This window comes from Somniosus microcephalus, chromosome 16 (assembly GCF_052327205.1).
Source record: "Somniosus microcephalus isolate GS21.2 chromosome 16, FLI_Smic_1.0, whole genome shotgun sequence".
Lineage (NCBI taxonomy): Eukaryota > Metazoa > Chordata > Chondrichthyes > Squaliformes > Somniosidae > Somniosus > Somniosus microcephalus.
In genome coordinates, this window is record NC_141002.1 from 99,833,650 (window position 1) to 100,691,149 (window position 857,500).

General features: G+C 48.4%; 1 protein-coding gene across 1 annotated transcript; it reads left to right on the forward strand.

The window, feature by feature from the left end:
• The first annotated feature begins 48,930 nt into the window (after positions 1-48,930).
• Positions 48,931-532,488, forward strand: nav3 (neuron navigator 3). Its single transcript, XM_086009556.1, has 40 exons — positions 48,931-49,173; positions 163,798-163,915; positions 164,569-164,621; positions 170,606-170,678; positions 186,177-186,351; positions 193,816-193,884; positions 200,673-200,812; positions 222,439-223,438; positions 228,261-228,376; positions 287,593-287,701; positions 289,424-289,813; positions 331,313-331,432; positions 401,131-401,269; positions 405,316-405,592; positions 407,124-407,838; positions 412,789-413,277; positions 417,765-417,830; positions 421,307-421,348; positions 426,197-426,357; positions 439,573-439,761; positions 446,008-446,060; positions 458,389-458,412; positions 459,957-460,034; positions 472,776-472,859; positions 477,608-477,719; positions 481,047-481,171; positions 486,167-486,187; positions 494,709-494,875; positions 504,885-505,038; positions 506,373-506,547; positions 510,580-510,677; positions 514,557-514,652; positions 517,484-517,652; positions 519,146-519,381; positions 521,780-521,934; positions 522,423-522,494; positions 527,770-527,966; positions 528,088-528,206; positions 529,622-529,825; positions 531,795-532,488. The coding sequence occupies exons 1-40, from the start codon at positions 48,931-48,933 to the stop codon at positions 531,912-531,914; spliced, it is 7,143 nt and encodes a 2,380-aa protein (XP_085865682.1). The 3' UTR covers positions 531,915-532,488.
• Positions 532,489-857,500: the final 325,012 nt, after the last annotated feature.

The window sequence follows — 857,500 nt, forward strand, 5'->3', positions numbered from 1 at the left end:
GCAATGGAGCTCTTGATGTGGGCCTGGGGTGGAGGGGGCAGAGCTGATCAATGGAGCTCTCGATGTGGACCTGGGATTGGAGGGGGCAGAGCTGATCAATGGAGCTCTCGATGTGGGCCTGGGATGGAGGGGGCAGAGCTGGGCAATGGAGCTCTTGATGTGGGCCTGGGGTGGAGGGGGCAGAGCTGATCAATGGAGCTCTCGATGTGGGCCTGGGATGGAGGGGGCAGAGCTGATCAATGGAGCTCTCGATGTGGGCCTGGGATGGAGGGGGCAGAGCTGATCAATGGAGCTCTCGATGTGGGCCTGGGATGGAGGGGGCAGAGTTGATCAATGGAGCTCTCGATGTTTTCTTCTTAGGCAGTCCCTTGGAGCCGAGGATTATTTGCTTCCACATTAAAAATGAGTTCGCAGGTGACTGATGAGTCCAATGCGGAACCTACAATCTCTGTCACAGATGGGGCAGACGATGGTTGAAGGGGCGGGTGGGTGGGGTGCTTGGGTTGACGTGCGCTCCTTGCGCTGCCTGCGCTTGGCTTCCGCTTGCTCCCGGCAAAGAGACTCGAGGTGTTCAGCACCTTCCCGGAAGCTTCTCCTCCACTTTGTGCGGTCTTGGGCCAGGGATTCCCAGGTGTCGGTGGGGATGTTGCACTTTTTCAAGGAGGCTTTGAGGGTGTCCTTGAAGCGTTTCCTCTGCCCACCTGGGGCTCTCTTGCCGTGCCGGAGCTCCGAGTAGAGCGCTTGTTTTGGGAGTCTCAAAACAAGCTCTTGATGTGGGCCTGGGATGGAGGGGGCAGAGCTGGGCAATGTATCTCACAGTGGGGTAGATCTTGACCTCAGTGTAAAATGGATGATGGCAGGTTGGCAGCTCGTTTTATATCCCTCCCAATTTTAATTTCCATTGAAGTCCTTTAAGGACCACACGTTAGGCCGCACGTCGCCCTGATTTTTCCTGAGGCGAACCAATCTTGCCAAGGGGTCCTCAAACAGATGTTAGGCCCCCTATTTGCATATGCAAAGGGCCTAACTCCTGTTTCAGGCCTGGGCACTGCACGGCGATTGTCCGACTTTTGCCAATATGGCGGGCAGCGCAACTCCGGCTCCTATTGAGCGCGGGCTTCCTGTCCGCCATATTGGAGGCTTAGTAGGGCGTTGAGTACCCAATAAAGAGGTGGCGTGCGCCCAAATTTCTAAGCCATTGTTACTTCTTTAGTTTTGTACTCTATTCCCTAATTTATAAAATCCCAGAACTCTGTTGGCCTTTTTCTGGCCGCACTCACTTTCAGGGAATTAATGCAGTTGATCTATCTGATCATCCACACCCTTCGGCACCTATCCATTGAATATAGTTCTTCAAAAAAATGCATCTCAGATTTTTCAAACACAACTTGCCTTTAACAAATCCTTGCTGGCTGTCCTTGATTAGCCCCCGCCTTTCTGAATCCTCATTAATTTTATATTGAATTAGGGATTCTAACAGTATTCCCACAACTCACGTTGCACTAACTGGTCTGTAGTTATCCGGTTCATCGTTTCGCTCCCTTCTGGAACGTGCAAGAGGATTGCGAAATGCTGAGGATCTAGGCCATGAGGGCCCAAAGACTTATCCACCTTGAGTTGCGCTCATTTTTTCAGAACTGTCATCTCTATTAATTGTTCCATATCCCCCTCTGGTACACCTACGTTCTCAGTTGCGCCATCAGTTTTGAACTGGTGCAAAATATTTATTTGATATCTCCGTCAATCCACCAGACTGATACCTGGGATGGCAGGAATGACGTATGAGGGGAGATTGGGTCGATTGGGCTTATATTCGTTGGACTTTAGAAGAATGAGAGGGGATCTCATTGAAACTTATAAAATTCTGACAGGACTAGACAGACTAGATGCAGGAAGGATGTTCCCGATGGTCGGGGAGTCCAGAACCAGGGGTCACAGTCTAAGGATAAGGGGTAAGCCATTTAGGACTGAGATGAGGAGGAATTTCTTCACCCAGAGAGTGGTGAACCTGTGGAATTCTCTACCACAGAAGGCAGTAGAGGCCAATTCATTAAATATATTCAAGAAGGAGTTGGATATATTTCTTAAGGCTAAAGGGATCAAGGGATATGGGGAGAAAGCAGGGACAGGGTACTGAATTTGGATGATCAGCCATGATCTCATTGAATGGCGGAGCAGGCTCGAGGGGCCGAATGGCCTACTCCTGCTCCTATCTTCTATGTTTCTATGTTTCTACCTTCCACAGTTAGACTCCATCACTCATCCCTGAGAATTACTTTTCATTCATTTCCTTTTTCTTGCCAATATTTGCAATTTCTTGAATGATTTAGCGATCCTGCGCTATTCATTTACTCGTGTGTGCTAAAAAAGGGAAAGAGAGAGAATTTTTCTTTTGCCCTTTTATCCCCACAGGTCACACGCATTGAGGCAATAGAACCAAACCAATAAAGCAACCACTAAGAGAATTATTGATGAGGGCGACCATTGGGCCCACCTGGCTCATCCTTCTGTAGAGACCTTTGACTTTCCCTCACAGCATCGAACTGCAACTTGAATGATTGCAGAGTTCTTGCCAGAGAAGTGTCAGCTGTGGCTCACTCGCCTCTGAGTCAGAAGGTTGTGGGTTCAAGTCCCACTCCGGGGACTTGAGCATGTAAAGCTAGGCTGACACTCCCAGCGCAGTGCTGAGGGAGTGCGGCACTGTCGGAGGTGCCGTCTTTCGGATGAGACGTTAAATCAAGGCTCCATCTGCTCTCTCAGGTGGACATAAAAGATCCCATGACACTATTTTGAAGAAGAGCAGGGGAATTATTCCCGGTGTCCTGGGGCCAATATTTATCCCTCTATCAACATCACTAAAACAGATTACCTGGTCATTATCACATTGCTGTTTGTGGGAGCTTGCTGTGTGCAATTTAGCTGCCACGTTTCCTACATTACAGCAGTGACTACACTTCAAAAAGTTCTTCCTTGGCTGCAAAGCACTTTGAGATGTCCGGTGGTCGTGAAAGGCGCTATATAAATGTAAGTCTTTCTTTCTTTTCTCCACTCCTCTCCCCAGAGATCCCTCCATGTGTTGATCACTGTTTGAGTTGAGAAGAACTCTCTGACATCAGTCCCTAAATTTGCCTGTTAACCAGTTTGTATCCTTGTCTCCTTGTCCTGCAGTTGAGGCTTAGCTTGAAATAGTGGAGGTGGCGCTCAGGATTAACCACTTCTTGGGGTAGAATTTGTTGTGGGGTGTTGGTGCAAAATGGATGGTCTAGGCTTGGCCCGCCTGTTAATACCCGCCCTTGCCGCCCAATATTCAGTTGCAGTAAAGTCAACGGAATTCAATATCGTGCGGTTCGTATAACAGGCGGTGGATACGATGCCACCCGTCTTCCGCTACCGCCCAAAGCGAAGTTCTACCCTTCTATCCTCCCTCTTTAAGGTCCCTTCTCACTTGTCTTCCTTCAGGACTGAAGAGACCAGGGGGGCAGAATTTCCCCCGGCCAGGGTTTCCCCCGAAGCTCCAGCAGCGACTTTGGCAGAAACCCGGGAGAAACGACACAGACGGCCGCCAACACCGCTTCTCCGGGGCTTCCCCCGAAGTTACGGCGGAGGATCGTGAAAGCCCGCACCCCCACCCCGAGTCCTTCCTCATCGCTCAGTTCTCTGACACTGCGATCAACCTCGTGGCCCTTCTCTGCACCGCTGCCAAAGCTTGGACTTTTCCTCTGCGTCTTGCTGACCAGAACTGAATTCAGTATTCAAGGTACAGCCCGACCAGAGCCCTATACATCTTCAGCGTGATGGCCTGAGACTTGTACTCCACTGATTTGCCAATGTAGCTTAACATTCTGTATACTTTGCTGATTGATTCCTTGGACACGGGCAGTTTTGAGCTTGCTGTCACTCCTAGAGCGTTTGCTTCCCATCTGTGAGCTAGTTTCAAACCATTCCTTAAGTAAGTACATCCCCTAGTTTTCCTTCCAATAAAAGGAGTGTGTGTTTATATCACACCTTTCATGTCCTCAGGACGTCCCAAAGAGCTTTACAACAGATGAAATGGTTCTTTTTAAACTCGTTTATGGGATGTGGGCGTCGCTGGCAAGGTCGACATTTATTGCCCATCACTAATTGCCCCTTGAGAAGGTGGTGGTGAGCCGCCTACTTCAACTGTTACAGTCCGTGTGGTGAAGGTGCTCCCACAGCGCTGTTAGGGAGGGAGTTCCAGGATTTTGACCCAGCGATGATGAAGGAACTAGGAGGTGTGTGACTAGGAGGGGAACTTGGAGGTGGTGGTGTTCCCATGCACCTGCTGCCCTTGTCCTTCTAGGTGGAAGAGGTCGCGGGTTTGGGAGATGCTGCCCAAGAAGCCTTGGCGAGTTGCTGCAGTGCATCTTGTAGATGGTACACACTGCAGCCACGGTGCGCCAGTGGTGGAGGGAGTGAATGTTTAAGGTGGTGGATGGGGTGCCAATCAAGCGGGCTGCTTTGTCCTGGATGGTGTCGAGCTTCTTGAGTGTTGTTGGAGCTGCACTCATCCAGGCAAGTGGAGAGTATTCCATCACACTACTGACTTGTGCCTTGCAGATGGTGGAAAGGCTTTGGGGAGTCAGGAGGTGAGACACTCGCTGCAGAATACCTAGCCTCTGACCCGCTCTTGTTGCCACAGTATTTATGTGGCTGGTCCAGTTAAGTTTCTGGTCAATGAAAAACCTTTGAAGTGTAGCCACTGTCGTAATGCAGGAAACAATGTATAAGAATTGTACTAACCTGTGTTGTACTTTATTTATCATCATTCCACCCACTATCAACTAAGAACATAAGAAGTAGGAGCAGGAGTAGGCCATACGGCCCCTCGGGCCTGCTCCACCATTCAATAGGATCATGGCTGATCCGAACCTAGATTCACGTCCACTCCCCTGCCCGCTCCCCGTAACCCCTAATTCCCTTATCAGCTAGGAAACTGTCTATCTCCATTTTAAATTTATTTAATGTCGCAGCTTCCACAGCTCTCTGAGGTAGCAAATTCCATAGATTTACCACCCTCTGAGTGAAGAAGTTTCTCCTCATCTCAATTTTGAAACGGCAGCCCCTTACTCTAAGATTATGCCCCCTAGTTCTAGTCTCACCCACCAGTGGAAACATCCTCCCCACATCCACCCGATCAAGCCCCCTCACAATCTTATATGTTTCGATAAGATCGCCTCTCATTCTTCTGAATTCCAATGAGTAGAGGCCCAACCTACTCAACCTTTCCTCATAAGTCAACCCCCTCATCTCTGGAATCAACCGAGTGAACCTTCTTTGAACTGCCTCGACAGCAAGTATATCTTTTCTTAAATATGGAAACCAAAACTGTATGCAATATTCCAGGTGTGGCCTCACCAGTACCCTGTATAACTGAAGCAAGACTTCCCTGCTTTTATACTCCATCCCCCTTGCAATAAAAGCAAAGATTCCATTGGCCTTCCTGATCACCTGCTGTACCTGCATACTAACTTTCTGTGTTTCATGCACCAGGACCCCCAGATCCTTTATGTTCTTATGTTTATCAACTCTTGTGTAGGTCTTCCTGTAAATTCCTGGCTGCTTCATCTGATTATATGGCACACCCCCCACACCCCTGCCCACCTCTACAATGTTGGCCAGCTCACATTGCATTTTTGAATCCAGGCCACTTTAGGTCAGAAACAATAGGGGGCACCAGCACCAATCCCTGGAGTAATCTGCTCATCACACCTCAGCAGCCCAACACCGCTCCGCCAACTGGTGCCTGCTGCTTCCTGTCATAGTATCATAGAAAGTTACAGCATGGAAGGAGGCCATTTTGGCCCATTGTGTCCGCGCCGGCCAACAAAGAGCTACCCAGCCTAATCCCACTTCCCAGCTCTTGGTCCGTAGCCCTGCAGGTTAGAGCATCCCAAGTGCACATCCAAGTACTTTTTAAATGTGGTGAGGGTTCCTGCCTCTACCGCCTTTTCAGGCAGTGAGTTCCAAACCCCTCTTTCAACCCCATTCCTTGTTGGCCTCAAGGGTTTCGCTGTGATACCAGCTGCCTGAAGCTTATACAGAAGCCTCTCAGGTGGAACTTTACCGAAGGCTTTCTAGAAGTTTTAAGTATACCTTATCGGATGCTTCCCGATGTCCACTTGGGACATTGTTTCCTCAAAAAGTCTCGGAGGTTGCTAGCACAGGCACGATGGGCTGAATGACCTCCTTCCTAGAGAGCTTGACAGGGTAGATACTGAGAGGCTGTTTTGCGCTGGCGGGAGAGTCTAGAACTAAGCGGTACAGTCTCGGGTTAAGGGGGCAGCCATTTAGGACTGAGATGAGGAAAAATTTCTTCACTCTGAGTTTTGTGAAACTTTGAAATTCTCTACCCCAGGGGGCTGTGGATGCTCAGCCATTGAGTATATTCAAGGCTGAGATCGATAGATTTTTGGACTCTAAGGAATCAAGGATAGGGTGGGAAAGTGGAGTTGAGGTATAAGATCAGCCATGATCTTATTTAATGGCGGAGCAGGCTTGAGGGGCCGAATGGCCGACTCCTGTTCCTGTGTCTTATGTTCTAATGTTCTTCTGTGCTGTCTGATTCTAGTTTCCGAATGCAGGATTTACCCCTTCTGAAAGGGCATTAACTGTCACTTATTGGGCAAGTAGTTACCCAGGTTTGTCTTGTGGCCTTTTGTGTAACAGGTACCATGCTGGCTTGTGTTTGACCCAGTGGTATCTCCCCTGTGTTCCTGGACAGTTTCATAAAGACTGTCAGCATTTTGTAAATTTATTCCCCAGTCTCCCCTGGCACCTTTGGCTCTGTCTCCTGGGGAGTTTTATTAGTGTTGAGTCCCTAAGCCTGCCGAATATGTCCCTGCAAGTGATGTCAAAACTGATCAGGCGCTGTTGTAGAACTTGCTCTGATGGTTTGCACGTTGTAAGTCTCTTCTCTGGTGCCTTTGTTACCTCTAGACTTGACTATTCCAACGCACTCCTGGCCGGCCTCCCATGTTCTACCCTACGTAAACTTTGAGGTCATCCAAAACTCGGCTGCCCCGTGTCCTAACTCGCACCAAGTCCCGTTCACCCATCACCCCCTGTGCTCGCTGACCTACATTGGCTCCCGGTTGAGCAACGCCTCAAATTTAAAATTCTCATCCTTGTTTTCAAATCCCTCCATGGCCTCGCCCCTCCCTATCTCTGTAACCTCCTCCAGCCCTACAACCTTCCGAGATATCTGCGCACCTCCCATTCTGGCCTCTTGTGCATTCCTGATTTTAATCGCTCCACCATTGGTGGCCGTGCCTTCAGCTGCCTGGGCCCTAAGCTCTGGAATTCCCTCCCTAAACCTCCCCACCTCTCTTTCCTCCTTTAAGACGCTCCTTAAAACCTATCTCTTTCCTGCCCTAATATCTCCTTATGTGGCTCGATGCCAAATTTTGTTTGATAATCGCTCCTGTGAAGCACCTCGGGATGTTTTACTACGTTAAGGCGCTGTATAAATGCGAGTTGTTGTTGTTGAGTACATCCTGGTAATAATCATTTAGTATGTTAACGAGATTTAGTTAATCCTCAGTTCCAACCTTGCTGCCTCGTTAAGAAATTCTTTGTTATCGTCAGACTGGAGGAATTCTTACTTTTCACATTTGGCTTCTGCAGAACATCACTTCCCCTGTGGAATTCTGCTCTATTCTCTTAGGACGGGTCTTTAGTTAAAACTAGCCTTAAGCTCTGGAATTCCCTCCCTAAACCTCTCCGCTTCTCTCTCCTCCTTTAAGACGCTCCTTAAAACCTACCTCTTTAATCAAGCTTTTGGTCACTTGTCCTAATATCTCCTTATTTGGCTCGGTGTCAAATTTTGTTTGATAATCGCTCCTGTGAAGCGCCTTGGGACGTTTTACTACGTTTTAGAGATGCTGTATGACATGAATCAGTCATTCATGAAAGAAATAACAACAGAAGATGCTGGAAATACTCAGCAGGCCAGGTGAGTATTTCCAGCATTTTCTGTTGTTATTTCAGATTTCCAGCATCCGCAGTATTTTGCTATTATATTCATGAAAGAAAGACTTATGAAATAATACTGAGCGGCCTGCGGGTGGCGCTGTCCAGGGAGAGTATAAATACTCGGGCACGGGCCCAGCTTGCGCAGGACATTCTTAACAGGAACTAGTGAAGGACACAACTAGACCTCCATGTTGTAAAACAGTTGATTAAAGCTTTGTTTAACGCTTAGACCAAGTGCCTGGTAGTTTTCTTACGTCACTGTATAAATGCAACTTGTTGTTAAAGAAATAGGCTTAATGGGCCGAATGGCCTTTTTGTATTCCACACTTTCTTTTGCTCTTGAGTTGCAGCTGGACCTGTTTTCAGCGGTGGTGAGATTAATCGTATTCAATTGTCCAGTTCTGACTTTCATATCCCACCAACTTACTGAAGGCCCTGAGAGCGAGCCTTTGGCGCGGTGGTAACGTTCCCGCCTCTGGGCCAGATGGTGCAGGGTTCGAACCCCCCCACTCCAGACTGTCCCGGCGAGTGGAGTCGGAGCTCCGGCTTCGAATTCCGAGTTGACATCCAGCCGGATACTTGCGTCCGGTGGTTCTGTGTGACCCCCTGAACTCCGCGCCTCATCGTATGGGTTGTGGGAGCCCGTAAAACCCTCCCGCCGTACAGGACTAACCACCCCATCGGCTGGGAGAAAGATGGTTACGGCCATGGAAGGAGCGTTAACGCGGCCAGTCAGACTGTCGATCAGCCTGCGACTCCTTCCGCTACTTCTCAGGGTTCCCCAAAGCGAGAAGGCACAAAAAGAAGACGACCGCTTGCACCATTAAGATTGATGGATAGGTAGCCCCTCGAGCCTGCTCCTCTGAACTCCATCAACCCGCCTTGGTTCCGTGAATCCATAAATCTACCTATCTCAGTTTTGAAATTTTCCACTGACCCCCACCAGCCTCAACTACTTTTTTGGGGTGGGTGGGGGGGGCGGGGAAGAGAGTCCCAGATTTCCAACCCCTGCAGCAGCCAGAAATATTACCTTCACATGTGCGTTTAATAATTCTGACGTACAGCACCACTCAAATAGTTTGAAGTTGCAAAACAGAAATTAATTAATAGACTGACTTTCAAAGTACTTTCCCCTGAGGGGAGTACATTCTTGCTCTGCAACCACTCTGTTAACTGAAAAATGTACTACATATGGTTGGCAGGTTTGAGTGCCAGCCCTTGCCTGCTGTGTTAGAGGGGATACATAGACACGTTTTTAAACAAAATCAGTGATTGAGAAGCCCGACCGTGGATATTATTGAGAGGTTGTCTGGGGATGATTTTAAAATAACTTCGGCATAAAGAGCAGAGTTTAGGAATCATGTTTTTAAATTGGCTGGTTTATGTGATTGCCACTCATATTGCGAGAGGTATCAGAGATGGACATTAGATCTAATCTCAGTATTTACAGCAACTGATCAGGGATCTAAAGCTCATATTTTAGTGGTTTATTGCTCAATGTTGAGGCCCTATTGATGTACAGGATGTTTCTGTGCTGTTGTGAGATTAAGGAGACATTAACATGTTCTTATCCGTTATGTCCTCAAGTCCTAGATACTCGACCGCCCAGCGCCCATTTCTCCGGTGCCAAAGGGCCTCCTGAGCTGCCAATATGGCGGGCAGGATGGGCACACCATATTGGTAAAGGCCAACAAAGTCAGCGTGCGGTGCACAGGCCTGAAACAGGCGTTGGGCACTTTGCATATGCAAATAAGGGGCCTAACGTCTGTCTGAGAACCCCCCCACTGCAAGATTGCTTTGCCCTGAGGAAGACTAGTCTTGCATGCGGCCTAACAGATGATCCTTAAAGGGAACGCACTGCAGGCCGCAACCAACAAGGCAAAGGTTCTTAAAAATTTACTTACTTGAATGTGGAACCGGAGGAAGCAAGAGTGAAATCAATCCCAACTCCATCCGATAGCCGCCACTCTCCCCTCCGACCCCTCCGCCCTGCAATAACCACCAATCATTGCCTATTCCATCCCCTGCTTGATTGGCACCACTCCCCTCATCCCCCTCCCTCCAGTCACTGCTACCTCCCCCCACCCGCCCCCCAAACACAACTACTCCCTGACCCGATGGGTCCTCCTTCGCTCCCCCTCCCCCTCCACCCCCCCACCATTCTTGGTCGCCCCCCGTCCCCCCTCTTCCTCACTTACCGGAGGGCCCAATCTACCACTGCTCTTCACCAACAAGCTGCCTGTTATTCTTTGCAGTTGTCTGGCTCGAAGGAAACGAGGCCCGAGGCGCCCGATATCGGGGGTGGGCGGCCACGGGCCTCACCGTTCACGCAGAAGGACCCGGTCCCTTGCACCCACTCCCGAATTTCTAGGCTTTAATTTTGAGTCGCAAAGGGCAGGAGAAGATGGCTGTTGGAGAGCAGCCTCTAGTGACGGAGCAGAGGGTGCGGGGGGAGGAGTGGCGATTCCGCTCAGAGACTCATGGCTGGGGGAGATCATGGAAAGTGGCAGGGCTGAGGCCATGGAGGAGATCAAAGGACAAGACTCTGAAAGGCAGCTCTCCGGGACTCTAGGAGCCGATGGAGCTCGGTGAGAACAGGGGGTGGGGCTTGGGGATGTGGGCCTGAGTAAAGACAGAGGCTGCGACATTCTCTCTATAAGTAGTTTGGTGTGGGGAGAGGTTAACCGGGGTGGTTGGACTTAACAGTGTCAGCTGTGGCCCAGTGGGTAGCACTCTCCCCTCTGAGTCAGGACGGTTGTGGATTGAAGGCCTGCTCCAGAGACTTGAGCACAAAAATCTAGGCTGACAATCCCAGTGCAGTGCTGAGACGGATGAGACATTAAACTGAGGCCCCGTCTGCTCTCTCAGGTGGACATAAAAGATCCCATGGCACTATTTTGAAGAAGAGCAGGGGAGTTCGCCCCGATGTCCTGCCCAATATTTATCCCTCAACCAACATTTACTGTATAAAAATAATATCTGGTCATTATCACATTGCTGTTTGTGGGAGTTTGCTGTGCGCAACAGTGACTACATTTCAAAAGTACTTCATTGGCTGTAAAGCGCTTTGGGATGTCTTGAGGTTGTGAAAGGCGCTATAGAAATGCAAGTCTTTTTTCTTTCTCTTTGTAGGTTGATGTGGGAGAGTTTAACCAGGGGGCAGGACTGCAGTTTGGGGGGGGATTTTTCCTTCCCTCAACATTTGGGGTTAGTCTTGTGGTCCTTCTGCACAACTTCCAGGGTTTGGAACTGTGATATCTTGAGACACAGCATATATATATATATATATATATATATATATATATACACAACAGCACAACATGGCTTTCGGTAAGAACTGTACTGCACGTGGCTTTATTATTATATACACCAGTAGTCCACCAGGTGGCTCTATTACACTTCCCCCTCCTTATTGAAGAAGTTAATCAGAGCAACTAATCATTGTACATGACTTGCATGGTATACACAACTCTTGGTATACATTTCTCAAACGGAACCCATTTTATGTTTCCAAATTCCACTATAGAATTCTGTAACACAAACAAAAGATATGAACTTATTTTCCATATTTACAGATTAAACTTAACCACTGGTTTTCTGTTTGGAAGAAGATACCTTCTTTCTTGAACAGAACTTTCCGATCTTGTTGTCGGACTTTGACTCATTCTAGGCTGAGCCTGTGGAGAATTTTTCTTCAAGGGCTGACCTTGATCTGCATTTGGACTCACTACACTTTCAGACTGTTTGTCTGCCTGACTCGGGCTCAGACTTAAATTCTGGCTTTGTCTTGGATTTGTTTCTGGTACGTCTGATGTAGGATTTGCTACTTGCAACAAAACTATCTGACTCATCAGAAAAAAATGAATCATCCCAGCTTTCAACTCCTTCCACATCTGTAGGTAAGATATGATCAATGTGAACAAATCTAATCTTTCCATGATCAAACATCTTGACCAAATATGTGCGAGGGCCACATATCGTCACTACTCCTCCTGGTAACTACTTTAACCATTTATGGTGATGGTTCTTCACTCTAACCTTCTGGTTCAACTTCACACTTCTCTCTCTAACTCTCTTTCTGCCTTGATTGTTTCTCTTCTACGGACTGTGGTAAGTTTGGTTTTAACAATGAGAACCTGGTTCGTTTGAGAAACAACTCTGCTGGTTTTCTACCAGTAATGGTATGAGGAGTATTCCGATAGGTAATTAGAAAATTTGCTAGTTTGTGGTCCAACGACAGCTGACGTTTCTTTGGATTTGGATCCAACATTTGCTTGATGCGGGCACGTTTGACAATTTGTACTGTGCGCTCTGCTGCACTATTTGAAGCAGGGTGGTACGGTGGAACTTTGGTATGTTTCACACTGTTTCTGCTCATGAACTGTGTGAACTCTTCTGAACAATATTGCGGCCCATTATGAGACACAATTTCTTCTGGGAGGCCGTATGAAGAAAACAATCTTCGCAAATTGTCTAGTGTTTTGCTTGTTGTTATTATCCACATCAGAAACACATCTACCCACTTCGAATGACTATCACTATGAACAATTGCTGTCCTTCTAGCTCAGCAAAATCTACATGTAACCTTTGCCACACTCTGGGAGGCCATTTCCATGGTTGTAATGGTACTGATGGTGGTTTCCTGCTCACCGATTGACATGTTGTACACTGACTATGTACTCTATCTTTTTATCTAAACCTGGCGACCATAAGTAACTGCATGCAAAGCTCTTGGTCAAGCACATTCCCAGGTGCTGGTCATGACGATCTTCTAACAATTTAGACCTGAACCTATTTGGGATAACCACTCTTGCTCCCCACATGACACAATCTTTATCCACTGACAATTTATTCCTACGAACAAAGTATGGATGGATATCTTCCTCTGATACCTGGTTTGGCCATCCATTTGCTATGTAATCATACACCTTTGACAGAATTGGGTCACGTTTGATTGCCCTACCAATCTCTTCAGCTGTGACTGGCAGCTCATCAATGTATGAGAAATAGAACACTTCTTCCTTATTGGGTGTAACTTGTGATGGGGATGGCAACCTGGTCAGAACATCAGCATTGCTGTGATCAGCTGATTGTCTGTACTCAATGTCATACATATACACTGACAAAATCAAAGCACATCTCTGCATTCGGGCTGCAGCTAAGGTTGGAACTGGGGACTTTGGATGGAGGATTGCTGTCAGGAGCTTATAGAGTCATAGAGTCATAGAGTAATACAGCACGGATAGAGGCCCTTCAGCCCATCGTGCCCGCGCCGGCCATCAAGCCCTGTCTAATCTAATCCCATATTCCAGCATTTGGTCCGTAGCCTTGTATGCTATGGCATTTCAAGTGTTCATCCAAATGCTTCTTAAATGTTGTGAGGGTTTCTGCCTCCACAACCCTTTCAGGCAGTGAGTTCCAGACTCCAACCACCCTCTGGGTGAAAAAGTTCTTTCTCAAATCCCCTCTAAACCTCCCGCCCTTTACCTTGAATCTATGCCCCCTAGTTATTGACCCCTCTACTAAGGGAAAAAGCTCCTCAGCATCCATCCTATCTATGCCCCTCATAATTTTGTACACCTCAATCATGTCCCCCCTCAGCCTCCTCTGCTCCAAGGAAAACAAACCCAATCTGCCCAGTCTCTCTTCATAGCTGAAGCGCTCCAGCCCTGGTAACATCCTGGTGAACCTCCTCTGCACCCTCTCTAACGCGATCACATCCTTCCTGTAGTGTGGCGACCAGAACTGCACACAGTATTCCAGCTGTGGCCTAACCAGTGTTTTATACAGCTCCATCATAACCTCCTTGCTCTTATATTCAATGCCTCGGCTAATGAAGGCAAGTATCCCATATGCCTTTTTTACCACCTTATCCACCTGTTCCGCCGCCTTCAGGGATCTGTGTACTTGCACACCCAGATCCCTCTGACCCTCCGTCTTGCCTAGGGTCTTTCCATTCATTGTGTATTCCCTTGCCTTGTTAGTCTCCCCAAAGTGCATCACCTCGCACTTTTCCGGGTTAAATTCCATTTGCCACTGTTCTGCCCATCTGACCAACCCATCTATATCGTCCTGCAGACTGAGGCTACCCTCCTCGCTATTCACCACCCTACCAATTTTTGTATCATCCGCGAACTTACTGATCATACCTTTTACATTCATATCCAAGTCATTAATGTAGACCACAAACAGCAAGGGACCCAGCACCGATCCCTGTGGTACCCCACTGGCCACAGGCTTCCAGTCACAAAAACAACCTTCGACCATCACCCTCTGCCTTCTGCCACTAAGCCAGTTTTGTATCCAATGTGCCAAGGCACCCTGGATTCCATGGGCTCTTACCTTCTTGACCAGTCTCCTGTGTGGGACTTTATCAAAGGCCTTACTGAAATCCATGTATACCACATCCACTGCGTTACCCTCATCCACACACCTAGTCACCCCCTCAAAAAATTCAATCAAATTAGTCAGACATGATCTTCCCTTGACAAAGCCATGTTGACTATCCCTGATTAATCCTTGCCTCTCCAAGTGGAGACAAATTTTGTCCCTCAGAAGTTTTTCCAATAATTTTCCTACCACTGATGTTAGGCTCACTGGCCTGTAGTTCCCCGGTTTTTCCCTACTACCCTTCTTGAATAATGGTACTACATTAGCGGTTCTCCAGTCCTCTGGCACATCCCCTGTGGCCAGAGAGGTCCTGAATATATGTGTTAGAGCCCCCGCAATCTCTTCCTTTGCCTCACACAGCAGCCTGGGATACATTTCATCCGGGCCTGGGGATTTATCCATTTTTTGGCCAGCTAAAACCGCCAATACCTCCTCCCTCTCGATGTTAATATGTTCGAGCATATCGCAGTCCCCCCGCCCTATTTCTATGTCTACATCGTCCTTCTCCATAGTGAAGACAGATGCAAAAAATTCATTTAGAACCCCTCCTACATCTTCCGGCTCCACACACAGATTGCCACTTTTGTCCCTAATGGGCCCTATTTTTTCCCTGGTTATCCTCTTACCCTTAATATACTTATAAAACATCTTAGGATTTTCCTTTATTTTGCTCGCCAGTGTTATTTCATGGCCCCTCCTTGATCTCCTAATTTCTTTTTTAAGTATCCCCCTGCACTTTTTGTACTCCTCTAGGGCTTCCTCCGTCTTTAGCCTTTTGTATCTACCAAAAGCCCTCCTTTTTTTCCTAATCCATTCTCGTATATCCCCTGACATCCAAGGTTCCCTGTGGTCTTTGGAACCACTCTTGACCTTTACGGGAACATGTTGCCATTGTATGATCTCAATCTCCCTTCTGAAAGCCTCCCATTGCTCCGATGCGGATTTTCCTACAAGTAGCTGATCCCAGTCCATTTTGGCCAGATCCTGCCTTATCCTATTAAAATCGGCCTTCCCCCAATTTAGAACCTTTATTTCCGGCCCATCCCTGTCCTTTTCCATGACCACCTTAAATCTTACCATATTATGGTCACTATCACCAAAGTGCTCACCTACTAGCACTTTTTCCACTTGGCCAGCCACATTCCCTAGAATTAGGTCCAGTACCGCCCCCTCTCTTGTAGGACTTTCGACATGCTGGCTCAAAAAGCTCTCCTGGATGCACTTTAAGAATTCTACACCCTCTGAGCCTTTCACACTCTGACTATCCCAGTTAATATTGGGGAAGTTGAAATCCCCCATTATTATTACCCTATTATTTGCACATTTCTCTGAGATTTGCCTACATATCTGTTCCTCTATCTCCCCCTGACTGTTTGGAGGCCTATAGTACACTCCCAGCAAAGTGCTTGCCCCCTTTTTGTTTTTAAGCTCCACCCATATGGCCTCATTAGAGGAACCTGCTAATATATCATCCCTCCTTACTGCAGTAATTGACTCCTTAATTAATATTGCGACACCCCCTCCTCTTATACCTCCCCCTCTGTCTCGCCTGAAGATTCTGTACCCCGGAATATTGAGCTGCCAGTCTTGCCCCTCCCTCAACCATGTCTCCGTGATAGCAACAATATCATACTCCCATGTGTTTATCAACACCTTCAGTTCATCCACCTTATTTGCAAGACTCCTTGCATTAAAATAGATGCCATCCAGCCTTGCCCTTATATATTTGCCCTGTCTACCAAGCTGACTTGTTTTTTTCTCTATAATTGGCAGCACATCACCCCCTATTTCAGCTCCCCTCTGTATCCCATCCCCCTGCCAAGTTAGTTTAAACCCCCCCCAACAGTGCTAGCAAACCTCCCCGCAAGGATATTTGTCCCGCTCTGGTTCAGGTGCAACCCGTCCGACTTGTACAAGTCCCACCTTTCCCAGAAGCAGGCCCAGTGATCCAGGAAAGTAAAACCCTCCCCCCTACACCAACTCTTTAGCCACGCATTCATCTGCTCTATCCTCCCATTCCTATACTCACTAGCACGTGGCACTGGGAGTAATCCAGAGATTACAACCTTCGAGGTCCTGCTCTTTAATCTGTTACCTAGCTCCCTAAATTCTTGATGCAGGACCTCATCCCCCTTCCTACCTATGTCGTTGGTCCCAATGTGGACCACGACCTCTGCCTGCTCACCCTCCCCCTTAAGAATGCCCTGTAGCCGCTCAGTGACATCCCAGACCCTGGCTCCAGGGAGGCAACAAACCATCCTGGAGTCACGTTTGCGGCCACAGAAACGCCTATCTGTTCCCCTTACGATAGAATCCCCTACCACTATTGCTCTCCCACTCTTTTTCCTCCCTTTCTGAGCAGCAGAAGCGTCCCTGGTGCCAGGAAGCTGGCTGCTGCTGCCTTCCCCTGGTGAGTCATCCCCCTCAACAGTATCCAACTTGGTATACTTGTTTGAAAGGGGGATGTCCACAGGGGTTCCCTGCACTTCCTGCCTGCCTCTGTTGCTCCGCCTGATGGTCACCCCCTGTGCAGCCCTACCCTGAGGCGTGAACAACTCGCTAAACGTGCTATCCACGACCCTCTCAGCATCGCGCATGCTCCAAAATTCATCCACCCGCAGCTCGAGCGCCGCAATGCGGTCTACAAGTAGCTGCAGCTGGATGCATTTCCCGCACACATGGTCGTCAGGGACACTGGCAGCGTCCCTGATTTCCCACATGGAGCAAGAGGAGCAGAACACGGGTCTGAACTCTCCTGCCATGACTTACTCCTTTAATTAATTTAAAAATTTATTCAATACCCCAGTTACAGGTATACTCTAGGGCGCTTTATTTACCAACTGTCCCCACTACACCACAGAGACGCTAGAAATTTAACACCACAGAAGTCAAGCTTGTATTGAAAAGAGAGAAATACTCACCAACCAATCACTTACCTGCTCCCTGGTGACGTCACACTCTGATTACTTTTTACCTCTCTCCTCTGCTGTTGATTTGGTGGGCCTCGCAACTGCCGCCGGTTTTTAAGCCGGGCTCCTCCTCGCTGCTCCCTGCTGCTCCGAGTGGTCGGGCCTCGCAACTGCCGCCGGTTTTTAAGCCGGGCTCCTCCTCGCTGCTCCGAGTGGTCGGGCCTCGCAACTGCCGCCGGTTTTTAAGCCGGGCTCCTCCTCGCTGCTCCCTGCTGCTCCGAGTGGTCGGGCCTCGCAACTGCCGCCGGTTTTTAAGCTGGGCTCCTCCTCGCTGCTCCCTGCTGCTTATGGTCAGTAACTATGGTAAACTTACGACCAAACAAGTATTTGTGAAACTTCTTGACCCCAAAAATCAATGCCGAAGCTTCCCTTTCGATCTGCGCATAATTCCGCTCACTGGCACTGAGAGTGCGTGAAGCAAAAGCAATTGGTCTCTCCTCCCCACTATCTAGTACATGAGAGATCACTGCCCCAACTCCGTATGGAGAGGCGTCACACGCTAGCTTGATCTCCTTAGATACATCATAGTGAACTAACATGGTACTCTCTACTAACTGGCTTTTACACTCTTTGAATGCTGTGTCACATTCTTTTGATCACTTCCAAGGGAGCTGTTTCCTCAACAGCTCCTCAGTGGATGTAACAATGTAGCCAAATTTGGGAGGAAATTTCTGTAATAATTCAAAAGACCCAAAAATGATTGAAGTTCAGAGACATTCTTGGGAGTGGGTGCATTTCTGATTGCATCCAGCTTTCCCTTGGTTGGATGTAAACCATCTTTGTCTACTCTGTGCTCTAAGTACTCCACTGAGTCTTGAAACAACTCACACTTGTGAGCTGTCACTCGTACTCCGTGCTTCTCTAGTCGTTTGAGCACTTCATTCAACTAGTCATCATGGATTTGCCTGTTTGGAGCTGAAATGACACACTACCCCTTCAATCCCTTGCAAAATTTGGTTCATCACCCCCTGGAATATGTCGGGGGCAGAAGATACTCCAAATGGTAGCCCATTGAAATGATACAGGCCTGGGTGAGTATTTATAGTCAAGCATGACTTGGACTCTTCATCTAACTAAAGTTGTAGGTAAGCGTTTGTTAGATCTAACTTTGAAAAGATCTGGCCACCTGTCAGCATTGTGAACAAATCTTCCACATTTAGTGATGTATTGGGTAGATTACACTCTCGGACCTGGTTTACGAATACCTTATAATCACCACACAACCTTACCTTACCATCTGATTTAGGTACAACAATAATGGGTGTAGCCCAATTACTCAGATCTACCTTAGAGATAATGTTCTCAGTTTCTCGTCTTTTGAGTTCTTGCTCAACTTTCTCCTTGAGTGCGTATGGTACGGGACGTGGCTTGCAGTAAACTGGTCTTGTGTCCTTCTGCACTCTGACACTCGCCTTAAGTCTTGGATCGGGCTGCCCGTTCCAATGAACACCTTCGGATACTGCTTGATGACATCATCTTTCGATGCAAATTTCATTTCCACACGAAAAATCTCACTCCAATCCAGCTTCAGTGATCCCAATCAATTTCTAGCTATCAAGGCAGGCTTGTCTCCTGCCACTACTATGAGAGGCAAGCTCTGACACTGATCCTTGTATTTCACTGGTATGGTGACACTTCCTACTACAGGGACTTGCTCTCCTGAGTAGCCTCGCAGCTCTACCTTCGATTTCTCTAGTCGATAATCACGCAACTTGTCGTGATATAGTGATTCCGGTCCTACGCTCACGGATGCACCAGTGTTGATTTCCATGGGTATCCTGGTTCCTGCCACATCTGTTTGGATGACGATACCTCGCGAATCGCTGTTAGATACCTTTGTGCTCCTGATGACGTGAATCTTCAGAAACTTCTCATCCTGCTGCTTCTCTTCAATGGTATGTAGTGTCTGGCGGTTTCTACTTCTAGTATTGCCAGTCGGTTTACTCTTCTGTCGGCACGCCTGCGCAAGATGCCCAGTTTTCTTGCAGTAGAAACCCTCTGCCTTCGCATATGGACAGCTTTGAGCGATGTGTTGTCCGAGGCACCAATAGCACAACTTCAATACCTTGGCCAGTTGCTGAGGCCTTAGGGCCCAACTGCCTTTTACTTTTAGCCTGAAGCCCATTCACCTCGGTTGTCTAATGACTGGAAATGGTGCGGAACTTTCGGGAGTATCGGTCGGCCTATTCCATCGACATAGCTGTCTGACAAGCTAAGTCAAAAGTCAAGTTAGGGGTTGTCAACAATTTACTTCTGATACGTTCATTTTTCAACCGACAAACAAAGCGGTCACGCAAAGCTCGGTCCTGAAGTTTCCGAAATGACAGTGAATGGGTAGCTTTTTAAAGCTGCAATGGACTCACTGATACCCTCGTCATTTAATTGATCGCGTGTTCCAAAACGATAACTGTGATAATAATAATAACTTCTGGGAAGTTATGTGCACATCACTTCCTGTGAACTGTGAACTCTGTGCATACATCACTTCCTGTGCATACGTCACTTCCTGTGTTTGGACTAGTATAAATACTGAACTGCTCAGTATTGTAAAAGGGCTTCACCTAGAGGCATGGTGAAGACCGCTCTTGTATATAGTTTAATTATAAGTTGCTTAAAGCTTACTTTAAAGTTCCTTGATGTGTGAGTCTTTTTATTACATCAATAACTTTCAGCAATTTCCAGGGGCTCAGGGCTGTAGTGCTGTTCTAATGTGGTTAGGATCTCCTTTAGTGGCATGTCCTTTGGCTTGGCGGGAGCAAACACATTTTTCAGGGTTTCATACACCTCGGGGCCTGCTTCAGTCAAAAGAAATAGTGGGTTTCATTTTTAAAACTGCCTGGTTACTGTTTACATCATCGGGGACTTCAACGATACTGCTCGTGGTGAAAAACATTTCTAGCTGCTCCACATATGCTACGAAAGTCTCTCGGTCGCGATGGAACTCACCCAAGTGCCCCATTATTCCCATAAGGCGTGGCCATCTGGACTCTGGCAACGTCAACAGTTCAGCCCCGCGTGCTCGAAATTTACCTCAGATTTTTAAGTTTTTCTGCAAAACGAAGAACCTCTAACAGTCCCTCCATCAGTTGGCAGGATTATCCTCCAGCAAAAATTTCAGCTAGGGAAACCGCAATCGCATCCTCGTCGCCAGTTCTGTGATATCTTGAGACACAGCATATATATACACAACAGCCCAACATGGCTTCCGGTAAGAACTGTACTGCACATGGCTTTATTAATATATACATCAGTAGACCACCAGGTGGCTCTATTACAGAAACTTTCCCCAGTGCCTCATTAACTAGAACTGAACACCAAGTTCAATGTGCAGTCTGACCAGAGCACTACACACTTTCAGCAGGCTGGCCTTGGGCTTACACTTGCAGTTTTATGAAAGGTAAAAGCAGAAAGTCCAGGCACGAGAATGAATCAGTGTTTCCACATGGGGAGAGGTGGGGGGGGGGTGACGGGTGGATGGAGATTGGCTACAAGATGGAGGTGAACGAAAGTGGTCTTGGCGACAGATTGGATGCAGGGCAGGAAGTCGACTGTTTGGGAACTCCTGTAACATACGAATTAGGAGCAGGAGCAGGCCACTCTGCCCTTCGAGCCTGCTCCGCCATTCAATAAGATCATGGCTGATCCGATTACTCCACATTCCCGCCGACCCCCGATAACCTTTCACCCCCTTGCTTACCAAGAATCGATCTACCTCTGCCTTAAAAATATTCAAAGACTCTGCTTCCACCGCCCTCTGAGGAAGAGAGTTCCAAAGACTCATGACCCTGAGAAAAAATTTCTCCTCATCTCTGTCTTAAATGGGTGACCCCTTATTTTTAAACAGTGACCCCTAGTTCTAGATTCTCCCACAAGAGGAAACATCCTCTCCACATCCATCCTGTCCAGACCCCTCAGGATCTCATGTTTCAATCAAGTCACCTCTTACAGGAAACGTTTTTTTATCCGGCACGGACGGGACCGACTTGGTGCCGGTTCATCAACAATTCCGGGTAACCGAACGCTATAGTAAAAGATACGGAGCTCAGAGCTCCGTATAAAGCAACAAACCCTGTTGCTTAGCTTCAGAACAATCGGCACAAGTTGCAAGCGTCTCTGTAGCTTAGCAACAGCTGCAGCTACACCCTTGCACAGCAACAAATGGAGTAAAAAAAGGTAATAAAAGTAATAAAAGTTACCTGAACCAACTCCTGAATTTTGCCGGTTAACCGACATTTCCGGTTATTTAGGGGCCGGTTAATCGAAAGTTTCCTGTACTCTTCTAAACTCCAGTGGATACAAGCCTAGCCTGTCCAACCTTTCCTCATACGACAACCCGTCCATTCTAGGTATTAGTCTAGTAAACCTTCTCTGAACTGCTCCCAGCGCATTTACATCCTTCCTTAAATAAGGAGACCAATACTGTACACAGTGGTCCAGATGTGGTCTCACCAATGCCCTGTATAACTGAAGCATAACCTCCCTACTTTTGTATTCAATTCCCCTCGCAATGAAGGATAACAAGTTCTTATGTTCTTATGTTCTTATGTTCTAACATTCTATTAGCTTTGGAGGCCCCCCGCCCGCCCCCCACTGAATCTGAGCAGAACATGTGGCCTCAGTGAGCGTTGTGCACAGCTTGTGAGCAGATCACTGCTGGCCACGTTGGGATAGGCCTTGGGCCTCCAGACCCCTCAATACGGGGCACGGGCAGCCTCGGGTTACCAGCCCCTATAGCTATGCTCACTTCAGATATAATAAACGGGAAGATTTTTCACTTCCGCGCTCCTCCCTTCTCAGATCTGCTTTCCACACTGTTTCTTTGTGGTCGTTCTTGGGATGTGAGGGACACAGGAAAGGCAGCATTTATTGCCCATCCCTAGTCGCCCTGAGGTCGTTAAGGGTCAAGGTAAGCATAGGACTGCAGTCACATGTAGGCCAGACCGGGTAAGGACGGCAGGTTCCTGTTCCTGAAGGGCATTTGTGAACCAGTTGGGCTTTTATGACAATCTGGTAGCTTTCATGGTCTTATTGAATTTAGCTTTACAACCTACCATGGGGATTTCAATTCTCAATCTCTGGGTCATAACCCAGCAACATAACCATTAAACTACCACACTGATTATGTAAGTTAACTCTCTGTGGCACAGTTAGCTAGTGCTTAGAGCTACTAACGGAAAGGTTCCTAGTATTGGCTCACACAGGACTCTAACTAGATGCAATACAGGTTTGTATTTTTACTGCACAGTATTTGAAACAGACAGAAAATCATTTTCATTATTTCTCCGCTCTGTATGGTTATTGACGTAAGAAAACTACTAGGCACTTGGTCTAAGCGTTAAACAAAGCTTTAATCAACTGTTTTACAACATGGAGGTCTAGTTGTGTCCTTCACTAGTTCCTGTTAAGAATGTCCTGCGCAAGCTGGGCCCGTGCCCGAGTATTTATACTCTCCCTGGACAGCGCCACCCGCAGGCCGCTCAGTTGATTCATGTCAGTTATTTAATGGCTGATTCCCCGATCGAGCATTCCCGGCAGAGCGCTGGTTGGGAAAAAGTGATTGGGAAAGTGTTCCTGATTTCCCAACCAGCGCTCCCTGTGGATTCTGCTCTTCACACCACGAGGAGTCAGCCCTGGGGCCTCTTCATTTGACTGACACCCGTCTGGTCCCTTGTTGGTTCTTCTGTACCGTTTGGCTTTAACTTTGAACCCAGTATTACGTTAAACGTAATGCCGTCATCCCCTGCAGTATTCTGTAGCACAAATTATCCACACACACGGGCCTGGAATTGGCGGTCAGCGGCGAAGCAAAGGCGCTGGCCGCTGACCCCGAAGGAAGCTTTGCCCAAAGCTCTCGCGATCCCTGTGGCGAGAAGTTTGGGTTTTCCGACACGTAATTCAAACCAACGGAGTACAGAGGGGCATCCCATAGTGCGAGCTGCTGTGACGTCAACACGCTGTCTAAGCGGCCAATCAAAACATAGAAACATAGAAGATAGGAGCAGGAGTAGGCCATTCGGCCCCTCGAGCCTGCTCCGCCATTTAATGAGATCATGGCTGATCATCTAAATTCAGTACCCTGTCCCTGCTTTCTCCCCATATCCCTTGATCCCTTTAGCCTCAAGAAATATATCTAACTCCTTCTTGAATATATTTACTGAATTGGCCTCAACTGCCTTCTGTGGTAGAGAATTCCACAGGTTCACCACTCTCTGGGTGAAGAAATTCCTCCTCATCTCTGTCCTAAATGGCTTACCCCTTATCTTTAGACTGCGACCCCTGGTTCTGGACTCCCCCGCCATCGGGAACATCCTTCCTGCATCTAGTCTGCCTAGTCCTGTTAGAATTTTATAAGTTTCAATAAGGCAGAATTCTCACAGACAGCGAACCAGGAAGTGGGTAAGCTCTTAAGATTCTAAGGGCTAGAAATTCGGCTCCTTTGCGCCTGCCGTTCGCACCTTCAGGGGGCGCTAACGGGGCACAAAGGGCTTATCGCCCAGCGGGAGGGGGGGGGGGGCGAGAAAAACGCCTCCTGAGAAATTCGGTGGGGCGATGCTGAGCCGCTACCCGATAGTTTCTTAAAAATTTTAATTTTTATTAAAATGGATAAATTTGACACTGCATAAAATTCAAAATAGTTTTTCTGGGTCATAGCCTTTGTTTAGCAGTCAATATGCTGTTAAAACCCCAGTTACACCTAACCCCTTTGGGTCAAACTTTTAGTGGGTTTTTACCAGCAGTATTATCGCGGAAGAGCCGAAGTTTTCATCAATTTTCCATGATTTGACAGATTACATTGATTGCCGGTTCTTGGATGGGGTGGGGTTGAGGGGTCGGGGGGGTGGGGGGGAGGAGGAGGGGATGGGAGTGGGGGGGAAGAGGGGGGTGGACACACAACGCAGCCAGCATTGGAGCAGTGAATGACTGACCGCAACTTCAGGATTTCCCACATTAGACTGCGCGCGCGCTGCATCCTCAAGTTACGGTCAGTTTCAAAGGTGAAATGACAGCGAACGCTGCCAGTTCATCGTCAGTAGGACCGCGAATTCTGTGCCAAGGTCTTTGTTCTCCCGGTTACGGTACAGCAACACACAATGCACTCCCCTCATTAAAACCCAGCACAAAGCCCAGCTTGTCAGATGATTATTTAAAAAAAATAGCTACCTGCCCTCCAAAAAAAACCCACACGTCTGTGGCAAAAAAAAAACCTGCTCAACATCTGCTGAGAAAACCTCCCTCAGCTTCTAATGCAAAATAAAACCCAATCAACATCTGGTGATAACCACCCCCATCAACATCTGGTAAAAAAGAACACACTCAACATCTGGCCAAACCTCCCACTCAACATCCACTGTAAAAAAAAAAACGGCTCAACATCGCTCAACCTTCTTTGCTCAGCAAAACTGGCGTTTGAGTTTTTTTTTAGACTTTTACACTTCATGCGGGAGAGCAAATTGGCAATGCTTGCCCCCAGAATATAGTCTAGACACTGTCCCTAACAGGAACGAATTAGGCACACCCTTCCCTCTGAATCAGGAGTTTGTAGGTTCAAGCCCCAATCCGGAGACTTGAGACACGTAGGCTGCGGTTTCCCCGACCTCAGCAATGTCGGTGGTGGGTCCTGACCCCGCTGCCGGCTACAGCCCGCTCTGTGAATTGATTTCCCCCTGATTGGGCTTGTTAAGCCCCGCCCAGCGCGTTTGCCGGCCAATTGAAGGAAGCGGGTCCGATGATGTCATTTGATGACGCGTCATCAGCCGGTTTCCTTAAAGGGACCGTGCGCAAATTTATTTTGACATTTGCGCTGTCAGTGTTCCACAGCATTGAGGTGCTGCAAACACTGACAAGCACTGCACAGAGGTGCACGGCTGCACCCAGGCTCTCCCATCACTCCCTCCATATGCTTATGGAGGGAGTCACAGCGCTCAGGGAGGTTCTCTCCCTTCCAATGGGTGGAGGAGACCTCCCCAGGACACCAACACAGCCTGGTTGCACATTCCACAGGAGGACACAAGCAGGGATGTCGTCAGGAGGACCAGGCTGCAGTGCCACAAACCCTTCAATGATCTCAGTAGATCACAAAACATTACTGCAAAGCCACACTCATCCTCATCCTGCTGTGCCACTCATCACATCCCCATCACTCTGCCTTCCCTACCCTACTCCTGCACATCCTTACTCACACCAACTTACCTTGCACCTCCACCCAGCCCTCTCTATCTACATTATCACTTCTCCATCTCACTAGCCACCCCTCACATTCACCCTCATCCTAGTCCAGTCATACCAAGTAACAACACATAAGGGTAGGCACTTGGGTGTTTTAGCCAATGTTCATGTAAAGTTTCTGTTAATGTGCTATCAAACATTGAAACCTTTATTTTCAACACTTTGCGTTCTTGGACAGATCTGTGTGCACCTTTGGAAGTGTCTTAGTGAGTTACAGTGAATGGTGAGACATAATGGTACCCCCCACAATGGTCATGAGTGTGAAAAGAATGGCTTGGGCATTGTAAGGATGCTTTATGATGTTGACATGGGGTGGCGCTAACCTGGCGCATCATGTTGCAGCCAGGGTGTACATCGTCAAGTGAAGTAAATCTGGCCATGGTGAGGCCATCCCTGGCCTCCCGGGCAGCAATGTGGTCGGGTGCTGATGCCCTCTGTCCTGTGCAGCATCAGTTGATTGCGGAGAAGGTTGGTGTTATTGTTGGTGCTGCTAGTGTGCTTGGTGCTGCTGGTGTTGGGGCTGATCGTGGTGAGATTCTAAGGACCAAGGTGAGATAGTTTCAAGGGCACCGATGCTGATGGAATAGATGGCAGGTGAACTTGGGATGACAGAAGCGATCTGTCAATGGTGAGAGAGGTTGTTCCAATGAGGTGACGCTGGATAGAGAGTTTGCTCCAAACACTTGCAACCTGCATAAAGCTCAATCTGTCTTCCAAATGCAGTAAGCAACAGCTTCTGAGCTTGGAAAGTGAACAGCTGTGTGATGGGAGCTTTTATAGTACATTTGCAGCTGTCAAGTAATGAGATGATTCCATGGTCATACAACTCCCGACCTGTTTACCTGACGTGATCCCCGAGCAGCGTGGACCCCGTGGGCGACGTCATAAAATGTAAAGGTGAGCTCAAAATACTTCTTAATGGGCTGTTAATAAGGTTGTAATGACCTGAATTGCCTCCCCCGCCGCTACGTGTCGGGTCTGTTCAGCCCTGACGGACCCGACATCTGGGAAAGGCGCGTGGTGGCAGGTTGACAGCGGGGTCCCGACCCGCTGACCCCACACCCCCCCCCGAAAAACTCCCCCCATAATTTCGGCTGACACTGCCAGTGCAGTACTGAGTGCGGTGCTAAATACCTTCAGAAAGAGGAGGGCAGAGACCGAGAGGGGCTCAGCATCGCCTCGAATCCTGCGATCACCCACTTTGGACATCCCTTCAAATAGCGGTCAGCAACAGCAGTCTGGGGAAAATGTAATTGCCGTTAGATTAAAAAGTGAAACATTGAAGTTTGTGATATATTATGTGCCACTGGCAACAGAAAAAATAAATGGAAAACAGATAAAAATAGTTTGGTATATAAATACGGATATATCTTCCTGCGCGTGTCCTTTAGTAGTTGTTTTCCTGTAACTCAGGGAAAGAGCTATCAGTTTTCCAACTGACGACCTGTTGTGGATGGTAAACCACCCAAAAGGGAACACCCTTTTGTGTTACACTGCTGGGTTCTGATTTCTGGATAACTGCTAAAAACTCAAAACAACATCGAACAATAGTGGCCTCCATTTACTATTCCATCTTGCACCTTTAGTTTTCAGATGCCACAGGAGATCCTTAGGCATTGAGAGTTGTTGCATTCGGAGCAGGCATTAAACCACCTGCCTCCCCGTCTACCCTCTCAGTAAATAGATCAAATCCCACCACGGCAGCTGGGGAATTTAAATTCAATTAATTAAATAAATCTGGAATAAAAAGCTAGTATCAGTCATGGTGAGCATGTAACTATCGGATTGTCGTAAAAACCCATCTGGTTCACTAATGCCCTTTAGGGAAGGAAATCTGCCGCCCTTACCCGGTCTGGCCTATATGTGACTCCAGACCCACAGCAATGCTGTTGACTCTTAACTACCCTCTGAAAGGGCCCAGCAAGCCACTCAGCTGCCTTCAAGAAGACGGCTCACCGCCACCTTCTCAAGGGCAATTAGGGATGGGCAATAAATGCTGGCCTTGCCAGTGATGCCCACATCCCGTGAATGAGTCGTTGAGTATATTCAAGACAGAAATCGATAGATTTTTGAATATTAAGGGAATCAAGGGATATGGGGATAGTTCAGGAAAGTGGAGATGAGGTAGAAGATCAGCCATGATCTCATTGAATGGTGGAGCAGGCTTGAGGGGCCGTGCGGTGGAGCAGGCGCGAGGGGCTGTGTGGCGGAGCAGGCTCGAGGGGCCGTGTGGCGGAGCAGGCTCGAGGGGCCGCGTGGCGGAGCAGGCTCGAGGGGCCGTGTGGCGGAGCAGGCTCGAGGGGCCATGTGGCGGAGCAGGCTCGAGGGGCTGTGTGGTGGAGCGGGCTCGAGGGACCGTGTGGCAGAGCAGGCTCGAGGGGCTGTGTGGTGGAGCGGGCTCGAGGGACCGTGTGGCAGAGCAGGCTCGAGGGGCCGTATGGCGGAGCCGGCTTGAGGGACCGTGTGGCGGAGGCAGGCTCGAGGGACTGTGCGGTGGAGCAGGCTCGAGGGACTGTGTGGTGGGGCAGGCTCGAGGGACCGTGTGGCAGAGCAGGCATGAGGGGCCGAATGGCCAACTCCTGTTCCTAGTTCTCATGTTCCTACGTTCTTATGAATTAAAAAAAATATATAGACCTCTATCAGGTCACCTCTAGTCTACGGATCCGGACAAGTGGGTGGGGAAATGTAAACATCTTGTTTTCATTCAACCTTAGTGTTCAGCAGGGTTCTTGCTGTTGTGATAGAAGTCTTCCCCGATGGCATGTGCCAGTCTCCTGGTACGGATGCAGCAGGGAGTTGCCTGTATAAGTGGTGCAGCACTCAGTCATGGTAAGACATGCTGCAGCATCCTCTCAACAAGCTGGCTAAAGCATGAAGATTTCTCACGGTTAGTTTACGAGATGAGAAGTTGATGGAAGATGCTTTAGTGTAGCATGATAGCGATCAAGGTCACTGTGCCAAATTGATTGGCCTCTCACTGCTTCGCGGCTTCATTGCTTTGTAGAAATACTTAACCCCTAGTCACAGTGCTAGTTAAGTAGCTAATATACAGTGGTGTCAGTCAAAGTACAGACAGAATTAGTTTGACACTGGACAGTGCAATTATCACTCATACCTGGATGACAGTATCATGTATAATTTTTGTCCAGTTGTTGCTTATTGCAAAGTAGTAGACTATATTCTGACCTTTTAATCACTCCACCATTGACGGCCATGCCTTCAGCTGCCTGGGCCCCAAGCTCTGGAATTCCCTCCCTAAACCTCTCCGTCTCTCTACCTCACTCTCTCTCCTTCTGTAAGATGCCCCTTAAAACCGACCTCTTTGACCAAGCTTTTAGTCACCTGGCCTAATATCTCCTTATGTGGCTCGGTGTCAAATTTTGTTTGATAATCGCTCCTGTGATGTGCCTTGGGACTATATAAATGCGAGTTGTTGTTGTTATGTGTTGATTTAATTAAGGTGGATTGAACAAGCTGACCAGTTAATACCCTTACAGTTAGTATTGCTACCTTTGTTACATATATGATGCTAAATTCAGATGTACATCAGTGAAAATATTGCCTTGGTTATACTAAATGCTTGGATATTGAATCAATTCAGGATCAGTTGTATCTTGGAGTGAAACCTATGGTGGAATTGTACTCCAGGTTTAATTCCAGTGTAAAATCTCATTAAAAGATTTGTGGGTTCAGTGTTCACCTTTAGTTGGGAGTTTAAATCTGCTGGAGTGCCAATCCACCGCGAGAGTCTGGACATAGCGGCACAGGAGCTGCTCGTGCTTAAATCACAGCTCCAATCAAGAGAGCAACTTCCATTCAAGAGAATGCACAGAATCTGTTGGCAAACACACACTCACGCTCATGCACACTCGTGACGCACGCACACACTTGTATATCCACACAGACGGACACGCACATCACACACTGACTCACATGTGGCACACACACACTCGCGCCCGCGCACACTAACGGATACACGCACACATACAAGCCATTATCTCCCCGCACTCACACGCACACACACTCTCACTTGTGCACATGTGCAAACACACACAGGAGCACATGCACACGTATACATATACACACATGCACGCACACCACATGTAGCACACAGGCACACGCACGATTTTGACCCAGCGACGATGAAGGAACGGCCGATATATTTCCAAGTCAGGATGGTGTGTGACTTGGTGGGGAACTTGGAGGTGGTGGTGTTCCCGTGTGCCCGCTGCCCTTGTCCTTCTCGGTGGTAGAGGTCGTGGGTTTGACAGGTGCTTGGCGAGTTGCTGCAGTCCATCTTGTAGATGGTGCACACTGCAGCCACGGTACGCCGGTGGTGGAGGGAATGGATGTTCAACATATCGTTCATATATCATTTTGTGGAACCCAGCACTGAGTTAGGGACTTGCCGATTTTGCAAATGGATAATCAGGCACGTGTGCACCGACTTCCAACTGGCTGCTGCACCCGGGAGCAGGCGCTCAAGCGGATGTCCTCGTTGGTGACCTTCAGCGGATGTTAGACTGCTCGTAGGCCCTTTTTTCACCAGGCTCCATACTGTGAAGAATCATTTCAATCAGTGCCAGCTCCCTGCAGATCACCTTCAGAGGGCTGGGGTGGAGGGGGGGTGCGCAAACATATCTGGTGTTAACTCCGCCAGCCTGCCATCACCCTGACTGATCAGGACACCTTGGGCACTCGCTGATCCTTTGTGCGTTAAGGGTGTTCGCCTAGTTTTCTAAATTTAATTTAATTTTTAAATGTTTCAGAGTAAGGTTAGGGCAAGGAATTAAGAAAGGCCATTCAGTTCTTGCCTGTTCTTTCATTCTAGATTTGCTCTGTTTGTTCCGAATAAAGAGAGTATTGATCAGGATTGATTCTCTCCTTCTGCTTTCTTCTCTTTGCACCAACCGCGCTAAGAAAAAGCAAATACTAACAATAAGCCTCGCCACAACTGTTCCTCTTAAATGTCATCTACAAAGAAACAGGATTAAACTTAACCTCCTTTTGCTTATCGCTGCCGAACAGTACAAGGGAGCTGAATTAACCTCAGAGGAGATGGTCATTAACCCAGAGTGATTCAGCAGTTAGTGGGCCAGAAATTCAGGTCGGAGGCTTCCCGCGGGTGCAAGCCCCCGACCTGCGCTTACCTAGCGCATCGGCCATTGTGCTGTGGGGCCGCGTGCGATTCCGATCCTGGGCCTCCTCCAGCTGCCGGCGCGCAGTGCTCATGTATCCCAGGGGCGCAGTTAGTTCAAAGCGTCCCCTGGGATCACGTGGGCCATGGAGAGCCAATGGTAGCAGGGAATCTCCAGGAAGACCTGTCAAATCTAGGAATAGAGATCAGCCCCAAAACCGAACTAAAACTTCAAATAATTTTTTTTTTTTAAATCACATTTTTAAAATAACTGTAAATTACATAAAATAACTATTTTAAACAATAGTTAACATTTTGAAAAAATTAATTACAGTTTTTAACGGGGCTAAAAATAAACTTATCTTTCTTTAAAGTATTTAAAAATAATAAACCTGTGGAAAAAATGTTTTAATTTTACTTAATTCACCACTTACCTTGTTAAAAGCAGGCCTTGGTGTTAGGGAAATTGATGGGATTGAAGGCCGATAAATCCCCAGGGCCTGATAATCTACATCCTAGGGTACTTAAGGAAGTGGCCCTAGAAATAGTTGATGCTTTGCTGATCATCTTCCAGCATTCGATGGAATCTGGAACAGTACCCATGGATTGGAGGGTAGCTAATGTTACCCCACTATTCAGAAAAGGTGGTAGAGAGAAAACAGGGAATTACAGACCGGTAAGCCTGACATTGGTAGTGGGGAAAATGCTAAAGTCCATCATAAAAGATGTAATAGCAGAGCACTTGGAAAACAGTGACAGGATCGGACAAAGTCAACATGGATTTACAAAAGGTAAATCGTGCTTGACTAATCTACTGGAATTTTTTGAGGATGTAACTGGTAAAATAGATAAGGGAGAACCAGTGGATGTGGTGTATTTGGACTTTCAGAAGGCTTTCGATAAGGTCCCGCATAAGAGATTAGCGTGTAAAGTTAAGGCACATGGGATTGGGGGCAAGGTATTGACTTGGATAGAGAACTGGTTGGCAGACAGAAAGCAAAGAGTTGGAATAAATGGGTCTTTTTCCGAATGGCAGGCAGTGACTAGTGGGGTACCGCAGGGATCGGTCCTTGGGCCCCAGCTATTCACAATGTATATTAATGATCTAGACAAGGGAATTAGATGTAATATCTCCAAATTTGCAGACGACACAAAGCTGGGTGGGCGTGTGTGCTGTGAGGAGGATGCCGAGAAACTCCAGGATGATTTGGACAGGTTGGGTGATTGGGCAAAAGCATGGCAGATGCAATATAACGTGGATAAATGCGAGGTTATCCACTTTGGTGGCAAAAACAGGAAGGCAGATTATTATCTGAATGGCAATAGATTAGGAGAAGGGGAAGTGCAACGAGACCTGGGTGTCCTTGTGCACCAGTTGCTGAAGGTAAGCATGCAGGTGCAGCAGGCGGTTAAGAAGGCAAATGGCATGTTGGCCTTCGTAGTGAGAGGGTTTGAGTACAGGAACAAGGATGTCTTGCTGCAGTTATACAGGGCCTTGGTGAGACCACATCTGGAGTATTGGGTGCAGTTTTGGTCGCCTTATCTGAGGAAGGATGTTCTTGCCATGGAAGGAGTTCAGCGAAGATTCACCAGGCTGATACCTGGGATGGCAGGAATGACGTATGAGGAGAGATTGGGTCGATTGGGCTTCTCCTCGCTGGAGTTTAGAAGAATGAGAGGGGATCTCATTGAAACTTATAAAATTCTGACAGGACTAGACAGACTAGATGCAGGAAGGATGTTCCCGATGGTCGGGGAGTCCAGAACCAGGGGTCACAGTCTAAGGATAAGGGGTAGGCCATTTAGGACAGAAATGAGGAGGAATTTCTTCACCCAGAGAGTGGTGAACCTGTGGAATTCTCTACCACAGAAGGCAGTAGAGGCCAATACATTAAATATATTCAAGATGGAGTTGGATATATTTCTTAAGGCTAAAGGGATCAAGGGGTATGGGGAGAAAGCAGGGACCGGGTACTGAATTTGGATGATCAGCCATGATCGCATTGAATGACGGAGCAGGCTCGAGGGGCCGAATGGCCGACTCCTGCTCCTATCTTCTATGTTTCTATGTTTCTTGCGACTGCTTTTTAAACGCGCAGCTGCTGGAGACTTACCCTCCCGGAGAAACCTGTAAAAAAAACGGAAGTTCCAGGCGTACGCGCTGCCTCTCCGGCGCACACGTTCAACCTGTGAACCCCTTCCTTTAAGGGAACGGAAGTTCCGGTTTCCCGCACATGCGCAGTGCATGCACGAAACCGGCACTTCCGTTGGGCCTACACGTGAGTACCCAGCGCGCACTCATCCGTGGGGGCCCGAATTTCTGGCCCATTGTCTCTGCTGTCATTTTAAATCGTAGAGTCATACCGAGCAGAAGGAGGCCACTCAGCCCATCGTACCTGTGCTGGTTAGTCCCACTCACCACACTGTGGTAAACCACGTTCACTATCGTATCACTGTTAGTAGTTAGCACTGTTCACCACTGTTCGTTATAACTGTATCACTGACCACTATTGTATCACGGTACGAGGTCGCCTCTTGCCACACTGCTATACCTGGGATGACCACTGCCGACTCCGCCTTGGCTCCACCCACCAGGCCAGGTATAAAGGTGAGCGACTGGCTGGTATTCCTCCTGCTTGGATCGGATCACCCACGAGAGTGGGCTGTTATTTAGTCAATAAAAACCTTTAGCCACCTTCGTAACTCTTCGCCTTTTATTGGAGGAATTGATAGGTATATCAATTTTATTGACTAAATAACAGCCCACTCTCGTGGGTGATCCGATCCAAGCAGGAGGAATACCAGCCAGTCGCTCACCTTTATACCTGGCCTGGTTACTTCCTCAACATCGTTGATGAGTACTCCCGTTTCCCCTTTGCCTTCCCCTGCCCCGACATGACCAGTAGCACGGTCATTAAGTGCCTGAATGCCCTCTTCGCCTTGTTCGGGTTCCCGAACTATATACACAGCGACCGGGGCTCCTCCTTCATGAGCGAGGAACTCCGGCAATTCCTCCTAGAGAGAGGTATTGCAGCAAGCAGGACCACCAGCTACAACCCCAGAGGTAACGGTCAGGTGGAAAGAGAGAACGCGACGGTATGGAAGGCCGTCCTCTTAGCCTTAAAGTCTAAGGGCCTCCCAACCTCCCGCTGGCAAGAAGTCCTCCCGACAGCGCTGCACTCCATCCGGTCATTACTTTGCACGGCCACTAACACCACCCCCCATGAACGAATGTTCGTTTTCCCCAGGAAGTCGACTACGGGAACCACTCTACCAACCTGGCTGACCGCCCCGGGGCCGGTCTGGCTGCGGAAACACGTGAGGACCCATAAAACGGACCCCCTGGTCGAGAGGGTGAACCTCCTGCACGCCAACCCCCAGTACGCCTACGTGGCGTACCCAGACGGGCGGGAGGACACTGTCTCCCTACGAGACCTCGCACCCTCAGCCGATCCGGAAATACCACCACCACCCCCCCCAACCTCAGTCCAGGTAGACGGCATGCCGGAACCCCACGAGCCCTCGCCGACCACGCAAACACCAGCATCAACACCGGATAAGGCACCAGCACCGGATAAGGCAACACCACCGCTGCGGCGATCGGAGAGGCTTACGAAGCCTCCGGACAGACTGACCTACCAGAATTGGTAGTACACTTCACCCCGCCGGACTTAATTCTAAACAAGGGGTGAATGTGGTAAACCACGTTCACTATCGTATCACTGTTAGTAGTTAGCACTGTTCACCACTGTTCGTTATAACTGTATCACTGACCACTATTGTATCACGGTACGAGGTCGCCTCTTGCCACACTGCTATACCTGGGATGACCACTGCCGACTCCGCCTTGGCTCCACCCACCAGGCCAGGTATAAAGGTGAGCGACTGGCTGGTATTCCTCCTGCTTGGATCGGATCACCCACGAGAGTGGGCTGTTATTTAGTCAATAAAAACCTTTAGTCACCTTCGTAACTCTTCGCCTTTTATTGGAGGAATTGATAGGTATATCACACACTCTTTCCCCCATGTCCCTGCAAATTTTTCCGTCTTCAATTATAGCTCCAATTCCCTTTTGAAAGTGGCTGTTGTATCTGCTTCCACCGCTCTTTCAGGCAGCGCGTTTAAAAAATCCTTCTCCTCATTTCCCCTCTGGTTCTTTTTGTCAGTTATCTGAGCTGACACAAGTAAATGACACTCATTAATTAAATTAAAATATTATCAAAATGAAAATATCAACAATAAAACAGAGTTAATAATTCTCTAAATTATATTTTAAAGACACTGATCCTCAGTCTTCAACTGGATATGGAAAGGAGTTGTGCTTTAAAAATCTTCTGGGTCTCTGCAGATATTTAACGCAGCAAAGATATCAACTGGGAGAGTCTACTTCTTCTTCTTAGGCAGTCCCTCGGAACCGAGGATGACTTGCTTCCACATTAAAAATGAGTTCTCAGGTGACTGATGAGTCCAATGCGGGACCTGCAGTCTCTGTCACAGGTGGGGCAGACGGTGGGTGGGGTGCTTGGGTTGACGTGCACTCCTTGCGCTGCCTGCGCTGCCTGCGCTTGGCTTCCGCTTGTTCCCGGCGAAGAGACTCGAGGTGTTTGGCGCCTTCCTGGGTGCTTCTCCTCCACTTTGAGCAGTCTTGGGCCAGGTATTCCCAGGTGTCGGTGGGGATGTTGCACTTTTTCAAGGAGATTTTGAAGGTGTCCTTGAAGCGTTTCCACTGCCCACCTGGGGCTCTCTTGCCGTGTCGGAGCTCCGAGTAGAGCGCTTGTTTTGGGAGTCTCGTATCGGGCATGCGGACAATGTGGCCCGTCCATCAGAGCTGATCGAGCGTGGTCAAAGCTTCGATGCTGGGGATGTTGGCCTGAGCGAGAACACTGACGTTGGTGCGCCTATCCTGCCAATGGATTTGCAGGATCTTGCGGAGGCAGCATTGGTGGTACCTCTCCAGTGCTTTGAGGTGCCTGCTGTACATGGTCCATGTCTCTGAGGCATACAGGAGGGCGGGTATTACTACTGCTCTGTAGACCATGAGCTTGGTGCCAGGTTTGAGGCCCTGGTCTTCAAACACTCTCTTCCACAGGTGACCGAAGGCTGCACTGGCACACTGAAGGCAGTGTTGGACTTCGTCATCGACGTCTGCCCTTGTTGACAGTAGGCTCCCGAGGTATGGAAAGTGGTCCACGTTGTCCAAGGCCTTGTCATGGATTTTGATAATCGGGGGGCAGTACTGTGTGGCGAGGGCAGGTTGGTAGAGGAGCTTTGTCTTACGGATGTTTAGTGTAAGGCCCATGCTCTCGTACACTTCGGTGACGGTGTTAACGCTGGTTTGGAGATCGACCTCCGAGTGAGCGCAGACACAAGCGTCGTCTGCATATTGTAATTCGACGACAGAGGAAGGGACGACCTTGGATCTGGACTAGAGGCGACGGAAGTTGAACAGTTTCCTGTTTGTTCTGTACATTAGCTGCACTCCAGCGGGGAGCTTACTGATGGTGAGATGGAGCATTGCAGCAAGGAAGATGGAGAAGAGCGTTGGTGCGATGACACAGCCTTGCCTGACCCCGGTCCGTACATGAATTGGGTCTGTTGTGGAACCATTGGTCAGGATCACGGCTTGCATGTCGTCGTGAAGCAGGCGGAGGATGGTGACAAACTTTTGAGAACAGCCAAATTTGAGGAGGACACTCCATAATCCCTCACGGTTGACAGTATCAAAGGCCTTTGTGAGGTCAAAGAAGGCCATGTACACCGGTTGGTGCTGTTCCCTGCATTTCTCTTGTAATTGACGTGTGCTGAAGATCATGTCCATTGTGCCCCTTAGTGGGCAGAATCCGCACTGCGACTCTGGGAGGAGCTCTTCAACCACTGGGAGAAGGTGATTGAGGAGGATTCTTGCGATGACTTCCCCTGTGGCAGACAGCAGGGAAACCCCTCTGTAATTACCGCAATCGGACTTGTCACCTTTCTTGAAGATGGTCACAATTACGGTGTCTCTGAGATTCCCTGGCATGCTCTGCTCCTTCCAGATAAGAGAAATGAGTTCATGAATTTGCACCAGCAATGCTTCTCCGCCAAGCTTTAACGCCTCGACAGGGATTCCATTTGCTCCTGAGGCCTTGTTGTTCTTCAGTTGTCGGATGGCCTTTTCAACCTCATTCCAGGCTGGGGTTGTGCTGAGATGGTGGCGGGTAGCATGCTGCGGGATGGAGTTGAGGACACTCGCGTCGAAGACAGAGTCTCGGTTAAGGAGATCTTCGAAGTGCTCCTTCCAGCGGGCACTGACTGCCTCCCTGTCCTTGATGAGTACCTCTCCGTTCTTGGCCCGCAGTGGGGTAGGACCTTGGGTGCTTGGGCCATAGGTGGCCTTGACTGCGCTAAAGAATCCATGCACGTCGTGGTTGTTGGCTAGCTGCTGCATCTCCTGCGCTTTCTCCACCCACCATCTGTTCTTTAAGTCACAAGTTTTTTGTTGGACCTCAGCCTTCAGGCGTCTGTAGTGCTGCTTTCTTGTTCTCGCGTTCTGTTGCTGTTTCCAGATCAGGAATGCCTTGCGTTTGCGGCTTATTAGCTCCTGGATCACCTGGTCATTCTCGTCGAACCAGTCTTGGTGTTTCCTGGTCGAGTGACCGAGCGTCTCTTCACAGGTGCTGATTATAGAGGTCTTGAGTGCAGACCAGGCGCTGTGGGCACGCTGAGTCTCTGCATCACTGGGAGTCGTCAGGTTGTTTGTGAGGTGCAGGCTGAATAGGGCTTTCTTAGCGGGGTCTTTGAGTGCTCCAGCGTTGATTTTCCTGCGGCATTGTTTCTGTTGCCGCCACTGTTTTGGGGCTACATTGATGGAGATGACAGAATGGATTAGATAGTGCTCTGTCCAGCAGTCATCAGCTCCTGTCATGGCGCAGGTGATGCAGACGCCCTTGCGGTCCCTCGTTCGGATGATGACGTAGCCCAGCAGATGCCGGTGCTTGGAGCGAGGGTGCTGCCATGAAGCCTTGTACTTGTCTCTCTGTTGGTTATGACACCTTGGGAGTGAGTCCCGCGGCACAGCGCGACCAGTCTGACTACAGGGGCTTTACTGTCTGTTTAAAGTCAGTTCTTGCCCCCTAAAAGGTTTATTAATTTTCTCCTTGATAGCAACACCCTCATTGAAAAGACTCCTTGTTGCTTCTGCATGTAGATTATGCTTTTGCTTTCGGTTTTGGCTCACTTCAAACACGACTTCAACAAAGGTTTGCGGCAGCTACTTATCGTCATCGGTTTTGGGATTAATCTGACAGTATGGAAGCTTTTGTGCTACAAAACATACACTTCCAGGCTGACCCTCCCAGTGCAGTGCTGAGGGAGCGCTGCACTGTCGGAGGTGCCGTCTTTCGGACGAGACGTTAAACCGAGGCCCTGTCTGCTCCCTCAGGTGGACGTAAAAGATCCCACAGCACTATTTCGAAGAAGATCAGGGGAGTTCTCCCCGGTATCCTGGCCAATATTTATCCCTCAACCAACATCACTAAAAAAACAGATTATCTGATCATTATCACGTTGCTGTTTGTGGGATCATGCTGTGCACACCTAGCTGCCACATCTCCTACATTACAAGATGGCTACACTACAGAAGTACTTTGGGACATCCTGAGGTCGTGAAAGAATCTATATAAATACATAACATAAGAAATAGGAGCAGGAGTCGACCATTCGGCCCCTCGAGCCTGCTCCGCCATTCAATAAGGTCATGGCTGACCTTCGACCTCATCTCCACTTTCTGGCATGATATCCCCGTATCCCTTGATTCCCTTAGAGTCCAAAAATCTATCGATCTCAGCCTTGAATATACTCAACGACTGAGCCTCCACAGCCCTCTGGGGTAGAGAATTCCAAAGATTCACCGCCCTCTGAGTGAAGAGATTCCTCCTCATCTCGGTCCTAAATGGCCGGCCTGAGGTGAAAGAAACAATATAAATACAAGTCCTTCCTTTCTTTAACTCCACAATTAGTTGAGACAGTGGCCAGAGTCATGGTGGAATGGCCAAGTAATTTCAGCCTTTCCTTTGGGATGGAAGCATTCATCTAGCTCTGATTACAAGTAGTGAATTAAGGATTGTGTCCAATTCTAGGCAGCACACTTTGGGAAGGACGTCAAGGCCTTGGAGAGGGTGCAGAGGAGATTGACCAGAATGGTTCCAGGGATAAGAGATTTCAGTTACGTGGAGAGACTGGAGAAGCTGGGATTGTTCTCCTTAGAGCAGAAAAGGTTAAGGGGAGATTTGGTAGAGGTGTTCAAAATCATGAAGGGTTTTGATAGAGTAAATAAGGAGAAACTGTTTCCACCGGCAGGGGAGGAGGGTCGGTAACCGGAGGACACAGATTTAAAGTGATTGGCAAAAGAAATAAGGGGGGAGATGAGGAGAATAATTTTTACGCTGCGATTTATTGTGATCTGGAATGCATTGTCTGAAAGGGCGGTGGAAGCAGATTCAATAATAACTTTATAAAGGAGAATTGGGTATATATGTGAAAAATTTGCAGTGCTATGGGGAAAGAGCAAGGAGGAGAGTGGGACTAATTGGATCGCTCTTTCAGAGCCGGCACAGATACGATGGGCCGAATGGCCTCCTCCTGTGCTGTATGGTTCTGTGTTTGTATCACAGCAATCTAGCTGCGAGGATGGTAACTGTTCCCGAGGGAACTCCCGATACAGTTACTCCTCTGTGCGGATAAATCTGTGCTGGAGGGCAAGCTGCAATGAAAGGGGTTTGATAGGGTAAACACAGTGAAGATTTTCCACTTGTGAAGGAGTTCAAAACTAGAGGCCATCAATATAAGATAGTCACCAATAAATCCAATGGGGAATTCAGAAGAAACCTCTTTACCCAGAGAGTGGAGAGAATGTGGAACTCGCTACCACAGGGAGTGGTTGAGGTGAATAGTATCGATGCATTTAAAAGAAAGAAAGACTTCAAAACAACAACAACCTATATTTACATAGCGCCTTTAACATAGTAAAACGTCCCAAGGTGCTTCACAGGAGTATTATATGACAAAAAATAACTTGCATTTCTATCACGCCTTTCAAATCCACTGGACATCCCAAAGTGCTTTACAGCCAATGAAGTACTTTTTGAAGTGTAGTCACTGTTGTAATGTAGGAAACGCAGCAGCCAATTTACGCACAGCAAGCTCCCACAAACAGCAATGTGATAATGACCGGATAATCTGTTTTCGTGATGTTGGTTGAGGGATAGATATAGGCCCCAGGACACCAGGGAGAACTCCCCCTGCTCTTCTTCAAAATAGTGCCGTGGGATCTTCTACATCCACCTAAGGAGAAGCTGGATGAGCGCATGAGGGAGAAATGAATTGAAGGATGTGTTGACGGGGTGAGATGAAGAGGGGTGGGAGGAGGCTCGTGTGGAGCAGAAACACCGTCACGGACCAGTTGGGCCGAATGGCCTGTCTCTGCGCCGTAAACTCTATGTAAGGTGCCGCCTGTCTGCGACCGTGGATTAGTTCAGCAATGGGCAATCCATTGATGTGACAGCAATAGATGCCACATCTGGTTTCTGCTGAGGGAGTCTGAGCCACAACTGCATTCCGAGCTCCAGCATGCTTCCTTCAACATAACTGACGCACAAGTCCTTCTGTATTAGGTCCTCTGGGAAACTTCAAGGTGTACAGTTGGCTCCCACAGTGCAGACCCAACCCAGCTTTGTCTGATAGTTTTTTCTCCCCGTGAATCCAGGTAATTTACGCTGGTTGTTCTGTGCCTGTTTGATACAATGGCCCAAATAAGCACATAATTACAGTAAACGCTTTCGTATCCGGCACCCATGGGACCAGGATGGTGCCGGTTGATGAAATATTCTGGGTAACAGAGAGGTAGACCCACCAAGGCAATTTTTAACACAAACAAAAATAAAAACCACTGACTAACTCGGCTACCGCGGGAGACTCGGACTCTGCAATACGAGTGCTGGATGGATTCGGCAAGATTACCGGTTATCTGTTTTGCCGGTTATTAAAGTATTCCGGATAATTAAGTGCCGTTGAAACAAGAGTTTACTGTACATGAAATTTACAGCACAGAACCAGGCCATTCGGCCCAACTGGTGTTTATGCTCCTCCCACCTTAATTCATCTCAGCCTCTCAGCATATCCTCCGATTCTCTTCTCCCTCACGTGCTTATCCAGCTTCCCCTTAAGTACATCAATGATTAAGCAGGAAAAAAATTGCTGTGCGAAATCTGATTTTTTTTTTTAAAGATCCAAAGTTATGGGGGACAATCCGATTGAAACTTAAATTTGGTCTCCCTTAATCCAACCAAAGAGTGAGAGATAAGGTCACGATAAAAAGAGCAAGGTGACTTTGTTGCCTGACTAAAGAGACCTGTAAGGAAGTAAAAATAATAGGAAATGCTGCAAGCGCACAGCAGGACAGTTTGCATCATGGGCTTTGACGTAAGAAAACTACTAGGCACTTGGTCTAAGCATTAAACAAAGCTTTAATCAACTGTTTTACAACATGGAGGTCTAGTTGTGTCCTTCACTAGTTCCTGTTAAAGAATGTCCTGAGCAAGCTGGGCCCATGCCCGAGTATTTATACTCTCCCTGGACAGCGCCACCAGCAGGCCGCCCAGTATCATTTCATAAGTCATTTCCACATGAATGACAAGATTCATGTCACATCATATTATATTTTTATTTCATATTTCCAGTGTTTACTGATATTCTTCGTTTTTCCCGAGCTGAAATAATATGATTTGATCTTGCCACCCAACAGCCCCCCGAGAAGAGTTGATCCATTTAATCAGTCAGCGCAGTGACAGGATTTTCTTTTAAAGAGAGGATGGGGCGGGTTAACTGAATGCCGGAATTGCAAATGGAGATGGGAAGATGCGGAGATACAGTGGGAACAACCTCAAAGCCAGATGTTGACATCCAAACAGATGTGATAGGCGGGCAGTGGCGCTCTTAAGGGACACGTTCTTCCTAGCGCTCAACCTGTACCGTGTGCAGCACCTCCGAGGCTTGTGTAATAAGCAAAGCTGAAGAGATGGCCTTAACCGTACGTGCTTTTAAAGAGTACCGTGACTCTACGGCCAAGTTTAGGCCGGTGGACACAGCAGCCTGAAGCCGAGAGTTAAAAAGACAAAAGAAAGACTTGCATTTATACGGCGCCTTTCACGACCTCAGGACGTCCCAAAGCGTTTTACAGCCAACGATGTACTTTTTTTGAAGTGTAGTCACTGTTGTAATGTAGGGAAATGCGGCAGCCAATTTGCGCACAGCAAGCTCCCATAAGCAATGAGACAAATGACCCAAAAATCTGTTTCTTTTAGTGATGTTGGTTGAGGGATAAATATTGGCCCCAGGGCATCGGGGAGAACTCCCCCTGCTCTTCTTTTGAATAGTGGCCGTGAGATCTTTTATGTCCGCTTGAGAGAGCAGACGGCACCTCGGTTTAAAGTTTCAACCAAAAGTCGGCACCTTCAACAGTGCGGCACTCCCTCAGCACTGCACTGGGAGCGTCAGCCTAGATTTTTGTGCTCAAGTCTCTGGAGTGGAACTTGAACCCACAACCTTCTGACCCTGAGATAAGGATGCGACTCACTGAGCCACACCTGACATTTAAGCCTTGCATGAAGTCAACATTATATGCGCTAGTCATTGAAAGGGAGCAGTCAGATCAATCAATCAATGAAATAGAAATAAATACCTGAAATGAAAGAGATCTATTGTAAAAGTTCAATGAACCCGTAACAATTATAGTGCTGTGGGATCTTTTACGTCACCTGAGAGAGCAGACGGAGCCTCGGTTTAAAGTTTCATCCGAAAGACGGCACCTCTGACAGTGCAGAATTCCCTCAGCACTGCACTGGAGTGTCAGCCTGGATTTAAAAAAAAATTGTTCATGGGATGTGGGCGTCGCTGGCAAAGCCAGCATTTATTGCCCATCCCTAATTGCCCTTGAGAAGGTGGTGGTGAACCGCTTTCTTAAACCGCTGCAGTCCGTGTGGTGAAGGTGCTCCCACAGTGCTGTTAGGGAGGGAGCTCCAGGATCTTGACCCACCGACGATGAAGGAACGGCGATATATTTCCAAGTCAGGATGGTGTGTGACTTGGAGGGGAACTTGGAGGTGATGGTGTTCCCATGCGCCTGCTGCCCTTGTCCTTCTAGGTGGAAGAGGTTGCGGGTTTGGGAGGTGCTGCCAAAGAAGCCTTGGCAAGTTGCTGCAGTGCATCTTGTAGATGGTACACACTGCAGCCACGGTGCGCCGGTGGTGGAGAGAGTGAATGTTTAAGGTGGTGGATGGGGTGCCAATCAAGTGGGCTGCTTTGTCCTGGATGGTGTTGAGCTTCTTGGGTGTTGTTGGAGCTGCACTCATCCAGGCAAGTGGAGAGTATTCCATCACACTCCTGACTTGTGCCTTGTAGATGGTGGAAAGGCTTTGGAGAGTCAGAAGGTGAGACACTCGCCGCAGAATACCCAGCCTCTGACCTGCTCTTGTAGCCACAGTATTTAGGTGTCTGGTCCAGTTAAGTTTCTGGTCAATGGTGACCCCCAGGATGTTGATGGTGGGGGATTCGGTGATGGTAATGACGTTGAATGTCATGGGGCGGTGGTTAGACTCTTGCTTGTTGGAGATAGTCATTGTCTGGCACTTGTGTGGCGCGAATGTTACCTGCCACTCATCAGCACAAGCCTGAATGTCATCCAGGTCTTGCTGCATGCAGGAATGGACTACTTCATTTTCTGAGGAATTGTGAATGGAACTGACACTGTGCAGTCATCAGCGAACATCCCCACTTCTGACCTTATGATGGAGGGAAGGTCACTGATGGAGCAGCTGAAGATGGTTGGGCCCGGAACACTGCTCTGAGGAACTCCTGCAACGATGTTCTGGGGCTGAGATGATTGACCTCCAACAACTACAACCATCTTCCTTTGTGCTAGGTATGACTCCAGCCAGTGGAGAATTTTCCCTGATTCCCATTGACTTCAATTTTACTCGGGCTCCTTAATGCCACACTCAGTCAAATGCTGCCTTGATGTCAAGGGCAGTCACTCTCACCTCACCTCTGGAATTCATGTTTGGACCAAGGATGTAATGAGGTCTGGAGCTGAGTGGCCCTGGCGGAACCCAAACTGGGCATCAGTGAGTAGGTTATTGGTGAGTAAGTGCCGCTTGATAGCACTGTCAACAACACCTTCCATCACTTTGCTGATGATTGAGAGTAGACTGACGGGACAGTAATTGGCCAGATTGGATTTGTCCTGCTTTTTGTGGACAGGACATACCTGGGCAGCTTTCCACATTGTCAGGTAAATGCCAGGGTTGTAGCTATACTGGAACAGCTTGGCTAGAGGCACAGTTAGTTCTGGAGCACAAGTCTTCAGCATGACAGCCGGGATGTCATCGGGGCTCATAGCCTTTGCTGCATCCAGTGCGCTCAGCCGTTTCTTGATATCACGTGGAGTGAACTGAATTGGCTGAAGACTGGCTTCTGTGATGGTGGGGACCTCAGGAGAGGGCCGCTATGAATTAGCCACTTGGCACTTCTGGCTGAAGATGGTTGCAAACACTTCAGCCTTGTCTTTTGCACTCACGTGCTGGGCTCTGTCATCATTGAGGATGGGGATATTCATGGAGCCTCCTCCTCCCGTTAGTTGTTTAATTGTACATCAACATTCATGACTGGATGTGGCAGGACTGCAGAGCTTTGATCTGATCCGTTGATTGTAGGATCGCTTAGCCCTGTCTACAGCATGCTGCTTCCACTGTTAACATGCATGTAGTCCTGTGTTGCAGCTTCCCCAGGTTGGCACCTCATTTTTAGGTACGCCTGGTGCTGCTCCTGGCATGCTCTTCTGCACTCCTCATTGAAGTAGGGTTGGTCCCCTGGCTTGATGGTAATTGTAGAGTGAGGGATATGCCGGGCCATGAGGTTACAGATTGTGGTGGAATACAATTCTGCTGCTGCTGATGGCCCACAGCGCCTCATGAGCTGCTAGATCTGTTCTGAATCTGTCCCATTTAGCACGGTGGTAGTGCCACACAACACGTCATGGGCAGATGCATCTGCAACAGGTAGATTGGTGAGGACGAGTTCAAGTAGGTTTTTCCCTCGTGTTGGTTCTCTCACCACCTGTCGCAGGCCCAAACTGGCAGTTATGTCCTTCAGGAAATCGGCCAGCTCGGTCAGTAGTGGTGCTACTGAGCCACTCTTGGTGATGGACATTGAAGTCCCCCACCCAGAGTACATTCTGTGCCCTTGTTACCCTCAGTGCTTCTTCCAAGTGGTGTTCAACATGGAGGAGTACTGATTCATCAGCTGAGGGAGGGTGGTAGGTGGTAATCAGCAGGAGGTTTCCTTGCCCGTGCTTGACCTGAAGCCATGAGATTTCATGGGGTCTGGAGTCAATGTTGAGGACTCCCAGGGCCACTCCCTCCTAACTGTATACCACTGTGCCACCACCCCTGCTAGGTCTGTCCTGCCGGTGGGACAGGACATACCCAGGGATAGTGATGGAGGAATTGGCTGAAAGGTATGATTCTGTGAGTATGACTATGTCAGGCTGTTGCTTGATTAGTCTGTGGGACAGCTCTCCCAATTCTGGCCCAAGTCCCCAGATGTTGGTGAGGAGGACTTTGCAGGGTCGACTGGGCTGGGTGTGCCGTTGTGTCCGAAGCCGGTGCCGAGGTTGATGCCGGGTGGTCCGTCCGGTTTTATTCTTATTATTGTGTTTCGTAGCGATTTGTTACAATGAGTGTCTTGCTGGGCCATTTCAGAGGGCAGTTAAGAGTCAACCACATTGCTGTGGGTCTGGAGTCACATATAGGCCAGACCAGGTAAAGACGATAGATTTCCTTCCCTAAAGGACATTAGTGAACCAGATGGGTTTTTACGACAATCCAATAGTTTCATGGTCACCATGACTGATACTAGTTTTTTATTCCAGATTGATTTAATTAACTGAATTTAAATTACCCAGCTGCCGTGGTGGGATTTGAACTCACGTTTCTTGGAGCATTCGTCCAGGCCTGACTGGATTACTAGTGCGGTAAAATAACCACGGCGCTACTGTTCCCGTAAACCATTGAGCCTAACCTGAGTGGAACACAGAGCGGCAAATCCGCTGGCAATTATTGCACGCCCTTACAAAACCCATCAGACGTCCAGTCCATTCATTTCAATGGAAGGAAAGTCAGGTGGGCGTGCCATCCTTTGCCAGATTTTCCTTTCCGTGCTCCGCTCAGGCAGTGCATAACACTCAGGTGGTAAAGAGGCACAGCTACCCTGGCACTTGCTCCACTCTCAGTAAGTCGGGTACGGTGGCACAATGGCTATGTTACTGGGCTCGTAATCCAGTGTAATCCTCGTAATATATATAAAATATATTACATTTTTTCATATATTTTTTATCCACACCTTTGTTTTGGTTTCACCCCCCCCACCTTTCCTTTTTTTTTCTCTCTCCCACATGGCAGCTGTCTCCCATTCTGCCAGCGCATTTCACACCTAATCTAGAGCCGTCTTTTGTCTCCACTAGTCCTATCACCATCTCGTCTGGTTTTGAATACCTCTTAATGTCTCTTCACTTCTCTTTTGTTCTCTCATCCCCATTTCCCAGCCCCCAAACTGGCCTTTTAATCTGTTTCATTTCCTGTGTTTTTTCAGTCTTGACGAAGGGTTTTGACCCGAAACATTGACTCTATTTCTCTCTCCACGGATGTTGCCTGGCCTGCTGAGTTTTTCCAGCATTTTCTGTTGTTATTTCATAATCCAGCGGCCTCAACTAATGATCTGTAGATGATGCGAGTTCAAACCCCGCCATGGCAGCTGGGGATTATTAAATTCAGTTAGTTAAATAAATCTGGAATAAAAAAGCTAGTTTCACAAATGGTCCCTGCAGTTGAATATTGGCTCAGCCCCCCTGGTGGTAGGACTCTGCTATTACCATTTTGAGCTGTTTGCTCGGAGGGATGAGAGGATAGCCCAGTGTGAGGGATTATTGTTCCCCCAATTTTGTTCTCCCTCCCCTTTGGGGTTCACCTTCCCACCTGGTTAAACAAGTCAGCTGAGCCCCCAGCACATTGATGCTCTGGGGACTTGTACATTTTCTTTCTCCTGTTTTCTTTTCTTCCCCCTCCATCCCCTTCCTAGATTGGACAAATGTAAGAAGTCACACAACACCAGGTTATAGTCCAACAGCTTTATTTGAAATCACAAGCTTTCGGAGCGCTGCTCCTTCGTCAGGTGAAGTGAAGAGATGCATACAGACACAGCATATATAGTCAGAGAACACTGCCAGATGATTACAGGTAATCTTTCTAACTGCCCTTTATCACACCTCGGCAGAGATAAAGGGCAGTTAGAAAGATTACCTGTAATCATCTGGCAGTGTTCTCTGACTATATATGCTGTGTCTGTATGCATCTCTTCACTTCACCTGACGAAGGAGCAGCGCTCCGAAAGCTTGTGATTTCAAATAAAGCTGTTGGACTATAACCTGGTGTTGTGTGACTTCCTACATTTGTCCACCCCAGTCCAACACCGCCATCCCCTTCCTTGATTGGACAAAAGTGAAGCTATCCAGGCGGGACTTGAGCCTCGGATAATGGCAGGAGAGGAGATCAATGGAGGAGGTGATGTGGAGTAAGGACTGAGTGGGTCATGTTGCAGAAGGTCAGGAGGGGGCTCTGGGTGTGGCAGAGACTGGAAGAGGAGTGGGAGGGGGGAGGGGGGGGATGTGGGGAGAACCAAGCGATGAAGCGGGGGCAGAGCAGGACCGGGAGGGAGAAGAGCTTGGGAGGCTGGCACAGTGGCTGAACCGTTGGACTTTATCAACGGTGGCTCAGTGGGCAGCACTTTCGCCGCAAAGTCATGAAGGTTGTGGGTTCCAAGTCCCACTCCAGAGACTGGAGCACAAATATCTAGGCTGACACACCAGTGCAGTGCTGAGGGAGTGCTGCACTGTCGACGGCTCTAGATTAGGTGTGAAATGCGCTGGCAGAATGAGAGTTTAAACCGAGGCCCCGCCTACCCCCTCAGGTGGATGTAAAAGATCCCACGGCACTGTTTCGAAGAAGAGCAGGGGAGTTCTCCCCGGTGTCCTGTCCAATATTTGTCCCTCAGCCAACATCACCAAAAAACAGATTATCTGGCCATTATCTCATTGCTGGTTTTGGGATCTTGCTGTGCGCAGATTGGCTGCCGCATTTGCCTACATCACAACAGCGACTACACTTCAAACAAAGTACTTCATTGGCTGTGAAGCGCTGTGGGGTGTCCCGAGGTCGCTGTATAAATGCAAGTTCTTTCTTTCCTTTATTCTTTTTAAATGCCTCCGATTCCAAACTTTTCCCCAAATCAGATCGGAATTCCCCCTTTCAGGCCGGGGAGCTCTGCCTTTTTTTTAATGTTTTGGTCCCACGGCAGATCTTTAACCTGACTCCGGGAGACGAGCACAGAACAGGCAGTCATTACACACACAGCCTGGAGCTGTCAGGAGTGAAAAATAGTCGGGGAATCAGACCAACAACTTCAGCCCAGAGGTTGTTTCCGGGCTGGGAGCTTTCCAACAGCTGCTTAGATTTGTGGCTGCTGCTTGTGGGCTTGGTCACCAAGGCTTTTAGTTTTCCCTCCGCCGTTTTGCTTTTGAAGCCGGACTGCTATTATCTGTGGTCAGGGAGAGAGCTGCGTGCTCCTCGTGTTGTGGCCACAATGTTGTTTTGACAGTTGGGAGCTCAGGCTCGGATATTTTCCCTTGTCCCTCCCTCCCTCCCTCCCCCTTTACGCTCCATTTGACTACAAATTGAGCTGGAATACTATCAGAAGGGAGAGAGAGAGAGAGAGAGAGACAGGGCTGCATTCTCTGAATCATCACAGGCAGCTTTGCGGCACTCACCTTGGCGAGCCAGGTCCTCATGCCCCGGAGGAGTGTTTAGTCTCCCACTGAACCTCGACCGATCGCTGTGTAAAGAGGAATCCTGTTGCCACTCTCCAGCAAAGCTGCAGGGTCTTTCTTTTGAGAGCAGAGCTGCGGCACTTTGCTACAAGGGTGGGCAAGCGCCTCTGACAGCCGCGGTTTCCTCGTTCCGTCAGACGCGGCATGCAAGGCAGCACGTGCGTGCCGCTCAAAGCTCGCCTGCGGTAGGGGGTGCTGGTGGTGGTGGTGGTGGTTGGGGAGGGGGAAAGTTACACTTCCGAGCCATGCCTGGCGTTCCGGTCTCCTCGAGGCTGAGGCCACCGGCGGGACGTCCCAAGCACGTTCACACCGCTTTTTGCATCCCGCACGTGGGCCAGAGCGGGCGTCAGCAGGTCTGCGGCGACTCGGGAGAGCTTATCGGCGCAGACTGCCTGAATTTCCCCGGCCAGCCGTCCTCGAAGCAGGCCCATGGCTGCGGAGTCAAGCAAACCTTTCAGGCAAGGACCAAGGAGAAGGCAGACAGTAAGGTCAGTGCTTTCATTCCAAACTTGGCGCAACTCTAACTTTTCAGCAGTTTCAGCAAAGGAATGTGTTGGACCTTCGCACCACTTTGGGCTAAATTTCCTGTTATCTGTGCCTTTATTTTTAGAACGACAATGAACTTCACACGGCTGCATTTTTTAGATGTTTGCGCTTTAAAAAAAAAATCATTCCCTGACCTCTAATTGACCAAGAGTTTCAGAAATATATTTCAGCAGCCCATGGGTGGGACTTTTATTCATCGTCAGTGGGGAAGGATATTTTCATCCGTCAGAGCTGAACTGCTAATTTTTTTTACTAGTGAATTTTGGGCTGTTAACAGGTATATGGGGAAAGAGCAGGGGGGAGTGGGACTAATTGGAGAGCTCTTTCAAAGAGCCGGCACAGGAACGATGGGCCGAATGGCCTCCTTCTGTGCTGTATGATTCTATGAACTGCTTTAAGTGAATAGTTGAAAAGCGTTACTTGTTTTGTTGCTCACGTGCGTTGTCTGTCGTAGTTCAGTATTGATATAGGTAAGTGTGAGGGTGGTACATTTTGGTAGGAAGAATAAGGAGGCCCCATAGTCCTTGGAAAATAGGTGTCCAAATGGGGCCAAAAGAAAGACTTGCATTTCTATAGCGCCTTTCACAAGTACCATACATCCCAAAGCGCTTTACAGCCAATGAAGTATTTTTGAAGTGTAGTCACTGTTGTAATGTAGGAAATGCGGCAGCCAATTTTGTGCACAGCAAGCTCCCACAAACAGCAATATGATAATGACCAGATAATCTGTTTTTGTTATGGTTGAGGGATAAATATTGGCCCAGGACACCGGGGACAACTCCCCCGCTCTTCTTCAAAACAGTGCCATGGGATCTTTTACGTCCACCTGAGAGGGCAGACGGGCCCTCGGCTTAATGCCTCATCCAAAAGACGGCATCTCCGACAGTGCAGCACTCCCTCAGTACTGCACTGAGCGTGTCAGCCTGGATTATGAGCTCAAGTCTCTGGAGTGGGGCTTGAACCCACAACCTCCCGATTCAGAGGCGAGGGTGCTGCCCACTGAGCCATGGAATCTGGGGGGTACAGATACACAAATCACTAACTGTAGCGACGCAGGTTAATAAGGCCATAAAAATGCAAACAAATCACTGGGTTCATTTCTAGAGGGCTAGAATTGAAAAGCAGAGAAGTGATGTTAAACTTGTATAGAACCTTGGGTAGACCACACTTGGAGCACTGTGGACAGTTCTGGTCTCTATATTATAGAAAAGACATAGAGGCACTGGAGAAGGTGCAAAAAAGATTTACGAGAATGATACCAGAATTGAGAGGTTATACCTATCAGGAAAGATTGAACAAGCTGAGGCTCTTTTCTCCAGAAAAGAGAAGACTGAGGGGTGACCTGATAGAGGTATTTAAAATTATGAAAGGGTTTGATGGGGTAGATGTATAGTGTTGTGTCGGTACCTTTCTACCTAGACACAATTTAGGACTCAGAACTCAGAGATTCAAACATGAAGTGCTTTATTGGAAGGAAAGGAAGTTCTGGCGTGCCATCTCCATGGAGACACTAACTTCAATGGCCTTTTCAAGAGTAATGTTGTCTTCAGTAAGAAGGCGCTTCAGTGTGGCTGCATTTTGCAGACCACACACAAGTCTGTCTCTAATGGTGTCATTCAGCACCTCCTTGAACTGGCAGTGTTCCGACAACCTTTTTAAAGCAGCAATAAACATCGTCACTGATTCCCCCTCCTCTTGATTCCGTTTGTGAAATCTAAATCTCTCAGCAATAACCAGAGGTTTTGGTGAAAAATGTGCTCCAAGAATTTCCACTAGTTGCTTATATGTTTTAGTTCCTGGCTTATCTGGCTGCACGAGGCTGCGAAGTAAATTGAAAGTCTTCGGCCCGATTACACTCAAAAAGGTAGGCACGACCTTTTCATTTGCCACCGCATTCGCCAATACAAAATAGTCAAAACGTTCCATATATGCGCTCCATTGCTCCACATTTTCATCAAAATCACCAATGTTTCCTAATATAGTCGCCATCTCACGTTTCAAATTAAATTTTCTGTTTACTCACTGCACCCGTAACGTACGCAGATTCATCCGCTCCTCGTTGCCACTTGTTGTGTCAGTACCTTTCTACCTAGACACAATTTAGGACTCAGAACTCAGAGGTTCAAACATGAAGTGCTTTATTGGAAGGAAAGGAAGTTCTGGCAAGTTCTGAACAAAGAGAGCTAAACTTAACCGAGAGAATACCCAACCATTTATCTCCTGTGACAGCGCCACCACAGGTGGGAGGAGAACACACAATAGAACACACAATACATAACATATAGAAGATGTTTCCACTTGTGGGGAGACCAGAACTAGGGGCCAGAAATATAAGACAGCCACTAATAAATCCAGTAGGGAATTCAGGAGAAACATTTTTACCCAGAGAGTGGTGAGAATGAGGAACTCGCTACCACAGGGAGTGGTTGAGGGGAATAGTATAGATGCATTTAAGGGAAGCTGGATAAACACATGAGGAAGAAAGGAATAGAAGGATATGTTGATAGGGTGAGATGAAGAGGGGTGGGAGGAGGCTCGTGTGGAGCATAAACACCGGCACGGAGCTGTTGGGCTGAAAGGCCTGTAAATACTATGTAAACATTGTTTGTGAAATGCTAAAACCAATTGTACGAAATGGCTTTGCTTGTTGGCACACCCCAGGATTTCCCAATATGTTGTGGAGAGGGTGCAGAGGAGATTTACTAGAATGGTACCAGGGATGGGGAATTTCAGTTATCTGGAGAGACTGGAGAAGCTGGGATTGTTCGCCTTAGAACACAGAAGGTTAAGGGGAGATGTAATAGAGCTGTTTAAGATCATGAAGGGTTTTGATAGAGTAAATAAGGAGAAACTGTTTCCAGTGGCAGGAGGGTCGGTAACTAGCGGACACAGATTGAAGGTAAGTGGCAAAAGAACCAGAGGGGAGATGAGGAAACATTTCTTTACGCAGCGAGTTGTTGTGATCTGGAATGCGCTGCCTGAAAGAGCGGTGGAAGCAGATTCAATAGTAACTTTCAAAAGAGAATTGGATAAATACTTGAAAAGAATTTTTTTTACAGGACTTTGGGGAAAGAGCAGGGGTCAGTGAGACTAATTGGAGAGCTCTTTCAAAGAGCCGGCACAGGCACGACGGGCCGAATGGCCTCCTTCTGTGCTGTGTCATTCTATGATTCCATGTGGTTCCGCCGAGCCCTCACTTTTGTAATATTGCCCCTGCTGCAGCTGACACGCGTGTTATCGCATCTGTATGTGAAACCGGGATTCCCCTCGGTCTGATGGAGAGGATGCAAAAGGCCCCATGGTACCATTCGAAGTGTAGGAGGGACTTCTTAGAACCGCGCCAATGCCTACATTCCAACAGTGACTGCACTTCGAAAGTACTTCATTGGCCGTAAAGCGCTTTGGGACGTCCTAAGGACGTGAAAGGCGCTATAGAAATACAAGTTCTTTCTTCTTTTCTTTGTGGATGCCAGGCTGTGCCGAGGTTTGACCTGAGGACCAGATGGTAATCAAACCAGCATCGTAACGAAAACCGCACCAGGATACCTGCCCTTAGACTGGTGTTAACATCAATGAAAACGATGCAAGATTGTAATAGTTTGAAGTGAAGGAGCAGGACTGAAGAATTTAATCAGAGGTATCTTGAACCAACTGGCCACAATTTGTCGCTGTTGGTTTATGACTGTGTAGTTTGAAAGGTATTTTAAGAAGGAGTTAGTAAGGTGAAGCAACACTGCTGTGTGCAGTACTGAGCACTATAGACCAGAAGGGTCCCTGCTTCGATTCTCGGTCCGTGCTGTGTTAGCCAATGTCAAGCTGGGCGACAGCACATACACTGCCATTAGCTTTCGTGCCCATGGGCTAGGGAGGAGAAAGCACAGGTGGTATGTGTCAGCCATGGCTCAGTGCATCAGAAGGTCGTGGGTTCAAGTCCCACTCCAGAGGCTCGAGCACAAAAACTAGGCTGACACTCCCAGTGCAGTACTGAGGGAGCGCTGCACTGTCGGAGGTACCGTCTTTCAGATGAGACGTTAAACCGAGGCCCCGTCTGCCCTCTCAGGTGGACGTAAAGCATCCCATGGCACTATTTCGAAGAAGAGCAGGGGGAGTTATCCCCAGTGTCCTGGGTCAATATTTATTCCTCAATCTACATCACTAAAAGAGATTATCCAGTCGTTATCACATTGCTGTTTGTGGGAGCTTGCTGTGCGCAAATTGGCTGCCGCGTTTCCTACATTCCAACAGTGACTACACTTCAAAATGACTTAATTGGCTGTAAAGCGCTTTGGGATGTCCTGAGGCCGTGAAAGGCGTTATATCTTTGTAGCCTCCACCAGCCCTACAACCCTCTAAAATCTCCGCGCTCCTCCAACTCTGACCTCTTGTCCATCCCCCACTTCCGCCATTGGCGGCCGTGCTTTTGGCCGCCTGGGCCCTAAGCTCTGGAATTCTCTCTCTGCCCTACTTTAAGACGCTCCTTAAAACCTACCTCTTTGACCAAGCTCCCTCTCCTAATTTCTCCTTCTTTCGGTGCCGATTGCTGCCTGATTTACGCTCCTCATAATCATAATCATAATCAACTTTATTGTCATTGTTAGTGCACAAGTGCAGTACAACGAAATGTAGGCTTGCGGCTCCCGAGAGTGTACATTTAGATTAAGACATTTAAACATTCAGCATACATCTGGCTTGTAATACATTAACATAAACATAACCATAATAAAGTGCATTGGCAGATGTGCAGGCTTTAGAGTTTATTTGTGGAGTTCAGTAGGATGACAGCCCTGGGAAAGAAGCTGTTCCTAAATCTGGTCGTTCGGGTGCGAATGCATCTGTAGCGTCTCCCAGATGGCAGGAGGGTGAACAGACTGTGGCTGGGGTGGGTAGGGTCTTTGATGATGGACCGTGACCTCCGTAAACAGCGTTTCTGGTATATGTGCTCTATGGTCGGTAGCCAGGTGCCGGTAATGCGTTGGGCAGTTTTGACTACCCGCTGCAGGGCTTTCTGGTCATAGTAGCTACAGCTGCCATACCATACTGTGATACAGTTCGTCAGGATGCTCTCTATTGTGCAGCGGTAAAAGTTAGAGAGGATCAGGGGTGACAGGTTACATCCCTTCAGCCTCCTTAGGAAATATAGGCGCTGCTGGGCCTTCTTCACCAGAGAGGAGGTATTGAGGGACCAGGAGAGGTCTTCCGTGATGTGGACTCCGAGGAACTTAAAGCTGTCCACCCTGTGAAGCACCTTGGAATGTTTTCCTGCATTAAAGGCGCTGTGTAAATGCAAGGTGTTGCTGAATTAGAAGTCGGCAAATGTATTTAAATGTAACTGAGGTCGTCGTCAGTGATTAATTCCATCATCGTGTCACGTGCTTAGATTATATCACTCACAATTCTGTTGAAATCCATCAAAGATTTTTTTTAAACAAATAAAACGCCACTTTGATGTGTAACACACACACATTTCTTTTACAGCTTGATTTATATTGGAATTATTATTGGACTCGGAGTTAGTATCCATGATTATAACTCGCGGTTCTTTTGGAAATTGCGTTGGGAATGTACCAGCGGCCTCATGTACCTGTAAATTTGCTGTCTCTGGGCACCAGGGTTTATTACTGAAAAATACCAGCTGCCAACAGAATGTTAATCTGTTTTGTATTGAAGATTGTTTAACAGATGCTCTGTCTGAAAAAATGGCTCGCGTCCCAAGCTCTGTTGTGCCAGGTTTAGTCCCTCATCCAGCGTGAGTCTTGCTTTCGTTTGGACAACCAAAAATATAGGCAATAAAAAGTACATCTCGGCAGCTGCCAGCATTCAGCTTTAAAGTCTTATTTACAATATAATCGACAGCAGTGAGGGGCGATTCTTTTCCGCGCTTTGAAGGCAATTTCGCTCCAACCAACTCGCCAAGTGAAACATAATTTTCGCTCCGACCTGCTCCGAATCGTTTCCATTGGCGGGGAAGTGGCTGCCTTCCGCTGTGGCAGTTTCTGTTCAATGATGTGTGCTGAGCCCCCTCCTCTACTCCCTCTTCACCCACAACTGTGTGGCTGTTCATGATTCCAACACCATCATCAAGTTTGCGGATGATACCACGGTAGTAGGCCAGATCACCAACAACGATGAGTCAGCCTACAGGGAGGAGGTCCAGCATCTCGTGAAGTGGTGCGCCGATAACAACCTGGCCCTCAACATCAAGGAAACCAAAGAAATCAGTGTGGACTTCAGGAAGTCTAAAGGCGGAAGTCACACCCCCATCCACATCAATGGGGCTGTGGTGGAAAGGGTGGACAGCTTTAAGTTCCTCGGAGTCCACATCACGGAAGACCTCTCCTGGTCCCTCAATACCTCCTCTCTGGTGAAGAAGGCCCAGCAGCGCCTATATTTCCTAAGGAGGCTGAAGGGATGTAACCTGTCACCCCTGATCCTCTCTAACTTTTACCGCTGCACAATAGAGAGCATCCTGACGAACTGTATCACAGTATGGTATGGCAGCTGTAGCTACTATGACCGGAAAGCCCTGCAGCGGGTAGTCAAAACTGCCCAACGCATTACCGGCACCCGGCTACCGACCATAGAGCACATATACCATAAACGCTGTCTACGGAGGTCACGGTCCATCATCAAAGACCCTACCCACCCCAGCCACAGTCTGTTCACCCTCCTGCCATCTGGGAGACGCTACAGATGCATTCACACCCGTACGGCCAGATTTAGGAACAGCTTCTTTCCCAGGGCTGTCATCCTACTGAACTCCACAAATAAACTCTAAAGCCTGCACATCTGCCAATGCACTTTATTATGGTTATGTTTATGTTAATGTATTACAAGCCAAATGTATGTTGAATGTTTAAATGTCTTAATCTAAATGTACACTCTCGGGAGCCGTAAGCCTACATTTCGTTGTACTGCACTTGTGCACTAACAATGACAATAAAAGTTGATTTTGATTTTTTTTTTGATGATTTGTGGGTGAAAGTATGGCCCTAGTTGAGCGACCTGGCCTAAGTGTGCTGATTGATGGCTACACCTTTAGGGTATTTAAGGTGAGTGCTTTGCACTCACTCTGCCTCTTAAGTCTTGTTTTAGGATGATCGGAGGTGACGGGGCGAGTTCACTGCTACCCAGCAAACAGACAACAACAACAACAACTTGTGTTTATGTAGCGCCTTTAACGTAGTAAAACGTCCCAAGGTGCTGCACAGGAGTATTTTAAGACAAAAAACTTGACATCGAGCCACACAAGGTTAAATTAGGGCAGGTGATCAAAAGCTTGGTCAAAGAGGTAGGTTTTAAGGAGCATCTTAAAAGAGGAGAGAGAGGTAGAGAGGCGGAGAGGTTTAGGGAGGGAATTCCAGAGCTTAGGGCCCAGGCAGCAGAAGGCACGGCCACCGATGGTGGAGCGATTAAAATCAGGGACGCTCAAGAGGGCGGAATTAGAGGAGCGCAGATATCTCGAGGAGGTTGTGGGGCTGGAGGAGATTACAGAGATAGGGAGGGGCGAGGCCATGGAGGGATTTGAAAACAAGGATGAGAATTTTGAAAGACACCCTGGAATGACATGGAAGCTGTAGAACAGAAGCAGGCCCTTTGGCCCAGCTGGTCTATGCCTGTGTTTATTCTGCACACAATCCACCTCCATTTCTAATTGCCTCTTTCCACCCTCCTCTTGTACCCCTCTATTCCCTTCTCCCTTATGTATGCCTCAACCCTCCCCTTAAATGCATCAATGCTCCCTGCTTTAACCACTCCACATGGCAGTGAGTTCCTCATTCTCACCGCTCTCTCTCTCTGAACAGATTCCTCCTAAACTCTTTATTTGGTCTGTTAGTGGCCAACTTATATTTTGCCCCCTTGTTCTGGTCTCCCCCAGAGGTGGAAACAGTTTCTCCACATCTGCCCTTTCAAACCCCTTCCTAATGTTTAAAGACCTCTATTAGGTCTCCTTGAATCTCTTTAATTGCACAAAATATTCAATGATAACGCTAATATTTTACACCCTCAATCAACCCTAAGTTACTAAATTGAGCTACATTCTCAGCGGTATAAATTGGTCTGAAATTTTTTTTTAAACCCCCAAAAAGTTTTTAATGTTTCCATTCCTGCAGAAAACGCAGCGGACAGTTCGCGCAGAGGAAGATCCCACAAGTAAGATAATGATCAGATCATCTGTTTTAGTGGTGTTGATTCAGGGATAAATATTGGCCAGGACACCAGGGTGGACTTCCCGGTCTTCATCAAGTTGTACTATGGGATCTTTTACGTCCACCTGAGAGGGCAGATGGGACCTCAGTTTAACGTCTCATCCGAAATATGGCACCTCCGACCAATGTTCCCGTTAAGCTGTGCGCCAGCGCGATCGCATAGCGGTCTGGAGGTCCCGCGCAGGCCGCTCAACGGCTTACAATTGAAATAACCGCACATGGGCTGTGCCCCGCCCCAAAAAAGTTAGTGGGAGCATTGCCTCCGACAGTGCAGTGCTCACTCAGTACTGCCCGTCCGACAGTGCAGCTCTCCCTCAGTACTGCCCGTCCGACAGTGCAGCACTCCCTCAGTACTGCCCGTCCGACAGTGCAGCGCTCCCTCAGTACTGCCCCTCCGACAGTGCAGCACCCCCTCAGTACTGCCCCTCCGACAGTGCAGCTCTCCCTCAGTACTGCCCCTCCGACAGTGCAGCGCTCCCTCAGTACTGCCCGTCCGACAGTGCAGCTCTCCCTCAGTACCGCCCCTCCGACAGTGCAGTGCTCCCTCAGTACTGCCCGTCCGACAGTGCAGCGCTCCCTCAGTACTGCCCGTCCGACAGTGCAGCGCTCCCTCAGTACTGCCCCTCCGACAGTGCAGCGCTCCCTCAGTACTGCCCGTCCGACAGTGCGGCACTCCCTCAGTGCTGCCCCTCCGACAGTGCAGCTCTCCCTCAGTGCTGCCCCTCCGACAGTGCAGCGCTCCCTCAGTACAACCCCTCCGACAGTGCAGCGCTCCCTCAGTACTGCCCCTCCGACAGTGCGGCGCTCCCTCAGCACTGCCCCTCCGACAGTGCAGCACTCCCTCAGTACTGCCCCTTCGACAGTGTGGCGCTCCTTCAGTACAGCTCCTCCGACAGTGCGGCGCTCCCTCAGTACTGCCCCTCCGACAGTGCGGCGCTCCCTCAGTACTGCCCCTCCGGCAGTACAGCACTCCCTCAGTACTGCCCCTCTGACAGTGCGGCACTCCCTCAGTACTGCCCCTCTGACAGTGCAGCACTCCCTCAGTACTGCCCCTCTGACAGTGCAGCACTCCCTCAGTACTGCCCCGCCGACAGTACAATGCTCCCTCAGTACTGACCCTCCAACAGTGCAGCACTCCCTCAGTACTGCCTCTCTGACTGTGCAGAGCTCCCTGAGTAATGCCCCTCTGAAACTGCAGCGCTCCCCCAGTATTGTCCCTCCGAGAGTGAAGCACTCCCTCAGTACTGACCCTCCGACAGTGCAACACTCCCTCAGTACTGCCCCTCCGACAGTGCAGCACTCCCTCAGTACTGCCCCTCCGACAGTGCAGCGCTCCCTCAGTACTGCCCCTCCGACAATGCAGCACTCCCTCAGTACTGCCCCTCCGACAGTGCAACACTCCCTCAGTACTGCCCCTCCGACAGTGCAGCACTCCCTCAGTACTGCCCCTCCGACAGTGCGGCGCTCCCTCAGTACTGCCCCTCCGACAGTGCGGCGCTCCCTCAGTACTGACCCTCCGACAGTGCAACACTCCCTCAGTACTGACCCTCCGACAGTGCAGCACTCCCTCAGTACTGCCCCTCCGACAGTGCAGCGCTCCCTCAGTACTGCACCTGCGTCAGTGCAGCGCTCCCTCAGTACTGACCCTCCGACAGTGCAGCGCTCCCTCAGTACTGCACCTGCGTCAGTGCAGCGCTCCCTCAGTACTGACCCTCCGACAATGCAGCACTCCCTCAGTACTGCCCCTCTGACAGTGCAGCGCTCCCTCAGTACTGCCCCTTCGACAGTGCTGCACTCCCTCAGCGCTGCGCCGAAATGTCAGCCTAGATTTTGTGCTCAAATCTCTGGAGTGGGTCTTGAATCCCCGACCTTGCTCACTCAGAGGCGAGAGTGCTGCCCACTGAGCCACGGCTGACACTTAAATAAGGAACGAGGTTAGTCACTCTGCATGCTTAAGTCAGTTCTTTCCCTTTGTCCCAATACAAACACCATGTGCATTATAACACCTGGATACTTCTCGTTGTAACCTTGAGATCGAGTGCGAAGTGCAGCGGCGAGTCCAGCGTGATTCCCTTTCAGCATGCCCCCTGGTACATAGTGATTTAGTGTGTGTACAAGCCAGGGAGACAGAATGCAGTGGTTTTCAGTCCAGGGCAGGGCGTTTATATGCTCTGCACAGAGGCGCAGTATATTCTAAGCCATTTCTGGATCCAAGAGATGCCATTCCTCAGTAACATCAATGATAGATTAACCAATTTAGCAACCATCTGTCACCCGAATGCCATGGCTGCTTCTATTATGCTGGCCTGCAGGATTGCGAGGTGGCCCCATTGCTAACCCCTCAGCACTTCATTGTCATTAATGCTAATTTAATCTTATTGGTGGGAAGGGAAGTAATTAGCTACACAGCCAACATGCAGCAATGAAAGAATTTTAATGGCAATCTTACATGAAACATAATCTTGCTGGCCCGAGGCTGTACTACAGTTGTAAGTAACAACACAACGAGTACGATATCATTTAGGTAAGTGTTTTTGCGGCAATAAAAGACATGAGAGGTTTAATTGGTGCGGGCGGTTTTTTTCCCCTTCGTTTCTCGCTGGGACGAGTTCTGAGAGGCTGCTGGCGACACAGGACACAGCATGTGGAGGTTTTCACAGGGCACGAAAATGGGGACCGAGGACGGAGTCAGACTGCGGCAGGTGCGTGTGCACCTTTACGCACACACCCACTCTCTGGTGAACGGGCTCAGTGCAAGGCTCACATCTGCCGCTTACAGGCGAAGAGACTCAAAGTACGGCGAGGGTCGACCCAACCCTGTGGCATTCCAGGCAAGGAATCATTTCGGAAAGAGATCGACTGAGTTTTTTTTCTGAAGCATTGCATTTATGTTTCCAGTGTGGGTAAGGGCGACGGATTCGTTTTTCATCTTTCTTTCGGCCAGAGCCCAATCTTGGAATGTTCGGAGTGAGGCCGGTTTGTATGGTGCTTCCAAGTCTGCCGAGCATTGAAGAGTTGGGCCTGGATCCTGCCGGAGCGGGGCATCTCGCGGCCTGCCCCGTTCGTTAGACTTTTTCCCCCTCACCCTTCAACTCGAACATTTTTTTGGGCCGTAACTTGCTGGGAGCGCGAGCTGATAACGGGGCGGCGCGGGCAACGGGGCGTCCGGGACCTCGGTTAATGACGGGACCAACAGTCTGTCTCCTCGACCAACGAGATTGAAGGATGGAGAAAGAAACTGAGTAACCATGGAGAAAGAAATCGGGTGAATTAGAGTCGAATCAGGTACAGAAAGATTGGATTAAGAGAGAGAGGGAGAGAAAGAAGAGGCAGAAAGGAAAAGTAAGCAAAAAAATTGACGTTTTTAAAAACTCTAACAGTTCACTACCTGAAGGAATGAGATTGAACAGTTTAAATTGTTCCCTTTCCGGGCTGTAGAGATTGACTGGCATTGCATCAACAATTATCACATCGTTAAAAAGGTACTTAAGCTTTTAATTACCAAATTTAACTTTCTGCAGCACGTTCAATACACAAATCCAGCAAGTTCTTAAAAATAGCGGGCAGTGCTGAGAGCGGAGCGAGGTAAATCGATCAGCAAGTTCTGGAGATTCACCACTCACGGCGTATCTCTTCATCCCCTGAACTCACCGGCTGATCTGCACATTAATGACAGCGTGCGTCGTTAACACGCTGTTATTTTCCAAGCAAGATCTGGCCCATTGGCTTTATAATAAAAAAAAGACACAAATAACAGTGCCGTCCGTCCGATGCTTCCTGACGTAAGAAAACTACTAGGCACTTGGTCTAAGCGTTAAAGCTTTAATCAACTGTTTTACAACATGGAGGTCTAGTTGTGTCCTTCACTAGTTCCTGTTAAGAATGTCCTGCGCAAGCTGGGCCCGTGCCCGAGTATTTATACTCTCCCTGGACAGCGCCACCCGCAGGCCGCTCAGTATTATTTCACAAGTCTTTCTTTCATGAATGACTGATTCATGTCACTTACCATTTTCAGTGACAGGACATTAATGTGCTAACAGGCTGTGCCATCTGGGAATACAGGAGCAGGTGGAGGCCAGTCAGCCCCTCGGGCCTGCTCTGTCATTCAATCAGATCACGGCTGATCTGTACCTCAACTCCAGTTACCCACCTTTGCTCCATATCCCTCGATACTCTTACCCAACAAAAATCTCATCGATCTCCGTCTTGAAAGCTCCAATTGTCCACAGCCTTTTGAGGGAGGGAATTCCAGATTTTCACTACCCTTTGTGTGAAAAAGTGCTTCCTGATTTCACTCCTGATTTCAGATTATGTCTTAAGAAAATATTGGCATTTCTATAGCGCCTTGCACGACCTCAGGACGCCCCAAAGTGCTTTACAGCCAATGAGGCTCATTTGAAGTGTAGTTGCTGTTGTAATGTGGGAAACGTGGCAGCCAATTTGCGCACAGCAAGCTCCCACAAACAGCAATGTGATAATGACCGGATAATGGTGCAGATATTCCGATCCCTATGGCTGGGTACGCGCTGTGCACTCACCTGTAGGGACATCGGAAATGCCAGTCTCAGGCATGCACAGCGCATGCGCTGGAAACCGGCATTTCCGATCTGTCGAGAATGCTCTGGACAGATCCTCCGGCTGCCCTGGAGAAGGGCCTCTGCAGGGGGGAGTTACACTTTTTGGAGACCCTCCGCTCGCGGAAAACACTTACAATTCTTACGCCTGGTAAAAGCCGGCGTAAGGCCTGATTTTACCAGGATAAGAGTTGAAAAAAGTTTTTTAAAATTTTTTTTTCCACTGATTTATCATTTAAAAATACTTTAAAAGAAAGGTAAGTTTATTTTTAGCCCCGTTAAAAACTTTAATTATTTTTTCAAAAAATAAAATTTTTGTTTAAAATACTTAATTTATTGTAATTTAAAGTCATTTTAAAAATGTGATTTTTTAGAAATTTATTTAAAGTTTTACTCTGTTTTGGGGCTGATCTCTATTAATAGATTTGATCGGTCCTCCTGTCAAATGTATGAAGGGAGATTCCCTTCTCTGATTGGCTCCCCATGGCCCACATGATACCAGGGACGCTGCGAACCGCCTGCGCCCCTGGGATACGTGGGCCCTGCACACCGCCAGTTTGAAGAAGCCCAGCAACGGAAATCTGCGGCTCCCGGGAGCCCTCCGGTCCAGGCGGAGATCTTTCCAGATCGCAGCCCTCCGCCCGCGGGAGGCCGGCGATGGGAATTTCTGGGCCAATATGTTTTTTTTAGTGATGTCGCTCGAGGGATAAATGTTGGCCCAAGACAACAGGAGAACTCCCGCCGCTCTTCATCAAAATAGTGGCCGTGGGATATTTTACGTCCACTTGAGAGAGCAGACGGGGCCTTGGTTGGACGTCTCATCCGAAAGACGGCACCTCTGACAGTGCAGCGCTCCCTCAGCACTGCACTGGCAGTGTCGGCCTTGATTTTTGTGTTCAAGCCTCTGGAGTGGGACTTGAACCAAGGACCTCCTGACCAACACAGCCGTCCAGCTCTCTGTCGGTCCCGTGCAATCTGGGACCAGCTTCTACAAAGTTAAGTTCCGCGCGTGCGTGAAACTGTGAATGGGCCGCACAGTCCCTTAAAGGGACCGCGCACCCAAAAAAAAAGCAATTAGGGGGAAGATTGCTTCTGACTCCGAGGCGCTAGCGTTCCCCACTGAGCCATGGCTGACACTCGAGGGCGCATCTGCCCGTTGCTGTGCCAGGGCCATATTGGATCGCTTGGGTGTGGGAATATTGGGCAGGTTTTCCTGCCGTCTCTCAGTTGCGAGTGGTGCATGGCGTGAGTAATCAGGGCGTCTGAAGGGACAGGAAAAAGCAAAAGGTTGTTTTTTGCTGACTCGTTTTTATAATGCATTTTGCCTGGTCCCTTTTTGTTATTCGATCTCACTCTGTACTTTATGATGCGCAAGTCATTTTCTACCTCTTGTAAGTTGTGTTAAACTGGCCCTAATTTTGAATCTATTGTCCTCCGCCAATGACACTGTTGAACTGGCTGCTGGCAGGTGCTTGACTTGCCCACCTTTCTGAGGATCCTGCCTTTTGCTCAGTGCTTCCATTATGAAGGTTACATAACGCTTTGTTATGTCACTCAGGAACATCTCAAAAGTGCTTCACATACGCTGAATTACTTTGAAGGGAAGCAATTAAAAGAGAACGTAACAGCAAGGAGGTGATGATGGTTATAACCAAGACATTGGTTCAGACACGGTTGGAGTATTGCGTGTCGGTTTGGACACCCCTTTATAGAAAGGATATTAGACACCGGGAAAAGGCACACTGTTCATCCTCTCGGATGATCCAAAGGATGAGAAGATGTTATTACGATTAGAAATGTGGCAAAACTGGGCTGAATTCACTGGAGGAGGGTAGCTTAAGGGGAAACCTGCGAGGGCAGACGGGGCCTCGGTTTAACGTTTCATCCGAAAGACGGCACCTCTGACAGCGCAGCTCTCTCTCAGCACTGACACTGGGAGCGTCAGCCTGGATTCGCTGTCTCTTGAGAGGGTCTTGAACCCACAACCTTCTGGCGCTGAGGCAAGAGTGGCTACCCACGGAGCCACGGCTGACACCTGATCCACAACTGGCGGGGTTTTACTGAAGCGCTAACAACTCCGGTTTCCTCCCACAGTCCAAAGATGTGCGGGTTAGGTTGATTGGCTATGATAAATTGACCCTTAGTGTTAGGGGGATTAAATACGTGGGGTTACGGGGATAGGGTGGGATATGTGTTGGTGTAGGGGTTACAGGGATCGGGTGGGATATGTGTCGGTGCAGGCTCGATGGGCCGAAATGGCCTCTATCTGCACTGTGGGGTTTCTGTGATTCTGTGAACTGTGTAGGTGATCCCATCAGTCAATGTGCCCACAACATTGGACAGAAACCATGCAAGGGTGCAGCGTCGTGCTGCACCTGGACTCATACAGCGCTAATTGCGGTGTGTCTTTTCTGCACTCAGTTATGTGTAGACCTTCTGTTTCTCATTGAAAGGTGATTTGTAGAGGAAAAAAAATCTCAGAAACCACAATACAAAGTAGGCAGTAATCAGGATTACTCGGAACAGATAAATGATATCCCAGCAAGAGCAGCAAAGCCTTTGAATATTCTCACGAATTGAAGTACTGTGTGACTCAGGGGTGACTCACCCGGAGTGCGTTGAGATGTATCAGTCACACTGAAACCTGAGATCATTCTTCTATTTCCTGGATATTAAGAGGTTACTGTTTCATGTTGTGTTTCTCTGGCGGTGGCAGGACTGCGAAGTGAATTGCGAGAAACTTCTACTCAAACAGCAATTAAGCCCATTTTAGTTATAGTGTGTATGGAAAGATGAGCTCAACTTCAAACGGAGAGGAAATGAGATTGAAGTAGGGGCGGGAGGAGGCTGGTGTGGAGCATAAACACCGGCATAGACCGGTTGAGCTGAATGGCCTGTTTCTGTGCTGTAAGATTCTACGGCCCCGATGTTAGATTGGGGGTGGGGAGGGAGCGGGGCTGTTTTGAGGTTGGGAAACCCGGCAGGACGGGTTTCCCTCAGGTCTGGCCGAATTTAACAGCAGTGGCTGATTACCATTTCTTTGTCTCCGTTTCCCCCGCGGCAGCCAGCCAGATTGAGAGGCGGGCTGGCTGTCGGGCGGTTAGGCCTTTGGCACCAGGCCGCAGGTGGGAGTGAAGAGGAGAGGAGGGAGGGATCGGAGGCCTGGGGTGGGGGGAGATCAGAAGGGTCTGGGAGTTGGGGTCAGGTTTCAGATTGTTTACATTTTTACATGTCAACGGGACCCAAACCCACCCATTTTTGGGGGTTAAAATTCCCCCCTATTGAATGACACAGCACAGAAGGAGGCCATTCGGCCCATCATGCCCATGCCGGCTCTTTGATTGAGCTCTCCAATTAGTCCCACTCCCCCCTGCTCTTTCCCCATAAATTAGCAATTTCTCCTTTTCAAGTATTTATCCAAATTCCCTTTTGAAAGTTAACATTGAATCTGCTTCCACCGCCCTTTCAGGCAGCGCGTTCCAGATCACAACAACTCGCTGCGTAAAAACAATTCTCCCCAGCTCCCCCTCTGGTTCTTTTGCCAATTACCTTCAATCTGTGTCCTCTGGTTACCGACCCTCCTGCCACTGGAAACACTTTCTCCTTATTTAATCTATCAATTTAGTTAATCAAATCAAATTGGCTGCAATGTGCTTTGGGATGTCCTGATCATGAAAGGCGCTATATAAATGCAAGTCTTTCTTTCTTCCTATGATTTGACAGCGCCAGGCTGAGCCTTGTCCCTTTCATTAACGCACAGGAGGGGGGATGCTCGTCTCCTTTTGCCTCTTGCCCTTGGGGCAGGTTCTTTTTGCAAACACATCTATTCACCAAGTTCAGGCCGCTTTCAAGCACACAGAAGTTGTCTTTTTGCAGCAGTTTGACAGCAAAGGGTTAATAACGCACGGGCCTTTCAAGCTCCTCCACAATGTCCAGCTGTTTGGACTATCTATCAGGACGATGGAAACCACAACAGCTTTGCGAGCCAGCACTTGACCCCGTTAATTGTTCCCTGGGATCATTGCGGGACTATTCCAAGGCTCTCCTGGCCGACCTCCAATCTTCCACATTCCTTAAATTGAGCTCATCCAAAACTCTGCTTCCCGTATCCTAACCGGCACCACGTCCCGTTCACCCATCACCCCTGTGCTCGCTGACCTACATTGGCTCCCAATCCACCAAGGCCTCAAATTTAAAATTCTAGGGGGGTGAAATTGGGTGGAGCCGCAAACGGGGCGCCAAGCTCGCCTGGGCGCCGGAATTACCGCTGCGATCGGAGCAGCAGCGATCGCCGGAAATTCAGCTTGAGCGCCCCAAGAGGGACACGGGGCGAGGCTCGAGGTGCTCCGCGTCCCTCTTAGGGCGCTGAAACTGAATATCGCAGCGCAACGTGCCGCAGTGCCACACGCTGAGGCACGGCGTGCTGTGGTACTGCAGGCCTTCCTCCCATTCTTAAGGGGGAGGGGCCTGCACCAGTGCGATGAGCGATCACGAGTGCTGGCAAAAGAGCCCGGCACCAAGGAGAAGTGCCGGGCTCTCGGAAAACAGCCGGCAATGCCGCGGGGGGGCGATCAGGAGGCCGGGGACGGAGGTGCTGGCAGGCGGCCGCCGAAAAAAACGGCCGCCCCGCACCTCCACCTTAATTTGCGCCACTGCCGCCACAGGTAGGCCCCGTGAACCGGGCGCGATTAGCGAACGGCGCTACAGAGGCGGTCGCTGCCAAATATCGCGATTGGGGCGGTAGCGGGGCGCTGCGCACACCGATGACGTCATCGGTGGCAGCGCAGCGCAACAGGCTAACGCCGCCATTAGCGCCCCAGCTAAATATCGCGGGAGGCGTGGCCAGTGGCGCTAAAGCCACTGAGTGCCCTCTTTAGGTGCTAACTGGTGGCGCAGCCCACCGAATTTCTAGGCCTAGATCTTTGTGTTCAACTCCCTCCATGGGCCTCGCCCCTCCCTATCTCTGTAATCTCCTCCAGCCCTACAGCCCTCTGAGTTCTCTGCGCTTCCCCCAGTTCCGTCCTCTTGCGCATCCCCCGACTTCCTTCGCTCCACCATTGGTGGCCGTGCCTTCAGCTGCCTGGGCCTTGAGCTCTGGAATTCCCTCCCTAAACCTCTCCGCCTCTCTCTCCTCCTTTAAGACGCTCCTTAAAACCGACCTCTTTGACCAAGCTTTTGGTCACCTGTCCTAATATTTCCTTCTGTGGCTCGGTGTCAAATTTTGTTTGATAATCGCTCCTGTGAAGCGCCTTGGGTCTTTTTACTACGTTAAAGGCGCTGTATAAATACAAGTTGTTGTTGTGTTATCCAGTTTATTCTGGCTTACCAACAGCTGGACAAACCTCGCCGAGTGCACCATTTTGAAATTTCTACAATAAAGATTTTTGTGAAAATATTCTGCATAAATGATGTGCCGCATATAAGGTAAGCATCAGATTTACTTTCTCTGGGCACGCAATGAGGGATGCTGTCTTTCACATTACGGGAACAGAGGAAGTCCGTATATCTGGGGTTTAACGCGGCACTTGGTCAAAGTTACCATGTTGCACAGACTGTTGGTTGGATAAAGAAATACAACCTGCAGGATAAACCAATTAGGAGCCAGCAACTTCTGCCCGGTGTTGAACATATTTATAAACACCAATGACATACCATGCATCTTTACTTTTGTGCAATTGTTCATCTCACTTTTCACTGTACCTGGTACCTTTTGAAGGTGGCAGGACAAGTTGATAAGGCTGTTAATTTTGTTTATTTGTCTGATAATTGCTCCTGTGAAGCGCCTTGGGACGTTTTATCAACTTTATCAAGTTGCTGTTGTTAAAAAAACAGACGGGATCCTGGGCTTTATAGATAGGGGCACAGAGTACACGAGCGAGGAAGTCATGCTAAACCTTCATAAAACACTGGTTAGGCCTCAGCTGGAGTATTGTACTTTAGGAAGGATGTCAAGGCCTTGGAGAGGGTGCAGAGGAGATTTACCGGAATGGTGCCGGGGATGAGGGACTTCAGTTATGTGGAGAGAAGCTGGGGTTAAGCAGAATATCTTAAGGGGAGATTTAATAGAGGTTGTCAAAATTATGAGGGGTTTTGATAAAGTCGATAGTTTCCAGTGGCAGGAGGGTCGGTAACCAGAGGACACAGATTTCAGTTAATTGGCAAAAGAACCGGGGGAGAGATTGGAAGATTTTTTTCTACGCAGCGAGTTGTTGTGATCTGGAACGCGCTGCCTGAAAGGGCGGCGGAAGCAGATTCAATAGTGACTTTCAAAAGGGAATTGGATAAATACTTGAAAAGGAAAATTTTGCAGGGCTGTGGGGAAAGAGCAGGGGGGAGTGGGACTAATTGGAGAGCTCTTTCACAGAGCCGGCACAGGCACGATGGGCCGAATGGCCTCCTTCTGTGCTGTAAGATTGATTCTATGATTCTTTGAATATGATGTAAAGATTTTACATCCACGTCTGTGCTACTCTTACACAATGTTTTTCATTTCTGTTTTACCCCCTGCCTTTCAGACTCCCCCATCAAGCACGTCTCGCACTATTACCCAGCTAAGACAAGACAGTCATCCCGCTCCCTTGGCTCTGATAATGGCTGCCGTCAGCCACCAAGAATGATCCAGGTTAAGTCATCCTTCCCACAGATTGCTCGATTGAGTTCTGTGGGGGATTATGCCTCTTGACGTCCATCGGAGCTTCATATTGTTAAACCATTAACATGCAAAAACTGTTTAAATCATCTTCTTTCCCGTCTGACATGTGTATGCCGTGTTCCCCGTAGCGCCGTAACTTACTGTGCTGCCTCGTCCCTCTCGGCTTGTGAGGCAGTCCACGAGAGTCGGCGATCAGACTCGGGAAGACTTGCACTCCAGGGCAAAGTCTACTTGCATTTTACAAATACAGCACCAGTCCTTTAAAACAGCACACGGAGCCATGGGTTAGTGTGTCCTGACTCAAAGTTGCAGAACAAAACAAATGTGGCAGGTGTTTTTTTTAAAAAAGGAGTAGGATGTGATTTACGAGGCATATTTTATCCTCCAATTCTGATGAAAGAAAGAATGAATGACTGAATTAATTAATTAATCAATTAATGCATGAATGAATGAATGAATGAATTGGATGGATGAATTAATTAATTGCATTTATATAGCACCTCTCACAACCTCAGGATGTCCCAAAGTGCTTTACAGCCAATAAAATACCTTTCAAGCATAGTCCCTGCTCTAATATACAGAAGCAGTCAGGAGACCAAAACTGTACACGATAGATTTAAAAAAAAATCCTTACCTAAGAAAGGATATACTTGCCATAGAGGGAGTGCAGCGAAGGTTCACCAGACTGATTCCTGGGATGGCAGGACTGTCGTATGAGGAGAGATTGGGTCGACTAGGCCTGTATTCACTAGAGTTTAGAAGAATGAGAGGGGATCTCATTGAAACGTATAAAATTCTGACTGGGCTAGACAGACTGGATGCAGGGAGGATCTTTCCCCTGGCTGTGGGGGTCTAGAACGAGGGGTCACAGTCTCAGGATACGGGGTAAGACATTTAGGACTGAGATGAGGAGAAATTTCTTCACTCAGAGGGCGGTGAACCTGTGGAATTCTCTACCCCAGAGGGCTGTGGAGGCCAAGTCACTGAATATATTTAAGAAGGAGACAGATAGATAGATTTCTAGACACAAAAGGCATCAAGGGGTATGGGGAGAGAGCGGAAATATGGTATTGAGATAGAGGATCGGCCATGATCATATTGATTGGCGGAGCAGGCTCGAAGGGCCGAATGGCCTACTCCTGATCCTATTTTTCTATGTTTCTATGTTTCTAAGCGTAAGTCCCTCTGAAAATGCCAGTGATCCAACAGAATAAGTTGTTCCTGCTTTTTAAGAGCGCCACTGGTCCTGGCAGAGACGGCATTTGTCCTAGTGCTTGTGGTGTGTTCGCCTCGGCAGGAAGTGTTACTATTGAATAGAACTCCAAAAGGATACATGTTTAAGTTTCCTTTCTGGTACGTGCTCAACTCTTTGAAGCGCTCTATTTTTGGATTAGAATGTGAAACGATAACAAAAATAAGTTTACTTAGTGACTAAACCTGACCCTGGTCCTTACTGCGCTGTGTCATGATGTCACATGCTTTTGGATCTGCCATTAACCCATTAATGTGGGTTTTTTTTGCCCGAGAGAGAAGTGGGTTAAGGGAGGTCCCAACGTTGGTATAGAAAGTATTAAATGGCATAGATAAAGTGAACCCAGAATGGCATGTTGCCAGTCAGAACATTAGGACAACTGTTAATGAGTGAAAACTAAATTAAAACAGACCTCCGAAATATAACTCTTTCCTCAAAAAAAACATTCACGACCTCAGGACGTCCCAAAGCGCTTTACTTTCAAAGTGTAGTCACTGTAGGAAAAGCGGCAGCCAATTTGAGCACAACAAGCTCCCACAACAGCAATGTGATAATAACCGGATAACCTGTTTTTAAGTGATGATGACTGAGGAATAAATATTAGCCTGGCAACCGTGGAGAACTCCCCTGCTTTTCTTTGAAATAGCAGCCACGGGATCATTTGCATCCACCTAAGAGAGCAGACAGGGCCTCGGTTTAACTATCCGAAAGACGGCCCCTCTGACAGTGCGGCGCTCCCTTAGTACTGCCCCTCGGACAGTGCGGCGCTCCCTCAGCACTGATACTCTGACAGTGCGGCGCTCCCTTAGTACTTCCGCTCGGATAGTGCGGCGCTCCCTCAGTACTGCCCCTCCGACAGTGCGGCACTCCCTCAGCACTGATACTCTGACAGTGCGGCGCTCCCTTAGTACTTCCGCTCGGATAGTGCGGCGCTCCCTCAGTACTGCCCCTCCGACAGTGCGGCGCTCCCTCAGTACTGCCCCTCCGACAGTGCGGCGCTCCCTCAGTACTGCCCCTCCGACAGTGCAGCGCTCCCTCAGTATTGACCCTCCAACAATGCGGCGCTCCCTCAGTGCTGCCCCTCCGACAGTGCGGCGCTCTCTCAGTAATGCCCCTCCGACAGTGCGACACTCCCTCAGTACTGCCCCTCTGACAGTGCGGCGCTCTCGCAGTACTGCCCCTCCGACAGTGCGGCACTCCCTCAGTACTGCTCCTCCAACAGTGCAGTGCTCCCTCAGTACTGCCACTCCGGCAGTGCAGCACTCCCTCAGTACTGCCCCTCCGACAGTGCAGCACTCCCTCAGTACTTCCTCTCCGACAGTGCAATGCTCCCTCAGTACTGCCCCTCCGACAGTGCGGCGCTCTCGCAGTACTGCTCCTCCGACAGTGCAGCGCTCCCTCAGTACTGCCCCTCCGACAGTGCGGTGCTTCCTCAGGACAGTCCCTCTGACAGTGCAGCGCTCCCTCAGTACTGCCCTTCTGACAGTGCAGCGCTCCCTCAGGACAGCCCCTCCGACAGTGCGGTGCTCACTCAGTACTGCCCCTCCGACTGTACAGCACTCCCTCAGTACTGACCCTCCGACAGTGCGGCGCTCCCTCAGTACTGCCCCTCCGACAGTGCGGCGCCCTCTCAGTACTGCCCCTTTGACAGTGCGGCGCTCCCTCAGTACTGCCCCTCCGGCAGTGCGGCGCTCCCTCAGTACTGCCCCTCCGACAGTGCGGCGCTTCCTCAGTACTGCCCCTCCGACAGTGCGGCGCTCCCTCAGTAATAACCCTCCAACAATGCGGCTCTCACTCAGTACTGCCCCTCCGACAGTGCAGCGCTCCCTCAGTATTGACCCTCCAACAATGCGGTGCTCCCTCAGTGCTGACCCTCCGACAGTGCGGCGCTCTCTCAGTAATGCCCCTCCGACAGTGCGACACTCCCTCAGTACTGCCCCTCTGACAGTGTGGCGCTCTCGCAGTACTGCCCCTCCGATAGTGCGGCGCTCCTTCAATACTGCCCCTCCGACAGTGCGGCGCTCCCTCAGTACTGCACTGGGAGTGTCAGCCTGGATTGTGTGCTCCAGTCTCTGGAGTGGGACCTGAAACCAGGACCTTCTGGTGCAGAGGCGAGGGTGCCATCCTCTGAGCCACGGCCGACACTTAAAAATTCTACCTGAATGTCACCACCCCAGAGGACGAGCAAGTAGCAGGCGAACGAAAACATAATGCCTGCAATCGGGATCGATATAACCAACAGCATTCTCACTGGGAGATCAGTCCGAGCAGGAATGCTCGACAAGGATGCATGTCCTCTGCTCGGCCTTGCTTCCCAGAGAATCGCCCTCACATTAATCTTCCTGAGGTTGGCCCATTCTTCCAGCCAGGTTCCACTAGCCAAATAACAGGCTTGCAAATTGTTTTGGCCTGATCAACATGAATGAGTGGCTTAGGACGAGAGCTTATTTATGTTTAGCTTCCCTACCTTATAACAGTGACCGCACTTCATTGGCCGTGAGGTGCTTTGGGACGTCCTGTGATTGTAAAAGGCATTTTATCGGTTCCTCCTTTCCAGATACAATGTAATGAAAATGACTGAAGTTATGACTTTGAGTGAGACGTTGCTGAATCAGATTGGCTGAGCTGTTGTCCAAAGCTGGGTTTATTATTGGCCCTGAATTTGCGGTCGGTATTGGAGTACGCTCTCAGAGTACGCCGTCATACCGCCTTTGAAATTGACTGCAAGCTTTGGGATTTCCGTACACGCATAGGCTCAATCCTGAACTCGCGGTCTGTCAACTTCCGATCGCGCATGGGCTTTGACGTAAGAAAACTACTAGGCACTTGGTCTAAGCGTTAAACAAAGCTTTAATCAACTGTTTTACAATATAGAGGTCTAGTTGTGTACTTCACTAGTTCCTGTTAAAGAATGTCCCGAGCAAGCTGGGCCCATGCCCGAGTATTTATACTCTCCCACCAGCAGGCCGCCCAGTATTATTTCATAAGTCATTTCCACATGAATGGCAAGATTCATGTCAGGCTTCGCTGCGCGTTTCACCTGCCCCTTCAAGTCAACGTGCTGGCGAAAAGTTGGGCTAATTGCCCACCTACTGCGCTTCAATTACCCTGAAAATCTTTACAGCTGGTGCAAACAGGCGCAGGAGCCTGCTGCACAGCGTAAGGGGTGGTGTGGTGTGGTGTGGTGTGATGGGTGGGGGGGATGAGAAAATTGTATAAATTTATGCTACAGTGATGCACTGGTTCATGCCTGAGTGGATACAAAGTTTGAAAGAAACTTTAATTTGTTCGAGTTTAAAAACAGGGCCTTTTTTGCGTCGCCAGCTTTGCTGCCCAAAAGCCTTTTGTAGTTTCAGTTTAATTATTTCCCAACTTCTATTTAGAGAGGATTTAATTCACTTTCATGATTTCCTCATGTTATCAGACATTTAAATTCTCGATTTTAGATTGTTTAAATGAATCAAAAGTTAGTTAGTCTACTAGAGGAGACTGTAATCATAGGTTTGTGTATTCTAATCTTGGTTTATGCAGCAGGTACTATCATAATTTATTAATAAAACAGCATTTCTGGATGCTAAATTATTTAAAATGAGTTGTGGGCAAATCCGCAATCTCCTCTGTTTCCTGATTGGCTAAGAGTCAGGCAGTGAAAGGAGCACCCCTGGGATCCATGGGATACGACACTGAGCTCGACACTGCGCTCGACACTGAGCACCACACTGAGCTCGACACTGAGCTCGACACTGAGCTCGACACTGAGCACTACACTGAGCACTACACTGAGCACTACACTGAGCTCGACACTGAGCTCGACACTGAGCTCCACACTGAGCCCGACACTGAGCTCCACACTGCGCTCGACACGGAGCACCACACTGAGCACCACACTGAGCACCACACTGAGCACCACACTGAGCTCGACACTGAGCACTACACTGAGCTCCACACTGAGCCCGACACTGAGCTCGACACTGAGCACCACACTGAGCTCGACACTGAGCACTACACTGAGCTCGACACTGAGCTCGACACTGCGCTCGACACTGAGCTCGACACTGAGCTCGACACTGAGCTCGACACTGAGCTCGACACTGCGCTCGACACTGCGCTCGACACTGAGCTCGACACTGAGCTCGACACTGAGCTCGACACTGAGCTCGACACTGCGCTCGACACTGAGCTCGACACTGAGCTCGACACTGAGCTCGACACTGAGCTCGACACTGAGCTCGACACTGCGCTCGACACTGCGCTCGACACTGCGCTCGACACTGAGCTCGACACTGCGCTCGACACTGCGCTCGACACTGAGCTCGACACTGAGCTCGACACTGAGCGCGACACTGAGCACCACACTGAGCTCGACACTGCGCACGATACTGAGTACCACACTGAGCTCGACACTGAGCTCGACACTGAGCACCACACTGAGCTCGACACTGAGCCCGACACTGAGCTCGACACTGAGCTCGACACTGAGCTCGACACTGAGCACCACACTGAGCTCGACACTGAGCTCGACACTGAGCCCGACACTGAGCTCGACACTGAGCCCGACACTGAGCTCGACACTGAGCCCGACACTGAGCTCGACACTGAGCTCGACACTGAGCTCGACACTGAGCTCGACACTGAGCACCACACTTAGCTCGACACTGAGCTCGACACTGAGCTCGACACTGAGCTCGACACTGAACTCGACACTGAGCTCGACACTGAGCTCGATACTGAGCTCGACACTGAGCACCACACTGAGCTCGACACTGAGCCCGACACTGAGCTCGACACTGAGCCCGACACTGAGCACCACACTGAGCTCGACACTGAGCACCACACTGAGCCCGACACTGAGCTCGACACTGAGCCCGACACTGAGCCCGACACTGAGCCCGACACAGAGCTCGACACTGAGCTCGACACTGAGCCCGACACTGAGCCCGACACTGAGCTCGACACTGAGCTCGACACTGAGCTCGACACTGAGCTCGACACTGAGCCCGACGCTGAGCTCGACACTGAGCTCGACGCTGAGCTCGACACTGAGCTCGACACTGAGCTCGACACTGCGCTCGACACTGAGCACCACACTGAGCTCGACACTGAGCTCGACACTGAGCACCACACTGAGCCCGACACTGAGCCCGACACTGAGCTCGACACTGAGCTCGACACTGAGCTCGACACTGAGCTCGACACTGAGCACCACACTGAGCTCGACACTGAGCTCGACACTGAGCACCACACTGAGCTCGACACTGAGCTCGACACTGAGCTCGACACTGAGCACCACACTGAGCTCGACACTGAGCTCGACACTGAGCACCACACTGAGCTCGACACTGAGCCCGACACTGAGCTCGACACTGAGCTCGACACTGAGCTCGACACTGAGCACCACACTGAGCTCGACACTGAGCTCGACACTGAGCTCGACACTGAGCTCAACACTGAGCTCGACACTGAGCACCACACTGAGCTCGACACTGAGCTCAACACTGAGCTCGACACTGAGCTCCACACTGAGCCCGACACTGAGCTCGACACTGAGCTCGACACTGAGCACCACACTGAGCTCGACACTGAGCTCGACACTGAGCTCGACACTGAGCCCGACACTGAGCTCGACACTGAGCTCGACACTGAGCTCGACACTGAGTTCGACACTGAGCTCGACACTGAGCACCACACTGAGCTCGACACTGAGCCCGACACTGAGCACCACACTGAGCACCACACTGCCGCGTTTAAAAGCAACTTCTCGAAGTGGGGATGGGGGGGTGAGGTTTCGCACGAGGTAAGCACGAATTTCATTCGGATGTTGGCGGCATACTCATTAGCTAGGCCACCGACCGTGAATTCAGGGCCAGTGTACCAAAACTAGCTGACAGCAGATTGTGGGAACAGTTGGAGGCCATTGAGCCCCTCGAGCCTGTTCCGCCATTCAATGAGATCACGGCTGACCCGCACCTCAACTTCATCTACCCGCCTTGGTTCTGTAACCCTTACCACCCTCGCCTAACAAAAATCTATCGGATCTCAGTTTTGAAATTGTCAACTGAGGCCGCAGTCTCAACAGCTTTTTGGGGGAGAGAGTTCCAGATTTCCACTCCCCCTGGTTCCTCACTTCGAGGTGGGGGCATTCGCAGGGCAGGGTAGGGAGTGTCCAGTCGCAACGCTCCAACCGTCATGGTGTGTGGGGCCGACTTGATGGACCGGCTGGTCTTTTCCTGCCCGTCAATTTTGCATACTCATAATCGGAGAGCTTAAAGGCGCGCCATCAACGATTCGAAAACAGCAAAAATAAAAGATCTGTTTATTTGGGAGAGCACACGGGGGATGTTTGGAATCGGTGCTCCGAGTTTAGAGTGTTTCCCACAACTGTTGAAGTTGCATTCGATTGGGACTAAATCCCAAAGCCCAGAGGGGGAAATATTCAGTATCGCCCCACTTGGGACGCCATTATCGGCCGTGCGCAAAGTTTAGCGCCTGGCGCTAATTATTGCCTCCGACGGCAAACTTGGATTTTATCGCCCCTGGAGGTGATTGGAGCGCTAAATCAGGCGCTACACACCTCTCTTAAGGCGCAGAGGAGCGAGGCGCTACCTCAGAGCGCTGGCGAAGCAAGGAAGGGCAAATCAAAATGAACCTGCAAAGTGCTGCTCAGTCCCCAAAACTCCTTCACACAGCGTTGAATCTCTCCAGAAGTCTCTCTCTCTCTCTCTCAGAATGCGTGGTGCAAAAATGTCACTGACAAAAAAAAAGGCAGGAAGCGGTCACCTTTAAATAGCGCTCCCCCAGTCCCTTTCCGACTGCAAAACGCTCCCCTCAACCTGTCGTTGTTGGCGGCAACCGGTAAGGCAGGGGGCACCACTCAATATCCGGTCCGGGGCGCTACCGGGGCGTTGCGCACTCGACTGACGTCACAATCTGCCGGCACAGGAGATCGTGGCGGTAGTGTTTAGCGCTGCCGCAAAATGTCTGGTTAATTTCGCGAGCGGCGTAAACACCGTCGCGCCCGGGTGCTAGTTGCTTTGCGCCCCAATTGGCGCCCTCTTAAGGCACTAACGGGAGGCGCAAACAACTGAATTTTTCCCCCAAAGTATTTAGCCGCTAGAAGCACTTGCTTTGCAGACATCACCGAAATGCAGACTTTCACTCAATGTATTAAGTTGCCTGATGTTTAGCTATTTAACAATTCACTACCTTGCATGTTAACAGACCGCTGGTAATTCAATAAGTGACTGATACTGTGAGCAAAGCTGTGATACTTCCAGTTGTGTCATTTTTTTCCTGATTCTTTCCATTTTTCTGCTCTTTGTGCGCTCCCTCCCCCACCCCTTGACGACACCCACACCTCCTATTGTCCGGGGTATTATGTGGCTCAGTGGGCAGCACTCTCGCATCTGAGTCCTGGGATGGCAGGAGTGACGTACGAGGAGAGATTGGGTCGATTGGGCTTATTTTCGCTGGAGTTTAGAAGAATGAGAGGGGATCTCATTGAAACTTATAAAATTCAAACAGGACTGGACAGACTAGATGCAGGAAGGATGTTCCCGATGGCGGGGGAGTCCAGAACCAGGGGTCACAGTCTAAGGATAAGGGGTAAGCCATTTAGGACAGAAATGAGGAGGAATTTCTTCACCCAGAGAGTGGTGAACCTGTGGAATTCTCTACCACAGAAAGCAGTAGAAGCCAATTCATTAAATATATTCAAGAAGGAGTTGGATATATTTCTTAAGGCTAAAGGGATCCAGGGGTATGGGGAGAAGGCAGGGACAGGGTACTGAAATTGGATGATCAGCCATGATCTCATTGAATGGCGGAGCAGGCTCGAGGGGCCGAATGGCCTACTCCTGCTCCTAGCTTCTATGTTTCTATGTTTCTATGAGTCAGAAGGTCATGGGTTCAAAGTCCCACTCCAGAGACTTGAGCAGATAAAGCTAGGCTGAAACTCCAGTGCAGTGATGAGGGAGCGCTGCGCTGTGAGAGGGGCAGTACTGAGGGAGTGCTGCACTGTCGGAGGGGCAGTGCTGAGGGAGCGCAGCACTGTCGGAGGGACAGTACTGAGGGAGTACTGCGCTATCGGTGGGGCAGTACTGAGGGAGTGCTGCACTGTCGGAGGGGCAGTGCTGAGGGAGCGCTGCACTGTCAGAGGTGCCGACTTTCAGATGAGATGTTACACCGAGGCCCCGTCTGCTCTCTCAGGTGGACATAAAAGAGCCCACGGCAGTATTTCAAAGAAGAGCAGGGGAGTTCTCCCTGGTGTCCAGGGGCCAATATTTATCCCTCAATCATCATCATATCTCAATAGTTCAGCAAGTACTTCATTGGCTGTAAAGCGCTTTGGGGCCTCCGGTGGTGGTGAGAGGCGCTATAGGAATGCAAGTCTTTTTTGTAGGTGCTCTGGAGCTGCTGTCGGTTCTCTCAGGGCTGATGCTTTTGCCGGGGGGGGGGCCGTATGTTCCAATTACAATGTCTGTCAATCAGAGCACCAGCTCGATTGGAAGCAGAGCTGGAACACTTGGCTTCTTTTTGAATTGTAGGTGGGCGGCACCAGGGCGATCAGCTGCCACAACCATTGGGGTGGGAGCTGACATGGACAGTTTCTACCCCGTGGCGCAGCAGATCTGCGGGCCTGGGCCTCGGCCTCGGCATTTGGTGCCGGGTTAGGAATTGGCTGCTTCGGTCTCTCTCTTGACGTTCTTCATTGCCAGTTTTTTGTCTCCGACTCAACCCCAATGGCAGCTTCTCTGCTGGAGGTCTGGTTCCCAACATAGAAACATAGAAGCTAGGAGCAGGAGTAGGCCATTCGGCCCCTCGAGCCTGCTCCGCCATTCAATGAGATCATGGCTGATCATCCAAATTGAGTACCCTGTCCCTGCCTTCTCCCCATATCCCTTGATCCCTTTAGCCTTAAGCAATATATCTAACTCCTTCTTGAATATATTTAATGAATTGGCCTCTACTGCCTTCTGTGGTAGAGAATTCCACAGGTTCACCACTCTCTGGGTGAAGAAATTCCTCCTCATCTCTGTCCTAAATGGCTTACCCCTTATCCTTAGACTGTGACCCCTGGTTCTGGACTCCCCGACCATCGGGAACATCCTTCCTGCATCTAGTCTGTCTAGTCCTGTTGGAATTTTATAAGTTTCAATGAGATCCCCTCTCATTCTTCTAAACTCCTCCAGGACTTCCCTGGATTCTCCAGGAATTGAAGATGAATCTCCCGGATTCTGCAGCGAGCAAACACCCGGGAGAAAAATCATCAAGGGTGTTAAAAATGTTCTTTTTCTTTTTTTTTTCATTTTCTTTGAAGGCTTTTGTGTTTACTGATTATAAAAATTTCGGACATGGCGACAAAAGACTCTCTGACAGCCGAGAATCATCCAATCGGATAACCAAGAGCCCGTTCGTTTTCCGATTGGCCGTGGGGGAGGTGGGGCGCCGCGAGGATGGGCGTGCCGGACGACCAATGACGGGAGGGCGGGGGGCGAGGCGGCTGGCGGCGGGAGGTCATGTGATGAAGCCTCCGGGACTACGTCCCACCCGAGTCGGCGACACCGACCGCGGGGCTGAAAGTGGGGATTCCCGGGCCCAGAAACTCGGCTGCACAGCGCCCTTTTTTTTCAAGCGGCAGAAGTCCTCCTGAACCTCGGATACGGCGGGCAGACAGCGCGCGCCACGTTGTGAACAAGTGCACCACCCCACCCACCATATCGGGAAAGGGGAAAAAAATGCATCCTTTGCACATGCCTGAGACAGGCGTTAGACCCAATTGGATATAGGATCGTGCTGCACAGAAGAAGACCATTCGGCCCATCGTGCCTGTGCCAGCTCTTTGAGCTCTCCAATTAGTCCCACTCCCCCCTGCTCTTTCCCCATATTCCTGCAGATTTTTCCCTTCAAGTATTCATCCAATTCCCTTTTGAAAGTCACTATTGAATCTGCTTCCACCGCCCTTTCAGGCAGCGCGTTCCAGGTCACAACAACTCACTGCGTAAAAGAAAATTGCTCCTCATCTTCCCCTGGCTTTTTTTGACAATTATCTTAAATCTGTGTCCTCTGGTTACCATAAGAACATAAGAAATAGGAGCAGGAGTAGGCTATTCGGCCCTTCGAGCCTGCTCCGCCATTCAATATGATCATCGCTGACCTTCTGCCTCAACTCCATTCACCGGCCCTATCGCCATATCCCTTGATGCCTTTACTAGTCAGAAATCTATCGACTTCTGTTTTGAATATACCCAATGACTGAGCCTCCACAGCCCTCTGGGGTAGAGAATTCCAAAGATTCACCACGCTCTGTGTGAAGAAATGTCTTCTCATCTCAGTCCTGAATGGTCTACCCTTTATCCTGAGGCTGTGGCCCCTGGTTCTAAACTCCCCGGCCAAGGGAAACATTCTCCCAGCATCCACCCTATCAAGCCCTGTAAGAATTTTGTCTGCTTCAATGAGATCCCCTCTCATTCTTCTGAATTCAAGAGAACGCAGGCCTAGTTTACTCAATCTCTTCTCATGCGACAGTCCCGCCATCCCAGGAATCAATCTCGTGAACCAAGCTCCCACAGGGCAGCTGTCCTTCACTCTGCCAGGGCCATTCACACTTCATCTAGAGCCATCCTTTGTTCCTTGAATATCTCTTAATGTCTCACAATGTCTCTCAATGTCTCCTGCTTTCTATCCTATCACTGACCTTCCCTTTTGTTCTTTCATCCCCCCCCTTTTCCCAGCCCCCACTTGCTTCAAAATCTATCCCTTTTCCTGTTTTTTTTCCAGTTCTGACGAAGGGTCTTTGACCTGAAACGTTAACTCTGTTTCTCTCTCCACGGATGCTGCCCTGGCCTGCTGAGTTTTTCCAGCGTTTTCTGTTGTTGTCTCGTGAACCTTCGTTGCACTCCCTCTATGGCAAGTATAGCGACCCTCCTGCCAGTGGAAACAGTTTGTCCTTATTTACTCTATCAAAACCCCTCATCATGGTGAACATCTCTATGAAATCTTCCCTTAACCTTCTCCGCTCTAAACTGCAGTTGTTACAACAAGTGCATCCAGAAGTGTGCCGCTTAATGGAGACCAATTTTGTTAGTTGGTTCTGCGTTCATTGTGTTTTTTGAGCTTGTGGCATCTTGCAGTATAATTATCGCATGCAAAGCAGGAAGTAATTAGTAGGTTCTGAATCGCCTTGTCTTTGCAATTAGTAACTGGATGCATTACCGAAAATTGAATCATCCCTTGTTTTCAATGAAGGGGCTTTGAAACCTGGTAACGCTCGGTTATGTTACATTCCGGTGGTCATCTGTTTTTGATTCAGTGCTTGAAAGGCAAAGGCATGAAAGGAGGAGCAGGTACTCACTGTAATACACACTGCACAATGGATTTCCAGTCATTGTCTGCGAATTATTTCCGGATTAACTCACAGCAGCGAAGCCACAAATGTTCCTCTGTCAGAGTGACGGCTGAGAATCATTGGCATGGACTCTGATCTCTGCTACAGGTTTATAAACTGAATCGAAAACTCACAGCACACATGTGGAAAAGGTAGAAAGAACTTGGCCTTTATTGCAAGGGGGATGGAGTATAAAAGTTGGGAAGTCTTACTACAACTGTACAGGGCGCTGGCGAGACCACACCTGGCGTACTGCGTACAGTTTTGGTCTCCTTATTGAAGGAGGGATCTCTCTTCTCTCTTAGGCAGTCCCTCGGAACTGAGGATGACTTGCTTCCACATTAAAAATGAGTTCGCAGGTGACTGATGAGTCCAATGCGGGACCTACAGTCTCTGTCACAGGCGGGGCAGACGGTGGTTGAAGGGGCGGGTGGGTGGGGTGCTTGGGTTGACGTGCGCTCCTTGCGCTGCCTGCGCTTGGCTTCCACTTGCTCCCGGTGAAGAGACTCGAGGTGTTCGGTGCCTTCCCGGATGCTTCTCCTCCACTTTGTGCGGCCTTGGGCCAGGGATTCCCAGGTGTCGGTGGGGATGTTACACTTTTTCAAGGAGGTTTTGAGGGTGTCCTTGAAGCGTTTCCTCTGCCCACCTGGGGCTCTCTTGCCGTGCCGGAGCTCCGAGTAGAGCACTTGTTTTGGGAGTCTCGCATCGGGCATGCGGACAATGTGACCCGTCCATCGGAGCTGATCGAGCGTGGTCAAAGCTTCGATGCTGGGGCTGTAGGATGAAGGAGGGATATACAGTTCAGAGACGATTCACTCGGTTGATTCCTGAGTTGAGGGGGTTGACTTATGAGGAAAGGTTGAGCAGGTTGGGCCTATACTCAGTGGAGTTTAGAAGAATGAGAGGTGATCTTATTGAAACATATAAGATTCTGAAGGGGCTTGACAGGGTAGATGTAGGGAGGATGTTTCCCCTCGTGGGGGAATCTAGAACTAGGGGGCATAGTTTCAGGACAAGGGGTCGCCCACTTAAATCGGAAATGAGGAGGAATTTCTTCTCTCGGAGGGTTGTGAATCTTTGGAATTCTCTACCCCAGAGAGCTGTGGAGGCGGAGTCATTGAATATATTCAAGGCGGAGATTGACAGATTTTGAGCTACAGGGGAGTCGAGGGTTATGGGGAGCGGGCGGGAAAGTGGAGTTGAGGCCAAGATCAGATCAACCATGATCTCAATGAATGGCGGAGCAGGCTCGAGGGGCCGAATGGCCGACTCCTGCTCCTACTTCTTATGTTCTTATGTATAAATATAACCTTTATTGCGATACCCCAAAGCACATTAGGGGGTTATGGTAGTGTAGTGGTTATGTTACTGGACTGGTAATCATTGAATAGTACAGCACAGAAGGAGGCCATTCAGCCCATCGAGTCTGCACCGGCTCTTTCGAAGAGCAATCCAGTCAGTCCCACTCCCCCGCTCTTTCCCCATATCCCTGCAATTTTTTCTCCTCCCAAGTATTTATCCAATTCCCTTTTGAAGGCTACTGTTGAATCTGTATCCACCGCCCTATCAGGCAGCGCATTCCAAATCCTAACCACTCGCTGCGTAAAAATGTTTTTCCTCACGTCGCCTCTGGTTCTTTTGCCAATCACCTTAAATCTGTGCCCTCTGATTATCGACCCTTCAGCCACTGGAAACAGTTTCTCTTTATTTACTCTATCTAAATCTTTCATGATTTTAAACACCCTGCATTAATAACCTAGCAAATCTGAGCTCAAATCCAGTTTGAGAATTTGAATTCAGTTATATTTATCTATTTATTTTTTTATATATATGTCCATTTATGTCTATCTATATCTTTATTTATCTACCCATTTATAATTTAACTATATTATATCTTTATCTATATCTGTACTCTTCTATCTATTTCTATTTTTATCTGTCACCTATCTATCTACCTATACCTTATCTATCTTTATCATTCTATGCTTTATCTTGTCTGTCTAATCCAGAGAACGAGTGTTCAAATCCCTCAATGTTTGAGAATTTGGATTCAGTTTAAGAAAAGATTATGTGGAAATCAAAAGCTGGTCTCAGTAAAAGTGAGCGTGAAGCTATCGGATTGTCATAAAAACCCCAACTGGTTCACGAGTGTCCCTCAGGGAAGGAAAGCTGCCGTCCTTACCCGGTCTGGGCCTGTTTGTGACTCCAGTCCCCACACCAATGTGGTTGGCTCTTAGCTGCCCTCTAAAGTGCCCTCACAATCATTACCAGCGGTTCATGAAGAAGGCCCACCACCACCTTCTCAAGGGGCAACTGGGGATGGGCAATAAATACCCACATCCCGAGAATGAATTCCAAATTTTTTTTTGTACCCATACTTTAGAACTGTAGTCGCTGTTGTTATGTAGACAAACGTGGGGAGGCCAGAACAAGGAGGCATAACCTTCAAATTAGAGCCAGGCCGTTCAGGGGCGATGTCAGGAAGCCCTTCTTCTTAGGGAGCATAAAAGATAATGGCCCAGAAATTCGGGTCGGGGGCTTCCCGCGGGTGCAAGCCCCCGACCTACACTTACCTTGCGCGCCGGCCGTTGAGCTGTGGGCCCCATGGAATTCCGATCCGGGGCTTGGTCCAGCTGCCGGCGCGCAGTGCTTGCGTATCCCAGGGGCGCAGTTAGTTCGATGCGTCCCCTGGGATCACGTGGGCCATGGGGAGCCAATCGGAGCAGGGAATGCTCCATTCATAAGTCTGACAGGAAGTGCTGTCAAGACTTATAAATACTACGGCCCCAAAATAGCACTAAATCTTCAAATAAATTTTTTAAAAACATCACATTTTTTAAATAAACTATAAATTACATGAAATAACTATTTTAAACAATAATTTAAATTTTTGAAAAAAATAATTTTATTTTTCTAAAGGGGCTAAAAATAAACTTACCTTGCTTTAAAGTATTTAAAAATAATAAACCTGTGGAAAAAATGTTTTAATTTTAATTAATTCACCACTTACCTTGTAAAAAGCAGGCCTTACACCTGCTTTTTACATTTCTAACTTCTGCAGGCTTACCCTTGCGGGAAAACCTGTAAAAAAAAACAAAGTTCGATGCGCACACGCAGCCTCTCCCGCGCACGCATTCGACCTCTGAACCCCTTCGTTCAGAGGAACGGAAGTGCCGGTTTCCTGCGCATGCGCCGTGCATGCAGGAAACCGGCACTTCCATTGGGCCTACGGGTGAGTACCCCGTGCGTACTCACCCTTCAATGTAAATCTGGAACTCTCTCCCCCAAAAAGCTGTTGAGGCCGGGGCTCAATTGAAAATTTCAAAACCGAGATCGATAGATTTTTGTTAGGCAAGGGTGTTAAAGGTGGGTAAGTGCAGTTAAGTCATGATCTGATTGAATGGCGGAACAGGCTCGAGGGGCGGAATGTCCTCCTCCTGTCCCCATGTTCCTAACTGTGAAGGAGATGAAGTGGGAAGTAGCCTGGCATGATTAGAGTGGGATACACTGTGCTTCTCCTGTGTTTCAGAGTCTGTTTCTGATTGCCTTTTGAAAGTTGCGTGGCTGCGGAGGGGAAACTGCACTCGGTGAAATCTTCTTGATGTGGGCTTGGCTGTTGGGTTGTTTTCCCTTTTAGCCGTGCACATTTTAATGATGTTGCACTGAGCAGCTGGGGAACACTTTCACCACTCCCTGAGGGGTTGGTCATAACACTCAAATGTTTTTCTTCCAATCTAATTTTTTTTGTGGAAACGTTTAGGCTCTCACTTTATTACACTTTGCAAAACACTTTGTTTTGGCCTTTTGTGCTTGTGGTTGAAAGTAGTGAAGCTGCTTTAGTAGCGTGCATTGGCAACTCTGATTCGTTGGTGCAGGACACAGGATTCGATTTGCCCAGGACCAGGGTTTAACGGGTGAAGCCACATGCTGTGCAACAAATAAAGAACTGTGTCTTCTTTTCAAAACTGGACCTGTCTAAATGGCAGAGGCAGGCGGGGCTAACCCATGATATATAACTATCGGTATCTGTCTATCTGTCTGTTTAGTTACTTAACTACCTGTATTCAATCATTTTAATCTATTTATCTACCTATTTATATCCATCTATGTTATATCTTTATCATTATCTGTACTTTTCTATCTATTTCTCTCTTTCTAGTTTTATCTATCACCTATCTATCCTTATCTATCTGCCGATACTTTATCTTATCTATATTTTTCTGTACATTATCTGTGTCTGTCTATTGCTATCTCTCTCACCCTCTCTATTCCTCATTCTCTCTCTCTCTCTCTATTCCTCATTCTCTCTCTCTCTATTCCTCATCTCTCTCTCTCTCTATTCCTCATTCGCTCTCTCTCTCTCTATTCCTCATTCTCTCTCTCTCTCTCTCTATTCCTCATTCTCTCTCTCTCTCTATTCCTCATTCTCTCTCTCTCTCTATTCCTCATTCTCTCTCTCTCTCTATTCCTCATTCTCTCTCTCTCTCCATCTATTCCTCATTCTCGCTCTCTCTCTCTATTCCTCATTCTCTCTCTCTCTATTCCTCATTCTCTCTCTCTCTCTATTCCTCATTCTCTCTCTCTCTCTATTCCTCATTCTCTCTCTCTCTCTCTATTCCTCATTCTCTCTCTCTCTCTCTATTCCTCATTCTCTCTCTCTCTCTCTCTATTCCTCATTCTCTCTCTCTCTCTCTATTCCTCATTCTCTCTCTCTCTCTCTCTCTATTCCTCATTCTCTCTCTCTCTCTCTATTCCTCATTCTCTCTCTCTCTATTCCTCATTCTCTCTCTCTCACTCTATTCCTCATTCTCTCTCTCTCTCTCTCTATTCCTCATTCTCTCTCTCTCTCTCTATTCCTCATTCTCTCTCTCTCTCTCTACTCCTCATTCTCGCTCTCTCTCCATCTATTCCTCATTCTCGCTCTCTCTGTCCCAGTTTTGCCTCCGCCTATGTCTTTGGATCAATGTACCTATCTGTAGGTATTATGTCCGTGAATGATTGAGACACGGACAGCAGAGTTAAACAAAACACGTCTTTACTGGTGGAAGTCAATAGTGAAACTAAAACAGCAGAGGCTCACTAGTGCCTTTTATACAGGGGTGGTCACTGCTGGTACTGCAGTCTGAGACCAGTTATTCTCTTAAAGGTACATACACAACAGTAGGGATCAAGCATGCTGATTGGCTTAAGTTCCCGGGAACCTATTGACGTAATAAAGACTCACTACGCACTTGGTTGTACATAAAGCAAGGCTTTAATCGACTTGTAACAAAACATGGAGGTCTAGTTAGTAGTCACTAGCTTCCTGTTTCCAGACTGTCTCTGGCCAAGGTGGGCCCACGCCAGAGTATTTATACTCCTCGGGCAACGCCCTCAGCTGGCCATTCAGTAGTACTTCCTGAGTTACTTCTTGTAGAAGTTGCGATTTATGACACCTATTCCATCATTAACTCTTGAGCATACCTATGGAATACTCTTCCTAAGACCTTTCAGGTGCCATGCTGGTTCCTCAATCGGGAAAACCTCATCTTAAATTATTTTACTTTGTTCTCCCTAACCTGGTCCTGCTCATTGATTTATTTACTTATTTGTTTCTGAATCTGTTCCACCTTATCTTTACTATTTCAACCCAGATTCTTGCCTATTCTTTGTGGCTTACAGCTTCTTAAGGTGCCAGCTGTGGTTCAGTTGTTAGCACTCTCACCTCTGAGTCAGAAGGTCGCGGGTTCATAGTCCGTCTCCAGAGCCTTGGGCACAAATTCTAGGCTGACACTCCAGTGCAGTGCTGAGGGAGTGCTGCGCCATCAGATGAGACGTTAAACCGAGGCCCCCTCTGCCCTCTCAGGTGGACGTAACAGATCCCACGGCACTATTGGAAGAAGAACAGGGGGAGTTGTCCCCGGTGTCCTGGCCAATATTTATCCCTCAACTAACATCACTAAAACAGATTACCTGGTCATTATCACATTGCTGTTTGTTGGAACTTGCTGTGCACAAATTGGCTGTCGTGTTTCCCACATTACAACAGTGACTACACTTCAAAAAGTACTTCATTGGCTGTAAAGCGCTTGGAGGCGTCCTGAGGTTGTGAAAGGCGCTATAGAAATGCAAGTCTTTTTCAAAGCAGCCAACGATATTGTCCCTCAGCACTGCACTGGAGTGTCAGCCTGGATTTTTGTGCTCAAGTCTCTGGAGTGGGGACTTGAACCCACAATCCTTCTGACTCAGAGGCGAGGGTGCTGCCCACTGAGCCACGGCTGACAACTTGCAAGTGTTAAAGGATAATTATTACAATAAAGAAAAAAATAACTTGCATTTACATAGCGCCTTTCTCAACCTCAGAACGTTCTAAAGCGTTTCACAGCCAATGAAGTACTTTTGAAGTGTATAAAACACTGTAATGTAGCAGCCAGTGTGCGCACAGCAAGCTCCCACAAACAGCATCGTGATAATGACCAGATAATAATAATCTATATTTTTTAGTGACGTTGATTGAGGGATAATTATTGGTCAGGACACCGGGGATAACTCCCCCTGCACTTCTTTGAAATAGTGGCTGTGGGATCTTTTACGTCCACCTGAGAGAGCAGATGGGGCTTCGGTTTAACGTCTCATCCGAAAGACGGCACCTCCGACGGTGCAGCGCTCCCTCAGCACTGCACTAGAGAGTCAGTCTAGATTTTTGTGCTCAAGCCTCTGGAGTGGGGACTTCGAACCCACAACATTCTGACTCAGAGGCGAGAATGCGACCCACTGAACCACGGCAGACACTTTCATCTGAGTGCACCACTGTAGTCCCAAGGCTAGTTAAATGTATTTATTTGCAGTTTTTATTTGGTTTAAGTTAAGAATATAAGAACGTAAGAAATAGGAGCAGGAGTCGGCCATTCGGCCCCTCGAGCCTGCTCCGCCCTTCAATAAGATCATGGCTGACCTTCGACCTCAACTCCACTTTCCCGCCCGATCCCCATATCCCTCGATTCCCCTAGAGTCCAAAAATCTATCGCTCTCAGCCTTGAATATACTCAACAATTCAGCATCCACAGCCCTCTGGGATAGAGAATTCCAATGATTCACAACCCTCGGAGTGAAGAAAGTCCTCCTCATCTCGGTCCTAAATGGCCGACCCCTTATCCTGAGACTGTGACCCCTGGTTCTAGACACTCCAGCCAGGGGGAAACAACCTCTCAGCATCTACCCTGTCAATCCCCCTCAGAATCTTATATGTTTCAATGAGATCACCTCTCATTCTTCTAAACTCCAGAGAGTATCGGCCCAATCTAATCAATCTCTCCTGATAGAACAACCCTCTCATCCCAGGAATCAATCTAGTGAACCTTTGTTGCACCATCTCTATGACAAGTATATCCTTCCTCAGATAAGGAGACCAAAACTGTGCACAGTACTCCCGGTGTGGTCTCTGTTGGCTCTGTGGGCCTGGCCTTTATTTTCCTTCTGGTTTATTTAGCTCTTGCAAGGGGTAAGTTTGTCTTGCTACATCTCCCGAATGGTTTGAACCCCTCCAGATGTGGCCACTCAGCTGTTGCCTGTGATGTGTTTATTTGGGAAGTGGTGCAAGAGGCCTAACCTGATGTTTGATTCGCACAGGCTCCAGTAAAAACTAGTTGTGAGTGCTTATAGTAATCTGGGATGTAATGCTTAAGTTATCCACCAGATGGAGCCAAATATTAAGGGTTCCCATTCACCAGTTTTTAAGGTAATGGGTCATGTATTCAATGTCCTGGTACACCATTTTATATGGTAATGTGGCATTGCATTATGGGTATGACTCAGAGGTTCTTCCTCCATCTTGCCATCGTGCAGTAAGAATTGGATGCTTTGCCTGCAGCCTGTAAGAGATGTTTCTCTGCTACACCGGGTAAATAAACAGTTGGGTTTTGTTCCTTATATCTCGCTTCTCTCAGTTTCTGACCTTACCACTCGGATATCACAGTGCTGATGAGTGAAATTCTAAGTGCAGATATCGTGGTCACCACATTCACCAGTTTAAACCCGCTTCAATGAATATGGGTCCAATCGTGCCAGTGTAATTGGGATGCCGTGCATCAACTGACCTTTTTCAAGCCCACTTTAGTGGGCCCAACACCACAGGAAATCCCAAGTGATCAGAGGTTTCAAGCACACACCTCTGATTGTGGGAGCTTGCTGTGCGCAGATTTGCTGCCGCGTTTCTGACATTACAGCAGTGACTGCACTTCAAGCCGTGGCTCAGTGGGTCACACTCTCTCTCTCTCGCCTCGGAGTCAGAAGGTTGTGGGTTCAAGTCCCACTCCACAGACTTGAGCACAAAAATCTAGGCTGACACTCCCAGTGCAGTGCCGAGGGAGCGCTGCACTGTCGGAGGTGCTGCTTTTCAGATGAGACGTTAAATCGGGGCCTCGTCTGCCCCTCTCATGTGGATCCAAAAGAACCCCCGGCACTATTTTGCAGGAGTTCTCCCTGGTGTCCGGGCCAACGATTATCACTAAAAACAGATTATCTGGTCATTTAAAGAAAGAAAGAAATTTATCACATTGCTGTTTGTGGGAGCTTGCTGTGGGCAAATTGGCTGCTGCGTTTCCCACATTACAACAGTGACTACACTTCAAAAAGTACTTCATTGGCTGGAAAGCGCTTTGGGACATCCTGAGGTTGTGAAAGTTACTGTAGAAAGGCAAGTCTTTCTTTCTGTCTGAAGCGTGTAAATGTGCAGCTGTTGTCTCTCTCGAAACCTCTGGCCCCTCAGGATTTCCTGCGGTGTTCCACTTACTTTTGATTTCGCAGCTTGGGCCTACTAAAGTTGGCTTGAGGAAAGTCAGTCAATGCACGGCATCCGATTACAGTGGAACAAATTGACCTATAGTCATGTCAGTGGGTTTAAACTGGTGGACGCAATGACTAAGATATCTAATGACTTGGAATTTCACTCATCTGTGAAGCAAGAAAAGACTTGCATTTGTATATCACCTTTCACAACTACCAGATGTCCCAAAGTGCTTTACAGCCAATGAAGTACTATTTTGGAATGTAGTCACTGTTGTAATGTAGGAAACGCAGCAGCCAATTTGCGCACAGCAAGCTCCCACAAACAGCAACCTGATAATGACCAGATAATCTGTTTTTAGTGATGTTGGTTAAGAGATAAATATCAGCCAGGACATCAAGGATAACTCCCCTGCTCTTCTTCGAAATAGTGCCATGGGATCCTTTACATCCACCTGAGAGAACAGACGGGGCCTCGGTGTAACGTCACATCCGAAAGACGGCACTTTCGACATTGCGGCGCTTTCTCAGCACCGCACTGGGAGTGTCAGCCTAGATTTTTGTGCTCAAGTCTCTGGAGTGGGACTTGAACCCACAATCCTGCTGACTCAGAGAGCGAGGGTGCTCCCCACTGAGTCACGGCTGATTTAGGATTTCATTCCTTTGTGAAGCAAGATACTTGAGCCAGGATAGCCAGACTTTTTGAGAATGATTGGAGACTGTTTAGCTTGGCGAGGATTTTGGACACCAGATGGACAATCTTCACCATCTGCTTCCTGTCAATTCATATTTTATATTGCTTTTGTACTTGGTTCATTTATGTGAGAGATATTGTTATGGGGCAGCGGATGACAATCTTTGTGGATCAGACCTGACAATTAAAATGGCAGAAATGCTGTTGCAATGGGAGAAAAACACCCGTGGGGGCGGGAGAGGGAGGGGAGGTGAATATTAAGAGGAAACTAGGCCTGTGTTGGGCGGGAGACTTACCCGCTGCCTTTTGTCTCAATCCTGCTGACACCAATTTTAACTAGGCCTCACCAAAGACACCCGCCCGAAGCAGAGTGGGGTCCTTCTTTAATTATGTAGATCGTGTCCCAACGATGTAATTTTATCGCTTGTCCTGAGCGGGGGGAGTGACAGCGGGTTCCCCGACAGGTTGAAGCTAGCGGGAGGAGCATCAGCAGGAGAGGAGGCACCTCCGCATCAAGTTACTCCTTTCCTTCGTGGGGTCAGGAGGAGCTGGAGTGGGGTACAGGTCACGCATGATCTTATTGAATGGCGGGATGGGCTCGAAGGGCAGAATGGCCTCCTCCTGTTCCTGTGGTCTTATGGTTCAGCCCATACAGCTAAGAGCTTCCAGTAACTCTTTGGCCAGCTATTACCTGATGTAAGCTACAGCATCCAAAACTCTGCCATCCCCCTTCTCCCAATGCCTCAAATTTTAAAATTCTTATATTCATGGCCTTACCCCTCCCTATCTCTAACCTCCAACAGCCCTAATTCGCTGATCCTCTGATTTTGGCCTCTTGTGCTTCCCCCACCTGCCTTCACCCCACCATTGGCGGCTGTGCCTTCAGCTGCCTAGGCCCCACACTCTGGAATTCCCTCCCCAAACCCCTCTGCCGCTCCACCTCCTTTAGGACCCTCCTTAAAATCCACCTCTTCAAAACAAGCTCTTGGTCACTCTCTCCTCCTATCTCCTTCTTTGGCTTGGAGTCCAGTTGTTTGATTACGCCTCTGTGAAGATTGTTTACTCTACGCTAACATACTATATAAATGCAAGTTGCTGTTAAATGGTTGGCTGAAGAAAGGGCTGGATATCGTTCCTCATCATTATCTTTTGATCTTGTGAACAGTTTTGCTATGAGATGGTATTTACGTCACAATTGAGTCGCCAACACTGGTTGGATGTATTCCTGGAGGTGTCATCACATGACCTCCAACTGCCCCGCCCCCAAACTCCCACCATTGGTTGCCCAACAAGTCCATCCTCGCTGTGCACCTTCCCACGGCCAATCAGAAAGCGAGTAGACTCTTCATTACCTGATTGGATGATTCTTGACTGTCCATCAATCAGCCTTTTTTTTCCTCAGTATAACTAATAGACAAAAGTGTTGAAAGAAAATGTTTTAGCAATGCAATTTTTGTTTAATGCCTGTTCGCAGCAGTGCCCTGGAAATGAGTCTTTAACTCCTGGAGAGTCTGTAGGTGGTTTGCCTTGGTGGTTCGAATCACCCCTCCTACTTAGCTCTATACGACAGGAATTATGGTGAACAGGATTGGCACACAGACAAGCTTTTCAGACTCAACCGTACGGTGTTTATTAAGGTTAACACTCACACCCGCCTCCAGTACGTAAAATGCCTGGTGGTGTAAAATAAACAGTACAACGATTTCAGATCATAACCTCGGCCCCTATTATATTTTTATATATTTTTTATCCACACCTTTGGTTTGTGACTTTTCCTTTTTTCTCTCTCCCACACGGCAGCTGTCTCTCACTCTGCCAGCGCATTTCACACTTCATCTAGAGCCATTGTTTGTTTCTTTACCTGTCCTATTACCATCTCGTCTCACCTTGAATATCTCTTAATATCTCTTAATATCTCTTTACTTCTCCCAGACCTTCCCTTTTGTTCTTTCATCCCCTCCCCCATTTCCCAGCCCCCAAACTTGCTTTTTAATCTGTTTCATTTCCTGCTTTTTTTTCAGTCCTGACGAAGGGTTTCGACCCGAAACGTTGACTCTATTTCTCTCTCCACGGATGTTGCCTGGCCTGCTGAGTTTTTCCAGCTTTTTCTGTTGTTATTTCAGATTTCCAGCATCCGCAGTATTTTGCTATTGTACAACAATACAACTTGGCCCTTCGAACAGGCCTCTGTCTCGTGTCAAGACGCCTAAAATCACACTGTGTTGCTATACAGAGTATAACATGGACTTGTCCCACAAACCCCGGAACATACATTGTATGTACACACAGAACCTCCCCACTAAACCCCTCTGGCTTGGTTGGGACACACGACACCCTCTCACACATCTTAAGGATGCGTGGGCTTGGACAATGCTCAACCCCATTGTCCGTTTTCTTGCTCGCTGCTCCCCTGTGTAGAACGTGTCTCCTGGTTCCGTATCGCCGATGCAGTATCCAAGTCCCAGTTTTGAGGTTCGTTCCTACAGTCGGAGAGCAAGGCGAGGCTCTTGTCACTCGTGGTGGTTTCTTCTCTCCGTCTCGGACGGAGTGCTCGGTTTGAGAGCAGGCAAGAGAGAGAGCGAGAGAAATGGCCAAAGCTGCCTTCCCTAGATCCTAAAACATAGAAACATAGAAGATAGGAGCAGGAGTAGGCCATTCGGCCCCTCGAGCCTGCTCCGCCATTCAACGAGATCATGGCTGATCATCCAAATTCAGTACCCTGTCCCTGCTTTCTCCCCATATCCCTTGACCCCTTTAGCCTTAAGAAATATATCCAACTCCTTCTTGAATATATTTAATGAATTGGCCTCCACTGCCTTCTGTGGTAGAGAATTCCACAGGTTCACCACTCTCTGGGTGAAGAAATTCCTCCTCATCTCTGTCCTAAATGGCTTACCCCTTATCTTTAGACTGTGACCCCTGGTTCTGGACTCCCCGACCATCGGGAACATCCTTCCTGCATCTAGTCTGTCCAGTCCTGTTAGAATTTTATAAGTTTCAATCGTTCAACCATTGGTGGCCGTGCCTTCTGTTGCCTGGGCCCTAAGCTCTGGAATTCCCTGCCTAAACCTCCCCGCCTCTCTTTCCTCCTGTAAGATGCTCCTTAAAACCTACCTCTTTGACCAAGCTTTTGGTCACCTGCCCTAATTTTATCCTTAAGTGGCTCGGTGTCAAATTTTTTGTCTTAAAATACTCCTGTGCAGCGCCTTGGGATGTTTTACTGTGTTAAAGACACTAAGGCCTAGAAATTCGGTATAGCCGCGTTTGGGGCGCGAGTCCTGGCGATGCGCAAAGTTAAGCGCCAGGCGCAATTTAGTGCCACCTAGCGCGATATTGGGTTGCAGCGCCCCTAAAGGTGAGTGCGGCGCTAAATCAGGCGCTGCACGCTACTCTTAAGGCGCTAACCCAACGGCGCAACCCAATTTCGCGGCGGCGGGGCGCAGTGAGGGTGTTGTCAATAATCACTTTCCCTGAGACACACTGGCGCCGGCCAGCTCTTAAAGGGGCAGGTCAATTGGCATCACCAGACGCACTCACTGCCTTGTAGGCCTTCAAAGCAGTGGGAGCCTACCTGTGGCGCACCAGCTTAGCAAGACATGGAAAGGATGAGGCAGAGGGCGGAACGACTCACTGATGGGGCATTGGATGCTTTGGTTGGCGCAGTGGAATCAAGGCCAAGGAAGATGGTCGGAATGTGATTTATGTTTTGGACAGTCTCCCGGGTGTGAGAGGCAGTTATGTGTCAATGTATTAGTTTTGCTTTCTGTTGCCATAGCTTTCTCATGTTTGAAGGAACCACATTTTGTGTAATGAAACACTTTCTTCATTTACAATGGCCATGCCTTCTATTTACATGCATCTTGCCCTTCACAGGCTTGGGGGTATCAGACTGGTTCCATTCCTGTTCTTGGAATGGAAGCAAGCATTCCGTGAGAGGGGCCTAGAAGCTACTTCTGATCAGCCTCTGACGCGCAGCCTGAGAAGAGCCGCTCGCGTAGAAGTTCAGGCCAGCAGGCATCTTCTCAGCCACCGACAGAGATGTCCTGCACCTTATCTAAGGCTGCAGATCTGGCTGAAGCAGCTGGCACAGCTCAGTCACCACCTCCTTTCTAAATTGCAGCCTTCTGACACACTGCTGCTCCGGCATGTTCATGTAGGAAAACTGCTGTCGGAAAACCCTGCCAGCGTAAGGTCTGCTGTGGCGACGTCTGTTGGCCCTCCTCCGTCTGGCCATGCCCGCCCCCCTCTCCCAGCGTCACAGTGCCCTTTCCAGATGATTCAGCAGCAGGACGTTCCCCTCCAATGCAGCCCCCATAATAAGTGCCCACAGGAAGGTTCCCCATTGTCAAGGCTCACCAACAGCAAGGTGATGGTCAGAAGGCTGAAGATTGTCTGCCTGTGCTGGCTCAGTGGTCAAATGGCTCTCAGTGTGCAGCTCAGCAACTCTTTGTAGCTCTCGAGGAAGTTGTGCTCCAAAAATGGCTGCCGCTTTTAAACCACACCAGTCCCCTTTAAATAACGCTCCTCCAGCCCGAGAGTGACTTGGTAAGGTCCAGGTAAGCTGTCACTATTAGCGCCAGGCGCTACAGAGGGGGGCACCACTGAATTTCCGGTCCGGGGCACCCAAAAGGCGTTGCACACTCAAATGACATCATAATCAGTCTGCGCACATGAGCGGGCGCTAAGATTTAGCGCCGGCGCTAAATGCATGCTCAATATAGGGCGAGGCACTAGGCGCCTTGCATCCGCACGGAAATTGGCTAACGCCCCACTTCTCAGCCTCTTTAGGCATTAATCGGTGGCGCTAACAACCAAATTTCTCCCCCTATATAAATACAAGTTGTTGTTGTTGTAAGTGCAGCTGTGCACGTCAGCTTGGGGCTGTCGGGGAGGGTCGGGTTAGGTCATGACCCAGTGTCGTCATTTACAGTCAAGATACGGCATACATCACTTTAAAATGGCTGCAGTGGGACTTTAACACTTTGGACAAGTTGTCTGTCAGAAATACTTTCATCTTGGCTGATACTTAGCTTTGAACAAATTGCACTCCAGGTGGCATTAACTGCTGCTACATTATGTTTTGCACCACACGCTGCATCTGTGGATTGGAGCAGTGACTCCCCAGCTACATGGCAAAAGAACCAGAGGCAGGCAAGATTAAAAAGAAAAAAAGAAAGACTTGCATTTCTGTAGCGCCTGTCACAACCTCAGCACGTCCCAAAGCGCTTTACAGCCAATGACGTACTTTTGAAGTGGAGTCACTGTTGTAATGTGGGAAACGCGGCAGCCAATTTGCGCACAGCAAGCTCCCACAAACAGCAATGTGATAATGACCAGATAATCTGTTTTTGTTATGCTTATTGGGGGTTAGGTAATTAGCTGAGTGGCAAGAGACAGAGAGCAGGGATAATGGGCAGGTACTCAAATTGGCAGGATGTGTTGGGGCCTCAACTATTCTCAGTATTTATTAACGACTTAGATGATGGCATAGAAAGACATATGTCCAAAGTTGCCAATGACACAAAGATAGGCGGCACTGTAGGCAGTGTAGATGGAAGCATAAAATTACAGAGGGATATCGACTGATTAAGTGAATGGGCAAAACTGTGGCAAATGGATTTCAATGTAGGCAAATGTGAGGTCATCCACTTTGGATCTAAAAAGGATAGAACAGGGTACTTTCTAAATGGTGAAAGGCTAAAAACAGTGGAGGTCCAGAGAGACTTGGGGGGGGGGGGGGTGCGCGGTCCAGGTACATCGATCATTAAACTGTCATGAGCAGGTACAGAAAATAATCAAAAAGGCTAATGGAATGCTGGCCTTTATATCGAGAGGACTAGAGTACAAGGGGGTCGAAGTTATGCTGCAGCTGTACAAAGCCCTGGTTAGACCACACCTGGAGTACTGTGAGCAGTTCTGGGCACCACACCTTAGGAAGGATATATTGGCCTTGGAGGGAGTGCAGCGTAGGTTTACCAGAATGATACCCGGACTCCAAGGGTTAAGTTACGAGGAGAGATTACACAAATTAGGGTTGTATTCCCTCAAATTTAGAAGGTTAAGCGTTGGTCTGATTGAAGTTTTCAAGATATTAAGGGGAACAGATAGGGTAGAGAGAGAGAAACTATTTCCGCTGGTTGGTGTGTCAAGGACTAGGGGGCATAGTCTAAAAATTAGAGCCAGACCTTTCAGGAGTGAAATTAGGAAACACTTCTACACACAAAGGGTGGTAGAAGTTTGGAATTCTCTACCGCAAACGGCAATTGATGCTCGGTCAATTGTTAATTTTAAATCTGAGATTGATCGATTTTTGTTAACCAAAGGTATTAAGGGATATGGGCCAAAGGCGGGTATATGGAGTTAGGTTGCAGATCAGCCATGAACTAATTGAATGATGGAACAGGCTCGAGGGGCTGAATGGCCTCCTCCTGTTCCTATAAATATTGGCCAGGACACTGGGGATAACTCCCCTGCTCTTCTTCGAAATACTGCCATTGGATCTTTTACGTCCACCTGAGAGGTCAGGCGGGGCCTCAGTTTTAACATCTCTTGCGAAAGACAGCACCTCCGACAGTGCAGCACTCCCTCAGCACTGGTACTGGAGTGTCAGCCTAGCTTTATGAGCTCAAGTCCCTGGAGTGGGACTTGAACCCACAACCTTCTGACTCAGAGGCAAGTGTGCTGCCCACTGAGGCAGGGCTGATGAGGAGAATTTTGTTTTATGCAGCGAGTTGTGGTGATCTGGAACACGCTGCCTGAAAGGGTGACGGAAGCAGATTCAATAATAACTTTCAAAAGGGAATTGGATAAATACTTGAAAAGAAAAAAATTGCATGGCTATGGGGAAAGAGCAGGGGGAGTGGGACTAATTGGAGAGCTCGGTCAAAGAGCCGGCACAGGGGCGATGGGCCGAATGGCCGCCTTGTGCGCTGTATCATTCTACAATTCTATGACGTGCTACTGGCAAAAAAATAAATGGAAAACAGATAAAAATAGTTTGGTATATAAACACGGATATATCTTCCTGCGAGTGTTATTTAGCATTTATTTTTCTGTAACTCAGAAAGCGTTATCAGTTTTCCACCTGGAACAGTGGACAATTGCTGACCTCTTGTGGATAGTGAACCACCCAAAGGAATCACCCTTTATACTGTATGTGGAAAGAGCAAGGGGGAGTGGGACTAATTGGATAGCTCGACCAAGAGTTTCAAAAATATATTTCAACAGCCCATGGGCCGGACTTTTATTCAAAGTCGTAGCGGGAAAATTCCATCCTTAAAAGCTGTTATATTTTCCTTACGGATTACTCTTCGGGCTGTTAACAGGGCTAAGGGGAAAGAGCAGGGTTGATTTCAAAGAGCCGGCACAGGCACGATGGGCTGATTGGGCTCCTTCTGTGCTGTAAGATTCTACGTGACATTCTCTGCAGGAAACCCACACAAACTAAACAGATCGGCCGAGTGTCGCTGTATGAGAGTGGCAGTCACTCGCTCTGCGTGAAACTTATTTCGACGGGTGCGACTTTTTAAAAAACGAGCCCAACTCCCATCGAGCGGAAATGGCGAGACTCCGCCGCGACAGGCGGGAGGAGGGGGTCCGAGATTCGCCATTATCCTGTGCCCAGTGCAGAATCCAGCGAGACTCTGCGCTGCCGCTGGAACCCTGGAATTTCTGCTGAAACGTGCCAATGGGGTGGCAATCTGTGCCAATCCTGCTGATCAGAAATGTCATTCCTAACGTTTTCTTGATCTTGAAAAATGCTATAAACTGGAGGCAGCTCAGGATTATTTCTAAAGCAATTACCAGTTAATGCAGAAAAAAAATTCCTAGATAAATACCCAGAAGCTCGTGCTTTGCTGGGAGCTGTTAACTGCTGACAGTTGGCCGATGAAACCCTTAATCTTCCATTAACAGTTCCGTTATTGGACATTTAAACAGATCATTGAGTTTAAGTAGACAAGTGCTTGTTGTTCCCTTTGATTACGAGGAAAAATAGAATGTGATCATTAAACATCTCAAACCCGCAATTATTTCCATTTGTGAGCCAGATCTTCCACATCTGCTTTAGTTATAAGGGTAGATAAGATGCTGTGCTTTACGAGAATTGGGATTCTACACTTTAGAGAAGCGTAGACACGGGGTGAATGGATCGAGGTTTACAAGACGTTGAAGGGAATAGATTGTGTTCGAGTAGACAGCTTGATTCAACTAATTAGGTTAGGGAGGACCCGGGGTCACAATTTTAAGTTGTATAAGGCCAGATCGAGGTTAGATGTCAGGAGGTGGTTCTTTTCCCAGAGAATAGTGGACCTCTGGGCTAGGCGGCCATCTCTCGTGCGGTGGACGCTGATTCACTGAATTCATTCAAGCGAGAGCTGGACCTGTTTCTGGCTGGGGCGGAAATCACCTCTTACAGAAGGTGGGTAGTGTAGGGAATTCAGGGTCAGCCTGGCCTCCTGGACTAGTAAGGAGGTGGGAGCAGAATTTCCCAGATTTTTTTTCCTCACTTTGGCCTGGGTTTTTATCGGGTTTTTACCGGGTTTTTCACCTCTCCCAGGCGATCGCATAGTTTTGGTTGGGGGTGGGGAGCGTCTGTACCGTGAAGCACAAGGTATCACAAATTGTGAGGGACAGGCTGGGTGGACCAGAGGGTCTTTTTCTGTCTGTCATTGCTCATGTGAGAACAGGTAGGGTAAATTTGACTTCATACTACATTCACTTAGGATAGAATCACAGAAATAACAATACAGAAGGAGGCCGGCAGTAGCTCTTCTAATGGAGCTATCAAGTGTCGTCTCATTTCCTTGTACCCTTTCAGTCTTCCTTACTTATCCAATTCCTTTTTAATTGATATACAGCCTCTGCCCCGACAACCACTTGTGATAAATTATTTTGCTAATGAGGAGCCTTTGGAGGCGGGATATATTAATGATCTAGACGAGGGAACTAGATGTACTATCTCCAAGTTTGCAGAGGACACAAAGCTGTGTGGGCGTGTGTGCTGTGAGGAGGATGCCGAGAAACTCCAGTACGATTTGGACAAGTTGGGTGATTGGGCAGATGCATGGCAGATGCAGTAGAATGTGGATAAATGCGAGGTTATCCACTTTGGTGGCAAAAACAGGAAGGCAGATTATCTGAACGGCAAAAGATTGGGAGAAGGGGAAGTGCAACGAGACCTGGGCGTCCTTGTGCACCAGTCGCTGAAGGTGCAGCAGGCGGTTAAGAAGGCAAATGGTATGTCAGCCTTTGTAGCGAGAGGGTTTGAGTACAGGAACAAGGATGTCTTGCTGCAGTTGTACAGGGCCTTGGTGAGACCACACCTTGAGTATTGTGTGCAGTTTTGGTCGCCTTATCTGAGGAAGGATGTTCTTGCCATGGAGGGAGTGCAGCAAAGATTCACCAGACTGATACCTGGGATGGCAGGAATGATGTATGAAGAGAGATTGGGTCGATTGGGCTTATATTCGCTGGAGTTTAGAAGAATGAGAGGGGATCTCATTGAAACCTATAAAATTCTAACAGGACTAGACAGACTAGATGCAGGAAGGGTGTTCCCGATGGTGGGGGAGTCCAGAACCAGGGGTCACAGTCTAAAGATAAGGGGTAAGCCATTTAGGACAGAGATGAGGAGGAATTTCTTCACCCAGAGAGTGGTGAACTTGTGGAATTCTCTACCACAGAAGGCAGTTGAGGCCAATTCATTAAATATATTCAAGAAGGAGTTAGATATATTTCTTAAGGCTAAAGGGGGTCAAGGGATATGGGGAGAAAGCAGGGACCGGGTACTGAATTTGGATGATCAGCCATGATCGCATTAAATGGTGGAGCAGGCTCGAGGGGCCGAATGGCCTACTCCTGTTCCTATCTTCTATGTTTCTATGGGACAGTCGGGTTTTAGTCCCGCCTCCCTCAACTCCTGGCCAACCCACGCTATTTTCCCTTGATTAACCTTGTTAAGCCTGCCCAGTGGGCTCAGCAGGCCAATTAAGGGAAAGCCGGTTACAGAGAACGTCAGCGAGTGATGTTTCATCTGTCAAGAGCTTTTGACAGATGAATTGTCATCGTTTGACGGCTCTGTGAAGCTGTCAAACACTGACAATCTGTCCACGAAGTTGAGCCTTTACTCAAGACTCAATTAGAAAGCCTTCCTGAGCAGAAAGCAGAAGGCTGATGCATTTGAGAATGCAGCCGCCATTCTGCTTTCTCTGCCGGTGAGATGAGGGACTCCCGAGACCTGAAGGGAGGAAGCCTGGAGGAAGCAGCAAAGGTAAGTAAAGCTTTTAACACACTCAACACTCACCTCACACACTTGCCTCTGCACACATGCACCCATCACTCACCTGCACACTGGACATCTCCGACCCCCGCAGACCCACGGCTCGCCTCGCTGACCCTGGCGAGGTTCGGAGCTGTCGGTAAGCCCACACTTTAGGTGGCAAAATAGGGATTATCCAAAATACTGCCTGTCAACTATCTGTTAACAGGCAGTTAATTGGCACTAATCCGCTTCCCGCCTCGGAGGCGGCTCCCAGCGCGGGTCGGGTACCCACCTCCTGGCAAGATGACATGGAGGCGGGTTGGGGGCGGGATGGGTACCCACTCCCAGATTCTGCCGTTTTCCCGGTAGTTCCGCCTCCAAACCCGCCTCCCCAGGGCTGGCAAAATTGCCCGCAAAGCTTCTAACTTCCCTCTTCATTCTACTAGTGATAATCCTCAGCCTACACCCAGCATTACAGGCTCGGCACAATGGGCTGAACGGCCTCCTTCTGTGCTGTGCGATCCTATGATTACCAATTGGCCAATCAGTGACTGGACGTAACATTTTCCTCGATGTATTCCTGCCAAGTTTCACCTTTTCAGTGATTGGCATAGACAATTTGGCCCATCAAGCCTGCTTTAAATACTTTCATATGAGGGCATGAATGGATGGATAGATAGCTAAGAGTCAACCAGATGGTGTGGGACTGGACCAGGCTGAGTGAGGATGGCAGCTTTCCTTCCCTGAATGACTCGAATCAACCAATTGAGTTCGTACGGCAATCCGGCAGTTTTCACGGCCATTTTTCTGGTGCTAGCCCTCAAATTGTTTTTGGACTCTCGGGGAATCCAGGGACGTGGAGATCGGGCGGGAAGGCGGAGTTGAGGTCGAAGATCAGCCATGATCTTATTGAATGGCAGAGCAGGCTTGAGGGTCCATGCGGCCTACTCCTGCTCCTACTACTTATGTTATGTAAATTACTAGTTTTATCGAATTCACTTTCACAACTTGACACGGTGGGATTTGAACTCATTGGGCAGGATTTTCATTGGGCCGTGGAGGCGGGATTGGAGGCGTGTGGGGGGGTTAAAATCCCGAAATCGGGGGGGCACAAACCCATCCCGCCCCCAACCTGCCTCCATGCCAGTTTCGAAGGAGGCGGGTACACGACCCGCACAGGGACCTGCCTCCCCGAGGCGGGATGGGGATTAGTGCCAATTAACTGCCTGTTAACAGCTAGTTAACAGGCAGTTTTTAGCCTAATCCCTATTTTCATTGGTGAAGTGTGGGATTCCCGACAACTCCAAACCACACCAAGTTAGCGAGGCGGGCCCTCGGGATGAAGGGCTTGGAGGGTTCGAGATGTCCGGTGTTCAGGTGAGTGATGGGTGCATGAGTGCAGAGGTAAGTGTGTTTGGTGTGTGTAAAGTGTTTAAAGAAGTTTTACTTACATGTACTTACCTTTACAGCCTTCCTTCCTTCAGGTCTCGGGAGTCCCTCATCTCACCGGCACAGAAAGCAGAATGGCCGCGATCTGTCAAAAATTGCAGCATTCAGCTTTCTGTTCCGGGAAGACCTCTAAATCATCCTGAGAGGAAGGAATTAACCTGGAGTACAGATTGTCAGTGTTTGACATCTTCAAACAGCCGTGAAACGCTGATATTTCATCTGTCAAAAGGTCTTGACAGATGAAATATCAATCTGTGACGTCACCTGTTGCCGGGTGGCCCTTAATTGGCCTGCTGAGCCCACTGGGCGGGCTCAACAAGGTCAATCAAGTCAAAATCGCGTGGGTTGGCTAGAACTCGATGGAGGCGGGACTACAACCCCGAAAGTTGTAGTCCCGCCTCCTCAATGAAAATCCAGCCCATTGCCTCTGGGTTACTAGTTTAGTACCGTAACCAGTATTCATCTAGATTTCCTACATTACAACAGTGACTACACTTTAAGAGTACCTCATTGACTGTAAAGTGCTTTGGGATGTCCTGAGGTTGTGAAAGGCGCTATAGAAATGCAATCTTTCTTTTTCTAGGTAATCATACCCGACATAATAAAAAATCTTCTGCATCTCGCACACTTCCTGTAAGCCTCACACTTGTTTCCTGTAATGCTTTAGCCTTCACCCCTCTGTTGACTAGTGTCAGCTGTGGCTCAGTGGGCAGCACCCTCGCCTCTGAGTCGGAAGGTTGTGGGTTCAAGCCTCACTCCTGGGACTTGAGCACATAAAGCTAGGCTGACACTCCCAGTGCAGTGCTGAGGGAGCGCCGCACTGTCGGAGGTGCTGTCTTTCAAATGAGATATTAAACCGAGGCCCGTCTGCTCTCGCAGGTGGACGTAAAATACCCCACGGCACTATTTCGAAGAAGAATAGGGAAGTCCTGGGCCAATATTTATCCCTCAATCAACACAACAACAACAGATGATCTGGTCATTATCACATTGCTGTTTGTGGGAGCTTGCTGTGCGCAAATTGGCTGCCGCGTTTCCCACATTACAACAGTGACTCCACTTCAAAAGTACTTCATTGGCTGTAAAGGGCTTTGAGACATCCGGTGGTTGTGAAAGGCGCTATATAAATGCAAGTCTTTCTTTCTTTAAAGTAGTGCATCCTCTGACTCATTGTGAGCAATGCCACATCTGTTAATAATTATTCATCTCGATTTGGTTTCGACCTAGAACCATTTCCTTGCCGTTCTCCTTCCAGGTTTGCCCCCCACCTGCGGTTGTCTAGCTCCACCAGGCCTCGCAGTGAGAAAGTGGCCGGTTGCCCCACTCCGAGCCTCGGCCGACAGTGAGGCAAACACGGCCTGGCTTGTGTTCACCCGCAGTTGGACGAGCTGCCCCAAGCCCGATTGCGAGGGAATCCGTCGCCTTTTGCCCAGACTTGAATTTATATAATTATAAACGAAAAGATTACAGAATGACAGCGGTTTTGAACTACAAAATTGGCCATGTCAAGGGACTGGAGCACGCTGGTCTGTGTGATTTCTGCTTTGTCTCTGTTTACAGTGTTGTGTCTGTAAAGCTGCCGCTTGGATAGAAACCTGGTCCAGACACATTTCCAAGTTTCACTCGGATATTTGGCATATATTAATTTAATTTATAGTTCCTTTATTGTTAATAACTGCAAAGCTTTGTGTAATACTGCACACAGAATACTAGATAACTGGGATTGATTAGGAAGCAGAAATGTTATTGCTCTTGTCTTTGACAAGTTTGACATGAATCTCTCTATAAAATGAGGTTTCACTTTGAAATTTTTATGGTCTAGATTTCTGAGTTCAGTGTCCTAGCTTTTGCCCCCTGGGAGTGCCTATTGGAAATTTGGACGTACACTCCTCCGCCATCCTCCCCTCCCCGTGATTTTCCATTCATTAACTATTTCCAAATTTCTAATCAGTGCTTCCAGTGGGTGAAGCCCTGCACTGGGGCCCCTGAATACAATAACTGGCCATTAGTTTCTTTGGAACAAAGAAAGATTTGCATTTAGGTAACACCTTTCAGAACCACCGGATGTCCCAAAGCACTTTACAGCCAATGAAGGACTTTTTGAAGTGTAGGAAATGCAGCAGTCAGTTTGCACACAGCAAGCTCCCACAAGCAGCAATGTGATAATGACCAGATAATCCATTTTAGTGATGTTGATTGAGGGATAAATATTGGCTAGGACACAGGTAGAACTCCCCTGCTCTTCTTCGAAATAGTGCCACAGAATCTTGTATGTCTGCCTGTGAGAACAGTCAGGGCTTCAGTTTAGCGTTTCATCCTAAGGACAGTACCTCTGACAGTGCAACACTCCCCTGGAGTGTTGGCCTAGATTTATGTGTTTAAGTCTCTGGAGTGGGGACTTGAACCCACAACATTCTGACTTAAAGGCAAGGGTGCTGCCCACTGAGCCACAGCTGACACCTAGGACTGTGGCACTCATTGGAGCTGCTTAATTCTGTTCCGGCTCCTCTTGTTTAAGCAACAGTGGCTGACATAGAATGATACAACACAGAAGGAGGCCATTCGGCCCATCGTGCCTGTGCCGGCTCTTTGAAAGAGCTCACCGATTAGTCCCACTCCCCCCTGCTCTTTCCCCACAGCCCTGCACATTTTTCCTTTTCAAGTATTTGTCCAATTCACTTTTGAAAGTTACTATTGAATCTGCTCCCACCGCCCGTTCAGGCAGCGCATTCCAGATCACAACAACTCGCTGCATAAAAAACATTTCTCCTCACATCGCCTCTGGTTCTTTTGCCAATCACCTTAAATCTGTGCCCTCTGGTTCCTGACCCTCCTGCCAGTGGAAACAGTTTCTCTTTATTTACTCTATCAAAACCATTCATGATTTTGAACACCTCCATTTAATCTCCTCTTAACCTTCTCTGATCTAAGGAGAACCAATGTTCCCGTCTGGAGGTCCCACGCTGGCCACTTGCCGGCTTTTCGATTGGAGATTTTGCGCTTGCGCAAAGCTTTGCCCGTTAAAGGGACCGCGCACCCCAAAAAAAATTATGGGGAATGTTGAGAACAACCCCAGCTCCTCCAGTCTAGTTGCAGTTTTTTGGACACTACAGGAAACTTTCGATTTACCGGCACCTAAATAACCGGAAATCTCGGTTAACCGGCAAAATTCAGGAGTAGGTTCAGGTAAGTTTTACTTCATATTGTACTTGCCTTCCTCGATCTGTTGCTGTGCAAGGGTGTGGCTGCAGCTGCTGCTAAGCTACAGAGACGCTTGGAACGTGTGGCCATTGTTCTGAACCTGTTGCTAAGCAACAGGGTTTGTTGCTTTATAGGGAGCTCTCATCTCTCCGTATCTTTTACTATAGCTTTCGGTTATCCGGAATTTTTGATGAACCGGCACCACGTCGGTCCCGTCGGTGCCGGATAAAAAAAAGGTTTCCTGTAGTTATCTTCTATGCTGACACACGATGCACCTATTTTCATTTCGCTGGAGGATATTTACTCTATCAATTTACTCTAATCAAATCAATTAAAGGCAGATGATGGTCATATTAGTGATGTTTTTTCCCCTCATGAGCCCGTGTTAATCCTGTGTTAAGCAGCAATTCCCAGCACAGTGTCTGGCTTGAGCTCCGGGCCCCCACAGCTGAAAAAATAACCGGAAGCTTTAGTCTCCCGTCTGAGGCAGAGAAACAGCAGGTTGAGGAAAAGTGAGTCAAGTGGTTCGACAGCTTCACTCGCAGATCTTTATTGCAGTGCAACATCTGTGCTGAAAAGGTGCGGGCTGAGGGAAGGGAAAATAGTTTTAACTGTTTGGGATATTTTTCCCACCTGAATTCCTTCAGATTTACTATTACATAAAATTACACAGAATGTACGGCACAGAAACAGGCCGTTCGGCCCAACTGGTCCATGCCGGTGTTTCTGCTCCACTCAAGCCTCCTCCCGCCCCTACTTCATCTAATTCCATCAACATATCCCTTCAATATCTCTTAATGTCTCCTCACCCCCTCCCAGACCTTCCCTTTTGTTCTTTCATCCCCTCCCCCATTTCCCAGCCCCCTAACTTGCTTCTTAATCTGTTTCATTTCCTGCTTTTTTTCTCAGTCCTGACGAAGGGTTTCGACCCGAAACGTTAACTCTGTTTCTCTCCCCACGGATGTTGCCTGGCCTGCTGAGTTTTTCCAGCGTTTTCTGTTGTTATTTAACATATCCCTTCTATTCCTTTCTCCCTCATGTGTTTATCTAGCTTCCCCTTAAATGCATCTATGCTGTTCACCTCAACCAGTCCCTGTGGTAGCGAGTTCCACATTCTCACCACTCTCTGGGTAAAAAAGTTTTTCCTGAATTCCCTATTGGATTTATTAGCGACTATCTTATAATTACGGCGCCTAGTTTTGATCTTCCCTACAAGTGGAAACATCTTCTCTACATCTACCCTTTCATAATCTTACGGACCTCAATCAGGGCACCTCTCAACTTTCTCTTTTCTAGAGAAAAGAGCCTGTTCAGCTTTTCCTGGTAGGTATAACCTCTCAGTTCTGGTATCATCCTTGTAAATCTTTTTTGCACCCTCTCCAGTGCCTCTATATCCTCTTTGTAATATGGAGACCTGAACTGTTCACAGTACTCCCAGTGTGGTCTAACCAAGGTTCGATACAAGTTTAACATAACTTCGCTGCTATTCAACTCTATCCCTGTAGAAATTAACCCCAGTGCTTGGTTTGCTTTATTTATAGCCTTATTAACCTGGGTCGCTACTTTTAATGATTTGCACTATAAATGATACTAGGGTTGCCAACCCTTCAGGATTGGCCTGGAGTCTCCAGGGAGTAAAGATTGATCTCCAGGACACGGCTGCAACCAACAAACAGGAGAAAAGAAATCGCAGCGTTAGAAAATTCTGGGGTTTTTTTATTGAAAATTTTTTATGAACACTTTTGTTTGCTAGTTATAAAAATATTGGAGGTTGGGCCAAAAGGCTGTTTGACTGACGGTCAAGAATCATTCAATCAGGTAACGAAGAGCCCGTTTGCTTTCCAATTGGCCGTGCAGTTGGTTGCAAGGATGGACCTGTTGGGCGGGAGTGTGGGGGCGGGGCGGTTGGCGGTAGGAGGTCATGCGATGAAACTTCAGGAACATGTCCAACCAGAGTTACCAACCTTAAACAGTTCCCCTGTGTACACCAAGAGCTAATTGGGCATGAGTGCAATTGGACATGACACATGAGCTGTGGCTCAGTGGTAGCACTCTTGCCTCTGAGAAGGAACTTGCATTTCTATAGCACCTCGCATGACCTCAGAATGTCCCCGAGTGCTTTGCAGACGAGTACTTTTGGAGTGTAGTCACTGTTGTAATGTAGGAAACGCGGCAGCCGATTTGCGCACAGCAAGCTCCCACAAACAGCAATGAGATAAATGACCAGATCATCTGTTTTTAGTGGTGTTGATTAAGGGATAAATATTGGCCAGGACACCGGGGATAACTCCCCTGCTCTTCTTCGGAGTAGCGTCATGGGATCTTTTACATCCACCTGAGAGAGCAGCCTCAGTTTAACGTCTCATCCAAAAGACGGCACCTCTGACAGTGCAGCACTCCCTCAGTACGGCAGTGAAGTGTCAGCCTAGATTATGTGCTCAAGTCTCTGGAGTGGGACTTGAACCCACAACCTTCTGACTCCGAGGCGAGAGTGCAACAATTGAGCCAAGACCGACACATACTGTACATATCCTTTGAAGGTCAGATAAGGTGCTCAGATACATTTTTTTATGGCTTCCTTGTGGGCCAAAAGCTCTCCCCTGGGTTCCATAAGGAAACCTTTGGCCTCTTCTGCCCCGCGCTCGTCTCCCCCTTCCCTGACCGCAAACGCACCCCCCACCCCCCGACCACTTAACAGTGCCGAGGACCATTCCTGCAGGACCCCCCGAGTAGGCCTCTTGCCGACAAAAATCCCACTCCCACCCGCCAGCCAGATGTCGATTCCTGTTGGGTTCGGGGCAGCAGTCAGGCATGAAATGCAGAAATAAGCCCCTGGAGTTAAAATCGCCTGAACTTTGGGATGTCCTGAGGTCCCAAAGATAAATGCAAGTCGTCTTCCTTTGGAGCAATCGAAGTAGCCTGCCTTGCGGAAAAGCTCCCAGCATAGTTGTAACCTTAAGATGCAAAAAAAACAAATCGGCAAACCTGGAAATAAAAATGTTGGATTATCAAACTGGCAGAGCAGGTCTCCAGGAGAAGGGAGTGATGGAGGATCAAAGCTCCAATACTGTAAAACTGGATTGCAGTGCGAGGAGTGAGGCTGTTATTAGATTTTGAGTAGTTTCTTGTCAGTAACTGCTCTTTATATTGCTGTGATGTTATCAAGTGTGTGCACTGATTTTATTTCCAAGACTGTAGGTTTCCTGGCATTTTTACAGTTGTAAATCAGTTTCACTGGCGATCATAAATATCGCAATGGAGATATTACAAACTTCCCTTTTATGTTGCCGTTACATTGCTCAACACGAGAACCCCAGCTGTTGCCAATAATCTATGTTGTTGGCAGATATTGGCAAGTAAATCATTAAATCACAGATTTGTTTAATTACAAGGTGGCAGAAATCCAAGTGGATCAATTAGTGGGATGGTGCCCTATGTAAACTTGTCATCCAAAACTCGGCTGCCCGTGTACTAACTCGTACCAAGTCCCGTTCGCCCATCACCCCTGTGCTCGCTGACCTACATTGGCTCCCGGTTAAGCAATGCCTCATCTCCACGTCTCATCCGAAAGATGGCACCTCCGACAGTGCGGCGCTCCCTCAGTACTGGCACTGGGCGTGTCAGCCTGGATTTTGTGCTCAAGTCTCTGGATTGGGACTGTGAAAACTGGTCATTATCGTATTGCTGTTTGTGGGAGCTTGCTGTGTGCAAATTGGCTGTTGCGTTTCCTACATTACCACAGCGACTACACCTCCAAAGTACTTCTTTGGCTTTGAAGCGCTGTGGGACATCCTGAGTTCCAAAGAAAGACATGATGTAAATGAAAGTTCTTTGACGTGCAGGTGGGGATCAACGAGCTTTGAATAGCCTTCACCTTATCCCGGCGGAGGAAGTCTACAGCAGCTGTATTCATGTGTACAGACTTTAGAGGTTTCACACCAAGGCTGGAGTTCCTTCCATCTCCTGCTAAAGAGAATAGACTCCAGTAGGAAGCTGCAGCAGTCACGCCCCTCCCCAATTGGCTCTGTTTCATTCCGCACCACAGCGCACAGCGAGAGTTCAAAGCCCTCTGAGCAGGAAAGTTGGGGGTAGGATGTCACGGGCCATGGCAATAACCTGAAGCAGATACAGTTAGTTCAGAAGTTCACGGAGGAGGCCACGTGAACAGAATGGAGAGACAGAAATCAGTCCGTGCCTTTCAGCCCTCGTTTCAAATTAACAGCTCACAGCCATCATCACCATAGCTTAATCCTTGTCAGTGAATAATGTAAAAGGCACTGGCTCCTTTCTTAGCTTGAAGCATACTAAGAATGCGAGGGTGTTTGTCTTCCAGTGGCATTATAATGTAGTGATTGATCCATCGAGGTTTTTGATGAATGATTAAGGACAGTCTCCATCAACCCAAGGCAGTTTTCGTACAATGTACTTTTCTAAAACCCTCGTCCAAGCCTTTGTTACCTCTAGACTTGACTATTCCAACGCACTCCTGGCCGGCCTCCCATGTTCTACCCTACGTAAACTTGAGGTCATCCAAAACTCGGCTGTCCGTGTCCTAACTCGCACCAAGCCCCGTTCACTCATCACCCCTTTGCTTGCTGACCTACACTGGCTCCCGGTTAAGCAACGCCTTGATTTCAAAATTCTCAGCCTTGTTTTCAAATCCCTCCATGGCCTCGCCCCTCCCTATCTCTGTAACCTCCTCCAGCCCCACAACCACCATCCCCCACCCCCCCGAGATATCTGCGCTCCTCTAATTCTGCCCTGTTGAGGATCCCTGATTATAATCGCTCAACCATTGGCGGCTGTGCCTTCAGCTGCCTGGGCCCTAAGCTCTGGAATTTCCTCCCTAAATCTCTCCGCTCATCTACCTCTCTTTCCTCTTTCAAGACGCTCCTTAAAATCTACCTCTTTGACAAAGCTTTTGGTCACCTGCCCTAATTTCTCCTTATGTGGCTCGGTGTCAAATTTTTTGTCTTATAGTACTCCAGCGAAGCACCTTGGGACGTTTTACTATGTTAAAGGTGCTATATAAATACAAGTTGTTGTTGTTTTTTCACTATTAAATTTCAAGCAACAACCTGTCGTAGAGGGCATAAGTATCGGCCTAAATATTTCGTTAAATACATCCTAATATTGACCTCCAGGAACACGTAGGTAGTGAGAGAAGCTGCCTGAATCCGTTTGTGTTTAGAATGCAGATACACGGGAGGACAGAGTTGGTGTTGTTGTAGCTGTTTTAATGTTTGCTCCTTGGTTACTGGTGAATACTGGTATCTATAAAAATATACTAACTGTAAGATATCTATAAAAAAAACAGATTCTCTGGTCATTATCACACTGCTGTTTGTGGGAGCTTGCTGTGTGCCGATTGGCTGCCGCGTTTCCTACATTACAACAGTGACTACACTTCAAAAAGTACTTCATTGGCTGTAAAGCGCTTTGGAACATCCTGAGGTCGTGAAAGGCGCTGTAGAAATCCTTTCTTTCTTTTTTCTCTCTCATTTTCTCCTTTCTCTTGTTCATTTTCTCTTTCTCTCTTCGGGACGTCCTGAGTTTGTGAAAGGCGCTATATAAATGCAAGTCTTACTTTCCTTTCTCTCTCTCTCTCTTTCTTTCTCTCACTCTCTCTTTCTCTCTTTCTCTCCTCTCTCTCTCTCTCTTTGAGACATCCTGAGGTCACGAAAGGTGCTATATAAATGCAAGTCTTGCTTTTCTTTCTTTCTCTCTTTCTTTCCCTGACGTCACCCGAGGCTGTTTGCCCGACATAAATAATTCCTTGGAGAGTGCTGACTATCAAGTGGTCTGATGGAAAGTTCCGGCCAAATTTAACTGTCCTGAGCGCCGTCAGATAAGGAATGAACTGTGGGAACAGACAGACGATCTTCTGTATTATGTCACATCAACTGTTAGCGTTTTGAAACCAGTTCTGGATGCGACGGGCCACCTTCTGCCTCATGTGCGAATGCCTCATTGATTTGTAGATTTGCTTTCACACTTGCAACAGGACTCAGCTCTTTGATGATGAATCCTACAGCAATATTACTCGGTGTGTCTTTTTGTTGAAGGTCTTTTGATTGAGGCCGGACTCTGAGGGAACATACAGCATCATCAAAGGCACTGTCAAGGTCTTCAAGGCATTGGACATGGTGCACTGTGGCCTGATGAGATAAACTGTGTCGCACAGTGTGTGCAGGAAGCATTATGGTTTCCACTTCTGTAGCAGAATTGTTAGATTAGGACCGACCACACACAATCCCAGCAGTGGAATCCAGCGAGAGTGTCACACGTTGCTAATCCCATTTTCTCCACTCTGCTTGGTACTCCAGGCCAGTGTTGGAAATGCAGGACGTCTCAGCATCTCGGAGATGTTTGCTCTCCTCCTGAGGATATTTAAATCAACAAAAGAAAGCACTTGCATTAATATAACGGCTTATCGTGTCCCCCCAGACATCCCAAAGCGCTTCACAACCAATACATTGGTTTTTGAAGTGTAGCCATTGCTGATGTGCAGGCAGATGCAACAACTTGCATTTCTATAGCAGCTTTAACATGAAGAAATGTCCCCAGATGCCTCTCAGTCTTAACCTTAGAGCTGCGCAATTCAGGAGTGGAATCAGGCAGCACTTCTTTTGTTTTATTTGTTCCGGGATGTGGGCGTCGCTGGCAAGACCAGCATTTATTGCCCATCCCTAATTGCCCTTGAGAAGTTGGTGGTGAGCCGCCGCCTTGAACCGCTGCAGTCCGTGTGGTGAAGGTACTCCCACAGTGCTGTTAGGGAGGGAGTTCCAGGATTTTGACCCAGCGACGATGAAGGAATGGCCGATATATGTCCAAGGCAGGATGGGGTGTGACTTGGAGGGGAACTTGGAGGTGGTGGTGTTCCTGTGCACCTGCTGCCCTTGTCCTTGGAGGTGGCGGGTTTGGGAGGTGCCGTCGAAGACGCGCAAAGGGTAGTGGAAATCTGGAACGCTCTCTCCCCACTCCACCTCACCCCTCCAAAAGGCTGCGGATGCTGGGGGGTCAATTGGAGCTTTCAAGACTGAGATCACTTGATTTTTATCAGGTAAGGGTATGGAAGGGTATGGATCAAAGGCAGGTAAATGGAGTTTGAAGTACAGATCAGCCATGATCTCATTGAATGGTGGAACAGGCTCGAGGGGCTGAATGGCCTCCTCCTGTTCCTAGGTTCACAACCCAGAGGCCCGAGGAAAACAGATGGCGAGCAGGGAAGCGGGGTCAGGTGGGGTGACTCCCCTCCTAAACTCAGCAGCCAAGATGTGCACAGCAAGATCTCACAACTGTTGGGGTTTGTTGGGGGAGGGGAATTGTTGGACAGGGTGTTAACGGCTGTTTAACATAAAAGCAAAGGGTTACCGTTTCTGCACAGTTTGCACTTCCAGGAGCTCGACCCACGTGAAAGAATGACTGGGCATCACGGTATAATCAAACTGGCAAAGCGTGAGGTCAGTGCTTCCTGATCACGGGCGTTTCAGAGTCCTAAACAGTGACAAGAGGCGATGGGGAGCCAGCCACTCTCCCTCCTGAATCTCTAAGCAGGTGCTTACACTGCATTTACCCCCCTGCTCTCTCTCTTTCTCTCTGTCATATATATGCCCTTACCAAAAGTACCAGTTCAGCATCCCGTTGCTTGTGTCAGTAATCTGTTTTGCTTCCTCATTACCTGCAATAATCAATAACATTTTTCAAGTGATCTGGAAGTCTCTGCCCCAAAAATGGGATAGGAGAGCAAAGGGATCTAGGGATACAGGTGAACAAATCAATAAAAGCAGCATCGCAGCTCAGCAATTCAATTAAAAATGCTAACAAAGCCCTGGGATTTATTTCTAGGGGTATAGAATTCAAAAGGAGTGAAGTTATGTTAAACTTGTCTCGGATCCTGGTCAGGCCGCACTTTGAGTACTGTGCACAGTTCTGGACTCCATACTATAAAAAGGATAGAGAACACTGGAGAAAGTGAAAAAAGATTTAACATAGAAGCATAGAAGATAGGAGCAGGAGTCGGCCATTCGGCCCCTCGAGCCTGCTCCGCCATTCAATGCGATCATGGCTGATCATCCAAATTCAGTACCCTGTCCCTGCCTTCTCCCCATATCCCTTGATCCCTTTAGCCTTAAGAAATATATCCAACTCTTTCTTGAATATATTTAATGAACTGGCCTCCACTGCCCTCTGTGGCAGAGAATTCCACAGGTTCACCACTCTCTGGGTGAAGAAATTCCTCCTCATTTCAGTCCTAAATGGCTTACCCCTTATCCTTAGACTATGACCCCTGGTTCTGGACTCCCCGGCCATCAGAAACATCCTTCCTGCATCTAGTCTGTCCAGACCTGACAGAATTTTATAGGTTTCGATGAGATCCCCTCTCAGTCTTCTAAACTCCAGTGAGTATAAGCCCAATCGACACAATCTCTCCTCATACGTCATTCCTGCCATCCCAGGTATCAGCCTGGTGAATCTTCGCTGCACTCCCTCCATGGCAAGAACGTCCTTCCTCAGGTAAGGTGACCAAAACTGCACACAATACTCAAGGTGTGGTCTCACCAAGGCCCTGTACAACTGTAGCAAGACATCCTTGTTCCTGTACTCGAACCCTCTTGCTACAAAGGCCAACATACCATTTGCCTTCTTAACTGCCTGCTGCACCTGCATGCTTACCTTCAGCGACTGGTGCACAAGGACACCCAGGTCTCTTTGCACTTCCCCTTCTCCCAATCTATTGCCATTCAAAAAATAGTCTGCCTTCCTGTTTTTGCCACCAAAGTGGATAACCTCACATTTATCCACATTATAGTGCACCTGCCATGTTTCTGCCCAATCACCCAACCTGTCCAAATCGTACTGGAGTTTCACGACATCCTCCTCACAGCTTACCCTCCCACCCAGCTTTGTGTCGTTTGCAAATTTGGAGATATTACATCCAATTCCCTCGTCCAGATCATTAATATATATTGTGAACAGCTGGGGTCCTAGGACTGATCCTTGCGGTACCCCACTAGTCACTGCCTGCCACTTGGAAAACGACCCGTTTATTCCAACTCTTTGCTTTCTGTCCGCCAACCAGTTCTCTACAAGGAAGGTGCTAGATTACAGCTATCGGGGAAAGATTGAACAGGTTGGGGCTTGTTTCTTAAGAAAAGAGACTTAGAGGTGAGCTGATAGAGGTCCTTAAAATTAAGAATGGGTAGATGTGGAGAGAATGTTTCCACTTGTGGGAGAATCCAAAACTAGGGTGTCATAAATCGCAACTTCTACAAGAAGTACTACTGAACGGCCAGCTGAGGGGGCCGCCCGAGGAGTATAAATACTCGGGCGTGGGCCCACCTTGGCCAGAGACAGTCTGGAAACAGGAAGCTAGTGACTACTAACTAGACCTCCATGTTTTGTTACAAGTCGCTTAAAGCCTTGCTTTATGTACAACCAAGTGCGTAGTGAGTCTTTATTACATCACAGGGGCTATAAATGCAAGATCGTCACTAATAAATCCAATAGGGTAATAAGGAGCAATGGCCTAGAAATTCAGTAAGGCGCTGCCAGCTTTGCGGCCAGTTACCGCCCAAAGAGGGCGTCTGCGCCAATAGAGGAGGTTGCGCTGATATTGAGCTCGGCGGTAATGGCGGCGGTAGCCGGTAGCGCTGCGCCGGCACCGATGACGTCATCGGTGTGCGCAGTGCCCCGTTTCCGCCCCGATGCCGGCCCGACGCCCATATTCAGTTGCCGCTGCCTCCTCCGTGGCGGCCGCTACTAACATTCGGAGACCAGGGCCTTACTGCAGCCTTAGTGGGGCGCATAAAGGTGGAGGTGCGGCCGGCCGCTTTTTTGGCGGCCGCATGCCCGCACCTCCTTCCCCGGCCTCCTCCACCACCACCCCCGCCCCCCCCCCCCCCGCGGCATTGCCGGCTGCTTTCCGCGAGCCCGGCACTTCTCCGTGGTGCCGGGCTCATTTGCCGGCACAATCCAGCGGCGATCTCCCCGTTGCAGGCACCTCCACCTTAAGAGAAGGAGGAGGCCTGCAGTACCGCAGCCTGCCGCACCGCATCGGGTGTCGCAGCGGCACCTAGAGCGCTGAAATTCAGTTTCAGCGCCCCAAGCGGGGGCGGACACACCCTGGAATAGCGCCCGGTTCCGACTTGGGGCGCAAAAACTGAATATCTGACGGTCGCAACTGGCTCCGCGCCCAGCGCTAACTTTTGGGCGCTAGCCAGCTGGCGGGGCCATAGTGAATTTCTAGGCCAATGTCTTTACTCAGAGAGTGGTTAGAATGTGGAACTCGCTGCCACAGGAAGTGGTTGAGGCAAATAGATGCTTTCAAAAGGAAACTAGACGAGTACATGAGAGAAAAGGGAATAGAAAGATATGTTGAAAGGCTGAGATGAAGCAGATGGGGTGGGAGGAGACTCGTGTGGAGTGTAAGCACCAGCACAGACTGGCTGGGCCGAATGGCCTGTTTCTGTGCTGTATATTCTATGTAATTCTATGCAAAAAGCTGTTGAGACTAGGTGAATTGAAAATTTCAAAACTGAGGTTGATAGAACATAAGAACATAAGAAATAGGAGCAGGAGTAGGCCATATGGCCCCTCAAGCCTGCTCCGCCATTCAATAAGATCATGGCTGATCTTCTACCTCATCTCCACTCTCCCGCCCTATCCCCATATCCCTCAATTCCCCTAGAGTCCAAAAATCTATCGATCTCAGTCTTGAATATACTGAATGATTCAGCATCCACAGCCCTCTGGGGTAGAGAATTCCAAAGATTCACAACCCTGAGTGAAGAAATTCCTCCTCATCTCAAATGGCCGACCCTTTTATCTTGAGACTGTGCCCCCTAGCTCTAGACTCTCCAGCCAGGGGGAAACAACCTCTCAGCATCTACCCTGTCAATTCCCCTCAGAATCTTATATGTTTCAATGAGATCACCTCTCATTCTTCTATACTCCAGAGAGTATCGGCCCATTCTCTCCTCATAGGACAACCGCCTCACTCTAGGGACCAATCTAGTGAACCTTCGTTGTACCGTCTGTAAGGCAAATATATGCTTCCTCAGATAAGGAGACCAAAACTGTGCAGATTTTTGTTAGGTAAGGGTATTACGGGATATGTAGCCAAGCAGGTAGATGAAGTTAAGCTACAGATCAGCCATGATCTCATTGAATGGTGGAACAGGCTCGAGGGGCTGTTCCTATGTTTCCCATGTATGGCGGGTGTATTTAGGGCTTGAATGGTTCATTTGCTTTTCTTTTTCGTATCGGGGGTTTCTGATAATTGTGGGCTGCATTTTGCGATGTGGTAATTTGAACGGATATTGTTCTATGTTGGGTCTTTGCCATGCACCTGGTTTAATCATCAGCACAGCCCTGAGAGCTTTGAAATGGAGAGTCTTGATTACGATAGATTACTCTCAGGACACACAGTGATACGTGTGAATCATTCGGGCAGTAACTGCCGGCAAGAGGGAGCCAACATCTCTCATTTCTTTGTACTTGTAATCAGTTACTGGACCGCGCGCAGTATTAACTTTCAGTCATTTTTTTAAAACCGTGCTGCGATTTATGTAAACTTAGCACGAAGCTGAGTGGGAAATAAAAATGCTTCAAATCCAGGTACTCCTGAGTTCCGGAATGGTTCACTGACGGTGGAACATTTGACATGCGTAGTCACAGCGATGAATCTTGGCTGCTTTTGCATGACAACCATATGTGTAATGTGAATGCACCTTTCTCAAACTGGGCTGACCATTTCTAAGTCTGAGAACACCGTACTGAAAGAATATGATTAGCCAAACACAATGTGGCCATCATTCTTTATCCTGTACCACAGAATCATAGAATGATGCAGCACAGAAGGAGCCATTCGGCCCATCGTGCCTGTGCCGGCTCTTTGGTAGAACTATCCAATTAGTTCCACTTCCCTTACTCATTCCCCATAGCCCTGTAATTGTTTTCCCTTTGAGTGTTTATCCAATTCCCTTCTGAAATCTGCTTCCACCATCCTTTCAAGCAGTGTATTCCAGATCATAACAATTCCGTGTAAAAAAAAAAAAAAAAAAAATTATTTGCTCATGTCGCCTCTGGTTCTTTTGCCATTTAGTTTAATCTGTGCCCTCTGGTTATCGACCCCTCTGTCACTGGAAACAGTTTCTCTCTCTCTACTCTGTCCAGACCCTTCATGGTTTTGAACACCTCTATCAAATCTCCCCTTAATCTTCTCTGCTCTAAGGAGAACAACCCCAGCTTCTCGAGTCTAGTTGCAGTTTTTTTGACAATTGGTTCTCTTCTATGCTGACACACGATGCACCTATTTTCATTTAACTGGAGGAATGGACCTGAGCTCTCCTTATGGCTCGGTGTCAAAATTTGTTTGATGACGCTCCTGTGAAGTGGCTTGGGATGTTTTATTACATTAAAGGTGCTATATAAATACAAGGGGGAGAAAATTCAGTTGTTTGCACCTCCCGATAGCACCTTAAGAGGGCGCTAATGGGGCACAAAGCAACTAGCGCCCGGGCGCGGCGATGTTTGCGCCGCTCGCGAAATTAACTCGACATTTTGCGGCGGCGCTAAACACTACCGCCACGATCTCCTGCGCCGGCAGATCGTGACGTCAGTCGAGTGCGCAACGCCCTGGTAGCGTCCAGGACCAGATATTGAGTGGCGCCCCCTGCCTTACCGCCTGCCGCTAGCAACGACCGGTTGAGGGGAGCGTTTTGCAGTCAGGAAGGGACTGGGGGAGCGCTATTTAAAGGCGACCGCTTCCTGTGTTTTTTTGTTGGTGACATTTTTGCACCACGCATTCTGAGAGAGAGAGAGACTTCTAGAGAGATTCAACACTGTGTGAAGGAGTTTTGGGTGCTAAGCAGCACTTTGCAAGTTCATTTTGATTTGCCCTTCCTTGTATCGATTTAGAAGAGACTGCGGGGGCTGCACTCAGCTCTTTCCCTGGGTCTCTCCATTGTTCTTTCCAGTAGATTTGATGTACAGGTCTCTCCGGGCCGAGATTCAAGGCTGCAATGAGCAGGATGTGGATGGAGAGCAAGATCGACCCTCCCCTTTAAGATGAAAACAGAAAATGCTGGAGAAACTCAGCAGGTCAGGCAGCATCTGTGAAGAGAGAAACAGAGTTAACGTTTCAGGTCGATGACCTTTCGTCAGAACGCCCCTTTAAGAACTGTCCAGCGCCAGTGTGTCTGTGTTCCATTGCTGACTGACATCACATGAGCTTCGCCAGCGCTCTGAGGTAGCGCCTCGCTCCTCGGCCTTTGCGCCTTAAGACAGGTGTGAAGCGCCTGATTTAACGCTCCAATCACCTCAAGGGGTGATAAAAGCCAAGTTTGCCGTCGGAGGCAATAATTAGCGCCAGGCGCTAAACTTTGCGCACGGCCGATAATGGCGCCCCAAATGGGGCGATACTGAATTTTTCCCCCAAGATGTTGTTAGTGCCCCATCTACTTCTAACAGAAGTCTGGTCTCCTCATTTGTCCAGTGCCCATTTTAAAGAAAGAAAGAAATTTAATCCCAATGGGAAGAATTGGGCCACAGTAAACCTAAATTAAAATCCATGTCATAACAATATTGTTAAAACTATCTTATAGTCCAGTGTAATGAAATGGTTTTAAAGTATTTCTCACAAAGAATTGCAAGGTATTTACAGCACAGAAACAGGCCATTCGGCCCAACAGGTCCGTGCCGGTGTTTATGCTCCACACCAGCCTCCTCCCACCCCTTTTCATCTCACCCTATCAACATGACCTTCGATTCCTTTCTCCCTCGTGTGTTTATCCAGCCTCCCCTTAAATGCATCGATACTATTCGCCTCAACCACTCCCTGTGGTAGCGAGTTCCACATTCTCACCACTCTCTGGGTAAAGAGGTTACTCCTGAATTCCCTGTTGGATTTATGTGTGACTATCTTATATTGGTGGCCCCTAGTTCTAGTGGCAACCTACTTCTTTTCTAATGAAGCCGTCTAAGCTGGCCCACCTTGGCGCACTAGAGCTGAACTGCAGGGTGCACTTTCTGTTGTGCCTGTCGATAAGTACAGTACCTGTGTATTAATGATAGTATAAACTAGGCCATTGCTATCCAAACATCCCCGTTATTTCCAAGCTCAGTTGTGTGGAACTGTGTTTCTTGCACTCCATTCATTCATTAAAGCCATTCTGTGAAATACATTGTTTACAGTGCATGAACTATGAAGTGTTGCATGGTAGGAAAATGCCACAATAAAAGGAAGGAAACCCACTAGCCGAAGGGCAACCTGAACTTGAGTATCTGATAAAGGCATCCTTACACAGCAATATTACGTGTTGCAATGTTAGTCCGTCCAGTGAGGTGTGAACGAAATGTTTGATGTTTGAATGCGCTCAGATATTGCAGGAAGTGACATAGAGGGGTAACTATTGTGGGTCACTGTTTGAAGTCTACTCTCTCTAAGGTCCCGACTGCCCTCTCAGGTGGACGTAAAAGATCCCATGACACGATTCGAAGAAGAGCAGGGGGAAGTTCTCCCCGGTGTCCTGGGGCCAACATTTATCCCTCAACCAACATCACCAAAAACAGATGATCCGGTCACTTATCTGATTCCTGTTCCTGGAACCTTACTGTGTGCAAATTAGCTGCTGCATTTCCTACATTACAACACTTCAAAAAGAGCTTAATTGGCTGAGCGGCTTCCAGAGATCGTGAAAGGCACAGTATAAATTCAAGTTCTTTCTTTATTTCTTCTGCATTTGAGTGTAGCAGTTGGCTGAAATGCTGGGATGCCCCAGAAGCAACCTGAGTGTTACTGAGTACTGGACAGTAACATCTTGTAGGTATCATTCATTTGCCAAAGGGCAATTTAACCCCCTTAATGCCCTCAAGACAACTAAGGAACAGCCAATAAAGACTGGCCCGCACCCAAAGAAGAAGAAACCGATTAGCATAGAAGATAGGAGCAGGAGTAGGCCATTCGGCCCCTCGAGCCTGCTCCGCCATTTAATGAGATCATGGCTGATCATCTAAATTCAGTACCTGGTCCCTGCTTTCTCCCCATATCCCTTGATCCCTTTAGCCTTAAGAAATATATCCAACTCCTTTTTGAATATATTTAATGAACTGGCCTCCACTGCCTTCTGTGGTAGAGAATTCCACAGGTTCACCACTCTCTGGGTGAAGAAATTCCTCCTAATTTCTGTCCTAAATGGTTTACCCCTTATCTTTAGACTGTGACCCCTGGTTCTGGACTCCCCCGCCATCGGGAACATCCTTCCTGCATCTAGTCTGTCCAGTCCTGTTAGAATTTTAAAGTGGCTTCCAGAGATCGTGAAAGGCACAGTATAAATTCTAAATTAGAATCTAAAGCAAATATTTGAAACCCATCACGTGACAGAGAGAAACAAAACTGTAGACAACTGAGGATTTGGTGTATCAGATCAAAGTTATTTTGCCTTCATCAAGTAATAAGTAAATAACATTACAAATACTGTGGGCACTTTTCAATGGCTACTGCCCCCTCATCCAAAACTCTGCTGCCCGTGTCCTAACTCGCACCAAGTCCCGTTCACCCATCACCCCTGTGCTCACTGACCTACATTGACTCCCAGTTAAGCAACACCTTGATTTTAAAATTCTCATCCTTGTTTTCAAATCTCTCCATGGCCTCGCCCCTCCCTATCTCTGTAATCTACCACAAAAGGCAATTGAGGCCAATTCATTAAATATATTCAAATATATTCAAGAAGGAGTTAGATATATTTCTTAAGGCTAAAGGGATCAAGGGATATGGGGAGAAAGCAGGGACAGGGTACTGAATTTGGATGATCAGCCATGATCTCATTAAATGGCGGAGCAGGCTCGAGGGGCCGAATGGCCTACTCCTGCTCCTATCTTCTATGTTTCTCCTCCAGCCCCACAACCCCCCCCCCCCCCCCGAGATATCCGTGCTCCTCCAATTCTGGGCTCTTGCACCTCCCCGATTTCCATCGCTCCACCATTGGAGGCCGTCCCTTCAGCTGACTGGGCCCTAAGCTCTGGAATTCCCTTCCTAAACTTTTCTGCCTCTCCGCCTCTCTCTCCTCCTTTAAGACGCTCCTTGAAACCTACCTCTTTGACCAAGCTTTTGGTCACCTGTCCTAATATCTCTGTCGTGGCTCGGTGTCAAATTTTGTTTGTTAACACTCCTGTGAAGCACCTCGGGATGTTTTATTACTGTCCTCATGCTTGCGCAGTCCCATTAAATGTCGTATTTATTTTCAGAAATGACTGAAATAAACTTTCTTTATTGGATCTGCGTTAACAATGAAGGAGAATTAGCTATCTCCTGTTGGTTTGCCTGATATGGGGGCTGGGTTACATTCAGCATTGATTGATTGACCAAGCTTAGGGCTGGATTGCAGCGCTCACTGCTTGAAGGATTCATAGACAGTCAGGATATCATCTAGACCAATCTTTGTCGGCTACATGACCGCCTGTCATATCTACAATATCCTGTAGATTTTGATTTGCAAATCCCGAGGGCTCTTTGGCCAGAATCATGCCTGCAGTGACATCAAATCCGAACTGCATGACAACTGAAGCAAGCACAGTAGACATTCTGCACACAGCTCCACTGGAGTGAGACAGCAGCAGACCATACTGGAGCAGACGTACTGACCCATTCCCCAACCTCGATTTGCATTCTCTCCTTGTAGAATTCAGTGTAACAGATCTATCCTCTGGCAGTGTCACAACTGCTGGTAGACAAAAGTCCCAGACATAGGCAGCTGGACGGGTGTGGAGAAGGAGAACAGAAGTCCGCCAGGCCAAACAAAATGCCAAGTTACACCAAAACCAACCTGAGCAACAATTTTGTGCCTTAATTTAACTTGCATTTCATGGGGTAGATCTCGACTTGGCGCGTTAGTGCCAAGTGGGTGATAGTGAGTCGGTAGCCCTCACTCCGCACCCCCGCTCCCCCAACCCACCCCGAATGACTTCAGTGGAAATAAAAATTGGGAGAGATATAAAATCGGATTGTCGAATGGCTATCAAATGTTTACACTATCGCACAAAGTCAGGAGCTACCCCAATTCCTTGCTTGTGATTTCCATTCTCTATCCTATGAGATTCAGTCTATTTAAAGAACTAATTCTGCGGTGCTAGTTTCATCTGCAGTTATACTAATGAGGGGGAAAAATATTCAAGCATTTCTGACCAAAGTCATATTGGTTTATCCGTCATACTTGACTTGGAGCTGGTTAAAGAGATTGTAAAGCTGTCAACGGGAAGTAATCTCCTTTGGTGTCGATCTGTTCAAAACCCAGGAGTCTTGTTGCTGTGCCTCTCTTTGTCCGCTGGGGCTCAGTGGGTAGCACTCTCTCGCCTCTGAGTCAGAAGGTTGTGGGTTCAGGTCCCACTCCAGGGACATGAGCATAAAAACTTCGGCTGACACTCCCAGTGCAGTGCTGAGGGAGTGCTGCACTGTCGGAGGTGCCGTCTTTCAGAGGGGATGTTAAACCGAGGCCCCGTCTGCTCTCTCAGATGGACATAAAAGATCACAAGGCACTGTTTCGAAGAAGAGCAGAGGGAGTTCTCCCTGGTGAACTGGTCATTATTTATCCCTCAATCAACATCTCTATAACAGATTATCTGATCATTATCACGTTGCTGTTTGTGGGAGCTTGCTGTGCGCAAATATGCTGCTGTGTTTCCCACATTACAATAGTGACTAGAAACATAGAAGATAGGAGCAGGAGTAGGCCATTCGGCCCCTCGAGCCTGCTCCGTCATTCAATGCGATCATGGCTGATCATCCAAATTCAGTACCCGGTCCCTGCTTTCTCCCCATACCCCTTGATCCCTTTAGCCTTAAGAAATATAGACTACACTTGAAAAAGTACTTCATTGGCTGTAAAGTGCTTTGGGACGTCCTGATGTTGTGAAAGGCGCTATATAAATGCAAGGCTTTCTTTTTTCACCTCTTGTACAGTTGGTTTTAGCAGGCTTTGGGGCACGTCTTCTCGGCGTAGATTTAGGAATCTGTGACAACGGGTTCCGTTTAGATATTCCTGGATGGGATGGCTGCTGGTTTATTTGTCCTTTGCTAGGACATTACCTCTTTGTGTGGCTAGCCTTCCTTCCTTGCTGCTGTTGTCATCTTTCCTTCTGATAGCTTGAAGCAGACGACAAATAGGAATTATGAACACATTGAACTGCTAAGAGTTTTTTTGTTCCATTTATTAGAGTTGGCTGCATGAAAATGACTTGAGTGCAGCAGAGTGCTGAAAACTTTTTAGCTATTTATTGGAAACAATGCGGCCTGGACACAATCTATCTGCTTGGAGATTACTCAAAGTTAATGAAATTTAAAACCATGTTCGATAAGAGGCTTTTAACAGAGAAGGTGAGGAGGAGATTGGAGCTGGATTTGACGTTGTTTCTGGTCTCTCTCTTTCAAAAGTTGTCAGATTGTAAAGTTTCACCTTTCAAGCTATTCCCTTCGCTACGTCATAGAATCATAGAATAGTACAGCACAGAAGGAGGCCATTCGGCCCATCGAGTCTGCGCCGGGTCTTTCGAAGAGCAATCCAGTCCCACTCCCCCGCTCTTTCCCCATATCCCTGCAATTTTTTCTCTTTCAAGTATTCATCCAATTCCCTTCAGAAGGCTACTATTGAATCTGTATCCACCGCCCTATCAGGCAGCGCATTCCAAATCCTAACCACTCGCTGCGTAAAAATGTTTTCCTCATGTCGCCTCTGGTTCTTTTGCCAATCACCTTAAATCTGTGCCCTCTGGTTATCAATCCTTCAGCCATTGGAAACAGTTTCTCTTTATTTACTCTATCTAAACCCTTCATGATTTTGAACACCTCTATTAAATCTCCTCTTAGCCTTCTCTGCTCCAAGGAGAACAATCCCAGCTTCTCTAGTCTATCCATGTAACTGTATTTCCTCATCCCTGGACCGCTTGCATTTTCTCGCACAGTGTGGCAAGGAATTTGTACCGATGCGCGGTCCTTCCCTGAGCAAAGAGTTCCTGATCTCTGCCATGTCTTTAGCCGAAGGCATCTGTGATGGTGTTGGGCTTCAAGATATTGTAGGAAAACGCTCTGCACAGGGACAGTTCCTCCTCTGTTAAACATCCCAATTATTCCTCTCTCAGCAGATGTTACCTTTCCAACCCTGGAGCAATGGGCTGTGCAGAATCCAGAAAGGTGGTGCTTTTTTGGTCTATATTAATTTTGTGGGTTTAGGTCCTGCTCCAGAGACTTGTGTACAAAGTCTAGGCCTACATTTCAGAGCAGTACTGAGGGAGCGCTGCACTGTCAGAGGGGCAGTACTGAGGGAGCGCCGCACTGTCGGAGGGGCAGTACTGATGGAGTGCCGCAGTGTCGGAGGGGCAGTACTGAGGGAGTGCCGCAATGTCGGAGGGGCAGTACTGAGGGAGTGTTGTACTGTCGGGGGTGCCGTCTTTCAGATGAGACGTTAATCCGAGGGCCCTTCTCCCCTTTCGGGGGATGTATAAGATCCCATGGCACTATTACGAAGAAGAACAGGGGGAGTTTTCCCTGTTGTTTTGGCCAACATTTATCCCTCAATCAACATCACTAAAATAGATTATCTGGTCATTATCATTTTGCTCGTTTGTGGGAGCTTGTTGTGTGCAAATTGGCGTTTCCTACATTACAACAGTGACTACACTTCAAAAAGTACTTAATTGGCTGTAGAGCACTTTGGGATGTTCTTTTTATGACCTCAGGACATCCCAAAGCACTTTACAGCCAATTAAGTACTTTTGAAGTGCAGTCACTGTTGTAATTTGTTTTCTTTCTGCTTTCTTTGAATATTTACCAGCAATATTTTGTATATTTTTTAAATTAGCAATAGAGTGCTAGAATTGCAGGGTTTCCATACTTCAATCGTATTTAGTTTTGGACAGTGCACGGGAAAAAATCACTCCAAAAAAGGTGTTTTAAAGATGATAAACAGTGAGCAGGAACTGGGGGGTCTTCCTGAAGTTCAAGTGGTTCCTCAAATATTGGAAGGCACTGCAACTAACGTCACTTTTATATATGCATCACAAAGATGGGCACGGATAAGGGATGTTGTTCCCACTGTCTAGCTCATCGTTCCACAGAAGCCAACGATCTCCCCATCACAACATTTAACTGTCCCGTGAACGACTCCAGAGTTTCTGGCTTCCCTGGAGATCACTCCTGGTATCAGTTACTCTTTGCGTGATGAAGTGCCTCTGGGCATCTGTCTTGAATTTTCTCTTTGTAAGTTTGCACATTTGCCCCCTCGTCCTGCAGTCATGGTTTGAAATATTGCTTTGGTTTCATCTTTTCGATTTCCTCTGGTACCTTACGCACCTCTCGCTTGCCTTCCTTCAAGGCTGGAGAGTCCAGGTTTTTCTAATATTTTCTCATAACTCAGTCCGTTGACACTGGGAATCAGCCTCGTGGCCTTTCGCTGAACCCTTTCTAGAGCTTGGATATTTAAGTTGTGCCTTGTCCAACTCTGGCCTCCTTTACATCCCCCATTTCCTTCACCCCACCATTGGCGGCTGTGACCTCAGCTGTCGAGGGCCTAAGCTCTGGAATTTCCTCCCCAAACCTCTCCACCTCTCCCTCCTCCTTTAAGATGTTACTTAAAAATCTACCACTTTGGCCAGGCTTTTGGCCACCCATTCTTCACACACAGAATCCCACAGAATCCCCACAGTGCAGATAGAGGCCATTTCGGCCCAGTGAGCCTGCACCGACACATATCCCACCCTATCCCCGTAACCCCACGTATTTAATCCCCTAATACTAAGGGTCAATTTATCATAACCAAATCAACCTAACCCGCACATCTTTGGACTGTGGGAGGAAACCGGAGCACCCGGAGAAAACCCACGCAAACACAGGGAGAATGTGCAAACTCCACACAGACAGTCACCCGAGGCCGGATTTGAACCCGGGTCCCTGGCGCTGTGAGGCAACAGTGCTAACCACTATGCCACCGTGCCCCCTTATGTGTCCTTCTTTGGTTCGATGACAATTTTTACGCTCCTGTGCAGCGCCTTGGGACGTTTTTACGACGTTAAAGGCGCTATATAAATGCAAGTTGTTGTTGTTGGTGGTGGTGGTAGCCAGAACTGAATGTAGTGCTCAAGGTGCTGCCAGCCCAGGGCACTATTACAGCTCCAGCGTGAGGGCCTCAGACTTATAAAAGTAGATCTTCCCCTATCCTACTCTTGGGCAATCGGCGTTCCCCAGGTGCAGGGCAGAGGAAAAAGGGGAGGAGAACCATTCCACCAGGTCTCCTCCCTCATTGCAATATCCTGGGATTTCCTGCAACTCAGTCTACAAACGTAACCTGGCCTGCACATGTGGTAGGTGACATGAATCTTGTCATTCATGTGGAAATGGCTTATGAAGTGATACTGGGCGGCCTGCTGGTGGCGCTGTCCAGGGAGAGTATAAATACTCGGGCACGGGCCCAGCTTGCTCAGGACATTCTTTAACAGGAACTAGTGAAGGACACAACTAGACCTCCATGTTGAAAAACAGTTGATTAAAGCCTTGTTTAATGCTGAGACCAAGTGCCTAGTAGTTTTCTTACGTCAGTAGGTGTCTAGTCTTGAGGTGACAGAGGTGTGTGAGCGCTTCCTCTGTGTCCTCCTCAACTTGTCCACAGCCATTGACCATTTCACCGCCCTCCATAGTTTCTTCTCTCTGGTACATCTCCACAGCACCACTCTCCCGTGGTTCCGTTACCCCCTGTCCTGATATTGTCGGAGCAGCTCCTCCCATGCCCAGATAGTTACCTCCAGTGTGCCCAAGGCTCTGTCCTTGGCTTCTCCTATTTCTTGATTTCATGCTGCCCTTTAGTAGCATCATCTGCAAACGTTCAGCCAGTCTGCATCGGTTAGCTAACTGTACCTCGCCAACCCCACTTATAATTTCATGACTGTCAGAATTCTACCCTGACATAAAGTCCTGAATGAACCTGAAGCCACTTTAGTTTCATGCCAGCAAGTCGAAAGTGATTGCTAAATTCTTGCCAGAAACTCCATGGTTGGATTGACTCCCGTCTCCTTCCCCAGCTGTTTACTCAGCCTGAACCCGACGTTACACAGTTTCAGTGTCCTTTTTAACCCTGGCTTCCTCGGCCATATGTCACGTGACCCTGGATCAGTGTTGGCACTCTCACCTCCAGAGACTTGAGCACACAATCTAGACTGGCACTTCAATGCAGCACTGAGGGAATGCTTCGCTGTTGGAAAGTGCGTCTTTCGGATGAGTTATTAAACCAAGGCCCAGTCTGCTCTCTCAGGTGGACGAAAAATGACCTATAACACTAATTGAAGAAGAGCAGGGGAGTTCTCCCTGGTGTCCTGGCCAATATTTTTCCCTCATCCAACATCAATGAAACAAACATTTATCTCCTTGTTGTTTATGGGATCTTGCTGTGCTTAAATTGGCTGCTGCGTTTCTTACATTACAACTTGACTACACTTCAAAACTACTTCATTGGCTTTGAGACTTCCTGAGCATGTGAAGGATGCTGTATATAAGTACAAGTTCTTTCTTTATGAGGACATGAAGAGTTAACCGTGTAGTGTGGGCTAAAGTTAGATGTAGACCAGACTGAGGAGGGGCGGCAGGTTCCCTTCCCTGAAGAACTGAGAATTAGTGCATCGGTTGGGTTTTTGTGGCAATCTGTCTTTTACTGGTACGAGTGCACGAATGATCAGGTTTATAAAATTCAATTTTACAGTTTTCCCTGCTGGGATTTGAGCTCCTAACCTCTGCTTTGCTAATCCATAACTACAACACTACCGTAACCCACTGAGCAAATTATTGTATGAAAGCGGAATGCTGTGGGCGCTGGAAATCTGAAATAAAAACAGAAAATGCTGGAAATACTCAGCAGGTCGGGCAGCATCTGCGGAGAGAGAAACAGAGTTAACGTTTCAGGTCGATGACCCTTCGTCAATGACTGCGCCCAAAGAAACCCTGCTCCAACGTCTCTTTTAATAAGGACACATTCACAGCTAGCTTTGAGCAATGAAGTGGTTCTCAGCCTGATTTTTCCCTCGTTCTCTCTCCTCTGCTTTAGCCCCTCACATGAGAGAATGCCAAAAGGTTGACTTGCACATGTTTATATATATGTGAGTGTAACTAAACAGATACTAAACTGTACCTTAACTCTAGATTTAATGGGTTTCTGACTTGGCAAGGCTGCGTAGGAGATTTTCTAAACATAAAAATGTTTTCCTTCTAGGGTAGCAACCTGTGCTTATAAACGGTTATCTCAGAAAGACACTGGGCAATTTGCCTGAAGCCAGTTCTTCCATTCAGCTTTGTAGATCGCAAGTCCATTGCACGTTAGAAGCTTTCCAGTGCTTAATGGTTGTCCCTTCCATTGCAGGACGGGCATGTCAAGGGTAGATACTCTCACCTCTTCCCTGGCATTCAGCTCTTGCATCTAGATCAAGGTTGTGAGGCCTCAATTTTAAAATTCTCATCCTTGTGTTCAAAAAACCCCTCCATGGCCTCGCCCCCTCCCTATCTCTGTAACCTCCTCCAGCCCTGCAACCCTCCGAGATCTCTGCGTTCCTCCAATTCTGGCCTCTCGCACATCCCCGATTTCCATCGCTCCACCATTGGTGGCCGTGCCTTCAGCTGCCTGGGCCCTAAGCTCTGGAATTCCCTCCCTAAACCTCTCCGCCTCTCTACCTCTTCCTTTAAGACTCTCCTTCAAACCTTCCTCTTTGACCAAGCTTTTGGTCACCTGTCCTAATATCTCCTTTTGTGGCTTGGTGTCAAAGTTTGTTTGCTAATGCTGTGGTGAAGCGCCTTGGAACCAATGTTCCCTGTAAGCTGCATGGCCATGCAGCGCTCCAGGGACCCACGTAACTGGCTTGCCGGCTTTTCAATGAGAAGAACTGTGTGTGCGCGGTATTTTGAATGGCCGCGCAGCCCCTTAACGGAGTCGCATGGCGCCAAACAAAATTACAGGGAACATCACTTGGGACATTTTGCTACATTAAAGGCACTATCTAAATGCAAGTTGTTGTTGTTGGTGGTGGTGATGAGGTCTGGAGCTGAGAGCATTCATGTATTGTGAAAGAAAAGAACTTGGATTCATATAGCGCCTGATCACATCTCTCTCAGAAATGTCCTAACGCATTTCAGACTTGGAAGTATGGTAACTGTTATGTAAATGAAAGCCCACATGTAGGCCATTCTGCAAAGAGCAATGAGATGAATCACTGGTTAATCCAGTGGTGTTGATTGAGGAGCTAATATTGACCAAATAGGAAATGATACCATGGGACTTTTAATGTCCACTTGTACCATCAGAACAGGTTTGAAGTCTCATCTGAAGGATGGCGTCTTTGACAATGTAGCACTCCTTCAATATTGCAGTGAAGTTCTTAAGGGTAGAAGCTGGGAGGATGCTTCCATGGCTGGGGATTCTAGAACCAGGAGTCACAGTCTCAGAATAAGGGGTCGGCTATTTAAGACTGAGATGAGGAGAAATTTCTTCACTCAGAGGGTTGTGAATCTTTGGAATTCTCTACCCCAGAGGGCTGTGGAGGCTCAGTCGTCGAGTATATTCAAGGCTGAGATCGATAGATTTTTGGATATTAAGGGAATCAAGGGATATGGGGATACAGCTTGAAAGTGGAGTTGAGGTCGAAGATCAGCCATGATCTTATTGAATGGTGGAGCAGGCTCGAAGGGCTAAATGGCCGACTCCTGCTCCTATTTCTTATGTTCTTATGAAGTGATAGCCTGATTTTGCACTCAAGCCCTGGGGTGGAGCATAACGTTACAACTGTATAACTCAGGCAAGTCTTCTGCACACCGCAAACAAAGTTCACTCTGCGCGGTGGTTGGGGAGGAGCGTGGATTCTGGAGCATGGGCAAGAAACAAACGACAACCCGAGGAGGTTCGGGCTCCTCCATTACTTTGGGTCGAGCAGACAATGGCAGTGGTGGAGTTGAGGGCAGTGATGGAGGGGTGAAGCTAGATGTTGGCATATGTACAGAGACTGACCTCATAGTTATGGATAATATCCCCCTCGTTCTCCTCCCTCCTCCTCCACCAACAGCCCCCGCCCCTCTTCTCGCCTCCCAGGACTTACCTTAGTGCCATTGCCAAACGAATAACCAATTTAATTTCAAAAACATCTGATTTGCTTTACTCACTGCCGCCTAGCATTGTTGCAATAGTTTCAATTTATTGTCACTCAGGACCCCCAGATCACTTTCATTTTCCATGCACATGATTTTTTTTCCAATTAAGTTAAAGTCCCTTCCTGGATTGTGTCCCCATGTGAATCACTTTGCATTTCCCTACGTTGCATTTTATCTGCCACCTGTCTGCCCAATTCCCGAGTATATTCAAACCCTCCTGTAATTTATCCTGTTCAGCTCTGGAATCCACCACCTTCATTAGATTTGAATCATCTGCAACTTTAGCCACTGTGCCCGTGACTCCCAGCTCCAGATCGTTTATGAAGATATTAAACAAAAGAGGTCCCAAAATGGACGCCCGTGGGGACCCCACTGGTAACGTTCTCCCAGGCTGATGGCAGTCCCTGTACCACCAGCCTCCGGGTTCTATCGGCCCACCAATAACGTACCCATTGACGTAAGAAAGCTACTAGGCACTTGGTCTAAGCGTTAAACAAAGCTTTAATCAACTGTTTTACAACATGGAGGTCTAGTTGTGTCCTTCACTAGTTCCTGTTAAGAATGTCCTGTGCAAGCTGGGCCCGTGCCTGAGTATTTATACTCTCCCTGGACAGCGCCACCCGCAGGCCACTCAGTATTATTTCATAAGTCTTTCTTTCATGAATGACTGATTCATGTCAGCCATTGTAAAGTATTTCCACTCATTCCTGCTTTCCTTATTTTCAGTATCAGCCTTTCCAGAGGAACTCTACCAAAGCTCTTACTGAAATCCAAGTACACCACATCCACTGTCTTACCCCTATCAAGCTCCTTTCTCACCTTCTCAAAGACTGATACCTGGGATGGAAGGAATGACGTATGAGGAGAGATTGGGTCGATTGGGCTTATACTCGCTGGAGTTTAGAAGAATGAGAGGGGATCTCATTGAAACTTATAAAATTCTAACAGGACTAGACAGACTAGATGCAGGAAGGATGTTCCCGATGGCGGGGGAGTCCAGAACCAGGGGTCACAGTCTAAGGATAAGGGGTAAGCCATTTAGGACTGAGATGAGGAGGAATTTCTTCACCCAGAGAGTGGTGAACCTGTGGAATTCTCTACCACAGAAGGCAGTTGAGGCCAATTCATTAAATATATTCAAGAAGGAGTTGGATATATTTCTTGAGGCTAAAGGGATCAAGGGATATGGGGAGAAAGCAGGGACAGGGTACTGAATTTGGATGATCAGCCATGATCTCATTGAATGGCGGAGCAGGCTCAACGGGCCGAATGGCCTACTCCTGCTCCTATCGTCTATGCTTCTATGAAAATGAGTAATTTAGATTGACAAGACCTCCCCTTCATGAACCCATATTGGCTATTCTTTATGATTTTATTTCTATCCAGATACTCCATGATCTTACCTTTGATGAAGGTTTCCATAGCTTGACCCAACATGAATGTCAAACTCACTGGTTCACTTTTGCTACCTTTTGTTTAAAAACGGGAGTAACATCTGCCTTTCCCCAGTCCTCAGGCACCTCTCCAGTATTCAGCGACTTCTGGCAGATTTGTGCCAGAGTTCGTGCAATTTCCTCCATCATTTCCTTAAGGATCCTCGGATGGATCTTTATCCTTTGAGATTTATCTACCTTAAGCCTGCACAGATGTTTGGCAAACCATGCCAGTAGTAATGTGAATAAGTGTTACAACTCGCCTCAGTAACATCCTCTAGTTCCCTTTCCAGATCAAATGAGTCGCCAGTCTTCTCCTTGGGAAAAGCAAAATACCGCGGATGCTGGAAATCTGAAATAAAAACAGAAAATGCTGGAAACAGCCAGCAGGTCAGGCAGCATCCATGGAGCGAGAAAGAGAGTTATTTTAATTCTCCGCCCCACTCCCACTCTGACCTCTCTGTCGTTGGCCTCTTACACTGTTCCAACGAAGCTGAACGTAAGCTCGAGGAACAGCACCTCATCTTCCGATTAGGCACTTTACAGCCTTCTGGACTCAATATCGAGTTCAACAATTTCAGACCATAACCTCTGCCCCTATCTTTTTTCCACATGGCAGCTGTTGACGATTCTGCCATTCACATTTATACCTCATCTAGACTCATCTTTTTTTCCTTAACTTATCCCATTACCATCTCCTTTTGCCTTGCACCATCATCTCTTTTGTCTCTTAATCTCTCCTGCCTTCCAGCCTATCACAGACCTTCCCTTTTGTTCTTTCCTTCCCTCCCCCCTCTCCCTGCCTCCACACTTGCTTAAAAACCTGTTACATCTCCAACTTTTTCCAGTTCTGAGGAAGGGTCATCGACCTGAAACGTTGGGCTGGATTTTGTCAATGGGGACATGATGGAGATGGGACACCCACATTTTGGGTTGTAGCCCCGCCTCTATTGACTTGTGGCCAATCCACGCTATTTTCCCTTGATTGACCTTGTTAAATCCGCCCAGCGGGCTCAGCAGGCCAATTAAGGGACACCTGGTTACTGGTGACGTCAGTGATTGACATTTCATCTGTCAAGAGCTTTTGACAGATGAAAAATCAGCGTTTGACAGCTCTGTGAAGCTGTGAAACGCTGACAATCTGTCTTCTAACTTGAGTCCTTCTACTCAGACTCAGTTAGAGATCTCTCCAGACCAGAAAGCAGAGGCTGCAGCTTTTGACAGTTCAGCGGCCATTCTGCTTTCTGTGCCGGTGAGCTGAGGGACTCCCGAGAACTGAAGGAAGGAAGCCTGCAGGAGAAAGTAAAGGTAAGTAAAACTTAATAAAACACTTTACACTTACCTCACACACTTACCTCTGCACACATGCACCCATCACTCACCTACACAATGGACACCTCGACTCCTCCAACCCCTGCAGACCGACGGTCCGCCTCGCTAACTTGGCGTGGTTCAGAGCCGTTGGGAAGCCCACACTTCAGGGCTAAAAATAGGGATTAGGCCAAAAACTGCCTGTTAACTACCTGTTAACAGGCAGTTAATTGGCACTAATCCCCTTCCCGCCTCGGGGAGGCAGCGCTCAGCACAGGTCGGGTACCCGCCTCCTGGGACATTGGCACGGAGGCGGGTTGGGGGACGGGATGGGTTCCTGCCCCCCGATTCTGCAATTTTCCCACCACTCCCGCCTCCAAACCCGTCTCCTCGGGGCTTGGAAAATTGAGCCCGTTAACTCTGTTTCTCTCCCCACGGATGCTGCCTGGCCTGCTGAGTGTTTCCAGCATTTTCTGTTTTTATTTCTCCTCGGTAAAGACTGAGGCAAAAAAATGTACTCAGTCCTTTTTGCAGCCTGTGTAACTTCAGTTGTTACGCCCTCACCTGATCCCACTCTCAGCGATCCCACGCCAACCCTGGATTTCCTTCTTCTCTTAATATAACTAAAAAAAAAAATTATTCTCCTTCACTTCTCTTGACATATTCAATTAGAATCATAGAATCTTACAGCACAGAAGGAGGCCATTCGGCCCGTCGTGCCTGTGCCGGCTCTTTGAAATTTTCCTTTGCGCTTTTGATGCGCTTTTTTTACATTCCAGGCCTGCCTTTAGGTATTGAATCCATCTTAATTCTGCATCATTTTCCTTCATCACCTTAAAATTTCTTTTTTATGTTCTTCATTCTGAATTGTTTGGTAGTCCCGTTCAACCAGGCATGAGTGCCTTTAAGTTTGGTACGTTCGCTTTGTGTGGTTGCACATTGTTTTATTGCCCTCGCACTCACCTCCTGCAAGGAACTCCATAGTCAGGGTCGCCTACTCTGGTTGAGTGTATTCATCATCGTGTTAGAGCGAGTTTACAGCACAGAAACAGGCCATTCAACAACAACAACAACTTGTATTTATATAGTGCCTTTAACGTAGTAAAATGTCCCAAGGCGCTTCACAGGAGTGTTATAAGACATTGACGCCGAGCCACATAAGGAGATATTAGGGCAGGTGACCAAAACCTTGGTTAAAGGGGTAGGTTTCAAGGAGCGTCTTAAAGGAGGAGTGAGACATGTCGAGGCAGAAAAGTTTAGGAAAGGAATTCCAGAACATAAGGCCTCGGCAGCTGAAGGCACGGCCGCCAATGGTGGAGCGATTAAAATCAGGGGGACACAAGAGGCCAGAATTAGAGGAGCGCAGATATCTCGGGGGGGGGGGGGGTGGGGTTTGTGGGCCTGAAGGAGATTACAGAGATGGGGAGGGGCGAGGCCATGGAGGGATTTGAAAACAAGGATGAGAATTTTGAAATCGAGGCGTTGCTCAATGGGGAGCCAATGTAGGTCAGCGAGCACAGAGGGTGATGGTGAACGGGACTTGGTGCGAGTTAGGACACGGGCAGCAGAGTTTTGGATGAGGGAACAGTAGCCATTGAAAACCGTCGACAGTATTTGTAGTGTTATTTACTTATTACTTGATAAGGCAAAATAACGGGTCATTAAGCTGCTTTATTATACAGAATATAGAGAGTGACTGCTGTAATCAAAGCTCGTAAACTTCACACCCCTCCTCCTCAATTAGAAACATACATAACAACCACTGATAGAAAGAAAGACTCGCATTTATATAGCACCTTTCACGACAACTGGATGTCTCAAAGCACTTTACAGACAATGAAGTACTTTTTGAAGTGGAGTCGCTGTTGTAATGTGGGAAACGCAGCAACCAATTTGTGCACAGCAAGCTCCCACAAACAGCAATGCAGTAATGACTGGATAATCTGTTTTAGTGATGTTGATTGAGGGATAAATATTGGCCAGGACACCACCCCTGCTCTTCTTCGAAATAGTGCCGTGGGATCTCTTATCTCCACCTGAGAGAGCCTCGGTTTAACGTCTCATCCGAAAGACGGCACCACCGACAGTGCAGCCCTCCCTCAGCACTGCACTGGGAGTGTCAGCCTAACTTTATGTGCCCAAGTGCCTGGAGTGGGACTTGAACCCACAAACTTCTGACTCAGAAGTGAGGGTGCTGCCCACTAAGCCACAGCTGACACGCTATTACAATCTCACAATATCCCACGTGGGTGGGCCAACTTAACTCTTTCTGGTTGGCATTTTAGCTCTGATAGGCCTGAGCTTATGTGGAGTGTGTTTTCCCTTGCAAGCCCTGGCTATTTTCCCCAGACATAACAGAACGGACTGACCACCCACATGGGATCTTCTCTTTTTTATTTTGCTATTTCTGACCGCAGAGAGTGAGTGAGCTGTCCCTCTAACGCCTTCCCTGTTCAGTGATTCGCCAGTAGGCCTGTCCATAAAACTGGCTTCCTTTCCTCCCCTCCTCCCAACAGCGGACATTCTTGTTGGGCTTGAGTGACTGTGAATGTTCACGGAATCTCTAAACTTACTTTAGGTGTCAGCCATGGCTCACTGGGTAGCACTCTCGCCTTGTCAGGAAGCAGACTCCTCAATGGTGAAGATTGTCCATCTCGTGTCCAAAACCATCGCCAAGCTAAACAGTCTCCAATCATTCTCAAAGTCTGGCTATCCTGGCTCAAGTATCTTGCTTCACAGATGAGTGAAATCCTAAGTCAGCCGTGGCTCAGTGGGCAGCACACCTGTCGTCCGAGGCAGAAGGTTGTGGGTTTAAATCCCGCTCCAGAGACTTCAGCACAAAAATCTAGGCTGACACTCTCAGTGCAGTGCTGAGTGAGTGCTTGACTGTCAGAGTTGCTGTCTTTCAGATGAGACGTTAAACCGAGGCCCCATCTGCACTCTCAGCTGGATGTAAAAAAAAACCACGGCCACTATTTCGTAGAGGAGCAGGGGAGTTCTCCCTGGTGTCCTGGCCAATATTTATCTCTCAATCAATGTCGCTAAAACAGATTATTTGGTCATTATCACATTGCTGTTTGTGGGAGCTTGCTGTGTGCAATTTGGCTGCCACGTTTCCTACATTACAACAGTGACTACACTCCAAAAAGGACTTAATTGGCTGTAAAGTGCTTTGGGACGTCCTGCGGTTGTGGAAGGTGCTATATAAATGCAAGTTCTTTCTTTCTTTAGTTTTATGCCTCACCCTAGCTTAAACATTTTGAACATTAGCATTCAAGATCTGGCAATAAGGAAGCCAATTTTTGTCAACAGTTCATAATTTTTTCTGCGCTCATTTAATTGGGAGTACATTGCAACTCATCGATCAATCAGTTTCACGGTGTTGCCGATCTGAATCACTGGCTCCAATCAGCAGTCTGATCTGATTGTACTGCACATCACTGAAGCAGCGTTCCCTGGGGAATGTGGGCAGTGGAGGGGTCTGGACAGAGTAGAGAGAGAGAAACTGTTCCCATTGGCGGAAGGGTCGCGAACCAGAGGGCACAGATTTAAGGTGGTTGGCAGAAGAACCAAAGGCGACGTGAGGAAAAGCATTTTTACGCAGCGAGTGGTTAGGATCTGGAATGCGCTGCCTGAAAGTGGTGGAGGCAGATTCAATTGTGGTTTTCAAAAGGGAGTTGGATCGGTATCTGAAGGAAATTTTTTTTGCAGGGCTACGGGGAAAGGGCGGGGGAGTAGGACTAGCTGAAGTGCTCTTGCAGAGAGCCGGCACGGGCTCGACGGGCTGAATGGCCTCCTTCCGTGCTGTAACCATTCTATGATTCTATTCTATGATTCTATGGCGCTGTCTTTATACTCTGTTAGTAATACACAGATGGCCTCTATTTGTTTGTTTTTATTTAATTTTTATGGCCACCAAAGCTTTTTACATCTGAAAACGCCTTCTCCAGAGTTACAGTAATGCTCCTAGAAGTAAAGGAAATCCCAGCCCACCATCCCGAGGGATTAACTGTTGTGCCATGTGATGACAATAGATTACAAAAACAATGACAGTTACTGAAAGGAAGTTAAGGCCCTGTGTTTCCTTGTGGAACATTCCCTGGTGTATCAGATGAAATGTCAGGGTAGTTATGACTGTGTCGAGTGAGCTCAGTTTGGTTTCCTATTCCTTGGGCTCATTAAGAAACCCACCCCAGAGACTTGAGCACCGTAATCCAGGCTGACACTCCCAGTGCAGTGCTGAGGGAGTGCCACACTGTCGGAGGTGCCGTCTTTTGGATGAGACGTTAGACCGATACCCCGCCTGCTCTCTCAGGTGGACATAAAAGATTTCATGCCTCTATTTCGAAGAAGAGCAGGGGAGTTCTCCCCGGTGTCCTGGCCAATATTTATCCCTCAATCAACATCATCAAAAAACAGATTATCTGGTCATTATCACATTGCTGTTTGTGGGAGCTTGCTGTGCGCAAATTGGCTGCGGCATTTCCTACATTACAACGGTAGCTACACTGCAAAAAGTACTTCATTGGCTCTAAAGTGCTTTGGGATGTCCTGAGGTCGTGAGCGGCGCGATGTTTTTTACGTGTGATTTTTGTTAAACTCCATGACCGGGCAAAGTTTACCCATCGGCGCCTGAGCAGTAATCTGGCTGAGTGGATCACCACCCGTGATAGGATCGCCCGCCCGTTATAGGATCGCCGCCCGTGATAGGATCGCCCGCCCGTTATAGAATCACCGCCCGTTATAGGATCACCGCCCGTTATATGATCACCGCCCGTTATAGGATCACCACCCGTTATAGGATCGCCCGCCCGTTATAGGATCGGCGCCCGTGATAGGATCGCCCGCCCGTGATAGGATCACCGCCCGTGATAGGATTGCCCGCCTGTTATAGAATCACCGCCCGTTATAGGATCACCACCCGTTATAGGATCGCCCGCCCGTTATAGGATCGGCGCCCGTTATAGGATCGGCGCCCGTGATAGGATCGCCCGCCCGTGATAGGATCACCGCCCGTTATAGGATCACCGCCCGTGATAGGATCGCCCGCCTGTTATAGAATCACCGCCCGTTATAGGATCACCACCCGTTATAGGATCGCCCGCCCGTTATAGGATCGGCGCCCGTGATAGGATCGCCCGCCCGTGATAGGATCACCGCCCGTGATAGGATCACCGCCCGTGATAGGATCGCCCGCCCGTTATAGAATCACCGCCCGTTATAGGATCACCGCCCGTGATAGGATCGCCCGCCCGTTATAGAATCACCGCCCGTTATAGGATCACCACCCGTGATAGGATCACCCGCCCGTTATAGAATCACCCGCCCGTTATAGAATCACCGCCCGTTATCAGATCACCGCCCATTATAGGATCACCGCCCATTATAGGATCACCACCCGTTATAGGATCGCCGCCCGTTATAGGATCGCCCGCCCATTATAGGATCGCCGCCAGTTATAGGATCACCATCCGTTATAGGATCGCCCGCCCATTAAAGAATTACCGCCCGTTATAGGATCACCCGCCCGTTATAGGATCGCCCGCCCGTTATAGGATCGCCCGCCCGTTATAGGATCGCCCGCCCATTATAGGATCACCGCCCATTATAGGATCGCCCGCCCGTTATAGGATCGCCCGTTATAGGATCGCCGCCTGTTATAGGATCACCGCCCGTTATAGGATCGCCGCCCATTATAGGATCGCCCGTTATAGGATCGCCCACCCGTTATAGGATCACCGCCCGTTATAGGATCGCCCGCCCGTTATAGGATCGCCCGCCCGTTATAGGATCACCGCCCGTTATAGGATCGCCCGCCCATTATAGGATCGCCCGCCCGTTATAGGATCACCGCCCGTTATAGGATTGCCCACCCGTTATAGGATCGCCCGTCCGTTATAGGATCGCCGCCCGTTATAGGATCGCCGCCCGTTATAGGATCGCCCGTCCGTTATAGGATCGCCCGCCCGTTATAGGATCGCCCGCCCGTGATAGGATCGCCCGCCCGTGATAGGATCGCCCACCCGTTATAGGATCGTCCATTATAGGATCGCCTGCCCATTATAGGATCGCCGCCCGTTATAGGATCGTCCATTATAGGATTGCCCACCCGTTATAGGATCGCCGCCCGTTATAGGATCGCCTGTTATAGGATCGCTGCCCATTATAGGATGGCTGCCCGTTATAGGATCACCGTCCGTTCTAGGATCGCCCGTTATAGGATCGCCCGTTATAGGATCGCTGCCCGTTATAGGATCATCACCTGTAATGGGATCGTCCGCCCGTTATAGGATCACCCGCCCGTTATAGGATCGCCCGTTATAGGATCGCCCGTTATAGGATCGCCGCCCGTTATAGGATCGCCCGCCCGTTATAGGATCACCCGCCCGTTATAGGATCCCCCGCCCATTATAGGATCACCCGCCCGTTATAGGATCGCCCGTTATAGGATCAGCCGCCCGTTATGGGATCGCCCGTTATGGGATCGCCCGTTATAGGATCGCCCGTTATAGGATCGCCGCCCATTATAGGATCACCGCCTATTATAGGATCGCCCGTTATAGGATCGCCGCACGTTATAGGATCACCGCCCGTTATAGGATCACCGCCTGTTACAGGATCACCGCCTGTTACAGGATCACCGCCTGTTACAGGATCACCACCCATTATAGGATCACCGCCCGTTATAGGATCGCCGGTCCGGTCAGTTGAATTCACGTGCCCTGTGAAGCACCTTGGGACATTTTACAACGTTAAAGGCACTATATAAATGCAAGTTGTTGTTTTGGCACGGAGTAGAATTGACACATTAGCACCGGCAGTAATGGGCAGAATTCCTGCCGCACATTGGAGTCCCGTAGCTCCGCGCCGGATGTAAAATCTGTGCTTAACCTGTTTTGTCGATCAGTTTCTGCTGTCAAAAGAATCCTACTCAAGTCTTGCAGTATCGAGTAATTCTGGAATGTCATGACATTTATGGATTTGTTGAATACAGACAATACGTGACACCTGAACATATATCGACAAGTGTGACAAAAAAACACAAGTGTCTATATTTAGCAACTCGCTCCGATCAGCTATCAATAGATGAATGCGCAGCCTGAAAGGGCGATGAAAGCAGATCGATCATAACTTTAACTTTGAAAGAAATCTGGAAATAAAAAAAAAACTGCTATCAGTAAAAATGTGACCACGAAGCTGTCCGATTGTCATAAAAACCCAACTGGTTCGCTAATGTCCTTTACAACAACAACAACTTGCATTTATATAGTGCCACTGGAAAATGGGCTGCTCCTTTTACGCTGCTGGCCAAGGTGACTTTGACCCCCCATCTCCTCCAATCCCATTTCCCTCTGCTTCCTTTTTACACTTTTCCGTATAAATAATTCCCGCTTAAGCAATAACAGTGGTCCCTGCCGCAACGGCCACTTGTGGTGAAGCTTTCCATGTTCTAACCCTCTGTGTGTAGGGAAAAAAAAATTCTAATTTCCCCACTTCCCGTGATGATCCGCAATCTATCTTCTTACCGATTTGCCAACTTAGAGGCGGTGCGACGAAGGTTTACTAGATTGATTCCTGGGGTGAGAGGTTTGTCCTATGATGAGAGATTGTGTAGATTGGGCCGATACTCTCCGGAGTTTCGAAGAATGAGAGGTGATCTCATTGAAACATACAAGATTCTGAGGGGGATTGACAGGTTAGATGCTGAGAGGTTGTTTCCCCCTGGCTGGAGAGTCTAGAACTAGGGGGCACAGTCTCAGGATAAGAGGTCGGCCATTTAGGGCTGAGATAAGGAGGAATTTCTTCACTCAGAGGGTGGTGAACCTTTGGAATTCTCTACCCCAGAGGGCTGTGGAGGCTCGGTCATTGAGTATATTCAAGACTGAGCTCGATAGATTTTTGGACTCTAGGGGAATCGAGGGATATGGGGATCGGGCGGGAAAGTGGAGTTGTGGTCGAAGATCTTATTGAATGGCAGAGCAGGCTCGAGAGGCCGTATGGCTGACTCCTGCTCCTAGTTCTTATGTAACTGGTGCAAATAATATTTTGCTATTTACCCTCTTAAAACCATTCAACATTTTGGAAAACTTTAACCCTCTCTCAATAAAACATGTACCTCTAAAATTTTCTTTCACCTTAATGGATCAGGATAGTTCTGTATCTCACCGCGCCAACCCCGGCCCCCCCAGCCCCCCCACTCCCACCAACCTTCCCTAAAATGTAGGGTCAAAATATGAGGCAAATTAAATGGATACATGTGTGTCTTAACAAGATGCTTTGTTGAAAGCTAAGTGTAGGTTAGTGCTGGTTGAAAGGTTAGCCGTTACATTAAGATTGAACAAGCTGGGGCTCTTTTCGCTTGAAAAGAGAAGGCTGAGGGGTGACCTGATGGAGGCCTTTAAAATTATAAAGGGGTCTGATAGGGTAGACGTAGAGAAGATGTTTCCACTTGTGGTGGAGTCCAAAACTAGGGGCTATAAATACAAGATAGTCGCTAATAAATCCAATCGGGAATTCAGGAGAAACTTCTTTACCCAGAGAGTGGTGAGAATGTGGAACTCGCTGCCACAGGGAGTGGTTGAGGCGAATAGCATAGATGCATTTAAGGGGAAGCTGGATAAGCACATGAGGGAGAAAGGAATAGAAGGATATATTGATAGAGTGAGATGAAGTAGGGTGGGAGGAGGCTCGTGTGGAACATAAACACTGGCACGGACCAGTTGGGTCAAACGGTCAGTTTCTGTGCTGTAGACTCGATGTAATCAAGGTTTTCTTTAGCCGATTGTCCCCTGCAGCAGTCTGAAGGTACACTTGTACTTCTGTGGCAGGGTATGTTATTTTGAATAATTTTCAGCAGGCTGAATGAAGTTCTTGTGTTCTGCTTCCTCACAGTGCACTAATTACATGGTAAACACTGCATAAAACAACAGGGCTAGCTTTGCCAAAATGAAGGATCCTTGGGTTAAGATGTGCCAACATTTCACCAATCTAGTAAACCACTTAATCACACAGCCTGGGACCCTGCGAGTGTTTCGACAGGCTGATAAACAAACGGCCTATTTAACTGCAACGTTAATTTTTCAATTTCTGCTCCTATGTTGTTAGTTCAATTGACTGTTCAAAAGAGGAACATATTTACTCTACACTTGAGCAAATCTTATATGGACTAAAATTGTTTATCGGAGCAAGGCAAGTTCTGTCATATTCAGTTGCACAGTCCTTGTCGTTCTCATCATGTCTAAATCAGGTGTTTATTGATCATATGCCTGCCTGGGTCTTATACAAAGAACTTCTCTCCATCATTGGCTGACGTACCAAAAGTTTTGAAGAAAACACTGATGACAAATGCTTTTGATAACAATTGATAGTCTTCTTCATTTTCGTCCCTCCCTATCTCTGTGACCTCCTCCGAAGCATACGAGAGCATGGGCCTTACACTAAACATCCGTAAGACAAAGGTCCTCTACCAACCTGCCCCCGCCACACAGTACTGCCCCCCGATTATCAAAATCCATGACAAGGCCTTGAACAACGTGGACCACTTTCCATACCTCAGGAGCCTACTGTCAACAAGGGCAGACGTCGACGACGAAGTCCAACACTGCCTTCAGTGTGCTAGTGCAGCCTTCGGTCGCCTGAGAAAGAGAGTGTTTGAAGACCAGGACCTCAAACCTGGCACTAAGCACATGGTCTACAGGGCAGCAGTGATACCCACCCTGCTGCATGCCTCAGAGACATGGACCATGAACAGCAGGCACCTCAAAGCACTGGAGAGGTACCACCAACGCTGCCTCCGCAAGATCCTGTAAATCCATTGGCCGGATAGGCGCACCAATGTCAGTATTCTTGCTCAGGCCAACATCCCCAGCATCGAAGCTCTAACCATGCGCGATCAGCTCCGATGGACGGGTCACATTGTCGGCATGCCCAATACGAGATTGCCAAAACAAGTGCTCTACTCGGAGCTCCGGCACGGCAAGAGAGCCCCAGGTGGGCAGAGGAAACACTTCAAGGACACCCTCAAAGCCTCCTTGAAAAAGTGTAACATCCCCACTGACACCTGGGAATCCCTGGCCCAAGACCGTACAATGTGGAGGAGAAGCATCCGGGAAGGCGCCGAACACCTCGAGTCTCTTTGCCGGGAGCAAGCGGAAGCCAAGCGCAGGCAGCGCAAGGAGCGCACATCAACCCAAGCACCCCATCCACCCGCCCCTTCAACCACCATCTGCCCCACCTGTGACAGAGACTGTAGGTCCCGCATTGGACTCATCAGTCACCCGAGCACTTATTTTTAATGTGGAAGCAAGTCATCCTCGGTTCCGAGGGACTGCCTAAGAAGGAGAACCTCCTTCAGCCCTACAACTCGCCGAGGTCTCGCTGTTCCTCCAATTCTGGCCTCTTGTGCAACCCCCCCAGTTCCTTCACTCCACCATTGGCCGCCGAGGCACTCGCTCGCACCCATTTGTTTCATTCACTGACAGGAAGCGGGCGTCGCTGGCAAGACCGACATTTATTGCCCGTCCCCAGTTGCCGTTGAGAAAATGGTCTTCTTGAACCGTTGCAGTCCCGTGTGGTGAAGGTGCTCCCACAGTGTTGTTAGGGAGGGAGTTCCAGGATTTCGACCCTGCGACCGTGAAGAAACGGCCGATATATTTCCAAGTCAGGATGTTGTGTGACTTGGAGGGGAACTTGGAGGTGGTGGTGTTCCCATGCGCCTGCTGCCCTTGTCCTTCTAGGTGGTGGAGGTCGCGGGTTTGGGAGGTGCTGTCCCATGCTAATGAGGACCCCCCGCACCTGTAAAGTCCGCGCCTCAATAATACACGGACTTCGGGAGAACAGTTTAACAGGTACTTTACTTGAACAGGAGGCAACGTCAGACTGAAATACAGAAGCCTGCTAGGGCCTTTTATACAGGGGTGGTCACTGTCGGTACTGCAGTCTAAGACCAGTTATTCCCTTAAAGGTACATACACAACAATTCCTCCCCTTTTAGATAAACAGTACATAACATTCATTTAACAACTAAATAATAACTAATTACAATTACAATTTTCTCGGTACTATATACATCGACTGAAATATTCATTTATAAGTTCAGTCTTTGAGGAGGCTTCCTGATCCTGACTGGATAGCGCCTTTCTCGAGTATCCTGTTCTTGCGGTGGAGTCAATTCTGGCTCATTGTCATTGGTTGGTTCGTCAGCTTCCAATACCCCTGCTTCTGAGGTAGGCGCAATCTGTACTTCGGGCTCATTACCAGGTGCACCTGCTTGTGGTATAGATTTGGCTTGTTCTTGTGACTCTAGAATCTGGTCAGCATGGCGTCTCATGATGCTCTCTCCAACGTCCACTGTGTACATTAGTGGTCCCTGCTGTGTGCATATCGTTCCAGGCTGCCATTTTTCTGTTCGGTAGTCGCGGGCCAAGACTGGTTGCCCTATCTTGAAGCTCCTGGTTGGCTTCTCATTTATGTGCTGGAACTGCTTATCCTCAACATCTCGTCTTATGTTTGGTTTGAGCAAATCCAAGCGACATCTTAGTCTTCGGTTGAAAAACAGTACGGCTGGAGTTTGGTTGGTTACTGCATGTGTCGCATTCCAGTAAGCAAACAAGAAATTATCCACCTTGTGTTGTAGTGGTATGTCGTCATTATACATTGCCTTTATGGCCTTTTTAAAGGTCTGAACAAACCTCTCAGCCAATCCATTTGTGGCTGGATGATATGGGGCAGATGTGTAATGTTTCACCCCATTATTCTTCAGGAACCTCCGGAAATCCTCAGACACAAACTGTGGGCCATTGTCGGAGCAAATCTGTTCTGGCAACCCATTCCTGGCGAAGATGGTCCTTAGGACTGCAATAGTTTTCTCCGTGGTGGTGGAGGACATTTTAATGACCTCTGGCCATTTCAAATGGGCGTCCACAGCGATTAGAAACATTGAGTCCATAAATGGACCAGCAAAATCAATGTGTACCCGTTGCCATGGAGATGAGGGCCACTCCCGTGGATGTAGCGGGGCCTGTGGTGGAGCGTTTTGGACCTTCTGGCATCCTGTGCATCTCTTAGTCATATCCTCGATTTCTTTATCGATTCCCGGCCACCACACAAACGCCCTGGCTAGGCTCTTCATTTTTACCCCTCCCAGATGACCCTCGTGAAGCTCATTGAGCACTCTATCTCTCAACTTGGGTGGAATTACCACTCGGGATCCACACATCAAGGTTCCCCGGCACACTGACGGCTGTTCTCCCCTTGGCGAGAATGCTGGCAACAGTGAGTCGCCATATGCTGGCCATCCCTTCACTGTCAAATCATAGACCCGAGAGAGTGTTGGGTCATTTCGGGTTTCCTTCTCAATACTTGCGTTTGTAACAGGCAAACATTCGACTATGGTCGCATGGAATATCTCCACAGGGTCCACTGCAGGTGCTTCTTCCGCCGTAGGCAACGGTAGGCGCGACAGCCCATCAGCGTTTCCATGCTGTTTCGTACTGATGTGCCCCTTGAAAAAGTGACCATCTTTGCAGCCGTTGCGCCGTCATCACCGGAACGCCCTTCGTTGGGTTAAAAATTGAGACCAGGGGTTGATGATCAGTCAGTACGGTGAATTTCTGCCCGTGCAGATAGTGATTGAACTTCTTCACCCCCCACACCAGGCTGAGGGCCTCCCTGTCAATCTGGGCATAGTTACGCTCGGCTGAGGTTAGCGAGCGCGATGCAAAGGCTATTGGCCTCTCTGAACCGTCACGGAATTTGTGTGACAGTACCGCTCCAATGCCGTAAGGTGACGCATCACATGCCAACCGAATCGGTAGTGTTGGGTTGTAGTGGGCCAATACTTCTTTTGAAGTGATTAGGCATTTACATTCCTGAAAGGCACGCTTACACTTATCACTCCATTTCCATGTTACACCAGTTTGAAGCAGGGCGTTCAGTGGGTGCAGAATTGTAGATAAATTCGGCAAGAACTTATGGTAGTAGTTCACCAACCCGAGGAACGGCCTCAGTTGCGACACATTTTCCGGTGCTGGGGCCTTGACTACAGCCTCAACCTTGTCCGGTGACTTATGTAACCCTTCCTCTTCAATCATGTGGCCACAATACGAGATTTGTCTCCTGAAGAACTCGCATTTGGGGCAGTTGGCTCGTAGCCCATATTCCTGCAATCTCGTGAGCACCTGTTCCAGGTTGGCAAGGTGTTCATTTTCATTTTCGCCCGTAACCAGGATGTCGTCCAAATAACACTGGGTCCCCGGGATCCCTTGCAGGACTTGTTCCATTGCCCTCTGCCAAATAGCCGGGGCCGATGCTACCCCGAATACCAGTCGATTGTACTGGTAAAGGCCTTTGTGAGTGTTTATCGTGAGGTATTTCCTAGATGCTTCTTCCACCTCCATTTGTAGATACGCCTGAGCCAGATCAATCTTTGTAAAACGTTTCCCTCCAGATAGTGAGGCGAAAATATCTTCTATCCGCGGAAGTGGATACTGTACTGTGTGCAGGACTGGGTTCACAGTCACCTTGAAGTCCCCACAGATGCGAACCTTCCTTGGCTCCCCAGGCGTGCTGCTCAATGCTTTCTTCATTACAGGAACGATGGGTGTGGCCCACTCGCTCCAGTCCACCTTAGACAGCACCCCCGAACGCTCCAGACTCTCCAGTTCAGCTTCAACGGCTGGGCAGATCACGTATGGCACCGGTCTGGCCGTGAAAGATTTTGGGGTTGCGTTATCCTCAATCTTTATGGTTGCCTTTACTCCTTTTAGAGTCCCAAGTCCTTGTTGGAACACCTCTTCCGCGTCAGATAGAATTTGTGACAGACGTCCAGGTGCGACGTCATCATCCTTTTTGTCAGTCACAGTTAGTGCCAGAATGGAATGCCAATCCAATTGTATTTTTCGGATCCATTCACGTCCCAATAATGGTGGTGCTCCATCTCGTAGTATATACATGTATAGTTTCTGTGTTTCCTTTCCATTATATTCCGTTATATTTTTCCTCTGGGGTAGACCTTTTGCCCCGTGTATGTCTTCAATACAATGGACGTGTCCTTCAAGGGTATGTGTGAGAATAGCCGCTCATAGTCTCGTCGATTCATGACAGTTAGGGCTGATCCTGTGTCCAATTCCATCTTTACTGGGGACCCTGCTATCATGAGGGTGACCCAAATGGTTCGGTGATCTTCCTTTGCGATCACGTTGTGTAACTTTAAACAACTTAGTCTCCTGCTCCCGGAGTCCTTATCACTCTCCTGATCTTCTGAACTACTGTCTGTCAGTTTCTTTACTTTCCTGTACTGTTCCTTAGTAGTTCTTGTCGTGTCGGTTTTCTTACCCGACCTGCAGACTCTTGCTATATGTCCCATTTTTCCGCATTGCCTGCATGTTTTGTCTTTAAACCAGCAGTCCTTCTGCTCATGGGTTGTTCTGCCGCAGCGATAGCACTTTTCTGCTCCATACGCCATTTCGTTAGCGCTGTATTCTTGTGGTTTCTGTTGTATTTCCGCAGCTCCCCGTGCTGCTGCTTCGTAGGATACTGCCACGCTGAAAGCCTGTTCTAGCGTCAGGTCCTTTTTTGAAAGTAGTCGTTTCTGGGTTCCTTCACTCTGGAGCCCGCAGACAAACGTATCCCGTAAGGTGTCTGCCAGTCCTGCTCCGAACTGGCAGTGCTTCGATAACTTGCGTAGTTCCGTCAGATAGTCAGCATTGCTCTCATCTTTGTGCTGGTTTCTTTTATGGAACTTGAATCTTTCTGCTATCAGCAGTGGTGTAGGGCTTAGGTGTTCCTGTAAGATATGAACAATCTCCTCAAAACTTTTCTCCATTGGTTTAGCTGGGGTAATTAAATTCCGCAATAGGCCGTACGTACTCGCACCCATCAGATTTAATAATACCGACGCCCTCTTTCCATCGGCCACCTCATTTGCCTTGCAGTACACTTCAATTCTTTCCACATACGTGGTCCAGTCTTCTACCTCGTTGTCGAAAGCAGTGATACTGCAACTTTTCGGCATCTTGGGTGACTTAAAATGGCGCCTCCCGCGCTTTTGCTTCTTCCCCAATGGAATAAAATGGCGCCTCCCGCGCTTTTGCTTCTTCCCCTTGCTGCCACGCTGCTCCTAGCATTCTACGAGGTAATGGCGGCGACCCGCAGCTTCGGCGCGTCTCGCTTTCCTTCCCCCCGTTCAGTTTCTCTCCGCTGCCCTGTTCTTGAGCACCGACCATGCCCTGCGCGCTCCCCCGCTCTCTCTCTTGTTTTCTTTTCCTGGCGACGCTGCGCGGCCCGTTTTGTAGAGCCGCTCGATCGAGCTTGAGCCCGCCGCAGTCCGGAAGGGTCAGCTACCAGCACGACTTGCTGGAACACCTTAACTGCACAGCTCTCCACAGTCTCTCCCGCAATTCCGCGAACACCGATGAATTCTTTGGGCGGTTGCCCTCGGTCGACGCCCGTTGCTCAGACTACGACCTTCCAGAACCCTCCTCTCAGGGCGAGATCCCCGTGAGATGCTGCCACACTGCCGGTGAGTTCGTACTTACTCGTTGCCACTGTAAAGTCCGCGCCTCAATAATACACGAACTTCGGGCGAACAGTTTAACAGGTACTTTACTTGAACAGGAGGCAATGTCAGACCGAAATACAGAAGCCTGCTAGGGCCCTTTATACAGGGGTGGTCACTGCCGGTACTACAGTCTAAGACCAGTTATTCCCTTAAAGGTACATACACAACAGCACCCACCCCCGCCAAGTTGTTGGTGGGCACCATCAGGTGAAATCCTGGCATAACCACCGGGATCATGACCCCGGGAATCTCCGAGCCCACGGAAATGTAATACCGTCTGCATCTTCCCTTTTGGTGCCATTTACAATGTCAGCTGTGGCTCAGTGGGTGGCAAAATCACCTTGAGCACAGAAATCCAGGCTACCACTCCCAGTGCAGTATTGAGTGAGCGCCGCACTGTCGGAGGGGCAGTACTGAGGGAGCGCTGCACTGTCGGACGGGCAGTACTGAGGGAGCACCGCACTGTTGGAGGGTCAGTACTGAGGGAGCGCTGCACTGTCGGAGGGGCAGTGCTGAGGGAGCGCCGCACTGTCGGAGGGGCAGTACTGAGGGAGCGCCGCACTGTCGGAGGGGCAGTGCTGAGGGAGCGCCGCACTGTTGGAGGGGCAGTACTGAGGGAGCGCTGCACTGTCGGAGGGGCAGTACTGATGGTGCACCGCATTGTCGGAGGGGCAGTACTGAGGGAGCGCCGCACTGTCGGAGGGGCAGTACTGAGGGAGCGCCGCACTGTCGGACGGGCAGTGCTGAGGGAGTGCTGCACTGTCGGAGGGGCAGTACTGAGGGAGAGCTGTACTGTCGGGGGGGCAGTACTGAGGGAGAGCCGCACTGTTGGGGGGCAGTACTGAGGGAGCGCCGCACTGTCGGAGGGTCAGCACTGCGGGAGTGCTGCACTGTCGGAGGGGCAGTACTGAGGGAGCGCTGCACTGTCGGAGGGGCAGTACTGAGGGAGTGCTGCACTGTCGGAGGGGCAGTACTGAGGGAGTGCCGCACTGTCGGAGGGTCAGTACTGAGGGAGTGCTGCACTGTCGGAGGGGCAGTACTGAGGGAGCGCTGCACTGTCGGAGGGGCAGTACTGAGGGAGTACTGCACTGTCGGAGGGTCAGTGCTGAGGGAGAGCTGTACTGTCGGGGGGGCAGTACTGAGGGAGCGCCGCACTGTCGGACGGGCAGTGCTGAGGGAGTGCTGCACTGTTGGAGGGGCAGTACTGAGGGAGCGCTGCACTGTCGGAGGGGCAGTACTGAGGGAGTGCTGCACTGTCGGAGGGGCAGTACTGAGGGAGCGCTGCACTGTCGGAGGGGCAGTACTGAGGGAGCGCCGCACTGTCGGACGGGCAGTGCTGAGGGAGTGCTGCACTGTCAGAGGGGCACTACTGAGGGAGAGCTGTACTGTCGGGGGGGGCAGTACTGAGGGAGAGCTGTACTGTCGGAGGGGCAGTACTGAGGGAGAGCTGCACTGTTGGGGGGCAGTACTGAGGGAGCGCCGCACTGTTGGAGGGGCAGTACTGAGGGAGTGCTGCACTGTCGGAGGGGCAGTACTGAGGGTGCACCGCATTGTCGGAGGGGCAGTACCGAGGGAGAGCTGTACTGTCGGGGGGGCAATACTGAGGGAGAGCTGTACTGTCGGAGGGGCAGTACTGAGGGAGAGCTGCACTGTTGGGGGGCAGTACTGAGGGAGCGCCGCACTGTCGGAGGGGCAGTACTGAGGGAGTGCTGCACTGTCGGAGGGGCAGTACTGAGGGAGCGTTGCACTGTCGGAGGGGCAGTACTGAGGGTGCACCGCATTGTCGGAGGGGCAGTACCGAGGGAGCGCCGCACTGTCGGGGGGCAGTACTGCGGGAGCGCCGCACTGTCGGAGGGGCAGTGCTGAGGGAGCGCCGCACTGTCGGAGGGGCAGTGCTGAGGGAGTGCCGCACTGTCGGAGGAGCAGTACTGAGGGAGCGCCGCACTGTCGGAGGGGCAGTGCTGAGGGAGCACCGCACTGTCGGAGGGGCAGTACTGAGGGAGCGCCGCACTGTTGGAGGGGCACTACTGAGGGAGCGCTGCACTGTCGAAGGGGCAGTGCTGAGGGAGCGCCGCACTGTCGGAGGGGCAGTACTGAGGGAGCGCCGCACTGTCGGACGGGCAGTGCTGAGGGAGTGCTGCACTGTCGGAGGGGCAGTACTGAGGGAGAGCTGTACTGTCGGGGGGGGCAGTACTGAGGAAGAGCTGCACTGTTGGGGGGCAGTACTGAGGGAGCTCCGTGTATTGATTTCTTTGTGGGTTCAATGATGAGACATTTATGAAAGAGAATGTCTTTTAATCTAAAGTCTGTTCAACTCTTTATACAGCATTCAGGAGACACCGTTATGCTAGTGATGCATCTAGAACAAAACTGAAACTAAACTAACTGCTTTGCTTCTCTCGGTCACATGCCCTCTGCTGATCAGGCACAAGCAATCAATACATGCAATCAAGGCATCATAATCGAACAGGCAAATACCATCTCTATTTGCTGATATCATTACATCTCCTTTTCTTAAAACGAAAGTATTTTACTTTTAACTAACAACATGTTTTCTTTGTATTAATCTGCATTTTAACTGTAACACTTAATGAACTTACATTATCATGATCAAGGTTTTTTAACCTTGCTTTGTGTGTTCACATGAAATATGTCAATACACTAGAACTTGAAGAAAGAATAAGATAACATTACTTCCTTCTATAACAATAGTCCTTAAATTTGCTCAATGAGTCTCTCAGGAGGCTTCACGTGTCTTGAGGATTTTCTGATTGATTGTCCTTGAATCTGAGTTGTTGCCTCAGATGATGTGTTCTCAGCTGTGTGATCAGGTTGTTCAACAGTATCAGTCTCTTGACCTGCTGTGGCTGGTCCCATGAGAAGATCTCGACGATTTCTTCTCAGAACAGCACCCTCATCTGTCTGAATGGTGTATGATCTTGGTTGAACTTCACTCAGGACAGTTCCCTTCTGAGTCCATGTGTTTGTTTTGTCTTTGAACCTTACTTGGTCACCAGTGTGGAGTTCAGGTAGGTTTTGTGTTCCTCTGTCATAGTAGTACTTTTGCTTTTCTTTCTGTTGTTCTTTGAACTTCCTCACTTTCTCCCCCTCTTTTGTTTTCAGGAGGTTCTCCGGGATGGGTAGGTTTGACCTTAGCCGACGTCCCATCAGGAGTTGGGCTGGTGACTTACCACACTCGAGCGGCGTTGTGCGGTATACAAGCATGCTTTGGTAGAAGTCAGTTCCACTGCCTTTTGCCTTGTACTTCAGTCTTTTCACTGTGTTTGCGGGCTCCCCTGGGTCAACAGCTCTGGACAACATGTCTGCTGTATACATCAGCTTACCCGGTGTGTACGCAACATTCAGTTCATCATAGACTGTCTCTCTTACGCTTTCCACAACGAGGACTCTCTTTACCAGGTTCAGTCTCTCACAGGCTTTTAAACCTAGTATGGCTTGCACATCCTTTGGCACCACGATTAATGCTAGCGTGTGCTCTCTGTCCTTGTGTGTCACTTTGACAATGCATCTTCCTTTCACTGGTATTTCAGTACCTGAGTATCCTGTCACTTTCACTTTGATTCCATGTATCTTTGGTCTGGGTCTAATTTTCTTAAAATCAGTCTCTGATATCACATTAACTTGTGCTCCAGTATCCAATTTAAATGGAATGTGTATGTCATTCACTTTTAGTGTCAACATCCAGTCTCTTTCTTCTTTTTTGTTTTCAGACACAACATCTACATTGAACTCCTCTATCCCGCTTTCATCTACTGTATGGACCTTGCTTTGTTGCGCTTGGTTCTTACAGCAACGGGCATAATGGTTGTTCTTGTTGCAACTATTGCATGTTTTACCATATGCTGGACACTTTCTTGGTGGATGCTGTGTACCGCATCGACTACATGTCTTTCGATTGTCCCTTTCATTTTCGTTCACTGGCCACGCCTCTTTTTTCACATTGGCGCTCTTTTTGTTAAACGGTTTGTGTCCGTTCTTACTCACTGCATCCACGTTGCAGCTATTGTCACTGAACAGCTCCTTTGCCTGCAACTTCACAGTCTCTGTAGCCCTACACAGTGCTATGGCTTTTCCCAGGTCTAGATCTTGCTCTCTTAGCAGTCTTTCCCTTAGACCATTATCTGGAATACCACACACCAGTCTGTCTTTTATCAGCGAGTCTGTCAGTCCCCCAAATTCACATGATTTGCTTCTGTTTCTCAGTTCAGTCACATACTGATCAATAGTCTCACCCGTTTTCTGAACACATGTGAAAAATCTGTGCCTCTCAAACGTCACGTTACGTTTAGGTATGCAGTAGGCCTCAAACTGTTCCATTATTTTATCTAGCTTCATTTTGTCTCCATTAGCAACGAATGTGAAATTATTATACACCTCCAGCGCTTCATCACCCACGACATGTAAGAACAGTGACGATTTCTGTTTATTACTTTTCTCGTCAGCTCCGATTGCTGATAAATACAACCCCACACGTTGTTTGAATCTCCTCCAATTTTCAGCCACATTACCTGTCAATTGAAGCGTCGCCAGTGGGTGTAAACCTTCCATTTTTTCACTTCGTTAGCTATTCTCCAATGGTAAGCAACGATGTTCTCTTTTGGCTTGCTAATTTGTGGAGAGCTGATTTAACTTCAGAGTTTTTCTCTTCATCTCTTTCAGTCACTTCTGACACCATGTATTGATTTCTTTGTGGGTTCAATGATGAGACATTTATGAAAGAGAATGTCTTTTAATCTAAAGTCTGTTCAACTCTTTTATACAGCTTTTACAGGAGACACGATGCTGTGATGCATCTAGAACGAAACTGAAACTAAACTAACTGCCTTGCTTCTCTCGGTCACATGCCCTCTGCTGGTCAGGCACAAGCAATCAATACATGCAATCAAGGCATCATAATCGAACAGGCAAATACCATCTCTATTTGCTGATATCATTACACTCCGCACTGTTGGAGGAGCAGTACTGAGGGAGCTGCACTGTCGGAGGGGCAGTACTGAGAGAGTGCTGTACTGTCGGAGGTGCCGTCTTTTGGATGAGACATTAAACCGAGGCCCCGTCTGCTCTCTCAGGTGGACGTAAAAGATCCCATGGCACTATTTTGAAGAAGAGCAGGGGGAGTTCTCCCCGGTCTCCTGGGCCAATATTTATCCCTCAATCAACATCACAAAAAAAACAGATTATCTGGTCATTATCACATTGCTGTTTGTGGGAGCTTGCTGTGCGCAAATTGGCAGCCGTGTTGCCTACATTACAACAGTGACTACACTTCAGAAGTAGTTCATTGGCTGTAAAGCACTTTGGGACATCCTGAGGTTGTGAAAGGCGCTATAGAAATACAAGTCTTCCTTTTCTTTCATTGAAGTGACAGAGGCAAAGCACCAAGGCCTTGACACCAAACTTATGCAAAGGGTACAGTTCCCAAATTGCTCAATAATCGCAGGGATTGTACCACAGTGGCTGTCTGTGTGTGTTTGTGCTTGAGGAGGATTTAATACAGGGATGACGGACTTCAGTGATGTGGCGAGACTGGAGAAGCTGGGATTGTGCTCCTTAAAGCAGAGAAGGTTAAGGGGAGATTTAATAGAGGTGTTCAAAATTATGAGGGGTTTCGATGGAGTAAATAGGGTGAAACTGTTTCCACTGACAGGAGGGTTGGTAACCAGAGGACACAGATTTAGGATAATTGGCAAATGAACCAGAGGCGAGATGAGGAGAATTGTTTTTACGCAGCGAGTTGTTGTGATCTGGAATGCGCTGCCCGAAAGGGCGGTGGAAGCAGATTCAATAGTAACTTTCAAAAGGGAATTGGATAAATACTTGAAAAGGAAAAAATAAATTGCAGGGCTGTGGGGAAAGAGCGGGGGGGAAGTGGGATTAACTGGAGAGCTCTTTCACAGAGCAGGCACAGGCACGATGGGCCGAATGGCCTCCTCCTGTGCTGTATGATTGTATATCTGGACAGCAGAGGGATTCCTTCGCTCAGATGGGGAGCTTTATTTCTTTTCTGTGTGTGTCCAAAGTAAACATTGTCTGTGACTTATCTTCCTGCCTTGATAGGAAGGATGGTCAGGTTTCAGAAAGCAATAACTTTCTCTTTTTGCGCTTGGAGGCGGCTCCGAGCAGATTCTGTGTGGCGGGGGGGGGGGGTTGGGGTTTACGAGCTGCTGCTTTATTTACAGCGCCGCTGAAACACGGCAACCCGGGCGGGGGGGGTGGGTGGGGGGGGAAGGGGGGGTGCCCGATCAAAATGCAAACCCACAGCGTCGACAGGTATGATCCTGCGTCACATCTGTGGCATCCACTAACTGTAGCGCCAATCTCTCCACATTCTGCAGCCTTGCTGCATCTGTCGAGCGTCTGCAGGTCATTTTTAAACATGTCTGTATGGCCAGCTGTCTGCCTATACAACGGGCACCTATGCATCTGTCACAGAAGCACTCGGAGCGCCAGTTATATAGACTGCTGTCTGGTGAACCCGGAGCAATATGATCTCTTGTCATTCAGATAATGCAGTTCCAACTCCAGAAATGGGACTTCAGTGATGTGGCGAGACTGGAGAAGCTGGGATTGTGCTCCTTAAAGCGGGGGGTGGGGGGGGGCGGCCGGGGAGGGGCTGGTGTACAGGAGGGGAGAAGGCGGAGGGACACAATTACTGTAATATCTGTTGTAACTATTATAATATTATAGCTAGGGGAAGCTCGATAAGTACATGAGGGAGAAAGGGACAGAAAGATATATTGGTAGGGTGAGAAGTAAATAGAGGTGGAGGAGGCTCGTGTGGAGCATAAACACAAGGCTGAATGGCCTGTTCCTGTGCTGTAACTTCTATGTAATTCTATAACTATTGGGTTAAGGAAAGTACTTCTCATTTCCTATGAAGAGCAGAGCTGTGTTTTCACGCATTTGTGTGCCAAATAGTCTGTGGGTTTGTACAGTCAGCGAGCTGAGGCTACCACTAGTCACTTGCATGAATAACGGTGAGTGATCACATCCTTTACTTCTTAAGCCCGCAACCGGTGATTAATGCCACAGGCCTTCGGAATACTTGCCAGGCACGGTGGTTTCTTTCTTGTGGTCAGGGAGTCACTGCAGAAACATTGACGGGGCTACCAAGAGGATGTCGTTGCTGCCTCACTCTGTGTCTCCAGCCTGTTAGTGGGGAGTTTATAGGACCCGAGAAAATGACAATCAACAGCCTGAGTGGGTTGAACTCATAAAGATCAGTGAACTCGAAACACTTTGCTCCGCTCGTGTGTTTTTTCTCTCAGCTCCTGATGTGTTTACAGTGTGTCCCTGGCGCCCGAACCTTAACACGTTCTAGCTGCATTAGTCATCTCCCGTCACTGGTGAATTATTTATAGAGAGAGTTAATAGGAAGCAAAGTGCATGTTTTACTCACTTGAGAAAGCGTATAATTCACGCGCTCGCACACCGAAGCGGTGGATTGGCGCTCTGGCTGAGATAACGTTTCACGACCACCGGACGTCCCAAAGTGCTTTACAGCCAATTAAGTACTTTTTGAAGTGGAGTCGCTGCTGCAATGTAGGAAATGCAGCAGCCAATTTGCGCACAGCAAGATCCCACAAACAGCAATATGACAATGACCAGATCATCTGGTTTTTTTTAGTGATGTTGATTGAGGGATAAATATTGGCCAGAACATCATGGAGAGCTCCCCTGCTCTTCTTCGAAACAGTTCCGTGGGATCTTTTACGTCCACCTGAGAGGGCAGACAGGGCCTCGGCTTAATGTCTCATCTGAAAGACGGCACCTCCGACAGTGCAGCACTCCCTCAGCACTGCACTGAAGTGTCAGCCTTACTTTAGCGTGCTCTAGTCTCTGGAGTGGGACTTTAGCCCACAACTTTCTGACTCAGAGGCAAGAGTGCTGCCCACCGAACCACGGCTGACACCTGCTTTGTTGTTGTTGAACGAAGTGACCCCGATTCTAATGGGGTGGCTGGGGGGAGGGGGTAGTCCGTCATCGGGTGAAGAGCCGGTCAAGGCCTGGGGAGGGGAATGGGCAGGGCCTCATTAGAATATTGGGGGGTGAGGTGGGGGAAGCCGGGAGCTCGGGGCTGGTTGTGGGGAGACTGGAGCTAGGGGCTGGGGGAGATTGGAGCTCGGGGCTGGGGGAGACTGGAGCTCGGGACTGGGGGAGACTGGAGCTCGGGGCTGGGGGAGACTGGAGCTCGGGGCTGGGGGAGACTGGAGCTCGGGGCTGGGGGAGGGTGGAGCTCGGGGCTGGGGGAGGCTGGAGCTCGGGGCTGGGGGAGACTGGAGCTCGGGGCTGGGGGAGACTGGAGCTCGGGGCTGGGGGAGACTGGAGCTCGGGCTGGGGGAGGGGGAGACTCAGAGGCGAGACTGTTACCAACTGGAAGGTTGCTAATGTAACCTATCTCATGAATGTTTTGGGTTAGCTGTCAAATCCGACTGCACAGACACAAGAGCCAGTCCTGGTGTAGCCTTGGTTCTGATTTAAGCAATTGCCTTTTAAGTTTCATTGCATTGTTGAATTGCCCTGGTGTTGCTGTGGCAGCTATTTGTTAACCAGCTGGTGTGAGGTGAATAATACTTATCACCTTCTTAATGGGAACACCCACTTTAACCAGTCGTCCATCCTATTAGGTGCAAGGGCTGAAACAGTTTCTGACCAAGTGCTTGTATAGGAGCAGGAGGAGGCCATTCAGCCCCTCGAGCCTGTTCCGCCATCCAATTAGATCACGGCTGATCTGTATCCTAACTCCATCTACCCGCCTTGGTTCCGTAACCTTTAATACCCTCGCCCAACAAACATCTATCAATCTCAGTCTCGAAATTTTCAACTGACCCCCAACCTCGACGGCTTTTATGGGGGAGAGAGTTCCAGATTTCCTCTCCCCTTTGTGTGAAGAAGTGCTGTCTGAAGTCACCCCTGTATAAACGAGTGCCCCCCCCCCCCTATTAACCAGATGCCACTCACGGTTGTGCACTTGTAGAAGAGGTCCCTGTTGCTGCATTTAAGTGAGAGAATTGTTATCGCCACTTTTACATCTAGATTTTACTTTCGTGTGCAAATTCCGCCACCCTGTGACAGCATTTCGATATTACACTTGGAATGTATCAGCTGAATCAACAACAATAACTTGCCTTTATATAGCGCCTTTAACGTAGTAAAATGTCCCAAGGCGCTGCACAGGAGCGTTAATAAGGAGATATTAGGGCAGATGACCAAATGCTTGGTCAAGGAGGCAGGTTTTAAGGAGGGTCTTAAAGGAGGAGAGAGAGGTGGAGAGGTTTACAACAACAAGTTGTATTTATATAGCACCTTTAATGTAGTAAAACGTCCCAAGGCGCTGCACAGGAGTATTTTAAGACAAAAAAATTTGACACTGAGCCACATAAGGAGAAATTAAGGCAGGTGACCCAAAACTTGGTCAAAGAGGTGGGTTTTAAGGAGCGTCTTAAAGGAGGAAAGAGAGGTAGAGAGGTGGAGAGGTTTAGGGAGGGAATTCCAGAGCTTAGGGCCCAGGCAGCTGAAGGCACGGCCACCAATGGTTGAGCGATTATAATCAGGGATGCTCAAGAGGGTAGAATTAGAGGAGTGCAGATATCTCAGGGGGCTGGAGGGGATTACGGAGGGAATTCCAGAGCTTCGGGTCCAGGCAGCTGAAGGCACGGCCGCCGATGGTGGAGCGATTGAATTGCGGGATGCGCAAGAGGCCAGAATTGGAGGAGCGCAGAGTTATCTGTATGTATCTATTAAAAATCATACATTTGCACGCACTTGCTGTCACATTTTCGCATTATAAAGAGTCCATGTCTATAATGGAAAGTTCCTGTGTAATCGTGTCACATTATAATTACACCCTCCCCATCTCCCACTCACCGACTTTGAAATGGCCTGAATTACATCTGTGCAATCTGGTCTAATCATCCCCTGCCCTATGAGCCCACTTCACCTGAAGAATATACTTTGTCCTGAATCCCTAGGTGCAATGCCACAGGAAATTGATGAATGTATTGATCACTTTGAGATAGTCCATGCCCCACGGCATTGCACTTACTGATTCGCGGCCGAGAGTACTCTTCAGACGAAGCAGAGTTAGAGGTCGGGGGATAATCAGGCCAGTTGTAACTCAGCCCCAATTTTGAACTCACTCTGTCCTTACCTTTACATTTCCATTATATATTCTTAAATTTATGCTTGTAATGGATATATTATATACATGTGTAGCTCTGCAGTAGTACAATTTTCTTCAGAAGGCAAGTTAATGAGTTCTGTTAGTGTTTGCTTCATCATTCTGGGAGTTGGGAACACATATAGAATGATGCAGCACAGAAGCAGGCCATTTGGCCCATCGTGCCTGTGCCGGCTCTTTGAACGAGCTCTCCAATTAGTCCCACTCCCCCCTGCTCTTTCCCCAGAGTCCTGCAAATTTTCTTCCACTTCAAGTATTTATCCAATTCCCTTTTGAAAGTTACTATTGAATCTGCTTCCACCGCCCTTTCAGGCAGCGCGTTCCAGATCACAACAACTCGCTGTGTAAAAATATTTCTCCTCATCTCCCTTCTGTCAACTGTGGCTCAGTGGGTAGCACACTCGCCTCTGAGTCAGAAGGTCGTGGGTTCATAGTCCCACTTCAGGGACTTGAGCACATAAAGCTAGGCTGACACTCCAGGGCAGCACTGAGGGAGCGCTGCACTGTCGGAGGTGCCGTCTTTCGGATGAGATTTTAAACCGAGGCCACGTCTGCTCTCTCAGGTGGGCGTAAAAGATCCCATGGCACTATTTCGAAGAAGAGCAGGGTGTCCTGGCCAATATTTATCCCTCAATCAACATAACAAAAACAGATTATCTGGCCAGTTATCACATTGCTGTTTGTGGGAGCTTGCTGTGCGCAAATTGGCTGCCGCGTTTCCCACATTACGACAGTGACTCTACTTCATTGGCATACGCCTGGTTAGAACCTAGGTCTGTGGCGAAAACCTTTGTAGTGATGTCTAGCAATGGTTTAATGGGGTCTTTTGTCGAAGGAACTCAAAGCAGGTATGTGTAAGAAAGGGGAGTCTAAATATAAACGTTCTCATTTTGTTTTGATGATATTACTGATATTAATATATGAGTAATTGGAGACATGACGTGTAGTGAGTGTAGTGTACTTCAGAGGAACAGGTGACTTGGGACCTCTGGTTCCCAAAGCTCTCCACCACTGGGGGTTTTCCTCGCCTCATGCCTGGGTCTGTTGTCAACTCATTGATAGAGATTGAGCGCTGTGATTGGTCAACAACTCCATTATCGTTGTATCGTGCGACGACCAGGAGGGTAGGAGGCGAACTAGACGGACCCGGGTCTGTTTCGTCTAGAAATTGTGGCATCAGAAATGGATGTTTACAGAGATGTGGGAGGGGAGCAAGGCCACGGAGCGATTTGAAAACAAGGTTGAGAATTTTAAAATCGAGGTGTTGCCGGACCGGGAGCCAATGTAGGTCAGCGAGCCCAGGGGTGATGGGCGAACAGGACTTGGTGCGAGTTAGGACACAGGCGGCCGAGTTTTGGGTGAGCTGAGGTTTGCGGAGGGTGGTAGGGTTTACTACAGAGCCCGCGAAGGCCGAGCAATTGCTCCATTTTCTTACTCTGCTCTTTCGGGGCTTCGTGCGGTCCGTTCTCAGCCCCGCTCCCTCATTGGTGGATGAGTCCCCAAAATCGGAACACAAAGGGGAAAATTTCAACACTCCTCCGGCGTAAGCGGGATGGCAGCGGAGATGAAATGGAGCTGGCAGGCTCCCCGCCCTCTGTCACATCCCCTGCTCCACCCCCACACCCCCCCATCACCCGCTCCACCGCCGTATTTCCCAAACGCTCGAGCGGGGTGTCCCGGGTGCTCACCCGAACCAGGCGGGAGCTTCGTCATTGGCCTGCGCCCGTCAGGGACCGCCCCCCCCCCCCCCCATGGCGTACCTAGGACCTCGATGGGCAGCTGGCACTCTGCTCAGTAAATCCCGGCGCTACAGCAGAGGAGGCCGGAAAGGCAAGCGCTGAATTTGATCCTGCTGGGACCCAGGAGGAACAGGATGTGGGCTTCCCCCCCTCCCTCCCCCTCTAGTGATCGCAACGTCTCCCTCTTGACCCCCACTCCTCCCCAGCGCTACTCTTATCCTGGCCAGTTTGGCCTCTATTGCCCGGTGGGTCACCCGATAGTTAAAATCCACACCCACAAGAATATGTTACGATCAGCGGCAGAGATATATGGGTATTGATGGAAAGGTATTCAGATCACCTTTACACACCGAATCATAGAATGTAACAGCACAGAAGGAGGCCATTCGGCCCATCATGCCTGTGCCGGCTCTTTAATAGAGCTCTCCAATTAGTCCCACTCCCCCCTCGCTCTTTCCCCACAGCCCTGTAAATCTTCAAGTATTTATCCAATTCCCTTTTGAAAGTTATTATTGAATCTGTTTCCACCGCCCTTCCAGGCAGTGCATTCCAGATCACAACACGATGTCAACTTAAGTGACAAGAAGAATTTGGCAAACTCCCGCGTTAAATTAGTTAAGGTTCGGGCATCTGAAATACATTATTCGTTTGCGGTTGCACTAATCACTGTGTTTAAATGGGAGCTGCGATGGGCTTTGAGTTTCTAATGGCCATGTGCACCCATGCTCGCAATTGAACTCATGAAACCCATCTCCATTTCGCTCTCCTTCTCAACCATTTGAAAATGCTCCAAAGGTACAAGAAGTCGAAATAAAGTTTGGGCGGCACCGAAAAAAAGGGTTCCAGGAATTGCCCCGCCGAGGGTGACGCTGTTGCAGCGTTAACAGTCGCGAAGATAGCGAGATAGGAAGGACCTATTCCCCTGAACAGAGAGGGTCAATAACCAGGGGGCAGAGATTTAAAGTGATTGGTCGAAGGATTAGAGGGGAGCTGAGGAGAATTATTTTTCACCCAGAGGGTGGTGGGGGTCTGGAACTCACTGCCTGAAAGGGTGGTAGAGGCAGAAACCCCTCATCACATTTAAAAAGTACTTGGATGTGCACTTGAAGTGCCGTAACCTGCAGGGCTACGGACCAAGAGCTGGAAAGTGGGATTAGGCTGGAGAGCTCTTTGTCGGCTGGCACAGACACGATGGGCCGAATGGCCTCCTTCTGTGCCATAAACTTCTATGATTCGTAACTATCTTTGGATATTTATTCAGCTACTTTAATTTCCTCTGTACCTTCTTTAAGAGGAAATTTTGAGCCAGGACAAAAATGCCAAGTTTGACAAACCAGACCCAGGCGAGCAGGAGAGTGTCCGGTTTCAGAAAACACTCTCGGTTTCTAAAAGTTCTGAAAAAGCTTTAATTCCCTGTCATGGGTTGTTACAGTAAATTGCGCGGCCTCATCAACATTGCTCGTCCGCTGCGGTTTCCGGCTGTGCGTTGTGTTCTGAACTCTGGCCACTAATGCTGCGGGGAATTTTCATGTGACGTGATTTTGGAAGAGTACCAGAGCTTTTTATAGTGAGGGAAATGGTTAAAGCATAATCGTTGTGGCGAAGGGAGAGTTAAAGGGGAATCTGGGAAGAGGCCATATTTATAGTGTTAAAAGTTCCGAGCTCCATCTATGGGCGATTGCACCTCCAGCAATATTTCACCTCCAACAGCTTCAGAGCAAGAGGGTTTTTTTATACCTGATTCACGCCCTCGAACATTCTCAAGGTGCATGGAATTACATCGAGTGGACAGCACAGAAACAGGCCATTCGGCCCAACTGGTCCGTGCCAGTGTTTATGCTCCACACGAGCCTCCTCCCACCCCTCTTCATCTCACCCCATCGACACATGCTTCTATTCCTGTCTCCCTCGTGTGTTTATCCAGCTTCCCCTTAAATACATCTCTGCCATTCGCCTCAACCACTCCCTGTGGCAGCGAGTTCCACATTCTCACCACTCTCTGGGTAAAAATGTTTCTCCTGAATTCCCAATTGGATTTTGCCTTTGGTTAATCACCTCCCTCAGAAGATTACATGGATGAGGCGGTGTCTGTAACACTGGACTGGGGCACGTGGCCTCCCAAAAGTTTTACCCTTTGAAGTCGGCCCAGACTAATAATTGGCAATGACAAAGGTGGAAACACAATGGGAAACTGAGACAGAACCATTTCGTGGACAAAGTAACCGGGGGTTGGCAGAAATAATATTACATAGAATTTACAGCACAGAAACAGGCCATTCGGCCCATCTGGTCCGTGCCGGTGTTTATGCTCCACACAAGCCTCCTCCCACCCCTTCTTCATCTCACCCCATCAGCAATTCCTTCTATTCCTGTCTCCCTCGTGTGTTTATCTAGCTTCCCCTTAAATACATCTCTGCTATTCGCCTCCACCAGCGAGTTCCACATTCTTTGGGTAAAAAAGTTTCTCCTGAATGAAAACAATATATATTTTTTTAAGTGCGTGTGTTCAGTATGACACCGCCCTTTGTGTTAGCATAAAGTGACTCATACTTAAATCGGAGAACTGGTAAAAATCCACTCAAAGCAGTTTCCCTTTTTAAAACTCTGGCTTGTGGAAGGCAGATTGATCCAAAATAGCTCTTGCGTCTAAGCCAACATTAATGCTGAAAGAATTTTTACTGTCTCTCTCTCTCTCTCTCTCTCTCGCTCCACACAGATTTATACTGATTGGGCCAATCACTACTTGGCCAGGTCTGGTCACAAACGACTGATCAAGGATTTGCAACAGGATGTAGCTGATGGAGTTTTGCTGGCAGAAATCATCCAGATCATTGGTAAGAACGGAACACGGTGGGATCGGAGCATGCCGAGTATTTTCGTAGAATATGCATCTGCAGTGAATTCAACACCGAATAACATTTCCTGGCTTAGGCATCAGATTGCCATGGATTACAGACCCTCGATAGAAGTGCTATTGAGGGAGCATTAAAGTGCTTTGGGTGTAAGAGGAAGTGAGTAGCTGGTTAGATGGTGTTTGAAGAGGAGCTTAAACTGTTATCAGTCGGACAGTGTTGCTGCCGGTAGTCAGTGCACGCCTCACAAGAGCATGTGTTCCCCATGTGTGCGCTTTGACAGTGCAAGTGTCTCCTACTTTTCTGAGCAACCGTGAAACGTTGTCCCTTCTCCTGCCAAGGCACTTGCCGGGAGTTTCGTACTTAGTAATCGCTAGGTTGCGGCCGACAGATTTTTTTTTTTTCAGAGCCATCCTCGCTCTCCTTTCCCTCTCGACTTTCACCTGCCTGGGTCGGGACCGGGTGCTGCGTTCGAAACCTTTTCCAGGACCCGACCCACCTGGATTCCGGGGACGGGTGGGGTTGGGGGGCTGGGGGGGGCGGGCTGGAGAAGGGGTGAATATTCTGGGACGAATGCTGCGGAGATCTCCCCGATTAACCGGCCAGCGTTTATTGTCTGTTTGTATTTTTTGCAGCGAATGAAAAAGTTGAAGCCATCAACAGTTGCCCGAGAAGCCAGGCCCAGATGGTAAGATGTTTCGAGACTTTACTTTGATTGAATAAGTAAATATAGCATTAAGCAATAACAAACCTGCACAGGCACCGTGTGAGGTTTTTGAATGTAAATATATACCTCAGACTTCACAAGACATGTCATTTGTGCGTTTACTGAGTACCATTGCACTAGTGAGAGGGCGTGTGAAAATTTTGCAATAGGTTATTAATTTGAACTTTGAACCAATTGCTCACGTCTGAGTGTGTCAAACTCTGAGTGTGTCAAACTCTGAGTGTGTCAAACTTTGAATGTGTCAAACTCTGAGCTTGTCAAACATTGAGTGTGTCAAACATTGAGTGTGTCAAACATTGAGTGTGTCAAACTCTGAGCGTGTCAAACATTGAGTGTGTCAAACGCTGAGCGAGCCAAACACTGAGTGTGTCAAACATTGAGCGTGTCAAACACTGAGCGTGTCAAACTCTTGAGTGTGTCACAATGTTTATAGATTGCAGTCGACTATAAATAGACTTTCAGTCTGCCGAACACTTAAGTCCAGTTAGACTCTCCGTAGCCTTTCATATATAAGCACAGGAGTCATGTTCTGACCCACAGATGTTGGATAAGCTGCTAATGATCTTTTTCTTTTAAGAGTCCAGCCAAACACTTAAGACACAGACAGAAGTCAGTTCTCAGCTGCCCTATTAGCTAGTAGACGTAAGCAAAGGCACTCTAACTTAAAGGGACATTGAATTTATTTATCTTCGCTTCACACATCTTGTCACTCAATGCCCTTGGGTATTTGGTCCCAGACGATCTATATTTGTGTTGAGTTCTAGTTTGCACTTTGCCTGGAGGGAGAGCGGCAGCTCGAACACTGACGGGGATTCAGTCACCAGTTAACGACAGGTGACGTTCTCTTTTGCTTTGTCCGTGTGCTTCATTTCGCCGTACTTGTGGGAGAAGTTGTTGGGTTTCCGCTCCTTTACGCCGGTAATTTTTAGCAAAATCTGGGCGGAATCAGCCGAACCAGCGCAAAGGATCGGGGAATTTTAAACGTGGGTGAGTTACACCCGAATCCACTCAGGCTTGTGTTTTCCGCTGGTTTCAAGATTCAATTTGCCCGAATCAGGCCCCAACCACAATACTGACCCCGCCCCCCGACGTGGACACGATGAGATTCCGCCGGTCGCGCCGGTTCGAGGAGGCCCTCATATTGTGCCCATTCTCTGAGGCCCCTCACATTGTGCCCATTCTCTGAGACTCTTCACATTGTGCCCATTCTCTGAGGCCCCTCACATTGTGCCCATTCTCCGAGGCCCCTCACATTGTGTCCATTCTCTGAGGCCCCTCACATTGTGCCCATTCTCTGAGGCCCCTCACATTGTGTCCATTCTCTGAGGCTCCTCACATTGTGCCCATTCTCTGAGGCCCCTCACATTGTGCCCATTCTCTGAGGCTCCTCACATTGTGCCCATTCTCTGAGGCCCCTCACATTGTGCCCATTCTCTGAGGCCCCTCACATTGTGTCCATTCTCTGAGGCTCCTCACATTGTGTCCATTCTCTGAGGCTCCTCACATTGTGCCCATTCTCTGAGGCCCCTCATATTGTGTCCATTCTCTGAGGATCCTCACATTGTGCCCATTCTCTGGGGCCCCTCACATTGTGCCCATTCTCTGAGGCGCACGGGCGCCAGTCGGCACGTTTTAAAACATCAAAAAATATTTAATTTACTCAGGAACTGACGAGTATGCACCTAATGAAACTATTCAGTGGTTCAGTGGAGTGTTTTTAAAGTCACTCACAGGCGGAGGACGGGACACTCTGATTAAAAATGCTGATTTTTTTGATGCTAAACCCGTTTTCAGTTGTATTACTAAAGCTGCACCGGGTCACCGCTCTTCAACACATCAAGGAATACTTTCTAATGAAAAACAAACCCCTTCCGTTCTGTTACGCTGCCCGATAGCGCTGGTTCATGGAAGATTTTACATTTGTGATTACGCACATGGATTTTAGTGCAAACTTGAAGCCTCACCTAACATGCGCAGTTTCAAGCGTGTTTCGGGCGCAGTTTCTCGATTGCGCCCAAATCGGAAACTCTACCCCTGTCAGCGTCTTATCCGGAAGATTCCGTTAACCCGTGCTTTTTGTGGTTAACGTCTACAGCACGCGGAACGGCCGGGTAGCGCGTCGAGCTCACATTAAAGTGGGCACAGGTTGAGTGGAGTACTCCTGTGCATCTGTCCCACTCTCGATAAACCCAGGAATGGGAGGGGTTATTGGAGTGGCTCGACAGGTGAGGGGTGCACCTGGAGAGCAATGTTCCCCTAATTTTTTTTTGGGGGGGGGCGGGCCCTTTAAATGGGCTGCGTGGCCCATTCACAGTTGCGCGCGTGTGTGCAGAATTTAACACTGGGCGAGCCGGTCCCGGGCAGCGCGGGTCCGGCAGAGAGCCAGCGCGGGTCCGGCAGAGAGCCAGCGAGGGTCCGGCAGAGAGCCAGCGAGGGTCCGGCAGAGAGCCAGCACGGGTCCGGCAGAGAGCCAGCGAGGCCGCACAGCTTAGACGGAACGTAGTCTTGCGCAGGCCGCTTGCCAGCTCCTGCCGCTGGAAGATATACTGCGCAGCAAATTTAAAGGGACCACGCACGAAAAGAAAAAACAAAATTAGAGGGAACATTACTTCTTAGTAAGGACAGGTCCTCTGGACTGTTCTTCAGTCACTTTTATACTTCACGTACCCGTGCAGACACTTGATTTGAAATGAAGGAAAATTGCAGTTTATTTTTCTCCCCCCAACCCGATTGCTGGTTTTGCCTCTGATGAAAGCCGAGATTAAATAACCTTTTTATTGGATGGAATATTTTTATCGCTGCTTTTCTTTAATCAATCCCGTCTGGCAGTTGAGTCACTGCTTCTTTCCTCCATGCCTCTCCCTTGGGTTTGAAGACGATTATTTTGTGCAGTTGTAGTTTTCAATTGGCGCTGTACAGGGAAGGGCCACTTTGCTGACTCACTTCAATCGCAGGGCAGCCAAAGTGCAGCGTCACGGGTAAGATTCTTAACCGGTCTGCGTCTCCACAGAGCGGGCGTCAGCCGTGGCTCAGTGAGCCGCGCTCTCGCCTCTGAGTCAGAAGGTTGTTGGTTCGAAGCCCCACTCTGTGAGACTGGAGCCCATAATCTCGGCTGACCTTTCGTTCCAGCACTGAGGGAGTGCCACACTGTCGGAGGTGCCGACCTTCAGATGAGACATTAAACCGAGGTCCCATCTGCCCTCTCGGGTGGATGTAAAAGATCCCACGGCCATTGTTTGAAGAAGAGCAGTGAGGAGTTCTCCCCGGTCTCCTGGGGCCAATATTGATCCCTCAACCAACATCAGTCAAAAAAAACAGATGATCCGGTCATTATCACATTGCTGTTTGTGGGAGCTTGCTGTGCGCAAATTGGCTGCTGCACTTCCTACATTACAACAGTGACCACACTAAAGAACATAAGAAATAGGAGCAAGAGTCGGCCATTTGGCCCCTCCGCTATTCAATAAGATCATGGCTGGTCATCGACCTCAACTCCACGCTCCCGCCCGATCCCCATATCCCTCGATTCACTTAATTGGCTGTAAAGCCCTATGGGGCGTCCTGAGGATGTGAAAAGCGCTATATAAATGCAAGTTCTTTCTTTTCTGTTAGAACTACAGAAAGGTGAAACGTGACTTGTACTTGAAGGTGAGGGGAAGCCTCAGTCCAGTGATAAACTGTTGTCACTGGAAAGCCAAGTGCCGCTGTCTCTTCACTCTGAGGTTGTGGAGAGTAAATGATAGCGATTGGTGCGATGCTGCAGGGATCCGGACAGTGCAGTGGGAAATCGTGCTGCTCACTCAGTGCTCTCCCAACTAAAAGCTGCTGAGGCTGGGGGTGGGGTGGGGAGGGGGTTCAATTGACAATTTCAAGACTGAGATTGATAAGATTTTTGTTAGGCCAGGGTATTAAGGGTTACGGAACCGAGGCGGGTGGATGGAGTTGAGATACAGATCAGCTGTGATCTCATTGAATGGTGGAACAGGCTCGAGGGGGCTGAATGGCCTCCTCCTGTTCCTCTCCTGACACCGCCCACCTTCTCCAAGCTCTTGGCTTGACACATGTTCAGAAAGGAGAGAGTTGGCCTGAAGCCAAGTCCATGCGCGCTCTCTTCCTAACAGCTGTGGATGACTGTACTGCCGCTGTGTTGTAGGTCTCCACAAAGTGCTCGGAATATTCCGATCTCTTGGTAACACAATATACCACACACGCCGTGGATAAGTGGCCTGCGCAGGTGGCCAACATCCCTGCTGGACTGTGCCAGCGTGCTCTGTTAGAAAGCGTTTCGCAGGTGGTTTCCTTGGCTGCTGCCCGCTCGTGAACTCCTCCAGAATCACCCGAAAAACTTCTCTCCAACACGTCTGATCGCCGTTTGATCAGTGCCTGACCTGCTGTGACTGCGAATAGGGTTTTTTTTTGGACCAGGGAGTAACCCAGCCACTTAGATTTACTGATACTGGTGAGATTGTTTTCTCCGAAATGCCATTACTAATGTTCAAATGGAAGACCGAGGAATACTTTCAGCTCTGCTCTCTCAGTGCTCTGTGGTGCTTTTAATAAAATAATGAGTACTAAAAAAAATTGAGTCAACGATTTGAAAAATGCAAAAAGCAAGAACATGTGTTTCATTCTGATCTAAGGAGCTTCACAGAGGAGAGAGGTTTATTTAGCTGCAAGGTAATATTTGTGATATTTGAAGAACAAATTGCCCCGACCATCCAGCATATCGTTTTCTTCAATCCTTTGGACCTTCAAAGGCCGATCTTCGTCAGCTGTCAGCCTCTTTGCCCCTCCAGCCCCCAAAGGCTCCAACAACTCGCAGGTGCTAGATGCCGTTTACATGCTGCTGGCGAAGGGAATCCCGCCCCGAGCCCTCGTCGCACTCCCATGTGCATTATCGCGGTGCCAGGTGCGGCTCAGTGGGTGGCACTCTCACCTCTGGCTCAGAAGGTCGTGGGTTCGAGTCCCACTCCAGAGACTTGAGCACAAAGTCTAGGACGATACACTCAGTGCGGTACTGAGGGAGTGCTGCACTGTCGGAGGTGCCGTCTTTCGGCGGAGACGTTAAACCGAGGCCCCGTCTGCCTTCTCAGGTGAATGGAAAAGATCCCAGGGCACTATTTCAAAGAAGAGCAGGGGAGTTCTCCCTGGTGTCCTGGTCAATATTCATCCCTCAACCAACGTCAGTAAAACAGATTATCTGGTTATTATCTCATTGTGGGACCTTGCTATGCTGAAATTGGCTTCCCTTCAAAAGTACTTCATTGGTTGTAAATTACTTTTGGGACATCCTGAGGTTATATAAATGCAATTTAAAAAAATTATCTTTCTTTCTTTCTTTCTCATTCTCTCTCCCTCTTTCTCTCTCTCTTTTCTCTTTCTTTTCTTTCTCTCTCTCCCTCTCAGAAAGCCTCGGGAGCTCTCGACGCTCAATGAGTTTGATCGAAGGTTTTTTTTTACATTGAAATGAGTTCTGCTCGGAGTTGAACAAAGCAGACACATTAGAAAGAGTTTTCAGCTGTTCACAGGAGCACTGGGAGACTGACATTCGCAGCACTCTGGCGCTATTACCTTGGGACAGCTGCCGTTGTGTCACATTGCACGCTGTCACTTTGGGCAATGATCCACTACTCCAAGTATACGCGTAGCAATCACTGTGCCTTCATTGTCCGATATTTGTAGTGTAGAAATCCAGTCACGCTTTATGTAGGTTGAATTACTGGCATGCTGCTCCAGATTAGGTATTTATGAATTGTTGAACATCCTTCACAAATCAGGGACAATGAGAGCTTTATAGCAATCTCCAAATTCGGTTTAATCATTCCTTGTGAGGATTTTGCTGTATGGGTCAGTATGGAATGAATGTGAAGTATTCACGCCTTTTGCTGTATTTCTCGAGTTTTAGAAGTGTCCTGTTAATCATATTTTCTTTCTGCTTTTTCCAGATTGAGAATGTCGATGCTTGCCTCAGTTTTCTGGCAGTGAGGGGAGTTCATATCCAAAGTCTTTCTGCTGAAGGTAAGCACGGGATCTACTCTCATTGATTCCATGCCCTCTTTCTGTTTCTTCAACCATGGATAGGGAGACCTGATTGGTGCTTGGTTTTGCCATAGATTGAGAGAGCTGATTGGTGTGCAGGTTGCCATGGATAGCGAGAGCTGATTGGTGCTGAGGTTGGCCCTGGATTGAGAAAGCTAATTGGTGCTGAGGTTGGCCCTGGATTGAGAAAGCTAATTGGTGCTGAGGTTGGCCCTGGATTGAGAAAGCTAATTGGTGCTGAGGTTGGCCTTGGATTGAGAGAGCTGATTGGTGCTGAGGTTGGCCCTGGATTGAGAAAGCTAATTGGTACTGAGGTTGGCCCTGGATTGAGAGAGCTGATTGGTGTGCTGGTTGCCATGGATAGAGAGAGCTGATTGGTGCTGAGGTTGGCCATGGATAGCGAGAGCTGATTGGTGCAGAGGTTGGCCCTGGATTGAGAGAGCTAATTGGTGCGCTGGTTGCCATGGATAGAGAGAGCTGATTGGTGCTGAAGTTGGCCATGGATAGAGAGAGCTGATTGGTGCAGAGGTTGGCCCTGGATTGAGAGAACTGATTGGTGCGCTGGTTGCCATAGCTAGAGAGAGCTGATTTACACAGAATCTTTCCAAACGCTTTCTCACTTCCTCTTTCTGAGGCCTATGACTGTTTGATGCCACAGCGATAAACCCCCACGCCACCCTGCACCCAGCCCAACCCTTCATACCCTAAGATAGGAAAGTCGGGCTTAGTTTGGGTTTCAAAACCCCAGCTTGTTGGGGAAGGGGCTGGGGTGAGAGGTAATTTTCCAATTGCCAGTGTGGTTGGGCATCGGATGGTTTCTTTGATTCCTCATTCACGCACAGACTTTAGCAGGTTCTTTTTCAATGTAGTAATAATCCAGAGAACGTAAGTTCCAATCCCACTTTGAGAATTTGAATTCAGTTTAAAAAAAATCTGGAAGTAAAAAGCTGGGATCAGTAAAAGTGACCGTGAACCTGTCGGATTGTCGTTAAAAACCCAACGGGTTCACCAATGTCCTTTAGGGAAGGAAACCTGCTGTCCTTACCCGGTCTGGGCCTATATGTGACTCCAGACCCACACCAACGTGATTGACTCTCAATTGCCCTCTGACGTAACCTAGGATGAAGGTCAGTAAATGCCGGTCTTGCCAGCGATGGCCACATTCCGAGAAAGAAATTTAACAAAAAGCTGTGACACTAAAGTTGAAGTCAACTCACCCTGTAATCTCTTCTATTGCGATGTCACAATCTGTTTTCCATTAAGTTTAGATTCATGGAATGATACAGCACAGAGGGAGGCCCTTTGGCCCATCGTGCCTGTGCCGGCTCTTTGGTAGAGCTCTCCGATTATTCCCACTCCCCCCTGCTCTTTCCCCATAGCCCTGCACTCTTTTCCGTTTGAAGTATTTGTCCAATTCCCTTTTGAAAGTTACTATTGAATCTGCTTCCACCGCCCTTTCAGGCAGCGCATTCCACATCACAACAACTCGCTGCGTAAAAAAAAATTCACTTCATCTCCCCTCTGGTTCGTTTGTCAATTACCTTAAATCTGTGTCCTTTGGTTACCGACCATCTGGAATCATAGAAGTTAGAGGTTTACAGCACAGAAGGAGGCCATTCGGCCCATTGTGTCTGTGCCGGCCGAGAAAGGCCCATCCAGCCTAATCCCACTTTCCAGCTCTTGGTCCGTAGCCCTGTAGGTTACCGCCTATCCAAGTACAATTTCCTAAGAACCCTTTACATAGAAGAAACGTCTCCTAACCTTTCCCGAAGTTCTTTGGACGATGCTCTTATATTTATGGCCTCAAGTTCTCAAATCACCAGGGGAAATAGTTTACTTGATCAAAACCACTCCTAACCGCTAGAAAATTGCAGGCTCGAATTCCTTAATTCGTGTTTTGAATGGGCAAAGCTCGAGGTGCGAGTGGGATTTCGCAAAATTCCCCGCCTTCGTGTAGAAGCACGTACAAAATAAAATGAGTTAGTGCAGGAAAGGAGGTTAAGGGCTCCACTGGCATATTGGCAATAAAGAGGCGAGATGCGGAGAATTATTTTGATGCACTAGCAGGTTCAATAGCAACTTGATTGAGGTGTACAAAATTATGAGGGGCATAGATAGGGTAGATAGAAAGGAACTTTTCCCCCTTAGTAGAGGGGTCACTAACCAGGGGGCATAGTTTCAAGGTAAGGGGCAGGAGGTTTCGAGGGGATTTGAGGGAAAATCTTTTCACCCAGAGGGTGGTTGGAATCTGGAACTCACTGCCTGAAAGGGTGGTAGAGGCAGCAACCCTCAACATTCAAGAAGCATTTAGATGAGCACTTGAAATGCCATAGCATACAAGGCTACGGACCAAGTGCTGGAAAATGGAATTAGAATAGACAGGGCTTGATGGCCGGCGCGGACACGATGGGCCGAAGGGCTTCTTTCTGTGCTGTATGACTCTACGACTCTATGGGGGAGAAATTGGGTGAGTAGCGCCACCTGTTAGCGCCTAAAGAGGCAGTCAGTGGCTGTAGCGCCACTGGCTGCGTCTCCCGCGATATTCAGCAGGGGCGCTAATGGTGGCGTTAGGCATTTGCGCTGCGCCGCCACCGATGACATCATCGGTGTGCGCAGCGCCCCATTCGCAATATTTGGTAGCGAACGCCGCAGTTGCGCCATTCGCTACCCGTGCCCGGTTCACGGGGCCTTACTGTGCCGGCAGCGGCGCAAGTTAAGGTGGAGGTGCGGGGCGGCCGCCTTTTTCGGCAGCCGCCTGCCAGCACCTCCATCCCCAGCCTCCTAACCACCCCCCCGCGGCATTGCCGGCTGTTTCCCGAGAGCCCGGCACTTCTCCTTGGTGCCGGGCTCGTTTGCCGGCACTCGCGAGCGGGGATCGCGCTGTTGCAGGCACCTCCCCCTTAACAGTGGGAGGAAGGCCTGCAGTACCGCAGCGTGCCGTGCCGCAACGTGTGGCGCTGCGGCACGTTGCGTTGCGATATTCAGTTTCAGCGCCCTAAGAGGGACGCGGAGTGCCTCGAGCCTCGCCCCATGTCCCTCGAGGGGCAATGAAACTGAATATCGGACGATCGCTGAAGACTCGAACGCTGCGCTAAATCCTGCGCTCTGGCGACTTTTGCGCCACTTTGGCGCCCCAACCGAATTTCTAGGCCTATGACTCTAAATAATTGAAAAGGAAAAACTTGCCAGGCTACGGGGAAAGAGCAGGGGGAGTGGGACTAATTGGAGAGCTCTTTCAAAGAGCCGGCACAGGCACGATGGGCCGAATGGCCTCCTTCTGTGCTGTGTGATTCTAAAGTTGTCTTTAGGCATTCACTGATCTTTTCTTAAACTGAGCCTCTTAGTGGTTAATTTTATGACCCAGAATCAAGATTCGGAAAGTAATTATTCCCAGTTGAAGAATAACACTCGGTTGTGGCAGAGCTGTACTCGCCTCAATTAAAGACGCTTTTAAAGGAGCAGGTATTGCTCACAGTGTTTTTAACCCTGAAGGCCTCAGTTTCATTTTAACTTGTTCTTTGGGATGTGGGTGACACTGGCAAAGATGCACTAATTGCTCATCCCTACTTGCCCCAAGGAAGTGCTGACGGGTGTTGTTCTAGCGATGGTTATGCCACTTCACAGGGCATGAAGAGACAACTCTGTACAACAACAACAACTTGCATTTATATAGCACCTTTAATGTAGTGAAATGTCCCAAGGTGCTTCACAGGAGCGATGTCAGACAGAATTTGACACCGGCCACATACAGAGACATTAGGACAGGTGAGATAGGTTTTAAGGAGCGTCTTAAAGGAGGAGAGTGAGGTAGAGAGGCGGAGAAGTTTAGGGAGGGAATTCCAGAGCTTAGGGCCCAGACAGCTGAAGGCACGGCCGTCAATGGTGGAGCGATGGAAATCGGGGATGCATACGAGGCCAGAATTGGAGGAGTGCAAAGATCTTGGAGGGTTGTGGGGCTGGAGGAGGTTACAGTGATAGGGAGGGGGCGAGGCCATGGAGGGATTTGTAAACAAGGATGAGAATTTTAAAATCGAGGCGTTGAAGGACTGGGAGCCTGATGCGCCATCAATTACTCAAAAGACTGAAGTTGAGCGAGTAACAATCAGGCTTTTATTAACTAAAGAATGAAGGTCTTGTCTCGAGTGGTCGACCCGTCCAGAATACTAAGGGACTGGGAGGTAGTCACTTATATACCTGGAATAGTGGGAGGAGTCAGCCGAGGCATGTCCAGACCTGTACCTAGTGGAATACACATACAGACACAGACAGGTATGACAGTGGTTTACCACATTCACCTCTTGTTTAAAAATGAGTCCGGCGGGGTGAAGTGTATTTAAAAGTTCGTGTATTGGAGTCTTTCCGGAGGTCTTGTCTGCCGCTGTGATCGACGTGGCGACGGCAGGGGTGGTGGAGCTTCCGGCGTCGCGTCCCGTGTAGGCTGGGGCCCTGGAGTGTAGTCCTCATGGGTGACGGTCCAAGGCGAGCCGGCTGCTGGGGTTGGATATCGGGTCGTGGGGGGGGGGTGGTAATGGGTAGTGGGTTACAGCGGTCCCCGAGGGTGCGAGGTCTCGTATGGAGACTGTGTCCTCCCGCCCGTCCGGGTACGCAATGTAAGCGTACTGGGGGTTGGCGTGGAGGAGGTCGACCCTCTCGACCAGGGGGTCCGTTTTATTGGCCCTCACGTGTCTTCTCAGTAGTACCGGCCCTGGGGACGTCAGCCATGGCGGTAACGATGTCCCCGATGTGGACTTCCTTGGGAAGACAAACATTTTCTCGTGAGGGGTGGCATTGGTGGCAGTGCAGAGAAGTGACCGAATCGAGTGGAGCGCATCGGGGAGCACCTCCTGCCAGCGGGAGGTCGGAAGGCCCCTAGACTTTAAGGCTAGTAGGGCAGCCTTCCAAACAGTTGCATTCTCTCTTTCCACCTGTCCGTTCCCCCGGGGGTTGTAACTGGTGGTCCTGCTTGTGGCAATACCCCTAGCGAGCAGGTACTGGCGGAGTTCGTCGCTCATAAACGATGAGCCCCGGTCGCTATGGATATAGCTGGGGAAACCGAACAGGGTGAAGAGGCTGTTCAGACATTTAATGACCGTGGCACTGGTCATGTCCGGGCAGGGGAAAGCGAACGGGAACCGGGAGTACTCGTCAATGATGTTGAGGAAGTACACATTGCGGTCGGAGGAGGGGAGAGGCCCTTTAAAATCGACGCTCAGGCGTTCGAAAGGGCGAGTGGCTTTTATCAGGTGGGCTCTGTCTGGTCTATAAAAGTGCGGTTTGCACTCAGCGCAGACTTGGCAGTTCTTGGTCATGGTCCTGACCTCCTCAATGGAGTAAGGCAGGTTGCGGGCCTTGATGAAGTGGAAGAACCTGGTGACCCCCGGGTGGCAGAGGTCATTGTGGAGGGCCCTCAGCCTATCGATCTGCGCGCTGGCGCAGGTGCCACGCGATAGGGCATCTGGGGGTTCATTGAGCTTCCCAGGCCGGTACAAGATCTCGTAATTGTAGGTGGAAAGTTCGATTCTCCACCTCAAGATCTTGTCATTTTTGATTTTGCCCCTCTGCTTGTTGTTGAACATAAAAGCAACTGAACGCTGGTCAGTGAGCAGGGTAAATCGTTTTCCGGCCAGGTAGTGCCTCCAATGACGCACAGCCTCCACGATAGCCTGGGCCTCCTTCTCGACCGCGGAGTGTCTGGTCTCCGGGCCCTGGAGGGTTCGTGAGAAGAATGCCACAGGTCTCCCCGCCTGATTAAGGGTGGCGGCCAGAGCGAAGTCGGACGCATCGCTTTCCACCTGGAAGGGGATGGATTCGTCCACTGCGTGCATGGTGGCTTTGGCAATGTCTTCCTTGATACGGTGGAAGGCTAAGCGGGCCTCTGCCGTCACGGGAAAAGAGGTGGACTTGATCAGCGGACGGGCTTTGTCTGCATAGTAGGGGACCCACTGAGCGTAGTAGGAAAAAAACCCTAGGCACCTCTTCAGAGCTTTTAGGCAGTGGGGCAGTGGGAGTTCCATAAGGGGACGCATCCGGTCCGGGTCGGGACCGATGACCCCGTGTTCTACAACACAGCCAAGGATGGCGAGGCGGTCTGTGCGGAATATGCACTTCTCCTTGTTATATGTCAGGTTCAGGAGTTGGGCGGTGCGGAGGAATTTCTCGAGGTTTGCGTCATGGTCCTGCAAGTCATGGCCGCAGATGGTCACATTATCTAGGTAAGGGAAAGTGGCCTGCAGCTCGTTTTGATCGACCATCCGGTCCATCTCCCTTTGGAAGACGGAGACCCCGTTGGTAACGCCGAAGGGAACCCTAAGGAAGTGATAGAGGCGGCCGTTTGCCTCAAAAGCAGTATACTGGCGGTCTTCAGGGCTGATGGGGAGCTGGTGGTACGCTGATTTCAGGTCAATGGTCGAAAAGACGCGGTACTGCGCGATCTGGTTGACCATGTCAGCTATGCGGGGGAGTGGGTAGGCGTCCAGCAGGGTGTAGCGGTTTATTGTTTGGCTGTAGTCGATGACCAGGCGTTGTTTCTCGCCGGTCTTAACGACTACAACCTGGGCTCGCCAGGGGCTGGAGCTGCCCTCAATAATCCCCTCCTTCAGGAGCCGTTCCACTTCGGTTTTGATGAAAACCCTGTCCCCGGCACTGTATCGCCTGCTCTTTGTGGCGATGGGCTTACAGTCAGGGGTGAGGTTAGCAAACAGTGGGGGGGGTGGGACTCTGAGTGTGGAGAGGTTGCATCTAGTGCGCGGCGGGCAATTTGGAGGCTGCTGGCTGCGGACTGTGAGTGGGGGGAGGGGGCCACCGTACGCCATCGTAACGCTTTTGAGGTGGCACTGGAAATCCAACCCCAGTAGAACGGCAGCGCAGAGGTCGGGCAGGACCAGGAGTTTAAAATTATTGAACACAGTCCCGTCTACTACTAGTGTCACCACGCAGTAGCCGCCAATGTCCGCTGACTGGGACTCGGAGGCCATAGAAATCCGCTGGTGCGCAGGCAGGACTGGGAGAGAGCAACGCCGCACCGTGTCGGGGTGGATGAAGCTCTCTGTGCTCCCGGAGTCAAAAAGGCAGTTTATTGCATGGCCGTTTACCTTAACGTCCATTTTGGACCGAGCTAACTGGTGCGGTCTCGTTTGGTCCAGCGTCACAGAGGCCAGCGTAGGGGTCGGTGTGTCGCTGCGAGTATCAGATGGGTGGGGGTTGGCGGTCTGCTGCGTCCCGGCTGGTGTCCAAGATGGCGGCGCCCATGATTCCCATGTGGCTGGAGTCGTCCAAGATGGCTGCTGCTGCGGTGGTTCGCACATGGCTGGGGAGGCCCAAGATGGCGGCTCGCACGGCCCACACGCGGCGCTGCTGGCGTTCGGGGTGGCTTTGGCCTTGCAGACGCTGGCGTAGTGTCCCTTTTTCCCGCAGCCCGAGCAGGTTGCATTCTTCGCCGGGCAGCGCGCTCTGGGGTGTTTGGCCTGGCCACAGAAGTAGCATTTCTGGCCTTGGGATACTGCTGTCTGGCTTTGGGACACTGCTGCGGTAGTTGGGCCGTTGTTGGGCTGTGGCTGGGGTGGCACGGTGCTATGGGGCTGTCCTACCGTGTCCCAGGTTGTCGTTCCCCGCGGCGTCCACGGTGCAGAGGAGTAGGCATCCATGCCCCGGAAGGCTGCGTCCAGCGTTAGTGCGATGTCGGAGGCTTTGTCGAGGGTGAGGTCACTCTGCTCCAGCAGTCGCTGTCGGGTGTAGTTGGACCTGTGGCCCGCTACGAAGGCATCCCGGATCAGTTCCTCCGTGTACTTAGCGGGCGTTACCGCCTTACACCCACAGGCCCGGCCAAGCACGGACAGTGCTTGGAGGTATTCCTCAGTCGATTCCCCAGGTTGTTGCTTGCGACTCCCCAGAAGGTGCCGAGCGTATACTTCGTTCACAGGGCGCGTGTACTGGGTCTTGAGGAGCTGGAGGGCGGCTGTGTACGAGGTCGCATCCCGGATGACTGAGTACACTCGGTGGTTCACCTTGGAGATCAGGACAGACAGTTTGTCCGCATCCGTTTCGACCGCAGTGGAGGCAGTCAGGAATGTCTCGAAGCACGTAAGCCAGTGAGCAAACTTGGTGGAAGCGTCCGCTTCCCGACTGTCCAGGTCCAGGCATGCTGGTGTGAGGATCTTCTCCATTATAAAAAATTTAGTTAATAAAATTGATGCGCCATCAATTACTCAAAAGACTGAAGTTGAGCGAGTAACAATCAGGCTTTTATTAACTAAAGAATGAAGGTCTTGTCTCGAGTGGTCGACCCGTCCAGAATACTAAGGGACTGGGAGGTAGTCACTTATATACCTGGAATAGTGGGAGGAGTCAGCCGAGGCATGTCCAGACCTGTACCTAGTGGAATACACATACAGACACAGACAGGTATGACAGTGGTTTACCACAGAGCCAATGTAGGTCAGCGAGCACAGGGGTGCTGGGTGAACGAGCCACACCAGGTAGGGATGTCAGGTTCCCTTTTCCTGAAAGACATCAGTAAACCAATTGGGTTGTACAACAGCCCGCCAGATTTAATGTCTATCTGATGCCCGCCCACAAATATTAGATTTATTACATTCAACATCACAACTTGCTGAGGTGGGATTTGTACTCACTTCTGGGTTAGTTAGACCGAGACCATATGCACTCCAATTCTGGCCTCTTGCACATTCCTGATTTTAATCCACCATTGACGGCCGTGCCTTCAGCTGCCTGGGCCCTAAGCTCTAGAATTCCCTCCCTAAACCTCTCCGCCTCTCTACCTCTCTCTCCTCCTTTAAGATGCTCCTTAAAACCGACCTCTTTGACCAAGCTTTTGGTCACCTGCCCTAATATCTCCTTATGTGGCTCGGTGTCAAATTCTGTCTGATAATCGGTCCTGTGAAGCGCCCTGGGACGTTTTACTACATTAAAGGCGCTATATAAATGCGAGTTGTTGTTGCCCCGTCACTTTTAAGCTTCAGTTCTGTCATATTACAGAAGCTCTTGGTAAAAGTGAGTGACTCCTGTAAGTAATACGGTATGCGCCACGGGAATTGGGAAGGAATTGGGAATGTTAATACTTGAAATTCATGAGATTCCCACAGAACCCAGACATCCCATAGCAGTGAGCTAAAGCCGGACTTCCAAGCCCTGTTGGAATTTTACAAGTCGGACACTGTCGGATCCATAGGATTGGAATGGTCCACCCGTGCACCACCGGCCAAATATAACCCGTGAGTCCCGGCTAAACAACGACTGAAGCCCAGGCAACTCAGTCCTATTTAGGCGAGTATTTCTCGCTCACTGCCCTGTGTGAATGTCATTGGCCTGAAGGTTTGGTATGGGCTCTTGCCTGATTGGTGGATAAATGCTATATCAGAACACCCAGGGCTGTGACACACAGAATTGAACAGGGGGGGGAACAGGGATTTATACTTTATATAGAGCCTCGTGGCTGCATGACCTACAAATGCAAAGAGCTAGGACACTGCTCATCCAGCGGGCTACGAAGAAATATCCATTTGGCTTCAACCAACAACAACAACAACTTGTATTTATATAGCGCCTTTAACGTAGTAAAACGTCCCAAGGCACGTCACAGGAGTGTTATAAAACAAAAAATTTGACACCGAGCCACATAAGGAGAAATTAGGGCAGGTGACCAAAAGCTTAGTCAAAGAGGTAGGTTTTAAGGAGTCTTATAGAGTCATAGGAAATTAATGGTGGGAAATATGGAGATGGCAAAAACACTGAATTAATATTTTATATCAGTCTTTACAGTAGAAGACACTAAGAATATCCCAACATTGGACAAACAGGGGGCTAAAGGGGGGGGAGGAGCTAAACACGATCAAAATCACTAAGGAAGTGGTACTCGGTAAAATAATGGGACTCAAGGCGGATAAATCACCTGGACCTGATGGCTTACATCCTAGGGTCTTGAGGGAAGTGGCGGTAGGGATTGTGGATGCATTGGTAATAATTTTCCAAAACTCCCTGGACTCGGCAATGGTCCCAGCAGATTGGAAAACTGCTAATGTAACACCCTTATTTAAAAAGGGCAGTAGACAGAAGGCTGGAAACTATAGACTGGTTAGCCTAACATCTGTGGTAGGTAAAATTTTGGAGTCCATTATTAAGGAGACAGTAACAGGACATTTGGATAATCATAATTTAATAGGACAAAGTCAGCATGGTTTTATGAAGGGGAAGTCATGTTTGACAAATTTGCTGGAGTTCTTTGAGGAAGTAACATATAGGGTGGATAAAGGGGAACCAGTGGACGTAGTGGCCTAGAAATTGGGTTTTGGCTTAGCCAGGGCTTTAGCGCCGGAAGTTAGTGCCGGCGCTAAGTCCCCCTGCGCGCGCCAAAAATTCAGTAGCGCCGCTCCCAAACGGCTGCCGGCGCTACTGAAGGGTCTTAGCGCCTGGAAAAGGGCGCTAACTGCCGTTTAGCGCCGCAATTCCGGCGGTGCGGCAGGCTGGGGAAGTGCAGGCCTCCTCCTTCCGTTAAGGAGGAGCTGCCTGCACCCGGCCGCGGCCCGCGCAAATCTGTTTAAAAATGAGCCCGGCACCTCGGACAAGTGCCGGGCTTGCATCTGTTCCGGGGGGGGGGGGGAGAAGTCCGGGGAGGGAGCTGCGGGCAGGCGGCCGGCGGGAAAGCGGCCGGCCGGCGCGGGGCCTTTAATGCGCCGGCGCAAACACATGTTGGACTCTGTTGCCAGAGTCTTAGTTGCGGCTGCCACGGGCGAGGCGGCCGCAACTGAATTTCGGCGCTGGGGCCCGTCGGCATGGCAACCGGGACGCTGCGCACACCGATGACGTCATCGGTGCCGGCGCAGCGCTACCGGTGCAACGCTGCTTTAGGGCCCCAGGGAATTTTTCAACTGGCCATAACTCTGGCGCTAGTCCCTCTAGCGCCTCAAAAGCGGCGCTAAGGCTAGTGAATTTCTAGGCCAGTGTATTTAGACTTCCAAAAGGCATTTGACAAGGTGCCACACAAAAGATTATTGCTTAAGATAAAAAATCACGGGATTGGGGGTAATATTCTGGCATGGATAGAGGATTGGCTATCTAACAGAAGGCAGAGAGTTGGGATAAATGGTTCATTCTCAGACTGGCAATCAGTAACTAGTGGTGTTCCGCAGGGGTCAGTGCTGGGTCCCCAACTCTTTACAATCTATATTAACGATTTGGAGGAGGGCACCGAGTGTAACATATCAAAGTTTGCAGATGATACTAAGATGGGGGGGAAAGTAGTGAGTGAGGAGGACATAAAAAACCTTCAAGGGGACATAGACAGGCTAAGTAAGTGGGCAGAGATTTGGCAGATGGAATACAATACTGGAAAGTGTGAGGTTATGCACTTTGGCAGGAAAAATCGTAGAGCAAGTTATTATCTTAATGGCAAGAAACTGGAAAGTACTGAAGTACAAAGGGATCTGGGGGTCCTGGTGCACGAAACTCAAAAGGTTAGTATGCAGGTGCAGCAAGTGATTAAGAAGGCCAATGGAATGTTGGCTTTCATTGCTAGGGGGATAGAATATAAAAATAGGGAGGTATTGCTTCAGTTGTACAAGGTATTGGTGAGACCGCACCTGGAATACTGCATACAGTTTTGGTGTCCATACTTAAGAAAGGACATACTTGCTCTCGAGTCAGTACAAAGAAGGTTCACTCGATTAATCCCGGGGATGAGGGGATGGACATATGAGGAGAGGTTGAGTAGATTGGGACTCTACTCATTGGAGTTCAGAAGAATGAGAGGCGATCTTATTGAAACATATAAGATTGTGAAGGGGTTGGATCGGGTGGATGCAGGGAAGATGTTCCCGATGATGGGTGAAACTAGAACTAGGGGGCATAATCTTAGAATAAGGGGCTGCTCTTTCAAAACTGAGATGAGGAGGAACTACTTCACTCAGAGGGTGGTAGGTCCATGGAATATGCTGCCCCAAAAAGCTGTAGAAGCTACATCATTACATAAATTTAAAACAGAAATAGACAGTTTCCTAGAAGTAAAGGGAATTAAGGGTTACGGGGAGCGGGCAGGAATTTGGACATGAGTCTAGGTTCGGATCGGTCATGGCCCTGTGGGTAGCGGAGCGGGCCCAGGGGCCGTGTAGCCTGATCCTGCTCCTATTTCGTGTGTCTAATTCTATTAGATGCAGGAGATGGTTCTGTGATAGTGGATTGGTGGTAGGATCAGATCAGCCATGATCTTATTGAATGGTGGAGCAGGCTCGAGGGGCCGATTGGCCTACTCCTGCTCCTATTTCTTATGTTCTTATGTTCTTACAGCACAGAAAGAGGCCCTTCGGCCCATCGTGTCCACGCCAGCCATCAAGCCCTGTCTATTCTAATCCCATTTCCCAGCACTTGGTCCGTAGCCTTGTATGCTATGGCGTTTCAAGTGCTCATCTAAATGCTTCTTGAATGTTGTAAGGGTTCCTGCCTCTACCACCCTTTCAGGCAGTGAGTTCCAGATTCCAACCACACTCTGGGTGAAAAGGTTTTTCCTCAAATCCCCGCTAAACCTCCTGCCCCTTACCTTGAAACTATGCCCCCTGGTTATTGACCCCTCTACTAAGGGGAAAAGTTCCTTTCTATCTACCCTATCTATGCCCCTTGTAATTTTGTACACCTCAATCAGGTCCCCCCTCAGCCTTCTCTGCTCTAAGGAAAACAACCCCAGCCTGTCCAGTCTCTCTTCATAGCTGAAGCGCTCCAGCCCAGGTAACATCCTGGTGAATCTCCTCTGCACCCTCTCCAATGCAATCACATCCCTCCTATAGTGTGGCAACCAGAACGGCACACAGTATTCCCGCTGTGGCCTAACTAGCGTTTTGTACAGCTCCATCATAACCTCCCGGCTCTTAAAGGAGGAAAGAGAGGTAGAGAGGAGGAGAGGTTTAGGGAGGGAATTCCAGAGCTTAGGGCCCAGGCAGCTGAAGGCACGGCCACCGATGGTTGAGCGATTAAAATCAGGGATGCTCAAGAGGGCAGAATTAGAGGAGCGCAGATATCTCGGGGGGGGGGGGCGTTGTGGGGCTGGAGGAGATTACAGAGATAGGCAGGGGCGAGGCTATGGAGGGATTTGAAAACAAGGATGAGAATTTTGAAATCGAGCCGCTGCTTAACCTGGAGCCAGTGGAGGTCAGCGAGCACAGAGGGTGATGGGCGAACGGGACTTGGTGCGAGTTAGGACACGGGCAGCCGAGTTTTGGATGACCTCAAGTTTACGTAGGGTAGAATGTGGAAGGCCAGCCAGGAGTGTGTTGGAATAGTCAAGTCTAGAGTCTAATGCCACTTAAGGAGTTTTTAAAGGAAAGGATTTGCATTTCTATAGCGCCTTTCACAGATGTCCCAAAGCACTTTACAGCCAATGAAGTACTTTTGAAATGCAGTCACTGTTGTAATGTAGGAAATGTGGCAGCCAATTTGTGCACAGCAAGCTCCCACAAACAGCAATGTGATAAATGACCAGATAATCTGTTTTAATGATGTTGGTTGAGGGATAAATATTGGCCAGGACACCGGGGAGAACTCCCCTGCTCTTCTTCGAAATAGGGCCGTGGGATCTTTTACATCCACCTGAGAGAGCAAATGGGGCCTCGGTTTAATGTCTCATCCTAAAGACGGCACCTCTGGCAGTGCAGCACCCCCTCAGCACTGCACTGGGAGCGTCAGCCTAGATTTTTGTGCTCGAGTCTCTGGAGTGGGACTTGAACCCACGACCTTCCGACTCAGGTGCAACACCAACCTCCAAACACGGCACCAATCTCCAAAAGAGCGGCATTAACCTCCGTCCGCAGTACTAACCTCCACAGAACATAGAATTCCTTAACAACCAACATCACTAAAAACAGATTATCTGGGCATTATCACATTGCTGTTTGTGGGAGCTTGCTGTGCGCAAATTGGCTGCCGCGTTTCCTACATTACAACAGTGACTACACTTCAAAAGTACTTCATTGGCTGTAAAGCGCTTTGGGACATCCTGAGGTCGTGAAAGGCGCTATAGAAATGCAAGTCCTTTTTTAATATCATAAAACCCAAAGAGGGACCCTTTCAACATGGGACGGTAAACTGATCTTACTGGGAGTCTCTGTACTGAAATAATTGGAGGAAATCTGGGGAATCAGGGTCAGTCAAAGCAGAGACTAATTTATGATCGCTCATTTTCTGAGAGCTTTTTTTTTATCTTCTTCTGTAGAACCGGCTCTGCAAAGTAAACGTCACTTGTGCCTGTTCCTGACAGCGAGATCGTTCTCACTGTTGCTCACAGAATCTATTCAGACTGCGGTCACTGTGCAGTAGTCAGTGAATGATGTGTTACTTTCCAAAACACAAATGATGTACCCAGACATTTTAAATCCGTCTCGTGTTTGTCAGTGTTTCTAATTTTTTTCTTTCTCTCGCCGCCCCCCCCCCCCCCCCCCCCCCGTGACACTCTAGGCTGACGCTCTCAGCACAGTGCTGAGGGAGCGCTGCACTGTCGGAGGTGTCGTCTTTCGGATGAGACGTTAAACCCAGGCCCCCGTCTCCCCTCTCAGGTAGAGGTAAAAGATCCCACGGCACCAGTGAAGAAGAGCAGGGGAGTTCTCCCCAGTGTCCTGCCCAATATTTATCCCTCAACCAAAGAAAGACTTGCATTTCTATAGCGCCTTTCACGACCTCAGGACGTCGCAAAGCGCTTTACAGCCAATGAAGTACTTCTGAAGCGTAGTCACCGTTATAATCTGGGAAACGCGGCAGCCAATTTGCGCACAGCAAACTCCCACAAACAGCAATGTAATAACGACGAGATAATTTGTTTCTTCTCCAAGAGATGTTGATTGAGGGATAAACATTGGCCAGGACACCGGGGAGAACTCCCCTGCTCTTCTTCAGAGTAGTGCCGTGGGGTCTTTTACATCCACCTGAGAGAGCAGACGGGGCCTTGGTTTAACGTCTCATCCGAAAGACGGCGATGTAAGAAAACTACTAGGCACTTGGTCTAAGCGTTAAACAAAGCTTTAATCAACTGTTTTACAACATGGAGGTCTAGTTGTGTCCTTCACTAGTTCCTGTTAAGAATGTCCTGCGCAAGCTGGGCCCGTGCCCGAGTATTTATACTCTCCCTGGACAGCGCCACCCGCAGGCCGCTCTGTATTATTTCATAAGTCTTTCTTTCATGAATGACTGATTCATGTCAGACGGCACCTCCGACAGTGCAGCACTCCCTCAGCACTGCACCGGGAGTGTCAGCCTAGCTTTATGCACACTAGTCCCTGGAGTGGGACTTGAACTCACCACCTGCTGACTCAGAGGTGAGGGTGGTACCCACCGAGCCACGGCTGACGCTCTCGGAAGTGTTTGCGTCGCTTCAAAGTGGCGACGAGTCCTAATGAAAACTAGCTTTGCCTCGACGCCAATCTACGATGAGGCGAAAGTGTGCGTCCAAAAAAAACCTAAGTGTTTCCGTTTCTCTTTTTGCAGAGATAAGAGATGGAAATCTAAAAGCCATTTTAGGACTCTTTTTCAGCTTGTCCCGGTACAAGCAGCAGCAACAGCAGTATCAGGATCTGGTGGAACTCCAGCAACAGGTGCAGCACCAGTCACCAGCGACTGCCTCGGTCTGCCAGCAGAGGGCCCAGCAAGACATGCAGTCCAGGTAGGCCGTACACCTTCTACCCCCTTAACCGTACAGCGGGAGGAAACCGCACCCAAGTGATTTTAACGCACTGCTCCTCCGGGGTGCACGCCGCCCGTCATAGGATCCATTCACACCTTTTGAAACACCCGGGGTTTTTAGAAACGGGTCGATGCGCCTAACAAGCCCAGCTCAGCTCATCTTTCTGCCATGTCCCTCAATCTCTTCTTCCTCCACAACCATGTCTAAGCTGTCTCTTCAACTCGCTGATAAATACAAGACAGTCACTGATAAAAACCAATAGGAAATTCAGGAGAAGCTTCTTTACCCAGAGAGTGGCGAGAATGTGGAACTCGCTGCCACAGGGAGTGGTTGAGGCGAATAGTGTAGAGGCATTTAAGGGGAAGCCAAGTAAACACATGAGAGAGACAGGAATAGAAGGTTATGCTGATAGGGTGAGATGAAGACGGGTGGGAGGAGGCTCGTGTGGAGCAGAAACAGCGGCACGGACCAGTTGGGCCGAATGGCCTGTTTCTATGTAATATTATTTCTGCCAACCCCTGGTTACTTTGTCCACATGGCTAGTATCCTCTTTACGAAATGGTTCTGCCTCAGTTCCCCACAGTGTTTCCACCTTCGTCATTGCCAATTATTAGTCTGGGCCGACTTCAAAGGGTAAATTCCAGTGTTACAGACACCGCCTCATTCATGTAACCTTCTGAGGGAGGTGATTAACCAAAGGCAAACCTCCCTAAAAGGTGAGGCTCTGGTGAAATTTCTCTTTGCCCCTTCCCCGAATGTCAGCCTTACTGCAGTGGTGCTGGTGGCCGCCTTTACAGGAACAGTAGCGGCTAGATCTTTCAGATTGTCTGCTGCTGGACCGCATAGCCTTCCACAAACATTTAGCTATTGCTTGTCGTAGTTTAGTTTTAATATAATACAAACTCCATCGATAGGTTGACACTCCACTCAGCAAAATTCACGCACAAACGGGCAACGAGCTCCTGCTGAGTTCCTGAACGCTATTTATTTTCAATGGTTTATTGGCCGCACAACCAGGACCATAGTAGGAGACCGTTAATTAATCCCCCAACATCAACGTCCTGGGGGGTCGCCATTGACCAGAAACTTAACTGGACCAGCCACATAAATACTGTGGCAACAAGAGCAGGTCAGAGGCTGGGTATTCTGCGGCGAGTGTCTCACCTCCTGACTCCCCAAAGCCTTTCCACCATCTACAAGGCACAAGTCAGGAGTGTGATGGAATACTCTCCACTTGCCTGGATGAGTGCAGCTCCAACAACACTCAAGAAGTTCAACACCATCCAGGACAAAGCAGCCCGCTTGATTGGTACCCCATCCACCGCCTTAAACATTCGCTCCCTCCACCATCGGCGTACCGTGGCTGCAGTGTGTACCATCTACAAGATGCACTGCAGCAACTCGCCAAGACTTCTTCGGCAGCACCTCCCAAACCCACGACCTCTATCACCTAGAAGGACAAGGGCAGCAGGCACATGGGAACACCACCACCTCCAAGTTCCCCTCCAAGTCACACACCATCCCGATTTGGAAACATATCGCCGATCCTTCATCGTCGCTGGGTCAAACTCCTGGAACTCCCTCCCGAACAGCACTGTGGGAGTACCTTCACCACACGGACTGCAGCGGTTCAAGAAGGCGGCTCACCACCACCTTCTCAAGGGGCAACTAGGGATGGGCAATAAATGCTGGCCTTGCCAGCGACGCCCACATCCCATGAATGTTTTTTTTTATTTATTCATTCATATGCGTTCAGTCGCCACCGCTGAGAGCGGGCGCGTTGGCGCTAACGCGATTAGGCCGCTGTAAACATTGGACGGTGAAACCATAATAGGTTCGTTGGTCATAAGTATTACCAAGTACAGTCCTCACTGTTTATGAAGCCTCCTCACTACGCATGGAAGAGTCTCCTGGGGTAGACTTAACAGCATTACCTGTGTCTCGGTGACTCGCTGACATGTTCCAGTCTGTCTGTCACAAGCTCGCTTACCAATCTATACAGTGGATCCTCTCTCAGAGACACAGAGAGAGAGAGGGAGAGAGAGAGGGAGAGAGAGAGAGAGGGAGAGGGAGAACACGGGAACAGAGAAAGAACCAAACGGCTGACTGGATTCCAATTCCATCCCCGCGCCTACTCCTTGATCAACTGGGACCGTACCTGAATTTGTATCCTTCAATCGTTTATCATACCGTGTGAATTCTGGGATGGGCCAACAGCTGGTGGCGCACGGCTCATAACAAAGGTCTCCTCCAGGCACTCGACAGACCCCCAATTACTTAAAACCACCTCGTAAAATGGATGCATCTTAAAAAAAAATAACAGTTACCGAGGAGTCTGCTCAGGTTCGTTCTCAAAGTTCATGGACAGGAATTTCCTGGGAGCTGCTCCTACTCCACTGCTGTAACTTCGCCAGAAGTGTGGCGTAAAATCCGTTTACCAAGGCCGTACTTCCGACAAAGTTACGGCAGCAGAGCAAGAGCAGCTCCTTGGCTATAACTCCAACCTGAATCTCAGCGTTGGATTATTCAGCAGGATAGGCGCACCAACGTCAGTGTTCTTGCTCAGGCCAACATCCCCAGCATCAAAGCTTTGACCACGCTCGATCAGCTCCGATGGACGGGTCACATTGTCCGCATGCCCGATACGAGACTCCCAAAACAAGCGCTCTACTCAGAGCTCCGGCACGGCAAGAGAGCCCCAGGTGGGCAGAGGAAACGCTTCAAGGACACCCTCAAAGCCTCCTTGAAAAAGTGTAACATCCCCACCGACACCTGGGAATCCCTGGCCCAAGACCGCACAAAGTGGAGGAGAAGCATCCGGGAAGGCGCCGAACACCTCGAGTCTCTTCGCCGGGAGCAAGCGGAAGCCAAGCGCAAACAGCAGAAGGAGCACACGTCAACCCAAGCACCCCACCCACCCGCCCCTTCAACCACCGTCTGCCCCACCTGTGACAGAGACTGTAGGTCCCGCATTGGACTCATCAGTCACCTGAGAACTCATTTTTAATGTGGAAGCAAGTCATCCTCGGTTCCGAGGGACTGCCTAAGAAAGAAAGAAAGAAAGATTCCCTTGATATCACTGCACGGTGACTGTCGTTCCCTCAACGAATAATAACGATTCTCCCAAGAATTTATCCTGGTCCATTTGTATCAGTCCCAAACCCACCCACAACCCATAGGTAGAACTGATTTGTTTGGCACGATTGGCTTGAACCTGTAACCCTGGAGGACGTCTATCCCTTGAGCAGCTTTTAGTCTACGGGTAGAATCATAGAATGATACAGGACAGAAGGAGGTCATTCGGCCCATCATGTTTGTCTCAGGTAGGAGGCAGTTCTAAATGATTAAAAACTGATGCAAATTCCAAGTGCTAGTAGCACTCAATTCTCCAGTGTGAGCTCATTTGCATAATTATTTGGAGCACCAATCGCAGCTTGCTTACGGGGCCTTCTGCTGGTAGGAGAAGGAAACTACGCGCCAGTCAAATTTAAAGGGATGGGGCCAATTCAGGGAGAGTGTCTCAGTAAGAGGACAAAAATTACGAGAGGCTTTGGAGAGCCTCAAAAGGCACCTTCAACAATTTGCCAAGCATGGAGGGGCTAGGGATTAAGAAATGGCCCACCAAAATGAAGCCAAAGGGAACGCTAGGTGCGGCTATGAATCTGTGGGCAGAACCAACTCCCTGTTTGATGGCTGCTGAAGTGGAGGTGGTGTGGCACGAGGTGCTTGCAAGACAGATTGGCTTCTGTGCTACTCCACATTACCATTCCCATAGGCCAGAACAAGACAGCTTGTAAAGCATGAGACACCGGGCTCGATTTTACCTCCTGGGCAGGAATGTGGCAGAGGGCAGGAATGGCCAATTTTTAACGGCTGGGCCTCAATAGCATGCCGGCTTGCTGACTTCCCGACCAAAACGGCTGCAAAGTTGGCAGGAAGCGACTACCCGGCCATTAAAATCGGCGGGGGCGGGCGTTGCAGGAGCTGGGGAACCAGGGAAATGAATCACCTGCTTGCCCGATATCAAGTTGTGGAAGAGCTTGAACTTTCTCCAACTGAACATTGAGGAGACCAAAGCCATTCTGTGCACCTCTCACAGGTTCTCCACACCACTCGGCTGCACCAGTCATTGCTCAACGTCAGAGCAAGCTCTCTGAGCCTGAGCTTCAAGCCCTGCATTCTATTCTCTTCCAAGATCAGCTTTTTTTTCTCTTCCATAACCTCACCAGCTTTTGCTTTGGCCTTGCCCTCACTATCACCAAAACCTTCACCCACGCCTTTGTCAGCTCCACACTCAACTTCTCCAATTCCTTTCTCCCAGGCTCCACCCTACATAAACTCTCAACTTCTCCGAACTCTGCTATCTACAACAATACAACAAGAAAATAGTGCAGATGCTGGAAATCTGAAATATAAACAGAAAATGCTGGAGATACTCAGCGGGTCAGGCAGCACCTGTGAAGAGAGAAACAAGAGTTAACGTTTCAGGTCGATGACCTTTCATCAGAACCAGTTCCAATGAAGGGTCATCGACCTGAAACATTAACTGTGTTTCTCTCTTCACAGATGTTGCCTGACCCGCTGAGTTTCTCCAGCATTTTCTGTTTTTTTATTTCTGCTATCTACAACTTGGCCCTCTCACTTAACACACCTGACTTTACCGACTACCATTGGCTTCACATGCTGGGGTACGGTAGTGTAGTGGTTAGCTTATTGGAGTAGTAATCCAGAGAACGTGCAGTTCAAATCCCAACATGGCAATTTGAATTCAGTTTAATAAATTTGTAAATAAAATTAAGCTAGTAACAGTAAAAGTGACCGTGAAGCTGTCGGATTGTGGTAAAAATCCAACTGGTTCACTAATGTCCCTTCAGGGAAGGAAACCTGCCATCCTTACCCCGTCTGGGCTTGTATGTGACTCCAGTCCCACAGCAATGTGATTGACTCTTAACTGCCCTCTGGAGTGGCCCAGTCAGTTGTATCAAAACTGCTACACCACCTTCTCAGTGCGATTAGGGGATGGGCAATAAATGCCGGCCTTGCCAGCGACGCCCACATCCCGAGAATAAAAAACATACAAAAAGGAAATTGACATCGAGATCCTCGTTCTACCAGTGCAACTTTCTCCAGCCCTACGTCCAAACTTTCGCCCTCCACTCCTCTGACTGCGCAACTGGTTCCAGACCTTTCAACCAGGAAACCCCCTTTGCCTCGCTACATCTCTCCCCACCTTCAAAAACCTACCTCTTCTACCGTGCCCGTCCACAGCGTTCCCCTGCTCATCGTTTCCCCGTTTTCTGCGGAGCTCCTGGGGGACATTCACACCAGTTTGCTCCGATTAGGACACCGGCACACGGACTTGGTGGGAAGAACACTGCAGTTACCGGGGAGGGCTGTACTTGCCTGGCGCATCCGTTACAGATATCGCAAACGGATATCTAATTTAAAAAGTTCATACAAACACCGGCTTTTCTACGTCAGACTTCCCGTCACGGGTAACTGAAAGGTTGTCCGCTTATGGAGAGAGCCACCGCGGAATTAAATGATAAGTAACTGCACAGTCGCTGCGATCACCCGCGTGTTAGCACCAGAGCTCTGCTGAGCTGCACTGTGCTTTGCTAAATGACATTTGGCTTATTTGGAACTGATTACAGTATGTGAAAGTTTGGCTGGCAGTATTTCTGCTGAAACCTTCAATGCTCTAATCCTTGTGTGAGACAGCACAAATGTAACTGATTCTGATTTTCTTTTTGCTCCACATATGTTTCTCCTTAGAAACTGGAAGGCTGAGAGTTGGCCATCTTTATAAGTTTATTTAGCTTATTCTGATAATGAAAGGCGCGAGGTCACCTCAGTTCAGAAATCCCCCTTTGATGTTAATACGCACATTGGATATTTCAACCTTGTTGGTTATAAGTTGCAGATTCCTCTCTCTTTCTATTTTCGGGAACAGTTGCTGCAGGGAGACGTAATGGCGTATTGTCCCCTCCCCAAGCTCTGTTGGGTGTAAGTCCTAAGTTAAATTAGATTTGAGGGAAGTTAAAACTACTGTTACTCAAAGGGGATTGGACAGTGAGGTTGTCCATTCAGGTTTCTGCTGGTGGAGCAGGTGACTGTTTAACAGAGAGGGTGTTTCCACTTGGGAAGAAGAGCAAAACTAGGGGCCATCAATATAAGATAGTCACCAAGAAATCCAATAGGGAATTCAGAAACAACTTCTTTACCCAGAGAGTGGTGAGAATGTGGAACTCACTACCACAGGGAGTGGTTGAAGCGAATATTATAGTTGCATTTAAGGGGAGGTTAGATAAGCACATGAGGGAGAAGGGAATAGAGGGTTATGCTGATCGATTTAGATGAGGAAAGATGGGAGGAGGCTCGAGTGGAGCATAAACACCGGCATGGACTGGTTGGGCCGAATGGCCTGTTTCTGAGCTGTATATCCTGTGTAATCCTATGTAACCTGACCATTCGCGGTCTCAGAGATTTATTTTAAGGTTGTGCACTGTGCAAACTTCCAAAGACTATTTGGATTTATATAAGGTTTTTGAAGCACGTGCAACTTTATACTCTAAGTTGACTCGGAGTACAATTCTGACTTTTGATTAGTGTTAAGGAGGACAGTTTAATGACCCTGGTCTCGGGATCTGTGTTGACCATAGCCTTAGCTTTGGTCTAATATTGTGATATTGTGGAGATACTTCAGGCAGCCACAGAGGAGTGATATCAACACGTTACATGCCCTACTAGAGTCTTTCTTACTGCTTCTGTCAGAAGGACCAATGCTCACCAGTCACGCCATCTCTCCTTATGTGTGATTGCGTTGGCCAAACTAACCTGTTGCCCAATTGCGACCAATCTTGAAGCACTAAGACTTTGAATCTTGAGAAGAGCAGTCACACAGCCCTATGATTTGGCTCAACCCTTTGGCCTTGACTTGACTGCTTTTGAACTCAAGAACCCAACACCTTAAACTGGCAGCAATTAAGGGGCCGAGAGCAGAGCGTTAAGGGGCCGAGGGCAGAGCGTTAAGGGCCCGAGGGCAGAGCGTTAAGGGCCCGAGGGCAGAGCGTTAAGGGCCCGAGGGCAGAGCGTTAAGGGGCCGAGAGCAGAGCGTTAAAGGCCAGAGGCGGTCAGTAACGGTTAAAGCTTCGATTGAGCAAGAAAGCAGATCTTCTCATATCTCTGGGCAGGTCGAGGAGTGGGGAAGCAAAGTAGAATCAGGCCGTGTTTCTTATCAACATCTTCATACCCACCAGTTTGGCCAGGTCTCTCGTTTCATATTTATGTTCAATGTCACGTGACTCCAACTGAATTATTTGTGCGTCGCTGTTCTTTTAGTTTCTTTCGAAACCAGTTCGATGTAACTTGTCATTGTTGATAAAATACATTTTGCGTGTAATCTTTACTGTTTCCTGTTCTCTTCTCTCTCTTGTTATGCAGTCTGGCAGCTAGATATGCATCTCAGTCCAAACATGCTGGAAGTACAGCCAATCAGAAAAAGTCTACCAGGTCAGCTGGTAATTCTTATCCAATACCTGCTCAGTTTGTGTGGATGATCAGTGTGCCAGGTGTAGCGTGGGTAACTTCCTCCTTAAAGCCCCTAATTACTGAGGCTTTGGGATATTTAATGCCTTTCCTATGGAGACTGAGAACCTCATGACCGAGAGATTGATTTTTTTTTGTTAATAAACTGATTCCTTCACTTTGCCATTTGGGAAACTGTAGCCAAGAACCAAGTTAAGAAGGGACATCTCAATGAATAGAGGGTTTGCCGTTAGTTTTAAGCTGCCAACTCTGATTGGACATATTCCTTGAGGTTTCATCACATGACCTCCTGCCGCCACCCGCCCCGCCCCCGCACTCCTGCCATTGGTCGCCCGACCTGCCCATCCTCGCGGCGACCCGCCTACCCAAGGCCAATTGGAAAGCCAACAGAGTTTTCATCACCTGGTTGGATGATTCCTGACTGTCAGTCAGTCGGCCTTTTTTCTCCCCCCATCTCAGATCGTTAGTGAACAAAACACAATTTTTGATAACGCCCCCTGTGATTTTTCTCCTGGGTGTTTGCTCGCAGCGGTGTCCTGGAGATTAATCTTCAGTCCCTGGAGGTTCCAGGAAAATCCTGGAGGGGTGACAGCCATCTCCATGTGGAAAACTATCAAATAATTCATATATGATTCAAGACATAAGAAACATAATGTCTCATTGAAACTTATAAAATTCGAACAGGACTAGACAGACTAGATGCAGGAAGGATGTTCCCAATGGCGGGGGAGTCCAGAACCAGGGGTCACAGTCTAAAGATAAGGGGTAAGCCATTTAGGACAGAGATGAGGAGGAATTTCTTCACCCAGAGAGTGGTGAACCTGTGGAATTCTCTACCACAGAAGGCAGTTGAGGCCAATTCATTAAATATATTCAAGAAGGAGTTAGATATATTTCTTAAGGCTAAAGGGATCAAGGGCTATGGGGAGAAAGCAGGGACAGGGTACTGAATTTGGATGATCAGCCATGATCTCATTGAATGGCGGAGCAGGCTCGAGGGGCCGAATGGCCTACTCCTGCTCCTATCTTCTATGTTTCTATGTTTCTATAAGAAATAGGAGCAGGAGTCGGCCATTCGGCCCCTCGAGCCTGCTCTGCCATTCAATAAGATCATGGCTGATCTTCTACCTCATCTCCACTTTCCCGCCCGATCCCTCGATTCCCTTAACATCCAAATCCAATTTGAGGGGCAGATTCTAACGCTGATCAAGGTTCACAATTTGCATTCAAGGGGCATTTGCAGTGACGTTGAAGTGATTACAAATGGTTAAAACAGACGGTGTTGTGTGAGGGGAAAAGAACAAAGCAGAGCCAACACTGCTTCCCCATCAAAGGCATATTGCTGAGTCAGCAGGTCTGTGTCATGTTTTAAAGCTGTGCTTAATCACATCCTGTTGTGTATGTAGAACCCAGCGTCACACACACACATCTCCATCCAGTGTCTGTCATCGTGTGGAAAGGGCTGTTCAATGGAGTTACAGAAACAGGTTCCTGGATCTGTGTGGGTTACACTCTTCTGGGAACTGGAGGTTGCTCATATTGTTAGGTCACCGCTGGGGTCAGCCAGCAGCGAGAGGGCCTCGGTGAGGCTGCATTCGCAAGCTATGAATAGCAAGAATTAAATGACAAATTAGACCTTCGGGAGTGATTCGTGCAACGCAGAAATGGCGCTTAAAATAACTGCTCGACCTGTTCTCGAAACTGGAATTCCACCCCCCCCCCCTTCCACACCACTTGCTCAGAGACAATCCCAGTCTTTTTCTTTTCACACACCATAACTTACAACAGTCTCTCCCCAAATGAGATGAGATTCTTCGAATCATAGAAATTTATGGCACAGAAGGAGGCCATTCGGCCCATCGTGTCCGCGCCGGACAAAAAAGAGCGCTCCAGCCTAATCCCACTTCCCAGCTCTTGGTCCGTTGCCCTGCAGGTTACCGCACTTCAAGTGAATATCCAAGTACTTTTAAAATGTGATGAGGGTCTCTGCCTCTACCACCCTCTCAGGCAGCGAGTTCCAGACCCCCACCACCCTCTGGGTGAAAAAAGTTCTCCTCAACTCCCCTCTAATCCTTCCACCAATTACTTTAAATCACTGCCCCCCTGGTTATTGACCCTTCTGCTAAGGGAAATCCAGTCTATTTAGGCCCCTCATAATTTTATATGATTTAATTCTTGCCTGGAGTATCTTTTATGAAACTTCGAGTTGATCCCGACTTGTGAAAGGAAAACCCAACTGAAAGACTTCACTTCTCACGGCTTTGTGAAGTCGAGTTATGGGCCTGAAAACCCATAGAATCTTCTGGCACAAGAGGAGGCCATTCGGCCCATCGTGCCAGTGCCGGCTCTCTGACTAGTCCCACTCCGCCACTCTTTCCCCACAGCCCTGCATAGATTCTTCTTTTCAAGTATTCATCCAATTCCCCTTTTGAAAGTCACTATTGAATCTGCATTGAATTACTTTAAAAGAACTGCGTTGATGCCCCATGAAGGCCATTCTCCCCCAATTCCCCCCCCGCCCGATTTGCCACAAGTTTAATGGTTTGGGCAGGTGGACGAGGGGTGGTCAGAGGGCAAGTTGATGGTCTCCATGCTCGCGCGCTGCCTGGCAGTCAGTTCCAGGACCGTGTCGGCAGAGGCTTAAGCACATGTCGCTGTGATCCATTTGGACATTAAGATCAGAAAGGGCGAGAAAAGAACAAAAAGTAAATTTTTTGATACTGTGGAATACTTTGCAGACTGTTTTCTAACTGTAAAGTCTGGCATGGGTGTTACAATCTTCAGGAGAAAGAATAGCCAATTATCTGACTCGCAGCCCGAAATTTACAACTGCTCTCTGATTGGCCTCAGTAGTTTATCAGTGGCGACACTGACCTCAATTTTCCTATTTAAAAGAGTGGTCTTAAAGGCACAGGACAGATTTGCAGTTAAACAACACAACTGTGCTCTAGATCTGAGAGCGAGAGAGAGACAGAGAAAGAGAGAGAGACAGAGAAAGAGAGAGAGAGAGACAAAGAGAGAGACAAAGAGTCAGAGAGAAACAGAGAGAGACAGAGTCAGAGAGAGACAGAGAGTCAGAGAGAGACAAAGAGTCAGAGAGACAGACAGAGAGAGAGAGAGAGATAGAGAGAGAGAGACAGAAAGAGTCAGAGAGAGAAACAGAGAGAGACAGAGAGAGAGACAGGCAGAGAGAGAGAGACAGAGACAGTGAAACAGAGTCAGGGAGACAGAGACAGAAAGAGTCAGAGAGAGAAACAGAGAGACAGACAGAGAAAGACAGAGAAACAGACAGAGAGTCAGAGAGAGAGACAGAGTCGGAGAGAGACAGAGTCAGAGAGAGAGACAGAGAAAGAGACAGAGAGAAAGACAGAGAAACAGAGAGAGAGAGAGACAGAGAGATACAGAGAGAAAGAGATAGAGTGACAAAGAGGCAGAGAAAGAAAGATACAGAGAGATAAACAGTCAGATGGAGAGCGACAGAAAGATGGAGAGAAACAGAGAAAAAGAGAGAGAGACAGAGAGAGGGAGAGACAGAGAGGTACTTCAGTTCAGGTATTAGATTGCAATAAACTTCTTAATGACACGTACAACCTCTGCTATGGACACATCCCTTGTGGCTCCTTAAACGATAATTCTCCCTGAACAACGTGCTGAGCTTTGCACTGTGCCATGCCTTGAAGAATTCAGAAGGTGGCAGCATGTCACTGTGGATGACAGGGCATTGCATTATCTCCTGTTCTCGGGACATAATATATATGAAATTCCGCCGAGGTTCTCCCAACGTAACTTCAGCGGGAGACTGCTGGTGATGCCCAGGCACTGCGTATCTCGAGAGCTTCCCACCCCCTCCCCATCAACTGGGAGATGAGGGAGAATCTCGGCGGGACTTCAATAAGTTACACCTTAATTGGTGTACTTACCTGTCAAACCCAAATGTGCTGCTCGATAACTTAAAATGGAGAAGCCTTATTGATTAGCGCGTGGTCACCGATCGTAGGATCCCTGCTCGTGAAGGGGTTTTTTCGTTTTATTTTTCCTTCTTTGAAGGGTTATTGCTCAAGTTGGTGTGATGCTGCTTTCTGCTCACGGGGGTCCCAGCCCTTTGTTTACTGGGTCTGTCGCTGTGTGAGGAACGACGGTTCTCGGGGTCCGGAGCTGTTTAACAAGATCTTCTCTTTTGGTACTGCTAAGTGACAACATGAAATGGTTCCCCAGGTCAAGTTTGGCAAGCCACAGAACTGTGCTTAACTTGGAAACACAAACTCCGAAAGTGCAGAGAGACATCCCGATTTCCCAAACTGCCAATATAGGGAACACAGCGGGGAGCACAGGAACAGGAGGAGGCCATTCAGCCCCTCGAGCCTGTCCCACCATTCAATTAGATCATGGCTGATCTGTATCTTAACTCCATTTAACCATCTTGGTTCTGTAACCCTTTATACCCTGGACTAACAAACATCTATCAATCTCAGTTTTTAACTTTGCAATTGACTCCCAGTCTCAACAGCTTTTTGGGGGAGAGAGTTCCAGATTTCCACCACCCTTTGTGTGAGGAAGTGCTTCCTGACATCACTCCTGAACGGCCTGGCTCTAATTTTAAGGTTCTGCCCTCTTGTTCTGGACTCCCCCCACCAGAGGAAATAATTTCTCTCTCTCTACTTTATCGAATCCTTTAATCATCTTAAACATCTCAATTAGATCCCCCGTTAATCTTCTATAGTTAGGAGAATACAAGCCCAGTCTGTGCACCCTGTCCTCATAATTTAACCCCTTTAGTCCCGGTATCATTCTGGTGAATCTGCGGTGCTCCCCCTTCAAGGCCAGTCTATCCTTCCTGAGGTGCGGGGCCCAGAACCGATCGCGGCGCTCCAGATGCGGTCTATCATGACATCATTGAATTGCCGCTGAACGGGGTATGGGCTTGTCATCCCCTGGGACAATGGGGGAAGGGCTAGTGCCAAGCTATTGTACTCAGGACTATTTAACCGAGAACGGGCAGTCTTTGGCCTGGTCAGTCTGGGTTCAAAGTGAACTCAACTGGTGGAGGTGAAGGGACCATGTCTGGCTCACTGTGCCATCCTATTTGGTTGTACCTTAGCTACAATGATGTCTGATGGGTGCTTTCAGAAAGAGGTAAGGTGAGAAACCTCCTGGTTTTGCCTTTGAAACAGTCAAGTGTTCTGAAGGCAAAAAAAAAGACATAGGGGACATAAATATAATGATTAGGAGTGATAAATATAAGACCGTCACTAATAAATCCAATAGGGAATTCAGGAGAAACTTCTTTACCCAGAGAGTGGTGAGAATGTGGAACTCGCTACCACAGGGAGTGGTTGAGGCGAATAGCAGAGATACATTTAAGGGGAAACTGGATAAATACATGAGGGAGAAAGGAATAGAAGGATATGTTGACGGGGTGAGATGAAGTGGGGTGGGAGGATTACACAGGATATACGGCACAGAAACAGGCCATTTGGCCCAACCAGTCCATGCCGGCGTTTATGCTCCACTCGTGGAGGTTCGTGTGGAGCATAAACACCGGCATGGACTAGTTGGGCGAATGGCCTGTTTCTCCTCTAACCCCAGCTTGGATTTTCAGGAAGCGAAGGGATTGTGCGTGTGGGGTTATTCTCTGATCGGTGAACGGCAGACTTACACCATGGCGGAGAATTTCCCCAGGGCTTTCCCCCCTCCCTCCCCCCCCCCGCCACACCAATCACCAGCCGTAACTTTGCCAGAAGGTCAGCAGAAACCCCCGAGTGTCGGATTTTCTCCAAGAACTCCGCCGATCTCGCTCTCCCTCATACGCTGACAGGGTGAGGTGAAGAGGGGTGGGAGGGGGCTCGAGTGGAGCGTAAACACCAGCATAGAGTAGTTGGGCCGAACGGCCTGTTCCTGTGCTGTAACATTCTATGTAATTCCCCCCCTCACGTGCAGCGTTCAGCAGTTGCCAAGGACTGAACCGATTCTGAAGCAAGGTGAAGCGAGACCCCCCTCTTCCCCCAAAGAAGTTTCACACCCCCTTGGGCCGATCTTTACACTTTAACCGTAAGCTGGCGCAAAGCGAAGCCGCCTTCACAGAGTTGCATCGAGCCTACCGCACAGAAACAGACCATTCGGCCCAACTGGTCTGTGCTGACGTTTGTGCTCCACACGAGCCTCCTCCCACCCTTACTTCATCCCACCCCATCAGCATATGCTTTCGCTACAGTTATAGTACGAATGGAACCTTAATGTGCGAGCCAGTTAAAATAATTGAAATCGCCAGTCCCCATCTCTCAGGCTGTTGTTAATAACACAAAAAAATCAGAGTCTTTGACTTGTTATTTCATTTTTTAATTCTTAATATTTTCACAGGAAGGATCAGTTTTGAACATGAATTTGCTGATTTTTTTTTTGAACTCGACTAGTTAAGACCCGAGAGTGCCTCGCTGCACCTTACTGTTTGCACAGTTCTGATTGGAAAATGTGTGTGGGGAGGGGAGAGGGGATCAGGAGGTAAACATTAACCAGTGGGAAAGGCCTCAGAATCTTGGTGATAGAGCTAGGGGTCGGGAAGCTTTCTCTGTTGAATAAAAGCACTGACGTGAAGCCAGGACAGACAGTGGCTGGCGTGGAGGTGGGAGGTGGGTAGCGTGAGAGCGCGAGCCATCGATTATAAGGAGGCTAGCAGGCGGGCGGGAGGCTGATAGCCTGCACACCTTGCCTCGCCACCTCCTGTCCAGCTCCCTAACCCTTCTCTTGCCTTGCAGGCTCCCAGGGCCCTCCAGGGTGTCAGCTGCAGGCAGTGCTACCAAGGTCCAAGGAGCCAACAATTTGAACAGACGGAGTCAAAGTTTCAACAGCATCGACAAGAACAAGCCCCCGCAGTATGCAGCCGGCAGTGAAAGAGGTAACCTTGTCCGAATAGTTCCTTTAACTCTGCCTTCCAGTGTTATTCGCATTTATACAGCGCCTTTCACAATCTCAGGACATCCCAAAGCGTTTTACAGCCAATGAAGAACTTTTTGGAGTGTAGTCACTGTTGTAATGTAGGAAACGCGGCAGCCAAATTGCGCACAGCAAGCTCCCACAAACAACAATGTGATAATGACCAGATAATCTGTTTTTTTGTTATGTTGATTGAGGGATAAATATTGGTCAGGACATAGAAACATAGAAGATAGGTGCAGGAGTAGGCCATTCGGCCCCTTGAGCCTGTGCCGCCATTTAATGAGATCATGGCTGATCGTCCAAATTCAGTACCCTGTCCCTGCTTTCTCCCCATAAGGACACTGGGGGGATCTCCCCTGCTCTTCTTCTAATAGTGCCGTGGAATCTTTTATGTCCACCTGAGAGGGCAGACGGCGCCTCTCATCCGAAAGACGGCACCTCCAACAGTGCAGCGCTCCCTCAGTACTGCCCCTCTGACAATGCAGCGATCCCTCAGTGTCGGCCTGGATTTTGTGCTCATGTCTTTGGAGCGGGACTTGAACCCACAACCTTCTGACTCAGGGGCGAGAAAGAGTGCTACCCACAAAAAAAAAGATTTGGTTTTTTAAAGTATGTGCGAGTAAAGAGTGCATCTGTTCCAACGGGATTCTGGTTTCACAGAATCACAGAATCCCCACAGTGCAGATAGAGGCCATTTCAGCCCATCGAGCCTGCACCGACACATATCCCACCCTATCCCCGTAACCCCACGTATTTAATCCCCTAACACTAAGGGTCAATTTTATCATAGCCAAATCAACCTAACCCGCACATCTTTGGACTGAGGCAATACGATTGGATGCTTTGGTCAGGGCAGGAAGACAATACCATTTCTGTGCCACTTGCAGTTTCACATTGCGGACATACCTACAGGCGGTTCATGCCTGATGTCACTGTGGTTTGGCCTGTGCACACTGACGGTGTTTGCTGGGCGTACAGCCATGTGTGAAAGAAGGCACAATGGCCCCCTCTATTTGGCCCACACACATTTCTCCTCTGCTGCCTGCGGTCTCACTGGACCCGACATCATCTTTTATTTGGGAAGAAGAAAGGGAGGAGCTCCCATTTCACCTCAGGATTAACAAACTACGAGACTTCGCGCCTCCAGTGAAGGCGGTTTTACGAGAGCTAACTGGGACAAGTAGCAGGCGATCGTGACGCACCCGCAATCACTGCCCTCAAACCCTTCTCGGACAGCTAACTGCGTCAAGGCCCGTTAGCCTAGCTGTGGAGTGTGCAGTTTTTGTGGAAAATGGTTGAGTGAGAAGCGAGGCAATCTCGATTTACTAACCGTACCGTAAACCTGCTGGTAAGCCTCTGTTGTGGAGAAGACCGAGTAGGTTTTTTGGTGAGGCAGACTGGCCAACCGAAACTGCGGCCTTCTGTCACTCAGAGACTGAACTTGGGCTCACAACGGCTCAAGATACAGAAGACGTCGCACAACTTAAAAGAAGAGCCCGAAGGTAAGTCATGAACCACACGAGAAAGTTCCACAACAGGGTGTGAATAGGCACGAAGGAAAAGGAAAGTAGTGGATAAGAGCGTGTACTAAATGTTGCCTTGCTAATAGAGCGATGTTAGTAAGGAAGGATGTCAAGGCCCTGGAGAGGGTACAAAGGAGGTTTACCAGGGATGAGGGAGTTCAGGTTATATGGAGAGTTTGGAGAAGCTGGGATTGTTCTCATTAGAGCAGAGAAGGTTAAAGGGAAACCTAATAGAGGTGATATGAATCTGTTATTCATGTGGAAATGACTTATGAAGTAATACTGGGTGGCCTGCTGGTGACGCTGTCCAGGGAGAGTATAAATACTTGGGCATGGGCCCAGCTTGTGCAGGACATTCTTTAACAGGAACTAGTGAAGGACACAACTAGATCTCCATGTTGAAAAACAGTTGATTAAAGCCTTGTTTAATACTCAGAACAAGTGCCTAGTAGTTTTCTTACATCAAGAGGTGTTTAAAATTATGAAGGGTTTCGATAGAGCAAGTAAGGAGAAACTGTTTCCTCTGGCAAGTGAGTCAGTAACCAGAGGTCAAAGATTTAAAATAATCAGCAAAATAACGAGAGGGGAAATGAGGAGAATTTTCTTCACACGGAGGGTTGCTAAGATCTGGAACGTACTACCTGAAAGGGCGGTGGAATCAGATTCTACTGTAACTTCCAAAGGGCAATTGGACATGTTCTTGAAGAGGACTAATTTGCAGGGTTAATGGAGAAAAAGCGGGGCAGTGGGATTAATTGGAGAGCTCTTTCAAAGAGCCGGCACAGGCACGACGGGCCGAATGGCCTCCTTCTGCGCTGTAAGACTTTATGATTCTAAGGATGCAGGATGAGAAGTGAAAATAGCGGGGTTATGCAAATTACATCATACGCGCTATCACGAGAAAGGAAAACGTGCCGCCAGTAAGATTTTTCACCGGCCAAATCACCATGTCTCAATCCCCACTGCTCTTAGACAAAAGGTGTAATGGGAGAGCACAGTGTCGAACACGTGATATTAAGCTGCTCATTGCATATGAAGAAGCTATCCTTGATTTATTCGGGGAAGAGAGTCGAGAAGATCGGAATAGGGTGCCTGATTTGCTGGTGTGTACCACGTTAGTTCAAATAGGGCCATGGGATCTTTCTTGTCCATCAGTCAGGGGGCCTAAATTTAATATCTTATTTGAAAGGCAGCGCCTCCGACAACGCAGCACTGCCTCAGTACTGCACTGGGAGTCTCAGCCTGGACGATATCAATCAAGTGTTGGAGAGGGGTTATGAACCCACAATCATCCGACCCAGGGGTGAGCGTGCTGCCCACTGAGCCACAGCTAACACCTCTGCTGCGAGTTAAAGATTCATAGTGTAGCTCCAGGGAATACAGGTCCAGCTTCACCCGCCTGGTTGAGTTCTATGAGGAAGTGTGCAAATGGTACAGTAGCATAGTGGTGATGTTACTGGACTAGTCGTCCAAAGGCCTGGACTAATAATCCAGCTAGATGTGAGTTTAAATCCCACCATGACAGCTGGGGAATTTAAATACAGAGCTGTTGGCTGTGGCTCAGTGGGTAACACACTCGTCTCTGAGTCAGACGCTTGTGGGTTCAAGTCCCACTCCAGGGACTTGAGCACAAAAAGCTAAGCTGACACTCCAGCAGCAGTGCTGAGGGAGAGCTGCACTGTCGGAGGTGCCGTCTTTCAGATGAGACGTTAAACCGAGGCCCCGTCTGCTCTCTCAGGTGGACGTAAAAGATCCCATGGCACTATTTCGAAGAAGAGCAGGGGATTTATCCCCGGTGTCCTGGGCCAATATTTATCCCTCAATCAACATCAGTAAAAACAGATTATCTGGTCATCATCACATTGCTGTTTGTGGGAGCTTGCTGTGCGCAAATTGGCTGCTGCGTTTCCCACATTACAACAGTGACTACACTTCAAAAAGTACTTAATTGACTGTAAAGTGCTTTGAGACGTCTGGTGGTCGTGAAGGACGCTACAAAAATGCAAGTCTTTCTTTAATTAAATAAATTTGTACTTAAAAATCCAGTATCAGTAATGGTGATGATGAAACTACCGGATTGTCGGATAAAACCCTTCTGGAATTAAAAAGCTGGGATCAGTAAAACTGACCGTGAACCTGTCGGATTGTCGTTAAAAACCCAACGGGTTCACCAATGTCCTTTAGCGAAGGAAATCTGCCGTCCTTACCCGGTCTGGCCTGTACGTGACTCCAGACCCACAGCAATGTGGTTGACTCTTAACTGCCCTCTGAAATGGCCCAGCGAGTCACTCAGTTTTACCAAACCGCTGCGACAAAGTCAGCACTGTGGGAGGACCTTCACCACACGGACTGCAGTGGTTCAAGAAGGCGGCGGCTCACCACCACTTTCTCGAGGGCAATTAGGGATGGGCTATAAATGCCGGCCTTGCCAGGGACGCCCACATCCTGTGACTGAATACATTTTTTAAAATGTGGCAGTGATGGTGGATTTGGATTTTGAGAAAACCTTTCCACCGCTAAAATGTCCACGTTTAAGGTGTTCTGAGCGCAAGAACAAAGAGAAGTAAATAGCAATAAAACCAGAAAACGCTGGAAATACTCAGCATGTCGGGCAGCATCTGTGGAGAGAGAAACAGAGTTAACGTTTCAGGTCGATGACCCTTCGTCAGAACTGGAAAAAGTTGGAGATGGAACAGGTTTTTAAGCAAGTGTAGGGGCAGGGAGAGGGGGGAGGGGAGGAAAGAACAAAAGGGAAGGTCTGTGATAGGGTGGAGGGCAGGAGAGATTAAATGACAAAAAGGTGGTGGTAATGGGACAAGTCAAGAAACAAAAGATGGGTCCAGAGGAGGTGTAAATGGGAATAGCAGCATCATTACCAGCACCTGCTGCCCGAAAAAATGGACCTTCCCTTTTGCACTCCCCATCAGCCTTCTCCCACCCCTCTTCATCCAACCCTGTCAACATATCCTATTCCTTTCTCCCTCATGTTGTTTACCTAGCTCCCCCTTAAATGCATCTATCCTGCCATCTGTCTGAGGCTGAATCAGACTGTTCGCAACCTTGGTGTCATATTTGACCCGAAATCAGCTCTTGACCATCACTAAGACCGCCTATTTCCACCTCCGTAACATCGCCCGACTCGGCCCCTGCCTCAGCTCATCTGCTCATCCACGTCTTTGTTACCTCTAGACTTGACTATTCCAACGCACTCCTGGCCGGCCTCCCACTTTCTACCCTCCATGAACATGAGGCCATCCCAAACTCTGCTGCCCGTGTGCTAACTCGCACCAAGCCCTGTTCACCCATCACCCCTGTGCTCGCTGACCTACATTGACTCCCGGTTAAGCAACATCTCAAATTTAAAATGATCATCCTTGTTTTCCAATCGCTCCATGGCCTCGTTCCTCCCTATCTCTGTAATCTCCCCCAGCCCTACAACCCTCCGAGATATCTGCGCTCCTCCAATTCTGGTCTCTTGAGCATCCCCGATTTTAATCGCTCCACCACTGGCAAAACGCAGCACTCAAAGGCAGCCTCAATCCAAGGCAATAAAGCTGGAGAGAATCGACATATCGCACCGGTGCAGGAAGGGTGCTGTTTTGAATAAAAGTACATTATTTGGGCCCAAGTACAAAAATCTGTGGATTTAAGCTTCATTGTCGCTGACCTTGGAACACATGGGCCTAGAAATTCGGTTGGTAGCGCCAGCGATTAGCGCCTAAAGAGCCCGAGAATTGGGGCGTTACCCAATTTTCGGGCGGGCGCAGTGAAAATAGCGCCACCTCCCATATTGAGTATCCTTTTAGCGCCGGCGCTAACTCTTTGCGCCCGTGGGCGCAGGCAGATCATCACGTCATTTCAGTGTGCAACGCCTTTTTGGCGCCCCGGACCGGATATTCGGTAGCACCCGCAACCTTTCCGCCTGGCGCTATTAGTGACAGTTGGATGGAGCGTTCCCAGGCCCTTCTCGGACTCGGGGAGCGCTATTTAAAGGGGACAGCACTAGTATAAAAGCTGCAGCCATTTGGGCTGGCCATTCTGATCATTGCTGGAGAGAGTTGCTGACCTTCTGTTGGACAGTACTTTTCTCATTGAGCCTTTGGAGGCACTGGCACTTGCAGCTTGAGGGCTCGGCTCCCGAGCTGGTGATGCAGCATCTGAAAGCAGGTAGGTGGAAGAGTGGCTTTAGCAAAAGGACAGCTTACAGCAAGGGATGCCAGATTGCGGCAAGGCTATGACATGGGTCCACAGTGAGCAAGCATGCTGGCGGGGGGAACAAGTGGAAGGAGACAGTTGTAAAAGGTGAGAACCTTACCATCGCTGTCGACAATGGGGTCGGCAGCTGCAGTGGTTACAGGACCACTCAGACGTCCTCCAAGAATCTGGTGGACTCTCTCCTCGAGATCCGTGAGAGTGACCACTTGTGGAGGTCCTCCACCGGTGCGAAGCTGGTCTTTGCCAATCCTCGCCAGCTTGGACTGCAGGGGAAAGGAGGGGAAGTTATGTTACCTGATGCCTTGAGTGATCATCTCATGCCCCCCATGGTGCAAGAGCCCTTACATGATGCCTTGAGTCAAATGTGCATATGTGTGCCCAGAAAGGGCCATGGGTGCTTGCTGGCAGATGGCCAGTGGCGCACAGGCCACCCTGTAGCCATAAAATCAGGTGCAAATGAAGGGATGCAGAAGTTTGCAGAAACAACACTCACCCTCACGACCCGAGTGAGGTCGTTGAATTTCTTTCTGCATTGGACAGGGCTCCTGGTCACCAAACTGCTGGAGTTGACCCTCTGGCATACATCCCTCCAAGCTCATTGGTAGCCCTTATGATTCAGCCTCCTGCCATTGTCTGGGTAGAGAACATCTCGCCAGCGCTCCACTGCGGCCACCAATTGCTCCAGAGCCTCATTGGTGAAGCGCTCTGCTCTCTGTCTCACCTTCTCCATCTGGTCCATGATTTTAGCGCCAGAGAAGGGCCTGCGCCGATTCTGAGGCCTGCAAGGCGCAGAGTGTGGATGCTGAGGCTGACTGACCCACCCCTTTAAGAGCTGGCCGGCGCCTGGAAGTCTCGTGGTCATCGGAAATTGAGAGCACCTGCGCTGCGCCCGTCCGCTCCGATATTGGGTTGCGCCAGAAGCTTAGCGCCCTAGAAGTCCCGTGTAACGCCTGAATTCGCGCCTCAATCACCTTTAGGGGCGATGCAACCCAATAGGGAACAAAATTTCACTCAAAATGCAAAGAAAAGAGAAGGGAACTGAGTTTGAAAGGGCTGGCATTCCTTGGAAAGACCGACACTCAGTTAATGATTTTGCGCTCAACAGATTTATTTGCAATGTTCCAGAAATGGAGATGTAATGAGGCATAGTTATCGAATTGTTCTCACTGCGCGCGTTTGCAGAATACAAATCGATGCAGACAATTGGTTTTTGAAAGGAGGTGGGAGGACTGTCTAGGTACTTGTGCTGTTCTAGCCGAGCAGAATGGGATGGCAGTCAAGCAGAAGACTGGCTTTGTTGGGCGTTTCACTCCCACTTGGTGATGAATATTGACTAAAAAAGGAGACATTAAGACAGGACACTCTCAATAAATATTCAGTCCTGCACTTACTCCGCTACCACCCCCACCCCGGTGAATGTCAGGCAACGATTATCATTTATGGGATGGTGGCAGCAGTCAAAGAACATGTGGACAGGAAGCCAATTACGTTGAAAGAAAGAAAGACTTGCATTTATATAACACCTTTCACGACCACCGGACGTCCCAAAGCGCTTTACAGCCAATGAAGTATTTTTTTGAAGTGTAGTCACTGTTGTAATGTAGGAAACACAGCAGCCAATTTGCGCAAAGCAAGCTCCCACAAACAGCAATGTTAAAATGACCAAATAATCTCTTTTAGTGATGTTGGTTGAGGGATAAATATTGGCCCCAGGACACCAGGGAGAACCCCCCTGCCCTTCGAAATAGTGCCGTGGGATCTTTTACGTCCACCTGAGAGCAGACGGGACCTTGGTTTGACGTCTCATCCGAAAGACGACACCTCTGACAGTGCAGCACTCCCTCAGTACTGCACTGGAGTGTCAGCCTGGATTTTTGTGTTGAAATCTCTGGAGTGGGACTTGAACCCAGAACCTTCTGCCTCAGAAGCGAGGGTGCTGCCCACTGAGCCACGGCTGACACTCTTGCAGTGGTTTGCACGTAGCTGCATCCCCACTCTATGCCTCACCTTTCTGGGGTTTTCTTTTGCTAAGAGTTGGAGGTACCTGGCCCGATTGTGCTGATTATTAATTGTTTAATATTGATATCGCCGTGTAGTTTCACCATGGCTTCATTGTTACTTTGGAAAGCGATGATTTTAGTTTTTGTTTCTTGGCCGGATTTCTGCTCACTCCCCTTCATGGAGCCTCCATGACCTTGCTACCCTATTGTTCCACAGGTCACCCTCCAGTAACTTCAAGCAGTGACCATTACTGATCTGTGAGCTTTGGTCGTGAGTGTTGGCAGGCAGACAGACTCAGGATGGGGCTAACAACAGCTTGCATTTATATAGCACCTTTAATGTAGTAAAACATCCCAAGGGGCTTCTAAAGGAACGTAATCAGACAAAGAAATTGACACCAAACCCAAAAAAGGAGACAAAAAATGGTCACAGAGGCAGGTTTTAAGAAGGGCCTTAAGAAGGGGGAGAGAGAGGCGGAGAGGTTTAAGGAGGGAATTCCAGAGCTTAGGGCCCAGGCAGCTGAAGGCACGGCCGCCAATGGTGGAGCGATTAAAATCAGGGATGCGCAAGAGGCCAGAATTGGAGGAGCGCGGAGATCTCGGAGGGTTGTAGAGCTGGAGGAGGTAATACAAGAGATCAGATTTCAAATGACTCTCATTCACAGTGCTTCACTCCTGAGAATCGGCTGTGGCTTGAGTCCGATCCAAGACCATTCATTATTTCTTTTTTTTTCTGCCGCATCTGGCTGCCGAGAAAATGCCGAGGATTTGATTCCGATTCATCTCATTGTAGAATGACGAGAATCCGTTCAGACCAGGAACTGAGGCTGATCGCACAGTGCCGGCCCTGGGCACAGCTGTGTGGCAGGCTGCCAGAGTATCCGAGTGATGATCCCACGGCTGGGATTTCAAAGAGAAAACTTTTGTAGCATCGTTTTTATTGTCTGAAGTTAATGGTTCATTACAATAGCAATTTAAAAACTGGTTACAAGGATCTTGTGGCTCGTTTGCCTTTGAAGCTTCATTCAAAACATCCGATGGGCAATTCTCGTTACGTGGAAATGAATCAAAGTGGCTGGCCTACCAAAGAAAGGTTAATCTACAGGAGAGATTCATAGAATGCAGAAGGAGGCCATTCGGCCCATCGTGCCTGTGCCGGCTCTTTGAAAGAGCTCTCCAATTAGTCCCACTCCCCCCTCGCTCTTTCCCCACAGCCCTGCAAATTTATTCTTTTCAATATTTATCCAAATTCCTTTTCAAAGTTACTATTGAATCTGCTTCCACCGCCCTTTCAGGCAGCGCGTTCCAGATCACAACAACTCGCTGCGTAAAAGAAACCCTCTGGTTCTTTTGCCAATCATCTTAAACCTGTGTCCTCTGGTTACTGACCCTCCTGCCACTGGAAACAGTTTCTCCTTATTTAATCTGTCAAAAATGCTTATGATTTTGAACACCTCCATCACATCTCCCCTTAACCTTCTCTGCTCTAAGGAGAACAACCCCAGCTTCACAGAATCACAGAATCACAGAAACCCCACAGTGCAGATAGAGGCCATTTCGGCCCATCAAGCCTGCACCGACACATATCCCACCCTATCCCCGTAACCCCACGTATTTAATCCCCCTAACACTAAGGGTCAATTTATCATAGCCAATCAACCTAACCTGCACATCTTTGGACTGTGGGAGGAAACCGGAGCACCCGGAGTAAACCCACGCAAACACGGGGAGAATGTGCAAACTCCACACAGACAGCTTCTCCAATCTCTCCAGATAACTAATGTCTCGCATCCCTGATGCCATTCTGGTTAATCTCCTCTGCACCCTCTTGACATCCTTTCCTAAAATGTGCTTCCCAGAATTGGACACCATACTCCAGCTGGGGCCTAACCAGTGATTTATAAAGGTTTAGCAGAACTTCCTTGCTTCTGTACCCTACGCCTCTGTTTCTGAAGCCAAGAAGCCCATATGCTTTTTTAACAGCTTTCTCAACTTGCCCTGCCAGGTTCAAAGATCTGTCTATGTACGCCCCCAAGTCTCTCTGTTCCTGCACCATAGAGTCACAGAGTCATAACAGCACAGAAGGAGGCCATTCAGCCCATCGAGTCTGTGCCGGCTCTCTGTAGAGCAATCCAGTCAGTCCCATTCCCCCGCTCTATCCCCGGAGCCCTGCAAGTTTATTTCCCTCAAGTGCCTATCCAGTCTCCCCTTGAAAACATTGAGTGTCTCCGCTTCCACCACTTCCGTCGGCAGCGAGTTCCAGGTCATCACCACTCGCTGCGTAAAAAAGTTTTTCCTCACATCCCCCCTGTATCTCTTGCCCAAAACCTTAAATCTGTGTCCCCTAGTCCTTGTACCATCAACTAGCGGGAACAGCCCTTCCCCGTCTAGCCTATCCAAACCCGTCATAATCTTGTACACCTCTATCAAATCACCCCTCAACCTCCTTTGCTCTACTGAAAACAAATCCAGCTTCTCCAACCTGCTAAGATCCCCCATCCCCGGAACCATTCTGGTAAATCTCCTCTGCGCCCTCTCAAGGGCCTTCACATCCTTCCTAAAGTGTGGTGACCAGAACCACCTTAGAAATTGTACCAAGTTGGGAAAGAAAGGCTTGACTAAGCTTCATAGAGGAAATGATTCTGATGAGGGTTGATGGGGAGAATTATTGTAATGTAACTTTTAGTGATAGTTCAGTGGGGTCTTGTAGATACTCGCCTGAGCTTTTGTTGATTGTGGGCCGATAAGAATCTGCCCAGACACATTGAATAATTGTGGGTATAGAAGTAGAGCGGCATGAAAGACTCAGTGGCCACAGATAGACTCCAGCTTTCTTTCAGCAAAATGGTCCTCCCTGCTTGTACCAATGCCCCTCCCGCCCTCACTTGCTTGGCTCAGTGGGCAGCACCCCTGCACTCTGAGCCAGAAGGTCATGGATTCAAGTCCCACTCCAGAGACTTGAGCACCAAACCCAGGCTGACACTGCTGGTGCAGTACTGTGGGAAGATGCTGCACTGCCGGAGGGGGCCGCCTTTCGGATGAGACGTTAAACCGAGATACCCGTCCGCTCTCTCTCAGGTGGACGTAAAAGATCCCAGTGCACTATTTTGAAGAGGAGCAGCGGAGTTCTCCCCTGGGTCCTGGTCAGTATTTATCCCTCAACCAACATCGCTGAAGAAACAGCTGATCTGGTCATGTATCTCTGTTTGTGGGAGCTTGCTGTGCACAAATTGGCTGCCGCGTTTCCTACATTACAACACTTCGAAGAGTGCTTCATTGGTTGTAAAGCACTTTGGGACGTCCTGAGGTCCTGAAAGGTGCTATATAAATGCAGGTTCTTTCCTTGTTAGCAGTATTTTAATTTAAATATGAACACGCACAAACCTGCTGCAGAACCGTGGCCGAGCTTTTGGTATATTTCAAGCCACTGAAAGGTTATAACAATAAAAGAAAGCACCCCAGAATGAGTGGCCTGTGCATAGAACAATTTCAAATTTCTCACTTGTGGGTAACACAAGTATCATGCTTCCGCTCTTTGACATTTTTCACATTTTTGGTGTGTTCGCTAAAATCTATCTGCCACAGCTTTTGCTCAGTTGGCTTTTAAGCCTCTCTCTCACACAGAGGCACACCAAAGTAAGTTGAGTTCAGTAGCTCTTTAGCATTTCCGGACGATGTAATGCCTACGCCTGATTGATCGCTAGGCTGTAAGGTGGCCCCGAGTGCGCGCTGCTGAAGCGGCCTGACGTCACGATTACCGTGGTAAGTAAAAGGCTTCGTCGTCGGGAACGAATATCGCGGCCGGTGCGCTGAGTCCTGCACTGGGGCAAAGGTCAGAGTGCGGAGCCTCCTGCGTCCGTTAGAAGAGCACGTTTGGAGCTTAGAAGGGGCAAAGGAGGAAAGTTCAGGGAAGGAAGGACTATCATAGCACGGTTAAAATAGAGAAAAAAAGACTTGCATTTCTATAGCGCCTTTCATAACCTCAGGGCATCCCAAAGTGCTTTACATCCAATGAGGTACAGTCACTGTTGTAATGTAGGAAACGCAGCAGTCAATTTGTGCACAGCAAGCTCCCACAAACAGCAACGTGATAATGACCAGATAATCGTGTTTGTGGTGATATTGGTTGAGGGATAAATATTGGCCAGGACACTGGGGATAACTCCCCTGCTCTTCTTCAAACTAGTGCCGTGGGATCTTTTACGTCCACCTGAGAGAGCAGACGCGGCCTCGGTTTAACGTCTCTTCCGAAAGACGGCAGCTCTGACAGTACAGCATTCCCTCAGTACTGGCACTGGGAGTGTCAACCTAGATTTTTGTGCGGAATTGGCTGGAGTGGGACTTGAACCCACAGCCTTTGGTAAGAGTGCTACCCACTGGGCCGCAGCTGACTTTCAGTCATAACTCAGTGGGGTCTTGTGCTCGCTGACCTACATTGGCTCCCAGTCCGGCAACATCTTGATTTTACAATCCTCATCCTTGCTTTCTAATCCCTCGACGGCCTCGTCCCTCCTTATCTCTGTAACCACCTCCGGCCCCACAACCTTCCGAGATCTCTGCGCTTCTCTAATTCTGGCCTCTCGCGCATCCCTGATTTCCATCGCTCCACCATTGGCGGCTGTGCCTTCAGCTGCCTGGGCCCTAAGCTCTGGAATTCCCTCCCTAAATCTCTCCGCCTCTCTCTCCTCCTTCAAGACGCTCCTTAAAACCTCCCTCTTTTCACCTGTCCTAACACCTCCTTACATGGCTCGCTGTCAAATTTTGATTGATTGTGCGTACAGATGTTACGTTTTTAATAAGTGATGTAGATACACATCTGGAAGGTTTACATTACTAAAACGTATCGGAGATTCTGGTTCATTTTGGTTTTGTTTAAGGATCAGTTGGAATTGCAGTCCCCTTATGGGTATTGAGGCGTCAGATGTGAGCTCCCAAAGCATGTTTGATCGAAAGCACTGAATTAGCTGTGTGTTGCTGTTCGGTCACATTCAGCTGGTCCACCTCTGCACTGGCACCACACTAACATTATAACTGGGATTCGGTAGGCAGAACAGAGTCCCATTGCTGATTTAATTGCTCGTTCCAGCATGTGGCGAAGCATGGCGACAAATAACGTGGACTGCCTCAGTTTTTTTTTCCTCCCCAGAAGGAATGATATAGTGAAGCTTTCGTGACAAACCCTTTGGTGTGCCTCCACCTCAGCGCATCAAATATTTGCATCTTGAAGGAGGGTGATTTTCTGCTTGGGTGATTCTGCTGTAGTCCATCATTCATAATAAAGGTGGCTGGCTCTTGCATTCCAATTGTTCCAGCACCGCGCTGCTTCAGTTAACACTGCAGACGCTCTCAAGGTGCCTGTACATCACGATTTGGAGAACACATCAGCTTCTGTCTGGTTGACGTTTGGAATTGTGTGGTCCTGGAGGGTGGATGGGCTCGTTGGTTCAAATTGTGTTTGATAATCGCTCCTGCGCAGCGACTTGGGACATTTTACTATGTTAAAGGTGTTATATAAATGTAAATTGTTGTTGTTCCGGGGATGGGGGAGATGGTTACAGAGATAAGGAGGGACGAGGCCGTCGAGGGATTAGAAAGCAAGGATGAGGATTGTAAAATCAAGATGTTGCCGGACTGGGAGCCAATGTAGGTCAGCGAGCACAAGACCCCACTGAGTTATGACTGAAAGTCAGCTGCGGCCCTGTGGGTAGCACTCTTGCCAAAAGCTGTGGGTTCAAGTCCCACTCCAGCCAATTCCGCACAAAAATCTACATTGACACTCCCAGTGCCAGTACTGAGGGAATGCTGCACTGTCAGAGGTGCCGTCTTTCGGAAGGGACGTTAAGCCGCGTCTGCTCTCTCGGGTGGACGTAAAAGGTCCCACGGCACTACTTTGAAGAAGAGCAGGGGAGTTACCCCCAGTGTCCTGGCCAATATTTATCCCTCAACCAATATCACCACAAACACATTCTGGGTGCAGTACGCTGGGTTCGGAGCGGGATGGGGTGGGGGGTGGGGGGGAGGTGCGAGCGTTGTTTATGCTCTTGGTTTTAGCCTGTTTTATTTTTCTCCACTCTGTGCGTGTGTTTCCAACCTTCCAGTTTTCATCTGAGAACACCACCTACACACTTCCTCTCTTCCACCTCCCCCGCAATTCCCTCATTCTCTTGCCTTTGTCTTCGGGGTGGGCCTCACACCACCTTAGCAACTTGTACATTCTTTAGTGGCATTTTCTAGACTCTCCACACTGCCTCGGTGAGATAATCATTCGTACCATCTAACAATTCCCTGCTTTTCCATTGATCGGGTTGCAGCTCATTCAACCCATGAACTCCCTCCCTTGTGACTAAAGTATTTTGTTTTTATTTCCACCCCCAGTTTTCCCACTTCTACTGGAAAGCTTGCTTGTTTATCCTTCAGTTTTAGGGTCCCGCTGGAAACACTAACAACTTGCATTTATATAGCGCCTTTAACCTTAATGAGACGTTAGACCGAGGCCCCGTCTGCTCTCTCTCAGGTGGATGTAAAAGAGCCCATGGCACTATTCGAAGAAGAGCAGGGGAGTTCTCCCCGGTGTCCTGACCAATATTTGTCCCTCAACCAACATCACTAAAACAGATTATCTGGTCATTATTCACTATGTATTCACTAGAGTTTAGCAGAATGAGAGGGGCTCTCATTGAAACATATAAAATTCTGACAGGGCTAGACAGACTGGATGCAGGGAGGATGTTTCCCCTGGCTGGCGGGGGTGTCTAGAACGAGGGATCACAGTCTCAGGCTACAGGGTAGGATATTTAGGACTGAGATGAGGTGAAATTTCTTCACTCAGAGGGTGGTGAACCTGTGGAATTCTCTACCACAGAAGGCTGCGGAGGCCAAGTCACTGAATATATTTAAGAAGGAGATAGATAGATTTCTAGACACAAAAGGCATCAAGGGGTATGGGGAGAGAGCGGGAACATGGTATTGAGATAGAGGATCAGCCATATGATCATATTGATTGGCGGAGCAGGCTCGAAGGGCCGAATGGCCGACTCCTGCTCCTATTTTTCTATGTTTCTATTATCACATTGCTGTGTGTGGGAGCTTGCTGTGCGCAAATTGGCTGCCGTGTTTCTTACATTACAACAGTGACTCCACTTCAAAAGTACTTCATTGGCTGTAAAGCGCTTTGAGACGTCCGGTGGTCATGAAAGGCGCTACAGAAATGCAAGCCTTTCTTTCTTTTTAGTAAAACATCCCAAGGCGCTTCACAGGACCAAATTTAACTCTTGAGCCACGTAGGAGATATTAGGTCAGGTGGCCAAAAGCGTGGTCAAAGAATTAGGTTTTATGGAGCGTCTTAAAGGAGGAGAGAGGTAGAAAGGCAGAGAGGTTTAGGCAGGGAAATCCAAAGCTTAAGGCTTCGGCAGCTGAAAGCACGGCCACCAGTGATGAAAGAAAGAATACAGCGCCTTTCACAACCTCAGGACGTCCCAAAGCGCTTTACAGCAAATGAAGCACTTCACCTGACGAAGGAGCAGCGCTCCGAAAGCTTGTGCTTTCAAATAAAGCTGTTGGACTATAACCTGGTGTTGTGTGACTTCTTACATTTTAAAGTGTAGTCACTGTTGCAATGTGGGAAGCACAGCAACCAATTTGCGCACAGCAAGCTCCCACAAGCAGCAATGTGATAATGACCAGATAATCTGTTTTAGTGATGTTGATTGAGGGATAAATATTGGCCAGGCCACCGGGGATAACTCCCCCTGCTCGTCTTCAAAATAGTGGCCTTGGGATCTTTTACGTCCACCTGAGAGGGCAGACGGGGCCTCGGTTTAATGTCTCATCCGAAAGACGGCACCTCCGACAGTGCAGCACTCCCTCAACACTGCACTGGAGTGTCAGCCGAGATTTTTCTGCTCCAGTCCCTGGAGTGGGACTTGAACCCACAACCGCCTGACTCAGAGGCGAGGGTGTGACCCACTGAGCCACAGCTGACACATAGGCTGCGGTTCCCTCCACCTCGGCGGGTCCATGGCGGGCGACGTCGGTGGCGGGTCCCGAACCCGCTGCTGGCTCCAGCCCACTCTGTAGAATAAATTTCCCCTGATTGGGCTTGTTAAGCCCCGCCCAGTGCGTTTCCCGGTCCAATTGAAGGAAGCGGTTCTGATGACATCATTTCACCGGCCGGTTTCCTTAAAGGGACCATGCACAAATTTACTTTGACATTTGTGCTGTCAGTGTTCTACAGCATTGAGGTGCTCCAAACACTGACAAGCACTGCACAGAGGTGCAGGCTGCACCCAGGCTCAGTGGTGGAGCAATGGAAATCAGAGATGCGCAAGAGGCCGGAATTCTGATCGTATCTTTTCAGTCTGCAGAGGCTGACTAACCTGCTGAGTGCTGCCCGCATTCTCTGTTCCTGTTTCGGATGTTTGTTGAAAGCTTCTTTTTTTATGTGTAGAACTTAATTGTGTCTTTCGAAACCTCCTGGTCGAGGTGAGATTTCGCTGGGTTAGTAGAGAGAAGCTTCCTCAAGTTTAAATCTAATAATGACATAACCTGTAAACTCAATTCCTGGAGAGCTCCCAAATTTTTTTTTAATGCTCTTTCACCCCTGATAAGGTTAATCCTAAGTTAATGACAATATTTTCCTTTGAAAATCTGAAGTTGTCCTTATCATAGCTTAATTCTTTTTATGATGTTCCTCAGCGATGCTGGTGAACACTCTGGTGAATCATCTATCACTGCCTTGGGCAAGCCAAAACCCTGTCACTGTGTCTACACCCCTCCCACCAGTCTAGTTTGCTCTCAAATCATTCTATCCATGCAGTAGTTATTGACTCATTCTCTGATTCTTTTTCCATTAAATCGGGCATTCCCCAGAGCTCTGTTATCTCTCTCTTCCTTCTCCATATCAATGACCACCATCATCCAGCCCTGCCCACTCTACATTTGTCAACCTCCTTCCGATCTCTTGATGCTCACAATCTCCAGTCCTCTTGCAGCTCAACGACTGAAGCTTTGCATCTTGAATCCCCTCTGTGTTTCTCAACGGAGCAAAGAAATGCATTGAAGGGGAAGCTAGATAAACACACGAGGAAGGAATAGAAGGATATGCTGATGGGGTGAGATGAAGAGGGGTGGGAGGAGGCTCGTGTGGAGCACAAACACCGGCATGGACCAGTTGGGCCGAATGGCCTGTTTCTGTGCTGGACATCAATGTAAAATTAGGTTTCCTTCTATTCTTCAAAGGTTTTGTTTCTCATGGGTCTAACTAACAGCTCTCCTCTCTTTGATGGTACCATCCTTAGTCCATTTTCCTCCATCGATGTTTTTATGGTTTCACTGTCTCCTCCAAAGTCAAATGGACTCTCAGATCTCCTGCAAGTAGCTGGCTTTCCTCTTCTGTGCCAAATACTTCCTTTTCCATCAACAACTCTGATCTTTATGGCGACCAAGTCCTTCCAAGAGCAGAACAGCATTGCCATAGCCATGGCGGTCTTTGTCTCACTTCTCTTGCCCTCCTGCACAGGGTATGGGAAAAAGCTTGTCTTCTGATGGGCAATCCCTATCTCTCTGCTAACCGCCAACCCCCTTTCCCTCTGTCACAACCATCCCTCAACATCACTAAAACAGGTTATCTGGCCATTATCTCATGGCTGTTTGTGGGAGCTTGCTGTGCGCAAATTGGCTGCCGCGTTTCCCACATTACAACAGTGACTAGCCAGCAAAAGTACTTCATTGGCTGTAGAGCACTTTGGGATGTCCTGAGGATGTGAAAGGCGCTATAGAAATGCAAGTCTTTCTTTCTTGCTTTGCTCTATTTTAACAATGCTACGATAGTCCTTCCTCCCCTGAAATTTCCTCTTTTGTCGCGTCTAAGCTCCAAAAATGCACTCCTGTATGCTCAACCACCGCCCCCACCCACCCCCCCCCCCCGCACTTTCTACATCCCACCATGTTGCAACGAAGGCTGATTGGGCAATCTTCCACTTGCAAACTCATTATTTCCACCCCCCCTCCACCACCACCTTAAAACTGTAGGATTCCTTGTCTTGCTCGGGTTTGTTCTTCCTCCAGTTTTCAGACTTGTAAATCCCAATCCTGGCACCCTCGAGTCACTACCTCCCGCTTTAATCCACTTTCCCTTTCTGCTCGCCCAACTTGCTGATGCCCGGCGCCGCACGTGTCCCTTGGTTCCTTTAACTTGGTTTCTCACTTCAAAAGAAATACTGTATACAGCTGGCTTGCAGCTTTCATAAGTTGCTGCCAGAGAAAATGGGGCCTTTCAACCTGCTTGCGGCACTGCGGGCATTGGAAATGGAGTGTGGGCGTACGGAGTTATGAGATCGGCTCGGCCGCCAGTGGAAATCGCAGGCAGCCCCCCCCCTTGATTTTTCCATCCACTAAAAAAGGAACGAGCAGAGAATCACAGTGGGGGGAGGAGGGCTGGCAAGCTGCCAGTTCACGAGGGGGGTGTGGGGGTCTCGCTGGAGACGCGCTGTCGTGAAATCGGCCCCGTTGCGTGTTACTGTAGACCTTCTACAGGTGCAGCACCAAATCACCTGTAGCACAATTTTGAAATGAATGCAAGAAAGAAAAAACTTTTTAAAATTTATTTGTTCGCTGGATGTGGGCGTCACCGGCAATTATTGCCCATCCCTAATTGCCCTCGAGCTGCAGTTAAGAGTCAACCACCTTGCTGTGGGTCTGGAGTCATATATCGGCCAGACCGGGTAAAGGTGGCAGATTTCCTTCCCTAAAGGACATTAATGAACCAGATGGGTTTTTATAACAATCTGGTAGTTTCATGCTTACCATAAACTGATAATAGCTTTTTATTCCTGATTTTTTTTTTAAATTAACTGAATTTAATTCCACAGCTGCTATAGTGGGATTTGAACTTGTATTAACTCTGGATTATTAGTCCAGTAACATAACCACTATGCTACTGTTCCCAACTTGCATTTATACAGCGCCTTTCATGGCCTCAGGCCATCCCAAAGCACTTTGCAGCCAATGAAGTACTTTTTTGAAGTGCAGTCACTGTTGTAATGTAGGAAACAGCAGCCAATTTGCGCACAGCAAGCTCCCACAACCCGAAATCAAATAATCTATTCTGGTTGAGGGATAAATATTGGCCCAGGACATCAGGGAAGAACTCCCCTGCTCTTCTTCGAATAGTGCCATGGGATCTTTTTACATCCACCCAAAGAGGGCCTCGGTTTAATGTCTCACCCGAAAGACGGCACCTCCAACAGTGCAGCACTCCCTCAGCACTGCACTGGGAGCATCAGCCTAGATTATGTGCTCAAGCCTCTGGAGTGGGACGTGAACCCGCAACCGTCTGACTCAGAGGGCAATGAAGTACTATTGGAAGTGTAGTCACTGGTGTAATGTAGGAAACACCTGAGAGGGAATACATTGGATTGACGCCTGATCCGAAAGACGTGCACCTCCCTCAGTGCTGTGTGGTTAGTGTCGGCCTTGAGTTTGTGCTCAAGTCTCTGGAGTGGGGACTTAGAACCCAAAACTTGACTCAGAGGCGAGAGTGCTACCAAGTAAGCCAAGCCTGACACCGACTGACTTTTGTTATCGTGGGGGGTGGGGGGAAGGTTCTTTCTTCCCAGCTGTGATAGCCAAATTGTGGATTTTGAAACGTCTACGGTACTGTGCGCTGAGCAGTAATCCGACTAAATCCCATTATGTGTTCCCAGTGATTGCTGTCAAATTGCACTGACTGACCTTAGCCCCATAGCCAACAACACACTGGAGCAGTTTTTAAAAGCGGGTCTGTGAAGTGTTCAGAAAACACTTCTAAATTATGGTTCACTCACAGTTCACTATTAATTCACTTCAGCAAGGCGCTCACTAATCTTTTGAACCATCAGGAAATGGTGAGTTTTGTAAAGTTGTTTTTTTGCAGTGATGGCTTGTGGTTGAGTTCTATCCACATGAAAGAGAGATTCTGGAATATGGGAACACTTTCTGCCTCGCCCCGAGTAAAGGCTTCCTGCCTATTACCATGTGATTTGTTGCATGGTTTAGATAAAATGGTTCAGGCCAGTCCGACTGTCAGCAATTAGTGTTCAAAGCCTTGGTGGGTCTAGAGTGTTGCTCTGAGAAAACGGCTTTCCACTGGCAGGAGGTTCGGTAACCAGAGGACGCAGATTGAAGATAATTGCCACAAGAACCAGAAGGGGGATTCTTTCTTTAACGTCGCGAGTTTTTATGATCTGCAGTGAAAGGGCAGTGGAAGCAGATTCAATAGTGACTTTCTAATGGGTATGAAAAGGAAAATTGTGCACGGCTATGGGGGAAAAGGTAGCATGGGGGGAGTGGGGCTAATTGGAGAGCTCTTTCAAAGAGTTGGCACAGGCACGATGGGCCGAATGACCTCCTTCTGTGCTGTCAGCTGTGGCTCAGTGGGTAGAGCCCTCGCCTCTGAGTCATGAAGGTCGTGGGTTCATAGTCCCACTCCAGGGACTGGAGTATAAAGCTAGGCTGACATGCCCAGTGCAGTGCTGAGGGAGTGCCGCACTGTCGGAGGTGCCATCATTCAGCTGAGATGTTAAACCGAGGCTCCGTCTGCTCTCTCAGGTGGATGTAAAAGATCCCACGGCACTATTCTGAAGAAGAGCAGGGGAGTTCTCCCCGGTGTCCTGGGGCCAATATTTATCCCTCAACCAACACCTAAGAACAGATTATCTGGCCATTATCTCATTGCTGTTTGTGGGAGCTTCCTGTGTGCAAATTGGCTGCCGCGTTTCCCACATTACAACAGTGTCTCCATTTTAAAAGTACTTCATTGGCTGTAAAGCGCTTTGGGACGTCCTGAGGTCATGAAAGGCGCTGGAGAAATGCAAGTCTTTCTTTTCTTTCTGTCAGTAGTTGTATTATAACGTCGAGCGACAGAAAAAAGTAACTTTATTTTTAGTAGACAAATGAGGGAGCTCAGAAGAAGTCACGACAAGTCCTTGAAGGTGAACCTAAGGAACAGGAGGAGGCCACTCAGCCCGTCAAAGCTGTTCCACCATTCAATTAGATCATGGCTGATCTGTATCTTAATTCCATTTACCCGCCTTGGTTCCATACCCCTTAATATCGCTCAAGAGACCTGAGCACGGAATCTAGGCTGACACACCCAGTGCTATACTGAGGGAGTGCTGCACTGTCGGAGGTGCTGTCTTTTGGATGAGACGTTAAGCCGAGGCCCTGTCTGCTCTCTCAGGTGGACGTGAAAGATCCCACTATTGGAAGAAGAGCAGGCGCGTTCTCCCCGGTGTCCTGGGCCAATATTTATTCCTCAACACACATCACTAAAAAAACACATTATCTGGTCATTATCACATTGCTGTTTGTGGGAGCTTGCTGTGCACAAATTGGCTGCCGCGTTTCCCACATTACAACAGTGACTACACTTCAAAAAATACTTAATTGGCTGTAAAGGGTTTTGGGATGTCCTCAGGTGGTGAAAGGTGACCTGAATCTTGTCCTTCATGTGGAAACGTCTTATGAAATGATACTGGGCGGCCTGCTGGTGGCGCTGTCCAGGGAGAGTATAAATACTCGGGCATGGGCCCAGCTTGCTCAGGACATTCTTTAACAGGAACTAGTGAAGGACACAACTAGATCTCCATGTTGAAAAACAATTGATTAAAGCCTTGTTTAATACTTAGACCAAGTGCCTAGTAGTTTTCTCACGTCAAAAGGCGCTGTAGAAATGCAAGATCTTTCTTTAATACCCTGGCCTAACAAAGATCCACCGATCTCAGATTTGACATTGTTCAGTGAACCTGTTTCAAGTTTGAGGGCCAGATTTTGTTGACGTTGAGCGTAATTTTCCTCTTTTTTTTCCCCAGAGTCGCCTAAAAATCCGCCATTACCGGGAGGCATGAATGGGAATTTGCCATCGACCGCCAGCACCGGGCAGCAGCCGGTCTCTGCCATTCCCGCTCCGGGTGCTGGCAAACCCTGGCGCAGCAAGTCGATGAACGTCAAGCACACCGCCACCGCAGCCATGCTGAGCGTGAAGCTGCCGAGCCCCGTCACCTCCCCGACCGCGTCCACCGAGCGGCTCCGGCCTCCCCCGTCCGAGGCCGCCAAGGCCCCCCCCCCCAGCGGGCAGAAGTCCATGCTGGAGAAGTTCAAGCTGATCAACACCAGGACCGCCTCCAGGCCCCCCGTCTCCCCGAGCTCAGGGCCTGCCGACGGCGGGAGGGACGAGGGCGCGCTCTCGGAGTACGGCGAGGCGGAGGGCGCCGGCAGTCCGAGGACACAGTCCAAGGGAACGCCACAACGGATAGGGGGCAAAGCCACCAGCAATAAAAAGGCCTCGCCGCAAGCAAAGGAGAAAGAGGACAAGGAAAAGGGTAAAGGGTTAAAGAGCAGCAAAGAAGAGAAAGTGAGCGATGCGCCCAGAAAGAGCTCGAAGATCGCCAGCTTAATACCAAAAGGAGGCAAACCAGCGGGAATCAAGAAGGAGAGTTCAATTCCTGCTTCCAGCGGGATTCCCAAACCAGGATCCAAGGTACCCAGCGGAAAGTCGGCATCAGTGCCCGGACCTGTAGGAACAAAGGAGGCAGAGAAAGCCAGGACTGCAAAGGGAAGCCCAAGCCACCCATTGCAGAAATCTCAGGCCGATGGGAAAGCTTCCAGCTCCAGTAGCATTGCTTCCTTGGAGGGCAGAGGTGCCAGCCTGCCCTCCTCGCCCCCTTCCTCCTCGAACACCGCCGCACTTTCGGCCCCCCCGGTCATGGCCGACGGGCAAACGCCGGGCAACGCCAACGTAATCGTCCAGCTCCCTCAGCCGCAGCAATACAGCCACCCCAACACTGCCACCGTCGCCCCCTTCATGTACAAGTAAGTAGTGCACCATCTTTTTACAAAGTGTTAACAATGGCCCAGAAATTCGGGTCGGAGGCTTCCCGCCGGCCGTTGTGCTGCGGGTCCACGTGGGATTCCAATCCTGGGCCTCCTCCAACTGCCGGCACACAGTGCTTGCGTATCCCAGGGGTGCAGTTAGTTCAAAGCACCCCCTGGGATCACGTGGGCCATGGAGAGCCAATGGTAGCAGGGAATGCTTCATTCATAAATTTGACAGGAAGAGCTGTCAAACCTATAAATACTATAAGCCCCAAAGCATCACTAAAGCTTCAAATAATTTTTTTTTTTTAATCACATTTTAAAAATAACTATAAATTACATGTAGGAAGTCACACAACACCAGGTTATAGTCCAACAGTTTTATTTGAAATCACAAGCTTTCGGAGCGCTGCTCCTTCGTCAGGTGAAGTGGAGAGATGCATAAAGACACAGTTTATTTAGTCAGAGAATAATGCCAGATGAAAAACAAAAAACAAACAAAAAATCGAGTCGTCGTTGGCTTGTTCTCTCTACACAGATGCGGCCGGACCTGCTGCGTTCCACCTGTCAACCCCTTCTTTCAAGGGAACGGAAGTTCCGGTTTCCCGCGCATGCGCAGCGCATGCACGAAACCGGCACTTTCGTTGGGTCTACGCGTGAGTACCCAGCGCGTACTCACCCGTGGGGATCCGAATTTCTGGGCCAATGTATTTACAGCACAGAAACTGGCCATTCGGCCCCACTGGTCTATCCCGGTGTTTATGCTCCACACGAGCCTCCTCCCACCCCTCTTCATCTCACTCCATCAGCATATCCTTCTATTCCTTTCTCCCTCATGTGTTTATCCAGCTTCCCCTTAAAGACATCTACGCTATTCACCTCAACTACTCCTCATGGTAGTGAGTTCCACATTCTCACCACCCTCTGGGTAAAGACGTTTTTCCTGTATTCCCTATTGGATTTATTAGTGACTATCTTATATTTATGGCCCCTAGTTCTGGCCTCCCCCACAAGTGGAAACACCTTCTCTGTCTACCTTATCAACCCCCTTCATAATTTTAAAGACTTCTATCAGGTCGCCCCTCAGCCTTCTCTTTTCTAGAGAAAAGAGCCCCAGCCTGTTCAATCTTTCCTGATAGGTATAAGCTCTCAGTGATGGTTCCATGAGGTCAATGAGAAACAGCTAAAATGGATCATTGGGGAGGGGGGAGTGGTTGGACGAAGCCTTTACAATCTCGCCTCTGAGTCAGAAGGTTGTGGGTTCAAGTCCCACTCTAGAGATTTGAGCAGGAAATCTAGGCTGACACTCCCATTGCAGTACTGAGGGAGCGCTGCACTGTCGGAGGTGCCATTAAACCGAGGCCCGCGTCTGTCCCCTCCGGTGGACGTAAAAGATCCCACAACACTATTTTGAAGAAGGGTAGGGGAGTTCGCCCCAGTGTCCTGGGCCAATATTCATCCCTCAACCAACATCACTAAAAAAAAACAGATTATCTGGCCTTCGCTGTTTGAGGGATCTTGCTGTGCGCAAACTGGCTGCCGCGTTTCCTACATTACAACAGTGACTACACTTCAAAAAGTACTTAATTGGCTGTAAAGCGCTTTGGGACGTCCTGAGGTCGTGAAAGGTGCTATATAAATGCAAGTCTTTCTTACAACCGTACTGCAAATTAAAAACATTTCCAAGCACCTCGTATTCTACCTTGTTACGAACAGGTTTCACTGCTTTTTTCATCTTACACATCTGTTGTTGCAAAATTGAAATCTGGACAGTCAGTGCACATTGAACGGCAGTTAATGAAATGGTTTATCATGGCTTAATAAAATAAACCCTTTCACCAGTCTGGCAGCGCTGGCTTGGACAGAATTTTCAGTATATTTAACAAGCCCGCCAGTAAACATTAAAGGTTCAGTATGCTCTTTGTGAAGCCTTGTTTATCTCAAAGAAACTCCACAAGCCTAACCACGGTGGTCGGAGCAGATTGAATGAAAGCGCTGTTGGTATCTAGAGTTGGAATGACAAGGAAACCCATCGGCAGTTTTTAGTCAGATTAAGCTGTGAGAAGTGTTTGAGTCCAATGTTTAGGAAGCGCTTCTTCACTCAAAGGGTCGTGGAAATCTGGAAATCTCTCCCCTAAAAAAATCTGTTGAAAATTTCAAAAAAAAAGCAGAACAGGCTCGAGGGGCTGATTGGCGTACTCTTATTCCTATGGTTTCTCGCATGGCCTATATGTATTTCGATTGTTATCGAGTGCTTACAGTTCAGATTATCATTCACTGATACCCCTGGTTCCAGTATCTGATGTGTACAACAATAACAACTTGTATTTATATAGCACCTTTAACGTAGTAAAACGTCCCAAGGCGCTCCACAGGAGCGATTATCAAACACCGAGCCACATAAGGAGATATGACGACAGGTGACCAAAAGCTTGGTCAAAGAGGTAGGTTTTAAGGAGCCTCCGAAAGGAGGAGATAGAGGCGGAGAGGTTTAGGGAGGGAATTCCGGAGCTTAGGGCCCAGGCAGGTGAAGGCACAGCCGCCAATGGTGGAGCGATGGAAATCAGGGATGCGCAAGAGGCCAGAATTGGAGGAGCGCAGAGATCTCGGAGGGCAGTAGGGCTGGAGGAGGTTACAGAGATAGGCAGGGATTTGAAAACAAGGATGAGAATTTTAAAACGGAGGCGTTGCCGGACTGGGAGCCAATGTAGGTCAGCGAGCACAATTGACTGGGGAGCAGAGGGAGATTGGCTGCCGGCCAGGGCAGAAGGAAGGTGGAAACAGTCTGAGCAGAGATCAGGTCAAGCTGAACGGATTGGATGTGTTTTTATTTCCCATTTCTGGCTTCACATGCTCTTGTTACAAAGCACGTTAGTGCAGAGAGCAGTTTCCTATAACTCACTATTTTTAACCGATGACAAATATTTGAAGATCGTATTTGAGTTTCTTGTTCCAGAAATAAAGAAAGGGTTTGCATTTACATCGCGCCTTTCACAACCTCAGGATGTCCCAAAGCATTTTACAGCCAATGAAGTAGTTTTTGAAGTGTAGTCACTGTTGTAATGTAGGGAAGCGTAGCAGTCGGTTTGCGCACAGCAAGCTCCCACAAACAACATTGTGATGATGGGTTTTACTGAAGTTGGTTGAAGGACAAATATTGTCCCAGGGCACCAGGGAGAGGGCAGACGGGGACCTCAGTTTAACATCTCATCCGAAAGACGGCGTCTCTGACAGTCCAGCACTTCTTCAGTACTGCCCTGGGAGTATCAGTCTGCCTGGATTTTGTGCTCAAGTCTCTGGAGTGAGACTTGCACTCATGACCTGCTGAGCCAGAGGCAAGAATGCAACCAACTGAGCCATGGCTGACACCTTAGAGTTTGCGGTCATTCCTTATAGTCTGCTGCCGAAGTTATGGTGGGAATGCACTGAAACAGTCAAGGTACTTTGGCCCCCCTATCTTTACTTACAATGAAAGATACCTGATGCAGACATGTGGTGCAATTTTAAAGGGGCTGCAGGAACAGAGAGACCTTGAGTATTGTGTGCAGTTTTGGTCGCCTTATCTGAGGAAGGATGTTCTTGCCATGGAGGGAGTGCAGCGAAGATTCACCAGGCTGATACCTGGGATGGCAGGAATGACGTATGAGGAGAGATTGGGTCGATTAGGCTTATATTCGCTAGAGTTTAGAAGAATGAGAGGGGATCTCATTGAAACTTATAAAATTCTAACAGGATTAGACAGACTAGATGCAGGAAGGATGTTCCTGATGGCCGGGGAGTCCAGAACCAGGGGTCACAGTCTAAGGATAAGGGGTAAGCCATTTAGGACTGAGATGAGGAGGAATTTCTTCACCCAGAGAGTGGTGAACCTGTGGAATTCTCTACCACAGAAGGCAGTTGAGGCCAATTCATTAAGTATATTCAAGAAGGAGTTAGATATATTTCTTAAGGCTAAAGGGATCAAGGGATATGGGGAGAAAGCAGGGACAGGGTACTGAATTTGGATGATCAGCCATGATCGCATTAAATGGCAGAGCAGGCTCGAGGGGCCGAATGGCCTACTCCTGCTCCTATCTTCTATGTTTCTATGTTTCACACGCACGAATCTTTGAAGGTGGCAGGACAAGTTGAGAAGACTGTTAAAAATGCATACGGGATCCTAGGCTTTATAAATAGATGCACAGAGTAGAAAAGCGAGGAAGTTATTCTAAACCTTTATAAATTGCTGGTTAGGCCTCAGCTGGAGAATTGTGGCCAATTCTGGGCTCCATACTACAGGAAGGATGTCAAAGTCTTTGGAGAGGATGCAGAGGAGACTTACTAGAAAGGTATCAGGGATGAGAGACTTCCAGTTATGTGGCGAGACTGGAGAAGCTGGGGTTGTTCTCCTTAGAGCAGAGCAGGTTAAGGGAAGATTTAATAGAGGCGTTCAAAATCACGAAGGATTTTGATAGAGTAAATAAGGAGAAACTGTTTCCAGTGGCAGGAGGGTTGGTGACCAGAGGACACAGATTTAAGATAATTGGCAAAAGAACCAGAGGGGAGATTTTTTTACGCCATTGCTGTGATATGGAATGCGCTGCCTGAAAGGGAGGTGGAAGCAGATTCAATAGTAACTTTCAAAAGAGAATTGGGTAAATAATTGAAAAGGAAAATAAAATTGCAGGGCTATAGGGAAAGAGCAGGGGGGAGTGGGGCTAATTGGAGAGTTCTTGCAAAGAGCCGGCACAGGCACGATGGGTTGAATGGCCTCCTTCTGTGCTGTAAGATTCTATGCTGCAATAAATTATTAATGCAAGTTTCAAAATACATTTTTCAGAACCCACTCGGACAGTGACGGTTCTTCTCTGCTCTCTGGTGATACAAGTGCCAGCCCTACAAAAATGGATTCCGTTTACAGCAAGACTGCCAAACAGTGCCTCGAGGAGATCTCTGGTAGGTGACCTGGTCTTATTTAAACCTCACAATTCAGTTCAAAAATGTTGGACGTAAAGTTTCTTAGGCTCCTCTTTAAACCCCTCCTCTCGAATGGTCAAAGGAGGCAGGTTTTCCCCCTGGCTGCATTGGGATAATTGTTGCTAACTACATTAGAATCATAGAATGGTTACAGCACGGAATAAGGCCATTCGGCCTGTCGAGCCCGTGCCGGCTCTCTGCAAGAGCACCTCAGCTCGTCCCACTCCCCCGCCCTTTCCCCGCAGCCCTGCAAAAAAATTTTCCTTCAGGTACTTGTCCAGGGTCCGGATGGTGTGTGATTTGGAGGTGATGGTGTTCCCACGATGTGGCTGTTCTTGTATTTCTCGCTGGTAGTGATCGCATGAGAGGGTTGTCCTGTTGAAGTAACCTTGGTCCGTTGCTGAGTGCGTCCTGTAGATCGAACGTACAGCGTGTCAGTGATAGACGGTGGATATTGAGTCTGGTGGTGCTGCCACCGATCAAGCAACCTGCTCTGTCCTGGATGGTGTTGAGCTTCTTGAGTGTTGTAGCGGTTGCACCATCCAGCTGGGTGGCGAGTGGTCCTTCTGACTTGCAGAGAGGCTGATGGTGCAAATTAATAAGGACTGAGTGTAAAGGTTGGGACCATTCAATCACTGCTCTTGGAGATACCACCTTGAGATCATAGAATCATGCAGCACAGAAGGAGGCCCTTTGGCCCATCATGCTTGTGCCAGCCCTTTGAATGAGCTATCCAAATCCCTTTAGAAAGTCTGCTTCCACCGCCCTTTCAGGCAGCGCGTTCCAGATCACAACAACTCGCTGCGTAAAAAATGTTTCATCATGTTGCTTCTTTTGCCAATCACCTCAAATCTGTGTCTTCCACCTCTGAGCTCCCCTCCAAGTCACACACCATCCTGACTTGGAAGTATATCGGCCATTCCTTCATCGTCGCTGGGTCAAAATCCTGGAACTCCCTCCCTAACAGCACTGTGGGAGCACCTTCACCACACGGACTGCAGCGGTTCAAGAAGGCGGCTCACCACCACCTTCTCAAGGGGCAATTGGGGATGGGCAATAAATGCTGGGCCTCGCCAGCGACGCCCACATCCCATGAACGACCATTCTGCTACTGGAAACAGTTTCTCCTTATTTACTCTATCTAAACCCTTCATAATTTTGAACACCTCTATCAAATCTCCCCTTAACCTTCTCTGCTCTAAGGAGAACAATCCCAGCTTCTCCACTCTCTCCACATAACTGAAGTCCCTCATCCCTGGTACCATTCTAGTAAGTCTCCTCTGCACCCTCTCCAAGGCCTTGACATTCTTCCTAAAGTGCGGTGCCCAGAATTAGACACAATACTCCAGCTGGGGCCTAACCAGTGTTTTATAAAGGTTTAGCATAACTTCCTCGCTTTTGTACTCTGTGCCTCTATCTATAAAGCCAAGGATCCCGTGTGTTTTTTTAACAGCCTTCTCAACTTGTCCCGCCACCTTCAAAGATTTGTGTACCTACACCCCCAGGTCTCTCTGTTCCTGCACCCCCTTTAAAATTGTACCCTTTAGTTTATACTGCCTCTCCTCATTCTTCCTACAAAATATATCACTTCACACTTCTCTGTGTTAAATTTCATCTGCTATCTCATCTTAAGGATCCCAAGGAGTATGTCTATATTTTATCTTTTATTTATTCGTTTACGGGTTGTGGGTGTCGCTGGCAAAGCCAGAATTTATTGCCCACCTCTAACTGCCCTTGAGAAGGTGGTGGTGAGCCGCCACCTTCTTGAACCGCTGCAGTCCGTGTGGTGAAGGTACTCCCACAGTGCTGTTAGGGAGGGAGCTCCAGGATTTTGACCCAGCGACGATGAAGGAACGGCTGATATATTTCCAAGTCAGGATGCTGTGTGACTTGGAGAGGAACTTGGAGGTGGTGGCGTTCCCGTGCGCCTGCTGTCCTTGTCCTTCTGGGTGGTAGAGGGTCGCGGGTTTGGGAGGTGCTGCCGAAGAAGCCTTGGCGGGTTGCTGCAGTGCATCTTGTAGATAGTGCACACTAATCTTAAATCATCAACCACTTCGTCTCCAAAACTGTGTTGTTCCTCCTTGCAAAACTATGGTAGTTAGAATGCAATATTTGGTTGGGTTTGTGTGGCCTCATCCATATATGTCCATACCCAACCTGTGGCCTATTCCCTGATGAGGTTTGTTCTGTTCTTCTACACGCACTGATGTGCAGGCTCTCAGCTCCTGTGGGTGCCCGGGGGGGGGGGGCCAGGACATGTGGGTCGGTAAAGAGAGGTCATAAATTTAAAATAATTGGCAAAAGAAGTAGAGGGGAAATGAGAAGAAATTTCTTCACACAGAGGGTTGTTGTGATCTGGAATGCACTACCTGACAGGGCGGTGGAATCAGATTCCATAGGAACTTTCAAAGGGCAATTGGACATGCTCTTGAAGAGGACTAATTTGCAGGGTTGTGGGGAATAAGCTGGGGTGTGGGACTAAATTGGACAACTCTTTCAAAGAGCTGGCACAGGCACGACGGGCTGATAGGCCTCCTTCTGTGCTGTAAGATTGCATGATTCGAGTAACACATATCCGCAGCATAACTAAGACCGCCTACTTCCACCTCTGTAACATCGCCCATCTCCGCCCTTGCCTCAGCTCATCCGCTGCTGAAACCCTCATCCATGCAGTTTAAGATAGAGCAAAGGAGGGCAAAGGGCATAATCAAGAGGGGCAAAATAGCTTACGAAAACAAGCTGGCGGAAAATATAAAAACTAACTCCAAAAGCTTTTATAAGTATATCAAAAGGAAAAGACTGGTGAAAACCAAAGTTGGTCCATTGCAGTCAGATACGGGGGAATATATAATGGGAAATAAGGAAATGGCAGATCAACTAAATGCATACTTTGGGTCAGTCTTTACGAAGGAAGACACAAAAAACCTCCCTGGGATATCGGGAAAAATAGGGACATTGGCAAAGGAGGAACTGACGCAAATCAATATCTCTAAGGATATGGTGTTAAGGAAGCTAAAGGGATTGAAGGTGGACAAATCCCCAGGGCCTGATAACATGCATCCTAGGGTACTGAAGGAGGTGGCCCTAGAGATAGCGGATGCACTAAGGATGATTTTTCAGAATTCATTAGACTCGGGAACAGTGCCGATGGATTGGAGGGTAGCTAACGTTACCCCACTATTCAAAAAGGGGGGTAGGGAAAAAGCAGGTAATTACAGACCTGTAAGCCTTACATCAGTTGTGGGCAAAATGCTGGAGTCCATCATTAAGGATGAAATAGCGGAGCACTTAGCAAATGGGGACAGGATAGGACAGAGTCAACATGGATTTACAAAGGGTAAATCGTGCTTGACTAATCTATTGGAATTTTTTGAGGGAGTAACTGGTAGAATAGATGGGGGAGAGCCAGTAGATGTGGTGTACCTGGACTTCCAAAAGGCCTTCGATAAGGTCCCACATAAAAGATTAGCATGGAAAATTGAGGCTCATGGGATAAAGGGGAAAGTTTTGGCGTGGATAGGGAACTGGCTGTCAGATAGAAAACAGAGAGTTGGAATAAACGGCTCATTTTCTGAATGGCAGGCAGTAACAAGTGGGGTACCACAGGGATCTGTCCTGGGCCCCCAGCTGTTCACAATTTACATTAATGACCTGGATCAGGGAGTCGGATGCAGCATTTCCAAATTTGCAGACGACACTAAACTAGGAGGGGGGGTGGGCTCAGAGGAAGAGACCAGGAAGCTCCAGAGCGATTTGGACAGACTGGGCGATTGGGCGGATAAATGGCAGATGCACTATAATGTGGACAAGTGCGAAGTTATCCACCTTGGGTGCAGGAACGGGAGGGCAAATTATTATTTAAATGGCAATAGATTGGGAGAGGGGGAAGTACAGAGAGACCTGGGTGTTCTTGTACACCAGTCACTGAAGGCGAGCATGCAGGTGCAACAGGCGGTCAAGAAGGCAAACGGTATGCTGGCCTTCATAGCAAAAGGGTTAGAATACAGGAACAGGGATACCTTGCTGCAGCTGTACAGGGCACTGGTGAGACCACACCTCGAGTACTGTGTACAGTTTTGGTCGCCTCATCTGAGGAAGGATGTTCTTGCCATGGAGGGGGTGCAGCGGCGATTCACCAGGCTGATACCAGGAATGGCGGGAATGACCTATGAGGAGAGACTATGTAGTTTAGGGATGTACACACTGGAGTTTAGAAGATTGAGAGGGGACCTCATAGAAGTGTATAAAATTCTGACAGGTCTAGACAGACTGGATGCAGAAGGAATGTTTCCCTTGGCGGGTGAGAACAGAACTAGAGGACATAATTTAAGGATAAGGGCTAAACCATTTAGGACAGAGATGAGGGGGAATTTCTTCACTCAGAGAGTGGTGAACCTGTGGAACTCATTGCCACAGAGGGCAGTGTATGCCAGCTCATTAAATATATTTAAGAGGGAATTAGATATATTTCTACGGGCAAAAGGGGTTAAGGGTTACGGAGAGAAGGCGGGGACGGGATACTGAATTAAAGGATCAGCCATGATCTCATTAAATGGCGGAGCAGGCACGAAGGGCCGAATGGCCTACTCCTGCTCCTATCTTCTATGTATCTATGTATCTATGTATGCCTTTGTTACCTCTAGACTCGACTATTCCAACGCACTCCTGGCTGGCCTCCCACATTCTACCCTACGTAAACTTAAGGTCATCCAAAACTCAACTGCCCGTGTCCTAACTCGCACCAAGTCCCGTTCGCCCATCACCCCCTGTGCTCGCTGACCTACATTGGCTCCCGGTTAAGCAATGCCTCGATTTCAAAATTCTCATCCTTGTTTTCAAATCCCTCCATGACCTCGCCCCCTCCCTATCTCTATAATCACCTTCAGCCCCCACAAGCCCCCCGAGATCTCTGCGCTCCTCTAATTCTGCCCTCTTGAGGATCCCTGATTATAATCGCTCCACCTTTGGTGGCCGTGCCTTCTGTTGCCTGGGCCCTACACTCTGGAATTCCCTGCCTAAACCTCTCCGCCTCTCTTTCCTCCTTTAAGACGCTCCTTAAAACCCACCTCTTTGACCCAGCTTTTGGTCACCTGCCCTAATTTATCCTTATGTGGCTCGGTGTCAAATTTTTTGTCTTAAAATACTCCTGTGCAGCGCCTTGGGATGTTTTACTACGTTAAAGGCGCTATATAAATACAGGTTGTTGTTGTTGTAACAGATAAACTAGAGTTTCGTTTGTTGAAAATGTTTACTGACGGGACTAATAGGAGAAGTGAGGCGTATTTCATAGATATGGAATTTGAGAAAGCTTTTGACAAGGTTCCACCTTGTGTCTAATGGCTCCGCATGAATTCATGGTGGTGAGGCTTAAGGATTACGGCAGTGGATAGAGAATTACATTAAAAATAGGAAATCGAGCGTAACCATCAATTAAAACTTTTGAGGCTTGGAAAATGTTCTGAGTGCTTTATGCAAAGAATATTAATCAATTTTGAGACAGTTGCTGTTCTTAATTATATGACTGTAGAAAAATAAATAAAGCTCTTGCAGTTTATGTAGCAACCTCCTAATGTCCCAAAACGCTTCACAGCCAATGAAGTACTTCTTGAAGTGTAGTCGCTATAGGAGACGCAGCAGCTAATTTAGCAAGCTCCCACAAGCAGCAATGTAATTAATGACTACATCAGATGTCTTGGTTGAGGGATAAATATTGGCCAGGACACTGGAGAGAACTCCCCTGCTCTTCTTCAAATAGTGGCCGTGGGATCTTTTACATCCACCTGAGGGGGCAGACGGGGCCTCGGTTGAACGTCTCATTAGATGTTGGTTGAGGGATAAATGTTGGCTAGGACACCGGCAATAGTGCCCTAGGATCTTTTACGTCCGCCTGAGAGAGCAGTTTCATGGTTTAATGTCTCATCCGAACAATGGCACCTCCGACAGTGCAGCACTCCCTCAGCACTGCACTGGGAGTGTCAGCCTGGATTATGTGCTCCAGTGGAATGGGACTTGAACACACAACCTTCTGTCTGAGAGGCAAGAGTGCCACCCACTGAGTCAAGGCTGACTTAGACTAGATATTAAGAAAAAAAAATCCAAGTTTGCTGGTGATACCAAAGCAGAGCAATAAAAAAATCAATCAAGTAATTAGATTCAGAAGGATTTAATGCTGAGAAGTGTCAAACACAGGAGCAAGGAACAAAAAGAGTGACTTTGCATTAAATGGAACAAAGGTACAACATACTGATCATGTGAGAAAGCCAAGATATATAATGGGCAAAGCTATGAAATCGTCAGCTCAGTGCTTAACTGTGGAAGAAAAAGGCAAGCAAGGGTTGTAGCATAGAACTACACAGTATTTACAGCATAGAAACAGGCCATTCGGCCCAACTGGTCCGGCCGGTGTTTATGCTCCACACGAGCCTCCTCCCACCCTTCTTCATCTCACCCCGTCAGCATAACCTTCTATTTCTTTCTCCCTCACGTACCTATCTAGCTTCCCCTTAAATGCATCTAAGCTATTCACCTCAACCACTCCCTGTGGTAGCGAGTTCCACATTCTCACCACTCTCTGGGTAAAGAAGTTTCTCCTGAATTCCCTATTGAATTTATTAGTGACTATCTTATATTTATGGCCCCTAGTTTTAGTCTCCACCACAAGTGGAAACACCTTCTCTATGTCTACTCTATTGAACCCTTTCGTAATCTTGAAGACCTCTATCAGGTCACCGCTCAGTCTTCTCTTTTCTAGAGAAAAGAGCCCCGGCCTATTCAGTCTTTCCTGATGGGTATATCCTCTCCATTCTGGTATCATCCTTGTACAATTTTTTGCACCTTCGCCAGTGCTTCTCTATCCTTTTTGTATTATGGCGACCAGAACTGTACAGCAAGAGATGGAGTGCAGACCTGAATAGACTGCCTGTACAAGGACAATAGCAAAATACTGCAGATGCTGGAAATCCGAAATAACAACAGAAAATGCTGGAAAAACTCAGCAGGCCAGGCAACATCCGTGGAGAGAAATTAGAGTCAACGTTTCGGGTCAAAACCCTTTATCAAGACTAAAGAGGCACAGGAAATGAAATAGATTAAGAAGCCAGGCTGGGAGAGAACAAAAGAGAAGAGACATTAAGAGGTATTCAAAACAAGACGAGATGGTGATAGGACTAGTGGAGACAAAAGACGGCTCTAGATTAGGTGTGAAATGTGCTGGCAGAATGGGAGACAGCTGCCGTGTGGGAGAGAGGAAAAAAAAGGAAAGGGGGGGCGGGAGGAAACCAAAACAAAGGTGTGGATAAAAAATAAAAGTAAAAATGTAATAGGGGCCGAGGTTATGATCTGAAATTGTTGAACTCGATATTGAGTCCGGAAGGCTGTAAAGTGCCTAATCGGAAGATGAGATGCTGTTCCTCGTGTTTACGCTGAGCTTCCGTGGAACAATGCAAGAGGCCAAGGACGGTGAGGTCTGAGTGGGAATGGGGCGGTGAATTAAAATGACAGGCGACCGGAAGCTCGGGGTCACCCTTACGGACTGAACAGAGGTGTTCCGCAAAGCGGTCATCCAATCTGCGTTTGGTCTCCCCAATGTAGAGGAGACCGCATCGTGAGCAGCGAATACAGTATATTAAATTGCAAGAAGTACAAGTAAATCGCTGTTTCACCTGGAAGGGGCGTTTGGGGCCCTGGACAGTGGGAAAGGGGGGAGGTATAAGGGCAGGTGTTACATCTCCTGCGCTTGCACGGGAAGGTGCCAGGCGAAGGGGAAGGGGTGCTGGGGTTGATAGAGGAGTGGACTAGGGTGTCTCGGAGGGAGCGGTCCCTACGGAATGCTGAAAGGGGAGGGAGGGTAAGATGCATTTGGTGGTGGGATCACTTTGGAGGTGGCGGAAATGGCGGAGGATGATCCGTTGAATGTGGAGGCTGGTGGGGTAAAAGGTGAGGACAAGGGGAACCCTGTCGTGGTTCCAGGAGGGAGGGGCAGGGGTGAGGGCAGAAGTGCAGGAGATAGAACGGACACGGTCGAGGGCCATGTCAACCACGGTAGAGGGGAATCCTCGGTTGAGGATAAAGGAAGACATGTCGGAAGCACTGGTGTGGAAGGTGGCATCGTCGGAGCAGATGCGGTGGAGACGGAGAAACTGGGAGAATGGAATAGAGTCCTTACAGGAGACGGGGTGGGAGGAAGTGTAGTCCAGGTAGCTGTGGGAGTCAGTGGGCTTGTAGTGAATATTGGTCAATAACCTATCTCCAGAGATGGAGACGGAGAAGTTGAGGAAGGGAAGGGAAGAGTCAGAGATGGACCATGTGAAGGTGAGGGAAGGGTGGAAATTGGAGGCAAAGTGAATGGAATTGTCTAGTTCGGGGCGAGAGCAGGAAACGGCACCGATACAGTCATCAATGTATCGGAAAAAGAGGTGAGGGAGGGGACCTGAGTAGGACTGGAACAAAGATTGTTCCACATAGCCCACGAAAAGGCAGGCAGAGCTAGGACCCATACGGGTACCCATAGCAACACCTTTGATTTGGAGGAAATGAGTGGAGTTAAAGGAGAAGTTGTTCAATGTGAGAACAAGTTCAGCCAGGCGGAGGAGGGTGATGGTGGATGGGGACTGGTCGGGCCTCTGTTCAAGGAAGAAGCGGAGCGCCCTCAGGCCATCCTGGTGGGGGATGGAGGTGAAGGACTTGGTTAGTTGGTGGTATGGTGTGCAGTCCCAATCACCTTATTATAGAAGGTTCTGTTGCCTTTACGATGTTGCACAGGTGAGGGTCAAAAGATGATTTCAGATATTAAGAATTTATATTATAAGAATTTTTTATGGGTGTTGGAGTTGTGTTCTTCGAAGAAGTGAATTTCAGTTGATCCAACTGAAGTTTTCGTGACTGTGAAGGGGATTTTTGGATACTAGGAACCAAGAGACATGGGGATCGGGCAGGAAAGTGGAGTTGAGTTTGAAGATCAGCCATGATCTTACTGAATGGTGGAGCAGGTCCGAGGAGGCCGTATGGCCGACTCCTGCTCCTATTTCTTATGTTCTTACGATTGACAAAGTTGAACCAAGAAAATTGATGAAGGGTTCATACAGCAGGGGCACGAGTGGATTTTTAAAATAAAGTAGCAAAGAGGAAGTAAGAAATCCAGGGAGATATTAGACCCAAAGACGCATGGAATAAATGACCAGGGACGGTCCCTGGAGCAGGCATTATAACTGGGTTCAAGTGACAATTGGGTTTGTTTCTGGAGTGACAAGAGATTGAGGAAATTGATGAGAAGGTCAATAGGGCGGGTTGAGCTGTCAAGAAAATCAGACCGGCTTCTTTGAGCCAGCATGTCTTTTACTGCTGTTGAATAAGATATTTTTTGGGGGCTAATGGGCTGTCCCAAGCAAGATGAAGGATTTGGCATCTGGAAGCAAATCTGTGGGAAAATAGTCGGGACTGGGAAGTGGGATATTGAAGCCAAACCACAGACTTTAGGGTAGGGAGAAGAAACGATTGAACTCTGCTTTTGAATGGGAGTGGACATGTGGATATTAGTGTGACTGTCAGCTGAGAAAATCTAGCAAACTTCTGGGAACGTTTACAAGTCCCTCTGTGGCCTCGCCTACCCTGCCTCTGCAATCTTCCCCAGCTCCACCAGCCAAAGACCGCCTTCCTCTTTTCTGACTCTAGCCTTTAAAAAAAATATCTTCCCCTCCCTCCGTTCAGCTAACTGGGCACTGCGTTCTGGAATGGCCTCCCTTAACCCCCCCCCGCCCCCACCCCTCTGCCTTGTTATCCTTGCTCTGTCTTAAGCCTCCACAAAACCTACCTCTTTCACCATGCCTTCAGCTACCTCCCTCAGTTCCTCACCCATTGCTGTGTTTTTGAAGTGCCTTGGGATGTTTACAAGTTGTTGGGCTTTTCAAACAGGTTAATGGGGGAATAAAAGAGAAGCGGAGGAACTAATCATATCCATTCCCGGAATAGTCCAGGTATCCTGAAGAAAGACTTACATTTCTACAGCTCCTCTCACGACCTCAGGACACCCCAAAGTGTTTTTGCAGCCAATGAAGTACATTTTGAAGTGTAGTCACTGTTGTAATGTAGGAAACACGGCAGACAATTTGCGCACAGCAAGCTCCCACAAACAGCAATGTGATAATGAGCAGATAATCTGTTTTTTCAGTGATGTTAATTGAGGATTAAATATTGGCCCGGGACACTGGGGATGAACTCCCCTGCTCCATTTCGAAATAGTGCCGTGGGATCTTTTACATCCACCTGAGAGAGCAGACAGGCAATGTTCCCTCTTATTATCATTTTGGCTGTGCGGCCCATTCACAGTTTTACGCAAAACTTTACATTGAGAAAGCTGCTCCCGGACTGCGAGGGACCAGCAGAGAATTGCACAGCCGTGCGCCTTATAGGGAACTTTGCAGAAAGGGCCTCAGTTTAACATCTTATTCGAAAGACAGCACCTCCAACGGTCTCGCACTCCCTCAGCACTGCACTGGGAGCGCCAGTCAGCCTGGATTTCTGCTCAAGTCTCTGGAGTGGGACTATGAACCCAAGACTCCTGACTCAGAGGCGAGGGTGCTACCCACTGAGCCAGGGCGGACACTCTGGGGGAAAAGGTAGGGCGGGGGGGTGGGACTAATTGGATAGCTCTTTCATAGATCCGGCACAGGCACTGACATGAATCAGTCATTCATGAAAGAAAGACTTATGAAATAATACTGAGTGGCCTGCAGGTGGCGCTGTCCAGGGAGAGTATAAATGCTCGGGCACGGGCCCAGCTTGCGCAGGACATTCTTTAACAGGAACTAGTGAAGGACACAACTAGACCTCCATGTTGTAAAACAGTTGATTAAAGCTTTGTTTAACGCTTAGGCCAAGTGCCTAGTAGTTTTCTTACATCAGGTACGATGGGCCGAATGGCCTTTTTCTATTCTCTATGACTCTATGAACAAGGAACTAGATAGCTTGGCATTTTATTCACTTGGGTTGCTCACATATTGCTTGATGAATGTATCATTACTTGCACTTCTGAAGTAACACCCATTTTTGTCATTTTTTTACCGATTTAAATATTACTTCCAGCTTCTAATGTGGGCATCAGGACAGCACACATGATGCTTGTGACACAGTTTTGATGTTACAGTGTGAGACTCGCGGAGAGAGCTCCATTTAAACTGTTCTCTGTAATTAATTCTAAAGTCTTGCAAATTATGGGGTAGTATTGTCCACTATATATATTGAAACAGCTGTGGTTTACTGTATTCTTGATCAATTTAGTTCCATTTGGAAACCTGCTTTCAATTTTGGTAAAAAAAAACTAGTGGATCTCCCGTGGTGTTGCTCCTGGTGAGTGGCAGATGGGCTGTATTGAAAGTGTGACGCTTGAGGTGTGACAGGAAGTACGGGTGACGCTTACAGGAAGTTGTAATGATATCAGCAAATAGTGATGTTATTTGCCTGTTTGATTATCATGCCTTACCAGCATAATTGCATGTATTGATTGCTTGTGCCTGACCAGCAGAGGGCATGTGACCGAGACAAGCAAGGCAGTTTGGTTTTAGTTTCAGTTTCGTTCTAGATGCATCACTAGCATCATGTCTCCTGTAAATGCTGCACAAAGAGTTGTACAGACTTTAGATTAAAAGACATTCTCTTTCATAAATGTCTCATCATTGAACCCACAAAGAAATCAATACATGGTGTCAGAAGTGATTGAAAGAGATGAAGAGAAAAAATCTGAAGTTAAATCAGCTCTCCACAAATTTGCAAGCCAAAAGAGAACATCGTTGCTTACCATTGGAGAATAGCTAACGAAGTGAAAAAATGGAAGGTTTACACCCACCGGCGACGCTTCAGTCGACAGGTAATGTGGCTGAAAATTGGAGGAGGTTCAAACAACGTTTGGGGTTATATTTATCAGCAATCGGAGCTGACGAGAAAGGTGATAAAATGAAAGCGTCACTGTTCTTACATGTCGTGGGTGATGAAGCGCTGGAGGTGTATAATAACTTCACATTCACTGCTGATGGAGACAAAATGAAGTTAGATAAAATAATGGAACAGTTTGAGGCCTACTGCATACCTAAACGTAACGTGACGTTTGAGAGGCACAGATTTTTCACATGTGTACAGAAAATGGGTGAGACTATTGATCAGTATGTGACTGAACTGAGAAACAGAAGCAAATCGTGTGAATTTGGGGGACTGACAGACTCACTGATAAAAGACAGACTGGTGTGTGGTATTCCGAATAATGGTCTAAGGGAAAGACTGCTAAGAGAGCAAGATCTAGACCTGGGAAAAGCTATAGCACTGTTTAGGGCTACAGAGACTGTGAAGTTGCAGGCAAAGGAGCTGTTCAGTGACAATAGCTGCAACATGGATGCAGTGAGAATGAACGGATACAAACCGTTTAACAAAAAGAGCGCCAATGTGAAAAAAGAGGCGTGGCCAGCGAACGAAAATGAAAGGGACAATCGAAAGTCATGTAGTCGATGCGGTACACAGCATCCACCAAAAAAGTGTCCAGCATATGGTAAAACATGCAATAGTTGCAACAAAAACAACCATTATGCCCGTTGCTGTAAGAACCAAGTGCAACAAAGCAAGGTCCATACAGTAGATGAAAGCGACATAGAGGAGTTCAATGTAGATGTTGTGTCTGAAAACAAAAAAGAAGAGACTGGATGTTGACACTAAAAGTGAATGACATACACATTCCATTTAAATTGGATACTGGAGCACAAGTTAATGTGATATCAGAGACTGACTTTAAGAAAATTAGACCCAGACCAAAGATACATGGAATAAAAGTGAAAGTGACAGGATACTCAGGTACTGATATACCAGTGAAAGGAAGATGCATTGTCAAAGTAACACACAAGGACAGAGAGCACACGCTAGCATTAATCGTGGTGCCAAAGGATGTGCAAGCCATACTAGGTTTAAAAGCCTGTGAGAGACTGAACCTGGTAAAGAGAGTCCTCGTTGTGGAAAGCGAAGGAGAGACAGTCTATGATGAACTCATGAAAAGAGTACAACGACCTATTTAAGGGTCTAGGCTGCATTCCAGGAGAACACACGATCAGAGTAGATAAAAGTATGACACCGGTCATACATCCATGCAGAAAAGTCCCATTTGCTCTTCAAAAGCAACTGAAGGCAGAGTTGGACAGGATGGAAAGCCTGAACGTGATTCGGAAGATAGATGAGCCAACTGAGTGGGTGAGTTCCCTCGTCGTAGTGGACAAAAAGAATGGAAAGCTCAGAATTTGCCTGGATACAAGAGATCTAAACAGAGCAATAAAGAGAGAGCACTTCAAGCTTCCTACACGTGAGGAAATCATGGCACAGTTTGCAAATGCAAAGTATTTCAGCAAGTTAGATGCATCATCAGGATTTTGGCAGATGAAATTGGACGAAGCAAGTTCAAGACTGTGCACGTTCAACAGTCCATTTGGCAGATACAGATTCCTAAGGTTACCATTTGGCATTGCCTCAGCTCCTGAAGTGTATCACAAAACTATCCATATGATCTATGAGCACCTGGAGGGAGTTGATACATCAATGGATGACATCATAGTATGGGGAACCACGAGAACTGAGCATGACGAGAGACTGAAAAAAGTGCTGGAAGCAACAAGGAAAACAAACCTGAAGCTGAATAGAGAGAAATGCCAGCTCGGGGTGACAGAACTGACATTCGTGGGAGATATCCTTAGCAGTGAGGGCATCAGACCAGATCCCAGAAAGGTGTCCGCCATTGAGAATATGCCAAAGCCACAATGCAAAAAGGACGTGCAGAGGTTTAATGGAATGATCAACTACATGGGGAAATTCATATCCAACCTCTCAGAAAAGATGGCACCACTGAGAAGACTAACTGAAAAGAACATAGAATGGGAATGGAATCATGAGCATGAGAAGTCATGGAGCGATCTAAAGAAACTGCTCACAGAGGAACCAGTTCTGAGGTTTTATGACGCAGCGAGACCCATCAAGATATCATCAGATGCATCACAGAGTGGGCTCGGTGCCGTTCTTCTGCAACAATATGACTACTGGCAACCTATTGCATATGCATCGTGCTCAATGACAGACGCGGAGACGCGATATGCTCAAATAGAAAAGGAGCTGCTCAGCATCACATACGCCTGTGAAAGATTTCACCAGTTTGTGGCAGGACAAGCAATCAGTGTAGAGACTGACCATAAGCCCTTGGTTGCATTGTTCCAAAAGCCACTAAATAGCTGTCCGCTTAGAATACAAAGAATGATGATCAGGCTGCAACGCTATACACTGAATGTTGCGTACACACCGGGTAAGCTGATGTATACAGCAGACACGTTGTCCAGAGCTGTAGACCCAAGTGAGCCCGCAAACACCACAATGGATGAAAAAGTGAACGCCTACGTGGACATGATCACAAGTGCACTGCCCATAGCAGATGCAAAAATGGAGCTCATAAAGAATGAGACAAAGATGAAACAATGAGACGACTGAGGAAAAGCATCTTGGATGGATGGCCCAACATGAAGCAAGACTGCTCACCTGACATGGCAGAGTACTGGAACTGCAGGGCAGAACTATCAGTGGTCGAAGACATCATCTACAAAGGAAGTAAAATAGTTATCCCAAAGAGTCTGAGAAAAGAGATGTTAAAAAAGATCCATGGAGGACATCTGGGAATCGAAAAGTGTAAGAAAAGAGCACGAGAGGTGATGTACTGGCCACGAATCAACCAAGATGTGACAAATGAGGTGTCAAACTGCACAATATGCCTGAAATATCGAGCAAGCAATCCGGTAGAACCACTAAAGCCACACCCAGCGCCAGACAGACCTTACCAGAAGGTAGGCGCTGACCTATTCGTATGTCAAGGGAAGGACTATCTTGTAGTCACAGACTATTACTCCCTGTATCCAGAGGTTTGTAGACTGCACACCACCACTGCAGATGCTGTGATACATGTATGAAAGCCATATTCTCCAGACATGGCGTGGCAAGCGAGGTCTTCACAGACAACAGACCCCAGTTTCACAATGCAAGTTTCCGACACTTTGCCAAAGAGTGGGACTTTGTCCACACAACGTCAAGTCCTCACTTTCCACAGTCCAATGGTCTAGTGGAAAAATCGGTCCAGACAGTGAAAAGACTGATGTACAAGGCAAAAGACAGTGGAACTGACTTCTACCAGAGCATGCTTGTATACCGCACAACGCCGCTCGAGTGTGGTATGTCACCAGCCCAACTCCTGATGGGACGTCGGCTAAGGTCAAACCTACCCATCCCGGAGAACCTCCTGAAAACAAAAGAGGGGGAGAAAGTGAGGAAGTTCAAAGAACAACAGAAAGAAAAGCAAAAGTACTACTATGACAGAGGAACACAAAACTTACCTGAACTCCACACTGGTGACCAAGTAAGGTTCAAAGACAAAACAAACACATGGACTCAGAAGGGAACTGTCCTGAGTGAAGTTCAATCAAGATCATACACCATTCAGACAGATGAGGGTGCTGTTCTGAGAAGAAATCATCGAGATCTTCTCATGGGACCAGCCACAGCAGGTCAAGAGACTGATACTGTTGAACAACCTGATCACACAGCTGAGAACCAATCATCTGAGGCAACAACTCAGATTCAAGGACAATCAATCAGAAAATCCTCAAGACACGTGAAGCCTCCTGAGAGACTCATTGAGCAAATTTAAGGACTATTGTTATAGAAGGAAGTAATGTTATCTTATTCTTTCTTCAAGTTCTAGTGTATTGACATATTTCAAAGCAAGGTTAAAAAACCTTGATCATGATAATGATAATGTAAGTTCATTAAGTGTTACAGTTAAAATGCAGATTAATACAAAGGAAACATGTTGTTAGTTAAAAGTAAAATACTTTTGTTTTAAGAAAGGGAGATGTAATGATATCAGCAAATAGTGATGTTATTTGCCTGTTTGATTATCATGCCTTACCAGCATAATTGCATGTATTGATTGCTTGTGCCTGACCAGCAGAGGGCATGTGACCGAGACAAGCAAGGCAGTTTGGTTTTAGTTTCAGTTTCGTTCTAGATGCATCACGAGCATCATGTCTCCTGTAAATGCTGTATAAAGAGTTGAACAGACTTTAGATTAAAAGACATTCTCTTTCATAAATGTCTCGTCATTGAACCCACAAAGAAATCAATACAGAAGTGCGAGCTTTATGTGACACTTTTAAACTATTACAGCTGGGTAACTGCAAAAACAACATTTCATTTGTTCTTTAACTAGTCAGCTGCAACCTGCTCTTTACAAATCGTGGATGTTATGAAAGGAAATATACCCCATGAATCTTACATGGGTAGCTCGTCCAATTCATCAGCTTCTCGTGTAAATATTTGGGGCTAAAAACGCGTTTGGGGCGCCAAGCTCGCCTGGGCGCCGGAATTTGCGCTCCGGGCGGAGCCGCTTGCGCCCTCCCGATATTCAGTTGGAGTGCCCCAAGAGGGACTCGGGGCGCTGCTCGAGGCTCCCCGCATCCCGCTTGGGGCGCTCAAACTGAATATCGCAGCGCTACGTGCCGCAGCGCCACATGCTGCGGCACGGCGCGCTGCGGTACTGCAGGCCTTCCTCCCCTTCTTAAGGGGGAGGGGCCTGCACCAGCGTGATCACCGATCGTGAGTGCCGGCAAAAGAGCCCGGCACCGAGGAGAAGTGCCGGGCACTCGGGACACAGCTGGCACTGCCCGGGGGGGGGGGGAATCAGGAGGCCGGGGAGGGCGGCGCGAGGAGGTGCTGGCAGGCGGCCACCGAAAAAAATGGCCGCCCCGCACCTCCACCTTAATTTGCGCCACTACCGCCACAGGTAGGCCCCGTGAACCAGTCGCGATTTGCGACCGGCGCTACGGGGCGGGCGCGACCCAATATTGCGTCCGGGGCGGTAGTGGTGCGCTGCGCACACCGATGACGTCATCGGTGGCGGCGCAGCGCTACAGGCTAATGCCGCCATTAGCGCCCCGCTAAATATCGCGGGAGGCGTGGCCAGTGGCGCTAAAGCCACTGAGTGCCCTCTTTAGGCGCTAACTGGTGGCGCAGCCCACCGAATTTCTCGGCCTTGATGTTCAAATGGTGCAGGGATGGATCATACAAGAACAACACTGACCAGAACGTCTATGGTGGTTTCTTAAATACCCATAAACGAGAGAACCTAAAGAAAGAAAGAATAGACTTGCATTTCTATAGCGCCTTTCACGACCTCAGGATGTCCCAAAGTGCTTTACAGTCAATGAAGTACTTCTGAAGTGTAGTCACTGTTGTAATGTAGGAAACGTGGCAGATACAACAGTGTAGGATTGACAATCATCCTGTACTACCTTGGAGTCTCCAGGAGTTAAAGATTAATCTCCCGGGCACTGCTGCAAGCAGCACCCGGGAGAAAAATCTTCGGGAGTTCTCAAAATGAATCTTGAACGGTGAATCAGATTGATCTCATTGGTTCATACATTCCCAGAGAATCTGTAGTCCAGCTACTGTTTGAAATGTCAAGGCAACTCGTGCTTGCCCTCTTGCAGCAGTGCTACTGTTGAACTTTAGCTGAACTGATCCTTGGCTCAGTTGGTAGCACACCCTCGCTTCTGAGTCATGAAGGTTGTGAGTTCAAGTCCCACTCCAGGGACTTTAGCACGTAACCTAGGCTGACACTCCCAGTGCTGTGCTGAGGGAGTGCGGCGCTGCCGGAGGTGCAGTCTTTCGGATGAGACGTCAAACCGAGGCCCCGTCTGCCTTCTCGGGTGGACGTAAAAGATCCCGCGGTGCTATTTCGAAGAAGATCAGGGGAGTTGTCCCTGGTGTCCTGGTCCAGTATTGACCCCTCAATCAACATCACTAAAAAAACAGATGATCTGGTCATTATCACATTGCTGTTTGTGGGACCTTGTGCGCAAATTGGCTGCCGCACTTTCTACATTAAAAACAGTGACTACACTCCAGAAGTATTAATTGGCTGTAAAGCGCTTTGGGACATTCTGAGATCATGAAAGGCGCTATATAAATGCAAGTCTTTTCTTTTTTTTCTTACTAGTGCTACAACTTACGCCAGTGTTAAGAGTGTTAAAAAAACAAGCCTGAAGGCTTTGTGTCTTAATGCGAGGAGCATTCGTAATAAGGTGGATGCATTAGCTGCGCAAATAGATGTAAAAGGATATGATATAATTGGGATTACGGAGACATGGCTCCAGGGTGACCAAGGCTGGGAACTCAACATCCAGGGGTATTCAATATTCAGGAAGGACAGGCAAAAAGGCAAAGGAAGTGGGGTAGCATTGCTAGTTATAATAATAATAATTCAACTTTATTGTCATTGTACAATGCACAAGTACATGAACAACGAAATGTGATCTTGCAAGCTCCCATGAGTCCAGTACAAATAACATTAACATTAAACGTAAAAAGCACCGTCCTGGGAGAAGCAAAGCCGCTGCGTCTGTGCGCGCTGCCATTCCATTTTCCACCATTCCTCCTGTCCGACAATCTTCAGCCCAACGCCCGGGCCTGCTCAGCAGCCACCCCTCCCGGGGCTCCTTCCGTGACCTTCTCACCAACCGCCCCTCCTCGGAGCTCCTTCTGCACCTGGTCTTCCCTGATGGTCACCCCTCCAGGTACTAACTAGGCCTGGCTCTGCTTAGCTTCCAAGCCTTGCCAGTGACCCTGTCCCTAGTCCCAGGAACTAAAAACTAAAAGAGGAGATTAACACAATAGTAAGGAAGGATATTAGCTCTGATGATGTGGAATCTGTATGGATAGAGCTGAGAAATACCAAGGGGCAGAAAACGTTAGTGGGAGTGGTATATAGACCTCCAAACAGTAATGCGGAGGTCAGGGATGGCATTAAACAGGAAATTAGAGACACGTGCAATAAGGGCACAGCAGTTATCATGGGTGACTTTAATCTACATATAGATTGGGCAAACCAAATTAGTAACAATACTGTGGAGGAGGAATTCCTGGAGTGTATATGGGATGGTTTCCTGGACCAATATGTCGAGGAACCAACTAGAGATCAGGCCATCTTAGACTGGGTATTATGTAATGATAAAGGATTGATTAGCAATCTTGTTGTGCGAGGCCCCTTGGGGCGGAGCGATCATAATATGATAGAATTCTTCATTAAGATGGAGAGTGAAGTAGTTGACTCAGAGACTAGGTTCCTGAATTTAAATAAAGGAAACTATGATGGTATGAGGCGCGAGTTGGCTAGGATGGATTTGGGAACGTTACTTAAAGGGCTGACGGTGGATAGGCAATGGCAAACATTTAAAGATCGCATGGATGAACTACAGAATTTGTTAATCCCTGTTTGGCATAAAAATAAAACAAAGAAGGTGACTCAACCGTGGCTAACAAGGGAAATTAGGGATAGCATAAGATCCAAGGAGAGGACATATAAATTGGCCAGAAAAAGCAGCAAACTGAGCATTGGGAGCAGTTTAGGATTCAGCAAAGGATGACAAAGGGATTAATTAAGAAGGGGAAAATAGAGTATGAGAGTAAGCCTGCAGGGAACATAAAAACTGACTGTAAAAGCTGCTATAGATATGTGAAGAGAAAAAGATTGGTGAAGTCAAGCATAGGTCCCTTGCAGTCAGAATCAGGGGAATTTATAATGGGGAACAAAGAAATGGCAGACCAATTAAATACATACTTTGGTTCTGTCTTCTCAAAGGAGGACACAAATAACCTCCCAGAGATGTCGGGGGACATAGGGTCTAATGAGAGGGGAGCAACTGAATGAAATCAGTATTTGTGAGGAAATGGTGTTAGGGAAATTGACGGGATTGAAGGCTGATAAATCCCCAGGGCCTGATAATCTACATCCTAGGGTACTTAAGGAAGTGGCCCTAGAAATAGTAGATGCATTGCTGGTCATCTTCCAAAATTCTATAGACTCTGGAACAGTACCCATGGATTGGAGGATAGCTAATGTAACCCCACTATTCAAAAAAGGTGGTAGAGAGAAAACGGGGAATTATAGACCGGTAAGCCTGACATCGGTAGTGCGGAAAATGCTAGAGTCCATTATAAAAGATGTAATAGCAGAGCACTTGGAAAACAGTGACAGAATCGGACAAAGTCAACATGGATTTGCAAAAGGTAAATCGTGCTTGACTAATCTACTGGAATTTTTTGAGGATGTAACTGGTAGAATAGATAAGGGAGAACCAGTGGATGTGGTGTATTTGGACTTTCAGAAGGCTTTCGATAAGGTCCCACATAAGAGATTAGCATGTAAGGTTATAGCACATGGGATTGGGGGTAAGGTACTGATTTGGATAGAGAACTGGTTGACAGACAGGAAGCAAAGAGTTGGAATAAACGGGTCTTTTTCCGAGTGGCAGGCAGTGACTATTGGGGTACCGCAGGGAACGGTGCTAGGACCCCAGCTATTCACAATATATATTAATGATCTAGACAAGGGAACCAGATGTAATATCTCCAAGTTTGCAGATGACACAAAGCTGGGTGGGCGTGTGTGCTGTGAGGAGGATGTCGAGAAACTCCAGTATGATTTGGACAGGTTGGGTGATTGGGCAGAAGCATGGCAGATGCAGTATAACGTGGATAAAAGCGAGGTTATCCACTTTGGTGGCCAAAACAGGAAGGCAGATTATTATCTGAACGGCAATAGATTGGGAGAAGGGGAAGTGCAAAGAGACCTGGGTGTCCTTGTGCACCAGTCGCTGAAGGTAAGCATGCAGGTGCAGCAGGTGGTTAAGAAGGCAAATGGTATGTTGGCCTTCGTAGCGAGAGGATTCGAGTACAGGAGCAAGGATGTCTTGCTGCAGTTGTACAGGGCCTTGGTGAGACCACATCTTGAGTATTGTGTGCAGTTTTGGTCGCCTTATCTGAGGAAGGATGTTCTTACCATGGAGGGAGTACAGCGAAGATTCACCAGACTGATACCTGGGATGGCAGGAATGACAATAAAAGTTGAATTGAATTATTAGATTGAGTCGATTAGGCTTATATTCGCTGGAGTTTAGAAGAATGAGAGGGGATCTCATTGAAACTTATCAAATTCTAATAGGACTAGACAGACTAGATGCAGGAAGGATGTTCCTGATGGCGGGGGAGTCCAGAACCAGGGGTCACAGTCTAAAGATAAGGGGTAAGCCATTTAGGACAGAGATGAGGAGGAATTTTTTCACCCAGAGAGTGGTGAACCTGTGGAATTCTCTACCACGGGAGGCAGTAGAGGCCAATTCATTAAATATATTCAAGAAGGAGTTAGATATATTTCTTAAGGCTAAAGGGATCAAGGGATATGGGGAGAAAGCAGGGACAGGGTACTGAATTTGGATGATCAGCCATGATCTCATTGAATGGCGGAGCAGGCTCGAGGGGCCGAATGGCCTACTCCTGCTCCTATCGTCTATGTTTCTATGTTTCTTCTATGTTTCTATGACACTGCTGTAAAGTCAGCGCCGCCTCACTTTACGATAGTGACCAAACATAGCTCTGGCTCGCGGTGAAATCCTCTAGTTATATGCCCGCCCAGAGTTGCCAACTCTATAACAGTGATTAAAAAGCAGAAAATGCTAGGACTGCACGGTGGGTCTACTGACATCTGGAAAAAAGCAAGACTTGCATTTCTGTAGCGCCTTTCACAACCACCGGACGTCCCAAAGCGCTTTACAGTCAACAAAGTACTTTTTGAAGTGTTGTCACTGTGGTAATGTAGGAAACATGGCAGCTTACTGCGCACAGCAAGCTCCCACAAACAGCAATGTGATAATGACCAGATAATGTGTATTTAGTGATGTTGGTTGCGGGATAAATATTGGCCGCAGGACACCGGGGAGAACTCCCCTGCTCTTCTTCGAGATAGTGCCGTGGGATCTTTTACATCCACCTGAGAGAGCAGGTTTATCGTCTCATCTAAAAGACGGCACTTCCGACAGTGCGGCGCTCCCTCAGTACTGCCCCTCCGACAGTGCAGCACTCCCTCGGTACTGCCCCTCCGACAGTGCAGCACTCCCTCAGTACTGCCCCTCCGACAGTGCGGCGCTCCCTCAGTACTGCCATTCCGACACTGCGGCGCTCCCTCAGTACTGCCCCTCCGACACTGCGGCGCTCCCTCAGTAGTGCCCCTCCGACAGTGCGGCGCTCCCTCAGTACTGCCCCTCCGACACTGCGGCGCTCCCTCAGTACTGCCCCTCCGACAGTGCGGCGCTCCCTCAGTACTACCCCTCCGACAGTGTGGCGCTCCCTCAGTACTGCCCCTCTGACAGTGCGGCGCTCCCTCAGTACTGCTCCTCCGACAGTGCGGCGCTCCCTCAGTACTACCCCAGTACTACCCCTCCGACAGTGCGGCGCTCCCTCAGTACTGACCCTCCGACAGTGCGGTGCTCCCTCAGTACTGCCCCTCCGACAGTGCGGCGCTCCCTCAGTACTGCCCCTCTGACAGTGCGGCGCTCCTTCAGTACTGCCCCTCCGACAGTGCGACGCTCCCTCAGTACTGCCCCTCCGATAGTGCGGCGCTCCCTCAGTACTGACCCTCCGACAGTGCGGCGCTCCCTCAGTACTGCCCCTCCGACAGTGCGACGCTCCCTCAGTACTGCCCCTCCGATAGTGCGGCGCTCCCTCAGTACTGACCCTCCGACAGTGCGGCGTCCCCTCAGTACTGCCCCTCCGACAGTGCGGCGCTCCCTCAGTACTGCCCCTCCGACAGTGCGGCGCTCCCTCAGTACTACCCCTCCGACAGTGTGGCGCTCCCTCAGTACTGCCCCTCTGACAGTGCGGCGCTCCCTCAGTACTGCCCCTCCGACAGTGCGGCGCTCCCTCAGTACTACCCCAGTACTACCCCTCCGACAGTGCGGCGCTCCCTCAGTACTGACCCTCCGACAGTGCGGTGCTCCCTCAGTACTGCCCCTCCGACAGTGCGGCGCTCCCTCAGTACTGCCCCTCTGACAGTGCGGCACTCCTTCAGTACTGCCCCTCCGACAGTGCGACGCTCCCTCAGTACTGCCCCTCCGATAGTGCGGCGCTCCCTCAGTACTGACCCTCCGACAGTGCGGCGCTCCCTCAGTACTGCCCCTCCGACAGTGCGACGCTCCCTCAGTACTGCCCCTCCGATAGTGCGGCGCTCCCTCAGTACTGACCCTCCGACAGTGCGGCGTCCCCTCAGTACTGCCCCTCCGACAGTGCGGCGCTCCCTCAGTACTGCCCCTCCGACAGTGCGGTGCTCCCTCAGTACTGCCCCTCCGACAGTGCGACGCTCCCTCAGTACTGCCCCTCCGACAGTGCGACGCTCCCTCAGTACTGCCCCTCCGATAGTGCGGCGCTCCCTCAGTACTGACCCTCCGACAGTGCGGCATCCCCTCAGCACTGCCCCTCCGACAGTGCGGCGCTCCCTCAGTACTGCCCCTCCGATAGTGCGGCGCTCCCTCGGTACTGCCCCTCCGACAGTGCAGCACTCCCTCAGTACTGCCCCTCCGACAGTGCGGCGCTCCCTCAGTACTGCCATTCCGACACTGCGGCGCTCCCTCAGTACTGCCCCTCCGACACTGCGGCGCTCCCTCAGTAGTGCCCCTCCGACAGTGCGGCGCTCCCTCAGTACTGCCCCTCCGACACTGCGGCGCTCCCTCAGTACTGCCCCTCCGACAGTGCGGCGCTCCCTCAGTACTACCCCTCCGACAGTGTGGCGCTCCCTCAGTACTGCCCCTCTGACAGTGCGGCGCTCCCTCAGTACTGCTCCTCCGACAGTGCGGCGCTCCCTCAGTACTACCCCAGTACTACCCCTCCGACAGTGCGGCGCTCCCTCAGTACTGACCCTCCGACAGTGCGGTGCTCCCTCAGTACTGCCCCTCCGACAGTGCGGCGCTCCCTCAGTACTGCCCCTCTGACAGTGCGGCGCTCCTTCAGTACTGCCCCTCCGACAGTGCGACGCTCCCTCAGTACTGCCCCTCCGATAGTGCGGCGCTCCCTCAGTACTGACCCTCCGACAGTGCGGCGCTCCCTCAGTACTGCCCCTCCGACAGTGCGACGCTCCCTCAGTACTGCCCCTCCGATAGTGCGGCGCTCCCTCAGTACTGACCCTCCGACAGTGCGGCGTCCCCTCAGTACTGCCCCTCCGACAGTGCGGCGCTCCCTCAGTACTGCCCCTCCGACAGTGCGGCGCTCCCTCAGTACTACCCCTCCGACAGTGTGGCGCTCCCTCAGTACTGCCCCTCTGACAGTGCGGCGCTCCCTCAGTACTGCCCCTCCGACAGTGCGGCGCTCCCTCAGTACTGCCCCTCCGACAGTGCGGCGCTCCCTCAGTACTACCCCAGTACTACCCCTCCGACAGTGCGGCGCTCCCTCAGTACTGACCCTCCGACAGTGCGGTGCTCCCTCAGTACTGCCCCTCCGACAGTGCGGCGCTCCCTCAGTACTGCCCCTCTGACAGTGCGGCACTCCTTCAGTACTGCCCCTCCGACAGTGCGACGCTCCCTCAGTACTGCCCCTCCGATAGTGCGGCGCTCCCTCAGTACTGACCCTCCGACAGTGCGGCGCTCCCTCAGTACTGCCCCTCCGACAGTGCGACGCTCCCTCAGTACTGCCCCTCCGATAGTGCGGCGCTCCCTCAGTACTGACCCTCCGACAGTGCGGCGTCCCCTCAGTACTGCCCCTCCGACAGTGCGGCGCTCCCTCAGTACTGCCCCTCCGACAGTGCGGTGCTCCCTCAGTACTGCCCCTCCGACAGTGCGACGCTCCCTCAGTACTGCCCCTCCGACAGTGCGACGCTCCCTCAGTACTGCCCCTCCGATAGTGCGGCGCTCCCTCAGTACTGACCCTCCGACAGTGCGGCATCCCCTCAGCACTGCCCCTCCGACAGTGCGGCGCTCCCTCAGTACTGCCCCTCCGATAGTGCGGCGCTCCCTCAGTACTGCCACTCCGACAGTACGGCGCTCCCTCAGTACTGCCCCTCCGATAGTGCGGCGCTCCTTCAGTACTGCCACTCCGACAGTGCGGCGCTCCCTCAGTACCGCCCCTCCGACAGTGCGGCGTCCCCTCAGTACTGCCCCTCCGACAGTGTGGCGCTCCCTCAGTACTGCCCCTCCGACAGTGCGGCGCTCCCTCAGTACTGCCCCTCCGACAGTGCGGCGCTCCCTCAGTACTGCCCCTCCGACAGTGCGGCGCTCCCTCAGTACTACCCCAGTACTACCCCTCCGACAGTGCGGCGCTCCCTCAGTACTGACCCTCCGACAGTGCGGTGCTCCCTCAGTACTGCCCCTCCGACAGTGCGGCGCTCCCTCAGTACTGCCCCTCTGACAGTGCGGCACTCCTTCAGTACTGCCCCTCCGACAGTGCGACGCTCCCTCAGTACTGCCCCTCCGATAGTGCGGCGCTCCCTCAGTACTGACCCTCCGACAGTGCGGCGCTCCCTCAGTACTGCCCCTCCGACAGTGCGACGCTCCCTCAGTACTGCCCCTCCGATAGTGCGGCGCTCCCTCAGTACTGACCCTCCGACAGTGCGGCGTCCCCTCAGTACTGCCCCTCCGACAGTGCGGCGCTCCCTCAGTACTGCCCCTCCGACAGTGCGGTGCTCCCTCAGTACTGCCCCTCCGACAGTGCGACGCTCCCTCAGTACTGCCCCTCCGACAGTGCGACGCTCCCTCAGTACTGCCCCTCCGATAGTGCGGCGCTCCCTCAGTACTGACCCTCCGACAGTGCGGCATCCCCTCAGCACTGCCCCTCCGACAGTGCGGCGCTCCCTCAGTACTGCCCCTCCGATAGTGCGGCGCTCCCTCAGTACTGCCACTCCGACAGTACGGCGCTCCCTCAGTACTGCCCCTCCGATAGTGCGGCGCTCCTTCAGTACTGCCACTCCGACAGTGCGGCGCTCCCTCAGTACCGCCCCTCCGACAGTGCGGCGTCCCCTCAGTACTGCCCCTCCGACAGTGTGGCGCTCCCTCAGTACTGCCCCTCCGACAGTGCGGCGCTCCCTCAGTACTGCCACTCCGACAGTGCGGCGCTCCCTCAGTACTGCACTGGGAGTGTCAGCCTAGATTTTTATGCTCAAGTCTCTGGAGTGGGACTTAAACCCGCGACCGTCTAACTCAGGCAAGAGCGCTACCCACTGAGCCACTGGAGAGGGAAAAGGCAGGTCAACATTCCTACTGTAGAGAGTTCGTCAGAGCTGGTGGGAGGTAGAGCTCATGATTGCTCTTCGACCAGAAACATTAGCCTGCCTATTTTCTCTTTTCAGGTTTTCCTGCTGTTTATTGCCAGACATTTTGTTGTTTTTTTAATTCTGATTTCCAGCATTTGCAGTTTCTTTATTTTTTATCTGTCTGTCTGTGCTGCTAAATCAATGCTCTACTGACAACATCCATCACACCATGTAGGACATATCACCATCGCAACAGATGGGTTGTCCAGCACTAAATTACCTTGGCACTATGATGATGGGCTTAATGCAGCTCACTAGCTGCTCCACACGAATAAACAGACTCGGCTGTGTTTATGAAATGAGGGGTAGCCGAAAGGTTGCAGATAATTGTCAGGCTTTGTGTTCAAAAAAAAGATAATACCAAAGGGTGGCATTCTGGAGAGAGAGGCCTCCAAGGGAGACTTCAGGTCCCGTCTCTCTCAAGACAGCTGCCCTCACTCCTCGCCATTGCCAAGTTCAGAGAAAGTTCTGCCCGCAGTCAGACAGCCAGGTTGGGATTCCAAAAATAGCTTACCAATTAGTACAGCAGGCCGCAAACCGCGCTGGAAGCAATCATGACAACGCAATAATTAGACCTGTTTCAGCCGGCTGCACTCGGCACACAACGGAGCAGAGCGACTAGAACCAAATCAGTAAAACCCATTTCGTGCACAGTAACGTCTGAGGTCGCCAGCGTCCAACTACTTAAAACATTATTCCAACCCCTCCCTTCGTCCTCTTGGTGTTCATTTGAAACTTATGCCCGTTAGTCACTGGCTGATTGATCAGCCGCAACAGGCACTGAATTTCCTCTATGTCCGTTGCGCCGTTGTTGCTCCGCTCGCCAGTACAGGGAGTTGCACGCAAGTTTCCTGGGTGAGTGACGGTGCATGTGAAGTGGCGTAGAACCTGAGGCAATTGCGTTCTGAAGACGCAGTGAGCGGCTTGGGCCTCAAGAAACTTCAGTGCAGCAGTGGCGCAGCCCCTGTAAAGACTGGAGTTTATAAAGAGAGGCATAGGCCTCGATTTTAGCTGACCCGTGGAGTCGGGATTGGAGGCGTGCGGGGGGTTAAAGTCCCGAATTCGGGGGTCCCGACACCATCCCGCCCCAAACCCACCTCCATGTAAGTTTCAAAGGAGGCGGGTACCCGCCCCGCACTGGGACCCGCCTACCCAAGGCAGGAAGGGATTAGTGACAATTAACTGCCTGTTAACAGATAGTTAACAGGCAGTTTTTAGCCTAATCCCTATTTTTAATCTTGAACTGTGGGATTCCTGACGGCTCCAAACCACGCCAAGTTAGAGGAGTCGGGCCGTCGGGTTGAAGGACTTGGAGGGGTCGAGATGTCGGTGTTCAGGTGAGTGATGGGTGCATGAGTGCAAAGGTAAGTGTGTTTGGTGTGTCTAAAGTATGTAAAGAAGTTTAAATTACCTGTACTTACCTTTACAGCCTTCCTTCCTCTAGGTTTCGGGAGTCCATCATCTCACCGACACAGAAAGCAGAATGGCTGCGAACTGTCAAAAGTGACAGCCTGCAGCTTTCTGTGCAGAAGAGATGTCTAACTGAGTCTGTGTAGAAGGACTCAGGTTAGAAGTTAGACTGTCAGCGTTTGACAGCTTCAAAGAGCTGTGAAACGCTGATATTTCATCTGTCAAAACGTCTTGACAGATGAAATTTCAGTCTGTGACGTCACCTGGTGCCAGGTGGCCCTTAATTGGCCTGCTGAGCCTGCTGGGCGGGCTCAACAAGGTCAATCAAGTTAAAATCGCGTGGATTGGCCGCATCTCGATGGAGGCGGGACTACAACCCCGAAAGTTGTAGTCCCGCCTCCTTCCCGACTTCTGAGTGAAAATCACCCCCATAGAGTACAAAAGCCAGGAAGTTATGCTATAAAGAAAAAACTAGTTTAGCCCCAGCTGGAGTATTGTGTCCAATTCTGGGCATCACACTGCAGGAAGGACATGAAGGGCTAGAATTTCCAAGCCCCGTGGAGGCGGGTTTGGAGGCGGGAGTGGTGGGAAAATTGCAGAATCGGGGGGCACGAACCCATCCCGCCCCCGACCCGCCTCCGTGCCAATGTCCCAGGAGGCGGGTGTCCGACCTGTGCTGGGAGCTGCCTCCCCAAGGTGGGAAGGGGATTAGTTAACAGGCAGTTTTTTTGCCTAATCCCTATTTTTAGCCCTGAAGTGTGGGCTTCCCGACAGCTCCGAACCACGCCAAGTTAGCAAGGCGGACCGTCGGTCTGCAGGGGTTGGAGGGGTCGAGATGTCCGTTGTGCAGGTGAGTGATGGGTGCATGTGTGCAGAGGTAAGTGTGTGAGGTAAGTGTAAAGTGTTTTAATAAGTTTTACTTACCGTTACTTTCTCCTGCAGGCTTCCTCCCTTCAGTTCTCGGGAGTCCCTCAGTTCACCGGCACAGAAAGCAGAATGGCCTCTGAACTGTCAAAAGCTGCAGCCTCTGCTTTCTGGTCTGGAGAGATCTCTAACTGAGTCTGAGTAGAAGGACTCAAGTTAGAAGACAGATTGTCAGTGATTGACAGCTTCACAGAGCTGTCAAACGCTGATTTTTCATCTGTCAAAAGCTCTTGACAGATGAAATGTCAATCACTGATGTCACCAGTAACCAGGTGTCCCTTAATTGGCCTGCTGAGTCCGCTGGGCGGGCTTAACAAGGTGAATCAAGGGAAAATAGCGTGGGTTGGCCACAAGTCGATGGAGGCGGGACTACAACCCAAAAAATGGGAGTCCCGCCTCCATCACGTCCCCATTGACAAAATCCAGCCCGAAGACTTTGGAGAGGGTGCAGAGGAGATTTACTAGAATGGTTCCAGGGATGAGGGACTTCAGTTACGTGGATAGACTGGAGAAGCTGGGGTTGTTCTTCTTGGAGCAGAGAAGGCTAAGAGGAGATTTGATAGAGGTGTTTAAAATTATGAAAGATTTAGATAGAGTAAATAAAGAGAAACTGTTTCCAATGGCTGATGGGTCGATAATCAGAGGGCACAGATTTAAGGTGATTGGCAAAAGAACCAGAGGCGACATGAGGAAAAACATTTTTACGCAGCGAGTGGTTCGGATTTGGAATGCGCTGCCTGATAGGGCGGTGGAAACAGATTCAATAGTCGCCTTCAAAAGAGAATTGGATAAATACTTGAAGGAGAAAAAATTGCAGGGATATGGGGAAAGAGCGGGGGAGTGGGACTGACTGGATTACTCTTCGAAAGAGCCGGCGCAGACTCGATGGGCCGAATGGCCTCCTTCTGTGCTGTACTGTGCTATGATTCTATTCATTAGAACACTTGGGGACAGCAAAGGGGAGGCTGCAGAGAATCGTTACTCAACCCTCTTGCATTTTATCCTCTCGGGCATCTCCTGCTCTCATCTCAAATGCCCCTTGCCAGAACCATAAAGCCACCTGTGCCCAAGGGGGGCATCATGAACAGGGCAGCATCTCACCAAAGGAGCTGTGAAATTTTAACGGGAAGACCTACAAGCCCTCCTGGAAGAGAGGTGGAGGACGGAAGAGTCTGGCTTCTGGCTGATGTTGCAATGAACCCCCCCAACCCCGTCTCCTCCATGCGGTACCTTGAAAGAATCCGGTGCCAAAAACAATCCAGGGTCGTGGTCACTTCCGTAGCGACCGACAGAGGCATCCTGGCCGTGGAAGGAGGCTGAGGACCTTCACGAGGAAGGTCACCCAGATGTGCAGTGGCTGCCTTGGACAATCGCAAGCCTTTGAACGCAGAGCCCCTCCCAGTGATGCCAGGTGAGCTGGTGTCGTCTGCCATGCTGCCTTATTCTCCTCGCCAACATGGGCTGCTGTTCCTCCTCCGCTTCCTCTTCCTCCATGAGGATGGCAGAGAGAGATATGCCCATTGGGGGGAATGCCATCCCTTCTGCAGAGTCGTCCATTGGCGCCGTGCCTTCAGATGCCTAGACCCTAAGTACTGGAATTCCCTCACTAAACCTCTCCGCCTCTCCACCTCTCTTTCCTCCTTTAAGGTGCTCCTTTAAACCTACCTCTTTGACCAAGCTTTTTGGTCATCTGCCCTAATATCTCCTTATGTGGCTCGGTGTCAGATTTTGTTTGATAATCGCTCCTGTGAAGCGCCTTGGGATGTTTTCCTTCGTTTAAGGTGCTATATCGCAGTGTCAGCCATGGCTCAGTGGGCAGCACTCTCATCCTCGGAGACAGACGGCTGTGGGTTCAAGCCCCACTCCAGAGACTTGAACACATAAAGCTAGGCTGACACTCCCAGTGCAGTGCTGAGGGAGCGCCACACTGTCGGAGGTGCCGTCTTTCAGATGAGACGTTAAACCGAGGCCCCGTCTGCCCTCTCAGGTAGATGTAAAAAATCCCACGGCCTCTGTTTCGAAGAAGAGCAGGGGAACTGTCCCCGGTGTCCTGGCCAATATCCCTCAATCAACATCTAAAAAACAGATTATCTGCTCGTTATCACGTTGCTGTTTGTGGGAGCTCACTGTGCGCAAATTGGCTGCTGAATTTTATATATTACAAAAGTACTTCATTTGCTGTGAAGTGCTTTGGGACATCCAGTGGACATGAAAGGTGCTATATAAATGCAAGTCCTTCTTTCTATATAAATACAAGTTGTTATTGTTGAGTCATTGAGCAGGTGGGGGGTGAAAAACGTTGGGGTGCAGTGAGACTATGGCACTGTGGGGAGGGGTTAAGTGCAAGTCTTGGGTGGGAAAAACTGTGGAAAAAGCGAGTTGGAAAAATAACATCTCTGGAGCCAGAAATCAGCAAGCAAAATCTGGGGACTCCTCAAGCCCACTGATTGGGGGAAGCAGTTGCCTCTCTTTTATACTGGTCTTATCTTCCCTACTAACCTGTCTGTGCCCTCTTTGAAGTCACTTAAGACCTTCTTCAGTTAGCCGGCACTCCCCAGTTAATATTTCTGTACTCCTCACCTCCAACAGTTGTTCCCTCCGCAGGAGGAGGCCATTCAGCCTCTCGAGCCTGCTCCGCCATTCAGTTAGATCATGGCTGGTTGTACCTCAGCCCCGCTTACCCGTCAGTGTTCCATAACCCTTGGTACCCTCACCCAACAAGAATCTGTCGATCTCAGTCTTGAAAATTCCAATTGATCCACAGCGGGGGAGAGAGGGCTGCAGAATTTCAGTTCTGGAGTTCAAGGGGCTGAATCCGAAACACTGACCTGTCCTTTCTCTTTATTCTCAGTAATTTCTCTTTCTTATCTGCGCTGTTATTGGATGTTTCACCTCCTTGTTGCCTAACTGATCCACGCTGGTGGGTCCCTCAACTCCCCGCAGTCTGTGGAGGCCCATCTGCTCACTTTACACGGCGATTAACACCAACCCTTCAAAAAAAAACATGTTGAAATGCTTGATTTCGAGCAGTCTCAATCTCCGTCATAAGCTGCAGTGCCAACTCTTGCAAAGTTTCGCACCCCTCCAGTAAACATATGGCGAGGCCCCCAAGATACCTCCTGATCAGATAGAAGATCGTGTGACTCAAACCCTGTCCTCCCGCAGGGCAATTCCCAACACGTTGACACGCAACTAGTTGAACTACCTTAAAAAGCTTCACACCTTAAAATTCCCGTTTTACTCTCATGGCGTGACAGGCAGTCAGACAGCTGAAGAGAATGATGGGGTCAGGCGGGCTCCGCTCTGTTCCATTCAGCCGCCCCCTTTTGCCTGAGTCCCGTGTTATTCATAATCGAGCGGCTCCAAAGCCCTTTTTGCCTTTTGTTTACGCAGTCGTTTCAGGAGCTGCAGACACTGCAGTGGAGAGAGAGAACAGGGATAGATTTGAGATGCAGGTTGAATACTAAAAGAGGTGTGCCTGGCATCGGGCTCGCAGTTAGTCGATCGTTTTCTCATTGCTTCCCCAGCACTGAAGTAGGTGCTACAGTCACAGTAGCCCCTCTGCAGCCCACTCCGAGGGAGCATCTCTCTCTCTCTCTCTGCGTTTTGGTCCGGGGAGGTTGCTGGTATCGACTCAGTGTTTTCTTCTACTGAGCGGAATATTCTCCTGCCTGTTTTATGATCTTGTATTTATTCTGTCCCGAACTCATCGTTTCGGAAGAGTGTCGTCAAAGACGTGAAGACTTACAGAGGCGGCAATCACTCAACCTGTCGTTTGGTGAAGCAGTTCGTGCGGTTTGGCTTGTGGAGATGTCTCCACTCCTGCAACAAGGCTGTTCGGCATGCTCTCCTGCCTGAGCGCTCATCATGTTATTTGAACATCGCTGCAGTGTCAGTGATACAAGGGGGGGGCTGCACTCGTGCCACGTTCTGCCAGGCCCCTAGAGAGATTGGGATCACTTCTTGACTGGGGGGATATAACTGTGGCAGGGCAGCTGTCGCGAGTCGAGTAGAATGCCAGCGTCTCGCTTCGCTTTCTGGGAGCGCCACGATGAAGGCCATTGCGACCCCGGTGAGGTCCTTCCGTCCGTCGATCCAGGTCTGAGCCTCCGCCTGCAGAGAGGCAACGCTAACGGAAAGAGGGAAGATGCAAAGGCCGTCAGACCTGTCGGCGTCTAAGAGCTTCAGCCCGCCGCGCGCCACCACCCTGCGCAAGCAGAAGTCCCTGACGAACCTGGCGCTGCTGGGCGAGGGCGAGCGGAGGCTGAGGCCGCTCAACGGGGGCTGGCTGGAGGACGGCGGCAAGCGGGGCGCCATCCTCTTCAGCGGAGGCTTCGGGCCGGGGGTCTACCCACTGTCCAGGACCCTCTCCGCCTCCGAGCACTCGCTCCCCCGGGCTGGCGCCGTCGCGAGGGAAGCGCGGGTGCCGGGGCAGGCTGGGAGCGGCGAGACGGCGGGCATGGACCCCAGATGCCAGCGGGCTGAAGTCAAACTCGCCAATAAACTTGCTGAGATCAGCGCTGCCGACGGCAGCAAGTCAGACGATGAAATCCTCGCTGGCAAGTCCAAGGCTACGAGGAAGCAGAAACTACTGGCAGAAGAAGGCTGTCTTCGGGAGGGCGTTGCTCAACTGGACGCCGATATTATCCTGACCATGCTGGGAGACCTGGAACACGTCCTTTATACCAATATACTCGGTGAGTATATTTGTCCTGTGGAGTCCAGGGCTTTTATTATAATATATTGCGGGTATCAAACTGAACACAGACATTTAGATTGGGTGCTCTTTCCTCATTGTTAACCCCTTTCGGTCTTCTTTGACAGCCCAAAGAACATTAGTTGTAATTTTTACTGCCCGAGACCCACAGAGAATCTAATGGTGCACGTTATTAAGAAGCGCGCTGCAGAAATGGCGTTTACGGATCACAAAAACTTATTGAAAAATAGTAGTAGTGTTCGTAAAAGGGCAAGGATTCTGTGAATCCCTAAACAATTTCGCAAGAAGGTGCGACGGAAGATTGATGGAGAGAGCTTGATCACCTACCCACTCCGATATGCAATTGCACTTGTCGTGAAGGCAACAGCATTCTTCCATTGCACATTAACCATTGCTCTCCTCCCGGAGTCATTCAAGCAAAGCAACTATTGATTCAAAGAAAAGAAAGAGAGACTTGTATTTCTATAGCACCTTTCACGACCACCGGACGTCTCAAAGCGCTTTACAGCCGATGAAGTGCTTTTTGAAGTGGAGTCACTGTTGTAATGTAGGGAAACGTGGCAGCCAATTTGCGCACAGCAAGCTCCCACAAACAGCAATGTTAAAATGACCAGAGAATCTGTTTTTGTTATGTTGGTTGAGGGATAAATAACAGGCAGGACACCGGGGAGAACTCCCCTGCTCTTCTTCGAAATAGTGGCCATGGGATCGTTTACATCCACTTGAGCGGGCAGACGGGGGCCTCGGTTTAACGTCTCATTCGAAAGACCACACCTCTGACAGTGCAGTGCTCCCTCAGCACTGCACTGGGAGCGTCAGCCTAGATTTTTGTGCTCAAGTCCCTGGAGTGGGACTTAAACCCACAACCTTTTGACTCGGAGGCGAGTGTGCTGCCCACTGAGCCACAGCTGACAGCTGATGATTGATCGTAATAGATACAGTACGTAGGGCTAGAAATCCATTGGCGCTACGCCCGATTTTCAGGGGCAAATGGGTGCCTAAACGTCCAATATGGCAGGTGGCGTACGCACGCGCCTTCCGCACCAGAAGTCGCTATACAGGCAGAAAAAGAGGTGTCCAGGACTCGTGCCTGAAGCAGACGTTAGTTCCTTTGCATGTGCAGATTGAGGGCCTGATGCCTCTTTGAGGCCCCCTTTGCAAAAATTGGTCTGCCCAGAGAACGTGGCCTATATGTGGTCTAACCCGGGGTCCTTTAAGGGACCTGTCAAGGCTGCCACCAAAACAATAAGTTTGTTAAAAGAATTACTTACCTGAATGTGCAACGGGGAGGAGCAGTGCCGAGGACCATTGAAAACTGCTGATTGTCCCCCTCCCCCGATCACCTCCCCCCTCCCCCCCCGATCACCTCCCCCTCCCCCCCGATCACCTCCCCCATCCCCGATCACCTCCCCCTCCCCCGATCACCTCCCCCTCCCTCCGATCACCTCCCCCTCCCCCGATCACCTCCCCCTCCCTCCGATCACCTCCCCCTCCCCCGATCACCTCCCCCTCCCCCCCGATCACCTCCCCCCTCCCCCCTGATCACCTCCCCCTCCCCCCCGATCACCCCCCTCCCCCGATCACCTCCCCCTCCCCCCCGATCACCTCCCCCTCCCCCCGATCACCTCCCCCATCCCCGATCACCTCCCCCTCCCCTGATCACCTCCCCCTCCCTCCGATCACCTCCCCCTCCCCCCTGATCACCTCCCCCTCCCCCCCGATCACCCCCCTCCCCCGATCACCTCCCCCTCCCCCCCGATCACCTCCCCCTCCCCCCGATCACCCCCCTCCCCCGATCACCTCCCCCTCCCCCGATCACCTCCCCCTCCCCCCCGATCACCCCCCTCCCCCGATCACCTCCCCCTCCCCCGATCACCTCCCCCTCCCCCCGATCACCTCCCTCTCCCCCGATCACCTCCCCCTCCCCCCCGATCACCTCCCCCTCCCCCCTGATCACCTCCCCCTCCCCCCCGATCACCCCCCTCCCCCGATCACCTCCCCCTCCCCCCCGATCACCTCCCCCTCCCCCCCGATCACCCCCCTCCCCCGATCACCTCCCCCTCCCCCCCGATCACCCCCCTCCCCCGATCACCTCCCCCTCCCCCCCGATCACCTCCCCCTCCCCCCGATCACCCCCCTCCCCCGATCACCTCCCCCTCCCCCCCGATCACCTCCCCCTCCCCCGATCACCTCCCCCTCCCCCAATCACCTCCCCCCGATCACCTCCCCCTCCCCCTCCCCTGATCACCTCCCCCGCCCCCGATCACCTCCCCCCGCCCCGACCACCTCCCCCTCCCCCGATCACCTCCCCCTCCCCCGATCACCTCACCCTGCCCCGATCACCTCCCCTCCTCCGATCACCTCCCCCTCCCCCGATCACCTCACCCTGCCCCGATCACCTCCCTCCCCGATCACCTCCCCTTCCTTCCGATCACCTCCCCCTCCCCCGATCACCTCCCCCTCCCTCCGATCACCTCCCCCTCCCCGATCACCTCCCCCTCCCTCCGATCACCTCCCCCTCCCCCTCCCCCGATCACCTCCCCCTCCCCCGATCACCTCCCCCTCCCCCCGATCACCTCCCCCTCCCCCCCGATGACCTCCCCCTCCCCCGATCACCTCCCCCTCCCTCCGATCACCTCCCCCTCCCCCCCGATGACCTCCCCCTCCCCCGATGACCTCCCCCTCCCCCCGATGACCTCCCCCTCCCCCGATCACCTCCCCGTCCCTCCGATCACCTCCCCCTCCCCCCGATCACCTCCCCCTCCCCCGATCACCTCCCCCTCCCCCCCGATGACCTCCCCCTCCCCCGATCACCTCCCCCTCCCCCCGATCACCTCCCCCCGCCCGAACGCCCCCCTCCCGATCGCTTCCCTCCTCTCCTGATCCCGATGGCCCCCCTCCCGATTGAACCCCCTCCCGATCACCTCCCCCGATCACCTCCCCCTCCCCCGATCACCTCCCCCGATCACCTCCCCCTCCCCCCTCCTCCGATCACCTCCCACCCTCCTGATCACTTCCCCTCCCCACCCTCCCAAGACCTACCTGCGGGCAGCTGCCGGTGACACAGCGGCCTGAAATCCAATGGGGATTTGCCAGTGAGCAGCCTGGGGGTGCCCAGCCTGGGGGTGCCCAGCCTGTGCCAGCTGCTCGCTGGTTTCAATGGTGGGTATACTTCAGGCCAACCTATCCCAAAACCGCCGGGGCGAACCCATTTCTATACCATAACTGCACATTTTTTCATCTTGATGAACCCTTGGTAACAGCATTACAATCCTTAATCCTCTTTCTTTAACGAGGGTCATGGAGTGTTACGGGCAGTTGACACCAATATTGTCCCCGATGGGTGAGTAGCATCCACAGCAAATAGAAAGAAAGAACCTGCATTTGTATATCGCCTTTCACGTCCTCGGACTATCCCCCACCGCTCCACAGCCACTTCTGGACGTGCAACCACTGTTGTAATGGAGAGGAGCGTGGCAGAGAATTTACGCACAGCAAGCTCCCACAGTCAGCAGGAAGATAAATATCCTGAGGGATGAGTGTACACGGACCGGCTCTCACTGTAACTTCAGCGCCGGGGGGATTTTCAAACTCCGGCTGCTCGTCTCTCTCCTGAAAGAGGGATTGCTGGCAGTTGTAAATCGGGACGGGGTGTCAGATACCTCGACCCGCTCCTCCCCATCACACCCCCTCCATTGACGCCCAAGGGCAGTTTGATTCAAATTTCAGGCCCACCCAAAAGAGGCGTAAGGCTGCTTAAAGGTGAAAGTTGGGGTCTTACACCAGTCGTCGCAACTTGTCTGCAGATTTCAGGCACAAATCGGCAGATTTTGGGGATATGGGCACTCCGAGCGCTTCCCACCCCCAAAGAAAGAAAGAAAGACTTTATTTATTTATATAGCGCCTTTCACGACCACCGGACGTCCCAAAGCGCTTTACAGTCAATGAAATACCTTTTGAAGTGGAGTCACTGTTGTAATGTGGGAAGCATGGCAGCCAATTTGCGCACAGCAAGCTCCCACAAACAGCAATGTGATAATGACCAGATAATCTGTTTTTTGGTGTTGATTGAGGGATAAATATTGGCCCCAGGACACCGGGGATAACTCCCCTGCTCTTCTTCGAAATAGTGCCATGGGATCTTTTACGTCCACCTGAGAGGGCAGACGGGGCCTCGGTTTAATGTCTCATCTGAAAGATGGCACCTAACAGTGCAGCACTCCCTCAGTACTACCTCTCCGACAGTGCAGTGCTCCCTCAGTACAGCCCCTCCGACAGTGCAGCGCTCCCTCAGTACAGCCCCTCCGACAGTGCAGCACTCCCTCAGTACTGCCCCTCCGACAGTGCAGCGCTCCCTCAGTACTGCCCCTCCGACAGTGCAGTGCTCCCTCAGCACTGCCCCGCTGACAGTGCGGCGCTCCCTCAGTACTGCCCCTCCAATAGTGCAGCGCTCCCTCAGTACTGCCCCTCCGACAGTGCAGCGCTCCCTCAGTACTGCCCCTCCGACAGTGCAGCGCTCCCTCAGTACTCCTCCTCTGACAGTGTGGCGCTCCCTCAGTACTGCCCCTCCGACAGTGCGGCGCTCCCTCAGTACTGCCCCTCCGACAGTGCGGCGCTCCCTCAGTACTGCCCCTCCAACAATGCAGCACTCCCTCAGTACTGCCTCTCTGACAGTGCAGCACTTCCTCAGTACTGCCCCTCCGACAGTGCGGTGCTCCCTCAGTACTGCCCCTCCGACAGTGCGGCGCTCCCTCAGTACTGCCTCTCCAACAGTGCAGCACTCCCTCAGTACTGCCCCTCCAACAGTGCAGCACTCCCTCAGTACTGCCCCTCCGACAGTGCAGCGCTCCCTCAGTACTGCCCCTCCGACAGTGCGGCGCTCCCTCAGTACTGCCCCTCCGACAGTGCGGCGCTCCCTCAGTACTGCCCCTCCGACAGTGCGGCGCTCCCTCAGTACTGCCCCTCCGACAGTGCGGCGCTCCCTCAGTACTGCCCCTCCGACAGTGCGGCGCTCCCTCAGTACTGCCCCTCCGACAATGCAGCACTCCCTCAGTACTGCCTCTCTGACAGTGCAGCACTCCCTCAGTACTGCCCCTCCGACAGTGCGGTGCTCCCTCAGTACTGCCCCTCCGACAGTGCAGCACTCCCTCAGTACTGTCCCTCCGACAGTGCAGCGCTCCCTCAGTACTGCCCCTCCGACAGTGCGGCGCTCCCTCAGTACTGCCCCTCTGACAGTGCGGCGCTCCCTCAGTACTGCCCCTCCGACAGTGTGGCGCTCCCTCAGTACTGCCCCTCCGACAGTGCGGCGCTCCCTCAGTACTGCCCCTCCGACAGTGCGGCGCTCCCTCAGTACTGCCCCTCCGACAGTGCGGCGCTCCTTCAGTACTGCCCCTCCGACAGTGCGGCGCTCCCTCAGTACTGCCCCTCCGACAGTGCGGCGCTCCCTCAGTACTGCCCCACCGACAGTGCGGCGCTCCCTCAGTACTGCATCCCAGAAAGACAATTAAAAAGACTAAATTAAACTCACTCTTCTGGCCGCGATCTGGAGTTTCTGGCTGGTGAAACTCACCGGCATCTCCTGCTCGAGTCGACCGGTGAGAATTGCAGCTGTTTTCCCATTGACGTCATCCGGACCCGACGAGCAGATGCTAAAAAGTACTCAGCCCGTCCTTGCCGCCTGCTCAGTGAAGCAAAGGCAATGCTTGTGGCTGGCTGGAGCCCGGTGACTGGAAGGGCGGGTTTGTGACCTGGGCCATTTTAACTGCCCACTGGCCTGAGCTCCACCTGCTGGCGAGGGTTAAAGTTGCCCCACCCACTTTGCATAGGTTGTACTGAGTATTTTTGCGCTAAGACATTAAAAACTCCAGGGAGCCCTTCAGCGAACAACACATCAGTAAATCCACTTCACTTTTGAAACAGGACTGCAGACGGGGAATATTTAAAGAGGAAAAAATAATGATATGAGAATAGCTAATAACCCCGGATGTATCTAGGGATTAGTAATTAGCATTGATTTTACTAATTTCCGTATTTATAGAGCTGTTTAACTAAGCAGTATAATTTTTAAATATAAGCGCTAAGTAAAGTATTTGAGTCTTGCAGTTTATGTACCATCAGTGCACTTGCTGTAAATTTCAAGATGCTTACATGACATAACATAGGAACACGAGAAGGCCATTCAGCCTCTTGAACCTGCTTCGCCATTCAATGAGATCATGGCTGATCTACACCTCAACTCCGTCTACCCACCTTGGTTCTGTAACCCTTAATTCCCTTGCCTAACAAAAATCTATCGGATCTCAGTTTTGACATTTTCATCAACCCTCAGCCTCAACAGCTTTTTGGGGGCGAGAGTTCCAGATTTCCACTAACCCTTTGTGTGAAGAAGTGCTTCCTGACATCACCCCTGAACGGCCTGGCTCTAATTTTAAGGTTATGCCCCCTTGTTCTGGAATCTCCCCACCAGAGGAAATAGTTTCTCTCCATCCACCCAATCAACGCCTTTGATCGTCTTAAAAACCTCAATTAGATCCCTTCTATATTCAGGGAAATATAGGCATAGTCTGTGCACCCTGTCCTCATATTTCTACCCTTTATACCCTGGTATTATTTTGGTGAATCTGGGCCGTACCCCCTCCAAGGCCAGTATATCCTTCCCAAGGTGCGGTGCCCAGAACTGAACACAGTCGCTCTAAATGTGGTAGCAACACCTTCAAGAACATCAACTTGAACCCGTTTCTGAGAGCACAGCGATAGGTGGAGATATTATTACTGGGGTTCTAGGGGCGAGCTGCAGCATCCTAATAATATAGTTTGTGCCCCTCCTCCAACTGTGACTGAACAAAACTGCCAAGGAGTGGGATACAGACCCCCAAACAGTAATGCGGAGGTTGGGGATGGCATCAAATGGGAAATTAGAAATGCGTGCAATAAGGGCACAGCAGTTATCATGGGTGACTTTAATCTACATATAGATTGGGCTAACCAAATTAGTAACAATACTGTGGAGGAGGAATTCCTGGAATGTTTACGGGATGGTTTCCTGGACCAATATGTCGAGGAACCAACTGGAGTTCAGGCCATCTTAGACTGGGTATTATGTCATGAGAAAGGAGTAATTAGCAATCTTGTTGTGTGAGGCCCCTTTGGGCGGAGCGATCATATTGGGGCAGTAATTCCTCCCCAAAGGCGTGAGTATGGAAGGGGTACTCACGCGTCTGGCCGGAGGAAATGCCGGTTTTCAGCATGCACAGCGCATGCGCTGAAAACCGGCATTTCCTCTCCTCTAACCCAAGAGTTGAAGAGGCTAACGCGTGCGCTGTAGGGGGCAGCACGTGCGTCTTGGATTTCCTCTGTTTTGGGGGATTTGCGCATGTCTAAAGGCCTCCGGTCTTTACGCTTGTAAAAAGCACACATAAGTATTTATTTTTACAGGTAAGTGGTGTTTTAGTGTAATTTAGAATTTTTTTTCCTGCAGGTTTATTATTTTAAAGAATCTACAATAAGTTAAGTTTAGTTTTAGACCCTTTTTATTAAAAATTTATTTTTTTCAAAAAAAAAAATTATTGTTTAAATTATTTTTTTTAACTTATTTATACTTAATTTAATGATTGGGATATTTTCTAAATTTTTATTTAAAGTTTAAATAGTGTTTTGGGCCCCCGTAGTTTTCATGAGTTTGACAGTTCTTACTCTCAAACTCATGAATGAACCTTCCCCTCCCCTGATTGGTTGTACAGTGCTCACCTGATCCCAGCCGGCACATCGCAGTAACTACGCCGCTGGATCAGGTAAGCACTGCGCGCTGACATCTGAACCGGGCCTGTGACAGGAAATGCAAGCAGGCCCGGGCTTCAGATGTCAGCGCGCAGGGTGAGTGCAGATCGGGGGCTTGCACGCGCGGCAAGCCCCCGACACCAAGTTCTGGGCCAATATGATAGAATTCTTCATTAAGATGGAGAGTGAAGTAGTTGACTCAGAGACTAGGGTCCTGAATTTAAATAAAGGAAACTACGATGGTAAGAGGCGCGAGTTGGGTAGGATTGATTGAGGAATTGATGGGATTGAAGGCTGATAAATCCCCAGGGCCTGATAATCTACATCCTACGGTACTTAAGGAAGTGGCCCTAGAAATAGTAGATGCATTGCTGATCATCTTCCAACATTCGATGGAATCTGGAACAGTACCCATGGATTGGAGGGTAGCTAATGTTACCCCACTATTCAAAAAAGGTGGTAGAGAGAAAACGGGGAATTACAGACCGGTAAGCCTGACATCGGTAGTGGGGAAAATGCTGGAGTCCATTATAAAAGATGTAATAGCAGAGCACTTGGAAAACAGTGACAGGATCGGACAAAGTCAACATGGATTTACAAAAGGTAAACCGTGCTAGACTAATCTACTGGAATTTTTTGAGGATGTAACCAGTAAAATAGATAAGGGAGAACCAGTGGATGTGGTGTATTTGGACTTTCAGAAGGCTTTCAATAAGGTCCCGCATAAGCCATTAGCGTGTAAAGTTAAGGCACATGGGATTGGGGGCAAGGTATTGACTTGGATAGAGAACTGGTTGGCAGACAGAAAGCAAAGAGTTGGAATAAACGGGTCTTTTTCCGAATGGCAGGCAGTGACTAGTGGGGTACCGCAGGGATCGGTCCTTGGACCCCAGCTATTCACAATATATATTAATGATCTAGACAAGGGAACTAGATGTAATATCTCCAAATTTGCAGATGACACAAAGCTGGGTGGGCGTGTGTGCTGTGAGGAGGATGCCGAGAAACTACAGGATGATTTGGACAGGTTGGGCGATTGGGCAGAAGCATGGCAGATGCAATATAACGTGGATAAATGTGAGGTTATCCACTTTGGTGGCAAAAACAGGAAGGCAGATTATTATCTGAATGGCAATAGATTGGGAGAAGGGGAAGGGCAACGAGACGTGGGTGTCTTTGTGCACCAGTCGCTGAAGGTAAGCATGCAGGTGCAGCAGGCGGTTAAGAAGGCAAATGGTATGTTGGCCTTCATAGCGAGAGGGTTTGAGTACAGGAAGAAGGATATCATGCTGCAGTTGTACAGGGCTTTGGTGAGACCACATCTTGAGTATTGTGTGCAGTTTTGGTCACCTTATCTAAAGAAGGATATTCTTGCCATGGAAGGAGTTCAGCGAAGATTCACCAGGCTGATACCTGGGATGGCAGGAATGACGTATGAGGAGTGATTGGGACGATTGGGCTTGTACTCGCTGGAGTTTAGAAGAATGAGAGGGGATCTCATTGAAACTTATAAAATTCTGACAGGACTGGACAGACTAGATGCAGGAAGGATGTTCCCAAAGTTCGGGGAGTCCAGAACCAGGGGTCACAGTCTAAGGATAAGGAGTAAGCCATTTAGGACTGAGATGAGGAGGAATTTCTTCACCCAGAGAGTGGTGAACCTGTGGAATTCTCTACCACAGAAGGCAGGAGAGGCCAATACATTAAATATATTCAAGAAGGAGTTGGATATATTTCTTAACGTTAAAGCGATCAAGGAGTATGGGGAGAAAGCAGGGACCGGGTACTGAATTTGGATGATCAGCCATGATCGCATTGAATGGCGGAGCAGGCTCGAGGGGCCGAATGGCCTACTCCTGCTCCTATCTTCTATGTTTCTATGTTTCTTCAATCCCGTCAATTTCCCTAGCACCATTTCCCTACAAATACTGATTTCATTCAGTTCCTCCCTCTCACCAGACCCTATATTCCCCAACATCTCTGGGAGGTTATTTGTGTCCTCCTTTGTGAAGACAGAACCAAAATATGTATTTAATTGATCTGCCTATTCTTTGTTCCCCATTATAAATTCCCCTGATTCTGACTGCAAGGGACCTATGCTTGACTTCACCAATCTTTTTCTGTTCACGTATCTATAAAAGCTTTTACAGTCAGTTTTTATGTTCCCTGCCAGCTTACTCTCATATTCTATTTTCCCTTTCTTAATTAATCCCTTTGTCCTCCTTTGTTGAATCCTAAACTGCTCCCAATCTTCAGGTTTACTGCTTTTTCTGGCCAATTTATATGTCCTCTCCTTGGATCTTATGCTATCCCTAATTTCCCTTGTTAGCCACGGTTGAGTCAACTTTTTTGTTTTATTTTTGTGCCAAACTGGGATGAACAAATTCTGTAGTTCATCCATGTGATCTTTGAATGTTTGCCATTGCCTATCCACCGTCAACCCTTTGAGTGACAGTCCCCAATCAATCCTACCCAACTCGTGCCTCTTACCATCGTAGTTCCCTTTATTTAAATTCAGGACCCTAGCCTCTGAGTCAATTACTTCATTCTCCATCTTAATGAAGAATTCTATCATATTATGATCGCTCCGACCCAAGGGGCCTCGTACAACAAGATTGCTAATTAATCCTTTCTCGTTACATAATACCCAGGCCGATAAATCCCCAGGGCCTGATAATCTACATCCTAGGGTACTTAAGGAAGTGGCCCTAGAAATAGTAGATGCATTTCTGGTCATCTTCCAAAATTCTATAGACTCTGGAACAGTTCCCGTGGATTGGAGGGTAGCTAATGTTACCCCACTGTTCAAAAAAGGTGGTAGAGAGAAAATGGGGAATTATAGACCGGTAAGCCTGACATCAGTAGTGGGGAAAATGCTAGAGTCCATTATAAAAGATGTAATAGCAGAGCACTTGGAAAACAGTGACAGGATCGGACAAAGTCAACATGGATTTGCAAAAGGTAAATCATGCTTGACTAATCTACTGGAATTTTTTGAGGATGTAACTGGTAAAATAGATAAGGGAGAACCAGTGGATGTGGTGTATTTGGACTTTCAGAAGGCTTTCGATAAGGTCCCGCATAAGAGATTAGCGTGTAAAGTTAAGGCACATGGGATTGGGGGCAAGGTACTGACTTGGATAGAGAACTGGTTGGCAGACAGGAAGCAAAGAGTTGGAATAAATGGGTCTTTTTCCGAGTGGCAGGCAGTGACTAGTGGGGTACCGCAGGGATCGGTCCTCGGACCCCAGCTATTCACAATATATATTAATGATCTAGACGAGGGAACTAGATGTAATATCTCCAAATTTGCAGATGACACAAAGCTGGGTGGGTGTGTGTGCTGTGAGGAGGATGCCGAGAAACTCCAGTATGATTTGGACAGGTTGGGTGATTGGGCAGATGCATGGCAGATGCACTATAATGTGGATAAATGCGAGGTTATCCACTTTGGTGGCAAAAACAGGAAGGCAGATTATTATCTGAACGGCAATAGATTGGGAGAAGGGGAAGTGCAATGAGACCTGGGTGTCCTTGTGCACCAGTCGCTGAAGGTAAGCATGCAGGTGCAGCAGGCGGTTAAGAAGGCAAATGGTATGTTGGCCTTCATAGCGAGAGGGTTTGAGTACAGGAACAAGGATGTCTTGCTGCAGTTGTACAGGGCCTTGGTGAGACCACACCTTGAGTATTGTGTGCAGTTTTGTTCGCCTTATCTGAGGGAGGATATTCTGGCCATGGAGGGAGTGCAGCGAAGATTTACCAGACTGATACCTGGGATGGCAGGAATGACGTATGAGAGATTGGGTCGATTGGGCTTATACTCGCTAGAGTTTAGAAGAATGAGAGGGGATCTCATTGAAACTTATAAAATGTTAACAGGATTAGACAGACTAGATGCAGGAAGGATGTTCCGATGGCGGGGGAGTCCAGAACCAGGGGTCACAGTCTAAGGATAAGGGGTAGGCCATTTAGGACAGAGATGAGGAGGAATTTCTTCACCCAGAGAGTGGTGAGCCTGTGGAATTCTCTACCACAGAAGGCAGTTGAGGCCAATTCATTAAATATATTCAAGAAGGAGTTGGATATATTTCTTAAGGCTAAAGGGATCAAGGGGTATGGGGAGAAAGCAGGGACAGGGTACCGAATTTGGATGATCAGCCATGATCTCATTGAATGGCGGAGGAGGCTCGAGGGGCCGAATGGCCGACTCCTGCTCCTATCTTCTATGTTTCTAAGGAAGACTGTTTAGAGATGGTGTGATATGTATTGTACGTGCATATTGTTAGTTGAACACTAGGGCCGCGATTTTGCCAGCCGTGGCGAGTCTGGTGCGGCTGGAGCCTCAAACCCCGCTCCCATCTTCATCCCGCCTCCTCCAAGTGATTTTCCCCTGATTGGGCTTGTTAAGCCCTGCCCTGCGAGGTTCCCAGCCAATTAAAAGGAAGTGGGTCTGATGACGTCATCTGATGATGTGTCATCAGCCGGTTTCCTTAAAGGGACCATGGCCACATTGATTTTGACATTTGTGCTGTCGGTGTTCTACAGCATTGAGGTGCTGCAAACACTGACCAGCACTGCACAGAGGTGCATGGCTGCACCCAGGCTCGCAGGGAGGTTCTCTTCCCTTCCCTTGGGCGGAAGAGACCTCCCCAGGACACCAACACAGACTGGTTGCACATTGCACAGGAGGGTACAAACAGGGATGTTGTCAGGAGGACCAGGCTGCAGTGATGCAAACCTTTCAATGATCTCAGTAGATCACGAAACGTTACTGCCAAGCCACACTCAACCTCATCCTGCTGTGCCACTCATCACATCTCCATCACTCTGCCTTCCTTACCCTACTCCTGCACATCCTTATTCACACCAACTTACCTTGCACCTCCACCCATCCCTCCCTATCTACATTTATCACTTCCCCATCTCACAAGGCACCCCTCACACTCACCTTCATCCTACTGCAAGCATACCAACTAACAACACACAAGGGCAGGCATTTGGGTGGGTTAGCCATTGTTCATGTGAAGTTTCTGGTAATGTGCTGTCAAACATTGAAATCTTTATTTTGAACACTTTGCGTTCTTGGACAGATTTGTGTGCACCTTTGGAAGTGGTTTAGTGAGTTGCAGTGAATGGTGAGACATAATGTTACCCCATGCAATGGCGATGAGTGTGAAAGGATTGGCTTGGGCATTGTAGGGATGCTTTATGGTGTTGGTGTGGGGTGGTGCCAACCTGGTCATCATGTGGCAGCCAGGGTGCACAGCATCAAGTGAAGCAAATCTGGACATGGTGAGGCCATCGCTGGCATCCTGGGCAGCAATGTGCTTGGGTGTTGATGCCCTGTGTCCTGTGCAGCATCAGGTGATTGTGGAGGAGGTTGTTGGTGCTGCTGGTGTGCCTGGTGCTGCTGGTGTTGAGGCTGATCGTGTGGGATTCCGAGGACCAAGGTGAGATTTTTTTCAAGGACACCGATGCTGATGGAATAGATGGCAGGTGAGGTTGAGATGATAGAAGTAATCTGTCAATGTTTGAGGTAGGTTGTTCCAAGGAGGCGACAGTGGACAGAGAGATTACTCCAAACAATTCAAAAGTGCATGAAGCTCAAAGGTGGGTTCTAAATCATTAACGCTCCAGCTTCTGACATTGGAAAGTGACCAGCTGTAAAATGGCAGGTTTTAGAGTCATAGAGTCATAGAGTTATACAGCACGGATAGAGGCCCTTCGGCCCATCGTGTCCGCGCCGGCCATCAAGCCCTGTCTAATCTAATCCCATATTCCAGCATTTGGTCCGTAGCCTTGTATGCTATGGCATTTCAAGTGCTCATCCAAATGCTTCTTGAATGTTGTGAGGGTTCCAGCCTCCACAACCCTTTCAGGCAGTGAGTTCCAGACTCCAACCACCCTCTGGGTGAAAAAGTTCTTTCTCAAATCCCCTCTAAACCTCCCGCCCTTTACCTTGAATCTATGCCCCCTAGTTATTGACCCTTCTACTAAGGGAAAAAGCTCCTTAGTATCCATCCTATCTATGCCCCTCATAATTTTGTACACCTCAATCATGTCCCCACTCAGCCTCCTCTGCTCCAAGGAAAACAAACCCAATCTGCCCAGTCTCTCTTCATAGCTGAAGCGCTCCAGCCCTGGTAACATCCTGGTGAATCTCCTCTGCACCCTCTCCAAAGCTATCACATCCTTCCTGTAGTGTGGCGACCAGAACTGCACACAGTATTCTAGCTGTGGCCTAACCAGTGTTTTATACAGCTCCATCATAACCTCCTTGCTCTTATATTCTATGCCTCGGCTAATGAAGGCAAGTATCCCATATGCCTTTTTTATCACCTTATCCACCTGTTCCGCCGCCTTCAGGGATCTGTGTACTTGCACACCCAGATCCCTCTGACCCTCCGTCTTGCCTAGGGTCTTACCATTCATTGTGTATTCCCTTGCCTTGTTAGTCCCCCCAAAGTGCATCACCTCGCACTTTTCCGGGTTAATTTCCATTTGCCACTGTTCCGCCCATCTGACCAACCCATCTATATCGTCCTGCAGACTGAGACTACCCTCCTCGCTATTTACCACCCTACCAATTTTTGTATCATCCGCGAACTTACTGATCATACCTTTTACATTCATATCCAAGTCATTAATGTAGTCCACAAACAGCAAGGGACCCAGCACCGATCCCTGTGGTACCCCACTGGCCACAGGCTTCCAGTCACAAAAACAACCTTCGACCATCACCCTCTGCCTTCTGCCACTAAGCCAGTTTTGTATCCAATGTGCCAAGGCACCCTGGATTCCATGGGCTCTTACCTTCTTGACCAGTCTCCTGTGCGGGACTTTATCGAAGGCCTTACTGAAATCCATGTATACCACATCCACTGCGTTACCCTCATCCACACACCTAGTCACCCCCTCAAAAAATTCAATCAAATTAGTCAGACATGATCTTCCCTTGACAAAGCCATGTTGACTATCCCTGATTAATCCTTGCCTCTCCAAGTGGAGACTAATTTTGTCCCTCAGAATTTTTTCCAATAATTTTCCTACCACTGATGTTAGGCTCACTGGCCTGTAGTTCCCCGGTTTTTCCCTACTCCCCTTCTTGAATAATGGTACTACATTAGCGGTTCTCCAGTCCTCTGGCACATCCCCTGTGGCCAGAGAGGTTCTGAATATATGTGTTAGAGCCCCCGCAATCTCTTCCTTTGCCTCACACAGCAGCCTGGGATACATTTCGTCCGGGCCTGGGGATTTATCCATTTTTAGGCCTGCTAAAACCGCCAATACCTCCTCCCTCTCGATGTTAATATGTTCGAGCATATCACAGTCCCCCCGCCCTATTTCTATGTCTACATCGTCCCTCTCCATAGTGAAAACAGATGCAAAAAATTCATTTAGAACCCCTCCTACATCTTCCGGCTCCACACACAGATTGCCACTTTTGTCCCTAATGGGCCCTATTTTTTCCCTAGTTATCCTCTTACCCTTAATATACTTATAAAACATCTTAGGAATTTCCTTTATTTTGCTCGCCAGTGTTATTTCATGGCCCCTCCTTGATCTCCTAATTTCTTTTTTAAATATCCCCCTGCACTTTTTGTACTCCTCTAGGGCTTCCTTCGTCTTTAGCCTTTTGTATCTGCCAAAAGCCCTCCTTTTTTTTCTAATCCATTCTCGTATATCCCCTGACATCCAAGGTTCCCTGTGGTTTTTGGAACCACCCTTGACCTTTACGGGAACATGTTGCCATTGTATGATCTCAATCTCCCTTCTGAAAGCCTCCCATTGCTCCGATGCGGATTTTCCTACAAGTAGCTGATCCCAGTCCATTTTGGCCAGATCCTGCCTTATCCTATTAAAATCGGCCTTCCCCCAATTTAGAACCTTTATTTCCGGCCCATCCCTGTCCTTTTCCATGACCACCTTAAATCTCACCATATTATGGTCACTGTCACCAAAGTGCTCACCTACTAGCACTTCTTCCACTTGGCCGGCCACGTTCCCTAGAATTAGGTCCAGTACCGCCCCCTCTCTTGTAGGACCTTCTACATGCTGGCTCAAAAAGCTCTCCTGGATGCACTTTAAGAATTTTACACCCTCTGTGCCTTTCACACTCTGACTATCCCAGTTAATATTGGGGAAGTTGAAATCCCCCATTATTATTACCCTATTATTTGCACATTTCTCTGAGATTTGCCTACATATCTGTTCCTCTATCTCCCCCTGACTGTTTGGAGGCCTATAGTACACTCCCAGCAAAGTGCTTGCCCCCTTTTTGTTTTTAAGCTCCACCCATATGGCCTCATTAGAGGAACCTGCTAATATGTCATCCCTCCTTACTGCAGTAATTGACTCCTTAATTAATATTGCGACACCCCCTCCTCTTATACCTCCCCCTCTGTCTCGCCTGAAGATTCTGTACCCTGGAATATTGAGCTGCCAGTCTTGCCCCTCCCTCAACCACGTCTCCGTGATAGCAACACAGAATCACAGAAACCCCACAGTGCAGATAGAGGCCATTTCGGCCCATCGAGCCTGCACCGACACATATCCCACCCGATCCCCATAACCCCTACACCAACACATATCCCACCCTACCTCTGTAACCCCACACATTTTAATCCCCCTAACAGTTAGGGTCAATTTATCATAGCCAATCAACCTAACCTGCACATCTTTGGACTGTGGGAGGAAACCGGAGCACCCGGAGGAAACCCACGCAAACACGGGGAGAATGTCTGTGTGGAGTTTGCACAGTCACCCGAGGCCGGATTCGAACCCGGGTCCCTGGCGCTGTGAGGCAACAGTGCTAACCACTATGCCACCGTGCTGCCCATGTGTTTATCAACACCTTCAGTTCATCCACCTTATTTGCAAGACTCCTTGCATTAAAATAGATGCCATCCAGCCTTGCCCTTGTATATTTGCCCTGTCTACCAAGCTGACTTGTTTTTTTCTCTATAATTGGCAGCACATCACCCCCTATTTCAGCTCCCCTCTGTATCCCATCCCCCTGCCAAGTTAGTTTAAACCCCCCCACAACAGTGCTAGCAAACCTCCCCACAAGGATATTTGTCCCGCTCTGGTTCAGGTGCAACCCGTCCGACTTGTACAAGTCCCACCTTTCCCAGAAGCAGGCCCAGTGATCCAGGAAACTAAAACCCTCCCTCCTGCACCAACTCTTTAGCCACGCATTCATCTGTTCTATCCTCCTATTCCTATACTCACTAGCACGTGGCACTGGGAGTAATCCAGAGATTACAACCTTTGAGGTCCTGTTTTTTAATCTGCTACCTAGCTCCCTAAATTCTTGATGCAGGACCTCATCCCCCTTCCTACCTATGTCGTTGGTCCCAATGTGGACCACGACCTCTGCCTGCTCACCCTCCCCCTTAAGAATGCCCTGTAGCCGCTCAGTGACATCCATGACCCTGGCCCCAGGGAGGCAACAAACCATCCTGGAGTCACGTTTGCGGCCACAGAAACGCCTATCTGTTCCCCTTATGATAGAATCCCCTACCACTATTGCTCTCCCACTCTTTTTCCTCCCTTTCTGAGCAGCAGAAGCGTCCCTGGTGCCAGGAAGCTGGCTGCTGCTGCCTTCCCCTGGTGAGTCATCCCCCTCAACAGTATCCAACTTGGTATACCTGTTTGAAAGGGGGATGTCTGCAGGGGGCCCCTGCACTTCCTGCCTGCCTCTGTTGCTCCGCCTGATGGTCACCCAAGTTCTTTCTGCCTGTGCAGCCCTACCCTGCGGCGTGAACAACTCGCTAAACGTGCTATCCACGACCCTCTCAGCATCGCGCATGCTCCAAAACTCATCCACCCGCAGCTCGAGCGCCGCAATGCGGTCTACAAGTAGCTGCAGCTGGATGCATTTCCCGCATACATGGTCGCCAGGGACACTGGCAGCGTCCCTGACTTCCCACATGGAGCAAGAGGAGCAGAACACGGGGCTGAGCTCTCCTGCCATGACTTACTCCTTTAATTAATTTAAAATTTTATTCAATACCCCAGTTACAGGTATACTCTAGGGCGCTTTATTTACCAACTGTCCCCACTACAACACAGAGACCCTAGAAATTTAACACCACAGAATTCAAGCTTGTATTGAAAAGAGAGAAATACTCACCAACCAATCACTTACCTGCTCCCTGGTGATGTCACACCCCGAATACTTTTTACCTCTCTGCTACCCTCTGAGCTCGCAGACTGGAGTTTGGTATGCCTCTCCTGGCCCCGCTGCCGCTTTTTTTACCTCGCCGCCGCCGAGTCTCCCACAGGTCCGCCGCTCTCGCTACCTGCCGCCGCTGCTCTGAGGTGCTTGTATAGTCTACCAACAGTCCTTGCTACACCAGAAAAGACCCTGGTAACTATAAACTACAGAGTTAAAGTTTAAAAAAGAGAAATACTCACCAAGCAATCACTTACCTGCTCCCTGGTGACGTCACACTTTGATTACTTTTTACCTCTCTCCCCGCTGCTGAGTTGGTAAGCCTCACCTCTCTGCTGCCGCCCCGAACTGGTCGGGCCTCGGTCTTCGCGCCGGTTTTTATCCTGGCCTCACCTCTCTGCTGCCGCCCCCGAAGTTTTGCAGCTGTCACCTAGTCAAAGAAATGGAGAGTTATTCAGAACCCGACATAATTGCCTGGCGTGATCCCCGAGCAACGGGAAGCTCATGGAAAACTTGGGAAAATGCTTTGTACCTGGTAAAATGGTGATTAAATTGCTTTAAACACCCTCTTAACTAGCACAATTGTATGACCCGCAAAGCGCAGGCCGAACCGGCACTGGGGCAACTGGAGGCAGGTTCAGAGCGGGATACCGCCCCGCTGGCAATCTTTTTGATTTTGACCGCAGACCCGGCCCTGAACCCGCCCTCTGAGCGCTGGCAAAACTCAGCTCTCGAGGTCTCCCTGATGGGTGTAAGCACATTGCAGCCATTACACCCTAAGGGTCTCCTCTTGAATTGAACGTTTTGGGCTTGAATTTCCAAGCCCCGTGGAGGCGGGTTTGGAGGCGGGAGTGGGGGGAAAATTGCAGAATCGGGGGGGCACGAACCCTTCTCAACCCCAACCCGCCTCCATGCCCGTTTCCCAGGAGGCGGGTACCCGACCCGTGCTGGGACTCGCCTCCCCGAGGCGGGAAGGGGATTAGTGCCAATTAACTGCCTTTTAACAGGTAGTTAACAGGCAGTTTTTAGCATAATCCCTATTTTTATCCCTGAAGTGTGGGATTCCCGATGGCTCCAAACCACACCAAGTTAGCGAGGCGGACCGTCGGGCTGAAGGGCTTGGAGGGTTCGAGATGTCCGGTGTTCAGGTGAGTGATGGGTGCATGAGTGCAGAGGTAAGTGTGCTCGGTGTGTGTAAAGTGTTTAAATAAGTTTTACTTTCCTTTACTTACTAATGCAGCCTTCTTTCCTTCAGGTCTCGGGAGTCCCTCATCTCACCGGCACAGAAAGCAGAATGGCCGCGAGCTGCCAAAAGTTGCAGCATTCTGCTTTCTGTTCTGGAGAGATTTCTAACTGAGTCTGTGGAGAAGGACTCAAGTTAGAAGTCAGATTGTCAGTGTTTGACAGCTTCACAGAACTGTCAAACGCTGATATTTCATCTGTCAAAAGCCCTTGACAGATGAAATGTCAATCACTGACGTCACCAGTAACCGGGTGTCCCTTAATTGGCCTGCTGAGCCTGCTGGGCGGGCTTAACAAGGTCAATCAAGGGAAAATAGCGTGGGTTGGCCACAAGTCAATGGAGGCGGGGCTACAACCCAAAATGTGGGAGTCCCGCCTCCATCACATCCCCATTGACAAACATACAAACATAGAAGATAGGAGCAGGAGTAGGCCATTCGGCCCCTCGAGCCTGCTCCGCCATTCAATGAGATCATGGCTGATCATCCATATTCAGTACCCTGTCCCTGCCTTCTCCCCATAGCCCTTGATCCCTTTAGCCTTAAGAAATATATCCAACTCTTTCTTGAATATACTTAATGAACTGGCCTCCACCGCCCTCTGTAGCAGAGAATTCCACAGGTTCACCACTCTCTAGGTGAAGAAATTCCTCCTCATTTCAGTCCTAAATGGCTTACCCCTTATCCTTAGACTATGACCCCTGGTTCTGGACTCCCCGGCCATCGGGAACATCCTTCCTGCATCTAGTCTGTCCAGGCCTGACAGAATTTCATAGGTTTCGATGAGATCCCCTCTCAATCTTCTAAACTCCAGTGAGTATAAGCCCAATCGACACAATCTCTCCTCATACGTCATTCCTGCCATCCCAGGTATCAGTCCCATGTCTAGAGAAAAATATTCCAGAGGGACTCAAATAAAAGCAGCTTTTGTATTACCACACCGACTTGAGTGTTTATCAGACATAACAGCAGGGTTAGGAGAGAGTTACTGGGGTAAATAACAGGCTAGATGGGTGTCCCTGGGGCAGTGAAGGTAGAGAGTTTGGAGTCTTTAGTTCCCAGAGTTTTCACGCCTAATTTGTGGCTCTGTAGATTTTGAAAAATGAGTAAAGCACACACTGCAAAGAACATAGAACATTTTAAAATTAATATTTTGAACAACGCTATTACTGTTTGGCATTCATGTTTTTCTGATTATGTCTTTGTGAAGTGCCTTGGGATGTGTTCTACTACTTCTGGGTCTGTTGTCGACTCATTGTTAGAGATTGATTGCTGTGATTAGTCAACAGCTCCATTATCGTGACAACCAGGATGGTAGAAGGCGAACTAGACGGAGTTTGGTCTATTTTCGTCTAGCAATCCCTAAAGGCGCTATATCAATGCCCATTGTTGTTATTTTTAACCCTCTGTTTGCTCCTCGTAGTGAAATTGTAAACAAGCTCTTTATACAAGTGATATCCCTTTAAATGACAAGATGGCCTCGATTTTCCTCAGGTCCTGTGTACACTCCTGGGGTGAGATGATCAGGAGAGACGAGGTGGGGGGGTGGGGGTGGAAATCGGCGGGACCGAGAAACACTGACCACTTTTCAACGCAGCCCCCTTGACACTTGGCCGATTGAGTAACACAGATTCCTCTTCTGAGGGGATTGGGGGGAGTTGCGGGGGGGGTAAAGGAGGGAATCGGATGCTCATACACCGGCATTACCAGGGTTTTCCGCATTGGGGGTGGGGGTGCCACGAAGGCATGCACCCTTACATCTCGCTGGAGTTTAGAAGATTGAGAGGTGATCTCATTGAAACATGAGATTCTGCGGGGGATTGACAGGGTAAATGCTGAGAGGTTGTTTCCCTTGGCTGGAGTGTCTAGAACCAGGGGTAACAGTTTCAGGATAAGGGGCCGGCCATTTAGAAACATAGAACATAGAAAAATAGGAGCAGGAGTAGGCCATTCAGCCCTTTGAGCCTGCTCCGCCATTCAATATGATCATGGCTGATCCTCTATCTCAATAACATATTCCCGCACTCTCCCCATACCCCTTGATGCTTTTTGGGTCTAGAAATCTATCTATCTCCTTCTTAAATATATTCAGCGACTTGGCCTCCACAGCCGTCTGTGGTAGAGAATTCCACAGGTTCACCGCCCTCTGAGTTAAGAAATTTCTCCTCATCTCAGTCCTAAATGTCCTGCCCCGTATCCTGAGACTGTGACCCCTCATTCTAGAACCCCAGCCAGGGGAAACATCCTCCCTGCATCCAGTCTGTCTAGCCCTGTCAGAATTTTATACGTTTCAATGAGATCCCCTCTCATTCTTCTAAACTCTAGTGAATACAGGCCCAGCCGACCCAATCTCTCCTCATACGACAGTCCTGCCATCCCAGGAATCAGTCTGGTGAACCTTCGCTGCACTCCCTCTATGGCAAGTATATCCTTTCTTAGGTAAGGAGACCAAAACTGCACACAGTACTCCAGGTGCGGTCTCACCAAGGCCCTGTATAACTGTAGTAAGACATCCTTGCTCCTGTACTCAAATCCTCTTGCAATGAATGCCAACATACAATTTGCCTTCCTAACTGCTTGCTGCACCTGCATGTTTGCTTTCAGTGACTGGTGTACAAGGACACCCAGGTCCCTTTGTATGTCAACATTTCCCAATCTATCTCCATTTAAATAATACTCTGCCTTTCTGTTTTTCCTACCGAAGTGGATAACTTCACATTTATCCATGTTATACTGCATCTGCCATGTATTTGCCCATTCACTCAACTTGTCTAAATCGCCTTGAAGCCTCTTTGTATCCTCCTCACAACTCACAATCCCACCTAGTTTTGCGTCGTCAGCAAACTTAGAAATATTACATTTGGTTCCCTCATCTAAATCATTGATACATACATATTGGCCCAGAAATTCGGGTCGAGGGCTTCCCGCGGGTGTAAGCCCCCGACCTGCACTTACCTTGAGCGCCGGCTGTTGAGCTGTGGGCCCCCGTGGAATTGCGATCCTGGGCCTCCTCAAACTGCCGGCGCGCAGTGCTTGCGTATTCCAGGGGCGCAGTTAGTTCGATGCGTCCCCTGGGATCACGTGGGCCATGGGGAGCCAATGGTAGCAGGGAATGCTTCATTCATAAGTTTGACAGGAAGGGCTGTCAAACTTATAAATACTATAAGCCCCAAAACATCACTAAAGCTTCAAATACATTTTTTAAAAACCACATTTTTTTAATAAACTATAAATTATATGAAATAACTATTTTAAACAATAATTTAAATTTTGGAAAAAATAATTTTATTTTCTAACAGGGCTAAAAATAAACTTACCTTTCTTTAAAGTATTTAAAAATAATAAACCTGTGGAAAAAATGTTTTAATTTTAATTAATTCACCACTTACCTTGTAAAAAGCAGGCCTTGCGACTGCTTTTTATATGTGTAACTTCTGGAGACTAACCCTCCCGGGAAAACCTGCAAAAAAAACGTAAGTTCGATGCGCACGCGTTCGACCTTTCAACCCCTTCTTTCAGGGGAACGGAAGTGCCGGTTTCCCGCGCATGCGCAGTGCATGCAGGAAACCGGCACTTCCATTGGGCTTACGGGTGAATACGCCGTACGTACTCACCCGTGGAGACCCAAATTTCTGTGCCATTGTGAATAGCTAGGGCCCAAGCACTGATCCCTGCGGTACCCCACTAGTCATCGCCTGCCACCCCGAAAAAGACCCATTTATTCTTACTCTCTGTTTCCTGTCTGTTAACCAATTTTCAATCCATGCCAATATATTACCCCCAATCCCATGTGCTTTAATTTTGCACACTAACCTCTTATGTGGGACTTTATCAAAGGCCTTCTGAAAATCCAAATACACCACATCCACTGGTTCTCCCTTATCTATTCTACCAGTTACATCCTCAAAAAACTCAGTAGGTTTGTCAAACATGATTTCCCTTTCATAAATCCATGTTGACTTTGTCTAATCCAGTTGATATTTTCTAAGTGTCCTGTTATCACATCCTTTATAATAGACTCTAGCATCTTCCCTACTACTGATGTTAGGCTTACCGATCTGTAGTTGCCTGTTTTCTCTCTCCCTCCTCTTTTAAATAGTGGGGTTACATTTGCCACCCTCCAATCTGCAGGAACTGTTCCATAATCTATAGAATTTTGGAAGATGACAACCAATGCATCCACTATTTCCATGGCTACCTCTTTAATACTCTGGGATGCAGATGATCAGGCCCTGGGGATTTATCAGCTTTCAGTCCCATTAATTTCTCCAGCACTATTTTTTTACTAATACTAATTTCCTTTAATTCCTCCTTCTCACTAGACCCTTGGTTCCCTAGCATTTCTGGGAAGTTATTTGTGTCCTCTTCCGTGAAGACAGAACCAAAGTATTTGTTTAATTACTCAGCCATTTCCTTGTTCCCCATTATAAATTCTCCCGTTTCTGACTGTAAGGGACCTACATTTGTCTTCACTAATCTTTTTCTTTTTACATACTTGTAGAAGCTTTTACAGTCCGCTTTTATGTTCCTTGCAAGTTTACTCTCATACTCTATTTTTCCCCTCTTAATAAATCTATTGGTCCATTTTTGCTGAACTCTAAACTGCTTCCAATCCTCAGGCTTGCTACTTTTTCTGGCAACTTTATATGACTCCTCTTTGGATCTAATACTATCCTTACTTTCTTTTGTTAGCCATGGTTGGGCTGCTTTTCCTGTTGTGTTTTTGCGCCAGGAAGGAATGTATAACTGTTGCAATTCATGCATGCGTTCCTTGAATGTTAGCCATTGCCTATCTACCGTCATGCGTTTTAATGAAGCTCCCAATCTATCATAGCCAACTCCCTCCTCATACCTTCGTAGTTTCCTTTGTTTGGATTAAGGACCCTAGTTTCGGCTTGGACTGCTTCATTTTCCATCTTAATGAAGAATTCTATCATGTTATGGTCACTCTTCCCTAAAGGACCCCGCACAACAAGATTATTAATTAACCCCTTCTCATTGCACAATACCCAATCTAGGATAGCCTGTTCCCTAGTTGGCTCCTCAACGTACTGGTCTAAAAAACCATCTCGTACACACTCCAGGGATTCATCCTCCACAGTATTATTGCTATATTTAGAACTGAGATGAGGAAGAATTTCTTCACTCAGAGGGCGGTGAATCTTTCGAATTCTCTACCCCAGAGGGCTGTGGATGCTCAGTCGTTGAGTATATTCAAGACGGAGCTCGATAGATAAGGGAATCGGGCAGAAAAGTGGTGTTGCGCTCGAAGATCAGCCATGATCTTATTGAATGGCGGAGCAGGCTCGAGGGGCTGTATGACCGACTCCTGTTCCTATTTCTTATGTTCTTATATGTTCTGATGCACACTTCTGCAGGCTCCTCCCCCTGACCCTCTGGACGCCAATGGGGTCAACACTGAAGTTCCATGTGGGGCTGGGTTCTTGGCGGGAACAGGCTCGAGGGGCTGAACGGCCTCCTCCTGTTGCTATGAAACTGCTGCAGGGGAACGACAGTTTGCTGATACTTGCTAAAGCCACCAGGCATGCATGTTCCATTGCTGAGTTTTATCGAATCCAGATTTGCTGATATATTTTTGGAAATACTTGGATCAGCAGATTCCTCAGCAGCTTCACTACTTGAACAGGGAATGCAGAAATACGACTTAACTCTTCATTGCTTTTGAATCACCAGAGAAAGAACTTGTACCTGTCGGGTTCCCGGGACATTCCCAGAGCACTTTGCAGGCAATGCTCTTGATGCACTGTCGCTGTTGTTTTGCAGGCACTGGCGGGAGCCAATTTGCGCACGGCAAGATCCCGCAAAGCAGCCAATGTGACGGGTGGCCAATCATTCTGATTGTGGATCATATTGGTTGCGGGGGGGGACATTTTGCCAGGATCTCCAGGGAGACTTTCTGTTCTTCATCCCCTCGTGCCACGCGCGCACTGGGAATTTCCTCAAGACTTCTTCCCGCTCCACTGCCGTGCTTTTACCGGAAGTTATTGGAGCAAATAATAGCTTAGATGGGGTATCCTTGGGGCAGAAGAGGTACAGAGTTTGGCATCTTCAGTTCCTAGAGTTTTCCCGTGCCTAACCCCCGTGTACGGCAAATTCCCACCAAGGTTGCAGCGACAAAGGGGGCGAAACCCTCAGCAAATTCACCCCCTTTCTTTGACACAGCGAGTTGTTGTGATCTGGAATGCGCTGCCTGAAAGAGCGGTGGAAGCAGATTCAATAGTAACTTTCAAAAGGGTATTAGATATATACTTGAAAAAGGAATAAATTAACAGGGATATGCAGTGACATGAATCAGTCAATCATGAAAGAAAGACTTATGAAATAATACTGAGCAGCCTACGGGTGGCACTGTCCAGGGAGAGTATAAATACTCGGGCACGGGCCCAGCTTGCACAGGGCATTCTTAACAGGAACTAGTGACGGACACAACTAGACCTCCATGTTGTAAAACAGTTGATTAAAGCTTTGTTTAACGCTTAGACCAAGTGCCTAGTCGTTTTCTTACGTCATGGGGTATGAACAGGGAAATGGGATTAATTGGAGAGCTCTTTCAAAGAGCTGGCACATGCACGATGGAACCAACAGCCTCCTTCTGTATTATATGATTCATTTCTGTTAATGTAAAATAAGCTCTGGGCCGTACCTTTATTTAACGTCAATGTTATGTTGAAAACACAGAGTAGTGTGAGGGATTTTGCCAATGCAAGCCTTTATCATTATTATTATTCTTCCTCACTTTTCTAGGAGAAGATCCAGAAACCAGGAGAATGAGGACAGTGAAGAACATAGCCGATCTGCGGCAAAACCTAGAGGAGACCATGTCCAGTCTCCGCGGGACCCAGATAAGCCATAGGTATTCTCTTTAGACGGCCATTTAAATGTGCATTTAGAGGCCACACCGCTTCTGACTAGTGATATTGCTCCCGTCAGCTTCTTACTGCGGGCTGGAGATGGGACTGCTCCAATAAAGGTCCGTCTGTGAATAGGCTGTTGCTCCCAGCAGGGTAGATATTGCGATGCTTCAGGACGGGCGTCCAATGCGTTGAAATGGCGCAGAGAAACATTTGGTGAGAGCACGCTAGGTGTTCGTATGAGAATGTTGCAGACGGTAATCTCCCCTCGGATAGCAATCTGTGCGTATCCTGTAATATTTATATCTAGAGTGTAATGGAACCTGGAGGGGTAGATCTGTCAATCTGATTCTTCTTGCCAGTCTCCAGGTGACCATGGGAGCCAGTGTCCCATCGGGTAGCACAGTCTTTACTGGACACACAGTGGGAAGTTCACTGGGGCTCGGTGCTTGTAGGCTGCATGGTTCTAGTGGGTTAAACTCCAGTATTATCCTCGTGGGTTCATAGACGCATTCAGCACAGAAGGAGCCCATTCGGCTCACCGTGCCTGTGCCGGTTCTTGGAAAGAGCTGTCCCACCCACCAGTGGAAACGGTTTCTCCTAATTTACCCTGCCTCATATTAAATCTGCCCTTAACCTTCTCTGCTCTAAGGAGAATAATCCCACCTTCTCTAGTCTCACCATGGAATTGAAGCCCCTCATCCCTGGTACCATTCTGTTAAATCTCCTCTGCAAGGTCTTGACATCCTCCCTAAAGTGCGGTGGCCAGAATTGGACACAATACTCCAGCTGGGGCCTAACCAGTGATTTATAAAGGTTTAGCATAACTTCCTTGCTTCTGTACTCTATGCCTCTATTAATAAAGCCAAGGATCCCGTGTGTTTTTTTAACAGCCTTCTCAACTTGTCCTGCCACCTTCAAAGATTAGTGTACATTCACCCCCAGGTCTCGCTGTTCCTGCACCCCCTTTAAAACTGTACCATTTCGTTTATACTGCCTCTCCTCGTTCTTCCTACCAAAATGTATCACTATGCACTGCACAATCCTATGTGAAGTTTTATTAAGTTAAGGCCTTGACTTCCTTCCTGAAGCCTTGGTTCTGCCAACCTGTACCTAAGCTCTATGGGTGATCATATTAAGTCATCACTGGAACATTATAGGATAATTTTGCTCCTTTTCCTCATATATGGCACATTTCTATAGGGTGGAAGTAGTTTAGTCCAGAATACTGGGATGAGAGGGTTGTCCTTTGAGCAGAGATTGAGTAGATTGGGCCTATACTCTCTGGGGTTTAGAAGAATGAGAGGTGATCTCATTGAAACATATAAGATTCTGAGGGGGATTGACAGGGTAGATGCTGAGAGGTTGTTTCCCCCTGGCTGGAGAGTCTAGAATCAGGGGTCACAGTCTCAGAATAAGGGGTCGGCCATTTAGGACTGAGATGAGGAGAAATTTCTTCACTCAGAGGGTGGTGAATCTTAGGAATTCTCTACCCCAGAGGGCTGTGGAGGCTCAGTTGTTGAGTATGTTCAAGACAGAGATCGATAGATTTTTGAATATTAAGGGAACCAAGGGATAGGGGGATAGGGCGGGAAAGTGGAGTTGAGGTCAAAGATCAGCCATGATCATATTGAATGGCGGAGCAGGCTCGAAGGGCCAAATGGCTGACTCCTGCTCCTAATTCTTATGTTTCCTATGCACTAATGTGTCTTTTGTTTTGGCAGCACTTTGGAAACGACGTTCGATAGCACCGTCACCACGGAGATCAATGGGCGAAGCATGGCGGCTGTGTCCAGCAGATCTTCGGCCATGTCTTGGAGGCTCGGCCAGACCAGCCCAAGGCTCCAGGCCGGTGATGCCCCTTCCCTGGGCACCGGCTACCCTCCCCGCGGCAACGCCAGCCGCTACATCCACCCGGACGGCTCGCGCTACGTCTACACCGCGCCCCTCCGCAGGGCGGCGGGGTCGCGGGCTGGCACGGCCTCCCAGCCCGACGTCACCGAGAAAGGCGGCCCTGAGCTGGACATGGCGCCCGCTGACGTGGACGTGACCGGTTACATGAGCGACGGTGACCTGCTGGGCAAGAACGCGAGGACCAACGACATCGGCAGCGGGTAAGTAACAGCGCCGCTCCTCCCTGAACTGCAGACGTCACCGTGCCACGGACTGATGGAAAGAGTGCTCCATTGCTGGTGACAGATGTCTCCCGAGTCAGAAGGTTGTGGGTTCAAGTCCCACCCCAGAGCCCATACTCCAGGCCGACACTCCCACTGCAGTACTGAGGGAGTGCCGCACTGTCTGAGGTGCCGTCTTTAGGATGAGACGTTAAACCGAGGCCCCGGCTGCTCTCTCAGGTGAACGTAAAAGATCCCACGGCCACTATTTCAAAGAGCCGGGGAGTTTTCCCCGGTGTCCTGGGGCCAATATTTATCCCTCAATCAACATCACTAAAACAGATTATCTGGCCATTATCACATTGCTGTTTGTGGGAGCTTGCTGTGCGCAGATTGGCTGCCGCGTTTCCTACATTACAACAGCGACTACACGTCAAAAAGTACTTTAATGGCTGCAATGTGCTTTGGGACGTCCTGAGGTTGTGAAAAGCGCGATAAACATACAAGCCTTTCTTATGTCCATGTAATTATTTAACGTGCAAGATTATTTTTAGTGGATTTTTATAAGCCCTTTACGTTTGATGCTTTTGTTCTTCCTTTGATGCCCTTATGTCGTGAATATACCGCTTGTAAGTAACAAATTGATGCTGTTAAGCAGTTGATCCAGTGACGACTCACTCTAAACTTGCAACACCGATCGTTTTGATGGGGGTTGGAGAAGCTGAAGGAAGAATGAAAATTAAAAATAAAAGCATTCAACATACATTGAAACTGATGGGTATAATAAGTTTAGAGTAAATAAGGAGAAACTGTTTCCAGTTATAGGGGGGTCGGTAACCAGAGGACACAGATTTAAGGTGATTGGCAAAAGAACCAGAGGCGAGATGAGGAGACATTTTTTAACACAGCGAGTTGTTGTGATCTGGAACGCACTGCCTGAAAGGGCGGTGGAAGCAGATTCAATAGTAACTTTCAAAAGGTTTTTGGATAAATACTTGAAGGGAAAAATTTTGCAGGGCAATAGGGAAACAGTAGGGGGAGAGTGGGATTAATTGGAGAGCTCTTTCAAAGAACATAAGAAATAGGAGCAGGAGTCGGTCATTCAGCCCCTCGAGCCTGCTCCGCCATTCAATAAGATCATGGCTGATCTTCGACCTCATCTCCGCCTTCCCGCCTGATCCCCATATCCCTTGATTCCCTTCAACGCCTGTTCTGCCATTCAATGAGATCATGGTTAATCAGCAGCTGGACTCCATTTACCCTCCTTTGCTCCATATCCCTCGATACCCTTACCTAATAAAAATCTTATCGGTCTCTGTCTCAAGCTCCAACTGACCCCCAGCATTCACAACCTTTTGGGGGAGAGTGTTCCAGATTTCCACTGCCCTTTGTGTGAAGAAGTGCTTCCTGACATCACCCCTACATGGTCTAGCTCTCATTTTAAGAAACCCCCACTAGAGGAAATAGTTTCTCTGTCTCTACCCTATCGGAATCTCTTGATCATTTTAAACACCTTGATTAGATTAGACTCTCAACCTTCTAATCTCAATGGAATACAAGCCAAGTTTATGCTAAGCTGTTCTCATAATTGAACCCTTTAAGCTCTGGTATCATTCTGGTGACTCTGTACTGTACCCTCTCCCAAGGACAATATATCTTTCCCCAGGTGCGGAGCCCTAAACTGAACGCAGTACCTCAGATGGGGGTCTGACCAAGGCTCTATACAACTGAAGCATCACTTCCTCACATTTAAATCCCTATCTGAATCTTCCAATTTGAATCTTCTGTACTGTAACCGCTTCATCCAACCACTGATTGTTCCTTTCTCACCCCTCGATCAGTTGATGTGTAGAGGCTTTTGTTAATTATATACAAGATGGCAGCACAGATAGGAGAGGGATTTCCGAAATCCTCCACCTAGTGGACAAAACCTGCAACTCCACCGTGACAGCTGACAGAGAAACAAATGATACATAAGAACATAAGAATTAGGAGCAGGAGTCGGCCATTTGGCCCCTCGAGCCAGCACAGGCACGATGGGCCGAATGGCCTCCTTCTGTGCTGTGTCATTCTATGATTCTATGATAAATGTTGTTCTTAAAGAGGACCCTGTGTGTGTTCGGTGGTGTCAGTGGTTCCCAGTAGCAAAGAAAGAAAGCGCCTGTCACGACCTCAGGATGTCCCAAAGGGCTTCACAACCAATGAAGTACTTCTTTTTGAAGTGCAGTCACTGTTGTAATGTAGGGAACACGGCAGCCAATTTACGCACAGCAAGATCCCTCTAACAGCAACGGGATAATGAGCAGATGATCTGATTTTGTTTGGTGTTGGTTACAGACTGCACAGGCACGATGGGCCGAATGGCCTCCTCCTGTGCTGTGTGATTCAATAAGTCCTAACGCCATCTTCTCAGGGTAACGAGGAACAGGCAAATATGTCCAGCTTTCCTGGCCTTGCCCACATCCCAAGAACAAATTAGAAAATTAATATTGATTGCTGCTGAGTTGAGCCTAAGTTATATATATATATAATTCAGTATAGGAAACTTTCGATTAACCGGCCCCCAAATAACCGGAACGCTCTATCCACCGGCAAAATTCAGGAGTCGATTCAGGTAACTTTTTTTACTTTTATTACTTTTTTTATTCCATTTGTTGTTGTGCAAGGGTGTAGCTGAAACTGTTGCTAAGCTACAGAGACGCTTGCAACTTGTGCCGAATGTTTTGAAGCTGTTGCAACAGGGTTTGTTGCTTTATACGGAGCTCTGAGCTCCGTATCTTTTACTATCGCGTTCGGTTATCCGGAATTGTTGATGAACCGGCACCACGTCGGTCCCGTCCGTGCCGGATACCAGAAAGTTTCCTGTATATAAGCCTGAATAACCTAGGTGCATAATATACATGCCTACCTGGAGCTGGCAGTGTTGGTGGTAGAGATTAGAGGGCTGCACAAACTTCAAGTTGCTAGTTCTACCCGAACTCTTCAAATACAAAATTCAAAATCACATATTTTACACATGAGTCATGGAGCTAATGGTTTGAATCAGTAATTAACCATGAAATGATCTTTAGCTCTAAGACCCGTAACTGGCCCACACTGTTTGACTGTGGATTTTCAATGTCACAGAGAAAGCTCTGTTTATTTAAAGATGGGTCAGTGCACTGTCCCTGTGAATTAAATGTTTGTTTTATTCGACTGGTTAAAAGGTGAATGTGTGATAGAGTTCAATGATACGCACTAATCTCTGTGAGTAATACAGTTAATCTTTAAGAACAGAAAATGTTAGCAATACATAGCAAGCAGTGTTCCCCCTAAGCTGCACGCATGTGCAGCCGCGCAGTAATCTGCAATGTACCGCGCAGGCTGCTCACAAGCTTTTCCATTTGAAATACCGGGCATGCGCAGAAATCTAAAGGGACCGCGCATTGAAATAAACAGGCCGCGTGCAGCAACGGCAATTTAGAGGGAACATTGATAGCAGGTCCATCAGAATCTCAAGAGGGTTGTAGACCCTTTGTCACCCCTCAGCCCCAACCTGTCCTTTCACTGCAGAGCTGCTGACTGGCCTGCTGTGTGTGTTTCCGGCATTTTTTAATTCTTAGTTTTCGACCTCCAGCTCTTGCAGCTTCTTTCCTTCTTTTATTAACACAGAGGCGGGTGATTTTTGACTTTGGGCCGGTGGTGTAAAACGGGCGAAATCGGACCAGCTGCCTGTTATACATCTCCCCTGATTGCCATTTCTGTTGAAGTCAAAAGGAATGAAGGAGGGATGTATAACGGGCAGCTGATCCAATATCGCCTGTTTTACACTATTACACAAAGAAAGAAAGAAAGACTTACATTTCTATAGCGCCTTTCACGATCTCGGGACGTCCCAAAGCGCTTCACAGCCAATGAATTATTTTTTGTCGTGTACTCACTGTTGTTATGTAGGGAAACGTGACAGCCATTTTGTGCATAGATCCCACAAACCGCAATGCGATCATGCAGCGTGTCGATTGACACCACTGTGTCAGCCAATGAGTTGGAGGCAGGGTGGGACTTACGGCAAACAGTCTATTTATTCAGAAAACAGAGTCTACTTAAACAGCGCGCAACAGCAAACAGTCTACAGAGTCTATTTAAAGAAATGGAGTTTATACAAACTACATCACCATTCTGGCCGGCAATAGAGGAGCCACTATATGCAGCTGATAGAAGCAGGATTATTTCTCCAGCAAAATGCAACGAGTGGAGGATAGTTACAAAAAACAAATTGGCCCGGATATTCCGATCCCTACGGGTGTGTACGCGCTGTGTACCCACCTGTAGGGACATCGGAAATGCCGGTTTCAGGCATGCACTGCGCATTTCCGATCTGCTCTTGACAGATCGGATGCCTTCCCTGGAGCAGGGCCTCTGCGGGTGGAGAGTTCCGCTTTCTGGAGACCCTCCACCTGCAGAAAACCTTTAGAATTCTTGCCCCTAGTAAAAGCAAGCGTAAGGTCTGCTTTTACCAGGATAAGAGTTGAAAAAAAGTTTTAAAAAAAATTTCAGTCATTTCTCATTTAAAAATACTTTTTAAAAAAGGTAAGTTTATTTTTAGCCCTGTAAAAAACTTTAATTATTTGTTTCAAAAAATTAAATTTTTGTTTAAAATATTTAATTTATTGTAATTTCAACTAATTTTAAAAATGGGATTTAAAAAAATATTTATTTAATGTTTTGAAGTGTTTTTGGGGTGATCTCCATTCATATCTGTCAAGTGTATGAAGGGAGATTCCCTTCTTTGATTGGCTCCCCATGGCCCACGTGATCCCAGGGACGCTTGCGAACCGCCTGCGCCTCTGGGATACGTGGGCCCTGTGCACTTGGAGTTCGAGAGACCCAGCCTCGGAACTATACGCACCTCGGGAGCCCTCAGGTAAGTGCGTAGATTTTTTCCAGATCAGAGGCTTCCGCACGCGGGAAGCCTCCGATCGGAAAATACGGCCCATTATGTTCTTAAAATCAATCCCAGTCACTTACAACAGTGCGCTCTCCAGGCGTGATTGATGGGGGAATTACCCAGTCGTCTCTATTCTGGGTGGGGAATAGCAGTCACTGCATGCAACTGAGATAATGACTAGATAATCTGTTTTTAGTGATGTTGGTGGAGGGATAAATATTGGTCCCAGGACACCAGGGAGAACTCCCCCCTGCTCTTCTTCGAAATAGTGCTGTGGGATCTTATGTCCATCTGAGAGAGCAGATGGGGCCTCGGTTTAACTTCTAAATCTGAAAGACGGCACTCTCTCAGCATTGCACTGGGAGTGTCAGCCTGGATTATGTGCTCAAGTCTCTGGAGTGGGACTCGAGCCCACAATCTCCTGGCTCAGAGGCGAGCGCGCTGCCCACTGAGCCACGGCTGACACCTAAACATCAAAATTACCCCCAATTAGTCTTCTGGGTTGATTCAGCCACAGACTGCAGCTGAAGCACAGAAATGATGTTTGTCTTGATTTATCTGTTTAAAAAAACACCATTGTGATGGGGTTTGCAATTGGAAATTGCTGCTGTGAAACTGGAAGTAATTTGTGCAGAATGAACAGATCAGCAGTCGCGACTGCAAACAACCTATATTGGAACATTTATAGATGTTATGAATTCCACTGTACATTTGCACTGTTGAAGCAGTCCTGCTGCACAGTTTGGCGAAATCCATACCGAATGGCTCAAAAGTCCATGTAGCAGATAATTGCTTTTTGATCTTCACGCCTATTCGGTGGCTACATGCTGGTTTTAAATATTAAATTTGGGAAGCCTAGTGCTGTGAAGCACTAATTCGCTGCTCGCTTTGAATAAACGTGATCGCTCCCCAGCCGTATGTCCGCGATGGGGTTGCCAACTCTGGCGGGACATATTACTGGAGGTTTCATCACATGACCACCTGCCCCCCCCCCCATACTGCCGCCATTGGTCGCCCGACACATCATCCTCCTGGCGCTCCGCCAATCGGAAAGCCAATAGACTCTTCATTACGCGATTGGATGAGTTTGGCTGTCAATCAAAAAAGCCTTTCTTCTCCCGTCTCAGACATTTTTTGTAACTGACTGACCGAGGTTATGATCTGAGTCACCGTCTGCGGCCTCTTGCATTGTCCCACGGAAGCTCAGCGTAAGCTCGAGGAACAGCACCTCATCTTCCGATTAGGCACTTTGCAGCCTTCCGGACTCAATATCGAGTTCAACAATTTCAGATCATAACCTCGGCCCCTATTATATTTTTATATTTTTTATCCACACTTTTGGTTTGTGCCTTTTCCTTTTTTCTCTCTCCCACACGGCAACTGTCTCTCACTCTGCCAGCGCATTTCACACTTCATCTAGAGCCATTGTCTGTTTCTTTACCTGTCCTATTACCAACTCGTCTCACCTTGAATATCTCTTAATGTCTCTTCTTTCATCCCCTCCCCCATTTCCCAGCCCCTCCCCCATTTCCCAGCCCCTCCCCCATTTCCCAGCCCCCAAACTGCCTTTTGTTTCATTTCCTGCCTTTTCTCTCAGTTCTGACGAAGCGTTTCGACCCGAAACGTTGACTCTATTTCTCTCTCCACGGATGTTGCCTGGTTCCCTAATATCCTGACCTATATGTGACTCCTAGACCCACAGCAATGTGGTTGACTCTTAACAGCCCCTCTGAAACGGTCCAGCAAGCCACTCAGTTGTATCAAACCTCTACAAAAAAAGTACAATCCTTCACCACACGGACTGCAGCGGTTCAAGAAGGTGGCTCACCTCCACCTTCTCAAGAGCAATTAGGGATGGGCAATAAATGCTGGGCCTTGCCAGCGACGCCCACAGCCCGTGAATGAATAAACAACAACAACTTGGATTTAGATAGCACCTTTAATGTAATAAAATGTCCCAAGGTGCTTCACAGAAGGGTTATAAGACAAAATTTGACACGGAGCCACATAAGGAGCTATTAGGGCAGATGACCAAAAGCTTAGATCAAAGAGGTAGGTTTTAGGGAGCGTCTTAAAGGAGGAAAGAGAGGTAGAGAGGTTTTTAGGGAGGGAATTCCAGAGCTTAGGGCCTCGGCAGCTGAAGGCACGGCCACCAATGGTGGAGCGATTGAAATCAGGATGCTCAAGAAGGCAGAATTAGAAGCGCGCATCTCGGGGAGGGGGTGGGGGTGTTGTAGGGCTGGGGGAGATTACAGAGATAGGGAGGGGCGAGGCCATGGAGGGATTTGGAAACAAGGATGAGAATTTTAAAATTGAGGCGTTGCTTAACCGGGAGCCAATGTAGGTCAGCGAGCGCAGAGGAGATGGGCAAACGGGACTTGGTGCGAGTTAGGACACGGGGCAGTGAGCACAGGGGGTGATGGGTGAACGGGACTTGGTGCGAGTTAGAACACGGGGCAGTGAGCACAGGGGGTGATGGGTGAACGGGACTGGGTGTGAGTTAGGACACGGGGCAGTGAGCACAGGGGGTGATGGGTGAACGGGACTGGGTGTGAGTTAGGACACGGGGCAGTGAGCACAGGGGGTGATGGGTGAACGGGACTGGGTGTGAGTTAGGACACGGGGCAGTGAGCACAGGGGGTGATGGGTGAACGGGACTGGGTGTGAGTTAGGACACGGGGCAGTGAGCACAGGGGGTGATGGGTGAATGGGACTGGGTGTGAGCTAGGACACGGGGCAGTGAGCACAGGGGGTGATGGGCGAACGGGACTTGGTGCGAGTTAGGACACGGGGCAGTGAGCACAGGGGGTGATGGGTGAACGGGACTGGGTGTGAGTTAGGACACGGGGCAGTGAGCACAGGGGGTGATGGGTGAACGGGACTGGGTGTGAGTTAGGACACGGGGCAGTGAGCACAGGGGGTGATGGGTGAACGGGACTGGGTGTGAGTTAGGACACGGGGCAGTGAGCACGGGGTGATGGGTGAATGGGACTGGGTGTGAGCTAGGACACGGGGCAGTGAGCACAGGGGGTGATGGGCGAACGGGACTTGGTGCGAGTTAGGACACGGGGCAGCTGAGTTTTGGATGAGCTCAAGTTTATGGAGGGTAGAACATGGGAGGGGTTTAAAAAAAGGCACAGCAACAGCGCCACGTCCAGAAGGTTGCCGTAGCTGTCAGAGATCAGGTCAATGTGGTACTGGGTAACTATTTTGTTCTGCCAGAGCCACCGAACAAGAATCAGCGCGGCACCACTGATACAGGAAAGGAACTTACGGTCGCTCACTTTGCCTGGCTGCTTTTAGCGAGAGTGCGAGCGATGCCTCGGGCCTGCAGCTGGAACCATTCGCCCTGTAAATGGATCCAGACCCCAATGCTGGTTTTAGAAGTTGTTTCCAAAGAAACACCTGTTTTGGGTTATTTCATCTGCTCGCCGCACAAGCCCTATTCTTCTGGAGCAGATTAAAGTCTTTCTCGAAAGTGCGGATTCGTCACGTGATCTGATGGACTTACTAACGGCATTAGATACAGAGGAGTGGATGAGAGCGCTGATTCTAATAGAGTCCGTCTGTAGAATCCTCCAACACTTTCACACTCCTTTCCTGTTGGAGTTTATTCTTCGGCTTTTCTGATTTGTCTAATATTTTTTTCCCTGTCTTGGATTTCCCCCCCACCCCGTGCCGTTCCTTTAATCTAGCTTTTCATTCTTCCCATCTGTTTTTATTTATCCTTTTTCTTTGTTATGCACAATAACATCTTTCTGTAAATATACTTTAATCCCTTTAATCACCCCCTCCCTCCCGCCGACCCATTCACTGTTTTTATTTCACTGTCTCAGGGTCAGGTATGGTGGCATCAAAAGGGCACGGGCAGCCATCGCCTTTAGTTTTGCTGTTAAGAATCACGATCTGTCTTCACGTTCTTCACAAGATGCGGCTCCCGGGGAGTTTCACTACATTAAAGGTGTTACATTAATGCAAGTTCTTGTTATAAACAATTTTAAAATTCTCACCCTTGTTTTCAAATCCCTCCATGGCCTCCCCCCTCCCTATCTCTGTAATTTCCTCCAGCCCCCACAACTCCCCCCCCCCCCCCCCCCCGAGATCTCTGTGCCTTTTTTTATTCGTTCCTGGGATCAGGGCATCGCTGGTAAGGCCCAGCATTTTTTGCCCATCCCTAGTCGCCCCTTGAGAAGGTGGTGGTGAGCCGCCTTCTTGAACCGCTGCAGTCCGTGTGGTGAAGGTGCTCCCACAGTGCTGTTAGGGAGGGAGTTCCAGGATTTTGACCCAGCGACGAGGAAGGATCGGCCGATATATTTCCAAGTCAGGATGGTGTGTGTGACTTGGAGGGGAACTTGGAGGTGGTGGTGTTCCCATGCGCCTGCTGCCCTTGTCCTTCTAGGTGGTAGAGGTCGCGGGTTTGGGAGGTGCTGCCGAAGAAGCCTTGGCGAGTTGCTGCAGTGCATCTTGTAGATGGTACACACTCTAATTCTGCCCTCTTGAGCATCCCCGATTTTAATCGCTCTACCATTGGCGGCCGTGCCTTCAGCTGCCCGGGCCCTAAGCTCTGGAATTCCCTCCCTAAACCTCTCTGCCTCGCGACCGCTACCTCCTCCTTTAAGACTCTCCTTCAAACCTTCCTCTTTGACCAAGCTTTTGGTCACCTGTCCTCATGTCTCCTTACCTGGCTCGGTATCAATTTTTGTTTGATAATCACTCCTGTGAAGCACCTTGGGCTGTTTTACTATGTTAAAGGCGCTATATAAATACAAGTTTGTGTTCAGGAGCGCATTGGTTACCATTAGCATACTTTAGTACTCCGTTCATTCCATAACTTCCTGTCTCCATTGGAGATGGGATTTGAATGGTTGGGAGCTACCAATGTGGTCCTGGCAAAACGACTATTCGACCGAGTGAGGGTGACGCACAAGCCATTGTGGAGTGGCCTGCGGCTCCAGCAGCATAGCTGCGGCAATCAAGAAGGGGGCTGGCGCTGGGGACCAAAGAGAGGAGGGTGGGGGGCTAGGCTAGACCTCAGAGTCTTCAGAAGGAGCACGGAGGGTCAGGCAGTCCAACCTCGGTATGGGACGGAGAAGGGACAACTCAATCGCCGGGAAATTCAACTCCGGAGAGAGCATAAAACGGGCGATATCGGATTGGCCTCCTGTCCTACACACCCGGCCGATTGATCTCAATGGAAAAACCACAATCAGGCAGCATGGAGAGCGGTCCGATATCGCCTGCTCTATATTCCCGCTGAAGTTCCACCTAATGTAATTAACTTAATCTGGAATTCAATCAGGAAATGGAACGGATGGCTAGCAGCGGCTTGGAAATTAAAAGCAGTTTCTAAGTTTGGAAACATAATTATGGAATTTCTCTGAAGTTATCAGCAATTTTGGAAGTTCTAGATGACTACAAAAAACCAGTTAGAATGATTTTAATCTTAAATTATATTTGTACCTATCAATCAATTGTATATAATATAAAGTAAAATAATGACTTGCATTCATTTGTATTGCCTTATCTACATTGGCTCCTGGTCCATGAATGCCTCGATTTTAAAATTCTCATCCTTTTTCAAAGCTCTCCATGGTTTCTCCCCCTCCCTGTCCCCCAGCCTTACAACCCTCCAAGATCTCCAATTCTGGCCTCTTGCACGTCCCTAATTTCCTTCATTCCACCATTGGTGGCCGTGCCTTCAGCTGCCTGGGCCCTAAGCTCTGGAAATCCCTCCTTAAACCTCTCCGTCTCTCTCCTCCTCCTTTCAGACGCTCCTTAAAACCGACCTGATGTAAGAAAACTACTAGGCACTTGGTCTAATATTAAACAAGGCTTTAATCAACTGTTTTTCAACATGGAGATCTAGTTGTGTCCTTCACTAGTTCCTGTTAAAGAATGTCCTGAGCAAGCTGGGCCCATGCCCGAGTATTTATACTCTCCCTGGACAGCGCCACCAGCAGGCCGCCCAGTATTACTTCATAAGTCATTTCCACGTGAATGACAAGATTCATGTCACTATCTCTTTGACCAAGCTTTTGGTCGCCTGTCCTCATACCTCCTTATGTGGCTCTACATCAACTTTTTGTCTTCTGGCGCTCCTGTGAAGCGCCTCGGGACGTTTTACTACGTTACAGGCGCTGTATAAATACAAGTTGTTGTTGTTGTTATCACTTCTCTCAGAAATGTCCCAAAGCGCATCCCATACAATGAATATTCCTTTGAAGTGCAGCCACTGTTGTCAGGCAGGAGAACGTGGCTGTCAATTAGTGGGGAGAAAAACCCTCCAAATAACAGTGAGCTGAACGACCCGTTGTCCTCTGCAGTGTCGACTGAGGGGAGAATGTTGCTCAGGACCGTGGGAGATTTGCCCTCCTCTGCACTTTCTCAAATACGAACGTAAGAAATGGGCGGCCAGGAAAAGACCTGCTGGTCAACCACACCTGCCCCCACCCACCAAGATGACAGGACTATCATGGCGAAACACTTCTCCCCTCCCTCCTCTCCGCCCTGCCGCGCCCCCCCCACCCTCCCCACCACCCCCCACCCTCCCCACCACAGCCATGTCATCCCCTGGGAGAGGCAAAAAAAAACAGAGATAAAACCCAGGGCCAATAATGGGGAAGATACTTTGCCAAATTCCTCTCAGACCCCCTCAGGCGATGAAAACCAATCCAAGAATGCGGCATCAGATCTTTAATACCTAACCGAGCAGACAGAGTTGTTATTAGGATAGCAAAATACCGCGGATGCTGGAAATCCGAAGGGTTTTGACCCGAAACGTTGACCTATTTCTCTCTCCACGGATGTTGCCTGGCCTGAGTTTTTCCAGCATTTTCTGTTGTTATTTCAGATTTCCAGCACCCGCAGCATTTTGCTATCGCAGCACGGTGGCATAGTGGTTAGCACTGTTGCCTCACAGCGCCAGGGACCCGGGTTCAAATCCGGCCTCGGGTGACTGTCTGTGTGGAGTTTGCACATTCTCCCCGTGTTTGTGTGGGTTTTCTCCGGGTGCTCCGGTTTCCTCCCACAGTCCAAAGATGTGCGGGTTAGGTTGATTTGGCTATGATAAATTGACCCTTAGTGTTAGGGGGGTTAAATACGTGGGGTTACGGGGATAGGGTGGGATATGTGTTGGTGCAGGCTCGATGGGCCGAAATGGCCTCTATCTGCACTGTGGGGTTTCTGTGATTCTGTGATAGTGTTTGGTTCACTGCCACCCCTCTTCTAGGAATGCCCACCTTGAAGAAGTTTTGCTCTTCTCTTCAACGGGATCTCCATTTGGCTCTTCAACCTTGTTCATCTTCATCGCTTTCTCTTCTTTCATCCCCTCCCCCATTTCCCAGCCCTTTTATTTCATTTCCTGCCTTTTCTCTCAGTTCTGTAGAAGGGTTTCGACCCGAAACGTTGACTCTATTTCTCTCTCCAGGGTTGTTATTAGGTTCTGTTTTGAACGAACTGGATGAGACTTGAGAGCGACAAAACGTGTATTGTGTATTGATTGGCCATTTCAGTAGACTACATGCAGCTGTCAATCATGCAAACACTTTGCATGTCAAAGGGATCGGTCAGTGAACCTCTTGTATTTGACGATGGATATAACAGTTGCATCAATATTTGCTCCCCTTTGAAAAACAAACTTTTAAATAAGAACACTTCTACAGCAGTGATAAGCCTATGTCAATTATAAAGTCCAACAGTTGCAGTATTAACAGCTCACGCATATTCAATCATAGATAAAATCAATATTACGTGGTTTTCATACTCAGCTGCTCACTCTTTGCTGTTAGGAACATCGCGGCAGCAGCTGGAGGCCGCCGTGGCTCAGTGGGCAGCACCCTCGTCAGAATGGTCGTGGGTTCAAGTCTCACTCCAGAGACTCTGAGCAAAAAATCCAGGCTGACGCTCCCAGTGCTGTACTGAGGGAGTGCTGCACCGTCAGAGGTGCCGTCTTTCAGATGAGACGTTAAACCGAGGCCCCGTCTCCTGTCAGGTGAATGTAAATGATCCCGTGGCCACTATTTTGAAGAAGAACAGGGGAGTTATCCCCGGTGTCCTGGGGCCAATATTTATCCCTCAATCAACATCACTGAAAAACGACTAATTATCTGGTCATTATCACATTGCTGTTTGTGGGAGCTTGCTGTGCACAAATTGGCCGCCACGGTTCCTATATTACAACAATGACTACGCTTCAAAAGTATTTCCATGGTTGTAAAGCGCTTGAGACATCCTGAGGTTGTGAAAGGCACTATAGTAATGCAAGTCTTTTCCTTAAGGCCATTCAGCCCCTCGAGCCTGTTCCACCATTCAATTAGATCATGGTTTTCTTTATTCGCTTATGGGATCTGGACATCGCTGGCAAGGCCCATCCCTAGTTGCCCTTGAGAAGGTGGTGGTGAGCCGCCTTCTTGAACCGCTGCAGTCCATGTGGTGAAGGTGCTCCCACAGTGCTGTTAGGGAGGGAGTTCCAGGATTTGGACCCAGCGACGATGAAGGACCGGCGATATATTTCTAAGTCAGGATGGTGTGTGACTTGGAGGGGAACTTGGAGGTGGTGGTGTTCCCATGAGCCTGCTGCCCTTGTCCTTCTAGGTGGTAGAGGTCGCGGGTTTGGGAGGTGCTGCCGAAGAAGCCTTGGCGAGTTGCTGCAGTGCATCTTGTAGATGGTACACACTGCAGCCATGGTACGCCGATGGTGGAGGGAGCGAATGTTTAAGGCGGTGGATGGGGTACCAATCAAATGGGCTGCTTTGTATTGGATGGTGTCGAGCTTCTTGAGTGTTGTTGGAGCTGCACTCATCCAGGCAAGTGGAGAGTATTCCATCACCCTCCTTACTTGTGCCTTGTATATGGTGGAAAGGCTTTGGGGGGTCAGGAGGTGAGACACTCGCCATAGAATACCTAGCCTCTGACCTGCTCTTGTTGTGACAGTATTTATGTGGCTGGTCCAGTTAAGTTTCTGGTCAATGGTGACCCCCAGGATGTTGATGGTGGGGGATTCGGCGATGGTGATGCTGTTGAATGTCAAGGGGAGGTGGTTAGACTCTCGCTTGTTGGAGATAGTCATTGCCTGGCACTTCTGTGGCGCGAATGTTACCTGCCACTTATCAGCCCAAGCCTCAATGACGTCCAGGTCTTGTTGCATGCGGGCATGGACTGCTTCATTATCTGAGGAGTTGTGAATGGCACTGAACACTGTGCAGTCATCAGCGAACATCCCCATTTCTGACCTTATGTTGGAGGGAAAATCATTGATGAAGCAAATGAAGATGGTTGGGCCTAGGACATTGCCCTGAGGAACTCCTGCAGCGATTTCCTGGGGCTGTGATGATTGACCTTCAATAGCCTCAACCAACTTCCTTTGTGCTAGTTGTAACTCCAGCCAGTGGAGTGTTTTCCCCCTGATTCCCATTGCCTTCAGTTTTACTAGGACTCCTTGATGTCACACTCGGTCAAATGCTGCCTTGATGTCAAGGGCAGTCACTCTCACCTCACCTCTGGAATTCAGCTCCTTTGTCCATGTTTGGACCAAGGCTGTAATGAGGTCGGGAGCCGAGTGGTCTTGGCGTAACCCAAACTGGGCGTCAGTTAGCAGGTTATTGGTGAGTAAGTGCCGCTTGATAGCACTGTCGATGAAACCTTCCATCACTTTGCTGATGATTGAGAGTAGACTGATGAGGCGGTAATTGGCCGGGTTGGATTTGTCCTGCTTTTTGTGGACAGGACATACCTGGGCAGTTTTCCACGTTGTCGGATAGATGCCAGTGTTATAGCTGTACTGGAACAGCTTGGCTAGAGGCACGGCTAGTTCTGGAGCACAAGTCTTCAGCCGATAGCCGGGATGTTGTCGGGGCCCATAGCCTTTGCTGTATCCAGTGCGCTCAGCACTGTATCTTAACCCCATTTACCTGCCTTTGCTCCGTATCCCTCGATACCCTTACCCAACAAAAATCTACCCACCTCAGCCCTGAACACTCCAGTTGTCCTCCAGCATCCACAGCCTTGCTTGGGGAGAGAGTTCCAGATTTCTACTATCCTTCGTGTGAAAAAAGTCCCTCCTGATTTCGCCCCTGAACGGCCTGGCTCTAATAGCAACATAGAAACATAGAAGATAGGAGCAGGAGTAGGCCATTCGGCCCCTCGAGCCTGCTCCGCCATTCAATGAGATCATGGCTGATCATCCAAATTCAGTACCCTGTCCCTGCCTTCTCCCCATATCCCTTGATCCATTTAGCCTTAAGAAATATATCCAACTCCTTCTTGAATATATTTAATGAATTGGCCTCAACTGCCTTCTGTGGTAGAGAATTCCACAGGTTCACCACTCTCTGGGTGAAGAAATTCCTCCTTATCTCTGTCCTAAATGGCTTACCCCTTACCTTTAGACTGTGACCCCTGGTTCTGGACTCCCCTGCCATCGGGAACATCCTTCCTGCATCTAGTCTGTCTAGTCCTGTTAGAATTTTATAAGTTTCAATGAGATCCCCTCTCATTCTTCTAAACTCCAGCGAGTATAAGCCCAATCGACCCAATCTCTCCTCATACGTCATTCCTGCCATCCCAGGTATCAGCCTGATGAATCTTCGCTGCACTCCCTCCATGGCAAGAACATCCTTCCTCAGATAAGGCGACCAAAACTGCACACAATACACAAGGTGTGGTCTCACCAAGGCCCTGTACAACTGCAGCAAGACATCCTTGTTCTTGTACTCGAACCCTCTCGTTCTTGATTCCCCCACCAGATGAAATAGATGCTTTTGGCTGGTGGATCTTTCAGGCACAGTTAGTCCTTGGAAGGAAAAGAAGAACATTCAGAAATAACAACAGCAAAAGTTTAGGGAGATCATTTTTATCCCCCCTCTGCGACACTGCCGATCTAGGATCATGGCAATATGAGTCGGGCAATCGCCCCATTGGTCCCACTCCTCCATCTGTTGGCCATGGCAGCTCTAATCTGTCTCCGTTATACCATTGACACCCAGTAGTAGCAGCATATAAGCAAGATTCCGCTAGGTGATCGATGGCAGGGCATGTGAGGGCTAAGTGCAGTCCCGTAAAAAAAAGAAATGACTTACATTTCTACAGCATCTTTCGCGACCTCGGGAGGTCCCAGCGTGCTTTATAGTCACTGAAGTATCATAGAATCCGAGAGTCTTACAGCACAGCAGGGGACCATTTGGCCCATCATGCTTGTGTCGGCTCTTTCAAAGAGCTGTCCAATTAGTCCCACACCCGTACCCCTGCAAGTCCATGTCCAATTGCCTTTTGATAGTTCCTATGGAACCGGCATCCACTGCCCTTTCAGATAGTGCATTCCACATCATAACTCTGTGTGGGAAGAAATTTCTCCTTATTTCCCCTCTATTTCTTTTGTCAATTATCTTAAATCTATTACCTTTGGTTACTGACCCACTTGCCCTACTTTCTCTATCAAATCCCCTCATAATTTTGAACACCTCTATTAGGTCTCCCCTTAACCTTCTCTGCTCTAAGAACAACAATCCCAAGTTTTCCAATCTCTCCACATAACTGAAGTCTTTCAACCCCGATATCATCCTGGTAAACCACCTACGTACCTTCTCCAAGGCCTTGACATCCTTCCTAAAGTGTGGTGCCCAATGGCCTAACCAGTGATCTGTAAAGTATTTTTCAAGTATAATCTTCGTTGTAATGTCGGAAACGCGGCAGCCAATTTGCTCACAGCAAGTTCCCACTAACAGCAAAGTGATAATGACCAGATAATCCAGGACATCACTGCAGGAGTTCCTCAGGGCAGTGCTCTGGGCTCAACCATCTTCAGCTGCTTCATCAATGACCTTCCCTCCATCATAAGGTCAGAAATGGGGATGTTCGCTGATGACTCCACAGCGTTCAGCGCCATTCACAACTCCTCAGATAGTGAAGCAGTCCATGCCCACAAGCAGCAAGACCTGGATGACATTCAAGCTTGGGCTGATAAGTGGCAGGTAACATTCGCGTACACAAGTGCCAGGCAATGACTATCTCCAACAAGCGAGAGTCTAACTACCTCCCCTTGGCATTCAACGGCATTACCATCGCCGAATCCCCCACCATCAACATCCTGGGGGGTCACCATTGACCAGAAACTCAACTGGACCAGCCACATAAATACTGTCGCAACAAGAGCAGTTCAGAGGCTGGGTATTCTGCGGCGAGTGTCTCACCTCCTGACTCCCCAGTGCCTTTCCACCATCTACAAGGCACAAGTAAGGAGGGTGATGGAATACTCTCCACTTGCCTGGATGAGTGCAGCTCCAACAACACTCAAGAAGCTCGACACCATCCAGGACAAAGCAGCCCGCTTGATTGGCACCCCATCCACCACCTTAAACATTCACTCCCTCCACCACCGGCGTACCGTGGCTGCAGTGTGTACCATCTACAAGATGCACTGCAGCAACTCGCCAAGGCTTCTTCGGCAGCACCTCCCAAACCCGCGACCTCTACAACCTAGAAGGACAAGGCCAGTACGCGCATGGGAACACCACCACCTCCAAGTCACACACCATCCTGACTTAGAAGTATATCGTTGTTCCTTCATCGTCGCTGGATCGAAATCCTGGAACTCCCTCCCTAACAGCACTGTGGGAGCACCTTCACCACACAGACTGCAGCGGTTCAAGAAGGCGGCTCATCACCACCTTCTCAAGGGCAACTAGGGATGGGCAATAAATGCTGGCCTTGCCAGCGACGCCCACATCCCATGAACAAATTTTTTAAAAATCAATTTTTTGGTGTTGATTGAGGGATAAATATTGACCCAGGACACCAGGGAGAACTCTCCTGCTCTTCGTCAAAATAGTGCCGTGGGATCTTTTACGTCCTCCTGAGAGGGCAGACGGAGCCTCGGCTTTACGTCTCATCCGAAAGACGGCACCTCCGACAGTGTTGTGCTCCCTCAGCACTGCCCTGGGAGTGTACATAGATTCAGATCTGACCAGTACCTGGGCTTTGCTGCTGCTGGAGAACCAAGGGACTGTTGAGTCCTGGTAAAACTAGTTTGGCAAAGGCATATGTTATGCTTGGATCAGAATTCCTACAAAACTATGGATAGAACAATCCATTTCGCAAACCTTTGGCCCACAGCCCATTCAGTCCCTATTAAAGTGACATCTCCGAGGAATGTGAACCTCCCACACAGAGTGAGGACACAAGAACAAGGCTGCCCAAGCTCAGGCCCAAGGGGCTTAGTAATAAAACCCAGGCAGCTTTCGTTCCGATTTTGCTCATACTGTTTACTCTTAGGTTTGTCCTGCATTGACCCGAAGGTTTGGGAAAAGGCTGTCGCTTCAGTGGTGGATAAACCCTCAGGCAGAACACCAGGATCAATAACTTCAGATTTGGGAAAATTAATGGGAACATGGATGTAAACATTCTGGCCGGGATTCTACTCCAGGATCTCGCCCAAGGTTGGGCAGGATCGCGCTGGAGAATGGTGGACAATTAGAAACATAGAAACATAGAAGATAGGAGCAGGAGTAGGCCATTCGGCCCCTCGAGCCTGCTCCGCCATTCAATGAGATCATGGCTGATCATCCAAATTCAGTACCCTGTCCCTGCTTTCTCCCCATATCCCTTGATCCCTTTAGCCTTAAGAAATATATCTAACTCCTTCTTGAATATATTTAATGAATTGGCCTCTACTGCCTTCTGTGGTAGAGAATTCCACAGGTTCACCACTCTCTGGGTGAAGAAATTCCTCCTCATCTCTGTCCTAAATGGCTTACCCCTTATCCTTAGACTGTGACCCCTGGTTCTGGACTCCCCGGCCATTGGGAACATCCTTCCTGCATCTAGTCTGTCTAGTCCTGTTAGAATTTTATAAGTTTCAATGAGATCCCCTCTCATTCTTCTAAACTCCAGCGAGTATAAGCCCAATCGACCCAATCTCTCCTCATACATCATTCCTGCCATCCCAGGTATCAGTCTGGTGAATCTTCGCTGCACTCCCTCCATGGCAAGAACATCCTTCCTCAGATAAGGCGACCAAAACTGCACACAATACTCAAGGTGTGGTCTCACCAAGGCCCTGTACAACTGCAGCAAGACATCCTTGCTCCTGTACGCGAATCCTCTCGCTATCAAGGCCAACATACCATTTGCCTTCTTAACCGCCTGCTGCACCTGCATGCTTACCTTCAGCGACTGGTGCACAAGGACATCCAGGTCTCGTTGCGCTTCCCCTTTTCCCAATCTATTGCCGTTCAGATAATAATCTGCCTTCCTGTTTTTGCCACCAAAGTGGATAACCTCGCATTATCCACATTATACTGCATCTGCCATGCATCTGCCCAATTCAAGTTGTAAGGCCAACCACCATCTCACCGCCCTTAGTGTGGACAGTGATTTAACTTTATTCAGCACAAGCAAGACTTAATGCATTACAGTATTTGAGCAGCAGTTTACAGAGAATAATTGAGACTCATGTCTGACAAATCTGATTGAATTTTTCGAGGGGGTGACTAGGGGGGTGGATGAGGGAAATGCTGTGGATGTGGTTTACATGGACTTCAGTAAAGCTTTTGACAAAGTCCCGCATAGGAGACTGGTCAAGAAGGTAAGAGCCCATGGGATCCAGGGTGCCTTGGCGCGTTGGATCATAAACTGGCTGAGTGGCAGGAGGCAGAGGGTGATGGTCGAAGGTTGCTTTTGTGACTGGAAGCCTGTGTCCAGTGGGGTACCTCAGGGATCGGTGCTGGGTCCCTTGTTGTTTGTGATCTACATAAATGATTTGGATGAGAATGTAAAAGGTATGATCAGTAAGTTCGCAGATGACACGAAAATTGGTGGGGTGGTAAATTGCGAGGAGGAAAGCCTCAGGCTACAGGACGATATAAACGGGTTGGTCAGATGGGCGGAAAAGTGGCAAATGGAATTTAACCCTGAAAAGTGCGAGGTGATGCATTTTGGACGGACAAATAAGGCAAGGGAATACACAATGAGTGGTAGGACCCTAGGAAGTACAGAGGGTCAGAGGGACCTTGGTGTACATGTACATAGATCCCTGAAGGCAGCGGAACAGGTAGATAAGGTGGTTAAAAAGGCATATGGGATACTTGCCTTCATTAGCCGAGGCATAGAATATAAGAGCAGGGAGGTTATGATGGAGCTGTACAAAACGCTGGTGAGGCCACAGCTGGAGTACTGTGTGCAGTTCTGGTCGCCTCACTATAGGAAGGATGTGATTGCTTTGGAGAGGGTGCAGAGAAGATTCACCAGGATGTTACCTGGGATGGAGCGCCTCAGCTATGAAGAGAGGCTGGACAGGCTGGGGTTGTTTTCCTTGGAGCAAAGAAGGCTGAGGGGGGACCTGATTGAGGTGTACAAAATGATGAGGGGCATAGATAGGGTAGACAAAGAGGAACTTTTCCCCTTAGTAGGGGGGTCAATAACAAGGGGGCATAGATTCAGGGTAAGGGGCAGGAGATTTAGAGGGGATTTGAGGAGGAACTTTTTCACCCAGAGGGTGGTTGGAATGTGGAACTCAATGCCTGAAAGGGTGGTAGAGGCAGGAACCCTCACAACATTCAAGAAACATTTGGATGAGCACGTGAAATGCCATTGCATACAAGGCTATGGACCAAATGCTGGAAAATGGGATTAGACTGGACAGGGATGGATGGGCGGCGCAGACACGATGGGCCGAAGGGCCTCTTTCTGTGCTGTAAAACTCTATGGGCTAGATTTTCAGTTGCTTGCGCCAGCAGTTAGCGCCTTAAGAGAAGTGATTTCCGGGCGCTATGCGTGTAGCGCCCGGGCGCAGCGCAGTTTGCGCCCCGCCCCAAATTAAGTTGCCCGTTAGCGCCGGCGCAAAGTTTAGCGCCCGCCCGGATGCGCGCGCAGAAAATGACGTCACATCCTCGTGCAACGCCCTTTGGCCGCCCCGATTGCAAACTTCAGTCGGACCGCCCCATTGTGCGGCGGGCGGCCGGAGCGTTTGGAAAAAGGAACGCAACACAACCAGCGCGGGCCCCGGGGGGCGCTAATTAAAGGGAACGTCCTCTCCAGTATAAAGGCCATCCATTATTTCAGAAAACAGTCTTGTGCAACGCATTTCTGGAGACACAACAAGGAGGATAGCTAACTGGTTTCAAGCAGCAAGAGCCAGGTATTTTTGGACTCAGGCAACAGCGCTGCAAGTGGCCATTTGGAAATTAGAGTGTTTGCCAGGATTTGATGGGGGTTGCATGGGGTGCCAACGCGGAGCTGCAGCTCCATGTCCGTAGGGCTCGCAGACGTATTGTGAGAGGGGCAGCCCTGGCTAGAGGCAGAGGGGGCTACAGGCGTCGGCCACGTAGGCCTTACCCAGTCAGGCTATACCGCCAGCAGCGCTCCTACCTAAACATGAGTGCCGCGCGATGTGTTAAAAGGCTCCGATTCCGGAAGGGGGTGATTGCAGAGATCTGCCACCTGCTTCGCCGAGATCTGCGGCCAAAGCTCAGGTGCAGGACGTCTCTGTCGGTGGAAGTGAAGGTGACAGTGGCATTGAACTTCTATGCCACCGGCTCCTTCCAATACGCTGCTGGGGACATAGCAAACATCTCCCAGTACGGCGCGCATCGCTGCATCCGCCAGGTGACCGAAGCACTGTTCAGAAGGAGAAGCCAATTCATCTCCTTCCCCATGGCCCTGGAGAGCCAGCATCAGCGCGCATTGGGATTTTCCAGACTCGGGGAATTCCCCTTGGTGCAGGGCGCCATTGACTGTACGCATGTGGCTTTGCGGGCCCCTCTGGAGCATGGCGAGCAGTATCGCAACAGGAAGGGCTACCATTCTCTGAATGTGCAGCTGGTCTGTGACCACAAGCAGCGCATCATGGCAGTCAATGCCAGCTTCCCAGGCAGCAGCCACGATGCCTTTATCCTGCGGCAGAGTACTGTGCATGACATGTTCCAGGCACAGCCTCCCCCAAGAGGATGGCTACTCGGGGACAAAGGCTATCCTTTGTGCACCTGGCTCATGACCCCGCTCCGCGCGCCCAGGACCGCTGCTGAAGAGGCCTACAACGAGAGCCATCAAACCACCCGCAACATCATCGAGCTAACTATTGGGGTCCTCAAGCAGCGGTTCCGCTGCCTTGATCGCTCCGGAGGAGCTCTCCAGTATTCGCCGGACCGGGTCTCCCAATTTGTGGTGGTTTGCTGCATGCTACACAACCTGGCTATCCGCAGGACTCAGGCACTGCCACCTGACGTTGGACCAGCACCTCAGGAGGAGGAGCAGGAGGAGCATGAGGAGGAGGAGGAGGAGGAGGAGGAGGAGCAGGAGTACGTTCCCAGGAGGGAGCGACCAGGGCCAAGGGCCGCACGACGCCACCTTATTACACGGTACTTCTAAGCCCCCTGTCAGGGAATGGCCAGGGGCCATGAGGGAAGATGAATGCAGCCGCTCCGCAAGCCCTCAGCCGGCGAAGCCAACAAACACTAAGAAGAACAACCATGGAGACTGCATGAATAAAGATAATTTTTTATTAAACAAAAATGAAAAGCCCTTCCCACATGAATCCCCAAAAACAATAAACGGGCCCCACAAAAAGCCCAACAAACGACTCACTCCCACAAACTGGGGAGGAGCCACTCCACCTTTATTGAAACCGGGCCTCAACGTCGGCCTAACGCAAAAAAAAAGCCCTCCAAAAGCACAACCATGGGCAAAATAAAGATGGCCACCGCCATATTAAAGGAAAGCTGGCCACACCCTCTACTGAGTGGCCCGCGAGGGCGAGACCTTGGCCAGCATTTTGCCTCCCCTGCCCTGCCTGCTGCTCCTTCGCAAGCTCTGCCCAGTGGCTGCTGCGAGGCTGGGGGAAGGCGCCTGAGGCTCAGATGCCCTTCCGCCAGATGCCGCTGGGGGGCGGCCTACACGGCGTTTGGGCCTCGAGGGGCCGTCTCCTGAGTGGCGCGCCTGAGCCTGGCCACCATCAGCTGCAGCCGCTTGCCCTTGACGCCCCAGAGGGGGAATGGCGGCGACGGATGGTGCAATGTGGGCCAGCTGGCGTCTGGGATGCGCTGGCTGGTGCTGTGGCGCGGTGGCACTCGGCCGGGCCCGCACTGCAGGATCCGCAGCAATCAGCCGACGGCCGGCTTGCTGGGATGGTCCAGCGCGGCGCCTGCCCTGGCGATGTCTGCCTGAGACAGCGCGTGTGGCAGCAGTGAGTGGCCCTGTGGTCCTGGTGTGCGCGCGCATCACATCCGCCAGGGTCTTGACGGCATCAGTTAGCATGCGGCCAGTCGCGGCAGTTGCTGCCCCGAACTCGCGCACACTGGTCGCCAGCGACTCGATGGCCTCAGGCATGCGCCCCACCACGCTCATGAGCTCCGTGTGGCGCCGGTCCGAGTCGTCGGCCATCTGATCGAGCTTCCGCACCTCCTCCGAAGTGAAGGTGTCCGGACTGGAGTCGCGACTCTCCCGCTGGGGAGGAGGGGGCCGAACTAGGGGACCCTTGCCGCGTTGGTGACGGCGAGTGTGCCGAGCAGCAGCACTCCCCTCTGATCCTTCCCCCCTTTGGGGGGAAGGCCGCGGGCCACGCGCACGGCTGCTGGGTGGCTGGACGCCACTGGTCCCAGAAGCTGCATTGCCCTGCGACAGTTCCTCCAGGCACTCGTCCAGTGAGGAGGTGTCGAGCATTTCCTCCTCTCCTGCGGGACGTGACTGTTCCCCCGAAGGTCCGGCTTGCTCCTCCTCCTCCTCCTGGTTGGAGGTGCTGTCACTGGCAGCCTCAGGGTCCTGGTCGTCACCAGCTGAAAGCAGGAATGCACAAGAGTAGCTTCAGAGTGAGGAGACGGCGTCAGCGAGGGAGTTAGGACTGGTGGGATTCAGCGCATTGGTGGGACAGTGGCAAAGGAGGTAGCTCGGATGGGCCAGTGCGACGCGAGAGGGCCAAAAGGCGAGGTCCTTACCATTGCCGGGCAGTGGAGGGTCGGATACATCGCACGCTGTGGGGACAATCACACGTGCTCCCATGAGCACACACACGCGCTCCTCCAGCCGAGTGAGCTTCTGCAGCTTGGCGCGGCCACCCCTGGCACGGGCCTGGCGATTAAACGCTACTTTAGCCTGCAAGAGAAAGGACGGGCTGTAAGTGCGCAGTGAAGCCCTGATGTAGTGTGCACTGCCTCCCATGGTGGAATAGCTTGGACAGAGTGAAGCCCTGATGTAGTGAGCACTGCCTCCCATGGTGGAATAGCTTGGACAGAGTGAAGCCCTGATGTAGTGTGCACTGCCTCCCATGGTGGAATAGCTTGGACAGAGTGAAGCCCTGATGTAGTGTGCACTGCCTCCCATGGTGGAATAGCTTGGACAGAGTGAAGCCCTGATGTAGTGTGCACTGCCTCCCATGGTGGAATAGCTTGGCCAAAGTGTAGAGTGCCGAATGGCCATTTGATGCTCATGACTGTCCCAATGCTGCTGGCTGAGGGCTGGCCAAAAGGACTTTCAGGTCCCTTTGCCCATCATGTCAGGTGTACATGCAAGAATGAGGAGGAGACTGGAAAGGCTACTCACCCTCACAATCCTGGTCAGATCGTTGTACTTCTTACGGCATTGTGTGTGGGTCCTGGGGGCCTCGCCGGTGAACGTCACCCTCTGGGCGATCTGCTTCCAGGCTTTGGTGTAGTCGTGGTGGGTTGGATTCCTCCCACTGTCTGGAAACAAGATCTTGCGCCTCACCTCCAGAGCTGTGAGCATGATGTCCAGATCACCCTCTGAGAAGCGCAGGGCACGCTGACGGGCCTTCTCTGGCGTTGCCATGACTCCCTGGGGCTGAGCAGTAGTGTTGAGGCCTCTTTGCAAGGCTGCAGTGTGCAGGGCGTGGCAGCAGACCAATTCGTCCCTTCCCCCTTTAAGAGCTGGTCGGCACCACGGGGTCTGCTGTCAGTGCAAAAATGACCGCACCCGTGCTGCGCCCCGCCTGGGCGCTATCCCTCTGGACCGCCGGCTTAGCGCCTAAAGAGAGTAGTGGAACGCCTCTTTTAGCGCTCCACCAACCTCTTAGGGCGAAGCCACTGAATTCCCGGCAACGGGGCGCTACTTTGGGGCGGGCGCTAACTTCGGGCGGGCGCTAAAGCTAGCGCCCCAAAACTGCCTAAACTGAAAATCTAGCCCTATGACTCTATGACTCTATATTACCACTTATACTCTGGGTAGAAGCCGCAACCGTGAGTAGGCTGCACTGTGTGTCTCTTGTCGCTCTCTCTCGGTGTCCCTGGTGTCTCCTTGATTCGTCCTGTAATCTTCTACTCCTGAAATCTTCTACAATTTGTGGCTGTTATGACCCCCTTCTTATACCTTTACTCTCATTCAAAACCTATGGCGTCCTCCTCAACCAATCACTGGCTGACACCCAAACCCAAAATCCAGTCATAAAGATGCCACGTTTGTATCGCCCGTGGCTCACGCTGGTTTTTGGTCTGATGACACTCTCACATCATTTTTTTTTTGACCCTCAAGACTCATACCTGGGGTAGTTATGGCAACACAAAAGGAAGATGTCTCCACAGGTCAAGATATGGCCCTTGCTGTTGGCTTTTGTTTTTATAATCCACTGCGGATGCTATAACATCCCAGCACAGTGGTAAACTGCAGCTAACCTTGGTTCCCAGGCTAGCTGCAGTCTATTCGACCATGGCAATCTCTTCCTCACCCCAGGTTGCCTGGTCACTCACAGACTCTTAAGCGTAAGAAAAAGGGTTACGTGTTCTACATAATTCAGGTTATACTTGCACGCAGTTGATGATTACAAACTTCTAAATTTAATCCTTACACACGATTATAGATCTGTTACTGATGATTATAAGACAATGGCCCAGAAAATTAGGTCGGAGGCTTCCCGCAGGTGCAAGCCTCCGACCTGCACTTACCTAGCGCGCTGGCCGTTGTGCGTGGGATTCCGATCCTGGGCCTCCTCCAACTGCCGGCGCGCAGTACTTGCGTATCCCAGGGGCGCAGTTAGTTCGCAGCGTCCCCTGGGATCACGTGGGCCATGGAGAGCCAATGGTAGCAGGGAATGCTTCATTCATAAATTTGACAGGTAGAGCTATCAAAACTATAAATACAAATCAGCCCCAAAACATAACTAAAACTTCAAATACATTTTTTTTTAAATCACATTTTTAAAATAACAATAAATTACATAAAATAACTATTTTAAACAATATAAATTTTTGAAAAAATTAATTACAGTTTCTAATGGGGCTAAAAATAAACTTACCTTTCTTTAAAGTATTTAAAAATAATAAACCTGTGGAAAAAATGTTTTAATTTTACTTAATTCACCACTTACCTTGTTAAAAGCAGGCCTTGCGACTGCTTTTTAAAAGTGTAACTCCTGGAGACTCACACTCCCGGAAAAACCTGTAAAAAAAAAAAAAATGGAAGTTCCAGGCGTACGCGCTGCCTCTCCGGCGCACACGTTCGACCTGTGAACCCCTTCCTTTAAGGGAACGGAAGTTCCGGTTTCCCGCGCATGCGCAGTGCATGCACGAAACCAGCACTTTCATTGGGCCTACGTGTGAGTACCCAGCGCGTACTCACCCGTGGGGACCTGAATTTCTGGGCCATTAGTGGTTATAAGATAGTAAAGCAAATATTCTAAAAAAAAACAACTAACATGCAATTCATAACAATCTTACGGTCCCTGCCTCTTATCTCAGTCTCTGGAATTCCACTAATTCTCTCAGCTTTTCTCACAGACTGACCGTCGCTTCGCTAACGAGGCTTTTTGGAGTCGGCATTTTTAATACTTGGTCAATCAGGCCTCTTCCCTTTTAAAATCTAACCGGTCTACCCAAGGCACGTGATACTAGTTTACAGGCGTGATTATTCAAGAATCGGCTTGCATCGACTAACAGTTCCATAATACACACTTAAACCTACAAATAATGATGCTGATTTCATTCGTTCATGTTCGCTAGTGGGAATCTGAAGTGGAGATTTCTCAGGGTTCTTACAAGAATCACATGATACAGTGCTGCTAAACAGACGGTAGGGTTGGTTTTATTGCTGTAATATTATTTCAAAAAATCTTAAAAATGAACAGTTATGAAAGGATTATTTAATAGAGGTGCTCAGAATTATGAGGGGTTCTGAGAGAGGGTGCATTGGGAGATTTACGAGAATGGTTCCAGGGATGAGAGACTTCAGTGATGTGGAGAGACTGGAGAAGCTGGGGTTGTTCTCCTTAGAGCAGAGAAGATTAAGGGGAAATTTAATAGAGGTGTTCAAAATTATGAGGGGTTTTGATAGAGTAAATAAGGAGAGACCGTTTTAAGTGGTAGGAGGGTCGGTAACCAGAGGACACAGATTTAAGATCCCAGTCAGGGCGGTGGGAGCAGATTCAATAATAACTTTCAAAAGGGAAATTGGATAAATACTTGAAAACGAAAAATTTGCAGCGCTATGGGGAAAAAGCAGGGGGGAGTGGGACTAATTGGAGAGCTCTTTCAAAGAGCCGGCACAGGCACGATGGGCGAATGGCCTCCTTCTGTGCTGCATGATTCGATGGTTATTTCTGTCTCCCTGCTCTCTTTCTCTTCTCTGTCCTTTCTCTCTCCCTTGTTTTTTTTATTTTTATTTTTAATTTTGGTTGGCCTGACCTCTCATAACAGAGGCCGCAGTGCAGTTGTTAAACTCGCCTCCGGTTGGATGAAAACTGCTTTTAATATGTTTCCGCGCCCTCTCCCTAGCCAATCATGAGATGGATTATTGGTGTTCGACATGATTTTCGCCATTGCAGTGACAGGACAAGCTTTTTAAATCTTTTATTGGCTCCAGGGAGAGCAAAGTGAGGGCAAAGGTCACTCCTTAGTGACCCAAGTGGGAGAACTTGCTGGAAGGACTTTGCTAGTCAGCTTGGGGCAATGCGCAGGTGTTATTGGTCAGCTGGGACTTGAGCACGTAAATCCAGGCTGACACTCCAGTGTAGTGCTGAGGGAGTGCTGCACTGCCAGAGGTGCCGTCTTTCGGATGAGACATTAAACCGAGGCCCCGTCTGCTCTCGCAGGTGGATGTAACAGGTTCTGCAGCATTATTGGAAGAAGAGCGGGGGAGTTCTCCCTGATGTCCTGGCCAATATTTATCCCTCAATCCGCATAACAAAAAACATTATCTGGTCATTATCACATTGCTGTTTGTGGGAGCTTGCTGTGCGCAAATTGGCTGCCGCGTTTCCCACATTACAACAGTGACTCCACTTCAAAAGTACTTCATTGGCTGTAAAGCACTGTGGGACGTCCGGTGGTCGTGAAAGGCGCTGTAGAAATGTAACTCTTTCTTTTAGCTGTGGCTCAGTGGGCAGCACTCTCTCTCGCCTCTGAGTCCGAAGGTTGTGGGTTCAAGTCCAACTCCAGAGACTTTGAGCACAAAAATCTAGGCTGACACTCCAATACAGTGCAGTGCCGGGGGAGTGCCGCACTGTCGGAGGTGCCGCCTTTCGGATGAGACGTTAAACTGAGGCCCTGTCTGCCCTCTCAGGTGGACGTAAAAGATCCCACGGCACTATTAGAAGAAGAGCAGGGGAGTTCTCCCTGATGTCCTGGGCCAATATTTATCTCTCAAATCAACATTACTAAAACAGATTATCTGGTGATTATCACATTGCTGTTTGTGGGAGCTTGCTGTGGGCAAATTGGTGGCCGCGTTTCCCACATTACAACAGTGACTACACTTCTAAAAAAGTACTTCATCAGCTGTAAAGCGCTTTAGGACGTCCTGAGGTCATGAAAGGAGTGATATACATGCAAGTCTTTCTTTATTAAGTGACCGAAAACGAGCAGAGAGAGAGAGAAGGAGAGATTTCGCAGTGTAATCTGCTAACCTCTGCTGGTGCTGGGTGAAATGTGAATTGCGGTGGATTGACTACATTAACCGTGCTTGGCGATGTTGGAAAAGGGTCATTGGGCACACTTTGTGTTTGGAGAGCAGGCTTTTGTATCGAGGTTGCTGTACTTGGATCAGGAATGCTGCAGAATAGCAGTGACTGGATCATTTGGGCTGGTAGAATTGTATCCTTGGATTGGACTTGTGCTGCTCTGTGGTTGAGCTCCGTGTAAGGGAAGACTTTGTTTTGCTATTCCTTCCCACCTGATTAAATACGAGGACTGGAGAGATGGAATCCTAACCCTGGTGTTGGTCTCCTTTGCCCAATTTGGGTGGTCTTTTTGTGGTCAATTTGGGAACGGTAACATAGTGGTTATGTTACTGGGCTAGTAATCCAGAGGCCTGGACTAATGATCCGAGAGACATGAGTTCAAATCCCACCAAGGCAGCTGTGGAATTTAAATTCAATTAAATCCAAAAAAAATCTGGAATGAAAAGCTAGTATCAGTAATGGTGACCATGAAACTGTCGGATTGTCGTAAAAACCCATCTGGTTCACTAATGTCCTTTAGGGAAGGAAATCTGCTGCCTTTACCCGGTCTGGCCTATATGTGACTCCAGACCCACAGTAATGTGGTTGACTCTTAACTGCCCCCCTGAAATGGCCTAGCAAGTCTCTCAGTTGGATTCAAGAAGGCGGCTCACCACCACCTTCTCGAGGGAAATTAGGGATGGGCAATAAATGCTGGCTTTGCCAGCGACGCCCACATCCCATGAACAAATATTTAAAAAATTCAGACTGTGCTGTATCCTTCCAGGATGTTATCGGTTGCACCAACCTTGACCTCAGCTTAGGTTTATTTTGTTCAAACCAATTACGTGGTGGACGCATGGCAGTGAAAGAGTTAAGGTGCTCCGTTCAAACAGCTGCAAGAGTAAACTTGAGTTGTGCCCCTCAGGATCCTTGCGGGGGAAACGCGACCTACAGTCTCTTTTGCTCATTTATCTTTTTATAGTGCGCTGTTCCCTTGCAGTTTGGATTTAAAGGGACAGCGCCAAAGAAATGTTTCGATTTAAACACAGAAGGAGCCATTTTGTCATTGTCTCACCTTAATTACTGGAGTTGTCTTCCTAACGTTTAATCTTCATCAAGTGTTTAACATAGAAACATAGAAAAATAGGAGCAGGAGTCGGCCATTCGGCCCTTCGAGCCTGCTCCACCATTCAATATGATCATGGCTGATCCTCTATCTCAATACCATATTCCCGCTCTCTCCCCATCCCCCTTGATGCCTTTTGTGTCTAGAAATCTATCTATCTATCTCCTTCTTAAATATATTCAGTGACTTGGCTCCCACAGCCTTCGATGGTAGAGAATTCCACAGGTTCACCACCCTCTGAGTGAAGAAATTTCTCCTCATCTCAGTCCTAAATATCCTACCCCATATCCTGAGACTGTGACCCCTCATTCTCGACTCCCCAGCCAGGGGAAACATCCTCCCTGCAACCAGTCTGTCTAGCCCTGTCAGAATTTTATACGTTTCAATGAGACCCCCTCTCATTCTTCTGAACTCTAGTGAATACAGGCCTAGTCGACCCAATCGCTCCTCATATGATAGTCCTGCCATCCCAGGAATCAGTCTGGTGAACCTTCGCTGCACTCCCTCTATGGCAAGTATATCCTTTCTTAGGTAAGGAGACCAAAACTGCACACAGTACTCCAGGTGTGTTTTCAGCAAGGCCCTGTATGACTGTAGTAAGACATCCTTGCTCCTGTATTTAAATCCCCTTCCAATGAATGCCAACATACCATTTGCCTCCCTAACTGCGTGCTGTACCTGCATGTTTGCTTTCAGTGACTGGTGTACAAGGACACCCAAGTCCCTCTGTACATCAACATTTTCCAATCTATCACCATTTAAATAATACTCTGCCTTTCTGTTTTTCTACTGAAGTGAATAACTTCACATTTATCCACGTTATACTGCATCTGCCATGTATTTGCCCACTCACTCAACTTGTCTAAATCGCCTTGAAGCCTCTTTGCATCCTCCTCACAACTCACAATCCCACCTAGTTTAAATGCTGTGAATGAATCAGCCGTTTGTTGTGATGTATTCTATAGTCATATAACCTTACGGCTCTGTCGCAGTTCCAGTCTCAATATTTTCACTGTCTATTTATTTATGAGATGCCCAGATCCTGCCCCTCCTTACCTCTATAACCTGCTCCATTCCAACACCGTCCATTCCCACCGAACTCTGCGTTCCTCCAAATCTGGCCTCTTGCGCATCCCCCGCTCCCTTCGCCCAACCATTGGTGGCCGTGCCTTCAGCCGCCTAAACCTTATGCTCTGGAATTCTCTCCCTAAACCTCTCCGCCTCTCTGCCTCCCTCTCCTCCTCAATGCCCTCCACTTTGATCAAGCTTCTGGCCACTTCTCCTAACATCCCCTTCTTTGGCTCGGTCTCCATTTTGTTTTGATTATGGGCGCGATCTTGCCAGCCCTGGGGAGGCGGGTATGGAGCGGGGACTGCCAGGAAAATGGCAGAATCTGGGGGCGGGTGCCCAACCCGCCTCCGTGCCATCTTGCCAGGAGGCGGGTAGCCGACCCACGCTGGGTCCCGTCTCCTTGGGGGCAGGAAGGGGATTAGTGCCAATTTTCTGCCTGTTAACAGGTAGTTAACAGGCAGATAAGAGGATTATCCCCATTTTACCCTCACAAATGCGGGCTTCCCGAAGGCTGCGAACCCCGCCAGGGTCACCGAGGTGAGTAGTGGTTCTGCGGGGGTCGGAGGGGTGAAAAAGTGCGCTGTGAAGATAAGTGATGGGTGCAAGTGTGGAGAGGTGAGTATGTGAAGTGAGTGGAAAGTGTTAGTAAAAGTTTACTTACCTTTGTTTCTTCCGGCAGGCTTCAATCGGGTATGCGGAGAGTCTCGCACCTCCACGGCAGAGATGACTGATGGCCGTTGTATTCTCCAATGCAGCAACCATCTAATTTCTGCAAAAGAAAGAGGTTTGATGAGGTCTTGAATTCAAGAACTCATCAAACTACAGAGAATGTCAGTGCTTGACAGCTTCACAGAGCTGTCAAACGATGACAATTCATCTGTCAAAAATCTCTGCAACCGGCTTTCCCTTAATTGACCTGCTAAGCCCGCTGGGCAGGCTTAACAAGGTCAGTGAAGGGAAAATAGCATGGGTTGGCCACAAGTCGATGGTGGTGGGACTAAAACCCAACAAGGTCCCGCATAAGAGATTAGCGTGCAAAGTTAAAACACATGGGATTGGGGGTAAGGTACTGACTTGGATAGAGAACTGGTTGGCAGACAGGAAGTAAAGAGTTGGAATAAATGTTTTTTTTTCCGAGTGGCAGGCAGTGACTAGTGGGGTGCCGCACGGATCGGTGCTAGGACCCCGGCTATTCACAATATATATTAATGATCTAGACGAGGGAACTAGATGTAATATCGCCCAAGTTTGCAGACGACACAAAGCTGGGTGGGTGTGTGTGCTGTGAGGGGGATGCCAAGAAACTCCAGTACGATTTGGACAGGTTGGGTGATTGGGCAGATGCAGTATAATTTGGATAAATGCGAGGTTATCCACTTTGGTGGCAAAAACAGGATGGCAGATTATTATCTGAATGGCAATAGATTGGGAGAAGGGGAAGTGCAACGAGACCTGGGTGTCCATGTGCACCAGTCGCTGAAGGTAAGCATGCAGGTGCAGCAGGCGGTTAAGAAGGCAAATGGTATGTTGGCCTTCATAGCGAGAGGATTCGAGTGCAGGAGCAAGGATGTCTTGCTGCAGTTGTACAGGGCCTTGGTGAGACCACACCTTGAGTATTGTATGCAGTTTTGGTCGCCTTATCTGAGGAAGGATGTTCTTTCCATGGAGGGAGTGCAGCGAAGATTCACTAGACTGATACCTGGGGTGGCAGGAATGACGTATGAGGAGAGATTGGGTCAATTGGGCTTATATTCGCTGGAGTTTAGAAGAATTAGAGGGGATCTCATTGAAACTTATAAAATTCTAACAGGACTAGACAGACTAGATGCAGAAAGGATGTTCCCGATGGCGGGGGAGTCCAGAACCAGGGGTCACAGTCTAAAAATAAGGGGTAAGCCATTTAGGACAGAGATGAGGAGGAATTTCTTCACCCAGAGAGTGGTGAACCTGTGGAATTCTCTACCACAGAAGGCAGTTGAGGCCAATTCATTAAATATATTCAAGAAGGAGTTAGATATATTTCTTAAGGCTAAAGGGATCAAGAGACATGGGGAGAAAGCAGGGACAGGGTACTGAATTTGGATGATCAGCCATGATCTCATTGAATGGCGGAGCAGGCTTGAGGGGCCGAATGGCCTACTCCTGCTCCTATCTTCTATGTTTCTATGACAAGTGGGAGTCCCGCCTCCAAAAGCTCCCCATTGGCAAAATCCAGCCCCATGCCTCTGTGAAGCGCCCCTTTCTACGTTGATGATGCTGTGTATGAATGCGAGTTGTTGCTCCCTTTATCATCCTCTTTGTTTTATTCCTGTTATTGTGGGATTTTCACTTCTTGCCTGGTTGTAAAACTGATCTGCAGTGCGGAGGTTGGTGACGAGGTTGGATCGTAGCTACAGTGGTAAACAAAAAAGTCACGGGGTAGAGTTTCTGCTTTGGCCGCAATCGGCGATCCGGGCACAAGGTGTGCCGGTTTGAGAAATGCTTTATTTTTCCCTTGAGTTTCCGCTCAAACCCATCTGCATATCGCCCAGTGCGAAGTCTGCCATGAACCCGCGTAACCAGGCAGCGTTTTACAACCTAATGGCCCAGAAATTCGGGTCGGAGGCTTCCCACGTGTGCAAGCCCCCGACCTGCACTTAGCTAGCGCGCCGGCCGTTGAGCTATGGGCCCCCGTGGGATTCCGATCCTTGGCCTGCTCCAACTGCCGGCGCACAGTGCTTGCGTATCCCAGGGGCGCAGTTAGTTCGAATCATCCCCTGGGATCATGTGGACCATGGAGAGCCAATGGTAGCAGGGAATGCCCATTCATAAGTTTGACAGGAAGACCTGTCAAAACTATAAATACTATAAGCCCCAAAACATCACTAAAACTTCAAATAAATTTTTTTTTTAATCACATTTTTAAAATTACTATAAATTACATAAAATAACTATTTTAAACAATAATTTAAATTTTTGAAAAAATTAATTACATTTTCTAACGGGGCTAAAAATAAACTTACCTTTCTTTAAAGTATTTAAAAATAATAAACCTGTGGAAAAAATGTTGTAATTTTAATTAATTCACCGCTTACCTTGTTAAAAGCAGGCCTTGCGATTGCTTTTTACATGTGTAACTCCTGGAGACTTACCCTCCCGGGAAAACCTGGAAAAAAATGTAAGTTCCGGGCGTACGCGCTGCCTCTCCGGCGTACGTGTTCGATCTCTGAACCCCTTCCTTTAAGGGAACGGAAGTTCCGGTTTCCCGCACATGCGCAGTGCATGCACGGAACCGGCACTATCGTTGGGCCTACGGGTGAGTACCCAGTGCGTACTCACCCGTGGAGACCCGAATTTCTGGGCCAATATTTTTCTAAAAAAATCTTTGCTTTAACAAATATTCTTTGCTATATTTAAGAGCGGTAACCTGGTGCAGTTTGATTAGTACAGCTGAAAATGGGTTTATCACCAAAAAATAAGCATTTTTAATCACAGTGTCTCGTCCGCAACCCATGAGTAACCCGACATTCAATGACTGAAAATGACTTTTGAAAAGTTACACAGAACAATTTGCTAGTTATATTGAGGTACAGAGGTCAGTTTCTTAGTAAATTCATTAAAAAAATTGCATTCAAAAGCTGTTAAAATATTCCTATTAGTGTCCTCGCGCCTACAAGAACCAACTTAATTTTGAGAGCCTCCTCGAAGGCCCGCAATCGAGCACAATTTGCGGGAACTGGCCGCGGCGATTAATTCGAGCTGGGGGCGGGGCCGGTTTTGGGGGCGGGGCCGGTTTTGGGGGCGGGGCCGGTTTTGGGGGTGGTGCCAGTTTTGGGGGCAGGGCGATTTTGGGGGGGGGGGCTGGTTTGGGGGCGGGGCCGGTTTTGGGGGCGGGGCTGGCTTCCAGCACGAGGTTTTTTAAACTAGCACAAAAGATGGCGGAAACGGCAGTTGCGCTGAACGCAATTTGCGCTTGTAATTCGGCGAGCCTTTTGCACGGGCTACGCCGACGCCGACCGAACTGCGTGGAACAAAATCAGCGCAACCCCGAGCGGGAACACTAGGTCTCGATGTTTCTAAAGGGTCTTCAAAGGTTTGCGATAGTCAGGGACAACCACAGTACGGTGGCAGGGGGTGGAGAATGGGCAGTCGATCCGATCCTGACCGTTTCCTCCTGGGCAGGTCGGGTCAAAATTACCTGCGAGAGGTTTCGGAGCGGCCTGCTCCCAGCTCTTTCAAGGCCCTGAACCTGCAGTCCACGACGGGTAGCGGTGCACCTTTACTGCCTCAGCCAACATCCTCCCATCGGCCAACGTGACCAAACAGCAGATTAACTGGCCATTCGCTCATTTGCATCTTGTGGGATCTTGCTGTGTGCAAATTGTCTGCCGCGTTTGCATCTGTAACAGCAGTGACTTCGTCATAGAGTCATAACGGCACAGAAGGAGGCCATTCGGCCCATGGAGTCCGTGCCGGCTCTCTGTAGAGCAATCCAGTCAGTCCTATTCCCCCGCTCTATCCCCGTAGCCCTGCAAGTTTATTTCCCTCAAGTGCCTATCCAGTCTCCCCTTGAAAACATTGAGTGTCTCCGCTTCCAACACTTCCATCGGCAGCGAGTTCCAGGTCCTCACCACTCTCTGCGTAAAAATGTTTTTCCTCAGGCCCCCCTGTATCTCTTGCCCAAAACCTTAAATCTGTGTCCCCTAGTCCTTGTACCATCAACTAGTGGGAACAGCCTTTCCCCGTCTAGCCTATCTATTATGTCCGTGAATGATTGAAACACGGACAGCAGAGTTAAACAAAACAAGTCTTTACTGGTGGAAGTCAATAGTGAAACTAAAAAAAGAGGCTCACTAGCGCCTTTTATACAGGGGTGGTCACTGCCGGTACTGCAGTCTGAGACCAGTTATTCTCTTAAAGGTACATACACAACAATTCCTCCCCTTTTAGATAAACAGGACATAACATTCATTTAACAACTAAATGATAACTAATTACAATCACAATTACTGTTGCAAGATACATTGGTTAAGTTTAAGCAATTATAAGTTCAGTCTTTGAGGAGGCTTCCTGATTCTGTCTGGATAATGCCTCTTTGGGGTATCAGGTTCTTCTGGCAATGTTGAGTCGGGATCAATGTCGTTGTTTGGTTCATCTGCTTCCAATATTACCGGTTCTGCGGTAGTTGCAATTGGAACGTCGATTTCATTACCAGGTGTATCAGATGGTGGTGTGGAGTTGACGTTTTCCAGTGACTCTAGAATCTGGTCAGCATGGCGTCTTACAATGCTCTCCCCAACGTCCACGGTATACATGAGAGGTCCTTGTCATGTACAAATCGTTCCTGGCTGCCATTTCTCAGTGCGGTAGTCCCGGGCCAAAACTGGTTGACCTATCTTAAAACTCCTGGTCGGCCTTTCATTCATATTCTGAAACTGCCTGTTCTCCACATCTCTTCGGACGTTTGGCTTAACCAAATCCAAGCAGCATCGTAGTCTTCGATTGAAGAACATCATGGCTGGAGTTTGGTTGGTAACCGCATGTGTCGCATTCCGGTAGGCAAACAAGAAGTTGTCCACCTTGTGTTGTAGGGGTATATCTTCATTACACATTGCCTTGATAGCCTTCTTGAATGTTTGGACAAACCTCTCGGCCAATCCATTAGTGGCTGGATGATATGGGGCAGATGTGTAATGCTTAACACCATTGTTCTTTAAGAACCTCCGGAACTCTTCAGACACAAACTGTGGTCCATTGTCAGAGCAAATCTGTTCAGGCAGCCCATTTCTGGCGAATATGGTTCGTAAAACTGTGATAGTTTTTTCCGTGGTGGTTGAGGACATTTTTATTACCTCTGGCCACTTTGAATGTGCATCCACCGCAATTAAAAACATCGAGTCCATGAAGGGACCAGCAAAATCAATGTGCACCCTTTGCCATGGAGATGAGGGCCACTCCCATGGATGCAGAGGAGCTTGTGGTGGGGCGTTTTGGACCTTCTGGCATCCTGCACAGCTCTTGGTCATCTCTTCGATTTCTCTATCGATTCCCGGCCACCACACAAACGCTCTGGCTAAGTTCTTCATTTTTACCCCATCCAGACGACCCTCATGAAGCTCATTGAGCACTCTATCCGTCAACTTAGGTGGAATTACTACTCTGGATCCACACATCAAGGTTCCTCTGCACACTGACAGCTGTTCTCTTCTCGGCGAGAATGCTGGCAGCAGTGGTTCGCCATGTGCTGGCCATCCCTTCACCGTTAAATCATAGACCCGTGATAGTGTCGGGTCATTCCGTGTTTCCTTTTCTATGTTTGCATTCATCACAGGGAGACATTCGACTATGTTCGAGTGGAATAACTCCATTGGATCCACTGCAAGGTCTTCTTCTTCCACCGTCGGCAACGGTAGGCGTGACAATCCATCAGCATTTCCATGCTGTTTAGTTCCTTTGTACTCGATGTCATATTGGTGTGCCCCTAGGAAGAGGGACCATCTCTGCAGCCGTTGTGCTGTCATTATCGGTGCGCCCTTCTGAGGGTTGAAAATGGAGACAAGAGGTTGATGATCGGTTAGTAGAGTAAATTTTTGACCGTGCAGGTAGTGATTGAACTTCTTCACCCCCCACACTAGGCTGAGGGCCTCTCTGTCAATCTGGGCGTAGTTACGCTCGGCAGAAGTTAACGAGCGTGACGCAAAAGCTATCGGCCTCTCTAAACCATCAAGGAATTTATGTGACAGTACCGCCCCAATGCCGTAGGGAGACGCATCACACGCCAGTCTGATCGGCAGTGCTGGGTTGTAGTGAGCCAATACTTCCCTTGAAGTGATTAAGTCCTTACTCTTCTGAAAAGCACGCTTACAATCATCGCTCCATTTCCATGCTACCCCCGTTCGTAGCAGGGCGTTCAGTGGGTGCAGAATTGTCGACAAATTCGACAAAAACTTATGATAGTAATTCACCAATCCGAGGAATGACCTCAGTTGCGACACATTTTCAGGCGCTGGGGCCTTAACAACCACTTCAATTTTGTCAGGGGACTTATGTAACCCCTCTTCATCAATCATGTGGCCACAATACGATATCTGTTTCTTAAAAAATTCGCACTTGGGGCGGTTGGCTCGCAGCCCATGTTCCCATAGTCCAGTGAGCACCTGTTCTAGGTTGTTAAGGTGTTCACTGTCATCTTCACCCGTCACAAGGATGTCGTCCAAGTAACACTGAGTCCCCGGAATCCCTTGCAGGACTTGTTCCATCGCTCTTTGCCATATCGCCGGAGCCGATGCTACTCCGAATACCAATCGATGATACTGGTAAAGACCTTTGTGAGTATTTATCGTGAGACACTTCCTAGAGGACTCTTCAACCTCCATCTGCAAATATGCTTGTGCTAGGTCAATTTTTGTAAAACGCTTCCCTCCAGATAGTGAGGCGAAGATATCTTCTATCCTTGGAAGAGGATATTGTACTGTGTGAAGGACTGGGTTCACCGTCACCTTGAAATCCCCACAGATGCGAATCTTCCTTGGCTCCCCGGACTTATTGCTTAACGTTTTCTTCATGACAGGAATGATGGGTGTCGCCCACTCGCTCCAGTCGACATTAGACAACATGCCCACCTTCTCCAGATTCTCCAGCTCTGCCTCGACGGCTGGGCGAATTGCATATGGTACCGGTCTTGCTTTGAAAAACTTGGGAACTGCATTCTCTTCTATTTTTATCGAGGCGGTTACGCCTTTAAGCGTGCCCAGTTCTTGTTGAAATACCTCTTTGGCGTTAGCTAAGATTGTTGACACTCGTCCAGGAGTGACGTCTTCGTCTTTTTTACCGTCCACCGTCATTGCATGAATGGAGTGCCAATCTAAGTTTATCTTCCTGATCCATTCCCGTCCCAATAACGGTGGTCCACCATTTAGCAGTATGTAGAGATACAATTTCCGTATTTTCTTGCCGTTGTATTCGACAGGCACCCTTATTTTTCCTCTGGGGTATACTTTTTGCCCCGTATACGTCGTCAAGACGATGGATGTCTCTCTCAAGGGTATGTGTGAAAATAGCCGCTCGTAGTCTCATCGATTCATGACGGTTAGCGCTGATCCTGTATCCAATTCCATTTTAACTTGGGACCCTGCTATCGTGAGGGTGACCCAAATGGTTCGGTGATCCTCTTTTGCGATTACATTGTGAAGTTTGAGACAGCTTAGTCTCCTGTTCCCGGATTCACTATCGCTCATCTGGTCTTCGGAACTACTGTCCGTCATCTTTTGTACTTTCTTGTACGGTTCCTTAGTAGCCTTTTTGTTGTCGCTGGTCTTCTTCCCAGACCTGCAAACTCGTGCAATGTGTCCCATCTTCCCACATTGCCTGCATATTTTGTCTTTGGACCAGCAGTCCTTCTGGTCATGGTTAGTTCTGCCGCAGCGATAACATTTTGCAAATCCCCGTGTCATTTCGTGGGTGCCATATTCCTGTGGTTTTTGTTGAATTTCTGCAGCTCCCCTGGCTGCTGCTTCATACGATACTGCCACGCTGAAAGCCTTATCTAGCGTCAGCTCTTTCTCTGAGAGTAACTTCTTCTGTGTTCCTTCACTCAGGAGTCCACAGACAAATTTGTCCCGTAGGGTATCTGCCAGTCCTGCTCCGAACTGGCAGTGCTTTGATAGCTTGCGTAGTTCCATAAGATACTCAGCATTGCTCTCATCTTTGTGCTGAGTTCTCCTGTGGAATTTAAATCTTTCTGCTATCAACAGCGGTGCAGGGTTTAGGTGTTCCTGTAGCACAGCAACAATTTCGTTAAACTCTTCGCCTTCGGTTTGGCTGGAGTAATCAGGTCCCGCAATAGGCCGTACGTTCTAGCGCCCATTAAGTTTAACAATATCGATGCCTTTTTCTCCTCCGCTATTTCGTTTGCCTCGAAATATACCTCGACTCTTTCCACATACGTGGTCCAGTCCTCTATTGTATTATCAAAAGCAGTGATACAGGCAGTCTTCGGCATCTTGCAAATCTAAAATGGCGCCTCCCGCGCTTTGCCTTCTTCCCCGATTTAACAAGTGGCACCTCCCGCGCTTTGCCTTCTTCCCCGTTGATTACGATGGCGCCTCCCGCACTTTGCCTTCTTCCCCGCTGTTGTTAGCGCTGCTTTCCACGGTTTCTTGCGCGTTTAATTTTTTTTTAAATTATTTTCCCATCGTGGAACAACCCTGTGGGACTCTTGCCTCCCTCTTCGCGGGTCTATACGCAGCCCGGCTTCGTAGCACCGGCCGCGCCCTGTGTGCTCCACCCTCTCTCTCTCTTCTTCCCGACAACGCTGCTCGGCCCCGTTGCAAACCACCCGCTCGAGTTCGCGACCGCCGCAGCCCAGGAGGGATCAGTTCACTACCTGCCGCCAGCCCGATTAGCTGAAGCACCGTCGACAGGAACCAGGCCCCACATCCGACAGCTTCTCCAGCAATCTTCAACTCTGCAACACAGGGCGGATGCCCACGGTCGACGCCCGTTTCTACTGCCTCTTACTTTCTTTACTTTCTGGCCTCGACCTCTGCTCACTTCGCTGTAGGAATGGATCCCAGGAGGTGGTGCAGACTGTAGGTAGGTTCGTATCTGCTCGTCGCCAGTATTATGTCCGTGAATGATTGAAACACGGACAGCAGAGTTAAACAAAACACGTCTTTACTGGTGGAAGTCAATAGTGAAACTAAAAAAAGAGGCTCACTAGCGCCTTTTATACAGGGGTGGTCACTGCCGGTACTGCAGTCTGAGACCAGTTATTCTCTTAAAGGTACATACACAACACTATCCAAACCCATCATAATCTTGTACACCTCTACCAAATCACCCCTCAACCTCCTTTGCTCTAATGAAAACAAATCCAGCTTCCCCAACCTGTCCTTGTAGCTAAGATCCCCCATCCCCGGAACCATTCTGGTAAATCTCCCCTGCACCCTCTCAAGAGCCTTCACTTCAAAAATCTTACCTGTTAGTGCAGTGTTCCCTCTTATTTTTTTTTCGTGCGTGGGCCCTTTAACTGGCTGCGCGCCCCATTAAAATTTTCCGCACATGCGCAGTTATTTCCATTGAAAAGCTGGTGAGCGGACTGCGCGGGACCTCCAGACCACTGCGCGGCTGCGCAGCTTAGCGGGAACATTGGTTGGTTGTATTGTAAAGCACTTTCAGCTGCCCTGAGGATTTGATAAAACCCTATTTAATTTCAAGTTCATCATTGTGTCTTCGATAGATTGGAAACAGATTCAACAGTAGGTTTCAAAGGGAACTGGATCAATACTTGAAGGAGAAAAAAATTGCAGGGATACGGGGCAAGAGCGGGGGTGGGGAGTGGGACTAACTGGATTGCTCTACAGAGAGCCGGCACAGACTCGATGGGCCGAATGGACTCCTTCTGTGCTGTACTATTCTATGATTCCATGATAGATTTTTCCAGTCAGTATTATTGGTGATTTGGAGTATTGTGCAGCTGGAGCCATCATATATGGGGACTTTATTGACCGTTACCTCTCTTCCCAGGTACATGACTGACGGAGGCCTTAACCTGTACACTCGGAGCACGAACCGGATCCCAGACGTGACTGCCACACGTGACGTCATCCAAAGAGGCGTGCCTGATGTTTCGGGAGATGCTGATAGGTAAGGGTGAGACATCAGAGAAAGTGAGAGCTGTGTAGATTTAAGTCAAGTGGTCGTGATGTCTGTTACTGGCTCCTATGGGAGGTGTTTTTGAAACGTAAGAACAGTCAGGAATGAGAAGAGGTCACTCGACCTATTGGAACTCATCCCTGTGACAAGGTGCAAAGTAGGAGTTGCTGTTTATCGCCTCTTCTCCTACCGAGTTTCTGCGTGATGGAAACACCCAAATTGGACCACCTGCCTGAACGTGCAGCCCGGTCCACCATTTTAATTTTTTGCGCCTCGCTTTTAACGGACTCAGAATTGTGGGGCCCGCACCCCCTGTGGGTGTCTCAGTTCCTGATTGTTCTGTGCTCGGAGCTCTGGGCCAGAGCGAGATTCCAGCGGGAGCCTCAGCCGGCATCAAATCCATCGGCGGTCAAACAGGGGAATCAGTGGGAACGGAGCGGGAAATGGAGTCGGGCCATTCTAACCGTTAACAACCAGCACCCCCCCTCCCCCCTTCCCCACCATGCTCATTCCCGCTGATTGAGGAGACTCCGATTTCCACCGTGAGCCCCAAGGAGGGCATGACAAACTGTACAATGCTCTGGTCCAACTGCACCTCAAGCACTGAGTCCCAGTCTGTTCGACAAGACGCAAGCGAGACATTCAGGTGCTGGAGGCAACCACGACGAGAACTTGCATTTATATAGCGCCTTTAGCATAGTAAAAGGTCCCAAGGTGCTTCACAGGAGCGTTATCGGAACAAATTTGACTCCGAGCCGCACAAGGAGACATTAGGATAGGCGACCACGAGCTTGGTCAAAGAGAGAGGTTTTAAGGAGCGTCTTAAAGGAGGAGAAAGCGAGGTACAGAGGCGGAGAGGTTTAGGGAGGGAATTCCAGAGCTTGGGGGCCCAGGCAGCTGAAGGCACGGCCGCCAATGGTGGGGCGAAGGAAGCCGAAGGAAGGATGGGCAAGAGGCCAGAATGGGAGGAATGCAGTGCAGGGAAGAGCTGCAAGGCTGATTCCCCAGTGTCAGGAGTCGGAGTTATGAAGGGAAGACTGGAATAACTTGTAGGACATCTGAGAGGTGACCTTATAGGGGTGTAGAAGATAGTTAAGGGTAAATTCAGCATATTACTTTAATTTCAAATGAGCAAATAGGATAAGGGGACAAGGGTTCAAACTAATAAAAGGCAACTTTAGGACTAATATCAGGTAATCCTTCTTGCCATGGAAGGAGTGCAGCGAAGATTCACCAGATTGATACCTGGGATGGCAGGAATGACGTATGAAGAGAGATTGGGTCGATTGGGCTTATACTCGCTGGAGTTTAGAAGAATGAGAGGGGATCTCATTGAAACTTATAAAATTCTAACAGGACTAGACAGACTAGATGCAGGAAGGATGTTCCCGATGGCCGGGGAGTCCAGAACCAGGGGTCACAGTCTAAGGATAAGGGGTAAGCCATTTAGGGCAGAGGTGAGGAGGAATTTCTTCACCCAGAGAGTGGTGAACCTGTGGAATTCTCTACCACAGAAGGCAGTAGAGGCCAATTCATTAAATATATTCAAGAAGGAGTTGGATATATTTCTTAAGGCTAAGGGGATCAAGGGATATGGAGAGAAGGCAGGGACAGGGTACTGAATTTGGATGATCAGCCATGATCTCATTGAATGGTGGAGCAGACTCGAGGGGCCGAATGGCCTACTCCTGCTCCTATCTTCTATGTTTCTATGTTTCTATGTTACACAAGGAGCGACCGACAGGTGGCATGAACTTGTGGATAGAATAGTGGAGACAAAATCCCTGGGATCATTGAAGCGATGGGGGCCAACGGATGGACGGATGGATTAAGATGGGCTGAATGGCCTTTCTCATCTGTAATTATCTTGCGAGGTGTTATCTAGCAATAGCCTATTCATACCAGAAATGGCGGATTTCTTATCTTCTCCTGCCCCGCGGTGTTGCCATGGCTCAGACCACGGTCAGGCTGGTCAAGGAAGGGGTGCCTTGGTAGGACACAGACCCACGATCGTACCTTTCCCCCGTCTTTTACCCTACTGCAGTCCGGAATCGATCCAGATTAAATTCTGTCCAATGCTGTCTGAGAGGAAATGCTCTTTTCCTTGGCGTAGATGAAAAATATGTATCTGGAGACTGGCATGGCAGTGAGAGTATGCCTCCAGCTACCAGTGGCAGTTGTGCTGTAATGGGCGTCTGGTTTTCCCACTCCTCCTCCCATGGAGGAATAGTCAGTGAGGGCTACAGCTGGGTGCGTCCTAAATAGAAAGAAAGACTTGCATTTCTATCGCGCCTTTCACGACCTCAGGACGTCCCAAAGCACTTTACAGCCAATGAAGTACTTTTTGAAGTGTAGCCACTGTTGTGATGTAGGAATCGCAGCAGCCAATTTGCGCACAGCAAGCTCCCACAAACAGCAATGTGATAATGACCAGATACAGGAAACTTTGGTTTATCCGGAGGTTATATGTCCGGAATACTCGACCTAATGGCAAAAATCAGGAGCCGTTTTCTATATGTTTTTTTCGTTCTAGTTGCTTTTTTTTTCCCAGTCAAGCACTGCAAGGTCTGTAGCTATAGCAACAGCTTCAGCTACAGACGCTTGCAGCTGCAGCCGACTGTTTTGAAGCTGTTGCTAAGCAACAGGGTTTGTTGATTCACACAGAGCTTCTCAGTTTCGTATGTTTAAACATTAACTCTGGTATGTCCGGCACTTTTGATGTTACGGCACTAGCTCGGTCCCGTCAGTGCCGGATCTCAGAAAGTTTCCTGTAATCTGTTTTTAGTAATGTTGGTTGAGGGATAAATATTGGCCCGGGACACCAGAGAGAACTCCCCTGCTCTTCTTCAAGTAGTGCCATGGGATCGTTTACATCCACCTGAGGGAGGGCAGACGGGGCCTCGGTTTAACATCTCACCCGAAAGACGGTACCTCCGACAGTACAGCACTCCCTCAGTACTACACTGGAGAGTCAGCCGAGATTATGGGCTCAAACCTCGAGTTGGGGCTTGAACCTCCTGAATCATGAGCGTGCTATCCATTGAGCTGGGTTGACACTTGCATTTGCAATCTTCTCAGTACCGTTACCAGTCTGTATAATAAAAAGCTTTGTGCCTGGCTTGTCCTGATTGGCTTAAATTCAAGATTCATTCATAAAAACAACTTGTGAAAAACATTTAAGCCCTTATTTCAGCTTCAGGACGTCCCAAAGTGCTTTACAGCCAATGAAGTACTTTTTGAAGTGGAGTCACTGTTGCAATGTGGGAAACGCTGCAGCCAATTTGCGCACAGCAAGCTCCCACAAACAGCGATGTGGTAATGACCGGATAATCTGTTTTAGTGATGTTGATTAACATGTTTCAAATTCTTTTCAGCAGCTCACCCACCTCACTATATACCCCTCACTCTATGGAGATGGGATCAAGTGTTCAAAAACTCACTCCACGGAGTCACCTAGTGACCAGAACCTGCGACTACATTGTGACATAGGAAAATTGAATGGGAAATGTGGACATAGCAATTTACAATGGCAAATACTGATAGAAAAGCGTGACCAAAAATCATGGGCACTGAGGGGAAGGTTTGTGGCAATGGAGGAGAACCCAGCTCTTTGGGACTCCCCCATTGCAAAAAAAACACCTCCGAACTATTCCTTGAGAAGATGCTAAAGATTAGGAAAGATTTAGCAATTTTCTGACGTGCATGCAATTGGGTGTACTCGCTGCAAAAATTGACGGGCTCTGCGTTGAGCTATTTTGCGACCCCAATGCGAAGGGTCCTTTTTTAACATTCAGCCCTATTGCCGGCTTGATTCTCTTCTGTCTCGCATTCGACTTCGCTTGTACTTGTTCACCTTGCACTTGTGTGGGGTGGGGGGCGGGGGGGATGCCCCTCTGCAGTCCATTCACGATAAACTGAGAAGAGTTAAACACTACTCCCCCCCCCCGCCGCCCCCCATCCCTATCCTGGGATATAAATTGAAATTCCTTAAGCAGCTATGTGTCGCGAGCCCTAAGTGCGCTCTGGAGAAAGGAAGCAACACGTAAAATATTCATCAAACACTCAACGAGCATCTTCCAGAACATTCTAAAATCAGCAAACGAGCTAAAGGAACGAGGCCCATCTATAATTGATTCATCACCAAATGGCCTACTCCTGCTCCTATTTCTTATCACAGACTATGCAAAAAGGGATTGTGCAGATTACATTAGAAAGAAAGAAAGACTTGCATTTCTATAGCGCCTTTCACGACCACCGGACATCCCAAAGCGCTTTACAGCCAATGAAGTACTTTTTGGTGTGTAGTCACTGTTGTAATGTAGGAAACGTGGCAGCCAATTTGCGCACAGCAAGCTCCCACAAACAGCAATGTGATAATGACCGGATATTCTGTTTTAGTGATGTTGGTTGAGGGATAAATATTGGCCCAGTACAGAGTGATAAACTCTCACACACAAACAGCAGATTTGCAAAGTTGGAACTAAAATTTAAAGAACTCAAAAAATGTAGTTCAAGGATTCTAGTTTCTATTTAATATCGTCAAAGCCATTCACGGTCTGAGTAGAACTCAATATAATTTGATAGGGTGAAGGGTTGTGATAGCGTAGATAGGGTTAGGGCTAAGGTTAGGGTTATAATATTTGTTTTAAAGTTTCTGTCTGCAACCGAGGCTTGTTCATGTGTTACATCTGAGATGCATTCCCACATCCCAGTGGAGCTGACAGTCCCGGACAACCGACTGCAAGAATCCAACATATGCCGGTGACAGCCAGCCATGGCAGTCACCGGGTTTGGTGGTGTAGTGGTTATGTTACTGGGCTCGTTAATTCACAGGCTGTGAAGCAATAATCCAGAGAATGTGAGTTCATAATCCCACCGTAGCAATTTTGGGGAATTTGAATTCAATTTAAAAATAAAATACTGCTCTTAAATTGTCATATTAAAACCCAACTGGTTCACGGATATCCTGCTGCCCTTATTTGGTCTGTCCGGTATGTGGCTCTGGTCACATAGAAACATAGAAGATAAGAGCAGGAGTAGGCCATTCGGCCCCTCGAGCCTGCTCCACCATTTAATGAGATCATGGCTGATCATCCAAATTCAGTACCCTGTCCCTGCCTTCTCCCCATATCCCTTGATCCCTTTAGCCTTAAGAAATATATCTAACTCATTCTTGAATATGTTTAATGAATTGGCCTCAACTGCCTTCTGTGGTAGAGAATTCCACAGGTTCACCACTCTCTGGGTGAAGAAATCCCTCCTCATCTCTGTCCTAAATGGCTTACCCCTTATCCTTAGACTGTGACCCCTGGTTCTGGACTCCCCGACCATCGGGAACATAATTCCTACATCTAGTCTGACTAGTCCTGTTAGAATTTTATAAGTTTCAGTGAGATCCCCTCTCATCCTTCTAAACGCCAATGAGTATAAGCCCAATCGACCCAATCTCTCCTCATACGTCATTCCTGCCATCCCAGGTATCAGCCTGGTGAATCTTCGTGATTCACACACCAATGTGGTTGACTCTTAACTGCCCTCTGATAGTGGCCTAGCAAGCCGCTCAGTCAGGTCAACTGGGGGATTGGCAATAAATGCCAACCTTGCCAACGACACCCACATCCCAAGTGTGAATAAATTTTAAAAGTTGCCATTCTCCTGGCGATTGGTCGGCATCTGCTGCTTTCAGTTGTGCCTCTGCCTTTGTAACTGTAGAATGAGTCTCTTTGTCGCTGCATTGATGTCTCTCTTACTAGGATCTAGTTTCTCAACCAACACCTAAAACAGGTTACAAAAGCGAAATACTGTGGAGGCTGGAAATCTGAAATAAAAACCGAAAATGCTGGAAATACTCAGCAGGTTAGGCAGCATCTGTGGAGAGAGAAACAGAGTTAGCGGGCTGGATTTTGTCAATGGGGGCGGGACTGCTGGTTGGCGGGTTTCAGTCCCGCCCTCAATGACGTCCGGCCAACCCACGCTATTTTCCCTTGATTGACCTTGTTAAGCCCGCCCTGCGGGTTTAGCTGGCCAATTAAGGGAAAGCCGGTGACAGAGGACGTTAGCGTGTGATGTTTCATCTGTCAAAAAGCTTTGAGAAGCTGTCAAACACTGACAATCTCTGTTCTATGGTGAGCCCTTGTACTGAAGGCTCATCAAAACCTCTCTCCTCAGCAGAAATCAGATGGCTGCTGCATCTGAGAGCGCAGCAGCCATTCTGTCATCTCTGCCATTGAGATGAGGCACCTCCAGATCCCCAAGGGTTGAAGCCTGCAGGAAGAGGCAAAGGTAAGGAAACTTTTTCTAACACTTTACATTCACCTCTCATACTTAACCTCTCCACACTTGCACCCATCGCTCACCTCCACAGTGGACTTTTCGACCCCTCTCACCCGCAGACCCTCTGCTCACCTCGCTGACCCTGGCGAGGTTTCCCGACGTCGGGAAGCCCGCACTTGCAGGGGTAAAATGGGGATAAGCCTCAAAACTGCCTGTTAACTACCTGTTAACAGGCAGCTAATTGACTGTAATCCCCTTCCCGCCTCGAGGAGACGGGTCCTTGCGTGAGCCGGGGACCCGCCTCCTGGGAAGATGACATGGAGGCGGGCTGGGAGCGGGTTCGGTACACGCTCTGAGTTTCTGCCATTTTCCCGGCAGCCCCGCCTCCCCAGGGCTGGCATAATTCCCCCCAATGTTTCAGGTCGATGACCCTTCGTCAGAACTAGAAAAAGTTGGAGATGGTAAAAGATTTTTAAGCAAGTGCAGGGGCAGGGAGAGGGGGGAGGGGAGGAAAGAACAAAAGGGAAGGTCTGTGATAGGATGGAAGGCAGGAGAGATTAAGAGACAAAAGGGATGTGATGGTGTGAGGCAAAAGGAGATTCTAATGGGACAAGTTAAGAAGCAAAAGATGAGTCTAGACGAGGTGTAAATGTGAATGGCAGAATCAACAGCTGCCATGTGAAAAAAAATAGGGGCAGAGGTTCTGGTCTGAAATTGTTGAACTCGATGTTGAGTCCAGAAGACTGTAAAGTGCCTAATCAAAAGTTGAGGTGCTGTTCCTCGAGATTACATTTACCTAAAACAGGCTTTCTGGTCATTATCACATTGCAACAGTGACTACACTTGAAAAAAGTACTTCATTCTTTGGGACATCCTGAGGTCGTGAAATGCAAGCTCTTTCTTTTTAAATGGTTGTAAGTTTTAGTCTCCGGGTCAGTGACTGTCTTTCCCCTTCTTTTAGGTTGTCAACCAGGGGCTCAGTTGGTAGCACTTCTCGCCTCTGAGTCAGAAGGTTGTGGGTCAAAGTCCCACTCCAGAGACTTGAGCACAAAATCCAGGCTGACACTCCCAGTGCAGTGCTGAGGGAGCGCTGCACTGTCGGAGGTGCCGTCTTTCAGATGAGGCGTTAAACTGAGGCCCTGTCTACTCTCTCGGGTGGACGTAAAAAGATCCCACGGCAATATTTCATAGATAAGCAGGAGAGTTCTCCCCGGTGTCCTGGCCAATATTTATCCCTCAATCAATATCACTAAAACAACTTATCTGGTTATTATCACATTGCTGTTTGTGGGAGCTTGCAGTGCACAAATTGGCCGCTGCATTTCCTACATTACAGCAGCGACTACACTTCAAAAAGTACTTCATTGGCTGTAAAGCGCTTTGGGATGTCCGGTGGTTGTGAAAGGCGCTATAAAAATGCAAGTCTTTCTTCCTTTTGCAATCCGTAACAAAGTGTGCCACCTAGGCCTAGCAATTGGTCTGGGCCTGTTTTCGGGCCCAGACACAGCCCTGCGTGACCCGAGAGGCTCGAGCCGTGTCCCACTCATTAATGATTAGTTTCTCGATGGGATCCTTCAACAGGCGTTCGGCCCCTAATTTAAGGAGCTTAACTCCTGCTGAAGGTCTCTGACTGGGAAACCTAAAAAAAAAGGGCCTCCTGAATTTAGCAGTGGGACCAACACCTGCGCAGATTGGACCCAGACTGTCCCACCGCTAAATTGGTATGTTTTACGCCTGAAAAACGAGTGCAATGCAGACCAATTTTACCCCCTGGAGTGTTACAAACATGGACTATAGCAACAATTTATGCCTGTATCTATTTGATATAAAACCTTTATGTGCATGTGCACTTCCTGTCTGTCGCACTTCTGATGCCACACACTGCCCGAAGCCAATTTATACCTTGGAAAAAGGCGTGTTTGGAATGTGCAGAACATAATGGAGGAACAGTGTCCGCAGCCTCATAATTGATCCGTGCATCACCTCATCTAGTGTTTACTTAACCACAATTAGAATTTATATTCTTAAAGGGACATACACCTGCGCTTCAGCAGCAGAATACCACATTGTGTTTCCTTAAGAAACCTCACATCCTCTGATTTACCACCAGCAGTGGCACAGGAATAGTATTCATGTACGTACAAAAATCGTTGCGTTCTAATATTTTTTAATTCATTAATATCCCCTTAACGAGCTTCGTACACATTAATGATGAGGGACAGGCAACTCTGATTGACTGTGACATGTACCTTTAACCAATACCAATACTCAAGAGGCTAAGTTTTTTTTAAATGACTGATGAATACCTGACAGACACGTTGAAATAACTTCACTATAAAAAGAATGTAAATGCAATGCGCTTCCTTCTCTGGGACTAATGGCATTCTACTGGCCAGCAAGTGATTTTATCAGTCTGCTCCATAGCCTTTCCCGTGAATCACTCTGTACCATTAAAGACCGTTGGTTATTCCACACGCAGGGGGCATGTTAATGAATACTGCTGGTGTATGTAATAGTGCTATCAGTAGTGTAATAAAACTGTCAATGGACCTGTACAATCTTTTTTAAATGTAGGTACAGTATAATGATTTTTCAGCTGCAGTGCCAGAAGAGTTCAGGCTTGGCAATGGATGTGGAGTTTGAGTACAGCTTCGATTGATTATTGGAGCCGTGTCAGCCGTAGCTCAGTTTGTGGCACGCTTGCTCGCCTCTGGGTCCGACGGTTGTGGGTTCAAACCCCCACTCCAGAGACACTCCCAGTGCAGTGCTGAGGGAGTGCCGCACTGTCGGAGGTGCCGTCTTTCGGGTGAGACGTTAACCCGAGGCCCCGTCTACTCTCTCAGGTGGATGTAAAATATCGCATGGCACTATTCTGAAGAAGAGCAGGGGAGTTATCCCTGGTGTCCTGGGGCCAATATTTATCCCTCAACCAACATCACTAAAACAGATTATCTGGGCATTATCACATTGCTGTTTGTGGGAGCTTGCTGTGTGCAAATTGGCTGCCGCGTTTCCAACATTACAACAGTGACTACACTTCAGATAAAAGTTGCTTCAGTGGCTGTAAAGCGCTGTGGGACTCCTGGTGGTTGTGAAAGGGGCTATGGAAATGCAAGTCTTTCTTTCTTTCCAAACCGGTATCATGAAGAGCAGCAGGAACTTGCATTTGTACAGTGTCTTTAACATCCCAAGACGCTTCGGAGAGGAGTAACCCACAAATTGGACCCCAAACTAAAGGAGGTGACTGAAAAACTTGGTCGAACAGGTGGGTTTTAAGGAGCATCTTAAAGGAGGAGAGAGAGGTGGGGAGGTTTAGGGAGGGAATTCCGGAGCTTAGGGTCGAGGCAGCTGAAGGCGCGGCTGCCAGTGCTGGAGAAAATGGCGGGGGTGGCGGGGGGGAGAGGCACACAAGAGGCTAGAGGTGGAGGAACTTGTGGGGAAGAGCAAAACTAGAGGCCATCAATATAAGTCACCAAGAAATCCAATCGGGAATTCAGAAGAAACCTCTTTACCCAGAGAGTGGTGAGAATGTGGAACTCGCTACCACAGGGAGTGGTTGGGGCGAATAGTATAGATACATTTAAGGGGAGGCTGGACAAGTATATGAGGGAGAAGGGAATAGAGGGTTATGCTGATAGAGTTAGATGAGGAAAGGCGGGAGGAGGCTCGAGTGGAGCATAAACGCCGGCATGGACTGGTTGGGCCGAATGGCCTGTTTCTCTGCTGTATAGCCTGTGTAATCCTATGAACGGAGAGTTTGGGGAGGGCGGGAGGAGGGTACAGAGATATGTGGGGGGAGGAAGAGGACGTGGCCATGGAGGGATTTAACCACAAGGATGAAAAATGTAGATTTCAGTTTTTGGAGGAGTTCTTTCTTTCAGCAGAGGCCAGAGATTAAACTCCAGGCGTTCTGTTCTGTACGGCTTAATTAGATATTGCTGTTAGTAACTGAACCACTGCAGGCATTGCTCAATATCACTTTATTTCCCTATATTAATGATTTGGACAGGGCACTATTTCTAAATTTGTGGATGTCACAAAACTTGGAAGTATAGTGAACAGTGAGGAGGATAGGGATAGACTTCAAGGGACATAGACAGGCTGGTGGAATGGGCAGACAGGTGGCAGATGAAGTTTAACACAGAAAAGTGCAGAACGATACATTTTGGTAGGAAGAACGAGGAGAGGCAATATAAACTAAAGGGTACAATTCTAAAGGGGGTGCAGGAACAGAGAGACCTGGGGATATATGTGCACAAATCGTTGAAGGTGGCAGGGCAGGTTGAGAAAGCGGTTAAAAAAGCTTACGGGATCCTGGGCTTTATAAATAGAGGCAGCAAGGAGGTTATGCTGAACCTTTATAAAACACTGGTTCAGCTTCAACTGGAGTATTGTGTCCAATTCTGGGCACCACACTTTAGGAAGGATGTGAAGACTTTAGAGAGGGTGCAGAAAAGATTTGTAAGAATGATGATTCCAGGGATGAGGGACTTCAGTTACGTGGATGGACTGGAGAAGCTGGGGTTGTTCTCCTTGGAGCAGAGAAGGTTGAGAGGAGATTTGATCGAGGTGTTCAAAATCATGAGGGGTCTGGACAGAGTAGATAGAGAGAAACTGTTCCCATTGGTGGAAGGGTCGAGAACCAGAGGACACAGATGTAAGGTGATTGGCAAAAGAACCAAAGGCGACGTAAGAAAAAACTTTTGTACACAGCGAGTGGCTAAGATCTGGAATGCACTGCCTGAAAGGGTGGTGGAGGCAGATTCAATCGTGGCTTTGAAAAGGGAATTGTATAAGTATCTGAAGGAAAGAATTTTGCAGGGATACGGGGAAAGGGTGGGGGAGTGGGACTAGCTGAAGTGCTCTTGCAGAGAGCCGGCACGGGCTCGACGGGCCGAATGGCCTCCTACTGTGCTGTAATAAAGCGATTTGAATTGAATTGAATTGATTCTATGATTAGCTTCCTTTAGTTTTTAATGTCTTTTTCTGCCTGTCGCTCTCTCTCCCTCTGTCTATCTGTCCCAGTCTATCACCCTGTCTGCCTCTTGGTCTCTCGTTCAGTCTCTCTCCCCGTCTTTATGTATGTCTGCCTCTCCCTCTGTCTCTGTATGTGTCTATGTCTTTCTCTCTCTTTCTGGTGCGCTCCATCTGTCTCTGTCTAGCTCTCTGTCTGTCACTGACTCTCTGTCTTTCGGTATCTCTGTCCTTGTCTCTCCCCCACAGTTTGTCTGTCTGTTTCTGTCTGTCACCCTCTGTGTCTTTCTGTCTCTGTACACGTGTGTGTGTGTGTGTGTGTGTGTGTGTGTGTGTGTGTCATTCTCTGTCTCTATCTTTCTCTCCCTGTTACTTTGCCTGTGTGAATGTATGCCTCCCCTTCTCTGTCTTAGTCTCTCTATCTCTGTTTCTTTATCTCTCTGTCTCCCTCTCTTTCTCTTTCTCTTTGTCTGTCACTCTTTGTCTGTCTGTACCTCACTCCCTCTCTCTGTCTCTCTCCCTTTCTCTCTCTCCCTCTCTCTTTGTCTCTGTCTCTCGCCCTTTCTTTCTGTTTCTCCCTCTCTCTCTCTGCTTTTGCGTTCCCATTTTCCAGACCAATTTCCAAATGTCAGTTGACAGATGCACACAGTTGGAAAGCCATAAGTGGCTCCCCTGATGGTTTAGCAGATTTGATGCTTGGTTTATGTTGAGTCTGCTGCTATCGGCAAGGACAGTAAGGGCGATACAATTTGCCTCAGTGTCCTCGGTTAGAGATAGAAAATTCATCCAAAATTGCTGCTGCGAATCTCTGTCTAGTGACACCCGCACCCGCCCCACCCCACCCCACACCTGACGGGTGCGGATATTGTGAGGACTGTGACGCTGCACATGGACAAATAGCTGTTTGACAGTCACGTTCGAGGCGAAAGTGTGAAGAATGGCCCTTTGGTTGAGGTGCCTCAGGGCAATTAAAACACAGCAATGAGATAAGACAAGAGGAAACAGGAAAGGAATGTTAGTTCTGCAATGCTTGTGAATTCAGAGAGAAATTCCCCACGTATCCATTCCCTTTAAGTTCACATTTCCCCATTAACAACGCTAGTCAGAACGGCTTTGGTCTCCTTCTCTGAGGAAGGATATACTTGGCTTGGAGGCGGTGCAACGAAGATTCACTAGATTGATCCCTGGGATGAGAGGGTTGTCCTATGAGGAGAAATTGAGTAGATTGGGCCGATACTCTCTGGAGTTTAGGAGAATGTGAGGTGATCTCATTGAAACATATAAGATTCTGAGGGGGGATTGACAGGGTAGATGCTGAGAGGCTGTTTCCCCCTGGCTGGAGAGTCTAGAACCAGGGGTCACAGTCTCAGGATAAGGGGTCGGCCATTTAAGACTGAGATGAGGAGGAATTCCTTCCCTCAGAGGGTTGTGAATCTTTGGAATTTTCTGCCCCAGAGGACTGTGAATGCTGAGTCTTTGATTATATTCAAGGCTGAGATAGATTTTTGGACTCTAGGGGAATCAAGGGATATGGGGATCAGGCGGGAAAGTGGAGCTGAGGTCGAAGATCAGCCATGATCTTATTGAATGGCGGAGCGGGCTCGAGGGGCCGAATGGCCGACTCCTGCTCCTAATTCTTATGTTCTTATATTCCACTGATATGCTTGTGATGGCAGAGACTGAATAGTGCTGCCAGGTGAATACAGACTGGATGTTGTGCTCAAGTGGGGACTCTGGAGTGGGACTTGAACCCACAACCTTCTGACTCAGAGGCGAGAGTGCTGCCCACCATGGAGAGGGTTTGTATGATGATGCTGGGAGGCATTGCCGTTAGCACACGGATTGTGTGTGCACTGTCTGTACCGCCAGTCTGTGCAACTTCATCTGCCTCAGGAGTGCCCGAGGTTTGTGCCTTCAGAGGCTGCTTGAGTGCAGGCCATGGACTCTTGTGGGCCTCACATGGCGACGTACACACCTGTAATACGTTTAACTTAATAAAACTTCACATCGGAGACTCCAAGGTACATCCCATAGGCTTGTGAAGTGCATGATGATGCATTTTGGTAGGAAGATGAGGAGAGGCAATTTGAACTAAATGGTACAATTTTAAAGGGGGTGCGGGAACAGAGAGACCTGGGGGTGAAAGTACACAAATCTTTGAAGGTGGCAGGACAGGTTGGGAAAGCCGTTAAAAAAGCGCACGGGATCCTTGACTTTATAAATAGTGGTATAGAGTAGAAAAGCAAGAAACCTTCATAAATCACTGGTTAGGCCCCAGCTGGAGCATTGTGTCCAATTCTGGGCACCGCACTTTAGGAAGGATGTCAAGGCCTTGGAGAGGGTGCAGAGGAGATTTACTAGAATGGTACCGGGTTTGAGGGACTTCAGTTATGTGGCGAGACTGAAGAAACTGGGGTTCTCCTTAGAGCAGAGAAGTTGAGGGGAGATTTAATTGAGATGTTCAAAATCAGGAAGAGTTTTGATAGTGTAAATAAGGAGAAACTATTTCTATTAGCAGGAGGGTCGGTTACCAGAGGACACAGATTTAAGATAATTGGTAAGAGAACCAGAGGCCATTTTTTTACGCAGTGAGTTGTTGTGATCTGGAATGCGCTGCCTGAAAGGGCGGTGGAAGCAGATTCAATAGTAACTTTGGGAATCGGATAAATACTTGAAGGGGAAGAACTTGCAGGGCTCTGGGGAAAGAGCAGGGGTGAGTGGGACTAATTGGAGAGCTCTTTCAAAGAGCCGGCACAGGCACGATGGGCCGAATGGCCTCTTTCTGTGCTGCATCATTGTATGATTCTAGGAGACTCCAAGGTACTTCACACAGGAGGGTACGAACACCGAGCAATAATCAGGAGAGATGGCCGGAACGGGTCTGGGATTTTGAAAAACGGGGAGCAATGTGGCAAGAGGAAGGGGTTTAGGGAGTTCTGGAGGGTTGGAGCGCGACAGGTGAAGGCTGTGCCACTGATCGAGGAGCAAGGGCAAGAGGGGAAGCTGGGGAGGCTGGAGTCAGAGGACAGATGGGCAACGGCTGGTTCACAGGGCTGGAGGGGGGTTACAGACATATAAGGGAATGGAAACATGTGAAGAGTGGGGTGATGGGTGAGGGGTGAGGGTTGAGGGGTGATGGGTGATGGGTGATGGTCGAGGGGTGATGGGTGATGGGTGATGGGTGAGGGGTGAAGGGTGAGGGGTGATGGGTGAGGGGTGAAGGGGTGAGGGGTGAGGGGGAGCCACAGCTGGGCAACTGATTGTTCAGCTTCGTAAAGAATGGGTGTGGTTCCCCACTTGGGTACACGGTGCCAGACAATTAAAGGGATCTGCATTTGTTTGCTGGACCAAGTTTAAATCTCCCTCGACACCACGAATGTTGGAGAAGCAAGAACATACGACACTTACCATAAGCCGCTTATCCACCAATTAATGGATAAAAAACACCTGGAGTGGAAAACTACCACCATTTCAGTGAATGTATGACAGAAAACGATAGCTCATGGAGGGCTAATATAAGCACTAGTAGTAGCACGGGAGAGAGCTGATATAAACATCAATAGTAGGCCAGGAGAGGATTAATATGACCAGCAATAGTACCCCAGGAGAGAAAGAAAGGAAGACTTAAATTTCTACAGCGCTTTTCACGACCACCAGACATCCCAAAGCGCTTCACAGCCAATGAAGTATTTTTAAAGTGTAGTCACTGTTGTAATGTAGGAAACACGGCAGACAATTTGCGCACAGCAAGCTCCCACAAACAGCAATGTGATAATGACCAGATCATCTGTTTTAGTGATGTTGGTTGAGGGATAAATATTGGCCCAGGACACCGGGGAGAACTCCCCCTGCTCTTCTTCGAAAAGTGCCGTGGGATCTTTTACGTCCACCTGAGAGTGCAGACTGGGCCTCGGTTTAATGTCTCATCCGAATGACGGCACCTCTGACAGAGCAGCGCTCCCTCAGCACTGCACTGGGAGTGTCAGCCTAGAGGACTAATATGGCTACCTAAAAATGGCCAAAAACCAAACTATTGACCCAAATTTTCCACAAAATGTTTCTCTGTGGATTGAGGTGCTAAAGCTACATCTTATCATGAACTGCAAAGTGGGTTAGAGGCAACCTGTCAGGACCGATCATCTGAAGCCTCCCTGCAGCCTCAAGAGTTATCTTGCCGGCAGCTACTGGTTGCTGATGAAACAGGGAGTGCTTGGCACATCTCTCTTCTTTCTGCCTTATGTTCGGCCCCCACTCCTGCCATGCGTCATTTTCCTATCAAGAGCGTTGGCAAGCCACCGTGTCCCCAGGCTGTGTGGCACCAAGTCTGACTACCCATGGGTTCCCACTTCTCCCTCAGGGGAACTATCAAGCCTCCATTTGTAGTCTTGCAGATGGTTCCAGCTGAGAGCAGGAGCCAGCTGCGAGGGGATTGTTGGGGAAATTGTGGACCAGCAGCACGTCAATGCAATGCAGCGTTTCATGAGGAAATGTAGTTTTGTCTTCCATTTGTTACGCAACTTAGGAGGAGGCCATTCAGCCCCCTGAGCTTGCTCCTCCATTCGTTTAGATCACGGCTGATCTGTATCTCAACTGCAAATACCCGCCTTTGCTCCATATCCCTTGATACCCTTACCTAACAAGAGTCTCCCGATCTCGGTCTTGAAAGGTCCCATTGTCCCCCAGTGTCCATAGCCTGTTGGGGAGAGAGAGATCCAGATTTCCACTAGTCTTTGTGTGACGGGTGTGATGTGCCTCAATAAATCCGAGACTCGATGTTAGCGAAACAAAACAAGGCTTTTATTGACTTAGAAGGTAACACACAGAGGAGAGGTATCTTCCATCCAGAGGTCTGCCGTACTGGATGTGATGCAGGCTGGGCCAGCTTACATAGGGGCCAGGTATGGGCGGAGCCCTACACACAGTACAATACAATGGTGAGGAAACGGAACTGAGGTAAGGGAAATGAAACTGAAACCAACCACAGTCACAGGCAGAGAATACCAATGAGTGATGAATGGAATATTTCATCACATTCACCCCTTCTATAGATTTAGTCTGTTCGGGGGTTTGATAGTCCTCTGCGACCGACGCGGCTGTTGTGGTGCCGCGGGTGTCAGCTGGGTGTCCCCGGTGGCCTCCTGGGTCTCTGCCGGGGGTGCCGCCAGGGTTGTTGAAGGGGTAGTTGGTGGGGGTACCGTTGGTCGATGTTCTTCCGGGGGTGATGAAAGAGTAGTGGGTGGGTAAGAGTTGCTGTGATCGTTGTTGCTGCTGTTGTCGTGGTTGTTGTCGTTACCGGCTGGGGCGACGTCTTTTATGGACACGGTGTCCTCCCTTCCGTCGGCGTGCCGGACATACGCGTATTGGGGGTTGGCGTGGAGTAGGTGCACTGACTCCACGAGAGGGTCCGTCTTGTGGCCCCTCACATGCCTTCGCACGAATACCGGACCCGGGGTGGAGAGCCATGACGGCATGGATACGCCTGAGGTGGATTTCCGGGGAAAGACAAACATTCGCTCATGAGGCATGGCATTAGTGGCAGTACACAATAGCGACCGTATCGAATGGAGCACATCTGGGAGGACTTCCTGCCAGCGGGAGATAGGGAGGCCCTTGGTCCTTAGAGCTAGAGTGACTGCTTTCCATACTGTCCCGTTCTCTCGCTCCACTTGACCGTTACCCCGGGGGTTGTAGCTGGTGGTACGGCTTGTGGCGATCCCCCTGGACAGCATGTACTGGCGTAGCTCTTCACTCATGAAGGACGCCCCCCTATCCGTATGGATGTAGCTCGGCATACCGAACAGGCAGAACAGGCTGTTGAGGCATTTAATGACCGTGGCGCTGGTCATGTCTGGGCAGGGGAGGGCGAATGGGAAATGGGAGTATTCGTCCACAATGTTCAGGAAGTAAACATTGTGGTCAACGGACGGGAGGGGGCCCTTGAAATCTAAGCTGAGCCGCTCAAAGGGCCGTGTAGCTTTGATTAAGTGGGCTCTATCTGGGCGGTAGAACTGAGGCTTGCACTCAGCGCAAGTGCGGCAGTTCCTGGTCAGAGACCGAACTTCCTCAATCGAGTAGGGTAAGTTGCGGGACTTTATGAAGTGGAACAGCCGCGTGACCCCTGGGTGGCAGAGGTCGTTGTGGAGGCTCTGTAGCCGATCCCCGGTGGCGCTGGCACACATCCCTCGTGAGAGGGCGTCGGGGGATTCGTTAAGGGCCCCTGGCCGGTAAATGATGTCATAATCAAAGGTGGAGAGCTCGATCCGCCACCTAAGAATCTTATCATTTTTAATCTTCCCCCTCTGTTTATTATTGAACATAAACGCTACCGACCGCTGGTCGGTAAGTAGGGTGAAGCGTTTGCCGGCTAGGTGGTGGCGCCAGTGGCGCACTGCCTCCACGATGGCTTGGGCCTCCTTTTCCACGGAGGAGTGTCTGATCTCAGGCCCTTGGAGGGTCCTCGAGAAGAAAGCTACGGGCCGCCCCGCCTGGTTGAGGGTGGCCGCCAAGGCAAAGTCAGACGCATCACTTTCCACTTGAAAGGGAGTGTTCTCGTCCACTGCCTGTAGCGTGGCCCGCTCAATATCCCGCTTAATGCTTTTGAAGGCGGCGTTGGCCTCAGCAGGGAGCGGAAAAGAGGATGCTTTCAAGAGGGGGCGGGCTTTGTCGGAGTAGTTGGGGACCCATTGGGAATAATAAGAAAATAACCCCAGGCACCTTTTCAGGGCTTTGGGAGTGTTGGGCAGGGGCAGCTCCCGTAGGGGGCGCAATCAGTCGGGGTCTGGTCCGATTTCCCCATTCTCCACCACGCTGCCTAGTATGCAGAGGCGCGTGGTGTTGTAAACGCACTTGTCCTCGTTGTAGGTGAGGTTGAGTTTTTGTGCGGTTTTCAGGAACCTCTCGAGGTTCGAGTCGTGATCCTGCTCGTTGTGACCGCAGATGGTGACGTTGTCGAGGTAGGGGAAGGTTGCCTGTGTTGAAGTGCCTTACTTCTTACCTCTGGGTAATGACTCAATACACACTTGGATTCGTCAGACGGACAGGCCTTTTATTTTCTCTTGCAAGGGGAATCAGCACCTCTACTCAAGGGGTGAGGCTACTATTCCAATGATACAGCGTAAGCGTTCCATATTTATACAGTGTAACAAACAAATTTAATTGACATTCCTTTGTTCCTCAATCAGGATACATTTTAGATTAATCATTAGGTCTTATGACATATTGACAGAAGGATCCTGGACACATAAGTCAACCGTTAATCTATAACAGGGCATGAATCGTGTAACCGGAGGTCCTCTTTAATCATATATTGGGAGGCTAGCTTTGCTTACAGTCACAAGTTATCAGGTCACTGGTTACATCAAAGGAACTCATTATTTCACTTCTACATTCTCATTAGGTGGGCAGACATCTGTTCTTGGCTGTAGTCCGAGTACGTGCAATAGCTCTAGTTACACATCGACACTTGCCCAGTGTCAAGTCTGAAAACTTTTACCCAGCAAGCACTTGAAATTAACCCCTTATATCATGTAGATTTCCTCATTCCCCCCTTTTCTCCTTTCCAAGGACAATCTATTTCGCTAAGTTTAAGAAACTCTACATCAAAGGTCTCACCCTTAATATCCTCATATTCAGACATCATTGGTACTGGAGGAGTTGACGTTAACAAGGAAAGGACTTTTGTACACAATAATTTTAAACAACCAATCAATAAACTAATTAAAATTATTATCATCACAATTGCGATTAAGGCTTCCAAAATTTGCTTTCCTAGTGCTCCTCCCCATCCTGAAATCCAATCCCACATGGACCACGGTTCAGGTTGACGTAGTTTCTCTACAGCCTCCTTTATGTGGTTTACCAGGTTGGTGATATTTTCTGAGCTGTCTGGAATATAGGTGCAACATTCGGTTTTTATGATTGCACATGTGCCCCCTTCTTTTGCCAACAAATAGTCCAGAGCCATGCGGTTTTGTAAAGCAACAGTGCGCAAAGCCACCATTTCTGCGTTTACATCACTAAGAGCATCAGCAGTGTCATTGGCTATTTATTCCAACACTGCTGCCATATTTATAGATTCTCTTGCTAACTTCCCTGTTCCATACCAGGGAAATGCTATAGCAAAGAACCTTTCAGTTTCTGTAATGGCTCGTTTTGCTCGTGTCCCAGGGTGGCTATCCAAAGATGAAATATGATGTATATAGGGCACTACATATCCCAAGTAACATGACCCAGTCCAATTTTGTGGTAACCAAGGGTATGCTCTATGCCCACAGATGAAATAGGTGTTATTATAGGCTTCAAATTTGTTCCATATCTGGTGCATCATTCCTATTCCGTGTTCTCCTTTCCAGATTTTTTTACTAGTCAAATTTTGTACTGTGGACAGGTTCCACCATCCCCAATAGGGCCATTCGACTGCACCCGGTGGTTTAGTAGTAGTTTTAGTCAAAGTGTAGTTACATTTGCACTCACTCCATCCAACCATCAATCCTTCTCCATTGTCGTTTACCAGACAGACTTCTCCTTTTGTTTTATTTACGGTTCCCATTGACGTCACTAATAGACTCTCTGGATTCCTTCGATTATCATATTGGGGATGAAACCACCCTTCAAATTTTATAAGGTTGTATCCTGCATCTTTCCATTCATTTTCCAACTGATCTGGGTTTAAACTATTTTGGGTCTGAAATGTACTGGCTGCCTCCTTATTCCAGGTGGTATTAGACTGTAATAACCACCCTACCATCTCTTCTATTTCGAAGGGAATGGGCCTTAGAGGTATTCCACCCTCTGCGTGCACAGGGATGTGGCTGCATATCCAGCATTTGGCAAGGTTCTGTCTTTTAGCGTACAGATAACTCATGTATACAAAGGTATTAACTTGATGATAGTTATGCTTATTTAACAGTCTTCTACTTCTCCCTCCTTGTTTAGCGGTCCTATTAATTTTTCTTTTCTGAAACGAGGGGTTGTGTAAAAGGATTATCACAAAACATTGACTTAGCTGTCAGGGCCAGTCCTCCTCTTGAATTACCATGGCAGATAACCCCTCCGTTCGCAATTCTGTCACTTGGTAATACAGTATCAGGGCATGTGACCCATAGCTTATCAAGCTTCTGTCCACTATCTTCTTCTACTATCTTATTCTGCCTAATCCTAAGACTCAGGGGTTGATACGGGGGTACCTGCATAGTGTTATCCTGAAGCTGAACCTTCATAGTCTCGTTATAGCATATAATATAAAAGAAATCACTGTTTAAAAGTACACATTCTTCTATGCATGGTTTGCCCTTCAGGGGATCTGATAAATCAATATGGCAGTTTCAATTATCGTTAACAAAGGGAACAGTCTTATTAGAGTCCAAATCCAGTTCATCTTGGCAGTGTATCGTCTTCAACTGATGCCTTCTTACAATGGGACACGTGTATCCATGTTGGTCGCTCCTTTACTTTTACAGCGATGTTTGTGGTCAGGAGTACTTGGAAGGGTCCCTCAAATCTGGGTTGAAGGCCATTCTTTCACTTGAAGATTTTTATGTAGACGTTATCTCCTGGCTCGAAAGTATGGCACTTTCCTTCAGCGGGATCGACCTGGGCTTCCTTCACCTGTTGATGGAAACTAGAAATGCATTTGGTTAGTGCAATGCAATAACTCAACATATCTTCCTCCATTTTATAGATGTCCATTTGTTTAGCTGTTAAAGGTGCCGAAAAGGGCAATCTTTGTGGTCTTCCCATGACGATCTCGTGAGGCGACAATCCTGTAGTTCTGTTGGTAGCAGACCGCATTGTCATTAAAGCTATGGGTAACAAATCAACCCATTTAAGTCCAGTTTCTTTACACAGTTTTGCAAGCTTGTTTTTCAGCATCCCGTTATATCTTTCCACTAGTCCAGCCGACTGTGGATGATAACTGCAATGGAGGTGCTGGTTAATCTGTAAGGCTTTGCATAGTTCCTTAATCACTGTTCCCGTAAAATGGGACCCATTGTCACTTGACAGTTTTGCTGGTATCCCAAAGCGCGGTACAATGTCCTTCAATAAACATTTAGCAACAGTAGTGGCGTCACTCTTTCTACAAGGAAACGCTTCAATCCATCTTGAAAACATATCAACAATAACTAATACATATTTAAAGCTCATACACACAGGTAGTTCAATAAAATCCATTTGCAAGTGTACAAAAGGACCCATGGGGTTTGGATGGGATGCGGGCTGTACCTTCTTTATTTTTTTTTTCCTGCATTCATGGTCTGGCAGATAATACAATTTTCACAAATTTGTTTTGCCAATTTTGAGATTCCTGGTGCATACCAGGTCTTGAGGATACAGTCCGCCATCCCCCCTTTGCCCGCATGGGTGAATTTATGAACACATCGGGCAATTGGTGATAGTAATGATTTGGGTGCCACCATGCGGCCGTCATGATGAACCCATAAGCCGTCAGTGTTTTTTAAAACAATGATTAACAACCCATTCCTTTATTTCTTCAGGGCTAGCCTTTTCTTGATGGGCTAGCACATCATTCAGGGATGGGGTTTGTTGTTGATCTATACTTTCTTTAACTGGACAAGTCTTAACCTGTGATCCTATCTGTGATAAGGCTATGGTTTTAGCAGCTTGATCTGCTGCTGCATTTCCTAGTGCAACCTCATCCAAATGCCCTGTGTGCGCTTGGCACTTAATAATTGCAATCTGTTTACGTCTCTGAATAGCTAGTAAAAGATTTTGCACTTCTTGTACATTTTTAATCTGGGTTCCCGAGGAAGTCAGGTAACCGCGAATTTTCCAAATTTGTCATGCTCATGTCCAGTGGTCTGGTTATTTCTGAATAGTTCAATATCCATTGTCTACAATAGCCAGTCATTCCTAGAAAATGCTTCATTTCTCTTTTAGTTTTTGGCAACGATGTGTTGCAAACGACCTTTATTCTATCCGGCGTTAACTCCCTGTTTTAACAATGATTCCATCACTGGCTCAATTCCTTTTTCTGCTTTCTCTGACAATGGATACTGTGACCTTTTGGGTAATGGTGCAGCTGGATTAATTGTAACTTTATAGGGCTGTGCAGTCTAATAGTTAGGAGGTATTTTAAATTTTAAAAACGGCTGATAATCTTGTCCTGTTTTGTCATAGCAGGCCGTGCAGTGCAATTTTGAATGCCATTTATTTCTACCGTTACTCCTGATGGGGAGCAAATGATTGTAGCATTCATTTTGCACAGCAAGTCTCTTCCACATAAATTCATAGAGACATCTCCTGATAACAGAAAGGAGTGTTCTTCCTCAAATTCTTCTACTTTTACTGTGAGGGGAGTCGATTGATTCAAGCGTTGTAGTATTCCAGCCAATCCAGCTATCGGGGTCTTTTTCCCATTAATAGGCATTCCTTCAGAATATCCTTTCCCTAACACCGAAAAGGTTGCTCCTGTATCTACTAAAATGACATAGGTCTCCCAGCTATTTGCATTTTAATTTCAGGTTCGCTGCGTGAATTTAAAGAAACAACGGGCATTTGGTGGTCTGTGGCACTTGGGGCTGCTGGTGTCAGTCAGTAATTCTGATCTCTATTTCTCCTAAATCCCTGTCCGTTTGTAGGGTAACCTCCTGACTGGTCCGAAAAAGGGTTATGGACAGTGAAATTAGGACCTTTATTCTCTAACGGAGGTCCATTATTGGAGATTTGGTTCTGATGATTTTTCGCAGGGCATTGGTTTGCCCAATGTCCGGGTTGTCCGCAATTATAACAATTACCAGATCGTCCATACCCTCTTACTCTACCACGTCTTCCTCTATATTCCCCTCTATTCATCCTTCTATAGTTACCTTGTTATCCTACCATAATAGAGGAGAAAGGTATTTCTTCGGGGTAATTTTTTTTTCTGACTCAACAAACATAGAGGCAGTCTTTTTATCTGGCTGTTCTCTATTTCTCTCTTGTCCGTTAAACATTCCTCGAGGCAAGTAATTCTTTCTATGTTAAATGAACCATCTGAGGGAAAGGGTCTAGTCTTATTTACAGTCCATTTGGACCAATTTGGTAGGTGATCAATGGATGATTGACCAGTTTTTTAACATAAAGGCTGCTGGCATGCCTTTCTCGGGTGACTTACTGGTGCTGGCACCCATTTTAGCAGCTTAAATGGTTCACTTAAAACAATCTAAACTCCCGTGACAATCCGTGATCTGCGTTGTACGCCCCTACAGATCAGATTAATAAACTATACATACGTATAAAACTCGAGGGTTCTCAACCCTCGTGGAAGGTATTTCTAACTGGGGAAAATACTGAATCCACAATAGCTTAGTGGATCATGTAAAAGACATCACTATTTTCTCAATAATACATTCCGCCGCGGGACTCACTTCCCCGGCTTGGGGCTTTTCCAACCCCTTCTGCAGTTTTTTTTTCCCAGCTTAAATATTTTAGTTAAAACATACAACAATTTCGTAACACTCTATGATCTGCGTGGGACGCCTCTACAGATCAGACACGACTAAACATTAATACATATAACAATAAACAATAAACAATACACTTGTTAAACAACAACCAAAGTGTTACTAAATCCCCAACCTATGCAGCCTTACTGGACGAAGTTGCAAAGTTGATTGATAATAACAAGTAGTTAAATACTCACTCTCATAAACATTAAACATTGACACTGTGTTTCAGACAACCGCCCACTCTTCTCTCCTTTTACCCTATTCCCTGTAGCCAAATCTTTAGCAAAAAGGGCCTTCAATTTGTCCCAGCTAACTTCACCCACTCGCTCTCCCTCTACCCTACTCCCTTTAGCCAAATCTTTGGCAAAAAGGGCCTTCAATTTGTCCCAATTAACTTCAAGCTGGAACCTTGCTAGTTCAATTTCCAGTAAATCGCTAGCTCCTTAGTTAATCAAATTCCTGACTTAACCTTCTCTCTCAGCAAGCTGGAACCTTGCTAGTTCAATTTCCAATAAATCGCTAGCTCCTTAGTTAATCAAATTCCTGACTTAACCTTCTCTCTCTGGTACCTTTATACAGTCCTTTTCTGCACGATCCTGTTCACGGGGCGTCAGCGCCTCATGGCTGGTCCTCTGTTCCGTTTCTGAAAGGGAAGCAGTCACAACGGCAGTTTAACCTCCGAACCTTGTGAGTCAATTACCTCGATGGCAGTACTGTCCAATGGAATAAACAGACTATGCGCAGCTATGCTTCTGGCAGGGAAAGTCCCAAAAATGTGGCAAAACACCACCTTCGGCCGATGGGATTTTTCCTAACTGAGCAACGTACTCGGCATCTGTTAACTCACCAATTGGTACAGCAAGCCATCTCGGTGGAACCTCCAAATTGTTGAAGTGCCTTACTTCTTAGCTCTGGGTAATGACTCAATACACACTTGGATTCGTCAGACGGACAGGCCTTTTATTTTCTCTTGCAAGGGGAATCAGCACCTCTACTCAAGGGGTGAGGCTACTATTCCAATGATACAGCGTAAGCGTTCCATATTTATACAGTGTAACAAACAAGTTTAATTGACATTCCTTTGTTCCTCAATCAGGATACATTTTAGATTAATCATTAGGTCTTATGACATATTGACAGAAGGATCCTGGACACATAAGTCAACCGTTAATCTATAACAGGGCATGAATCGTGTAACCGGAGGTCCTCTTTAATCATATATTGGGAGGCTAGCTTTGCTTACGGTCACAAGTTATCAGGTCACTGGTTACATCAAAGGAACTCATTATTTCACTTCTACATTCTCATTAGGTGGGCAGACATCTGTTCTTGGCTGTAGTCCGAGTACGTGCAATAGCTCCAGCTACACATCGACACTTGCCCAGTGTCAAGTCTGAAAACTTTTACCCAGCAAGCACTTGAAATTAACCCCTTATATCATGTAGATTTCCTCACCTGCAAGTGGTGGTCATCGACCATGCGGTCCATCTCCCTCTGGAAGACCGAGACCCCATTCGTCACCCCAAAGGGGACTCTGAGGAATTGGTAGAGGCGTCCGTTCGCCTCGAAGGCGGTGTACGGGCGGTCCTCTGGTCTGATAGGGAGCTGGTGGTACGCTGACTTGAGGTCGATGGTGGAGAACACCCGGTATTGGGCGATTTGGTTCACCATTTCTGATATGCGGGGTAGCGGGTAGGCGTCTAGTTGGGTGTACCTGTTGATCGTTTGGCTATAGTCGATCACCATCCGTTTCTTCTAGCTACCCCTTACCACTACCACTTGGGCGCGCCACGGGCTGTTGCTGCGTTCAATAATGCGCTCTTTCAGGAGCCTGTCTACCTCGGTCGCGATAAACCGCCTGTCCTCCCAGCTGTACCTCCTGCTTTTGGTTGCTATTGGCTGGCAGTTAGGGGTAAGGTTCGCGAATAGTGAAGGCGGCTTTACCTTCAGGGTAGCCAGACCGCACACTGTGAGGGGCGGCTGGGACCCACCGTAATTGAGCGTGATGCTTTGGTGGTAGCACTGGAAATCCAGGCCCAAGATCACGCTCGCACATAGATTCTTCATGATTAGTACTTTAAAATTATCGTATACAGTTCCGTTAACAGACAATTGTACCGTGCAGTAACCCATAATGGCCGATGTCTGGGTTTTATCAGCCATAGAGATGGTACCCCGAGTAGGGACCACCTTTAGGGAGAGTTGTTGTGCCAGTTCAGGGTGGATAAAACTCTCCGTGCTTCCACTGTCAATTAAACATTTAACCCCGCACCCGTTTACCTCGATGTCCACCATTGATTTGGATAGCGGGTGCGGCCTGGTCTGGTCCACTGTGACCGATGCCACTGTAGGGCCCTGATCGAGACAAGATGGCGTCCACGCTGTCTGCTCACAAGATGGCGGACCCCACGAGGTCGGGCAAGATGGCGTCCAAGATGGCCGCTCGCACGGCGCACACGCGGCGGTGGCGGGTTTTCTGGCGGGGTTCCCTCTGCACACCTTCCCGAAGTGCCCCTTCTTACCGCACTTAAAGCAGGTGGTGCCTTTCGCCGGGCACAGGTTTCTGGCATGCTTCGGCTGCCCGCAGAAGTAGCAGTTGGGTCCCCGACGCGTCGCGGCTGTCGTAGGGCTTCTGGGGGGAGAGCGGGGCCCCGACAGTGTTGGGCTGCCGGGCGGGGAAGATGCCTTCCAAGATGGCGGCGCCCTTGGTGCACACGTGGCGGCGTGGACAGCGCGGGCTGAAGAGTAGGCGTCCGAGTTTCTCTGGGCCACATCCAGGGATCGCGCTGTGTCCGCAGCCTGTTTCAGGTCCAATCCCGTTTTTTCCAGCAGTCTCTGCCGGATGTAAGTGGAGCTGAGGCCTGTGATAAAGGCATCGCGAACAAGCTCGTCAGTGTACACTGCAGCTTTTACATCTTGGCACTTGCAGTCTTTGCCAAGCATTTTCAGGGTGCCTAGGAACTCCTCCACCGATTCCCCAGGTCGCTGTGCGCGAGTAGCGAGCAGATGCCTAGCATACACCTCATTCGTAGGCTGCTGGTAATGCGCCTTTAAGATGTCGCAGGCGGCCGGGTACGTGTCGGCGTCTTGGATGAGGGGGTAAACCCGGTGGCTTACCCAATTCCGCAGAATTCCGAGTTTCATACTCGCAGCGTCCGTAGCATCTTTGACGGCTGCGGAATTGTCCAGGAAGAATTCCATACACATAAACCAGTGTCCGAAGCGTGCCGATGCGTCCGAAGCATGCTGGTCCAAATCCAAACGTTCGGGTTTCAAGAGTTGATCCGTTGTGTTGAAAATTAAGTCAATAAAATTGATGTGCCTCAATAAATCCGAGACTCGATGTTAGCGAAACAAAACAAGGCTTTTATTGACTTAGAAGGTAACACACAGAGGAGAGGTATCTTCCATCCAGAGGTCTGCCGTACTGGATGTGATGCAGGCTGGGCCAGCTTACATAGGGGCCAGGTATGGGCGGAGCTCTACACACAGTACAATACAATGGTGAGGAAACGGAACTGAGGTAAGGGAAATGAAACTGAAACCAACCACAGTCACAGGCAGAGAATACCAATGAGTGATGAATGGAATATTTCATCACAGGGTGAAAATATTGGAGAAAATGGCCTAGAAATTGGGTTGGGGCGCCAAAGTGGCGCAAAAGTCACCTGAGCGCAGGATTTAGCGCAGCGTTCGAGGCTTTAGCGATCGTCAGATATTCAGTTTCATTGCCCCTCGAGGGACACAGGGCGAGGCTCGAGGTGCTCCGCGTCCCTCTTGGGGCGCTGAAACTGAATATCGCAGCGCAACGTGCCGCAGCACCACACGCTGCGGCACGGCACGCTGCGGTACTGCAGGCCTTCCTCCCACTGTTAAGGGGGAGGTGCCTGCAACAGCGCGATCCCCGCTCGCGAGTGCCGGCAAATGAGCCCGGCACCAAGGAGAAGTGCCGGGCTCTCGGGAAACAGCCGGCAATGCCGTGGGGGCGGGGGTTGGTTAGGAGGCCGGGGACGGAGGTGCTGGCAGGCGGCCGCCCCGCACCTCCACCTTAACTTGCGCCGCTGCCAGCACAGTAAGGCCCCGTGAACCGGGCGCGGGTAGCGAACGGCGCAACTGTGGCGTTCGCTACCAAATATCGCGATCGGGGCGCGAATGGGGCGCTGCGCACACCGATGATGTCATCGGTGGCGGCGCAGCGCAAATGCCTAATGCCACCATTAGCGTCCCTGCTGAATATCGCGGGAGGCGCAGCCAGTGGCGCTACAGCCACTGACTGTCTCTTTAGGCGCTAACAGGTGGCACTACTCACCCAATTTCTCCCCCAATATTTCTTATATTTTCTTACTGTAGCATAATGTAAGCTTACTGGTCAAGCATGGTGAAGGTTTTTATGGTAATTGTGCTTTGATGGACCGATGAAGGTTGCACTCACACTCTTAGTTGTGGCGTTGATACAAAATACAATTTTACTCCAGATCAGCCCGCGGTTCCATTGTAGCTCAGAGTCAGGCCTAACCTGATATCAGGATGTGTTCAGTTCTGGGCCCCACGCCTCAGGAAGGATATATTGGCCTCGGAGGGGGAGCAGCGCAGATTCACCAGAATTATAACAGGGCTAAAAGGGTTAGATTATGAGGACAGGGTGCACAGACTGGGCTTGTATTTCCTTGAATTTAGAAGATTAGAGGGTGATCTAATCAAGGTGTTTAAGATGATTAAAGGATTTGATAGGGTAGATAAAGAGAAACTATTTCCTCTGGTGGGGGGAGTCCAGAACAAGGGGGAATAACCTTAAGCTTAGAGCCAGGCCGTCAGGGGTGGTGTCAGGAAGCACTTCTTCACACAAAGGGTAGTGGAAATCTGGAACTCTCTCCCCCAAAAAGCTGTTGAGGCTGGGGGTCAATAGATCATTTCAAAACTGTGATTGATAGATTTTTTTTTGGGCAAGGGGTATTAAGTGTTACGGAATCAAAGCGGGTAGATGGAGTTCAGATACAGATCAGCCGTGATCTAATTGAATGGCGGAACAGGCTCGAGGGGCTGAATGGCCTCCTCCTGTTCCTATGTTCCTATTGATGAGGGCTGAGAGTCCCTGGGCGAGGGAGTGTCACGCTGTTACGATTGAAGTCAGTTCAGGGCTTTGAGGCCTGATTTGTACACGGTATGTTTAGCACTCCAGACCGAAACCGTTTATTGCCGGCACTGAACTTGTAGTGTGAAAGGACAATGAAATGACGGTGTACAGCTCTGGTAATTGAAAGATGCCTTCAAGATGGTGATTTAGGAATCGTCTTTGATTAAACGGAGAATGTACATTCTGAGTTCTTAAATCTACAGTTAGGAACATAGGAACAGGAGGAGGCCATTCAGCCCCTCGGGGCTGTTCCACCCTTCAATCAGATCGTGGCTGATCTGAACCTCGACTCCATTTACCTGCCTTTGCTCCGTATCCCTCGATACCCTCACCCAACAAAAATCTACCGATCTCAGTCTTGAAAGCTCCAATTGTCCCCCAGCATCCATTGCTTTTTGAGGGGCGGGGGGGGGGAGAGTTCCAGATTTCCACCACCCTTTGTGTGAAAAAGTGCTTCCTGATTTCCCTCCTAAACGGCCCTGGCTCTAATTTTAAGATTAAGGGGGAAAGATTCGGTTGCTTTGCGCCCCCCGTTAGTTCCCGAAGAGTACTTCATTGGCTGTAAAGCTCTTTGGGACATACTGAGGTCATGAAAGGCGCGATATAAATGCAGGTACTTCTGTATTTTTAGATTCATCAATATAGGGCGCAACTTAAAATCAAAATGAGTGCAAATGAATGAGGCTTGGGAGGTGAGCAGGAGGTGCTGCCAGGAATGCTCAGACTTGAGTTAAGTCACAGATATATTTGTGTTTCCACAATTAATTACACAAGGACTCAGTTACAAGTCCATATAATTATTCTACGTATATACTTTAAATAACCTCATTGTTAAAAGGATTCAACAGGATCTTTGGTATCGCCCCCTGACTTACCGCCAGACGCTGTGTCCGACAGGGTCAGGGGGGCTTACCTGTGGCCGGTGCGGCGCTAGTTAAAGAGTTGGCGGGCAGCCATTTCTGTTGCTGGCCGCCTGCCAGCACCTGCCCCCGTTGCCGTCCACGGCCCCCGTGAAGCCCCCATGAGCCCGACACTCCTCTTGAGTGCCGGGCTCGATTGCCGGCACTCCCGATCCCTGGTGGCCCAGCTGGGCGCCCCGACGCGCTGCGCCCGGCCCCTCCCCTTTAATAAGGGGAGGAAGGCCTGCAGTACTGCGGCAGGTAGAGCCGCGATATTGCCTCGCAGCGCCCCAAGGGGGACGTGGGGCGCTTCCAGTAGCGCCCCCTCCTCCCTCTCGGGGCACTATCTGGGAAAAATGGCCGCAGGGGGCGCTAAAAGTAGCCCCGCCAGAGGAAATAGTTTCTCTGTATCTCCCCTGTTGAATCCTTTTAACAATGAGTTTATTTAAAGTATATACGTAGAATAATTATATGGACTTGTAACTGAGTCCTTGTGTAATTAATTGTGGAAACACAAATGTATTAGTGACTTAACTCAAGTCTGAGCATTCCTGGCAGCACCTCCTGCTCACCTCCCAAGCCTCATTCATTTGCACTCATTTTGATTTCAAGTTGCGCCCTATATTGATGAATCTAAAAATACAGAAATACCTGCATTTCTCTAGCGCCTTTCACGACCTCAGTGTGTCCCAAAGAGCTTTACAGCCAATGAAGTACTTTTGAAGTGTAGTCACTGTTGTAATGTAGGAACCATTGCAGCAAGTTTGCGCACAGCAAGCTCCCACAAACAGCAATGAGATAATGACCGGATCATCTGTTTTAGGTATAGGTTGATCAGGACACCGGGGATGGAACTGCTCTGCTCTTCCTCCAAATAGTGGCCGTGGAATCCTTGACGTCCACCTCAAAGGGAAGGCGGGGGCTCGGTTTAACATCTCACCTGAAAGACGGCACCTGCGACAGTGAAGCGTCTGGCTGGATTATGTGCTCAAAGTCTCTGGAGTGAGGCTTGAGCCCACAAACCTTCTGACTTAGAGGTGCAAGTTCCCCCCACTGAGCCACGGAATCTACCCCTTAAAAGTAATTCCATGGGGCAGACGTTGCTCTTTAACCGTCGGGTACAAAGGGTCACCAGGGTGGAGCAGATTGAGGAGAATGAGGTCGGGAGGATCACAGGTCTGGAACGGATCAAGCCTGACTTTCCACCCATTCCACCAAACTGGCCGTCCGATTTTCCTCTACGTGCTCCTCCCAGGTGATACTTTACACACAGGTGGAAAATGGGCCTAGAGGCCATCTCAATACGAAAAGGTCCCTGACTTTGACAGCTTTGTCCTTGTCTTGTGATGAAACATAGAAACATAGAAGATAGGAGCAGGAGTAGGCCATTCGGCCCCTCGAGCCTGCTCCACCATTCAATGAGATCATGGCTGATCATCCAAATTCAGTACCCTGTCCCTGTTTTCTCCCCATATCCCTTGATCCCTTTAGCCTCAAGAAATATATCCACGCATAAATGACTCACACATGCACATGCCTGACGGAGACTCTGCTCCAGTGAGGAGTGCGACTTTGCAATAAAGAAAGAAAGAACTTGCATTTCTATAGCGCCTTTCACACCCTCAGGATGCCCCAAAGTGCTTTACAGCCAATGAAATACCCTTTGACGCGTCGTCAGTGTTGTAATGTAGGAAATGCAGAATGGGATGCAAGGGGATGGGTGGGGTGGGAGGAGAACAATGGAGAAAGTAGGACACTGTTCAGAGTATAGGACTGTAGCAGGACTTGGGAATGGTGGCTAGCCAATTCGATCACTGGCACCCAATCGGATTCAAATCGACTATAAGCAGAAGTAAATGAACAAAAGGACGGAAGTGGATAAGGCTTTGTGTTACTGTCTCGGGGGAATCGAAGCTGTTGCTATGCAGAAGCTGCTGTTGCTATGCAATGTCATAGACTGAGGCCAGTGCTTAGAATTCCCAACAGTGTTTGTCAGCGGGTTTTAGGAGAGCAGGTGAAGAGATTTTGTTTTTACTGATTATTATATAAATATAGCAGATCCGACAAAACCCATTTTAAACTGCCTCATCGTCTCCTGCTCACAGTTGGCCGGTTTGAAGAATTCGTACGGGGCTGAGGAGATTCCCTCTGCGATTTCACGGAGCCGTCAGCCTTGGCTCGGTGGGTAGCTCTCTCGCCTTGGAGTCGGAAGGTCGTGGGTTCAAGCCCCACTCCAGGGACTTGACCACAAAATCCAGGTTGACACTCCCAGTGCAGTGCTGAGGGAGCGCTGCACTGTCGGAGGTGCCGTCTTTCGGATGAGACGTTAAACCGAGGCCCCGTCTGCTCTCTCAGATGGATGTAGAAGATCCCACGGCCACTATTTCGAAGTGTAGATGTCCTGGACCAATATTGATTCCTCAATAAACATTACTCAAAGCAGATGATCCGGTCATTATCACATTGCTGTTTGTGGGAGCTTGCTGTGCGCAAATTGGCTGCCTCATTTCCTACATTACAACAGTGACTACGTAAAAAGAAAAGTTGGCAGTAAAGCGCTTTGGGATGTCCTGAGGTGGTGAAAGGTGTTACATAAATGCAAGTCTTTCTTTCTTTCTTGGAATTCTAATTTTGTTTCTATTCCCCTCCCCCCTCTATGCCCTACATAATTCCACTAGTTTCTAATGCTTGTCCTTTAATGAGGCTTTAACCAGTATTGTTTTCCTGCTAATTTTCCAAAGCACATTTTACCATGGGAGCAAGATCTACAAAGAGGTAACGATGGAAGATTACCACTCTCTGCTAATGGTGCTTTTTTATTTATCATATCGACTTCCTCATTAAAGTTTGGTCAAGTTTGGAAGATATGGCCCTATATCGCCTAGGTTTGAGATTTAAATCATCACTGTGTAACTTTGTGTCCAAATATTAATAGCATAAATAAGGGCAGCAGGTGCATGGGAACACCGTCACCTCCAAGTTCCCCTCCAAGTCACACACCATCCTGACTTGGAAATATATCGGCCGTTCCTTTTTCGTCGCTGGGTCAAAATCCTGGAACTCCCTCCCTAACAGCACTGTGGGAGTACCTTCACCACATGGGCTGCAGCGGTTCAAGAAGGTGGCTCACCACCACCTTCTCAAGGGGCAACTAGAGATGGGCAATAAATGCCGGGCTTGCCAACGATGCCCACATCCTGAGAATTAATATATAAAACAATATGTGAGGGATCTATTTGGGGCTAATGGACAGCGGGCCTTGAGCTTATTAAAGAGAATAATCTATGATGTGGTTTGCAGTTAACGAGTCAATTTAATGTGAATGTGCATTGAAGTGACAGTGTAATGCAGGAGTTAGTGGGTAGTGGTGTGGTGTGGTGCCTTTAAGGCTTTAGTGCATTCAAGCATCAGATCAGGACGCATTTGATTGCCTCAAAGTTTTCAAAACTTCACCTGAGGGTTCTTCACGTTACAAGAGATGGTCCTGCCCATTCTGTAATAAAAACAGAAAATGTTGGAAACACTCAGCAGGTCAGGCAGCATCTGTGGAGAGAGAAACAGAATTAACGTTTCCGGTCGATGACCCTTCGTCAGAACTGGAAAGAGCTGGAGATGGAACAGGTTTTTAAGCAAGTGCAGGGGCAGGGAAAGGGGGGAGGGAGGAAAGAACAAAAGGGAAGGTCTGTGATAGGGCGGAAGGCAGGAGAGATTAAGAGACAAAAGGGATGATGGTGCGAGGCAAGAGGAGATGGTAATGGGACAAGTTAAGAAACAAAAGATGGCACTAGATGAAGAGTAAATGGCAATGGCAGAGAGATCAACAGCTACCATGTGAGAGAGAAAAAAAAAATGTAATGGGGGCCGAGGTTATGGTCAGAAATTGTTGAACTCAATATTGAGTCCGGCAGGCTGTAAAGTGCCTAATCGAAAGATGAGGTGCTGTTCCTCGAGCTTACGCTGAACTTCATTGGGACAGTGTAAGAGGCCGAAGGCCAAGAGGTCAGAATGGGAGTGGAGCGGAGAATTAAAGTGACAGGCGACTGGAAGCTCAGGGTCACCCTTACGGACTGAACAGAGGTGTTCCGCAAAGCGGTCACCCAATCTGCGTTTGGTCACAACGCTGTAGAGGAGGCCGCATCATGAGCAGCAAATACAGTACAGTAAATCGGAAGAAGTAAAAGTAAATCGCTGCCCATTCTGTCCTTGGTTTCAAAAATGAGCAGCTTTGGGAGAGGAACTCTATCAGCGCACAAGCATCAACAATTCCATTGTGAATGACCTTACTGCAACCAGGATGGATGCGCAACTAGCAGTATAACTCCAGTCTGTTGGCTGCACATCACACTTCACAGAGACTGGCCCGAGACCCTTAGCCACCTCAAGATGAAAAGGCTGTTAAAAAAACCATACCAGAGCCTGGGCTTTATAAATAGAAGAAATCACACAACACCAGGTTATAGTCCAACAGCTTTATTTGAAATCACAAGCTTTCGGAGCGCTGCTCCTTCACCTGACGAAGGAGCAGCGCTCCGAAAGCTTGTGATTTCAAATAAAGCTGTTGGACTATAACCTGGTGTTGTGTGACTTCTTACATTTGTCCACCCCAGTCCAACACCGGCATCTCCACACCATTTATAAATAGAGGCACAGGGCTGGATTTTCATTGAGAAGTCGGGTAGGAGGCGGGACTACAGCTTTCGGGGTTGTAGTCCCGCCTCCATCGAGTCCTAGCCAACCCACGCGATTTTGACTTGATTGACCTTGTTGAGCCCGCCCAGTGGGCTCAGCAGGCCAATTAAGGGCCACCCGGCAACAGGTGACGTCACAGATTAATTTTCATCTGTCAAGACCTTTTGACAGATGAAATATCAGCGTTTCACAGCTGTTTGAAGCTGTCAAACACTGACAATCTGTACTCCAGGTTAATTCCTTCCTCTCAGGATGATTTAGAGATCTCCCCGGAACAGAAAGCAGAGGCTGCAGATTTTGACAGCTGGTGGCCATTCTGCTTTCTGTGCCGGTGAGATGAGGGACTCCCGAGACCTGAAGGAAGGAAGGCTGCAAAGGTAAGTAAAGGTTAGTAGAACTTCTTTAAACACTTTACACAGACCAAACACACTTACCTCTGCACACATGCACCCATCACTCACCTGAACACCGGACATCTTGACCCCCTCCAAGCCCTTCATCCCGATGGCTAACTTGGCGTGGTTTGGAGCCGTCGGGAATCCAACATTTCACCAATGAAAATAGGGATTAGGCTAAAAACTGCCTGTTAACTACCTGTTAACAGGCAGTTAATTGGCACTAATCCCCTTCCTGCCTCGGGGAGACGGGTCCCAGAGCGGGTCGGGTACCCGCCTCCTTTGAAACTGGCATGGAGGCGAGTTGGGGGCGGGATGGGGTCGGGACCCCCGATTTCGGGATTTTAAACCCCCCTCACGCCTCCAATCCCGACTCCACGGCCCAGTGAAAATCCAGCCCTATAGAGTACAAAAGCCAGGAAGTTATGCTAAACCTTCATAAAAGCCCTGGTTAGACCTCAACTGGAGTATTGTGTCCAATTCTGGGCACCACACTTTAGGAAGGATATGAAGGACTTGGAGATGGTGCAGAGGAGATTTACTAGAATGGTTCCAGGGGTGAGGGACTTCAGGTCCGTGGTGAGACTGGAGAAGCTGGGGTTGTTCTCCTTGGAGCAGAGAAGTTTAAGGGGAGATTTAATATAGGTGTTGAAAATCATGAGGAATTTTGATTTGGTAGATAGGGAGAAACTGTTTCCACTGGCAGGGGGGGGTCGTTAATCAGAGGACACAGATTTAAGATCATTGGCAAAAGAAGCAGTGAGGGGAAGATGAGGAGAACCACTTTTTCTACGCAGCAAGTTGTTGTGATCTGGAACGCGCTGCCTGAAAGGGCGGTGGGAGCAGATTCAACAGTAACTTTCAAAAGGGAATTGGATAAATACTTGAAAAGGAAAAAAATTTGCAGGGCTACAGGGAAAGAGCAGGAGAGTGGGACTAATTGGAGAGCTCTTTCAAAGAGCTGGCACAGGCACAATGGGCCGAATGGCCTCCTTTTTAATTAATTTTTATGGGATCTGGGCGTCGCTGGCAAGGCCAGCATTTATTGCCCATCCCTAATTACCCTTGAGAAGGTGTTGGTGAGACACCTTCTTGAACTGCTGCAGTCCGTGTGGTGAAGGTACTCCCAGTGCTGTTAGGGAGGGAGTTCCAGGATTTTGACCCAGCGACGATGAAGGACCAACGATATACTTCTAAGTCAGGATGGTGTGTGACTTGGAGGGGAACTTGGAGGTGGTGGTGTTCCCATGCGCCTGCTGCCCTTGTCCTTCTAGGTGGTAGAGGTGGCAGGTTTGGGAGGTGCTGCCGAAGAAGCCTTGGCGAGTTGCTGCAGTGCATCTTGTAGATGGTACACACTGCAGCCACGGTACGCCGGTGGTGGAGGGAGTGAATGTTTAAGGTGGTGGATGGGTGCTAATCAAGCGGACTGCTTTGTCCTGGATGGTGTCGAGCTTCTTGAGTGTTGTTGGAGCTACATTCATCCAGGCTTTCTGTGCTGTGCGATTCTATGATTCCTGTTGCTGCTGCCTTCCTTAATAACCTGCTCTTCCTATTCGAAAGAGTGAAGGGACTGTCATTCAGATTAGTAGCAAACTGATTGGGAAGCACTTTAAGTGAAGCGACATGTGAAAAATTATAGCTTAATAAATTGTAACATAATTTCCCAGAAAGAAAATGAATTCATGGCTCTTACATTAATCAGCTTTCTTGTCTCTTTGTCAAGACCCGGACTGTATTAGTGTATGGAAATCTAAATGGGGGTGGATTTGAAGAAAGTGTTTCCTAATCAACGTTTACACTGTATAAATCGATAGTCCAGATGTAGCTTTTCACAGCTATCAGAACCGTGCTTTAATCTCAGCCAAACAGTTGCTTCATTTAAGTGAATAATTGGACCTTGTGTTGGAGCTGGTATTATTTGACTGGGAAGGCTTGTTTTCCTCGTCCCTCGCCCTCCTGTTCACTGTTACAGTCCCCAGACGTTACACAAAGCTCTCGTCTCTGCTTCAGCTCAACAGCCAGCAAGCAGGGCTGAGCTGAGAGCCGCGACCGCAGCAATACTCTGGCAACGGCCGTCTCGCCTTTCCGGAGGGTTCCGGGGGGAAATTTCAGCCGTGCCCAATTCGCACGAGATTCGAAGTAAGTATCCCGTCTTCCTTCTTAACAAGCGTTTGAGCTTTAGGCAGGTTTTCAGTCACCTTCCCCTGTTGTGGAGGGCTGCACCTACCTGTCCTGAATTCGGGAATCTGATCCGAGAATCTCTCGAATCATCTCCTGCCGCCTTTCCTCTTAGGCAGTCTCGGTAAAGCGCTCGTGCGTTCCACGCAACTGAAATGATTAGAAGTGATGTTAGTGCTTGCATTGCTACATTAAGCTTTAATATTTAATTTCTGTCCATTTTTTTTATATATATATATGTCACCCAGCAGAAAGGTAGGTTGGTTGCAACTCGAGTTGGCTTCTTAATGCTTGATATCACTCTGTTCATTAGCTTTATCCGTGGAACCGACAACAATCCAGTCTTGTTCCTTCAACGGGCTTTGTCACTCCCATTAGTTATGCTCCTTCCCCCTCCCTCTGTTTTTTCCCTGTGATTGTTTCTGCACTGTTAATTACCACTGAGGTTGGCGCACGCTTCTTGTGTTCCTAATTATTCCGAAAGTTCAGGTCATGTCTCTTGTGCTGTTAATTGTTGCTGAGCCCCAATGATTTATTTGCTTAAGCTACCAGCGTTGCCATGACACCTTAGCCTGGAAACTCCATGCGCCCTTTTTTTTGGGCACAGAATTAGCATAATCTCGGCGAGGGGACTGGGGCAGAAACCCGTTTCTGACTGGGATCGGTGAGAAACTCTGACGGAGAGAAGGGGGCAGGTGCGACTTCTGCCCCTCCCTCTTTCTCCTGTATTGTCACTTGTGGAGTCGCAGCTCGTCAGGTTATCAACAACAACTTGCATTTATACAGCGCCTTTAACATAGTAAAACGTCTCACGGCGCTTCACAGGAGCGTTAGCAAACAAAATTTGAAACCAAGTCACAATGAGATAATAGGACAGGGAATCTTGGTCAAAGAGACAGGTTTTAAGGAGCACCTTAAAGGAGGCGAGAGAGGCGGAGAGGTTTAGGGAGGGAATTCCAGAGCTTAGGGCCCAGGCAGCAGAAGGCACGGCCGCCAATGGTGGAGCGATTAAAATCAGGGATGTGCAAGAGGCCCGAATTGGAGGAGCACAGATATCTCGGAGGGTTGTGAGGCTGGAGGAGGTTACGGAGATAGGGAGGGAGAGGCCATGGAGGGATTTGAACACAAGAATGAGAATTAAAAATCTCCGGGAGCCAGTGTAGATCAGCGAGCTCAGGGGTGATGGGTGAACGAGACTTGGTGCAAGTTAGGATACGGGCAGCAGAGTTCTCTGACTCGGCCCATCACTTTAAGGGATGTTAGATATAGTTTGGGAATTTATCCAGTTAAAAGCTTATCATTTGGAGGAAACAGTAATGATTCGTGATACCCACAGACATTTAACATGAAGTATTCAAGGGTGTATTTACATCACAGCAACAACTTTCATTCATACAAGATCTTTAACACAGCAAAACATCCCAAGGGGCTTCATAGTTTGGGGGGTCAGAGGGCAACTGGCCGAGGTGACCAAAGATGCTGAGGGGCGGTGCAGTTTATCAAGCTGGAGCCTGATGGTAGGGGAGATGTTTTTAAGGTGGCTTGTGATGGTAGGGGAACGGAGGTAAGATGTGGTTTCGAGAAGGAGTTCCGGCCTATGATGGCTGAAGGCTCTGCCATTGGTGGTGGAGCTGAGCGAGAGGAGGCAGGACCCGCAGTACGCCTGGGCTGAGGGAGTTGGGGGTACAAGCTATGAAGTGGGGCTGGAGGAGGTTGCGGAGATGTGTGGGGTGGGAGAGAGAGCAGACGGGGCCTCGGTTTAACGTCTCATCCGAAAGACGGCACCTCCGACAGTGCAGCTCTCCCTCAGCACTGCACTGGGAGTGTCAGCCTAGATTATGTGCTCAAGTCTCTGGAGTGGGACTTGAACCCACAACCTCCCGACTCAGCGCGTGCTACCCCCCTGATCAACAGCTGTCACTAGTGAGGAATAAATTGGCGTTGTGTTTTATTTCCGGCAGTCTCCAGTTCCTAACCTGTGCGTGTCTTTTGAGCAAGAGAGGCAGATGGAATAATTAAATGACAGTTTATTTTGTCTCTCGCATGCACCGTTAGTGCAAGGCACCCTGCGTTTCTCAGTTAACAAGTGGGCATGTTTTGTGCTCATTAGTTTATTAAAAAAAATATAATGGAAGCAAGCTTATGATACTGGCTGCAGATCAAACCTCTGAAAGGCCAGGGCGTGATTAAAATCAGCCCTCTGCGCCGCACACCCGAGTCATAATCATTGCGAAGTGACGGTGATGAACATCCGCACGAAAAGTGCCTTGGCGCGATGGGAGGACATGGCTGGAAAGGTGAGCAGATTTTACTTCCAAAGATTTAATCTGAAAGATAAGGGGGGAGGTGGCCACTTCAGTGAAGGGGTGGGGCGATCTCCTAAAAGGTTGTGCTCTCTCTCTCTCTATATATATATATACATATAAAAATGATTGAAGAATGAAGATCAGGGCAGCTCTGAGAGGTGGCGACTTCCTGTGTTTGGCGATATTTTAATTGCGAGGGGGGTTTCTCTGGGGCACTCAGCTGCTGCCAGATCCTCTTTGATTGCTTTCTCCGTCATACTCCTGGTCCCCAGCTGAGAGACTTCACGGGCAGGGATCGGAGGCGAGGCTCACTGCTGTCTCCTAATATTCAGCATCTTTCTGGGGTTTGTTTTTTTGGTTTGTTCTGATAATAAGACTGTATAAAGGGGGGGGGGGGTTGCTTTTATCATTTGCTTCTAGAAAGGAGGATGAGGTTAAAGAGAGACCCAGCTTGTATCTAAGGAGCGAGGAGAACTTTTTTTTAAATTTCCCTGAGATTGATCAGTTCATGCTTAGAAAATGGGGGAGGAAGCGAGCGTGTTGGGTAAGCACTCGTGAGGAAAAAGGTTCTTGTCTTTGAAGGCACCTGGATTATGCATGCCGGTAATTTATTCGGTTTAATTTGCTAATGAGCCAAATCTCCTTTCGCAGTGTGCCAGTTAGAAGCACCGTTCTGCAGTCAGTTTTTTTTTGTGTGTGCCTATTGCTTTGACATGTTTGGGCCATGACCGGGCGAGCCTATCGTTTCAACATTGCTTTGTGGCAGTGTGTTCAAACGCCAACTCCATACCACTGCCAAATGCATGGATGGAGGGGCTCTGTCTTTAGTCGGTGCTAACTGCTTGAACTGAAGAGATGAGTTAACGCTGGTGTTTTGCCCCAAGCTTCTTGCGCCCTGTACTTTTATTAATGTTTAAATTCAAAAATGCCAACCTTGCGATCGCTCAATTATGCAAGGTGCCGATTGCATTTAATATTTGAACCAAGGAGTCCATGACCGCTAATTCACAAGGGACGGAAGGAGTTCGGTTTGGCCATACAGTGTGATCGTCTTTATATCGCTATTTAACTTTTTTTTTTAATGCATAGCATTTTGATTTTACTGTCGATGTTCTGCGTTACGTGTCGTAAAATCAGCACTGAAGGAGTCTGCAAATCTGGCCCTGGTTCTCACTAACAAGTACCCGAGCAAACCCAAACCCCGCTGTGGGAGGGTGAAAGAAATCTGTCGTCCCCAATGTTCCCGCTAATTTTTATTTTGGGTGCGCGGCCCATTCAAATTATCGCGCAGCGCGGGTTTTGTTTCCATTATAAAGCCATTGAGCGGTCTGCGCGGGACCTCCAGATCACCGCGCGGCCACGTGACGACGCAGCTTAACCGGAACATTGGTTGGCGTGGTTTTAAACTAATTTTATGCACTCATTTGGTCTTGTGGTTAATCGCGCAGTCTTTTAACTTGTGTGGCGTGCAGTTGTGACAGATAGGGTAACACCATCAATATAAGATAGTCACCAATTATTGCAATAGGGAATTCAGGAGAAACTTCTTTACCCAGAGAGTGGTGAGAATGTGGAACTCGCTACCACAGGGAGTGGTTGAGGCGAATAGCAGAGATGCATTTAAGGGGAAGCTGGATAAACACATGAGGGAGAAAGGAATAGAGGGATATGCTGATAGGGTGAGATGAAGAGGGGTGGGAGGAGCTCGTGTGGAGCATAAACACCAGCATAGACCAGTTGGGCCGAATGGCCTGTTTCTGCGCTGTACATTCTATCTATCATTTTGTAGATACTCAGCTCAGGGGAGTTGCTCAAACAGGTCGTGGTCACATTTGCCATTTAAAATCCAGTTCAGTGGAGGAGAGATGGTTAATGGTGCCTCAGTGTAGCCTGTTTAATGATCTCAGTAAAGCCTGACTCGCCACCCAGGATGGCAAAAAGAGCCAGGTGGTGGTGGTGAGATGGTGGGGCAGGGGGGGGTGGGGGGTAGGTGGGAGTGGGGGGGACGGTGGGGCCGGGGGGGGGGATGGTGGTGGTGGGGAGATGGCACGGTGGGGGTGGGGGGGGACGGTGGGGTGGAGGTGGGGGGACGGTGGGGGTGGGGGGGGTGGGGGTGGGGGGGCCGGGGGTGGGGGGGAGGTGGGAGTGGGGGGGGGACGGTGGGGCCAGGGGGGGGGGGGCGGTGGTGGTGGGGAGATGGTGGGGGGGACGGTGGGGCAGGGGGTGGGGAGATGGTGGGGTGGGGGTGGGGACGGTGGGGGTGGGGGGGACGGTGGGGCGGAGGTGGGGGGACGGTGGGGGTGGGGGGGACGATGGGGGTAGGGGGGGCGGGGGTGGGGGGGACGGTGGGGGTGGGGGGGCGGGGGTGGGGGGACGGTGGGGGTGGGGGGGACGGTGGGGGTGGGGGGGGCGGTGGGGGTGGGGGGGCGGGGGTGGGGGGGACGATGGGGGTGGGGGTGGGGGGGACGGTGGGGGGGACGATGGGGGTGGGGGGGGTGGGGGTGGGGGGGACGGTGGGGGTGGGGGGGGCGGGGGTGGGGGGGACGGTGGGGGTGGGGGGGGGCGGGGGTGGGGGGGACGGTGGGGGTGGGGGGGCGGGGGTGGGGGGACGGTGGGGGGGGACGGTGGGGCGGGGGGTGGGGACGGTGGGGAGGGACGGTGGGGCGGGGACGGTGGGGGTGGGGGGGAGGTGGGAGTGGGGGGGACGGTGGTGGTGGGGAGATAGTGGGGGGGACGGTGGGGCAGGGGGTGGGGAGATGGTGGGGAGATGGCGGGGTGGGGGTGGGGACGGTGGGGGTGGGGGGACGGTGGGGGTGGGGGGGGATGGTGGGGCGGAGGTGGGGGGACGGTGGGGGTGGGGGGGACGGTGGGGGTAGGGGGGATGGTGGGGGTAGGGGGGGCGGGGGTGGGGGGACGGTGGGGGTGGGGGGGATGGTGGGGGGACGGTGGGGGTGACGGTGGGGGTAGGGGGGGCGGGGGTGGGGGGACGGTGGGGGTGGGGGGGATGGTGGGGGGACGGTGGGGGTGGGGGGGATGGTGGGGGGACGGTGGGGGTGGGGGGATGGTGGGGGGACGGTGGGGGTGGGGGGGACGGTGGGGGGGGACGGTGGGGCGGGGGTGGGGACGGTGGGGGTGGGGGGGCTGGGGGGATGGTGAGGGTGGGGGACGGTGGGGGTGGGGGGGACAGTGGGGCGGGGGTGGGGGGATGGTGGGGGTGGGGGGGGCGGGGGTGGGGTGATGGTGGGGAGAATTTTACAGGAAGTGCTTCCTGAATAATTGTAGCAGATGGCACTGTGATCTGGAATGCGCTGCCTGAAAGGGCGACGGAAGCAGATTCAATAGTAACTTTCTAAAGAGAATTGGATAAATACTTGAAGGGAAAAAAATTACAGGGCAACGGGGAACGAGCGAGGGGAGTGAGATTGATTGGAGAACTCTTTGAAAGAGCCGGCACAGGCACGATGGGCCGAATGGCCTCCTTCTGTGCTACAAGATTCGATGATATGATTCGATGATACAATATCTTACACATCGTACTTCTGTTTCACTTTTATCAGTATAATCTAATGGGAGTACAAGGACTGGTACATTAGATATATGTTTAAAGGAATACTGCCAAATGGTTTGACACAAATAAAACTCCGTCTGTGCAAACTGAACACGTCGCACAATCGAAAGCTCTGTACTTGGGCAGCGAGTGCAGTGCATGCTCAGTGTTAGACTAGACAAAAGGAATTACACGCCTCCTTAAACAGTCCGAGGTCAAGTGGCCGCTAGGAATCTCATGCATTTATCATCCCACTTTGTGCATTACTCCCTCTCGTGTAATAGTTGTTTTCTTTATTGGGAACTGGTCATTTATTCTTGTTGATTGGCGCAGATACTAAACCCCTTGTTGTGTTCCGTTATTTCTTGCCATGCTGGCTGAAGGCTGTTACTCTGTTTCACAGGGTGTCTGTTGGCGCTGTGTTTGCTGCCAGATTATCTTTCATATTCAAAAGCTTTATTGTTTGATTTGCGAAGACCTGATGTGTGGCGGCAGACTTGATGCCAACAATTAGCTGTCGGGGGGGGAAAAAAACTTTTCGATAAATGTGTTTTTTTTAAACAGCTATGAAAGAAAGAACTTGCATTTCTATAGCGCCTTTCAAGACCTCAGGACGTCTCAAAGCGCTTTACAGCCAACGAAGTACTTTTGAAGTGTAGTCACTGTTGTAATGTAGGAAACGCGGCAGCCAATTTGCGCACAGCAAGCTCCCACAAACAGCAATGTGATAATGACCAGATAATCTGTTTCTTTAGTGATGTTGATTGAGAGATAAATATTGGCCCAGGACACCGGGGAGAACTCCCCCTGCTCTTCTTCGGAATAGTGCCATGGAATTGACATGAATCAGTCATTCATGAAAGAAAGAATTATGAAATAATACTGAGCGGCCTGCGGGTGGCGCTGTCCAGGGAGAGTATAAATACTTGGGCACGGGCCCAGCTTGTGCAGGACATTCTTAACAGGAACTAGTGAAGGACACAACTAGACCGCCATGTTGTAAAACAGTTGATTAAAGCTTTGTTTAACGCTTAAACCAAGTGCCTAGTAGTTTTCTTACGTCAGGAATCTTTTACATCCACCTGAGAGGGCAGACGTGGGTTTGATTTTAACTTGGGGCGTGTTGGGGAAGGTGGGGGGGGTGCGGTGGGGGGGTGGGGGGTGCCAGGGTGCGAGGACGGGAAGGATCCGCCAGCGGACATTTTAATTCCTGGGCCTCATTTGAATATTGCAGCGCCCCCCCCGGCGGGAAAGAGGTCAGGGCCGGAGGATGGGAGCGGAACCCCGAGGGTGCAGGCCACCCAAAGGGAACTGTCCTCAGCATGGAGTTAGTGCTGGAGGTGGGGTGGGGGGGGCGGCGGTTAGGGAAGCAGGTGGGCTCTGTCTGTTTGCTGCTGTACTGACGTGGTGCAGCTGAGCTGAGAACCTTGTGTGGGGAGTTGTGCCATACTCCAGGAAAGCTGGAGCCTGTTGCTAGAGAGAGCATGTGTGGAAATTGTAGAGAGTTACCCGCAGCAGCACAGGTTAAGAGCTGGTTGATATAATGTAGAACATAAGAACATTAGAAATAGGAGCAGGAATAAGCCACTTGGCCCCTCGAGCCTGCTCCGCCATTCAATAAGATCATGGCTGACCTTGGGCTCAAAGCCACTTCCCTGCCCGCTCCCCATAACCCTTCACTCCCTTTTCTTGGAAAAATCTGTCTATCTCCACCTTAAATGTATTTAATGACCCAGCCTCCACGGCTCTCTGGGGCAGAGAATTCCACAGATTTACGACCCTCTGAGAGAAGAAATTCCTCCTCATCTCAGTTCTAAAAGGGCGACCCTTTATTCTAAAACTGTGCCCCCGCGTTCTAGATTTCCCCACGAGGGGAAACATCCTCTCTGCATCTACCTTGTCGAGCCCCCTAAGTATCTTACATGTTTCAATAAGATCACCTCTCATTCTCCTAAATTCCAATGAGTATAGGCCCAGCCTGCTCAACCTTTCCTCATAAGTCAACCCCCCTCATCTCTGGAATTAACCTAGTGAATCATCTCTGAACTGCCTCCAATGCAAGTATATCCTTCCTTAAATAAGGAGACCAAAACTGTACGCAGTACTCCAGGTGTGGTCTCACCAATACCCTGTACAGTTGTAGCAGGACTTCCCTGCTTTTATACGCCACCCCCCTTGAAATAAAGGCCAACATTCCATTTGCCTTTTTGATTACTTGCTGTACCTGCATGCTAACTTTTTGTGTTTCATGCACAAGGACCCCCAGGTTCCTCTGAACTGTAGCATTTTGTAATCTCTCTCCATTTAAATAATAATTTGCTTTTTTATTTTTCCTGCCAAAGTTTATAACCTCGCACATTCCCACATCATACTCCATCTGCCAAATGTTTGCCCACTCACTTAACCTGACTTGTTGTTTAATGGTGATAGAACATCCATTGTGTTCTGCCCTAGGGCAGGTCTTAGCTCAAGTAGCACACTTGAGGTACTGGACACTGTGAGCACTGCCTCATCTGTAGCTTTCCCGCCTCTGAGTCAGAAGGGTTGGGTTAGGGACACTTCAGAGAGAACCCGCGAGTGGAGACCAAAAGAACTTGCATTTATATAGCGCCTTTCACAACCTCAGGACATCCCAAAGCGCTTTACAGCCAATGAAGTAGCTTTTGAAGTGTAGTAATGTGGGAAACGCGGCAACCAATTTGCGCACAGCAAGCTCCCACAAACAGCAACGTGATCATGACCAGATAATCTGTTTTAGTGATGTTGGTTGAGGGATAAATATTGGCCCAGGACACTGGGGAGAACTCCCCTGCTCTTCTTCGAAATAGGGCCATGGGATCTTTTACGTCCACCTGAGAGAGCAGACGGGGCCTCGGTTTAACGTCTCATCTGAAAGACGGCACCTCTGACAGTGCGGCACTCCCTCAGCACTGCACTGTAGGCTACTTTAGTTGTCTCATATCTCATGTGGTGGTGGTTTTTCCCCCTTTATGAGGTGCTCATATTGGGAGATATGTCAGATGGGCATCTGCGAAGGGGCCCAGACTGGCAAGTTTTCTACAACAAGATGTGGGGGTACAGTAACCTCACCAACGGAGATACATCTTAGCCATGCTTTATCTACATTATAGGGGTGGTGGGGGGTGGGAGTGGTGAGTGAGGAGGGGGTAGGGTATAAGAACATAAGGAATAGGAGCAGGAGTCAGCAATTCGGCCCCTCGAGCCTGCTCCGCCATTCAATAAGATCATGGCTGATCTTCTACCTCATCTCCACTTTCCTGTACTATCCCCATATCCCTTGATTCTCTTAATATTCAAAAATCTATCGGTCTCTGTCTTGAATATACTCAACGACTGAGCCTCCACAGCCCTCTGGGGTAGAGAATTCCAAAGATTCACAGCCCTCTGAGTCCTAAATGGCCAACCCCTTATAATGAGACTGTGACCCCCCGGTTCTAGACTCTCCAGCCAGGGGAAACACCCTCACGGCATCTACCCTGTCACCAATCCAAGGGGTACACACTATTACTGTGAGCAGTGACAGCTATTCTCGTTCTGGGAGCCTTATAGATGCCTCCTTTCTCCAACATGTAATCTGGAGGGTGAGTGGCTGATTCTGCTAGTGTCAGAACATAAGCCACCATTATTGTGGCATCCCAGAGTGTTGTCCAGCACTGAAGGGGTTACAGAGAGGAGGGTACACTGCTGCAAACACTCGGATCTCTCCCCTCCTCCAGTGGTAAATTTAATACATCGATACCAATACGCTGCAGAAAACAAATCACATTTAGCTCTAACTTTGTCCTGATATGGAGGATGTTACCTGGACCGGAGAATTTTAGCTATGAGGAAAGATTGGAGAGGCTGGGGTTGTTTCCTTTGGAACAGAGGAGACTGAGGGGAGACTTGATTGAAGTGTGTAAAATGATGAGGGGCCTAGATAGAGTGGATAAGAAGGACCTATTCCCCTCAGCAGAGAGGTCAATAACCAGGGGGCAGAGATTTAAAGTAATTGGTGGAAGGTTTAGAGGGGAGTTGAGGAATGTTTTCACCCAGAGGGTGGTGGGGGTCTGGAACTCACTGCCTGAAAGGGTGGTAGAGGCAGAAACCCTCATCACATTTAAAAAGTACTTGGAGTGCCGTAACCCACCAAGAGCTGGAAAGTGGGATTAGGCTGGACTAGGCTCTTTGTCGGCCAGCACGGACATGATGGGCCGAATGGCCTCCTTCTGTGCTGTAAGTTTCTAGGATTCTATGATTCTGTATGTTTCTTGTGTGATATTGTAAAGTGATTTCCTTCGATTCTACCACACCACTAATGAAAGAACTTTTATTTATTTATGTCGCGCCTTTCACATCCTCAGGATGTCCCAAAGCGCTTCACAGCCAATGAATTACTTTTGAAGTGTAGTCACTGTTGTTTTATAGGCAAGCGCGAGAGACAATTTGTGCACAGCAAGGTCAAACAGCAATGAGATGAACGACCAGTTAATGTGTTTTTGATTGATGACACCAGGAGAACTCCCCCCCCCCCCCCCTCCCCCCCGCTCTTCGCCAGATAGTGCTACGGGATCTTTCACATCCACCTGAGAGGGCAAACGGGACCTCGTTTTAACAGCTCACCCAAAAGACAGCACTTCAACCGCTGCTGTAGTCCCCTGAAGCACCCGCCTGGATTACGTGCTTAAGTCCTGGAGTGGGTCTTAGACTCACAGGGGGCAAAATTCGAGGGCATACCTGTCAGGAAAGGATGAACAGGCTGGGTCTCTTTTCTCTTGATGATGTCATCGCCGTGCGTAGCGCCCCGCTTGCGACCCGGCCGCAAACTTGGGTCGCGCCCCCTGACCTACCGCTGGACGTTATGTCCGATAGGGTCAGGGGGGCGTAACTTGCGGCTGGGGCGGCGATAATTAAAGGGCAGGTGCCGGGCGGCCATTTTTTTTGTGGGCCGCCTGCCAGCACCCGCCCCTTTTGCCGTGCCCCCGCGGGGTGACGGCCGCGATCGGGCAGCCCGGCACTCCTCTCGAGTTCCGGGCTCTTTTGCCCGCTCCCCGGTGGTCCAGCAGGGCCCCAGTGCGCGCTGTGCTAGGCCCCTCCTCTTTAATCAGGGAGGGTGGCCTGCAGTACCATGGCGCTACGTGCTGACGCACGTGGCCCTGCTGCACGTAGCGCCGTGATACCCGCCCTCCTGTATGCTTCAGAGACATGGACCATGTACAGCAGGCACCTCAAAGCACTGGAGAGGTACCACTAATGCTGCCTCCGCAAGACCCTGCAAATCCATTGGCAGGATAGGCGCACCAGCGTCAGTGTTCTCACTCAGGCCAACATCCCCAGCATCGAAGCTTTGACCACGCTCGATCAGCTCCGATGGACGGGTCACATTGTCTGCATGCCTGATACGAGACTCCCAAAACAAGCGCTCTACTCGGAGCTCTGACATGGCAAGGGAGCCCCAGGTGGGCAGAGGAAACACTTCAGGACACCCTCAAAGCCTCCTTGAAAAAGTGTAACATCCCCACTGACACCTGGGAATCCCTGGCCCAAGACCGCACAAAGTGGAGGAGAAGCATCTGGGAAGGCGCCGAACAACTTGAGTCTCTTCGCCGGGAGCAAGCGGAAGCCAAGCGCAAGGAGCGCACGTCAATCCAAGCACCCCACCCACCCGCCCCTTCAACCACCGTCTGCCCCACCTGTGACAGAGACTGTAGGTCCCGCATTGGACTCATCAGTCACCTGAGAACTCACTTTTAATGTGGAAGCAAGTCATCCCCGGTTCCGAGGGACTGCCTAAGAAGAAGAAGACTATTTTCATCATTGTGTTATACCGGTACGTCTCCTGTAGCTCTTTAAGTCAGTGGATACAACATTACAGAATGGCACGAGTGTACTTCTGTAGCATTCACAGTGTGTTGTTACACAATAACTAAAGTGGCTGATTCACGGTGGTCCTTTCCTTCTGTGTCCAAAGGGACTGAGGAAAGGTGTCTTAACCTAAGTGGACTGCCAAAAGCAAAATGCCGGAAATCTGAAATAAAAACAGAAAATGCTGGAGGCACTAAGCGGGCCAGGCAGTATCTGTGGAGAGAGGAAAACTGAGTTAACGTTTCAGGTCGGTGACCTTTCATGGAAGAAGTTAGAGATGAACAACTTTAAAGCAGGTATCGACCTCTCCTTTGTTCTTTCCCCGCCCCCTAATCTCTGCCTTTGTACCTTCTTAAAAAAGCCCCTCCTGCCAGTGGAAACACTTTATCCCCAGTTACTCTATCAAAACCCTTCATCATCTTGAACACCTCTATTAAATCTGCCCTGAACCTTCTCTGCTCTCAGGAGAACAACCCCAGCTTCTCCAGTCTCACCACATAACTGAAGCCCCTCATCCCCTGGTACCATTCTAGTAAACCCCCTCTTCCAGTTCTGATAAAAAGGCCCTCACCCTGAAACTCGGTCTGTCTGATTGAGTCCAATTGCCGCAGATGGGCAGGTCCTGAGGTCAAGTTAGAAGCTAGTTGCTGAGGGCCAAAGGAAGTTTGGCTCCAGATTGGCCAGTGCTTGTAAATTCCTGGCTTGGCTCATTGGGAGGTTCGCGAGACCAAAAAACCAGCAGGAAATGGCTGGCTTTCTCTTTTTAAGCCGCAGCTTGCTTATTGGCCGGTTCTTTAGCTGCTAAGGAATTGATTTGCTGCTGTTTTATGGATGTGAGGCTTGAGGCCATCAGGAGACTGTGTAGCGCTTTTCATTTTATATAGTGTGACTGTTCTTTTGCTGCAGTGGTATTGATAGAGTAACGTAACTGTAACACAACTGTAGCGCAACCGTAACGTAACCGTGACATAAACGCATCGTAGCATAATGTAACGCAACCAAACTGTAACATAACCGTAATGTAACCGTAACATAACTATAACGCAACTGCAACGTAGTATGACGTAACATAACTCTAATGTAACTGTAATATAACCATAACGTATCCGTAATGTAGCATAACGTAATGTAACCATAATGTAACTCTAACCTATTTGTGACATAACATAGCATAACGTGACATAACAGGAGCGTAAAGAGAAAGCAAACAGAGATAAGTTTGTACAAAACATGGAGTAAGCCGCAGTTAAACACCCCATTCTAGAAAGGACATTAAAGGACATTAAAGCCATGGAGAGCGACAGCGTAGATTCACCAGGATGATGCCAGGGATGGGAAATTATAGTGGTGAGGAGAGACTTGAGATACTGGGACTATTTCCACTGAAGCAAGGAAGGCTAAGGGCCAATTTAATCGAGATTTTGATAGAGTGAATAAGGAAAGACCATTTCTTCTGGTTGGGGAGTGGGTGACGAGGGGTAATCAATTTAAAATTGCCACAAAGAGTGATTGGGAGAAATGTCTTTACACAGAGGGGCGTTGGAGCATGGACTGCGTCGCAGAGTCATCGAGGCAGAGGCCATTGCATCTTTACAGGGAAAATTGCATAAATATTTGAAGCAGAGGAAAGTGCCAGGCTGTGGGGAGATAATGAGGCAGCGACAGTGGTTTTGGAGATGAGCCGAATGGCCTCCTCCTATGCTGCAACGTTCTGTGGCTTTGTGGCTCAATATGCAAGAGGACCTTCCTTAAGTTTAGAACGCTGAGAATTGTTGGAGTTGTTATCAGGTTTTCAGTGAAATGTGTTGAGTGAGATTTTCGTACCATGTCCTTCTGAAAATGTTAAAATGCTCTCCTTGAGCAAAACCCAGCTTTGATGGAAAAACAACTCCCCTCATTGTGGGTTGTTCAGTGGGCAGCACTCTCTCTCGCCTCTGAGTCAGACGTTGTGGGCTCAAGTCCCCACTCCAGAGACTTGAACACAAAAATCCAGGCTGACACTCCCAGTGCGGTGCTGAGGGAGTGCCGCACTGTCGGAGGTGCTGTCTTTCGGATGAGACGTTAAACCGAGGCCCCGTCTGCTCTCTCAGGTGGACAGAAAAGATCCCGAGGCACTATTTCGAAGAAGAGCAGGGCGGAGTTATCCCCGGTGTCATGGTCAATATTTATTTCTCAATCAATATAACGAAAACAGATGATCTGGTCATTACCACATCGCTGTTTGTGGGAGCTTGCTGTGCGCAAATTGGCTGCTGCGTTTCCTACATTACAACAGTGACTACACTTCAAAAAGTATTTAGTTGGCTGTAAAGCGCTTTGGGATGTCCTGAGGTTGTGAAAGGCGCTATAGAAATGCAAGTCTTTCTTTTTCTTTATTGTACTCCTTCGGGGAGGTGAGTATAGCGTATAGTTCAGGTGCGTATTGTGAAAAGATTTCACATGCCCACCGCGAATCTCAGCGATGTATGACCTAAGGAGCACCCTTCCTCATATGTTACGTTGCCTTTCTATCAGCATCACTATTATCAAAAGAAATGCCACACGAAAGTAAATGGGGGTAATCTTCGCAAGACGAGACTCCCGATTCACAATGCTCCGGTTTTCTCGCACATTCAAATGAGCCACTATAAGACCATCAGTCAGTGGTGACTGGAGCCTGCCAAACTCCCTGCCCCAGTCTCCGATTCGCACTCCCACCAAAAGAGGGCTTCATAACATAACAATATAGGAGGAGGCCATTCGGCCCCTCGAGCCTGTTCCGCTATTCAATTAGCTCACGGCTGATCCATCTCTCAACTCCACCTACCCACCTTCGTTCCGTAACCCTTAATACCCTTGCCTAACAAAAATCTATCAATCTTTGTTTTGTCATTTTCAATTGACCCTCAGCCTCAACAGCTTTTTGGGGGAGAGAGTTCCAGATTTCCACCACCCTTTGTGTGAAGAAGTGCTTCCTGACATCACCCCTGAACGGCCTGGCTCTAATTTTAAGGTTATGCCCCCTTGTTCTGGACTCCCCCCTCACCAGAGGAAATAGTTTCTCTCTATCCACCCTATCAAGCCCTTGAATCATCTTAAACACCTCAATGAGATCACCCCTTAATTTTCCATACTCGAGGGAATACAAGCCTAGTCGATGCAACCTGTCCTTGTAATTTAACCCTTTAAGCATTAAGTGCTCCTTAAGAGGAAAAAAAATCCATACCATATAAAGAGTGCCATTCTCAACATTTCAGTTATAGAGTCACAGAGTTATACAGCGCAGAAAGAGGCCCTTTGGCCCCTCGTGTCCGCACCGGCCATCAAGCCCTGTCTATTCTAATCCCATTTTCCAGCACTTGGTCCGTAGCCTTGTATGCTATGGCATTTCAAGTGCTCATCTAAATGCTTCTTGAATGTTGTGAGGGTTCCTGCCTCTACCACCCTTTCAGGCAGTGAGTTCCAGATTCCAACCACCCTGTGGGTGAAAAAGTTTTTCCTCAAATCCCCTCTTAAACCTCCTGCCCCTTACCTTGAAACTATGCCCCCTGGTTATTGACCCCTCTACTAAGGGGAAAAGTTCCTTTCTATCTACCCACCTCATAATTTTGTACACCTCAATCAGGTCCCCCCCTCAGCCTTCTCTGCTCGAAGGAAAACAACCCCAGCCTGTCCAGTCTCTCTTCATAGCTGAAGCGCTCCAGCCCAGGTAACATCCTGGTGAATCTCCTCTGCACCCTCTCCAATGCAATCACATCCCTCCTATAGTGTGGCGACCAGAACTGCACACAGTATTACAGCTGTGGCCTAACTAACGTTTTGTATAGCTCCATCATAACCTCCCTACTGGGCTGTATGGGGATCGCGACCAATGTTCCCTTTAATTTTTTCTTGGGGTGCACAGCCCCTTTAAGGGGCTGCACGGCCCTTTCTAAATACCGCGCGTATACACTGTTTTTCCTATTTAAAAGCCGGTGAGCCCATTGCGCGGGAACTGCAGAGCGCCGCACGGCCACGCAGCTCGAAGGGAACATCGGTCGTGACCCTGCGCGAGGTGGCAAAGGCCATCTAAATGCTTCTTGAACGTTGCGAGTGTTCCTGCCTCGACCAGCCTTTCAGGCAGTGGTAAACTCCTGCACACTTCCCTCCGCGCGGCAGGTCCCAGTTGCAACTCTGCCCCGCCCTCCCTTTCCCGTAGCTGCAGGGCACCTTATCCCCCGTCACCCTGCGTGTGCGGGTTCACAGCAAGCTTGCTCACGGTGCCGGCCACGGAAATGAGAGTCAAGCGTTCCGCTTTCCTAACCGACGCCGCGGTCGCTTTTCCACTTTAAGCGGACGGGAGATCTAGGAGCCTAAAAAATAAAACTAGGTGGTGCATTGTCCCTTAATATAAGCAATGCGAGCGAACAACTTGCCTTGATGCAAATAATCGGATAGACACCAGTAATCCTTGGCTGCTTCTTCCTTGTGACTGCTCCTTCGCACAGCTGTCGTCAGCACCTTTGTGCCAGTTTCTGAAAACACACCAACGAGGGCCCCTATTCATATGCTGATGGGACAATTACGGCAATGGTGAACGGGCATTCCATTCACACTATGCCCACCAGCGGGGGGGTCTCTGAGAACGAAAACAATTTGCGTACCCTGCAGCATCGCGATCTTGAAGGAGGACATTATGTAATAAATAAAATACACAGTGAGAAGGGGGTTCCTGAGACTCAGCCCTGGCCAACAGACCAGTGTACGCTTGCGTCTGCGCACACTCTGAGGCCGAACTCCAAACCATTGTCAACACCTTCACCGAAGCGTACGAGAGCATGGGCCTTACACTAAACATCCATAAGACAAAGGTCCTCTACCAACCTGCCCCCGCCACACAGTACTGCCCCCCGATTATCAAAATCCACGACAAGCCTTGGACAACGTGGGTCACCCTCGGGAGCCTACTGTCAACAAGGGCAGACGTCGATGATGAAGTCCAACACCACCTTCAGTGTGCCAGTGCAGCCTTCGGTCACCTGAGGAAGAGAGTGTTTGAAGACCAGGACCTCAAACCCGGCACTAAGCTCATGGTCTACAGAGCAGCAGTGATACCTGCCCTGCTGTATGCCTCAGAGACATGGACCATGTACAGCAGGCACCACAAAGCACGGGAGAGGTACCACCAACGCTGCCTCCACAAGACCTGCAAATCCATTGGCAGGATAGGCGCACCAATGTCAGTGTTCTCGCTCAGGCCAACATCCCCAGCATCGAAGCTTTGACCACGCTCGATCAGCTCCGATGGACAGGTCACATTGTCTGCATGCCCGATACGAGACTCCCAAAACAAGCGCTCTACTCGGAGCTCCGACACGGCAAGAGAGCCCCAGGTGGGCAGAGGAAACGCTTCAAGGACACCCTCAAAGCCTCCTTGAAAAAGTGCAACATCCCCACCGACACCTGGGAATCCCTGGCCCAAGACCGCACAAAGTGGAGGAGAAGCTTCCAGGAAGGCACCGAACACCTCGAGTCTCTTCGCCGGGAGCAAGCGGAAGCCAAGCGCAGGCAGCGCAAGGAGCGCATGTCAACCAAGCACCCCACCCACCCGCCCCTTCAACCACCGCCTGCCCCACCTGTGACAGAGCCTGTAGGTCCCGCATTGGACTAATCAGTCACCTGAAAACTCATTTTTATTGTGGAAGCAAGTCATCCGCGGTTCCAAGGTACTGCCTAAGAAGAAGAAGAAGAAGAAGTACGGATCAGGAGAGATGGCGCGTGAGCTTTGACTGCCTCTTGATTCAGACTAATGCACCAAGTAATACGGTACCTCAATGACGGGCAAAGTGTTAAGGGAGCAAATGAAAGCAAACTTCTGTAAAAGAGCGGATTCCATTTGTGGTATAAAACATTCCAGGTTTAAATCTCTCTTAATCTCTCCTGCTTTCTATCCTATCACTGATCTTCCCTTTTGTTCTTTCATCCCCTCCCCCTTTTCCCAGCCCCTAAACTTGCTTTAAAATCTGTTCCATTTCCTGCTTTTTTCTCAGTTCTGACGAAAGGTCTTCGACCTGAAACATTGACTCTGTTTCTCTCTCCACGGATGCTGCCCTGGCCTGCTGAGTTTTTCCAGCGTTTTCTGTTGTTATTCCAGGTTTAAACCGTTGAACGCTATGGGGTGGAACCGGTCTTTGGTGAATGCGGGCGACGGTGAATCGGCAGCCTGTTTTACACCATCATTGGAATAGTAATTCGGGCGGTCGATTCCCCATCGACCATTCTGCGCTATTGCCCCCACCAGAGACCAGTTTCACCCCTCCCCCATATTCCTTTTATAGTTTTGACAATACATCCTTTTGTCATGTGTTTTTGACAAATATATATTCTCTTCACAGCGCTCTGCAATTTACAAACTCTTAAAACCCACAAAAGAACAACGAATTGCGATCAGCCGGGGAGGCCCAAAGTGTTCTGGAAGTTCTCGAGTCAGATCCCTGCTATGCTGATCTCAGCCTAGATGGAAGGTGATGGGGTGGGCGGTGGGATCACTGCAAGTCGTACATGATGCCTCTCAGCTAGGGGAGGGTCCCTGCTCAATCCAGTGACTCCCTCCTCACCCCCACACACACCCTCTGTACTGATGTACTGGGTTGGGTATCAGCGAGGGCACAATTGACCGTGGCAGTGATGACTCCCGTGGGAGAATAGCCTCCGAGGGCATTCACTGTCGAGGCTCACACACAGACGAGTTGCTGGAAGGCTGCTGCCACCTGTGGAACAGTACCTAGCATGAGCCGCTGCCTTTAAGACTTGAGGTACTGAGGGAGCGCTGCATTGTCAGAGGTGCCGTCTTTCAGGTGAGAAGTTAAACCGAGTCCCCGTCTGCCCTCTTGGGTGGTCGTAAAAGTTCCCCCGGCCACTATTGTGAAGAAGAGCAGGGGCAGTTCTCCCCGGTGTCCTGGGGCCAATATTGATCCCTCAACTAACATCACTAAAAAAACAAATCATCTGGTCATTATCACATTGCTGTTTGTGGGAGCTTGCTGTGTGCAAATTGACGTTTCCTACATTACAACAGTGACTACGCTTCAATAAAGTACTTCGATCCAGTTTCTTTTCTTTCCAGTTTTGAAGAAGGGTTCGACCCGAAACGTCAACTCAAATTTCTCTCCACGGATGTTGCCTGACCTGCTGAGTTTTTCCAGCATTTTCTGCTGTTATTTCGGATTTCCAACATCTGCAGTATTTTGCTATCGTACTAGTGTTTGGTTCACTGCCACACCTCTTCTAGGAATGCCTACCTTGAAGAAGTTCTGCTCTTCTCTTCGACGAGATCTCCGTTTGGCTCTTCAACCTTGTTCATCTTCATTACTTTCAGTTTCCCTTCTCGTGTTTGATCAGGTATCTGCCAAGACTCGGTTTCACAGCCACATCATTTTCCTCAGCAACTGTCTCCGGTTCCGACTTATTCCACGTGGATTCCAACTAAACTTCCACCCTTCGTGCTTCGGATCCACCCAGGATTACAAATATCTCCAAGATATTCATCGTTCCTCGAACTACTGCTCTCGCCGCATCCTGAGATCCACGCTCAACGCCATGCGGCGCCACATGAACACACTCGACTTCTCTCTTCAGCAACACCGGCGCACTCTATCTCAAAGCTGTCCGGGTCCACAGTTCCATTTCATCCTTCGACTCATCCGACGCTTCAACAAAAAACTTTTCTTCTTCCTTTCCGATGTCAAGGATCGCAAGCTTCATCAATTCTTGGACACCAACGCCCCTCCGGAACCTTCTTCCCCTTCACTTTCCTCTGACCCCCCTTCTCCCAATCTCACCCCCTGCTGCGTTTTCACTATCCCCTCTGACCTTCCACTCTCTGACCCTGAACGACCAGTCCTCAGCAAAGGCCTGAGCTTCATCCCCTTACGCCCCCATCTCAATGAATTTCGAGCTCGGCACGATGTTGAGCTCTTTTTCCGCCGCCTTCGTCTCCGTGCCCACTTCTCTGGCCAGGAGTCTTCCCCCCGCACAACTAACCCTTTCTCCCGCTTACAGAATTCCCGTTCTACCTGGACCCCTCCCCCTGGCCTCTTACCCTCTCTAGATCTTTTCATCGCTAGCTGCCGCCGTGACATCGGCCGTCTCCATTTCTCTGCTCCCCTCACTCACTCCAACCTACCTCCCTCTGAACTTGCAGCACTCCATTCTCTTAGATCCAACCCTGACATTGTCATTAAACCCGCTGACAAGGGTGGTGCTGTTGTTGTTTGGCGTACTGACCTCTACCTAGCGGAAGCTGAACGCCAACTCTCCGACACCTCCTCCTACCTCCACCTGGACCATGACCCCACTACCGAACATCAAACCACCGTTTCCAAGACTGTCACTGACCTCATCTCCTCTGGAGATCTTCCCCCTGCTGCCACCAACCTCATAGTTCCCCAACCCCGCACAGCCCGCTTCTACCTCCTTCCCAAGATCCACAAACAGGACTGCCCTGGTAGACCCATCGTTTCAGCCTGTTCTTGCCCTACGGAACTTAAATCTTCCTATCTTGACTCTATCTTTTCTCCCCTTGTCCAGTCTCTTCCCACCTACATCCGCGACTCTTCCGACGCCCTCCGCCACTTTAACAGTTTCCAGTTTCCTGGCCCCAACCGCTTCCTTTTCACCATGGACGTACAATCCCTCTACACCTCCATCCCCCACCAGGATGGCCTGAGGGCGCTCCGCTTCTTTCTTGAACAGAGGCCCGACCAGTCCCCATCCATCACCACCCTCCTCCGCCTGGCTGAACTTGTTCTCACATTGAACAACTTCTCCTTTAACTCCACTCATTTCCTCCAAATCAAAGGTGTTGCTATGGGTACCCGCATGGGTCCTAGCTATGCCTGCCTTTTCGTGGGCTATGTGGAACAATCTTTGTTCCAGTCCTACTCGGGTCCCCTCCCTCACCTCTTTTTCCGGTACATTGATGACTGTATCGGTGCCGTTTCCTGCTCTCGCCCCGAACTTGACAATTTCATTCACTTTGCCTCCAATTTCCACCCTTCCCTCACCTTCACATGGTCCATCTCTGACTCTTCCCTTCCCTTCCTCGACTTCTCCGTCTCCATCTCTGGGGATAGGTTATCGACCAATATTCACTACAAGCCCACTGACTCCCACAGCTACCTGGACTACACTTCCTCCCACCCCGCTTCCTGTAAGGACTCTATTCCATTCTCCCAGTTTCTCCGTCTCCGCCGTATCTGCCCCGACGATGCCACCTTTCACACCAGTGCTTCAGACATGTCTTCCTTTTTCCGCAACCGAGGATTCCCCTCTACCGTGGTTGACACTGCCTTCGACCGTGTCAGTTCTATCTCCCGCACTTCTGCCCTCACCCCTGCCCCTCCCTCCCGGAACCACGATAGGGTTCCCCTTGTCCTCACCTTTCACCCCACCAGCCTCCACATTCAACGGATCATCCTCCGGCATTTCCGCTACCTCCAAAGTGATCCCAGCACCAAACGTATCTTCCCCTCCCCTCCCCTTTCAGCATTCCGCAGGGACCGCTCCCTCCGAGACACCCTAGTCCACTCCTCTATCACCCCAAACAGCCCTTCCCCTTCGCCTGGCACCTTCCCGTGCAAGCGGAGGAGATGTAACACCTGCCCCTATACCTCCCCCCTTCCCACTGTCCAGGGCCCCAAACACCCCTTCCAGGTGAAACAGCGATTTACTTGTACTTCTCGCAATCTAGTATACTGTATTCGCTGCTCACGATGCGGTCTCCTCTACATTGGGGAGACCAAACGCAGATTGGGTGACCGCTTTGCGGAACACCTCCGTTCAGTCCGTAAAGGTGACCCCGAGCTTCCGGTCGCCTGTCATTTTAATTCACCGCTCCATTCCCACTCGGACCTCACCGTCCTTGGCCTCTTGTATTGTTCCACGGAAGCTCAACGTAAACTCGAGGAACAGCACCTCATCTTCCGATTAGGCACTCTGCAGCCTTCCGGACTCAATATCGAGTTCAACAATTTCAGATCATAAGCTCGGCCCCCATTTCATTTTCTCTTGTAATTGTTCCACTCTTTCCCCCCCCCCCCTTTCCTTTTGTTTCTCTCTCACACCTGGCAGCTATCTTTTGCCTTGCCAGTACACTTTACACCTAATCTCAGCCTATTACCATCTCGTCTAGCTTCTAATCTCTTTTACTTCTTTTGTTTCTTTTATTCTTTTGTCCGATCGCAGCCCTGCCTTCGATCCAGTTTCTTTTCTTTCCAGTTTTGAAGAAGGGTTCGACCCGAAACGTCAACTCAAATTTCTCTCCACGGATGTTGCCTGACCTGCTGAGTTTTTCCAGCATTTTCTGTTGTTATTTCAAAAAAGTACTTCATTGGCTGTAAAGCGCTTTGGGACATCCTGAGGTTGTGAAAGGTCTTTAAGAAGACGTGGCACGGACTCAGATATAAGATTTGGGCCTGTGTCGCCTGAGCTTCACGGGTCAGATCACCAGGACTTTGGAGGGGGGGGCCGCTACATATTGGTCACGGACCACAGTCTGAAGCCTTCTGGTGTGAGGCAGTCTTCGGGCTGGATTTTGTGAATGGAGGCGAGTTGGAGGCGGGACTGCTGCTTGTCGTGTCAGTGTCCCGCCTCCATCCTCGCCTGACCAACCAGAGGGATTTTCCCCTGATTGAGTTTGTTAAGCCCGCCCTGCGGGCTCAGCAGGCCAATTATGGGGGAAGTCACTGACAGATCATGTCAACGTCAGACGTGCTATCTGTCAAGACTTCTTGAAAGAAGAAATGACAGCGTTTGACAGCTCTGTGAAGCTGTCAATCACTCACATTCTCTTTAGTTTGATGAGTCTTTGTGGTGAGGACTCATCAAACATTGCAAATTTGTAAATTTCAGATGTCTGATGGATCGGAGGGTCCATCAGCCATTACCCGAAATTGACAAGGTGGATGTCCGCTCTCCCCATCCTCCGCGGCTAAAGACTATGGAAGGAAAACAAGGTAAGTGAACACTTTTTAAAACTTATCACTCACCTTGCATACTTACCACTCCACACTTGCACCCATCACTCACCTCTGCACCTTACTTCCAGGTGCCTCCGACCCCCGCAGACCTCCTACTCAACTCCTCCAACCTGGCGGGGTTCTCCGAGGTCGGGAAGCCTTCACCTGTGAAGGTAAAATGGCACTAATCCTTTTTTCTGCCTGTTAACTACCTGTTAACAGGCAGCTAAAAGGATTAAATGCCTTTCCCGCCTCCAGGAGACGGGGCCCGAAGCTGCACATCTTCCCACCTCCTGGCAAATGGGCACGGAGGTGGGATGGGGGCCGGTTTGCAATCCGCCCCCCAATTTCTCCGAGTTTACCGGCTGTCCCGCCTCCTCGGGGCTTGGAAAATCCAGCCCGAACATCCCTTTGCCAAACCTGCATTTCACTAAAAGGTGTTTGTGTTTGTTGACTGACAATAGGGAAAATAGCACAGCGAAAAGAATATATATTTTTTTGTCTGCTCGTACAGTAAGATGCTGCCTGTTTCTTAGATTTCCTCTTTGAGGCTGCAACTTAGCTGGCAGATGTGCTGCAGCGGGGTTTAACATGTCAATTCCAATTTGGATCTCAGCAGCACTGTGCCGCTTTCTGAAATCTGTCCAACAGTGATGACAGAGAGGAGTATTGGAGAGCTTCACAGATGGCTACCTTGACTCGTGCACTCTCAGCACTGGCGAGTGTCTTGGGACTCTGGGCCATTGAAATATTTAATGTTTTTCTTTTTTAATTCTGAGGGTAGAATTTCATCTTCACTGCCTGGGCAGTAATCTGTTTCTATCTATCTCTCTCTTCCTCTCTCTCTCTCTATCCCTCCCTCTCTCTCTCTATCTCTCCCTCTCTCTCTATCTCTATCTCTCTCTCTCTCTCTTTATCTCTCTCTCTCTCTCTCTATCTATCTATCTATCTATCTCTCTCTCTCTCTCTGTCTCTCTCTTTCTCTATCTCTCCCTCTCTAGCTCTCTATCTCTCTCTCTATCTCACTCTATCTCTATCTATCTGCCTCTCTCTCTCTCTCTCTATCTCTCCCTCTCTCTCTCTATCTCTCCCTCTCTATCTCTATCTCTCTCTCTTTATCTGTCTCTCTATCTCTCTCTCTATCTCTCTATCTCTAGCCCTCTCTCTCTCTCTGTCTCTCTCTCTCTTTCTCTATCTCTCTCTTTCTAGCTCTCTATCTCTCTCTCTATCTCACTCTATCTCTATCTATCTGTCTCTCTCTCTCTCTCTCTATCTCTCTATCTCTCCCTCTCTCTATCTCTCCCTCTCTCTCCCTCTCTCTCTATCTCTAGCTCTCTCTCTTTATCTCTCTCTCTTTATCTCTCTCTCTCTATCTCTCTCTATCTCTCTATCTCTAGCTCTCTCTGTCTCTCTTTCTCTTTCTCTATCTCTCTATCTATCTCACTCTATCTCTCTCTCTCTATCTATCTCTCTCTCTCTCTCTAGCTCTCTCTATCTCACTCTATCTCTATATCTATCTATCTCTAGCTCTCTCTATCTCTCTATCTATCTCACTCTATCTCTATCTATCTCTAGCTCTCTCTATCTCTAGCTCTCTCTATCTCGCTCTATATCTATCTGGCTCTCTATCTCTATCTTTCTCTCTCTCTCTGTCTCTAGCTTTCTCTTTCTCTCTATCAATTCAATTCAATTCAATTCAAATCACTTTATTGGCATGATAAGGTACATCTTATGTTGCCAAAGCATCGAAAAACATTTATGGATGAACACATAAACGCAGATCTATTCATACAGTGTATAAACAGATATATCCCTGAGTGTATAAATATACATTCGTATAATTTGTATATACTCTTTTCTTAGGTTTACTGGTTGTCCCTCTGTTTATGGCAAGCTGTAACATAGTGTGCCGCTAAAGTTACAGTTTCTCTGTTCCCCTGGTAGGTATGGGAGTTTTTGGTCGCCATTCAAATTTCTGAATTCAGGGCATATTTGTGAGAATTTTTGGTACTATCTCTCTCTCTCTCTAGCTCTCTCTATCTCTCTTGCTCTATCTCTCTCTCTATCTCTAGCTCTCTCTCTCTCTATCTATCTATCTATCTCTCTCTCTCTATCTCTCTCTCTCTCTCTGTCTCTATCGTTCTCTCTATAGTCAAACTTCAAACTGTCACACCTTGTTAACAACACAAAACTATTAAGTGAAGAGAGAGAGCAAGTCAGCAAGTGAAATTTACAAGTGATTGCACATTGGCCTCAGCACCTTACAAGCAGCTTCAATCACCTTAAAGGTACAGGCCAGGCCAGCGATAAACCACACAGCCACACTTCAGACGATCTGTGAGTAATGCCATCAGAGATCAGCAAAGTAATTTATAAATGTTTTAACAGGGCTTACATAGCAATATGAGAATTAGGAGCAGGAGTCGGCCATTCGACCCTCGAGCCTGGTCCGCCGTTCAATAAGATCACGGCTGATCTTCGACCTCGGAGAGAATTATCTGTGTGGTACTTGATACGTTCTTCTTATGACCTGCTATCCTCAAATGTTGTTCAAAGGGTTCTCCATAGATTCCACATGCAGCTCATCACAGCCACTCAGTAGGAATGAAAGGCAGGCATGAGGTCTGTAGATAGTTTGGTCCCTGCAAGGAAATTGCTCTGTAAATAAAATAAAATGTTACATGCAAACCAATTCCAACAATTGAGTCAGTGGTTTCTACTTAACTTACTGCGATTAAACCATCTGTTTCTTTGAAAGATTCCAAAATAACGTAAGCTTCAATAATAACTATTGTTCAGAGACTTGAGCACATAATCCAGGCCGACACTCCCAGCGCAGTGCTGAGGGAGTGCTGCACTGTCGAGGTGCCGTCTTTTGGATGAGACGTTAAAACCGAGTCTGCCCTCTCGGGTGGACGTAAAAGATCCAACGGCCACTATTCGAAGAAGAGCAGGAGAGTTCTCCCCGGTGTCCTGGCCAATATTTATCCCTCAGGAACATAGGAACATAGGAAAAGGAGGTGGCCATTCAGCCCCTCGAGCCTGTTCCGCCATTCAATGAGATCATGGCTGATCTGCGACCTAACTCCATACACCCGCATTTGGTCCATATCCCTTAATACCTTTGGTTAACAGAAAGCTATCAATCTCCGATTTAAAATTAACAATGGATCTAGCATCAATTGCCGTTTGCGGAAGAGAGTTCCAAACTTCTACCACCCTTTGTGTGTAGAAGTGTTTCCTAATTTCACTCCTCAAAGGTCTGGCTCTAATTTTTAGACTATGCCCCCTAGTCCGAGACTCCCCAACCAGCGGAAATAGTTTCTCTCTATCTACCCGATCTGTTCCCCTTAATATCCTGAAAACTTCGATCAGATCACCCCTTAACCTTCTAAATTCCAGGGAATACAACCCTAGTTTGTGTAATCTCTCCTCGTAACTTAACCCTTGAAGTCCGGGTATCATTCTGGTAAACCAGGGCTGCACTCCCTCCAAGGCCAATAGATCCTTCCTAAGGTACAGTGCCCAGAACTGCTCCCAGTGCTCCAGGTGTGGTCTAACCAGGGCTTTGTACAGCTGCAGCATAACTTCTACCCCCTTGTGTTCTAGTCCTCTCGATACAAAGGCCAGCATCCCATTAGCCTTTTGATTATTTTCTGTATCTGCTCATGACATTTTAATGATCGATGTACCTGGACCCCCCAAGTCTCTTTGGACCTCCAGTGTGTTTAGCCTTTCACCATTTAGAAGGTACCCTGTTCCATCCTTTATGGTCCAAAGTGGATGACCTCACATTTGCTTACATTGAAATCCATTTGCCACAGTTTTGCCCATTCACTTAATGTATCAATATCCCTTTGTAATTTTATGCTTCCATCTACACTGCCTACAATTCCACCTATCTTTGTGTCATCGGCAAATTTGGATATATGACTTTCTATGCCATCATCTAAGTCGTTAATAAATATTGTGAATAATTGAGGCCCCAACACAGATCCCTGCGGGACACCACGAGTCACATCCTCCCAATTTGAGTACCTACCCATTATCCCTACTCTCTGTCTCCTGCCGCTCAGCCAATTTCCTAACCAGGTCAGTAATTTGCCCTCAATTCCGTAGGCTTCTACCTTAGTTAACAGTCTCTTATGTGGGACTTTATCAAATGCCTTCTGGAAGTCCATATAAATAACATCCATAGACATTCCCCTGTCCACTACTTTAGTCACCTCCTCAAAAAACTCAGTCAGGTTTGTCAGGCATGACCTGCCTTTCACAAATCCATGCTGGCTCTCTCTGATCAACTGAAAATGTTCGAGGCGTTCAGTCCCCTATTCTTAATTATAGACTCTAGTAATTTCCCCACAACAGATGTTAGGCTAACTGGTCTATAATTCCCTGGTTTCCCTCTCTCACCATACTTAAATAGCGGAGTGACGTGCAATTTTCCAATCTAAAGGGACAGTTCCTGAATCGAGAGAACTTTGGAAGATTATAGTTAGGGCATCTGCAATGTGCTCACCGACTTCCTTTAAAACCCTGGGATGGAAACCATCTGGCCCTGGGGATTTGTCACTCTTTAGTGCCATTATTTTCTTCTTACTGTTATTTTACTTACGTTAATTTTATTGAGTCCCTGTCCCCGATTCAATATTAGTTTCTTTGGGATTTCCGGCACGCTATCCTCCTCTTCTACTGTAAATACTGACGCCAAGTAATTATTCAACATGTCCGCCATTTCCCCATTGTCATTGATACATCACCACTTTCAGTTTTTAAGGGGCAAACATTGCTCCTGACCACCCTTTTTTCCTAATATAACTGTAAAAATTCTTCGTATTGATTTTGATATCCCTTGCAAGTTTCTTTTCACACTCCCTTTTTGTAGCTTTTACTGTCTGTTTTGTGACCCTTTGCTGGTCTTTGTATCTTTCACATTCGCCAGGATCTGGGCTAATTTTTTGCATTGTTGTATGTCCGTTCCTTTAGTTTTATGCTGTCCTTTACCTCTTTAGTTGTCCATGGCTGGTTTTTTTTGGGCAAGTAGAACTCTTGCCCCTCAGGGGTATAAACTGGTTCGGTGTCACATTAAATTCTTTTTTAAACATCTCCCACTCGTTTTACCCATTAACCCAGTTTACTGTGGACAGCCTCTGCCTTATCCCGTTGAAGTCGGCCTTACCCAAATCTAGAATCTTAGTACAGGTAGACTATCCTTTATCCGAACTTCCGAAAACCGAAACCCTCTAAAAACCGAAGGTTTTTTCGTTCAGCGTAAGTCGTGCGCACGACATGACCAGAGTGGCGCACGACTTACGCTGAGCAGGGCAGAGGGTCACTGAGTTCCCTCCTGGGTAGGAGATTGCAGGCCGAGCCGGGCAGTGTGAAGGAGGTATACCGGGAGAGTGAACCCAACAATACAGTGGCCCGTCCGATAGCTGCAGCGGCCTGTCCGATATTCTTTTCTCCCCCCCCCGACCCCCGACCCCCACCCTTTCGGATAAGGGATAGTGTATCCTTTTATCCGCACTTCCGAAAACCGAAATCCTCTCAAAACCGAAAGTTTTTTCGTTCAGCGTAAGTCGTGCGCACGACCCCGACCCCCGCCGACGCTGACCCCCGCCCCCCGCCGACCCGACCCCCGCCAACCCCCACCCCCGCCAACCCCGACCCCCGCCGACCCCCCGCCGACAAATTTCCCAGTCTTATAAAATACCTTCTGAAATCCGAAATTTTCCGAAAACCGAAACACGGCTGGTCCCGAGGTTTTTGGATAAAGGATAGTCTACCTGTAGCTGTTTCACGTTTTATCCCTTTCAAATGCTACGTTGAACTCGATCATATTATGATCGCTATTGGGTAAATGTTCACTGTGAACTAAATCTGGCTCATTACTCATTACTAAATCTAATATGGCTTGCCCCCTTGTTGCCTCTAGGACATATTGTTGTAGAAAACTATCCCGGACACACTCAAGAAATTCACCACCTTTCTGACAGGTGCTAGTCTGCTTTTCCCAATCTATATGAAAGTTAAAATCCCCCATTAAAACCACTCTGCCTTTGCTACACGCTTGTCTGATCTCTGCATTTATACAATCTAGCACTTCAGAGCTGCTACCAGGGGGCCTGTACACAACTCTCACTACAGTCTTAGATCCTTTCCTATTTCTTAATTCAACCCATAAGGTCTCCACTGACTGCTTACCCCTCTTTAAATCCTCTCTTATCATTGAAGTGATTTCATCCTTAATCACTAATGCTACTCCTCCCCCTCTGCTGTTATCCCTATCTTTCCTGTAGACCTTATAGCCTGGTATATTTAGTTCCCACTCCTGGCCGTCTTGTAGCCATGTCTCAGTAATGACTACCATGTCATACCCTCCAATTTGAATTTGTGTCTGCAGTTCATTCAATTTATTCCTTATGCTCCGTGCGTTTGTATAAAGAATGCTAATTTGGGCCACGCACCCTAGCCTGTCCTTCAGCCAACACCTAAAAGAGATGATCTGGTCATTATCACATTGCTGTTTGTGGGACATAGAAACATAGAAGATAGGAGCAGGAGTAGGCCATTCGGCCCTTCGAGCCTGCTCCGCCATTCAACGAGATCATGGCTGATCATCCAAACCCTAGCACCAGGTCCCTACACCGACAGCCATCCCACCCAAGCCCTATCCCCGTAACCCCACATATTTAATCCCCCCTAACGCTAAGGGCTAATTTTTTTTATTTTTATCATGGCCAATCAACCTAACCCGCACATCTTTGGACGGTGGGAGGAAACCGGAGCACCCGGAGGAAACCCACGCAAACACGGGGAGAATGTGCAAACTCCACACAGACAGTCACCCGAGGCCGGATTAGAACCCGGGTCCCTGGCGCTGTGAGGCAACAGTGCTAACCACTATGCCACCTTGCTGTGTGCAAATTGACTGCTGCATTTCCTACATTACAACAGTGACCACACTTCAAAAAGTACTTCATTGGCTGTAAAGCACTTCGGGACGTCCTGAGGCCATGAAAGGCACTATATAAATGCAAGTCTTTCTTTCTTTTTGATCATATTGCTTTCTGTGCAGCTTCCTTTATCTGAATTATTAGCTGGGCAGGTCTGAGTCTTCGTTTCTACATTATTAATATTTCTATGTGAAGAGATGTAAAGAACTGCAATTAAATGTTGACTTTTTTTAATCAGGTCTAAAGCATTGCCCAATTTAAATATTTTTTGCGCTGTCTGATATTAATAGTTAACCGATTTACCGGCTGCGATCTGAGAGCGGAATTATACAAACGAGTTTGTTTGGTACAAAATCTTGTCCCTTTGCTGTTTGTACGGCAAAGAGCAAAGGTAATTGCAAAAACCGAATCCCATTAGAAGTTAATGAATTCGGATGATCCGGGCAGATGTAAAACCACACAGAACGAAACAAAGACAATAACGCCATTGTGGCAATGCAGGCAGAATCTTAACACAAGAGATTGCGTTTTGCTGTGTTGACGCTTTAAACTCATGAGAGGTGACGTAAGAAAACTACTAGGCACTTGGTTTAAGCGTTAAACAAAGCTTTAATCAACTGTTTTACAACATGGAGGTCTAGTTGTGGCCTTCACTAATTCCTGTTAAGAATGTCCTGCGCAAGCTGGGCCCGTGCCCGAGTATTTATACTCTCCCTGGACAGCGCCACCTGTAGGCCGCTCAGTATTATTTCATAAGTCTTTCTTTCATGAATGACTGATTCATGTCAAGAGGTACAAGTGCGAGCTGTTTCTCTTACCGCCAATGTTCCGTTGCAATAGAATGCTGCCCGTTCCACGCTTACAAGAGCCATTTTTTATGGTTCGAGTGTTCCCACATCCTTGTGGCTTCATACATGGCAAAAATGAGACTCGATCACAAGGTAGTTTGTGTCAGCAGTGGCTCAGTGGGTAGCACCCTCGCCTTGGAGTCAAAAGGTTGTGGGTTCAAGTCCCACCCTAGCAACTTGAGCATAAAAATCTAGGCTAACACTCCAGTGCAGTGCTGGGGGAGTGCTGCACTGTTGGAGGTGCTGTTTTTCAGACGAGACGTTAAACGGTGGCCCCGTCTGCTCTCTCAGGAGGATGTGAAAGATCCCATGGCCCTATTTCGAAGGAGAGCAGGGGAGTTATCCCCAGTGTCCTGGGCCAATATTTATCCCTCAATCAACATCCCAAAAATCAGATTATCTGGTCATTATCACATTGCTGTTTGTGGGAGCTTGCTGTATGCAAATTGTCTGCCGTGTTTCCTACATTACAACAGTGGATACACTTCAAAAAGTACTTCATTGGCTGTAAAGCGATTTGGGATGTCCTGAGGTCATGAAAGGTGCTATGCAAATACAAGTCTTTCTTTTTTCTGTTTATAATGAAAGATCAGGAAGGCCATTCAGCCCATCTTAAGTCATCCATCCAGGAAGACCCTAGGCCCATTGCAGCATCTAAGTGTTGCTTAAACAGTTGCAGGGTTTTCACCTGCAATACTTTATTGGGATGTCCATTCCTTGTGTTGATTGCTCCTTGAGTGATGAGGAAATTCCTGATATCCATCTTGAGTTTGCCTTTTACTGGATTGAACCTGTGCTCTCTCGTCCCAATCTCGTACTTTAATTTAAAGTAATATTCCGAACTTGCCTTTTCCATACGCTTAACTATTTTGTGTACTGCTGTAAAATTGTGGCTGAGACACCATCTTTCCAGGCTGAATAGTTTCTGTAGTCAAGGGATCAACCGTGTGGCTTTTCTCTGCATTGCCTCCAGCGGTTGAATGTCTCCTTTGTGTCTTGGTGACTGAATGTAGCACTTAAGGTACGATCTGACCAGAGCCCCGTATAGTTTGATTGCTAACCTCCTCATGACTCGCATCCGATGATGTTAGCGCATCAAGGGCTGCAGCAGCCATGTCGTAACAGCGGCACTTTCCTACATTACAACAGTGAGTACACTTCAAAAGTACTTCATTGGCTGTAAAGCGCTTTAGGGCGTCCTGAAATCGTGAACGGCGCTATATAAATGCAAGTCTCTCTCGCTCTCTCTTTGACATCAGGGAAAGGACATCCCAATTTTCCCCCAAAATTGGTCATTTAATAAAGTTAAAATGATGGGCCAGAGACCGGATAAGACAAAATGCAAATTGAGGTAAGTGAGTTAAAAAAGTATGGGGGCGGGCTGTGGGGGGAGGACATTTAGTAATGGATCCTGACTCACCTTATAACACCAATGTGGAAAATATGATGCATCTTCAGCAGGAGCCTTTAACCATTTCTCGTTGTATGTGGTGATTCTCATAGAGACACTCTGATTAATAATATCAGCAATTATTTTTTTTTAATTTATTCATTCATGGGATGTGGGCATCGCTGGCAAGGCCAGCATTTATTGCCCATCCCTAATTGCCTTTGAGAAGGTGGTGGCGAGCCGCCTTCTTGAATCGCTGCAGTCCGTGTGGTGAAGGTGTTCCCACTGTGCTGACTTTGTCGTAGCAGTTTGGTAAAACTGAGTGGCTCGCTGGGCCATTTCGGAGGGCAGTTAAGAGTCGACCACATTGCTGTGGGTCTGGAGTCACATATAGGCCAGACCGGGTAAGGACGGCAGATTTCCTTCCCTAAAGGACATTAGTGAACCAGATGGGTTTTTCTGACAATCTGGTAGTTTCATGGTCACCATTACTGATACTGTCTTTTTTATTCCAGGTTTATTTAATTAACTGAATTTAAATTCCCCAGTTGCCGTGGGAAGGATTTGAATTCACATCTCACGGATCATTAGTCTAGGCCTCTGGATTACAAGCCCAGTAACATAACCACTACGCTACCGTACCCCATTACCCTGCGTTATTTTGTAGAGGGCAGACTTCAGCAATGGTAGGCCCTGGATAGTCATCCGTAATTGTACTGAGGCATCTAATGAAGTGATAGATCTGCAGCTTAGTGCAATGTGAACGTGTCTGCGTTGCGGTGGCTGATTAAGGGTTTCTCTCTCTTGTTCCAGCTGGGACGATAGCAGTTCCATCAGCAGTGGTCTCAGCGACACACTCGACAACCTTAGTACTGATGACCTGAACACAACCTCATCCGTCAGCTCTTATTCCAACATCACCGCCTCTTCCAGGCAGAATACCAGAACTCAGGTACATATTCCGCATGGAACTCCTTCCGCTGTTGAAGTTTAATGGAGGCAAACCAGGAAAAAAAGCACGTGGAGAAAATTTCAAGAAGTGTTTTTGCAGATTTCATGCATTAATCTTTTTTGAACTATTACGGTACAAAGGTAACTGCTTGGCTTGGGAAATAAAGCTTAATTTCCCTGATGTTGTCAACAGCTTGCATAGAAACATAGAAGATAGGAGCAGGAGTAGGCCATTCGGCCCCTCGAGCCTGCTCCGCCATTCAATGAGATCATGGCTGATCATCCAAATTCAGTACCCTGTCCCTGCCTTCTCCCCATATCCCTTGATCCCTTTAGCCTTAAGAAATATATCTAACTCCTTCTTGAATATATTTAATGAATTGGCCTCAACTGTCTTCTGTGGTAGAGAATTCCACAGGTTCACCACTCTCTGGGTGAAGAAATTCCTCCTCATCTCTGTCCTAAATGGCTTACCCCTTATCTTTAGACTGTGAGCCCTGGTTCTGGACTCCCCTGCCATCGGGAACATCCTTCCTGCATCTAGTCTGTCTAGTCCTGTTAGAATTTTATAAGTTTCAATGAGATCCCCTCTCATTCTTCTAAACTCCAGCGAGTATAAGCCCAATCGACCCAATCTCTCCTCATACGTCATTCCTGCCATCCCAGGTATCAGTCTGGTGAAAACTCCAGCGAGTATAAGCCCAATCGACCCAATCTCTCCTCATACGTCATTCCTGCCATCCCAGGTATCAGTCTGGTGAATCTTCACTGCACTCCCTCCAAGGCAAGAACATCCTTCCTCAGATAATTTATGTAGCGCTTTTAACATCCCAAAGCAGCTCACAGTTGAGGGTTAGACATGAGTATGAGAGAGGTTAGTGGAGGTGGGTTTTCAGACGGATGTTGCAGGTCGGAGGGATGAAGCAAGGCGGAAGGGGCTTGGGGAGAGAGGTTCAGAGCGTGGGGGCAAGATGGCTGAAGGCTTGGGCAGCACTGGTGGCAGAAGGAGAGGGAACACGCAGTAGGCCAGAGCTGGATGAGCAGAATGGACCGTCAAGGTGATGCAGGGCTGGAGGGGGTCACAAAAGTAGGGAAGGGAGATATTTAAAATTTAAAATTTGAAGCTGTACGGGCCTTTTGTACACCCCCATGCCTGGTCTGTGGGGCTCGTTGTGAAGCTTATCATTGAATGAGGCTTGGAGAACTCTGCTGTTTCAGACCCGGGTATTGCTATCCTCACATCTTAATCCTTGAGTCAAGGTGATGCTCTTGACACCAGTACTGATGTGGCTAAATGTTATCTGGCCTGTGTAGTAAAAAAAAACGTTTTTGATTTGAGTGCCAATAGATGAATGTTCAAATCTTCCTCAATGTTCTCCAAATGTGGAGAGTAGCTTTTCTGCCCAGTCATCCAGTCAGAAATGCAGTACCACCCACCAGAGCCTCCTGTTGCCCCTTAAATAGTTCCAGGCTTATTAAGAAGTCTGACGTAAGAAAACTAATTGGCACTTGGTCTAAGCGTTAAACAAAGCTTTAATCAACCGTTTTACAACATGGAGGCCTAGTTGTGTCCTTCACTAGTTCCTGTTAAGAATGTCCTGCGCAAGCTGGGCCCGTGCCCGAGTATTTATACTCTCCCTGGACAGCGCCACCCGCAGGCCGCTCAGTATTATTTCAGAAGTCTTTCTTTCATGAATGACTGATTCATGTCAAAGTCCATTACATGCGTCAATCACTCAGCCAATGTGTGAAGACGTGCTATCTCAGATCAGCCCTTTGAAACCTGTCACCCCATGTTATGGGTTAGTTGGGCATGATGGGCCAAATGGTCTCATTCTGTGCTGTATCGGTCTACGATTCCAGTGTTCCAGATTTACCCCTCTATACTGCTTCCTACCTTATGTTGAGGTCCCCTCTCAGTCACCCCCTTTCAAAGCTGAAAAGCCAAGTAACTCCAGTCATCTGAGGCTTCTTGGTAGGGCTTGAATTGTCCTTGTGTCTCGAAATTCCACTCAGCGCTCAAGGTGAGCTCTGACCCAGAGCATTGTACGGTTTGAGCGTGATTTCCTCTGGCTTGCGCTCCAGCTATATTTTTCAGCCCCCTGTTACTTTTGTTGATCGCTGCTCCAATTCTGCATGGACATATTCCTGGAGCTTTCATCACGTGACCTCCCACCTCCAACCGCCCCCCACCCTCACGCTCCCGCCATTGTTCACCCGAAACGTCCATCCTCGCGGCCAATTGGGAAAGCGAACAGACCCTTCATTATTCACCCGATTGGATGATTCTTGCTGTCTGGCCTATATCCAGACCCACAGCAATGTGGTTGACTCTTAACAGCCCTCGAAATGGCCCGGCAAGACACTCAGTTGTAACTAACCGCTATGACAAAGTCAGCTCTGTGGGAGCACCTTCACCACACGGGACTGCAGCGGTTCAAGGCGGCGGCTCACCACCACCTTCTCGAAGGCAATTAGGGATGGGCAATAAATGCCGGCCTTGCCAGCGACGCCCACATCCCATGAATGCATAAATAATAAAAAATCAAACCCCCATTAATTAAATGAATGAATGCATTTTTACAATGAATAATTGAAAGTGTTCAAAGAAACAACATTTTTTCTAATGATTTTTCTCCCGGGTGTTGCTCGCAGTAGTGACCTGGAGATTAATCTTCAATTCCGGGAGACTCCAGGGCAATCCAGGAGGGTTGGCACCTGAACTGCTCCACGGTGATTGAGCTTTCATTATCCCTCTCTCAATGTGATCCTTACCTGCCTTAGGCGTTCATGAACTGTTTATGTCACCCATTTTATTATTTGTCTGTACAATACTTCACACTTGCCCAAAATGAATTGTATCTGCCACAATTTTGTCTGAGTGCCTACCTTCATCGTGAAGAATGACACATTAACATGAAGATTTAATGGTTGGCTGCACTATCTGTTCGCTAGGGTAGATGAAGAGAAGATGGTTCCACTTGTGGGGGAATTAAAAACTAGGGGTCATAAATCACCAATAAATCCAACAGGGAATTCAGGAAAAACTTCTTTACCCAGAGAGTTGTGGGAATGTGGAACTCGCTGCCACAGGGAGAGGTTGAGGTGAATAGAAGGATATGTTGATGGGGTGAGATGAAAAGGGGTGGGAGGAGGCTCATGTGGAACATAAACACCGGCATAGACCAGTTGGGTCGAATGCCCTGTTTCTGTGCTGTACTTTGTACTTTGTTTGTGATTTACAAAATTATAATGCAGTGACACTGAGGGGTGCGATGCAGGTTTGATGCCCGCTTTGTTGAGGTGCAGATCACCGCTGTGAGGCGATGCCGCAGAGAGGAAGGCACATTGGAGAGAGTTTCGTCAACTGTCGCATGCCTTCGAGTGATTAAGGGCCGATATCAGAGCTGGTGACTTGATAGTGGGCCACCTGACCATCACATTGACTGCGGGAGCTGCATGGCATGGGAATGGGCATCAAGAAAAAAACACGGGGTAAAAAATAAAGACTAAGAAACGTGTAGAATTTTACAGCACAGAAGGAGGCCATTCGGCCCATCGTGCCTGTGCTGGCTCTTTGAAAGAGCTCTCCAATTAGTCCCACTCCCCCTCGCTCTTTCCCCATAAACCTGCAATTTCTCCTTTTCAAGTATTTATCCAAATCCCTTTTGAAAGTTACTATTAAATCTGCTTCCACCGCCCTTTCAGGCAGCGCGTTCCAGATCACAACAACTCGCTGCATAAAAAAAAATTCTCCTCATCTCCCCCTCTGGTTCTTTTGCCAATGATCTTAAATCTGTGTCCTCATAGCTCCCTATCCCTTGATACTCTTACCTAGCAAAAATCTGCCGATATCAGTCTTAAAAGCTTCAATTGACCCCCAGTATCCACAGCCTTTTGGGTGGAGAGAGTCCCACTTGGCGGATACACGATGCAGAAGAGTTTTTTTGTTCCCAATTCTCGTTCCTCATTCAGCGCCGGTGCAAAGAAAACAAAAGTGCTGGCCACTGATACTCAGTCCTTAATTTATTCGGTACTTTTCCACAGCGCAAAACGGACACAGAGAAGCAGTCGACGTCAGAAAATGAAACCGCTTGGAGCGGCGAAGAATTGAAGAAGCACGAGGAGGGACTGGACACGTTGAAGATGGACTCGAGCGAGAAGTGGAAGAGGAACCCCTCTGATTTGTCCGATGATTCCGAGAAAGGGCAACGGCCGTCCCTGTCCCTGTCTCAGACCGGATCGTGGAGGCGGGGCATGACGGCGCAAGGAGGGGTCCCCACACCCCGCAACAAAGCGGGGCCTCACCCCTTAAAGACCCCTGGTAAGGCCACAGAAATATTCCGCTCAGTGCTACAGTGGGAATAGGGTCTGAAAAGCCCTTTCTTTTTGAATTCGTAGCATGAGTATGAGTGAGAAAAGGGGGCATATTCGTGATAGAACTGAGAGGGTACAACCATCAGGAAAGGTTGAACAGGCTGGGGCTCTTTTCTCTAGAAAAGAGAAGGCTGAAAGGTGACCTGATAGAGGTCCTTAAAATTTAGGAAGGGTTTCGATAGGGTAGGCGCAGAGAAGATGTTTCCACTTGTGGGGCTGTCCAAAACTAGGACCCATGAATATAAGATTGTCACTAATAAATCCAACAGGGAATTCAGGAGAAACTTCTTTACCCAGAGAGTGGTGAGAATGTGGAACTCGCTGTCACAGGGAGTGGTTGCGGTGAATAACATAGATACATTTAAGGGGAAGCTGGATAAACACCTGAGGGAGAAAGGAATAGAAGGATATGCTGATAGGGTGAGATGAAGTAGGGTGGGGGAGGCTCGAGTGGAACATAAACACCGGCATGTGCTGTAAATGCTAGGTAATTCTATGTAACTTACAACACAGAAGGAGGCCATTCGGCCCATCGCACCTGAGCTGAGTACAGGCTCTTCAATTGGATCGGCTTGCCTCATCCCAAAATCATCGCGTTTACAGCACGGACAAAGACCGGGAGTCATAGAGAAGTGTAACTCCAAGCTATTCAGAATGATTATTATTCAAATTAAGCTGCTGGTTTCAGCTGAGTGAATTTGAAGATGCTTTCACTTGTAATTAATTCCAGTATCGGGCCAACAGCCTTCAGTTTGCGAGAAATTATTCGGTCCATCTGGATTTCTTTCTCACCAACCTTCACACACATTTTCACCAGAATAATACCGGTTCTAAATGGGTTTAATTAGGAGGACAGGTTACATTGACTAGGCTTGTATTCCCTTGAGTATAGAAGATTAAGGGGGGATCTAATTGAGATGTTTAAGATGATTAAAGGAGTTGATCGGGTGGATAGAGAGAAACTGTTTCCTCTGGTGGGGGGGAGTCCAGAACAAGGGGGCAGAACCTTCAAATTAGAGCCAGGCCGTTCAGGGGTGATGTCAGGAAGCACGTCCTCACACAAAGGGTGGTGGAAATCTGGAACTCTCTCCCCCCAAAAAAGCTGTTGAGGCTGAGGGGGTCAATTGAAAATCAATAGATTTTTGTTAGGAATGGGTATTGAGGAATACGGAACCAAGGCAGATAAATGGAGATACAGATCAGTGAATTTAGGAGAAACTTCTTTACCCAGAGAGTGGTGGGAATGTGGAACTCGCTACCACAGGGAGTGGTTGAGGCGAATAGTATAGATACATTTAAGGGGAAGCTAGATAAACACATGAGGGAGAAAGGAATAGATGGTTATGTTGATGGGGTGAGATGAAGTAGGATGGGAGGAGGCTCGTGTGGAGCATAAGCACCGGTAGGGACGTGTTGGGCCGAATGGCCTGTTTCTGTGCTGTAAATCCTATGTTTAATGGTTAACATGCCTGTTGCAGGAAAAACAGATGATGTAAAAGTTTCAGAGAAGGGAAAGGTGTCCCTTAAAGGCACGACCACCCAACACTCTCCTTCGGAGGCAGGCAGGAGCAGCGGAGACGAAGGAAAGAAGCCACCTTCAGGGATCGCACGTACACCCACCGCGGGCTCCTTTGGATTTAAAAAGCCTGGCGTCAGCTCCTGCACCGTCACAAGCGCCAGCGGAGCCACGGTGACCAGCGGGTCAGCCACCCTGGGAAAAGTGCCCAAGTCTTCCGGGATCCCCAGCAAGTCCACCTCAGTGCGGAAGACCAGCCTGGATGGTTCCCAGAACCAGGAGGACGGGATCCTGCTGGTCAGCTCCAGGACTAACCTGCAGTACCGCAGCTTGCCGCGGCCTGCCAAGTCCAGCACCGGCAACATAGCCGGCCGGGGCGGGCACCGCTCCAGCACCAGCAGCATCGATTCCAACGCCGGCGGGAAATCAGCCGGCGCGACGACGGCGGCATCCAAGCTGAGGGAGCCGTCCAAAGTGGGCTCGGGCCGCTCCAGCCCTGTCGGCATCGGTCAAAGCGACCGGGAGCGGGAGAAGGCAGCCGTGGTGTCGGACCCGGAAAGCATGTCGCTGTCAACTTCTCCGAAATCCAGCCCGCCTTCCGTGAACAGCAGCGGAGCCTCGGGATTAAGGCAACAAGGCTCCAAGTATCCTGATATCTCCTCGCCAACCTTCCGCAGGTCAGTGACGTCGCCAGCCCAATCTATTAGCGCAGGTGGCTCGCCAGCCGACCAGCTTTCCTAGCCGTCCGTGCTGTAGAATTTTTTTTTCTTTTGCGACCAGACATTTGGACGTTTCTGAGTAGGAGTTGGCGCTTCACTTGGATCTGTCTGACATGAATCAGTCATTCATGAAAGAAAGACTTATGAAATAATACTGAGCGGCCTGTGGGTGGCGTTGTCCAGGGAGAGTATAAATACTCGGGCACGAGCCCAGCTTGTGCAGGACATTCTTAACAGGAACTAGTGAAGGACACAACTAGACCTCCATGTTGCAAAACAGTTGATTAAAGCTTTGTTTAACGCTTAGACCAAGTGCCTAGTAGTTTTCTTAAGTCACCACCCATCACAGGTAAGATTTTCTGCTCCCAATCTTGGTAACGCTCCAAGATGGAAGTGAAAGTTCTTCTTAAGGTTTCGGAAAATCTCCGAGTGAAGAACCAGCCCATGGGGTGGAGTGTTGGGGCTACAGTGTTGTAACCCAATCCCTCACCCGCACTCCCTTAGAGCGGGAGCGCGGGATCACAGAACTTAACCCTGTTGCCTACTCCATGCCAGGGAAGTTCGTATCGGCTCCTTACAGATTGCCATTGATGGTTGGGACGAAGGCAAAAGTCTTGTCTTTCCAACTGAAGGTTGTGTTGGGGGCAATGATGGAGAGTTTGTTATTTCGCATGATCTAGGATGGTCAGGAATTCCATTTTTCTTCTTTCTCCTTTTAAGATATGGGTGACGCTGGCAAGGCGGTAGTTATTGTCCATCCTGAGTTGCAGCGAGGGCATTAAGAGTCAAATACATAGTGTGGACCAGACCATATTTGGCATGCCAGGTTCCCTTCATGGAAGGACATCAGTGGACCAGTTGGGTTTTTACAACAATCTTTCATGGTCATTCTTCCTGGTGCCAACGCACCAATTGCCATAATTCACAATTTACTGTGGCGGGGTTTGAACTCATGAGTTGAGGGTCGCTGGTCCAGTGCCATAACCACTAAGGTACCATAGTTTTATTCACGGGGCCGTTTTGCTAGGGTTTCAGTAGTGGACCCAAGCGCAGGAAACCTATCCAAGGACTCGAGACCAGGTAGAACTCGAAAGATGCTTCACTTGATACTTGAAAACACAGAGACATGGTAACACTCGAAAGGCGATTCAGTTGAGACTCGAGAACGCCAGAGACACAGCAAGAGCTGTTACTTGCAGGCAGGCGAACCCAGGACTGAGCCAAGAGGACAGGAAACAGGAAGCTTAAATACAGGCTAGAGTGGTCACGTGACATAATTAATCAAATGAGACAGGAGACAAATACATTAACAACACACAGGTGAGGCCAGAGGCACAGAGGACAAGACAAGAACAAAAACGAACAACTTTATTAACTAGCCTAATTACTCTGATGAGATCGATTACTCGAGAAACAGGTGAGGAGAGGGGCCCAAAGGCACGGCAGCAGCGCACCGAAGCCTCAAAAACCGCCCTCAGGCGGCGAGCAGAGGGAAGTGCCGCTGAAGCCGTTACAGTTTTACTTCAAGCGCTTTGGGACGTCCTGAGGTCGTGAAAGGTGCTATATAAATGCAAGCTTGTTCTCTCTTTCAGGTCTGACCTCAACCACTTATACTGAGGTTTCTCATCTATGTGGACTGGTTTATTGAATTGATTGGTGCATAATTAGGAAGGAATTATTCACTGCCAGCAAACTAATCCGAAACCAATACCTCTTTGGGGGGGCGAGATGGCTCAGCCAGATACCAACATTATGGGGGGAATTTTCTGGGGGGTCAGCGGGTGCGATCGGTGGCGGGCCGGGTGGGAAAGTGTTTTTTTTTACAGCGGCTCAGGACCCCACTGTCCACCCGCCGCCACATGCCTTTACCAAATGTCGGGTCTGTCAACGTTGAACAGACTCGACGCAGCGGCGGGGGAGGCAATTCAGGTTAACAGAGGATTAACAACAATTTTGAGCTCACCTTTAGAATTTACCAGGTTGCCAACGGGGTTCTCGCTGCTCGGGGATCACGTCTGTTAAGCTGGGCGGGGGTTGAATGGCCATGGAATCATCTCATTACTTGACAGCTTGAAATGTGCTATAAAAGCTCCCACCTCACAGCCGTTCACTTTCCAAGCTCAGACGCTGTTGCTTACTACATTTGGAAGACAGATTGAGCTTTATGTGGGTTGCGAGTGTTTGGAGCAAACTCTTCGGCACGGGCTCGACCGGCCGAATGGCCTCCTTCTGTGCTGTAACCATTCTATGACTCTATGATTCTATCCAGTGTCACCTCATTGGAACAACCTCTCTCACCACTGACAGATCAAGTTCACCTGCCATCTATCCCATCAGCATGGGTACAGTTTATACTCTCTCACCTTGGTCCTCAGAATCTGACCATGATCAGCCGCAACAACAGCATCACCAGGTACATCAGCAGCACCAATACCGACACCAACCTTCTCCACAATCACCTGATGCTGCACAGGACACAGGGCATCAGCACCCAACCACATTGCTACCCGGGAGGCCAAGGATCGCCTCACCCTGGCCAGATTTACTTCACTTGACGCTGTACACCCTGGCTGCCACATGATGCGCCAGGTTGGCACCGCCCCACACCAACACCATAAAGCATCCCTACAATGCCCAAGCCATTCCTTTCACACTCACCACATTGTAGGGGGTACCATTATGTCTCACCATTCACTGCAACTCACTAAGCCACTTCCAAAGGTTCACACAAATCTGTCCAAGAATGCAATGTGTTGAAAATAAAGATTTAAATTTTTTGACAGTACATTAACAGAAACTTCACATGAACATTGGCTAAAACACATAAGAGCCCACCCTTGTGTGTTGTTAGTTGGTATAATTGGACTAGGATGAGGGTGAGTGTGAGGGGTGGCTAGTGAGATGGGGAAGTGATAATGTAGATAGAGAGGGATGGGTGGAGGCGCAAGGTAAGTTGGTGTGAATAAGGATGTGCAGGAGTAGGGTAGGGAAGGCAGAGTGATGGGGATGTGATGAGTGGCACAGCAGGATGAGGTTGAGTGTGTCTTTGCAGTAACGTTTCGTGATCTACTGAGATCATTGAAAGGTTTGCGCCACTGCAGCCTGGTCCTCCTGACGACATCCCTGCTTGTGCCCTCCTCTGCAATGTGCAACCAGGCTGTGTTGATCTCCTGGGGAGGTCTCCTCCATCCATTGGAAGGGAAGAGGACCTCCCTGTGTGCTGTGACTCCCCCCATAAGCATACGGAGAGAGTCATGGGAGAGCCTGGGTGCAGCCGTGCACCTCTGTGCAGTGCTTGTCAATGATTGCAGCGCCTCAATGCTGTAGAACACTGACAGCACAACTGTCAAAGTAAATTTGTGCATGGTCCCTTTAAGGAAACCGGCTGATGACGCGTCATCAAATGACGTCATCAGACCCGCTTCCTTCAATTGGACCGGGAAACGCGCTGGGCGGGGCTTAACAAGCCCAATCAGGGGAAATTTATTCTACAGAGTGGGCTGGAGCCAGCAGCGGGTTCGGGACCCGCCACCGACGTCGCCCGCCATGGACCCGCCGAGGTGGGGGAAATCGCGGCCTATGTGTCAGCTGTGGCTCAGTGGGTCACACTCTCGCCTCTGAGTCAGAAGGTCGTGGGTTCAAGTCCCACTCCAGGGACCTGAGCACAAAAATCTAGGCTGACACTCCAGTGCAGTACTGAGGGAGTGCTGCACTGTCGGTGGTGCCGTCCCCATTTGCTCTCTCAGGTGGACGTAAAAGATCCCATGCCACTATTTCGAAGAGCAGGGGAGTTATCCCTCGTGTCCTGGGGCCAATATTTATCCCTTGATCAGCATCACAAAAAACAGATGATCTGGCCATTTTCACATTGCTGTTTGTGGGAGCTTACTGTGCGCAAATTGGCTGCCGCCTTTCCTACATTACAACAGTGACTACACTTCAAAAAGTACTTCATTGGCTGTAAAGCACTTTGGGTACTGAAAGGTGCTGTAGAAATGCAATCATTCTTTTTTTAACATTGGCAGATGGGAATTGGCTGCCCGTTACCAAACCCGCCCTGTTTTTTCATTTCTGTTGCTTTTGAGCGGCGATGGTGAAAATTGTCCTTTTGCTTCTGGGACTTTGGTTCCAATCCTGCTCGCACCAACGGGGACGTGGTCCCCTCTCTTTCTCTCTTTTTTTGGCCAGCTGGAAAGTTGCTAAAGTGAAGCAAGCTTAGACTGTTCCAATTCAGCTTCCAATAGGCATGAGTGCACAGCACTAAAGCTGTCCGTAACGTGGCAGCTGAACAAAGCCTTACTGATTTGTTTTTTGTGGGAAACGGAACGAGTGCGATGGGGAAGCACTCCTCTGTGTTTGACGTTCAGCCATATTGTTCTGGGAGAGCAAGGGGGGAATCTTCCTGTTCACTTAGGCAGTGTTTTTGTTGGACGCGCTAGAAAATACTTCCTATCCCCCGAAGTATCATATTTCATCTTCGCAAGTGCGAAATCTACCCAAAAGTTAAGAAAATAACCATTTAAAACCGATGGAACAAGATGCAAGCTCTGTAGGGTTACCCTTGCCCAGTTTATTCCCACAGAGAGACTATATTACACAGGATATACGGCTCAGAAACAGGCCATTCGGCCCAACCAGTCCGTGCTGACGTTTATGATCCAGGGGGTCTTTTACATCCACCTGAGACTGCAGACGGGACCTCGGTTTAATGTCTCATCCGAAAGACGGCACCTCCGACAATGCGGCACTCCCTCAGTAGTGCGCTGTGGATGTGTTAGCCTAGTTTTTTGTGGACTTGATTTATGTGTAATTTTAAAACGTCGCCATTTATTTCATTTCAGAAGACCGATTCCTACTTGGGACGTCATTTACTGTGGCTTAGTTTGTTTTATCTCTCTTTTTCCGTAGGCTGTTTGGGACGAAAACTAGTGGGAAACCGGTCACCGGGCCTAGTTCGGAATCGGTGAAGAGCTCCAGCGTTATCTCCAACCCTCATGCCTCACTGACGCGCCAGGGCAGCCTAGAGTCTCCGTCGACTGGGGCAGGGAGCGTCGCCGGTGCCAGCGGGCAGATCGGTAGCGGCTCGCTGTGCTCCAAACCGTCGGACCTGCCCACGGAGGGCAGCAGCCTGAGCCAGTCGCTGGCCTCCAGCCCGGCCTCGCTCCACTCTTTGACCTCCAGCGGGCACCAGTTGACGGCCAGCCTCAGCAGTTCCCCCGGTGGCAGTAAGGACACTCTGAGCTACCCTTCCCTGACCAGCCTGCACACCAGCTCCGAGTCGATCGACCTCCCCCTCAGCCACCACGGCTCCTTATCTGGACTGACCACAATGCCCAAGGGGGACTTGCAGAACCTCTTAATGAGGACAGGAAGCGTCAAGTCGACACTCTCAGAGAGGTGAGCTGGGAACCCACCTGCAGTATGAATGAACAGATCAATAACAAACCTTTATAAAGCGCTGGTTAGGCCTCAGCGGGAGTACTGTGTCCAATTCTGGGCACCACACTTTAGGAAGGGTGCCAAGGCCTTGCAAAGGGTGCAGAGGAGATTGACCAGAATGCTACCAGGGATGAGGGGCTTGGTTGTATCTCGTTCACTGTTGCTGGTCTACATCCTCCTCCCAAAGTGATGGCTCTGGATGTTTAAGGGAGCTTCTCTAGTCTCTCCACATTACTTCAGTTACGTGGAGAGACTGCAGCAGCTGGGATCGTTCTCCTTAGAGCAGAGAAGGTTAAGGGGAGATTTGGTAGAGGTGTTCAAAATCATGATGGGTTTTGATAGATTAAATAAGGAGAAACTGTTTCCAGTGGCAGGAGGGTGGGTAACCAGAGGACACAGATTTAAGGTAATTGGCAAAAGAACCAGAGGGGGAGATGAGGAGAATTTCTTTACGCAGCGAGTTGCTGTGATCTGGAACGCGCTGCCTGAAAGGGCGGTGGAAGCAGATTCAATAGTAACTTTCAAAAGGGAATTGGATAAATACTTGAAGGGGAGGAAATTGCAGGGCTACGGGGAAAGAGAAGGGGGAGTGCGACTAATTGGAGAGCCCGTTCAAAGAGCCGGCACAGGCATTGTGGGCCCAATGGCCTCCTGTGCTGTATTATTCCATGATTCTATATGGTGTGAGAATGTGTTGAAAAAAACAATGGGTCATCATAAAATATCCCACAATAAAAGTTGGGTTGCCTTATATTGCTCATGCGATAGGGTCGCCAACCCTTCAAGATTGCCCTGGAGCCGCCAGGAATTGAAGACTAATCTCCAGGTCACTGCTGGGAGCAACCCAGGAGAAATATCATAGGGACATTAGAAAAAAATGTTCTTTTTTGAACACTTTTACTTATTCATTATAAAAATGCTTTCATTCATTTAATTATTGGGGGAAAATGGCTGTTTGATTGACAGCAAGAATCATCCAATCAGGTAATGAATAGTCTGTTCGCTTTCCTGGCATGGGAAGGACCACCTAGAAGGACAAGGGCAGCAGGCGCATGGGAACACCACCACCTCCAAGTCACACACCATCCTGACTTGGAAATATATCAGGCTGTTCCTTCATCGTCGCTGGGCCAAAATCCTGGAACTCCCTCCCTAACAGCACTGTGGGAGTACCGTCACCACACAGACTCCAGCGGTTCAAGAAGGCGGCTCACCACCACCTTCTCAAGGGCAACTAAGGATGGGCAGTGACGTAATAAAGACTCACTACGCACTTGGTTGTACATAAAGCAAGGTTTTAATCGACTTGTAACAAAACATGGAGGTCTAGTTAGTAGTCACTAGCTTCCTGTTTCCAGATTGTCTCTGGCCAAAGTGGGCCCACGCCCGAGTATTTATACTCCTCGGACGGCGCCCTCAGCTGGCCATTCAGTAGTACTTCCTGAGTTACTTCTTGTAGAAGTTGCGATTTATGACAGGCAGTAAATGCTGGCCTTGCCGATGACGCCCACATCCCTTGAATTAATAAATAAAAATGCGGGGCACCGCGAGGCTGGACGTGTCTGGCGACCAATGGCGGGAGCTTGGGGGCGGGGCAGTCGGAGAGGGGAGGTCATAGGATTAAACCTCCAGAATACGCCCACCAGAGTTGGCGACCCTAATAATGGATGAGATACAGAATCTAAATAAACCTTTGGTACAAGAAGAATTCTTAGCTTAGGGTTGTACAATATTGTTTGTAATGACTGTCCAGGAAGAAGTCAGTTTGAAATCGCTTTTCGTGTTTAAGGTTGAATTTTGTCATCTCTAACATGTCATTCAAAAAAACTACGGGCTCGATTTTCTGCCCCGTTAACTAGAAATGTGCAGAAAATCTGTCCCTGAATGATACAGTGCAGGTGTTCACCAGCAAGATAATCCCGTTCCTCCCATCTTGTCATGACCATCAAGCTTCGGCAGTTGTGGCAGGGTTCAGAGATGCTTGCGATCCCAGGTGACCTAGCCTCATGTCACATCAGGGGCAACTCTTCAGGGTAGCAAGCGATAATTTCGAAATAAAAAATCTCTGATCAAAGGTTCAGTCAGATAAGATTAGAAATTCCCGGCCGCGGTATTTATTTGAAGCGCTGTGCTTTGACATTCAGTCTAGCGTTTCAATCAAGCTGAGCCTAAAACATTTGACCTTTAGATAAAATTATGACAGACATCCAACAAACAGCAAACAACTGCCATACATTGTGTGTGGCTGATTTGCCTGTTCCTGCGCTAAGGGCTATTGGATTGCCTGAGGGCAGCAAATTCCGGGAGAGAGGAGCCCACGTCCCAAACAGAGTGGACCTGAATGTCCAGTATTCTCTGAGCAATCCAATCCAATAGCCTAAGGTGCAGGAGGAGACCAATCAGGTCAGAATTGCTGTACAGCACCTCCCAAACCCACAACCTCTTCCACCTTGAAGGACAAGGGCAGCAGGCGCATGGGAACACCACCACTTCGAATTTCCCCTCCACGTCACACACCATCCTGACTTGGAAATATATCGCCGTTCCTTCATCGTCGCTGGGTCAAAATCCTGGAACTCCCTCCCTACAGCACTGTGGGAGCACCTTCACCGCACGGGCTGCAGCGGTTCAAGAAGGCGGCTCACCACCACCTTCTCAAGGGGCAACTAGGGATGGGCAATAAATGCTGGGCCTTGCCAGCGACGCCCACATCCCGTGAACGAATAAAAAAAGCATGATAGATTCATCTCTCTGCACAATTAACCAGTGCTCTTCTTCCAAATGAAATTTTTTTTGGCAGCAATGGGTGAATTTTTTTTTAATCAAGGTGAGAGGGGTCTGACATGAATCAGTCATCATGAAAGAAAGGATTATGAAATAATACTGAGTGGCCTATGGGTGGTGCTGTCCAGGGAGAGTATAAATACTCGGGCACGGGCCCAGTTTGCGCAGGACATTCTTAACAGGAACTAGTGAAAGACACAACTAGACCTCCATGTTGTAAAACAGTTGATTAAAGCTTTGTTTAACGCTTAGACCAAGTGCCTAGTAATTTTCTTACGTCAGGGTCTGTGCTCACTATTGGCACCCAACACTCCCCATCGGACATGGTGCCAATAAATACAGAGTCAGGCTTCATCTGCTCTGCCCTGACAATAGGCCTGAAACCAGCCACAAAAAGATTATCCCTATTCTTGGAGATTTCATTGGATGTCAGCCTTGGTTCAGTTGGTAGCACTCTCGCCGGGAGAACTCCCCTGCTCTTCTTCAAAATAGTGGCCGTGGGACCTTTTACATCCACCTGAGAGAGGGCAGGCGGGGCCTCGGTTTAATGTTTCAACCTGAAAGACGGCACCTCCGACAGTGCTGCACTCCCTCAGCACTGCACGGGAGTGTTAGGTCTAGATTTTGTGTTCAAAGATCCATGGAGTGGCGCTTGAACCTACAACGTTCCTGAGTCAGAGGCAAGAGTGCTTACCATTGAGCCAGGGCTGACGATGGAAAATTTCCCAACCAACGCTCCCTGCACTTTATACCAGACCTTGCACTGAACCCTGTAAAGACAATGGCCTAGAAATTCAGTATCGTCCCGTTTGGGGCGCCAGCCTCGCCAGGGCGCTAAAAGTAGCGCCCCGGAAGCATTCGCGGCCGCCCGCCGGAAATTCAGTGGTAGCACCCCAAAGGGAAGCGCGGCACTACTGGAGGTGCCCCGCATCCCTCTTGGGGTGCTGCGACTGAATATCGTGGCGCAACGTGCCGCGGCGCCACACACTGCGGTACTGCAGACATTCCTCCCCTATTTAAAGGGGAGGGGCCTTGTTCAGCGCGATCTGGGGCCCAGCTGGGCCCCCGAGGATCACGAGTGCCGGCAAAAGAGCCCAGCACCGAGGAGAAGTGCCGGGCTCTTGGAATGCAGCCGGCACTCCGCGGGGGAGGGGGGGGGGTAGTTCAGGAGGCCGGGGATGGCAGCGCAAAGAGGTGCTGGTAGGCGGCCAGCAACAAAAATGGCCGCCCCGCACCACTCCTTTAATTTGCGTCTCTCCCGCCGCAGGTAGGCCCTCCTGAACCGGTCGCACATAGCGTCCGGCGGTAAATCAGGGGGCACTTCCAAATATCGCAGCCGGGGCGTCAGCAGGGCGCTGCGCACACCGATGACGTCATCGGTAGCGGCACAGCGCTAACGGCTAGCGCCACCACTAGCGTCCCGCTGAATTTAGCGGGAGGCGTGGACAGTGGCTCGCGAGCCACTTAGCGCCCTCTTAAGGCGCTAACGGGTGACGCAGCGAACTGAATTTCTCCCCCAATATCTGGGAGACTGTAGTATTTTCTACTCGTGAAAAGCTTGTTAATTCCATTTTTTGGGGGGAAAATGTTAACTCTGTTTCCCGTTTTTGTCCCCCTTCCCCCTTCTGTTTACACTATCTTTCTATCATCTCGGCTATTAGTCCGCTCTGTTTCCTTGTTAATATTCCTCAGTGTCGCAGGATCTCCCATCCACGGAAGCAAAACAGGTAAATCAGTCGCTGGTTTCTCCGCAGTGTCACATCAAGTCCAGCATCTGCAATCAAGTCATGTCGGGCGTGGAGATTAAAGGACGATGTATTAGCTGTTTCTTAAAAATGAATTCAAACATTTTTGCAAGCGGTCATTTTCCGGACTAGCGCTCCCAACGCAAAACACCGTTGGGAGCTCATGACCATAAATTGGGCGCATGCCCTGGCTACGATTAACTCTCGGGGAGTGCCCACCGCCCACCCAGATTCCCGACACCTGTTCCTGGTGGACACCTAGTCCATTCCGACCAATGCGGGGATGGGGCCAATTTGATTGGTTGCACCGGACCACGAATGCCTACAAGAAGGCTTCCCAATCCAGCCTTGTAAAGGTGGAGCGAACTGTAGCCTCTCCTCCTGACCTGCCCCCCACCCCAAGCTCCTTCTGGGCCCAAGGGTAAAGATCAAGCTGCCGTTCTTGGCTCCGGAACAGGCCATTTTTCCACAACTCCTGAGGCGTTCGTTGCCTTCCAGCATCGATGAATTTAGCTTGGGTACTCTCCCTGACATGACTCCCTGCTGCGGGAGAGGTGGATCCGGCTGCAACCTCCGCCCCCGCCAACTGGCAGTTAGAAAACCGGGGTGGAATCCCAGCGGAACCAGGTGCGCCCCATTTTCCTGTCCCTTGACCGGAGATCCACTCCAGTTCCACCTTGGCCTGGGCCAGAACTTCGGGTCCAATGGTGTCTAACAACTATAGTGGGTTCCCTGATTTTACTTATTGGAGATGTTTTCCTGGGCTCCTACCTTGGAGAGTTCGAGCTAGGACGTTGTTGCCCAATCCCTAACCCAAGCAAACCCTGGGTGTGACTCCCCGCCGGAAGTGTGGGATCGTGAGATTCCACCAATCGTGTCCGCTTGGCTCAGTCGGTAGCACTCTCACCTCTGGGTCAGAAGGCTATGGGCTCAAACCCAAGTTTGGTACATAATCGAGGCTGGTGCTGAGGACGTACCGCATTATTTCAGGCGTCATTCTTTGGGCATGGCGTTAATCCAAGGCCTCGTCTCTTTGCTCCACCGGTTTAGGTGAGTTTTAAAGATCCCATGGCACTAGTTAAAGGAAGAGCAGGGAGACCTCCCAGTGTCCTGGTCAACATTTCTCCCCCAAATAAGACCAGCAAAAACAGCCTTGATTGGCCATTCACCTCATTGCGGTCCGTGGGACCTTGCTGTGCACAAACTGGCTGCCGAGTTGACCCACATGCCAACAATGACTACACCTCAAAGCATTTCATTGCATCTGAAGTATTTCACAGAACCAGCACAAGCACGATGGGCTGAATGGCCTCCTTCTGTGCTGTATAGCTCTATGACTGCCTGCAATGTTTTATCGATGACGCTGCTTGTTAAGTAACATCGTAACCTCGAACCAGGTGCTTTGCTTTCAAAATCGCTGCATTAACGGGGAGGACCAATTGGTTTGGGAACGCGGATGCCTCCGTTCAGAGGGCTGCAGGTCTATCTCTCTGGCTTTGCTGGTTGAAAATGCCCGTCACTCCTCTCAGTCGTGCCCTGTCCCTCATCCTGCATTAATTAACGGCTACAAACTGAGCAGCTCTGTCTCACTCCCTCACCATCTTTATTTCGCAGTATGCCTCTCGCTTCAAACAATCACAGTTAAAAAGAGGCCGATGCTGAACGTGCGATTCCACCCCTCCCCCTCCCCTCCCCTCTCCCCTCCCCCCTCCCCTCCTCCTTCTCGCCCCCCTCCCACCCTTCTCCCCTCCTCCTCTCTCTCCCCCTCCCCTCCCCTCCCACCCCTCTCCCCCCTCCTTTCCCCTCCTCCTCCTTCTTTCCCCTCTCCCCATCTCCTCTCTCTCCCCCCTTTCCTCTCCCCTCCCCCTCCTCTTTTCCCCTCTCCCCTCCTCCTCTCTCTCCCCCTTTCCTCTCCCCTCCCCTTCCCCCTCTCCCCTCCTCTTTCTCCCCCCCCCCTCTCCTCCTAGAATGGGCTGATATTCTCTAGAGTTTAGGAGAATGAGAGGTGATCTTATTGAAACGTATAAAATGTTTACAGGGTAGATGCAGGGAGGATGTTTCCCCTGGCTGGGGAGTCTAGAACCAGGGGTCACAGTCTCAGAATAAGGGGTCGGCCATTTAGGACTGAGATGAGGAGAAATTTCTTCACTCAGAGGGTGGTGAATCTTTGGAATTCTCTACCCCAGAGGGCTGTGGAGGCTCAGTCATTGAGTATATTCAAGGCTGAGATCGATGGATTTGGACTCTAGGGGAATCGAGGGATATGGAGATCGGGCAGGAAAGATTTTTGGATATTAAAGGAATCCAGGGATATGGGGATAGTGCAGGAAAGTGGAGTTGAGGTCGAAGATCAGCCATGATCTTATTGAATGGCGGAGCAGGCTCCAGGGTCTTATGGCCGACTCCTGCTCCTAATTCTTATGCTCTAATGTTCTAAGCGGACCAGGGCGAGTGAGCAGTCACAGAGAGCCAGCAACGTGCGACTGCATTCTGTGACAAACGAGTTATCCTCAACTCAAGGAATGGCACCGACGTGTGAACAATGGTCCGTCCAGCCTGTCTCACACAATTTGTGCTACCTTGTGCACGCAAGATGTACACGCTCCACCCCCACCCCACCCAACCCCCACCACCACCACACCCGAGAGCCACCGGAGCTCCCGGGAGAGGCGAAGGCTTCATTCACCCTGCGCCAACAGCTCCATCCCGCACACCAGGGCAGTCGTTGAGACCGCGCTCATTCATAAGAACATAAGAAATAGGAGCAGGAGTGGGCCATTCGGCCCTTCGAGCCTGCTCCGCCATTCAATAAGATCACGGCTGATCTTTTACCTCAACTCCACCTTCCCGCACTACCCCCATATCCCTTGATTCCCTTAATATCCAATAATCTATCGATCTCTGTCCTAAATGGCTGACTCCTTATTCTGAGACTGCGGCCCCTCGTTCTCGACTCCCCAGCCAGGGGAAACATCCTCCCTGCATCTACCCTGTCAAGCCCTTTATATGTTTCAGTGAGATCACCTCTCATTCTTCTAAACTCCAGAGAATATAGACCTAGTCTACTCAATCTCTCCTCACGGGACAATCCCCTTCTCCCAGGAATCATTCATCTCGGACCGTAGCTACGACGCCCTTTATTCTTCGAGCTTCCCTTTTGCACGTCTGACCCTAAAGTCTTTAGATACACAACACAGAGATCGCCATTGCTTGTTTTAACTCCCTCGCTTTTATCCTGATTCTAAGTGCGTTGCTTCAATGTAAGATATAACCCTGGTCAAGCTTTCTGCATGGGCAGCAACTGAAAGAAGATGCAATCCTTTTGCACTAACTGATTAACCGAATGTTATTTATTTTTTGAAGGTTGACAACACGTAGAGGACTAGTAACTGTCTGGTGTTGAGGCCTTGCTTGTGTTTGCCGTGTGCTTGCTAGTGATTTCTCTTTGTTTTTAACAGTGTGCAACTCGACCGAAACACGCTACCTAAAAAGGGACTAAGGTAGAGATGTTTTTAATGCAGCTTATTAATCGGACTTGACGTGCATATATATCAGTGTCCTTTGGTGGGGGCAAGCCAGTTCCTGGTGGGCAGGATTTCACAGCACAAGAACTGCCGCCAATTTGACATTAATTGGCACGAATTTGGAAAACCCGCTCAGGGTGGCTGGGAGAGGAGGGCGGTGGGGGTGGGGGGTTTGATGGGAAAAATGCCACTCTGGAGTATTGACTGTCCTTCACAGGAATTACATGGTCGGGGCAGATTAGTGGCCGCTCCAATTGCACCATACCTGACCAGGGAGTGATGCTGCCGACCCAAAGTGGAAAATGCTCCGTTCCCCAACGCAGACATTCTCCACTTTCATAAGCACCAAAGTTCACACAAATAAAGTTGCTTAAAAAGTGCACTGGTAGGTACTGCACATTGGTGGTCTTGCATTGTTTTGATGTGACAACTGTTAGTGAATTTCTTTGTCATGCTGTTGATTCTACATAGTGCTACCAAAGAAGCTCGTGGAGTCATAACGGCACAGAAGGAGGCCGTTCGGCCCGTCGAGTCCATGCTGACTCTCTGCAGATCAATCCAGTCAGTCCCACTCCCCCGCTCTATCCCCGTAGCCTTGCAAATTTATTTCCCTCAAGTGCCTATCCAGTCTCCCCTTGAAAACACTGAGTATCTCCGCTTCCACCACTGCCATCGGCAGCGAGTTCCAGGTCCTCACCACTCTCTGCGTAAAAAAGTTTTTCCTCACGTCCCCCCTGTATCTCTTGCCCAAAACCTTAAATCTGTGTCCCCTAGTCCTTGTACCATCAACTAGTGGGGACAGCCTTTCCCCGTCTAGCCTATCCAAACCTGTCATAATCTTGTACACCTCTATCAAATCACCCCTCAACCTCCTTTGCTCTAATGAAAACAACTCCAGCTTCTCTAACCTGTCCTTGTAGCTAAGATCCCCCATCCCCAGAACCATTCTGGTAAATCTCCTCTGCAGCCTCTCAAGGGCCTTCACATCCTTCCTAAAGTGTGGTGACCAGAACTGGACGCAATACTCCAGTTGAATAACTTCACCTTGCTCATTAGAAACATAGAAACATAGAAGATAGGAGCAGGAGTAGGCCACTCGGCCCTTCGAGCCTGCTCCGCCATTCAACGAGATCATGGCTGATCATCCAAACCCTAGCACCCGGTCCCTACACCGACAGCCATCCCACCCAAGCCCTATCCCCGTAACCCCACGTATTTAATCCCCCCTAACACTAAGGGTCAATTAAAAAACATTTTTTTTTTTATCATGGCCAATCAACCTAACCTGCACATCTTTGGACTGTGGGAGGAAACCGGAGCACCTGGAGAAAACCCACGCAAACATGGGAAGAATGTGCAAACTCCACACAGACAGTCACTCGAGGCCGGATTTGAACCCGGGTCCCTGGCGCTGTGAGGCAACAGTGCTAACTACTATGCCACCGTGCTGTCCATTATGATGGAGAAGTTGGAAGGTCATTTAACATTGTTCCAGTGAAGCAAAAGGGCAGGAAAGACCTCATGCCCAGGACAAGCAGCGAGAGAATATGGCTAATTTGGGGGCACCCATTACAAACTCCACGTTTTACCCTTCATCTGGGCGGTCTCAATGTTTTGTAGCACAGGTTTGAGGGGGAACAAGGCAGGACTTGGTCCCACAGGTACCTCCCTGGTGGGCACATGGCAGTGTAGTGGTTATGTTACTAGTAATCTCAGAGGTCCTGGACTGATAATCTCAGAGAATAAGAGTGCAAATCGCACCATGGCTGGTCGAGAATTTTAATTCAGTTAAATCAAAATCTGGAAATAAAATGCTAGCACCAGTAATGGTGACCATGAAGCTGTTGGATTGCCGGAAAAACCCAACTGGTTCACTAATGTCCTTTAGGGAAGGAAACATAAGAACGTAAGAAATAGGAGCAGGAGTCGGCCATTTGGCCCCTCGAGCCTGCTCCGCCATTCAATAAGATCATGGCTGATCTTCTACCTCATCTCCACTTTCCTGCACTATCCCCATATCCCTTGATTCCCTTAATATTCAACCTGCCGTCCTTAGCTGGTCTGGCCTATATGTGACTCCAGACCCACACCAATGTGGTTGACTCTTAACTGCCCTTTGGAGCGGCCTAGCAAGGCACTCAGTTGTACCAAACTGCTGTGGATGGGCAATAAACGGCAGTAATGTCCACCTCCCAAAAAAGGAGGCCGGCAAGTTTCCTTGTACCATTGTGGGTGGAATCACAGCAGCAGCAGACCCAGGCACCCCTTTAAATGTCTGCCACACCCCCACAGGCAGTCCACCTGCTTTGCAACTTCCTACCCACCCCCGCCCCACCACCTCCAGCTGCCTCACCGGTCCAGAAGTTCTCTGACTGAACAATAATTAGACTCTGATTGACCTTTGCCTGTGTTTACTTAATAACAATTAAACTTTGTGGCATTAAAGGGTAACAGAAACAGGCCATTCAGCCCAACTGGTCCGTGCCGGTGTTTATGCTCCACACGAGCCTCCTCCCACCCCTCTTCATCTCACCCCATTAACATATCCTTCTATTCCTTTCTCCCTCATGTGTTTATCTAGCTTCCCCTTAAATGTATCTCTGCTATTCACCTCAACCACTCCCTGTGGTAGCGAGTTCCACATTCTCACCACTCTCTGGGTAAAGAAGTTTCTCCTGAATTCCCTATTGGATTTATTAGCGACTATCTTATATTTATGGCCCCTAGTTTTGGACTCCTCCACAAGTGGAAACATTTTCTCTACGTCTACCCTATCGAACCCTTTCATAATTTTAAAATCCTTTATCAGGTCACCTTTCCGCCTTCTCTTTTTTAGAGAAAAGAGCCGCTAATTAGGTCCTTTTGTATAGAGTTGCCATTTGTAATTAAGTCATTGTGCAAGATCTCCTCATTGCATACTGTGAAAATAAATGAGCACCACCTTTTATTCACTTAAGCTTGTCTCCTTTTGTTTATGGTGCTCACAAACACTCATCAAAACACCACAAATTGCTTTTGTGGCCCAATTATGTTGACACTACTACAAGCTCACGTTGCTCTGAAGTGTTGGTTTCCTCAGTGGCTTTTCGTTGCTGTCTGGTTGAAGAAGTATTTTAATCCAACTTTGCTCTAATAAGGCCGCACCAAGTCCCGTTCACCCAACACCCGCTGTGCTCGCTGACCTACATTGGCTCCCAGTCCAGCAACGCCTCGATTTTAAAATTCTCATCCTCGTGTTCAAATCCTTACATGGTCACAGCCTTCCCTATTTCTGTAACCTCTTCCAGCCCTACATCCTTCCGAGAACTCTACCTTCCTCAAACTCTGGCACCTTGTGCACCCGAACTTCCTTCGCCCCCACCATTGGTGGCCGTGCCTTCAGCTGCCTGGGCCCGAAGCTGTGGAATTCCCTCCCTAAACCTCTCATAGAAACATAGAAGATAGGAGCAGGAGTCGGCCATTTGGCCCTTCGAGCCTGCTCCGCCATTCAATGAGATCATGGCTGATCATCCAAAGTCAGTACCCGGTCCCTGCTTTCTCCCCATATCCCTTGATCCGTTTAGCCTCAAGAAATATATCCAATTCTTTCTTGAATATTTTTAATGGACTGGCCTCCACCGCCCTCTGTGGCAGAGAATTCCACAGGTTCACCACTCTCTGGGTGAAGAAATTCCTCCTCATTTCAGTCCTAAATGGCTTACCCCTTATCCTTAGACTATGACCCCTGGTTCTGGACTCCCCGGCCATCAGAAACATCCTTCCTGCATCTAGTCTGTCCAGACCTGACAGAATTTTATAAGTTTCGATGAGATCCCCTCTCAGTCTTCTAAACTCCTGTGAGTATAAGCCCAATCGACACAATCTCTCCTCATACGTCATTCCTGCCATCCCAGGTATCAGCCTGGTGAATCTTCGCTGCACTCCCTCCATGGCAAGAACGTCCTTCCTCAGGTAAGGTGACCAAAACTGCACACAATACTCAAGGTGCGGTCTCACCAAGGCCCTGTACAACTGTAGCAAGACATCCTTGTTCCTGTACTCGAACCCTCTTGCTACGAAGGCCAACATACCATTTGCCTTCTTAACCGCCTGCTGCACCTGCATGCTTACCTTCAGCGACTGGTGCACAATAACACCCAGGTCTCTTTGCACTTCCCCTTCTCCCAATCTATCGCCATTCAAATAATAATCGGCCTTCCTGTTTTTGCCACCAAAGTGGATAACCTCACATTTATCCACATTATAGTGCATTTGCCATGTTTCTGCCCAATCACCCAACCTGTCCAAATCGTACTGGAGTTTCACGACATCCTCCTCGTAGCTTACCCTCCCGCCCAGCTTTGTGTCGTCTGCAAATTTGGAGATATTACATCCAATTCCCTCGTCCAGATCATTAATATATATTGTGAACAGCTGGGGTCCTAGGACCGATCCTTGCGGTACCCCACTAGTCACTGCCTGCCACTCGGAAAACGACCCGTTTATTCCAACTCTTTGCTTTCTGTCCACCAACCAGTTCTCTATCCAAGTCAATACCTTGCCCCCAATCCCATGTGCCTTAATTTTGCACGCTAATCTCTCCCTCTCTCTCCTCCTTTAAGACGCTCCCTAAAACCGACCTCTTTGACCAAGCTTTTGGTCACCTGGCCTAATATCTCCTCGTGTGGCTCAGTGTGATTGATTGTTTGTTTACGCTCCTGTGAAGCGCCTTGGGACTTTTTACTTTCCTAAAGGCGCTATATATAAATACAAGTTGTTGTTGTGAAGCTGGGTCTGCTCGGTGATGGAAATGTTTAAAATTTGCTTGAAAATATGTCCCTGCAGGTACACCCCATCATCTCGTCAAACGAGCCACGAAGAAGGCAAGGAATGGCTTCGTTCTCACTCCACCGGGGGCCTCCAGGACACAGTCAATCAGTCGCCTCTGCCCTCACCCTCTGCCATCTCTTCCCCTTGCAGCGGGATATACAATTTTACTCATTTAGGTGAGCCAAAATCATCTGATTGATCAACGCTGCTTGGCGCCGCTGATCCAGTCGACCAGTGAGACTGGGGTCGATCGCGACTTTGTGCGGTGGCGGTAAAAACGGGCGCCAGGCAGTCGGCAGCCCGCGTTTACATCTCTACCCCATGGACTTCACTGGAAATAAAAATGGGAAGAGATGTAAGGCAGGCTGCCGACCAGCTGGTGCCCGCTTTACACTATCGCGCAAAGTCAAGATCTACCCCCCACGGCCTCTTGCACTTTTTAAAAGGGCTGGCGTAATTGCACACTTGCCGGTAGCACAGATCAAAGAATCGAGGCTCCGATCTTGTTACTCTACCTCTGAGCCTCGCTCCTTTGGAATGCGGGTTGCCTGCTGCGAGCACAGAATCAACCTGTGACTAGGGTCCTGAATTTAAATAAAGGAAACTACAATGGTATGAGGCGCGAGTTGGCTAGGGTGGATTGGGGAACATTACTTAAAGGGTTGACGGTGGATAGGCAATGGCAAACATTTAAAGATCGCATGGATGAACTACAGAATTTGTTCATCCCTGCTTGGCATAAAAATAAAACAAAAAAGGTGACTCAACCATGGCTACCAAGGGAAATTAGGGATAGCATGAGATCCAAGGAGAGGACATATAAATTGGCCAGAAAAAGCAGCAAACCTGAGGATTGGGAGCAGTTTAGGATTCAGCAAAGGAGGACAAAGGGATTAATTAAGAGGGGGAAAATAGAATATGAGAGTAAGCTTGTAGGCAACATAAAAACTAACTGTAAAAGCTTCTATAGATATGTGAAGAGAAAAAGATTGGTGAAGTCAAGCGTAGGTCCCTTGCAGTCAAAATCAGGGGAATTTATAATGGGGAACAAAGAAATGGAAGACCAATTAAATACATACTTTGGTTCTGTCTTCACAAAGGAGGACACAAATAACCTTCCAGAGATGTCGGGGAACATAGGGTCTAATGAGAGGGAGGAATTGAATGAAATCAGTATTTGTAGGGAAATGGTGTTAGGGAAATTGACAGGATTGAAGGCCGATAAATCCCCAGGGCCTGATAATCTACATCCTAGGGTACTTAAGGAAGTGGCCCTAGAAATAGTAGATGCATTTCTGGTCATCTTCCAAAATTCTATAGACTCTGGAATAGTTCCCATGGATTGGAGGATAGCTAATGTAACCCCACTATTTAAAAAAGGTGGTAGAGAGAAAACGGGGAATTATAGACCGGCAAGCCTCGCATCGGTAGTGGGGAAAATGCTAGAGTCCATTATAGAAGATGTCATAGAGTCATAGAGTTTTACAGCACAGAAAGAGGCCCTTCGGCCCATCGTGTCTGCGCCGCCCATCCATCCCTGTCCAGTCTAATCCCATTTTCCAGCATTTGGTCCATAGCCTTGTATGCAATGGCATTTCAAGTGCTCATCCAAATGATTCTTGAATGTTGTGAGGGTTCCTGCCTCTACCACCCTTTTAGGCATTGAGTTCCACATTCCAACCACCCTCTGGGTGAAAAAGTTCCTCCTCAAATCCCCTCTAAATCTCCTGCCCCTTACCCTGAATCTATGCCCCCTTGTTATTGACCCCCCCTACTAAGGGGAAAAGTTCCTCTTTGTCTACCCTATCTATGCCCCTCATCATTTTGTACACCTCAATCAGGTCCCCCCTCAGCCTTCTTTGCTCCAAGGAAAACAACCCCAGCCTGTTTAGTCTTTCTTCATAGCTGAGGCGCTCCATCCCAGGTAACATCCTGGTGAATCTTCTCTGCACCCTCTCCAAAGCAATCACATCCTTCCTATAGTGAGGTGACCAGAACTGCACACAGTACTCCAGCTGTGGCCTCACCAGCGTTTTGTACAGCTCCATCATAACCTCCCTGCTCTTATATTCTATGCCTCGGCTAATGAAGGCAAGTATCCCATATGCCTTTTTAACCACCTTATCTACCTGCTCCGCTGCCTTCAGGGATCTATGTACATGTACACCAAGGTCCCTCTGACCCTCTGTACTTCCTAGGGTCCTACCACTCATTGTGTATTCCCTTGCCTTATTTGTCCGTCCAAAATGCATCACCTCGCACTTTTCAGGGTTAAATTCCATTTGCCACTTTTCCGCCCATCTGACCAACCCGTTTATATCGTCCTGTGGCCTGAGGCTTTCCTCCTCGCAATTTACCACCCCACCAATTTTCGTGTCATCTGCGAACTTACTGATCATACCTTTTACATTCTCATCCAAATCATTTATGTAGATCACAAACAACAAGGGACCCAGCACCGATCCCTGAGGTACCCCACTGGACACAGGCTTCCAGTCACAAAAGCAACCTTCGACCATCACCCTCTGCCTCCTGCCACTCAGCCAGTTTAGGATCCAACGCGCCAAGGCACCCTGGATCCCATGGGCTCTTACCTTCTTGACCAGTCTCCTATGCGGGACTTTGTCAAAAGCTTTACTGAAGTCCATGTAAACCACATCCACAGCATTTCCCTCATCCACCCCCCTAGTCACCCCCTCGAAAAATTCAATCAGATTTGTCAGACATGATTTACCCTTGACAAAGCCATGCTGACTATCCCCGATTAATCCTTGCCTCTCCAAGTGGAGACTAATTTTGTCCCTCAGAATTTTTTCCAATAATTTCCCTACCACAGATGATAGGCTCACTGGCCTGTAATTCCCTGGTTTATCCCTGCTACCCTTCTTGTATAATGGTACTACATTAGCTGTTCTCCAGTCCTCTGGTACATCCCCTGTGGCCAGAGAGGTTCTGAAAATTTGTGTCAGAGCCCCTGCAATCTCCTCCTTTGCCTCCCACAGCAGCCTGGGATACATCTCGTCCGGGCCTGGGGATTTATCCACTTTTTGGCCTGCTAAAACCGCTAGCACCTCCTCCCTCTCGATGCTAATATGTTCAAGTATGTCACAGTCCCCTTGCCCGATTTCTATGTCTGCATCGTCTTTCTCCATAGTGAACACAGATGCAAAAAATTCATTTAAAACCCCGCCTACATCATCTGGCTCTACACACAGATTGCCACTTTGGTCCCTCATGGGCCCTACCCTTTCCCTGGTTATCCTCTTGCCCTTAATATACTTATAAAACATCTTAGGATTTTCCTTTATTTTGCTCGCCAGTGTTATTTCATGGCCCCTCCTCGCCCTCCTAATTTCTTTTTTAAGTATGCCCCTGCACTTTTTATACTCCTCTAGGGCTTCTTCCGTCTTTAGTCTTTTGTAACTGCCAAAAGCCCCCCTTTTATTTCTAATGCATTTTTGTATATCCCTTGTCATCCAAGGTTCCCTTTGCTTGTTGGTCCCACCCTTGACCTTTACAGGAACATGTTGGCGTTGTACTCTCTCTATTTCCCTTCTGAAAGTCTCCCACTGTTTTGATGTGGATTTTCCTATAAGTAGCTGCTCCCAGTCCACTTTGGCCAGATCCTGCCTTATCATATTAAAATCGGCCTTCCCCCAATTTAGAACCCTTATTTCCGGGCCGTCTTTGTCTTTTTCCATGACCACCTTAAATCTCACCGAATTATGGTCACTGTCGCCAAAATGCTCTCCTACTGATACTTCCACCACTTGCCCGGCTACATTCCCCAGAATTAGGTCCAGTACCGCCCCCTCTCTTGTAGGACTTTCTACATGTTGGCTCAAAAAGCTCTCCTGGATGCACTTTAAGAATTCTGCACCCTCTAAGCCTTTCACACTCTGACTATCCCAATTTATATTGGGGAAGTTGAAATCCCCCACTATTATTACCCTATTATTTTCACACTTCTCTGAGATTTGCCTACATATCTGTTCCTCTATCTCCCCCTGACTGTTTGGGGGCCTATAGTACACTCCCAGCAAAGTGCTTGCCCCCTTTTTGTTTTTAAGTTCTACCCATATGGCCTCATTAGAGGAACCCGCTAATATATCATCCCTCCTTACAGCAGTAATTGACTCCTTAATTAATATTGCAACACCCCCTCCCCTTTTACACCCCCCTCTGTCTCGCCTGAAGATTCTATACCCCGGAATATTGAGCTGCCAGTCCTGACCCTCCCTCAACCATGTCTCCGTGATAGCAACAATATCGTACTCCCATGTGTTCAACAACAACTTCAGTTCATCCACCTTATTTGCAAGACTCCTTGCATTAAAATAAATGCCTTCCAGCCCTGCCATATTCCCTTTTGCCTTCACATATTTGCTCTGCCTTCCCAGCTGACTTATTTTTTCCTCTGTATTTGGCTGTAAATCACCCCCTACTATAGCTCCACTCTGCACCCCATCCCCCTGCCAAGTTAGTTTAAACCCCCCCCAGCAGTGCTAGCAAACCTCCCCGCAAGGATATTGGTTCCCCTCTGGTTCAGGTGTAAACTGTCCGACTTGTACAAGTCCCACCTTTCCCAGAAGCAGACCCAGTGATCCAGGAAACTAAAGCCCTCCCCCCTGCACCATCCCTTTAGCCACGCATTCATCTGTTCTATCTTCCTATTCCTATACCCACTAGCACGTGGCACCGGGAGTAATCCAGAGATTACAACCTTTGAGGTCCTGCTCTTTAATCCTTCACCTAGCTCCCTAAATTCTTGCTGCAGGACCTCATCCCTCTTTTTACCTATGTCGTTGGTACCAATGTGGACCACGACCTCTGGCTGTTCACCCTCCCCCGCCAGAATGCCCTGCAGCCGCTCAGTGATATCCTTGACCCTGGCACCAGGGAGGCAACAAACCATCCTGGATTCACGTCTACGGCCACAGAAACGCCTATCTGTTCCCCTTACTATAGAATCCCCTACCACTATTGCTCTCCCACTCTTTTCCCCCCTTCCTGGGCAGCAGGAGCACCCCTAGTGCCAGGAAGTTGGCTGCTGCTGCCTTCCCCTGGTGAGTCATCCCCCTCAACAGTATCCAAAGCGGTATACTTGTTTGAGAGGGGAATGGTCACAGGGGTCTCCTGCACTACCTGCCTGCTTCTATTGCTCCGCCTGGTGGTCACCCATTTCCTGTCTTCCTGTGCAGCCCTTCCCTGCGGTGTGACCAACTCACTAAACGTGCTATCCACGACCCTCTCAGCATCGTGAACGCTCAACAACCCATCCACCCGCAGCTCCAGCGCCTCAATGCGGTCTGCTAGTAGCTGCAGATGGATGCATCTCTGGCACCGGGGTCCCTGAATTCCCACATACAGCAAGAGGAGCATATCACGGGGCTGGGCTCACCTGGCATGACCTTCCCTTTAATTAATTTAAATTAATTTACTATCACCAATTAAAAATATCTCTAAGGCGCTTGTATAGTCTACCAACAGTCCCTGCTACACCAGAAAAGACCCTAGTAACTATAAACTACAGAGTTAAAGTTTAAAAAAGAGAAATACTCACCAACCAATCACTTACCTGCTCCCTGGTGACATCACACTCTGATTACTTTTTACCTCTCTCCTCTGCTGTTGATTTGGTGTGCCTCTGCTGAATCCGCCGGTTTTAAGTGCCGCCGGTCGCGCTGCTGCTCTCCCACAGGTCCAAGCTCTCTGACCTCGCCTCTGCTGAATCCGCCGGTTTTAAGTGCCGCCGGTCGCGCTGCTGCTCTCCCACAGGTCCAAGCTCTCTGACCTCGCCTCTGCTGAATCCGCCGGTTTTAAGTGCCGCCGGTCGCGCTGCTGCTCTCCCACAGGTCCAAGCTTTCTGACCTCGCCTCTGCTGAATCCGCCGGTTTTAAGTGCCGCCGGTCGCGCTGCTGCTCTCCCACAGGTCCAAGCTCTGTAATAGATGGAAAACAGTGACAGGATCGGACAAAGTCAACATGGATTTACAAAAGGTAAATCATGCTTGACTAATCTACTGGAATTTTTTGAGGATGTAACTGGTAGAATAGATAAGGGAGAACCAGTGGATGTGGTGTATTTGGATTTTCAGAAGGCTTTCGATAAGGTCCCGCATAAGAGATTGGTGTGCAAAGTTAAAGCACATGGGATTGGGGGTAAGGTACTTACTTGGATAGAGAACTGGTTGGCAGACAGGAAGCAAAGAGTTGGAATAAATGGGTCTTTTTCCGAATGGCAGGCAGTGACTAGTGGGGTACCGCAGGGATCGGTGCTAGGACCCCAGCTATTCACAATATATATTAATGATCTAGATGAGGGAACTAGATGTAATATCTCCAAGTTTGCAGATGACACAAAGCTGGGTGGGCGTGTCTGCTGTGAGGAGGATGTGGAGAAACTCCAGTATGATTTGGACAGGTTGGGTGATTGGGCAGATGCATGGCAGATGCAGTATAATGTGGATACATGCGAGGTTATCCACTTTGGTGGCAAAAACAGGAAGGCAGATTATTATCTGAACGGCAATAGATTGGGAAAAGGGGAAGTGCAACGAGACCTGGGTGTCATTGTGCACCAGTCGCTGAAGGTAAGTATGCAGGTGCAGCAGGCGGTTAAGAAGGCAAATGGCATGTTTGAGGATTCGAATACAGGAGCAAGGATGTCTTGCTGCAGTTGTACAGGGCCTTGGTGAGACCACACCTTGAGTATTGTGTGCAGTTTTGGTCGCCTTATTTGAGGAAGGATGTTCTTGCCATGGAGGGAGTGCAGCGAAGATTCACCAGACTGATACCTGGGATGGCAGGAATGACGTATGAGGAGAGATTGGGTCAATTAGGCTTATATTCGCTAGAGTTTAGAAGAATGAGAGGGGATCTCATTGAAACTTATAAAATTCTAACAGGACTAGACAGACTAGATGCAGGAAGGATGTTCCCAATGGCGGGGAAGTCCAGAACCAGGGGTCACAGTCCAAGGATAAGGGGTAAGCCATTTAGGACAGAGATGAGGAGGAATTTCTTCACCCAGAGAGTGGTGAACCTGTGGAATTCTCTACCACAGAAGGCAGTTGAGGCCAACTTATTAAATATATTCAAGAAGGAGTTAGATATATTTCTTAAGGCTAAAGGGATCAAGGGATATGGGGTGAAAGCAGGGACAGGGTACTGAATTTGGATGATCAACCATGATCTCATTAAATGGTGGTGCAGGCTCGAGGGGCCGAATGGCCTACTCCTGCTCCTATCTTCTATGTTTCTAACCACTGTAAAGCACCGGAGCGATTGCTTGACCGAGCAGCCATTTCACATGAGCCACCCCTCAACAGCTTGCTGTGCAATTGTCCTTAAAAACAAGGTGAAATTGGATTCAACTCGTGCCGTGTTCTGATATTTATGTTTTCATCATTAACCTTTATACAGTAACAGGAATGATTGAACAGGCTGGGGCTCTTTTTTCTAGTAAAGAGAAGGATGAGGGGTGACCTGATAGAGGTCTTCAAGATTTTGAATGGGTTTAGAACATAAGAAATAGGAGCAGGAGTTGGCCATACGGCCCCTCGAGCCTGCTCCGCCATTCAGTAAGATCATGGCTGATCATCGACCGCAACTCTACTTTCCCGCCCGATCTCCATATCCCTTGATTCCCCTAGAGTTCAAAAATCTATCGATCTCAGCCTTGAATATACTCAAAGACTCAGCATTCACAGCCCTCTGGGGCAGAGAATTCCAAAGATTCACAACCCTCTGAGTGAAGAAATTCCTCCTCATCTCAGTCTTAAATGGCCGACCCCTTATCCTGAGACTCTGCCCCCTAGTTCTAGACTCTCCAGCCAGGGGAAACATCCTCTCAGCATCTACCCTGTCAATCCCCCTCAGATTCTTATACGTTTCAATGAGATCACCTCTCATTCTTCTAAACTCCAGAGAGTATCGGCCCAATCTACTCAATCTCTCCTCATAGGACAGCCCTCTCATCCCAGGAATCAATCTAGTGAACCTTCGTTGCACCGCCTCCAAGGCAAGTATATCCTTCCTTAGATAAGGAGACCAAAACTGTGCACAGTACTCCAGGTGTGGTCTCACCAAGGCCCTGTACAATTGGAGCAAGACTTCCTTACTCTTATACTCCAACCCCCTTGCAATAAAGGCCAACATATCATTTGCCTTCCTTACTGCTTGCTGTACCTGCATGCTAGCTTTCTGTGTTACTTGTACGAGGACACCCAAATCTCTCTGAACACCAACATTTGAAAGTTTCTCACCATTTAAAAAATATTCTGTTTTTCTATTCTTCCTACCAAAGTGAATAACCTCACATTTCCCTACATTATACTCCATCTGCCACCTTACTGCCCACTCACTTAGTCTATCTGTATCCCTTTGCAGACTGTGTTCTCCTCACAGCTTACTGTCCCACCTAGCTTTGTATCATCAGCAAACTTGGATACATTACACTCGGTCCCTTCATCTAGGTCATCGATATAGATTGTAAATAGCTGAGGCACTGATCCTTGCGGCACCCCACTAGTTACAGCCTGCCAACCTGATAATGACCCATTTATCCCTACTCTCTGTTTTCTGTCTGTTAACCAATCCTCTATCCATGCTACTATATTACCCCAACACTGCGAGCCCTAATCTTGTGTAATAACCTTTTATGTGACACCTTATCGAATGCCTTTTGGAAATCTAAATATACTACATCCACTGGTTCCCCTTTATCTACCCTGTTAGTTACATCCTCAAAAAACTCTAATAAATTTGTCAAACACGATTTTCCTTTCATAAAACCATGTTGACTCTGCCTAATCATGTTATGATTTTCTAAGTGCCCTGATACCACTGCCTCAACAATGGATTCCAGCATTTTCCCGATGACTGACATCAGGCTAACTGGCCTGTAGTTCCCGGTTTTCTCTCTCCCTCCCTTCTTGAATAGCGGTGTTACATTTGTGAGGATAGAGGTAGAGAAGATGTTTCCACTGATGGAGGAGTCCAAAACTCGAGGCCATAAATATCAGATAGTCACTAATAAATCCAACAGGGAATTCAGGAGAAACATCTTGACCCAGAGAGTGGCGAGAATGTGGAACTCGCTACCACAGGGAGTGGTTGAGGTGAATAGATTAGAGGCATTTAAGGGGAAGCTGGATAAACACATGAGGGAGAAAGGAATAGAGGGATATGTTGATGGGGTGAGATGAAGAGGAGTGGGAGGAGGCTCGTGTGGAGCATAAACACCGGCATGGACAAGTTGGGCCGAATGGCCTGTTTCTGTGCTGTACATTCGATGTAATTCTGTGTAACCGAGGACTCGATGACCTGACATTTTCAATGGGTTTCACAAATTAGATCTGTAGATTTTGTATCAGTGTGGGAAATCCTTTTGAAGAAGCGGGATTGCTGCAGGGATGTTTAAATGTCAGTGGCATATTAGATTTACTTGGCAACTCGGGAAGTCCATCATGACTAATCTCCAATCAATTCAGTATCCTGAGACATGTATTGCTGTCAGAAGCTGTGGTGTCCTTGAAATTCAAGGTAACCGTTTCTATCATATAGACACCTGACAGGGGAACGTTAACTCTCCCCGAGCCAGGGGAATGGAGATGGACGGAGTGGTTAAAATGGAGCGATGCCATTTTCCGCTCTGGTTCCCACGTTTTGACGCCGCTGGGTTTTGGCGGAGGAAGAGGAAGCCATTGGATTCTAGTGGGAGCCTCAGTAATTAATGCAAATCAGGGACCCATGGCACAGGGGCGACCCCGATGGCATTTTAACCCGTTATGGAGCGGAGAGACCCCGCCACAGAGACCCTGCCACAGAAACCCCGTCACAGAGACCCCGTCACAGAGACCCCGTCACAGAGACCCCGTCACAGAAACCCCGTCACAGAGACCCCGTCACAGAAACCCCGTCACAGAGACCCCGCCACAGGGACCCCGCCACAGAGACCCCGCCACAGAGACCCCGCCACAGAGACCCCGTCACAGAAACCCCGCCACAGAGACCCCGTCACAGAAACCCCGTCACAGAGACCCCGTCACAGAGACCCCGCCACAGAGACCCCGCCACAGAAACCCCGTCACAGAAACCCCGTCACAGAAACCCCGCCACAGAGACCCCGCCACATAAACCCCGCCACAGAGACCCCGCCACAGAGACCCCGTCACAGAGACCCCGTCACAGAGACCCCGTCAGAGAGACCCCGCCACAGAGACCCCGCCACAGAGACCCCGCCACAGAGACCCCGCCACAGAGACCCCGCCACAGAAACCCCGTCACAGAAACCCCGCCACAGAAACCCCGCCACAGAGACCCCGCCACATAAACCCCGCCACAGAGACCCCGCCACAGAGACCCCGTCACAGAGACCCCGTCACAGAGACCCCGTCAGAGAAACCCCGTCACAGAGACCCCGTCACAGAGACCCCGTCACAGAAACCCCGCCACAGAGACCCCGCCACAGAGACCCCGCCACAGAGACCCCGCCACAGAGACCCCGTCACAGAGACCCCGTCACAGAGACCCCGCCACAGAGACCCCGCCACAGAAACCCCGTCACAGAGACCCCGTCACAGAAACCCCGCCAAGTAAAACTGTCTGCAATCCAGCGAGGCCTGATATGGTCATCAGTGGTTAGGCCCCAGCTGGAGTATTGTGTCCAATTCTGGGCACCGCACTTTAGGAAGGATGTCAAGGCCTTGGAGAGGGTGCAGAGGAGATTCACTAGAATGGTTCCAGGCATGAGGGACTTGGGTTCTGTGGAGAGACTGGAGAAGCTGGGATTGTTCTCCTTTGAGCAGAGAAGGTTATGGGGAGATTTAATAGAGGTGTTCAAAATCATGAAGGGTTTTGATAGAATAAATAAGGAGAAACTGTTTCCACTTGGCAGGAGGGTCGGTAACCAGAGGACACAGATTGAAGAAAATTGGCAAATGAACCAGAGGGGGAGATGAGGAGAATATTTTTTTACGCAGCGAGTTGTTGTGATCTGGAATGCGCTGCCTGAAAGGGCGGTGGAAGCAGATTCAATAGTAACTTTCAAAAGGGAATTGGATAAATAGAATCTTCTTCTTAGGCAGTCCCTCGGAACCGAGGATGACTTGCTTCCACACTAAAAATGAGTTCAGAAGGAGGCCATTGGCCCTTCAATACTTGAAGGGGAAGAATGTGCAGGGCTACGGGGAAAGAGCAGGGGGAGTGGGACTAATCGGCGAGCTCTTTCAAAGAGCCGGCACAGGCACGATGGGCCGAATGGCCTCCTTCTGTGATTTTAAGATTCTATGAAGTGGAAAAAGCAAATTACTGCAGATGCTGGAATTCTGAAATAAAAACAGAAAATTCTGGAAGCAGGTCGGGCAGCATCTGTGGAGAGAGAAACAGAGTTAGCGTTTCCGGTCGATGACCCTTCGTCAGAAGTTAGAGATTTAACAGCTTTTAAGCAAGTGCAGAGGCAAGGAGAGGGGGGAGGGAAAGAAGGGAACAAATAGGGAAGAAGGTCTGTGATAGGGTGGAGGGCAGGAGAGATTAAATGACAAAAGGGATTACGGTGCGAGGCAAAAGGGGGATGGCAATGGGACAAGTAAAGAAACAAAAGATGGGTCTAGAGGAGGTGTAAATGGGAATAGCAGCATCATTACCAGCACCTGCTGTCCGAAAAAATGGGAGCGGAGGTTATGATCTAAAGGTGTTGAACTCGATGTTGAGGCCAGAAGGCTGTATAGTGCCTGTTAAGTGCTGAATAAGTGGAGCTGGTTTTTAGTTAATTGGGCCCCATTAGGACCAGTTCTCTTAATATAATTCATCAGTAACTCTTATTGCATTCATGCCCCAGTGAGTCGTAAAGCAGCAGGGAGAACAATTCCTGTTTATAAAGAGAGAGTTTCTCCTTCCCAGCTGTACTTCATCAGTTCATCAATGTTTCTTTTCTGAAGTCGGCTTGTGTGTTTATAATGGGTTCTTTTCGAAAGTGTCATTTAGCTTATGCTAGATTAAACCCGATTGTGTGTGCACACGCCTCGCACGTGTACCACAAGGCTGCACTCGCACAGTGACTCTCCAAGTTCGGCGCGGGCTCAACGGGCCAAATGGCCTTCTTCCGTGCTGTAACCATGCTATGATTCTAAGTTAGAGTGCGACTGCACGCGCTACATTTGTACAGCGCCTTTAATGTAGATAAACATCCCAAGATGCTTCACAGAGACTCAATCAGACAAAAATGGATGCCGAGACAAGGAAGGGAGATATTAGGAGGGGCTTGGTCAAGGAGATTGGCTTTAAGGAGGTTCTTCAAGGAGGATAGATAGACAGAGGGGTTTATGGAGGGAATTCCAGAGCTTAAGGCTCAGACAGCTGAAGGCAAGGCCGCCAATGGCGGGGCGAGGGGAGTGGAGAGATACACAAGAGGCCAGAGTCAGAGGAATGGAGAGTGCAGAAGTGTGGGGTGGGCTTTGCAGGACTGGGGAAGGTGACAGAGATAGCTGGGGTCATGGCCATGAAGGCAAGGATGAGAATTTTAAATTGGAGGCGTTGTGGGCCCAGGAGCCAATGTAGCGAATATAACCGAAAAAGAGAGACAGACAGAGAGAGAGATAGTGCGAGAAAGAGAGATAGAGAGAGAGAGAGAAAGAGAGAGAGAGACAGAGAGAAAGAAAGATAATGAGAGAGAAAGAGAGAGACAGAGAAAGAGAGAGAGAGAAAGATAACGAGAAAGAGAGAGAGAGAGAGAAAGATAGAAAGAGAGAAAGAGGGAGCAAGAGAAAGAGAGAGCAAGAGAGAGACAGAGAGAGAGAGAAAGATAGAGAGAGAGAGAAAGATAGAGGGCAAGAGAGAGAGAAAAAGAGAAAGAAAGATAGAGAGAGAAAGAAAGATAGAGAGAGAAAGATAGATAGATAGAGAGAGAGAGAGAGCAAGAGAGAGAGAGAGAGCAAAGAGAAAAAGAAAAAGAGAAAGATTATTCTGGCACTATTTCAATGAAGAGCAGGGCAGTTCTCCCCAGTGTCCTGGGGCCAATATTTATCCCCTAATCAAGATCACTAAAACAGCTTATCTGGTCAGTAAGATACAGAACAGCCATGATCTCATTGAATGGCGGAACAGGCTGGAGGGACTAAATGGCCTCCTCCTGTTCCTCTGTCACATTGCTGTTTGTGGGAGCTTGCTGTGCGCAAATTGGCTGCCGGGTTTCTTACATTACAACAGTGACTACACTTCAAAAAGCACCTCATTGTCTGTAAAGTGCTGTGGGGCGTCTTGAGGCACAATATAAATGTAAGTCCTTTCTTTGACTGCTGCATTCCCTGAGGTGATTGCAGCCCACACGGGGGAAGCAGTCTCATTTGATCGTTGCGAGGTGCTAAGATTTTTTATTTGTTTGAATTGCAGTGAGCCCTACGGCAATATCCCAGTTTCACCTGTCGGGCTCCAGCATGATGCGTTCCAACAGCATTCCCACCCAGGATTCCTCCTTTGACCTGTACGGAGATTCTCAGCTGTGTGGAAGCGCCAATTCCCTGGAAGACAGGCCGAGGACAATGAGCAGATCCGGATCATTCCGGGGCAGCCTGGAAGAAGGTTTGTTTCCACCCGCTCCCATGTCCATGTATTGTGTCCGGGGGGGGCTCCCTCTCCGCCTTGTGGACAGCAGAAAACTAGGAAAGAAACGGACACAGAGCAAAAAAGATATTGGCCCAGAAATTCGGGTCGGGGGCTTCCCACGGGTGCAAGCCCCCGACCTGCACTTACGTAGCGCACCGGCCGTTGAGCTGTGGGCCCCCGTGGAATTCCAATCCTGGGCCTGCTCCAGCTGCCGGCACACAGTGCTTGCGTATCCCAGGGACGCAGTTAGTTCGATGCGTCCCCTGGGATCATGTGGGCCATGGAGAGCCAATGGTAGCAGGGAATGCACGGTGGCATAGTGGTTAGCACTGTTGCCTCACAGCGCCAGGGACCCGGGTTCAAACCTGGCCTCGGGTGACTGTGTGGAGTTTGCACATTCTCCCCATGTTTGCGTGGGTTTCCTCCGGGTGCTCCGGTTTCCTCCCACAGTCCAAAGATGTGCGGGTTAGGTTGATTGGCCATGATAAAAATTGGCCCTTAGTGTTCGGGGGGATTAAATACGTGGGGTTACGGGGTTACGGGGATAGGGCTTGGGTGGGATGGCTGTCGGTGTAGGGACTGGGTGCTAGGATTTGGATGATCAGCCGTGATCTCGTTGAATGGCGGAGCAGGCTCGAAGGGCCGAATGGCCTACTCCTGCTCCTAGTTTCTATGTTTCTATTCATAAGTTTGACAGGAAGGGCTGTCAAACCTATAAATACTATAAGCCCCAAAACATCACTAAATCTCCAAATAATTTTTTTTTTAAATCACATTTTTAAAATAAATTATAAATTACATGAAATAACTATTATAAACAATAATTTAAATTTTGGAAAAAAATAATGTTATTTTCTAACGGGGCTAAAAATAAACTTACCTTTCTTTAAAGCATTAAAAAATAATAAACCTGTGGAAAAAATATTTTAATTTTAATTAATTCACCACTTACCTTGTAAAAAGCAGGCCTTGCGCCTGCTTTTTAAAAGTGTAACTCCTGGAGACTTACCCTCCTGGGAAAACCTGCAAAAAAAACATAAGTTCGATGCGCACGCGCTGCCTCTCCCGCGCATGCGTTCGACCTCTGAACCCCTCCTTTCAGGGGAATGGAAGTGCCGGTTTCCCGCGTATGCGCAGTGCATGCAGGAAACCAACACTTCCATTGGGCTTACGGGTGAGTACCCCGTGCGTACTCACCCGTGGAGACCCGAATTTCTGGGCCAATTGTGGTAGAGTTTCCGCTACCGGGAGATTGCGGCCACAATGTGCTTGAAACTGCGCAGGTTAGGCTAAGCTGCAAGTTTCCAATAAAATTCATTTGCCGAATCGCAAATATAACATCTCCCATAAACCAGCACAATCGGGCAGCGTAATAGAACAACATCGTTTCTTTCTTTCCCGTTATTCCTTGATGTGGCCGGAGCGGGTAACCTGGGGCAGTTTTATCAATACGGGTGAAAATGGGTTTATCAGCAAAAAATTAAGCATTTTTAATCAGAGTGCCCCGACCTCCGCCTGTGATTTAAAATCACTGAAAATGACTTTAAAACACTCCACTGAACCATTTGATAGTTTCATTAGGTGCACAGTAGTCAGTTTCTTAGTAAACTAAATATTGTTTGGTGTGAAAAGACTTTTTAAAACGTGCCGAATGGCGCCGGTGCGCCTCGGAGAATGAGCGCAATGCGAGGAGCCTCAGAGAACCGGCGCGACTGGCGGAATCTCACCGTGTCCACCTGGGGGTGGGGGGGGGTGCTAGTATTGTAGGCGGGGCCTGATTCGGGCGAATTGAATCTTGAAACCAGCGGAAAACACGAGCCTGAGTGGATTTGGGCGTAACTCGCCCCCGTTTAAAATTCCTTTTGAGCTGGCTCGGTTGATCCCGCCCGCCTGCATGTCGCTGATAATACAAAGGAGCGGAAACTCGAACCCCCCCCGCCCCCCGTGTTTTATAGTAGAGGCTTCTACAAAATGTGCCCGGGTTAAAATTTGCATGGCACATTAAGTTATGGTCGTGGGGGAGGGTTGATGATGGATGTGTCCAGGTTGCGAGAGCATGCCTGATTAGGCGTGGAGCTCCTGCTGCTAGTGAGAGGAGCCTCTCCACAACATCACGGGTTGTTAAATGTCGCCCTTGCTGTGTGTGCCTGTTGTTAATGCGCCTGTCTCCCGTGTCCTCAGAACCCTCAGCTCCTCAATCAGGCCGGCTCACAGCTGTGACTCCAGTCTCCTTCAGCCATGCTGCCCCTTCCCAGTCCTTGCGATGGATGCTGAGAGCCCAATTATAACAGAACAACTGGAGAGGTCAAAGTGCGCACGTTGCTGGGGCTGCTGAGTGACTTTCGAGTGAAAGCTCGGATTGAGGTGTCAATCGCTTCTCACCGAAGCAAGGACTGTATCTCAGTTCATAACCGTAGATTACAGCTGTTCAGCTTTCACTCCTCATTGAGTTTGCTCATTCAGGCGACAGATGTGTGTGTTGGAATGTGGGCCAAGAAATTAGCCTGGGCCTAGCCATGGCTCGAGCTGAGAAGCCTGAGGATCAGGAAAAGATGAACAGGCTGGGTCTCTTTTCCCTTGAGGCTGAGGGATGACCTAATAGAGGTCTTTAAAATTATGAAACTTTTTGATAGAGTGGCGACAGAGACAATGGGCCAGAAATTCAGGTCGGGGACTTCCCGCGGGTGCAAGCCCCCGACCTGCACTCACCTAGCGCGCCGGCCGTTGCGCTGTGGGCCCGCGTGGGATTCCGATCCTGGGTCTCCTCCAGCTGCCGGCGCGCAGTGCTCGCGTATCCCAGGTGTGCAGTTAGTTCGATGCGTCCCCTGTGATCACGTGGGCCATGGGGAGCCAATCGTAGCAGGGAATATCCATTCATAGATTTGACAGGAAGACCTGTCAAATCTATGAATAGAGATCGGTCCCAAAACCTAACTAAAACTTCAAATACATTTTTAAAAAATCACATTTTTAAAATAACTATAAATTACATAAATTAACTATTTTAAACAAAAATTTAAATTTTTGAAAAAGTTAATTAAAGTTTTTAACAGGGCTAATAATAAACTTACGTTTCTTTAAAGTATTTTAAAATGAAAAACCTGTGGATAAAATGTTTTAATTTTAATTAATTAACCTCTTACCTTGTTAAAAGCAGGCCTTGCGACTGCTTTTTTCACGTGCAGCTGCTAGGGACTTACCCGCATGGAGAAACCTGCAAAAAAGTCGGAAGTTCCAGGTCTACGCGCTGTCTCTCCGGCGCATGCGTTTGACCTGTGAACCCCTTCCTTCAAGGGAACGGAAGTTCCGGTTTCCAGCGCATGCGCAGTGCATGCACGAAACCGGCACTTTCGTTGGGCCTATGCATGAGTACCCAGCGCGTACTCACCCGTGGGGACCCGAATTTCTGGCCCATTAATGTTTCCACTTGTGGGGAAGAGCAAAACTAGAGGCCATCAATATAAGATAGTCACTGATCAATCCAATAGGGAATTCAGGAGAAACTTCTTTACCCAGAGAGTGGTGAGAATGTGGAACTCGCTACCACAGGGAGTGGTTGAGGCGAATAGTATAGATGCAGAAGGAGGCCATTTGGCCCATTGTGCCTGTGCCAGCTCTTTGAAAGAGATCTCCAATTAGTCCCACTCCCCCCTGCTCTTTCCCCAGAGCCCTGAAAATTTTTCCCCTTCAAGTATTTACCCAATTTCCCTTTTGAAAGTTACTGTTGAATCTGCTTCCACCGCCCTTTCAGGCAGCGCGTTCCAGATCACAACAACTCACAACAGCCAACAAGACTATCAACAGGACAGGCCTCCCATCCACTCGCTGACCCACCTGAATCCTGGAGTCCAGATCAGATGACTTCAACACACAATGTTTGACAAGGGCACAACCATGAAACAAGCCATCACATCCAAGTGTACTTCCCCCCCCGCCCGCACTCAAAATGTACAGCAGATTTATAATGTAGAAATGTAATTGTACACGCTTAATAATTGATTTAATAAATCAGAGGTGCCATCTGGTGGAAGTTCTGTGACATAACTCGGGGAAAAGTGCACTGGGACATTTTTCAACTCCTTTCAAATGAATAACGACATTAATTAAGGAGCTTGTTGAAGTGTCTGCTGTTTTTATAATCTTAGCAAAATTCAGTTGGCCTGCTGGGTAGCGCAGCATTAATGTTCATTTAAATGAAGCTTATCAATGCTGAAGATTATTGATTTGGAACAGGAGAAGGCCGTTCAGCCCTACAAGCTTGTTCCGTTATCCAGGTAGATCGTGGCTGATCTGTACTTCAACTCCATTGACCCGCCTTTGCTCCAAATCCCTGGATACCCTCACCCAACAAAAATCTATCGATCTCAGTCCTGAATACGCCAATTGTCCCCCAGCATCAATTGGGGACGAGAGTTCTAGATTTCTACTATTCTTTTGTGTGAAGAAGTGCTTCCCCATGAAGATCTTCATGAAGTCCACATACTCTTGCAAGATAAACAAACTGTAACGGATGTGGAAAGATCATGTGTAGCAAAACTAGCATCTGTAACAGTTCGATCTTCTTGCAAAGTTGAGACCCTTTGTGTGAAGTAGTGCTTCCAGATTTCACCCCTGAATGACCTAGCTCTAATTTTAAGATTGCCTCCCCTTGTTCTGGATTCCCCCACTTGAGGACTTTGATGTTTCTGCCTCACTTGGGCAGGGTTGATATGATAAGTCGTCCTTCAATGTGGGCACATTTGTACTGTAAGCGGAAGATGAAGGTCCTTGACTTGCATGTTTTTGGATTTTGTTTTCTCCTCCCGCTCTGCTTTTGGCCTCTTTGTGTTGCGCACAGCTTCTTTATTCAGAGAACGGTTGGTGTTGGGCTCTCAGCCCACTCTGACGCTGCTCTTGAACTGACGGGTAGGGTGCTACAGTGGCCCATTGCTCATATTACGGCCCTTCGGATTTCCCCATCTTTCGGATGAGACGTTAAACCGAGGCCCCGTCTGCTCTCTCAGGTGGACGTAAAAGATCCCAAGGCACTATTTCGAAGAAGAGCAGGGAAGTTCTCCCCAGTGTCCTGGGCCAATATATATATCCCTCAACCAACCTGACTAAAACTGATAATCTGGTCATTATCACATTGCTGTTTGTGGGAGCTTTCTTTGCGCAAATTGGCTGCCGAGTTTCCTACAATACAACAGTGACTTCTTTCTTGCTTTCTTTCTTTGCCCCCCTCCATGCCCGCCCCCCCCCCAATACAGTAAGTACCTAGTCTGCGCTCTGTCCCTCTCCCTGGCCGTGAGAGCATGGCTAAGATTAGGAAGTTACCATGTGAGGAATACTGTTCCACCACTCTATTTCATTAAGCAATGTGTGTTCTGAGCTCAGTCTACTCCATTGTGACTGGTCTTTTCATGTAGTGCGGATAGACTAAGGCCTAGAAATTCATTATAGCCACTTTTGGGGCGGTAAAGTCGGGCGGCCGCTAAAGTTTGCGCCCGGCGCAAAGTCGAGGCCACTTCGCCGATATTCAGTTGCATCGCCCTAAGAGGTTGCTGCTGCGCTAAAACAGGCGATGCACGACTATCATTAGGCGCTAAGCCGGCAGCCCGGGGCGCTAACACCAGAAGTTGGGCGCAGGGCAGGTGCGGCGAGCTGCTGATTGCCGGCAGACACTCTGGCTCCGGTGAGCTCTTAAAGGGGGAGGGTGGATTTGTTTTTTTGACAGGCCGAGACTAGTGTATTCGTGTTTTTGGGGAGGGCTTCTCGCCATCACTTTGTTGTTGTTGTTGTTCCTCCTCCTCCTCCTCCTCCTCCTCCCAAAGAAGGAGTGTTGCAAAACGGCTGCCTTTTCTACTGCAGGAGTGCCCTTTAATTTGCGCTCCCCGCAGCCCGCCTCGGCTGTGTACCGTTCCACTTCACAGTCGTTCGGGCCGCCAGGCGCACAATGGGGCGGCGTGAGTGAAGTTCCGGTTCCGGGCGCACAAAGGGCGTTGCACGACGAAATGACGTCATGATCTGCGCGTGCAATGACTTTGCGCCGGCGCTAAATGTCTACTGAAGTTGGGGCGCGGCGCAGATCGCGCTGCGCCCGGGCGCTAAGCGCCTAGCGCTCGAGACCTACTCCTCCTAAGGCGCTAACGGCTGGCGCAGCCAACTGAATTTCTAGGCCTAAGACTTGTATTCTGAGTTTGTAGCTGAATACTGAATGATTTCTCTCCTTGTATTTTCCAGTCCATGGATCATCACTATCACTGGTTTCAAGCACATCATCTCTTTACTCCACAGTAAGTATCACTGCCAATTACAGATAACCTGGGTTGGGCCTGTGTTGCGAACTTCCACTGTAACAGCACACCAGCAATTACATCGGATATACGGCACAGAAACAGGCCATTCGGCCCAACCAGTCCATGCCGGTGTTTATGCTCCACTTGAGCCTCCTCCCGTCTTTCCTCATCTAAATCTATCAGCATATCCTTCAGTTCCCTTCTCCCTCATGTGCTTGTCTAGCCTCCCCTTAAATGCATCGGTACTATTCGCTTCAACCACTCCCTGTGGTAGTGAGTTCCACATTCTCACCACTCTCTGGATAAAGAGGTTTTTTCTGAATTCCCTATTTGATTTCTTGGTGACTATCTTACATTGATAGCCTCTAGTTTTGCTCTTCCCCACAAATGGAAACACTCTCTCTGTGTCTACCCCATCAAACCCTTTCATAATTTAAAAGACCTCTATTAGGTCACCCCTCAGCCTTCTCTTTTTAAGGGAAAGGAGACCCAGCCTGTTCATCCTTTCCTGATAGATATAATCGCACAGTTATCATAGGGACATAGGAATTGCGAGATGAAAACAGACCAAAATCCATCTAGTTCGCCTTCTACCATCCTGGTCATCACATGATACAACGATAATGGAGCTGTTGACCAATCACAGCGATCAATCTCCATCAATGAGTCTACAACAGACCCAGACATGAGGTGAGGAAAACCCCCAGTGGTGGAGAGCTTTGGGAACCAGAAGTCCAAAGTCACCCGTTCCTCCCGAGCACGCGGCACTCACCACACGTCATGTCTCCTATTACTCACATACTGTGTCCCAAAATATTATTTTCTGAAAGAAATCTATCTAATTTGCATTTGAATGAATCAGCACTACCTGCTTCCACCATCTCCCTAGGGAGTCTGTTCCATGGATTGACCACTCGCTCACTGAAATATTGTTTCCACAGATTAGTTTTAAATTTACCCCCTTCAAGCGCAGACCGTGTCCTCTGGTTCTGCTGTTCTGGATAAGGTAAAATAGCAACCGATGTGATAAGTAATAGCTATGGAAAGTAAACCGAGCTGACTAGGCCCACTTAAGAATGAGCAGTGAGAGCTTTAAACCTGAAATGACAAAGCAACATCAGCACTTTGAGCTTCTCAGCAAGTTAATGAATCAATAGTCCATGCACAAACAGACCAAATTAATGCTGAGATCAAAGATTGAAGGTAAAGACAACAACAACAACTTACATTTATATAGCATCTTTAAAGTAGTAAAACATCCCAAGGTGCTTCGGACCAAAGACCAAAGGTCTAGTCTATAGGCCATTGCCCAGTGCTGTTAAACCACCCCATTATTCCTTTCCAGTCATTCCATAATGAGTAATGCTTACATGTGAAGGAATAAGCCACATAACCTATTCAGAAAAATACACCATTCTATGAAAGAATTCTGGCCTCATTAAAACATGACAAACTGGGTTTGGAAATCCAGAAACCGAACTATGAAAAAGCTGTGATAGCATTCTGGCTATTGAGATAAGATAAGCTGTTGACACTGAATCAATAACCTTATTGAAACAGAAGGTTAAAGGCTCCTGAAGTCTGAATCTTTCAATAGTTCACCCTGTATAAGGTGTTCTAATTTACATCTCATAAAGGAGCACATAAAAGTAACAAACATCTGTCTTCATAAAAATTATACCAAGTAAATCTCACCTGCTGTTACACTGTTTTTTATGATAAATTTAGAACACCTAGAGGAGAGACATGGTTCTGTAGTGGTACCAGCTGAGGTGACTGTAAGAACTGCAGGGGTCAGCAGAAAAATGACTAGAGATAATTAGCTTGCATCAGCAGAAAACCTCAAAGGAAATACCACTGGAAAAGGGTATAAATATTGAAATCTCAAATGGGATAGTAGACCCACTTAAAGGGGCAAAGCGATTCTCGACTTCGGAGCCAGCTCTGTAAGTCTCCAACTCTTTGTACCTCGGGGATCAAAGATACTGTATTTGATTTTGGTGGATACCCTGAATAAAACTAAGAACTATAAAACTGTAGCGAAGTTAAGATTTGAGAGTAGGTTCTCTGATAATAGAATTATAAGCTTTCTTTTTTTGGAACTGTTAATGTTGCGATTGACTCACCAACTGTAAATTATATGTCAGTTCTTTAATTAATTTACATATTTTTAGAATTGTCTCACATAATATTTCTGTATCAAACTCGCAAACTCAATCTCTGTACACTCTTTGGTGAGGATTTGCAGAATTCTAGGGGAGTTTTCCGGACCCTCATAATATCCAGAACGTTACAGTCTAGCTAATCTTATTAAAAGTGCTATCTGGAGGACGGTAACATTTTCAGGTTGTTCCTTTCCTTTAGGGAGAGATAGTCCGGACCTTTAGCCAATTAAGCGTCTTTAGGATTCGGCTACCTCAAACTTTAGTTGAAAGTGAACGTCTGAGGAATACACCTGATTCAGGGTAGCCCTAAAGGGGCTAGGCCTAGTAATAATCCCTTCATACGCCCCTTCTTAATGGCCCAGAATTTGTGCCCCATTCGTTAGACTTTTTCATGCACCCTTCAGCTTGAAACTTTTTTGCCCTTAACTTGCTGGGAGCGCGAGCCGATAACGGGGCGGCGAGAGCAACGGGGTGTCCGGGACTTCGGTGAACGACGGGACCAACAGACTATCTCCTTAACCAGTGAGATTGAAGGATTGAGAAAGAAACAGAGGAACGACGGGGAAGGAAATCGGGTAAATTGGAGTCAAATTAGGTACAGAAAGAGAAATAAAGAGAGGGAAAGACAGATTGGATTAAGAGAGAGAGAAAAAAGAGACAGAAAGGAAAAGCAATAAAATAAAATTTAAATTTTAAACTTTAAAAATCTCTAACAATTTACTAGCTGCAGGAGTGAGTTTCAATTGCTCCTTTTCTGGGCTGGACTGGCATTGCAAGGTTTAGTACCAGCCCTAACTTTCCGCGGTGAGTTTAACGGGTAATTAATGCGCAAATGCAGCAATTTCCTGAACCTCACGGGGAGGTTGAGGGCGAGATGCCGTTTTCGCGAGGCGGACGGTGGAGTGGCGCAAATCGTCCAGCTATTTGTGGCTATTCGCAACTGACTGGGTAGCTCTCCCTCGCCACAAGTTGCCGGACGATTTTTTTAAATTCCATTGATTCTGTAATATACAGTATTAGGATTCCTTGCTGCCTATTAGCCATCCATTAGCAGTTGGCTCCTCGGTAACTTCAATAATAAAGCTTTGGAAGGTTTTCAACTGACTTCCAAAACTGCTTTCTCTCACCTTGCTGCTTGGCTACCTTCCAAATTGGAAACTGTGCCTGTCTCAGTATGTGTCCTGAACACACACCTGCCCATCCCCACAGCCAGCCAACATGTTCAGCCTTAGAGTTTATATTCAGCTACAATTGTCTGGTTTTCCTACAGCCCCATTTCCTATGGTGGGGGAATCCAGAACAAGGGGACACATTCAGGAATGAAACCTACATTAGATAGAGCCCACACCACAGAAACAGGCCATTCGGCCCAACTGGTCCGTGCCGGTGTTTATGCTCCACACGTGCCTCCTCCCACCCCTCTTCACCTCACCCTATCAGCATATCCTTCTATTCCTTTCTCCCTCGTGTGTTTATCCAGCTTGCCCTTAAATGTATCTACACTATTCGCCTCAACCACTCCCTGTGGGAGCGAGTTCCACATTCTCACCACTCTCTGGGTAAAGAAGTTTCTCCTGAATTCCTTATTTATATTTATCACCCCTAGTTTTGGACTGCCCCCACAAGTGGAAACATCTTCTCCCCGCCTAACCCATCAAACCCCTTCATAACTTTAAAGACCTCTATCGGGTCGCCCCTCAGCCTTCTCTTTGCCAGAGAAAAGAGCCCCAGCCTGTTCAGTCTTTCCTGATAGTTGTAACCTCTCAGTTCTGGCATCATCTACTAGATGATAGGAGGCCCAATATTTCTGCTCCGAAGTCTTGTGCCAGGCTCCACAATACCTCACTTGATCTGACGCCTACGTGTGATCTGCGAAGCTTCCTCCCAGCCAGACGGTCGGGGGTTTGACTTCCAGGACCATCGCTGCTGCTCATCAACTGTCCTGCGGTGACCACATTTGCCAGATTTGCACCACCCCCGCCCCCACAAAATGTTCCATTGTGATAGGCAGGCGATATTGAAAAAAATTTAAAGGCAAGAGAAAAGTAGCGAGCTCAAAGAATGTGTGTTTCATTTGGAATATAGGAACAGGAGGAGGCCACTCAGCCCCTCGCGCCTGTTCCTCCATTCAATCAGATCATGGCTGATCTACATCTTAACTCCATCTACCCGCCTTGGTTCCGTAACCCTTATTAGTTTAGCACTTCCCAAACCCGTGACCTCTACCACCACCACCTAGAAGGACAAGGGCAGCAGGCACATGGGAACACCACCACCTCCAAGTTCCCCTCCAAGTCACACACCATCCTGACTTGGAAATATATCAGGCCGTTCCTTCATCGTCGCTGGGTCAAAATCCTGGAACTCCCTTCCTAACAGCATTGTGGGAGTACCTTCACCACACGGACTGCAGCTGTTCTAGAAGGCGGCTCACCACCACCTTCTCAAGGGCAATTAGGGATGGGCAATAAATGCCGGCCTTGCCAGTGACACCCACACCCCATATCAAACTCAGTTTTGTAATTTTCAATTCACCCCCAGTCTCAACAGCTTTCTGGGGGAGTGAGTTCCAGATTTCCACTACCCTTTGTGTGAAGAAATGTTTCCTGACATCAGCTCTGAACGGGTGGCTCTAATTTTAAGGTTATGCCCCCCTTGTTCTGGACTCCCCCCCTCACCAGAGGAAATAGTCTCTCTCGATCTACACCATCAACACCTTAAATTTGCAGAGCTACCTGCAGCAAAAATGGTAGCATGGTGGCATAGTGGTTAGCACTGTTGCCTCACAGCGCCAGGGACCCGGGTTCAAATCCGGCCTCGGGTGACTGTCTGTGTGGAGTTTGCACATTCTCCCCGTGTTTGCGTGGGTTTTCTCCGGGTGCTCCGGTTTCCTCCCACAGTCCAAAGATGTGCGGGTTAGGTTGATTGGCCATGATTAAAATTGACCCTTAGTGTTAGGGGGGATTAAATACGTGGGGTTACGGGGATAGGGCTTGGGTGGGATGGCTGTCGGTGTAGGGACCGGGTGCTAGGGTTTGGATGATCAGCCATGATCTCGTTGAATGGCGGAGCAGGCTCGAAGGGCCGAATGGCCTACTCCTGCTCCTATCTTCTATGGTATTCGGATATTGGTCCTTTCAAATCATCAGATCCTTTCATGTTTGCATTGATTTTGAAATTGTCATTTCTGTGTCCTCAAGTGGTCCTAGCTCTGCCCTACTGCTGAAAACTGCTCCCAGCTGACCCCCTCTGCCATTTGAACTCTGGTCCACTGTTCAGCCGTTCAATGAGATCATGGCTGATCTGTGACCTAACTCCCGCCTTTGGCCCATATCCCTTAATACCTTTGGTTAACAGAAAGCTATCAATCTCCGATTTAAAATTAACAATTGATCCAGCATCAATTGCCAGTTGCGGAAGAGAATTCCAAACTTCTACCACCCTTTGTGTGTAGAAGTGTTTCCTAATTTCACTCCTCAAAGGTCTGGCTCTAATTTTTAGACTCTGCCCCCTAGTCCTAGACTCCCCAACCAGCGGAAATAGTTTCTCTCTATCTACCTTATCTGTTCCCCTTAATATCTTGAAATCTTCGATCAGATCAGCCCTTAACCATCTAAATTCCAGGGACTACAACCCTAATTTGTGTAATCTCTCCTCGTAACTTAACCCTTGAAGTCCGGGTATCATTCTGGTAAACCTACGCTGCACTCCCTCCAAGGCCAATATATCCTTCCTAAGGTGTGGTGCCCAGAACTGTACACAGTGCTCCAGGTGTGGTCTAACCAGGGTTTTGTACAGCTGCAGCATAACTTCTACCCCCTTGTACTCTAGTCCTCTAGATATAAAGGGCAGCATCCCATTAACCTTTTTGATTATTTTCTGTACCTGTCCATGACAGTTTAATGATCTGTATACCTGAACCCCCCAAGTCTCTTTGGACCTCCGCTGTGTTTAGCCTTTCACCATTTAGAAGGTACCCTGTTCCATCCTTTATGGTCCAAACCTCACATTTGCCTACATTGAAATCCATTTGCCACAGTTTTGTCCATTCACTTAATCTGTCAATATCCCTTTGTAATTTTATGCTTCCATCTACACTGCCTACAATTCCGCCTATCTTTGTGTCATCGGCAAATTTGGATATATGACTTTCTATGCCATCATCTAAGTCGTTAATAAATACTGTGAATAGTTGAGGCCCCAACACAGATCCCTGCGGGACACCACTAGTCACCTCCTGCCAATTTGAGTACCTGCCCATTATCCCTACTCTGTCTCCTGCCGCTCAGCCAATTTCCTAACCAAGTCAATAATTTGCCCTCAATTCCATGGGCTTCAGCCTTAGTTAACAGTCTCTTATGTGGGACTTTATCAAATGCCTTCTGGAAGTCCATATAAATAACATCCATAGACATTCCCCTGTCCACTACTTTAGTCACCTCTTCAAAAAATTCAATCAGGTTTGTCAGGCATGACCTGCCTTTCACAAATCCAAAATAACAACAGAAAACGCTGGAAAAACTCAGCAGGTCAGGGCAGCGTCCGTGGAGAGAGAAACGGAGTTAACGTTTCAGGTCGAAGACCCTTCGTCAGAACTGGAAAAAAAACAGGAAAAGGGGATAGATTTTAAAGCAAGTGGGGGCTGGGAAAAGGGGGAGGGGATGAAAGAACAACAGGGAAGGTCAGAGATCGGATAGAAAGCAGGAGAGATTAAGAGACATTGAGAGACATTAAGAGATATTCAAGGAACAAAGGGTGGCTCTCGATGAAGTGTGAATGCCGCGGGCAGAGTGAAGGACAGCTGCCATGTGGGAGGGAAGAAAAAGCCCAGACGAAAGTGTGGATTGAAAAAAAAAGTAAGGGAAAATAATATATATATAATATATATATGTGTGTGATAGGGGCCGAGGTTATGGTCTGAAATTGTTGAACTCTATGTTGAGTCCAGAGGGCTGCAGAGTGCCTAATCGGAAGATGAGGTGCTGTTCCTCGAGGTTACGCTGAGCTTCCGTGGAACAATGCAAGAGGCCGAGGACGGTGAGGTCCGAGTGGGAATGGAGCGGTGAATTAAAGTGACAGGCCACCGGAAGCTCGGGGTCCACCTTACGGACTGAACGGAGGTGTTCCGCAAAGTGGTCACCCAATCTGCGTTGGGACATGCTGGCTCTCTCTGATCAACTGAAAATTTCCGAGGTGTTCAGTCACTCTATCCTTAACTATAGACTCTAGCAATTTCCCGACAACAGATGTTAGGCTAACTGGTCTATAATTCCCTGGTTTCACTCTCTTGCCATTTTTAAATACTCAGCCCCCCACCCACACCCTTCTTCACCTTCTGTGGCAGCCTTATTTCCTGTGTTAGTGTCAGCTGTGGCTCAGTGGGCAGCACTGTCACCTCTGAGTCAGAAGGTCCTGGCTTTCAAGTCCCACTCCGGAGATTTGTGCTGATAATCCAGGCTGACACTCCCAGTGCAGTACTGAGGGAGCGCCGCACTGTCGGAGGTGCCGTCTTTCAGGATGAGACGTTAAACCGAGGCCCTGTCTGCCCTCTCAGGTGGACGTAAAAGATCCCGTGGCCGCTATTTGAAGATCAGGGGAGTTTTCCCCCCTATCCTGGGCCACTATTGATCCCTCAATCAACATCACTAAAACAGATTATCTGGTCATTATCACATTGCTGTGTGTGGGAGCTTGCTGTGCGCAGATTGGGTTCCGCCTTTCCTACATTACAACAGAGACTACACTTCAAAAAGTACTTCATTGGTTGTAAAGCAGTTTGGAACATCCCGAAGTCGTGAAAGGCGCTATATAAATGCAAATTTGTGTAGCAAACATTGTTCCGGCAAAGGAATCCTGTTCACTTTGGTTTTCCAGGGGTGGGAAGGAGAGGGAGGAGATTAATGCGTTAGATTCCGCGCTGCCGCCTTGTGTACCTGACAGGCTGTGACCCCCCGGGACGGTTTTATTGCCGTGGTTATTGTCAGTTCAGCTCCCTGCCCTACTGACAGGAACCCCACGCATCCTGCTAGCTTCGTGCGGCCCCTTGTAGTGAAGCAATCCAGTGAGGCCGAGCTGCTGCCAAGGGCTGGCAAAACCCGCCTGCCAAGGGAATTGAGTCTTGAGTAAGAGCCGAGGCCAAGGATTTGAATTTAGGCCATCTGGGCCAGGAGCTGAGTGCTCCATCACCATAGCAACTGGGGCTGACTAACATTTTAGTTTTGAATGTGTTTACCAACCAGTGGGCTGTTTTGACAACCCCCCGCGGGGGGCCTGCAGATTGAATGAATTGTAGAGAAAGAACAAACATGCATTTTTTTGCAGCACCTTATCACATCCTCAGGATGCCCCATCCGGCCTCAAATTGGTTTTACACTCGGCAATGCCGCATAAACATGAGATGAAGGAAAGAAAGAAAGAACTTGCATTTATGTAGCGCCTTTCACCACCACAGGACTGTCCCAACGCGCTTTACAGCCAATGAAGTGCTTTTTGGAGTGTAGTCACTGTTGTAATGCAGGAAACGTGGCAGCCAATTTGCGCACAGCAAGCTCCCACAAACAGCAATGTGATAATGACCAGATCATCTGTTTTAGTGATTTTGGTTGAGGGATAAATGTTGGCACCAGGACAATGGGGGAGAACTCTCCCTGCTCTTCTTCAAAAGACAGCAAAGGCACTATAGAAATGCAAGTATTTCTTATTTCTTTCAATTGCAATTGGATTGATGCTTAGCTGAGCTTCAACTCCCTACCCCCACGCTCCCCCTCCCCCCCCCAAATATGGTCCATCAACAAGAACAAAATCTCTAACCCATCTCTGCCCCCACGTCACACCCACTATCGCATAACGGCACAGAAGGAGGCCATTCAGCCTATCGAGTCCATGCCGGTTCTCTGTAGAGCAATCCAGTCAGTCCCATTCCCCCGCTCTATCCCCGTAGCCCTGCAAGTTTATTTCCCTCAAGTGCCTATCCAGTCTCCCCTTGAAAACAGTGAGTGTCTCCGCTTCCACCACTTCCGTTGGCAGCGAATTCCAGGTCCTCACCACTTGCTGTGTAAAAAAGTTTTTCCTCACGTCCCCCTGTATCTCTTGGCCAAAACCTTAAATCTGTGTCCCCTAGTCCTTGTACCATCAACTAGTGGGAACAGCCTTTCTCTGTCTAGCCTATCCAAACCCGTCATAATCTTGTACACCTCTATCAAATCACCCCTCAACCTCCTTTGCTCTAATGAAAACAAATCCAGCTTCTCTAATCTGCGTCTTCACCATTTCTAGGTCCAGCTTCTCCAACCGTTTCCTTGCTGTTTGCCGCAGCTCCACCCTACACAGTCCCCAACCCACCCAGAACTCTGCTGCCGGCACCACACCCCATTCTAAGGCCTGTTGACCTATCACCCCTGTCCTCACCAATGCGCCCCTGGCTGCCCATCCCCATGCTACTGTTTTCAAAATCCTTGGCCTTGTGGAAAATCCCTCACTCCGTCTCTTGCTGCTGTGACCATCTCCAGCCCTACATTCCGGCTCTCAATCTCCGCTCTTCTATGTTTTGCTCCATTGCCTGTTAACCCGCCCTCCCTCCAATCTGTCCTCGGTGCCCAGAACCTTTTGCACTCTTGAAATTTCCTTCCCAAACTCCTCTGTCTCCCAACAATCTGTTCTCCCTCCCACTCCCAAAGCCCACAGCGTCAACTGTGCCTTTGGTCCCCTCTTCTAGCCTTTGTTCCCAAGGTCCTTCTTGGTGTTAAATCCTCCCTTTGCAAAGCACCTTGGCATCTTTACCATGTTAAAAGAGCCTATGGAAATGAAAGTACTTCTTTTGAGGAGCTGGTGTCGATTTTTGTACATCAGGTAGGTGGCGGTGCATGAGGTGAACGCTCCACTTGACCAATGGCATTAAAGGGAGGCATGGTCAATATTGGTGGTTGGGCCTCCAGGGAGCTGTTAGATGCCCTCTGATGTAAAAAGACGACTGAGCGTTTGGTTTGAGTATAAAACAAGGCTTTAATCAACTGTTTCAAAACCATGAGATTTCTAGTTACATCACTACAGGAAACTTTCGATTTACCGGCACCTAAATAACCGGAAATCTCGGTTAACCAGCAAAATTCAGGAGTAGGTTCAGGTAAGTTTTACTTCATATTGTACTTGCCTTCCTCGATCTGTTGCTGTGCAAGGGTGTGGCTGCAGCTGTTGCAAAGCTACAGAGACTCTTGGAACTTGTGGCCATTGTTCTGAACCTGTTGCTAAGCAACAGGGTTTGTTGCTTTATACGGAGCTCTCAGCTCCGTATCTTTTACTATAGCTTTCGATTATCCGGAATTTTTGATGAACCGGCACCACGTCCGTCCCGTCGGTGCCGGATAAAAAAAAGTTTCCTGTAGTTCCTGGTTACAGAAACATCCTGAGCAAGCTGGGCCCACGCCCGAGTATTTATACACCTTGGACGGCGCCACCAGCTGGCCGCCCAGTGTTACTTCATGAATCATCTCTTCATGAATGATAAGATTCATGACACCCTCTTTTTTTTAAAGCCCAGATTTTCATGTAAGTGAACTTTTGCACCTCAATTATTGGAATCATTCCATAATTAATGAAGCGCAAGTTGATTACTGTCACACTTGACTGTTGGAATCTCCAGGAGACCCTAAATGCTTCAATTAGTGCTGAAGCACTTCTCTCTCTTCTTTGGTTTCCATTCTTGATTTTAATAACACCATCGCCATGTGCGTTACCCGTTTGCTGAGGCGGGGGAGGGTCAGCGTTCCAGCAGCAATCGCGCGGCCAAGATGGAAGTCATTTGCAGGGGTCCCTCTTATAGCTATTGCTTTGAGCTCTGGGATAAGGATTAAGGTTAAGGGTTAGATTGTGAGGAGAGATTACATAAAGTAGGCTTGCATTCCCTGGAATATAGAAGGTTAAGGCATGATTTGATTGAGGTTTTAACTTTTCCTGCTGGTGGGGAGATTCTAGGAAAAGGGGACATAACCTTAAAATCAGAGCCAGGACATTCAGGAGAGAAGTTAGGAAACACTTCTACACACAAAGGGTGGTAGAAGTGTGGAACTCTCTCACGCAAAAAGTAGGACATAGAAATGAGCTCAATTAATCATTTTACATCTGAGATCGAGAGTTTTTTGCTAGACAAGGGTATAAAAGGATATGGAGCCAAGGCAGGTGGATGGAGATAAGATACTTAATGTCTCATCCTGCCAGTACACTTCACACCTAATCCTAGCCGTCTTTTGTCTCCACTTGTCCTATTACCATCTTGTCTGGTTTTGAATACATCTTAATGTCTCTGTTACTTCTTTTGTTCTATCGCACCCCTGCCTTCGATCTATTTCATTTCCTTTCCAGTTTTGAAAAAGGGTTTCGACCCGAAACGTCAACTCTAATTTCTCTCCACGGATGTTGCCTGGCCTGCTGAGTTTTTCCAGCATTTTCTGTTGTTATTTCGGATTTCCAGCATCTGCAGTATTTTGCTATCATACTTAATGTAATGGCCTACTCCTGTTCCTATGTTCATGCAGTTATTATTTGGTAATTAATCAAAAAGGTGTTGTACCTGTAGAAGCAATCGAATTGTGCTGTGGGAATTTTTACATCCACCTGCGAGGGCAGACGGGGGGCCTCAGTTTATCATCTCATTCAAAATGCAGCACCTCTGACAGTGCAGCGCTCCCTCAGCACTGCACTGGAGTGTCAGCCTGGATTTTGTGCTCATGTTTCCTGGAGTGGGATTTGAACCCACAACCTTCCGACTCAGAGGGTGAGAGCGCCACCCACTGAGCCACCGCTGGCCAAGACTGAACGGGAAGCCTGCGGAGAGATTGGTGCACAACCTTCGCAATTGTGACATTCCATTGAAGTGACTCTGCCTGCAACCCATGACTGGGAAACCTGGCGGAGCTCGTGCAGAACCAATTCCTGTTTACAATTTGCATGGTCACACCGCAACTTAAATGGAAAGATAATGCTGTAATATTCAAGTAAGTTAGTAAATCTGATTTTGCAAAATTGGTTGAAACAATTTTGTTCTTAGTATCACTTCAGTATCAAGACCTCATACAGTGGCTCCAGTCACCTCCAGCTCGGTGTAGTATTCAGTACAGCTTTTCATCTTTTGGTTTTATTCGAGGCTCTTGTTTTCTGTTTTTCAGGCTGAAGAGAAAGCACATTCAGAGGTAAGGGTAACGCACATTAAAAATTGTACAAAATGTGTGTCTGAAATCAAAAGCTGCCTGTTCCATCTCAAATCCAGTTACTTTATATTAAAAGCCTGGATGTGTGTATGTGCATATTTCTCTCCCAAGAGTTGGAAATTTAAGTGTTCAGAAGGGAAGGGGAGAGTCCCTGCTCTTTATTTTATCATTCTCCGGGATGTGAGCGTCGCTGGCAAGGCCGGTATTTATTGCCCATCCCTTGTTGCCCTCGAGAAGGTGGTGGTGAGCCGCCTTCTTGAACCGCTGCAGTCCGTGTGGTGAAGTTACTCCCACGGTGCTGTTAGGGAGGGAGTTCCAGGATTTTAACCCAGCGACGATGAAAGAATGGCGATATAATTCCAAGTCAGGATGGTGTGAGACTTGGAGGAGAACTTGGAGGTGGTGGTGTTCCCATGCGCCTGCTGCCCTTGTCCTTCTAGGTGGTAAAGATTGGGGGCTTGGGAGATGCTGCCAAAGAAGCCTTGGCGAATGAACGTTAAACTAGAGTTAGCTCGATTTGACCCCTTGTGACCCCACCTCATTGTTCTCTGATGTAATGTTTTCCTGACTGACCTGTTTGGACACCATTTACACCTTTGATCGCTGTGATTATCTCTCTGCCGAGGTGTGATAAATGGCAGTTAGAAAGATTACCTGTAAACATCTGACATTCTCTGACTATATAAGCTGTGTTTTTATGCATCTCTCCACTTCACCTGATGAAGGAGCAGCGCTCCGAAAGCTTGTGATTTCAAATAAAGCTGTTGGACTATAACCTGGTGTTGTGTGATTTCTTAGAGTTAGCTAGGCATAGAAAGTGGCCATAGGGCACAGTGGAACCCCCGAACACTTTTTAAGCCCGGTGTGGCACTGGATTTACACTCGATGAGGTGTGAAAGCGAAGTGGTGTGAGACTGCCTCCTCCAGGGACTCTCACTCCACTTTGCTCCAAAGTCAGGCTGTTGTATACTGCCAGTATAAGGAGGCCATTCGGCCCATCGTGCCTGTGCCAGCTCTTTGAAAGAGCAACCCAGTTCGTCCCACTCCTCATGCTCTTTCCCCAGAGCCCTGCAATTTTGTCTCCTTCAAGTATTTATCCAATTCCATTTTTAAAAGTTATTATTGAATCTGCTTCCACCGCCCTTTCAGGCAGCGCATTCCAGATCACAGCAACTCGCTGCGATAAAAAATAATTCTCTTCATCTCCCCTCTGGTTCTTTTGCCAATTGCGTTAAATCTCTGTCCTCCGAGATGAACCCCGTGATAAATGCACTTTGAGAATCAAAAAAACGGGCAGAGTTTTGTTCACTTGGATGAACAGGCCTCGGTAAAATGTGGTGAATTTGTAATTAGAGAATGGTGAAATGGTTGGAAGGTGTGAAGGGCTGCGTGTGGGCTCTTGCCTCAGTTGAGTTGAGTTTCAAGGGCGGATAGAGGTCGGTGACTGCGGTAGTCTGCTACTTCAATCCGGTCCTACCTTTCTGAAACAATGTTTTAAACTCGGATATTTTTCTCTTGTACAACAGCAAATTCGAAAACTGCGAAGGGAGCTGGATACTTCCCAAGAGAAGGTTGCAACACTCACCTCTCAACTTTCCGCCAACGTAAGTCACTCACCTCTCCTACTTACAAATGCATTTGCGGAGTAAATAAATAAACAGGTACAGAAAATAATCCAAAAGACTAATGGAATGCTGGCCTTTATAGCTAGAGGACTAGCTTACAAGGGGGTAGGAGTTATGCTGCAGCTGTACAAAACCCTGGTTAGACCACACCTGGAGCACTGGGAGCAGTTCTGGGCACCACACCTTAGGAAGGATATATTGGCCTTGGAGGGAGTGCAGCGTAGGTTTACCAGAATGATACCCGGACTTCAAGGGTTAAGTTACGAGGAGAGATTACACAAACTAGGGTTGTATTCCCTCGAATTTAGAAGGTTAAGGGGTGATCTGATTGAAGTTTTCAAGATATTAAGGGTAACAGATCAATTGTTAATTTTAAATCTGAGATTGATAGCTTTTTGTTAACTAAAGGTATGGGGCCAAAGGCAGGTATATGGAGTAAAGTCGCTATTCAGCCATGATCTCATTAAATGGCGGAAATGGCTCGAGGGGCTGAATGGCCTCCTCCTGTTCCTATGTTCCTACATTCCTAATCAAGACAACTCAAGAAAGGCAGTTGGATCTACATCTGATAACTCTACAGTAAACGGTTCGGGTGATTGCCTTGGTGATAGGGTTGCTAGGGGATGGAAACCCCCTGGGACCAGGAATGTGCTGAATGCTGTTGGTAAATAATGGCCTGTATTTTCCGATGCCTATGGGTGTGTACGAGCTGTGTACACACCCGTAGGGGCATCGGAAACGTCGGTTTCTGGAGAAGGGCCCCTGCGGGGGGAGAGTTCCGCTTTATGCAGAACCTCCGCCTGCTGAAAACTCTTAGAAATCTTACACCTGGTAAAAGCAGTAAGCCTGCTTTTACCAGCATAAGAGTTTAAAAAAGTTAAAAAAAAAATTTTTTCACTCATTTATAATTTAAAAATACTTTTAAAAAAGTAAGTTTATTTTTAGCCCCGTAAAAAACTTTAATTATTTTTTTCAAAAAATAAAATTTTGTTTAAAATATTTAATTTAATGTACCTTTAACTCATTTTAAAAACGTGATCGTTTTTTAAAAATGTATTTAATGTTTTAGTGTCTTTTTGGGGTGATCTCCATTCATACTTTTGACAGGTCTATCTGTCAAAAGTATGAAGGGAGATTCCCTTCTTTCATTGGCTGGCCTGGCCCACGTGATCCCAGGGACGCTTGCGAACCGCCTGCGCGCCTCTGGGATACGTGGGCACTGCGCATTTCGACTGTGGAGAGGCCCAGGAGCGGAAGTGTCCGCACCTCGGGAGCCCTCAGGCAAGTGCGTAGATTTTTTTCCCGATAGGAGACATCCGCACGCAGGAAGCCTCCTATCGGAAATTACGGGCCAATATGTGTCACTGGTTAAAGCTGGATTTGTTAGAGGGGTCTTACTCGATCTTGTTTTTGCGTGGCTTTGTGTTCAGAAGTGTAGACTCCAGCAAATGTATTGTCCCAAATATTAACAGAAACTGCTGGAAACACTCAGCAGGTCAGACAGCATCTGTGGAGAGGGAAACAGAGTTAACGTTTCAGGTCGATGACACTTCATCAGAACTGGAAAAAGTTAGAGATGTAACAGGTTTTAAGCAAGTGCAGAGGCAGGGAAAGAGGGGGGAGGAAAGAATGAAAGGGGAGGGTCTGTGATAGGATGGAGGGCAGTTAAATGACTAAAGGGATGACGGTGCGAGGCAAAAGGGGGATGGTAATGGGGCAAGTAAAGAAACAAAAGATGGATCCAGAGGAGGTATAAATGGTAACAGCAGAATCATTACCAACACCCGCTGTCCAAAAAAATGGGAGCGGAGGTTATGATCTGATAACCTCTTGCCAGACAGGAAGGAAAATGTCACAACCTAGAGCTATATATGAAACTAATTTTGCACCTCTAACTTGAGTGGCTTAATAAGTCCATTGTTACTTTTAATTAATAATAAATGTGTTTGAAAATAAGAACATAAGAACATAAGAATTAGGAGCAGGAGTCGGCCATTCGGCCCCTCGAGCCTGCTCCGCCGTTCAATAAGATCATGGCTGATCTTCCACATCAACTCCACCTTCCCGCACTATCCCCATATTCCTTGGTTCCCTAAGTGCCCAAAAATCTATCGATCTCAGTCCTGAATATACTCAACGACTCAGCCTCCACAACCCTCTGGGGTAGAGAATTCCAAAGATTCACCACCCTCTGAGTGAAGAAATTTCTCCTCATCTCAGTCCTAAATGGTCGACCCCTTATCCTGAGACTGTGACCGCTGGTTCGAGACTCCCCAGCCAGGGGAAACATCCTCACTGCATCTACCCTGTCAAGCCCTGTAAGAATTTATTACGTGGCTTGATAGAAGAGAATTTATGTTGTTGTTGCCGTGATCCCATAGTTTCAACCTGTCAGCAATACTTCTGGTTACACACAAGATAAAATATTGCCAGGACTTTTAACCGGAGGACCATGTTCTTTAAAAAAAAATCGAATTACATTTTTAGAAAGTACTAGTGGCTCTCCTAGGAGCTAAGGTGAAGAGTAGTCTTTAGATGAATTGGGGTTAAAGGGCATTGGATAATTGAAACCAGAAAGTGCAGATGTAATTCATTCCCCGTTTTAAGGCAATACATTATTTCCTAATTTTCATAAAACCCTATGTCAACATTTAGAAGGGAAAATGCTTATTGAACCTGTCACACTGTAATTACACCCTCCCCACCACCGGTGGTGCTGCAGCGCCTCCCCTGCTGGGGGAGGGTGGAATGACAGCTTGACGAGTGTGCATTTACATTATAAAAGCGGAAATAGGAATTTATAATGGGAAAAATTGTCAGGTAGTTCACACAGACATAAGAATTTTAATATATTATAAAGCATTTATATCAGTATACATTTGATTTTGGAAATGAAACTTGGTTGGTTTCTATACATAACATAGATAACATACATAACATCCCTTTGAGCCTACTCCGCCATTCAATGAGATCATGGCTGATCTTCTACCTCAACTCCACCTTCCCACCCAATCCCTTGATTCCCTTAATATCAAAAACTCTGTCGACCTCTGTCTTGAATATACTCAATGACTGAGCATCCACAGCCCTCTGGGGTAGAGAATTCCAAAGATTCATAACCCTTCGAGTAAAGAAAATTCTCCTCATCTCAGTCCTAAATGGCCGACTCCTTATTCTGAGACTGTGACCCCTGGTTCTAGACTCCCCAGCCAGGGGAAAAATCCTCCCTGCATCTACCCTGTAAGAATTTTATATATTTCAATGAGATCACCTCTCATTCTTCTAAACTCTAGGGAATATAGGCCTAGTCTACTCAATCTCCTCATAGGACAATCCCCCCATCCCAGGAACCAGTCTGGTGAACCTTTGTTGCACTCCCTCTATGGCAAGTATATGCTTTCTTAGGCAAGGAGACCAAAACTGTACACAGTACTCCAGGTGTGGTCTCACCAGGGCCCTGTATAATTGCAGTAAGACATCTTTACTCTTATACTCAAATCCTTTTGTAATAAAGGCTACCATACCATTTGCTTTCCTAATTGCTTCCTGTGGTTAAATAGAACCGGTAGCCAATCCACTATTCCAGTTTTACACCCAGTCGGTGAGTTGAAAATCTAACCCCTCGTGTTATACATATACAATTATCCAGAGATGCTTCACAGAGGATGTCAAGGTATTACAGTGATCAATAACACGATAGAAAAAGGCAGGCTTTCAGTCTTTTGAAGATCGGGAAGGAGGTGTTGAGGTACAGAGCTTAGAAAGCGAGTCCCATAATGTGGGGCTAAGACGGCTGAAAATGATTCTCCATCTTCACCGGATTCACCTGAATGTTAGCAGGGCTCCACGGGTTAGATTGTGAGGCGAGGTTATGTAAGCTAAGGTTGTTTTCAATGTTCCTCTTAAGCTGCGAGGCTGCGCAGCGCTCTGAAGGTCCTGCGCACCCGGTGAGCCGGCTTTTAAATAGAAAAACCGTTAAAGGGGCTGCGCAGGCCAAAAAATTAAAATTAGACGGAACATTGGTTGTATTCCCTGGAATAGGAACGTAGGAACAGGAGACGGCCATTGAGCCCCTCGAGCCAGTTCCGCCATTCAATGAGATCATGGCTGATCTGTGACCTAACTCCAGCTCCCTGCCTTTGCCCCATATCCCTTAATACCTTTGGTTAACAAAACGCTATCAATCTCCGATTTAAAATTAACAATTGATCTAGCATCGATTGCCATTTGCGGAAGAGAGTTCCAAACTTCTAGCACCCTTTGTGTGTAGAAGTGTTTCCTAATTTCACTCCTGAAAGGTCTGGCTCTAATTTTTAGACTTTGCCCCCGAGTCCTCGACTCCCCAACCAGCGGAAATAGTTTCTCTCTATCTACCCTATCTGTTCCCCTTAATATCTTCGCTCAGATCACCCCTTAACCTTCTAAATTCGAGGGAATACAACCCTAGTTTGTGTAATCTCTCCTCGTAACTTAACCCTTGAAGTCCGGGTATCATTCTGGTAAACCGACGCTGCCCTCCCTCCAAGGCCAATATATCCTTCCTAAGGTGCAGTGCCCAGAACTGCTCACAGTGCTCCAGGTGTGGTCTAACCAGGGTTTTGTTTATAACTGTAGTATAACTTCTACTGTCTGGAAATCTAGTCCTCTAGATATAAAGGGCAGCATTCCATTAGCTTTTTTGATTATTTTCTGTACCTGTTCATGACAGTTTAATTATCTATGTACCTGGATCCCCCAAGTCTCTTTGGACCTCCGTTGTGTTTAGCCTTTCACCATTTCGAAGGTACCCTGTCCCATCCTTTATGGTCCAAAGTGGATGACTTCACATTTGCTTACATTGAAATCCATTTGCCACAGTTTTGCCCATTCACTTAATGTATCAATATCTATTTGTAATTTTATGCTTCCATCTACACTGCCTACAGTGCTGCCTATCTTTTGTGCCATCGGCAAATTTGGATATATGACTTTCTATGCCATCATCTAAGTCGTTAATAAATACTGTGAATAGTTGAGGCCCCAACACAGATCCCTGCAGGACACCACGAGTCACCTCCTGCTAATTTGAGTACCTGCCCATTATCCCTACTCTCTGTCTCCTGCCGCTCAGCCAATTTCCTAACCAGGTCAATAATTTGCCCTCAATTCCGTGGGCTGCTACATTAGTTAACGGGTTAAGGGTTGATTTGATTGAGGATATTCGGATTTTGAAAGGAATTGATAAGGTCGATAGAGAGGAAAAAAATGTTCCGCTGGTGGGGGGAGTCTAGGACAAGGGGACATAACCTTAAAATCAGAGCCAGGCCGTTCAGGAGAGAAGTTAGGAAACACTTCTTCAAACAAAGGGTGGTAGAAGTGTGGAACTTTCTCCCACAAAAAGCAGTAGATGCTCGCTCAATTAATCATTTTAAATCTGAGATCAATAGATTTTAGCTAGACCAGGGTATAAAAGGATATCTTAAGCTAAAGGGATCAAGGGATATGGGGAGAAGGCAGGGACAGGGTACTGAATTTGGATGATCAGCCATGATCTCATTAAATGGCGGAGCAGGCTCGAGGGGCCGAATGGCCGACTCCTGCTCCTATCTTCTATGTTTCTATATGGAGCCAAGGCAGCTGGATGAAGTTAAGATACAGATCAGCCATGATCTCATCGAATGGCAGAACAGGCTGGAGGGGCTGAGTGGCCTCCTCCTGTTCCAATGTTCCTGTGCTCATTGGGAATTTCCCCGCCACCTCTATCATGCCCACCTTTGAATGGTGACAGTTAAGTTCCTAACGTAGCTATTGACCAGGCTTGGTGTTGTAACTACTTCTGTCAGCCAAGAGAACGATTGCTCGAGTCCAGCTCATTCACTGTGTCAGTATTGTGTCGAGCACTCGTCAATAGGTTTCTCACACTGTATCATTAAACAAAACTGCGGCAGCAAAAAAAAAATGGCTTCTGAGTTAGTGAAAAATCTCTGGCGAAATTTAATTTGCGGTAGAGATTTTTTATTAATAAATGTCTTGCCTGATAATACCAGGCTAATACTAATTCTAGAATCTGCCAAATCGCTCTGAATTTGCTGACATGTTATAACCTTTTAATTTCTTTGGACGAGGCTTATTTTCTGGCTAGTATATGTTTGTTGACCAGATTTATCCAATCATTACAGATACTCAGATTATCGTTTTCCCACAGTTTGAACCATTAAAGAATTATCAATGTATATCACGTGGGTTGGAGGGTGGGGTCGGAGTGGGAATCAGGAGAGAGGGGAAGATCACGGGTTGTGGGGGGATTGTCGGAGTGTGAAACGGGAGGGAGGGAAAGATCACGGGTTGGGTGGGGGGGTTGTCGGAGTGTGAAACGGGAGGGAGGGAGGGAGGGAAAGATCACGGGTTTTGGGGGGAGGGGTGGTGGTTGGAGCCCGGCAATCAGGAGAAAGGGAGGGAGGCTCGGGATCGTGGGTTGGAGTGAGTGGGTATTGGGCAATCACGGGAGTGAGGAGAGGCCACGATCGGCAGAAGATTAGCTTGAGGGGCTCGGGGGTGGGCGAGGGGAGGGGCGGGGGGATGGAGGTGGGGTTGGATGGCGGGGAGTTGGGAGCATTCCTGCTCCTTCTGGCTCATGAGCAGTGCTCTAAAAGGCACTAACCTTCTGCAGCCAGCTGCTCCCACCTCCATCTTGCTGCCGGGTTTCCCGAGCCCTGGGAAACCAAGCCAGCAACCTTTAAGTTTAAATCAGGCACGGTGGGAGCCTGGTTTAAATATTACAATGAAGCATCCTGCAACCCGCCGGCGTAAAAATGGCGGCAGACGCATATACGGCAAGTTGGGTCTGCGTTTCGCGATTTTAAACTTTTAACCTCTGACCCTCTCCCGCCCGTCATGGGGGTGTTAATATCGACCCCGCCAAATTTGTTGCTAACAAAATAAGTTGCGAAACATTTAGAGGTTTGGAGATGAGGATTGACGTAATAAAACTCACTACACACTTGGTTTGAGTATAAAGCAAGGCTTTAATCAACTTGTTTCAGAACATGGAGGTCTAGTTGTACTTCACTAGTTCCTGTCTTACAAAATGTCCCTGGGCAAGCTGGGGCCCACGCCCGAGTATTTATATTCCTTGGATGGCGTCACCAGCTGGCCGTCCAGCGTTATTTCTCGAGTAGTTTCTTGATGAATGATGAGATTTATAACATTCTTCCTGCCTAAAAGATTTGGAAGTCCGACGACTTCCTCTTAACGGATTAGGCGGACCACGAATAGCCGCAGTCTTTTAGATCTTTGTTTATGGCTAGAAGACACGTCTCCCCGGACCGTGTCTTGGTCCCTGGGCCGCTTGATCTGTACCGGTGGATCGACAAGGCCCGTGTGGCCCTAATCGACCCGAGGGAGGCTGGAGAGATCGTGACTCCGGGTGCGGGTCCCCACAGGCAAGCTGGGCCCACGCCCGAGTATCTATACTCCTTGGACGGCGCCACCAGCTGGCCGTCCAGCGTTTTTTCATGAGTAGTTTCTTTATGATGATGAGATTTATAACAAGGATATCTACTGGAATTGAGTTCTATAATAAAAGGACCGAGGGCTTATTTATCAAGAGATTTACAAAAGACCAAGGGAGGAGAAACGTGCTGATGTTTCACTTTATGGCTGAGCTATAATGTGAGAAAATCCCATTATAGCCCTGGTTGCTCAGATTCTTATTCAAAAAGAAATACTTGCATTTCTATAGCGCCTTTCATGTCCCAATGAAGTACTTTTTGAAGTGTAGTCACTGTTGTAATGTGGGAAACGCGGCAGCCAATTTGCACACAGCAAGGTCCCACAAACAGCAATGTGATGATGACCAGATAATCTGTTTTAGTGATGTTGATTGAGGGATAAATAGTGGCCCCAGGACACCGGGGAGAACTCACCCTGCTCTTCTTCGAAATAGTGCCGTGGGTTCATTAACATCCACCTGAGAGGGCAGACGGGGCCTCGGTTTAACGTCTCATCCAAAAGACGGCTCCTCCGACAGTGCGGCACTCCCTCAGCGCGGCACTGGGAGTGTCAGCCTGGATTTTTATGCTCAAGCCTCTGGAGTCGGGACTTGGAACCCACGACCTTCTGACTCCGAGGTGAGACAGAGCGACCCACTGAGCCACAATTCTGGTTATCATAAACCATTAGTCGTTCGTTGGGGGTCGAACTTCGCTGCTAGTGGTCTCTGGCTTATTAAGCAACATTGCAAAGCTTTGACTTTCTTCCTTGCGCTGTTGTAAAGGATGGTTTCCTTTGATGAGGAGCAGGGAGAGACCTGTCAGCAGGGAGGTGGGATTACCTACATCTCACCAAGTACAATGTAACTGACATAAGACGTGATTCTGTATGGAGTGCTTCTAATTGCAACCCAGATATCATTATGTGTTACCTGAGAATGGAGATGACAGTGACAGCTTCTTCCTCTCTTTATAGTTGACATGCCATTTAGCAACAGTCCAATTGACAGAAAAAATACTACGTTTTAATGAGGGCTGTCATCCGCCAGATGTATAAGTGCACTTGAGGCTCTGAATACTGATGTATGGACCTGCTTTCTGCTACAAGGCGCTCATGTTTTTAAGTGGGGACCTGAATGTGACATGCTCGGCTCAAGAGGCTTATGGTGATCAGCGGTTTCCGTGTTTGGAAATTGGAAGGATTGCAGATTTCATAGTCGCCTTTTGTCCATGGAGCCAGAATCTGCCACGGCAATGGGAATGCCACCAGGACTGTCTCCTGGTGCCAGCCAAGGTGACGGGCCACACACACGCTTCCCAGGGTAAACTTGCTAAAGTTCAGTCTCCCCGCCCCCCCCCCCCCCCCCGTGCTTGGGAGCTGGTCGCTGGCCAGGCCAGTGGGGGGGTGTGTGTATGGAAATGGAGGAGGTAGATGCCTGAAGCAACGGAAAGGGGCAGAGAGCCTCGAGCATTAGCAAATTGCCTCGTTCCGATGAAGTGGCAAAACTACCGAGAATTGCTGCTCCACTGTACCGAGATTGATTTATGTTCTTGCTTTACCGCCTTAATCTTTTTGGGGTAGTTCTGCCTCTCCTGGTGACGCTGAACTTCTGTTCCCAAGGAGATAGCAACATCAATCCGTCATAATCACCTCATGCACTTGGGCTTGGGGCTCTGAACATTGATATAAATCTTCCGCTGGCGCTGGGAGTCTCGTTCTGAATATTACAGTTGTACAGGGCCTTGGTGAGACCACACCTTGAGTATTGTGTGCAGTTTTGGTCGCCTTATCTGGGTAAGGATGTTCTTGCCATGGAGGGAGTGCAGCGAAGATTCACCAGACTGATACCTGGGATGGCAGGAATGATGTATGAGGAGAGATTGGGTCGATTGGGCTTATATTCGCTAGAGTTTAGAAGAATGAGAGGGGATCTCATTGAAACTTATAAAATTCTAACCGGACTAGACAGACTACATGCAGGAAGGATGTTCCCGATGGTCGGGGAGTCCAGAAACCAGGGGTCACAGTCTAAGGATAAGGGGTAAGCCATTTAGGACAGAGATGAGGAGGAATTTCTTCACCCAGAGAGTGGTGAACCTGTGGAATTCTCTACCACAGAAGGCAGTAGAGGCCATTCATTAAATATATTCAAGAAGGAGTTGGATATATTTCTTAAGGCTAAAGGGATCAAGGGATATGGGGAGAAGGCAGGGACAGGGTACTGAGTTTGGATGATCAGCCATGATCTCATTGAATGGCGGAGCAGGCTCGAGGGGCCGAATGGCCTACTCCTGCTCCTATCTTCTATGTTTCGATGTTTACCGGGAGTGGAGATTCTCAGTGTGGATACAGACCTGTTACTGGGAGGCTGAGGTTCTCTATGTTGATACAAACCCGTTAATGAGATGTTTGCACACTCGATGTTAAGATAGGCCTGTTTCTGGAGGCTGTGCTTCTTCCCACTCAGCTCCAAATATAGCTGGAGGCTAAGGCCCAAGCAGGTAGGGTGGACTTGGTTGGACAAGTGACAGACAGCATACCCTGTGCTCTCCTCCAAGATTGACCAGCCTACCAACCCTTAACATCTGGGCTTACACAAGAGGATTGTGCACCCGCCTTGGATATAATCAAAATGTGTTAGCTTTCTTTAAACCAAAAAGTGGTCAGAAAGATGAGGTAAATCAGGATGTAGTGTTTAGGAAGAAAGACTTGCATTTCTATAGCACCTTTCATGACCTCAGGAGGTCCCAAAGTGCTTTACAGCCAATGAAGTACTTTTGTAGTGTGGTCACTGTTGTAATGTAGGAAGCGCAGCAGCCAATTTGCGCACAGCAAGCTCCCACAAACAGCAATCTGATAACGACCAGATAATCTGTTTTAGTGATGTTGGTTGAGGGATAAATATTGGCCCCAGGACACCGGGGAGAACTCCCCTGCTCTTCTTCGAAATAGTGCCGTGGGATCTTTCACCTTCACCTGAGAGAGCAGACGGGGCCTCAATTAACGTCTCATCTGAAAGACGGCACCTCCGACAGTGCAGCACTCCCTCAGCACTGCACTGGGAGTGTCAGCCTAGATTTTTGTGCTCAAGTCTCTGGAGTGGGACTTGAACCCACAACCTTCTGACTCAGAGGTGAGCCACAGCCGACATAGAGTTTAGGTGACAAGAATCTTGGGTTTGAAATGTCTGTAGATTGTAAGAGGGAAAGATTACTGAAGGAAGTAAGGAAGGAGTACCATAATGTTTTAGAGGTCATGGGAAAGAATGAGTTATGATGGGGTTCAATATCAATTGTTGGATCGACTGGTTGACAATTCTGATACCTGGACCAAACGCCTATTAACATCATTTGAGAAACCTATTGATCCAGACAGGTTTGGCACCATGCTTTATTTCACAAGGACAGTTTTCAAACAGTCGTTATCATAACGAGGGGTTGTGTCAATAAACTTCACCTTGAAACAGCAGGGCTGGCAGAAACCGTGCCAATCATTCGGTCTATTTATCTGAAGTCTGAATGGGTCATTTTTGTAAGGCGCCGCTCTTGGTGTGGAACCTTTTCAGTCAGAAAGGCCGAGGCGTCGTGTGATAGTCCTATCGCCGACCCTTCTGTCCAGCAGAGCCCCTGGCCCAGTGTCCAGATTCGTGAAAACATCCCAGAATCGTCTATTATTATGTTAATTCGAGGAAAGAGGATCAGTTTCCGAAGCTGCTGTTTGGTTGCTGAGTGATGCTCTTTGCTGATTTCTCGAGTTATTAGATGCAATCAATCGCTGATTATGTACAGTTGTAATTACAAGTTACATTTATATAACGCCTTTTAATATGGTAAAATTCACAAGAGCGTAAACAGACAAAAATTAACACCGAGCCAGAGAAGAATTACATTAGGACAGGTGACCAAATGCTTGGTCAAAGAGGTCGGTTTTAAGGAGCGTCTTCAAGGAGGAGAGAGAGGCGGAGATGTTTAGGGAGGGAATTTCAGAGCTTAGGGCCCAGGCAGCTGAAGGCACGGCCATCAATGGTGGGACGATGGAAGTCGGGGATGCACAAGAGGCCAGAATTGCTGGAACACAGAGATCTCGAAGGATTGTGGGGCTGGAGGAGGTTACAGAGTTAGGGAGGGGCGAGGCCATGGAAGGATTTGAAAACAAGGTTGAGAATTGTAATATCGAGACATTGCCTGATCGGGAGCCAATGTAGGTCAGCGAGCACAGCGGGTGATGGGTGAACGGGACTTGGTGCGAGTTAGGACACGGGGCAGTGAGCACAGGGGGTGCTGGGTGAACGGGACTGGGTGTGAGTTAGGACACGGGGCAGTGAGCACAGGGGGTGATGGGTGAACGGGACTTGGTGCGAGTTAGGACACGGGGCAGTGAGCACAGGGGGTGATGGGTGAACGGGACTGGGTGCGAGTTAGGACACGGGGCAGTGAGCACAGGGGGTGATGGGTGAACGGGACTTGGTGCGAGTTAGGACACGGGGCAGTGAGCACAGGGGGTGATGGGTGAACGGGACTGGGTGTGAGTCAGGACACGGGGCAGTGAGCACAGGGGGTGATGGGTGAACGGGACTGGGTGTGAGTTAGGACACGGGGCAGTGAGCACAGGGGGTGATGGGTGAACGGGACTGGGTGCGAGTCAAGACACGGGGCAGTGAGCACAGGGGGTGATGGGTGAACGGGACTGGGTGTGAGTTAGGACACGGGGCAGTGAGCACAGGGGGTGATGGGTGAACGGGACTTGGTGCGAGTTAGGACACGGGTCAGTGAGCACAGGGGGTGATGGGTGAACGGGACTGGGTGTGCGTTAGGACACGGGGCAGTGAGCACAGGGGGTGATGGGTGAACGGGACTGGGTGTGAGTTAGGACACGGGTCAGTGAGCACAGGGGGTGATGGGTGAACGGGACTTGGTGCGAGTTAGGACACGGGGCAGCAGAGTTTTGGATGAGCTCAAATTTATGGAGTTGCACATAGAGTTTACTAACTTGTTAAACACTGCAGCCCAAGAGTCAGATCGCAGGATGGACTACCTCAAACGATGACTTCTTGATCTCGGTTGCATCATTGAGGTGAGGGGTTGAGTGGAGGGGATGTTGCATCAAGTGTCTCCATGTACCAGTTACACAGCAGCACTGACAGTGATTTGCGGTCAAAGAGCGAGAGTCAAACTGGTTTACTGAGAAGAAACAGATCGCGACTGATTGTTTTTGACGTAACCATTTTTAATTTTTATCCTATATTCGCAGGCTCACCTCGTGGCTGCCTTTGAACAGAGTTTAAGCAATATGACCTCACGACTGCAGAACCTAACAATGACAGCAGAGCAAAAGGTGGGTCCAGTGAATGTTGTACCCTTGGTCCATGAAACTGGGAAGTTGCGCAACAATTCTGGACAATCTTAGCTCAATGCATTGACCATTGAACTGAACTGGGTTGCAGCAAGTCCACGAGAATGAACGATTTTACATTTTCAATCATGAAAGATATATTTATCTTAGCAGTGTGAACTTCTAATTTGAACTGACTGATCACGAGCAAATAATAAATGTAGGTTGAAAGAGGAAACTTAGAGCCAAAGATGTTTACAGTGCAGAAGGAGGCTATTTGGCCCATTGTGTCTATGCTGCCTCTTTGCTCGTGCAATCCAAAACTCATCCATCGCCTTGCTTTCTCCGTAGAGTCTTGTAGCTTCCTCTGCTTCAAATCTTTATCCAATTTTTTTTTTTTTGCCTCAACCACTATCTGCTCCAAAACTTTGGAAAGAAATTTCTCCTAATTCTACGCCATTCTAACCTCTCTCCTCACTCTCTTATTGACAACTTTGAATTGATGACCAGCCATCACTGACTCTCCAACCAGAGAAAATAGACTTTCCCTGTTCACTCTATCAAAACCCTTCAAAATTAAAAAAACAAACCTCTGGTAAATGAGTCTGCTCCAACGGAAACAGTCCCAGCATTTTATCAGCAAGTGACTGTTTGCACTGTATATTCTGCACCATGACTTTGAGTATCAGTTCCTTGGGGCTAATATTAACTGTCGACGATGCTTTAAACGGAACATATCGGGATTTGCACCCCGTTGTACACCCTAGCCCGAATTTCCTAACATTTGCAAAAAGGAAAAAAAGAATGAACTTTCATTTGTTGTTTCGTACGACGGGAAAAGCTGATAATGGGATGTCTAGTTTGGCGATCCATTCGACGGCCTCCCGAGATGCCGAGTGGGGAAATGAGGTGCCTCCCGCCACAGATCTCAGTGGGCAGGTTGATGTGATGTGTTCCACGGTCTGGGACTCGTGGCCACAGTCGCACTTCGGGTCGTCTCCTCATCTTCCACGTGTGGAGCAGGTGGCCGTAGCATCCATGACCCGTGCGGATTGGGTTGAGCGCCGTCCACGGTCTCCGAGGGAGGTCGGAGCCAGGGACCTCTGCTGTTGGGTCAGTGATGAGGTGTCGGTTCTTTATGTTGCCGTGCGCCCCACGATTCCCTCCATCTGGATAGAACTTGCATTTATACCACGTCTTTCACAACCTCAGGACGTCCCAAAGTGCTTTACAGCCAGCGAGGTACTTTTAAAGTGTAGTCACTATTGTAAATTAGGAAACGCGGCAGCCAATTTGCGCACAGCAAGGTCCCACAAACAACAATGAGATAATATCCATTTAATTTGCTTTTTAATAACGTTGGTTGAGGGATAAATATTGGCCCCAGGACACCGGGGAGAACTCCCCTGCTCTTCTTCAAAATAGTGGCCGCGGGATCTTTTACGCCCGCCTGAGAGAGCAGACGGGGCCTCGGTTCAATGTTTTATCTGATAGACGGCACCTCCGACAGTGCAGCACTCCCTCAGCACTGCACTGGCAGTGTCAGCCTAGATTTCTGTGCTCAAGTCTCTGGAGTGGGACTTGAACCCATAGCCTTCTGGCTCACAGGCAAGGGTGCTACCCACTGAGCCCTAGCTGACACCATGGGCTGGATTTTACCAACCTTGGCGGGTCCGTGGCGGGAGATGTCGGTGGCGGGTCCCGACCCCGCTGCCGGCTCCAGTCCGCTGTCCAAAATTATTTTCCCCTGATTGGACTTGTTAAGCCCCGCCCAGTGCATTTTCTGGCCAACTGAAGCAAGCGGGTCTGATGATGTCATCTGATGACGCGTCATCAGCCGGTTTCCTTAAAGAGACCATGCGCTAATTCATTTTGATAGTTGTGCTGTCCGTGTTCTACAGCATTGAGGTGCTGCAAACACTGACAATCACTGCACAGAGGTGCACGGCTGCACCCAGGCTCTCCCATGACTCCCTCCATATGCTTATGGAGGGTGTCACAGCACACAGGGAGGTCCTCTTCCCTTCCAATGGGTGGAAGCGACCTCCCCAGGACACCAACACAGCCTGGTTGCACATTGCAAAGGAGGGCACAAACAGGGATGTGGTCAGGAGGACCAGGCTGCAGTGGCGCAAACCTTTCAATGATCTCAGTAGATCACAAACCGTTACTGCAAAGCCACACTCAACCTCATCCTGCTGTGCCACTCATCACATCCCCATCACTCTGCCTTCTCTACCCTACTCCTGCACATCCTTACTCACACCAACTTACCTTGCACCTCCAACCATCCCTCTCTATCTACATTATCACTTCCCCATCTCACTAGCCACCCCTCACATTCACCCTCATCCTAGTCCAGTCATACCAAGTAACAACACACAAGGGCAGGCACTTGTGTGTTTTAGCCAATGTTCATGTGAAGTTTCTGTTAATGTGCTGTCAAACATTGAAACCTTTATTTTCAACACTTTCCGGTCTTGGACAGATTTGTGTGAACCTTTGGAAGTGGCTTAGTGAGTTGCAGTGAATGGTGAGACATAACGTTCCTCCTGCAATGTTGATGAGTGTGAAAGGAATGGCTTGGGCATTGTGGGGATGCTTTATGGTGTTGGTGCGGGGTGGAGCCAACCTGGCGCATCATGTGGCAGCCAGGATGTACAGCATCAAGTGAAGTAAATCAGGCCATGGTGAGGCAATTCCTGGCGTCCCGGGCTGCAATGTGCTCAGGTGATGTTGCCCTGTGTCCTGTGCAGCATCAGTTGATTGCGGAGAAGGTTGGTTTTGTTGTTGGTGCTGCTGGTGTTGGGGCTGATCGTTGTGGGATTCTGAGGACTAAGGTGAGACAGTATAAACCATACCCATTCTGATGTAATAGATGGCAGGTGAAGCTGAGATGACAGAAGTGATCTGTCAATGGTGAGAGAGGTTGTTCCAATGAGGTGACACTGGATAGAAAGTTTACTCCAAACACTTGCAACCTGCATAAAGCTCAATCTGTCTTCCAAATGCGGTTAGCAACAGCTTCTGAACTTGGAAAGCGAACAGCTGAGAGATGGGAGCTTTTATAGCACATTTCAAGTTGTCAAGTAATTAGATGATTCCATGGCCATTCAACTCCCGCCCTGCTTACCTGACATGATCCCTGAGCAGCGTGGACCCCGTGCTCGACCTGGTAAACTCTGAAGGTGAGCTGAAAATAGTTGTTAATCCTCTGTTAACAAGGCCATAATGGCCTGAACTGCCTCCCCCGCCGCTGCATGTCGGGTCTGCTCAGCCATGACAGACCCGACATTTGGCAAAGGCGCATGGCGGCGGGTTGACAGCGGGATCCCGACCCGGTCAAAAAAAAACATTTTCCGCACCCAGCCCACCACCGATCGCGCCCACTGAACCCCAGAAAATTCCCCCCATGACTTCAATAGAAAGGAAAATTGGGCGGGGTGTATAACGGGCAGCCGAGCTGATATTTCCCATTTTATGCCATTGCCTAAAGTTAAAATGATCCCCCCCCTTGTGTGATTCGGTGCCAGTGAGTCCAGTATCTTCACAAGGTGAAAGTGCACCCAGTTAGTGTGATTAATATTGTAAGATAAACTGGGCTAAGTGAGGTGATTCCATGAGCTAGATCTATAAGCAGGGAGTGCCGGTCGGTGGCGGGTGGGGGGAGGGGACCAACTTGGGAAATTGCAGGCATTCTAATATCTGCTCACTCCCCACTGCGGAACCTCGTCTCCTTGTCAACCGAACAGAGGCCTTCAATGTTGCTTTTAGTTTGAATGGACTAATAAATCAATAGATCGAGTAGAATGGGCAATGATGCGCAATCCCTATAATGTGACTTTAATTGCTTGATTAAATTAATGGAGAAGGAAAGTCCCCAAGGAGAGGATGCTTGATGTTCAGCAGAGAAATTGTTTGCTCTCAAGAAGGAAACAATGGTCTTATCTGGAACGTCTTCGATTTTATTTTGAACGGCAATTTCTTTCACTGGCAAAGAGATGCGTGTGTAGCAGATTGTTTGCTCCAGGCTGCTCCCAATGATGTCAGTTATGGGCTGGGCTCTCGATTTCAGCCATTTATAGAATCATAGAATGATGCAGCACAGAAGGAGGCCATACGGCCCATCGTGCCTGTGCCGGTTCTTTGGTCCGCAGTTCTGACGAAAGGTCTTCGACCTGAAACGTTAACTCTGTTTCTCTCTCCACAAATGCTACCCTGGCCTGCTGAGTTTTTCCAGCGTTTTCTGTTGTTATTTCAGATTTCCAGCATCCGCAGTATTTTGCTATTGTAGCTGTGCTCTCTGGTTGTGTCTCCGTGGCAACCATTAGGTTTGTATGTTAGAATCTCCCGCAAAGGTTTAATTTGATCCATGGGTTCATTTTACTGCTGATGAAACCTCGTCAGAGGTTTCGACTATCAGGAAAGACTGAGCAGGCTTTTATAGGTGCCAGAATGTTATTTCCAGATTTGTTTTTGAAACTGAATTAAAATTCTCAACATGCCCATGGTGGAACTGGAACTCAGATTCTCTGGAATATTGGTTCGGTAATCCATTCATTTAAATGGGTGGAAAGTTGGGCAGGCTACTTATGAGTGCGCACTTCACCCGCATTTCCTGTGTTCACGATCCCAAAGCCCCAGTTGGAGAGGTGGGGGGGGGCGGGGGGTTGCGGGAAAAGGAAATCCTGCCTCTATAGCTGCAGTGAAACAGCTTCCGATTTCTCCTTTCATTTAACTGTTTCTTGCAGGAGTCAGAACTAACCGAGCTGAGAGAAACCATCGATATGCTGAAGACGCAAAACTCGGCAGCCCAAGCGGCCATCCAGGGAGCGTTGAATGGCCCCGGCCACACGAACAAAGGTACAGTCTATGAAACGTGTGCGGTGTAGGCGATTAAGAAGGCAAATGGTATGTTGGCCTTCATAGCGAGAGGGTTCGCGTACAGGAGCAAGGATGTCTTGCTGCAGTTGTACAGGGCCTTGGTGAGACCACACCTTGAGTATTGTGTGCAGTTTTGGTCGCCTTATCTGAGGAAGGATGTTCTTGCCATGGAGGGAGTGCAGCGAAGATTCACCAGACTGATACCTGGGATGGCAGGTATGACGTATGAGGAGAGATTAGGTCGATTGGGCTTATATTCGCCGGAGTTTAGAAGAATGAGAGGGGATCTCATTGACACTTATAAAATTCTAACAGGACTAGACAGACTAGATGTAGGAATGATGTTCCCGATGGCGGGGAGTCCAGAACCAGGGGTCACAGTCTAAGGATAAGGGGTAAGCCATTTAGGACAGAGATGAGGGGGAATTTCTTCACCCAGAGAGTGGTGAACCTGTGGAATTCTCTACCACAGAAGGCAGTTGAGGCCAATTCATTAAATATATTCAAGAAGGAGTTAGATATATTTCTTAAGGCTAAGGGGATCAAGGGATATGGGGAGAAGGCAGGGACAGGGTACTGAATTTGGATGATCAGCCATGATCTCATTGAATGGTGGAGCAGGCTCGAGGGGCCGAATGGTCCACTCCTGCTCCTATTTCTTCTGTTCTTATGTAAGAAATGCTTCCTGATTTCACTCCTAAACGGCCTGGCTCTAATTTTAAGGTTTCGCCCCTTTGTTCTGGACTCCTCCCACCAGAGGAAATATTGGCCCCTATTTTCCGATCCCTACGGGTGGGTACGGGCTGTGTAAACACTCCTAGGGACATTGCAAGTGCCGGTTTCAGGCGTGCGAAGCGCAAGTGCTGAAAACCGGCATTTTCGATCTGTCAAGAATGCGCTCGACAGATCGGACGCCTACCCGGGAGAAGGGCCTCTGCGGGGGGAAGAGTTCCACTTTATGAAGAACCTCCGCCCGCTGAAAACCTTTAGAAATCTTATGCCTGATAAAAGCAGTAAGCGCAAGGCCTGCTTTTACCAGCATAAGAGTTTAAAAAAAGTAAAAAAAAAATAATTTTCACTCATTTATAATTTAAAAATACTTTAAAAAAAGGTAAGTTTATTTTTAGCCCCGTAAAAAACTTTAATTATTTTTTTCAAAAAATTTAATTTTTGTTTAAAATATTTAATTTAATGTAATTTTAACTCATTTTAAAAACATGATGGTTTTTTAAAAATTGTATTTAATGTTCACAGAATCACAGAATCACAGAAACCCCACAGTGCAGATAGAGGCCATTTCGGCCCATCGAGCCTGCACTGACACATATCCCACCCGATCCCCGTAACCCCTACACCAATGTTCTAGTGTCATTTTTAAGTGATCCCCATTCATATATTTGACGGGTCTATCTGTCAAAAGTATGAAGGGAGATTCCCTTCTCCTATTGGCTGGCCTGGCCCACGTGATCCGAGGGATGCTAGCGAGCCGCCTGCGCCCCTGGGGATACCTGGGCACTGCGCATTTCGACTGTGGAGAGGCCCAGGAGCGGAAGTGTCCGCACCTCGGGAGCCCTCAGGCAAGTGCGTAGAATTTTTCCCCCGATAGGAGACATCCGCACGCAGGAAGCCTCCTATCGGAAATTACGGGCCAATATTTCTCCGCATCTACCCTATTGAATCCTTTTAACATTTTAAACACCTCGATCAGGTCACCCCCCTCAACCTTCCAAACTCAAGGGAATACCAGCCAAGTTTATGCAACCTGTCCTCGTAGTTTAACCCTCTAAGCCCCGGTATCATTTTGGTGAATCTGCGAATTTGCACGACAAGCTCAGCATTGGCATCTACCCTATCGAATCCTTTTAACAAATTAAACACACTTTACCACTTGTAGCCGAGCAACAAAAGCAGACACTTGGACGTATTGTGAAGGCCTTCACTGAAATGAACGTGGCCTCCGCCTGGATCACTAACCCGCTGGAAAATGAATCCTCGACGCTTGTCCATTTCGCCCTCAGCGATGTGAATCTCAGATTGAAAACTGCACCTGTGTGTAAATTACTTCTCTGTTCTTACGGGGTGTGGTTGAGGGACTCTGACAGACACCGTATCTTGGGAAATGCCCAGCTCACCCATGTGATTGTGTTTGTATCAGACACTGAAAAATAAACAACAGCGTGTATTTATACAGCGCCTTTAATGCAGTAAAACGTCCCAAGGTGCTTCACAGGAGCGTTTTCAGACAACATTTGACACCGAGCCACATGAGCTATTAGGGCAGGATGACCAAAAGCTTGGTCAAAGAGGTCGGTTTTAAGAAGCATTTCAATGGAGGAGAGAGAGGCGGAGCGGTTTAGGAAGGGAATTCCAGAGCTTAGGCAGTTGAAAACTACCCTTCTCTGCTTTAGTCTCCCTCTACTCTTAGATCCTGATATTCCGCACCGCCCCGACCCGCCCCCACTTCCCAAAATGTCCCGGTGTCGGAGTGCCTGAATTCTGGTGGTCCGGATCATTTGAAAACCCACAGCGGCTGCATGACTGGCCACCGGCCATGACCTGTAAAAGAAGGTAAGACCCCCCTCATCACTGACTCGCCAAGTAGAGGAAATAGTCTTTCCCTATTCACAAGAGTCTTCATCATTTTAAAAACTTTAATTAAATCTTCTCTTAACCTTCTTTGCTTCAGTGGAAATAGTCCCAGTATCTCAAGCCTCTCCTCATTGCGATAGTTTCCCACCCTGCCATCAGCAATCTGGTCAATCTGTGTTGGATGCTCTCTATGGCTTTGAGATTCTTTCTATAATGAGGTACCTAAAACAGTACAAAGCACTCAAACTACGGCCTAACTAATGTATTGTATAAATTCGCCATTACTTCGTTACTCTTCCACCCTAGGCCCCTATTGATAAAACCCCAAATCAATACTATAATGTTTAACATTCCTTTGAATTATCCTCTCTAGTTTCTGCTAAGGTAAAAATATGTCATCATGCACACTTTTCCTCCTATCAAGCTGTGTTGAAATGAAAACTCATCACATATCTTCCTATTCCTTATTTTTTTGTCTAGGGCCACCAACCCCTTGTAAATCCTCACCTCCCTCAGCCTTTCCTTCCTCCTAACAGTCAGGCCTTTAAGACCGGAGCTTGACGTCGCGTATTAAAATACTTGCTGATTCATCTCATCTCTTTTATTCGTTCGAGCCATGGTGATGACCTCCACCACTGGCCTTTGCCCTTCGCCCTCGGTTTGCCAACAAAAGAAGCCCTTTGCCGTGTTCAGAATGTGAACTTTCTGTCTTGGTAGACATGCGGATTCGAAGACAACACTCATCGGACAGCGTTTCAAGCATCAACAGTGCGACCAGCCATTCAAGTATTGGGAGTGCAAATGATATCGAGTCGAAGAAAAAGAAGAAGAAGCAGAGTTGGGTAGGTTTGATTATTTTTAGTACAAATTGGTAGAAAAGAGCTTGGGAGTAAGTGTGTTTGAAGAGTTTTCCAATATATATATGTTCAAAATCTGATTTTAATTAAAAAAAAGCAACGTGTCCATTTGTTGGAGAAGACAAATGGTTACGAGATTGTCGAAGATTGAGTAAAGCTGCTTTCTTTGAATGCTTTCTGTTCAATTTCCTTCAGATAGGAGTTCATTAACCCTTTCAAGACTGCACCAAAAATAAACCAAGGTTGGCTGTAGTCAGCTGCCTATGTATTGAGGATCCTCACTGAGTTCTGACGTGCCAGAAGAATCCTAGTATTGCGGAATGCTTGCTCACTCCTATGGACAAGCTTGCAACCATAAACCATTATTAGTAAACGTGACCCTGATCAATGGATATGTCCCAGTAGCCTAGTGGTTATAGTAAAAGAAGGTCTTGGACTTCTATAGCGCATTTCACGACCTCAGGACGTCCCAAAGCGCATAACAGCCAGTAAAGTACTTTTTGAAGTGTAGCCACTGTTTCAATGTAGGGAACATTACTGGTTCACCAATGGATTAGTAACTCAAAAGGTCATGGCTTTAAATCCAGCCATGGAAAATTGTCGAATTGAATTCAATAAATCCCGTAAGTTTTGACCTTGGCACCAGAAAAAATGATCATGAAAGTTGCCCGATTGTCGACTGGTTCACTAATGTCCTTCAGCAAAGGGAACCAGTCCCACCCGTACCCTAGACTGACGTACAGGTGGCTGCGGGCTCACACTGCGTGGTTGATTCTCGACGCTTTCTGAAGCGGTTTAGCAAGCCACCCAGTCATAAAAAAACAACTGCTATGATGAAGAAAGCCCGCCACCTTCTCTAGGGATGGTCAATCAATGCCGGCCTTGCCAGCCTCGCCCGCATCCCAAAAAACAAATAGAAAAAGCTAATTAATTTGTGTCTGCAAAAACAGATGCAATGCAGATTAACGTTGCAAATAAATTGTACGCTCCACTTGCGACAACATTTGCGTTCACGGCTGTCTAGAAGTTTGGTATTTCTGGATTGAATCATTGAATCAAATTTCAAAATTGAATCATAGAATCATAACAACACAGTAGGAGGCCATTCGGCCCGTCGAGCCCGTGCCGGCTCTCTGCAAGATCACTTCAGCTAGTCCACTCTCCGCCCTTTCCCCGTAGCCCTGCAAATTTCTTTCCTTCAGGTACTTATCCAAGTCCCTTTTGAAAGCCATGATTGAGTCTGCCTCCACCACCCTTTCAGGCAGTACATTCCAGATCCTAACCACTCGCTGCGTAAAAAAGTTTTTCCTCATGTCGCCTTTGGTTCTTCTGCCAATCACCTTAAATCTGTGTCCTCTGGTTCTCGGCCCTTCCGCCAATGGGAACAGTTTCTCTCTATCTACTCTGTCCAGACCCCTCATGATTTTGAACACCTCGATCAAACCTCCTTTCAATCTTCTCTGTTCTAAGGAGAACAATCCCAGCTTCTCCAGTCTATCCACGTAACTGCAGTCCCTCATCCCTGGAATCACTCTCGTAAATCTTTTCTGCCCCCTCTCTAAGGCCTTCACTTCCTTCATAAAGTGCGGTGCCCAGAATTGGACACAATACTCCAGTTGAGGCCGAACCAGTGTTTTATAAAGGTTCATCATAACTTCCTTGCTTTTGGACTCTATGCCTCTATTTATAAAGCCCAGGATCCCATATGATTTTTAACCGCTTTCTCAACCTGCCCTACCACCTTCAACGATTTGAGCACATATACCCCCAGGACTCTCTGTTCCTGCACCCCCTTTAGGATTGTACCCTTTAGTTTATATTGCCTCTCCTCGTTCTTCCTACCAAAATGTATCACTTTGCACTTTCCTGCATTAAATTTCATCTGCCACGTGTCCGCCCATTTCAGCAGCCTGCCTATGTCTTCTTGAAGTCTATCACTATCCTCCTCACTGTTCACTATACTTCCAGGTTTTGTGTCATCTGTAAATTTTGAAATCGTGCCCTCTACACCCAGTAGAAAAGGCCATAAAAATAGCCTTTGGGATTCTGGGTTTTATACATTCTAGCATTAACTACAAAAGTAACCTTTTTGTCCGTAACCCTGAGTTCCTCATCCTCCAGAACCGTCCAACTCTCTTTTAAAATTATTGATGGAATCAGCTTCCACCACCTTCTCAGGTCGAGCGTTCCCGATCCCGACAACTCATCTTCTTAACCAGCCTCCTGTGTGGCACTTTGTCAAATGCCTTCCGAAAGTCCTTAGATACAACATCTACTGCACTACCTGGATCAACCTTCTCTGTTACCTCAGAAAAGAATTCATGCAAGTTAGTCAGACACGATTTACCTTTAACAAACCCACGCTGGCTCTCCTTGATTAACCCATGCCTTTCCAAATGAAAGTTTATTTTGTCCCTGATAATGGTTTCCAATAACTTCCCCACCACCAATGTTAGGCTGACTGGCCTTTGATGAAGACTTTGATTAGAGCCCAGTTGCATTGTTTTTCTGCGCACTTTGTTATCTCATTGATATGAAAGCCACGGAAAGGGTATGAAATTTATTAGTATGGTAATAGAAGTCAGGTTATAGTTATGAAGAAACGGTTGCAAATCTTTAGGCTTATTCACTGGGACAGAGAAGGCTAAATGGGGATATAAAAGAGGTTTTCAAAATTATGCAAGATTGCTTTGGCTGGCTGGTGAATGGGTAACAAGGGGGCATGGCCTGAAGATTATCAGTAGGAGAACAAAGGTGGGGGGTGTGTGGTTAGAAGCTTTTCTTCACGTAGCTGGTTATTAGAACATGCAATGCTTTACCACAAGTGGCTTTTGAGGCAGATTATGGCATTGCTTACAAGGGCATTGTATTCTAAATGGAAAAAACATAGAAAGATGTGGAGAAAGAGCAGGGAATGGGCTTGGAGTAGATTCCTGCAATGGGAGAGTTGGCTCTGGCATGGATGTGATGGGCTGAATGAACTCTTGTAATCACTACGATTGTGCATGCTTGCTTCCGATGGTCCATGCACACATTATAGCCAAGCTGCAGTGACAGGTGTGCAGAAGTCCTGCTGCGTGTGCGGTCTTCATTTCCCATCTCGTAACAATAATTCCCTACCACATTGGAACTACAGTATCAATGACAGATGGAGAACATCATTCCACCAAGACTACCCCAGGGCTTCAAAACACACTTCCCAGAGGGGAAGGGGCAAATGTGTCTGTTTTTTTTAATGTTGCTGGTCAACAAAAAACAACTTCCATTTACGATAGCAAAATACTGCGGATGCTGGAAATCCGAAATAACAACAGAAAATGCTGGAAACACTCAGCAGGCCAGGCAACATCCGTGGAGAGAGAAACAGTTAATGTTTCAGGTCGAAGACCTTTCGTCAGAACTGGAAAAAAAGCAGGAAATGGAAAGCAAGTTTAGGGGCTGGGAAAAGGGGGAGGGGATGAAAGAACAAAAGGGAAGGTCAGTGATTGGATAGAAAGCAGGAGAGATTAAGAGACATTGAGAGATATTCAAGGCGAGAGGAGGTGGTAATGGGACAGGTTAAGGAACAAAGGCTGGCTCTAGATGGGGTGTGAATTGCGCTGGCAGAATGAAGGACCGCTGAAGGGAGGGAAGGAAAAAAAAGGGGGTCAAACAAAAATTGTAGTTAAAAAAAAGAAGAAAATATATATATGTGATAGGGGCCGAGGTTATGATCTGAAATTATTGAACTCTATGTTGAGTCCAGCGGGCTGTAGAGTGCCTAATTGAAAGATTTTTAAGAACTTCCATTTCCATTAACATGATGTAGGCGTCGGCCGGGGCTCAGTGGGCGGCACTCTCGCCGATAAGTCAGAAGGTCGTGGGTTCAAGTCCCGCTCCGGAGACTTGCGTATATATAACCCAGGCTGACCCTCCCAGTGCAGTGCTGAGGGAGCGCTGCACAGTCAGAGATGTGCCGTCTTTCGGATGGGACGTTGAAGCGAGGCCCCGTCTGCCCGCTCGCACGGATGTAAAATATTCCGCGGCCACTACTTAAAAAGTTACCAGGTGCCCTGTCCAATATTTACCCTTCAACCAACTCCACTAATATAGGTCATCTTGTCAGTGATCTCCGTGCTGTTTGCGGGATCTTGCTGTGTGCAAATTGTTGTGTTTCCCTACACTATAACAGTAACCACACTTCGAAAGTACTTCATTGGCTGTAAATCGCTTTGGGACGTCCTGAGGTTGTGAAAGGCGCTATATAAATGCATGGTCTTTCTTTGAAATGTCCCAAGTAGCTTCACAGGGGAGAGAACAGACGGAGCGGGGGGTGGGTGGGGGGGGGGGGTGGTGGAGTAAGAGAGAGTTGGCCGAAAACAGGGTTTGAAAAGGCGGGACCCGGAGAAGGCTTTTAAAGGTCAGGTCATGGGAGAGGGAATTCTGGCCAGCTGGAAAATCTGCTTCCAAGCAAGGAATGTCAGGAAGATGGGATACACGGGGTGTGGCGGGGGGGGGGGGGGGGGTGGGGGCGGGAACAGAGTTGGAGGATCGTAGACCACAGGCTTGGATGTGGGGCTGCAGGAGGTGGTAGAGGTAGGGGATAGGGAGCAGCAAGACCAGGGAGGGACATATAACACAGATAAGGGAACTGGCGAGGAAATGGGATTGGAACGGATAGCCCCAGTTGATAGGCTAGCACTGAAACAGACACGGTGAGCTGAATGGCCTCCCTCTGTACTGTAATACTCTAGAGGCTTTGCAGCTAAGTACTTGGAGAAATTGCTTCAAGGCAGTAAGATGCATACGTAACTTTCCTCTTTAATGCTAAAATTGTGCAGTAATCCTCATTCCCTGACAGTTTGTAAATATTAAAACCTAGAAATGCCGCAGACCTGATACTGCGGTTGGTAATCTGTCTCTTTTTTTAAGTTTTTAAGAATTTTTTCTTTTTTAATCTTCTGACTTTTAACTGCTCCCTTTTTTCATTACAACCACAAGGTGAACAGTAAAGGAAGTAAGGTGAATATGCTGCGTACTGTGACCGAGCATGTAATGGTTAAATGACATTGTACTCCAGCATGGGTTGCCCACGTCACGACGGTGGACGCTTAACTCGGTGGAAGAATGGCTTTCCCTGCTCTGCGTTGCCTCCTCTACTGACGGTTCCCTGATCCCCCAGTCTGCTTCCCGCTGGCTGCCTTGAGCCGGGAGGTTTGGTCGATCGGCTCGGACGTGGGCCCGGCTCTGCTCCTTTTGCTGCACGCGCTCCCGTTACGGTCCCCACCACTTAAAACATCCACCTTTATAAAACGTGTCATCGCTTAGATCAGCCAAAAAGCAATAACCATTTGCATTAACGTCAGTTTCAAAGCAGCGTGTTAATTGCTCTGTTTATTTCGGACAGAAACAGCTGTGATTCTTCTTCTTAGGCAGTCCCTCAGAACCGAGGATGACTTGCTTCCACATTAAAAATGAGTTCTCAGGTGACCGATGAGTCCAATGCTGGACCTACAGTCTCTGTCACAGGTGGGGCAGATGGTGGTTGAAGGGGCGGGTGGGTGGGGTGCTTGGGTTGATGTGCGCTCCTTGCACTGCCTGCGCTTGGCTTCCGCTTGCTCCCGGCAAAGAGACTCGAGGTGTTCGGCGCCTTCCTGGATGCTTCTCCTCCACTTTGTGCAGTCTTGGGCCAGGGATTCCCAGGTGTCGGTGGGGATGTTACACTTTTTCAAGGAGGCTTTGAGGGTGTCCTTGAAGCATTTCCTCTGCCCACCTGGGGCTCTCTTGCCGTGTCGGAACTCTGAGTAGAGCGCTTGTTTTGGGAGTCTCGTATCGGGCATGTGGACAATGTGACCCGTCCATCGGAGCTGATCGGGCGTGGTCAAAGCTTCGATGCTGGGGATGTTGGCCTGAGCAAGAACATTGACGTTGGTGCGCCTATCCTGCCAATGGATTTGCAGGATCTTGCGGAGGCAGTGTTGGTGGTACCTCTCCAGTGCTTTGCTGACGAGTTCACATCCCATTAAGGTGCACTGACTGCAAGAACAAATAAGTAAATCGCACCTCTTTAATGCTCGGGCCTTCTAATCCCCTGTAAATGCTGTGGGGTTACAGGTGTATTAAGCACTGACTGCAGTTTATATAAAGCTGCGGTCAGAGTGGAGCTACATAGAACAGCAACAACTCGCATTTATACAGCGCCCTTAATGTAGTAAAACGTCCCAAGGCGCTTCATAGGAGCGATTATCAGACAAAATTTGACACCGAGCCACATAAGGAGATATTAGGGCAGGTGACCAAAAGCCTGGTCAAAGAGGTAGGTTTTAAGGAGCGTCTTAAAGGAGGAGAGAGAGGTAGAGAAGCGGAGAGGTTTAGGGAGGGAATTCCAGAGCTTAGGGCCTCGGCAGCTGAAGGCACGGCCGCCAATGGTGGAGCGATAGATATTGTGGATGCGCAAGAGGCCAGAATTGGGGGAACGCAGAGATCTCGGAGGGTTGAAGGAGGTTACAGAGATAGAGAGGGAGCGAGGCCCTGGGGGGTTTGAAAACAACGATGATCATTTAAAAATTGAGAAGGAACATTCTTGTTGATTACTGTAACAGCGATACACGTTATATCGGCCACCGCGTACAGCACACAAACCGCGATTGCACGAGCGCGCACGCTATAAGCGGGGGGTGGGCGGGGGGGTGGGGGACTGTACTTCTATCGCTGCAGGTCTATGGGTGAATTTGTCAGTCCTGCTGTCCCTGTGGAGGGGGGGAACGGGGGGTCCTGTGCTCAGAGTCTGCGGTCTGGAGGCAGGGCTACAACCGCTGTAGGGGCGGGATTGCCGACGCATGCTCCCATTGAGCGTGGCTCCCCACCTGGAGCACGGAATAAGTCAATTCACGCTCTAGCCTATCGCGCTGAAGTGCGGCTGGCAAACAGTAGAGGATCGTTCATTGGCTGGAGCCGCGGCAACCTGTTTTGGTGGAAAATGCAGTCGTGATACGAGCAAGCTGTTACTGAGCCCCAGCATTGCACTTTACAGCTGATAATTAACGCCTGTGTTAAATATACTGCAAGTCTGATTGAAGGTGCATTTAGCAACATAAGGAGCAGGAGGAGCCCAGTCAGCCCCTCGAGCCTCTGCCGCCATTTAATGAGATCATGTCTGATCTGTATCTTAGCTTCATCCACCTGCCTTGGCTCCATCTCCTTTTACTCCCTTGTCTAGCAAAAATCTATCAATCTCAGATTTAATTGAGCCCCAGCATCGACTGGTCTTTGCGGGAGAGAGTTCCACACTTCTACCACCCTTTGTGTGAAGAAGTGTTTCCTAACTTCTCTCCTCAATGGCCTGGCTCTGATTTTAAAGTTATGTCCCCTTGTCCTCGACTCCCCCACCAACGGAAACAGTTTCTCTCTCTCTCTATCCCATCAATTCCTTTCAAAATCCTAAAATCCTCAGTCACCCACCTTTGCTCCATATCCCTCGATGCCCTTACCTAACAAAAATCTATCTACAGTATCTCAGTCTTGAAAACGCCAATTGTCCCCCAGCAGCCACAGCCTTTTGGAGGAGAGCGTTCCACATTTCCACCACCCTTTGTGCGAAGAAGTGCTTCCTGATTTAAGTTGCATTTAGCAACATAAGGAACAGGAGGAGCCCATTCAGCCCCTCGAGCCATTTAATGAGATCATGTCTGATTCTTGATTCCCCACAAGAGGGAATAGTTTCTCCGTACCTACCCTATCAAATCCTTTTCAACATTTTAAGCACCTCGATCAGATCAGCCCTCAATCTTCTAAACTCAGCCTGTCCTCCTAATTTAACCCTCTGAGTCCCAGTGTGGTTCTGATGAATCTGCGGAGAAGATAGATACATAGATACATAGATACATAGAAGATAGGAGCAGGAGTAGGCCATTCGGCCCTTCGTGCCTGCTCCGCCATTTAATGAGATCATGGCTGATCCTTTAATTCAGTATCCCGTCCCCGCCTTCTCTCCGTAACCCTTAACCCCTTTTGCCCGTAGAAATATATCTAATTCCCTCTTAAATATATTTAATGAGCTGGCGTACACTGCCCTCTGTGGCAATGAGTTCCACAGGTTCACCACTCTCTGAGTGAAGAAATTCCCCCTCATCTCTGTCCTAAATGGTTTAGCCCTTATCCTTAAATTATGTCCTCTAGTTCTGTTCTCACCCGCCAAGGGAAACATTCCTTCTGCATCCAGTCTGTCTAGACCTGTCAGAATTTTATACACTTCTATGAGGTCCCCTCTCAATCTTCTAAACTCCAGTGTGTACATCCCTAAACTACATAGTCTCTCCTCATAGGTCATTCCCGCCATTCCTGGTATCAGCCTGGTGAATCGCCGCTGCACCCCCTCCATGGCAAGAACATCCTTCCTCAGATGAGGCGACCAAAACTGTACACAGTACTCGAGGTGTGGTCTCACCAGTGCCCTGTACAGCTGCAGCAAGGTATCCCTGTTCCTGTATTCTAACCCTTTTGCTATGAAGGCCAGCATACCGTTTGCCTTCTTGACCGCCTGTTGCACCTGCATGCTCGCCTTCAGTGACTGGTGTACAAGAACACCCAGGTCTCTCTGTACTTCCCCCTCTCCCAATCTATTGCCATTTAAATAATAATTTGCCCTCCCGTTCCTGCACCCAAGGTGGATAACTTCGCACTTGTCCACATTATAGTGCATCTGCCATTTATCCGCCCAATCGCCCAGTCTGTCCAAATCGCTCTGGAGCTTCCTGGTCTCTTCCTCTGAGCCCACCCCACCTCCTAGTTTAGTGTCGTCTGCAAATTTGGAAATGCTGCATCCGACTCCCTGATCCAGGTCATTAATGTAAATTGTGAACAGCTGGGGGCCCAGGACAGATCCCTGTGGTACCCCACTTGTTACTGCCTGCCATTCAGAAAATGAGCCGTTTATTCCAACTCTCTGTTTTCTATCTGACAGCCAGTTCCCTATCCACGCCAAAACTTTCCCCTTTATCCCATGAGCCTCAATTTTCCATGCTAATCTTTTATGTGGGACCTTATCGAAGGCCTTTTGGAAGTCCAGGTACACCACATCTACTGGCTCTCCCCCATCTATTCTACCAGTTACTCCCTCAAAAAATTCCAATAGATTAGTCAAGCACGATTTACCCTTTGTAAATCCATGTTGACTCTGTCCTATCCTGTCCCCATTTGCTAAGTGCTCCGCTATTTCATCCTTAATGATGGACTCCAGCATTTTGCCCACAACTGATGTAAGGCTTACAGGTCTGTAATTACCTGCTTTTTCCCTACCCCCCTTTTTGAATAGTGGGGTAACGTTAGCTACCCTCCAATCCATCGGCACTGTTCCCGAGTCTAATGAATTCTGAAAAATCATCCTTAGTGCATCCGCTATCTCTAGGGCCACCTCCTTCAGTACCCTAGGATGCATGTTATCAGGCCCTGGGGATTTGTCCACCTTCAATCCCTTTAGCTTCCTTAACACCATATCCTTAGAGATATTGATTTGCGTCAGTTCCTCCTTTGCCAATGTCCCTATTTTTCCCGATATCCCAGGGAGGTTTTTTGTGTCTTCCTTCGTAAAGACTGACCCAAAGTATGCATTTAGTTGATCTGCCATTTCCTTATTTCCCATTATATATTCCCCCGTATCTGACTGCAATGGACCAACTTTGGTTTTCACCAGTCTTTTCCTTTTGATATATTTATAAAAGCTTTTGGAGTTAGTTTTTATATTTTCCGCCAGCTTGTTTTCGTAAGCTATTTTGCCCCTCTTGATCATGCCCTTTGCCCTCCTTTGCTCTATCTTAAACTGTTCCCAATCTTCCGCTCTGGCGCTTTTTTTGGCTATTTTATACGCCCTATCTTTGGATTTTATGCTGTCTCTAATTTCCCCTGTTATCCACGGTTGAGTCACCTTTTTAGATTTCCTTTTATGCCAGATTGGTATAAACAATTTTTGCAATTTTGTCATTCTATCTTTAAATGTTTGCCATTGTTTATCTACCTCCAGTCCTCTCAGGAACGTTGTCCAATCAGACCTACTCAGTTCCCGTCTCATGGCATCATAATTCCCCTTGTTTAAATTCAGGACCTTAGTCTCTGAGTCAATTTCTTCGCTCTCCATTTCGAGTGAGAAATCGATCATGTTATGATCGCTCTGACCCAAGGGTCCCCGTACAACAAGATTACTGATTAGTCCCTTCTCATTGCACAGTACCCAGTCCAATATAGCCTGTTCCCGAGTTGGTTCCTCGACATATTGATCCAGATAACCATCCCTTAAACACTCAAGGAATTCCTCCTCCTCATTATTTTTACTGATTAGGCTAGTCCAATCTATATGTAAGTTAAAGTCACCTATGATGACAGCTGTGCTCTTATTGCACGCTTCTCTAATTTCCCTCGTGATGCCCTCCCTAACCTCTATTTTACTATTTGGAGGCCTATATACCACTCCTATTAATGTTTTTCGCCCCTCGCTATTTCTTAGCTCCACCCATATAGATTCTGTATTAACTGAGTTAATATCCTTCCTTTCAATTGCATTTATCCCCTCTTTTACTAGCAATGCTACCCCTCCTCCCTTTCTTTTTTGTCGATCCTTCCTAAATACTGAATACCCCTGTATGTTAAGCTCCCAGCCCTGCTCACCCTGCAACCATGTTTCCGTAATCCCAATTAGATCATAATTATTAACCTCTATTTCCACAGCTAATTCATCTACCTTGTTCCTGATGCTTCTCGCATTAAGGTATAAAACCCTCAGGCTTTTTTTATGCTCACATTTTTTATGAATTAGTTTGGCCCTTTGTTTTTTGTTCCTCACCCTTTTACCATTTATTTCTGTCTGCCTTTCACTTTCCTCTATTTCACTACATAGGTTTCTAGCCCCCTGCCATACTAGTTTAAATGCTCCCGAACTGCTTTATCAAAAATTACCCCGAGAACATCAGTTCCATCTCTGCACAGGTGTAGACCGTCCCTTTTGTATAGGTCACACCTACCACAAAACTGGTTCCAATGCCTCAAAAATTTAAAACCCTCCCTCTTACAGGGCAGGTACAGAGAAACTATTTCCTCTGGTGGGGGAAATCAAGAACAAGGGGACATCATTAGAGCTAGTCCATTTAGGAGTTGTTCTTGCACGTACCTTTCGGTAAGTTCAAAGTAAGCTAGCGCTTGAATCTTTAGCTGTGGCGTTGATGCAACAGGTTGTAACCCGCTGAATCGCTGGTACTGCTTCCTGATGAGCTTGCTGTCCAGCAAAGTATTTTTTGCTTTTTTTAAAGGAAACCATTTTGTTTAAAATCAGGGTCTGAGAGCTGATGATGTCGTGACCAGCATTCCTCCACAGGACTGTGCGATCGAGGAGCATTCACCCCTCTGGGAGCAAATCTTTCTGCGTTAATTATGACCCGCTCAAACAAAATGGTTGGGCTGCGCAGTTTTTTTGAGAAGTGCAATCTCATTAAATTCAATTGCTAAAAGCAGAAGGGAGGTGGGGACGGGAGGAGTGGGCGTTAAAAAAAAAACCTGTCAGTTCCGGTGAATCGGTAATAACCTTCCTTTATTGCTTCCCGATTAACCGATATAAACGACGATATGCTGAGTTGTTCCAACTGCGAAGCACGGCGTATTTGTGCAAGGCGGCGGAAGCGGTGGATTTGATCCTCCACCCCCCTCCCCCCAACCCGGGGATGATTTTCCAACTTTGTGCTCCTACCGCAAAGCCGCGCGAGCAGGGTCCGCGTGTTGGAAATTCAGCCGCCGGTCGCGGGCGATTAGCAGGCTGTCCGACGCACCCTCCCACCGGGTGAGGCTCCCCGACGGGAGGACGTGATCAGAAAGCCCGCTCCCTTTCTTTCTCATCCTCCTGGCCGACTCTGTACTGGCCGACTCCTTTGTGAAGCCCTTTTTTTTGCAATGGGTCCGTTTCCACCGAATGACATCGAATGTTCAGCACGGAAACAGGCCATTCAGCCCAGCTGGTTCAAAATAACAACAGAAGACGCTGGAAAAACTCAGCAGGCCAGGCAACATCCGTGGAGAGAGAAATAGAGTCAACGTTTCGGGTCAAAACCCTTCTTCAGAACTGAGAAAAAAACACAGGAAATGAAACGGATTAAAAGGCAGTTTGGGGGCTGGGAAATGGGGGAGGGGATGAAAGAAGAGACATTAAGAGATATTCAAGGTGAGACGAGATGGTAATAGGACAGGTAAAGAAACAAACAATGGCTCCAGATGAAGTGTGAAATGCGCTGGCAGAGTGAGAGACAGCTGCCGTGTGGGAGAGAGAGAAACAAGGAAAAGTCACAAAGCAAAAGTGTGGATAAAAAATATAAAAATATAATAGGGGCCGAGGTTATGATCTGAAATTGTTGAACTCGATATTGAGTCCGGAAGGCTGTAAAGTGCCTTATCGGAAGATGCGGTGCTGTTCCTCGAACTTACGCTGAGCTTCCGTGGAACAATGCAAGAGCCCGAGGACGGTGAGGTCTGAGTGGGAATGGGGCGGTGAATTGAAATGACAGGCGACCGGAAGCTCGGGGTCACCCTTACGGACTGAACGGAGGTGTTCCGCAAAGCGGTCACCCAATCTGCGTTTGGCCTCCCCAATGGTCCGTGCCGGTGTTTATGCTCCACGTGAGCCTCCTCCCACCTTTCCTCATCTCACTCTATCAACGTATCCTTCCAGTCCTTCCAAGTGGCAGGAAGCCACGTAAAATTACTTGGTCGGCACTTAATTGGCTTACGCCTAAAGTCAACGACTATTTTCCCACGCTTGCTATGACTGTGTTCGTATTTAAGAATAGGCGGTGCTATGTATAGTGCACTAACATAAAACGACGTTCTGTGGTTGAAACATTAAACGCTGCTAACAAGGTCATCTTCTCTTTGCACTAACCGCAACTTCTGTGGGACAACCTTTCTCTCCGCCTCTAACTCGGAATGGACTGTGTGCTGACGTTACGCAACGTGTGCCTGCTACCGGTGGGGAAGACTCAATCAGCGGAACTAACAACCTCTCTGATTTAGCATTTCCGCTATTCCTTTAAAACTACAGTACTTCATAGTAATCCTGCAGCGGCTCAAGATGGCGGCTCACCACCGCCTTCTCGAGGGCAACTAGGGATGGGCAATAAATGCCAGGCCTTGCCAGCGACGCCCACATCCCCCGTGAATGAATATACAAAAGAAATCCTGTGCTTCAAACGGTGTTGTTCACCCCGTGTAGTTATCTGTTTTGTCTTTGCAAATAACCAGCTGCAAAATGATGCTTTAAAAAAAAAAATGAGCACGTTTTCAAATTTCAGACTATTACATTTTTAAATTGACATTGCCTCTATGCAAGGCTCGCATCCGTTAAGATCTTACTCTGAGGTGCTGCAGTGTTAAACAAGGTTACCCAGATTTTTGTGATTCTGGATTGCCTTAATAACCCCCTCTCATGCTGAGGTGTTGCCAGTTCCAGATAAGCTGTGCTTTACTACCCGCTAACGAAGGAGGTCCTTCAGCTTGACTTTTTCCTTTCCAGTTGCGAAGCTCATTCAAGCAAGCTTTCGGCAAAAAGAAGTCGTCAAAACCCAACCTCTCCCACTCCGACATTGAGGAAATCACCGACTCCTCACTTCCGTCATCGCCCAAATCATACCAAGGTTCGACAGACCCCGGATCTTTGAAACCATCGCAGTCGGCGTCAGCGTAAGTGTTTAGAAAGACCTAACTTGTGCTAAAATAAATTGTGATTCAAAAATCCTGAACAAGGTTTTTAAATGTGTAAACACTTTCCTGCCCCCACCCCAAACTTCTTTTTTCCCCCCATAGGTCCGTAGGTCACTCTGTACTGCGCTGTGACTGTGGGGGGAAGGGCGGTGGGGGTGGGGGGGGCACGGTTACATCGGGTCGCCAACCCTCCAGGGTTGTCCTGGCGTCTCCAGGAATGAAAGATTAATCTCCAGAACAGCACTGCAGAGAAACTCGGGGAGAAAAACAACTCTGCACAGTTTTGGTCTCCTTATCTGAGGAAGGATATACTGGCCTCAGAGGTGGTGCAACGAAGGTTCACTAGATTGATTCCTGGGGTGAGAGGGTTGTCCCATGAGGAGAGATTGAGTAGATTGGGCCTATACTCTACGGAGTTTAGAAGAATGAGAGGTGATCTCATTGAAACATGTAAGATTCTAAGGGGTAGATGAACAGAGGTTGTTTCCCCTGGCTGGAGAGTCCAGAACCAGGGGGCACAGTCTCAGGATAAGGGGTCGGCCATTTAAGACTGAGATCAGGAGGAATTTCTTCACTCAGAGGGTGGTGAATCTTTGGAATTCTCTGCCCCAGAGGGCTGTGGATGCTCAGTCGTTGAGAATATTCAAGACAGAGATCGATAGATTTTTGGACTCTAGGGGAATCGAGGGATATGGGGATCGGGCGGGAAAGTGGAGTTGAGATCGAAGATCAGCCATGATCTTATTGAATGGCGGAGCAGGCTCGAGGGGCCGAATGGCCGACTCCTGCTCCTAATTCTTATGTTCTTCTAAGGGCGTTAATAAAAAGAATTGTGTGTAAATTTTCATTTACTTGAACACTTAGTTACAAAAATGTTGGCGAATGGGGAAAATAAGGCTCTTTGACTAACAGCCAAGAATCATCCAATCAGACAACAGAGGGTCTGTTTGCCATCCAATTGGGCAGTGCACGTGTCGGGGAACCAATGGCGGGAGGCGTGGAGGTGAGAGGTCATGTAACAAAACCTCCTGGAATACGTCCAATCAGAGTTGGCAACCGAGGGGTAAAGAAAGAGCACCTTATCTCCTCTCTCAGGAACATGACAAAGCGCTCCACATGCAGTGATGTATTAGATAGAACTCACAGCACGGAAACAGGCCATTCGGCCCAACAGGCCCATGCTGGTGTTTATGCTCCACACCAGCCTCCTCCCACCCCATCGTACTTTGAGGCGCACTCACTGTTGTCATGCAAGTGAATCCAGTAGCCAATTGGCGCACAGCAAGCTCCCACAAAGAACAGTGAGATCAGCGGCCGGTTAATCTATTTCTGGTGGCGGTGGCTGAGGGAGGAATGTTGGGCAAGGCATTGGGAGGACTCCCCTGCTCTTCTTCGAATAGTGGCCGTGGAATCTTTTACCCCCACCCGAGAGGGCCTCGGTTCAATGTTTCATGTTGCGACATACTCCCGACAGTGCAGCGCTCCCTCAGCACTGCACTGGGAGCGTCAGCCTAGACTATCTGGGAGACTTTGAACCCACAACCTTCTGGCTCAGAGGTGAGAGTGCCACCCACTGAGCCAAGCTGACACTGCACCCAGGCCTCTGTGTAGACTGGTCCTGGTCCTTGTTGGAGATGGCAGGGGGGTGGGGGGCGGGGGGAAATGATCTGACACAGCTACGAGGCCCCAATTCCCACCTGAGAGATGGGCAAAATGTATTGATTAAAGAATGAGGTAAAAAGGTAATCAAGATGGAAAGCAGTTTGTGATTCAATTCAAATCTTCAACAAATAATGAAGGATGTGCGCTTACTTCAAATGGCTTAATAAATTGTGTATTACATAGAAACATAGAAACATAGAAGATAGGAGCAGGAGTAGGCCACTCGGCCCCTCGAGCCTGTTCTGCCATTTAATGAGATCATGGCTGATCATCCAAATTCAGTACCCTGTCCCTGCTTTCTCCCCATATCCCTTGATCCCTTTAGCCTTAAGAAATATATCCAACTCCTTCTTGAATATATTTAATGAATTGGCCTCCACTGCCTTCTGTGGTAGAGAATTCCACAGGTTCACCACTCTCTGGGTGAAGAAATTCCTCCTCATCTCTGTCCTAAATGGCTTACCCCTTATCCTTAGACTGTGACCCCTGGTTCTAGACTCCACCGCCATCGGGAACATCCTTCCTGCATCTAGTCTGTCTAGTCCTGTTAGAATTTTATAAGTTTCAATGAGATCCCCTCTCATCCTTCTGAACTCCAGCGAGTATAAGCCCAATCCACCCAATCTCTCCTCATACGTCATTCCTGCCATCTCAGTATTGATACTCAATTGATACGAACGCGCCAACATGTTTATTACAAATACCGCTGAGCGCAATTTCACCCTTATTTTTGCCAAGTAAACAGGAAAAATAAAATGTAATGTGACTGCAGCTTTAAGACTATGCAGAGATTCAAAAAAATTTCCTGCCTGCTGAAATTTACCCTGAGATGTCACAGCAGATTTAGGATTGTTAAACAATTATCCGAACCACCTGGTTAACCACTGTTGCGTTTTCCCTCTCGAATCAGGGCAGTTGATGCATTTGGCACATGCAGGTTCAGTACGTTCTCTAAAACGCAAATACATAACGCACGCAGTGACCACTTATCAATGCTATTTGGTTGCCATGGCCTGGAAGTAAGTCTAATGGAAAGCACTGAGGGCTAGAAATTTGTCTCGGATTGGATTGGCCGCCCGTTTAGTGTCACCGCCCGAGACGAATTTCTCGGCCTAAATGCCTTGCACAGCCGGTTGCTTGGTAACGCATTCTGCTCTTCACAGACTTGAGCACATAACCTAGACTGACCCATCAGCACAGTGCTGACAGAGCGCCGTGATATCGGCGGGGTCGTCGTTCAGATGAGACGTTAAACCGAGGTCCCGTCTGCCCCCTCAGGTGGACGTAAAAGGCCCCTCAAGCCCATTTGAGGAAGAGAGGGGAGGGGTGGGGGGCGGGGGAGTCCTGGGGCCAACATGTATCCCTCAACCGACATCACTAAAACAGATTAACTGGTCATTTACCTCGTCGCTGTTTGTGGGATCTTGCTGTGTGCAAACTGTCTACCCACTTTGCCCGACAGAACAACAGAAACACCACTTCAAAAGTAAAGAAAAGGACTTGCATTCCTATAGTGCCTTTCACGACCTCAGGATGTGCCAAAGCGCTTTACTTTTTGAAGTGTAGTCACTGTTGTAATGTAGGAAATGCGGCAGATAATTAAATAATCCACATTTTAAAAAAGACACAGCTACCTAATCCCTCTGGATATAGATAAAAAATTCAATTCCAAGTTAAAAGTGGGACTTCTGTGGTCAGGTTTTCCAGTTAAGAAATTTCCACACACACACAATAAGGAACTGGCCGCCCAGTGTAAAGCTGGAGCGGGTATTTGTATGTGTTTCTTTAAATATCCGCTGCATTTCATGAACCTCCAGCTTTTATCTCTGCTTTCTTGGTGTAACCAAGCCATTGTCTGTGTTCTTTTCCCTGTCGGTCTGTCTGTGCAGTAGGTTTCAGTCTGGTGCCAATGACAGCAAGCCAGCCTCTCTCTGGGAGACAAGGAACTGGCTAAATGGCCACGTGATCTATCAGCACCGGTCTCGGTAACTGCGGCATGGTGCATGTGGTAGAAGGTTGGCAGTGGTTGCATTGATTGATTTGCTGTCCGTCCGGTCTGCAACTGGCGAGGGAGTTTGCATTGGTTAACTTTTCAGTGAACCCTGTCCCGTCATTAAAGTGCGACCATTCATCGATAGACCGCCCTTGAGCTGGCGCCTTTATCTAGGCAGACACAGCAAGATCCCACAAAGCAGTAAATGGGATCCATGACCAGAGAATCTATTTTTGGTTCTTGGTTGAGGGATGAATGTTGGGGCAGAGCATCAGAGGAGCACCCTTCAAATAGAGCCGTGGCCATTTTAAGTCCAGGGAGATGGGGAAGGAAAGGGGTTGCATTTCTATAACGCCTTTCCCGATGTCCCAAAGCACTTTATCAGCCAATAAATACTTTTTGCAGTGTAGTCACTGTTGTAATGTAGGAAATGCGGCAGCCAATTTGTGCACAGCAAGCTCCCACAAACAGCAATGTGATAATGACCAGATAATCTGTTTTAGTGATGTTAATTGAGGGATAAATATTGGGCCAGGACACCGAGGATAACTCCGCTGCTCTTCTTCAATATAACGGCCATGGGATCTTTTACATCCACCTGAGAGGACAGACGGGGCCTCGCTTTAACGTCTCATCCGAAAGACGGCACCTCCGACAGTGCGGCACTCCCTCAGCGCTGCACTGGGAGTGTCAGCCTAGATTTTTCTGCTCAAACCTCTAGAGTGGGACCTGAACCCACAACCTTCTAGACTCAGAGGCAAGTGTGCTACCCACTGAACCACAGCGGACAGATAGATCCTCAGTTTAACATCTCATCCAAAAGACTGCACCTCCGACAGTGCAGCACTCCCACAGTACGAGCCTAGATTATGGGATCAAGTCCTGGTGTTGAGTTTGAATCCACAGCCTCCTGATTCAGAATCAAGAGCATTTGTACGGAGCCAAGTTGACACTTATAATAATACAGTTTAAAGGCTTTTAATTTAATAAATTGCGTCCACACATCCTTTCCCCACGTGGTTCACACTGTCTCAGGATACAGTGATTGTGACTCCCATCCCTTCAGCACAGCTCCCTGGGAAGAGAGGGTCGGAGAGCTGGGTGGGAACGAGCAGTTTCAGTGATCTCAGTTTCAAAATGGCAGAACAAGTAGCGATCTAGGAGGAAGCGCCAGTGATTTAGCAACCTCTTTTTAAAAAATGTTTTTGTCTGGTAGAATTGCAATATTAATAATTTTTTAAAAATTTGTTCACGAGATGTGGGCGTCACTGGCAAGGCCAGCAATTATTGCTCATCTCTAATTGCCCTCGAGAAGGTGGTGGTGAGCCGCCTTCTTGAATACAGCTGAGTGGCTCGCTGGGCCATTTCAGAGCGCAGTTAAGAGTCAACCACATTGCTGTGGGTCTGGAGTCACATATAGGCCAGACCGGGTAAGGACGACAGATTTCCTTCTCTAAAGGACATTAGTGACCCAGATGGGATTTTTAGGACAATCTGGTAGCTTTTTATTCTGGAATTATTTAATTGAATTTAAATTCCCCAGGTTCCCACGGATTATAAGGTAGCAAATGTAACCCCACTATTTGAGAAAGGAGGGAGAGAGAAAACAGGGAACTACAGACCAGTTAGCCTGACATCAATAGTAGGGAAAATGCTAGATTCTATTATTAAGGATGTGGTAACAGGGCACTTAGAAAATAATAATAGGATTGGGCAGAGTTCTGCCATTTTAAAACTGAACTCATGTCTCGGGAACATTAGTTCAGGCCGACTGGATTACTAGTCCAGTAACCTAACCACTCTGCTACCATACCCCAGAGTTTGCATCCTTGGGAAGTTGCTGTGCTTTGCTGAAGGTGCCGATTGGAAATATATCTAATTGCCTCAAGTTACTTCAGTTTTTTTGATCCCAGAGTATTTGGTTTGCTTCATAACGCACTGCTTCTGTAATTAAACTAACTGTGTCGGCTAACACATTAACCCACCACATGAGCCCTTTGCTGAAACATCTGTGGCAGTCAGCTTTAACGATACCTCGCAGTGACGCATGTTGTTGATGCTTTGTGTGTGTGTGTGTGTGTGTTTTCAGCCAACATCTTCTCTGATCTTTCGCACACTGCCTCTCTCTTTTCAGTCCAAACAACTGTCACTATTAGAGCAAAAAGAAAATACTGCAGATGCTGGAAATCTGAAATAAAAACAGAAAATGCTGGTGATACTCAGCAGGTCAGGCAGCGTGTGTGAAGAGAGAAACGGAGTTAACGGGCAGGATTTTCATTGGGCCGTGGAGGCAGGATTGGAGGCATGCATTGGGGGGTTAAAATCCCGAAATCGGGGGTCCCGAACCCATCCCGCCCCCAACCCGCCTCCATGACAGTGGGTTCCCGCCCCACACTGGGACCCGCCTCCCCGAGGCGGGAAGGGGATTAGTGCCAATTAACCGCCTGTTAACAGGTAGTTAACAGGCAGTTTTTAGCCTAATCCCTATTTTTAATGTTGAAGTGTGGGATTCCCGACGGCGCCAAACCACGCCAAGTTAGAGGAGGCGGACCGTCGGGATGAAGGGCTTGGAGGGGTCGAGATGTCCGGTGTTCAGGTGAGTGATGGGTGCATGAGTGCAGAGGTAAGTGTGTTTGGTGTGTGTAAAGTGTTTAAAGAAGTTTTATGTACCTTACTTACCTTTACAGCCTTCCTTCCTTCCGGTCTCGGGAGTCCCTCATCTCACCGGCACAGAAAGCAGAATGGCCGCGATCTGTCAAAAATTGCAGCATTCAGCTTTCTGTTCTGGGGAGATCTCTAAATCATCCTGAGAGGAAGGAATTAACCTGGAGTACCGATTGTCAGTGTTTGACAGCTTCAAACAGCTGTGAAACGCTGATATTTCATCTGTCAAAAGCTCTTGACAGATAAAATATCAATCTGTGATGTCACCTGTTGCCGGGTGGCCCTTAATTGGCCTGCTGAGCCCGCTGGGCGGGCTCAACAAGGTCAATCAAGTCAAAATCGCATGGGTTGGCTAGAACTCGATGGAGGCAGGACTACAACCCCGAAAGTTGTAGTCCCGCCTCCTACCTGACTCCTCGATGAAAATCCAGCCCAACGTTTCAGGTCGAAGACCTATCGTCTCTATTAGAGTGCATTTACACCCAACGTTGGTGTCAGCATCTGAAGAGCGTCAATTTATCTGTCGGGGATTAAAAGATCTCCTGTGTTCATCCCACCTGTCTGCAAAAACCTTACGACAACACCAGCAATTTGTCTCGATACAGCGCCTGTATCATCAATAAATGACCCAAGGTGCTTCACAGAGCCGTAATCAGGCAAACATGGACGCTCAACCAAAGAGGGAGATATTGGGAGGAGTGAGCAACAAAAGCTTGGTCAAAAAATGTGGGCTTCAAGCAGCGACTTAAAGGAGGAGAGGAAGATGGAGGAGCGGAGGGGTGTTAGGGAGGGAATGCCAGAATGTGGGGCCCAGGTGGCTGAAGGCAATGATGGGACAAAAGGAGTGGGGGTATGCACAAGAGGTCAGAGTCAGAGGAATGAGTGGATGATTCTTGACAGTCAGTCAAACAGCCTTTTTTCCCCATGTCTGATATTTCTACAGCGCTGAACTCAAGAGGTGAGGTGAGAGTGACTGCCCTTGACATCAAGGCAGCATTTGATCGAGTGTGGCCTCAAGGAGCCCTAGCAAAAGTGAAGTCAATGGAAAAACTCTCCATTGGTTGGAATCATACCTAGCACAAAGGAAGTTGGCTGTGGTTGTTGGAGGTCATTCATCTCAATCACATGACATCACTGCAGGAGTTCCTCAGGGCAGTGTCCTAGGCCCAACCATCTTCAGCTGTTTCATCAATGACCTTCCCTCCATCATAAGGTCAGAAGTGGGGATGTTCACTGATGATTGCACACTGTTCAGCACCATTCGAGACTCGTCAGATACTGACGCAGTCCGTGTCCATATGCAGCAAGACCTGGACAACATTCAGACTTGGGCTGACAAGTGGCAAGTAACATTCGCACCACACAAGTGCCAGGCAATGACCATCTCCAACAAGCGAGACTCTAACCATCTCCCCTTGACATTCAATGGCATTACCATCGCTGAATCCCCCACTATCAACATCTTGGGGGTTACCATTGATCAGAAACTGAACTGGACCAGCCATATAAATACTGTGGCTACAAGAGCAGGCCAGAGGCTGGGAATTCTGCGGCGAGTGTCTCACCTCCTGACTCCCCAAAGCCTTTCCACCATCTACAAGGCACAAGTCAGGAGTGTGATGGAATACTCTCCACTTACCTGGATGAGTGCAGCTCCAACAACACTCAAGAAGCTCGACACCATTCAGGATAAAGCAGCCCGCTTGATTGGCACTCCATCCACCACCTTCAACATTCACTCCCTCCACCACCGGCGCACTGTGGCTGCAGTGTGTACCATCTACAAGATGCACTGCAGCAACTCGCCAAAGCTCCTTCAACAGCACCTTCCAAACCCGCGACCTCTACCACTTAGAAGGACAAGGGCAGCAGACGCATGGGAACACCACCACCTACAAGTTCCCCTCCAAGCCACACACCATCCTGACTTGGACCTGTATCGCTGTTCCTTCACTGTCGCTGGGCCAAAATCCTGGAACTCCCTTCCTAACAGCATTGTGGGTGTACCTACACCATATGGACTGCAGCGGTTCAAGAAGGCGGCTCACCACCATCTTCTCAAGGGCAATTAGGGATGGGCACTAAATGCAGGCCTAGCCAGCGACGCCCACATCCCATCAATGAATTAAAAAAAAAAGAAACAGGCCATTTGGCCCAACCGGTCCATGCTCCACACGGGCCTCCTCCCATCTTTCCCCATCTAACTCAATCAGCGTAACCCTCTACTCCCTTCTCCCTCATATGCTTATTTATTCATTTATAACTAATGAACAAAAGACATTTTGTTTTGAAAACACAGTTTATTTAAATCCCCTGTGATATTTCTGCTGGGTGTTGCTCACAGCAGCTTCCTGGCGATTAACTCCTGGAGACTCCCGGCCCATCCTGGAGGGCGGGTAACCCTTGTGCGGCCTGAATCCAGAGGCAAGGTCTGGCCTGGCCTGACAACCGATGAGGAAGAAGGAGACTCCCAGCAGGATGAAGTCCCACCTCCACTTCACTTCAGAGTCGGACCCTCACTGCTGGTTTATACTCCTTGGGTTGGACTGATTTCACGGGAATGAAAAGCTTCTATAAAGGACGCAAGACCTGCTCCATCAGATTACTGCGCAGGTGGTGCGGAGAAAGATCTACCCCCATATGTATAGCGTCCGTGGCAGCGCGGAAACCGCCTTGCACTGGCACTAAACGTGTAGGGGGAAAAATTGGCTCCGCTCCCTTTGGGGCGCTAACTTTGTCGGGGCGCTACTTTTAGCGCCTTGAAAAAGCTTGCACCCCCGCGCCCGAAATGTAATGGTAGCACCCCAAGCAGGAGGCGGAGCTACTGGAAGCACTCCCCCTCCCTCTTGGGGTGCTCCCATTGAATATCGCGACGTTACGTGCAGCAGTGCCACGCGTGTTGGCACGTAGCGCCGCGGTACTACAGGCCTCCCTCCCCTGATTAAAGGCGAGGGGCCTAGCGCTGCACGCACCGGGGCCCTGCTGGAGCACCGGGGAGCGGGGTGCCGGGAAAAGAGCCCGGGTTGACCGATCGCGGTGGGCACCCCGCGGGAGGAGGCCAGAGGGGGCCGGGGGGGCGGGTGCTGACAGGCGACCCAAAAGAAAATGGCCACCCGGCACCTGCCCTTTAATTTGCGTTGCCCCGGCTGCAAAAACGCCACCCTGACCCTGTCGGACAGAGCGTCTGGCGGCAGGTCAGGGGGGCGTGAGCCTAGTTTGCAGCCGGGGCGCGAGCGGGGGCGCTGCGCACGGCCATCGCTAACCTCCCGCTGAATTTCGTGGGAGGCGTTAGCGGCACCGCGCCTGGGCGTTAGGTGCTTTGTGCCCCGTTAACGCTTCCTCGGGGCGCTAATGGGAGGCGCAAAGCATCCAAATTTTTCCCCCGTAGTGTAAATGCACTCTAAATTGGAAATCGTTGCTAGTTCTTCAATCTGATTGCGTTCCTGTTCTCAGTTGATGTAATGATGTCCATGTCCGATCACCTGGGAGTTCTGTTTCCCTGAAAGCCTTCACGTTTGCTGCTCCGCTCATACCAACTAGGAACTGTTTTGGCGAATGTAGACCGGTGGTGTTTTTTTGCGAGGTGCGGCCTTACACACGACCCTTCCGACGTGCGACCTTGTGGCGGTTTGGCTGACTGACTAAATGCCTTTTGCTTTAACGCTGCAGCATCTGCGAGTGCACAGAAACCGAAGCCGAGGCCATCGTGCACCTGAAGAGCGAGCTGCGGGAAAAGGAGCTGAAGCTGACGGACATCCGTCTGGAAGCCCTGAGCTCGGCCCATCACCTCGATCAGATCCGGGAAGCCATGAACAGGATGCAGGTAATACTAAAAAAAGAGGACTGGCATTTTTATAGCGCCTTTCACGACCTCAGGACATCCCAAAGCGCTTTACAGCCAATGAAGTACTTTTTGTAGTGTGGCCACTGTTGTAATGTAGGAAACGCGGCAGTCAATTTGTGCACAGCAAGCTCCCACAAACAGCAATGTGATAATGGCCAGATAATCTGTTTTTTTTTAGTGATTGAGGGATCAATATTGGCCAGAGAACTCCCCTGCTCTTCTTCAAAATAGTACCATGGGATCTTTTACATCACCTGAAAGAGTAAGGAGTGGGCCTTTGGCATAGCGGTAGCATCCCCGCCGCTGGGCCAGAAGGCGTAGGGTTTCGAACCCCGCTCCAGACAGTCCCGGCAAGTGGAGTCGGAGCTCCGGCTCTAAATTCTGGGTTGACATCCAGCGGGATACTTGCGTCCGTGGGTGTGGGTGGCCCCCCCCCTCGTATGGGTTGTGGGAGCCCGCAAAACCCTCCCGCCATAGGACTAGCCACCCTAATGGCTGGTACGAAGATGGTTACGGTCACGGAAGGAGCATTAATCGCGGCCAGAAATCCTTCCACCACTTCATACAGTTCCCCAAAGGGAACAGTGTGAAGACACGTACGACGACGACCTGAAAGAGTAGACGGGGCCTCAGTTTAACGTCTCATCTGAAAAATGGCCCCTCCGGCAGTGCAGCACTCCCTCAGTACTGTACTGGGTGTGCCAACCTAGGTTGTGTGCTCAAGTCTCTGGAGTGGGAGTTGAACCCACAAACCTCAGAGGCGAGGGTGCTGCCCACTGAGCCACGGCTGACAACTGCCTGAGGTGACTGTCCTGCCAAGGTTCTCACCATCTGTCCAATGTGGCACAGTACACAGTCTCCACACCTGCCCGTGTTGCTTGACCAATGGCTTAGTAAACCAATAATGCCATTGTTCCAATGACGGGCCTTCTGGTTGCAAAAGGTTTACTTCAACATTAAAAGCAAAACTAACGAAGCCTAACCTTGAAGGCCGGTTTTGGAGATGCAGGCCGTTTCCGCGGTAACATGGTTTTAAAACTGGCAGTGGATTGCGAAAAAAGAAAAGACTTGCATTTATACAGCGTAATCACGAACGTCCCAAAGCGCTTTACAGCCAATTAAGTATTTTTTGAAGCGCATTCACTGTTGTAATGTAGGAAACGCAGCAGTCAATTTGCGCTCAGCAAGATCCCACAGACAGCAATGTGAACCAAAGAGAAATATAGCGGACGTTCAAACGGCTTAACCTGGTGTGCGATGCAGATATCTTCTTGGCCAGCAGTTATTCCAGACTTACTCCTGTTCTATTGCAGAATGAGATTGAACTGCTCAAAGCTGAAAACGACCGTTTGAAATCGGAGACAGGCAGCAGCAGTGGGGCAGCTCGCACTCAATCCCAGTCTTCAACCTCCTCTTCCTCTTCCTCATCCCGGCAGTCTTTGGGACTTTCCCTGCACAATCTCAATGTCACGGACGGCACAACGTCAGGTAAGGTGGTGACGGAAAGACGTTCAATTACCTGGATGTAATGTGCACGTTTGCAAGAGAACTGCCGATTTTTGTTATATCCGCGTGACTATTCACATGAGTGTATGTCGTCTCACAGATCTGAGGGCTGTAGGTAAGAAGCGGAAGGTAAAGAAGCCAGGTTTTAAACAAGGTAAACTATGTAATCAGTTTGTGTTTCTGTGACTGTGTAAGGATGGTGCATTTTCCCTACTGTAACCTCCATTGTCTTTATTTTTAAAAATTCAATCATGGGATGTGGGCGTCGCTGGCAAGGCCGGCATTTATTGCCCATCCCTAATTGATCTTGAGAAGGTGGTGGTGAGCCGCCGCCTTGAACCGCTGCAGTCCGTGTGGTGAAGGTGCTCCCACAGTGCTGTTAGGGAGGGAGCTCCAGGATTTTGACCCAGTGACGATGAAGGATCGGTGATATACTTCCAAGTCAGGATGGTGTGTGACTTGGAGGGGAAACTTGGAGGTGGTGGTGTTCCCATGCACCTGCTGCCCTTGTCCTTCTTGGTGGAAGAGGTCGTGGGTTTGGGAGGTGCTGCCGAAGAAGCCTTGGCGAGTTGCTGCAGTGCATCTTGTAGATGGTACACACTGCAGCCACGGTGCACCGGTGGTGGAGGGAGTGGATGTTTAAGGTGGTGGATGGGGTGCCGATCAAGCTTTGTCCTGGATGTGGAACATTAGGGTCCCAGACCTGAAACGTTAACTCTGTTTCTCCCTCCACGGATGCTGCCTGGCCTGCTGAGCATTTCCAGCGTTTTCTGTTGTTATTTCAGATTTCCAGCATCCGCAGTATTTTGCTACATTATCAATAAGGTTGACCTGGCACTGCCAGTTGAATCTTATTGATAATGTATCGTATTCATAACAGGTTCCTTACTAATAACACGTACTTTGTTAATAACCCGTGCCTTATAAATTGAACTGTGTAAATAACGGGGGTGAAATCGGTTCCTCAGCGAAAGAGGGAAATGACGATAGTGAAATAGCAGCCTGATTTACACCGCGCTTGATTTACGCTAAACTGCCCTCTGAAGTGGGGCAACTAGGAATGGGCAATAAATCCCAGCTTTACCAGTGACACCCACACCCCGAGAATGAATTTTTTAAAAATCAACACTTCCTTTCAGTATAAAGAAAGAAAGAATTTGCATTTCTGTAGCGCCTTTCACCACCTCAGGACGTCCCAAAGTGCTTTACAGCCAATGAAGGACTTTTGAAGTCTGGTCACTGCTGTAATGTCGGAAATGAAAGAACCGTACAATCACATTGTGGAACAAAAGCACACAGCCCATTTCAAGTGTTACGTTGTGGCAGAACCACTGAATGACTCTGGCTGACTGTATATAATTCCCTTTAACGATGTTCTAACACCAGCCTAAACCTGTAGCATTGTGTTAGGCATTACTGTGTTTTGTATATAGAGTTTGCATGTACGGGGCGTGGCCCCTTTAAGAGCGCGGGCAAACGCGATGACGTCACGTGGCAAACCATGGGGCTGCCCAGGCAGTCCTCGTGGCATCTCCGTTGAGTAAAGACCTGTTTGATTGTTCTCCTGTGTCGATCTCAGTTATTCGTAGGAATTTGTCAATTCCTACAACGTACTAGAATGTAACTAAAAATGCTGGAAACACTCAGTGGGTCAGTCGGGACCCGTGGAGAGAGGAGACAAGGTAATGGACCCTTCCTGAGAATGTTTCCAACATTTTCCGGGATTTGTTTCAGACTTGCAGTATCTGCAGTATTTGTTTACGTCGTGCCTCTGGAACGAGGGTTTGGTGGGCTTTGGCGGTTGATTTTCTTTGTGCCACTCACTGTGTAACAAAACTGTGTCGGGATTCAGCTGCTTATTTAAGTCCTGTGCCCGTCCCCCCCCCCCCCCGACCCCCCATTCAATTCCCAATGCAATTAGTTTGGCTCAGTGGGCAGCACTCCTGCCCTCTGAGTCAGAAGGTCGTGGGTTCAAGTCCCACTCCAGAGACTCGAGCCCATTATCCAAATTAACACTCCAGTGCAGTGCTCGAGGGAGTGCTGCACTGTCGGAGGTGCCGTCTTTCGGATGAGACGTTAAACCGTCTGCTCTCTGATCCCACGGCCACTATTTCGAAGAAGAGCAGGGGGAGTTCTCCCAGATGTCCTGGGCCAATGTTTATCCCTCAACCAACATTGCCGAAACAGATTATCTGGTCATCGTCAAATTGCAGTTTGTGGGAGCTTGCTGTGTGCAAATTGGCTGCCACGTTTCCTACATTACAACAGGGACTACACTTCAAAAAGTGCCTCATTGTCCTGAGGTGTGAAAGGCACTGTATAAACACAAGTTATTTCTTTTTCAGTTGGAAGAAAGTGAACTAGTCGTACGGCAGGCTTTTAACTGACTCCCTGCCCCCATGCATGCATCTCACTCAAAGCATGTATCTGAACACGCATGTGCATCACCCTGTCTGCCTTCCCCATCCATAGTAGTGTGGACAGCCAGTAGAATGTCACTCCCCGCTTGCAGTCACAGTGTATGTTGTACCAGTGTAAGAGGAGCATCAGATTCTCAAACCCATTTATGGGGCGGATTTATTTTTCAGGCTGCACCGTTCTCCTACGGAGGGTTAACGTGGAGCTACCAGACTTCTCCACCAGCCCCCCCTCCCTCCCCCACCCGCCTCCCCCACCGCCCCGTGATTTTAACACTAGCAACGTTACTGTTAGACTCGACAATTCGGCACAAGCTCCTGAACAGCACTGGCTGGATAATCTATCCCATAATGAACAGGGCTACAAAGAAGCGCCATGGCTTGTCACTTGCCCCAAGTCATTAACTTGCCCAATGTCCCAGCCCCTTTTGATGAATCGTCGAATCATACAGCACAGAAAGAGGCCATTCGTACATCGTGCCTGTGCCGGCTCTTTGAAAGAGCTCTCCAATTAGTCGCACTCCCTCGATCTTTCCCCGTAGCCCTGCAATTTTCTCCCCTTCAAGTATTTATCCAGTTTCCCTTTTGAAAGTTACTATTGAATCTGCTTCCACCGCCCTTTCAGGCAGCGCATTCCAGATCACAACAACTCGCTACGTAAAATATTTTCTCCTGTTGTTCTTTTGCCAATTATCTTAAATCTGTGTCCTCTGGGTACAGACCCTCCTGGCATTGGAAACAGTTTCTCCTTATTTGCTCTATCTAAACCCCTTCATAATTTTGAACATCCCTATTAAATCTCCCCTTAACCTTCTCTGCTCTAAGGAGAACAATCCCAGCTTCTCCAGTCTCTCCACATAACTGAAGTCCCTCATCCCCTGGAACCATTCTAGTAAATCTCCTCTGCACCCTCTCCCAGGCCTTGACATCCTTCCTAAAGTGCGGTGCCCAGAATTGGACACAGTACCCCAGCTGAGGTCTAGCCAGTGATTTATAAAGCTTTAGAGTAATAGAACCATAGAAATTTACGGCACAGAAGGAGGCCATTCGGCCCATCATGTCTGTGCCGGCCGAAAAAGAGCTCTCCAGCCTAATCCCACTGTCCAGCTCTTGGTCCGTGGCCCTGTAGGTTACCGCACTTCAAGCGCATATCCAAGTACTTTTTAAATCTGATGAGGGTCTCTGCCTCTCCCACCCTTTCAGGCAGTGAGTTCCAGACCCCCACCACACTCTGGGTGAAAAAAGTTCTCCTCAACTCCCCTCTAATCCTTCTACCAATTACTTTAAATCTCTGCCCCCTGGTTATTGGCCTCTCTGCTAAGGGAAATAGGTCCTTCCTATCCACTCTATCTGGGCTCCTCATAATTTTATACACCTCAATTAAATCTCCCCTCAACCTCCTCTGTTCCAAAGAAAACAACCCCAGCCTCTCCAATCTTTCCTCATCGCTAAAATTCTCCAGTCCTGGGGGCAACATCCTGGTAAATCTCCTCTGGACTTGTTTGCTTTTGTACTCTCTGCCTCTGTTTCTGAAGATTCCAGTCAGGAGCAATATGTTTTAACCAGAAATAAAAGTACATTTTTATCCTCTTTGCAGATATCTTACTTGATGATGGGTCTGATGGGTCGTTCCGTAAGGAGAGCTGCAGCGTGAGGATTGTGATCAGCCTGAACAAACAGCTCAAACGGACAAAGGTATTGAGACTGGCACTGGGTTCGGGGGGCGAGTCCCAGAGGAGTGTACCAGCGAAATGTTGTTAGGAACACAGGAACGCGAGGAGGCCATTCAGCCCCTCGAGCCTGTTCCGCCATTCAATTAGATCACGGCTGATCCGTCTCTGAACTCCCATTTACCCGCCTTGGTTCCGTAACCCTTAATACCCTGGCCCGAGAAAAATCTGTCAATCTGAGTTTTGTTACTGCTTTAACGGACATGTCGAGCTGATTCCTCGATCCCATCAAGCTGCAAGCTTGCTTGCCTCATTTTCTGTCCAGTTAAGTTAAATTAACAGATGGAAAATCAGGTTCTGTGGTCCGTGAGTTCACAACCCATCAAGCTCTCTGCAATTGGGGCTCTTCACTGGGGAGTGGGACTAATTGGATAGCTCAATCAAACAGGCACGATGGGCCGAATGGCCTCCTTCAGTGCTGTATGATTCTATGGCTGAAATTTTAATAGCGAGGTGGGTTAGGAGCGGAGGGCCAGAAAACAGTCGGGAAACCTGGGAGAACGGGAGAGGGCCTGATTTGCATTTCAAGCCTCTGTTTCCCACCCGCAGCCAGCCAGATTGAGAGGCTGGCTGACTGCGGGCGGGGAGGCCTGCGACACTAGGCCGCAGAGAGGAGGGAGGGAGGGATTGGGTGGGGGCCGGGGGAGGGTGGTAGTCGGGGGCTGCAGCATTGGCGGGGGGTGGCGGGGGGGATATGAAAGGATCGGGCCCATAGCATTGGGGGGAGGGAATGATCGGGGCCGGAGGGGGGAGTCCGGGAAGACGATCGGAAGCCTCGCTGGGGAGCGGTCTCCGATGGCGGTGGGGGTGGGTGAGACAGGGACGCTAGATCCAGCAGAGTAAAGGCACTTACCTCCTGCATCCATAGAAACATAGAAGATAGGAGCAGGAGTAGGCCATTCGGCCCCTCGAGCCTGCTCCGCCATTCAATGCGATCATGGCTGATCATCCAAATTCAGTACCCTGTCCCTACTTTCTCCCCATACCCCTTGATCCCTTTAGCCTTGAGAAATATATCCAACTCCTTCTTGAATATATTTAATGAATTGGCCTCTACTGCCTTCTGTGGTAGAGAATTCCACAGGTTCATCACTCTCTGGGTGAAGAAATTCCTCCTCATTTCTGTCCTAAATGGTCTACCCCTTATCTTTAGACTGTGACCCCTGGTTCTGGACTCCCTGGCCATTGGGAACATCCTTCCAGCATCCAGTCCTGTCAGAATTTTATAAGTTTCGATGAGATCCCCTCTCTTCTAAACTCCAGCGAGTATTAGCCCAATCGACCCAATCTCTCCTCATACGTCATTCCTGCCATCCCAGGTATCAGCCTGGTGAATCTTCGCTGCACTCCCTCCATGGCAAGAACATCCTTCCTCAGATAAGGCGACCAAAACTGCACACAATACTCAAGGTGTGGTCTCACCAAGGCCCTGTACAACTGCAACAAGACATCCTTGTTCCTGTACTCGAACCCTCTCACTATGTGGCCTCACCAAGGCCCTGTACAACTGCAGCAAGACATCCTTGTTCCTGTACTCGAACCCTCTCACTATGTGACCTCACCAAGGCCCTGTACAACTGCAGCAAGACATCCTTGTTCCTGTACTCGAACCCTCTCGCTACGAAGGCCAACATACCATTTGCCTTCTTAACCACCCGCTGCACTTGCATGCTTACCTTCAGCGACTGGTGCACAAGGACACCCAGGTCTCGTTGCACTCCAGCAGTCCTTCCCTTACTTTAGCTGGCGGGTTCTCCGAGGCCTGAGAGGCACGCCGGCCTCGTTATAATATTTAAATGGATGACCCGCCTCCTGGGAGCGGGTTGGCCGCCCGGCCCCAGTCCCACCCCCATTAAAACCAAAAGTGGGCGGATTGGGGTCGGGATTCAGTTTTTTAACACTTTAACCTCCCACCAGACACCCAACCCAACCGTATATGATTCTATATACTACCATATATTAAAAAAATTTCAAGTCATGATTATTTATATTTGCCGGCAGGGATTATGAAAATGTTTTTCGTGCAGCAGCTTACCTCTGTAATTAAATCTGTGGAAACTGCAAAAAAAAAATGCATATTGCAGAAAAGAAAGAGCAGGCATTTTCTGTTAGTACCGACTCCCATCTCTCTGGACACCCCAAGCGCTTCATGTACAGTAGGGTTGCTTTTTCTTGCTGAAGTGCAAGCACAGCTATTTGAGGAGGCAATCGAGAGCCGGCAGCACAGTGCGGGTCCCACCAGCAGCCAAGGAATGGAGTGAGCACATCATCTGCCTCTGGTGCGATGTTGGCCAAGGCAACAGGAGAACTCCCTCCTCATGCCCGCCCCCACTGCCCACACCGCCCCCCACCCACACACCCCCTCCCCCAACCCCGCACCCCCCACCCCCACACCCCCACCCCCAACCCCGCACCCCCTCCACCCAACCCCACCCCCCCATCCCCGCACCCCTCCCCATCCCCGCACCCCCTCCCCCATCCCTGCACCCCCTCCCCCATGCCCGCCCCCACTGCCCACCACCCCACCCCACACCCCCTCCCCCAACCCCGCACACCCCTCCACACCCACACCCCCCCTCCCCCAACCCCCCACACCCCCCCATCCCTGCACACTCCCCACCCCCCACACCCCCTCCCTTCACCCCCACACCCCCCTCCCTTCACCCCCCACACCCCCTCCCCAACCCCACACCCCTCCCCCATCCCCCGCACCCCCTACCCCCATCCCCGCACCCCCTTCCCATGCCCGCCCCCCACTGCCCACCCACACCCCCCTTACCCCCCTCCGCACCCCCCTCCCCCTCTCCCCCACCCCTGCAACCCCTCCCCCCACCCCCACATCCCTCCCCCAACCCCCGCACCCCTCCCCATCCCCCACACCCCCTCCCCCCACCCCCGCACCCCCTCCCCAACCCGCACCCCCCTCCCCCAATCCCCCCCCATCCCCGCACCCCTCCCCAACACCGCACCCCCAGCCCCACCCCCTCCCCCACCCCCTTCCCCATGCCCGCCCCCACTGACCACCCCGCCCCCCTTACCCCCCCCCCGCCCTCCTCCGCACCCCCTGCTCCTTCTCTAACAGAGCCACAGACCGTCTAGTGGGACAGGCAGGTGGGTGCCTAAGTTTAATGCCTCGTTCCAAAGACGGGAGTTTGACATAAGAATATAAGAAATAGGAGCAGGAGTTGGCCATTGAGCCCATCGACCCATTCAATAAGATCACGGCTGATCCTCTACCTCATCTCCACTTTCCTGCACTATCCCCATATCCCTTGATTCCCTTAATATTCAAAAATCTATCGATCTCAGCCTGGAATATACTCAATGACTGAGCCTCCACAGCCCTCTGGGGTAGAGAATTCCAAAGATTCACCACCCTCTGAGTGAAGAAACTTCTCCTCATCTCAGTCCTAAATGGCCGACCCCTTATCCTGAGACTGTGACCCCTGGTTCTAGACTCCCCAGCCAGGGGAAACATCCTCCCTGCATCTACCCTGTCAAGTCCTTGTAAGAATTTTGTATGTTTCAATGAGATCACCTCTCATTCTTCTAAACTCCAGAGAATATAGGCCGGACAATCCCCCCATTTGTAGAGAGATTAGCTTCTGGTGATCTGTGGAACAACAACACCAACTTGCATTTATGTAGCGCCTTTAACATAGTAAAACATCCCAAGGCGCTTCACAGGAGCGATTATCAAACAAAATTTGACACCGAGCCACGTAAGGAGATATTAGGACAGGTGACCAAAAGCTGGGTCAAAGAGGGTGGAGAGTGTTCTGCTGTATTTAATCAAACTGTTAAAGCCACCGGTAATTATAGTGTGTGATTACTCTCCTTTCAGGATGAAAAGACTCTTCAGTATCTGATAGGCTCGATAGGAGTCAGTGGGAAAACAAAGTGGGATGTCCTTGATGGCGTCATCCGTCGATTGTTTAAGGTACGCAGTTTGTACACCTGGGCAAAAGTCCGTCTGCACTTCTCATTGAGTTTCAGTGTCCTCCTGTTTCTCTGGCGCAAACTTTGCACAAAATGCAGAGGATCGAGCGCTTGGACGTCGTGCTCCCAGCGGGGATCCTCAGTCGGCGTGAGTGCGGACGGGAGAATCGGGACCCACAAGGCAGTGGCCGACCCTCCTACTCGGGGCTCCCTTCGAACGCAGCTCCCCGCCTGAGCGAACCCGATAATCAGGCTGCGATTCTCGCTGCAAGGTAAAGTTGGGCAGCGAGCACCCGGGAATCCCGGGGGGGGGGGGGGGCGGTGGAAACCACCTCGCATGCTTCTCCACCCATTAAAATCAGCGCTTGGGAAATTTGCAGGGCTGCGGGCGCCACGTGCAAATTCCCGACACGTGCACCAGCCCAGCACAGCTATGCGACAGGAGCGACTACGACAGAAGCCACCCTCGGTGTCGAGATTTACACTTCTCTGGTACTGTGTGGGCCGTCACCCGAAATAAATGACCATGAGAGCTGCCGGATTGTGCTTAAAAACACAACTGGTTCACTAACATCCTGCGGCAAAGGGAACCAGCCAGCCCGACCCGGTCTCCCTCAATGTGGATCTAGTCCGCACTGCATGATTAACTCTTACAAAAGAAAGAAAGACTTGCATTTATATAGCGCCTTTCACAACCTCTGGATGTCCCAAAACGCTTTACAGCCAATGAAGTACTTTTGGAGTGTAGTCACTGTTGTAATGTAGGAAACGCGGCCCACAAACAACAATGTGATAATGACCAGATAATCTGCTTTTTTAGTGATGTTGGTTGAGGGATAAATATTGGCCCCAGGACACCGGGGATAACTCCCCTGCTCTTCTTCGAAATAGTGGCCATGGGATCTTTTACGTCCACCTGAGAGAGCAGACGGGGCCTCGGTTTAACGTCTCATCCGAAAGACGGCATCTCCGACAGTGCAACACTCCCTCAGTACTGCACTGGGAGTGTCAGCCTAGATTGTTGTGCTCAAGTCCCTGGAGTGGGACTTGAACCCACGACCTTCTGACTCAGAGGCGAGGGTGCTGCCCACTGACACTGGCTGAAGAGGCCTAAGGAACCACTCTGTTAAAAAGACAATGGGCCGTATTTTGCGATCCCCACGGATGCGTCCAAGGTGTGTACGCGCCCGTAGAGAACACGCAAGTTCCGGGTTTAGGCGCGCGAAGCACTTGCGCTGAAACCCGGCACTTGCGATCTGTCAAGAATTCTCTTGACACGATCCTCCGCATCCCCAGGAAAAGGGCCTCCGCGGGTGGAGAGTTGCGCTGTTTGCACAGCTTCCACCCGCTGAATGCCTGTCAAATTCTTCCGCCTGGTAAAAGCAGGTGTAAGGCTTGCTTTTACCAACATAAGAGTTTTAAAAAATAGAAAAATAAAATTTGATCACTCATTTATAAATTAAAAATAATCTTCAAAAAGGTAAGTTTATTTTTAGCCCCCTTAAAAACAATGGCCCAGAAATTCGGGTCGGGGGCTTCCCGCGGGTGCAAGCCCCCAACCTGCACTTACCTAGCGCGCCGGCCGTTGAGCTATGGGCCCGCGTGGGATTCCGATCCTGGACCTGCTCCAACTGCCGGCGCGCAGTGCTTGCGTATCCCAGGGGCGCAGTTAGTTCGAAGCCTCCCCTGGGATCACGTGGGCCATGGAGAGCCAATGGGAGCAGGGAATGCTTCATTCATAAGTTTGACAGGAAGAGCTGTCAAACCTATAAATACTATAAGCCCTAAAACATCACTAAAACTTCAAATACATTTTTAAAAAATCACATTTTTAAAATAACTATAAATTACATGAAATAACTATTTTAAACAATAATTTAAATTTTTGAAAAAATGAATTACATTTTCTAACGGGGCTAAAAATAAACTTACCTTTAAAATATTTAAAAATAATAAACCTGTGTAAAATTTTTTTTAATTTTAATTAATTCACCACTTACCTTGTTAAAAGCAGGCCTTGCGCCTGCTTTTTAAAAGTGTAACTGCTGGAGACGTACCCTCCCGGAGAAACCTGCAAAAAAAAACGTAAGTTCGATGCGCACACGCTTCCTCTCCCGCGCACGCATTCCACCTCTGAACCCCTTCTTTCAGGGGAACGGAAGTGCCGGTTTCCCGCGCATGCGCAGTGCATGCAGGAAACCGGCACTTTTGTTGGGCCTACGGGTGAGTACTCCGTGCGTACTCGCGCGTGGGGACCCGAATTTCTGGGCCATTAAATTTTTTTCTCAAAGTATTACATTTTTGTTTAAAATATTTAATTAAATGGCATTTTAATTAATATCAAATATGTAAAGTTTAAAAAAAAATTATTTCATTTGTTGGTGTATTTTTTAAGTGATCCCCATTCATAGTTATCACAGTTCCGTACGTACAGAACTGTCAAAAGTATGAATGGGGATTCTCTTCTTTTATTGGTTGGGCCGGCCCAGGTGATCCCAGGAGCGCCTACAAACAGCCTGCGCCCCTGGGATACGTGGGGCTCTGCCCGGGCGGACCCGGAGAGGCCCAGGATCACGAGTCTCCGTATCTCCCGGGCCACCAGGTACTTTCGTAGACATTTTGCAGGTCGGAGGCGTCCGCCCGCAGGAAGCCCCCAATCGCAAATGTTGGCCCTACCTCTGTGGGAGTAGAAGGCCCACCACCACCTTCTCGGGTCAACTAGGGACGGCCAATAAATGCCGGCCTTGCCAGTGACGCCCACATCCCCAGGAACAAATAAGTTAAAATGTTCGATTAAATCTGTAAACTTTATCTTTCTATTTCACAACGTAGGAGTACATTTTCCGTCTGGACCCAACCACGAGTCTCGGGCTGTCCTCCGACAGCGTTGTCAGCTACAATATCGGTGACATCGTTAGAGCCTGTAATCTGGAGCTGCCTGAACTGCTGCCTTGCGGATATCTAGTTGGGGAAAGCAACGTCATTACTGTGAATCTTAAAGGTAACTTACGATGTTACTTTTCTTCAGGGGGCAGGTGATTGTGGGTTTGAACGGAGTTTGTTAAAGAAAGAAAAACTTGCCAATATATATCGTGATTTCCCAACCTCAGGCTGTCCCAAAGCGCATTACAACCAATGAAGTATAGTAACTGTTGTAATGTAGTGTGCACTTTTGAAGTGTAGTCACTGCTGTAATGTCGGAAACGTGGCAGCCAATTTGCGCACAGCAAGCTCCCACTGACATGAATCTTGTCATGTGGAAATGACTTATGTAATAATACTGGGCGGCCTGCTGGTGGCGCTGTCCAGGGAGAGTATAAATACTCGGGCATGGGCCCAGCTTGCTCAGGACATTCTTTAACAGGAACTAGTGAAGGACACAACTAGATCTCCATGTTGTGAAACAGTTGATTAAAGCCTTGTTTAATACTCAGACCGAATGCCTTGTAGTTTTCTTACGTCACCCACAAACAGCAATGAGGTAATGACCAGATAATTGTGTTTTTTTTTAATGATGTTGATTGAGGGGTTAACATTGGCCAGGACCCAGGGGAGAACTCCCCCTGCTCTTCTTCGAAATAGAGCCATGGGATCTTTTACGCCCACCTGAGAGAGCAGACGGGGCCTCTGTTTAGCGCCACATCTGAAAGACGGCACCTCCCTGGGAAGGGAGTCCAATACAACTGCTCGAAGGGCAAATGGCCTCTATCTGTGCTGTTAAATCTAGGCCTTCAGTTAACAGATTATGGGGTGGAATCTGGTCTTGGGCTTTAGAGAAAAACAGGCGATGGCGATTTGGCCACTCGTTTTAAACTCCGTCTGATTTGCTTTTCCATTCAATGGAACGATAGCGAATCAGCAGTCCATTTGGAATGGAAAAGGGCGGAGTGTAAACGAGCTGCCGATTCGCCATGGCCCGTAGAGGGAGTGTAACGAAGGTTCACCAGACTGGTTCCTGGGATGGGGGGATTGTCCTATGAGGAGAGATTGAGTAGACTAGGCCTATATTCTCTAGCGTTTAGAAGAATGATCCCATTGAAACATACCAAATTCTTACAGGGCTTGACAGGGTAGATGCAGGGAGGATGTTTCCCCTGGCTGGGGAATCTAGAACCAGGGGTCACAGTCTCAGAATAAGGGGTTGGCCATTTAGGACTGAGATGAGGAGGAATTTCTTCACTCAGAGGGTGGTGAATCTTTGGAATTCTCTACCCCAGAGGGCTGTGGAGGCTCAGTCATTGGGTATATTCAAAACTGTGATCGATAGATTTTTGAATATTAAGGGAATCAAGGGATATCGGGATAGTGCTAGAAAGTGGATCAGCCATGATCTTATTGAATGGCGGAGCAGGCTCGAGGGGCCAAATGGCCGACTCCTGCTCCTATTTCTTACGTTCTTATGTTTTGCGCTACCTCCCGAGACCAATTTCTTCCCCCATCAGTCTTACCTTGTCGCGTTGCTCTCAGTCGAAAATGTCATTGTCCCATTTTCAGGTGTGGCAGAGAATAGCGTGGACAGCTTGGTGTTTGAGACACTGATTCCAAAACCCACGACACATCGTTACCTCAACATTCTGCTGGAACATCGAAGGATCATACTCTCCGGGCCCAGTGGTACCGGGAAAACCTACTTGGCCAATAGACTCGCTGAATTCCTGGTGAACCGGTCCGGACGGGATGTTGCCGATGGGTCAGTAGCCACGTTTAATGTGGACCACAAGTCCAGCAAGGTAAGGAGAAACTCTGGCAGCAAAGTGGCATTCCCATCGGGCCAGCTCCGATAGCTCAGCGAGTTTATCCGGTGAATAACTCAATCGCACACGGTTCAGGAAGATCGCGGCAGGGGTGGGTGAGCGCCAGTCCTTGCTGAACCCCGCAGGGGTGGTGGTATGGCTGCCACAATTGGCCTCAGCATCCCCTAGGTTATGCAGATGAAAGTTAGTTGGGGGGTGGTAGCGTAGTGGTTATGGTACTCGGAGGGTGGTGAATCTTTGGAATTCTCTACCCCAGAAGCTGTGGAGGCGGAGTCACTGAATATATTCAAGGCGGAGATTGACAGACATTTGAACTACAAGGGAGTCGAGGGGTATGGGGGGAAACATAGAAACATAGAAACATAGAAGATAGGAGCAGGAGTAGGCCATTCGGCCCCTCGAGCCTGCTCCGCCATTTAATGAGATCATGGCTGATCATCCAAATTCAGTACCCTGTCCCTGCCTTCTCTCCATATCCCTTGATCCCTTTAGCCTTAAGAAATATATCCAACTCCTTCTTGAATATATTTAATGAATTGGCCTCAACTGCCTTTTGTGGTAGAGAATTCCACAGGTTCACCACTCTCTGGGTGAAGAAATTCCTCCTCATCTCTGTCCTAAATGGCTTACCCCTTATCTTTAGACTGTGACCCCTGGTTCTGGACTCCCCGGCCATCGGGAACATCCTTCCTGCATCTAGTCTGTCTAGGCCTGTTAGAATTTTATAAGTGTCAATGAGATCCCCTCTCATTCTTCTAAACTCCAGCGAATATAAGCCCAATCGACCCAATCTCTCCTCATACGTCATTCCTGCCATACCAGGTATCAGTCTGGTGAATCTTCGCTGCACTACCTCCATGGCAAGAACATCCTTCCTCAGATAAGGCGACCAAAACTGCACACAATACTCAAGGTGTGGTCTCACCAAGGCCCTGTACAACTGCAGCAAGACATCCTTGTTCCTGTACTCGAATCCTCTCGCTACGAAGGCCATTTGCCTTCTTAACCGCCTGCTGCAGCTGCATGCTTACCTTCAGCGACTGGTGCACAAGGACACCCAGGTCTCGTTGCACTTCCCCTTCTCTCAATCTATTGCTGTTCAGATAATAATCTGCCTTCCTGGGAGAGAGTGGGAAAGTGGAGTTGAGGCCAAGATTGGATCAGCCATGATCTTATTGAATGGCGGAGCAGGCTCGAGGGGCCGAATGGCCGACTCCTGCTCCTGTTTCTTATGTTCTTATGTTCTGGCCTAGCAACCCAGATGATTGAGCAGTTCAAATTCCACCATGACAGGTTATGAAATTGAGTTCAATACATCTTTTAGACAGGTTTTTGAACAATGAGGGAGTGATGGGTTATGGGGAGCGGGCAGGGAAATGGAGCTGAGCCCAAGATCAGATCAGCCATGATCTCATTAAATGGCCGAGCAGGCTCGAGGGGCCGAATGGCCGACTTCTGCTCCTATTTCTTATGTTCTTATCTGGTAATTTGCTGGCCACTAGCAGAAAAAATGACCATGAAAGCTGCTAGATTCTCATCAAATCCCAGCTAGGAACTGTCTTCTCCTACCTGGTCTGGCCTACATGTGACTCCAGTCTCAAAGCCCTCTGAAGTGTACAATTAGCTACTTGGTAACGCAGTACTGAAACGTCCCAAGGCGCTTCACAAATTCAGACAAAATTTGACACCGAGCCATGTAAGGAGATATTAGGACAGGTGACCCAAAGCTTGGACAAAGAGCATTTTAAGGAGCTTCTTAAAGGAACAGAGAGAGGTAGAGACGCGGCGAGGTTTGGGGAGGGAATTCCAGAGCTTAGACGGCTGAACGCACGGCCGCCAATGATGGGGCCGAAGGGGCATGGGGGATGGACAAGAGGCCAGAATTGGAGGAGCACAGACATCCCGGAAGAGTTGTAGGTTACAGAGACACGGAGGGGGCGAGATCCTGGCGGGACTCGAACACAAGGATGAGAATTATTAAATTCGAGAAGTTGCTGCAATGGGCAAGAAATTTGGCCTTGCTAGTATCTCCTGCCTCCTGAGAAAAATTGTTGTTTTTTATTAATATTGGCCAAGCATCCTGTTACTGATTGCTCGTCAGTGACTGCCCCCGCTGCCACCGCCCCCCACCACAGCTTGTGTGTGGATATTGGATGAGGAAAGTAATGACCCCTGTCAAGGTTCACACATAATAATGAGCGCTTGAGGGAGCTAACAGAACGGTGACTGACATGTATGGAATGGTGCCCCAGCCAGGGGTCGCAACCCTTGGGAAAGGGAGGAGAATAAACAGAGAAAAATTGTCAAGATTGAATAAACTCAGAAAATGTGGTAACATGTCTGTAATAAATGTGTCTTTTTTAACATTTGGAAGGAATTGCGTCAGTACCTATCAAATCTGGCTGAACAGTGCGCTGCTGCAGATAATGGATCTGATCTTCCTTTAGTAATAATCCTGGATAACCTCCATCATGTTGGTTCATTGAGCGACATCTTCAATGGATTCCTCAATTGTAGATATCACAAATGGTAAGTAACTTGTTCATTAAGAAAGAAAGTCTTGCATGTGTATAGAGCGCCTTTCACAACCTCAGAATGTCCCAAAAGCGCTTCACAGCCAATGAAGTACTTTTTGAAGTGTAGTCGTTGTTGTAATGTGGAAAACGCAGCAGCCAATTCGCGCACAGCAAGCTCCCACAAACAGCAATGTGATAATGACCAGATCATCTGTTTTCTAGTGATGTTGTTTGAGGAATAAATATTGGCCCAGGACACGGGGAGAACTCCTCTTCGAAATAGGGCTGTGAGATCTTTTATGTCATCCTGAGAGGGAAAACGGGGCCTTGGTTTAGCGTCTCATACGAAAAGATGGCACTTAAGCCCTTTGTCTGGGGTTTCCCTCTCTCTTGCACCAAAGTTACAGCGGACGGGCGGGGAATTCCATCCCCATTGATTTGAAACAATGTCGTTTTTGTGCAGCAGGTGTAATCTGTATGTTTTTTTTTTAATTTCTGCAGTCCGTATGTTATTGGAACAATGAACCAAGCTGTCTCGTCATCTGCTAACTTGGAGCTCCATCACAACTTCAGGTACCTGCGCAGTCCAACACCAAACATTGAAAGCTCCTTCCGATCTTTTTCCTTTGTACTTGCCACCTCGCTCCACTTCCCTGCACCACCCCAACCCCCCCCCCCCACCACCACCCCCCCCCCCCAATTCCCCTCCCTTTTAAAAAGTTCCTGAGGTGCGATTTTACGAATCCGCTGAGCTACAACCATTCGGAAGGAGCCAGCCTTTAGCTCAGTGGTAGACATTCCTGCCTCTGAGTCAGAAGGTGGAGGGTTCAAACCCCACTCCAGACAGTCCTGGCGAGTGGAGACTGGAGCCAGCGAATCCTTCCACTCCAAGAGTGCGAAGATACAACAACGACCCATTTGGGCGAATGGTCCCCGTGGTTTCCCCAATATTGGACAGAACACTTGCCCAAATTCCCAAAGTACACTCCCGACAGGTATGCACTAGGTTTCAAACTCACAGTTCTAAGTGTGAAGGAAATGCCTTGATCAGTACAGCAAAGAACGCAGTGGGATCTTCTGAGTAATGGATCGTTCAACCCCTTTGGGAAACGTTCCCCAACGTAGTGTTACATAGAATGTGCAGCACAGAAACAGGCCATTCGGCCCAACTGGTCCATATGCTCCACTCAAGTCTCCTCCCACCCCTCTTCATCTCACCCTATCCTTCTATTCCTCTCTCCCTCAAGTGCTTATCTAGCTTCCCCTTATATACATCTATGCTATTCGTGGTAGCGAGTTCCACACTCTCTAGATAAAAACATTTCTTCTGAATTCCTTAGTGACTATCTTATATTTATGGCCCCTAGTTTTGGACTACACCCCCACAATTGGAAACAGAGTCTACCCTATCGAACCCCTTCAGAATTTTAAAGACCTCTATCAGGTCACCTCTCAATCTTCTCTTTACTGGAGAAAAGAGCCACATTCCAGCCTGTTCAGCCTGTCCTGATAGTTGTACCTTCTGTATCCTATGTGTGGAAACGGTTCTAATCCAAGGGTTTATGAGTTTCAGGAAAGAACATTTTTTAAATTTATTCGTGGGCATTGCTAGCAAGGCCAGCATTTATTGCCCATCCCTAATTGCCCTTGAGAAGGTGGTGGCGAGCCGCTGCCTTGAACCGCTGCAGTCCGTGTGGTGAAGGTGCTCCCACAGCGCTGACTTTGTTGTAGTGGTTTGGTACAACTGAGAGTCTCGCTGGGCCATTTCAGAGGGCAGTTAAGAGTTGACCACATTGCTGTGGGTCTGGAGTCACATAAAGGCCAGACCAGGTAAGGACGGCAGATTTCCTTCCCTAAAGGACATCAGTGAACCAGAGGGATTTTTGCGACAATCCGGTAGTTTTATTACTGATACTAGCTTTTTAATTCCAGATTTATTTAATTAACTGAATTGAAGTCCGTGGTGGGATTTGAACTCCAGATTATTAGTCTAAGTATCTGGATTACTCGTCCAATAACATAACCACTATGCTTCCGTACCCACTGCACATGCGGATGCGATCCTGTAACATTAATTAAATGTGAATCAGTGTAGCTGGCAACTATTGTGAGAATATGAACCAGAAACTGTTCAACCATTAGATCCTGCTCTGTTTGGTATGATCCGTTGCACAAGCATATGCGTGCAATATGAAAAGAAATGATTAAAATGTTTTTTAAAACTATGTATTCTGACGTGATAAACTGTAGCCAATCCTTTGAAGAAAGGGTCGCAGGCATAGAACGATTTTGTCGGGCACGGAGATCCTGCTCTAGTGCAGCTGGAGCCCATCCACAGGCTCGCAGCTGGAATTGTTTACAGGAGGTCATCAGACTTTAACAATGACCTTGGGCTCCCCGATTGGCCCTCAAGAGGAAGACGATGGTGATCTCCAAAGAACACGACGATATGTTGTCGAAGCTCCGAGGACCAGTACTGCAGCAGAGGCTGGGAGCGAGAGAGATTGACGATGCTTATAATGTGCATCGAACGTGGAGTTATACTGTCAGCATGCACTGTTGCCCAATCAGGCAAACTAGAACCATCTTTATGTGTACATAAAGCTTGTGTGGAGCTCTGGCTGGTGACCCCAATTAGCAGCACCGCTTTTAAAGTTGGAAGTTAGTTGAATGTTTAATAGTAAATTTTTAAGTTGGCCCAATGGAAACAGCTGAATGCTTTGACTATTGGGCTTTGTAACAGTTCCAAGTATTGCAGTGTTCCCAGTTCAGTCCTGGAGAAATGTAGTTACGTTGCATTCCTGTGACATAAGCACCATCTTGCACTTATGCCAAGGCGGGCGGATGGAGTTAACATACAGATCAGCCATGATCTCATTGAATGGCAGCACAGGTTCGAGGGGCTGAATGGCCTCCTCCTGTTCCTATGCTCCTAACATTCACTACCAGCTAGGCAGCCCGGTCCAAATTGGTGCTGCGGAGTCTGGCGAACTGCGTCTAGACACCCGTCTGGCGTCTGCAGCTCACCGGAAATATGGTGATGAGACCCGAGGCCCAATTTCGGTCAAGTCGCGACCTTCGGCTTCTGCTGTGCGCTCCCAACCAAAACCAATCCTGAGGTCATTGTCTTAAGATCTCAAGTGATTTTTTTTTTGACTCTCTGATTCACTCCCAATGAAATGGAATGAACTCAGGTGAAGTTTGGGTGTCAGCGCACTTCAGGATCCGGCTCGGTCACTTCAGGATCCGGCTCGGTCACTTCAGGATCCGGCTCGGTCACTTCAGGATCCGGTTCGGTCACTTCAGGATCCGGCTCGGTCACTTCAGTATCCGGCTCGGTCACTTCAGGATCCGGCTCGGTCACTTCAGGATCCGGCTCGGTCACTTCAGGATCCGGCTCGGTCACTTCAGGATCCGGTTCGGTCACTTCAAGATCCGGCTCGGTCACTTCAGGATCCGGCTCGGTCACTTCAGGATCCGGTTCGGTCACTTCAGGATCCGGTTCGGTCACTTCAGGATCCGGCTCGGTCACTTCAGGATCCGGCTCGGTCACTTCAGGATCCGGCTCGGTCACTTCAGGATCCGGTTCGGTCACTTCAGGATCCGGTTCGGTCATGCTGCCTTCACCCCATGGTTGACAATCCTGCTGGTGGACAGCAAACACCTCTGGACCTGTCCCCCAGGCTGAATAAAAAGGATATAGAGGCACTGGAGAAAATGCAAAAAAGATTTACTGGGATGATACCAGAACTGAGCGGTTATAACTATCAGGAAAGGCTGAACAGGCTGGGGCTCTTTGCTCTAGAAAAGAGAAGGCTGAGGGGTGACCTGATCGAGGTCTTCAAAACTATGAAGTGTTCGATAGGATAGACGTGGAGAAAATGGTTCCACTTCTGGGGGAATCCAAAACTAAGGACCATAAATATAAGATAGTCACTAATAAATCCAATAAAGAATTTAGGAGAAACTTTTTTACCCAGAGAGTGCTGAGAATGTGGAACTCGCTACCACAGCCTGATAATCTACATCCTAGGGTACTTAAGGAAGTGGCCCTAGAAATAGTAGATGCATTGCTGATCATCTTCCAACATTCGATGGAATCTGGAACAGTACCCATGGATTGGAGGGTAGCTAATGTTACCCCACTATTCAAAAAAGGTGGCAGAGAAAACGGGGAATTATAGACCGGTAAGCCTGACATTGATAGTGGGGAAAATGCTAGAGTCCATTATAAAAGATGTAATAGCAGAGCACTTGGAAAACAGTGACAGGATCGGACAAAGTCAACATGGATTTACAAAAGGTAAATCGTGCTTGACTAATCTACTGGAATTTTTTGTGTATGTAACTGGTAAAATAGATAAGGGAGAACCAGTGGATGTGGTGTATTTGGACTTTCAGAAGGCTTTCGATAAGGTCCCACATAAGAGATTAGCGTGTAAAGTTAAGGCACATGGGATTGGGGGAAAGGTATTGACTTGGATAGAGAACTGGTTGGCAGACAGAAAGCAAAGAGTTGGAATAAACAGATCTTTTTCCGAGTGGCAGGCAGTGACTAGTGGGGGGCCTCAGGGATCGGTCCTTGGACCCCAGCTATTCACAATATATATTCATGATCTAGACAAGGGAACTAGATGTAATATCTCCAAGTTTGCAAACGACACAAAGCTGGGTGGGCATGTGTGCTGTGAGGAGGATGCCGAGAAACTCCAGGATGATTTGGACAGGTTGGGTGATTGGGCAGAAGCATGGCAGATGCAATATAACGTGGATAAATGTGAAGTTATCCACTTTAGTGGCAAAAACAGGAAGGCAGATTATTATCTGAATGGCAATAGATTGGGAGAAGGGGAAGTGCAACGAGACCTGGGTGTCCTTGTGCACCAGTCGCTGAAGGTAAGCATGCAGGTGCAGCAGGCGGTTAAGAAGGCAAATGGTATGTTGGCCTTCGTAGCGAGAGGGTTTGAGATTAGGAACAAGGATGTCTTGCTGCAGTTGTACAGGGCCTTGGTGAGACCACATCTTGAGTATTGTGTGCAGTTTTGGTCGCCTTATCTGAGGAAGGATGTTCTTGCCATGGAAGGAGTTCAGCGAAGATTCACCAGGCTGAGGAGAGATTGGGTCGATTGGGCTTATACTCGCTGGAGTTTTGAAGAAGGAGAGGGGATCTCATTGAAACTTATAAAATTCTGACAGGACTGGACAGACTAGATGCAGGAAGGATGTTCCCGATGGTTGGGGAGTCCAGAACCGGGGTCACAGTCTAAGGATAAGGGGTAAGCCATTTAGGACAGAGATGAGGAGGAATTTCTTCACCCAGAGAGTGGTGAACCTGTGGAATTCTCTACCACAGAAGGCAGTAGAGGCCAATTCATTAAATATATTCAAGAAGGAGTTGGATATATTTCTTAAGGCTAAAGGGATCAAGGGGTATGGGGAGAAAGCAGGGACAGGGTACTGAATTTGGATGATCAGCCATGATCGCATTGAATGGCGGAGCAGGCTCGAGGGGCCGAATGGCCTACTCCTGCTCCTATCTTCTATGTTTCTATGTTTCACAGGGAGTGGTTGAGACACAGAAGCATTTAAGGGGAAGCTAGATAAACACATGAGGGAGAAAGGAATAGAAGGATATGCTGATGGGGTGAGATGAAGAGGGGTGGGAGGAGGCTGGTGTGGAGCATAAACACTGGCACAGACCAGTTGGGCCGAATGGCCTGTTTCTGTGCTGTAGACCCGAGTTAATTCTATGAGCCAGCACCCTCAGGAGAGTAAAGTGAACGAAAGAGGAAGCAGTGCACACATCGGCTCTGTATCTCCTAGTTTGTCTTTTGTTCTTGCTGTGCAGGTGGGTACTCTGTGCCAATCATACAGAACCCGTGAAGGGATTTCTGGGTCGATATCTACGCCGTAAACTCATAGAGACCGAAATTGACAGAAACATGCGCAACAGTGACCTCCTGAGAATTATTGACTGGATTCCCAAAGTGTGGCAGCATCTAAACGGCTTCCTAGAAACGCACAGTTCTTCCGACGTGACTATTGGTGAGTTGCGATGTGGATTCACGAACAGTCGCCCAATCTACCCTCCTCCAATCGGAGGTAGACTTGTGTAAGATATCCTCGGTTTGCACGCTAATCGATGTATTCATTTTCCATGCTTCAGGTCCCCGTCTTTTCCTCTCGTGTCCTTTGGATGCAGATGGTTCCAGGGTTTGGTTCACGGACCTTTGGAACTATTCCCTTATACCTTACCTTCTGGAAGCAGTTCGGGAGGGTCTTCAGGTAAAGCGTTTCATAAGTCTTTCTGATGCTCTGTTCTGCAGCTTTGTGTGTTTGGGTATTAAATCCACATTCATATCATATTACTTTCCGATATCTCAAATGCAGAGAAAAACACCATAAATCAAGACCCGTTCAAAAAAAGTTGCTTAGGAACAGATGCGTGATGGTAATTTCGAGCGTCAGTCAGACACGAGTACATTGCAAGCACTTGCTTACTTCATTTAGAATGATTGAATCCTACCGCACAGAAGGAGGCCATTCGGCCCATCGTGTCTGTGCCGGCTCTTTGAAAGAGCTCTCCCATTACTCCCGCTTCCCCCCGCCACCCTTTCCCCACAGCCCTGCAAATTTTTCCTTTTCAAGTATTTATTCAATTCCCCTTTTGAAAGTTACAATTGAAGCTGCTTCCACCGCCCTTTGGAAACGGGACTTTTGTAAGGCAAGCATCTTAAGGGTTGTGGAATGAAGGCGGGTAGATGGAGTTAAGATCCAGATCAGCCCTAGTCTAAATGATGCAATTTCCTGATCATCACTGGACTATCGTACTGAGTAACGTTGGCTACTGCATACATCAACCGTAGTGTTAATATCAACAAGCCAAACCCCGATAGTGGCAGCAGACCATAATAACCAGGTTTTCAGTAACTACGAACACTGTGTCTGCCCAACGTCCAACAAGAGATTTTGTTGGGGTTACGGATGGTGTTACGGAACCAAGGCGGGTAGATGGAGTTAAGATTCAGATTAGCCCTGATCTCATTGAATGGGGGGACAGGCTCGAGGGGCTGAAGGGCCTCCTCCTGTTCCTTTTTTTATTCGTTTATGGGATGTGGGCGTCACTGGCAAGGCCAGCATTTACTGCCCATCTGGAATTGCCCCTTGAGAAGGTGGTGGTGAGCCGCCTTCTTGAACCGCTGCAGTCCGTGTGGTGAAGGTGCTCCCAGTGCTGTTCGGGAGGGAGTTCCAGGATTTTGACCCAGCGACGATGAAGGAACGGCCGATATATTTCCAAGTCAGGGTGGTGTGTGACTTGGAGGGGCACTTGGAGGTGGTGGTGTACCCATGCGCCTGCTGCCCTTGTCCTTCTAGGTGGAAGAGGTCGCGGGTTTGGGAGGTGCTGCCGAAGAAGCCTTGGTGAGTTGCTGCAGTGCATCTTGTAGATGGTACACGCTGCAGCCACGGTGCGCCGGTGGTGGAGGGAGTGAATGTTTAAGGTGGTGGAAGGGGTGCCAATCAAGCGGGCTGCTTTGTCCTGGATGGTGTCGAGCTTCTTGAGTGTTGTTGGAGCTGCACTCATCCAGGCAAGTGGAGAGTATTCCCTCACACTCCTGACTTGTGCCTTGTAGATGGTGGAAAGGCTTGATTGCGCGAGCTTGGTAAAATGACATTTTCCGATCTCTCCTGCCACTTTTCAGTTGTATGGCAAAAGGGCTCAGTGGGAGGATCCAGCCAGGTGGGTGGTGGACACGTACCCGTGGAGCTCCGGCTCATTGCAGCACGAGTGGCCGTCCCTGCTGCAGCTGCGACCTGAAGACGTGGGCTACGACGGGCACACCTCCGCCAAGGAAGGAGGCTCCTCCAAGCACGTCCCCCAAAGCGACAGCGAAGGCGACCCATTGGTAAGCGATGCCGCGCCAGACCTGACGCACTGCCAACTGCAGCGCTCGTCACCACTCCCCGTCTCCGGGTGACACCATTTATTGTCTCTGTACATTTTTTTGCGCTTAGATGACTTGAAGTGCAGGCCTGATTTTGGCCACGCTACAGTAACGGTGCTGACAGACTTCAGAACCTCAATAACATTCTCGAAATGGGCAGGTCGTGGAGCTTGACAATGAAATGATTCAGACTTTCTATTGTTTCTGAAAAACAAAAGCAAAATACTGCGGATGCTGGAAATCTGAAATAAAAAACAGAAAATGCGGGAAATACTCAGGCAAAGGGTCATCAACCTGAAACGTTGACCTTGTTTCTCTCTTCACAGATGCTGCCTGACCTGCTGAGTATTTCCAGCATTTTCTGTTTTTATTTCTATTGTTTCTCCCTGAAGATGTAAAATGAAACGCACATGAAAATATGCAACCCTGCACTCATGGGGAAGTACAATACTGTAGGGGTAGGAACATACTACACTGGGTATAGGCATAGAAGAAAGCAAGACTTGCCTTTATATAGCGCCTTTCACGACCACCGGACACCCCAAAGCACTTTACAGCCAATGAAGTACTTTTTGGAGTGTAGTCACTGTTGTAATGTGGGAAACGCAGCAGCCAATTTTCGCACAGCAACCTCCCACAAACAGCAATGTGATAATGACCAGATAATCTGCTTTTAGTGATGTTGATTGAGGGATAAATATTGGCCAGGACACCGGGGAGAACTCCCCCTGCTCTTCTTCGATATAGTGCCATGGAATATTTGACGTCCACCTGAGAGGGCAGACGGGGCCTCGGTTTAACGTCTCATCTCCGACAGTGCAGCACTCCCTCAGTACTACCCCTCCGACTGTGCGGCACTCCCTCAGTACTGCCCCTCCGACAGTGCAGCGCTCCCTCAGTACTGCCCCTCCGACAGTGCAGCGCTCCCTCAGTACTGCCCCTCCGACAGTGCGGTGCTCCCTCAGTACTGACCCTCCGACAGTGCAGCGCTCCCTCAGTACTGCTCCTCCGACAGTGCGGCACTCCCTCAGTACTGCCCCTCCGATAGTGCGGCGCTCCCTCAGTACTGCCCCTCCAACAGTGCAGCACTCCCTCAGTACTGCCCCTCCGACAGTACAGCACTCCCTCAGTACTGCCCCTCCGACAGTACAGCGCTCCCTCAGTACTGCCCCTCCGACAGCGCAGCGCTCCCTCAGTACTGCCCCTCCGACAGCGCGGCACTCCCTCAGTACTGCCCCTCTGACAGCGCGGCACTCCCTCAGTACTGCCCCTCTGACAGTGCGGCACTCCCTCAGTACTGCCCCTCCGACAGTGCGGCGCTCCCTCAGTACTGACCCTTCGACAGTGCGGCGCTCCCTCAGTACTGACCCTCCGACAGTGCGGCACTCCCTCAGTACTGCCCCTCTGACAGTGCAGCGCTCCCTCAGCACTGGTCCTCCGACAGTGTGGCACTCCCTCAGTACTGCTCCTCCGACAGTGCGGCACTCCCTCAGCACTGCACTGAAATGTCAGCCTAGATTTTTTGTGCTACACTGTATATACTACATGGTAGGTTGAAGCGAATAGTATCGATGCATTTAAGGGGAGGCTAGACAAGCATATGAGGGAGAAGGGTTATGCTGATCGAGTTAGATGAACCGCTGCAGTCCGTGTGGTGAAGGTCCCATAGTGCTGTTCGGGAGGGAGTTCCAGGATTTTGACCCAGCGACGATGAAGGAATGGCTGATATATTTCCAAGTCAGGATGGTGTTTGACTTGGAGGGGAACTAGGAGGTGGTGGTGTTCCCAGAAACTTGGGCATCATATGCTTCTAAACATACAAGTGTTGACCATTTCGTCTGGCACATTGCCACATTGACTACCTTTGCCTACAAGCTTAATGCAATTCTAGTGCAGCATTGCCCAGACTTAATGTGTAATCTCTTCCTAGATGAACATGCTGATGAGGCTCCAGGAGGCGGCCAATTACTCCAGTGCCCAGAGCTGTGACAGCGACAGCACCAGTCACCACGACGACATTTTAGATTCATCCTTGGAATCGACTCTCTAAAGTACAAACTCAGGGGGTTGGGGTGGGTGAGTTTGTGGACGATTCACAGACGTCTGGTCGATAACCCACCCCGTCTACTGATGGTGCGAAGCAGGGATCACATCGAGGGATCAACACCTCCCTCCCTCGCGATGAGCTCTGACGGCGAACTACTGATTGTATGGGAGGCAGGAGTTCCTCAAGGAGAGGTCGGGTAGCTTGAACGAGCCGTGTTGAAGGACACACTAATGGGTGCCGACCGAGTTTGATTCATCAACAACAAGACGAGTTTGTTAAGGTGTATATAAATTAAAAATATACACACACACACACAAAGATATTGCACATGAATCAAGCCAAACTGGAATTTTGCAATGTATTTACACCTGTGTAAACCTGATTTCTATTTTAATTGAGGTGCTGCAAGGAGTGGATCAGATAGCCGCTGGTCCATCTCTGTCCTAACCTCAGCTCTCTCTTGCATTGGTGCTGGTTGAAACAGCCAGAAACAGTCTTTGGTTTACACTCCTGCCCAATTCTACGATCCCGACAGCTTGCACACAATAAGCACAAAGAGCAGGGGAGGGGGTGGGGGGTGGGGAGGGGGGCAGTGTGCAATAGCAGTGGGGTCAACTGTCAAAAACACGCTGGACACATCCCAGCTTTACCCGGTGCTGCATGTCTGAACCAGTTTTCCACTCTTAACAGGCTTCATTTTATGAATTTCTACTGCCGTATGTTATTTTTTTTTAAATTTACAGGTCTTTTAACTTGATGAAAAGGGTCTCTCAGTCACCAGACTTACTTAAACCTCCACCACTGGTACAAGTGATAATCTTAGCTTGTGAAGGGCTACATCAATACAGGTTGTGGAAAGTCTTTCAGTGTCCAAGTGGGAGTAACATTCAATACGGTGCTGAATCACTTGCCTTATTCTCAACAGATCCACAGGAGTGAAATGAAGCCAATTAATTTTATCCGCGAATATTTGTATCTTACAACTCTTGATTTGTGGAATATGAAAATACCCAAAATGGGGGGTGTGTGGGGGGGCGGGGGGGGGGGCAGGTTTCATAATCCCACACTAGTTAGATCCAGGACTTTTGGTAGAACGAGGGAGGAACAGAAACAGTGGGGTCTGGGTTTTATTCCGCGAGCGAAAAAGGGCAGCTCGAACGAGCAATCTTAACGAGCAAAGACCTTGCATAAAGCTCGCTCCTGTTCACTGTGTGCGTCTCTCTCCCCCACCCCTCTTTATTTTTTTGTTTTAGAATTTACAAACGATGGTCAGGTGAAGTGGCTGGAAACCAGTAATTGGCGGGTGTGTACCAAGTGGCTCTCCACTGATATTAACCCGGCGGAGCTGGGAACACTTCAGCAAACGGCATGAGCACAACAAAATGTTTTCTTGTACAGACTTTCAGCATGTTTTCACCACCTATATGCAAAACTGAGACTCTTTCAAGGGGAAAGGGGTGGGGGGCGGTCAGGGGGCAATTTTAACCTCAACCCGCCTGGCACTGTTTTGAAACAACACCCCCCTCGCCTGCCCCCACATTTTACTCCATTGAAGAGCCAATGGAAAGTAAAAACAGGCAGGTTCTCAAATCACAACAGAAAATGCTGGAAAAACTCAGCAGGCCAGGCAACATCCGTGGAGAGAAAATAGAGTCAACGTTTCAGGTCAAACCCTTTGTCAAGACTGGAAAAGCAGAGGAAATGAAATAGATTAAAAGGCCAGGCTGGGAGAGAACAAAAGAGAAGTGAAGAGACATTAACAGGTATTCAAAACGAGACGAGATGGTGATAGGACTAGTGGAGACAAAAGACGGATCTAGATTAGGCTCTAGAATCGAGAGCCGTCTTTTGTCTCCACTAGTCCGATCACCATCTCGTCTCGTTTTGAATACCTCTTAATGTCTCTTCTCTTTTGTTCTCTCCCAGCCTGGCCTCTTAATCTATTTCATTTCCTCTGCTTTTCCAGTCTTGACAAAGGGTTTGACCCGAAACGTTGCCTCTATTTTCTCTCCACGGATGTTGCCTGGCCTGCTGAGATTTTCCAGCATTTTCTGTCGTGATTTCGGATTTCCAGCATCTGCAGTATTTTACTAACGGGCTCTCAAATCAGTTCGCCCAGATCCTGTCTGTTTCCCGCCGGGTGGATTTAGCTTAAAATTGATCCACAACAAAAAGGGACAACTCGCTCTGTTTAGGGAGGGTGGGGAAAGATCGTGCATTTCATTGTTTTTTTTCCCTCTCTTTACTCTGGGAAGAGGGAGGGGGTGGGGGATTATCCCATTTCTTTGCGTTAGAAAGGGTTTTTTGCACAAATGTAAGAAGATGTAAATAGGAAAGCCTTGCACAGTAAAAGAGTCGAGAATTCCTTATCTGGGTGTCACTTGGTGTAAACATTTATTTCACTTGACTATGCTGGGATTTTTTTTTGTAAAAGACTGTTGAGAGTTCTCTGTCTAGACGGGATGTGTTTTATGTTCTGTGTGGTGACGATGATCATTAGCGGGAGCTGCTCACCGGTCGGAGCTTCAATGAGCCAGAGGTGGACAACTGCCAATTGTTACTTATCTGTGGAATTACGGGGCGTCGGAATGGAATGTCCGTCTTGTTTTAGCCAATATAGCACAAGTTAACCATTAACCCAAGCTGCCATCTGTGATGCATCTCAGTGAGACTTTGGGAACTTTGTTTTTTTTTGTGAAACAGTTTTCTGTAAAACATATTTTATATTCTGTACATTTTGATGTAACATACAATGTAAATACGCAGCGACAACGACCGCACGAAAGAAATGATGCAAACACTCATCAGGAGAGTTTTTTGTAGTCTTTTTAAGGCGCTAACCTTTGAGTTTGAGTATTTGGGTGTAACCGGATTAATGGGCTGCTGTCGTTAATCTCGGTTTTTAATCTGTCCCCCCAGCTTGTAAACCAGCTTGTACATGGTTTTTTTTTTCTCCAGATAATGCACATTGTAAGTGTCTAAATTATGACTTTACCATTAAAGTGATACTATTTATTGAAGTAAGGTTCTCTTTAACCTATTAGGTTTCTTAATGCCCTTTCATCACTTCATTCTCAGAGGCACAAGATTGGGTGAGGTTGAGTTGGAGAGACCCCCATTGATCTGCAGCCCAGAGCATATTCAGGAGCAGGAGGAGGCCATTCAGCCCCTCGAGCCTGTTCCGCAATTCAGTGAGATCATGGCTGATCTGTATCTTAACTCCATCCACCCGCCTTGGCTCCAGATCCTTTTATACCCTTGTCTAGCAAAAATCTATCAATCGCAGATATCAATTGAGCCCCAGCATCTACTGCCTTTTGTGGGAGAGAGTTCCACACTTCTACCACCCTTTGCGTGTAGAAGTGTTTCCGAACTTCTCTCCCGAATGGCCTGGCTCTGATTGTAAAGTTATGTACCCTTGACCTAGACTCCCCCACCAGCAGAAAACTTGGATTTCTATAGCGCCTTTCACAACCTCAGGGTGTCACAAAGCACTTCACAACCAATGAAATACTTTTAAAGTGTAGTCACTGTTGTAATGTAGGAAACGCGGCAGCCAGTTTGCGCACAGCAAGGTCCCACAAACAGCAATGTGATAATGACTGGATAATCTTATTTAGCAATGTTGGTAGAGGAATAAATATTGGCCAGGACACCAGGGAGAACTCATCCGCTCTTCTTTGAAAAATGTCATGCGATCTTATATGTCCACCTGAGAGAGCAGATGAGGTCTCGGTTTAACATCTCATCCGAAAGACAGCACCTCTGACAGTGCAGCACTCCCTCAGTACTGCACTTGAGTGTCAGCCTAGATTTTGTGCTCCATTCCCTGGCGTGGAACATGAACCCACAACCTTCTGACTCAGAGGCAAGAGTGCTACCCACTGAGCCACGGCACATTGATTGACAGGATGTTCTGTGCAATTGTGTATACATTCATAAGAACATAAAAACTAGGAGCAGGAGTAGCCCTTGTCTGATCTTCTACCTCAACTCCACTATCCTGCCTGATCACCATATCCTTTGATTTCCCTAGAGTCCATAAATCTATTGATCTCTGTCTTGAATATACTCAACGACTGAGCATCCACAGCTCTCTGGGGTAGAGAATTCCAAAGATTCACCACCCTCTGAGGGAAGAAATTCCTCCTCATCTCAGTCCTAAATGGCCGACCCCTTATCCTGAGACTGTGCCCCCTAGTTCCAGACTCTCCAGCCAGGGGAAACAGCATCTCCGCATCTTCATTCCATTGGAGTCTTACCTTTCCTCACCTCCCCCCCACCGCCCAGTGCAAACGACAGGCAGAGCTTGTGAAATCTGGCTCTGAATTTCTAGCAATATTTGCCAAGCTTTGGCAGGGAAACATCAAGGTAATTCTGAACTGAACGTGATGAATAAAGGACAATGATGCTCACCTTGGGTTCCCAACTCAGGGTGACCGTATTCCTGGAGGTGTCATTACACAACCTCCCACCTCCAACTGCCCCAGCCAGTCAAGCAGCCTCTGATCAAAGAAATTGGAATAAAAACACACCATTTTTTTAAATGCCCCTAGAATTTTCCCTCTGGGATGCTCACAGGAGATTAATCCCTGGCCAGAGAGTGTGTTTCCACTTGTGGGGAAGAGCATAACTAGAGGCCATCAATATAAGATAGTCACCAAGAAATCCAACAGGGAATTCAGAAGAAACTTCTTTACCCAGAGAGTGGTGAGAATGTGGAACTCACTACCACAGGGAGTGGTTGAAGCGAATGGTATAGATATATTCAAGAAGGAGTTAGATATATTTCTTAAGGCTAAAGGGATCAAGGGATATGGAGAGAAGGCAGGGACAGGGTACTGAATTTGGATGATCAGCCATGATCTCATGGAATGGCGGAGCAGGCTTGAGGGGCCGAATGGCCTACTCCTGCTCCTATCTTCTATGTTTCTATGCATTTAAGGGGAGGCTAGACAAGCAATGAGGGAGAAGGGAATAAAGGGTTACGCTGATAGAGTTAGATGAGGAAAGACAGGAGGAGGCTCGAGTGGAGCATAAACGCCGGCATGGACTGGTTGGGCCGAATGGCCTGTTTCTATGCCGTATATCCTATGTAATCCTGTGTAAATCTTTAATTCCAGGAGACTCCAGGGCAATCCTGGAAGGTTGGCAACACTACATTCTCATCCAAGATGGCTGTTGGGAAGATATGATGTAAAAGGGTTGGTCCTTCAAAATTAGGCACCCATTTGATGCTGTTGTAAGTCAGCAATGTTTGGATCCTAAATAGAAAGGATTACGTTCCTCACAGCAGCAGGTGCGATACAATGACATCATCATGCCACTCACTACCTTATAAGGATCATACTTCACTCACCTTCAGCCCAATTCTGCTCTCCAACATGCACCAGAATAGGCTCACAACAACAACAGCTTGTATCTATATAGCGCCTTTAATGTAGTGAACCATCCCAAGGCCGCTTCACAGGAGCGTTATCAAACAAACTTTGGCACCGAGTCACATAAGGAGATATTGGGACAGGTGGTCACAGAGGTTGGGTTTTAAGGAGCGTCTTTAAGGAGGAGAGCGAGGCGGAGAGGTTTAGGGAGGGAATTCCAGAGCTTGGGGCCCAGGCAGCTCAAGGCACGGCCGCCAATGGTGGAAGCGATTAAAATCGGTGACGGGCGAGAGGCCAGAATTGGAGGAGCGCAGAGATCTCAGAGGGTTGTAGGGCTGGAGGAGGTTACAGAGATGGGAGATTGGGGGGGCGGGGGGTGTGGCATGGAGGGATTTGAAAATTTTACAAGTGAGCAGAGGAGGGGGAGTTGACTGCTGCACTCCACACTTGCAATTTATTCAAGGATGCATTCGATGCAGAGGCTCATTAATAGCTGATCCCTAAGTAGGGAACATCGCACCTTGTGTTTCCTTACGCTCTGCGCCTTTTTATTCAAAGTTGCTAAATTCAAATGATCTGATAATTCCATTTTTTGAAATTTGCACACTTCTGCGATATTTGCTTAATTCAACACGATTGAATAATTCATTTTCTACAGGGCAAAATAAGGACTTTTAATTATCAAGAGTATGCTGCCCAGCACGTGGATTTTTAGTGCACAGTCGGGCTGTTAAAGTCAGGGCCAAATTACAGCTGTGCTACCCGGGAATAACGATCGAAGGAGTTTTGACTGATCGATGCTTGTCCTGCAGTTATACAGCACGCCCTTGTGGTTTTTCTGCAAACATTAAACTGGGTACAGAACAGAGGGGGAGAGAACTCCTGCTTTTAGCAGCAGCTGTCGGCGCTAGCTGGTTTCCTTCCCTATCTACAATCGCCTTGGGTTGAGCAACGGGAGCCAGTTCACAGTGTCCGCAGACAAGGGCTGTGCCATCTGTCAAACTGACGGCAAAGTCATTCAGTGGGGAGTCCAGTGACTGTGTGTGTGAGTGATTGGCCCGTCTTGTGCACTCTGTAATGCGGTGAATGGGAACCGCTGGGGTAGATCGTGACCTTGTGAGATCCTGTAAAGCCAGCCGGCAGCCCAGTTTACATCTGTCTCCCCCATTTTTATTTCCATTGAAGTCAGTTCAGTTGTGTGGAGAAGTTGAGGTTGTTCTCTTTAGAGCAGGGAAGGTTAAGGGGAATTAACAACAGAAAATGCTGGAAAAACTCAGCAGGCCAGGCAACATCCGTGGAGAGAGAAACAGAGTTAACGTTTCAGGTGGAAACCCTTCGTCAAGACTTGACAAAGGGTTTCGACCTGAAACGTTGACTTTATTTCCCTCTCCACGGATGTTGCCTGGCCTGCTGAGTTTTTCCAGCATTTTTTGTTGTTAATTTGGATTTCCAGCATCCGCAGTATTTTGCTATCGTACGAAGGTTAAGGGGAGATTGTAATAGAGGTGTTCAAAATTGTGAGGGGGTTTTGATAGAATAAATAAAGGAGAAACAAATAAGGAGAAACTGTTTCGAATGGCAGGGGGGTCGGTAACCAGAGGACACAGGTTTAAGGTGATTGGCAAAAGAACCAGAGGGGAGATGAGGAGAATTTTGTTTTACGCAGCGAGTTGTTGTGATCTGGAACACGCTGCCTGAAAGGGCGGTGGAAGCAGATTCAATAGTAACTTTCAAAAGGGAATTGGATAAATACTTGAAGGGAAAAAAATTTGCAGGGCTGTGGGGAAAGAGCAGGGGAGTGGATCTAATTGGACATAGAAACATAGAAGATAGGAACAGGAGTAGGCCATTCGGCCCCTTGAGCCTGCTCCACCATTCAATGAGATCATGGCTGATCATCCAAACTCAGTACCCTGTCCCTGCTTTCTTCCCATATCCCTCGATCCCTTTAGCCTTAAGAAATATATCTAACTCCTTCTTGAATGTATTTAATGAATTGGCCTCTACTGCCTTCTGTGGTAGAGAATTCCACAGGTTCACCACTCTCTGGGTGAAGAGATTCCTCCTCATCTCAGTCTTAAATGGCTTACCCCTTATCCTTAGACTGTGACCCCTGGTTCTGGACTCCCCCGCCATCAGGAACATCCTTCTCAATTCAGTTGTGTGGAGAAGCTGGTGTTGTTCTCCTTAGAGCAGGGAAGGTTAAGGGGAGATTGTAATAGAGGTGTTCAAAATTGTGAGGGGGTTTTGATAGAATAAATAAAGGAGAAACAAATAAGGAGAAACTGTTTCCAGTGGCAGGAGGGTCGGTAACCAGAGGACACAGGTTTAAGGTAATTGGCAAAAGAACCACAGGGGAGATGAGAATAATTTTTAACGCAGCGAGTTGTTGTGATCTGGAATGCGCTGCCTGAAAGGGTGGTGGAAGCAGATTCAATAGTAACTTTCAAAAGGGAATTGGATAAACACTTGAAGGGAAAAAAATTGCAGGGCTACGGGAAAAGAGCAGGGAGTGGAACTAATTGGACAGCTTCTTCAAAGAGCCGGCACAGATTCGATGGGCCGAATGGCCTCCTCCTGCGCTGCCTGATTCTATGAACATTAACGGATTCTTCCAGTGTAGCTATAATCCCCCTCGGATTAACTGAGTTTCTTAGTGACTGAATGTACAACAGTTGTAGGCTTTTTCCGTGCTCATCTCAACACTACCCAACAGCTTTGTTGAATGTGTCTTGAAGTATGGGTAAGGCCCTTTTAAGCTTTCCACCCACAGGTCAAACAACTACAGCTGTCACAAGACACTGTCACATGCTCCCTTATGGATCTGAACAGCACCTGACCCAAGGTGCAAAAAACTGCCCAATCAGAGTACTCATTGCCAACCAACTTGAACCTTTAGTTCTCATTGATTGGCCAGCTGGACCTTGTGTTGACACAGTTGTCTCCTCTGCAACCTCGAGGTAAGGTCCTCTTGGGTAATGTTCAGCTGCCCTATCAAAGTATGCCACAGAAGCAGCACTTCATCAATATCTGCCTGTAAAGTACATTAATAAATGGAGAGAATATTGTGCATTTTTTTCAGTACAAGTCTCCTGTGACAAGGTGAATCGTGCATTGTTATATAGAGACAGAAGGAAGGGTTATAACAACAGAAAAACTGAACTGTTTAACTCACAAGGTGTTATTCTGCTATTGAAGATGGAGCTGTATTTAAACTGGATGATCCCTTTCAAGCCCCAAATCTAACTGTTCTCAAGTAAACACAGTCTGAGGTCAGTCAGAGTTTAATTGCTGTTTGGTGAGGTATGTTTGTAGGTTGCAGGCACATAAATTTCTAGCCCTGGATCAGGAAAAAACAACAGGAATATTTTTTCTTTCCAATACATTTTGACAATTTGAATTGTGATGGAAATGTGAAAACTTGTATACAATCTATATATACAAGGAAATGGGCCAGGACCATTCGGCCCAACGCAGAATCATAGAATGGTTACAGCACAGAAGGAAGCCATTCGGCCCATTGAGCCCATGCCGTCTCTCTGCGGGAGCACTTCAGCCAGTCCCACTGCATGAGCAATAGTCCTATTCCATGTGCCTGATCTTTTCCCATACAACTTTATCCCTCTTTCCTTGAACCACCTATCTAACCTATTCTTAACAGTTGACCTGGTTTCTGTTTCAGCCATTAACTCCGGCAGTGCATGCCACAGCCTTGCAACCTTATGTGTATAAAAGAAGTTTCTCCTGCTCTGTGTCCTAAATCTCTTACATTTAATCTTGTATCACTGTCCCCTTATTCTCGGCCCCTCAATCATTGGAAACAGTCTGTTTCTACCTATTCCATCTCATCCCTTTTAAACTCCTCTATCAGATCATAGAAACATAGAAGATAGGAGCAGGAGTAGGCCATTCGAGCCTGCTCCGCCATTCAACGAGATCATGGCTAATCATCCAAACCCTAGCACCCGGTCCCTACACCGACAGCCATCCCACCCAAGTCCTATCCCCGTAACCCCACGTATTTAATCCCCCCTAACACTAAGGGCCAATTTTTATCATGGCCAATCAACCTAACCCGCACATCTTTGGACTGTGGGAGGAAACCGGAGCACCCGGAGGAAACCCACGCAAACATGGGGAGAATGGGAGAATGTGCAAACTCCACACACACAGTCACCCGAGGCTGGATTTGAACCCGGGTCCCTGGCGCTGTGAGGCAACAGTGCTAACCACTATGCCACCGTGCTGCCTGTACTCTGTAAGATCCACTGTTTGAATGAAAACAGTCCCAATTTTCAAGTCTTTCTTCATATTTGTTTCTCCCTCTTACCAGGCAGCATCCTAGTGAATATTCACTGTAGCTTCTCTAAAGCCTCAATATCCTTCTGATAGTGCAGAGCCCAACACTGCAAACAGTACTCAACTGTGGTCTCACTAAGGTTTTTGTGTAGATTCACCATTACATCTCATCTTTTATATTCTGTACCACTTGCCATAAGACCCAGTATGCCTGATTTACTTGAGGCGCTGCTTGTAATGTCTTGTGAATCTAAACTCCTAATTCACTCTGCTCTCTGTATCACCAGGCTATTCCACCATTCAAAGAATTACTTATTTTTTACCAATGTACATCACCTCACAATTATTGACATTGAATTTCATCAGCTAACTTTTTGCTCATTCCAACATTTTATCAAAATCTCCTTCCAGCTTCCTTTTAGTTCTCATACTTATCCACTTTCTCCCTATTTTGGTATTGTCTGTAAATTTGTTCACTACTGCCTCTAGCCCTATATCCAAACTGTCGATGTGCAGAGTGAACAGAACCCTGTGGGACACCGCTACCCACTTCATCCACTCTCAGTAACTGCCCTTAATTCCTCCTCTCTGTTTCCACCCTTCCAACAACTTTTAACCCAGTTTACAACCCTACCCCCAATTCCGACCCCCTTCATCTTCATCGCCTGTGTGGTACTTTGTCAAAGGTTTTCTGAAAGTCCGTATATGCCACACTCACGCCCTCAAAGAACTCGATCAGGTTTCTCGAGCACGATCTTCTTTTCTAGCTTCTGTGTTGGCCGCTTCTAATTATTTTTTCTTCATCTAGATGCCCACTAAACATTAGGCTTTTCTTTATGTAGATATTGACTATATCCTGAGCAACATTGTGATATGATAAAATACTTTCACAAGCCAGGCTGACTGGGCCACTCGCACATTAAAAAATGGCAAGTGGGACACTGTAATCCTCATGACTGGAGTTATTGACCAGATCTCACATTCTAATGAACACACTTCTGTATTTTCAGTGGACCAGTAATTTGAAGCAGTACTTTATACTTTTCCCTACTGACACAAACTGCTGAAGTTATAGAATCTTATAAAGAAAGAACTTGCATTTATATAGCGCCTTTCATGACCTCAGGACGTCCCAAAGCACTTTACAGCCAATGAAGTCATTTTTGAAGTGTAGCCACTGTTGTAATGTAGGAAACATGGCAAGCTCCCACAAACAGCAATGTGAAAATGACCAGATAATCTGTTTTTTTAATGATGTTGGTTGAGGGATAAATATTTACCAGGGCGATCTTTGAAATAGTGCCGTGGGATCTTTTACGTCCACCTGAGAGAGCAGGCGGAGCCTCGGTTTAACGTCTCATCCGAAATACAGCACCTCCGACAGTGCGGCACTCCCTCAGTACTGCACTGGGAGTGTCAGCCTAGCTTTATGTGCTCAAGTCCCGGGAGTGGGACTTGAACCCACAACCTACCGACTCAGAGGCGAGAGTGCGACCCACTGAGCCACAGCGGACACTAATACCGCAATTCTAGTGTAGTTGCGAGGCACCAGCTGCTTTACTGAGGTATTAGAGCTGTGGTATAAACGACCCGTAGCAGTTCAATCCACAAACAGGGCTCCTCTGTCGTAAACCCAACTCAAAGTGGTATTTTACGATGCTAAAACTGTGGCTAATGAGCATCTGCCAAAACCTGAAGCAACATCAAAAACACACTAATAAACTGGATAATAAATATATAGTAAAATCATTTACAATAGTTGAAGAATATTCATTGGGTGCAATAAAAGACAGCTTTATAGTCCATATGCTAGTGGTATATAACACACAAAAGATAGTAATGTTATTGAATCAGGTCACGCATTGTAGACTGCACCAGAGAAACAAGATCATTGTCGAGGCTAATCACTGTAGTATAAAATTCTTTCAGCAATACAACGGTAAGATAGTGGCCATGCCTTCAGCTGCCTGGGCTCTGAGCTCTGGAATTCCCTCCCTAAACCGCTCCGCCTCTCTAACTCTCTCTCTCCTCCTTTAAGATGTTCCTTAAAACCCACCTCTTTGACCAAGCTTTTGGGACGTCTTGAGGTCGTGAAATGCGCTATAGAAATGCAAGTCTTTTTTTCTTTACCTGTCCTAATATCTCTTTTTGTGGCTCGGTGTCAAATTTTTGTTCGCTAACGCTACGTTAAAGACGCTGTGTAAATGCGAGTTGTTGTCAGGGGAGAAGTGAAAACTAGAAAAAGATGCAAATAGATTCAAAACTGTGGACAAACATAAAATAGTAAATAGTTACTTTCTCCAGGAATTTACATGGGAAGGAATGCACAACATCCCAAGCAAAACCAAGTGACGTAAGAAAACTACTGGGCACTTGGTCTAAGCGTTAAACAAAGCTTTAATCAACTGTTTTACAACATGGAGGTCTAGTTGTGTCCTTTACTAGTTCCTATTAAGAATGTCCTGCGCAAGCTGGGCCCGTGCCCGAGTATTTATAGTCTCCCTGGACAGCGCCACCCGTAGGCCACTCAGTATTATTTCATAAGTCTTTCTTTCATGAATGACTGATTCATGTCACCAAGGACTTTGATGTTTAATTAGATGGAAGTCCTAAGATAGGCTAAAAGGGTCTGAAACAAAAAAATGCCCAGAGATGGGTGGCATTTATCCCAAGGGTGCTGAGAGAGACCAGGGATGAGATTTGTGAGGCGTTGGTGATTATGGGGGAAGAAGTCACTGGACACTGGGAAGATGTTGGTAGATTGGTACAGGGAGATTTTAACACCCGGGCCTCAGCCACATCTTCCCTGGCCAGTTTCTCGCCCCGAACGGACTGGAAGCGGGAACGCGATGTTGGGCGGTAGGCAGCCATCGCTGGGGGCCCAAAGGAACGGGTCCCGGGGAGAGGTTTCGGGAGGGCTTCATAATTGGGAGGGTTGAGGGGGGAAGCCCGGTAACTTTCATAGTGGAGCCCACAGGAGCAATCCTGCTTCCCCCTGTCCCACAAGGAAAGTAGCAAAAAATAAAGTTAAGAGGACTAACCTATTGTGGCCCCAGCTCCTCTTCCTGTTGGGTTGGCCAGACGGGAAAAGCTCCCCCACTCCGGCTCATGGTTAAAATAGCAGCTGGGCCCAGATGATGTCACTGAGGCCCAATCTGCATTATAAAGAAGGACCCCGCCAGTTGTAGGTGTCCTTCTCGCCTGCTCAGAAGAGCAGGTTAAAATGGCCGCCGGCGGGAAACGAGCGGGAGGCCAGCGAGTGAATCCCGTGGTCGATAATTTTCTGCCCGATTTCAGCCGGGGGGGAGGGGGCTGGGTGAAAATCACACCTTTATAATTTATCTAAGATTTGTGTGTGGCCTCTTTTATCACAATGTGGGCGTTGCTGGCAAGGCCAGCATTTACTGCCCATCCCTAGTTGCCCTTTAGAAGGTGGTGGTGAGCCACCTTCTTGAACCGCTGCAGTCCGTGTGGTGAAGGTGCTCCCACAGTGCTGTTAGGGAGGGAGTTCCAGGATTTTGACCCAGCGACGATGAAGGAACGGCCGATATATTTCCCAGTCAGGATGGTGAGTGACTTGGAGGGGAACTTGGAGGTGGTGGTGTTCCCATGCGCCTGCTGCCCTTGTCCTTCTAGGTGATACGACGTAGAATTACATCGAATGTACAGCACAGAAACAGGCCATTCGGCCCAACTGGTCCGTGCCGGTGCTTATGCTCCACACGAGCCTCCTCCCACCCCTCTTCTTACCCTATCACGATAACCTTCTATTCCTTTCTCCCTCATGTGCTTATCTAGCTTCCCCTTAAATGCATCGATGCTATTCACCTCAACCACTCCCTGTGGTAGCGAGTTCCACATTCTAACCACGCTGTAGCGTTCCGACTATTTATGATTTTTATTGCATCTTAAATCACAGGCTAGATGGGTAGAACAACCTTGCACGTAAGAGAACTATCAACAATTCCTACACATAAGAAGCAAATTAAGGTTTGCACCAATTGCAGATAAAATGAAGCTCATTTCAAAGAACATCTGTTACGTTTGCATTTTACAAATTCTAGTCCCAAATTGTTCTGGTTTATGAACTGTGCTCTTATAAGAAGATTCTATGATAAGGGATATACGTTCTACTTTAGGGCTTGACTGCAGTATGTCTTCGTTAAAAGGAAAATAAAAATCTGCATTTATATAGCGCATTTCATGCCCTCAGGATGTCCCAAAGCGCTTCACAGTCAATGAAGTACTTTTTGAAGGGGAACTTGGAGATGATGGTGTTCCCATGTTCCCAGAGGAGTTTCCCTGCTGTCTGGCCAGGACCAGGAGCAGTCCTATGAGGAGGTCCCCCGATTTGCCCGCTCCCCTCCGCACCGGGTGACTAAAGATCAGGAGCATGGGACTGAAGTGTAGCCAAAAATCGAGGAGCAGCCCCTTCAAATAGTGAAAGAGGGGCTGCAACCTCTCACACTCCGTGTAAACATGAAATATTGACTCCTCCAGGCCGCAGAAAAGGCAGGCGGCCTGGGAGTCCGTGAACCTATTTAAAACCATGTTGCACGGGACTGCTCCGTGCAACACCCTCCAGGCCAAGTCCCCAATAGAACAAGGGAGGACTCCCGCGCAGAGAGCCCTCCATTGGGGACCTCCGCCTCTGCCGGACGGCAAGGTGGCAGGCCAAGGCGTGTCCGGACGGCAGACGAAGATGGCAAAGTGGAGAGTGTGCAGGAGCAGCCCGTACAGGAAACGCCTCCGTGCAGAATGAAAAAGCACGGATTTGAGTGTAACTCGCCCAGGTTTAAAAATTCCCCGATCCTTTGCGCTGGTTCGGCCGATTCCGCCCGGATTGTGCTGATATTAACAACATAAAATGCTAGAAAACCTCAGCAGGCCGGGTAACATCCGTGGAGAGAGAAACAGCGTCAAAGTTTCAGGTCGAAACCCTTCGTCAGAACTGAGAAAAAAAAGCAGAAAATGAAACAGATTAAAAGGCCAGTTTGGGGGCTGGGAAATGGGGGAGGGGATGAAAGAACAAAGGGGAAGATCTGAGAGGTGAAGAGACATTAAGAGATATTCAAGATGAGACGAGATGGTAATAGGACAGGTAAAGAGACAAAAGATGGCTCTAGATGAAGTGTGAAATGCGCTGGCAGAGTGAGAGACAGCTGCCATTATTACTGATAAGTGCTGATATTACTGTGGATGGTATTTTTTTTTTAGTACTAGTCAGATCGGAGTGAGTTAGACCCAGTTTGCTGAGACCTGAACTGCTTTCATTTTGCTTTAACTCTCGTGGTTACACCCTGATTTTTAGGTGTCCTTATTTTTAAACAGCGTCCCTGACGAGCTTTGCTTGGAACCGCAGTTCGAAGTCTCTGGAAAGGCTTTAGGTGGGAGTCGGGGTCAATGTCAAGGTCTTGTGCCTTTTATATATTTTACAGCTTTCAGTTTGATAGACTTCCGTCATTACAGAGTAATCCTTAGCTGAGGGTTTCCTCCATTGATCCCAGCGGACCCATGTTTCACCGAAGTGAAAGGGAAACAGTCATACATCACTGCTCTCAGGCCAGTGGGACTTGCGTTGAGCAAATGCATTGTAAAGCTTTAATTGCCGTGTAGTTGGTTTTACTACAGTTCACCCAAGGGTATTTTAATCTTCTTTGGGATGAGATGTTTAACCAAGGCTCCGTCTACCCTCTCATAAAAGATCCCAATGGCCACTATTTCAAAGAAGAGTGTCACAGAATCACAGAAACCCCACAGTGCAGATAGAGGCCATTTCGGCCCATCGAGCCTGCACCGACACATATCCCACCCGATCCCCGTAACCCCTACACCAACACATATCCCACCCTATCCCCGTAACCCCAATGTATTTAATCCCACTAACACTAAGGGTCAATTTATCATAGCCAATCAACCTAACCCGCACATCTTTGGACTGTGGGAGGAAACCGGAGCACCCGGAGGAAACCCACGCAAACACGGGGAGAATGTGCAAACTCCACACAGACAGTCGGAGTTCTACCCGGTGTCCTGGGGCCAATATTTATCCCTCAACTAACATCAACAAAAAGCAAATTATCTGGTCATTATCACATTGCTGTGTGTGGGAGCTTGCTGTGCGCAAATTGGCTGCCGCGTTTCCTACATTACAACAGTGACTACACTTCAAGAAAGTACTTCATTGGCTGTAAAGCGCTTTGGGACGTCCTGAGGTCATGAAAGGTGCTGTAGAAATGCAAGTCTTTCTTAGCGGGTAAAATTCGACATCGTTGTGATAGTTTTACGGGCGTAAAGTGGGTGCGACGGTGAAGCAATTAGTGGCGCGGCGGCCCGTGCCCGATTCCCGCGGACGTTCGGGGCCGCCGCAGAATTGGTCGTGGCCTTTATTTCTTTTAGGCGGCCTTGGCTCACGCTTGTAACGAGCGCGTTACTCGTTTCAATATCAGGCACGAGTGTCCTGCGCCTATTTCTGGGAGATTTGTTTGCACCAGTCGGAGCTTGTGCTGCGCAAAGTCCCAATAGTTTTTTGCAGCCCCGGCCTCATGAGAGGTCCTTAAAGAGGCCGCTGAGCAAACCGGCAGGGAAGGTTTATCTTCAACTTATCGGCCTTGGAGTGGGTGCAGCGCAGATTCACCATAATGATACCCGGGCTCAAAAGGCCTCCTCCTGTTCCGAACACAATCACAATGCACGACTCAGTGTGAACATAATCCAACAGCTCTGGTATCAATGAGAGCTGTCACGATAATCGGCTCGTCAGTCTATTGCCTAGCAACTGCGGCACGGCAGTAATTTGAGAAGAATTTCAGTGATCACAGAGTCACCTTTTGTGTGTCTGGGAGACATGAATTTGGTTCTCTTGGCCTAGTGCTGTCCAACCTGTGGCCCTTGGGCTGTATATTGCCCCCAGTCCGACCCTCGGAGCCCTGGCAATTCGGGCCTTTGTTACATAGAAACATAGAAGATAGGAGCAGGAGTAGGCCATTTGGCCCCTCGAGCCTGTTCCGCCATTTAATGAGATCATGGCTGATCATCCAAATTCAGTACCCTGTCCCTGCTTTCTCCCCATATCCCTTGATCCCTTTAGCCTTAAGAAATATATCTAACTCCTTCTTGAATATATTTAATGAATTGGCCTCAACTGCCTTCTGTGGTAGAGAATTCCACAGGTTCACCACTCTCTGGGTGAAGAAATTCCTCCTCATCTCTGTCTTAAATGGCTTACCCCTTATCCTTAGACTGTGACCCTGGTTCTGGACTCCCCGACCATCAGGAACATCCTTCCTGCAATTAGTCTGTCTAGACCTGTTAGAATGTTATACTTACAATTGTTCTCTCTTCCATCCTCTTTGAGGTTAATGTTCCTGGAGGTTTATAAATGGCTGCTTGTAACCTCCACTAGGTGAATATTAATTAGAATGGCCTGTTAGTATCTGTAGAGTGTCTCACCTTCTGACTCCCCAAAGCCTTTCCACCAGCTACAAGACACAAGTCAGGAGTGTGATGGAATACTCTCCACTTGCCTGGATGAGTGCAGCTCCAACAACACTCAAGAAGCTCGACACCGTCCAGGACAAAGCAGCCCGCTTGATTGGCACCCCATCCACCACCTTAAACATTCACTCCCTCCACCACCAGCGTACCGTGTCTGCAGTGTGTACCAGCTACAAGATGCACTGCAGCAACTAGCCAAGGCTTCTTCGGCAGCACCTCCCAAACCCGTGACCTCTTCCACCTTGAAGGACAAGGGCAGCAGGCACATGGGAACACCACCACCTCCAAGTTCCCCTCCAAGTCACACACCATCCTGACTTAGAAGTATATCGCCGATGCTTCATCGTCGCTGGGTCAAAATCCTGGAACTCCCTCCCTAACAGCACTGTGGGAGTACCTTCACCACACGGACTGCAGCGGTTCAAGAAGGCGGCTCACCACCACCTTCTCGAGGGCAATTAGGGACGGGCAATAAATGCTGAACGAATAAAAAAAAACTTCAGATATAAGCAACTTAATGGGAACGGGGATTCAAGCTTTGTCCTAGATCTTCGCCGGGGAGCTATCTCGCCACTGGAGGTGGGTGGCCATGGTCGCCAACCCTCCAGAATTGCCCTGGAGTCTCCAGGAGTGAACGATTAATCTCCAGAACACCACAGCAAGCACCATCCGGCAGAAAAAGGATAGGGGCGATTAAAAAAAATTGTTTTAAATTCTTTGAACACTTTTGTTAACTAGTTATGAAAGTATTGGGCATGGGGAGAAAAAATGGCTGTTTGATCGACAGTTAAGAATCATACAATTGGGTAACGAAGAGTCTTATTCGCTTTCCGATTGGCCGTGAAGGCAGGGTGTCGCGAGGATGGGCGTGTTGGGCGACCAATGGCACGAGTGTGGGGGGCGGGGCATTTGGAGGCAGGAGGGTCACGTGATGACCCCTCCCCGAATGCAGCCAACCAGAGTTGGCAACCACTACGGGTGGGGGTGAGAATTTCACCCACTTGCCACTGTGAGCCCGACCTGTTCCCCTGGGTCGGAGGGTGTTACATGTGAAAGGCTGGAGGACTCGGCGCTACAGAGGGAGGCCAGTGAGAGGAATCCAGCCGCGCTGAGGCACCCGGAGAGGAGAGGAGCGGAGCTTGGAGGAGAAACTCTCGGGAGTAGGCGCGAAAGGGCTCTGAATGAGCCTGGTGTCGGGAGAGTGGAAGTGAGGGAGAGGTGGACACTGTCGGGCCCTCTTCACCACCGCCACCCCCCGACCTTCAGCCAACCTTCCCACCACCACAGCCCCTGGGGGTTCTTACCTGGGGTCAGCGCATCGTGATAAAAGCAGACGGAATCCTTGGTTTTATTAAGAGGCATAGAATACAACAGCAAGGAATTTATGCTAAACCTCTATAAATCACTGGTTAGGCCTCAGTATTGTGGCCAATTCTGGGCACCGCACTTTAGGAAGGATGTCAAGGCCTTGGAGAGGGAGCAGAGGAGATTGACCAGAATGGCACCAGGGATGAGGGACTTCAGTTATGTGGAAAGACTGGAGGAGCTGGGATTGTTCTCCTTAGAGCAGAGAAGGTTAAGGAGAGATCTAATGTTAAAAAATATGAGGGGTTTTGATAGCGTCGATAGGGAGAAACTGTTTCCACTGGCAGGAGGGTCGGTAACCAGAGGACACAGATTGAAGGTAATTGGCAAAAGAACCGGGGGAAGGTGTAGAGAATTTTTTTTACGCAGCGAGTTGTTGTGATCTGGAACGCGCTGCCTGACAGGGCGGTGGAAGCAGATTCAATAGTAACTTTCAAAAGAGAATTGGATAAATACTTGAAAAGGAAAAGATTTGCAGGGCTGTGGGGAAAGAGCAGGGGGGAGTGGGACTAATTGGAGAGCTCTTTCAAAGAGCCGGCACAGGCACGATGGGCTGAATGGCCTCCTCCTGTCCTGTATCATTCTATGACTAATGCGGCGGGAAGCCAGAGAAATCAGCCGATTTCCCCGAGTGCCGTCCCCCGCCGTCATTTCAATACGGTGGAACAGTCAAAGGGAGGGAGACCGGATTCCCTGCTGGAGGAGGGGCTGGCAATTTCCTATGGCGGTTTAAGGGCCAGGTGTCTGGCAGTGGGCCTCCCAGCCCTGACCTCCCCTCCCCTCCCCGTCCTCCGCGTCCCATCCTCCCTCTTCCATCGCTGCTCGACCGACCCGATTTCAGACGGTGCACAAAAAGGAGAATCCCGGTCAGCGCCTGGCTCCGGAGGTGCTCATGATATCCACATGTATAACCCATGAGGACGAAGGATTGGACACCCTGGCTTTAGCACATGGTCGCGAAGATTCATTAAGTGATGATCCTGGAGAAGGGATTAAAAAGAGGGGGGCCGAGCGAGGCAGAGAGCCTGAGAGAGTGAGAAAGACAGAAAGAGACTATTCAGACCACACCTTGAGTAATGTGTGCAGTTTTGGTCGCCTTATCTGAGGAAGGATGTTCTTGCCATGGCGAGAGTGCAGCGAAGATTCACCAGACTGATACCTGGGATGGCAGGAATGATGTATGAGGAGAGATTGGGTCGATTGGGCTTATACTCGCTGGAGTTTAGAAGAATGAGAGAGGATCTCATCGAAACTTATAAAATTCTAACAGGACTAGACAGGACTAGATTCAGGAAGGATGTTCCCGATGGCGGGGAGTCCAGAACCAGGGGTCACAGTCTAAAGATAAGGGGTAAGCCATTTAGGACTGAGATGAGGAGGAATTTCTTCACCCAGAGAGTGTGAATTTGTGGAATTCTCTACCACACAAGGCAGTTGAGGCCAATTCATTAAATATATTCAAGAAGGAGTTAGATATATTTCTTAAGGCTAAAGGGATCAAGGGGTATGGGGAGAAAGCAGGGACAGGGTACTGAGTTTGGATGATCAGCCATGATCTCATTAAATAGCGGAACAGGCTCGAGGGGCCGAATGGCCTACTCCTGCTCCTAGCTTCTATGTTTCTATAAACACAAAAGCGAAATACTGCGGATGCTGCATATCTGAAATAAAAACACAAAAATGCTGGAAATACTCAGAAGGTCAGGCAGTATCTGTAGAGAGAGAAACAGAGTTAACGTTTCAGGTCGATGGCCCTTCGTCCGAGACTATTCTCTCCTCAGTGCCCAAGTGAAGCAAGCTATAACTGTGAGTAAACACAAGCTGAACTGTTTATAGTAACAGGTCTTTCAGGTAGCTTTCCATCCCATTACAGCAGACTCTTTATATAACACCCCCTCTCCACTTCACGGTGTATCCCTGAGCAATGTATAAATATTCATTCCACACTTGAGAGAAGAGTAGAGTTGGAAAGCAAGCGTGCAAAATCGGAAGTGCGCGCGCTGTCTTTGAAGAGCGCCTGGTGATTTATAGTGAATTTCTCTGCAGGCCGCCCTTTCAATTGTGTCTGTTATTGCATCCATCGCAGGTCAAATCAATAAGGTATGTGCCCTCCGAGCTCGTTCACCCGCACTGGAGTAACGAGTAGCAGGCAGGAGTGAGCTACAGCTTCATAACATTCACACTGCTGCCGCTACACTGAAGGAAGGTGTAAATTTTAAAATATTGCACTGACCTTCCCAGTCTGGAGACCTTTTCAAAGATCACAGATATGGAATCACATTTTGTTCGGTGCGCTGAATGAAATATCATAAACTTGATGATTCTGTGTTTGGGGAGCAAAAGAGGATTTTTTTCTAGTCACGTGTGTAATAATTGGTCAAACACATTAAAATATGCTTCGGAGAAAAATTCGGTTGGTTAGCACCTCCCGTTAGCGCCTCTGGGGGGCGCTAATGGAGCGCTAGGAACTTAGCGCCCGAGCGCGGCGATTTTAGCGCTGCTCGCGAAATTAACTAGACATTTTGCGGTGGTGCTAAACACCACCACCATGATCTCCTGCGCCCGCAGATCATGACGTCAGTCGAGCGTGCAACGCCCCGGTAGTGTCCCGGGCCAGATATTGAGTTGCGTCCCCCTGCCTTAGCGCCTGCCGCTAGGAATGACAGGTAGAGGGGAACGTTTTCAAGTCAGGAAGGGGCTGGGGGAGCGCTATTTAAAGGCGGGCGCTTCCTGCCTTTTCTTGTCGGCAAAATTTTTGGTACACACAGGTTGAGAGGGAGAGAGACGTCTGGAGAGAGTTAACGCTGTCCAAAGGAGTTTTGGCCCTCAGCACCACTTTTGTGGTTCCTAAGCGCCGAGCTCTTTCCCTGGGCCTCTCCATTAGAGCTTCCAACACAATTGCTTTCGAGGTCTCTCCAGGCCGAGATTCAAGGCTGCAATGAGCAGGGTGTGGCTGGCCAGCAAGATGGCCCCTCCCCTTTAAGAACTGGCCGGCGCCAGTCTGTCTGGCTTCCATGGCAACGGACATCGCCTGAGCTTCGGTAGCGTTGTGAGGTAGCGCCTCGCTCCCCGACATTAGCGCCGTAAGAGAGGTGTGTAGCGCCTGATTTAGCGCTCAAATCACCTCCAGGGGGGCGATAGAGGTGAATTTTGCAGTCGGAGGCGATAATTAGCGCCGGGCGCTAAACTTTGCGCCTGGCCGATGATAGCGCCCCCAAAATGGGCGATACCGAATATTTTGCCCCACAATGTTTTTTTTAAATAAAAGGAAAATGTATTGGCTACAGTAGTGTAGAAGTTATGTTACTGCTCTAGTTGTCGGCCATAGCTCAGTAGGTAGCACACTCGCCTCTAAGTCAGAAGATTGTGGATTTCCAGCCTTGCCCCAGGGGCTTGAGCATAAAATCTAGGCCGACACTCTCAGAGCTGGATGTGATGTGTTGTAATATTTTTAGAAAAACAACCGGCGATAGCGATTCAATGGCAGGCAAGTCAATCCAATAATCCATGGGCTGTGGTGGTCTGCAGACTTGGGGAATGAGTCCTTCTCGGTAGATTTACCAATAACACGGGTTTTAATGCTTTTTAGTTTATTCGTTAACGTCTGTCCCCTGTTTTACTGAAAGTTAAGGAATTGGGCAGTAGGGTGAACTCGCCGGCCTTACTTCTGGGAAAGATTCCAAGGACAGTCTCATTTTCTGGAGCAATGTTTTGTTGATTGGAGACCCAGCTTGGTGAAGATCAGGCTGGTGGGACAACAGCAAGATTGAAAAACAGAGGAAAGATGTGTGAAATTGGCGGCCCTGCCTTCAGCTGCCTGGACCCTAAGCTCTGGAATTCCCTCCCTCAACCTCTCCGCCTCTGCTCCTTTAAGATGCAACTTAAAACTGACCTCTCTGACTGAGCTTTTGGTCACCTGCCCTAACATCTCCTTATGTGACTCGGTGTCAAATTTTGTGTGATAATTGCTCCTGTGAAGCACCTTGGGACATTTTTCTACGTTGAAGGCGCTATATAAATACAAGTTGTTGTTGTTGTTGTTGAAATTAGGAAGTAGTTCACCAAACTTTGTGGGGGAGGGGGGGGGTGGCGAGGGCAGCCGGGCGGGGTAAAGACTTTGAATCCTGGGAAAGGGTTCCAGGAGCTGGAATAGAAAATCGGGCAGGGTGTAAAACAGGCTGCCGATTCGCTATCACACGTTTCAGGCTATGGTCGAAGACCAATTTCACCCCCAATGAGTCTTGATTTCCACACAGGGAGGAAAACGACCTTGTGGGATGGTCTCCACAAAGCCTAGGAACCTAGGAAGCAACAGAGAGGACAGGTCAAAGGTCATAGTCCTGCTCTTCATGAAATAGTTTTAGACAAAAAAGGTTGTGATGGAGAGAGGGAGAAAGTGGAAACTGGAGGCGACGTCGGTAACTTCAGACTTAGATACGTCTCCATTTTCAAACCTGTTTTAATCTCAGGCCTGACCCATGACTTTCCATCTCTCCCAGTTCCTCACGGACATCCCAGTTCATTTGGCCATTTGCAAACTCTTTGAGGTAGAAATTGGTATGTTTTACGCCCGTAAAACGCTCCATCTTTCGGATGAGACGTTTAAACCGAGGCCCCGTCTGCCCTCTCAGGTGGACATAAAAAATCCCATGGCCACTATTTCAAAGAAGAGCAGGGGAGTTCTCCCTGGTGGCCTGGCCAATACTTATCCCTCAAAACACTATCAAAAACAGATTAACTGATCACTATCTTTTTGCTGTTTGTGGGAGCTTGCTGTGCGCAAATTGGACCACAAGTAAATTTAGAAAATCGCAAGTGAAAAATGTTTTAATTAATTCTGGGGATGTGGGCATCGCTGGCAAGGCTGGCATTTGTCGCCCATCCCCAGTTGCCCTGAGATGGTGGTGGTGGGTCACCTTCTTTGAACCACTGCAGGTTTTATTCTTTACATCGAGTTACTTTGAGTCTTCAGCAGTACAGAAACAGGCCATTCGGTCCTACAGGTCCGTGCCGGTGTTTATGCTCCACACGAGCTTCCTCCCACCCTACTCCATCTCCCCCCATCACCATAACCTTCTATTCCTTTCTCCCTCATGTGTTTATCCAGCTTCCCCTTAAATGTATCTATACTATTCGCCTCAACCACTCCCTGTGGTAGCGAGTTCCACATTCTCACCACTCTCTTCTGAATTCCCTATTGGATTTATCAGTGACTATTTTATATTTCTGGCCCCTAGCTCTGGTGTTGCCCGCAAGTGAAAACATCTTATCTACGTCTACCCTATCAAACTCTCAGGTCACCTCAGTCTTCTCCTTTCTAGAGAAAAGAACCCCAGCTTGTTCAGTCTTTCCTGATAGGTATAACCTGTCAATTCCAGTATCATTCTAGTAAATCTTTTTTGCACCCTCTCCAGTGCCTCTATATCCTTTTTATAATCTGGAGACCAGAACCGTTCACAGTGCTCCAAGTGTGGTCTAACCAAGGTTCTATACAAGTTTAACATCACTTCTCTGCTTTCCAAGTCTATCCCTCTGGAAATGAACACCAGTGTTTTTTTCTTATGGCCTTATTAACCTGCTTCGCTACTTTTAGTGATTTGTGTATCTGTACCCCCAGATTTCTCTGTTCCTATACCCCATTTAGACACTTATTTTCCAAGGAGTATGAGGCCTCCTTATTCTTCCTAGCAAAATGTATCACCTCACACTGATCGATATTGAAGTTCATTTGCCAATAACACACCCATTCTGCAAGTTTATTAATGTCTTCCTGTATTTTGTCGCAGTCCTCCTCTGTATTAACTACACCCCACAATTTGGTGTCATCCGCAAATTTTGAAGTTGTACTTCCGACTCCCGAGTCCAAATCGTTTATGTAAATGGTGAACAAGAGTGGTCCCACCAATGATCCCTGTGGAACACCACTTCCCACCTTCCACCAGTCTGAGTAACTACCTTTAACCCCTACTCTCTGTTTTCTGTTCTGTAGCCAGCTTGCTCTCCCCATTCTGCTACTTGTCCCCTGACTCCACATGCTCTGACCTGAGTCATGAATCTACCATGCACCACCTTGTCAAAGGCTTTTTGGAAATCCGAATATATTACATCTACTGCATGAAAGTACAGGGAGACATTAATAAACTTGCAGAATGGGCGTGGGTCAGGAAAGGTGCCAATACAGGGAACTAATAAAACAAGAAAGAAAGATTTGCATTTATATAGCGCCTCTCACAACCTCAGGACATCCCAAAGTGCTTTACAGCCAATGAGGTGCTTTCAAAGTGTAATCAGCAATGTAGGAAACGCGGCAGCCAATTTGTGCACAGCAAGCTCCCATAAACAGCAATGTGATAATGACTACCTGTTTCAGTTATGTTGATTGAGGGATAAATATTGGCCAGGACACTGGGGATAACTCCCCCTGTTCTTTTTCGAAATGGTGCCATGAGAACAGGCGGGGCCTCGGTTTAATGTCTCATCTGAACGATGTGACCTCCGACAGTGCAGCGCTCCCTCAGCACTGCACTGGAGTGTCAGCCTGGAGTTTTGTCCTCCAGTTTCTGGAGTGTCATAGAGTCATAGAGTTATACAGCACAGAAAGAGGCCCTTCGGCCCATCGCGTCCACGCCAGCCATCAAACCCTGTCTAATCTAACCCCATTTTCCAGCACTTGATCCGTAGCCTTGTATGCTATGGCATTTCAAGTGCTCATCCAAATGCTTCTTGAATGTTGTGAGGGTTCCTGCCTCTACCACCCTTTCAGGCAGTGAGTTCCAGATTCCAACCACCCTGTGGGTGAAAAAGTTCTTCCTCAAATCCCCTCTAAACCTCCTGCCCCTTACCTTGAATCTATGCCCCCTGGTTATTGACCCCTCTACTAAGGGGAAAAGTTCCTTTCTATCTATCCTATCTATGCCCCTCCTAATTTTGTACACCTCAATCAGGTCCCCCCTCAGCCTTCTCTGCTCTAAGGAAAACAACCCCAGCCTGTCCAGTCTCTCTTCCTAGCTGAAGTGCTCCAGTCCAGGTAACATCCTGGTGAATCTCCTCTGCACCCTCTCCAAAGCAATCACTTGAACCCACAACCAGAGGGGAGAGTCACGGCTGACAACTTGATGAAGGATAAAGAAAGAGAAAGCAGTGGGAGCAAACAGCCAAGAAACCAATAAGCAGAGTGGTGGAGAAGGGCCGATAAGATCCTGAGACAAAGAGAGAGTAGGTAGAGGAGAGAGAGAAAAGTGACCAATGGGCAGGCAACCACCTCAAGATGTTGGAGTAATCTGGTAGGACTAATGGTATGTGAGTTGGGAGATGTGTCTATCTTGGGTGATAGGAACTCGGTGTGGACTCGATGGGCCGAATGGCCCCCTTCTGTGCTGTACTGTTCTATGATTCTAGGAAACACAGGAACAGGAGGAGGCCATTTTAGCCCCTTGAGTTTGTTCTGCCATTCAATGAGATCATGACTGATCTGTATCTTAACTCCATAGACCTGCCTTTGCCCCATATCCTTTAATACCTTTGCTTAACAGAAATCTATCAACCTCAGATTTAAAATTAACAATTGATCTAGCATCAGTTGCCGTTTGCGGAAGAGAGTTCCAAACTTCTCCCACCCTTTGTGTGTAGAAGTGTTTCCTAACTTCACTCCTGAAAGGCCTGGCTCTAATTTTTAGGCCATGTCCCCCAGTCCGAGATCCAGGAATGGTCTCAGAATCCCATGCCACCCCATCGGTTGTTGGACAGGTAGCTGCAGAAGGTGCTTATTACACAAACCTTTTCAAATAACTTTTAATATTTTTAGTCATAGTTTCTATTAGAAACAAGGGTTTAACAAAAAACGGGATTAACAATCCAGCCCTTGACCTTATCTCATACGAGGGTGTAATTGTATGGAAGCTTATCGAGGTCTTTAAAATGATAAAAGAATTCCATGGGTTAGATACAGAGAGAAACTATTTCCTCTGGTGGGGGAATCCAGAACTAGGGGACGTCATCTTAAGATTAAAGCTAGGCCGTTCAGGAGTAAAATCAGGATGCAACTCTATTTTTTATTCGTTCCTGGGATGTGGGCGTCGCTGGCAAGGCCGGCATTTATTGCCCATCCCTAATTGCCCTTGAGAAGGTGGTGGTGAGCCACCTTCTTGAACCGCCGCAGTCCGTGTGGTGAAGGTACTCCCACAGTACTGTTGGGAGGGATTTCCAGGATTTTGACCCAACGACGATGAAGGATCGGCGATATATTTCCAAGTCAGGATGGTGTGTGACTTGGAGGGGAACTTGGAGGTGCTGGTGTTCCTGCTCCTGCTGCCCTTGTCCTTCTAGGCGGTAGAGGTCGTGGATTTGGGAAGTGCTGTTGAAGAAGCCTTGGCAAATTACTGCAGTGCATCTTGTAGATGGTACACACTGCCGCCATGGTGCGCTGCTGGTGGAGGGAGTGAATGTTTAAGCTGGTGGGTGGGGTGCCTATCAAGCGGGGCTGCTTTGTCCTGGATGATGTTGAGCTTCTTGAGTGTTGTTGGAGCTGCACTCATCCAGGCAAGTGAAGAGTATTCCACCGCACTCCTGACTTGTGCCTTGTAAATGTTGGAAAGGATTTGAGGAGTCAAGAGGTGAGACACTTGCCACTGAAGGGCAGGACAGGTTCGAGGAGCTGAATGGTCTCCTCCTATTTTTGTGTACTGTGCTGCCACCTTTTAATGAGTATGAGATGTTAATAAGGTATTTGAAAATGGGACACCCCTGCAAACTGGGACGTTCGAGAGGTGTTGGGAAGTCCGTCCCCTTGGAGCGTCATGGAGCACTGCTGCAGGTCAGGAGGTAAGGAGACCACTGGATATGTTTAGGGACTTGGGGTTGGGTTGGAGAAGCTGCCGTTTAAACTGAGGGAGTGCTGCACTGTTGGAGGTGCCATCTTTCGGATGAGACGTCTGCCCTCTCAGTTGAATGTAAAAGATCCCAAATCACTATTTTGAAGAAGAGCGGGGGAGTTCTCTCCTGTGTCCTGGGGCCAATATTTATCCCTCAACTAACATCACTAAAACAGATTACCTGGTTGATGTAAGAAAACTACTAGGCACTTGGTCTAAGCAATAAACAAAGCTTTAATCAACTGTTTTACAACATGGAGGTCTAGTTGTGTCCTTCACTAGTTCCTGTTAAGAATGTCCTGCGCAAGCTGGGCCCGTGCCTGAGTATTTATACTCTCCCTGGACAGCACCACCCGCAGGCCGCTCAGTTGATTCATGTCACTGGTCATTATCACATTGCTGTTTGTGGGAGCTTGCTGTGCACAAATTGGCAGATTTTGAGGTTATGTCCCGTTGTCACCCCCCAGCAACGCCCCCCGCAACCTCCCCCCACCCCACCAGCGGGAAAAGTTTCTCCCTATCGATTCCTTTCAAAATCCTAAAAACCTCAATCTAACCACCTCTTAATCTTCTATATTCCAGGAATACAAGCCTATTTTATGTAATCTCTCGTAATCTAACCCTCGAAGCCCTTGTAACAGTCTGGTGAATCTGCGCTGCACTCCTTCCAAGGCCAGTGTATCCTTTCTAATGTGTGGTGCCCAGAACTGTACACAGCGCTTATTTAGAAAGTCCAAGACTGCCCCAATGTAATCTTTATATTAAATAATGGCCCTGCGGTTCTCTATAAAGCCTGGAACCAAAAGAGAAAATTCAGCAAGTGCTCAGTAGGTCAGTCAGCATATGTGGAGAGAGCAGATCCGTGTTAAAACCTGATCCCTTGGCATATTATCAAGGACATTTACAAACCCAGACTTTCATCAGAATTCCACTAGCCATCATCTCCTCTGAGGCTGTGTCCAGGCCTGTAACAAAAGCAGAAAATGTTGGAAATACTCAGCTTGTCAAGCAGCATCTGTGGAGAGAGAATAACAGAGTTTTAGGGCTGGATTTTCTCAGCCCCGAGGAGGCGGGTATAGAGGCGGGACTGCCGGGAAAGTTGCAGAATTTGGGGGCAGGTGGCAAACCCGCCTCCAACCCGTCTCTGTGCCCTCTTGCCAGGAGGCGGGAAGCCATCCGGCCCCAGGTCCCATCTCCTTGGAGGCGGGAAGAGATTAAAGCCTATTAACTGCCTGTTAACAGGTAGTTAACAGGCAGAAAATAGGATCATCCCCATTTTTCGTGCTGAAGTGTGGGCTTCCCGACCTGGGGGAACCCCGCCAGGGTGTAGGAGGTGAGTAGGAGGTCTGCGGGGGTCGGAGGGGTCTGAAAGTGCGATGTAGAGGTGAGTGATGGGTGCAAGTATGGAGTGGTAAGTGTGTGAGGTGAGTGTAAAGTGTTAGAAAATGTGAACTTACCTTTGTTTCTACCTACAGCCTTCAGCCGCTGTGGAGCCAGAGTCCCCGACATCTCCATTGTAGTGATCACAGACTGGCTGTTGCATCCTCCGATACAACAGCCAGCTGATTTCTGCAAAGTAGAAAGGTTTGATGAGTCCTGAGCACAAGGACTCATCAAACTACACAGAATATCAGTGTTTGACAGCTTCACAGAGATGACATTTCTTCTTTCAAAAGTTCTTGACAGATGACACGTCATACTTTGATGTGCTCTGTCACTGACTTCCCCCTAATTGGCCTGCTGAGCCCACCGGGCGGGCTTAACAAGGTCAATCAGGGGAAATACCCTCTGATTGGCCAGAAGCTGATGGAGGCGGGACTGAAATCCAGCAAGCAACAGTCCCGCCTCCAAAAGCTTCCCATTCAGAAAATCCAGCGCAACGTTTCAGGTTGATGACCCTTCGTCAGAACTGGAAAAAGTTGGAGATGGAACAGGTTTTTAAGCAGGTGTGGGGGCAGGGAAAGGGGGGAGGAGAGGAAAGAACAAAAGGGAAGGTCTGTGATAGGATGGAAGGCCGGAGAGATTAAGAGACAAAAGGGATGATGGTGCGAGGCAAAAGGAGATGGTAATGGGACAAGTTAAGAAACAAAAGATGACTTTAGATGAAGTGTAAATGGCAATGGCAAGTAGAAAAAAGATAGGGGCACGGGTCTGTACCCTGTTTAGAAACCTTTTTTTAAATAGAAAAGTGTCTGATCCCAAAGATGATTGAAAGCCCTTCAGTCACATTGCAAAACAACACTGTTAGTAGAAGCAGAGGGGTAACTAACTTGGACAAGAAATCCTTTCTCTTTTTGCATTCATTGGGATTGTTTGTCATGCAATAATCAGTTCTCGCTTTTCTGCTAATGGCTAATCAGTAAAGCAATCTAATTCTGGATGGATGATGTCTCAATCACAATTGGATTAAGAGGTTACTAATCATAGATTTTTAGTTTTGCTACTGTTTATATTTTTCTGTTCCCTTTCTCATCATCACAAGCCTTCATTTTGCTTAAGAACTTAACAGCATAAGAATTAGGAGCAGGAGTAAGCCACACGGCCCCTCGAGCCTGCTCCACCATTTAATAAGATCATGGCAGATCTTCTACCTCAAGTCCACCTCCCGCACTATCCCCATATCCCTCGATTCCCCTAGAGTCTAAAATCTAGGGAATATAGGCCTAGTCTACTCAATCTCTCCTCATAGGACAATCCCCCCATCCCAGGAATCAGTCTGGTGAACCTTCGTTGCACTCCCTCTATGGCAAGTATATCCTTCCTTAGGTAAGGAGACCAAAACTGTGCACAATACTCCAGGTGTGGTCTCACCAGGGCCCTATATAATTATAGTAAGACGTCTTTACTCTTGTACTCAAATCCTCTTGTAATAAAGGCCAACATACCATTTGCTTTCCTAATTGCTCGCTGTACCTGCATGACTTTCAGTGATTTGTGTACAAGGACACCCAGGTCCCTCTGAACACCAACATTTCCCAATCTCTCACCATTTAAAAAATACTCTGTTTTTCTATTTTTCCTACCAAAGTGGATAACTTCACATTTCTCCACATTATTGTATATTCCATTTGCCATGTTCTTGCCCACTCACTTAACCTGTCTATATCCCCTTGAAGCCTCCTTGCATCCTCCTCACAACTTACATTCCCACCCAGCTTTGTATCATCAGCAAACTTAGATATATTACATTTGGTCATGGACTAGAACTTGCGATCAGCAAGGATCCTGTACAAACTTTTAACAAGCTTCTTCTCCATTTCTGCACAAGCCTGTTCAGTTAAAGCAACGTTCCCAATTGATCCTTCAGTAAAGTCCAGCAAATGTGTGTTGCTTTTTATAAAAAGAAATTGGTCCTAAGTGGCCCTCTCCTTGTTATAAACTTCTTTACTGGGTCCTGAAAGAAAGACTTGCATTTCTATAGCACCTTTCATGACCTCAGGACATCCCAAAGCGCTTCACAGCCAATGAAGTACTTTTTGAAGTGTAGTCACTGTTGTAATGTAGGAAATGCTGCAGCCAATTTGCGCACCTGATCTTCACTGGACTATTGTACTGAGTAACGTTGGCTACTGCATACATCAAACGTAGTGCTAATATCAACAAGCCAAACCCCGATAGTGGCAGCAGACCATAATAACCAGGTTTTCAGTAACTACGAATACTGTGTCTGCTCAACGCCCAACAAGAGATTTTTGTTGGGGAAGAGTATTAATGGTTTCGGAACCAAGGCGGGTAGATGGAGTTAAGATACAGATCTGCCTTGATCACATTGAATGGCGGGACAGGCTCGAGGGGCTGAATGGCCTCCTCCTGTTCCGAACACAATCACAATGCACGACTCAGTGTGAACATAATCCAGCAGCTCTGGTGGCAGTGAGAACTGCCACGATAATCGGCTCGTCAGTCTATTGCCTAGCAACTGCGGCAAGGCAGCAATTTAAGAATGATTACAGTGATCACAGTGTCATCTTTCTGTGACAGGAAAATACAAGGAAGATTCAAATCACTTTACTTGACAGGTAACAGAAATGTCTTCAAGGGACTTCTAATCTATAATTGTGGTGGCAATTATGTTGACTTTCCAGGGGCCAGCCTGCAGGGATCTAATCTGCGGGCAGCACATATCGGAAGAGTACGGACACGGGCTCGCGAACCTGCCCCTCCATGCCAACAAGTAATAAGTGTGATTGCCCAATTCAAAGACTCTCTGTAGTGAGCAATGTTGTTCCCTAGCCACCAACTCCATCACTCTCCCTAGCCACTGTCATAGAGTCATAACGGCACAGAAGGAGGCCATTCGGCCCATCGAGTCCGTGCCGGCTCTCTGTAGAGCAATCCAGTCAGTCCCATTCCCCCGCTCTATCCCCGTAGCCCTGCAAGTTTATTTCCCTCAAGTGCCTATCCAGTCTCCCCTTGAAAACACTGAGTGTCTCCGCTTCCACCACTTCCGCCAGCAGTGAGTTCCAGGTCCTCACCACTCTCTGCGTAAAAAAGTTTTTCCTCACATTCCCCCTGTATCTCTTGCCCAAAACTTTAAAACTGTGTCCCCTAGTCCTTGTACCATCAACTAGTGGGAACAGCCTTTCCCCGTTGAGCCTATTCAAATCCATCATAATGTTGTACACCTCTATCAAATCACCCCTCAACCTCCTTTGCTCTAATGAAAACAAATCCAGCTTCTCCAACCTGTCCTTGTAGCGAAGATCCCCCACCCCCGGAACCATTCTGGTAAAACTCCCCTGCACCCTCTGTCTGACGCTCAACCACACCCATCGCAATCTTCGTGTCCTGTTTGACCCTGAGCTGACCTTCTGACCCCATATCCTCTCCACCACTATGACCGCCTACTTCCATCTCCGTAACATCGCCCGTCTCTGCCTCTGTTACTGAAACCCTCATCCCTGCCGTTGTTACCTCTGGACTTGACTATTCCAACGCACTCCTGGCTGGCCTCCCATGTTCTATCCTCCATAAACTTGAGGTCATCCAAAATTCTGCCGCCCGTGTCCTAACCCACATCAAGTCCCGTTCACCCATCTCCCCTGTGCCCGCTGACCTACATTGGCTCCCAGTTAAGCAACACCTCCATTTTAAAGTTCTCATCCTTGTTTTCAAATCCCTTCCTGGAGCAGATAATGTGCGCTATTTCTGGGATCTGATAAGGCCAATACAGAGCACAAGTTAGATCAAGCCTTGGAGTGGGGCTTGAACCCATACCGGTATACCTCAGAGAGCAGAGACTTCTCACTGAGCCAAACTGTCACTAATAATATCTAATGGCTGTTTTAGAGAATATTTCATTTCACAATAGAAGGATGACATTAAAGGGTTAACCCTGTAATCTTGTGCTCCCAGCGTGGAGCTACACTCACTGGGAGCATAGGTTGGAGAGGTTAAGTGAGTGGGTAAGAATTTGGCTGATGGAATATAATGTGGGAAAATGTGAAGTTATGCACTTTGGTCGGAAGAATAGAAAAGAAAAATATTATTTAAATGGGGAGAGACTACAGAATGCTGCGGTACAGAGGGATCTGGGTGTCCTCGTACATGAAACACAAAATGTTAACATGCAGGTGCAGCAAGTAATTAGGAAGGCAAATGGAATGTTGGCCTTTATTGCAAAGGGGGATGGAGTATAAAAGTAGAGAAATCTTGCTACAACTGTACAGGGCGCTGGTGAGACCACACCTGGAGTATTGCATACAGCTTTGGTCTCCTTATTTAAGGAGGGGTATACTTGCATTAGTTGCAGCTCAGAGAAGGTTCACGAGGTTGATTCCTGGGATGGAAGGGTTGTCTTATGAGGAAAGGTTGAGCAGGTTGGGCCTATACTCATTGGAGTTTAGAAGAATGTGAGGTGATCTTATTGAAACATATAAGATTCTGAGGGGGCTTAACAGGGTAGATGCAGGGAGGATGTTTCCCCTTGTGGGGGAATCTAGAACTAGGGGGCATAGTTTCAGAATAAGGGAGCACATTTTAAAACGGAGATGAGGAGGAGTTTCTTCTCTCAGAGGGTCGTGAATCTTTGGAATTCTCTACCCCAGAGAGCTGGGGAGGCCGGGTCAGTGAATATATTCAAGGCTGAGATACAAATTTTTGAGCAACAGGGGAGTCAAGGGTTATGGGGAGCGGGCGGGAAAGTGGAGTTGAGGCCAAGATCAGATCAGCCAACTCCTGCTCCTATTTCTTATGTTCTTATCGACCTACAGTATTGTGGCTGGGATTGAGGAATTACTCCTTTAACCCATTAAGCCAGCTCTTATTCTACACCGGGTGCTAATTTTTCAATATTCTGAGAGAGTTGAATCTATATTAAATCTCTCTAACGGATATTCTTCCACAAGTTGTTGACATCAACTTGGTGCTCAGACCGTAACATTGAAAAATGATTTGGGTAGAGACTCTATAACCAGTGGCTCCTCCAATGACTGTTTATAGTCCCAAGAGGACCAACCTCTGAAAAATGGGTATGTAATCCAGCTGGCAGGATATGACTAGTGGTGTCCCCCAGGGATTTGGATGGGGCGTGGGGGCCTCAGTATGGGCCAGAAATTCGGGTCCCCACGGGTGAGTACGCGCTGTGATTGGGGGCAAGGTACTGACTTGGATAAAGAACTGGTTGGCAGACATGAAGCAAACAGTTGGAATAAACGGCTCTTTTTCCGAGTGGCAGGCAGTGACTAGTGGGGTACTGCAGGGATCGGTCCTAGGACCCCAGCTATTCACAATATATATAAATGATCTAGACGAGGGAACTAGATATAATATCTCCAAGTTTGCAGACGACACAAAGCTGGGTGGGCGTGTGTGCTGTGAGGCGGATGCCGAGAAACTCCAGTATGATTTGGACAGTTTGGGTGATTGGGCAGAAGCATGGCAGATGCAGTATAATGTGGATAAATGCGAGGTTATCCACTTTGGTGGCAAAAACAGGAAGGCAGATTATTATCTAAACAGCAATAGATTGGGAGAAGAGGAAGTGCGACGAGACCTGGGTGTCCTTGTGCACCAGTCGCTGAAGGTAAGCATGCAGGTGCAGCAGGCGGTTAAGAAGGCAAATGGTATGTTGGCCTTTGTAGCGAGAGGGTTTGGGTACAAGAAAAAGGATGTCTTGCTGCAGTTGTACAGGGCCTTGGTGAGACCACATCTTGAGTATTGTGTGCAGTTTTGGCCGCCTTACCTGAGGAAGGATGTTCTTGCCATGGAGGGAGTGCAGCGAAGATTCACCAGGCTGATACCTGGGATGGCAGGAATGATGTATGAGGAGAGATTGGGTCGATTGGGCTTATACTCGCTGGAGTTTAGAAGAATGAGAGGGGATCTCATTGAAACTTATAAAATTCTGACAGGACTGGACAGACTGGATGTAGGAAGGATGTTCCCGATGGCGGGGGAGTCCAGAACCAGGGGTCACAGTCTAAGGATAAGGGGTAAGCCATTTAGGACAGAGATGAGGAGGAATTTCTTCACCCAGAGAGTGGTGAACCTGTGGAATTCTCTACCACAGAAGGCAGTGGAGGCCAATTCATTAAATATATTCAAGAAGGAGTTGGATATATTTCTTAAGGCTAAAGGAGTCAAGGGATATGGGGAGAAAGCAGGGACAGGGTACTGAATTTGGATGATCAGCCATGATCTCATTGAATGGCGGCGCAGGCTCGAGGGGCTGAATGGCCTACTCCTGCTCCTATCTTCTATGTTTCTATGTTTCTATGGCCCAACAAACGTGCCGGTTCCGTGCATGCACTGCGCATGTGCGCGAAACCAGAACTTCCGTTCCCTTAAAGGAAGGGGTTCACAGGTCGAACGCGTACGCCTGGAACTTCTGTTTTTTTTGCAGGTTTCTCCGGGAGGGTGAGTCTCCAGGAGCTATGCTTTTTAAAAGCAGTCACAAGGCCTGCTTTTAACAAGGTAAGTGGTGAATTAAGTAAAATTAAAACATTTTTTTCACAGGTTTATTATTTTTAAATACTTTAAAGGAAGGTAAGATTATTTTTAGCCCCGTAAGAAAGTGTAATTAATTTTTTGAAAAATTTAAATTATTGTTTAAAATGGTTATTTTATATAATTTATAGTTATTTAAAAAATGTGATTTAAAAAAAAATGTATTTGAAGTTTTAGTTATGTTTTGGGGCTGAATTGTATTCATAAATTTGACAGGTCTTCCTGTCAAATCTATGAATAGAGATTCCCTGCTACCATTGGCTCTCCATGGCCCACGTGATCCCAGGGGATGCTTCAAACTAACTGCGCCCCTGGGATACGCAAGCACTGCGCACCGGCAGCTGGAGCAGGTCCAGGATCGGAATCCCACGCGGGCCCACAGCTCAACGGCCGGCGCGCTAGGTAAGTACAGGTCGGGGGCTTGTACCCGCGGGAAGCCCCCGACCCGAATTTCTGGGCCTATATTTATCTAATGAATAGAGGAAGGAGTAGAGTGCCGTGTATCCAAGTTTGCTGACAGCACTAAGTGACCTGGCACAGTAAGGAGTGTCGATGGGAGCAGAAAGGTGCAAAGGGACGTTGATAGATTGAGTGAGTGGGCAAAACTGTATGGATTTCATTGGACAGTATTGTGAGGCCATCCACCTTGGGCCGAAGAAAGATTGATCAGAGTGTTTTCCAAATGGCGAGAAGCTGGGAGCTGTGGAGGAGTCGAGTGATTTAGGGGTACAAGTACAGAAATCACTAAAGGCTCGCGGACAGGGACAAAAAATAATTGGAACAACTAATGGAATGTTGGCCTTCCTGTCAAGATGACCTGGAATACAAAGGTGTGGAAGTTCCATGAAGCTCTGGTCAGACCCTATCTGTGTTCAGTTCTGGGCCCCACACCTCAGGAAGGATATACTGGCCTTGATGGGGGAGCAGCACAGATTCACCAGAATGATACTGGGGCTAAAAGGGTTAAATTAGGAGGACAGGTGGCACAACTAGGCTTGTAGTCCCTGGAGTATAGAAGATCAAGGTGTGATGGGGGGAGTCCAGAACAAGGGGGCATAGCGTTAAAATTACAGCCAGGCCATTCAGGGGTGTCAGGAAGCACTTCTTCACACAAAGGATAGTGGAAATCTGGAACTCTCTCCCCCAAAAAACTGTTGAGGTTGGGGGTCAATAGAAAATTGCAAAGCTGAGATTGATAGATTTTTATTAGGCAGGGTTATTAAAGATTAATCAAGACGGGTCAATGGAGTGGAGATACAGATCAGCCATGATCTAATTGAAACATAGAAACATAGAAGATAGGAGCAGGAGTAGGCCATTCGGCCCCTCGAGCCTGCTCCGCCATTCAATGAGATCATGGCTGATCATCCAAATTCAGTACCCTGTCCCTGCTTTCTCCCCATATCCCTTGATCCCTTTAGCCTTAAGAAATATATCCAACTCCTTCTTGAATATATTTAATGAATTGGCCTCAACTGCCTTCTGTGGTAGAGAATTCCACAGGTTCACCACTCTCTGGGTGAAGAAATTCCTCCTCATCTCAGTCCTAAATGGCCTACCCCTTATCCTTAGACTGTGACCCCTGGTTCTGGACTCCCCCGCCATCGGGAACATCCTTCCTGCATCTAGTCTGTCTAGTCCTGTTAATAGCAGTACAGGCTCGAGGGACAGAACAGCCTACTCGTGTTCTTTCCTACGTTCATCCTTTAAGACATTCCATAAAATCTGCCTCGCTGCCAACCCCAATGTTTCCTTCATTGCCTCAGTGTCAATTTTATTTCTTTGGTGATTGACACACTAATGCACTATGAGGCGTTCATTAACTGACCCTTTGCTCTTCAATGGTCCATGTATGCCCAAATGTTACTTTACCCCTGCGCAGGGATGCCCAGGTGACAGTCAGGTGGGAAAATGGATCAGGAGGGCAGGAAACCCCTTCTCCCCACCTCGTTTCTATAGCTCTGCTGGACCTGCATCTACTGCAAGAGCAGGCCAACCTTCCCTGCCACAGAAATCCCTGGGCAACACAAAAAAGGCGCGGAGATCCACAAATGGATTTTCATTATATATTTTATCATGTTATATTAATAGATTAGGTGGCTCAGTGGGTAAGCACTCTCACCTCTGTGTCAGCAGGTTGTGGGTTCGTGGTCCCACTCCAGGGACTTGAGCACATAATCCAGGCTGACACTCCCAGCGCAGTGCTGAGGGAGCGCTGCACTGTTGGAGGTGCCGCCTTTCGGATGAGACGTTAACCCAAGGTCCCCGTCTGCCCTCACAGGTGGACGTAAAAGATCCCACGGCCACTATTTCGAAAAAGGAAAGGGGAGTTCTCCCCGGTGTCCTGCGGCCAATATTTATCCCTCAACCAACATCACTATAAATGGGTGATCTGGTCATTATCGCATCGCTGTTTGTGGGATCTCACTGTGCGCAAATTAGTTGCAGCATTTTCTACATTACAGCAGTGACTACACTTCAATAAAAAGTACTTCATTGGCTGTAAAAGCACTTTGGGACATCCTGAGGTCATGAAAGGCGTGACCTAAATGCAGGTTCTTTCTTTCAGGGCCAGTAAAGAAGTTTATAACTGGGAGAGGGCCACTTAGGACCAATTTCTTTTTTTAAAAGGAAACACACATTTGTCCGACTTTACTGCCTGACCCTTTTCCCTGGCCTTTGCAGCCGGGGAACTGGGTGGTTCCCCCCCTCGGTGGGAAAACTCATTAAAAATTGGTCCTGTGGTGTTACCAACTGAGCCAAACAGACCATTTGTTTCCTGAGTTATACTGTTCAGTTGAAGGACTATTCTGGTCTGTAAGTCTCTTCCTGGATGGGAGAAAGTTGGCTCCCCGATTTACTTTACCCATGAGTCCACTGTGCATTATTATAACCTTTTGCTGCCATCTAGTGCTCAACATCAAAACTTTTCTTGTAGTAATTTTCCTGAAATCTATCTTCTTCTTCTTCTTCTTCTTCTTAGGCAGTCCCTCGGAACCGAGGATGACTTGCTTCCACACTAAAAATGAGTTCTCAGGTGACTGATGAGTCCAATGTGGGACCTACAGTCTCTGTCATAGGTGGGGCAGACGGTGGTTGAAGGGGCGGGTGGGTGGGGTGCTTGGGATGACGTGCGCGCCTTGCGCTGCCTGCGCTTGGCTTCCGCTTGCTCCCGGCGAAGAGACTCGAGGTGTTCGGCGCCTTCCCGGTGCCTCTCTATTCTTTTTGTAATATGGAGACCAGAACTGTCCACAGTACTCCAAGTGTGGTCTAACCAAGGTATATGGAGACCAAAACTGCACAGTGCTCCAAGTGAGGTCTAACCAAGGTTCTATACAAGTTTAACATAACTTCTCTGCCTTTCAATTCTATCCCACTAGAAATGAACCCCAGTGCTTTGTCTGCCATTTTATGGCCTTATTAACCTGCGTCGATTCTTTTAGTGATTTGTGCATCTGTACCCCCAGATCCCTCGGCTCCTTTACCCCATTTAGACTCTTATTTTTCAAGGTGTAACCCTTATTCCTCCTACCAAAATGTACCACCTCACACTTATCTATAATGAAGTTCATTTGCTAATTACGCGCCCATTCTGCAAGTTTATTAATGTCTTCCCGTATTTTGTCGCAGTGCTCCTCTGTATTAACTACACCCCCCAATTTGGAGTCATCCACAAATTTTGAAGTTGTACTTCCGATTCCCGAGTCCAAATTGTTTATGTAAATGGTGAACAAGAGTGGTCCCAGCAATGAACCCTGTGGCACGCCACTTCCCACCTTCCACCAGTCTGAGTGACTACCTTTAACCCCTACTCTCTGTTTTCTGTTCTGTAGCCAGCTTGCTCTCCCCATTCTGCTACTTGTCCCCTGACTCCACATGCTCTGACCTGAGTCATGAGTCTACCATGCACCACCTTGTCAAAGGCTTTTTGAAAATCTTAGTATATTACATCTACTACATTACCCTTGCCTACTCTTTCTTCTTCAAAGAATTTAGTAAGGTTGGCCAAGAATGACCTTCCCTTTTGAAATGGATGTTGACTATTCTTTAATGGCCCAGAAATTCGGGTCGGGGGCTTCCCGCGGGTGTAAGCCCCCGACCCTACACTTACCTTGCGCGCCGACCATTGAGCTGTGGGCCCCCGTGGAATTCCGATCCGGGGCCTGGTCCAGCTGCCGGCGCGCAGTGCTTGTGTATCCCAGGGGCGCAGTTAGTTCGATGCGTCCCCATGGATCACGTGGGGCATAGGGAGCCAATCGGAGTAGGGAATGCTCCATTCATAAGTCTGACAGGAAGTGCTGTCAAGACTTATAAATACTACGGCCCCAAAATAGCACTAAATCTTCAAATAAATTTATTTTTAAATCACTTTTTTAAATAAACTATAAATGACATGAAATAACTATTTTAAACAATAATTTAAATTTTTGAAAAAAATAATTTTATTTTCTAACGGGGTTAAAAATAAACTTACCTTGCTTTAAAGTATTTAAAAATAATAAACCTGTGGAAAAAATGTTTTAATTTTAATTAATTCACCACTTACCTTGTAAAAAGCAGGCCTTATGTCTGCTTTTTACATTTCTAAATTCTGCAGGCTTACGTTCCCGGGAAAACCTGTAAAAAAGACCGAAGTTCGATGCGCACGCGCAGCCTCCCCTGCGCGCGCGTTCGACCTCTGAACCCCTTCGTTCAGAGGAACGGAAGTGCCGGTTTCCCGCGCATGCGCAGTGCATGCAGGAAACCGGCACTTCCATTGGGCCTATGGGTGAGTACCCTGTGCGTACTCACCCGCGGAGACCCGAATTTCTGGGCCATTATGTTTTCAGTTTCATTATCTTTCTTACCACCGATGTTAAGTTAATTAGTCTATAGTTCCCTGGACTTGTTCAATCTCCTTTTTTCAATGTTGGAATCACACTAGCTGTCCATCTGTCCTCTGGCACTATTCCCTTTTATAATAAATGTTTATATATATACTACCGCCTGTGCTATTTCTTCCCCAGCATCTTTTAATATGCGCGGATGCATTCCACCTGGACATGGGGTTTTATCCTCCCTAAGTTTAACTTGTTTATCAATTATCTTCTCCCCTTTCTATCTTAAAAGTCTTGGGGGGAAAAATTCAGTATCGCCCCGTTTGGGGCGCCATTATCGGCCGTGCGCAAAGTTTAGCGCCTGGCGCTAATTATCGCCTCCGACAGCAAACTTGGCTTTTATCACCCCTGGAGGTGATTGGAGCGCTAAATCAGGCGCTTCACACCTGTCTTAAGGCGCAAAGGCCGAGGAGCGAGGTGCTACCTCAGAGCGCTGGCGAAGCAAGGAAGGGCAAATCAAAATGAACCTGCAAAGTGCTGCTCAGTACTCAAAACTCCTTCACACAGCGTTGAATCTCTCCAGAAGTCTCTCTCTCTCTCTCAGAATGCGTGGTGCAAAAATGTCACCGGCAAAAAAAGGCAGGAAGCGGTCGCCTTTAAATAGCGCTCCCCTAGCCCCTTTCTGACTGCAAAACGCTCCCCTCAACCTGTCGTTGCTAGCGGCAGGCGGTAAGGCAGGGGGCGCCATTCAATATCCGGTCCGGGGCGCTACCGGGGCGTTGCGCACTTGACTGATGTCACGATCTGCCGGCGCAGGAGATCGTGGCAGTAGTGTTTAGCACTGCCGCAAAATGTCTGGTCAATTTTGCGAGCGGCGCAAACATCGCCGCGCCCGGGCGCTAGTTGCTTTGCGCCCCATTAGCGCCCTCTTAAGGCGCTAACGGGAGGTGCAAACAACTGAATTTTTCCCCCCTTGATATAATTTTTGATCTTGTCTTCTGATGTCATGGATAATGTGACCCGTTGCCGGCCCCCACCCTCTTTTGGCCTGACCAGCCGCTAACTCCGCCCGCCCCCGCCCCCCCCCCCGCACATCTGGCCAGCTGCAGTGGAGCGCCAGTTCACCAACTTGCTACCACCCTGCCCTCGCCCCCCGACGACAGCTTGTAGCAGGGTGGGTGGAGGGGCTGCTCCGCCCACTTACTGCCCATTCCAGGTGGGAGTGGCAAATGCCCCCCTCGCCCCCCTCCCCGGCTCTTTGGAGGAGGACGAGGCGGCACCAATGGAGAGATACCAGACCGCACCCGGTGTGGGCGGAGGGGAGGGGTCTCTGCAATCGGCCAGTACTCGCATACCTGCATCTACAGACAGAGGAGAACCTGCCGCACTTGGGCAGTGGGAGGCTCCTATTCCAGAGAAAGCTCAAATCAAATCAAATCAAATCAAATCAACTTTTATTGTCATTGTTAGTGCACAAGTGCAGTACAACGAAATGTAGGTTTGCGGCTCCCGAGAGTGTACATTTAGATTAAGACATTTAAACATTCAACATACATTTGGCTTGTAATACATTAAGCTGGGGGGGCCACCAGACTGGATGGTTGCAGAGTCCACCTGGAGAACGGCATTCAGTAAGGAAAGGAAATATTGGCTTTGGAGGGGGTGCAGGGCAGATTTGCCAGAATGACACCAGGGTTCAGAGGGTTAAATTGTGAGTACAGGTTGTACAGACTAGGCGTGTATTGCCTTGCATATAGGAGATTGAGGGGTGGCCTGATCGCGGTCTTTAAAATGTTAACAGGATTTCCTCTGGTGGGGGGCTTTGCAAACAAGGGTGAGAATTTTAGAATCGAGGCGTTGACAGACCGGGAGCCAATGTAGGTCAGCGAGCTCCTCCTTCTACGCTACAGCGCTGGCCTATGGGGATGGTGCTGTGGTGTGCCGAAAGGGGCCACCTTCCTTGTAACACTGTCACCTCCACAGCCACCAATCAGGGAGTCGGGGCTCCACCTGCGGACCCACAGCACTTGGGTTTCCTTTCATTTCATTTTTGTCTGTCACCTCATTCCCCCCACCCCATGAACCCCCGTCTTCCCCCTGACCCCCAACCCCCGACCCCCTCCCCTTTCAGCCTTGGCAAATAGGTTGAAATTTCCAAAGGCTGCAAGGATTGTTGATCCCCTATTCTTTTAATTTTCTGCGTCCCCCTTTTGAATTTCACCTAGACTTAATTTTTCAGACCTAACTGTGTGGCCGTAGAAAGATAATACCACATAACCAATCTGGTGAGATTTACACCAGAACTTATTCATTAATCGGCGCTCAGATCAGCACTTGCCAAATCTCCTCCAAGTCCACTGAATTCAAAACGGGACAAACCAGCCAGTCGGAAATGTTGACGTAAATAGGCCCGAATTGCTGTGCTTTGAGAGCTAAACGGTGCTCGCATTTTTCGCCCTGCCTGTCCTAAAATATTCCCACTGGGACTTGTTTCCCAGAACCCCGCAGTAATGTTTCAGACATTTTATTCTCCGCACATACCCCATATCTTGAAACGACATTACAAAGAATTCTCAAGCCCATGGTTTGTGGAGAGTAGCAGTGTAAAGGTCGCGTGTAGCGAGGGTCAGCGGCGCAATGATCGCCGAGCTTTACTTTGCCGAGACCAGCAAATCTCCTGCTAACTTAACTTCTGTTAGAACAACAAATGAAAGTCTCCTGCCAATAAAGAACAGAGAAGCTCTGCCCTTACACTCCTTTCTCCGAATCTTTTCTTCCCCCCCACCCCTCACTTTCTGTTGTACGTTCATCTAGTTGGTCAATAATGATTAAGCCAGGACAAAAAGAAAAAGTCAGAGAACTCGCTTGCTTGACAGGCTTTGCCATTCCCTATCCCATTGGGCAGAGCCTGTTTCTTTGTCCTCCGCGTTGTTTGCTTAACCTTGAAGCACCTTCAGCAGCAGCTCCCAAACCCGCGACCTCCACCACCTAGAAGGACGAGGGCAGCAGGCGCATGGGAATACCATCACCTCCAAGTTCCCCTCCAAGTCACACACACCATCCTGACTTGGAAGTATATCGCCGTTCCTTCATCATCACTGGGTCAAAATCCTGGAACTCCCTCCCTAACAGCACTGTGGAAGTACCTTCACCACACGGACTGCAGCGGTTCAAGAAGGCGGCTCACCACCACCTTCTCAAGGGCAACTCGAGATGGGCAATAAATTGCCAGCGACGCCGACATCCTGTGAATTAATAAATAAATAAATAAGCTCCATCTAGCTAGAGAATCTCCAGTCCTCCAAGCAACTCGAAAAAAAGAAGTTGCATTTCTATAGCGCCTTTCACGACCTCAGGACGTCCCAAAGCACTTTACAGCCAATGAAGTACTTTTTGAAGTGTAGTCACTGTTGCAATGTCGGAAACACGGAAACCAATTTGCACACAGCAAGCTCCCACAAACAGCAATGTGATAGTGACCAGATAATCTGTTTTAGTGATGTTGGTTGAGGGATAAATATTGGCCCCAGGACACTGGGGAGAACTCCCCTGCTCTTCTTCAGAACAGTGGGCGTGAGATCTTTTACGTCCACCTGAGAGGGCAGATGGGGCCTCGGTTTAACGTCTCATCCGAAAGACGGCAGCTAGTACAAACACAGGCATGATGGGCCGAACGGCCGCCTCCTGTGCCGTAATTCCTTTGACACTTTAGGAAAGATTTCTTGCGCTCGAGCGTGAAGCACCGCCTGGGTGAAGTGCAGAGACGGGAGTCGGGCGGGGAGAATTGCCTAACTCGATTTTATGCCCCTTTTAAATTTATTGACAGGAAAGTGTCTGGGCTCCGTCAGGGATGTGGGATGCTCCCTGCTCTGTTTTCCTCTCGGTGCTGCATTTGCCGATGCTTTCCGCTCAATTCAATAAGAGGAAAATCTGCCCTTCCCATTTCAATGAAATCAGCTTGCAATGCCAGTGCTTAAACGGCAGGTGGCAGCAACATACTCTGGAATATGTGAGAACAAATATTTGAAGGAGAAGAAATTGCAGGGATATGGGGAAAGAGCGGGAGGGTGAGACTAACCGGATTGCTCTTCGAAAGAGCTGGCGCAGACTCGATGGGCCGAATGGCCTCCTCCTGTGCTGTACTATTCTATGATTCTAATCACAGTCTCAAAGGTTTAGGGGGAGAAATTGCATGTCCTGGTAACATCCGGGAGGCGGGACATTTTGCGCTAGGCGCGGAAGTCCCGCCCCGCTCGCTAAATTCGGGTTACCGCCCCCCCACCCCGGACGGAAATGGAGCGCTTAAAGCAAGCACTGCACTTCCTTCCTGGGGCGGGAGCGGGGCGCGCGGCTCGGCAGCGCTGCGCACTGGGCCGTGTATCGCTGCCGCGTACGAGGGGCTCGTCCCTCAATTAAAGGGAAGGGCCCAAGCTGCATACTCGGCCACAGAAGAAGCCACCAACCTGGACCAGCGGGGAGGCCGAGCGATCGCAGCACCGAACCCGCCAACAAAGCGCCACCAGAGCGGCAACGAAAACAGCACTTTTTTTCACAGCAGCCGGCCACCTCCCCTTTAATTCTCGCCCCCGGTCCGTGTCCCCTAAAGCTGTCGCTGTCATCGCCCGGCGCAGCTTCAGGAGGCGATACCCAATTTAGGGTCCGGGGCACTAATGGGAGGCGCAAATGACCCGAATTTCTCCCCCTCATGAGTATTTTTTGGGGGGGCAGCTCATCCTTGCTTTAAAATTCTTTTTTTTAAGTGTTTGAATACAACGCCTGCTGTTCCCATAGGTCACGGTATTGGTAAATAATCACTTCTTCTTAGGCAGTCCCTCGGAACCGAGGATGACTTGCTTCCACACTAAAAATGAGTTCTCAGGTGACTGATGAGTCCAATGCGGGACCAACAGACTCTGTCACAGGTGGGGCAGACGGTGGTTGAAGAGGCGGGTGGGTGAGGTTCTTGGGTTGATGTGCGCTCCTTGCACTGCCTGCGCTTGGCTTCCGCTTGCTCCTGGCGAAGAGACTCGAGGTGTTCGGCGCCTTCCCGGATGCTTCTCCACCACTTTATGCGGTCTTGGGCCAGGGATTCCCAGGTGTCGGTGGGGATGTTACACTTTTTCAAGGAGGTTTTGAGGATGTCCTTGAAGCGTTTCCTCTGCCCACCTGGGGCTCTCTTGCCGTGCCGGAGCTCCGAGTAGATCGCTTGTTTTGGGAGTCTCGTATCGGGCATGCGGACAATGTGACCTGTCCATCGGAGCTGATCGAGCGTGGTCAAAGCTTCGATGCTGGGGATGTTGCCCTGAGCAAGAACACTGATGTTGGTGCGCCTATCCTGCGAATGGATTTGCAGGATCTTGCGGAGGCAGCGTTGGTGGTACCTCTCCAGTGCTTTGAGGTGCCTACTGTACATGGTCCATGTCTCTGAGGCATACAGCAGGGCGGGTATCACTGCTGCTCTGTAGACCATGAGCTTAGTACCGGGCTTGAGGTCTTGGTCTTCAAACACTCTCTTCCTCAGGTGACCGAAGGCTGCACTGGCACACTGAAGGCGGTGTTGGACTTCGTCATCGACGTCTGCCACTGAGCCATAGCTGACACATGAAGGGTGGGAGGAGGCCCGTGTGGAGCATAAACGTCGGCACGGACCTGTTGGGCCGAATGGCCTGTTTCTGTGCTGTACATTCAATGTTAGCCTGGATAATTACAGTTAGCAAGCTACTTCACCATGGCGTATCACAGCTGGGTCTGATTCTGTACTTTATGTCCACAGACCAGTCACAGGCTCAAGAATTGGAGCCTTGTCTCACTGTTTGTCTTTTTGTTTGGTCCCTAGCTCAGGGTTGCTGACGTTAATTATAGCATCCGTCCTGTTGTCAGTTTGAGTTTTGATAGACCACCACAGCTAATGGATTAAAGCTGATCCCCTTCCCACCACAGCTAATGGATTAAAGCTGATCCCCTTCCCGACCTGCATGTCTTATTTCTTCGGCAGCACCTCCCAAACCTGTGACCTCTTCCGCCTAGAAGGACAAGGGCAGCAGGCGCATGGGAACACCACCACCTCCAAGTTCCCCTCCAAGTCACACACCATCCTGACTTGGAAATATATCGCCGGTCCTTCATCGTCACTGGGTCAAAATCCTGGAACTCCCTCCCTAACAGCACTGTGGGAGCACCTTCACCACACGGACTGCAGCGGTTCAAGAAGGCGGCTCACCACCACCTTCTCGAGGGCAATTAGGGATGGGCAATAAATGACAGCCTTGCCAACGACGCTCACATCCCGTGAATGAATTAAAAAAAACCTCCATACCACATGGCTCTCGATAAGATGGATTCTATTTCCTTAATTATTGCTAACCTATTTCCCTCCTTTTAGTAATTTATTTTAAACTGCAACGAATGAATTGACTTATCTCAATCAGTCAATGATTTACTTAGAGCGATATGGAATGTGCCTACTTATTGGAGTTAGTGAATTATTTATTTAATTAAAGATGCTTTATTCCATTCAGCCAGTGAATTGATTATTTATTTAAGCCTCCTGAATCGGTGCTTCAAGGTCTTATGGAATGCGATTAACTTTTATTTATTTGCATGCACTTTGCAAAGTCATTATTTATTAGCAATTATTAAATTGCATTTTGAGCAAGATCATTAGGGCTGGGGATCACAAGGTAAATATACTTAGTGTGAGGTTAAATGCCAGAAACAAGTGCATTCTTTTAATAAACATTGGGGATTGAGATAATTGTCATGGAATTAAGGGAACCAACTGATAGAGGGACTGAGATTCTGAGAAGGATGCATCGGACAGTATCAAGAAAGAAAGAGCTTGCATTTCTATAACACCTCAGGACATCACAAGACACTTCACAGCCAATGAAGTATCTCTGTAGTGCAGTCATTGTTGTCGTTTATTCACAGCAAGGTCCCACAAACAGATAATGACCAGATAATCTGTTGACCAAGATATTGAGGAGGTTGTATCTGAGGGCACCAACAGTGTGGCTGGCTGCGGGGAGGGGGGTGAATTTTTAAAATTCATTTTATTCACATCAAGGGATGTGGACGTCGCCGGCAAGGCCCAGCATTTATTGCCCGCCCCGATTTGCCCTCGAGAAGGTGGCGGTGAGCCGCCGCCTTGAATAAGTGGCTCGCTAGGGCATTTCAGAGGGCAGTTAAGAGTCAACCACATTGCTGTGGGTTTGGAGTCACATATAGGCCAGACCGGGTAAGGACGGCAGATTTCCTTCCCTAAAGGACATCAGTCAACCAGGTGGGTTTTTACGACGGTCCGATAGTTACACGGTCACCATTACTGATTTTAGCTTTTTATTCCGGATTTATTTAATTAACTGAATTTAATTCCCCAGCTGCCGTGGTGTGGGATTGTGAACTCACGTCTCCGGATCATTAGTCCAGTAACATAACCACTATGCTACCATACCTAAATGGGGGGCTGGGGGCTGGGGGACTGGGGGAGCTCACTGGCACAGACCATTTGGGCTGAATGGCCTGTTTCTGTGCTGTAATTTCTATGTAATTTGCAGCGTGACAGTATGGAATGGGCTTGAAGCAGCTAAATTGAGGTGGAGCAGAGTTATGGTGGCACTGCCAGCCTGGCTCAGTTAGCACTGCTGCCTCCGTCTCAGAAGCTTGTGAATTTCACTCCATGACTTGCGCATGTAATCTAGGCTGGTATCCCTACGAGTACTGAGGGAGTGTTATCTGTCATAAATCTCATCATCGAGAAACTACCTATGAAATAACGCTGGACGGCCAGCTGGTGGCGCCGTCCAAGGAGTATAAATACTTGGGCATTGGCCCCAGCTTTCCAGGGACATTTTGTAAAGACAAGGAACTAGTGAAGTACAACTAGGCCTCCATGTTCTGAAACAAGTTGCTTAAAGCCTTGCTTTACGCTCAAACCAAGTGCGTAGTGAGTTTTATTACGTCACTATCCTTCAGATGAGATTCAGGGGTTGATGCTAAAGATCCCGTGGCACTATTTGAAACAGAGCAGGTAGGTGTCCTGGCCAACATTCCGTCCTCAACCAACACCAACAAAAACAGACCAACTCATCTCAGTTTCTGTTTATGCCACCTTTTGTGCAAAAGTCGTATGCTAGAGTCGTCTACACAACAGTAACTGCACTTTATAAGCGATTGATTGTAGTTGAGATGCTTTGGGAATTGCTGTATCAATTCTTCTTCACTCTGAGGGTTGTGAATCTTTGGAATACTCTGCACCAGAGAACTGTGGAGGCTCAGTCGTTGAGATACTCAAGACAGAGAACCATAGATTTTTGCACTCTAAGGGAATCAAGGGATATGGGGATAGTGCACTAAAGTGGAGTTAAGAACATAAGAAATAGGAGCAGGAGCAGGCCATTCGGCCCTTTGAGCCTGCTCCGTCATTCAATAGGATCATGGCTGACCTTCTACCTCAACTCTACCTTCCTGCACTATCCCCATATCCCTTAATTCCCTTAATATCCAAAAATCTATCGATCTCTGTCTTGAATATACTCAACGACTGAGCCTCCACAGTCCTCTGGGGTAGAGAATTCCAAAGATTCACCACCCTCTGAGTGAAGAAATTTCTCTCCAACTCAGTCCTAAATGGCCGACCCCTTATTCTGAGAGTGTGACCCCGTGTTCTAGAGTTGATGGAGACGATCAGCCATGATCTTACTGAATGGCGGAGCAGGCTCGAGGGGCCGCATGGCATCCTCCTGCTCCTATTTCTTATGTTAAATGCAAGTCCTTTTTTCTACATTGAATGTTAACTCTTTCAGAGGTGCGTTAGAGCTGGAAACTTGGCTGTACGCAAATTCCTTTGTGATGTGATTATCTGACATCCACAAAGAAGCTAACACTAAACCTGGAGACAATCTGTATTGGCCAAATCTGTGCACTTGAGGATAAATTGCTGATGGATCAGAACAGTGGTGTTGGCATGAAATGTACTTGTAGAAATTATCTTCCAAAAATGACATAGAATCTACAGCACAGAAACAGGCCACTCGACCCAACTGGCCCGTGCCGGTGTTTATGCTCCACACGAGCCTCCTCCCACCCCTCTTCATCCAACCTTGTCAACATATCCTTCTATTCCTTTCTCCCTCATGTGTTTATCCAGCTTCCCCTTAAATGCATCAATACTATTCACCTCTAACCACTCCCTGTGGCAGCGAGTTCCACATTCTAACTACTCTTTGGGCGTTTTTGAGAGTTTATTGGATCTGCTCAGAATTGTTAACTCGGTGAATGAAGCATCTGCTAATGAGGTTGTTGTTCAGGAAGCAATTTGGGAACTGTAATATAAATTAAATTGGCAAAAGAACCCGAGGTGACATGAGGAAAAACATTTTTACGCAGCGAGTTGTTGTGATCTGGAACGCGCTGCCTGAAAGGGCGGTGGGAGAAGTTTCAATAATAACTTTCAGCAGGGCTTTGGATAAATATTAGAAGGGAAATAAAATTTGCAGCGCTATGGGGAAAGAGCAGGGGGGAGTGGGGGACTAATCGGAGAGCTCTTTCAAAGAGCAGGCACGATGGGCCGAATGGCTTCCTTCTGTGCTCATCATTCTCTGATTCTACAACACAGATCAAAATACATAAACGGGTGCTGGGAACAATGGCAGATTAAATTTAGTGTGGAAATCGTTTTAAAAAAAAACATAGGAAGGAAGAAATGGGCGATGTAAGTACTTTGTGATTGGTGTTGAAATATATCAGGATGACGTTAAAAGAAACGTATGGGTTGTCATAGAGTCATAGAGTCATACAGCACAGCAAGAGGCCCTTCGGCCCATCGTGTCCACGCCGGCCATCAAGCCCTGTCTATTCTAATCCCATTTTCCAGCACTTGGTCCACAGCCTTGTATGCTATGGCGTTTCAAGTGCTCATTTAAATGCTTCTTGAATGTCGTGAGGGTTCCTGCCTCTACCACCCTTTCAGGCATTGAGTTCCACATTCCAACCACCCTCTGGGTGAAAAAGTTCCTCCTCAAATCCCCTCTAAATCTCCTGCCCCTTACCCTGAATCTATGCCCCCTTGTTATTGACCCCCCTACTAAGGGGAAAAGTTCCTTTCTATCTACCCTATCTATGCCCCTTAGAATTTTGTACACCTCAATCAGGTCCCCCCTCAGCCTTCTCTGCGCCAAGGAAAACAACCCCAGCCTGTCCAGTCTCTCTTCATAGCTGAAGCGCCCCAGCCCAGGTAACATCCTGGTGAATCCCCTCTGCACCCTCTCCAATGCAATCACATCCTTCCTATTGTGTGGCGACCAGAACTGCACACAGTATTCCAGCTGTGGCCTAACTAGCGCTTTGTACAGCTCCATCATAACCTCCCTGCTCTTATATTTTATGCCTCGGCTAATGAAGGCAAGTATCCCATATGCCTTTTTAACTACCTTATCTACCTGTCCTGCCTTCAGGGATCTATGTACATGCACACCAAGGTCCCTCTGATCCTCTGTCCTTCCTAGGGTCCTACCATTCATTGTGTATTCCCTTGCCTTGTTAGTCCTCCCAAAATGCATCACCTCATACATTTCAGGGTTAAATTCCATTTGCCACTGTTCTGCCCATCTGACCAATCCGTCTATATCGTCCTGTAGCTTGAGGCTTCCCTCCTTGCTATTTTCCACTCCACCAATTTTCGTGTCATCTGCGAACTTACTGATCATACCTCCTACATTCATATCTAAATCGTTAATGTACACGACAAACAGCAAAGGACCCAGCAAAGAGCTTTACAGCCAAAGAAGTGCTTTTGAAGCATAGTCACCGTTGTATTGAAGAGACTGCGGGATTTGGGCGTGGTGACCTCGGCGCCAGGTCGACGAGCATGGCCCAGATGGACGGCCGTTCCCAGGAGCCTTTGCAGAGGATCGCAAAAATGGCGGCTAAGTCCGGCGATGGGGATTCCTCCCCTTTTTTATTGGACCGGATCTTGCTGTGAGCAGCGAGCATTCGGTAGAACAGTGGTGTTGCCATGGAATGTACTTTTAGAGATTATCTTCCAAAAAGTTACATAGAATCTACAGCACAGAAACAGGCCGCTGGGCCCAGCCGGTGTTTACGCTCCACAGAAACCTCCTTGCCTGTAGACTTCCTGTGGCGTTTCATCACGGCAAGCTGCTGTCAGCCAATCATCTAATGGCCCAAGACCGCACAAAGTGGAGGAGAAGCATCCGGGAAGGCGCCGAACACCTCGAGTCTCTTCGCCGGGAGCAAGCGGAAGCCAAGCGCAGGCAGCGCAAGGAACGTACGTCAACCCAAGCACCCCACCCACTCGCCCCCTTCAACCACCGCCTGCCCCACCTGTGACAGAGACTGTCGGTCCCGCATTGGACTCATCAGTCACCTGAGAACTCATTTTTAATGTGGAAGCAAGTCATCCTCGGTCCCGAGGGACTGCCTGAGAAGAGAGATCTAAACCGTGCAGTGCCCACCGCAGGGCATCTGGGACCCGTATGAACAGGGCAAAGTGTTGGCGGATTTCCTATGGTTATGGTCACAACAAAGGACCGTTAACCCGGCAACTATAACCTCCTCCGCATGATTCAGGCCCGAGCGCTTTCAAACAACAAGCTTTAATATATCGAGTTACGTCGAGTGTACATCTAACTGAATGATAATGAACCGTTCAAACTGCCATACCACATTAACACTGAATAAAAATCCTGATTTTATTTTCAGCGTTGCTACCTCATCTGTCCCAATCCTGAAGAAATTATTTCAGAACATATGCTGAATAGCTCAATGTTCAGCAGGAATTTTAACATCTTTAACTTGGTGTATATAATGTCCCGAAGTGAAAAATACTTTAAACTAAGGATTATGCATTGCTGAAATGATAATTTGTACAGTCCATAGATACTAATGAACAAGTGCTGCTGAAATATATTATTGTAAAATTGTCCACTGTGGGGCAGGTTAGCTTTAAGTGAGAAGCTTGCTATTGGGCACTTGCGTTCTGTGGTTTTGCTGCTGTTTCTCTTTGTAACAAGCTGAGGATTTTGTGATGACAGAATCCCGCTAAAAGGTCAAGAGAGGGCAGATTTAAATGAGGGTCATGTGGTGCGCAGTGCACATCACGGTAGGCAGGTGTAGCATGTAACTGTCTGCCCTGTCTAAACAAACGTCAGCAGCCCAGCTTTGAGTAAAATCTCCATCTCCAAATTGAGCGGCGTGAGACCAGGCCAGCCCTGCACGCTGTGCTACTTAATTAGATCATTAGGGAGCGGGCTGGCAAGTAGGTCTCTGCCCCTCTGTCCCATTCCAGCCCTAATCAGACTGAGCCTCCGTAAAGGAAGGGACTTTATGTAGTGGGAAAGGGGAGGTAGAAATTGGAGGAGAAGAACATAATAGGTCACCAGGACACTGTCATTATAAACCCATCAGATATGGACATAGTCCTACTATCTCCCCTCCAAATTTTCCAGTTCAGACTTGTGAGAACAAGTGTTCACACTATGTGGGCACCTCGCCAGTCTGTGTGGCCAGTACACGATGAGTTAAAAGTTATAACAGCTTTCTGCTGAGCCTGGGTTGTAAATTGAGTAAGGGGGGACTTTAAAGGAAAATGTATCTCCACAGATCAGAGGGCTGACCTGCCTGTGGGATCAGATCACTTCTGTTTAGGGGATGGAGAGTTTTATTGCAGCAATAAAACAGTTGTTTAGTTTATGTTGTTAATCTGTTGGCATTTGAGGTACAGGAAACTCTCTTTTAACCGGCATCTATCTGGAAATCTCTTTTAACCGGCAAAATTCAGGAGTAGGTTCAGGTAAGTTTTACTATATATTAGTGGCTGTGTAACCGGGGTTCCTGGATCTGTGGCCGTGTAACCGGGGTTCCTGCACCAGTTGCCGTGCAACAGGGACTCCTGGATCTGTGGCCGTGTAACTGGGGTTCCTGCACCAGTTGCCGTGCAACAGAGACTCCTGGATCTGTAGCCGTGTAACCGGGGTTCCTGGATCTGTGGCCGTGTAACTGGGGTTCCTGGATCTGTGGCCGTGTAACTGGGGTTCCTGCACCAGTTGCTGTGCAACAGGGACTCCTGGATCTGTGGTTGTGTAACCGGGACTCCTGCACAAGTGCCGTGTAACCGGGGCTCCTGCACCTGTGGCCGTGTACGGGGCTCTCGTACTTTGGTAAGTATACCTCTCTGTAATCCGGGCTTTTTGATCAACCGGCACCACGCCGGTCCTCTCGGTGCCGGATAAAAAAGAGTTTCCTGTACCATGATTTATTGATAGTACGCATAGAATATTGCGATCACGGGTAAAGAATGGTATAAGGGATGTGAGCTCACACCGGAATCGGATAGTGTGATGTCTCAGCAGCTTGTTCACACTGGTTTTGTGTAGTATAAAAGGACTTGTGCACTCATACAGGTTGTGGACAGTATGAGGTTGCAATAAAGTCCCAATCCGGCATTACTACAACTGAGTGTGTGCGTAATCTGGCGTTTTAGCGTAACGAAACAAAAAAGAACAAGGAAACAGCCCAACAAGACCCACTTCGTTACCTTCAAAGTGCACCGATCTACAGCCATGCCGCACACATCTTCATAACGAGCATTCGAAACTCCGAGAACCACACTTGTTTCCCACGTTTGTGCAGAAATACTAGGGAGTTCTTGGTATTCATACTGCGATTGGCTGGTCCAGTAGTGACATCACTTCCTCCAGCGTCATTTCTTTATGAGCTGAATTCCTCCAACAGGGCCTTGACTATCTGTTCCTAACACATTCTGTTACTGTGTGCGGGGCCACTCTTTCGGAGTACGTTAGCACCGGATTTTATGTCCACCTGATATCTAACATCCTCCCTGCAGACAACAATGGCGGGTGATTTTTGACCTTGGCCAATAGAGTAAAACGAGCAACATTGGATCAGCTGCCTGTTATACACCTCTGCCGATTTTTGTTTCCATTGAAGTCAATCGGGAGAGGAGTATAATGGGCGGCTTATCCACAATCTAGGCTGATGCTCCAGTGCAGTGCTGAGGGAGTGCTGCACTGTCGGAGGTGCCGTCTTTCAGATGAGACGTTAAACCGAGGCCCCGTCTGCTCTCTCAAGTGGACGTAAAAGATCCCAAGGCACTATTTTGAAGAAGAGCAGGGGAGTTCTCCCTGATGTCCTGGCCAATATTTATCTCAATCAACATCACTAAAACAGATTATCTGGTCATTATCACATTGCTGTTTGTGGGAGCTTACTGTGCGCAAATTGGCTGCCGCGTTTCCCACATTACAGCAGTGACCACGGCCGCGAATTTGCTTGTGCTCAGAGGGCAGGTTTGGGGACGGGTCAGAGGTTAAAGTCATTATGATTGACAGCGGGTAGGAAACCTGCCTCCATGCGAGTCTCCCAAGTGTCAGGTCTGTCAGCGGAGAACTGACCCGACACCTAGCGGCGGGGAATACAATTTATATCATTAAATGGCTTTTTAAGAGCCAATTTAAAGCTATTTTGAGGCTTCCTTCCCATTTTACGTGCTCCCCCCGGGTTACCCGCTGCACGGGGAACACGCCAGCTCCCTAAGCATATGGAGGGAGTCATTGGAGAGCCTGGGTGCAAGTGTCCACCTTTGTGCAGAGCTTGTCAGTGTTTGCAGCACCTCAATGCTGTAAAACACTGACAGAACAACTGTCAAACTCAATGTAGCCGTGGTCCCTTTAAGGAAACCGGCTGATGACACATCATCAAATGACGTCATCAGACCCGCTTCCTGTTAACTGGCCGGGAAGCTCGCAGGGCGGACTTAACAAGGCCACTCAAGGGAAAATCCCTTTGACAGAGTGGCTGCAGCCAGGATCGTGACTGAAACCCGGAAACCAGCTCTCCTGCCACCATCGCGCCTCCGCTGGGAAATTTGCGGCCTACACTTCAAAAAGCACTTCATTGGCTGTAAAGCGCTTTGGGATGTCCGGTGGTCGTGAAAGGCGTTTTATAAATGCAAGTCCTTCTTTCTTACACTACCGGTCAAAGTCATAATTACCCGCAATATGTGATCTAAAGCATGAGACTTCAGGCACTGCACCTTTCTCATCATCAACTCTAAGAACAGTATCTAAGTGTTGACTGGAGACTCGCCTCATTCACACTCCTTTTTACATCCGACAAATATGGTTCTGCTTCCATAGTCCATCAAACCCACTTCGCACATCCCTGTTGCTGTGTAAATGACCTCCAGTGTACCCAATCCTATTCACCACTTCTATCTCCTTACCTTCACTGTCCACCTTTATCACTCTGTGCTGCTCCACCTGTATACTAAGAACCTTGGTCTTTGGGAAGCTGCTATAGGACCCCCCAACAGTCAGCTCCTTATTTAAAAGACAAGCAATCAGCAGTCTATGAATAATCACAGTATATTCAGTATATTCCAAGTCCTGTCGGTTCCTTGTATCTCCAGGCTCATTGCTCTTGTAGTCTCTTCTTTCCATGGTGGCTTTCTTATTTTTATTTGTTCACGGGATGTGGGCATCGCTGACAAGGCCGGCATTTATTGCCCACACAAAACACACTGTCAAACGTGAGGGATTATGCAGTGCCCTCCTCAAATTCAGCTGCCCTCAAAAGTTTGTCACCATCCTCCGCCTGCTTCACGACAACAGGCAAGCCATGATCCTGACCATCGGTTCCACCACAGACCCAATTCATGTACGGACCGGGGTCAAGCAACGCTGTGTCTTCGCACCAACGCTCTTCTCAATCTTCCTTGCAGAAATGCTCCATCTCACCCTCAGTAAGCTCCCCGCTGGAGTGAAGCTAATTTACAGAACAAATGGGAAACTGTTCAACCTCCGTCACCTCCAGTCCAGATCCAAGGTCGTCCCTTCCTCTGTCGTCAAATTACAGTATGCAGATGATGCTTCCATCTGCGCACACTCGGTGGTCGAACTCCAAACCATCGTTAACACCTTCACTGAAGCGTACGAGAGCATGGGCCTTACACTAAACATCCGTAAAACAAAGGTCCTCTACCAACCTACCCCCGCCACACAGTACTGACCCCCGATTATCAAAATCCATGACAAGGCCTTGGACAACGTGAACCACTTTCCATACCTCGGGAGCTTACTGTCAACAAGGGCAGACGTTGATGACGAAGTCCAACACCGTCTTCAGTGTGCCAGTGCAGCCTTCGGTCGCCTGAGGAAGAGAGTGTTTGAAGACCAGGACCTCAAACCCGGCACTAAGCTCATGGTCTACAGAGCAGTAGTAATACCCGCCCTGCTGTATGCTTCAGAGACGTGGACCATGTACAGCAGGCACCTCAAAGCACTGGAGAGGTACCACCAACGCTGCCTCCGCAAGATCCTGCAAATCCATTGGCAGGATAGGTGCACCAACATCAGTGTTCTCGCTCAGGCCAACATCCCCAGCATCGAAGCTTTGACCACGCTCGATCAGCTCCGATGGATGGGTCACATCGTCTGCATGCCCGATACGAGACTCCCAAAACAAGTGCTCTACTCGGAGCTCCGACACGGCAAGAGAGCCCCAGGTGGGCAGTGGAAACGCTTCAAGGACACCCTCAAAGCCTCCTTGAAATAGTGCAACATCCCCACCTGTGAATCCCTGGCCCAAGACCGTACAAAGTGGAAGAGAAGCATCCAGGAGGGCGTCGAACACCTCGAGTCCCTTCGCCAGGAGCAAGCGGAAGCCAAGCGCAAACAGTGGAGGGAGCGCACATCAACCCAAGCACCCCACCTACCCGCCCCTTCAACCACCATCTGCCCCACCTGTGACAGAGACTGTAGGTCCCGCATTGGACTCATCAGTCACCTGAGAACTCATTTTTAATGTGGAAGCAAGTCATCTTCGGTTCCAAGGGACTGCCTAAGAAGAAGAAGATTTATTGCCCATCCCTAGTTGCCCTCGAGAAGGTGGTGGTGAGCCGCCTTCTTGAACCTTTGCAGTCCTGTGGTGAAGGTGCTCCCACAGTGCTGTTAGGGAGGGAGTTCCAGGATTTTGACCCAGCGACGATGAAGGATCAGTGATATACTTCCAAGTCAGGAAGATGTGTGACTTGGAGGGGAACTTGCAGGTGATGGTGTTCCTTATCATATAGTCCATGATCATATTGAATAGGATGGGTGATCAGGTGGGCTCCTGTTTAGAGTCTTTCGGACAAGACATAAGAACATAAGAAATAGGAGCAGGAGTCGGCCATTTGGCCCCTCGAGCCTGCTCCACCATTCAATAAGATCATGGCTGATCTTCTACCTCATCTCCACTTTCCTGCCCTATCCCCATATCCCTTGATTCCCTTAATATTCAAAAATCTATCAATCTCTGTCTTAAATATACTCAACAACTGATCCTCCACAGCCCCCTGGGGTAGAGATGTTAAAACCGAGGCCCCATCTGCCCTCTGAGGTGGATGTAAAAGATCCCACAGCCACTATTTCGACGAAGAGCAGGGGAGTTCTCCCCAGTGTCCTGGCCAATATTTATCCCTCAACCAACACCTAGATGGCCTGGTCATTTATTTCATTGCTGTTTGTGGGATCTTGTTGTGTGTGAATTGGTTGCCAACGTTTCTTACTTTATAACAGTGACTTCACTTCAAAAGTATTTCATTGGCTGTGAAGTGCTTTGGGACGTCCTGAGGTTGTGAAAGGCGCTATAGAAATGCAAGTTCTTTCTTTTTCTTTTAAAGCACGGTAATGTAATGAGGAAAACCACAACTCGTGTATCACATTTATTTTTGGCATCTGAAAGGAACATTTGAAGAAATTTTAAAAAGTTGTATTTGTAGAACATCTTTCCCATCCTCAGGACCTCTGAAAGTGCTTCACAGGCAATGCATTTACTTTCTCCTTTATGAATTGCATTTGTTGTGATGTAGGCAAACGCAGTACCCTGTTGGTGCATTGCACAGATCCCATAAACAAGTGAATAAATGACGCGATAAGCTAGTGATGTTGATTGAATGTAAAGTGCTGGCCAGGACACCAGGCAGAACTCTCCTCTGTGAATAGTGGCCATGGAATCTTTTGCGTCCATCTGAGAGGACAGAGGGGATCTCGGTTCAACATTTCATCCGAAAGACAGTGCGGCGCTCCCTCAGTACTGCCCCTCCGACAGTGCGGCGCTCCCTCAGTACTGCCCCTCTGACAGTGCAGCGCTCCCTCAGTACTGCCCCTCTGACAGTGCGGCGCTCCCTCAGTACTGCCCCTCCGACAGTGCAGCGCTCCCTCAGTACTACCCCTCCGACAGTGCAGCGCTCCCTCAGTACTGCCCCTCCGACAGTGCAGCGCTCCCTCAGTACTACCCCTCCGACAGTGCAGCGCTCCCTCAGTACTGCCCCTCCGACAGTGCAGCACTCCCTCAGTACTGCCCCTCCGACAGTGCAGCGCTCCCTCAGTACTGCCCCTCCGACAGTGCAGCGCTCCCTCAGTACTGCCCCTCCGACAGTGCGTCGCTCCCTCAGCACTGACCCTCCGACAGTGCAGCACTCCCTCAGTATTGCCCCTCCGACAGTGCGGCGCTCTCTCAGTACTGACCCTCCGACAGTGCAGTGCTCCCTCAGTACTGCCCCTCCGACAGTGCGGCGCTCTCTCAGTACTGACCCTCCGACAGTGCGGCGCTCCCTCAGTACTGCCCCTCCGACAGTGCAGCGCTCCCTCAGTACTACCCCTCCGACAGTGCAGCGCTCCCTCAGTACTGCCCCTCCGACAGTGCAGCACTCCCTCAGTACTGCCCCTCCGACAGTGCAGCGCTCCCTCAGTACTGCCCCTCCGACAGTGCAGCGCTCCCTCAGTACTGCCCCTCCGACAGTGCGTCGCTCCCTCAGCACTGACCCTCCGACAGTGCAGCACTCCCTCAGTATTGCCCCTCCGACAGTGCGGCGCTCTCTCAGTACTGACCCTCCGACAGTGCAGTGCTCCCTCAGTACTGCCCCTCCGACACTCCCTCAGCACTGCACTGGGAATGTCAACCTGGATTTTGTGCTCAAGTCTCTGGAGTGGGACTTGAACCCACAACCTTCGGACTCAAGGCGCGAGAGTGCTGCCCACTGAGCCACGGCTGACCACTAAATTTAAGAGAAATTTTATCCTTTGGTCTATGGATGATTCCCGGATCAGAGCAACTCTGGTCTAAAATTATTAACTGCTGCAAAAAGCGCATAGCTGCTATAAGTGTTTGAGACATGTCTTGTGTGTGGAGGGGAGGTGGGGCGGGTGGTGAGTGGTATTGCAAGCACCAGTGGCTGCTGAAGGTCAATAGGGAGACGAGTTGTGGCTCCGACAGACAGGTGCTGGACACGAGCCCACATCACAGACCTCTCTCAGTTGAGGCAAAAGCAAAGAAACTGTGTGCAGATGGAGCCTGTAAGCCCTTCAGTAAAACTCTGAATATAAGCAGGCTTCTAGTGGACAGTGAAGGTTATATAGGACGCTGATAGATGCTCTTAGTCGCTTTTATTTTGCTGCTGCTTATGAATCGGAGCTATAAATGTTCTTTATCTAACCCTAACAGTAAAACAGCAAGAGCTGTTGTACAGCATTGTACAGTGTCGTTAATGTTAAATACAGACACTATTAAATGACAAACAAAACTCTGTGGGTGCTGGAAATCTGAAATAAGATCAGAAAATGATGGAAAACGCCCGAAACCTTTGCAGAGAGAGAAATGTAGGGTTAATGTTTTGGGTCGTCAGAACTCATGAACTCCTTATTTATATGTGTGTGTGTGTGTGTAGGAAGAAAGACTTGCATTTCTACAGCGCATTTCATGACCACCAGACGTCCCAATGCGCTTTACAGCCAATGAAGTACTTTTTGAAGTGTAGTCACTGTTGTAATGTGGGAAACGCGGCAGCCAATTTGCGCACAGCAAGATCCCACAAACAGCAATGTGATAATGACCAGATAATCTGGGCTTTTTTAGTGATGTTGATTGAGGGATAAATATTGGCCGCAGGACACCGGGGAGAACTCCCCTGCCGCTCTTCTCACTGGAAAGGGCAAACAGGGCCTCGGTTTAACGTCCCATCTGAAAGACGGCACCTCTGACAGTGCAGCACTCCCTCAGCACTGCCCTGGGAGTATCAGCCTAGATTTCTGTGCCCAAGTCTCTGGAGTGGGAGCTTGAACCCACAACCTTCTGACTACCCACAGAGTCACAGTTGACAGTACGTCTGCGTGTATATGAGTGTGTGTATATATATAATATATATATATGATTTTTCATTTAAGAAATTGTGGTAACTTATAGCAAGTAAACTTCGAAAATACAATTCCAACGTGCGGGTTAGTGGCTAATAAACCCGGCCAATCACCGTTCGAAGAAGCAGCCTTGCTAAAAACCCTTTTTGTGAGTCACACGGTCTTGTTCTGCTTCACGAACATGACAATCAGCCATCATCGCCTCAAGGGCGGACTCAGTTTGTCATTAGCATCTCCTCCCGCTGCTTAGTTCCCACTGCGATGTGCTGGAAACGGGGTGCTTCCCACGGCAGCCTCCCCCTTCAGCCTTCTTAGACCGTGCGTGCAAAAATAAAAAGTTGCTGGGCGGAAGAAGATCACACCGCAATTCATTCTTTATAATTTATAGTTCATGCTCGCAAAGCCAAATGAGCTGCATTGTCTCGTCAGAGTCCTTCAATTGAATTTCAGCCTTGTAAAGCCCCCTCCAGGGTCCATTATTTCATCCAGAAGATAATGGATGGAGTTCCAGATTTAAGACTCATCATTCTGCCTGATGCAAACCTTATATACTGTTTGTGTAGTTTTCATCAAAGGAAACTCTCTCCCCACCCCCTGCCATCAACAACAATTTGGGTGAGAGCAGACTTAATAATGCTTTTTATCAACCTTTCATCCTACCTCTGCCTGACAGACAGAGATGTGAAATGAAAATGTACATTTGAAGAAGGCCAGAGAGACAGGATGATTAAGATCTGTATTTTGTTCCTGGGTACAGGTTCCAACAAGGCTGCCAATTTATCAGCAAAATTGTTCCTTTTTTTATCTCGCTCTCTCCCTCCTGCTGTTAACCCTTTGTGTTGCTGCACCATCACAAATACGACACAACTAAAATGGTGCTATTTATTCCACCAATCTGATGCCTTTGCACGTTCAATCCATTACACATGTTCGGAACAGTCCGTGTGGAAATATTACATCGGGAAAGGAAGGGCCTGGTCTGAAATGCCGACCTTTTACTCCTCTGAATTCCTACATAGAATTACACAGAATGTACAGCACAGAAACAGGCCATTTGGCCCAACTGGTCCGTGCCGGTGTTTATGCTCCACCCGAGCCTCCTCCCACCCCTCTTCATCTCACCCCATCAGCATATCCTTCTTATTCCTTTCTCCCGCATGTGTTTATCCAGCTTCCCCTTAAATCAGAAGGTTGTGGGTTCAGGTCCCACTCCAGGGGCTTGTGCACATAAATCTAGACTGACACTCCAGTGCAGTGTTGAGGGTCGGAGGTGCCGTCTTTCGGATGAGACGTTAAACCGAGGCCCCGTCTGCTCTCTCAGGTGGACGTAAAAGATCACACAGCACTATTTCGAAGAAGAGCAGGGGAGTTCTCCCCGGTGTCCTGGGGCCAATATTTATCCCTCAATCAACATAACAAAACAGATTATCTGGTCATTATCACGTCACTGATTGTGGGAGCTTGCTGTGCACAAATTGGCTGCCGCGTTTCCCACATTACAGCAGTGACTACACTTCAAAAGTACTTCCGTGGCTGTAAAGCGCTTTGAGACGTCCGATGGTCGTGAAAGGCGCTATAGAAATGCAAGTCTCTCTTTTTAAATGCATCTTCTTTTTCGCGCTCTGTAATAATCAATGTGGGGATAGTTATATGGTCTGTTGCTGAGGGTCAGAGGTCAGCAGCCTAATATAATGATCATCTGAAGATCAATACGTTCTACTGTAGCATTTCAGACAGTCCGTGATGGACACAGACTGTCTCCATAAGGCCAACTCACTTGCGTCATTTTATTTAGCTTCACAAATTGGGATTACTTTCCAATGGGTTGAAAACAAATGCATATTTTAATAATTTGTTATTTTACCAATGTAGCTTTCCAGCAGAGATACGTTGGGCCGTATTTTCCGATCGGAGGCTTCCCGCGTGCGGAAGCCTCCGATCTGGAAAAAATCTACGCGCTTACCTGAGGGCTCCCGAGGTGCATATAGTTCCGATGCTGGGTCTCTCCAACTCCAAGTGCGCAGGGCCCAGGTATCCCAGAGGCGCAGGCGGTTCGCAAACGTCCCTGGGATCACGTGGGCCATGGGGAGCCAATAGGAGAAGGGAATCTCCCTTCATACACTTGACAGATAGACCCGTCAAATATATGAATGGAGATCACCCCAAAAACATAGTAAAACTTTAAATAAATTTTTTTTTAAATCACCTTTTTAAAATTAGTTGAAATTACAATAAATTAAATATTTTAAACAAAAATGTAATTTTTTGAAAAAAATAATTAAAGTTTTTTTACGAGGCTAAAAATAAACTTAACTTTTATAAAAGTATTTTTAAATGATAATTGAGTTTTTTAAAAAACTTTTTTTCTAATCTTATGCTGGTAAAAGCAGGCCTTACGCTTACTGCTTTTACCAGGCGTAAGATTTCTAAGGGATTTCAGCGGGCGGAGGTTCTGCATAAAGCGGAACTCTCCCCCCGCGGAGGCCCTTCTCCAGGGCAGGTGTCCGATCTGTCAAGAGGATTCTTGGCAGATCGGAAGTGCCGGTTTTCAGCGCATCCGCTTCGCATGCCTGAAACCGGCACTTGCGATGTCCCTACAGGTGTTTACACAGCACGTACACAACCTTAGGCATCGGGATATCCGGCCCAATATGTTATTACACATGCATTTCAAAATTACAGGAAATGTGCCTTGCGTAAGAAAGAAAGACTTCTATAACACCTTTCATGACCACAGGACGTCCCAAAGCACTTTACAGCCAATGAAGTACTTTTCTAAAGTGTAGTTGCTCTTGTAATGTACGACCACTTAAGAGGGCCTCGGTTTAACGGCCCCTCTGAAAGACGGCACCTCCGACAGTGCTGCACTCCCTCAGTACTGCGCTGGGAGTGTCAGCCTAGATTTTTGTACTCAAGTCCTTGGAGTGGGACTTGAACCCACGACTTTCTGACTCAGAAGTGAGTGTGCTAACCACTTTTTTTATATATATATTATTTATTGAACATTAAGAACATTTACAACATCGGGATCATTCCATTGTATCATACAAATCCATTCAGCCGCTCTGCACAGCTATTCCTCCACCACATATTAACATAGAAACCTAAAATGGGCAGCACGGTGGCATAGTGGTTAGCACTGTTGCCTCACAGCGCCAGGGACCCGGGTTCGAATCCGGCCTCGGGCGACTGTCTGTGTGGAGTTTGCACATTCTCCCCGTGTTTGCGTGGGTTTACTCCGGGTGCTCCGGTTTCCTCCCACAGTCCAAAGATGTGCGGGTTAGGTTGATTGGCTATGATAAATTGACCCTTAGTGTTAGCGGGATTAAATACGTGGGGTTACGGGGATAGGGTGGGATATGTGTTGGTGTAGGGGTTACGGGGATCGGGTGGGATATGTGTTGGTGTAGGGGTTACGGGGATCGGGTGGGATATGTGTCGGTGCAGGCTCGATGGGCCGAAATGGCCTCTATCTGCACTGTGTGGTTTCTGTGATTTCTGTGAAAGTTTAATTTGTCTCCCGTAACATATATTAATCAATTGTACTTTAAAAATTGAGCATAAAATATTATCTTTAAATTCCTTTCTGAATAAAACATCCACAGAGCCTTATAATGATCTTTTAGCTTATATTTAAAATACTCTTTTAGATTTATTCTCCTCCCCTTAAAAAACAGAGCATTCCTTCTTTGCACAATCACGAATCTAGCCAAACTGAACATTAAATTAATTGCCGCTCCGCTAGACTCGGGCAGACTCTCCTGCAATCCCCATCTCAAAATTGAGTCCCACGGGATTCCCATTCTCGCTCTTCGGTCACCGCCCAGCAAAACAATTCACACAACTGTCGAACATAGTACTTAAAATCCTTTAACTGCGGATATAACACCAGGAAATGGGACAGAGTCTCATCTGTGTCCCACACACTGGGCAAGTTGCCTCCTCCACTCGCCCAATCTTACACAAGACCGTCATGGTAAAAATCCAGTTATGAGCCAATTTGAAATCCAGTTCAATCCACTCTGGACATTTAAAATTCGCCCACACTCCCTTCCAAATCCTGTTGAAGTCCAGCTGTAGGTATATACGCTGCCAAAACTCCTGACCAGCAGGTGTCTTGAATCTCCATTCTCTAAATACCTCATAGAAATCTCGAGTATTACAGTTGTCAAATTGAACCAATTCTTCCCCTTTCTCCAGCAGAAAGCTTGGAAAAGCGGGATGCATTTTGCTTCCTTTGGAGATTTCTGCATTTATTTCTTCCATCCAATCCTGTGGCATTGCCCTCACAATCTTCTCATACATGATCCCTATTGCTTTTTCCTCTACCTCCTGATCCTCCTCCCACACCATGTCCCTCACTATCGCTTCTGGCAACCAACCTGGAATCACCTCGTATAATACATCTTTCACACATATAATCCCAGCTTTGATAAAAGCTTGATTAAATAAAACCTCTCCTTCAATGTTGACCCACCTGTTCAAAAATAAGGGCTGTTCTAAAAATTCCATAGCACCCTTGGGCATAAACTGCACACTTTTTAAAAATTGGGCCCAAGTCTCTACAACCCCCTTATAAAACCTAGGGAGAAGTTTAATCGATTTCAGAAACATATTATTGTATTCCATATATAATATCCCCTGCCCTCCTATCCCACTTCATTTTAAAAAATGCCGAAAACTACTCTCCTAAAAACTTATATTTGACTTCTGAAGAAATCTCTTCACCCATTTGATTCTAAAGGATTTTTCTCTTCAAATCAATATCTGGGAAATTGAATCCTCCTGATTTATCCGTCCAATTATGGTATTGTATGCCACCAAGGCTGGTTTCCCTTTCCATAAAAACCTCACACAAGCCTCTCAGATGGACTTTTCCACCCACCCAGGAATATCCTCCACCGTCAATAAGTACCATAGCTTAGATAGCAGGAGAGCGGACACCACTGTCGCTCTTCCTTGCACTTTCGACCACCTGCTTTCCCATCTTCCCAAAATCTTCTTAATTTTCATAATCTTTGGTTCCCAATTTAATCGATCCACTTCATCCCTGTCTTTCTTGCACCTCATATGCACCCCCAGAACTTCCAAAACCTCCACCACCTTAAAGGGGCTTTCCTCCAACCATTCCACCCACCCCTCCAAAATTTTTGACAGATGAAACATCATACGCTGACGTTCTCTGCAACTGGCTTTCCCTTAATTGGCCTGCTAAGCCCACTGGGCCACACACCTCCACTCACAAAATCAGCCCCCAAATGTTTCCAAAACCATCAATGAAAACTCATGAGAGATCCTATCAAAGGCTTTTTCTTGAACTATCTTTAACACATAAGACTCCCTCCCACTCTTCCGTGAGCTCTATTCCATCTCGGATTCAGACCACAGAGTCTTCGATGTCCCGGCCTATGACTCCATAGGAATCAGAGGGCAAAACTATCTGCGGCATCACCTCCTTCATACGATTTGCCATAACCCTCACCAAGATTTTATAATCCACATTTAATAATTCTTTAGATCCCTTTTATCGCCTTAATTTTTTATAAGCTAAGCTTATGATACCTCACCTCATAGATCGAGCCAAGCTTCCCTCAATTTCAATCTCCTTAAAAACCTCTAAGAGCAATGGACTGAAAGGGGGCGAAATTCGGTTACGCCCTGTTTGGGGGCGGTAACCAAATTATCGGCAGAGCTTTAGCGCCTGGCACGGAAGTACTGCCCCGGCCGCTAAATTAGGCTTACCGCCCCGGGAAGGAAGCGGAGCGCTATCTCGTGCACTCCACTTCCTCTCGGGGTGGTGTTGGGGGTGCAAAGCCTGGTAGCGCCAGAGCACTACATGGCCGCTCCGCGTAGTGCTGACGGGTTTCAGCGCCCTTCCCCTTCCGTTAAAGGGGAGGGGCGCTGCGCACTCTGCAGAGCCTCCGATGGCCCACACTAGCCCACCCGGTGGTGCCATGGCTGCAGCGATGGCGACCACAGACCAAGTCAAGGACTGCTAAGGAGGGCCAACCTGGAGGTTGGCCAAAAAAATAAAATGGCGGCGCGGGTCGCAGCTTCACCTCCCTCTAATTAGTGCCCCGTGAGAGGAGGTCGGCCCGCAATGGGTTAAGACCTTGGGTGCTTGGGTGGTGGTCTTGACTGCGCTAAAGAATCTACGCTCAGCAACGCCCCGACGAATTTCTTGGGGGGCACTATTCCCCCCCCCACCCCGGATGATAAGCCCTTTGCTTCCCATTAGCACCCCCCGGAGGCGCTAATGGCAAGTGCAAAGGAGCCGAATTTCGCCTTAGAATCTCAAAAAAATTCTTTATAAAATTCTGCACTTAGTCCATCGGACCCTGGGCTTTCCCCCCACTTCATTCCACTTATTGCTACTTTTATTTCTGCCACTCCAACGTCTTTGTCACACATGCTTCTCTCATACTCCTTTAAACCCTCTTCAATAAAAGCACTAACCTTCTCCATTGCCAATTTTGAAATGTCTTCTTTTGTATATAACTCTTGATAAAAGCTACTAGCCACCTCCAAAATCGCCCCACTTTCATTAATGATCTTCTCTCCAACCTTCAACTCTCCAATTAAAGATGATCTCTGTCGCAGCTTCTCCTGCTCTAGAAAATATCTTCTTCTTCTTCTTCTTAGGCAGTCCCTCGGAACCGAGGATGACTTGCTTCCACACTAAAAATGAGTTTGCAGGTGACTGATGAGTCCAATGCGGGACCTACAGTCTCTGTCACAGGTTGGGCAGACGATGGTTGAAGGGGGCGGGTGGGTGGGGTGCTTGGGTTGAAGTGCGCTCCTTGCGCTGCCTGCGCTTGGCTTCCGCTTGCTCCCGGCGAAGAGACTCGAGGTGTTCGGCGCCTTCCCGGATGCTTCTCCTCCACTTTGTGCGGTCTTGGGCCAGGGATTCCCAGGTGTCGGTGGGGATGTTGCACTTTTTCAAGGAGGCTTTGAGGGTGTCCTTGAAGCGTTTCCTCTGCCCACCTGGGGCTCTCTTGCCGTGTCGGAGCTCCGAGTAGAGCGCTTGTTTTGGGAGTCTCGTATCGGGCATGCGGACGATGTGGCCCATTCATCGGAGCTGATCAAGCGTGGTCAAAGCTTCGATGCTAGGGGTGTTGGCCTGAGCGAGAACACTGATGTTGGTGCGCCTATCCTGCCAATGGATTTGCAGGATCTTGCGGAGGCAGCGTTGGTGGTACCTCTCCAGTGCTTTGAGGTGCCTACTGTACATGGTCCATGTCTCTGAAGCTTACAGGAGGGTGGGTATCACTACTGCTCTGTAGACCATGAGCTTGGTGCTGGGTTTGAGGTCCTGGTCTTCAAACACTCTCTTCCTCAAGTGACTGAAGGCTGCACTGGCACACTGAAGGCAGTGTTGGACTTCGTCACCGACGTCTGCCCTTGTTTTCCCGAGGTATGGAAAGTGGTCCACGTTGTCCAAGGCCTCGTCGTGGATTTTGATAATCGGGGAGCAGTACTTTGTGGCGGGGGCAGGTTGGTAGAGGACCTTTGTCTTACGGATGTTTAGTGTAAGGCCCATGCTCTTGTACGCTTCGGTGAAGGTGTTGACGATGGTTTGGAGTTCGGCCTCAGAGTGAGCGCAGACGCAAACGTCACCTGCATACTGTAATTCGATGACAGAGGATGGGATGACCTTGGATTTGGACTGGAGGCAACGGAGGTTGAACAGTTTCCCGTTTGTGCTGTAGATTTGCTCCACTCCAGCGGAGGGCTTACTGAGGGTGAGATGGAGCATTGCAGCTAGGAAGATCGAGAAGAGCGTTGGTTCGATGACACAACCTTGCTTGACCCCGATCCGTACGTGAATTGGGTCTGTGGTGGATCTGTTGGTCAGGATCACAGCTTGCACGTCATCGTGAAGCAGGTGGTGGATGGTGACAAACATTTGAGGGCAGCCACATTTGAGGAGGTCACGCCATAATCCCTCATGGTTGATGGTGTCGAAGGCCTTTGTGAGGTCAAAGAAGGCCATGTACAGCAGTTGGTGCTGTTCCCTGCATTTCTCTTGTAATTGACATGCGGCGAAGATCATGTCCTTTGTGCCCGAGTGGGCGGAATCCACATTGCGACTCTGGGAGGAGCTCTTCGGCCACTGGGAGAAGGCGATTGAGGAGGATTCTTGCGATGACTTTCCCTGTGGCAGACAGCAGGGAAACTCCTCCGTAATTACCGCAATCGGACTTGTCATCTTTCTTGAAGATGGTCACAATTACGGCGTCTCTGAGATCCCCCGACATGCTCTCCTCCTTCCAGATAAGAGAAATGAGTTCATGAATTCGCGCCAGTAGCGCTTCTCCGCCATGCTTTAGTGCTTCGGCGGGGATTTTGTGCTGAGATGGTGGCGGGTAGCATGCTGTGGGATGGAGTTGAGGACACTCGCATCGAAGACAGAGTCTCGGTTAAGGAGATCTTCAAAGTGCTCCTTCCAGCGGGCGCTGACTGCCTCTCTGTCCTTGATGAGTACCTCTCTGTTCTTAGCCCGCAGTGGGGTAGGACCTTGGGTGCTTGGGCTGTAGGTGGTCTTGACTGCGCTAAAGAATCTATGCTTAGCAACGCCCCAAGGAATTTCTCAGGGTGAACTTAGCCCTTCCCGCATTAACACAAAATCTATTCAGCTGTTTTAAAACATCACCCACCCAACTTCTTCTGGAGAACTCCCTTTTTATGGGGTTCCGGTCCCTCCATAAGTCTCTCAAATTTAAATTTGCCATCGTTTTTACAATCATCTGGGCTGGAATGTCCATCCGAGATAAAAAATACATTAAAATCCCCCACTATACAAGGGTTTTCCGCCTCTGCCACTTCAGTGAATAACTACCGAAAAAACTTGCGATGCTTGCAATGGTCGTTCGGCGCATAGATATTAAAGAGATCACAATTAAATTCCTCCATTTTTACCCTTAGCCGTAAAAATCTCCCCTCAGTGTTCTTGTCCACCAAGGCAACGTTCTCTTTTATAGACGGACTCACCAAAACAGCCACCCCTCTACGGTTATTGTTTGCACAACTTGCAAACACCTTTCCCTTCCAAACCTTCCCAACTCTTTCTAGGATATCCTCATCCCAAAAGGTTTCTTGCAGACACAACAAGTCCGTACCTTTAAAACCCTGCAACAACTGCTGCAATTTCTTCTCACCCCTCAGTCCGTTCACATTAATCGAGACCAATGTAATCATGGCTCCGTATAAGGGAAGTATGCCTGATAATCTCCCCATCATTTAATCTCCGACCCTTTCCTCCTCTCATGCTCCTTCCCAACGTTTTGGGCAGCTGTTGCTTTTTCCTGCAGCCTCCAGCTCTTTTTCACCTCCTGTTTGAACCTTCCCTACTGTTTCAGCCTCTTCCTTACATAAGGTTTGGGCCAAGGAGCTGCCCTTCCTCCCTCCTTCTGCCCCTCACTAACCTTTCCCTTTCCACACGATACCACCCCACCCCCAACTTCTATGTCTCTGTCCCCCTCTGACTCCTCACTCTCGAGTTCTTCTGTAACCTCCCGTCCCTGCTCCCCGTCAGATACATATGGGCAGGATTTTCATTGGGCCATGGAGGCGGGATTGGAGGCGTGTGGGGGGTTAAAATCCCGAAATCGGGGGGGCACGAACCCATCCCACCCCCAACCCGCCTCCATGCCAGTTTCAAAGGAGGCGGGTACCCGACCCGCACTGGGACCCGCCTCCCCGAGGCGGGAAGGGATTAGTGCCAATTAACTGCCTGTTAACAGGTCGTTAACGGGCAGTTTTCAGCCTAATCCCTATTTTCATTGTTGAAATGTGGGATTCCCGACGGCTCCAAACCACGGCAAGTTAGCGAGGCGGGCCGTCGGGATGAAGGGCTTGGAGGGGTCGAGCTGTCCGGTGTTCAGGTGAGTGATGGGTGCATGAGTGCAAAGGTAAGTGTGTTTGGTCTGTGTAAAGTGTTTAAAGAAGTTCTACTAACCTTTACTTACCTTTACAGCCTTCCCTCCTTCAGGTCTCGGGAGTCCCTCATCTCACTGGCACAGAAAGCAGAATGGCCGCGAGCTGTCAAAAGTTCTGACAATCTGCACTCCAGGTTAATTCCTTCCTCTTAGGATGATTTAGAGATCTCCCCGGAACAGAAAGCTGAATGTTGGAAAGGTCTTGACAGATGAAATATCAATCTGTGACGTCATCTATTGCCAGGTTGCCAGGTGGCCCTTAATTGGCCTGCTGAGCCCACTGGGCGGGCTCAACAAGGTCAATCAAGTCAAAATCGTGTGGGTTGGCTAGAACTCGATGGAGGCGGGACTACAACCCCGAAAGTAGTAGTCCCGCCTCCTACCCGCCTCCTCAATGAAAATACAGCCCATAATCTCCCTTAGAGAGTCTTCCTGCTATCACGGTTTCTCCAACAGTGCCACTCCCTTCGGCCTCTTCTCCACCGCTGACCCTGCTTCCCGTTTCTTCTCTCTCTGAGACAATGGCGCATCTGCTCCTATCTTGCTCCCTTCTGGCGTCTTTGTCTCGCCTCTCCCGTCCTGCTGCCCCTTTAAGGCTCCTGCCTCTTGCACCCTCTCCTTGTCTTGCCCCCTCCTGCTCGCTGAGATGTCAGACACCCCATCTTTCTTTGGAGTACTTACACTTACCCCGCACCCCGCTCCTGCCTCCTCTCCCCCCGCGGACACCAGATTCTTTAGGGAGAGCCGAGCGTATTATGGCTCGACTCTGCCCTCGACCCATGCTGCCGCTGCTGTCTTTGTCTTTTTCCACCGTACTTGGTGTGTTTTCCACCAATTCCATCCTGTTCTCTGCTCTGCAATTTTCTGCCTCTTCCTGCTCTCTTTTCTCCTTCCATTCACCAGCTGTGTCCTCCGGCTGCTCCGCTCTTCCAGCCATTCCACTCACACCTCCTGCTCCTTCTCCCATCTTCTCATCACTCAAAGGGCTTCCTTCTGCCTCACACTCACAGCGGGTGGGGCCTTTGTGACACACCCCACAGCTCTCCGCCTTGCAGCTCCGAGCGATGTGTCCAGACTCGCCGCAGTTATAACAGTGCAAGTCTGGACAGCTTCTTACAAGATGGTCGTGTCCAAGACAATAATAACAAACCTTCACCTAGTTATCATGCAGTACCCGGAAGTACTGCACTCCTTCCATTGTCTCGAATTTCATACTATACGGCAATGACATCACCCCCTCTGGGAACCGCACCTTTACATAACATGTTCTATCTGCTACCCGCGTTCCTGGATAGTACCTCCTCTTTATTGCCGAGCAAATTTTAATGTCCCACGAGTCCAACTTTTTGATTAGCACATCGTCCTCAATATAAACTGACAGCTTTATGAATGAGACCAGCACCTCTTTAGAATATAGCAGGGATACCTCCAAGAACTTATCACCAAACTTCAAACTTAGTAAAAGTCTTTCCAACTCCTCTCGGCCACTGACCGTCACCTCGAACCCAACATTCGGCTTTGGTTGGCAGGCAAAGCAGCTTCCCTCGCCGCAGTCCTCATGTACCGCTTGGATAATATCCCAAGCTCATATCTCCTTATCCTCGCACTGAGCCACCACCATGTCTTATTTTCCTAACCTCCTGGAGTCCCGGCCCAAATCTTTGAGCCTTTTTTTCTCCCTTCCCCCAACATTTTCTCCCCTGATTAAATTCCTCCTGGGAATATTGTCCTCTGAGGGGCCCGGCACTCCGGGCCCAGCACTCCGGGCCCAGCACTCCGGGCTCGGCACTCTGGGCCCCTCAGCAGCCATCTGGCTGCTGTTTAAGGACTAAAAAGGCCCTAAAACCTGAAAAAAAAAACACCAACTTTTTACAAACTCACTCCAACTCCCTGCAGTAATCAAGCACCCAGCAGCATCTGCTCACTCCTAGCCCCTCCCACCTCAAGAGAGCTACCCACTGAGCCACGGCTGCCACTCTGCAGGGTGAAAGAAAGGTAAGATTATGGAGGGAACTATAAGTGAGCATGAACACTGTTATATGGATGCAACAGGCAGGGTGAGCCATTGGACGTCAGGAAGGAAAGGAGCAAGAGGTGAACAGGGTTGGTTGGGGGTTGGGATGGGTTGTGTTGAGTTGGGCTGGGGTGAATTGAGTTGGGATGAGATGGGTTGAGATGGGTTGAGATGGGTTGAGATGGGATGCAGACAGTGGTGTTATGGCAGAGGTGGGGTTCACATAGTGGGGAGATGGGGAGACCAACAAAGAGGGCATTGGAGAAATTGAGCCTGGAGGTGGCGGAGACATGGCTCAGAGTTTCAGTTGCGGTGGGGGGGAGGGGGGGGGCGGGGGGCAGTGCTGAGGTAGGGAGAATGGGTGAGATTACAAAGATGGGAGGGTGGAAGCTCAGCTCAGTACACCATAGTTTGCCCACAAGCCTGCCTGAGAAACCAGATATGTGGGGACAACAGAATGGAGTTTCTGGTGGGAGTCAAAACAGGTCAGATTCGGTATCGCCATGTTAAGCTGCAGGAGGGTCTCTGATCGTCCAATATTTGATATTTGATGGCACAGTGACAATCATGGAGTGGAGGGATGGTGAGAGCGAGATAAAGCTGGAGGGTCACTTAACAGTTTGCCTAATTGTTTTCCCCTAATTTTATTTCTTGCATTAACAATAGGTGTGGTGGGCCACGGTGAGGTAGGCCTGGCTGATGACAGCACCATTTCTTTCTGGAATTCCCCTGGAATAATATCTTCTCATTGTCATTCAGTCCCATTGGGAGGAGGGGATCATTTTCATCTTCACCGCATGGAATTGGAAGTTGGGCGGGTTCTATAATGGATGGATGATCTGCTCCTGCAGCTTACCACCCAAACAGTGGAGGTGACAATTACCCCACGCACGTTGAATGTGGTTACTCAGTGCATGGTTTCACCGACTATATAAGCATTATGTTTGTCACATAATGGCCTATTATTTTCCTGTTTTGCCTGAAAATTCATCAGGCAAGCATTGAAAAGCTAATTATTTAACTCTCCTGGCCGACCTCCCATCTTTCACCCTCCGTAAACTTGAGTTCATATAAAACTCTGCTGCCCCGTGTCCTAACTTGCACCGAGTCCCGTTCACCCATCACCCCTGTGCTCGCTGACCTTCGTTGGCTCCCAGCCTGGCAACGCCTCGATTTCAAAAATTCTCATCCTTGGTTTCAAATCTCTCCATGGCCTCACCACCTCCCTATCTCTGTAACCCCCTCCAGCCCCACAACCCCCCGAGATCTCTGCGCTCCTCCAGTTCTGGCCTTTGGCACATCCCCGATTTTCATCGCTCCACCATTGGCGGCCGTGCCTTCAGCTGCCTGGACCCTAAGCTCTGGAATTCCCTCCCTAAACCTCTCCGTCTCTCTACCTCTCTCTCCTCCTGTAATAGGCTCCTTAAAACCTCCCTCGTCACCTGTCCTAATATCTCCTAATGTGGCTTGTTGTCAAATTTTGTTTGATAATCGCTCCCGTGAAGCGCCTTGGGACATTTTACTACGTTAAAGGCGCTGTGTAAATTCAAGTTGTTGTTGTAGCTAACAATTTCCTTGTATTGCTTCAAGTTGTGTCCAGTGCCTTTCACTAAGCTCAGTGATAGCTTCCAGTGCGAGGAGCTGGGCAGGATCCTCTCAATCTGTGGCAGTCATCCTTGAGTGCCTCCGCCTCCTCCTATTACCTTGAATAAGGACTTAATAGTTGACAATTTGTCTGTAGCACAGCCTTTGACTTCCTCTTTGATCATCTCCCCGTGTAATAAAAGCCTTTAGGTCTTTGAAATTCGGGTTCAGTTTGAGAAATGAGTCACCAGTTCACTCCCGTCACTGTCACCAGCAGTTCCACCTCCATGGTAGACAATAAATCCTTCTCTTCACCTTTGCCACATTAAATGTGCACATTTATAATGCCTAATTTGCATATAATTAGCATGATCAGTCTGACTTGTTTCTGCTTGATGTGAATAATTTGAAGACGTGCATTGAGGAAAAGGACTTTTTTCTCGTATGGATGAGCAAAAGTTTTCTCCGATTAAATACTGGGAAGACCGAAGTCATTGTTTTCGGTCCCCTAGCCACTGACTCCATCCCTCTCCCGAACATCTGTCTGAGGCTGAACAACACTGTTTTCACCCTGAAATGAGCTTCCGGCCACATATCCGCAGCATAACTAAGACCACCTACTTCCACCTCCATAACATCGCCCGTCTCCATCCTTGCCTCAGCTCATCCGCTGCTGAAACCCTCATCCATGCCTTTGTTACCTTTAGACTTGACTATTCCAACACACTCCTGGCCGGCCTCCCACATTCTACCCGAGGTAAACTTGAGGTCATCTAAAACTTGGCTGCCCGTGTCCTAACTCGCACCAAGTCCCGTTCGCCCATCACCCCCTGTGCTCACTGACCTACACTGGCTCCCGGTTAAGCAGCGCCTCGATTTGAAAATTCTCAACCTTGTTTTCAAATCCCTCCATGGCCTCACCCCATCCTATTTCTGTAATCTCCTCCAGCCCCACAACCCCCCGAGATATCTGTGCTCCTCTAATTCCGCCCTCTTGAGCATCCCTGATTATAATCGCTCAACCATTGGTGGCCGTGCCTTCTGTTGCCTGGGCCCTAAGCTCTGGAATTCCCTCCCTAAACCTCTCCGCCTCGCTACCTCTCTCTCCTCCTTTAAGATGCTCCTTAAAACCTACCTCTTTGACCAAGCTTTTGGTCACCTGCCCTAATTTATCCTTATGTGGATCGGTGTCAAATTTTTTGTCTTTTAATACTCCTGTGCAGCGCCTTGGGACGTTTTACTACGTTAAAGGCGCCATATAAATACAAGTTGTAGTTGTTGTTGTTGTTTTCAAACAGGCTGAAAGTCCAGGCAACATTTTGTACACATTCCGGTTTGTACAGTGAAGAGAACAGTTCAAGCTAATTATGTTTCAAACTTTTCCACTTCCTTGTAATCTCCATGCTGAGTATTTTGGAAGAAGTGCAAAATCTAGTTGACGAGTTAAACACTTGTCAAACTGTGTTATGAAGTTACAAATGTTCCATCAAAGAATGGTGTTTTAACAACAGCAACCTGTATTTATAGAGCGCTGTTAATGTAGTAAAACCTCCCAAGGCACTTCACAGGAGCGATTATCAAACAAAATTTGACACCGAGCCACATCAGGACAAGTGACTCAAATCTTGGTCAAAGAGGTCGGTTTTAAGGAGCGTCTTAAAGGTGGAGAGAGAGGCGGAGAGGTTTAGGGAGGGAATTCCAGAGCTGAGGGCCCCGGACCGCTGAAGGTGCGGCTGTCAATGGTGGAGCGATTAAAATCGGGGATGCGCAAGAGTCAGAATTGGAGTAGCGCCGAGATCTCGGAGGGTTGTAGGGCTACAGGTGGGTTGCAGAGACAGGGAAGGGTGTGGAATAATGAAGGGCTTTGAAAAGGAGGATGAGAATTGTAAATAATGTGGAGAAGTTATTAATCTCTCCCCTCTCCCTCATTAATAACATCATTATAAAATTGACCCAGCATGCATGCATGGGAACAAAGGAATTTCTAGACTAAAAAGACCAGGGTCCCTCTAGTTCGCCTTTTACCTTCCTGGGAGTCGCACGATACAATGATAATGGAGTTGTTGACCAATCACAGCGATCAATCTCTCTATCAATGAGTCTACAACAGACCCAGACATGAGGTGAGGAAAACCCCCAGTGGTGGAGAGCTTTGGGAACCAGAGGTCCAAAGTCACCTGTTCCTCCCGAGCTCGCTACACTCCCCACACGTCATGTCTCCAATTACTCAAGTACTGAATCCCAAAAAGTTATTTTCTGAAAGAAATCTAATGCTCATTTGAATGAATCGACACTAACTGCTTCCACCATCTCCCCAGGGAGCCTGGTCCATGGATTGACCACTCGCTCACTGAAATATTGTTTCCGCAGATTCGTTTTGAATTTACCCCCTTCGAGCGCCGGCCGTGTCCTCTCGTTGACAGACTGTCAAAGTGTTGAAGAAAAAAGGGAAACAATAATTTCCTACTTTTTTTTGTGACTTTGTATCTATAATTTATAGAGAACTTGCCTCAACAACAAGTCTTTAATTGACCTCAAGACGTGCTAATGTGCCTATTCAGACCATCCTTCCCCCCCCCCCACCACAGAGAGTACCTGAGCAATGGCCTTAAAGGGATGGACCACGTTAAAAATACCTTAACATCTAAACAACACAGCTCCAGACCCCAGATCCGAATGCCCGATATGAGACTCCCAAAACAAGCGCTCTACTCGGAGCTCCGACACGGCAAGAGAGCCCCAGGCGGGCAGAGGAAACGCTTCAAGGACACCCTCAAAGCCTCCTTGAAAAAGTACAACATCCCCACTGACACCTGGGAATCCCTGGCCCAAGACCACACAAAGTGGAGGAGAAGCATCTGGGAAGGCGCCGAACACCTCGAGTCTCTTCGCTGGGAGCAAGCAGAAGCCAAGCGCAGGCAGCGCAAGGAGCGCACGTCAACCCAAGCACCCCACCCACCCGCCCCTTCAACCACCGTCTGCCCCACCTGTGACAGAGACTGTAGGTCCCGCATCGGACTCATCAGTCGCCTGAGAACTCATTTTTAATGTGGAAGCAAGTCATCCTCGGTTCCGAGGAACTGCCTAAGCAGAAGAAGAGAAGACCCTAGACCACACACTTGAGCAATGCCACAGGACATCAGCTCAATGTAGTGCAATGTTAAGAAATGACAGCAAGTTGTCTGTAATTAGTCTAAAATGGAACAGAACCCTTAATATCCATATCTAGCAACAGTAAAATATCGCTCTACCTCCTGCTGTTACTAATGATGAACTGGAAGCTGGAGAAGCATTCAAGAGATTTACAGATCATTAAATACGATTTTCAGATCAGCTAGCTTTTGGATTGATTAATATATTACAGGCGCTGACATAAAGTGGACACCTCGCTGATAAATACCTTTCAAATGGCACCTCCCAAACCCACGACCTCTACTACCTAGAAGGACAAGGGCAGCAGGTGCATGTGAATACCGTCACCTCCAAGTTCCCCTCCAAGTCACACACCATCCTGACTTAGAAATATATCAGCCGTTCCTTCATCGTCGCTGGGTCAAAACCCTGGAACTCCCTCCCTAACAGCGCTGTGGGAGCACCTTCACCACACGGGACTGCAGCGGTTCAAGAAGGCGGCACACCACCACCTTCTCAAGGGGCAACTAGGGATGGGCAATAAATGCTGGGCCTTGCCAGCGATGCTCACATCCCCAGAATGAATTCAAAGAAAAGAAATCACATCTTTGTGTAACGAATTGCGCTCGCTTGTGCAACCAGGGTTTCCGCTGAACTTCAGGAGCAGGAAAATCACCCAGGAAATCCCCAGCCTATGACCGTGTCTGGTTGAAGCAATTCCTTGACCAGTAGCAGCGCTATTAGGGTCTCTTTCAGCGCTGCCCTCGTGATTTTCGTTGATCACGTCCCAGCTCCTTGAATTGAAATGCCAATGGGAACAGCTTCCACTCCTCAACTCCCGTGTCTTTCTGCAGCTCATTAATTAACTAATCATTTATTCCAAAAGGCGTCGCAACTGATTAATTGCACTCCTTGCTACCAGAACTACTTCTGGCAGCTTTATTTAAGGGATGTCAAGTGCTCGTGAGCACTAATCTCTTGGGACTATTTCCTCATCTAAGTTGACATTTTCTCTGCCCATTGCATATCGATATACAGAATAATTATTATTTCCGCAGTATCTTTTCATCTCATTGCAGTCTGTTGCCAGCTACCAGAGTACCACAATGGTTAAATTAATCTGGGTTCCCTTCTAAGGTCAGGGTACATCCCTTGAGACATCTCCTGGCACATGCTGTAAATGCAAGTAGACTTCACCCAGGACTCACTGTGACTGTGACTGACTCCCTGTACCTGTCAATTCTACAGTTCTGTCTCCGGCATTTTACCATATAACAAGTGTCAAACACAACTGATCAGAGTTTATTTTGTGGCTACTTATTTCTGACGGCGCATTTCCAACCAGAAAAAAAGAAAGACTTGTATTTCTACAGCACCTGTCACGACCTCAGGGCGTCTCAAAGCGCTTTACAGCCAATGAAGTACTTTTGAAGTGGAGTCACTGTTGTAATGTAGGAAACACGGCAGCCAATTTGAGCACAGCAAGGTCCCACAAACAGTAATGTGATAATGACCAGATAATCTGTTTTAGTGATGTTGATTGAGGGATACATTTTGGCCCCAGGACACCGGGGAGAACTCCCCTGCTCTCTTTCGAAATAGTGCCATGAGATCTTTTGCATCCGCCTGAGAGAGCAGACGGGGCCTTACATTACAATAGTGACTACACTTCAAAAGTACTTCATTGGCTGTAAAGCGCTTTGGGATGGCCTGAGGTTCTGAAAGGCGCTGTAGAAGTGCAAGTCTTTTTTTTGTAGGCACAGATATAAAGTTTACGCAAAGGGCAAGGTAATAGGATTCAAACAGGTTGAAGAGCTAATACTGGAACAAGCCCAATGAACAAGATGGCCTCATTCTGTGCGGTAATTTCTGATTCGATATTGCAAACCATGAACTGTATAATTCTCCGCCAAAGAAAAAACATTTTCAGGTGATCTGGTCACTATCACATTGCTGTTTGTGGGAGCTTGCTGAGCGCAAATTGGCTGCCGTGTTTCCCACATTACAACAGCGACTCCACTTCAAAAAGTACTTCATTGGCTGTAAAGCGCTTTGAGACGTCCGGTGGCCGTGAAAGGCGCTATGCAAATGCAAGTCTCTCTTTCTTTCCACAAACATTGGGTAAAATATGCAAACGAATGCCATCGCAAAATTACCCCCAGTAATTGAAAAGTTGAAATGGAGTCGTTGCTTTATCCTGCATGCTTAGCATATTTATGGCAAGCATTTATAACCTTGCACAGTTACCTTTATTAAGGTGATGTACATTAATATAACTTCATCAGGCCATTTGCCACACACACGGTGCCCTGTAGAAATCTCATTACATTGGGTACAGGGGCCATGGACTGCAAATATCTCACGAAATCAACCCTCAGATTGTGTGCGCTGGAACAGGCTCGTTGATGTTTCTGAGTGATATTCGCAACCCACTTATACATGCACATATATTACTAATATATTTATAAAACTGAAGTTTTGATTTCCCTCTTGACAGCTGTTAGTGAGGGTTTTTTTAAATGTAAAACAATTCATTTAGCGCTAACTCTCCAATGCTGAATTTTTGTATTTTTCTAAAGAGGAAATCTGCTATTGGTGCATTTAAGAAAAAAAAGACTTGCATTTATATAGCGCCTTTCACGACCACCGGATGTCCCAAAGCGCTTTACAGCCAACGAAGCACTTTCTGAAGTGTAGTCACTGTTGTAATGTGGGAAATGCGGCAGCCAATTTGCGCACAGCAAGCTCCCACAGACAGCAGTGTGATAAATGACCAGATCATCTGGTTTTTTTTGTTATGTTGATTAAGGGATAAATATTGACCCAGGACACCTCCCCCTGCTCTTCTTCGAAATAGTGGCCGTGGGATCTTTCACATCCACCTAAGAGAGCAGACGGAGCCTCGGTTTAACATCTCATCTGAAAGACGGCTCCTCCGACAGGGCAACATGCCCCTGAAGTGTCAGCTTAGATTTCCGTGCTCAAGTCTCTGGAGCGGGACTTGAACCCACAACCTTCCGACTCAGAGGCAAGGGTGCCACCCACTGAGCCACAGCTGACACACTTTAGCAGCATGATCCAATCAAAGTTGCAATCATGCAAATGAATGGTGTTAACATTTGAGAACATTAAATCACTTGACCTTTTGCAGATCAGTTGAGTTCTGCTACTGATGATAATGAACTTCAGAAAATGTCAGGCAGAAAACAAGTGACAGAATCAGTTTCTGGCGAAACCACCCTAACCCAGCCCCTAACTTTAGCCCTAACCCCAACCCCAATCCTCACCCTAAACCTAAAATACTCCCAACACAAACCCCCAGCACAGCCCACCCCTGTTCCTTACCCTACAACTCTAACCCTAATAACCTAACCCCTAACCTTAACTTCTAACCCTGGCCCTAACCCCTAACCCCGAGCACACACCCGAACGCGAACCCCTGATCCCAATCCCGACCCTAACACCAGCTGACATAGAAACATAGAAGATAGGAGCAAGAATAGGCCATTTGGCCCCTCGAGCCTGCTCCGCCATTTAATGAGATCATGGTTGATCATCCAAATTCAGTACCCTGTCCCTGCCTTCTCCCCATATCCCTTGATCCCGTCAGCCTTAAGAAATATATCTAACTCCTTCTTGAATAGTTAGACCCCAACCCTAACCCCAATCCTAACGACCCCGGATCCTACCCACACCCATAATCCTGACTATCCCAGACCCTGACCTGTACCCGGACCTAACACAAAATCCTCACCCTAAAATACCCTCAATCATGATCTGAATCTTGATGCTGACCTAAACCAGATATACCCGCCTACAAGAATCCGATGTATGTCACAGACCCCCAGCTCTTAATGCTAACGCCAACCCACAAAACTCAAATAAGCGGCCCCCATGGAGCAAACAACCCTAATATAGGAAGACACAGTCTGATGGGGACCAAAATCAACCCCACTACCATAACCCCAGCCGGGGATAAGGAAAACTACTAAAAATAAAGGATAATGGCAAGTAAAACAGGACAAAAAGTAATACAGAGCGTGAGCCAAGCAAAAGTGGCAGGCACTAGTGAAACAAAACACCTTCAGAAATCAGAATACGAACACGAGGGGACAACCACCCTCCTGCCCGCACCCGCTAATTTCTAACGCTGACTCTAACTCGGACCCTAACCCTAACGCTACTCTTACCCTTAGCCTTACCTTAACCCTTAACCCCACTTCCCTGCCTTTGCTCCATATCCCTTGCTCTCCTTACCAAACAAAAATCTGTCGATCACAGTCTTGAAAGAACAAATTGTTTTGGGGGCTTCAACTGATTTCACTGATTGCCGGCTCGGGTGGGGAGGGGTGTGGGTGGGGGGGGTCCACAGCACAGCCGTTGGCGGAGCAGGGAATGACCGGCCGCAACTTCATGGTTTCCGCGTTTATCTGCGCATCCGCTAAATCCTGAAGTTGTGGTCAGTTTCAGAGGGGTAGTGACAGTGAACGCTGACGGTTTCACCATCATTACCCACCGCAAAATCTGGGCCATGGAAAGAAAAATAAAGAATTTGCATTTATATAGCGCCTTTCACAACCGCAGGACGTCCCAAAGCGCTTTACAGCCAATGAAGTACTGTTTGAAGCATAGTCACTGCTGTAATGTAGGAAATGTGACAGCCAATTTGTGCACAGCAAGCTCCCGCATACAGCAATGAGATAAACAACCAGATAATGCCTTTTCTTTTTCAGTGATGTTGATTGAGGGATAAATATTGGCCAGGAGATCAGGGAGAATGCTCCCCTGCTCTTCTCCGAAATAGTGCCGTGGGATCTTTTGCATCTACCTGAGCAGGGCAGCCAGTGGCTCAGTGGGTAGCACCTGCAACTCTGAGACAGACTGGTTGTGGGTTCAAATCCCACTCCAGGAACTTGAGCACAAAATCTAGCCTGACACTCCAGGGGAGTGCTGCCCTGGCAGTAGGTGCCGCCTTGCAGATAAGACATTAAACCAAGACGCTCTCTCAGGTGGATGTAAAAGATCCCACAGCACTATTTTGAAAAAGAGCAGTGGAATTCTCCCAAGTGTCCTGGACCAATGTTTATCCCTTAATCAACATTGATTACTTGGTCATTATCACATTGCTGTTTGTGGGAGCTTGCTGTGCGCAAATTGGCTGCCGCATTTCCTACAATACAACAGTGACTACACTTCAAAAAGTGCTTCATTGACTTTTGGGGCGTCTGGTGGTTGTGAAAGGCGCTATATAAATGCAAGTCTTTCTTCTTTCAGACGGGGCCTTGGTTTAACGTCTCATCTGAAAGGCGGCACCTCCGACAGTTCAGCACTGCATTGAATTCTACCATTAACTTCCATGTCTTCAGCTGCCTGGGTCCCGCTATCTGGAATTCCATTTCTAAATCCCTCTCCACATTCCACCTCCCTCTCCTCTTTTAAGACCTTCCTTAAAACCCCTTCTAACCCTTCTTCTGACTCGTGCGTCCATTTTTTGTCGGCACCGTAGGACATTGTTCCATTGTTGAAGACGCAATATACTCTGTGCTGTATCATTCGATGATTCCATGGTCAAAGGCGCTATATAAATTCAAGTTGATGTCGATACAATCTTGCGTTTACTGCGCACGAACTATGATCTTGCGTCCTTATCTCTGATCTCAAATAAAGGCTGGGTGGAGTCACCTTGCACGCGATTGTTGAGGGTATTTAGGCAGCACACGGGAGTACTAACGTTCAGGGGCTAACGCACGATTTGCTGGGTTTTTAGATCGTGGTTTGTCACCAGTGTGAAGCTGAGCTGCCCAGTGAAGTGGCTTTTCCGATAATTGCTTTAAGCAGCTTAACAAAGCGGAAATGTGCCATTTGACCCCTGAGTAAATTAATGACAGGGTAATGCTGCCAGTGCAATGTGGCGCAAAATAGAGTGTAAATGGCAAAGGAGCAGGAAGTCTCACTTCAGAGAGGCAGATGTACAGCTGAGAGCAGATGAGATGCCGAGGAGTGCGGGCAACGATTCTGCAGTCTAAAATAAACCAGCTTGAGGCTTTTGAGCAGCTTGGAAGGAAGGCACTGGATGATTAAATACGACCTTGTGAAGAATCAACAAAGTCAGATGAGATAAAGATTACATGTAAGGCTAACAGCCATCAGAGAAAATACTGAAAAAAAAGTGAAGAAAGGCTTGTATTTCTATAGCACCTTTCATGACCTCAGGATGTCCCAAAGTGCCAATTAAGTACTTTTGAAAGGATACCACTGTTGTAATCACAGAATCACAGAATCCCCACAGTGCAGATAGAGGCCATTTCAGCCCATCGAGCCTGCACCGACACATATCCCACTCTATCCCTGTAACCCCATGTATTTAATCCCCTAACACTAAGGGTCAATTTATCATAGCCAAATCAACCTAACCCGCACATCTTTGGACTGTGGGAGGAAACCAGAACACCCGGAGAAAACCCACGCAAACACGGGGAGAATGTACAAACTCCACACAGTCACCCGAGGCCAGATTTGAACCCGGGTCCCTGGCACTGTGAGGCAACAGTGCTAACCACTATGCCACCGTGCCCCCCTGTAATGTAGGAAACACAGCAGCCAATTTGTACACAGCAAGCTCCCACAAACAGCAATGTGATCATTTTTATGTCTGTTTTAGTGATGTTGGTTGAGGGATAAATATTGGCCCCAGGACACCAGGGAGAACTCCCCCCTGCTCTTCTTCGAAATAGTGCCATGGGATCTTTTACGTTCACCTGAGCGAGCACAGGGCTTCGGTTTAACGTCTCATCTGAAAGACAACACCTCCAACAGTGCAGCACTCCCACAGCACTACATTGGAGATTTTTGTGCTCAAGTCTCTGGAGTGGGACTACGAACTCACAACCTTCTGACTGAGAGGTGAGAGTGCTGCCCACGGAGCCACGGCCAATACAAAGGAGACTGATGGTTCACCAAGGGCTGCGGTGTCTCACAGCAGAGAGGTTGGGCTTTGGAGGAGACCAGCGCTCAGGTTGGGTGGATACCAGGTTCATGAAACCTCTAGGATAAGTTTACGTTTCCCAAACTGATTATAATGTACAATGTACCTTCACATAAAACAGTGTTCGGCACACTGTGACACTCTCACTGCAGTTTCCATGTATTACTGTAATATGTAATACGCAACCCAGCAGATGTAAAGGTAGACGGGGTAATTCCGTCACTCACGGGAGCACATCCCAAGCATGCAGTTGGGGCTTTTCTGTCTGTTAAAATTAAAGTATGGATCACTGGATTGCTGAATTATCCTTACCTTTCTACTTAACTACAATGCGCCGAATTTTGACACGGTTGACCACTCCATCATTCTCCAACGCCTCTCCACCGTCGTCCAGCTGGGTGGGACTGCACTCGCCTGGTTCCATTCTTATCTATCTAATTGTAGCCAGAGAATCACCTGCAATGGCTTCTCTTCCCGCTCCTGCATCGTTACTTCTGGTGTCCCCCAAGGATCTATCCTCGGCCCCCTCCTATTTCTCAACTACATGTTTTCCCTTGGCGACCTCATCCGAAAACACAGCGTCAGTTTCCACATGTACGCTGACGACCCCCAGCTCTACCTCACTACCACTTCTCTCGACCCCTCTGCAGTCTCAAAATTGTCAGACTGCTTGTCCGACATCCAGTTCTGGATGAGCAGAAATTTTCTCCAATTAAATATTGGGAAGAGCGAAGCCATTGTTTTCGGTCCCCGCCACAAACTCCGTTCCCTCGCCACTGACTCCATCCCTCTCCCGAACATCTGTCTGAGGCTGAACCTCACTGTTCGCAACCTTGGTGTCATATTTCACCCTGAAATGAGCTTCCGACCACATATCTGCTGCATAACTAAGACCGCCTATTTCCACCTCTGTAACATCGCCCGTCTCCGCCCTTGCCTCAGCTCATCCGCTGCTGAAACCCTCATCCATGCCTTTGTTACCTCTAGACTTGACTATTCCAACACATTCCTGGCCGGCCTCCCACATTCTACATAAATTTGAGGTGATCCAAAACGTAAGAACATAAGAACATAAGAAATAGGAGCAGGAGTAGGCCAATCGGCCCCTCGAGCCTGCTCCACCATTCAATAAGATCATGGCTGATCTGATCCTAACCTCAAATCTTCTATCACTCTCCATCCCACCCGAACCCATGTGATCTCCCGAGAGAGGCGAAAAACCAGATAAAAAACCCAATGGCCAATTTGGGAGAAAAAATCTGGGAAATTCCTCTCCGACCCATCTAGGCGATCGAAACTCTTCCAGGAGATCACTCTGTCCCTATATTTTCTACAGTACTTACCTTCTGTAAAGGCGATCTCCACCCCAGCCAGGAACAGGAATAAAACCATCTCTTGAAATCTAACACAGAATTAGAACACAAGAAGTAGGAACAGAACCAGGCTACACGGCCCCTGGGCCCGCTCCACTACCCACAGGGCCATGACCATTCTGAACCTAGACTCATGTCCAATTTCCTGCCCGCTCCCCGTAACCCTTAATTCCCTTTACTTCTAGGAAACTATCTATTTCTGTTTTAAATTTATTTAATGATGTAGCTTCCACAGCTTTCTGGGGCAGCAAATTCCACAAACCTACCACCCTCTGAGTGAATAAGTTTCTCCTCATCTCAGTTTTGAAAGAGCAGCCCCTTATTTTAAGATTATGCCCCCTAGTTCTAGTTTCACCCATCATTGGGAACATCCTCACAGCATCCACCCAATCCAGCCCCTTCACAATCTGTTTCAATAAGATCGCCTCTCATTCTTCTGAACTCCAATGAGTAGAGTCCCAATCTACTCAACCTCTCCTCATATGACCACCCCCTCATTCCTGGGATTAACCGAGTGAACCTTCTTTGTATTGACTCGAGAGCAAGTATGTCTTTTCTTAAGTATGGACACCAAAACTGTATGCAGTATTCCAGGTGCGGTCTCACCAATACCTTGTATAACTGCAGCAATACCTCCCTGTTTTTATATTCTATCCCCCTAGCAATAAAAGCCAACATTCCATTGGCCTTCTTGATCACTTGCTGCACCTGCATACTAACTTTTTGAGTTTTGTGCACCAGGACCCCCAGATCCCTTTGTACTTCAGTACTTTCCAGTTTCTTGCCATTAAGATAATAACTTGCTCTATGATTTTTCCTGCCAAAGTGCATAACCTCACACTTTCCAGTATTGTATTCCATCTGCCAAATCTCTGCCCACTTACTTAGCCTGTCTATGTCACTTTGCAGGTTTTTTATGTCCTCCTCACTCACTACTTTCCCTCCCATCTTTGTATCATCTGCGAACTTTGATATGTTACACTCGGGCCCCTCCTCCAAATTGTTAATATAGATTGTAAAGAGTTGGGGACCCAGCACTGACCCCTGCGGAACACCACTAGTTACTGATTGCCAGTCTGAGAATGAACCATTTATCCCAACTCTCTGCTTTCTGTTAGAGAGCCAATTCTCCACCCACGCCAGAATATTACCCCCAATCCCGTGATTTTTTATCTTGAGCAATAATCTTTTGTGTGGCACCTTGTCAAATGCCTTTTGGAATTCTAAATACACTACGTCTACTGGTTCTCCTTTATCCACCCTGTATGTTACTTCCTCAAAGAACTCAAGCAAATTTGTCAAACATGACTTCCCCTTCATGAAACCATGCTGAGTTTGTCCTATTAAATTATGTATATCCAAATGTCCCGTTACTGTCTCCTTAATAATGGACTCTAACATTTTACCAACCAAAACTCGGCTGCCCGTGTCCTAACTCGCACCAAGTCCCGTTCGCCCATCACCCTCTGTGCTCGCTGACCTATATTGGCTCCCGGTTAAGCAACGCCTCGATTTCAAAATTCTCATCCTTGTTTTCAAATCCCTCCATGGCCTCGCCCCTCCCTATCTCTGTAATCTCCTCCAGCCCCACAACCCCCTGAGATATCTGCGCGCCTCTAATTCAGCCCTCTTGAGCATCCCTGATTATAATCGCTCCACCATTGGTGGCCGTGCCTTCTGTTGCCTGGGCCCTGAGCTCTGGAATTCCCTCCCTAAACCCCTCTGCCTCACTACCTCTCTTTCCTCCTTTAAGACACTCATTAAAACCTACCTCTTTGACCAAGCTTTTGGTCACCTGCCCTAATTTCTCCTTATGTGGCTCGGTGTCAAGTTTTTTGTCTTTTAATACTCCTGTGAAGCGCCTTGGGATGTTTTACTACATTAAAGGCGCTATATAAATACAAATTGTTGTTCTTGTTGAGTGGCCTCCTTCTGTGCTGTCTGATTCTATAACTGAGTCGTAATAGATTAGAGCAGAGAAGGTCAAGGGGAGATTTTATAGAGATGTTCAAAATTATGAGGGGTTTTGACAGAGTAAATAAGGAGAAACTGTTGCCACTGGTAGGAGGTTCAGTAACAAGGGGACGCAGATTGAAGATAATTTTTTTTACGCAGCGAGTTGTTGTGATCTGGAATGGGCTGCCTGAAAGGGCAGTGGAAGCAGATTCATAAAACTACACAGAGTTACATTGGGCAGGATTTTCATTGGGCCATGGAGGCAGGATTGGAGGCGTGTGGGGGGGTTAAAATCTCAAAATCGGGGGGCACGAACCCATCCCGCCCCCAACCCGCCTCCATGCCACTTTCAAAGGAGGCGGATACCCGACCTGTGCTGGGACCCGCCTCCCCGAGGCAGGAAGGGGATTAGTGCCAATTAACTGCCTGTTAACAGGCAGTTAACAGGCAGTTTTTAGCCTAATCCCTATTTTTATTCCTAAAGTTTAGGATTCCTGATGGCTCCAAACCACGCCAAGTTAGCGAGGCGGACCGTCGGGATGAAGGGCTTGGAGGGTTCGAAATGTCCGGTGTTCAGGTGAGTGATGGGTGCATGAGTGCAAAGGTAAGTGTGTTTGGTGTGTGTAAAGTGTTTAAAGAAGTTTTACTTACCTTTTCTTACCTTTACAGCCTTCCTTCCTTCAGGTCTCGGGAGTCCCTCATCTCACCGGCACAGAAAGCAGAATGGCCGCGAGCTGTCAAAAGTTGCAGCATTCAGCTTTCTGTTCTGGAGAGATTTCTAAATCAGCCTGAGAGGAAGGAATTAACTTGGAGTACAGATTGTCAGTGTTTGACAGCTTCAAACAGCTGTCAAACGCTGATATTTCATCTGTCAAAAGCTTTTGACAGATGAAATTTCAATCTGTGACGTCACCTGTTGCCGGGTGGCCCTTAATTGGCCTGCTGAACCCACTGGGCGGGCTCAACAAGGTCAATCAAGTGAAAATCGCGTGGGTTGGCCACAACTTGATGGAGGCGGGACTACAACCCTGAAAGTTGTAGTCCTGCCTCCTACACGCCTCCTCAATGAAAATCCAGCCCATTGAGTCTACAGCACAGAAACAGGCCATACGGCCCAACTGGTCCATGTCAGCGTTTATGCTCCACACGAGCCTCCTCCCACCCCTTTTCATATAATCAATAGCAACTTTCAAAAGGGCAGTGGATAAATACTTTAAAAAGAAAAAAAATTGCAGGGCTATGGGGAAGAAGTACAGGAGTGGGACGAATTGGAGAGCTCTTTCAAAGAGCTAGCACAGGCACGATGGGCTGAATGGTCTCCTCTGTGCTGTATCATTTGATGATGAATCCAAATATGCAACCAAGCAGCTGTGATGATAAAAGGGGTGATTCCATGACCGGTGCTTCCAGCAGGGAGTGTCACTCATCCCGAGCCTGTGGTTTCCACCCTGTCAGGCAGTGCATTGTAAATCAGAGCAACTGGCTGGGTAAAAATAATTCTCCTCATCTCCCAGTTTCTCCAGTCTCTCCACATAACTGAAGTCCCTCATCCCTGGGACCATTCCAGCAAATCTCCTTCGCACCCTCTCCAAGGCCTTGACATCCTTCCTAAAGTGTAATTCTGCTGCGGCGTATTTTCAGGTAGATCTGAATGAGAGTCATGAGAAACATTGGCTGCAGCCACAGTGCACTGCCCCTTTAAGAGGTGCAGGTTGCCTTTAAATGATACCAGGATCTCCCGCCTCCCCAAACAAGCACGCGGCCAATAAGTAGCACGCCCGCTTCTGTGCAACAACAACTAGCATTTACACAGCGCCATTAACGTAGTAAAACGTCCCAAGGCGCTTCACAGGAGCGATTATCAGACAGAATTTGACACCGAGCCACATAAGGAGATATTGGGGCAGGTGGCCAAAAAGCTTGGTCAAAGAGGTCAGTTTTAAGGAGCATCTTAAAGGAGGAGAGAGAGGCGGAGAGGTTTAGGGAGGGAATTCCAGAGCTTAGGGCCCCGGCAGCAGAAGGCACGGCCGCCAATGGTGGAGCGATGGAAATCGGGGCAGAGCAAGAGGCCGGAATTGGAGGAGGGCGGCGATCTTGAATAGAGCTGATCATCTCTATAAATAGGGCTGCGAGTGTTGGCTCTGTGATTTACTGGTCATGTTGGTGAAATGGCAAGTCAGGCGCTGGGGCACACCAGTTTAACAAAAGGGTCCGACAACCCAATAGGACCCTTATTTACATATTACAATGAGGTCTGCGCATGCTGCCTGGAGGGCGCCCTGAATGACGATACGGCACCTGACCCAATATGGCGTGCAGCGCACTACCAGCGCGGATCGATGGCGCGTACCTATCGCACGTCAAAGCCGCCCATATCGCAGCTGAAAATCAGACACTGGGCAGTCGACTTGCCGGGCCACTAACTTCAAGACCATTTGTGATTATTTCACAGGTGAGCTCCTCAATCCAGCGAAAACACAATTACGGTTCAGCACAACCTTCGCGTATTAGGAAAAATGGTTCAATAAAAGCCAGGGGAGAACTAGTCTCAGATACGCAGCTGATGGCCTGAGTGCAATTGTTTGCAATCATTTGAAGGAAGCCTTCATTGCGGGTACCTGAGATGGGTGTTATCTTATGGATCCGCACTAATGACAACATCTATTTCACTTTCTCTTGGCTGTCACAAGTAGTTATATTCACATTGGGCAGTCAGTGCAATCCAACAGTTTCACTTGGTAGCAGTGTAGCTGGAGATAGGGTCCTGACTGAGTGTCAGAGCACAGCACGACTCCCCGAAGGAACGGAGCCTCGCTCCGCTTTGATCCAGAGTCAGTTCACCGCTTCACACCAACAGGAAGCTTGTGGCGTATAGGCAGCGTAAGTGATCATTTATTTTAATAGCAACAAAAGTTCAAGCCACTCAAGCTCCTGGCTCAATGGGTGGCGTACTCGCCTCGGAGTTAGAAGGTTGTGGGTTCTAGAACCACTCCAGAGACTTGAGCACAAAAATCTAGGCTGACACTTGAGTGCTGCACTGTCGGAGGTCATCTTTCGGATGAGACATTAAATCTGCCCTCTCAGGTGGATGTAAAAGATTCCATGACACTATTTTTGAAGAAGAGCAGGGGAGTTCTCCAGCGCTTTGGGCGGTCGTGAACGGTGCTATATAAATGTAAGTCTTTCTTTTCCCTTCTTTCATTCTTTCCTTCTTTCTTTCCTTCACTAGTAACTCTGTACACATGTCTTTTTCCAGCCACATCTGTTTCTTGGGCCGACCCAATTCAATCACTTGCACACCGAGCTTCACCTGACCCAATCAAACGGTGACGACGTGAATCTCGCTCCACATTCTCTCTTTCAGCACCCAATCGCGGGTCTCGGTCGGCCTGCTCCCTCTCAGCACTAAAAGCAAGTCTCGAATGCTGTATCACAGGCCCGACTTCGATGCTTTCAGTCTATGGGAAGGAGTAGCACATCACGCATTCACTCTTGAAACAGGCACCAGAACCTCAACAACTCAAGTCTCATGGCTCTGGGTCGATAGAATGGGCGAGGAACATTTTACGAGCTCTTTAGCATGCAACAGGGCTTCATCTCGTTTTCTTCCCAATCTGACACGATATTCTGCACCAACCTTACAGCAAGGATTTTCTGATGGGCATCATTTTAACACCAGCAGTAAAATAAGTGATTTGATGATGTTAATGATGACTTTAATGGCTTGTCCCTCACTGTTGATGATGACAGCCTATGATTCATCTCCAATTTAACACAGGTTGCAGGCTCTCGTATGACTGTAAAGTCCGAGTGTCACGAGGAATGTTTTCCCACACACAGGATATCGGATTGACCTGAGAGCAGACCTTTCCTTGATTTCCTTTGGGCTCTCTCTTCCTTGGGTGACATGTCATGCCATCGCCCATCATCTTTTGCCACTTATTCCTGCTCCCATGTATCCGTTGAGATGTCACATTATTTTAGACTGGTCTTTAGCGATTCCTTATATTCTTTGAACTAGACCAGTGGTGTCTTCACTATATTCCATGGCGTCACCAATAGTCAGGTCAGAAAGATGACTGTCTAAACTCGCCTTAGTGTCAGAATTGGCCAAACAATGTTTATTGCTGTTTGGCCACTTGGCCAGCCTTGACCGGTCACGTGACACCTCCCGGGCCACTCATAGCTTGTCCTCCAAAGACCTGGAACAGCAAGAAGCTACTGGCTCCTGACCGGTACAGCTGACCACAAGGCCAGTATATTGGGATCTTCCCCTGTCATGAGGAGGGTCGAGGACAGTGACAGAAGGAGATGTGCGATCTGTCAAGCACCGCTCTGAAGGAGCATGCTACGATGAATGACTGTCACATTGTAGGGAAAAGCAGCAGTCAATTTGTAAACAGCAAGATCCTTCAAACAGCAGACAAATGAATGATCAGTATAGTGTTCTGGTGACGTTGGTTGGGGGATGGATAGTGGTTAAGACACCATCAGTCACCGTCAAGTAAAAGGCTGTTGGCTGTAACAATGCAACATAAAAACCCATCTGGTTCAATAATGTCCTTTAGGGAAGGAAACCTGCCGTCCTTACCTGCTCTGGCCTATATGTGACTCCAGTCCCACACCAATGAGGTTGACTCTTAACTCGCTCTGAAATGGCCTAGCAAGCCACTCAAGGCAACTAAGGAAGGGCAATAAATGTCAGCCTTGCCAGCGATGCCCACATCCTGAGATAAATGCCATCATCCATTGTTACATCCTCAACGAATTCCAATAAATCTGTTAGGAATAGAAAGAAAGACTTGCATTTATATAGCGCCTTTCATGACCCCAGGACACCCCAAACCACTTCACAGCTAGTGAAGTACTTTTGAAGTGTAGTCACTGTTGTAACATAGGAAATACAGCAGCCAATTTGCGCACAGCAAGCACCCACAAACAGCAATGTGATAATGACCAGATCGTCTGTTTTAGTGATGTTGATTGAGGGATAAATATTGGCCCAGGACACCAGGGAGAAATCCCCTGCTCTTCTTTGAAATAGCGCCGTGGGATCTTTTACGTCCACCTGAGAGAGCAAACGGGGCCTCGGTTTAACGTCTCATCCGAAAGACGGCACCTCCGACAGTGCGGCTCTCCCTCAGCACTGCACTGGGAGCGTCAGTCTAGATTTTGTGCTCAAGTCTCTGGAGTCGGATCTTGAACCCACAGCCTTCTGACTCAGAGGCTAGAGAGCTACCCACCAAAACACGACTGACAGATAAACATTTTTTCGTAAATCTAAGTTTATTTTATACTTTTGCTTACACTTAAATTATTGTCTTTACAACCGGTTGCAAAACCTTTCCGGTTTATGCACAGCAGGCGTACAATTCCCTAGATCTTGTGGATTGATCTTTCTAAACTAAATTTGAACTGTAGCTATTTCCTAATCGTCCGGTACTATCCCCGTATGTAATGAGCCACAAGATAGCTCAGACCCCCCTACACTATCATTTCCTTAAGTATGCATGGGTGCATTTCCATCTGGTCATGTTTCCTTATGAATATTCAAACACTTCAGATTTGGTTAATAACTATTTCATTCATAAATGGTTGTCAATGAAGTCAAATGTACCTCATCCTTAACTATTAAGGCATACCACCAGCCCTAAAGTGAGATTTGTAGTACAAAATTATTTTAAATTTACATCTATTCTGTCATTACCTTAACATTCCTTTCTCCAATTGTCCTTCAATGTATCTCCGGTATGAACAGGCGCAAAAGTAATCTTTCCTCTGGTATTCACCTTTTCCTGACCCCTTTTGTCACATTTAAATGGGTACGGTAACATAGTGGTTATGTTACTGGACTAGTTAATCCAGAGGCCTGGACGAATGATCCAGAGACATGAGTTCAAATCCCACGGCAACTGGGGAATTTAAATTCAGTTAATTAAATAAATCTGGAATAAAAAGCTAGTATCAGTAATGGTGACCATGAAACTATTGGATTGTTGTAAAAACCCATCTGGTTCACTAATGTCCTTCAGGGAAGGAAATCTGCTGTCCTTACCCGGTCTGGCCTACATGTGACTCCAGACCCACAGCAATGTGGTTGACTCTTAACTGCCCTCTGAAGTGGCCCAGCAAGCTACTTATTCAAGAAGGCGGCTCACCACCACCTGCTCGAGGGCAATTGGGGATGGGCATTAAATGCTGGCCTTGCCAGTGATGCCCACATCCTGTGAATGAATTTTTAAAAATTATCTATAATTTCAATTGTTATTTCCTTAAAACTTACTGCAGCTACCGTGTAGCTGTGTTTCTTTAAGGCCATAAAGTGTAACTGCTGTTAAGTAAGCACAGGGTGAGGTTAATCTGAGTTGAATTGCTATAAAGTGTAACAGCTGTTAAGTAAACACAGAGTGAGGTTAATCTGAGTTGAATTGCTATAAAGTGTAACTGCTGTTAAGTAAACACAGAGTGAGGTTAATCTGAGTTGAATTGCTATAAAGTGTAACTGCTGTTAAGTAAACACAGAGTGAGGTTAATCTGAGTTGAATTGCTATAAAGTGTAACTGCTGTTAAGTAAACACAGAGTGAGGTTAATCTGAGTTGAATTGCTATAAAGTGTAACTGCTGTTAAGTAAGCACAGGGTAAGGTTAATCTGAGTTGAATTGCAGATTGGAAGGTGTTTGCAAATTTCTGATCAATATCTGGCTTCCTCTCTTTTTGTTAAGATTAGTCTGTCTCCTAGGGCATTACACACAGAGAGTCAAGATGGAGGGTAGTCTCCAGGTGAAGTGGGGCTAGAGGCCAAAGGATAATTGGACCATGTCACGCAGTAACTAGAGCTTGAAAACTTTACTTAGGAGGTGCCATTCTAAATACGGATATGGAAACTTACAATGGAAGATAAAGGGATTTGTTCGGAGATGTAAGATTTTATAATACATATAGATTGCTCTGCTTCTGTAAGTTAATTGGAGATCTCCCTTTGTACAGCTCACAGTAAGTCGGATTATGCTCTGTTTCATAAGGAGTGTTATAACATTGTAATGCACAATGTATTATTATCATAGAATCATAGAATGGTTCCAGCACGGAAGAAGGCCATTCGGCCCGTCGAGCCCGTGCCGGCTCTCTGCAAGAGCACTTCAGCTAGTCCCACTCCCCCGCCCTTTCACCGTAGCCCTGCAAATTTCTTTCCTTCAGATACTCATCCAACTCCCTTTTGAAAGACACGATTGAATCTGCCTCCACCACCCTTTCAGGCAGTGCATTCCAGATCTTAACCACTCGCTGCGTAAAAAAGTTTTTCTTACGTCGCCTTTGGTTCTTTTGGCAATCACCTTAAATCTGTGTCCTCTGGTTCTTGACCCTTCCGCCAATGGGAACAGTTTCCCTCAATCTACTCTGTCCAGATCCCTCATGATTTTGAACACCTCTATCAAATCTCCTCTCAATCTTCTCTGCTCCAAGGAGAACAACCCCAGCTTCTCCAGTCTATCACCGTAACGTAATTTATATGTCCTCTCCTCATTCTTTCTACCAAAATGTATCACTTCACACTTTTCTGCATTAAATTTCATCTGCCACGTGTCCACCCATTTCACCAGCCTGTTTATGTCTTCCTGAAGTCTATCACTCTCCTCCTCACTGTTCACTATACTTCCAAGATTTGTGTCATCTGCAAATTTTGAACTTGTGTCCTGTACATCCATGTCCAAGTCATTAATATATATCAAGAAAAGCAGTGGTTCTAGAACCTAACCCTGGGGAACACCACTGTATACCTTCCTCCAGTCCGAAAAACAACCGTTCACCACTACTCTGTTTCCTGTCACTTAGCCAATTCCATATCCAGGCTGCCACTGTCCCTTTTATTCCATGGGCTTCAACTTTACAGGCGAGCCTATTATGTGTCACTTTGTCGAATGTCTTTTGGAAATCCATGTACACTACATCAACTGCATTACCCTCATCAACCCTCTCTGTTACCTCATCAAAGAACTCATTCAAGTAAGTTAAACACGATTTGCCTTTAACAAATCCATGCTGGCTTTCCTTAATTAATCCATACCTATCCAAGTGACTGTTAATTTTGTCCCTGATTACTGTTCCTAAAAGCTACCGAGGTTAAACTGATTGGCCTGTAGTTGCTGGGTTTACACCAGCGCCCGATTTCCGTAGCAGTGAAGAGTCACCCCATTGTATATTAATCATAGAATCATCGAATCATACAGCATAGAAGGAGGCCATTCGGCCCATCGTGCCTGTGCCGGCTCTTTGAAAGAGCTCTCCAATTAGCCCCACTCCCCACTAATGGGCCTGGATTTCCTCGGACTTGCGCTCTCCCTTCACCAGTGTGGCTTTACCGGCAGTGTGGCGGAAACGCCATTCGCGAGATTAGACGGGATTTCCACCGCATTGCGGCCAAGTTACGCCGGCGGAGCGGGATTAGCTCCGAGGAAAATTCCGGGCCATGCGCTCACTAAATTTTCCATTGACCAGATGTAGCCCTCTTTCCTGGTCCCACTGTGAGCGTGTTTTCATTTATCAACTTCATGTGCATTCCCAGCACCCCCCCTCCCCCGCACACACACACACACACTCCCCGCTTCCAATTGGAATTATGGTAATGCTAATGCGCTCTTTATTTACTGAAATAATTCTGCATCAATTTTCTCCTCTTCCCCACTGATTTATAGCAAATCCCAGTTATTATTTCCTTCCCTTGTCCCAGATGTTCATCCAAGCTGCTTCAGCGCCCAAATCATTCACAGCCGAATCTCTTCCAATTACTTTCCACTCTAACTAGCAATGGAACCTCCCCTCCTCACCGCCCTCCCCCCCATCCCCCCACCGCCAAAATCCCCCCCAACCATTTTACACAGGGCTCTTGGCAGTTCATCCAGTCAGTCCCAGTATCATTCTGGTGACTCTCAGCTGCACCTGGGCTGCAACATAATCTGTTTTTAGTGATGCTGGTTGAGGGGGTAATTAGTGGCCCATTCGAAAGACAGCTCCTCTGACAGTGCGGCGCTCCCTCAGTATTGCACTGGGAGTGTCAGCCTGGATTATGGGCTCAAACCAGTTAGTTTTAGTCGCCACCTAATAATCCATAAACCCTCAGTCTCCAGCGCTCTATTTCTTCTGCTTCGATATCAGCGCGAGAACATTAGAGCAAAGGAGGTTGAGGGGTGATTTGATGGAGGTGTACACGATTATGACGGGTTTGGATCGGCTAGACGGGGAAAGGCTGTTCCCGCTAGTTGATAGTTGTGGTAAACCACTTTTATCGTTCACTATCGTTACACTATGGTTATCACTGTTTATATCGTTACACTATGGTTATCACTGTTTACACTGTTGTGTCACTACACAAGGTCACCTCTTGTCACGCTGTTATACCTGGGCTGACCACAGCTGACTCCGCCCATGGCTCCGCCTGCTTGCCCAGGTATAAAGGTGGTCGACTGGCTGGTATTCCTCCTTGTTGGACCCGATCGCCCACGAGGGTGGGCTCTGTTATTTAGCCAATAAAAACCTATAGTTACTATCTTAACTCGTCGCTTTTCATTGGATGAATTGATAGGTATATCAATAGTACAAGGACTAGGAGACACAGATTTAAGGTTTTGGGCAAGAGATACGGGGGGGTGTGAGGAAAATCTTTTTTACGCAGCGAGTGGTGATGACCTGGAATTCGCTGCCGACGGAAGTGGTGGAAGCGGAGACACTCAGGGGGGAGAAATTCGGTATTGCCCCGTTTGGGGCGCAATTATCGGCCGGGCGCAAAGTTTAGCGCCTGGCGTTAATTATCGCCTCCGACTGCAAACTTGGCCTCTATCGCCCTGGAGGTGATTGGAACGCTAAATCAGGCGCTGCACACCTCTCTTAAGGTGTTAACGCTGAGGAGTGAGGCGCCACCTCAGAGCGCTGGCGAAGCTCATGTGATGTCAGTCAGCAATGGAACACAGACACACTGGCGCTGGCCAGTTCTTAAAGGGGAGGGTCGATCTTGCTCTCCATCCACACCCTGCTCATTGCAGCCTTGAATCTCGGCCTGGAGAGACCTGTACATCAAATCTGTTGGAAAGAACAATGGAGAGGCCCAGGGAAAGAGCTCAGAGTGCAGCCCCCACTGTCTCTTCTAAATCGATGCAAGGAAGGTCAAATCAAAATGAACCTGCAAAGTGCTGCTCAGTACCCAAAACTCCTTCACACAACGTTGAATCTCTCCAGAAGTCTCTCTCTCTCTCTCTCAGAATGCGTGGTGCAAAAATGTCGCGGACAAAAAATGTCAGGAAGCGGTCGCCTTTAAATAGCGCTCTCCCAGTTCCTTCCTGACTGCAAAATGTTCCCCTCAACCTGTCGTTGCTAGCAGCAGGCGGTAAGGCAGGGGGCGCCACTCAATATCCAGTCTGACTGATGTCATGATCTGCGGGCACAGGAGATCATGGCAGTAGTGTTTAGCGCCGCCACAAAATGTCTGGTCAATTTCGCGAGCGGCGCAAACATTGCCGCGCCCGGGCGCTAGTTGATTTGTGCCCATTAGCGCCCTCTTAGGGCGCTAACGGGAGGTGCAAAGCAACCGAATTTTTCCCCCTCAATGTTATCAAGGGGAGACTGGATAAGCACTTGAGGGAAATAAACTTGCAGGGTTACGGGGATAGAGCGGGAAATGGGACTGTCTGGATTGCTCTACAGAGAGCCGGCATGGACTTGATGGGCCGAATGGCCTCCTTCTGTGCTGTTATGACTCTATGGGCTCGATTTTCCAAGCCCCAAGGAGGCGGGCACGGAGGCGGGACAGCAGGTAAAATCGGAGAAATCCCAATGGTAGGGTTGCTAATCATTCCGGATTGTCCTGGAGTCTCCCGGAATTAAAGATTAATCTCTCAGACATTTCAGTCAGCAGTCCAGAAGGAAAATCAGAAGGATATTTTCTTCTATTGTTCTGCTCCAGCCGGACTCGCTACGAACGACAGGGCTGCAACGCGCCCAGGATGCAACGTGGCATGCATGCATGGTGTCGGGCCGTGGCTCAGTGGACGGCACTCTCACCTCTGAGTCAGACGGTCGTGGGTTCGAGCCCCACTCCAGGGACTTGAGCCCATAATCCAGGCTGACACACCCAGTTTAGTGCTGAGGGAGCCACTGCAGTGTCGGAGGTGCCGTCTTTCGAATGAGACATTACGGTCTCCTCGGCCACTTATTTATCCCTCAACCAGCATCACTTCTTCTTATCGTGTCTACATACTGTTCCCTTTGGGGATCAGTATGAAGTAGTGGAAGGATTTCTGGCCGCGTTAAACGCTCCTTCTGTGACCAGCATCACTAAAAGCAGATTATCTGGTCACTATCACATTGGGATCTTGCTGTGCACAAATTGGCAATCGCGTTTCCTACATTACAACAGCGACCACACTTCAAATGTATTTCATTGGCTGTAAAGCGCTTTGGGACATCCTGAGGTTGTGAAAGGCGCTGTAAAAATACAAGTCTTTCGGTCTTTTATATACAAATTGCCCTCATGTAATCCCAGAAGTATAAACCCCAGAACTTGCAGTTCTCTAGTGCCTGCAGTTGAGAAATAAACAACACAATGTACCATATATTTTACTGATAGCAACAAAACTTGCATTTATATAGCGCCTTTAACATAGAGAAACGTCCCGAGGCGCGTCACAGGAGCGATTATCAAACAAAATTCGACACTGAACCACATAAGGAGCGATTAGGGCAGGTCACCAAAAGTTTGGTCAAAGAGATAGGGTTTAAGGAGCGACTTACAGGAGGAGAGAGAGGCGGAGAGGGTGAGGGAGGGAATTCCAGAGCTTGGGGCCTCGGCAGCTGAAGGCACGGCCACCAATGGTGGAGCGATTATAATCAGGGGTGCTGAAGAGACCAGGATTGGAGAAGCGCAGATATCTCGGAGGGTTGTGGGACTGGAGAAGGTTACAGAGATAGGGAGGAGCGAGGCCATGGAGGGATTTAAAAACAAGGATGAGACTTTTGAAATCGAGGCGTTGCTTAACCGGGAGCAAATGTACGTCAGCGAGCACAGGAGTGATGGGTGAACGGGACGTGGTGAGAGTTAGGACACGGGCAGCCGAGTTTTGGATGACCTCAAGTTAATGGAGGGTAGAACATGGGAGGCTGGCCAGGAGTGCGTTGGAATAGTCAAGTCTAGAGGTAACAAAGGCTTGGATTAATACAAACCTGTTTTATTGAAATATTAACAGAGATCCAGTTTGTCATCTCTTTTTGACGGAGATGTGACCAAGAAGGTCCATTCGGAGGGCAATTTTCACCTTTGCTGCCTGGAATGGCCAGTTGTAGAACCCGCCTTATCTTCATCCCGTTGATTTCCTACAGATTAAGCTCAGGAATTCCTTCCCCAAACCTCTCCACCGCACCACCTCTCTCTCCTCCTTTAAGATGCTGCTTAAAACCTACCTCTTTGACCAAGCATTGGGTCACCTGTCCTAATATCTCCTTCTTTGGCTCAGTGTCAATTTTATGACTGATTACGCTCCTGTGAAGCGCCTTAGGATTTTTTTTCTGTGTTAAAGGCACTATATAAATGCAGGATGTTGTTGTGGGCTTATGTCCTTTGCACCTCAGGGGGATGTACTTGTAGGAAAGTCTTGCAGCCAATAAACTCAATGAGGCAAGTCTTCCAGGAAATCATGGTCTTTCTTCCAAAATTCTATAGACTCTGGCACAGTTCCCATGGATTGGAGGGTAGCTAATGTAACCCCACTATTTAAAAAGGTGGTAGAGAGAAAACGGGGAATTATAGACCGGTAAGTCTGACATCGGCAGTGGGGAAAATGCTAGAGTCCATTATAAAAGATGTAATAGCAGAGCACTGGGAAAACAGTGACAGGTTCGGACAAAGTCAACATGGATTTACAAAAGGTTTATCATGCTTGACTAATCTACTGGAATTTTTGAGGATGTAACTGTTAGAATAGATAAGGGAGAACCAGTGGATGTGGTGTATTTGGACTTTCAGAAGGCTTTTGATAAGGTCCCGCATAAGAGATTAGCATGTAAAGTTAAGGCACATGGGAATGGGGGTAAGGTACTGTCTTGGATAGAGAACTGGTTGGCAGACAGGAAGCAAAGAGTTGGAATAAACGGGTCTTTTTCCGAGTGGCAGGCAGTGACTAGTGGGGTACCGCAGGGATCAGTGCTAGGGCTCCAGCTATTCACAATATATATAAATGATCTAGATGAGGGAACTAGATGTAATATCTCCAAGTTTGCAGATGACACAAAGCTGAGTGGGCGTGTGTGCTGTGAGGAGGATGCAGAGAAACTCCAGTATGATTTGGACAGGTTGGGTGATTGGGCAGATGCATGGCAAATGCAGTATAATGTGGATAAATGCGAGGTTATCCACTTCGGTGGCAAAAACAGGAAGACAGATTATTATCTGAATGGCAATAGATTGGGAACGAGACCTGGGTGTCCTTGTGCACCAGTCGCTGAAGGTAAGCATGCAGGTGCAGCAGGCGGTTAAGAAGGCAAATGGTATGTTGGCCTTCATAGCGAGAGGATTCGAGTACAGGAGCAAGGATGTCTTGCTGCAGTTGTACAGGGCCTTGGTGTGACCACACCTTGAGTATTGTGTGCAGTTTTGGTCACCTTATCTGTTCTTGCCATGGAGGGAGTGCAGCGAAGATTCACCAGGCTGATACCTGGGATGGCAGGAATGACGTATGAGGAGAGATTGGGTCGATTGGGCTTATACTCGCTGGAGTTTAGAAGAATGAGAGGGGATCTCATTGAAACTTATAAAATTCTAACAGGAGTAGACAGACTAGATGCAGGAAGGATGTTCCCGATGGCGGGGGAGTCCAGAACCAGGGGTCACAGTCTAAGGATAAGGGGTAAGCCATTTAAGACTGAGATGAGGAGGAATTTCTTCACCAAGCGAGTGGTGAACCTGTGGAATTCTCTACCACAGAAGGCAGCTGAGGCCAATTCATTAAATATATTCAAGAAGGAGTTAGATATATTTCTTAAGGCTAAAGGGATCAAGGGATATGGGGAGAAAGCAGGGACAGGGTACTGAATTTGGATGATCAGCCATGATCTCATTGAATGGCGGAGCAGGCTCGAGGGGCCGAATGGCCTACTCCTGCTCCTATCTTCTATGCAGTTATCCCCCACTTGCCCGATGCTACTCCTCTCCCTGGGATTAGAAGTTCGCTTGGCCTAGAGTTAGCAAAATATTCTGGTTTGGCAAATGTTGCTGATAAAGGAAGTGGACCAGATGTAGTTGCTTAATCTTAGTGGGTAAGTCAGGGGTTGGCATTTTCAAATCCAAAGACATGATACCCTGCTGTGCCAAATAATACAAAAAGAGCTTACCAATTCACTCATACCATCCACATATATATAGGATGTAAATGGCAGTCGGTGTACAAAAGCTGGGTACAGCTTAGAATTATCAGGGCCGGAGTGATCTCCTGGACTCGTCTCAATCACCTAAGTGAGTTGGAGAGGAATTTCTCAAGTTTTAATTCTCCAAACAAGAAATCCAATATGGAATTCAGAAGAAACTTCTTCACCCAGCAAGTGGTGAGAATGTGGAACTCGTTACCACAGGGAGTGGTTGAGGCGAATAGTATAGATGCATTTAAGGGAAGGCTGGACAAGCAATGAGGGAGAAGGGAATAGAGTTTATGCTGATAGAGTTAGATGAGGAAAGACGGGAGGAGGCTCGTGTGGAGCATAAATGCCGGCATGGACTGGTTGGGCCGAATGGCCTGTTTCTGTGCCGTATATCCTGTGTAATCCTATGTAAATTTGGGCTGGATTTAATCCGGTTTTTGGCCCCACCCAGGAGATCGCATGGCTTCAGGTGGGGGGTGGGGAGTGTCTCTATATGGCGATGCCTAAGGTATCACACATTGCGTGGAACAGGCTGGGCGGACGAGAGGGTCTTTTCCCGTCCGTCATTGTTCGTATATTCGTATACTTCTTTCTCATATTGTGCTGACATCCCCATTGCCAGGGAGCCATCTGCTTTTATTGAGCAGCCCTTACAAATATAAATTTGCAATAACAAGTTGAGTTTCTGCCATATGTGGGGTCTGTACTATCTGTAGCCCATTTGTACATCAATTTCAACTGACACAATGTATTTCCATCAAGTTGTAACAACAGGACACTTATATTACAAACAGCTTCTCATGGATGGCCTCACTCACAATCCATATCTGTCCTTTGGCTTTTGAGTGGAGTAGAATTCGCTTGCAGTGTTGACGCAGATACAAGACTCAAATCCTGCTTGCCAGAACCAATTTGAGTCTGGCGTGCAGGTTTCTCGACAGAGTTTGCATTGGATTCCTGTGGGGCCACTCAGCAAAGACAGGCAGACCGCATGGCTGATTAATCATTCGCTTTCATTCTCCTCTCATCCTCTCCTCTTACTTACAACAATATAATGACATAGAACTTACAGCACAGGAACAGGCCATTCAACTGATACACTATATTTGCAGGAGCGGTGGACATGAAAGTGGGAGCACCCGAGGCCCGAGACCAACGGCGAGAGCGGGACCGGGGAGGAGTGGCCCGCTGGGAGCAGGTGCGCCCGAGGCCCGAGACCAGCGGCGAGACCGAGACCAGAGCTGGGAGCGGGAGCGCCCGAGGCCCGAGACCAGCGGTGAGACCAGAGCTGGGAGCGGGAGCGCCTGAGGCCCGAGAGCAGCAGCGAGACCGAGACCAGAGCTGGGAACGGGAGCGCCTGAGGCCCGAGACCAGCGGCGAGACCGAGACCAGAGCTGGGAGCGGGAGCGCCCGAGGCCCGAGACCAGCAGCGAGACCGAGACCAGAGCTGGGAGTGGGAGCGGACGGACCTGTGAGGGGGGGGGAAGAAAAAAATCAAAGTGTGACGTCACAGGAAAGCAGGTTGGTGGTATTTCCTTTTTTCTCTTGTTTTCTCTTTTTCTTTAAACTAAGGCATTGGTTTAAATTAAGAGCCGTGATTATAGATTAAAAACTATACATTGATAATTGAGTGATATTTCAAAATGTAAAAAATGTAATTAGCTAAATAAAATACAATAGAGATGCCAGGGCAGGTGATGTGTTGCAGCTGTAGCATGTGGGAACTGGTGGACCCCAGTGTGATCCACAACGGCCACGTCTGCAGTAAGTGTCTGCAACTCGAGGAACTTCGGCTCAGAGTTGATGAGCTGGAGTCCGAGCTTCGGACACTGCGATACATCAGGGAGGGAGAAAGTTACCTGGACACTTTGTGCTGGATTTTGCAGGTAGTTAACAGGCAGTTAAGAGGATTATCCCCATTTTACCCACACAAGTGAGGGCTTCCCGACGTCGGGAAACCCCGCCAGGGTCAGCGAGGCGAGCAGTGGGTCTGCAGGGGTCGGAGGGGCGCAAAAGTGCGCTGTGGGGGTAAGTGATGGGTGCAAGTGTGGAGAGGTGAGTATGTGAGGTGAGTGAAAAGTGATAGAAAATGTTTACTTACCTTTGTTTCTTCCTGCAGGCTTCAACAGTTGGGGAACCGGAAACTCTCGCATCTCAATGGCAGAGATGACAGATGGCTGCTGCATTCTCCGATGCAACAGCCATCTAATTTCTGCTCACAAAGGAGGTTTGATGAATCTTGAATACAAGGACTCATCAAACAACAGAGAATGTCAGTGTTTGATAGCTTCACAGGGCTGTCAAACGATGACAATCATTTGTCAAATATTTTTGACAGATGAAACGTCATACACTGACGTGCTCTGTAACCAGTTTCCCCTTAATTGGCCTGCTTAGCCCGCTGGGCTAATTGAGGGAAAATAGCGTGTGTTGGCCACAAGTCGATGGAGGCGGGACTGAAACCCGCCAAGCAGCAGTCCCGCCTCCAACGTGCCCCCATTGGCAAAATCACCGCCTTTGATCCAGGAGGCAGTCACACCCCTTAGGTTAAATACTTCAAATTTGATCCGTGGTCAGGGACAAGAGGGTGTGACTATGAGTGAGGCCGGTATGGGGATCCAGAAGGTAGCATTGGAGGAGCCTCAGCCCTTGCACTTGTCCAACAGGTACAAGGTTCTTGCAGCCTGTGTGGACGAGAGCAGGGACTGCAGGGAGGATGAGTAAACTGACCACAGCACTGTAGTACAGGGGGCCATTCAAGCTGGGGGAGTAAAAAGGAATGTAGTAGTGGTAGGGGACAGTATAGTTAGAGGGATAGATACGGTTCTCTGCAGCCGAGAGCCTGAGTCCCGAAGGCTGTGTTGGCTGCCCGGTGCCAGGGTTAAGGACATCTCCTCGGGGTTGATGAGGAACTGGGAATGGGAAGGGGAGGATCCAGTTGTCGTGTTCCACATAGGTACCAATGACATAGGTAGGACTAAGAAAGAGGTTCTGCTGAGGGAGTATGAGCAGCTAGGGGCCAAATTAAAAAACAGAACCACAAAGGTAATAATCTCATAGAAACATAGAAACATAGAAACATAGAAGATAGGAGCAGGAATAGGCCATTCGGCCCCTCGAGCCTGCTCCGCCATTCAATGAGATCATGGCTGATCATCCAAATTCAATACCCTGTCCCTGCCTTCTCCCCATATCCCTTGATCCCTTTAGCCTTAAGAAATATATCCAACTCTTTCTTGAATATATTTAATGAACTGGCCTCCACCGCCCTCTGTGGCAGAGAATTCCACAGGTTCACCACTCTCTGGGTGAAGAAATTCCTCCTCATTTCAGTCTGATTACTACCTGAGCCACGAGCAAATTGGCATAGGGTCAATAAGATCAGAGAGTTGAATGCGTGGCTCAAAGATTGGTGTGGGAGAAATGGGTTTCAATTCATGGGGCACTGGCACCAGTACTGGGGAAAGAGGGAGCTGTTCCGTTGGGACGGGCTTCACTTGAACCGTGCTGGGACCAGTTTCTTGGTGAATTGAATAACTAGGGCTGTAGATAGGGCTTTAAATTAAATAGTGGTGGGGAGGGGTCAGGTGAGGGCAAATTTAGAAAGTTAAAGAGAAAGGAGAAGGCAATAGTGCAGAGTAGCAATAAGGGTATTGATAACCAGAGTGTGACAGGAAGGGACAGAGCGTGCAAACATAAGAGTACATGAGCAAATAGGGCCAGCAAGGGAAAAATGTTAAAAAGTCAAAATTAAAAGATCTATATCTGAACGCACGCAGCATTTGTAACAAGATAGATAAATTGACGGCACAAATAGAAATAAATGGGTATGATCTGATAGCCATTACAGAGTCGTGGCTGCAAGGTGACCAAGGTTGGGATCTGAATATTCAGGGGTATTTGAGATTTCGGAAGGATAGGCAGAAAGGAAAAGGAGGTGGGGTAGCTCTGTTAATAAAGGATGAGGCCAGTGCAGTAGTGAGAAATGATCTTGGCTCAGAAGATCAAGATGTAGAAACAGTTTGGGTGGAGATAAGAAATAATAAGGGAAAGAAGTCACAGGTGGGAGTGGTCTATAGGCCCCCCTAACAGTAGCTACACTGTAGGATAAAGTATAAATCAAGAAATAATGGGGGCTTGTAAGAAAGGCACTGCAATAATCATGGGCGATTTTAATCTTCATGTCGATTGGACAAATCAAATTGGCAAAGGTAGCCTTGAAGATGAGTTCATAGAGTGTATTCAGGACAGTTTCTTTGAACAATACATTGTGGAACTGACTAGGGAACAGGCTATTTTAGATCTGGTAATGTGTAATGAGACAGGGTTAATTAATGATCTCATAGTAAAGGATCCCCTGGGGAAGAGTGATCATAACATGGTTTAATTTCACATTGAGTTTGAGGGTGAGAAACTTGGGTCTGAAACTGGTGTCTTAAACTTAAATAAAGGTAATTACAAAGGTATAAAGACAGAGTTGGCTAAAGTGGACTGGGAAAATAGATTAAATGGTAAGACGGTAGATAAGCAGTGGCAGACATTTAAGGAGATATTTCATAACTCTCAACAAAGATATATTCCAGTATGAGAAGGATGAACCATCTATGGCTTACTAAGGAAGTTAAGGATGGTATCAAATTGAAAGAAAAGGCATACAATGTTGCGAAGGTTAGTGGTAGGCCAGAAGATTGGGAAATTTTAAGAAATCAGGATGACTAAAAACATTATAAAGAGAGAGAAAATAGATTATGAGAGTAAACTAGCAAAAAATGTAAAAACAGGCTGTAAGAGCTTCTACAAGTATATAAAAAGGAAGAGAGTAGCTAAAGTAAACGTTGGTCACTTAGAGGATGAGACTGGGGAATTAATAATGGGAAACAAGTAAATGGCAGAGACTTTGAACAAATATTTTGTATCTGTCTTCACAGTAGAAGACACTATAAGCATCCCAATAATAGTAGATAATCAAGGGGAAAAAGGGAGGGAGGAACTTAAAACAATGACTATCACTAGAAAAAATGTACTAGGCAAACTAATGAGACTAAAAGCTAACAAGTACCCTGGACCTGATGGCCTGCATCCTAGGGTCTTAAAAGAGGTGGCTGCAGATATAACGGATGTATTAGTCGTGATCTTCCAAAATTCCCTAGATTCTGGAAAGGCCCCAGCGGATTGGAAAACTGCAAATATAACGCCCCTATTCAAGAGGGGAGGGAGATAGAAAGTAGGAAACAATAGCTTGGTTAGCCTAACATCTGTCATTGAGAAAATGATGGAATCCATTATTAAGGGAGTAGTAGCAGGACATTTAGAAAATCATAATACAATCAAGCAGAGTCAACATGGTTTTATGAAAGGGAAATTGTGTTTGACAAATTTGCTAGAGTTCTTTGAGGATGTAACGAGCAGGGTGGATCAAGGGGAACCAGTAGATGTAGTATATTTGGATTTCCAAAAGGCATTCGATAAGGTGCCACATAAAAGGTTACTGCAGAAGATAAGAGCTCACGGGGTTGGGGGTGATATACTAGCATGGATAGAGGATTGGCTAACCAATAGAAAACAGAGAGTCGGGATAAACGGGTCATTTTCAGGTTGGCAAACTGTAACTAGTGGGGTGCCACAGTGATCAGTACTGGGGCCTCAACTATTTACAATCTACATTAATGATTTGGATGAAGCGACCGAGTGTACTGTAGCCAAATTTGCTGATGATACAAAGATAGGTGGGAAAGCAAGTTGTGAGGAGGACACAAAGTCTGCAAAGGGATATAGATAGGTTAAGTGAGTGGGCAAAAATTTGGCAATGGAGTATAATGTGCGAAAATGTGAAGTTATCCACTTTGGTAGGAAGAATCGAAAAGAAAAATATTATTTAAATGGAAAGAGGCTACAGAATGCTGCGGTACAGAGGGATCTGGGGGTCCTCGTACATGAAACACAAAAAGTTAGCATGCAGGTACAGCAAGTAATTGGGAAGGCAAATGGAATGTTGGCCTTTATTGCAAGGGGGATGGAGTATAAAAGTAGGGAAGTCCTGCTACAACTGTACAGGGCGTTGGTGATACCACACCTGGAGTACTGCGTACAGTTTTGGTCACCTTATTTAAGGAGGGATATACTTGCATTGGAGGGTGTTTAGCGAAGGTTCACTAGGTTGATTCCTGAGATGAAAGGGTTGTCCTATGAGGGAAGGTTGAGCAGGTTGGGCCTATACTCATTGGAGTTTAGAAGAATGAGAGGTGATCTTATTGAAACATATAAGATTCTGAGGGGGTTCGACAGGGCAGATGCAGGGAGGATGTTTCCCCTCGTGGGGGAATCTAGAACTAGGGGGCATTTATTTCAGGATAAGGGGTCGCCCATTTAAGACGGAGATGAGGAGGAATTTCTTCTCTCAGAGGATCGTGAATCTTTGGAATTCTCTACCCCAGAGAGCTGTGGAGGCGGAGTCAGTGAATATATTCAAGGCGGAGATAGACAGACATTTGAGCTACAGGGGGTCAAGGGTTATGGAAAGTGGAGTTATGGCCAAGGTCAGATCAGCCATGATCTCATTGAATGGCGGAGCAGGCTCGAGGGGCCAAATGGCCTACTCCGGCTCCTATTCCTTATGTTCTTATGTTCATTCGGCCCAACTGGTCCATGCTGGTGTTTATGCTCCACACGAACCTCCTCCCACCCTACTTCATCTCACCCCATCAGCATATCCCTCTATTCCTTTATCCCTCATGTGTTTATCTAGCTTCCCCTTAAATGCATCGATACTATTCACCTCAACCACGCACTGTGGTGGCAAGTTCCACATTCTAACCGCTCTCTCGGTAAAGAATAGAAGTGTTCAAAACAACAACAACAGCAACAACAACTTGTATTTATATAGCACCTTTAACATAGTGAAATGTCCCAAGGCGCTTCACAGGAGCGTTATAAAACAATTTTTGACACTGAACCACATAAGGAGATATTTGGGCAGATTAACAAAAGCTTGGTCAAAGAGGTACAATTTAAGGAGCATCTTATAGGAGGAAAGAGAGGTAGAGAGGCGGACAGGTTTAGAGAGGGAATTCCAGAGCTTAGGGCATGGGCAGCTGAAGACGCGGCCACTAATGGCGGAGCGATTATAATCAAGGATGATCAAGAGGCCAGAATTAGAGGAGCGCAGATATCTCGGAGGGTTGTGGTGCTGGAGGAGATTACAGAGATAGGGAGGGGTGAGGCCATGGAGGGATTTGAAAACAAGGATGTGAATTTAAAAGTTGAGGCGTTGCTTAACCGGGAACCAATGTAGGTCAGCGAGCACGGGGGGTGGGGGGGTGATGGGTGAACGGGACTTGGTGCGAGTTAGGACACAGGCAGCAGAGTTTTGGATGACATCAAGTTTACCTCGGGTAGAACATGGCAGGCTGGCCAGGAGTGCGTTGGAATAGTCGAGTCTAGTGGTAACAAAGCCATGGATGAGGGTTTCAGCAGCGGATGAGCTGAGGCAAGGACGGAGTTGGGCGATGTTGCGGAGGTGGAAATAGGTGGTCTTAGTGATATGTGGTTGGAAACTCATCTTGGGGTCAAATTATGAAGGGTTTGATAGAGTAACTAAGGAGAAACTGCTTCCACTGGCGGGAGGGTTGGCAGTAATCAGAGGACACAGAGTTAAGATAATTGGCAAAAGATTCAATGGTGGCAGTGGTGGGGGGAGGGGGGACATGAGTAGAGGTCAAAGGACTGGATTTTCATTGAGGAGGTGGGACTACAACTTTCGGGGTTGTAGTCCCGCCTCCATCAAGTTCTAGCCAACCCATGCGATTTTGAATTGATTGACCTTGTTGAGCCCACCCAGCGGGTTCAGCAGGCCAATTAAGGGCCACCCAGCAACAGGTGATGTCATAGATTGATGTTTCATCTGTCAAGACCTTTTGACAGATGAAATATCAGCGTTTCACAGCTGTTTGAAGCTGTCAAACACTGACAATCTGCACTCCAGGTTAATTCCTTCCTCTCAGGCTGATTTAGAGATCTCCCCAGAACAGAAAGCTGAATGCTGGAACTTTTGACAGCTGGCGGCCATTCTGCTTTCTGTGCCGGTGAGATGAGGGACTCCGGAGACCTGAAGGAAGGAAGGCTGTAAAGGTAAGTAAAGGTTAGTAGAACTTCTTTGAACACTTTACACAGACCAAACACACTTACCTCTGCACTCATGCACCCATCACTCACCTGAACACCGGACATCTCGACCCCTCCAAGCCCTTCATCCCGACGGCCCGCCTCGTTAACTTGGCATGGTTTGGAGCCGTCGAGAATCCCACATTTCAACAATGAAAATAGGGATTAGGCTAAAAACTGCCTGTTAACTACCTGTTAACAGGCAGTTAATTGGTGCTAAACCCCTTCCCGCCTCGGGTAGGCGGGTCCCAGTACGGGTCGAGTACCTGCCTCCTTTGAAACTGGCATGGAGGCGGGTTGGGTACGGGATGGGTTCGTGCCCCCCGATTTTGGGATTTTAACCTCCCACACGCCTCCAATCCCGCCTCCACGGCCCAATGAAAATCCTGCCCAAAGAGTCCCACTTCAGGGACCTGAGTACAAAATATAGGTTGAGTGTCCCAGTGACGTACTGAAGGAGTGCTGCACTGTTGGAGGTGGCGTCTTTCAGACAGGACGTTAAACCGAGGCCCCCTCTCCCACCTCAGGTCAATGTAAATGATCTCACAGCACTATTAGAAGAAGAGCAGGGGGGAGTTCTCCCCCGGTGTCCTGGCCAATATTTATCCCTCAACCAACATCACTTAAAAAAAGATTATCTTACGTTATCTCACTGCTGTTTGCGGGAGCTTGCTGTGCGCAAATTGGCTGCCGCATTTCCTACAACGGCGACTACACTTCAAAAAGTATTTCATTGGCCGTGAAGTGCTTTGGGGATGTCCTAAGGTCGTGAAAGGTCTTTTTTCTTTTAATTATCAAACCAGAAGTGTGAAGCCAGCACTATCGGAGGTTGGGTGGGTGGGGGCAAATTTACAGTGTGAACTATGACATGAATCAGTCATTCATGAAAGAAAGACTTATGAAATGATACTGAGCGGCCTGCAGGTGGCGCTGTCCAGGGAGAGTATAAATACTCGGGCACGGCCCAGCTTGCGCAGGACATTCTTAACAGGAACTAGTGAAGGACACAACTGGACCTCCATGTTGTAAGACAGTTGATTAAAGCTTTGTTTAACGCTTAGACCAAGTGCCTGGTAGTTTACTTACGTCAAACTATACGGGAAATATTTGCAGAATGGAGCAGAAATAGTGGGATCTGACTTAGAAAATTGTCATCGTAGAAAACGCACGAATATAATAATTTTTTTAAAAATTCAGCTGCCTTCTCTACAACTGTGTGTACTCAAAATATTGTGAACTAGATTGTGACTAAATCACCTCGTAAAGGAACAGCTATAAATATAATTAATTACTTTGACAAGTGGCAGTGATTTTTCTGTTCCAGCACTGTTCAAGTGTTGGGAGAACTGACAGGGCATAAACACCTCCAAGCCCTTTTGTGCTGTCTTCCAGCTGCTTTCTCTTTCAACTCTTCCTTTCCCCCCCACTCCCCTCTCTCCTCTTCATCCTCCCTATCATTCAACAACAACAACTTGCGGTTATGTAGCACCTTTAACGTAGTAAAACGTTCCCGAGGCGCTTCACAAGAGGCGTAACTCAGACAAAGTTTGACACGGAGCCACATAAGGAGATATTAGGGCAGGAGGCCAAAAGCTTGGGTCAAAGAGGTTGGGGGAGAAATTGGCCTCCTTTACGCCTCCTGTTAGTGCCTCTGGGGGGGCGATAATGGGGTGGTAAGGGCTTACCGACCGGGCGCGGCGAAATTACCGACGCCCGCGAACTTCCGTGGCGGGTTAGCGCTGGCGCTAAAACTTACTGCCTCGATCTCCTGCTCCCTGGAGATGGTGACTGACATGAATCAGTCATTCATGAAAGAAAGACTTATGAAATAATACTGAGCGGCCTGTGGGAGGCGCTGTCCAGGGAGAGTATAAATACTCGGGCACAGGCCCAGCTTGCGCAGGACATTCTTAACAGGAACTAGTGAAGGGCACAACTAGAACTCCATGTTGTAAAACAGTTGATTAAAGTGTTGTTTAACGCTTAGACCAAGTGCCTAGTAGTTTTCTTACATCAGTGATGTCATCCGGTGCGCAGCGCCCCGTTGTCGCCCTGGATCTAAAATTCGCTCCTGCCCCCTGTAGCGTCGCCGGGCTTCAGCAACGGCTGCTGCAGGAGGTGTGGTCACCTCGGCCGGCTGCTTGGGGAGCGCTAATTAAAGGCAGTGGTGGTCGGGTAGGGCAAAATGCAATAATGTCCCCAGTGTGCTATATTTTGATTTGTTTCCGGCCCGCGGTTGATCAGCCCTGCGCATTCTCTCTCAGAGTGCTCGGGACTGCGGTGCGCGTATTGTAGTTGCCGTCGACGACCATTCCCAGCCTCAGCTTTCAATGACCGCAGCATTGGCCCTGCCCTTTAAGGGAGGGACAGAGCCTGTAAAACCGGCAGCGATGCACGGGGCATTGCTCAGCGCTCCGCCGCTCCCGCCCCTCTCGCTCCCTTTAGCGTTCTAAGGGAAGTGGTAGCGCTTGATTTAGCGCTCCACTTCCCTCTCGGAGCGCTAAACCGGAAGTTCCCGTCGGAATCAGTTGTGTAGCCCCCGGCGATACCTTTGCACTTCCGCAAAATTTATCGCCCCAATCGGGGCGCTGTGCAATTTCTAGCCCGTAGGTTTTAAGGAGCGTCTTAAAGGAGGGAGGAAGGAGAGGTAGAGAGGTTTAGGGAGGTAATTCCCGTGCAGAGGGCCCAGGCAGCTGAAGGCATGGCCGCCAATGGTGGAGCAATGGAAACCGGGGATGAGCAGGAGGCCAGAATTGGAGGAGCGAAGAGATCGCGTAGGGTTCAAAGAAAAACAAAGCAACATTTCATTGGCAGCCAGTTTTACGTAAACACAAACAGGCCCAAGATGGACAGTCCCAAGTTCCTCTCGTTATTTAACTGAACATTTTCGATGTGAGATTGGACCTGCTCCCCAAGGTACGCCTTCCTGACTGGTTTTGCTCCATTCACTGAGCCCGGTCAATCCAAGGTGATGGAGCAGGGAAGTCTGATCCAAGTACTTACATAGCATTACATAGAACCTACAGCACGGCAACAGGCCGATCGGCCTAACTGGCCTGTGCCGGTGTTTGTACTCCACGTGAGCCTTTTCCCAACCTAATTACCTCGCCCCCACCCTTCCCCCTCTATTGCCCTCTCCCACATGTATGCGTCAAGGCTGCCCTTCAATACATTGATGCTTTCTGCTTCGACCACTCCATGTGACAGTGAGTTCCATAATCTCACCAATCCCTGTGTAAAGAAATTCTTTATTGATCTTTTAATGAAAAACTTATATTTAGTAGAAACAGTTTCACCACATCCATTCAATCAAAACGCTTCATAATTTTTAAAACCTCGATCAGGTCACCTTTCAGCCCTCTCTTTTCCAGAGAAAAGAGCCCCAGCCTGTTCATTCTTTCCTGATAGTTGCATCCTCTCAATTCTTACTCACAGAATATTGGCCCGGCTTTCACGAGTCATCGGTGAATGAACGGTGATCGCCGCCCTGCTGTATGCCTCAGAGACATGGACCATGTACAGCAGGCACCTCAAAGCACTGGAGAGGTACCACCAACGCTGCCTCCGCAAGATCCTGCAAATCCATTGGCAGGTTAGGCGCACCAACGTCAGTGTTCTTGCTCAGGCCAACATCCCCAGCATCGAAGCTTTGACCACGCTCGATCAGCTCCGATGGACAGATCACATCGTCCGCATGCCCGATACGAGACTCCCAAAACAAGCGCTCTACTCGGAGCTCCAGCACGGCAAGAGAACCCCAGGTGGGCAGGAGAAACGCTTCAAGGACACCCTCAAAGCCTCCTTGAAAAAGTGCAACATCCCCACTGACACCTGGGAATCCCTGGCCCAAGGCCGCACAAAGTGGAGGAGAAGCATCCGGGAAGGCGCCGAATACCTCGAGTCTCTTCGCTGGGAGCAAGCGGAAGCCAAGCGCAAACAGCACAAGGAGCGCACGTCAACCCAAGCACCCCACCCACCCGCCCCTTCAACCACCGTCTGCCCCACCTGTGACAGAGACTGTAGGTCCGGCATTGGACTCATCAGTCACTTGAGAACTCATTTTTAATGTGGAAGCGAGTCATCCTCGGTTCCGATGGACTGCCTAAGAAGAAGAAGAAGAGACACTTACACACGCCCACAGAGTTTCTCTGGGATTTTGCCCAGGAATTTGCGGTGATTAGAGGGCCATTTCGGCGCAACACCCTCTACTGGGGCCTGTGTGAGCAGGACAAGCAACTGTGTGTCTCCTTAAGCAATCAGATTGAAGAATCGTTAATGAGCAGCGCAAAGTCTGAACCAGGAAGTGTCAGTTAGAACAGTGAGTTCAATGTCAAATCAGGTACAGAAAGCGAAATAAAGAGAGGGAAAGAAGGACTGGATTAAGAGAGATAAAAGAGAGGGAAAGAAAAAGAAAAAAGAACTTTAATTTTAAACTTTTTTATTTTTAAAATTCTCCAACAATAATTAACATCTGAAGGAATGAGACTCCACATTTGTAAAATTGAATTTTCAGTGCCAGAGAGGTTGTTTGGCAGTAATTAAGACTCATCACGCCATTAAAAATTCACTTACACTGGAATGGACTAGCCCTAACTTTTTCTGGCGTGTTTAGTGGGTGTCTGTCACGCAAGTACCCCAACTTCACGCCATTCCATGTGTTTCAATGTCGAGTCCCTCGGCGACATACCATTGTCGCGCAGCTTCAGGAGGAGCAGGGTAACTCGGACAGCAATTTCCTGATTGCCGTGCTTAACCACGCGTGTGCGGTCACCGGAAGCTGCTGTCCGATTTGCACCTGCATAATGGTCAGCGCTGGTGGGCCTCGCCGTTCTTTCTGCCGCAGAAATCCGAGCCACTGAGTTTGGGTTTGGGGGCGGGGGAGGGGAGTTGACCCCTCTCCGTCGCAAAAAAAATATATTTTCATGGGCGAAAGCAAATGGAACATTAAACTGAAATGGCATGATGTGACCTCTTCATAATGAGATCACCTGTAGGATAATTGCTTCACTCCAAACATTGCTTTCTGCTACGAGGCTTTCGTTTTGCGCCCTTGTTTTTGCTGCTATGTCACAGCGAAGAGTGACAGATTTAAATTCCTACCTGAAATCTCGATTAACCATATTAGATTCACCCTATTACAAAATGCAGATTAGTTTGATGTAATGTAGTGAAGGATATCCCTTGCCATCATGCTCACGCTGGTTAGATCAGGCAGCGCCTCAGTGTTCATGACATCGTGCGATTATTAAGAGCTCCTTCATGCAAAAACAATATGTTGCAGTCGGGAACGCAAGGTTATATCAAACCAAAGAACAGCGGAGACTGTTTTATCAGTGTGAAATATTTCAAGGAACACTTCCCTCATCCAATGATAGTAAATGGATAGAGAATGGATGCACGGTGGCATAGTGGTTAGCACTGTTGCCTCACAGTGCCAGGGACCCGGGTTCGAATCCGGCCTCGGGTGACTGTCTGTGTGGAGTTTGCACATTCTCCCCGTGTTTGCGTGGGTTTCCTCCGGGTGCTCCGGTTTCCTCCCACAGTCCAAAGATGTGCGGGTTAGGTTGATTGGCTATGATAAATTGACCCTTAGTGTTAGAGGGATTAAATACGTGGGGTTACGGGGATAGGGTGGGATATGTGTTGGTGTAGGGGTTACGGGGATCGGGTGGGATATGTGTCGGTGCAGGCTCGATGGGCCGAAATGGCCTCTATCTGCACTGTGGGGTTTCTGTGATTTCTGTGATTTTCTGTGAATTGGCTAACTTACAGAAAGCAGAGAGTCGGGATAAATGGGTCACTTTCCGGTTGGCAAATGGTAACTAGTGGGGTGCCACAGGGATAGGTGCTGGGGCCTCAACTATTTACAATCTACATTAATGACTTGGATGAAGGGACCAAGTGTAATGTAGCCAAGTTTGCGGATGATACAAAGATGGGTGGGACAGCAAGTTGTGCAGAGGACTCAAAGGGCCCGATTTTTGGTTTGTGTGGGAAATGGTTGGGTTTCCCCGAATGCGGGGTTTCTGACACAAAAACAAATGTGTCAGCCAGCTCCACGCAATTTTCCCTCAAGTGGCCAATTAATTCCCAGCATGTGGGCAGCCTTGCTAATTGTCCAATTCGTGTCAGAAAGCCCCACAGTATGATGTCATCATTTATGGTGCTTTCAAAGTGTCCAGCAAGCTTCTCCACCTCTGCAGGCTTCTCAACCACTCTTGCACAATGGCAGAGGAGCCTGCACCAGCTGCTGCCAGCGGCTGCGGCCAAATTCAACGAGACATCATTGCAGACCTTGGTGGATGGGGTAAGGGCCCACAGGGAGGTCCTCTACCCTCGCTCAGGGAGGAAGAGGCCTCCCAAAGAGTCCACGGCTGCCTGGATGGAGGTGGCAGCAGAGGTAAACTCTCTGGGTGTCACCCATCGCACCTGGCTGCAGTGCAGGAAGCGCTTCCATGACCATCACCGCACAGGGAAAGCAAGTATGAAGTTTCCATTACCCTCAACCTCATCCCCATTGCCTTTCCCCAACAGCATTCAGCTTCAGCAGTCTCTTCTTCCACATCCCACTTCACAGTCACATCCATGCACCCTTACCCATTCCGTCTCTCTCTATGCTCACATTCACAGAACTATTCCACCATCCAGTCTTGTAAATAGTTTTAATGCCATCATTTTCCTGTACATAAAAAATCTGGTGCCAGCTGCTGCAGTTATGGCGTCTGTCATTTGGCGAATGGGGATGTCACATAGAGGCCTTAGGATAACTTGCAGATGACTGCAAGCTGGTCAAAGTTGTTGGAAAGTGCAGGCATGGGCCACTGTCCATGGTCAGTTAAGAAGCAGTGAGGCTGCAGTGTTTGATGTGCCAGGCTACGCAAATCTGCCCAGGATGAGTGCGTTCCTTGCATTCCGTCCAGCAATGTTCTCGTGCACTGGTGCCGCTGGTTGGCGGGCCTCTGCAGGATACTCGTTTCTGTCCTGCTCCTCCTCCTCCTCCTCCTCAGCATCATCCTCATCCGAGGTGGCTCTGTGAGGAGCCTCTTGGTCCTGCGGAATCGGCAAGCCATGACGCTGTGCCATGTTGTGAAGCACACAGCATACCACAACAATTTTGGAGACCCTGGCTGATGAGTACTGTAGGGCTCCACCTGATCTGTCGAGGCATTTGAAACGCATCTTCAGCAATCTGATGGTTTGCTCGATAATGCATCTGGTGGTAATGTGGCTGGAGTTGTAGCGCTCCTCGATGGCTGGTCTCCTCAACGGCGTCATTAGCCAAGAGCGCTGGGGATATCCCTTGTCTCCAAGTAGCCATCCTTGAAGTTCGTTTGGCGGACTGAATAGCGGAGGCACAGTAGACTGGCGCAGTATGAAGGAGTCATGGCAGCTGCCAGGGAACCTGGCACAAACATGCAAAATCACCTTCTTGTGGTCACACACCAGCTGAACGTTAAGGGAGTGGAAGCCCTTATGGTTGACAGAAACTCCTGGATTGCGGTGGGGTGCCCTAAGGGCCACATGTGTGCAGTCAATGATGCCCTGCACCCTTGGAAAGTCTGCCGGCTGAGCTAATCCAAGCGCTCGCGCCGTCACACTTGCGCGATCCCTGGTGAAATGGATGTGATTGTGCGCGAGGGCAAAGAGGGCATTGGTTACCTGCGTGATGCAAGTGTGTGCGGCCGCCTGGGAGATGCCGCTGATGTCTGCTGCTGATCCCTGGAAGGAGCCTGAGGCATAAAAGTTGAGTGCGGTGGTGACTTTGATGGCCACTGGCAAGTAGTGTGGACCTGTTGCTCTGGGCTCCAGGTTTTGCCGCAGCATTGCGCAGATGTCAGTCACAACCTCTCGCAAAAGTCGGAGCCGCCTCTGGCACTGTTGCTCAGTCATGTTGAGGTAGCTGACCCTGTGTCTGTACACCCTGTTTGGGGGGTATCTCCTGCGCTGACGGCCTTCCATGCGCTGACCCCTTCTGGCCTGTGCTGCCTCAGGTGGGTGAGCCGCAGCCTGCCGCTCCTGCTGGTGCTGCTGGTGTTGCTGGTGATGCTGTTGCTGGAGTTGCTCCAGCTTCCTCTGCTGTTGGAGATCCTCTAATGCCAGGAAGGGAAGGTACCAAAGGCCTCCCATGCTTCTGGCAGATGCCTCCGTTGAGGAGGCGCTGAGTTAGGGTGGTGAGAGGGGCTTCCCAGGAGCTCACACTGGAGAAGTGTGTGAGGCTCCAGCTTTCTACAGCTGTGCCTAAGCCTTCAAAAAGTTCCCCCAAGCCTTCAGCAACAAGGTCCTGCAGCCTGCAAATGCTGCTGGTTTAAATCTCTTCAGTCCTCATTGAACATAAGAACATAAGAACATAAGAAATAGGAGCAGGAGTAGGCCAATCGGCCCCTCGAGCCTGCTCCACCATTCAATAAGATCATGGCTGATCTGATCCTAACCTCAAATCTTCTATCACTCTCCATCCACCCGAACCCATGTGATCTCCCGGGAGAGGCGAAAAACCAGATAAAAGACCCAATGGCCAATTTGGGAGAAAAAAATCTGGGAAATTCCTCTCCGACCCATCTAGGCAATCGAAACTCGTCCAGGAGATCACTCTGTCCCTATATTTTCTACAGTACTTACCTTCTGTAAAGGCGATCTCCACCCCAGCCAGGAACAGGAATAAAACCATCTCCTGAAATCTAACACAGAATTAGAACACAGTAGGAGCAGAACTAGGCTACACGGTGACATACCTATCAATTCATTCCATGAAAAGCGATGAGTTAAGATAGTAACTATAGGTTTTTATTGGCTAAATAACAGAGCCCACCCTCATGGGCGATCGGTTCCAACAAGGGAGAATACTAGCCAAGCGGTAACCTTTATACCTGGGCAAGCAGGCGGAGCCATGGGCGGAGTCAGCTGAGGTAAGCCCAGGTATAGCAGTGTGCGTGGCAAGAGGTAACCTTGTGTAGCGATAGCAACAGTGTAAACAGTGATAACAACAGTGTAACAATAGTGAACGGTTGTGAACGGAAACAGTGGTTTACCACATTCACCCCTTGTTTAAAATTGAGTCCGGCGGGGTGAAGTGTACTACCAGTTCGTGTATGTCAGTCTCTCAGGAGGCCTCGTAAGTCTTTCTGATCGGCGCAGCAGCGGCGGCGGTGGTGCAGTATCCGATGGTAATGCTGGTGTCTGCGAGGTCGACGAAGGCTCCTGGGGTTCCGGCATGCCGTCTACAGGAGCTGGATTTGGGGGAGTGGTGGGGGGTAACGGTGGTATCTCGGGGGTGCCTGAGGGTGCGAGGTCTTGCAAGGAGACAGTGTCCTCCCGCCCGTCTGGGTATGCCACATAGGCGTACTGGGGGTTGGCGTGCAGGAGGTCCACCCTCTCGACCAGGGGGTCCGTTTTATGGGCCCTCACGTGCTTCTGCAGCAAGACGGGCCCCGGAGAAGTCAGCCATGTTGGTAGCGAGGTTCCCGTAGTCGACTTCCTGGGGAAAACAAACATTCGTTCATGGGGGGTGGTGTTAATGGCGGTGCAAAGCAGTGACCGGATGGAATGGAGTGCTGCCGGGAGGACTTCCTGCCAGCGAGAGATTGGGAGGCCCTTAGACTTTAGGGCTAAGAGGACGGCCTTCCAAACTGTCGCGTTTTCTCTTTCCACCTGGCCGTTCCCCCGGGGGTTGTAGCTGGTGGTCCTGCTCGCAGCAATACCTCTCACGAGCAGGACGCAGATGGTGACGTTATCTAGATAAGGGAACGTGGCCTGAAGCGCGTTCTGGTCGACCATCCGGTCCATCTCCCTTTGGAAGACCGAGACTCCGTTGGTGACGCCGAAGGGAACCCTAAGGAAGTGGTAGAGGCGGCCGTTCGCCTCGAAGGCGGTATACTGGCATTCCTCAGGGCGGATAGGGAGTTGGTGATAGGCTGACTTGAGGTCGATGGTGGAGAATACTCGGTACTGTGCAATCTGGTTGACCATATCAGATATGCGGGGAAGGGGGTATGCGTCCAGCTGGGTGTACCGGTTTATGGTTTGGCTGTAGTCGATGACCAGGCGGTGTTTATCGCCGGTCTTAACGACTACGACCTGGGCACGCCAGGGGCTGGTGCTCCCCTCGATGATGCCCTCCTTCAGGAGTCGCTGCACCTCGGAGCTAATAAAAGCTCTGTCCCCGGCGCTGTACCGCCTGCTCTTGGTAGCGACGGGTTTACAGTCACGGGTGAGGTTAGCGAACAAGGAGGGGGGCGGGACTTTGAGGGTGGAGAGGCCGCAGGTGGTACGCGGTGGGCGGTTTAAAATTTGCTGGTTGTAGACTGTGAGTGGGGGGAGGGGTCCACCGTAAGCCAAAGTGACACTTTGAAGGTGGCATTGGAAATCCAGCCCTAGTAGGACGGCAGCGCAGAGCTGGGGCAGGACGAGAAGTTTAAAATTTTTATATTCCGTGCCCCTAACCAACAGGGTCACTACACAGTAGCCGCTAATGTCTGTTGAATGGGACTTCGCCGCTATCGAGATCCGATGGCGCGCTGGCCGGACAGTGAGGGAGTAGCAGCTCACCGTGTCTGGATGAATAAAACTCTCCGTGCTTCCGCTGTCGAACAGGCAGGGCGTGGCGTGGCCGTTTACTTCGATGTCCATCATCGACTTGGACAGATGATGCGGGAGAGCTTGGTCAAGCGTGACGGAGGCCAGTGTATGGCTGAGCGAGCTGCTGTAGTCTGCAGGCGAGGCGGTGGTCGGGTCTGGAGGCAGAACGGTGGCCGAGTGCGGCGAACAAAATGGCGGCGCCCATGACGCGGGTCCCCACGAAGTTGGACAAAATGGTGGAGAAGATGGCCGCCCCCACAACTCACATGAGGCACTGCTGGCGTCTGTGGCCTTGATCAAAGATGGCTGCCCCCACGACCCACCTGAGGCAATGCTGGCGTCTGTGGCCTTGATCAAAGATGGCCGCCCCCACAACTCACATGAGGCAATGCTGGCGTCTGTGGCTTTCCCCCTGCAGGCGTTTACAAAGTGGCCTTTCTTTTTACAGCCGGAGCAGGTCGCGTTCCTTGCAGGGCAGCGCGCCCTTTGATGTCTCGCCTGGCCACAGAAGAAGCAGCTGGCGGCCCGATCGCGGAGGTCCGCTGCTACAGCGGGTCCCGGGGGTGGCGGTCCCGATCGATTCCGGGACACCGACGCCGTGGTGGGTCCCAGGGGTGGCGGTGCGAGGTGAATTGCGGCCGGAGTCGGGCCCGAGTACCAGGGTCGCGCAGCACAGTACCTGGAGTACGCCTCGAGGTCCCGATGGGCCACTTCCAGAGAGCGAGCGAGGGCTGCAGTTGTATTCAAGTCGAGGTCCTTTGATTCGAGCAGTCTTTGCCGTGAGTAGTCGGACCGAAGGCCTTTCACGAAGGCATCGCGGATATTCCCTTCAGTATTTTCTGCTGCCGTTACAGCTTTAAAGTCACAGGCCTAGAAATTCAGTTGGCGCCGCGCCAGGGCTTTAGCGCCGGAAATTTAGCGCCGGCGCTAAGTCCCCCTGCGCGTGCCAAAAATTCAGTAGCACCGCGCCCAAACGGCTGCCGGCGCTACAGGAGGGTGTCAGCGCCTCGAAATGGGCGCTGACTGCCGCATTGCGGCGCAATTCCGGCGCTGCGGCACCCGATGCGGTGCGGCAGGCTGGGGAAGTGCAGGCCTCCTCCTTCAGTTAAGGAGGAGCTGCCTGCACCCGCCCGCTGGCCGTTGAAATCTTGAAAAAAATGAGCCCGGCACCTCGGAGAAGTGCCGGGCTCGCAGGCCAGATGCATCTGTTCCGCGGGGGGGGGTGGAGGAGTCCGGGGAGGGAGGTGCGGGCAGGCGGCCGGCGGGAAAGCGGCCGGCCGCCGCGCGACCTTAATGCGCCGGCGCTAACTCGCGTAGGACTCTGCTGAAACATCGTTAGTTGCGGCTGCCACGGGCGAGGCGGCCGCAACTCAATTTCGGCGTTGGGGCCCGTCACCACGGCAACCGGGACGCTGCGCACACCGATGACGTCATCGGTGCCGGCGCAGCGCAACCGGTCTAACGCCGATGGCAGGGCCCCACTGAATTTACAAACCGGCCATAACTCCGGCGCTAGGCCCTCTAGCGCCTCAAATGGGGCGCTAACCCTACTGAATTTTCAGCCCACAGTCCCTGCCGAGTGTTTGTAGCGCCCGTAAAAATTCATCTACAGACTCTCCTGGCTGTTGCGAGCGGGATCTTAGGAGATGTCTGGCATACATAGAATTTACAGGGCTCCGGTACTGCTCTTTCAGCAGGTTGAGGGCGTCCTCGTATGTAGCAAGGTCCCGGATGAATGCAAATACTTTAGGGCTCACCTGGGCGGTCAGAACTCTTAGTTTGGATCCCGGAGGCACGCCGGATTCTCCCAGGTAGGATTCGAAACAGCTCAGCCAGTGTTCGAAGTCGAGGGCTGAGTTCGCTGCCTGTGGGTTTAGATCCAGGTACGGTGGTTGGAGGGCTCGCAGCCAGGCCGGCTGCTGTGGCTGTTGTAGCTGGCCGTTTGGCTGGTCGTTTGGCTGCTCCGATCCACTCATTTCATAATTTAGCCAATAAAATTGATATACCTATCAATTCATTCCATGAAAAGCGACGAGTTAAGATAGTAACTATAGGTTTTTATTGGCTAAATAACAGAGCCCACCCTCGTGGGCGATCGGTTCCAACAAGGGAGAATACTAGCCAAGCGGTCACCTTTATACCTGGGCAAGCAGGCGGAGCCATGGGCGGAGTCAGCTGAGGTAAGCCCAGGTATAGCAGTGTGCGTGGCAAGAGGTAACCTTGTGTAGCGATAGCAACAGTGTAAACAGTGATAACAACAGTGTAACAATAGTGAACGGTTGTGAACGGAAACAGTGGTTTACCACACACGGCCCCTGGGCCCACTCCACTAACCACAGGGCCATGACCATTCCGAACCTAGACTCATGTCCAATTTCCTGCCCGCTCCCCGTAACCCTTAATTCCCTTTTCTTCTAGGAAACTATTTATTTCTGTTTTAAATTTATTTAGCTTCCACAGCTTTCTGGGGCAGCAAATTCCACAAACCTACCACCCTCTGAGTGAAGAAGTTTCTCCTCATCTCAATTTTGAAAGAGCAGCCCCTTATTCTAAGATTATGCCCCCTAGTTCTAGTTTCACCCATCATTGGGAACATCCTCACCGCATCCACCCGATCAAGCCCCTTCACAATCTTATATGTTTCAATAAGATCGCCTCTCATTCTTCTGAACTCCAATGAGTAGAGTCCCAATCTACTCAACCTCTCCTCATATGACCACCCCCTCATCCCCGGGATTAACCGAGTGAACCTTCTTTGTACTGACTCGAGAGCAAGTATGTCTTTTCTTAAGTATGGACACCAAAACTGTATGCAGTATTCCAGGTGCGGTCTCACCAATACCTTGTACAACTGCAGCAATACCTCCCTGTTTTTATATTCTATCCCCCTAGCAATAAAAGCCAACATTCCATTGGCCTTCTTGATCACTTGCTGCACCTGCATACTAACTTTTTGAGTTTCGTGCACCAGGACCCCCAGATCCCTTTGTACTACAGTACTTTCCAGTTTCTTGCCATTAAGATAATAACTTGCTCTATGATTTTTCCTGCCAAAGTGCATAACTTCACACTTTCCAGTATTGTATTCCATCTGCCAAATCTCTGCCCACTTACTTAGCCTGTCTATGTCCCTTTGCAGGTTTTTTATGTCCTCCGCACTCACTACTTTCCATCCCATCTTTGTATCATCTGCAAACTTTGATATGTTACACTAGGTCCCCTCCTCCAAATCGTTAATATAGATTGTAAAGAGTTGGGGACCCAGCACTGACCCCTGCGGAACACCACTAGTTACTGGTTGCCAGTCTGAGAACGAACCATTTATCCCAACTCTCTGCTTTCTGTTAGAGAGCCAATCCTCCACCCATGCCAGAATATTACCCCCAATCCCGTGATTTTTTATCTTGAGCAATAATCTTTTGTGTGGCACCTTGTCAAATGCCTTTTGGAAGTCTAAATACACTACGTCCACTGGTTCCCCTTTATCCACCCTGTATGTTACTTCCTCAAAAAACTCAAGCAAATTTGTCAAACATGACTTCCCCTTCATGAAACCATGCTGAGTTTGTCCTATTAAATTATGTTTATCCAAATGTCCCGTTACTGTCTCCTTAATAATGGACTCTAACATTTTACCAACCACAGATGTTAGGCTAACAGGTCTATAGTTTCCAGCCTTCTGCCTACTACCCTTTTTAAATAAGGGTGTTACATTAGCAGTTTTCCAATCTGCTGGGACCTTTGCTGAGTCCAGGAAGTTTTGGAAAATTATTAACAATGCATCCACAATCCCTACCGCCACTTCCCTCAAGACCCTAGGATGCAAGCCATCAGGTCCAGGGGATTTATCCGCCTTGAGTCCCATTATTTTACCAAGTACCACTTCCTTAGTGATTTTAATCGTATTTAGCTCCTCCCCCCCTAGAGCCCCCTGTTTGTCCAGTGTTGGGATATTCTTAGTGTCCTCTACCATAAAGACTGATACAAAATAATTGTTCAGCGTTTTTGCCATCTCCATGTTTCCCACCATTAATTTCCCGGTCTCATCCTCTAAGGGACCAACATTTACTTTAGCCACCCTTTTTCTTTTTATATAACTATAGAAACTTTTGCTGTCTGTTTTTATATTTTTTGCTAATTTACTTTCATAATCTATCTTCCCTTTCTTAATCAATCTTTCAGTTATTTTTTGCTGTCTTTTAAAGACTTCCCAATCTTCTATCCTCCCACTAGATTTGGCTACCTTATATGCCCTTGTTTTTAGTCGGATGCTATCCTTAATTACTTTACTTAGCCACGGATGGCTATCTTTTCTTTTACACCCTTTTTTCCTCAGTGGAATATATTTTTTTTGGAAGTTGTAAAATAACTCCTTAAATGCACACCACTGATCATGTACCGTCTTACCCTTTAATCTATTTTCCCAGTCCACTCTAATCAATTCCGCACTCATACCTTCATAGTCTCCTTTATTCAAGCTCAGTACGCTTGTTTGAGATCCAACCTTCTCACACTCTAATTGAATATGGAATTCAACCATGTTATGGTCACTCATTCCAAGGGGATCCATTACTAGGACATTTTTAATTAATCCTGTCTCATTACACAGGACCAAATCTAAGGTTGCTTGCCCCCTGGTCGGTTCAGTTACATACTGCTCAAGAAACCCATCCCTAATACACTCAATGAACTCATCCTCAAGGCTGCTCTCCCCAATGTCCACTGTGTACATTAGTGGCCCCAGCCGTGTGCAAATCGTTCCTGGTTGCCATTTCTCTGTTCGGTAGTCGCGGGCCAAGACTGGTTGCCCTACATTGAAGCTCCTTGTCGGCTTCTCATTGATGTGCTGGAATTGCTTACTCTCAACATCTCTTCGTACATTTGGTCTGAGCAAATCCAGACGAGATCTCAACCTTCGGTTAAAGAACATCATGGCCGGGGCCTGGTTGGTGACTGCATGTGCCGCATTTCTGAACTGCAGCTGCAAGCAAGCAAGCCAACTGTTTTCACGCCAAGTCTCATCAGCGGGGTTCCCCGCTGTTATGTCCATGTAATAATAAGAAAAGGACTGCAGAGAACGGTACAACAGGTGTTTACTCAACATGGTTCAAACTGCAACTGAAACAAACAGATTACTACTCAGCGTTATATACAGGTGTGGTCACTGCCGGTACTATAGTATACATGAGCTGTAGAAAGTAGTTCCCCCCTTAAAGGTACATACATTACAATTCCTCCCCTTTTAGATTAACAGTACCATAACACTCATTTAACAATTAAATATCAAACTAATTACAATTAACACTTTTAACATGCAACATTAGCTGAAAATAGTCTATTTATAAATTCAGCCTTTGGGGAGGCTTCCTGATCCTTTCTGGATAGCGCCTTTCCCGAGTGTCTTGTTCCTGGTGCGGAGGCGATTCTGGCCCCCTGTCGTCGGTTGGTTCATCAGCTTCCGATGCTACTGTTTCTGGGGTAGATGCTACCTGTACGTCGGGTTCATCACCAGGTACGTATGGGCGAGGCATGGGGTTGACTCGTTCCTGTGACTCTAGGATCTGGTCAGCATGGTGTCTCACGATGCTCTCCCCAACGTCCACTGTGTACATTAGTGGGCCCTGCCGTGTGCATATCGTTCCTGGTTGCAATTTCTCTGTTCGGTAGTCGCGGGCCAAGACTGGTTGCCCTACATTGAAGCTCCTTGTTGGCTTCTCATTGATGTGCTGGAATTGCTTACACTCAACATCTCTTCGTACATTTAGTCTGAGCAAATCCAGATGAGATCTCAACCTTCGGTTTAAGAACATCATGGCTGGGGCCTGGTTGGTGACTGCATGTGTCACATTTCTGTAGGCTAACAGGAAATTGTCCACCTTATGCACGGTGGCATAGTGGTTAGCACTGTTGCCTCACAGCGCCAGGGACCCGGGTTCAAATCTGGCCTCGGGCGACTGTCTGTGTGGAGTTTGCACATTCTCCCTGTGTCTGCGTGGGTTTCCTCCGGGTGCTCCGGTTTCCTCCCACAGTCCAAAGATGTGCAGGTTAGGTTGATTTGGCTATGATAAATTGACCCTTAGTGTTAGGGGATTAAATACATGGGGTTACAGGGATAGGGTGGGATATGTGTCGGTGCAGGCTCGATGGGCCGAAATGGCCTCTATCTGCACTGTAGATTCTGTGATTCTGTGATTCTGTGATTATGCTGCAGTGGAATGTCGTCATCGCACATGGCCGTTACTGCTTTTTTAAAGGTTTGTACGAACCTCTCAGCCAATCCATTTGTGGCTGGATGATATGGGGCGGATGTGTAATGCCTTACCCCATTCCTTTGCATAAATCTTCGAAACTCTTCGGACACAAACTGTGGTCCGTTATCAGAGCAAATCTGATCTGGCAAGCCGTTCCTGGCAAAAAAGGTCCGTAGGACTGCAATAGTTTTCTCCGTGGTGGTGGAGGACATTTTGATCACCTCAGGTCATTTCGAGTGCGCATCCACGGCTATTAAAAACATTGAGTCCATGAATGGACCAGTAAAATCAATATGCACCCGTTGCCATGGAGATGAGGGCCACTTCCATGGGTGTAGATGGGCATGTGGTGGTGCATTTTGGACCTTCTGGCATCCTGAGCAGCTCTTTGTCAGGTCCTCGATTTGCTGATCGATCCCCGGCCACCACACATAAGTCCTAGCAAGGCTTTTCATTTTCACCCCTCCCAGATGACCTTCGTGAAGCTCATTGAGCACTCTCTCCCTTAACTTGGGTGGAATTACCACTCGGGATCTACACATCAAGGTCCCCTGGCATACTGACAGCTGTTCTCTTCTGGATGAGAATGCTGGCAACAGTGAGTCGCCATGTGCTGGCCATCCCTTCACCGTCAAATCATATACCCGAGACAGTGTCGGGTCATTTCGGGTCTCCTTCTATATACCAGCGTTAGTTACTGGCAAGCATTCAATTATAGTCGAATGAAATATTTCGACAGGATCCACTGCTGGTGCTTCCTCCGCAGTAGGCAGTGGCAGGCATGATAGCCCATCAGCGTTTCCATGCTGTTTCGTGCCCTTATTCTCGGTTTCATATTGGTGCGCCCCTAGAAAAAGGGACCATCTTTGTAGCCGTTGCGCAGTCATCACTGGAACGCCCTTCTTTGGATTAAAGATGGAGACAAGTGGTTGGTGGTCAGTCAGCAAGGTAAACTTCTGCCCGTGCAGATAGTAATTGAACTTTTTCACTCCCCACACTAGGCTGAGGGCCTCCCTGTCAATCTGGGCGTAGTTACGCTCGGCTGAGGTTAGTGACCGAGACGCAAAGGCTACTGGCCTCTCCGAGCCGTCCGGGAATTTGTGCGATAGCCCCGCTCCAATGCCATAGGGTGATGCATCACACGCCAACAGAATTGGTAGTGCTGGGTTGAAATGAGCCAACACCTCTTTTGATGTGATCAATGCTTTGCTCTTCTGGAAAGCTCGTTTACATTCGTCACTCCACTTCCATGGTACCCCCGTTTGCAGTAGGGTGTTCAGTGGGTGTAGTACGGTAGACAAATTCGGCAAGAACTTATGGTAGTAGTTCACCAGCCCGAGGAACGACCTCAGTTGTAACATATTTTCCGGTGCTGGAGCCTTGACTACTGCCTCAATCTTTTCAGGGGACTTATGTAACCCCTCTTCATCAATAACGTGGCCACAATACGAGATCTGCTTCTGGAAAAACTCGCATTTGTGGCGATTAGCTCATAGAAATATAGAAACATAGAAGATAGGAGCAGGAGTAGGCCATTCGGCCCCTCGAGCCTGCTCCGCCATTCAATGAGATCATGGCTGATCATCCAAATTCAGTACCCTGTCCCTGCTTTCTCCCCATATCCCTTGATCCCTTTAGCCTTAAGAAATATATCCAACTCTTTCTTGAATATATTTAATGAACTGGCCTCCACCGCCCTCTGTGGCAGAGAATTCCACAGGTTCACCACTCTCTGGGTGAAGAAATTCCTCCTCATTTCAGTCCTAAATGTCCTACCCCTTATCCTTAGACTATGACCCCTGGTTCTGGACTCCCCGACCATCGGGAACATCTTTCCAGCATCTAGTCTGTCCAGGCCTGACAGAATTTTATAGGTTTCGATGAGATCCCCTCTCAATCTTCTAAACTCCAGTGAGTATAAGCCCAATCGACGCAATCTCTCCTCATGCGTCATTCCTGCCATCCCAGGTATCAGTCTGGTGAATCTTCGCTGCACTCCCTCCATGGCAAGAACGTCCTTCCTCAGATAAGGCGACCAAAACTGCACACAATACTCAAGGTGTGGTCTCACCAAGGCCCTGTCTAACTGTAGCAAGACATCCTTGTTCCTGTACTCGAACCCTCTTGCTACGAAGGCCAACATACCATTTGCCTTCTTAACCGCCTGCTGCACCTGCATGCTTACCTTCAGCGACTGGTGCACAAGAACACCCAGGTCTCTTTGCACTTCCCCTTCTCCCAATCTATTGCCATTCAAATAATAATCTGCCTTCCTGTTTTTGCCACCAAAGTGGATAACCTCACATTTATCCACATTATAGTGCATTAGCCATGTTTCTGCCCAATCACCTAACCTGTCCAAATCGTACTGGAGTTTCATGACATCCTCCGAGGATGTCATGAACATGAGCTCGGAGCCCATATTCCTTCAATCTAGTGAGCACCTGCTCCAGGTTGGCGAGGTGATCACTGTCATTTTCGCCCGTGACCAGGATGTCGTCCAAATAACACTGGGTCCCTTTGCCAAATAGCCGGAGCTGATGCTACCCCGAACACCAGCCGGTTGTATTGGTAGGGACCTTTATGAGTGTTGATCGTGAGGTACTGTTTCAAGGCTTCTTCTACCTCCATTTGCAGGTACGCCTGGGCCAGATCAATCTTAGTGAAGCGTTTCCCTCCAGATAGTGAGGCGAAAATATCTTCAATCCGCGGAAGCGGATATTGTACAGTGTGAAGGACTGGGTTCACTGTCACCTTAAAGTCCCCACAGATGCGAACCTTCTTTGGTTCCCCAGGCGTATTACTCAATGACCTCTTCATTACAGGAACGATGGGTGTAGCCCACTCGCTCCAGTCCACTTTGGACAGTACTCCTGAACGTTCCAAACCTTCCAGCTCTGCTTCGACGGCTGGGCGGATCGCATAAAGTACTGGTCTGGCCTTAAAAAACTTTGGGCTTGCATTTTCCTCTATTTTGATCGTCGCTGTTATGCCTTTTAGTGTTCCGAGTCCCTGCTGGAACACTTCTTGTGCGTCAGTTAGCATTTTTGACAGTCGTCCAGGTGTGACGTCATCATCCTTTTTGGCATCTACAGTCAGTGCTTGTATGGAATGCCAATCTAGCTGTATCTTCCGGATCTATTCACGTCCTAGTAGTGGTGGTCCTCCATCTGGCAATACATATAGGTCCATTTTTGGTGTTTCCTTGCCGTTATATATAACGTTCACCCTTATTTTTCCTTTGGGGTAGACTTTTTGCCCTGTGTACGTCTTCAAGACAATCTTTGTATCTCTCAAGGGTATATGTGAGAATAGCCACTTGTAGTCCCTTCGGTTTATGACTGTTAGGGCTGATCCTGTGTCCAATTCCATTTTCACTTGGACTCCTGCTATCTTGAGCGTGACCCAGATAGTTTGGTGATCCTCCGTTTTGATTACATTATGTAGTTTCAGACAACCCAGCTCCTTGCTTCCGGAGTCTGTATCACTCTTCTGTTCATCTGAACTACTCTCCGTCACCTTATGTACCTTCTTGTACTTCTCCTGTGGAGATTTCTTGCTGCTGGTTTTCTTTCCTGACCTGCAGACTCTTGCTATGTGTCCTACTTTTCCACACTGTCTGCACACTTTGTCCTTGAACCAGCAATCATTATGGTCGTGTGTTGTTCTGCCACAGCGATAGCACTTCACTGTTCCGTATGACATTTCATTTGTGCCATATTCTTGCGGCCTCCGTTGTATCTCTGCAGCGCCCCGTGCTCTGCTTTGTGTGATACTGCAATGCTGAAAGCCTTGTCCAGCGTAAGATCCTTTTCTGATAGAAGCCGTTTCTGGGTTCCTTCACTTTGAAGCCCACACACAAACATGTCCCTTAAAGTATCTGCTAGTCCCGTTCCAAACTAGCAGTGTTTCGATAGCTTGCACAGTTCCGTTAAATACTCAGCATTACTTTCATCTTTATGCTGGTTCCTTTTGTGAAACTTAAATCTTTCTGCTATCAGCAGCGGTGTGGGGTTTAAGTGGTCCTGTAGGATTGACACTATGTTTTCAAAATCCTTTTCTACTGGCTTCTCTGGGGTTACGAGGTTTCCTAGTAAGCCATACGTTTTTGCACCCATTGAATTCAACAATACCAGCGCTTTCTTGTCATCTGGCACTTCATTCGCCTTGCAGTATACTTCTATGCGTTCGACATATGTCGTCCAATCTTCGACTTCATTGTCGAACGCTGTGATACTGCCACTCTTCGGCATTTTTGGGTGTGGTTAGACTGGCTTAAAAAGCCGTCTCCCGCGCTTTCCTTTCTTCCCCGCTGCGGCTTAAACTGGCGTCTCCCGCGCTTTCCTTTCTTCCCCGCTGCGGCTTAAAATGGCGTCTCCCGCCAGCGACGGGCGGGACTGAAGCGGGTCGCGGAGAAACGGCGGTCCGAAAGTCGGACGGGGCGGGGAATCAGGCTGGGGGGGTCGCAACCCGCTTTTTCGGCGATTTTCGGCCCCCAGCCGCCTGGAAAGCCGCCCGACGGCTGGCAGAAAATCGGGGCCAAAGAATCTGCAAAGGGATATAGACAGGCTAAGTAAGTGGGCAAACATTTGGCAGATGGAGTATAATGTGGGAAAGTGCAAGGTTATCCACTTTGGCAGGAAAAATAATAAAGCAAATTATTCTTTAAATGGAGAGCGATTACAAAATGCTACAGTTCAGAGGGACCTACATAGAAACATACATAGAAGATAGGAGCAGGAGTAGGCCATTCGGCCCTTCGAGCCTGCTCTGCCATTCAATGAGATCATGGCTGATCATCCAAATTCAGTACCCTGTCCCTGCCTTCTCCCCATATCCCTTGATCCCTTTAGCCTTAAGAAATATATCCAACTCTTTCTTGAATATACTTAATGAACTGGCCTCCACCGCCCTCTGTGGCAGAGAATTCCACAGGTTCACCACTCTCTGGGTGAAGAAATTCCTCCTCATTTCAGTCCTAAATGGCTTACCCCTTATCCTTAGACTATGACCCCTGGTTCTGGACTCCCCGGCCATCAGAAACATCCTTCCTGCATATAGTCTGTCCAGGCCTGACAGAATTTTATAGGTTTCGATGAGATCGCCTCTCAATCTTCTAAACTCCAGTGCATGAAACACAAAAAGTTAGCATGCAGGTACAGCAAGTAATCAAAAAGGCAAATGGAATGTTGGCCTTTATTGCAAGGGGGTTGGAGTATAAAAGCAGGGAAGTCCTGCTACAACTGTACAGGGTATTGGTGAGACCACACCTTGAGCACTGCGTACAGTTTTGGTCTCCTTATTTAAGGAAGGATATACTTGCATTGGAGGCAGTTCAGAGGCGATTCACTAGGTTAATTCCAGAGATGAGGGGGTTGACTTATGAAGAAAGGTTAAGCAGGTTAGGCCTATACTCATTGGAATTTAGAAGAATGAGAGGTGATCTTATCGAAACATACAAGATACTGAGGGGGCTCGACAGGGTAGATGCAGAGCGGATGTTTCCCCTCGTGGGGAAATCTAGAACTCGGGGGCACAGTTTTAGAATAAAGGGTCGCCCTTTTAGAACTGAGATGAGGAGGAATTTCTTCTCTCAGAGGGTTGTAAATCTGTGGATTTCTCTGCCCCAGAGAGCCATGGAGGCGGGGTCATTAAATACATTTAAGGTGGAGATAGACAGATTTTTGCAAGATAACGGAGTGAAAGGTTATGGGGAGCGGGCAGGGAAGTGGCTTTGAGCCCAAGTTCAGCCATGATCTTATTGAATGGTGGAGCAGGCTCGAGGGGCCAAGTGGCCTATACCTGCTCCTATTTCTTATGTTCTTATGTTTGAAACCACAGGATATCACTCTCGCCCCTGGGTTCAAGCCCCACAAGCATGACCTGGGAACATATTCCAGGCTGACACTTCAATGCAGTACTGAGGGAGGGCTGCACGGTCAGAGGAGCCGTCTTTCCGATGAAACGTTAAACCGAGGCCCTGTTAAGTGGTAAAAGATTCAGGCCTAGAAATTCAGTTGGGCGCACCAGCCGTTAGCGCCTTAGGAGGAGTAGATCTCGAGCGCTAGGCGCTTATCGCCCGGGCGCAGCGCGATCTGCGCCTCTCCCCAACTTCAGGACACATTTAGCGCCGGCGCAAAGTCTTAGCGTGCGCCCTGCTGCGCGCGCAGATCATGACGTCATTTAATAGTGCAACGCCCTTTGTGCGCCCCAAACCGGAACTTCACTCGCGCCGGCCCATTGTGCGCCGGGCGGCCCGAGCGACTGTGAAGTGGAACGGTACACAGCCCAGCCGGGCCGCGGGGAGCGCAAATTAAAGGGCACTTACCCAGCAGTATAAAGGCCAGCCATTTTGCAGCATTCACTCTTGTGCAATGGTTTTTTGGACAGAGACCAAGGAGGAGAGTTTACTGGTTTGGACCAACACTTGGACAGGTATTTTTGGCTCAGGCCAGAGCTTACCAATTATCTTTGCCTTCATTCAGAGCTCAGTGTTTGCCAGCATATAATGGGGGCTGCATTGGGTGGCAACGCTGAATTTCAGCCTTAAGCCAGAAGGGTTTACAGACGCCGTGAGAGAGTGGCAGCCCTGGCTAGATGCAGAGGGGGCAACAGGCGTCGCCAACTGAGGCCTTACCCACGCAGGGTATACCGCCAGCAGACCTCCTATCTGACCATGTCTGCCGCGATGTGTGTTAGGAGGCTGCGATTCCGAAGGGAGGTGGTTGCAGACATCTGCCGGCTGCTTCAGAGAGATCTGCAGCCACAGCTGATGCGCAGGACGTCTCTGTCGGTGGCAGTGAAGGTGACGGTGGCTCTCAACTTCTATGCCTCCGGCTCCTTCCAATCCACTACTGGGGACATCGCTAACATCTCCCAGTTCGCCGTGCATTGCTGCATCCGCCAGGTGACCGAAGCCCTTTTCAGAAGGAGACATCAATTCATCTCCTTCCCCATGACCCTGGACAAGCAGCAGCAGCGTGCAGTGGGGTTTGCAAGAATAGCGGGCTTCCCCATGGTGCAGGGCGCCATTGACTGCACGCGTGTGGCTTTGCGGGCACCTCTTGAGCATGCTGAGGATTACCGCAACCGGAAGGGCTACCATTCCCTCAATGTACAGCTGGTGTGTGACCACAGGCAGCGCATCCTAGCTGTCAATGCCCGCTTTCCAGGCAGCAGCCACGATGCCTTTATCCTGCGACAGACAACTGTGGCTGACATGTTCCAGGCACAGCCTCCCCCAAGAGGATGGCTTATCGGGGACAAAGGCTATCCTTTGTGTACCTGGCTCATGACCCCGCTCCGCGCGCCCACGACCCCTGCTGAAGAGGCATACAACGAGAGCCATCAAGCGATGAGGAACCTCATAGAACAAACAATCGGCGTGCTCAAGCAATGGTTCCGCTGTCTCGATCGCTCCGGGGGAGCCCTCCAGTATTCGCAGGATCGAGTCTCCCAATTCGTCGTCGTTTGCCGCATGCTGCACAACCTGGCTATCCGCAGGACTCAGGCACTGCCACCTCACGTTGGACCACCACCTCAGGAGGAGGAGCAGGAGGAGCATGAGGACGACGAGGACGAGGAGTACCAGCCCAGGAGGGACGCACAAGGTCCAAGGGCCGCCCATCGGCGGCTTATTGAACGTCACTTCTAGGCCCCCTGTCAGGGAATGGCTTGTGCCAATGATAGAACATGATTGCAGCCGCTCCGCAAGCCCTCAGCCGGTTAAGGCAACAAACACTTCAAAGATCAAACATGGACAATGTGAATAAATAAAATGCTTTATTGTACAAACTCTGGGCCCTTCCCACATGAAAACCAAAAACAGACGAAACCCCCAAAAAACACTCAAACACATTACTCGCTCCCACAACCTGGAGAGGATTAACAAAATAGGGCAACTAAAATGGCCGTCATTCTCGGCCTTCGTCCAAAACAAACATCACATCATCGGCCTTCAAAAAACAAACATCCAATTCTCGGCCTCAAGAAACAAACACAAATGGCCACACATTCGACTATTTGGCCCGCTAGGGCAATGCCTTGGCCATCTTTGGGTGGCCCCTGCCCGCCCTGCTGCTCCGCCTCAAAGTAAGGCCATTGGCTGCTGCAAGGCTGGGGGCAGGCTCCTGAAGGGCACATGTCGTGACGGCAGATGCCCTTGGGGGTCGGCCTAGTCGAGGTCTGGCCGTCGAACGGGCGGCTGTTGATTGCTGCAGCTGTGGCTGGCCAGCATCAGTCGCTGCAGCAGCTCCTGGCAGCTCCACTGGGGGACTGGCAGTGGCGGCTGGAGGAATGGCGGCAAGCTGGCAGATGGCAGGTGCTCGCTGGTCGCCTGAGACACTGGCACTCGCCCGGGCCAGCACTGCAGCATGCGCACCAAACTGCCGAGGGACAGACCGCTGTGCTGCTGCAGCGCGCCGGGTGCCCTGGCGATGCCTGGCTGACACAGCGAGTGTGGCAGCAGTGAGTGCCCGTGTTGACCTGTTCACTGACTGCATCAGTGCAGCCAGTGACTGGACGGCACCACTGATCACCTGGCCAGTCGCTGACAGAGCTGCCCCGAATTCCGCCCGACTCGCTGCCTGATCTGCCCGGTATTCCGCCCGACTGGTGGCCTCTGAGGGCCCGAACTCGGCCACACTCCGAGAGAGGGAATCGATGGACTCAGGCAACCGTGCCACTGCCGCCATGAGCTCCGTGTGCCGGCGCTCCGAGTCCGCGGACAAGTCTTCGAGGCGTTCCATCTCCTCGGCGAAGAGCAGCTCCTGACTGGAGGCCGGACTCTCCCTCTGGGGAGAAGGCCGCCGAGCTGGCCGACCCTTCCTGCGTTGCTGGAGGCCGCTGGGCCCAGCAATTGGACTCCCCTCTGACGCATCCCCCCTCTGGGGAGAAGGCCGCCGAGCTTCCACCCCCCTCCCGCCTTTCTGCAGCCCGCAGGTCCCAGGAGCTCCCCTCCCCTTCGACACTTCCGCCACGCTGCCCTCCAGGGAAGACGTGTCCCCTACATTGGCCTGGGTGGCCGCGGCTGAGGGTTCTTCTGATGGGCCGCCTTCCTCTTGCTCCTCCTCCTGCTCCTCTTCGGAGGGTCTGTCACTGGCAAGTTGAGGGACCTCCTCTTGACCATCTGAAAGCAGGAAGGCACAAGAGTAGCTTTAGAGTGAGGAGAGGGCGTCAGTGCGGGATGCATGAGTGGTGGCATTCAGCGCATTGGTCGGACAGTGGCAAAGGATGTAGATCTGATGCGCAAGTGGGACGAGAGAGGTGCAAAAGGTGATGTCCTTACCATTGCTGCCCAGAACAGGGTCGGCATCTCCACATGCAACGGGCCCAATCACCCGGCCACCCATGAGGCGCTCCACGCGATGTTGCAGGTCGGTGAGTGGCTGGATATGGGGTCGGCCTCCCCCGGTCGCAGTCTGGCTCTTGCGATTATTCGCCAGCTTGGCCTGCAAGAGAAAGGACAGCCTCTAAGTACAGTGTGTCGCCGTGATCTTGTGTGCACTGCCTCCCATGGTGGAATAGCCTGGCCAGTGTGTTGCCATGATCTGGTGTGCACTGCCTCCCATGGTGGAATAGCCTGGCCAGTGTGTCGCCATGATCTGGTGTGCAATGCCTCCCATGGTGGAATAGCCTGGCCAGTGTGTCGCCATGATCTGGTGTGCAATGCTTCCCATGGTGGAATAGCCTGGCCAGTGTGTCGCCATGATCTGGTGTGCACTGCCTCCCATGGTGGAATAGCTTGGCCAGTGTGTTAAGTGCAGAATGTGCAATTGATGCTCATGCCTGTCCCATAGCTGCTGGATGAAGGCTGGCCATTAGAGCTTTCAGGTCCCTTTGCCCATAATGTGAGGTGCACATGCAAGGATGAGGAGGCCACTGGAAAGGGTACTCACCCTGACAATGCGTGTGAGGTCATTTAACTTTTTGCGGCATTGGGCACCGGTCCTGGGGACGTCGCTGTTGGCTGACAGCTTGCTGGCGACATGTCTCCAGGCTCTCCTGTAGACGCGGACCGTCGCCTTCTTGCCATTGTCCGGGTACAAAACATGGCGCCTCTTCTCCACAGCAGCAAGCAGCACACTCAGATCACGCTCTGAGAAGCGCTGCGCACGTTCACGGGCCTTCTCCATGTCTTCAGGCGCTATTTGGGTCCAGCAGCAGTGTTCAGGCCTAGCTGGAGGGCTCCACTATCCAGGGCGTGGCAGCAGACACAGTCGACCCTTCCCCCTTAAGAGCTGGCCGGCGCCAGGGTGTCTGCTGTCAATCACGAGATGGCCGCACCTGCGCTGCGCCCGGCCTCGGCGCTATCGATCACCACCTCCGGCTTAGCGCCCAAAGAGAGGCGTCCAGCAGCAGTTTTAGCGCTCGCCCGAACTCCTAGGGCGAAGCTAATGAATATCGGAGAAGTGGCATCGATTTGGCGGCGGCCGCAAACTTTAGCGGACGCCCCACTTTAGTGCCCCAAAAGTGGCGTCAATGAATTTCTAGGCCTCAGTGCGTTAGGAGAGTAGCTGGGGCTTCTATGGGTGTTCAAGTCAAGATTACCAACCTCCACCAACACCATTGAAAACTCAAGAACTGGTTATTCATCTCGTTCGCTGTGTATAAGAAGAGATACAGCGCCTTCCACGGCCTCAGGACTTCGCAGAGCGCTTTGCTGCCAATGAAGCAAAATACTGCGGATGCTGGAAATCTGAAATAATAACAGAAAATGCTGGGAAATACTCAGCAGGTCAGGCAGCATCTGTGGAGAGAGAAACAGAGTTAACGGCCAACATGCTCCCGTCCAAAAATGGGTGAGTTAGAGGCGTGGGGGCAGTTAAATTGTTAAAAACGGAATTCCCGACCTGATCCCACCTCCAACCCGCCCACTTCCGGTTTTGCCGGTGGCGGGACGGGAAGGAGGGTGACCAACCCGCTGCCAGGGGGCGTTGCCACAATTTAAATATTGTAATGAGGCTGACAGCCTCTATTTTTTTGCCTCCACTCTGTGTTTAACTGCACGGGGACGGGTTTCTCAAGTTGGCAGGACCTGCGGGAAACCCAGCCTCGGGGCCCCTGCCCCGCCACCCCCCGACCCGCCTCCCCGAACAAAATTCCGGCCAATGTTTCAGGTCAATGACCTACCGTCAGTACTTTTGAAGTTTAGTCGCTGTTGTATCCGACGTTCCCTTTAAGCTGCGCGGCCGCCGTCTCGAGGTTCCGCATAGCCGGTTAGCCGGCTTCCCAGTGGGAAAAAAAACGCGCCCATTAAAGGGGCCATGCGGCACAAAAAAATTCAGGAGAACATTGGTTATAACTTAGGGAAACGCGGCAGCCAATTTGAGCGCAGCAAGGTTCCACAAACAGTAATGAGGAAATGATCAGATAATCTGGGTTTTTTGAGGGGTAAATATTGTCCGGGACACTGGGGAGAGCTCCCCTGCTCTTCTTTGAATAGGTTTTTTTTATTCGTTTATGGGACGTGGGCATCGCTGGTGTTAGATTCGAATTCGGAGAAACTCTAGACTGACACAGAATTGAGAATAAAGTAAAAATTTTATTAGTAAATAGCTAGAAAGCTTGTGCACAAGGGAGAGAGGCTGACCTCCCCAGAATCGAACCTTTCCTCTCAACGAAATACAATCTACAAGCCTTGATATACCTTTTGATAGGTACCGCCCATTAGGTTGCAAAAGTAGGCGTACACATACAAACAGCATCACTACCGTCACTCCCTTATTGGTTGGCGTGATCAGTCACTCAATGTCGGGAGCCGCCCTGAAGTGTTCTGACATACAGCATAACAGTTTCTAGCTTCTGTGAGCAAGGTCGCTTAATTCTTGAGATGATAAACAATGTTCGCTTTTGGTTGCGAGCAGACATTACAAAGGAAGATAAGTTGTTTGAGGCAGAGATAGAAATGGCCGACTCCCTATGAAGTTCAGTTCCCCTTATCTCTCAGAAGGCCAGCTGCATTAAACACTGCTTCTGTAACACTGATAACAACAAAGACAGAGACTAAGGGGTCGATTTTGTCGAACCTGTCGGGAAGAAGGCGGGACTTCCCCTTTTGGGTTTCTGACCCGCCTACTTCGACGTCCGGCCAATCTGTGCGATTTTCCCTTGATTGACCTTGTTGAGCCCGCCCAGCGGGCTCAGCAGGCCAATTAAGGGCCACCCGGCAACAGGTGACGTCACAGACTGCAATTTCATCTGTCAAGATTTCTGACAGATAAAATATCAGCATTTCACAGCTGTTTGAGGCTGTGAAACACTGACAGTCTGATTTCTAAGATGAGTCCTTCTGCGCAGACTCATTTAGAAATCTCAGCAGCACTAAAAGCTGAAGGCTGTCACTTTTGACAGATCGCGGCCGTTCAGCTTTCAGTGCCGGCTGAGTGCTGCGCTCCTGACGCCTACAGGAAGAAAGGCTGTTAAGGTAAATAAAGGTAAGTAAAAGATCTTTACACACTTTAGACACACCAAACACACTTACCTTTACACTCATACGCCCATCACTCACCTGAGCGCCGACATCGCGTCCCCTCCAACTCATTCAACCCAACGGCCCGCCTGCTCTACCTGGCGTGGTTTGGAGCCGTCGGGAAACCCACACGAAACCCCTCAAAATGGGGATTAGGCTAAAAACTGCCTGTTAACTGCCTGTTAACAGGCAGTTAATTAGCACTAATCCCTTCCCGCCTGGTTTCGGCGGGTCCCAGTGCGGGGCAGGTACCCACTGCCCCTGAAACTTACGTGGGGCGGGGTTTTGGGCGGGATGGTGTCGGGACCCCCAAAGTCGGGATTATCCCCCCCCCCCACATGCCTGAAACCCCGCCTGACGGCTCCCTGAAAATCTAGCCCTAAGAGTCTAGTAAATATGTTATTCCTACAGTACTTGGTTAATATAATGGTCAAGTATCCCATCATGCTTCGCAGCTACCTAAATGCTACATGTTCATTTTATATATATTTCCTAATACGTGAAGCTAAACATCCTTTGAATGGTTTCTAGTACTACAGCCCTCCCTATAGCTTTGGTTCATATATTTAAAGACTAGAGGATTCAGGCTTTGATTCACAGGCCTATTTTTGCAATCCAACATTGGCAAGGCCGGCATTTATTGCCCATCCCTAATTGCCCCTTGAGAAGGTGGTGGTGAGCTGCCTTCTTGAACCGCTGCAGTCCCGTGTGGTGAAGGTGCTCCCACAGTGCTGTTCGGTGGGGAATTCCGATGGGATCTTTTACATCCACCTGAGAGGGCAGGGGAGGCCTGACATTCCCTCAGCACTACACGGGGGAGTAGCCAGCCTCAATCATGGGCTCAAAGCCCCTGGAGTTGGATGTGAAGCCACAACCCTTCTGGCTCCGAGGTGAGAGTGCTACCCACTGAGCCACGGCCGACCATAGACCCCTGCTTGCTGCTGTCTTTAACTCCGTAACAATGACACCTGCTCTTTAAAATGAACTTACTGGATTTACTCTAGACACAAGAGGCATCAAGGGGTATGGGGAGAGAGCGGGAATATGGTATTGAGATAGAGGATCAGCCATGATCATATTGAATGGCGGAGCAGGCTCGAAGGGCCGATGGCCGAATCCTGCTCCTATTGTTCTATGTTTCTATAATGCACTTTTGGACATCCTGAGGGCCCTACATGAACACAAGCTGACATGAATCTTGTCATTCACGTGGAAATGACTTATGAAATAATACTGGGCGGCCTGCTGGTGGCGCTGTCCAGGGAGAATATAAATACTCGGGCATGGGCCCAGCTTGCTCAGGACATTCTTTAACAGGAACTAGTGAAGGACGCAACTAGATCTCCATGTTGTGAAACAGTTGATTAAAGCCTGGTTTAACGCTTAGACCAAGTGCCTCGTAGTTTTCTTACATCACAAGCTCTTTGTTTTTATGATGCGGTATATTTTAGCTACACCAAATAGATATGAAGACAAATAAAACATTGAAATGTGAGAAGATCGTTGGGGCAGCCTCTAATTTCTATGTTTGTATAGAAATGTTTGCACCTTTTCACAGAACTGTCTTTACAATTCATGAGCAACTTTTGATACAAGCAACAGTATCATATTACAGGAGTGCGGCACAGCTGTAATTCACCCCTCACTGCACCTTGTGTGAATTGCTCAGCTGCCTGTGTTTGTACAGGAAAGCACTCACCTCTTTTTACTGCAGTCTATTATCCACACATTTAACCATAATTAATAGGTTCTTTTCTGGCCCAGATTTTCAACGACGCTCGCTGCCATTAGTGTGTAAATCATCCAGCTGCCGGTGGCGATACCCCATGAGTTGCGAGTCGCCACAAGTTGCTGGACGGTTCGCACCGCTCCACCCTTAGCCTCGCGAAAACGGCAGCTCGCCCTCTGACATAAAAAAACTACCAACCACTTGGTTTGAGTATAAAACAGGGCTTTAATCAACTGTTTCACAACCATGAGCTCTAGTTACATCACTAGTCCCTGGTTACAAAAACATCCTGAGCAAGCTGGGCCCACGCCCGAGTATTTATACTTTCCTTGGACAGCGCCACCAGCTGGCCGCCCAGTGTTATCTCATGAGTCATTTCTACATGAATGGTAAGATTCATGACACCCTCCAAACCCTTCATAATTTTCAACATCTCTATTAAATCTCCCCTTAACCTTCTCTGCTCTAAGGAGAACAATCCCAGCTTCTCCAGTCCCTCTACATAACTGAAGTCCCTCATCCACTGGAACCATTCCAGTAAATCTCCTCTGCGCCCTCGCCAAGGCCTTGACATCCTTCCTAAAGTGTGGTGCCCAGAATTGGACACAGGCTGAGGCCTAATCAGTGATTTATAAAGGTTTAGCATAACCCCTCTGCTTTTGTACTCTATGGGCAGGATTTTCATTGGGCCGTGGAGGCGGGATTGGAGGCGTGTGGGGGGTTAAAATCTCAAAATCGGGGGGCACGAACCCATCCCGACCCCAACCAGCCTCCATGCCAGTTTCAAAGGAGGCGGATACCCGACCCGCACTGGGACACGTCTCCCCGAGGCTGGAAGGGGATTAGTGCCAATTAACTGCCTGTTAACAGGTAGTTAACAGGCAGTTTTTAGCCTAATCCCTATTTTTATTCCTGAAGTGTGGGATTCCCGATGGCTCCAAACCACGCCAAGTTAGCGAGGCAGACCGTCGGGATGAAGGACTTGGAGGGGTCGAGATGTCCGGTGTTCAGGTGAGTGATGGGTGCATGAGTGCATTTGGTGTGTGTAAAGTGTTTAAAGAAGTTTTACTTACCTTTACTTACCTTTACAGTGTTCCTTCCTTCAGGTCTCGGGAGTCCCTCATCTCACCAGCACAGAAAGCAGAATGGCTGCGAGCTGTCAAAAGTTCCAGCATTCAGCTTTCTGTTCCGGGGAGATCTCTAAATCATCCTGAGAGGAAGGAATCAACTCAGAATGCAGATTGTCAGTGTTTGACAGCTTCAAACAGCTGTGAAACGCTGATATTTCATCTGTCAAAAGGTCTTGACAGATGAAATTTCAATCTGTGATGTCACCTGTTGCCGGGTGGCCCTTAATTGGCCTGCTGAGCCCGCTGGGTGGGCTCAACAAGGTCAATCAAGTCAAAATCGCGTGGGTTGGCTAGAACTCGATGGAGGCGGGACTACAACCCCGAAAGTTGTAGTCCCGCCTCCTACCCGACTCCTCGATGAAAATCCAGCCCTAAGCCTCATAACACTGTCCGCTGGCACTGATGACTCAACTCTAAATACCTTGCATGTCTCACTTATGTCACACTGACCAGAACTGGATGCAGTGCTCAAACATAAGAACATCAGAAATAGGAGCAGGAGTCGGCCATTCAGCCCCTCGAGCCTGCTCTGCTATTCAATAAGATTGTGGCTGATCATCCACCTTAACTCCACTTTCCCGCCCTCTCCACATATTCCTTGCTTCCCTTAGTATCCAAAAATCTATCGCTCTCTGTCTTGAATATTCTCAACGACTGAGCCTCCACAGTCCTCTGGGGTAGAGAATTCCAAAGATTCACCACCCTCTGAGTGAAGAAATTTCTCCTCATCTCAGCTCTAAATGACCGACTCCTTATTCTGTGACTGAAGCTGCAATGCAACCGGACCGCTGCACCATCTAATCCCCCCCACCCCTGTCTTTAGTCTCCTGCTTTTTATGGATCTTCCTCTGCCTTGTATTCCTTGTACTGCTCCCTTTGGTAAGTGACCTTAGGTATTTTTTTTGTCTAAACCTGATGTGCTCCCCAGTTTCTTCTCTCAGCTCAACCTGGGCTTTTCACTGTATTTTCCAACAGAGGGAAGGAGGATTACAGGAAGCAGCACGTCTCAAAAACATCTTGGCTAGTCAGCGACTCTCATTCTCAGTTCAGTTGGACGCAATCAAGGATTGATTAGCCCGCTATTCAGACGTACAGGCATTGATCATTGCTTCTAATGAATTACGGTGTATGAAATAAATTATTGTTTCTCTGTCACATGCAAAAGCCTCATTGCAAGAATATCTTCATCTCATGACCAGAGCGATGTCAATTCATCATATTGACTGGAGTCTGTTGGCAGTCATAAAGTCATTGAGATTGTGATTAGTGTAACTGATGAGAGCTATAAAGAACAGAAAATAGCAGACTCGCTACAGTCAGTGGAGTCCTGGCCCCGAACATTTGGACAAAGAGGTATTTTTTTTTTCACTTTAGATAGAAAGTAAGAAAGAACTTGCCTTTACATAGCGCCTTTCACGACCACCAGACAACCCAAAGCGCTTTACAGCCAATGAAGTACTTTTTGAAGTGTAGTCACTGTTGTAATGTAGGAAACGCGGCAGCCAATTTGCGCACAGCAAGCTCCCACAAACAGCAATGTGATGATGACCAGATAATCTGTTTTAGTGATGTTGGTTGAGGGATAAATATTGGCCCCAGGACACCGGGGAAAACTCCCCTGCTCTTCTTCGAAATAGTGCCCGTGGGATCTTTTACATCCACCTGAGAGGGCAGGCAGGATAGGAGGGTGAGGGCTGGAGGAGGATAGGAGACGGGGAGGAGAGTGGGAGGAGGGGGTAGGGGAAAGTGGGGTGAGGAAGGTGGGAGTGTGGGGGGGGAGGGTGAAGGGTGGAGGGGAGGGTGGGAGGGGGAGGGGAGAGGGCAGAGGAGGGGTGTTGCGGGGGTGGGGGAGGGGAGGGTGGGAGGTCCGGAGGGGAGGGTGGGGGGGAGGGGAAGGTGGGCGGTCCGGAGGGGAGGGTGGGAGGTGTGGAGGAGGGTGAGGGGAGGGGAGTGTGGGGGGAGTGGAGTGTGGGAGGGAGGGGAGGGTGGGAGGTGCGGAGGGGGATGTGGGGGAAGGGAGGGTGGGGGGGAAGGTGGAAGGGGGGAGAAGAGGGTGGGAGGTCCGGAGCAGGGTGAGGGGAGTTGCAAGGGGGAGGGTGAAGGGGGGAGAAGAGAGTGGGAGGTGGGGAGGGGAGGGTGGGGGGAGAAGGTGGAAGGGGGAGAAGTGGGTGGGAGTTGTGGGAGGGAGGGTGGGGGGAAGGTAGAAAGGGGAGAAGAGGGTGGGAGGTGGGGAGGGGAGGGTGGGGGGAGAAGGTGGAAGGGGGAGAAGAGGGTGGGAGGTGCGGAAGGGAGGGTGGGGGGAGAAGGTGGAAGGGGGAGAAGAGGGTGGGAGGTGTGGGGGGAGGGTGGGGGGAAGGTAGAAGGGGGAGAAGAGGGTGGGGGGTGGGGAGGGGAGGGTGGGGGGAGAAGGTGGAAGGGGGAGAAGAGGGTGGGAGGTGCGGAGGGGAGGGTGGGAGGAGTGGAGTGTGGGGGGACGGTGGAAAGGGGAGGGGAAGGGGGGAGGGGAAGGTGGAAGTGGGAGGGGAGGGTGGAAGGGGGAAGGGGAAGGTGTAAGGGGGGAGGGTGGGGGGAGTGTGGGGTGAAGGGAGGGTGGGGGTGTGGGGGGAGGGGAGGGTGAGGGGAGGGTGGGGGGAGTGGAGGGTGAGGGGAGGGTGGGGGAGGGGAGGGTGAGGGGAGGGGAGGGTGGGGGGAGGGGAGGGTGAGGGGAGGGGAGGGGAGGGTGAGGGGAGGGGAGGGTGGGGGGAGTGGAGTGTGGGGGGAAGGTGGAAGGGGGAAGGGAAGGGGGAGGGGAAGGTGTAAGGGGGAGGGGAGGGTGGAATGGGGGAGGCGAAGGTGGAAGGGGGGAGGGTGTGGGGTGAGGGGAGGGTGGGGGTGTGGGGGAGGGGAGGGTGGGGGGAAGGGAGGGTGAGGGGAGGGTGGGGAGGGGAGGGTGAGGGGAGGGTGAGGGGAGGGTGGGGGGAGTGGAGGGTGAGGGAGGGTGGGGGGAGGGGAGGGTGAGGGGAGGGTGGGGGGAGGGGAGGGTGAGGGGAGGGTAGGGTGAGGGGAGGGTGAGGGGAGGGGAGGGGAGGGTGAGGGGAGGGGAGGGTGGGGGGAGTGTGGGGAGAGGGGAGGGTGAGGGGAGTGTGGGGGAGGGGAGGGTAGGGGGAGCGTGGGGAGAGGGGAGGGGAGGGAGAGGGGAGGGGAGGGTGAGGGGAGGGTGGGGGGAGAATTTGCAAAATGGGACAAACACCCAATTGAGATCCTACATGCAGAATTCTGTAAAAGTATCCTCCGGACTCAAAGGAAAACAGTAAACCATGCATGCAGGGCGGAACTAGGCCAATATCCATTAATAATCACGATCCAAAAAAGAGCCACCAAATTTTGGAATCACCTACAAATGAGCAACCCCCAATGCTATCACTACGACGCCCTGAAATGCCAAGAGCTGACCATAAAGAAGAATACCCTCAGTCAACTAGTCCTGGGACTCAGTGAAGTAACTACTAACAATACTAACAATAACCAGCCCCAGGACAGTGACAGGGTAACACAAAGAATTCGACCCAACACAATCGTCGCTAAGCAAAAGGAAAAATATCTAACATATTGGGCAGAAACAACAAAAACCCAAAGCAAACTCAATTGCTACTTGGCCCTAAACAGACAATACAACATAGCTGATTACCTGACCATGGTAAAGGATAACAAACTGAGAAGAACCTTGACAAGGTACAGACTTAGCGAACATAGCCTAGCGATCGAAAAAGGCAGACACAGGCAGACCAGGCTGCCAAGAGAAGACAGGATATGCGCTCACTGCAGCCAGGGAGTAGTAGAGACAGAGATGCACTTCCTCACAGCCTGTGGAAAATATCAGGGCATCAGGGAGAATTTCTACCAAAAATTCTCACAAATATGCCCTGAATTCAGAAATCTGAATGACAACCAAAAACTCCCATTCCTACTGGGGGAGGAGAGAAGCTGTGTAACACTGGCGGCACACTATGTTACAGCTTGCCATGAACAGAGGGACAACCAGTAAACTAAGAAAAGAGTATATATAAACAAGGCGAATGTATATTTATACACTCAGGGATATACCTGTTTATACACTGTATGAATAGAACTGCGTTTATGTGTTCAACCATAAATGTATTTTGATGCTTTGGCAACATAAGATGTACCTTATCATGCCAATAAAGCGATTTGAATTTGAATTTGAATTTGAATTTGAGTGTGGGGGGAGGGGAGGGGGAGGAGAGTGTGGGGGGAGGGGAGGGTGGGGGGAGAAGGTGGAAGGCGGGAGAAGAGGGTGGGAGTTGTGGGGGGGAGGGTGGGGGGATGGTAGAAGGGGGAGAAGAGGGTGGGAGGTGGGGAGGGGAGGGTGGGGGGAGAAGGTGGAAGGGGGAGAAGAGGGTGGGAGGTGCGGAGGGGAGGGTGGGAGGAGTGGAGTGTGGGGGGAAGGTGGAAAGGGGAGGGGAAGGGGGGAGGGGAAGGTGGAAGTGGGAGGGGAGGTGAGGAGGGTGGGGTGTGGGGAGGGGAGGGAGGGGAGGGTGAGGGGGAGGTGGGAGTGGGTGAGGGTGAGGGTGTGGGGAGGGGAGGGTGAGGGGGGAGGGGAGGGTGGTGGGGAGGGAGGGTGGGGGGAGGGTGAGGGGAGGGGAGGGTGGGGAGGGGAGGGGAGGGTGAGGGGAGGGGAGGGTGGGGGAAGGGGAAGGGGGAAGGGGGAGGTGGGGGAGGTGAGGGGGAGGGGGAGGGGAGGGGGAGTGGGGGAGGGCGAGGGTGGAGGGGGGAGGGTGGGTGGAGGGTGAGGGTGAGGGGAGGGTGGGGGGTGAGGGGTGAGGGGAGGGTGGGGAGGGAGGGGAGGGAGGGAGGGGAGGGTGGGGGAGGGTGGGGTGAGGGGAGGGTGGAGGGGAGGGTGGGGGAGGGGAGGGTGAGGGGAGGGGTGTGGGGGGGAGGGTGTGGGAGGGTGGGGGGAGGGGAGGGTGGTGGGGGAGGGTGGGGGAGGGGAGGGTGAGGGGAGGGGAGGGAGGGTGAGGGGAGGGTGAGGGGGAGGGTGAGGGGAGGGGAGGGTGGGGGGAGTGTGGGGAGAGGGGAGGGTGAGGGGAGTGTGGGGGGAGGGGAGGGTAGGGGGAGCGTGGGGAGAGGGGAGGGGAGGGAGAGGGGAGGGGAGGGTGAGGGGAGGGTGGGGGGAGTGTGGGGGGAGGGGAGGGGGAGGAGAGTGTGGGAGGAGGGGAGGGTGTGGGAGGGTGGGGGAGGGGAGGGTGGGGGGAGTGTGAGGGGATGAAGTGTTTTGAAACGATACTTCGGCCATCATGGTGTGGATCAGCTGGTCTCTTCCTGCCCATCAATTTTGGATGATCTCTTCTGCGACCCTCGCGAGGAGACAGGCAGCTCTTGCTCCCCGTCCCTGAAATTGAGCCTCGGGCCTCTCTGTAATAACTGGGGTGAGCAGCTGGCACTTGTTGCGTGGTCAGAGGCAGCTTGCCCGTTAGCTGTGCTCCAATTTGGGTCGTCTGCCTCACAGGCAAAGGCCCTCGGGGAAGCCCTGTGAGGTGGGGCGGGAGGGGGGAGAACCACTGGAGGGGGGGTGATCGCGGCCCCCACGAGGGCTGGGGACCCGGGAGGAGTGCTCCCTGAGGGGAACAGATCGGCCGCCTGCTCCGCTCAATGCTGACAAATGTTGCTAAGGGGGTCTTAAGACAGGCATGAGGCCCCCTCATTAGCACATTCAAGGGCCACCCAATGCTTGTTTAACTTCTTCTCTTCTTAAGCAGTCCCTCGGAGCCAAGGATGATTTGCTTCCACACTAAAAATGAGTTCTCAGGTGACTGATGGAGTCCAATGTGGGACCTACAGTCTCTGTCACAGGTGGAGCAGACGGTGGTTGAAGGGGTGGGTGGGTGGGGTGCTTGGGTTGACGTGCGCTCCTTCCGCTGTTTGCGCTTGGTTTCCGCTTGCTCTCGGCGAAGAGACTCGAGGTGTTCAGCGCCTTCCCAGATGCTTCTCCTCCACTTTGAGTGGTCTTGGGCCAGGGATTCCCAGGTGTCGGTGGGGATGTTGCACTTTTTCAAGGAGGCTTTGAGTGTGTCCTTGAAGCATTTCCTCTGCCCACCTGAGGCTCTCTTGCCGTGTCGGAGCTCTGAGTAGAGCACTTGTTTTGGGAGTCTCATATCGGGCATGCGGACAATGTGACCCGTCCATCGGAGCTGATGGAGCGTGGTCAAAGCTTCGATTCTGTGGATGTTTAACACGCTCAAATGGGGACGCCTGAATATGGCACCGGGCGTACTTCGGGAATCCTGGGGCCCCAGGACGTAGCACTGTGAAATCAATCGTTCCACCCTCCCTCCCCCCACCCTGTTTTCCACCTGGAAAACAGATGAAACGAGGACCAATTCCTACCCCTTGGTGTCTCGTCGACTGATTGCTCGATTTGTGAACACACCACAGGGCCAATCCGGAGCTCGGAGCAGAGAGAAGCGGGCTCGCTGGGAAAGCGCGGTGGGGAAGCACAGCGGGTGCACAGCTCTTAAATTCCTGTCTAATAACTTTAATAATAGACGGCGAGTGCTGAGCTCAGGATACGATCGGGTGGTGGTAATGTCACTAGACTAATAATCCTGACAACGTGAGTTCAAATCCCACCATGGCAGTTTGAGAATTTGAATCCTCTTTTTTTTTAAATCAGAAAATAAGAATCTGGGTTCAGTAAAAGTGACCATGAAGCTGTCGGATTGGCGTAAAAACCCAAAATTAATGGGACTAAAAGTCGATAATTCTCAAGGACCGATGACCTACATCCTAGGGTTTTGAAAGAGGTGGCCATTGTGATAGTGGACGCATTGGTTGACATCTTCCAAAATTCTATAGATTCTGGAACGGTTCCTGCAGATTGGAGGATAGCAAATGTAACCCCACTATTTAAGAAAGGAGGGAGAGGGAAAACGGGGAACTACAGACCTGTTGGGAAAATGCTGGAATCTATTATAAAGGATGCAATAACTGGGCACTTAGAAACTAATAGTAAGATTGGGCAGAGTCAACATGGATTTATGAAAGGGAAATCCAGTTTGACATACCTATTGGAGTTCTTTAAGGATGTAACTAGTGGGGTAGACAAAGGGGAACCGGTAGATGTGGTGTATCTGGATTTTCAGAAGGCCTTCGATAAGGTCCCACACAAGATGTTGGTGAACAAAATTAGGGCACATGGAATTGGGGGTAATATATTAGCATGGATTGAGAATTGGTTAACAGACAGAAAACAAAGAGTAGGGTTAAACGGGTCTTTTTCAGGATGGCAGACTGTGACAAGTGGGGTACCGCAAGGATTGGTGCTTGGGCCCCAGCTATTCACAATCTATATCAATGATTTGGATGAGGGGACTAAATGTAACATTTCCAAATTTGCTGATGATACAAAGCTAGGTGGCAGTGGCAGTTGTGAAGAGGATGTGAAGAGGCTTCAAGGGGATCTCGACAGGCTCAGTGAGTGGACGAGAACATGGCAGATGGAATATAATGTGGATAAATGTGAAGTTATCCACTTTGGTAGAAAAAAACAGAAAGGCAGAGTATTTCCTAAATGGTGAAAGATTGGGGAATGGAAATGCTCAAAGGGACCTGGGTGTCCTTGTACATGAGTCACTGAAAGTGAATGTGCAGGTACAGCAAGCCATTATGAAGGCAAATGGTATGCTGGCCTTCATTATAAGAGGATTTGAGGACAGGAGTAAAGAAGTCTTACTCCAATTATATAGGGCCTTGGTGAGACCACACCTGGAGTATTGTGTACAATTTTGGTCTCCTTACCCAAGGAAGGATATACTTGCCATAGAGGGAGTGCAACGAAGGTTCACGAGATTGATTCCTAGGATAGCGGGACTGTCGTATGAGAAGAGATTGAGTAAACTAGGCCTGTATTCTCTTGAATTTAGAAGAATGAGAGGGGATCTCATTGAAGCATACAAAATTATTACAGGGCTTGATGGGGTGGATGCTGGGTGAATGTTTCCCTTGGCTGGGGAGTCTAGAACCAGGAGCCACAGCCTCAGGATAAAGGGTAGGCCATTCAGGACTGAGAAGAGAAAATATTTCTTCACACAGAGGGTGGTGAATCTTTGGAATTCTCTACCCCAGAGGGCTGTGGAGGCTCAGTCATTGGGTATATTCAAAACAGAAGTCGATAGATTTCTGATTAGTAAGGGCATCAAGGGATATGGCGATAGGGCCGGTGAATGGAGTTGAGGCAGAAGATCAGCCATGATCTCATTGAATGACGGAACAGGCTCGAAGGGCCGAATGGACTACTCCTGCTCCTATTTCTTATGTTTTAATGTCCTTATGTTCACCAATGCTCTTCAGAGAAGGAAACCTGCCGTCCTTACCCGGTCTGGGCCTATATGTGACTCCAATCCCACACCAACGTGATTGACTCTCAACTGCCCTCCGAAGTAGCCCAGCGAGACACTCGATCGTATCAACCCTCTCAACGGTTCAAGAAGGCGGCTCACCACCACCTTCTCAAGGGGCAACTAGGGGACGGGCAGTAAATGCCAGGCTCGCCAGCGACGCCCACATCCCGAGAATTAATATTAGTTAAAAAAAATACGCGGCAATCGTGAGCTTTGGGCCTCGAGTCTTCTGCCAGGTGCTTCCGATGATCCCTCCCCCCCTACAAAGCAAAGAATCGGCCCTTGAATGGGATGACATCAGACCGTTCGATGAAAGCGTGGTGACACCAGTTTTATGTAGCAGGGTTGTTTCGCAAATTGAATTTACTGAATTCAATAGGGGAGTGGGGGGAGGGAGTCACCTGCCAGCTGATAATGGGACATCTGCTCTCTGGAGTGAATAATGTTGATTCCAGGGAACTGAGGTGACCTTTCAAATCGTTCTGTTTGCTGCACGAGTAACTGAATCTGCTTCGCGTGAGCTTATCACCCGGCTGCTGGCCTCCTCCATTCAAGCTGCGAGGGGGCGAACAAAGCTCCTCACGATCTGGCACTGGCTACCCAGCAGCAGGTGAGGCAGGGCTGCACCCTTAAATATACAACTATCCAAAGTCGACCTGGCTGCGGGATCCCACAGGAGCGGGTGGGTAAGGGATAAACGATTGGCTCCCGGGAATCTTCTTTGATCTCAGTTCCGACTCTGTGAGGCGTCGGCCGTGGCTCAGTGGGCAGCACTCGCTCACCTGTGAGTCAGGAGCTTGTGGCTTCAGGTCCCACTCCAGAGATTTCATAGAATCGCACAGCGCAGAAGGAGGCCATTCGGCCCATCGTGCCTGTGCCGGCTCTATTGACAGTGCTCTCCAATTAATCCCACCCCGCACCCCCCTGCTCTTTCCCCGTAGTTCTGCAAATTTTTTTGCCTTAAAACATTTATCCAATTCTCTTTTGAAAGTTATTACTGAACCTGCTTCCACTGCCCTTTCAGGCAGTGCATTCCAGAGCACAACTCGCTGTGTAAAAAAATATTTCCTCATGTCGACTCTGGTTCTTTTGCCAATCACCTTAAATCTGTGCCTTCTGGTTACCGACCCTCCTGCCACTGGAAACAGTTTCTCCTTATTTACTCTATCAAAATCCTGCATGATTTTGAACACCTCTATCAAATCTGACTTGAGCACGCAGCCTAGACTGCCACTTAGTGGGTGTTACATCGTTATATTATTACATTGTTAACGATGTAACAGTGGGGGTTGTTCTGGAAACACTGGGACACGTTCTGGGATCTGGGGGGTCACTGACAAAGAGACCCTCGGACCTGGGAGGGTTGGAGAGGAAAGCTCTAAGTTCTGGGGCATTTCTGGGATCAGCGAGCATTGGGAATAGGATGTAAGAGCTGGTGAGTTCTGAGGGGCGCTCACAGGAACTGGGAACGGAGGGGGGAATAGTCCTGGGGAAGGCTGTCCAGAGGTCCTGCTTGACTCAGGAGAGGGTTTGAGAGCTTTGGAGGTCAGCTGAACGATTGTGGCACCGGTCTACCAGCCCAGAGGTTGAGAGTTCAAATTCCACCACACGATCTTAACGGCAGGGCCTCATTTAAATATAAGAGTTCCTGGAGTCCTGTCCGAAGACGGCCAGATCTGCCAGCTGGCTGGTGTGGGGGTGGGGGGGTGGCAGGCAGGAGCAGGGATTAGGGGGCAGGAGGCTGCAGCCGGGGACTCGCGGGAATAGCGCGCCCCCCCCCCCCCCGGCCGTCAGTGAGAAGGAGGGGTTGCTGGAGATCGGGGTGGTGGGACTGCGGGTTTCCAGGGCGATCGACGATCAGCCCCACTCCTGACATGATGATGGAGGGAAGGCCATTGCTGAGATGTGTGGGGATAAATGATACCGTTCACAGCTCTGGGGTGAGTATCCGCAACTCAACTCAGTTGTGGAACAGTCTGAGCTTTCTTAATCACTTCACTGTGACTGAAGGCCGAGGCAGTAAAGGTTGAGCCTACATTTCAAGAAGCCTGTAATATAAAACCTCATGGCAGCAGACTCCTGACATAATATTGCAACGCAGATGTATAATTTACATCAGTTTCCCGCAAACTTGTAGATATTGCTGGTCTTTGGCAGAGAGCTGGTGGTCTAATTCAAAGTGTTGGCTTGCCAAAGCATCCTTCAGGCCTCAACCCTGCAATGTACATCTTAGTCATCCTTTGTGTCCTCACTACAACCGCCAATTACTCGCTACAACATTCTAATTAAAGATGATGGAGGAAGTGGCGCTCTTTTCCACACAGCACGACTGAAGCAGGACAACTTGTGACTCGGGTTTTGAATTTTCCCTTAATCTTCCAATTGGCAACTCTTTTTGTCTTCAGGGGAGCTCAAAGCTCACATGGTAACATAGAAACATAGAAACATAGGAGATAGGAGCAGGAGTAGGCCATTTGGCCCCTCGAGCCTGCTCCACCATTCAATGCGATCATGGCTGATCATCCAAATTCAGTACCCTATAGAAACATAGAAGATAGGAGCAGGAGTAGGCCACTGTGATTCTCACTGTAGCACCAGCTTTCTGGCCATTTTTATGAATCATATTTTATATCCGAAACCCCAAGAAAGTACTGTACTGTTGGGCAAGCTTGTGGGAGTGGCTTAGGGAATAGGATTGCAAGCCAGGCTAACCTGACTAAGGTGCATTCATATGCAAATGGCCATCTCACACTGACAGGCTGGGTGGCAGGGAACCCAGGCTGATTGACGTCATCGCCATCTAACATGATTACTGGGAACAGTACCCCGAGAGGTAACTCAGAGACACTGTGCCCTCACATCAATAAAGCACAGTTCCAACCGAAACTGGTGGAAGGCAGGAGATGGCCAGGCCATTGTCTTCCAGGAGATAAGCCAGTTAAGCCAGTTCGGTTTGAGATTGAAACCCATTACCTGCTGATGGGGGTCATCAACTCAGGAAACGACAGACATCCAGTAATCAGCACTCCATGGGCTGGATTTTGATTGAGGAGGCGTGTAGGAGGCGGGACTACAACTTTCGGGGTTGTAGTCCCGCCTCCATCGAGTTCTAGCCAACCCACGCGATTTTGACTTGATTGACCTTGCTGAGCCAGCGGGCTCAGCAGGCCAATTAAGGGCCATCCGGCAACAGGTGATGTCACAGATTGAAATTTCATCTGTCAAGACCTTTTGACAGATGAAATATCAGCGTTTCACAGCTGTTTGAAGATGTCAAACACTGACAATCTGTACTCCAGGTTAATTCCTTCCTCTCAGGATGATTTAGAGATCGCTCCGGAACAGAAAGCTGAATGCTGCAATTTTTGACGACCATTCTGCTTTCTGTGTCGGTGAGATGAGGGACTCCCGAGACCTGAAGGAAGGAAGGCTGTAAAGGTAAGTAAAACTTCTTTAAACACTTTAAACACACCAAACACACTTATCTCTGCACTCATGCACCCATCACTCACTTGAACACTGGACATCTCGACCCCTCCAAGCCCTTCAGTCCGACGGTCCGCCTCCTCTAACTTGGCGTGGTTTGGAGCCGTCGGGAATCCCACATTTCAAGAATGAAAATAGGGATTAGGCTAAAAACTGCCTGTTAACAGGCAGTTAATTGGCACTAATCCCCTTCCGGTCTCGGGGAGGTGGGTCCCAGTGCGGGGAGGGTACCCGCCTCCTTTGAAACTGGCATGGAGGCGGGTGGTGGCGGGATGGGTTCGTGCCCCCCCGATTTCGGGACTTTAACCCCCCGACACGCCTCCAATCCCGCCTCCACGGCCCAATGAAAATCCTGCCCATTGTCTCTCCAGGTGCCCGGCCTGGGAGCGGGGAAACGTAATATCATTTTTCACAAAGATTTCAAAGGTCATGAGCCACTCCAGGCCACAGGGGGGACCAGACAGATCACCTGAGTTCAGTACATCCATCAGTATTGGTGGGAGAGAAAGGTGATGGGTTTTGGGTATATAAGGAACCGTTCGGGGGCTGCGTGCTCTCTCTTCAGCGAGTCTCCTGAGTGAGGCTCGGCTCGATGGAACACCGCCAGAAGCTGAGCGCTGCTCTTCATCCCTCATCAACAGACCCCGACTCAAACTGGAACTTGGATACTGCGTCGGCGGTACGGAACCAGGAGCGAGACATACAGGAAGAAGCTGCAAGCAAGACAACGGGCAATCGGGGTGAGCATATTGCCTGCGCCGACACATCCACAAGACCACTTAGCTGTGTGAGGGGGTGATAGTAAGTCCCAACCAAACCGTGGAGGGGTTTAGTGCTGGGGTCCTGTGTTAGTTTATTTCAGGGGAAGGTTCTTTTATTAGACCGTGGTAATTTAGCATGGTATGGCCTGTTGGACAAGCCAGGGTTGTATTGTTTTGTCCTGTTATGAGTGTTATTGTTAATCCTATTAAACACAATACAGTTGAGCACAAATGGGTGTCCGAGGCTGATCTGTTCCATATAATCCCTATCATCCAGAACAGAGGTGTGTTTTCAGTGCGCCCGAGAAAACCACTTACATCACTCTGGTAGCATTGTGATTCTCACTCTGGTAACACTGTGATTCTCACACTGGGAACACTGTGATTCTCACTCTGGTAACACTGTGATTATCACTCTGGTAACACTGTGATTCTCACTCTGGGAACACTGTGATTCTCACACTGGGAACACTGTGATTCTCACTCTGGTAACACTGTGATTATCACTCTGGTAACACTGTGATTCTCACACTGGTAACACTGTGATTCTCACACTGGGAACACTGTGATTCTCACACTGGTAACACTGTGATTCTCACTCTGGTAACACAGTGATTCTCACACTGGTAACACCGTGATTCTCAATCTGGTAACACTGTGATTATCACACTGGTAACACTGTGATTCTCACACTGGTAACACTGTGATTCTCACTCTGGGAACACTGTGATTCTCACACTGGTAACACTGTGATTCTCACTCTGGGAACACTGTGATTCTCACTCTGGGAACACTGTGATTCTCACACTGGGAACACTGTGATTCTCACACTGGTAACACTGTGATTCTCACACTGGTAACACTGTGATTCTCACACTGGGAACACTGTGATTCTCACACTGGTAACACTGTGATTCTCACTCTGGTAACACAGTGATTCTCACACTGGTAACACCGTGATTCTCAATCTGGTAACACTGTGATTTTCACACTGGTAACACTGTGATTCTCACACTGGTAACACTGTGATTCTCACTCTGGGAACACTGTGATTCTCACACTGGTAACACTGTGATTCTCACTCTGGGAACACTGTGATTCTCACTCTGGGAACACTGTGATTCTCACACTGGGAACACTGTGATTCTCACACTGGTAACACTGTGATTCTCACTCTGGTAACACTGTGATTCTCACTCTGGTAACACTGTGATTCTCACTCTGCTAACACTGTAATTCTCACACTGGTAACACTGTGATTCTCACTCTGGTAACACTGTCATTCTCACTCTGGTAACACTGTGATTCTCACTCTGGGAACACTGTGATTCTCACACTGGGAACACTGTGATTCTCACACTGGGAACACTGTGATTCTCACTCTGGGAACACTGGGATTCTCACGCTGGTAACACTGTGATTCTCACACTGGTAACACTGTGATTGTCACACTGGTAACACTGTGATTTTCACTCTGGTAACACTGTGATTGTCACACTGGTAACACTGTGATTCTCACTCTGGTAACACTGTGATTCTCACACTGGGAACACGGTGATTCTCACACTGGGAACACTGTGATTATCACAGAGGGAACACTGCGATTCTCTCACTGGGAACACTGTGATTCTCAAACTGGCAGCACTGTGATTCTCACACTGGCAACACTGTGATTCTCACTCTGGTAACACTGTGATTCTCACTCTGGGAACACTATGATTCTCACACTGGTAACACTGATTCTCACACTGTGAACAATGTGATTCTCACACTGGGAAAACTGTGATTCTCACACTGATAACACTGTGATTCTCACACTGGTAACACTGTGATTCTCACACTTGTAACACTGTGATTCTCACACTGGGAACACTGTGATTCTCACTCTGGGAACACTGTGATTCTCACTCTGGTAACACTGTGATTCTCACTCTGGTAACACTGTGATTCTCACACTCGTAACACTGTGATTCTCACTCTGGGAACACTGTGATTCTCACACTGGTAAGACTGTGATTCTCACACTGGTAACACTGTGATTCTCACACTGGGAACACTGGGATTCTCACACTGGTAACACTGTGATTCTCACTCTGGGAACACTGTGATTCTCACTCTGGTAACACTGTGATTCTCACACTGGGAACACTGTGATTCTCACACTGGGAACAATGTGATTCTCACACTGGGAACACTGTGATTCTCACACTGGTAACACTGTGATTCTCACACTGGGAACACTGTGATTCTCACTCTGGTAACACTGTGATTCACACACTGGTAACACTGTGATTCTCACACTGGGAACACTGTGATTCTCACACTGGTAACACTGTGATTCTCACTCTGGGAACACTGTGATTCTCACTCTGGTAACACTATGATTCTCACACTGGGAACACTGTGATTCTTACACTGGTAACACTGTGATTCTCACATTGGTAACACTGTGATTCTCACACTGGTAACACTGTGATTCTCACTCTGGGAACACCGTGATTCTCACAGTGGTAACACTGTGATTCTCACTCTGGGAACACTGTGATTCTCACTCTGGGAACACTGTGATTCTCACACTGGGAACACTGTGATTCTCACACTGGGAAAACTGTGATTCTCACTCTGGTAACACTGTGATTCTCACTCTGGTAACACTGTGATTCTCACTCTGGTAACACAGTGATTCTCACACTGGTAACACTGTGATTGTCACACTGGGAACACTGTGATTCTCACACTGGTAACGCTGTGATTCTCACTCTGGTAACGCTGTGATTCTCACACTGGTAACACTGTGATTCTCACTCTGGTAACACTGTGGTTCTCACTCTGGTAACACTGTGATTCTCTCACTGGGAGCACTGTGATTCTCACACTGGCAACACTGTGATTCTCACACTGGTAACACTGATTCTCACACTGTGAACACTGTGATTCTCACACTGGGAGCACTGTGATTCTCACACTGATAACACTGTGATTCTCACACTGGTAACACTGTGATTCTCACACTTGTAACACTGTGATTCTCACACTGGGAACACTGTGATTCACACTCTGGGAACACTGTGATTCTCACTCTGGGAACACTGTGATTCTCACTCTGGTAACACTGATTCTCACTCTGGTAACACTGTGATTCTCACACTCGTAACACTGTGATTCTCACTCTGAGAACACTGTGATTCTCACACTGGTAAGACTGTGATTCTCACACTGGTAACACTGTGATTCTCACACTGGGAACACTGTGATTCTCACACTGGTAACACTGTGATTCTCACTCTGGGAACACTGTGATTCTCACTCTGGTAACACTGTGATTCTCACACTGGGAACACTGTGATTCTCACTCAGGTAAGACTGTGATTCACACACTGGTAACACTGTGATTCTCACACTGGGAACACTGTGATTCTCACACTGGTAACACTGTGATTCTCACTCTGGGAACACTGTGATTCTCACTCTGGTAACACTGTGATTCTCACACTGGGAACACTGTGATTCTCAGACTGGTAACACTGTGATTCTCACACTGGTAACACTGTGATTCTCAGACTGGTATCACTGTGATTCTCACTCTGGGAACACCGTGATTCTCACAGTGGTAACACTGTGATTCTCACTCTGGGAACACTGTGATTCTCACTCTGGGAACACTGTGATTCTCACACTGGGAACACTGTGATTCTCACACTGGGAAAACTGTGATTCTCACTCTGGTAACACTGTGATTCTCACTCTGGTAACACTGTGATTCTCACTCTGGTAACACAGTGATTCTCACACTGGTAACACTGTGATTGTCACACTGGGAACACTGTGATTCTCACACTGGTAACGCTGTGATTCTCACTCTGGTAACGCTGTGATTCTCACACTGGTAACACTGTGATTCTCACTCTGGTAACACTGTGGTTCTCACTCTGGTAACACTGTGATTCTCTCACTGGGAGCACTGTGATTCTCACACTGGCAACACTGTGATTCTCACACTGGTAACACTGATTCTCACACTGTGAACACTGTGATTCTCACACTGGGAGCACTGTGATTCTCACACTGATAACACTGTGATTCTCACACTGGTAACACTGTGATTCTCACACTTGTAACACTGTGATTCTCACACTGGGAACACTGTGATTCACACTCTGGGAACACTGTGATTCTCACTCTGGGAACACTGTGATTCTCACTCTGGTAACACTGATTCTCACTCTGGTAACACTGTGATTCTCACACTCGTAACACTGTGATTCTCACTCTGAGAACACTGTGATTCTCACACTGGTAAGACTGTGATTCTCACACTGGTAACACTGTGATTCTCACACTGGGAACACTGTGATTCTCACACTGGTAACACTGTGATTCTCACTCTGGGAACACTGTGATTCTCACTCTGGTAACACTGTGATTCTCACACTGGGAACACTGTGATTCTCACTCTGGTAAGACTGTGATTCACACACTGGTAACACTGTGATTCTCACACTGGGAACACTGTGATTCTCACACTGGTAACACTGTGATTCTCACTCTGGGAACACTGTGATTCTCACTCTGGTAACACTGTGATTCTCACACTGGGAACACTGTGATTCTCAGACTGGTAACACTGTGATTCTCACACTGGTAACACTGTGATTCTCAGACTGGTATCACTGTGATTCTCACTCTGGGAACACCGTGATTCTCACAGTGGTAACACTGTGATTCTCACTATGGGAACACTGTGATTCTCACTCTGGGAACACTGTGATTCTCACACTGGGAAAACTGTGATTCTCACTCTGGTAACACTGTGATTCTCACTCTGGTAACACTGTGATTCTCACTCTGGTAACACAGTGATTCTCACACTGGTAACACTGTGATTCACACACTGGGAACACTGTGATTCTCACACTGGTAACGCTGTGATTCTCACTCTGGTAACGCTGTGATTCTCACACTGGTAAGACTGTGATTCTCATTCTGGTAACACTGTGGTTCTCACTCTGGTAACACTGTGATTCTCACATTAGTAACACTGTGATTCTCACTCTGGTAACACTGTGATATTCTCTCTCTGGTAACACTGTGATTCTTACTCTGGCAACACTGTGATTCTCACACTGGTAACACTGTGATTCTCACACTGGAAACACTGTGATTCTCACATTGGGAACACTGTGATTGTCACACTGGTAACACTGTGATTCTCACTCTAGGAACACTGGGATTCTCACTCTGGTAATACTGTGATTCTCACACTGGTAACACTGTGATTCTCACACTGGTAACACTGCGATTCTCACTCTGGTAACACTGTGATTCTCACTCTGGTAACACTGTGATTGTCACACTGGTAACACTGTGCTCCTCACTCTGGTAAAACTGTGATTCTCACACTGGGAACATGGTGATTCTCAAACTGGGAACACTGTGATTCTCACACAGGGAACACTGTGATTCTCACACTGGTAACACTGTGATTCTCACACTGGTAACTCTGATTCTCACACTGCGAACACTGTGATTCTCACACTGGGAAAACTGTGATTATCCCACTGATAACACTGTGATTCTCACACTGGTAACACTGTGATACTCACACTTGTAACACTGTGATTCTCACAGTGGGAACACAGTGATTCTCACTCTGGGAACACTGTGAATCTCACTCTGGGAACACTGTGACTCTCACTCTGGGAACACTGTGATTCTCACGCTGGTATCACTGTGATTCTCACACTGGTAATGCTGTGATTCTCACTCTGGTAACACTGTGATTCTCACACATGTAACACTGTGATTCTCACTCTGGGAACACTGTGAATCTCACACTGGTAACACTGTGTTTCTCACACTGGTAACACTGTGATTCTCACACTGGGAACACTGTGATTCTCACTCTGGTAACACTGTGATTCTCATACTGGGATCACTGGGATTCTCACACTGGGAACAATGTGATTCTCACACTTGGAACACTGTGATTCTCACACTGGTGACGCTGTGATTCTCACTCTGGGAACACTGTGATTCTCACACTGATAACACTGTGATTCTCACACTGGGAACATTGTGATTCTCACACTGGGAGCACTGTGATTCTCACTCTGGTAACACTGTGATTCTCACACTGGGCACACGTTGATTCTCACTCAGGTAACACAGTGATTCACACTGGGAACACTGTGATTCTCACACTGGGAACACTATGATTCTCACACTGGTAACACTGATTCTCACACTGTGAACACTGTGATTCTCACACTGGGAACACTGTGATTCTCACACTGATAACACTGTGATTCTCACACTGGTAACACTGTGATTCTCACACTTGTAACACTGTGATTCTCACACTGGGAACACTGTGATTCACACTCTGGGAACACTGTGATTCTCACTCTGGGAACACTGTGATTCTAACTCTGGTAACACTGTGTTTCTCACTCTGGTAACACTGTGATTCTCACACTGGTAACGCTGTGATTCTCACTCTGGTAACTCTGTGATTCTCACACTCATAACACTGTGATTCTCACTCTGGGAACACTGTGATTCTCACACTGGTAACACTGTGATTCTCACACTGGTAACACTGTGATTCTCACACTGGGAACACTGTGATTCTCACACTGGTAACACTGTGATTCTCACTCTGGGAACACTGTGATTCTCACTCTGATAACACTGTGATTCTCACACTGGTAACACTGTGATTCTCACACTGGGAACACTTTGATTCTCACTCTGGTAACACTGTCATTCTCACAATGGTAACACTGTGATTCTCACACTGGTAACACTGTGATTCTCACTGTTGGAGCACTGTGATTCTCACACTGGAAACACTGTGATTCTCACTTTGGAAACACTTTGATTCTCACTCTGGTAATACTGTGATTCTCACTCTGGAAGCACTGTGATTCTCACTCTGGTAACACTATGATTCTCACTCTGGTAACACTGTGATTCTCACACTGGTAACACTGTGATTCTCACTCGGGGATCACTGTGATTCTCACACTGCTAACACTGTGATTCTCACTCTGGGAACACTGTGATTCTCACTCTGGTAACACTGTGATTCTCATACTGGTAACACTCTGATTCTCACACTGGGAACACTGTGATACTCCCTCTAGGAACACTGTGATTCTCACACTGGTAACACTGTGATTCTCACACTGGTAAAACTGTGATTCTCACTCTGGGAGCACTGTGATTCTTGCACTGGAAACACTGTGATTGTCACACTGGTAAATCTGTGATTCTCACTCTTGGAGCTCTATGATTCTCATACTGGAAAAACTGTGATTCTCACTCCGGAAGCACTGTGATTCTCACTCTGGGAGCACTGTGATTCTCACACTGGAAGCATTGTGATTCTCACTCTGGGAACACTGTGATTCTCACTTTGGGAACACTGTGATTCTCACTCTGGTAACACTGTGACTCTCACTCTGGTAACACTGTGATTCTCACTCTGGTAACACTGTGACTCACACACTGGGAACACTGTGATTCTCACACTGGGAACACTGTGATTCTCACTCTGGGAACACTGTGATTCTCACACTGGTATCACTGTGATTCTCACACTGGGAACACTGTGATTCTCACTCTGGTAACACTGTGACTCTCACAATGGGAACACTGTGATTCTCACAATGGGAACACTGTGATTCTCACTCTGGGAACACTGTGATTCTCACTCTGGTAACAGTGTGATTCTTCAACTGGTAACACTGTGATTCTCACTCGGGTAACACTGTGATTCTTACTCTGGTAACACTGTGAATCTCACACTGGGAACACGGTGATTTTCACACTGGGAAAACTGTGATTCTCACTCTGGTAACACTGTGATTCTCACTCTGGTAACACTGTGATTCTCACACTGGTCACACTGTGATTCTCACTCTGGTAACACTGTGAGTCTCACACTGGGAACACTGTGATTCTCACACTGCTAACACTGTGATACTCACTCTTGGAGCACTGTGAATCTCACACTGGAAACACTGTGATTCTCACTCTGGAAAAACTGTGATTCTCACTCTGGTAATACTGTGATTCTCATTCTGGAAGCACTGTGATTCTCACTCTGGTAACTCTGTGACTCTCACACTGGTAACACTGTGATTCTCACACTGGGAACACTGTGATTCTCACTCTGGGAGCACTGTGATTCTCACACTGGAAACACTATGATTCTCACACAGGTAACACTGTGATTCTCACTCTGGTAACACTGTGATTCTCACACTGGGAACATTATGATTCTCACACTGGTAACACTGTGATTCTCACTCGGGGATCAATGGGATTCTCACACTGCTAACACTGTGACTCTCACTCTGAGAACATTGTGATTCTCATTCTGGTAACACTGTGATTCTCACACTGGTAACACTGTGATTCTCACTCTGTGAACACTGTGACTCTCACTCTGGTAACACCGTGATTCTCATAATGGGAACACTGTGATTCTCACACTGGGAACACTGTGATTCTCACTCTGGGAGCACTGTGATTCTCACTCTGGTAACACTGTGATTCTCACACTGGTAACACTGTGTTTCTCACTCGGGTAACACTGTGATTCTCACTCTGGTAACACTGTGAATCTCATACTGGGAACACTGTGATTCTCACACTGGGAACACGGTGATTCTCACACTGGGAAAACTGTGATTCTCACCCTGGTAACACTGATTCTCACTGTGGTAACACTGTGATTTTCACACTGGTAACACTGCGATTCTCACTCTGGTAACACTGTGATTCTCACACTGGGAACACTGTGATTCTCACTCTGGGAACACTGTGATTCTCACACTGCTAACACTGTGATTCTCACTCTAGGAACACTGTGATTCTCACACAGGGAACACTGTGATTCTCACACTGGGAACCCTGTGATTCTCACTCTTGGAGCACTGTGATTCTCACACTGGAAACACTGTGATTCTCACTCTGGAAACACTGTGATTCTCACTCTGGTAATACTGTGATTCTCACTCTGGAAGCACTGTGATTCTCACTCTGGTAACACTGTGATTCTCACACTGGTAACACTGTGATTCTCACACTGGGAACACTGTGATTCTCACTCTGGGAGCGCTGTGATTCTCACACTGGAAACACTGTGATTCTCACTCTGGGAACACTGTGATTCTCACTCTGGAAAGACTGTGATTCTCACTCTGGTAACACTGTGATTCTCACTCTAGTAACACTGTGACTCTCACACTGAGAACACTGATTCTCACTCTGGTAACACTGTGATTCTCACGCTGGAAACACTGTGATTCTCACTCTGGGAACACTGTGATTCTCACTCTGGTAACAGTGTGACTCTCACACTGGGAACACTGATTCTCACACTGGGAACGCTGTGATTCTCACTCTGGGAACACTGTGAGTCTCACTCTGGTAACACTGTGATTCTCACACTGGTAACACTTTGATTCTCACACTGGGAACACTCTGATTCTCACACTGGGAACACTGTGATTCTCATGCTACTAACACTGTGATTCTCACACTGGTATCACTGTGATTCTCACACTGGTAACATTGTGATTCTCACACTGGGAACAACGTGATTCTCACACTGGGAACACTGTGATTCTCACTCTGTTAAGACTGTGATTCTCACACTGGAGCACTGTGATTCTCACACTGGGAACACTGTGATTCTCACACTGGGAACACTGTGATTCTCACACTGGGAACACTGTGATTCTCACTCTGGTAAAACTGTGATTCTCACACTGGTAACACATGTCATTCTCACACTGGGAACACTGTGATTCTCACACTGGTAAACTGTGATTCTCACACTGGGAACACTGTGATTCTCACACAGGGAACACTGTGATTCTCACACTGGGAACACTGTGATTCTCACTCTGGTAACACTTTGATTCTCACTCTGATAACACTGTGATTCTCACACTGGTAACACTGTGATTCTCACACTGGGAACACTGTGATTCTCACTCTGGTAACACTGTCATTCTCACAATGGTAACACTGTGATTCTCACACTGGTAACACTGTGATTCTCACTCTTGGAGCACTGTGATTCTCACACTGGAAACACTGTGATTCTCACTTTGGAAACACGTTGATTCTCACTCTGGTAATACTGTGATTCTCACTCTGGAAGCACTGTGATTCTCACTCTGGTAACACTATGATTCTCACACAGGTAACACTGTGATTCTCACTCTGGTAACACTGTGATTCTCACACTGGGAACACTTTGATTCTCACACTGGTAACACTGTGATTCTCACCCGGGGATCACTGTGATTCTCACACTGCTAACACTGTGATTCTCAATCTGGGAACACTGTGATACTCACTCTAGGAACACTGTGATTCTCACACTGGGAACACTGTGATTCTCACACTGGGAACACTGTGATTCTCACACTGATAACACTGTGATTCTCACACTGGTAACACTGTGATTCTCACACTTGTAACACTGTGATTCTCACACTGGGAACACTGTGATTCACACTCTGGGAACACTGTGATTCTCACACTGATAACACTGTGATTCTCAATCTGGGAACACTGTGATACTCACTCTAGGAACACTGTGATTCTCACACTGGGAACACTGTGATTCTCACACTGGGAACACTGTGATTCTCACACTGATAACACTGTGATTCTCACACTGGTAACACTGTGATTCTCACACTTGTAACACTGTGATTCTCACTCTGGGAACACCGTGATTCTCACAGTGGTAACACTGTGATTCTCACTATGGGAACACTGTGATTCTCACTCTGGGAACACTGTGATTCTCACACTGGGAAAACTGTGATTCTCACTCTGGTAACACTGTGATTCTCACTCTGGTAACACTGTGATTCTCACTCTGGTAACACAGTGATTCTCACACTGGTAACACTGTGATTCACACACTGGGAACACTGTGATTCTCACACTGGTAACGCTGTGATTCTCACTCTGGTAACGCTGTGATTCTCACACTGGTAAGACTGTGATTCTCATTCTGGTAACACTGTGGTTCTCACTCTGGTAACACTGTGATTCTCACATTAGTAACACTGTGATTCTCACTCTGGTAACACTGTGATATTCTCTCTCTGGTAACACTGTGATTCTTACTCTGGCAACACTGTGATTCTCACACTGGTAACACTGTGATTCTCACACTGGAAACACTGTGATTCTCACATTGGGAACACTGTGATTGTCACACTGGTAACACTGTGATTCTCACTCTAGGAACACTGGGATTCTCACTCTGGTAATACTGTGATTCTCACACTGGTAACACTGTGATTCTCACACTGGTAACACTGCGATTCTCACTCTGGTAACACTGTGATTCTCACTCTGGTAACACTGTGATTGTCACACTGGTAACACTGTGCTCCTCACTCTGGTAAAACTGTGATTCTCACACTGGGAACATGGTGATTCTCAAACTGGGAACACTGTGATTCTCACACAGGGAACACTGTGATTCTCACACTGGTAACACTGTGATTCTCACACTGGTAACTCTGATTCTCACACTGCGAACACTGTGATGCTCACACTGGGAAAACTGTGATTATCCCACTGATAACACTGTGATTCTCACACTGGTAACACTGTGATACTCACACTTGTAACACTGTGATTCTCACAGTGGGAACACAGTGATTCTCACTCTGGGAACACTGTGAATCTCACTCTGGGAACACTGTGACTCTCACTCTGGGAACACTGTGATTCTCACGCTGGTATCACTGTGATTCTCACACTGGTAATGCTGTGATTCTCACTCTGGTAACACTGTGATTCTCACACATGTAACACTGTGATTCTCACTCTGGGAACACTGTGAATCTCACACTGGTAACACTGTGTTTCTCACACTGGTAACACTGTGATTCTCACACTGGGAACACTGTGATTCTCACTCTGGTAACACTGTGATTCTCACACTGGGATCACTGGGATTCTCACACTGGGAACAATGTGATTCTCACACTTGGAACACTGTGATTCTCACACTGGTGACGCTGTGATTCTCACTCTGGGAACACTGTGATTCTCACACTGATAACACTGTGATTCTCACACTGGGAACATTGTGATTCTCACACTGGGAGCACTGTGATTCTCACTCTGGTAACACTGTGATTCTCACACTGGGCACACGTTGATTCTCACTCAGGTAACACAGTGATTCACACTGGGAACACTGTGATTCTCACACTGGGAACACTATGATTCTCACACTGGTAACACTGATTCTCACACTGTGAACACTGTGATTCTCACACTGGGAACACTGTGATTCTCACACTGATAACACTGTGATTCTCACACTGGTAACACTGTGATTCTCACACTTGTAACACTGTGATTCTCACACTGGGAACACTGTGATTCACACTCTGGGAACACTGTGATTCTCACTCTGGGAACACTGTGATTCTAACTCTGGTAACACTGTGTTTCTCACTCTGGTAACACTGTGATTCTCACACTGGTAACGCTGTGATTCTCACTCTGGTAACTCTGTGATTCTCACACTCATAACACTGTGATTCTCACTCTGGGAACACTGTGATTCTCACACTGGTAACACTGTGATTCTCACACTGGTAACACTGTGATTCTCACACTGGGAACACTGTGATTCTCACACTGGTAACACTGTGATTCTCACTCTGGGAACACTGTGATTCTCACTCTGATAACACTGTGATTCTCACACTGGTAACACTGTGATTCTCACACTGGGAACACTTTGATTCTCACTCTGGTAACACTGTCATTCTCACAATGGTAACACTGTGATTCTCACACTGGTAACACTGTGATTCTCACTGTTGGAGCACTGTGATTCTCACACTGGAAACACTGTGATTCTCACTTTGGAAACACTTTGATTCTCACTCTGGTAATACTGTGATTCTCACTCTGGAAGCACTGTGATTCTCACTCTGGTAACACTATGATTCTCACTCTGGTAACACTGTGATTCTCACACTGGTAACACTGTGATTCTCACTCGGGGATCACTGTGATTCTCACACTGCTAACACTGTGATTCTCACTCTGGGAACACTGTGATTCTCACTCTGGTAACACTGTGATTCTCATACTGGTAACACTCTGATTCTCACACTGGGAACACTGTGATACTCCCTCTAGGAACACTGTGATTCTCACACTGGTAACACTGTGATTCTCACACTGGTAAAACTGTGATTCTCACTCTGGGAGCACTGTGATTCTTGCACTGGAAACACTGTGATTGTCACACTGGTAAATCTGTGATTCTCACTCTTGGAGCTCTATGATTCTCATACTGGAAAAACTGTGATTCTCACTCCGGAAGCACTGTGATTCTCACTCTGGGAGCACTGTGATTCTCACACTGGAAGCATTGTGATTCTCACTCTGGGAACACTGTGATTCTCACTTTGGGAACACTGTGATTCTCACTCTGGTAACACTGTGACTCTCACTCTGGTAACACTGTGATTCTCACTCTGGTAACACTGTGACTCACACACTGGGAACACTGTGATTCTCACACTGGGAACACTGTGATTCTCACTCTGGGAACACTGTGATTCTCACACTGGTATCACTGTGATTCTCACACTGGGAACACTGTGATTCTCACTCTGGTAACACTGTGACTCTCACAATGGGAACACTGTGATTCTCACAATGGGAACACTGTGATTCTCACTCTGGGAACACTGTGATTCTCACTCTGGTAACAGTGTGATTCTTCAACTGGTAACACTGTGATTCTCACTCGGGTAACACTGTGATTCTTACTCTGGTAACACTGTGAATCTCACACTGGGAACACGGTGATTTTCACACTGGGAAAACTGTGATTCTCACTCTGGTAACACTGTGATTCTCACTCTGGTAACACTGTGATTCTCACACTGGTCACACTGTGATTCTCACTCTGGTAACACTGTGAGTCTCACACTGGGAACACTGTGATTCTCACACTGCTAACACTGTGATACTCACTCTTGGAGCACTGTGAATCTCACACTGGAAACACTGTGATTCTCACTCTGGAAAAACTGTGATTCTCACTCTGGTAATACTGTGATTCTCATTCTGGAAGCACTGTGATTCTCACTCTGGTAACTCTGTGACTCTCACACTGGTAACACTGTGATTCTCACACTGGGAACACTGTGATTCTCACTCTGGGAGCACTGTGATTCTCACACTGGAAACACTATGATTCTCACACAGGTAACACTGTGATTCTCACTCTGGTAACACTGTGATTCTCACACTGGGAACATTATGATTCTCACACTGGTAACACTGTGATTCTCACTCGGGGATCAATGGGATTCTCACACTGCTAACACTGTGACTCTCACTCTGAGAACATTGTGATTCTCATTCTGGTAACACTGTGATTCTCACACTGGTAACACTGTGATTCTCACTCTGTGAACACTGTGACTCTCACTCTGGTAACACCGTGATTCTCATAATGGGAACACTGTGATTCTCACACTGGGAACACTGTGATTCTCACTCTGGGAGCACTGTGATTCTCACTCTGGTAACACTGTGATTCTCACACTGGTAACACTGTGTTTCTCACTCGGGTAACACTGTGATTCTCACTCTGGTAACACTGTGAATCTCATACTGGGAACACTGTGATTCTCACACTGGGAACACGGTGATTCTCACACTGGGAAAACTGTGATTCTCACCCTGGTAACACTGATTCTCACTGTGGTAACACTGTGATTTTCACACTGGTAACACTGCGATTCTCACTCTGGTAACACTGTGATTCTCACACTGGGAACACTGTGATTCTCACTCTGGGAACACTGTGATTCTCACACTGCTAACACTGTGATTCTCACTCTAGGAACACTGTGATTCTCACACAGGGAACACTGTGATTCTCACACTGGGAACCCTGTGATTCTCACTCTTGGAGCACTGTGATTCTCACACTGGAAACACTGTGATTCTCACTCTGGAAACACTGTGATTCTCACTCTGGTAATACTGTGATTCTCACTCTGGAAGCACTGTGATTCTCACTCTGGTAACACTGTGATTCTCACACTGGTAACACTGTGATTCTCACACTGGGAACACTGTGATTCTCACTCTGGGAGCGCTGTGATTCTCACACTGGAAACACTGTGATTCTCACTCTGGGAACACTGTGATTCTCACTCTGGAAAGACTGTGATTCTCACTCTGGTAACACTGTGATTCTCACTCTAGTAACACTGTGACTCTCACACTGAGAACACTGATTCTCACTCTGGTAACACTGTGATTCTCACGCTGGAAACACTGTGATTCTCACTCTGGGAACACTGTGATTCTCACTCTGGTAACAGTGTGACTCTCACACTGGGAACACTGATTCTCACACTGGGAACGCTGTGATTCTCACTCTGGGAACACTGTGAGTCTCACTCTGGTAACACTGTGATTCTCACACTGGTAACACTTTGATTCTCACACTGGGAACACTCTGATTCTCACACTGGGAACACTGTGATTCTCATGCTACTAACACTGTGATTCTCACACTGGTATCACTGTGATTCTCACACTGGTAACATTGTGATTCTCACACTGGGAACAATGTGATTCTCACACTGGGAACACTGTGATTCTCACTCTGGTAAGACTGTGATTCTCACACTGGAGCACTGTGATTCTCACACTGGGAACACTGTGATTCTCACACTGGGAACACTGTGATTCTCACACTGGGAACACTGTGATTCTCACTCTGGTAAAACTGTGATTCTCACACTGGTAACACATGTCATTCTCACACTGGGAACACTGTGATTCTCACACTGGTAAACTGTGATTCTCACACTGGGAACACTGTGATTCTCACACAGGGAACATTGTGATTCTCACACTGGGAACACTGTGATTCTCACTCTGGTAACACTTTGATTCTCACTCTGATAACACTGTGATTCTCACACTGGTAACACTGTGATTCTCACACTGGGAACACTGTGATTCTCACTCTGGTAACACTGTCATTCTCACAATGGTAACACTGTGATTCTCACACTGGTAACACTGTGATTCTCACTCTTGGAGCACTGTGATTCTCACACTGGAAACACTGTGATTCTCACTTTGGAAACACGTTGATTCTCACTCTGGTAATACTGTGATTCTCACTCTGGAAGCACTGTGATTCTCACTCTGGTAACACTATGATTCTCACACAGGTAACACTGTGATTCTCACTCTGGTAACACTGTGATTCTCACACTGGGAACACTTTGATTCTCACACTGGTAACACTGTGATTCTCACTCGGGGATCACTGTGATTCTCACACTGCTAACACTGTGATTCTCAATCTGGGAACACTGTGATACTCACTCTAGGAACACTGTGATTCTCACACTGGGAACACTGTGATTCTCACACTGGGAACACTGTGATTCTCACACTGATAACACTGTGATTCTCACACTGGTAACACTGTGATTCTCACACTTGTAACACTGTGATTCTCACACTGGGAACACTGTGATTCACACTCTGGGAACACTGTGATTCTCACTCTGGGAACACTGTGATTCTAACTCTGGTAACACTGTGTTTCTCACTCTGGTAACACTGTGATTCTCACATTGGTAACGCTGTGATTCTCACTCTGGTAACTCTGTGATTCTCACACTCATAACACTGTGATTCTCACTCTGGGAACACTGTGATTCTCACACTGGTAACACTGTGATTCTCACACTGGTAACACTGTGATTCTCACACTGGGAACACTGTGATTCTCACACTGGTAACACTGTGATTCTCACTCTGGGAACACTGTGATTCTCACTCTGATAATACTGTGATTCTCACACTGGTAACACTGTGATTCTCACACTGGGAACACTTTGATTCTCACTCTGGTACCACTGTCATTCTCACAATGGTAACACTGTGATTCTCACACTGGTAACACTGTGATTCTCACTGTTGGAGCACTGTGATTCTCACACTGGAAACACTGTGATTCTCACTTTGGAAACACTTTGATTCTCACTCTGGTAATACTGTGATTCTCACTCTGGAAGCACTGTGATTCTCACTCTGGTAACACTATGATTCTCACTCTGGTAACACTGTGATTCTCACACTGGTAACACTGTGATTCTCACTCGGGGATCACTGTGATTCTCACACTGCTAACACTGTGATTCTCACTCTGGGAACACTGTGATTCTCACTCTGGTAACACTGTGATTCTCATACTGGTAACACTCTGATTCTCACACTGGGAACACTGTGATTCTCACTCTGGGAACACTGTGATTCTCACACTGGTATCACTGTGATTCTCACACTGGGAACACTGTGATTCTCACTCTGGTAAAACTGTGATTCTCACACTGGAAACACTGTGATTCTCACACTGGAAAATGTGTGATTGTCACACTGGGAACACAGTGATTCTCACACTGGGAACACTGTGATTCTCACTCTGGTAAAACTGTAATTCTCACACTGGGAACACTGTGATTCTCACTCTGGTAACACTGTGATTCTCACACTCGTAACACTGTGATTCTCACACTGGTAACACTGTGATTCTCACACTCATAACACTGTGATTCTCACTCTGGCAACACTGCGATTCTCATTCTGGTAACACTGTGATTCTCACTCTGGGAACACTGTGATTCTCACTCTGGTAACACTGTGACTCTCACAATGGGAACACTGTGATTCTCACAATGGGAACACTGTGATTCTCACTCTGGGAACACTGTGATTCTCACTCTGGTAACACTGTGATTCTTGCACTGGTAACACTGTGATTCTCACTCGGGTAACACTGTGATCCTCACTCTGGTAACACTGTGAATCTCACACTGGGAACACTGTGATTCTCACACTGGGAACACGGTGATGTTCACACTGGGAAAACTGTGATTCTCACTCTGTTAACACTGTGATTCTCACTCTGGTAACACTGTGATTCTCACACTGGTCACACTGTGATTCTCACTCTGGCAACACTGTGAGTCTCACACTGGGAACACTGTGATTCTCACACTGCTAACACTGTGATTCTCACTCTTGGAACACTGTGATTCTCACACTGGTAACACTGTGATTCTCACACTGGTAAAACTGTGATTCTCACTCTGGGAGCACTGTGATTCTTGCACTGGAAACACTGTGATTGTCACACTGGTAAATCTGTGATTCTCACTCTTGGAGCTCTATGATTCTCATACTGGAAAAACTGTGATTCTCACTCCGGAAGCACTGTGATTCTCACTCTGGGAGCACTGTGATTCTCACACTGGAAACATTGTGATTCTCACTCTGGGAACACTGTGATTCTCACTTTGGGAACACTGTGATTCTCACTCTGGTAACACTGTGACTCTCACTCTGGTAACACTGTGATTCTCACTCTGGTAACACTGTGACTCACACACTGGGAACACTGTGATTCTCACACTGGGAACACTGTGATTCTCACTCTGGGAACACTGTGATTCTCACACTGGTATCACTGTGATTCTCACACTGGGAACACTGTGATTCTCACTCTGGTAAAACTGTGATTCCGCACTGGAATCACTGTGATTCTCACACTGGCAAATGTGAGATTGTCACACTGGGAACACTGTGATTCTCACACTGGGAACACTGTGATTCTCACTCTGGTAAAACTCTAATTCTCACACTGGGAACACTGTGATTCTCACTCTGGTAACACTGTGATTCTCACATTCGTAACACTTTGATTCTCACTCTGGCAACACTGCGATTCTCACTCTGGTAACACTGTGACTCTCACAATGGGAACACTGTGATTCTCACAATGGGAACACTGTGATTCTCACTCTGGGAACACTGTGATTCTCACTCTGGTAACACTGTGATTCTTCAACTGGTAACACTGTGATTCTCACTCGGGTAACACTGTGATTCTTACTCTGGTAACACTGTGAATCTCACACTGGGAACACTGTGATTCTCACACTGGGAACACGGTGATTTTCACACTGGGAAAACTGTGATTCTCACTCTGGTAACACTGTGATTCTCACTCTGGTAACACTGTGATTCTCACACTGGTCACACTGTGATTCTCACTCTGGTAACACTGTGAGTCTCACACTGGGAACACTGTGATTCTCACACTGCTAACACTGTGATTCTCACTCTTGGAGCACTGTGAATCTCACACTGGAAACACTGTGATTCTCACTCTGGAAAAACTGTGATTCTCACTCTGGTAATACTGTGATTCTCATTCTGGAAGCACTGTGATTCTCACTCTGGTAACTCTGTGACTCTCACACTGGTAACACTGTGATTCTCACACTGGGAACACTGTGATTCTCACTCTGGGAGCACTGTGATTCTCACACTGGAAACACTATGATTCTCACACAGGTAACACTGTGATTCTCACTTTGGTAACACTGTGATTCTCACACTGGGAACATTATGATTCTCACACTGGTAACACTGTGATTCTCACTCGGGGATCAATGTGATTCTCACACTGCTAACACTGTGACTCTCACTCTGAGAACATTGTGATTCTCATTCTGGTAACACTGTGATTCTCACACTGCTAACACTGTGATTCTCACTCTGGGAACACTGTGATTCTCACTCTGGTAACACTGTGATTCTCATACTGGTAACACTCTGATTCTCACACTGGGAACACTGTGATACTCCCTCTAGGAACACTGTGATTCTCACACTGGTAACACTGTGATTCTCACACTGGTAAAACTGTGATTCTCACTCTGGGAGCACTGTGATTCTTACACTGGAAACACTGTGATTGTCACACTGGTAAATCTGTGATTCTCACTCTTGGAGCTCTATGATTCTCATACTGGAAAAACTGTGATTCTCACTCCGGAAGCACTGTGATTCTCACTCTGGGAGCACTGTGATTCTCACACTGGAAACATTGTGATTCTCACTCTGGGAACACTGTGATTCTCACTTTGGGAACACTGTGATTCTCACTCTGGTAACACTGTGACTCTCACTCTGGTAACACTGTGATTCTCACTCTGGTAACACTGTGACTCACACACTGGGAACACTGTGATTCTCACACTGGGAACACTGTGATTCTCACTCTGGGAACACTGTGATTCTCACACTGGTATCACTGTGATTCTCACACTGGGAACACTGTGATTCTCACTCTGGTAAAACTGTGATTCTCACACTGGAAATACTGTGATTCTCACACTGGAAAATGTGAGATTGTCACACTGGGAACACTGTGATTCTCACACTGGGAACACTGTGATTCTCACTCTGGTAAAACTGTAATTCTCACACTGGGAACACTGTGATTCTCACTCTGGTATCACTGTGATTCTCACATTCGTAACACTTTGATTCTCACTCTGGCAACACTGCGATTCTCACTCTGGTAACACTGTGATTCTCACTCTGGGAACACTGTGATTCTTCAACTGGTAACACTGTGATTCTCACTCGGGTAACACTGTGATTCTTACTCTGGTAACACTGTGAATCTCACACTGGGAACACTGTGATTCTGACACTGGGAACACGGTGATTTTCACACTGGGAAAACTGTGATTCTCACTCTGGTAACACTGTGATTCTCACTCTGGTAACACTGTGATTCTCACACTGGTCACACTGTGATTCTCACTCTGGTAACACTGTGAGTCTCACACTGGGAACACTGTGATTCTCACACTGCTAACACTGTGATTCTCACTCTTGGAGCACTGTGAATCTCACACTGGAAACACTGTGATTCTCACTCTGGAAAAACTGTGATTCTCACTCTGGTAATACTGTGATTCTCATTCTGGAAGCACTGTGATTCTCACTCTGGTAACTCTGTGACACTCACACTGGTAACACTGTGATTCTCACACTGGGAACACTGTGATTCTCACTCTGGGAGCACTGTGATTCTCACACTGGAAACACTATGATTCTCACACAGGTAACACTGTGATTCTCACTCTGGTAACACTGTGATTCTCACACTGGGAACATTATGATTCTCACACTGGTAACACTGTGATTCTCACTCGGGGATCAATGTGATTCTCACACTGCTAACACTGTGACTCTCACTCTGAGAACATTGTGATTCTCATTCTGGTAACACTGTGATTCTCACACTGGTAACACTGTGATTCTCACTCTGTGAACACTGTGACTCTCACTCTGGTAACACTGTGATTCTCATAATAGGAACACTGTGATTCTCACACTGGGAACACTGTGATTCTCACTCTGGGAGCACTGTGATTCTCACTCTGGTAACACTGTGATTCTCACACTGGTAACACTGTGATTCTCACTCGGGTAACACTGTGATTCTCACTCTGGTAACACTGTGAATCTCATACTGGGAACACTGTGATTCTCACACTGGGAACACGGTGATTCTCACACTGGGAAAACTGTGATTCTCACCCTGGTAACACTGATTCTCACTGTGGTAACACTGTGATTTTCACACTGGTAACACTGCGATTCTCACTCTGGTAACACTGTGATTCTCACACTGGGAACACTGTGATTCTCACTCTGGGAACACTGTGATTCTTACACTGCTAACACTGTGATTCTCACTCTAGGAACACTGTGATTCTCACACAGGGAACACTGTGATTCTCACACTGGGAACCCTGTGATTCTCACTCTTGGAGCACTGTGATTCTCACACTGGAAACACTGTGATTCTCACTCTGGAAACAATGTGATTCTCACTCTGGTAATACTGTGATTCTCACTCTGGAAGCACTGTGATTCTCACTCTGGTAACACTGTGATTCTCACACTGGTAACACTGTGATTCTCACACTGGGAACACTGTGATTCTCACTCTGGGAGCGCTGTGATTCTCACACTGGAAACACTGTGATTCTCACTCTGGGAAAACTGTGATTCTCACTCTGGAAAGACTGTGATTCTCACTCTGGTAACACTGTGATTCTCACTCTAGTAACACTGTGACTCTCACACTGAGAAAACTGATTCTCACTCTGGTAACACTGTGATTCTCACGCTGGAAACACTGTGATTCTCACTCTGGGAACACTGTGATTCTCACTCTGGTAACAGTGTGACTCTCACACTGGGAACACTGATTCTCTCACTGGGAACGCTGTGATTCTCACTCTGGGAACACTGTGAGTCTCACTCTGGTAACACTGTGATTCTCACACTGGTAACACTTTGATTCTCACACTGGGAACACTCTGATTCTCACACTGGGAACACTGTGATTCTCACGCTACTAACACTGTGATTCTCACACTGGTATCACTGTGATTCTCACACTGGTAACATTGTGATTCTCACACTGGGAACAATGTGATTCTCACACTGGGAACATTGTGATTCTCACACTGGGAACAATGTGATTCTCACACTGGGAACACTGTGATTCTCACTCTGGTAAGACTGTGATTCTCACACTGGAGCACTGTGTTTCTCACACTGGGAACACGGTGATTCTCACACTGGGAACACTGTGATTCTCACACTGGGAACACTGTGATTCTCACTCTGGTAAAACTGTGATTCTCACACTGGTAACACTGTGATTCTCACACTGGGAACACTGTGATTCTCTCACTGGTAAACTGTGATTCTCACACTGGGAACACTGTGATTCTCACACAGGGAACACTGTGATTCTCACACTGGGAACACTGTGATTCTCACTCTGGTAACACTTTGATTCTCACTCTGATAACACTGTGATTCTCACACTGGTAACACTGTGATTCTCACACTGGGAACACTGTGATTCTCACTCTGGTAACACTGTCATTCTCACAATGGTAACACTGTGATTCTCACACTGGTAACACTGTGATTCTCACTCTTGGAGCACTGTGATTCTCACACTGGAAACACTGTGATTCTCACTCTGGTAATACTGTGATTCTCACTCTGGAAGCACTGTGATTCTCACTCTGGTAACACTATGATTCTCACACAGGTAACACTGTGATTCTCACTGGTAACACTGTGATTCTCACACTGGGAACACTTTGATTCTCACACTGGTAACACTGTGATTCTCACTCGGGGATCACTGTGATTCTCACACTGCTAACACTGTGATTCTCAATCTGGGAACACTGTGATACTCACTCTAGGAACACTGTGATTCTCACACTGGTAACACTGTGATTCTCACACTGGTAAAACTGTGATTCTCACTCTGGGAGCACTGTGATTCTCACACTGGAAACACTGTGATTGTCACACTGGTGACACTGTGATTCTCACTCTTGGAGCTCTATGATTCTCATACTGGAAAAACTGTGATTCTCACTCTGGAAACACTGTGATTCTCACTCTGGTAATACTGTGATTCTCACTCCGGAAGCACTGTGATTCTCACTCTGAGAGCACTGTGATTCTCACACTGGAAACACTGTGATTCTCACACTGGGAACACTGTGATTCTCACTTTGGGAACACTGTGATTCTCACTCTGGTAACACTGTGACTCTCACTCTGGTAACACTGTGATTCTCACTCTGGTCACACTGTGACTCACACACTGGGAACATTGTGATTCTCACACTGGAAACACTGTGATTCTCACACTGGGAACACTGTGATTCTCACTTTGGGAACACTGTGATTCTCACTCTGGTAACACTGTGACTCTCACTCTGGTAACACTGTGATTCTCACTCTGGTCACACTGTGACTCACACACTGGGAACACTGTGATTCTCACACTGGGAACACTGTGATTCTCACACTGGGAACACTGTGATTCTCACTCTGATAAAACTGTGATTCTCACACTGGAAACACTCTGATTCTCACACTGGAAAATGTGTGATTGTCACACTGGGAACACTGTGATTCTCACACTGGGAACACTGTGATTCTCACTCTGGTAAAACTGTAATTCTCACACTGGGAACACTGTGATTCTCACTCTGGTAACACTGTGATTCTCACACTCGTAACACTGTGATTCTCACTCTGGCAACACTGCGATTCTCACACTGGTAACACTGTGATTCTCACTCGGGGATCACTGTGATTCTCACACTGCTAACACTGTGATTCTCACTCTGGAAACACTGTGGTTTTCACTCTGCTAACACTGTGATTCTCACACTGGTAACACTCTGATTCTCACACTGGGAACACTGTGATACTCACTCTAGGAACACCGTGATTCTCACACTGGTAACACTGTGATTCTCACACTGGTAAAACTGTGATTCTCACTCTGGGAGCACTGTGATTCTCACACTGGAAACACTGTGATTGTCACTCTTGGAGCTCTATGATTCTCATACTGGAATAACTGTGATTCTCACTCTGGAAACACTGTGATTCTCACTCTGTTAATACTGTGATTCTCACTCCGGAAGCACTGTGATTCTCACTCTGGGAGCACTGTGATTCTCACACTGGAAACACTGTGATTCTCACTCTGGGAACACTGTGATTCTCACTTTGGGAACACTGCGATTCTCACTCTGGTAACACTGTGACTCTCACTCTGGTAACACTGTGATTCTCACTCTGGTAACACTGTGACTCACACACTGGGAACACTGTGATTCTCACACTGGTAACACTTTGCTTCTCAATCTGGGAACACTGTGATTCTCACACTGGTATCACTGTGATTCTCACACTGGGAACACTGTGATTCTCACTCTGGTAAAACTGTGATTCTCACACTGGAAACACTGTGATTCTCACACTGGAAAATGTGTGATTGTCACACTGGGAACACAGTGATTCTCACACTGGGAACACTGTGATTCTCAATCTGGTAAAACTGTAATTCTCACACTGGGAACACTGTGATTCTCACTCCGGTAACACTGTGATTCTCACACTGGGAACATTATGATTCTCACACTGGTAACACTGTGATTCTCACTCGGGGATCAATGTGATTCTCACACTGCTAACACTGTGACTCTCACTCTGAGAACATTGTGATTCTCATTCTGGTAACACTGTGATTCTCACACTGGTAACACTGTGATTCTCACTCTGTGAACACTGTAACTCTCACTCTGGTAACACTGTGATTCTCATAATGGGAACACTGTGATTCTCACACTGGGAACACTGTGATTCTCACTCTGGGAGCACTGTGATTCTCACTCTGGTAACACTGTGATTCTCACACTGGTAACACTGTGATTCTCACTCGGGTAACACTGTGATTCTCACTCTGGTAACACTGTGAATCTCATACTGGGAACACTGTGATTCTCACACTGGGAACACGGTGATTCTCACACTGGGAAAACTGTGATTCTCACCCTGGTAACACTGATTCTCACTGTGGTAACACTGTGATTTTCACACTGGTAACACTGCGATTCTCACTCTGGTAACACTGTGATTCTCACACTGGGAACACTGTGATTCTCACTCTGGGAACACTGTGATTCTCACACTGCTAACACTGTGATTCTCACTCTAGGAACACTGTGATTCTCACACAGGGAACACTGTGATTCTCACACTGGGAACCCTGTGATTCTCACTCTTGGAGCACTGTGATTCTCACTCTGGAAACACTGTGATTCTCACTCTGGTAATACTGTGATTCTCACTCTGGAAGCACTGTGATTCTCACTCTGGTAACACTGTGATTCTCACACTGGTAACACTGTGATTCTCACACTGGGAAGACTGTGATTCTCATTCTGGGAGCGCTGTGATTCTCACACTGGAAACACTGTGATTCTCACTCTGGGAACACTGTGATTCTCACTCTGGAAAGACTGTGATTCTCACTCTGGTAACACTGTGATTCTCACTCTAGTAACACTGTGACTCTCACACTGAGAACATTGTGATTCTCATTCTGGTAACACTGTGATTCTCACACTGGTAACACTGTGATTCTCACTCTGTGAACACTGTGACTCTCACTCTGGTAACACTGTGATTCTCATAATGGGAACACTGCGATTCTCACACTGGGAACACTGTGATTCTCACTCTGGGAGCACTGTGATTCTCACTCTGGTAACACTGTGATTCTCACACTGGTAACACTGTGATTCTCACTCGGGTAACACTGTGATTCTCACTCTGGTAACACTGTGAATCTCATACTGGGAACACTGTGATTCTCACACTGGGAACACGGTGATTCTCACACTGGGAAAACTGTGATTCTCACCCTGGTAACACTGATTCTCACTGTGGTAACACTGTGATTTTCACACTGGTAACACTGCGATTCTCACTCTGGTAACACTGTGATTCTCACACTGGGAACACTGTGATTCTCACTCTGGGAACACTGTGATTCTCACACTGCTAACACTGTGATTCTCACTCTAGGAACACTGTGATTCTCACACAGGGAACACTGTGATTCTCACACTGGGAACCCTGTGATTCTCACTCTTGGAGCACTGTGATTCTCACACTGGAAACACTGTGATTCTCACTCTGGAAACACTGTGATTCTCACTCTGGTAATACTGTGATTCTCACTCTGGAAGCACTGTGATTCTCACTCTGGTAACACTGTGATTCTCACACTGGTAACACTGTGATTCTCACACTGGGAACACTGTGATTCTCACTCTGGGAGCGCTGTGATTCTCACACTGGAAACACTGTGATTCTCACTCTGGGAAAACTGTGATTCTCACTCTGGAAAGACTGTGATTCTCACTCTGGTAACACTGTGATTCTCACTCTAGTAACACTGTGACTCTCACACTGAGAACACTGATTCTCACTCTGGTAACACTGTGATTCTCACGCTGGAAACACTGTGATTCTCACTCTGGGAACACTGTGATTCTCACTCTGGTAACAGTGTGACTCTCACACTGGGAACACTGATTCTCACACTGGGAACGCTGTGATTCTCACTCTGGGAACACTGTGAGTCTCACTCTGGTAACACTGTGATTCTCACACTGGTAACACTTTGATTCTCACACTGGGAACACTCTGATTCTCACACTGGGAACACTGTGATTCTCACGCTACTAACACTGTGATTCTCACACTGGTATCACTGTGATTCTCACACTGGTAACATTGTGATTCTCACACTGGGAACAATGTGATTCTCACACTGGGAACACTGTGATTCTCACTCTGGTAAGACTGTGATTCTCACACTGGAGCACTGTGATTCCCACACTGGGAACACTGTGATTCTCACACTGGGAACACTGTGATTCTCACACTGGGAACACTGTGATTCTCACTCTGGTAAAACTGTGATTCTCACACTGGTAACACTGTGATTCTCACACTGGGAACACTGTGATTCTCACACTGGTAAACTGTGATTCTCACACTGGGAACACTGTGATTCTCACACAGGGAACACTGTGATTCTCACACTGGGAACACTGTGATTCTCACTCTGGTAACACTTTGATTCTCACTCTGATAACACTGTGATTCTCACACTGGTAACACTGTGATTCTCACACTGGGAACACTGTGATTCTCACTCTGGTAACACTGTCATTCTCACAATGGTAACACTGTGATTCTCACACTGGTAACACTGTGATTCTCACTCTTGGAGCACTGTGATTCTCACACTGGAAACACTGTGATTCTCACTTTGGAAACACGTTGATTCTCACTCTGGTAATACTGTGATTCTCACTCTGGAAGCACTGTGATTCTCACTCTGGTAACACTATGATTCTCACACAGGTAACACTGTGATTCTCACTCTGGTAACACTGTGATTCTCACACTGGGAACACTTTGATTCTCACACTGGTAACACTGTGATTCTCACTCGGGGATCACTGTGATTCTCACACTGCTAACACTGTGATTCTCAAACTGGGAGCACTGTGATACTCACTCTAGGAACACTGTGATTCTCACACTGGTAACACTGTGATTCTCACACTGGTAAAACTGTGATTCTCACTCTGGGAGCACTGTGATTCTCACACTGGAAACACTGTGATTGTCACACTGGTGACACTGTGATTCTCACTCTTGGAGCTCTATGATTCTCATACTGGAAAAACTGTGATTCTCACTCTGGAAACACTGTGATTCTCACTCTGGTAATACTGTGATTCTCACTCCGGAAGCACTGTGATTCTCACTCTGGGAGCACTGTGATTCTCACACTGGAAACACTGTGATTCTCACACTGGGAACACTGTGATTCTCACTTTGGGAACACTGTGATTCTCACTCTGGTAACACTGTGACTCTCACTCTGGTAACACTGTGATTCTCACTCTGGTCACACTGTGACTCACACACTGGGAACACTGTGATTCTCACACTGGGAACACTGTGATTCTCACTCTGGGAACACTGTGATTCTCACACTGGTATCACTGTGATTCTCACACTGGGAACACTGTGATTCTCACTCTGATAAAACTGTGATTCTCACACTGGAAACACTCTGATTCTCACACTGGAAAATGTGTGATTGTCACACTGGGAACACTGTGATTCTCACACTGGGAACACTGTGATTCTCACTCTGGTAAAACTGTAATTCTCACACTGGGAACACTGTGATTCTCACTCTGGTAACACTGTGATTCTCACACTCGTAACACTGTGTTTCTCACTCTGGCAACACTGCGATTCTCACACTGGTAACACTGTGATTCTCACTCGGGGATCACTGTGATTCTCACACTGCTAACACTGTGATTCTCACTCTGGAAACACTGTGGTTTTCACTCTGCTAACACTGTGATTCTCACACTGGTAACACTCTGATTCTCACACTGGGAACACTGTGATACTCACTCTAGGAACACCGTGATTCTCACACTGGTAACACTGTGATTCTCACACTGGTAAAACTGTGATTCTCACTCTGGGAGCACTGTGATTCTCACACTGGAAACACTGTGATTGTCACACTGGTAACACTGTGATTCTCACTCTTGGAGCTCTATGATTCTCATACTGGAATAACTGTGATTCTCACTCTGGAAACACTGTGATTCTCACTCTGGTAATACTGTGATTCTCACTCCGGAAGCACTGTGATTCTCACTCTGGGAGCACTGTGATTCTCACACTGGAAACACTGTGATTCTCACTCTGGGAACGCTGTGATTCTCACTTTGGGAACACTGCGATTCTCACTCTGGTAACACTGTGACTCTCACTCTGGTAACACTGTGATTCTCACTCTGGTAACACTGCGACTCACACACTGGGAACACTGTGATTCTCACACTGGTAACACTGTGATTCTCACTCTGGGAACACTGTGATTCTCACACTGGTATCACTGTGATTCTCACACTGGGAACACTGTGATTCTCACTCTGGTAAAACTGTGATTCTCACACTGGAAACACTGTGATTCTCACACTGGAAAATGTGTGATTGTCACACTGGGAACACAGTGATTCTCACACTGGGAACACTGTGATTCTCAATCTGGTAAAACTGTAATTCTCACACTGGGAACACTGTGATTCTCACTCTGGTAACACTGTGATTCTCACACTGGGAACATTATGATTCTCACACTGGTAACACTGTGATTCTCACTCTGGGAACACTGTGATTCTCACTCTGGTAACAGTGTGACTCTCACACTGGGAACACTGATTCTCACACTGGGAACGCTGTGATTCTCACTCTGGGAACACTGTGAGTCTCACTCTGGTAACACTGTGATTCTCACACTGGTAACACTTTGATTCTCACACTGGGAACACTCTGATTCTCACACTGGGAACACTGTGATTCTCACGCTACTAACACTGTGATTCTCACACTGGTATCACTGTGATTCTCACACTGGTAACATTGTGATTCTCACACTGGGAACAATGTGATTCTCACACTGGGAACACTGTGATTCTCACTCTGGTAAGACTGTGATTCTCACACTGGAGCACTGTGATTCCCACACTGGGAACACTGTGATTCTCACACTGGGAACACTGTGATTCTCACACTGGGAACACTGTGATTCTCACTCTGGTAAAACTGTGATTCTCACACTGGTAACACTGTGATTCTCACACTGGGAACACTGTGATTCTCACACTGGTAAACTGTGATTCTCACACTGGGAACACTGTGATTCTCACACAGGGAACACTGTGATTCTCACACTGGGAACACTGTGATTCTCACTCTGGTAACACTTTGATTCTCACTCTGATAACACTGTGATTCTCACACTGGTAACACTGTGATTCTCACACTGGGAACACTGTGATTCTCACTCTGGTAACACTGTCATTCTCACAATGGTAACACTGTGATTCTCACACTGGTAACACTGTGATTCTCACTCTTGGAGCACTGTGATTCTCACACTGGAAACACTGTGATTCTCACTTTGGAAACACGTTGATTCTCACTCTGGTAATACTGTGATTCTCACTCTGGAAGCACTGTGATTCTCACTCTGGTAACACTATGATTCTCACACAGGTAACACTGTGATTCTCACTCTGGTAACACTGTGATTCTCACACTGGGAACACTGTGATTCTCACTCTGGTAAAACTGTGATTCTCACACTGGAAACACTGTGATTCTCACACTGGAAAATGTGTGATTGTCACACTGGGAACACAGTGATTCTCACACTGGGAACACTGTGATTCTCAATCTGGTAAAACTGTAATTCTCACACTGGGAACACTGTGATTCTCACTCTGGTAACACTGTGATTCTCACACTGGGAACATTATGATTCTCACACTGGTAACACTGTGATTCTCACTCTGGGAACACTGTGATTCTCACTCTGGTAACAGTGTGACTCTCACACTGGGAACACTGATTCTCACACTGGGAACGCTGTGATTCTCACTCTGGGAACACTGTGAGTCTCACTCTGGTAACACTGTGATTCTCACACTGGTAACACTTTGATTCTCACACTGGGAACACTCTGATTCTCACACTGGGAACACTGTGATTCTCACGCTACTAACACTGTGATTCTCACACTGGTATCACTGTGATTCTCACACTGGTAACATTGTGATTCTCACACTGGGAACAATGTGATTCTCACACTGGGAACACTGTGATTCTCACTCTGGTAAGACTGTGATTCTCACACTGGAGCACTGTGATTCCCACACTGGGAACACTGTGATTCTCACACTGGGAACACTGTGATTCTCACACTGGGAACACTGTGATTCTCACTCTGGTAAAACTGTGATTCTCACACTGGTAACACTGTGATTCTCACACTGGGAACACTGTGATTCTCACACTGGTAAACTGTGATTCTCACACTGGGAACACTGTGATTCTCACACAGGGAACACTGTGATTCTCACACTGGGAACACTGTGATTCTCACTCTGGTAACACTTTGATTCTCACTCTGATAACACTGTGATTCTCACACTGGTAACACTGTGATTCTCACACTGGGAACACTGTGATTCTCACTCTGGTAACACTGTCATTCTCACAATGGTAACACTGTGATTCTCACACTGGTAACACTGTGATTCTCACTCTTGGAGCACTGTGATTCTCACACTGGAAACACTGTGATTCTCACTTTGGAAACACGTTGATTCTCACTCTGGTAATACTGTGATTCTCACTCTGGAAGCACTGTGATTCTCACTCTGGTAACACTATGATTCTCACACAGGTAACACGGTGATTCTCACTCTGGTAACACTGTGATTCTCACACTGGGAACACTTTGATTCTCACACTGGTAACACTGTGATTCTCACTCGGGGATCACTGTGATTCTCACACTGCTAACACTGTGATTCTCAATCTGGGAACACTGTGATACTCACTCTAGGAACACTGTGATTCTCACACTGGTAACACTGTGATTCTCACACTGGTAAAACTGTGATTCTCACTCTGGGAGCACTGTGATTCTCACACTGGAAACACTGTGATTGTCACACTGGTGACACTGTGATTCTCACTCTTGGAGCTCTATGATTCTCATACTGGAAAAACTGTGATTCTCACTCTGGAAACACTGTGATTCTCACTCTGGTAATACTGTGATTCTCACTCCGGAAGCACTGTGATTCTCACTCTGGGAGCACTGTGATTCTCACACTGGAAACACTGTGATTCTCACACTGGGAACACTGTGATTCTCACTTTGGGAACACTGTGATTCTCACTCTGGTAACACTGTGACTCTCACTCTGGTAACACTGTGATTCTCACTCTGGTCACACTGTGACTCACACACTGGGAACACTGTGATTCTCACACTGGGAACACTGTGATTCTCACTCTGGGAACACTGTGATTCTCACACTGGTATCACTGTGATTCTCACACTGGGAACACTGTGATTCTCACTCTGATAAAACTGTGATTCTCACACTGGAAACACTCTGATTCTCACACTGGAAAATGTGTGATTGTCACACTGGGAACACTGTGATTCTCACACTGGGAACACTGTGATTCTCACTCTGGTAAAACTGTAATTCTCACACTGGGAACACTGTGATTCTCACTCTGGTAACACTGTGATTCTCACACTCGTAACACTGTGTTTCTCACTCTGGCAACACTGCGATTCTCACACTGGTAACACTGTGATTCTCACTCGGGGATCACTGTGATTCTCACACTGCTAACAATGTGATTCTCACTCTGGAAACACTGTGGTTTTCACTCTGCTAACACTGTGATTCTCACACTGGTAACACTCTGATTCTCACACTGGGAACACTGTGATACTCACTCTAGGAACACCGTGATTCTCACACTGGTAACACTGTGATTCTCACACTGGTAAAACTGTGATTCTCACTCTGGGAGCACTGTGATTCTCACACTGGAAACACTGTGATTGTCACACTGGTAACACTGTGATTCTCACTCTTGGAGCTCTATGATTCTCATACTGGAATAACTGTGATTCTCACTCTGGAAACACTGTGATTCTCACTCTGGTAATACTGTGATTCTCACTCCGGAAGCACTGTGATTCTCACTCTGGGAGCACTGTGATTCTCACACTGGAAACACTGTGATTCTCACTCTGGGAACACTGTGATTCTCACTTTGGGAACACTGCGATTCTCACTCTGGTAACACTGTGACTCTCACTCTGGTAACACTGTGATTCTCACTCTGGTAACACTGTGACTCACACACTGGGAACACTGTGATTCTCACACTGGTAACACTGTGATTCTCACTCTGGGAACACTGTGATTCTCACACTGGTATCACTGTGATTCTCACACTGGGAACACTGTGATTCTCACTCTGGTAAAACTGTGATTCTCACACTGGAAACACTGTGAGTCTCACACTGGAAAATGTGTGATTGTCACACTGGGAACACAGTGATTCTCACACTGGGAACACTGTGATTCTCAATCTGGTAAAACTGTAATTCTCACACTGGGAACACTGTGATTCTCACTCTGGTAACACTGTGATTCTCACACTGGGAACATTATGATTCTCACACTGGTAACACTGTGATTCTCACTCGGGGATCAATGTGATTCTCACACTGCTAACACTGTGACTCTCACTCTGAGAACATTGTGATTCTCATTCTGGTAACACTGTGATTCTCACACTGGTAACACTGTGATTCTCACTCTGTGAACATTGTGACTCTCACTCTGGTAACACTGTGATTCTCATAATGGGAACACTGTGATTCTCACACTGGGAACACTGTGATTCTCACTCTGGGAGCACTGTGATTCTCACTCTGGTAACACTGTGATTCTCACACTGGTAACACTGTGATTCTCACTCGGGTAACACTGTGATTCTCACTCTGGTAACACTGTGAATCTCATACTGGGAACACTGTGATTCTCACACTGGGAACACGGTGATTCTCACACTGGGAAAACTGTGATTCTCACCCTGGTAACACTGATTCTCACTGTGGTAACACTGTGATTTTCACACTGGTAACACTGCGATTCTCACTCTGGTAACACTGTGATTCTCACACTGGGAACACTGTGATTCTCACTCTGGGAACACTGTGATTCTCACACTGCTAACACTGTGATTCTCACTCTAGGAACACTGTGATTCTCACACAGGGAACACTGTGATTCTCACACTGGGAACCCTGTGATTCTCACTCTTGGAGCACTGTGATTCTCACTCTGGAAACACTGTGATTCTCACTCTGGTAATACTGTGATTCTCACTCTGGAAGCACTGTGATTCTCACTCTGGTAACACTGTGATTCTCACACTGGTAACACTGTGATTCTCACACTGGGAAGACTGTGATTCTCACTCTGGGAGCGCTGTGATTCTCACACTGGAAACACTGTGATTCTCACTCTGGGAACACTGTGATTCTCACTCTGGAAAGACTGTGATTCTCACTCTGGTAACACTGTGATTCTCACTCTAGTAACACTGTGACTCTCACACTGAGAACACTGATTCTCACTCTGGTAACACTGTGATTCTCACGCTGGAAACACTGTGATTCTCACTCTGGGAACACTGTGATTCTCACTCTGGTAACAGTGTGACTCTCACACTGGGAACACTGATTCTCACACTGGGAACGCTGTGATTCTCACTCTGGGAACACTGTGAGTCTCACTCTGGTAACACTGTGATTCTCACACTGGTAACACTTTGATTCTCACACTGGGAACACTCTGATTCTCACACTGGGAACACTGTGATTCTCACGCTACTAACACTGTGATTCTCACACTGGTATCACTGTGATTCTCACACTGGTAACATTGTGATTCTCACACTGGGAACAATGTGATTCTCACACTGGGAACACTGTGATTCTCAGTCTGGTAAGACTGTGATTCTCACACTGGAGCACTGTGATTCTCACACTGGGAACACTGTGATTCTCACACTGGGAACACTGATTCTCACACTGGGAACACTGCGATTCTCACTCTGGTAAAACTGTGATTCTCACACTGGTAACACTGTGATTCTCACACTGGTAACACTGTGATTCTCACACTGGTAAACTGTGATTCTCACACTGGGAACACTGTGATTCTCACACAGGGAACACTGTGATTCTCACACTGGGAACACTGTGATTCTCACTCTGGTAACACTTTGATTCTCACTCTGATAACACTGTGATTCTCACACTGGTAACACTGTGATTCTCACACTGGGAACACTGTGATTCTCACTCTGGTAACACTGTCATTCTCACAATGGTAACACTGTGATTCTCACACTGGTAACACTGTGATTCTCACTCTTGGAGCACTGTGATTCTCACACTGGAAACACTGTGATTCTCACTTTGGAAACACGTTGATTCTCACTCTGGTAATACTGTGATTCTCACTCTGGAAGCACTGTGATTCTCACTCTGGTAACACTATGATTCTCACACAGGTAACACTGTGATTCTCACTCTGGTAACACTGTGATTCTCACACTGGGAACACTTTGATTCTCACACTGGTAACACTGTGATTCTCACTTGGGGATCACTGTGATTTTCACACTGCTAACACTGTGATTCTCAATCTGGGAACACTGTGATACTCACTCTAGGAACACTGTGATTCTCACACTGGTAACACTGTGATTCTCACACTGGTAAAACTGTGATTCTCACTCTGGGAGCACTGTGATTCTCACACTGGAAACACTGTGATTGTCACACTGGTGACACTGTGATTCTCACTCTTGGAGCTCTATGATTCTCATACTGGAAAAACTGTGATTCTCACTCTGGAAACACTGTGATTCTCACTCTGGTAATACTGTGATTCTCACTCCGGAAGCACTGTGATTCTCACTCTGGGAGCACTGTGATTCTCACACTGGAAACACTGTGATTCTCACACTGGGAACACTGTGATTCTCACTTTGGGAACACTGTGATTCTCACTCTGGTAACACTGTGACTCTCACTCTGGTAACACTGTGATTCTCACTCTGGTCACACTGTGACTCACACACTGGGAACACTGTGATTCTCACACTGGGAACACTGTGATTCTCACTCTGGGAACACTGTGATTCTCACACTGGTATCACTGTGATTCTCACACTGGGAACACTGTGATTCTCACTCTGATAAAACTGTGATTCTCACACTGGAAACACTCTGATTCTCACACTGGAAAATGTGTGATTGTCACACTGGGAACACTGTGATTCTCACACTGGGAACACTGTGATTCTCACTCTGGTAAAACTGTAATTCTCACACTGGGAACACTGTGATTCTCACTCTGGTAACACTGTGATTCTCACACTCGTAACACTGTGATTCTCACTCTGGCAACACTGTGATTCTCACACTGGTAACACTGTGATTCTCACTCGGGGATCACTGTGATTCTCACACTGCTAACACTGTGATTCTCACTCTGGAAACACTGTGGTTTTCACTCTGCTAACACTGTGATTCTCACACTGGTAACACTCTGATTCTCACACTGGGAACACTGTGATACTCACTCTAGGAACACCGTGATTCTCACACTGGTAACACTGTGATTCTCACACTGGTAAAACTGTGATTCTCACTCTGGGAGCACTGTGATTCTCACACTGGAAACACTGTGATTGTCACACTGGTAACACTGTGATTCTCACTCTTGGAGCTCTATGATTCTCATACTGGAATAACTGTGATTCTCACTCTGGAAACACTGTGATTCTCACTCTGGTAATACTGTGATTCTCACTCCGGAAGCACTGTGATTCTCGCTCTGGGAGCACTGTGATTCTCACACTGGAAACACTGTGATTCTCACTCTGGGAACACTGTGATTCTCACTTTGGGAACACTGCGATTCTCACTCTGGTAACACTGTGACTCTCACTCTGGTAACACTGTGATTCTCACTCTGGTAACACTGTGACTCACACACTGGGAACACTGTGATTCTCACACTGGTAACACTGTGATTCTCACTCTGGGAACACTGTGATTCTCACACTGGTATCACTGTGATTCTCACACTGGGAACACTGTGATTCTCACTCTGGTAAAACTGTGATTCTCACACTGGAAACACTGTGATTCTCACACTGGAAAATGTGTGATTGTCACACTGGGAACACAGTGATTCTCACACTGGGAACACTGTGATTCTCACTCTGGTAAAACTGTAATTCTCACACTGGGAACACTGTGATTCTCACTCTGGTAACACTGTGATTCTCACACTCGTAACACTGTGATTCTCACTCTGGCAACACTGCGATTCTCATTCTGGTAACACTGTGATTCTCACTCTGGGAACACTGTGATTCTCACACTGGTATCACTGTGATTCTCACACTGGGAACACTGTGATTCTCACTCTGGTAAAACTGTGATTCTCACACTGGAAACACTGTGATTCTCACACTGGAAAATGTGTGATTGTCACACTGGGAACACAGTGATTCTCACACTGGGAACACTGTGATTCTCACTCTGGTAAAACTGTAATTCTCACACTGGGAACACTGTGATTCTCACTCTGGTAACACTGTGATTCTCACACTCGTAACACTGTGATTCTCACTCTGGCAACACTGCGATTCTCATTCTGGTAACACTGTGATTCTCACTCTGGGAACACTGTGATTCTCACTCTGGTAACACTGTGACTCTCAAAATGGGAACACTGTGATTCTCACAATGGGAACACTGTGATTCTCACTCTGGGAACACTGTGATTCTCACTCTGGCAACACTGTGATTCTTGCACTGGTAACACTGTGATTCTCACTCGGGTAACACTGTGATCCTCACTCTGGTAACACTGTGAATCTCACACTGGGAACACTGTGATTCTCACACTGGGAACACGGTGATGTTCACACTGGGAAAACTGTGATTCTCACTCTGGTAACACTGTGATTCTCACTCTGGTAACACTGTGATTCTCACACTGGTCACACTGTGATTCTCACTCTGGTAACACTGTGAGTCTCACACTGGGAACACTGTGATTCTCACACTGCTAACACTGTGATTCTCACTCTTGGAACACTGTGATTCTCACACTGGGAACACTGTGATTCTCACTCTTGGAGCACTGTGAATCTCACACTGGAAACACTGTGATTCTCACTCTGGAAACACTGTGATTCTCACTCTGGTAATACTGTGATTCTCATTCTGGAAGCACTGTGATTCTCACTCTGGTAACACTGTGACTCTCACACTGGTAACACTGTGATTCTCACACTGGGAACACTGTGATTCTCACTCTGGGAGCACTGTGATTCTCACACTGGAAACACTGTGATTCTCATGCTGGGAACACTGTGATTCTCACTCTGGAATCACTGTGATTCTCACTCTGGTAACACTGTGATTCTCACTCTGGTAGCACTGTGACTCTCACACTGAGAACACTGATTCTCACTCTGGCAACACTGTGATTCACATGCTGGAAACACTGTGATTCTCACTCTGGGAACACTGTGATTCTCACTCTGGTAACAGTGTGACTCTCACACTGGGAACACTGATTCTCACACTTGGAACACTGTGATTCTCACTCTGGGAACACTGTGATTCTCACTCTGGTAACACTGTGATTCTCACACTGGTAACACTGTGATTCTCACACTGGGAACACTCTGATTCTCACACTGGGAACACTGTGATTCTCACACTAGTAACACTGTGATTCTCACACTGGTATAACTGTGATTCTCACACTGGAACACTGTGATTGTCACACTGGTAACACTGTGATTCTCACACTGGTAACATTGTGATTCTCACACTGGGAACAATGTGATTCTCACACTGGGAACTCTGTGATTCTCACTCTGGTAACACTGTGATTCTCACACTGGTAACACTGTGATTCTCACACTGGGAACACTGTGATTCTCACACTGGGAACACTGCGATTCTCACACTGGGAACACTGTGATTCTCACTCTGGTAAAACTGTGATTCTCACACTGGGAACACTGTGATTCTCACACTGGGAACACTGTGATTCTCACACTGCTAAAACTGTGATTCTCACACTGGGAACACTCTGATTCTCACACAGGGAACACTGTGTTTCTGACACTGGGAGACCTGTGATTCTCACTCTGGTAACACTTTGATTCTCACTCTGATAACACTGTGATTCTCACACTGGTAACACTGTGATTCTCACACTGGAAAATGTGTGATTGTCACACTGGGAACACTGTTATTCTCACACTGGGAACACTGTGATTCTCACACTGGTAAACTGTGATTCTCACACTGGGAAAACTGTGATTTTCACACAGGGAACACTGTGATTCTCACACTGGGAACACTGTGATTCTCACTCTGGTAACACTTTGATTCTCACTGTGATAACACTGTGATTCACACACTGGTAACACTGTGATTCTCACACTGGGAACACAGTGATTCTCACTCTGGTAACACTGTCATTCTCACAATGGTAACACTGTGATTCTCACACTGGTAACACTGTGATTCTCACTCTTGGAGCACTGTGATTCTCACACTGGAAACACTGTGATTCTCACTTTGGAAACACTTTGATTCTCACTCTGGTAATACTGTGATTCTCACACTGGAAGCACTCTGATTCTCACTCTGGTAACACTATGATTCTCACACAGGTAACACTGTGATTCTCACTCTGGTAACACTGTGATTCTCACACTGGGAACACAGTGATTCTCACTCTGGTAACACTGTCATTCTCACAATGGTAACACTGTGATTCTCACACTGGTAACACTGTGATTCTCACTCTTGGAGCACTGTGATTCTCACACTGGAAACACTGTGATTCTCACTTTGGAAACACTTTGATTCTCACTCTGGTAATACTGTGATTCTCACACTGGAAGCACTCTGATTCTCACTCTGGTAACACTATGATTCTCACACAGGTAACACTGTGATTCTCACACTGGGAACACTGTGAATCTCACTCTGGGAGCACTGTGATTCTCACACTGGAAACACTGTGATTCTCACGCTGGGAGCACTGTGATTCTCACTCTGGAATCACTGTGATTCTCACTCTGGTAACACTGTGATTCTCACTCTGGTAGCACTGTGACTCTCACACTGAGAACACTGATTCTCACTCTGGCAACAATGTGATTCCCATGCTGGAAACACTGTGATTCTCACTCTGGGAACACTGTGATTCTCACTCTGGTAACAGTGTGACTCTCACACTGCGAACACTGATTCTCACACTGGGAACACTGTGATTCTCACTCTAGGAACACTGTGATTCTCACACTGGTAACACTGTGATTCTCACACTGGGAACGCTGTGATTCTCACACTGGAACACTGTGATTGTCACACTAGTAACACTGTGATTCTCACACTGGTAACATTGTGATTCTCACACTGGGAACAATGTGATTCTCACACTGGGAAATCTGTGATTCTCACTCTGGTAACACTGTGAGTCTCACACTGGGAACACTGCGATTCTCACACTGGGAACACTGTGATTCTCACTCTGGTAAAACTGTGATTCTCACACTGGTAACACTGTGATTCTCACACTGGGAACACTGTGATTCTCACTCTGGTAACACTGTCATTCTCACAATGGTAACACTGTGATTCTCACACTGGTAACACTGTGATTCTCACTCTTGGAGCACTGTGATTCTCACACTGGAAACACTGTGATTCTCACTTTGGAAGCACTCTGATTCTCACTCTGGTAATACTGTGATTCTCACTCTGGAAGCACTGTGATTCTCACTCTGGGAGCACTGTGATTCTCACACTGGAAACATTGTGATTCTCACTCTGGCATCCCTGTGATTCTCACTCTGGTAACACTGTGACTCTCACACTGGGAACACTGATTCTCACTCTCGTAACACTGTGATTCTCACGCTGGAAACACAGTGATTCTCACTCTGGGAACATTGTGATTCTCACACTGCGAACACTGTGATTCTCACTCGGGTAACACTGTGATTCTCACATTGGGAAGACGGTGATTCTCACACTGGGAAAACTGTGATTCTCACACTGGGAACACTGTGATTCTCACTCGGGTAACACTGTGATTCTCACACTGGGAAGACGGTGATTCTCACACTGGGAAAACTGTGATTCTCACTCCGGTAACACTGTGATTCTCACTCTGTTAACACTATGATTCTCACACAGGTAACACTATGATTATCACTCTGGTAACACTGTGATTCTCACACTGGGAACATTGTGATTCTCACACTGGTAACACTGTGATTCTCACTCGGGGATCACTGTGATTCTCACACTGCTAACACTGTGATTCTCACTCTGGGAACACTGTGATACTCACTCTGGTAACACTGTGATTCTCACACTGGTAACACTCTGATTCTCACACTGGGAACACTGTGATACTCACTCTAGGAACACTGTGATTCTCACACTTGTAACACTGTGATTCTCACACTGGTAAAACTGTGGGTCTCACTCTGGATGCACTGTGATTCTCACACTGGAAACACTGTGATTCTCACACTGGTAACACTGTGATTCTCACTCTTGGAGCTCTGTGATTCTCATACTGGAAAAACTGTGATTCTCACTCTGGAAACACTGTGATTCTCACTCTGGTAATACTGTGATTCTCACTCTGGAAGGACTGTGATTCTCACTCTGGGAGCACTGTGATTCTCACACTGGAAACACTGTGATTCTCAATCTGGGAACACTGTGATTCTCACTCTGGAAACTCTGTGATTCTCACTCTGTTAACACTGTGATTCTCACTCTGGTAACACTGTGATTCTCACTCTGGTAACACTGTGACTCGCACACTGGGAACACTGTGATTCTCACACTGGCAACACTGTGATTCTCACGCTGGGAACACTGTGATTCTCACTCTGGTAACACTGAGATTCTCACACTGGTAGCACTGTGATTCTCACTCTGGGAACACTGTGATTCTCACACTGGTATCACTGTGATTCTCACACTGGTAACACTGTGATTCTCACTCTGGTAAAACTGTGATTCTCACACTGGAAACACTGTGATTCTCACACTGGAAAATGTGTGATTGTCACTCTGGGAACACTGTTATTCCCACACAGGGAACACTGTGATTCTCACTCTGGTAAAACTGTAATTCTCACACTGGGAACACTGATTCTCACACTAGTAACACTGTGATTCTCACACTCATATCACTGTGATTCTCACTCTGGTAACACTGTGATTCTCACTCTGGTAACACTGTGATTCTCACTGTGGGAACACTGTTATTCTCACACTGGTAACACTGTGATTCTCACTCTGGGAACACTGAGATTCTCACACTGGGAACACTGTGATTCTCACACTGGGAACACTGTGATTCTCACTCTGTGAACACTGTGATTCTCACTCTGGTAACACTGTGATTCTCACACTGGTAACACTGTGATTCTCACTCTGGTAACACTGCGATTCTCACTCTGGTAACACTGTGATTCTCACTCTGGGAACACTGTGATTCTCACTCTGGTAACACTGTGATTCTCACAATGGGAACACTGTGATTCTCACTCTGGGAACTCTGTGATTCTCACTCTGGTAACACTGTGATTTTTGCACTGGTAACATTGTGGTTCTCAATCGGGTAACACTGTGATTCTCACTCTGGTAACACTGTGAATCTCACACTGGGAACACTGTGATTCTCACACTGGGAACACGGTGATTCTCACACTGGGAAAACTGTGATTCTCACTCTGGTAACACTGTGATTCTCACTCTGGTAACACTGTGATTCTCACTCTCGTAACACTGTGCGTCTCACACTGGGAACACTGTGATTCTCACACTGGTAACACTATGATTCTCACTCTGGGAACACTGTGATTCTCACACTGCTAACACTGTGATTCTCACTCTAGGAACACTGTGATTCTCACACAGGGAACACTGTGATTCTCACACTGGGAACACTGTGATTCTCACTCTTGGAGCACTGTGATTCTCACACTGGAAACACTGTGATTCTCACTCTGGAAACACTGTGATTCTCACTCTGGTAATACTGTGATTCTCACTCTGGAAGCACTGTGATTCTCACTCTGGTAACACAGTGACTCTCAAACTGGTAACACTGTGATTCTCACACTGGGAACACTGTGATTCTCACTCTGGGAGCACTGTGATTCTCACACTGGAAACACTGTGATTCTCACTCTGGGAACACTGTGATTCTCACTCTGGAAACACTGTGATTCTCACTCTGGTAACACTGTGATTTTCACTCTGGTAGCACTGTGACTCTCACACTGAGAACACTGATTCTCACTCTGGTAACACTGTGATTCTCACGCTGGAAACACTGTGATTCTCACTCTGGGAACACTGTGATTCTCACTCTGGTAACAGTGTGACTCTCACACTGGGAACACTGATTCTCACACTGGGAACACTGTGATTCTCACTCTGGTAACACTGTGAGTCTCACTCTGGTAACACTGTGATTCTCACACTGGTAACACTGTGATTCTCACACTGGGAACACTCTGATTCTCACACTGGGAACACTTTAATTCTCACACTAGTATCACTGTGATTCTCACACTGGTAACATTGTGATTCTCACACTGGGAACAATGTGATTCTCAAACTGGGAACACTGTGATTCTCACTCTGGTAACACTGTGATTCTCACACTGGTAACACTGTGATTCTCACACTGGGAACACTGTGATTCTCACACTGCGAAAACTGCGATTCTCACACTGGGAACAATGTGATTGTCACTCTGGTAAAACTGTGATTCTCACACTGGGAACACTGTGATTCTCATACTGTGAACACTGTGATTCTCACAATGGTAAAACTGTGATTCTCACACTGGGAACACTGTGATTCTCAGACAGGGAACACTGTGATTCTCACACTGGGAACACTGTGATTCTCACTCTGGTAACACTTTGATCCTCACTCTGATAACACTGTGATTCTCACACTGGTAACGCTGTGATTCTCACACTGGGAACACTGTGATTCTCACTCTGGTAACACTGTCATTCTCACAATGGTAACACTGTGATTCTCACACTGGTAACACTGTGATTCTCACTCTTGGAGCACTGTGATTCTCACACTGGAAACACTGTGATTCTCACTTTGGAAACACTGTGATTCTCATTCTGGGAGCACTGTGATTCTCACACTGGAAACACTGTGTTTCTCACTTTGGGAACACTGTGATTCTCACTCTGGAAACACTGTGATTCTCTCTCTGGTAACCCTGTGATTCTCACTCTGGTAACACTGTGACTCTCACACTGGGAACACTGATTCTCACTCTCGTAACACTGTGATTCTCACGCTGGAAACACTGTGATTCTCTCTCTGGGAACACTGTGATTTTCACACTGGGAACACTGTGATTCTCACTCGGGTAACACTGTGATTCTCACACTGGGAAGACGGTGATTCTCACACTGGGAAAACTGTGATTCTCACACTGGGAACACTGTGATTCTCAGTCGGGTAACTCTGTGATTCTCACACTGGTAACACTGTGATTCTCACACTGGTAAAACTGTGATTCGCACTCTGGAAGCACTGTGATTCTCACACTGCTAACACTGTGATTCTCACTCTGGGAACACTGTGATTCTCACTCTGGCAACACTGTGATTCTCACACTGGTAACACTGTGATTCTCACACTGGGAACACTGTGATACTCACTCTAGGAACACTGTGATTCTCACTCGGGGATCACTGTGATTCTCACACTGCTAACACTGTGATTCTCACTCTGGGAACACTGTGATTCTCACTCTGGTAACACTGTGATTCTCACACTGGTAACACTCTGATTCTCACACTGGGAACACTGTGATACTCACTCTAGGAACACTGTGATTCTCACACTGGTAACACTGTGATTCTCACACTGGTAAAACTGTGGGTCTCACTCTGGATGCACTGTGATTCTCACACTGGAAACACTGTGATTCTCACACTGGTAACACTGTGATTCTCACTCTTGGAGCTCTGTGATTCTCATACTGGAAAAACTGTGATTCTCACTCTGGAAACACTGTGATTCTCACTCTGGTAATACTGTGATTCTCACTCTGGAAGCACTGTGATTCTCACTCTGGGAGCACTGTGATTCTCACACTGGAAACACTGTGATTCTCAATCTGGGAACACTGTGATTCTCACTCTGGAAACTCTGTGATTCTCACTCTGTTAACACTGTGATTCTCACTCTGGTAACACTGTGACTCTCACTCTGGTAACACTGTGATTCTCACTCTGGTAACACTGTGACTCGCACACTGGGAACACTGTGATTCTCACACTGGCAACACTGTGATTCTCACGCTGCGAACACTGTGATTCTCACTCTGGTAACACTGAGATTCTCACACTGGTAGCACTGTGATTCTCACTCTGGGAACACTGTGATTCTCACACTGGTATCACTGTGATTCTCACACTGGTAACACTGTGATTCTCACTCTGGTAAAACTGTGATTCTCACACTGGAAACACTGTGATTCTCACACTGGAAAATGTGTGATTGTTACTCTGGGAATACTGTTATTCCCACACTGGGAACACTGTGATTCTCACTCTGGTAAAACTGTAATTCTCACACTGGGAACACTGATTCTCACACTAGTAACACTGTGATTCTCACACTCATATCACTGTGATTCTCACTCTGGTAACACTGTGATTCTCACTCTGGTAACACTGTGATTCTCACTCTGGGAACACTGTTATTCTCACACTGGTAACACTGTGATTCTCACTCTGGTAAAAATGTAATTCTCACACTGGGAACACTGATTCTCACACTAGTAACACTGTGATTCTCACACTCATATCACTGTGTTTCTCACTCTGGTAACACTGTGATTCTCACTCTGGTAACACTGTGATTCTCACTCTGGGAACACTGTTATTCTCACACTGGTAACACTGTGATTCTCACTCTGGGAACACTGAGATTCTCACACTGGGAACACTGTGATTCTCACACTGGGAACACTGTGATTCTCACTCTGGGAACACTGTGATTCTCACTCTGGTAACACTGTGATTCTCACACTGGTAACACTGTGATTCTCACACTGGTAACACTGTGATTCTCACTCTTGGAGCTCTATGATTCTCATACTGGAATAACTGTGATTCTCACTCTGGAAACACTGTGATTCTCACTCTGGTAATACTGTGATTCTCACTCTGGGAACACTGTGATTCTCACTTTGGGAACACTGCGATTCTCACTCTGGTAACACTGTGACTCTCACTCTGGTAACACTGTGATTCTCACTCTGGTAACACTGTGACTCACACACTGGGAACACTGTGATTCTCACACTGGGAACACTGTGATTCTCACTCTGGGAACACTGTGATTCTCACTCTGGTAACACTGTGATTCTCACACTGGAAACACTGTGATTCTCACTCTGGTAACACTGCGATTCTCACTCTGGTAACACTGTGATTCTCACTCTGGGAACACTGTGATTCTCACTCTGGTAACACTGTCATTCTCACAATGGTAACACTGTGATTCTCACACTGGTAACACTGTGATTCTCACACTGGTAACACTGTGATTCTCACAATGTTAACACTGTGATTCTCACGCTGGAAACACTGTGATTCTCACTCTGGGAACACTGTGATTCTCACTCTGGTAACAGTGTGACTCTCACACTGGGAACACTGATTCTCACACTGGGAACGCTGTGATTCTCACTCTGGGAACACTGTGAGTCTCACTCTGATAACACTGTGATTCTCACACTGGAGCACTTTGATTCTCACACTGGGAGCACTCTGATTCTCACACTGGGAACACTGTGATTCTCACGCTAGCAACACTGTGATTCTCACACTGGTATCTCTGTGATTCTCACACTGGTAACATTGTGATTCTCACACTGGGAACAATGTGATTCTCACACTGGGAACACTGTGATTCTCACTCTGGTAAGACTGTGATTCTCACACTGGTAACACTGTGATTCTCACACTGGGAACACTGTGATTCTCACACTGGGAACACTGTGATTCTCACACTGGGAACACTGTGATTCTCACTCTGGTAAAACTGTGATTCTCACACTGGTAACACTGTGATTCTCACACTGGGAACACTGTGATTCTCACACTGGTAAACTGTGATTCTCACACTGGGAACATTGTGATTCTCACACAGGGAACACTGTGATTCTCACACTGGGAACACTGTGATTCTCACTCTGGTAACACTTTGATTCTCACTCTGATAACACTGTGATTCTCACACTGGTAACACTGTGATTCTCACACTGGGAACACTGTGATTCTCACTCTGGTAACACTGTCATTCTCACAATGGTAACACTGTGATTCTCACACTGGTAACACTGTGATTCTCACTCTTGGAGCACTGTGATTCTCACACTGGAAACACTGTGATTCTCACTTTGGAAACACGTTGATTCTCACTCTGGTAATACTGTGATTCTCACTCTGGAAGCACTGTGATTCTCACTCTGGTAACACTATGATTCTCACACAGGTAACACTGTGATTCTCACTCTGGTAACACTGTGATTCTCACACTGGGAACACTTTGATTCTCACACTGGTAACACTGTGATTCTCACTCGGGGATCACTGTGATTCTCACACTGCTAACACTGTGATTCTCAATCTGGGAACTCTGTGATACTCACTCAAGGAACACTGTGATTCTCACACTGGTAACACTGTGATTCTAACACTGGTAAAACTGTGATTCTCACTCTGGGAGCACTGTGATTCTCACACTGGAAACACTGTGATTGTCACACTGGTGACACTGTGATTCTCACTCTTGGAGCTCTATGATTCTCATACTGGAAAAACTGTGATTCTCACTCTGGAAACACTGTGATTCTCACTCTGGTAATACTGTGATTCTCACTCCGGAAGCACTGTGATTCTCACTCTGGGAGCACTGTGATTCTCACACTGGAAACACTGTGATTCTCACTCTGGGAACACTGTGATTCTCACTTTGGGAACACTGTGATTCTCACTCTGGTAACACTGTGACTCTCACTCTGGTAACACTGTGATTCTCACTCTGGTCACACTGTGACTCACACACTGGGAACACTGTGATTCTCACACTGGGAACACTGTGATTCTCACTCTGGGAACACTGTGATTCTCACACTGGTATCACTGTGATTCTCACACTGGGAACACTGTGATTCTCACTCTGATAAAACTGTGATTCTCACACTGGAAACACTCTGATTCTCACACTGGAAAATGTGTGATTGTCACACTGGGAACACTGTGATTCTCACACTGGGAACACTGTGATTCTCACTCTGGTAAAACTGTAATTCTCACACTGGGAACACTGTGATTCTCACTCTGGTAACACTGTGATTCTCACACTCGTAACACTGTGATTCTCACTCTGGCAACACTGCGATTCTCACACTGGTAACACTGTGATTCTCACTCGGGGATCACTGTGATTCTCACACTGCTAACACTGTGATTCTCACTCTGGAAACACTGTGATTTTCACTCTGCTAACACTGTGATTCTCACACTGGTAACACTCTGATTCTCACACTGGGAACACTGTGATACTCACTCTAGGAACACCGTGATTCTCACACTGGTAACACTGTGATTCTCACACTGGTAAAACTGTGATTCTCACTCTGGGAGCACTGTGATTCTCACACTGGAAACACTGTGATTGTCACACTGGTAACACTGTGATTCTCATTCTTGGAGCTCTATGATTCTCATACTGGAATAACTGTGATTCTCACTCTGGAAACACTGTGATTCTCACTCTGGTAATACTGTGATTCTCACTCCGGAAGCACTGTGATTCTCACTCTGGGAGCACTGTGATTCTCACACTGGAAACACTGTGATTCTCACTCTGGGAACACTGTGATTCTCACTTTGGGAACACTGCGATTCTCACTCTGGTAACACTGTGACTCTCACTCTGGTAACACTGTGATTCTCACTCTGGTAACACTGTGACTCACACACTGGGAACACTGTGATTCTCACACTGGGAACACTGTGATTCTCACTCTGGGAACACTGTGATTCTCACACTGGTATCACTGTGATTCTCACACTGGGAACACTGTGATTCTCACTCTGGTAAAACTGTGATTCTCACACTGGAAACACTGTGATTCTCACACTGGAAAATGTGTGATTGTCACACTGGGAACACAGTGATTCTCACACTGGGAACACTGTGATTCTCACTCTGGTAAAACTGTAATTCTCACACTGGGAACACTGTGATTCTCACTCTGGTAACACTGTGATTCTCACACTCGTAACACTGTGATTCTCACACTGGTAACACTGTGATTCTCACACTCGTAACGCTGTGATTCTCACTCTGGCAACACTGCGATTCTCATTCTGGTAACACTGTGATTCTCACTCTGGGAACACTGTGATTCTCACTCTGGTAACACTGTGACTCTCACAATGGGAACACTGTGATTCTCACAATGGGAACACTGTGATTCTCACTCTGGGAACACTGTGATTCTCACTCTGGTAACACTGTGATTCTTGCACTGGTAACACTGTGATTCTCACTCGGGTAACACTGTGATCCTCACTCTGGTAACACTGTGAATCTCACACTGGGAACACTGTGATTCTCACACTGGGAACACGGTGATGTTCACACTGGGAAAACTGTGATTCTCACTCTGGTAACACTGTGATTCTCACTCTGGTAACACTGTGATTCTCACACTGGTCACACTGTGATTCTCACTCTGGCAACACTGTGAGTCTCACACTGGGAACACTGTGATTCTCACACTGCTAACACTGTGATTCTCACTCTTGGAACACTGTGATTCTCACACAGGGAGCACTGTGATTCTCACACTGGGAACACTGTGATTCTCACTCTTGGAGCAGTGTGAATCTCACACTGGAAACACTGTGATTCTCACTCTGGAAACACTGTGATTCTCACTCTGGTAATACTGTGATTCTCATTCTGGAAGCACTGTGATTCTCACTCTAGTAACACTGTGACTCTCACACTGGTAACACTGTGATTCTCACACTGGGAACACTGTGATTCTCACTCTGGGAGCACTGTGATTCTCACACTGGTAACACTGTGATTCTCACACTGGTAACATTGTGATTCTCACACTGGGAACTCTGTGATTCTCACTCTGGTAACACTGTGATTCTCACACTGGTAACACTGTGATTCTCACACTGGGAACACTGTGATTCTCACACTGGGAACACTGCGATTCTCACACTGGGAACACTGTGATTCTCACTCTGGTAAAACTGTGATTCTCACACTGGGAACACTGTGATTCTCACACTGGGAACACTGTGACTCTCACACTGCTAAAACTGTGATTCTCACACTGGGAACACTCTGATTCTCACACAGGGAACACTGTGATTCTGACACTGGGAGACCTGTGATTCTCACTCTGGTAACACTTTGATTCTCACTCTGATAACACTGTGATTCTCACACTGGTAACACTGTGATTCTCACATTGGAAAATGTGTGATTGTCACACTGGGAACACTGTTATTCTCACACTGGGAACACTGTGATTCTCACACTGGTAAACTGTGATTCTCACACTGGGAAAACTGTGATTTTCACACAGGGAACACTGTGATTCTCACACTGGGAACACTGTGATTCTCACTCTGGTAACACTTTGATTCTCACTCTGATAACACTGTGATTCTCACACTGGTAACACTGTGATTCTCACACTGGGAACACAGTGATTCTCACTCTGGTAACACTGTCATTCTAAAATGGTAACACTGTGATTCTCACACTGGTAACACTGTGATTCTCACTCTTGGAGCACTGTGATTCTCACACTGGAAACACTGTGATTCTCACTTTGGAAACACTTTGATTCTCACTCTGGTAATACTGTGATTCTCACTCTGGAAGCACTCTGATTCTCACTCTGGTAACACTATGATTCTCACACAGGTAACACTGTGATTCTCACTCTGGTAACACTGTGATTCTCACACTGGGAACACTTTGATTCTCACACTGGAAACACTGTGATTCTCACTCGGGGATCACTGTGATTCTCACACTGCTAACACTGTGATTCTCACTCTGGGAACACTGTGATTCTCACTCTGGCAACACTGTGATTCTCACACTGGTAACACTCTGATTCTCACACTGGGAACACTGTGATACTCACTCTAGGAACACTGTGATTCTCACACTGGTAACACTGTGATTCTCACACTGGGAAAACTGTGATTCTCACTCTGGGAGCACTGTGATTCTCACACTGGAAACACTGTGTTTGTCACACTGGTAACACTGTGATTCTCACTCTTGGAGCTCTATGATTCTCATACTGGAGAAACTGTGATTCTCACTCTGGAATCACTGTGATTCTCACTCTGGTAATACTGTGATTCTCACTCCGGAAGCACTGTGATTCTCACTCTGGGAGCACTGTGATTCTCACACTGGAAACACTGTGATTCTCACTCTGGGAACACTGTGATTCTCACTTTGGGAACACTGTGATTCTCACTCTGGTAACACTGTGACTCTCACTCTGGTAACACTGTGATTCTCACTCTGGTAACACTGTGACTCACACACTGGGAACACTGTGATTCTCACACTGGGAACACTGTGATTCTCACTCTGGGAACACTGTGATTCTCACACTGGTATCACTGTGATTCTCACACTGGGAACACTGTGATTCTCACTCTGGTAAAACTGTGATTCTCACACTGGAAACACTGTGATTCTCACACTGGAAAATGTGTGATTGTCACACTGGGAACACTGTGATTCTCACACTGGGAACACTGTGATTCTCACTCTGGTAAAACTGTAATTCTCACACTGGGAACACGGAGATTCTCACTCTGGTAACACTGTGATTCTCACACTCGTAACACTGTGATTCTCACTCTGGCAACACTGCGATTCTCATTCTGGTAACACTGTGATTCTCACTCTGGGAACACTGTGATTCTCACTCTGGTAACACTGTGACTCTCACAATGGGAACATTGTGATTCTCACAATGGGAACACTGTGATTCTCACTCTCGGAACACTGTGATTCTCACTCTGGTAACACTGTGATTCTTGCACTGGTAACACTGTGATTCTCACTCGTGTAACACTGTGATTCTCACTCTGGTAACACTGTGAATCTCACACTGGGAACACTGTGATTCTCACACTGGGAACACGGTGATTTTGACACTGGGAAAACTGTGATTCTCACACTGGAAACACTGTGATTCTCACTCTGGTAATACTGTGATTCTCATTCTGGAAGCACTGTGATTCTCACTCTGGTAACACTGTGACTCTCACACTGGTAACACTGTGATTCTCACTCTGGGAACACTGTGATTCTCACTCTGGGAGCACTGTGATTCTCACACTGGAAACACTGTGATTCTCACGCTGGGAACACTGTGATTCTCACTCTGGAATCACTGTGATTCTCACTCTGGTAACACTGTGATTCTCACTCTGGTAGCACTGTGACTCTCACACTGAGAACACTGACTCTCACTCTGGCAACACTGTGATTCCCATGCTGGAAACACTGTGATTCTCACTCTGGGAACACTGTGATTCTCACTCTGGTAACAGTGTGACTCTCACACTGCGAACACTGATTCTCACACTGGGAACACTGTGATTCTCACTCTGGGAACACTGTGATTCTCACTCTGGTAACACTGTGATTCTCACACTGGTAACACTGTGATTCTCACACTGGGAACGCTGTGATTCTCACACTGGAACACTGTGATTGTCACACTAGTAACACTGTGATTCTCACACTGGTAACATTGTGATTCTCACACTGGGAACAATGTGATTCTCACACTGGGAAATCTGTGATTCTCTCTCTGGTAACACTGTGATTCTCACACTGGGAACACTGCGATTCTCACACTGGGAACACTGTGATTCTCACTCTGGTAAAACTGTGATTCTCACACTGGTAACACTGTGATTCTCACACTGGGAACACTGTGATTCTCACTCTGGTAACGCTGTCATTCTCACAATGGTAACACTGTGATTCTCACACTGGTAACACTGTGATTCTCACTCTTGGAGCACTGTGATTCTCACACTGGAAACACTGTGATTCTCACTTTGGAAGCACTCTGATTCTCACTCTGGTAATACTGTGATTCTCACTCTGGAAGCACTGTGAAATCCACTCTGGGAGCACTGTGATTCTCACACTGGAAACATTGTGATTCTCACTCTGGCATCCCTGTGATTCTCACTCTGGTAACACTGTGACTCTCACACTGGGAACACTGATTCTCACTCTCGTAACACTGTGATTCTCACGCTGGAAACACAGTGATTCTCACTCTGGGAACATTGTGATTCTCACACTGGGAAGACGGTGATTCTCACACTGGGAAAACTGTGATTCTCACACTGGGAACACTGTGATTCTCACTCGGGTAACACTGTGATTCTCACACTGGGAAGACGGTGATTCTCACACTGGGAAAACTGTGATTCTCACTCCGGTAACACTGTGATTCTCACTCTGGTAACACTGTGATTCTCACACTGGGAAAACTGTGATTCTCACTCTGGGAGCACTGTGATTCTCACACTGGAAACACTGTGTTTGTCACACTGGTAACACTGTGATTCTCACTCTTGGAGCTCTATGATTCTCATACTGGAGAAACTGTGATTCTCACTCTGGAATCACTGTGATTCTCACTCTGGTAATACTGTGATTCTCACTCCGGAAGCACTGTGATTCTCACTCTGGGAGCACTGTGATTCTCACACTGGAAACACTGTGATTCTCACTCTGGGAACACTGTGATTCTCACTTTGGGAACACTGTGATTCTCACTCTGGTAACACTGTGACTCTCACTCTGGTAACACTGTGATTCTCACTCTGGTAACACTGTGACTCACACACTGGGAACACTGTGATTCTCACACTGGGAACACTGTGATTCTCACTCTGGGAACACTGTGATTCTCACACTGGTATCACTGTGATTCTCACACTGGGAACACTGTGATTCTCACTCTGGTAAAACTGTGATTCTCACACTGGAAACACTGTGATTCTCACACTGGAAAATGTGTGATTGTCACACTGGGAACACTGTGATTCTCACACTGGGAACACTGTGATTCTCACTCTGGTAAAACTGTAATTCTCACACTGGGAACACGGAGATTCTCACTCTGGTAACACTGTGATTCTCACACTCGTAACACTGTGATTCTCACTCTGGCAACACTGCGATTCTCATTCTGGTAACACTGTGATTCTCACTCTGGGAACACTGTGATTCTCACTCTGGTAACACTGTGACTCTCACAATGGGAACATTGTGATTCTCACAATGGGAACACTGTGATTCTCACTCTCGGAACACTGTGATTCTCACTCTGGTAACACTGTGATTCTTGCACTGGTAACACTGTGATTCTCACTCGTGTAACACTGTGATTCTCACTCTGGTAACACTGTGAATCTCACACTGGGAACACTGTGATTCTCACACTGGGAACACGGTGATTTTGACACTGGGAAAACTGTGATTCTCACACTGGAAACACTGTGATTCTCACTCTGGTAATACTGTGATTCTCATTCTGGAAGCACTGTGATTCTCACTCTGGTAACACTGTGACTCTCACACTGGTAACACTGTGATTCTCACTCTGGGAACACTGTGATTCTCACTCTGGGAGCACTGTGATTCTCACACTGGAAACACTGTGATTCTCACGCTGGGAACACTGTGATTCTCACTCTGGAATCACTGTGATTCTCACTCTGGTAACACTGTGATTCTCACTCTGGTAGCACTGTGACTCTCACACTGAGAACACTGATTCTCACTCTGGCAACACTGTGATTCCCATGCTGGAAACACTGTGATTCTCACTCTGGGAACACTGTGATTCTCACTCTGGTAACAGTGTGACTCTCACACTGCGAACACTGATTCTCACACTGGGAACACTGTGATTCTCACTCTGGGAACACTGTGATTCTCACTCTGGTAACACTGTGATTCTCACACTGGTAACACTGTGATTCTCACACTGGGAACGCTGTGATTCTCACACTGGAACACTGTGATTGTCACACTAGTAACACTGTGATTCTCACACTGGTAACATTGTGATTCTCACACTGGGAACAATGTGATTCTCACACTGGGAAATCTGTGATTCTCTCTCTGGTAACACTGTGATTCTCACACTGGGAACACTGCGATTCTCACACTGGGAACACTGTGATTCTCACTCTGGTAAAACTGTGATTCTCACACTGGTAACACTGTGATTCTCACACTGGGAACACTGTGATTCTCACTCTGGTAACACTGTCATTCTCACAATGGTAACACTGTGATTCTCACACTGGTAACACTGTGATTCTCACTCTTGGAGCACTGTGATTCTCACACTGGAAACACTGTGATTCTCACTTTGGAAGCACTCTGATTCTCACTCTGGTAATACTGTGATTCTCACTCTGGAAGCACTGTGAAATTCACTCTGGGAGCACTGTGATTCTCACACTGGAAACATTGTGATTCTCACTCTGGCATCCCTGTGATTCTCACTCTGGTAACACTGTGACTCTCACACTGGGAACACTGATTCTCACTCTCGTAACACTGTGCTTCTCACGCTGGAAACACAGTGATTCTCACTCTGGGAACATTGTGATTCTCACACTGGGAAGACGGTGATTCTCACACTGGGAAAACTGTGATTCTCACACTGGGAACACTGTGATTCTCACTCGGGTAACACTGTGATTCTCACACTGGGAAGACGGTGATTCTCACACTGGGAAAACTGTGATTCTCACTCCGGTAACACTGTGATTCTCACTCTGGTAACACTATGATTCTCACACAGGTAACACTGTGATTATCACTCTGGTAACACTGTGATTCTCACACTGGGAACATTGTGATTCTCACACTGGTAACACTGTGATTCTCACTCGGGGATCACTGTGATTCTCACACTGCTAACACTGTGATTCTCACTCTGGGAACACTGTGATTCTCACTCTGGTAACACTGTGATTCTCACACTGGTAACACTCTGATTCTCACACTGGGAACACTTTGATTCTCACTCTAGGAACACTGTGATTCTCACACTGGTAACACTGTGATTCTCACACTGGTAAAACTGTGGGTCTCACTCTGGATGCACTGTGATTCTCACACTGGAAACACTGTGATTCTCACACTGGTAACACTGTGATTCTCACTCTTGGAGCTCTGTGATTCTCATACTGGAAAAACTGTGATTCTCACTCTGGAAACACTGTGATTCTCACTCTGGTAATACTGTGATTCTCACTCTGGAAGCACTGTGATTCTCACTCTGGGAGCACTGTGATTCTCACACTGGAAACACTGTGATTCTCAATCTGGGAACACTGTGATTCTCACTCTGGAAACTCTGTGATTCTCACTCTGTTAACACTGTGATTCTCACTCTGGTAACACTGTGACTCTCACTCTGGTAACACTGTGATTCTCACTCTGGTAACACTGTGACTCGCACACTGGGAACACTGTGATTCTCACACTGGCAACACTGTGATTCTCACGCTGGGAACACTGTGATTCTCACTCTGGTAACACTGAGATTCTCACACTGGTAGCACTGTGATTCTCACTCTGGGAACACTGTGATTCTCACACTGGTATCACTGTGATTCTCACACTGGTAACACTGTGATTCTCACTCTGGTAAAACTGTGATTCTCACACTGGAAACACTGTGATTCTCACACTGGAAAATGTGTGATTGTTACTCTGGGAACACTGTTATTCCCACACTGGGAACACTGTGATTCTCACTCTGGTAAAACTGTAATTCTCACACTGGGAACACTGATTCTCACACTAGTAACACTGTGATTCTCACACTCATATCACTGTGATTCTCACTCTGGTAACACTGTGATTCTCACTCTGGTAACACTGTGATTCTCACTCTGGGAACACTGTTATTCTCACACTGGTAACACTGTGATTCTCACTCTGGGAACACTGAGATTCTCACACTGGGAACACTGTGATTCTCACACTGGGAACACTGTGATTCTCACTCTGGGAACACTGTGATTCTCACTCTGGTAACACTGTGATTCTCACACTGGTAACAGTGTGATTCTCACTCTGGTAACACTGCGATTCTCACTCTGGTAACACTGTGATTCTCACTCTGGGAACACTGTGATTCTCACTCTGGTAACACTGTGATTCTCACAATGGGAACACTGTGATTCTCACTCTGGTAACTCTGTGATTCTCACTCTGGTAACACTGTGATTTTTGCACTGGTAACATTGTGGTTCTCAATCGGGTAACACTGTGATTCTCACTCTGGTAACACTGTGAATCTCACACTGGGAACACTGTGATTCTCACACTGGGAACATGGTGATTTTCACACTGGGAAAACTGTGATTCTCACTCTGGTAACACTGTGATTCTCACTCTGGTAACACTGTGATTCTCACTCTCATAACACTGTGCATCTCACACTGGGAACACTGTGATTCTCACACTGGTAACACTATGATTCTCACTCTGGGAACACTGTGATTCTCACACTGCTAACACAGTGATTCTCACTCTAGGAACACTGTGATTCTCACACAGGGAACACTGTGATTCTCACACTGGGAACACTGTGATTCTCACTCTTGGAGCACTGTGATTCTCACACTGGAAACACTGTGATTCTCACTCTGGAAACACTGTGATTCTCACTCTGGTAATACTGTGATTCTCACTCTGGAAGCACTGTGATTCTCACTCTGGTAACACAGTGACTCTCACACTGGTAACACTGTGATTCTCACACTGGGAACACTGTGATTCTCACTCTGGGAGCACTGTGATTCTCACACTGGAAACACTGTGATTGTCACACTGGTAACACTGTGATTCTCACTCTTGGAGCTCTATGATTCTCATACTGGAATAACTGTGATTCTCACTCTGGAAACACTGTGATTCTCACTCTGGTAATACTGTGATTCTCACTCCGGAAGCACTGTGATTCTCACTCTGGGAGCACTGTGATTCTCACACTGGAAACACTGTGATTCTCACTCTGGGAACACTGTGATTCTCACTTTGGGAACACTGCGATTCTCACTCTGGTAACACTGTGACTCTCACTCTGGTAACACTGTGATTCTCACTCTGGCAACACTGTGACTCACACACTGGGAACACTGTGATTCTCACACTGGGAACACTGTGATTCTCACTCTGGGAACACTGTGATTCTCACACTGGTATCACTGTGATTCTCACACTGGGAACACTGTGATTCTCACTCTGGTAAAACTGTGATTCTCACACTGGAAACACTGTGATTCTCACACTGGAAAATGTGTGATTGTCACACTGGGAACACAGTGATTCTCACACTGGGAACACTGTGATTCTCACTCTGGTAAAACTGTAATTCTCACACTGGGAACACTGTGATTCTCACTCTGGTAACACTGTGATTCTCACACTCGTAACACTGTGATTCTCACACTGGTAACACTGTGATTCTCACACTCGTAACACTGTGATTCTCACTCTGGCAACACTGCAATTCTCATTCTGGTAACACTGTGATTCTCACTCTGGGAACACTGTGATTCTCACTCTGGTAACACTGTGACTCTCACAATGGGAACACTGTGATTCTCACAATGGGAACACTGTGATTCTCACTCTGGGAACACTGTGATTCTCACTCTGGTAACACTGTGATTCTTGCACTGGTAACACTGTGATTCTCACTCGGGTAACACTGTGATCCTCACTCTGGTAACACTGTGAATCTCACACTGGGAACACTGTGATTCTCACACTGGGAACACGGTGATGTTCACACTGGGAAAACTGTGATTCTCACTCTGGTAACACTGTGATTCTCACTCTGGTAACACTGTGATTCTCACACTGGTCACACTGTGATTCTCACTCTGGCAACACTGTGAGTCTCACACTGGGAACACTGTGATTCTCACACTGCTAACACTGTGATTCTCACTCTTGGAACACTGTGATTCTCACACTGGGAACACTGTGATTCTCACTCTTGCAGCAGTGTGAATCTCACACTGGAAACACTGTGATTCTCACTCTGGAAACACTGTGATTCTCACTCTGGTAATACTGTGATTCTCATTCTGGAAGCACTGTGATTCTCACTCTGGTAACACTGTGACTCTCACACTGGTAACACTGTGATTCTCACACTGGGAACACTGTGATTCTCACTCTGGGAGCACTGTGATTCTCACACTGGTAACACTGTGATTCTCACACTGGTAACATTGTGATTCTCACACTGGGAACTCTGTGATTCTCACTCTGGTAACACTGTGATTCTCACACTGGTAACACTGTGATTCTCACACTGGGAACACTGCGATTCTCACACTGGGAACACTGTGATTCTCACTCTGGTAAAACTGTGATTCTCACACTGGGAACACTGTGATTCTCACACTGGGAACACTGTGATTCTCACACTGCTAAAACTGTGATTCTCACACTGGGAACACTCTGATTCTCACACAGGGAACACTGTGATTCTGACACTGGGAGACCTGTGATTCTCACTCTGGTAACACTTTGATTCTCACTCTGATAACACTGTGATTCTCACACTGGTAACACTGTGATTCTCACACTGGAAAATGTGTGATTGTCACACTGGGAACACTGTTATTCTCACACTGGGAACACTGTGATTCTCACACTGGTAAACTGTGATTCTCACACTGGGAAAACTGTGATTTTCACACAGGGAACACTGTGATTCTCACACTGGGAACACTGTGATTCTCACTCAGGTAACACTTTGATTCTCACTCTGATAACACTGTGATTCTCACACTGGTAACACTGTGATTCTCACACTGGGAACATAGTGATTCTCACTCTGGTAACACTGTGATCCTCACTCTGGTAACACTGTGAATCTCACACTGGGAACACTGTGATTCTCACACTGGGAACACGGTGATGTTCACACTGGGAAAACTGTGATTCTCACTCTGGTAACACTGTGATTCTCACTCTGGTAACACTGTGATTCTCACACTGGTCACACTGTGATTCTCACTCTGGCAACACTGTGAGTCTCACACTGGGAACACTGTGATTCTCACACTGCTAACACTGTGATTCTCACTCTTGGAACACTGTGATTCTTACACAGGGAACACTGTGATTCTCACACTGGGAACACTGTGATTCTCACTCTTGGAGCAGTGTGAATCTCACACTGGAAACACTGTGATTCTCACTCTGGAAACACTGTGATTCTCACTCTGGTAATACTGTGATTCTCATTCTGGAAGCACTGTGATTCTCACTCTGGTAACACTGTGACTCTCACACTGGTAACACTGTGATTCTCACACTGGGAACACTGTGATTCTCACTCTGGGAGCACTGTGATTCTCACACTGGTAACACTGTGATTCTCACACTGGTAACATTGTGATTCTCACACTGGGAACTCTGTGATTCTCACTCTGGTAACACTGTGATTCTCACACTGATAACACTGTGATTCTCACACTGGGAACACTGCGATTCTCACACTGGGAACACTGTGATTCTCACTCTGGTAAAACTGTGATTCTCACACTGGGAACACTGTGATTCTGACACTGGGAGCACTGTGATTCTCACACTGCTAAAACTGTGATTCTCACACTGGGAACACTCTGATTCTCACAAAGGGAACACTGTGATTCTGACACTGGGAGACCTGTGATTCTCACTCTGGTAACACTTTGATTCTCACTCTGATAACACTGTGATTCTCACACTGGTAACACTGTGATTCTCACACTGGAAAATGTGTGATTGTCACACTGGGAACACTGTTATTCTCACACTGGGAACACTGTGATTCTCACACTGGTAAACTGTGATTCTCACACTGGGAAAACTGTGATTTTCACACAGGGAACACTGTGATTCTCACACTGGGAACACTGTGATTCTCACTCTGGTAACACTTTGATTCTCACTCTGATAACACTGTGATTCTCACACTGGTAACACTGTGATTCTCACACTGGGAACACAGTGATTCTCACTCTGGTAACACTGTCATTCTCACAATGGTAACACTGTGATTCTCACACTGGTAACACTGTGATTCTCACTCTTGGAGCACTGTGATTCTCACACTGGAAACACTGTGATTCTCACTTTGGAAACACTTTGATTCTCACTCTGGTAATACTGTGATTCTCACTCTGGAAGCACTCTGATTCTCACTCTGGTAACACTATGATTCTCACACAGGTAACACTGTGATTCTCACTCTGGTAACACTGTGATTCTCACACTGGGAACACTTTGATTCTCACACTGGAAACACTGTGATTCTCACTCGGGGATCACTGTGATTCTCACACTGCTAACACTGTGATTCTCACTGGGAACACTGTGATTCTCACTCTGGCAACACTGTGATTCTCACACTGGTAACACTCTGATTCTCACACTGGGAACACTGTGATACTCACTCTAGGAACACTGTGATTCTCACACTGGTAACACTGTGATTCTCACACTGGGAAAACTGTGATTCTCACTCTGGGAGCACTGTGATTCTCACACTGGAAACACTGTGATTGTCACACTGGTAACACTGTGATTCTCACTCTTGGAGCTCTATGATTCTCATACTGGAGAAACTGAGATTCTCACTCTGGAATCACTGTGATTCTCACTCTGGTAATACTGTGATTCTCACTCCGGAAGCACTGTGATTCTCACTCTGGGAGCACTGTGATTCTCACACTGGAAACACTGTGATTCTCACTCTGGGAACACTGTGATTCTCACTTTGGGAACACTGTGATTCTCACACTGGTAACACTGTGACTCTCACTCTGGTAACACTGTGATTCTCACTCTGGTAACACTGTGACTCACACACTGGGAACACTGTGATTCTCACACTGGGAACACTGTGATTCTCACTCTGGGAACACTGTGATTCTCACACTGGTATCACTGTGATTCTCACACTGGGAACACTGTGATTCTCACTCTGGTAAAACTGTGATTCTCACACTGGAAACACTGTGATTCTCACACTGGAAAATGTGTGATTGTCACACTGGGAACACTGTGATTCTCACACTGGGAACACTGTGATTCTCACTCTGGTAAAACTGTAATTCTCACACTGGGAACACGGAGATTCTCACTCTGGTAACACTGTGATTCTCACACTCGTAACACTGTGATTCTCACTCTGGCAACACTGCGATTCTCATTCTGGTAACACTGTGATTCTCACTCTGGGAACACTGTGATTCTCACTCTGGTAACACTGTGACTCTCACAATGGGAACATTGTGATTCTCACAATGGGAACACTGTGATTCTCACTCTCGGAACACTGTGATTCTCACTCTGGTAACACTGTGATTCTTGCACTGGTAACACTGTGATTCTCACTCGTGTAACACTGTGATTCTCACTCTGGTAACACTGTGAATCTCACACTGGGAACACTGTGATTCTCACACTGGGAACACGGTGATTTTGACACTGGGAAAACTGTGATTCTCACACTGGAAACACTGTGATTCTCACTCTGGAAACACTGTGATTCTCACTCTGGTAATACTGTGATTCTCATTCTGGAAGCACTGTGATTCTCACTCTGGTAACACTGTGACTCTCACACTGGTAACACTGTGATTCTCACTCTGGGAACACTGTGATTCTCACTCTGGGAGCACTGTGATTCTCACACTGGAAACACTGTGATTCTCACGCTGGGAACACTGTGATTCTCACTCTGGAATCACTGTGATTCTCACTCTGGTAACACTGTGATTCTCACTCTGGTAGCACTGTGACTCTCACACTGAGAACACTGATTCTCACTCTGGCAACACTGTGATTCCCATGCTGGAAACACTGTGATTCTCACTCTGGGAACACTGTGATTCTCACTCTGGTAACAGTGTGACTCTCACACTGCGAACACTGATTCTCACACTGGGAACACTGTGATTCTCACTCTGGGAACACTGTGATTCTCACTCTGGTAACACTGTGATTCTCACACTGGTAACACTGTGATTCTCACACTGGGAACGCTGTGATTCTCACACTGGAACACTGTGATTGTCACACTAGTAACACTGTGATTCTCACACTGGTAACATTGTGATTCTCACACTGGGAACAATGTGATTCTCACACTGGGAAATCTGTGATTCTCTCTCTGGTAACACTGTGATTCTCACACTGGGAACACTGCGATTCTCACACTGGGAACACTGTGATTCTCACTGTGGTAAAACTGTGATTCTCACACTGGTAACACTGTGATTCTCACACTGGGAACACTGTGATTCTCACTCTGGTAACACTGTCATTCTCACAATGGTAACACTGTGATTCTCACACTGGTAACACTGTGATTCTCACTCTTGGAGCACTGTGATTCTCACACTGGAAACACTGTGATTCTCACTTTGGAAGCACTCTGATTCTCACTCTGGTAATACTGTGATTCTCACTCTGGAAGCACTGTGAAATTCACTCTGGGAGCACTGTGATTCTCACACTGGAAACATTGTGATTCTCACTCTGGCATCCCTGTGATTCTCACTCTGGTAACACTGTGACTCTCACACTGGGAACACTGATTCTCACTCTCGTAACACTGTGATTCTCACGCTGGAAACACAGTGATTCTCACTCTGGGAACATTGTGATTCTCACACTGCGAACACTGTGATTCTCACTCGGGTAACACTGTGATTCTCACACTGGGAAGACGGTGATTCTCACACTGGGAAAACTGTGATTCTCACACTGGGAACACTGTGATTCTCACTCGGGTAACACTGTGATTCTCACACTGGGAAGACGGTGATTCTCACACTGGGAAAACTGTGATTCTCACTCCGGTAACACTGTGATTCTCACTCTGGTAACACTATGATTCTCACACAGGTAACACTGTGATTATCACTCTGGTAACACTGTGATTCTCACACTGGGAACATGGTGATTCTCACACTGGTAACACTGTGATTCTCACTCGGGGATCACTGTGATTCTCACACTGCTAACACTGTGATTCTCACTCTGGGAACACTGTGATTCTCACTCTGGTAACACTGTGATTCTCACACTGGTAACACTCTGATTCTCACACTGGGAACACTTTGATACTCACTCTAGGAACACTGTGATTCTCACACTGTTAACACTGTGATTCTCACACTGGTAAAACTGTGGGTCTCACTCTGGATGCACTGTGATTCTCACACTGGAAACACTGTGATTCTCACACTGGTAACACTGTGATTCTCACTCTTGGAGCTCTGTGATTCTCATACTGGAAAAACTGTGATTCTCACTCTGGAAACACTGTGATTCTCACTCTGGTAATACTGTGATTCTCACTCTGGAAGCACTGTGATTCTCACTCTGGGAGCACTGTGATTCTCACACTGGAAACACTGTGATTCTCAATCTGGGAACACTGTGATTCTCACTCTGGAAACTCTGTGATTCTCACTCTGTTAACACTGTGATTCTCACTCTGGTAACACTGTGACTCTCACTCTGGTAACACTGTGATTCTCACTCTGGTAACACTGTGACTCGCACACTGGGAACACTGTGATTCTCACACTGGGAACACTGTGATTCTCACGCTGGGAACACTGTGATTCTCACTCTGGTAACACTGAGATTCTCACACTGGTAGCACTGTGATTCTCACTCTGGGAACACTGTGATTCTCACACTGGTATCACTGTGATTCTCACACTGGTAACACTGTGATTCTCACTCTGGTAAAACTGTGATTCTCACACTGGAAACACTGTGATTCTCACACTGGAAAATGTGTGATTGTCACTCTGGGAACACTGTTATTCCCACACTGGGAACACTGTGATTCTCACTCTGGTAAAACTGTAATTCTCACACTGGGAACACTGATTCTCACACTAGTAACACTGTGATTCTCACACTCATATCACTGTGATTCTCACTCTGGTAACACTGTGATTCTCACTCTGGTAACACTGTGATTCTCACTCTGGGAACACTGTTATTCTCACACTGGTAACACTGTGATTCTCACTCTGGGAACACTGAGATTCTCACACTGGGAACACTGTGATTCTCACACTGGGAACACTGTGATTCTCACTCTGGGAACACTGTGATTCTCACTCTGGTAACACTGTGATTCTCACACTGGTAACAGTGTGATTCTCACTCTGGTAACACTGCGATTCTCACTCTGGTAACACTGTGATTCTCACTCTGGGAACACTGTGATTCTCACTCTGGTAACACTGTGATTCTCACAATGGGAACACTGTGATTCTCACTCTGGTAACTCTGTGATTCTCACTCTGGTAACACTGTGATTTTTGCACTGGTAACATTGTGGTTCTCAATCGGGTAACACTGTGATTCTCACTCTGGTAACACTGTGAATCTCACACTGGGAACACTGTGATTCCCACACTGGGAACACGGTGATTTTCACACTGGGAAAACTGTGATTCTCACTCTGGTAACACTGTGATTCTCACTCTGGTAACACTGTGATTCTCACTCTCGTAACACTGTGCGTCTCACACTGGGAACACTGTGATTCTCACACTGGTAACACTATGATTCTCACTCTGGGAACACTGTGATTCTCACACTGCTAACACTGTGATTCTCACTCTAGGAACACTGTGATTCTCACACAGGGAACACTGTGATTCTCACACTGGGAACACTGTGATTCTCACTCTTGGAGCACTGTGATTCTCACACTGGAAACACTGTGATTCTCACTCTGGAAACACTGTGATTCTCACTCTGGTAATACTGTGATTCTCACTCTGGAAGCACTGTGATTCTCACTCTGGTAACACAGTGACTCTCACACTGGTAACACTGTGATTCTCACACTGGGAACACTGTGATTCTCACTCTGGGAGCACTGTGATTCTCACACTGGAAGCACTGTGATTCTCACTCTGGGAACACTGTGATTCTCACACTGGGAAGACGGTGATTCTCACACTGGGAAAACTGTGATTCTCACTCCGGTAACACTGTGATTCTCACTCTGGTAACACTATGATTCTCACACAGGTAACACTGTGATTATCACTCTGGTAACACTGTGATTCTCACACTGGGAACATTGTGATTCTCACACTGGTAACACTGTGATTCTCACTCGGGGATCACTGTGATTCTCACACTGCTAACACTGTGATTCTCACTCTGGGAACACTGTGATTCTCACTCTAGGAACACTGTGATTCTCACACTGGTAACACTGTGATTCTCACACTGGTAAAACTGTGGGTCTCACTCTGGATGCACTGTGATTCTCACACTGGAAACACTGTGATTCTCACACTGGTAACACTGTGATTCTCACTCTTGGAGCTCTGTGATTCTCATACTGGAAAAACTGTGATTCTCACTCTGGAAACACTGTGATTCTCACTCTGGTAATACTGTGATTCTCACTCTGGAAGCACTGTGATTCTCACTCTGGGAGCACTGTGATTCTCACACTGGAAACACTGTGATTCTCAATCTGGGAACACTGTGATTCTCACTCTGGAAACTCTGTGATTCTCACTCTGTTAACACTGTGATTCTCACTCTGGTAACACTGTGACTCTCACTCTGGTAACACTGTGATTCTCACTCTGGTAACACTGTGACTCGCACACTGGGAACACTGTGATTCTCACACTGGCAACACTGTGATTCTCACGCTGGGAACACTGTGATTCTCACTCTGGTAACACTGAGATTCTCACACTGGTAGCACTGTGATTCTCACTCTGGGAACACTGTGATTCTCACACTGGTATCACTGTGATTCTCACACTGGTAACACTGTGATTCTCACTCTGGTAAAACTGTGATTCTCACACTGGAAACACTGTGATTCTCACACTGGAAAATGTGTGATTGTCACTCTGGGAACACTGTTATTCCCACACTGGGAACACTGTGATTCTCACTCTGGTAAAACTGTAATTCTCACACTGGGAACACTGATTCTCACACTCGTAACACTGTGATTCTCACACTCATATCACTGTGATTCTCACTCTGGTAACACTGTGATTCTCACTCTGGTAACACTGTGATTCTCACTCTGGGAACACTGTTATTCTCACACTGGTAACACTGTGATTCTCACTCTGGGAACACTGAGATTCTCACACTGGGAACACTGTGATTCTCACACTGGGAACACTGTGATTCTCACTCTGGGAACACTGTGATTCTCACTCTGTTAACACTGTGATTCTCACTCTGGTAACACTGTGACTCTCACTCTGGTAACACTGTGATTCTCACTCTGGTAACACTGTGACTCGCACACTGGGAACACTGTGATTCTCACACTGGGAACACTGTGATTATCACGCTGGGAACACTGTGATTCTCACTCTGGTAACACTGAGATTCTCACACTGGTAGCACTGTGATTCTCACTCTGGGAACACTGTGATTCTCACACTGGTATCACTGTGATTCTCACACTGGTAACACTGTGATTCTCACTCTGGTAAAACTGTGATTCTCACACTGGAAACACTGTGATTCTCACACTGGAAAATGTGTGATTGTCACTCTGGGAACACTGTTATTCCCACACTGGGAACACTGTGATTCTCACTCTGGTAAAACTGTAATTCTCACACTGGGAACACTGATTCTCACACTAGTAACACTGTGATTCTCACACTCATATCACTGTGATTCTCACTCTGGTAACACTGTGATTCTCACTCTGGTAACACTGTGATTCTCACTCTGGGAACACTGTTATTCTCACACTGGTAACACTGTGATTCTCACTCTGGGAACACTGAGATTCTCACACTGGGAACACTGTGATTCTCACACTGGGAACACTGTGATTCTCACTCTGGGAACACTGTGATTCTCACTCTGGTAACACTGTGATTCTCACACTGGTAACAGTGTGATTCTCACTCTGGTAACACTGCGATTCTCACTCTGGTAACACTGTGATTCTCACTCTGGGAACACTGTGATTCTCACTCTGGTAACACTGTGATTCTCACAATGGGAACACTGTGATTCTCACTCTGGTAACTCTGTGATTCTCACTCTGGTAACACTGTGATTTTTGCACTGGTAACATTGTGGTTCTCAATCGGGTAACACTGTGATTCTCACTCTGGTAACACTGTGAATCTCACACTGGGAACACTGTGATTCCCACACTGGGAACACGGTGATTTTCACACTGGGAAAACTGTGATTCTCACTCTGGTAACACTGTGATTCTCACTCTGGTAACACTGTGATTCTCACTCTCGTAACACTGTGCGTCTCACACTGGGAACACTGTGATTCTCACACTGGTAACACTATGATTCTCACTCTGGGAACACTGTGATTCTCACACTGCTAACACTGTGATTCTCACTCTAGGAACACTGTGATTCTCACACAGGGAACACTGTGATTCTCACACTGGGAACACTGTGATTCTCACTCTTGGAGCACTGTGATTCTCACACTGGAAACACTGTGATTCTCACTCTGGAAACACTGTGATTCTCACTCTGGTAATACTGTGATTCTCACTCTGGAAGCACTGTGATTCTCACTCTGGTAACACAGTGACTCTCACACTGGTAACACTGTGATTCTCACACTGGGAACACTGTGATTCTCACTCTGGGAGCACTGTGATTCTCACACTGGAAGCACTGTGATTCTCACTCTGGGAACACTGTGATTCTCACACTGGGAAGACGGTGATTCTCACACTGGGAAAACTGTGATTCTCACTCCGGTAACACTGTGATTCTCACTCTGGTAACACTATGATTCTCACACAGGTAACACTGTGATTATCACTCTGGTAACACTGTGATTCTCACACTGGGAACATTGTGATTCTCACACTGGTAACACTGTGATTCTCACTCGGGGATCACTGTGATTCTCACACTGCTAACACTGTGATTCTCACTCTGGGAACACTGTGATTCTCACTCTAGGAACACTGTGATTCTCACACTGGTAACACTGTGATTCTCACACTGGTAAAACTGTGGGTCTCACTCTGGATGCACTGTGATTCTCACACTGGAAACACTGTGATTCTCACACTGGTAACACTGTGATTCTCACTCTTGGAGCTCTGTGATTCTCATACTGGAAAAACTGTGATTCTCACTCTGGAAACACTGTGATTCTCACTCTGGTAATACTGTGATTCTCACTCTGGAAGCACTGTGATTCTCACTCTGGGAGCACTGTGATTCTCACACTGGAAACACTGTGATTCTCAATCTGGGAACACTGTGATTCTCACTCTGGAAACTCTGTGATTCTCACTCTGTTAACACTGTGATTCTCACTCTGGTAACACTGTGACTCTCACTCTGGTAACACTGTGATTCTCACTCTGGTAACACTGTGACTCGCACACTGGGAACACTGTGATTCTCACACTGGCAACACTGTGATTCTCACGCTGGGAACACTGTGATTCTCACTCTGGTAACACTGTGATTCTCACACTGGTAGCACTGTGATTCTCACTCTGGGAACACTGTGATTCTCACACTGGTATCACTGTGATTCTCACACTGGTAACACTGTGATTCTCACTCTGGTAAAACTGTGATTCTCACACTGGAAACACTGTGATTCTCACACTGGAAAATGTGTGATTGTCACTCTGGGAACACTGTTATTCCCACACTGGGAACACTGTGATTCTCACTCTGGTAAAACTGTAATTCTCACACTGGGAACACTGATTCTCACACTCGTAACACTGTGATTCTCACACTCATATCACTGTGATTCTCACTCTGGTAACACTGTGATTCTCACTCTGGTAACACTGTGATTCTCACTCTGGGAACACTGTTATTCTCACACTGGTAACACTGTGATTCTCACACTGGGAACACTGAGATTCTCACACTGGGAACACTGTGATTCTCACACTGGGAACACTGTGATTCTCACTCTGGGAACACTGTGATTCTCACTCTGGTAACACTGTGATTCTCACACTGGTAACAGTGTGATTCTCACTCTGGGAGCACTGCGATTCTCACTCTGGTAACACTGTGATTCTCACTCTGGGAACACTGTGATTCTCACTCTGGTAACACTGTGATTCTCACAATGGGAACACTGTGATTCTCACTCTGGGAACTCTGTGATTCTCACTCTGGTAACACTGTGATTTTTGCACTGGTAACATTGTGGTTCTCAATCGGGTAACACTGTGATTCTCACTCTGGTAACACTGTGAATCTCACACTGGGAACACTGTGATTCTCACACTGGGAACACGGTGATTTTCACACTGGGAAAACTGTGATTCTCACTCTGGTAACACTGTGATTCTCACTCTGGTAACACTGTGATTCTCACTCTCGTAACACTGTGATTCTCACACTGGGAACATTGTGATTCTCACACTGGTAACACTGTGATTCTCACTCGGGGATCACTGTGATTCTCACACTGCTAACACTGTGATTCTCACTCTGGGAACACTGTGATTCTCACTCTAGGAACACTGTGATTCTCACACTGGTAACACTGTGATTCTCACACTGGTAAAACTGTGGGTCTCACTCTGGATGCACTGTGATTCTCACACTGGAAACACTGTGATTCTCACACTGGTAACACTGTGATTCTCACTCTTGGAGCTCTGTGATTCTCATACTGGAAAAACTGTGATTCTCACTCTGGAAACACTGTGATTCTCACTCTGGTAATACTGTGATTCTCACTCTGGAAGCACTGTGATTCTCACTCTGGGAGCACTGTGATTCTCACACTGGAAACACTGTGATTCTCAATCTGGGAACACTGTGATTCTCACTCTGGAAACTCTGTGATTCTCACTCTGTTAACACTGTGATTCTCACTCTGGTAACACTGTGACTCTCACTCTGGTAACACTGTGATTCTCACTCTGGTAACACTGTGACTCGCACACTGGGAACACTGTGATTCTCACACTGGCAACACTGTGATTCTCACGCTGGGAACACTGTGATTCTCACTCTGGTAACACTGTGATTCTCACACTGGTAGCACTGTGATTCTCACTCTGGGAACACTGTGATTCTCACACTGGTATCACTGTGATTCTCACACTGGTAACACTGTGATTCTCACTCTGGTAAAACTGTGATTCTCACACTGGAAACACTGTGATTCTCACACTGGAAAATGTGTGATTGTCACTCTGGGAACACTGTTATTCCCACACTGGGAACACTGTGATTCTCACTCTGGTAAAACTGTAATTCTCACACTGGGAACACTGATTCTCACACTCGTAACACTGTGATTCTCACACTCATATCACTGTGATTCTCACTCTGGTAACACTGTGATTCTCACTCTGGTAACACTGTGATTCTCACTCTGGGAACACTGTTATTCTCACACTGGTAACACTGTGATTCTCACACTGGGAACACTGAGATTCTCACACTGGGAACACTGTGATTCTCACACTGGGAACACTGTGATTCTCACTCTGGGAACACTGTGATTCTCACTCTGGTAACACTGTGATTCTCACACTGGTAACAGTGTGATTCTCACTCTGGGAGCACTGCGATTCTCACTCTGGTAACACTGTGATTCTCACTCTGGGAACACTGTGATTCTCACTCTGGTAACACTGTGATTCTCACAATGGGAACACTGTGATTCTCACTCTGGGAACTCTGTGATTCTCACTCTGGTAACACTGTGATTTTTGCACTGGTAACATTGTGGTTCTCAATCGGGTAACACTGTGATTCTCACTCTGGTAACACTGTGAATCTCACACTGGGAACACTGTGATTCTCACACTGGGAACACGGTGATTTTCACACTGGGAAAACTGTGATTCTCACTCTGGTAACACTGTGATTCTCACTCTGGTAACACTGTGATTCTCACTCTCGTAACACTGTGCGTCTCACACTGGGAACACTGTGATTCTCACACTGGTAACACTATGATTCTCACTCTGGGAACACTGTGATTCTCACACTGCTAACACTGTGATTCTCACTCTAGGAACACTGTGATTCTCACACAGGGAACACTGTGATTCTCACACTGGGAACACTGTGATTCTCACTCTTGGAGCACTGTGATTCTCACACTGGAAACACTGTGATTCTCACTCTGGAAACACTGTGATTCTCACTCTGGTAATACTGTGATTCTCACTCTGGAAGCACTGTGATTCTCACTCTGGTAACACAGTGACTCTCACACTGGTAACACTGTGATTCTCACACTGGGAACACTGTGATTCTCACTCTGGGAGCACTGTGATTCTCACACTGGAAGCACTGTGATTCTCACTCTGGGAACACTGTGATTCTCACTCTGGAAACACTGTGATTCTCACTCTGGTAACACTGTGATTTTCACTCTGGTAGCACTGTGACTCTCACACTGAGAACACTGATTCTCACTCTGGTAACACTGTGATTCTCACGCTGGAAACACTGTGATTCTCACTCTGGGAACACTGTGATTCTCACTCTGGTAACAGTGTGACTCTCACACTGGGAACACTGATTCTCACACTGGGAACACTGTGATTCTCACTCTGGTAACACTGTGAGTCTCACTCTGGTAACACTGTGATTCTCACACTGGTAACACTGTGATTCTCACACGGGGAACACTCTGATTCTCACACTGGGAACACTTTAATTCTCACACTAGTAACACTGTGATTCTCACTCTGGTAACACTGCGATTCTCACTCTGGTAACACTGTGATTCTCACTCTGGGAACACTGTGATTCTCACACTGGTAACAGTGTGATTCTCACTCTGGTAACACTGCGATTCTCACTCTGGTAACACTGTGATTCTCACTCTGGGAACACTGTGATTCTCACTCTGGTAACACTGTGATTCTCACAATGGGAACACTGTGATTCTCACTCTGGTAACTCTGTGATTCTCACTCTGGTAACACTGTGATTTTTGCACTGGTAACATTGTGGTTCTCAATCGGGTAACACTGTGATTCTCACTCTGGTAACACTGTGAATCTCACACTGGGAACACTGTGATTCCCACACTGGGAACACGGTGATTTTCACACTGGGAAAACTGTGATTCTCACTCTGGTAACACTGTGATTCTCACTCTGGTAACACTGTGATTCTCACTCTCGTAACACTGTGCGTCTCACACTGGGAACACTGTGATTCTCACACTGGTAACACTATGATTCTCACTCTGGGAACACTGTGATTCTCACACTGCTAACACTGTGATTCTCACTCTAGGAACACTGTGATTCTCACACAGGGAACACTGTGATTCTCACACTGGGAACACTGTGATTCTCACTCTTGGAGCACTGTGATTCTCACACTGGAAACACTGTGATTCTCACTCTGGAAACACTGTGATTCTCACTCTGGTAATACTGTGATTCTCACTCTGGAAGCACTGTGATTCTCACTCTGGTAACACAGTGACTCTCACACTGGTAACACTGTGATTCTCACACTGGGAACACTGTGATTCTCACTCTGGGAGCACTGTGATTCTCACACTGGAAGCACTGTGATTCTCACTCTGGGAACACTGTGATTCTCACACTGGGAAGACGGTGATTCTCACACTGGGAAAACTGTGATTCTCACTCCGGTAACACTGTGATTCTCACTCTGGTAACACTATGATTCTCACACAGGTAACACTGTGATTATCACTCTGGTAACACTGTGATTCTCACACTGGGAACATTGTGATTCTCACACTGGTAACACTGTGATTCTCACTCGGGGATCACTGTGATTCTCACACTGCTAACACTGTGATTCTCACTCTGGGAACACTGTGATTCTCACTCTAGGAACACTGTGATTCTCACACTGGTAACACTGTGATTCTCACACTGGTAAAACTGTGGGTCTCACTCTGGATGCACTGTGATTCTCACACTGGAAACACTGTGATTCTCACACTGGTAACACTGTGATTCTCACTCTTGGAGCTCTGTGATTCTCATACTGGAAAAACTGTGATTCTCACTCTGGAAACACTGTGATTCTCACTCTGGTAATACTGTGATTCTCACTCTGGAAGCACTGTGATTCTCACTCTGGGAGCACTGTGATTCTCACACTGGAAACACTGTGATTCTCAATCTGGGAACACTGTGATTCTCACTCTGGAAACTCTGTGATTCTCACTCTGTTAACACTGTGATTCTCACTCTGGTAACACTGTGACTCTCACTCTGGTAACACTGTGATTCTCACTCTGGTAACACTGTGACTCGCACACTGGGAACACTGTGATTCTCACACTGGCAACACTGTGATTCTCACGCTGGGAACACTGTGATTCTCACTCTGGTAACACTGTGATTCTCACACTGGTAGCACTGTGATTCTCACTCTGGGAACACTGTGATTCTCACACTGGTATCACTGTGATTCTCACACTGGTAACACTGTGATTCTCACTCTGGTAAAACTGTGATTCTCACACTGGAAACACTGTGATTCTCACACTGGAAAATGTGTGATTGTCACTCTGGGAACACTGTTATTCCCACACTGGGAACACTGTGATTCTCACTCTGGTAAAACTGTAATTCTCACACTGGGAACACTGATTCTCACACTCGTAACACTGTGATTCTCACACTCATATCACTGTGATTCTCACTCTGGTAACACTGTGATTCTCACTCTGGTAACACTGTGATTCTCACTCTGGGAACACTGTTATTCTCACACTGGTAACACTGTGATTCTCACACTGGGAACACTGAGATTCTCACACTGGGAACACTGTGATTCTCACACTGGGAACACTGTGATTCTCACTCTGGGAACACTGTGATTCTCACTCTGGTAACACTGTGATTCTCACACTGGTAACAGTGTGATTCTCACTCTGGGAGCACTGCGATTCTCACTCTGGTAACACTGTGATTCTCACTCTGGGAACACTGTGATTCTCACTCTGGTAACACTGTGATTCTCACAATGGGAACACTGTGATTCTCACTCTGGGAACTCTGTGATTCTCACTCTGGTAACACTGTGATTTTTGCACTGGTAACATTGTGGTTCTCAATCGGGTAACACTGTGATTCTCACTCTGGTAACACTGTGAATCTCACACTGGGAACACTGATTCTCACACTGGGAACACGGTGATTTTCACACTGGGAAAACTGTGATTCTCACTCTGGTAACACTGTGATTCTCACTCTGGTAACACTGTGATTCTCACTCTCGTAACACTGTGCGTCTCACACTGGGAACACTGTGATTCTCACACTGGTAACACTATGATTCTCACTCTGGGAACACTGTGATTCTCACACTGCTAACACTGTGATTCTCACTCTAGGAACACTGTGATTCTCACACAGGGAACACTGTGATTCTCACACTGGGAACACTGTGATTCTCACTCTTGGAGCACTGTGATTCTCACACTGGAAACACTGTGATTCTCACTCTGGAAACACTGTGATTCTCACTCTGGTAATACTGTGATTCTCACTCTGGAAGCACTGTGATTCTCACTCTGGTAACACAGTGACTCTCACACTGGTAACACTGTGATTCTCACACTGGGAACACTGTGATTCTCACTCTGGGAGCACTGTGATTCTCACACTGGAAGCACTGTGATTCTCACTCTGGGAACACTGTGATTCTCACTCTGGAAACACTGTGATTCTCACTCTGGTAACACTGTGATTTTCACTCTGGTAGCACTGTGACTCTCACACTGAGAACACTGATTCTCACTCTGGTAACACTGTGATTCTCACGCTGGAAACACTGTGATTCTCACTCTGGGAACACTGTGATTCTCACTCTGGTAACAGTGTGACTCTCACACTGGGAACACTGATTCTCACACTGGGAACACTGTGATTCTCACTCTGGTAACACTGTGAGTCTCACTCTGGTAACACTGTGATTCTCACACTGGTAACACTGTGATTCTCACACGGGGAACACTCTGATTCTCACACTGGGAACACTTTAATTCTCACACTAGTAACACTGTGATTCTCACACTGGTAACATTGTGATTCTCACACTGGGAACAATGTGATTCTCAAACTGGGAACACTGTGATTCTCACTCTGGTAACACTGTGATTCTCACACTGGTAACACTGTGATTCTCACACTGGGAACACTGTGATTCTCACACTGCGAACACTGCGATTCTCACACTGGGAACACTGTGATTGTCACTCTGGTAAAACTGTGATTCTCACACTGGGAACACTGTGATTCTCATACTGTGAACACTGTGATTCTCACTCGGGTAACACTGTGATTCTCACACTGGGAAGACGGTGATTCTCACACTGGGAAAACTGTGATTCTCACTCCGGTAACACTGTGATTCTCACTCTGGTAACACTATGATTCTCACACAGGTAACACTGTGATTATCACTCTGGGAACACTGTGATTCTCACACTGGGAACATTGTGATTCTCACACTGGTAACACTGTGATTCTCACTCGGGGATCACTGTGATTCTCACACTGCTAACACTGTGATTCTCACTCTGGAACACTGTGATTCTCACTCTGGTAACACTGTGATTCTCACACTGGTAACACTCTGATTCTCACACTGGGAACACTGTGATACTCACTCTAGGAACACTGTGATTCTCACACTGGTAACACTGTGATTCTCACACTGGTAAATCTGTGGGTCTCACTCTGGATGCACTGTGATTCTCACACTGGAAACACTGTGATTCTCACACTGGTAACACTGTGATTCTCACTCTTGGAGCTCTGTGATTCTCATACTGGAAAAACTGTGATTCTCACTCTGGAAACACTGTGATTCTCACTCTGGTAATACTGTGATTCTCACTCTGGAAGCACTGTGATTCTCACTCTGGGAGCACTGTGATTCTCACACTGGAAACACTGTGATTCTCAATCTGGGAACACTGTGATTCTCACTCTGGAAACTCTGTGATTCTCACTCTGTTAACACTGTGATTCTCACTCTGGTAACACTGTGACTCTCACTCTGGTAACACTGTGATTCTCACTCTGGTAACACTGTGACTCGCACACTGGGAACACTGTGATTCTCACACTGGCAACACTGTGATTCTCACGCTGGGAACACTGTGATTCTCACTCTGGTAACACTGAGATTCTCACACTGGTAGCACTGTGATTCTCACTCTGGGAACACTGTGATTCTCACACTGGTATCACTGTGATTCTCACACTGGTAACACTGTGATTCTCACACTGGTAAAACTGTGATTCTCACACTGGAAACACTGTGATTCTCACACTGGAAAATGTGTGATTGTCACTCTGGGAACACTGTTATTCCCACACTGGGAACACTGTGATTCTCACTCTGGTAAAACTGTAATTCTCACACTGGGAACACTGATTCTCACACTAGTAACACTGTGATTCTCACACTCATATCACTGTGATTCTCACTCTGGTAACACTGTGATTCTCACTCTGGGAACACTGATTCTCACTCTGGTAACACTGTGATTCTCACTCTGGGAGCACTGTGATTCTCACACTGGAAACACTGTGATTCTCAATCTGGGAACACTGTGATTCTCACTCTGGAAACTCTGTGATTCTCACTCTGTTAACACTGTGATTCTCACTCTGGTAACACTGTGACTCTCACTCTGGTAACACTGTGATTCTCACTCTGGTAACACTGTGACTCGCACACAGGGAACACTGTGATTCTCACACTGGCAACACTGTGATTCTCACGCTGGGAACACTGTGATTCTCACTCTGGTAACACTGAGATTCTCACACTGGTAGCACTGTGATTCTCACTCTGGGAACACTGTGATTCTCACACTGGTATCACTGTGATTCTCACACTGGTAACACTGTGATTCTCACACTGGTAAAACTGTGATTCTCACACTGGAAACACTGTGATTCTCACACTGGAAAATGTGTGATTGTCACTCTGGGAACACTGTTATTCCCACACTGGGAACACTGTGATTCTCACTCTGGTAAAACTGTAATTCTCACACTGGGAACACTGATTCTCACACTAGTAACACTGTGATTCTCACACTCATATCACTGTGATTCTCACTCTGGTAACACTGTGATTCTCACTCTGGGAACACTGATTCTCACTCTGGTAACACTGTGATTCTCACACTGGTAACACTGTGATTCTCACTCTGGTAACACTGCGATTCTCACTCTGGTAACACTGTGATTCTCACTCTGGGAACACTGTGATTCTCACTCTGGTAACACTGTGATTCTCACAATGGGAACACTGTGATTCTCACTCTGGGAACTCTGTGATTCTCACTCTGGTAACACTGTGATTTTTGCACTGGTAACATTGTGGTTCTCAATCGGGTAACACTGTGATTCTCACTCTGGTAACACTGTGAATCTCACACTGGGAACACTGTGATTCTCACACTGGGAACACGGTGATTTTCACACTGGGAAAACTGTGATTCTCACTCTGGTAACACTGTGATTCTCACTCTGGTAACACTGTGATTCTCACTCTCGTAACACTGTGCGTCTCACACTGGGAACACTGTGATTCTCACACTGGTAACACTATGATTCTCACTCTGGGAACACTGTGATTCTCACACTGCTAACACTGTGATTCTCACTCTAGGAACACTGTGATTCTCACACAGGGAACACTGTGATTCTCACACTGGGAACACTGTGATTCTCACTCTTGGAGCACTGTGATTCTCACACTGGAAACACTGTGATTCTCACTCTGGAAACACTGTGATTCTCACTCTGGTAATACTGTGATTCTCACTCTGGAAGCACTGTGATTCTCACTCTGGTAACACAGTGACTCTCACACTGGTAACACTGTGATTCTCACACTGGGAACACTGTGATTCTCACTCTGGGAGCACTGTGATTCTCACACTGGAAACACTGTGATTCTCACTCTGGGAACACTGTGATTCTCACTCTGGAAACACTGTGATTCTCACTCTGGTAACACTGCGATTTTCACTCTGGTAGCACTGTGACTCTCACACTGAGAACACTGATTCTCACTCTGGTAACACTGTGATTCTCACGCTGGAAACACTGTGATTCTCACTCTGGGAACACTGTGATTCTCACTCTGGTAACAGTGTGACTCTCACACTGGGAACACTGATTCTCACACTGGGAACACTGTGATTCTCACTCTGGTAACACTGAGTCTCACTTTGGTAACACTGTGATTCTCACACTGGTAACACTGTGATTCTCACACTGGGAGCACTCTGATTCTCACACTGGGAACACTTTAATTCTCACACTAGTAACACTGTGATTCTCACACTGGTAACATTGTGATTCTCACACTGGGAACAATGTGATTCTCAAACTGGGAACACTGTGATTCTCACTCTGGTAACACTGTGATTCTCACACTGGTAACACTGTGATTCTCACACTGGGAACACTGTGATTCTCACACTGCGAACACTGCGATTCTCACACTGGGAACACTGTGATTGTCACTCTGGTAAAACTGTGATTCTCACACTGGGAACACTGTGATTCTCATACTGTGAACACTGTGATTCTCACAATGATAAAACTGTGATTCTCACACTGGGAACACTGTGATTCTCAGACAGGGAACACTGTGATTCTCACACTGGGAACACTGTGATTCTCACTCTGGTAACACTTTGATCCTCACTCTGATAACACTGTGATTCTCACACTGGTAACACTGTGATTCTCACACTGGGAACACTGTGATTCTCACTCTGGTAACACTGTCATTCTCACAATGGTAACACTGTGATTCTCACACTGGTAACACTGTGATTCTCACTCTTGGAGCACTGTGATTCTCACACTGGAAACACTGTGATTCTCACTTTGGAAACACTGTGATTCTCATTCTGGGAGCACTGTGATTCTCACACTGGAAACACTGTGTTTCTCACTTTGGGAACACTGTGATTCTCACTCTGGAAACACTGTGATTCTCACTCTGGTAACCCTGTGATTCTCACTCTGGTAACACTGTGACTCTCACACTGGGAGCACTGATTCTCACTCTCGTAACACTGTGATTCTCACGCTGGAAACACTGTGATTCTCTCTCTGGGAACACTGTGATTTTCACACTGGGAACACTGTGATTCTCACACTGGGAAAACTGTGATTCTCACACTGGGAACACTGTGATTCTCAGTCGGGTAACTCTGTGATTCTCACACTGGTAACACTGTGATTCTCACACTGGTAAAACTGTGATTCTCACTCTGGAAGCACTGTGATTCTCACACTGCTAACACTGTGATTCTCACTCTGGGAACACTGTGATTCTCACTCTGGTAACACTGTGATTCTCACACTGGTAACACTCTGATTCTCACACTGGGAACACTGTGATACTCACTCTAGGAACACTGTGATTCTCACTCAGGGATCACTGTGATTCTCACACTGCTAACACTGTGATTCTCACTCTGGGAACACTGTGATACTCACTCTAGGAACATTGTGATTCTCACACTGGTAACACTGTGATTCTCACACTGGTAAAACTGTGGGTCTCACTCTGGATGCACTGTGATTCTCACACTGGAAACACTGTGATTCTCACACTGGTAACACTGTGATTCTCACTCTTGGAGCTCTGTGATTCTCATACTGGAAAAACTGTGATTCTCACTCTGGAAACACTGTGATTCTCACTCTGGTAATACTGTGATTCTCACTCTGGAAGCACTGTGATTCTCACTCTGGGAGCACTGTGATTCTCACACTGGAAACACTGTGATTCTCAATCTGGGAACACTGTGATTCTCACTCTGTTAACTCTGTGATTCTCACTCTGTTAACACTGTGATTCTCACTCTGGTAACACTGTGACTCTCACTCTGGTAACACTGTGATTCTCACTCTGGTAACACTGTGACTCGCACACTGGGAACACTGTGATTCTCACACTGGGAACACTGTGATTCTCACTCTGGTAAAACTGTAATTCTCACACTGGGAACACTGTGATTCTCACTCTGGTAACACTGTGATTCTCACACTCGTAACACTGTGATTCTCACTCTGGCAACACTGCGATTCTCACACTGGTAACACTGTGATTCTCACTCGGGGATCACTGTGATTCTCACACTGCTAACACTGTGATTCTCACTCTGGAAACACTGTGGTTTTCACTCTGCTAACACTGTGATTCTCACACTGGTAACACTCTGATTCTCACACTGGGAACACTGTGATACTCACTCTAGGAACACGTGATTCTCACACTGGTAACACTGTGATTCTCACACTGGTAAAACTGTGATTCTCACTCTGGGAGCACTGTGATTCTCACACTGGAAACACTGTGATTGTCACACTGGTAACACTGTGATTCTCACTCTTGGAGCTCTATGATTCTCATACTGGAATAACTGTGATTCTCACTCTGGAAACACTGATTCTCACTCTGGTAATACTGTGATTCTCACTCCGGAAGCACTGTGATTCTCACTCTGGGAGCACTGTGATTCTCACACTGGAAACACTGTGATTCTCACTCTGGGAACACTGTGATTCTCACTTTGGGAACACTGCGATTCTCACTCTGGTAACACTGTGACTCTCACTCTGGTAACACTGTGATTCTCACTCTGGTAACACTGTGACTCACACACTGGGAACACTGTGATTCTCACACTGGTAACACTGTGATTCTCACTCTGGGAACACTGTGATTCTCACACTGGTATCACTGTGATTCTCACACTGGGAACACTGTGATTCTCACTCTGGTAAAACTGTGATTCTCACACTGGAAACACTGTGATTCTCACACTGGAAAATGTGTGATTGTCACTGTGGGAACACTGTTATTCCCACACTGGGAACACTGTGATTCTCACTCTGGTAAAACTGTAATTCTCACACTGGGAACACTGATTCTCACTCTGGTAACACTGTGATTCTCACTCTGGTAACACTGTGATTCTCACTCTGGGGACACTGTTATTCTCACACTGGTAACACTGTGATTCTCACTCTGGGAACACTGAGATTCTCACACTGGGAACACTGTGATTCTCACACTGGGAACACTGTGATTCTCACTCTGGGAACACTGTGATTCTCACTCTGGTAACACTGTGATTCTCACACTGGTAACACTGTGATTCTCACTCTGGTAACACTGCGATTCTCACTCTGGTAACACTGTGATTCTCACTCTGGGAACACTGTGATTCTCACTCTGGTAACACTGTGATTCTCGCAATGGGAACACTGTGATTCTCACTCTGGGAACTCTGTGATTCTCACTCTGGTAACACTGTGATTTTTGCACTGGTAACATTGTGGTTCTCAATCGGGTAACACTGTGATTCTCACTCTGGTAACACTGTGAATCTCACACTGGGAACACTGTGATTCTCACACTGGGAACACGGTGATTTTCACACTGGGAAAACTGTGATTCTCACTCTGGTAACACTGTGATTCTCACTCTGGTAACACTGTGATTCTCACTCTCGTAACACTGTGCGTCTCACACTGGGAACACTGTGATTCTCACACTGGTAACACTATGATTCTCACTCTGGGAACACTGTGATTCTCACACTGCTAACACTGTGATTCTCACTCTAGGAACACTGTGATTCTCACACAGGGAACACTGTGATTCTCACACTGGGAACACTGTGATTCTCACTCTTGGAGCACTGTGATTCTCACACTGGAAACACTGTGATTCTCACTCTGGAAACACTGTGATTCTCACTCTGGTAATACTGTGATTCTCACTCTGGAAGCACTGTGATTCTCACTCTGGTAACACAGTGACTCTCACACTGGTAACACTGTGATTCTCACACTGGGAACACTGTGATTCTCACTCTGGGAGCACTGTGATTCTCACACTGGAAACACTGTGATTCTCACTCTGGGAACACTGTGATTCTCACTCTGGAAACACTGTGATTCTCACTCTGGTAACACTGTGATTTTCACTCTGGTAGCACTGTGACTCTCACACTGAGAACACTGATTCTCACTCTGGTAACACTGTGATTCTCACGCTGGAAACACTGTGATTCTCACTCTGGGAACACTGTGATTCTCACTCTGGTAACAGTGTGACTCTCACACTGGGAACACTGATTCTCACACTGGGAACACTGTGATTCTCACTCTGGTAACACTGAGTCTCACTTTGGTAACACTGTGATTCTCACACTGGTAACACTGTGATTCTCACACTGGGAACACTCTGATTCTCACACTGGGAACACTTTAATTCTCACACTAGTAACACTGTGATTCTCACACTGGTAACATTGTGATTCTCACACTGGGAACAATGTGATTCTCAAACTGGGAACACTGTGATTCTCACTCTGGTAACACTGTGATTCTCACACTGGTAACACTGTGATTCTCACACTGGGAACACTGTGATTCTCACACTGCGAACACTGCGATTCTCACACTGGGAACACTGTGATTGTCACTCTGGTAAAACTGTGATTCTCACACTGGGAACACTGTGATTCTCATACTGTGAACACTGTGATTCTCACAATGATAAAACTGTGATTCTCACACTGGGAACACTGTGATTCTCAGACAGGGAACACTGTGATTCTCACACTGGGAACACTGTGATTCTCACTCTGGTAACACTTTGATCCTCACTCTGATAACACTGTGATTCTCACACTGGTAACACTGTGATTCTCACACTGGGAACACTGTGATTCTCACTCTGGTAACACTGTCATTCTCACAATGGTAACACTGTGATTCTCACACTGGTAACACTGTGATTCTCACTCTTGGAGCACTGTGATTCTCACACTGGAAACACTGTGATTCTCACTTTGGAAACACTGTGATTCTCATTCTGGGAGCATTGTGATTCTCACACTGGAAACACTGTGTTTCTCACTTTGGGAACACTGTGATTCTCACTCTGGAAGCACTGTGATTCTCACTCTGGTAACCCTGTGATTCTCACTCTGGTAACACTGTGACTCTCACACTGGGAGCACTGATTCTCACTCTCGTAACACTGTGATTCTCACGCTGGAAACACTGTGATTCTCTCTCTGGGAACACTGTGATTTTCACACTGGGAACACTGTGATTCTCACACTGGGAAAACTGTGATTCTCACACTGGGAACACTGTGATTCTCAGTCGGGTAACTCTGTGATTCTCACACTGGTAACACTGTGATTCTCACACTGGTAAAACTGTGATTCTCACTCTGGAAGCACTGTGATTCTCACACTGCTAACACTGTGATTCTCACTCTGGGAACACTGTGATTCTCACTCTGGTAACACTGTGATTCTCACACTGGTAACACTCTGATTCTCACACTGGGAACACTGTGATACTAACTCTAGGAACACTGTGATTCTCACTCAGGGATCACTGTGATTCTCACACTGCTAACACTGTGATTCTCACTCTGGGAACACTGTGATACTCACTCTAGGAACATTGTGATTCTCACACTGGTAACACTGTGATTCTCACACTGGTAAAACTGTGGGTCTCACTCTGGATGCACTGTGATTCTCACACTGGAAACACTGTGATTCTCACACTGGTAACACTGTGATTCTCACTCTTGGAGCTCTGTGATTCTCATACTGGAAAAACTGTGATTCTCACTCTGGAAACACTGTGATTCTCACTCTGGTAATACTGTGATTCTCACTCTGGAAGCACTGTGATTCTCACTCTGGGAGCACTGTGATTCTCACACTGGAAACACTGTGATTCTCAATCTGGGAACACTGTGATTCTCACTCTGGAAACTCTGTGATTCTCACTCTGTTAACACTGTGATTCTCACTCTGGTAACACTGTGACTCTCACTCTGGTAACAATGTGATTCTCACTCTGGTAACACTGTGACTCGCACACTGGGAACACTGTGATTCTCACACTGGCAACACTGTGATTCTCACGCTCGGAACACTGTGATTCTCACTCTGGTAACACTGAGATTCTCACACTGGTAGCACTGTGATTCTCACTCTGGGAACACTGTGATTCTCACACTGGTTTCACTGTGATTCTCACACTGGTAACACTGTGATTCTCACTCTGGTAAAACTGTGATTCTCACACTGGAAACACTGTGATTCTCACACTGGAAAATGTGTGATTGTCACTGTGGGAACACTGTTATTCCCACACTGGGAACACTGTGATTCTCACTCTGGTAAAACTGTAATTCTCACACTGGGAACACTGATTCTCACACTAGTAACACTGTGATTCTCACACTCATATCACTCTGGTAACACTGAGATTCTCACACTGGTAGCACTGTGATTCTCACTCTGGGAACACTGTGATTCTCACACTGGTATCACTGTGATTCTCACACTGGGAACACTGTGATTCTCACTCTGATAAAACTGTGATTCTCACACTGGAAACACTCTGATTCTCACACTGGAAAATGTGTGATTGTCACACTGGGAACACTGTGATTCTCACACTGGGAACACTGTGATTCTCACTCTGGTAAAACTGTAATTCTCACACTGGGAACACTGTGATTCTCACACTAGTAACACTGTGATTCTCACACTCATATCACTCTGGTAACACTGAGATTCTCACACTGGTAGCACTGTGATTCTCACTCTGGGAACACTGTGATTCTCACACTGGTATCACTGTGATTCTCACACTGGGAACACTGTGATTCTCACTCTGATAAAACTGTGATTCTCACACTGGAAACACTCTGATTCTCACACTGGAAAATGTGTGATTGTCACACTGGGAACACTGTGATTCTCACACTGGGAACACTGTGATTCTCACTCTGGTAAAACTGTAATTCTCACACTGGGAACACTGTGATTCTCACTCTGGTAACACTGTGATTCTCACACTCGTAACACTGTGATTCTCACTCTGGCAACACTGCGATTCTCACACTGGTAACACTGTGATTCTCACTCGGGGATCACTGTGATTCTCACACTGCTAACACTGTGATTCTCACTCTGGAAACACTGTGGTTTTCACTCTGCTAACACTGTGATTCTCACACTGGTAACACTCTGATTCTCACACTGGGAACACTGTGATACTCACTCTAGGAACACGTGATTCTCACACTGGTAACACTGTGATTCTCACACTGGTAAAACTGTGATTCTCACTCTGGGAGCACTGTGATTCTCACACTGGAAACACTGTGATTGTCACACTGGTAACACTGTGATTCTCACTCTTGGAGCTCTATGATTCTCATACTGGAATAACTGTGATTCTCACTCTGGAAACACTGTGATTCTCACTCTGGTAATACTGTGATTCTCACTCCGGAAGCACTGTGATTCTCACTCTGGGAGCACTGTGATTCTCACACTGGAAACACTGTGATTCTCACTCTGGGAACACTGTGATTCTCACTTTGGGAACACTGCGATTCTCACTCTGGTAACACTGTGACTCTCACTCTGGTAACACTGTGATTCTCACTCTGGTAACACTGTGACTCACACACTGGGAACACTGTGATTCTCACACTGGTAACACTGTGATTCTCACTCTGGGAACACTGTGATTCTCACACTGGTATCACTGTGATTCTCACACTGGGAACACTGTGATTCTCACTCTGGTAAAACTGTGATTCTCACACTGGAAACACTGTGATTCTCACACTGGAAAATGTGTGATTGTCACTGTGGGAACACTGTTATTCCCACACTGGGAACACTGTGATTCTCACTCTGGTAAAACTGTAATTCTCACACTGGGAACACTGATTCTCACTCTGGTAACACTGTGATTCTCACTCTGGTAACACTGTGATTCTCACTCTGGGGACACTGTTATTCTCACACTGGTAACACTGTGATTCTCACTCTGGGAACACTGAGATTCTCACACTGGGAACACTGTGATTCTCACACTGGGAACACTGTGATTCTCACTCTGGGAACACTGTGATTCTCACTCTGATAACACTGTGATTCTCACACTGGTAACACTGTGATTCTCACTCTGGTAACACTGCGATTCTCACTCTGGTAACACTGTGATTCTCACTCTGGGAACACTGTGATTCTCACTCTGGTAACACTGTGATTCTCACAATGGGAACACTGTGATTCTCACTCTGGTAACACTGTGATTCTCACAATGGGAACACTGTGATTCTCACTCTGGGAACTCTGTGATTCTCACTCTGGGAACACTGTGATTCTCACACTGGTATCACTGTGATTCTCACACTGGGAACACTGTGATTCTCACTCTGGTAAAACTGTGATTCTCACACTGGAAACACTGTGATTCTCACTCTGGTAACACTGTGATTCTCGCAATGGGAACACTGTGATTCTCACTCTGGGAACTCTGTGATTCTCACTCTGGTAACACTGTGATTTTTGCACTGGTAACATTGTGGTTCTCAATCGGGTAACACTGTGATTCTCACTCTGGTAACACTGTGAATCTCACACTGGGAACACTGTGATTCTCACACTGGGAACACGGTGATTTTCACACTGGGAAAACTGTGATTCTCACTCTGGTAACACTGTGATTCTCACTCTGGTAACACTGTGATTCTCACTCTCGTAACACTGTGCGTCTCACACTGGGAACACTGTGATTCTCACACTGGTAACACTATGATTCTCACTCTGGGAACACTGTGATTCTCACACTGCTAACACTGTGATTCTCACTCTAGGAACACTGTGATTCTCACACAGGGAACACTGTGATTCTCACACTGGGAACACTGTGATTCTCACTCTTGGAGCACTGTGATTCTCACACTGGAAACACTGTGATTCTCACTCTGGAAACACTGTGATTCTCACTCTGGTAATACTGTGATTCTCACTCTGGAAGCACTGTGATTCTCACTCTGGTAACACAGTGACTCTCACACTGGTAACACTGTGATTCTCACACTGGGAACACTGTGATTCTCACTCTGGGAGCACTGTGATTCTCACACTGGAAACACTGTGATTCTCACTCTGGGAACACTGTGATTCTCACTCTGGAAACACTGTGATTCTCACTCTGGTAACACTGTGATTTTCACTCTGGTAGCACTGTGACTCTCACACTGAGAACACTGATTCTCACTCTGGTAACACTGTGATTCTCACGCTGGAAACACTGTGATTCTCACTCTGGGAACACTGTGATTCTCACTCTGGTAACAGTGTGACTCTCACACTGGGAACACTGATTCTCACACTGGGAACACTGTGATTCTCACTCTGGTAACACTGAGTCTCACTTTGGTAACACTGTGATTCTCACACTGGTAACACTGTGATTCTCACACTGGGAACACTCTGATTCTCACACTGGGAACACTTTAATTCTCACACTAGTAACACTGTGATTCTCACACTGGTAACATTGTGATTCTCACACTGGGAACAATGTGATTCTCAAACTGGGAACACTGTGATTCTCACTCTGGTAACACTGTGATTCTCACACTGGTAACACTGTGATTCTCACACTGGGAACACTGTGATTCTCACACTGCGAACACTGCGATTCTCACACTGGGAACACTGTGATTGTCACTCTGGTAAAACTGTGATTCTCACACTGGGAACACTGTGATTCTCATACTGTGAACACTGTGATTCTCACAATGATAAAACTGTGATTCTCACACTGGGAACACTGTGATTCTCAGACAGGGAACACTGTGATTCTCACACTGGGAACACTGTGATTCTCACTCTGGTAACACTTTGATCCTCACTCTGATAACACTGTGATTCTCACACTGGTAACACTGTGATTCTCACACTGGGAACACTGTGATTCTCACTCTGGTAACACTGTCATTCTCACAATGGTAACACTGTGATTCTCACACTGGTAACACTGTGATTCTCACTCTTGGAGCACTGTGATTCTCACACTGGAAACACTGTGATTCTCACTTTGGAAACACTGTGATTCTCATTCTGGGAGCATTGTGATTCTCACACTGGAAACACTGTGTTTCTCACTTTGGGAACACTGTGATTCTCACTCTGGAAACACTGTGATTCTCACTCTGGTAACCCTGTGATTCTCACTCTGGTAACACTGTGACTCTCACACTGGGAGCACTGATTCTCACTCTCGTAACACTGTGATTCTCACGCTGGAAACACTGTGATTCTCTCTCTGGGAACACTGTGATTTTCACACTGGGAACACTGTGATTCTCACACTGGGAAAACTGTGATTCTCACACTGGGAACACTGTGATTCTCAGTCGGGTAACTCTGTGATTCTCACACTGGTAACACTGTGATTCTCACACTGGTAAAACTGTGATTCTCACTCTGGAAGCACTGTGATTCTCACACTGCTAACACTGTGATTCTCACTCTGGGAACACTGTGATTCTCACTCTGGTAACACTGTGATTCTCACACTGGTAACACTCTGATTCTCACACTGGGAACACTGTGATACTAACTCTAGGAACACTGTGATTCTCACTCAGGGATCACTGTGATTCTCACACTGCTAACACTGTGATTCTCACTCTGGGAACACTGTGATACTCACTCTAGGAACATTGTGATTCTCACACTGGTAACACTGTGATTCTCACACTGGTAAAACTGTGGGTCTCACTCTGGATGCACTGTGATTCTCACACTGGAAACACTGTGATTCTCACACTGGTAACACTGTGATTCTCACTCTTGGAGCTCTGTGATTCTCATACTGGAAAAACTGTGATTCTCACTCTGGAAACACTGTGATTCTCACTCTGGTAATACTGTGATTCTCACTCTGGAAGCACTGTGATTCTCACTCTGGGAGCACTGTGATTCTCACACTGGAAACACTGTGATTCTCAATCTGGGAACACTGTGATTCTCACTCTGGAAACTCTGTGATTCTCACTCTGTTAACACTGTGATTCTCACTCTGGTAACACTGTGACTCTCACTCTGGTAACACTGTGATTCTCACTCTGGTAACACTGTGACTCGCACACTGGGAACACTGTGATTCTCACACTGGCAACACTGTGATTCTCACGCTCGGAACACTGTGATTCTCACTCTGGTAACACTGAGATTCTCACACTGGTAGCACTGTGATTCTCACTCTGGGAACACTGTGATTCTCACACTGGTTTCACTGTGATTCTCACACTGGTAACACTGTGATTCTCACTCTGGTAAAACTGTGATTCTCACACTGGAAACACTGTGATTCTCACACTGGAAAATGTGTGATTGTCACTGTGGGAACACTGTTATTCCCACACTGGGAACACTGTGATTCTCACTCTGGTAAAACTGTAATTCTCACACTGGGAACACTGATTCTCACACTAGTAACACTGTGATTCTCACACTCATATCACTCTGGTAACACTGAGATTCTCACACTGGTAGCACTGTGATTCTCACTCTGGGAACACTGTGATTCTCACACTGGTATCACTGTGATTCTCACACTGGGAACACTGTGATTCTCACTCTGATAAAACTGTGATTCTCACACTGGAAACACTCTGATTCTCACACTGGAAAATGTGTGATTGTCACACTGGGAACACTGTGATTCTCACACTGGGAACACTGTGATTCTCACTCTGGTAAAACTGTAATTCTCACACTGGGAACACTGTGATTCTCACACTAGTAACACTGTGATTCTCACACTCATATCACTCTGGTAACACTGAGATTCTCACACTGGTAGCACTGTGATTCTCACTCTGGGAACACTGTGATTCTCACACTGGTATCACTGTGATTCTCACACTGGGAACACTGTGATTCTCACTCTGATAAAACTGTGATTCTCACACTGGAAACACTCTGATTCTCACACTGGAAAATGTGTGATTGTCACACTGGGAACACTGTGATTCTCACACTGGGAACACTGTGATTCTCACTCTGGTAAAACTGTAATTCTCACACTGGGAACACTGTGATTCTCACTCTGGTAACACTGTGATTCTCACACTCGTAACACTGTGATTCTCACTCTGGCAACACTGCGATTCTCACACTGGTAACACTGTGATTCTCACTCGGGGATCACTGTGATTCTCACACTGCTAACACTGTGATTCTCACTCTGGAAACACTGTGGTTTTCACTCTGCTAACACTGTGATTCTCACACTGGTAACACTCTGATTCTCACACTGGGAACACTGTGATACTCACTCTAGGAACACGTGATTCTCACACTGGTAACACTGTGATTCTCACACTGGTAAAACTGTGATTCTCACTCTGGGAGCACTGTGATTCTCACACTGGAAACACTGTGATTGTCACACTGGTAACACTGTGATTCTCACTCTTGGAGCTCTATGATTCTCATACTGGAATAACTGTGATTCTCACTCTGGAAACACTGTGATTCTCACTCTGGTAATACTGTGATTCTCACTCCGGAAGCACTGTGATTCTCACTCTGGGAGCACTGTGATTCTCACACTGGAAACACTGTGATTCTCACTCTGGGAACACTGTGATTCTCACTTTGGGAACACTGCGATTCTCACTCTGGTAACACTGTGACTCTCACTCTGGTAACACTGTGATTCTCACTCTGGTAACACTGTGACTCACACACTGGGAACACTGTGATTCTCACACTGGTAACACTGTGATTCTCACTCTGGGAACACTGTGATTCTCACACTGGTATCACTGTGATTCTCACACTGGGAACACTGTGATTCTCACTCTGGTAAAACTGTGATTCTCACACTGGAAACACTGTGATTCTCACACTGGAAAATGTGTGATTGTCACTGTGGGAACACTGTTATTCCCACACTGGGAACACTGTGATTCTCACTCTGGTAAAACTGTAATTCTCACACTGGGAACACTGATTCTCACTCTGGTAACACTGTGATTCTCACTCTGGTAACACTGTGATTCTCACTCTGGGGACACTGTTATTCTCACACTGGTAACACTGTGATTCTCACTCTGGGAACACTGAGATTCTCACACTGGGAACACTGTGATTCTCACACTGGGAACACTGTGATTCTCACTCTGGGAACACTGTGATTCTCACTCTGATAACACTGTGATTCTCACACTGGTAACACTGTGATTCTCACTCTGGTAACACTGCGATTCTCACTCTGGTAACACTGTGATTCTCACTCTGGGAACACTGTGATTCTCACTCTGGTAACACTGTGATTCTCACAATGGGAACACTGTGATTCTCACTCTGGTAACACTGTGATTCTCACAATGGGAACACTGTGATTCTCACTCTGGGAACTCTGTGATTCTCACTCTGGGAACACTGTGATTCTCACACTGGTATCACTGTGATTCTCACACTGGGAACACTGTGATTCTCACTCTGGTAAAACTGTGATTCTCACACTGGAAACACTGTGATTCTCACACTGGAAAATGTGTGATTGTCACTGTGGGAACACTGTTATTCCCACACTGGGAACACTGTGATTCTCACTCTGGTAAAACTGTAATTCTCACACTGGGAACACTGATTCTCACTCTGGTAACACTGTGATTCTCACTCTGGTAACACTGTGATTCTCACTCTGGGGACACTGTTATTCTCACACTGGTAACACTGTGATTCTCACTCTGGGAACACTGAGATTCTCACACTGGTAACACTGTGATTCTCACTCTGGGAACACTGTGATTCTCACACTGGTATCACTGTGATTCTCACACTGGGAACACTGTGATTCTCACTCTGGTAAAACTGTGATTCTCACACTGGAAACACTGTGATTCTCACACTGGAAAATGTGTGATTGTCACTGTGGGAACACTGTTATTCCCACACTGGGAACACTGTGATTCTCACTCTGGTAAAACTGTAATTCTCACACTGGGAACACTGATTCTCACTCTGGTAACACTGTGATTCTCACTCTGGTAACACTGTGATTCTCACTCTGGGGACACTGTTATTCTCACACTGGTAACACTGTGATTCTCACTCTGGGAACACTGAGATTCTCACACTGGGAACACTGTGATTCTCACACTGGGAACACTGTGATTCTCACTCTGGGAACACTGTGATTCTCACTCTGGTAACACTGTGATTCTCACACTGGTAACACTGTGATTCTCACTCTGGTAACACTGCGATTCTCACTCTGGTAACACTGTGATTCTCACTCTGGGAACACTGTGATTCTCACTCTGGTAACACTGTGATTCTCACAATGGGAACACTGTGATTCTCACTCTGGGAACTCTGTGATTCTCACTCTGGTAACACTGTGATTTTTGCACTGGTAACATTGTGGTTCTCAATCGGGTAACACTGTGATTCTCACTCTGGTAACACTGTGAATCTCACACTGGGAACACTGTGATTCTCACACTGGGAACACGGTGATTTTCACACTGGGAAAACTGTGATTCTCACTCTGGTAACACTGTGATTCTCACTCTGGTAACACTGTGATTCTCACTCTCGTAACACTGTGCGTCTCACACTGGGAACACTGTGATTCTCACACTGGTAACACTATGATTCTCACTCTGGGAACACTGTGATTCTCACACTGCTAACACTGTGATTCTCACTCTAGGAACACTGTGATTCTCACACAGGGAACACTGTGATTCTCACACTGGGAACACTGTGATTCTCACTGTTGGAGCACTGTGCTTCTCACACTGGAAACACTGTGATTCTCACTCTGGAAACACTGTGATTCTCACTCTGGTAATACTGTGATTCTCACTCTGGAAGCACTGTGATTCTCACTCTGGTAACACAGTGACTCTCACACTGGTAACACTGTGATTGTCACACTGGAAACACTGTGATTCTCACTCTGGGAACACTGTGATTCTCACTCTGGAAACACTGTGATTCTCACTCTGGTAACACTGTAATTTTCACTCTGGTAGCACTGTGACTCTCACACTGAGAACACTGATTCTCACTCTGGTAACACTGTGATTCTCACGCTGGAAACACTGTGATTCTCACTCTGGGAACACTGTGATTCTCACTCTGGTAACAGTGTGACTCTCACACTGGGAACACTGATTCTCACACTGGGAACACTGTGATTCTCACTCTGGTAACACTGTGAGTCTCACTCTGGTAACACTGTGATTCTCACACTGGTAACACTGTGATTCTCACACTGGGAACACACTGATTCTCCCACTGGGAACACTTTAATTCTCACACTAGTAACACTGTGATTCTCACACTGGTAACATTGTGATTCTCACACTGGGAACAATGTGATTCTCAAACTGGGAACACTGTGATTCTCACTCTGGTAACACTGTGATTCTCACACTGGGAACACTGTGATTCTCACACTGCGAACACTGCGATTCTCACACTGGGAACACTGTGATTGTCACTCTGGTAAAACTGTGATTCTCACACTGGGAACACTGTGATTCTCACAATGGTAAAACTGTGATTCTCACACTGGGAACACTGTGATTCTCAGACAGGGAACACTGTGATTCTCACACTGGGAACACTGTGATTCTCACTCTGGTAACACTTTGATCCTCACTCTGATAACACTGTGATTCTCACACTGGTAACACTGTGATTCTCACACTGGGAACACTGTAATTCTCACTCTGGTAACACTGTCATTCTCACAATGGTAACACTGTGATTCTCACACTGGTAACACTGTGATTCTCACTCTTGGAGCACTGTGATTCTCACACTGGAAACACTGTGATTCTCACTTTGGAAACACTGTGATTCTCATTCTGGGAGCACTGTGATTCTCACACTGGAAACACTGTGTTTCTCACTTTGGGAACACTGTGATTCTCACTCTGGAAACACTGTGATTCTCACTCTGGTAACCCTGTGATTCTCACTCTGGTAACACTGTGACTCTCACACTGGGAACACTGATTCTCACTCTCGTAACACTGTGATTCTCACGCTGGAAACACTGTGATTCTCTCTCTGGGAACACTGTGATTTTCACACTGGGAACACTGTGATTCTCACTCGGGTAACACTGTGATTCTCACACTGGGAAGACGGTGATTCTCACACTGGGAAAACTGTGATTCTCACACTGGGAACACTGTGATTCTCAGTCGGGTAACTCTGTGATTCTCACACTGGTAACACTGTGATTCTCACACTGGTAAAACTGTGATTCTCACTCTGGAAGCACTGTGATTCGCACTCTGGTAACACTGTGACTCTCACACTGGTAACACTGTGATTCTCACACTGGGAACACTGTGATTCTCACTCTGGGAGCACTGTGATTCTCCCACTGGAAACACTGTGATTCTCACTCTGGAGGCACTGTGATTCTCACTCTGGGAGCACTGTGATTCTCACACTGGAAACATTGTGATACTCACTCTGGGAACACTGTGATTCTCACTCTGGAAACACTGTGATACTCACTCTGTTAACACTGAGATTCTCACTCTGGTAACACTGTGACTCGCACACTGGGTACACTTTGATTCTCACACTGGGAACACTGTGATTCTCACTCTGGGAACACTGTGATTCTCACTCTGGCAACACTGAGATTCTCACACTGGTAACACTGTGATTCTCACTGTGGGAACACGGTGATTCTCACACTGGTATCACTGTGATTCTCACACTGGTAACTCTGTGATTCTCACTCTGGTAAAACTGTGATTGTCACATTGGAAACACTGTGATTCTCACACTGGAAAATGTGTGATTGTCACACTGGGAACACTGTGATTCTCACACTGGGAACACTGTGATTCTCACTCTGGTAAAACTGTGATTCTCACACTGGGAACACTGTGATTCTCACACAGGGAACACTGTGATTCTCACACTAGTAACTCTGTGATTCTCACACTCATATCACTGTGATTCTCACACTGTGATTCTCACTCTGGTAACACTGTGATTCTCACTCTGGGAACACAGTGATTCTCACACTGGTAACACTGTGATTCTCACTCTGGGAACACTGAGATTCTCACACTGGAACACTGTGATTCTCACACTGGTAACACTGTGATTCTCACTCTGGGAACACTGTGATTCTCACTCTGGTAACACTGTGATTCTCACAATGGGAACACTGTGATTCTCACACTGGGAACACTGTGATTCTCACTCGGGGAATACTGTGATTCTCACTCTGGTCACACTGTGATTCTCGCACTGTTAACACTGTGATTCTCACTCGGGTAACACTGTGATTCTCACTCTGGTAACACTGTGATTCTGAAACTGGGAACACTGTGATTCTCACACTGGGAACACGGTGATATTCACACTGGGAACACTGTGATTCTCACTCTGGGAACACTGTCATTCTCACACTGGAAACACTGTGATTCTCACTCTGGAAAGACTGTGATTCTCACTCTGGTAACACTGTGATTCTCACTCTGGCAACACTGTGATTCTCACTCTGGTAACACTGTGATTCTCACACTGGTAACACTGTGATTCTCATTCTGTTAACACTGTGATTCTCACACTGGGAACACTGTGATTCTCACACTGGGAACACTGTGATTCTCACATTGGGAACACTGTGATTCTCACACTGGAAACACTGTGATTCTCACTCTGGAAAGACTGTGATTCTCACTCTGGTAATACTGTGATACTCACTCTGGAAGCACTGTGATTCTCACTCTGGTAACACTGTGACTATCACACTGGTCTGTGATTTTCACACTGGGAACACTGTGATTCTCACTCTGGGAGCACTGTGATTCTCACACTAGTAACACTGTGATTCTCACAATGGTATCACTGTGATTCTCACACTGGTAGCTCTGTGATTCACACTCTGGTAACACTGTGATTCTCACAATGGAAACACCGTGATTGTCACACTGGTAACACTGTGTTTCTCACACTGGAAACACTGTGATTCTCACACTGGTAACATTGTGATTCTCACACTGGGAACACTGTGATTCTCACTCTGGTAACACTGTGATTCTCACACTGGCAACACTGTGATTCTCACACTGGGAACACTGGGATTCTCACACTGCGAACACTGTGATTCTCACACTGGGAACACTGTGATTCTCACCCTAGTAAAACTGTGATTCTCACACTGGGAACACTGTGTTTCTCACTCTGGGAGCACTGTGATTCTCACACTGGAAACACTGTGATTCTCACTCTGAGAACACTGTGATTCTCACTCTGGAAACACTGTGATTCTCACTCTGGTAACACTGTGATTCTCACTCTGGTAACACTGTGACTCTCACACTGGGAACACTGAATCGCACTCTGGTAACACTGTGATTCTCACGCTGGAAACACTGTGATTCTCACTCTGGGAACACTGTGATTCTCACTCTGGTAACAGTGTGACTCTCACACTGGGAACACTGTTTCTCACACTGGGAACACTGTGATTCTCACTCTGGGAACATTGTGAGTCTCACTCTGGTCACACTGTGATTCTCACAATGGTAACACTGTGATTCTCACACTGGTAACACTGTGATTCTCACTCTTGGAGCACTGTGATTCTCACACTGGAAACACTGTGATTCTCACTTTGGAAACACTGTGATTCTCATTCTGGGAGCACTGTGATTCTCACACTGGAAACACTGTGTTTCTCACTTTGGGAACACTGTGATTCTCACTCTGGAAACACAGTGATTCTCACTCTGGTAACCCTTTGATTCTCACTCTGGTAACACTGTGACTCTCACACTGGGAACACTGATTCTCACTCTCGTAACACTGTGATTCTCACGCTGGAAACACTGTGATTCTCTCTCTGGGAACACTGTGATTTTCACACTGGGAACACTGTGATTCTCACTCGGGTAACACTGTGATTCTCACACTGGGAAGACGGTGATTCTCACACTGGGAAAACTGTGATTCTCACACTGGGAACACTGTGATTCTCAGTCGGGTAACTCTGTGATTCTCACACTGGTAACACTGTGATTCTCACACTGTTAAAACTGTGATTCTCACTCTGGAAGCACTGTGATTCTCACTCTGGTAACACTGTGACTCTCACACTGGTAACACTGTGATTCTCACACTGGGAACACTGTGATTCTCACTCTGGGAGCACTGTGATTCTCACACTGGAAACACTGTGATTCTCACTCTGGAAGCACTGTGATTCTCACTCTGGGAGCACTGTGATTCTCACACTGGAAACACTGTGATACTCACTCTGGGAACACTGTGATTCTCACTCTGGAAACATTGTGATACTCACTCTGTTAACACTGAGATTCTCACTCTGGTAACACTGTGACTCTCACTCTGGCAACACTGTGATTCTCAGTCTGGTAACACTGTGACTCGCACACTGGGTACACTTTGATTCTCACACTGGGAACACTGTGATTCTCACTCTGGGAACACTGTGATTCTCACTCTGGTAACACTGAGATTCTCACACTGGTAACACTGTGATTCTCACTGTGGGAACACGGTGATTCTCACACTGGTATCACTGTGATTCTCACACTGGTAACTCTGTGATTCTCACTCTGGTAAAACTGTGATTGTCACATTGGAAACACTGTGATACTCACACTGAAAAATGTGTGATTGTCACACTAGTAACTCTGTGATTCTCACACTCATATCACTGTGATTCTCACACTGTGATTCTCACTCTGGTAACACTGTGATTCTCACTCTGGGAACACAGTGATTCTCACACTGGTAACACTGTGATTCTCACTCTGGGAACACTGAGATTCTCACACTGGAACACTGTGATTCTCACACTGGTAACACTGTGATTCTCACTCTGGGAACACTGTGATTCTCACTCTGGTCACACTGTGATTCTCGCACTGTTAACACTGTGATTCTCACTCGGGTAACACTGTGATTCTCACTCTGGTAACACTGTGAATCTGAAACTGGGAACACTGTGATTCTCACACTGGGAACACGGTGATATTCACACTGGGAACACTGTAATTCTCACTCTGGGAACACTGTCATTCTCACACTGGAAACACTGTGATTCTCACTCTGGAAAGACTGTGATTCTCACTCTGGTAACACTGTGATTCTCACTCTGGTAACACTGTGATTCTCACTCTGGTAACACTGTGATTCTCACACTGGTAACACTGTGATTCTCATTCTGTTAACACTGTGATTCTCACACTGGGAACACTGTGATTCTCACACTGGGAACACTGTGATTCTCACTCTGGGAACACTGTGATTCTCACACTGGAAACACTGTGATTCTCACTCTGGAAAGACTGTGATTCTCTCTCTGGTAATACTGTGATACTCACTCTGGAAGCACTGTGATTCTCACTCTGGTAACACTGTGACTATCACACTGGTCTGTGATTCTCACACTGGGAACACTGTGATTCTCACTCTGGGAGCACTGTGATTCTCACACTAGTAACACTGTGATTCTCACAATGGTATCACTGTGATTCTCACACTGGTAGCTCTGTGATTCACACTCTGGTAACACTGTGATTCTCACACTGGAAACACCGTGATTGTCACACTGGTAACACTGTGATTGTCACTCTGGTAACACTGTGATTCTCACACTGGTAACATTGTGATTCTCACACTGGGAACACTGTGATTCTCACTCTGGTAACACTGTGATTCTCACACTGGCAACACTGTGATTCTCACACTGGGAACACTGTGATTCTCACACTGGGAACACTGTGATTCTCACACTGGGAACACTGTGATCCTCACTCTGGGAACACTGTGATTCTCACTCTGGTAACACTGTGATTCTCACTCTGGTAACACTGTGACTCTCACACTGGGAACACTGAATCGCACTCTGGTAACACTGTGATTCTCACGCTGGAAACACTGTGATTCTCACTCTGGGAACACTGTGATTCTCACTCTGGTAACAGTGTGACTCTCACACTGGGAACACTGTTTCTCACACTGGGAACACTGTGATTCTCACTCTGGGAACATTGTGAGTCTCACTCTGGTCACACTGTGATTCTCACACTGGTAACACTGTGATTCTCACACTGGGAACACTGTGATTCTCACTCTGATAACACTGTGATTCTCACACTAGTAACACTGTGATTCTCACAATGGTATCACTGTGATTCTCACACTGGTAGCACTGTGATTCACACTCTGGTAACACTGTGATTCTCACACTGGAAACACCGTGATTGTCACACTGGTAGCACTGTGATTCTCACACTGGTAACATTGTGATTCTCACACTGGGAACACTGTGATTCTCACTCTGGTAACACTGTGATTCTCACACTGGTAACACTGTGATTCTCACACTGGGAACATTGTGATTCTCACACTGGGAACACTGTGATTCTCACACTGGGAACACTGTGATTCTCACCCTAGTAAAACTGTGATTCTCACACTGGGAACACTGTGATTCTCACACTGGGAACACTGTGATTTTCACACTGGTAAAACTGTGATTCTCACACTGGGAACACTGTGATTCTCACTCAGGGAACACTGTGATTCTCACACTGGGAACACTGTGATTCTCACTCTGGTAACACTGTGATTCTCACTCTGATAACACAGTGATTCTCACACTGGTAACACTGTGATTCTCACAATGTTAACACTGTGATTCTCACACTGGGAACACTGTGATTCTCACTCTAGGAACACTTTGATTCTGACACTGGTTACACTGACATTCTCACACTAGAAACACTGTGATTCTCACACTGGTAACTCTGTGATTCTCACTCGGCTAACACTGTGATTCTCACTCTGGTAACACTGTGATTCTCACACTGGCAAAACTGTGATTCTCACTCGGGTAACATTGTGATTCTCACACTGGGAACACTGTGATTCTCACACTGGGAACACTGTGATTCTCACTCTGGGAGCACTGAGATTCTCACACTGGAAACACTGTGATTCTCACTCAGGGAACACTGTGATTCTCACTCTGGAAACACTGTGATTCTCACTCTGGTAACACTGTGATTCTCACTCTGGTAACACCTTGATTTTCACACTGGTAACACTGTGATTTTCACTCGGCTAACACTGTGATTCTCACTCTGGTAACACTGTGATTCTCACACTGGGAACATGGTGATTCTCACACTGGGAAAACTGTGATTCTCACACTGGGAACACTGTGATTCTCACTCGGGTAACACTGTGACTCTCACACTGGGAAGACGGTGATTCTCACACTGGGAAAACTGTGATTCTCACTCTGGCAACACTGTGATTCTCACTCTGGTAACACTGTGATTCTCACACTGGGAACACTGTGATTCTCACTCGGGGAACACTGTGATTCTCACTCTGGTAACACTGTGATTCTCGCTCTGTTAACACTGTGATTCTCACTCTGGTAACACTGTGATTCTCACTCTGGTAACACTGTGATTCTCACACTGGTAACACTGTGATTCTCACTCTCGTAACACTGTGTGTCTCACACTGGGAACACTGTGATTCTCACACTGGTAACACTATGATTCTCTCTCTGGGAACACTGTGATTCTCACACTGCTAACACTGTGATTCTCACTCTAGGAACACTGTCATTCTCACACAGGGAACACTGTGATTCTCACACTGGGAACACTGTGATTCTCACTCTTGGAGCACTGTGATTCTCATGCTGGAAACACTGTGATTCTCACTCTGGAAACACTGTGATTCTCACTCTGGTAACACTGTGATTCTCACTCTGGTAACACTGTGACTCTCACACTGGGAACACTGAATCGCACTCTGGTAACACTGTGATTCTCACGCTGGAAACACTGTGATTCTCACTCTGGGAACACTGTGATTCTCACTCTGGTAACAGTGTGACTCTCACACTGGGAACACTGTTTCTCACACTGGGAACACTGTGATTCTCACTCTGGGAGCATTGTGAGTCTCACTCAGGTCACACTGTGATTCTCACAATGGTAACACTGTGATTCTCACACTGGTAACACTGTGATTCTCACTCTTGGAGCACTGTGATTCTCACACTGGAAACACTGTGATTCTCACTTTGGAAACACTGTGATTCTCATTCTGGGAGCACTGTGATTCTCACACTGGAAACACTGTGTTTCTCACTTTGGGAACACTGTGATTCTCACTCTGGAAACACTGTGATTCTCACTCTGGTAACCCTGTGATTCTCACTCTGGTAACACTGTGACTCTCACACTGGGAACACTGATTCTCACTCTCGTAACACTGTGATTCTCACGCTGGAAACACTGTGATTCTCTCTCTGGGAACACTCTGATTTTCACACTGGGCACACTGTGATTCTCACACTGGGAACACTGTGATTTTCACACTGGTAAAACTGTGATTCTCACGCTGGAAACACTGTGATTCTCTCTCTGGGAACACTCTGATTTTCACACTGGGAACACTGTGATTCTCACACTGGGAACACTGTGATTTTCACACTGGTAAAACTGTGATTCTCACACTGGGAACACTGTGATTCTCACACAGGGAACACTGTGATTCTCACACTGGGAACACTGTGATTCTCACTCTGGTAACACTGTGATTCTCACTCTGATAACACTGTGATTCTCACACTGGTAACACTGTGATTCTCACACTGGGAACACTGTGATTCTCACACTGGTAACACTGATTCTCACAATGTTAACACTGTGATTCTCACACTGGGAGCACTGTGATTCTCACTCTAGGAACACTGTGATTCTCACACTGGTTACACTGAGATTCTCACACTGATAACACTGTGATTCTCACACTGGTAACACTGTGATTCTCACACTGGGAGCACTGGGATTCTCACACTGGGAACACTGTGATTCTCACTCTGGTAACACTGTGATTGTCACACTGGTAACACTGTGATTCTCACACTGGGAACACGGTGATTCTCACACTGGGAACACTGTGATTCTCACTCTGGTAAAACTGTGATTCTCACACTGGTAACACTATGATTCTCACACTGGGAACACTGCGATTCTCACACTGGGAACACTGTGATTCTCACACTAGTAACACTGTGATTCTCGCACTGGTATCACTGTGATTTTCACACTGGTAACACAGTGATTCTTACTCTGGTAACACTGTGATTCTCACTTTGGGAACACTGTGATTCTCACACTGGTATCACTGTGATTCTCACTCTGGGAACACTGTGATTCTCACACTGGTAAAACTGTGATTCTCACACTGGGAACACTGTGATTTTCACTCTGGGAACACTCTGATTCTCACACTGGGAAAACTGTAATTCTCACTCTGGGAACACTGTGATTCTCACTCTGGGAACACTGTGATTCTCACACTGGGAACACTGTGATTCTCACTCTGGGAGCACTGTGATTCTGACACTGGTAACACTGTGATTCTCACTCTGGTTACACTGTAATTCTCATTCTGGTAACACTGTGATTCTCACACTGGGAACACTGTGATTCTCACACTGGGAACACTGTGATTCTCACTCTGGGAACACTGTGATTCTCACTCTGGTAACACTGTGATTCTCACACTGGTAGCACTGTGATTCTCACTCGGGTAACACTGTGATTCTCACTCTGGTAACACTGTTATTCTCACACTGGGAACACTGTGATTCTCACACTGGGAACACGGCGATTCTATCAACTGGTAAAACTGTGATTCTCACTCTGTTAACACTGTGATTCTCACTCTGGAAACACTGTGATTCTCACACTGGTAACACTGTGATTCTCACTCTGGTGACACTGTGATTCTCTCACTGGGAACACTGTGATTCTCACACTGGTAACACTGTGATTCTCACTCTGTGAACACTGAGATTCTCACACTGGTAACACTGTGATTCTCACTCTGGGAACACTGTGATTCTCACACTGCTAACACTGTGATTCTCACTCTGGGAACACTGTGATTCTCACACAGGGAACACTGTGATTCTCACACTGGTATCACTGTGATTCTCACTCTGGGAACACTGTGATTCTCACACTGGTAAAACTGTGATTCTCACACTGGGAACACTGTGATTTTCACTCTGGGAACACTCTGATTCTCACACTGGGAAAACTGTAATTCTCACTCTGGGAACACTGTGATTCTCACTCTGGGAACACTGTGATTCTCACACTGGGAACACTGTGATTCTCACTCTGGGAGCACTGTGATTCTGACACTGGTAACACTGTGATTCTCACTCTGGTTACACTGTAATTCTCATTCTGGTAACACTGTGATTCTCACATTGGGAACACTGTGATTCTCACACTGGGAACACTGTGATTCTCACTCTGGGAACACTGTGATTCTCACTCTGGTAACACTGTGATTCTCACACTGGTAGCACTGTGATTCTCACTCGGGTAACACTGTGATTCTCACTCTGGTAACACTGTTATTCTCACACTGGGAACACTGTGATTCTCACACTGGGAACACGGCGATTCTATCAACTGGTAAAACTGTGATTCTCACTCTGTTAACACTGTGATTCTCACTCTGGAAACACTGTGATTCTCACACTGGTAACACTGTGATTCTCACTCTGGTGACACTGTGATTCTCTCACTGGGAACACTGTGATTCTCACACTGGTAACACTGTGATTCTCACTCTGTGAACACTGAGATTCTCACACTGGTAACACTGTGATTCTCACTCTGGGAACACTGTGATTCTCACACTGCTAACACTGTGATTCTCACTCTGGGAACACTGTGATTCTCACACAGGGAACACTGTGATTCTCACACTAGGAACAATGTGATTCTCACTCTGGTAACACTTTGATTCTCACTCTGGTAACACTGTGATTCTCACACTGGGAACACTTTGATTCTCACTCTGGTAACACTGTGATTCTCACAATGGTAACACTGTGATTCTCACACTGGGAACACTGTGATGCTCACCCTAGGAACTCTGTGATTCTCGCACTGGTAACACTGTGATTCTCACACTGGTAACTCTGTGATTCTCACTCTGGGAGCACTGTGATTCTCACACTGGAAACACTGTCATTCTCACTCTGGAATCACTGTGATTCTCACTCTGGTAACACTGTGATTCTCACTATGGGAGCACTTTGCTTCTCACTCTGGTAACACTGTGATTCTCACACTGGTAACACTGTGATTCTCACACTGGAAACACTGTGATTCTCACTCTGGGAGCACTGTGATTCTCACTCTGGGAGCACTGTGATTCTCACACTGGAAACTCTGTGATTCCCACTCTGGCAACACTGTGATTCTCACTCTGAAAACACTGTGATTCTCACTCTGGTAACACTGTGATTGTCACTCTGCTGACGCTGTTATTCTCACACTGATAACACTGTGACTATCACAGTGTGAACACTGTGATTCTCACTCTTGTAACACTGTGATTCTCACACTGGAAGCACTATGATTCTCACTCTGGGAACACTGTGATACTCACACTGGTAACACTGTGATTCTCACTCTGGTAACACTGTGATTCTCACACTGGGAACACTGTGATTCTCACACTGGTAATGCTGTGATTCTCACTCTGGTAACTCTATGATTCTCACACTGTTAACACTGTGATTCTCACACTGGTAACACTGTGACTCTCTCACGCTGGGAACTCTGTGATTCTCACACTGGGAACACTGTGACTCTCATGCTGGGAACACTCTGATTCTCACACCGGTAACACGGTGATTCTCACCCTGTTAACACTGTGATTCTCACTCTGGTAACACTGTGATTCTCACACTGGAACTACTGTGATTCTCACTCTGGGAACACTGTGATTCTCACACTGGAAACACTGTGATTCTCACTCTGGCAACACTGTGATTCTCACTCTGAAAACACTGTGATTCTCACACTGGGAACACTGTGATTCTCACACTGGTAATGCTGTGACTCTCACTCTGGTAACACTGTGATTCTCACACTGTTAACACTGTGATTCTCACACTGGTAACACTGTGACTCTCTCACACTGGGAACACTGTGATTCTCACACTGGGAACACTGTGACTCTCATGCTGGGAACACTGTGATTCTCACACCGGTAACACGGTGATTCTCACCCTGTTAACACTGTGATTCTCACTCTGGTAACACTGTGATTCTCACACTGGAACTACTGTGATTCTCACTCTGGGAACACTGTGATTCTAACTCTGGGAACACTGTGATTCTCACACTGGGAACACTGTGATTCTCACTCTGGGAACACTGTGATTCTCACTCTGGTAACACTGTGATTATCACACTGGGAACACTGTGATTCTCACTCTGGGAACACTGTGATTCTCACACTGGAAACACTGTGATTCTCACTCTGGCAACACTGTGATTCTCACTCTGAAAACACTGTGATTCTCACTCTGGTAACACTGTGATTATCACTCTGCTAACGCTGTGATTCTCACACTGGTAACACTGTGACTATCACACTGGGAACACTGTGATTCTCACTCTGGTAACACTGTGATTCTCACGCTGGAAGTACTATGATTCTCACTCTGGGAACACTGTGATACTCACACTGGTAACACTGTGATTCTCACTCTGGTAACACTGTGATTTTCACACTGGGTACACTGTGATTCTCACACTGGTAATGCTGTGATTCTCACTCTGGTAACCCTGGGATTCTCACACTGTTAACACTGTGATTCTCACACTGGTAACACTGTGACTCTCTCACACTGGGAGCACTGTGATTCTCACACTGGGAACACTGTGACTCTCATGCTGGGCACACTGTGATTCTCACACCGGTAACACGGTGATTCTCACCCTGTTAACACTGTGATTCTCACTCTGGTAACACTGTGATTCTCACACTGGGACTACTGTGATTCTCACTCTGGGAACACTGTGATTCTCACACTGGGAACACTGTGATTCTCACTCTGGTAACACTGTGATTCTCACACTGGGAACACTGTGATTCTCACTCTGGGAACACTGTGATTCTCACACTGGAAACACTGTGATTCTCACTCTGGGAACACTGTGGTTCTCACACTGGGAACACTGTGATTCTCACACTGGGAACACTGTGATTCTCACTCTGGTAACACTGGGATTCTCACACTGTTAACACTGTGATTCTCACACTGGTAACACTGTGACGCTCTCACACTGGGAACACTGTGATTCTCACACTGGGAACACTGTGACTCTCATGCTGGGAACACTGTGATTCTCACACTGGTAACACAGTGATTCTCACCCTGTTAACACTGTGATTCTCACTCTGGTAACACTGTGACTCTCACACTGGAACTACTGTGATTCTCACTCTGGGAACACTGTGATTCTCAATCTGGGAACACTGTGATTCTCACACTGGGAACACTGTGATTCTCACTCTGGGAACACTGTGATTCTCACTCTGGTAACACTGTGATTCTCACACTGGGAACACTGTGATTCTCACTCTGGGAACACTGTGATTCTCACACTGGAAACACTGTGATTCTCACTCTGGGAACACTTTGATTCTCACACTGGGAACACTGTGATTCTCACACTGGGAACACTGTGATTCTCACACTGGGAACACTGATTCTCACACTTGGTGTATTGTTGGGTTGCTCCTCTGCGGATCGCGGGGGAAATAATTGACAGGGAGTTGGACTGTTTCTGAGTTCTTGAGGCACTTTAAAGAGCGTTGGGCCAATATTAAGTTAAAAACTGCCCTCGTATCAGCTCAATTCACTGTGAAAGTGCAGAGTAGGGTGCATAACTTATTTACATAGGATCCTGCAAGTGCAATTCTATCAAACACAAACTATGGGATGTCCACCACTGCTCAGTCGGTAGCACTCCTGCCTCTGAATCAGAGAGGCGTAGGTTCAAGTGCTGCTCCAGAGATTTGAGCCTGTAATCCAAGTTTACACTTCAGTTTCAGTACTGGGGGAGTGCTGCACTGTTAGAGGTGCTGTCTTTCGGATGAGACTTTAAACCAAGGCCCTTTCTGCCCTCTCAGGTGGACCAGCCCATTGCCAATACACTGATCAAACCCTTCAGACGTATTACACTAATGATCCATTCACAATTTCAGACATGATACAGTGAGTAGCCTGAGACTTTCCACACAGCCCAATGCTTATCATTTCCCTGATACTTATAAACTTTGCAAAATTCTCTTTCCTGGTGATCCTTGCTGGAATAAGTTTATTTATATTGACTATGCTCTTGCCTTGTATAATGTCTTTGAAAGATAGAATAGAATCATAGAATCACTACACCAAAGAAGGAGGCCATTCGGCCCGTCGAGCCCGTGCCAGCTCTCTGCGGGAGCACTTCAGCTAGTCCCACTCCCCCGCCCTTTCCCCGTAGCCCTGCAAATTTTATCCTTCAGGTACTTATCCAACTCCCTTTTGAAAACCACGATTGAATCTGCCTCCACCACTCTCTCAGGCAGTGCATTCCAGATCCTAACCACTCGCTGCGTAAAAAGGTTTTTCCTTTGGATCTTCTGCCAATCACCTTAAATCTCTGTCCTCTGGTTCTCCACCCTTCCGCCTTCCATGGATTCTTCAGTGCCTCCAGGGTGCTACTAATTACAAGTATTGATTGTGCAGTGTTGTCTTAATATTTTTTTATTCTCAATATGCTGTTCATTCTTCAAGTATATTTTACAGAATGAATCAACCTGTTAAAAAAAAATTTTAATGTCCCTTTTGGATCCTTTTATTTTCCCTTCCACGCACTCTTCTTCTTAGGTAGTCCCTCAGAACCGAGGATGACTTGCTTCCACATTAAAAATGAGTTCTCAGGTGACTGATGAGTCGGATGCGGGACCTGCAGTCTCTGTCACAGGTGGGGCAGACGGTGGTTGAAGGGGCGGGTGGGTGGGGTGCTTGGGTTGACGTGCGCTCCTTGCGCTGTTTGCGCTTGGCTTCCGCTTGCTCCTGGCGAAGAGACTCGAGGCGTTCGGCGCCTTCCCAGATGCTTCTCCTCCACTTTGTGCGGTCTTGGGCCAGGGATTCCCAGGTGTCGGTGGGGGATGTTGCACTTTTTCAAGGAGGCTTTGAGGGTGTCCTTGAAGCATTTCCTCTGCCCACCTGGGGCTCTCTTGCCGTGTCGGAGCTCCGAGTTGAGGCGCTTGTTTTGGGAGTCTCATATAGGACATGCGGACTACCGAGGGGGGTGCAACATTGTCAGTAATGCCCCATTAAACCAACGCCCCATATGCCTGTTCCATGGGTTCAGGTGGATGTTACAAATTGTGAGAGGCCAGAAATCCACGACAGCTGACCCCTGACACAAGTTCCAGAATGAGCCCGTCTGTGGCCTCCAGCGGTAGCCTCACCAATATTCACGGAGTCAGGGGGAACTCTAAATTTAAATATGACGCCACTACCCCACCCTGGAAAGAACAGGTACTTGCCTCATTGAGTCCTTTGTCTTAGCTGTGGCTCAGTTGGTACCAGTCTGTCTCCTCTGGGTCAGAGGTTCATGGGTTCAATTCCCACTCCAGGGACTTGAGCACATAATCGAGGGCGATGCTTCGGGTGCAGTACTGAGGGAGCCCCGCACGGTCGGAAGTGCTGCCTCTCGGGGGGTGTAAAAGGTCCCACGGCCACTATTTCCAAGCAGAGCAGGGGTCGGGGGGTGGGGTTCTCCCCGGTGTCCTGGCCAATATTTATCCCTCAACGCACACCTAAAAACAGATGAACTGGTCATTGAATTCATTGCTGTTTGTGGGATCTTGCTGTGCACAACTTGGCTGCCGTATTTCCCAACTTTACAACAGTGACTGTGACGTAATAAAACTCACTACACACTTGGTTTGAGTATAAAGCGAGGCTTTAATCAACTTGTTTCAGAACATGGAGGTCTAGTTGTACTTCACTAGTTCCTGTCTTACAAAATGTCCCTGGAAGCTGGGGCCATGCCCGAGTATTTACACTCCTTGGACGGCACCACCAGCTGGCTATCCAGCATTATTTCATGAGTAGTTTCTTGATGATGAGATTTATAACAGACTGTACTTCGTTGGCCGTACAGCGCTTTGGGGAGTCCTATGGTCGTGAAAGGCGCTATATAAATACGAGTGCTTTCTTTCTTTGTAAGGAGGCTTAAAAACGGGCAGAAAGTTTGGCTGCTCCTCAGGAGTCTAGGCAGCAATCCAGGCTTGGACCCCCCCCCCCAAGGTGGCTCCCCCTTCAACCACTGAAGCAGCCAGAATGGCCTATCTGATTGGCCAGCACAGCCGCCAGGGATCAGCGCGAGTCCGAGGACATGGGAACTCCTAGCCCTGTGCCGACTGGCCTCATCCTCTTTCAGTCCAGTTGCCTTGTTTTGCGAGGGGCAGGGGTTCAGCCCGATTCAAGGCCCCCGTGGAACCGAAGACTGGGACCTGGCATCACGCACATCTTGGCCTAAATTGTAGCCCTTCTGCTTCACACCCTCCTCCCCCTGCCCCCCCGTCACCATCGGAGCGATGCTCAGAGTGTTCCAGAAGGTCGTAGATTTTCAGCTGCCATGACGTTAATTAAAGCAGAGCAAGGTATTGTCCTGGTGCCCATATCACAACTTGCACCAAGTTCCGTTCACCCATCACCCCTTTGCTTGCTGACCTGCATTGGCTCCCGGTCCACCCACGCCTCAATTTAACAATTCTCACCCTCCTGTTCAAAGCTTTCCATGGCTTCGCCCCTCCCTGTCTCTGTAACCTTCTTCAGGCCTACTACCTTCCCGGAACTCTGCGTTCCTCCAACTCAGGTCTCGGGGTTGGGGGTAATATAGTAGCAGGGATAGAGGATTGGTTAACTGACAGAAAACAGAGAGTAGGGAATAACGGGCAGTTAATTGACACTAATCCCCTTCCCGCCTCGGGGAGGTGGCTCCCAGCACAGGTCAGATACCCGCCTCCTGGGACATTGGCACAGAGGCGGGTTGGGGGGCGGGATGGGTTCCTGCCCCCCCGATTCTGCAATTTTCCCACCACTCCGGCCGCCAAACCCGCCTCCACGTGGCTTGGAAAATCGAGCCCAGAGAGTCTGCAAAGGGATGTAGATAGACTAAGTGAGTGGGCAGTAAGGTGGCAGATGGAGTATAATGTAGGGAAATGTGAGGTTATTCACTGTGGTAGGAAGAACAGAAAAACAGAATATTTTTTAAATGGTGAGAAACTTTCAAATGTTCAGAGAGATTTGGGTGTCCTCGTGCAAGAACCACAGAAAGCTAGCATGCAGGTACAGCAAGCAATAAGGAAGGCAAGTGGCATGTTGGCCTTTATTGCAAGGGGGTTGGAGTATAAAAGTAAGGAAGTCTTGCTACAATTGTACAGGGCCTTGGTGAGACCACACCTGGAGTACTGTGCACAGTTTTGGTCTCCTTATGTAAGGAAGGATCTACTGGCCTTGGAGGCGGTGCAACAAAGGTTCACTAGATTGATTCCTAGGATGAGAGGGTTGTCCTATGAGGAGAGATTGAGTAGATTGGGCCGATACTCTCTGGAGTTTAGAAGAATGAGAGGTGATCTCATTGAAACATACAAGATTCTGAAGGGGATTGACAGGGTAGATGCTGAGAGGTTGTTTCCCCTGGCTGGAGTGTCTAGAACTAGGGGGCATAGCCTCAGGATGAGGGGTCATAGAAACATAGAAGATAGGAGCAGAAGTAGGCCATTCGGCCCCTCGAGCCTGCTCTGCCATTCAATGCGAACATGGCTGATCATCCAAATTCAGTACCCGGTCCCTGCTTTCTCCCCATACCTCTTGATCCCTTTAGCCTTAAGAAATATATCCAACTCCTTCTTGAATATATTTAATGTATTGGCCTCTACTGCCTTCTGTGGTAGAGAATTCCACAGGTTCACCACTCTCTGGGTGAAGAAATTCCTCCTCATTTCTGTCCTAAATGGCTTACCCCTTATCCTTAGACTGTGACCCCTGGTTCTGGACTCCCCGACCATCGGGAACATCCTTCCTGCACCTAGTCTGTCCAGTCCTGTCAGAATTTTATAAGTTTCAATGAGATCCCCTCTCATTCTTCTAAACTCCAGCGAGTACAAGCCCAATCGACCCAATCTCTCCTCATACGTCACTCCTACCATCCCAGGTATCAGCCTGGTGAATCTTCGCTGAACTCCTTCCATGGCAAGAACATCCTTCCTCAGATAAGGCGACCAAAACTGCACACAATACTCAAGATGTGGTCTCACCATATGTAAGGAAGGATCTAATGGCCTTAGAGGCGGTGCAACAAAGGTTCACTAGATTGATTCCTGGGATGAGAGGGCTGTCCTATGATGAGAGATTGAGTAGAATGGGCCGATACTCTCTGGAGTTTAGAAGAATGAGAGGTGATCTCATTGAAACATACAAGATTCTGAAGGGGATTGACGGGGTAGATCGGACATTTAAGACTGAGATGAGGAGGAATTTCTTCACTCAGAGGGTTGTGAATCTTTGGAATTCTCTGCCCCAGAGGGCTGTGGAGGCTGAACGTTTGAGTATATTCAAGGCTGAGATCGATAGAGTTTTGGACTCTAGGGGAATCAAGGGATATGGAGATCGGGCGGGAAAGTGGAGTTGAGGTCGATGATCAGCCATGATCCTGTTGAATGGCGGAGCAGGCTCGAGGGGCCGTATGTCCTACTCCTGCTCCTATTTCTTATGTTCTTAGGATAATGACCAGATCATTTGTTTTAGTAATGTTGGTTGTTAAATGTGCTCTATAAATGCAAGTTGTTGTTGTACAGCGATGTTATAAACACGTTATTCCAGTCAGCCATGCGGAATGACGAGTTGATGATAAATTGGACTTCACGTATCAGGCCTGTTCATTTACACATATCCCAAGATCGATATCATGGTGTGTTTCTTTTCCAACACAATTTCCAATTGCTTTCTGAGAGCTGTTAAGATATTCCTAAACCATCATAGGCTGAAGCCATGCGCATTTGAATTTTAATCGGAAATGCATTTTAATATACTTTCTATGCTAGTCGTATACTGCATGTCATAAATAAGAATAATCCTATTACTGAGATCGTGTTGTGATCTCCACAAGTGAACATATAATTCCGCTGACAGATTTCACAGACTTGCTAATTTTTTGAGTGTTTAGAACTGGATTCGGGCCTTCTGGAATGTCAATGTAGAACACGCTTATGAAAATTAAAATAAAAGACTTGCATTTCTATAGCGCCTTTCATGACCAACGTACGTCCCAAAGCGCTTTACAGCCAATGAAGGACTTTTTGAAGTGTAGTCACTGTTGTAATGTGGGAAATGGATCAGCCAATCTGCGCACAGCAAGCTCCCACAAACAGAAAAGTGAAAATGACCAGATAATCTGTTTCAGTGATGTTGATTGAGGGATAAATATTGGCCCCAGGACACCGGGGAGAACTCCCCCCTGCTCTTCTTCGAAGTAGTGCCACGGGATCTTTTACGACAATCTGAGAGCAGACGTGGCCTCGGTTTAACGTCTGATGTGAAAGACGGCACCTCCGACAGTTCAGCGCTCCCTCAGCACTGCACTGGGAGTGCCAGCCTAGATTTTGTGCTCAAGTGTCTGGAGTGGCTCTGAAACCCACAACTATTCTGTCTCAGAGGCGAGGGTGCTGCCCAGTGAGCCACGGTGCCGAAATGACAACTTCTGTATTACAGCTGGCTACTCGAAACCCTTTCGTCCTTCTGAGTTTGAACGTTCTTTATACATGTTAGCTCCTTTGGACTCATGGTCACTTAATTTCATTCTTCATCAACATCAGAGGCACTGTTTATGCTGGGAATCACATTGGGGCTTGGGTCTATATCACTCCATGTTCCCAGAGTTATTGATCTGTTTGACTGACCCATGCATTGATCTTTATTTCTCAGCAAGAGGTTTTCATCGAGCGGTTCGGTTAACTCGGCACCAATACCTGCCTCTGCTGCCCCATTGCAAGGAGCAGGTGGAGCAATTACCTCGGAGTAATTAATCAGAAGGTCGTGGGTTCAAATCCCACACCAGGGACTTGAGCACATAATCCAGGCTGATGCTCCCAGAGGGAGCGCTACACTGTTGGGTGGTGCCGTCTTTCGGGGTGAGACGTTAAACCCAGGTCCCCCTCTGCCCTCTCAGGTGAACGTGAAAGGACCCACGGCCACTATCTGAAGAGCAGGGGGGAGTTCTCCCCGCTGTCCTGGGCCTATATTTATCCCTCAACCAACATCACAAAAAATAACAGATTATCTGGTCATTATCTCATTGCTGTTTGTGGGAGCTTGCTGTGCGCAAATTGGCTGCCTTGCTCCCTACATTCCGACATGCAAGTTTTTTCTTTTTAGGTGCCTGTAGCAGCCTAAACTTAGCAAGTGTGAGAACAACTGACGCACCCTTGCATAGCCGGGTGTGGTGCATTGTTCGGCGATCTCAGCATGGATGTTTGAATCCCCGCTGATGTGCAGAAGCGGATGTGAGGTCTATACCAGTGCAACAGCGAGCAGCTCTGATAGTTCCAACATCCACTTCGCCTTAAAGGAGCCGGTCAGGTTCAGCGGGCAATCAGCACAACCATGCTCCAGACCCTAGGCTACCTGTCAGCATTGCCACGGGAAGGTGCACTAGTGCATAGGAACAGGAGGAGGCCACTGAGCCTGTTCCGCCATTCAATTAGATCATGGCTGATCTGTCTCTTAACTCCATTTACCCCCCTTGGAACCGTAAACCCTTAATACCCTCCCCAACAAAAATCTAGCGATTTCAGTTTTGACATTTTAAATTGACCCCCAGCACCAACAGCTTTTTTGGGGGGGAGTGTTCCAGATTTCCGCTCCCCTTTGTGTGATGAAATGCTTTCTGACATCACCGAGCTGTTTTAGTTAAATCGTTTACACGGGAGAATTTTATGATGGGAACTGAAATACCACTTCTGATGCCGCCAGCTGTTGCCCCCTTTTCCAACAATGTATTCGTAACTTGGCGCAGGAGCATTTGACACGAGGTACAGTTTAACGTACTGTTTATCCGGATCAGATCGTCAATAAAAGGTGCTTTACGAACAGCACCTGTTTATATACAACAAGCTGCTGCTGTTTGTTCTTAACTTTTTGGGGGAGGAGAATGGTCAGAATTAAAGCTTTCGTAACGTTGTAGAACGGTGGATATCTTTCTGAATAATCAGGGATCTTATAAGGAAGCAAAGTACTGGGGCACCTGGAAACAGAAACCTAAAGGACGCAGGAAACACAGCGCAGTTCCTGTGGAGAGAACAGTCGGTTTTTCAGACTTGGACCATTTCCGAACCCACTGTATTTTGCCAGCATTTTCCATCTAAATTTTAAACCTGATCCCAGAGTTTTTTATCACTCCCATTTGCTCACCTTTTCCCGACGCCTCCCTCTGCCTCAGCTTTACGCGTGTCCTCGGATTGTTTAATGCTTTTAGTTATTTTTAATGTTTCTTTCTATGACTTCACTAAGATGGCCTGTTACTTCACCCGGTGCTCATCCAGATATTTCCTGTCTGTTTCTCTGTTCTTGCCCTCCCCTCTTTCTGTTCTGTTAATATTCCTGTCATACTGCAGTTGTAGGAAGATAGGAACAGGAGGCCATTCAGCCCCTCGAGCCTGTCCCGCCATTCAATTAGATCATGGCTCCATTCACCCTCCTTGGCTCCAGATCCCTTGATATCCTTGCCCCAACAGCAATCTAAATCTGGAGATTGACCCCCAGCCTCAACAGCTTTTTGGGGGAGGGAGTTCCAGATTCCCACCACCCTTTGTGTGAAGAAGTGCTTCCTGACATCACCCCTGAACGGCCTGGCTCTCATTTTAAGGTTCTGCCCCCTTGTTCTGGACTCCCCGCACCAGAGGAAATAATTTCCCTCTATCGACCCCATCAAATCCTTTAATCATCTGATTACGAATAATAATAGTTTGTTGCCAAAGAGAATTTTTTTTAAATATTAGTTCTCCAATGAATTTTCTTTTTTTTAAGACAATGATTAAAGGGAAAGAATGAAATTAGGAAAAGGGAAGAAAAGTAAAGGCAAACCGTGACTGTGGAAGATAAATAAAAGAAACATGGCTTTCAAACAAAATGTCAGCCGCTCATTTGCTCCCAGCCCTTTGAGAATTGTTGTTAGTTTAAAACGTTACATGATTGTTTAGTCAATTCATATGTAATGGTAAGGATAAGAGTTTTAGAGGATATGTCACAGTCTGCAGTGAGCACGGATAACGCTGACTGACTCATGGATAACAAAACAGTGACTGAAAGTGGGAGTCTTTATTCTGCCTACCTTTGAGTTATTCTGCATAAAGCACATACATTCAGACCACAAGTAAATTTAGAAAATCGCAAGTGAAAATTTTAAAAAATTCATTCTGGGGATGTGGGCATCGCTGGCAAGGCTGGCATTTGTCGCCCATCCCCAGTTGCCCTGAGATGGTGGTGGTGGGTCACCTTCTTTGAACCACTGCCGGTTTTATTCTTTACATCGAGTTACTTTGAGTCTTCAGCAGTACAGAAACAGGCCATTCGGCCCTACAGGTCCGTGCCGGTGTTTATGCTCCACACGAGCTTCCTCCCAGCCCTCTTCATCTCCCCCCATCACCATAACCTTCTATTCCTTTCTCCCTCATGTGTTTATCCAGCTTCCCCTTAAATGTATCTATACTATTTGCTTCAACCACTCCCTGTGGTAGCGAGTTCCGCATTCTCACCACTCTCTGGGTAAAGAAGTTTCTCCTGAATTCCCTATTGGATTTATTAGTGACTATACTATATTAATGATTCCTAGTTTTGGTCTCCCGCACAAGTGGAAACATCTTCTCTACGTCTACCTTATCAAACCCTTTCAGAATTTTAAAGACCTCTATCGGGTCACCCCTCGTCCTTCACTTATAGAGAAAAGAGCCCCAACTTGTTCAATCTTTCCTGATAAGTATATCCTCTTAGTTCTGGTATCATTCATGTAAATATTTTTTACATATGAACATAAGAATTAGGAACAAGAGTCAGCCATTCGGCCCCTCGAGCCTGCTCCACCATTCAACAAGATCATGGCTGATCTTCGACCTCAACTCCACTCTCCCACCCGAGCCCCATATCCCTGGATTCCCCATGAATCCAAAATTCTATCGATCTCGGCGCTGTAAGACGTGCGGAATTAGCCCTCGCCCCGACCAACAGGTTATAGAGTTCGGACTTGAGACTTATGAGAAATTACACCAGACACATGGTGACATGAATCAGTCATTCATGAAAGAAAGACTTATGAAATAATACTGAGCGGCCTACGGGTGGCGCTGTCCAGGAAGAGTATAAATACTCGGGCACGGGCCCAGCTTGCGCAGGACATTCTTAACAGGAACTAGTGAAGGACACAACTAGACCTCCATGTTGTAAAACAGTTGATTAAAGCTTTGTTTAACGCTTAGACCAAGTGCCTCGTAGTTTTCTTACATCACACGGGTTCTGTCTTTAACCTTTTATTGTTCCTAAGACGGATTCAAAACCCCAACCACTGTTCGAGCAGTCCACCAATAATATTACAGGAAATCATACATACAGCCATCCACAGATGATCAGTCCAGCGTTGATTGTAGGTCCTTGTAAGCGAAAAGACTGGCCAGGCCCCTCCTTCCTCTGACTGTAGCTTGTTCCTCGTAGGCGAGATGACCGGCCAAGCCATCTTCTTCTGACTGCAGTGCCGATATTCTTTAGCCACTGTGTTTTACAGGAAACTTTCATTTAACCGGAGGTTGAAAGTCCGGAAAGCTCTATCTACCGGCAAAATTCAGGAGCCGTTTTCTATAAGTTTTTTTTACTTCTCGTTGCTTTTTTTTCCCCAGTCAGGCTCTGCAAGGTCTGTAGCTAAGCAACAGCTTCAGCTAGAGATGCTTGCAGCTGCAGCCGACTGTTTTGAAGCTGTTGCTAAGCAACAGGGTTTATTGATTCTCACGGAGCTGAAAAGCTCTGTATGTTTTAACATTGCCGCTGGTTGATATGGCAGTTTTGATCTAACGGCACCAGCTCGGTCTCGTCAGTGCCGGACACCAGAAAGTTTCCTGTATACAGCCTTCCTTGCGTTTTGCAGTAAATCAATCATTCAGAGAAAGTGAAATGTCCCTTTAATGTTGGTCTGAGCTGTTTGAGCTGTCAAACTTTCACACTCACACGTCCTGTGTGGCTATTATTCAGTTTGCCCAAATTTGTTCATTCACTCCTAGGGCTAGAAATTAGGTATAGCCCCGCCAGCTCGATTGCGCCCAGAATTTAACGCTGGGCGCGGAGCCACTCGCACCCATCGGATATTCAGTTTCAGCGCCCCAAGTCGAGGACGGCCGCTGTTCAAGGGTGTGGCCGCCCCCGCTTGGGGCGCTGAAACTGAATATCGGCGCGCTAGTTGCCACAGCGCCACCCGCAGCGGAGCGGCAGGCTGCAGTACTGCAGGCCTTCCTCCCTCCCTTAAGGGGGAGGTGCCTGCAACAGCCGGAGCCCCGATCGCGAGTGCCGGCAAAAGAGCCTGGCACAACGGAGAAATGCCGGGCTCCCGGAAACCAGCCGGCAATGCTGCGGGGGGGGGGGGTGGTGGAGGAGGCCGGGGAAGGAGGTGCGGGCAGGCGGCCACCGAAAAAGCGGCCGGCCGCACCTCCACCTTAAAGCGCCCTGCTAAGGCTGCAGTACGGACCCGGTCTCTGAATGTTATTAGCGGCCGCCTTGGAAGAGGCGGCCGCTACTGAAGATGGGGGTCGGGCCGGTGTCGGGGCGGAACCGGGGCACTGCGCACACCGATGATGTCATTGGTGGCGGCGCAGCGCTACCGGCTACCGCCGCAATTAGCGCGTCACTGAATTTAGCCCGAAGTTTCCAGACTGGCGCAGAAGCCCTCTTTGGGCGGTAACTGGGCGCAAAGCCCACTGAATTTCTAGGCCCTAAAGTTTACAAAAGTAGCAGAAAACCACTTGGTTCGGTTCATGAATTGCGTCGTATTCTACATTTCAAAACTTCAAAGGTTTGACTTCTCCCCTTTAACCTCAGAAAAAACCATCAGAGACACCAGCCCAGAAATTCGGGTCGGGGGCTTCCCGCGGGTACAAGTCTCCGACCTGCACTTACCTAGCGCGCCGGCCGTTGTGCTGTGGGCCCGCGTGGGATTCCGATCCTGCGCCTGCTCCAGCTGCCGGCACGCAGTGCTCGCGTATCCCAGGGGCGCAGTTAGTTCGCAGCGTCCCCTGGGATCACGTGGGCCATGGAGAGCCAATCGTAGCAGGGAATCTCCATTCATAGATTTGACAGGAAGAGCTGTCAAATCCATGAATAGAGATCGGCCCCAAAACCTAACTAAAACTTTAAATAAATTTTTTAAAAACATCACATTTTTAAAATAACTATAAATTACATAAAATAACTATTTTAAACTAATTTAAATTTTTGAAAAAATTAATTACAGTTTTTAACTGGGCTAAAAGTAAACTTACCTTTCTTTAAAGAATTTAAAAATAATAAACCTGTGGAAAAAATGTTTTAATTTTACTTAATTCACCACTTACCTTGTTAAAAGCAGGCCTTGCAACTGCTTTTTAAAAGTGTAACTCCTGGAGACTTACCCTCCCGGAGAGACCTGCAAAAAAAAACGGAAGTTCCAGGCGTACGCGCTGCTTCTCCGGCGCACGCGTTCGACCTGTGAACCCCTTCCTTTAAGGGAACGGAAGTTCCGGTTTCCCGCGCATGCGCAGTGCATGCATGAAACCGGCACGTTCATTGGGCCTACACGTGAGCATCCAACGCGTACTCACCCGTGGGGACCCAAAGTTCTGGCCCGGTACCATGTCTACAAATCTAAGAGGGTCTGTTTATCTCTGTTGACTATCACTACCTCCTGCAGTCACAACCATGGTTTCTGCCTTATCAGTGAAAGATTGCTTGTTACATTCACCAACTTTATTTCACTTTGTAAAACCTTTTTGCCTGGGAAAGCATTTCAAGAAATATTAAAATGAAGGGTCTATATATACTTTCTACAACCTTGAATATACTCAAAGACTCAGCATCTGCAGCCCTCTGGGGTAGAGAATTCCAAAGATTAACCACCCTCTGAGTGAAGAAATTTCTCCTCATCTCAGTCTTTTCTATGTTTCTATAGCGATCGAGGGATATGGGGAGAAGGCAGGGACAGGGTACTGAGTCTGGATGATCAGCCATGATCACATTGAATGGCGGAGCAGGCTCGAGGGGCCGAATGGCCTACTCCTGCTCCTATCTTCTATGTTTCTATGTTAAACGGCCGACCCCTTATCCTGAGACTGTGCCCCCTAGTTCTAGACTCTACAGCCAGGGGGAAACAACCTCTCAGCATCTACCCTGTTTCGATGAGATCAGCTTTCATTCATCTAAACTCCAGAGAGTATAGGCCCAATCTACTCAATCTCTCTCCTCATTGGGCAGCCTTCGCATCCCAGGGATCAATCTAGTGAACCTTCATTGCACTGCCTCTAAGACATGTATGTTCTTTCTCAAACAAGGAGAAAGAAACTGTGCACAGTACTCCAGGTGTGGTCTCGCTAAGGCCCTGTACAATTGTAGTAAGACTTCCTTACTCTTGTACTCCACACCCCTTATAATAAATGTAAGAAATCACACAACACCAGGTTATAGTCCAACAGCTTTATTTGAAATCACAAGCTTTCGGAGCGCTGCTCCTTCTTCAGGTGAAGTGGAGAAATGCATAAAGACACAGCTTATATAGTCAGAGAATCATGTCAGATGTTTACAGGTAACCTTTCCAACTGCCAAAAAATGTTTTTTGTCTGTTTTTTTGTTTTTCATACAGACCCCAGCATCTGCAATATTTGACCCCTTGTGACCCCACCTCATTGTTCTTTGATGTAATGTTTCCCTGACTGACCTGTTTGGACACCATTCACACCTTTGACTGCTGTGATTATCTCTCTGCCGAGGTGTGATAAATGGCAGTTGGAAAGGTTACCTGTAAACATCTGACATGATTCTCTGACTATATAAGCTGTGTCTTTATGCATTTCTCCACTTCACCTGAAGAAGGAGCAGCGCTCCGAAAGCTTGTGATTTCAAATAAAGCTGTTGGACTATAACCTGGTGTTGTGTGATTTCTTACATTTGTCCACCCCAGTCCAACTCCGGCATCTCCACACCATGGCCTTATAATAAAGGCCAACATGCCATTTGCCTTCCTTCTTGCTTGCTGTACTTGCATGCTAACTCTCTGTGTTTCCTGTACAGGGACACCTAAACCTCCCTGAACACCAACATTCAATAGTTTCTCCTCATTTAAAAAATATTCTATTTTTCTATTCTTCCTACCAAAGTGGATAACCTATCATTTCCCCACATTGTACTCCATCTGCCACCTTACTGCCCACTCACTTAACCTGTCTATATCCCCTTGCAGGCTCTTTGTGTCCTCACAGCTTACTTTCCCACCTAGCTTTGTATCGTCAGCAAACTTGGATACATTGCACTCAGTCCCTTCATCTAAGTCATTAATATAGATTGTGAATAGCTGAGGCCCCAGCACTGATCCTTGCGGCACCCCACTAGTTACAGCCTGACAACTGGAAAATGACCTGTTTATCCCTACTCTCTGATTTCTGTCCATTAACAAATCCACTATCCATGCTAATATATTATCCCCAAACCCATGAGCCCTTATCTTGCGTGGCAACCCTTTATGTGGCACCTTATCGAATACCTTTTGGAAATCCAAATATACTACATCCACTGGTTCCCCTTTATCTACCCCACTAGTTACATCCTGAAAAAGCTCTAATAAATTTGTTAAACACAATTTCCCTTTCATAAAACCATGTTGACTCTGCCTAATCATGTTATGATTTTCTAAGTGCCCTGTTACCACTTCCTTAACAATGGATTCCAACATTTTCGTGATGACTGATGTCAGGCTAACTGGCCTGTAGTTCCTTGTTTTCTCTCTCCCTCCTTTCTTGAATAGCGGGGTTACATTGGCACCTCCTTCAGTGCCTCTATATCTTTTTTTATAATATGGAGAACAGAACTTTTTAATAATATGGATAGCTGGTGCAGACTCGATTGGCCGAATGGCCTCCTTCTGTGCTGTGCTATTCTATGATTCTATGAATCTATAACTGTCCACAGTGCTCCAAGTGAGGTCTACCCAAGGTTCAATACAAGTTTAAAATAACTTCTCTGCTTTTCAATTCAAGCCCTCTAGAAATAAACCCTAGTGCTTGGTTTGCTTTTTTATGGCCTTATTAACCTGCGTCGCTCCTTTTAGTGATTTGTGTATCTGTACTCCTCAAAAATAGGGTTTGGATAAATAGGGAGAAACTGTTTCCACTTCGTTATTCTCTTCTTGGATACAACTTAGTGCTTTGCCAGGCAAGCTTCGAAGTTAAGAGTCAACCATGTTGGAACGTAGGAACATAGGAAAGGGAGGAGGCCATTCAGCCCCTCGAGCCTGTTCTGCCATTCAATGAGATCATGGCTGATCTGCGACCTAACTCCATCTATCCATCTTTGGTCCATATCCCTTAATACCTTTGGTTAACAGAAATCTATCAATCTCAGATTTAAAATTAACAATTGATCTAGCATCAGCTACCACTTGTGGAAGAGAGCTCCAAACTTCTACCACCCTTTGTGTGTAGAAGTGTTTCCTAATTTCACTCCTGAAAGGTCTGGCTCTAATTTTTAGACTCTGCCCCCTAGTCCTAGACTCCCCAACCAGCGGAAATAGTTTCTCTCTATCGACCCTATTAGTTCCCCTTAATATCTTGAAAACTTCGATCAAATCACCGCTTAACCTTCTAAGTTCCAGGGAATACAACCTTAGTTTGTGTAAAATCTCTCCTCGTAACTTAACCCCCGGAATCCATCTTTACCATTTCCAAATTACCTACGCTATGAGATTCTTTGGGTTGGATTTTGTGAATGGAGGCGAGTTGGAGGCGGGACTGCTGCTTGTCGTGTCAATGTCCCTCCTCCATCCTCGCCTGACCAACCAGAGGGATTTTCCCCTGATTGAGCTTGTTAAGCCTGCCCTGTGGGCTCAGCAAGCCAATTAGGGAAGAAGTCACTGACAGATCACGTCAACGTCAGACGTGCTATCTGTCAAGACTTCTTGAAAGAAGAAATGACAGTGTTTGACAGCTCTGTGAAGCTGTCAAACACTGAAATTCTCTTTAGTTTGATGAGCCTTTGTGGTGAGGACTCATCAAACCTTCAACTTTGTAATTTTCACATGTCTGTAGGATCAGAGGATCCAACAGCCATTATGTAAAATTGACAAGGAGAATGTCAGCTCTCCCGATCCAGCGCAGCTAAAGACTGTAGAAAGAAAACAAGGTAAGTGCACACTTTTTTACACTTATCACTCACCTTACATACTTACCACTCCACACTTGCACCCATCACTCACCTCTACACCTTACTTCCAGGTGCCTCCAACCACCGCAGGCCTCCTCCACGTCTCCTCCAACCCGGCGGGGTTCTCTGAGGTCGGGAAGCCTTCACCTGTGAAGGTAAAATGGCACTAATCCTTTTTTCTGCCTCATCTCCCCTCTGGTTCTTTTGCCAATTACCTTCAATCTGTGTCCTCTGGTTACCGACCCTCCTGCCAGTGGAAACAGTTTCTCCTTATTTACTCTATCAAAACCCCCTCATAATTTTGAACAACTCTACTAAATCTCCTCTTCACCTGCTCTGCTCTAAGGAGAACAATCCTAGCTTCTCCAGTCTGTCCGCATAACTGAAGTCCCTCATCCCTGTTACCGTTGCAGTAAATCTCCACTGCACCCTCTACAACATTTTGACATCTGTCCTAAGGTGTGGTGCCCAGAATTGGACACAATGCTCTAGCTGGGGCCTAACCAGTGATTTATAAAGGTTTAGCATAATGTCCTTGTTTTTGCACTCTACGCCTCTGTTTATTAAAGCCAAGGATCCCGTATGCCTTCTTAACAACTTCATTAACTTGTCCTGCCACCTTCAAATCTTTGTGTGTGTGAACCCCCAGCTCCCTCTGTTCCTGCACCCCCTTTATTTTTTAAATGGTAAGAGATTGGGAAATGTTGGTGTTCATAGGGACCTGGGTGTCCTTGTACATGACTCACTAAAAGTTGACATGCAGGTACAGCAAGCAATTAGGAAAGCAAATAGTATGTTGGCCTTTATTACAAGAGGGTTTGAGTATAAGAGTAAAGACGTCTTACTGCAGTTATATAGAGCCCTGGTGAGACCACACCTGGAGTATTGTGTACAGTTTTGGTCTCCTTACCTAAGGAAGGATGTACTTGCCATAGAGGGAGTGCAACGAAGGTTCACCAGACTGGTTCCTGGGATGAGGGGATTGTCCTATGAGGAGAGATTGAGCTGACTAGGCCTATATTCTCTAGAGTTTAGAAGAATGAGAGGTGATCTCATTGAAACATACAAAATTCTTACAGGGATTGACAGGGTAGATGCAGGGAGGATGTTTCCCCTGGCTGGGGAGTCTAGAACCAGGGGTCACAGTCTCAGAATAAGGGGTCAGCCATTCAGGACTGAGATGAGGAGAAATTTCTTCACTCAGAGGGTGGTGAATCTTTGGAATTCTCTACCCCAGAGGGCTGTGGAGGCTCAGTCATTGAGTATATTCAAGACAGAGATCGATAGATTTTTGAATATTAAGGGAATCAAGGGATATGGGGATAGTGCAGGAAAGTGGAGATGAGGTCGAAGATGGGGAGAGAGGGGAAATATGGTATTGAGATAGAGGATCAGCCTTGATCATATTGAATGGCGGAGCAGGCTCGAAGGGCCAAATGGCCTACTCCCGTTCCTATTTCTTATGCTCTTAAAATTGTACCATTTCATTTGTAATCTTGAAAGTGTTTGAAAGCTGGAGGGATTCAGAACACCAATATCAATGTTAGCGAATCGACAACATGATAATAGAATGGGGGCGAACTCGTATTGATGGTTTTAAACTCATCTGGGAGCATAAAGCTAGGGTCAGGAGTGAGGGATGGTTAAGAAAGTGGTTCCTGTCCTGAGGTGTTCAACTGAAGCTGCAAGACTCATACACGGCAGCATCACCGAAGTGTAATTGTGACCAGCCTGCCACGCACCCCCCGCCCCCCAGCTGCGCGGCCGCACAGCGATCGGGAGGTCCCACGGCCGCACAGCGATCGGGAGGTCCCGCGGGCGGCACAGCGATCGGGAGCTCCTGTGGGTGGCACAGCGATCGGGAGGTCCCACGGGCGGCACAGCGATCGGGAGGTCCCGTGGGCGGCACAGCGGTCGGGAGGTCCCGCGGGTGGCACAGCGATCGGGAGGTCCCGCGGGCGGCACAGCGATCGGGAGGTCCCGTGGGTGGCACAGCGATCGGGAGGTCCCGCGGGCGGCACAGCGATCGGGAGGTCCCGCGGGCGGCACAGCGATCGGGAGGTCCCGCAGGCGGCACAACGATCGGGAGGTCCCGCGGGCGGCACAGCGATCGGGAGGTCCCGCGGGCGGCACAGCGATCGGGAGCTCCTGTGGGTGGCACAGCGATCGGGAGCTCCCGTGGGTGGCACAGCGATCGGGAGGTCCCGCGGGCGGCACAGCGATCGGGAGGTCCCGCGGGCGGCACAGCGATCGGGAGGTCCCGCAGGCGGCACAGCGATCGGGAGGTCCCGCGGGCGGCACAGCGATCGGGAGGTCCCGCGGGTGGCACAGCGATCGGGAGGTCCCGCAGGCGGCACAGCGATCGGGAGGTCCCACGGGTGGCACAGCGATCGGGAGGTCCCGCGGGCGGCACAGCGATTGGGAGGTCCCGCGGGTGGCACAGCGATCGGGAGGTCCTGCACGCCGCTCACCAGCGATCGGGAGCTCCCGCGCGGGCCGCTCACCAGCGGCTCGACTGGGAACGGTATCGCGCCTACGGGGACCGCGCACCTAAAGTAAAAATTAGAGGGCACATCGATTGTGACCTTCTCACACGCACACAAAAAGTAATTTGCTACAATATAAATAAGTAAACCTTTATTGGGCAGCGAGGGATTGTTTCTGGAATCCCGTTCAGATTATCAAAACATCAGATTAAAACCCGGAATACCTCGCGTTCCATGTGTTGTATTTATTACCGTGTCATTTTGTGCACTGGGCTAATAAATTATCAAAAAATATGTAACCTTGCTTGTTGCTAGGCAGCAGCAGCCAAATGTAATTCAACTGACACGCTGAATTCGGATAGAAAGTTATGGCAAAAACCGCACAAACCCAGACTCTCAGTGGTTAACTTTTTTATTTGGATTTCTGAGATAAATCACAGAGAGTCTCCAGCTCATCTTCCGATTCGGCACTTTACAGCCTTCTGGACTCAATATCCAGTTCAACAATTTCAGATCATAACCTCGGCCCCTATTACATTTTTATATATTTTTTATCCACACCTTTGTTTTGGCCCTTCTCCCCTTTTCTCTCTCCCACATGGCAGCTGTCTCTTATTCTGCCAGCGCATTTCACACCTCATCTGGAGCCGTCTTTAGTCTCTCCACTAGTGTTATCACCATCTCGTCTGGTTTTGAATATCTCTTAATGTCTCTTCACTTCTCTTTTGTTCTTTCACCCCATTTCCCAGCCCCCAAACTGGCCTTTTAATCTGTTTCATTTCCTGCGCTTTTTCAGTCCTGACGAAGGGTTTCGACCCGAAACGTTGACTCTGTTTCTCTCTCCATGGATGTTGCCTGGCCTGTTGAGATTTTCCAGCATTTTCTGTTGTTATCTCAAAATGAGCATCCTGACACCAGCAGAGGCCAGTGGAGGGTAGACATTTGAGACAAGCCCATTAAACCGTGTGTGTGTGTGTGTGTGTGTGTATGTGTGTGTGTGTGTGTGTGTATGTGTGTGTGTGTGAAAGTCTGTGTATGTGCGTGCATGCTTACGTACGTGTGCTTGTGTTTGCGCATGTGTGTGTCCATGTATGCATACATGTGTGTGTCGGCGTGTCTGTGTGCTGATGTGTTTTTTTTTTAATTCATTTTTTTATGGGATGTGGGTGTCGCTGGCAAGGCCAGCATTTATTGCCTGACGTAATAAAACTCACTACACACTTGGTTTGAGTATAAAGCAAGGCTTTAATCAACTTGTTTCAGAACATGGAGATCTAGTTGTACTTCACTGGTTCCTTGTCTTACAAAATGTCCCTGGAAAGCTGGGGCCGACGCCCGAGTATTTATACTCCTTGGACGGCGCCACCAGCTGGCCGTCCAGCGTTATTTCACAAGTAGTTTCTTGATGAATGATGAGATTTATAACATTGCCCATCCCTAATTGCCCTTGAGAAGGTGGTGGTGAGCCGCCTTCTTGAACCGCTGCTCCTGCAGTGCTGGTAGGGAGGGAGTTCCAGGATTTTGACCCAGCGACGATGAAGGATCGGTGATATACTTCCAAGTCAGGATGGTGTGTGACTTGGAGGGGTACTTGGAAGTGTTGGTGATCCCATGCGTCTGCTGCCCTTGTCCTTCTAGGTGGAAGAGGTCATGGGCTTGGGAGGTGCTGCCGAAGAAGCCTTGGCGAGTTGCTGCAGTGCATCTTGTAGATGGTACACACTGCAGCCACGGTATGCCGGTGGTGGAGGGAGTGAATGTTTAAGGTGGTGGATGGGGTGCCAATCAAGCGGGCTGCTTTGTCCTGGATGGTGACGAGCTTCTTGAATGTTGTTGGAGCTGCACTCATCCAGGCAAGTGGAGAGTATTCCAGCACACTCCTTACTTGTGCCTTCTGGATGTTGGAAAGGCTTTGGGGAGTCAGGAGGTGAGACACTCACTGTAGAATACCCAGCCTCTGACCTGCTCTTGTTGCCACAGTATTTATGTGGCTGGTCCAGTTAAGTTTCTGGTCAATGGTGACCCCCCAGGATGTTGATGGTGAGGGATTCGGCGATGGTAATGCCATTGAATGTCAAGGGGCAGTGTTTAGACTCTCGCTTGTTGGAGATAGTCATTGCCTGGCACTTCTGTGGCGCGAATGTTACCTGCCACCTATCAGCCCAAGCCTGAATGTTGTCCAGGTTTTGTTGCATGTGGGCATGGACTGCTTCATTATCTGAGGAGTTGTGAATGGCACTGAACACTGTGCAGTCATCAGCAAACATCCCCATTTCTGACCTTATGTTGGAGGGAAGGTCATTGGTGAAGCAGCTGAAGATGGTTGGGCCTAGGGCACTGTCCTGAGGAACTCCTGCAGCGATGCCCTGGGGCTCTGATGATTGGCCTTCAACCACCACAACCATCTTCCTTTGTGCTAGGTATGACTCCAGCCAGTGGAGCGTTTTCCCCCTGATTCCCATTGACTAGTTTTACTAGGGCTCCTTGATGCCACACTCGATCAAATGCTGCATTGATGTCAAGGGCAGTCACTCTCACCTCACCTCTGGAATTCTGCTCCTTTGTCCATGTTTGGACCAAGACTGTAATGAGGTCAGGAGCCGAGTGGTCTTGGCGGAACCCAAGCTGGGCATCAGTGAGCAGGTTATTGGTGAGTAAGTTCTGCTTGATAACACTGTCAATGACACCTTCCATCACTTTGCTGATGATTGAAAGTAGACCAATGGGGTGGTAATTGGCCGGGTTCGATTTGTCCTGCTTTTTGTGGACAGGACATACCTGGGCAGTGACGTAATGAAACTCACTACGCACTTGGTTTCAGTATAAAGCAAGGCTTTAATCAACTTGTTTCAGAACATGGAGGTCTAGTTGTACTTCACTAGTACCTTGTCTTACAAAATGTCCCTGGCAAGCTGGGGCCGACGCCCGAGTATTTATACTCCTTGGACGGCGCCACCAGCTGGCCGTCCAGCGTTATTCATGAGTAGTTTCTTGATAAATTATGAGATTTATTACAGGCAGTTTTCCACATTATCGGATAGATGCCAGTATTGTAGCTTTACTGGAACAGCTTGGCTAGAGGCACGGCTAGTTCTGGAGCACAAGTCGTCGGCATGTGTATGTGAGTGTGTGTGTGAGTGTGTGTGTGTGAATGTGTGTCTGGTGTGAGTGTGTGTGTGTCTGGGTGTGAGTATGTGTGCGAGTGTGTGTGTGAGTGTGTGTGTGAGTGTGTGAGTGTGGGTTTGTGTGAGTGTGTGTGTGAGTGTGTGAGTGTGGGTTTGAGTGTGTGAGTGTGTGGGTGTATGTGTGAGTGTGTGTGAGTGTATGGGTGTGTGTGTGAGTGTATGGGTGTGAGTGTGTGAGTGTGTGTGAGTGTGTGTGTGCGGGTGTGTGTGAGTGTGTGAGTGTGGGTGTGTGAGTGTATGTGTGAGTGTGAATGTGTGTGTGTGAGTGTGTGTGTGTCTGGGTGTGAGTGCGTGTGCGAGTGTGTGTGTGAGTGTGCGTGTGTGTGTGGGTGTGAGTGTGTGAGTGTATGGGTGTGAGTGTGTGGGAGTGTATGAGTGTGTGTGTGAGTGTATGTGGGTGTGTGTGAGTGTGTGTGTGGGTGTGAGTGTGTGTGAGTGTGTGAGAGTGTGAGTGTGGGTGTGTGAGTGTGTGAGTGTGGGTGTGTAAGAGTGTGTAAGTGTGTGTGTGAGTGTGGGTGTGAGCGTGTGTGTGTATGAGTGTGGGTGTGTAGGAGTGTGTGAGTGTGTGTGTGAGTGTGTGTGTGGGAGTGAGTGGGTGTGGGTGTGAGTGTGTGTGTAAGTGTGTGGGAGTGTGTGAGTGAGTGTGTGTGTGTGAGTGTGTGTGTGTGCATGTGAGTGTGTGTGTGTGTGAGTGTGTGTGAGTGTGATTGTGTGTGAGTGTGTGAGTGTGAGGGGTGCATGTGTGTGTGTGTGTGAGTGTGTGTGAGTGTGATTGTGTGTGTGTATGAGTGTGAGGGGTGCATGTGTGTGTGAGTGTGTGAGTGTGTGTGTGTGTGCGTGAGTGTGTGTGTGTGTGTGTGCGTGTGAGTGTGTGAGTGTGTGTGAGTGTGTGTGAGTGTGTGTGTGTGTCAGTGTGTGTGTGTGTGAGTGTGTGAGTGTGAGGGGTGTGTGTGAGTGTGTGTGGGTGTGAGTGTGAGTGTGCGTGAGTGTGATTGTGTGTGAGTGTGTGAGTGTGAGTGGTGCATGTGTGTGTGTGAGTGTGTAAGTGTGAGGGGTGTGAGTGTGATTGTGAGTGTGTGTGTGTGTGAGTGTATGGGTTGTGTGTGTGTCAGTGTGTGTGGGTGTGAGTGTGTGTGTGTGAGTGTGAGTGTGTGTGGGTGTGAGTGTGAGTGTGTGAGTGTGAGTGTGAGTGGTGTGTGTGTGAGTGTGTGTGTGTGAGTGTGCATGTGAGTGTGTGGGTGTGAGTGTGACTGTGTGAGTGTGAGTGTGTGAATGTGTGTGGGTGTGAGTGTGAGTGTGAGTGCGTGTGTGAGCGTGTGAGTGTGAATGTGTGTAAATGTGTGTGGGTATGAGTGTGTGTGCCTGTGAGTGTGAGTGTGTGTGTGTGAGTGTGAGTGTGAGTGTGTGTGGGTGTGAGTGTGAGTGTGTGAGTGTGTGGATGTGAGTGTGTGGGTGTGAGTGTGAGTGTGTGTGGGTGTGAGGGTGTGAGTGTGAGTGTGTGTGGGTGTGAGTGTGAGTGTGTGTGAGTGTGTGGGTGTGAGGGTGTGAGTGTGAGTGTGTGTGAGTGTGAGTGTGTGTGTGTGTGAGAGTGTGAGTGTGTGTGGGTGTGAGTGTGCGTGAGTGTGAGGGTGAGTGTGCGTTTAGGTGTGAGTGTGTGAGTTGGTGTGGGTGTGAGTGTGAGTGTGTGTGTGAGTGTGAGTGTGTGTGTGAGTGTGAGTGTGTGTGAGTGTGTGTGAGTGTGTGTGGATGTGAGTGTGAGTGTGTTTGTGTGAGTGTGAGTGTGTGTGTGCGTGAGTGTGAGGGTGAGTGTGTGTTTGAGTGTGTGTGTCTGAGTGTGAGTGTGTGTGTGTGTGAGTGTGTGTGTGTGTGTGAGAGTGTGTGTGGATGTGAGTGTGAGTGTGTTTGTGTGAGTGTGTGGGTGTGAGGGTGTGAGTGTGTGTGGGTGTGAGTGTGAGTGTGTGAGTGTGTGTATGAGTGTGTTTGTGTGTGAATGTGTGTGGGTATGAGTGTTTTGGTGGTGAGTGTGAGTGTGTGTGTGAGTGTGTGTGTGTGTGATTGTGTGTGTAAGTGTTAGTGTGTGTGTGTGTGTGTGAGAGTGTGAGAGTGTGTGTGTGTGTGTGTGAGTGTGTGTGCGCGTGTGTGTGTGGGTGTGAGTGTGTGTGCGCGTGAGTGTGAGTGTGTGTGGGTGTGTGTGTGAGTGTGTGGGTGTGAGTGTGAGTGTGAATGTGGGTGTGGGTGTGTGAGTGTGAGTGTGTGTGGGTGTGAGTGTGAGTGTGTGTGTGAGAGTGTGAGAGTGTGTGTGTGTGTGTGTGAGTGTGTGTGCGCGTGAGTGTGAGTGTGTGTGGGTGTGAATGTGTGTGGGTATGAGTGTTTTGGTGGTGAGTGTGAGTGTGTGTGTGAGTGTGTGTGTGTGTGATTGTGTGTGTAAGTGTTAGTGTGTGTGTGTGAGTGTGTGAGTGTGAGTGTGTGGGTGTGAGTGTGTGGGTGTGAGTGTGTGAGTGTGTGGGTGTGAGTGTGTGTGCGCGTGAGTGTGAGTGTGTGTGGGTGTGTGTGTGAGTGTGTGGGTGTGAGTGTGAGTGTGAATGTGGGTGTGGGTGTGTGAGTGTGAGTGTGTGTGGGTGTGAGTGTGAGTGTGTGTGTGAGAGTGTGAGAGTGTGTGTGTGTGTGTGTGTGAGTGTGTGTGCGCGTGTGTGTGTGGGTGTGAGTGTGTGTGCGCGTGAGTGTGAGTGTGTGTGGGTGTGTGTGTGAGTGTGTGGGTGTGAGTGTGAGTGTGAATGTGGGTGTGGGTGTGTGAGTGTGAGTGTGTGTGGGTGTGAGTGTGAGTGCGTGTGTGAGAGTGTGAGAGTGTGTGTGTGTGTGTGAGTGTGTGCGTGAGTGTGTGTCTTTAAGTGTGAGTGTGTGTGTGCATGTGAGTGTGTGTGGGTGTGAGTGTGTGTGAGTGTGAGTGTGAGTGTGTGTGAGTGTGTGTGTGTGTGAGAGTGTGTGTGGACGTGAGTGTGAGTGTGAGTGTGTGAGTGTGAGTGTGTGTGGGTGTGAGTGTGTGTGTGAGTGTGAGTGTGTGTGTATGAGTGTGATTGTGTGTGAATGTGTGTGGGTATGAGTGTGTTGGTGGTGAGTGTGAGTGTGTGTGTGTGTGTGTAAGTGTTAGTGTGTGTGTGTGAGTGTGAGTGTGTGTGTGTGTGAGTGTGTGTGTGTGAGTGTGAGTGTGTGTGTGAGTGTGAGTGTGAGTGTGTGGTGTGAGTGTGTGAGTGTGAGTGTGAGTGTGTGTGGGTGTGAGTGTGTGAGTGTGTGGGTGTGAGTGTGAGTGCGAGTGTGGGTGTGACTGTGTGAGTGTGAGTGTGTGTGTGGGTGTGAGTGTGAGAGTGTGAGTGAGTGTGTGTGTGTGTGTGAGTGTGTGTGTGAGTGTGAGTGTGTGTGTGTGAGTGTGAGTGTGAGTGTGTGTGTGCATGTGAGTGTGTGTGGTGTGAGTGTGTGTGAGAGTGGGTGGTGAGTGTGTGTGAGTGTGAGTGTATGTGTGCATGAGTGTGTGTGTGAGTGTGTGTTAGTGTGAGTGTGTGTGTCTGAGTCTGAATGTGTGTGGGTGTGAGTGTGAGTGTGTGAGAGTGTTAGTGTGTGTGAGTGTGTGTGTGTGTGAGTGTGAGTGTGTGTGAGTGTGAGGGTACGTGTGTGAGTGTGTGTGTCTGAGTGTGAGTGTGTGTGGGTGTGAGTGTGAGTGTGTGTGTGAGTGTGACTGTGTGTGAACGTGTGTGGGTGTGAGTGTGTGGGTGTGAGTGTGTGTGTGTGTATGTAAATGTGAGTGTGTGTGTAAGTGTGAGTGTGTGTGTGTGTGAGTGTGTGGGGGTGTGAGTGTGTGTGAGTGTGAGGGGAGTGTGTGTGTGTGAGTGTGTGTGAGTGTGTGAGGGGAGAGTGAGGGTGGGTGTGTGGGTGAGTCTGAGTGTGTGTGTGTGTGAGTGTGAGTGGGTGTGAGTGTGAGCGTGTGAGTGTGTGGGTGTGAGTGTAAGTGTGAGTGTGTGGGTGTGAGTGTGTGAGTGTGAGAGTGTGTGAGTGTGAGTGTGTGTGTGAGAGTGAGTGTGAGTGTGTGTGTGCATGTGAGTGTGTGTGGGTGTGAGTGTGAGTGTGAGTGTGTGTGTGAGTGTGAGGGGAGAGTGAGGGTGTGAGTGTGAGTGTGTGTGTGAGTGTGTGTGGATGTGAGTGTGAGTGGGTGTGTGAGTGTGAATGTGTGTGGGTGTGAGTGTGTGGGTGTGAGTGTGAGTGTGTGGGTGTGAGCGTGTGATAGTGAGTGTGTGTGGGTGGGTGTGGGTGTGAGTGTGAGTGTGTGTGTGTGAGTGTGAGTGTGTGTGTGAGTGTGTGTGTGTTTGTGAGTGTGAATGTGAGTGTGTGTGTGAGTGTGTGTGAGTGTGTGTGCATGAGTGTGAGGGTGAGTGTGTGTGTGTTAGTGTGAGTGTGTGTGCGTGAGTGTGTGTGAGTGTGAGGGGTATGTGTATGAGTGTGAGTGTGAGTGTGTGTGTGCGTGAGTGTGTGTGTGAGTGTGTGTGTGTGTGAGTGTGAATGTGAGTGTGTGTGTGAGTGTGTGTGTGAGTGTGAGGGTGAGTGTGTGTGTGTTAGTGTGAGTGTGTTTGCGTGAGTGTGTGTGAGTGTGTGAGTGTGAGGGGTATGTGTGTGTGTGTGAGTGTGTGTGTGCGTGAGTGTGAGGGTAAGTGTGTGAGTGTGAGTGTGAGGGTAAGTGTGTGTGTGAGTGTGTGTGTCTGCGTGTGAGTGTGTGTGGGTGTGAGTGTGAGTGTGTGTGTGTGTGAGTGTGTGTGAGTGGGTGAGTGTGAGAGGTGTGTTTGACTGTGAGTGTGTGTGAGGGGTGCATGTTTATGTGTGTGTGTGTGTGTGTGAGTGCGAGGGGTATGTGTGTGTGAATGTGAATGTGTGTGGGTGTGAGTGTGAGTGTGTGTGTGTGAGTGTGGGTGTGTGTGAGTGTGTGTGTCTGAGTGTGAGTGTGAGTGGGTGTGAGTGTGAGCGGTGTGTGTGTGTGACTGAGTGTGTGTGAGTATGTGAGTGTGAGGTGTGTGTGTGTGAGTGTGAGTGTGTGTGTCTGAGTGTGAGTGTAAGTGTGTGTGTGCGTGCGTGTGTCTGAGTGTGTGTGTGAGTGTGCATGTGCGTGAGTGTGAGGGTGAGCGTATGAGTGTGAGGGTGAGTGTGTGTGAGTGTGAGTGTGTGTGTGTGAGTGTGAGTGTGTGTGTGTGTGTGTGAGTGTGTGTGGGTGTGAGTGTGAGTGTGTGTGTGTGTGAGTGTGAGGGTGTGTGAGTGTGAGTGTGTGTGAGTGAGTGTGAGGGTGAGTGTGTGTGTGTGAGTGTGTGTGAGTGAGTGTGTGAATGTGTGTGTGTGAGTGTGAGTGTGTGTGTGAGTGTGTGTGTGTGAGTGTGTGTGTGAGTGAGAGTGTGTGTGTGTGAGTGTGAGTGTGTGTGTGCATGTGAGTGTGTGTGGGTGTGAGTGTGAGTGTGTGTGTGTGAGTGTGAGGGGAGTGTGTGTGTGTGAGTGTGAGCATGTGAGTGTGTGTGTGAGTGTGAGTGTGTGTGTGAGTGTGAATGTGTGTGAGTGTGTGTGTGCGTGAGTGTGAGGGTGAATGTGTGTGTGCGTGAGTTTGAGGGTGAGTGTGTGAGGGTGAGTGTGAGGGTGAGTGTGTGTGAGTGTGAGGGTGAGTGTGTGAGTGTGAGGGTGAGTGTGTGTGAGTGTGTGTCTCAGTGTGAGTGTGTGTGAGTGTGAGTGTGAGTGTGCGTGTGTGTTTGTGTGTGTCTGAGTGTGAGTGTGTGTGGGTGTCATTGTGAGGGTGAGTGTGTGTGAGTGTGAGTGAGTGTGTGATTGTGAGCGGTATGTGTGTGAGTGTGAGTGTGAGTTTGTGTGCGCGTGAGTGTGAGGGTGAGTGTGTGAGTGTGAGTGTGAGGGTGAGTGTGTGTGAGTGTGAGTGTGTGTGTCTGAGTGTGAGTGTGTGTGGGTGTGAGTGTGTGTGTGTGTGAGTGTGTGTGTCTGAGTGTGAGTGTGTGTGGGTGTGAGTGTGTGTGAGTGTTAGTGAGTGTGTGTGAGTGTGATGTGTGTGGGTGTGAGTTTGAGTGTGTGTGGGTGTGGGTGTGAGTGTGTGAGGGTGTGAGGATGAGTGTGTGTGGGTGTGAGTGAGTGTGTGTGAGTGTGAGTGTGTGTGTGTGTGTGTGTGAGAGTGTGAATATGTGTGGGTGTGAGTGTGCATGAGTGTGAGGGTGAGTGTGTGTGGGTGTGAGTGTGAGTGTGTGTGTGTGAGAGTGTCAGTATGTGTGGGTGTGAGTGTGAGTGTGAGTGTGTGTGGGTGTGAGTGTGTGACTGTGTGGGTGTGAGTGTGAGTGTGTGGGTGTGAGTGTGTAAGTGTGAGTGTGTGTGGGTGTGAGTGTGAGTGTGTGTGTGTGTGTGTGAGTGTGAGTGTGTCTGTGAGTGTGTGTGAGTGCGAGTGCGAGTGTGTGTGTGAGTGTGAGTGTGTGTGTGAGGGTTGTAATTGTGTGTGTGAGTGTGTGAGTGTGTGTGTGTGTGAGCGTTGTGAGTGTGAGGGGTGTGAGTGTGTGTGAGGGGTGTGTGTGAGTGTGAGGGGTGTGTGTGTGTGTGTGAGGGGTGTGAGTGTGAGGGGTGTAAGTGTGTGTGAGGGGTGTGTGTGAGTGTGAGGGGGGTGTGTGTGTGAGGGGTGTGTGTGTGTGAGTGTGAGGGGTGTGTAGTGTCCGAGTATAAATAATACACGGACTGCAGGAGAACAATAATAACAGGTATTTACTGAACAGAGGGTAACTTAAGACTGACGTACAGAAGCCTGCTATGGCTTTATATACAGGGGTGGTCACTGCCGGTACTGCAGTATCGAATCAATTCTTCTCTTAAAGGTACATACACAACAATTCCTCCCCTTTTAGATAAACAGTACATAACATTCATTTAACAACTATATGATAACTAATTACAATTACAATTTTCTCTGTACTATATACATCAACTGAAATAATCATTTATAAGTTCAGTCTTTGAGGAGGCTTCCTGATCCTGACTGGATAGCGCCTTTCTCGAGTATCCTGTTCTTGCGGCGGAGCTGATTCTGGTTCATTGTCATTGGTTGGTTCGTCAGCTTCCAATACCACTGCTTCTGAGGTGGACACAATCTGTACTTCGGGCTCATTACCAGGTGCACCTGCTCGTGGTATGGGTTTGGCTTGTTCCTGTGACTCTAGAATCTGGTCAGCATGGCGTCTCACGATCCTCTCTCCAACGTCCACTGTGTACATTAGTGGTCCCTGCTGTGTGCATATCGTTCCTGGCTGCCATTTTTCTGTTCGGTAGTCGCGGGCCAAGACTGGTTGCCCTATCTTGAAGCTCCTGGTTGACTTCTCATTTATGTGCTGGAATTGCTTATCCTCAACATCTCGTCTTATGTTTGGTTTGAGCAAATCCAGGTGACATCTTAACCTTCGGTTAAAGAACATTATGGCTGGAGCTTGGTTGGTGACTGCATGTGTCGCATTCCGGTAAGCAAACAAGAAATTATCCACCTTGTGTTTTAGTGGTATGTCGTCATTATTCATTGCCTTTATTGCCTTTTTAAAGGTCTGAACAAACCTCTCAGCCAATCCATTTGTGGCTGGATGATATGGGGCAGATGTGTAATGTTTCACCCCATTATTCCTCAGAAACCTCCGGAAATCCTCGGACACAAACTGTGGCCCATCGTTGGAGCAAATCTGTTCTGGCAAGCCATTCCTGGCGAAGATGGTCCGTAGGACTGCAATAGTTTTCTCCGTGGTGGTGGAGGACATTTTGATGACCTCTGGCCATTTCGAATGGGCGTCCACAGCGATTAGGAACATTGGCCTAGAAATTCAGTTGGTTGCGCCAGCCGTTAGCACCTTAGGAGGAGTAGATGTCGGGCGCTAGGCGGGTAGCGCCCGGGCGCTAGGCGGGTAGCGCCCGGGCGCAGCGCGAACTGCGCCTCGCCCCAACTTCACTAGAGATTTAGCGGCGGTGCAAAGTCTTTGCGCGCGCTCAGCTGCGCGCGCAGATCATGACGTCATTTCCTCGTGCAACGCCCTTTGTGCGCCCCCAGCCGGAACTTCAGTGGCAACGCCCCATTGTGCGCCTGGCGCCCCTAGCGACTGTTAGAGTGGGACGGTGCTCAGCCGATGCGGGGCGTGGGGGTCGCAAATTAAAGGGCACTCCTCCTGCAATATAAAAGGCTGCCATTTCGCAGCACTCCCTCTTGCGAAACGGATCTTTGGAGAGAGACCAAGGTAGATAGCTTTATGCTTTGGCCCAACACTCGGACAGGTACTTCTGGCTTCAGGCCACAGCTTTCCACTAGTCTTTGCCTTCATTGACATCTCATTGTTTGCCAGCATATTATGGGGGCTGCAATGGGTGTCAACGCTGGCTTTCTCAATTACATCCAAAGGGCTCACAGACGCCGTGAGAGAGTGGCAGCCCTGGCTAGACGGAGAGGGGGCAACAGGCGTCGGCAAAGGAGGCCTTACCCACCCAGGGTATATCGCCAGCAATTCTCCTATCTCAACATGTCTGAGGAGCAGTGTGTTCGGAGGCTGCGATTCAGAAGGGACGTGGTCACAGAGATCTGCCAGCTGCTTGGCGGTGATCTGCAGCCACAGCTGAGGAGCAGGACGTCTCTGTCGGTGGCAGTGAAGGTGACGGTAGCTCTCAACTTCTATGCCACCGGCTCCTTCCAATCCGCTACTGGGGACATTGCCAACATCTCCCAGTTCGCCGTGCATTGCTGCATCCGCCAGGTGACCAATGCCCTTTTCAAAAGGAGACGTCAGTTCATCTCCTTCTCCATGGCCCTTGCCAAGCAGCAACAGCATGCAATGGGCTTTGCAGCATTCGCGGGCTTCCCCATGGTGCAGGGCGCCATTGACTGCACGCATGTGGCTTTGCGGGCACCTCTGGAGAATGCCGAGGATTACCGCAACCGGAAGGGCTACCATTCGCTGAATGTCCAGCTGGTGTGTGACCACAGGCAGCTCATCCTAGCTGTCAATGCCCGCTTTCCAGGCAGCAGCCACGATGCCTTCATCCTGCGACAGACTTCTGTGGCAGACATGTTCCAGGCCCAGCCTCACCCACGAGGATGGCTTATCGGGGACAAAGGCTATCCTTTGTGTACCTGGCTGATGACCCCGCTCCGTGCGCCCAGCACCCCTGCTGAAGAGGGATACAACGAGAGCCATCAAGCGACCAGGAACATCATCGAACAAACAATCGGCGTCCTGAAGCAACGGTTCCGCTGTCTGGATTGTTCCGGTGGAGCCCTACAGTATTCGCCGGAGCGAGTCTCCCATTTCGTGGTCGTTTGCTGCATGCTGCACAATCTGGCTATCCGCAGGACTCAGCCACTGCCACCACAGATTGGAGGACCACCTGAGGAGGAGGAGGAGGAGGAGGAGGAGGAGGACCAGCACAGGAGGGAGGCAGAAAGTGCAAGGGCCGCCCATCGCTGGCTTATTGAACGTCGGTTCTAGGCCCCCTCTCAGGGACTGGCTTGTGCCAATGTCAGCAGATGAATGTAGCCACTCCACAAGCCCTCAGCCGAGCAGGGCAACCAGGACTGAACCAAAAAACCATGCACACTGCAATTTAACAGCAATAATTTATTGAAAACCTCTGCCCTTCCCACATTACATGCTCATGTGGAGAAGCCCCCTCCAAAAACACAAAACTACCAGTCTCGGCCTTACAAAAAGAAAGAAAGACACCAGTCTCGGCCTTACACAAAAACAACTGCACCAGTGTCGGCCTTACAACAAGCACCAGGCATTTGTGCATACCTCTACTTTTTGCCCTGCGAGGGCGATGCCTTGCACATCCTTGCCTGGCCCCTGCCCGCCCTGCTGCTCCTCCTCAATGGGAGCCCAGTGGCTGCAGCAAGGCTGGGGGAAGGCTGCTGAGGGGCAGATGGCGAGACGGCAGATGCCCTTGGGGGTCGGCCTGCACCAGCTCTGGCCTTGGAGTGTCCGGCTGCTGACTGCTCCAACTCTGGCTGGGCGGCAGCAGTCTGTCCAGCAGCTCGTGGCAGCTGCAATGGCGGAGTGGCAGTGTCGGCTGCAGGAATGGTGGCAACCTGGCAGATCGCAGGTGCTCGCTGGTCGCCTGAGACATTGGCACTCGCACGGGCCAGCACTGCAGCATGCGCAGCAAACAGCTGAAGAACAGACTGCTGGGCTGCTGCTGCGCGGCGAGTGCCCTGGCGATGCCTGGCTGATCCAGCGAGGGTGGCAGCAGTTAGTGCCCGTGTGGCCCTGGTCTGTGTCCGCATGACACCAGCCAGTGAATGGACGGCACGACTGAGCACTTGGCTAGAAGCCAACTGTGCTGCCGCGAAGTCCTGCAGACTCCTGGCCTGTGCTGCACTGAATAGTTCCAGACTCCTGGCCTGTGCTGCACTGAATTGTTGCAGACTCCTGGCCTGTGCTGCTCTGAATTGCTGCACACTCCTTGACAGACACTCTATGGAGTCAGGCATCCTTGCCACTGCAGCCATGAGCTCAGTGTGCCTGCACTCAGCCTGGATGGCCATTTCCTCTAGGAGGCGCACCTCCTCTGCGCTGACCGTCGCAGGACTGGAGGCCGCACTCACCCTCTGGGGAGAAGTCCGCCGAGCTTCCCCACCCCTCCCGCGTTGCTGCAGGCCGCTGGGCCCCGGAGCTTCACTCTCCTCCGACCCTTCCCCCCGGCTCCCCTCCAGGGAAGACGTGTCCCCTACATCGCCATGGGCTGGCGCGGCTGAGGGTGGCACTGATGGGCCGGCTTCCTCTTCCTCCTCCTCGTCTTCCGAAGGGCTGACAGTGGCAGCTTGAGGGCCCGCCTCCTCACCTGGCGATTCACCATCTGAAAGCAGGAAGGCACAAGAGTAGCTTTAGAGTGAGGACAGGGCAGCAGCGAGGGAGGCATGAGTGGTGCCATTCACCGCATTGGTCGGACAGTGGCAAAGGATGCTGATCTGATGCGCAAGTGGAACGAGAGAGGTCAAAAAGGTGATGCCCTTACCATTGGTGCCCAGAACAGGGTCGGCATCTCCACTGGCGACGGGGCCAATCAGCCGGCTTACCATAATGCGCTCCACACGCTGGTTGAGGTCGGAGAGCTCTTTGAGGTCAGGACGGCCTCCCCCGGTCTCAGTTCGGTTGCGCCGGTTGTGCGCAACCTTGGCCTGCAAGAGAAAGGACGGCCTCTAAGTACAGTGTGTAGCCCTGATCTTGTCTGCACTGCCTCCCATGGTCGAATAGCTTGTACAGTGTGTAGCCCTGATCTTGTCTGCACTGCCTCCCATGGTCAAATAGCTTGGACAGTGTGTAGCCCTGATCTTGTCTGCAATGCCTCCCATGGTCGAATAGCTTGGACAGTGTGTAAAGTGCTGAATGTGCAATTGATTTTCATGCCAGTCCCATAGCTGCTGCATGAGGGCTGGCCATTAGGGCTTTCAGGTCCCTTTGCCCATAATGTGAGGTGCACATGCAAGGATGAGGAGGACACTGGAAAGGGTACTCACCCTGACAACCCGAGTGAGGTCGTTGAACTTCTTCCGGCATTGCACAGGAGTCCTGGCAACCACGCTGTTGGAAGACACCCTGTTGGACACCTCCCTCCAGGCTTTCCGGTAGGCGCTGGGCAGCGGCCTCTTGCCACCTTCTGGGAACAAAACATGGCGCCTGCGCTCCACTCCGCCAACCAGCAGCCTCAGGTCACCGTCGCTGAAGCGCTGCGCTCTCTCCCTGGCCTTCTCCATAGTTCTGGGCGTTGTACAGGTGAAGCTGAAGTGGTCAGGCCTAGGTTGAGGGCTGCAGTGTGCAGGGCGTGGCAGGCAAACAAATCCACCCTTCCCCTTTAAGAGATGACCGGCGCCAGAGTGTCTGCCGTTAATCAGGAACTCGCCGCACCTGCGCTGCGCCCGGCCTCGGGCGTATCGCTCAGCACCGCCGGCTTAGCGCCTAAAGATAGTCGTGCATCGCCTGTTTTAGCGCAGCAGCAACCTCTTGGGGCGATGCGACTGAATATCGGCGAAGGGGGCGCGACTTTGCGCCGGGCGCAAACTTTAGCGGCCGCCTGACTTTACCGCCCCAAAAGTGGCTATACTGAATTTCTAGGCCATTGAGTGCATAAATGGACCAGCAAAATCAATGTGTACCCGTTGCCATGGAGATGAGGGCCACTCCCATGGATGTAGCGGGGCCTGTGGTGGAGCGTTTTGGACCTTCTGGCAACCTGTGCATCTCTTGGTCATACCCTAGATTTTGTTATCGATTCCCGGCCACCACACAAACGCCCTGGCTAGGCTCTTCATTTTTACCCCTCCCAGATGACCCTCATGAAGCTCATTGAGCACTCTATCTCTCAACTTGGGTGGAATTACCACTCGGGATCCACACATCAAGGTCCCCCGGCACACTGACAGCTGTTCTCTCCTTGGCGAGAATGCTGGCAACAGTGCGTCGCCATGTGCTGGCCATCCCTTCACCGTCAAATCATAGACCCGAGAGAGTGTCGGGTCATTTCGGGTTTCCTTCTCTATACTTGAGTTTGTAACAGGTAGACATTCGACTATGGTCGCATGGAATATCTCAACAGGGTCCACTGCAGGTGCTTCCTCTACCGTAGGCAACGGTAGGCGCGACAGCCCATCAGCGTTTCTATGCTGTTTCGTACCCTTGTACTCTATGTCGTACTGATGTGCCCCTAGAAAAAGTGACCATCTTTGCAGCCGTTGCGCCATCATCACCGGAACACCCTTCTTTGGGTTAAAAATGGAGACCAGGGGCTGATGATCAGTCAGTAGGGTGAATTTCTGCCCGTGCAGATAGTGATTGAACTTCTTCACCCCCCACACCAGGCTGAGGGCCTCCCTGTCAATCTGGGTGTAGTTACGCTCGGCTGAGGTTAACGAGCGCGACACAAAGGCTATTGGCCTCTCTGAGCCGTCAAGGAATTTGTGTGACAGCACCGCTCCAATGCCGTAGGGAGACGCATCACATGCCAACCGAATCAGTAGTGTTGGATTGTAGTGGGCCAATACTTCTTTTGAAGTGATTAGGCATTTACATTTCTGAAAGGCACGCTTACACTCATCACTCCATTTCCATGTTACTCCAGTTTGCAGCAGGGTGTTCAGTGGATGCAGAATTGTAGATAAATTCGGCAAGAACTTATGGTAGTAGTTCACCAACCCGAGGAACGACCTCAGTTGCGACACATTTTCCAGTGCTGGAGCCTTGATTACTGCCTCAATCTTGTCTGGGGACTTATGCAACCCTTCCTCATCAATCATGTGGCCACAATACGAGATTTGTCTCCTGAAGAACTCGCATTTGGGGCGGTTGGCTCGTAGCCCATATTCTTGTAATCTATTGAGCACCTGCTCCAGGTTGGCAAGGTGTTCACTGTCATTTTCGCCCATAACCAGGATGTCGTCCAAATAACACTGGGTCCCCGGGATCCGTTGCAGGACTTGTTCCATCGCCCTCTGCCAAATAGCCGGAGCTGATGTTACCCCGAATACCAGTCGGTTGTACTGGTAAAGACCTTTGTGAGTGTTTATCATGAGGTATTTCCTAGATGCTTCTTCCACCTCCATTTGTAGATACGCTTGGGCCAGATCAATCTTCGTGAAGCGTTTCCCTCCAGATAGTGAGATGAAAATATCTTCTATCCGTGGAAGTGGATATTGTACTGTGTGCAGGACTGGGTTCACAGTTACCTTGAAGTCCCCACAGATGCGAACCTTCTTCGGTTCCCCAGGTGTGCTGCTCAATGATTTCTTCATTACAGGAACGATGGGTGTGGCCCACTCGCTCCAGTCCACCTTGGACAGCACACCCAAACGCTCCAGACTCTCCAGCTCTGCTTCAACGGCTGGGCAGATCGCGTAAGGTACCGGTCTGGCCTTAAAAAATTTTGGGTTTGCCTTATCTTCGATTTTTATCGTTGCCGTTACTCCTTTTAGAGTCCCAAGCCCTTGTTGGAACACCTCTTTTGCGTCAGTTAGAATCTTTGACAGTCGTCCAGGTGTGACGCCATCATCCTTTTTATCAGTAACAGTTAGCGCCTGAATGGAATGCCAATCCAATTGTATTTTTCGGATCCATTCACGTCCCAATAATGGTGGTCCTCCATCTAGTAGTATATATAGATACAGTTTCTGTGTTTCCTTGCCGTTGTATTCAACTGGTACCCTTATTTTTCCTCTGGGGTAGACTTTTTGCCCCGTGTATGTCTTCAATACAATGGACGTGTCCTTCAAGGGTATGTGTGGGAATAGCCGCTCATAGTCTCGTCGATTCATGACAGTTAGGGCTGATCCTGTGTCCAATTCCATCTTTACTGGGGATCCTGCTATCATGAGGGTGACCCAAATGGTTCGGTGATCCTCCTTTGCGATCACATTGTGTAACTTTAGACAACTTAGTCTCCTGCTCCCGGAGTCCTTATCACTCTCCTGATCTTCCGAACTACTGTCTGTCAATTTCTTTACTTTCTTGTACTTTTCCTTAGTAGTTCTTGTAGTGTTGGTTTTCTTTCCCGACCTGCAGACTCTTGCTATATGTCCCATTTTCCCACATTGCCTGCATACTTTGTCCTTAAACCAGCAGTCCTTCTGATCATGGGTTGTTCTGCCGCAGCGATAGCACTTTTCTGCTCCATACGCCATTTCGTTAGCGCTGTATTCTTGTGGTTTCTGTTGTATTTCTGCAGCTCCCCGTGCTGCTGCTTCGTAGGATACTGCCACGCTGAAAGCCTGTTCCAGCATCAGGTCCTTTTCCGAAAGTAGTCGTTTCTGGGTTCCTTCACTCTGGAGCCCGCAGACAAACTTATCCCGTAAGGTGTCTGCCAGTCCTGCTCCGAACTGGCAGTGCTTCGATAACTTGTGTAGTTCCGTAAGATAGTCAGCATTGCTCTCATCTTTGTGCTGGTTTCTTTTATGGAACTTGAATCTTTCTGCTATCAGCAGCGGTGTAGGGTTTAGGTGTTCCTGTAAGATATTAACAATTTCTTCAAAACTTTTCTCCATTGGTTTAGCTGGGGTAATTAAATTCCGCAATAGGCCGTACGTTCTCGCGCCCATCATATTTAATAATACCGATGCCTTCTTTCCATCGGCCACCACATTTGCCTTGCAGTACACTTCAATTCTTTCCACATACGTGGTCCAGTCTTCTACCTCGCTGTCGAAAGCAGTGATACTGCCACTTTTCGGCATCTTGGGTGATTTAAAATGTCGCCACCCGCGCTTTTTCCTTCTTCACCAATGGATTAAAATGGCGCCTCCCGCGCTTTTCCTTCTTCCCCAATGGAATAAAATGGCGCCTCCCATGCTTATCCTTCTTCCCCTTGCTGCCACGCTGCTCCTAGCATTCTGCAGGCTAATGGCGGCGATCCGCAGCTTCGGCGCGTCTCACTTTTCCTTCCCGTTGTTTTATTTTCTCTACGCTGCCCGGTTCTTGAGCACCGACCGCGCCCTGTGCGCTCCACCCTCTCGCTCTCTCTTTTCCTCCCGACGACGCTGCACGGCCCCTTTGCAGAGCCGCTCGATCGAGCTCGAGCCCGCCGCAGTCCGGAAGGGTCAGCACACTACCTGCTACCAGCACGATTTGCTGGAACACCTTGACTGGGGAGCCAAGCACAGCTCTCCACAGCCTCTCCTGCAACTCTCTGAACTCTGATGGATCCTTGGGCGGTTGCCTGCAGTCGACGCCTGTTGTTCTGACTTCGACCTCCAAAAGCTTCTTCTCAGGGAAAGATCCCCGTGAGGTGAGGCAGTACTGCAGGTGAGTTCGAACCTGTTCGTCGCCAATGTAGTGTCTGAGTATAAATAATACACAGACTGCAGGAGAACAATAATAACAGGTATTTACTGAACAGAGGGTAACTTAAGACTGATGTACAGAATCCTGCTATGGCTTTATATACAGGGGTGGTCACTGCCGGTACTGCAGTATAGAATCAGTTCTTCTCTTAAAGGTACATACACAACAGGGTGTGTGTTTGTGAGGGGTGTGAGTGTGAGGGGTGTGTGTGTGTGAGGGGTGTGTGTGTGAGTGTGAAGGGTGTGTGTGAGTGTGAGGGTTGTAAGTGTGTGTGTGAGGGGTGTGTGTGTGAGTGAGAGTGTGTGTGTGCGTGTGTGTGAGGGGTGTGAGTGTGTGTGAGTGTGAAGGTTGTATGTGTGAGTGTGTGTGAGCGTGAGGTGCGTATGTGAGTGTGTGTGTGAGTGTGAGGGGTGTGTGTGTGTGAGAGGTGTAAGTGTGTGTATGTGTGAGTGTGTGAGGTGTGTGTGTGAGGGGTGTGTGAGGGTGTGTGTCTATGTGAGGGGTGTGTGTGAGAGGGGTGTGTTTGGGTTTGTGTGTGTGAGAGGGGTGTGTGTGGGTGCATGTGTGTGTGAGGGGTGTGTGTGGGCGTGTGAGGGGTGAGTGTGTGTGTGTGAGGGGTGAGTGTGTGTGTGTGTGGGGTGAGTGTGTGTGTGAGGGGTGTGTGAGTGTGTGTGAGTGTGTGTGTGTGAGTGTGAGGGTGAGTGTGTGTGCGTGAGTATGAGTGTGTTTGAGTGTGAGTGTGCGTGTGTGAGTGTGTGTGTGCGTGCGTGTGTGTGAGTGTGAGGTGTGAGTGTGAGGGGTGTGTGTGTGAGTGTGAGGTGTGTGTGTGTATGTGTGCGAGTGTGAGGGATGTGTGTGTGTGCGTGTGCGAGTGTGAGGGGTGTGTGTCTGTGAGTGTGTGAGTGTGAGGGGTGTGCGTGTGTGTTTGAGGGTTGTGAGTGAGTGTGTGAGTGTGGGGGTGTGTGTGTGCGAGGGTTGTGAGTGTGTGTGTTAGTGTGTGTGTGTGAGGAGTGTAAGTGTGTGTATGTGTGAGTGTGAGAGGTGTGTGTGTGAGTTTGCGGTGTATGTATTTGAATGTGTGTGTGAGTGTGTGTGTCAGGGGTGTGTGTGGGTGTGTGTGTGTGAGGGGTGAGTGTGTGTTTGTGAGGGTTGAGTGTGTGTGAGGGGTGAGTGTGTGAGCGGTGAGTGTGTGTGTGTGTGTGTGTGAGTGTGAGGGTTGTGTATGTGTGTGTGAGTGTGAGGGGTGAGTGTGTGTGTGTGAGGGGTGTGAGTGAGTGTGTGTGTGTGTGAGGGGTGTGAGTGTGAGGGGTGTGTGTGAGTGTGAGGGGTGTGAGTGTAAGGTGTGTGTGTGTGTGTGTGTGAGGGGTGTGTGTGTGAGGGGTGTGTGTGTGTGGGGGGGGTGATTGTGTGAGCGGTGAGTGTGTGTGTGAGTGTGTGTGTGTGTGAGGGGTGAGTGTGTGAGGGTTGAGTGTGTGTGTGAGGGGTGTGTGTGTGTGTGAGTGTGAGGGTTGTGTATGTGTGTGTGAGTGTGTGAGTGTGAGGGGTGAGTGTGTGAGTGTGAGGGGTGTGTGTGTGAGGGGTAAGTGTGTGAGGGTTGAGTGTGTGTGTGTGAGGGGTGAGTGTGTGAGGGGTGAGTGTGTGAGGGGTGTGTGTGTGTGTACGTGTGTGTGTGAGTGTGAGGGTTGTGTATGTGTGTGTGAGTGTGTGAGTATGAGGGGTGAGTGTGTGTGTGTGAGGGGTGTGAGTTAGTGTGTAAGTGTGAGTGTGTGAGTGTGAGGGGAGTGTGTGTGTGTGAGTGTGTGTGAGTGTGTGTGGATGTGAGTGTGAGTGTGTGTGGGTGTGAGTGTGCATGAGAGTGAGGGTGAGTGTGTGTGTGAGTGTGAGTGTGTGTGTGCATGAGTGTGAGTGTGTGTGGGTGTGAGTGTGAGTGCGTGAGTGTGTGGGTGTGAGTGTAAGTGTGAGTGTGTGGGTGTGAGTGTGAGTGTGTGTGTGTGTGTGGGTGTGAGTGTGTGTGGGTGTGGGTGTGAGTGTGAGTGTGTGTGTGAGTGTGTGTGTGAGTGTGTGTGTGAATGTGAGTGTGTGTGTGAGTGTGTGTGAGTGTGTGTGTGCATGAGTGTGAGGGTGAGTGTGTGCGTGTTAGTGTGAGTGTGTGTGCGTGAGTGTGTGTGAGTGTGTGAGTGTGCGGGGTATGTGTGTGAGTGTGAGTGTGTGTGTGTGTGCGTGAGTGTGTGTGTGAGTGTGTGTGTGTGTGAGTGTGAGTGTGAATGTGAGTGTGTGTGTGAGTGTGTGTGTGCGTGAGTGTGAGGGTGAGTGTGTGTGTGTTGGTGTGAGTGTGTGTGCGTGAGTGTGTGTGAGTGTGAGGGGTATGTGTGTGAGCGTGAGTGTGAGTGTGTATGTGTGTGAGTGTGGGGCTGAGTGAGTGTGAGTGTGAGGGTAAGTGTGTGTGAGTGTGTGTGTGTGTGTGTCTGAGTGTGAGTGTGTGTGAGTGTGAGTGTGTGTGTGCGTGAGTGTGTGTGAGTGGTGTGTGTGACTGTGAGTGTGTGTGTGTGTGAGGGGTGCATGTGTATGTGTGAGTGCGAGGGGTATGTGTGTGTGAATGTGAGTGTGTGCGGGTATGTGAGTGTGAGGTGTGTGTGAGTGTGAGTGTGTGTGTCTGAGTGTGAGTGTAAGTGTGTGTGTGTGCGAGTGTGTCTGAGTGTGTGAGTCTGAGGGGTATGTGTGTGAGTGTGCGTGAGTGTGAGGGTGAGTGTGTGAGTGTGAGGGTGAGTGTGTGTGAGTGTGAGTGTGTGTGTGTGTGAGTGAGAGTGTGTGTGTGTGAGTGTGAGGGGAGTGTGTGTGCATGTGTGAGTGTGAGTGTGAGGGCGAGTGTGTGTGAGTGTGAGTGTGTGTGTGTGTGTCTGAGTGTGAGTGTAAGTGTGTGTGTGTCTGAGTGTGTGAGTCTGAGGGGTATGTGTGTGAGTGTGCATGTGCGTGAGTGTGAGGGTGAGTGTGTGAGTGTGAGTGTGAGGGTGAGTGTGTGTGAGTGTGTGTGTGTGAGTGTGAGTGTGAGTGTGTGTGAGTGTGTGTGGGTGTGAGTGAGAGTGTGTGTGTGTGAGTGTGAGGGGAGTGTGTGTGAGTTTGCGGTGTATGTATTTGAATGTGTGTGTGAGTGTGTGTGTCAGGGGTGTGTGTGGGTGTGTGTGTGTGAGGGGTGAGTGTGTGTTTGTGAGGGTTGAGTGTGTGTGAGGGGTGAGTGTGTTAGTGGTGAGTGTGTGTGTGTGTGTGTGTGAGTGTGAGGGTTGTGTATGTGTGTGTGAGTGTGAGGGGTGAGTGTGTGTGTGTGAGGGGTGTGAGTGAGTGTGTGTGTGTGTGAGGGGTGTGAGTGTGAGGGGTGTGTGTGAGTGTGAGGGGTGTGAGTGTAAGGTGTGTGTGTGTGTGTGTGTGAGGGGTGTGTGTGTGAGGGGTGTGTGTGTGTGGGGGGGGTGATTGTGTGAGCGGTGAGTGTGTGTGTGAGTGTGTGTGTGTGTGAGGGGTGAGTGTGTGAGGGTTGAGTGTGTGTGTGAGGGGTGTGTGTGTGTGTGAGTGTGAGGGTTGTGTATGTGTGTGTGAGTGTGTGAGTGTGAGGGGTGAGTGTGTGAGTGTGAGGGGTGTGTGTGTGAGGGGTAAGTGTGTGAGGGTTGAGTGTGTGTGTGTGAGGGGTGAGTGTGTGAGGGGTGAGTGTGTGAGGGGTGTGTGTGTGTGTACGTGTGTGTGTGAGTGTGAGGGTTGTGTATGTGTGTGTGAGTGTGTGAGTATGAGGGGTGAGTGTGTGTGTGTGAGGGGTGTGTGTTAGTGTGTAAGTGTGAGTGTGTGAGTGTGAGGGGAGTGTGTGTGTGTGAGTGTGTGTGAGTGTGTGTGGATGTGAGTGTGAGTGTGTGTGGGTGTGAGTGTGCATGAGAGTGAGGGTGAGTGTATGTGTGAGTGTGAGTGTGTGTGTGCATGAGTGTGAGTGTGTGTGGGTGTGAGTGTGAGTGCGTGAGTGTGTGGGTGTGAGTGTAAGTGTGAGTGTGTGGGTGTGAGTGTGAGTGTGTGTGTGTGTGTGGGTGTGAGTGTGTGTGGGTGTGGGTGTGAGTGTGAGTGTGTGTGTGAGTGTGTGTGTGAGTGTGTGTGTGAATGTGAGTGTGTGTGTGAGTGTGTGTGAGTGTGTGTGTGCATGAGTGTGAGGGTGAGTGTGTGTGCGTGAGTGTGTGTGAGTGTGTGAGTGTGCGGGGTATGTGTGTGAGTGTGAGTGTGTGTGTGTGTGCGTGAGTGTGTGTGTGAGTGTGTGTGTGTGTGAGTGTGAGTGTGAATGTGAGTGTGTGTGTGAGTGTGTGTGTGCGTGAGTGTGAGGGTGAGTGTGTGTGTGTTGGTGTGAGTGTGTGTGCGTGAGTGTGTGTGAGTGTGAGGGGTATGTGTGTGAGCGTGAGTGTGAGTGTGTATGTGTGTGAGTGTGGGGCTGAGTGAGTGTGAGTGTGAGGGTAAGTGTGTGTGAGTGTGTGTGTGTGTGTGTCTGAGTGTGAGTGTGTGTGAGTGTGAGTGTGTGTGTGCGTGAGTGTGTGTGAGTGGTGTGTGTGACTGTGAGTGTGTGTGTGTGTGAGGGGTGCATGTGTATGTGTGAGTGCGAGGGGTATGTGTGTGTGAATGTGAGTGTGTGTGGGTATGTGAGTGTGAGGTGTGTGTGAGTGTGAGTGTGTGTGTCTGAGTGTGAGTGTAAGTGTGTGTGCATGTGTGAGTGTGAGTGTGAGGGCGAGTGTGTGTGAGTGTGAGTGTGTGTGTGTGTGTCTGAGTGTGAGTGTAAGTGTGTGTGTGTCTGAGTGTGTGAGTCTGAGGGGTATGTGTGTGAGTGTGCATGTGCGTGAGTGTGAGGGTGAGTGTGTGAGTGTGAGTGTGAGGGTGAGTGTGTGTGAGTGTGTGTGTGTGAGTGTGAGTGTGAGTGTGTGTGAGTGTGTGTGGGTGTGAGTGAGAGTGTGTGTGTGTGAGTGTGAGGGGAGTGTGTGTGAGTTTGCGGTGTATGTATTTGAATGTGTGTGTGAGTGTGTGTGTCAGGGGTGTGTGTGGGTGTGTGTGTGTGAGGGGTGAGTGTGTGTTTGTGAGGGTTGAGTGTGTGTGAGGGGTGAGTGTGTGAGCGGTGAGTGTGTGTGTGTGTGTGTGTGAGTGTGAGGGTTGTGTATGTGTGTGTGAGTGTGAGGGGTGAGTGTGTGTGTGTGAGGGGTGTGAGTGAGTGTGTGTGTGTGTGAGGGGTGTGAGTGTGAGGGGTGTGTGTGAGTGTGAGGGGTGTGAGTGTAAGGTGTGTGTGTGTGTGTGTGTGTGAGGGGTGTGTGTGTGAGGGGTGTGTGTGTGTGGGGGGGGTGATTGTGTGAGCGGTGAGTGTGTGTGTGAGTGTGTGTGTGTGTGAGGGGTGAGTGTGTGAGGGTTGAGTGTGTGTGTGAGGGGTGTGTGTGTGTGTGAGTGTGAGGGTTGTGTATGTGTGTGTGAGTGTGTGAGTGTGAGGGGTGAGTGTGTGAGTGTGAGGGGTGTGTGTGTGAGGGGTAAGTGTGTGAGGGTTGAGTGTGTGTGTGTGAGGGGTGAGTGTGTGAGGGGTGAGTGTGTGAGGGGTGTGTGTGTGTGTACGTGTGTGTGTGAGTGTGAGGGTTGTGTATGTGTGTGTGAGTGTGTGAGTATGAGGGGTGAGTGTGTGTGTGTGAGGGGTGTGAGTTAGTGTGTAAGTGTGAGGGGAGTGTGTGTGTGTGAGTGTGTGTGAGTGTGTGTGGATGTGAGTGTGAGTGTGTGTGGGTGTGAGTGTGCATGAGAGTGAGGGTGAGTGTGTGTGTGAGTGTGAGTGTGTGTGTGCATGAGTGTGAGTGTGTGTGGGTGTGAGTGTGAGTGCGTGAGTGTGTGGGTGTGAGTGTAAGTGTGAGTGTGTGGGTGTGAGTGTGAGTGTGTGTGTGTGTGTGGGTGTGAGTGTGTGTGGGTGTGGGTGTGAGTGTGAGTGTGTGTGTGAGTGTGTGTGTGAGTGTGTGTGTGAATGTGAGTGTGTGTGTGAGTGTGTGTGAGTGTGTGTGTGCATGAGTGTGAGGGTGAGTGTGTGCGTGTTAGTGTGAGTGTGTGTGCGTGAGTGTGTGTGAGTGTGTGAGTGTGCGGGGTATGTGTGTGAGTGTGAGTGTGTGTGTGTGTGCGTGAGTGTGTGTGTGAGTGTGTGTGTGTGTGAGTGTGAGTGTGAATGTGAGTGTGTGTGTGAGTGTGTGTGTGCGTGAGTGTGAGGGTGAGTGTGTGTGTGTTGGTGTGAGTGTGTGTGCGTGAGTGTGTGTGAGTGTGAGGGGTATGTGTGTGAGCGTGAGTGTGAGTGTGTATGTGTGTGAGTGTGGGGCTGAGTGAGTGTGAGTGTGAGGGTAAGTGTGTGTGAGTGTGTGTGTGTGTGTGTCTGAGTGTGAGTGTGTGTGAGTGTGAGTGTGTGTGTGCGTGAGTGTGTGTGAGTGGTGTGTGTGACTGTGAGTGTGTGTGTGTGTGAGGGGTGCATGTGTATGTGTGAGTGCGAGGGGTATGTGTGTGTGAATGTGAGTGTGTGTGGGTATGTGAGTGTGAGGTGTGTGTGAGTGTGAGTGTGTGTGTCTGAGTGTGAGTGTAAGTGTGTGTGCATGTGTGAGTGTGAGTGTGAGGGCGAGTGTGTGTGAGTGTGAGTGTGTGTGTGTGTGTCTGAGTGTGAGTGTAAGTGTGTGTGTGTCTGAGTGTGTGAGTCTGAGGGGTATGTGTGTGAGTGTGCATGTGCGTGAGTGTGAGGGTGAGTGTGTGAGTGTGAGTGTGAGGGTGAGTGTGTGTGAGTGTGTGTGTGTGAGTGTGAGTGTGAGTGTGTGTGAGTGTGTGTGGGTGTGAGTGAGAGTGTGTGTGTGTGAGTGTGAGGGGAGTGTGTGTGAGTTTGCGGTGTATGTATTTGAATGTGTGTGTGAGTGTGTGTGTCAGGGGTGTGTGTGGGTGTGTGTGTGTGAGGGGTGAGTGTGTGTTTGTGAGGGTTGAGTGTGTGTGAGGGGTGAGTGTGTGAGCGGTGAGTGTGTGTGTGTGTGTGTGTGAGTGTGAGGGTTGTGTATGTGTGTGTGAGTGTGAGGGGTGAGTGTGTGTGTGTGAGGGGTGTGAGTGAGTGTGTGTGTGTGTGAGGGGTGTGAGTGTGAGGGGTGTGTGTGAGTGTGAGGGGTGTGAGTGTAAGGTGTGTGTGTGTGTGTGTGTGAGGGGTGTGTGTGTGAGGGGTGTGTGTGTGTGGGGGGGGTGATTGTGTGAGCGGTGAGTGTGTGTGTGAGTGTGTGTGTGTGTGAGGGGTGAGTGTGTGAGGGTTGAGTGTGTGTGTGAGGGGTGTGTGTGTGTGTGAGTGTGAGGGTTGTGTATGTGTGTGTGAGTGTGTGAGTGTGAGGGGTGAGTGTGTGAGTGTGAGGGGTGTGTGTGTGAGGGGTAAGTGTGTGAGGGTTGAGTGTGTGTGTGTGAGGGGTGAGTGTGTGAGGGGTGAGTGTGTGAGGGGTGTGTGTGTGTGTACGTGTGTGTGTGAGTGTGAGGGTTGTGTATGTGTGTGTGAGTGTGTGAGTATGAGGGGTGAGTGTGTGTGTGTGAGGGGTGTGAGTTAGTGTGTAAGTGTGAGGGGAGTGTGTGTGTGTGAGTGTGTGTGAGTGTGTGTGGATGTGAGTGTGAGTGTGTGTGGGTGTGAGTGTGCATGAGAGTGAGGGTGAGTGTGTGTGTGAGTGTGAGTGTGTGTGTGCATGAGTGTGAGTGTGTGTGGGTGTGAGTGTGAGTGCGTGAGTGTGTGGGTGTGAGTGTAAGTGTGAGTGTGTGGGTGTGAGTGTGAGTGTGTGTGTGTGTGTGGGTGTGAGTGTGTGTGGGTGTGGGTGTGAGTGTGAGTGTGTGTGTGAGTGTGTGTGTGAGTGTGTGTGTGAATGTGAGTGTGTGTGTGAGTGTGTGTGAGTGTGTGTGTGCATGAGTGTGAGGGTGAGTGTGTGCGTGTTAGTGTGAGTGTGTGTGCGTGAGTGTGTGTGAGTGTGTGAGTGTGCGGGGTATGTGTGTGAGTGTGAGTGTGTGTGTGTGTGCGTGAGTGTGTGTGTGAGTGTGTGTGTGTGTGAGTGTGAGTGTGAATGTGAGTGTGTGTGTGAGTGTGTGTGTGCGTGAGTGTGAGGGTGAGTGTGTGTGTGTTGGTGTGAGTGTGTGTGCGTGAGTGTGTGTGAGTGTGAGGGGTATGTGTGTGAGCGTGAGTGTGAGTGTGTATGTGTGTGAGTGTGGGGCTGAGTGAGTGTGAGTGTGAGGGTAAGTGTGTGTGAGTGTGTGTGTGTGTGTGTCTGAGTGTGAGTGTGTGTGAGTGTGAGTGTGTGTGTGCGTGAGTGTGTGTGAGTGGTGTGTGTGACTGTGAGTGTGTGTGTGTGTGAGGGGTGCATGTGTATGTGTGAGTGCGAGGGGTATGTGTGTGTGAATGTGAGTGTGTGTGGGTATGTGAGTGTGAGGTGTGTGTGAGTGTGAGTGTGTGTGTCTGAGTGTGAGTGTAAGTGTGTGTGCATGTGTGAGTGTGAGTGTGAGGGCGAGTGTGTGTGAGTGTGAGTGTGTGTGTGTGTGTCTGAGTGTGAGTGTAAGTGTGTGTGTGTCTGAGTGTGTGAGTCTGAGGGGTATGTGTGTGAGTGTGCATGTGCGTGAGTGTGAGGGTGAGTGTGTGAGTGTGAGTGTGAGGGTGAGTGTGTGTGAGTGTGTGTGTGTGAGTGTGAGTGTGAGTGTGTGTGAGTGTGTGTGGGTGTGAGTGAGAGTGTGTGTGTGTGAGTGTGAGGGGAGTGTGTGTGAGTTTGCGGTGTATGTATTTGAATGTGTGTGTGAGTGTGTGTGTCAGGGGTGTGTGTGGGTGTGTGTGTGTGAGGGGTGAGTGTGTGTTTGTGAGGGTTGAGTGTGTGTGAGGGGTGAGTGTGTGAGCGGTGAGTGTGTGTGTGTGTGTGTGTGAGTGTGAGGGTTGTGTATGTGTGTGTGAGTGTGAGGGGTGAGTGTGTGTGTGTGAGGGGTGTGAGTGAGTGTGTGTGTGTGTGAGGGGTGTGAGTGTGAGGGGTGTGTGTGAGTGTGAGGGGTGTGAGTGTAAGGTGTGTGTGTGTGTGTGTGTGAGGGGTGTGTGTGTGAGGGGTGTGTGTGTGTGGGGGGGGTGATTGTGTGAGCGGTGAGTGTGTGTGTGAGTGTGTGTGTGTGTGAGGGGTGAGTGTGTGAGGGTTGAGTGTGTGTGTGAGGGGTGTGTGTGTGTGTGAGTGTGAGGGTTGTGTATGTGTGTGTGAGTGTGTGAGTGTGAGGGGTGAGTGTGTGAGTGTGAGGGGTGTGTGTGTGAGGGGTAAGTGTGTGAGGGTTGAGTGTGTGTGTGTGAGGGGTGAGTGTGTGAGGGGTGAGTGTGTGAGGGGTGTGTGTGTGTGTACGTGTGTGTGTGAGTGTGAGGGTTGTGTATGTGTGTGTGAGTGTGTGAGTATGAGGGGTGAGTGTGTGTGTGTGAGGGGTGTGAGTTAGTGTGTAAGTGTGAGGGGAGTGTGTGTGTGTGAGTGTGTGTGAGTGTGTGTGGATGTGAGTGTGAGTGTGTGTGGGTGTGAGTGTGCATGAGAGTGAGGGTGAGTGTGTGTGTGAGTGTGAGTGTGTGTGTGCATGAGTGTGAGTGTGTGTGGGTGTGAGTGTGAGTGCGTGAGTGTGTGGGTGTGAGTGTAAGTGTGAGTGTGTGGGTGTGAGTGTGAGTGTGTGTGTGTGTGTGGGTGTGAGTGTGTGTGGGTGTGGGTGTGAGTGTGAGTGTGTGTGTGAGTGTGTGTGTGAGTGTGTGTGTGAATGTGAGTGTGTGTGTGAGTGTGTGTGAGTGTGTGTGTGCATGAGTGTGAGGGTGAGTGTGTGCGTGTTAGTGTGAGTGTGTGTGCGTGAGTGTGTGTGAGTGTGTGAGTGTGCGGGGTATGTGTGTGAGTGTGAGTGTGTGTGTGTGTGCGTGAGTGTGTGTGTGAGTGTGTGTGTGTGTGAGTGTGAGTGTGAATGTGAGTGTGTGTGTGAGTGTGTGTGTGCGTGAGTGTGAGGGTGAGTGTGTGTGTGTTGGTGTGAGTGTGTGTGCGTGAGTGTGTGTGAGTGTGAGGGGTATGTGTGTGAGCGTGAGTGTGAGTGTGTATGTGTGTGAGTGTGGGGCTGAGTGAGTGTGAGTGTGAGGGTAAGTGTGTGTGAGTGTGTGTGTGTGTGTGTCTGAGTGTGAGTGTGTGTGAGTGTGAGTGTGTGTGTGCGTGAGTGTGTGTGAGTGGTGTGTGTGACTGTGAGTGTGTGTGTGTGTGAGGGGTGCATGTGTATGTGTGAGTGCGAGGGGTATGTGTGTGTGAATGTGAGTGTGTGTGGGTATGTGAGTGTGAGGTGTGTGTGAGTGTGAGTGTGTGTGTCTGAGTGTGAGTGTAAGTGTGTGTGTGTGCGAGTGTGTCTGAGTGTGTGAGTCTGAGGGGTATGTGTGTGAGTGTGCGTGAGTGTGAGGGTGAGTGTGTGAGTGTGAGTGTGAGGGTGAGTGTGTGTGAGTGTGAGTGTGTGTGTGTGTGAGTGAGAGTGTGTGTGTGTGAGTGTGAGGGGAGTGTGTGTGCATGTGTGAGTGTGAGTGTGAGGGCGAGTGTGTGTGAGTGTGTGTGTGTGTGTCTGAGTGTGAGTGTAAGTGTGTGTGTGTCTGAGTGTGTGAGTCTGAGGGGTATGTGTGTGAGTGTGCATGTGCGTGAGTGTGAGGGTGAGTGTGTGAGTGTGAGGGTGAGTGTGTGTGAGTGTGTGTGTGTGAGTGTGAGTGTGAGTGTGTGTGAGTGTGTGTGGGTGTGAGTGAGAGTGTGTGTGTGTGAGTGTGAGGGGAGTGTGTGTGCATGTGTGAGTGTGAGTGTGAGGGTGAGTGTGTGTGAGTGTGAGTGTGTGTGTGTGTGTGTGAGGGGTGCATGTGTATGTGTGAGTGCGAGGGGTATGTGTGTGTGAATGTGAGTGTGTGTGGGTATGTGAGTGTGAGGTGTGTGTGAGTGTGAGTGTGTGTGTCTGAGTGTGAGTGTAAGTGTGTGTGTGTGCGAGTGTGTCTGAGTGTGTGAGTCTGAGGGGTATGTGTGTGAGTGTGCGTGAGTGTGAGGGTGAGTGTGTGAGTGTGAGTGTGAGGGTGAGTGTGTGTGAGTGTGAGTGTGTGTGTGTGTGAGTGAGAGTGTGTGTGTGTGAGTGTGAGGGGAGTGTGTGTGCATGTGTGAGTGTGAGTGTGAGGGCGAGTGTGTGTGAGTGTGAGTGTGTGTGTGTGTGTCTGAGTGTGAGTGTAAGTGTGTGTGTGTCTGAGTGTGTGAGTCTGAGGGGTATGTGTGTGAGTGTGCATGTGCGTGAGTGTGAGGGTGAGTGTGTGAGTGTGAGGGTGAGTGTGTGTGAGTGTGTGTGTGTGAGTGTGAGTGTGAGTGTGTGTGAGTGTGTGTGGGTGTGAGTGAGAGTGTGTGTGTGTGAGTGTGAGGGGAGTGTGTGTGCATGTGTGAGTGTGAGTGTGAGGGTGAGTGTGTGTGAGTGTGAGTGTGTGTGTGTGTGTGTGAGTGTGAGGGGTGTGTGTGTGTGTGTGAGTGTGTGTGAGTGTTTGTGGATGTGAGTGTAATTGTGTGTGGGTGTGAGTGTGCATGAGTGTGAGGGTGAGTGTGTGTGAGTGTGAGTATGAGTGTGTGTGGGTGTGAGTGTGAGTGTGTGAGTGTGAGTGTGTGGGTGTGAGTGTGTGTGTGCCTGGGTGTGTGTGTGGGTGTGAGTGTGAGTGTGAGTGTGTGTGTGTGAGTGTGAGTGTGAGTGTGAGCATGTGAGTGTGAGCGTGTGAGTGTGTGTGGGAGTGGGTGTGAGCGTGTGAGTGTGAATGTGTGTGAGTGTGGGTGTGCGTGAGTGTGAAGGTGAGTGTGTGTGTGTGTGAGTGTGAGGGTGAGTGTGTGAGGGTGAGTGTGAGGATGAGTGTGTGTGAGTGTGAGTGTGAGGGTGAGTGTGTGAGTGTGAGTGTGGGTGTGCGTGAGTGTGAGGGTGAGTGTGTGTGTGTGTGAGTGTGAGGGTGAGTGTGTGAGTGTGAGTGTGAGGGTGAGCGTGTGTGAGTGTGAGTGTGTGTGTCTGAGGGTACGTGGGTGTGAGTGTGAGTGTGTGTGTGTGTGAGTGTGTCTGTCTGAGTGTGAGTGTGTGGGTGTGAGTGTGTGTGTGTGTGTGAGTGGGTGTGTATGAGTGTGAGAGTGTGTGGGTGTGTGGGTGAGTGTGTGTGAGTGTGAGTATGTGTGTGTGTGAGAGTGTGAGTATGTGTGGGTGTGGGTGTGCATGAGTGTGAGGGTGAGTGTCTGTGGGTGTGGGTGTGTGTGTATGTGTGTGTGAGAGTGTCAGTATGTGTGGGTGTGAGAATGAGTGTGTGTGTGTGGGTGTGGGTGTGAGTGTGAGTGTGTGGGTGTGAGTGTGTGAGTGTGTGTGGGTGTGAGTGTGAGTGTGAGTGTGTGTGTGTGTGAGTGTGAGTGTGTGTGTGAGTGTGTGTGAGTGCGAGTGTGTGTGTGTGAGTGTGTGTGTGTGTTGCTGTGAGTGTGTGTGTGTGAGTGGTGCATGTGTGTGTGTGAGTGTGAGGGGTGTGTGTGTGAGTGTGAGGGGTGTGCATGTCTGTGTGAGTGTGTGTGTGAGGGTTGTAAGTGTGTGTGTGAGTGTGTGTGTGTGAGGGTTGTGAGTGTGTGTGTGAGTGTGTGAGTGTGAGGGGTGTGTGTGTGTGAGTGTGAGGAGTGTGTGTGTGTGAGTGTGTGAGTGTGTGTGTGTGAGGGTTGTGAGTGTGTGTGTGAGTGTGTGAGTGTGAGGGGTGTGTGTGTGTGAGTGTGAGGAGTGTGTGTGTGTGTGTGTGTGTGTGAGTGTGTGAGTGTGAGGGGTGTGTGTGTGTGAGTATGAGGAGTGCGTGTGTGTGTGCGTGTGTGTGTGTGAGGGTGAGGGTTGTGTGTGTGAGGGGTGTGAGTGAGTGTGTGTGTGTGTGTGAGGGGTGTGAATGAATGTGTGTGTGTGTGTGAGGGGTGTGAGTGAGTGTGTGTGTGTGTGAGGGGTGTGTGTGTGAGGGGTGTGTGTGTGTGAGTGTGAGGGGTGTATGTGAGGGGTGTGAGTGTGAGGGATGTGAGTGTGTGTTTGTGTGAGCGTGAGTGCGAGGGGTGTGAGTGTGAGGGGTGTGTGTGTGTGAGGGGTGTGAGTGTGTGTGTGAGTGTGAAGGGTATGTGTGTGTGAGGGTTGTAAGTGTGTGGGTGTGAGGGGTGTGTGTGTGAGTGAGAGTGTGTGTGTGTGCATGTGTGTGAGGGGTGTGAGTGTGTGTGAGTGTGAAGGTTGTGTGTGTGAGTGTGTGTGAGCGTGAGGTGCGTATGTGAGTGTGTGTGTGGGTGTGAGTGTGTGTGTGTGTGAGAGGTGTAAGTGTGTGTATGTGTGAGTGTGAGAGGTGTGTGTGTGTGTGAGGGGTGTGTGAGGGTGTGTGTCTGTGTGAGGGGTGTGTGTGTGCGTGTGTGAGGGGTGTGTTTGGGTGTGTGTGTGTGAGGGGTGTGCGTGTGTGTCTGGGGGGTGTGTGTGGGTGTGTGTGTGAGGGGTGAGTGTGTGTGTGTGAGGCGTGAGTGTGTGTGAGGGGTGTGTGTGTGTGTGTGAGGGGTGAGTGTGTGTGTGAGGGGTGAGTGTGTGTGTGTGCGTGGGGTGAGTGTGTGTGTGAATGTGAGTGTGTGTGTGAGTGTGTGTGAGTGTGTGTGTGCATGAGTGTGAGGGTGAGTGTGTGCGTGTTAGTGTGAGTGTGTGTGCGTGAGTGTGTGTGAGTGTGCGGGGTATGTGTGTGAGTGTGAGTGTGTGTGTGTGTGCGTGAGTGTGTGTGTGAGTGTGTGTGTGTGTGAGTGTGAGTGTGAATGTGAGTGTGTGTGTGAGTGTGTGTGTGCGTGAGTGTGAGGGTGAGTGTGTGTGTGTTGGTGTGAGTGTGTGTGCGTGAGTGTGTGTGAGTGTGAGGGGTATGTGTGTGAGCGTGAGTGTGAGTGTGTATGTGTGTGAGTGTGGGGCTGAGTGAGTGTGAGTGTGAGGGTAAGTGTGTGTGAGTGTGTGTGTGTGTGTGTCTGAGTGTGAGTGTGTGTGAGTGTGAGTGTGTGTGTGCGTGAGTGTGTGTGAGTGGTGTGTGTGACTGTGAGTGTGTGTGTGTGTGAGGGGTGCATGTGTATGTGTGAGTGCGAGGGGTATGTGTGTGTGAATGTGAGTGTGTGTGGGTATGTGAGTGTGAGGTGTGTGTGAGTGTGAGTGTGTGTGTCTGAGTGTGAGTGTAAGTGTGTGTGTGTGCGAGTGTGTCTGAGTGTGTGAGTCTGAGGGGTATGTGTGTGAGTGTGCGTGAGTGTGAGGGTGAGTGTGTGAGTGTGAGTGTGAGGGTGAGTGTGTGTGAGTGTGAGTGTGTGTGTGTGTGAGTGAGAGTGTGTGTGTGTGAGTGTGAGGGGAGTGTGTGTGCATGTGTGAGTGTGAGTGTGAGGGCGAGTGTGTGTGAGTGTGAGTGTGTGTGTGTGTGTCTGAGTGTGAGTGTAAGTGTGTGTGTGTCTGAGTGTGTGAGTCTGAGGGGTATGTGTGTGAGTGTGCATGTGCGTGAGTGTGAGGGTGAGTGTGTGAGTGTGAGTGTGAGGGTGAGTGTGTGTGAGTGTGTGTGTGTGAGTGTGAGTGTGAGTGTGTGTGAGTGTGTGTGGGTGTGAGTGAGAGTGTGTGTGTGTGAGTGTGAGGGGAGTGTGTGTGCATGTGTGAGTGTGAGTGTGAGGGTGAGTGTGTGTGAGTGTGAGTGTGTGTGTGTGTGTGTGAGTGTGAGGGGTGTGTGTGTGTGTGTGAGTGTGTGTGAGTGTTTGTGGATGTGAGTGTAATTGTGTGTGGGTGTGAGTGTGCATGAGTGTGAGGGTGAGTGTGTGTGAGTGTGAGTATGAGTGTGTGTGGGTGTGAGTGTGAGTGTGTGAGTGTGAGTGTGTGGGTGTGAGTGTGTGTGTGCCTGGGTGTGTGTGTGGGTGTGAGTGTGAGTGTGAGTGTGTGTGTGTGAGTGTGAGTGTGAGTGTGAGCATGTGAGTGTGAGCGTGTGAGTGTGTGTGGGAGTGGGTGTGAGCGTGTGAGTGTGAATGTGTGTGAGTGTGGGTGTGCGTGAGTGTGAAGGTGAGTGTGTGTGTGTGTGAGTGTGAGGGTGAGTGTGTGAGGGTGAGTGTGAGGATGAGTGTGTGTGAGTGTGAGTGTGAGGGTGAGTGTGTGAGTGTGAGTGTGGGTGTGCGTGAGTGTGAGGGTGAGTGTGTGTGTGTGTGAGTGTGAGGGTGAGTGTGTGAGTGTGAGTGTGAGGGTGAGTGTGTGTGAGTGTGAGTGTGTGTGTCTGAGGGTACGTGGGTGTGAGTGTGAGTGTGTGTGTGTGTGAGTGTGTCTGTCTGAGTGTGAGTGTGTGGGTGTGAGTGTGTGTGTGTGTGTGAGTGGGTGTGTATGAGTGTGAGAGTGTGTGGGTGTGTGGGTGAGTGTGTGTGAGTGTGAGTATGTGTGTGTGTGAGAGTGTGAGTATGTGTGGGTGTGGGTGTGCATGAGTGTGAGGGTGAGTGTCTGTGGGTGTGGGTGTGTGTGTATGTGTGTGTGAGAGTGTCAGTATGTGTGGGTGTGAGAATGAGTGTGTGTGTGTGGGTGTGGGTGTGAGTGTGAGTGTGTGGGTGTGAGTGTGTGAGTGTGTGTGGGTGTGAGTGTGAGTGTGAGTGTGTGTGTGTGTGAGTGTGAGTGTGTGTGTGAGTGTGTGTGAGTGCGAGTGTGTGTGTGTGAGTGTGTGTGTGTGTTGCTGTGAGTGTGTGTGTGTGAGTGGTGCATGTGTGTGTGTGAGTGTGAGGGGTGTGTGTGTGAGTGTGAGGGGTGTGCATGTCTGTGTGAGTGTGTGTGTGAGGGTTGTAAGTGTGTGTGTGAGTGTGTGTGTGTGAGGGTTGTGAGTGTGTGTGTGAGTGTGTGAGTGTGAGGGGTGTGTGTGTGTGAGTGTGAGGAGTGTGTGTGTGTGAGTGTGTGAGTGTGTGTGTGTGAGGGTTGTGAGTGTGTGTGTGAGTGTGTGAGTGTGAGGGGTGTGTGTGTGTGAGTGTGAGGAGTGTGTGTGTGTGTGTGTGTGTGTGAGTGTGTGAGTGTGAGGGGTGTGTGTGTGTGAGTATGAGGAGTGCGTGTGTGTGTGCGTGTGTGTGTGTGAGGGTGAGGGTTGTGTGTGTGAGGGGTGTGAGTGAGTGTGTGTGTGTGTGTGAGGGGTGTGAATGAGTGTGTGTGTGTGTGTGAGGGGTGTGAGTGAGTGTGTGTGTGTGTGAGGGGTGTGTGTGTGAGGGGTGTGTGTGTGTGAGTGTGAGGGGTGTATGTGAGGGGTGTGAGTGTGAGGGATGTGAGTGTGTGTTTGTGTGAGCGTGAGTGCGAGGGGTGTGAGTGTGAGGGGTGTGTGTGTGTGAGGGGTGTGAGTGTGTGTGTGAGTGTGAAGGGTATGTGTGTGTGAGGGTTGTAAGTGTGTGGGTGTGAGGGGTGTGTGTGTGAGTGAGAGTGTGTGTGTGTGCATGTGTGTGAGGGGTGTGAGTGTGTGTGAGTGTGAAGGTTGTGTGTGTGAGTGTGTGTGAGCGTGAGGTGCGTATGTGAGTGTGTGTGTGGGTGTGAGGGTGTGTGTGTGTGAGAGGTGTAAGTGTGTGTATGTGTGAGTGTGAGAGGTGTGTGTGTGTGTGAGGGGTGTGTGAGGGTGTGTGTCTGTGTGAGGGGTGTGTGTGTGCGTGTGTGAGGGGTGTGTTTGGGTGTGTGTGTGTGAGGGGTGTGCGTGTGTGTCTGGGGGGTGTGTGTGGGTGTGTGTGTGAGGGGTGAGTGTGTGTGTGTGAGGCGTGAGTGTGTGTGAGGGGTGTGTGTGTGTGTGTGTGAGGGGTGAGTGTGTGTGTGAGGGGTGAGTGTGTGTGTGTGCGTGGGGTGAGTGTGTGTGAGGGGTATGTGAGTGTGTGTGAGTGTGAGTGTGCATGAGAGTGAGGGTGAGTGTGAGTGTGTGTGTGCATGAGTGTGAGTGTGTGTGGGTGTGAGTGTGAGTGTGTGAGTGTGTGGGTGTGAGTTCAAGTGTGAGTGTGTGGGTGTGAGTGTGTGAGTGTGAGTGAGTGTGTGTGTGAGTGTGAGAGTGTGTGTGAGAGTGAGTGTGAGTGTGTGTGTGTGTGCGTGTGAGTGTGTGTGTGTGTGAGTGTGTGTGTGTGAGTGTGTGTGTGGATGTGAGTGTGTGTGTGAGGGTGAGTGTATGTGTGCGTGAGTGTGTGTGTCTGAGTGTGTGTTGGTGTGTGTGTCTGAGTCTGAGTGTGTGTGGGTGTGAGTGTGAGTGTGTGTGAGTGGGAGTGTGTGTGTGCGTGAGTGTGAGTGTGAATGTGTGTGGGTGTGAGTGTGAGTGTGTGGGTGTGAGTGTGTGGGTGTGAGCGTGTGAGTGTGAGTGTGTGTGGGTGTGAGTGTGTGTGAGTGTGTGTGTGAGTGTGAGTGTGTGTGTGAGTGTGTGTGTGTGTGAATGTGAGTGTGTGTGTGAGTGTGTGTGCGCATGAGTGTGAGGCTGAGTGTGTACGTGTTAGTGTGAGTGTGTGTGCGTGAGTGTGTGTGAGTGTGTGAGTGTGAGGGGTATGTGTGTGAGTGTGAGTGTGTGTGTGCGTGAGTGTGTGTGTGAGTGTGTGTGTGTGTGAGTGTGAGTGTGAATGTGAGTGTGTGTGCGTGAGTGTGAGGGTGAGTGTGTGTGTGTTAGTTTGAGTGTGTGTGCGTGAGTGTGTGTGAGGGGTATGTGGGTGAGTGTGAGTGTGAGTGTGTATGTGCGTGAGTGTGAGGCTGAGTGTGTGAGTGTGAGTGTGAGGGTAAGTGTGTGTGAGTGTGTGTGTGTGTCTGAGTGTGAGTGTGTGTGAGTGTGAGTGTGTGTGTGTGTGTGCGTGAGTGTGTGTGAGTGTGTGAGTGTGAGTGGTGTGTGTGACTGTGAGTGTGTGTGTGTGAGGGGTGCATGTGTATGTGTGTGTGTGTGTGTGAGTGCTAGGGGTATGTGTGTGTGAATGTGAGTGTGTGTGGGTGTGAGTGTGAGTGTGTGTGTGTGAGTGTGAGTGTGGGTGTGCGTGAGTGTGTGTGTCTGAGTGTGAGTGTGTGTGGGTGTGAGTGTGAGCGGTGTGTGTGTGTGACTGAGTGTGTGTGAGTATGTGAGTGAGAGGTGTGTGTGTGTGAGTGTGAGTGTGTGTGTCTGAGTGTGAGTGTAAGTGTGTGTGTGGGTGAGTGTGTCATAGAGTCATAGAGTTTTACAGCACAGAAAGAGGCCCTTCGGCCCATCGTGTCTGCGCCGCCCATCCATCCCTGTCCAGTCTAATCCCATTTTCCAGCATTTGGTCCATAGCCTTGTATGCAATGGCATTTCAAGTGCTCATCCAAATGCTTCTTGAATGTTGCGAGGGTTCCTGCCTCTACCACCCTTTCAGGCATTGAGTTCCACATTCCAACCACCCTCTGGGTGAAGAAGTTCCTCCTCAAATCCCCTCTAAATCTCCTGCCCCTTACCCTGAATCTATGCCCCCTTGTTATTGACCCCCCTACTAAGGGGAAAAGTTCCTCTTTGTCTACCCTATCTATGCCCCTCATCATTTTGTACACCTCAATCAGGTCCCCCCTCAGCCTTCTTTGCTCCAAGGAAAACAACCCCAGCCTGTCCAGCCTCTCTTCATAGCTGAGGCGTTCCATCCCAGGTAACATCCTGGTGAATCTTCTCTGCACCCTCTCCAAAGCAATCACATCCTTCCTACAGTGAGGCGACCAGAACTGCACACAGTACTCCAGCTGTGGCCTCACCAGCGTTTTGTACAGCTCCATCATAACCTCCCTGCTCTTATATTCTATGCCTCGGCTAATGAAGGCAAGTATCCCATATGCCTTTTTAACCACCTTATCTACCTGTTCCGCTGCCTTCAGGGATCTATGTACATGTACACCAAGGTCCCTCTGACCCTCTGTACTTCCTAGGGTCCTACCACTCATTGTGTATTCCCTTGCCTTATTTGTCCGTCCAAAATGCATCACCTCGCACTTTTCAGGGTTAAATTCCATTTGCCACTTTTCCGCCCATCTGACCAACCCGTTTATATCGTCCTGTAGCCTGAGGCTTTCCTCCTCGCAATTTACCACCCCACCAATTTTCGTGTCATCTGCGAACTTACTGATCATACCTTTTACATTCTCATCCAAATCATTTGTGTAGATCACAAACAACAAGGGACCCAGCACCGATCCCTGAGGTACCCCACTGGACACAGGCTTCCAGTCACAAAAGCAACCTTCGACCATCACCCTCTGCCTCCTGCCACTCAGCCAGTTTAGGATCCAACGCGCCAAGGCACCCTGGATCCCATGGGCTCTTACCTTCTTGACCAGTCTCCTATGCGGGACTTTGTCAAAAGCTTTACTGAAGTCCATGTAAACCACATCCACAGCATTTCCCTCATCCACCCCTCTAGTCACCCCCTCGAAAAATTCAATCAGATTTGTCAGACATGATTTACCCTTGACAAAGCCATGCTGACTATTCCCAATTAATCCTTGCCTCTCCAAGTGGAGACTAACTTTGTCCCTCAGAATTTTTTCCAATAATTTCCCTACCACAGATGTTAGGCTCACTGGCCTGTAATTCCCTGGTTTATCCCTGCTACCCTTCTTGAATAATGGTACTACGTTAGCTGTTCTCCAGTCCTCTGGTACATCCCCTGTGGCCAGAGAGGTTCTGAAAATTTGTGTCAGAGCCCCTGCAATCTCCTCCTTTGCCTCCCACAGCAGCCTGGGATACATCTCGTCCGGGCCTGGGGATTTATCCACTTTTTGGCCTGCTAAAACCGCTAGCACCTCCTCCCTCTCGATGCTAATATGTTCAAGTATGTCACAGTCCCCTTGCCCGATTTCTATGTCTGCATCGTCTTTCTCCATAGTGAACACAGATGCAAAAAATTCATTTAAAACCCCGCCTACCTCATCTGGCTCTACACACAGATTGCCACTTTGGTCCCTAATGGGCCCTACCCTTTCCCTGGTTATCCTCTTGCCCTTAATATACTTATAAAACATCTTAGGATTTTCCTTTATTTTGCTCGCCAGTGTTATTTCATGGCCCCTCCTCGCCCTCCTAATTTCTTTTTTAAGTACGCCCCTGCACTTTTTATACTCCTCTAGGGCTTCTTCCGTCTTTAGTCTTTTGTAACTGCCAAAAGCCCCCCTTTTATTCCTAATGTATTTTTGTATATCCCTTGTCATCCAAGGTTCCCTTTGCTTGTTGGTCCCACCCTTGACCTTTACAGGAACATGTTGGCGTTGTACTCTCTCTATTTCCCTTCTGAAAGTCTCCCACTGTTTTGATGTGGATTTTCCTATAAGTAGCTGCTCCCAGTCCACTTTGGCCAGGTCCTGCCTTATCATATCAAAATCGGCCTTCCCCCAATTTAGAACCCTTATTTCCGGGCCGTCTTTGTCCTTTTCCATGACCACCTTAAATCTCACCGAATTATGGTCACTGTCGCCAAAATGCTCTCCTACTGACACTTCCACCACTTGCCCGGCTACATTCCCTAGAATTAGGTCCAGTACCGCCCCCTCTCTTGTAGGACTTTCTACATGTTGGCTCAAAAAGCTCTCCTGGATGCACTTTAAGAATTCTGCACCCTCTAAGCCTTTCACACTCTGACTATCCCAATTTATATTGGGGAAGTTGAAATCCCCCACTATTATTACCCTATTATTTTCGCACTTTTCTGAGATTTGCCTACATATCTGTTCCTCTATCTCCCCCTGACTGTTTGGGGGTCTATAGTACACTCCCAGCAAAGTGCTTGCCCCCTTTTTGTTTTTAAGTTCTACCCATATGGCCTCATTAGAGGAACCCGCTAATATATCATCCCTCCTTACAGCAGTAATTGACTCCTTAATTAATATTGCAACACCCCCTCCCCTTTTACACCCCCCTCTGTCTCGCCTGAAGATTCTATACCCCGGAATATTGAGCTGCCAGTCCTGACCCTCCCTCAACCATGTCTCCGTGATAGCAACAATATCGTACTCCCATGTGTTCAACAACAACTTCAGTTCATCCACCTTATTTGCAAGACTCCTTGCATTAAAATAAATGCCTTCCAGCCCTGCCATATTCTCTTTTGCCTTCACCTATTTGCTCTGCCTTCCCATCTGACTTGTTTTTCCCTCTGTATTTGGCTGTAAATCACCCCCTACTATAGCTCCACTCTGTACCCCATCCCCCTGCCAAGTTAGTTTAAACCCCCCCCAGCAGTGCTAGCAAACCTCCCCGCAAGGATATTGGTTCCCCTCTGGTTCAGGTGTAAATCGTCCGACTTGTACAAGTCCCACCTTTTCCAGAAGCAGACCCAGTGATCCAGGAAACTAAAGCCCTCCCTCCTGCACCATCCCTTTAGCCACGCATTCATCTGTTCTATCTTCCTATTCCTATACTCACTAGCACGTGGCACCGGGAGTAATCCAGAGATTACAACCCTTGAGGTCCTGCTCCTTAATCCTTCACCTAGCTCCCTAAATTCTTGCTGCAGGACCTCATCCCTCTTTTTACCTATGTCGTTGGTACCAATGTGGACCACGACCACTGGCTGTTCGCCCTCCCCCTCCAGAATGCCCTGCAGCCGCTCAGTGACATCCTTGACCCTGGCACCAGGGAGTCAACAAACCATCCTGGATTCACGTCTACGGCCACAGAAACGCCTATCTGTTCCCCTTACTATAGAATCCCCTACCACTATTGCTCTCCCACTCTTTTTCCCCCCTTCCTGGGCAGCAGGAGCACCCCCAGTGCCAGGAAGTTGGCTGCTGCTGCCTTCCCCTGGTGAGTCATCCCCCTCAACAGTATCCAAAGCGGTATACTTGTTTGAAAGGGGGATGTCCGCAGGGGTTCCCTGCACTACCTGCCTGCCTTTGTTGCTCCACCTGATGGTCACCCCCTGTGCTGCCCTACCCTGAGGCGTGAGCAACTCGCTAAGCATGCTATCCACGAGCCTCTCAGCATCGCGCATGCTCCAAAATTCATCCACCCGCAGCTCGAGCGCCGCAATGCGGTCTACAAGTAGCTGCAGCTGGATGCATTTCCTGCACACATGGTCGTCAGGGACACTGGCAGCATCCCTGACTTCCCACATGGAGCAAGAGGAGCAGAACACGGGTCTGAGCTCTCCTGCCATGACTTACTCCTTTAATTAATTTAAAAATGTATTCAATACCCCAGTTACAGCTATACTCTAGGGCGCTTTATTTACCAACTGTCCCCACTACACCACAGAAATTTAACACCACAGAATTCAAGCTTGTATTGAAAAGAGAGAAATACTCACCAACCAATCACTTACCTGCTCCCTGGTGACGTCACACTTGGATTACTTTTTACCTCTCTCCTGGAACCTGGATTGGTGCCTCTGACTGCTCCCTCTTATACTCCGCCGCCTCGGGCTGCTCCCGCGCAGGTCCGCTGCTTCTCCGGTCTCGGGGCTGTGGGCCTCGGTGCCTCTGACTGCTCCCTCTCAAGCCTTTAAGCTCTCCCGCCTCGGGCTGCTCCCGCGCAGGTCCGCTGCTTCTCTGGTCTCGGGGCTGTGGGCCTCGGTGTGTGTGTGAGTCTGAGGGGTATGTGTGTGAGTGTGAGTGTGCATGTGCGTGAGTGTGAGGATGAGTGTGTGAGTGTGAGTGTGAGGGTGAGTGTGTGTGAGTGTGAGTGTGTGAGTGTGAGTGTGTGTGTGTGTGTGTGAGTGGGTGTGGGTGTGAGTGAGAGTGGGTGTGGGTGTGAGTGAGAGTGTGTGTGTGTGAGTGTGAGGGGAGTGTGTGTGCATGTGTGAGTGTGAGTGTGAGTGTGTGTGTGAGTGTGAGTGTGTGTGAGTGTGTGTGGATGTGAGTGTAATTGTGTGTGGGTGTGAGTGTGCGTGAGTGTGAGGGTGAGTGTGTGTGAGTGTGAGTGTGAGTGTGTGTGTGTGTGAGTGTGAGTGTGTGAGTGTGTGTGGATGTGAGTGTAATTGTGTGTGGGTGTGAGTGTGCGTGAGTGTGTGTGGATGTGAGTGTAATTGTGTGTGGGTGTGAGTGTGCGTGAGTGTGAGGGTGAGTGTGTGTGAGTGTGAGTGTGAGTGTGTGTGAGTGTGTGTGAGTGTGAGTGTGTGTGAGTGTGTGTGAGTGTGAGTGTGTGTGTGTGAGTGTGAGTGTGTGTGTGTGCCTGGGTGTGTGTGTGTGGGTGTGAGTGTGAGTGTGAGTGTGTGTGTGTGAGTGTGCGTGTGTGGGTGTGAGCGTGAGTGTGTGGGTGTGAGTGTGAGTGTGTGTGGGTGTGGGTGTGGGTGTGAGCGTGTGAGTGTGTGTGAGTGTAAGTATGTGTCTGAGTGTGAATGTGTGTGAGTGTGTGTGAGTGTGAGTGTGAGTGTGTGTGTGCATGAGTGTGAGGGTGAGTGTGTGAGGGTGAGTGTGAGGGTGAGTGTGTGTGAGTGTGAGTGTGTGTGTGTGCCTGGGTGTGTGTGTGTGGGTGTGAGTGTGAGTGTGAGTGTGTGTGTGTGAGTGGGTGTGGGTGTGAGTGAGAGTGTGTGTGTGTGAGTGTGAGGGGAGTGTGTGTGCATGTGTGAGTGTGAGTGTGAGTGTGTGTGTGAGTGTGTGTGAGTGTGTGTGGATGTGAGTGTAATTGTGTGTGGGTGTGAGTGTGCGTGAGTGTGAGGGTGAGTGTGTGTGAGTGTGAGTGTGAGTGTGTGTGTGTGTGAGTGTGAGTGTGTGAGTGTGTGTGGATGTGAGTGTAATTGTGTGTGGGTGTGAGTGTGCGTGAGTGTGTGTGGATGTGAGTGTAATTGTGTGTGGGTGTGAGTGTGCGTGAGTGTGAGGGTGAGTGTGTGTGAGTGTGAGTGTGTGTGAGTGTGTGTGAGTGTGAGTGTGTGTGAGTGTGAGTGTGTGTGTGTGAGTGTGAGTGTGTGTGTGTGCCTGGGTGTGTGTGTGTGGGTGTGAGTGTGAGTGTGAGTGTGTGTGTGTGAGTGTGCGTGTGTGGGTGTGAGCGTGAGTGTGTGGGTGTGAGTGTGAGTGTGTGTGGGTGTGGGTGTGAGCGTGTGAGTGTGTGTGAGTGTAAGTGTGTGTGTGAGTGTGAATGTGTGTGAGTGTGTGTGAGTGTGAGTGTGAGGGTGAGTGTGTGTGTGCATGAGTGTGAGGGTGAGTGTGTGAGGGTGAGTGTGAGGGTGAGTGTGTGTGAGTGTGAGTGTGTGTGTGTGCCTGGGTGTGTGTGTGTGGGTGTGAGTGTGAGTGTAAGTGTGTGTGTGTGAGTGTGCGTGTGTGGGTGTGAGCGTGAGTGTGTGGGTGTGAGTGTGAGTGTGTGTGGGTGTGGGTGTGGGTGTGAGCGTGTGAGTGTGTGTGAGTGTGAGCGTGTGTGTGAGTGTGAATGTGTGTGAGTGTGTGTGAGTGTGAGTGTGAGGGTGAGTGTGTGTGTGCATGAGTGTGAGGGTGAGTGTGTGAGGGTGAGTGTGAGGGTGAGTGTGTGTGAGTGTGAGTGTGTGTGTCTGAGTGTGAGTGTGTCTGTCTGAGTGTGAGTGTGATGTGTGAGTGTGTGTGTCTGAGTGTGAGTGTGTGTGGGTGTGAGGGTGAGTGTGTGTGTGTGTGAGAGTGTGAGTATGTGTGGGCGTGAGTGTGCATGAGTGTGAGGGTGAGTGTGTGTGGGTGTGAGTGTGAGTGTGTGTGTATGTGTGTGTGAGAGTGTCAGTATGTGTGGGTGTGAGAATGAGTGTGTGTGTGTGGGTGTGAGTGTGTGTGTGGGTGTGAGTGTGTGAGTGTGAGTGTGTGTGGGTGTGAGTGTGAGTGTGTGTGTGTGAGTGTGAGTGTGTGTGTGAGTGTGTGTGTGTGAGTGCGAGTGTGTGTGTGTGAGTGTGTGTGTGTGTTGCTGTGAGTGTGTGTGTATGAGTGGTGCATGTGTGTGTGTGTGAGTGTGAGGGGTGTGTGTGTGTGAGTGTGTGAGTGTGAGGGGTGTGCATGTCTGTGTGAGTGTGAGTGTGTGTGTGTGAGGCGTGAGTGTGTTTGAGGGGTGTGTGTGTGTGAGGGGTGAGTGTGTGTGTGAGGGGTGAGTGTGTGTGTGTGTGTGGGGTGAGTGTGCGTGTGAGGGGTATGTGAGTGTGTGTGAGTGTGAGTGTGTGTGTGCGTGAGTGTGAGGGTGAGAGTGTGTGCGTGAGTGTGAATGTGTTTGAGTGTGAGTGTGCATGTGTGAGTGTGTGTGTGCGTGAGTGTGTGTGAGTGTGAGGTGTGAGTGTGAGGGGTGTGTGTGTGAGTGTGAGGGGTGTGCGTGTGTGTTTGAGGGTTGTGAGCGAGTGTGTGAGTGTGAGGGGTGTGTGTGAGAGTTGTGAGTGTGTGGGTGTGTGTGTGTGTGTGAGCAGTGTAAGTGTGTGTATGTGTGAGTGTGAGAGGTGCGTGTGTGAGTTTGCGGTGTATGTATTTGAATGTGTGTGTGAGTGAGTGTGTGAGGGGTGTGTGCAGGTGTGTGTGTGTGAGGGGTGAGTGTGTGAGGGTTGAGTGTGTGTGTGAGGGGTGAGTGTGTGTGTGTGAGGAGTGAGTGTGTGAGCGGTGAGTGTGTGTGTGTGTGAGTGTGTGTGTGTGTGAGGGGTGAGTGTGTGAGGGGTGTGTGTGTGTATGTGAGTGTGAGGGTTGTGTATGTGTGTGTGAGTGTGTGAGTGTGAGGGGTGTGAGTGTGAGGGGTGTGAGTGTGTGTGTGGGGTGTGTGTGAGTGTGAGGGGTGTGTGTGTGTGAGTGTGAGGGGTGTGTGTGAGGGGTGTGAGTGTGTGTGAGGGGTGTGAGTGTGAGGGGTGTGAGTGAGTGTGAGGGGTGTGTGTGTGTGAGTGTGAGGGGTGTGTTTGAGGGGTGTGAGTGTGTGTGAGGGGTGTGAGTGTGAGGGGTGTGTGTGAGTGTGAGGGGTG

Excerpts from the sequence above, each read along its gene's own strand:
- nav3 (XM_086009556.1), top strand. The coding sequence starts at position 48,931 with ATGCCTGGCGTTCCGGTCTCCTCGAGGCTGAGGCCACCGGCGGGACGT. Across the intron at positions 331,433-401,130 it reads GTTTCGGGAGATGCTGATAG|CTGGGACGATAGCAGTTCCA; the intron begins GTAAGGGTGAGA and ends CTCTTGTTCCAG. Across the intron at positions 405,593-407,123 it reads TCACCCCTTAAAGACCCCTG|GAAAAACAGATGATGTAAAA; the intron begins GTAAGGCCACAG and ends TGCCTGTTGCAG.